The sequence below is a fragment of the Ambystoma mexicanum genome, chromosome 14, assembly GCF_040938575.1.
Source record: "Ambystoma mexicanum isolate Mex_15411 chromosome 14, UKY_AmexF1_1, whole genome shotgun sequence".
Classification (NCBI taxonomy): Eukaryota; Metazoa; Chordata; class Amphibia; order Caudata; family Ambystomatidae; genus Ambystoma; species Ambystoma mexicanum.
The window spans coordinates 404,428,844-405,582,276 of record NC_090940.1 but is presented as its reverse complement, the minus strand read 5'-3'; the positions used below and the strand labels follow the sequence as shown (position 1 = coordinate 405,582,276).

General features: G+C 47.0%; 1 protein-coding gene across 1 annotated transcript; it reads right to left on the bottom strand.

Moving 5' to 3' along the window:
- Positions 1-212,013: 212,013 nt before the first annotated feature.
- Positions 212,014-1,131,850, bottom strand: IVD (isovaleryl-CoA dehydrogenase). The gene is made up of 13 exons (XM_069637537.1): positions 1,131,729-1,131,850; positions 1,086,641-1,086,837; positions 1,062,555-1,062,644; positions 1,017,491-1,017,542; positions 946,200-946,369; positions 880,440-880,533; positions 681,915-682,051; positions 589,428-589,524; positions 506,685-506,778; positions 383,525-383,606; positions 330,957-331,061; positions 330,759-330,831; positions 212,014-212,986 (listed from the first exon to the last, which is right to left on the bottom strand). The coding sequence occupies exons 2-13, from the start codon at positions 1,086,785-1,086,787 to the stop codon at positions 212,853-212,855; spliced, it is 1,275 nt and encodes a 424-aa protein (XP_069493638.1). The 5' UTR covers positions 1,086,788-1,086,837; positions 1,131,729-1,131,850; the 3' UTR covers positions 212,014-212,852.
- Between the last annotated feature and the right edge of the window lie 21,583 nt (positions 1,131,851-1,153,433).

The following is a 1,153,433-nucleotide window of genomic DNA, read 5'->3' as shown; positions in this document are numbered from 1 at the left end:
ACCATCAATATCTCAAATATTTAACAAAAATGTGCATTAACCAAAAATACACAAAGAACAATAAACAGTCCCGTTCCTATCAGTACTGTTTATTTTACAGATATGTGATCAATTCGACTTAAATTGTTGTCCCAATGAGCTACATATGTTTCGGTCACTAATGGACTATTTGGTCCTTCGTTTTTTCAACCTTCTTCAGGATCTAGGAACCACCATTCCGGGCTCCCACAACAACAGAATCAGATGTCTTCTGGAGTATAATTCTAAAATACAAACATACACAATGCTCATCAATCTCTAACCTCTTTATAGCGACAAAATGTAATTACGTACAACCATCAGTTAGATGGTGTTCAACCACACTCACCTCTAACCAAAGGGGTAGTGTGGCTGTCGGTAATCACTCCACCATGGTTCTGCTAAACATTTGCAGACACCTGGAACAATGTAGAACACAAGACTAATTACTCCCTTTTGTTCTAATGTTCTAAACTGATTTTCTACAGACTGTTGCATATATATCTGATTTCATTACTTACAGCAGACTTTTCTGTAGCTCTAGATGTAACATTTCACCTCGACTCACACCCACGTGATCGGGCGCGAAGCTGCACTTTTATTATGTGCCCTTTTCTTTTTTTCTCTTTTTCTTATTCTGGTATCAAGTGGGAACTAGAATGAAACACAAAGCCACCCTTAAATGTCTTGGAAAAACATTCCCCATCTTTATAAAAACAGAAGCCTCACAGGCACGGAACAGAAGTTAATGTAGAGGAACTAGTTTGGTAATCACCTAGTTTATAGATGGTGCTGGGGCCCATATGGGTTTTACAAACTTGTTGTTATAAGCACTGTGGAGGAAGATAAATGGGAACCACCTCTTTAACAGCTCCCATTTAGTTCTATATTCTGCATAGTGAAAATGCTTCAGTATATTTTTATTGAGGACAAGACCTCCGCATTGTTGCGCTTGTAATAAACAATGCCCCCTAGAGTATATAAATATACCCTGCCCCCTCATACTGGTGACCCATGGTTGTCATAAACTGTCCCATGATACACTATCTCTGCTCCAAGAATGGTGCTTTAGTTAGATTATCATCACCAATCCTCTTTAGAATGTCATCAGTAATAGTTGTGAGTGCGAACGGAACCTCCGTCCCGTACGCCCACTATGTTACTTCATAAACAAGACTTGAGACGTGTAGTCTGCGTGCCGCTACAAATACGGCAACACGAACACCCCCCGCAGTATATATTTAACATCAAGCGCAAGCATGTAATTACCTTGTCTTACTCTTCAATCGATGTAATCAACTCTCCCGTATCCAAGAAACGCCACACTTTGTTCGCACTGGTCTTTCCTCATCCACAAATATACTTAGTTAGATAGATAGTCCCTCTTCTGGTGGGCATGAATACACCAAACATAGAAAGAGGACACTCTTCTTCTAAAGATAGAAAGAGGACACTATTCTTCTAAGGTGCACGGAAACAGTAGACATGGAAAGAGGATTCCATCAGTATAGCAATAGTCATAGAAAGAGGACTGAAAGCTCACACACTGGCCTGGACAATTCACAAAGGGGTAATGGCCCCAATTGTCAACAACAGCAACATGTAGTCACCTTATTCCTAAAGGGGCTACCTGAAAAAGGAGTTAATTGGATCAAAAGGTCATAAAGATGGAAATAAAGGGGATGTATTCCCCTGCTGCGTATGCCATTTATTCGACTCTTTCATACTCTTTTTTCATGAATGTATAAGCTTGTTCCATTCAATGGAAACCTTCAATCCTTGCTTAACACCATTCAAAGAATATATCCACCTTTGTTCAGCGCGATGTAGAATCCCTGACATGTCGCCACCTCTTGTTGGCGTTTTTAACTTCTGAAGGACAAACCACCTTATGTCTCTGTCTGAATGTTATTTAAGGACAAAAAGATCAACCAGAGGTTTATCCATGATTTTGTTGCATATGCAGGAACGGTGTTCCGATGTACGTTGACGTACCTGTCGAGTGGTCTTTCCCACATAGATCTCATTGCAGAGAAACATAATTATGTATATTACATTTGTCATCAAACAGTTGGTATGTTCCTTCATCTTCCTTTTCATTGCGCCCCACTCAAAAGTTTTTCTTGTTTCAGTAAATTGACATGCAACGCAATTTCCACATTTATAGTGACCCACAATGGGTTCCAGACCCCATTGATTTATCACAGTCTGTTCTGTTCTTTTTTCTTCCGTATAGGTATGAACAAGTTTTGTCTTAGGGTCATATTTCTGGTGAAGGCAAATAAAGGTTTCTTAGCTAAACTACCCTCCTGTCTTATTAAATGCAAATTTTTGTTCACACTTATCTTCAGTATATTACTGATAGGTGAATATGTTGACACACACCCCAATCTTTGATTTTCAGGTTTGGGCCTCGTTGTGAGACATATTTCATGGTGGGTGTTAGCTGCCCTCTTACATTGTTGTTTGACCAACTTTTTGGGATATCCTCGGTCAATCAGTCTCTCTTTGAGAGTTTCTGCATGATGTTTGAAATCATTATTTTGACTACAATTTCTCTAGATCCGCAAATATTGGCCATACAGAAGATTTTGTTTTAATCCATTTGGGTATAAGTTGGAAAAGTGTAAGAGACTGATTTTATCAGTCTCCTTCTTGTAAAGGGTAGTTTCCAAAATTGTATTGTTCTTCCTGATCAGCAGATCTAAAAAACTGATCTCTCATTGGTTTCTCTCCATTGTGAACTTTATGTTCGGGTCACATGAGTTTATCCACTTCGAGAAACTTGTCAGTGATTCATCTGACCCCCTCCAAATTAAGAAAATGTCATCGATAAAGCACCTCCAGACGACCACCTTCCCATGAAACACTTGTTTACTTAAGCTGTTATCGGGTCCAGATATGAACGACCTCTCAAAATTAGCCATGTACAGGTTGGCCACATCCGGAGCGAATGTGGCTCCCATACTCACACCTCTCAGTTGTTTACAGATGTGCGTTTTAAAAAGGAAAAAGTTTTCACTCATGGCCAGTCTTGCACATTCCTGGATAAAGCTTTTGGGAGGATTGTGTGGTCTCAAAATGTCCTGACTTTCTATGACTATCTCCTTCAAGATATTGATCATTTCAGTTGTGTCTTTGATTAATGCCACAACTAATATCGCGCCCGATCACGTGGGTGTGAGTCGAGGTAAAATTTTGCATCTAGAGCTACAGAAAAGACTGCTGTAAGTAATGAAATCATATATATATATGCAACAGTCTGTCGAAAATCAGTTTAGAACATTAGAACAAAAGGGAGTAATTAGTCTTGTGTTCTACATTGTTCCAGGTGTCTGCAAATTTTAAGCAGAACCATGGTGGAGTGATTACCGACAGCCACACTACCCCTTTGGTTAGAGGTGAGTGTGGTTGAACACCATCTAACTGATGGTTGTACATAATTAAATGTTGTCGCTATAAAGAGGTTAGCGATTGATGAGCATTGTGTATGTTTGTATTTTAGAATAATTTTTTATTTTTTAAATTTTTTTTAAAACATTTTATTGAGTTATAAACAAAACCAAACAATACAAACCAAACAAACAGTGCGTATTTCAACAGTTTCATTGCGCTTTCTTAACTGCTAGCCACTACTTCCCTTCCCCCACCCCCCTTTACGAGTCTATTACTTGAAACATTCTGTTTCTGCAACCTGTGGTAAAGTCTCCCCCTCTTCAGGTTCTGCCGGGTCTCCTATTGACCCAAACAGCTCGGCTATCAATGATTTCCAGGCCATCAGGGACTCAGTCTCATCCTCCCCCCCTGCGTTGCTCACTTCTTGCCACACCATGGTTTCCGCTTCCGCCCATTTTTGCAAATCTCTCCACCACACCTCCACATTTGGCATGTGGCATGTCTTCCATCCCATGGCAATTTTCCTTTTCGCCAGCAAATAAGCCAGATCCTTCAGTTTACTCGCATGCTCGAGCTTCTGCGACCTTGGGAACCCTCCCAACAAACAGGCCCACACTGTGTCCACTACAAGCTTGACCCCCTTTTTTTCCAGTTTCCCTTTCACTTCGCTCCAGAAGCGTTCTATGCCCAGCATGACCAGAACATATGCACCATGCCTGCGTTCTCCTCATCACACTTGGGGCATGCCTGCCATCCTGCGTTCTCAAACCTTGATATCCTTCAAGGTGTCATGTATGCCCTATGCGTTATATACAGTTGAATCTGTTTCAGTCTCGCATTTCTGGACACCTTCTTATGTTATACCTGCGCCCGTTCCCACATCCCATCCTCCATCGGGGCTCCCACTTCCGTTTCCCAATCCAGCCTCAACTGCGTGACCTCCTTCCCCACTTTAAACATCAGCATTTCATATATTCTGGAAATCTCGTGGCCCCCTTCTGCTATGTCGTATATCAAGTCTATGGTGGCATCTGGTTCATCTTCCAGCACAATTTCAGGCCATAGTCTCTTAATCCTCTGCACCATTCTATAATGTGTAATATATTGGCACTCGTGCAACCCAGTTTCTTCCCGCAGCCTCTCAAAAGCAATACTAGAGCCTTCATGCCAAATGTCACCCATCGTCGCCACCCCAACAGGTTCCCAGTGGTTCCTGATTGTCATTCGCAGCTGCACATCTTCCCCTGTTAATGCAACCAGTGGTACCTGCGGAGAGCATGGGGATGGGATCTCCATCATCTGGCATGCCCTACGCCACATCCTCCACCCCAGTAGCATCATTTTAGGGCGCCCCATCATTTCCGCCCTGGGCACCCACATCATCTCTTTCAGGTAAAATGGTGCACAATCACGCCCGAATAACCTAGATTCCGAGGTCTCTTCGTCAGAGAGCCATTTGGCAACATATTGCAATTGGCCTGCCACGTAATACACCTCATAGTTAGGCAATTTTATCCCTCCTCTGTCATGAAAATTCTGTAATTTCCACAGCGCCACTCTATTTCGCGTGCCGCACCATAAAAAATCCCTACACATGCTATTCAGTTTGGTGAAGAACTTGGGAATCAGGTACGGTATATTCGCAAAGTAGTGTAAAAACCTTAGCAGAACTACCATCTTCAGCATTGGTCCCGCCCCATCATTGCCAAGGGCAACCTTGCCTAGAATTGCATGCACTTCTCAATTTTTCCAATGGCTACTTCTGTATTGCGCCTATGCTCCTCTTCCACAGTGTGGCATATGTTTATCCCCAAGTACCGAAATGTGCTAACCGCCCATGGTACTTGTAATACAGGCAATCTCTCGGGTGGAATCCCTATGTACCCCCCTAATGGGAACATACTGGACTTCTGGGGGTTCACCGCTATACCAGATAACTTAGCGTAACTCTCCATCACTTCTAATATGTACTGGAGGTTGTCCTCTGGGTATCGTAAGTACAGTAGCATGTCATCTGCATATAGAGAAATCAGATGTCGCTCCCCTTTCACCTCGATGCCTATGGTGTCATATTGCTGTCTCAAGTATATTGCTAGAGGTTCCAGGGCCAATATGTAGAGCATTGGAGACCATGGACAACCCTGCCTGGTGCCCCTGCTGAGCTGCCACCTTACCGATATCACCGATCCTGTCTTAACCCTAGCCAGCGGTTCACTATATAATATTTTGGCCCACCTTACATATCCCGGCCCCAACCCGTAGCATTCCAGGGCTGCAAGCAGCCATGGCCATTTAACTGAATCGAAGGCCTTAATCGCGTCCAAGGACACAATTGCCATTTCATCATCATTGTCGCTGCCGCTCTCAATAATTCTTTGAAGTCGTCTATGGTTATTTGTAATATTTCTGTTTGGAACATAGCCCGTTTGATCAGGGTGTATTAGTTTGCCAATAACCTTCTTCAGTCTATTTGCTAAGACAGCAGTCAATATCTTACTGTCTTGATTCAACATCAACAAGGGTCTATAGGAGCCACAGCTGTGCCGAGGCTTATTAGGTTTGGGAATCGGAATTATGATGGCCTCTCTCAATGACTCTGGTAAGCTTCCCGTCTCGAACGCTTCACTGAACATTTCTAGCAGTGGGGGAAGGACCTCTTCCATATATACTTTGTAAAACTCACTTGGGAGTCCATCTGTCCCCGGAGTTTTGCTAGTAGGCAACTGCCTCACCACCTCCCCTAGTTCTTCTAAGGTAATTGGTGCATCTAGTTCCTCTCTCTCTTCCACACTTATCTTGGGCAACCCTATGTCCTCCAGCGTTTCTACCATCATAACACGACTACTCTCACCATCGTCCCCATATAATGTCTTGTATTAGTCAACAAATGCCTGATTAACTCCCTCTTGGGTGTCTACTGCACTCCCGCTTTCCTTCTCTATGGTCCTAATTGTGACTCTGGGGGTCTCGTTCTTATATAACCATGCCAAAAGTCTCCCCGGTATATCACCCCCCGCATGCTGTATCTCTACATATTTTTTGTAATTGAGGTTACATAATCTATCCCAATATTATGTGCATGTTTGCTGTAGCCTTCTCTGCTGTATCATCTTCGCCCCTTAAAGCCTCTTCCAATTTCTCTTCCGTCTCCTGTAATTCAGCTAAAATCCCACCTTGTAGACCATTAGATTTTGCTATGGCTACTCCCCTCATCACAACTTTAAAAGCCTCCCATAGTTTTCCCGCCGAGTTCACACTCCCAGTATTTGTTTCAAAATAATGTGCAACCTCCTCCCTCAAGCCCTCCCTAAAGAAGGGGTCTCTCAGTGCTTCCGCTTGTAGCCGCCATGTCGGGATCCTCGCTCTCAGGGGGCAATATTGCCATTCGAGAGTCAGGGGCGAGTGGTCCGACAGGACCCTAGCTTTGTACTCTATTCATGTAATCTCCGCTATCATATCAGATGAAGTGAAGACATAATCCAACCTCGTGGATAACTGCCATGGGGCAGAATAATGTGAGTATTGCCTTTCCTGGGGGTGTCTCACTCTCCATGCATCTTCCAAGCCAAAGTCACACAGCAATGTCCATAGCGCTTTGGCAGCAGAGGTCGGTTTGTCCATCTTCCCATCCGACCTGCCTACCCTAGGGTTCAATACACAGTTGAAATCCCCACCCCAGATCACAGCGCTTCCTGCGCATGCGCTCAGATTAGTACACAATGTTCTAATGTACGCCGCTGTGTTCTGGTTTGGGGCATACGTATTGACTATACTTATCTCCCTGTTTTCCACCAACCCCCTCAGTATGATCATCCTCCCTTCTGTCCCAGCTACCACTTGCAATCGCTGAAAAGGGACATGTGGCGCCACCCAAATGAGCACTCCTCTCGCGTAAGCAGAGTATGATGAGCCCACCAACACTCCCTTCCACTTCCCGGCAATCGTATCCATCCTTTCCCACGTAAGCTGGGTTTCCTGCAGCAGCGCAATATCTACTTTTTGCCTACGCAGGTACAACATAACTTTATTCTTCTTTAAATAGCTATTGAGAATAGCTATTGAGCCCCTGTACGTTCCACGTAATTATTTTCAGGTCTCTCATGGGCCGTACGAATATCATTCGTCCGCCCACAGGTGCAGTCTAACTCTGAGTTCCAATCTAGTCTGTATAGGCTCATTCCCCCATTTCAAACAACCCTTAACTAAAAACACCCCGAACTCCCCACCCCCCTCCCACCTCCCAACCCTTCCCCAACATCTGCACACCAGCCCCTCCCTCCCTCCCCCCTTCCTACCCCAACCCCAACAACTGCCCAGCTCCATCCCTGGATCTCAGGCGTCCCCGCGTTTGGTCCTACCTCGGAATCCCAAGCTAAGAACCCAGCAGGGTGTCACCGCACTAACAGTGACCTAACTAAACTCTAAATGAGGTTAGAAAAACTAACATCCAGAGGCTCCTTTACCAAGCCATAGTCTTAGTGCTTACTAAACATGCCCACTATCGAGTTGCGCCAATGACTATAATCAAGTTCCATAGTCTTAAGTCCCGACACCTCCAGGTGCCCCCTCTATACATTACTTGTCTCTGCTTCCTCCATCTCCTGTCTGGACGTCCGGCTCCTGGGGGCAGCCCTGCGTGTCAAGCCATCCCATGGCGTCTTCCGGAGCATCGAAACAAGGTTTTGTTTTTATGAAAAACTTTCAGCCTTGCCGGGTAGAGCAACATATACTTGCGGCCCGCTTCTCGCAGCCTCCTCTTGACAGACCCAAAGTTCATACGGCTCCGTTGCACCTGCAGGGTGTAATCCGGTTAGGCAGTTATATTTGCTGCCACTCATTTTATTGTTCCGCCCTTGCGAAAATATTCAAGGATTCTTTCTCGATCTCGATAATTGAGGATCTTAGCAATCATCGGCCTAGGAGGATTACCCGGTGGCGGCCTCCTCGTCAGGGCTCTATGCGCCCTTTCTACCGCAAATCCCTGGGATAAGGCTCCTCCAGTGATCTCCTGCATCAGCATAGGCTCGATAAACTCTGTAGGATTTGGACCTTCAGCTCCCTCAGGCAATCCAACTATACGGATATTATTTCTCCGGGCACGTCCTTCCGCCTCCTCCGCCCTGCTTTCCAGGTTGCCCACACGTTGCACCAGGGCATGCAGCTGCAATTTGTGCGTGGCACAGTCTGATGCGGTCGGGCCCGCCTCTTTCTCAAGGTTCTCCGTGCGCTCCGCCAGTGTCCTGACATCTTGTCTGAGCAGGTTCACTTCCTCCTGCACCGCCCCAACCTTGGGGTCCAGCGCTGTTGTTAATTCCGTCACAGCCAGTTCAAGCTTGGTCTCCCAAGCCACCTTCAAATCGGCAATCGCTGCAAGGACCTCCTGGTTCGTACTCATGGCAGCCATACCGCCAGCTAGTGCTTTGTCTTTGCTCCTAGCGCCTTCAGGGCCAGGAGGTGTCCTAGCGTATTCGTCCAGTGTATGCTGTTTGCTCTTCAGTCTTGGAGGCTTGTTGGACATTTTGCTGCCGCTGGATTCGTGGGTGAGCCCCCTCACTTATGATTCCTAGCCCCGTCAGGGGCAGACTACTGTTAGCGCTTGGGCCCAGGGGGAATTGCTCCAATAGCGTCCCAGCACTATTTCTTTAGCCAAAGGAATGGGTTGTGCTCTCCCAGGTGCCCTCTTTGACTCTATTGGGCCCCAGGTGCGTCAGCTACAGGTGCTTTGTGATTTACAGTTTCTCAATGCTTGTGATCTGCAGCTCCCTCACCAGCCTGGACCACTTTGGTGTGCTTATGTACTACACCAGCCACATCTCCATCTTGCCAGTGGCCATTTTTATTTTCCTTCTCACTGCAGTATTTTGTTTAATTTTCCTTTATCCCCCTGCTCCTGTTCGTCTCCGTTGCCCTCATTGAGCACCTATGTCTTCCATCCTGCTTTTGTACCACCCTCTCATGTCTGTTGCGATGTTTCTCTTGTGTTGGTCAACTTCGTGTCACCTTTCTCTTTGCGGCATTCATTTGTTCCCATGAAGCGCTGCCAGTTTGTTCAGGACGGGTCCCCCCGGTTTTGTCAGCCTTCTCAGAACGTATTTGTGCACGTCCGCTTTGCCTTCCACGCTTGCGTTTCGTTCACGTGTTGTTACAAAATTGTTTCACGAAGTGGCTACTTCGTTACCTACTCATTTAGCCCCTTCTTATGTATGATGTTTATGGAGCGCAGCCTGGTCATTCGGGACTTTGCTTCCGACCTTTGTAGTGCGCTTCTTATCTTGCGCCGCCTTCGTATCCGCGCCGCCTGTCTGAGCATGCATCAGCTTCCAATGTGATCCTTTTACATTTCTGTGTGCCTTCCTTTCGGTGAGCACACCCGGCCGCTGCTGGCGTTGTCCTCTGCGGGTCGCAGATCCATGCTCCTTTCTGGTCTGGTCTACGGTTTGAGATCGGGCCTCTCCGACTGCTTCCTGGAGTGCATGAATCACGATTCTCTATGGCAGACCTCAGTTCTGTTTCCTTGTGGCTGAACAGACTTCAGCGTTCTGTCTAAATGCTTGATGTGTGGCACTCAGCCTCGGCTCATCTGCCGCACAAGTCTATGCAGAATTCCTCTGTGTAAGCGGTTCCTTTGTTGGTTCCCTTTGTTGTTCGGGTCCGCCATCTTCTTTCTTTTGTCTGTGTGCGGCCGCATTCGCGAAGGAGCCGTACCACACAAATCCACGTCCCGATTCACTCGCAAGCTTCAGCTAACGTAACGCCTATCTTCCGACACACATGCCTGCAATTTCAGCGTTCTTAAGTGACATTTGTCATGTTTTTGCACGGATTGATTCCGGATCTGCAGGAGCTCCTCAAGATGCCACGTCCTACTCCATGGCTCGTTAGCCACGCCCCCCGTATTTTAGAATTTTACTCCAGAAGATATCTGATTCAGTTGTTGTGAGAGCCCGGAATGGTGGTTCCTAGATCCCGAAGAAGGTTGAAAAAACGAAGGACCAAATAGTCCATTAGTGACCGAAATATATGTAGATCATTGGGACAACAATTTAAGTCGTTCTATGAACATAAATTCATCACATATCTGTGAAAAAAACAGTACTGATAGGAACGAGACTGTTTATTGTTCTTTGTGTATTTTTGGTTTATGCACATTTTTGTTAAATATTTGAGATATTGATGGTATGTGTGAAAGTATGAGAGAATGGAGACTGATCAGAAGAAATTATGATGTTGAATAAGTTGGGTTAATATTATTTTGAAAAGTTTTTTATGAAAATGAAATTGGTTTGAATTTTGAAAATATAAAATGTGTATAGTTTTGCAGTTTTTTCTCTCTAGCCTCATTTGTACCTAGGCTCATTGTTTATTATTGTGCTATAGAAGTTAACCTGGAGAGCCTTTGGTATATACAGGTACCCCTTTCTTATTCCAAATAGTATTGCAGACAGAGGACAGCACTGCGTAGTCCCTCTCCAATGCAAGCCATCTTGAGTAGCCACCATTCACTGCCACAGAGGCCTTTGGAGATGAGTATATTGCCTTAATGGCACGATGTAGCCTCGGTCCCAAGCCTATCAAGACTAAACCCTTTTCCAAGAAATCCCAGGCCACCCTGTCAAATGTCTTCTTGGCCTCTAATGAAAGGAGAGTCAGATCCTTCTTCCTCCCCTGTGCTTCATATATCAAGTGTAATGTTTTTATCATTGTGTCTGCTCTTTGCCTCCCTATCACAAAGCCTGGTCTGAGTGTATTAACCTCGGTAAGTGTGTTTCCAATCTAGCCGCATGATTCTCGCATATATTTTGCTGTTTATATTGAGGAGCAAGATGGGGCGGTATGATCCGCAATGTTTCGGGTCCCTACCTTCCTTTGGGATGATCGTTAGAAGGGCCTGTGCAGAGGACAGGGATGCCCGGCCCGTCTCGAAAACATCATTGAAGAGGGTTACCAGAAAGGGAGTAAGGAGCGTGGAGAAGGTTTTAAAGAAACTGGGTGTGAAGCCGCCCTCCCCGGGGCCTTCCCTGCCTTGACACATTTGAAGGAGTCTAAGAATATGTACTTTTAAATGTAAAAGATAGCATTTCGATGTGTTTATTTTCTAAATTAAACGTTACATGGAGCTGTCCAGTGCTGACATTTCGGCACTGGCCAGTTCCTTGTAACGTTTTAATGTTTTTTTGTATATTGGGGGTCCCCCTTCAGCCCCCCCAACCCCCAACCCCCACCCCTTAACCCTAACCCCTAACCCTAATCTAACTCTCAATCTAAACCTAGCCCCAAGCCTAACCCTAATCTACCCCTTAATCTAATTCTAGCCCGCACCCTAACCCGAACCCTAACCCTATCCATCGAAATTAACCATCGAAAATTATTCAATGAATATGCTTTTCAATGGAAAGGCAATTCAATGAATAATTTTCGATGGAAAGGTATTCGATGGAAAGGTGTTAGATGGAAAGACCAGATACCCGCCCACGCACCCAGCCCCAACAATACTTACAGCGAGAGGTTTACCTGTGCCTTTCTGGCCCTTACCTGATCTCTCTGCCCTCAATGGGGCAGGGGGAAGAGGCAGGGGACAGCCACCAGTGGCATGCTGGGCCTTTAATAAAGAGGGTTGCTCTAGGCCGGTGTGCAAATTCAGACATGAATGCAGCAGATGCGCAGGACGGCATCCTGTCATGCAATGTTTTGTGACAGGAGAGAGGTGGAGGGGGCTTGGGGCAGGGCGAGGAGTTGTGGGAAATGGCCTATACTCCAGTTAAGGTGGAGGAATGGCATTGTTTTTACCTGGATAGGGAAGGGGCCAGGATTTTGGGTGTGGGTTTCCATGAGGGCTTTAAGTTGGTGTTCCAGGGGCCATAGATGTGGCAATGGGCGGAAGACCTGAAGTCGGCATGGGAGAATTCGGAGTTGGTAAGAGCGAAGCTGCAGAAGGAGGTGGCTGAGGGAAGGGTGGTTGGGCGGTTTCTGGATTTTCCAGGTGATCTGGTGGTATCCCCCTTAGGGGTTGGGCCTAAAAAAGTAGCCGGTGAGTTCAGGTTGATTCACCACTTGTCATGGCCAGAGGATTGCGAGGATTGCGGGGTCTCGTATGCAAGTGTGGATCAGGCGGTGGGTTAGGTGAGGTGTGACATCAAGTCGGCTTTTAGGTTGTTGCTGGTGCATCCAGAGGATTTTTGGTTACTGGGGATGCAATTTGAGGATCAAAATTATGTGGACAAATCATTCCCAATGGGCTGTGCAGTGTCATGTGCATTGTTTGAGTGTTTTAGCTCCTTTCTGCAGTGGGTTTTCACTTACATTTCTGGTTTTGGGGGAGTGTTGCACTATTTGGATGATTCCTTGTTCATCAGTGAGGCGGATGAAGAGCAGGAGTGCCAGCGAATGCTGGAGGTTTTCAGTTGTTGATGCTCGAGTTGCCCGTGCCATTAGCGGAGGATAAGACAGAGGTGCCAGCAGTGGTTCTGATTTTTCTGGGAATTGGGCTGGATTCAGTGGCCATGACCTCACGCTTGCCAGATATCTGCAGTATTTTGTTTAATTTTCCTTTATCCCCCTGCTCCTGTTCCTCTCCGGATTTACCGCCCCATTCCAAGGTTGGCGGGGCGGTAAATTCCCATTCACCATGGCCCCTTCCCCATTCCCATTTTTGGCCCATAGGGCTCAATGGGAATGGGCAAGGCGCTAATTACGGCACCGTAAATTACGGTGCCGTAATTAGCACCAAGGTCCCTTAGCGGGATGGACTTTAACGCCTGCAAAAAGCAGGCGTTAAAGTGTGAATCTGGCGTTAAGGGTTTAACAGCGCTGCAGCCTTTTACGGTGCCGTTAACCCCTTAACGCCAGGGTTGTAATGAGGCCCAAGATGAGCAAGCTGGTACAGTTGCTGGAGAAGGTGATAGCAGCGCATCAGTGGAGATGCAGAGACTGGTAGGGAATCTCAATTGTATGTCTAGTTGTGGCTCTGGGTTGCACATTTTGTCCAAATATGGCCCGTTCTACGGCGGGGTTAATGCACCCACATCACAGAGTGAGGGTTTCAAGCACTGTCAGAGAGGATTGAAGGGTATGGCTGAGATTTCTGGGGGAATTTGATGGTGTGTCTATGTTGGTGCAAGGCGACCCGGTGGTCTTGGAAGGTACAAGTTTTCTCTGATGCAGTGGGTGCTGGAGGATTTCTTGTGTACTGGAGGGGGAAACGTCGCACAGAGAGGTGGCCTGAGTAGTTGAAGAGGGGGAGGATCATAGCTTTCCTGGAATTCTCCCCCCTGCTAGTGGCATTGGACTTGTGGGCAGAGAGTTGCGGAATATAAAAATGAATTTCAACATGGATAACGAAGCAGTGGTGAACATTGTGAACAAGGAGTCAGCTTGGGACCAGAGGGTGTTTGTGCTAATGAGGGAATTTGTGCTGAGCTACCTGAAATGGAATGTGGTGTTTAGGGCAAAGCACCTGCCAAGTAAGGATAACGCATTGCTGATGTATTATCTCGTTTTCTATGGCAGAGATTCTGTGGGCTGGCACCGTACGCAGAGGTGGAGGTGCACCGGTTCCCAGAGGAGCTGTGGTGGCTAGGAGATTGAGAGCCCTGCACTTAGTAGAGGGTTCAATGGCCCCAGCATCGACGGCTGCACACAGGAGAGCTTGGTTGGAGTTTCTGAAAGGGGGAGTGCGCAGTTGGAAGGGGAAGGAGGATGCAGAGGAGAGAAGGAGGGAGGATGTGATCGACTGTATATTCAGCTGTGTAAGGGTTGGTCCAGGGCAACGTTAGCGGGGAAGCTGGCAGGCATTGCTTTTTATGGGAAGTGGTTCTGGGGTTTTCAGCCTAGTGGGAGGGAAATGGCACGTAGGATGTTGGAAGGATGGGCAAAGAAAAAGGGGAGAGAGAAGGACGGCAGGGGGCCAGTGGCGCTGTTAAGTAGGTTGTCTGAGATTCTGGAGAGCATATGCTGGTCATCGTCAGAAACAGACATGTTTTCTGCATGTTTTATGTGGTTGTTTTTTGGGGCATTTCAGTGTGTCAAAGTTAGTACTGAGTCGGCGAGGGGAAGGAGGTCTGATGTGGAGGGATGTTTGCCTGTCGGAGGACAGCGTGGTTATCAAAATTCATAAATCAGAGTAGGATCAGTTGAGCAGGGGTTCTTGGGTGCATTTGGATAGAGGTAGTAGGGAGTTGTGTCCGGTGAGAGCAGGATTAGTATGGCGGGGGAGATGTAAGGGAAGAGAAGGTTTGGTTTTTCAGCATGAGAATGGGGTGGGGGTGATGGCTGCTGAGGTGTTAGCTGTCATGAAGAGGGCTCTGTTGGCGGTGGGCAAGAAGGCAGAGGATTGCAGTACTCATTCATTCAGGATGGGGGCGACATCCATAGGGAGCAGGCTGGGCTTGTCCGAAGAGAAGGTGAAGAGCCTGGGGCGCTGGAGATTGGCAAAATAGAAGGGGTACATCAAAGATCTAGGGAAAGGTGGCTCTTAGGGAACAAAGGGCTGGGGTAGGAGGGATCATCAGAGGATGCTCGTTTGTCTTTTTCAGATTTGGCTCTGAGGAGTGGTGAACTGCCTCGGATATGGGTATGCAGACACTCCATTGTGAAATGGGCAGGGAAAGATGCAGTAAAAAGAGTTTTTGGTACCCAGTTAGGGTGTAGTTATGTTATGGCTTTGTTGCGATGGTCAGGGGTGGTGGTTCTCAGGTGGGACCAACTGTTGCCTATGCTGGCGGGTATGAGGGAGCTTTACGGGGTACCGGCAGCTCTGGTGTTACATGCGGGGGAGAACGATCTGGTTAGGGATACATGTGTGGCACTGTTAATGAAGATGAAGAGGGACCTTAGTTGGTTGAGGCAGATCTGGCCAGGGGTTGTTTTGGTTTGGACCAAGTTGATGCCAAGGATGGTATGGAGGTGAGCTGTGAAGGAGTGGGCAGTGGAACGAACGAGGAAGAAGATTAACAGGGGGATGTTGAAGTTTTGCATGTCCAAGGGGGGGTGCAGATGCTTGCGCACCTGGAGATCAAATATGAGGCTTTTCATTTGTTTCGGGGAGGATGGAGTTAATTTGTCACCTATGGGCAACCAGTACTGTTTGATGGGTAGTAGGTTGGCGGTGGAAGATATAAAAGGGTGAAGGTAGTATGGATTGGGGGAGCAAAAAAAAACACCTCAGGGGAGGGTTTTTCTGGTGCTGGGGACATGGCCCTTTGGCGGATGGTAGGGGAAGAAAAAGAGGGTAGTAGCGCAGTAAAGGAGGGGAGTGGCTCTGTTTGCACGAACAGGCTAGCCCGGGGGGTTACAAAGAGGGGGAAGAAGTATTGAAGAAGGTGGAGCGTGGCCTCAGGGAAAAGATGGGGGAGAAAGCAGGAATGATGGTTGAGAGGAATTGAGGGGGAGGGGAGGGAGCAAGGGGCAGGAAGTGATGAATTTTTTCATTGTTTAATTAATTAATTGTTTTGGTGATTGTTATTTGATCTGTAGTCTGTAAGGCCAGGGAGCCAGGTTAGTGTGTATTTGTAAGTTGTGGCTTGTCACATTAAAGCAACCTTTTTCACTTCAAGCGAGTCTGGGATTTGTTTGTAGTGAGCCCAAAGGGCACACCGGTCTGTGATGTGTGGCCAGGGGAGGTGACCGACCCACCTACCCCTCCCTCGTTTCTGCCACTGCCCTTTTAATGGGCAGCACTTTAACTTCATGGCTGCAGCCACCCAATCCATCCCGGTTTTGGCCTTTGTTGAAGGGGCCTGCTCACCTTCAGGGCTGCCAAAGGCTTAAACATAGCAGGGCCATCCCCTACTTTCAGTGGAGTAACTTTGCTGAAAATGTTGGGAGGGACATGGTAGCTAAATGTAATGGGCCCCTGCAAAATGAGTGGGATATATAGTGTGCCACAAAAGTTGGGGGGGGTACCCTTGTACCCCTGCCTCTAAAATGACACCCATGTCTACTTTGGCCCTCTCCTCAGTGTAACAGTTTATTGAGAGGTCACCCTCAACACAGGGAGTTCCTTCCCTCCCCAATATAGGTGTCACACAATATACGGTTTAATGTCAGTTTTTTGTTCATCCCCATTTCTGATTCATCTACTACCCCTTGGATTCCCTCCCCCACCCCCCCCTAAGCTACCAATGAGCCAAGAACCAGGCTGGGGGACAGGAAATATATTTGCATTTATTTGAATGATAAATAATTAAAATCACACCAAAACTACACACAGCACTTTCTTTGTGGCTCTCAATTAAACTTCGTTTTACATAAATAAATCACACAAGTTGATTGAGAAAAATACAAATCACAGTACTTTGCTTTATCCCAATTTCCATTCTAGAAATAACCAAAACTAGTCAATGAACATTTGGCAAATCCAAATCTAGGTGTGTTTTTAAACTGATGTAATCTCCATTTAGTGCTTTTTTGTGCTCTTTTGGCAGATCCAAATCTTGGTGTGTTTTTGGTTTTTTTATTATCCACTATTTTCAGTTACTAGGTTGCCTGGTGAGACGTTCGTACCTGTGCACTTTCTCCGCCTATCCCTTTACTCTCTTCTCTACCACCTCCATGGCTCTAACCATCTATCCTATCTACTCTAATTGCTATTCTATTACCTATCCTCCCTCTCTCACAAAGTCTGGAAGGAAAAATGTCAAGAAAGATCCAATTTCCTCTAATCCTGGCTTACCTATTGCAGACACCTATGTCAGCGCTACTTCCAGACACATTGTCACTGATATCCTCTTTTCTGTCCCCTCTCCAGACCTTTGGACTCTGCATCTGATCTGCACTCCCCCCCTTCCTCTTCCTCATCCATTAATGCTAGCACTAGATGGGAAGTTCTCTTGGTAGGCTTCTCATCCTCGAGGTTCATCGATAATGACTATCACAATGGCACTATCGTGGCTCAGGGTCCTGAACCCAATCTCCTCCTCTTTGACCAGCGCCTGCTGTCTCTCATCAACTTCCTTCTTGCTCTTGCTATCCTCCCTTCCTTTCTCTCAGCACCTCCTTCACCACCTCAGACGGGTGTACCACCACCCTGGACCCCACCTCGGAAAACCTTCAAGAGTGTTCATCGGCTTCACTTAGCCACACTTAATGTTCGTTCCACTATAAAACATTCTACCGACATCTGCCTCCTCCTTGAAGACCTTGATCTCGACATCCTCAATCTCACCGAGACGTGGTTCAATGCCAGCTCAGTCACTGCTTTTGACTCTCTTCTCCCTGATAGCTACAAGATCATCTTGAAGCCTTGATCTTCTCTGTGTGGGTCCCTTCTTCCCTCATACCGACCCAGCCCTACTCCTCCTTTGAAAACCTGGTCTGCAAGCTTGGCATCTCTCCTACTTCCTCTCTGACCATTGGCAATATCTACAGGCCCCCGTTCCCCATCTCCTCTTTACTTTCAGAATGAGCCAATTTCTCCTCCTCGCTCCTGACTTCCACCTCTAAACTCCTCCTTCTGGGTGACTAACATACACCTTGATTCTTCAATCACAGGCTCCACTCTCTTCCGTGTGGTCTGCACCTCTCTCTCCCTCTCTATTCTCCCCTCTGGTCGAAACCCACTCGGCTGGACACACTCTTGATGCTTTCATACATACAGATCTTTTGCTCTCTACTCCTCTCAACACCCCTCTCTCCTGGTCTGACAACTCCCTCCACTCTTCCCAACTGAGAACTCTCTGCCCTCTGACCGGACCTCCTCCAGCTCTGCCAGCCTCTTTGCAGACATTTGTCCGATGAAACAAGTGTCAGTTTCTACATTCGCTTCCACCTTCATCTTCCCCCTACTCCCACTACCGACTCAACTATTGACTCTGCTCTCAACAATCTCCATCTTGCTATCACTAACATTCTTGCCCCTTAGATAAGGATACATCTGAAACCTGTCATTAAGCATAACACTTGGTACGATTCTGATCTAGCAGCCCTGAAGCGCAAGTCCAGGGCTGCTGTACGTAAGTGGCAGACCTCAAGCTCATCCTCTGATAAACTTGCCTGTTGCCTTCTCCAAAGGCAATATCGTCTCTCCATTCGCTCCAAGAAGAGGGCTCGCATCCAGGCCCACATGTCTGGAGCTTCTAACAACATGGCTGAACTCTTTAAAATCTGCAAGGAACTAGCCAATTCAGCTGCAGTCTCTACCTCGCCTCTTCCCTCACTGACCCTCTCCACTGCACTGGCCACCCACTTTCAGGACATCCTGAATTCTCTCCCCCCTCCTCACATTCCCCTGCCACCCTCGGCCTCTCCAACTCCCTCATCCACTCTTAACTCCTATCACATTGGACACGGTCACTAGAGTTTTCCGCTCTATGAAGGTCTCTTCCAAACAGGCCTCCCCCTGTTCTTCCAGAACTATTAAGCACAACATTGGCTCCCTTGCCCCTGCACTCGCTAATTTCTGTAATCACTTTCTTGCCACTGAGTCTTTCCACTCTTCCTCAAGCACTCTTTTGTGCGCCCCATCCTGAAAAAACATTCTGCCGACCCCTCGTGTCTGGCTATCAACTGCCCCATCTCTTTCACTCCCTTCCTTGGGAATTTTCTAGAGAAGTTGTTCTTCCCCCAACTGACTCAGCACACTGAGTTTGTTTGTTGCCTGCACGACCATCAATCTGGATTCTGAGCAGCCAGAGGCATGGAAACTGCTCCCCTGAACACCCATGAAGAATTGCTCGCATCTCTTGACTCCAACTCACCTGCTGTTCTCATTCTACTCAATCTCTCCTATTCTTTTGACACGGTCAACCACCCCCTCCTCATACAGCGGCTCCATGAAACCCTTGGTATCTTGGAGTGGGCACTGGACTGGCTGGCCTCCCTCCTCACTAACCGCCCCTCCCAGGTTATGAAGGGTTCTTTCTCCTCACCCATTTCTATCTCTACCTGTGGCGTTCCCCAGGGCTCTATCCTTTCGACTTGGGTCTTTAACATCTATCTCACCCATCTTGCTCACCTTACCTCCACTTTCTCACCACACTTCCAGTGTTATGCAGATGAAACCCAACTCTTCTTCAGACTACCCTCTGCATCTCTTCCAACTTCCTCTGTCATTCCTGATTACCTGTCTTCCTTCCAGTCTACGTGCACCTTCATAGATCTCTGTCTCAATGCCAGCAAGCCTGAGATTCTTCCAATTGGGCCTCCAGTTCCCTCATTTTTCCATTCACTCTGGCCATCCTCTATAGGCTCTCCACCTCCCCTTCCTCTGAAACCAGAAAACTAGGAGTTATCCTCAACTCCTCTCTCTCTCTTTCATACATCACATCTTAGACCTTGCCAAGAAAGCCTATTTCCAACACTACCTCCTCAGAGGTATCCTACCTTCCCTCACTTTTCCCCAGAAGCTTAATGTCTCCAGAGCTCTGGTACTCTCCTGGCTGGACTATTGTAATAGGCTCTTCCTCAATCTACCACCTTCTGTTCTCCACCCCCTCCAGCTAATCCAGAATAGGGCTGCAAGACTTATCCTTTGCTTCAAGCCCAAGGACTGTATCTCTCCAGCTCTAAAATCTCTATACTGGCTCCCGGTCGCTGCAAGGATCAAATTTAAATCCCTCTGCATCATCCATGAGGCTGTATGGGGCCGGGGACCACGCTATCTGCAACCTGCTTTCACCAAATACTCTCCTTCCAGATCCCTCGGATCCTCCGGCTCCAACTCTCTGCTTGTCAAGCGCTTCTCTGAGCAGATAGCAGGTGGCTGTTCTCTTTCCTTGGCTGGCTCCCTCCTCTGGAACAGCCTCCCCCTCTCCCTCCATCTTCAGACGGATCTCCTCAAGTTACGCAAGCACCTCAAGACCTTCCTCTTCTCCTCCTCTTTCCTTCTCTCCCTCCCGTGCTAATCCCCTACAGTCGCTGTTATTGGTGGAGTGAGCCCTTCTGGATCCTGGACGTCTGTCCAATCACCTGGAGGACCCGCCTCCCCCTGCACTTGCCTTTGGGCACCGACTGGCCTGTATTGTCTCACAGGCCTGGACTTATTGTATTGGCTGGTGAACCCTCTTCCACCAAGTGGTCACTGCCTTACACATACCTGTTGCCTTTGCAACTGGCTCTCTGGCACCCCCCCCATGCAACCTCTAGCATTTAGCGCCTCCCCTCCCCCTTCTCTCTCTCTCTCTGCACTTGCATGTTCCGAATGTTCCCAAGGCTTAGTAGGACTGCTTGTATTTTGCTTTTCACTGTTATCGCATTCCATTGTCTTGCTGTTCCCTTGTTCCCTTCCCTTTGCCCTGTGGGTGCTTTGAAACACAATTTCTTGATGTATAAGCGCCTTACAAATGCCCAAAAGAATAAATAAATAAAATCAAACAAAATCAATTTACACATGGAGTGCTATGCAATTTCAATTTTCCTGCATGCTTTAAAGGCTAGCAGCCGGGTTTGAGATGATTGTGGAATTTTGGATTGCAGACCCCCTCCAATTAAAGGCCTGTGATGGGGAAGCTGGACAGAAAAAATGGGGATGATTTGAGAATTTTGCATTTCAGACTCCCCTCCACTTAAAGGCCTATGTTGGTGAAGCTGGAAAGGAAAACATGGGATGATTCTTTTTAGTTATAGTTTAGGGACAAAGACACCCCTCTTCCTAAAAGAAGCTAGCGTTAACAGGAATAAAAGGATTACCCGATTATATTACAGTCTATAGTTTTCAGCGCACACTGGGAATGAGCTTTGTTAATTTAGAATTTTAACAAAAAATCACCCAATGGTGTTCTGCCAAAGGTAATTAATTAAATTAATATGTTTAGTTAAATTGGCTAAGGATCTACACAGTTTTGCCCCCCACCCTGCCCACTATAAAGTGAAAGGATTTAAGGCCAGCAAATTCGCTGCCTTTTGGTTTCAAAGGGCTCAATTCTACTTACATTGAAAACCTCTGTTTAAAGTTCAGGAAAGCCAGCTGTATTTCAGGCCCCTCTGGGAGGACATGGCAGGGGTCTGGTCACTCCACTCTCAAGGATGGTCCCCAGCTCTTCACCATAGGACCCAGTCAGCTTTTAGGCCTTCCCAGCAATAGACAGCTCCACCCAGATGCACTTTCAGAAAAATCTCCTTTTGGCGTTTCCTTATGGCTGTCAGATGGTTATTTTCAGCAGCTCTCTCCTTTATCATAGTGCATACACTTTATATACCAGTAATGACCCCATCAAAATTTCAGTATTGGGCAGTGCCCTGCAAAAGTTCTCGCAACCACGATTGGACAGTTACCCTTCCCTCTACCTCCAAGTCCAGCCTCTCTCTCAGGATTGGTTTAGGAATCTAGAGCAGACACTTGGCAATTCCTCTTTGAAATCCCCTTTTGTTTCCATGTCAACTTTGTGGCAAAAACTAGTTATGTGGCAAAACTTCATACGTTACTAATAACTGCCATAATATAGACATATATTCTGATTCAGCTTATCATGGGAAATTAAATAAAATGACAGTGGGGCCTGCACCATGTTGCTCAGGCGTTTGGTAATTTTCCGCAGTTTTTACAAAAAGCATAATTGTTAGGAAAATGCAATTTACTCCCCACATTCCTAATGTTACCCTCCACCAGTTCACCAACTCTCAAATTCGGAACAAGTTCAGAGCAGCCAGGAACAACTTTTAGCTACTCATTACAATTCTCTAAGTCGCAGGTGGATGATTTTTTTTCCAACAAAATCGACCAGGAAATTATTTTGAGAATTGACACAGAAATTAAGGTAGTACAGCTTATGTTTGCTGAGAAAAATTCATACGTTATAACAGTGCTTCTAAATAAATAGGGAATCTTAATGTTATTCAAAAGTTCTCTCCTTTCTTCCAACCATTTGCCATTCTGTTGTATGAAGTTGATAGGCTGCTGGTCGTAAATACTTGAGATGCACTGGCCAAACAGAGATCCTCCACTGCAGATAATGCTAGGCCGGCCCTGTGATCTCACAAGGCCCTGCAGACATTTGGCATCCTGTCCTCTTATCTGAAGGGGACCACCATTTCGATCTGTAAAGGTTCTATTGTTTGATATTTTCTTTCAGAGTTAAGCATTGATTGCAGCCCCTGTTTTCTCAACTCATCGCTACATTCCAGTCATGCACTGGCCATGCCATTTGCCCTGCACAGAAATGAGCTTTCAGAGACACCAGTCAGGCAAAAGGTTGTTTTCAACACCTCTTAGCAGGCCACACGTTATTGCAGTTGTAATCAGCTGGGGTGAAAGCCAGGATTTCCAGTGGGGGAAGCCATTTGTGCAGTCTGCCCAACAACCAGCCAAACGGGTCTGCCTCAGGCCTAAATAAAATCTTCATGTGACCCATGGAACAAAGTTTTTCTTTTCAGGTGTTGCTGGTGTTTTGCATGTGAAGCATAATATACATTACATCTTGTTTAACACACAGTAAGTCTTTTCCCTGACATCTTTATGTTAGCGGGAAAACATTTTTCTGATGGCTTGCTTTCAAACTGCAAACACACATGTAAAGCCATTTTCGTGTCAGTATTTGCAAATCCTGCTTTTCATGTGAAAGGGGCCTTTTATTTTCTTCCGCCACCATGAATTAAAAGTTTGCTTTTCCTTTTGGAATGACAGGTAGGCCTTTTTCACATGACCCTTCCTTGTGTTATTTGCAGAAACCCCACAGCCAGCCTTAATAGGCCAATTATCAGTGTGAAGGTTTTGTTATGAAGGCTGGCAGGTCATTTTATTCAGTAGCACTTCAGTTCCGTTGGTTTGGGGCCTTCAAGTACACCTAATATCAGAACCACGGACCATATGCACTTACAAAATAGACCCCAGAAACAGTCATATTTTTGGTAACAAACAGATCACATTTTATTGGAGTCAGCAAAATGGCCGGTCCAACCCCCTTCAGCGTAATGGCCTACAACACCTTTTGGGTGTCCCTTTCCAATTTCCTGTCTTTCACCAGTATTTTTAATCCGTATTGTCCTCAGGTGACCCTTGTCACTTCCATTTTGTGTATGACTGCCTCTGGTTACCAACTGCCAGGCTGAAACTCCCACGGGTCTACTGCATTTAATTTGTTGAAGAGTCTCAACTGTCCGTAAGGGTGTTAGTACCCATATAACCCCAAACCTGGCTCGTGCGGCCAGCGGGTAACACTTAAGGAAGGAACCACAGCAAAACTCCTCCTCGGTTAGGACCACCCAGTAACTCTGCTATGCTTTGGGGGTGGCCCCCGCTGCTGCCAATTCCCCGAACCCTAGACCTCAATATTCACCATGGAACCTTACTTGTAGCCAACCTTCTTCAATGTCCCAAATACGGACATGAAAAAAACGTTATGCCCTTCATTTGTCAGGTGGACCCCATCCGCCGCAAAATTGTTTGTGGTACCCCTTAAAAAGCGGCATGTGCCTGACCAATCTATGCTTTCATACATTTTTCCATGCTCCTATTTACCCTTTTCCTTGATCTTTCCATGGCAGCGTTGGAAAGAACCCCTCCGCCATTGCTACTGGGGCATGATCTCAGACTAATAAATGTATGTGCCTGGCAGCTGCTGACCAAAAATGATTAGCGCCACCTGCATCTGGGCTAGTAGGCGTCCCCTTCCTAATGTGGTGAGGCCATTCCCCCGCCTCCAAGTTCATAACCAAAATATGAGGCGCTGGCATCCTCCCACACTGCCTCTGCACTGCGAGCAGCAATGAATGCCATCTCATGCCCGGTGTGCCCAGGCAGATCACTTCTGTGCTTCTCAGTCACAGGCTGCCACCTCACCTCCACTGCTGCGCTCTCTTCTCCGCACGTGATCCAAATGAATGTCCCAAAAGCCACACAGCACCACCTGCCGGTACAATGAAATGTGTCCAAACAAAATAACAAGAACAAAAAGAACACCCTAAACTCCTCCTGTAGTAAAGCACAGGTCATCATTGTACCCTAAAACGATGCTACCAGTCCCTGTTGGTCCCTGTGTCCAGCCCCCTTCATGGACCGTGTGCGGGGCCACACCTGGCCTCACATGCAGCCGATAATAATCAGAATCACATCCCCCTTTCTTCTTTATTGCTTGACCAGGTATCCCATGTTGGAAAGCTGTTGCAGCAGTCCCTGTCCTGGAGCTGTGGGAGGACCATCCCTTCCCGTGGAAGCCAACCTCACCCAGTGTGGCAGATAAAACCATTTAAAATTGGAAAATACCCAGGTGGGAAACACTGTCGTGCACTAACAGGTATGTTCCCCCCGGTGGTCTGCTGGCCAAATACGGCATCAACAACCGAACAGGGCAGGTGACCTTGTATGGGGAGCCGAACAAATGTGACCCACTTTCCTTTGCCGACCTGATCTGTCTTTGATCTCTGCAACCTCATGTTTACCCCTTCCAATGTAAAAACCACATCCTTTGCTAGCATTGCCCTCCGGGACTGGTCGTCCTTGCTGGTCGCAACCAGTTTACTAACGCCGAAAATACCCAGAAAATGCCATGGAAAAGATGGCCCTAAACAATGACTCCTCATATGCATTAAAACAAACAGCGGGCAGGGCCTTAAGCAGGCTCTTTAAGACCTCAAAATGAAATGGCCATCGCGCATGCTTCATGGGCTCTTCCATATGGCCACATCTTTTAGGTGCAGCTCGCACCTCAAAGCTTTTGGTGGGATCCCCCTTACACAACAGTTTGCTGTGGAAAGCTATTGCTGCAAGTTGGCTTGCCGCCCAGCTCCTAGTCTTCTCCTCACTGTGTGCCAAGACAATAAATGTGCACACCTGTTCTTCCAGTGTCCCCTCAGCACAACCCAGTGTATGTGACACACTCAGAAACTTACTATAGCCATGACTGGACCTAACTCCTGGTGAAAGCAATTGCTCCCCGAGGTCCCAGAGCATCTGTTCTGCAACACCAGCTGCCACCACTCATTGCTGAATTGCGCCCCCTTCGCTTGGCAGTGGGATGAGCCTTCTGGAACGTGTCACACTGAAAACGAGAAAGAGCATCAGCTGCGATGTTAACAGTACCCTACACATGGCGCACCCTAAATTCAATATTCTGGTACAAGCACATTTCTACTAGCATCTTCAGGAGGCTTAGTACAGCCAGACAAGACGCTGACTGCAAGTTGATGGCCTGTATGACGGCCCTGTTGTCAAACCAAAAATGCACCCTCCTATTATCCAACTCACTAGGCCATAACATGAGGACCATGACAATCGGAAACAACTCTAGAGCCATGATATTCCTGGTGTTTCCTTTTTTGCGCAATTGTGTAGGCCACACCTCTGTGCATACCATTGCTGCCCCAGGATAACCCCAAAACCTTCTCTCCCTGATGCATCAGAGTACATTTGGAGCTCCCCGCTTGTTACCCAGGGGTTCCTCCACAACCGTACACCGTTAAATCCTAGCAGGAATTCCCGCCACATGCGCAGATCTGCCTTCAAGGCAGAACTGAGCCAGACGTGGTGAGGCTACAGCGTGGTCCCTGCTGTTGCCCTCGCCAACCTTCACGCAATCACCCTTCCCCGCCGGAATGACCCTGGAGTCAAAGATTAATTTATGCAGGAATTGCTGCATCTTCTCCAAGATGGACCTGTCTTTTTACAGGTTGTTCTCAATCTCAGTGATCAGCCCCTTCACCTTTCCAGCGAGCAACCTGGAGGTGCCTCTTGCTGTCTCTATTTTAATGCCCAGGAATGTTATCACCTCGGTGGGGCCCTGGGTTTTCTCCGGCGCACGTGGGATGCCTTTTTCCCACCCATCAGGCTCTGGAAGAAAGCCAGAGCGTGTGTGCAATCACCAGAGCCCTTTTTGCCCATGAAAAAAAAACCGTAGAGGTAGTGCACGATGCACCCTCTCTCCTCCCTGCACGCAGCCCACTCCAGAAATGTTCTGAAAGCCTAAACAAATGCACAAGAACCTGAGCAGCCCCTAGGCATGCACTTGTGCATGTAGAACATTCCCTCCCACTGAAAGCCCAGCAGGTGAAACCTGTCAGGGTGAACTGGCAGGAGCCAAAATGCTGATTCAATGTCCACTTTGGCCAGCAAAGCCCCGGTACCCATCTCTGCCACTAGGTCCATTACCTGGTCAAAGGAAGCATAGGTCCCTGAGCCATGCTCAGGTTCCAGCCAGCCATTTACCGACTCCCCTTTGGGATAAGATAGACGGTGTATCAGTCTGAACTTCCCTTGCTCCTTCTTGGGAACAATGCTGCAGTGGGGACATGATGAAATTGGGCAGGAGGGGGGTGGGTAAAGGGGCCCACCACCCTGCCCAATTCCAACTCCTTTTTTCCTTCACCACTTCTGGCTGCTTCTCCGCCGACGGCAAGTTCTTTGAGAGCCTCACCGTTAGCGGTGCCTCATAGGCTAAATCCTTTCTACAATAAATCGCGCTCTTTGTCTCGGGGTAGTAGTTCAAGCACTGTACATTTACAATGCTGATTTTACTAGTAACTGGATATGATAATCCAGGGAAATCTGACCGCTGACCATTCTCGCGGGTCGGCAGCCAGAGTTCCCTGGATTATCACATCCAGTTACCAGTAAAATCAGTATAGCACAAACTATTCTGAGCACTGGAAATGTATTTGGATCCTTATTTGAAGAAGAATAAGAATCAGATAAAAGGGAACTCTGGTTATTGCAAAAGGTCAAAATTCAATCTAAAAATGATCCTGTAAATCCTCCTGAAGAGCCCTTTTATAGTCGCGAAACACGTGTAGAGGTTTCGAGACACATATTTGTGGCTTAACTTTACTTTGGAATATAAGGTTTTGAGACAACTAATTAGGCTAATAAGCCAGGAACGTTATCATGGAACACAACAGGAATGTATTATAATAAAAACAATTTATATTTAAACTTGTCTAACAGGCGCTTTTGTCAACCCACAACTCCACATTTTTGGGCTATTTATTTCAAGTATTGGGCGACACAATACATGTGGGAGGGAGACAAGCGACAAGATTCAGGATTATTTTTTAATACTTTTTTTGCTGTCAAACCTTTTCTCGCTCTTACTGCCCTTATAAGTAGCGAACATTGGCTGTAGATGTTGGAGTAGTTCTCTCTGCTGGCCCCGAAAATTCTCTCCCCATCCAGGGCCGGCCTGAGGAATGGGCAGTCTGTGTGGTGGCCCACGGCCTCGCTGTCACGGGGGCCCCCGCAGGTGCCAGTGCCCACCTAGACTATACCAAGGACAGTGCTTTAGGTGGGATAAGAAATTGAGGGGGGGCTCTAATGAGTTGTGATGCAATATTTGCAGGCGGGCCGAATAAGGGTTTTGTGCAGCCTCAGATTTCAAGTAGGTAATAAAGCTTTAAAAGAGGAGTGGCCTATGTGTAACGTAAAAGAGCCAATCGAGTTTACATATGTGCAATGAAAGGACAACAATTCAGGTTTAAAAGATATATTTACATATGGTTAATGTGTATAAAAATACTGACCAAAATAAATATATTCAAATATAAAACAGAGCATCAAATCAAAAGGGGTCAGTGCAGCATGCAGTCCCACAGTGTTGGGCATGGGAAATGGACAGGGCCCCTTTAAGAGAAAGGAATGGACAGAGGGAACGGGGGGCGGGACAAAGGGGAGGGAGAAGCGGGAAAGCGGGGAAGTGGGCAGTTCTGTGTTAATAAAGTTGGAGTGAAGATGTGCCGAGTGTCGCAGCGTCTTTTGTAGGCCGGCGGCCCCATAACAACTGGCGACAGAGACGACGGACCGCGCACACGTAGAAAAGGCCCAGACAGGGAGCACGTGAGGCAAGGAGGAGCCAGCGCGCCCGAAGAAGATATCCGAAGCAGCATAAGGACCCCCCGCCGAGGACTGGACGCGAGGGACGGAGGATCCTACGCGCACGAAGGTACGCACGCGAGCGAGGAGGAGCGGGAGCCCAGCGCAACGGGAGGACCCGACGCCGGAGGCGCATACACACGCGAGAAAACAGCCGGAGCCGAGGAGGGACCCGCGGAAGGACGGAAAGGAAACGCACGCCGAGGACAGCGGAACAGCCCTAGAGGTCGTGAGGTGCCAAGAGCACACGCGAGTACTGCATGAAACCCACAGGTCCAGGAAAAGTCGGTAGGCACGGCAAAGCAACACAAGCCACTTGAAAGCGAGGAACTGACGCAATTAATGAGCCACTTGAAAGCGAGGAACTGCGCGCACGTGTGAGCGTTGAAAGCGAGGACCTGACGCAATTATTCAGCCACTTGAAAGCGAGGAACAGACGCACCCAATGAGCCACTTGAAAGCGAGGAACTGCGTGCACGTGTGAGCGTGTTAACGGCCACTCGAAAGCGAGGAAAGCGCCACTCGAAAACGAGGAACTGCATACGCGTATGAGTGTACGAGAGCAGTAACGGCCACTTGAAAGCGAGGAACGTCACGCGCAAGCGAGCACGACCAAGAGAAAGCGCCCACCCGAGAGCAAGGGAAATAAAACACGCACACCAACAGACACTCAACCCCACCAGCCATGTCGCAACAAGGAAGTGGTGGAAGCGCAGCGGGAGACAACACGGCACCTGCCACGCCTGGCGTGGCGCCCACAAATCCAGTCTCCTTCCTACGCCGCCCAAACCCATTCTCGCTGGAACCACAAGAAAACCAAGGACAAAGGTGGCAAGAATGGATGGACGAATTCGAGGAATTCATGAGGGCGGTAGGTAACCAAAACGCCCCGAACAAACTAGACATGTTCACTAACTTGGTCGGGAAAGACATAAAAAGCGTCATCAAGACCATCCCTGCAGCAGAAAGGGACACATACCAAAAACTCATCGAAGCAATCGACGGTCGGCTGATAATAGTCCCGAACAGAGACTACGAGCGCTACATCTTTAATCAATGCACCCAACTACCCCAGGAAACAATTGGCCAATTCATATTACGCCTGCAAAGGAAAATAGCATACTGTGATTTCGCCAACTTCAACGATGACGAGGCCATCCGCCTGAGAGTGATAGAGGGATGCCTGTCATCCATTTTCCGCAAACATCTTCTAAAAAAACCCCTCCCTCTGAAAGAAATTGCTGAACTCGCCAGAGTATATGAAAGAGTGGACGCTCAAGCTGCACACATGGAGAACCCAAGAAAGATAGACTCCATCGCGGCCGTCACCACCAATCAAATCAGCCGCCAACACAACAACACGTACAGACAAGACCAATGGAACAACGCAAGACGCCCACCACCTGAAAGACAATGTTACCGATGCGGGTTTGAATTTCCCCACAGAGGCCAATGCCCCGCAATTGGCCAGATGTGCTTGAGGTGCGGACAAGAGAACCACTTTCAGAGCATGTGTCGGGAGAAGACACCCCCACTGTCAACATACAGACCACACAGCCAGCAACCGGTCACAAAGAAGTTCGAGCCGCGACCCGAGCCAATGAGACCACCCAACCCAAGACCGTATGCGGAACGAGAATACGGCAAACCAGCCGTCAACCCCAGAGCACCAAACAACTCTGGGTTCATCAGAGCGGTCGAAAATCTACAAGTGGACCAAGCAGATGCACCCTATGCCAACCATGAACAAATATATCACATGCAAGCATACCCTGAAGAGGAGATCCGGAGGGAAGACAACAATAGAGACCCATACGAAAACCCGCCAGTGGAAGAACACCCTGCCGAATACCTACCCTATGCCGAATACGACCGATACAGCAGGGAATATGTCCGACTCATCTCGGAAGCCTCCGACGACAGCGCGGCACCCAGAGTGACGGTACACCTGGGAGAGATAGACACACCGTTCCTAGTGGACACCGGCGCAACCGTGAATGTCATGAGCTACATAGCATACGAGCATCTAGCAGACAAGTTTCCCTTACAACCATCCTACGCCCACATATTTCAATGGGGCGCAACACAGCCACTGACCTCAAAAGGACAATTCACATGTGATCTCATACACAGGGGCAAGAGAGCAACGACCACGATACACGTCATCCTCAGCCAGGCGACTGCCAGATGCCTGCTCAGCCACAAGACGGCCACAGCCCTAGGCCTCATCGACTTTCACTACGAAATGTCAGAAGTGATACAAGGCGTCCCACCTAATTCCTGTGTCATACAAGCCATTCATCACAGTGCCCCGAACATAGAAAATCTGAAACTGGCGTACCCAGCCCTATTTAAAGGTGTCGGCAGGCTGAAGGACAACGTCATCACACTACATGTTGATCCCAAGATCCAGCCAGTACCACAACACCCCAGGAGGGTAGGGTTCCACCTGCAGGCGAAGGTGTCGCACAAGTTACAAACGCTACTGGACAATGACATCATAGAGAGGGCAACAGGACCCACCCCGTGGGTTTCCCCACTGGTAGTCGTCCCCAAAGCAGATGGACGCCTCCGCCTCTGTGTGGACATGAGAATCCCCAATACCGCCATTCAACGGGAAAGGCACCCGGGCCCCAACATAGAGGACATGCTAATCAGGCTCAACCAAGCCACTAAATTCTCAAAGCTGGATCTCAACCAGGGATATCACCAGCTAGTAATTGACCCGGCATCGAGGCCCATCACGACATTCACCACCCATGAGGGCCTATTCCGCTACAAGCGAGTCAACTTTGGAATCTCGTCCGCTGCCGAGATATTTCAGGAAACAATACACAGACTGATTTGCTCCGTCCCCAATGCATTCAACTACAGCGATGACATCCTCATCTTTGGCGCCACACAGGACCAGCATGACACAGCCCTACACCAAGTGTGCCGCATCCTACAAGACGCCGGACTGACACTCAACAGTCAGAAGTGCGAAATCAACACACGCACCCTATGTTTCTTCGGCCACATCTTCTCGGACCAAGGAATAAAAGCCGACCCGGACAAGATCCGCGCCATTACCAACCTGCCTAGTCCGCAAGACACCTCCGAACTCCGCTCGTTTCTGGGCATGGCGGGATACTGCGCCCGCTATCTCCCACAATATGCGTCACTAACATGCCCCCTGCGGCACCTGCTAAAAAAGGACCAACCCTTCCAGTGGACGGACCAATGCCAACAGGCGTTCGCCTCGATTAAACAAGAGCTTGCGGCCAATCGCCAACTGGCGTACTTCAACCCGAGCTGGCGGACAGAAATTACTGCAGACGCTAGCCCAGTGGGGCTGGGTGCCATCCTGGCTCAAACAGACCCACAAGACAACTCCAAAACTAACATAGTGGCGTACGCCAGTCGCGCACTCAACTCCACCGAACAAGCCTACTCACAGGCAGAGCGGGAGAGCATGGCGGCAGTGTGGGCGTGCGAAAAATTTCACCACTTCGTTATCGGACAAAGGTTCACCCTCATCACGGACCACCAGGCCTTACTGGCCCTGTTTGGCAACCCGAGAATTAAGATGCCCCCACGCATCGAACGATGGGGTATCCGCCTCCAGGAATACGATTATACCATCATCCACAAACCTGGTGGCGACGCAAACCCAGCAGACTATCTATCACGGCACCCAGATGGCGCTCCAGACACCGCGATGCAAGGAGAAGCCGATGAATATATCGCATACCTATCACACAATGCTCTCCCCCCAGCCATCACCGCTGAACTATTTGCAGAAAAGAGCAGAGCTGACCCCACCATTAGAGCGGCCGTCCACCTCACCAACACCAACAAGTGGCGACAGGCTGCCAACCAACACTTCGAAGAAGGGGAAGGGGGAGAAGTAGACAGAAGAGACCTGGCCAGAATGGAGAAGATACACAACGAACTGGCCACAACAGACCAAGGCACACTACTCAGAGGGAACCGCCTGGTAGCACCCAAGAGTCTTAGAAAGCCACTAGTTATGATCGCCCACGAGGGTCACCGGGGCGCGGCGAATACAAAAAAAATACTCAGAAACCAGGTGTGGTTCCCCCACATGGACACCATTGTAGACGACATACTAAGACACTGCAACTCTTGCCAGATAAATGCGGCCGGATCACCACCCTGCCCCCTGCGCATAGTTCCGCTCCCGGACGGACCGTGGCAACGAGTAGCACTTGATTTCTACGGCCCACTCGAAGAAGGGGGTCACCTGCTCGTGGCCATAGATGAATACTCCCGATTCCCATTAGTAAAACACGTACAATCCACAGCCTTCCACCACGTGGTAGGCCCGATAGACGAAGTATTCAGCGAATGGGGCGTCCCCAACGTAGTGAAGACGGATAATGGATCCCCATTCCAAGGACAAGAGTTTAAGAAATTCGCGGCGCATCTTGGATTCCACCACCAGAAGATCACACCACTATGGCCCCAAGCCAACGGGATGGTGGAGCGATTCATGGCGAACATTAAGCGCACACGCCAAAAAGCGGCGACAGACCAAGCTGCGATGCCACAAGCCATCTCACAGATGCTACGAAGCTACCGGCATACCCCCCACGAGGCAACCGGACACACCCCAGCTGCACTCATGATCAAATACAAACCAAGGACCAGGCTTCCCCAACTCGAGGACTACACGCCGGAGGAGGATGACGAGATTCGACGGCGAGAAGCAGAGAGGAGACAGAAGGCCAAAGAATGGACTGACCGGAAAAGGAAAGCCAAGGAACCCCTGATCCCCGTGGGAGAAACGGTGCTAGTCAGGCAGGCCCAACGCCGCAAAACGGACTCAAGACATCAACCCGAGTCCATGATAGTGACAGAAGTGAAAGGATCCATGATCACCGCCCTAGGAGACCGGGGCGAAATAACCCGCAATGCGTCATACTTCAGGCGAATGGTCCAAGGAGACAAATCGGAAGGCATGCCTCTGGAGGAAGAAGACCCCATAGACTCAGAGACCCCTCCCGACCCGCCCGAGGCGCCGCCACCGGCAATCCAGGAGGGCGAACGAGAAGAGCGAGTCGAGCGGCCCCACCGGCTAGCCAGACGGCCCCCCCGGCTCATCGAAGAGATGTGAGGACAGACTTCAATGATAAGTAAGGGGGGGGGGTGTTGGGCATGGGAAATGGACAGGGCCCCTTTAAGAGAAAGGAATGGACAGAGGGAACGGGGGGCGGGACAAAGGGGAGGGAGAAGCGGGAAAGCGGGGAAGTGGGCAGTTCTGTGTTAATAAAGTTGGAGTGAAGATGTGCCGAGTGTCGCAGCGTCTTTTGTAGGCCGGCGGCCCCATAACACACAGTTTCTCTGAAAGAAATTAATTAATGGTACATACTAATTAAAGGCATTCTAATGATACTTTAATACAATGTGAAAAGTACCTAATTTCACATTTCTTTAACTGGTGTTGTGATTGTAAATATCTACTGGCAAAGAGCAGTATTGCCACTCATATTTTTAAATAAATTTAGTGAGGGAGTTCAGTTCGAAGAGCCCTAGCTCAAGGCCCATAAGTACTGCTTATCACTTTCTTTCTTATAGCAGATGATTTAAAGTGGGATCAATTTACATGCGATGGCTCATTTAAGAGACCATTGTTTAGGAAAAGGCATTCCTAACGTTTCCGTGTTAAGAAATGCCAAAGGTCATTTTTATTTTTAAAACACACACAAAACACCAGTTAGCTGCCTAAATCTATGCCCTGCTCCAGGAACATTACATTTTTCACACAAAATAGTTTTAAACGATCTGCCTTATTTTCACATGTTCATATTTAACACACTAAAACGCATTTCTTTTGTAGAATTTGTCATTTTCCTAACATTATACATAAAGCATGCATTTGTCAACCGGCCGTGCCCGGGAAGGGAGGGAGTCCATCCCAAACATTCCCCGGTGCTTGCACAACTGTTTACAGCCCCCCTCCCATCCCACCTTACCTATGATGATGGCGAACACTGACAGGACGATACCGCAGCGGGAGGCAGCAGACGGAAGCCACCACGCAGCAGCAGTTCTTCACAGCACACAGCGGTAGCACCGGCCGCACGAGAAAGCAGTGTAGCAAAGTCTCGAGAAATCTACACACCATTCAGAAAAGAGGCCTTATTAACGAGGCTCCCACCAGCTTACCAGAGATATTACGATTGAAAAGGACTATTAGAAGGCCTCATGGAACAGGGACTCCAGCTCCTCAGGAACTCTTTCACTCTCCTTGTCTGGAAATGGGGGTGGGGCTTACAAGCCCTTTTTGAAGCCTCCCTAAACACTACCCTGCCACTCCCCCTTGAGTCAGGTAAGTGATTGGACAGGGTGAGTGCCCAATCCTGGGACGGGTGGGGTATTTAAGGAGGCGTTTGTGAGTGTGAAAGTGTGGGTTAGTTGGGTGAGGACAGGAGACGGAGGAGGATGTCCAAGAGACCAGAGGAGGTGAGAGCGACTGGAGTGTAGAGGCTATTGTTAAGGAGGGGGTCTGCGGAGTGTTTGTGTGTGAGAGAGAGGAGAGTGTGAGTATTAGAGGTAGAGTAGGAGTAGTGGAGGAGTGCAGTAGTAGGAACGGATGTAGCAGTAATAGTTGTTGGGAACAAAGGGAGTAGGTGGCGTCAATTGCAACGGAAGAATTACAGTGGTGGAGTGGTAGTTGGTAGTACAGGGATGAGCAAGGCACCATATCCCTGGGTGAGCAGGGCACCATATCCCTGGATGAGCAGGGCACCATATCCCTGGGTGGGCAGGGCACCATATCCCTGGGTGAGCAGGGCACCATATCCCTGGGTGAGCAGGGCACCATATCCCTGGATGAGCAGGGCACCATATCCCTGGTTGGGCAGGGCATCATATCCCTGTGTAGGCAGGGCACCATATCCCTGGGTGGGCAGGGCACCATATCCCTGAGTAGGCATGGCACCATATCCCTGGGTGGACAGGGCACCATATCCCTGGGTGAGCCGGGCACTATATCCCTGGGGTTTGTAGCAGCGAGAAGGGTGTACAGGGCACAATATCCCTGGGAGTCCCTGAGGGTCGAACACGGGTTAGTAGAGGGTGAGCGGTGCACCATATCCCTGGGTTCTGTAACAGTGAGAGCGGTTTGCAGGGCACCATGAGTGTCTTGGAGCAGTGAAGCTAGTAGAGAGCTAGTGGTAGCAAGGAAATAGAAACAGTAGTCGAGTGGGGAGAGCGACAGTGAGTGGGAGAGTAGGAGGGGATAATGGCATTAAGGGAGATAGAAACTATAAAGTGGGGAATAGCAAGAGGTGGGGAAGTAGAGTGAGAGGAAGGAGGTAACAGGAGCCAAGGTAGAGGGATAGTTGGAAGGACAAGTGGCAGTAAAGAATAGGAGTGGGAAAGGAAGTAAGATCGAAGGTGGAAAGGCGGAGTGAGAGATTGCAGGGACAGTAACGTGGTGGGAGGATAATAGATTAAGGGATCAGTACAGGAAAGGGTCAAGTGTGAGAGGTTGTGAAAGGAGTGTGCGTGATGCTGGGTGAAAGAAGGCACTGTTCCCTATTCCCAAAGAGACTTACCAACAATAGGAGAGGGAAAGTCAGAAGTTCCCTAGGGAGACAGGGAGACAGCGTCTTAGGGAAAACACCTATAGTCCTAGTTAGAAACACAGGTAGGTGTTACCGATCGGTAGTGACTAAGAACCCAGTAGGGACATCGGGGACTGGGCGGTGGGTCCCAAGCCAGGGAAGTTGAGAGAGGAAAGAGAATGCCCTAGTGCCAATCATCCCCAGTCCCTTAGACCCCAGAGAATCTAGAACAGTAGCAGCCATTCTGTCCATTAAGAGTCAGCATGGTTATTTGTTGTGGGACGCCCCGTCACAGCATTCACAGGTCAAAACAACACATTTTAAAGCACATTTTGCAGCAGAATAGAAACAAACGTCATATAATTTACAGGAAGGTCTAAACATATAACATCCCAGCAACAGTCACCTAACCTACTGAGCTGTCTTTGAAGTATTCTTCTATAGGATCCCTTGCTTCCCCATGCTACCACAGTGCCCGCAAAACAGATTTGGGCTGCCCACCCTCTCCTATCAAGATTTAGTGGGTCCATTGATGAGGGCCCCTTCCCATTTTGAAGTGAGCACCACTGCAAGATGCATGATAACATGTCAGCAAGCCTGAACCCAGCAGCAGGGAAGACAGAAAGCATGCCAGGACCAGTGAGAAAGATGATCACAGCCAGGAGAACAGGTGGAAATGCACCTTCTGCCACCATGTCCTCAGCACCTATAGTTTGTTATTGAGCTCCCCTCCCACACATTATTAGGACTTCAGCCCTGTATTTTGTTAACATTTAAAAACCTGAAATATTGCTTACTCTCACTGCCTAATGACTTCCCAGGTAAATGGGGTCTATTGAACTATAAGGCAATCGTGCAGTAGACACAACCTGACCTGTTTGCCTCAGGCCCAATCTCTGCCCTGGCATGACATCCTTGGAACCCGCTTGGAGTTTATTTTTGTGACAGCCAAAATAATCCTTATCTGCAGCATCTGAAATAAAAGAATATTGCTAGTTTGGGCAACATGGCCAAATACAAACACAATCAAAATAAAAACAATCGCGAAAAACAGCAGTCAATTTACGCAGCTAAACCCAATCACTATATTTTTTGCAATGTCTTCCAGTCAGATGGCGTTTTCAATGAAATGTTTCGAGAAGTCCTTTCGAAAACAATATTTCTACCAACTACAACAGGGAAGAGCTGCGTCCAAGTACCAGAATTGCAGAATGGTCTCAAATCATGGCTTCTCCACTTAACCCAAGTGTGTGGTCCCAGGCAAATCCGTTTATCTCAGTATGCTTGATCTGCCAAAATTAAAAGTCTATACAAGGTATTCAACCTGCACTGACTTCAGACACTTCAGAAAACGCCTCACTCCTGATATTTCCACATAGGTAAATATTAACAGTGACAATTAATATACTGTACAGTCAGTTTACCTGCTGGTTTGCTTGTGGCAACATGTTTTTAATGTAACTTCCCACGATCCCTTTGTGTATTAGAGACTCGTTCTGTGAGCTCATTTTCTGTACTATCACTGATGTCACTATTTATGCAAATGAGGGGGCCCCGCAGATCTTTTGCCGCCCAGGACCCCACAAATACTAGGACCGGGCACACAATGCGTCCAGCAACCTGCCGTACTTTCTGTCAGCGGTGTAGCCAGTTCCCCAATGTCTTCCATATAGGAGCAACACATGTGACTATTAGTTCGATGCGGCCCGAGGCCTGCCTGGTGTTGGTAGAAACTGGGGAGGCGGCATGGAAAGCTACATTTTGAATCCAGTGAATGTGGTCTGCAGTTGTGGCCAGTATACAGCTGTGATTTGATTGAAAGACCCTGAATCATCTCTGCCCAAACCTACATAGAAGCTTTAGCACCTTCTCCCAGCCAGCGGGATTAGGGGAAACAGGAAGGTGCAGTTTAGTAACATGCATCACAGAAGCACGGGGGAATGACTCATCTGTGCTCACAGCTCCGCTACAGTGTCTCTTTTACGCCCATGCACTCAGGGGTGTAATGAAACCTACGTTTCGGACGGGGGCGTCCCTTCCAATGTGGGGAGAGGCGCTAACTTCAGAGGTGGTGGGGGAGGGGCAAACTTATGTGTGTGGGGTGCATCTGTCTCCTTTGCGCATTCTAATCAGACTATTTTAGTGGTGATTCAATGTTACAAGCAGTTAACTCTATCCGTTAAGTCTGAAAGCACCCACCTAAGGACTGCTTTGAGAATGAGAATGAGTGGTTTCCTGTCCCCTTTCCACCCTTTCAATCACTCCCCTGGAATGCAAGTACTAAACCCACATCACGATTTCAATTGCCTTAAAATGTATGCATAAAAATGCAGGTGCTAACAATGAAACGCTTAACATTACAGGGCCTTTGTTAACAGAGAAGCCCAGGTGCCGTTTAACATCTGTGTCCTGCTCTGTCCAGCCACTGCTCTGTAGGTCAGCTAGGTCAGTCAACCTAGCCCACTCAGGCCATCCCCTAAAACGTGCTGCCTGCGCCCATGGGGGTGGAAGAATAGAAGCGCAGTAGGCACCTGTCCCCAGGCTCGGACTGGCCTATAGGGCAATAGGGCAATGCCCGAAACAAAAATGCAAAATGCTGGGGTGGCCACTTTATTGGCCAATGTGGGGTGCTTTCATGATGTACTTCACCATGGGGCTGGTCGTTTTGACCTGTGTTGCTAAATACATATCTAAATGCACAATTTTCATCACATTTTATCAAAAAACTCCCCCTTGGGTACTATTTAAACAATCTGGCACAAAAGGAATGAATTGCCATGTGCAACTGTGTGCCATTTTTTCATTGGTGCCTGAGAAAATGTTATGCCTGTCCCTACAACCCATAAACGCATGAATAAGTAGTGGGCGTAGCCAAGAAAGTTCCAGCAGCTCACAATTCTGATCCACCTCATAGTAACGAAAGGCCCTGTGTGAATAAGGAAATGCCGCGGGGCTGAATACTGGAGACCAGTCTCTAAGTGCAGGACCGGGATTCGAACCTATGTTGCTCTGCGTTGTCTTTCTTCCTTGACAAATGCATTGCCCTGAGGAAGGATAGATCAGGAGGGAGGGAGGGCACTAAACACAACACGAGGATTGCTCATGTTGTGTGAAGAACTTGTCAAACAAAATGTGACGTGCAAGATGCACAACAGTTTGTGATCTGTCACACCGGACCCTTGATGTCATATTATTTATTTTTTTCCTTTTATCGAATCCATTTCATCAAAATAAATGACATGGCGTCTCGTGTATAAAAAAAGAAAGACATTGCATGCAATGATCCGCTGCAATTGTACTTTCGTGAAATGCAGTCCTCTCCATGCAATGTTTGTCATTTGCAGTACTATGGGCAAAAAAAGTTTTGAAACAGTCAAAATCGCCTCAACAATTTGGTTTTCACTTCATTAGTCTTTAAGGGTAAATACCACCCCCAATTAAGGCTTTCGGTAGACATGTGTAATGCAGGTGCTTAAATAGGTGCACTCTGTTGGAATAAACTGGTTTTACGGCAGTATAAACATGTCATTCTGGCCTAAAAACGTGCTTTTTGCAGGTAGCGTGTAGGGTGACAGGGGAACGGAAATCCGGTTCCATACCCCACCACGACAGCACAAAGCTTGACAATCCCAGAGAGCGCTATACTGGGTGTTAAAACAGGGGAAACACGAGTAAACAGTGGGACAGGGAAAGAGTGAAAGGAAAGTAGAAGGGTACTAATGGCACAGACTAACCAATAACAGAACGAATACATAGTGTGTGTAAACGATCGAATGCAAACAAGATTTGGAGCAACCGTGCCCTCTGTGGCATTAATGAGTGCCCTCAGTTAATAAGTGACAATCTTAATAATCATGCTACACATTAATAAAGGCACTAGACAAGCATGGGTTATGTGCATGTATTCGCAGGCAATCATGGGTTTTGTGTGGGTGTCACTGGGCAAGCATGGGTTATGTGCAGGTGTCACTGGGCAAGCATAGGTTATGTGAAGGTATCAGTGGGCAATCATAGGTTTTGTGTGGGTGTCACTGGGCAAGCATGGGTTATGTGCAGGTGTCACTGGGGAAGCATGGGTTATGTGCAGGTATTCACGGGCAATCATAGGTTTTGTGTGGGTGTTACTGGGCAGCATGGTTTTTGTCTGGGTGTAACTGGGCAAGCATGGGTTATGTGCATGTATTCGCAGGCAATCATAGGTTTTGTGTGGGTGTCACTGGGCAAGCATGGGTTATGTGCAGGTGTCACTGGGGAAGCATGGGTTATGTGAAGGTATCAGTAGGCAATCATAGGTTTTGTGTGGGTGTCACTGGGCAAGCATGGGTTATGTGCAGGTGTCACTGGGGAAGCATGGGTTATGTGCAGGTATTCACGGGCAATCATAGGTTTTGTGTGGGTGTTACTGGGCAGCATGGTTTTTGTCTGGGTGTAACTGGGCAAGCATGGGTTATGTGCAGGTGTCAACGGGGAAGCATGGGTTTTGTATGGGTGTCACTGGGCAAGCATGGGTTATGTGCAGGTGTCATTGGGCAAGCATGGGTTATGTGCAGGTGTCACTGGGGAAGCATGGGCTATGTCCAGGTATCAGTGGGCAAGCATGGGTTATATGCAGGTATCACTGGCAAGCATGGGTTATGTGCAGGTACCAGTGGGCAAGCATGGGTTATGTGCAGGTGTCACTGGACAAGCATGGGTCATGTGGGAGTGACCGAGCAAGCATGGGTTTTGTATGGGTGTCACTGGCAAGCATGGGTTATGCGCGGGTGTCAGTGGGCAAGCATGAGTTATGTGCAGGTATCACTGGCAAGCATGGGTTATGTGCAGGTTTCACTGGGGAAGCATGGGTTATGTGCAGGTGTCAGTGGACAAGCATGGGTCATGTGGGGGTGACTGTGCAAGCATGGCTTTTGCATGGGTGTCACTGGAAAGCATGGGTTATGTGCAGGTGTCACTGGGGAAGCATGGGTTATGGACAGGTGTCTCTGGGGAAGCATGGGTTATATGCAGGTATCACTGGGCAAGCATAGGTTATGTGCGGGTGTCAGTGGGCAAGCATGGGTTATGTGCAGGTGTCACCAAGCAAGCATGGGTTATAGGCAGGTATCACTGGGCAAGCATGGGTTATGTGTGGGTGTCACTGGGCAAGCATAGGTTATGTGCATGTATTCACGGGCAAGCATGAGTTTTGTATGGGTGTCACTGGGCAAGCATGTGTTATGTGCAGGTGTCACTGGGCAAGCATAGGTTATGTGCAGGTATCAGTGGGCAAGCATGGATTATGTGCAGGTGTTACTATGCAAGCATGGGTTATGTGCGGTGTCACCGGGCAAGCATGGGTTATATGCAGGTGTTACTGGGCAAGCATGGGTTTTGTATGGGTGTCACTGGGCAAGCATGGGTCATGTGCAGCTGTCACTGGGCAAGCATGTGTTATGTGCACGTATCAGTGGGCAAGCATGGGTTTTGTATGGGTGTCACTGGGGAAGCATGAGTTTTGTATGGGTGTCGCTGGGCAAGCATGAGTTTTATATGGGTGTCACTGGGGAAGCATGGGTTATGTGAGGGTGACTGGGCAAGCATGGGTTTTGTATGGGTGTCACTGGGCAAGCATGGGTTATGTGCAGGTGTCACCGGGGAAGCATGGGTTATGTGCATGTATAAGTAGGCAAGCATGGGTTATTTGCGGGTATCACTGGGCAAACATGGGTTATGTGCGGGTGTCACTGGGAAAGCATGGGTTATATGCAGGTATCACTGGATAAGCATGGGTTATGGGCGGGTGTCACTGGGCAAGCATGGGTTATATGCAGGTATCACTGGGCAAGCATGGGTTATGGACGGGTTTCACTGGGGAAGCATGGGTTATATGCAGGTATCACTGGGCAATCATGGGTTATGGGCAGGTATCACTGGGCAAGCATAGGTTATGTGCAGGTATCACTGGGCAAGCATGGGTTATGGGCGGGTGTCACTGGTGAAGCATGGGTTATATGCAGGTATCACTGGGCAAGCATGGGTTATGTGCGGGTATCAGTGGGCAACCATGGGTTATTTGCGGGTGTCACTGGGCAAGCAGGGATTATGGGCAGGTGTCACTGGGGAAGCATAGGTTATATGCAGGTATCACTGGGCAAGCATAGGTTATGTGCGGTTGTCAGTGGGCAAGCATGGGTTATGTGCGGGTGTCACTAAGCAAGCATGGGTTATATGCTGGTATCACTGGGCAAGCATGGGTTATGTGTGGGTGTCACTGGGCAAGCATGGGTTATGTGCATGTATTCACGGGCAAGCATGGGTTTTGTATGGGTGTCACTGGGCAAGCATGTGTTATGTGCAGGTGTCACTGGGCAAGCATATGTTATGTGCAGGTATCAGTGGGCAAGCATGGATTATGTGCAGGTGTTACTATGCAAGCATGGGTTATGTGCGGTGTTACTGGGCAAGCATGGGTTTTGTATGGGTGTCACTGGGCAAACATGGGTCAGTGCAGCTGTCACTGGGCAAGCATGTGTTATGTTCACGTATCAGTGGGCAAGCATGGGTTTTGTATGGGTGTCACTGGGGAAGCATGAGTTTTGTACGGGTGTCACTGGGCAAGCATGAGTTTTATATGGGTGTCACTGGGCAAGCATGGGTTATGTGCAGGTGTCACCGGGGAAGCATGGGTTATGTGCATGTATCAGTAGGCAAGCATGGGTTATTTGCGGGTATCACTGGGCAAACATGGGTTATGTCCGGGTGTCACTGGGAAAGCATGGGTTATATGCAGGTATCACTGGATAAGCATGGGTTATGGGCGGGTGTCACTGGGCAAGCATGGGTTATATGCAGGTATCACTGGGCAAGCATGGGTTATGGACGGGTTTCACTGGGGAAGCATGGGTTATATGCAGGTATCACTGGGCAATCATGGGTTATGGGCAGGTATCACTGGGCAAGCATAGGTTATGTGCAGGTATCACTGGGCAAGCATGGGTTATGGGCGGGTGTCACTGGTGAAGCATGGGTTATATGCAGGTATCACTGGGCAAGCATGGGTTATGTGCGGGTATCAGTGGGCAACCATGGGTTATTTGCGGGTGTCACTGGGCAAGCATGGATTATGGGCAGGTGTCACTGGGGAAGCATGGGTTATATGCAGGTATCACTGGGCAAGCATAGGTTATGTGCGGGTGTCAGTGGGCAAGCATGGGTTATGTGCGGGTGTCACTAAGCAAGCATGGGTTATATGCTGGTATCACTGGGCAAGCATGGGTTATGTGTGGGTGTCACTGGGCAAGCATGGGTTATGTGCATGTATTCACGGGCAAGCATGGGTTTTGTATGGGTGTCACTGGGCAAGCATGTGTTATGTGCAGGTGTCACTGGGCAAGCATATGTTATGTGCAGGTATCAGTGGGCAAGCATGGATTATGTGCAGGTGTTACTATGCAAGCATGGGTTATGTGCGGTGTTACTGGGCAAGCATGGGTTTTGTATGGGTGTCACTGGGCAAACATGGGTCAGTGCAGCTGTCACTGGGCAAGCATGTGTTATGTTCACGTATCAGTGGGCAAGCATGGGTTTTGTATGGGTGTCACTGGGAAAGCATGAGTTTTGTACGGGTGTCACTGGGCAAGCATGGGTTATGTGCGGGTATCAGTGGGCAACCATGGGTTATTTGCGGGTGTCACTGGGCAAGCATGGGTTATGGGCAGGTGTCTCTGGTGAAGCATGGGTTATATGCAGGTATCACTGGGCAAGCATAGGTTATGTGCGGGTGTCAGTGGGCAAGCTTGGGTTATGTGCGGGTGTCACCAAGCAAGCATGGGTTATATGCAGGTATCACTGGGCAAGCATGGGATATGTGTGGGTGTCACTGGGCAAGCATGGGTTATGTGCATGTATTCACGGGCAAGCATGGGTTTTGTATGGGTGTCACTGGGCAAGCATGTGTTATGTGCAGGTATCAGTGGGCAAGCATGGATTATGTGCAGGTGTTACTATGCAAGCATGGGTTATGTGCGGTGTCACCGGGCAAGCATGTGTTATGTGCACGTGTCAGTGGGCAAGCATGGGTTTTGTATGGGTGTCACTGGGGAAGCATGAGTTTTGTATGGGTGTCACTGGGCAAGCATGAGTCTTATATGGGTGTCACTGGGGAAGCATGGGTTATGTGGGGGTGACTGGGCAAGCATGGGTTTTGTATGGGTGTCACTGGCCAAGCATGGGTTATGTGCAGGTGTCACCGGGGAAGCATGGGTTATGTGCATGTATCAGCAGGCAAGCATGGGTTATTTGCGGGTATCACTGGGCAAACATGGGTTATGTGCAGGTGTCACTGGGAAAGCATGGGTTATATGCAGGTATCACTGGATAAGCATGGGTTATGGGCGGGTGTCACTGGGCAAGCATGGTTTATATGCAGGTATCACTGGGCAAGCATGGGTTATGGGCGGGTTTCACTGGGGAAGCATGGGTTATGTGCGGGTGTCACCAAGCAGGCATGGGTTATATGCTGGTATCACTGGGCAAGCATGGGTTATGTGTGGGTATCACTGGGCAAGCATGGGTTATGTGCATGTATTCACGGGCAAGCATGGGTTTTGTATCGGTGTCACTGGGCAAGCATGTGTTATGTGCAGGTGTCACTGGGCAAGCATATGTTATGTGCAGGTATCAGTGGGCAAGCATGGATTATGTGCAGGTGTTACTATGCATGCATGGGTTATGTGCGGTGTCACCGGGCAAGCATGGGTGATATGCAGGTGTTACTGGGCAAGCATGGGTTTTGTATGGGTGTCACTGGGCAAGCATGGGTCAGTGCAGCTGTCACTGGGCAAGCATGTGTTATGTTCACGTATCAGTGGGCAAGCATGGGTTTTGTATGGGTGTCACTGGGGAAGCATGAGTTTTGTACGGGTGTCACTGGGCAAGCATGAGTTTTATATGGGTGTCACTGGGCAAGCATGGGTTATGTGCGGGTATCAGTGGGCAACCATGGGTTATTTGCGGCTGTCACTGGGCAAGCATGGGTTATGGGCAGGTGTCTCTGGGGAAGCATGGGTTATATGCAGGTATCACTGGGCAAGCATAGGTTATGTGCGGGTGTCAGTGGGCAAGCTTGGGTTATGTGCGGGTGTCACCAAGCAAGCATGGGTTATATGCAGGTATCACTGGGCAAGCATGGGTTATGTGTGGGTGTCACTGGGCAAGCATGGGTTATGTGCATGTATTCACGGGCAAGCATGGGTTTTGTATGGGTGTCACTGGGCAAGCATGTGTTATGTGCAGGTGTCACTGGGCAAGCATATGTTATGTGCAGGTATCAGTGGGCAAGCATGGATTATGTGCAGGTGTTACTATGCAAGCATGGGTTATGTGCGGTGGCACCGGGCAAGCATGGGTTATATGCAGGTGTTACTGGGCAAGCATGGGTTTTGTATGGGTGTCACTGGGCAAGCATGGGTCATGTGCAGCTGTCACTGGGCAAGCATGTGTTATGTGCACGTATCAGTGGGCAAGCATGGGTTTTGTATGGGTGTCACTGGGGAAGCATGAGTTTTGTATGGGTGTCACTGGGCAAGCATGAGTTTTATATGGGTGTCACTGGGGAAGCATGGGTTATGTGGGGGTGACTGGGCAAGCATGAGTTTTGTATGGGTGTCACTGGGCAAGCATGTGTTATGTGCAGGTGTCACCGGGGAAGCATGGGTTATGTGCGTGTATCAGTAGGCAAGCATGGGTTATTTGCGGGTATCACTGGGCAAATATGGGTTATGTGCAGGTGTCACTGGGAAAGCATGGGTTATATGCAGGTATCACTGGATAAGCATGGGTTATGGGCGGGTGTCACTGGGCAAGCATGGGTTATATGCAGGTATCACTGGGCAATCATGGGCTATGGGCGGGTTTCACTGGGGAAGCATGGGTTATATGCAGGTATCACTGGGCAATCATGGGTTATGGGCAGGTATCACTGGGCAAGCATAGGTTATGTGCAGGTATCACTGGGCAAGCATGGGTTATGGGCGGATGTCACTGGTGAAGCATGGGTTATATGCAGGTATCACTGGGTAAGCATGGGTTATGTGCGGGTGTCACTGTGCAAGCATGGGTTATGTGCAGGTGTCACTGAGGAAGCATGGCTTATGTGCAGGTATCAGTGGGCAAGCATGGGTTATGGGCGGGTGTCACTGGGCAAGCATGGGTTATGGGCGGTTGTCACTGGGGAAGCATGGGTTATGTGCAGGTATTCACGGGCAAGCATAGGTTATGTGCAGGTATCACTGGGCAAGCATGGGTTATGGGCGGGTGTCACTGGGCAAGCATGGGTTATGTGCGGGTGTCACTGGGGAAGCATGGGTTATGGGCAGGTGTCACTGGGGAAGCATGGGTTTTGTATGGGTGTCACTGGGCAAGCATGGGTAATGTGCATGTGCCACAGAGGAAGCATGGCTTATATGCAGGTATCAGTGGGCAAGCATGGGTTATGTGCTGTGTCACTGGGCAGGCATGGGTTATGGGCAGGGGTTACTGGGGAAGCATGGGTTATATGCGGGTGTCACTGGGCAAGCATGGGTTATGGGCAGGTGTCACTGGGGAAACATGGGTTATATGCGGGTGTCACTGGGCAAGCATGGGTTCTGAACAGGTGACAAGGCTGCAAGATCGAGAATAACAGAGTGTAAGCCCGAATCATCTTCATTGCATCCCTCTATCAGTGTCCAAGATTCCTTATCCATCTCCTTTTAAGTCTTATTTGAGAGAGAGAGAGAGAGAGAGAGAGAGAGAGAGAGAGAGAGAGAGAGAGAGAGAGAGAGAGAGAGAGAGAGAGAGAGAGAGAGAGAGAGAGAGAGAGAGAGAGAGAGAGAGGCCCAAGAGCTTCCTTAAGGGGTCAGGAGAGGGATTCAACCCCACTCTGCAGACAGAACCAGAGCGAGGGGGGGGGGAGCATGTGGGATGGGCATGATGTACACGACTATACTTCATGCACCATCCTAAAAGATTCCAATTCGTGGCCAGGCGAATATCATGTGTTCAGACGTATTTTCAGAACCAGAGTGCCAGCATAAGGGCGAGGGTGGCCACTTGGCTTGCTGAAGTTTAACAGATGAAGACATATTGGTGTCCATACCAAGGGCTCTTAGCAGGGGCGTTGCTAGGGGGGGCTAAGGGGGCTATAGCCCCTGATCTTTTGGTTGTAGCCCCGGATAGAATCTCAGGAGCTACAGCCAAAAGACTAGCTAGCCCCCAGTCCCAACAGTTCTGACATCAGCTTAGCTCCGGGTCTTTTCCAGACCTAGCAACTCCCCTGGCTCTTAGGTTTCCAGTCTGTGTTCCAAGAACTAACCAGATCTGTCCTACTTACAGGGTTCTCCCAAGTTAGCTAGAATTCCAGCAATGGGCCATATTCCACATCCTTTAATCCTTTCTAGGTAGTGCAGGCCAGGTTCCCCTCCCTACAAGGGAACCAATGAATGCAGTCATGTTCAAGGTCATCGCTGTCAAATCCCTTTTTAGATCTGTGGCACTAACAAAGATTCCAACCATAAGTAGCGAAAACATTCCCAACTGTGTAAGGCAAAGCGCAAGTGCAGCTCATCCAAAAGTCATCAACCTCTGCGAGTAAACAGATTGCTGAGGCTCATAGGACCCGCACTCGGACCACTTATGCCAGAAGAATGGTAAGGTGGGGTTACCAAAATGGACTCTACAGTTGGCCAATTCGTCTTCCGCTTAATTGCTACATGTAGTATGAGAATGCCCCTACTTGTCACTCGAGGTAAGGGGTGCGCAGATGCTCTGGCAATGCCAGTCCCAATGAGTGTGTCCACAGGTGGGTTTAGGAAGGTGATCACTATTTCAACCAATAACACTTTGGCTCCAGTTCTATAAGAGCCGGGAGAACCAACTTATGCCTTTCGTGCTTATGAATGCTGCAGGGTAGCCGAGTAAATCCACGAGTTGGAGACATCGTCTAAGTCTGCATAACATTTTATGTATTTATTTATTTATTTAATATGTTACAGTTAATTAAAACTTTACACATACATGCAATCAATCAATAGCTAAGCATAAAATGCAGTTACAACTGTTACAAAAGTTACAAAATTATAAAATTAAATACAAATCCACATAAATATTTAAATATTGTAGATAATAATGTTTTAGCTTTCAAACACTTTCAGCCTCCTTCAATTTTTCTTTTACTACCAGCCATGTCCTATATGGTGCAATTTGAGTTGATTTTGAGTGTAAACACCTTAGCCAAAACTAACCTTCCTTTATAAAGTCCAAATCATGGACCAAGGAGCTCATATGTGCAATGTATATGGGTCCCATCATAGGGCATGCGGTCAGCACATGATTCCCCGTCTACAGACTCTCCTTATTCTTACACAGTCTACAGTATCTGTCTTCCACAGGAATTTTCAAAATGACCCCTGTATTAGCCAACACTGGCAGCCGCTTTAATCGTAGCAAAAGTATGAACCTCCGCAGCCCCTTGGAAGGACAAAGAGAAAGGTAGGCTTGAGGCTTCTTATACTTATAGATCATTAGAGACACACATTTATAATGTTTTCATTTGGCAAGCTACGTCAAGCTGTTCTTCAACTCCTGAACATTCTCTTCCCAATCAGGAACCCAGTGGAGTAACTTTGCTGAAAATGTTGGGAGGGACATGACAACTGAAAGAAAGGGGCAGGGTGGAGGAAGGGTGGACGGTGGCTCTGAGGGATAACACTAAACTACTACACCACAAGAGTCCATTGCCGACGCTGTGTTATAACTTTCATAAAACTGGTGGCATATCTTTAAAATTCAATTCTAAAGACACGCCAGTCTTCTGAAACGTATAACACCACAGTTGGTCTTTAGAATCACTGCATTGACAACAGTAAAAAAGGCTGCGTCCCCTATACCTAAAGAGGGCCTGCCATCAGGCCGAAGGGAACTTGTGTTTCATTATTGCCACCAGGGCACTGACTCAAACAAGCATATTGACATAATACAAAATGAACGCCTGCAAGATTTTGAACCAGCACATTACGTTGCTTATTCTGATTCCATTAATTACTTGCAACATTCGGACTCATTAAAATTAAGGTATGTTTTCCTGTGTTAAAATGACCCCAAGCACTAGCGTACCGAGCGAGAGGCCAGAACCGGACCTTTGTCAGTGGGACGGGACGGCACTCCCGTTTGGCACCTTTAAGAGGGTACCCAACAGGAAAGGAGTCCCACTAGCAGGACAATGTGTGCCAAACAATTCCTGCTCACCACACTTATGTTCCTGGCAGCAGGACACCTTACCGTGTCCGAATGGTAGAGGTGTCCTGCTGCCAGGACAATGTCCCAAAGAGGTCCACGAAGCAGAGGGTCCTCACATTTCTCTGTGTCAACAGAGCATTACACTGTGAGCCATTAGGCACTGATGGGAGGGAGGGGGCGACTATTAGCAGGGACTTTCGTCCCTTTAGAGATGTGTATGGGAGGGAGTGATCAGAAGTGAGAAGGGTGCATAATGTTGAATGCTTTATGAAATAATGACTATGGCTTTAAAACCCAAGGGGGATGCGTTAGGCTCAGGTTAATCTGCATGATACTTTAGTGGCTTTGCATGCAGGATGGGGAGAATAAAACTAAAGCCATACTCTCATTCCTCAACACATTTCTCTGACAATGTATATACTATATTGTCAGGATTAGTCAGGCGAGTACAAAGGCAGCGAATATGGCAAGGGAAATGTGCACTATCACACAGTGAATAGCTTTGAATTAAACTACGTGCACACAGGAACAACGACTCATGTATGCTAGAACCCAGGAGTGCAAATAGAGTGTGACAACAAAACCAATATATGAAAAGGGATGTGGGGTAAGCACCTGACCGCGAGGAAAGTCGGCAAGCGCCTTACCCCCAATTGCTGTTACAGGTACTGACAGCGCTAAACCCACGTGGAGGGCAAGCAATGACAGGATCTGTGAACTAACATTCTTGATGGTATTAAATAAGGGAACTAAAGAACTGTACTCACGAGGACGAGATAAACCTCTTGAATGTCAGCTAGCCCACGAATCCTGTTGATGAAACTGGGACCCAGAAATGCTATAACAGCAATGGGAGGAAAACTAAATACCTAAGTTGGAATAGTGTTTACAAATTAGTGAGGAAAACATAAGCATTCACACAGGAGCTAGCTACAACCACACACCACACCTAATAATCAAATGGGAAATAAATGCAGAAGTGCAATGGAAAACATGGAATGGATCCCAATAGAAAGAAAGGATCAGGGGCAGGGAAAAACGAAATAACCAATGCAAACTTCCCCCTACCCCTCCAAGGCAAAGACAGGATGCTAATCTAAGAGGAAGGCTAAGGCATACGGGTTTACAGCAGCAAAGGACAGAGTCAAAGAAATATAGAACACAGACAAACTGGGCTGCATCTAAAAGGGGAAAGCACTGAGAAATGCTGCCTGCAAACAGAGGAAGACAAAAAGGGAATCAAGGGAGCAGAAATCAATTAGAGCATGAATCCGAAATTCAGGGCGGAGGAACAAGAAAACAGGAACTAGGAACTAGGTACAAAGGCAAGGAACAAGGGACTAGTCACAACAGGAACACTGCAAACGATGACCAGCGCTGGACTGAAGTAAGACTGAGGCTTTTAAAGCTGCTTAACGAGCACACGCCTCAGGTGTGCTGATTGCTGCACCTGCAGCCACAGCTGTTACCTATCCTCCACCCAACCTTGTCCTGCAAGGGTGGAGGTGGAGCTGTGGGCCAGGCATTCTGGGAAGCATAGTCATTTGGTTAAAGAAGCATGCTGGCTGCCAAAAACCTGGAATGGATCCGGAAGGGAAGTAGCTTGGAAAATAGGGATTTAGCGCTCCCAATTCATCACAACACTGTAGCATAAGGTTCGGAGGAAAGGTCCAGTAGGGAATAAACCCCAAATCATGCCCCCAAGTGGTGGGAACGGGAGCGAAGGGAGCGAGTCGTGACAGTATACCCCCTCCTACGGCCGTCTTCGGGTGCCCGCCACCCGCACGAGACATCTTCTTTCCATGATGGGAGTGCTTTTTCTTTGGAGGTGGCACTGATGGAAATGGTGGCCTGTGGGCAAAGGCAGATGGACTTCCATGATAGGAGTGCTTTGTCTTTGGAGGTGGTACTGATGGAAACGGTGGCTTCTGGTGAGGAAGAGACTCATGGTTCGAAGAAAGGCATGAAGGACTTGCAGGACCTGAAGCAGAGTTGGAAGGTCCAGGAAGCTCAGTCACTGGGAGTGGACCCTTATAAGTCTTTGAGGAGGGAGGCAGGCTGGCGCAACATGCCTTAGACAATGGTAGAAGCCCTGTTAGCCTTTCTGCCGAGAGTGGACATGCGGGAGGTGAGGAAATTGCTGGCTTCAGGAAAGGGTTATGTTCAGCCATTAGAGAAGGTGGCGGCTGAGGTAGAGGTTCAGATTTTCTTCTGTCATCCATCTGGGAAAAGGCTTGTGGTTGAAAGTGACTAAGGTTTGACTGCACATGTTCTACGCCATGGAGACCTGAAAGTCCAATGGGTTGTACAAGGCTGGTACTCCTGGTGACAGTCGTGTAACCACCTTGTTGCACGTGGGATACAACAGCAGGGACGTTTGGCATACTGATAGGAGTGATAGACACAGTACTTGGTATTTCAGGCACACTCGCAGAAGGAGCAATAACAGACACATTTTGAACTGCAGCAGTCATTCCCTTCCTTTGGCTACTAGCACCCAACTGGTGCTTCTTGGCGGAATTCTGTTGCACAAGTCCTGTAGGTAATACGCCGGTCTGCACCACCCCCTGTGCACACCCAGGTGAGTGGTTCTGACTCACCACTTGGTCCAGCTTGATGACTCTGAAGCGGGAGCTGGCAAAAGTCTCAAACTCTGATGCTGCATTTTTAGGAGGCTCTGATGCTAAAGTGAAGCAGTTGGGAGAATCGTCTTGTGGAAAAGGCAGGCATTCTGGTGCTCCTCCTGAAGCAAAAGAAAGGCAAGCTAGACGTTCATCGACAGTAAATGGTTGGGATTCAGGAGGAATCGCTGGAGCAGAAGAAAATACAGCAGGATCTGATGGTGTAGACAGGTATACCTCTGATATTGGCAGCGAGGCTAAGCAGGATACAGGCGTCTCATGAACTGAAGGCAAATACTCAGTATACTCCGGGACTGAAGACATGCACTTTTGATGGACTACCGGAGGCTCTAAAGCTGAAGGATGATCTGCAGGATGAGTCACTGTAGCTGAAGACAGGCAGGCCAGGGGAAACCTTGAGGCTGAAGGCATGCAAGCTGAAGCAATCTCGGTTGCTGGATACAAACATGTCCAGGTCTTTGGGACTGGCTCTTGAGTAAATGGCAGACATGGCAGCGGTTCATTGGTTGAAGACACGTGTGCCAAAGATGACTGCAGGGCTGTGGATTGGATCATAGAAGAGTCAATGGTTGTAGGAGGACAGACAGAAGTCTCAGAAGTTGACAGACACATTGGTGGCTCAGGAATGGAGGGCACCTTTAGGGCAGTAGACTCCTTGGCACCAGTAACCAAAGACTGAGCTGTACCCTTGCAGTCCCTTTCTTTAGTGGGTGACACAGAGTCTCTTTCTTTGTAGAAGTCAAAATCAACCAGTGGAATCACCATAGTAAAGTCTCTGTTAATCAGGATTTCGTCAATTGTCCATTCCCCTGTTTTAGCTTCTGAAAGAGGCAGATTAACAATCAACAGTTCAGGAATCGCCTGCCGGTTTTTTGGTGCTGTATACTGTGGAATGAGTCCATCAGAACATGAAATCTGTACTGTCTCTGACTTGTCGTATTGTTCAGAATTGGCAGAAGGAAGAGTGAACCCAGAGGTAACATCGTTTTCCACTTCAGCTTTAACATCTACTTCAGTCTCAGCAGCTGTATCAAGAGCAGGGCCTAAGCCTACTGTAGTGACTGAATCTGTGTATGCCACCATTGTGGATTGTGTTTGGAAATCAGAAGCTTGTATGTGTGCTAGCTCAGAATTATGACAAACTGCTACACAGGAAATTTTAGGTAAAGGAGTGGCTTGTAAATCTTCAGCTAACTGCAATCCCTGACAAACAGCAGAACAATTGTTAGAAACTGTGCCCAGATTAAGCGCTGTGCTAGACGAAAGACCTTCACTCCCAATAGATCTAACATATTGACAAATATCATGGTTTACCAAAGTCTCTGCACTCAGGGGCTGAACAGTGTTCACTTCCTCAACATCAACAGATAAAGTCTGAGGTGTATTCAGTAAAGAGTGCAAGGTTTTATTCTCCTCTTGTAAAGAAATGAATTCTTGTCTTAACTCCTCAAGCTTAGCTCTTAGCATGCCCTGCATTAACTGTACATCACTATCAGTAGGCACAGGGGGAGGCATAGTGGCATCAGGGCTGGATCCTGCACTAGCAACCTGGATGTGCACCGATTGTACATTGTCCTCTACTGCTTGCAGGTTCTGTGATTTATAGTTTCTCTTACCAACTTGGTCTGTGTTTCCCTTAAGCAAACTATTGACATTAGACCTCTTGGCATTAGGGACTACAGTATGTACCTGTGCAAAGGAGTATGCTTTAGACTGAGGGTAGAAAACAGAAGTTATGCAAGTAACCCCTCCATTCTTTATGTTTGTACCATGAAACTGTTCTATCTGAGGTGAAGCACAACTGGAATCATGGGGTTCAACAACAGAGGTACTCTTGTATAATAAGTCTAACAGTGTGTTGTTTTCTGCGGCTAAGGCTTGCACTGCCATAGAATCGGGATCAAAACTAGGATCAGGCAATGTAGGATGTGCCATCCTATGGGAAAAATACTTTGCACGTAAATGCCCATTCGTGACAAGGAGTTCATTTAAGTCAGGACTAGTGATTTGATTGTCACAGGTAAATGTAGGGGAAGCTTTCTCTACAAACTTGCTGCCTTTCTTTCTTAAACTTGCCATATTCAATTGGAATTTTGGGCTGGTCATTCTGTCAGGATTAGTCAGGCGAGTACAAAGGCAGCGAATATGGCAAGGGAAATGTGCACTATCACACAGTGAATAGCTTTGAATTAAACTACGTGCACACAGGAACAACGACTCATGTATGCTAGAACCCAGGAGTGCAAATAGAGTGTGACAACAAAACCAATATATGAAAAGGGATGTGGGGTAAGCACCTGACCGCGAGGAAAGTCGGCAAGCGCCTTACCCCCAATTGCTGTTACAGGTACTGACAGCGCTAAACCCACGTGGAGGGCAAGCAATGACAGGATCTGTGAACTAACATTCTTGATGGTATTAAATAAGGGAACTAAAGAACTGTACTCACGAGGACGAGATAAACCTCTTGAATGTCAGCTAGCCCATGAATCCTGTTGATGAAACTGGGACCCAGAAAGGCTATAACAGCAATGGGAGGAAAACTAAATACCTAAGTTGGAATAGTGTTTACAAATTAGTGAGGAAAACATAAGCATTCACACAGGAGCTAGCTACAACCACACACCACACCTAATAATCAAATGGGAAATAAATGCAGAAGTGCAATGGAAAACATGGAATGGATCCCAATAGAAAGTAAGGATCAGGAGCAGGGAAAAACGAAATAACCAATGCAAACTTCCCCCTACCCCTCCAAGGGAAAGACAGGATGCTAATCTAAGAGGAAGGCTAAGGCATACGGGTTTACAGCAGCAAAGGACAGAGTCAAAGAAATATAGAACACAGACAAACTGGGCTGCATCTAAAAGGGGAAAGCACTGAGAAATGCTGCCTGCAAACAGAGGAAGACAAAAAAGAATTCAAAGGAGCAGAAATCAATTAGAGCATGAATCCGAAATTCAGGGCGGAGGAACAAGAAAACAGGAACTAGGAACTAGGTACAAAGGCAAGGAACAAGGGACTAGTCACAACAGGAACACTGCAAACGATGACCAGCGCTGGACTGAAGTAAGACTGAGGCTTTTAAAGCTGCTTAACGAGCACACGCCTCAGGTGTGCTGATTGCTGCACCTGCAGCCACAGCTGTTACCTATCCTCCACCCAACCTTGTCCTGCAAGGGTGGAGGTGGAGCTGTGGGCCAGGCATTCTGGGAAGCATAGTCATTTGGTTAAAGAAGCATGCTGGCTGCCAAAAACCTGGAATGGATCCGGAAGGGAAGTAGCTTGGAAAATAGGGATTTAGCGCTCCCAATTCATCACAACACTGTAGCATAAGGTTCGGAGGAAAGGTCCAGTAGGGAATAAACCCCAAATCATGCCCCCAAGTGGTGGGAACGGGAGCGAAGGGAGCGAGTCGTGACATATATAGTTAGTCTACTGTGAAAGACTAGCTTATTATCTAATGTGGTTTGCTTCCAAGGCACTGCTATAATTATTTAAGTGCATGAAATGTAAAGCAAAACCTAATAAATATCTATATCAACTAAACCTGGGAAGATGTGCACAGTTGCTTAAATTGTCCATATCCCAGTTTCACCATTTAACCAAAGTGTGTGATCCTGGGCAATTCCTTTAATCAAATTGGCCTCATTATGACTGTGTCGTTTCCCCATTCTCATGGCGTCCTATGGGACTCCATGGGAATGGGGACTAAAAAAATTACCGGCACCTGACTTACCGACCGCCGGGGTTGTAATACCCCGGTGTTACCGGGAAGTCAGGCGCTGATAATTATTTTCGGGTCTGGTGGCAAACCCGCCGGTATCACTGGCAGGGTTACCGCCAGACCCGTAATGAGGCACACTGTGTCTTAAATGAAGCTCTGTATGTGATTCTGATTCAATATATCATGCTATTATAATAAAAAAAGTCTGATGACTATATAGTTGCTCCATATACAACAATAGTGCATTTAAGGTAATGTGCACCACAAACTTATTTGCCACTTGGCTTACTTATGGCAACGTATTCTAAAGTCACTACCATGGTGCCTCCTCGTATCAAAGACTAATGATGTTCCTTGCAATGTATTTTTCTTGAAGTCCCTTCTGTTAGTGCAATCCATATGCAATTTAGGAGGTTTCCATATATTTTGCCCCAGAGAGCCTGGACAGAGCTCTCATATTTGGGTTTCCTGCATCTGCAATGATCCATGCCAGTAAGATAGCTCAGAGGGTTAAGCACTTGCTGCTGTGATCTATGTGTGATCTGCAGGTCGCAGGTTCAAATCCCAGCAAGGCCAACTCAGCCTTTCATCCTTCCGAGGTCGATAAATGAGTACAAACTTCAGTTTGGTTAGGATGATAAATGTGTGTAAATATGTTCTCTGTAAAGCGCTTTGACTTAAGGCTCTATAAATAACAAATCATTATCATTATCCTGCAGTTTTATGTATAAAAATGCCTTCTGCCAGTAATGTTACCAAAAAAGTACATTGGTGCAGGGGTGGGAGGTTTGGGGGTGTGAATGAGACTATTACACGCACTGCATTTCGTGGCTCACCACACACCCCACACACTTGCAATGCTAAATACACCCCTGAGCCATTGTCCAAATGTACCCCTCACTAGGGTCAGCCCGCAGCCCAGCCCTCCAGCAAACATACACGCAGCTGAGCTCAGCTATGCATTATGTACCTCAGCCAGGCTCGCACTGTCCAATTACATGATCAATGAATGCTGCAGCCACAATGCAGCCCCCCCGGCCCTCCCAACAAAAGATGGGGGGACAAAAAGGCATGCCACAAACGTTGGAGGGGATTTTTCCCCTCGTCTCCCCTGTAATTACGCCCATGCAGGAACCCAATCCATTTTTCTAATTGTCTCAGGATTTGAGCCATACATGCCTCAGCCTTCTTTGTTTCCATTTCCCGACCAATCATTTCAATTGGAACACACGGGGGTAGCCCCAGTATTTCCCTCCAAAATGTACTTTCAATCGCCTGCAGCCAATTCCAATCTGTCATTGACAAGACTTCAAGCCCATAAAGGACCGAGGGGATAAAGCACTGGTAATACAGTTTCCTAGCACCGCGAAGCTCCTGTACCAGATACATAGTGGGAAATTAACGCTGTTAGTTGATTAGGCCTTCTAGTGTAGTCTTTAATACATACATGGTATCCCTTCTGGGGCTCCATAATGATGCCCAAATAGCTGTATTTCTCAGCGTGCTGAATCCATTGTCCCTCGATGTTCAGAGCTACTCTACTGACCCCTCTCTTTCCAAAGTAAATCACCTTGGTCTTGTCTCTCTTGATAGTCAGTTCATTGTCACTAGCATACACCCATAATTCCTCTGCCTTTCTGTTCAATCCCCTAAAAGTGCGGTCCAAGATGACCAAATCATGTGCGTCTGCCAAGGCGGAGCAACCATGAACGTCCGTCCTTGGGGGACAGATTCTGACCCTATTCAAAGCTAGTGGCAAGTCGGCCCAGTAGGGGTTGAACAGTAAGGGGGCCAAGGCACATCCCTGCTTTACTCCCCTATAGACTGTTATAGGGGCCGTTAACGTCCCCTCACTGTCCAAGCTCACCCGGACTGTGTTATTTTCATGGAGTAGCTTTACAAAGTAAAGGATAGGTTCAGGGCAGCCATTATCTCCATTGTTGCCACAAAAATTCGCTGTTGACTGAGTCAAAGGCCATTTTAAAATCGACATAGAGTGCATAGAGTGCCCCGGACTATCTTTACCTTGTGTTCTCTCTGTGAACATATCCATGAGTTGTAAATTATCCCCCGCAGCACATCCAGATCTAAAACCTGTCTGAAAACGATTCAGTATTCCCTTTTCAGACACCCATCGTTGCATCTTTTGAAGCAGAAATGAGGCAAAAATGTTGTAAATTACATTCAGCATCGATATAGTTCTATAGTTTCCGGGGTCGTTTACATCTCCCTTCTTATGCACAGGGATCGGAATTGCTGTCTGCCATGCCTGGGGGATAGCTCCCTTTTTATGACCTTTTCATACATTATTCCTAGGATATTAGCCCAAGCCTCCGCCTCTTGTTTTAACATTACATTCGCCAGGCCGTTCGGCCCGAGTGTCCTGGATGAATGAAGCCTTCTGATTTTATACTCAATAGCCTCGCACTCAATCACAAATTAGGCTTTCTTACATACTTTTGGGGCCTAACAGGCATTCCCTTGTTTTTAACTGGCAAAGTCATCAAATGGTTGGATCCACTGCACTCCACCAATCGGGATTTATAATTCTTTGATTTTTCAGTCCTTTTGCCTCATCCAGGGATTTCCAGATATTACGGCCTTGCCATTCCCCAATTTTAGAGTTGTGCTTCCACCAATAAATATAATTTCTATACTTATTTTGTATTCTGTTGATCCTGGATATTTTGCCACCTACTGTTCCCCCTTATTAATCTTTTGTACTTCTGGTCTCATTTCCTGTTTCTTATCTGTAATCACCCTGTCAAACCTCATTTCACCTTTACTTTCAGCAGCTATTTGTGTCGGTTTATGGTACACAAACCTCAAAGTGAATTCCATGACCCATTCTTCAATTTCATTCTCCAGTTCTGCATCATCCCTGGCCGCAGCTGCTCAAAATGAGCTCCCTAGCTCGATCCACATTTTCACTGACCCTATCACCTTATTTCCGGCATGATTCATTTCAATTCCCCCTCCCATGACCTGCTTTTTCTCTCGTTTCACTATCTGGTATGTTAGGGTGACTGATGCATGGTCATTATAGCTATTCTCATGTGTACTCATTCCAATATTGTTTGTAAATAATTAGGTTTTGGCAAATACATAATCCAGGGTGGCACTCTTTTGCCCCAATTTCCATGTGGGGCTTCCCTGTTTATCGCCCTCCATATATCCATTGGCCATCCTCATATCACAGTCTCCCACAAATCCCAACCAAATAACCACCTCATTGGAGGGATTATGGTGCCCTTTTATACACCTATTATCATTAGGCGGATAAAGCAGCTTCTTTCTTTGCCAATAAAGCTACAGTTAAAATCACCACATACTATGATCATTTCATTAGCGCCCCTATTAAACCAATCCACTAACATATCAAACAATTCATTCGGGATCAGTTCACTTCTCCCTCCTCCCGGAGGATTATAGCCATTTACCACCAATGTTCTGCCACCAGGGAAAGGGTTTATGCCCTCTACCTCAACCGCCAATACAAACTCAGAGGCCAAACCCCGTCTGATCCTTCTTGCATTCAGCGATTGTACAACACCCACCACCAGGCCACCAAATGGCCTACCTTTCTTCCCTTTCTTTGCCAAAATGTGAAAAATTACATAACCTTCGAACAAAAGATTAGCTCTCAGCCAAGTTTCCTGTAAATTAATTTTCCATTTTTCAGTCAACATTTCTTGCACCTCCCCTGATCTCAGAATATGGTTAAAACCCTGCGCGTTCCATGACATAATGGATACAGTTCAGCACTAATCAAAGCGCACTGATGCCAGCGATTCAACCAACCATTTTACAAATGTGTGTACAGCAGTCAGCCCAAGTTCATCTGACTGCCCTGTACTAGTTGATTCTACTTGCATACTCTCCCTATTATTCGTTCCTCTAATTGGAAGTGCAGGATCATCCTTCTCCATGTCCACATCAAGCTCAATGCCACAATTCAGTATTTGTGCATTATAAGACCGCAATAAGGAGGATGTCGGTCGATTCCTACAACGTACTCTAGACACATTAGGGTTTTTACATGGCATTGGCTAAAAGAAATCAAAATCATCAGATAAGAGGACCCGTAGCTGAGGAATTTGTTGCAGAGCTTTCGAAAGGACCACTTGATTAGCCCATCTATCCCTCTGTTTTTGATTGAGGTGATTCATTGTCAAGATATTAGAGTTAGGATCAATAGGAGGGGGGTTGAGGAAATAGGGGAGGGGGAACACTAATTATTCGACATGGATATCGTTGGCCGTTTCAAACAGATTTCCACTCTCTTCCTCCTTTCCGGAGTCGAGGTCAAATTAACGTTAGCCGAACCCAGTTAATCTGGCTCTACAGTAATGGGGCTCCAATCTGCCATACTCCTTCCGAGATCGCTGTGCGATTCCTGGGAGTCCTCATTAATGGCCCAACTGGTCAGAGTACCAGCTTGTTTGGAAAGTCATCTGCACGCACAAGAGGCTTTTTTCTTTATTTTCTTTGTCCGATTTACCGCTGACTCTGCTTTCTCAGTATTTGATTTGTTTGCTGTTTAGCAAATTTAAGCTGGGCCTCTTTACACCTTTCCTTACGTGACATCGGAGGGTCCAACTCTTACTGTGTTACCAGGTTGATTTCTACGACTTCCACAATCTGCTTCTTACTAAGTTCAGACTGTGTTGCCAATAAAATATTGGTTGTTGACTTTGCCAAGTCAAGGGGCTTGCCTGACGCTTCGTGGGATGACTTGGCCCCCATTTCGGTTAAAGCCTCAAAAATCAGGCTGCTTAGCTTCAGCAAGATCTTTAATGCAAATTGAGTCGTCACCATGAAAGGCTGAAGTTCAACATTAGAGTTGGACACCTTTCTTTCTTCGGTTTCCGACAACACTTGAGAAGTGTCTAGCTGAATCCTTAATTTTGGTGATGCCGCCACTCGATCATTGCAGAGAAACGGGTGTGCAGGGCCCCAGTCGGAGCAATTTCTTGACGTTCCAGCGTATCAATGCAAGTATTTACAATACCCTCTGGTACCACCCTATTTGCACTCTGCTGCAGCCAGTAGCACAAGTCCAGCAAAGAATTGTCATCCACCTCCTCGCCCACTTAAGCCTCCTCGTGGACCATTGCTTTCGTTACCAGTGCCACTTCCGGGTTCCCTGCTTCACTTCTTGCTAAGGCAGGTGGGTCTTTCTTCCCCAACTGGTTTGCCTCAGTCTGGAAAAAATGTGTAATCAGCCCTCCATTAGCTCTATCAATCACAGGCTTAATGCTTGTCTGCAGTGCTCGAACCTCCTCCGTCAACTTCTCAGGCACATTTGCAGACATTCTTTTGTTTGCTCTACGAAGATTGTACCTCGTAGAGTCACGTTTGCTTTTTGTCCTTTCAGACATCAAACAACCAGCTTTTCGTACTTACAGTGTCCAGTCAGGCAAAGAACCCCTGTAGCTCATCCGACCGCCGATCCGCAGACTGCCGATTGCCACTTATCAGTCCACTTGCCTTGAATTGGCTTGGATTTGTATTGGCAAATCTGTGGGCCTCATGACTAGTTTGGTGGTAGTGGAAAATACAAGGGTATTACCATTACTGTTTGTTTTACCGAGCCACTGATTATTGGTAAGTAAGCTCATAAAATGGAATACCAACTGCATGTGAATGTCAGTATTACCTCAAGAAATATTGTAGTAATTATGTTGGGGGTCTTTCTAATATTGCTATTCAGAATGGGCAATCTCATAATCAGATAGAGACGTCACTCTTACCACCTGTGGCAACAGTAATCCAGAGCCTGTACATAGCAGGAACAGAGCCAATTGGGGCTGCCTTCCTTTGTTCCTTGGTGAGGTTGGTTAGCACCTCTCTCCAGAAAGGCAGCCCCATAGCAGGGAACTGTCCTGGGAAACAGGAACCAGAGGACACGCCCTACACAAAACGACTTGCTTTAGGCCAGGGTATTGTATACCAGAGGCCACTGATGATAAGGGCCTGGGAAGGGGGAAGAGTTCATATAGCCAGAAAGTTCTCCGCACAGATGGGGAAGGGTTCCATCATGTTGTTGCTCTCTGTACCTCTCCTCCCCTCCCCTCCCATCCCATCTCCTTCATTTCCTTTAGCACAAAGCACTTTGGGTATTATGCAAGCAGACAAAGCACACTTGTCAGCAGAACAAGATTGGACCCCTAAAATGAGGCGTGTATCTGTCCAATTTCCTGTGCATGTTTGCCTGCAATAGAAAGAGTCTCCCACTCCTTCTTTGATTTGATTCACTTTTGGACCATCCAGGAATAAAAGGAAGAATTTATCTGGACCTCTTTGGGAGAGTTGGCCTTTCCAAAGCCCTCAGTAACTAAGGTGAAGAAGGAGCAGTCCATGGCAGAAGTAAGCTCTGCTCCCTAACAAATCCAAGGGCACATCATGGGTGACTCTTTTTGAGGACCAGGATCTGCCTCCCTGCTCCAAACCTCCTTGTGCTGGTCGAGCAGAACCTGAAATGACTCACCCGGCCCAAAAGCCAATGCAGCAGGTCTCACAGCATCTGGAGGGCCCGATCAGCCAGGATCCCTCTTCTACCACATCAAATCAGTAAAACAGCATTTTAACCTTGTTCACCCCACCCGAACCAGAGGGACCCACCAGTGCTGCTTTTGGCACTTGATTGAACCCCGAATGACTGCTGTGTTGCACCCATCGAACCAGCTTGCCGCTGTATTGTGCAAAGCAGAGCACATCACCTCTTTGGCTCAAACAACCTGCTTCTCACTGCGGACCAGCTTAAACCTCTGACTCTACAAACCCCTTATTGGATCATTGGGGTCCCTGCATCAATCCAATGGATCTTGACTCAAACCGTTGGAGCATTGTGTCACTCCGGAACCGAACCAGCGGTTACCAATGTCTCAAACTGATTCACCTCTTGAACTGACCTTGGTTAACCATTCCAACTGCACAACCCGAAAGCTGCACTTGGCAGCACCAAGCTGCTGCTTCGAACCAGCTTAGATGCCACATCATTGCTTGACCCAGCATGACTCGTAGCACCCAAGCTTCCTTTGACCCACACAGCAGTACAGCTCGAAGTCTGGTTCAATGCTGTTGAACTGCCGAACATTTGATTAAGGTACTTTGAACTGACCCTGCCCTCCTTGCCCACCTTTTAGGAACTTAGAAACTAGCTTCGTCCCTTTTGCACCTTATTTCACTGAAAGACAGATCCTTTTTCAATTCCTTATTGCAATTCTTGCCTATCTTCCTTACAGCTAAAAACCCATATTGCTGCACCATTACATTTGTGTTTCTCTGTCTTCCCTTTACAGAGGTGGGGTTTTACAGTATTTTTATAGGCATTTGTACATTGGTGTATTTAATTAAAGTATATATTTTTCATAGAACCTTGATTTGACATTCCTTTATTTTGGACTCTTATACTTTGTAGTTTCAGTTGCTAGTAGATCACATTTGTACCTCTTCTGAAAGTATAGCCTTTCCTCAGCCCATGTTTCAACAAAAGGTGAAGGAAATATATCTCTTTTTGTGCCACATTTACCTTTATGATTGGGATCTGTAAGGAAAAAGAGGCTCTGAATTTCAGCCAGGACAGAATTTCATCAAGGACTCTGACAGCAAGAGGTGTGAGACTCTAGTGCGAGACTCTGGTGTGAGACTCTGATGTGAATCTGGTGCGAGTCAGTATTGTGAATTCGTAAAAGCAGAAAGAAAAGTGTCAACCTACCTTTGCATGGTAGCTATACCGTAGCATAGTGCACCGCACCATTGTATAGCATGGAGTTGCAATAAAGTAGAAGACTAACAATTAATAACCCCTAACCTGCTAATCTCTAATCCCTTGCTAATATTTACAGCTCAGTACATTGCTCATTGGTGCAAAACATTGGTGCAGATCATTGGGGCAAATTGGCCCAATTCATGAGTTAGCAAACACAGGCTGTGCGGCGGTGCTTGCAGAATAAATGTACAAAAGCTGCTTCTGTAATGAATATGTGGAATGTGAAAAGCCATGTTGCTCAAAGTAGCTCCATTGTTCATGTTCTGCTGCAGGATGTCAGCATAGAGAAATGTAACTTTTTGGCATCTTTTTGCTGCCCTGACTTTCTGTGCAAAGGTGGCAGGCAAACCATGTGTTCTCTGGAAGCTTCTAGGAGGATTAACTATGCAGAGGGGGTTTCTGATTGGCATGTGACATTGCAGGCAATTCTTACGCTTTCCATAGGGGTATTTACAATAAGGGGCATGTTGAGGTGAGAGCCCTTATAAAGGGAAGTGCAGAGAGAGAAGGGGAAGCTGTCTTTCTGAGGCTCTGGCTTGTCTTTGCTGACTGTGACTGTTTGCTGGGTTTTTCTGCCTTCCGTGTGCGAGCTGGGGGTGAGAGAAGAAAAGCCTGCTGCAGAGGAGGGAGCGCTGAGTGGGAGACAGCCGTGCTGAGACTGAGGGCAAACTGACACTATTCCACGCTGAATCTGATGGTGTGAATGTTTCAAGCATTTTTTAGGAGACATAAAGTACAAGTGAGGTATGTGTAGCTTTTTACAAATACAAACGTAGACAGCTATTTTCATGTGTTTTTCTTCACCATCCAAGAAGCAGATTTCCAACATAACGGAAGGCTTTAAGCTGCCAAAGATAGAATAGTTTGGGCCAACTATCGCTAAAAGGGTATTTGAAGTCCATTGTGGGAATTAGCTCTTTATCGCGGGGGAAGCATTACCTACAAAAAGCGCTCGCAGCTATTTTTTAGTCTGAAGAATAGAATCTGTCATTATTGCATGGGGAAATAAGAATTTGAGATGTACGCTTTCATTCACGAATTACAGAGGGCATGTTAAACATGTTGCTTTGTATTACTCTTAAACCCTAATTTCTTATAAAGTATATGAAAGAATTAGATCAGCTTCTGTCTATTTATTGTGTGTTCTAGTTTGTCATGTTGGCCTATAGGGAGGTACAGATCTAACAGGGTATTTTCTTTTACTGCCGTAGTAAAAAGTAAGGTATAACAAAATACTGTGAGCTGGGTCAAATCATAAGGATCTGATTCTCCATATTGCAGTTTCCAGGTGACGGGTAAGTCTATTCTGAGCCTCTACCACCAATGAAATGCCACTAATGAAATACCGCCAAAGAAATACCACTAAAGTAAAAAAGGTGGGTCCTAGTGTGCACCAGGTCCATTTTTTAGCTTCCCGCTCATGCTCCCAATATAAGAATAACATCAGGTAGCCCTGCAGCTTTGGGTCTAATAAAATACCCCAACAGATCTGTGACAAACCACAGGTATCCGCCCTTTCTCCCCAGGGCGGGGCCCTACCCACCTGTGAGGCAAGGGAGGTGAGCCCATTATGCAAAACGCTCCCTAGGGGTGGAGGTAAGTGGAACCTCATTGGGAGTGACTCCCCCGTTGGGGACAAGGTCTCCCATTCCTGGGAGGAACTCTACACCAACTAATTTAATGGCATACATGGGACTATCTAATAAGCCTAAGAATGTGGCCTCCTTGTCTTTGGCTGAAGGCAATAAAAGAGCAAACTCAATGGCACAAGAAAAGGAGGATGTCTCTTTAATGCGAGGTGCATATTTAACTGTGTCGAGGAGGAAGAGGAGAGAGGAACCCTGCAGCGCAGGGGAAGCCCCCTGACATCATGATGCAGGCAGGCAGCAGAGCACAAGCTAGTCGCAGAGCCCGCGACTTGTGGAGAGGGAGAGAAAGCGAGGACGAGACACTGGAGAACTAGCGTGCGCAGATGCAGGAAGAGTCTTGGGTCAACCGAGAGAGATGCAAGCAATCTTAGGTGGCGTGACCTTGAGCTGGACATGTTGGGCAGGACATCCCAAGAACAACGCCTATACACCTGTGAAAGGAGTGAGGTGTGCTTCCAATGAGCAGCACCAATGCGAAGAAGAAGTGTGGCGCAGACCCGAGAACATGAAGACAAGAAGCTAAGAGGGAAAACAGTTCTGAGTGAGAGCCGAGCCCAACCACCGGCCCATAAGAGGTACCTAGGGTACCGGGAGAAGTGGGATATCACTATCACTCACAAAAAACCCATCCCAGTCACACGAACTTGAAAGCATACATAATGTTATGTGATGGCAGTTGGAGACAAATAATGAGTGACCGAGAGAGGGAACAGAGTTTTACATGAAGCTGTCACCTATACAAAGGATACGCTATCTAATACGCAACAAAGACATGCAAGATGTGAAAAGCCTAGCAGAAAAGGGCTGAGTCCTCACACATGTTGTATAACCAATAAGCAAAGAGATATTCAACTCCGAGATGAAAAGCCTAGAAGAGAGGCACTGAATCAATACAGCTGGGATATAGCCAGTCAGATCAGAGACATTATAAGACGGAGTGTTACTGATGATAATAGATGCTTAGAAAGGGGCAGAGGAAAACCCTGACCAAGTACTCCCAGAGGGAAGGCCTGGGAAGAAACTAAAAATAACAGTCAGAATATCAAGAAAGGTAACCTTGGAGGGCATTCTAAAAAGGAGACCACAGAACGCCCGAGAAAGAAAAGTGTTCTTGAGGAACTACAAGAGTTGATTGCAGAGACTATATGGTCTCCCGAGAGGATGTATAATTCAAGGAGTTATTAAATGAACTGGAGGAGAGACCAGGTGAAGACAAATCATTCCCTTGGTCTATTTCAGTTAGTTAACATTAGTGGCAGGGCCAAATAGGGTAGTTTGGACGAAGGACATATTTTCTTTTGGACTTTATGACAACAGACATGCACATTTAGTTTCTTTAGATAGTTATGGTACTCCCTTTAGTGAAAGGGAATGTTAGACCATGTACTTATTATTTTCATGAAAGGAAATTGAATCATGTCTTCCGAGTGTCTGACTCCTTCTTCCGACCCACCACAGACCACTTTGGGTTTGTAGAAGTGTGGGGGCTGAGTAGGCGGTTTAGCATGAGCAGAAGACATTTCGTCATAATGGTTTACTAAGATTGGGTTCTTGTAGCAACAAGACATCTGCCTCTTGTGACCAGCAATAGCCAATAAATCTCCTTATTTAGACTGGGTGTCTCAGGCCATTGAAGTTTAATGAAGGGCTTTTATTCCTGTTGTTCCTGATGTGTCGGGAGTAAGATGGCAGCAGATCCCTAATTCCAGTCACCCGGGCGATGATTGGGATGTATGACTTTGTAAAGTGGTATTAATAAAAAGAGTACAAGGTTACTTTATTATTTTATGATACCATGCTTCTCACATGTATTTAGATTTCTCCTCAGTGTGTCAGGTTTACCTAGGGCCCGATTACGAGTGTGTCAGTAACGGTAAGACATGCAGTAGCAGCAAATAACGGATGGTTTACTGTACTATACAAGTATGAGTCAGTCATCGCTCACGAGAACCCCGGACACAGAGCTTCTGGATAGAATGAATGTGACAAGCACATTCCAACTACCATTACAAGGAAAAATCACACATGACACACCAGAGAAACGTACTGGCATGGAAAAGCAGGTGGAAATGAGAAGCAGGCGTAGGTAAAATCAAACATAAGTACACATAATGACCCCTCCCCAAGTATTTCCCAAATTACTCACAAGAACAACAGAAACCTGCAGCCCAGTGTAGCACTGCCAATATACTCGCCTACCATTGCCTGTACCTTCTATTTGATTCCCAGGAGAATGCACACATCAGGCAGCAGGTAGGCTTAAAAGGATGGAGGAGGAGACTACCCAGGATCAGAATAAACCCATTGGCTCTAACATAACCCCTAGTGACTCCCTGTCAGACCACTTCTACGACATAGCCCAAGAGAGACACAGTTCCATCCTCTCAAAAATCTCATCACTCCCCCCTACCTCGCCGTCAACATCCAAACCGCCTTCCACCCTCCCACTCTTCTTTAACTTCTCACCACTCTATCCCCAGAATTCCTTAAGCTACTATCAACCTGTGATACTATCACTCAGCATCAGGATATACTGGGGACCCCTACCCCTCTCACTGATAAAGGATATCTTTACAGCCACATGTGCCTGCGACCTAGCAAGATCCATCATCAATTTATTACTCACGTCTGGTACTTTCCCAGCAGAATTTAAGAACTCCTACATCAAGCCTCACCTTAAAAAGACCTCCTTCGACCATCTTGTCCCAACCAACAACAGACCCATCTTAAACAAACGCTGTATAGCCCAATTTGGCTTCAGACCTTTATGACAAACTGAATCCTGCCTAGTGTCCTTCTGGAACGATCTTTAAAGCCAATCAGATGCAGAGGGTTGCGCTGCCCTAATCCTACTCGACCTCTCTGCAGCATTCGACACCATTGACCAATCCATCCTCACCAGGAAGCTACACATCCTCAGAATCAGGTATACTGTTCTGAATCGGATATCCTCCTTCCTCTCAAACAGATTGCAAACAATGCACATACCTCCATTTTCTTCGGCTCCCTGCCCAGTCACCCACGGAGTGCTGCAGGGCACCTCACTCTCTCTGCTCCTCTTTCACCTCTACCTGAACCCACTGCCCGCACTTATTCAATCCCATGGTCTATATTGTGCTACAATTACGCAGATGATACCAAAATCATCTTCAAAATCCCAAACAGCCCTGCGTCTGCCCCCACCTCCTCATATCTCTCATCCTGCCTCTTAGAGATCGAACACTGGATGATGGCCAACCACCTTGTATTCAATCAGGCAAAACTGAAATCCTGATATGGGGGAAGACTGCCCTTTTCCCATCAACCCACCCCATAGCTGCTCTCCCTAGGCCTACCTTTATCAAAGTAAAAAATCTCGGATGCATTATGGACGCAGACTTGACCCTATCACATAAACTCTGTGGTAAAATGCTATTAGCTACACATACGCATCCTCCGCTGCCTTTTTCCTTACCTGATCTTCCCACACCGAGTCGTTGCTATCATCCTTTCATGTTCGGACTATGCTACTGCCCTAGACCTAGGCCCCCCCCCTCGCAGCTAACACAACTCTGGGTACATAACACTGCTGCAAGGCTCCTCCCAGCCCTAGGGTCCAGAGAACACATCTCCCCCACCCTCCATGTCCTTCAGTGGCTTCCGATTGCAAAGCGATCCTCCCTCAATATGCATCACCCGTCGAGCCTTCTACAACAAAGGACCAGAATACCTGCAGCATACATTCACATGATACAGGCCTTACAGAAACCTCAGATCAGGCTCAGCACTTCTTCTCGTCACCCCAGTGACAAAATCAACCCATATGTGGGGGCTCCTCCTTCTCAGTCCAAGCAATCACCATCTGGAACTCCCTGTCACAAGTCTCTCCCCTTCTCACCTGTTTTTGTTGTTTGCTTGCGACCTTCTGTGGTGTCTTCTTTCACATGGTCCAGGATTTGTATAAACCTGTGTGCTGGTCCTCGGATTCCAGCGTGAGGTTCACAATCCAACTCCAGGATACGTTCAGATGTCCAGGACGGAGACCAGGAAGGAGCGATGTCCACACTCAGAGGCACGGAACGCCGTGACCCGAGCATGGGTGAAAATCCAGGAAATTTGGAGGTAAGGTTGAGGAAAGGAAGGAAGGAAGGGGGACTCAAGGAACCGGGAACCAGGAATTAGAAGAAAGCCCCGAGCATACTCCGGTAACACACGTCCAACTACAGCAATCGGTAGCGTTGAGACGCGCAGAGCCGCGGGGGTGTGTCTGTTTTGTAGAACGTACAGCGTGGAGCGCAGAGACTGGCAAGCAGCGTTCCGTATCAAGCGGCCATGTTGGAAGGATTACTGTATTCAATCCCCTATGGGTCAGGGACCACGAAGTCCAGAAGGGACGCAGACGACGGTTCATGACACTCCCTCCCATTAGCCATCCGGTGCATAGAGGACCACCTTGCCTTCAGAAAGCCACTCAAAACCTGGCTCTTCCGTTCAGCACACTCACAAACTTAGTCCGGATTGAACGCCCACCCTCCTGCACTGGGAACTTGTGTACACGAGAAGAGTCATTACGGGGATCATAGCGCTCCTTACCATGACTATACGGTATGCACTGCATGGCTAAAACTAATATGTTATCGTCCTTCAAAGGACCTTCATGATCTGCGTCCCAAAATTATGTTCAGCTGTTCACATAACCACACACCTTTGAGATACACGCTAGTTGTCTGTACCTTGCACCAAACATGCATCACTCTCGACCACTAAGCGCTGTGGCCCATAGAATACAGGTGAGTCCCACACAAAATTAATTCCAGATGTTCACATAGCGTGACTCCTGGACTCAGCACCCAACCTCACTCGTTGTAATATGGGCTGCTGTTATAGATATAGCCATTCTCTACCTACCTCCAATCTGGCTATGAATGCAGAGACACATTTTAATAGTCCTTCGTTACTTTCGACACAGACTTCAGTCTTCCAAAAGGCATTCATCCTCACGGCACTTTGAGGCCATACCAATGGCAGCGGACACTATACAAATACCACCCAACAGAACACAACACAAACCCAAATCATGAGAACTCATCAGCTGGAGAGGGCAACCAAAATAACGTGTACTTCAGCTAATTCAGAATGAACTTGAGAGCCAAATTGGCATACAAACTGCCATGCCCCCTCTTCTTCAGTTAGTGGCCGTACGCCATTTTCTTGCTGCAGGTAGCTACCGGCACACACATTTCCCTTCCAATAACCCAAACGGGCATAAATGCCCTGGACTTCACACATGTGCCTTTAGTGCCCCAATGTGCCAGAGCAAGTGTACAGCAACAGGAAGCAGCAGCACAACCTGAATGTGCATGTGACATGTGACCCTAACATGACAATTACACACGGCTGTGCAGAATAGTACCCTCACTGCGTACATGGCCACACAAAGGAAACAAAGGACATGGCTCCTCGATAAAGCACCACATGGTGGTATTATCCCACTTTAAAGGATTGGGGTGTTGGCAGAGGGGCAACAGCAGTCATACACTGCACACAGACACAAATGTACAACACCATTATCTCCTACATCCAACACCCATGCTCCAGAGGCCCAGTCATGCCTAAAAAACACCCCTTTATCTGGCTGGCCATCCCAAAAGCATGCAAGCATTGACTAATGTCTCGCCCACATCCTTACAGGTGATGCCGGCTCTGAACTCCTGTGACGGCTACTGACCCCATACCGAAACCCTCAGAGGCCTGCAGAGAGGCGGTGTAATGTGGCACACATCCAAACACACAGCATCACAGGGAGGTCCTTCGGACAACTGACAGGCAGATTCTGTTGCATACAGAGGATGGGGTAAGGGCACTGATGTATGTCCCCAACAAGGTTGGCCACATGGTCATAGCACATGGCATGCTCCACAATCTGTGTCTACAGCGGTAATGTTCCACTGCCCCAGAATATCATCACTTCTCAAGACAGTGACGAGGATGATGATGAAGACGAGGCCACGGCCATATGCCCAGAAAGAGATGTGCGGGAAGGCCACGTCACAAGTCAGCGCTTAGGGGCCTCATTTTTCTGTGTGTGCATGGGTGGCCATGATACATTCTACAGTATCAGGCAGTGTGAAGAAGTATGACGTGGATACTGTAACATCTTCATAGGCCACCTGATCGACTCATGACAAAAGTGTGAAAAATATCACTTGACAGATATGGTGTTTTCATCATGATGCCCTTTATTCAGCAGACCATCAGTCTGTGTGTGCACTTCCGTTGCAATGTCTCCCCTCGTTCCTCACCAACACACCCCTCACATCCCACCTCCCAAACACATCCCTCCAGCTCCCAAACAGTGGTGAACCATGAGCAACAGTCCTCATTTGTGCCTGGGTTTCTTCCCCTTGCATGGGCTGCAGAGAACAGATTCATTCAAAGTGTTGGATGGTATTGTTTTGGTGGTGGCCAACAGGGGTGTTGTTAGGTCTGGAAAAGATCGGGGGCTAAGCTAATGTCGGGACTGGCAGGACTTGGGGCTAACTAGCATTTTGGTTGTAGCTCCTGAGCTTCTATCCGGGGCCATAGCCCCCTCAGCCCCCCTCCTAGCAACGCCTATGGGTGGCCAAGGATTGTATTTGGACTAGTGTCCCCTCCACACTCTCTAAAATCACAGACATCAATGCAAAGCTCCGGGTGGTAGCCTCGGTGCTCTCCCTCATACCCTGGCTTTGGAGGGTGATCGTACTTAACGTGCTCCCCGGTTTCCCGGCACAGACCTAACAATTGCAGGAGTTCATAGGAAATGTCCTTGTGCCACTGCAGTCTGGTCGCCATCTCTCGGAGAAGTTGGATGACTGTCTGGTGTTGCGCCTTAATGATCTGTTGTTGGCCTGTGCCTCCAGTGATAGCAAGTGGCAATTTTCTGTTGTGGCAGGTGTTTGTCTGTCAGACCGTCCCTCTTGGTCACTGACGGTGTCCTCGGTAGAAACACATGGATGACATGTGGTCACTTACTCTGATAATGAGGGCTGAAATGATGCATCCATTGATTTGCTTGGCAGTCCCATCTGCTGTGCATACATGCCTACCCAGGGGTGGTCTACATGTGGGAGTATTTCTTGCATACGAGTATGAGCATACTTGCTGGAGTAGGTGGGTTTCTGTTGGGTTCCTACATAGGTGGCAGCTGTACAGATCCTTATAAGCGCTTGCTATGTTCACTGAACCGATCTACTGGCGGACTATCTGAGTGTTTACAAGCACTGTTTCAATTAGATGCACCGAAGTAGGTGATCTTACTGACCCAGGACCACTTGCCCTCTGTGAATCACTACACATGAGACACCATATTTCTAGCCTTGATAAAGACCTTCAGGTGGTCGAAACACGTGTCGGCACCCATGGTGATAAATACAAATCCACTATAATATCACAATTAAACACGTGGACTATACCCATCATGAATTACAGTGCCTTGTGGTTCCTACAACCGGCTGCAAGTACAACGAAACGCGGCGTTTCATAAGGAGTAAGGCGCAGCAACCACCAGTTCCTAGTGCTCTCACCACTTTCTAAACTCATACTTTAGTTCTCACATGTTTGCAGTAGGTATGGTGGAGTGGGAATCATTTTTGTGGAGGGAATGTGTTGGGGGTGTATCTGGGATGGTGGGCTGTGTATTGGTGGGCTCATTGCGCCCTGCCTTTTCAGTGGATCGGGGTGCACACGGACACGCTGCAGGGTTATAGTTTCATTCACTTTCAATAGGTAGTTGTAGGAGTGTAGATTGTCTACTCACCAGCTCTTACATGTGTGGCTGCCCTGACCTCTGCATCTCTGGATCCAGTGATGCCACTGAGGTCCACCACAGTCGCTGCCTTTGCATCCCAGGGTTGTAGGTGTGGACCTGCCATGGTCCCCCCTCCAGTAGCAAGGCACGCCAGTGGTCTGAGATGATGGAGCAGACTCTCCGCTAAAGTTCACCCAACCTCTTCTTGAAGTCCCTGGTTGTACAGTGAGGCGTAGACACAGTGTGGACCTTGTCATGCACACAGTCCCAAAGTGCTACACGTTTGGCAGGTGCCGTCCTCACCATCAGGTGGCCTGCCACCCAGGGTACCTTCTTGGCTACCTCGTCGCAAGGACCCTGTGGTGTACTCCTGTGCCAAAAATGTTGGCTTCCTCTACCTCACGTCACCACAATTCCCTCCTGTGAAGCCCCCAGATTCCCACTCCTTTTTACTGCATGGGGTACAGGGACTCCCATTGGGAGTGGATTGACTTTCTATAATGCTCGCACGTATGCTTGCTTGTTCGTTTCAGGAAATGCTGTATTTTCGCTTTCAGTATCGCTATTACCAGATGCGGAACTGCACTTGTGGTTCTTTCTGGTGCTATCATAGTGTGACCGTGTCTGTTAAGTATCGTTATCGCATTCATGTCCGTAAAGGCGTAAGCATGCTTCCATTTACCACATCCAGTGTTTACTGTATTTCCTTTTATTGGGTGTTTTACTGCCACACTCTGAATTAGGCCCTTAGTCTCTGATCTTTCACTACTATGCCCCTTGCTCTAAAGCAGTATTCTTAATTTTGGTTTCTAAACGTCTCACAATTTTCACTCCTTCTGAGCTTTACCTACTTTCAGGCTGCCCAGCACAACTCTCACACTCTAGGCCAGGGGTCAGCAACCTTTGGCTCTCACAACATTTTGAACTTCAACTCCCGGCATACCCATCATGCAAAGTCAAATGTGAGGGATCATGACGTTATGTTAAAGGAACTTATATAGCGCACTGCCACCAACGGAATTGGTCCCCAGGCGCTCTGGCGGATCTGTAAACAGGAAGGACGTGTAGGGTTAGTCTGGAGGAGGGGAGCAGGAGAGTGGGAGAAGTGGTGTGCTGTTGGCAGATTCAGCTCGGTATACACCGAGTGCTGGGCTTTGGTGCTAGCATCGGATCGGGCGAGACCTCGAGTGCTGTAGGTGATGTTTAAGTGTTGTTGATGCGGTGTGGTAAAGTGCCTGCAGATTGCTGGGAGAGAGATGCTTGTGTGGCTTTGTGTTCTTTAAGTATGCAGAAGGTTGAGGGTTGGGTTAGTGGGGCCTGTGTCCTGATTCAGGTAATTTCTGATTCCGTTAGAGTGGGTTGATGCTGGTTCTTCAAGGGCCGACTCGCTTTGTTGGTGCTGCGCTGATCCCGCTGTATCATAGTGAGTATTGTTTGGATTGATAGGTGCATCTGAACCTTTCTTCTGGTGTGGGTAGTAAACAAATCTGGAGTGCTTTGGGGTTCAGGCCACTGCTTTAGGTTTCCTGATCCCCCTAATACTTCTAGAACTTTTTAGCCATCTTTCAGACTTCTCAACACACTTTCAGGCTGTAGGCACTTTCTAAAACTTCCCAATGAGGCTCTCACCTTTTAGGGATCGTTCAGGCTTCTCAGTGCCCCACGAATTCTCTTCCTAGTGTCTCAGGATTTAGGCATTTAAAAAAAAACTTTGTAACGCCTCCCTCTCTAGACACTTTTTAGATATCTAAATATGCCACTTGTGCACTGGGAACTTTGGCAGCCTGCTCAGCGCACTTCTTAAGCACTTCACTTGCACTCGCCAATAACTTCACTTCCAAAACCCAGGAAATACAGATCAGCCTTGCCACGCACTCTCCCAACCCCTCCCTCCCCTCTCCCCGATCACTCACCCCTTTCCTTCCCCCTTCTCCTCCTTTGCCTCTGTCTCTCCGGAAGATTTCCCGAGAGTAATCAACTCCCCGAAGGTCTCTTCCAAACAGGTCTCCCCTTGCTCATTCAGAACCATCAAGGATAGCATTTCCTCTCTCTCCCCTTGCTCTCGCCAATCTCTATAATCACTCTTTTGCCACTGGTTCTTTTCCATCCCCCTCAAGCACTGCCTTGTGTGCCCCCTCCTTAAAAAACCATCAGCGGATCTTTCCTGCCCGGCCAAATATCGCCCCATCTCCATCACTCCCTTCCTGGGGAAACTGCTTGAGAAGTTGGCCATCCGCCAACTCAACTTTTACACTGAACTTGTTAACAGTCTTCATGACCATCAATTTGGATTCCGAGCATCCAGAGGCATAGAAACCGCTCTCCTGATCACCCGTGAAGAACTGCTCGCTTCCCTTGACTTCATCTTCCCTGCTGTCCTCATCCTCCTTGATCTCTCTTCTGCATTTGTTATGCTATGTTATGTTATGTTACTTGCCATTTATATAGCACCTTATGTATCATTGGTATGACCTCAAAGCACTGGTAGGTTGAACGCCTTCGGGAACCGCAGTTCAAGTCAGTAGAGAGAGAGAGAGTGTTGTATGGTGCGTGGGCACACCGGATATGTGTACAGCTGGTGTGGTTGTTGCATGATAGCTGCTTCTTAGCGATAGGTGTGGTGCTGAAGAAATCAGTTGGATGTGTTCAGTCTGGAGGGTGGACACCCAGACTGAGTTCTGGCTGCGTTAGGCCTGAGGAGATGCCTAAGCTAGCCGGTATGTGCTCAGCTAGCTGTGTTTTATTAGGTTGATGAGGTGTTCGTGGGGTCATGTTAGTATGAGAACTGCTATCCCGAATGTGTAATAGTATCGCTGTTTTCTAGTTGAATGATGGTGTATAGGAGAGAGTAAGCATAGTAGTGTGATATGGTGGTTATCAGTAAAGCGCCTGCGACCAAGCACGAGAGCAGGACAGGGGGCGTACACAGCGGCATACATATCGAAGCGGGCACTGGACTGGCTTACCTCCTTCCTAACCGATCGCTCCTCCAAAATAATACTGGGTTCCTTCTCCTCCATTACTTCCTCCTTCACCTGGGGCGCCTCCCAGGGCTCAATTATTTCACCTTGGCTCTTTAACATCTCCCTTACTCTGCATGCATGCCTCATCTCCTCCTTCTTCCCTAACTTCTAGTGCTATGCGCATGACACACAACTCTTCTTCAAACTTCCTACTGATGCCCTTGCACCCTCCTTCATTCCCGACTGCCTCTCTGCCATCCAGTCCTGGTGCACGTCTAATGATCTCTGCCTCAATGCTAGCAAAACTGAGATGCTACCTATTGGGACCCCTGCACCCTACGACTTCCCTTCTCTCTGGCCTTCCTCCATCGGCCCTCTTCCTGGTCCCTCCTCTGAAGCCAGGAATCTCTGAGTCATCTTTGACTCCTCTCTCTCCTTTCCTTCCCTCCTCATACTCAGGACAGTGTCAAGAAGTGCCACTTTCAGCTCTTCCTTCTGAATTCTACTTTTCCTCACCTTCCCCACCTTCCCTCAGATGCTCAATGTTACCCGGGCTCTGGTTCTCTCCAGGCTTGACTATTGCAACAGCCTCCTCCTTAATCTTACCCTTTCTTCATAGCACTTCCCCCTGCTGCTCACCATGAGCAGCACCTATCCCACAACACTCTCCCCTGCACTTGCACGTTCTGAAAACTCACAAGGCATCGTCTTTCCCTCCCCACTATCTTCATTGGTTTATTTATTTATTATTGTAATTGCATTTTTCTTTCATCCCCTGTCCCCTCGCTGTTGCCCTGTGGGTGCTTTGAAACAGTATTTGCTTCCTGCATACGTGCCTAACAAGTGAACAATTAATAAATAAATAAATAAATACATGAATAAATAAATACACACTCTAAAATCCCAGCTTCTCTCTAACTTTCTGGGCACTACTCTGGGTTCTCAGCACCTCTCAGATTCTAGGCATTATTGGCGGTTTCCAGCCTGAGAAGTCTTTATGAAATGGCAAAGGGAGCATATGCCCCAGGTCGCCACCTTGTGAGGGGCCCGCTCCTCGGTGCCTGTAGCAAAGCCTTCCAAAAATAACAGGTCTTGCTATTGTAAAGTGCAGTGAGCTGTTGACTGACTGTTGATGACAACAAAAGGCGGATTTGATCATTTAATCCTGTAATGCATTTGGTGTTCACTGTGTCACCTAGAGTTCCTGTGTTGACTATATGTAGCCCGTGGCCCCAAGGGGCCTGGCTAGTAGGGGATTCATGGTTGTCCCCTAAGGGAAAACCTAGGAACAAAGACACAGACACCAGGGTTAATAAATATACTTTATTTAAATATGTGTGTGTGTGTGTCAGTCAGTCAAAAGGAGAGTTTGTAAATAAAGACAGTTGAAGAAAAAGGATAACCAGAAACGGAACGGGAGAACAAAGGAGGAAGAAGAGGGGTGAACAAAACAGAATCTATCCCCCTTGGGGGGGAGGGGTGAGACTGCCGCGTGCAGCCCCTGTGGCACAAAGAAAGTGTGGTGTCGGCACATCTGAGGGGAGTCCCCCAGAGAGCGAGCCAGAAGCTGCTTGGCAGGGGGAGCTTGGCCACCACGGACGGGGCTGTGGTGGTTGTCGGCCCGCCTAGGGGCCAGATCAGACGGGCCCAGAATCACAAAGTTCCTGGGTGGCATGTGTGGGTCCACCCAGGCGCCAAATGAACAACCCAGTCTGTCATGCGTGAGGGGGCGGCCCGAACCAGGCTGCCCAGCCATGCCCTAGTCGGCCCGCCTCGTGGTCAGCAAGGCAGCCCTTTTGAAAAATGTACTGGAATTTGCAAGCTAGGCGATAGCCCGGGAGGTGAAGAGCAATGATTCCGCTGTGCCCCAGAGGGCAGACCAGTGAAGAAAAGTGCCGGCCTGGCTCACCTGCCAACCTGTCTGAATAGTGGAAGACAATAATTTCCCAGCTACTATGTCGGGCAACCCGTGTGAAGAAAAGTCCCGGGCTGCCACGATACAGCAACTCGGGTAAAGCCCAGCGGCCATGCCCCTTTGTCTCTCGATGCACTGCTGAGGGCGTGGGCCAAGAAGAGCGACAAACCACGAGCACTGTGGTGACCATGGCGGTGTCCCCTTTGCTATGGGAATGCCGCCTGACACCAAAATAGTGCTGGGGTGCAGCGGTGAGCAGTGGCAACATCTCCAAGCCAATATGATGTCACCTGAAGTTAAGATGGCAGATGTGGGCTGCAGCAGTGATGTAGGCGGCCCCCAACTGTGAAGGCATCATGAAGCAAGACACAGACAACAGATTCAAAGATCAAAACAAAATGGTTTATTAAATCAAATGTCAATGCTAAGGTGGGATTTCCCTACCTCAACAAAACTAAGGCCAGTCTGAGTCCAAGAGTTCAATTCAAAAGTCTGTCTGTGTTCAAAACATATGCTAGCCCTCAAAACTAAAGCTAAACAACGTGTATGGATGTCAGTAATCAAATAAATGGTGTGCTACACAAAATCTGAGCTTCTCCGAGCTCTTAACCTCCCTCTTCAGCTCCCCTTCCGCAAGTTCAAGGAAATTCAACAAAAGCCTCAAGATCACCTTTCTCAAATTCAAGGCAATACAGTTCTACACACTCGTCAGGGTTCCCTTCCCAAAGTTCCAAGTAACACAGTTCAGAAGAAAAGGGTCTTGAGGCTCCGTCCTCAACACAGAGTTTGTAGTTCTTCAGGTCTCAGGGTTACCTTCTCCAAGACTTCAATGCAACAACTGTTATTTGTTTCAGTCTTCCAAAGGTCAACAAAAATCCAGGCCAACTTGACCATCATTCTGGTTTTTATCACCACTTACTTGTAGTGCCCTTCCTTGATATATTTAACAATGACTTTGCCTTTCACACTTCAGGGCTCCCTGGTCTAGGCGCAGTTATCAGACCACACAATCCATCCATCACAGGTCGCGCAACCAGGAACCCTAGGCTCTTCAGCCACACAGGTTCTTCTGTATTTATCCCTGTGCACAAATTCACTGGGTTTCTCTTTGTTGGCCACTTGGGTCTATATTCATAGGTTCACACTCCCCTGGCTTCTCTTTGTCAGCCTCTTGCCTTTGTCATTATGTGTTACACACCTCTTTGCCAGTCCTGGCCTTGCAGCACTGTCATCCATTCATAAAGGTCACTTGAGTTGGGGTGGTCTGGTCAGATCCCACCTTTTTGTTACACACTTTCACACTTGCACTCTTTTATGTAGGTTGCTTTCAATTGGGCCCTTTCCCTTTTGTCTTTCATCCGTTATCGGCATTGCCCATAGGTAGGTTGATTTCAATTGCGCACTTTCCCTTTTGTCTTTCATCCATTATAAGCTTTGCCCGTAGGTAGGTTGCTTTCAATTGGGCACTTTCCCTTTTGTCTTTCATCCGTTATAAGCTTTGCCCATATTCAATAAGCATATTCTAGCTTTATTTCAAATTTTCATTCAGTTCACTGTTCGATATGCATACGTTAGCTTTGCTTTGAGTTTTCACACCTCCCCAACACTCACCGGTTCTCGGCTCCTCTCTGGTGGCTCCTGCTGCCTTTGTTCTCCTAGTCGGGTCTGCGGGCCCTCCTCTGCGGGCCCCGCTCACACTCCAGATGTTCGCCTGCACATGCTGGTGGATTTCCTTCCCCCGGCACAGATGCAGACAGCATCCCCTCTTCTGTCCTGCTTGTTCACAGAATCGGCAGCACGCTTCGTGCCTGCACATGCCGGTAGCTTTCCTGCTCAACACGGATGAGAACAGCGTCCCTTCTTCTTTCCTGCCTGTTCGCAGGATCAGCAACACGCTTCCCAATACTGAGGCACCCACACCTGTGGTAGCCTAACGGCTTAGCATGCCTTGGGCTCCATAGGTCCCGTAGCCAGCGGCCTGCGTCCTGGCTTCCTTGCAGGCCCCACCACGGCTGCCTCCCCCCCGTCACGTGTCTCCTGCTGGTCTCTCCTCCAAAGGTCTCCCTGTTGCTCTCTTTGCTGTTTCACAGGTCTCCATTTAAACACCTGCAACCACTTGACAGGTTGCAGATGTGAACTCATAATTAGATTAAACAAGGTTGATACACACTTTGAATGCGCCACCTCCGTTATTCCTTGAAAGAAATATGTGGTCACTCTCACTTTGGTGATGTTGGAGCAAGTTTATTAATGGTTTGCTCACATAGCCCATTGATTGTTGTTAACACGTGTTTCAGCCTCTCAAGGGCCTTTTTCAAAACAAAAACTTATTTAAGGGCAAATTATTTGCTAAATAATAATTTCTATCTGTATATTTCACAGTTGACACAATCAAAATAACACACATATCATGAATAAATATACGTATACAGATGTACATAATACCATATATTAGTTCGTGAAACAAAAACAATGAAAAAAATGTTTTAGAAGAGAAAGGAAGAAAGGAAAAAGAGAGAAAAGAGAAAAAAAATGTGTGAAAATAAAATAACGCTTAGCTTTGAAAAAATGTACACATGATTCAACCTCATGATTCCATTATATTCAAAATTCCAAAAGCTTATTTAACCTAATTTTCCGCTATATTTGTCTTGATTCCGTAATCTTACATCGCTATACCATAGTATGTCCTTAAATAGTTCCGATTCAAATATTCTTAGCCTTGCCGTTAAATAAACCATCGTGCACCTGCACATTCCTATCATTTCCCCGCATCATTCCCTACAATATTCGGTAGATTGTCCAGTGTAGTTAACGGCTTACTAAAGCAGTCCCCGTGCATGTACACATGTAAAATATAATTAAATAACCTGATTGCGCAACTTCTGTTACATTTCCTAGTTTGTAATTATTATTGATAACCATTTAGCAAAAAATATATATATAATTTGTGGTTTACCGGAATTCCATCTCACAAAAATCATGGGTTAATCCCTGTGAAATAAAGCAAAGTACGCAAGTGTTTAACTCCTGATAACTTTAGACTCATGTGATTCTTTCTGTTACCCGTTCCCCCCCCTTTCCAAAGCCCCTCATTCTGTGTATTCTCCACAGTAATTGCCTGCATCACATAAGCCTGAAGCAGTGTAATACATGCACACTTGCATATTTTCTTCAGAAGATGTTTATGTTAAACAATTCTGTCATGTGAAGACAAGTTGGGCAGTGCACAGAGATGTCTGGTTGTCTTGTGCAGGTAAGGCATTTTCAAGCATCAGGGTGTTGTAATTGTTTACGTACTCCTTGATTTTGGGAATAAGGGATGTTTCAAATGAATGATGAAAAAAAAGAAAGGGGCCGTTTTATAAAAATGGGGACGCGCATGGGTACAACTTTAAAGTGAGAGTGCCACCACTAGGGATCCCTGTAAAATCCACTCTTGGGTCTGTATCCATTTAGTTAGCTAAAAACTCAGGGTGTAGCCCATCTCCTGTTAACAGCAATTTTATTTACAGGTGTAGTCCCCCTCTCTATCCAGCAGGCCTGTGGGGTGGGGTGGTAGTTCCCACGGGGACTTGCTTTGCTCCAGGGAAGGAAAGAGTAAACGGAAAGCAGGGGCTACATATAACACACATGAGGTGGTGTTTTCCCTTCTTTGGGGACCGTATCGCTCACATACAATAACCGAAACTGAAAATTTTAATGAGTTTCGACGCACCATTGTTCAGTAGATAGCACAGGCTGCTAATCACATTTTGCAGAGATGTGTATTCATATGCCAGATCACAGTTCCAAATCCCGGAAAATAAGATTACCCATGTCTTCTCTCTGAAGTTGATAAACTTGATCTGTTAACTTTGATGATAATAGCATCTGCTGTGCTACCAAAGTATCCGCATGGCGCGGGTAGTATAGCTCAGTGGGAACGCACTCGTCTTGGAAGCAAGACGACGTAGAGCAACATTAGTTTGAATCCCAGGTCCGCGCTTGGAAACCTCTTTGGTATTAAGCGCTTTATTAAAAAAACAATAATAATTATAATCCGAAAGCTTCTAAAATAGAATCTGAATTGTGCATGCCTAGAGCTCAGTCCCTCGAAACAAAGGTTGTAAAAACGTGTCAGCCACCATCAAACAAGAGCAAAATGCACTAGCTTTTAGTGGTGATTAGGTGCCAAAATTTTAGTCAATGGTTTCAAAGGGCCTCATCGCGAGTTGGGCAGTAGCCCTTGAATCCGGCGGTAACAGTATCAGCGCCGTCAACACTGCTATGCTGGATCACGACTGTAATCCAGCCGGTGCCATTACAACCGGCTGTAATAGCACTGGCTGTTATAGCGCCGATAACACACAGTGCTATCACAGACCTATCATAAGTACAGTATCAGCAATAATAGCGCCGGAAAACTGGTGCTAAGAAAACTGGAAATAGCCCTGGCCACCTGCTGGAGATAAATTAACCCAGGTGCAAGTAATAAAGCCACAGGTGCAAACAATGCACTCAAGAGGCCTACAGAAGACCCACCCAGGCCCCAAGCACTCTTCCCAACACCATGATGCCATTTGGAGCTGGGAGCTTTGACATGGATTTCTACATGCAGCGCCTGCAGCTACAGAGGCTTGACAGCCAGCCACGGGAGCACAGGTGGGATGAGGCGGGGGATGATGAGGAGGAGGAGGAGGAGACCAGCCCCATCAAGGCGTGCAGCCATTCCCAGGGTCAGGCCATCCCCCTGGGCCTTGACTGATGGCCAGTTGGTAGCAGAGTACAGGCTGGACAGGGCTACCATCACACAATTGCTCGGCACAATTAAAGGGGACATTGGGAGCAGGATTGCCATCCGCACTGCTGCGCCCCCCACTCCTCAAGCTGTTTTCAGTCCTGCAATACCTTGAGACGGCAGCTTTCTGCACAAAGTAACTATGATGCATGGCATGGCCCAGTGTACATTTAGTGCAGTGCTGGGCCAGGTGCTGGATGCACTGCTGCACCATGTGAACCAACATATGGCATTGCCCACCACCCAGGTACAGGTGAATTACCTGAAGGCACAATTCTATGCGATTGCACAAGTGCCCAACGTGATTGCAGCCCTAGACTGCACACATGTTGCACTGGTTGCACCCCGGGACCATGAGGCAGTGTACCGGAATAGGAAACATTTCTATTCATTGAATGTCCAGATGACCTGTAGCCCAGACCTCGCCATCAGCCACTGCTGCCACGCTACCCTGGATCCACACACGACTCCATGGTGCTTTGCAACAGCACACTGCAGGCCTACATGGAGAGGCACAGAGGACAACACACATGGACAGTGGGTGGGTACAAACCGTGCCAGAAATGCATGCCAAAGCACAAGAAATGAAGGGGGGGCGTAGCCACAGGAAGCCTTGCATGCCACCATGAGCCAGAGCCAGCACCATCACAGCACCAGTATCACGTACGAGTGGCACACGTGGACCCCTGCACACGGCCACCACACCTTGACCTACACAAGGTGATGGCCACACACTGCTCAAAACACCATAGTACATGGGACCACAACAACCACAATGCACCTTGTCTGTGCAGCATTACATCGGACACCCATGCTGCTCCACCTAGGTCACCACACAGGAATGCAAAGTGAGAGGAATCCACTCCCCATCCCCTAAACCACTGTAGAAGATCATGAGCAAACCTGGACATGAACATCCCTGAGAGAGTGACCCATGACTGCACATTAACATGCATGATGACCAAAACGAAAACTGAGGCCATGTTGCTAAATCTACACCATCCACTGAGACAGCCACATTCAAATACAAATGACCACTTGCCCTGAACAGCCAGTCCTGACCATAGCCTCATCCTGAGGATCTGGATGCACCACTGTGCCAATCACACCCCGGCAGCAGTGCAGGGGGAAAGTGGGCTACAGGGGTCATGGCGCCCATTGCAGTGCAAACCCATGGAACATGACTACACCATATTCCAAGTAGAAGTGTTTACATGACAGTACTTGATGAGCAGGAGTGGCACACACAAACCCATTCTCATAGTGCAGCATCCAGTCATCCCATGTGCAGCCAACTGTCAGCCGCCACAGGACAGCCCACTCAACCACACAGGGCGCAAGTACGCGTCAGATGATGAATGGCATGAAAGATGACGGATGTATACCAAACAGCCAATCACATTGCATGTCCCTCTTGCACACAAGGAGGACCAGAGTGCATAGTGTATTGATGTTTTGTCCTTGCACACCCATTGAAGGGACATAGGCCTCGTGTACTAATTTCATCCCCTGCAGGTGACTCAGGATACCCGCAGCTCACCTAGCTGATGACCCCTGTGTGGAATCCCCAAAAACCGGCAGAGCAAGCATATAATCATGCCCACAGTAGGATACACATATGTATGGAACAGACATTTAACCTATTTAAGGCACGATTCAGGTTCCTGGACCGTACTGGATGGGCACAACTGTATGCGCCCGAAAAAAGTTGGGAAGATTGTCCTTACTTGTGCTATGATGCACAACATCTGTTGCCGAAGGAATGTGCCACTTCTCCCCGACGCAGATGGGCAACCCCCAGGGGATGAGAGTGATGATGAGCATGTTGCCGGGGCTCTTGCACACAGGAATGAGGTGAGGGAGGGGAGGTTGGCCAGACAGGAGTTGATCGACAATTTCTTTTAACATGGTAAATGCGCACATACCACGACCAGCACTGGTAAAATAAAGAACACTTGTACACTTGTACACAATCATGAATGTCGTTGCATTACGTCAGGTTTGTACAGGCTTTAATGATTGCAGAACTAACCAACTCCCCAGCATGCATACCCCGTGCCCCCACCAACTCCTCAGAACACATACCCCCCTCCACCCACACAGTGCCAATGGGCCCATGTGCCCGGCACTCAGGCCAACAGTGCATTGTTCATCTAACAGGAACATGGATGCTTCCCACGTGCACCGGCATCAGGTGAGTGGCGTTGCAAATGATGTCGTGACCTCCGCCTGGGTGACCCCTGTAGTGACCCCTCTGTGGAGGAGGTGGGGGTGGATGGCACCGATTCAGACAACTGCAGCTGCTGGCGGAGAAGATTGTTCGACTCACGCATCTATTCTCCATGTGCAGATTGCCCCCTCGCATAGTTCGTGGACTCGCAGGCCAAACACTGTGAGGGCCGCAGTGCATGCCTCCACGACCTTACGTATGCGTGCATTGTCACGTGCCATGGACTTGGTCGTCCCCCTAATAGCACTACTGTTGGCCTTGATGTGGCGGTTGTGTGCGCTGGCCGTGCACTCGATTCTCATTTGGCGTGCCTCTATCACATCCAGGCATGCCATGACAGTGCTGGTGGGACTTGTTCCTGTGTCCCATGTGGGGCTGCTGTGCCGGGCAGTGCTGGGAGGTGTTGCAGGGCTGCTGTGCAGGGCAGGGCTGCGCTATGTAATGGGGCTGCTGAACTGGGCAGGGCTGCACGGTGTTGTAGGGCTTCTGTAGCTGGAGGTGCTGGGCTGTCTCCTGGGGCTGCCAGCAGATGACCCATATGACAGTGTCCTCATCCGCCACTGGTGTGGGTGCCAGCGGTGGCGTGCACAGACCTGTGGACTTTGGCTGTGTGTCTCCACATCGTCAGGGGTCTCTTCGGGAGTGACCATTTGCTGCACAGGACTGTGTATCGGTGTCAGGGCAGATCCAGCCTGCTGCTCTTCACCGGATGCTGCTCCCTCCTCTGGGGTGGTTGCACTCGTGGTCACTTCCACTTCTGGTAATCCCCGGTGGCTTGGGACGGGCTTGGTGAAGCGGACCTGGTTGCTTGGGTGTGCTGAGGTGGTGATGTCCCGGTGGCTTGAATGCGTTGAGGCCCTGGTGGCTTAGGTGCGCCGAGGTGGTGTGACACTGGTGGGGTGGGTCCTCCGCCTTGACATGTCCTGCCGGCCCTTCGCAGGGTGGTGGTGCTGGTGGAGGCACGGCTGGGTACACGTTGGGATGGGCCTGCTTCCTCGTCATCCACGTTGGCCTGCGTGCCTGTAGGGAACATAGGGTATGACATGAGGACGGAGCCCCTCAATTCTTTTTTCATGCATTTCAGTACTTGCGGAGGGCGGGGGTGCGAGGGGGGCGGCAGGGTTGTATAGGGCAGTTTCACTCATGCTTGGGCCTGCCCTGTTTGGATTTTGCAATGGGTTGGTATTACTGGGGCCTGCTACGTGAGGGGGGACACAGTTTAGAATTGTTGGCCTAGCCATTTCATGCATATGATGCACATGCACAGTTGGCATGCCGCAGTCAGTGAGGGGGGGGTGGTACTACACACGGCCACCTGGCAATGGGGTGATGCTCTGCGCCTGCCGCGGATGTGTGTAGCATGGTGCTTGCATGTGTCCATTGGCTGCCCTACCCAGGACTCTGGCTCACAAGGGTCGCCTAGGTGCACTGGCACATGGGTGCTGTCGTGGGTGCCTGTGGTGCTCCCACGCACTGTACCCACTCAGAGTACCCGGCTGTCGGGTATTCACACTGGGGATGGAGTGGTTGCCCCTTCACAAAATAATGTTCAGGAGGGGGGCTGACTCACCTCCAGCCTCCTGGGTGCCGGTGCCTGCCTCCGCTCCTCCCACTCCCTCGATGGAGGCCATGTCGATGAGGGTGGTGCACTGCTCTTCCCATGGTTCCAGCTCCAGTGACAGTGGTTAACCTCCCCCGGTCCCCATGCTCTCACTCCTGTGCTGTGCCAGGAGGCCCCGGATATGGACCCACAGGTCATTTAAAATCTCTTGCGGTAGTCCTCGCCATCCTTGGGGACACGGCCTGCCGCAATGACCGTCCCACTGATGTCTGCGCTGATCCGGTTACGCCGCTGTGACGCTGTCTTCTTCTGTTGGGGACCATATAGTTCATTTGGGTGGGAAATAACCTCCTCCACCAGTATTGTAAGTTCACAGTCTGGGAACTTGGGCTTGCGTGGCCTATCCAGGGCAGACTTGCCCCTCACACGCTCCTGGGCCATTTTCAGGTAATTGTTGGAGTAGATGGCTTCCAGGGACTCCAATTTTAGAAGGATTGTGATTTCCAATGCTATTAGCACTTGCCGACGACGCTATCGCAATGTTTGCTAGGTTTTTGGATTTCCAGCCACTATTACCGCCAAACGGTATTAGCGTTAGTGCCTGGCCCGTGTGAGTGTGCCTACTGACTGGTGATGGGGCGTTGGTTGCACCACACCTCCCAGCGTTAACGCAAATACTGCTCGATGGTGTATGCGCCCGGATACTGCCTAACTCGTGATGAGGACCAAACTGTTATGCCTCATATCTGGGCTTTGCCAGCAGACTACACTGCGATACTAGACAGAGCAGCACATCTCAATGTATGGTACTGTGCTGTATTCAGTGAAAAGGCTGACTTTCTCGCATCCTGATGGCATTGCATAGCCCATTGGCTTCTCATTCTTTTTCATGTAGGCAATTTGAGCAGAAGGCGTTCTAGATGGGAGGCAGCCGGTCAAATGTAACAGACTTCTGTCAAGCTTATTTTAAAGTCTGCTTATTCGAGTCAAAATGATTACTGTTCTTCGCATAATGAATGACATTCTGCAAGCATGTGCCACAAATAACTGTACACAGGTGCATTTATCACACATATTCTGTTTGTTTTGTGCATTTAAATCTTTAAAATGCTGTACTAAAACTCAGTTGAAAACATTTAGGGACACATCAGTTAGCATGCTGGTACTTGCAGAGTTCCATTTATGATGTTGAAACTAAAACTACAATCGTTCTCCTTTTGCATAACATCTTTCTAAATGGAGTACTTACAGTCATGTTGGTTTATCGAGCGTACTTTCGATTCAGGTCTACAAAACAGAATGTTCATTTTATTTAATGAAAGTCAAACACTCACAAATAAATGCACCTTGTTTCATGACAGTAACTAGGAAGCAATGTCCTCAAGTGCTGAAATTGAAAACTGGGCTCAAATCACGGCTTCAGCAATTAACTGAATTGTGTGATCCTGGGCCTCATTTGAACCCATAGTACATGACCTGTCAAAACCACCAGGCCCTAAATTTTTCAAAATCATCAAACCATAAAAGTGATTTAGTTCTCACGGTATGCTCGTGAAAATTCCTCACTCATGGTTTAACTGGCTATAGTGTTGTTTCATATATAGCAATAGTGACCATCGGGATATTGCACACCACAAAGTCATTTGTTTCTTTGTTCAGTCGTGGCAATACCACTTGAAAGCTCTGCCACGTCTTTGGTAGGTCTATATGCACTTTCCTCACAGCTTCTAAACCATATCCTGTACTTGCACAGCATGTATACTGTTCTCATGGCTGCCAGCCTGTGTCCTGTATCCACGCAATGAGACAAATACCTGTCTTTTGGCTTCTAAACCTATAACTCAAAATATATGCTCTTGTATATGCAGCTTCCTCAAGGTGTTTACTTTGAGTTCTGTGTCTTTGTTGGGGTATATGTACCTTTTTCATTTGGCTACTGGTCTGTATTCCTCCTCTATATCAGAGTCTTTATGCGTGCCTTCTGTCCGCCATTGTTAAAAATGTGCCCTGTCCCGATACTGGAAGTCAAGTACCCTTTGCGTGGACAGTTAATGTTGGCCTTAATATCACACTTTCTACATTGGCTACCAGTCAAAAAAAAGGTTTTATTTCAAAACACTCTTCATCGTCCACAGAGCAATTCATGGCAAAGGAGCAGAATTCCTACAAGAAATAATCTCCTTCTATAGATCGAACAGTTCTAGCAATGGCATACATCTGGATCCCAAACAATATTCAAAAAATAAATATGGTGGAGCAGCCTTTTCATACATCTTGAAAAAACTCCCAAACTCACTCGCCAGAGAAATACGCACAAGAGAGGCACACCTGACCTTCAGGAAATCACTAAAAACTTGGCTCTTTGATTTGTCAGCCCAAAAAGCCAAACTGTGATCTCAGAGAAGCAACCTCAATACAAAGAGGTACACCACCAATTATGGGGTCCTGTTCAGGACTCTAAAGTCAAGCCAACCAAGCTGGTTAGCTCTCAGTGAAAGGAGACGCAACATCGTTGCCCACTGTACAATGGATTTCAGTCTAAACACTAAACAATCTACCTGATACTGGCACAAGGATCACCCCTTCTACCATTTAACCCAACCAAAACCAGTGGTTGAAGAGTGCAAAAAGAAGTAGTAAAAATATGTTCCCTCCTGGCCTGCCCCAGCTCCCCACAAAACCCATCGCGGCGCCACTCCCACATGCAATCCAAACCCCAAAACAAAACACACCTAATGTTTAAGGGAATGTTCCGTGCAGCGGTCTGAAGCGCAAGATTCAACTTCTTCCTAAACTCTTATTTTAAAACGAAGCAGTTCCGGAATGGTTTCTTTTTAAAATAAACATATAGGAACAGTAAAACTTAATTTAAAGAAGTAGAGGAGTACCGCTCCCAACCACTCCCGCCCACTTCGGCCACTGACTAAAACTGTCCATACAGTTGTAAGCACACCACACAGCACCCAAAAACAACACCCCCACACGCCTACCACACCACCAACTCTAAGACCATGCTGCAAAATTTACACCTCCTCCAATAACCCACACAATCGCAACACGCTCAATTCCAACCCCACGCCTACAGCCACACAAAACCATTCATACAGACACAAATACCCGAATTCCCACCAATCCATACCGCCTAGAAGCAAACCCAACACAAAGTGACCGTTATTTCCGAACTGAAAGTACCAACACAACAGCAAAAGCACACTTGAGTTCTCCTTCTCCTCCCACTACCAAAACCCACCCCATCCCTTTTTCTTATCAGATCCGCCAAAACGCCTGGAGACCAAAAATAGGGCAGGGGTGTGTGGTACAAAGCATATTACCATAGCAACTTGTTTATTATTCTCATTCCAGCATGGATAAGTCGGGTAACAGGACTTCAAGATAATGCCAATGTTTATTTGAATCACTACCTGGGTAACATATCAAGCTATGGGCTGGGGTTGCAATGAAGGGTGTTGCCCAATTAGAGATGCACCGGTCCCTTCATTCTTTTTGATTTTGCTGGGGCCCCACTTGTGTCTGTGTCTACCTCCCAAAATCCCTTAATTTGGGGTTTCAGCATCTCACAGCTTCTATGAACTTTTCAGGGTTCTCGGAGGCCCGCAGGTGCATCTTAGGGGTCTCAGGAGAACTTCAGGCCTTAACCCCTTCAGCATAGCTGCCAAATACTAGGCGTCAGAAGCTGTCTTTCATCAGGCTTGCAGTACAGCAGTCCAACACTCCCTCCTACTGCTCCTTACAATGCGAGCTGTCTTCCAGCAATCTTGCTATTCTTTTTATCAATCCCTCAATCCAAAAAAGATTGCTTTCAGACAAATGCCCATACAGTCATACGATAGCACAAAACATCAAAAACCAGGTTAAACATCTAACGAAACAAGCGTGAATGAGCATGTGTGCCCAAACACTCTTTATACCCCCCCACCCCCTTGAGCCCAGACTGTTAGTGAGCGTCCGATCCTTGTCTTGTCAATTCTATTGGCACTGAGTATTTTAACTGTGTCCTTTTCCCCACCAGGCTCTTCTTCCTGGTCCCTGTCACATGATGTGGGAAGTTCAGAATATGCAAAGCAGGTTGGTCAGCCTGGATCTTGTCAGTTACTCTGTGTTTTTGGAAGCCACCACGTGGAGCTGCAGCTGCTCCTTCTTGCAGCGAGAATGTCGACCAAACACGGGTTTCAAGGTAATTCACTGTTTTATTTTCTGGGTGTTGTGGGCACTTCACTCTCATTTCTCCCTTATCTTCAACATCTCCATGGAATTTACAAATCGAGTGGTGAAGCCTTCCAGGATATTGATACTTTATTTCATAGGTTTTTAATGTTCTCCTCTCGACAAGAATATCCAATAAATATGTATCTTTTTCAGGGCACTGGTATAACCATTCCATGTATGTATTCTCATATTCCTCCATCTTGAGTGCCTCCATCCCTCTATCACACTTTAATGAGTCCTTCCATTCCAATTCTTCCTCAATAGATGTTTCTACTTCCGTTGGCAGCTCTGGTTTTAGCCAGACTCCCATTGCTCGCTTTTTTTGCCACAGATTCAATCGAATAGGTTTTCTTTTTTTACCATAGGATCCAAATGATACTCCTTATTTTTGCCAGTGAGCATGTTTTGGACTTTGACTGAAAATCTGCTTTTCTTAAGCTTGGTGTCCCAACGCATGTTTCAGTCAGAAGAACCTCTTCAGTGCACTGTAAATAATTGAGATCTGTTTTGAACATGTTTCTTCATTTGGGACTGTATAAAAAAACATGTGGCCAGTATTTCACTTGTGAATAATGATATGGGCTAACACCCATTTTAGGTGCCGCAGGAAAATAGTTTAAACACACTATTAAGCTTCTAGGCTGTACACCTCAGCAAAACAGGCTCTGCATTATAATTACCTTTCCAACTCTGAGGCAAAGACTGATGGGGAGTTATCTCAATAAATTAAATGTTACTGCAACGTCAAGTGTACCTGAGTCACACTTCAGAAAGACCCATAAACATTTGAAGATGTATCAAGAACAGATTTTAAAGGATTATCCATACATTTTATTAAAAATAGTATTTATGACAACAGTCATTATTCACAATAGAAATACCGGTCACATGGTTTCCATGGCCCCAAATGAGGAAATATTTTTGAAACCAGATCTCATTCATTCACTTTGCCCCGAGGAAGCTCTTGTTAGGGAAACATGTGTTGGCAAGGGAGGGAGGGGAAAATCCCTTTAATTATCACCCAGTCTCCTTACTGGAAGCAATGGGAAAAATTCTACGGGGGCCTATTAGGTCGTCTAAAGGAGTGGATGGAAGAAAACAAGCTCATAGACCACCTACTGGCGGGGCTCCAGCCAGGTCTAAGTACCATCAACTAGAGACTTAGATTAATTGTACTTGTCCAGAAATATGTAACACTCAGGAACATTATTCATAGATATGCAAACAGCCTTTGATTGTGTTCCAGGAATCAGACTTTGGGAGACGCTACGACTCCTAGGTATCCCCTTAAATTTGCTCAAAGCTGTACTGTTGCTAAACACGGGTAACAAAGCAATAATTAGAGGGTGCACCAGCTGCGAAGGAACACGGCCGTTTGAAGTGCAGAAGAGCGTGCGGCTGAATGCTTGCGCCAAGCCTTTTCCAACGATTTATCAACAATGTTATAGAAAAGATTCTGCCAGCTGCCACAGACGCGCCATTCCTGGGCAGGGGCAGGTAGCCCCCCTCCTACTATTAGGCGGATGACACAGTCCTCATTTCTTTAACGCCAATGGCGCTAAAAAAACAGCTCACCCGATTTAAGCATTTTTGCACAGATAAGGCATTGGGTACTAACCATGGTAAGACAAAATCTATGTTCTTCCCTGAGAGAAGCAGAAACATGTGAATCTCATCCTTGTTGCCTTGTTGTAGAATGAACTTTAAAAGACTACCTTAAATGAAGGCACGACTTTAAGGACAGAATGAAGGACTGAGCACAGGGTGAGGGAGGAAGAGGAGGACCTACAAGAGCAAGGGAAGAACAAAAGATTGTAGAGGGACAATAAAGACGGTTGCATTTGTAACAAGGCTCCACTCCTATTATTTAACCATGGTCAGTTCTGATCCTGTGGCCTTCCCCAGGCTACATAGCCACCATGTGACCCTGGAGAAAGGGTCCCAACAACTGGCGACGAAGAAGAAACAAATCCATGCAAGAGAAAGAAAATAAATAAGTGGGTCACAGTGTGCATCCTGAGACAGTGACGGCAATCCGCTGCCCAGCACATCATTTTGATCCGCACATGGAAAGAAGGCGATCCGCCCAAGTAAGTTGCTGATCCTAGTCCTGGGGACAAGAATAGGGCGCTCCGCCCAAAGTAAAGATAGGCTATCCGCCTCAATAGACAGCACTCTGCTGTATGAGGAAGACTAGGGAAGTCTGCCCAGACAAAGGAAAGGCAATCCGCCCACACAGACGGCAGTCCGCCGCATGAGAAGCAGGGCAGTCCACCTAAAGTTAAGGACAGGCAATCCACCTCACAGTAGATGACAGTCCGCCACATAAGGAATACTAGGGCAGTCGGCCCAGAGGAAGGAAAGGCAATCCGCCCACACAGACAGCAATAGCCACACGAGGAGCACAAGGGCAGTACGCCCAAAGTTAAGGACAGGCAATCCGCCTCACGATAGGCGGCAGTCCGCCGCAGAAGGAATACTAGGGTTGTCTGCCCAGGGAAAGGACATGCAATCCGCCTCACAATAGACCGCAGTCTGCCGCATAAGGAATACTAGGGCTGTCCACCCTGGGAAAGGACAGGCAATCCGCCTCACAACAGATGGCAGTCCGCCACACGTGAAATAGCAAGGCAGTCAGCCCAGAGAAAGAGTAGAAGATCTGCATTGCAGGAAAGCAGGATGTCTGCCACAGCAAAGGGGTATTACTACGATACTCTACAAACACCAAAAATAGATAAAGGTGTCGCCGCACAGACAGAAGATGCAGCCTCTCTAACATCCACCAACAGAAGTAGACGGGAAGACGGGAAGGTGGCCTAACGTAGACTGCGGGACATTCAATCCTTCCAGTCGAGAAAAGCCCATGTCGATGAACTCACTCCGCCTACACATCCAAGACAAGGACCCAGGTCCGTCCTGCGAAGAACCCGGAAGAGGGCTCCAGTGACTTCAGCAGCCCAAGATTCCCAACTCGGAACCCGGACAACAATGCGTCCAGGCTCATCTACCACTGTCCTCTAGTAAACAAGAGTGCATCCGCTCACCTCCGGAAGGCCACAAAGTCCTCCAATGACAGGGTTAATTCGGAAAATAAAAGTGGCATACAACATTTAAAGAGGACACACAGACACAAGAAAAAGGAAGACCAGGAAGGAAGAAATTAGCACAACCAGGGGGCATGAAGAGCAAGCACAGCCATAGAGAGCACCTCGCCCCACTGAGCAAGGAGTCCAAAGGTTAGGACGCACGGACATCCGACAAGACAGCCATGAAATTACACTGCACTCCACCGCTCCAGAGATAAAAGGGGGAAGAAGAAGTCTGCACTCGGCCGTCCGGGGATCCAAAGGGAGAAAGACGCAGCATCTCGCTGGTCCACGGCAAATACGACAACAGACCGATGGTTTTGGTCCTCTGTTTGTGAAATTTAATGTATGCCCTGGTTTGATCCTCCTGGCCCTCTGAGTATAGCTAGGCATTTGGTGCACCTTGCTTCACCTGTGGACCGACAGATCGGGTTCCCCTTCTTTACCATTTTCTCCTCAAGTGTATATTGATAATACACATTTCTTAGATTAACAAATTTGGTCCCGCCCTGACCAAACTCAATTTAGCCCGCCAAATTCAACCTTCAAGGCACTTAGAGTAAAGCGGGGTTAGTAACCACCCTTTGCTAAAACTTGGGGACCAAATAATTGGCCACTACATTTTTTCTACCTGCGCTGCACAAATGTTGAACCGTTCTTTGGTATAAATGTAAATATTCTCTACTGTTTCTTTTCTACATGTTGCACAATGTTTTTTGCACACCTAAATGATACTAACTCTCTGATTTTGTGGTCATTGAATAACTAGAATACTCATTGTGAAACAACAAAACATTTTTTCTATACTGTTTTGATGTCCTATTTTCCTTTTCAAGAACAAGTCAATTACTTTTTACGATTCTTTGTTTTAAAGAAAGATTAACATGAACAATTAATAAATTGAACAAAATAATTACTATTATAAAAATGAGGGATTTGTGCCTCATTTGTCACACTCAGTGACCTTTTTGTGTATTTATAAAGATACTTGACTTACCATTTGAAGCAGAATTTTTGAAATAACTTGGACAGAATTATTCAGACACCCCGACATAAGGGTAGTGCCAATAATTATATCTGTGGTTGGAGCCTTCTTTGTTCTCCATTGTACAACAGCCCTTTTCCTTCCACAGTAGGGGCTTATCCCTTTTGTTAAAAAATACAACAACAACAGCAGCAGCAGCCCGCTGCCACAGCAGACACCTGCCAATTCAAGACAGGGCTGACCTGCCAGCCACAGAAGGAAATCAACTAAAGTGCCTTTATCACTGCTGCGATACATTGCTCCACGGGAAGACAGCACCGCATAAGTGGTAGGGCTCTGCGACACGGCACGAAATACATGCGCGCTCCGGCTGTCCAGCACTGAAACTATCCGCCTACATACTTCTGCATCCAAGACGTCCGGCACCGACCTGTTCAGAGAAGGTCTGTAAGTGCCCAGAGGGCAACTGCAGCTCCATCAGAAGCCGGCGTCCATGCCACCACATCCGTCAGTAATAAACTACTCCAATCGCACTTCCTGCCCTGGATCGCCTACAAAGGTGCATTTCTTCTTGTCACGTCCCTGTGACAAGAAGAAATGCACTACTCCTCAGTCCTACAGCGGGATTACAGGCAGCAACATACCGTCATCGACACCTGTCCACAACTAAGGGAGAACGGTGTCATTGCTCTGAAACCACTCTTGTACTGGGTTAGGCTGTGGCACTCGCCAGCTTTGGACAAGTACAAGGATGCACTGAAAGATCTTCTTGTGAAGGAGGGGGGTCTTGAACCCCTTGGTGTATTTATGTTAAGGATAGTCTACATAGGATTGCTCATGAAAACGCGTGACTAAAACTAGATAACTATTAGGACCAAGGAAATTGCTAGCAGGTACTTCCAAGCCAAGGATGAAGAGCATTTCATGTTCAGAATCCCTGACTTTGACTCACTTTGTGCTTATTCGTCATACACGATGAGGCCAGGTTATGAGAAATACCTGGATGCCATAAGATTAAAGTTCATGCGCTCTTTGTACATAAAAGTTAGGTTCGGTACCCTGCCTTTTGCCACCCGGTTACATAAACGGGATGAACAATGTCCAATAAATGCATGTATTGTAGGACCCTTGTAGAGAGCGTTATTCATTTCATGTCGATTTGACACCTATACTTGGATTACATGATGATCTAATTAAAACCAAGCTACCTGGCCTTTGACATATGAAGAACCGTGCAAGCTATGAAGTTTTGGGTAAAGACGGGCGATAATCCACGCTATTTTCCATGGCCAAATATTTGCATAGAGTCCAACCCAGGAGAAGAATATTTATAATGGAAAAAACCGATTTAGTTTTTTATTAATGCTCCTTTTATTTCATGAATGTTTAATTAGTGGGGATTTGGCATGTTGACAGTTAAAACAACCTCCAGTTCGAGCCTTTGCGAAGTATGGCTGACATTGTGGAGGAGGGGGATAGCCACTGGGGGCTGGAGCCTCTAAACGCAACCTACCTGCTTATAGACAACGTAGGCATGCAGAAGAGCTTGCCATCTCCTTATTGTCAGCTAATTTAAGGGCTTATAATGGCCAATTTCTGGGAGATAGTCCAGCAGTCCCAGCGCTCAACAACAATTTGTCGAACAGCAAAATCTATTAAATTTTTGTGAATATCGAGGTCTGGGACCTTGCGAAAACCTTCCATATAATCACCAGGACCGAGAGCCATCATCATCCTTTGCTTTTGGAGGTGAGTGAGTCCCTCTGGGTAACATCTGATGGGAGAGCGGCTTGCGCAAAGGATGGCACGGTCCCGTTGGAGGTCTCAGGCCATGCCAGGCAAAACATCAGATGAGGCAATCTCAACCTGGAAGCAAGCGATCCTGCCATTTCTTTATTAAGATATTGCCCCCCTTTTAGAAGATTTTGATGTAGCAGACCCTCTTGAAGGGGATGCTATAGCATTAATACATGAGACCATGATGGAGAAGGTGAAGGTGGGGTCACGATTTTCCAAACCCCATAAAGCAGTACAAAAACTGGCTGAGGCCTCCCACCCATGGTACGATAAAGATTGTAGGCTGGCCAAAGGGCAGCTGATTAGTGAAGCAATATCACGAATATTATCAACTGGAAATGGGTTAAGGTTGGCAAGAGCAGAATATCGCAAACCAATAAAGGACAACAAATAGGGCATGGCAGGAGGATATTTGGGGGACTTTATTGAATGCCATAGATAATGGGTATTCAAAGGGTTTGGGGGGCCTGATGGGGGCAGTGCAAGTTGCAGGATCTGCCACGCTGCAAGCCTGTATCACAGAACAAGCATGGGTAGATCCATTATAGTAGCCTCTAAGGAGATAATTGGGCAGCGATTAGTATGACTACTTCTGGCAGGGTGTGTGCTATGGACAGAGATGATTTAAACCACCCCCTGCTGATATTGACCCGTGAAGAGGTTGGTAAAGCGTTAATGTGCAAGAAGCCGGTTAAAACACCAGGCCCGATACCCACAGATTTGTATATGAACACGATTACTGTACGGGCCCCATATCTGACTAAGCTTTTTAATGTAATTTTCAGTAAGAATGGTGCCAGAGTCATGGACAAGAGCAAAGTTGCTCCCAATCCATTAAAAATGTCCTAGAGACGAGCCTTTGAATTTCAGACCCATCTCATTATTTGATGCTGGGGGAATATCTTTGCAAGTGCACTGCTGGCACATTTGAACTCTTGGGCTAACAGCAGGATGATTATTAATCATCGCCAAGCGGTGGTTCTGCGAAGGGTTGAGCACAGTCGACCAAAGTCTTCGACTACGGTTAGTTTGGGATCAGGAAGGTCAGCGTGTATGCAGTCTCTGTGGACTTGCGTACCGCTTTTGATACTGTACCTAGGCTCCGTCTCTGGGAGGTGCTTACAGAACAGGGCATCCCAGGCTCACTTCTGAACACAATACAGAGATTAGATACAGACAATAATGTGGTTTTTAGATGGAGTATTGATGGTAGAACCTCTGGCAGTATAAAAGTTGAAAAAGGTGTCCGCCAGGGGTGTGTCCTGGCCCCCAAGCTTTTTTTTATGTTTATTAATGGTGTGATTGAGGAGTTGCAGGCTGCCAAGACAGGGGCACCCACCTTGGCGGGTGACAAATGCCAGTTCTGCTGTTCGCGGATGACAATGTTTTATTATCTCTGACCCCCTCTGGCACCCACAAGCAGCTGGATATATTTGTTGCATTTTGCAAAAGAAATGGCCTGGTGCTAAAAGATGATAAGACACAATCAATGATCTTTAATACTAACACCTGGAGGAAACCCAAGGGACCCAGGTTGGGCTTGGATGAAGGGGAGATCGAGCAAGTGGCCTTGTACGATTACCTAGGGGTTAGATTAATGGCTACCTGTGGCTGGTCTATGCAGCTAGAGAAAGCAAGGCCAACATTGGCCAGGTACAGTGGAGCCCTCGCTGGGTTCACTGCAGAACATGTTAACGGGCCGTGTGCTTCTCCCTCGAAGCGTGTAAGGCCCAGGCACCGCAAACTGCAATTTATAGGGCAGAGCTGTGGGGGCAGATGAATACACATCCCTTGGCAACTATGGAGAATAAGTACTTGAAAAATATATTGGGGTTGCCTATCTGCACCCCAAATGTGCCAGTGCGCTTAGACAGGAATGCAGGGAATAGAATGAATTTGTCAGTTTATTGGGTCCTGTTGTGGACCAATGTAAATCTCCTCAAATAGAGAAGCGCTGCTGGATGTTTTATCTCAGCAAGAGGGCACCAACCTGAAGTGGGCATCCCTGGTAAGACGGTGCCTGGGGGATATGGATTTTGGTGACCACTGGTGTAAGCCGTGTGTAATTACTACTCGTTGTAAAATAAGGGACAAAACCGCTGCCTTAGCTAAGACGCAGCGGGACATGCTGGTAAAAGCCATATACTCCTAGTCCCTGGCTCGTTATACTGCCATTTAGGCAGAGGTGAAGTACGAGGCTTATTTGGACTATGTTAGCCCCAAATATGAAAGGTCCCTGTATGTGAAATTTCGATTTGGGATTCTGCCTACGGCTGAGATGATGCCCAGATGGGATAACGGTGTATCACCCGTATGTATGTTATGGAAAAACGCAATTGAGGATTGGAAACATTTAATAATGCTGTGTCCAGTTACAATGCCTTTAAGAAGACTCTTTTCAAATCCGCTTTTCTGGGGTCATGGGTGCAAATCAATTGAGGCAGCGATGGCAATCTGCCTAAATTTAGCGGGTACCCCGGCAGTGTTTGCCATCAGTCAATACTTGAAGTGGGTGTGGAGAGTACGCTTGAAAGAAAACCCAGAACGGACCGTTTTAATCATCAACTCTGAAACTTGATTTTGTAATTTAAAGTACTGTGAGGGAAATTCATGTATTTTATGATGTTCGAAGGTATGTGTGCTTTTATGACTTTTTTGTCGCAATAAAGCTTATGGAATAGAAATAAATGAAATAAAACAGGACAAACATTTGATCTTTGGACAAAATAGTATCGTGTTCTATAGTGTTGTTGAATTATACTATCCGTGAAGTGTTTATTGTATTTTAAGTTTTATGACGTGTTTGTTTGCCTGATGACTTCCTGTCAATTATAGCTAATAGATCATGATGATGACGTGACTTTTGCTTGGATTCTTATAAAGAACCCCAGTCCCTCGAATTCCTACAAAGTACCTCTTGCAGAGGGGGTATCGCACGCACTTACTGAGTGCACACATTGTGCTCACATGTGCAGATACACAGGCTATGTGCCTCCTCCTCTTACGCACATTAATTAATAATTGCCCCTTGATATAGAGTACGCAAGTGGCGTATGCCAAGCTAAAGACCTGTGGTGTCCACGGTTTGGTGAACTGATGTGCAGTGTAGGGTATTCTTTAGAATGCTCATGCTAGGCCTGCATTGTCTTGTAGAACGCAGTGCATTATGGGTGTCTTAGACTCCTGGCACACAGGTGAATCAGGTCCGCTGCTTAGTGTATTCTTACCCTTTCAGGCTGCACAGTGTGTGACAGTATAACTTGCTAATGGAGCCACAAATAAAACAACCTCCGCTTCCTGCCTCCTGTCGCCTTGTCCCATTTAGCCTTCTAATGTGGCTGACCCCTGCCTGTCCTCATTAATTTCCTTCCCTCCTGCATCCTCACTGTTCCAATGATTTATACATTTCCTCATGTTAATGTCTTTACTGCACTCCGACACCCCTGGGCCTGGTTCACACAATGTAAATACAGTTACACAAAATTAATTGAAGCTGGGCCCAGGAAAAAGTAGAAATGGATTAATGTACTGCACCAGAGGTTTATATGTTGCTTACTTACATGCAACCTTGAACATGTTCTCTAATTTACTGTAACTAAGCAAATTGCATCAAGCCTTTGTCTTTGGGCCGCTTTACTGTAACCCTTAAGCAAGGTCTCGTACATTTTCTCACAGCGCCTCCATGCCCGTGGGCTGTAGTGCGCTCTACAAATCCAAAAACAAATAAATGCAGCCTGTGAATCATTGATACTCTTATTGCAATTTTCACCAAATAAAATCTCTACTATCATTCGTATGCAGAGGGCACCCCGATATACATGATGTTCAGCAAGTCTGTAGAGTCACTGACTAACATAATACAATACACCGCCTCAGTTAGTCAATGGACGACCACCAATAAGCTCCAAACAAGAAAGAGCGTATTCTGTTTGGACCTCATTGGCGAGTCTACATCGATTGCTCCCTAATGCCTATTTGGTCTTTCTATGAGCTTGTGGCTAAGGTACAACATTTCCAATGTATTTAGCAGTCAAACTTAGGATGCGAACATCATGTGAACAATTGTACACTCTGAGCCTCATTACGAGGTGGGCGGTAAGGGGTTAACGGCGCCGGTAAAGGTGCCGGTGCCGTTAACCCCATATCGCCCTATCATGAGGTCCGCTCGCGGCACCCGCTCTGGACGTCTGGTTTTACCAGACGTCCTTAGCGGGTCCTGTGAGCGGCCCAGCATGCTAACAACGGGCCCGTCATTAACAGGCCTGTTGTTAGCATGCTCCCCATTCCCATTGAGCCCCTATGGGGCCTCGAATGGGGATGGTCCAGGTCCGTGTTCCCTGAATAGGGAAATACCGGGCCCTCCAAGGTCGGAATGGCCCAGTATTTCCCCATTCAGGGAACACGGACCCGGACCCGGGTTTGGAAACTCATAATGAGGCCCTCTGTCTTCTATTATCTCCGCTTGCTTCAGCCCGCCATTCCTTACGTTCCTTCATCAGATCATGCTGCCGTGGTGGGATCTCTGGTTAATTCCAGGCTGGACTACGCTAACGGCTCGTTAGCCGGCATTCCTGTAAAGCAATTGAGCATATTACAAAACACTCAAAACACCGCCTTCACACCTATCTATAAGCTTCCTAAAATGGCTTCAGTCTCAGTAGCCCGAATTGCCCTACCAGTCAGGCAGAGAATAGATTTCAACATTCTGTGCCTGCTGTTTAAGTGCATAAATGGTTCTTCACCCCCATATTTAGTTAATAACATTTCTCATTATCAGCCGACGCGCGCTCTTCTCTCGGCCGATAAGTACCTTTTGATCATTCCATCCGCCTGTTGCGTGTCCAGAGGAGACAGACGTTTTTCTGTCTATGGGCCGCGGTTATGGAATTCAGTCCCATTATCGCTGCAAAGTTCACCTCTCGACTGGCTTTTAGGAAAGCCTTGAAAACCTTTCTCTTCGAATAATAAGGGTTATCTGTTCTTGTGAATTATTAACCTTGATCAGAGGTTGAATTTTTGTACCACCTGCGCCTTGATGCGATTCAGTCCATTAAGTGTGCGATATACATTTATCAAATCGAATCAAATAAGATGCAGAGCCCAGCAGGGCAACTCATCTTTGTACTAAAAAGACATATTGTCGCATTTTGCATTTGAAAGCGTCACTGGCTCCCAGTTCAAAGCAGAATCAAATTGAAAGCGCTGGGCATCTCCCTCCTGGCAATGTTTAGGGATGCCAGGACTAATACAATCCCAATCGCACCATGAACGCCACAGACGCCAAACTCTTGGCCACCTGCAAGAGCAGTGTCAAAGGAAGAGTGACAGGCAATTCTCAAGCCTCCTCCTGTGCCACCTACAGAGCCGTATCAACAAGACACATCCTCGATATCCTCACACTATTTCGCTTCAGGGTCTCCAAGATAAAAGTACACATGTATCACCCAGAGCTGGGCAAGTCAACAAAGGTACAAGGCAGGTTCTTGCCCTGCTCCAGGTCACGTGTCACAGGAAAGCTAAACCACAGCCAAGCCAAATATCAAGCTTCCTAGTCTGTCTTCCTCCCTCTTCCGCCCCTTTGGTCTGGCTGCTATGTCTATCACATTTTCTGGTAAGGGGAGATCAAGTTTATATGCAGTTTTAAAGTTCCCTTTCATCGGATGCTGTGTTGCATTTCATTTTAGTTGAAAGTTTATCATTTTCTTGCCCAAAGCTTATACCTGGAAAATCAGAATTTGCCTCATCAGAGGATTTGTCAACAAGTGATTTACTTCATAGAAATTGATGGGTGCAAACTGGGCTAAGCAAGCACAGGTGCCATGGCGCACCTAAATAATTAAAGGCACCATCACAAAATATGCATTGTATTAAAATGTATATGAAACACTTTCTAGCAGAGTATACACCGTGAAGCGATTTTACCTGGCTGGGGTCCATTTTCAGCCCCTCCTTCCTTCACAAAATGGAGGTTGCCTTTCTCTCCCTCAAAGACCTAGCAGTTGCAAGTCTAGCCCTTGCCCCTATTGATGTGTGTGCGATGAAATGGCCGTATATGGCCACAAGATGCCTCTATCCCAGGGTTGGGGGCTGCAGTCAGCCCTTTGCCCTTTGATCTCCATCTGGTGGTCCCCTCTTCTTCACCAAGGGTCTTAGTGGCTTTAAATCCACACAACCGGTTGCTCTTGGCTTCTTTAAAAACGATGAATACCCTAGATAGGAAAAGCATTTCATCTGATTGTAACTTCATTTTCTTTTCTAGAAAATACTCTACATTGAACCTTTAGGAACTCTTAAAAACTGAAATCTTACCCTATACAGTGTTGCATATATTATTGTGTGCTGTTCAACTTACTGGTTTGTGTGGTATTTTATCTCTTGCTTTTCCTATATAATGAATATTTTTTGTAAATAAAATATAGTCTGTGGACAATCTTTCATTTTTCTTTTCTTTTTTTTAAACAATATCCTATTCCTGTCAACTCCCCCACTCACCTGCTAAGAGTTTAGCTTGGCTGCTCAGTCACACTACACTAAGAGAGCCTGTTGAAACCCGAGGGAATCTATGGTACCTTAGAAAGGGAAACATACTAAAAGACTCAGACAACAAGGCTTACGGAAAATCTTCCTAACAGTGAACCCGATAACTTTATTTGGTTCCTGAGATGTCAGAAGTGTGGGATTTCAAAGAAATGGATGAGCGCAGTCTAGGTCGATCAAGGATCATCAAATCCTGTCATCAAATGGTAAACATGAGTAGCTCATGCAGCACTGTTTTATCTTAGAATTTTTGGAATTGCACTCCTGCGGCCATAATGGCAAAATACAAATCCCACAATGCAAAGAAAAAAACAAGTATGGTTAAAATATACTAATCCCAGGCGTGAGTGCCAAGATATATCACTCTGAAAAATTGTGAACCGTTCCTTCACAATATGTCTGACACCTAAACTGGGAACTCTTCAGAAGTAGAGGAAAACCAGCAGGCTGCTGTTGATTTCTACTGGATATCTGTGATCTTTCCCACAATACTCTCACATAAGCTTTTTATGCACTGGTTGACACCGTACAGGAGAAAAGTTCCCAGCGGGAAGGAGGAATATGGCGCACTCTCTTCTTGGAAGTCGTCCATCTTCGAATGCAGCATCTGTCAGAGCCGAGGAATCCGCAGACAACTGTAAGGAAGGCATGGTATCCAAGTAAGACAGACACACGTGATCACAGTTCAATGGTGTTTATTAAACTGTAAAATGGGTGAGATAAACTCCTAATCTAAACCTAAATCTAAGATGGGAGCGAGCTACTGTAAGGAACCCATGGTGACAACAACTAAGACAGACACAAGTGATCCCAGTTCAAGGGTGTTTATTGAAAAATTAATTCTGTATGCGGGTTGAAAAGTTGCCTAGTCTAAACCTAAATCTAGGATGGGAGCAAGCGTCAACCATCCAAAGAAAAATAAGGCAGTCCTAGTGGCGTTGTGTCAAATTAAAAGGTCCTATACTAAGAAACCTATCGCCAAACCTTATCACTAATGAAAAAAAGGGTGTGGGATAGTTATCAAGAAAAGAAAGAAGTGTTCTTAAATAATGTCAGGATTCGGTAGCCTGGGTCTCCCTTCCCCACGTTTTGTGCATGGGGTAAAATGGGAGCTTGGAGCACAGTCAGGCTTCTCAAGTATGAGATGACAGCTCCAATGGCAGTTCTCAGGGCCGTTGATGGCCAAGTCTCATTTCCTTTGAAAGTCTCTTGCCTTTGGGGCCTGACGTGTTCAACTAACAAAAGCACAAAAGTTCCTGTAACAATTGAAAGTTACTTCCATATGTTCGCTGGGTGATGGGTTCACCTCTGGGTCCCCCTCTTCTGGGCACTGACCTTTCTCAATTGTTTATCACAGTTTCATATAGGGTGATGGCTTCACCCCTGGGTCACCCTCTTCTGGGCGCTGACCCTTCTTGACTTCTTCACATTGACTTTATTCTCAAGTGTTACACTTCTTATTGGTTCTCCCCGCAACTCACTGGCTGTGATGAACCGCTTGGCTTTTGGCTTTCGTGGAGTCAAGGCCAGTACCACGAGCGCCAGAGCTTCCCTCGCTCCTACTTATCGGCATAAGCTTGCCTTGTGTACCGTTGACATCTGCTGCAAGACACTTGCGCTATTGTTCACGGTCTTAGGCTCTCTTCCACAAAGGTTCCGCCGGCCTTGGACGAAAAGGGCAAGGTCACTTCTCTCTTCGCCCCCCTTTCAATTCCTGCTGCCTTTCTCCTTCTCTTGAACTGCTGCGCCTGCTTAGCTGTGCTGTCGTGCTGTCTGCCGTGCTCACTTTGCTCATACTCTGCTCTCTGGCTCCCCCTTTTATCACTGTGGAGAAGTAAAAGGGCTGTCAGGTATGTGTGATTCTGATCATTTACCCCACTTTGCCTGATCCTTGTATTGGGACAAGTCAGGTAAACGGATCAGGTAGTCTGTTATCCTTTGTATTGTGTGAAAATGTTCAATTTGGAAAGGGGGGAGCAGTAGTTTGAAATGTCCTATGTGAGAGAATGGGGAAAAGGTGTTAAAGGAAGGGGGATACTGCGTCTCACCCGTCGGTCCCCCACTCTCACTCCCCAAAGACCCCCCATCCAGGTGATCCTCCCTCACTGGTCCAGCCCAGGAACTGGATACAATAGTGATGGCCATGTTCTCGCCACCTGGATGACAGATGCCTGGTTCCTAGCTAAGGAGACACCTTCAAGTTTCTCACACTACGACCATCAAATAACAATAATACAGTCCTAGTGGAGTCTAGTCAAATAAAAAGGCCTATACTAAGAAAACCTATTGCCAATCCTTACCGCTATGCTACAAAAGAGTGTGGGATAATATTCACAAGGAAAGAAAGAAGTGTTCACAAAAAGAGAAGTCAGGATGTTAAGGCCGGCGTCTCCCATCCCCACGTTTTTAGCACGGACAAGATGTGACACTCGAGCAGGGCACACTTCTGAGCTTCTCCGGCACAAGGTTACAGTTCCATTCAACAATATCAGGACCTTCTGTGCCCCAGTCTCTTTCAAGTTATCTAAAAAGTCTCTTGCTTCAGAGGGCTTGATGAATTAAACAAACATATAGTTCCTTCTGTTCACACAGTTTGTAGGGTGGCTTTGTTTCACCCGGGATCACACTCCGTCGGGCTCTGACCCCCTTTTCACAGTTCCTTCCAACAAAAAGTTATTTCTCAAAAACTCCCATAGAGGGATTTGCTCTGGCTTCGATCCGTCTCTCAATGTTAGCTTCCCTCAGTCTGCCTCAGACCAACCACTCAATGTGGACATCCCTCAGTCGGGTTCACAATTGTCGTCACAATGGGTGCATTGCTGTTCACCCTAATTCACAGGCATCCCTCAGCCGGTTTCACATTTGACACAATAACACAATTCACTATGCTTTAAAACAATGCAGGATTCACTTCCCTTAGCTTTCTCCTGGCATCCCTCTGTCGGGTTCACATTGCCACTTTAGCATGATTAAAAATGAAAGTCATCCTAGCCCTCTTAGGTTCTTCCTTTACCTAAGACCGGGTCTCAGCCCGCAGTCAGCCTTTCCCTTTTGCCCCCAGTCAGGCTTTCCACAGTTCTATCATCAGAGTGTTCTCAGATGGGTTACTGATTACTCAAATTCACAGGCATCCCTCAGTCTGGTTCACATTTGCCTCCACAATGTGTCAAAGACTTTCAACTGTACAAGGGGTTTGACTTGACCCTCGTATGACCACTTTGACACCTCAGGCCGGCGTCCCTACAGGCTCTCAACCTTGGCCTCCCTCAGTCGGCTCAGACCAACAACTCACTGTGGTCATCCCTCCATCGGATTCACACTGGCCACAGTTCGCAATGTTACAATCTCGTCAGAAAGCGGGGTTCCCTTCCCCTAGCTTTCTCTTGGCATCCCTCTGTTGGGTTCACACTTGCCACAGTTCACAATCTCCCGACTCAAGGCTTCCCACAACCAGGCCCGAGCCTCCTTTCAAAGTTCAAAATTTAGCATAACAAGGTTTTGGGGGCTTCTGGTCCCAGAATGCACTGGGCTAATTTTGCTCCCACTTCATAGCTCTCAAAAATTACTTTTTCGGGCACTGGGCGCGCAGGAGCTCAAAGGGGATGTTAGTTGGAGGTCAGGGTCTCTCTGCCCCTCACAGACCTGGATTCGCCTGCCTGGCCCAATGGAGGAGTTTCGCCGTGGTGGCGTCACTATGCAACCGCAGCTACCCCTGGTCTTGCCTTATTAATAATAATAATAATTATAATTAATTAGTATAAATAATTGGGGGCACTGTTGCGCTCGGAGAAGATGGCCGTCTGATGTTGTGCTCCGTTCCATGAGGCACCTTCCTTCCATAATCCTGCCTTGGTGCCTACTTAAACCTGAACCCGACCACCCGTTCTGACTTCTGGGGGTCTCGGGCGTGTGCTGCCTGAGCGCTGTCCTTCGGATCGCCCCCGCTGCGGAGCTACACACCGCTGAAATCGGGCCGGGAGCAGGTGTTGCTCCGACCCATCTCTCAGTTCCAGGGGAGCGTGCCTGAGACCCGCGGCTTTGGGGCCTGCTGTGGGGGAGGGGACATTGATCTGGGCTTGCACCGCCTCTCTCCCGGAGGACTCGAACGACGTCTGGGCCCCCCTCGCACCGGCACCGGGGTTCACAGTGGTGGCCTTCGGACTCTGCCAGTTATACTGGGCCCCTGTCCCCTACATGAACTGCAGACACTGCTAGGGGGACCGGATCTCCTTGGGCGCTGGGCCCCCTCCTTTCTCGCACCCCCTGGGTGCCGGTGTGCCATACCCAGTGCTTGCCTCCAGCCACGGATCTTGCTACCTTCTATACAAAACTAGCGGGAGGCCTCGACTGCGGCGTTGCGCCCACTGTCCCCAGTCCCTTCATCCACTGGCGGATCCTCCATTGCTCGACACAGGGAGTGTACCCTCAACCCATTCAATTGCATTAGTGCGAGTAGCCTCTATCTCGGCTGCGGAACACTGATCCCTGGGCCCCGGCCCCCACCCAGGATTATTGGCGCCGGCTGCACTGGTGCGCTCATTCACTGACCACTTGTTCCCACATGCTCCTGCTGGCCGAGGTGGCCCCCCGGTCCTTGATCTGTTGGTCGTCGGTGTCCGTACACCCTCTAACCTGCGACACTGCAATCTACCCCGATATTGAGGCCTCCTGTGTGTCCACAGCACCCCAGACAGCCCGATCGATCTCCCGCTGTGGCCTGGCCTCTCCCCTGCCCGGCGCCCCGGCCGCCTCCTGGGCCTTAAGCCCACCCTACATTGGCATCATGACAAAGGGAACGGGAAAGAAACAATCCTCGATCAACATGTTTACAAAGACCCCGGTGGGACCGGCGGTGGAGACGTCAGGACAGGAACCATCCAATCCATCAACGTCAGAACCGCTCGATTCCCAAAAAATGATGGAATACATCTGGGAGGGGTTCATCACACTCCATAGCAAACTGGACGACATGAATGGCACGATATCCTCCATCAAGGCGCATATGGAAAGGACCGACGGTCGGGTTGCCGAAATCGAGACACGAGTGAGCACCACCGAGGATGACTTGGGTTCCCTCCGAACAGAGTCTCTACACTCTCTGCCCGAGTCACCGAAGTCGAGAAGAAAAATGAGGACCTTGAATCCCGCTCGAGGTGCAACAACCTCCGCATTATCGGTGTACCGGAGCATGGCATACGGGAACCCATGGAGGACTATGTAGAGGGCATGGTACTATAATTGCTGGATTCCCCAAAACTCTCCCCACAATTTGCAATTGAGAGAGCCCACAGTGCACTCACGGCAAAGCCCAGACCGGGCGCACCACCACGACCTATTATAGCCAGAGTCCTAAATTTCCGTGACCGTGACACTCTCCTTAGGGCGGTGAGAGCCAAGGGAGAACTTCTATTGGGCGCGGCCAGGGTCCACCCATACCCGGACTTCTCGGTGGCGGTCCAGCGGGAGCGCAAAACCTTTCTGGCGGTGAAGAGGAGGCTGCGAGATCTGCAGGTTAAGTATGCCATGCTATATCCAGCCAAATTGAGAATTGGACATGCAAACCGGGTGTACTTTTTCACGATTCCTGAAGAGGCCGCCAGGTTCATTGATGAACACTTCCCTGGCTGAATCACATTCACAACATACATTGTTAATGTTTTGTTCTTTGTTATGTTTGTTCACGAATTGAGACATTGATTTACTACAACATAGACCAACTGTCAAGTGGATGTTGCTGGGGACCGTCCTAGCGCTTATCCACTATTATAATATCCCTTTAAAATGTGTTGTTGAACCCACACATTGGTATGATCCGATTGAGAAACCATTCATCCCGAGTTTGTGCAAACTGTTTCTCTATTATGCGACCGTGCCTTGCCTACCCGGAATGGTCCCCTCCCGGGTGGCACCTGTTACCGCCACTAGGCACCATATTTACCCTTACATTGCCTCCCGGATCGGAGCATTGCCGCCAGGCCAGTTCACAGGCCCCCAGGTGTTGATGCCATTGGTTTGGATTTGGTTGTTTGGTTATGGGGTTATCATCCCTCTGTTTGGGGGAGGGATGTGGGAGGGGGTAGGGGGAATTGGGTTCTATGTTAAAAAAGGCTTGGTATCCACAGATGAGGTAGAGTATAGGGCATCATGGAGCAGATGGTATTGCAGACCTAACTATGCTGTGCTTCGACATTGGGGGTCACCGCTCCATTTACTCACAACATCCAATGACTACCCTATGTCCGGTGAGTGAGGCCACCTTGACATTCATGAGTTGGAATGTGCGGGGCTGGGAAACTATAAGAAAATTAGGCTACTACAGCTCCAAGCCGAGCGCCACGAGGTTAAAGTCCTGTTCCTACAAGAGACACATGCCCGAACTGAGTATTGTGAAAAGTTTGCCAAAACATGGGGCTCTCAAAGGTATTAGACTGACTATTCTACCCAAAGCCGTGGGGTGATGACCCTAATTCACAGGAGCCTTAAATTTAACCCCATAGCTACACTGATCGACCCCCAGGGTAGATATGTACTACTCCATGGTATCCTGCAAAATAAGGATGCGGTCTTGTTAAACATTTACGGTCCCAACATCGACGATCCCGAATTCTACTCACACCTCACGTCTCTCCTTGATAGTTTCCTGTTGTTACCAATCCTCTGGGGAGGTGATTTCAACACAATATTCGATGTAGACCTGGACAGATCGGGCTCCAGACCCCGTCAGCTTTCCAAAGCTGCTTACACTACACTCTCGTCTCTCCCCCGCCTGGCCCTTGTTGATGCATGGAGGCTTCTCTATCCCGACTCTCATGCTTACTCCTTCTGCTCCTCGGTACACGATTCCTACTCCCGAATCGACAGATGGCTGGTATCTGATATACTCATATCTGGCCTAGCGATCGTACCCAGAACCCTCTCTGACCATTCACTGGTGACTATCACCCTGTGTTGGGGCCCAGACCGTGATCGAACCAGGCACTGCAGAATCAAGCCACCCTCTCTCCTCGACCCTGTTTTCAGCTCCGAGTTGGAGTCGGCGATTGAGGAGTTCTTTGAGATCAACACCAACACGGTGTCCTCGCAGGCCACCCTTTGGGAGTACTTCAAAGCCTATATTAGAGGTATTGCCCTTTCCAAGGAAAATGGCATCCTTAAAACTATTCAAAGGGAAATTGCCATAAGCGAGGCTACGCTGGCCGCACTGTAAGCCCAATGCACATTACACCAAACCCCTGAAATCCTGGCGTCAATCGGTACAGAACTAGATACCTGTCGCTCCCTTGCGGACCGCGAACTGAGGTTTTTGGACAGCCAGGGCCTTGCGAGGAAATACAGCGAGGGCGAACGCCCAAGTCGCCTCCTGGCTAGACTTCTCCGCCGAGAGTTTGGCGCCCCACCCATCCCCGGAATAGAAAGACTTGACGGAACCCTGGCCACTTCACCCCAAGATATTAATTCCGAATTTCTCTCCTTTGAATCCCTATATGCCCAAGCGGACAGCGCAAAGACATCGGAAATTGATGCTTATTTAGATAACCTCCCCCTCTCGATCCTTTCCCCCGAGACCATCGGCTCCCTCGAGAAGCCATTCACCCCCGAGGAGTTCTCGGAGGTTGTGGATTCGCTCTCTTCGGGTAAATCTCCAGGGTCAGACGGAATTCCCGTTGAATTTTACAAACATTTTAAATCACTCCTTCTCCCTCGCCTGATGGCCCTTTGGGAAGAGTCAGTGGAAGTGGGCCAGTTCCCCCCCCCTCGCTCCCTGAAGCATAATAACCGTTTTACTAAAACCTGGTAAACCCCCCACTCAATGTGGCTCCTACCGTCCACTTTCACTCATCAACTGCGATGTCAAGATCTATGCCAAATTACTTGCCTTACGTCTCGCGCCCTACATGCCTCACATCATTCACCCTGATCAAGCGGGATTTATTCCGGGACGCTCCAGCTCCTTGAATCTGAGGCACATCTTCAACATTATAAGCAGGGTGAGCCCAAATGTCCACGCGGTAGCAGCGACACTCGACATGCAAAAAGCTTTCGACTCTGTCTCATGGAAGTATCTTTGGCAGGTACTTAACAAATGTAAATTCGGCCCCACCTTCCTCTCCTGGGTCAGGTTGCTCTACTCCAACCCTATAGCCAGAGTTCGCACTGAAGACCGATGCTCCCCCCTCTTTCAAATAGCTAGGGGCACGAGACAGGGCTGTCCCTTTTCCTCCCTAATCTTTGCTGTAGCGATGGAGCCATTTGCGGACATGCTTCGCCAATGCCATGCACACAGGGGCCTGCGCACCGCCGGTTCCTCGGATATAGTTTCCCTGTATGCCGATGATGCCCTTCTCTTCATCCGCTCCCCCGATACTAATCTGGCCCCGATTTTGGAAGGTATGCCATCCTCTTTGGTCGAATCCCTGATCTCAAAGTGAATTGTTCTAAATCTACTCTGTTTCCCCTCACTGCCAGCACCTCCCCTTCCCCCCGCTGACACCCTGGGGGATTCACATGGGCCCAATCCGTCTTTACCTACCTAGGCATTGTAGTGTCACATCAAACTGAACAGATCTTTGAAGAAAATGACCAAAAATATCTCACAAATCTTACAGTAAAGTCCTTGGGCTGGAGCAAACTTCCGCTCTCCCTGGCGGGCAGGATAGGGATACTGAAGATGTTAGTACTACCCCAGCTTCTGTACAGCTTCACCAGTATTGCACAGTGGCCAGGTGACGGGTTCTTTCAGGCGTTGACCCGTACCCTCAACACCTTCCTCTGGCACTCGGGCGCAGTCCGGCTTAGACTCAAGACCCTAGCTGCCCCGATGGAGGTTGGTGGCTTTGGGGCTCCTGACTTCCTTAAGTACTGGCTGGTGGCGCAACTCCAATATACCGCATATTGGTTCAATACATCAGACCCCCCACCCCATGTCAGGCTCGAGAAGCTATCAGTAAACGAACGTGACATCCGTTCCCTGGTGATTACACCTATGCCGATGGTATTTGACTCACTCGACCCGGCGACCTGCAAGTCACTGGCCCTATCCAAAACGTGGCAACTATTGGGCATCACCCATCCCTTTCATGGTAATCTACCACTTTGGAATTACCTCCCAGAGGTCCCACAAGTGCCTCCCTTTATTGTTCCCTGGTGGGTTGAGGCGGGATATGAATTGCTCTGGGACATTTTCGAACATGGCAATTTCATAGAGTGGCCTGACCTCCCGCTGTCCCTTAGGCGGAGACCTTCCGTTTGGCTTCAATACTCCTCCCTCCGGAAAATCCTTAAACACAAATATCCGAGCTTCCCGGCATTACCACCTGATGAGTCTGCAATCACGGAACTCTCCTCACCCTCCCCCATGAGAGGCAAAGTCTCCAGACTTTACACCTTGGTGCAGACCAGATCGCCCCCACACTTTCTAAACTAAGACATACTTGGGAGGCTGACCTCGGACTGGAAATGACCGACGAACGGTGGGCCCATATGTGCGCACGCATTCATGGGGTCTCCTTCAACTCCCGCTTCTAACTGATCCAATTCAAGTTGCTCCACAAGTACCACTACACCCGACCAGACTGCACCGTATTTCGAATGACTTCCCCCCGAGTTGCCTCAGGTGTAGCTGCGACGACGCTGGCTATATCCACATGCTCTGGTCCTGTCCCCGCCTTACTCAATTCTGGGGTGCAGTATACTCTACCATGTCAGATATCCTTGATCACCCCATCGATGAAGTGTCTTTTTCATGACTTCCCAGAACTTCACCGAGACTCCAGGAAGCTGGCTGGCCTCTGTATTCTACTAGCAGTACGCTCTATCCTACTTTGTTGGCTCAGGCCTACCACACCTACTCATGCACAGTGGCTCAGGGCAGTCACATGGGCTTCGGACACCGAGGAATCCTGGGCGATACAACAGCCCGCCCACTCCAGACCCAGAGATATCTGGTTAAAGTTCTGCTCGTTCATGTCTCCTGCTGATTCAGACTCAGATCCTGCATCTCCAGCCCTCTCCTCTCCAAAGGCCTGACTTTGCCTGGCCGCATCTGTGTCCGCGGTTCTCTGTTGGTAATCCTCATCATCCCAATCTCTCTCCTCTTCGTCCCAGTGTTTTTAGGGAAAAACAGTGTGGAGGGATTATGGGAGTTTTCTGTAGAATATTCGAAAAACAATGTGGGTTTTCGTCAGGGTGAAAGAGGTAACTGTAGTGTTATGTACACATGGGTTGTTGACAAAAGTATTCAATAATGACAGAGGGGACGTCAGGTAGGGAAGTAGTGAAAGGGGAAATACCATGTCTCTCCCAAGGGCATTCTTCCCCCAGTCTCCCAGGGTCCCCTTCCCAGGTGATCCTCCCTCTCTTGTCTGCCCTCAGAGTTGGGATTCAAGAGCGATGGGCCTTCCCTGGCCACCTGAGTCAGGGATCCTCGGGAATAACATGGGAGTTTGTTTCTTTAAAGAGTAAATGAGTCAAGATTTGGAGTAAACTGGAACTAAGTTCATGGATTAAACAATGAAATCCAAATAGAGCAATTTCAGATGGTTTAAGAACCATAATCCATGCGCCCATCCCTCTCCCCCCTTTGGGGCACCTGCCTGGGGGACAAGTTCTTGGTTTCGTTGTGTGGTTGCTCTTTCATCATGACCATCAGGATGTTGTCTTGCTTGTTGGCAGGCTGTACCTTTTATGAATCGAGACAGCCTTGTGTTGTAGATGGAAGTTCCAAGCCTGTAGGCAGTGGTGCCAGACCTCTCTAGGCCTGCATAGGGCAAGGCACAGGTCCTTGGATACAGGTGAAAGACTCTGCAGGCCCTAGGATAGTAGCACCCTCCAGTCCTTTGGGTGCCCCTTGGCATTAGCACTGCCCCCTTTCCTTGGCCGCCCTGAATCTTTCCCCTCCAAAGTGTTCTCTCCCCTGACCCCTCCTATGATCAGACATGCTCCACGTGCCCTCTCAGCCTTCTATCACTTGACTCTTGTTTTTCTTTCTTGGTTGCTTTCCCACTCTCCATATGTTCCCTCTCTCGTCTTGACATTCCTCCTCCACCTGGTCTCCCTTCAAGACCTCCCACCACCTCAATTGTTTCTAGTATTTCACTCCCCCTGCCTCCTCCTTCTGTTGTATTCATTACTTTGTTTTACACCTCCTCTGCTCTTAATATTTATTATATTGTCCTTTCCTTCTTCCCTCTCTGTACTGCCTTTTCTAGCACCCCCAAATTCTCCTTGCTGTCTCTACTCTCCTTTCTTTTCTCCTTTCCAGTTTCCTTAATTTCTTGTGTTTCCACCTCTATTCTCCTCCGACTACTTCTTCCTCTACCACACCTGGGTAAGATGCTAGGACTCTTTATAATGGATGGATCCTGGCTCCAAGTCCCGCCTTCAGTGAACTGCGCCCTGCTGTGTCCCAGAACTAGCTTATTGGCTGTGTCAACCCAAACCTGGTTTCTCTGCTGTTCTCCCTCGCTGCCAGCCGTTGCCAGCGTGATCACAGACCAAGCCCTGCTAAGGGCCGTCTCTTTTGCAGTGTGGTGTGAGCTTGTCCTGTGGGGTGGAAGGTCTTGCTGACTCCGTTCTCCTCCATCTCTGTGAACACCAGGCCACCAGATTCACAAAGAAGGTGCAAGTTTGGTGTCATACGGCCGCTAATCAGTAATTTCTCTCCACAAACCAGGTATGTCCTGGTGCTCCAAATGAAGGCAATCTGTGCCTTTTCTCTTCATTTTCAAATCTTCCAACTTAGCCAGTATTCCTGTGACACAGGTTCTCCCCGTCTTAAAGATTAAAGGTTGTTGATGAGCCACAGGTCCTGCAGATGATGCTGGGGTCCAGTCAGGGTCTTTTCCCATATATCCGTGCTATAGTTATGGGCAATCCAGTCCTAGTTTGAATATGTGTGTGCCTTAGGCTCTGGAAGGGGTCAAGTCTGAGAAACACAATACATTATGTGTGGCCTAGACAACCTGGGGATCCCCCATTCAACACTTCCAAGGCCTACTTCATGTAGAGGGTGCTAGTCTCCATTTCCCATGGTCTTTCAAATCACATCCTCTAGCCTTAAACACAGAAATCTGTCACACTTCCCCGTAACTAGAGAATGGGAAGATACGCGTCTGTCCTGCCATTTGTCCATGCTACCTCTTCTTCTCAACCTCTCTAAAGCCACCCAGACCTTTAGCAGTGTTTGGATCCTACAGACGGATGTGTCCTGTTTCTTTGCATGTTGTCTGCGAGTTGTACTGGTTCAGAGTATTGATCCTCAGAGATCCTGGGATAGCCCTACTGTGTGTGAATAATGAAACTAAGTCCTAAACTGTTCATCCTGCGAGGGATTGCTCTAATGTCCACTGAGCAGCAGTCTGCACATCATACTCTTGCAAAGTACTTATGACTTCACACACTGTGCCTTGCGATGAGTACCTAGCAATCACATGCGCTTTATGTGACGGATCACCAGCGCAGGAAGCCGTGAAGAAGAGATCTGGTGCGTAAAGACCCTGGAGGGTTGCTGGGCCTAGCAAAACTGTCAGTTCAGGAGTCACGGGAAACGGCAGTGAAAAGAGGGTCACAGGCCCTGGGAAAAAGGCACGATCACCCCAATGGGCCGAGGCGGCGGCAACGATTATCAAGGGCATGGCACAGCCAGGAAAAGCACGGCCCAGGCAGACACAGTACAGCTGCTATTGAGCAGAGGAAAAGAGGCCCAGGAGGCCTCAACAGTCGAGTGCATGGCTGCAGTCACCATAAGAAGGGGAAAAGAAGCGCAGCAAGCCCTGCCACCCTCATACACACAGACAACAAGAAAAAGGGCAATAGCAACTGAATCATCCAAACGGTGAGACACCAGCTACCCAATAAGATAGCCCATCACACTAATGAGTACACAAATCATACAGACCATGAGTCAGGCAACAAGTCGCTCCACCCACTACGAGCAACCATGTCCTAGGAGGACATTCCAGCCACAGTGGCAGCAACCCCACCAAACAGGTTCCTGGTGCGCTTCCAGGAAGCCCTTTCAATGCAACAACCAGGGTTGTTGGATCTCACAGAAACAAGCAATTTAGGGCCCAAATGGGCAAGATAGGTGAGAGATTTCTATGTTTACATCAAGGCAATAGGCCCTCTAGATGAACAGAGGAAGCGAGGCCTGCTCACATCGGCATTAGTATCATAGACAAGAGAGGAGGGGGTCATGTGAATCCAACCGCTGAAGGATCAAGCGGGATACATTGCTCTCAAAGTCGGAGCTCAATGAGGGGATAGGCCAGGCCAAGGATCATATAAAATCAGTCAATCTTTATTATGTATATATATCTAATAACATTAAACATAATGCTGAAGTCATGATAAAACAGCATAAAATCGGACAATCAATCTTGGATCTCTCCAGTTAAAGTGCATATAGATCTAGTAAACATATTATAGGATAAAGTGAACATAAAGTGCATAGTACAATTATAAATCACGAACATATTGCACCAAGCCAAATTCCAATCTCAAAGGAATAGAAAATATTATAAATTCCAACAGACTTATACAGCCAAGAGAAAAGAAAAAGGAAAACCAAAAAAAACTAATATAAGAAAATAGAAAAAGAATTAAGTAAAAGGTAAGAGACACAACATCACAGGAATAAGGACAATCAATATTTCCTGTGAAATACAATTTTTGTCCCCAATTGCAAATTAAATTTACAATGATATAACAAGCTAAATGTGCATCAATGAAAACCAAATTAAATGCACTACTTGTTGCCAATCCGACCTAAATAGTCAACACCCAGTACCTAGGGCAGTTCCCAACAATCTCATGGGCTGTGTTGGTATCTAAGAACAGGTAGTTTCGACGACCTATAAAAATTGTCTAAGGCGTCTATCTCTTTACCTAAAAAGAGAGAAGACTTGACAGTCGTCTTCCTCAGGACAGGACAGAATTGGTAATCAGTTCTAAAGAACGCATACAATTTCTTTGCATACAATTTTTTCCCCCCCCACACAGTTTTTGACAGACAATGATGGATGTCTTGATGTTATTCCATATGTTCTTTCTTCGTGTGGTTCTTCTTCCCTTTCCCTTTGTATGGATGGTCAATACGTTCCATGTTAGTTCAATTCACAACTGAATTTATATCAACCAGGAAAAAAACAACAAAAAAGAAGGAAAGAAAAAAGTGTAAACCCATATGTCTATAAAAGCTAAAAACATTTAGATAAAAGATCCTTGACCTGAACTAGCAACCCCACAGTTGCTCCAACCAAGCAAAATTAATGATGTTCTCAACTTTAATTAATGAAGAACATGCACACTGTATGCTCAAACCAAGTCATGGTGTGAAGTCCTAAATGGATAGGAAGATGTCAGGGAACATATACGTCCCTAAACCCATGCCACGTATGTACAAATAAATGGATCCGGCCAGGCAGGAGGGGGGAGAGGAAGGCCTAACAAAATCATGGCATTCACTGCAATCCCAGTGGCAAGTAAAAACTACGGTGGATGGAACAAACTGACAGTTCAACATTCAACAAACGGGAGAACCATACCTTCAAATTGGAGAAAATCGCTCTTCCTAAGTGAAGCCGATGAGGAAAGGAGCAAAGAAGAGAGAAAAAATCTCTGTAGTGGAGCAGTGATGTCTTGATTGGAGCACGGTTCGAATTTAGGTGTACTTGATCTGGGGCCCACCTATTCAGTGTATTTCACTGTCAGCACTGCAAATCACCCAAAAAAGAGGACAAGAAAAAAGAACAAGAAAAAGAAAGAAAAAAAGGAGAAAAAGTCAACAATCAAAGAGAAAGGGAATTGTCAACTCCAAAGACAATTCCGATCATGAGTTCTGGCTAATCCGATGTGGGCAAATCTAATCTCCCTCAATTCATCATAAAGTTCTGGTTGGCTATTTGGGGCTGCCCAATCGACACATCTGATTATAATGTAGGCAAAAATGGCCTGAAGATTAGACAGTGTGTTGCTGCTATATTATGGTCCTCAACATAAGAGGGAAAAGGGACCATTAAATACTGTTGCGTGAGTCAGAGAGATACACCCCATTGTGTTGAGACCCTATATATCAAAGATTATTAAGTTCATACACAAGCTCTCATGACCACCCCATGCCGTATTCCATTGGCACTTTAAATCATAGCCATGGAATACGGCAATGGAGTCGGAGGAGTTTCCTACAGTTCAATAAAACAGTAAATTGGCCTGGTCTGTGGTCTAGTCTTCCAGCATCAAAGTCGAAAAGCAAGTTCTAAAAGCCCAAAAATCATTAGCTCGACAAAGAAAAGGAGAGGAGTTACTCAAAAGCGAACGGTTAGAATAGCCCCGGTCTTACCTGCGTGTTTGGAGACATGCGTCTGCTGAACGCGTGACGTGCAGAAATGTGTCAAAAGGCAGCCGCGGTCCCGTGTAGCCCGCTCTCGAGAGTCCAGCCGTGTGTCTGCGGTCCTCGTATGGCCCCGAAATGAATCGGTCGTCCGAACGAGTGCCGCATACACTTCCTCAAATATCAGGTCCGTTACCCACGTGACTATGGCAAGTAGTCACGTGGCGTCGAGTGAAGCCTGGCTCTTAAAGAGACACGGTCTTCATATCGGAAAAGCGTATGTATTGAAAAACTAATGTCTTTCCCGTCTGCATCAAGGAAGAACAAAGGAAGAAGGGCCGCCTCTCCATGGAAAGTAGGGGCGCCTCTCCAAGCTCCCCGCACTGAGTGGTTCAGTCAACGCTAACAGCATGTATTATAAGTCTTTGCGCAGAAATGGTGAATCAACCAGTGTCTTAACCGTCTGCAAAAAGCAGAGGAAAGGGAGGGAAGAGAAAGTTAATCCCTAAACAAAGCCCACATGGAGGGTCAGTAAAAAGTATATGTGTTCCATTCCTATATAGATGGGTATGAGGATTCTACATGTGTCTCCCAATCCACATGAGATAATGAGAAGAGAGAGACCACACAAGGCCCGCCTCTTCAAGGATATATTTTAAAAAAAATGTAAATCAAAAATGTATTATCCTGGAGTGCAGTTTAGCTAGAAACAACAGGGTATGAAACAGGGGCCATGCCCATACTAACAAAGATGTAGTGCGTATGGGTAGGTGGTATGTATGTTCACATCGGCATTAGTACCAGACATAAGAGACATCATGGATGAACTACCAGAAGACACCGTGGACACATACACAGGTAACAGGATGGCGTTGACAGAGTACTTCACTCCACACACTAATGCGGACTATGAAAGACCCGTGATGCGTCTACGCATAAGGATGAAACACTGTGCGTTCAATAATTATTCCAATGAGGAAGCCTCGAGAACCCAGATTATCGCAGGGTGTGAGACGATACAATTCAAGAAGCGTTTTCTCCAAATACCCAGATTGCTTGAAGAGATACTGAGGCTAGCACGCTCAGAAAAGGAGGTAGAACATCAAGCAGAAACAATGAAGATCAGGCACAGATGTCCTGGAAGGCCCCTTTCTGTTCACCCTGGCCATCGATCCGCTCATGATAAAGCTTAGAGAAGACCCAACCTAGTTCGGAATTCTCTGGCCAACAGGATATGAAGCTAAGGTATCGCTATATGCAGAAGACCTCTTATTATATTTGGGAGATCCACTGCATTCCTGAACAATAATGACTAGAAGACTACAGGAATATGGGAGGTTCAGTGGTTTCAGGGTAAACTGGAACGTATCTGTTTTTTTTCCCATACAAGGGGAGGAACGAGTGCTCCCTCCCAATAGCCCCCATCATACCTCAAGAGAAGGTTTAAATATTTGGGCATACAAATGGGTTTGGATATGAGAAGTCATTTATAGCGTGCCTGTACACGTGTATTTCGAGGCAGGAAAGATCACCTACAATTATCCTTCGTAACTTATCCTGGTTTATAGTGAAAATGTCGACTGCAAAAATGTTGAAAAAAAAGAATGTAGAAAAAAAGGGTTCCTCCCCCAAACCCCCGCTTATTTTTACTACCTAAACCCAAAAAAACCTACAAATTTAAAAAAAATAATTCAGATTTTTTTTTCGACATTTTTTTCTCGATATTACAACTGGATACCTTATATCCTATTACAGACTGATTCATCCAGAATGTCAGGCACTGGAAGTCTCCTCCAGTAACTCATGGGCAGGGCTGCTTTGTTCAAAATGCTGACGCTACTGAAATATACATACATCCTTCAAAATGCCACCCTTAGGGAGCTTCTTGGGGGGGGGGGGGGACACAACCACACACTGCATTGGCTACATTACAATGCTCGGTATGGGAGAGGGCCATTGGACTCCCTAATATTCAACATTATTACTGGGCAAACCAACTGGTGACTTACCGACTGGCTGCACGGTGACGTCAGTTTGCCCCACATTAAGGCTGAAAGGGCATGGATGAAGGGAATATCGCAGATACGAGTTTTATACGTGTTAAGGGAGACTTTGCCCTTCCTCGCATAACGCACCACACCATTAAGATCTGGAAAGACGTGCCCGAAGTCTGGGCTGGGATACTAAGCTGACGCTGGCACAATTTCTGTGGTGCAAGAGCAACCTATCCAAAGTTGCTAAAATTGGTATATTCAAGGTATCGTCCTGGGCGACATGGTGGGCGGGGTTCTCCTATTCCTTTTACGGACCTCCAACTTAAGTATGGGTTCTCAGATTCTGAAAGATACCACTATGTTCAAATCACGCACGCCTTACATTCAAAATTCAGAGATTTCCATGAGATACCAATGTGTTCGCCGTTGGAATCTAACTTGTTGGTAGAACGGATCACTAGTAAGGCCATCTACACACTCTCAACATATCCATGCTCAGGATAAAGTGGAAAACAGATCTGGGCCGCATGGAACCAGAGGAATGGTTGGAGGCTCTAGTGTTCCCACGGGAGGTGGCAGTCGCATCCCGATTCCAACTTGTTCAATTTAAGATTCTATAGAGGATATAGTATTCACATACATTTAGATGCTGGAGGGCGACTCACCCGCGCTGTCTGTGATGCGTCAATTCAGATGGAACATTCTTTCATACAATGTGGGAATGCCCATGGATCATAGATTTTGGTCCAAGATCCTCGGAAAATTGGCAACAACCATAGGGGCAGGTGTACTACACAAACCTAAATTGCTGTTGTTGGGAATCTGGGGGGAAACCTCCTTTAATCGTTTTGAGAAAGCGTTTTTGCCCACTGCGAGCAGCCTCATAAAATGCAATATAGCTATGTTGTGGGGAAAACCCCAAAGCCCTGAGTATAATGAATGGGTCTCTGATGAAGACTTTATGTCACTGAAAAGGAGAGTATATAATGCCCCGGGCTGCCCAAACAAGTTCCTGAAAATCCGGGGAAAATGGGAAGAACCAAGCTGAACTTTTATTCCCTGGCTTGGGATGGGAGTGGTATTAATAGACTCAGGATCTGCTCATTCAATGTATGCCTTGATTTATGTTTTTCTTTTGTGCTGTACTCATGCTTGTTATTAGTCTGAAATAAATATCATGTGTTATAAAAAAAAAAGCTTAAGCAATGAACAAGTGGAAAATAACAGCGTTGGCACCCGCCCTAGTGAACAAGCTGGCGACAGAAGTTCACCCATTTCACTAGGCAGATCTATTCTGTTTCCGCTGCACGTAGGAACTCCCATACAGAGAAACATGCCTGGAAATGGGACAACAATTCTCAGCTAGCAGAGTGGAAAATCACTTCAAAGCAGTATATTCCATGTCTTGCAGCACTGCAAGTGGTGAGGGAACAGGCCTACCAACACCAAGAATGAAAGAAAGGGCCAGTGTGGCCACAGCTCCGACAACCGTGGCATGTAATCAGGAGAAATCAGCTGGATGTTATAAAGAAAGTCCAGGAAGAGAAGAGAGGATACCAGAAGAAAGGAAAACACCACAATGGCGAACTGGTAGATCTAAGGTATCTGAACACCCTCGAAGGGTGCAACACCACATAAGATACCTGGTGTCGGTACAGCGGGTCGCGCTTGTCAGCAAAAGAACCATGAGGCGAGGGTTACCTCTACACGCGGGGAAACCAGCAGGTGAAATAACAAAGCCTGACCCTACTGTTACAAGTTAATGATCTACAAGCGGACTTCCTGGTGGACACAGAGGCCACCGTCAATGTAATCAGTGAGGAAATCTATAAGAACATACCCAAGGCTGCATGTCTGCGACCATCAGAAGTAGATATATATCCCTACAGATCCAAAACACCCTTACAATGCAAGGGATACTTTGAAGCCACCTGCCAATGCAAGACACAGTCCAGAAGAATACCAATACACATGTTGGAGACGGCTGCAGAAAATGGATGCATTCTAAGCTTCAAAGCAGCCATAAGCATGGCACTCATACATGTGCTATATCGCCTGATGGCATAAGTGTATGGACACAGTTGAGAGGATGGAACAGTTATTCCTGTCATTGTAAAAAGGACTCAGGAAGCTAAAACACAAGCAGATCCATATCGTACCTGTGCCAAAAACGGGGTCAGACTGCGTGGATATGAGACAACCAAATCAGTCCATCCTGAGGGAAAGGCATCAGGCCCCCCAGATTACAGACATGATACATCTACTGAACGGGGCCCATGTTTTTTTCAAAATTAGACCCAAATAAGGGCCATCATCAGATGGAGTTGATCCTGGATTCTCAATATATCACACCTTTATGACCCACCTGAGTCTATACCGATACAAAAGGCTCAGCTTCGGGGTATCGTTTGCAGCAGAAATGTTTCAGGGCGAGATTGAAAATGTCATAAAGCACATCCTGTACTGTCTGAACTATAGTGATGACATCCTGGTCTTTGACAAGGACACTGAACAACATGGAAATACCCTAGCGAGTGTGTGCTTGGCACTGGAGGCTGCTCACCTTATGCTGGATAAGGGCAAATGCGAATTTCAGAAAGGCACACTCATGTTTTTCGGGCACATCTTTTAGGCACAGGGAATGACTCCAGATGCGGAGAAAAAGTGTCGGCTCTCACTAACACAACGCCGGCCACAAATATATCAAAGCTGTGGTCATTCTCAGGACTCGCCAGCTATTGCACCAGATACATCAAAGATTTTGCGTCAGTGAGTGAGCCCTTGAGAGCATTAATGGAGCAGCAGGTCTCAATGCAATGGCCCAAGGACGTCATGATTCTTTTGAACTCATCAGGAGGATATCATCATCAGCAGACAGCATGGCCTACTATAAGCCCTACAGATAAGGGGAATATTGGAAACATTTTTAGCAGTAGTGTGGGCTTGCAAACACTCCGATCTGTTCCTGTATGGAAAACCGTTCACCATCATTACGGATCTTTAAGCCCTGCTGTTCATCTATGGCAACCTTCAAGCAAGGATGCCAAGAAGTGGGCTAAGGTTGCTGTGCGTTTAACATAATCCAAAGCTGTGGAATCCATGACTCCGGTACCATTCATAGCAGATCAATGCATCCAGTATGTGGTGCACCAGACAACGCCAAATGGCGTACGGATTCTACAGGAGTCTGAACACAATCAGGATTTCTAAATCATAATAGGGTGTCTAAAGACAGGGCGCAGGAAGCACGCTAAGAAATCAGGGGAAGAGGCAAAAGGGTCCAAAATGATATCTGAAACTAGTCATTGGTGAACAAAGAACTGTCGCTGTCAAAAGATGACCTACCGCTAAAAGTAACTAAGCTCATTATTGCTGCTACTTTATTCTGTGTGGTGGTTGAGTTGGCACATAAAGGGCATAGGGGCGTCAGATAAACCAAACGCCTGCTACAACAGAAGTCTTTGTTATTCACCTGTAACTGTATTTCTCCAGCTGTGGTATCTTTCAAAGATTCACATGCTGAAATATTCCCCGCCAGACTGGGAATACTCAGTAATTTCAACATAAATATATATATCATTTTTTCCCATAGGAAAAAGCAATACAGAGTGTCCATTATGCCTGATAAGGGACTCACTTATGTAGTTCCTCCACCTCACTTTGGTTCTTTAGGACCCCAAACAATGTGGTGGCAAGGCTTAAGCTCTACCCCTGGCAGCCATCTTCACATTTTGAGCCAAAGTGACTGCATATATGATGACTGGCCTTGGAGCAGCCTCCCCCCGGAGGTGGGTGGATGCATATGAATCTGTGAAAGATATCAATATTGGAGAAATACAGTTACAGGTAAGTAACAAAGACTTCTCTAGCATAGGATCTTTCATAGATTCACATGCTTGAATAGAATACCAAGCAGTGGAAGCATGCTACTATCCACTGAAACACACATGTGTTAACCACAGTACCACAAAGAATACTATACCCTATGCCTGCTTGAAAATTGACGGGAAGGAGGAACAAACAATGGCTGCTCCTATGTTACATAAACAGAGGACGCAGCAGGACCACTTGTTCGACCACAGACTCCTTACTGACATCCTCCTCCAGGCAGTAGTGTTTGGCGAACGTGTGGAGTGTGCTCCAGGCCGCTGCCCTGCAGATGTCCTTTTTCACCACTCCCGCCTGGAAAGCCACTGTAGCCACCCTTCCTCTGGTGAAGTGTGCCGTTGCCGGACAAGGGAGAGGGTCGCCCTCGGATTGGTGGCAGTGAGTAATGCAGTTCGCCACCCAGTGTGCAAGGCCCTGCATGGAGATGCTTTGCCCCTTGGTGTGACCAGGGAAGGCAACAAAGTCTGTAGGAGGTACAAAACCCACTGGTGCATTGTAGGTAGACTTTCAAGACCCGCGAAAGGTCTAAGAAATGCATAGCGTGTCCAGTGGTGGAGGAATGCTTGCCGAAAAAGGATGGACAAACCATGTGTTCTGATAGTGTCATATTGCCACCTTGGGAAGGAACTTTGTGTGTGGCCTAAGTATGACCGGTCAGTCTGGAAGACTGTGAAAGGTGCCTCTGCAAAAGAGGCTTGGAGTTTTCTGATTCATCTCGCTGATGTTATTGCCGCCAACAAAAAAACGCAACCTTCCAGCAGAGGATTCGCAAGTCACATCTGTGAATAGGTTGGCAGGGATCCACCCTCAGTGCAGACAAAACAGTGTTTAGGCTCCAACTGGGAACCGGAGTGGGTAGCGGAGGAAAGGTGCACCTTGAGAGTGGGTCGGCCACAAATGACATGTGTTGCAGACCCCTAGAATAGGACGAGATGGCTGAAAGATGAACCTTAACAGAGGACACTGCCAAACCTGCTTGGGCTAATTGCAACAGATAGGATAGTAGCTGGTCCACAGAGATAGACAGTGGATCCTGTTGCGCAGCCTCACACCATGTAGTGAAGCACTTCCATTTTCTAGCGTAGGTTATGAAAGTGGATTGTGCTCTAGAGAAATGAATGATGTCCCCGCATTCGGGGGATAGTGTTAAATTGGCGTGTTTCTGATGTTCAGGAACCAGGCCCTCAGTGAAAACGCAGTTGGGTCGTAATGAAGGATCTTCCCCTCCTGCTGGGTTAACAAGAACTGGTGAGCCCGAAGGCAAGTTACAGCAGGGTTGGGTACCAAACTTGCATAGCCCATGCTGGTACTATGAGGATCATCTGGCGTGGTTGTATCTTCACCTCCTCAGCACTCTGATGAGTAGCAGTAGTGCTGGGAAAGTGTAAAGGAACTGACCCATCCATGTTAGGGAGGAAGTATCCTCCAGTGAGTTCTTCTCCGGGTACCTGGAAGCAAAGCAAGAGCATTTCATGTTGTCGCTGGTCGCAAACAGGTCGATGTGAGGATGTCCACATTTATGAAAGAGACAGTTGATCTCGCTGTCGTCAAGCTCACACTCGTGGGAGGAGGAGAAATGCCTGCTTAGCTTGCCTGCTAGGACATTGTCCTTCCCTGGGAGGTTCTCCACCCTGATGTTAACCTTCTGTTGGAGAGCTCACTCCAAGAGCTTCTGTGCTTGTGCAGATTGCATTGCCCACCTGGTACCCCACGTTTGTTTTGTTGGTGCAATGCATGGAGGTTGTGTTGTCCATCTAAATCGTGACCACTTGTCCTGCACAAACTTGTTGAAAAGACTTCAGTGCCCACCGGATGGCTCTGAGTTCTAGCACGTTGATGTGGAGTAGAGTTTCTTGATCTGACCATGTGCCCTTTGTCTGCAGTTCTCCCTGATGTGCTCCCAAGCCTGACAGGGAGCCATTGGTCCCGAGGAGTTATGTGCAGGTTGGCACTTGAAAAGGCATGACTCGATTGAGGTTGCATACCCTACTCCACCACTTCAGTGTCGTGTGAAAACGGGGTGAGAGGTGAAAGAGATCTTCCCATGAGCTTGTTTGCTCCTATTGTTGTTCCAGTATTGGTCTCATTAGCAATCTGCAGTTGGGGATGAGGAATGTACAAGAGAACATCATGCCCAGGAGGGATTTGAATCGATATACCGTGGAGAACTCCCGGAGAAACCAGCTGACTTGCTGAAACATTGCTGCTATTCGCTATGTGGAAGGCCACACACTGGGAACCAGAGTGTCTAGTTCTGCTCCAAGGAAGAGAGCGGTTTACACCGGCGTGAGTGCTGACTTGCCTTATTGATGGAGAAACCCAACCTTCTTAGAGTAGCCTCCATTAGTTTGACAGCCCCGGCTCGTCGTTTCCTTGTTTTTGCCTTTATTAGCCAGTCGTCCAGGTACAGACAAACCTCTATTCTTGTACGCCTGGGATGCACTGCCACCAGAGCTAGGCACTTTGTAAAAAAAAAAAACTTTGGGCGGACTTTAGTCCACATGGGAGCATGCAGAACAGCATGCAGAACTGGAAATGCATGTCTCCCTCTGCAAATCTGAGGTGGCGTCTGTGAGCTGGTTGTATGGGGACATGGAAGTATGCATCTTCCAGATTGAGCACAGACAGAAAGTCATGCTTCTTTAGCCATGGAAAGACCTGTTGAAGTGAGGTCATTTTTAATTTTATTCATCTCACAAACTTGTTCAACACCTGTAGATCTAATATTGGGTGCCACTGTTCGTTTTTATTTTTGACTAGGAAGTAACAAGAATAAAATACCTCCCCCCCTTTGGTTTATGGGCACCATTTCTATGGCAGCTTTTTGAAGAAGCTTAAGTTGTGAGAAGTGGTACATTTTTGTTGATCGTGGTGGTGATGTCAGCGGACCTCATGTCCATGGCAGACCCAGGCACTGATTCCAGACCAAGCAAAAGAGACCCTGAGCTCAAAAACACAGGTTGTGTAGAGCAGGGGAGCGTCCTTTAGAAAAAAACATTTTCTTGGTGAAAAGAGATGTAAAAAAAAAATGGATTAAACAGAAGAAAGCTCAGAGAGCTGATGAGGATTCCCCAAGTCTGTAGACGGCAGTGAAAAATCTGAAGATGGCTGTTTGGGATGGAGCTTAAACCGGCCACCTCCTTGGTTGGTGTCATTAAGGACCAAAGCGAGGTGGAGGGACTACATAAGTGAGTGCCTTATCAGGCATAATGGACAATCTGTATTGCTTTTTCCTACGGGAAAAATGTATATATACACATTTATTTTAAAATTACTGAGGATTCCCAGTCTGATGACAGGGAATATTCAAGCTTGTTTGTTTAATCATTTATAATGCGTTCCAGACCCAAAGGTATCAGGGTGCAACAATTACAGGTTATGCAAGGCTCAGGTACAGATGTTATAGGATAAAACAAGCATGGTACAGATACAAGAAATTAATACATCAATGAATACAGCAAGGAGAATATGTACAATCTTTATACAGGAACTAATTCATGTAGATGCTGTGCAGGAGATAAAGTCATGCTTAAGCTGGTCTTACTGATCTGTAGACTTAAGCCAGTTAATGTAGTTGAGTCTGAAATTCATGTAGGGTTGTTCTTCTCTGATGGGGTGTGGCATGGAGTGATAGATGTGAATCTATGAAATATCCAATGCTGGAGAAAGTAGGGTCCCCACAGTTGGATAGCCAGGAAGAAATATTTATTTATTTATTCACATTTATAAAGTGCACAAAAACGGCCCTTGGGCATCGTAGCGCTGTTACAGTAGGCTTACTTAGTTGCGAGAATAAAGACAATAAGGATACAAACAATAATGGAAAAATGACAATAAGGACACTAAGGATACAAACAACAATGCAATTACACGTTACAATGTGTTCCTTGGTTACTATGGAACTAAGATTGTGGTGTGTTATGCAGTTGCAAACCTGTGTAGTAATAGAGCGGTACTTAGAGATATGCTAAAGTCAGTTACCAGCAGTGCCAGGGGGGTCAATCGCAAAAATATTAGTTAAACAATATTGTTTTGAGAGTTTTACGGAAGACTGTGTATGATGCTTCATTTCTGAGTGCAGTAGGCAAGGAATTCCAGTTTTTGGGTGCTAGATGTTGGAAGCTGGAACCTCCAGCTTTAGCTCCTTTGAAGGAAGAGCCGTACATCCTGTTAGAGTGGTGTGATCGTATAGGTCTGGCAGATGTGACAGGAGTAACTCTTTCTGTTAGGTGGGGGGGCGCGGTGTGGGCGAGGTACTTGTGAGCGATGGCCATGGTTTTAAAAACAATGCGCTCTTTCACTGGCAGCCAGTGTACATCTCTTCTGGCCTGAGATAGATGTTCCCTTTTAGGTATGTTCAGCGCAGCTCTGAGAGCATTGTTTAGAGTGACTTGTAACTTATGGAGGTTTTTGGAGGACGTTCCCAGCAGTAGGTTATGACAATAATCAAGTTTGGCCCCAACTGTATCTCTGGCTATTGCTAGGCGGTTTGTGGTTGACAAGGAGGGTTTGACCGCGTTGATGATTTTAGTGGCGAGTGCTGCAGAGGAGGCAATGGCGCTGACTTGACGAGTCATGGACAGAGAGTAGTCAATAAAAACTCCTAGCGTTTTGACTGCTGGTGCCACATTAATAGGAGTATTGTCAATGTAGGTGATCTTGTATTGCGGCTCCAGGTAGGTCTGATAAGTGCAGAAAGAAAAAGGGGGGGCTGTATGGGTACAGATACAGACCCCAGTGCAAGGGGTGGCCCGGAGGCAGTGCGAGAGGGTGGCAGGGTGAGCAGGCACCTGGGCCCAAAGGACAGAGGGTGGCCAGGTGCACGGTGCCAAAAGAGAACAGATCAGCCGGGGCGAGGGGGAGCGAAGGCAGAAGCAAAGAGGACGGTCTTGAGGTGGTCCCGGAACCGGAGATGGTTCTCCTCAAGTTTTAGAGTGGCGGGGAGGCTGTTCTAGAGGGAGGCCCCAGCCGAAGACAGAGATCTACCCCAGCTCGTTTCTTTGAAAAACAACTGACCCTGAGGGAATTAGAGGTAGAGGAGAGAAGAGCTCGAGAGGAGACGTATTTGCAAAGGTATTTTGGTCCCAGGCCCCAGAAAGCCTTGTGGACAATGCAGAGAGTTTTGAATTTAATCCTTGCATTCACTGAGAGCCAATGGAGAGATTTCAGAGCTGGAGAGATACGATCCCAGGGTTTGAGGCCAAGGACAAATCTTGCAGTCCTGTTCTGGATTAGTTGCAGAGGGTGAAGAGTAGAGGCAGGTATATTTAGAAAGAGGCTGTTACAATAGTCCAACCTAGAGAAAACCAGAGCTTGGGAGACCATGAGCCTCTGAGTAGGAGGTTTGACTTTTGGAGACATCAGAGAGGTGGGCGGAGAAGGAAAGTGTGGAGTCAAAGATGACCCAGAGGTTCTTAGCCTCACCCCTTGGGGTAGGAGGAGGGCCAAGGGAAGCCGGCCAGAGTGATGGGAAAGGATTGTGAAGGTGTGCCGATGAGGAGGATCTCCATCTTAAGCCATTTGTTGCCATCCATGTTTCAATGGCAGCGTATATGTTGGCTAGGGCTGCTGCGTCCTGTTCATATGAGCCACTGAGGAGAAGTAGGACTTGGGTATCATCGGCATAGTTTGTGTATGCTATGCCGAGATCATCCAAGTTATTGAAGAGAGGTAGGGTAAAGATATTGTATAGAGTAGGTGCGGTGCAGGAGCCTTGCAGGACACCACAGCATATGGTGGTGGGTGCTGCACATGCCTGGGTCGAGAAGACCCTCATAAGTCTCCCTTTCAGGAAGAAGGCGTTCCATGCTGTGGCTTCGGGGGAGAAGTGAGCAGCATTTATGAGTTGTTTGCACAGGGTATCATGATCAATGAGATCGAAGGCAGCCGACAGATCTGCTAGGAGGAGAAGTGTCCGCTTGCCTTTGTCCATAATGTCACTTAGTTGGATCTTGAGATCTAGTAGGGCAGACTCATTCCCAAGGCCCAGGAGGAACCAGATTTCCTCTTGCCAAGTATGTTATTAGCTTCCAGGAACTGCTGGATTTGAGTATAGGTAACTTTGTCCAAAATGTTCAGCAGAAAAGGGACAGCGGTGATAGGTCTGTAATTGACTAGGTTTTTCCAGTAGTGGGCAAACCCATGCTTCTTTAAGGCATGGAGGGACTGTGTTGGTGTTGAAGGAGGCATTTATGAAGGTTTTTCAGGAAAGGGGCTAAGGAGTCCGCACACTCTTTGACTAGTTTGGCTAGGCAGACATCGCCTTTGCAGTTGGATGGTTTGGTTTTCCCGATGATATTCAGTACCTCTGTCCCAGTTACTTCCCTTTGGTGACTGTGCTGGTCATATAGTAAACAGGTACAGTCACGTGGTCTTTAGGAAGATCATTAAGAATTACGGGGACTGTGTCCCACCTGCAGTGTCGCAACAGCACGCACCAACCCAGAAATGCTACTGATGATGCAGCTGCCTGAGAAGGTATGGGACGAGGTGGCCATTGATTTCTTCGGCCCAATGGACCAGGGACAGAATGTGTTGATAGTGGTGGATGAATAGTCACTGTTTCCTGAAGCCCACCTAGTAGGGTCCACCACCGCACACAACATCACCCCTGCCCTAGACAGGGACAGGGTGTTCACGCCATATGGGATCCCAAGAGTGGTTAAATCAGACAACGGACTCCCATTTACCAGGTAAGATTTCTGAACATTTGTGGAATACATAGGGTTCAAACACAGACACGTTGCTCCATTACAGCCTCAAGCCAACAGAATAGCGGAAAGATCCATGGGTAACTTAAAGACAGCACTCCAGATCGCATACCTGATGGGAAATCCTTACAAAAAGTGGCTATACCAACTATTGAGACATTACAGAAACACGCCTCATAGCACAACGGGGAAGGCCCCATCTGAAGTAATGCCTGGGCGAAATGTAAGAACGAGAATACCCCACCTCACTAAGCCAGCGGAGTTATCAAAATGATGAAACAATGAGGGATCGAGATGTAAAGATCAAAGAAAAGATGAAAACATATTCGGCAACCAAACAACAGGCTAGAACATCTAGTCTAGTGGTGGGAGATGTGGTGATAGTGCACCAACCCCAGACACAAATTCTCCTCAGCATTTCAAGCTGACCCGATGGTGATTACTCAGAAAGAAAGGGTGCATGATAACTTCAGGCGATGGATACCGTAAAGTCACTCAGAACATCTCACATTTCAAGAAAATGGAAGGGAGGATAGTGAGAGGATCAAGGAACAGTGACACCGATCTGGGGGAATCAGACATCTGCTATGAAGGGGATGGTCAAGAGTCAGAAAGTGACTCCCCGGAGGTACTACAGTGAAGTCACTGAGACAGGCAGGAGGCGACCGAATGGAGACACCTAAACTTGCAAGAACTCTACCTCACTGAAGAAATGGTCTAAGACAGACTTGCTGGTTAAATGGGTGGTGGGTTGTAATGTAGCCGACAACATCGTTATGTTGTATAGGTGGGATTAGGAAGGGGGAGCCAAGGAAAGGAGATGTGACACTGAGGGGAGGGGCAGAGCAGGTCAGAGTGAGGAAGAAGGAATAAAGGTGATGTTCTGGCAAGCTCTGTGTCCGCGTCCTCATTGTAAAAGGGGGTGCTGTGTGAGAAATCAGAATCCCATGGTGGCCCCGCGGGCTCCAAACACAGCACAAGGGTCTTCAAATATATTAAAATATCACCGTGAAGACTAAAGCTCAGATATCCAGGCATCATTTTAGCACTTTGTCCATAAAAAACTAATTCAGTAGGTGGATTGCACTACCTAAAAGGCATTACCTGGCATTCCTAGAGTCCGAATTCTCTATGTTATGTGATGCTGGCTTATACCACACACTGCTACCACCCAGGGGCAGTCTCCAGGCGCCCCGTATGGAAGGTTTTTTTCTATCCATCCCCTCTGCAAAGCCTCAATAGGTTGTATGCATGCGCCAAGGTCCAGCTTGGTGTAAACTCTGGCTCCCTTTACCTGATCCAAGAGTACCAGAGTAAGCAGGTAGGGTTACCGAAGTTCAACTGTGATATTTATTATTCAGCACTTGATAATCAATGCCCTTTCCCAACTACCCTCCTTCTTGGAGATGAAGAAGAGATGCGATGCTGAGGCACATTTTGAGTGGCGTTTCAACCCATTCACCATTTATTGGTCTGGCGGATGCACAGTTTCCTTCACCATAAGGGCCCAGATGTGACAAACAGTATATCCAGAAATAGATCAATATGGCAATCAAATGAGTGGTGCAGCGGTAATGTGTCAGCCCCGGCCTTGCTGAAGACGATGAAAATCCGGGTGTTCTACTGCAATGGTATCAACAGCTCCCAAGGCATTCAAAGGGGGAATTGCTATGGAAGGCACAGCATTTGGCTCTCTGGCAGAAAATGAAAGGTCAAGCAATTGTCCTGAATTGCAGAGCTTGAGCCACCCAGACTATTCTTGCATTGAGGGTTACTAGCCTGGGCCTTTAAAGGAGTGTTCTTAACATCAATGACATCAGTGACATCAAAGGTGATGTCAACTCTATAGCCATTCTGACAGATCAATGTGAGGAGAATGATTTGTAGGACTATCACAGCCAACGAAAGCTCTGACCTATCCACTTCACATGTGTGTTCTGGTTTCGTTGTATGCTCCAAGGCTACAGATGCCCAAGGGTTGTGCGTGCTTCTATGCATGAAAAAATAAATAAAATAAACCATACAGCTTTAGCAAACATCTTGTCCAGATGGTTGGCTGTGGCCCGCAGTATATGAGTCCCACCAAGCCTTCCGGAAAGCCATTAAAACCAAGCTCTTTGTATAACTGCCGCCCAACTCCTTCACTTGTTATTCTTGATGTATCTCTGAGCTACTGCGTACCCATTTGATTATGTTTTTTTTAAGTCACCTAACTTTCATGTACTAAATATCCTATTTGTATACATTTGCACCTAAGAGACCATTTTTGGTCACCTGTAACATACTCAAATCACACTTTCTTGCAGGATTTCAAGTAACAGTGCCTCAATGCCCCAGCGCTGTAAGTGCGCTATACAAATGCAAATAAATAAAATAAATAAATAAATATAACTCACAACGTTTCTAATGATATTACAGAACTTGTAGTGGAAGTCAAATGGACCTGCGGTTTATGATGGTGAGCAACATTACTGGAAACCAGAAACCGTCATATGCATTGCCAACAAGCATCCTGTACTAACAAGATGTGTCTTTTTCCTGATCCAATAGAACCAGAAGTGTCCCCTTCCCAACTGCCCCAAATGCCTTATGAATACGCTTGTTACAGTACAAGCACAACCGCTGCTTCCTATGGTGTTCTCGTTTGTCGATGGCAATAGGACAATACATTCCCCTATTTGCCACAGTTCACCCAAGATCTCATTTAAATGCTGGGGGGGAGGGGGGAAGTATATGTGTTTTTGGTCTGACTACAATTGGTTGGTTTTCTGCCCGTGATTCATCTTCCGGTCTTTCACTTAGTGTATGGTCAAGTTGTAGATCACTATTGACGTACTTGTATATTTCTCAGGTGGGTGTACCCCACCGCGAGCACACATGCTTCAATTCTCCCCTCCATCCTTAGTAGAAGAGTTTTTCGCTACTCCGGCAGCCACTTGATCTCTACCACCATCCTTGCTGAAGATAGTGATGTATGGGAGCAAGTCTTGATTTACCCTCGTGCAGTCCTGAAAGCTTGCTGTCCTCCTACTGGACATGAGCCTTCCTTTCAAAGAAGTTCTCACACTCCGTCTTATAATACATGCAATCTTGTAAGATCAGATCGTCCCCTTACCACCAGAGAAACAGACACATCAGCAATATTGCCAGCCAGGGAGGAACACACAAATGCCACCCAGGAACTATCAAATAAGAGGGGCTGTGGTTTAAAAAAAAAAGTACACCTGGCACTGGATTATAAACATCACATACTTTCACAGATCCCCTGAAATGTTTGGGTGGAGCTACTGGAATGTTTGGGGTGGACTTCAAACCCGAACGGTTGCTGTGTTGGCAGCAGCCCAAGTCTTCCTTGCGGGGTTATGCTGTGTGAGGCAGTTATTCGTCTGTGTTAATGGTGTCTGTTTGGTTTGCAGTCCATTCCTTTTACAGCCATGCGTTATCCACCTTGTGTGTGGCTACCACATCTTGGCGGAAGGCCCCTGCTGTTGAACAACTTGAACCGTGTGTAAAGACCGGAGGGGGGTGTCTGTACTTCTGCTCTCTATATGGCAGAGGAGAGGCCCAGCGGACCCCAGCCAAGATTCTCTATTATTGGTACGTGGTCCAGCAATCAAGGCCTAGCTTCTCAGGAGGTGATGCAGGCTGGTTCTTAAGTACAGTGTAGTCCCCAAGCACCCACAAAGGAATGTCCGCACACTGTATTAATTAAAACACAGTCTTTATATAATTAATATTTAAGGTTATGTACAATATCACGATAACTCACTTTGTACTCGGTTATCTATAATGGCAAATATACAGTTCTAGGTGGTACCACTATTACTATTAGACCTCTTTAAAGTGCATCAACTGTACGGTTAAATGTCACACAAATCAGTTTGTAAGGGAAACCAATAGAGATAAGAGGAAAGCGGTTGGTTAGAACAATTGGCAGAATACTGGCCCCCGATACCTAGACACAGTTCTGTGTGGAGATCCCCCACCTGGGCAACCTGTAGAATAAAGATATATCACAAGCCCAGTCCATATATTGTTCAAAAGAGACTTTCCAATAGTTCTGCAACCTCAAAGTACCTGGCGTTGTAGCGTTCCTCGTCGGGGAATCGACGGCCCTTCTTGAGTGCCCTCCCTTTAAGGCAGGAGTCATGTGTCGTTGAACGTCCAAAGGAGAACAGGGTGAGCTACGAACGGTGAAGTGACAGCTTCATTCCTAGCGGTGCTCGTCGACGGGGAAGCGTAAACGTCCTGCAAGGAAGAGGCGTGCGGGGCACCTCGATGTCGATAGTTGTGGACCGCAAAGAGTTTGAAGAACTGTGGCCCAGCAAGGGTGTCGAGTCGTCGGCGTCTCTGTGGTCTTTGGGTAGTGGGAAACCCACCGGAGGATACTCCTTGGTGCGTCGACACCCTGGCCTTCTCCAGCGGGATCAGACGGGCGGTGATGCAGACGAGAGCGTTCTTGGATCAAGAGTTCTTAGGCAACGGGAGCACAGCGGCTCCGGTCGGCGACGGTGGTCGTCGACGGTGGCGGACAACAGTCCGGGTGCTTCTCTTTGGGATTCCGCGGCAGTCCCTGTCTGCGGTCGGCAGCCTGTCCAGGGAGCTTTGGCAAAGGTCAGCTGGTGCACGATGGTCCCTCGTAGCTCGGGAAGAGGGCGCCTTACCAGGTCCTCTCTGGGTCAGTCCTTGGAGACACAGCAGCTTTCAGATTGATGAAGGAGAGCAACAGCAATTCTTCTCTTCCAGCAGGGCTTCAAGGTCAAGCTTCAGTTTCACTCCAGTTACTCTTCAGCTTCTGAACACAAATTCTAGCAGTGGGAGGCCCCCAGATATACTAGTTTATCTCCCATTCATTCTGCTGGGTCACACTCAGGCAACCAATCAGTCAGGAGGGCATTCATGCAGGCAGGCAGCCAATCAGGTGCATAGTGCAGTCAGGCCATTCACTCCTCTCCAGACACTCACAACAAGTTATGTGTATTGGGACAAGTACCCAGCCATTCAACACTCCACACTGCATTCATAACATTTTCGGGCAGGGCTGTCTCAGTCATTGTGTCAAACACCAGATACTAGACATCCAGAACACAGAATGCGTATTCGTCACACACTCCATTCACCCAGGTCCCACCCACAGGTGTACCCACAACACACAGTCGTTGGGAAGGCTCCAGCCAGTCTGGTCGGCACTTCCCCACACTACCATATATGGAACTTCCACCCAACAGCCAGTCAGGGGAAAGGGGCAGAGTCAGGGCTTCCCGGGACTTCGGGAAGATCAAGGTAACAGGTGATGGAAGGCAAGAGGCCACAGGGGCCATCTTGTCACCATCAGGAATCTACCGATTCCAATGACAGGGCCTGGGCATCCCAAAATGGAGGATACTCAGGGCACCCGTCAATTCAGCATGGAGCTGCCACCAGCCCATACCCTGCTCTGTGGGCCACACACAGGTGCCCAAAAACATACACTAGGGGCACAGGGTTGCAGCCCCACCCATGGGTGCCATAAAGGTATCCTAGGGGTCCGTTCACCAAAACCAAAGGAGAGAGCTGCACCGCCAGGAGTCCCACATGAACTCCTGCACGGAAAACACAACAGAACACACGATAAAAGGCAGGAAAGGACAAGGATACAGAGGCCCTGTCCCTCCGATGCATTTCCAGTATCACAGTCGCCCCCCCCAGACTGAGGTTAGGGTGCCTAACCTCCCACGAGATAGACGCCCTCATCCAAACGGTCAACATACCTTCTGGAAGGGCCATCTGCATTATCGTGACTCTTCCCTGGTCTATGCTCTATGGCGAAGTCTAGCCCTTGCAGGCTAATGGACCACCTGAGCAGTTTCGGGTTCCACCCTTCATCTGCATAAGCCACTTCAGGGGCTTATGATCTGTTTGGACCTTGAAGGTAGACCCCGTAAGGTAGATCCTAAAATGCATAAGGCTCCAAACTATACTGAAACATTCCTTTTCAACAGTAGCCCACCTAAGTTCTCTACCCTTGAGTTGTCTACTGATGAATATGATCAGATGTTCCCTCCCCTTGTCACCTAACTAGGACAAGACAGCTCCAATTCCGGTGTTGCAGGCGTCAGTTTGAACGATAAAGGGCTTGCTGTAATCAGGCACACATAACACAGGTGCCCTACACAGACTTTATTTCAAGCCATCAAAGGCCCTCTGACAGTCTTCGGTCCTATTAACCTCCCTAGGCTGTTTGGGTGAAGTCAGATCTGTCAGTGGTGCAGCTATGGTTCCATAGTCTGCCATGAAATTTGCGATAATACCCAGTGAGGCCCAAAAAGGCTCTCACCTGGGTTTGAGTAGTGGGAGTCTCCCAGTCATGTACATCCTGTACTTTACTGGGGAGAGGTTGGATTTGACCCCCTCCTACCTCATGACCAAGATATGTGACTTTCCCCTGAGCTATCTGGCACGTGGTGGCCTTGATAGTGAGGTTAGCCCTTTTCAAGGGCTGCAACACCTTATCCAGATGTGTCAAATGCTCTTCCCAGGTGGAACTGTAGATGGCAATGTCATCTAAGTAGGCCACACAGAAGGCCTCCAGACCACTGAGCGCATGATTGACCAATCTCTGGAAGGTGGCAGGGGCATTCTTCAACCCAAAAGGCATAACCCTACACTGGTGGAGTCCCTCAGGTGTTGAGAAGGCCGTCTTTTCCTTGGCATGGTCCGTCAGAACTATTTGCCAATAGCCTGAGGTAAGGTCAAAGGTGTGCACAAATTTGGCAGCACCTATGGTGTGCACGAGCTCATCAGCCCTGGGCAATGGGTGCGCGTCAGTTTTGGTGACGGCATTGACTCCTCCGTATGCCACACAGAACCTCCAATCCTTGGTACATGCCTGGGAACTAGCCTTGGGGACAAGGACCACAGGACTGGACCAGGGACTGGTTGAGGGTTCAATAACACCCAGATCCAACATCTTTGTGACCTCAGCCTGGATGTGGTGCTTAACAGTATGTGGTTCTTAACAGTGGTTCTCACTGTCACCAGTGTCAATTTCGTACCTACACCACGGTGTAAGGACTGGTGTCAGTGAAAACAGAGTGGCATACTGCCGGAGCAAAGCCCTGCAGGCCCTCTGCGCTCTGTCGTCTGATAGGGGGAGAGATGCACTCCCTCCACTGAGCCATCCTGAGGGTTGCTATGCAGCAAATCAGGAAGGGGCTCACTCTCATCCTCTTATTGCTCTGAAGCAAGCAAGAGACATGAGACTTCTGCTCGCCTGTGGAAAGGCTTGAGCTTGTTAACATGGAATACCTGAGGGGCTACCCCAGGGATTCCCATGTCAACCAGATAAATGACTTTTTGCCCATCTAGGAGATGATCCTGAAGTGTCCAGTCCATTTATCTGCCAAAGCTCGAGGCTTGGTAGGCTCCATCACAAGGATTTCCTGTCCCAGAGTCCAATCCACTTGCGAGGCTTTAAGATCATGCCAGTATTTATTCAATTCCTGACTGGCCTTGAGATTCGCTGTTGCCTGACCATCATCTGTGTCATCCTCCATCTGAGGCCTAACACATAGTCCCCCACTTGCTTGGCGGGACCTGGAGGGGTGGCCTCCAAACCTTCTCTGTTCAAGGCAAGGGGCCCCCTCACGGATGGCCACAGAGTAACTCAAGAGGGCTGAAACCAACACCCTCTTGAGGTACCTCTCTGTAAGCAAACAGCAGGCATGGCAGGAGGAGATCCCATTTCCACCTTAGGGGCACTTCCAAAGCGCCTAGCATGCCCTTGAGAGTTTTATTAAACCTCTCAACAAGACCATTGGTCTGGGGATGGTAAGAGGTGGAGAACTGGTAGGTTACCCCACACTCTTTCCACATGGTTTTCATGAAGTTGGATCCTCTGTCAGAGACAACCTAATTAGGGAATCCAACATGGGTGAAAATGCCAGAGAGTGCCCTGGCAACCACCCTGGCAGTAACAGTCCGAAGGGGTCTAGCCTCAGGGTGCCGGGTGGCATGATCAACCAAGACCAGGATGAACCGATGTCCACCTGAAGTGGGAGGGTCAAGGGGACCGACAATGTCGATACCCACCCTCTCAAACGGTGTGCCAACCACAGGCAATGGCTGCAGTGGGGCAATGACACTGCCTCCAGTCTTGCCAGACAACTGACAAGTTGGGCAGGTCCTGCAGCGGGACTCCACTTCCACTTCCATCCGGGGCCAGTAGAAATGGGCAGATAGCATCTGCTTAGTCTTCTTGGTACCAAGATGACCAGCTAAGGGCACCTCATGCTCCAACTGCAGCAGGAAGGGCCTGTAAACCTGGGGTACCACCAACCTCTTGGGGGCACCAGGTTCACACTTAGTGGGCTCACTAACAAGGAGCTCACCCTCCCAATAGATCCGGAATGTCCTAAGCACTTCTCCTTGTGCCTGGGACAGGTCCTGTTTCCTCAGACCAAAGAGAGAGAGAGTGGCACTCTCTCTGTCCCTTACAGAAGTCCGCCCGGGAGGGTCCCCCTTCAGCTAACAAGCATTGAAGGTCGGGGTGGTCCTCCAGGTTGAGTACCTCTCCCACAGGAAAGTCTTCTGGCTCTTCTCCCACAGGAGTTGAGACGGGGTTCACCACTGGATCCAGCCCGTCCGGAGCCTGGATCCCAATGGGTGCTGTCGGAACAGCAGGAAGAGCAGGGGCTCCCTCCACAGAGGTGGCCTTCTTACTCTTCTGTTTCCTTTGTGCCTTGGGTTTCCCCGTCGGCGAGGGTACCAGGCTCACAGCCGGACCCTGTGTGACCTGCGATCAGTTGACCGCCACAGCAGCCATGGGTAGACCATCGTGATCATCCCCAACTCGACCAAATTGTTTCCTAAAAAATTGTTTCCTAACAAAATATTTGCAGGCACGTTGTCCTGAACCAGGACCGGAAGCTTTGCTGTCTTGTCTCTAATCGTAATGTTGACTAAGGCTACAGGCGATAATTTGGGAGGCCCACCAGCTAACCTGGTGGTTCTCAGAGGAGCACCTATATAGTCCTCTGGCTTGAGCAGAGTCCTGTCCACTACTGTCATGCTTGCCCAGTGTCTCTCAAACCAGTAGAAGGCTGGCCATTCAAAAGGACACTTCTCAAAAACCTACGAGTGTTCTGTGGAATAGTTGCCAGTACTTCTGCGTTCTGGTCCCAGACCCCAAGGGACACTAACAAAATCTCTATGGGAGCACCGAAGGTGATCCCAGTAGAGGAGGGGAGGACAGTGACCTCCACCTCAGGTATGGAGTAAGGGTATGTCGGGCTGACAGTCTTGACTCCAAGTGCCTTACCCTTACACTTGGGGCACCCCTTCGGTGATCCAGAGCCCCACAATCCCAACAAGTTCTGGGAGTGCGGGGTACAGTACTGGAACCACTGGGACCCCGCTTTGCAGCAGGTGGACCACTACTCTTACTCCCACCCACAACAGACTTATCCCCACCAGGTTTTTGGGTTTTAGGAGAGGAAGGTTTTGGTTTACCCGACTGTGATTGCTTCTGGGACTCCTCAGCTTTATGAGAGGTCCCCTTTCCTTTGTCCTTGTCCTCCCCACTGGAGTCCTTAGGGGACACCCGATGGGAGACCCACTTGTCAGCCAACCTAGCCAGCTTAAGGGGGTCCAAAATGTTCTGGTCAGCAACATACTGACACAGCTCTGGTGAACAGGCTTCCCGAAAATGGTCAAAAAACAAAAGGTGGGACAATTCAACAAACGTTTTCACTTTGTAACCATCAATCCACCCCATCATGTTCATGTGCGCAGCACTCACCAAGTCAATCCAAGACACATTCTCTCGTTTCTTAAAATCCCTGAACCTTTTAAGGTATTGGGTAGGTGTCTTGCCATACTTGGCAATCAAAGCAGACTTCATGCACTCATACTGACCCCTTTCTTCCACACTCAGTTTCAGAATACAGTCATATCCAGTCCGATGCACTCTGCTTAACAAACACTTAGCCCAATCTCTTTTATCCACATCAAGAATTGCACAAGCCATCTCAAACGCTTCAATCCATTGGAGAATATCAGAACCCTCTGCATACACACCCACCAAATCTTTCATAAACTTGATTGCTGGGGACCTGACACACACAACTGGTTTAGCTGAACTCTCCACTCGAGCTTTCTCTAACTGGATTTGCTGACATTCAGTGTCCCGGTTCTTGCGGTATTCAAGGGCCAATTTCATCCTTAATTACTCAAGCTCGAAGGAATTGCTGGGGTTTGGAACAGAGGCAGTAGGAATGGTGGCATTCCCAGAAACAGATTCAGTGACAACCCTCGGGCCAGAGTCCTCATTGGTTGCATCCCCCCCTTCAAGAGTTTCAACATCAGTCTGCTAGTCCACCAGGGCAGCTATAAGCTCAGCCCTAGACTTATTCACAAAGTCCAACTCCCAGGCTTCACAAGCATCTTGGAGAGACTCTAAACTCATCCGAGTCAATTTACCATTTGCAATAGATTCAATTGCTTGTAATGCAGTTATCTTGTACACAACTAAACCTCAATTTAACAAAGTGCAGATATTTTGTAAGTGGCACGGTTTTACACTGATTCTTAAAACCATAAGCATCCCACCGCTGACACCAGTGTAAAGACTGGAGGGGGGTGTCTGTACTTCTGATCTCTATATGGCAGAGAAGAGGCACAAAGGACCCCAGCCATGATTCTCTATTAATGGTACATGGTCGAGCAATCAAGGCCTAGCTTCTTAGGAGGTGATGCAGGCTGGTTCTTAAGTACAGTGTAGTCCCCAAGCACCCACAAAGGAATGTCCGCACACTGTATTAGTTAAAACACAGTCTTTATATAATTAATATTCAAGGTTATGTACAATAACACAATAACTCACTTTGTACTCGGTTATCTATAATGGCAAATATGTAGTTCTACATGGTACCACTATTACTATTAGACCTGTTTACAGGGCATCAACTGTACGGTTAAATGTCACACAAATCAGTTTGTAAGGGAAACCAACAATAGAGATAAGAGGAAAGCGGTGGTTAGAACAATTGGTGGAATACTGGCCCGATACCTAGAGACAGTTCTGTGTGGAGATCTCCCCGCCTGGGCAACCTGTAGAATAAAGATAAATCACAAGCCCAGTCCATATATTGGTCACAAGAGACTTTCCAATAGTTCTGCAACCTCAAAGTACCTAGCGTTGTAGCGTTCCTCGTCGGGGAATCGACGGCCCTTCTTGAGTGCCCTCCCTTTAAGGCAGGAGTCACGGGTCGTCAAACGTCCGACGGAGAACAGGGTGAGCTACGATGGTGAAGTGGCAGCTTCATTCCTAGCGGTGCTCGTCGACAGGGAAGCGTAAACGTCCTGCAAGGAAGAGGCATGCATGGCATCTCAATGTCGATAGCTCTGGACTGCAAAGAGTTTGAAGAACTGTGGCCCAGCAAGGGTGTCGAGACGTCGGCGTCTCTGTGGTCTTTGGGTGGCGGGAAACCCACCGGTGGATACTCCTTGGCGCCTCAACGACCTGGCCTTCTCCAGCAGAATCAGATGGGCGGTGATGCAGACGAGAGCGTCCTTAGATCAAGAGTTCTTAGGCAACGGGAGCACAGTGGCTCCAGTCGACAACGGCGGTCGTCGACAGTGGCGGACAACAGTCCGGGCGCTTCTCTTTGGGATTCCGCGGCAGTCCCCGTCTCTGGTCGGCAGCCTGTCGTAGGTCTATCTACCAGGGAGCTTTGGCAAAGGTCAGCTGGGGCAAGATGGACCCTCGTAGCTCAGGAAGAGGGCGCCTCACCAGGTCCTCTCTGGGTCAGTGCTTGGAGACACAGCAGCTTTCAGATTGTTGAAGGAGAGCAACAGCAATTCTTCTCTTTCAGCAGGGCTTCAAGGTCAAGCTTCAGTTTCACTCTAGTTACTCTTCAGCTTCTGAACACGAATTCTAGCAGTGAGAGGTCCCCAGATATACTAGTTGACCTCCCATTCATTCTGCTGGGTCACACTCAGGCAACCAATCGGTCAGAAGGGCATTCATGCAGGCAGGCAGCCAATCAGGTGCATAGTGCATTCAGGCCATTCACTCCTCACCAGACACTCACAAGTTATGTGCATTGGGACAAGTACCCAGCCATTCAACACTCCACACTGCATTCATACCAGTTTCGGTCAGGGCTGTCTCAGTCATTGTGTCAAACACAAGATACTAGACATCCACAACACAGAATGCATATTCGTCATACACTCCATTCACCCAGGTCCCACCCACAGGTGTACCCACAACATACGGTCGTAGGGAAGGCTCTAGCCAGTCTGGTCGGCACTTCCCCACACTACCATATATGGAACTTCCACCCAACAGCCAGTCAGGGGGAAGGGACAGAGTCAGGGCTTCCCGGGACTTCGGGAAGATCAAGGTAACAGGCGGTGGAAGGCAAGAGGCCACGTGGGCCATCTTGTCTCCATCAGGAATGTACTGATTCCAATGGCAGGGCCTGGGCATCCCAAAATGGAGGATACTTAGCGCACCCGTCAATTCAGCACAGAACTGCCACCAGCCTATACCCTGCTCTGTGGGTCACACACAGGTGCCCAAAAACATACACTAGGGGCACAGGGTTGTACCCCCACCCATGGATGCCATAAGGGTATTTCATGGGTCCGCTCACCAAAACCAAAGGAGAGAGCTGCACCGCCAGGAGTCCCACATGAACTCCTGCGCGGAAAACACAACAGAACACATGATAAAAGGCAGGAAAGCGCAAGGATACGGAGGCCCTGTCCCTCTGATGAATTTCCAGCATCACAATGTGGTACTTAAATCCTGAGTAATAGCTGCGAGGGCTTCTCGGAACATCAAGCAACCAGCCCAAATCTCACCCTGATTAGTTCCATCTCTGGGCTTGGTGGTCTGTAGTGCCTTACCTGGGAGCTCTTGCCGACGAAGCAAAGACCAGCCGTTGTTGATTTTTACTGGAGCTATGTCATACTTACCCTAATACCCTTGCAAATACTTCTCATGTACAAGTTGGCATGTTCCCAGGGGCAAGGCTGAATTAGGGAAAGTTAACTGCCCCCTGGGAAGTCATCTATATATTAAAGTGTGGCTTCCCTTGAACAAGGCAATGGGAAGAAACATTTATGCCCTGCACTTTCCCTATTCTACCTTTGCTATCCGCCCCCTGTACCTGTGCAGGGGTTTGGGGCACACACAGACCTGTTGTGTGTTACTTCACACACATTGTTGTACCTGTACTGGTTCAGGAATCTTGGTTCTGACACGTTTTGGGATAGCCCAGATGAAAGCAAATATTTAACCAAAGGCCTAGGCTTTTAATTCTCAGTAGGTTTGTTGTAATGACTACTGAGCACTTCACAAATCATGCATCAAGTTAAGCACTTAGAAATCAACGTGCTTTATTGGCATGCTGCATTTGTAGAGTTCACGAACACATGCACTTTAAAGCTCTCCGAATCCCGTGGCAGGGCTGTGCACTCTAAACTGATGCACGAGGGCATTAGTAATGAGCTGCGTGCCTTTGAATCACGCAGAGGTTTACAGTTCGCGGATTGAGGAATCAGGGCTAATTGTCACGATTAGTACTTGCGGATTGTAGAAATGCTCTCCCGCTGATTCTGCTCACAGGCAGGTGCTGCAGAGGTGTATAGCGGTAGCCCCTTTAAGCGGGAGCCTGGAAATTAGCCTCCAGAGTAGAGTGGTCAGGATGCTAAAGATAAAGCATTGGTACAGCAACGACCAGAAACACTGTTAGTCGCATGGCAAAAATTGCAGCCTTGGTTATCAGAAAAACATCAGTCAGACTCCCCCAAAGCCCTCCAAGAACACTCTCTCTAAAATGACATCATATTTCAGAACAACCACCAAGAAATAAATTACTTTCCTGTAAATCCTATTCTCCAGCATTGGTATCATTCATGGATTCACATGCTGTATGAATATTCCCTGTTATCAGGTTGGGAATCCTCTGTAACATTAACGCAGTTTACCTTTAAACTTTAAAACGACTTGTCACTTTACTCCTCTATTATAGTCCTTTTGGGTCATACTGCCCACAGCCAATTAGACAGGTCCCCTCAACTCCGCGTCCATTTTCAGATTTGGCAGCACATGTAATGTGCCAGCATGAGCCAAGAAGAGCCATAGAAGGGAAGGAGGGAGGGTTGCGTGTGAATAAAGTAACTTATTCCTGCTCCAAAATTGGATCTTTCATGAATTCACATTGAATTGATATTTTATTTCTATTGCGCTCGTACACAAGTGTTTCAGAGTGCGACAAGGGAGAGGAGGGGAACAGGGGAGAACAAACAACGATCTTACTAGGCTCAGTGACATTGAGAACGCGGAAGTGCCTGGGAGAGGGGAAAAGTGTATGGAAGGGGGGGAGTGGAAAGTGCGGAGCAAAGGAGAAACAGATAAGTAATCATAAATAAATAATAAGGGCAACAAACGGTGCAAGTGGAACCAGCAAGTGGTAAGTGCTGGGTTTAAGGGAGCAGACAGGGTAGGTCAGATAAGTGCAGAAAGAAAAAAAGGGGGGGGGCTGCATGGGTAAAGATATAGACCCCAGTGCAAGGGGAGGCGATGAGGTAGTGCGGGAGGGTGGCAGGGTGAGCAGGTACCTGGGCCCGGAGGACAGATGGTGGCCAGGTGCACGGTGCTGAGAGAGAGCACATCAGCAAGGGAGAGTGGGGGGCGAAGGCAGAAGCAAAGATGAAGGTCTTGAGGTGCTTTCGGAACCGGAGATGGTTCTCCTCCAGTTTTATAGTGGCAGGGAGGCTGTTCCAGAGGGAGGCCCCAGCTGAAGACAGATCTATCCCCAGCTCGTTTCTTTGAAAAATGACTTACACTGACGAGGTAAGATGTAGAGGAGCGAAGAGCTCAAGAGGGGAGGTATTTGCGGAGGATAACTGAAGGTATTTTGGACCCAGACCCCAGAAAGCCTTGTGGACAATGCAGAGGGTTTTGAATTTAATCCTTGCATCCACTGGTTGCCAATTGAGAGATTTCAGAGCTGGAGAGATACGATCCCAGGGCTTGAGGCCTAGGACAAGTCTTGCAGTCCTGTTCTGGATTAGTTGCAGATATGATATGATATGGCATTTATAACGCGCCTATACACAAGTGTTTCAAGGCGAGGCAAGGGAGGGGAAAACAGTAGAAGACAGACAACGATCCTACTAGGCCAGGTGTCATTCAGATCGCGCAAGAGGTGGAGTGTAGAGGCAGGTAGATTTAGAAAGAGACTGTTACACTAGTCCAACCTAGAGACAACCAGATAATGGGAGACAGTGAGCTTCTGGGGTAAGGGGAAGAAATCAGAGATGTGGGCACAGAAGGAAAGTATGGAGTCAAAGATGACTTCGCAGGTGGGGGTAGGAGTAGGGCCAAGGGAGGCCAGCCAGAGTGTGAGGGGAAAGGATGGTGAAGGTGTGCCAATGAGGAGGATCACTGTCTTGCTGGCATTCAGACATAGATCGTTGTCGGCACACCAATCCTGAATGGCAGTTAGGCAATCAGAGATGAGAGAGGGAGAGGAGGTGGCTGAGGGCAGCCTGAAGATGAGTTGAGTGTCATCAGCGTAGCACTGGAAATTTGAGCAGAAAATGGCAATGCAGTGGACGAGAGTTGCCAGGTATTGGTTGAAAAGCAAGGGCGAGAGGTTAGACCCCAGGTAGAGAGGGAGATAGATGAGAGGAAGGACCCAAGTTGGACCTGGGAGGATCGACCAGAGAGAAAAGAGGTCAGCCAGACCAGAGCCTGATCAGTGATACCCAGGTTATCACTGAGATGGTTGAGCAGGATGGTATGGTTGACCGTGTCGAAGGCAGAAGAGAAATCGAGTAGGATGAGGACACAGGGAATGTTAGAGTCAAGGTTGGAGAGCAGATATTCATGTATGTTCAGGAGAGCAGGTTCTGTGCTTCTGGCAGCTCTGAAGCCAGACTGGTGGTCATGGAGACAGCCAACAGAATCAGAAGGAAGGTTAAGCTGAGAGATGGCCAGCTTTTCCATGAGTTTGCCCAGAAAGTGATTAATGGAAATTGAGCAATAGTTAGCCGGACAAGAAGGATCAGCTGTGGGTTTCTTGAGAAAAGGACGCACAAGGGAGTGCTTCAGAGGGGAGGTTAAGTATCCTGAGGCAAAGGAGTGGTTGCAAAAATCATCAAGGGCTGGAGCGAGGGTATCAATGTGGTCCTTGACAGTTTTAGAGGAACAGAGATGAATCTGTTTGGATGAGGCTTTCATAGATCGGACTTGTCTAGCGACCTCATCAGGGGAGAAAAGAGGAAAGGACGAGGAGGAGGGTGGGGGGTGGCTGAAGGAGGTTCAGCAAGCACAGACGGGGAGGAGAGGGTGGACAGGATGTCCTGGGTTTTTGAGATTAAGTGAGAGGCAAGGGCATTGCAAAGAGGTAGGGTGGCAACAGGAGGGGTAGAGACTGAGCAGGGTTGACCAGCTCCTTGCAGATTTTAAGGAGTTTGGCTGAGTTGTTAGATACGCAGAGACACAGGCTTGAATGTGGACTCTCGTTTTGGTGAGGACAGAGAGTCAATATTGCCTTTGGAGCAGGCAACAGGTCAGTTTGTCAGAGGATGAACAAGAAGCCCTCCATTTTCTCTCAGCCATCCTACGCTTACGTTTAAGTGTAGCTAGGTTGGAGTCATACCAGGAATTGCACTTGGCTTTGGACTTCAAACGGATCATCATGACAGGGGCAAGAGCATCAAGAGTATGCGAAATAGAAGAGTAGAGCAGAGTGTCATGATCTCTGCTTCCAAAAGATCAGGACTTGCCCGACTCCCTTGGAAGGAGACCCATAACCCTGGTTCCGAGTGCCAGCCAGTCCCAATGGGGACCTTTTGGACCCTGTCCTGGCGCCAGTGGCACCAGGCTCATAAAGATGCCCAGTCCCAGCGCTGGAAGCGCCGGGCTCATAATGCTTGGGTGGACTTACCTGCAGCAGACCATGCTGCTTACTTACCTGCCAGTTGAACCCCTGATCCTCTTCTGTTTGGGACTACTTTTCCTGTTGGGTGGGGCAGGAGCCACTCCCTAGGTTCAGAACACTGGAACTCTTCTGGAAAGCAGGAACTCTTTTCTTTCCTAGGCGTGGCTGTGGAAGGAGACACCTAAGCACTACAGGAGGCTATTTAAACCACACCCGATGGATGAATCTTGCTTTGCGTTATTCTGCATTCTCTGCAGCAGAACGCTCATTGTGTCTTCTGCTTCTGATCCTGGGCCTAAGGGAACAAAGGCTTACCATCCTGGAATCCAGTCTTCAGCAGCACCTGTAAAGACAAAGAAAGAACAGGTTAGCACTACGGTCTTCAGTGGCAGCGCATCTCTTACCTGGTCCATCGGCTGTCACCAACGCCTCGCGATGCATTCCGGCATCTGAAAGACAAAGGCTTACCTACTCTTCGCATGCTCCGGAGGTCTTCGCACTGCATTCCGGCATCTGAAAGACAAAAGCTTACCAGCTCTTCGCACGCTCCGGAGGCCGTCGGCGCTGCATCCCGCATCTGAAAGACAAAAGAAGGTGCGTTTAAAGACATTGGGCAACTTTATTACTCACGTGGCATTACTCCTTCCCACGCCGAATCCAGTGGGTATTCCAGCACCCTTCAGCTTCTCTAAAGCTCCAAACTTGTACCTGCAAGATAAAAGGGACAGTTAGTGCGCATCGTGAAGCAGGGTACAAGCGCTTACTTACGTGCTTCCAGGCGCTTCTATTCCTCACGCGGGTTCGATCCTCAACTCTCATCAGCCCGCCATCCGCCATCGCCGGAACCCTACAAAACAAGAGATATCATTACAAAAGACTTTTAAGACATTTGAAGTGCCCAGAACTTACCGTTCGTGCAGTTAACGACGGACAGCAGTCCTCTGAGGTCAAGAGGCCTGCACCCTTATCCAGTGAAGAAACTGGTTACGGCACCCTGCCCCGAGGCAGATGGAGAGCTCGGCGTTCACTTACCTAAGGTGAGGGTGTTAACCTTTGGGGTTCTACAGGAGAAGAGAAAGGGAAGAGGAGAGAGGCACCCAATAACCCCAGTTCATAATCCCATATTTTCTATCTGCAGACATCTTACTCTTCGAGTCAGACATACAGTGCACAGAGGTCCAGCCCAAAGAGCCAACCGTGTGTTACACATCACCTTTGAAGATACGGCATTCACCCAGTCAAGACAGGCGCCTCTGCGGGAATCAGGTGAGCGTTACAGAACGCAAAGCCCATCGCAAAACTCCCACCCAGGCGCTATGGAAACCTCGGATACCGACCAGCTAGCCCAGTTACTTGGGGAACTAAGAGCAGAAGTGCATGCAGCCCGTCAGGAAACGAATGCTCTAAGAAGGGAACTGATTATTTCCAAGGAGCGAACAGACGATCTCGCTAGACAATTGCTACAGTCACAAGCCGGACAAACTCCGTTACCCGCATCAGGGGCAAATCTTCCTTCAACATCCTCTACGAACCCAGTGCAGATCAACCTACCTGGGAATGTACCTCTGGCTCCGCCCAAACGATTTTCTGGTGACCCAAAGAGGTTTGCAGTATTTATTAATCAGTGCCGGTTGCACTTCTTATGCCGGCCAGCAGCCTTTCCAACTGATCAAGCTAAGGTAGCTTTCGTGCTTTCGTACCTTAGTGGCAATGCGGCAGACTGGTCGATCCCGCTAGTTAATCAAGATGATCCGGTTCTCCATGATTTTCAAGCTTTTCAGCTCAGTATGGAAAAACTGTTTGCAAGACATTCACAGGGGCAGGCCTTGGACAATGAGCTCCTTTCATTGCGACAGGGTAATCAAGACCTTTTGGCTTATATTGCGTCTTTCAACAGACTGATAGTGGAAACTCGATGGCCTGAGGACAAAAGGATTACGCTGTTTTATAGAGGTCTACGTGGAGAGCTCATAGATGTGTTAGCCCAAGTAGTGAATCCCCCGCAAGACTGTTCGGACTATATTGACTTTGTCGTTCAAATTGACCACAGACTGCAGAACAGGAAGGCCGATCGTTCCAAGTTTGATGCTCGAGTATTTTCCAAACCACCAACTCCTACCAAAGGAGTAGACTCCGGGGAACCCATGCAAATAGGGGGCCTGAAAGGACCACTAACACAAAAGGAGCGGGAAAGGAGAAAACAGCTGCAATTATGCCTCTATTGCGGAAACTCGGGGCACTTTCTTCGAGACTGTCCGGTGAAACCAGCCAAGAAGGCAGTAGGAGCTGCAGTTACCAGGGTCACAAACTCTGAGCAGGGAAACAACCTCGCCCGACAAGAATAGAGGTCCTCTTGCCGAGCGTTAAAACCAGTTCCGTGACCTCGCATTTCGTGATACCTATGGTCCTCATTAGCCCTGAACATCCGGATCGATTACATGCGATTGAAGCTTACGTCGAAAGCGGTGCCATCGGCAATTATGTGGATCATGAAATGGTTTTGAGGATGAATCTGACTCTTTGTCCAAAGGCTGTAAAGGACGTCATTACTACGGTGGATGGTACGGAGATAGCCTCCGGACCAGTAACGCATACCACCCAAAAAGTGACGCTAGTAAGTCAAGATGGACACCATGAGAAGATTGTGTTCGATGTGATCAAGGCCCCTCAGTTCCAGATTATTCTAGGAATTTCTTGGTTAGAGAAGCACAATCCTCAGATCGATTGGCGAGCAAGAACGGTTCAGTTTCCAGAATGTGTCTCTACTTGTCACCCTCGACCTGGTATTGCACTGGCAGCAATTTCCTCGGAGGCTCCCCAGTTACCTCCTGAATACCTAGAATTCCAAGATGTTTTCCGGAAGGATCGGGCTAACTCTCTACCTCCTCATAGGTCTTATGACTGCCAGATAGACCTGATACCTGGATCTACTCCTCCTTGTAGTAGAATTTATGCCCTCACCGAGCCTGAGAATCTTCACCTCCGACAATGCCTGGATCAATACCTAGCGAATGGGTTTATTCGTCCTTCCAAGTCCCCTGCTTCCTCAGCTTTGTTCTTCGTTCCAAAAAAAGAAGGGGACCTTAGAACTTGTATAGATTATCGCGCCCTGAACCAGATCACCGTTAAGAATAGATATCCGTTACCTTTGATCCCTGAACTCCTGGACCAAGTCAGAAAAGCATGCATATATACAAAGCTGGATCTTAGAGGAGCCTACCACTTGGTACGAGTAAAAGAGGGCGATGAATGGAAGACGGCCTTCCGCACCAAGTATGGGCTATTTGAATATCAGGTCATGCCCTTCGGACTTTGCAATGCCCCGGCCGACTTTCAATATTTTATGAACGATGTCCTCAGAGAGCTCATAGATGTGTGTGTTGTTGTTTACATTGACGACATCCTCGTTTATTCTTCATCGGAAACTGAACATCGGAAACACGTGAAAATGGTCCTCGAGAGATTGCGTCAACACAAACTTTTCGCTAAATTGGAAAAATGTGTTTTCAACGTGACTGAAGTTGAATTCTTGGGATTCATATTATCACCTAGCGGAGTGCGTATGGATTCAAAGAAGGTCGATGCAATTCTCAAATGGCCATCGCCATCCTCCGTAAAAGGTGTTCAAAGCATGTTAGGCTTCGCTAACTTTTACCGCAGGTTTATCCCCGAATTCTCTCGAATAGTCCAGCCCATCACCGCCTTGTTAAAGAAAAACAAACGTTTTGAATGGTCTACCGAGGCGGAACAAGCTTTCCAGAATTTGAAGACTAGATTTATCTCTGCACCGATCTTAAAACATCCTCGCCCAGAACTCCCCTACATCGTTGAAACTGATGGTTCGAGCCTTGCCATGGGGGCAGTTCTATCACAAAAGGACCCAGTAACCAATCAGTTGCATCCCGTGGCATTTTGGTCCCGCAAATTCTCGCCTCCTGAAATCAATTACACTATTACTGATAAGGAACTTCTAGCTATCAAGTCCGCCTTTAAGGCTTGGCGGCATTATCTTCTGGGGGCCCGACACACCGTTACTGTGATTACAGATCACCGAAACCTGCAATATTTGAAAACCGCAAAAGCTCAATCCTCTAGGCAACTCCGTTGGGCACTATTCTTTGCCGAGTTTGACTTCATAATTACCTATCGACCTGGTACAAAAAATGGTAAAGCTGATGCCCTTTCTCGGATGGGAGTGGAAGAACATTTGATCAATCCTAAACCTGTACCTATCATTCCCGAACAAAGAATTCTAGGTGTAATCACCACACAATCCATAGAGGAAGTTAAGGATAAAGCCAGGCTACTGGTAACTCCAGCAGACATACAGAATTGGCATCTGCAGGGAAAGGACTTTACGGTGAAGGACAACCTATTATATTTCCAAGAACGGTTATACCTGCCCAGCACAGATTTACAGAAAAAGGTAATCTCTTGTTATCACGATTCTTTAATGGAAGGACATCCCGGTATGACCAAGACCTCGGAAAAGATCAAGCGCTACTTCTGGTGGCCGTCTTGGAAAAAAGATATCAGAGACTTTATAATGTCCTGTGGAGTAAGCGCCCAAAACAAGAGTCGAAAGGAAAAACCAGCCGGCCTCTTACGCCCTATTGACATCCCGCCTCGCCCTTGGCATACGCTTTCCATGGACTTCATCACCGATCTACCTCCATGCTCCGGATACAATACGATCCTAGTAATCGTGGACCTATTCTCCAAGATGGCGCATTTCATTCCACTCAAAGGCTTACCAACAGCAGCAACTCTGGCCCGAGAATTTCTCGAAAACATCGTCCGACTGCACGGTTTTCCTTCAGTTCTAATTTCGGATCGAGGTAGTCAATTTATTTCTCATTTTTGGCGAAGTTGCTGTCGGTCGGCTCAAATTGATGTGAGACTTTCGACCAGCCACCACCATCAAACCGACGGACAAACCGAGAGGACCAATCAAACTCTGGAACAGTATTTGCGCTGCATGCTACAACAAACTGAAAAAACTTGGAAAGATATCCTTTGGATAGCCGAATATGCCTACAATAACTCTGTCCACTCGGGAACTGGGAAGACCCCGTTTTTTCTTTTATACGGTAGTCACCCTCGAACCTCGGAGTTGGATCCACTCCAAGATCTTGGAACACCAGCAGTAGACCACCTGCATTCTACAATCACCCAAGCCTTTAAGGAAGCCGTTTCCCACCTTCAAAGGGCTAAAGAACAATACAAGAAAGGAGCAGACCAACATCAGAGGGAAGCCCCCCAATATCAAGTAGGAGATCAAGTCTGGTTATCCACCAAATATCTACCTCTAAAAGGACCACGCACATTCAACCCAAGATACCTTGGTCCCTATTCCATCACTACCATAGTAAATCCAGTAGCGGTCAAGTTGGACTTGCCCCCTCACATGAAGATACATCCGGTCTTCCACGTCTCTCTATTAAAACCTGTGCAACCTCAAACCCGACTAACTACATCTCCAAAACCTATTCTAGTTGATGGAGAACTCGAGTTTGAAGTCAAAAGCATCCTGGATTCCAAGATCTCCAAATCTAAACTATTTTACCTGATTGACTGGAAAGGCTACGGTCCCCAAGAAAGATCCTGGGAACCTGCAGAATATGTCCACGCGCCTCGTCTAATCAAAAGATTTCATCGAACATTTCCTAACAAGCCCAAACCCCCGGAGAAGCCCGGTTTGGGAGGGGCCTTGAGGGGGGGTGCTGTCATGATCTCTGCTTCCAAAAGATCAGGACTTGCCCGACTCCCTTGGAAGCAGACCCATAACCCCGGTTCCGAGTGCCAGCCAGTCCCAATTGGGACCTTTTGGACCCTGTCCTGGCGCCAGTGGCACCAGGCTCATAAAGATGCCCAGTCCCAGCGCTGGAAGCGCCGGGCTCATAATGCTTGGGTGGACTTACCTGCAGCAGACCATGCTGCTTACTTACCTGCCAGTTGAATCCCTGATCCTCTTCTGTTTGGGACTACTTTTCCTGTTGGGTGGGGCAGGAGCCACTCCCTAGGTTCAGAACACTGGAACTCTTCTGGAAAGCAGGAACTCTTTTCTTACCTAGGCGTGGCTGTGGAAGGAGACACCTGAGCACTACAGGAGGCTATTTAAACCACACCCGATGGATGAATCTTGCTTTGCGTTATTCTGCATTCTCTGCAGCAGAACGCTCATCGTGTCTTCTGCATCTGATCCTGGGCCTAAGGGAACAAAGGCTTAACATCCTGGAATCCAGTCTTCAGCAGCACCTGTAAAGACAAAGAAAGAACAGGTTAGCACTACGGTCTTCAGTGGCAGCGCATCTCTTACCTGGTCCATCGGCTGTCACCAACGCCTCGCGCTGCATTCCGGCATCTGAAAGACAAAGGCTTACCTACTCTTCGCATGCTCCGGAGGTCTTCGCACTGCATTCCGGCATCTGAAAGACAAAAGCTTACCAGCTCTTCGCACGCTCCGGAGGCCTTCGGCGCTGCATCCTGCATCTGAAAGACAAAAGAAGGTGCGTTTAAAGACATTGGGCAACTTTATTACTCACGTGCCATTACTCCTTCCCACGCCGAATCCAGTGGGTATTCCAGCACCCTTCAGCTTCTCTAAAGCTCCGAACTTGTACCTGCAAGATAAAAGGGACAGTTAGTGGGCATCGTGAAGCAGGCTACAAGCGCTTACTTACGTGCTTCCAGGCGCTTCTATTCCTCACGCGGGTTCGATCCTCAACTCTCAACAGCCCGCCATCCGCCATCGCCGGAACCCTGCAAAACAAGAGATATCATTACAAAAGACTTTTAAGACATTTGAAGTGCCCAGAACTTACCGTTCGTGCAGTTAACGACGGACAGCAGTCCTCTGAGGTCAAGAGGCCTGCACCCTTATCCAGTGAAGAAAATGGTTACGGCACCCTGCCCCGAGGCAGATGGAGAGCTCGGCGTTCACTTACCTAAGGTGAGGGTGTTAACCTTTGGGGTTCTACAGGAGAAGAGAAAGGGAAGAGGAGAGAGGCACACAATAACCCCAGTTCATAATCCCATATTTTCTATCTGCAGACATCTTACTCTTCGAGTCAGACATACAGTGCACAGAGGTCCAGCCCAAAGAGCCAACCGTGTGTTACACACCACCTTTGAAGATACGGCATTCACCCAGTCAAGACCGGCGCCTCTGCGGGAATCAGGTGAGCGTTACACAGAGACAGGGCTGTGTCAGGATGTGAGTCAGCCAGAGGTGGAGGGGCGGGGAGACGGTGGCTGCAAAAGCCTCAACTGACACACGCTTCATGGGCCGGATGTCCGAGAAGTTAGGTGGCAATGTTGGGGTAGGCTTGGTTTGGGCAGAAGAGAGGGAGAGATGAGAGGACAGGAGGGAATAATCACTCTAGGAGAGAAGAGTGTTCATAGGGATGGAGAGGGGGAGGTCAGAGGAGATCAAGACATCGAGTGCGTACCATGCAGAGTGAGTCGGGCTGCAAGGGAGGATGGACAGGGAGAGGGAGTCGCAGAGATCACGGAAGAATAAAGAGGAGGAACAAGGAGAGTCTAAATGGATATTGAGGTCAACGAGGAGGAGGAGTTCAGTGGTAGAGGCCAGGAGGGAGGAGTTGAGGTCCACCAACTCAGAGAGAAATTAGGTGATTTGACCAGGAGGCCGGTAGATGGTAGCCACAGTAAGAGATAGGGTAGGAGAGAGAGCCTACAGACAAGGCATTCACAAGAGGAGTAGGTCTGAGTGGGAATGATAGTGGCAGGAATCCACTCAGGAACGTTCAGAGCTACCCCCCACCGGACCGGGAGGATCTGGGTGCAGAGAAGATCTTGTAGCCATCAGGGAGGAGAGTGTCAAAGCTTATGACAGAGCTGGCCATGAACCAGGTCTCAGTAAGACCAAGGACATCAAAGTCTAGTTCTTCAAGGAGGTGGCGGATGTCAGAGCAGTGTTTGACAGCAGAGTGAGAGTTGAGAGTGGCAATATGAAGAAGGTTGCTAGCCTTAAAGACCTTCCGGGGAGGGGTACAGATCAGAGGTACGCCCTGCGGATGAGAAAAAGCTCTAGGAGGGACAGAGGAGGAGGAGAGGGAGGAGGGGACAGTAGGAGATGAGAGGAAATTAATGAGGCGAGGGAAGGGCCTATCAAAGAGGAGGAGATTGACTTGAGGGCCTTGGACCATGCCAGTGCCATTAAGGTAGACATTAACGAGGGTTTGGAGGAGTCGAAGGAAGCCATGAGAACTTCCCAGCGAGTGCCACCATTAATGGGAGAGGAGGAGATAGGACAGAGCACAGAGGTCATATGAAGAGTCCATAGATCTGGCGATGGAATGACAAAGAGGATGTCGTTGAGGGTCTGTCTGGAGAAAGCATTGGAGTAGGTGCCAGCGATAGGAAGACCAGGGTTAGAGGCCAAGATATCCTTTTTGAATTTTGAACATCTTCCTGCCAGACCTAGTGAGAAGGGAAGGATAGTCAATGGAGAAGCTGTTGGAAAAGATAGGAGAAACACAAAGTGCCATGGGGGTAGAAGCAAGGAGAGGAGAGAGAAGCTGAGGGGCTAAGGCAGGTAGGTGTGGGACAAAAGAGTGGTGAGGTCACTGGGCCAGCAAGTTACAGCGAAGCAACAGTATACAAGCAAAGTCCAGAGAATTTAGCAATGGGCAGCAAGCTTTCACTTTCTAGCAAAAGCAAAAACACCAAGCTTTAACTTTCTAGCAAAAAGCAAAAACAGCAAGATTTGACTTTCCAATCAGGGATACAGATGTAAGCAAAGGGTTTTAAAAGCACTGCGCATCAGAATGACAAATATGGGAGACACAAGCAGAATGAACAGTGATAGTCAAAGGTGGTAGGAGTGAGTCCAGAAGGAAAGAACTAACCCATAGTTCCAGAGGTGACAATGTCAATGCAGTCCATATTTCTTAGAAGAGTGAGGTGGCATCATTATTGTGATTAAGGTGCATGGAGGACCCAATTAGCATTCCGGTAGTGGACAGGGAGCAGAGAGGGGCCTTAGAAGTGGGCTTTGCTGAGGGGGCAGGCTAAACCCTGCTGGTCCCTGGTTGGATGGAAGAAGACAGCAACCAATGGGAGCGCTGCACAGTCAAAGGCAACTCAGCCAGCCTGTCTTCACAAGAAAGAAAACAATGGCGGCATCTTGGAAGTAACAAAAATCAGCCAAAAAAGCAGGCAATAATGGGAAATGTTGTGCTTTCAAAATAGCAAGCCAGCTTCAGGCATTAAAAAGCTCACAAAACGATGGCACAATGAAAATGCACAATTAAACAGTGTTTTTCCAACAATTTCAAGCAAACTTTGTTTTTTCTTCTTTTTTCAATTTTTTCAGGTTCAATATTTCCCCTGGAGGTGCAGTAATGCACAGAAAGTGCACCTACCTAATGGAGGGGAGTAGCAGCCAGGCACAAACTCCACATGCGCATAAAACAACAGATGGCAAGGTGGGTGGAACAGGACCTCACTCTCAGTGAACAGCAGATGAAAGAAACCAGATCCAGGCATTGGGCCTTCCTGAGGGGGCCAGCTAAAGCCTGCTGGTCCCTGGTTTGATGGAAGAAGACACTCACAGCACAGGGAAAGGCAGCTCAGCCAGCGTGCCTTCACAACAAAGAAAACAATGGTGGCCATCTTGGAAATCTGTCAAATAAGCATGCAATAGTGAGAAAAGTCATGCTTTCAAAATAGCAAGCCAGCTTCAGGTATTAAAAAGCTAACAAAACGGCAGCATGATTTTCGATTTTTTCAGGTTCAATAATTCCCCTGGAGGTGCAGTAATGCACAGAAAATGCACCTACCTAATGGAGGGGGGCAGCAGACAGGCACAAACTACACATGTGCAGAAAACAACAGATGGCCAGGTGGGTGGAACAGGACCTCACTCTCATTGAACAGCAGATAACAACAGATGCTCTTTGAATATGATTATACAATAGTACATTTATAACGAAATGGGCAGAGCCTTAGCTCAACAGAAGCAATCAACTCACCACTGGAACACTCGCCTCAAGTGAACCGGTTGCGATGCACTGCTTGGCCGACAAGGGACTCCTCCTTGCAATTCGTGTCAATGCAGTGAAGTTATGGACAGACCTCTACATGGCTACCCTGTAGATGTCTAGCAGGGCGGCATCGTACAGCAATGCTGTACTGGAAGCCATGGATCTCGTCAAATCTGCTCTTGGTCTTCCTGGAAGGGGCCTGTTGACCAGATGAAGGCAGTGGAAAATGCACGCCGACAGCCATCTTGCAATGGAAGACTTTTAAAGGGGCAGGTCTGTAACCAACAAACAGTTGAGACGACTTACAGAACTCCCTTGTGCAGGCAACATAAAACATGAGGGCCCGGGTGACATCTAGAGAATGTAAGGAACGCTCCGCTGGAGTAAAAGGAAAGCCGAGGAACAATGGAAGAATAAGAGGTTCATTAAGGTGGAATGCTAACGGGATCTTCAGCATGAAGGAGGGCTTATACACAGTACCACCTTAGACCAGTGGAAACTCAAGTAGGGAGGTTTGCAGGAAAGGGCCTGCAGTTCATCGACCTGTCTGGCTGAAGTGATGGCAACTAGGAATGCAGTCTTCCAGGAGAGACATTTCAAAGGGGCTTTGTGAAGAGCCTCGAATGGAAGTCCCATTAGCTTTGAGTGGACCACATTGAGTTCTCAAGCTGGAGCAGGACCTCGAACTGGGGGAAACACACAAAACAGTCCATTGAGGAATTCCTTCACCAACCTATATGATCAGAGGTAAGGCCGATTTGAGGTATGCATGTAGCGTGAAATGGCTGCCAAATGCACCTTGATAGACAAGTGTGCCAAGCCAGCTTTTGCTAAAGACAGGAGGCATGGCAAGACTTGAGCAGCCTGAACCTGTAACGGATCTAGGTATTGAGTTGCACACCAAAAAGTACATTTCCACTTGCTTCTATAGTATGACAGTGTCGATCGTGCTCTTGACGTGGCTAGGAATCGCTTGCAGTCTGGAGGTGGCGTAATGCTTCCAAATTCTAGGGCTACAGGACCCAAGCTGTCAAGTTGAGGAATAGTGGGTCATGATGCAGAGCTGACCCGGCGTCCCTGGAGAGCAGGTTAGGGAGAAGAGGTAATCTGACGTACAGGGCCACCGAAAGGTGAAGCAGGTCTGAGTACCAAATCTGCAGTTGCCATGCTGGGGCCTACAGGATCATTGTACAGCCATTGTTTGAGTACTAGGTAGCAGCAGGATCGGAGGGAAAGCATACACGAACAGTCCCTCCCGGTGGAGTGAGAATGCATCCCCCCCAGGCTCCACCTATGGAGAAACCGACTCACAAACATAGTACATTTTCTGTTGGTCGCTGTATCAAACAGGTCAATCTCTGGATGCCCCCACTTGGCGAAAAGACTGAGAACTTGGCTCAGGCGAAGTTACCATTAATGGTAAAACCGGAGTTCCCAGCTGAGCAAATCTGCAATCGTATTGTGGATCTGTGGAAGATGGAAGGGAATCGGAAATATGCCATGCGTCAGTGCCCATTTCCACAGCACCAGTGCCTCTGCAGACAATCGGAGAGCAAGTGCCCCCTGCTTTCGGATATAGAACATGGTGGTGTTGTCTGTGAAGATGCAGACCACCATGTTTTACAGCTGCGGTCTGAAGGACTTCAGGGCCCAGAACACTGCCCCCAACTCAAGGGCATTGATGTGAAGGGCTTTTTCTTTTGGTAACCACAGGCCTATGACGTGGAACTGTCCTCTGTGGGCTCCCCAACCGTCCAGGGATGCATCTGTGCTAATGGGGAACTGATGCATTGTAAGGCTAAAGGGAGCTCCTTAAGATAGATTGGGACGATGACTCCAGCATTGAAGAGCTCGGCAAAAGATGACGTGAGAAGTTTGCCCTCCCAGGACCCTGATATTTGTTGCCAACCAGCATCTAAGAACTCTTGAAGAGGCCTCATGTGAGGGATTAATGAGATGCAAAATGGCATAATTGCCAGGAGCGACTTGGGGGAGCCGTGTGATGCATCCTACGGACTCCTCACTAACTCCTTGCATAAAGTCTCCTCTCAGGTGGCCAGGGAAAGGCAGACGCTTTCTGATCCTGAACTTGGGGATGGTGTTCTATGGGAGGATCACCTGGGAAGAGGAAGGCCCAGGTGAATGGGAGAAATCCGTGGGATGACACACAGTATGCGTCTTCCTCTAGGGAGGATAGCCCCCAAAGTATGTAATGGCCTGTTGCAGTAACTCTCTTGCTATTCCACGAAATTCACCTGCTAATGGGGATGAAAACAGTCACAAACTCCTGCGACCTGAGAGGAATCAAAACCCTTCTAAAATGAGCGAGACCTATAAAGCTAAAGACCCCCAAAGGTACAGTGAACGAAAGTCTATGAATAACAGCAACTTAAAATAATTGCCTATCTCTTGTCAATCAAGTTTGGTTACTAACTCTTATGAAATTCCTTTAAAGAATATTGTGAGGAACAAAATTGTGCTTAAAAATGCAAATGAAGCTCAGAAACCGAACGTTGTCATTTTGGACTCTAAGTCCCATAATTACCTAAGTACTGGGATGAGGCAGGGGGTTTAAGAATGTAACGTTGCAGGTGTAGTCAAGTCATTCATCCGATTGACCCACACCTGAGGGAGACAGTCTTAAAAAGCCCCCTCAGGTGCAGGCCAAGAGTCAGGAGACGAGTAGTAGCAATAAAGAGCAGCGGCATGACTCGTGCACGCAGCCCATGCTGAAGCTGGAGGAGAGCAGTGGTTGAAGTGAGCGGGAACGGTTTGAAGCAGTGCTCCACTATTTTAATTTTTTATTTTTAACAGCTCCACTACTTTTTGCAACCATTTTGTCCAATGCAGAACTGTCCTTTATGAAATGAAAGCACTCTTTTCCTTTTGCTTATTTTCTGAAGAACCCACCTCCGGGAACCTCCATGTCCAAATGAGCACCCTGCTGTAGCAGGAGGGGCATGGACGGACAGGGAACTGCAGGCAGCACAGAAGGAGCCAGTGAAAACAGTGTCTGAGCACGAGTTGAACAGAAAAAAAGTGTCTATTACTAAAGACACTCCCGTCCCCTGCACACCATTAAAGCTGATACAAAATCGGTCAAAAGTATTTGAAATTTTTACTACAATGTAATCAAATTGTACACAAAGACAAGTAAACAAACCTCATTGGATCCAGAAACTTCTGGTTAACATTTGAATCTAGATAAACAGAAGAAATTCATAACGGCCATCATAAAACATATCTATACAATATTCTTGTGATGAAATGAAGATTCAAAGCTCTACGCATTTCAGAGAACACCCCCTTCTTCAGGAGCAAAATGATCTCCACTTTATACTTGGCGGCAGTGGTTCAGATACAGGAATTTATCCACATTCCTGCACAGGTCCTATGTACCCCAAAGTGGTTCGACGTCAACATATGGAATGGTTCATGGTCAATTAGTAGCGATTTCCATCTTGTTTCAACAGGTGTATCTCCTGTTGAATATTCCCTTTGGTTAACTGAAGTGGGCATCTCTCTTCACCACCTTGTGGTTTTGATATTTGGTCTGTTCAATTCTTGATCATCTATGTTCCTCAGTTCGGCAGTATTTACACATCAGTCGATATATTCCAATCTGGACTGGATTAGGCCGGATACCCTCGAGTAGTGACCTCCCGTTACTCTTCCCGGGCTTGCTTGTATGCGCAGGCGAGTTCGGAAAACACCCCAAGAGTTGGCCTGGGGAGGTACGATAATGCATACAGGACATCCCTGTCTACATCAACTCCCTTTGGGAACAGGGAGACAAAGGCCTCTGTGTACAGGCGTCACTGACAATATAGATGTGCTCGATGATGGTGTAGGTCTGAATGGCAGTGATGTTGAAGATTTGGTCGTGGACGAAGTGTCGACAGGACAGAAGCAATGGTTTTGCTAGTTGACGCAGTTGCCTTGGTCATCGAAGGGGTGGTTGACAGAGTTGTTGATGGGTTGACCATCATCAAAGATGATTTTGTTGTTGATGAGAACTTGAGCAGACTGTACGCCATTGATTTTGATGAAACTGTAGTCGTGGACGAGCGTCACTTTTCTGTAGAGTGCTTGGATGGCGAAGCGATCAACAAAGGCGTTCTCTGCCACAAAGTGGTCAATGAGGTGAGCGAGGATGGAGATGTCAATAATATAATCGACAAGGGAGCAGCCTAAGCATGTCATCCATGTCTCTTTTGCTTTCTTCTACAGGGAAGATTCCTCGACCTCTTTTGAGAGGGAGTGTGCTCTAGGGGTCTGCTGTGCCTGGCAGAGGCATAACTACAGACAGAGGCTGAGTCAGAGGCCCTGGCACCTTCATCCAACCATGCCACTAACCTGCAGTGGCGGTGCTTGCGGGTCTTTGATGAAAACGACTGGCAGATAGTACAGTTCAAGTCGTGGACCGGATGCAGAAAATAGAGACACTGTTCATGAAGATCCTCGACGTAAACATTCTTCAGGTTACATGTTGATCAGGCCTTAAAAAGGTTTTTCTTCCTTGTGTCTGTCATCTCAAAGGATGAAGGCCTCAGACGGAAGATTTGCACTTCGTAGGCAATGGAATGGGCTGGACTTCACTGCCATAAGCGAGAAGCGATGCAGCATAAAAATCGGAAGATTCGATGGGAAAAATTAGCAGAAAATAGACAAAAATCATCCAAAAATTGTAGTAGAGAGAATTCTCAAGGACGCAACACAATGTGCGGTAAAATAATCTGAAGTTGGCCACCGAGGCGGAGTCAAGGGGACCTGTCTAATTGGCTGTGGGCAGTATGACACAAAAGGACTCTAATGGAGCACTAAAGTGACAAGCAGTTTTAAAGTTTAACAGTAAACTGCTTTAACGTTACAGAAGATTCCCAGCACTTGTGTACGAGCGCAATACAAATTAAATATCATATCAGATAAATCTAACGACGAGGGAATATCCATGAATGATCCAATGCTGGAGAAATTGTAAACAATATCATTCAATAAGACTGGTCCTTCTCTATCTTACACTTCAGGAAGGACCTGAAGAACGTACTCTACAGATAGCATCTCGCTGATCACTCCACTCAACTCTATTCCATACGTAATAAAGTGACCAAAACAAAACATTGCTGGTTATGTCTTTCACATAGAAAAAAAGGGAGAGAGTTTGACTTTAAACTCCATTGGCTACAGGAGAGAGGATGAGTGAAATTTGGTCCTGAGATGGCCACCTTTCCTATAGGGTAATTATTCTGGGATAAGAACAGACACACACAGCATCCAATCCAACACATTTCCACATTCCAGCAGTGCTAGGAAATGTTAGGTTCAGGAGGCACACCCTATCATTCTAAACCTTCTGAATGGAATATATTCAAACACTTGAGCGCAAGGAGTCTTACAAGTTGTATACGGCAAGTAGGAAAGAAACTTCAGGTTTTGTTGAGAAATATATCAGTGCAAGATTCAAAAACAGACTAAATTTGGAAGTAGGATACATTGCTTTGTACCTTCCCCACACAATCTTAAATTAACAGGTACAGTAGTCGGCTTCAAATTCCACCAGCCTCCAGTTTTCCCACACATAGGGCCTGATTCATGGAACGTTTTCCTATGGGATTGCACCATTATAAAACACTTCCAGGAATCCGGCCAATAGTGTGTGTCTGCCTCTCCCTGGGACCCTCACCCATGCAATTACCTGCAGTGATTGCAATGCCCGGCCACGCTTAACATTGGCACACTTCACTAGTGGTTTGAAACTAAAATGTTAAGTCACAGGCAAACGCATACCTCTGCAGCATCCATGCAGTGCCAGGACGGTACAGGTGCTAAACACTTTACAGCACTTCCCCCTTCCCTCTCCCTTGCACTTGCACAATCTCAATGTTACTGGGCTTAGTAATATCGTTGTCTCTGTCCTCTCTCTGTCCCCCTCCCTTGCCTTGTCGTGCCTTGAAACACTTCTGTATAGGCGTGTTATAAATGCCATATCATATCGAACCAAATTGATGCCGACTGGCCAATACCGAAAGGTCACCAAAGTTTGAACCCATTGCGACTCATGCTCCACAGTGCCTTACTGGCTTGCATACAAAGTGGCAAATCCCCAAATACATGGCCACTTTTGAGAATGGTGCAACGTAACATATTGGTGTAGCATGGCCCATGCTCGATATTAGGTGCCCATCATTTCACCAAAGATACCCACGGGTGCTGTTTTTGGAGTCTTGGGTCCTCACCCCTTTGGGGTTCTGAAACATGGTGTCCCACTGCTGCTGGCGGGAGGGGTTCTGGCTGGTTTCCAGTGGGTGCTGTATAGGTCTGTTCTTCTCCCAGAATGATTGCTTTGTAGCTAGATAGGGGGGTCATCTGAGGACTGACCTCCATGCATAGTCTTTCCTGTGGCCCATGAAGTTTAAAGTGAAAGATTTGCTCTTACCTTTTTTCTATGTGTAAGAAAAGTCCATCACCCTGTTTTTTTGTTCCTCATTTTACTGCGTGATCACCATCTGATGAAGACATCTAAAGCATTTTACCATCTCCACATATTACTAGTTAGACCAATAAAAAGGTATGGAAACTTGGATTTGGTGGGATTTCAAAACTGGACAAACATGGTGTCAAACCTTACGCGATATATGTTGGGTGTTTCATGTACTTAAATTCTGATGTCTCAAAATGTATTTATCGGCCATCAGTTGTCTTCACAACCTTACAGTACTGCTAATGTTAAAGTATATTTATACCGTGCACTATCACCACCGGAGTGGTCCCCTGGAGCCCTGGCAGATTGGTTGGGGTACGTTAGTGGGACAAAGTTTGCAGAAAGAGCAAGGGAGCTATTGATGTGCTGTTGGCAGCTTCAGTTCGGTTAACACTGTTCACTGAGCTTTTTGGTGGTGTGGTATCCGGTCGGTAGCCGTCGTGTGCTGTTGTATAAGGCTATGTGTGGTTTGTTTGTTGTTGCAGTGTTACTGTGATATAGTTCCCTGTTTGGGGGCATTTTGAATAAACAAAACAAGCAGGCCATTTGGTTATTAAATGTTGGAGATCAGGGAAAGGGAAAAGCTCTGTTCTTTTCCTTTTTGAAAACATTTTTTTGTCTTGTTTGCAAGATCAAATTGTTGCTGGATCTGAGCCAAAGTGCAAATGCCCGATCCGATGCCAGCGGACCCCCTAGCATATCGCCTTGATGCAACGCCATGCCAGTACGACTCAACGGCATAGCAGGTTTGCCCCACAGTCTGGTATATAAATGGACATTCGCTATGCCAAAGGCGATAGCCATAGCCAAGCAAACGTTCATGTAGTAAACTGAATATTACACTGGAGTTTTGGACAGAGCAAACCCGCATCACCACATCTATCCAATACAATTTCAAGTTGATTGATAAAAAACTGCCATCTTGTTGTCCCGCATAATCAACACTTTAATACAGCTAAGAAGAGCAGACCAGTTATATATTTTTTATGACTGGCAATTCAAGCCCCGACCTATAATCTTGGCTGCTTCCTGTGGGGTCATTACCTCATGCATTAGAAATGAGCACACGATTGTTTGCCTAAGCTGGCCCTGTGTAAGAAAAAAAGTTTGTAATTGGGTTAGTCCAAATTAAAAAAAAAACACAAGAGTTAGTGTTTTGATGCCTATTATAAGAATAACTGAAAATGATATGCTGATATGCATTAGCTTTCGAGGTCTGAAAGCCCTTCACCATCATATTGTAAAAGGCAAGGGAGGGGTGAAACCCTTCTGAGAGTTTACATCCAAGACTAGCATGCAAGGAATGCAGTGATGTCAGCATCATATCGAACAGTTGCAAATCTACACCACACAAACCATTAGCTTGGAGACCGGTCACTAAGGAACACTGCACTTTTTTAAAGATGCTTGCATTCACATCGTGTTATGTGCTTTCCCACAAATGTGAGGTGCTTTCTAAAAAGGGGGCGTAGTGAATTTGAACATAGGTATATTTCTCTTAATGGCAATAATAAAGTGTTAAAATCAGAGGAAACACGTGTTAGATAATTTCACAAGTACAATTATATTGCTGCAACACTCTGCACCAAGAGGTTGACATTTTCAAATCTTGACTGCTTGTTCTGAAGGCCCAATGCTGGCAGTGGTTCTAACAATATACTTTTCAAGGAGACGCAAAAGGAATGCTGAGAATATGCCAGCTTAGGTCTGGAGCTCTGCCACTGGGAGGCAACGCCAGGGCCATAACTGCAAAACATGACAGCTTAGCTCCGGAGCTCTGCCACTAGCAGACAACGCCAGGGCCATAAATGTGCAGGATATGGCAGCTTAGTTCCAGAGCTCTGCCACTGGGAGACAACGCCAGGGCCATAACTGGACAGAATATGGCAGCTTAGCTCCGGAGCTCTGCCACTGGGAGACAACATCATGGCCATAACTATGCAGAATATGGCAGCTCAGCTCCAGAGCTCTCTGCCACTGGGAGACAACACCAGGGCCATAACTGTGCAGAATATGGCAGCTCAGCTTCAGAGCTCTCTGCCACTAGGAGGCAACGTCAGAGCCATAACTGTGAAGAATATGGCAGCTTAGCTCCAGAGCTCTCTGCCACTGGGAGACAACGTCAGGGCCATAACTGTGCAGAATATGGCAGCTTAGCTCCCAAGCTCTCTGCCACTAGGAGGCAACGTCAGAGCCATAACTGTGCAGAATATGGCAGCTTAGCTCCAGAGCTCTGCCACTGGGAGACAACACCAGGGCCAGAACTGGACAGAATATGGCAGCTTAGCTCCGGAGCTCTGCCACTGGGAGACAACACCATGGGCATGTATGTGCAGGATATGGCAGCTTAGTTCCAGAGCTCTGCCACTGGGAGACAACACCAGGGCCATAACTGGACAGAATATGGCAGCTTAGCTCCGGAGCTCTGCCACTGGGAGACAACACCATGGTCATAACTGTGCAGAATATGGCAGCTTAGCTCCAGAGCTCTCTGACACTGGGAGACAACGTCATGGCCATAACTGTGCAGAATATGGCAGCTCAGCTTCAGAGCTCTCTGCCACTGGGAGGCAACGTCAGAGCCATAACTGTGACGAATATGGCAGCTTAGCTCCAGAGCTCTCTGCCACTGGGAGGCAACGTCAGGGCCATAACTGTGCAGAATATGGCAGCTTAGCTCCGGAGCTCTGCCACTGGGAGACAACACCAGGGCCATAACTGGACAGAATATGGCAGCTTAGCTCCAGAGCTCTGCCACTGGGAGACAACACCATGGCCATGGATGTGCAGGATATGGCAGCTTAGTTCCAGAGCTCTGCCACTGGGAGACAACACCAGGGCCATAACTGGACAGAATATGGCAGCTTAGCTCCGGAGCTCTGCCACTGGGAGACAACACCATGGCCATAACTGTGCAGAATATGGCAGCTCAGCTCCAGAGCTCTCTGCCACTGGGAGACAACGTCATGGCCATAACTGTGCAGAATATGGCAGCTCAGCTCCAGAGCTCTCTGCCACTGGGAGGCAACGTCAGAGCCATAACTGTGCAGAATATGGCAGCTTAGCTCCAGAGCTCTCTGCCACTGGGAGGCAACGTCAGGGCCATAACTGTGCAGAATATGGCAGCTTAGCTCCCAAGCTCTCTGCCACTAGGCGGCAATATCAGAGCCATAACTGTGCACAATATGGCAGCTTAGCTCCAGAGCTCTGCCTCTGGGAGACAACACCAGGGCCATAGATGTGCAAAATATGGCAACTTAGCTCCCGAGCTCTCTGCCACTAGGAGGTAACGCCAGAGCCATAACTCTGCAGGATATGTCAGCTTACCTCCAGAGCTGTTAATGTTAATGTTAAAGGATATTTATACCGCACACTATCACCACCAAAGTGGTCCCCTGGCGCTCTGGCGGCTCTGAAAGAGGGAGAGGGGGGAGAGTTAGTGGGAATGAGCTGTAAAAGTGCAAGATAGCAGTGATGTGCTGTTGGCAGCCTCAGCCCGGTGGGTCCATTGGCTGGGCTTGCAGTGTTTTACGGTCGTTAGTCGTGTGCTGTTGTGCAGGTCTATGTGCAGTTTGTTTTGTTGTTGCAGTGTAGTGAAGTTTGTGCGGTTTGCTGCGCTTTAGGCTTGTGGTTGTGTTTGGTGTATGCAGAGGGATGAAATTATTAGTGGATTAGTTAGTTGGCGTTGCTGTACTTGCAATTATGTCTAGGTGTGATGCCTGCTATCATTCACCATTCCATCGGAGTGTGGCGCTTTCTAATTTTCTACAGTCTGTCTAGGTGGGAGGCAGGCTAGTGATCATGATTGCATTCTAGTGTTGCACTTGCCATCATTTACAGTAAAATGTAAGTGTTCTAGCATTCCCATTTCTAAGCTCTGCCACTGGGAGACAACACCAGGGCCATAACTGTGCAGAATATGGCAGCTTAGCTCCAGAGCTCTCTGCCACTGGGAGACAACACCAGGGCCATAACTGTGCAGCATATGGCAGCTTACCTCCAGAGCTCTCTGCCACTGGGAGGCAATGCCAGGGCCATAACTGTGCAGAATATGGCAGCTTAGCTCCAGAGCTCTCTGCCACTGGGAGGCAACGCCAGGGCCATAACTGTGCAGAATATGGCAGCTTAGCTCTAAAGCTCTGCCACTGGGAGGTAACGTCAGGGCCTTAACTGTGCAGAATATGGCAGCTTAGCTCTCAAACTCTCTGCCACTAGGAGGCAATGTCAGAGCCATAACTGTGCAGAATATGGCAGCTTAGCTCCAAAGCTCTGCCACTGGGAGACAACGCCAGGGCCATAACTGTGCAGAATATGGGAGCTTAGCTCCAGAGCTCTGCTACTGGGAGACAACGCCAGGGCTATAACTGTGCAGAATATGGCAGCTTAGCTCCAGAGCTCTGCCACTGGGAGACAGCGCCAGGGCCATAACTGTGCAGAATACGGCAGCTTAGCTCCAGAGCTCTCTGCCACTGGGAGGCAACGCCAGGGCCATAACTGTGCAGAATATGGCAGCTTAGCTCTAAAGCTCTGCCACTGGGAGGCAACGTCAGGGACATAACTGTGCAGAATATGGCAGCTTAGCTCTCAAGCTCTCTGCCACTAGGAGGCAACGTCAGAGCCATAAATGTGCAGAATATGGCAGCTTAGCTCCAGAGCTCTGCCACTGGGAGACAACGCCAGGGGCATAACTGAATGCTATTCTACAGATGGTTTCCCTTGCAAGCTTATACTACTGAAAGTGCAAGAGGGATTTCCGTGGTTACCATGATCCACCGACTGCCGCTGGTCATGTACTGAGCCAGAGGCCTGATCCCCGTTCGGGGGAAGCACACACAAAAAGTATGTGGCTGCAACCAGCGATCGGGATTGGAAAAGTGGCCGGGGCATCTTACCGGTTCCTGTGCGCCTGCGGCCTTGATGATACTGCTTGCAGATGGTCTAGTGTAGGAGGCTCAGCCCTGCGTAGAAGTGCCATCTGTTGGTTTGGGGCTGAAAAGCGCAGCGACGTCGGGGAGCTGCGTTGTGAGCCGGTCAACCCAGTGCGGGGAGGAGCATTGCCGGCCTGGGGGCGCTCTCTGCCTGGGGGCCCCGCCTGCTGAAGTAGACACGAACTGAAGCAGTCTCCAGCGGCTGAGGATGATGAGGCAGCCTCATATACTGCAAATATACCCATGGCTGGCTGTCCACTCTCACCACCAAATAAAAACATCCTTTACCCCTGAGCCCTGCTAATTGTCATCATTTGGGATCAGAATGCTGGCAGCAGGATAGAGGAGAGGGCCCTTCTGTGCTGGTGCCACAATGGACTTTTTTATCGACTCCCGTGACAACCTGCCCCTGGTGTGATTGCATCCACCCACGTGCAGAGAGTCTGCCGATTGTACTATGCTCCATTGCAACAGTAGCCCTACCAGCTCATGGCTAATTATAGCAGGTGCCAATCCCAGCTCAACTTCACCCAAATGCTGCATCGCTCAATTACACCTACATCAACTGTGGTGGACACCTTGAGAGACACCCCACTACCCGACAGTCAATGGACACAGCTATCTCTCTTGAGACCATCGCCTCAGATCTATCAGTGATCCTCTCACAAGTGAAAGCTGGGTTTCACTCAATAAACGGCAAGCTGTATAATTTAGTCTTCCAATTGGCATGACGCAGCAGAGGATCGAGAAGGAGAGTGGGTGAATAACGGAAACCGAGACCCATGTTAGCAAGCTAGAAGACGGAGGCTGTCAATTACACTGTGCAGTGCAGCAACAACCGTCAGAGATGAAGATGGTGCAAGCCAAAGCTTTGGAAGCAACATTGTGCAGGAACAACTTGAGGATTGTTGGCCTTCCAGAAATGCCATCAACCCACACAATGGCTACCTTCATGAAATCCTTCATCAGGGAAAACCTTCAGGATCCTCTGCCATGATCGCAATTTTACTGGAGGTTAATTTTCAAGGAAATATGCTGGCGTTTCCTGAAATAAACAGGGTATGGGGAATAACCATTGTGAGCTTGTTGATTCCTCCAGTTATGGCAGGTGGTTGATTCTGCCATTTGAGTAGTTTTTAGCAGATTTATTTTTTTCTATAAGTGTGGTTGATAATGTAACTCCCATATTTTCCAGGGTCAACATTGAGTGCGACACCAAACTATTTAACTTGCATGTCCTTTGAATGGGATATTATGATATTGACATTTAGGGCCTTATTCACAGAACGTTTTCCTATGGGATTGCACCGTTATAAAATGCTTCTGTGAATCAGGCCCTTAGTTTGTAGCCAGAGACTAGCACATAGTGTACAGGAAGGAACAAGTTACTTACCTGTAACTGTTGTTCTCCAGCGTGGGTCTGGCATGGATTCACATGCTCATGAATATTCCCCGTCGTCAGGCTGGGAATCCTCGGTAAAGAAAAAATCCGTATCAGTTTCGTTTCTGATCTGTCTTTCTAAGTAGTAACCAATCACTGATCTCTGGGTCATACTGCCCCCAGCCAATGACTGTCCTCTCCCTAAGCCCCGCCTCTGGCAGACATCCTCAGATTTGGTAGCACGCCAAGTGGCAGTATGACCAAGTGAAGAGCCGCAGAGGGTTAGGCAGGAGGGTTTGCATGTGAATCTATGCCAGACCCACGCTGGAGAACAACAGTTACAGGTAAGTAACTTGTTCCTTCTCCAGCATGAGGTCTGGCATGGATTCACATGCTCATGAATAAAAGAATACATAGCAGTATACCCATGCACAACCACGGGAGATGGCAACAGGCTCAACATTAAGCAATACAACAACTCAACATTAAGCATCTCTTACCTCCTCACCAGGCTCACCTTAGGCGAACAGGTTGCGCAGCACTGCTTGGCCGACCCTGGACTCCTCCCTGGAGTCCCGATCGACGCAGTAGAATCTTGTGAAGGTGTGCGTCGACCTCCACATAGCAGCCCTGCAGATGCCCAGCAGGGGCACACCAGACAGGAACGCCGTGGTAGCAGCGATCGCTCTGATCGAATGGGCTCTCGGACGGCCGGGCAGCGATTGGTTTGCCAACCAGTGACAATGCATGATGCAGCCGGAGAGCCATCTGGAAATGGAAGTCTTCGACAGAGCCTTCCCTTGATTCACAGACCCAAAGTTCACAAAAAGTTGTGACGTCTTCCGAAAACTCTTTGTGCGTTCCACGTAGAACTTCAGCGCTCTAACTACATCCAGCGAGTGCAAAGTCCTCTCGGCCGGCGTCGAAGGCGACAGGAAGAAAACTGGTAACACCAAGGGCTCGTTGAGGTGGAAGTCCGACGGCACCTTGGGCATGAAGGAGCGGTGCGTCCTCAGCACCACCCTCGTGTCATGAAAAGTCAAGTATGGAGGCTTGCAAGATAGGGCCTGAATCTCTCCCACTCGTCGTGCAGAGGTGATGGCCACGAGGAACGTTGTCTTCCATGACAGGAACTTCAAAGGCGCCAAATGCATAGGCTCGAATGGGGCTCCCATGAGCCTGGTCAGGACCACATTAAGCTCCCACGCCGGGGCAGGAGCCTTTACCGGCGGGAATGATGATCGGAATAGTCCCTTCATAAATTCCTTCACCAGGCGATGAGAACACAAGGACGCCCGTCCCGTAGCCCTGGTATATCGGGAGATGGCAGCCAGAAGTATTTTTATGGAGGCGTGAGCCAGTCCAGCTTTGGACAGCGACAGTAGGTACGGCAGCACTTGAGGGGCCGTAATCCGAAGAGGGTTAATCTTCTGTGCACGGCACCAGACAGAGAACCTCTTCCATTTATGACCGTAACACTTGAGAGTAGAGGACGCCCTGGCCTTTGCAAGAACCTCTCTGCAATCAGCCGGGATATCGTACCCTCCAAACTCTAGTGCTGCAGGAGCCAGGCCTGCAAGTTCAGCGACTGTGGGTCGTGATGGAGAATGGCGCCTCCTTCTCGGGAGAGAAGATCCTCGTCTGCCGGCAGCCTGACTGGCGGGGATGTTGACAAGTCCAGATGGTCCGGGAACCAGATCTGCCTCGGCCACGCCAGTGCGACGAGGATCATCCTGCACCTGGACTTCTTGATCTGGTTGATGAGGCGGAGCAGCAACGGCAATGGAGGGAACGCGTACAGAAACAGGCCTTCCCAAGGGAACGAAAAAGCATCGCCCATGCTCCTCGGCTGTGGGAACCTGCTGGCAAACCTCTGGCACTTGGAGTTCATCGCCGTTGCAAACAGGTCGATCTGGGGTTTGCCCCATCGTTGGAAGAGTCGATCCACTTGATCCTGGCGCAGTACCCACTTGTGGCACGCTCGCAGTTCCCTGCTGAGTGAGTCAGCAATGGTGTTTTTTTATTCCTGCCAGGTGGAAGGGAACCAGAAACATCCCCTGGGCGACGGCCCAGTGCCACAGATCCTGGGCCTCCTTGGATAGGGCTGGGGATCTGGTGCCCGCTTGCTTCCGTATGTAGAACATTGTGGTGGTGTTGTCGGTGAAGATCCTCACCACCTTGCCCTTGAGGAACGGAAGGAACGACTTGAGAGCCCAGAACACTGCTCGGAGCTCCAGAATGTTGATGTGGAGAGACCTCTCCTCTGGGAGCCAAAGGCCTCTTGCGTGGAGGCTTCCGGTGTGGGCCCCCCAACCCTCCAGAGAGGCGTCCGTCGTCACCGTCTTCTGAAACGCCGGGATTTGAAATTCCGTGCCTGTCGTGAGGTGAGCACAGATGCCCCACCATAAGATCGCCCGACGGAACTCCTCGTCGAGAGGGATCCTGTCCTCGAAACAGCCCCTCGCCTGAAACCAGCGGGCGTCGAGGAACTCCTCTAGCGGACGCATCCGAAGTCTGCAGAGGGGTACAAGATAGATGCATGAGGACATCATCCCGAGGAGGGACTTGATGGACCTCACCCTGGCCACGTCCGTGGCTAGCAGGTGCCGCACCTTGCCCAGGATGGTCTTGGTCCTCTCCTCTGAAGGGGAGGCCAATTGCCCCACTGTATCGAGCTTCGCTCCCAGAAACAGTGCTATCTGCGATGGACGAGGTGGGATTTTGGGTAGTTGATGGCGAACCCCAGCTCCGTGAGCAACCGGACGGTCCTCGCCATGTTCGACGGCGAGTTCCCTTGTCCTTGCCCGGATTAGCCAGTCGTCCAGGTAGGGGTAAACATGGATCCCCTGCAGGCGCAGCCACGCCGCCACTGGAGCCAGGCACTTGGTGAAAACCCTGGATGCCGACTTTAATCTGAAAGGTAGGGGTCTGAATTGGTAGTGGTGTCCCTGAACCACGAACCTGAGGAACTTCCTGTGCCTTTTTAGAATAGGGATGTGGAAGTAAGCATCCTTCAGGTCCAAAGACGAGAGGAAGTCGCCTTCCTCCATCTGTCCCAGCACGTGCTGGAGGGCGACCATCCTGAATATCTGTGCCTTGATGTACGTGTTTAAGCGACGCAGTTCCAGGATGGGGCGCCAACCGCCTGTCTTCTTCTTGACGAGGAAGTACCTTGAGTACACTCCGGAGCCCCGGAGCCTTCTGAGGATGAGCTCGATGGCACCTTTCTTGAGCATCGCCCTTACCTCCAACAGCAGTTGAGGGACGTGATTTTCCTTCCTGGCCACGGGAGGAATGCGAGGGCACTTCCTTTGGAATTCCAGTGATTGCCCGTTGCCCAGGGTGTCCAACACCCAGCGGTCAGTGGAGATGGACTCCCACACGCTGACGAACTTCGTCAGCCGGCCTCCCACCGGGGTGCTTCAGTGGGGGCCCCGACAACACGGCCGGGTCAGTCTTGCTTGGAGGCGGCCTTGCCGCCTTGGCGACAACGGCGGGATCCCCCTTGCTTGCCGCGACCTTTGTAGGCCTCCTGGGAAGAGGAGCGGGCCGCCTGGCGGTAAGTGGAGGAGTCACCGCCTGAACCTTTGGAGGCACCCTGTCTGGCTCCGGGGCTCCGAAAGGGCCGTTGCTGTTGAAGCACCCCTAAGGCCCGGGCCGTCTCCGAGTCGGTTGTGATGGCCTGTAGAGACTCGTCCACCGCCTTACCAAAGAGGTTGTTGCCGTCGAACGGCATGTCCAACACTCTGGTCTGGACGTCCTGGCGAAAGTCTGTCGCCTTGAGCCATCCTCGTCGTCGGAGGCAAACTCTGTTGCCCAGTTGGTGAAATCCGGTATCGGCAATGTCCATTGCCACCGTTATGGCGTGATCCAATGCCACCTCGCCTTCCTGCAGAATTTCTAGGGCCTCCGCCCTTTTGTCATCAGGTAGGAAGTCTAGCAGGGGGGCTATCTTGAACCAGAGCTCCCTGTCGTAGCGGGCCACGATTGCTAAGGCATTGGCCGCCTTAATCGTTGTCGCCGCTGACGAGATGACTCGTCGTCCCATAGAATCCAACTTCTTGCCCTCGCTGTCTGGCGTGGGCTGGGCCCTGAGGCACAAGGGGGCGGCATCGGGAACTCAGTACTTCTTCTCGTACCTGTCCCTCTTGGCTGGTGTCGTGGAAGGGTTCTTGAGGACAGCAAGCCCCTCGTCCCAGATGTCGTCGAGTAAAGGCACCGCGAGGACTGTCTTCCTCTTGGCCTCTCGTCGTTGGTACAGAACCCCTCATTTTTCTGTTCTTCAGGGCAGAGCTGGAAGAGCTCGGATGCCCTGGTTATCATGGTGTGGAAAGAGCCAATTTCGTCGGCTGGAGACGCCCACGGGGGGAGAGGGGGTGACGACGGGATGTCCGCTGTGTCATCGCCGCTGTCATCGTCCGTCCCTGTCGCTGTATCCGTCGCCGTATCCTCTCCAGGGTCCGGAGAGGGGGATGAGGGGTCCACCGGTCTCGCCGGCACGAAGGGCGGAGTGGGGTGGACTCTCCTCCGCTTGTTCGGAGGGCTTCCCGATGGGCCTGGTTCTGGATCCTCCGTCGGGGTCCGTGTGGTAACCTTGTCCTTATCTCGGTGCATAAGGATTGGATTGCCAACAAAATGGCCACCGAGCTATCCTGGGGCTCGGGCAATGGCTGCGACGGACGGGATGGTCGCTCCACTGGGCCCTGTTTGTCGTCATCGTCGCTATCTTCGATCACGTCAGCAGGGACCGTCCCCTGGGATCGAACCTTCTCGAACCTCTCGTTGAGGCCTATGAACCTCTCGTTGAGGCCTGTAGACCTCTCGTTGAGGCCCTTCTCGGTTTCCACCAGTTCCTCCTCAGAGGCTGATTCCGAGTCTTTAATGGCCACCGGCCCCCCCCCTCTTTTTCCGCCGGGGACTTAACGGTGGGCTGGAAAGAGGATTCCCTCTGCGGAGGCAGGGATACTCTGGGCCCAGAGGGCGTTTCCACATGCATAGTCTCAGCTGGCTTTGCCAAGGTCGCAGTGGACCACTTCGGTAGAGGCCTTTGCCGGGTGGATGAAGGCCCTCACCACCTTAGGTGCATCCTGGGCCTTCACCTTGAGGGGAGGGTCAGCACCTCGCTCCCCCTTCGAGATCGACCGAGTTCGCTCCAGCGGCCTACCCGGGTTCTCGGACTTCCTCTTCCCCGAACCAGAGCGCTGGCTCGTGGTCGAACGTGCTGGGGAAGTAGCACCCTGCTTGGCAGCCGAAGAGCCCGACCTTTCGGTGCTCCTGGTGCCCGCGGACTCGCTGTGCTTGGCCTTCTGTTGGGCCCCCGTCACCGGGGCGCCCTCACAGGACTTAGAAGCCCGCTCAGACTTTTTCTTCGCCTTCTCACCTGCTGTGCTCTTCTCCAGCCAGGCGGCGAGGCGGGAACAACGGTCTTGTTTGGTCCATTCCGAAAGGTTCTTGCAGAACGCACAGTCTTTCTCCACGTGCGTCTTGTCCTCATGAAGGCAGTAGAGACATCACGAATGCTCGTCCTCCTTGAAAACGTTCTGTAATCCGCATCCAGGGCAGCACCTGAACAGCTTGGATCCGGGCGTCGAGCTTCCCTTGTCCTGGGCCATGTCTGTTGAGGTAGGCCGCAGATCTTCCGGAATCCTCCAAGAAGTGTAAACTCGACGAAAACTTCACCCTTGAGGGGCGTTGAAGAATTCTGAAACGGGTCCCCGTTATCGGAAGTAGAAACGGTGGAGCTTGAGGCTCGATTAAACTGAAAAAATGAGAAAATCTCCTGAAAAAGCGTGAAAACGCAGCAAAAAAACTTGAGAGCTAAACACGAGGACTCCCAACACTTGAGCGTGCGGTAAAATCTGAGGATGGCTGCCAGAGGCAGGGCTTAGGGAGAGGGCATTCATTGGCTGGGGGCAGTATGACCCAGAGATCAGTGATTGGTTACTACTAAGAAAGACAGATCAGAAACAAAACTGATACTGATTTTTTCTTTACCGAGGATTCCCAGCCTGACGACGGGGAATATTCATGAGCATGTGAATCCATGCCAGACCCCATGCTGGAGAAATACCTTAGTTTCATAGATTGCCTTAGCTGAGTGTTAGGAAATATTTTCTTTTTGCTGCTTACCTTCCTTCGACTTCTACGGGACACCCTTTCTTTTTGCTTTGCTTGGACTCCTGACCTGATTTTTTGCAGAGAGGTAAAGCCTTATTCTTCACGTCCCTGGTCGTTGTCTCGGGAGGATAGCTCAGGGGCAATGTGCTCACCTTGAAAGCAAGACGACGTGGAGCAACACAGGTTCGATCCCCCGGTCCACGCTTAAAAATCTCTGGGTATACGTGCGTTATAAATAACCAATTACAATTACAATGTGTGTCAATCTGGAAAAGTGAATGCCCTTCATTTGAATGATAGACGCATCTTGATGGCCGAAGGCCAACCGTCTTATGCACAGAATTATAGAAATACAGACTGCTACGCTCGACGAACAAGCGGCCATTTTAAACGTAGCAAGAATCGTCATTTTGCTTGTTAACCATTTCTCATTGCTTTCTGTCTAAACTGCTTTGCAGCTTGCAATTCTTGCGAATTCTGCTTACTCTGCTCTACTGTAACATTGTTGTCTGAATATGAAAGGGCAAGGTCGCGGGACTGAGGAGTTCGTTGAAACTCCTCATGAGTAGCCCAGAAAGGAATGCCCACGCTCCCTCTCTGTAGCCTTGAGGGAGAGCTGCAGGGCATTTAATCATTTCACAGCTGCCAGTCAGTCTCGTACTGTGGTAGAATATGTTAGAATAAAGCAGCTAAAGGCTTGAATTATGCTCTTTTTACAGCCCCCCTCACAAAACCCTTTAGAGCGTGTCGGCTCCCAGGACACGAATAGCACCTCATAGATAGCAAAGCTTGGAATGTGGCTCTTCCCCCGTGTGCAGCTTGCTTCCAAGAACAGAAGCACTGTGTTCTGTTCAACAACTAGAAGATGCCTCTGCACTTTCTTAATTGCACATTGTTACTAGAATAGACATCGAAAGTGTCATAATTGTCATACTCGTCGGAAATGTCCATCATCATCCCGAGTTCAAAGAAACTTAATAAAAGGGGGGTGTTAAACATGACATAGCTGAGTGTATGATATGCATTTTGTATATATGTAACTGATGTATGTAATTCGCTCTCTTGCGTCCCTCGAGGTCTAGAAAATACACGTTGCGGGGCATGAGTCCACAGTTGGCCAATTGGGACTATTTTTGCTTGCAATAAACCCTAGCATTGGGAATTTGAACCTCGTGTCTGGCGCATCCTTTCGTGTATGGTTATTGCGTTTCCATATCGCGAGGGACCCCTAGGGGCCCCTTTCAAGATGGAGCCCGAATAGGGACCCTCCCCCACTTGCCCCTTCGTAGACGTTGTAACGGAGTAAAGGCGGAAGAACGGCGAGGACGGGACGATCGAGCCGGGATCAAGAGGTGTATGGGGCGCCTTGTAGAAGTGAGGAGATTCCTTCGCAGATCTGCACACATCTGATCCCTGATCGACGTGCCGGGCCAGAGGGCAAAGGAGACGAGGGTCCCGAAACGAGGCAGAGGCCAGAGAAGCGCAGACACGATGTTGGGAGAGGTTGCGTCAGGACAGGCGACTTGTTTTATCAGGTGAGTCATTCCCCGATTCAAACGAAAACCTGATTTTTGGTAGAGTGTTGATTTTGCAAATTCAAACGTCCAGGTAAAGGTTAGCTAACCAAGGGGAAGGTTAAAAACATGCCTGGAGTACTGTCCACTTTAGCGGGGCTTTTCCGGTGCGGTAGACAGTCCTTGGAATATGGCCAAAGTGCACCGCCTGGGGGAACGCCGGTTTATGACATGTATGCAAAATATGGTGTGGGTGCGATAATATTTTGTGAAATTTGGCATAGGCAAACTAGAAAGCAACAGGACCATCAGTGGCCGATTAATGGTAGCTTTGAGATTGCGAGGATAGATAACCTAGAAAGGGTGTTGATAAGGAAAAAAGCGCGACCCGCAGCTTTTGAGACTATCAAAGATTGGAGGAGGGAAGCAATGCTCCGACTTAGGAGTAGAGAGAAGGATGCGCGTAGGCACAAATCGAAGCTTGAGGTAGCAGAAGAAAAAGAGGAGGAGGAGTGGACGGCAAGTCTAAGACGGGAAGGAAGACGTGAGCAAATGAACATAGAAGGAATATACCCGCAGCAGGAACTACACATAGCAGACGAATTAATGGAACATTTGCTAACCCATACGGGTTGAGGATCGAAACCAAACACGCCAGTAGTGACTGCGCAGGCCCAACCAGTAGCTCTCATACCCCCTCCCAAAGCCCAAGCACTTCCCCTCACGCAAGCATTAACCCACGTCCCAACCACAGCTCGAGCCCTCCCACAAGCGCAGACGCACAATTTCCCAGCACACAGGAAGGCCCTTCACAGATGCCACCTGTGTCACTTGTCCCATCCGCACCTCCCGCTCCAGAGACAGATTCAGCACCATCCGCCCCTCCCGAAGTCGAAATTGAGACTGGGGAGGCGAGAGGCTTGGACGGGTAACTCGCAGCGCGATCAGCAAAGAAAGAAAGATTGAATTACAGCAAGAGGCAGAAATGTACATAGAAGGAAATGATGGGACGGCAGCATTGGCTTCATTATATGGGTACCGAAGAAGCAACGAGAGACAGGTAGTGTTGGAATGCATGGGGGAATTTTTGGTGGGAGAATGGAAAAAGATACTTGGGAATTTACCGCCACAACGATTGTTAGATTTGAATAAGTTAGCACGCAGTGATCAAAGAGATGAGGATGTAAGAAAACATGTGTACAAACTCATTGAACTGAAAAATGAAATGGAAGATAGATATGCTGAAATGTTTGCTACACCTGAATATAGTTGTGAGTGTATTAAGAAAGGTAGGAAGGAGGCGTCGAGGTTGTATATGCAAAAATCGTGGCCGACAGTTTTTCCAAGTGGTGCAAAGCATTTGCCGGCACCGGGACAAATAGGTGATAAACAAAGATTGCAGGCATGGGTGGGGGAAACAATGCGATGGATGTCGAACAAAAGAACATCAGTGAAGGAAGTAAGTGAGATATGTAATGGGTACCCATTGGAGATGAGAAAAGAAGCGATGCGGACGATAGTAGGAGTGTTACTGCAGCAGGTAATTGGATACAATAGAGGTAGAGGAAATGCACAAGGCAGGGGAAATTTGAATAATATGCACGGGGTGTCATTGGGATTAAATCAATGTGCGTACTGTAAAGAGGAAGGACACTGGCGAGCGCAATGCCCGCACCTACAGAATAGAGGTGGGTTTGGCCAGAGAAGGCCTCATAGAGGACATCAGGGGTCAAATGGCCCAAGCAGAAATAGCATGCAGCAGCAACAGGGATATACCAATGGAGGTAATCAAAACCAATCCTATGGTCAAAACCAAGCTCAACAGAACCAGGCATTGAACCAAAGTGTTCCGAACCAAAATCAGGGCGGGCAGGGCCAACAGAGAAATGATCAGAGTGGAGGACACCAAGGGGGAAATGGGAATATTTTTGATACACAGCCAAACACGTATTATAGCAGCAGCGGTGACTACACGTCGGACGATGTGTTATTTTCGCAATAGGACAGCCCACGGCAGGGGTCGGAACCAGTGTCTATTCCCGTGAATCAGAGAGGACCCTACGTAGAAATGAGAGTTGGGAATAAGGAGCACCGTTTCCTTGGAGATACAGGGGCACAGAAGTGTTTGATAGACCACCACTTGGTTCCGGAGATCCCACTGTCGGGGCAAAGGAATGTTTCTGTAGGGTTCGCAGGTACACCAGTAATTAACCCCGTGTCCGAAGCTGTCCCAATTACAATAGGACCATTTACGGAACAGTGTCCATTTCTTCTGACAGAAAATTGTGGGGAGAACTTGCTAGGATTAAATTTGTTGAGAAAATTGGGGGCAGTTATACATTGTACGGCAGATGGGGTGTTCCTCACGATTTGGCCTCACGATGCACCGGTGACAGAATTTATGTCAAAATCGTTACCAGAAGAGCTAAGTAGAGTACCAACCTGTCTGTGGGCAATGCATGATAACGATGTAGGATGCTTGAAAATAGAGCCAGCAAAAATAACTTTGAAAGAAGGTGTTACATTACCACGAATTCCCCAGTATAAAATTTCCGTTGAAGGTGAGAAGGGATTAAAGAGTATTGTTACTGACCTGGTAAGATTGGGGGTGGTTGAAGAAATTGCAGGTAGCACGTGCAACAGCCCGATTCTTCCAGATTACAAGAAAGGAGGCAATGAAGTACCATATCGTTTCATAATTGATCTGCACGCATTGAACAAAGTGGTAGACCCACAATTCCCTTTGGTCCCAGATGCCACAACAATACTGACAATGATACCGGGCACTGCAGAATTCTTTAGTGTAGTTGATTTGAAGAACGCGTTCTTTAGCATTCCATTGGATAAAAGCAGTAGATATCTGTTCGCGTTCACTCTAGGAGGTCGATCATTCACATTCACACTCATTCCACAAGGATACACAGAAAGCCCGAGCATTTAAAGCAGGGCACTAAAAGAACAGCTAGATATGCTAGAACTACCAACAGGTTGCGCACTCTTGCAGTACATAGAAGACTTGTTACTAGCTGCTGACACAAAAGAGATCTGCAAAGGAAGTACTATATTACTATTGACACACCTAGCGACCCATGGTCACAAGGCGAGTTTGAAGAAATTCCAGTATAATCAAAAGGAGGTATCTTATTTGGGTTACCTACTTTCGAAAGAAGGGAGAAGATTAACACCAGAACGCATAGAAAGTATTTCTAGTATGCCTATTCCAAAAAACTCAAAAAGGAGTGAGAGCTGTAATAGGCATGGCCTCTTATTGTCGGCAGTGGATCAGTAATTTTGCGTTGATTGTAAAGCCAGTGATAAAATTAACTAAAAGGGATGCAGTGATGCCTTTACAGTGGGATGAGGAATGTCAGAAAGCGTTTGAGCAATTGAAAGCTGCATTGTGTGCTGCACCAGTTTTAGGCACTCCTAACTATAAAAAGATCTTTAGACTATTTGTGAGTGAGAGTGAAGGACGTGCATTGGCGGTTTTGACACAGGAACAAGGTGGAAGAAATAGGCCGTGCGGCTATTATTCTTCCGCGCTGGACCCTGTAGCACGCGCACTACCATGATGTTTGCAATCTGTTGCAGGGGCTGCTGCGTTAGTGAAACAAACGGAAGGAATGGTATTGGGGCATACTTTAATTCTGATGGTGCCACATGCCATAGACGTTCTATTAAAAAGAACACAGACGCAACACCTCACCTCTGCTAGACTGACAAGATATGAGCTCATCTTGTTTGCACCCCACATCCAAATTATGAGGTGTAGCACCTTGAATCCTGCAGAATTAATGCCACTGCCCATAGCAGAAATTGGTGACAACGAATCGCCACCCCATGATTGTTTAATGGTCACTGAAGAAGAAACAAAGGGAAGAGTTGATCTGAGCGACATCCCACAGAAAGAGCCAGATGGGGAGTTGTTTTGTGACGGCTCTTGTTTTAAATTACCTGATGGCACATCAACGGCCGCATATGAAATTACTACTCCAGAAAGGGTTGTGGAAAGCAGAAGAATCCCCTACAATTCGGCACAAGCCGCAGAAATTATAGCCGTGACTAGAGCTTGTGAACTCTCTGAGAATTTGAACGTGAATATTTATACTGACAGCCAGTACGCCTTTGGGTTGGTTCATAACTTTGCCCGACTCTGGGCTGAGAGGGGTTTCTTGACATCACATGGGGCCAGGATTCAGCATGGCCCTTTGATTGTACGATTGTTGTCTGCACTCACGTTTCCAAAGCGCTTAGCTATAGTAAAATGTGAGGCGCATAAAAATGTAACATGCAAAGTGGGAGAGGGAAACGCATTTGCAGACAGGATTGCAAAACAAACAGCCACTGATTTGAGTACTAGAATGATTACAGTACAAACAGAGGAAGTACCTTGTATGATAGAGAATGGAGTTGCCACAGTCAAAGAAATGCAGGCTGAGGCCACGACCGAAGAGATTCAGGGGTGGGCTGAGGGCTCTGCTGAGTTAGATTTGGAAGGATGTTGGGTGGACAAAGAGACCAAGAACTGGATGTTGCCAAATTGTTACGTAACAGCAATGGTTACAATGGCGCATAGCCCTACCCACATTTGCGCGAAGAAGATGGTACAGCATTTATCCACAGTATGGAAAAATGAGCACATAAAAAAGAATGCAGAAAGGCTAGTGCAGAATTGTATTACATGCCTGCAACACAATGTAGGGAAGGGAACCGTGACTCCAGTAGGTAGTTCTGGCCCACCCTCCAGGCCATTCGAGGTGATCCATTTTGATTTCATAGAAATGGAAAGGTGTCAGAACTACAAATATGTGTTAGTGGTGATTTGTGCATTTAGCAAGTGGGTGGAGGCATATCCTTTAAAAGACTGTACTGCCATGTCAACGGCAAAAGTAATGTTGAAAGAGTATTTCTCCCGGTTCGGGCTGCCCCGTGTCCTGTGGTCAGATAACGGCCCACACTTTGTGGGCGCAGTAGTACTACAGATCTGTGCAGGTCTACAGATAGAGAAACGATTCCACAGTTCCAGGCATCCCAGTTCTGCCGGGCTTGATGAGAGACATAACGGTATCTTAAAGTCAAAGATAGCTAAAATCTGTGCTGGGAGCAAGTTGAGTTGGGTGGATGCATTACCCCTAGCGCTATTGTGCATGCGCACGTCTGTGCAGGCTAAAACTGGGCTCTCCCCCTATGAAATTATAATGGGGAGTCCGGCAAATGTATGGTGCGCACCGCAGCCCAAAAGATTATGTGAGGTCGAGCATCCTGTGTTAAGCACGTACTGTGGCCTTTTAATGCAGAAGGTGCGTTTGATTCATCAGCAGGTGCAGGAGGCGTTACCAGTGCGATACACCGGACCGGGGCACTCGCTGGAGCCTGGAAGCTGGGTCCTGATTAAGAACTTTGAGCGGAAGACAGCATTAGCACCCAGGTGGCGCGGCACCTACCAAGTACTTTTGGCAACGCAAACGGCCATTCGAGTGGACGGACGCAAGGCATGGATCCATGCGACACATGCCAAAAGATTCCCAGAACTGCTGACAACTTCCGACGACCAGAGAAAGGAAACGGTCTCGGAAACGAAAGAAACTGTTGCCAGTCCACTGCCACAGCATCAGCCTGAGCGAGAAGTGAAAGTTGAAACAAAGCCTAAGCGAGAAGTGAAACTCGAAACAGAGCCCGAGGAGGCTGCCAGAAAGGGGAAAGGGCGAAAAGTGCCCCAACGTTGCTCAGCAGAAACAACATCACTGCCGAGCGACACAAACTCTGCATTGCAAACACCAGCAGAAACAACGCGTGTACCCCTTTGGCGCCCACCAGTTTCTGCAAACGCACCAAAGCCAAAGAAAGAAACTACATCATTGCCACGGCGCTCATCGATACCCATCATTGTGCCACAGGCTGACACTGAGCCTGATACTGGAAGTGCAACGGCACTATTCACGGATCATACAATACCAGGAGTGAAACGGTATAATTTGCGGCCTCGACAGGCAAAGTGATCCACAGATCTTTGGTGCTTTTCTGTTGCCTTTGGTTCCACTCACAGACGGGGTAGGAGCCAGGGGCGTAGAGGAGAGAAGTGTGAGAGTTGTGCAAGTCGGACAATTCAAGACTCACGGCTCCTCGGTGCGCTTATAATAAAGTACATGTGTCAGGAGCCAGAGCAGGACAAGCTGGACGCACATAAGTACTAAGGCTGATAGAGTACATGTGTCCTAAGCCAGAGCAGGACAAGCTGGACGCACATAAGTACTAAGGCTGATAGAGTACATGTGTCCTAAGCCAGAGCAGGACAAGCTGGATGAACATAGTACTCTATCAATAAAGAATTGTTCAGAAATCGTCTGAGCAGTGGGAGAAAGAACAACTAATCTTGCTCGGAGTGGATCAGTGATCTAGGCTGTGAAAGGGTTGGCAGAATTGAACTGTGACATTTTCGTTGAACTTTTCTGGCATCAAGAACAAGAGACATTTGCGACAAACTTTGCCAGCAAGAAGAAGGACGATGAAGAACAAATCAAGACTGGTTTCAGCCTCCTCCTGCACCCCTGCTGAAAAGATGATAGTTTTAGAGACTGTAAATTTAGGGAAAAAGCATGGTAAAAGGAATAAGGTACTGATTTGGACATTGGCCCTGTGTTTCTTAAGTATGGTAGTACCAACAATAACAGCTATTACACTATGGTTCCTGGAGTCCGCGCACCCATTAGAAACACTTTTGCCAAAAGCAGCTACTGAAAGCCTGGTTCATGTAATCACTGCTACTTTGTCCTCGATGGAAGAAAGACATAGAGAAGGATATGGCAACAATACATTGTTGCTCATCATGAACATGACCCATGCGGTTTTAAAGAAAAAAGATTGCTGGGTTTGTGCCCATTTACCACAGCACGGTGGGAAAGGGATAGGCTGGTATGTACAACCGTTATCATTGGTTTATTCATGTGAAGTATCGTTGAGTGCAATGTTCTTTGGGAAATGGAACAAGAGTAATACGGGTCAGCTAGATGGGACCAATATGAATGAATTTGAGGAAGTGATCATGAGACCTGTAGGTTGTTCCATTTTCCACAAAGCTTGCGTGTTTTCACCAGATCCCATGAGTAAAAATACACGAAAGACAACAAGACTAGATAGATTACATAGGCAGAATAGACCGACCCCACCAACAGAAGAAACATCAGTAATGACATTTTGAATGAGGGATGAATGGAATAAAGATGCTGTGCCCCCTGCCTATACAGTTGATCACAGCCCCAAAACTGCTCCCCTATGTTTAAAGAAAAAAGGTTCCTATAAAGTAGGAACGTTTAGCAGCTGCCTAAACACAGTGGTTTTAAAGCACAAAATAGAACCTGTGTACTTAGGGGACCCTGTTTACTTTATATGTGGGGAAAAAGCATATCCATGGTTACCTAGGAACTGGGGAGGTACATACTACCTATGTCTACTGTTTCCAGGAGTGTTCCTCTTGGAGACAGCAGAAGTAGCCAGACGAACAAAAGGTAGAAATCAAAGGAGTAGTGAAGATGGAATGATAGCAATAGATATAGCCAAATCGTTTATACCATTCTTGGCCCAAATAGAAAATTCCTATACTATAAGAAAACTGTCTAGAATATTAAAAAATACATTAGATTCAACAACGGATATTTTATTGAATATGACGTTAGAAGAGAAAGGAATAAGACTAATGGCACTACAAAACAGAATGGCTCTTGACATAATATTAGTTGATCGTGGGGGAGTTTGCAAACTCGTAAAAACTGCATGCTGTGTGTTTATAGATGATTACTCCCCTACGATATTTAAAGCAATCCGGAAATTACATGACCTAAGTTCCACCCTCTCTACTGAAGAAGGGGGATGGAAGCTAATTTCGATACTAATGGTGGTACTTGGTATGTTCATAACATGTTGCTGTTGCATACAATGCCTACCAATAGTTTGCACTGAGACAACTGAGGGATGTACTAAGGGATGTATGTACATGGTGTTGAGAGGAAAACAAACGCATGGCCGAAATAACAGACACACTGATGAAACAAAAACAGTAACACAATTCATGGCAATAGACATTAATGATGAAGATGATGCTCATGATAACATGAAAGGTTCAGACATAGATACCCCAGACTTATCCTCATCAGAGGAGGATACAATGAATGAATAAGACGTTTGGCATACGGCCAAAAGGAGGGTTTGTCAATCTGGAAAAGTGAATACCCTTCATTTGAATTCTAGACGCATCTTGATGGCCGAAGGCCAACGGTCTTATGCACAGAATTATAGAAATACAAACTGCTATGCTTGACGAACAAGCAGCCATTTTAAACGTAGCAAGAATTGCCATTTTGCTTGTTCACCATTGCTCATTGCTTTCTGTCTAAACTGCTTTGCAGCTTGCAATTCTTGCGAATTCTGCTTACTCTGCTCTACTGTTAACATTGTTGTCTGAATATGAAAGGGCAATGTCGCGGGACTGAGGAGTTCGTTGAAACTCCTCATGAGTAGCCCAGAAAGGAATGCCCACGCTCCCTCTCTGTAGCCTTGAGGGAGAGCTGCAGGGCATTTAATCATTTCACAGCTGCCAGCCAGTCTCGTACTGTGGTAGAATATGTTAGAATAAAGCAGCTAAAGGCTTGAATTATGCTCTTCTTACGGCCCCTCACAAAACCCTTTAGAGCGTGTCGGCTCCCAGGACACGAATAGCACCTCATAGATAGCAAAGCTTGGAATGTGGCTCTTCCCCCGTGTGCAGCTTGCTTCCAAGAACAGAAGCACCGTATTCTGTTCAACAACTAGAAGATGCCTCCGCACTTTCTTAATTGCACATTGTTACTAGAATAGACATCGAAAGTGTCATAATTGTCATACTCGTCAGAAATGTCCATCATCATCCCGAGTTCAAAGAAACTTAATAAAAGGGGGGTGTTAAACATGACATAGCTGATTGTATGATATGCATTTTGTATATATGTAACTGATGTACGTAATTCACTCTCTTGCGTCCCTCGAGGTCTAGAAAATACACGTCGCGGGACGTGAGACCACAGTTGGCCAATTGGGACTATTTTTGCTTGCAATAAACCCTAGCATTGGGAATTTGAACCTCGTGTCTGGCGCATCCTTTCGTGTATGGTTATTGCCTTGTTTCCATATCGCTAGGGGCCCCTTTCATGTGTGCTCATTCTTATGGGGAAACCGATTAGTCCACAAGACTGTTAATACTGAGAGATTATGTCCGAATTTCGTGTATTGTTAACAAGTGCACACCTCACCTTAAAGTGAAGTGCGGTTAGGATACTTTGTATCCTGATCACTTTTTCTATAATGGTTTTTTGGTTACTTTTACACTGTGCCTAGGATGAGCTGCTGGCAGAGGATATTTTTTTCTGACATGTTTTTGTAGTTCTACTCGTGCACTTCTGCATTTACCACAGAGGGCTACTAAAGGTGGGTAACACCGTAAGGTGGCTATGCCACCGGGTATTTGCTTGTTCTTTGGCTTTCTTCCTACCTTCACAGGTCAGAAAATGCCATATAAGGAATGCCCTTTCCCGGGAAAATGGTTGCTTTTCATGGCAAAGGGGCTATGTGTGTGTGTGTGTGTGCCCAGATGTGCAGCTGGGACTGTCTGTTGCTGGGCAGATGTTGCCAGTGGCTACCCATGATTGGATAGCCACTGCCAGATTAAAAGGTGCAGATCTTACCATTGGAGGGCTTGGGTGAGCTCCCAGCACAATTATTGGACAAAACGAGGGCTCTTGCAGCCATTCAACAGCTCATTGTTGGAGCAAAGTCCTTTATCAATATGAAATGGCCCATTGACGATTCCTGCAGATGACAAGCTCCAACTCCAGTGAAGTCCCAGTGAAGCCCTTCTCCTCTGCTTGATCTCAGGACCCTTGTTTATGCTTTGAGCCCATGACCGGGGGCAAGAGCCATTCTCAACCCCAGCTCGAGGATCTGTGTCTTCAAAGTGTCCCTGGACCCACCGGTGGACTAAGCAGCTTTCTCCTGAGCTACCTCTCTGCTGTCGTTGCTGTTCCTAGTGCATGCGTGGAACGTTGAGAGTCTTCAACTTGTGTAACAAGATACCTACTCCTGCATTCTCAGATTTCTTGGATCAACAGAAGCTGGTCTGGGCCTGCTCCTTTCTTTGCTCACTGAAGATCACCTATTGCTGCCCGACTATTGTGACTCCCATTGCAACTTGTCTACATCGCTTCCCCGCGGTGTCCTGCTCTGCAGCAGTCTTCATCCTTTCTTCATTTAGGTGTTCTGCTGGAAGGTGTCTGGAACAGATTCCTAAGCCCTGCAACTGACCGAAACTAAATCCTGCGTCGAAAGTGACATCTGAACCTGCGACACCCCCTGGCCTTCCTCGACAGGACCAAGCCCAGAAGACACTGTCTGTAATGGAATCTTTAACCTGAGCAGTGGTCTCTGGAGAAATCAGAGTCGGGGGGGTCAAGTAAACATACCTGTTTCTGTCCTCCCCACTTCTCCATGGGGTTACATGGGCGTAAAGTTCTGTTCCTTGGTCAGAGGAGGCCTGATGAAGGACCACTTCCAAGACCTATCCTACTGACCGGGATTGTGTAGATATACTTATCTGAACTTTACTTACCTTTTGGACTTTGTGATCATAACCATTGGCATCTTCCAATCACTTAATAAACCTACCTGTGAAGTGTACCTTTGGAACTGGTGACTTTAGGGCACAAAGCCCCAAACCATTTTAGGGTTGGACTCATTAAGTGTTAGGGGAACTATTCTGTTGTTATTTGAAGCTTCTTTACTACATTTAATGCATGCAAGTAACCTTTCTCTTACTGGTTAAGTATATATATGTTTCTTCTCCTAATGGTGAAAATGTGTATCTCTTTTACAGAAAGTGTGCAATAATATTTGACTAGAAGTCTTACAGGATTAGTGTGTATTTCAAAGGCCTAATAAATCTTTGTATATTTGTGTACTTACCGGTCTAACTGGAATTATTGGGGTTCGTCTGTGTGGACTCATTTTAGCCCTAGAGCACTCTCGCAGCCCTCCTGAGACTCAGCCTTGCCGCTCTGTTACCTACCTAGAATGGGTTTGGATAACCTCTCATTGTCTTTCCTGTTCACCACAACAGGGTGGCCTCCCAAACTCTAGCCCCAGGGTTGACTTTGAAGATTTATCTCAACACCGAGTCATTAGCAAATGCCAAACCTTAATAATCTTGCTAGTTTTTGGAAATGACCAATTTCTTGAAGCATTTTGAGCTTTTGTAAAAATAATTTGCCATGCAGACCAAAGAGAGCGTGCAGTCTTGGCGTATTCCACCTTCCATGTGTAAAATGTGACTTATATAAAATCAATACATGTAGCAGAGCGACGGAATGGAGGCCAGAATGCAGAAGGCAAGGGCATTTTCCACAATAAAGCGGCCCTTTCAAGTTGACAGAGGCTGGGACCCTGAAGTAGTGGAACTTCCAGAATATTGACTGTGGACTTACTTCCGTTTATCTAATTTTACTGCTTGTCCCTTCTAAAACAAATCCTGAAGAAAAAAGAAAACATGTTTTACATATTAATTGCGATCAGTTAAAGAAGGTTTTTCCTAGACTGCGGTTTCATCGGAATGTATAAGTCAGTCTGGATCCACATTGGAATGTCCCTTCATAAAGATCTTCGCACATGCACTCTAGCGGATCCCGTTATGTGACTCTTTGATTGGCTGAAATTCTGCGGAACGGAGTTGGATGTGAATGAGTCTCGGCGAGGAGTGGCCTGTAACCCAGTTTAGGACACTGATCTTCTGAACAGCATCCTTGAGAGTTCTCTGCAAAGAAACTCTAGCTCAGGAGGCTCAATCCCCCCAATCAATGCAGCATGCCAAACTGGCCACACTACCCCCTCGATGTCTCGGCTCCCCCGCACCGTCGATAAAGAGGAATGGATTTATTTATTTATTAAAAGTTCTTATACCAACGAACCACATGCCCATTGGCCTCAGGGCACGCACACACAATCAACAAGACAGACGAGAGCACAAATAGGGTTAAAAACAGTGCGCAAAGAGAAACCAGTGGCAGAACTCATAACCAAGGCAGGGAGAGCTCATAGTAGAGGGCACGCCTAATCAGGCGGCAGGTTGTAACATAAAGGATGAGAAGTCTTTGCCCTTATGGCTATCACCGGGGGCCTTATGTAGTCATTAATGTACTGCTTTGAGGAAAAAGCGAGTAGGATAGTAAGTCCCAGATTAAATCATGCCACTGGGTAAACAATCAGACAAGGGCCTTTGCTATTACACCTGTGGATATCGTGATAGCAAGTCACACTGATTGGGAAGAACATGCTCCTAAAACTATTCATGACGATTGCATCAATGTGACATTTAGAGAACGACCTCAGGGGATCAGGAGCAACGCGTTTGTCTTGGAATCAAGACAACGCTGCGCAACAGGTTTCAATCCTGATCCTGCGTTTAGAAACCAATCTCTGGTATTAAGCGTGTTATAAAAGAACATGTATAAAAGAACAATTATGTTGGGACTGTCGGAGCAATTACATGTTAATCAGCCCTACTGTGCGGCTTTTTAGATTCGACTATTAGGTGGCGCTTACGCCACCTTTAAGCCAAAACTACTGTATTAGAGCACAGATCTGGAGAAACAGCACACGAGGATGGTCACAAAGTATGTATGTGTTTGGTTATTTTCCCACCCATTGACTAGACAAACGGCCATGCTAATCCCTATGGCCATTTCCGCACAATTCCTGCCCCTCCCCGACCAAAACACTGCCTCATAGGAACTCTCTGAGCTCACTTTAATCAAGCTTGACCATCAAACTTTGCTCTTCAAGAGCCGGACAGTGTTTTTTCAAAGTAGTCCTTTGAGATTTAATGCCTTTATTGGACTTCTAAGTAAGCGACAGGTTTAATAAAAGTGTCTTATCCAGGTCTGTCTTCAGCCACTCGATTTATAAGCACTTTGCATGTCCTTCACTGAAGTCCTGTGAAAAACAAGCGCTGGCAAAGCCAACAGTTTTGGCCTGTGCAACATGGGGGAGGCACCATGCACTTGCCCTTATTTGACTTTCGCATTTATGTGCTGCTGCCGCCCTACAACATGGGGTAGGCACCATGTATTTAACTTTCGCATTTGTGTGTTGCTGTTGCTCTGCAACATGGAGACAGGCTCATTGGATGCGATCAAAATGTACTTCTCTTTTGCACTTTGCGTATGTTGTATTACCTTTGCACATTCCACGATGTTGTAGTTCACCTCCTACGCTTCCTTTTCTGTAACCCCGGAGCACTGAAACTAACTTTTTAAGTTTAAGTGCCTAGATACCTCAGGGTTTTGTGCGCTATATAAATAAATAAACAAACTGCTATTAGATGCCTAGGTACTCGCATCATTTGGCACCTGCAACCATCAATTCAATGGCAGGTTAATACCACTATGGCTGTGCATGGCAAGTGCCTTTGCCATGCCACTGCACTGAATCTGCAATTGAGCCACTCTCAACGATCTCGGTCCTTGGCCCAGCCACTCTCCCCTTGCACTGCCTCCCTGGCAACCCCTGCACTGCGGGACTGTCTCTGTATCCCTACAACCCCCCTTCCCAGCACTTGTCTGCACTTACCACCAGCTGGCCCTTATTATCTATCTTGTTATTCTACCACCCTGTACTGCACTTTCCCCTTTCCCTTTCCACTTGCACTTTACCTTCCCCTCTGCCCCTGCACTTGCGCGATCTGAATGACACCTGGCCTAGTAAGATCGTTGTCTGCCTTCCCTTTGTCCCCCCTCCCTGCCACGTCGCACCTTGAAACACTTGTGTAAAGGCGCGTTACAAATGCCATATCATATCATGCCTACACAAAAGCCCACACGGTTGCCATTGCCAATGCATATTTATTTTATCAGCCAAGCATATTTTCTGGAGTTTCCTTACCTATTCAGTCTGGGCTTGTGCGCCTCATAATTTCCTAGAAAAGTTTCTTATTTAAATGTTTCCCAAAAGCTCACAGCTGTTCTAAATAATTAGTGACACAGGGTGTTGCTTATAGCAACAGATTGTAACAATGTTCATGTCTTAACTAACCAGTTGATTGACTCACCCTCCCTCAACCCCCCTTCTCCCTAATAGATAGCAGGGATGGTAGAACTTCAATTGTTTTGCCAGCCTCAATTTCTCCTCAGCCTGTGGATCTTAACTTTCAATGATTATAATCCTGGAACGCCGAGGGCCTGGGAGCTAAACCGAGCATCCGAAGCACTGTGCAGCTTTTCAAGGGCCAGGCTATTGCTTTGCTACAGCAAAAGTGGATTACGGCATCCTTCGCTCTTCACAGTTACGGAAAGGGCTAAAGCATACGAGTCTAAAAGTGGGTGTGGGCTGTAATGGGTGGTAACTGTCTGCTAGCCCGGGATGACGGCCCTAATAAAGTGAAGATCATTTCCGAGGCCTAAGGGCTGCTACCAACCAGAACAGCCAATAACAGGGGGTTTTGTTATGACTAGCACCTGGGATATCAAAAAGCAAAAAACGACATCCTATAAAATGGCCACCATGGAACGTGTCGCCATGGCTCCAAGTGGAACGCTTACGTTTCATTTAATGGAAGCAGGCATTGGAGAAGGTGGCCACAGCTCAAGAGATGCAGTTGGTAGATGCTCGTTTAAAAACAAATCGAGGACCAGGGCAGTGAGCTGGTGGCAGTTGAGGGGAGAGAGGGAGCGCACGAGCAGCCGACATGGTTTACACTGGTAAAGCCCACAATCCAAGTCATCCGATTGGTGGCTTGCCCCTAGCGGGGGCCTAAAAATGCACAATGTTGAAGCTAAATATATTGACTCTGCTATTTATTTGTGTCCCTCATACTCTCCCTTTTCTGCTATCCTTCCATCTAAACACCTATGTACCCCAACCAAAACAAACATGTAAAAAATATATAATTTAAAACTCACATGTACTTTTATTTAAGCATCCCTTTTTGCAAAGCTCGATGCACTTTATCTGACCTACCTACGAAGCCTGACACACCTTGGATAGGGTTTCAGCAACAAGAACGTCGCCGTATCCTTCCCAGCCTGGGTACCCTTGGGAGACCGCCTTTCTATCATGGTCCCTGTGTTCTCCAAAGCGCCAGAAGTTCTGAAACCCTCCAAAGGAATCCAAACGTTAACGAGACCAAGAAAAACGATCAAAATGATGATCGTGTTGGAGAAACTCAAAGCATCAATGTACAGTCACGAGTCTGATCCCAGCACCAGAGAACCAACTCTGCAACACTCACAATTGGATTGCCAACAAAATGTGTATCATGGCGCCAAAAAGCTTTTCAGAACTTCCAAAAGAAACAGGTTTCCAAATGGTTTACTTGCAAATTGACCTGCACCAAAAAAGATGGACACAGAAGAAACTTCCCCAAAGACAAACTGGCCTATTATCGACAATAACAGAGCAGATATTACCAAAGCCAAAAAGGGCTTTGCTCACATTGTATCAACTCGGTGCAATACAGTCAGAAGGCGGTTTTCAGAATCCTGCATGGATTAAAAAACCTGTACACTTCAACCAATCCAAGACTAGCAAAATAGGAAAGGATCAACAGTGCTCTACACAATCAAGGAAGCATCCCCGATAGATTCTTCTGTGGGGTCCTTAACTGCTTCCAGCGTTTGTACTATCTAGGATTTGCTTTCCACTGTCAACTCTAGTAATCCAGCAGGTTCTCAGGAGACCGTTGCGCCCCCGCTTACAAAATTAGAACTATGCAACTGGGGTTAACCCCTTCCTTCTTATCCGTTAACACTGTCATCGAAACAGTCTTTGTTAAACCTCTCCTCCAACAAACCCACAGGCGACACAAACTACCCAGCTAATTACCAACTAATCTCGACCACACCTTTCATCAGCACGGCCCTCGAGAAAGTCATCTACCAACAGCTTCAGGAATATGTCAGATCAACAACCTGTTCCGTGCATCACAAAATGGATTCAGGCCAAAGGAAGTAAAAACATCCACACGTTGCTCGATTTGGAACAGGCTAAAGAACAGCGCTAACAAGTACACCAGTAGACTCATCCTTTTGGACATGTCTGCCGCATTCAACACCATCAGTCCTGAGACCTTACCAAGAAAACTAGAGGATGCTGGGGAGATGTCAATTGCGCATTTCTGGATCACATCCTCATCCGGAGAAAACAAACACGCTCATGGCCCCTTTCAGAACACCCCTTGCAAACTGGCATGCCAAGTACCCCAAAGCTTGGGGAATCTCAATAGAAACACAGGAAGTTACGGGGGAATCAAGGGGGAAGGAGGGAATAGGAGAATGGCGGGAGGAGGGGGGGCAGATTTGTCATACGCGGGAGGAGGGGGGCAGATTTGTCATACGCGTTTCGTACGGTTCATTTGTTATGTGACAAACTTTAATAAAGAAATGTATGTTAAAACAGAAACACAGGCCTCGCAAGCTTCAACTACACAGTGGGCACACAAATGGGTTACAAACTCTCCAATGACCCAACATCAGACATGCCAATCTCAACACGTGTCTTGCACACCCAGAATCTTGAATGACGGCTAACAAGCTTAAGTTAAACCCCACCAAAACAAAACTCATTAGCACTGCAATACCATCTAACATTGCAGCGCCCCAATGGGCCCTTTCCCACTGTCTGCTTCTACTGTGAAGAACTTTGGAATCACTATGGACGGCAACCTTACACTAGAACCACAGGTTAAAACCACTGTAAGGCGCTTCTTTCGGTTTTGCAACTTGCAACATGCTGTACCTGACTTTCAGGCACAGAACAATGATATTTAGCTCACTGATTCTATTTATACTCGACTATGCACAAACATACTCTACTATGCACCACTCCTGGAAAATCCACTGAACAGAGTACAAAGAGTCAAAAGTGCAGCAGCCAGAATTCTCCTTAGAGTGAAAAGATGAAAACATCACCCTAGCACTGTGCATGATTCCCTGGCTCCCATCACCCTAGCACTCGGCATTATTCTCGGACTCCCATCACCCTAGCACCCTGCCTCTGCAGAATTCTCTGGCTCCCATCTCCCTAGCACTCTGCACAATTATCGGGCTCCCATTACCCAAGCACTCTGCATAATTCTCTGGCTCCCATCACCCTGGCACTCGGCAGAATTCTCTAGCTCCCATCATCCTAGCACTCTGCGTAATTCCCTGGGCCCCATCACCCTAGAACTCTGCATAATTCTCTGGCTCCCATCACCCTAGCACTCTGCACAATTCCCTGGCTCCCATCTCCCTAGCACTCTGCACAATTATCGGGCTCCCATTACCCAAGCACTCTGCATAATTCTCTGGCTCCCATCACCCTGGCACTCGGCAGAATTCTCTAGCTCCCATCATCCTAGCACTCTGCGTAATTCCCTGGGCCCCATCAGCCTAGAACTCTGCATAATTCTCTGGCTCCCATCACCCTAGCACTCCGAACAATTCTCTGGCTCCCATCACCCTAGCACTCTGCGCAATTCCCTGGCTCCCATCACCCGAGAACTCTGCATAATTCTCTGGCTATCATCCCCTAGCACTCTGCATAATTCTCTGGCTACCATCACCCTAGCACTCTGCATACTTCCCTGGCTCCCATCGCCCTAGCACTCTGCATAATTCCCTTGCTCCCATCATCCTAGCACTCTGCATACTTCCCGGGCTCCCATCGCCCTAGCACTCTGCGTAATTCCCTGGCTCCCATCATCCTAGAACTCTGCCTAATTCTCTGGCTGCCATCACCCTAGCGCTCTGCACAATTCCCTGGCTCCCAATAAGAGAGGATCCACTTCTAAACACCACGCCAACTGCAGCAGGAGCTCGGAATCCATCCCAAGGACATTCTCATACTACACACCACGAAGAACACGCCAATCCAGCAAAGCAGCAGCAGTAATGGCACCAAACTTCAACTGCAAATGGGATGGAAGGTCCGCCTCCCTTCGAGGCACCAAATTCTGGGACTCTATGCCCAAATCCATCCATACAGAAGACGATCACGTAAGCATTAGAAAACAGCTAAAAGCTTGGCTTTCCAACTAAGTGCAACACAAGACCACCGCAAGAACCAGTCAGCTAAACACCCACTCGGCTCCACCTCAGTGGGGGGTTAAAAGTGTATTCAAAATGTATCCATTAACAGAGATTAACAAGAGCACATAAAACAAAGCGAGCATTCATAGAACTCATACTTCAATAAATCTTCTACTACATTCTGCCTTTACATAATACTCCAGAGTGAAGTATTATTTCAGTTATAGTACTTGCCAGAAACCCATGTGCCCGTCGCTAACAAACATATTAGAAATGGGCTCTCTTGGGCTGGGCTTAACTCACCTGAAATAGAATCAAACAATGATTACTGCAAACACATCAGGCTAACCACTTATTCACATCTCCAGTAGGCACATACTACCTCCAGTCGGGAGCGCAAACACCATCCAACAACCTCCCCCACTAATCATACCCCCCAGTTTGTCTATTCCCCTTAAGTGCCTCCCCCCCTAAAATCTCTTACCACACTACACTCGCGTTTCCCACAGATGGTAGCCACCGGTCTAGCCGATAGCACATGAATATTATGAAGTTACGTCTAAGATCCCCTCTTTACTCCTATTTCACGCACTCAGAGCTAATGCTACCCACAGCAAGGTTAACCTTGCAAATCTTGTGCTCTCCTTTCTGGCTGACGTGTTTCCAAGGGTCTCTGCGTAACCCATCGAAGCATACGGGCACACAGAATCTGCGTACTTCTGGTCTGCACCCACCTGTACTACAGGTATTGCACCTGGGTCTCCAGTAATATCTCATTCCACTCTTCTTTGCAGAGCAACACAAAGCAAGGCAAATAACACATGGAAGAAAGGTGGTTTACAAGGCTATTTTACCTAAGTCTCCCCTTTGCTCCCACTCGACACCCCAGTTCTAAAATAACATAGACCAAAACTTTTCTCAAACTTATCATTCAACCCCCACTTTTCCTGTTTTGTTATAACACCAGGCCTTAAAGTAAAACATTACGATGAGAAAACAGCTTTTTGTTAGAGTACAATTAACAGACTGCATCCTTGCACAGGTATGGTGCCCTGTAACCTCCGTATCTGCAGGTCATATTGAATCAGTTGTTACTATTGACAACTTGAGGTTATGAATGTACTGTGTATTGGGTCTTTCATTCTGTCAAAGCCCTCTGGAGTCCTACCCATACACTAAGACTTTAGACCATATATGTCGGAAGGCCTTGGGCTGATTGTTGCTCAAGTAAAAGATTTTCAAATGTTGTCAGGTTAATTAATTGATCTTTTATAACCCGCTAAATACCAGATACCCGTCTCTAGGCACGGGGACCGGGATTCAAACCTCTATTGCTCTGCGGGGTCTTTCTTCCAAGACAAATGTGTTGCCCCCGAGCTATCCTCCCCATTTCTCTTGTCTACTGATCTAGCCCAGGGATGTTCACACCAGTCCAGGTATGCTCAATCATTCTTTTTCCAATGACCCAGTAGGTCCTCAGGCATCCAAGTGTTCCCCTTCAAATTAACATGTGATAAGTCATGTAGAATATGACGTAACAGGCTCAATGGAATACATTTCTGTAGGAACAGGTTAATCCTGTCAACTACTTGTCGGGCAGTTTAAGGGCAAGTGGATGCAGTTGGCTTCAACTTTAGTCCAGCATCAGCCATCCTGTTTTAGGCCTTCAATGTGCTTGGAGTCTTTTATATATAGTATAATGAATCTGAAGTCGTTGGGTTTAGTTTGGACTTTAAAGGTATAGAGATCCCTTCTGTTCTCCTGGGATAGATAGAAAAAAAACTTTATTAATCATGTAGATGCTCAATTTACACAGAAAAATATAATGATACACAAGAAGGGTGGGTTGTTAGAAAGAACAAAGCAATACATCAGGAGAAGACAGGACATCCATGTGCGTAGCCCCAAGTATTAGAATTTAAGATTAGACGGACTTTGAACTAGAAGTAAGGCTCTGCTTCAATGAGATGTACATTTCTTTAGGGAAAACTTTTCTAGGGCTCCCCAAAATGTATCTGCTTACAATGCTCTACCCTGAGAGGAGTGGATCTATCCCCAGTTCCTAGTAAGCGAGTGAACTCCTCTCTTTGCTTGTGACATTTGAAGGATTTTGTCTACTTATTTTGGATGGCGTGCAATCCAACTGTAAAATTACATATTATTCCAATGCCTTCACATTCCCCTTTGTCTGGAAACAGTTCATAGTAAAATTAGATATGGTTTCAGGTGAGGATGGACTTGAAATTGCATTAATTAAATCATATTTTTCCATGATGGTCATACTATTTTGGGCAAAACAGTTCATAGATACGTATGTATGTGATAAAACTTGCAGGTAGTGTGCACAATAAAGTATACATGGAAAGTTTCTGCCTCTAAATGAATATCACAGTTTTCTAGCCTTGTTAACCTTGTGTTCTTGACAATAGTGGGAGACAGGGATGTGTTATTTCTGGGCGATGGGGTGTATAATCATTGATACGAAAAATCCTTGATGATCCAGCGCCATTTAACAGCAAGCTACCAGGTCATTTTATTTCAATCTTTGAGTGGTTTTGAGTGAGCAAGATATAATGGTTTATTCATTTGGAACATACGATGGCAGAGATCCGTTTTGAGTATTTGTATCATGCAGTCTGTAGAGACGGACTGTTCCCAAACAAAAAATTGTGGATCGCAGATGGCATTTAGAACAATAACTGCTGTGGGGACCAGGATTAGGAGTAAGTGGAACAAAAGTTGTTAAAAAGCCAATTTAAAATGATTCCTGTTCTGCTTGGAATAGTGGGATTGAGCTTGTTCCATGGTCTAAGATCTCTTCTCTCCACTGCCGACTCATCTATAATGTTTTCCAGAGCATGCAATACTGGACGTAACCTGGATTCCCAGCGCCCTAACTGGATTTGTTGTATGAAATTGTGGCCATTTGCTGTGTTCGGAGACACTATCCTTATATTCTGCTCATTGATCCGAAGGCCGTACACTTGTGAGAAGTTTAAGATCAGGTTTTTCCATATGATGGTTTGCAGAACATTTCAATTCCCAAGAGGATGAGATCATTGGTAAACATGCCGTTGTAATCTTAAACCCTTTCCAAAAGAGAACCTACATTTCCATCTTGTGTTATAGCTGTGGTAAGTAGTTCTAGATATACTCTTAATATGCGAGGTTGATGGGTAAACCCTCTTTCTATGTTCAACTCATTTGATGGCGTTGGAGGCCGAATCACCATAGCTTTTGGATTCATGTAGACATAAAATATTCTCTATGTATTCATTTGCATGACACACAACTTCATTGGAAGCCCAGAGAAAGTCCCAATGATGCGTATCAAAGGCATTCTCAGATACCAGGCTTGCAGTCGGCAAAGTTGGCATATGTCAATGCTATCTCAATTAGTGTAGATATTAAATGTGCTGAATGCAGTCAAGTTTGAGACTGGGGTAGCCACAGCTGTTGCTGCGTCTTACACTTGCAAGTGTAAAGTATGCCATGGATCTTAGAAGAGATCTTATAATCGCAGTTCTGGAGGGAGGTGTGGATGTTGGATACACATTCCATGTTTTCCTCCCTTATTCAAGCAGTACAGAGGTTCGATGGTTCTCTGAATTTCCAGTCTGTTGGATGTTCCAAAAAAGTGCTGCTTTTTTAGGGCAGTCTTGGAGCATCCACCATTGGGTGGGATTCTGCTGCCATCCAGGGGTTTCACCACACCCACCCACACCACCATGCATAGGCATCTACCCTTGCCTCCCTCCCCCACCATGTCCTAGCCAACATGCCCATTCTTCCCACTTGCCCTGCTCACAGCGAACATGCCCCCCTGCATCCTCACCCCTGTTCTTCCTGCGGTCCGAGACCTGTGACTTCCAGCTTCAAAGCGTGGTGTCTGGTCTTCTGAAATTGGCATCTCCTAGGCGGTCTCTTTAGCCCAGGAAATGCAGTATGAAGTTCACATACCGAGATTAATGCACGTTGCAACAGGTGTGATGCAAGCGATCACTTGTGGATTCCATCAAATCAGGAGTGTTTACTTTCTGAACTCATTATAGAACACAAAAGATATCACACCAAGACATATTACTTTACCATTAGAAGTAGAGGTCACTGATTCAGCAATCTCAAGATCTGATATTTCGTTGTATTATAGGGATTTGAGGCTTTAATCAATGTTGGTTAAATGGATCCCGGAGTGACATCTTGTTATTTATTTCTCATCTATTGGTTTCTCCTACCTATACAAGTTTTATTTTTTTAATAGAGGGTTTCAAATTTGTGACTTTTCCGGATATTATCCCCTTGGGTCGGGATGCTGATCTACGTTGATTGTGAAGTCTTGTTAACCTCTGGCTTTATTACAGTTACTAACAATTCGTATTATATTCCTCATGTTTCGTAAATAACATTTATTGAATGTGTTTCACTGTATGTCACACTCAAGGAAAGGATTCACCCGAACAGGTCTTTGTATCAAATGTTGATTGTTTTTTTCCACCACCAAAACGTTCATGCATCTAACCATGGACCAAATTTGATCTAGCATGAAACTAAATGCACAGTTTGAGCAGCAACCAGAAAGAACATGTCAGAGTTTTAGTTTCTGAAATTAGAAGTAAACCTTACAAATAAATGTGTTTCAATCAAATTAAGATGAATAACTGATGTGATCTGAACTTCTTTGAAGGCCATTAGAGCCGTATTTGACAGCATCCTCATCTTGTCATCATATTAAAGAAATCTCCAACTATACTCACAACTCCACTTTCCCAGACACATTCCTCTAAAGCTTAAATATGGCCAACTCATGGGCATGCCTAAAAAAGAAATAAATTATACAAATCTCCAGATTATTCAAGAGAAAGCAGCCAGGCCGCTTTTTAGCCTGCACACATGTGATCAGACCATTCCTGCATTGCTCTTCCGCTGCTGGCTGCCTGTTGGAGCATGCATCAAATTCAAAGCTCCCCATCTCATCCACCGAGCTTTCTGTAACACTGGCTGAATCTACCTCAGGCAGAAGATGAAGAAATACCTCCCTCACAAGGCCCTTAGATCAACTGGTTCAAAGGCTACTGTGGGTGTTGACTTCACGAGAAAAACTGGGGGATAGGACTCTGGGCGGTGGGAAGGATCTCCCTCTAAAACACCCGTTTAGATCATCTTTACCATAGTAACGTAGGAGACTGAGCCCTGCCATGCCAGCCTTTGAAACACTGCTTGGGGACTGTGTACATATGTTACGCACCCGGTAGCTACCATGCACCTATTGCTTTGTTCACGTTATCGTGTTTCATGGTGCACTTGCTCCGTCCCCACCCCTTTGCACTTAGCTGACCTGAATATCTCCAAAGCCTTTGAAAGACCAGCTTCCCGCTCCTTTGAAAGCACTACAAAGCGACTGTTCACTTTTGCGCTGTATAAACCACTGCTAAGAAAATAAAGCTACTGTACCCCCTAGTTCATAGTCCCTTTCCCCACACATCCGGGATGTTGCTCTAATGGCGAAGAGAGCAGAACATGCTTTAGAAATGTGCACACTGATTTATCAGCTCCCAACCTCCAGGGGGAGGGAAATGGCTCACAGAGTTGATGTAGTCTGGTGAAGTATCCCAATTGTTTAGAGGTATTGAAATGAATAAAATTTGAGAGTGTTTGCCAATGCTAAGTTATTCTGTGTCTTTCCCAGATCACCGGCAGGACCCAGTACAAATATCAGAGATTCCTTTCTTTGTTAGTGTTGAGTTCTGAAGCCACCTTAGGCAAACAAGCAGGATGAGCGCAATTAACTACTTTACCCTTATGAGATTGGATCAGAGGCTCCTCAAAACAAAACCTGCAATTCACTCATCTTGCAGGCAGTGGCAAGAGTGACCAAAACTGGTGTTTTCCAAATGATCAGCTTCATGTCTGCTGAGACCATAGGCTCAAATGGTTTATTCATGGGTGCAGAGAGGACCACATTCAAGTCTTCTCAGTATGGATGTGGACTCCTTATCAAAGGGAATAGTTTAAGTGAGACATGTGTCTTTTGATGAGAGAATTCTGTAGGGAACGAAGCATTTTGCCTGACTTGAGACAGGTGCCCACTGCAAAAAGGTACATCCAACATGAGTCCAGCTGGATGCCATACTTACCCTGGCTGGAGGTAACTTAGGTCTTCATCTAGAGACCATGCATCTGTTTAGAACCTCTTTGAAAGAACAAATTGCAGAATAATAAACCACTGACTGGTGTACATATGTCTCGATGGTTTCAGAGCAGGTTTCAGGTTTTCAATATTCTAAGAAGAGAAGCCCAAGTGGTGAACACTAGGTTCTCAGGGATCTAAGTTCAAAACTGACAAACGTTGCAGAGGGGTGATCCACTTGGGCTGTTAATCATTTAAAGGGTTAAAGTTGTAGCATTTGTGGGGGCTCTCCGATAATTCCAATAGCTCCGGGAACCAATTTCTCATTGGCCAAAAAGGGGCCACAAAGAGCATCCTGCAATTGGGCATCGTCATCTTGCCTACCGGTGGAAGTGGAGGGAAATACACAATGTAACTGCCAGTTCCATGGGAGGAGACAGGAAAGTGTGAACTCTGTGCTGTTGCAAAGAGGTCAACCAGGGTAGAAAACTTGGTCCAAAAGATCTTCGGCCCACATTTTCATTTTGAGCGGACACTCGTTAGGAGCTGGCAACATCCTGCTCAGGGTGTCTTCTTCTGTGAGAGCCTGCCACGCTACTGGCTTTGGGGGAAGATGTCCGGTGCAATGGTCCAGTGGCAAACCTGTAGAGACAGTTTGCACAGTTCTCTATGTGGATCAAGACACAATGGCCTTGGATGGAAGACAAGAAAGCCTGTCAGGCAAGAACAATCACATGATTCTACAACACAGATATTCAACTTTAAGCTCTGTGCCATCCAGAGGTTGTGGATTTGCAAGTGACCAAACATAGTGACAGAGATGCATCCATGTCATGAACAAGAGGGTACAGGTATGTGGAAGAGGGCTCAAAGGCTGTGAGATGCAACCAGCGAAGGCCCTGTTCTTCTGGAGCAGTAATTGGAAAGATGTGTATTTAAGCAGCTGGATTCCATTTCAACTACAAACAATGCACTGTAACACAGGACAAATGCGTTTCCTGGGTAAAGTTCCTTTACAATTTGCTTTTTTGGACAGAATTAATTAAATTGGGAGATGAGGGGGCATTGTGGGACCATATACTCAGAACATGAACAGAAGTACAAAACATAAATAATCTGACATAAACATTCCGAGGGCTGTAATTACATAGTGACATACGAAGTGGGTTAGGTGGACAATTGGGGTTGAAGTTGGGTGGTTAGCAGACGTTACTTCAGATGATAGCAAATGGAGCTTAGGGTTTGTTTTGAAGAGTTGCACAAATCAAAATGCTTCAATGTTAGGGTGAAAGCATTCCAGTCGAGATGAGTGGAAGGCAGTGCATGGTAATGGGGACCGACTGCTGGTGGTGCAAAATAGAGGGATGCAGTCAGCAAGGAATTGGGGGGTGCAGGACCATGAATGGATATAAACACAGAGCATGAATTTAAAGAGCAATGATTTTGCAAGGAGAGCCACCTAGCGTGGTGTCCATAGGTAGAGGCGGCAAAGGAGCATCTGGGTTGGTTGAAAAGTGGCCATGTCGCAAATGGGGGAAGAGATCGAGGATTAATCTCATGAAGTAGCCACATTTCCAGAGCACTAGAGTAGCGATTAGAATTTTAGTAGAGTGATGGGTGAGGTATTGCCATATTTTACTAATGCTAACGAGTTTGGGCTTGGTCACGGTTGCAGTGGATTTCATTATCTGGAAGAGTTTCAGGTGAAGAAAGAGAAGCCCAAGGTTGCAAGCCACAGGTGAGGAAGTCTAGGTGAAAGGAGAGTGTGGTTGACATTCGAGGCAGAGGGAGTAAAGCAAGAGGCAGCCTAGAGTCAGCCAGTGGAAGATGGTAGTTGGTTGTATGTTCTGAGATTGCAGGGATGAAGGCGGGGCCAAGGAGAATGATCTCGGTATCATTGGCAAGATGCGATAGTTAAAGCCACGTGGAAAATGAGTTAACAGGGAGGGGGTGAAAGAGTAAAGAGAAGGGGGCCTAGAACTGAACCTTGTGGAACAACAGACAAGAGGGGTGTTGGGGGGGGGGACACTGCACTGTTGGAAAGATCAGTCCTTGGCTGGTTAAAATACCCTGGAAACCCACTCCTTTGACTATTGAGAGTTAGTGTCTTTGTGGGAGGTCTCCCCAGAAGAGTCCCCCTTCCAACTCCATTAAGGTGACAACCGTTATCAAATTCCATGTGCTTGGAGTCCTGCCCAAAGATCAAGATGCACTAGGCCTCTGGAGGGTGACGCTTGGATGCCATTTTATGGGCCCTCACGTGCACTGGCAATTGGTCACTGTACGGAGGACGCCTAAATAAAGTGTGCTTCTAATGTGCTTCATATATCCCCAAGTGGGTTGGCAGAACACAGGCAGAAGCCATACCTAATCAAAGGCCAGCACGAGGCACTCAGAACGAAACTAGCAGTGGAAATAGAGGGTTTGAAAGCCTTGTTCAACCTTTCAGGCAAGAGCCCAGAAGAAAACCCAGCCAGCCAAACAGCCTGACCATGCCCCTAAGTGCCAACTGAGAATAAGCCACCTTTGCGGTACCTCAAGATTTGCTATGGGTCTACTATTTTAGGCCCAAAGGGCACCTTGGTGATGCATCCAGGGAGTCATGCAGGAACACTTCACCAATGTGGGGTGCCTAGGAAAAAGGGAAGCTGGTTTTATCTTGCAGGACAACTTTGAACCTCTGGGGAACCAGACACTTGAAGATTTCTACTCATGGGTAAAGGCTAGATGTAAGTGAGTGCATGGAGACAATCACAGTTAGCCCACAAGTGGCCAGGTCGTATACACTTTAGGCAAATATGGGTGATGTCTGCACTTGAAAAGGTCTTGCCACAGGTATGACGGACTGGGACACCGAAAGCATGCTAGAGAGGCTGGGAATTGGTAAACCAAAAAAGACCAAACAAAAGCACCCAGAAGAAATTGTGCACAAGGACACTTCACACGAATTTGGGTGATTTGTTAGAAGAAAAAAAAAGAAGAATCCCAAAAGACCAACATTTCTTTTCTTTTCTTTCTTCCCATTTGACCATATGTGGCAGGAAGAGACCCCCGTAGATTATATATGGGATACATTACTCACAATAATCGTATTTCTGATGCTTGTATCTGCTTAGATTCACATGCTGTGCATAGGCCGACATGTAGTGGAAGCTGCGGAGTATTACAGTTTGTTTTTCAAAACTCGAAAAGGGGCGTCGAACCAGGGCGTGCCAGTAATACTATCCCTAATTTGACGTCCCCTGTACCCATGATCCCTCACGTGTGTAGGACCCTCAGGTTGTATTTATTCTGACATGAGGTAGCATGAGGAGTAGCGGGAGTACAGAGTATCCAAGCAGATAAGGTAGATAAGACTACAAGCATCCATGCGCCTTCTCTCAGAGGGGAGGAAGGGCGGGCGCATGTGAATCTAAGCAGATACAAGCATCAGAAATACGATTACGGTAATGTATCCCTTCTGAGGCTTGTGGAATCTGCTTAGATCACATGCTGTGTATAGATTGGTGAGCAGTGTTAGAAAAAGGAGGTGGGATGTGAGAAGGGTCATGAGCGAACAAATGTCTTGGAACCGTTTGTCCCACTTGATTATCTGTCTTGGAATGAGTGTCAATGAGGTCGTACTGAGTAAAGGTGTGAATAGAGCTCCATGTAGCTGCTTTGCAAATGGTGTCAAAGGGTACATTTGCAATGAAAGCCATAGTGGCTCCATACCTCTTGTGGAGTGGGCCCTCTGCGTAAAAGGCAGTGCCTTATCTGACAGGGAATAGCACAGTTGGATACATCTGACTATGCACCTACAGATGGCATTCTTAGAGACCAGATCTCCGGAGACAAACAGTTGATCTGTCTTTCTTAGCGGCCTGGTCTTGTCTACATAGTAGAGGACCGCCCTCCTCCCATCTAGTGTGTGGAGTTTCACCTCAGCAGAGCTTTTGGGTTCCTGGAAGAAGGCTGGTAGCTCAATAGACTGGTTTACATGGAATTTGGAAATGAACTTAGGTGAGAACCTAGGGTGAGTGCGTAAAACCAGTTTATCCCTATGAACAGTAAAGAAAGGATCCTGCACTGACAGAGCTTGAATTTCACTGACCCTTCTTATGGATGTGATGGCTACTAAGAAGGCAGTTTTATAAGTCAAGTGTTTGAGACTAGATTTGTGCATGGGCTCAAAGGGGGGTCCCATGAGCTTAGCAAGTACCACATTAAGGTCCCAACCTGGTGGTGGGTTAGAAATTAGAGGGTGAAGTCTCTTTACCCCTTCCATAAATGCTTTGACAACTGGCACTTTCCACCATGACACCTTGTTATAGGAAGTGGTGTAGGCTGATAAAGCTGCCAAGTGCACTTTGAGAGAGTTAAACACTAACCCTGCATCCAATAGGTGGAGCATATAGGTGGCGGCATTAGAAGGAGTACAATCAACTGGGTTGATTTGCTTATTCTGGCACCAAATAACAAATCGTTTCCATTTGTCATAGTAACAGTGCCTTGTGTTAGGTTTTCTTGACTCTTTCAAGATATCCATACATCTCTGGGGTAAATTGAGATGTCCAAACTATATGACTTCAGGAGCCATGCTGCTAAGTTCATTGAGTTGGGTTGAGGATGCACTGTTAGGCCCTTGTGCTGGGAGAGTAGGTTGTACCGGCACAGGAGTTTGATGGGGTCACACACCGCCAATCTGCGTAAGTGTGGGTACCACGGTTGTCTCGCCCACGTAGGAGCAACTAGGATGACCGTCATGGGTTCCCTGTGGATCTTGTTGACCACCTTCCTCATTCGAGGGGTTGGTGGAAAAGCGTAGGCAAACATCCCTGACCAATTCATCCATAGGGCATTCCCACTGGAGCCTGGCTGGCGGAACCTGGATGCGAAGTCAGGGCATCTCCTGTTTTCACTTGTGGCGAATAGGTCTGTAGTGGGGAAACCCCACTGAGAGAAGAGGTCTCCTACGACTCCTTCGTGTAGAGTCCACTCGTGTTCTACTGGAAGGGGATCTCTGCTCAGAGCATCTGCTAGCGAGTTGCGATCCCCTCGAACATGTTGGGATGACAGGTAAATCTTCCGTTTGAGTGCCCATCTCCAAATTTTCTAGGCACGCTTGGACAGATTTGGCGAACGCGTGCCCCCTTGTTTGTTTAGGTAAAACATTGCCGTTGTGCTGTCTGTTAGGATCTGCACTGACAGGTTGGATAGGAAGGGTTTGAATGCTCGAAGCGCCCTGAAGACTGCCAGAAGTTCTAGCAGATTGATGTGCTTCTGAGCCACTGTGTGAGACCAGAGACCCTGAGCTGTATGGTGCAGGTAGTGGGCTCCCCAACCTGCTAGGGAGGCATCTGTTGTGACAACGGCCTGTATCTCTGGATCGTAGAAGGGTTTCCCCTTCGTAAGATTTTCTCTTGTCCACCAGCGAAGACTCTGTACAAGTGTTGGCGAAACGACCACTAGATCGTCCCACTGACCACTTGCTTGAGACCACTGTTTCGCCAACCATTCCTGCATGGGTCGCATGCGCAGGCACGCGTGGGGAACCAGGTAAATGCAAGATGCCATCATGCCTAGCAAACGCATCGCTTTGCGCACCCTTATTTGGCGACCGGCCTGATAGAGGAATTTGCAGCAACAGATTCCAAATTCTTTCCTCTGATGGAAAGGCCAACCCCTCTTGGGTGTTTAGGACAGCTCCTAGGAACTGTTTTGAGGTGCTTAGAACCTGGCTTGATTTTTTCTCGTTGATCGAGAAGCCCAATTGGAAGAGGAGGTCGATAGTTCTTTGGATGTTTAGTCTGCAAATTAAGGGGGTTTCCCCTGTGATGAGCCAGTCGTCCAGGTAAGGGTACACCGGGATTGCCTCCCTGCGTAGGTGCGTCGCCAACACTGCCAGTACCTTGGTGAATACCCTTGGAGCCGAGGCTATACCGAAGGGCAGCACCTTGAACTGGTAGTGCTGGTTGTTTATCTTGAAACGCAAGAATCTTCTGTGCGCTGGGAACATAGAAATATGAAAATAGGCATCTTTCATATACAATGTTGCCATGTAATCCCCCTTTTTTAGTAGGAGGATTACCTCTTGGAGTGTAGTCATGCAGACTTTTTGTAGCTTGACATACTTGTTTGCAGGGCACAAGTCTAATACTGGCCGCAGTGTTAGATCTTTTTTTGGCACAAGGAAGTAGGTTGAATAAATACCCCTGTTTACCTGGTTGCCCGGGACGAGTTCTATGGCGTCCTTTGCAGAATGGCGAATCTCCTCGAGAAGGATTTTTTGGTGCTCCGAGTGTACCTTCTGTGTTGGAGGATGGTCGTGGGGCCGCTGTAGTAGTTCTATACAGTATCCTGCAGACACTGTGGACAGCACCCATCTGTCAGAAGTGATCCCTTCCCATGCGTGGGTGAAGGTGGAAATGTGCCCCCCTACTGGGGATGCATGGGAGGGGATCCGAAGCAGAATGTCACTGTTTCCTGGGTGGCGTACCACCTCTGGCGGGGCTGCCTCTACCCCTAGTGCGGCCCCTGCGCTGTCTTCTGGTGAATCCCTGTGATGTCTGGAACTGATTGCTGCCCCATGAGGTTCCTTGATTTTGGTAGTAGTTGGAACCCCTCTGGGAGCCTTGGCTGCCAAAGTGACAAAAACGATTTCCCCTTTGCCCTGAGGGTTTACTTGTGAGTTGTCCGAGAGATTTTAGGGTCTCATACTCATCTTTAGCCGTCTTCAGTGCCTCCTACACTGCCTTGCCGAACAGGACGTTTGGCTCTACCAGCATGTCTATAAGAGTGGCTTGGGTCTCGGGTTTGAACCCTGACTGCCTTAGCCAAGCATGGCGTTTTATTACTGTGCCTTCGGCTATTAATCTTCCAGCATTATCTGCTGCATCGAAATATGTTTTAAGGATGCATCCAGATACGGACCTTCCGTCTGCTGCAATTTGAGCCAACTGGCTTTTTAGGGGCTCAGGTGCGGAGGATACTAAAGGCAGCTACCTCTTCCCATTGATGACAGTTAAAGCTTGCCAGAAGAGTGGTATTGTTGGTGATGCGTGCCTGATAGGCTGAAGTGGAAGCCACTTTCCTACCTAGAGAGTAGATTTTTTTGCTCTCTTTATCGGGGGCGCTTCAGAAGAAGCAAGAGGTGTACCTGCCATCTTTCTGGTGGATGTAACTACCGGGGAGTCGGGCTTTAATTGACCCCTAATGTACATGGGATCAGAGGGTGCAGCGCGAAATAATTGTTCTACTCGCGGATTGACCGCACAAGTTAAATTTGGGGTTACCAGCGAGGGATCAATCCTACTCTGGATAGATTTTAATATAGGAATAGCCTGGGTAATGGCTCTTTTGTCTCCCAGGATCTCTTCCGCGAAATTCCCATCTTCTTGCACACCCTGTGTGTCGATCTAGAAAATGGGCTGCTGCCTTAGCTAGTACCTCGTTGAGGAGTGGCTGGTTATCTACCGGTGAATCATGCACCGGAGGGTCTTTAGGGACAGGGGAGTCGAGATTGTAGGCTTCAGCCTCCTCCTCCTCCTGGTTCTCGTCATCCTCGTAGTAAGAGACCCCTGTTTGGTCATCTACCATCTGTGGTTCTGTCTCCTCACAGTATGATTCGGGGTAGTAAGATTTAACCACTAAAGGGTCTGTGACCAAACTGTGCATGTATCTCAGAGTGGAGTCTTTTAGCAGGGGGCTGAGTCTTTAGACCCCGAAGGGGCAGAGGTAGCGGGGGTGTTAGCATAACTATGAAAATAGTTAGGGTCTTTCTCATAGAAGTCTGCCATAAATGACATCCTACTGATAACTCTATCAATATCAGCTGAGTTGAATTCCCAGGAACTGGGAATAAACCTCTCCTGTTCTGGTTCCTCATCCATGCCCATATGATGATGAGTGGGAGGGACAATTTTAACCTTAGGAGTAGAGTCAGGGACCTTGGAACTTTCTACTACTTTAGGAGCCTTCTGTTTTTCCCTATGATGTTCTGAAGGTTTCTTATGTTGTTTCTCCCCCTTCTCGTGACTAGAGGAATGTTTTCCTGAGGTTTTAGGGGTTTCCAAGGATTTCGATGCCTGGCGTCGAGGATCGGAAGCAGTCTTTAACGCTTTGCATCAAGATTCGGAGGTAGTAGATGGAGGGCGCCGAATCTCGGGAGTAGACGCTACGTGCTTTGATTTGGGGGCATAGAGGTCGGAGTGGTCTTCTGACAATCGAGCCTCTACAACTATTGGGAGTGCGGCACCTTTTCCAACCGCGGACGGTTGGTCTTTGTCATGTGGCGATCGCGAACGGGAACGCCCATTGGACACAATCGTTGGACCGCTCTATCAGTGCCTTCCGTTGCCGATCGCTCGACACGCATGTTGAGTCGCGGCTGATGTGCTTAGCGGAAGTGGTGTGGGTAGCACTTTTGCCGCCGGGTGTTTTCTCCATAACTGGGCCGCTGGCCAGTCCTCCGAGGTCGGGGGCTTGCGTGTGGGTGTCTGAAGTCACCCCTGTGCCCTCGCCGTCTGCTAAATCTGCGTTGCTGCCATCGCTAAAGGCCCCTTCGGCGTCCTAATCCTCTTGTTGCCTGGCATAGTGGGCCCAGCGTTTAGTGGAGCTGTCTTTAAGTGTCTTAGGCTTGAAGAGTTTACAAGCTCCACACGTAGCCTCAGGATGGTCTCGTGGAAAACACAAATTGCACGTATTGTGCTTATCTACCCAGGGGAACTTCCGGTTACACTTTGGGCAGAACTTGAAAGGAGTACTCTCCATATGTATTAATGTGGCAGCGGGCGAGTATATGTAGGAAATTAATGTGGGAGCCTGTATGACCACCCCCCACTCTCCCTACTTGTACAGGGCCGAGGCCAGAGGCCTTCCAAGGCTCGGGCCGAGGCAAGAGGCCTTCCAAGGCCCAAAGTCTGTTGTGGAGTTTTGACGGCTGGTCTCCTTGATTTTCACCGGCGTCGATCTTCGCTGTAGGGTGAAAAGAACGGGGAATTTTTAACAATAATTTGAGTATAATTGGCTAATGCCAAGGGAACTCCGCAATATGCGACCGACTTGTATGGCAGAAAAAAAATCTGAGGGCCCTACACACGTGAGTGATCATGGGTACAGCGGGCGTCACACTACGGATAGTATTACTGGCATGCCCTGGTTCTACGCCCCTTTTAGAGTTTCAAAAAACAAACTGTAATACTCTGCAGCTTCCACTAAATGTCAGCCTATGCACAGCATGTGATCTAAGCAGATTCCACAAGCCTCAGAAATATATATAGATATATATATGGTCAAAATGGGCATCCCATATTCGGTCTTTTAGGATTCAGTCTTTTTGACCTCAATCTACCCTAATGCTGTGTGCGTCTTCCCTGGCCCTTTACAGAAAGGGATGGGGTTTGGGAGCAGTGGAGCATGTAAGGGGATGGGCGCTCAGTTTTTTTCCGAATTCTGGTTCCAAGATGGTTGCAGTCGTGTCCCTGTAGGAGAGGCATCTTCATGGTATGTGGGAAAGAAGAAAGGATGCAAGACTACTTCAGTAATGCGAAGAGAAGACATGGGAACTATGAGATTTGATATCAGGAATTCCCTATTTCACACAATGGATTACAACCTCTGCACTAAATGTCCTTTCAGGAAGAATTGCTGTGCGAGATATAACAAAACTAATTGACTTATAAGATGGTGACCTGAAAACGGGTACTGTTGCATTGGCACAAATGAGAAAGATTGTGTTTAGCATGTTTTTATTTGATGTGTTTTCTTTGGTTGTGCTGTTTAGGCTGTCTTTGGTTGTTTTAAGTGCATCCAGAGTTGAAAGGACATGTGACTGTATGCAGTTTAATGACGCAATTCGTGGTAAATACTCCAAACTCAGAGTAGTTCAATTTAGGTACTTTAAATACTGATTCCACAACAAAGAGTATATGTAGATTGTTTATTTTCATTTTGCATGTGTAAATATCATTCTTTTATATCGTATTTTTAAAGAATTAGGTGTAACTGTCCTCCCTCTCACCCAAAGTCTTTTGATATGCATAGCCAGTGTCACTTTTCTTCTTTAAATCCACCTTATATCCATGTTGTACCTCCTCGTCACTGTATCCTTTTTTGGGTGCCTGCTATGCCCAATCCTCTACTCTGCCTTTGGCTGAATCTTTCGTAGCTGACATGAAAGAGGGGATCCACTTCAAGGAGTGACAGCTTCCACAGCAAGTAGTCCAAGAAACAGACGGTGGCGTAATAGACTTTTGGAAGGGACTGTTAACTTTATCCCTGACTGAAATACAGCAATTGTGCTCAGTTTTTAAAAACTTCACATTACGTGTCCCAACTGAAATACAGCAATTGTGCTCAGTTTTGAAAAACTTATTATGAAAACCTTCAATGTGTTTGTACATCCAGTTGTTAATGGAACTGGTGGTGCTTGGAGGAAACCCCTTTCCATAATTCATTGCTTTCTTTTAAAAAATAAACTGTAAAGTCAATCTATGATCCATAAATGTGCACTATACACTGATCCAATTTCACTTTTTTCCTTCATTTCCACGCCTCTGATATCAAAATACCCATACAGAAAATAGAATCAATCAGCAGCACTTTGCCCTACAAAGATTTCCAATAGTTGTCCGGTAAGCTATGTAACATATGGCCGACTGCAGACAACAGTTCCTAAAATCTTAGGAGAGAAGACGACGCATGTTTCTTGACTGCATTCTGCGAAGACTTTTTGGTTTGCGACTGCAGGCTACTTTTCTGGCTATTACTTAAAATGTGCATTGAATGCCCGACCAATCACGAGTCTACGGATTTCACTAGTTCCAGCACCGATTTCATACAGCTTAGCATCACGCAAGAAGCGCCCCATGGGGTAGTCATTAATGTAGCCATTTCCACCTGAAACAAAAGAGAAATGTCACATTAAGATGGAGGGTAGACTGATGAACAGAAAATATCAAGAATTAATAAGGGAACTGGGACTCTCATAGGCACATGCTTCATCAAACAAAGAATTAAAAAATGCAATTTTGTCAGATAACATTATCAAAAGTTAAAGTAACAGGCATGCTATAAAAATGAACATGAAGCAATTATGAATATATACATATCTATGATTTGTTGAGCTATGTTCCTAAAAGTATGCCAAAAGAAAACGCGCCCGATTTTCCAAGGGAATGTATTTGAATGGTACAGGTGTAGATTGCAAGAGCATAGGGGAAAAACAATCCGTGAGGCTTACAATGTGGGACAAGGGGCTGAGAGTTGAAGAAAGAAGGGATGACATTATGTGAGTTGCCACAAATCGAAGAGCTGATGGCAAACAAGTATGGATCGAGGTCTCTAGAAAGGTAATGACGAAGGTGAAGCAATCTCAGAATTGAACAGGGCGATTCTATGTGAAAATGTCCTCAGAAAAATGTAGCCATGTGAAAAAATAGTCTGCAAAAAGTTGTTTCCAAAATGTTGTAAGTCAATAGAAGCAATGAAAAGTGTGAAAATGTTTCCGGTAAGAAGGCCGCCAAAAAGCTGTTTTTAAATACACAAACGTACATGGCTGTAACACGAAGAAGGACCCACACCTTTAATGAAATCTCTACAATCACCCCAACTCCATTACTAAAACTTATCCTAACTCCAATTGCTACCCTTATCCTACCCTTAACGCTTACCGAACACTTTAGCGCGATACAACATTTCATTTGCATGTGACTCAATATAAAACACCAAATAAATAGAAAATAATCGGTGAACCTCACTCCAACCCCATCAGCAGAGTGCCATGAATTAAATAGCCATTGCCCTAACCCAAACTCCCTAAAACTTACTTAATGCTTACTCTATCCTAACCACTAGCTTTATCCTAAGCCATATCATGCATCATCATCACCAGCTCAAAGTCCTTATCCCTTTAACACTTACTCTATTAGCCGTACCCATAGTATAACCCCTACCCTACAACATACCCTGACACTTAATCTACACTAACCATTAACCAAACCCCAGCATCACGTGCCCTGCGGCAATCACCCTGAGCCTAATCCTTACCCTAAAATTAACCAACATCTTTCCTTTAATGCTAACCCCTATCTGTACCCTACCCCCTATCCTAACCCTAAGCCAGGCAATCACAAGGCCACTAAACACTTCTTAACTCTAATAATTACCTTACCATCACTGCATTTATGGCTAATATTCAGTTACATTTTTTGACTACTTTTTTCTAAGTGACTTTTTCACTGCAGAGGTATTTTCCCGATTTTTGCACGGACAACATTTTTGGTGCAACATTTTAACTAGATACCAATAGGGGTCACAACTCGGTCTGGGTGAGGAACGTTGCAGAGTGTTACGCTTACCTGGCTCCCACAAGGGCGTCGATCCGAACTGGACAGCTGCGGTCTCCACCAATGTGACGTGTAGTGCCGAGATGACAGACTGGACTGACACTCCCAGCTTGGTTTGCTTGGCCCATAGGAGTATTCTTCTGATGGTTTGGAAGGATGAGCTCTCCATCCTGCATCGAGCGCAGGGGCGCGTAGATAACCAGTTGCTTCACTGGTTAGAAGGAATTGGTGAGTTTCAGAACATTGTAGTTCGTAAGAGTTCAAATGTCTGACTTTCACTCTTGTCCGATTCCTTGCAGTTTGCACCTCACCCCAGCGAAGAGTTCCTCATGGTAGCTGACGAAGTTCAGGGTAGGATTTGTCTTCTCCAACACAGTTCAATAAAATAAGGCCAGAATGTAACCTGTTGCTTGCTCCCTTATTCAGGTGCAGAGAAAAAATATGAAGTTCGGGGAATAATGCCTCCGGCGGTAAAATTAGGTAAGTCTATTGTGGTGAGAAGAATTCCCCTTGTTTGTCCCTTTGTCTCACCTTGTTGTCCTTTTGTTCCCCTTAGGGGCCGGGGTACGGCGAGGATGCAATGGAGACTGCACCGACCCGTGAAGAGGAATAGTACCCCCGGCGGTAAATCAGGTAAGTCTATGGGGTAGTTACTATTGCCTCTGTTTAATCCCTTGGCTCACCTTTGCTGTTCTTGTGTTCCCCTTAGGTACCTTATTCCCTTGGCTCACCTTTGCTGTTCTTGTGTTCCCCTTAGGTGCCGGAGTGCGGCGGGAACGTGCAGAAGGATGCGTTGGATCGTGAGGATGCTGCGAAGGCCGGTGAGTTCAGTGCGGCGCTGCAGCAGGCGAAGCGGCGCACGTAAAATACTTCTTTCTTCCAGCTCGAAGGCGCAGTGGATCCGGAATTCAGGTAAGGATCGAAGATATTGCTCTTGTTCCAACCTTTTCTCCTTCTGTTCCTCCCTTTTTGTAGGCGCTGCAAACTCGAGGCGGGCGTGGCAGAAGACTGGATGCAGGCTTGCAGACACAGTGAGCGTTACGCTGCTGGATGCAGAATAACGCGAAGCGTGTGCTGCTCTTCGGGCGCGGTTTAAATAGCCTCCAAAGTAGTCCCAGGTAAGTATTCCTCCCCAGCCCCACCCAAGTAAAAAATAGTCCCTAGGTAAAATAGCCCCTTCCAAGCCTCATTTGGCTTGGAGCTCTTGCAGCATGGTCTGCATCAGGTAAGTTTGCAGCATGGTCTGCATCAGGTAAGTTCTACTTTATGAGCCTGGCGCAATAGGCGCCAGGACCGCACCCAAACAGCCCCTAGCAGTGGTTTTTGGGCTTGCTCAAAATAACTTGATGCCTGCTTCCGGAGTTGCTGGACCAGGTCTGGGTCCCCGGGGGTAGGCATCATGACAGCACTAACCCCCCCCCCCAAGGCCCCGTCCTAAAGTCGTTCTTCCCCGTGGTTTTGGTTTGTCTGGGAAATTTCAGTGGAATCTTTTCACCAATCGAGGTGCATGAACATGGTCACTAGGTTCCCAAGACCTTTCCTGTGGTCCGTAACCTTTCCAGTCGATTAAATGAAAATCTTCACCATCCAGGATGTTCTTAACCTCAAATTCGGGTTCCCCGTCTATAAGGATGGGGTCTGGTGCCTTGGTTAGTCTTATCCCTGGTTGCACTGGCTTCAAAAGTGACACATGAAAGACGGGGTGAATTCGCATATTAGCAGGTAAGTTCAACTTGACGGCCACCGGGTTGATAATGGCCTTAATGGAGTAAGGTCCCAAATATCTAGGGTTAAAGTACCGCGTTCCCTTGAGAGGTATGTGTTTTGTGGCCAACCATACTTGATCCCCTATCTGGTACTGTGAGGTATCACTTCTATGTCGATCAGCATCTTTCTTATATTTCTCCTTCGCTTGTTTTAAATGTGCAGTTGCCTCCTTAAAGGCTTGTGTAATCGTAGCGTATAGATGGTCCACTGCGGGCATTTCTAAGTTTTGGGGTGAGTCAAGGTCTGAGGTTCGAGGATGGTGCCCATATAGGGTATAAAAGGGGCTTTTGTCCAGTTCCAGAATGTACTGAATTATTGTATGCATATTCGGAGATCCAAAGAATTTCCTTCCAATTACTCTCAGTCTGATGTAACATGCAACGCAGGTATTGTTCAAGGGTCTGGTTGGTCCTCTCCGTTTGACCATCGGTCTGTGGGTGGTGACTGGTCGATAATCTCACGTCGATTTGCGCCAATTGACATTTCTTCCATAAATGTGCAATGAATTGACTGCCCCGGTCAGAGACCAACACGGACGGAAATCCATGTATACGAACAATGTTTTCGAGGAATTCTTTGGCCAGGATTGAGGCTATGATATGATAGATTATTTATAACGCGCTTAATACCCGGAGGTTTCTAAGCGCGGACTTGGGGATCGAACCTGTGATGCTCTGTGTCATCTTACTTCCAAGGCGAGCACGTTGCCCTTGAGCTATCCTCCCGAGACAAAGGCTGAAGGTAATCCTTTTAAAGGAATAAAGTGGGCCATCTTGGAAAAAAGATCCACAATAACTAAAATGGTGTTAAATCCATTACAAGGAGGTAGATCAGTAATAAAACGATAAGGTGTGCCATGGTGTAGGCGGAATGTCTAAAGGTTGTAAGAGTCCAGCTGGTTTTTTCTTTTGACTTTTGTTTCGGGCGCAAATACCACAAGACATCACAAATGATTTAATATCCTTTCGCCAGGTGGGCCACCAGAATTCTCTTTTAATTTTAGCTTCAGTTTTTGCAATACCTGGGTGCCCCTCCATTAGGGTATCATAACGGGAAATGACTAGCTCTTGTAGTTCCTTGTGTGGCAGAAATAGCCGCCCTTGGTAATAAGGCAGATCTTTGGTGACAGAGTAGTCCGGGCCTTTCTTTACCTAGTTCTGCAGGGCTGTAGGATCAAAGAGTTGCTGGATCTTTACCTGAATGTCCTCTAGTGTCTGTAGAGTAGTCATGCCAAGAATCCTTTGTTCGGAAATTATAGGTACTGGTTCCGGGTTCACTTCTGCCTCTCCCATCCCTATTCGGGATAAGGCATCTGCTTTACCATTCTTACAACCTGGTCGATAGGTTATCACGAAATCGAACTCGGCAAAGAACAATGCCCATCGGAGTTGATGTGACGATTGGGCCTTGGCTGTTTTTAAATACTGTAAGTTCCGGTGATCGGTGATCACAGTAATGGTATGCCTGGCACCGAGAAGATAGTGCCGCCAAGCCTTGAAGGCGGATTTAATGGCTAATAACTCCTTGTCGGTAACCGCATAGTTTAACTCGGGTGCCGAGAAATTTCTGGACCAAAATGCTACTGGGTGAAGCTGGCCAGTTTCAGGGTCCTTTTGAGACAGGACAGCTCCCATGGCTAGACTGGATGCATCAGTTTCCACTATGTATGGAAGGTCAGGGCGCGGGTGCTTTAATATAGGTGCAGACGTGAATTTCGCTTTCAGCTCTTGGAAGGCATTTTCAGCTTCTTCAGTCCACATAAAGCGTTTATTTTTTCGCAAGAGTGCTGTGATGGGATGTACGACATGTGAAAAATCTGGGATGAATCTGCGGTAGAAATTGGCAAAGCCGAGCATGCTTTGTACTCCTTTAACTGAACTTGGTGATGGCCACTTAAGGATTGCGTCCACCTTTCGTGAGTCCATTCGGATTCCCTTTGGGGTCAGGATAAACCCAAGGAATTCAACTTCTGTGGCATGAAAAACGCATTTTTCTAGTTTTGCATATAGTTTGTGCTGGCGCAATTTCTCACGGACTGCTCGGACGTGCTTCACATGGTCAGATTCTGAAGAGGAGTATACTAGAATATCATCGATATATACGACAACACAAACGTCAATGAGTTCACGAAGGACATCATTCATGAAGTATTGGAAGGCTGCTGGTGCATTGCACAACCCGAAAGGCATCACCTGGTATTCGAATAACCCATACTTAGTGCGGAAAGCAGTCTTCCATTCGTCGCCCTCTTTTACACGTACCAGATGATATGCCCCCCGGAGATCTAATTTAGTGTATATGCAAGCATCCTTCACTTGGTCCAGTAGTTCAGGGATCAGAGGCAATGGGTATCGGTTCTTAACAGTTATCTGGTTCAATGCGCGGTAGTCTATGCACGTTCTGAGGTCACCTTCCTTTTTGGGCACGAAGAACAAAGCTGAAGATGCAGGGGATTTGGATGGGTGAATAAAGCCATTGGCAAGGTACTGGTATAAGTATTGTCGTAGGTGAAGGTTCTCAGGTTCCGTAAGGGCATAGATCCTGCTACAAGGGGGTTGTGCACCGGGTATGAGATCGATTTGACAATCGTACGATCTGTGAGGCGGTACGGTGTTTGCCTGTTCTTTTTGGAAGACATCCTGGAATTCTTGGTATTCTGGAGGTAGTTGCATAACTGATGTGGTTACTGGGGCCAGGCCTGCGTTCAGATCTTTCTTTGGGTAACAGGTTTGTGCACAATCCGGGAAGGTTATTCTCTTCTCTCGCCAATCAATACAAGGATTATGTGTTTCCAACCAAGGTATCCCCAGTATAATTTGGAACTGTGGGGCTTTGATTAGATCAAACACAATAGTCTCTCGATGCCCATCCTGACCCAATAGTGTCATCTCTGCGGTGGAATGAGTCACAGGCCCAGAGGCGATTTCAGTTCCATCGACTGTGGTGATGACATCAGAGGTGGTTTTTCGGCAGAGAGGTAGATTCATCCTGGAAGCCAATTCGTAGTCCACATAGTTTCCTATGGCCCTGCTATCTATGTATGCCTTTACTGCGTGCATACGCGATGGCTGCCCTGGATCTACGAGGACCATTGGCATGATGAAATGCGAGGTCTGAGTATCCTTCTTTAAGCTCGGCAAGCGGACCTCTACGCTTGTCGGGTGTGGTCGTTTCCCGAGTCTGACTCCATATGGCTTTTATCAGCAGCTCCTACCACCTTCTTGGGTGGTTTCACTGGGCAATCCCGTAGGAAATGCCCAGAAGTTCCACAATATAGACACAATTGCATTTGCCGTCTCCTTTCTCTTTCTTTCTAGGTTAAGGGTCCTTTAACCCCTCTGATTTGCATGGGTTCTGAAGAATCTGCTCCTTTGGGGTTAGCGTGGGTTTTAACCAACACCCGATTCTCAAACTTGGCTCGATCAGCCTTTCTGTTCTGAAGTCTGTGATCTAACTGGACCACTAAGTCTATATATTCAGCGCAGTCTTGAGGTGGGTTCACGACTTGAGCCAAGACATCCTTGAGTTCTCCTCAAAGCCCTCGATGAAATAACGTGATTCGTTTTACCTCAGGCCATCCAGTTTCCACTATCAACTTATTAAAGGTCGCAATGTAGGATAGAAGGTCCTGGTTACCCTGTCGTAGGGACAAAAGTTTGTTATCCAGGGCCTGTCCTTGGGAGTGCCGGGCAAATAGTCTTTCCATACTCGTTTGAAAGCCCTGAAAATCTCGAAGAATTGGGTCATCCTGAGTAACTAGTGGAATTGACCAATCAGCTGCACTGCCACTGAGATATGACAATACAAAGGCTACCTTGGCTTGATCGTTTGGGAAGGGTCCAGGTCTGCATAAAAAAGTGCAAGCGGCATTGGTTCATGAACACGGCGAACCTTTTAGGGTCCCCGGCAAAGCGTTCGGGCGGAGCTAATGGAATAGTTCCTGGTAGGTTTATTTGCACAGAGTTACTCAATGAAACAGGCGCTGGATTCCCCCCGCCCCCCCCCCCCCCCCCCCCCCCAAGTCCTGGTAGGGGCGTTTGTCCAGCCTGGCTTTGCAGTAATTGCCTAGCAAGATCATCAGTTCGCTCCTTTGACAAAATCAGCTCTCTCCTAAGAGCATTGGTCTCTTGACGGGCGGAATGCACTTCTGCCCTCAGTTCCCCTAGTAGTTGGGCCAATAGGTCAGTTTCTGAGGTTTCCATAACGCCCGGGTGGGAATTTGTGGGTAGGCTTCGCGTTCTGTTACGCTCACCTGGCTCCCACAGGGGCGTCGATCCGAACTGGACAGCTGCGGTCTCCACCAATGTGACGTGTAGTGCCGAGATGACAGACTGGACTGGCCCTCCCAGCTTGGTTTGCTTGGCCCGTAGGAGTATTCTTCTGATGGTTTGGAAGGATGAGCTCTCCATCCTGCATCGAGCGCAGGGGCGCGTAGATAACCAGTTGCCTCACTGGTTAGAAGGAATTGGTGAGTTTCAGGTCATTGTAGTTCGTGAGAGTTCAAATGTCTGACTTTAACTCTTGTCTGATTCCTTGCAGTTTGACCCCAGCGAAGAGTTCCTCGTAGTAGCTGACGAAGTTCAGGGTAGGATTTGTCTTATCCAACACAGTTCAATAAAATAAGGCCAGAATGTAACCTGTTGCTTGCTCCCTTATTCAGGTGCGGAGAGAAAATATGAAGTTCGGGGAATAATGCATCCGGCGGTAAAATTAGGTAAGTCTATTGTGGTGAGAAGAATTTCCCTTGTTTGCCCCTTTGTCTCACCTTGTTGTCCTTTTGTTCCCCTTAGGGGCCAGGGTACGGCGAGGATGCAATGTAGACTGCGCCGACCCGTGAAGAGGAATAGTACCCCCGCCGGTAAATCAGGTAAGTCTATGGGGGTAGTTACTATTGCCTCTGTTTATTCCCTTGGCTCACCTTTGCTGTTCTTGTGTTCCCCTTCGGTGCCGGAGTGCGGTGGGAACATGCAGAAGGGTGCGGTGGATCGTGAGGATGCTACGAAGGCCGGTGAGCTCAGCGCGGCGCTGCAGCAGGAGAGGCAGCGTGTGTAAAATACTTCTTTCTTCCAGCTCGAAGGCGCGGTGGATCCGGAATTCAGGTAAGGATCGAAGATATTGCTCTTGTTCTAACCTTTTCTCCTTCTGTTCCTCCCTTTTTCTAGGAGCTGCAGACTCAAGGCGGGCGTGACAGAAGACTGGATGCAGGCTTGCAGACACGGTGAGCGTTACGCTGCTGGATGCAGAATAAAGTAGTCCCAGGTAAGTATTCCTCCCCAGCCCCACCCGAGTAAAAAATAGTCCCTAGGTAAAATAGTCCCTTCCAAGCCTCATTTGGCTTGGAGCTCTTGCAGCATGGTCTGCATCAGGTAAGTTTGCAGCATGGTCTGCATCAGGTAAGTTCTACTTTATGAGCATGGCGCCTATGGCGCCAGGACTGACTCTCCATATGAGCCTGGCGCCATAGGCGCCAAGACTGCACTCAAACAGCCCCTAGCAGGGGTTTTTGGGCTTGCTCAAAATAACTTCATGCCTGCTTCCGGGGTTGCTGGACCAGGTCTTGGTCCCCGGGGGTAGGCATCATGACACAGAGCTTGGAAACCGCAGATATCAGCGGAGAGTAATTTGATTACTTCCTCTACACCGAGGGAAGAATTTTACCCAGCAACAGACGCTAGCCGTGTAGGATTGGACATGCCGATGTTAAAGCTCTGAGCTTGAGACAGCTACTTCAGCAGCTATTTTGTTTCAAGAACTGTTGATTGACTCCATTCACGGGAGTGGGATATCTGACTAAGCGCCTATTTATAAGGTGGTTCCCCTCATCTTTGTATTGATGCAGATGTATTGCTAGAAGCTTCGTGGAACTTATACCCATGTAGCACTGTGGATTAGGTCCCGAGTTTGCGCCACCCCCACTAATCTATATTGAAGAGTGAATATTGGAAGACATCTTCCACCGGATTGTGTTATGAGTGTGAGGGAAGATTTATACCTCATCTATGTCCTGAAGAAGGTCGGAACTACGCCAGATTGCATTTGAAAGCCCCTATTTGCCGACTGAAACATATGTAGACGTCAATAAGCTTGGGTTGCTACTGTACAGATACACACACCACCAGGAGATACGGTTGTGGAAAAAAAACCTCTGTGTGGATATATACAACAAGGGTTCTACGCAAGGGCTGACATTTAGTATTGTTTAAAGTTGACATTGGTTGTGTGAGTGAGAGTATGGGTATGAAAGGTGGAATGAATTAGATGTCAAAATTGTGATTTATCTTTAGAAATTATATGGTTTTAATATTGTGGTACATTTTGTAATAAATTAATTTTTTGTATTGAAATAACTTGTTAGTTGTATTTTTCCAACCTCATTACAGAGGTCCAATTTTGTATATTACTATATTGCTTACCTGGAGGACCATCGGGATTCCATGTACCCTTATAACCTATACCAATATGGTGAGCGATGGGTGGGAGCTCTTAAGAGTATTGATCTTCCCCGTGACAACTAAGCAGTGGTCTTCAAAGTGTGGGGCTGGCCCCCTAGAGAGGCCCTGCAAATCTTCAGGGGGGGGGTGGGTGTACGGTTTTCAAATGGGAAGACAGTAACTGCATTTAATAGCTAATACAAATTCTGACATTGTGTGTGAAGGGGGCTAGACAACAGTATATTTGCTCAGGGGGTGCAGCATAAGAAGGTTTGGAAATCGCTGGCATATGTTTGGGCTAATAAAGCTGCACTGTCCTTTAAGAGCACAAAATAAACACATTTCTAAAATTACCATTGGCCTGACCTCCAACCCAGGGTGGAGGGGGAAATTCTTTTTTGAAATGAAGTCCCCATTAATCATTGTAGAAATACAAGCAGCCCTATACCTGGCTATATCATCAAGAGGGCACTCTTTCCCCAAACATATTAATAATGTGCGTCGATTTGAATGGCCTTTGGAAAGCAAGGAGAGCTTTATGAAAGTAGGATCATGGGAAGCATAACCTCATTAGATGGGAAAGATGTTGTGAGTGACATGATGTGGTTATTTTATTCCTTTCCTTCCCTTTTCCTTCCTCTGTTTCTGCATATACAGCACCTTGTATGAATGAGGAAGAACAAGTGGTGGTGGGGGTTAAGGGGGGTTCAGGTTTATCTGTGCAAATTGTTGTTTTCTAGTTCATGTTTATTGTAAATTTTGAATAAAGTGGTTAAAAAAACAACAAAACAACAACAGGTGGCTTCATGACTACTATACCAGCTCTCAGCCAACCCGTTGCTAGTTGTGGGGACTCATAATAATCCACTGTGCAATGGCCCCACTTGATAGGATCGAAACTCATTAGCACAGATGATGGCTAAAGATTGAAGTAACAAACTCATATTGGTTTTCGTTATTATTTTAGGAAGATGATTTAAAGTTGATGAATTATCAATGCATCAGTTGTGTGGCCAAGGATCATAAAGGAACTGAACCATAAGACCATGATTAAGGATAATGTCTTGGGGAAGGAGGCTACGGCTACTAAAAGTTTACAGATTGTATTTGATGTTTGTATTTGTTAATCACGGTTTAATTTTCGCCATTTCATGCAGGGGTCATTCGATCAATTAAGAGAGATTTACGAAGGCATATACCTCTATGTTGAATGAAGGGATTGAGGTGTGTCTAATGAGCTGGATTAATTTGAAGAAGTATACCAGAATATGAAGCTCTTTACCATCAACAAATTTCTAAGAAGAGAAAGCACAATTATGTATTTTTATATATAATAAAAAGACGAATAGTTTCTTTTATTTAAAACATCCCATTTGCAGACTGTGATTCATGTTAATGTGCATGTAGTGAGTGGAGTCTTGTGTTGAAATTCTAGAGTGATAGAGCCCCGGGAACACACATTTTTAAAAACCCTGGACTCAGCGGCATAAATGTGGTGTAGGCAACAAAAAGGGACAATGATGGAAGATGAGGAGTGGTGCCTACTGATAAGAGAAGGGAACCAATGAATGCGCCCTAGGGAGCCATGTATCCTATACTTTTTTATTTTATTTTAAAATGTGCATCTAGCGCACCCTGATCCAAAGACAGCAGGGTGCAGCACACATTACAGATGCAAAGATCATAAAACAATGAAAGTACATCAGTAAGCATTAAAACATTTTTTTCTTGATTAAAAAGCAGTAAATCAATGCAAAAACCATACAAAAGACAGGGCATAAAAAACAACAAAAAACAAATGAAGGATATGCAAGCAAAAAAGTCTTAAGAGCATTTTCAAACCCTGGTGGGCAGAGCATTCCAAGTGCATGAGGCTGTCAGCTGAGAAAGAATGATGGGAAAAACTGGAGTATCTAAACTGGGAAATATCAAGATGTAAAAGGTTGGCACTTCTCGTTAGTCTAGAACCTCCAGATGGCAATATCTCAACAAGACGGGAAAGAAGCCCAAGGACCACCACCTTACAGGTAATACCGAAGATCTTGAATAAGATGCAAAAGTGAATAGATGTGCAATGAAAAGTATTCTAGACTGGAGTGACATGCTCGCAATTCTGAACATCAGTGATCAAATGAGCCATACAGTGAGACCCATAGAAACAGCATTACCACTATCCAGGTGAGCTCAAAGGAGGAATAGGCGGCTTAATATTCCAAAGAAGAGAGAACTGAAAAAAAAAAGCTTGGGACAGATCAGAGTATGAGATTTAGAGTTTAGTTTAGAATCAAGTATGCAAACAAGGGATTTAACAGCACACCCCAAGAAAAGTATGACTTCAAAAGAGGCGAGTGGGAAAGTGCCAGAGATTTTGTGGAAGAGGTTACCAAAAGAATTTGGTATTAGAAGAGTTAAGTTTGAAAGAAAGTGAGGACATCCAGTCCTCTATAGCACAGACATTACACGTAGGTTAAATGCAAGTGCAGTGCAGGCTGCAAAGAGTCAAACCCAGTAGTTACACGTAGGTTAAATTAAAGTGCAGCTCAGGCTGCAGAGAGTCAAATCCGCTAGTCATGGAAACGAGATTCAAGCATAAGGGGAAGATAAGCACATGTGATACTGTGCAACAACCATGGTGCATGAAGGGGTAGAGGCAAACCTAGGGCAACCTGTCCAGGACAGGCAATGTGAAGCCTTTTTGAGTCAGGCTCTAAGAAGGGACTGGCGTCGACTGCCAGCTTTATTTGAATCAGGCAAAAGGGGAAGGGTAATAGGGGGAGATAGCGGTCCGTAGTGACAGACAAATTGATGTATATGAGGAAGACGGATCAGAAGAGGAAGAACTCTTCCTACCTTAAGCTTCATAGCCCCATACTTGCTGGTCAACGGAGCAGCTGATAACCAGCTAATGCAGCGTTTGCTTGAACGCTGTAACGGGCAGCAAAAGGGCATTGTGGTATCAAGACGGGTGGCCTTAGATAGCACAGGGATGACAACATAAGGTGCGCCACAGGCGGCTGATGACGGCTGACCGGATCCAGCAATAGCAGCAATGCAGGCCATCAGGCCCTGACAGGGCCAGACAGGGAAAGTCATGGCCCTTAGATCGGGGTCCTTTGAAGGGGCCAGCGTTCGTCTGCCGGCTCCCGGGAAGGCATGACAATCTGGCTTGGCATGAGCGATCCCTGCGGATGCTAGGATCATCTGTTTCTCTGAGAATGTGGCGCCATGTTACAGGTCCATGCTGGTGTCCTCAGATAGCACTGTGCGGTCTGCAGTGACTCAGACGGTACAAGGCTATTCCAGTCTGCAGTGAAAGGGTGGGAAAGACCTCAGCAGGGGAACCAGAGCCTTAAGTATGCATGACATTGCCGACTACCTAAAGAGTAGCTGAACTCCGAAATGGAAGCTGAATTGATAGTACAGAAAAGATGGTGTTCTGGTCAATGATGGGAAACTTGAAGGGCTGCATATTTTAACAAGACATTTACCCAAAAAAGGCAGGACGACAATCAGGGGGTAGTTTGCAAAGTCACAGGAAAAAACTCCTTTAGAAAGTGATGCATTCACTAAAGAAAGCCAAAATGAAGAAACCAACAACGGAAAACAGCTCAAAAGACAGGCAAGAGACCAGAAGAGGGTGATCTGAATGGGATGTGGCCATTATTAAGAGCAACATTCTAAGAAAACCCAATTCAGAATGGGGAGGAGGGAGCGTTCCAAGTTTGAACAGTGCAGGGAATTGCAGGGGAATGGATAGATTAAGTTTGGAAGTGATATTGTTTTGAATGTCAAGAATTCAATCGCAAAAGTAGGTAGTAAATGTATGAACCAGTTGTGAAGAGAATACATTATATAGATGCCGCTGAGGATGCCTGTGCATTTGGGAGTGGAGATGCTCACACTGAGGCCCAGCCCCATCTCTTCTAAAATTCTCTACAAACATTAAGCAAGATAGCACAGATTGATACCACAGCCATTTAAAACTCACTATCAAATCATTTGGCTATCCGAATTAATATAAATCATTCATGGTTATGCACATTTTAATGTTAGTATTGTGAAAAATGAAATGCGTGCTAAGCCCTGTATACATTTCGCACTTCGTGATTCAAGCATGCAATCTTTTAATCAAGGATTTAGCTGTCAAACAAAGATTGGTAGTCATTCTGTTGCTCCCTACATGGTCGTTCATTGATGCAAAACAGCCAGGAATCCTCATTAATACTATTTGTTCCCTACCTCCTCATTGGGTATTTTCAAATAGTACAATAGGAGTGCACCAAACTGTCCATCTTGGAATGATAACCTATCCAAAATATTTTCCTGATAATGTTAGGTTTTGGTAATGTGCTTTGAGGGTATAGAGAGATGGCACTGGCATAGTATACACCAATCTAGGTCTTATGCTAGGTAAGCACGTATTGCATTTTATGGGACCCCAAATGTTTTGCTTTTTCCTCTACTGGTTTTTCTGGATCTTTGACTTTATTTTTGTGAAAAGAGTGGAATCTAGTTAATTCCCAAGCAACTGCAACCCTTGTTCATATGCAGTTCTATGGTAGCACATTTTTATGCTGAGCCCTCACCCCAATCCCCACGCCTCATTTGAGTAAAAATATTATTGCCGGGCCCCTCTGCTGCCATACATGCTTATATTTTCTATTATAAGTTGTCCCCACACTCCCTTTTTTAAAGAAACGCGCACCTGCTCTGGACAACCTTCGGTTCCCCCTTAAGGGGGTTAGGTCATCCTTTCGACCGCCATAGGGGGACAAGCGCCACAGTTTGAAGACCACTTTCATACAGTAATTGTACCATCCTACAATCGTGTTGTGGAGTCAGCCAGTGGCAGCCGTAATCCAACTTTGACTTCACCAGGGGTGCAGTCATTTTTATTGCATCAGTAGCCCAATGTACCAGTATGGTAACCACTGATATACGAATGCATTTGTTTAAACCCTACTTCTAGTCATTCATGGACCACAATGCAGGCCTAAAATGGTGGTTATGCTGACAAAGGCTGACTCTGAGCCCATCCTCTTCCTTTAAAGTGGTTTATATCGCGTTAACCTGATAGTGCAGACCCACTCTACCGCGTAACACCATTGACATCACTGGGCCTGAAACCTGCTTGACATCCATCCTTCTTTGCTAGTTGGGTCTTAAACCTCGAACTTGAGCTCTTTAAAGCGATATCCTTTGGTGTTCCCTAGGGTTGGTTACTACGTTGTCCTAACCTGTGCAGTAGAACTAGTACTTACCTGGCTTTAATGCATAGCCATGGTTTGCCTGTGGATGTTTTTCTATTTTTTGGTATGAGGAAACTTTCTACAAACTTGTGAACTCTTTCAAACTGAGTAAAAATGAAATTCGCCTGAATTTTGACATTGTTTGCAAGTCTCTCTTAGCACCATGGAGTTTCTCTACAAAGACTGGATTTCTAGCAATTACCTGTGAATTATTAGACGATTTCCTGTAGTAAATCGCCCTACTGCACTCCTGCCCACAGATGTTTTGGGATACTGTATCTAACTTTAGTTATTTTGTTTCCAGCTATTACTAGGAGTGCACTGAAACTGCTTAATATCAGTTGCAAGACGTCTTTGTATATCCTGCCTTTTGGGAGCTCGTTGGGCATGGTTGAATTTGTTTAAGCCCTTCTCTCCCTCTAGGTATTACAATTCAATATATGCTGAACCGGGGTATTAGCTGTTTTACTATGTATTAGAGGATGTGGGGAATAGCGGATGTGTAGTGGCAACTAAGTAATGTGTGCTGCTTGCGTCATCTAGGGATCTCTTGTTCCCTCTGCCCTTTAGTACTGCAATGCACAGAGTCTACCACCAGGTACATGGCTTACATTAGCTTTAGGAGTGATAAGGGTCTGCTTAGGGCCTTTTCTGTATTATATATACATTTTTGTAACACACACACACACAAGCATGAATGCATGCACGGACGCGCGCACTGCTTTAGTGTATGCAACTAAAGTACTTACTTGAACTGTGTGTTTTATGTCTAACCCTCCATTAAAGGGTATATGTTTTTCAGTATAACTGTGTGGTGTCTTCTTTGATTTGATCTATTGTGATTAACTCTACCTGTCCACCGGCCTTCTCCCAAACGATGAGTGGAGTCTGTCTGCTATGCCATTGCTCCCCAAATCGGGACTGGTCTACCTTTCAGATTGAACCCTGTCTTGACGTTAGGATGTGTGGTCCCTGAGGCTTGCATACAAATCTCCAAAACAGACACGTACAGCTAATCAAAGCAGAAGAACCAACTTCCAAGAGACCCAAACCAATTCTTACAGGAAAGGCATTAGTTTTGGGAAGTAGTATGGCTCCCAAGACATGCAGTGTTGAGCTCTAGGTGGATGACTGAACACTATAACAGCAACTTACACTAGAAAGGGATTGGTGAGCGCCTCACTGAACATATATAAGAGGGACAGTTCGGAAAAGTAAACAATCAGAAGCGTACATTATCAAAAAGGGTATTTTGCTAATTCAACATGAAAAATAGTGTGCTTCTGACAAGGGAAAATAAAAGTTTGCAACAGTGCCAACGACAAGGGAAATGCCAAAGAAAGCATAAGACAGCCGTAGGAGTGGGTGTACACAAGACAATTAGCCCTCGACTTTGCACTTTCCCCTCCTCACTCTCAGCTAACAACGTTGGCAGCAACTTAAGGTACTGGTCATCCTGTGTGCCCTCCTGTCTTACCATCCTCCTTCCTACTGCCCATCCCCCTACCCCCACTGTCCTACTTCTCACCAACCACTCTGGCTGAGCTAGCATTTATCCTTTAAGCGGTCAACCTCACCTGTGCTCCTGCTGATCCCTTCACAACAAAACCACCAGAACTCCACCTACCTTCCTTGACCCTTTCCCTTTCCTCTGGTATTCTCTCGCCCCTTTTCAAGCTTGTTACCTCATATCCATGCTGAAAAAACCCAATGCTGCCCCAAAAACCCTACCAAATATCGGCCACTGAAAACATGATGTCGTCCACCCTGTCACTGACCGCGCGGAGGGTAGCTGACTATAAGGACACCCTCCAATCAGAGCTCCATATGGTCTTTCAGGGCAATGTCTTTTGCTTAGACGGTCTCTTACCTGGCTGACTGCTTTCATGTTCCTGTTACCACCTAGTTAGGGGCTGCAGGGTCAGTCTTCCATGCCTATCTTCTTCATAATCTACATGTTCTCTGCTATTTATCCCCTCATTCATTTGCTGGTGATAGTCTTTTCCTAATCTTGTCTTGAGCTGCCCTGTCCAACCTCAGTTTAGCAAGTTGTTTGATGTTGGCACCTGTAAAACTGAAGCAATTTTTCTCCAGGTCTTGAATGTCATGTCCTTCATCACTTCTGGATCGTTTGCCCCAGACCACCTCACCCCATACCGTAAGGCTAAATGGCTGGGTTTTATTTTTGGCAGGGGCCTCAATGCAACACTTAATCGCCTCTACTGCTGCCAGGCTTAACCTCCTAAACAGCTGTAAAATTGGTCCCCACCTCAACGTTCACTCTACCAAAACACTCATCGCTACAAGCTCGGACAATCTTTCACACATTGTGGCGAGCCATGCAAAATCATTCCCTCCTTTGATTCCTCCTGGTGTTTACATGCATCCTAGAGGGCCGCCACCCCCCAAGCTCAATCTATCTTCCAGTACTTATCTGTGCCTCCTCTAGGCTGACAAGCTTTACATAAATGTCGCCTCCACCCTGTAAGGTCTCCAGATGTCACTCCTTCACTGTCTGGCATGATATCACTCCAGCTGGTTTAATGTAGCAATTATCCCAGCATTGCGCTACCCAAATCTCCAGTAAAAATAAATGAACAAATAAGACTGCCGCCACCCTTGTAAATACAAAAAGGGACAGATTTCTTTTCCTATTTCTATGGTGGAAAAGGACGGGACGTAGTGCTGATACTGGAGCAGGCAGTTCCGGTTCAGCAGGTAAGTGGGTAAGGTGGGAGTGGGAATGGTGCAGGAAAGGTGTCTTAGGGTGTGGGAAGGCAGGGAGTGGTTCTCCGTTGCCTCCCCACAATCAAGGTGGCAGCACCTGGGGAAGGTCCTTGGGTGGCTGGTAAAACACCCCCAGTTTACGCCCGCATTTCCAGAGACCTGACTGCATGAGTTGCCGAACCTGCGTTTCAATGTTGAAACAACTTTATCATGACTTTCTAAATGTTAGTAAGGCACCCAGAAGGGGGTCTTTTCAGGCTACCAATATGACCTGTGCAAAGTGCTTCTTGGGGAACCACTTAATGTTCATTCAAAATATAGAAAAAAGAAAGACTGGAAGAGGTCCAAGCGAGGCTGAAAAGGATTAGCATGATGAATAAAGCAATTTAATTCTATGACAAGACTGGAGGCGAGCATTATGCTTCATCTTCTTTTATTCTACTCTTCAGCAGTTCAACAAAACACATATAAAACCATGAAAAGTGTATAACCAAACTTTTCTCCTTTCCAAAACTACAACATCCATGAGTCTCTGTAGTCCATGTCCTATCCACCAGTCACAACCCACTTCCTGTGCTTGGACTCCTCTTCTTTTACTGCTCTTCAAGCAGATAAGTACAATTTTTTCCCTCTCCGTATGTCAGGGGCGAAGTGACTGAGTGGGAGTGGAAAGTTTTGTTACAAAGAGAGCAATAATCCTTACAGGGTGTAAGCACATAAGTGTGAGTGGGAGAGAATTTGCTTAAGCATTGGTATGTTATATAAGATTAGTTGCGATTACTGACGCGCGTTCGCACACAGAATTAGGCGTTTTTCATCTGAACCCGCCACGTGGAATGGTCGCGTAATCCCTTAGAAAGTTTTCCTGTTGTACAGAATCTCGGCCGTGCGGCTGACAGCCCTGTGTTGTATTACCGGCACCCCAGGGGTGTTGGTCAACCTCGCAGGCTGCACTTGCGAGGCCCGGCCCCCACGTTCTGGAAGAAGGAGCCGGCGCCCGCGAGATACGCAGCGCACCGGGTTATCGGCACACAGATGTGCGCCTGCAGCCCCCACCCACGGGTGGGCCGAGCTAGCGCGAGCAAAGCGCGGAGCTCAAAGCTCCAAGGACCTAGCTCCCACCCGCGGGTGGGAGGAGTTTAAGCGCGACAGACAGCGCTTAGTACGTCACAGTGGAGTGCCGGGCAGATTGCCATTCACACGGTTGCCGATAGTTCGTACAAGCATTCCGTTAAAAATACCTAGCATATAAATACTTGTTGAAAGGATTCCAGCGGTCATATCGATTGTGAGCGCCGTGCTTAGTGAAGCACTTACATAAAGCTCTAGCAGCCCTCGAGCTCAGGAGCATCAAGGAGCAAGGGACAGTGGATTCCCTACACTGCTAAGGAGCAGTAGATTGGCGCAGTGAAAGCGAGGACTCTCGCAGGAGCCAGAAGGCAATAATACAAAGGTGCAGCCACTGAAAAGAAAAAGAAAAAAAAAAAACGAAAAGGAGTTTTTAATTCAGTAACATCAAGAGAGAGCAGTGGGCATGCTAAGACACCTGGTACAGGTATTTGGGCACACAGCACAGCAGAAGATGTCGGAATTTGAGTGGAGCGAGGAGGAGCAGTCCCAAGACCTCGCTGCCATCTTTAAGCAAGTGCTGGGTAGCTCTCTCGTTGATGCAGTGGAGGAGGGAGTGAGATCCCTCCAGGAGAGGCTGGAAACGTTGGAAGCTATGCTTTTGCAGCCAAACAGTAGCACCAAAGACTGGAAGCGCCCGCCCACAGAACCCTTGAAAGAGGGACATAAGGGGAGTAAGCTAGCCCTCAAGAGGAAAGCCTCCGACGACCCCCGGGGCTCATTGGAAGAGGCGGTAGAAAAGGCCTCAGAGGTGCCTGACTCTTTCGCAAAGCTTAAAGAAGCTTAACTACAGAGGCAGGCTGTGCCAAACCTCATGACCCCCACTCCAGGGGATGACAACATCTGAGAGGACCCATGCTCGGAGGAGGAGCTGGTAGATGACCAGGCCTCGCAAGAAGAAGACAAGGCCGAGTTGGAGGACTGGGCGAGACCCAGTGGGGGGAAGAGAGCATGGAAGGAAAAACACCTCCTGGAAGCGCAGGACGATATGTTCGACCCGGACAGCATCCGCAATCCGAGGTCCACCGAGTGGCAACCATCCCCCCCGAGTAGCACAGAATATGGCAGCAAGGCTACGTAAACCGCTAGACAAGGAGGTGAGGCAGCGCCTACGGGCGGAGTGCCCGTAACCAGACCTGCCAGGGAAAGTGGCAGAAGCCCCCGAGCTCGACCCAAAAATGCTGACCTTCGTGTCAAAAACAAGCAAAGACCCTCGCAAGGGCATTGATAGATCCTGGAAAAGCTGCCAGGAAAAGGTATTAGATTTGGCAGGACCTCTCGCCAAGATTATGGACCTTGCAGAGAGGGCAAAGGACACAGGAGAAGAGGTTGACCCTGAAGCCCTCGCAGGGTGGGCTCAGAGAGCAGTCTGTCTTCTCGGAAATGCGAATTGTGCCATCGCGTCAGAAAGAAGAAAAGGCCTATTACTCAAGATAGATTCAAAGCTTATCGATTTGTCGTTATACGAAGCGGGAGAAGGAGCCCAAGGCCTCCTGTTCGGAAAGACTTTTGGGAAGGCGATGGGCCGGTTTGTCGGAACTTACGCGTCACTAGAGGAGGCACAAGCATCAATCCGCAAAATATTCCCCAGTAGAGTTTTTGGAGGGACCGGCCGCTTCAGGGGTCGTGCAGCCGGTCACAACCAAGGAGGCAGAAGACCTCAGAACCCCAGAGCGCAATACTGGGAGAGCAGGAGTCAAGACACATTCTTCCCGTCCAGAGGGAGGTTCCCGAGGGGCTGTAGGCCCAGAGGATCAGGACGAGGTCAAGGATTTACACCAGGTGAGAGCGATTCAGTATCCTCCGGTAGGGGGGAGGACTTGCATGTTTTTAGAGAATTGGCACGAGCTTTCAAGCGATTCCTGGATATTGCAGACCATCAGAGGTCTGCAGCTAGATTTCATAGAGGCACCAGTTCAGCGGTGCAGACCACAGTGGCAGAAATTAGCGCAAGAGGAACAAGCATGCCTGGACAGCGAGATAGCGCAGCTAATCAGCAAGCATGCGATAGAGAGATGTGAGACATACCCAAGTTTTGTGAGCAATATCTTCCTGGTGCACAGGAAGGAGAAGGTTCACCTGGTTATAAATCTCAAAAAGCTGAACAGCTGAATTATATACCGGCACTTCAAGATGGAGGGCATCCATCAGCTCAGAGACTCCCTAAGAGAAGGAGACTGGCTGACGCGTCTAGATCTGAAAGACGCTTACCTTACAGTACCTGTTCTCAAGGAGTACAGACCATTCCTAGCTTTTCACTGGCAAGAACAATTCTGGAAATTCAAGACTTGCTTCTGCGCGCCCTGGGCATTCACAAAGCTGATGAAGCTAGTAGCAGCAGCGATCAGGGAGAAAGGCGTCAGGCTAATCATTTACCTAGACGATCTCCTACTCCTGGCAGAAGATCGGGAAGTGTTAGTGTACCAAACGAGATGGGTGCAGGACCTTCTGACCTCACTAGGATTCCTGGTGAACACAGAAAAGTCGGACACCACACCAGCGCAAAGGTTAGACTTCCTAGGATTTGTCCTAGACACCAGGAAGGCGACATTGGAGCTCCCAGCTCGGAAGATGAGAGACATCAAGAGAGAGATCAGAGTATGTTTAGAGAGGCAGCAGGTATCTCTCAGAACATTAGCGAGAATAGTAGGGCTGCTAGCAGCTTCTATCCAGGCCATATTTCCTGGCCCCCTGCACTACCGAGTGCTGCAGAGATTGAAGATAAAGCATCTGCAGCAAGGTCTGAAGTTCCATTAACAAGTACCGCTAGATCAGGACTCCATTACAGAACTAGAATGGTGGTTAAAGAATATGGATGCTTGGAATGGGCAAGCCATATTCGGAGACAAGCCAGATCCGATAATAGAATTGGACGCCAGCCGGAAAGGCTGGGGAGCCAGATGTGGGTCTCTACAGACCGGAGGCAAGTGGAGCGAAGAGGAGCTTCGTCTGCACATAAACTGCCTGGAGCTTCTAGCAGGATCATTCGCGATCAAAGCCTTCACAAAAGAAAGAGTAAAATCTTGTGTCCTGCTGAAGATGGACAACATATCAGCAGTGCGATACATCAACCATTTAGGCGGTCCGAGGTCCAGAATGCTTGCAGAACTAGCAAAAGACCTGTGGCATTTCTGCTTTCGATCAGGGACATCAGTGACAGCAGAGTACCTGCCAGGAACACTGAACGTTATAGCGGATTGGAACTCTCGGTACCTGACGGACTCCAGCGATTGGAGACTGGATCCAGCAGTGTTTCAGAAGCTGAACACGAAATGGGGACCATTGCAGATGGACCTCTTCGCTTCCCGGCTCAATGCACAGAGGAGCCTCTACTACAGCTGGAGGCTGGATCCGGGAGCTCAAGGAACCGATGCGTTCCTACAAGAGTGGACAGGAGGTCCGCACTATGCTTTTCCCCCTTCGTGATGTTGAGCAGAGTGCTGGCGAAATGTCGGAGGGAGAAAGTGGAGTTAGTATTAATAGCGGCTTTGAGGAAGTCACAAGTGTGGTTTCCCACTTTAATGGAGCCGATAACGGACGTACCCAGAGTTCTCCCCGAAGGGGAGCGACTGCTCACGGACCCAGCTGGGTCGTGTCATCCTCTGAGAGTGAGAGGGACACTCCTGCTAGTTGCATGCAGGATATCAGGAAGTGTTGGGCGTTGCCAGGAATTTCGGCACAGGCTGCACAGCTCATCGCTGAATCCTGGGCTCCATCCACTAGGAGGAGCTATGACGCAGCTTGGGCGAAATGGACAAACTGGTGTAGGAACAGAAGTGTTCATCCCGTTTCAGCGCCTGTAGTGGAAATTCTGAATTACCTAGCGAACCTATTACAGAACGGGAGAGCTTTCCGTACGATAGGAGTGTACAGATCGGCGATTTCAGCTGGTCACATACCGATAGAGGGCGTCCCAGCAGGAGAACACCCTGCAGTAGTGAGGCTCATCAAGGGGGCAAGATTTAAGGTTCCCCCAGAGCCAAGGTATAGCAGGACGTGGCTGCAGTATTGCACTTTATTAAACTGGCCGTCAGATAAGTACCATTCGGTTAAGCAATTATCAGGCAAGCTAGCTATGCTATTATGCTTAATTTCCTGCAAAAGGGTATCAGACGTAAGCGCACTAGAGATTAACAGACGGTCCTTCGGACCGGAGGGAGTAACGTTCTCCATAGCCAGAAGGACCAAGACAGGGACTTCTACGGTGCATTATCCGTATTTCCCGAACAATTCGAAATGGTGCGTAGCACGATGCATCAAGGAGTACTAGAATAGAACAACTGAGAATAGAGCAGCTGATACTACTCAATTACTGATAGCGCGCAGGAGGCCCTATCACGCAGTTGCATCAGCTACTATCGCAAGATGGGTCAAAGAGGTCATGCATGCAGCAGGTGTGAATGTGAACACGTATAGAGCCTATTCTGTGAGAGGGGCAATGGCCTCGTTAGCCGTGAGAGCAGGAGTGCCCTTGAGTGAAATAATGCTAGCAGCAGACTGGTCAAGCGATCGCACATTTAAAGAGTTTTACTTTCAGCCAACAGAGAGTTTGGCTAGTACGGTGTTGGGGAAGCTTTGAACAAGCATAATGCTTCCCTCCAGTCTTGTCATAGAATGAAGATTACCCTTGCTATCTGGGCAGGGAGTATTAATTCTATTAAAGACTAAGGAGGCGAGCATTAAATTCCCACCCGAGTATTGTACTGTGTATAAAATGTTGATGCATTATATGAGCAAGTACAATACGTACACACCACCCTAATATCTCCTATTGTTGTTTTTTCATAGGGGAAGATCAGAAGAACAGCTGAAGGCGGTATCATAGCTGAGAGTGTCAGGAGACCGGGAGTATACCGGCAGTTGAGTTTAAAGTTCAGGAGAACCTTCGCACCGCTGGCGAGGATCAGTTAAGGACCATGAGAGACTGTCAGAGCGAGTAAAAGCAGAGGAGTCGTCCAAGCACAGGAAGTGGGTTGTGACTGGTGGATAGGACATGGACTACAGAGACTCATGGATGTTGTAGTTTTGGAAAGGAGAAAAGTTTTGTTATACACTTTTCATGGATTTATATGTGTTTTGTTGAACTGCTGAAGAGTAGAATAAATGAAGATGAAGCATAATGCTCGCCTCCTTATTCTTTAATAGAATTAATACTCCCTGCGCAGATAGCAGGGGTAATCTTCATTATAATGTTAGCTGGGGTGAGAAAAGAAATGCAAGGATTGACCTAATGCAGCAAATGATGATGGAATGAGGTGTGCAAGTAAACGAGGGGCAAAGAGTGTAGGGTGCTGAAGAAGGCAAAGACAGGTCAGCAGGCTTGGACTATGCAAACGAGGAGCAAAGGCAGTCAGTGTAGGCACAGAGTGAAGAAGGCAGTGTAGGCACAGAGTGAAGAAGGCATAGGCACAGAGTGAAGAAGGCAAAGACAGGTCAGCAGGCTTAGACTATGGACACGAGGAGCAAAGGCAGTCAGTGTAGGCACAGAGTGAAGAAGGCAAAGACAGGTCAGCAGGCTTGGACTATGGACACGAGGAGCAAAGCAGTCAGTGTAGGCACAGAGTGAAGAAGGCAAAGACAGGTCAGCAGGCTTAGACTATGGACACGAGGAGCAAAGGCAGTCAGTGTAGGCACAGAGTGAAGAAGGCAAAGACAGGTCAGCAGGCTTGGACTATGCACACGAGGAGCAAAGGCAGTCAGTGTAGGCACAGAGTGAAGAAGGCAAAGACAGGTCAGCAGGCTTGGACTATGGACACGAGGAGCAAAGCAGTCAGTGTAGGCACAGAGTGAAGAAGGCAAAGACAGGTCAGCAGGCGTGGACTATGGACACGAGTTTTCAGAAAGGACGATGAAAGAAAGGAAAGTGATTCATGACTGAAAACTGAGGCCCAGATTGGCACGCGCTTACTCAAAGACACACGATCCTGAAGTGCATTACAAGTATTCATCCAGCACTCTGCCTTCCCTTTGGTGACTCAGAGAACAGATCAAAATACTTAAATCCACGCCCAGTGATTTATTTCAAAAGGTCATTGAAGGTATACATGTTCTAATACGTTTTTATAATGGACTTGATCAGCAGAGCAGGTTTGATTAAATAAATGAGAACACACCTTTTTCAAACTGCTCGGAGAAATCTCAATGTTCAGCCATCCCCTTCCCATTTCAGTAGGAGCAGCGAACCCTTTGAGCCCACAGTGCTGAGGCACCCTGGAAGGGAAAGTTATCACTTGTAAAGCTGGTCCTGCATTGTGGGTCTCCCCACTAAACTCATAGAACACCAAGAGCTTGGCCAAGGGGTGGGATCGCAGAGCACTTCGCAAGTAATTTAAATATATATGCATTTTGCCCGCATGGATTTTTTAAAAATGTATTTCCTTCACAAGAGGGCATTTCCGTTATTGTTCTGCAGATATCGAACTGTTTGTCCTCGAGGGATAAGCACGAGAAATAAACAGAAAGGCAGCTAGATAAACAGAAGAAAGTATTCATGTCACTCAAGGTAGCCAGGCTGCCCTTGTGTCAAGTGAAGAGTCACCAATCCCCACATCCACGGGGAAGCCAGGATTTCCACCCCACCATGTGTAAGTCAGGGAGGAGCCATACAAAAGTGAAAAAAAAAGTGTTAAAAAGGGGGATAAGGTCTAAGCGTGGAGGGGGGTGTTCAAGAGGTGCGGAGGGAAGTGCGAGGTGTGAATGCCTCCATTTAAAAAACAGGCAAACACATATTTAGAAAAAGATAAACGGAACTAGAGGGGCAAATATAGGCCACTCTCATTAAAGGGCAATTCGAATTTAGAACATAACCTTATCACATAATGCAGAGTAATAGTAGTACAATCATTTATTGAGGGCAGCAATAACAGAAACCCAGTTTGCAAGCGCTATACATTGAACAAATAAGTATATATCACGATTACACATGCATATGCTTAATAAATATAAACCACACACTCCACAAAAACATTTATGCATCAAAAACAAAAGCATATACTCACAAACCCAACCTCAAGACTTCAGATAATCCTAATCTATAAACCAGATTGCATTACTTGAGGGTACTCTTAACAGTGGCTGAGTTTGATTTACCCTCCCATGTTCGGGTAGTGCCGGGTGGGGGGTGTTTGGACTACGAGTCTCAGCAGCCTAGCCAGCTTAGGCAATGGAAAGGGATCATGGGAGTGGCAGTCCAAAACACGTGGAGAGCCAATGGTTGCAGAAACCTGGTTAGGCCATCTCACCAGGAAGGGGAGCGTGTTTATGAATTTAATGAAGATACCCGTGTTGGACTTCAACATGGGATCTTCACTAATATTCATGAATGCTGAACAGAACAGAAGTATAGTACAACAGTCCAAGTATGTTTATTCGAAGAGTTTGACAAGGGATGCTCGTCCTATTTGGGCGTGTTCACCCCACAGCCACATATTCCAGTAAGACGCAGATTTCAGAGGGGAGCAGTGATCCCTGCTTTTCCCCTTGTAGGGAGGGGCCATAAATCTTCACAGTGGGTGATGAATTAGCTTATTGGTAGCATGTTGATTGGCAGAAGACTCTCCATCTTGAGATGGATTGCTTAGAAGCTGGAAAAACCTAGTTTACAGGCTGGTCTTTCACAAACCTTCTGCTGCCTTTCATCCTTTCTGGGTAGTAGCCTAGAGATCTCCCAGCAGGAGAGGATGGATTTAGAAAGGCAGATTGATTAGTTAATAAGAAAGTCCTTAGCTACTTTCAGTCAGAATGTACAGTGAGTTCCCTGGACTAATGTATTCCCATGCAATACAGTGTAAGGCAACACGTGCCTGGATGTCACTGATCCTCCCATCTCATCAGTTTGCCCAAATACAAGCTGCATTCCGTGGTACATGCTTCAAGTCAGTCCTGTGCACAGGTTTGCAAGGAGGACCCACTTACATTGGCAGGATAATAGTCAACTCCCAGGGAGGAAATGCATCTGTACTATGGGGTACACTACGACCCTCTTAATAAATCTGTCACCACCAGAGTGGTGAGAAAGATACTGGATATGGTATCCAGTAATGGCAGCTACATGGACAAGGAAAGGCCTGATTTTGCTAGATGCAGGTGGCAGGGTAGCTCCATTTCATTCTGGCAGATGGTGGAGTCGCAGACTTTCTGGAAGTTCCTCTGGCGGACTCTTTGAACCTGAACGTGTGGGAGGTTTGATAGCTGGCCTCGTAACCACAGCATACAGTCCAAGGGCAGGTTTAATACATGGGGCTATGTGGCCAAGTGTAACGTTGGCATTCAGGCTGGGCAGTAGGAGCTGCCTGTACGGACGCTTGCATGTGGTTTATGGGATAGGAACAGTAGGCCCAGTTATCACCAAGGAAGTGGCCACGTTGGGGCTATCAGTATCATTGCTGTCTCAGTTGGTATATGCTTTATCACCACCTTGGGGACGAGAACAAAAGGGAAAATATTACAGAAAGTTCTCTGACCGACTGGCCAGGTCCACTGAGAGGCAAAGCCTCTGCATTTTGAATTTTCTGCTGTAGCAAACGGGTCCATCTCCAAACGTTCAACAGCAGAAGAGATTTGTGAGCACCTAATCATGTAATACCTCACTTTCGTCTACCAGGAATGTTGACTCCTCGACTGCAGCCAATGATATATGATATGGTATGTTATTTATAACGCGCTTAATACCCAGAGGTTTCTAAGCGTGGACCCGGGGATCAAACCTGTGTTGCTCCGTATCTTTTTTTTTTTTGTTGTTGTAATATTTACTTTTATAAAGCGCTCACACAGCCCGCAGGCATCGAGGCGATGTTACAAGAATTGTTTGTTTTTCTTAGTTGCGTAATTGTGTTTTTTTTTTGTCTTAGTTACGTATTTTATAACGCGCTTAAACACCCAGAGGTTTCTAAGCACGGACCCGGGGATCGAACCTGTGTTGCTTCGTGTCGCCTTGCTTCCAAGACGCGCACGCTGCCGCTGAGCTATCCTCCTGGGACACATTGCCACAATGTCAGGGGCTCCCATGACTGAGTTCTCATTCTAATTTCCCCCGTGTGTTCACTGCCATGTGATTGGCTATCTCAATAAGCAGAGTGTATGGTGACAGAGGTGCGAAAAGCCTTCAGGGTAACTACCCGTCTCAGTTCCAGTAGGTGTTGAGGAACAAGACTTCCTTATCGGACAAGACTGCCTGAGTCGAAAGCTGACGTGGTTAGGATCCGCTACCATACAGTGAGTCATCGGTCACCTGTGAATGTATTGATACAGCTGCCTGCAATCATATGATATAAGTCATTTATAACGTGCCTGAACCCTGTGTTTCTAGGTTTGACAAGGCAAGGGAGGCTATGGAGGGAGGACAAGACATTCTTAGAAGGCCTTGTTTCATTCAGATTGTGCAAGTGCGGTAATGCAAAGTGCAGGGGAAGGGGATGGGTTAAGTACAAGGGGGCGGGGAAAGTGCAATCAGGGCAGCATTGCTCTGAGTAAGTGCAGCAAGGACAACGTGGCTCTGGGTAAGTTCAAGGAGGCGGGGGCTGTAGAGGTTACAGATACAGCCCCTAGTGCGCGACAGGCCCAGAGGCAGTGCAGGGGAGACTGGTCAAGAGGAGCCAGGTACCCAGTGAGACTCTGGGTAACCAAGCAACCAGCCGGTGCAGCAGACAGGTAGGTCAGCAGGGGAGGGAGAGAAAGCAGAGAAGAACGTTTTGAGCTGCTTCCGGAACTTCAGGTGGTCCAGCTCAAGTTTGAGAGGGGCGGGGAAGCCATTCCAGAGGGAGGCACCTGCAGAGGAGAGAAATCTACCCCCACTCTCTGACCAGAGAAGCGTGGAGGTAGCTGAGCGGAGGGCTTGAGATGGAAGGTATTTTGTAAGAGAGCGGTGGATGTAGTGCAGGCCCTGGCCTCAGAAAGCCTTGTGGACGATGCAGAGGGTCTTGAACTTGATCCTTGCAGCCACGGAGAGCTAGTGGAGAGATTTCAGGGCGGTAGAGATACAGTCCCTCGGCTTGAGGCCAAGGATACGTCTTGCAGTCCTGTTCTGGATTGGTTACAGAGGGCGGAGAGTACAGGAAGGCAGATTGAGAGAGAAGCTGTTGCAGTAGTCCAACCTAGAGGAAACCAGGGCTCTGGAGACAATGAGCTTCTGGGGGAAAGTGGAAAAATGAAGAGTACCTCTGAGGATGTGCAGCTGGTAGTGGGCCTTCTTGGAAAGGTCTGTGATGTGAGTAAAGAAGGAGAGAGTGACGTCGAAGATGACACCAAGGTGTTTTGCCTCACAGTAAGGCGAAGGAAGAGGGCCCATGGAGGGCAGCTAGAGTGAGGGAAAGCGAGAGCAGTGGTCGCAATGAGAAGGATCTCCGTCTTACTGGCATTAAGGCAGAGATTGTTGGAGGCGCACCAATCCTGAATCGCAGATAGAAAGTTTGGAATGTGCGAGGGAGGAGAGGAGGCTGTAGGGAGCCGGAAAGAGAAATGCGTGTCATCTGCATAACACTGAAAGTTAGAGCAGAAGGTGGAGATTAGGTGGGCCACAGGTGCAATGTAGAGATTGAAAAGCCAGGGTGAGAAGTTAGAGCCCTGGAGAACACCACACATGGAGACAGAGATGGCAGAGAGAAAGTACCCAAGTTGGAACTGGGAGGGTCGGTCGAAGAGGAAAGCTGTCAGCCACTCCAGGGCCTGATCGGTGATGCCCAGGTTCTCAGAGTCGGTTCATCAGGATGGCGCGATGGACCATGTCGAAAGCAGAGGAAAGGTCAGGAGGATGAGGACAGCAGGGGATTTTGTGTCAAGATTGGAGAGCAGATCTTCACAGGTATTCATGAGAGCAGTTTCAGTGCCTCTGGCTGCTCTGAAGCCAGACTGGTGGTCATAGAGGCAGCCAACAGTTTCAGTGTGGAGAGTAAGCTGGGAGATGGGCAGCTTTTCCCGATGTTTGCCCAGGAAAGGAGTGATAGAGATCAGGCGATAGTTAGCCGGCCAGGTAGGATCTGCAGGCGGCTTTTTAAAGTGGGGGTGCACAAAAGAGTGCTTGAGGAGCGAGGGGAAGCACGAGTGGCAAAAGAGTGATTGCAGGAATTGCAAAGGCTGGAGCGAGGGTGTCAATGTAGTCCTTGATGGTCCTGGAGGAGCAGAAGAGCACCTGTTTGGATGACACTTTCATAGATCGGACTTGTCTAGAAACATTGTCAGGTATTATCAGAGAGAAAGAGGAGAAATGAGAAGAGGGAGAGGTGGCCGGAGGGGGGCTGAGAGGGGTAGAGGGAGAGGAAGAGGAGAGCGAGGACAGGATGTCCTGAGTTTTAGGAGTGAAGTGAGAAGCCAGGGCCGTACAGACAGCCTGGGAGGAACAGGAGAGGTGGAGAATGCAGAAGTATTGGTTAGAGGCTGCATAGACGTGGGCTTGGATGTGGACTCACTCTTCTGGGACTGGACATTGCCTTTGGATTAGGCGGCAGGCCAGTTTGTCCGTGGATGCACCTGAAGCCCTCCACTTCCTCTCAGCCACCCTGCACTTGCGTTTCAGGGCGGCGAGGTCGGAGTCATACCAGGAGTTGCACTTAGAGGTAGGCTTCAGATGGATTCTGATGGCAGGGGCAAGGATGTCCAGAGTGTTGAGAATGGCAAGATGCAGATTAGAGCGGGCTGTGTCAGGGTGTGATTCCGCCGCAGGAGAAGGAGAAGAGGTGGTGGCAAAGGCATCAACTGACACACATTTCATGGGCCGAATGACCAAGAAGGAAGCTGGCAGTGCTGGGGCGGGTTTGCCTGGAGGACAGAGTGTCAGGTGAGAAGAAAGAAGAAAGTGGCCAGTCCAAGAGAAAGAAGTAGTGAGAGGGTTAGAGAGAGGGATGTCTGAGGAGATGAGAACATCCAAGGCGTGTCTGGCAGTGTGAATCGGACCAGAGGGTAGAATGGGTAGAATGGGGAGAGAGAGAGAGAGAGAGAGAAAGATGGAGAGAGAGAGAGAGAGAGAGAGAGAGAGAGAGAGAGAGAGAGAGAGAGTCTCGCAGAGGTGGCGAAAGAACCCTATGGAGGGATCAAATGCATCCAGGTGGAGGATGAGGTCTCAGAGGAGAAGTTGAGAGGTAGAGGTAAGGAGAGATGTGGAGAGGTCAGTCCACTCAGAAGAAGAGGGCAGCCTGGCCAGGTGGCCTATAGATGGTGGCCACAGTCAGAGAGAGGCCAAGACAGATAAAGAGCCTGCAGACCAGACATTCAAAGGAGGAGAAGGCTTACGTAGGAATGTCAGAGGAAGGCACCCACTCCGGAAAGATGAGGGCTACTCCTCCTCCAGGTCGGTTGGTTCAGGGCACAGAGAGGATCTTGTAGCCACCAGGGAGAAGAGTGTCAAAACTTGTGACAGAGCTAGCTGTGAACCATGTCTCAGTGAGAGCGAGGACATCCAGGTCAAGCTCTTCGAGGAGATGTCAGATATCAGAGCAGTGTTTGACAGCAGAGCCATAGTTGAGAGTGGAAACGTGGAGCAGGTTGCCACATTTGAACGACTTCCTGGCAGGAGTACAGCCTTGAGCTACACCCGGCGGAAGTGGTAGAGGTGATAGCAGGTGGTGGCAAGGTAGACAGAGAGGCGGCGCAGGAAGGAGGTGGCAGAGGGGCCAGAGAGGTGCTAGTAGGAGTAGCGGGAGAAGGAAGGAAGTTGATAAGACGCGGGAGACCCCTATCAAAAAGGCGGAGATTGGGCCGAGGGCCCTGGACCAAGACGGTGCCAGTCAAGTAGACCTTAATGATGGTCTTGGAGGAATGGGAGAAGGCCAAGAGGACCTCCCACCGAGTGCCACCATTAATGGGGGAGGGGGGAGATAGGAGAGAGAGCCGAGACCATATGAGGGGGTCCATAGGTCCAGTGAGGGAACGACAGAGGATGTCGGTGAGTCTGTCTAGAGGAAGTACTGATGTAGGTATCAGCGATAGGGAGGCCAGGGTTGGCAACCGGGCTCTCCCTCTCGAACTTCTTCCTTCCAGACTTAGTGAGGGATAGGATAGGAGATATATTAGCAATTAGAGAAGATGGGAGAAACAGCACCACAGAGGGTGCAAAAGAGGAAGGTGGGCAGAGAAGGGAGCGAGAGAAGAGAGAGAAGCACAGCCCATCGCCACACAACACAGGATGCACTGAGGGGGTGGGGAGGCGGGGTCACAACAGGGAAACACAGTAGGGAAAACACAGGAAGAGAAAAGAAGTGACTTACAAAAGTACAAGGCACCCCTTGTGAGGTGGGGGACCTGGAGAGTGGGCGAGAGCCTAATGGAATATGCAGGGGCATGGGGTGTGTCACACAGTAGGGAACGACCAGAAGGAGCAGACAGGTACACTCAGCAGTGCAAGGGTACTCCCCACATACTCCCACTCCAACACAACAGCAATGCAAAACACCCAGATTCAACTTTACTAAAAAGGGGAAAAAAGGCCCAGTTCATAAACACAGCAGCATGAAAAACACCCAAATACAACTTTCCAAAAAAGGCCTAGTTCATAATGGCACATTATTATTATTAGTACTATTTTTATTTTAACTTTATACTGAGCCAGCTCAGCACCATAACAGTCTCAAGCGTGTAACCCTTGCTCCAGTTAAGGTGCATTACATCCTTCCCTGGGACAGCAGGTCCTTGGTCTGCTTAGGATGCATTGATCTGTAAAACGTGTGATATAAGAAGAGAAATGTGTTGACGTAAAGTCTGGTGCAGAGCATGAGAAAGTGTGTAAGCGAGTGATAGATGGGTGGAGAATGCGTTATTGTAAATATATATGTCCAGTCTTGCTGTGAGAGGGGCTAGAGATTTGCTCAGACTATCCTAATTATATTGTGGGCATGGGTGGCCAGGGTCATCCCCATGGATGGGCTGTGTGTTTTTAAAAGGTCTAGATAATTAGGCTGCCCATGGTCGCGGATAAATATCCTTTGTATATTTGTGCTTATGAGGGCAAATAAATGAAGCAAACATAAACAGAGAAGGATGATATAAGAAACGGAAGAGCGAAAAGCATAGGCGTCATCGCTTCCAATCTCCACCAAGTTCAGGGCTTGCACAGCCTATACTTAATAGTTGACACACATTTTAGTACATACAGGGTTGTGGAAGGTCTTATTTGACATTGGGCCTCATTCCGACCCTGGCGTTAACCAAGGCGCTATTAGCGCCTTGGTTGACGCCGGTATTTTTCCGACTTCGCCATGGTGAATGGCGTAATTACCGCGCCATTCCAAGGTTGGCGGGGGCGGTAATTCCCCATTCACCATGGGCCCTTCCCCATTCCCATTTTTGCCCCATAGGGCTCAATGAGAATGGGGAAGGCGCTAATTACGGCACCATAATTTACGGTGCCGTAATTAGCTCCTAGGTCCCTTTGTGGGTTGTTTTTCTAACGCCTGCAAAAAGCAGGCATTAAGTACCAACCTGCAAAGGGAACTCGGAATAGGGCGGTAAGGTTTTAACGGCACCGGTCTCGTTACCGGTGACCGTTAATCCTTACCACCCTACTCGGAGTGACCCCCATTTACTTTTATTCGTAATACAGGAGATATTTTACTGTGTGTATTGGATTTACTAAAGGAACTGTGTAATGTAGAGAGGTATATATGTGCAAAATCTGTACATTTGTCAGTACATCAGTGTAGTGTCTCTTCTCTAGCTAGGTATGTAGACCAATTGTACATAAGGTAGGGGGCGGGGATGGGGCGTTGGCTTTGGCTTAGTGGCTGTTCAAGTGAGCAACCAAAATGGTTTGTCATCTGACCATCTCACAACCGTCCCCACCCACACCTCCCCCTCTCAAGTCCCTTTAGTGATAGGTTGACTGGCCCCTGGCCAACCCCTTTGTGCAAAGGTATTTAGGCTTCATCCTGCCCCTGCTTTGCTCACTTGCTGATTTGTCTCTTCAACTTGAGGTGGCAGGTCTGCCAACCTGCTGAATGGTTTTTCCACCTATGACTGCCATTTTTAAAGCCCTCACTGGGCAAAACCTGCTAGTACAGTGGCTTGTGCATATCCCGGTTTGGTTTGTTTTGCCCTTGGAAGTCCAATCTGGTTTTGAAGATACCTGCTGACTCCCAACATCTGCTGGGATGCAACCTTGGCTCTGGAAGCATTTGCTGGACCATTTCCTGCTATTTCCCGCCAGGATCGTCCACTTGGCTCTGTGCCGCTGCTGGTGTCCAGAGGGGTGCTGAAATTTCACCACTTACCTGGCCAATTCTTCAGCTTAGGAGGTAGCATGGTGCCTGTAGAGGTTTCCCCATCCTGTGATCATTTTCTGCTGTGATGCCTTCATCCACCAAGCCACCAGGAATCGTCTTTGTGGTTTCGTATGTTTTTCTTAACTATTCCTCACTGAGCTTTCCACTTCCGGCTTGAAGATGCACACTGTGGGAAGAGGCTCTGTGCCTTTCCTGGGTCACTGGGATTTTTGCAAGTCCCTGGGAACCGAATCCTGGTTACCTCACTTGTGGTGAGGAGCCATTTCCTCACTGGGTTGTTTTGTCCTGCTGGAGCGAGTTTCACAGAAACCAACAATGTTGGTTTTGGGTCGTGGGGAGGGTCATTATTTGAAATACGCACCCTCAGGTGCCTCTCTGCTCTGGGGAGGAGATTCCTTGGAGGCAAGCTTTTATTACATTTCCCATCTGGCTCTATTGGGGGTGTGGGGTCGTCCTGCTCTGTTGAATCTTCTTCTAAGCACTCTGGGTCCATCTTCTGACCTCTGGTAAACTTCTTTGGGGTCTCCCCTGGCCTTCCCTAGGGTTGATTGCCACAGAACTGCACCTCTGGGGTTAAACAGACTTACCTCCACTAAAGCGTCTGGCCCATTGACTCTGCTGCCATTCATTCCTATTGAACTTTGAACCTTTCAGGAGGCTCAATCCCTTGCACCAACAGCATTTTCTGAAACAATTTGTCCTCGGCACATTTCTGCAGCAGTCTCATGTACAGGTGTGCATTTGGAATGATAAAGATGTAGGACACCGTAGTGCCTAGCAGGGTGCAATATATGTTTCGAAGTTCCCTGGTGAATTACTTGTAGTTTGTGGCACTTCCGGTGGATTAATACAAGTCTTGCAATTGATTTACAGATAAGCTCATGTCCAGAATAGTGCACGAGTATTGAAGCCGTTGCACAGAGTTGTGAGGATTTTTGCAGTTTAAAGGCACAGGTACTAAAGGACCCGGTAAACAATCAGAAAATCTTCCTTCGCTTTCTCAAATGAGAAAGCCTTTAGCAAACAGCCATCCAGGTGGGGGTCTGGAAGTACCTTTATTGACACTTCCATAAGCAGCAACCACCAACATTTGGATAAAATGCGTGGAGGTGACTTGAGGCTGGAAGGAAGTAAACCTTTTATTGAAACTTGGTTGTTCACAATCTGGCTCAGGGACTGCTGAGGTTTCAACACAATTGGAAATGGAAATTAAATGTCCAGGAAGTGTGTGTGTGGCGGGGACACAATCTCCTTTCTCTTTAAGTGCAAAGATTATTCAACCAACTTGCTTACTACTTTCAGTTCTTGGACTAGTCTAAACTGATCCGTGCCTTTCTTTCATATTTGTTCATTTCTGGTATTTTGAATAGCCTTCAGCACAGAGTTACCTGCTATAGACTGTCAGAAGGCAGTAAGAGGAACAGAAAGCCAACCAATGCAGCCACCAGTCAAAGTGCAGTTAAACAGGGTGGACACTCAGTTCGCAGCGAGACCAAAGGCTGCGTTCCAGAAGGTCAAACTACTTGAAGTAGTAAGTGCAAGTGAGGAGTTCCTGAAATACCACCCGAGGTGGGAAGAGCCCCATCTGAGTGTCTGGGACAGGGAGAAGTGTGATATACCAGCATAGTTACCAACACCAAATACAGTTCTCAACACAGTGCTATGTTTAGGTGAAACAGCACTAAGATTCTAGCAAATGCCACAGATTGGTGCATCAGTGTTGTGAAATGGCCTGCTTCAAGGAAGTAGCACGTCTTAAGGAGCGAACTTCCTCTGGTAATTCAAGGGCAAATAACGCCAAAAGGTGGCGCATTCTGAACCCTGTTGACTGGAGCTTGTCTGTCAAGTACTTCAAGGCCGTACATCAAGGCCACCATTGGGAGACCATTTTTGAAGGTGAAGGTCTTTAGTTCCTTCCTGAAACACAGTTGACTGCAATTGTCTGAGGTTCGGGGGAGCTTGTTCTAGGTCTTCAGGACTATCCCACCTAGACCTGATGTTTCATCGGATAACCACTTCAGCTCTGGCCAAATGAAAAAGATCAGTGCTTGCAGCTATAAGACTTTTAGATGGAATGATTCTAATTAGCTCCTCCACCAGCTAGTAGAGGCCAATTCACCAGATGTCCAGGGAACTGCGCAGAGAGTTTGCATTCTACTCACTGGTCCAGTGAGAGGTAGTGGAGTCCTTTTTCGCCTGGCAAGATGCTGTTCCTGCATTTGAGAACAAGACCACTCATGGTTCCCCATTTCCCTATTTTATCTAAACCAAAGGTGTTTCAGGGTGTCTATTGGTGCCCTCACATACCAACCAGTGCATGGAGAACCTCCACGTGGTTATGTTTCTGAGATGTATACCACACATCTGATATTAGCATGGTCTTCAGACACACTTGAGACTTGTCAAAACTCAAAAGAAATGGCTAATTCTACAAAGCCTTAGTAGTTCTTTGACTTGAATGATAATCTGATGAGTAAAATATTGCTGGGGACATTTGCTGCTGGCTGGTGTCAGGGAGTGCAACTAAAAAGCAGCAGGTGCAGATCCCTTCCCACTGTTGGGATGGTATTATTCTGTTCACTGTGTTCTTGAGCAGCAATAGAGCTTTCTCCTCTAGCAGCCAGTCCAGATAAGGGGAACCTTGAGTCTTTTGCAGTGGACCGATGGATGTAGTGCTTGAAAACCAGATACGTCAGCTGTCTTGAACAATTAAACATTTGCCTCCTGTGAGGATTTGCCATGAGAGAAGATGGTTCAACCTACTTTGGTATTGGAAATTGAGAGAATTATTGCTTCAGCAGGGTTGATGGCTTTCGAAACCTATTTATTTCTGCATGAGATGTGCACCTACATGAGTCATGGACAGAGAAAAGCCGTAGCTTTGATAGTGATGATGCCAAAGCCGCAGCCATATTCAGGAAGGGAGTTGTGTAGAGAAAGCAGATTGGTTGGGATGCACATGAAATCCCCCAAAGTCATGTGTCTGCAATGTCAGGCCCTGTTCAGGACCCAGGCACACCCAGTTCCTGAGCTCAGGATCATCAATGAAAGCGGGATACATCACCAGAGAACCAGAACAAGTGGGCATTAGATCCCAAATCAGGCTGTATTACTGAGGATGTAAAGATCCACTAACAATGTTGGGTTACATCACGTGGGTAGGTTGAGTGGAATTGTGGTGGTCCTAAATTGTGGGAATTGAGTGGTCCCAAATAGGCTGTAAGAGCAAGCCCTCCAAGGTCGGAGGATGTACCTTTAGGAATTTCATTGTTAATGTAACCAACAAAAATGTATCATACTGACTTTTAGACGTGCAGGAGGGATCCCCTGAGGAAGCGCTGCTGGTCCCAGAAGACACAATGGGTCCCATTGACACAGAGGCGGAGGCCATTAGCACAGATGGCAAACATGTCAAGCATATTGAGGCAAGGGTGCTCCCATTCCTGAGGAGTGGAGAATTGGGTCGGAAAAGGTACCCGAGCTGCCTTCTTATGGGAGTCCCTGGAGCAGTGGCTCTTCTTCGACAAAGAAGAATGTTTGTGCGAGGATCCGTTCGGCAATCAGGACTCTTTGCTATGCTTTATCCTTTTCAACATTTCCACATCACACGACCTTGAACGGGACCACAAGCTTTTATATTTAGTCTTGTAGACGTATGTGAAAATCTTAGCCACCCTTTCCCAGAGACCCTTTGGGTGCATAGACTGTCATCACCCACAGTCCTGGGTGTCGGGGTCCTCACCATAGCAGTAGAGACAAATCTTGTGCGGATCCGATACCGACATCTGTCCGCCGCAATCTATGCAAGGCTTGAAACCAAAAGCATTCTTTGCATTGGGCATGACGAAGACACATTTTATGAAATTAAAGAGCATGTTCCTGATGTGAACAGAGTGCGCAGAAAAAAGGAACTGAGGTCACAGAGAGTGGCATCTCAATATATACTGGCCCCGAGATATTCGGCCTGTGGTGGGAAGAGGTGTCGGGTGGAGCCAACACAGAGCTGCGCGCTATGGTGGTAGAAATGTTTCCGAAGAACAGCGGAGCTCTGTATATGATGTCGTAGATGAGGAATTCATGGGAGGAAGGAATCGATTAGAAAGGAAAATCACTGTCATGGTTTAAGGGCTATGCTCCAAAGGTTGCCAGCTAAGTGCTACATGAGGACACCTGCATCCCTGAACTAAAAAGAATCAATCGGAAAGATTAAACCATTGTCTATCAAAGCTTGCAGAGGATGTTGACACCTCTCCAACATCAAGTCGCAGCATCTGAACCACTTGCCTGTATATTATGAGTGACTGGGATCCTTGCTCCCGGCTGCCATAAAGCAAAGGTTATCCTATAAGAGGACCAAATGCTCAAAGATTAGCTTCATAGGAGCCAGACCATCAAGGAAAGTGACTGTGGGGAAGGGTGTAACATCCGTAAGAAGGAAAGGTAGCTCATTTGCCATAAGCAGTAGGACAAAAAACCAATACCTGTTCAGTGGGGCGCGACTAGGAGAATCTTGTTATTTCAATTACTGAAGGTGCAGAACCATGGGAATTAGAGGTAGCTGGTGAAATGCTTTGCAACAAGATATTCCAAGAAATCTACAGAGCATCCCCCAGAGACTCCTCCCTTTGCCTTCTAGGAGACATAGTGCTGTCACTTGATTTTTTGATTGAAGCAGAGATCCACCAAGGGTGCTCCTAGCTTGAAATGATAATGAAATGGTGAACATCTTGGCAAGGACCTTTTGCTAATTCCTTCTCCTCTGCATGTCTGCCTCTTCATGGTCTGTCCCGGTAATGCAATATTGTTCTCCAGGGCCCATTCCCAAAGACGCACTGCTAGAGCACAGTCTTACTGACTTGGTGCCACCTGCTTGTTTTCAGAATACAGGTTAACTACATTGTCTGTCATGTTAATCACCCTGCAATCCTTCCCCACCAGTAGAAATATTGGAAATGCTAGTAATACTGCCTTCAGTTCCAAGAGGTTTATACATGCTGCCGATTCCTCTTTCTACCACCTCTAGTAAACAGGTCCCCCAGGGTCGCTCATCAGGCAGAGAGTGAAGGAGTCCATCGTCATGGTCAGTGTATATGGGGTTCCCTTTGTACAGTTACCAGAGAGAATCCTCTCTAAGCTAGTCCGGTATGCATTTTAGTCTCAATGAGTTGCGTGCCACACATGCATGGTCTTGGCATGGGTAACGCCAGGATGCAAGAAGACATGAGTCCCAGCATGCACTGAAACCAACAGACCAATGTCCGTTTGTGGAATAAGAAGAGGGCCACTGTATCCAGCACATCGCAGACTCTTTTCGGTTGAACGATCTCGTCAAACATGAGACCCAGAAGGAACTGAAGGTTGGATGGCTCCTGGGATGGGGATGTTGCCCTGATTAGCCAGTCATCTAGATAGTGATATAAGTGAATGCCCTTCAGCTGGGGAGGAGAGGGTGGATAGATACTAGGGCCATCAGTTTGGTGAACACCACAAGTGTCGAACGAAGACAAACTGAAGGACCTTGCACTGAAAGTTGTCTTTGCCAATCAAGAACCGGAGGGAACACCGGTGTGGGGGGCCAAATGGGTACATTTAGATATGCATCCAGAAGATCCACAGCAACTAGCCAGTCACCCAGCTGCAGGAAGCTCTATGTGAGGACAGGAATGATCATCTGGAGCTTTTTCTGGGGTAAACAACGGTTGAAGGAGAAGAGGCCCAGAACCGTTCAAATGGATCTAAACTAGACCTTGCAGACTCATCATTTTACACATCATTTTTATAATTCGAGTGTACATTAAATTATAAGAGTAAGGAACAAGTTACTTACCTGTAACTGTTGTTCTCCAGCATGGGTCTGGCATGGATTCACATGCTCATGAATATTCCCTGTCGTCAGGCTGGGAATCCTCGGTAAAGAAAAAATCAGTATCAGTTTCGTTTCTGATCTGTCTTTCGTAGTAGTAACCAATCACTGATCTCTGCGTCATACTGACCACAGCCAGTGACTGCCCTCTACCTAAGCCCCGCCTCTGGCAGCCATCTTCAGGTTTGGTAGCACGAGAAGTGGCAGTATGACCAAGTGAAGAGCCGCAGAGGGGTAGGCGGGAGGGTTCGCATGTGAATACATGCTAGACCCATGCTGGAGAACAACAGGTAAGTAACTTGTTCCTTCTCCAGCATGGGGTCTGGCATGGATTCACATGCTCATGAATAAAGAATACATAGCAGTACACACATGCACAACCACGGGAGGTGGCAAAGGCTCAACATTAAGCATTACATCAAACTCAACATTAAGCAATTCTTACCTCCTCACCAGGCTCACCTTAGGCGAACAGATTGCGCAGCACTGCTTGGCCGACCCTGGACTCCTCCCTGGAATCCCAATCGACGCAGTAGAATTTCGTGAAGGTGTGCGTCGACCTCCACGTAGCAGCCCTGCAGATGTCCAGCAAGGGCACAACAGATAGGAACGCCATGGTAGCTGCGATCGCTCTGGTGGAATGGGCTCTCGGACGGCCAGGCAGCGGTCGGTTTGCCAACCGATGACAGTACATGATACAGCCGGAGAGCAATCTGGAAATGGAGGCCTTTGAGAGAGCCTTCCCCTGATTGACAGGTCCAAAGTTCACAAAAAGTTGTGACGTCTTCCGAAAACACTTCGTGCGGTCCACGTAAAACTTCAGCGCTCTAGCCACATCCAGCGAGTGCAAAGTCCTTTCGGCCGGCGACGAAGGCGACGGGAAGAAAACAGGCAACACCAAGGGTTCGTTGAGGTGGAAGTCCGACGGCACCCTGGGCATGAAGGAGGGGTGCGTCCTGAGCACTACCCTCGTGTCGTGAAAAGTCAAGTACGGGGGCTTGCGGAGGTGATGGCCACAAGAAACGCTGTTTTCCACAACAAGAACTTCAACGGAGCCGAGTGCAGAGGCTCGAACGGAGGTCCCATGAGCTTGGTCAGCACCACGTTGAGCTCCCACGCCTGGGGCCGGAGCCTTCACCGGCGGGAACGATCTGAACAGTCCCTTCATGAATTCTTTCACCAGACGATGAGACCACAAAGACGTCCGCCCCGTGGTTCTGGTGTATCGGGAGATCGCAGCAAGATGAATCTTGATGGACGCGTGCGCCAGTCCAGCCTTGGCCAGCGTCAGAAGGTACGGCAGTACCTGGGGAGCCCTAATCCGTAGAGGGTTAATCTTCTGTGCGTGGCACCAGACAGAGAACCTCTTCCATTTGTGTCCATAGCATTTAAGAGTTGAGGAGCCCTGGCCTTTGCAAGAACCTCTCTGCAGTCGGCCGGTATGTCGTATCCTCCAAACTCTAACGCTGCAGGAGCCAGGCCTGCAAGTTCAGCGACTTTGGGTCGTGATGGAGGATGGCACCTCCTTCCCTGGAGAGAAGATCCGCGTCCACTGGCAGCTTGGTTGATGGGGACCCTGACAAGTCCAGAAGGTTCGGGAACCATATCTGCCTCGGCCACGCAGGTGCGACGAGGATCATCCTGCACCGTGACCTCTTGAGCTGGTTGATGAGCCGGATCAGCAATGGCAATGGAGGGAACGCGTACAGAAACAGGCCCTCTCAGGGGAACGAGAAAGCATCGCCCATGCTCCTCGGCTGGGGAAACCTGCTGGCGAACCTCCGGCACTTGGAGTTCGTCGCCGTCGCAAACAGATCGATCTGGGGTGTGCCCCACCGCCGGAAGAGGCGGTCCACTAGATCCTGTCGTAGTTCCCAGTCGTGGCACGAGCGCAGCTCTCTGCTGAGCGAGTCGGCGATGGTGTTTTTTATCCCTGCCAGATGAAACGGCACCAGAAACATCCCTTGGGCGACGGCCCAATGCCACAGATCCTGCGCCTCCTTGGACAGGGCTGGGGATCTGGTACCGCCCTGCTTCCTGATGTAGAACATGGTGGTGGTGTTGTCGGTGAAGATCCTCACCACCTTGCCCTTGAGGGACGGAAGAAAGGACCTGAGGGCCCAAAACACTGCACGGAGCTCCAGGACGTTGATATGGAGGGACTTCTCCGTCGGAACCCAAATGCCTCTCGCGTGCAGATTTTCGGTGTGCGCTCTCCACCCTTCCAGGGAGGCATCCGTGGTCACTGTCTCCTGGTGGCCAGGGGTCTGGGAGTCCATGCCCGCCGTCAGATGCGCACGGGTGCCCCACCACCAGATCGCTCGTCGGAAACTCTCGTTGAGTGTGATCCTCTCCTCGAAGCTGCCCGTCGTCTGGATCCAGCGCGCGTCCAGGAACTCCTGCAACGGGCGCATCCGGAGCCTGCACAGGCGGATGAGATAAATGCAAGAAGACATCATTTCCGAGGAGGGACTTGATGGACCTCACCCTGGCCGCGTCCGCCACCAGCATCCGCTGCACCTTTCCCAAGATGGCCCTCGTCCTTTCCTCCGACGGAGAGGCCAGAAGCGACACTGTGTCGAGCTTCGCTCCCAGAAACAGTGCGCCTTGCGCGGGCACCAGGTGGGACTTGGCGTAGTTTATGGAGAATCCCAGGTCCGTGAGCAGTTGGACGGTCCTTGCCGTGTGCTCCACGGCGAGCTCCTTCGTCTTTGCTCGGATGAGCCAGTCGTCCAGGTAGGGGTAGACGTGGATCCCCTCTCGGCGCAGCTGCGCCGCCACTGGTGCGAGGCACTTGGTGAACACCCTGGGTGCCGACCTCAATCCGAAGGGAGGGGCTCTGAACTGGTAGTGACGCCCTTGGACCATGAGCCTGAGAAACTTTCGGTGTCCTTTTAGGATGGGAATATGGAAGTAGACATCCTCCAAATCCAACGACGACAGGAAATCGCCCTCCTCCAGTTGACCCAGGACATGTTGGAGGGTGACCATCCGGAACTTCTGTGCCTTGATGAATTTGTTCAGTCGTCGTAGGTCCAGGATGGGACGCCATCCTCCTGTCTTCTTCTTCACGAGGAAGTATCTTGAGTAAACTCTGGAGCCCCGAAGCCTCTTTGGGACGAGCTCGATGGCGCCCTTCTTGAGCATCGCCTTTACCTCCAAGAGAAGTTGAGGGACGTGATGTTCTTTCCTGGCCACAGGGGGGACACGCGGGCACCTCTTTAGAAACTCGAGCGCGTGACCCTGAGCTAGGGCGTCCAGCACCCAACGGTCGGTGGAGATGGACTCCCACACGCTGATGAAGCTCGCCAGCCGGCCTCCCACAGGGGTGCTTCGGTGGGGGCCCAACCCCACGGCCGGTTCAGTCCTGCTTCGACGAGGCTTTGCCGCCTTGTCCTCCTTGGCGACGACGGCGGGGTCCGTCCGACTTGCCTCGTCCCCTGTAAGCTTCCTGTGACGACGAACGGGCCGCTTGACGGTAGGTGGAAAATCCGCCGCTGGAACCTTTGGAGGCACCCTGTTTGCCTCCGCCGCTCTGAAAGGGCGGCCGCCGTTGCTGGAGAACCCCAAGAGCCCGGGCCGTCTCCGTGTCCGCCTTGATGGCTTGAAGGGAAGCGTCCACTGTTCTCCCAAACAGGTTGTTTCCGTCGAACGGCATGTCCAAGACTCTGGTCTGCACGTCCTGACGGAAGTCAGTAGCCTTGAGCCATCCACGCCGCCTAAGGCACACGCCGTTGCCCAACTGGCGAAATCCAGTGTCAGCGATGTCTGTCGCAATCGTAATGGCATGGTCCGACGCCACCTCTCCTTCCTGCAAGATCTCTAGGGCTTCCGCCCTCTTGTCGTCTGGTAGGAAGTCCAGCAGGGGGCCCAGTTTGTACCACAACTCCCTGTCGTAGCGGGCTACGATAGCCAAGGCGTTGGCCGCCTTAATTGTCGTCGCTGCCGACGAGATGACTCTGCGTCCCATCGTGTCTAATTTCTTTCCCTCGCCGTCCGGCGGGGAGGTTGACGTAGAGGCCGCGCCCCCCGCCCGCTTTCTTCCTGGCCGCCGCGGAGACGACTGAGTCCGGGGTCGGCTGTGCCCGAAGGCACAAGGGGGCCGCGTCCGGGACCCGGTACTTCTTCTCGTACCGATCCCTTCTAGCCGGCGTTGTGGGTGGGTTCTTGAGGAGGGCGAGGCCCTCATCCCAAATATCGTCTAGTAGAGGTACAGCGAGGACCGTCTTCCTCTTGGTCTCGCGCCGTTGATAAAGGAAACCTTCCTTCTTCTTCTCTTCCGGGCAGAGCTGGAAAAGCTCGGATGCCCTGGCGATCATGGAGTGAAACGATCCAATCTCGTCGGGCGGGGAAGCCCGGGTGGGAGGTGACGACGGGAGATCCTCATCGTAAACCTCGTCGTCTGTACCCGTCGCGGCCGTGTCAGTCCCCGTATCATCCCCACGTGTCGTGGACGGGGAGGAGGGCTGAACAGGGCGCGATGGCTGAAAAGGAGGTGGAGGATGAATCCTCTTCTCTTAGGGGAGGGCTCTCAGAAAGGCCTGGCTCCGGGTCCCCCGTCGGGAGCGGTTCCTCCGTTGGTGGTAACAGCAGTCTCGTCCTTATCGCCGAGCATAAGGACTGTATAGCCAACAAAATGGCCGCCGAGTTGTCTTGCGGCACTGGTTGAGGGAGATCCGACGGGCGATCAGGAGCCTCGTCGGCATCCTCGACGCCCTCGTCGTCTTCCATGTCGGGGTCCCTCTCGACAGGATGGCCTTCTTCCACGCCAGAGCCGTGGCCTAAGACTTCGATCAGCTCCTCCTCAGAGGTTGAGGCCGAGTCCACGACGACCTCCTGCCCCCCCTTTTTCTTCTCCGTCGGAGGTTTCACGGGGGTCCTGTCGATGGGCATGAAAGAGGACTCCCTCTGCGGTGGCAGGGAGATTCTGGGCCCCGGGGTTGCCACCACTGGTGTAGCCTCCACAGGCTGAGCCAGGGCCGCTGCGACTGTCTCGATAGAGGCCTTGGCCGGATGGATCAAGGCTTTCACCACCTTAGGTGCGCTCACCGCCTTCTCCTTGGGGGGGGAGGGTCACCACCTCGCTCCCCCTCCGATGGGGCCTTAGGGCTCGACCGGGGTCTCTCCAGGAGTTTCGCCGGGTGCTCGGCCTTCCTCTTACCCGAGCCAGAGTGTTGGCTCGTGGTTGATGGCGCCGGGGAGGATGCGCCCTGCCTGGCGCCCGTAGAGCCCGACCCTTCGGCGCTCCCGGTGCCAGCGGACTCGCTGTGCTTGGCCTTCTGTTGGACCCCTGTCGCCGGGGCGCCCTCAAAGGTCTTAAAAGACCGCTCAGACTTCTTCTTCTTCTTCTCGCCTGACGGGCTCTTTCCTTCCAGCCAGTTGGCGAGACGTTGATGGCGGTCCTTCATGGTCCGCTCCGACATATTGCCGCAAAACGCACAGTCCTTCTCCACGTGCATCTTGTCCTCATGTAGGCAGTAAAGGCAAAGGGAGTGTTCGTCCTCCTTGAAGACATTCTGAAGCTGGCATCCAGGGCAGACCCTGAACAGCTTTCCAGGCGTCGAGCTTCCCTTCTCCTGGGCCATGTCCGAGATGGGCCTGAGAAACTTCTGGAGTCCTCCAAAAGTGTGGCTCGACGAAATCTTCACCCTTGAGGGGCGTAGACGAATCCGACACGGGTCTCCGTTGATCGGATGAAGAAACGGTGGAGCTTGAGGCTCTTTTGACCGAAAAAAGAGAAATTTTTCTGAGAAAAAACGTGAAAAATAGCACTAACGCTCGAGAGCAATAGCACGAGGATCCCAACACTTGAACGTGCAGTAAAAATCTGAAGATGGCTGCCAGAGGCGGGGCTTAGGTAGAGGGCAGTCATTGGCTGTGGTCAGTATGACGCAGAGATCAGTGATTGGTTACTACTACGAAAGACAGATCAGAAACGAAACTGATACTGATTTTTTTCTTTACCGAGGATTCCCAGCCTGACGACGAGGAATATTCATGAGCATGTGAATCCATGCCAGACCCCATGCTGGAGAAACATTATTTCCCTCCGCAAGAGTGTAAAAGTATGTAAAATGCAACCAAAACATGGCAAAACTTGAAAATGAATAAGGACGCATTAGAAACAAAACAGATGTTCAGCAAAGATGTCTGGCTACAAACTATTTATGCAAATACAGAAAGAAAATTGGTCAAGGCTACCTCTCCCTTTGACGTTCAGGTAATGTTGGCACAACCTACAGTAGGCTTAGGGGTATGTCCATTAGCCATATATGATCACACTAACATTTGTAACACTGTTAAAACTAAGTTTACTCTAGAAAACCTACTAAAAACAGACATAGATATGGCTGTCATTGTCATTAGCTATACAACAATGGTGCTCAATAGGTGAGGTTAGTAGCATAAGGGTGTTTTTATGTGCTGTATGAACATTAACAGCACATTTCAATTGGCTAATGGACAAATCCCTTAACCTACTGTAGGTTGCGTCAACATTACCTGGACGTAAAAGGGAGAGGTAGCATTGACTCATTTTCTTTCTGTATTTGCATCTAACTAAACCTCTAGAGTCAGGCCCCTCGTAAACAAAAAATAGGGTACTAGCCCATTCTTATATTATCATTGAAAATATTTATTACATTTGTGGAAAACCTTCTCCTACACAATAATGTGTATGAGAACAACATATAGATGAATCTGGATGATAAATTTCACTAAAGAAAAAAAAAAAAAAATTTGTTACTAAAGATAATTCTCAGTTGCAACTCAGTTTTCCATCTTACTAATTATATGATCCTATAATGCTAGGAAAAGAAAATATGCACAATGTTCCTGTTTGCTCCATGAGCATCTAGATACAAACAAAACAGCAGAAGCTGAACCGAAAGAAACCATTCTTTGTATCAATGTGGGGGTATGTGGGCTGTGTGTTTGGGACGCTCGACATGCCACCCTGAATCGCCTTACTCTTTTGTCCTTACTTCAAGGCATACCAGCCTTGCGAGGTATTAAGTCTAATGACATTGCTAGGATTTGTTTCTCAGACATTTCCGGACAGGATCGAGTATTGATATATTTCCAGTCAAAGTTTGTGATGGATACTGTTCTTAAAGAAAGGGACAATCTCAGACGCCTAGGATATGACATGCTCAAATGCCCTCCTAAATTACCATCTGGACAGGCTGGCGGGGCTGGCCCTCCAAAACGGGGCAGAGTAAATTCATATGTATATCCACCGTGCCAAGTATCAGTAGAAGATCAAGTGTTAACCTTGAAAAGGAAAATAATGGCTTTGGAGAAATCCAGAGACTGGTCCTGGCTTGTGCCGTCACATCTGAGCTAGACTGCCAACTACGCGCCTGTGGCCAGTCGGCAAGTCAGGGACGCAAAGATGTTCTTGGTTGCCTGCTTTAATACCAGAGGCCATGCACATCTTTATAACAATCGTGAGTTGGCGTCCCTACTAAGACAGTACATGATAATTAATCTCCAAGAGACTTGGCCAAAAACGGCTCTGGCACTTGATGGCTATACTATAACATACCAAGTAGCATAGCAGGGTGCGAATGCGTGCCCATATGAGATCCTTGTAAGTCATTAAATCTTCACCAAAATGGTAAACTCTCTGCTCATGGAATCTGCCGTTTGGTATATTGGTCACACACATTAGATTCAACGCAGTAAATATCTTGCAGCTAAACATCTTCTGGCATATTGGCATGTGCTCTTTGGCATCTGTTTTAGACTCAGTAACAGGTTATGTGGCAGATTGGTTAAATGCCACCCCGACAGGTCAGGTCCTTGTGGTGGGGGACCTTCATTCAGACTGTTTGGGGGCTTGCCTCCATTTGCACACCACCCAGAATAAGGAGGGCGTAAAAAGCAAAAATGGGAGAGATTGGTTGTCTTGTCTTACAAACTTGGGTCTCGCCCCTCTTAATGGTGCATTCACTGGAGACATCCTGTATTCTGCCACATGGACGAATGGCAGAACCTCATCTACCATTGATTTTGTGTTTGCAGATGGGGTGGGGATGGAAAGTTGCGTGTATTTTGAGGTATTGCCAATGGATATTAGTTTTCACTCACTTTTAGTTGATTATTTCTCTCTGGGGCTGTATTCGATAGAGACTTTCCCTTGGAGCAAGTAGCGCCAGGCAGGTGTAATGTTACATTCAACTTGTAGGGGAACAGACTGCGCTGGACCCCTTCCTTACTTAATAGAGCTAACAAGGGTTTCTTGTTAAGGCTGGCGGAAATATCATTGCAGGAAAGGGAGGTAAGTCCTTTCAGTTGACAACTTTGAGCCCTTTAATTCTAGTATAATAGGGGCATCTTCAGAACTGACCAAAAAGACAGAGTTTAAAAGCCGAATCTGTGATTTGGCTGAATTTCGGCCGTTCGATAAATACCGAGTGGTCAAAATGTTCTACCAAATCACGCATTCAGATCTGGGGGCTACAGGGTTGTTTTTTTTAAGGGCTGTGGGGGTGACCCGGCACCCTTGCTCACTATATTGTGAGCGGGGGTGTCCCCGCAGCATTCCAAAAAAAAAAAAAAAAGAAAACAAAGAAAGAAAAGGACCCTGTGGCGCTGGCTCCCAATCACGGAAGTGAAAGGGAACAGTCAATGCAGGGACACATGGTAAGGGTGTGGGTGTTGTGGGGATGTGGGTGGGGGCTAAATTGTAAATGTTCAGGGGAGAAAAGACCGAATTGTCATGTATATGATGCTCATTTGGTTACAAGAAGAAGGGAAGTTAGGAAATCCATAAAACACAGTAATAAGGATATATCCTTCTCGTTCCCTGGTTAAAGCATGAAATTATCAGACAGATCAAACAGGGCCACAAGAATAGGCTACGCTGCACAAGGGTGATTTGACTTCAGAGAGATGCCGAGTCCATGCTGTCATTGATTCGCAGGGACTCTGGCGCTTTTTGGTCACTTATTATATCGAGTAGGAACTCTTGTGAACGCTGTCAGAGAATCTACATGGGTTAAGCACTTTGCATTTCTTTATGCTTCTCCCTAACCTCGGCGGGAGGAGAGTGACAGTTGTCCCCTGATGGAGGAGATGGGCCAACTGTTGGACATTTCGGTGCCCAAACGGATAGGTTTAATAACCAGATGTAGTAACTCCAACGCGCCTGGTCCCAATGGTCTTTCAAATTGCCTTTTTAAAACTAATCCACTGATGTGGGCTGAAATATTACACCATCTTTTTTCAGATATTGCTCGAACCCCCCAATTCCCTCCTAACTGGGATTATGCTCATAGTATTCCCATTAACAAACGTGGGGAGAGAAAGATAACCCACAGAACTATAGGCCCATTGCAATCCTGGATGCCAATTCCAAAATATATTCCATTCTTTTGTTGGAGCACCTGGAGGCATGGGCCTCTAGTAACCGCTTCTGGCAAAATAGCAGACGGGCTTTAGGAAGGGAATGGGAACACTCTTAAATTGAATGCTGGTTAAATGCATACAGGGCACGGCATGGTCTAAGGGGTCTTCCCCAATCTATCTGGCCACAAGAGATCTTGCCGCAGCCTTTGATGCAGTGGATCGAGCTCTCCTCTGGAGAAAGCTACAAAGATGGGGAATTCCCACTGTGCTCCCCAGATTACTGATCGGGCTATTCAGAGAAACATCTATAGAAGTGTGCCTTAATCATCATGGCAACGTATCCCGCCCAATAAGAACATAGAGGAGTAAGACAGGGGTGTATTTTGGCCCCCTTTCTTTATAACCTAAACATGTCAGATATAGGCCCCCATCTACAAGCGGCTGCCCCGGCATCACCAAAGTTTGCAACAAATAAGGTGGTGTGGACAGGGTTTGCCGATGACCTCCTCATCTTTGACACTACTCCTGTCAGCCTACAGAGGGTTCTGAATGCTTTCAACATATTGGTTTCTGTAAATGCCCTGAAGGTCAATCCGGCTAAGGCCAAAGTAATGGAAATGTCTAATAGGCTTAGGTCTGCCCCCTATAAATGGCAGATGCAAGATACATCATTGGAGAGGATCGATTCCTTTATTTATCAGGGCTTCCATATTTCAGCTAAATCATCACTTATCTCTATTAGGGCAGGGTTATACTCTAAAGTGGTAAAACATGCAAGTCAGCTGCAACAGGTGGATGCCAAATTCAGCAAGTTCTCACTATTACCAGGCATACAATACTGCAAAAGGTACAATCCTGTTATGGTTGATTACCTGCCGATTTTGGAAGCCCTTATTTGGCGTAGAGTGTTGTGCCTTTCTTCATCTGTACCTCATGCTTGTATTAGATATGAGTTGGGCTTTGTCGCTCTGAAGGCCAGAGCATTGTGGCAGTACATGTCATTTTATTGGAAGATGCTTGTTCCATCCCCAGATTCACTTTGGGAGTCGTTGGGCGAAGCTTCAGTTGCGAGGAGTCCAGTTGCTTTGGCTGAATCAAGAGAGCTTGCCTATTTGTCACTGCGGGAGGTGGGCTGTTAGGAGGAAGATCTGATTGAGAACCCGGACAGGGTAAAAATACTTTTAAAGGCTGACTGGGCGCGCAAAGTGGCTGAATTTCATGTGCGCCCCGTCGTAAGTCATCTTGCCTTTGACCACAAAAAGCAGGGATGCTTGGCCTTTTATTTGTCAATCTATGCCAGTAGGACGGTACGCTCCACTTTTCTGAGATTTCGTTTAAATCTAATAAGGACTAGAGAGCTAATTCGAGATATGGGCTCTCTTAGGAGGCTGTCATCATGCAGGTTCAAGATTTGTAGGGTTCAAGAAACAACACGACATCTACTCTTGGAATGTCCAGCCCTGACACAAATGCAGAACATTTAATTTGGTAACACTGTTTATCTGGTAATGCAACTCCTACTGTTATTGCAATGGTGACATTTCTGTACTCCCTCGGTGTCGAGGGGGCCATAAATGCAAAATAGATGTTGAAACTGTTTTTTTTAATAATCGATTCTTGATTTGTTCTCTTAGTTTAGGATTTATTCTGGAATGTAATGGTTTGAAAAAATGGTTACTCTTCTTTTAACATGCGTTCTCTTTTTTATTTAGTTTTGATGAATTCATGTTTTTTTATTTGTCTTGTTTTGAAATATGTTAAACATTAACTTGTTTAACCAATAAAACATAATTAATAAACATATCAATTTGTGTGGTTTCTTTCTAACAGGCTACAGAGAAAAATAATTCTGACTTTTCTCTATGGCTTGCAATTACATCCATGTAGATACAAATCAAAAGAAGCGTTTGGGTTTCTGTCAAGTAACCTGACAGTTGCACTGCCCTCTGCTCTAAGCAGGTGAAAAGAATAAAGATGTTGTATTTACAGGATTTCATGCGTAAAAAGGCCTGGTACGACGGTTATCCGGAGGCCTGAATACAAGACGAATTATTTCTTACAGGTAAATATCCCGAATGGGGAGCTGCTTCCTATACTAAGAAATGGGTGTGAAACAGCGTTTTTCCAGGCAATTTGCAAAGGATGTACAAACAAGCTTTCTGCAACGCAGCAACAGCAGTGCCACTATCTCTCAAGCAGTCACTAAAGTCTACAATATTTCCAGGAGCAACCTGCTTGTTAAGAAAAAAAAAGCAATGGCAAATGACAAAATCAGATTCTTTAAAATGTATGATGCAAGAAGCTCAGATATATATATAATCAAAAAGCAAAATTAAAATAATTCATTTCGAAGAAACGGTCCGACAATCACAAAAAACCACCAAATTTAAGGCTGAAATTATGTTTCCGTTTCGTGAAACCAAATAATAATCTTATCTTAACACGATTACCACACTTGCACAATAGTTCCTTTAAGTGTGAATCTTGCAAAACGTGCGCGCACGCTAAAACAAAACAAAACGACAGCAATTCACTATAAGAATGTATAAAGTCAACATACGAATCATAAGATCAACATTTCCCATCAAAATAGAAAAGACTCAGATTTCAATTTCAGTTTATTTACAAATAATGAGGACGTTGTTGTATAACACCGCTGATCTTTGTAACTATGGACACAGCACATGTTAGGCCAAGACGCTATGTTTCGATGCAGCGGGGACACAGACACATTTCCGTACGCAGCGTAAACGATGCGCTGAACAGGAAGCAAGGCACTCGAACACGCTGGTCTTCTTTACATGTAAACGCAGGCATAACATGATACTTATTCCCCTGTTACCAGACCGAGAAGCATAATCACCTAACACGACCATGATTTAACCATTAATCTATTCAGCTTTCACAAACAAAGGTATCTGTGCAGTTTTATAATCATATCACAATTGCATGCATGCACCACGTGGTTCTAACATTGCAGGCAAGCCAAGCAGGCCAATTTCTCTAAAGGTTTTACCATTCGAATAATTCCACTGGGGGGCAGTATTGTATTAAGTAAGATCGAAAGCAAGCTGTTTTGCACGAGATTCGTATCACGTTTTTTGTTGAACTAAAAGTTTAACATTCTAACTTTGTGCAAATGATATGTGCCGATTAAGAGCAGCTACAATTACAATGTATAATAGGGTTTTCATGCTGGACTGGAAGTTTTGCATGCATGCTCCATAACATGTTTCCTCTTGTAATACGCCCTGAAGATCGCACCCTATGAAGTGTGAAACACGCGTGATGAAAACATTAATTTCGATTAAGGATGAGGCCTCCAACAATGATATTGACCAAGTGAGCGAAGAGTTATATCCGTGCACAGATACAATCTTGCAAGGAAATAACAAATGCTATGTAAATTAGGAAAACAAACCTAGCCTATTCATTCCGGACCAAAGTTCCCATTGCCATGCAACAAAAAAAAAAAAGTATATATATATATATATATATATATATATAATTTTTTTTTATTTCTTTCCCTCCGACTCAACGGAGTGATGTTGAGCCGCACTCCCGGAGTGGAACTCCAAAGGCAGGTTCCCAGCTCACAACCACAAACTGCACCGTAATCCAAGGGAAGTAAAACGTTTTAGCTTTACTTATCAAAAATTAGTTTAAAAAAAGATTTAATTTGTAAAAAACCTCCAGCCCTCGGCCAGCCTAACAAAGGCGCTCCACAGATGACGTGTTTCGCTACGGCTTGTAGCTTGGTAACATGATCTTGATAACATTCTAGACACTCCTTTATTCCTTTCCCCTCCGAACCACGTGATGGGCATGAATACAAACAAGGGACAAATTGAAGACCCCACAGTGATACCCAAGACTTTTTTGCAGCCATTTTCAACGTCCATATGGTTTAGTAGCCAATATCTATCCCACACAATGTGTTGTTTGTCTATATAAATCTGCATTATCAAATGTCAAGAACAACCACATACATAATGCCAATAACAAATATATAGTACAGTTTAGCATCTTACATAAGTAAATTGCCTTCTTTTTTATTCGAAGGCGATACAGAGTGCAATCTTACATTATGCTGATGACAGGGAAAGATGTTATTGCCTAATGCCTGGGGAAAATATGGTTATCTCTACTATTCCATTAATACGACATATTGAGTCCAGCAATGTCTGTGGTCACCGAGGACAGGAGAATATATATATATATGATACATTACTCACCGTAATTGTATTTCTGAGGCTTGTATCTGCTTAGATTCACATGCTGTGCATAGGCCAACATCTAGTGGAAGCTGCAGAGTATTAGTTTGTTTTTCGAAACTCGAAAATGGGCATCGACACAGGGCGTGCCAGTAATACTATCCCTAGCGTGACATCCACTGTACCCATGATCCCCCACGCATCTAGGACCCTCAGATTGTATTTTTTCTGACATGAGGTAGCATGAGGAGTAGCGCGAGTACAGATAATCCAAGCAGATAGATAGATAAGACTACAAGCATCCATGCGCCTTCTCTCAAAGGGGAGGAAGGGTGGGTCGCATGTGAATCTAAGCAGATACAAGCATCAGAAATACGATTACGGCGAGTAATGTATCTCTTCTGAGGCTGGTTGAATCTGCTTAATGTCATGATGCATACCCCCGGGCATCCAGACCACGTCCATCAGCCCCGGGAGCAGGCATCATGTCGCCTTGAGAAAACCCAGCAACCCCTGCTAGGGGCTGTCTGGGTTCAGTCCTGGCGCCTATGGCGCCAGGCTCATATGGGACATCAGTCCTGGCGCCATAGGCCCCAGGCTCATAGGTGCACACTTACCTGATGCAGACCATGCTGCAAGAAGATCCAAGTCCATGTGAGGCCTGGAAGGGACTAATTTACCTTAGGGACTATTTTGTTACTCGGGTGTGGTCGGGGAGGAATACCTATCTGGGACTACTTTGGAGGCTATTTAAACCACGCCCGAAGAGCAGCACACGCTTCGCGTTATTTTGCATCCAGCAGCGTAACGCTCACCGTGCAAGCAGCAGCATCATCATCCAGCCTATTGCCACGCCCGCCTCGAACCTGGAGCACCTAGAAAGAAGGAAAGAAGCAAAGATTAGAACAAGAATATTACCTGATTTCTTACCTGATTCCGGATTCATCGCATCTTCAAACCAGAGGAAAGACTTTGTTTTAAACGTGTCGCATCGCCAGCAGCAGCGCCGCGCCATACTCACCGTTCCACGCAGCATCTCTTCGATCCGGCGCTGTCTCCATCTTTACATCGCCGAATCCCGGCACCTAAGGGGGAACAAGAAACAACAAGGTGAGCAGAGAGAACAGACAGAGTCAATCTCTTTAGCCGCCATATGCTTACCTGATTTTACCGCCGGAGGTATAATTAGCACGCCACATCTTCTAATGGCGCACCTGTAAGATAAGGAGAAAGCAGCAAGTTTAACCCTTGGCATTATTTACCGGACAGTTTTGTGTAACACAGACTTTTACCGGAGCGCTTTCAGCTGTCAATCTTCTTATTGGGTCAAAGCTGCAAGATAAAAGAGGAATTGGACAGGAGTGAATTCCAGACATTTTGAACTCTTACGAACTATATACTTACGGCTCTTCGCCAGGACCTTTTGGAGTCAGGATTCGTCTACAACTCTTCCAATATCTCAGGCCAGTGAAGTAACTGGTCATCAACGCGCCCCTGCCTGCTTCGCAGGATGGAGGGCTCATCCTTCAAGAATATAAGGTGAGATTGCTGGGGGCGCTTCAGAGGTGATTAGTGGGAAGGACAGTGGGGGTGCTATCACTTGAATCCACAAGTGGCTAAATCTATCTCTCCACTTGTAGGAGAATATTTCTACGGGCAAAGCAGACAAGATTAGGAGGGCAGATCCAGTCAGTCATCGCTGCACTACGCATCAATTGGGTGGAGGCCGCAGCAGTCCGGGTCTGACCGACGCCCCTGTGGGAGCCAGGTGAGCGTAACAGAACGCAAAGACTATCTACAAATCCCCACCCGGGCGTTATGGAAACCTCAGAAACTGACCAACTGGCACAACTATTGGGGGAACTTAGGGAGGAAGTGCACTCCGCTCGCCAAGAGACTAATGCCCTCAGAAGAGAACTAATTGTATCGAAGGAGCGCACAGATGATCTCACTAGACAACTGCTGCAAACTCAAGCTGGACAAGCACCCCTACCTGGTTCCGGGGGAAACCCAGCTCCTGTGTTATCGCGTAACCCTGTACAAATACACCTACCAGGAAATATTCCGTTAGCTCCACCCAAACGCTTTGCCGGAGATCCCAAAAGGTTCGCCGTGTTTATGAACCAATGCCGCTTGCACTTTTTATGCAGACCAGGAGCCTTCCCAAACGATCAAGCCAAGGTAGCCTTTGTATTATCATATCTCAGTGGCAGAGCAGCTGATTGGTCAATTCCACTAGTTACTCAGGATGACCCAATTCAAGTTGTGAACCCACCTCAGGATTGCGCAGAGTTTATAGACTTAGTGGTCCAGCTGGATCATCGACTCCAGAATAGAAAGGCTGATCGAGCTAAGTTCGAAAATCGGGTATTGGTTAAACCCAACGTTGCCCCCAAAGGAACAGATGCATCGGAACCTATGCAAATGGGGGGGTCAAAGGACCCTTAACTCAAAAGGAAAGGGAAAAAAGAAGACAGATGCAATTGTGTCTGTACTGTGGAACCTCAGGACATTTTCTACGGGATTGCCCTATAAAACCACCCAAGAAGGTGGTAGGAGTTGCTGATAAAAGTCCAAAAGAGCCCGATTCGGAAAACGACCACGCCCGACAAGCGTAGAGGTCCGCTTGCCGAGCTTAAAGAAGGACACTCAGACCTTGCATCTGATCATACCAATGGTCCTAATTGATCCTAGACAACCCTCATGTATGCACGCAGTAAGGGCATACATTGATAGCGGGCCGTAGGGAACTATATGGACCAGGAATTGGCTTCCAGGATGAATCTACCTCTCTGCCGAAAAACCACCTCAGATGTCATCACCACAGTCGATGCAACTGAAATAGCCTCTGGACCTGTAACTCATTCCACCGCAGAGATGACACTATTGGGTCAGGATGGGCATCGAGAGACTATTGTGTTTGATCTAATCAAAGCCCCACAGTTCCAAATAATACTGGGGATACCTTGGTTGGAAACACATAATCCTTGTATTGATTGGCGAGAGAAGAGAATAACCTTCCCGGATTGTGCACAAACCTGTTACCCAAAGAAAAATCAGAACGCAGGCCTGGCCACAGTAACCACAGCAGTCATGCAACTACCTGCAGAATACCAAGAATTCCAGGATGTCTTCCAAAAGGAACAGGCAAAAACCTTACCTCCTCACAGATCGTACGATTGTCAAATTGATCTCATACCCGGTGCACAACCCCCTTGTAGCAGGATCTATGCCCTTACGGAACCTGAGAACCTTCACGTACGACAATACTTAAACCAGTACCTTGCCAATGGCTTTATTCGCCCTCCCAAGTCTCCTGTATCCTCAGCTTTGTTCTTCGTGCCAAAAAAGGAAGGTGACCTTAGAACGTGCATAGACTACCGTGCACTAAATCGGATTACAGTAAAAAACCGGTACCCATTGCCTCTGATCCCCGAATTACTAGACCAAGTAAAGGATGCTTGTATCTACACTAAGTTAGATCTCCGAGGGGCATATCATCTGGTACGTGTAAAGAAAGGCGACGAATGGAAGACGGCCTTTTGCACCAGGTACGGTTTATTCAAGTATCAGGTGATGCCCTTCGGGTTGTGCAATGCACCAGCAGCCTTCCAGTATTTAATGAACGATGTCTTTCGTGAACTCATTGACGTCTGCATTGTCGTATACATAGACGATATCCTTGTGTACTCCTCCTCAGAATCAGACCATGTTAAGCACGTACGTGCAGTCCTTCAGAAACTACGCCAGCACAAGTTATATGCAAAATTGGAAAAATGTGTTTTTCATGTTACGGAAGTTAAATTCCTTGGATTTATCTTGACTCCAAAAGGAGTCCGAATGGACTCACGAAAGGTGGACGCAATTCTCAAGTGGCCATCACCTAGTTCAGTTTAAGGGGTGCAAAGCGTTCTCGGATTTTTCAATTTCTACCGCAGATTCATTTCGGACTTCTCACTTGTTGTACATCCCATCACAGCACTTTTGCGAAAGAACAAACGTTTCTTGTGGACCGAAGAGGCTAAAAAGGCCTTCCAAGTGCTGAAAGCGAAATTCACATCTGCGCCCGTCTTAAAGCATCCAGGCCCAGAGCTTCCATACATAGTGGAAACGGATGCATCCAGTTTAGCCATGGGAGCTGTCCTGTCCCAGAAAGATCCTGAAACTGGTCAACTTCACCCAGTGGCATTTTGGTCCAGAAAGTTCTCGGCACCCAAGTTAAACTATGCGGTTACCGATAAAGAGTTATTAGCCATCAAATCTGCCTTTAAGGCTTGGCGACACTATCTTCTTGGTGTCAGGCATACCATTACTGTAATCACCGATCACCGTAACTTGCAGTATCTAAAAACAGCCAAAGCCCAATCATCGCGCCAACTTCGATGGGCATTATTCTTTGCCGAATTTGATTTTGTGATCACTTATCGACCAGGCTATAAAAATGGCAAGGCAGATGCCTTATCCCGAATAGGAATGGAAGAAGCATATGCGAACCTGGAACCGGTGCCTATAATTTCTGAACAAAGAATTCTTGGCATAACTACTTTACAGACACTAGAAGAAATTCATTTAAAAATCCAACAACTCTTCAATCCAGCAGCTCTGCAGGACTGGGTAAAGAAAGGCCCGGATTACTCAGTCATCAATGACCTACCCTACTATCAAGGACGACTATTTCTACCACACAAGGAATTACAGGAACTTGTCATCTCCATTTATCATGATTCCCTAATGGAAGGTCACCCAGGTATCGCAAAAACCGAAGCCAAAATTAAGAGACAATTCTGGTGGCCCACCTGGCGAAAAGATATAAAGTTATTTGTGATGTCTTGCGGCATTTGCACCCAAAACAAGAGTCAGAAGAAAAAAACAGCTGGCCTTTTACAACCTTTGGATATTCCACCTACACCATGGCACACCTTATCTTTAGACTTTATTACTGATCTACCTCCATGTAATGGATTTAACACCATTCTAGTTATCGTGGATCTTTTTTCCAAGATGGCCCACTTTATTCCTTTGAAGGGATTACCTTCTGCTTCAGTCCTGGCCAAGGAGTTCCTCGAAAACATCGTTCAAATACACAGGTTTCCTTCTGTATTGGTCTCTGACCGAGGTATTCAATTCATTTCACATTTTTGGAAGAAATGTTGCCAATTGGCGCAAATCGACGTAAGGTTATCAACCAGTCACCATCCTCAGACCGATGGTCAGACGGAGAGGACCAACCAGACCCTTGAACAGTACCTTCGCTGCATGCTTCACCTGACCGAAAGTAATTGGAAAGATATTTTATGGATTTCCGAATATGCATACAATAACTCTGTACATTCAGGAACCAGACAAAGCCTATTTTATACCATATATGGACACCCCCCTCGAACCTCAGAACTCGAATCGCCTCAGCACTTAGAAATGCCTGCAGTTAGTCATTTACATTCTACTATTACACAAGCCTTGAAAGAAGCGACAGAACATTTGAAGCAAGCAAAAGAGAACTACAAGAAAAAGGCTGATCTACATAGAAGTGAAACTCCACAGTACCAAATTGGAGATCAGGTTTGGCTAGCTACAGAACACATGCCTCTGAAAGGAACTCAGACTTTTAATCCTAGATATTTGGGACCTTACACCATTAAGGCCATTATCAACCCGGTGGCCGTCAAACTGGAATTACCCTCCAATATGCGAATTCATCCCGTCTTTCATGTTTCACTTTTAAAACCAGTTCAACCAGGAACAAGATTAACCAAACCACCAGATCCTATCTTCGATCCGGCGCTGTCTCCATCTTTACATTGCCAAATCCAGGCACCTAAGGGGGAACAAGAAACAACAAGGTGAGCAGAGAGGACAGAGACAATCTCTTTAGCCGCCATATGCTTACCTGATTTTCACGCCGGAGGTATAATTCATCAGCACGCCACATCTTCTAATGCCGCACCTGTAAAATAAGGAGAAAGCAGCAAGTTTAACCCTTGGCATTATTTACCAGACAGTTTTGTGTAACACAGACTTTAACCGGAGCGCTTTCAGCTGTCAATCTTCTTATTGGGTCAAAGCTGCAAGATAAAAGAGGAATTGGACAGGAGTGAATTCCAGACATTTTGAACTCTTACGAACTATATACTTACGGCTCTTCGCCAGGACCTTTTGGAGTCAGGATTCATCTACAACTCTTCCAATAACTTCAGGCCAGTGAAGTAACTGGTCATCAACGCGCCCCTGTGTGCTTCGCAGGATGGAGGGCTCATCCTTCAAGAATATAAGGTGAGATTGCTGAGGGCGCTTCAGAGGTGATTAGTAGGAAGGACATTGGGGGTGCTATCACTTGAATCCACAAGTGGCTAAATCTATCTCTCCACTTGTAGGAGAATATTTCTACGGGCAAAGCAGACAAGATTAGGAGGGCAGATCCAGTCAGTCATCGCTGCACTACGCATCACGTGGGTGGAGGCCGCAGCAGTCCGGGTCCGACCGACGCCCCTGTGGGAGCCAGGTGAGCGTACCATTAGATCACATGCTGTGCATAGATTAGCGAGCAGCGTTAGAAGAAGGAGGTGGGATGTGAGAAGGGTCATGAGTAAATAAATGTCTTAAAACCGCTTGTCCCACTTGAGTATCTGTCTTGGAATAGGTGTCAATGCAGTAGTGCTGAATAAAAGTGTGAATAGAGCTCCAAGTAGCTGCTTTGCAAATGGTGTCCAGGGGTACATTTGCAATGAAAGCCAGAGTGGCCCCAATGCCTCTACTAGAGTGGGCTCTTGGCGTGAAAGGCAGAGTTTTTTCAGAAAGAGAGTAACGCAGCTGGATACAGTTAACAATCCACTTAGAGATGGCACCTTTAGAGACACAATCTCCCTCTCTGCCTGTAGCTACGGAGACAAACAGCTGATCTGTTTTCCTTAGCGGTCTGGTCTTGTTTACATAGTAGAGGAACGCCCTACGCACATCTAGGGTGTGTAGTTTCACCTCAGCCGAGCTGTGTGGGTCTTGGAAGAAAGCCGGAAGCTCGATGGACTGGTTCATGTGGAATTTAGAAATAAACTTAGGTGAAAACCTAGAGTGTGTACGTAAAACCAGTTTATCTTTATGAACTGTAAAGAATGGATCCTACACTGACAGAGCCTGAATTTAACTGACCCTTCTTATAGATGTGATTGCTACTAAGAAGGCTGTCTTATAAGTCATGTGTTTGAGACTGCTTTTATGCATGGGTTTGAATGGGGGGCCCATGAGTTTAGATAGCACCACGTTAAGGTCCCATCCTGGTGGTGGGTTTGAAATAGGAGGGTGAAGTCTCTTTACTCCTTCCATGAAAGCTTTAACCACTGGTATCTTCCACCACAACACCTTGTTATGGGATGTGGTGTATGCTGACAGCGCTGCCAGGTGTACCTTCAGTGAGTTAAATACCAGTCCTGCATCCAGCAGGTGGAGCATGTATGTGACAATAGTGGAAGGAGTGCAATCAACTGGGTTGACTTGCTTATTTTGGCACCAGATAACAAATCGTTTCCATTTGTCAAAGTAGCAGTGCCTCGTGTTTGGCTTCCTAGATTCCTTTAGGATGTCCATACACCTCTGAGATAAATTGAGAGGTCCGAACTCTATGACCTCAGGAGCCATGCTGCTAGGTTCATTGAGTTGGGTTGAGGATGCACTGTTTGACCTTGGTGCTGGGACAGTAGGTTGTACCAGCCTGGGAGTTTGATGGGTTCGCACACCGCTATCCTGCGTAGGTGTGGGAACCATGGTTGTCTCGCCCACATGGGAGCAACTAGGACGAGCGTCATTGACTCTCTGTTCACCTTGTTGACCACCTTCCTGATGAGGTGTTGGTGGAAAAGTGTACGCAAACATCCCTGACCAGTTCATCCACAGGGCGTTCCCCTGGGAGTCTGGCTGGGGGAACCTGGATGCAAATCCTGGGCACTGTCTGTTTTCGCTTGTGGCGAATAGGTCTATAGTGGGGAAACCCCACTGAGAGAAGATATCTTCTACGATTTCTCTGTGTAGACACCATTCGTGTTCCTCTGGGAGGGGATCTCTGCTCAAAGCATCCACCAGAGAATTGAGATCCCCTGCAACATGTTGAGATGACAGGAAGATCTTCCGTCTGAGTGCCCATATCCAGATTTTCTGGGCGAGCTTGGACAGATTTGGCGAACGCGTCCCTCCCTGCTTGTTTAGGTAAAACATGGCTGTAGTGCTGTCCGTCCGGACCTGCACTGTCAGATTCAGCAGGTAGGGCTCGAACGCTTGAAGCGCTCTGAATACTGCCAGAAGCTCTAGCAGGTTGATGTGATTCTTGGCCACTGAATGAGACCAGAGACCCTGAGCTGTGTGGTGGAGGTGGTGAGCTCCCCACCCTGTCAGGCATGCATCGGTTGTGACTACTGCCTGTATCTCGGGATCGTAAAAGGGTTTCCCCATGGACAGATTTTATCTTGTCCACCAGTGAAGGCTTTGTACCAGTGTTGGCGAAACGGCCACTAGATCATCCCACTGACCACTTGCCTGAGACCACTGTTTCGCCAACCACTCTTGCATGGGACACATGCGCAGGCGCGCGTGGGGGACCAGGTAAATACATGACGCCATCATGCCCAGCAAACGCATTGCTTTGCGTAACGTTATCTGGCGACCGGCCTGATATTGCGGAATTTGCAGCAGTATATTCCGAATTCTTTCCTCCGATGGAAAGGTCAACCCCTCTTGCGTGTCTAGGATAGCTCCTAGGAACTGTTTGGAGGTGCTTGGCACCAGACTTGACTTCTTCTCGTTTATTGAAAAGCCTAATTCGAAGAGGAGGTCAATTGTCCTTTGAATGTTTGTTCCGCAAATTACTGGGGTCTCCCCTGTGATGAGCCAGTCGTCCAGGTAAGGGTACATCGGGATTGCCTCCCTGCGTAGGTGTGCTGCCGCCACCGCCAGTACCTTGGTGAATACCCTTGGAGCCGAGGCTATCCCGAAGGGCAGTACCTTGAACTGGTAGTGCCGACTGTCCACCTTGAAGCGCAAGTACTTTCTGTGCGCTGGGAACATGGAAATATGAAAATAGGCATCTTTCATGTCCAATGTTGCCATGTAATCCCCCTTTTTTTTTTTTAGGAGGGGGATTACCTCTTGGAGAGTAGACATGCGAAATTTACGTGGCTTGACATACTTGTTTGCAGGCCGTAAATCCAATACTGGGCGCATTGTCAAAACTTTTTTTGGCACAAGGAAGTAAGTTGAATAAATACCCTTGTTTAGCTGGTGTCCCAGGGCGAGTTCTATCGCGTCCTTTGCTAGAAGATTGACAATCTCCTCGAGGAGGTTCTTCTGGTGGTCCAAAGAATGTATTTTTTGTCATGGAGGGTGGTTTTGGGGACGCTCTAACAGTTCTATGCACTATCCTGCGGACACTGTGGACAGCACCCATCTGTCTGAAGTGATCCCTTCCCAAGCTTGGGTGAAGTTGGAAATGCGTCCCCCTACTGGGGATGTGTGAGAAGGGACCCTGAACGGAATGTCACTGTTTTGGTGGAGGTGTGCCGCCGCCTCTACTGGGGCTGCCTCTACCCTTACCACGCCCTCTCTTATTACCCCTGCCATAACCCTGGGTAGACTGCTGGCTGTTGTTGTTCCATTGTGTACCCTGCCCCTGGAAATAGTTAGACCCTCTCTGGGAATTTTGTCCGCGTGGGCAGCGAAAATTGACATTCTCTCTCTGGTTTGGGGGTTTATTGGTTAGCTGGCCCAGGGATTTGAGTGTCTCACTCGTCCTTGGCATTTTTCAGCGCGTCCTCGACCGCCTTTCCAAACAATAGATCCGGCTCCATCGGTTTGTCTATCAATGAAGCCTAGGTTTGCGGCTTTGAACCCAGACTGTCGCAACCAAGCATGCCTTTTTATAACAGTACCTTCTGCTATCAATCTGCCGGCGTTATCCGTTGCATCAAAGGTTGCTTTTAATATGCAACCGCACACGGCTCTTCCTTCCGCCGAAACTCGTGCCAATTGGCTTTTTAAGGGTTCTGGGGCGGAATCTACGAGTGCCGCGACTTCTTCCCACTGGTGGCAGTTGTAACTCGCCAGCAGGGTGGTGGAGTTGGCAATCCTTGCCTAGTAGGCGGAAGTGGAGCCTACTTTCCTGCCCAAGCCATAAATCTTCTTGCTCACCTTGTCGGGAGGAGCTTCCGACGATGACAAGGGTGTTCCCACCCTCTTACGGGTGTTTGTAACTACCAGGGAGTCCGGTTTCAGATGCCCTCTTATGTACAGTAGGTCTGTTTGGGCTGCCCTGAAAAGCTTCCAACTCTGGGGTTTACCGCCCTAGTGAGATATGGATTAACAAGGGACGGGTCTATCCTCCTTCGTATTGACTTAAGGATAGGGATGGCCTGGGCAACAGGTCTCCTTTCTCCCACTAACTCCTCGGCAAAGTCCCTCTCTTCCTGAGCACCCTGGATGTCAATGTGGAAGTGTTCTGCCGCTCTGGACAGCACTTCATTCAAAAGAGGCTGGTTATCGACAGGGGAGTCGGTAACCGGGGGTTCTTTATCTACCGGGGAATCTAGCCTGTAGGTTTCTGGGTTGTCCTCCTCCTCCTCCTCTTGGTCCTCGTCATCCCCATAGTAGCCTGTCCCAGTTTGTTCTTCCAACATGCACAAATCTGGATCCTCATAAAGGGATGGCTCTCCCTGATATTGAGAATAGGGCTGTATACTGAAGGGGTTTATAGTATGAGCTTCAAACCGGGCCTTCTTACTTGGGGGTATAGGATCCTTAGAGCCTGAGGGAGTTGACCCGTCGGGGGTAAGAGAGAGAAAGTGTTCAAGGTTTTTGGCGTAGAAATCTGCCAATGATGACATCCTTGACATGACTGTCTATGTCATCAGTAGACTACTCTCTTGAACTGGGAATTATTCTTTCTTGAAGGCCTTTCCCTGTCTTATCTAGACTAGACCTACTGGTTTGAACAGGGGTCTTTGGGATAAGAGAAGACCGAGACTTGTCCATCTGGTTATGTGGGGTAGAAAGTTTTTGAGGTGTGGAAGGAGGCTGAGCCTGCTTCCTCTGTTGTTTTTCCCTTTCCCCGTGTGTGGAAGAGTGTTTACCCTGTTTTTTCGCCCCCCCCCCGGAGCCTCTCGAGGCCTGGCGCCGAGGTTCGGGGGTAGTGTCCCTATCTCTGGATAGTGGAGGTTGGGACTCGGGAGCAGCCGTTGCGCGGCCTGTTGACGCCGACTCCTGGAGTGCGGACTGGGGATAGAGGTCGGTTTCGTCTTCTGACGATCAAACCTTCGTTACCTTGGGGAGCGAGGCACTTCTGGCAACAGTGGATGGTTGCCTGGAGTCATGCGGCGATCTAGATCGAGAACACCTAGAGGACACTGATTCGGACCGTTCTCTATGTGCCTCTTTCCGAGTACTCGACATGCGCATCGAGTCTCGGTTGGACTTCATGTGTTTTGTGGAAGTGCTGTGGGTAGCGCTTGTGTCACCGGGGGTCTTCCCCATAGCCGCCCTGCCGGACGACCTTCCGAGGTCGGGGACTTGCGCTTGGCTGTCAATTGACGCCACTTTGCCCTCGCCATCCGAAAGCACGGCGTCGCTGCCATCGCTGAAGGCGCCCTCCGCTGCCATGGCCTCTTGACGCCTGGCGTGGTGGGCCCAACGCTTGATCGAACGGTCCTTGAGTGTTTTCGGTTTGAACCTACTACACGCTCTGCAGTTAGCCTCGGGGTGGTCCCTTGGTAAGCAGAGATTGCACGTGGCGTGCCTGTCAACCCAAGGGTACTTGCGGTTGCACTTGGGGCAAAATTGGAAAGGAGTACCCTCTATACGCACCTTGTGGCAGCGGACTAATAATTGTAGGAATATATAAGAATGTACCTATATACCAAAAGAGTGTAGAGTATGTCCACCCCCCACTCTCCCTACTTGCAGGGCCGAGGCCAGAGGCCTTCCTAGGCCCGGGCCGAGGCCAGAGGCCCAAATCCGTTGTGCAGCTCTCGGCGGTCGATTCTATCTCCGTGCCGGCGTCGAGTGTGGATGTTCGGTGACTCGACGTTGGGGTGGAGAAATGGGGAAATATAACAATATTTTTGCAAAAGTATGGCTAAGGGCCAGGGAACTCTGCAGAATGCTTCCGACCAGTATGGCGGAAAAAACAATCTGAGGGTCCTAGACGAGTAAGGGATCATGGGTACAGTGGACGTCACACTAGGGATAGTATTACTGGCACGCCGCCCATTTTCGAGTTTCGAAAAACAAACTGTAATACTCTGCAGCTTCCACTAGATGGCCTATGCACAGCATGTGATCGAAGCAGATTCAACAAGCCTCAGAAATATATATGATATATATATATATATATATATATATCGTTCAAACGAATGAACCCTCTTTCCAGGGTGCAGGAACGCAATGGCATAGTGAGTTTTCGCCTTTGCGGACATCCATTATGGGAAATTGGGGGTCACGGTGGTAACGTGCTGAGGAACAACACCTTCCTGATCCTTGCACCCCAAAGCAGCTATCACTGTGATATGATAGTTTATTTATATAGCGCCTGTACACAATGTGTTTCAAGGCGCTTCAAGGCAAGGGAGGGAACAAGGGAAAATACAATGACATTCTTACAGGCCATGAACAGTAAAGATGTGAAAATACTCGGCCTGACAACATTTCAGATAGTGCAAGAGCTAAGACATAGATAAGGAAGGGAGGGGGAGAGTGGGAAGGAAATGGAAGCAGACAGGCGACTACCGTACTAGGCCTGACGACATTTCTGGTAGAGCCGGAGAAAACAAAAGGTGAGGGATAGGTGTGCAGAAAGGGAGGGGAGGAACAAAACAAGTGACTATCATACTAGGCATGACATTTCAGATGCTGGAGGGAGGTGGGGAGGAAAAAAACAGTAATGGGAGGGTGGAGGAAACACACAAGGTTGCTATCATATTAGGTCCAGGGACAATTCTGATAGAGTAAGTGCATAGAAGAAAGTAAGACGAGGAGATAGGAAAAGGGAGAAGGGAAAGGAGGAGAGAACATAGAGTAAGTAGTCAAAAAGGGTGGAGAAGCAAGAGGGGAGAACGAATCCAATTGCAGAAGTCAGTAGTAACACATAATGTTGCAAGCCAGGATACCAGATGAAGATGGGAACAGCATGATTCAGGATCACCATGAGTACAAGATGCAAAGGAAGTCCAGCATGAGAGTTGAGAAAGGGTGACGCACCATGAATCAATGAAGTCCATAAAAGTAAAATCCAGCATTGGCCACAACACAGTGATGGTGAAAGCAGAATGTCTCAGGACAGACACCTGCAGAAGTAGGCTGGAGGAGGTTGAGGGGGAGCAGGGTATAAGAAGTTTGCCTAACCAGCAATCACGGAGCATGTCGGCATCCGTTGGCATGTTAAGAATGGAAAGTGGCTACAGAGCAAGCTCCTGCAACTCCAGCGAGGAGGCCTCTGGGACAAGACCCCTGACCACTCCAGCCTACCCACACCAAACCATTTTGGCAGCGCACTTCTCATCACTCGTGGCGGTGCCTTACTTTAGAGGAAAGTTGCTTTTTTTTCCAGGTGCAGAGCTCACAACACTGCAAGACTTCCCGACTAAATGATATTCATTCAAGCAATCTCAGAGGGACATAAGTCTGCATCATGAATGCTGGACACGTGACTGGCTCTTCCTCAGCCTTACTGCCCTTTTCGAGGTTAGTGACTTGCACCCATGGACACTCACTCTCTGTTAACCTCAGTACAACTCATGGAAGCAAACTGAGCAGGACAAAACTTCATGCACCCGCCTACTCCATAACTGATGTGTCCCCAGCCATATAGGGTTTTTAGAGGTCAATGGGGCTCATTACAGTTTTGCTGGTGCAGTATTAATATGCTGGCAATTCCATTTACTGGCACGTTACCGCAACAGCAATGCACAAGTTCGCTGGTGGGGCACCCAAGTTACCTCCGGCTAAGAGCTGGATGTAAGTCAGGCACCTTACTGGCAAAAATCACTGGCTTTATCAGTTCCGGTATTGTCGGCAAATCCCCCATTGAGTCCTCTAGGACTCCCTGGAAGAAGGATTTACTGCCTTTACCGGCACTTTTAATCGGGTGGTAATTCCACCAGACCACGTGCCGGTAACAGTAATTCTATTTGCTGGTATCCTGGCAATATTATCATTGGGTATATAGAGTGCTCTTTTCCAAAAAAAAGATTAATTTTTATCGCATCAATTTTGGGATTAAATGGATACACTTGCGCACAATTTGTAATTTAAGGTTACACTTGTCGATTATAGAATCTAAGTTTTGGAATAATGGAAAATCGGCCAAAATTTACCATTCATTTTCCTCATTTGCGCCACTATGGCAACCGCGTATGAACTAATCTTGCCCCTACTTGGTTTATCGATCCTTAGATTGTATACCCTAGATATTTCCATTGCTCTACCCTTCCCATACAGTCACCATTTAAAAGCCATTGGAAAGAATCCTGTCTTCTGCCTTTGCATAATCAATATCTTAGATTTAGCTGTATTTATATCTAATCAATTCAGTCTCACGTAAGCTTCCAGGGCATTCAAACTGTGCTGCAAGCCTATTGGGGCTTGATCCATGATAACCATATCATCTGCATACGCCAAGTACAGAAAACGAGTGCCTGCTAGACAGGAAGGAAATGCTTCAGACTGTGACCGGGAGAAAGCAGGGTTGGCTGTGTGCCGAAGCCAACACACATCATTGTTCGAGCCCCCTACAGGTATGGATTGGGCTAGACAGCCATCCATACATACATACTGAGCCACGCTTGCACCTGTGAATTCATATATAAATCTCTCAATAGAGCAATTAAATGTTGAGGACACTGCCATTTGGCTAAATTTCCCCAAAGATGTTCTCTACTAATGCGATCGAAGGCAGAGGTTAAGTCAATGAAGGATTACAAAAATAGGATGAGCAGCTAAAATGAGACCCTTCAGGGAAAAGTCCAACCTCTTCCTAAACCCTGACTGTGCTTTATCCAAAACAACCCTATCCAACATCCATTAGTTTAAGTGTTCTAAAATAAGAGCAGAAAAAACTTAGCTGGAAGAATCTAGCAACGCAATGGGCCAGTAATTCCCCATATAGAGTCCATCTCCCTATTTGTATAAGGGAATAAGATGCAGGAATTTCATGATCGAGACAGTAAGCCATAAGAAAGGATTGCATCAGATAGATCTTTTAGAACCAGACTGCATATTATTGGATCACCTTTCAAGATAACACTAGGGATGCCATCAGGGCCCAGAGCTCTTTGATCTTTTGATTAAGACAACACACCAAGATGATTCCGCAATGGGGTTGACTTGTGACTCTACCTGCAGTAAATCAGATTGGTTCATAATGTCCCAAAAGAACTGGGTATTGTTCAGACACCTTTCAGCATCTTGTTTCAGAAGCAGGTATTTGTGGACTTAAAGCCAATTCTTAAATTGTTGTTGCATTAGTTTACAGGTTGCTCGATTGACTACCTGGCTGATAATTTTTCACTACTTGTCTAAGAGACCACATCAGCCATGTTAGAAAGGCAGCCCACTGGCTCCCTGTCAAAGAGAGGGTCACCTTCAAAATCCTCACTCTCACCCACAAATGCCTCTCTCTCACAGCACCCTCATATCTATTGATATTTATATCGATATTTTATTTCTATAGCGCTTATACACAAGTGTTTCAGAGCGCGATATCTGAGACCATAACTAAATCCTCCTCCACACGACCAGTCAGGACTCGATACACCAATCTACTTCAGGCCCCCCACATTAACAAAGCCAGAGCCGGCAGGTTAGGCTTCCCACAAATAGCCACCAAGCTATGGAACTTCCTACCCACAGACATCAGATCTGAAAACTCCCTCCTTGCCTTCCGAAAAAAACTCAAAACCACTCTATTCATCTAAATCTCCACCCCCGCTTGTCCCCCGTTCTTGGCACAAACTAAATGTAAATGAAAAACATGCATATGTAAAATGCTAATGTCAATGTTATCTGTAACTAAGAAAATGTCTGTAACCAGCGCCACAATGCCTCCGGGCTGCTGCGCGCTCAACAAATGTGAATAAATAAATAAATAAGTTGTTAACACATTTTAGCTTTCCTGGAGTGGACCTCAGCATCAAAAGGCATGTATTTTGATGGTCGAATCCTTATTCAGAGGTGATCTATATTTAACAGGGCCCTCAAGGATGAAATTATTAATATTCTCAGAAATAAAGTTCACTGATAAACTACTATAAATATAGGTAGTAGAAAGCGCATGTTCAAAAGTACTCATACATTGGTTAACTACCTGAATGTTTGTATTGTTCGATTTAATACGAATCCTCGTAATATTGGAGAGGAGGACATTAGGGAAGCCCCTTACACATGTCCAGATTTTGTATTCAATTGATAATTCTAAGGTTGTGCGGTCACTATAGGTAGTGCCAATAACGTACAAGTGATTATATTTTCATCTCTAAGGTATTGTTTGACAAATGTAATCTATAGCTGAGTGAGACTGTCCGCTACGCCAAGTAGGCTGGTTTGTGAGATCGCCACTAATATTCCCGCGTAGTTTTGCTAGGTCCCAAAAATTCCTCTGCATCAGAGCCGCACTTCCTGTCAATATAAGAGACTTACTCTGGTTGTCAAGCAAGAATTTATTGCGACGGTCTTCTTCTAAGCAGAGACAATTACATTCCCTGTCTATTAAAATAAACTTTGAATTAGACTTTTCATACCAACCGAAACATGTCTGGGGTGGCTTGGTTTTTTGTGCAGAGGGGACCTGGCCTAGCAGTTTGGGCTGGGCTGCTACCTTCGGTGGCGGCAGCTGCTGAATGATTTGCACGTGGCTGGTCCCCTTTTGCAATTGCGCAGACGGGCTAAAAAACGGTGGTGTGGTAGGCTGCCCAGAGCAATTGCCAGTGGTTTAGATTCATTCGAAACCTTCCACCCATCACGTTTGTGGTCAGTTTGTTTCTCCTTGTGAGAGAGGGTATGCCCAGACGTGGGTCCCTTGCTCGCTGCGCCACAGGGAACAAGGCTGCACCTCACTGAGGAGGTCCAACAATGCTGAAACATGTCTGGGGTTGCTTGGTTTTCTGCGCAGAGGGGATCTGGCCTATCAGTTCGGGCTTAGCTGCTACCTTCGGTGGTGGCAGCTGCTGACTGATTTGCACATGGCTGGTCCCCTTTTGCAATGGCGCAGACGGGTTAAAAAACTGTGGTGTGGAAGGTTGCCCAGAGCAATTGCCAGTGATTTAGATTCATTCGAAACCTTCCACCCATCACTTTTGTGGCCAATATAAGAGACATACTCTGGTTGTCAAGCAAGCATTTATTGCGACGGTCCTCTTCTAAGCAGAGACAATTACATTCCCTGCCTATTAAAATAAAATTTGAATTAGACTTCTTAAACCAACTATTCAGGATATTAGAGAGCTAATCAAAACAAAGATCTTGAGGAACCTCGAGTGAAGATCACCATAAACTCACTTTGGCAACCCTCGAAAGCGTAGCTTTTATAGCTTGAAAGTGAGAGGAATCGTCAGACCACAGAGAAGATTCAAAGATTGAATTATTCTTTATGGCCACAAGTAGACCTCGATAGGGGCAACCCTTAGGCCCTTTTCGTGCCTTATTAAGATAGCCAGTAAGGCCATCCAAACATGGCTTATTACACAGCCCTACTTCCTGCAGGAGTATAATCTCAAAAGACTTAAAACAATATTAGTATGAGATCTGGTAAACAAAATGATTGAAGCCCTGTGTATTACATGAGAGAATCCAGGAAAACGTGTACTCAATTGATAATTTAAGACAACCACCCTTATTATTAGAGTTGCCAAAGACGACAACACCATGTCCAATCTGCTTCATCCCAAACATCAGTTTTGATATTCTGGTTGTCAATCAATATGTCACGCTTGCCCATAAAGGAACGCATTCTAGAGAGGCTAGAGCCCTTGCTTCCAGGTTTCTTTCTTTGGCCCAGCTGATCTTAGGGTATTTTACTGTACACAGCAATTTACAAGAATCATTGAAAACATCACATCCTAGTGAGATGAAGGATTCCACTTCTAGTTTTAAGAATACAATAGGAGTCAAAATGAACATGCAGAATATCAGTTCATGACTCATCAATACAAATACATGAAATCTATAACTTTAGAGTCAATATTTCTCAATACTGGAATTTCATGAAGCAATTCTAAAATGGCTTGATTTAAAATCACTGTCCGACTATTTTTAAAGATTCCCTCAATGGCTAACACCTTCCCACCGCCTCTGACCGGGGGTTGTGAGTTAGTAATGTATTCATTAGGTTGCAGGGGTCTATGAGATGCCTCTTGAAGTCCCAATCTAAAGTGGCAGACCATGGTCTGTGACTCTAAGCCTTTTCACAGGCGAAATCTACAATTAAGATTACATTTTTAAGAAAATTAAAAATGACTTTTTGCCACGACAATGGCCCTTTTTTCTTCAAGGGTTTTGAACATCGTAGGGTTCGGGTCCGATGAAGACCTATCTAATAAACACCGATGAGCATCAGATTCAGAGACCAATATTGTTTACTGGCGCTCATTAGACCATGATGCTGGATATCGATCTGTTGTTGTCACTGCCTCATCCACATGTGTTGAAGTTTCAGTACAGCCCTCTGGTGAGAGCGTTTCCATTGTATGAGAGGTACCTTTCAGATTTCATCTTATTGTTATTTTTATTTCCTTTACGATTTTCCCCTAGTCAAGGAACCCTTCTTTGATTTTAGGGAGGTTGCCTTGCTGACGGTTGAGAACTCATTGGCATCTTGATCCACAACACTAGCGCACAAAGTTCTTAAAAACGTTCTCAAACCGCTATTGTTAAGTGGACGAGGCTTTGTAAAATGATCAGACTTTTTTACAGCTGAGTTCTTCTGAGAGGCTTTAAGAAAAAAAGGGGTGGATTTTTTGACTTGTCGACCCAGTCATGAGATCTCCAGAGGTAATGCACTCATTAATTACTCTGGCCCATTATGACAACATTGGCCACAAGTTTAGAGCTCACTGTAACCCTTCCAGGTGAGGAATCTTGGATGCACACTGATCGTTTGTCATTAAAACATTTGTATCCACAAATAAAGACTTCAAGGAAAACTATTTTTGAATTCAGAGGAAATAGCACATTGGAGTTAATTTTCTATTTGTTCTTTATATTTTTGTACAATTTGACCACTGAGCTTAAGACGATGTTTAAAGCAAACAGGGAAGGCGGGCCCTAATCCTGCGAGTTCGTTCCATTGCTCACAACTCCATTACCCATAGACTTAAAGAATGCAATGGCATAAGTGTGTGATTACATGAGAGGGCTGAAGGCTAATAAATTGGGAATTTGTGATGGTCAATCAGTACAGTTCTCAGAGGGGAATTTAGTAGCAACAATGATTCATTAAAGGGATCTGAGGATAAATTATAGAAAGGGCCAATGAATTAGGCCGGTCAGCCTTGTAACATGGAGGTTTACCAAATACCTGCTGATGCGACAGCTTTGGCTTGAGCATCGGGAAACCTCCCTGGAGTCAGTAGCCTCAACCTCATTTGACTCTCTGCCTCAGATTTAGATGAATTGCAGTTTAAAACTAACACCTTTTGGGCCCTCTAATTTAGATGTGGACATGGACATGGCCATAGAAGACTCTCCACTCGTCATTTTGGGAGATGTAGAGTAACAACTAGTAACCGTACATGAGCCCAGTGCACATGGAGAAATCAACGGAACAGGTTGTAATTGAGCAGAGGGAGTTTTGTTTCTCAGATCGTACATACTGGGTTTACTATTCGAGCATGCAGAGTTGAAAACAAACTCACCACTACATGACTATACATGCATTTCCTTTGAAGTAATTTTGTGGATGTTTTTTTCAACCAAGAATCAGTACAAACCTGCCCAAGCTTCTCCTGAACTTCCCTAAAGATTCAAGTCTCAAAGGAGTTTCGGGCAAGGGAGAAGAAATCCACAGGAACCTGTGTACTTCGCCCAATCGCACTCAGATTTGAGGGAACCCCCATGATCCCTCTTTCAGAGCATTTTGCCATGCTATAAAAGGCTAGCCTAATCCATCATGTACAGTCTGCATCAGGGACTGGTTGAAAATGAGGTTGCAAAACAACCTTTGCTATGGCACTTCCTAGACAGACACCCATGCAGTGGGTGGGTGATCATTAATTGAACAGGTTATATAGTTCAGGGGTCTGCAACCTGGGGCTGCCCACATGTTTTGGACTAAGACTTCCACGATCACGCACCATTGGACTATGTTTTGTAGGGAAGATGGGAGGGCACTATAGCCCAAAACATCTGGTGGGCTAAAGGTTGCAGACCTCTTAGTTATTGGTGTCTCACAAGATCAGCTTGACTAAGGATTCATAGATGGCCAATCTTGGTCCATGTCGGACATGATTTGGAGCAAGAGTGACATGTCTTCAATGGTCCCCTGTGCTGTCGGACAGGTCTAGTTGCATGCAAGTAATACCTTGAGTGGCATCAGCAGAGCAGGAGCTTTTGTCCACTATAAAGGCAGGGAGTATGAGTTATTGGACAGTAGCCCGCCTCACCGCCTCTTGCATGCAGCAGGATTTGTGGAGATTTTGAGCGCTGATCAATAGAGGCACAGGAATAACAGGGAGGTGTCGCATCGCCCTGTGAAATTTATTCTGCTGAAGGGAGGCATGCATGGGGTCGGGAAGGTTGCAGTAACGACCCTGGAGTGAGGCATGCAATGGAGGAGCCAATACGCAAGAATAAGGAGCATGCAGTGGCCTGCGGTTAAAGGATCTGTGGAGTCTGCCGATTCTTTATCTGCCGGGGGAAGAGCCCATGAATCTGGCAGAACCAGGCCATCGAAGGCGCAAGATTTTTGGAAATTATAACTGAAAACATGCCGTGGAATGAGTTTTTAATGTTTGCCGATGATTTTATAATTCTCCCTTTGCTCCAGCACATACGTTTCCAACGCAGACAAGCGTGAGAATGACCGTTTGTTGGCATGCACTGTCCAGCGCCACGAGTTTGTGTAACTAGCAGAGGTGTGCTAAACAAGGCCCACTTAACGTGACATAAATCCAAACCAACCTGTAAAAGTCTAGAAAAACAGGTCAATGACCACAAAACTCCCATCGGCACAATAACCAACATTTTTATTTTTAATTGTGTTAGTTTAATATAAAAACTTTTACAAAGGAATATCCCATATTTCCATTCCATTCGTTAATGTCTGAATTTCCGCCTGCCAGGACAAAAACGAGAAAGCCAGGCTTCCCTTAATTTTTAATGCAATCCTGTTATGGATATCCTTTAATCTGCGACCCCTTTCAGCTCAAAATGATCCACACGGCGGAGGTCAAATCTTACAAAGCAGCGGCTGCGCCTGGGAGGACATTTCATCTCTTTAATGGAATGCAACTTAATAATATATATAGGAAAGTCCATTTGAGTCAAATCACATTCCACAACGCCACCTAGTGGTCATCGCTGGAAGTTCACCTCCAGTTCTGAGCCACAACAGCAAGGCCTTGTGGGTATGCACATTAGCTCAAATGTTGTGGCTCAGAACATAAAAAGGTAGTACAGATGATATTCACACAGCATATACAAGAGTACACGGCCTTGAGGATGCAAACACAGGAATCGTTTCTAGGACAGTACCAATAATTTGGGAATTGGGACATATCTATATTTTCATTTGCTGCTAACTTTTGAAGAAAGCATAGGGCCAAAACAAGTTGCTCCTACATCTGAGATCTGCTTATTCAAATAAACGTCACATCAAGAATAACCGAATTTCGATTGCTTGTGCATGCACGGCTTGTGCATGTATGGCTACTGATCACTAAGCCTGGGCGAACATATTCAGTAGCATTTCAAATTCCAACAATCGGCTTCTTGGCTAATTCGGAATCTCTATATTGATCCAGGGTTTGTACAGGACATTTTGGCTTTGTCAGGCTAAAGTGCTATAAATAGTGCATGCTCGACTTGAATTTAAGACCCGTCATGTGGGAAAAGTGGACAGAAGTTTAGGGAATGTTCTTTAGATGAGGTAGAACATTAAAATTAGATTGACCCGAGAAAGACATAAAAAAGTACAGACGAAGGGTCGGCCCTATTTCGAGGAGAGAATTCCCATTACATGCATGCAATGTTTCTCGTCACAGACAAGGGAGTCAGGAGAAAATGCCAGAATTCTTCGGGGGAAGAGCCACAGTTCCGTGGCTGGAACTTGGTCTGCCATCTTTTTGGGCAAGACAAAATACCTGTCGTGAAGAAAAAGCCATCACATTTTTGGCAGGTAGGAAATTATATTCAGTGGCTGTAACTCAGTGCAACCTCTTTTGCGACACGAAAAAAGGTGCAAAGAAAAACAATTCTTTGGAGACAGGAAGAGATTGTATTCAGTTGTTGCTACTGGGTGTGTAACACATATGGCATAACCAGAAATGGTGAGCAATTGTGGAGACCGGCAGGTTGCAGACCCCTGATCTAGGGGAACTGGCTACTAGTACAAGGGCAAGAATGCCAGCAACCACCTTGTGTGACATACACACACCTGGACATTGCTTTTTAGTCAATACTTTAAATGGAAAAATTAAGAGCAGATTTCTCACCAATCTAGGATTTAAGTGGGTCGGGGCACAGCCCCGGCAGGGTCTTAACTCCTGTCCTGCCGGGGCCCGGCCGAGGCTCACTGATCATTTTCAATTAATCACACTCCTTGTGTCTGGGCTCGAACCAATTACAGTTTGTATAAGACTTTCGAATGTGCACAAAGTTTTGCTTGACCCATTGCAGGACCACTTCAATTTCACAGTTCACTATTTTACACTCTCAGTTGGGTACCTAACAGAGATCTTCAAATGAGCACCCACGTGGCGCCGGACCACTCTATATACGCCATCTACCTTGATTTAAAAAGTTCAGTCACTCTTTCGATATTCAATTATATTTGCGTCGCTCATCACATATGTCTTATTCTCTGTTCTTTGCAGATTTCTTCATACAATGTTGCTGCTCACAACCTTGGTTCTAACACAGCCCAGACTGCTATCAATCTCACCGGCTGTGCTGACTTTACTGGATCAACTTTGTTGTAGGAGCCAAGGACAGTACCACGGCAGCAATCGCTCCTCCCCGCCGGGGCAACCGATGCGGGAGAACCCCGGGTACCTTCGACACACACTTTTCTTCAGCCTTAATTCGCAGTCTTGGATATTATTTGAGGGCTCATGCAAGTAGCGGCTTTCTTCCTCTGAAAAGGCCAAGGGCAATTCCCTTCTCGCAACCCTTTCTGGTCTTGCCGTCTTTCTTCTCATATTAAACTGCCAACTCGGAACTGCTGCTTCCTCGTGTGTTTTGCCTTTCTCAGAGTGTGCTTTTGTGTTCCGCCTTTTATCCGTGTGGGGAAATGTGATGGAAGTCAGTTGTGTGTGTAATTATCAGTAATTGCTTGCCTCTGCCTAACCCTTGTTTTGGGACATGTCAGGTATACGGCTCGGGTGTTAGTCCGTTTTCTCTCACAGTGAGCTGTCCGTGAAAAAGTTTTTGGATTTGGGAAAGGGGGTGGAGGGGTTAAGTTCTTAGGTATCCTACTTGGCAGGATGGGGAAATGGTGTTACAAGGAAGGGGATACCACATCTCACCCTCCGGTGTCCTACTTCCACTCACAGAGGACCCCTCATCCAGGTGATCCTCCCCCACTAGTCCACCCCAGGAACTGGATCCAAAAGCGGTGGCCGTGTCCTGGCCACCTGTATGACAGATCCCCGGGGACTGGCGGGTGAGATACCTTCAGGTTTCTCACAGTATGTACTATTGCAAACCTCGTGAGAAATTTGGTTCCCGAAAGGACGGCATCAGTCGATGACATCACATCCAACGCATGTCACGTATGCCTCGACCCCGGAAACACCACTGCTAGATTGTTTATTTAGCCAGGATAGGCTCAGCGCGGTTTAACATTTCTTCATTAAGGTTCCTCACAGGGCCGCTTTGCCTTAGAAACCTTTCTGCCTGCAGTCTCTAGTGAACGCTTGGGATGTTCTACTTTCTTACTTTGTGGACCGCTGGACTATGTGCATGTTGTGTTCGCTTCAAGGATTATTCTCCTCTACTCTGGTTCTGATTTCTGTGTTATTCTTCCTTCTTGGACTATTGGATATTGAACTTCGTATTCCTATTTGCCACTGGATTTTTGGAACCTTCGTCAGTCAATGCTTTTCTACAAGTATCACAGGTATTGTGGGGACTGTGGTTGGTGGTTCATTTATTGGTGTCTATTCCTGTACTAATCAAGTATTCAAGTCTTGCAGCTCCCTGGGGACAGTGCTGGGGCAATACAATTCTCCCCCACCTTAGGGGGCCCACAGTAGTCTAAAAGTTGATATTTCGACACCTTTAGTCTTCCGTGGTCAATTGAGGTTTGTGGTAAAAGGTGGCCCTAAATCAAGTCTTGACAAGTGAGGAGGGTGTTGCAGCTTAATGATCATTGTGTATGATATATTCACTATTAAAACTGTCTATTGAAATGGTACTCATTTGTCGCATGAAGACTTTTTCGGAATGTACTGATTGGAGCTGGTTTTACTTGGGTATTGGGAGAGCTGCTTTGTCCGGTCATTTGTTATTTCTCATCTGATACATGACTCACAAGTTGGTTTCATCACCACAAGATCCTAAAAAGAACATTAAAATATTACTCAATATGACTTGGCAGGAAATCAGAGAGATGATCCCTGCAGTGGGTGCTGAGAAAGCATTTGACAGTCAAATGGGAAAAGTCTTTAGAATAACATACTCATTTGGACCTTGACATCCATTTAAAGTATGGTAATGTTGCTGTATGAGGCTCCTAATGCCAGACGTATTGGCTGCTAGCTGCATCTCAAATTACTTTGATATTGGTTGTGGTACAAGACAGAGAGGCCCTTCATTGTCCCTGATCTTTACTCGAGTCCTAGTATCCTCATCAATTGACAGATGCCAAAATCAGAAAATTCCAGGGATACAGTGAACTTCAGGCCCCTAAAAGATTTACTAGATGCAGATGTTGTCATGTCCACCTTGATTAACCCAACCAAATGTATTGAAGAAATGATGAAGGCTATTAAACATTTCTCATACATCAAAGAATACAGAATATATTGGAACAAATGGAAACTGTTACCATTTACTCCTAATACATGACGTTTTATTACCATTGTAGTTTTTTTGGAACTGGATGCTTTGGCACAATCTTGACAGGATAATTGGACGACTGAGTTTCTAATGGTAGCCTTGAATGTGCAGGGCCTTAATTTCCAAGCCAGGTGTATATCAATTATGCGTAGGTTGACAGAGAGCAATGCTTCTGTGGTCTTTCTCCAAGAGACACAGCTTACTTCACATGATGAGAATAGGCTGAGACACAGAACCTAGCAATAGCAATTCTTTCCCACTAGTTGCAAGAGGCGAGGTGTTGCAATTTTATTTCGAAGGTATTTTCATTTTGTGAAGAGAGGAAGGACCCAGAAATTAGGTTACTATTGTTAAAAGATGGGTTTTATGGGGCAATTGTTTATTATTTTATCAGTATACACTCCGTTCAAAGCCCAAGATGCTTTTTTACAAAAAAAAGAAAAGTCTCCTTCCTGGTATAGGCCCGTTTGCTGAGGTAGAAACAATTACGAGTGGTGATTTTAATTTAACTCTGGTCCCAAAGCTAGAGAAAATACTTCATACTTTGCAAATGGATCGCTGAAATCTCACTGCTCTGAACAGGATCATTGGGGAATTTTCACTGAGCGAAAAATTGAGATTTTCTCATCAAGAGGACAAGACTACACCCGTTATTCTCACATACACAAGACTATTCTAGATTGAATATGATGTTGATATCTACAACCCAGATTCATACATTCCTGGGCATAGCAATAGGTGAACTTTTTTTAAAAATCAAATTGCACTTGAGTTACTCCTTGGTTACAGGTCTTGGTCAGAAGTTCCTGGAGAGTGAATAACTTAGTCCTGCAAGATTCCGTCATAAGATCCCAAATATCTGATATGATGAGCAACTATTTCCAGGAACATGATCTTAAGTAGGTAGACATAAGAACTAAGGGATGCAGGAAACGCAGTAGTCCGGAAGAAATAATTAGCAAAACGGGCAATTTATTCAAAAGAAACATTTGGAGGCGTGAATTAGAAGGAGCATTTAAGGGATGCAAATTAGACCATCCAAGTTGAGGCACTGCGCAGCCATCAGGACACTGAAAAACAGATTAATATGAAGTGCATCTCAGTCTTTACTACAAGTAAAGAAAACATTATGCTGAAAGTAATAACGCCAATGCACTTGTGGAAGCAAAACTACAATGACTTAGAGCACTGAATCAGATCTCCTGTGTCGTAGGTGGAAGGGGGCTAAGATGTTATGATGCAAGGGAAATGGAGAAAATGTAGGCATACTATAGCACAGGCATTAGTGACCACCCGCAAAATCTTAATGCTCAGAGGTATTCCTAAATTCAATCTCTCTCTCCCTACATTTGCCTCCTCTGACAAAGGATCTTTGAAGCTGCCATTTCAATTGAGGACGTTAGACAAGCCATAACATTTCCCCAAATCAACAAAGTTCCAGTCCCTTCTGGATGTTTTGGCACTGCAATTAACAGAATTATTGAATCTACTTATGACATTTGGCTTGGTCTCACGTAGTATGGCAGACTCGGTTATAACCATAATGGTAACCCAAGTAAATACATGATGAATTGTGCCTTTTATAGAGTGATAGCACTTCTTCACCGATACCAAAATCTTCACCAGGATCAAGACCATGCATGGTTGCACCTAATAAATGGGGATTTACAAGCAATCACAATGATCATGTCAGTATCAGGCATGTAAATAACAAGGGGGGGTCCTGGGAGTCTCTCTGCCAGACATCAGTCCTGATTACGAGAGCCTTACCCAGATTCATTAGCTCACTATCTCTCACAGAGGAGAAATATCCAAAACATATCAGTCTTTGTCCTGCCCTGGGCCAGTCCAGCACTGAAATGCTAGGCAATTCTCCTCTGAACAAGAGTACCAACTCCTCTGAACAACAGTACCAACAGCAACCCCAGACATGTGTTTTGTTCTGGTTGGATCACATCAGTATGGTGGAGCTGTGCCTCTCTAAGAATAGTGAGCAAGGGGTCCACGTCTGGATTTACCTATGCAAATAAGAAGGGGTTTCCTGGGAGTCCCTCTGCCAGACCTCACGTATGGTGTTGCTGTTGGTTCTCTTGTTCAGAGGAGAATTGCTTAGGATTTCGGTGCTGGACTGCCCTACATCAGGACAAACACTGATATGTTTTACAAATTTCACCTGTGTGAAAGATAGTGAGCTAAAGACTCGGGGTAAGTCTCTTGTAACCGGGAGTAATGTCTGGCAGAGGGACTCCCAGGACCCCCTTGTTTTTTGAGTATCAGGCACATTTTCAATCTTGTGTATTGGGATCCTGGTCACGCCTAAACATTGCTTTGTTTGGTTTAAATTCATAGAAAGTGTTTGATAGTGTTAAAGGGTCATTCATAAAGATACGGAGGACATTTAGGGCAAATTAATCATCCTGAACATTCAGTTGTGAGAGGTTAATACAATGTTAACAAAACACTAGTGTGGCATTATTTCTCTTTAAACATGTGCCAATTTTAATAAAAACAAATTAGCCACGTTTGATCTAAATAGGCATGAGTAGATTCACCCTGATGAAGACGTGGCCTTAATTTATCAAGCCGTTCCTTCAAAACTGGTGGCTGCTGATGGTTAAAGAAGGAGGCAGATCATTAATGGTTAAAGAAGCTTTTTGAAAAATAAGACTCTGTATATGCGAGAGGAACATTTTTAAGGAAGTCCTAAATAAGGTTCCACTTTATATAAAAATAGCAATCACACTTTTGTGCAAAATTGATGGAAAGCATGTTTTATTCAATTCATATTGGATAGCTGATTAGTGAATTTATAAAGTGAAAGTATTAAAATCATATTTATTGTTATGAATTATGTGTTATAGAGTGTTGAACAATTTAGTCTTTGGCATTATATTTTGTGGGATGAGGTGGGGGAATGCTGCTTTTTGATAATTTCGTATGAAATAGTTGCTATTAAAACAGTTTATTGTTGAAATTGTGTTGGTTTATCCCACAAATAAATTTCTTCGTTATGTACTGTGACTGGACGCAGTTTTACTTCAGTAACAGGACAGCTGCTTTTTCCTGTCATTTTTTATTTCTCAACTGGCACATGACTCGCAAGTTGGTTTCATACCTATGAGAGCCTCAAGAGACAAGTTTCAAATGTTACTCCATATCACCTGGCTGGAAAGGGGAGAGATGACCCGCAGTGGATCTTTCATTAGATGTTGAGAAAGTATTTGACAGTCAAGTGGAAAACCTCTTTAGAATACTACACTCATTTGGACCTTGAGATCCATCGTTTATAAGTATGATAATGATGCTGTATGACGCTCCCAAATCCAGAATTATTGCTGGTAGCTGCGTCTCACATTACTTTGATATTGGTTGCTGTATAAGACAGTGATGCCCTCCAACGCCTCTACCCTTTACCCATCCTATAGAACCCTCATCTATGGACAGATGCTAAAATCAGAAAACCGAAGGGACGCAGTCATCAGGCCCCCAAAAGCCTTACTATCTGCATATGACTTAATGGTGACCTACCTGCATGATCCTAATGCTCAGCAGGTATTCCTGAATTCAACCTCTCCTCCTACACATTCCTTGCTTGACAAAGAGGGTATTGACGCTGCCATTTCTATTGAGGAAGTTCGACAAGCCATGCAATCCCTCCGAAGCAACAAAATTCCAAGTCCAGATGAATAAATTAATTCATTCTACAAGACCTTTCTGAATGTTCTGGCCACGCAATTAACAGAATGATTTTATGACATGCCATTCATGCGCATTTCATGCGTTCATGTCATGCGGTGGTGTCTCACACTATATGGCAGACTCCGTTACAACCTCAAACCTAACACCGGGTAAAGCAGTGGTGGATTGTGTGGTGTATATAGGCCAAAAGCACTTTTAACAAAGATGCTAATATCTTCGCCAAGATCTAGGCCACATGTCGTATCTGAGTCTCACCATCATTGGTGAAACCAGTCTATCAGGATGTTCTACCAATCGCAGTGCCCATTTTGAATTTGGTCCAAACTCCACTTGTTTAATAATCGCAAATTTCAAGGTCTCACATACAAGAGTAAAAGTAAATTCATCAGCTGTGGAAATGGTCAAAGGATCTGCGCTTTGTCCTTTCATCTTCATGTTATCAATTGAACTGTTAGCCAAAGTTATCCTGCCAAACATTGAGAATCAGGAGGTGCAATCTGGAAACTTAATACATAAATTGGCTTTATGTGCTGATGATATTGTCCTATTTTTGGGAAAGGTTGAAACTTCTCTTCTATGAGTAGCCACGCTCTTGAAACAATTGTATGAAGCCTCCAGCTTCTTTGTGAATTATAGGAAATCTAATGGACTAAATATTTCTAAGGCCCTGGAAACAATCCAACAGATGGAGATGCTTTATTCATTAAATGGTCTGAGAGTCATCTTGATTATTTAGGGATAAAGATGACCTCATTCAATAAGTTGCCGTTTAAAGCTAATATCCCTAAACTTATAAAGAAGTGTGAGGAGGATCTTAATCAATGGCCTATGCAGGAGATGTCTTGGCTGGGTTAAACAATTGCAGTGAAAATGAGTTTACTTCCAAACTACTGAATTGTGTTTTGAGTGCTTCCAATGAAGATCTCCGAAGATCTCGCACAAGTTACTTGCACGACTACAGGGGAAGATGTATTTGTTTAGCTGGAAAAAGGGTAAACCCATAGTTTCTCATGGGGTTCTTATGTGATCCCCATATGTGGGAGGTCTTGGGGTCCCATGCATCTTATTATCAGGGCACCTTAGCGCAATCCTAAACTGGAAACTGCTGGTCTGAAACATTGGAAGAATATTGAGCAGAATCTCACCAGAATTCCTCTTGGCACATTACCCTTTCTCTTTAGAGAAGTGTGAGAAACCAGAGGAGTTTCTCACAGGCTGTTTCCGGGGATCCCTGACTCAGGTGGCCAGGGAAAGGCCCTCGCTTTGAGATCCCAACCCTGGGGGTGGATAAGCGAGGGAGAATCACCTGCAAAGGGGACCCTTGGAGATTATGGAAGGAATGCCACTGGGCAAGGCGTGGTATTCCCCCATTTCCGACACTCCCCTACCCAACACCCCCTCAGTCATTATGGGATACTGTCAATCAAATCACATAAAACCCCAGAATACTTCTAGAACAACAAGAAAGAAATACCAAAAGGAAAATAAAACCACCTTTGTATATTTGCCCCTTCACCCTGACAAGAACCCCCATGCTTTTGATACATTCATTCCTGACAACTACAATTCCCATAATTCCTCCCCACTGCTGTTTCCCAAAACCACTGGGAAGAAGCAGACGAGAGTGATGGAGATTACCCATAGGGACCAATACACCATGAGTTCCTATGGGCGGTCTCCATGTTGTCCAATTAACAAGGTCAGGCAGGGCTGGACAATTGCTCACACCTGACCCTTATTACTCCTCCCCACCAGTATAAAAGGTGGAGCATTGAGACAAACACTGAGCGAGCTGGGGATGCAGAAGGGTGCAGAGAAACCAGAGAGAGACTGGTGGAGCTGGAAGGAACCTGGAAGTCCTGGAGGGAGAACTACCCAGACACTGAGCCAGACTGTGCAGGGGAGTCTGCAGTGTGGAGTAGAAGCTGTGCCTCCAGTAAACCAAAACCAGGGGCAGCTGGGGTTGCCTGGCGGCAACGACTTCAGAGCTCCTCCCCTGGGCAAAACAGGGAGCCCAGGCCTCTGGGGGGGGGGGGGCAGGTGGTAAGACCCTGACCCCAGGTTAACATCCCCTTGTGCTCCTACTGCTCCTAAACCGCGAGAATGCCGTTTTGGGGAGCGAGCGAAGTAGGAGCAAACTAGAGACGGATACATTCTCAGACTGGAAGCCCAAAACTATTTCTTTTGAGAAACTGAACTAAAGGACTGAATCCTGTTGAGGGAGGCCTAAACAGGTCTGAGCCTGGCTGAGGGAGATCTGTGAACCTTTGAGCAAAAGGCCCGAGCACGGCTGAGGGAGGCCTTAACAGACCTGAGCCCGGCTGAGGGAGATCTGTGAACTTTTGAGCAAAATGCCCGAGCCCGGCTGAGGGAGGCCTACTGTGAATACTAAACTAAAGTGGAAGACAGGTACGAGGCCCGGCCGAGGGAGACCTGTGGAAGTGTGAACTGTACCTATTGAGCGAGGCAGAAGGCACGAAGGAGCTGCTCGTCCAGAGAGGTGGCTGACGAGGCGAAGGAGAACGAGAGGTCAGAGAACCGGGGGAGAAAGGCTGCAAGTGAAAGCCCCTTATTTGCCAGAACGCGAGAACTCCAAGAGGCCAAGAAGGTTATGAGAGCCATCCCAGTTGGAAAGACTATTGTATCCCGTGTCACAAGGGTGACAGCTTCGCTCCTGGGTGAAAGGCGGAGTTGGGGAGGTACCAGCAGATTGAGAGAGTCACAGCCTTGACTCTAGTTGAAAAGCTGCGAAAGTAGCAAGCCTCCCTTTGCAACCGATGAGTCAAGTGAGAGGATGAAAGACCGGTTTGTGTCGTGAAGTGCATGCAACAATTGAGTCAGAAGTTGAAGGCTACGCATAATGAAAATGAAACACGAGTGCAGATTAAACAACATATATGAAACAAATAGATAAGGATACAGAGTAACCGAGTGGTCAGGCGAAGAATGAAAGCACAGTCGAAGGTCTCAGTGAAATGTTCTATTCATTTTGATGTGTAAAAGGGAAGACTCGAGCCCGACCGAGGGAAGTCTTGACAAAGTACTAGCAAAACAATAGGGGAAGGGAACCCCGAGAAAGTGAGTGATGAAAAGCGACTGTTGGATTGAGCCTGAATGAGGGGAGCCATTCAGTCAGTCAAAATCTTTATTTCGGATCCAAAGATCCATCAAACACAAAGAAGACGACATTACATACATCCATAAAATATCAAAAGTCACAAATATTTCCTTAAAGTCCTGTGCAAAAAGCCATAACATACATTGATGAATTTAATCACAATAGAATAATATAAAAAAATGATAAAAAGCCACTGTTCCAAATATTCTGTTACCTTCAGCAATATATTGTTACAATAAAAGCAGTTCTCGTTGCATTCCGCCATTATGTTAAGGGCCTCCATCACCCTGGAGCCTCAACAACCCCTTTCTGAAGTACATTGCTCTCCTCAAAAAGGAGAGCAATGCCCAGGCAGTGAAAACAGAGTCAGCACTCAAAAGAAAGGTGAGTGCTGCTTTGTAATGGGGGATCTCTGCCTTCTTTAGGGCAGGCATCAAAGTTACTCTCCGTATCCCTGCATAACCAATACAAAAACAGCAATACATGAACCAGGTCTTCACGCTCATGTCCACAAAGCGGGCAACTAGCGGATTTTGGAAACCCTTTGCAATTTGCTGTATTCCCTTGCAAAAGAAGGCAAATCAAACCTCGCCCTAGTTATTAACCAGCTATCTTTTTTATATGAACCCCATGTAAGATAAGGTTGAATCACAGAAGGCCTACTAATCTTAGTGTGAAGTTGTCCAGATTTAATTTCATACTCTAAGAGTATTCTTTTCCTCATGATGGCCTCACCCACCACAGATGTGTATCTGTTCCCTTTGGCCTTTGTTAATAATACTACATGCGGAAAAAGAGCACTTAGGTTGGCCTCCCCAAGAGCTTTGGAAATATAATCAACCCATGGGATTCTTTGGCACCCCACCCTACCCGATACTGACCAAATGATAGAGTGGCAAAGAGAAGCATATTCGTTTGCCCACAGCCGAACCCAAAATAAAATTGGTGCCAACGGCCACTGGTCCTCCCAGAATTCCATTCCCAATTCGAGGTGAATTGGTATGCATGCCGCAGAGTTCGGAAGCACCAACAGTCTCCTGATAAATTTGTTTTCCTATGCTTGAATTTCATCCGCCCTCTGAAAGCCCCATAATGGGGCACCATATATTGTGACTGCCATTTTTTGTGTAGCGTAGATCTTAAAAATCACTTCCAGAGGCTGACCCTCACACCTTGACATAAAACGAAAGATGCCCCCTATTTGCTGACTCATTTTGGCCGATTGTTTGGCCAGGTGGGCCTTCCCAGTTAAGGCTTCCGAGAAACGTATGCCCAGATGATCAAAAACCTTTATCCTGGGCACAAAGCATCGGTCTCATTGCTACTGGCCGTTTTCTGCCAACACAAGCCATTGCAGCTGATTTTCTGGTGTTGATTTGTAGCCCCAATTCACACATAAAGGCTGTGTAGGCATTTATCAAGGTCTGTAAAGCTCTCGGTGTTCTGGCTAGAAATACTGTATTGTCTGCGTACGCTAGGACAGGAAAAGCCCGTCCCCCCAGGATCAGAAAGTCAGCCAAGACACTAATGAGATCCTGTGACAGACCATTAATATATAGGCAGAAGCAAATGGGGGCCAACACACAGCCCTGCTGCACACCACATCCAACCCTGAAGCATTCCGTGCAATGACCGCACGGACCACTGCGCACACATGCCTCATTTTCGGTGTGTATGTCGACCAACACCCTCAAGATGTCCCCCGGACAGCCCAGGGACCCGGGCACGGCCCACAGCTTTGCCCTGTCTACCTTGTCAAAGGCTGGTCTCAGGACAAAGTACTAGCAAAATAATAGGGGAAGGGAACCCAGAGAAAGTGAGTGATGAAACGAGACTGTTGGCTTTAGCCTGAATGAGGGGAGCCATTGCTGAACTATTGGTTTTGAAAAGGAGAGGCTTGAACCAGAGCAAGGGGAGCCATTGCTGAACTATTGAGACAGTGTCTGCATTACCAAGAGACTTTGAAAGACAGAACAAGCTGCCAAAGTGTTCATCAGACAGAGTGTGTACAAGTGCCTGTGTTCCATCGTAAACCCATCTGCCATATAACGTGGGGAAGGGGAGAAATAGCCATACATACACTTGCCATTCTGACATTTTTGTTCCACATTGATTTTCCTTTGAAAAGCACATTTATCTATAGACATGTTTGTATTAGAGAGAGGCAGGTATTAGGTTTATTACTTTAACTGATTATGATTTTGAGACACGACTGACTTATTTTTTTTTCTTTAGATGGTAGCGCAAGCTCCCATCTTAGGTTTAAGGCCAGATAGGGGTTTCTGAAACTATTCAGATTGTGCCATTCTCTACTTGGGATACCATGCCTTCCTCACAGAAGCGAGAACCCAAAGGGATCCTTCGCATGCATTGACACAATTCACCTGGGACTACGGAGACAAGGACAAGGGGTTACTAAGAAGGTTTACCACTTTGGGTCCTCTAACCCCAGTTTTGGATAAACCAGATTTTCTTCCAGGATTGCATAGATATAACAAAGCATGGGAACCAGACATTCGGTGGCATATATGTAGGAGGCACCTCTTTCACTTTCAGAAAATGTAAATATAAATGTGAAAATACATAAGCAGAACTTTTCGTTATATACAAGGGAAACACTGGATATCGCAAAAAGAGCTGGCTTAAGCTGGAACAAGAAGTCATGGTGCTACATATTTGACAGATCACCTAAATCTTCTTGATGTAAAAGTACAAAATAACGACCATACAAAAATATTCTCAGGCTGGTAAATGACCCTGGAGGGATTGCATCAGATCTCACAAGACTTTGCTTCTTTATGTTGGAAGTCATGTAGGGAAATAGGAGATATGGCTCACATGTGGTGTGTTCTATGGCTCTGTTCTTTTGGAAGGGGTTGCAAAGTAAGAATAAAGGTATTATTGCAGCACGGTTATCCACAGACCCAATTGTAGTAGTGCTTGGGAAGCTATCCAATTAAAGGTTCCACAGCAACTCCTCACTTCTACTCCCCTTGGATCCTCTTCTCAGGTGGGCAGGGAAGGGCCATCACTCTTGGATCCCGACCCTGGGGGTGGATATGCGAGGGAGGATCACCTGGGTGAAGGGACCTTGGGGAGTGGGGAGACTGTCTTTGGGTGAGACATGGTATCCCCCCTTTCCCTTGTCAGAATAAACCCTACCCGCCCCCTACCTTCATAGGCTGTCAGTCACTCCCCTTTTCCCACACACAATATTCCACATCCATTTCCTTTGGGTTTATACACACTCCCATTCATTTTCACCACTTTGGTATTGAGAAGAGGAAGAGGACTGTAGAGGAGTACTATGGCAAGAGTCAGGCAGGTCCAGCAAATAGGTTTAATTATGCTGAGGCAACTGAGGACAACAACTTGCACCTGCAACCAATTAACAGGCCACAGTTGCATAAAAGGAGACGGCCACAGAGAATAATGAAACCTGCCTGGAGGAGATGACGTGGCTGGCAGAAGTAGACCAGAGGGAAAGGAACGCCCGGAGGAGCGGCCGCCAACCAGCGAGTGGAATAAAGGGAACACTCATTGCAGGACATTCCAGGGACTGCGAGCAGACTTATGTTAATGCTGAGCAAACTGAAACCTCTGACAAATGGTTTTGGAACCCATATTGAGGGTGTTTGAATGCCAAATGAGCTGGAAAGGTTTATGAATGCTTGTAATAGTACAACGAGTGATAGTGAATACCAAACTAAAGGAAAGTTATGATGAACATGTGAACCAAGTGAAAAGCAAGTGATGAACACTTATGAATATTGTGAAAGCAAGGTGGTGGAAAAGGGTGAACACCACAGAGTAAGTTGTGTGGAAAACACATTTTGGCAAAGCCAAGCGACTGCCAAGGAGAATCAAATGAGTGTTAACCAATGACAAAGGTGCAGGGGGAGAAAACCTGCGTTGTCAAAAAAGCCCAAAGGATACAGGAATATTACAAAGTGCCAAGGGTTATCGGTTGATCGACCCCTAACGGGTCGACAGTGTGGTCAGACAACCACGCCTAGTCTGAGTGACCCCAGCTTGGAAAGAGCCAAGAATAGCAAAGATAAAGAAGCGGTATTTTATAGAAGGTTGCTGAAGGGAGCAAGAAAGAGCAATCTGTGTGAACCAGTGAAAGGCCTGGGTGTTTACAAAGTTGAGCTGGAACGGTTTTTGAAATCCAAGAGATTTGAACTGATTATAGGTTTTGAAGCTAGAAGAGCTGACTTCTTGGGAAAGCAAATGCCGAGACTTTGTGAACTGTGTAGACCTCTTGGGGAAGGGAACCCCAAGGCCTTTTGGAACTGTTTTGAACTTGGGGAAGGGGAAGCTGGAAAGTAAGCCAACCTTATTTAGAACACCATTTCTTTTGTTGCTGACATCCCTGCACATCGTTAAGTTGTGAGGGCAAGTATAGGTTTTGGGCCCATACAGACTTTCGAATTGCACTTACTGACAGACTATCCTTTATTTCTTTAGGTAGCCCACCTTAGCATAGGGCAAATTAGGCTTTACTCCATCAACAAAGTTAAGAAAATAAACCAATTTGTAGAAAATTGAATCTGTTGTCTGTGTCTTACTTCATGATGCCGTCAGGAACCCTAATAACCACTTGCTAAAGGTGGTCTAATTAACACTGGCTCAGTCTGGAAATCGCCACATAGTCCAGTGGCTGCTCAGCAGTGTGTTAACATCTGGGATAACTGCTGTCATTGGAAAGTTGTCAGTGTTTGATTCCACATATTTTAAAGTGTGATCACTGTTTATAGAATATGTGAAAGACATTGAGCATTTTTAAGCTAATCATTTTTAGAAACCTTTCACTGCTATGATGTTTACAAAACTGTAGGGTTTGGGAACTTTTATGTTGGCGACCTTGTTGACCATTGTTTTGCAGACTAAGGTGGGCGAGACAAAGACCCTAAAGGCTAGGTTAAGAAAAGTATAATTGGACAATCACCTTTAGATGTGCTGTCCACCTAGAAGAAACCAGACTGTTGTCCTAACCCCGACACTGTTTGCTTTAGGAACATCCCTATTTGTAGTTATTCCCTTAGTTCCTATTGGCATTAGACCAACCACTTCCCTGACAAAACACTGAATAAAAGCTATTTGCTGAACTTTATTCATAACGTGTCCGATGCATCATTGCTTAGCATTTCCACAGTCCTCCATGAAATGATAGAAATGACAGGATTTACACTGCAAGAACAGAGATGGTTGACATGAGCTCTACTTCTAGCAAATGAAGGAATTATTCATCCACGGAGGCAAACAGCTGAATTATTGGAGTGTTCCGTGTGCGTCTTACTATAGTCCCGGACAACTCTCACGCCCCCCATCCTGAGTCCAAGCCTTCTGCTCTGTAAAATCTACTTTTATTAGGTTTGGACAGACTCACCATAATAGGCTGGCTCCTCAGAATCCACCACAGGGTTGATTCTGAAAATCCATCTCAACATTGGCTGAGGTTGGGCCTCATTCTCAAGGTATATACCGTGGCGGTGGAATGATGTGCGTCTCCCGACATGCTACAAGATGCTTCCTCCATACTACTGGATGCTTCTACCATGTAAGCAGTGAATGCAATTTGAGTCTTAAACGCCTCTATGCTGTCACTCGATGGATAATACTCTCTTTTCAAACCTCGCAAGACTCACCTTTCAGAGCTTGCACAATGCATTTAATGCTTTTACCACTCCCCTACCTAATCCCTCTGTCCCCAAGCAGGGGTGAGGAAGGGAGTACTGACAGACCCATGAGAGGCCCACTGGAGAAAGTGTGGAGGCAGTATTCGTTCATTGCTCCGACACACCCCACCACCAGAATCAGCTTAGTTTGCAGCTGTTTCCTCCTGCACTACCTCCTGTCCCATATCTGTCCTCCTGCACAGTACCTGCCTTGTGTTCCACTGCCTGCTGCCCTCCTCCACCTGATGTTCCTCCTCCTGCCCTGCCTTTGCCTCCTGCTCCACCACCACCTTGTGTTTCACCTGCTGCACCCTATATCCCTCCTATTACTCTTCGTCTATCCTGTATCAGCCTATTCATGTTCCACCCGCTACTGCCCATCCCTACCACTACCTCCTCAAACTCCACCTTCTACCCCGCGTTCCTTTTCTTGTCTGCATTTGCAGACTCTCTCAACACCTCCTCCCACGCTACAAGAGATCTCCTCATGACTGGATTCTACTGCTCCATGCATCTGTTCACTGCTTCCTTTTTCTGTTCCGTCCATCACAAGCAGGCTCCCCACCTTCATCTTCCACCATGGCGCACACATCTATTCACTTGGACGAGGTGTCAGACTCAATCAAAACACCACAAACACCCCACTATTATCCACCTGCTGGCCATCAGAGAAGGATATGCTCCCATTTGCTGATGGACTAAGGAAGCAGGGCACATGCCTTCACCTGCCAGGCTCTCAAATACCAAGAGCGAACACCTTGCATGTAAGCAACAAACCCATTGCTTAAATTATTTTTCTATACTTCATAGTCTGCGTGCCGTTGAACACAGTGCTCCAGATAAGATTTTGAAGTGGGAGTATTTTACTGCCTATTTTTTGCAGTTGGAAGTAAAATGTTTTTAGAGTAAAAAGTATGCCCATACCATAAGTGAGTAAAAGTGTTTTAACTTTAAAACAAATGTTTTTTGTACTAAATATTTATTTGCTCCTATCTATTCATTCACATTAAAAGATACATTGTTATCTTTTCAGATCATAGTATCTTCTTGTGGCAGTACATGTGCTACTATTTGCAGTATTTGCCTATTTTTAGGGATTAAAAGTGGCTGACACGCCTCTTATTTATAGTGCTGGTTGCATGTATTGAGAGTAGAGTCATGATGATCGCCGATGTATATTCAAGCTGAAACAGGAGTTTGCTGGTAAATAAAAAATCCCACATGTGAAAAAGAAAAAAGCCACAGACCACACAACAAGAATTGTTTTTTCCCCTCCTCTTTGGGGGGGAAAAGGAGTAATAGAAAAGTGTCAGCTTTGCTCCTGCCCAGCCAACCCTGCTGATATAGAATATATACATAATATGGCAGGTCCGGTTGAAATGGTAGATACTCCTTTCAGGAGGTCAATAATTGGGAGTGAAGATGAAGAGGGACCTGCTGATACTCTAAATGGAGACTCACAGCCATCAAAGAGAGTTAGAGATGGAAATGAAGAGTCTGCTTGGAACCAGAACTGAAGGCCAGTCTGCTGAAGACTAACTGAAATCATGGATGGCGTTGTACTCTCTATTGGGAAGTTCAAGCAAACTGTTTTGGAAATGAAAAAAGATCAATCTATAGTTAAAAAGCGCACTGAAGAGCTTGAAACTAAGGTCTCAGGATCTGAAGACGGATTGCTGGCTTTAGATGGAAGAGTATCTATCCTGACAGGACTTTTGGAAATGGCGAACAAAAGGATCTCTGAACAAGAAAATGATTGTAGAAGATCGGAGGATAACTGGTTTTCCAGAAGAAGTGGAAAATGGTTGACCTGTGGACTTCTTGCAGCAAGTACTGCCAAAGCTGTTGGATCTAACCCCAGGAAAAGGTTTGGAAATGGAGCAAGCACATCGTACACTTGCTCCAAAACCTGGTGCAGGTCAACCCCCTTGTGCCTTGTGAGGTTTTTAAGGTATCCTGTATAGCAAATGCTACTTAAAAGATCAAGGGAGCTAGGTGTGCTTAAATGGGGTGAAAGGTGCAATATTATGTTGTTTAATGACTTCAGCAAAGAAATAGTGGCACAAAGAACATTGTTTACAGAGGATAAAAAACTTGCAAGAGATAAAAAAAACTAGCCTATTATATGGTTTATCCAGCTGTTCTCAGAGTTAATGCGGATGGTGTGGTACATTCGTTTTCAGATCACCTAAAAGCAATGTCCTTTCTAAGAGACTTGAGCCCTACACAGGAGAAGCTGCCAGATGCCAACAGGAAGAAATATTGATAAGGACTTTGTTGGCCTGTGTTTGAAGTAATTTACAGTTTGTCATTTTTAATTAATAAGATTAGGTTTAATGTAAGTGTTTATTTTTTAACTGCAATTGTGCCATTGGAAAAACATGTTTAAATATGTCTGTGAAGTGTGTGACGTTTGAGGGTCCTTTCCTCTAGTACACACAACAGGAAGAAAAGCGAGATCAACGTGACTCAAATTCCTCTCATTAGGATGCCCAGATGACGACGTTGGCACTCAGATCGATTGGCGAAGAAGGTGCTGCATATATATTTCATAATGGATACCGCGTAATGCTGGAGATGTCAACATTCCATTTTTAAAAAAGTAAGCCTGCACAGAGTGTTGTACTTCTTCGTCGATTTGCTATGCTGCCTCCTCTTATGAACAAAGTTTAAACGTGTAAGTAATGGAAGCTGGGGGCGTAATCAGAGTGCAGTGCTGGCCGTGCAAGTAAATGATTTCTTTGTGCGGAGTATGACAGACCCGGTAAAGCTGCTCTGATCTGCGTATCCTGATGGCAGAGGGCAGGGTGGGACTTTTTCATATTGCAGAATGGTGTGCCGTTCGGGAAACGCATATATAGAAAGACATGTTCTTAGTTTGCTCCGCAGCGTTTATGGCGGAAAGACTGGAGAAATTGCTGACTAACTTTTTACGCCCTTCTCTCTTGACGGTAATGCCAGGAAAATAGATTGTTGAGGTGAAGTGCTGCAGACGCTGGGAAGCGGCCCAGGGAGATCACTGAAGTTGTGCCCTTATTTTCTATTTGGAAGGCGTGCATGATATGCATTCTCCACCCCAGAATTCATATGTGTGCCTGCAGGGAAGTTGAAAGAGCCAAAATACAATATTAGAAGGGATGAAAGCACAAAAGGATGAAAGCAACAGGGCCAAATATTGTATGATTATACAGGTGTACACTAACCAGTTACAGCATTCTGACACTGGCTCATAGCCAAAACTGAATATCACATACTTAAAAAAAATTGTATTAATGAGACTGGAAAGGACTTGAAATGCCATGTTGAGTGTCAGGAAGTCAGGTTTTTTTTTTTTTTTTTTTGGAAGCACAGTCTGCATGGTCAGTTATTAGTGACATACTTTTAAGGTGGATGGGAGTATGCAGCAATGCATCCTGTCCGATCAGACTGAGGTATTTCCAGAAAAAGCAAAAGTTTTAAACATCAGATGTCCGAATTTTGAAACGCTTCCTTATTTGTCCTCCAGTTACTTCCTAACATGAGCAGTATTATTTTCAAATGTTAATCAAAGGTGTATATATTCCCTAAAGAAAATGCAAGGGTAGATAAATCAAGGAGACGGGCTGAGGTGCATGACAAGGATAATAGCTCAGCTCAAGAATACTAGCCTGTGTTGTTTGGAAGCTTTTATTTTTTAAGTGTCATGGATAAGCACAAGGCGTCATATACATACTGTACTGCACAATAAGTGGCATGTGCCATGGATGGCATTCAACTCTTTAGTCTGTAAAAATGATAAAACAGTTATCATGGTAGCAAAGTATATTGTGGTGCCGATGTGAGCAAAAACTGAAAATACCTACCTTTGTTTGAGGGAAGAGTCATATGGAATGTGAGACTCCATGACACCATAATGTTTGAATCTCATCTATCCTTTAGCTTTGAAGGTGCACTTTAATAACAAAAGTGTATAAAGGGATATGATATTTAAGCGCAGAATGTTAAATGCATAGTTTAATGTTATGGTAGATTGTGCAAGATGAATATTATATGCAGCTTGGTGAAACAATGTAAATGGGAGAAATAACTGTTGCTCTTCCTTTAAGTTATGTCTGTTTATATGCTGTGGTTGTTAAAGATGACTTACATAACATACAGTGGGGTTTATAGGGCTGAAGGGGTGTTGTAATGTCAGTCTCTCCTGTGGCCTCATGCCCCGATGCTCTTTTCAACTTCAATATGTGGTTGTATGTCCTTTTTTTAATTTATTTATTTTTATTTTATTTGATTTATATTTCAGGTGAACCTGTAATTTTATCAAAGGAAGTCTTGCAAATTTGTTTTTGAATAGTTTTTCTTTTCAGGTTCTTCTAAAAAGGTTTTCCAGGTTCTTTCTAAAAAGGCTTTCCACAGATCAAAAACTAGGTGAGTAGTGCGGGATGCGACAGCCACCAAAGAGGTCGTCGCGCGATTTGGCCAATAAGCTCGCTGCATGAAAGTTGCCTCATTTAAAGGATGGTCTCGTTGATCTGTGTGAAAGCCAGTTCGACAAGGGTCACCATGGCCATCGTCCACTGTGTGGATTCTCCGGAGATTAATCTTTTCCACATATCGTCTTCCTGGGCCAACAGGGGGTTCATAATCAGTGGTAACAGATAAATGATTCTGTTTTGTTTGGTGCAGGGACACGTTAGCACCAGGTGCCTGAGCGTTTCCACGCTCTCCGTGTGTTTACATAGTCGGCAGGTTTGGTTTTCCGCCATGCCTCGAATGGCGAGTATTTCTTTTGTCTGCAGTATGTTGAGTCTCGCTTTCATGAACAGCAGTCTTTTTTTCTTTTCTGGAAATTTGCTGACATACTTGATTGGCACTTTCAGTTTGTTGAACGTGGGCGGAAGGTGTTGTAATAGTTTGTTGTCAGCTGCTGCCTGCAACTTCATGATCCAGTCCCTTTCTTCGAGTTTGCGTTTGATTTTATCCGGATTTTCTTTTAGATCTGTTTCTGTACATGATATATCCGATAAACTTTCTTCTCTGATTTTGGCCCATTTTTTGAAGGCGGCGCAGTTACCGTACTCCAGTTCTTCTTTGATCGAAGCGTATATTGGCAGGTAGTCGGCTAAAATGATTTTTCTGAATAGTCTCATTCCACTGAACTCAGCTATCGATGCCAATGATAGCAGTCCCAGCTCTCTTCTGATAGCCGCAATTGCCGTTGATTTAGGTAGCCCTAAAGAGGCTTTCCAGATCATACCTTCTATTTTGTTCCATATCGTCTGAGGCATGCTAAGTGAGGCCTCTGTTCCAAAGATTAGCGTCGGCACAACTTTCGATTTGTAAAAATTAATTGCTGGGCTTAGCGAAAATTTGCCAAATTTCCTATCCAGTGTTCTCATTTGCGCTGCCAGTCTCTTCGCTTTGTCCCAGATTGCTGCTTGCATTGCCTGATCAGTTTTTGAGTTGTCTAGTTCGAACCCTAGATATCTGATCTCTTTGACTTTTTCAATTTTGATGTCATCTAAGTGCCATGACTCTGCTCTTGTTGGTTTTTTCGATTTTTTCTCAAGTGTCATGATTTTTGTTTTATTTTTATTAATCTCTAGATGATTTGTCGCAATATATTCTGTAAGATTTGTTAGTTTCCTTTGCAGACCCACCTTAGTCTGGTCGATCAAAATTACGTCATCAGCGTATAGTAGGCGGGGGATGGTGGTTTTCCCTATTTTTGGCGGAAATGTTCTGATGTTTTCTTCAGCATATTGCAGGTCACCAAGAAAGGCGATAAAGAGCGCTGGCGCAAACGGGCAGCCCTGTTTTACTCCTCTTTTTACCTGGATTTCGTCCGATAAGGTGCCCTCTTGATTAAGCTTCACTCTTACAGTTGTGTGCGAGTGTAGTGCGATTAGAGGGTCGAGCACTGATTTGGGACAATCCCAGGCTTCCAATTTTTTCCATAACATGTTTCTATCTATTTTGTCAAAAGCTTTTGACAGGTTAACAAACGCCAGATAGATCTTGGGTGCTCCTTCTTTTACTTTGGCTTTTAAGATGTTAATTATCAAGGTGTTGATAGCTGTTGGTCCATATTTTTAGAAGCCGGTTTGTAGAGTGTCTTTACACTTTGCTGATTTTTCCCAAATCCTCCACTGGTCCAGAATGATCGAAGAGAAGATCTTTCCCATAATGTCTAGTAATGCGATTGGTCTATAGTTTACTGGGTCTTCCCGACAACCCTTCTTATGAATCGGGACGATAACTGCTTTTAGCCAGGACTCTGGGATTTGTTGCGTTCTTTCGCATTCCTCGAAGATTCTTCCAATCAGTTCTGCCCATTCTTTTGGAAATTGCTTGAGGGTGGTGTTTGTTAATCCATCTGGACCTGGAGCTCTAGATGATTTCAATTTTCTGATTTTTAATTCGATAACTTCCGAGTTTGAGGTGGATACCCAGGTCGTGATTGCAGTTGTTTTAGTCTGTTCTACTGATTCCTTGGGCTCTTCAAACTCCCTTGATAGGTACTCGATCCATTTCGCTTCTGGGACAGCATTTATTGGAGCAGAGTTCGATGTAAGGCTGTTTTTTTTATTAATGAAGTTGCTAGATTTGTTTGTCGCCAGTGTTCTCAGAATTTCTTCAGCGTCTAGTTGGTATTGCGCTGCTCTAGTTTCTTTCTGCCAATTTGCGTATCTTTTTACTTCAGTTTTCCACTCCCGCCAGTCTTGTTCTTTTTTTGAGTTTTTTGCCCTTCTTTTTAGTTTGCGCCCTAGTTTTCTTTGTTCTACCAGCTCTTTGTTATATGCGTGGGCAGTGTGTGGTTGGGACGTGCTTCTGGCTCCTGCCGGTTTCTTGTATGGCAGCAGCAGAGCGAGATAATTTGGTCTCTCTTTATTCTTGCTTAGTTGGTTAGCTGATGTTTTTTCCTCCCAGACCGATTTTATTTGTTTGAGGTTTGCTTCCGTTAGACATAGCCGTGTTTGCTGGGCGTTCGTTCCCACCGTGGCCGAGTAGACCGGTTTCCTTGGTTTCCACCCATGCCAAGTGCATGTGAGTAGGTTGTGGTCGCTATTAGCCGTTTTTATGACTTCAAATCTTGTTATGTTTGTTGCTAGGCCGCGGAGATGAAGCTGTAATCTAACGTCGCTTTAGAGGCACTTCGTTCCCAAGTTGGAATGTTCAATTGGCTGGGGAATAGGGCAGCTGTATTTTGTAGGTTTCTCGAGCTGATTATTTCCATCCAGCTTTCCCACGTTCCAAAGCTGCGTCTGTCCACGTTCCCTGATTTTCTTTGTTGCATTTTGTGTTGAGGTCCCCACATACCATTATGTCTATTTCATCAAACTCTTCATATAGTTGATCGATGGTCGAACTCATCGTTGAGCAGAACTCTTTTACGGTTGTTCGTTAGGGATTCCAGTAGCAATTTATAATTGCCAAAATGTTGCGTTTTATCCTCTTGGCGTTCTGGGTAGATGGGGACCATGTGGTAAGGGTCACTAACATTTCATATGATTCTCTCCATTTCTTCGGCACTTCGAGACCCAGGCCGTTTTTTATCGCCGTTAGCAGCCCAGATGATGGTCTTCCTAGGGGTCCCCTCGTTGCTGCTGCGATTTCCAAGCAGAATCCATCCAAGGTGGGTTTCTCAAGCAGCCATGTCTCTTGTAGACATAGAATGTCGAAGAAACCCAAGTTCACATCTCCCGGCGTAGTTAGGTGATTGTGTCCTCTGGTGTTCCAGGATCCGAGGATGAAAAGATCCTTGTCGGGCCGTTTCTCGATGGTCGACGTTGTTCCCACTATTTCGAGGCCCGGCCCTGCTCGCTGCTATTTCATAGTTTTCTTAGACCAGGTAGACGTAAACCAGTCCCACGGGCCTCTTGAAGGTCTGAAGTTCCGTGTTTTTTGGGGGCTCTTCTGGTCGTTCACTTTTGCGATGGAATGTCTAATTGGCTGTGGTGTTCGATTTTCTTTTCCACTCCTTCCGTTTGGTCCAATTTCGTGTTGATGACGATTGTCCACGTTACTTCTTTTGCGCGAGTTTGGGTCTGCGTGGTTCAAGGACCCTCTCTGGTCTCGTGAGTCGTCTCTACGGTATTGTTTGATTTCTTCATGCGCATTTTCTTTGTCCTTCGTCTTGTTCCATCGATTGTGCGCGTATAGATCTTCTGTTTTTGAGTGATAGTGCGCTTTGTAATTTCTGAGTTTTGTTATTTTCCAGTCTTGCTCCTCTCGTTTGGTCTTTGTCATTTCAGTCAGCTGGAGTCCCATTGATGCCATTTCCTCAAAAACTGCTTTGTCCATGTGGATGATGCTCTCAGCCTTTACATGTAAATAGGCTTTCGGCGTCCTGCCCTTGTGATAAGGCTCTACCAACTCGATGTCTCTTGACCTCACGTCCCTAAGGGTTTTTGATTTTTTCATGATCTGAAGGATGGTTGGTCGGTTTAAGATTAAATACTCCTTTGTGATAACTTGTTGTTTGAGTTTAAATAAGCGGGTGTAACTCTTGTTTGTCGTTTCCTTTTTCCTCTTTTCTCCCACGGGAGATTGGAGTCTCGGATTACTTCTATCTCTCGAACTCTCTTTCCGTCTCGATGGTATGTTTGCTTTCAAATACGTGCCGGTGGACATGATTGCATCGCCTTTCTTTCCGGATTTGTCCTTTTGTTTCGTTTCTTCCCATTTGGTCTTTTCCTCACTCGAGGCTCCTTTTTCTTCACTAATGATTTCTACTTCCCTCGTTTATTTGGCTGTTACGTTGGAAGTTACGTCTTGTTTTCTGTTATCCGGGTCAGTAGATTCCCGGTGCTGTGTTACATTCATTAGCGGCGAGTCTGTCATAAATTCTTCCACTGTTCGTGGAGATCTTTGGGTGGTGTTCTTCGGGGAGCAGGGATCATCCAGGGTTACAATCTCATCTGTTTTCCCCTCTCCTTTTTTTAGAGTTATGACCAATTGTCCTGGTAGTAGTTTAGTGACTCCAGGGAGTTTGCCGGATGTGCTCGCTCTTATTTCTTTTTTTTTGTTTATACAGAGGTTTGTCTGGATCTTTTCTGTTCTGTCTTCCGGGCCTTTTATCCCACTGAGCACTTTCTGGATTCGGGCTTCCGGGCCTGTTGTTCCACTGTGCAGCTTCTGTGTTTGGAGTTCTAGAGGATTTCCCAGGTTTGAACCCTGAGGTGGTGTAGGGTTTCTAGTTTGTTGTTCTAGACGTTCAATTTTTCGCTCAAGCGCCTCGATTTTTCTTTCCCAGTTTATTTCCTGGATATTTTTCTGTGTTTCTATGGCCGTTATATAGCTTTCAACATGGGCCATTTTTGCACTCATATTTCCGAGGATTGCTGTATTGTCCTGTATTTCATTTTTTAGTGCTTCATATAGTTTGCAGAAAGGCGCTAGTACAATTGACATTGCCGACATGGTTGCTATCATGTCCGGTTTCTGGTTTGAGGTGTCTTTGTGAATGGCCGCGGCAATATCGCTTAGCCGGCGATTTTTAGGAGAGATTTGGATTTTCTCAGCTCTTTTTGACATACCTATACTGTGTGGGCCCCGGTGTTTTGTTTGTGAAGTAGGGTCCTGGCTTGTTGACGTTCTCCCTGCCTGTAGCTTCCGAGGTGTCCGTTGGAGTTCCCAGTTCCTTGTGGATGGTAAGGCCGCTGTTTGTAGTTCCGTGACCAAGTGCGGCTTCGTCCATACAGGCCGTTGTTCACTGTCATCTGTTAGGTCCACGGGTCTTTGGGTTTCCTCTGAGGACAGGCTTGCTATATGATCTTCTACGGTTGCCTTTGTCCTTTCGTCCTTGTTTGTCATTGGGGTTTTTTGCTTCTTTTTGGGCTCTGAGTTTGAAGTTTCAGTGTCCGACGAGATCTTGGGATTGGAGGATTCCATTTGTCTTTCCCGAGGCTGATCCTCTTCCCCGCTCTTGGACTGGGCTTTGGTTTCTCTTTCATTGCTGTTTTCTGTGCAGACTGCACCGTTTGGTTTTTTTCCCATCTGTGTGGCGATTTTGGTTTGGGTATCGTCTGTTTTTCTTAGTTTTGATCCTGGCATGATTTCTTTCGCTATTTCGAGCATCTCTGCATCTGATACCTCTGAGTCCACTGTTAGTTTGCGTTTGTACTGTTGGGTAAAGAATGTTTTTAGGGGGCAGGATAGTAGCGGTGCCGGAAGTTTTGATGGTCTTTTTCTTTTAGACCATTTTCCTTCTTCTCTACTTTTTGTGGTCAAGTCTTTTGTACCCCTTTTTTTTCTTGAGTTGAGGGTGCCTTCCGAGGTGTTTGGTTTCTTTTAGATTTGAGTTTTTTTCTTTTTTTGTTGATTTACACCGGGTTTTGCACTCTCGTCCTCCGTTTCCTTGGTTGAGTCCTCCTGGTCGCTTACTCTGTGTGCGTCCCCTCGTTTGTTATCTTCTTCAAAGACTTTGTCACTATCTCTATCTGGGGACGACTCACCGGAACTGATTTCAACTGGTTCCTTGTGTTCCTTTACCTGATTTTTGTACACAACTGTTGTGTTTCTCTGGTCTGTGTCTTTGCTCTTATGGTCTGAGTGGATCATTGCCTTGATGTTCAACGTTTTCTTAGGGCAGTCCATATTTTTTGCTGTTCCCACGGGGGAAAGCAATGTCTTTTTTGTTCCTTTCTCCACGTTATTTTGGATATGCACATTTGCATCCACTGAGGCTTGGCTGCCAGGTGGGTTGAAGCATTTCTCACAGGGGGTGTTACATGTAAGGGGAGTCCACCCGCTGGCTGCTACATCGACGTTGTTGTGGATCAGGTTACCCACTAGCACCTCCAAACTCGGGGTCTTCCAGACGTCGTCCATCTCCTCACTCCGCCCTTCTCCGCCCGCCCCACAGCAGGAGCCTTGTAAAGGTGGTGGCGCCGGTCGTCCTCCGGCAACCCTGACGCCACCACCACTCGTCTCTAGGACGGTTGCTAAGGCCCCCGCTGCGTCGCGGACGATTGGGACGGCAACTGGGTCAGGTATGCTCTTTTTCTCTCCCGCCCAGCCCGGCGTGGCAGGGGCTCTCTACTTCTTCCACCTCCGTCTCCGTCTCTGTCTCTGTCTCCACCGGCTGGTTTCCTCACACTCCGCACTCTGCGGGTGCTGCGTCGGCGGGGGCAGGGGCGGATCTGGCAGGAGGTCTCGGGCTCACAGTTTCAGGCGCGTTTGCGCTCGCCGGCTTCGAGACCGCAGCCGCAACCCACAAAGCTGGTAAGCTTGCTTGCCTCTGATGCGTTTTCATTATAAGCTTACCTCTGGGGGTTCTTACTTTTTCCGCTCTTTTGGCCACAGCCCCCGCATCCACGGCGTCGGCCTCCGGTGCTCTCATTTTCTGTGTTGGTTTAGACGTTGATTCTCCGTGTTCCTCCGACTCCCGGTAGGTCGTCTTGGCCTTTCCTGCTGGGGGTGTGGGAGGACGCACTTCAGGCTCCATCGCGCTTTTACTCCGCGTCTGCAGCGGACTGCTGCAGACTGCTCTCACCTCCGCTCACCGCTCTGCGGTGTACTGGGCTAATTAACCACTTCCTGGCACAACGATGTGGTCGGACTACAGGACTGCTGCAGACTGCTCTCACCTCGGCTCGCAGCTCCGCTCACCGCTCCACGGTGTACTGGGCTAATTAACCACTTCCTGGCACAACGATGTGGTCGGACTACAGGACTGCTGCAGACTGCTCTCACCTCGGCTCGCAGCTCCGTTACTCGAAATGTTACTTGTTTTCTATTTCATGGAGTTCTGTTGTCCTCGCGTCCGCTTGGGATAGTGCCCTTTTGTTTTATCACACTATGCAACCATTAGCTATAATGCTTGCACAGATTTGATGTTGTTAGACGGCCCTTAAATGCACTATGATTCATTAGCCTAATTGTGGCAATGGATTGTTGAAGGTCCTTTACATTATAGTGGGTATTTTGGACAGATGTATATATACTATGTCTCTGGTTTTAGATTACTGAAGCAGTTCCCTTGAGGCGTTGTTTCAATGCGCACTTGTGGGATAGGAGATGCATTATTTCCATATTAGTAATGTTAAAGCGGTAGAAATACTCTGTGTCAAAGGCTTTTCGCTATCTGTCATAAAATATGAACAGGTTGTTGCTTGGTGAGGGATGTTGCTGTTAGGTTATGAGGGCAAGCCGAGAGAATGCATGGTGTGTGTTTCTCGGGAATTAAATATTAATTTTGGTGGCTTTCAGTTCTGTGTAAGGAGAGTAATTCAAAGAGTTTAGAAAGCAGGATATTCATACAGTTCGAGAAGGAAATTAGGAATGGGCAAATTAATAATCTAATGTAGTGATTGGATTTGGACAGGGGTAATTAGATTGTTCAAATATGTATGCGGGTATGTACATGGTGCCACGCAAAGTATTGGAAGGTTAGTGAATATGATTACTTGCATTGCTTTGGTACTATGATCTTTAAATAGATGTAATGTTGATTGTACATAGATTGCGTGATATTATAAAGCTTTGTTTCAATGGAAATTATACAAATTATAAGGAGTAGGCTTATTAGGTATTAATATGTTAGTATTTGGGACTGCTATTTATATTTGGTTGTGGTATGGTTGCCGGCTTACTGCTCCGCAGGTTATGTTAGTTCTAGTTAGGTTTCTTAATGAGCGAATAAATAAGTCTAGTTCGGTTAATAATGGTCAATATTTAGTTTTAAATGCTCTTTCCTGTAACCTTTATGTTTTGTTTATTTTTTAGCTGTCATTTTATTTGCTTCTGTTTTTTTTAAGGATACGTCCTTTTTCATATAATTTCCTAGTATGTTCCTTATATGTAGAGATCTTTGAGTATAATGCCTCGGTTGGCACAGTCTATCAAAATGGGGAGAGAGAAGGAAAGGGATAGGAGAAGGATGGGAACCTGCAGTAAAAAGGGAACATATGCTCAGTGTGGAAGGAGATTGTCGAAAGGAGCAGCTTATCTGACCCTAGAAATCTAATTCATCTGAGATTATGGCAGTAAATATAACTTTTATGAGTTGGAATGTCAACGATGTCATTAATCCTATTAAGCAACGGGAAGTATTGTCAATGATAAGTAAGCGCAAACCGGATATTGTATTTCGGCAAGAGACCCATTTAAGAGGAGATCAAGTGGGGTATATTTTAAATGGTTTGTATGTGAAGGAGATTCCAAGCGATTTTGCAAGTAACTCTCGTGGTGTGTCCATTCTCTTCAAGAAGGGTATAAGACATAGAACGGATACTGTATGTGTTGATCAGGAAGGGAGGTATGTGGCTCTAAAATTACATATTGAGAATAGATGCATGGCAATATTGAATATTTATGCGCCCAATGTGAATCAGGATATATTCTTTGAGAAATTGGGTGGAGTTTTAGCTAACTTAGATTGTACTGATATTGTAGTTGGAGGTGATTTCAATACCACAATTTATATGGTTAAAGATAAGACTACTCAGGCTAATCCGTATGCTGAGTCAAAAGCAAGGAAAGGATTTATGAGATTGCTAGACAAATGGGATTTGCACGATATTTGGTGGTATTATAATGAAGAAAGTAGAAAATATACTTTTCATTAATTGGCTCATGGTACGTCTTTGCGTATTGATTTTTTCCTTGTTAGGAGGAGGTTGTGTGGGGACATTTGTAATGCTTCAATTGGGGAGGATGTAATTTCGGATCATGCACCAGCAACAATGACCTTGGAAGAGGAGGATTGTGGTTTGAGGCCTAGAAGGCAATGGCGTTTGAATGCACAGTTGCTTTTGGACTGAGTTTGTGAAACACTAAATATCGCTGTTTTTGCAGGATAATTTGTGATCAGTGGACTCTTTAACAACGTCTGGGATGCATTGAAGGCATCATTGCGAGGTAAAATTATAAGCTTTGTGTTTTATCGTAAAAGTCAACGGGAAAAGGTTATGGTTGAACTAGAGGTTGTTTATAAAGAATGTGAGGTGCGGTATTGTGACGGTCCCAGTGATGAGCACATGTTAGCTATGACTCGAGCAAAACGTGCCTTTGAGTGTGAGCTCCATCATAAGGCAGAAATTCAAATTTTCTATTCTAGACAAGCTTTCGGGTAGAGGGGTGAAAAATCTGGGTCTTTGTTAGCAAGCCGCATACGGCAGAGAAATTTGTTAGGAAGCCGCATACGGCAGAGAGAGAATAATAAGCAGGTGCTTTTTTATTATGGATGATAGAGGAATGAAGAAGAGAAAGAAAAAATGTGTGAGGTATTTAAGCAATATTATGCCTCGTTGTATAAGGATGATGTAACAGTCTCTGAAACGGAAATTAAAGATTTCTTGAGTAGAGTGGATATGCCAGAGCTTACCGAGCAAGAAAGATTAGGCCTGGATGCGCCTTTAACAATAGAGGAAGTTCAAGATTCCATCAATACTTTGTCAAATGATAAATGTCCTGACCTAGATGGTTTTCCCATAGAGTTTTATAAGGCCTTGAGTCAGATTTTATCGCTTTTGCTTGTGAAATTGTATACAGAAATGCTGGGTAATGAAGCAATTGCTGAATCAATGCAGACGGAATTAATAACGGTCATACCAAAACCAGGGAAAAATCCATCGCTATGTGGGAACTATCGGCCTATATCACACTTGAATGTGGATGTTAAAATTTTGGCAAAAATATTTGTAAGAAGATTAAATGGTTGACCCCTAAAGCTTGTTCATAGAAAGCAAACAGGTTTTGTGAGTGGAAGAATAGAAGTGATAACTTGCGCAAGCTGCTTGATGTTATTTATCTCAAGAGACATTCAGCTGATGCATATGCAGCAATGAGTATAGATGCAGAGAAAGCGTTAGAAAGGGTGAGTTGTTTTTTTTTACATCAGGTTCTTCTTAAAATTAATTGTGGACCACTTTTTATTAGGCTGTTCAGAACCCTATATGGAGGTGCTAAAGCGATTGTAACTGTTAATGGTAGTCGGTCTGATTGTTTCCAAATTCAGAAAAGGTACTAGGCAGGGATGCCCTTTGTCCCCGCTATTGTTTGATTTGTTTATTGAGCCTGTCGACACTATGCTTAGAAATAACCCTAATATAATGGGTATTCCTTTTGGAGAATATGTATCAAATGTCCTTTTATATGCAGCTGATCTCCTAGACCCGGTCTCAAACCCTGAACAGTCTTACCCTGAGCTCCTACTGACATTGCAGGAATTAGGTAGATTTTCAAATTACAAAGTTAATGTTGCCAAAACTTTGATTTATCCAATTTCTGCGGCATGTCATAGGGGGTTGTTTAATGTTGGTGGGGAGATATGGGCTGATTCGGGTCTTAAATATTTGGGATTGGGAATTCATGTAAATAGGGACATTGATACTTTACTTGCGTACAATATTCGCTTGAAGATTACAGAAATAGATCAGCTTTGTGGCAAATTAGAGAAGTTGAAACTGAGTAAAGTTAGTGTAGTTAAAATGTCACTTCTTCCGAAATTATTGTATGTTTTTGCCATGCTCCTCCTGCCACTTTCAAATAGTGTGTTAATGGGTATTAATAAGTCTATGAGCAGGTTTCTGTGGGGTGAAAGAAACGGTGTGAATTATGAAAGATATTTTTTATAAACCAGTACATCTTGGTGGGTTTAGTTTTCCTGATATAAAGGCATTATCATTCGGCTTTTACTTTGCGTGCACTGCATCATTGGTTGGCGAATACAGAGATTTATAGCACGGGTTGGATTAGAATTGAAAAGGAATCTGTCTCTCCCACACCATTAGACATGCTTTTGTTCATGGATAAAAGATTACCGATTGCTACCACTCCACCTTTGATAAAACAGGTTGTGAAGGAATGGCATAAAGGTAATGAGATAAATACACTTAGAGTCAAGGGGCTGTCACCTCCTGTCTATACCCTAATATCTGTAACACACAATCGACAGAAGTATTAACTTAAAAAGGTTATTCCTACATCTGAGTCCCTATGGATAACTTGTTCGCCCTGTGTTGATTTCTACATATGTAGTTGTCTCATCAGCCCTGGTGTTCGCTGGTGTGACGCCTACAAATGAGGTGTAGAAATCCTCTCTCACTACTTTCCTGTGCTTAAAAAGATTAAGTGCACACTCATGGTGGTCGGTTTTCTTCTTTAATATTACCGCCCCCAATGTGTGTGTCTTATCAATAATAACAATTCTACCGATAGGTCGGTAAGTATTTAAAAGTACATCTGTAGAGGTCTTTTTAAGTAAAAGAGGGGACTTGTGCAACAATTTTCTAGCACGGGCTAATCCAACATCCTGTTCACGTCCTGTTAGACCAACAATGGGAATAAGGGGAACTGTGCAACAAACTTTCTCAGCACGGGCTAATCCAATGTGCCTAATAACGTCCTTTTCAGAATAACAAGGGGAAATGTGCACATTTACCACAGTGAATATGCATTCTAGACACTCATACATCGCGATTTGTATTATAGGGCTACTAGAAACCCATTGAAGAGTAGAATCCAGATACGTGGATCAGGAAGGGGAACCCAGACTCACAACAGGTAAAGTGGGTTCCACTTCCTTACCAATGAATTGGCAATTAAGATGTAGTGGCTTAGAGACAGAAATTGTGAGAGCTATTCCATTCTGAATTCACCTTTAGGTACCTGACCTGAGTAAAATCACAGAAGACACTCCACACCAGGATCCTATTGCCACTCCTAACTTATGACAGATGCACTACCAGTGAGATACAGGCCACCACAGGTAAGGGGGAACTAAGCCCACAATACATACTTACTTACCCACCTTCATTAAGCACTCTAAGAATAAAGGTAATGATATCCAGGGTGAAAAGTTTTTATTGTGTGAAGATTCATGTCTATGGAAAAACCAGGCTGTGAAGCAGAATAATAAGGTTATATCATGGGTCTCATGGCAAAATGCAGGTATTTGGGGAATTGGGCAGGTCTTTAACAGTCAGAATATGGTTGACTGAGTTTCTATGCTTTAAATATAAGCTCAAGGCAACTGAGATTTGTCGCTATAATGCTTTGCAGGAGCTTTTTGGTGTATTGTTTTTGCCGTTGAATGCTGCTGTGCATGCACCGCCGGCGATTTTCCTTCTTTCTAAGTCTGTACCTTTATCTGCGTCTACCTTGTATATGCCGATTACACCTTCTGCGTCCCAGGTGGCTCCACAATGTGGTAGGGCAAATTGGGACTCTGATTTGAATAATCCATTGTCAGATATTGAATGGAATCGCGTGTGTGCGGGTCCTGTTAAATATAAGGTGGATTTGGATTTCAGGGATATACAACAAAGAATGAATCACTATCTATACTGGTCACCATGGAGAATGAAATCTTTCAAGTTGAGTGCTATAGACACCTGTTGGAACTATAATTGAGAGATGGGCAGCACGCTCCACATGCGGTTATGTGGAAAAATACAGATATTTTGGGATAATGTTTTCCAGAGATTGGAATTAGTCTTGGGCTTACCTATATCTAGAGAGCCTCTCCATGGTGTGCTAGGTTTGATTCCATTGGGTATTGGACTAACAGCAAAACATTCAGGTTATATAGAGCCCTTTTCCTAGCTAAAAATCATATTTTTAAAATTTTGGAAAAGTGATGCTTCTCTGAATACTGGGTATTGGTTGCAAGGTTTGTCCCCGCTATCCAGGAGAGAGAGGGTGTCCTTTAAAGCAAAGGAGCAACTTGACAAATATGAGAGGATTTGGGGAGCATTTAATGATCTTTATGCTTAGTTATCTATTGTAGTCTAGGAGAGTTTTAACATTTTTGTTTTCTTTTTCTCTTCATCTTCCTTTTTCTCCCATTTTAATTTCAATCCTTTATTGTGCTTTATGGATACAGTTAATATTATGGAATTACATAAGTATTCTTTGAACATTGTGTTATTGTATTATATTTTGTTGTCAATGTGTAATATTAAATGTATAAATAAAGTTTTGAAAAAAAAGAAATAAGGTTTCACACCATTTTAGTTTTCTTTCAGTTGGTTTCCAGGTGGAGGAGTGGTGTTTGTTGTTCTTCACCTGATTTGCCTTCTCGCTGTCCCCTGCAGATTAGTTAGTTTTGTGGGCATCTCAGGGTTTAAAGGCTTTGCCAAGGGGAAACACGCCACTAATAGGTTCCCACTTGTGCAAAGGGGAAGAAATAATGTCTCTTCTAAAATACTGCAGCTATAGGAGGGAGAAAACCATTCCCCTTCCTCAGCACTTTGAAGAGTGGACAAAAGGCATGGTTTTTGCTAGGTTTTTTGGACCGAGAATCTCCACCTGTTGACATTCTGGAATTCGCTCCAAGTTTTGGATCTCTAAACCTGCTGCAGCTTGAGAGATGCAGTCTTAAATACCCTATTTTCTTTGGGACTTGGTAGTTTCTAAGTAGTTGCTCTCTCAGGCGGTTTTGGAAATAGGCAAAGATTGGTCTCATCAGCCATACTCCGTTTACCCAGGACTGGATGTGATTTTAGCAATGGGACTTGGCCACAAAGGGATTGAAAAATAAGAACCCTCAAAGGGTTTCACCAAATGTTTATTGCTTTACTTTTGGGTAGGAGGAAAGGCAAAGCAAAGCAGAGGGGTTAAAAAAAATCCCAACGTGTTTCTCAAAGTGGGTGCCTTACTGGAATTCCGAAAACAAGTAAAAATCAAAATAAAATTACATTAACAGGGATTGAAATGTGAACAATACACTAAAATGCTCTCGATGGTTATATCACATTTACACCCGGGGAAGGGCCATTGGTCAATCAGGTGGCTGGAACAGCGGGCGAGAATATACATTCTCTGCCCGCTGTGCCAGCCACCCGAGGACCTTCCCGGGTAGTGCCATTTTTTTTAAATGTGGGTAGGCAACAGGGAAACTTCGACCTGTCTTTCTGTTCAAACAAAAACAATCACCTTCTCTAGGAAACATTTTGCCAGTGCTCTAGAGTGAGGTTCAGACAAAGTTTAGGCAAAAGAAATCTACATTAAATCTCTTAATTAAACGGTGTGTAAATGATGATTGGCTCAGCCACATATGGTATCAAAATACATCTTTTGCTTTCTGCCATTTGTTAAAGGGGCACTCATGGTTATGTTGCTCTTAAACATTGAAAAAATCCTCTGTTGAACCTTCGAGAACAATAGACTTGCACAATGCATCCCTCCCATTGCACCATTGAACTATTTAACTCGGCACAAACACAATTCTCCAATTCGCCTCTGTGCGGTAGAAACGCTCCAACACAATCTTTTCAAAGCAAAAACACAAGATTCCCACTGCAGGATTTTTGTATTAGTTTTCACCACATGGAGCATTCTTAAACTCTGAACTGTGTTACTGCATGTTAGAGTTGAAGAATATGTACCCCCAGTATTAAAGTTTAATATTGATACATATGATAAGCATTCCGGTTATTGCTTTAATAGCAGAGCTAGAAAGATCTAATTTAAAATGTCTCCCCACGGCGGTAAATTGGCAAGATACTTACAAGTCGGTTGCTGTTCTCTAAGGTTCAACTGGAGATTACTTCTTTAAAAAATGAGAGCGCCCCTATAAAATCGTATTCCTGCAAATGAGTGGCAGATACCCAACAAGTCCAAAGTTACTACACTACATATAATATGTAGTTTTATCAAGCGATGTCAGCTGTTGTATCACAGGTGCGATGTATTCACAACTGCAAGTGTTTTTGTAAACATGTTTTTTCTTATCATTCAACTACACATCCCATATTAGACGCCTTCCATTCCCTAACTCTTGCACATGCTTTCCAGATACCCACCAGCTGTCTTTTCTTACAAGCCAAACTGTGAGGGGTGCAGATTTGTGGTGCAAGGTGCATTGTGGGCGATTAAGGGAGGCCTAATGCATGCAGAGGTGAGTAGAAGGATCCTCCCTCTTGTGGTTGGCTGGGCATAAAAAGTGTGGCTTCATTCTGTTTGCCAAAAATAAGCATGTTTACTCCAATTTGCAAAAATGTTTATTTCCTGACGAGGTCGGTTTTCGGTCCCTCTGCATTTATCTACAGTTGAAGGTTTATGCAATCAACGAACAAGTTACTCTCTTACCTGTTAACGTTCTTTCGATGGGATGGTCCGACAACGTATTCCATATCTATGACCGTAATCACCACAGCTGTGCTGCTTCGGAAAATCTTCGGCGTCTGCGTCCTGCGTCGATGACGTCGATACGCCGCCCTCGAGGACCTCCTCCGACGGCCGACGTCACTGGATGTTATAAGTAGGACGCACAACGCCCGTAGCCTCAGTTGTAGTTTTTTCCCAGAACGTGTGCCACCAGTCTTCTGCCAGTCTGACACACAAAGCCTTGCGGAAACGGAAGCTGCAATCGCATAAGAAATTCTGGAGCGAGGAAGTCAGGGAGGGAGCGATATGGAATACGTCGTCGGACCATCCCATCGAAAGAACATTACCAGGTAAGATAGTAACTTGTTCTTTGAGGGGATTGGGTCCTCCGACGTATTCCATATCTATGACAGACTCCCAAAGCAGTACCAATGCAAGGAGGTGGGAAAAGAATTAAGAAAACAGAAATTTAGCATGCCCAATCAAATTGCAGAGTAAAGGACCGCCTTGCCAAAGGCCAGATCCTGCCCCCGGATGGAACCGAGGGAGTAGTGACGTACAAAAGTCTGTACCGAAGCCCAGGTGGCTGCATCACAGATTTTACGAATAGGAACACCCCTCTGCAGGGCAGTAAGAGGCAGCCATACCCCTGGTAGAATGGGCTTGTAAGCCTACCGGTGGGTCCTTACCTGCCAAGCGGTAACACTCAGAGATAGCCAAAATAATCCAGCGAGATAAAGTATGTTTCGTCACAGCTTGTCCCAAACACTTTCCAGCGTAACCAATGAAGAGTTGATCGTCCACTCTGACCCGGGACATGCATGAAATATAAAAGCTTAACGCTCTCCTAGGATCAAGCCTATGGAGCCTCTCCTCTTCCTTACCAGGATGTGGAGGAGGATAAAACGCCGGAAGAACAACCTTCTGGCCTAAATGAAATTACGACACCACCTTCGGAAGAAATGAAGGACGAACTCGAAGGACAACCCTGTCCTTATGAAACACAGTGAAGGGTGGCTTAACTGAAAGTGCCTGTAACTCACTCACTCTGCGAGCGGAAGTGACCGCAACCAAAAATACAGTTTTAAGAGTTAACAGTCTCAAAGGGCAGGAATGCAAAGGCTCAAACGGCGCACCCATCAGAAACTTGAGAACAAGGTTCAAATCCCAACCGCGCACCTGGAAAGGTGACTGAGGGAACACATTAGTGAGCCCTTTCAGAAATTGAGAAATGTAAGGAATTTTAAGATAGGAACACTCTTCAGACGAGCGCTTAAATATGGACAGCGCCGCCAGGTAACCTTTAATGGTACCCACTTGAACGCCCCTGTGGGCCAAAGAAAGCAAAAAAGACAGAACCATGGGAATGTCACATGCAAAATGATCCACGTTCTTAACCCTGCACCAGTCGCAGAACTTACGCCAACGGCAACGGTACAGGGACTTAGTTGCGGGCCGTCTGGCCGAGAGCAACACCTCCATCACGTCTTCAGGGAGGTCCCAATCCTTATACCTCAACCTTTCAGAAACCAAGCGTGAAGGTTGAGGGATCTGACCTTTGGATGGAGAACCTGACCCCCCTCTCGTGAGAACAGATCGTCTCGGTAGGGAAGACGACGTGGGGGGCAGATGGACAAGTCGAGAAGGTCTGGGTACCACGTCCTCTGGGCCCACGCCGGAGCAATGAGGATCAACCGGGAACCGATCCTCCGTAACCTCTGCAGTACTTGCGGGATGACGGGGACTGGAGGAATCGCGTACAGGAGTGGGAATGACCAATCCACCACAAACGCGTATCCTAAGGCTGCGTTTGGAGGAAATTCCTGTGAGCAGAACCTCTCGCACTTCCGGTTGACACTGGAGACGAAGAGATCCACTTGAGGGGTCCCCCAAAGGGCGAAGATCTCCAGGAGAATCTCATGAGCCAACTCCCACTCGTGAGAGATTGCGCTCTGCCTGCTCAGAGCGTCCGCTGTCTCGTTTTCGTCTCCTGCCAGATGAACTGCCGAGATTGAAACTTCCTGCTGGATGGCCCAGAACTCGAGCTGCATCGCCTCCCTGCACAGAGGAAGTGACCCTGCCCCCCCCTTTTTGTTGAGGTAGTGCATGGCCACTGTGTTGTCTGTCAGGATCAGGACATTCTTTCCTCGCACAGTCAGCAGAAAAGCCTTCAGGGCTAGCCTGACGTACCTCAGCTCCAACAGATTGATATGGAGTCCGGACTCCGACGGAGACCAACGACCGCTGACTGTCAACTCGTTGGCATGAGCTCCCCATCCCTTTGAGGGACGCGTCCGTCACAATCGTCACCTCCGGCCAGGGCAGCCAAAATGGAGCCCCCCTCATCAGAATGCCTTCGTCGGCTCACCACAGAAGGTCCTGGGCGACTGAGGACAGCAGCTGAACAGGGTCCGACATCCTGCCGGAGGACTGAGACCACTGGAGCTTGAGTGCCCACTGCAAAGGTCTCATCCGCAACATGGCCTCTGGCACCAGAAGAATGCAGGATGCCATGAGGCCGAGCAATCTCAAGAACTCGAACGCTGGGAGACTCTGGGCAAGTTGAAACTTGTGCACCATCTGCTGAATGTGATGAGCCCTCACCTGGGGAGGAAAACACTGCCCAGGGACGTGTCGAACACTGCTCCGATGTACTGGAGTCTCTGAGTTGGTGTTAAATGGGACTTCTTTAAGTTGAGGGAGAAGCCCAGCTTGTGGAGGGAGTGGCAGGTGACTGACAGATGATCTAGGACTTGCTCGGGAGAGCGCGCCCTTATCAACCAATCGTCCAGGTAGGGGTAGTAGTGAATCCCCCCTTTCCTGAGGTGCGCTGCCACCACTACCATGAGCTTGGTGAAGACCCTCGGGCGGAGGTCAATCCGAACGGCAGGACCCGTAACTGAAAGTGCGAGTCGCCAACCATGAACCTCAGGTACTTCTTGTGCTTTGGATGTATCGGCACATGAAAATAAGCGTCCTTGAGGTCGAGAGACACCAACCAGTCCTGAAGCTGAAGGGCCTGGAGGACTTGAGAGAGAGTAACCATCTTGAACTTGTCCTTCCTGAGGAGTTTTTTCAAACCGCGCAAGTCCATGATGGGTCTCAATACCCCGTCTTTCTTGGAAATCAAAAAATAAGGGGAATACCATCCCTTGTTCCTCTCCGCTACAGGCACCAGTTCTATGGTGCCTTTCTCCAGCAGGGATTGAATTTTCTGCGCAAGGAGCGGATCCGGACTCTTCAAAGAGAGATTCCCCGTGGATCGTCTTGAAGCCTCTGCCGGAAAGGAACCCACACATCTGAAGTAATGGAGCTCCACTCTGCCATGTCCCATGGTTCCCCCAACTGGCGAACCATGGGACATGGCCTCATGACTGAACTGAAGCGGCTGCGGCGTTGCCTGAGGGCAAAGAGGCAACAGCCCGAGCGGTCTTGGCACCTCAAGTACCTTGTTTCCACCTGTGGCACTCCTACGGTGGCCCCTTTGACTGGCAGCTCCTCTCGCTTTACCAAAGGATGAGTAATAACTGTCCCCTAGGACGAAAAGGCAGAGGTTGTCGAACTGTACCCAACGACTTTGCTGCAGCTTTTGAGGTCTGCAACCTCTCAAGGCTCTCGTCAGGCATGCTGCCAAAAAGATGTTCCTCGTCAAAGGGCATGTTGAGGAGCTGGGCCTGCACATCAGGAGCAAACCCCGACTTCCGCAACCACGCAAACCTGCGTATCACGGTGCTTGCCGCCATGGACCGGCTGACGCAATCTGCCATGTCCAAACCCGACTGAACGGCCTCACACATGGCATCCTTGCCATCCAGAACCATGGCAAGGAAACCATCTTGTTTGTCCCCTTTGGGAATATGTTCAGCCACCAAGGAAACACAGTTCCACAGAGTGTGCGTGAAACGTGACCAGGCACATATGGAGTTGGCCGCCTGAAGCGCCATACCCCCTGCAGAAAACACTTTCTTCGCCCAGCCGTCAAAACGCTTGTCGTCCCTATCAGGAGGGATGGTAGGGTACAATGCCTGCTTTGCCGGGGCCGAAGCCGCCTGCATCACCAAACTCTCCGGAGTAGGGTGCTTGGACAAGTAGCAGGGGTCGCTACTGGGTAGGCGGTATTTTCGCGGCAAAGCCCACTGCCGAAAGACTCTCCGGAGCAGTCCAAGCCGCCGCCACCCTCCTCTGTAGAGCCATATGAAACGGCAGTACCGGGTCAGTTGGTGGACAAAGGTCGAGGATATCCGTAAGGTCATCCTGAAGAAACTCCCCTGGGGGAGCAGACCATCCCAAGTACTCGGTGACCCTTGACATAAGGCGCCGGTACAAGGAGTCGGCATGAGTGCCAGGCTCAGGCCTACAAAACTCCACCTCCGGAGAGGTGTCCAGCCCACTAGCATCGTGCAGGGACTGCCTCAGGTCCTCAAATTGGCTATGGCCCGAGAGAATCTCGTCTGGCACCGTATCAGGAACCTTGCCATCATCAGAGCCCTCCTCCACCTCTGAAATAAACTCAAGATGGCGGTAAGAAGGCACAGAATGGGAACCAAAGCCATGCTTGACCTTGGCCACAGCCTTTCTAGGGGGTTCCACCGAGCCACAAGGGTACCCCCGTCGACTCAGCCTCGAAAGGCATCGAGTGAATCAGCCTCGACGTCGAATGCGGCGTCGACAGCATCGACGGCGCCGACACAGTCCTTGAGGCCCGGGCCCCGAGCTTGTCGCTCGACGGCCGGGACGCCGATGGCGTCGACGACTTCTTCAAAGCCGGGGCCTCGAAAGAGTCAGTCGACGACCGCGGCGCCCCCGGCGTCGACATCTTCCGTGAAGACACCACAGGTTCACACGGTCTCGAGCGCGTCGAGGACCGGGACCTGGACCGGGCATGATGAGAACGATTCACCTTGTCCGAGCGGGACCTCTCCCGCAAATGATGACGACCACCCGAGCCCGAAGGCGTGCGAGCGGTGTCTCTCGACTGATCACGACCGACCCTACTCGGAGGCGTGGACGGACCAGTGCCCTGCGATTCGAGAATCGCCAACATTGTCTTCCCGAAGGAAGCCCACTCCTCCGGCGTCGCATGCTTGGTGGGGTAAGCGACCTGCCGACGGGCGGAGTCCTCGGATGAGGACGGGGAAGGTGACCGATGACGGCGATTCCGGGCGTGCCTCGAAGAGGCAGAGGAGTGGCGAGACCGACTCCGGGACCGAGACCCACTGGACTTCCGACGACGACGCAGAGTCGCCCCTCGAGTCGTCCGTCGAAAGCCCCGCAGACCTCGACTTCCGGGGCTTGGACACCTTACCTACCGATAACTTCTTCTTGCGCTCCCGCAAGGCTTTAGACGTGAGCGACTGGCAGTCGGCAAAGTCATCCGTGTCATGGGCCTCCCCGAGGCACCAGAGGCAGGCATTGTGTGAGTCCGTAACCGACATCTTGGACCCACAGTCCCCGCACTTCTTAAAGCCTGGGTGCGGTGTGGGAGACGGGGTAGACATCCTCACGAAGAAAGACTTCACAATACCAAACAGGTTAGAAGAACCGAGAAACAACAGAAACTCCAAAGAGTCGAGGCGTGCCGAAATTCCCGAAGTGAACACGTTCGCGGAAAAAACAGAACTGAGGCTACGGGAGTCGTGCGTCCTACTTATAACATCCAGTGACGTCGGCCGTCGGAGGAGGTCCTTGAGGGCGGCGTATCGACGTCATCGACGCAGGACGCAGACGCCGAAGATTTTCCGAAGCAGCACAGTTGTGGTGATTACTGTCATAGATATGGAATACGTCGGAGGACCCAATCCCCTCGAAGTATTATTACATAACCAAACATTGCTCGGTTGATCACTTTCATCCAATTAGACTCATGACTGTTGAGTATTCATTCCAAATGGCAATGTTACCCGGAGAAAATAATAGAATGTGAAAAATGAGAACATTGTCAATCTTTCTTGCCTCGCTGTCATCTGGCATTTCACACTAAAGGCAAGAGAAAACTGTCACCTGTTTCTCATGTATCAATTGTTCCCACTTCTATGTTCAGGCTGCCCACGTCACTCTCGTCCTTTTGGAGGGAAACCCTACTGTCCACTACAGCCTCTTTCACCACTCTTTCTTCACCAACCGAATCGATTTCTCATGTTTAAATATTTCCGAACAGGTGATCTATACCCGAAAGACACGACTTAATACTTCATGTGTTCTGTCTGTCGATGCAGTTGTTCCTCAGAAGTGACGTTTCTGTAGAGCTTTTTTGTAGCCACTGCTCTGTCCGTAGTTATCAGCGGTAACAGTAAAACTGTTCAAGAACGATCATACGTTTTCAGACGTGGATATTTTAATCATCCAAGTACATTTTTTGTCAAACAACGAATCGAACTCCCCGTTGGACACAACATCCAAGCCCACATTCTGTCTGTAAAACCAGGCATTCTGATATATATTAATTGTGGTTACAATTAGAAAAATAAGCAATGTTAAGTATTCAGTGGGCTAGCAAGCCATGACCTTGTGCTCATGATTGGAATGATGGGCGCCCCCTGAGGACCACGCATCAGGTCCTGGCACAAAGGCTGCACGGCCCATTTTAAAAGAGGAGTTTGCGAACAGAGATGTTTGGTACTTACCTAAACACTGAATTCCGTCCAAAGCCACTCGTGTTGCATTCTCGGCCGCATAAAGAATCACTGCTGCACAGTCCTACAGGGAGAAAGAAAAGCAACATCATGGATCCCCCCTGATGGCTCAAATGATGGACCCAAGTGGTTCCAGTCAATGCAGCATATGCTAAAAGCAGAACTTGAATTCTGTTGAGAACAGCCCACCTTTCCGCTTATGTGCCCTTGGTCGCAGGCCTTTGCCACACTGTACACGTACTGCCGACTTGCCATCAAACTTGTGTACATATCCGCCATCTTCCCCTGCATGAGCTTTGAATGTGCGAGAGAGAAAAAAACATGTTAACATTCACCAAAATACCATTTTTAATTTTTAGATCCAATCAAGCACATTGCAATCTTCTATTGAATGCATTCTCTTAGGATTGAGATTTTATGTTAATTAGACTTACTGAAAAAACTTTAAAAAATAGACTAATGCTAAACATATTCTACTAGGATAGTGTAAAAAGTAAATATGCCTTGTGTCTACTAGGACAGTTAAGGCTATCTAAGTTACTGCATCCTTCTGCAAATGGGAACGATTTCTCCCTGCACTGTCTGCACCCGGATACAGTGGATCTATTTGACCTGTTCATTGTCCAATTGCCAAGGCGGCTTCCCTTTGCAGGTGACTGGTTAAAAAGAACAAGTTACTTTCTTACCTGGTAACGTTCTTTCGATGGGATGGTCCGACGACGTATTCCATATCTATGACATGTAATCACCACAGCTGTGCTGCTTCGGAAACTTTTTTCGGCGTCTGCGTCCTGCGTCGATGACGTCGACGCGCCGTCGTCGAGGACCTCCTCCGACGTCCGACGTCATCCGATGTGATAAGTAGGACGCACGACGCCCGTAGCCTCAGTTGTAGTTTTTTCCCCCAGAACGTGTGACATTAGTCAACTGCCAGTCAGACACCAAGCCTTGCGGAACGTAAGCTGCAATCGCAAAAGAAATTCTGCAGCGGGGAAGGTAGGGCGGGAGCGATATGGAATACGTCGTCGGACCATCCCATCGAAAGAACGTTACCAGGTAAGAAAGTAACTTGTTCTTCGAGGGGATTGGGTCCTCCGACGTATTCCATATCTATGACAGACTCCAAAAGCAGTACCAGAGCAAGGAGGAGGGAAAGAATTTAGAATCAAAATTTAGATTAGCCAATCAAATAGCAGAGCAAAGGACCGCCTTGCCAAAGGCCAGATCCTGTCGTCGGATGGAATCGAGGGAATAGTGGCGTACAAATGTATGTACTGAAGCCCAGGTGGCTGCATCACAGATGTTGCGAATACGAACACCCCTCTGCAGGGCAGTAGATGCAGCCATACCCCTGGTAGAATGGGCCCGCAAGCCAGCCGGTGGGTCCTTACCCGCCAAGCGGTAACACTCTGAGATGGCCAAAATAATCCAGCGAGACAAAGTCTGTTTCGTCACAGCTTGCCCCAAACGCTTTCCAGCGTAACCAATAAAGAGTTGATCGTCCACTCTGACCAAGGACATGCGTGAAACATAAAATCTTAAAGCTCTCCTAGGATCAAGCCTATGGAGCCTCTCCTCTTCCTTACCAGGATGCGGAGGAGGATAGAATGCCGGAAGAACAACCTTCTGGGCCAAATGAAATTCCGTCACTACCTTCGGAAGAAAAGAAGGACGAACTCTAAGGACAACGCTGTCCTTGTGAAATACAGTGAAGGGTGGCTTAACTGAAAGGGCCTGTAACTCACTCACTCTGTGAGCGGAAGTAACCGCAACTAAAAACACAGTTTTCAGAGTTAACAGCCTCAAAGGGCAAGAATGTAAAGGCTCAAACGGAGCACCCATAAGAAACTTAAGAACAAGGTTTAAATCCCAACCGGGCACCAGGAAAGGTGACGGAGGGAACACATTAGTGAGCCCTTTCAGAAACTGTGAAATCAAAGGGAATCTAAAGTAAGAACAATCTTCAGACGAGCGCTTCAAGATGGACAGCGCCGCCAGGTAACCTTTAACGGTACCCACTTGCAAGCCGCCTGTGGGCCAAAGAAAGTAAAAAGGACAGAACCATGGGGATGTCACATGCAAAAGGATCCACATTCTGAACCCTGCACCAGTCGCAGAACTTACGCCAACGGCACAGAGACTTTGTTGCTGGCCTTCGGGCCGAAAGCAACACCTCCATCACGTCCTCAGGGAGGTCCCAATCCTTATACCTCAACCTTTCAGAAGCCAAGCGTGAAGGTTGAGGGATCTGACCTCTGGATGGAGAACCTGACCCCCCTCCCGTGAGAGCAGATCGTCTCGGTAGGGAAGACGACGTGGAGGGCAGATGGACAAGTCGAGAAGGTCTGGGTACCACGTCCTCCGAGCCCACGCCGGGGCAATGAGGATCATCCGGGAACCGAACTTCCGTAACCTCCGCAGCACTTGCGGGATGACGGGGACCGGAGGAAACGCGGACAGCAGCGGGAATGACCACTCCACCACAAGCGCGTCTCCTAAGGCTCCTTTTGGAGGAAATTCCCGCGAGCAAAACCTTTCGCACTTCCGGTTGACACTGGAGGCGAAGAGATCCACTTGAGGGGTCCCCCAAAGGGCGAAGATCTCCAGGAGAATCTCCTGAGCCAACTCCCACTCGTGAGAGATCGCGCTCTGCCTGCTCAGAGCGTCCGCCGTCACGTTTTCGTCTTCGGCCAGATGAACTGCCGAGATCGAAACTTCCTGCTGGATGGCCCAGAACTCGAGCTGCATCGCCTCCCTGCACAGAGGAAGTGACCCTGCCCCCCCCCTTTTTGTTGAGGTAGTGCATGGCCACTGTGTTGTCCGTCAGGATCAGGACACTCTTTCCTCGCACAGTCGGCAGCAAAGCCTTCAGGGCTAGCCTGACGGCCCTCAGCTCCAACAGATTGATATGGAGTCTGGACTCCGACGGAGACCAACGACCGCTGACTGTCAGCTCATTGGCATGAGCTCCGCATCCCGTGAGGGATGCATCCGTCACGATCGTCACCTCCGGCCAGGGAAGCCAAAATGGAGCCCCCTTCATCAAGTTGCCTTCGACGGCCCACCACAGAAGGTCTCGGGCGACCGAGGGCGGCACCTGAACCGAGTCCGACATCCTGCCGGAGGACTGCGACCATTGCGTCTTGAGTGCCCACTGCAAAGATCTCATCCGCAGGCGAGCCTCTGGCACCAGAAGAATGCAGGATGCCATGAGGCCGAGCAACCTCAAGAACTCGAACGCTGGGATCGTCTGGGCATGCTGAAACTTGTGCACCATCTGCTGAATGTGAAGAGCCCTCACCTGGGGAGGAAAACACTGCCCCAGGGAAGTGTCGAGCACTGCTCCGATGTACTGGAGCCGCTGTGTTGGCGTCAAATGGGACTTCTTTAAATTGAGGGAGAAGCCCAGCCTGTGAAGGGAGTGGCAGGTGACGGACAGATGATCCAGGACTTGCTCGGGAGAGCTCCCCCTGATCAACCAATCGTCCAGGTAGGGGTAGACGTGAATCCCCCCTTGCCTGAGATGCGCTGCCACCACCACCATGAGCTTGGTGAAAACCCTCGGGGCGGAGGTCAATCCGAACGGCAGGACCCGAAACTGAAAGTGCGAGTCGCCAACCGCGAACCTCAGGTACTTCTTGTGCTTGGGATGGATCGGCACATGGAAGTAAGCATCCTTGAGGTCGAGTGACACCAACCAGTCCTGAAGCTGAAGGGCCTGGAGGACTTGAGAGAGAGTAACCATCTTGAACTTGTCCTTCCTGAGGAGTTTGTTCAAACCGCGCAAGTCCATGATGGGTCTCAATCCCCCGTCTTTCTTCGAAATCAAAAAATAGGGGGAATACCATCCCTTGTTCCTCTCCGCTACAGGCACCAGTTCTATGGCGCCTTTCTCCAGCAGGGCTTGAATTTCCTGCGCAAGGAGCGGATCCGGACTCTGCAAAGAGAGGTTCCCCGGTGGATTGTCGCGAGGCCTGTGCCGAAAGGGAAGACAGTAGCGGTGGGTTATGATCTCCAGAACCCACACATCTGAAGTAATGGCTTGCCACTCTACAAGATGCTGCGCCAGCCTTCCCCCAACCGGCGAACCATGGGACATGGCCTCATGACTGATTGGAAGCGGTTGCGGCGTTACCTGAGGGCAAAGAGGCAACTGCCCGAGCGGCCTTGGCACCACGGGTACCCTGTCGTCCACCTCTGGTACCCCTGCATTGGCCTCTTTGACTGCCAGCTCCTCTCGCTTTACTGAAGGACGAGTAATAGCGAAAGGAACCACCCCTCCACTGCTGTCCCCTAGGACGGAAAGGCGGAGGTTGGCGAACTGCAGCGCCCAACGACTTCGCTGCAGCTTTTGAGGTCTGCAACCTCTCAAGGCTCTCGTCAGCCTTGCTGCCAAAAAGGTGTTCACCGTCAAAGGGCATGTTGAGGAGCCAGGACTGCATATCAGGAGCAAACCCCGACTTCCGCAACCACGCAAACCTGCGTATCACAGTGCTCGCCGCCATGGACCTACTGACGCATTCAGCTAACTCCAAACCCGACTGAACGGACTCACACATGGCATCCTTACCATCCTGGACCATAGCAAGGAAACCATCCAGTTCGTCCCCTTCGGGAATATGTTCAGCCGCTAACGCAACACAGTTCCACAGAGTGTGTGTGAAACGAGACAAGGCACAAATGGAGTTGGCCGCCTGAAGCGCCATACCACCAAAAGAAAACACTTTCTTTGCCCAGCAATCAAAACGTTTGTCGTCCCTATCAGGAGGGATGGTAGGGTACGACGCCTGCTTCGCCGGGGCCGTGGCCGCCTGCACCACCAAACTCTCCGGAGTGGGGTGCCTGGTCAAGTAGCAGGGGTCGCTACTGGCTGGACAGTATTTTCGCAACAAGGATCTGCCCACCGCCGGGAGACTCTCCGGAGCAGTCCAAGCCGCCGCCACCCTTCTCTGTAAAGCCATATGGAACGGCAGTACCGGGTCAGTTGGGGGACCAACATCAAGGATGTCCGTTAGATCATCCTGCACAAACTCCAGCAGACCATCCCAGACCATCCCAAGTACTCAGAAACCCTAGCCATAAGGCGCCGGTACAAGGAATCGGCATGAAAGCCAGGCTCAGGCCTACAAAACTCCACCTCCGGAGAGGTGTCAAGTCCACTGGCATCATGCAGTGACTGCCTCAAATCGTCAAACAGACCGTGGCCTGAGACAATTTCATCTGGAACCTGACTAGGAACCAGGCCATCAGAATCCTCATCCGCCTCTGAAATATATTCCAGGTGGCGAAAAGAAGGCACCCGAGAGTGCTTGCTCTTAACCAGAGCCTTCCTAGGGGGTTCTCCCGAGCCACGGGGTACCTCCGACACGAAAGGCGTCGATGGCGTCGAGCGAATCGGCACCGGCGTCGATAGAACAGGCATCGGCGCCGAGAGGATCGGCGTTGATGTCGAGGAAATCGGCGACGACGTCAGATGCAGCGCCGCCAGCATCGGCGGCGTCGACACAGCCCTCGAAGCCGGAGCCCCGAGCGTGTCCTTCGACGACCTGAGCGTCGACGACTTCCTCGGAGCCAGAGCCTCGAGAAAGCCTGTCGACGCCCTCGACGCCTCAGACGTCGATGTCTTCCTTGAAGACCTCACAGGTGCACACGGTCTCGAACGCGTCGAGGACCGGGACCTGGAACGGGTACGTCGAGAACGAGTCTCCCTGTCCGAACGGGACTTCTCCCGCGACTCGTGCCGACCACTCTTGCGAGCGGTGTCTCTCAACCTCTCACGACCGACCCCACTCGGGGGCGCGGACCGCTTAGTACCCTGCGACTCAAGAATCGCCAGCATTTTCTTCCCGAAGGAAGCCCATTCCTCCGGCGTCGCACGGCTGGTGGGGCAAGCGACGTGCCTGGCAGAGTCCTCCGAAGAGGACCTGGAAGACGACCGGTGTCGGCGCTTCCGAGAATGCCTCGAAGAGGCTGAGGAGTGGCGAGACCAACTCCTAGAAGGAGACCCACGAGACTTCCGACGATGACGCGGAGAGTCACCCCTCGAATCATTCGTCGAAAGCCCCGCATACTTCGACTTCCGGGGCTTGGACACCCGACCTACCGACAACTTCTTATTACGTTCGGGTAAGGCTTTGGACGTGAGCGACTGGCAGTCGATACAGTCATCCGTGTCGTGGGCCTCCCCGAGGCACCATAGGCAGGCGTCGTGCGAGTCCGCCACCGACATCTTGGACCCACACTCCCCGCACTTCTTGAAACCCAGACGCGGGGTCGAAGACGAAGTCGAAGACATCTTCACACGAAGGATTTGCACAAAACGAACAGGTTCGAAGAACCGAGAAGAACAGAACCCCAAAGATTCGAGGCGCTAACCGAGAGTCACGAAGCAACACGTTCGCGGAAAAAACGGAACTGAGGCTACGGGCGTCGTGCGTCCTACTTATCACATCGGATGACGTCGGAGGAGGTCCTCGACGATGGCGCGTTGACGTCATCGACGCAGGAAAAAGTTTCCGAAGCAGCACAGCTGTGGTGATTACATGTCATAGATATGGAATACGTCGGAGGACCCAATCCCCTCGAAATATATTTACCTTATGTGAGAAACATGAGGGCGTCCTCACATCTATTGCCCTTGGACCCTCTGCACAGGTGGCCAGGGAAAGGCCATCGCTTTTGGATCCTGACCTTGGGGGTGGAAAAGGGAGGGAGGATCACCTGAGTGGAGGGTTCTTGGGGAATGGGAAGGAAGGGTCCTCAGGTAAGACATTATTTCCCCTTTCCATTTCATGACCAAGCCTTAGTTATAGAAACCTATGTGGGATATTGTCACCCCATTCCCTTTGGTCAGAACAACATTACGAGAAGTGACAAGCCTCGAAGACCCAGAAGGAGGATGAGAAAGAATAATGTGCCCTTGGTCAAGACATGGTATCCCCTTTTCCTATTGACAACCAACCCAACCCTTCCCCAACCCTCATGGGCTGTTATAAGCCAGTTCCCCTAATTTCTCCACAATTGACACGTGACAGTACTGGGATGAAGAAGAGGCAACTAAGAGCAATGAAGACTATGCTCTTTTTTTAACGGTTTATAGTGACATTTTCGAATGTAATAATTTCGAATGCATTCATTTCGAATCAAAAATGTCGAAAAAAATGTTGATTTTTTTTTAATAGGGGGTTTCCCCCCCCCACCCCCCTTTTTTTCAATAACCCTTTTTTTACTAGCCAAATCCCCAAAAAAACATATAAAATAAAAAAATAGATATTCGGGAAAAAAATGTACTTTTTTTCTCGAAATTAATGCATTCGAAATGATTCATTCAACATTTTAACTGGACACCCTCTTTTACCACTCTCGAGGAAGATGCCGGTTAAGAGCTGTGAGGGTCAGGCCTGTCCTTTTGATTGTGGTCAGGCAGGGCTAATTGGACCTTCACAGCCGCAGCCGGTCAAGTGGCTGCAGGTGTGTAAAAGAAGACCAGCCCATTGGGGAAAAGAGCGACAGAAGCAGCAAGAAGGCCGGTGTAAGCAGCAGAGAACCTTATTGGAGCAGGACGCCGAGACGCTGGGGACTACGGAGAGAAGAGAGGTGGTTTGTGGAATCGTGGCATTGGAGCTGGGACTCCCTAGAGCAGACAGAATTGTGTGCAAAGGCTGTCCCTATCCCTTCTGCTCGAAGTGCTCGTTCCCCTGTGTTGAAGGATCAACAAAGGAGTATCTAAGGGGCAGAAGATGGAATCCTGACACAAAAAGCACAATGCTGTGTGATCCGTGCTGCAGCAAGAACTGCTAATGCGAATGACTGGTGAGTTTCTGATGAATGAGAAACCCGATGTGCGAGTGTGTGAACTTTATTCTCCGATCCTTTCATTGTCAATTATAGAACTGCTGGGAATACTTTATATCAGAGTGGTTACGTGTGTCAAGAAACACATTTTTGAAGGTCTCTGAATACTGGGCAATTCAATTAAGGCAAAATTAACGAATATGGAACAGAGAAATTGAAAAATTAGCCATAAGCAAAACCCATAATTACTGAATACTGAACTGAATCAAAACTTTGATAACAAACATAATTATGATATTTGGAATCCAGAAGGGGAACAGAACCTCAGAACCAAGCAAACCATTGTATGTTGAAGCTCTGAAATGAAAATTATTTTAAAGAATAAGCAGACCACAGTATGCTGAGTTCTAAAATGAAGGTGACTTTAAAGAACCTGCAAACAAAAGATACTGAAGCTTGATTTACAGTGGAACTTTAAAAGTTGAAGGAGTATTCATATCAGTTTGTGTGAAAGCTACAAACTGTAGGAACAAATATTTGCAAACAAAAATAACTGAACTTGATAAATTAAAATTAAGAAGACAATGATACTTTTCTTTTGACCAGTTTGCTTAGCTAAGTCTTGGGGAAGGCAACCCATGAGGTTTGAGACATTTGTTGAAGTGACAACTGAGTTGTTTGAACTGTGCTGCTTAGAACTTGGGGAAGGGAACCTTGAGTCTTAAGTCCAAGGAAGGCAATTGTGAGACTTTTGCGTGGAACTGTTTTACACTTGGGGAAGGGAGCTGAAAGAAAGCTGCGAGCTGAAAACAGCTCCCAACGTAGTGTTAAACACATTTTTATTTTGGTTGCTGACCTACACATTGTACATACATAGTGGTGAGGGCAAGTATAGGCTTTGGACACAAACAGATTCCGAAGTTGAACTCTTTGGCTCAGACTTTCCTTAGTTTTATTTAGGTAGGGAATATCCACCTAAGTATAGGGCAAATTGGGCTTTTTCAATCCTGACATTTAAGTTAATAAAGTATTTGGTTTTGAATTCTTAATCTGTTGTCTGTCTTGCTTTGTGATGCCTTTACACTTCCTACAGATGTCAATCTCAGCAGGACAGACTTTATTAAGAGTGACTTAGCAGTGCTCCCCTGAACATGGGGGTACTAGAGCTTTAACCTACATGGGTGGGTAGAGTTTGGTCTTGAGTCTTCCCAGACTGCCCATTGTCAAAATCTGACACTTTAGCTGGCTTGTAAGCCATTTCTGTCCCATCCCCTAATTGCAAGGTAATTTAGAAGATTCAGTTTGCATCACAATCTAAAATTCATGTTAGCACTGCACTAAACAAATGCTCAGTATTCAAACATGCTTTTACTACTGACGTGTTAATGGCTAGGAGTGTTACCCATCTTCATGCATGTCCCTAAGACCCATTTTAAAGCAGGTTACAAGATCGATTTAAATCAAGGGGTGGCGTAATCCAGACCTTCATTGGCACATGGAAGAAACTGAAAATGATTCTCTCTATTCTTTAGAACCGGTTAGTAGATGGATTGCTGGAGAGATTGTTTTTATTTTGTTGTACTGTTCCACTCCCAACAGATCATCACTACTTTGAATTTACATTCAGGCTCCTGTGGCTAAAGTGCAATCACCCCATAATTATGGGCTGTGGACTGAATTTCATCACTAGCCAGATTCAGGACTTTGTTAACTAAATGGCCAATATGTAGGGCCACTGATTTTTCATTCATGTATAACTCTGTAGAGAATTCTATTTTATGAGACAAAGTAGCTAATTTGAGGGTGATCAATATGTTGTTACAGGGCATTCAATTGTATTTTTTAATGTCACTTTTTTTTGGGCATGTTAAATCAGCTGGGCCCTGTAACCATGAATTACTCCTTTTGAAACGAGAAAAAAAGACAGATTGGATTCTTCTTGTTAAATAGCTCAATCAAGCCTTCTACAACCACATCCGTCATTCAGGTTAACCACCTGAATAATATGGTTTCCAAAAGATTGTACACAAGTGAGAGTACGCTTCAAAGATATATAAAACAAATATGTTTCTAGAATTGGATCAGTGTCTTTAAAGTTGCTTTTGGATACTTCCACATCTCTCACTCAGTCTCTGCAGGTTTTGTGAAGTCTCAGCCTTAATCAGGCTTTGGTATTCGAATTTGTCTCCACAGTTCTCTTCTCTATCTCTGATCAGTCAAGCTAGATGTGTACTCTGTTAAGAAAGAAGTTAATGTTTAGGGAATTCTGAAAGCCCCCTTTTCAGGGTCCCCACAGCTTTTTGATTTTTCCTTTTCTCTTTAATGGATTACTTACCTAACGAAAACCTCCCGCCACATCAACCATTTTTCACTCTGAGTAAACAGTGTCTGGTCGACCCATAGGTTTCCAGGCAAAGTGGTGCTTCATAAACACCACCCTAGAGCAATTATATCAACTTACATTCGTTTTTGGGGATACACTGGTGGCATTTGTAGGCTAGCTTTGGTTTCACCAGGGGTGCAAGACGATTTACTGAACTGGTAGGCCAATGTAGCTCTTTGGTAGCCACTGTAGTACCAATATATTTATTGAGACCTACTCTCAGCCATTTTGTTTTCAGGGCAGTTTTATTCCGAGGAACTAATAGGCAGGCATAAAATGGGTGGGTGCACCAGCAAGCTCTTTGTGAGCCCAACCATTTACCCCTTATAGTGGTTTGAACTTGTCTAGATCAGGTCTGGGCGATGAGCAGGCCATATCACATCCTGTGGGAGTGGGTCTGGGGAACAGTGGTGAATTTAAGGGCCAATCATATTGGCTGGCAAACCGTTTGTTTTTAGCTACTTAGTGTGACAGGTGGTGTTACACCTCGGCAGGCCCGGAGGAGGATTATTGCCCTTCGTAAGGGCATGCGTCACATTGCAAACCCATTCTACGCCCACTGGCAACTGCCCTGGAAAATAGTGGCTTCGGCTCACTCCGCAGCGCTCTGCGGCAAGTTGGACTACGATTCCCAGCCTTCCGCCTCCCACTGTCAGCAGAGAGGCGATGATGCGTGAACCTCGGTTTCGTCCGGTTCCGCCTTTCTCCTTCCCGATTTAAACCTCAGAACCGGGCAAGACGCTGCTTCTGATTAAAGTTGCATCCCGGTGTTTAGAAGTTCCGTCTTCGATCCTACTTTACTTACCTGTGTACCAGACCTGTTTCCTCCTTCACGGACTGCTTTTGCCTGCCGCTTACTACTTACCCGTGTACCAGACCGGTTTCCTCCTTCACGGACTGCTTTTGCCTGCCGCTTTTGGAAAACTACATACCCGTGTACCAGACCTGTTTCCTCCTTCACGGACTGCTTTTGCCTGCCGCTTTTGGAAAACTACTTACCCGTGTACCAGACCCGTTTCCTCCTTCACGGACTGCCTATACCTGCCGCCTTTTGGAAACCTGTGATCACGGCATCGGTAAGACTCTTCTTTTTCACCACTTGCTAAACAAGTATTTCTTGTACTAATTGTACCTTGCCGCTGAACTCCATCACCTGCAATACTCCAATTCAATTGTGCCTCTTATTGTTGCTGTTACCATCCTCTCCACAATCAGACTTCCATTGGACATTCTTCAGTAGTGCACAGGGACGCCTTGCAGATAGTGCACCTACCCGACTCTAGCGCGGCCCTCGTTCCGCCCGGGTTCAGTTCCCTAACTAACCTACCCATTTGTTATTTTGCACCTCCGTTTTATGAACTCTTTGGGACAACAGAGACTCAACAGCACAGCAGTGGTCAGGGTTTTCTATTTTTATGATTCCATATCCCGTAGCTAATCGGCCACTATAGTTAGTATAGGTTACATTCTCCTTTCTTACTTATAGGTGGTTCCGGTTGCCTTAAAACAAGGGGAGGGCATAGCTCAGGTACTACTAGAAAGAAGTATCGAGGGAAAGGGATTTTTCTTAAAGTTCCAATTGCTCACCTCTTGTTTTTCCTTTACAGCTGAGTTCTTGGCGGCGTGTCCTCCTCGCCCTTTTGAGCGATCAGTCCATCTGCCTGGTCCTACCCAGCAGAGGGTCATATCGTTAAAAAGGTCTTGTGCCCTCACAGAGAGGAGGCTAGGTTGGAGGCCCCGACCTAGCTCTTCAATCAATAGTTCAGTCCTGTGTCTTCCAGCCACCGATTTGGTTTACTTCCCGTCCGGTGAGTAACAGGTGGGCTTGCTTAGGACAGCCCCTGTGAGTGAGCAAATGTAAGGGATAACTTGTTCCTATACTCAATTCTGCAGGAATTCTGGGAAGATGTGGCTTTAATTAGCTGCTGGATTATTTCCCACGGGTTCCCGGTAGTTGCTGCATTTTTAGGTCCAGATTTGGCCATACTGGTTGAACCCTGTGTCCTGGGATTTTTGGTTGCTAGTAGTAGTTCTTTGACCTCCTCCGTCCTTTCTCTTGCGCTTCTCGTGTGCTCGGCCAGGACTTCCATGCTACGACCGTCTCTAGACTACTTTACTTCCAGCTTCCTGATTTAACGCAGAGTTCTTCTCACCTTGGAGGATGTCGCTGTTATCAACTGGAATGGTGTTGGGACCCCAACACTCTGTCTCATTCGATCTTCAGCATCAGACCAGGCCCACTCAACCCAGTGTCTTCATCATGAAATTGGTTTCTTTCTGTGGCAAAGCTGCTCTCCTTTGTTCCTCATTTGGCCAGCACCTGCTGTGCCGCGTTCTACCACATCTTCGCAGCTGCTTTTACTTCTGCCTTGAGGATCCCATTTCTCAGAAGGGTGATTGGTTTTTCTGTCATCTACCCCACCCCCCCCACCCCACAGCCAAAATAAATGTGTATTTAACAAATACTTGTCCTAGAGGTTTAGTGTCACAGCCACTTTGTTGGTGTTGGCATTGGGATCCGGTTTGACTATTATTACTGTCTTTTGAGGTCTGGTTGCCTTCTCTCCCCACCACTCTAGATGTATTGTGCCTATCACTAGGTAGCAGACCTACAATATAGTATATGGGTGTTTTGTTTCATACTTTTTTTAAACATAAAGAACGCATTTTTACTTGTGTGTTACATTTACTTCTAGTACTTATTTAACTAATAGAGATACATATGTTTAACATCGTACGATGTCCATTCAGCACCTTTTTTTGTCACCGTTTTTTGCCACCGATTTTTTGGCACAAAAACCCATCAAAAATACAGTGTGGGGGTGGGTAAATGGACATATAGGGTAGGGCGCTGTGGGGAATAGGTTGTAAACAGCAGTAAAACCCCCAACAAAACCCCCCCAAAAATCAATGCGTTTTTGCAGCATATAAATCGGCGTAAAAAAACTGCGGATAAAACAGGCGATGGAATGACAGAACTGTGTAACAAAGGTTATTTTCAGTATACCAGTATGGTATATTTTCTATGGATACAGCAAGTGTGTCAACCAATTGTACATTACTGTCAGTCATTTTCCCTTCCCTTCCCTTGATTTAAGCCCGACGTTACCTACCATAGGAGAGGTTTGGCTTTCTTTTTGGGTGGGTGTAAGTGTCCCACCATAACGTTAGTGGCTGTATGTTGTAATGTATCTTGGTAGCTGAGGTGATGACATCACTGTACATGGAATGTGGTGAGGTCAGTGTGAGTGGAGTGTTGGTGTGTTATCTGAAGCTGAATTCTATGCTCAGCAGTTGGAGGTATGCTGGCTTGGAAAGGACATGCCAATGTTGTTCCTGGCAATTGAACTACAATAAACCTACTTAATAACTTACCTGCTGGTCCGGGTTCCTTCAGCTTTCAAGTTATTACACTGGGGACGAGGATGGGATGCTGTTGAGGAGGGAACAGTCCAGAGCTGGGAAACATTGCCCTGCTGAGAATCCATGTCCAGTATCAAAGCGTCAGCAGGCCAAGGTCCAGAGCCGTTTCATCTGGGTTGAATGTGTCTTTTCAGCAAGCCGGGTGGTGCTGAAAAGTAGTGCCTTGTCGGCACACGGGTCGGTGTGCAGTGCAGGTTCGAGGACGCCTGCCCCAAGGCCCACCTGACCCCGACTGTGGGACCCTGGCGGCATACTGGTCTGTGTGCGGGTACTCCTGCCGTGAGTACCCAGTGTTTCGGGCTCGTGTTTGCTGCGTTTCCGTTTGGAGTTCTGGCAGCAGGCGGAGGAGTGTTTTGGCAAGACAGCGGCTCTTAGTGTGTGAGGCGGTCGTTGACAGCGGTATTGAAGCAGCGCTATTGAGGTCGTGGGAGTGGCCCTGCACCCTCAGCTGGAGGCCGGGTGGTCCAGCTGTCAGGCAGAGGATGTACTCTATCCGTGTCGGGCCCGGGGTGCAACTGGAGGTGCCTGCATCTGTGGGTGCTTGTCTCGCGTACTCCAGTGCAGCGGGCCTCCGATTGTCCCATACTATGGAGGAGCGCCGGACTTGTGAACGGTACGGTGTGTGGAACAATTGTGATGACATATCGTGTTATCGTGAAGTGCTCCGGTGTGAGCGTGCGTCACACGCATTGCTGGAAAAGCTGGAACGTGGACGCGTGTTTGGAGGAGGGGGCGAACGCGCAACTGTGGTCACGTTGCCTTAGTTGGAACGTGCGTTCCAGCGTCCTCAGCTGGAACGCAGGAGGGACATTGAGTGTGCGGAGTTTCGCGGGCGCAAGAGTCGCACTGTTCTGACTTCTTGTGTTACAGAGGAGTCACGCAGTAACTGTAGGCATGGCGGCAGATCACCCTGTGCTGATGGAGGCAGGGTGGTTTCTGAATCTGCTGTGTCTACGCAGCATAGGAGAGGTATGTGGGTGAGTGCAGTCACCTGCGTGGGCTCCGTGGAGACTTGGAAGTTTTCCTTGGAAGGTTTGGAACTCTTGTTGGAAAGACTCGCTGAGTATGATTTATCGATATGCACTTCCAGCATGCCAGGGGACATGGAGCATGTGTCTGGTGTCTGCGACCAGAGTGATTGGTGGTGGGCCTTGGAGAAGTTCGCTCATCTATCACGGCAGCTTGAGGCGGAGGCGGTGAGGAGCATGTTCCTGTTGATGAGCGACATTTTTCACTAGTGTGCAGTTTGTATGAGCCCGGCTGTGTTTTTGAGTTTGTGAATGCGTAACATGGGCCTCTGTGAGTGAAGTGGATACGCGCGCTGGATGTTTTGTATGAGTGTAAGTGGCTGTCTGTTAGGGTTGTGATTGTTGTATGCAAGTCTCAGGTGAGTGAGAGTTTGTTTAGTGTTTTGTTGTTGCATTAATGTGCCGAAAATTGCAATGTATTTTTATGAATAACAATTTCTTCCATGTGGACTGAACTTTTAGGATTTGGACTTGTGGGTGGGGGCACTCACATGTTATTATCAGTAGTGATGTCTTGATTAATGTGCTAAAGGCCTAACAATGTTTTTTACAGGTTGGGTTCCACTTTGGGTTTGGATGGACTCGTGGGTGGGGGTGCCCGTGGGCGATTGATAGTTTATTGGGCAGTGATTTCAAACCAAAGGTGTTTTGCGGCATTTCTAATCATATTTGTTCAGTTATGTTATGTCTAATCTCTTGTAGCAGTGAATATGCATATTCAAGACAATGTATTTTTTAGCAGGTATGCATATGGTGCGTGGAGGTGCATATGGAGTGTGGAGGTGACTCTATCCTTAGTGTGTGTGTATGTGAGGTGTGCTATTGTCACAATGTGCCTCTGTTAGGGGTTCCAATAGCAACCTGCAAGGTGGGGCCATACGGTAGGTCCCATGTTGGTGAAGAGTCCTGCTGTTTTGCAGGTGGATGGACCAGGGGTCCAGGGTGAGTAGTGTGGTGTCCTGCGTTCGCGCAGTTGGCTGGACCTGGGGTCCTGGGTGAGTGTGTGCTGCCTTGGTGCAGTTTGGCTGGACCTGGGGTCCTTGGTAAATGGTAGGTGTGCTGCGTGGTGCAGTAGGCTGGACCAGGGGTCCGTGGTGTGTGTGCTGCGGTGGTGGTGCAGTGGGCTGGAGCAAGGGTCCGCGGTGTGTTGATGTGTGCCGGTTTGAGGTGTTATGTTTCCGCAATCTTTGTGGGTTGGGTTCTCGGTTGTTCAAGGTTCTTGTGGTGTGGGGTACCTTTTGGGGGTGCTGTGGTGAACTGTCTACGTTGTTGTGCTTGTTGTTGCTCTGTTGAGCTGTGTGGTTCGTGCCAGGGGGTGGCAGCCCTGGCGTCCTAGGGGGCAGACTAGGACGGAAAGATGTTTGTGCACTGAGGGTTAGGAGTGTTAGGTAGTTTATCTGTGTGGACGCTGGGTCGTGGCAGGACCTAGGTTCCAAGAGGCAGCTTGGAACAGGTGGAGGTGCTTAGTTTTTTTATTTTTGTTTCTCGAAGGTTGTCCAGTTCTGTTCATGGGAGGAGTTAACCCTTAGTAGATTGAGTTGGGTTCCTCACTGTTTTGTTTATAGAGGGAGGAGTGGAATGTAGTTGGGTGTAGGAGTTGGTGTAGGGTGTTGGTTGACACGGGGTGTCATGTTGCCCAATGTGTTAGCACAGTTGTTAGTATTCTGGGGGTGCCATGTAGGTATTATTGGGTTCTTATTCCTTTGGTGGAGCACTTTTCCTGTTACATGGATCTTCTTTGGAGTGCTCGGGGTTATAGGTGTTATCTGGAGGCAGTTTGTCGCCAGTGGAGCTGGTGTGTTGGGCATCACGTGCTGGCCACACGTGCATGTTGGGGATTGTCTGGTGCTGGTTTTGCTGTGGAAATTCCTCTTATTTCAACAAAGGAAAGGAGGGAGAAGTGTTGTAATGTATCTTGGTAGCTGAGGTGATGACATCACTGTACATGGAATGTGGTGAGGTCAGTGTGAGTGGAGTGTTGGTGTGTTGTTATCTGAAGCTGAATTCTATGCTTGGCAGTTGGAGGTATGCTGGCTTGGAAAGGACATGCCAATGTTGTTCCTGGCAATTGAACTACAATAAACCTACTTAATAACTTACCTGCTGGTCCGGGTTCCTTCAGCTTTCAAGTTATTACACTGTACACTGCACAAGAGATGCATCTACAGAAAACGCCTTAGCATACTCCATCTCCTAGAAAACAGTGTTCTCCTTGGCTCTCTTTTCTGGTTCTAGTAATTTCCTAGAACTGAAATAGGTTTCCCATTATGCATTAAATGCATTGACTTCTTTCTAGCACCAGGTGTCTTTCAGAGGGCAGCGTTTCAATGTTGCTTTTTCTGCTAAACTTTGAGTTTAAATTTCATCTCCTGGCATACAGCTTTTTTCGGCAATGACTCTCTTTCCTATTGCTGTATAATCTTAATGTTTCCCCTCTTTTATCTGGAAAACCAATGTCTCGCAGAATGCAGCCCCTTAATTATTTTTAGAACACTTTGTGCTTGTGCTTGGACTCTATACCAGAAGGGAGCATCTCAAGTCTGGTCCTTTTGGTTCTTGCTCTCCATCTGTTGCCAGTGCTTTTCTTCAGCTACCCACTCATCTGCATTCCTGTGTTTTAGCCCTCACTTTTTCATGCTCTCCCTCCGGTTCGGTCTCAATAACACATCCTGAGTCCCATGCCCGTTTTGTTGCCTAGTCACTTCCCTCAAGTGTCTCCAGTTTTCAAGCCCCTTCGGCAGCGCGGTTCCCTCAGCCTTGCCAATGCTGGTCTATTTTCAACCACCATTTAGCTGCCTAGTGTTGGAGCTCTGTGGGTCTCCATCTCAGGCTATCGTCGGCTTCTGTCACCCAGAGTCCCACTTATGTGCAGTACCACAGTATTCTTGCCGTAGAAAGGAAAGAAGGCTCTCAGACAGTGGTATTTCTTCCCCTGGCACAGATCACCATTTCAGTTAGTTCTGGGGGACTTTAGCACACAATGACTATTTACTAACTCCCATTAAGAATCACTACATTCAAATATGTTTAGTGTAGTGTCATGTAGGTGGCGGGATAAACAAACCAGCCTGACTAAAATAACCCTTGATACCAGATTTGTTTTCATTAGGGGCTTATTAACAAAGGATGGGCAACAATAAACAGGATACATCTGTGGCAACTAAATATTTTCAGAATGGTTACTCTCCAATGTCTGGATTATGTTTTGGAAAACCTAACTAAAGTGTCCCTCTAGGAAATAAAACGTTAAACAGTTCTCCCCATTAGTTCTCCAACCACCCACTTCCGGTCTTTAAACAAAAAAAAACAACTCTTCGTTAGTAACACCCTCCTTCTCTCTTACCAACCCTCTTCTCCCCTATAGCCTTTCACCTCTTTCTCACTTCCACTCTCCTTTCTCCCGCTAACCTCCTCCATGTACGCTCTGTTTTCACAAATCTCCTCCCAACTTCTCTCTCCAACTCCTTTCCCAAACTCCAAATTGCAGCGTGTGGGCTTTATAGGCATGTGCTCCCTCTCGCAGAGCTGGGGTGTTTTTGTTGGTGGACACCCATGTCCTGGAATTGGTGAGACGCTGGGGTTGGCTGCTCCGATAGGCTCACCTGAACCAGCTCAGGTTCTTTTTTGGGGCAGACCAAGGCATTATTTGGCCAGTTGACCTTACTGGAATTCACACCCCCTCTCCTTCTCCTTCTGCTGGAAAACAAACCCTGAGAAATGTACAGCTTCATTGACAACTCAGAAGTTAGTAAACATTGCAAAAGTGGGTCTGTCTTGTCCGTGAAATAAAAGCGTGTGTGCTTTTTAATTTGAACTTTGCAGCTCTTGCAAGGAAAACCTGTCCCATATACCATAAATTGGCAGCTATGTTTCACTTACATGTGCAAATTCTGCTGGTAAACAAGGCATTGGCAACATGTTATCACTCGCAGTCACTGGAGTCAGTGGTAAACATCGTTTCTGGGCCTCTGAACTGGTGTTTTTGCTACCATAGGGGTACCTGCAACAGGGACACACTAAGTTTGATGGGTCTTTTTTTGCGAAACTGAAAGTTATCTAGGCTATGCAAATGTACTTTCTCTCTAGGACTTTGGGGCTCGCTAGAGGGACATCTGGCTCTTTTTTTGTACAGGGATGTAGTTTGCATGGGTCTTCTCTAATGATATTATTTCTTCTACAAGGGATGTCTTGATTGTCTGAAAGAACAAGACTTGTGGGGCTGAGTGCATGGAAGTTCCTCAATTGACAGATGCCCAAATCGTCCTTCTACAGCGACCCGTCATTAAGAGGTGATGTTTTTTCCTTCCCATACTAAAAAAAAGCCTGAAGAAAGGAAAACTCCAAAGATCCAGCCATTGAAGAGAAGCGTCAACTCCTGCACCCGGTTTCGGAATCAATGGGAAAAAAACAAGCAATTAAAATACAAAATTTAAAGAATCAGCTTTTTAGCCTCCCCAGCCATCAGAGGAATGGAAGAACACTTTGTTACCTGATGAATATAGAGAGCAGGAAAAACATACTCCAAAGGAGAGAGGCCCCCCATTAGCCTGAAATGGGGGAACAAAATACCACGTGCATCCATACCAGATGCTAATAAACATAAAGGAAAGCTTCAAAATGAAGCCTGGCCTATTTGAAGACTTCTTTGCAAGGGTCAGGACTACAAAGCCTCCTTTCCACTGAGGAGCATGCTCAGACAAGTTATGTGATCGACACAGCCAGTCAGAGGACTAATTCAGCATCAGCACTGCATGAAGGCAAGACACCACAACATCAGTATTGCTGGGGACAGACCTGGAGAGCTAGAGAATTGTCAAACAAGAAAGCACAGGCTATATAGCTGAAAGGAAAGAAAAGGAGGAGGTGGATTGGAAAACCTGAAGCGCATAGCCAGGTAGGAAGACCTGGATCGTTGAGGTGGATTGTAAAACCTGGAGACAGGAGGAAAGGGAAATCTGGACACTGGAGGACATTGAAGAGTACATCTCAAAGAGCAGAACAGATAGAAAACAAGACAGGCTACGAGAGGAGCAAAACTCAAACTGGAAGAGAGTAAAATCCAGAGAACGGATGAAGGTGCAGTGAGAAAAAATATCATGACCCAAGGAGGAATAAACTCTGACCAAGAAGGGTGCTAAGGGAAAGAAGATGGTAGCCCTGGTGAGTATGTGGTTGAGACAAAGGAGATGGAGGCCCTGACCATGGGGAATAAGCAAACACTCCAGGAGAAGGCAGGAAAAGGCAGGAAAAGGCAAAGGCCTAACAACTAGCCAGAAAAGCTTAAATAGTGACCCAGGGGACAACCTTGGAGGAAAACAAAACAGCATAGACAGTGTTGTGGGCACTTATAAAGACAGCAGCCATCCAGACTTCTAAAATAAGACTAGTCGAATTGATATTCCTAGTTGTGTCACTTGTAACTGTTTGTTACGGGGACAAAGAAGAGAAGCCAATGGTTCACCGATATCATCTAAAGATAAGTACACCCATTGCACCACGGACAATCTGAAATAAGAGCAATAAATACCCAGGGAGACAGGGAAAGCTAAAGTGTATGTGCCAAGGTAAATTTAATAGACAAGACAAATGACAAGCAGTTAGATTCTGTAGAGACCAAAATCTATGTTTAGTCAAGGCAGGTTTGCCAATGCACACTTGCCACTCTTACCAATTGCTGTCAGACCATCCCATCTAAAAGGATTTTCAGTGCTAGTGTTTTGGAAACTCCATCCCCCATCCCAACCATTTCAGAGGCGCTTCTCCTCCCAGATCAGTGCAAAGATGCATTCCTGCCCCCACACCACCAGCTGTATATAAAGTTCACAAATAATTGACACAAGTCGTAGCTAGACTACACCCCTGTTCTGCGAGTAACATCGCTTACAATAATGGTCCATCTTGTGATAAGTGGGTGCTTGACCATATGTGCAAGTATGACTCCCTTCAACATACTTCCCAATGAGTCGAGTGAGCTATGTCTGCACAGATGTGAAGCTACTTTGAAGTGAAACAAATCCTGCATTACATCCTACAAAGTTCAAAGCTAGTGCACATCCCAACAGAGTCATCCATTGTAGCGCATTGGAAGATGAGGATCCTAACAGAAAGTTAGCAAGTTGTTTTACCAGAACAGGAGTCGGACACAGATCAGCTGAGGATTGCTTTTGCCAGAAATAGACAGCAACTGGGGAATATTTGTTCTTGTTTTCGTTTTTCTCACAAGACAAAAATAGAGTAAACCTGCATCAGTGGTTTGCATTGAACGCATAGCTGCTGTGGATGAAGTATCTTGATATGTATTAATCCGCTTCTCACAAAGTATGGTTCAAGGGCCTGGCAAACATTGCAGTGCATCCGGGTGAATTGAATAGAGCTTTTCATCATCTCGCTTAAAGGATAACTGACAACAGATTTGATGAGAAACAGAATAAAGGAAGTGTGGGAAATAGGCAGAAACATGAGGAAGAAATGCACTGAGCAGGGTGCAGCAGTTGGATGGGCTTTAGAAGTCAGGGGGCCAGAGAATTAATGGGTAGGGCTGAGCCAGGGGTTCTTGCCTGGCTCTTTGGGCCACACATGAGCAGATTTAGCAAGCTACCATACATATTTGCCAATATGCTCCCTTCTGTTTGGGAGATGGTAGTCTAGCTATTTTTTTTTTTATTTGCCTTACGGGACTTGAAGTCATAGATTGATAAAACTAGGACTACAAGTCCCAGAATGAAGAGGAAAAAAACAGGGCTGGCCCACTATCTCCGAAATGGAATGGGTCATGCTGAGATGACGGATTACCTGGCTTCCTGCCTCTCCATGCCCCACCACACAATACCCCTGCGTTGTGTCCTGCCTCCCTACTCTGCATAACAGAAGAACCCCTACCTGGAGTCTTGCGATGCCTTCCAATCACAAGATAATTGGTCCCCCTGCCCTGAAACCCCCATACCACAAGACAAGTACCCGGTGTCCTGTCCTGAACCACAGAACCACTCAACCACAGCACACATACCTGCTATCTTGCCCCACTCATACATAGTGTCGCAAATAGTTCTGACTTGTAGCCAAAAGTAAAAAGACCAACTGAATCTTTTTTTCAAACTTAACAATTACCCAAAACGACATTTTACCAGAGCTTCAGAATGTATTAATACCATACACTAATGTAGCATGTGTCACATATCAAGGCTGGATTAAAAAAAAAAACAAATCTGAGTATTGTGACATTCTGTAAACAATTACATTCCAATTATATTAAAATCTGACAAAGCGTAACTTCAAATGTCAAACATGTGCATTGATGTAAGGCCAGGATCTATTCAATCAAGTTAATAAATGTGTACTACAGTCATAAAGCCCTGATAACATTTTGTATAATCACATGCTAAGCATCAAGGCTAGAAGAGAAAAGTTCAGAGGTTCCATGCCACGGCCTGAGGAGACTTCCCAGAGATCTCTCCCCCAGGTGCCACACACATGCTAAGCACCAAGGCTAGAAGAGAAAAGTTCTGAGGTCCCATGCCACTGCCTGAGGAGACTTCCCAGAGGTCTCCCCGCTAGGTGGCACACACATGCTAGAAGAGGACAGGGGCATATTATTTCCAGCAGACGGGTGGCAAAAAACACGGCTAAGAGTTTGAATTAGTGATCATACATCATGCAACCTAACTAAAATAAACAAAGAGCACATTTTTACCAGTATGAAAGCAGAGATCATATGATGACTTAGATCTGTAAACGTTTATAATTCATAACTAGTCACTGACAGATCATTTCTAACATCACTGAGCTGTATATAAAGTAAAAAAATAATTGACATAGGTTGTAGCTATACTACACCTCTGTTCTGAGAGTCACATCACTTACAATAATGTTCCATCTTGCGACAAGTGGATGCTTGAGCACATGTAGCCTCGGTAGAGGGATCACAGCATACCTATTCTATCCTATCATAGAGAGAAAGCAACACTTTGTGTATCTCATCAGTCCCTACATGTTCTCAGACCCAACTCCAAATTCATCTTACCAAGTTGGTGCATGATAGAGAAACAATACAAAAAAAATAAATGGTGTACTTTAAAGCCGTTACTCCATCTATAATGGGCTCCTCCGTGTTACTCCAAGAAAAATGTACAGATCTCATTTGTGCTCTCCATTGCAGGGTGGGGGGACTATGCTGCCTGGAATATTTGAGCCCCTAAAAAAAAAGAAAATTAATTTACATATTTCCTCTACTCAAGTGTGATGCCCCCTTCTGCCACTTCTGGATTCCTTTTCTCCCTTTCATCTCCCTACCCCTGTCCCACATTTCTGGTTTCTGTCTTAACCTTCTCTTGTCCTCTATTCCTCTCAATTCTTCCATTCACTCCCATCCTATTTATCGTTGGATCACATCCTTCTCCCACACTACTTCCAACTTGTCCCCTACCTATACCCAATCTCCCTCTGCTATGACCTATGTTCCTTTTGCCATTCTGCTTTCACATCTTCTCTTCTCTCTCTGTGCTTCCTTCAACTGACCCCTTTTCAAAACTATCCTCGGAATATGCCACCTCAAATCTCCACAACACACACTTCCACTAAGGACTTGTTTTTTCCTTGCATCCTTTTCTTGGTTCTACGTGATTTCGCCGACCTATTTTTGGTTGTGGTACTTTTCATCGCCGACCCTTTCATCGCCAACATTTTTATTTTATTTTAATTTTTTTATTTATGGGGGGGCTGTGCCCCCCCAAATCCCTCCTTACTTAAATATTCATACCCCAACCCGCACAAACACCCCACCCCCTAAAAAAAAAAATTTGAAAATAAAAATGTTGCCGATGAAAGGGTCGGCGATGAAAAGTACCATGACCAAAAATAGGTCGGCGAAATGCATGTACACCATTTTCTTTCCATCTAAAACGTCCTCAGCATGGACCCTCCCACTCTCTGCTCCTACTTATGCTAGGCTTAGCATCTCTGAAAAGAAAAAAAAAACATTCCTCTGATGATCTTACCCGACTGTCCACTCTTCACTCCTCTGATGATACTTCACTCCTCAATGCAAAAAACCCAATAGTTTTCATCCCTCAAACCATCTTTCCCCACACCCTCACTGTCATTTGCAATTGATCAATAAAATACTTTCTTCCCCCTCCTGATTCCTCCATCTCCTCTACACCTCCTGCTACTGACTTTGCTGTTTTCTTTACCGCTAAATCCCCAATTTACGATCCCCATTTTCTGCCCCCACTCCTCCTGCAACCAACCACCTCTCTTGCTAATCTACAATCTCCCTCTCCCAACTTCCCTTCCCTTCCCTTTCTCTCCTTATTGATGCTGATATTGCCTCCTTTCTTTCTCCATATCCATCTCACTTATCAATCTTTCCCTTTCTTCCTCTTCTGATCGTACTCTTTTCCAATTCCTATCTTGTACCTGATATCTTTTTTTCTGGGTCTGAGGCCATGGAGAATCAATTCTTGGCTTTTCCTGGTGATCCAGAGCTCCATCAGGTCGTAAGGGTAACACAAGCACCAATACCGCGCTCCCCTCCCTGTGATGTAAATGGCAAAAAGGTGCCGGAAGCCAGTTCCCTACGCCACAGGACAGCTCCCTGGATTTGACATGGCGTAGGAACAGCGCAGAGCCCTGGCCGGTGAAGCTGGACGTTAATAATGGCAGTCAGAGGATGGGGACAGCTGCAAGCAAGTAGCGGTGGCATTTCCACATCTGCAAGATGAGGATTGCAGGCAAGCCACACAGTCTGCTAAGATCCAGGAGCAATGAAGAGATCTTGGCAGGATGAGGGAAAGCAGCAGAGCAACAGGTAGGAAAGGAAATATGCCAAGACAGGGCACAGAGGAGGCTGGGAAGGAGGAAGGGAGCCAGAAACGGAGAGCAGAAGATGAACGGGCAAGTAGGCAGAATGCAAACAAGGCACAAACATACAGAGCGCATTAAGACGCATCAGTCTGTGAAAGCATGGGATTTAAATACCTCAGTGGTCCCTGAGCTGCATCCACGGCATCAGATGTCTTTGCCATGGTGGCAAAAAACACTTTAGGAACCGCACATGTGTGGGAGCAGGAAACAGGTCTCCTGCACATGGGCAATGTTCCCAAAATGGTGGTGCTCACGGAGGAACAGCGCAGGCCTTCTTACTGTCGAGACTGAGCCTATGCTGTCTCCTGCAGCAGCCGTCTTGTCTGCCTGGGCCGCCCCTTCTGCAGACGCCATCGTGGATACACCCACCATGTAAGTAGCCGCAGCGGTGACATATCGAGTGCATGACACCCTGCCCCTCTCCCAGAGCACCAGGCTCTCAGGGAAAACAACGGTAGAAATGATTAACCAAACCAGGTGCATAGACACTGTAGGCAGGCACCCAGGAGCGGTCACAAGCTGGGTAGCCCTTTCAATCAATTAGAAAGTATAAACGCCCCTGGCGGAAATTGAAGTCACATATTTTTTGGACCTCGTATCGAGGCTGGCCATCAATATCCAACAGAGGCAGCCGAGTCGGGTTATGACCAAAGGAATCTTTCAGATAAGGCTTCAACAAAGACACTTGGAATACCTGGTGAACTCGCCAAACCACAGGTAGTTGCAAATGAAAGACCACAGGAGAGACACAGGCAAGTATACAAAATGGGCCCAAAAATTGAGGTGCCAGTTTAGCAGGGAGGTTCCGAACTTTAAGGTCTGTACTTGATAACCATACTTTATCACCGACCTTGTACATGGGAACAACTGACCGTTTCTGATCTGCTATGGTCTTGTGCTGCAGACTGGACTCTTGGAGTAATCTCTATTTGCCCAATCCGTTGAAGTCAGGCATCCACAGATGGTACTGCACTACATTTGCAAGGACAAAGCAATACTTTTTGGATGAAATCCATAAGTACAAAAAAATGGGATGAGATTGATAGAGGCATGCAGGGCATCGTTATAAGCTACTTCCGATGTGTCCAGGTATTCATACCAATTAGATTGTAAAGCATTGGCACAACAGTGTAGATATTGCTCTATCGTCTGCTTGGTCTGTTCTGTCTGACCGTTGCTCTGCGGGTGATATCCGGAGCTCAGAACGCATTCTAAAAGTACACCGAGAGCTCCAAAAGCAGGAGATAAATTGCAGTCCTCTATCTGATATCACCTTTTCCAAGAGGCCATGCAATCTGTATATTTCATGCAAAAAGGCTTGCGCCATGAGTTGCCAAAGGCATGGCGGATAGTGGAATGAAATGGGCCAGTTATGTAAAGCAGTCCACAACCACCATTATGCAGATGCCCATGGGATTCAGGCAGTTCCACAATATAATAAGTGGCAATCACATGCCATGGATGAGGTGGCTTTTCCAGTGGTTGTAGGAGACAGATAGGATGACGTCAACTCAGTTTACATTGAGCACATACCGGACACTGGGTAACATACTTCTGAACTTGTTTTTGGAGACCGGGCAACCAAAATTGTTGTGAGATTAGATCAAAGGCTGTCTTTATTCCTCCATGACCAGCAACTTGAGAATCATGAAAGAATGACAATATACTGAGACGTTGAGTAGCAGCGGGTAAGTACATACGGCCATTACGAAACAGAAGACCATCAGCAGTCTGTATAAAAGGATTGCGATAGCTTCTGGATCGTGTGCGGTTGCTTCTTTGACTTGTTGTATATATGGGATGATTATGTTCAAGAAATGCTTAGCTCACAAGATGGGTATACCCCGACTGATAGTGGCTGATTCATGGTCATGGAGTAGAGACATGGTGTCAGCTTTTAAGTTTTGGGTTCCTGGAATGTAGGTGATAATGAAATCAAATTGTGCAAAGAAAAAAGCACAGCATGCTTGATGGTGGTTCATACAATAGACGGTCCATTGTAGATTGAGATAATCGGTTCGTACCTCAAGCTTGTGAAGGCCAAGTAGGAGATGGTGTATCAATTCCAGGAATGCCTCCTTTATAGCTAGCAGTTATTTTTCGAATGACCGAGTAGTTCAACTCTCAAGGCGAAAGCTTCCTGGAATAAGCAATGGGGTGCTCAACGTTGGTATACAGGTTTAGTTGCAGGAGCACCACTCCAATGACTTTGTCAGAGGCATCGGCTTCAACTATGACCGGGCATGTCTCATCTGGATGTTCCAAAAATCAGTGATACAGTAAAGGCTTCCTTGAGGGCTAAAAAAGCCACTTCTGCCTTGACATCCCACTGGAATTCCTTCTTGGAAACGAGGAGATGGGTGATGTCACCTGTGAGTTTGGAATAACAAGTGATAAAGTGCTGATAAAAATTGGCGAACCCCAAGAGCCTTTGTGTGGCCTTCACATCCTGTGCAGTTGGCCAGTCCAGTACAGTTTTTATTTTTCGTGGGTCCATATGTATTCCAGAAGGACTGATTATATAGCTTAAGAAATCAATCTGTTCTTAATGGAAGGTACATTTTTCGGTCTTAGCATACAGATTATTACTCGCAACGCAAGAAAGGACTTAAGAAACGTGGCGTATGTGATCTTCCGAAGATGGTGAAAAGAGTAAAATATCATCCAGATACACCCAGACCAATACTCCAATCAAGTCAGAAAACAAAGAGTCCACAAAGCGCTGGAAGACGGTGGGGGCATTAGACAGGCCAAACGCCATCACTCAGTGCTCATATTGCCCCAATGGTGTTGTAAATGCCATCTTCCATTCATCACCTTCACTGATGCGGACCAGATGGTAGGCCACTCACAGACCCAATTTGGTAAACACAGAGGAAGAGTGTAAGGATTCCATTATGAGACAGATTAAGGATAAAGGGTACTGCTCTTTCATAGTTATGTTATTAAGAAAGCAATAGTCTACGCATGGATGTAATGTTCCTTCTTTCTTAGGTACAGAAAACAGGGGTGCCCCTGCCAGAGATTTAAATGGTGATATTTGTAAGCCGTTGTCCAGATACTGATGTATCTACTGCTTGTCTGGTTAATGAATATACCCGACCATGTGTTATTGGTATGTTAGGGAGTAATTCAATACTGCAGTCATGAACACAGTGAGGAAGCAATGGAATCTGTTCAGGCTCTGCAAAGACACGAGCAAAGCAAACATATTCTTTGGGTACTTTTTGCATGGTGCATCCCAAGACCGGTGAGGGTGGATCCTGTGCAGGTCCAATAACAACCAGAGGAGGACGCAGAGATTTGCATAACCAATCAATGCTAGAATTATGGCTAATAAGCCAAGGTAGCTCCAGAACAATGGAGTTTCTGTAGCAAAGGAAATTAGTTCCTTATGTTCCGCATTAAGTAACAAAACAGGCACAGTATTGTGATGCACTGGATCAGTGTGCTAAAGGTGAGCAGTCTATAACTTCGATCAAACAAGCTAGGTATTCCAGATCAGAGAGTAAATATTATGTCAAAGTAATTCCCTGAGGCTCCACAATCAAGTAAAGCGTTGGGGTACACAATAGAAGAACTGTCATTCCAGCAGAGACAGACACCTAAAGACAGCAGGCGTGAGAGAGTCAGGGGCAACACTCATTGGTAACTGGGCTTGTTGCTCCCTCCTGTTCCTGCAACAATCCCTTTAGTTTCCCGCCAGTTTAGGGGGTTCTAAGGGGCATGTTCCTAGATAATGGCCACTATCACCACAGTAGAGGCATAGCAGATTGGTTCGATGTTTTCTCCATTCCACATCAGACAATGGTCTGCGCAAGGCACCTAACTGCGTGTGTTCATCTGGAGTATCCTTAGATGGCTGGACTGAAACATGTGGTGCCTGTACATGCCGGTAGGATCCTTCCCCGGTCTTCCTTTGTTCTCCGCTGCGTTCTGTCAAACGATGGTCTATACGAATAACTATCAGCCCTTGCAGAGCCTCGGGTTCTAGAGAGTGAACAAGCACGTTCTTCTACTCTTCGTGTAGTCCTCTTCGGAATAGTGTATGCTGCGTTACATCCAGACACTGGGAATCAGCTGTGTTTTATCAAAAACAGCTTAGGTAGGAAATTAGATAAGGATATACTTGTTTCAGATCGAGTAGCTGATTCTGAGCAGTTGCAGCTAGATTAAGCAATTGGAAAACAGCCAAAAAAGCCTTTTCAAATCCTCCAAAGTCCTCCAATATAGAGCTACTTGCTGATACATACGGGGCAACCCAGGATAAGGCGCTGCCAGTTCGATTGCTCAAGATGAACTGAATCTTAGTCTCATCATGTTGAAAATGCTGGGGGTGGAATCTTAATTGTATCTTGCAGTGATTAGATCGCTGACATTTTTAAGGGTGGAAGTATGAGCCACTGTATTTTCGGCAAACATCGCCACTGATGGCACCATGTACAACAGTGTTTTCCTGCTTTAAAGTTGCAAAATCCAATCTGAGAGCTTGTAGTTCCTCACTTAGTTCTTGAACTGCTTTCATAGCATCATAGATCTGTGGGAACCTTAAAATCGGTCAAGTACCTGATCTCTTCGTTGCTGGTCCGAGGTCATGGAGAATCAATTCTTGGCTTTCCCTGGCATACAGAGCTCTGACAGGTCGTACATGTAATGCAGGGACCAACCCTGGACACCCCTTCCTGTGATGAAAATGTGGAAAAGGTGCCTGGAAGCCTATTCTCTACACAACAGGACAGCTCCCCGGATTTTATGTGGCATAGGAACAGTGGAGAGCGTTGGCCTGGGAAGCTGGATGTTAATTATGGCAGCCGGAGGACGGGGACAGCAGCAAGCAAGTAGCAATGGAGTTTCCCTGTCTGGAAGATGACTGAGGGTAAGCCACACAGGCAGGCAAGGTCCAGGAGCAAGGCAGAGGTCAAGGCGGGATGAGGGAAAGCAGCAGGGCAACAGGCAGGCAAGGAAAGAGGCCAAGACAGGGCCCAGAGGAGGCTGGGACGGAGGAAGGGAGCCAGGAACAGATAGTAGAAGAAGAACAGGCAAAAAGGCAAGATGCAAACAAGGCACGAACATACAGAGTGCATATTGGCGCCACCGTCTGTGAAAGCGTGGGGTTTAAATGCCCCGGCGGTCCCTGAGCCGCATCAACGGCATTGGATGTCATTGCCGTGGCGACAAACGCCACTTTCAGAACCGCACATGCGTGGGAACAGTATACTGGTCTCCCACATATGCGCAATGTTCCCAACATGGTGGGGACACCCAGATCGCCTTTTCCTTTTCTTCATTTTGAGATAGACTTGACTCTATTTCTGCTAGTCTTTCCTATGCCCAATCTATTGATGTCTTCTCTTCTCGATCTGTACACCTTAAGTCCTCTAAAACCGAGGATGTCCTCTTTCCCCCATCCTCTCCCTACACCCCCTTTCCCTCCTTCTCTTCCCTTCCCTTCCCTCCCCTCCCTCACTCCCTCCGCTCTCCCCTTCTCATCAACGTCTCACAATCTCAAAGGAACATTTGATTCAGCAATCCGTTTTGCTCAGCATAACTCTGCTATTGCACGGGTCTGCCGGTACCATCTCTTCAACATATGTCGTATTCAACCTTTTCAATCCTTTCATGCGACTAAACTCCTTATCACCTCATCAATCTTTTCCAGACTCATTGGTCTTCCTTCTTCTCATCTCACTCCACTCTGTGTTGAATTCTCTTATTCACCTTTACCAGCTTCTCCCTCGTTCCCACTCTTTCTCCCCTTTTCTATCCATCTCCTTTCTTCCCTTTGACTCCAGGTTCTTGTGCCACTTTCTTTGTATCACATTTAAATGCTACCATGGGCTTGGCCCCACCCTAACTCTCCTCTGATCTCTCCCTACCCTCCTTTGTGGCCTCTTTATTCCCAATATTTTCATCTCCTTTCTGTGCCTAAACCTCCCTATGCCCGTGTTGTGGGTCAGAAGGACGAGGCAGACTCTTAGAAGACATTTCAAGCACGTCTTTATTAAAGAAAAGGACAATGCCCAACTCGCCCTAATTCTATGGGGTCTTCCCTACCCAACAAAACTAGCTAGGTGCTTGTCAGTTGTCCGCAAATGTCTTCAAACAATCTGTCCACAGGATAAAGACTAGAGGGGGTATCTGTATTTCTGCCCACCTTATAGTTGGGGTTGAGGCACAGAGCACCCAGCCAAAGTTCTCTAATGGTAGTAATGGACGAGCAACCAAGGCTGTGACTCCACGGAGGTGATGCAGGCAGGTTCTTCGGTACAGTGAATTCCCAAAGCCACCACAAAGGAATGTCCACACACTATGTTAAGTGCTAACACAGCAATTTTATATAACATAAGGTTTAGGTGAATATACATCACCGCCCACAAGGCTTTCTGGGGCTGGGGACCACACTACATCCAACTCTCTCTTCCTACTTGAGCCCTCCGCTCATCCACCTCAGCTCACTAAGTGTCAGACGCTTATCTGGGTAGAGAGTGGGGTGGGGGGAGGAGTAGTGTGTCTGTCTGTCTGTCTGTCTGTCTCTCTCTCTCTCTCTCTCTCTCTCTCTCTCTCTCTCTCTCTCGTTCTCTCTCGTTACCTGGCTGCCCACTGAACCTCACAAGCACCAGGCTCCTGCACTACCTGCGACCAGTAGCCCATTGCACTGCCTCCGGGCCTCAAGACTTCTTAGGGACTGTATCTGCAACCCTACAGTCCCCAACCTCTCTGCAGTTACTGAGCCACCACCCTGGCAGCACTTATTGCGTTCTTGCCACTGCACTCTCCCCTCACCCCTCCCCCTGCCACTTCTCCTCTTCCCTCCCCCTGGCACTTGCACGATCTGATTGACACAAGGCCTAGTAAGATCATTTGTTTTGTCCTCCATCTGTCTACCGTTCCTAATCCTGTTGCGCCTAGAAACACTTGTGTACAGGCGCGTTATAAACAACTTATATCATATCATATATACAGCAATAATTAACACTTTGTACTCAGGCAACACTATCCTAATAATGGCAAATATTTACACCTCTATGTGGTACCACAATATACTTAGATTCAGGTAAAATGGACCAACTGCTGACAGTTAATAAAAAGCTTAGAATTATTAAGCAATGGGTAATTTTATAGATATTATTGTAGAAAGGCATGGTTAGGAACATTATCAAAATGCTTTCTTTATGATAAACAATCCAATGTTGTGTGAGGATCCCCTGACCTGGGCAATAAATGTGCACTTTATCTTTATATTACAGCCCAGTCCAAATATGTTTAATAATGCTCCGGTTCTTTTTCTACAGATCCCACTACCCCCAAAGTACCTGTGAAGCCACAGGAAAACAGGATCCAAGATAAACCTGGTACCTTGTCACAGTACCTTGGCAAGCAAAGTGGTGGAGTTTCTTGGCTTTACTCAATGAGACCCCTCGATGATGGACCCCCCCTTGGAAGAAGGAGTCGCTGGGATGTCGGTGTCGAGTAGAAGAAGGAAACCAAGACGTGTTGGAAAGGCAGCACTTCCGGTCTTCAAGGTGGTCTCAGTTATTGCGTTGCTACGCCGGCTGTGGATGTCTCACAAAGGTGAAACTTGCTGTGGACCTCGAAATGGCCTGGCTTAAGATAAGACCTTTGGTGGCCATGGATGACTTTCGGTGGCGATGGGTGCAGTGGCAGAAGTATGTGTCGGGTTTCGGGATTTCACGGTTTACTGACTTTGCTCTTCATTTCTGCAGCCACAGCACGGACGTCAGGACAGCTTCTGGCAACCTGGACACGACCACTGGACTGGATTGCAAACCCTCACCAAGTCTGGACACTCAGGATGTCTTCAGATTTTGTTGGCAGTAAACCCACTGGCGGACACTCCACTGCAGGCAGCGACCCTTGGCCTTCTCAGGCATGGACAAGTGGACAGATGTCAGGGCAAGGATGCCACTTGAAGGATTCTTCAATGATCTGAACTTTCACAGATCAGCCAGACAATCCCACACAAGTGCATTCATGCAGGCAGCACCCAATCAGACTCGCAGGCATTCAGGCTATTCACCAGAAACCAGACACCCACAACACAGGATGCGGATTGGGGGATACTCCCCAGCCTTTCAGTGCAGTGTGCTACACTGCATTAATTCTAGTTTCAGTCAGGGTTGGTTCAGACATTGTGTCACACAACCAAAACAAGACACCCAAAACACAGAATGAATATGGACTTCTCACTCCATTCAGACAGGCAAGCTCCACTCCAAGGGTGTACCCACCACAAGCAGCCCATGCGAAGGCTCTAGCCAATTTGGCAGTAGGCAGCCCCAGAGCCATATAGGGTCCCTCCACCTAACACCATTCAGGGGAAGGGAACAGAGCCAGGGCTTCTAAGGGCTTTGAGAACAAAGGGGATAAGGCAAAGGAAACTAAGAGGCCACCAGTGGCCATCTTGCTTTTGCGTAGGAATCCACTGATTCCTATGACAAGGCCTCGGTATCCCAAAAATGTAGGATGCCCAGAGCTACTGTCACATCAGCATGTAGCTGCCACCAGCCCACACCCTGTTCTGTGGGCAACTGTGAGAAACCTTAAGGCATCTCACCCGTTAGTCCCCGGGGATCGGTCACCCAGGTGGCCAGGACACGGCCATCGCTATTGGAACCAGTTCATGGGGGTGGTCCAGTGCGGGAGGATCACCTGGATGAGGGGTCTTCGGGGAGTGGCAGTGGTATCCCCTTCCTTGTAACACCTTTTCCCCATCCTACCAGGTAGGATACTTGGAAGCTCAGCCCCCCCCCCCTTTTCCTGACACAAACTCTTTCCCAGAGACAGTACACCATGAGCGACAACTGACTAACACCAGAGCCGTGTACCTGACATGTCCCAACACAAGGGCCAGGCAGAGTCAGGCAATTGCCAATAACAACATACACCTGACTTCAATCACACTTCCCCACACTGGTAAAAGGCAGAGCACGAAAGCACACTCTGAGCAAGGCAAAATGCACAAGGAAGCAGCAAGTTCAGAGCTGGCAGCTTGAGTCGAGGAGAAAGGCAGCAAGAACAGAGAAGGCGGCAAGGAAGGAACTACCCTTGACCTTTTCAGGAAAGAACTGCAAATTTCAAGGAGCCTCGGGGGAGAGAAACAGAGTGGGAATTGCAGAAGGAGAACGGTACAGAGGGCCTTCCTGCAGTGATAGCCTAGGGGGACAGAAGCGTTTGCTGTCCTTGGTACTTTCCTTGGCTACGACAAATCAAAGCCGGTGAATTCAACATAGCCGGTGAGTCCAAGGACTGATAACGACGATGGCTATGCTAACACTCCAGGTTGCAAGCAGCAACATTGTATAAGAAAGGCTTGTATGTGATGAAACTTTAAGTGCAAACTAGATATCATACACAGAGTGGTCCGTTGCCACGTGGGTGCCTTCTCGAAAGTCTCGGTTTGGTTTCTAATGGAATATGGATACAAACTATAGGGTTATCCCATGGATACTGTTCACTAAAAGATAAGAATGAAGAGCTGCACTGTCAGGGGTCCAAACTGGATTCCTATGCAGGAAAACACAGAACAGAGAAGTGGCAGCACAAGTTGGTCCTGTCCCTGCAACAGCATTTCCACCATCACACAAAGTCAGAACTAACACTAACTGACCGTACCACAATTTTAACAACTAAAGACAGTGAAATGACTCCATTCTCCTGTGATTTGCTTTTCTCAAACTTCTGTGCAATAGGCGATTCTCAAATAGTCTCGTGTGACTTCTTTGATCAGTTTGTACAGTTCCTCTAATGCTCCATTAGGCTTTTGTTTATTTTCATAATTAGTTTATTTTGACCTTATACTGATTTTGTCGCTCTTTTTAAGGGTTTCCGTTAGTTTGTTACTCTCCCCTTTACTTTTACTACAAGATGTATTCTTCTCTTTTCCCAGGGTAAGTGTCTTCCTCACTCCCTCCTTCCCTCCCTCCCTCCCTTCCTTCCTCCCTCCCTCCTTCCCGTTCTCCCTCCTCCCTCCCTTGGCTGCAGCCTCTCTTCACATTACTCTATCCTCCTCATCTCAGTTAAATGGAATTTCCCATTTGAAGTGATACAGTTTCTTGCTTACAGTGACACATACTTGTTCTCTCTTCATATAAGTCTTTGCAGGATATAACTAAAGAGGCCATTTTGGAATGTTCTTTAGGGAGTTCCTAAAAGGAACTGGAGTCTTTTTCCCCACAAGGGGAGTCTCTCCCAGTGAGGTGCTACTCGCCTCAACCCTTAGGGAGGGTGTTGATGAGTGGGCTCACCTCCCTACCCTCACAGGGAGGGCTTACTCTGGTGGAGAAGGGATGAATTCCTGCAATCCATCACACCTCTCCTGGTCTTTCTCCCTTCTTGCCCCCAGACTCTGGAACTCTTTTCCATCTGGCATTTGCTCTTCTCCGTCCCTTCACATTTGTTTGACTGTCTCAATGCTCATCTTCTCCTTTCACTTCCTCGGCTTAATCATCACATGATTATTTTTGTTATCTTGCCATTATTTTTGCTTCACTTTTTCTATTTCTGTACAGTATTTTGCAGCAGAGGATGAAGAAGCTAGGTAACGTCTGAAGTCTCCTATGGTCCCACCTAGTTGTGAATAGTAGCGTACAGTGAGGACGTGAAATCATTGGCCAAAGAATTATATTAGGCTGCGAGTAGAGGGGAAACTGAAAAGGTAAGAATACTATTGTGTGCAATACAGCAACACCAACGGCAGTGCTAGAGTTACCACACTGAGTCTGCAAAATCATCATTACGTAGTAGGGTTCTCTCTTGGTCCGGGCCCAAAGATAGATCCAACAGTTGCTGAGGGGAAGGCTTTGGTGGTACAGAAGGAGGAAAAGGGTTCTGGAAAACTGGCAAGACCTGGACCTGAGCAGGGACAGGCACTGGCACCGGGAGCACAGGAGGAACAGGCGGAGGGCCCAGAGGTGGAGGCCTGGGAGGCACGACCTGCTGGATCACCTCCTTGACTATATCCCTGACGAACCCTGTCATCTGCGGGGTACGCATGAGGAGGAGGAAGCGCTCGAAGAAGCGGTCTTCGCAACCTGCCTGGACTCGAGTGGGCCAGCCCTCTGCGGCACTGGGCCTCTGTTCTTGATTGAAGCGCTGAGATGCTTGAGGCGTGTAGCAGTAAGGCTGCGATGGGTAGATGTATCCTTGTGGAGACCAACCGCCTGTATCAAAGTCTGCCACTGTTTCCAAAGGGAAGGGAAGGGAACTGGAACCTTCTTGCATGCCTCACTCAATGGGAAGGCCTGGATCCGAATCTAAGAAGGCCACCGGTCTAGCTGGCTCTGCCACAAGCTTATACACATGCTGACTCCAACATGCTAGGACACGGTTTGGGCCTTGAGCCCGAAACGTCGACCTCAGAGTTGACTCTGGAAGGCCCCAAGCCCTTGGCCTACAGGCCAGTAGTCAAATTGCCCTGACTCACGACCTCTGAGGCCACTCCAGTGGGCACTGCACCCTCAGCATTTGAGCTGGTAGTCGTGCTGGGTCGTGCTAAGGACGGACTCTTGGAGGTAGACCACAACAATCCCTTGTCCCCTGGGGCCGATGAGGACTACGAACTTGATTGTCCCTCTGCTTGGGAGCCGGTAGCCTCCGAGGCCCCGGGCCTGCCAGAACCTGAATCCAAGGGACCCTTGCCCGTGGAAACCCCTGGGAAGGCATCTCTGTGCTGAGGGCCTACCTTGTCTTGACGTGGGGTTCTGGAGACAAACTCTTTAAGATGTCCTGGAGGAGAAGCGTGGAAGATCCCCCTCCAACGCAACAACTGATTCTTCAATGCCCGGTGACCGAGAGCACTGCATGCCGCGCATGCCTCCCAGCAGTGGTCGGGCCTCATACACTCCAGACTGAGTGCATGGGGGTCCTTGGCTGGGAATGACCGGTAGCAGGACGCACATCTTGTGAATCCTTCTGCAACTGACATGTGCCGCTGGGAGGCGAGGCACCGAAGGGAGGGGAAGAAGATTGAAAAATAAAACAACGGAGAGCAAGCAGGAAGTTAGAAACGTCTCTTTGCCTCGCCGCCAGGTCCGACACCGTCAGTGCGCAAAAAGGGAGTGCAGTGTGGCACAGTAGAGCAGGGCCTTGGGGGTGAGGGGTGGAGCACAAGGGATAAACTACATTTAAAGGGGAAGCTCAATTTTTCATTTGCCAAAGGTTCTGGTACTGTCCCCATGTTGGGGCACACACACAAGGATGGAAGAAAGGGGACGGGACATATGAGTATTCTTGTAGCCACTTAACCTGAGCTCCTGCAGACAGTTCTTCATCCTTCACATCAAAAATGTATTGCAATCTTTTCACCTTAACTTCCTTGCGGGGAGAGTTGTGCCACAACATGAGCACAGAGTCAATCGCCATTGTGCTCTCTGGCATAGAGGATACTGGAGAAGCCAAAGCAGTAGTGGGGGAAGAGAGTGGGTACTGCACAGTGGTAGGGCCAAAGACACACGCTCTTCTGAGTCCTTGCAAAGTCCTAAGCTCTTGGCCATGTGGCAGACGCGCTTTGTGTTCCTGGAGTGGTCCTTAAGGGAGTGGCAGATAACAGAAGCCCTCACAGCTTCTCAAGCCTGGTCGATGGCCTTCCTCATGGCTAGACTAAGTGCTTACCACCTATCGGATATTGATGCAGAGAAGGTAGGATGGTTTCTCACCTAAAAATAGCTGTGGTACCTCTTAATTGGACTCTGTGTGATGCCTCTTAGAGTGCCTTATGTGGTACTAGTATTAACAACTGGTGTGAAAGGAAGAGGATCACTTCTAGAGCTGAGAGTTCTTTTTCTCTTTTTTTGCTTCTCCTCCTGAGAGTCTCAGGCTTGGCGAGTCTTGTATCGTAGCTCCGTGAGGATTCTGCCAGACGAGATTTGCAAGTGGCCTTACAAATCCTTGCCACTCATTCCCTTATCACTTTGGGCATCAACAGTTTGACAAGACCCACGCTCCTCCAAGCCAAGGTTCTTTCCTAGACAAAAAAGACACAAGGAGTGGTTAAGTCAGGGACATGTACTGGTGCACTCCAAGCAGGCTTTAAAGCTTAATTTAATGCAAAACTGTTGAGTGACTATTTTGACTGATATAAATCTTTCCGGGGGTAGCACACAGAAAAAAAGGATCTAAGGAAAATGGTGCAGGCGACTCAAGTATATGTATACTTGACGTCGCTTCTGGTGCATTTTCCACACCAAGAAGCGATGACGGAGCCGCATCATGGAGCAACGTAGTACCATCTAGTGGTCAATGAAAAGAACTCCATAGCGCACTACCTCAGCGATGATCTTCAAAAGATGAATCTGTGGGAATAATCGATCCATTAGAAACCAGATTTTCATAAAGTAACAATAATCCTTTAGGTTCCTGCTGGAGTCCATGATTATTCCAGAAGTCTACATTCAAGCATATACAAGCAGTTGTCCAAGAGATCCCTACTGTGATCAGTGTTCAACTTCAAAATCATAGGTCCAGTTACTGTTTGTACCGACTCAGTCCTTCATTCTTTAAAATTGATGAGCTAGGGGGCATGACCTGGAGCGCCAGCGATGTGGCTGCTCCTCTGAAGGCCTCTGGGGGAAGCCTGGAGCCTTCGCTGACTACAGCTATGTTCCAGTAAGTAGGAAAATGCCTTCCTCAGCATTCAGAGCACTTGGGCAATAGCTAGAAGTGAAACGAGCCTCCAACGCCTGCTAGAAGCCCAGAACGGGGCTGGAGGAGGTTGAGAACCCACCGCCGGATTGAAGCAAAATGGCAGACGGACCAGAGTGGGGTAGCGGCAGCAAAGTCAGAGGTATGGGGGCGGGGGCCCTTGGCTGCGAACGGTGGAGGGGGAGCCTGGACCCCCTGACAGTCTCGCAGCCTGCCTGATTTGGCTCCGGTGGAGCTTTCCGGGACCCCTGACCAGCCTTGTTCGCGGGACAAGGAGGACACCTTCTGTGCCGGCCCTGGAGCACCGGACTCGCCCGGCTCCCAGGCAGTGCCGAGTACACAGCGGACTGCGCCGGTCTCCATGGGTGAGCGGGATCATGACTCAGTGGCCTGGCTTGACGGTCCTTTCCCCCCGTCCGTACCATGTGGGGGGATCGCCTCCCACCATCAGCTCTTGGCGGGGGCTCCTCCTTCTTAGCAGAGGATCCCGGCTCCAGTACACCGCACTGCACAGAGCTCTCCAGTGCTTGCTGGGGGCAGCGGCCACTGGATAGGCCGCCAAGCGAACTGCCAAGGAGGCATCAACACACCCTCACCCCCAGAGGCTGCCTAAAGCGGCGAGGATTGCCTGGTGAGGGGGGGTGCAGTATACTTCATCCGCTGTTCTCCACCGTGCCAGACCATACTTGAGCTTTCATCCACTACATGGGGCGCCCCGGCCCACGACGCCCTGGCCCATGAAGGACACCTGCAACTCAAGAGCCTGGTCCCACAAGACCCATGGGGCAAACTAAGACAGAAGCCCTGTGCCACCATCAGTAGCGACAGCCGTCTTCTGGACCACCCTGCTGTGACCTGGGAGCCCACTTCACCCTTCACTTGAACCCACTCTTCATGCTTACAGGGGGGGTCCAGCTTGTCTGCAGCTCCCTAGGGCGACCCAGTCGCCTGGGCAAGACTTAAATCAGCGCGGTCCCCCCAGCGCTCTCCAGACAACTGGCTACAATACGCTGCAGCGGTACAGATAAGGCAAGCAGCACAGAACTGGTCTGGGACAGCCCTCTTTGCATGCCTGAACCAGCGGACATCACCAAACCTTCTCCCCCATCTGAGCCCTTCGGCCCGGGAGACCACAAGGTTCTCCCCTCTCCCCCGATCTGACGGCCTCTCTCTGCCAGGCTCTACCTCCTCCTTCAGCCGACTGCCGGCAATACCTGCTTGACCCTCTGCTTCCTGGGGCACCCCGGCCCACTCCCCTGTCCTCTGCCTGGAGACGCAGGCCACGCTGTTCCCAGCTGGAGGAGGCCTAGACTCTCTTATTCTTTGCAGGCGAGTGGTGCGAACCGGCCTCTCCTGGATTGCCATTAGCCAACAGGCGCTCTTATTGAGAGCCTAAAAACCACAGAAGTACCACAGCCCGCTACAATAAACAAAGTGCGATAAGGTCTACCCTCAATAACTCTCAAGTCCTGGCCTCGGATTCCCTCCTACTTCTGCCCTATTCTTTGGACTTCTGGCCATGTCACTAATCACTCAAGCTTTCGCCTCACCCACGCTCTGGCTCCCCAAGATCTGTTTGCTCACGCTTGGGGGCCTGCCCCTCTACATAGTGCACGACGGAAACCACAGAGCTGGCCCTGCCGCCTCCGACAGCAATCCTCCATCTCCACTGTTTGCGTCCGGGCTCACACAAGCGTTCTGGGAATCGAGACCTGGTGCTATGGCCAAACAGCTCAAACGCCCCAAGACCGCAGACATATCCACCATGCTCCTCTCAGCAGACAGAGGCAAGAAAGCGGACTCCCCCCAAAACTTATCCCTCAAAAAACACCAGAAGAAAGAGGGACCCTCACTACCAAAGACCTCCAAGCCTTCATGTCTGACATTAAGTCCAAATTTAGATCCTGCATGACGGAACTCACTTCGAAACTGGAGCAGACAGACCAGAGGGTCTCGGATGTCGAGCACAGGTTGGGAGAGACCGATGATCTAGCGCAGGAGCACTCTACTACCCTTGTGGAGGTACAGCGCACGATTCAAGTCTTGATGGACAAAACCGAGATCCTCGAATTCAAGTAAGAGGATCTCGAAAACAGAGCATGCCGCAATAACCTGCGGATTCGAGGGGTCCCCTCTTCAGTACCTAGCTGAGTATGTGGGCGACTTCTTTCAGTCACTGTTGCCGCACTTGGACAAGTCTCCGATCTTACTAGATCACACCCACAGAACACGCCCACTACAAGGAAGGAATTTGGACTTCCCCTCGGACGTGATCACGAGAGTCCACTTCTATACCAACAAGGAAGCCATGTCTGCAATAGGCTGTTCACGCGACGAACTAACGTTCCAGGGCTCGCCGCTTCAAATCTTCCAGGAACTCTCTCCCCTGACGTTGCAGAAGCGTAGGGCCCTTTGACCGTTCACACTTTTTCCATCGGATTCGCTACAGGTGGCTATTTACAACGGCTCTGTAATTTTCTCACAATGGAGCCCCCCGAACGATTAGCCACCTTGACGATTCAACTACAATCCTACGCCCAGGTTCTCCTGGTGGCGCAAAGACTCTCCCCCCTGACCCTGTGGAGACCGGACCGGGCAGATCTTCCCCCAAACCGAGGCGGGCACCCTGGTCAAGAGTGCAAAGAAATCGCATAGTTAAGTAATGTCCGGGAGCGTCGCTGGGTAACAAAGTACTGATATGATATGATATGATATGGCATTTGTAACGCGCCTATACACAGGTGTTTCAAGGCGCGACGAGGCAGGGAGGGGAGGAACAAGGGGAGACAGACAACGATCCTACTAGGCCAGGTGTCATTCAGATCGCGCAAGTGCAGGGGTGGGGGAGGGGGAAAAGTGCAAGGGGAAGGGGAGGGGGGGAAGTGCAGTACAAGGTAAGTGACGTAAAGTAATAAATAAATAGGGCCAGCTGGTGGCAAGTGCAAGGTAAGTGCAGAACAAGTGCTGGGAAAGGGGGGGGGCTGTAGGGATACAGAGACAGTCCCGCAGTGCAGAGGGGTTCCAGTGCATCAGTGCAAGTGGAGAGTGGCTGGGCCCAGGACCAAGGCCGTTAAGAGTGGTCCAGTTGCAGAATCAGTGCAGTTTCAGTGAAGGATATTAGCTGTTCAGCAGGGGAGAAGGAGAGAGAAAGCAGAAGCAAAGAGGAAGGTTTTGAGGTGCTTCCGGAACCGGAGATGGTTCTCCTCAAGTTTCAGGGAGGCAGGAAGGCTGTTCCAGAGGGAGGTCCCTGCCGCGGAGAGAGATCTACCCCCAGCTCGTTGCTTCGAGAAGCGGCTGACCCTGAGGGAGTTGGAGGCGGATGAGCGAAGGGCTCGGGAAGGAAGATATTTGGAAAGAGAGAGTTGAAGGTATTTAGGACCCAGGCCCCAGAAGGCCTTGTGGACAATGCAGAGGGTTTTGAACTTTATCCTCGCAGCCACTGGGAGCCAGTGTAGAGATTTCAGTCCTGGAGAGATACGGTCCCTGGGCTTGAGGCCAAGGACAAGTCTCGCAGTTCTGTTCTGGATGAGTTGCAGAGGGCGGAGAGTGGAGGCAGGCAGATTAAGATAGAGGCTGTTACAGTAATCCAGCTTCGAGAGAACCAGGGCTCGGGAGACAGTGAGCTTCTGGGGGAAGGAGAGGAAGGGAAGAATACCTCTGAGGAGGTGCAGCTGGTAGTGTGACTTCTTAGCGACGTCATAAATATGAGGAGAGAAGGAGAGTGTGGAGTCGAAGATGACCCCAAGGTTTTTTGCCTTGCAGGTAGGAGCAGGGAGGGGGCCAAGGGAGGCAGGCCAGAGAGCTGCAGGGAAGGAGGGAGTGGGTGTACCGATGAGTAGAATCTCAGTCTTACTGGCATTAAGGCAGAGGCCATTGGCGGCACACCATTCCTGGATAGCAGACAGACAGTCAGAGATGAGGGAAGGAGAGGGGGAGGCTGAGGGTAGCCTGAAAATGAGCTGGGTATCGTCCGCATAGCACTGGAAATTAGGGCAGAGAGCGGCGATGCGGTGGGCAAGGAGTGCCAGATACTGGTTGAACAGCCAGGGAGAGAGATTAGATCCCTGGGGGACACCACAGGTGGAGAAAAAGATGTCGGAGAGGAAGGACCCCAGTTGGACCTGGGAGGGTCGATTTGAAAGGAAAGAGGTCAGCCACGCCAGAGCCTGACCAGTGATACCCAGGTTTTCACGGAGACGGTTGAGCAGGATGGCATGGTTGACAGTGTCAAAGGCAGAGGAGAGATCGAGCAGAATGAGAACACACGGAGTGTTGGAATCGAGGTTCAAGAGCAGGTCTTCACGGATGTTCAGGAGAGCAGTTTCCGTGCTTCTGGCAGCTCTGAAGCCAGATTGATGGTCATGAAGACTACCAACAGATTCAGCATGGAGGTTAAGCTGGGAGATGGCCAGTTTCTCCAGGAGCTTGCCCAGGAAGGGAGTGATGGAGATAGGGCGATAGTTAGCCGGGCAGGAGGGGTCGGAAGAGGGTTTCTTGAGAAGAGGGTGCACAAGGGAGTGCTTGAGGGGGGAAGGGAAGACTCCAGAGGCGAAGGAGTGGTTGCAAAAGTCAGCCAGGGCAGGAGCCAGGGAGTCGATGTGGTCCTTGATAGTTTTGGAGGAACAGGGGTGAACCTGTTTAGACGAGACTTTCATAGATTGGACTTGTCTGGAAACCTCGTCAGCAGAGAAAAGTGGAAAGGCAGAGAAAGAGGGAGGAGGGGTGACTGCAGAAGGGCCAGAGGAAGAGCCGGGAAGGGAGGGAGGGAGGTGAAAGGAGGAGAGCGAGGACAGGATGTCCTGAGTTTTAGAGATGAAGTGAGAGGCCAGTGCAGTGCAGAGGGCCTGGGAGGGGACAGGAGAGGTAGAGACTGCAACAGGGTTGGCCAGCTCCTTGCAGATTTTAAAGAGTTCGGCGGAGTTGTTAGATGCCGCAGAGATCTGGAACACGAATCACTAATCGCTGCTGCGGGCCCTGTGCAGCCCAAGGTGCATGTCACTATCTCCCTTGGAGTGAAATCCAACCCTCCTGTTTGGCTATAGCCCTGTTGGCTATGGGGAATTTCGATGAGATGCAATCGGTTTCCCAGGTTCAGGTTCTGCCCCCCCTGTTGGAGGTCAATGTTGGAAGACCCTTCCTCCCGTTGGAAGCAACCTAAAAAAAACCCAGCCACAGGATGATCCGATTAAGAACGCACCTCTCGACTATGGCTGACTTTGGAACCCTCAACCCCTACCCCTGGGACCTACACCGACTGGAGTTAGATATCACATCTGCCCCCACATCAGAAACAAATATTTGTCACCTTAAACGTCAGAGGCTTAACCCCCTCCCCCCGACCCCCAAATAGGAAATCCACCCTTCAACGGCTACAGGATGGGGAGGCTTCAGTGGCCTTTTTGCAAGAGACTCACTTGATCCCAGCAGACTTCTCCCGCCTTCGTAGTAGACTCTTTCCCTTGCAACTCCTGGCCTCTAACGGCACTAAGAAGGGGGGCACGGCAATCCTCTTTGCGAAAGATCTCAGACTGCAAATCCTGGACTCACTACGCTGCCCAGAGGGCCTTTTCATCGCAGTCAAATGCCTCATTTTAGGCCAACTCTACTCCCTCATCTCAGCTTACGATCCCAATGAGAACCAGCAGGGGTTCTACCGAGACTTAGAAGAGGCTCTCCTTCCATTCATAGAGGGGCATGTCATCATTGGAGAGGACTTCAACGGAGCCCCCGACCCGCTTATGGACAGATTGCATCCTCCAGAGACCTGAAGCTGGCAAAGAGCCTGCTTCACCTCTTTTGGACCCTAGAGGTCATGGACACCTGGAGGGTAATCTATACTGACGAGAAAGACTTTACATTTTACATGTATGTGCATCGGACCTTCTCCTGGATTGACTTGCTGCTGGCCTCCCCCCTGCCCACCCCAAGTCCTAGCTTTCACAGACAACATCACCCATGGCCCCAGGGTCCTCTCTGATCACACTCCAGTCTCGCTGACCCTGCAGCACTTGATCCTGATCCTCCTCCCGCCGCCGATGGAACTTGTACGACCTCATCTTAAATGACATGGTAGTGAGGGACTCCACTGCTAGAACGGTTAAAAATGTCTTCGCAGAAAACCAGAATGAGGACACGTCCCCAGCCAACACTTGGGACGCCATGAAGGCTGTGCTGAGAGGGGAACTGATTGCTCAAGGCACAGCTTTCCACAAACCGAGATGTGTAGCACGCACGGCCCTGGAGAATGAGATCATTGAAGCTGAGGGCTGAGGCAACCCATAAGCGGAAGGGCTGGTCCCCAAAATCCTATCGGGCTCTACACCACGTAAGAGGTTGGAGGCGCATTATGCCGAGGCCACAGCACACTTGCTAACCAAAACCAAACTGTGGTATTACGGCAAAAGCAATAAAGCATACAAACTGTTGGTGAACAAGCTCGCCAATGCCAAGAAAAGAATCATCATCTTGGGTCTCCATGACCCCCATGGCACAGTCCATTTTGCAGAATGAGATAAGTTGCGGCTGGCGGTGGCCAACCTTTCAGAGACAATGACAGCTTCTCCAAGAGATCAAACGGAACAACGGGACTACCTGCAGGGTGCTGCCCTTCCACATCTCAAGGCAGCAGTGAGGGAAAAGCTTAAGGCCCCCATTACAGGTGAGGAAGTCAATGTGGTCATTAAGGGCCTTAAGCCTACAGCCCCGGGCCCAGACGGATTCCACTCGATTTTATAAAATCTTCCGCCCCCCAGTTGGTGACCCCCTTGACACTTCTCTTTAACTCCTTTGCCACCAGGGAAGTACTAGCCCCTCCGTAACGGAGTCAATCACGGTCCTCATTCTCAAGCCCGGAAAAGACCCCAGGCACAATAGCTCCTTTAGGCACATTTCCCTGCTAAACTTTGATGCCAATATTTACTCTAAGATCCTGGCAAGTCGCTTGGCACTTGTCATCCCTGACATTATAGACCCGGACAAGACAGGTTTTTATAACTCATAGGTCAACGAGAGATAACATCCTCAGAGCCCTGAATTTAATACAAGTCGCTAACCAAGAATCTCAACAACTTGCCCTGCTGGCTCTAGATGCACCCAAAGCCTTTGATAGAGTGGACTGGACCTTCCAGCGCCTCTCCCTTGAAGCCTTTCATTTCGGCCCAACATTCCAAAAGCTGGTCCTAGCTAATTATCGGTCCCCTAACACTCCCCTGAGGGTCAATAGCCACCTTTCTAATCTGATCCAACTCACGTGTGGAACGCGACAGGGGTGTCCCCAATCCCCCCTGCTGTTTGCCCTAGCCATGGAGCCCTTAGCCCAACGCATCCGCCTGATCTCTCGAATTAAAGGCCCACAAGTAGGCCCCGCTCAACACAAAATTTCCCTTTATGCCGACGACGTGCTGTTGACCATTACTGATATCGCGGCCTTCATGAAGCCGGCTTTAGCCGAAATTCAGAGACTCGGGAGGGTGGCGGGTTTTGCAATCAACTTTGAGAAGTCAGTGGCCTTAGAGGTGGGGCTAGGCCCAGGGGAAAGAGAAGCAATGCCCAATACAATGGAGTGTCAAATCGATCCCTTACCTGGGGGTGCAGATTCCGGCCAGTCCGACAGATGTCTACGAGGCAAACTTTTCCCTCCTCTTTGATGAGCTGGAAAAAGACCTTAATCGCTGGCTCCCGCAAGAGATTTCGCTGCTAGGCCGTATTACGGCTTGAAAGATGAATCTCCTCCCACCGTTTCTCTATGCTTGTTCCTCCTTGTCTAGCTCGATCCCGCTCCGCCCCCTGCGGTGTCAGCAAAGAAAGACAATTAGCTTTATCTGGAGGGACATAAAGCTGCAAATTCCCCAGAGAACTATGATGGGCAGTTCCAATGTGGGTGGACTGGGGGTCCCTGACCTCCGTAGGTATCAGATAGCAGCACAACTAGCCCACTTTCAGGCATGGGGGATTGTCCCGGGGGCATCTGAAGTGGGTGGAGATTGAACAATCTCGACTTCCTCTCCCTCTCGCTTTCTCCCATACGTCCCCCCACAATGCGCCGATCCTGGCCTCTGGGACTGGACACATAGGGGCACCCCGGGGAGCCTGGGTCCATCCTCTCCAATCTTTCACAACCCAACCTTCTCGCCGGGCTCCTGCCCCTCGAACTTTCGGAATTGGATGGCAGGAGGCCTCAAATCTTTAGGGCAACTCTATCAGGATGGCCGCCCATGCTCATTTGAACAATGCAAGGAAATGTTCTGGTTAGCGGAAACGGACAGGTTCACCTATTCTCAACTGCGGCATTGGTGTTCCCATCCCCTGACTCGAAAAGCGGAAACGCAAGCTCTCACTCTGCTAGAACTCACCGCGAATTACCTGCCAGCCTGGGAGAAGATCTCTGCCCTCTATAAATCATTGCAAGATTACTCCTTTGTCACCAAGCCCTCTTATATGTCTCAATGGGAGGCAGACCTTGAACATACCATAGAGGATCAGACTTGGGTAGATATTTGGTCGAGAACCTGTGCGTCCTCCCCCTGCATCACCAACCAGGAGTGTGCACACAAACTGCTCCTACGATGATACTACCCCCCCCACTCCACCTACACCACTTTCATCAGGCTCTATATCCCCAATGTTGGCGTCTCTGCGGATCTCCAGGGTCCTACTTCCATATGTGGTGGTCTTGCCGTAAGGTTAGAGAATTTTGGTCCCAATGCATTGCCACGATAAAAGACATCACCCAAGTGGTCTTCCCTCTGGCTCCCGAAAACTTTGTTCCTGGGGTCCCGGTCCCGGGCTCCTATCCGAGAATGGGCAGAAAGGCTGCCCTCATAACTAAACTCCTGCTGGCGGCAAAAATCACTATAACCCGTACCTGGAAGTCGGCCAAAGGCCCCCTAATGAAGCTCTGGCGGATTAAGCTTTGGGACATTCTGATAGCCAAGAAGGTTCCTGCAGCCAGGGCGGGTACCCTCCACCGCTTTGCGAACATATGGGTGCCACTGTTGGACTATGATCGGAACTACCCGGCGCTGACGTATAAACCGCGCCTAATTGTGAGGGCCCTGCACTCATATAACGAACAAATGGCGCACAGTCTGGCCCGGACGGAATGAACGTCAAGCTAATATATGGGGTAATCGGAGAGGGATGGGGGAAATGTTGCTTTCCTATGCCAAGGCTTGGTGTTGCATTTAATTGTGAACTTATATGATCACCTGTGTGCTGTCCTATAAATAAACCAAAAAAAAAATGATGCGCTATGGATCATTACACTTGTAAAAATTCAACCTGTTATTTACACTTCTACAAAAGGGCAAACATTGTCGGTAGAAAATTAAAAAAAACACAAGCCCTTCTTTGGAATGCAAGCCTGATTGAAAAGCTTGGTGTACAGTGCATGATACTTTAAAGAAGATCCTGTAGCGTACAGGGACAAAATGGGGGGCTGATGAGCAAGGGCGATATGCTCTATGAATATGAAATCGAAGCATTCTCCATTCTCTGAAACGTTAGACTGAAAGATTATTCCACTGCATAGTCAAGCCTAAATATAATAATTGCATTAATGAAAGCCTTACAACTGGATAGAAGTTATCCAAAGACCCACCACAAATGTGACTGGTCTACTGATGTTCACAATGATTCTGCTTACAATACAGCTTCACCTTGGTCAAGAACTCACAGTGACATTTGTGGAAATTAGGAACCAGTATTTAACTGGCCACAAACATCTGCACTGCAGGGAAACTGAGGGTAGGCTGGAGAAAGCAGACCATGTGAACTACCAAAATAGAGCAATGAATACTGTCCAGTGTCTATCACAGATAATCCTGTTGTCACATCAGCTTTGAATAGGCCAAGCTCACTTCCTGAATGCCTAAATGCTATTTGTTTCAAGTAACTAGAAGTCCAACAGCAAAATAGCCCCTTGCCTGACAATATTAAAGACAAGTTAGGTTAACAATGGAATAATGCAACAACTTCAGAGGGGACGAATGACATAATTCAGTTGTCAACTAGTAAAGGTCCAACAGTATACTTGCCCAACAATCTTAAGGACAAGTTAGGTTAGTAATGGGAAGATGCACCAAAAGCAGTGGGGACGAATGACGGCTACTTAAGACAGGGCAACACCACTACAGGATCTTTATGATCTTCCTAATGGGAGAGCAAAAATAGCAGCCATATCTTGAATAAATAAGGTAAGCCAAAAGCAAAGGCTTAGGGGCTTGGGCCTCAAGTGTCCTAAAAGGTTGCTATTAAATGAACAGTTTATTAAATGTGTATATGGTAGAGGTCTGACCCTGCTCGCCCCATATAAAGTTCACCAAACAGGTTTAATGCAAGACCTGAAGCAATGGGCAGTGGGGCTATAAATTTGAATGGCACCAGCATAAAAAAAAGATTATGGCATAAAATATGTAGTTGATATGCAATAAAATAATTCATCTATAGTTAGTTCCAATTAATAGACTGACCGGACTTGTCAGTTCAGCAAGTGGCATCGAGCTACAAAGTGAGAGATACATATTCCTATTTGGGACACTTAAGCACTAGGCCAGGTAAACATAATCTGCATAAGATTGCATTAAAATCTTAAGCATCAGAGGCACAAGGAGAACGAGCCTTACATTTATTTTCATGTACGCATATAGCACACCGTCAACTGAAGGTCGTGAAGTGGTATGCAACAGTAAGAAGTGATACAGAAAAAAATAACAAAGAAAGTCAAATTACAAAAAAGTAACGACAGTAACAAAAACAAAAGCATGACCAAATCGAAACTATTAAACCATTTTAAGAACCAATTAAACATCTAGAATAATGTAACTGAAAAATTGGGAAAAGCTAATCTGTCTAGAGAACATACTTTGTCAAATGAAAACAGAGCGCATTTTGTTCACTAAGTTACAAGATGAGGAAACAGTATAGCATGGGGAGAAGGAGCTGGGAATCCATAGTGCTGTGAAAGATGGCCCGGGCTATCCAATGAAAGATGTAAACAATGAGGCACAGTTGTCAAGTTAAGAGAAAGAAAAACAACCATCTAGCACTGGTTTTGCCTTCGAGGTCATGGGGAGAGGGAGCAGGGTGTCTAACATATATGATTTTTAGATTTAACCGAAACCCTATAAAGTCTGGACCAGTGCAACAAGCTGATGTGACTACCTGCCAACACTATTTTAAAACTCCTAATGGCATCTGTAGTCAAGATTAAAAAGAAAGAGGAAGACATAGACAGGAGAAAGATTAGATTCCCCGACGCTCTGGATTTTGAGATTCTTTGACAGCTGGGCTTACAGGGGGTGGGGGGGGGATAGACAATTGGCAAGGCACTACAGCACGGCAGAATGGCATGAACTCGAATGTGGGCTTATACCATGAGATTCTGCCCACTTTCCTCTGCTCCAAATAGGCAACCGGGGAGAAAGCGTCAGCCAATGAAAATTAACATTACAGAAGGGGAAAGACAATTTGCAAATTAGGCATGGTTCAAACCGAGAAGGGGCAGTCCAGCACGAACTGCTAGACCACATATCTTCTGCACAAGACCACAAGCATCCCCAAACACGTTTCGGCCTTGTTGGGCTTCATCAGTGAGGATTAGCTTGGGTCTCTATGCCCAGCAGGCACGGGACCCACATCTGGGCATACCCGTCCCACTTGAGGTGGCTATTACAAAACAGAAGAGGTGATGGCTGGAAGATTTAGAATCAATATTAACCTCTGGCATCGCTCTGGGCAACCCTCCAGACCATCGTTCTTCGACTGCCAAGCCATTACAGAAGGGGAAAGACTATATGAAAATCAGGCTTGGCTACCCCCCAAAAGGGGCTGTCCATCCCGAACTGCCCCTTTTGGGGTGGGACCAAGCCGGATTTGCATATGGCCTTTCCCCTTTTATAATGGCATGGAAGGCGAAGAACGATGGACTGGGGGTTTGCCCACAGCAATGCCAGAGGTTAAAATTGATTCTAAATCTTCCAGGAATCCCCTCTTTTGATTTGCTTAGTCGCTTCTATAAGGGCCAAACGAACTGCTCAAGTGACTGACACAGGGGGGGAAAAAGGAAGACATGAACGGAGTTAAATGAGGGTTTGTATTAGACATCTGAATGATGACAGGTTAATAGCAAGACAGATCTCTTACAGTAGCTGCTTTCAAAGCTGCATAATTCAAAGCTGAAAGAAACAGCTGAGTGATCTGGTCTGTTTCAACCATCGTGGAACTACAAGTTCTTAGCTGATATCCTACCACAAAATAATATGTTCAAGCTCTAAGGAATTGCTTATTTAATGACGAACAGCAGTGCCACTGCTTGATAATAAACCAGAAGCAGGTGTCTTTTTGCAGAAATTAACCTTTTCCCCACGTTTGGACATATTTATGTCAATGCAACAGCTAAAAACTAAACAGAAAACGAAATCTAGAAACTAGATGCCTGACCACTATGACAAAGTCCACCCCAGTGTCTACCTACCAGAGACGATAAGCACGAAAGGGTACAATGCTGAGCTTGGCTTCAACAGTAAATTGTCTGATCCACATGTGCGTGACAAATGTGTGAAAAGCCTGCCAAACAGGAAGTTTAGACTAGCCACCACACCCAGTGTTCTTTCAGAGACTGATGAGCAATCTTCAAGTGATGTACCACTGCACTATACAGGTGAGACGCCTAAAAGCGCACTTGTATTCAGGTAACAACTTGCATGTGTTGTAGAAACAGCTGCAAGTACTGTGGAATTACCTGTTCATAATCATACCCAGTGGGGAACAATAAGAATGTGTGTTTCTATTCCCTCTCTGCTTTTCACTTACATGTTCCTCCCCTCAGAGTACTTTCAGTCCATGTGCTTTAGCTCAGCGTAAAGTTTATCTTTAAAAGGTTTCTTCACATTTTTCTGAATTCACAAGATAAGGCTGGGCTTAGAATGCAGTCATAAACTATTTACACATATGTAGAAATATTGCCACTGCAAAAAAAATCATTGAACTTTTTTGTTTAATGTACAATACGTCCTAACATATTCCCCAAATCTGATCTCCCACAGTGTCATACTTCAATTGCCCAAAAATCACACTTCACTCCACCTATTCCAAAACAAAGCTATCAAAAAACAATCAAGGCATGACTAGCTCTATGCCCTAAAATTGGACACTCTTGCTTCTTTTCCCTCCTTGCATTCAGATCATTTTGTGAAACAAATGGCAAATTACTTAAACACTATATGATCACGGATCAGCGTTAGGAAACATGTCTCTTTTGATAGTTTCTATGGACCCCCAATCTTTTTCCTTTGTTTTTTAAACTGTTCTGAACCTTTGAGGGGGAATTAAAGCCTTCAGCTTCACTTCCCATGCCTTTTGCTCATTTGTTATGGGAAACTGATCAGTCTTTCAGACTATCAATACTGGGAAACTATGTATCCATTTTTGTCTTTTACTTTTTGTAACCTTTTAACAGCGTACACAGCATCTTCCAACGCAGTGCAATGGGGATAGATACTTTTTTTTAATCACTCTAGCCTTTTACACTCCGGATTATTGGTTAATATTATATGTGCCCAAAGACAAGCTTGTAGAAGCAAATATACTTTTCCCATTATTGTGTTACTTCTAGTGGGAAAATTCGCATTTACCGTGTTGGGCGACTAAACGTGGGTAGTACCGTAAAAAGACCACGCCACAAGATTTTCAATTTCATATAAAGTCAGGCACTTGCCCGATCAAGCTGCACCTTTCGTGGGCTAGAGATGCGTGCATGTGTGAGTGCGTGTGTGTGGCCCATGAAGGGGGTGGGACTGTCTGGTGCCACTCCACATCTGTGGTGCCATTATGTCTGGGTGTGGGGCATGAGTGAAACCAGTAGTTCAGTCCGATTGGACAACTACTGGCTGTTTGAATGGCGCTGATCCTCATAATTGGCAGGCTTGGATATTATCACTAGCTTGTTTCATGTTTTAGTATTTTTAAGGCCTACAATAAATATTATATTTTATACATTCCTCTCTAGATTGAATTACTGTGTGCTTCACCGTGTGGACACATGGTGGATCCCCTGACCTCACTCACAAAGAGAATAGCCTTGACTGCTCTACATTGCTACCTTGATTGGGTTTTGGCTAACCTCTCAGAGCTCCCCTGGCTCACTATAACTATGGTGGCCTCCTAAAATCTGTCCAGATTCTAGAAATCCATTTTAGCAGTTGTTACAATTTAACCTGAGCAGCAAAGTCAATATTGACTTAGGTGCATAATAGTGTAAAGACACAACTTCCATCGACAGCTAATCTAGAGAGTGGTCAGATCATCAGCCCTTCGACCCAATAACAGACTGTTCCAGTAATGCACTGTTGAAACTTCTCCATTTGTACCATTAAGGTTTAGCATCTTCTGAAGGATGTATCTTTTTATTCCTGTTGACCAATTTCTCTTATAGCCCTGACTTTCATCTTTCACCACTTGCCTTCTCCACAGAGGGATGATTTTCACAGGGTTCATGGACAAATTACCTAGGACTAGCAATCTTTCATGGCTCTACAACACAGACAAGGAAAATACTGTACTTACTTGTACTACCTGAAGACCTACTTCAATTCTTTGGTTCTCATACATACCTGGAAATGACCAATTCTCTGCCCAAAGGCCTCTCTCACATGGAGGTATGGAAAGGCATGGTCCAAGACAGCTTGCATAATTCTGAGTCGGGACATGGAGAGAAGATAGTGGGTGGGTGAGAAAGTAGCAGATTTCTTTTTAAAATACTATAAACGCCTACAGACAATACAGTTCTAGCTAATGAGATCACAATGAATAACTACAATCAATAAGTGTAAAAGAAACCGTTCTGCAGACAAAGGCATCAGGGCCATCGGGCAGAACCTCCTTGAAAATAAATGAACACTAGATAACAAATAGAATATCAGATAAGCAGATCAATTGGATGAACTCCAGACAAAACCGCTGAGCTTTCCAGGCATCCCAGTTATGGGGTATCCACTGAGCTTCCAAAGAAGGGTTAGGGAAAATGTCAGAAAAAAATTCAATTGATACATTTGAAAATCTGGATTCTACATGTATACACTACATATACACATCTATACACTACATACAGTAGTGACAGATGTGCAGGGCCCTTATGCACCCGCGGGGCCCTGACCCCGCCACAGATCTCTCATCCCAGCTGCTTTCCATCCTACTGCACTTGCTTAGGCTCACCCTCCCCACGGGAAGTTGCACTTACATTTTTCCCATGTTAGCGCTTCACCCCAAGCACTTCTCCATGAGCACCACAGCACCTATCAATTACCCCCACCCCCCCTCTGAACTTGCACGTTCTGCTCACTCACAAGGCATAGTAGGTTCATCTCCCCTCCCTTTCAATCTCATCATTTGTACTACTAATTCAATTATTTATCTTTGTTGTAATTCATTGTCTACCCCGTGTCCCACCCTGTTGCCCTGTGGGTACTTTGAAACAATTTTACTAATTGTACTAGCGACTAACAAGTGACCAATAAATAAATGTATGTACTTTTCCTGGTTCCATGTGTTAATTCCGCCGCAAAAATATTGTGATGCAAAAATATTGCCATATTTTTGCGGCGAAATTCACAGATGGACCCTGCGGGGGACACCCCCACAACCTCCGCATCAATTTCTAGTGTGCAGGGGACACCACCGCAACCTCCGCTCCCACATAATATCACCAACAAAAATATCGCCTATGGCTAACCAAACGGCCATATCTACGGCGACATTTTTGTTGGGGATATTATGTAGTGATACCCTTTTCCTGTGCTTATTTGATAGACATGATTTTGACCAGCAACCACAGGCCCCCTTCTTGTCCCCCCACCACCACCCCTTACCCGCATAGACATTTACACATGAATTTATTTATAACTGGTCGATTTCAACCAAAAGTACACACATTTAAAGAGATGTCTACAAAACAATGTATTGCAGAAAATCTGAATAGAACTTTAGAAAAGAAACAGTACACGGTTCCTGAGAAGAACGTAAGAAGCTCACTGAAATGGTGGGCAGAAATCAAACATCAGTCACTACTGTGAAGGGTCAGTAATGAGACTGGGACACAGTGGAGTCATGTTTTTGACTATAGACTTTAAACAAAATGGGTTGGAAAAATGCCTCTGTGCACCTGCTCCAACAGGTATTTTCCCTACCATAACAAAACTAATGGGTCAGTCCTTTGTCAGTATGTCCAAAGTACTATTCTAACCCCACATTCCAAAATCAACTCTAACATGAAAGGGACATGGAAATGCCTTTGGCCTTGACAAGTGTATAAATGTTCAAAAGAAGAAATGTTAACTCCAACACAAAAGTTCCAAAATAAATATGGCTCACAACTCCAGAGGGTAATTTCCCTTCCCCTGGATTTCTCTTCACTTAATAGCAGTTCTTGGAGTTGATTTATTTATTTGTGTGATCTAGCTTCAACAAGTGAAAGTTTACACACATCAATAAACATAAAACATTCAATACAAAAACAGAGAAATAAGAGAAAGAAAACATTTTTCCACGCACGGGGAGGGGGGGAAACAGCGGAAAGCACAGCCTTCCACCCCTGTAAAGCCATCCTCTCACCCTAGGCAGACAAGCAAACACAAGTCTACCCTTGAAAAGTCCCATAAATCACCTGCTAAAGTAATACCCTGTTCCAGGGAATGGTCCAGTGAAGACATAGACAGGGTTATGTCTAGGATGTCTTCCTTAGCTGATTTTTATGAGCATGTGATCTAAGCAGATTCCACAAGCCTCAGAAATATATATATAAAACAATTCCTAAAATTCCATACTAAAATAATTTTGCATAATCTGTCTCTGTACTTTTACACAATTCATCCTGATATTCTCATATAAATACAATACCTAGAATTAAGTGCTATTAAAATAGTTTTACAGAGTCTATCTCTATGTTTTTTACAAAATGCATGGTAGTAATCAGCAATTGATCAGTAGGCTCTGAAAGAAATTTCCACCACAGAATCCTGTGTAAACAAGGGTCTGGATTAAAAAAATTATTCAAACATTTCATTTCACAATTTAGCCAGAGCTGGACATTCAATAATGACATGTGTAATAGTCTCAATACTATTCTTGCATCAGCGGCATACCCGTAAGTTCCTTCGCCAATCTATTCCTTGCACCGAGGTCATTAGTTCACAGCAAATTTAATTTAGCACATAGCCAACACTCCCTTGCTTGTTTGGATGGATACCTTCTAATACATTTCTCAAATTGATTGTATGATTTGATATTCCAAGAGAAGTGAGAGAAGATTTTATAAGTCTCAAGTCAGTCCTCATGGAGGTGATCCAGGCATTTTCAAATAATTTCACCTTAACCCTCGAAGGTCTTTATTCCAAATCTTCCAACACTAAGCAATTGCCCACCCTAGAGCATTAAGGTGCAAAAAAAGGGAAAAAGCAGGAAGGTACAAAACACTTCTAGCTATTAGAATCCTATGCAAAGTCACCAATACTTCTAATGGAACAAGGCCGAGGATATGACATACGGCCATCATAGGGGTACCTAATGGAAGTGCCAGCACTCGCTTCCATATGAATAACTCAAGCCTGGGTCAAAGTAGCCCCTCTTATCGTACCTCCGCTCCATAGATCAATTTTGGGACCAGAATTTGGTTGTAAATTTTCACAACTTGTAGGAGGGAGAAACAACCATGTTTCCTATCCAAAAACGCACAATTTTGTTGCAACTGCAATAGCTTCAAGCTTAAGTGCTTGATCTGCTAAACCAACAGATTTTGTTTTTAAAACACCAACATACTTAATTTCAGAGACCACCTCCAAATCTAGTACTATTTATGAACCACACCGGCAGGGCTTTGCGTCCAAGTGCCCTGTGTTGATTTATAACAACTATCTTGGATTTAGGGACATTTATGTCCAAGCCCGAATCACCAAAGAAAAGTCAGCCACAGATTTTAAAGACCTTTGAAGACCTACTGGGGTTCTGTCCATAAGGACAAGGTTATCCAAATATTTAGCAGATATTGCATCCTTAAAGTGCCCAATCTAGGGGGGTTAGACACAGCAAAGGCTAAAGCTATACCAATGATATTATATGGCATGTATAATGCGCCTATACACAAGTGTTTCAAGGCGCAATGAGGCACGGGAGGGGGAACAGAAGGAAGACAACGATCTTACTAGGCCAGGTGACATTGAGATCGCGCAAGTGCAGGGAGGGAGGGAAAAGTGCGGGGGCAAAGGGCGGAGGGGGCAGTGCATTACATAAGATAAACAGTAAAATAAATAAAGATAATAAATAAAAAGTGCGGTCAGATGGTGGCAAGTGCAAGGGTAAGTGCGGACAATGGGTGTCAAGTGCTGGTAGGGGGCTGTAGGGATACAGAAACAGTCCCCGAGTGTAATGGTTGCCAGGGGGGCAGTGCAGGTGTGCAACTGGCAGGGAGGGGACCTGGGCCTGAGATCAGAGGGAAGCCAGGTAACGAGTGCTGTTTCAGCCAGGAGATCAGCAGGGAGGAGGAGGAGAGAAAGCAGAAGCAAAGACGAAGGTCTTGAGGTGCTTCTGGAACCGGAGATGGTTCTCCTCAAGTTTCAGAGTCAGGGAGGCTGTTCCAGAGGGAGGCCCCAGCAGAAGAAAGATCTACCACCAACTTGTTGCTTAGAGAAGCGACTGACCTTGATGGAGTTGGAGGCGGATGAGCGAAGAGCTTGAGAAGGAAGATACTTAGGAAGAGAGAGTTGAAAGTATTCAGGCCCCAGGCCCCAGAAAGGCCTTGTGGATACTGCAGAGGGTTTTGAACTTAATTCTCACCGCCACTGGGAGCCAGAGCAGAGATTTCAGTCCTGGAGATAAGATCCCTGGGCTTGAGGCCAAGGACAAGTCTCACATTCCTGTTTTGGATGAGTTGCAGAGGGCGGAGAGTAGAGGCAGGCAGATTTACAAAGAGGCTGGTGCAGTAGTCCAGCCTAAAGAGAACCAGAGCTCTGGAGACAGTGAGCTTCTGGGGGAAAGAAAGAAAAGGAAGAATACCTCTGAGGAGGTGCAGCTGGTAGTGTGACTTCTTCAAGACATATGTGAGGAGAGAAGGAGTGTGTGGAGTTGAAAATGACCCTGAGGTTTTAGCCTCACAGGTGGGAGCAGGAAGAGGGCCAAGAGAGGCCGGCCAGAGAGTGACAGGAAAGGAGGGAGCAGGTGTGCTGATAAGGAGAATCTCAGTCTTACTGGCATTAAGGCAGAGATCATTGGCGGCACACCACTCCTGGATAGTAGACAGTCAGAGATGAGAGAAAGAGAAGAGGTGGTGGAAGGGAGCCTGAAAATGAGTTGAGTGTCATCCGCATAGCACTGAAAGTTGGGTCAGAGAGCGGCAACGCGGTGGGCAAGAAGTGCTAGGTATTGGTTAAACAGCCAGGGAGAGAGGTGAGACCCATGTGGAACACCACAGGTAGAGATGGAGATAGAGGAGAGGAAGGACCCAAGTTGGACCTAGGAGGGTCGATCGGAGAGGAAAGAAGTCAGCCAAGCCAGGGCCTGATCAGTGATATCCAGGTTATCACAGAGACAGTTGAGCATGCCAAGAATGTAAAGAATAAACAAGAAGCGTGCCAACACGCCCCCCCCCCCGCTCAACATATATCCAGCCTGAGAAAGATCAAGTCTGATCTAACTTAATCCTGATTCCGATATTAGTATGTAGATGTTCCAGAATTTTAACCAGGGGTTCAGGACACTTCCAGTCTCTTAATATTGCCCGCAGCCTGGAGCGATCAACACAATCGAAAGCTTTGGCAATATCCAAGAAAGCCATATTTACTGTACCTTTCTTCTCGATTGTCTGGTTAGTCAAAAGCTTGATCAGCAAGCAGTTCAAAGATGTACTAGTTCTCTTGCAGAAGCGGACTGGTTAGGATCGAATCTACCAGAGCTTTTGGCCCATCGTTCAAGGGCCTGCAATAGAAGCCATGAAAAGATCTTATAGTAGGCATCAAGAAGGAATTAGAAGGGTCTGACCCGTCTCCCTCCTTGAAGATCACAACTACTATTGCCTCCTTCCAAGTATGGGGAAATTGAAAAATAGCAAGGATTTTCTTAAAAAGAACTAAGAGGACTGTTAGCGCTCATCTGGTCTCTGCGGGGACGTTGGACCCAGCAGAGCCGTTACGCCGATGCAGGACTTCGAAGTGTTCCCCAAGAGGATGACAAGTTGGAATCTGAAGGTAAGCACGAGATGCAATGGAGCGCGACCTTAAATAATGTCCCTATCAGGTTTCTAACCTTATTTCTTCTTTTCTCCTGCAGGGACGGTATGGCGGCGTCCTGAGAAGAGTTGCGGAGCGCAGACCACGGCGGTGAAAGAAGTCTGTGACCGCGATGAAGCTGACCGGCGAGTTGGTGCTCGAGTCGAGAGTCAGGTAAGTGTGCTCTGGCCGGTCAAGGATGGAGTCACTGCGAGCAGGTAAGAGGTGCTGCAGCGATGGTTCGGCTGGTTCTGATGGAGAAAAGACGGGTAAGTGAGCCTCCGCGATGGCTTTGCTGTTTTCTGCAGGTAAGATGCTTCTCCGTAACGGTTTTGCTGTACAACAGGTAAGTGGTTTCTCCGAGATGGGTCGTTGGAGGACAGGATGAATGCTTCGCCGAGATGGTTGCACAGGAACATAGGTAAGGTGCTTCTCAAGTGGCGGTGAGCGTTACACTGCTTGGGTAGAATAACGCAAAGCCTAGGCCTGCGGGCGGGGCAGGCTTAAATAGCCCCCTTTCTCTGCTAGATGGTTCCACCCTGCCACTCCCGAATGCTTCTGCATGTGCAGCTTCTTGGATTCCTATGGCCACGGCCGGGCCCAGATGCGAGTGGCTGACTGAGATGAAATGGAATAGCACGTGCCCATGGGAAAAGGCATGCAGAGCACACTTTATGAGCCTGGCGCCTTTGGCGCCAGGACTGGGTCCAGCTGGACCCTTTAGGGGATGAGGACTGGGGTTCCAGTCCAGTGGCCATGACAAGGACCCTTGCCCAGAGCTGCAGAGCTGGTTTCAAGCTAAGATTGGATAGGCCGTCAGGCTCTGGTACATTGGTAGACTCAGCCGGTTTCATAGCCAACAAAATACCCCCAATGACTATGTCCAGAAGCTCCCATGATAATGGCCCATCATGGACGTTGTTACATTGTATCGAAGAGAAGACTGTCGAGGGCGGAGCAGAGTACAATTTTCCAAAATATGATTCCCAAATTGAGCCAGAGATGGGCTGTAACTGCAGGATAGATTGCACCCCCGCCACCTCTTATTAGTTTCCAGAAACATGAGGAGTCATTGTTGGCTGGAGCGGATAACATGTGCTTGACGTCTCTTTGAAACAATGTGTGCCAAAAAATCCTCACCCAATTTCTGTAGGCTAACTTTAATCTCCTAATGATAGGAGTTCCAGTTTCACCCAACTTCCTCGTTTGCCTAATCTTTATTCCAAATTGTTTCTTCCTAGAGCTGATCATGATATATTTATGAGCTAGAGGCGCACTTCTCAAGGACCCACCTGGATGTTTTACGAAAATGAGCACTCGAAGCAGAAACTGTACATGAGAACCAAAAGACTGGCGGAATTGAGAAGAAGACACCATCAGTTAAATCCTGACCCACTTTAATGTTGAAGCAATTACATATTTTGGGATGCAACAAAATCGCATATCTCTGTGTCTAACTTCAACTGAAACTAAGTAATGTGCCCCTACAGTAGGCACACAAAACCCTCTCAACCAAAAACAATTGAAGTGATTGTTGCACTCATTGGCCACCACTTTAAAATAAGTCAAAACTAGGAAATAAAATACTAGAGCAAAATACATTGGGCCTAATTACCCTGCTGGTCCGGAAACAACGGTGGCAGTAAAAACGCTGCCACCGTAGTTTCCGGACCGGCTGAATCAGAGTCCTGCAGGCGGGAGGTGTCACTCCCACCAGGTCTGACCTGGCGGGATTAACCCCACCCGCCTGCAGGCAGACATGGAAACACCGGCTCTGTCATAGACGGAACCAGTGTTTCCATGGCCCCCATCCCCATGGAGTCCTATTGGACTCCATGGGAATGCGGATTTACAGAATTCCGCCTCCGGAATTACTGAGTCACCGGGTGTAATGCCTCAGTGATTCTGGCAATCACAGAGGTGGAATGGTATTACGGGTCCGGCGGCAGCCTGTCGGTTTTTCCGGCAAGGCTCCCGCCAGACTCGTAATGAGGCCCACTGTCTAGGGTAGTGCTATTAAGGCCATTTGTCCATGTGTAATTAGGAGGCATGTCACTTTTGACACTATCGCAAGAATTTGTAAGTCACATGCATCAAAACAGAGCAAAATGGAAGTCCTCGTGTTCTTGATAAACTAGAGTGCAGACGAGTAAGTCCCCCCTCGTACCAGCAGCCATCCAAGCACTCTGAATTGAAATCTCCCATAATAATAATAATAATAATAATAATATGAGAGTTTTTGGTAAGACTATGTGAGTCAATAACATTGGATATGGCCAGTAAATAAAATCCCCCAAAAACATTGCAGAAGGGTTAAAACAGATATTCAGCACTATTAAGAACCTCCAAAAGTTTACTCCAGCATCCCACCATGAAGTATTAGTGCTCAGGATGTCTGAATGGCCCAGTGACAGGTTTTCAATATTATTGGAGCCAAATGCACCAATCATTGTCTGAGTCATTGTCCTCCATTTGGAAAGGCCTCACATTATTCTGTAGGAAAATAGTGCTCACCAGTAACACCTTGGATTAGCTTCCAATCAGGATTGTCAGGTCCGTGGTGTATAAAGTAGAAGGTTGCTTCACCAACAGCCAACGACTAAGATTGAAGCGAGGAAGGAACCCAGCAACTTGGGAGATGCTGTGCAGAGGGCATTGAAGTGTAAATGCAATGCCAGCACTCTGACGATCAGAGTGTAAATACAATAACAGTGAATCTTGGGAGTTAGGGCTAACACTGAGGATCAGGTGCCCTTTAGAACATTCTGTGTGGACAATTGTGGTACTGTTGGACTACACATAGCTGATGTGAGGCTCCCATGAGTGGATAGTGGTAGTTGTTTGCCCGATTACTGCATCAGTGTGACTAGGCGGAATAGTTAAGTGTTGCTGCGCAAGCGACTAAAAAGGGTATTCGAGCGGCATTGGCACGATTATGGAACTGGCATAGAGACCAGGTAGGATGCCTCATAGGAATATCAATGTTTGGCAGAAAGTAAAAAAAACCTGCTGTTTTTTAAAGTCCAAGGCACATACCACCTAGGACTTGTAAGGGCCATTTTTAGTACCTGCAAAATAACACATGGTTCGATTAACTAGGAAATCACTCTGTGTATGACAGGGTCAAGATACTCTATTTGGGGATATTATACACCATCAAAACGTTAGTATGTTGCTGCAGCGATATAGAAATATTTCCATACTAATATAGATAATTGTACCTTTGCAGCGCGAATTAGGTAATGTGAGGAACCTGAGGGCATCCTCACTTCTATTCCCCCTGGATCCTCCTCTCAGGTGGCCAGTGAAAGGCCATCGCTCTTGGATACAGACCTTGGGAGTGGATATGCAAGAGAGGCTCACCAAGATGGAGGGACCTTGGGGAGTGGGGAAGAGGATGTCTTTGGGTGAGACATGGTATCCCCCTTTCCCTTGTCAGAATAAACCCTCCCTTCCACTCCCCCTACCTTCGTAGGTTGTGTCAGTCATTCCCTCTTTCTCACACACACCCACAGCTATTTCCCTTAAAGGCTGGGATGAGGAGGAGGTGACTAGGAGTTATACACACTCCCATTCATTTACACCACTTCGGCACTGAGACGAGGAAGAGGACTGTAGAGGAGTAATATGGCAAGAGTCGGGCATGTCCAGCTAATAGCTTTAATTATGGTCAGGCAACTGAGGACAAGGACTTGCCCCTGCAACCACTTAACAGGCCACAGGTGCATAAAAGGAGAGACGTATGTGATATGATAGGTTATTTATAACGCGCTTAATACCCAGAGGTTTCTAAGCGCGGACCCGGGGATCGAACCCGTGTTGCTCCGTGCATGTCGTCTTGCTTCCAAGACAAGCACGTTGCCACCGAGCTATCCTCCCGAGACTGCCACGGAGAAGGGGGGAGAAACCTGCCTCGAGGACAGGGTGTGTCTGGCAGACATCAAACAGACTGGAGAGGGATCGGCGAGAAGGATGCTGTATGCAGCAGAAAGGTGAAGGTGACGTTGCGGCCTGAGTGGGCTGGAAGAGGGTCAAGACACCAGCTACACCCCTGTGCCTTGTGTCCACATCCAGAGCTGTGGGACACCGAAGGCTCCTGAGCACCGCAGGCTGCTGCTAGCTCCCGTGAAGGAAAGCAGAGCTATGCGCAGCAAGGTTTGAAGATGCTGAGCGCTGCTCACCGGGCTACGGAAAAGCACAAGCAGAGATAAAGAAACCCGCCAAGAAAGACGATGCCCGGAGGAGCGGCAGCCAACCGATGAGCGGAATAAATGGAACACTCATACCGGGGCGCTCCAGGGGCCGCATGCACACATATGTTAATAACAAACTAACTGAAACCTATGAAAAATGGTTTTGGAACCCACATTGAGGGCTTTTGAATACCAAACAAGCTGGAAAAAGTTATGAATGCTTGTAAGAGTGCAACAAGTAATATTGAATACCGAACTAAACGAAACTTATGATGAACATGTGAACAAAGTGAAAAGCAAGTAATGAGCACTTATGAACAACGTGAAAAGCAAGTGAGGAACACTTATGAATATTGTGAAAGCAAGGTGGTGGAAAGTGGTGAACACCACAGTGTGAGTTGTGTGGAAAACACACTGTGGCAAAGCCAAGAGACTGCCAAGGAGAATCATAAATGAGTGTTAACCAAGGACACAGGTGCAAAGGGCAAAAACCTGTGTTGGCAAGAAAGCCCAAAGGATACAGGAATAATACAAAGCGGCATGGGTTATTGGTTGCTTGACCTGTAATGGGTGGACCACGTTGTCCGACAACTGCGTCTAGACCAAGTGACCCATGCTTGGAAAGAGCCAAGGAAAGCAAAGATAAAGAAGCTGCATTTTATAACAGGGTGCTGAAGTGAGCGAGAAAGAGCAATCTGTGTGAACCACCAGTGAAAAGCCTGGATGCTTACAAATTGAACTGGAACTATTATTGAAAGCCAAGATATATGAACTGGTTATAGTTTGGAAGCTGAAGAAGCTGAACTCCTTGGGCAAAAGGAACCCTGAGGTTTCGTGAACTATGCTGGAGCTTTGGTGAAGGGAACCCAGAGTCTTGGTGAACTGTGGTGAACTTTTGGGGAAGGGGAAGCTGGAAAGCAAGCCAAGAGCTGGAAGAAGCTCAGAACACTTTCTTTTGTTGCTGATATCCCTACACATTGTTTATCTTTAGTTGTTAGGGCAAGTATAGGTTTTGGACACAGACAGACTTTTGAGTTGAATTTACTGATATAGACTATCCTTCGTTTATTTAGGTATGGAAATCACACCTTAGTATAGGGCAAGTTAGGGATTACTCCATCCAGACATTTAAGATAACAAACCATTTTTTAGCAAATTGAATCTGTTGTCTGTGTCCTACTTCAAGATGCCGTCACAGTAAGCATGCATAGCTACTATAGCATTCCGGGGAAATGTATGCAGATGATTTGGGTAGGATGTATTAGTGCTGCTCTGGTAAGAATGCTTTGATATTGCAGCTGAAATCATGCAAACAGTGTTGTGTTTTGGAACATTGCAGAGAAATTAATTGTGAGAGGCATGGTATCAAGAGAGACATAGGGCCTCATTACGAGGTAGGCGGTAGCCATGGTGCTATTAGCACCATGGCTACCCCCTTACCGCATTCCGGGTCGTCGAAATAGGGACTTACCGGGTCATTCCAACCTTGGAGGACCTGGTAAGTCCCCATTCCGAGAACCATTCCCCATTCCCATTCGAGCCCCCATATGGCTCAATGGGAATGGGGATGGAGCTAATAGCGGGCCCGTTATTAGCTCCCTGGTCCCTTAGCGGCTCCTGCTAAGGGCGACTGCTAAAACCAGGCGCCCATAGCGGGACCCGCTAAGGGACCTCGGAATAGCGCGTAAGGGTTTATGACACCGGTCTCCTTACCGGTGCCCATTAACCCTTACCGCCCACCTCATAATGAGGCCCACAGACTCAAAGATGATCGGTTCAAAAGCTTTATTCACTAAAGTTCCTGGGTTGGTGTAATGCCCAACTGGCCCTCTGTTCCCCTAACTGATGTTTCAAAGGGCCGTCAAAGTCTGTAAGTCCAAAATAAAAAAATGTGTGTGTCTAAACCTTTGCTTGCCTTCACTCTTTGACAAAAACGTGTTAGGAAGTCTTTCAATAGCAGAAAGCAGCGGTGGTTCTACAAAAATAGGAAAACAGGATTGGTATCAGGAGGTGGTTTTACCAGGTGTAGGTTGGTCAGCTTCAAAAGAATAAGCTCAATCAAAAAGAGACTGTTCATAGGATCTTCATTGTTCAAACAAGGTAAATGTTCTTAATGCCTTGGGGTTCCCGTCCCCAAGCTTCAATTCCTTCAGTAACACCAAATAATCAAGATTCCACTTTGATAGGCCTCTTAGGGTTCCCTTCCCCAAGCTCAGACCCCCTCTTGGGTTTCAAAACACTAGTTCAGTTTGTCAGGATATACCTTTCTTTCATATACAGTTCTTTAAAGGGGTAGCATCAGAGACTTTAAAAAACACCAGGTTCTTTGCTCCTCCAAATCACGACCACTCTGAGCTGTAACCCCTTTTTTAATTTCCTGCTCTTCCTTCTCTTAATCTTTTTCCTTCAGGGGCTTTCTGCACCCCTTCTTGTTCCCCTGTTTCTGGACTTCTTTCTTGTGCCCACTGGCACATTTCTTTCCGTCTCCTGCACACTTGCACCTTCCTCTCCTTGTGTCGACTGGCACATTTTCCAGCTTTCCCAGGCACACTTTCCACTGTCAGGTCGCTTGCACCGTTCCCTCTCGTTTCGGGTCGCTTGCGCCCTTCTCTATCACAATTCTTATGCTTTGCGCCCCTTGTGCGCTCTGCTTTTCTTGCTTTCTTTTACTTTCTCTTGGTCTTGTCACTCTTCTTTCGATCTATATTGCTTTACTAGTTTCCTTCCATTTCTTTCCTCTTTTCCGCTCGTGCTGCTTTATGCATTCCTTTTGCCTGCTCTGCTTCAGTCAGCCGCATGCTCCAGAGTCTCTCTCTTACTTTCACAAGACTCACCCGGGTAGCAGCACAGTGACAAGCGGTCCCTTCTGGTTGTGCGGACCTGAGGTCAGGGTCTCATCACTTGCCCCTCAGACACTCTTGGTGCTGGCACATGTCCCAAGGGAACGAGCAATGTTCCGACCGCCAATAGCAGCCTGCAGGATGCTTCGCTCCCGCTCTCTGGAGACACGGCTCCCTAGCCACGCTGCGGCCCCTCACAAAGACCAGGCCAACGTCTTGGCATGCTCTATTCCTCTGGGCTGTCGATCATGCTGCTCTCTGCTCCTTGGCCTCTCTGTGCCAAAATATGTCCCCAGCTCACCCTTCACCTGTGTCGAACCACACCTTTTATAGTTGGAAAAACAGTCAAGTGGAGACAGGTGTGAGTGATTAGTAAATGCTGATTCTGCTTGACCATCAATGGGACAACTTAAGTTCTTTCTACGGCCGGTTTCCCGTACACTCCCCATGTTATTCCTTTGGGAAATCATCACTACTCCCGGTTGCCTCTTCCTCGTCCCAGTATTTGTTGGAAATGGGGAGGGGGAGATGAAATGGGTTTGGAACTACCCGATGAAAGCTGAGGTTAAGGGTTTTGAGGTGGAATGGAAAAAGGGGGAATATCATGTCTCACCTTCGGATGTTCTCCTCCCAATCCCCTGTGACCCGCCACTCAGGTGATCCTCCCTCGCTTGTCCGCCCCCACGGTCGGGATCCAAAAGCGATGGCCCTTCACTGGCTATCTGACTAGAGGATCCCAGGGGAGTAGGTGGGAGAACACCATCAGGTTTCTCACAGCATGCAAAGTACTATGGATGTACAGTTAAGTTGTACGACTGGTTAGTGTGACAATTGGGGTTATCTATTGCATAGCCTCACAGTAATCGTCAAGGGTGTATCTTCAAGTGGTGCCTGGGGTGGCAGCTTGCGCTTTCCGATTGAATTGTAGTTAATGCGTCATACTCGTGACAGGCCTTATAGAGCTTAGCCTTAACTGCAGTGAGTGTCCCGTGCAAATGTAGGTGAGCTAGGGTAAATTTGCTGTGGTATCCTATTTGAGTGGCAAGTTCATACATTTAATAAGCGATCTTGTTTTAGGATGGATGTGGTAGTGCTTAAGGACTGATGTATGCCTGTGGGAGTGTGGGTTTGGAAAGAATGGAGGTGTCTGCTTTCCTTAGGTCTGTGTGGTTGCCAGTTTATGTGATGTCCGGAGAAGTGTGTGTGTGTACATAACCCTGTTGGGTAAATTGGGAGATGTAGCCTACCGTAGGGGGCGCCGTTGGGCCATCCTTATTCTTGAATCTGCCCAAATTGCAACATAATGAAGTAATGTGATTAAAGACTTACCAGCAGGCCAACTGATCTTTGAATATGACAGACACCAGTTTGTCAGTTTGTCATTAGGAGGGATGCACCTTTTGGGGTCATTCCTCTTGTTCTGAAAGATGAACAGGACCATTGAGGCTCTGCTTTCTGAAGTGTGTGGAGTGGCATTTGTGTAAACGGAAGGATGAAATCTGATAACCGTTTTAAAAGGTGAGCAGAGAGCTTGTTGGTTACAGCAGTGGCACAGTATTTTGAATATGTATATCTTGGACCCACCAGGGGAATGAATCCTAATCCTTTACGCCTGCTGTATCATTAAAAAATAACAATCTATAGTAAATTCTGTGGATTCTGTATATTTTACAATACTGGTCTCAAAAAAAGTCAGACCTGTTTTGTATGCTAAATGTGTGGTCCTAAAAACAACTTTCTTAGGGAATTCTTGCCAAGTTTGAATCTTTCATTACATATATGCCACCCCACAGGGAGGGTAGGACTTGGTTGGGGTCCTCTGTGAATGTAATGTAGTTGGTTGGGTAGGATCAATTAATGTATTTCAGTCTGAACTGCAAAGAAAGGCCTGTAGCAGCATACAAGAGAACATAAACACGCCTTTCATTGGAGCAGAGAAAATGGCCTCTGGGGTCCTCCCTAGAAAAATCTTATGGGCATTGATGGCTCCATGTTTTTTGGACATGGATTGCTGCAGGTATGTCAAAAGGTGAGATGCCAGGTCACAATGTCTAATATCCTGAAACACCTGTTGGTTGATCAGTTTTCTATATTGTAAACCTTGAATGGTCATTTGCCTACCTTGGGGTGCTTGGAGGGGTTGTACTGCCTGCAAGCCATTGGCTAGTTATAATTGACTCTTGACAAGTAAGAAATAGTGTGTGATGTGTTGAGTGCCCTTTTTTTTAAATGGCTGGTAAGTAGCTTGTAACTTTAATTCCCTCACCTAGCTCATTGATGGGCAGGTCTTTGGCTTGTGTCCAGACTAAGCTGCACTTTACGTTTAATTGAAGATGCTCTACCCTCATGTGGGAAAATGGAATGCTTGGTGTATTTCTGCAACAGACTACCCATAAAAAGAAAGGGGAACCATTTTTTTACGTAACCTCAAAAGACAAAGGAAATACCTCAACCTCTACAAGAGGAACAATATTAGGAAGACATGGAGGAGGAAATCTACTCCGAGGAGAATATTGAAGGATGAAAACACAAATTGACCCAGATGACTATACCATGCCATAGATCTTTGTACCTATGTGATGACTGCAACCCCCATAATTGTGACGGCCGAAAATGCGGACTTTTTTTTAACCCTCTTTACACCACTTACATATGCGGGGGAGACACCCAGCAGCCCTCCATATTACTATTATATCATATACCCCCCTCACATATATATGTGGGGTAAAGGGGGTCTAACAAAAAAAGAAAAAAGTCAGAAATTCGTCCGTCACAATTATGAGGGCAACATTTTAGGCCATTACCGAACCTGCTACATCCTCTACTACAGATGAGCCCCCTCTTTCCCCCTACAATCAACCCCCATTCCCCAATGCCCTGCCCCTGGCCATACACTCGCTCAACCCCCTGCCACCTCCCCTCCCTCTCCTCCTACAATCGTCAACCCGACCCGTCCAGCACTTGCAAACAAGCCCCACCAAATCTTCTGCATCCTCATCAACGCCAGGTCAGTCTCTAAAAACAAATTTAACATCTTTGACCTTATCACCGACGAAAACCCAGATGTCCTTTTCATCCCAGAGCCCTGGTTTTCTGACGATTACGAGCCCATTGCGTACAAGGCCTTCCCACCCGGCTAAAACCTTATTGTTCAGAACAAATCATGAAGGGGTGGGGGACTTGCGATACTACACAAACAACAATTTCCACTACTTATTAAGGACACCTCAGCTACCACCTGTGAATGCATCATGAAGCAAAACACAGACAACAGATTGAAAGTTTGAACAAAAGTGATTTATTTAACTTAAAGATCAGGATGGATGAAGGCCTAACTTGCTCTACCTAAAGAAACTAAGAGAAGTCCAAGTCAAATAGTTCAACTTAAAAGTCTGTGCGTCTGAAACCTATAATTGCCCTAACAATTAAAACTAAACAATGTGTAGGGATGTCAGCAATAAAACAAAAATAGAGTTCCAAACAAAGTTCTGAGCTTCATCCAGCTCCTGGCTTACTTTTCAGCTCCCCTTCTTTGAGTTCAAGAAAGTTCCACACAACCTCGGGGATCCCTTCCTCAAGTCCAAAACAGTTCCACAAAACCTTGGGCATCCCTTCCCAAAGTCCAAGACAGTTCCAGATCAACTTTATCCTTCGGTTTTATTAATGTCTTTCGGTTCACCACAGTTCGCGGAACCAGTAACCCTAGGCTTTCCAGCCCAAGCAGGTTCTTCAGTTTCTGTACCTGTGCAAAGGTTCACATTCACTTGGCATCTCCTTATTTGCCTTTTGGCTTTGCTACAATGTGTCTCCTCTCCTTTGCCAGTCTTTGGCGTTGCCACGCTGTATTTATACGCATAGTTCACTTCACAGTGGTTTTGTTTCCCCACCACTTTGCTTTCAGGTTCTTTCACACTTCTACATACTTGCAAAGTTTCGTATTTCATATGGCTCTTGCTTTACATTCACAATAGTCAATATCTGAAGTTCACACATTCTTGTCATCAGATCATGGCTCTGCTAAAAGCTTTTATTTGACTCAGTATTCAATATAGGTTATCTTGCACTTTGCGGCAGGCACCTTATATTGTCCTTAATTGCTAACCAACCCGTGGGTACTGGTTGGATTCATTAGTCACATGCTTTTCCGTTTACTCAGCATTCACTTCAGTACCCCACAGTCCCAAGAAGAGCCCTGGTTCGAGTTAATCTCTCTCTTCACTCACCGGAATTTGGCATCTCCTCCAGGCAGCTGTGCTTCTTGTACCGACTCTGCCTGCACACCTTTCTGCGTCTGCGTGCCCCGCTCACAATTCGGTATCCTGCTGGCAGCTCTGCTTTCTCTCCACGGACGAAGTCAGCATTTGGCTTCTCTCAGCTGCTTCTGCTGTGCAACTCCAGCCATGGCAGCTCCACTTTCTCTCTGCGCACGCTGGCGGGTGTTTGGCTTCTCACTTCTGTGTCGGCAGCTCCTGCTTTACAACTCCGACCATCAAGGCTCACCCTCTTGTGTCCTTCTGACTGCCCGCTTGTCCCTGCACTCTATAGTTACCTGGGGTCATCTGCCGGCATCCTGGCTCTCCTGCAGGACCCACCACGGCTGCCTCCTTGCATTCAGGACTCTATGCTGGTCCCTTTGCTGTTGGTCATCTCCCCTTCTTATACACCTGCAACCACTTGACAGGTTCCAGGTTTGAGTCACAAATTGGAATTGCCTGGTGGTAATTAGTAAAGTTTTTGGGACATGCCCGACTTTTACAATACTCTGAAGGCCGCTTCTTCGTATCAGTACCATTGTGAATTGAATGATGGAAAATGTGAGGAGATATACAACAATAGCCCATAAAGGCTGGGGGAGGGTTGGGCTGGTCTTCCTAAGGGAAAGGGGGATAATACGTCTCACCTGTGGATATCCTCTCCCCAATCCCCAAGGACCCTCTACCCAGGTGATCCTCCCTCGCTTCTCCATCCCCAGGGTCAGGAACCAAAGGTGACGGCCTTTCTCTGGACACCTGAGAAGAGGATCCGAGGGGAGTAGGGGTGAGGATACCCTCAGGTTTTTCACACACCAGAGACTATGAATCCCTTCTGGTAAACAACTCTCACCCTCGCCTCACACAGCTTCCTACTGTTTACAGACTCCCCAAGCTATAACAAAAACTTTGCAGACACACTCTGCGACATTCTGACTAATTCCAACACTTACCATCCTAGGTGATTTCAACAACTGGTTTACTACCCTTCAAACCCTATGACCCAATCTCTCACAGACAACCTAGAAGCCTTCAACATGACAACGCATCTCCACGCCCACCAACACTGGAGGCCACACCCTCGATGTGGTCTTTAGCACCACAAACATCATATCCACACTACCTTCACGCCCCCCGATATGGTCAGATCACTCAGCAATCTTCTCTGTACCATTCTCAACCGCGGCTCACGCACAAGGCCATGCTTGAGCACCACCAACCACCACACTTCTCACTGCACTCAGGAATAAAGTTGTTATCCCCCCCACCGTATCTAGCCAATTCCCTCCTCACCTCACTCCCAGCACTCTCCCTCCAGGAAGGCCCCACCCCAACAAACTTTTTGACCTCTGGTTCTATCGAGAGCCCTCGCACCCCTCACCACAACTAAACAGCCCTCTCAGAGATCAGGCCGCACACCCACTCGTACCCTGCCATCCTCAAATCGCTAAAAAACCCTCAAGCACTGTCTGGAACGGACCTGGAGAATCAATCCAGAGCATATAGATTGCAAATCATAAAAACTAAGAAAGAAGCATTCTATGGAAACAGAATATTAAACTCTCGCAATGCGAGCAAAGAACTGCACAGAATAATTTCTGAATCCAATTCTCTGGGCTCCTCTATCGCCCACTCCAAGCAACTCCCAATCCCTATGCAATACCTTATCAGAACACTTCCACAACGTCGCTATAGACAGACACTGACGTCATCTCTAAATTCGAAAGAATGCCCCCACCCCTTACCCATCCACAGCCCGACCCCCATCCAAACCCCCTCACAATACAAACCTCCAACTCTTTCTCTCCAATCTCACACCGGGAGTTCCTCTCGCTCCTAGCACAAAGCCGCTCATCAGGTTCCCCCGGGGACCCCTTCCTGCCCACTCTCCTCAAAAACATCCTAGCCTCAACCTGCGCAGGCAGTATCACATGCTCAATCCTCAACCACTCCCTAACATCATGAACCTTCCCGGAAGCCTTAAAAACCTCCTACATCAAATCCCTCTTCCAACCTACATTCGGCTCACTCCTCCCCAGAACTACCGGCACATCTGAAACGCCTGCTTCATGGCCAAACTCATGGACCGCACAGCATAAAAGCAGTTCAGCCACTTCACTGAAGCCAACAACCTCCTGGACCCTGCCCAATCTGGCTTCAGACCGCTCTTAGGAACTGAGTCCTCCGTAGTGTTTGTCTGGGATGACCTAAATAGAACAGCGGATGCAGAGGTTGCACTGTGCTCATCCTCCTTGACCTCTCTACCGCCTTTGATACCATCGACCACACCATTCTCCTAGACAGGCTATGCTCTTTAGGAATCAAAGACAGTGCCCTTTCTTAGATCTCCTCTTTCATCTCTAATCGCTCACAAATCATGCTCCTCCACCCTTTCATCGCTACCTCACAACCAGCACCAAAAGGGGTACCACAAGGAGCATCGCTATCTATCCTCCTCTACATCATCTATCTGAACCCACTCTCCACACTCATCCGCTCCCACAATCTCACCTGCTACAACTACGCAGATGACACCCAGATCATACTTAAAATCCCTAAATCGCCAGGCTCCAACTGTCCAGATCTGCGATCATGCTTCTCGGATATTGACCACAGGATGGCAACCAACCACCTCATCCTCAATCTGGGGAAAACAGAAATCCGAGCCTGCGGGAAAACAGCGCTCCTTCCCCAAACTATTCCCTGGCCCAATCCCTAGGCCTGCCACCGGCAACCTCCACCTTGGTGAAAAACCTGGGATGCACACTGGACAGAGATTTATCCCTCTCCCAACACATCAACTCCGTACCCAGAACCTGTTTCTTCCAGCTATGCATCCTCAGGCGCATCTTCCCATCCCTCCCTGTTTCTTTGCCATCATCTCCATCATCCTCTCCCGCTTAGACCATGCAAACTGCCTTTACCTAGGCGCACCAGCGTTTAAGCAAAGGAAACTGCAAATAATCCAAAATGCTGAGGGCCGCCTGCTCATCAGCCTACCTCCCAGAGAACACATCAGCCTTACACTAAGAATCATCCATTGGCTCCCTATTGGTCGACTAACTACCTTTAAAGCCACGTGCATCACTCACCGGGCAAACCAGAACACTGGCCCTGAATTCCTCCAAGACAAAGTCACTCACCCCCACCCCTCAAGGACACTCAAATCGGGCACAGCATCGCTCCTAGTTGTTTCACATTACAACTCCACCAGACTGGGTGGATCCTCCTAAGTCTAAGCGCCGATCACCTGGAACTCCCTGACCCTGCATACCCTGTAACATTGACAATCACTTGGCCTTCAGAAAGGCCATCAAAATCTGTCTCTTCCCTTCCTCCTCTTGAAACCCTCTTGCACTCTATATGGGCGAAGAGTGCACAGCAACGCTGCACACTTGTAAACTTGACCATCTCTTGTTGTAACACTGTTTGGTTTCTTTAGTATTTTAGCGTCTTTCGTTCTGTCTCATTCAACTAGTTTGCTCTATTTTCCTTTTTGGCACCATTGTTTGCATACGTGCACACACTTGCAACTTTGACAGTCTCTTGATATTATATAGTTTGGTTTCTTTAAATCATATGGCACTTTCCTTTCCGTTTCATTAATTATATTTACTTTGGTTTCCTTTCGGCACCATTGTTCGTGTGCCCCGATGTCCCCTCTTCCCTTGGGCTGACTCATTGGGGTGTTTTAACAGGATAGCCTCTCTTGCGGTACACCACCACCAGCCTGCGGGCGTCCTGGTACCTTCAATGAGGCTCGTAGCCTCTACTCTACAGTTCCCATCCTTCTCGGGTGTCTCGCTCGCCTGCTGTTCGCAATCCTAGACTCCACTAGCGTGGAGGCTGCTCTTCGGTACAGCTGCCCATCGGGACACAGTCTTCCTCACGCTGGCGTTCCCGCAGCTTTCCAGTCTGAGCAGTCTTCCTCCTCTGGTTCCTCTTCTGAGACGCCAGGCTCCACAGACCTTGCCTCTCACTGGTAGTCCCTCGATCAGCACAGAGTTGAATATTGTCCTCCATGCAAGCTCTTCTGCACAGCTGATCTCTGTTCAAAGTCCCGCCTGCAGTCAGGTGCTTGCAACTAGAAAGTGTGTTTGGGCCTTTCGTGAGCCTCATTAGTCGGCTCATCTTCCTCGTGGCAATTCAGTGTTAGAAAAAGGACAGTAAACTGGTGTTGTGTTACAGGCAGAGTTTGAGGAGATGCCTTTAGTAGGTTCAAGCGGGGGCAGTGAGGAGAACTATAATAACATGCCATCAAGGCATGTGGAAATGAAGGGTCATCCTCAAAAGGAAGAGGGGTATTCCAGGTCTTATCCAATAGTGTCATGGAACATCCCTGTGAGTTACCTCCCCCATGTGATCCTCCCCCATACAGCCAGCCCCAAGGACAGGATCAGGTAGAAGCTGCTTTCCCCTGGCCACATGGGAAGAAACCACCCCAGGGTAGCAGTGATGTCACCATTGAATTCATCACACCACCTTATCTTCAATGCTACCATGGGTCAAAAGGCTAGCAAGCCGAAACAGATGAAACCACACTCAAATTCTGAACTGCATAGAGTCTCTGAACTGAGATACAAGTTAAAAACCTATACATGTATTATAAATTGCCTCATTGTGCAGCAGGAGATATTAGTACCCATCAATTTTCCTTCTATGGGTTCTTCTCCTGCAGGTTCCTCGTCTGCTAGATATCCTTCCAGAGTCAGCTGCTCAGAAATCTTTTGACAGGAGGCACAGTACAACTCAACATCGACTCCTTTTGACTCGGCCGTGCCACTCCTTGACTGCAGACGTGATGTCAGCCATGTACATGTTAAGTCATTGTGCCCCCGTACCTTCTTCCCCATATTTTTTCTCCTGAGCAGAGCAGCAATGAGGGAAGAATCCAGAGGATTCAGCTTAAAGTCAGCCCACAAGCGGATAACTTTTTATTTTTTGTGAGGAACAGACGCCATACTGAAAGCAACCGACTGACAGTACCCAGTGCAAAAGACACCAAACGTGCCTAACAGCAAACAGTTATCACCTCAAGTTCTCACTCCTTAGTAGAGAACCAGAAAATTGCAACAGATCACTTTTATGGAGGGGCAGGATGGGAGGGCGATGCAGTGTCTGTGGGAGAAAAATCCATGGAACATTACTAGTAAGTAATTTCACAGACTCCCAAAAGCAGTACAGAGTGCAGAGATGGGATGAAAGTCCTGAAACAAGGAAGCTCTGAAACTCTGCTCTACCGAATCGAGCATCCGAACCCTGCGTCACATCTGAGCAGATAACACTACAAATCTCCTTTACCAGTAAGCCTTGCCACGCGACTGGTAGAGATATCTCTGATGCTTGGTGACAGATTTTTTCCTGCTCTCTGATAACACTATGGAATGCAGAGAATTATCCAGTGAGAGATTGTCTATTTGGACAGTCAGACACTTCTTGGACAGAGAGAAAGTCACAAAGAGTTGGTCATCACGCCAATGTTCTGCAGTCCTAGCTACGTAGAAGCCCAGCGCCCTCTTTGGGTTCAGGCTGTGTAGACTTTCCACATCCTTAGAGGGATGTGGAGGCAGATAGAAAACTGGTTCATCAATTCTTTGGGACACGTGAAATTCTTAATCCATTTTTGGCTGAAATTTAGGGACACCTTGAGAAAGCCTTCTTGAAAAAAAATCACAGGAAGGACAGCCTGCAAGATAGACCCTAAAGCTCACTGACAAGTCTCACTGATTTCACAGTCACCAGGGGAGCCGTTTCCAGGGTAAGTAACCTGACAGAACACTAATGATGGGCGCAAATAGGGCCACCATCAAAAAGGTTAGAAACATATGGAGGTAGGTACCAGTCTGGAACCAGAATCTGAGTAGGCGGAAACCTATTTACAAAGCCTTCAGAAATTGGGCAATTAACTGAACTGTGAAAAAGGATCCCTGATCCAGTGACCTCTCGAACGCAAAGCTGCCAAGTAGCCCTTGACTGTGCCTATCTGAAGGCCTGTTGAGGGCAGTGATAGAAGGAACTCCATCTATGAAAGGGTGGGACAAGCAATAGGGTCTATCCTGTGTTCCCTACACCACACCTCAAACTTTCTCCACCTGCACAATAATTTTGTGGAAGGTTTGCCTGCAGTAACACCTCACATATCTCTTTATAGTCATTACACCTCATCCTCTCAAGAGCCACGCATGTAGGCTGAGGTACTCTGCGTTCGGGTGGAGTACCCGACCTTCCGGTGGGATAGGAGGTTTGAACCCCGAGGCAGCTGCTGAGGTGGGAAGATGGACAAGTCCAGGCGCTCTGAGTACAATGTTCTCCTCGCCCAGTCCCAAGTGATCAAGATCATGGTGGCTCGAAACCTTCTGAGAACCCACAGGATGACCGGTATCAAAGGAAAAGCACAGTGGCGTTCAAAGACCCACTCCACCAGGAACGTATCCCCTAGTGCACCAGTCGCTAGGAATTCCTGCAAGCAAAACTGTCTGCACTTCGCGTTGGCAATCGTGGGATACAAATCCACTGTGGGGGTACTCCAACGGGCGAAGATCTCTTTGAGAACTTCCTGGCACACTTTCCACTTGTGTGAGACTGTGCTCTGCCTGCTAAGAGCATCTGCTAGCTCATTCTCCACTTCCGCTAGATGGCCAGCTGAAGTGGAGATGACATATTAGACTGATACATTTTTTTCCCATTCTTTATCAGCAGAAAATTATACTAATTCTGCGGTTAATTGTGGTCCTGTGATTGCATCTATGGCCTTCTTGCTGCGAGATAAGACCGGATTTGAAGAAGCATTTTTCAGTGCACCAACTTGCTTAGTGGTAATGGATAATACCACAACCAGGTGGTCCGACCAGGACACTGCCATATTTTCAATATGAGAAATATTCAGACCTCCTGTCAAAACTAAATCTAGACAATGTCCCAGATTGTGAGAAGCCGAGGCATAGTGAAAGATCATGTAGTAAAAGTAATTTGTTCAGTCTTAGCCAATCGGCATTTGTGGAAACATTATACCACACATTGAGGACCCAAGAATCATCAGTTTATTGCATTGTAGAGCTTCCGCACAGAGTTAAAGTTCCAACTTCTCCAAAAAGGAGCCAATAGGGCCTGGCGGTCGATAACATAATACTACCCATAGGGATTCATTTACTGATGTACTTAAAGTGCAGGCAAAAACCCGGACTTCATCCTCCCATTTTAGGGCCTGAAAGTCCATATTTGTAGAGTCAACTTGAAAATAATAGCAACCCTCCTCCCCCTTTCTTATATTCACGGTTTTCAAATGTAATCAGGAACCCAGTAGGACAACTAGATAGAAGTGTGAGATGGAATTAGCCTGAAACCACGTTTCTGTGACAAAAAGACAGTCTAATTTGAGTGTAAAAATCAAGTCTTTCAGGCCCCCTGCATTTTTTTTACTGCCGATCTGGCATTGATAAGTGCTCCCCACAAGTCAGTGGTACGCCTGCATGCGGTCGCCCTGTGAGTTGAATTAAGGGAGTTCCTAGATTTGTCCAGGCCCAACTGTCTGATTTTATTCAGAGCGCAGCGGCTAAAGGACCCATAGGCACCCCTCAGCCCCAACAAATAGTCATGAGTATACATAATTACCCTAGATGCTGTGCACATCTTATTGAAGAAAGCGATTTACTGGTGGTATTTGTCAGGAGCAATGGTGCGACTAAGTGAGAATAATCCGGGCAGGCCAGCACTCCGCATCTGAAACTAGCCAGTTATCGCCTGTGTCACCGTTGTAACGCTCCAGTGTGGATGCGCAAGCACTGGCACTGATTGGAAATGGAGTATGGCAGGTTGACTTTGCCCCTGAACGTGTTGCTGTAATCCAATATATACTGGTTAAAAATGCTAAAACTATTTTCTCCCGCAATGTTGTACCTCCTGTATAAGGCCCGGTGTCTGGGATAGTTTGTTGTATGCATATGTTTGTTATGTTTGATGTGTGTTTTGTGGGTAGTTTGGCTGGCCCTTAGGGCGTGTGTGGTACTTGGGAGCTATGCGGGAGAGGAGTGGGGGTGGTTGGTAGGTTAGTACATTGGCTACCCTCAATTTTTTCTAAGTTCAACACATTGGCTACCTTTGCAATTCATCTAGGTTATTTAAGAAAAAGTCTTCAATTAACTGCAATGAAGAGGTTGAAGCGAGAGGTCATGCTGAATGAAGGCGAATGAGAGCAATGCATATGACAGCAGGGGAGGCCCCATGTAAGCTTAACATATGACTGAGGCGGAGCCTGTGAAGTTCAGATCCACTCTGAACGTGGGCGACAGACGCTGGAAAACTAGCGTGTGCAGGCCGAGAGAAGGAGAACCCAGGTACCGGTGGTTGCATGACCACAGCGACTCTGTGGTGGGCAGGCTGCCCGATCAACAACGCTGACACCACCTGGTTAGAAGTGCAGCAACCTGTCCCGGTAACAGAAGGAATACTGGGATGTCGAGCAGAAAGAGAAAAAAATACTGCAGAGAGAGTGACGACGAAGAAGTAGAAGGAAGAGAACAGTCTTGAGCGGCTGCATGCCCCGTAGACGTTCCCCTGTAAGGGTAGACAGGACGACTGGCAGACCATACGGGACTCGTTATGGATGGAAAGAAACTCATCCCAGTGAAATTGACAAAACGCTGAATATAAAATTGAAGGAAACTCGTTTCAGTAAGGTTGACGAAATGCTGAATATAAAATTAATGAACTTGAACTGTAATAATCTGAGAAGGAGCAATCAAGAGTACAACAGGGAATAAGTACATTAACACTGGGGTAATAAATGGTTTGCTGCTCTTTGCATTACAGTGCACTTTAATGTCTGTAAAACACAGGCCCCCCCTTCACCAATGTTTAAGAAACAACGATTAACATCAATTACAGAATGTTTATGTACAGAAGCATGTCCTCTCGAGACCATATATCATAAACCTCCAATGAATTGTGCTTTGGTTCTTGTCTGTGAACAGGAACCCCCATTATAAGACTAAGAAAATCAAGGTAAGCGTGGGTAGGACCCTGGAGTGTGCGCTATGGTCAACCAAATATGTAGAAAGGCTGGCTGCGGGATCACAGTCACAAGGGTGTACCCAGGAACACCCTAACAAATTGAAGCATGGAAGGTGAATGACTGGATTGCGCGCTCAGCTAAAATAACAGAAACTGGAACATTCAATCAATTAAAGCTCGGATTCAAAGGGCTCTATTGCTGATTCGTTAATGGGTTGGGTAATCAGCCTACACGTTCACGGCTTACGTGGACACAAAATGTTTTATGGAATTGGACATTGGTTAGAATTTGAATAATCGTGAGTCATACAGTACAGTTCAGTCAAATTGCATACGCACAAAGGAATTAGAAAAATAAAAATAATAAATGTATAGAAGATCACCAGATTAAACACAATAAAGGTCATGAGAGTTTCCATTGAAATGAAGATACAACCATTTGAAAATAAGGATTGCAAAATGTTCATACCGTACACGTCGCTAAAATGGAAAGGACAGGGCATTAGCGGTTGGCGGAAAAACAAAACAAAAGAAGGTTGCTTCATAAATTCATGTATCATGAAAATTACAATGCAGCACATACAACATTAATGAGTGAGTGCGCAGAGTGGTGCCCCCGTGGGTGTGACCCATAGTAAACCAAGGCAAAAAGAAAAATGAATAGACTGCCAGCTACAGAAAATCTGGCCAGCATAAATAGGAGGGACTGTGAGTCATGCAAAAATTACTCATCATATTAGTTAAATAACTTGAAAAGGTATTGCAAAGATGGCCGGTAAGTCAAAATTAGGTCAAATGTTGTGACGATTAGAAAGTCTAAATATATCAAAAGGGTGATTGAGGCTGAGAGAAAATCACAACCAGTGTAAAAAGGAATTAATACTCAATAGTGTGATTAGAGTATTGTGTTTCGTATCTAGGAGATATTAAGGAATTGCACGCTCACCATCTGTCTTCACAGAAAAAGAATGTAAAGTCGAGAGAAATCCCTTTTATAAGGGTAGGTTCAACGTGTATCTAAGGAGATACAAATGGAAAGACCAGAGGTCAAGGCCTGAAAAGCAGAGGCACCCTTTCAAAGGGAGCCAAAACGTAAGTGTTGCGTTTTACTCACCAAAGCTTAAATTAGCAGAACGTGAGGTTGTAGTTTGTGTGCAGAAAAGTCAGAACATACTTGAATCATCGCATAATGTTGCCAGGCGCGTGCTGAATGAGCCATATCAGAAGAGAAAGGCAAATCGGTCAGCCAGAGAAAAGAGGAACGTTGGTCACGACTAGTGCGAGTCTGACTGGCATTACTACATTGACATATTAAGAGCACCTTCCAGGGGAGCAATAAGATGAGTTTTCCATTTTACTCACCAAACTTGGATTAACACGACATGAAGTTGAGGTTTAAATGCTGTATGTTCGTAACATGCTTTTAATATAGCATATGGATACCATGAGCCGTTAGGTTAAAGCAGACCTGTCAGCCAGAACCAGAGAGTAACATTGAACATGGCTGGACCAAGTTAACATGCCATAATGAAGTCACTAGAGAATAAGCGCTAGAGTTCTTTACCTTCTGGCAGGATTTCAAAGGGTTAGATCCCTGGGTATCTCGAAATTCTAATCGCGCGCGTGGAGAAAACTGCACAGTAAACAGTCGGATGGCGTGTGCTAGTGCGTCATTCCGCAGCGCGCGCATGTCGGGTCGAGAGGCCCTCTCGCCGCACGCGTCGCGCTGAGTGCAACGTGTTGTTGATCAACATCAAAACCGAAAGTGAGCTCCTCGCAAACACTGCATGACAACGTATCCCTACACCACCGCTGGGCGCGCTAAGGGACATTGAGAACTATAATACATTGAGCAGGTGACACATCATATTCTGCATTTGTTAATCAGGATGTTTATTTTAGCATTACAATGTGGCTCAGTAACTGAGCACTAGAAGTAGTAAATATTGACAGTGATTGTGGTAATCACAAGGAGAGACGCATTGGTAAGAATGGCAGGGGCCCGCAGGTGAGTAAAATAGATAGGCAATACACATTTAAAATAAGCAGAAGTAGAAACCCATCATTGGGCGTAATGAGCAAGATAAGAAGTTGTGCATTTAAACGTGGCTTTAATACCACAATCGAAATCTGTAAATAAACACTACATATAGCAAGTACTGTCAGTAATTGCGGTGGCCTTATTTGGGAGGCCCATTAGTCGGTATGGCAAGAGCGATAGGGTGAGTGGAGACAGTAAAACATATAAGGATGTTGAAATATTTGTAGGGGAGCAAAGTAGAATCCCATCTTTGGTTGTGCGTGGAGATGGTTAAAGATGGCTTAATCACGGCGCCAGTTTGAAAAGCCAGTAAATTAATGTGTAAACAGAGGTCCATACAGTTTGCTTGAGAGGAATAACATAGGCGTGGAATAAATAGATTGGCAAATCAAATACAAGAGATTTATAGCACGCTGGTGAGAATAAGATCATCATATCTATGGTCACACCTGAGGGGCATCAGTCTGCGCAGTCAATAGTATTAGTCATTGCATATTTGACATGGAGTATTGCAAATTAGGGATACTCAATCACGTTGTGGTTCCTTAACATCTGGCTTGGAAATAATAGATGGTAGCAGTGTAAACAGGTTGTCACGGGTAATTAAGCATATTGAGAGAGAGAGGTACACATATGAGTTGCATCAGAACCTAAATACACATTTTACAAGAAAACATACATTTCATGGTCTGAATTCAGACCGCCTGTGTAGATCGCATGAGGCAGATGCACCTTGCTTCCATTTGTCTAAGTTTTAGCTGGGTGCTACCACCCCTCATCCCGTTTTTTGCTCTCATTAGACCAATGAAACGTAGGCCTGTTGTGTCACTAAATTGGTGTGTAGTCTGCCAGTGAATTGCAAGCGGCAGCTTGGGATCCTGGCTGTTTAGACTTGAAATATGTTCGCGTATTCTAACAGGTAATGGCCTAATCGTGGATCCAATGTAGATCTTGCTGCATACGGATATTATGGCGCCGGTGTTGTATGCCATTTGGGTCAGTGAATTCAGTGCAGTTTGAATGTGCATAGCGGCACATCAAACAACTGCCACACTTGTAAAAGCCGGTAGGTAAAGTAAGCCGTGAAGATCCCTTGGTAGAGTACCCTTTCCGGGATCAAAGAATGAGACTATCTGTGATGGACGATGGCTTTCTTAGTCCTAATGCTGGGCAAGATCTAAGAGCATCACAGATATGAAGTTGAGCACAATGAACAACCTGAACATAGGAGCCAATGGTGATCTGTTTTTTGTGTAACTATCAGCCTGTGTTCAAGGAACGAGACATGGAGACATGGAATGAGAAGGCATCTCTGAAAGTGTGCAGCCCAGAGGAGTGGAAACCCTGCCATTTTTGCATCGGGGTTCTAATGAAACAGACAATCTCAGATATTAGCGAACAATTTGCTAGATTCTCCAAAATCCCCAAACTGTAAGAGTGTTGCCACCTCCACCAGATGTCAGGTTGATCACCAGTTGTCAGGTTGATTGCATAGGGAGCAGATATGTATCAGTCACTTAGTAAACAGGCATAGCACACATCATATTATGCATTTGTTAATCGGGATGTTTATTTTAACATTACAATGTGGCTCAGTAACTGAGCACTAGAAGTAGCGAATATTGACAGTGATTGTGGTAATCACAAGGAGGAGACGCATTGGTAAGAATGGCAAGGGCCAGCAGGTGAGTAAAATAGATAGGCAATACACATTTAAAATAAGCAGAAGTAGAAACCCATCATTGGGCGTAATGAGCAAGATTAGAAGTTGTGCATTTAAACGTGACATACCTTTCCAAGTAAGCTGCCGCCAGCGCCAGGATGGTGGTAAAGGTGCATTAGCAAGTGCTCCCAGCAAAGGATGCACCATGTGCTGATGATGCATTTCACCATCTGACTGGAAACACATTTCTAATGAGGCAGGCGTATTAGTCTGTGAATATGAACATATTGCAGATCTAAGGCACAGAGTAAGCCGTTCTTTCTTGGAGGAAAGCCTTGCCATTTGGAACATATTCAAGGGAAAGGAAAATGTGATCAGGTACGAAACTGTATGCAGGTCAGACATTTGCTTGTCCACTACAGATACCATTCCAAATTAATGATCCCATTGTATTATAAATGGAGAGGAGCATGGCTCAACCAGGATCTCGCTGTTGTAAGCATAGATTAAGGAGTTGGGTGGGTTTAGTTATGAGGGGAAATTGGGAGTTTTGCCCTATGCAACAGTGTTTAAGACCTGACCCTGTGAAGGAGGGACGGGGCCCCTCGCAACGTGGGGTGGGAAGCCTACCAGGGGGTTGGGCCAGAGCCAGCCCTAGTCTAGAGGCAGCTGAGGGAGATGAGATGGCGCCAGTCACTAAACCCCCTTCATGTGCCTGGTTACAAATGAATAATTTGCATGCATTAAGAATCTCATAGGATACTGCCAAGATAAAAGACTAATGAATAATACCAATGTCAATCAACTAATGCCTGCCTTACACCAATCTGGCCAGTGCTCTCCTCTGAACACTAAGAAAATGAGGGACAAAACAGCCAAACCACAAGGAGACAGAAGTAGCGAGCACCCCAAGCCAACAGAACATCACTTACTACGCACAAGCGACAAAAATGCTTCATTGCAGAAAACGCACTCTAAATCCAACAGTTACTATGCGAAGCAGCCATCAAGAAATGGTGGCACGCCCACATTGAGGAAAGGGGCAGGGCTTAAAGGACATTTTCTAAACTCACACCTGTGCAACCTGGCCTCCGACGCAAAGTCAGTTAGAACTTGGCACTGGATCCAGATGAGCATGCTAGCCAATAAAGGAGTGAGGAGGAAGCCAAGCCCCAGAAGGGCACTAAAAAAAGAAAAAAGAAAAAAAAAGAAACTCGCAGAACAGGGAAGTGTGGGCTGTTCGGATGAGGCCAAGTGGAGAGGAGGTGGACCAAAAGATCAGGTGGGGGAAGGAGGTTGGAGGTGATCAAACGGGTTTGTTAAAGGCGAGATATTGGATATGAGAGAAATTGGTACGCGAGTGTGAGTGCATGCATAGTGACATAGGTGTAAGTGAGCGTAAGTGAAAGAGTAAAGGATAAGAAGTGTGGATGAGAGAGTGAAGGGGGTGAATGTAAGTGGGAGAATGCATAGGGTGGGGAGTAGAGGCGAGTGCAGAGGGGAGACTTGAGGAGAGGGGAAAGTAGTGCAGAGGGGACAGTAGTAGAGGAGAGAAGTGGAGAGAAGAGGGGAGAGTAGGGGGGGAGGAAGGCATAGAGTAGAGGAGAGTGGAGAATAGAGAGGGAGAAAGTAGTAGTAAAGATGACTGGAGGGAAAGAGATAGTGAGCCCGAGTAGGTGGGAATTGTATGAACATCGGAGAGAGAGGGAGGGAAAGAGTAGTGAGCAGGAGGAGACTGAGATAGTGGTAGGAGGAAAAGTGAAGGCAAGAACATCAGGGACAGGAACACAAGGTTATGGGGGGGGGGTGGGACCAAGTAAAATTAAAGCAGCTGAGAAGGCATCACTTCCCATTATGATAACCAGACATCACCTGGGAGGTTAGGATAGGTTCCACCTGGAAAAGTGACAGTAGGGGTTACCAATCTCTAGCTGCCAACCAGGGATGGGGAAGTCTGGGCTAGGGTGATGGGATGCAAAGTGCTTTAGAATTGCGCAAATAAAATAGTACCAACATTAGTGTACATTTAAAGGGCTGAATTTATACAAAGCATATTTGTGCAGAGATCTTAAGGTCCCTGATCTCACGTTTGAATAACATTTTTTTAAAAATGTTTTATTTTAATCCTTAAGATTTTTACAAAAAGAAGATCACAATGTAAAGAGCTGCATTCGTATTTACAAGATTTAAAAACATTTTTGTTTTTGTTTTCAAGTTTCCTAAGTCTCTATAAAAGTAAAGTAAAGTCAAGATGATGACGGCAAGGTGATTTGTTAAGGGGCAGGTGTTGATGAAACACAGTTCACCATGGAGTCTGTTGAATCCGGAAAGGCTTCTTGTATGCGTCATAAGATGCAAGCTGCCAACAGCCACAAAGTCTTATCACCTGCCATCAGCCTAGCCCAGGCAAAGGGCTTCGTCCTGTAACACGAAGTCCGAGAAGATGTGCCTCAAGTACAGTGACCTTAGCCTGAAAGTCCCAGGACAAGAAAGCAACAAGTGGCGGATGGATTCCGTTACTTCCGGTAGTCCAAAGAATCTACAGCCATTTATTGTGGCAAGCCTCCGTATAGATAGGATTTTGTTGGTGTGTAGCAAGTTCAGTCGTGCTCTCAATAACATTTCCATCTTGCTTCCTTAGATGGAAACTGTTTTATGAATGGTTGAAGCTCGTTTAATTCTCGCTGGTTCACAAGCAAATGTCTCGTTAATTTGTTAGAGGCGGCTTTCTCTCCTGTTTTAATCCAATCGAGCTCCTTTACTCTGTTCAATACCTTCACTGGGTTGTTGTTGAGGGTCTCCATGTCAGCTGAGACCTCTTGTAGAATTTCCTTGATCCGATTTGACCAACTATTTAACATCTTACAGCTTGAATCGTTTATTTCTTGTAGGATCAAGTAGTAGACTGAAGGATTTTCCACGAGCTGGCATTTGCGGTAAAGCATTATGGAGTTGCATCTAACTGAGCCCTCAAGGGAAAGTAAACTAAGTTCTTTCCTTACACAGGCTATTGGGACACATTTTGGGAGTCCCAACATTTTCTGCCAAAAAGTTGCCTCCAGGGTTGGCCAAAAAGATGCTGGAATATTAGGCATGGCGTCTGCTCCGTAGACTAAGGTTGGTACCACCCTCATTTTATAAAAGTTGATCACAGGAATCAAGGAAAATCAACCAAATTTCCTATCAATAGCTCTGCCTTGTGCCGTGAGTTTTCTAGTTTTTTCTTTTAAAAGATTTTGCATACCCGTCTCACTTTTAGAATTGTCCAAGATGACACCCAGGTATCTGAATTCTGCCACATTTTCAATCCGGTTTTCGTTCAGCACTAATTTCGTTTTTATGTTGTTTCTTGTATTTTTGGACAGAGACATAAGTTTAGTTTTGTTTTCGTTGATCTCCAAGTTGTTTCTTTCCATATATGACTGAAGGTTGCTCAGTTGACGTTGCAATCCTATTGGCGTGTAATCGAGGAGTATCACGTCATCTGCATACAAGAGTCTTCCTACTTGAGATTTCCCTATTTTTGGTGGGAAACTTCGAACAGTCGTTTCAAAGTTTTTAATGTCGCCAAGAAATGCTAGAAACAAGGCCGCAGCCAGAGGGCATCCCTGTTTAACGCCCCTTTGCGTTGAAATAGAAGCGGAGACAAGTCCTTGGTGGTCCAAACGCACCCTCATGTTGGTTTCCAAGTACAGGGCTTTGATAGGTTCAAGAAGAGAAGCAGGACAGTTCCATGCCACTAATTTATCCCATAGCAAAGACCTATCTACACGGTCAAATGCTTGGGTAAGGTCCACGAAAACGATGAATATCCTAGGGCCTCGCTCTAGAACTTTGTGTTTCAAGGTGTTCATTATCAGGATGTTTGCAGATGTTCCAAAGTTTTTCTTGAACCCCGTTTGCAGGTAGTCCTCACATGGCACCGGTTTTTCCCACTTTTTGAATTCATTTAAGAAAAGGGACCCGAACACTTTGCCTATACAGTCTAACAGGGCGATTGGGCGATAATTTGCCAGGTCGCTCCTGTTTCCTTTTTTAAAAATAGGCACCACCGTTGCTGACTTCCATGATGACGGGACTGATTTCAAGTAAGCACATCTTCGAAAGATTTCACTCAAGAGTGCCGTCCACTCTTCAGGGTGAGCCTTGAGATCCACATTTGTGATCCCATCGGGGCCAGGTGCTCTAGAGTTCTTGAGGAACTTGATCTGACGGATTATGTCTTCACAGTCGTCCAAGGTGATCCATTTTGCTGGTTATGGTTTCTTCTTTGTAGTCCCGGTTGTCTCTGGCGTGGCAAAAAGAGTTCTGAAGAAATTCACCCATACGGATTCACCTACATTGTTAATTACAGATGCTTCGTCTTTGGGTATAGTTGAATTTAAAAGCGACCAGAATTCTCGGCTTTTGTTCCCTCTTATGGCTATTTGAATTTCCTCTGCGTCTTGCTGGTATAATGTCGTCCGATGATGTTTGAGCCTCAATCACTGATTCATTTGTTTTTGTGGAGCCCAGAACTTGGGCTGTCCTCCTCACTTTCCTTAATGCTTTTCTTTTTTCGACCAGGAGTTTGTAAAACACGTGTTTCCTAGACTCTACATTGTTTTTACGGCACCTCTTCTTTTTGTAAATCTCTAGGAGTGGTAAGTAGTCGATCTGGTTCGCCAATGGGCTGAACTTTTGGGCGTAGTACTTGTGTTTGAGGTCGTTAATTGCTTTTGCTGACATTTTTATTTTTGATCTTCGAGTGTTTGTTTCCAAGTGCGTGATTGTCTTTAAAGTTGAACTCTGTTTTATTGGCCAGGTGACGTACAGCAAATTATGGTCGCTCCTGATGGTCCGTGTCACCTCAAATGTCGTGATTGATCGTGCCAGGCTGTCAGAGATAAATATGTAGTCAATTGTTGCGCTGGATAGACCGCTTTCCCATGTGGGCAGGAAATTTTCTTTGGGCAAAACCTCGCTCATGTTATGTAACTTGCGAGATGACATCAGGTTTGCCCAGGTTTTCCCTCTTGAAACTGAGGTCGAGGTGTTACGGCCTAAGAGTTCTTTTTGTTTTTCCTGGTGAAAAAAGCGTTGATGTCTCCACACAGCAGTAAGTGCGAAGCTGCGTGTAGAGCGAACGCCTTGTCGATTGCTTGCTCGATCGAACTTAGAAAGATACCGGTGTCTAAGAGGATGGGTTCCAGTAAATGTTCAGAATTACGATTACCGACTTTATGTTCTTAGTTTTGTTGGTTTTAGACTCGGTCAACTCTGCACTAATCATAAGTAGAGATTGATTTCTTCTCAATACTTTTGCATGTGACAAGCCACAGTCGTATCGAATAGCTGTCAGGATTCCCGACGAGGGGCGCCCCAACTTCGTAGCCATCAAGAGAGGGCAGTTCTGTTAGCCATGTCTCTTGGAAGCAGAGAATATCGAATTCTGCCAGTTTTATGTCTCTAGGTGCCGTAAGATGACCGTGGCCTCTAGTGTTCCAGGAGCAAAGCATTATTTCTCCTGTAGGTGGCTTTACATTTAGTTGGAGTTGATCGTCGTGCTCCGGAATCAAGGGTTGCTAACTTTTGTGTTGCTTTTGTAATGCTTTTGGAAGCCAAGCCCACAGGTTCCTTGCCGGGGGTTTTCCAGAAAAGGATGCAGTTTTGGCTAATTTCTCGTCTCGTCTCGTATTCATCCTGGCCGTTTCATGGTGAGACTGGGAGGGAAGTCTATTTGAGATCATGGTCTCGGTTCCTCTGCTTTTGTGGTCTCCCAGCGTTCTCCTAGAGTTGTGTCCTCCCGGCCCTTGCTTTGGAGACTTCTCCGTTCAGCAGTTTTTAAGTCTACTATTGTCTTTTGTTTCCCTGAAATGTTCCTTAGATTTCCACCTATCTTGGAGGTGATTAAAGGACTCTGTGTCTCGCTTTTGATGCGGGGCACGCTCACGTGAAAGTAAGGCTGCCCCAGATCTTGAAGTGGTCTCTCTCGACGACTTTTAGGTCGTAACCCATTTTTAGCAGCTTATTGGAGTCTTCTTTCAGTTGGCTTTTGACATTCGAGGAAGCGACATACAGGTGTGCCAGAGCCTTCCCCCGTTTGTGACTCGGGTCAACGATTAGTAAATCTTCAGATCTTATACGGTGTAGTAACGGGATATAGCTGAACAAGGCGAGTACTGAGCCACGATTTAACGTAATCTCGTCATCATTTCCCTCGATCTGTTCTAGTTTCAAGATCCATCTTGTGGCAGCTTTTTTTGTGTACACTTTGTTATACATTTCAGTTCTCGAGATGTAATGGAGTTTTAAAGGCCCGTAGGGAATTTTACTGGGCTCAGGTGATGTTTTGTCAGAGTTTCAAGATCTTTTGGTTTCCCTGTGAGGAGAGGACGATCTTTCGTTTCTCTTGTAGTGTTTCCGCAAAGAACCCTCACAGTTTCCTGGTTTATCGATGTTGGTGGAGTATTTTGGTTTTTCATGCCCACTATTTGCATTTCCGCTCTCCACTCTATGTGTTTTTTTTTCTTCTTTGATGTGATTTTCTAACTTTTCTGGTTGTCGCGGAATCACAGTTATAGGCTCTTTCCTTGATTTTTCAAGCCTTGTTTCTGGGGGGACTTCCTCGTTAGAGTAAATACTCAAGTTCATCAAGTCGTCGCGCTCCAGAAATTCCTCTGTTGTCTTTGGCGATTCGTTTGTGTCCAAAACTTCCACTATCGTTGTGGTTTCCATTGGTGCCACTAAAGCTACTTTTTTCTCGGGCTTCTTTCTCGGTTTAACTTTTTCTTTAGACATCGCTTTGTTGGACTTGTTTAGCACAAACACTGACTCCAATGTTTGTGTAGTTTTCCTCATCTTAGACTTTGCCGCAACGTTTTCTTTGTCCTTTACTACTGTAGGTGACTCTCTTGAACTCCTAGTTAGGTCAATAGTGAGAGCTGTTTGGGTGCCTGCTTCTTTGTTAGGTGGTCTTTTTGGCTGCTGGTCTAAGCCCGTCCCCGAGGGTCTAAGATCCCTCTCTTGGGCTCGGCTCGCTTTGTTGCTTTCCTGTGACATAATGTAGGCTTCCAAGGAGGTCAGTTTGGTCAGAAGCGACGCTTGAATTGATGTATGGTCTTTCAACGTGTCGCTTACCCCTTCATACAACTTCATAAAAGGTGCAAGAGCGGTTGTCACTGTCGACATAATTGAAAGCATGTCAGGTTTTTTTGACGCAGAGGTTTCTGAGTTCTGCTCTGTAGGTAATGATGTTCTCCCTTTCGCTGGGGAGTCGAGCCAATGAGGTATGTGACTCACTCGAGACGAGGTGCATGATTTGTTGAAGTCTAGTAAGTTTCTATGTGCGTTTGCCACATTTAGTGGGTCCCAAAGGTCTTGATCACTGTTGGGTTTTTGCAGATTGTTTTTGGTACATAATGATGTACTATTTTTCTGAGGCCTGATTTTTTGGGCCAACTCGCTTTGGACAAATTCAAGAGATTTGTTGTCGATGTTTTGGACTAAATTTTCACTTTGGTCTCTGAGCTGACACCGGCTCCTGCCCAGCCACTGTTGCAGATGACTTTTCCTGTACAGGGTGCGGGCTTTTCATAGGCTTAGATGGTATGGGCGTTGGGTCGGTATTTGCGTCTGCGGCTTTGCTGGTAGTTAAGGCCTTTGTGGTTAAGTTAGAGCTCGCTGTCCGCGTGGGAGATGTGAGTTCCAAAGGTATAGTAGTGATGTTCGATACTGCTGGATTCTCTGCCGGTTCGGGGGCACTGGTCTTTGGCGGTACAGGAGTAGACAAGATGTTTTCCTCCAAAGAGGGGATTAAGGCCGGAGTCGTTTGAACTGTGTTGAGACTTCCAGTCAACCCAACAGACTCTGGATCCAGAAGTGAACCAGTGGATGGCGGTGTTTGATGCACAGGCAGTTTCTGGGGACTGGGGCCACTAACATTAGAAGACGACTGATCGTTGCCAGACCCAGCTGAATAAACGCCCTTGTTAGGTAGGTAGGGTGGGCCTTGTAATGTGAGATAGTCAATCCGTCTCTGTTTAGAGACTGACATACAATCATTAAGGGCCTCTAGAATTTCGAGATCCGTTAGTTCTCCCCTTCTGGCGTTATTGATGGCAGGCTTAAGGTTGAAAAAGTCTCTCAGGTTTGCAATACTGCCGTAAGTTTTTTTGCTTTTTTTCTGAGTTTGGCATTTTCCTTTAGTCAGCGTCCCCTTTGTGAAGCTTTTGGTATTTCTTCTGGTGTAAGCGCTCCCAGATTTTTGTGACTGAGTAGTTCATGAACATTTTCTGCCGTTCGTGAGCAGAGCCTCGTTTGTGTCTTGGCTGGCCGCCACAGGGGGCGGCAGAGTTGCTAGGCTCGGCTCCGCGTGGATCAGAGCCTGAATGTTCCGAGTGCTTCCCGGGGGAGGAGCCGAGACCGCTTCCTGATTTGCCTCAAGACGCTGGGCTCCAGCCAACACGGGAACTGGCGAAGGGGAAGTCTCTCCTCTCCCCTGTCCCCCGCAGTGCTGCTCGTCAGAGCCCCCGCGCTCCAGGGGCTCCCGATCCAGGTCTATGACTGCCGGCAGCTCCTGGCCCTGCACGGCCCCCACATCCGAGTCCCTCAGCGACTCCCCCACGGGGGCCGACATGATTGGATCGGAGGATGGCAAGCCGGGGCCAGGAGTGCCAGAACAGTCTGTGGTTTCACTACCCGCAGGCGCCTCTCCTACTTCTCCCTCGCCGCATTTGACCACAAGTCGCTCCCGACCCGGCGTGGCCCCACCCGCCATGTCCCGCGGTGACCCCCCTCCGGGGGGCGATGCTGGAGGACGAGGGGGCAGCAAGCCAGGTACGGGTGCGCCCACTCCGGCTGGTGACGCCCGGGTTCCAGGCACAATCTCCGCTGTCGCAGCGTCCGCAGACCCAGCACTGGAACACCCCATCTCGATGCCCGAAGCCTACAGGTTAGTCGATTCGTTGAAGTTGATGTTTGTCGGGGGGGTGTTGAATGATTTAGTGGCCTTAAGCTTCCCTTTTGATTTCAGACACAGTGATGGTACAAGTGTCTGGTCCAACTGAGAGTATGTCTTTCAAGCTTATTTTCTTTGTTGGTGTAGAAGTTGGTGTAGGAGCTCTAAAGCGTGAGCTGCGGGGACACCGGCCTTCTTCCTCTTCAGAAAGTGGAGAGTTCATGGCGGCCCTGGGTCTGGCTGCACGGCCTGCCAGGACTGCAGGACTATCACTCTCCATCACTCCGCGGCCGCTCCCCGGTTCAGGGGTGGTTTTGGTACTGTGGGTCCACCCACCAGTACTGCGATGAAGGAAAGACTCTGAAAGCAGGTGGAGAAGGTGTGCAGTCCTCTCAGGCAGGGCAGGACTGTCACTCTCCGTCACTCTGCGGTTCAGGGGTGGTTTAGTACTGTGGGTCAACAAAATGACTATAAAAGATAAAAAGAAATTGACACAAGTATCAGGCAAATCCACCCTTCCCGCAGTTACCCAGTCAGTACCAATTGGCAAAAATGTTATAGTTAGCTGCTGACTAAGTCGTAATTACTAAATGAAGCTTTCCAGTGTCCAAATCTGAACTTCATCACTGGTGGGAGTGAGTGCTACCTTTCCACCAATTTGTATATCTGCATGAAGGACGATAGGCTTGACTTAACACCAAGAGCCATATCTCTTGATACAGTAGCAAAGAGATCAAAAGCATAACTAAGCGGATCAACAGCAATCTCATTTCTATTGAAGAACACCCTTCCCAACAATTTGATGAGCATGTCCTCAGACATGCAGCCCCAACACATCTGGTGGGAATGCATAGGGAGAGAGATGTGTACCACTATATATTCCATGCTACACATACCAATGTGACTATACAAGAAACAGAATAGGGAATGACAGAATAACTAACCACTACTGAAGGAGGAACGCTTTTCCCAGGTCAGGTGGGCAAATGTCCCCCTGAACAGGGACATAACATTTCCTGTGAGATGTCCAGACACCTACAAGCCTAGACCAGCCATGGCTCATCAACCAGGAGGTGTGTCAGGAAACTTCCCCCTCTGTGTCATTCCCTATCAGAATGTTTGCAGGTGCAAGAATGAGATCTATACGATAGGTGCGATTTTTGGCTGAACTAACAGATTTCATAACTGGTCCACACAGAAAGTGGTGAGGCAAGCCTTGTGGTGCACCAGCAAAGCCTGCTCTAGAGTGGTCTATGATGGTTGGGAATTACCAGACTATGTTGCCTTGCAAAGAATGCTTTAGGAAATCAGTTGACTGGAAATTTCAAAATACCATGAAATGTACACGCCCTGAACCAGAGGGTGCACAGAACTAATATGGAGTTTGGGGTAGAGGAAGAACCAGAAACTTGGCCAAAGGGTGAGAGCACAGAAGGGGAGGGGGCATGAGAGCCTTCATGTCTCAGGTGTTTCAGGGTTTACCAGCAGGAACTTGCATATGCCAGCCACTGATTACCCAAGTGTAATTAAGAGGCTTTCGGTCGCCCATCTTCGAGTAGTGTAGTATAAGACAGGCCTCAAAATGTGCCCTTGCCACTGACTAGTAATAATTGACACTTGGCGAGTAAGAAATAGTGTGCTTTGCGGATCCGGAGCATTGCGATGGCGAGTTACTTTTTATGCCTGGCTAGTAGCTTGAAACTTTAGATATTTACCCATGGGGCTCTGAGAGTTCGCTCCCCCTGGGGCTCTGAGAGTTCCCTCTACCACAGGCTTAATATTATTTAAACACAAGAATATTTATTCAAAAACGAGATGTGATACAGCTACTGTAGATCCTAGGCAGATCTCCATCTCTAGAGTTTCCTATAAGTGGGCCTCTGCCGCCTGCACATGTTCTAAACGAGAAATGTGTAGTGACCAATTCCAGGGCTTCAAATCAAAGTTGCATCGTATAACTAACTATGCATACATATCACACTTCATCATAATGTATAAATACTTACTTAACCACTAAAAAGTCTAGAGTCATTGTGGCCACAGTATTTAACTGGGGTCCTACTATTACAAGTGGCCAATCCTGTACGCTCTGCATGGAGCGGAAAAGCATCGTCACTGCCAACGGAAGGGAAAAGAAAATGTTTAGCGTCAAAAGAAAATGAAAATGCAATTGTGAAAACAGGTAGACAGGGCATTCATCTCCCTTACACTCCCTTTCCTTGACAAACATCAGGGCAGTCAGAAGTTGGTATCTGTTTCATGACGGTGCTGTAAGAAATGCACTTAGCGGCTCAGTTCAATGGGGACATTAAGCCACATGCGAGTTCAGGGGAGTAGTTGACATCCTGACGAGCCACAGGTGGTCTGGCATCAGAAGGCTGAGGCCTGTTGGGCAGGCACAAGCTGTGGAACAGAGGCAGTGTGTGTGAGCAACTGGCTTGCTAAAAAAAAAAAAAGTATGTACAGGACCTTTGACCCCGGTGTAGTGGATGTACACAGAGACTTGTAATACGATGGTCCGCTGTCAGCAAGTCACTCATGAGTTGAAAAGTGATGATTTTGGGAGTGATATCAGTATGGCCACACATCATTAATAGAAAAGACTGCGCCAGTGTTGTGCAAGTTTGTGTTAGGCTTGTATATGTACCCAAGGGGGCCAAAATGGCAGTGCCACAATGTACCTCTGGGAGTCTACTGTGCTTACTTGGAGAAGAATGGCCTTATTGGAGAATCTGGTGTTTTTCTATAGAATGTAGGATGTAACAGTGATAATACAGTATAAAAGGGGGAGCTCCACCTGCAAAGTTCACCAGTTGTTGGGCGGTGGAGCAAGCAATAGTGATCGATGAAGCAGAAGATTTGGGAATTTATGGAGATGGGTGGGAGGAGCAGACAGTCATGTGTCCATGAGTCCTGACCTATGCTGGAGAACTAACCTTGCGAAAAAACGCTACCAAAAGAAGAAGAGGAGGAAGAGGAGGTTTGAGAGGGGGCTTGGAGTTTGAGACTTGGATGGGAGCAGAGGCATACCAAATGATGTACAGGGGAGGGGTTAGTACGATATAGTGGGATTTGGAAAGTGAGAGTTGTGATGTGCTGTTGGCAGCTTCAGTTCGGTTTTCACTGTTCACTGAGTTTAGGAGTGATTTTCTGGTCGGTGCGATTCACATGTGCTGTTGTGCCTGGTTATGTCTTGTTTGTATGTTGTTTTAGTGTAGTGAAGTACGTGCAGATTGTTGTGCAGAGGTGGTTGTTTGAGATTCTGTTTGGGAAGTGTAAGCGGAAAATTGATGTTTTAAAGTTGGGATAGCAGGATTTTCCTTACCTCTTTCTTTTGGTTTCTGCGCTCAACATCTATGTCCATCCTGTGTGTTTTGATCTTGTTTGGCAACCTAGTTGGCAGGTCCGTTGCGGAGTGGTAGTTTTCGTATGTAGAATTCTAGTGGTATGTGGGCAAGTGTGATGGAGGCCTATTGCTTTCGGCCTGGGGTTGGATGCTTATGTTTGGAGATTATTATGGTCCCTCTGAGCCGTCTAGTGGGGGTTCTTTGCCTACTGTGGTTTTCTCTATAAACTAATGGTGTATGGACAAGAGTGGTCTGGGCCTCCTCCCTCCGCTGTCCGATTAGAGATGATTACATTCAGGATTATGGGCCCCTCCTTGGGCTGTTTCCAGCTGGGTCTATGTTTCCTAGTCCTTTCCTTCTGGTCTAGGGTTGAAGAGCCACATTTTGAGTAGTTTTCTGAATTCCAGGTGATCCCTTGTATTGCATATGTTTTTTGGTAGGCTATTCCAGGTTTTTGGTGCCAGGTGGGAGAAAGATGATCCTCCAATTTTTCTTTTGTTGTAGGGTTTTGGTCCTAGGCGAGTGTCGTTGCTTGATCCGAGTGGTCTTGCTGGACGGTAGTTGATTATTTTCTCATTTAGGAACTCCACTCCTTGGCAGTGGATTGCTCTGTGCGTTATGCACATAGTTTTGAACCTTATTTGTTGTTTTATTGGAAGCCAGTGTAGCATTTTCCACGCTGGGGTAATCTGTTCCCTTCGTGGCAGTTTGAGCAGCAGTCTGGCTACTACGTTTTGGATACGCTGAAGTTTCTTTAATAGGCGTTTCGGCATTCCTAGGAAAAGAATGTTGGAGCAGTCTACTCTGGACATGATGAGTACGATGATGGCGAGTGTTTTGTGGGTGAGGAGAGGAATGGTAGGATGCTTTTTACCGTGTACAGGAGGAAGAAAACATTTCTTGATTATAGCGTTTACTTGAGGCTCAAGTGTTAGTTTGTTGTCCATCAAGAGTCCAAGGTTCTTTACTATTATTGATGGTGTCAGTGCTATTCCTAGTTCTTTCAGCCATGGGATGTAGTGGTTGTTTCTCCATTTTTGGATATGACCATTATTTCTGTTTTGCCTGGGTTGAGTTTGAGGCTGTTCGTGTTCATCCAGCCGTAGAGTTCTTGTAGGCAGCCTCCCAGCGTTGTTTTCTTCATGCATGTCTTGTTTTTTGTAGATGATCTGTGTGTCATCAGCGTAGTTGTAGCATGTAAGGCTGTGTCTTTTAATGAGCTTAATTAGCGGAATTAGGTATATGTTGAAAATAAATGGGGATAGGGAGGATCCTTGTGGTACTCCACAGGTGGATTGCCTTGGGGTGGATTTGAAGGGGTTGATCCATACGGTTTCTGTTCAATTTGTTAGGAAAGATTTAATCCAGAGTAAGGCTAGGTCGGTGATTCCTAATTCTTACAATCTCCTGATGAGGATGTCATGGTTGACTGTGTCAAAAGCTGCAGAGAGACCCAGGAGTATAAGAGCTGAATTTGTGGCGAGTCTGCATTGGCCTTTAGGTTGTCCCAGATTGAGAGCAGCACTGTTTCCGTTTCTCTCTTCAGTCTGAAGCCTACCTGTGCCAGGTCCAGCAGTAGGCCTTCTTCTATGTATTCTTGTGTTATTTTATAGACATAGGTTTCGAGTAGTTTCGCTAGATAGGGTATGTTTGAGATGGGTCTGTAGTTGGAGAGGTCTTCCAGGTTTCCTGCTGTGTCCTTGAGGAGTGGTTTGATGTATGCAGATTCAAATGATCCTGGTACTTTCCCTGTTGAAAGTGATTGGTTGAAAAGGTATCACTAGTATTCCATGGGTGTTCCTTGTGTAAGGATTTATTTGAGTATGTCTGGGGGGGCAGTGGTCCATGGGGGAGCCTGCTTTGTTGCGTTTTCTTAAAGGAGAAACCGGTGTCCACAAACTGTGGAACATTTGTGTCCCCTACACACCAAGTGTGTTTGTATAACAAACAGTAATTATAAGATATTTGTCTCAGCAGGTATTCAAATAAACTCAATCACCTGATTTTATACAAAAATGTGTTAAAGATAATCTTAACATCAAGGTTATACAGATATATGCAAACTATCAGAATCAATTCATCCATATGTATACAATACATGTGATTTCATAGATCTCTGCTCTACGTGTTTCGGGACAACCATCCCTTCCTCAGGAGCATAAGTTCCCACTGTTTGTCCTTCATCAACCTTCACAGTGATCTACAATTTCAGATAGAGAGTGAATACAACACATTTGGTGTAGAATGTTAAGTTAGCCATACATGCTGCTTTTATCATACATTGTGTCTATCATGGCACATCATTGGTCATTCACCTGGTGTAAGTCAGGATCGACTATTCCAGGAGGATATCCTAGGTTCATAGGTGCTAGGAAGGCAGCAAATGAACCTGTAATGTGGAAAGGTGGTTAGTAAGGTCTGATATCTACCTTGTTAATGTTAAGTTACATGCATCTCCAATTAAGAGTCTACATGACCTCTTAACTTACTCTTAGGCAGTCTGTAGTCAGATAGTGACAGTGTGTAAAATCTAATTCTACATTAAACCTGTAGATGATGGTGTTCATTACAAGGTGGGTCCGGGGAGTCCCTCTGCCAGACATTAGTCCTGGTTACGAGAGACTTACCAAAGACCCAAAGTTACTTAAATATGCAAATTACAAGGTGGGTCCTGGGAGTCCCTGGGTAAGGCTCTTGTAACCAGGACTCATGTCTGGCAGAGAGTCTCCCAGGACCCCCCTTGTTACTTGCATATTTCAAGTAACTTTGGGTCTCACCCAAAGTTACTAGGGGAATCCAGACGTGGACCCCTTGCTCACTATTCTTAGAGAGACACAGCTACGCCCTACTGATGAGGTTCAACCAGACCAAAACACGTGTCTGGGGTTGCTGTTGGTACTCTTGTTCAGAGGAGAATTGCCTATCATTTCGGTGCTGGACTGTCCCAGGGCAGGACAAAGACTGATATGTTTGGGATATTTCTTCTCTGTGAAAGATAGTGAGCTAAAGACTCTGGGTAAAGCTCTTGTAACCAGGACTCATGTCTGGCAGAGAGTCTCCCAGGACCCCCCTTGTTATTTGCATGATGGTGTTCAGTCAGATCATTTGCAACCTCTGTGCATAAATCTAACTAATAATCACTGGTAGTTTAAGGTGTTACAATCCATACCTTAACGTAAAATCATGGCCGCTGGTGTCAGCCAAGTCCTGTGTGAGTGAGATAATCAAATTCTGAGCCTACATTAGGCTGCTGTTCCTACACAATCAGTAGTGTGTGTTGAGCGTCACTGAAAGGGCTTACCTTCTCTGGTAGTGCAATGCAGTGTATATCGAGCCAAAATGAGTTTTGTCCACTGTGTTGCTACTTCTAAATAGAAATAGGGTGAATAGGTAAATGGAATATGTCTGTAAACGTCTGATAGAAAAGGAATGGAAATATGTATACATAATGCTCTATCTTCAGTTTGCTGTGTTGCCGCGCCGGTTTCCACGATCCTAATGGAATGAGCCATACAGAATGGTGGTTATTTACATAGCGTCATAGCGATATCCTAACGCGCTGATGTCATATGGAAACAAATGACGTTGCACACATGTTGGTATGTACCCAGCTAAATGCTTGCGGAATGTGCATGAGGTTAGGGGATTCAAAGATATACAAGATCTGATTCTAATTAAACTGTAGAGTAAATTCTGGACTTCCATTAGCTATTGTTTAATCTGTTTCCAGATATTAGCAGTTGGAACCCATAATAATCTTGGGATCGTGTGCACTTTCTATTATACACGAGTTACAAGTAAGTAATACAAAACAGAGAGAATGTATCTATTGATGGGATAAGACACGCAAAAAAAGGGGGGCATGTAGGGTGATCTCATTAGTTGCGTCACAGGAGGGTCTAAGGGAAAGACAGGCTCCATCTACTTTGTGAGGGATTACTTTGGATGCATCTAATCTACACGCAAATTATCTGATTGAATACCATCATCTACAGGTTGAATGCAGAATTAGATTCTACAGACTGTCCCTATCTGACTGCAGACTGCCTTGGATGAAGTTAAGAGGTCATCTAGACTTCTAATTTCGAGATGCATGGAACTTTACATTAACAAAGTAGATATCAGACCTTAATAACCACCTGTCCACATTATAGGTTGATTTGCTGCCTTCCTACCACCTAAGAACGCAGGATATCCTCCTGGAATAGTCAGTCCTGATTTACACCAAGTGAAAGATCAATGCTGTGCCATGATAGACACAATGTGTGATAAAAGCAGCATGTATGACTAAATTAACATAGAAAAAGAGCATATATTAACCACTAGCTACCCACCTCTAACACACCAAGGAAGGCTACCAATTAGAAATTATCCTCACAGTGAAAGTTTCATGAGATTATATCTACCACCACGGTCAAGGTAATATATTTAACATATTTTAATCATTATTTTCTCTAAGCATGACAATAAAAAAACATAAAAAACCATATACAGCGTTTGTCATTTGCAAAAACAACAGTAGGGTAAAAGACAGAGGATGCCACTTCACATTTATGGGTGTTATTAACACCAATGTATTCACAATTTATAAGCATTGGTTGATTTGTGGGATGTTAGTAATGGTGTGACTTGATCACATTATAATTATACATAAACATGGTATAATGGCATCTACAATCTGATGTGTTTCTGGGGCAAAGAACAGTACTGTTGCAGTCAAAAGCTCATCAGTAGTGTCCCAGGACCCGTCTTCAGGACGCAGTAGGTTAAAAATCTGGTTACACTGTCAACATGGTGCCTATGTGTCAGTATGGTAACCTATAGAAAGAATAAAAATTGAAGTAAATATAAGAAATATAGATAGAAACCTTGTATCCGTGGTGTGAGTGTAGTACAAAAAAAGTAGCCGGCTTGCTAACCTTATAGTGATTTCATGTGGTGTGATGGGCGAGGCGATTGCACTAGTCAATCTTAAACTGGCGGCAGACAATTCCGTCCAGGAAGTTCGGGCTGTGGATCAATACATAGTTTTGATCAGTCGGGGTGTGATGTTAAAAAAGGAAATTTTTATAACAATCATAATTCAATATACAGGTAATGGATATTTACCGTTTAGTATGGACCTCAGTCAAATTTTCGGTTCCCGTGCTAGACGTTGGCCGTGAGCAAAGGTTAAGTTGTTGTTAGGACACTACATTACCCACAATGCATCATGGAATCTATCGGAAATGAAACATATATCAGTTCCGCGTTGTTACTATTTAGTGTGAGTGTAAAAGTTAGACAAAACCAACACTTACTTAGCAGTGAATGTCCCAAGCGAAATCTTGGTATTTAGTCTCCTCGTTTAGTGGTTTAAATATCAATTCGCATGCAGCCCGTGCTGAGAAAGCGAATTCTACATGGGGGCAAGGAAAGAAGGGAAAAACCGGTCAGCCCTCAGTTTGTTAATGAGGTAGCCGTGTGTGCCAGTATATGAAAACAGGCTTGCCTATCGTGCGCGCCGACGCTCGCGCTGCACAGAGACCGATGGGGAACGCAGCTTCAGTAGCGTGTTTTCTGCCAATTCGAAAAGCGAACGTTGACATCAAGGAAGGACTATTGTATCAGAAACTGTGCCATCGGCCTCGAAAAAGGACTACCCAGATTGTCCAAAAAGGGGGCCATTTTTGAATGGACTAGTGTGTAGGTAAGAAGCAAAAGAATTAGAAATAACAACACTTTACAACATGCATAGCGATATGTCAATGTTGTTTAACGGTGGTCATAATAGCAATCATCTGAGGATATTCCATTCTGCTACCTTTGAAGGTTTGAATTGCTTTCTTTTGCTTCTTACCTAGATCGTAGAGCAGAGATTTTTCTATGAAATCACATGTATTGTATACATATGAATTCATTGATACTGGTGTAATTTGTATATATCTGTATAACCGTGATGTTATGATTATCTTTAATAACAGATTTGTGTATAAAACCACGTGATTGAGTGTATTCTAATACCTGTTGAGACAAATATCTTATAATTACTGGTTGTTACACAAACAAACCTGGTGAGCGGGGGACGCGAGTGTTCCACAGTTTGTGGACACTGGTTTCTCCTTTATTGTTATTATACAGTCTAGTACCAAGGCGGTTACCTTCTTCCCTGCACCCTTTTTTTACATCCATAGCAGCATACCAAATTGATTATCTTGAACATTGGAGTGCACCTATAGACCAATATTGTGTATCATTTGTTGCTGTTTCTTACCAGCCTGACAAATGTCTCCACTGATATTTGGGGGAAGCATCAGAGTTTGTTCTGACGATACTCGGCTGGCAGGGTGGTTTGCCATTTGTCATCGATTGGTCTGCTCTGTATGATTTGGTGGATGGTGTTAATTTTGTTTCTGAAGTGGTCTGCGAGGTCATTGCACAGTTTGAATGAGAAAATGGGTGTGTTGTTGCAGCCAGGGGGAGTTTCTCATTTTGTTTATGATAATAAGCAATTCTTTTTGAGTGCTGGAGCTTTGGTGATTCAGTTGTAGTGGTATTTCTTTTTGGACTTATGGATTTCCTTTTTGTACAAACAGATTTGTTGTGTGCATTGTAATTTCTTCTCCTGGTCGTTTTTTTCCCACTCCATTCTAGATCTAGCTTCCTGTTTTTCTTTTCCATTGTGCCGAGTTGCAGGTTAAACCATTTTGCGGGCGTATTGTTACGCGATTTGGTGAAATGTTTTTCCTTGGAAATCTCATTGATTGTTCCGGCGATCCATTTGTGAAGTAAGTCTGTTTTTCTGTCGAGGTCAGCTTCGTCTAGTGTCATTGTCAGTGGTTTGTTGATTTCCAGTTCTACTAATTTACTAATTATGGTGGTCCTCCAGTTTTTTTTCATGATAGTCGGCAGTTTGTCGGGTTGTTTGGCTGTTGTCGTGGGCAGCGTGATCACTGGGATGATTAGGTTGTCGCTCCAGAGGATCTGTATTGGTGGTGTTGTGGTGATGAGGCATTTGTTGGCGAAGATTGCGTCTAGCATATGTCCTGCCGTGTGGATTGCACCTTTGACTAGCTGATGCAGTTTCATTGTCTTCAGTTGTTGGGCTAGTGATTTTTGTGAGTTAGCGGTTTCTTCATCAAACCAGATGTTAAAGTCTCCCAGGATTATCAGGTGCTCCTGCTTGATGGCTACGATGGTGATGGCTTCAGTGAAGGTGTCCACATAGGTTGCATATTATGTTGGTAGTCTGTATACCAGAACAAACTTGGTTTGTTTTGGGGTTTGCCGTTAGGTGAAGGATTAGGGATTTGCAGTTTTTGATGCTCAGTGGTTCTTCTGTTTTGATTTTCAGGTGTTCCTTGTATGCTACCACCAGTCCTCCTCCTCTTGTGTTTGTCCTGTTAGCTTGTGAGCACTGGAAGTTGTCAGGGAGGCAGTAATGCAGTGTGATTTTGTAGTCATTGTCTAGAAATGTTGTTATGAATAAGATTACTGTCCCGCTCATTGCTTTGCTTTGTAAACGTCAATTGTATATTCTGTATATTCTGATCGCAATCTGTTGGTACCAGTGCGATGATTTGTCATACCTGTAACTTTCTGTCAAGATATGCGCCCGGTTGCCTTTGGGCCTGGTCTGCGCTATATAAATAAATAAATAAATAAAAATATAAGATGGCGATACCCCCATCACAAAGGTCGTAAATCTCTGAGGCATGTTTGGACCTTGATCTAGCATGGATATGGTTGCAATGAATCTTTCGATGTGGTTAGGTTTGTTTTTTAATCCTTGCTTTGTCTTGCGGTTATTCTGTTGGAGTGCTTCTGTGTTGTTGTCACAAATTGGTTGGTGGTCTGTGAGTCTACTTCCTCATTGAAACGATCTGTTAGATTGATTGTTGGGTTGATTAATTCTTCTGCTTCTTCATCTTCTATGTTTTGCTGTGGTTGCTGACAGTGCACTTGTGTTTTTGTGATAAACTGAGTGAGGGTGTTGGTTTTGTTCCTTTCTCTTCTTGAATCTTTTCTTTTTCTGCAGGTTCCAGTCTGGGCATGTCGGTGGTGTCGAGGTTCAGAGGTAGTTGCGATGTACAGTGTTAGATTATAGGGATTTTTCTCTTTGCTGTAGTATTTATAGGAGTGTGTTCTGTATTGGTGGCAGTTTCTGCTGGAAGAGGGTGTGTCCCTGTTCAGTTTGTTCCTTGTTTTGTTTCTCTTTGGCGGCGTTCAGCTCTGTGTCGGGGCATCCTTGTTGATAGGATAGTTTGGCGTTTGTGTTACAGGGGCTGTAGCCCACCTGTTGGAGCTTTTGTGGTTTGGATAGTGTTGAGTCTTGTTCTCTTGTGCTGTGATAACATAGTACACTCTGTGGTCTTGCATATTTGTATGTTGGTTAAGATCCGGAGGTAGTCGTGATATTGTGGGATGCTGTTTTAGATTGGCTGGGGTGTCTGCGCAAGAATGGAGTTGGAGATGTTGGGGGAGGGGTTATGTGCTTGGGGTTGTTTTAGGGTGCTGGTGGCTGGCTCATGTTTTCAGGGGTGGCTGCCGTTAAGGAACGCATGGTGGCAACAGTAAAGACAGACACAAGTGATCACAGTTCAAGTTTATTGAACTTTATAATGGTTGAGATAAACGCCTAATCTAAACTGAAATCTAAGATGGGATCAAGCTACGACCATCAAATAATAATGAGGCAGTCCTAGTGGCGTCTTGTCAAATAAAAAGGGCCTATACTACAAAAACCTATTGCCAATCCCTACTACTAAATTACAAAAAGTGTGGGATAATGTTCACCATAAAAGAAAGAAGTGTTCCTGCGTTATCAATGCGGGAGGCCCCTGTGTACCATTGAAGTCTGCTGCTTCGCACGCCAGCTGTAACTCCTGGTCTTATGCTTTCCCTTTCAGAAGCTTTGCGGGTTTGAGTTGAAAAAGGCAAGTGCACCTCCCCCTTCATCGTTCTTCCAGGTCTCACCGCCTTTCTTCTCCTTTTGAACTGCCGGTTCGGTGTAGCTGTCTCCTTATGCATTATGCCTTTCTCAAAGTGTGCTTTTGTGCTCTGCCTTTAATCCCTGTGGGGAGGGTAAAGGGCCATCAGGTCTGCGTGGTTATTGTCAATTGCCTGACTCTACCTGATCTGTGCGTTGGGACATGTCAGGTAAACACCTCTGGTGCTAGTCCACTGTCTGTTACAGTGTGAGAAAGTGTTTGTGTGGGAAAGGGGTGGGGGGCTGAGCTTCTGAATATCTTACAAGGTAGGATAGGGAAAAGGTGTTATAGGGAAGGGATACCGCGTCTCAACCCTCGGTGGCCCACTTCCACTCCCGAAGAGCCCATCTCCCAGGTGATCCTCCCCCACTGGTCTACCCCCAGTAACTGGATCCAATAGCGGTGGCCATGTCCTGGCCACCTGGATGACAGATCTCCGGTGACTAGCGGGCGAGAAACCTTCAGGTTTCTCATATACCCTTCCTCCATGCGATGTAGCCGCATATGCTTCACAGGTGACCCGGGACAGGCCATTCCCCTGGTCTTTTCCTTTCTGGTGTGACCGTGAAGCAGTAGAGCTGCAGGTCTAGAAACCACTGCATGACAAGTGGGTTTGAGTCTTTGCATTGGCTAATCCAAACTAGGGGAGAATGATTGGTGACTAATGTGAACTTTATTCCTAAGAGGTAGTATCTCAGGTGGATGAAGGCCCAATTGATGGCCAGGGCCTCTAATTCCAGCAGAGTAATTTTCTTCATGTGGGAAGAGTTTGCAGCTCGTAAAGAGAATGGGATGTTCTAATTCGTCGCAGACTTGTGATAGGACTGCTCCTAACCCATTAAGGGAGGCGTCCGTGTGCAATACGAAGTCTTTGGAGAAGTCTACTACCTTTAGGATTGGATTTTGGCACAGAGTTTGCTTTAAGGTGTTATAACCTTTATCATCCTCTTCAGACGAATGAGGTTTCTGGGGTTCAGCATTTTAAGTATATTGTTCAGTCTTGCTGTTTTGTCAGAAGAATTAGGGATAAACCTATGGTAATACCCTATTAACCCTAGAAAGGCTCTCAAATCCCTTTTAGTTTTGGGTGTAGGTGCATCTAGGACAGCTCTTACTTTCTCATGTTGGGGATGTACATTCCCATTCCCTACAAAACCCCCCAGATATTGTACGGCGGATTGTTAGATGGATTAGCAGTTAGGCCAGCTTGTCTGAGAACTCAAGTAATAGTTTGAAGGTGAAAAAGGTTGTCTTCCCAGGTTTTATTATAGAAGTCAGAATAGGGGCGTAAGATTTTATCCATTAGGCGTTGGAAAGTGGCTGGTGTGCTGTTTAAGTCAAAAGGGAGGACTTTGAATTGGAACAGTTCTAAGGGTGTTGAAAACGCAGTTTTTTTTTTAATCTGGCCCATAAACTGGTACCTGCCAGTATCCTTTTGTTAAGTCTAGGGTGGATAGAAAGGTGGCAGCTCCAAGTTCATCAGGTCATCGATGCGTGGCATGGGATAGGCATAAAAATCGGATATCGCTTTGACTTGACTGAAATCTATACAGAACCTCCAGGAACGGTCAGGTTTATTGACCAAAACAAAAAGGGAGGACCATGGGCTCCACAAGGGTGCAATGATATTAGCTTGCAGCATTTTGTTTACTTCCTCGACCACTATCTGTTTACGGGCCTCTGTGAATCTATAGGATTTTCAATGGACCACTTTTCCCTTAGGTGTTCTAATATAGTGGTAGGTACCTTTGATTCCTCCTGGTTTGTCTGAAAATACACCGGGGAAGGATCTAATTACATCTTTTAGATCTTCTTTTTGTGTAGACATTCCTTTAGGAGATTCCTGTGATATAAATGGACCTTCGGTGTTTCGGTCCGGTTGTGCTACTTTATAATCGCAGGTTCCCGTTCGTTCTACTATTTCATAGGGCCCATGTCAATTAGAAACAAAACACAATTACAATCACAGTTAAAGATGAATTTTAATTGGACAGTCTAGAACAGCCTGACACGTGTTTCGAGCTAAGGAGCTTGTCATCAGAGGCTGGATATTCATTACACGAGTAGATTCCTGTTCATTAAATAATCACCATATTTAACCAAATGGTAATCTTTGTTCCCCATCCAGAACCCAAAGCCTCTGCTAAATCACATGGTCTACAGAGAATGACATGCATAAGGAGATCCTATGAAACTTAATGAGGGGTTATTGTGGAGAGTACAGTAAGCAGGAGAGCCAACCACATATGCTAATCTTCAATATACAGCCGAATCTTACATAAACTTGGATGCTTATCCACGGTCGAAGGTCATGCATATGTTTAACATCAGTTAGAGGAATACAGATAATTCATGGTCGGTGTTGAGTCCGTGTGCGACCGTGCAGTGATTATTTAATGAACAGGCATCTATATGCATACTCCTTGCGTGTAGCTTAATGAATAGAACTAGCCTTGCTTTTTTTGTTATTGAATTGCAAGGGTCACTAATTGTCTTATGATCAGAAGAATTGTACCGTCCTCACAGTCCAACCAAAAAATTGGCACTCTAAATTTTGGTTCATATATTTCGGTTTTAAATTCACTAAAATTGAGGGTCACAACAATTATTTGTATTTTTTGCCGCAATTGGCTTGATCAAACCCCTCAATCATTATATAACTGGACATTATACCATATGAGATACGAAACTAGCATGGCACGCGCCTCTGAATGTACACCCAACATGGCGGCCTTAGTATTGCACACAGAGCTTTCAGAATGGTCCAGCTCCGTCATGAACGTCACAAGTTTTATATACGGCGCGTGGAGCTCCAGCTCCAATCCACACAGACGGAGACGCCGGTGAGTACAGGTCTTTCACGCAAGCCCCTGGACTTTATAATTAGCCTGAGGGGCTGCGCATGTGACCATTTAGCTTTGCTCAATCCAATTGCGAGTCCCTAATTAGGTGCTCTTGTTCTCCGTTTTATCCACTTGTCTCTGTGTAATCGTATTGTCTACTTGAACTACAGGCATCTCAACTTCTTAACGCATCGAAAGCATTCATATAGGTATGTTTCCAACGTTAATGCTCTGCACGCATCTTTTAAGTGCGGGGTTCAACTAATACATGAATTAATTTGATGACTATATTGAGTTGGATTAGACTGCTTGTTTTTCCCCCATAGTGGAGCCCACAGTAATTACTGTGCTTCAACTTGAATTAACTTATTGGTAAGCACTTTGATTAATTATATATTTTTGCAATTGCAGTCTCAAGCATATAATACCACATGTATGCTTACCTAACAACGTCTTTATCTTTTAATTAAATCATAGTAAGGTTGACTTATCTTACGGAATATAAGGTAATTAATTTTCCCTTTAGTTGAATTTGGCGTGTCCATTAAGTTGGAGAGACAACTGATATGCTATATTTAAAACCTTTCTTGGCTTTTAATTAATTCCACTGTGGTTATTTTTTGTCTCCTTTTTCCATTTATATAATTTTCTATGAACTTGGCAATCGTGGATGTACCACAAAATATCCTTTTCACAATGTGAACTTTGACGATTATTTGATTTTTTCTTTGCACGTGGTTGATTTTAATTTCTACTACGTAAATGACTTATCAATCTGTGGGGATTGCCACAAATATGCCCCACACTTGGATCTGTGGTTGTCGTTAATTCATTTACAATTCTTTATGTTCAATTGTGCTTTTTTGGAATTTTTTGTATACTGATGTAATTAATTTCCAGCCTCTAATGACAAGCTCCTTAGCTCGAAAAACGTGTCAGGCTGTTCAAGACTGTCCAATTAAAATTCATCTTTAACTGTGATTGTAATAGTGTTTTGTGCGCAGATAACAGGCAAACCACCCCTTGACACAATTCATGTACCGTTAGCAACTTTGGCAGGTTGCCCACACTTTGCCGCAATCTGCAGCCCAGCACTAGTATTATATACCTGTCAGGGCGCCATTTCTCAATTGTCCTTTTCTGCCAAATCTAGTTCTCAATTAGAAACAAACTTGTTTTCTGAGTTGGGTAATAGGACCAATACCTTTTGTCCTATAGAAAACTATCTTAAGCTTGCTTTCTATGGGTTCCTCCTAGGTTTCCCGAAGTGTGTCCAGGACATCCCTGGGGTCTCTGCCATAAAGTAATTCAAAAGGGGAAAATCCTGTAGCGGCCTGTGTGATTTTCCTCACTACAAATAGTGCCCACGGAATCCTTCGGTCCCAGTCCTTCCCATCTTTATCTGCTAGTTTCTGCAGAATTATTTTAAAGGTTTTATTGAATATTTCTATCAAGCCATCGGTTTGGGGGTGGTACACTGAAGTTAGTAAGGTGGTAATATGGAGAAGCTCTTTGACCTCTGCCATGAGCTTGCTCATAAAATGTGAACCTTGATCGGTCAATATTTCCTTGGGAAAGCCAACCCTGGAAAAATACGGTAGGAGGTGTTTAAGGATTTGCTGTGTTGTATTATTTCGCACTGGGAATGCTTTAGGGTATCTAGTGGCATAATCAACAGTTACTAGGACAAACTTGTTGCCTGGATGTCTCTAGAGGTCCAATAATGTCCATTCCGATTTTTGAAAAGGGGACTTCTATGATTGGTAAGAGATTCAAAGGGGCAGGCAAGGGGACATGTGTGCTAGCTTTTTGACATATTTCACACGTCTGAATGAAGGTCTGGATATCGATGTGGATACCTGGCCAGTAAAAACTTCCCACTGATGTGTGCTTGGGTTTACCTTTGTCCTAAGTGACCCCCGGTAAGACGCAAGTGATCTCCAGTACAACCTTTGGTGGGTCCTGGGGATCACCAACTGCTTCTTTATTAACCCTTCAGTTAACGTTTCCCTCCTGCAGAGCAATCCCTGCTTTAGGAAGAAAGACAGGCTCCCTTTTCCTATACCTTGTCCTTCCGGAATAGCCTGCAGGAAGGCCTCAGTGAGAGTGGAATTCGCTGAGCAAAGGCTAGATCAGGATTAATGGTGGGCCTCTCTCCCTTCGTACCTTCAATGTCAGAAGGTTTATCAGCTTCCCCAAAGCCTAATGCACCTCTTTCTGTTTTATCTGGTTTGCTTTCGTGAAAGTGAGGAAATAGTACCTTTTCTAAAATTCCCTGAGCAATTTGATCCCCAGTGTACCTCAAATGGGACTTCGCCATGATTCTGTAAGAGAACCTTTACGTCTCCTCGGAAGCCGGGGGTCGATGACGCCTGCTAAAACAGCTATACCGAACTTCATTGCTAGGTCAGATTTTGGGGCTAGCCTGGAGGGGGTATCAGAACCAAATTGGTAGGAATCATTCCTCTTTTCCCAGGGGGAATGATAGCTTCCCCACTGCTACAAAAATCGAAACCCATCTATTCTTTTGTGGCAACAGAAAGGCTAGAAGCTCGATAACTACGTTTTTGAAATTGTAGGGTTCCTAAATTTGTTTCAATTGAGTCACATCCCACTCTGACACCACATGTAAGTACCTCATGGTGGCAACTGTAAAGACAGACACAAGTGATCACAGTTCAAGTTTGTTTATTGAAATTTATAATGGGTGAGATAAACGCCCAATCTAAACCTAAATCTAAGATGGGAGAACCACTAAGGCAGTCATAGTGGTTGTCCTGTCAAATAAAAAGTGCCTACACTAAAAAAAAAATAATCTATTGCCAAACCTTACTACTAAATTACAAAAAGAGGGTGGAATACTGTTCACCAGAAAAGAAAGAAGCATTCACAAAATGATAAGTCAGGATGATATGGCTGGGTCTCCGCTCCCCACGTTTGAAGCGCGGACAAGGCGGGAATCTCGAGCACTGCACACTCCTTGGCCTTGTCAGCACGAGGTTCACAGTTCCAGTTCAACAATCCCAAAACCTTCAGATGCTAAGTTTCTTTCCTGCAAAAGTCTCTTGCCTTAGAAGGCTTGCTGATTCAAAGTAACAATGACATACAAACAAAAGTTCTCTGTGATTTCGAACCTTGGGAGATTGCTCTTTGCCCCCGGCCGCAGGATCTCCCTCCGCCGGGCTCGGATACTCTTGAGAGTTTGGGCCTACCCCCGTCGGGTTCACTACAGCCTTTAACACAGTTAGTTCAAGTATTGCTCATTTTCATCAGAAAGCGGGGTCTTCCTTCTGCTAGCTTTCGTTCGTCATCCCTCTTTCGGGTTCACACTTGCCTTATTACACAGTGAACTATCGTATTGGAAATCGGGATCCCCTTCCCCCAGCTTTCCTCTAGCAACGGGTCAGAGACTTTCGATTATACAAGGGATTTGTCGCAACCCTTGTAGGACCACTCTGACGCAACCCTTTCCTAGGACGTTCTGGTTCTTGTCATTTCAAAACAGGTCCCCAGTCAGTCTTTCTAATGAGCGCCGACATGGCGATGGACCCCTCTACACCTGGACCTCAACTGGGTTTTCTTTAAGACACACACAGATTCTGTCTCTTGCAAATTCCTTGCGTTCAAAGTGTTGCTACATGCTACATGCAACCTTGGGCTCAACACAGTTCGGTTTGCTATCAGCTACCTCCGACTCATCGGCTGTGCTGAGACCATTGCCTTCTCTAGAGTCAACGATAGTACCACGGTAGCCAGCTTGCCTCTCTGCCTGCATCATCAATGCATCAATGCATCAATGCATCAATAACTTTCTGCGAGGGCCAGAGCATGTGTGGCCTTGGCCTCAACTTCCTATGCCCCACGCCTCACACTTCATTCATTTTCTGATGGCCAAGGTCGGTGATCTACTAGCAACTAAGGATATTTTAAGAGTGTAAGGCGGGTGTATGGCAGAAAGGAGACTACGAGTAACTCAGTCAATATAGTGAGTAGCTTTTTCTTACTCTTATGTTCCATCTCTTTCCACCATACTTCTGGGAGATTCCCAAGCACAGGAACATGATTATTGGGTAAGCAGTCCAAATTCCATATTATTTAAAAAGGTTTTTGAGAACCACCAGCCAAACTGAGTGCTAGCTCTGGAACTTAAGTCAAGGCAGTAGTGTTTGCAGAAGGGCGGTGGAGAAGCCCATGCAGCTGCTTTTGGGATTGACTTCCAGGAAACATTTCTGAAAATCGACTGAGGCCGCATTGGCCTATATTATTTGTGTATGAATGCCTTTGAGTGGTGGAAAAACTTGAAAAGAGTAGGCTTCCATGATGCAGGAAACTATCCATCTCAGAATGGTGGCCTTAGAGGCGCGAGCACCTCTCTCAAGAGTTGCCAAAGGTAACAAAAAGGCTTGAGGACACTTTGTTATGTCAAGGTAGAATTTAAGCGCTCTCCTACATCTAGGTTAAGCAGGAGTGATTGATTCCGTATTGTCAGTTCAAATGCGTATTGTCTTGTTTGGAGAATTTGGTTGGAAAGCTTTGAACGCCAGCAATCTTGCAGTCAAATCGAGGACATTAATATGCTCCTTCCTCTGTAGTGGAGTCCATAGAACAAACACTTCCAGATAGCCAAAGTCACCCAACCAATCCATAAAGGTGGAGTGTCACAGCGGGCGTGCACTTTTGCTTGTGAGGCCTGCATGAAGTGTTAGGTACTGCACACGGCACTGCCCCGCCTCCCCTGTTGAGACTTATGTGCAGCCAATCTGGGGGGCTTGTAAATAATGCTTTGAATATGATAGGCTCTAGACACACAACATGCATGTGCACGCTAAAGCAGTTTATCAAGCGAAGACTCCTCATCTGGGTGCGGCAGGGCTGACCTCAGACTCGCTTTCTTGATCTTGCTGACAGTTTCAATCTGTCAGTGCTGTTTGCCTCTCAGGAGCTGTATGCCTGAGAGGTGAAACAGGTGTGAAAAACCTGAAGGTTTTTTTCCCTCCCTACTACCAGGGGATCCTCTACACAGATGCCCAGGGGAGGGCCCTTATTTTTAGATCACGACCCTGGGGGTGGACAAGCAAGGGAGGATCACCTGGGTGGAGGGTCCTTTGGGATTGGGGAGGTATTATCCGAGGGCGAGACATAAAGATCGAGGATCACCAGGGTGACAGGTCCTTTGGGAATGTAGAGGGATTACATGAGAGCGAGACAAGGTTATCCCCCTTTTTCCAACAACCCACTCTCAAACATTCCCTCTGCTTATACGACTTCAGACTGTCCCCTTTTCCCAAACACGAAAGGTACAAAATCACCCTGTACCATTAAAACACGGCAACATCAATCTGAGGAACTTTTCCATTTCTACCAATGTCCTTTTGACAAGGACAGGCGAGGTCAGGCAATGAACAGAGCACAAACACACTTGAGACCCTTTAACACTCCACAGGTGTATAAAAGGAGTGAACCAGAGAAACATGGACAACCATCTGGAGCCCAAGGAGGTTCACGAGTCGAAGTACAAGAGCACAGGCTGAGTGGGACGCTGAAGCAACCCAAGACCTACTGGGGGAAAGCAGAGAGCTGAGACTCTGAGCTCCTATTGTACAGGAGAGCTACAAAAGGCGTGGCGAGGGAGCCGTGTCTCCAAGGAGCCAGAAGGGGGTTGATTGCAAGGCTGTTCTCAAGAGTGGAATCCGTGGAGGAATGCGTGTGCCCCTGGGCCAGAGCAAGCACCCAGGAAAGGTGCAGGGGCTGGCGAGGAGGCCCCGACTGCTAATTGGCAAGACCGATACAGCAACGTTAAAGCTATCACAACCGGTGAGTTCAAAGTCAGAAGGGAACCCGATTGTTGATACCAGTGAAGCGCGAGAGATAGAATGTTGCAAAGAGTGATTGACTTGCAAGGACGAGCGTAAGATAAAAGACGTGCTGAAGAGGAAAGCTTCAATTGTCCTTTTGTGAACTTTAAAAGAGAGAAACAAAGTAACGAGAATTGGTGTGTAGGTTAACACGCGAGGAAAGAAGCTCTAGTGAACAAAGGGCACTATCTACAAGAGTGAAAGATTGTGTAACGTTCAAGTAGAGGGCAAACTTGAAAGTAAGTGAATGGGGGCTACGCAAAAAGGGAAAGGCATGCCGAGACCCCGCCTAAAATTTGTTTGTGAACTGTAAAAGATGCCAAAGGCACGATCTTGAGAAAAGCTAAACCTGAACTATGAAGAGGTGCTGGGGGCACTACATTGATAGAGTGGCCTGAGTTTCAGAGTGATCCCACACAGGGCGGGAGAATACTGTGTATTAATTGAAAGTCTTAGATACTTTCACAACTCTAACAATTCAACGTACCGTGAGAAGAGCCAAGACATCAGAATGGTCCTGCTTAGGGCTGAGAAAGATACTTTGCGTTTGTCGAAAGTCTCTGATGTGAAAACTAATACAATTGGTTGAAAGGATGGGGAGGGGAACCCCAATGTTGAACAGATAAGGAATAACCAAGGAGAACAAGTTACAACTTTCCTGAAGAAAGGTAATCACAAAAGTCTTCTAAGTCTGTAGAGATAGGAAGTCTAATTGTTACTTCAAGGAACTTTGAACTTTTGTTTTGAACTGAAAGAAAGGAACTTTGAACTGAAAGAAAATAACTTTGTGAAACAAACGTTCAACTGTCTGTAAGATGAAAAGAACCTTGTTGAATCCCAAGTGGCTCAAAGCTTGGGGACGGGAGATGTGGATCAGCTTAGATGCTATCCTGGTATTTGTTTTGACTCACCCATTTTGTTTTGATCTAATCCTATTCACATTTTGTAGTAGAGAAAGTGAGGGCAAACATAGGTTTAACACAGACACTTATTATTTTGACTGACTGAGGACTATTTAGACTTTAGTTAATGGTCGAGACTACTACCATTATAAACATATGGCAAGTTAGGCAGTCTCCAAACCCCTTTCTTTGTAATAAAGGTCATCATAATCTTGATTCATTGTGTCTGTACCTCATGATATCATGCTGGTCACACATATGGTGTCAGGATTTGGGATGCAGCTCAATCGAAAAAGATTGAGGGACCCTGAAATATGAAAGTTAAGTAGGAGAGCCTCCAATCCAACTGTGGCCACAAAAGGGTCCATTGGATTTGATATTTGCAGTAGCAGGGAAGCAATACTCCCTCGGGGGAAAATAGGGTTAATATCCACAAATGTGATCCTCATACCACCCCCTGGATGTTGCATAAGCCTAGCACCAAAATCAGGACTAGCTTGGAAGTTTGCACTGTAGTGTTTTGGCTGGAGTTATCGACCCAGACTTTAGGGGAGATATTAAAGTCCTATTACAGAATCACAGGGAGAAAGAATTTAAAATCCAAACAGGGGACAAAAAGGAATACGCGAAAGAGCCATGATTCCCATCTTGAAAGAAGAGGCTGACAAGGGAGAAACAGAGAGGGGTGCATTAGGTATTAGGGAGGTTTTTGAAATCTCTGTTCCACACACATCCTCACAACCTAGGGACAAGGAACCTGACAGTCTCCCAGCTTTTGCCCAAAGGAATGATCCTTTACTGGCGGAGGAACTTCTACAGGTAATACCCAAACAGGAAGGAAAAGAGAATGGATTTTCTGAAACAGGGATTGCTTTCTAAGAGGGAAATCACACGAGAAGAAATAATGAAAACTCAGCTGGTAGTTCCCAAGAGTCATAAATCAGTAGTATTAGAGTTCGCCCATTCACATCTCACAGGAAGTCAGTTGGGGCAAACAAAAACTCAAGCCCATATAAGTAACACATTCTATTGGCCTGGAATTCACTCAGATATAAAAACATATGTACTATCCTGTGATATGTGCCTGGAAACACTTGTGTATAGGTGCCATACAAATCTCAAATAAAAAATAAAGAACTAGTACACACATGCCACCACCTGCACCATTGAATCCACTTCCCATTACTGAGATTCCTTTTTCTAGGATCGGAATGGATATCATTGGTTTGTTTGTCTATTTTATTTATATAGCCTTCTTGATCCAGGGGAATCTGGGCACTTTTCATAAAAGGTTACATATACAGGGCAGGCAAATAGGGCAGACAGTGTAGTACATACATCCTTGAAAAAGAAACAGAGCCAAGATACATACAGGTAACATGTAATGAGTCAGCATGAAAAGGAGTTAAATACAGTAGATAGCAGTTCGAGAAAGTGCTTTGTGGTGTGATAAGAATGGAGGGTGCAATGTGCGAGAAAGACAGCAAAGAAGAGGTAGCAAGAAAAGGGAAGGTGAGTTCCCGTTGTGGTAAGAGGATGGGAGCTAGACACCCATGGGTTCGTTTTTGCTGAGTATCCAGGAGATAACGCTTCTCCTGAAGTTATCAAATACTTGTATGGCCCTGATGTCAGAGGGGAGGGAATTCCAGAGTTTGGAGGCTAGTACCGGAAAACTAGATCCGCCAGATCTTTTTAGATTGTACCTTGGGACCGTCAGACAGGAGGTGTCAGTGGATCTGGTAGTTCGAGTGGAAGAGCTCCAAGTGAATTTTTCCGTGAGGTAAGGCGGGGCTGTAGAGTGTAGGGCTTTGAAGGTAAGACAGTGTTTTGAGTTCGATCATTTCATTTGTAGAGAGCCATTTATGTTGTTTTCTTGTTGCTGAAATATGTTCATTTCTGGGTATGTTTAAGGGAGCTCTGAGTGCACTGTTTTGCAGATTCTGAAGTTTGTTTATTACTGTTTTGTTGGCACCTAAGTAAAGGCCATTGAAGTAGTCCAATTTGGAGCCTATGAGAGCTCTGACTAGTGTGAGGCAACTTTCTGAGGACAGCATGGGTCTCGTATCAGTTTGCCTGTGTAGGCAGTGGCTGATGCAGTCGTATTTACTTGTTTGCTGAGGTTGGAGGTAGCATCGAAGTAGAAGCAGAGTGTTTTTACTGCTTTGGCAATGGTGATGTTGGTGCCACCTATGTTGATTGTATTATAATTAAGTCCTAATTTGTTTAAATTGGCTGTGGAGCCTACTAGTAAAAGTTCAGTTTTATCATCATTCAGGCATAGGCCATGGACAGCCATCCATGCCTGAATGATGGTGTAGATTTCGTTCACGCAACGTGCATCTGTGTCATAAGTGCCTGTGAGGGGTATGAGTATCTGGGTGTGATCTACATAGTTGGTGTAGGTGACACCCAGACGGTCCAGTACATCAAAGAATGGCTTTGTAAAAATATAATACAAAGTGGGAGAGACGCAGGAGCCTTGGGGCACACCGCAGGTGATGGGTATGGGGTCTGCTTCTGCGGCAGGCGAAAAGTCTTGCACGGTCCTATTGTTAAGGAACGATTGATGACTTGGAGAAGTAGGTAGCTGTCACCAAATAATCACAAAGTACTTTGTGATCATCCAGGTCAAACACAGCTGACAAGTCCAGAAGGAGTAGGATAGCAAGCTTGCTTTTGTCCTTAAGGTCGTCAATCTGACTTTTTAAATCAACAAGGGCAGTTTCTGTCCTGTGTTGTGGTCTGAAGCCGGATTGCCATGCTCTCAGGAGTTTGTTTACCTCAAGGAAGTCCTGGATTTGCAGATACGCAACCCTGTCCAGGATCTTTAACAGAAATGGGACCGTGGTGATCGGTCTGTAGTTCATGGGAATGGTGGGGTCTAAGGTTTGTTTTTGGAGTAGTGGAAGTACCCAGGATTCTTTTAGATTTCTAGGTACTATGCCACTGGAGAATGATGCGTTAATAAGTTTGGTAATGAATGGTGCCAGGTCTTTGGCCGTATCTTTGATGATCTGAGCAGGGAAACTGTCGCCTTGGCAATTAGATGGTTTTAAGGAGGCTATGATTTTCTGTACTTCAGGTACTGAAACAGTGGTGAATTTGAAGTCAAGAGGCTGTGGGGTAGATGGAAAATGGTTTTGTACTTCAGTAGGGGGCGCGATTGAAGCTTGGTTAATAAGTAGTCTACGTTTGTCCACTATTTTGGTCTGTAGGTTAGCAATTTTGTTTGTGAGAGCATTTTGGATGTCAGTGCACCAGAGTTTGTCTTTTAGGCAGGTGTCCGAAGGTGGGTTGGGCGGTTCCTTTTCTCGCAAAATGGTGAAAAGTTCTTTGGTTCTGGAGCCTGCTTGGTTTATTCTATTGTTATAGGTGTCACGCTTAGTGCGGATAATCTCTTTTTTGTATTTAGCAGAGATGGAGATTCAATTAGTTTTGTTCTCTGGTGAATAGTGAACTTGTGTATAGGCGCGTTATAAATGCCATATCATATCATATCAAGGTGTTTGTTTCCAGAGAGTTTCAAGTTTTCTTTTCTCAGAGCGGAGTGCTTTCAGCTCGCGGGGGTAAACCATGAGTTCACGTGGGCTCTTGGTTTCCCTTTACACATTTTGAGAGGTGCTACTAGGTCACTTGCTTTAAGCATGGATGAGTTGTTAGCGTCTACAAGGACGTTAGGGTTGTTTGTGTCAGGTAGTGCGCTAAGGGTAGGGATGAGAAGGGGCATGATTGCCTCAGCCATAATATTCCGTTTGGTCCTCTTGAGACCTCTAAGTTAGGTAATAGATATGTGTCAGTGATTGTGGACTATGCCTCACAATATCCTGGAGGCCTTGCCTTTGAGAAATAACACCACACAACAAAAATTAACTTCGATTCTTCTAACGGGTAGGATTCCCAAGAGAAATTTTGACTGATCAAGGCACCAAATGTATGGTTAAACTTATGTGAGGTAGAAACTGCTACATATTTCGACCTCAAAAACCTCTGTGTACCATCCCCAAACGGATGGTCTTGCAGAACGTTTCACCAAGACCCTTAAAACAACACTAAGAAATTTAGTGAGTGAGGATGGGAACAACTGGGACCAAATGATCCCTTGGGCCCTCTTTGCTGTGAGAAAAACTCCTCAAGGCTCCACTGGGTTTTCACCCTTTTCAGTTATTGTACGGGAGGGAAACCTTGTGATTTCTTGGACATGCTCAGGGAGACCTGGGAAGAGACAGAGGATGCACCAATACCACTAACAGACTGCTCACAAGATTAAAAAAAAAAACATGTGGCAACTGTCAGAATCATGGTAAAGACCCATATGGAAAAGACCCAGACCCAACAGAAAACCAGATAACAAAAAGGTATCCATCGGCACCTTTTCTACTGGACAGAAGATGTTGGTGCTCTTACCAACTTCCAACAAAAAGTTGGTTTCCAAGTGGCATGGACTTTACACGGTGACAGAACCTACAGGCATGTGTAATTATAAGATATCTCACCCTGACCATTGTCTAAAATCCCAAAACCTATTAAAAGAATGGAAGGAAAACCCTTCCAAATCTAATGCCACAATCTTCTCTTGCCTAATACCAGGAGAAGACGGTTATTTCCTAATCTCACCAGAACTCACTAATAACCAAAAGGAAAACCTTGGTGACCTTATCAAATCAGTTCCCCGATGTATTCTATGATAAACCATGAAGGGTCAAGAATATCTTTCATCACAATGGTATACCAGAAGGCAAAGTGGTAAATCTAAAAGCATACTGCTTGCCTGAAGCCTGCAAGGAGATGGTCATCAAATAAGTGCAGCAGATGCTCAAAGCTAACATCATTGAGCCCCCCCTCTAGTCCATGGTCCTCTTCCATTGCATTAGTGGCTAAACCTGCCCAAAGCTGGAGAATATGCATAGATTTTTGAAAGATCAACTCCATCTCAGATTTTGGTGCCTACCCTATGCCTTGCATAGACAACCTTATAGACAAACTAGGTAGTGCTGTGTACCTATCAACTTTGGATCTCACAAAAGGCTATTGGCAGGTCCCATTATATGGATCTGACAAAGAGAAAACTGCATTTGCCACACCCAGAGGATTACCATTCGGCCTACATGGTGCTCCTGCAACATTCCAAAGGTTAATGGACTGAATTTTAAGACGATATTCAGATTTACACGGAGCATACATAGACAGTAAGACCTGGGAGGATCATCTATATAATTTGTGTCGTTATGAGGACCTTGAGGCAAGCTGGACTGACAGCTAATCCCAAGAAGTGCAAGTTGGTACAACCCTCTGAAATATCTGGGGTTTATTGTAGAGAATGGTTGTGTCCAACCCCAGCAGGAAAAAGTATGAGGAGTCCTTGAGACTCCTACCCTAAAAACAAAAAAAAGATCCTCCAAGGGCTTTTCTAGGATTAACAGGATACTATCGAAGGTTTATTTATTCCCAATTTCTCTGAAAAAACAACTAGACTAACAAATACATTAATAAACGCACAACCACAAAAGATCAAATGGGAAGAGGATGATTAAATCTGTTTTAACCTTTTGAAACAGATCTTATGTCAGAGACCACTTCTAAAGGTAGACAACTTATCTAAGGAGTGTATTCTTCAGACAGATGCCTACCTAACAGGACTAGGTGCGGTCTTGTCGCAGAACTTTGACTGATTGGAACACCCTATCCTCTATACCAGCAGAAAACTATTCCCTAGGGAGTATAATTATTGTCTTAGAATTGGAATCATTGGCAATCAAATGGGCTATTCTACATTTGAAATATTATCTGTTAGGAAGAAAATGCAGACTTATAACTGACTATTCCCCCCTGCCCTTCCAAAACCATCAAGGACAACAAAGACACTCAGCCTTGGCAGACATCTGTAACCTCTCCTTTGCCACTGGTGTTTTCCCCACTTCTCTTAGGCACTCTCTTGTGCACACTCTGCTCAAAAAATCTCTATTCCAGCAAAATACTGCCTGATCTCTATCACTCCCTTCCTGGAGAAGTTGGCTATCTCTTAACTTACCCTCCACACTGAATCTGTTGGTTGTCTCCATGACCACCAGTCTGGCTTTAGAGCATCCATAGGCAAGGAAACTGCTCTTCTGAACACCCGCTCCCAAATCTTGACTAACTCTCACTCTGTCCTCATTCTTCTTGATGCTCTTCTGCTTTCAACACAGTAAACCACAACACCCTGATCTCCTGTCTCCTTGACACCCTGGGCATCACAGATCCGGCCCTGGCGTGGCTTGCCTTCTTTCTCTGTGACCGTCCTTCCCAGGTGGAACTTGAATCTATTCTCTACCCCATCACTCTCTCTACTTGTGGTATCCCCCAGAGATCTAACCTATCCCCCTGGTTCTTCAATGTCTACATGGCCCCTGTCTACATGGCAGGATCTCTGCCTTCACCTCCAACTTTCAGTGTTATGCGGATGAGAGACAGCTCTCTTTCAGGCTACCCTCAGCCTCCTCCTCCTCGCTCATTCCTTAGTGTCTGTCCGCAATTCAGTCTTGGTGTGCTGTGAACAATTTCTGTCTCAATGCCAACAAGACAGAGATTGGCCTTATTGGGACCCCTGCTCCCGCTTTACCACTTTCACAATGGCCGGTCACCGTTAGCCCTGCGCCTGCACGCACTAGTGAGGCAAAAAATCTAGGGGTCATATTCGAATCCACAATCTCCTTCTCCTCTCCCATCTCGGACATCTCTAAAAGTCCCACTACCAACTGCACCTCCTCAGAGATATTCTACCTTTTCTCACTTTCCCCCAGATGCTTACCGTATCCAGAGGCCTGGTTCTTTCTAGACAGGGCTACTGCAAGTCTCTTTCTCAATATTCCTTCTTCTACTCTCCGTCCTTTACAACTCATCCAGAACTGAACTGCAAGACTTATCCTTGGCCTCAAGCCCAGGGACCACATCTCTCTGGTGCTGAAATCCCTCCCCTGGTTCCCCGTGGCTGCAAGGATCAAGTTCAAGTTACTCTTCATTGTCCACAAGGCTTTTTGGGGCCGGGGCCCGCACTATCTACAACTCTTTCTCCCTAAATACTCTCCTTCCAGAGGCCTCCGCTCATGGTCCTCCTACTGTCTGCGCATGAGCCATTTTTAAAAACAGAGATGGGGGGTAGATTATTCTCTAGAGGTGCTTCCATCAGGAACAGCCTCCCTATCTCTCTCTGTCTTGAGCCGGATCTCCTTAAGTTCCGGAAACTCCTCAAGACTTTCCTCTTTCTCTCTCCCTCTCCCTTGTTAACCTCCCCTCTATACTCACCTACTTCCCTCCTCCTTCTCTCCCTAACTCCGCTCTGTTTGCTGACTGGTCGCCTGGTGCACCTACAGAACTACCCAGCTCTCAGGCTCCCCCGTCAGTCCTCGCACTTTCTCCCCAGGCCTCTGCATTCTGCTCACCACTACTGCACTTCTGGAATTCGTTCCATGTGAAGCTTTATGTCTCTGCATTTAACCCAAGGCCCTGCCGGATTAGGCGTACTGGTCTCATTCCCCCTCCCTTTCACTTCCTGTCTGCGTACTTACATTACTGAGAAAACACTAGGCCTAGTTCACCAGGCCTAGTACAGTACTGTTTTGTTTCTGTATGTTCTACTCCTTCTCCTCCCCCCTTATCACCTCACTCTCTGTCATGCACTTGCACTATCTGAAACGTTGTTGGCCTAGTATAGTAGTTTAAGGATTGTAGGTTCTTCTCCTTCTCCTCCCTTTCTCTCCTCCCTTCTTGTCATGCAGTTGCACTAGTAGTAATGCCGTCAGGACTAGTTTACTAGTCATTTTTTGCTACATCATTCGGAAACTTCAAGGCGTAAGAATGACTCTGTAGTCCCCTGTTCCCTTCCCGCCTTGAAGCGCTTGGAAGCACTTCACTTGTGTATAAGTGATTTACATATAAACAATTACAATTGTCTGCATCAGCCAAAGAAAATAATCTAATCCAAGTGTTATGCAATGGTTCTTGGACCTACAACCCTACTGCTTCTAGGTGGAACATCGAAAGGGACGAGGACAGGGCAACGTGGATTGCCTTTTGAGGTTCTCCTTTGTATCAGTTATGTCATAATCGCATAGTGAAAGAGTATGTGAAAAACCTGAGGGGTTCCCCCACCCCCTACTCCCAGGGGATCCTCTACACTCCCAGGGAATCCTCTACACAGGTGGCCAGGGGAGGGCCATCACTTTTGGATCCCAACCCTGGGGGCGGACAAGCGAGAGAAAATCACCTGGGTGGAGGGTCCTTTGGGACTGGGGAGGGATTACCTGAGGGCAAGACATGGTATTCCCCTATTCCAATGACCCCCTACCCGAACTTCCCTCTGGTTATATGATTTCAGACTGTCCCTTTTTCCCATACACAAAAGGTACAAAATAACCCTGTACTGTTAAAACCTGTACCGGTTGTCGATACCAGCGAAGCGCAAGAGATAGACTGTCGCACAGAGCTATTTGCTTGGAAGGACGAGCGTAAGATAAAATAACCCTGTACCGTTGTCGATACCAGCGAAGCGCAAGAGATAGACTGTCGCACAGAGCTATTTGCTTGGAAGGACGAGCGTAAGATAAAATAACCCTGTACCGTTAAAACCTGTACCGTTGTCGATACCAGCGAAGCGCAAGAGATAGACTGTCGCGGAGAGTTATTTACTTGTAAGGACGAGCGTAAGATAAAAGATGCGCTGAAGGGGAAAGCTTCCATTGGCCTTTGTTGAACTTTAAATGAGAGAAACAAAGTAACGAGCATTGGCGTGTAAGAGAACATGTGGGGAAACAAGCTCTAGTGAACAAAGGGCACTATCTACAAGCGTGAAAGATTGTGTGATGTTCAAGGAGAGGGCAAACTTAAAAGCAAGTGAAGGGGGGCGATGGAAAAAGGTAAAGGCACGCTGAGACCCAGCAAAAACATGTTTGTGAATTGTGAAAAGGTGCCAGCGGTACGATCTTGAGAAAAGCTGAACTTGAACTATGAAGAGGTACAGGGGCACATCATTGAGAGAGAGGCCCGCGTATCGGCGTAATCCTATACAAGGCCGGAGATTACTGTGCGTTAATCGAAAGTCTCTAATATGTTGAATTGTTAAAGAGTTGTGAAAGTATCGTAAGAAGAGCGAAGACATCAGAGTGGTCCTCATTAGGGCTGAGAAAAATACTATCCATTTGGAGAAAGTGTCTGATGTGAAAACAAATACAAGTGTATGAAAGGTTAGGGAAAGGAACCCGAATGTTGAAGAGATAAGGAATAACCAAGGAGAGCAAGTTACAATTTTCCTGAAGAAAGGTAATCACAAAAGTCTTCTAAATCTGTGGGGATAGGAAGTCTAGTTGTTACCTCAAGGAACTTTGAACTTTTGTTTTGAACTGAAAGAAAGGAACGTTGAACTTTTGCTTTGAACTGAAAGAAAAGAACTTTGAAAAACAAACCTTGAACTGTGTAACAAAGGCATGGTATCATGAAGTAAGACAGACACAAGTGGTACACAGTTCAAGGGTGTTTATTGAACTTCAACGGGTTGGATGAGCGCCTATCTAACCCTAAATCTAACGATGGGAGAAAGCTATGATCATCAAAGTAAAATTAACAGAGTCCTAGTGGAGTCTTGTAAAATAAAAGGGGCCTATACTAATGAACCTATTGCCAATCCTTACTTCTATGTACAAATGGTGTGGAAAAATGATGTAAAAGAAAGTGTTCAAGAAACAATATGCCAGGACAGCTAGATAGTTAGCTTCCCTTCCCAGGTTTTCAGCACGGGGAAAGGTGGCACACTCGAGCTTAGCACACACTCTGGCTTCTCCAGCACGAGGACGCAGTTCAGGCCACAAATATCCAGGCCTTCTACGCGAAAGTCTCTTTTCCAATAAAAGTCTCTTATTTGCAGAGTGCCTGGAGTAACAAACAAATATCACAGTTCTTTTCTCGTCACAATCTCTACATTCACAAAAAGTTGCTGGGTGTACCATTCACCCCGGGTCTCCCTCCGTCGGGCTTGTATCCCTTTTGCCAGTTCATAAAGGCTCCCTCGATCAGGTTTGGACCCCCTTTTACACACTTTCGCGATTGGTGTCCCACAGTCGGGCTTGGACCATACACTTTTACTTTGGCGCTTTCACTTTATTTGAATCAAAGACATTTGACTTTGCAAAGGATTTGACAGACCTTCGCAGGACCATTTCGATTCCCCTTCTTTACAGATGTCCCTTGTTAACTTTAATTTTCTTCCCGCCACTTGTCCATTGGCTTAATCAAAACAGAGATCTTTCATTGAGCACATTCGCTGTGCCGGGACACTCTTATCGGGTATCTTGCTGTAACAATTCACATCAAATTTCGAACAGTCATCGGTAATTAAGCTTTACTTGCGTCTTTCATCACATGCACCAATGTTCATTTCTTTGAATACATTGTTGCCGCTTGCAACCTTCACTTCAACACAGACCGGTCTGTTATCGGTCTCCCCAACTCACCATCTGTGTCGATTTCTTCAGCGTTGCTTTGTTCCTGGAGCCAAGAACGCTACCACGGCGGCTGCTGCTCCTCCGTGACTCGGTCAATCATGTAGGAGGGTCCCGGGTATCTTCGACACAGAATGCAAGATTCTTTAGCCTTAGTTCGTCGCCTTGTGCAGTTGGCTTTGTAGTTCTCTGGAGAATAACACTTTCTTGCCGAAAAGGTCAAGGGGCTTTCCCTCCTCGATTTGCTTTTACGGTCTCCCGGATTTCTCCTTTGGTTCAGCGGCTGCCTGGAAAGTACTGCTCTTCTGTGTGCTTTGCCTCACTCAAAGTGTGCTCTCATGCTCCGCCTTTTATCCGTGTGGGGAAGTTCAATTGAAGTCAGGTAAGTGTTGTCAAAAGTAATTGCCTGACCATAGTAGTGGGACATGTCGGGTGCGATGCTCGGGTACGAGTGTTTTCTCCTAGAGCGGCTGTCTTTGTAGAAGTGTTTGTGTAGGGAAGAGGGACAGGGGAATTAAGTCCCCTTATATCCTAACTGGTAGGATGGGGTAAAGGGATTACAGGTGCGGGGGGGGAAACCGTGTCTCACCACAAGGTGTCCCACTCCCACAGGACCCCTCACCCAGGTAATCCTCCCGCACTGGTACACCCCCAGGGTCTGGATCCAATAGTGATGGCCGTGCCCTGTCCACCTGGATGACAGATCTCCAGGGACTGGGTAGTAAGACATCCTCTGGTTTCTCACAGCTGTCTGTAAGACGAAAATAACCTTGTTGAATCCCAAGTGGCTCAAAGCTTGAGGAAGGGAGCTGTGTAACAGCTCTGATGCTATCCTGATATTTGCTTTGACTCAACCTTTTTGTTTTGATCCAATCCTATACACATTTTGTAGTAGAGACAGTGAGTGCAAGCATAGGTTTAACACAGACACTTATTATTTTGACTGACTTGAGGACTATTTAGACTTTAGTTAATGGTCAAGACACCTACCATTATAGATGTGGGGCAAGTTAGGCAGTCTCCAAATCCCTTTCTTCTTAATAAAGGTTTTCGTAAACTTGATTTATTGTGTGTGTATCTATCATGCTACCATGCCTGTCTCACACAGACGTAAAGAGAGGTGAAAAAGCCTTCACCAATCTCTTCATTTTAAGAAGATGGATCTCTGCATACACAAAACAAGACACATAAGTAGCATTGTCTGTACAATGAGGGTAGTGTAGCGAGAGTGAAAGATATCTGTGATAAAAACAGGGTTAGACGGTCACGCCATGCTCATTTGTGTACTGTAAGAATGGCAATGGAAATGCGGCACAGCCTCCTTTACGATGTGAAACGTTTCGCCTGAAATTACACATTGTGAGCCCATGAGGCAAGGGAGGTGCTATTTGTTGTTTGTCTGAGAAAGTTAACACTACAACGCTGTTGCTAGCCGCCTTTCTTGGCTTTCGAGTTATATTTGAGAGTTTACTAACAGGCTGGTGATTTTCCCAATGATTATGACATTGCCAATCATGATGCGAGGGCAAGATCCTTCTTTGCAGATCTTTAGTTCTGTGACTGTGATGAAACTGGTACGGTTTTGAGACTCAGTCATTTCATGTGGCATAACCTTTCTTTCACCCAAAGCATTAGAGATAAACATATTCAATGTAATATGTGGGCTTTCATTGCAGAGTTAAGTGTTACATATTTCAGCAGTGACTCATGGCAGCAAGCTGAAGGGGCCTCTGCCCGCTTTAACCCTCCTGTAATGTGCTTGTCCTATATAAGATCTTTTAACAGCAGTGCATTTAAAATGGTACACATAGCATGCAATACAGAGGCGGTTATTGGAATTGCAAGGCCCCGTGAATCAAAAGATGAGCAGGGCCCCCTAATTTGGTTATGTATTGCCATCACAGAAAATCCTAGGGCGTGACATGACATGTATTTGATACTCAAGAGGACTGAGGGCAGTTACATTATACAAGAAGTGTCCATAGTAAGCCAAGAGACAAATACTCTTTGCAACGTGCAATATATGGTCACTCACTGTTATTATAATAATTGGAGCAGTAGCAAGAGTGATGCTTTTTAAAAAAAATAGTGTACACAGAACAGTGTGATCTTAATCACTTCTAGGGACTACTCATTTTGCAAATAGGACACAGTAGGATAAAATGATGTGTGCAGGGTCACACACTTAAAAGTAGTGAAGCTTGGTGGGATACAACACCAGTCTGCAAATTAGGCACGACCACTGCATCCCAGTTCTATTTGCTCGAAATATATGCTGTTGACTTCGACGAATACTCCGATTTAAACATAGGACCTGAAAAGTACTCCACTCATAATACACTACTAAAATATATAAATCCTCCCAGAAATATATCAAAGAAAGAATAGAATTGCAGTTTTATTTACCAGTACCAGAATACCAATGAGTGTGACTCTAAGAAAGTCACAATAAGGTTGGAAGCCCCTCTACCGAGAGCGAACATGGCCATATAACCTATTCTGTGGGTAGGTGCCCACTCGGGAGGATCTCCAACCATGTTTTAGCTCACTTTACCTTTCATAGATTAGAAATATCCATTTGCATATCAGCCTGGTCCCACCCACCTGAGCACTCCAGCACCAAAATGTTAAGCAATTTTCCTCTGAACGAGATTATCAACAGCAACCCACGGCGATCCTGGTGCCAGGAAGGTGGTGGATGTGGCTCATACAGGGTGAAAGGCCGGAGACATAACCGCCTGTGCACATACACTGGTATATCTCCATTGCTAAAATATCTGGATCGCACAGCGGGGGTGAAATCAAGAGTCAATCCGGCAGCGAGGTGAGCAGGGACCTGACTAGACGTGTGAGGAAGCCTGGTGGGTTCCGAGCCCCACAAGCAGGGCACCGCTATGCCAGGGTGCTTGTGTATTAGGTGACTGGGCAGTTGCAGCAACGGGCCCCAGGCGAAGGCCAGACCGGAGGGACTGTTGGGACGCCACTGACACACCAACACTTATCGCGGTTGAGAGCCTGCGACCCAGTGAGTGGGCCGGTTCAGGGCTCTGTCGGCGAGCACCGGGGATAGTGTACTGGCGGGGGACCCCCTTCATCTGGTCTCACTCCCTCCAGCTCAGGCCCTGTAGTAGCAATCATGGTGAAGGATAAAGGGAAGAAGTCATTGCATGAGAACACAATGGAACACTACGTAACCGGACCCCCCCAAGCCCCAAGGGCCACTCAATCTTTCTCGAGGATACGTCCCAGCACAGTGGAGCCGCCGCTGAATCCACAAATCTTGCTAAGTGACATCATGGGTGACATCCAAGAGACCTACACGGCTATGGAGGGGAGGATAGAAATATTGGCATCAGAGGTCTACTTCCTATGCCAGGACCTCCACAAACTCTGGGGAAGCGAAGCAGAGGCTGTCAACGGCAGAGGACCTTGTGCACAGGCTGGAGAATCAGATGGCAACAGTGATGCAGAGAGTGGGCTCAAGCAGAAGATAGTGAAGGGAGGTCTAGATGGAACAACTTTTGCATACTTGGGATACCGGAAAACTCAGAGGGCCCAAGCATGGAACTCTTTCTGTCGCAATGGCTGGCAAACCTTATGGCACCCAAGAAGTTGTCGAAATTCTTCTCAGTGGAAAGAGCCCACAGTGTCCCCGCGGGGAGGCCCAACTCAGGCCCATACCCACCAACAGTGATCGCCAGACTTAAACTACTGTGGCAGGGATACCCTCTTACAAATGGTGAGGGCGACAGCTCCGGTCACTCTTAATGGCTCAAAGATAGGTTTCTTTCCAGACTACACAAGAGAGGTACAGCAGGCTCGCCAGTCATTTGATACAATAAAGAAGAAGTTTGCAGCTGCTGGCATCAAATATGCCCTCTTCTTCCCCTTGCAACTAAAGATATACCACAGAACAAAAGCTCTCTTGTTCAACATGCCACAGGAGGCCTGGGAGTGGTATGAACTTAACATACAGCGCACACAGAATGGCAAGGCCCAGCAGGAACCATCAAAACGCGACCCGGAGGAGATTGCATTGTCGGATCCGTTGTATTCTCAAGACCCAGTGATACCAGAGCAAGTGAATGAGCGTGTGGACAGCAGTGCTGAAGGCGGACCCCGGTGGATTGGGGACACAGGGTCCACTAGGAACGGCCACCGACCCAAAGATGAAAGGGATGCGGGGGAGCACGAAAACTGGCTCGTGGTAGATGACCAAGCAGGTCACACGGCCCTAGACTGGTTGTACCTTAACAGCTGAAATACCCCAGGAATGGTTGAGACAATTGGTACATGCCACGTTGGCGTGTCCAGGGGACGACAGGTGCTTCAAGTTGGGGAGATGTGCGGGTGGGGGAAGTTGGGGAAGTTTACAATACGGCTTGGCAGAGGGGCATGGGGGGCACACACAATGGAGATGGACCTGGGTCACAGGGTGAGGGTGGATGATGAGGTCTGTGTATGCCGGTCCATCACTACAGATCGACAATGTCCCAGAATGCACAGGTACATTTCCTTACATGGAACGTTAATTGTCTTTGTGCCAGCATAAAACGTAGGCTCGTCCTGCAGTTCCTTGAACAGACACTCCCCTGTCACCACTCTCTTAACGGAAACTCATCTAGCTGGGACTCGCTGCTGTTTATTTTGGAGGTCAAATTATAGGACGGTTTTTCGTGTGGGAATTACTAGAGGGGCCAGAGGGGCCATGATCCTAATCCATAAAAGAGTGCCTTTTTCTCCCATGGAGGTACACACTGACCGCTGTGGGAGGTATGTGATGATACAGGGTGAATTATGGGGGAGCATTTGGGGCACAGAGGCGGCATGTGCTCCACCCCTCCCCTCACCCACAATTAAGGACCAAACTAAGAATAAAAGGTGGAACTCAAAAGAGCAGAGAGCACCGAACACCAGGGAAGACCAGGAAGAGTTTGCAAGGGAGAGCAGAGGTTGTTAGGAACCAAGCATGAGAGAATGGGATGCCGAGACACTATACGGTTGCCAGCGGAAGCAGGTGAAAGCGTGGCGAGGGCGGGGTGTCCCCAAGAAGCCAGAAGGGTTCAGTACAGAAAGCCAGAGAGTGGGCTGATCTCTCTGAACTGTGTGCCAGGCGATTGCTCCTTTCCCTGGGATAGCAAAGCCGCCCAGGAAGGTCTGAGGGGCAGGAGGTAAGAGACCCTGACCTTGGATGAAAGGACAGCGAAGGACGCGTCGTTGGAATACAACTGGTGAGTTCAAAGTGGTGCGAGAGCCCAGTTTGTAAAGACGCAAGTAATTACAAAGTTGCAAGCAGAAGATACGAGTGTGAAGCGAGACACATTGAAAGAAAGCGTCAAATGGTTTTTTAAATATAAGGAAACTAAGTAAAAGAGTGGTCCTGCGGAATGCCACATTGTTGAAAGTCTGAAATATGAAAAGTAACGCTAAAGTGAAAAGAAAGTTGAAAGTGAAAGCAAACGAGGAAGGCTGCTAGGGAGAAGGCTAAGTGGAGTGGAACCCGACGCAAATCGAATGAAACAGAATAAAGCAAAACAGATGGATAAAAGGAACTTGTTGTGATGCTAAGAAAGCACGTTTGAAAAAGACTAGAAGGATAAGAGGAATACGATAACCAGAATGCAACAGTGTTGGAATGGTCAGCCGTGGGATTGAGTAAAGCTATGCCGTTTTGAAAGTCTTTGACGTGGAGCTTGTAAAAAAAAGCAAGAAGAAAAAAGCAAGAAGATAGGGGCAGGACACCGTGTTTGTTAAAAAAAAGGGGAAATTATGTAAAGCGAGCTATTAAAAGTTAAAGATATCACGTTAAGGAACTGTTGAAACAGAATTATGTTATGCTAGAATGCATTGAAATCAGGCAAGGGAAACCTGAGAAACGGACAGTGTTAAACAGAACAGTGTGAAGCTGAAATTGTTGAAACAGAACTGCTAGAAGGCATTGAATCAGGCGAGAAGAGAATATTGTTAAGACATAAGTGTGTTCTGCTAAAAAGGATTGAATCAGGCAAGGGAAGCCTAAGAGAAATATGTGAACTGTGCCGAATAAGAAAACTATGGAACTATTTGTAACAAACAGAACTTTTGCAGATCCCCAACAACTTGAGCTTGGAGAAGGAAACTGAGAAGAAGTCCTATGGTCATCCTGATATTCTTTTGAGACACTTGTATACTTTACCTAATAAACTACACATTGTTAAGTTAGAAAGTGAGGGCAAGCATAGGCTTGACACAAACAGACTATTTTGACGAACAGACCTTTGGGCTATTCCTTTTCTTTTATGCTCGAGACTACTCCCATTTAGAAATAGGGCAAGATTAGGCATTTTCCAAACCCCAGTTTCATAAATCCAGGGTATGAAACTTGCATCCTCATGTCTGTCTACCTCTGAGCACCATGCCTTTCTCACACGAGGGAAAGGCAAACAGTTTCGGATCCTGCCCCTGGGCGTGGTGTACTGTGGCAGCATCACATGGTGCGCAGGGGGGACAGGACAGGAAGACTAGGACACCCCCCTGTTTAACTTTCTCCGTAATCTGACACTTTCTTTTTTTTATTCTGCTTTATTGAAATTTTCGTAAACATAACAGAAACAAGGCACACAGTTACATTGCAAATCACCACAATAGCAACATCTCAACAGTAGCACCTTAACAATCCCAAAACCTGCTTTTTAACCAAAAAACCCTCACTCCCCCCTCACCCTCTCTATTCCTCCTTCCTTTACTTGATCCAACCAATCCTCCACTCTTTGTCCCATACTATGCCGCTCTCAGATTTCTTTTGCAAATATTCATATATCGGTTCCAATTCCGGTATGGTTTCTTCCCATTTCCATCCCTTGGAGGGCCAACCTCCCCTCCAATCCCTAATTACCTTCCATTCTAACGTCTTCTTGTATGTATGCCGAACGGACCATTCAGCCTCCATTGGTCCATTATTCCTGTGAAGGGCCGGTGTTATCTGCTGCATCACATAGATATTTCAGGCTATGTTAACCCATTCTCTCTTTGCCAGAAACTGAACTCCCTTCCAATGTGTTTCCAAGCACGCCCTTCCCGCCAGGAGAAGGCTGTGTGCCATACACGGCACCCGGACATATTCTCCCTCCCTTTCTTCCATCCGGAAAAGGATCAGCATGGGAGCCTTCACTCCATGAACCCCATCCAGATCCCTGATCCAGCTCAAAACTTCATCCCAATATGACCGGACCTCCCGGAATCCCCACAACATGTGCCAGTAATCCGCTCTCACTCCACATTCATGCCACTCACATCTTGATACATTCTTGACAGCTTTACCGGGTCATATTGCCATCTGTTCAACAGCTTCACAGCATGCAGTTTACTTTGGCAGGAAATAGAGATCTTGAAAGCCCCCACCCGACACATCTTTAGCCATAATTCCGGGTCCTGTTCCATCCCCATGTCCCTTTCCCATTTCATCCTTAACCCGTCCCCCGACCGCCTTCTCATATCCACCAAGACCTTATACATCATCCCAACCACTCCCTTGGACTCCGTAAGTGTATCCAGTAGTTTTTCAAAGGGAGTGAGCTCCCTCTGCATCTTACTTTTCCATGCCTCCTTAGTCAAGATCCCCTTAAGCTGCAAATACGAAAAGGGCGTCGGGGGGGGGGGTGTACCTATCCCATGGGCCACTTCCACAACTGTAACAAATCTCCCATCCTCCCACATTTGTCCGATCCTTTCCAGACCCGCCTCATACCATGCCTGGAATCTGGAGGGATCTGGGAATTGGTCCCAGACTCCCAGCACCCAAAGATGGCTTAAGGGTGCGGGCCACGATGTTACCCTGGACATCCCTTTACCTGGTCGCCAGATATTCCAGATAGTGCCCAGGATAGGATGCTCACGTATTCTTCATAGTAACATTGCCCTGTGCACCCATAGCCGCTCTCCCACCACAGCAGGCCTTAAGTAATGGTTGTCAAGTTCCATCCATTGCAAGTCCCTCTGTCCCCGAAGGTGTGGAATCAGCACTCTTAACTGGGTGGCCCTGTAGTATAGTGTAGTAAGTATAAGGGTTAGCCCCAACAAACCGAATGTGAGTCTCCCAACCCGGCTGCGAGGAGTGGGGTGATCCTTGAGTACCCCAGCCGTTGGAAACCCCCACGCTACCGGGGGTGAGAGGAGTGCAGCGGGCAGCCCGACGAGCAATGCTGATAGCCACAGCGAATGACACCTGAGCCCCGACTTAACTCACCAGCCTCCGGCGGGTTGCCAGACGGGTCCCTTTTGACGACCACAATTAAGGGCTGCTGTGCCAGGCTGGACACGAAGCACCGGCCTCCATGGCCCCCTGGGACCCAGCCTGCGTAGTTCCAAGAGATGTTGAATATCCAGCACTGCCAGCTCTGAGGCGGCCGTCACCCCATACAGCCACACACCCACAGTCTGCAGCTGCGGGGGTGCGCCCAGTATTGCTGTGGGCTCTCTCCTGCTCACCCAGTTGCACAGCACTCGAAGCCGCCATCAGCGGAGGACGGCTCCACCCATCCACGGTCGCCCTTAATCCCACTAGGAATACTTAACTATCTCAGCGTTCCTCCCCCCCCCCCGGCTGTGTCCGGAGCCCGGAGTCCTCCAGTGAAATCAACAAGGAAGCGGCTTCGAGCTGCCCAACAAGCGAGACCAGGGCCCAGAGCGAGGTAAGGCGGCCCTTGCCGCACCGCTTATTCACCGCTACCAGCAACACCATGGGGGGAGGTCCTCCCTCCCAGGGCTCGGGGGACCGATCAGCAGCTTCTGGCACGAGTAGCAACCCACAGCGCGTGGAGACCCATAACCAACCAGCCCTGGCTATAGCGGAGGGACCAGGAGGCTCGGAAGAGCCCAAAGCAGAGGGTAACAAGACAGGGTTGGCCACACCTGGAGGGCGATGACCCATCTAAGACTATAAGAAGCATCCCCCATCCTCTGGCTTCAGTGCGGGGTGGCCATCGTCCCTGCCCCAATCGATGGAGGGAGCCCTTGTCAGCGAGCACCGATGCCAGTTCAAGTGTGAAGCTCGAGTCGCTGAACCTCCTGCGATCCCTAGCGCAGCGTTGAACCCAGGTCCCCCTCTATGATCGGGGGCGGACTCAACTGGTTGGAGGCTGCTGCTAGAAGCCCGGGAATCTGGGCAACGCAATCTGCCCTTGCTTGAGACACTGAACCCGACATTGCAGCAATAGAATATTGTAGAGGAATACGTTATCAGCCATCCCAATAAAGCAGGACACGTCTACCACTATGTCCAGGAACCCCAAACCGACCAAACAGGCAGGCTATTGACCCCAATTGGCCGAAAAATCAAAGAAAGGTGAGCGCTGTGAGGCAGTGGGCCCTGGTACTCCCCCAGACTCTGGCCCCGAACAGTCATCACAGGGGATAACAAAAGGGGACCTGCAAGAACTCTTAGCCGCAATCACTAAGGAATACCAAAAGGGAACTGAAGAACTGAAAAGTAAAATCTCAACCCTAGACAAGCGCGTGGGGGAAATTGAAACCAGTTCGGAGGAAATCGGGACCACGCTCTTCGAAAAAAACTTTGAAATTGGGGAGGGGGCCGATAGACTTGCAGCACTGGGAGCCAAACGCGACGCTTTGGAAGCCAAACAGGAGGACGCTGAAAATAGATCAAGGCGCAACAACATCCGCCTGAGGGATATCCCCATATCCATCTCCGATGAGGAATTGGGAGCATAAGTTAACGACCTGCTCTGCTTCATCCTAACCCTCCCAGACGAGGCCCCATTTGAGCTGGACAGAGTGCACAGGACTAGATCCAGGCAAGACACCGCCCCCCCTTCCTGATGTCTTGGCGAGAGTCCACTTTTACACAGTCAAAGAGGAGATCATGCGGGAGGCCAGGAGCTCCGCACCGCTTACCGAATCGCTGAAAGAAGGAAGGTTGCATATCGCTGGAGTTTCCCTACAGCGCTCTCCTTCAGATGTGAAGGAACTCTCCGGTATATCCAGGCCCTCAAGGAAGCAGAAAGGCTCATGAATCCGGAGGCGGAGGTGGCATAACACACTAGTCCTCCTCCCAACAAGAAGGGGGCACAACAAGCATCCCTGAAATCCTGGTCCCGTGTGGAGGGCCACCACAGAATACGCCCCCCCCCACCCCCAGAAACAAGAAGTCCAATGGCCAATGACTGGGTCAGGTGGCGGCTAACAATCTGAGGTCCCTTAGCGGCTGGCAGCGATCGCTGAAGGGTGGGTGCGAATGCCAAGAAGGGCACCTACAAGGAGGGTCTATCTTAATCACAGGGGACAAATCAAGCTGCACAATGTCACATCATTGTAATGGCCTCCCAGGATAGGGCTCGGACCATATCCACCTGGAACGTGCAGGGCCTCAATGCTCCATGGAAGAAGAAGCTAGTTGAACATAGACTAGCCCGGCTGGCGGCAGACGTCTTACTACAAGAAACTCATTTACTAGTAAGGGATGAAAGATGCATCAACTTTTGAAGTTATCCCGAACGTTATTTCGCCTCAGCAAGCTAGAAGAAAAGGGGGGGTGGCCATTCTTCGCAGTCGGAATTTCCCACTATCGGGGGCTACAGTTAAGAGACCCGGAGGGGCGCTACCTACTGCTAAGGGGCCTTCTAATTGAACTTCCTATCACCCTAATTGAAATCTGCAGCCTAAACAAGGAACAGGGACAATTCCTCTGCACTCTGCTTCCAGTAATCTCAGCATTTGGGAAGGGCCACTTGCTAATCGGGGGGGGGGGGGGATTTCAATCTCCCTCCGGATCCGAACCTAGAAAAAACTCTTCCCCCATCTAGGGAAGACTTTGTTAAAGCCTTTGCAATGGGCGAATTCCTAAGGGAAACTGAATCTATCGACGTATGGAGGCTATTCAACGGCTGGGCAACGAAAGACTACACCTTCTCCCACGTACACAGAGGCCACTTGAGGATTGACCTGCTATTGGCTTCAAATGCAATGATTCAATGTATAGAGGACGTACAAATTGGGCATATTGCCGTGTCAGACCATGCTCCCGTTTCCATGAACCTGCAGACCCAAGGCTTCCTGGATCCCCCTCAAAGACAAAGGAAATTGCAGGACCATATCCTCACGGACATAGCCGCCAGCTCGGAATTGGCCGAGTCGCTGACAAAGTACCTTAAAGAAAACTCCACCGGAAGTACCCTGAATGCCATCATCTGGGACGCAATGAAACCCGTGATTCGTGGGGTGGCAATGGATGCTGCAGCTAAGCTCAGAAGGCAATCTCATCTGCAACAAGCCAAGCTGGAGGAGCGAGTGGTGGAGTTGGAGAACAGCTTTAAAAAGGCATCCGTCCAAATCTGTAGGACGCGATCTTAAAAAAAGCAAAATCGCTGCTGAAGATGCATTTGGCAGACCGCGCAGCCAGCGCCCTAGCCCATACTAAACAATACTACTACCTCAAAACTAACAAAGCAAATCGACTGCTGGCGCACAAACAGAAGAAATTGCAAACAAGAAACAACATCCAATGCTTATACGACAGGGCTGGGGTCCTTCACCATGCGGAGAGGGAGAAAATCGAACTGATGACCCAACACCACAAGGAGGTCATAACAGGATCCCCGACAACTAGGTTGGCACAACTCAAATTTCTGTCCTCTGTCCCCAAAGGGGCCCCCCATCCCGCTCTGGAAGCCCTGGAATGCCTGTTTACAGCAGAAGAGGTGGGCGACACAATACGTTCTCTGAAGAACACGACCCCAGGACTAGATGGGTTCACAATCCAATTCTACAAGAAATTCGCCTACATTTTAGCGCCTCAGCTAGCAACCTTATTTAACTCTTTCCTGTCGACGGGATCGACCACGCACCCATGGAAGAGTCATTGACAGTCCTCATCCCGAAACCTGGAAAAGACTGCACGCAATGCGCTCAATACAGGCCTATTACGCTCCTGAACAATGATGCAAAAATCTTTGCAAAAACCTTGTCGAACAGATTAATCACAATTCTCCCAGACATAATCCACCCGAACCAGACGGGTTTCATACCAGGGCGATGCACCCAAGACAACATCCGCAGAACGATCAACATCATTGAGTCGGCGACCAGGTTATGTCAGGAGTTGGTAGTCCTCTCATTGGACGTGCACATGGCATTTGACATGCCAGACTGGGGCTATATCAACGAAACCCTGCGCCACTTCAGATTCGGCCCAAATTTTGTAAAATGGACACTAGCCAACTATCGGAATCCCTCCACCAGGCTGCAAATTAACGGGACCAGATCCGAAAAGATCAACCTAACGAGAGGCACCAGACAGGGCTGCACTCTTCCTCCCCCTCATCTTTGCACTCTCGATGGAGCCATTTGCCATCAGAATTCATCAGAATCAGTCAATTTGCGGCCTTAAAATCAAGGAAGAAGACTATAAACCCGCCCTCTATGCCGATGATGTGCTACTAACGATCACTCAGGCAAAATAATCCATGAACGCCCTATGGCAAGAATTGGAGGTCTTCAAGGAAGCTTCAGGGTTCACAGTAAATCTCAAGAAGTCAAGTGGCGTCAGTGTACGGAAGAAGCTCAAAGAAGAGTTTGAGTCCAGTTATCTGATTCCATGGTGGATGTCGCAGATCAATTACCTGGGTGTCCAGATTCCGAACCAAATAAATGAAATATATAAGGCAAACTTCCCTCTCCTGTTCAGGGAGTTGAAAAGTGATATGAAGAGATGGCGGAAAAAACAAATCTCCTGGTTTGGCAGAATAACTGCTATTAAAATGAACCTAACTCCAAGACTGCTATACTTCGGACTGGCCCTCCCAATAACCATCCAAAAGAGAGCGCTCCTAAAGCTGCAGGCTGAGATCCTGAAGTTCATCTGGGAAAGAAAGAGCGCAAATCGCGAAACGTATCATGCTCCAGGGCTCAGCAACGGGCGGGTTGGGGCTGATGTGCCCAGGTACTGCCTCGCAGCACAGCTGTCACATGCCTTCTCCTGGAAGCTAATCCACAATCGCCTCAGATGGCTAAAACTGGAAGAGAGCTGGTGCTGGACCCCGAGAGAAGCGCTACCGCACACCAAGGAGGGCAGCAGTCCCAAAGAGACTAGGCCTCTACTAGCAACGACAAACACAGTGCTGAGCTGGAAAAGAGCAGCCCGTCTGTGGAATTGCAGGAGCACGGTAGGTCACCCATCTGGGACAACCCAGACTTCTCCCCAGGAATCTCACCGAACACATTTAGCAAATGGAATGAGGGCGGACTGCAAGTTGTGGAAGATTTCTTCCACGGGGGTAGTCCGCTGAACTTTGAGGCCTGCAAAGCCACATTTCTGGTTCTGGAAACGCAGAGGTTCCGATACACACAGCTGCGCCACTGGCTTTCAAGCGAACTGATGAGGAAACAGGGTATCAGAGAGCCGACAGCCCTGGAACAATCACTGACCGCAACCTCCCCTAAAGGGAAAGTCTCAGCCCTATACAAGCTACTGGATAGAACTGATCCAACCAAAAAGGAGCCTTACATGCCTAGGTGGGAGAAGCACTTGGGCAACGCCATCGACCTGGTAGAATGGGATCACATATGGACCCGAGCGCACAAAAGCTCCAAATGCGTGACAAACAAAGAAGGAGCCTTCAAGATCTGCTTCAGATGGTACCGTACCCCCGAGATTCTGAACAAGTGCAACCCGGACATCCCATCCCAATGCTGGCGTGGATGTTCAGAAGTGGGGACACTATTCCACCTACTTTGGTCCTGTCCCAAAGCCTCCCAATTCTGGAAATACGTCCTGGAGCAAATTAAACTGATAACAGGCCTCACAATCCCATGGGATCCCAGAATCGTCCGACTAGGCTCGACTGGGGAGGGTCAATTCCCGCTGACGGGCCGAACGGCGGACCTATGCTCGCATCTCCTAACAGCGGCAAAGATATCCATGGCTAGACTCTGGAAAAACCCCAAAGGCCCGGCCCACCAGATGTGGTGGCACAAGTGCTGGGAAATCATTGTCGCTAAAAAGATTGTGGCCGCCAGATTCGGAAACAGCAACAAGTTCGATCAGACCTGGGCCCCCTTCCTAGATTACACACAATAACCTGGGATGTCAAGACCCCCTCCGACTCTGCGCTGGATGGGGATCCAACACTAAAGGATCACTCTGGAGAGTGCAACGCAGAAAACCGAAGAGGCGTGAACCACAGGCCTCCCTCTAATATGAATAAATCAACCTATTTCACCTCTCCCTTTCGAGTGAACTCTGTGACATTCGTAATAGCAAGCAGGCATATGTAACCTCCTCCTCGATCTAAGCTAACTGTGATGAACTTCTCGCCCCCCTGACCACTTTGACCGCTATCCCTTCCCCTCCCTATCCCACTGTGAACTTGTCGATGTAATTGGTTTATTTTGTTCCTTTGTTTGGTTTGCTTAAATTTGCAATGCAAGCTTGAGAGATTGCCTGTTCAACTATGTACGGCTTGGTAGCTTGATTGTATAAAATCAATAAAAATAAGTTTGGAGAAAAAAAAAAAGAATTGTAGGTCGCAAACTATCTTTCCTTCCTGAAGGATTCTCAGTTCCTCCCTTAATCCCCTCACCTCTTGGATAAGTCCCCCCCCCCTCCCTCTGTAGTCAACTGTGCCCGCTCCTCCAAAGCCCTTATTTTGTCCCTCAATCCTCCTTCTATCAGGGTACTTTCTCGCTTTCTGCGAGCACCTTCTCTAATCAGTGTCCCTCTCCACATAGCCTTCGCTGCATCCCACACAACGTCCTTACATACATTCCCTGTGTCATTTAGTTAAAAAACACTCTGATACCCTTCTCCATTTCTTCCCTGAAACATGGATCCTTCCATAGAGACTCGTTGCACCTCCACTTTGAGCCCCTGGGACAAAGTCCAGCCCAACCAATATCAACCGATACCATGTCATGATCGGACTAACTAATGGGATGGATGGCTGACCCCTGTGCGGATTCCCATAGGTCCCTGGATGTATAGAGGTAATCTATTCTCGTCAAAGTTCCATGTGGGGTGGAATAGAAGGTGAACCCCCTGTCCCATAGGTGGAAGTGCTGTCATATATCCCGCATCCCGTAGAGCTCCATCAACATTCCCATTTCCCTGCCCTCCTGATTTTGGGGCTCCTGCTCCCTGGGGCACCCAGACTGCCGGTCCAAGCTTATATCCCTCCAGACATTGAAGTCTCCCCCCAATATGAAGTGCACCCCTCACCCCCAATTCATATTTTTTTCCAGAATTCTCTGTAAGAACCTCCCTTGATTGGGGGAGTACATTGTGGAAAATGTGAACCCGAGTCCCCGAATCAGACCCGTTAGGAAAGATTTCATGTGTGTATGTAATTTTCCCTCCACTTGTCAACCCCCAAACTTTTTGCTGCTGTTAAGACACCATTGACTGACTTTGCCAGAGAAGCACAGCCTTCAGCTGCACACCTCTGGGCTTTCGCTCACTTTTTATGGGGAAACTGACATGCCCTTGAGACAGTCAGTACTGGGAGACTTTGTTTCCCTTAGTCCTTTTCTCATGTTGCAACTTTTGTGCAACATGTAACAAGGGTGCAATGTATCTTACCATACAGCACACTTGGGTCTATAGTCATTTCCAAAGGCCCTAGATACTCTCGCTGGACTTTTTATGAACTGTGCAGATGTGTCATGGACAGGACTGGTGGCAGCTATCGTTTCGCATTATTTTTAACCCTTTCTACCATGTTAACGGCGTTAACCGCGTTTGGCACAAATAGGTGTCCTGGCTCCAAAATGGCCACGCCCCAAGGTTCTTTGCCCTGTCCTTTGGCCATCCTGCCCCTTCACCTTCCCCAGTTCGAGTCGACCCAGGCCAGTCCTTATTTGGTCATGAACTTTCCCACAAATCCCAATGCTTTTGCAGGCTTCTGCATGCCTTGCGTGTGTGCCTCCAGGATGTGAGCTGGGATGTCTGGTCCCAATACACATACTGGGTGCCAGAGAGTCTGGAGTGTCCTGAATGCCTGAGACCACCGTGGTCTATGATTGGTCCACGTATGAAGTGAGGGTTTGTGAGCAGATCTCCAATCGAGTCCTCTTCGTTTTGGCGCAAAGGGAACTTTGGATAAGAGGAGGCTGAAATCACCCATCCCATGTCGATCTCCTGAGTTCTCACTGAACAAAGCATAGGATCCAAGTATCCTGCAACTACGAAGCTGAGTCGAGGAACCGCTGGAAGGTTTGGCACCCTGAGCCTGTTGTCGTCCTGTGGGACCCCTCTGCATCTGGTCGTCCTAGAAGGTCTGCGAAGACACTTCGAGCCATTGGAATAGTGGGACCAACTATTCTCGGCACCTTCACCAAAACCTGCAAGTAAGCTTTCTCAGAAGTGTCCCTGGGCCAACCAGTGGGCTGACCATTTTACACAGGACCTTTGCTCTGTCTCTGCCGTCGTTTCGAGGAGGCCCACGAAACTTGGTATGCTGCTAGCTCTGTGTCCATGGCACCCTCACACCGAATTTCGTACACTTGGCATTCCCAGGTCTGAAATGAGACGAGTGCGCCCGGACCGGGGTAAACACGGTTACCGTGTTGCCCTGCTGCGGCAACGTCCTTTGCAAGTCTGCTGCATTTGTGACCCTCTTGCCCCTGAAGCCTGCTGCAGTGAAACTGGAGCGATTCATCCACCCGGAGCAGAGAAAGCACCACTGTCCCATTAGGGAATCATCGCTGGATCTCAGGAACTAAAAGGTGCCGAGATGTCCTTTTTGCCGCACTCGATCCTGCAAGCGAATTGGACTGACCTGACGAAGTTTGTGCCTCCTTGCATCAGGGACCGGTGAGTAATCAATACCCCAACCGGTGGCCCCTAGCGCAAGAGCCCATTTTTATGCACGAGTGGTCCCTGGAGGCCCCTCTCCTGTCCACCGCTATTGCACAATAGCAACTCCATCCCGAACTATCGAACGGCCTCTGCCTTCAAGTGGAGGTCCTTCTTGAATAGTGGGAACTCATTCTTCATCGCCTCATCCACCTTCCCGAGCTGCTAGAGACCCCTGAAGAGACCCTGTTTTGCTCATTGGAACAACCGCGTGTGTTTGCATTACATGTACTATTGAGCATAAGGCTCCCCTCTTCTTAGGGCTTGGACTGCCTCTTAGTTAGGTGAACAACGGATGCTGAACTGGGCCTAAAGATTAACTGCACTGCCCGTTTCCTTCCCATCTAGGTTGTCGACATATTTTGTGCAGTCAGCCCTTTAGAACCCCCTGGCCTTGTATATATATTGTATTGAGTGTGATGTATTGGTTTACTTAGTGTTACTGTGATTCTTTGCTATGGTCTATGTTACAAAGACCTTGTAATAAATGTGTCTATATTTTTGATATAACACCTGTCTGGAGTAATTTGTAAGTGTCCTTGCTCTGTGTGCTCATTGGGGTCCTTCAGTCACCCTCACCCCTCCTGAGACTTAGTCTTGACCGCCTGCCATAGCTACCCTGATTGGTCTGGCTTGTCCAGAGGTTACCCTGTTACAAGAAACTAGGTTGGCCTTCTGAACCTCTGTCTCTCCTCACCAGAGTTCAGAAATCATTCTTAACAAGACCCGAGACCAGAACCGCCCTTCCCTCCACATCATACCACACTTTTGGGACTTCCAGTCCGAGCCCCTTATGGACCAGAATCCCCACCCCAGCCTTCCTTGTTATCCCTGAGCCCCAATATTCTTCTACCCAGGCCACAGGGCATCCTCTGCTCCTCACCCCTCAAATATTTAATCTCTTGGAGGAATAGGACATCTATCCCCGATCTTCTAAATTCCCTTGCGACCAGAGACTGCTTGGCCCGTGAGTTTAGCCCTTTCACATTCAGCGTGCATACCCTCAGGGTGTCCCCCTCCCACCCCGCCCCCTTTGAATCAGCCATACATCAATCTTGTCTCCAACCTCATTAACCGCCTGCGAGGTGACCCTCCCCATTGTGCCTTCTGAGAACGGAAATGTGCGCATATAAGTGTCAGATCAAGACATTCCAAAACCCCAGTGACCCTCAACAATCCCTCCCCCCTTCCCTTAGGCGCCCGGCCCCCTCCGGTTATGTTGCAGAAAGCATTGTTGAACACTTAAACCATGTAAAACTTGAGAAGAAGTGGTCGCAAGTGCCTAATTTCGTTTAGCAAGTGAAGAGTGAACTTTACTTCTTTATCTTTACGAACAGGCATTGTTCCTAAAAGAAGTTCAGTGTTTAAACATTTTGGGCCCCATTAGGAGCATGGAGGAAATGAAAAAAGGAAGGCGGAATGGTAATACCGGCACCGAGTACCGGTCCGGGTCATTATGAGCCTCAAAACCCGGCATTAACGCCACCACCTGTACCGCGCCCCTACTTGCCAGCATGCCCGTGTCCACGCGCCCTTGGCGGCGGCAATACCGGGATGCCGCTAACAGGAGGACATCACAAGTAAGGCGGGCATGCACCTACCGGCATCCCGAAGGCACTAAATAGGGCCTTGACGATGGCGCTACTACAGGCATCGCAGACCACCCGTAACTAGCAATCTGCTGTGTACCCAACTGCCACAGGTGCACTCAATACCACAGGTGGAGCCAATGGAGCCTGCCCCAGCACAAAAGGAGCACACCCACACACCACACCCCTTCCAACACCAAAATGAACTCACTTGCTGTAGCAATCCTGGGGCTGGAGGACATGCCTGCACTGCTACACCAGCAAGAACAACAACAGGCAGCACAGAGGAGACGCAGGAGGAGAAGGAGGGTGAGACAGGCCCAGCTAGTCCCACCAGTGCAGCCAGTGATACCACGTAGGCAGCCACCAATCCCTCGCATCAGACCCAGTCCATTCAACCTAACCCCTGTGCAGATCCACACCCTGTACCGTTTGGACCGGGACACCATCACCACCATAGTGGACATGATATACAATGACATTGTCAGCCTGATAGAAATCCGCACTGCCATCCCCCCTCTACTGAAGGTAGTGTCTGTGCTCCACTTCCTGGCCACAGGCACCTACCAGCACACAGTGGGCCAGCTGCATGGCATATCACAACCACTCTTTTCACGCATGCTGACCCAAGTGCTGGATGCCATCCTGAAGCATGCACGCACCCACCCACATATCCCTACCACGGACTGGCCAGGAGCTCGCTGACACTAAAGTAGGCTTCAATGCACTGGCAGGCATGCCCAATTGTGTTGGTGCCCTCGACTGCACCCATGTAGAATTGGTGGTCCCTCATGCCAATGAGGTGGTGTACTGCAATCGCAAGCAATACCACTCCATCAATGTGCAGATGGTATGTGACTCCAGCAAGATGATCACACATTGCTGTGCCCGATATCCCGGATCCACACATGAGGCCATGGTGCTGCGTAACTCCTCGCTACCCTGCTACATGGAGCGACATGCTGGACGACATGCCTGGCTGCTTGGTATGTTGCCCGACAGCCCCATGGCAGTGCAGTGGGGGGGGTGAGAACGGGGGGGACTCATACTCCACCTGGGTGAGATTGGGGAGGGGATGCATACTCCACCTGGGTGAGATTGGGCGGGCTGCATACTCCACCTGGGTGAGATTGGGGGAGGGATGCATACTCCACCTGGGTGAAATTGGGGGGGGGATGCATACTCCACCTGGGTGAGATTGGGGGAGGGATGCATACTCCACCTGGGTGAAATTGGGGGGGATGCATACTCCACCTGGGTGAGATTGGGGGGGGGATGCATACTCCACCTGGGTGAGATTGGGTGGTGAGTGGACAATGCACATTCAGCGAAACACTGTAGCTCTGAACATCCCAACCTGAACATGACACATCAATGCCATACATAAGACCAATGCTGCACAGCAATGACAATATGCCAGGCGTACAAGCAGGCCACCATGGGAATGTCAAGCGATGGATGCCAAAAAACGAACACACCTGTGGCAATGCCGCTATTGGGAACACATACAGAGTACCACACATCACCAACATGGGTGTTAAAACATTGTTCCGCATCCATAGTACATCTGCATCACCATGCAAGTGAACGCCCTGCATCATCTCGACAATGCAATCCACACCAGCAGACCATAGTACAGTACACATTGCGTCAAATGAACCTGCATGCATGCATCCAGGGACATGTGCATGTCAACACCGAATAGCTGCTGCCATGGCAGTGATTACTAAAGGTGTCAGGTCAGATATCGACTAACACATACCTCATTGTGCCCCCATGCAGGTGATGGTGGCTATCCCTTGAAGCCGTGGCTACTTACACCTGTACGGAACCCGCAGAACAGGCATGAAGAGGCGTACAATCGGGTTCATACCCATACCCGTGTTGTGATTGAGCAGGCCTTTGGTCTGTTGAAGGCACGGTTCTGCTGTCTCAGCAGGTCTGGTGGACCTCATTTACAGGCCTGAGACGGTGGGAAAGATCACCATGGTCTGTGCCATGCTGCACAACATGTGCATCCGTAGAAACGTACCACTGCCACCTGACATTGACCTGCATGTACCAGGTGAGGATGATGATTAGGATGATGGAGGAGGAGCAGCACCCCTGCCCGTTCGCGATGCACAGGGTGGCCATGCAGTGCGCCAATCACTGATTGATGATTTCTTCTGAACCACAGGGATGCTGATGGGTCTGTGATAGTACTACACTGGGCACTGGGATTGTGTGGATATGGACACAGGGTGTGTGGGGAGTTGGGCACTGCGCGATGTCATGAATCAAATAAACACACACGAAATTAACAATGTCCAGTCATGAAATGATTTTGAACACAACGGGTGTATTTAAAAATTAACAATATTGTGCTTGAACCCTCCACCTCACACACACTCTCCCCCATTCCCCCAACACTCCCAACTCCCCATACCCCCCACAATACCCCATACACCCCACAACACCCCATAACCCCCACAACACCACCTCCCCCCCTCACCCATTGTCATCCCACACACGATGTGCCATTTGTGAGTTTAGCAAGGTGGCAGTTGGCACATGCAGGGTGGTCCTGCTATTTCTGGCCTCTCTTCGGGTCTGGGGGCAGCATGTCCGTATGGCCTACACTGCGCCTGGTCATGCACACAGAACTTGAGGGAGTCGAGCTGGCAGGTGTGGTGGAGGTGGATGGCTGTGCGACCGCCGGCGCTGGTTGTTGCTGCTGCATATGCTCTAGAATCCTGCCAAGGACCTGTGTAACCGCAGCTAAACTGTCTCTGATGACAATGGTGTTTGAGTTCATGGCCATTATAGAAGCTGCATTTGCCTCCTGTATCTCACGGCGGGTCGGTTCTCCCTCCGCCACATACTGCCGGACGAGTTCAATCATACTGTCCTGGCTGGCCTCAACCCTCGTCAGGCGAGCCTCCATGTTAGTGGGGGCTGTGGAGGTGGATGGTGCAGTGGCAGGGCGGCCCATTGCTGGACTGCCCTCTGATGTGGTCGACAGATATGATATGATAGTTTATTTATATAGCGCAGAGAGCGAATACAATTGCAGAAGTCAGTAGTAACGCAAAATGTTGCAAGCCAGGATACAAGATGAAGATGGAACAGCATGATTCAGGGCCACCATGAGTACAAGATGCAAAGGAAGTCCAGCATTAGAGTTGATAAAGTGTGACGCTGCAAAGGAAAGGAGGCTGAAGGGCTCCTTAAGTAGGGAAAAGAGCGGCAAGCAGGAAGGCACCAGTTGGGCGGGGCTTGCTAAGTGGTGAAAAGGAGTGGCAAGCAGGAAGGCACCAGGTGGGCGGGGCTTGCTAAGTGGTGAAAAGGAGCGGCAACCGGGAAGGCACAAGGTGGGCGCGGCTTAGGCCAGGTGACCTAGATCCACTTACACCTGCTCCCCAGCTGCCTCCCCAGTACAACGGCATGTTACTGTATGGGGCATGCTGGTGTGCCCTGTGTGGAGTGCTGGGGGCTCGGTGTATGGGGACATACTACATGGATGTTGTTTTCGATGTCTAGGAATTCCTCAGCTTGGCCCTCCACGTAGCTGAGGGGGGCAATGGCTGCTACCTCCCCTATGGAACTTGTGGCAGCTGACTGCGTTCCATCACCCTCTGCCTCTGCAGGAGTTGATGACTCCATTGTGGCTGTGTCGTCGGCTGGTGTTGTCTCCTTCTGTGCTGGCGTGGCCTGTACTGCTGGCATGTGTTGCACTCTGGGCGTTGGTGTTGCCCTGGAAGTAGAAGGTCCAGTGCCTTCTTGTCTGGCCCTGGATCCCTTTGAGGATGTACTGGCCTTTGGGGCAAACCCCTGGCCTTCACTTTCTGCATCTGTGCCTGTGGGGGAACAAGAGATGCAGGTGGTACGTGCAAGATGATTGATTTGGTGCTGTTCAGTATTTCACATTTCATGCATTGCTTTCTTGTAGATGTGACGCTCAGGGCACTTGCAATGTGGGGGGGGCCATATTGGCATACGCCGTGGACTCTCCTTTCTGGACTGATGTGTACTAGGTAGCATACCATTGTATTGCAATTTGCATGATGTGTGACATGTGATTGATACCTGTGTGTTGGGTGTTTGTTGGTAACGGGATTGGCACGCAGCATGCATTTCATTGTGCCAGGGTTTGGGCCACCATCTGGACATGGATGTGAACATGTGTGTATGATGGGCCATAAACTGGCTTGGTTCTCTTTCACATCTGTTGTGCTATGCCATGCTTTGGTTCTCTGGGGTTTGTGGGGACACAACTCCATCTCCCGATGTCGGCACTCCCGTCTACATTTCTCCGAAGCCCTCGATCGATTCCATGTCGATCATGGTGCTGCACGTCTCCTCCCATCTCATGAATTTGGTGGGTGAGTGGTCCCCGCCGCCTGTAGCCATGGCCTCCCTGCGGTTGGCTACAAGTATGTTGCACACCCGAGACGTAGATCGTCCCACCTTTTTTTTGCAGTCCTTCCCTGTGCGGGTGGTGGTGCCAACCGCAGTCACCTTCCGTGCCACCTCCTCCCATATTTGCTTTTTGCGCAGTTGTGCTTCGTATTTGAGGTTACTGGCAAACACCTCATCCGCATGGTCTGGCAGCGTGTCCGCCAGCATATTAAGCTCCTCGTCGGAGAAGCACTTCTTGCGCATGCGGGGGGTGGATTTACGGGTAGCCTTGGACATGATGGTTTGATTGGGCCTGCTCTCCACTCTGTACCAGTGCTGTGTTATGAGAATTGCAATGGATTGTGTTTTGTAAGATGGCTGCCAGCGCATTTCCCGTTCAGGCGCGATGACGTTACTTCCGGGTCCGGTATTGCGAACACGGTATTTGCATGATGGTATTACTAGGTCCGTTATTAAGGGGTTGCTTCTGGGCAGAGGCGGTATCGGCGGTCCCGTGATGGCGCTCTCAGGAGCTTGGGGGGTCTTTAGCAGCATGACAGTGCAGCCATTACCGGCATGGGCGTTCGCACATGCTCGCGCTCTCGTAATCAGCCGCTATTTGCGGTGTCGAGGGTACACGGACGCGCTAATTAAACCATGCCGGTAATGACTGCGTTTTTCCCCAGAGATTCTCGTAATGAGGCCCTTTATCTACAGTTGGACAGAGCACATGCATTGCCCAAGCCAAGAGTGTTCGCTTATTAAGGCTGAAAGAAACCTTTCAAAAAGCCAGAAAAAGATTAACAATTACTAAGAGCCCAATAGAAGTTCGGCCTTGCCTAAGTTACAAGTGTGCAAGCATTACCTGAAGCCAAGAGAGTGGTACTGAGGCTTCTGGGTAATGATTTGGCTAACAACTGGCAGAGAGGTGTAGGCAAAGTTGGGGAAGGTAAACCTTACTGCTTATCAATATTATTTGAAGTTGAAACAACCTACATTACCAAGACAGTTGGAGGAAGAAAGAAGTGGGTCATAAAAGGCAATCTTAGGTTGTAGTTGTTGTAGTAGGCAGAAAAGAAAGGCAAAGAGACTGCCGCTTTTGAAGAGAGATATTGAGAGGAAGAGTGCCTTGCCCATTTGAAGGTGTTGCAGTGCCTTAAAAGTGAATCTTTTTAAAACCTGCTGGAATTACAAAGTGTGGTGGTATATTTGGTTGTCGGTAGATGCAAGACTTCTGTAGTACAGATGAAGTGGAATACTATGAGGCAAAGGAGAATGTCCTCATGGTAAATTGAAGAAGTGAAGTAGTTGAAGTGGAAGCAGCAGCACTGCGTAGTCATCCTGACAAATATACCTACTGTGAATCCTAATCTTGTGAATGAAGATATAATAACTGTTAACCAAGATTTGTGCTTCACTAAAATGTATAGAAGTTGTATTCCTTTTGAACTGTATAAAGTCTTCTTGGATAATTGGAAGTGGTGGCAAAGCATTGTGGCTGAGAATAACATTGATGCTATTTTGAGGAAGTGAAACGTTTTCGTCGTTGTTGGAACATTGGTTCACAAAACATTACCTTGACATTGAATCTTCAAGAACTGAATTGAGATTGTACTACCTACATGGATTTCCCTATTTCTTTTGATGATCATTGAAGTTGAATATACCTTGAATCCTGGGGAAGGGAACTAAAAGGGTATCAAGAAACTATGAATATCACTGTTTATGTTAATTGAATTGCAATATATTTCTTTTGTATTTTATGTTTAGTATGAGGGAGAGACATCTTGTGTTAGAGTGTTTCCCTTTAGTTTTACTAGGCAGGGAAATCCTTTTAAGAGTAGGGACAGAGAGGCATTTTGATATAATTTTGACTTTAATAAAATGGCTTGTTTTGAACAATCGTCAAACAGTTGTCTGCCTCACAATGCTGAACCCTCACAGGAGGTAGGGTCAGTGAGGAGAAGAAAGACAAATATCTTATCCATACCAGAGAGAACTTGAAAAGCCAGAAACGGTGGGGGAGTAATCAAAATTATATTTCTAATGCGTGGACAGGCTAGAGCAGTGCAACTGTGTGCAGGAAAGCTACCACTTCAAATCACCAGGGAACTAAGAACAACAGATATGTTTATTATTACTATTTTTGCATTTATACATGCACTCTGAACCTATAGGCATCTAGGCGCTGGTTACATTAAAGGACATTGATCTATGTGATTTTAACAAATTCACAGAGAATCAAATAACAAAACTTTCTTGCCCAAAAAAAGATTTCTTATTTTTATTTGCCCCCCGAAGCCATCCATTTCCCTGTGCTGTTGAATTCACCCCTCCCCCCACCCGTTTTAACCCCTAACCCCACTCCATATATATTATATTTAATAGAAATTAGGTATTTTTTCGTTATTATGGTTTTCGTTATTATTTCATTCTCTGTTTTTTATTCGTTATAATTACTGGATAACAAGGAACATAGCAGATAAGGACAGTGAGTTTTCAGTAAGGAGAGGAGATAGGACATGATGGGGACATTAGGTGAATAGCCAAGCTTTTAGGTTCTTTCTGAATGTCCAGTATGATGGTTCTTTTCTGAGTACGAGAGGGAGGTCGGTCCAAAGTTTTGCGGCTGAGACTGGGAAACTGGCACCTCCGGCTCGTGATTGAAGGTGGGCAGTTTGAGGCGGTGAGCATTAAGTGAGCAAATTGTCTGGGATGATGGTTGGTATATCTCCAATCATTGGGACAAGCAGGTAGGGGCCGTATTGGTGAGGCAACGGTGGGCGCCCACGAGAGGGTTTTAAATTTGATGCAGTCACGAATTGGGAGCCAGTGCACGTTTCACCAACATTCAGTGATGCAGCCATGTTATGATAGCCCAAGGGCAGAGCGGAGGGCATTGTTTTTTATGTTTTTGAGTTCGCACAGGTTTCGCTCTGAGTTCCTGCTAAGAGAGCGGTGCAATACTCCAGCCTGGCTCAGATGACTGCTCTGTCTATGGTTAGTTGATTGGCCGTGGACGGGAGGGTCTGCTGGCTTTAAGGAGTTTAGTGGTGTATGCAGCAGAAGAGACATTGGCATTGCCTCGGCGGGACAAGTCAAGGGTAGCATCTAGGTAAGTGGCGAGGGTTTTTACCGATGAAATAGGGATCCAGTTTCTGTCTATCACAAAAGCTTTGTAGGCTGGGTCAAGTTTGCGGCGAGTGGCGTGTGTTGCAATGAGGTGGATCTATGTTTTCACTTCATTTAGGCAGAAGAGGTGGGAGGACATTCATTCTTGGATTATTTCGTAGATGGTGTTGATAGTGGATCCATCTTGTTGGTAGTTGCCTCATAGTGGGAGGAGGATTTGGGTGTCATCCACATAGTTTGTATATGAGATGCCAAAGACAACTAGGTGGTCAAAGAGTGGTTTGGTGTATATGTTTTATAGTGTAGGTGATATGCATGACCCTTGTGGGACGACGCAAGTGACTGGAGTGGGGTTGTGGAGAGGGTTGCATGATCTCTGGTGAAGACTTGGGTGGTTCTTTCCGCCAGGAAGGACGTGATCCAATCAGTGGCAGCTGTGGAGAGGTGTTGGCAGAGAGTGCGATGTCTACGTGCTCAAAGGCCGCGGATAGGTCCAGCATGAGTAGGAGGGAGAGTTTGCTGGAATCTCTAATGACATCTAATTAGTTCTTGAGGTCCAGCAGGGCAGTTTCTGTTCTGTGTTCTGGGAGGAAGCCTGATTGGCGGAATCCAAGGAATTGGTTTTCTTCTAGGTAGTGTTTGATCTGGAGGTAGACGGCTCAGTCTAGAATTTTCAGGGTGAATGGTACAGTGGTGATGGGTTGGTAGGTGGTAGGTACAGCTGGGTCCAGTAATGGTTTCTTGAGGAGTGGTAGAATTCAGGCTTCTTTGAGGCTGGTGGGAACCAGTTTGGTGGTGAAGGATGTGTTGATGATTGCAGTGGTGCAGGGAGTGAGTGCTTCAGCATAGTCTTTGATGACTGTAGGGGAGGATTGGTCCAAAAGACCCCCCTCCCCTGCATCCTCTCCCCCGGTGAGGGCCATGGCTCGTCAGGGGTCCCCTCCCTACCACCAGGGCCCAGGTGGTGGATGGGTCACCTGCCGAAGACATTGACCAAACCTGCCAAATTTAGCTAGGCCTCGGGAATCATTTTGTCTAATGAAGATGGTTTGAGCCCTGCGCACCGCAGCGCGGCCCCCACCCTTTGAGAGTTTCAATTACCCCTGTGGCCACAGCTCTCTGGCAGATCCGCTGAGAGCCCGTTCCCACGAACAAGACGGACATGAGCTAGTGTAAGATACCAACACTAACATTTCACCTTCCGCAGTGTATCGCTGCTCCCAGCATGACCCGGCCAGCAGGGCCTGGGTGGATAAAGAACTGTAAAATGGTTTTTTGACAAAAGCAAAGTTTCCAAATACTAATGAGAAAACTACCTGCGATGAAAGCGTTCTCTCCACAACCTCTCTGACTAAAAAACCTGTAAAATGTATAAATATGGCAGAATGTGTGCTCATACGACATTAGGAATGAAGCACCCACATCCCTGCAGTTATGTGCAAATAGTAAAAGCATCCCGGGGGTTGTCGTGTTATGTGTGTCATTGAAAAGATTGCACCCCACGGTCCCGCGCCACAACCGAACTAATGCTGCTAGAGTGCAAAGAAAGACAAATGCAACCATATTGAGGGCTCGCGTAAAGGGTGCACGAAAATGCACCCTATGTGTGTGTCCAAGCCCACTATGTGCCACTGCCGTCAGTCTCAGTGGCGAGTTGTTTCTGTGTGCTCCACCAACCTTACTACTACCTCACTTACCGCGAATGTATAAGCATATAACAAAATGTTGTAGTTGTCAAAAACATAGTGTACAAGTAATGTGCTCGGATTGGCTATTTGAAAGGCACTAGTAATGTCAAAACATGAGCTTTGGAGTGACTCAATTAGTACTGTATATTATTTGAATGTTTATGCTTCTTCCACCCAGATTCGGCAACACACGAGGAAAATACCTTTGTGAGCATATGCAAGGCCATTCCCCCTCCCTCTCAGCGAAGTCTGCCAGACGAAAAAGCAGAGGCCTGTGCCGCGCTGCTCCACCTCCCCCAACTCGGCTGGAGCCGCTTCAAAGATTTGTAGTTCCCCCTGCAGCACCCAAGGCCACGGTCCGCCACCTGTATTATTTACAACCCAGCAGTAAACCTCAGCCTGAAAACACAAATCCAGAGGCGCCCTTTCTTAAGCTCCACGACTCACTGGCTCACCTTAGGTTAATGGCCCCTGTAAAATTAGGACATCCAATATTATGGCAACATTACAGCAAAACATCCATAATGACTTCTAACAAGACATGATGACATGGACCGCCTGTCCCATGCCCCAAGACCCAACCCCACGACCTACGGTACCCGGTCAACAGGACACTGGTAATCATGTATTGATAAACCGCCAACAGACCCCACTCTAGGTGCATTCCTCCTGTGTTGCATTAACCTGTAGAATAACCTATTGGAAGATTTACTAAGGAAGATAATATTGCAAATGGTTGAATGACTGCGGTGTGCATGGCCTAGGGCAAGAAGTCAGGAAAAGACATTCATCTCTGACACGGGCCACAGTGGCACAACAACACCGCCCGGATGAACCCAGCTGACCTGCCAGGCCCAGACCAACCCACGAGGCTAACCAGTGACGTCCTCCAGCCGCGGCCAACCACATCGCAGCAGCACCTATAGCTAGTCGTCGCCACCCAATCCCCAAGCACTTGTGCCCCCTATAGTATGTAGGTTCTGATGATGTTCTTTGTAAATATATACGCCTGTCTTTGCTATTGTCAGACAGAGCGCTCTCGGAGTTTGCAGAGTTCTTTGCATGCCCCATTTTGATTGATAAACTCCCATTTACGCTCACCCGCACTTTGTCTTGGCCTTATTCCCATCCTGGGAGAGTCCGTTATTGTCTCTCATTGTGGGGAGGATCGTGCAGGCTGGGGACGCTTGCCTTCAGTGGTGACCCCGAAAGCGTGATTATTATTTTTCTCCCAACATATATATATATCCCTACCGTCCCCGTTGGCACGAAAATCTCCGGTCGAAAAGGGATATGCACGGTGCGCCGGCTCCGGGAGGCTGCCCGCCAACGGCGACCGGTACGCTCAGAAGTGCGCACTCAACAGAGAGAGGGTACGGGATCCCGGTTGAAAAATCCCCTTTGAGTACCGCTCGCCGGGACTGACCGTTGAGCGTACGGCAACACTGCCTGGACGGACCCAGTTTCGGAGACTCTCGGTTCAAGACGGGCACGTGAGTATTGAGTGCGAGCGATCATAAAGGGAGTAGGGGAGGAAATATAGGACAGGGAACGAGGCTGGTTAAAAAGGGGCACTTTGGGTCTACTAAGGACCATCCTAAACTTTCTTTGCTTTTTTCTTTGCATATGGCCATTAGGATTAAGAAGTGAATAGAGATAAAGTGACGGGAACCTAGCTCCGCGAGGGGGTGGAAGGCGGCGCCGCATAGTGCTATCTTGACTAGTACTGGGAATATATGAAGAAGTGGAAAATGAGATAAAGGTGTCTGGTAAAGGAAGACACGGAGAATATATTAGTGACTGCTATTCTTTCTATTCTTTTCTTTAGGTTTACAGGAAAATAAAAGTGGGTTAGTACAAAAACAAAGACATAAGCTAAATAGAAAGACAATTTTACATTAAAATTAAGAAACAAATATATATATATATCAGAATAAGACGGACAGGGACAGCTGGCAAGGGAGGAAAGGGAGGATAAACTGAGCTGTGAATAGAGTGCTGCCTATGGGTGTGTAAACATCGTATGTGTCAGAACATATTTTGTTATAATGAGTGTGTAGAAGTGGCCAGAAATGCAGAATTATGGAATGGTCATGGTAAGTGTGACCAGACGAAATATCATAAAGAAGAGAGTAGTGTGGTGAAGTGAGTGTTTACTTTTTTGATTTGTTGGGTAACATTGTCGAAATTACTGATGGTTTGCTCTTGTACGTGCCCCCAAAGAGGATAGAATAGAGGCGGTGCGCAGCCATTCTTATGGTGTGCAGGGGGAGGGAAAATACGCAGGTCCCCACGATTCAGCAAGACATAAATACGCGAACTCACATGGTGATATGTTTATATTGAGATACCGAGATATATAGAGACACATCAGCGTCAGGTGAGCACGAAGTATGGGGGCAGAAACACCCATATCACATATCTGTAAGAACCTACCTGGGTACGCGGAACGGATTAAGAAATATCATGACCAGTGGATCACAGAGTTGAAGGGGGAGGGGTTACCTCAGATATAGCCCGAAGGGGGATCATTTGACAAGAGTGTCCTAGATATGGTAGCCACATGCATTTGTTTGAAATACAAGGGAAAGCAGTTACATAATAGGAGAGAAATATTAGACCTATGGAGACTGTTTGAAGAGATACCCCCGCCCAAGGCAAGGGAATTAGATCCTGATCTACCATCTACCACTGACAATCCACTAATGATACAAAAGGATGATAAGGTATTGCCAGAAGAGGAGCCACCGATAGAGGTAACTAGGTTGTACCCAATACTAAATAAGCCAGTACCCGCGGAGGGATACAGTGACCCAACTTATGTGCCCCCACCGACAACTACCACCACCCAAGGGCCAACAGCACCCCCGCCATATGACAGTGTTAGGGAGCGAGAACAGGTGAGCACACCAAGGGTGGACATAGAAAAATTAACAGGAGATTTAGAATCAAGGCTCTCTATAGCCAAAGATGAGCTCTCGAGAATAAAAAGCATATGTGAGCGGACTGCACTCAATACAGCTAGATCAGAGCCTGCATCCAGAGTGCAGAGCGAGAGTAGAACATTTGAAGAAGGGTGGAAAAAAGGAGAGATACTGTTTAAGATACAGGAAGAACCAACACGAATAATTGAACTAGAGGAAAGAGAGGGATGTACTGATAACGAAGAGAGGCCTACAGGAGGCAGAGAGGAGCTACTATGTGATATAGGGGATGATTTAGAAGAAAGTGAAAGGCTAAGTATGGCAATGGGCGGGGGAAGCGAAGGGTTGGATGGCGCATGCTCAATGAGAACGATGGATGATGAGTGGACAGGGCGACTAAGGAACAGGTTGGGAAAAATGGCATTGTTAGGAAAATCAGATACAACGACAAAGGGAAAGTTGCAGCTCCCACTAATACACAGAGGAGGAGGGAGGCCGAATTACATACCCTGGGCTCAGATGGATAAGGCCAATTTGTTAAAGTTATTGCCCCCGCTATCAGGAGGGGCGAGCAAGTGTATATACGCTTTTGAGAAACACACAGCCGGGGTACCTCTAGCGATAGGGGACGTGAAAAGTTTGCTAGTATCAGCAGTTGGGGATCAGGCTGACAGTGTATGGGTCAAAGCTGGCTTCCCGGGAGTAACGTTAGACTGCGATCGCCATGATGGTGCCTCTTTCAACACAGTGCGTGCCAGGGTGGGGGATGCCTTGCGGGAAACGTTTCCAGATACCCCAGATTTGCAGACAGTAATGCAATGTACAATGAATGACGGGGAAGATGCTATAGATTACATTTTTCGGGTTCAAGAGATGTGGAGAGCAGAAACGGGCACACCCTGGTATCAATCGACATCATTATTTTACTTCATAATAAAGAGGGGGCTCCCAAAAGAAGTGCAAAAGGCACTTGACAAAATAGCGGGTATTGAAGCGAAAGGATGGCCCGAAATTCAGAGCATAATAGTGCACCACTGTAAGCGAATAAAAGAGGGAGAAGGAGGTTGCGCAGAGAAGATTGGCAGACGAAGCGAAACTAGTACAAACAAAGCTGGTGAAGGTCGCTGCAGCAGTGGCCGCGCTCCCACACAGCAGGGAGGGAGATGAGGAAGAGGAGGGGCTGGTGGCAATACAAGGAAGGATGGCAACTAATTGGGCAGGAGCAGGGCAGCGGCAGTGGAACGAGCAGGAGCAGAGTGGAGGTCCGCAGTGGCAAGAGTGGGCCCCTCGAGGGGGACGAGGTGGGTACAGGGGCCGAAGAGGAGGTGGACAAGGGTATGGGGGAATGGGAGGAAACGGATGGCAGGGTCCCAGAGGTGCGCAAGGGAGTTGTTGGAACTGCGGGAGGTAGGGCCACAACTCCAGGGAGTGCAGAAGTAGACCAAACAACGGATTTCCAGAGGTAGAACATTATGGCCATCCCCATCCAGGGAGCCCATATGGTCTCCCAATGGGACAACAACAAAGGGACCCAGGGCAGGGGTACCATGAGCAACGGCAGGGACACCAATACAGAACACAGAATCACCCACAAAACAATGACACTATGCACTACACGCCAGGCAACCCTTTTGCGACAACAGCAAACGGAGCCCCAGCACCAGCCCCCTATAGTGGCGTGGCGGTGGTTTCAGGGAGTGTATTCAACCAAGGGGGGGCAATGAGACACCCCGCATAGGACAGCCCACAGAGAACACTTGCGTGTCCTGTTCTATCTACCACCTACGATGCAGCAGAGGAACCATTGGTAGGGGCGCAGATAGGAGACAAGCAGTTCATATTCATGGTGGATTCGGGAGCGGAGAAATCATGTATTGGGGAGGGCCGGTTCCCGTTATCTAACCGGAAGTTAGAGACGCAGGGGTTCTCTGGGGCTGTAATTGAAGTTCCTTACACAGAAGCTTTGGATGTGACAGTGGGGTAAAACTGTAAAAACACCCTTTCTGTATTATGAACATTCGCCAATAAATTTACTAGGGAGGGACCTTCTTAGCAAACTCAACATGACAATATCATTCACAGAGAGAGGTATAGTGTGTTCAACACCAGGAATATGCCCATTACGTGTAATGCTGGTAGTACAGGCTCACACAACTGCACCGGAAATACGTGGCCTGCCAGTGGACGAGAGAATGTTTATTGAAGGATTAAAGACGCTGGCCCACGTAGTTCCTGAGCTGAAAAGGATGGATTGGAGAATACCCGCAGAGTTCCTCTTCCGCCCAATAGTGCACCCAGACATAGCACCAGGATCAGTGGTATCATTAGACTTGCATGCTGTACAGGTATCTGCAAAAAGGATCGCTGTGATTGGTATGGACATAGACTGGTGTGAATGGCGCACAATACTGTGCATCAATGCCGACATTGCCCTGCGAGACTTAACTGATGAAGATCTCTTTTCCGATTTAGAAAGCGATGGCGAAATAATAATGGAAATAGCAATGCCCTGTGACATTTTGATTCAGGCTAGACAGATTCCTGTCCAGTTGATGGCAGTGGTGGGAGCGCCACCGTAATTTTTTGATGATGACATGCGACTGGTACCAAACAATTTGTGGACAACAGGCCCCCATGACTTAGGGTTGTTGCATGCAGTAACACCAGTGATAATAAAGCTCAAACAGGGGGCGATCCTACCTCGAGTGAAACAATATCCATTGTCCCGCGAAGCTGAAGAAGGGATAAAAGAGACAATAAATGCACTGCTAGCACAAGGGATAATAGTACCTTCAAACTCCCCATGTAACACATGTATCTACCCGATCAAAAAAGCAAAGGGAGGGGCTTGGAGGATGATCCAGGATTTACGCCCCCTAAATGACGTCATACAGAAAGAGTTCCCTTTGGTCCCGAACCCTGCATCAATATTATGCAGTATCCCAAAAACTGCATCACATTTCACAGTGGTCGATTTGAAAAACGCATTCTTCTCCACCCCCTTGGCAGAAGAAAGCAGATACCCGACACCATTTACACTAGGGGGAAAGAGATATGAACATTGCAGATTACCACAGGGATACTGTGAGAGCCCAAGCATATTCAACCGCATACTACACGAAGACTTAGGCAACTTATCAGTTGAAAGCACAATCATTCAGTACGTAGACGATTTGCTCGTCTGCGCACAGAATGAAGAGACATGTAGAAAAGATTCGGTAACATTCCTGTCCCTGCTGGCAAATAAGGGATATAAAGTAGACAAGGAAAAGCTACAATATTGTCAGAAAGAAGTCCTATACTTGGGACAGCTAATATCAAAAGACGGGAAAAGAATAATCCCTGACAGGGTAGAAGCAATAAGATCAGTAAGAGAACCCACAACAGTGAAGGAGATGCAGAAATTCTTGGGAATGGGCAACTATTGTAGAGCATGGATATTAGATTATGCAGCCTACACAAGACCCTTACTGCAAGCACTCAAGGAGGCACAACAAGAGAACAGGAAGATAGAATGGTCAGAAGAAATGAGCGCCTCATTCAAGTCTCTAAAAGAGTTGATTTCAAGTGCTCCAGTACTCGCCAATCCTGATTATGAACGCAAATTTTACCTGTTCTCCCACTGCAAGGGGACACTCATGACAGCTGTATTGACACAAAAGACTTCCCTAGGACACAAACCGTTGGCTTACTATAGTGGCACTTTGGATGCGGTGATGCAAGGACATTTCGCGTGCGAGCAATCACTCGCTGCAGCCGCGTTCGCAATTGAGAAAAGCGCCACAATAGTAATGGGATGCCCCGTCACATTGTTTGTGGAACATTCGTTATTTGCAATACTGGAGAGGTCAAAGAGTACACTGACCACACAGCGAGCAACTGCATATGAAATATTATTGTCCAGCGCCAATATCCATGTGGAACGATGCAGGACAGTGAATCCGACAACATTCATTACAGAAGCATGCACACTAGAGGACATGCAGGAACACGATTGTGCGACTTACACAGGGGAAAGAGGGGAGGACACAGTGGTGTGCGAGAATGCCCTGTACTTTGTGGACAGGTCAGCATCGATTGACATGGACACGGGAGAGAAACATGTGGGATTGGCAGTGGTGAGATTAGAAGAAGGCGAGTATGAGACACTAGTGCAGTACCGCCTCCCATCACATTTGTCAGCACAAGCAGCAGAACTCATTGCCCTAATAGAAGCATTACATGCAGCTAAAGGTTGTGCAGTGACAATCTACACAGATTCAGCTTACATGATGACAACAGTACATGGAGGTCTGGCAAGATGGGGACGGAGGGGGTTTCGACGAGCAGATGGGACTCCAGTGCAACATGCAGAATTGCTGAAGGAGTTAATTGAGGCCCTACGTGAACCCACAGTGGTAGCAATAGTGAAGTGCCAAGCACATACGTCCAACACAGACGTTGTGTCTTTGGGAAACGTGGCAGCGGACGCTGCTGCCAAGGAAGCTTCATACTTTGAAAAACATGAAGCAGGAGTGTATATGCTGCAGCACAAGACAAACAAAGAGCTCCCAGAAGGGTACAATGCGATGCCTATATGACAAATACTAGAGTTACAGGAAGGAGCAAGTGAGGATGAAAAGATGATGTGGGTAAAACGAAGGTGCAGCCAATCAGCAACAGACTTACTCTGGCGACAAAATAACTCAGGAAAAGTGGTAATGCCAGTAAAACTATTAGAAATAGCGTTTCAACAATTACACTTTCCAGCACACAACACGAAACAACACATTGCCGCAGAGATACAAGAAGAGTGGTTCGTGCCCTGTCTTCAGGAGCACATATCTAGATTGACAATGGAATGCACAACATGCCAGATATACAACTCTGGAATGACATTACGTACACTCAGGGGAACAATTCCAAAACCGATTGGGCCATTCAGAGAGCTGCACATTGACTACGCAGACATGGGGGAAGGTGTAATGGGGCACGCTACATGATTGTGGTTGTATGCCCATTTTCGAGATGGGTGGAAGCAGGCCCATGTGCACGACCTGATGCTAAGAGCGCCGCAAAGTTCCTAGTAAGGGAAGTATTTCCGCGCTGGGGAATTTGTGATATAATTCGTTCAGACAACGGCACTCACTTTGTGAACGAGCTCTTCAAAGAAGTGACGACACTATTGGGAATAAAACATAAATTGTGCTCGATTTATCATCCTCAAAGTAATGGCGTGGTAGAAAAGATGAATGGACTGTTAAAAGGAAGATTATCGAAATTGTGCTTCTCATTAAAGAAGAACTGGATTTACTGTTTGCCCCTTACGCTGTTTGAGCTGAGAAATCAGCCAAGCAAGGACCACCATTTATCCCCGCACGAAATCGTGACCGGGAGATGAATGCACACAGCACACTCCCCACTGCTCCAACACTCAGACGCGCATAGAAGCACTGCGATATTGGGAGATGAGTTCACAGAATAATTACTAAGGCAGCGCGCGCCATATCAAAGCAGCTCTCACCACCATTCACAAGAGAAGAAGGGAACACAACGGGGTCCCTTACGGAACCTGAAACACAGGTACAGCTGATGCCGGGAGAATTCATCTATGTCCGGAGCTTTGTGCGCCGGTGGAATGCACCACGGTTCCACGGACCATACGAAGTGGTATTTTGCACTCCTACGGCTGTAAAAGTGAAGGGCCTTAAGTACTGGATACATTTGACGGATGTACGAAAGGCATATAATAGTGTGCAGGAAGAGGTGGATGACGGGGCACAGACGACAGCAAACAATACAAATGAAAATAAGGAATGAATGTGAACATGTGTGTGACGGAAATGCACCTGATTGAGAAAGTTGATAACGAGAACCATTACATTTGAGGGTATCTATAAAGATGAAAAGATTGAAAAAAGAAAAAAAAAATGTGGACTTATGTGTAAATAATAATGTGATAAAAATGTATAGTGTCTGCTCCCTTGTCTGTACATCCCCAACCCCACTTCCCTACCCACTTCCATTCCCCTTCCATGATATCTTGGCACTGGTAGTGCCAACAAAATGTTTACATGCATGCACTTAATGCACTTTTATATCTCAAACAGGAGCTACCATGGCATCGAACGGGCTGCCTGCAACGGATAGATTTATTAGATATAGAGAATTCTTAGCTGAGAGATGCAGATATTCGTATGAATGTGGATTATCTGTGTGCATTACATTATTTTTACAATTATGTTTGGCCTGATGACGTATTGGTTCATAGCGTTCATCTCTATCGAGATGAACGAGGGGGGAGGGATTAACAGGACTAATGTGACAAATGAAACAGCATGTAAATACTAAAGAAGGTGATTTTTTGGTATGGGATGGAACTAAACTTGTATGGGGATATTATACGACACCATCCAATGCTGTCATCTCGAAAAATGAAGGTCTGCAGGGAAAAATGCAAAACAACACAATGTCCCCGCCAAAAGTATCTAATTACAATGCCCAGTCCCCGCAGTCTAAATGATCATAACCCCTCTGCTATATCCTGGATATATAACACCTCCACCAGCCAGCCCGCCTCCGTAACCAAAAACACACTGTTAGATAACATAGGAAGAAAATGAAAAAATGACAGCGACATATGAAATATGATATGATGATTAGGCAAAGGGGGGTGGGAAGGAGAAAGGGGGGCCCACATTGTCCATCCCCATGAAGCCAGGAAATACATTAGACAAAGAAATAACAGACGGAAAAGGGAGACGGGGAGGAGGAAGTATGATGAGTATTATGGGTTAGGATTAGATAAAATGGAAGACCCACGACACCCCCACCAGACAAATAAATGGTATGCAGATATGAGTGCAACGGCTAGGCAAACAACAAATGAGAGCTGTTATGTCTGCTCCCTCATCCCCCATGCTTCAGGCACACCCAAAGTATTGTTACCCAAAGAGTTGCCTATTGTCGATGCCCAGTGTCTCCTTCATCTCACGTTGTGCAGAATTAAGAACACCTTCCAGGCACATGAAGTAACTTTTAGAATGCTGCAGAACGAGAAAACCTGTTATCCAACGACAATAGGAGTGGTATGTCTGGAAGAGCCATTTTTTATAATACAAGGGACACTTTTTTCAGACAACAAATGGAAGGATGAAGAAGTAATGTGCAAGGCTGAAGCACTGAGGGGTGTGGCACCAGAGAAACTGCAATGGATAGAAGAAACATGCACACCAGTATGGAAGGAACACATCTCAAAACTAACTTGGGTAATGGCCATTGAAAAACCCTTCAAGCTGCAGAAGGAAATAAACTATGAACTGTGTTTTAAAGGAGACGGGAAAACCTCCATGGGGGCAAACAAGAACTGTAACAAGACCCTCACCATCCCAGATCTGAGAAAAAGGACAGCGGCCCTCATGGATACGTATTGGGTATGTGGCAACCAGGCATACCTGCACCTTCCACAATCATGGAGTGGCAGCTGCTCAATGGCCACCCTACACTCCGCACTAATGGTAATCCCGGAAAGCCACATTGATGGGAGCAAGAAGACGCGAGGAAACACCCAACACGGTGCGGCCCAGCCAACTGCAGAGCCACAAGTATATGTCCTGTCTTCCGAGAACAAGGAAGGGGTGCTGTCCCGAAACAAACGATCATCGAACTATATATCAAAGGCATCATCAGAATTGCTAGCACAGATCCCGGATAGATATCGATTATTCAGCTCTGCAGAAACGTTCTTCGCCTCACTCATCCCAAGTATCCAGGCGCGAGCAAATGCAAAGTGGCTCCAAATCACACGTTGGGAGCCGATCCAGCTGGCAAATGACACTGAAGAAGGGTTTAACGTAATAAAAGTGGAACTGAGAGCACTACGGCTAATGACCATGCAAAACAGGTATGTCTTGGACCTGTTGACAGCGATGGACGGAGGTGTTTGCCGAAAAATCGGAAGTGCCTGCTGCACTTTCGTACCTTCCGAAGACGCAGACAACGGCTCCCTGTCCCATGTGATCGAAGCAGTACGTAACCTAGGAGAAAGAATGAGAATGGAAGGTGGAGCAGAAGAAAGCACGTGGTTCGACAATATCTTCTCCTGGGTTCCATCGTGGCTGGGAATGACTGTGAAATTCTTGATGCCGGCTGTAGTATTCCTCCTCTTTATTTTTTGCCTGTGCCAGGTGGGTCTTCGATGTTGTGCTAACGCAGTACCGAATGGTGCAATGATGATGGTGACAATGGGCAACACCCGCGGTACAATACAAGCTATCCAGGAAGTACAGGTACAAACAGGAACAGATGACACGCCGAGATATCAGCTAGTGCCTAGGTACCACGACAAGGATATAGTAGACAAATTGTGGCATACTACCATTAAAGAGCCCCGTATACTGGAATGGTACGAGGAGGTGTGGGTGGACTTGGAAGGGGAGAACGGATGCATATACCTGACTTGTACCCCAGATGAATATGCTAGGAGAGGTGAGAGCCTGAGAGGGGTGTGCAGAGCATGGATGCCCATAAAAGGCACACCTGCATGGGATGACGCAGTAATTGACGAGGAAGAGTGCAGGAGATTGGAGGATTTAAAGAATTTGTTACTTAAGTAATGAAAGGGGGGAAATGTAGGGGAGGATTGGTCCAAAAGACCCCCCTCCCCTGCATCCTCTCCCCCCCAGTGAGGGCCATGGCTCTTCAGGGGTCCCCTCCCTACCACCAGGGCCCAGGTGGTGGATGGGTCACCTGCCGAAGACATTGACCAAACCTGCCGAATTTAGCTAGGCCTCGGGAATCATTTTGTCTAATGAAGATGGTTTGAGCCCTGCGCACCGCAGCGCGGCCCCCACCCTTTGAGAGTTTCAATTACCCCTGTGGCCACAGCTCTCTGGCAGATCCGCTGAGAGCCCGTTCCCACGAACAAGATGGACATGAGCTAGTGTAAGATACCAACACTGTAACATTTCACCTTCCGCAGTGTATCGCTGCTCCCAGCATGACCCGGCCAGCAGGGCCTGGGTGGAAAAAGAACTGTAAAATGGTCTTTTGACAAAAGCAAAGTTTCCAAATACTAATGAGAAAACTACCTGCGATGAAAGCGTTCTCTCCACAACCTCTCTGACTAAAAAACCTGTAAAATGTATAAATATGGCAGAATGTGTGCTCATACGACATTAGGAATGAAGCACCCACATCCCTGCAGTTATGCGCAAATAGTAAAAGCATCCCGGGGGTTGTCGTGTTATGTGTGTCATTGAAAAGATTGCACCCCACGGTCCCGCGCAATAACCGAACTAATGCTGCTAGAGTGCAAAGAAAGACAAATGCAACCATATTGAGGGCTCGCGTAAAGGGTGCACGAAAATGCACCCTATGTGTGTGTCCAAGCCCACTATGTGCCACTGCCGTCAGTCTCAGTGGCGAGTTGTTTCTGTGTGCTCCACCAACCTTACTACTACCTCACTTACCGCGAATGTATAAGCATATAACAAAATGTTGTAGTTGTCAAAAACATAGTGTACAAGTAATGTGCTCGGATTGGCTATATGAAAGGCACTAGTAATGTCAAAACGTGAGCTTTGGAGTGACTCAATTAGTACTGTATATTATTTGAATGTTTATGCTTCTTCCACCCAGAATCGGCAACACACGAGGAAAATACCTTTGTGAGCACATGCAAGGCCATTCCCCCTCCCTCTCAGCGAAGTCTGCCAGACGAAAAAGCAGAGGCCTGTGCCGCGCTGCTCCACCTCCCCCAACTCGGCTGGAGCCGCTTAAAAGATTTGTAGTTCCCCCTGCAGCACCCAAGGCCATGGCCCGCCACCTGTATTATTTACCACCCAGCAGTAAACCTCAGCCTGAAAGCACAAATCCAGAGGCGCCCTTTCTTAAGCTCCACGACCCACTGGCTCACCTTAGGTTAATGGCCCCTGTAAAATTAGGACATCCAATATTATGGCAACATTACAGCAACACATCCATAATGACTTCGAACAAGACTTGATGACATGGACCGCCTGTCCCATGCCCAGAGACTCAACCCCACGACCTACGGTACCCAGTCAACAGGACACTGGTAATCATGTATTGATAAACCGCCAACAGACCCTACTCTAGGTGCATTACTCCTGTGTTGCATTAACCTGTAGAATAACCTATTGGAAGATTTACTAAGGAAGATAATATTGCAAATGGTTGAATGACTGCGGTGTGCATGGCCTAGGGCAAGAAGTCAGGAAAAGACATTCATCTCTGACACGGGCCACAGTGGCACAACAACACCGCCCGGATGAACCCAGCTGACCTGCCAGACCCAGCCCAACCCACGAGGCTAACCAGTGACGTTCTCCAGCCGCGGCCAACCACATCGCAGCAGCACCTATAGCTAGTCGTCGCCACCCAATCCCCACGAACTTGTGCCCCCTATAGTATGTAGGTTCTGATGACGTTCTTTGTAAATATATACGCCTGTCTTTGCTATTGTCAGACAGAGCGCTCTCGGAGTTTGCAGAGTTCTTTGCATGCCCTATTTTGATTGATAAACTCCCATTTACGCTCACCCGCACTTTGTCTTGGCCTTATTCCCATCCTGGGAGAGTCTGTTATTGTCTCTCATTGTGGGGAGGATCGTGCTGGCTGGGGACGCTTGCCTTCATGACCAAGGCGAGGCAGACGGCACCTTTGCGGTGCAAAGTTTTTAGACTATTTATTATGTTGGCTACTTCTTGTTTTGTTAGGGAGTGGAATGTGAAAGGGGGGGAAGGGGTGAGATGGCAGCTTTGGGCATCGGGACGCGTGGTATGTTTTGGTTTGGAGCCGATGGTGAGCTGTTTGGTGTGAAATATTTCTTGTAGTGCGCAGATTTTTCCTATTAGTGCTTCTTAGACTTCGGTGCACTAGGCATCATCTTTGATGATATCCATGGGGGCAGAGGAGGGCGTTTCAAGTTACCTCAGGATGGAGAAGAGTTCACAAGTGTCAGATTTTGTATTGGCTATTCTGGATTTGCATGTGGTAGCTTTGGCTGCATGTATTGCTTTTCTGTATTCTTTTGTGAGGCGAGTGAAGAGTAGTTTGTTGGTGTATGTGGGGTCTTCTTCCAAGCAGCTTCAGCGGCTCGTTTCTTTGCACGGGTGGCTAGGAGCTTGAGGTGAACCATGCATTTTTGTAGGCAGACTATTTGGCTTTGCAGTGTTTGAGGGGAGCTAGAGTGTCTACTGCTTGCAAGATTGAGTTTTTGCAGGGATCCACAAGGGATGTTGGGTCAGCAGGGGGATGTGGGGTGTCTAAGATCTGCAAGTGGTGGAAAGAAGCGGTCTTTGTTGATATTTTTTGTGCAGCAGGAAAGTGCTTCAGGTAAGGTTGTAGAGGTTCTTGCCTGGTGTTTGTCTGTGGGAATGGTGAAGGTGATAATATGGTGGTCAGGCAATGGACAATGGGTGTTGGCAGCACAGAGGTGCTGCAGTTGAGGTCTGCTATCCAATCTAGAGTATGCCCTAGAGTGTGGGTGGGTTTGGATATTTGAAGCGATAGTCCTAGGTGGTTGAGGGCTGTGGCTAGGTCAGTTGCATTTTTGTCCGTGGGGTAATTCAGGCCTAGATTGAGATGTCATATGAGTAGGAGTTTGGTTTGAGGTTGGCTGTGAGGAGTTGTAGGAGGTTCTCTTCAAAGGATTTGGTGTGGCCTGGTGGTCAGTAGATGAGGTGAAGTGTGATGGTGTATGTGGGAGATAGCGAAAGTTTGATGGCACGTAATTCGCAATTAGGGGGGGCAATGTTGATAGATCTGATGGCTAGAGTGTCTTTGTAGATTAAGGTGTCTCCACCTCCTTTGTTGGTGACTATCACAGTGGAGGAAGGAGTATCCCAATGGGATTGTAAGTGCGGGTCGGCCTCAGGGTGGAGCCAGGTTTCAGAGATGGCAAGCAGATCTAGATTGCTGGTGGTAGTGAGGTCTAGGATATGGGGCATGAGCTGGATTTGATCTGGCATTGATTAAGGAACATTTAAGTGGAGGATAGGATGAGAGGTTTGTGGGTTTGCAGTTGGGGAGGCGATTGTGGTTGTGATGTGTGAGATCGCAGGAGGTTCTGGAGTCATCGGATGCTGGTGAGGCTTCAGTAATGAAGAAAGCTATTTCGTGTGGGGGGATGGGAGATAGGTATTGAAGGTGCAATATGTAATACAACGGCTTCTGGTATGGTAGGGCTCTTTGCTGGCTGGGGTGTTCTTGGGATTCAGTGTTGCGGTGGAGTTAGTTCTAGGTGTGGTGTTTTTTTATATGTGGGTCGAGTTTGAGCATGGTACTTGGATGGGATCAGACAGGGCAGCCGAATGGTATAGTTCGTTTTGAGTGGCTGAGTGCAGGTTTTGGGGTTCTGGAAATGTAGGCGGGAAGGTGGTGGATGGGATGGATGTGTAATGCGGTAGATGGTGGGGGAAGGAAGGGTGATGCAGGTGGGAGATTCTGGCTACATAGGTGGATCAGTGGGCAAGTTACTGGCAAGTTGATTGCCAGTGACAAGAGTGAGCATATTTCTATTGGGTGTGGGTCGATGGTGATGGGACTAAAGTGGGGTAGGAAGCAGGTGGGGGGGTGTCGGTGGATGATGGTCGAGGGGGCGTGGCTGGTGCACACAATGCGGCTTGCAGAAACAGCATTGCTTTTACCGGTTGCGTGGGATAGCAAGCCATGGATGGTGTCGTCGTGAGGCCTTGTTGATCCGTTGGAGAGGTCTCAATGGTTCTCAGCGGACGTAGAAGGTGGCAACTTCAGGTTTTGTTGGAGAAAGCGGCTTTGAAGTCTTGTGTTGCACAAAGGTGGGTTGTTGTGGTGTGGGGCATGGTGGTGGGGTGCATTCCATACCCTGGCAGGCCTGGACAAGTATGACCCTTAAATGGGGGCTTTGTGTGGGGCCGGCTGGGCCTGCCGGTGTGTTTCTGGCTCCCAGTTAAGGTGTAATGCAGGCCAATCAGAAGTTCCAGACGGTTGGTGGTCCAAGCAGCAATGGCGCGCTGATGTACAGTTCTGGGCATTTTGAGGAACATTCGCCAGGATAGATGGCGGTGGCCATCTTCAGATGGAGCATGAGCTCTGTAGCGTTCTCGTGGGGCTGCAGTGGTCTGCTTAACTGTAGTGGGATTCAGCAGCAGCTGAATCCTGGAAGGAGGCACTTTGATGAATGGCTTCTACAATCTCAGCCCGGACATGTATGGCTCTTAAATGGGGACTTTGTGAGGTGGCCGGCTGGGCCTGCCGACGTGTTCCCGGCTCCCAGTTAAGGTGTGATGCAGGGCAATCGGAAGTTCCTGTCGGCGGTGCTCCGAGCAGCACTGGAACGCTGATGTGCAGTTCTGGGCATTTTGATGAATCTTTGTCTGGCTAGATGGTGGCGACCATCTTTAGATGGAGGGCGATCTCCATAGTGTTGTCGTGGGGCTGCAGTTATCTGCTTCCACTGTAGTTGGGTTCTACAGCAGTTGAATCCTGGAAGCAGGTACTTTGAAGAATGCCTTCTGTGTATTTATTACCATGTTCTTCTCGGGGAGGTACAGTGTTCACATCCCAAAAGAGTCTATGTGGCAGTACCCAAACATCCAAGTATGCAAATGTTACAGCAATTTGAGGGTGTGGGTACTGTGATGACTCTGAGGATGCCATCACTCCTTTCCCTGGGATAGCCTCCCCCCAGGTGGCCAGGGGACGGAAGCCACTACCTGATCCTGGCCCTGGGGGTGACTACATGAGGGAGGACCACCCGGGGGGAAAGAGGACTCACAGGGAGACCCGATGACGTCCTTGCAGAAAACCACATGTCTGCCTTTCTCTTTCAGGGATGTCTCTGCAACCACTCATGCCTTAATGGCATACTGTCACACTTATCCCCCACCTCTGTATAAGGCTAGGGTGTATAAACCCCAAACTCCCATTAGGGAAACCATACTGCTGACTGGGACGAGGAAGAGCCAGGGAGTAGTGACGATCACTCACCAGGAAGCTCAGTATCCACTTCCCCAAAGTTATTCAAAAACCAACTGTAAAACCATTGACACAAGGAAGAGTGACCGAGTAATGGTGATGATGATGATGATGATGATGATTCCAAGGCCCGGACAGCAAACGCTGCAGTCTAGTTGTTGGGAAACGAGTAAGCAGAACGGGAAGATTAAATATGAGCTGGTTACAGCTGATAGCAGGCATGAGGGAGAAAATCTGCAGACGCTGAATCACCTCACGAACCGCAAATGAGTACCGCCTTGAAGGCTAGAGCGCTGTGGCGAAGGTCTGAGAAGCAGACCTGACAAAGGAACGGAGAAGCAATGGTGCAGGCGGTCCACCGCTTGGAAAGTGAAAGCCGCTGAGACTGCGCATCACGAAAACCAACACCATGGGACTGCAACGATGGAGGGGGCGCACATGGGAGCTGTACAGCAAGGGGGAGAGGAACGAAAAGGAAGAGACAACTGGTAAGCCCTGGGAAGAAAGTAGGGTTACTGGGTTGTCAGCGAACGAAGGTTGCTGTGTAGCACAACAAAAATAGCCAGTGAACCTAGACGAGATGGATGGGTGACCAAGTCATTAAATAAAGGTAAACGCTTCTTAAGAACGCTATGAAGAAAATAATGAAATCATTAAAGTAGCCAAACAATTTAGTATGCAAGTTGTTAATAGATTATAAAACCCTAATTGGGGGGAGGAAAAACGTAGTACCCGAGCCACCAATCCTTCAATAGCTACAGAGAGGTTTATTGGATTGGACCTTATAGCAGTAGGGAGGAATTAATTTTACCTGGGGAAAGAAATTAAAGTTACTCACCGAAGTGACTAGAGTACTCATAGTCCATAGTCCCCTTTCCTCCTTCCTTGAGGGCATCCCACAACATGGGGACGGTACCAGAACCTTTGACAGCAAAAAATTGAATTTCCCCTTGTGGGTGATTCCACTGAAAAAGACCATAGGGTGTAGCTGTGGCAACCAGTCTGATATCTAGTAGGAAGCAAAATGGTTCTTCAGAACCACCTGCCCGAACTCAGCATCACGCCTGGAGCTGGTATTCAGGGAATAGTGCGCATAGAAGGCTGACGGAGTGGCCCAGGTAGCCGCCTTGCTGATGACATCCCAAGAAACATGTCTCTGGAACGGGACGATAGTGGCCTTAGCTTTGACCGCATGATTGTGAATTCCCTCCAGAACTGGTTTGCCCGTGGCTGTGTAGGCCTCCGGAATGGCCTGAACCATACAAGGGGCGATGGAGGCCTTGGAAGCCTGAGAGCCGGGAGAGGAGCCCCAAAAAGTCACAAACAATGCCTCAGACTTCCTGAAGGATTTCGTTTGAGTGATAAAACTTGAGGATCCTATTGCGGTCCAAGGAATGTAGGGCCCTTTCTGCCCCTGACTGCTGGTTCGGCGAGAACACCGGCAGACACATCTCTTGATTCAGATGAAATGGAGAGACCACCTGGGGCAAGAAGTTCCTGTGAGTGCGCAAGATGACCTTGTCGTCGTGAAATGTGGTGAAGGACTTGCACAAAGACAACACCTGCAGTTGACTGACCCTGCGTGCAGAGGTGAGAGCTACCAGTAAAACTGTCTTTGGTGTTACCAAGCGGATGTCCACAGAGGCCACCTGCTCAAAAGGTTTGCGCTGTAAGGCAGCCAGACCCACATTGAGGTCCCAGGCCAGGTGTGGCCTATGCACTGGAGGAAAAAGTCTAGACAACCCCTTAAGGTGGGCCTTAACCACCGGGATGGCCGCCGAAAACACATGCTCAGGGGAATTCTTGTAAGCCCCAATGGCTGCCAAATAAGTGCAGCAAGTATCCATCTGAACTCCAGAATGGGCAAGGAGTGCTGAAAGTTCCAGTACATCATCCAGAGGACAAGTGACAGGATCCAGACCCTTGTCACAAGCCCAATGGCAGAACCTCGTCCATTTGCTTTTATACTCGGACCGACTAGAGGACCTCCTGGTCTGTTGAATGATGTCCCTGTTGTCATCCAAAAATTGAGCATGCTGAAGCCTCAGCTGGTCAGGAACCAGGCCGCCAGTGCCAACCTGGCCGGGTCCGGATGATCCACTGCCCTGCCCTGCTGCGTCAGGGAGCCCCTGATGGTGATCGGAAGGTGGACGGGACCCGAGGCTTGGAACTTGCAGAGGGTCTGCTGGAGCGGGGGGTGGGGGGAGCGCATAACGCCTGCGGCCATGCCAACAGACCTGGAAGGAGTCTACCAGAGACCCTGACCCTATCCTGCCCACAAAGCAAACTGGGGGCACTTGGAATTCCGAGGAGATGCAAACAAGTCCAGGTCTGCAAAACCCTAATGCTGGAACAGGGGCATCAAGGAGTCGGTGTGCAACTCCCACTTGTAGGTGTTAAGGCCCCAAGCGGCTTAGCTGATCCGCTTCCGCACTGCTGTCCCCCGGGAGGAGGATTGCTGAAATCCAAACCCCTCCGTCAGGGCCCATTCTCAGATCGATACCGCCTCCATGCAGAGGAGGTGGGAACAGGTGCCACCCTGCTTGTTCAGGCCAAACATTATAAAGTGGTCTGTCCTGACCAGAACAGACCTGTCCTTGATGAGGGGCAAAAACGCCTTGAGGGCCAGGCCCACTGCCCTGAGCTCAATCAGATCGATATGAAGGAGGGCTTCTGCCCTGGACCATACGCCATGAATAACGTAACCCTCCAGAGTAGCCTCCCAGCCCGAAAAAAAGTCTGTCGTCACCACCAGTGTAGGCTTCGGTCAGGTGAAGGGGGCTCCCACAGAAACATTGCCATCCATCAGCCACCAGCAAAGAGTGGGCATGAGAAGCAGAGGTATTGGGATCCTGTGTGACTGTGACCCTGTCTCCTGATCCCAATTGGCCGCCAGGTGGAGCTGGAGGCGCCTCATCTTGAGGAGAGTGTGCTGTACAGTGAGCATGCAGGAGGCCATCAGGCCCAGAAGGTGCTGGAACCACCATGCCGAGGTGGTCGAGTTTGCCAGAAAGTGCTCTATCGCAATGCAAAAGGAGAGAATCCTCTTGGGTGTGGGGAACACCCGCTAAATGGCTGTGTTCCAACACTCCCCTAGGAATACCAGATCCTGAGAGGGGTATAATTATGACTTCCTCTGGTTGAGGGAGAACCCCAGTTTATGGAAGAATATCTGCCAACCTCTGGCAGGAGTGTATCACCCCATGGGGAGACTCCGCCCTCACCAGCCAATCTTCCAGATAGGGGAATAGGTGATGGCCCCCCAATCCGAGGAGACCCACCACTGTGTTCATCAATTTCATGAAGCCACGAGGGGCTGAGTTCAGGCAGAAAGGCAACACCTTGTAATAAAGTGGTACGACATTATAGTGAACTGCAGAAACTTCTGATGCGGTTGGTAGATGGGAACGTGCAGGTACGCATCCTTGAGGTCTAGGGAACACATACATTCCACAACACACAGAGACCGTGTTATGTGCGCGGGAGTAATCATCTTGAAGCGTTCTAGCGGTAAAGACAGATTGAGAAATGACAGGTCCAGGGCAACCCTCAGGCCAGCCTGGTTGTTCGTGGGTACCGCAAAAATCATCGAGCAGAAGCCGGAGCCCCTGTCTGAGTAAGGAACCGGTTCTACCACCTGCATCTCCAAGAGCAAACAGACCTAACGTAAAAGAGCCGGGTGACCCGATCTGACGAGGAGAAGGAGAGGATAGTAGAGGAAAAGGAAGAGGAAGACTGAAGCCTGTAGAAACTATGGATAGGATAAAGGGTTCTTCAAAAGATGCTTCCAGCTGTCCTGGTAAAGACTGGTCGGCCCTCTACTGGAGAGCTGTGTTCCCTGACCTTCAAGTCACTGTTTTTTTACTTCGGAGGCGGGAGCAGAAAAACCTGTGCAAAGTCGTCTGCTGCTTCCTCCTTTTGTCGTTGGGTGACATGTCAGGCCTCTGTGTACCGCGGTCCCGAAACCCCTTGAAGACGGTGAAAGCGTGGGGTTTAAATTCAGTCCTGCCCTGAGATTGAGGGAAGGACTTTTACCCTGGCTCTGTCAGGTTGGCCAAGGACTTGGCGGTTTGAATGGGGGTTTTCTTCTTTGCCAACTCGTCATCGGTTGACGAATGAAAGAGGTCCACACACTCAAAGGGCAGATCAAGGATCCGCTCTTGCACATCAGACGAAAACTTAGTGGCATGCATCCACGCCGCCGTCCTCATCTCGACACCCAGGCACAGCCCTCTGCTGGCTGTGTGATGCAAGAGACTGAGGACTCCACGGATGTCCTGCACAACAGCCTGGGCCATCCACCATACCAGCCTTGAAGAAGGCTAGTCTCTCCAAAGGGAGGACAGGCAGAAACTCCCTGACCTCTCGCCACAGCTTCTGGTTAGCTGTGACTAAAAGGGTGTCAGCGTTAGCTTGCTGCAGATAGAGTCCTAAAATAGCATAACAGCGTTTTCCCAAAGACTCGAGGACCTTGTCCTTCTAGGAAAGACAACTCAACGTGGCTCCCGGTGAGGAAGGCAATGAAGAGGATGGATATATTGAGGCTGCAGCCACCAAAGAAGAATGTGGCTTCGGGTGGGATACCAGGAGGATTGTCTCCCCATCCGTCAGCCTGAACCTGCTGTCCAGCTTCTTGTTTATCTGGGCGTTGGCCCTGGGCTTCTCCAAGACCTTTCTCGCCACCTGCAGGACATCCTTCTGGAGAGGGATGCCAGACCAAGTCATGGTACGCTTGCCCAAAACCTCTGCTAGCACTTCTGACTCCTGGGGGGCTGCCTCAGGCAAAGGGACCCCACCAAGAACTCCGCCAGGGTGTTGATCCTGACCCTCGGGGTGGCTATATGAAGGAGGACCAGGCCAGTGGAGGTGACTCTCAGGGAGACTTGATTACCTCTTTGGTGAAAACCACATGCCCTCCTTTCACTTTCCTGGATGTCTCCTCAAACCCTCATGCCTTAATGGCTTACTGTCACACTGATCCCCCATCTTTGTAAAAGGCTAGGGTGTTTAAACCTCAAAATCCCATTAGGGGAACCATACGGCTGACTGGCACGAGGAAGAAGCAGGGAGTATTGAATATTACTCCCCGGCAAGCTCAGTATCCACTTCCCCCAAGTCATTCAGAAACCACTTGTAAAACCACTGGCCCGAGGAAGAATGACCAAGTAATGATGATTACAAGGACCTGGGCGGCAACCCATGCGCTCTAGTTGTTGGGAAACGAGTAAGCAGACCGGGAAGTTTAAATGCAGGCTTGTCGAGGCTGACAGCGGGCAGGAGAGAAGAAAGCTGCAGACGCCGAATCACCCTGCAAACTGGCCGAGTACTGCGTTGAAGGCAGGAGCGCTGTGGTAGAGGTCAGAGAAGCAGACCGACAAAGGAACAGAGAAGCAAAGGTGTGGGTGAACCACTGCTTGGAGAGCAATAGCCGTGGAGACTGCGCATCACAAAAAACGACACCACCAGACTGCAGCTCTGGAGTAGGAACACACTAGAGCAGTCCAGCAAGGCAGAGAGGACCGAAAAGCTACAACATTCAACCAGTAAGCCCTGGGAAGAAAGTAGGGTTACTGGGTTGTCAGCGAACAAACGTTGCTATGCAGCAACAACCGAAATAGCCAGTGAAACTAGAAGAGACAGATGGGTTACTGAGTTATTAAATAAAGGGAAACGCTTCCCAAGAACGCTACGATCAGAAAGTAACTGAATCATTAAAGAAGCTAGAGGATTTAGTATACAAGTTGCTAATGGATTATTAAACCTTAATTGGGGAGAGGAAAGAATAACCCATATGATAAAGACCTGGCAAGTATCTATACTAAATGTAGGTTATGATAAAGTCCTGGAAAGTAGACAACAGATGAAGTTAAGTATTTGCGTGATTAACTTTTTTTGTAATAAAGTTGTGGCACAAGAATACACCAGGTGAAGATAAATATTTGTGCAATGAGGTGCTTGTATAGGTTACCAGACATTTGATCGAAAAAAATTGGTCGACCGGACAAATGGTTGAATTTTTTTTTTTTTTTTTTTTACCCCTTTTTTTTGGGGGGGGGGGGGTCCCCCCTAACCCTTTTTTTTTCTAAAAAACCCTTTTTTCCCTAAACTACAACCTAAAAAATATATATATACATAAAATAAAAAATTCGACCATTTGGTTTTCGACGAAATTACGTCGCCCAAATGTCCTGTCGACAAATTTTTTTCGATGAAATGTCCGGACACCGCTTGTATAATAAGCCCTGGACAAAGAGAATACCAGGTGAAGTCAAGTATTTGTGCATCAAAGTGTTTATACAATAAGTCCTGGCAGGAGAGTATACCAGGTGAAGGTTCATGTTTAAGTAATGAAGTCCTGGTAGGAAGGTATAGCAGGTGAAGGTGAAACAAGTGTGCAATGTGGCCTGGCAGAGATATACCCAGGTGAAGATTGATGTTAAGAATATTATAAAGACCTGCAAGGAAAGGTCTTTGGTTCAATTAACTATTGGGAAACTATAAAGGGAAGAGGGAAGTGCCTAGGAGAAAACATATCCCTAACAGAACTGTAAAACATTAAAGGAAGCGAAAGCTTGGGGATGGGAGCCAATTCCAATGAAAGTTAATTTAAGGAGCCTAGAGAAGAAAGTTAAACCCTGAGGAAAAGAGCATAGTTCAAGAGAAAAGCTGTGCTGAGAAATGAAACTTGCGTTGAACCTGAACATTTGATCAATTGGAAAAGTTAAGAAACAAGCCCCTCTACACCTTTAGAGTGTATTTAGAGTGTGAGGGCCAGAATAGGATTACGGACACAGGGAGGATCTTTTGTTTGGATATATTGACAGTGGACAGGCTCTTTAGTAAGGTTTGAGGTACGGAAATTCCTCCTAGAATAGGGATAGTGAGGCATTTTCACACCCCATTTATTTTAATAAAGGTTTATAATCAAAAATATGTCTCCTCCGTGTCCGCGTCTCATTCCTGGCTCCTCAAAGTGCTCATAATTTGATGGGTTCCTTTGAGTTTTTGTGTTGATAGCAATGTGTTGACGTTTCTGCTTTCTATTAACAAAGAGATGGAGGAAAAAAAAAAAAACAAAAAAAAAAATAAAAATCGAACCAAAGAGATAATATACTGAAAATAAAAAGCAAACTAAATGGAGTTATCAGATTGCCCTGTGATTGCGTCAACAAGTATACTTGAAGTTGTTGCCAGGGAGAACCCTTATAAAGGTGTTATTAAATCAAGAAACTTGCAAGGAGATTGTTCTAAAATTCTATTAAAAAACTGTTTGCAAAAGATTGTTTCTGTAAATGAGATGGTGTTGAACATTTGCAAGTGTCAGGCATCTATAGGCATCCCCTGCATACAATATCAGGCTGTAAATCCTCTACATGCCGTTGAAGCTGCCCAGCAAGTTGTAAAGTATCCAATATTGACATGCAAAAGACAGAAGTGGAGTTCAATTTAAGCAAACATTCACAGTACAGCCCAGAAAAGAAACTGTCAGATAAACCTTAGGACTTAAGTGGAAGAAAAATGTTATAAAAAAATAAAGAGTATGGTGACTGAGTTTTTTGTTGAGTTGGGAAACGTTGGACAAGAGCGGAAAAGAGCCATATGAAGATGAAATCCCCTAAATGCCATGAACATTACAGAAAGTAAAAAAATACAGGACAAATGTAATACAGCATGGAGCATACTTACCCTACAGATCCGGCGGCCAGCACCAGCCTCTCTAGATCAAGTCCGCTCATCAGGACGTAGACCCCTTTATTCAACTGACCTAGGATGTTCTTTGCTGCAATGATTAAACAAAAGATGACTTGGCACAGTTTTGCCATAAAACAGCACTTGCATGTTGTGAAATTGGCATGGTGCAAAGAGGTAGACAAAGACACAATCAGTTTGAAAACCAAAACCTTTATTCAAGTTACAGGGTTGGGATAACACCTAACTTGCCCTATTCTATATGGGAGTAATCTGAACCATGAAGGGAAAAAAAATAAATAATAGTCCACAGTCTGTTAGTCAAAAACAAAAGGATGCCTGCGTCTAACCTAAGCTTGCCCCGACTTCTAGAAAGAAACTGTGTAGGGGTTTGGACAACATAAAAAAGAGTGTATCAAAATAATGTCAGGATAGCACTGCAGTTGCTCTGCAGCTTTCTTCTCCAGTGTTCCTTCAACAATATTGGAGCTGTCCCACAGCTCCCTTCCTCAAGCTTTAACTGCTTGGGATCACCAGAGTTCCATATACTCAAAAAATTCTGAAAACTTTCTTTCGGGCTTCTCTGGGCTTTCCTGTTCCCCAGAGTCAACAGCCCTCTTGGTTTCACTGTTCCAACACTCTTCAGATAATATTTGCCTCCAATCACTATTCTAAGTTTGCTTTAAAGGTTTAACACATGATTCTTTCACTCTTGATTCAACTGGGGTTCCCTTCCCCAACAATTCCACAACTTGTCACAGTTCACCAATTCTTCGTAGCGGAGACTTTTGAATGCGCACAGTTTACTTTGCTCTATGTGTCACCACTCTGAAACCTTGACTTTCATGGGATCGTGCCCCCGGCACTCTTTGCTATTTTGTCAGTTCATCAACAGTTGTGCCCTAGGCACAACTGTTTTACTTCTCATGTTAATTTGGGGTTTCTGCTTGCTCTTCCTATCTCGCGCAGCTCCCCTATCGTGCTTCGTTTTAGCTCTCACTTCGAGCTTCAGACAGCTCCCTTGCACTTTCAAAGAATTCTAACAGTCTTTTGAGAAAGTGTAAACGTACACGCGACCACTCTGTTACTTTGTTTCCTTCACTTCTTTTCGTATTCACACATGACAGATCACAATGGACAAATTAAGCTTTATCTTCAGCGCGTCTTTCCTCCTACGCTTGTCCTTTTCTGGCTACAAATTATCTCTTGCGCTTCATGTCGTTCACCAACCGGGTTCCCTTCTAGTTTTGAACTCACCGATTGTGATCAGCGCAGCGGTTTCTTCGAGTCAAGGTCAGGGACTCCTAGCTCGCCCCCACCCAACCAACGCTCCGACACTACTGGGCGGCCTCACTGTCCCAGGGGAACATGCACCTTTCAAGCGGATTGCCACTCTATCCCCTTCTGGCTCCTTGGAGACACAGCTCCCTCGCCAAGATTTCTCTGGCCATCTCAAACCACAGCCTCTCAGTGTCTCGGCGCACCATTCTTCGACAGCCTCTCTCGGGGTGCTCAGGCTTTCTCCATGGCCTGCTAGCTCGGTCTCCTATTTGGGTTCCTTGTCCGGCTCCAAATCGTTCCAGTCTCTCATGTGGTTACTCCTTTTATTCCCCTGAGGAGTATTAACAGGCTTCATGAGGCTACAATGTTCATTCAGTGCCTGACCTTGCCTGCCCTTGTTAACGGGACATTCATGAAAATAGTAGAGTCCTTCTGAATGTAGTTACTCCGTCTGGATGTTATGACAGTTTAAGCAAGGAGAGTTCAGGGAAAAACGTGGGTCTGGTTGAAGTATGTCATGTCGACTGTGGGAATGTCAGGTAGGGGTGTTCGGAAAGGGGGGAATACCATGTCTCGCCTTTGGGTAATCCCTACCGAATCCCAGAGGACCGTTCACCCAGGTGATCCTCCCTCGCCAGTCGGCCCCCAGGGTTAGGATCCAAAAGCGATGGCCCTCCCCTGGCCACTTGTTTAGAGAATCCCCCGGGAGTGGAAAGGGAAAAACCCTCAGGTTTTTCACAATGTCTACTGTATTTCTATTAGGTTAGGGATTATTTTTGCATACAGCTGTTTCCACCAGTGGTATTCAGCATAGTGCCTGGTCATAAATTCCAATCGCACCAAGGTGGATGGAGTAGCGTTGATGGTCTGTGTCAAAGGCAACTAACGAATATACAAGATCAGTGCCTCAAAACCACATCCATCATCCTACCTCCTAAGGTCATTAAGAATAGCAGTCACCAAGAGGAGCTAATTTTGTTACAAAGTGTAATTTAGCAGCAGGGAGCCGTTAAATGCAGACATACACATGGGCAGCTCTTCGCCGTCATATTTTGGTCATCTGTACGGGGGAGTGCAAATGTGCAGGGCAAAAGGCGGCATACAGCCGTGTATGCCACCTTTTGCTCTGCACATTTGCACTCTGCAGTGCAACTGAGTAATTGCTGCCTGGATTCATATTAAGTCTGCCTGCTTTGTGCTGCCGCATAAAGTCGGTGGGCTCCCTATGGATCCCCAGCATTTGTATGGCGGACAGGAAGGGAGGCAGCGGAAATGCAAGTTGCAGTCTGCCCATCCTCTCCAAGATACAAATGCAGGATAATGGGGCATAGCTTAAGCAAAATCTGTTAAAGCCTTTTCACAAGGCCTTTAAATATTTTCCTTACGCTACGCCGGGCCGAAAAATTAGCCCCAGACTGTGAGAGTGGACTTGTTCCAAAAAATTATTGGTCTCAAAAAAGGCTGTATTGCTGAACCACAACATGCTCCAAAAAGGTAGCTGTGAACGGCGGATGTGTAATAGGGAGAACATTTCACTAATCCATTCTGTGCCAAATCAAGTTTCATAAATCTCTTGGGAATCAACTAAAAACCTGAAGCAAGATCCTGCATTGGAGGGGCTTTATCCAAATCATAGAAGACTAAGGGATTAGGTTTGACTGAGGTATGTGGGTGAGGGTGCCATAAAAGTAAGTCAAACTTCGTGGCACCTCAGTCCTTCTCGGTCTCCCCTAGCCTCTGCCAGCTTCGTAATGTGAAATAAAGAGCTACTCACATGCCTTGGCGTTTTGAATGCCCGACACTTGTTTCTTGGCTGAGAGTACTTTCTTGTCAAGAAGTTGCTTCCCGTTCTAGATGCAGTTGCATAACCACTGCTGAGCCTTGAGTGGACTCCGAGATAGTGTAAATTGCACTGTAAATTTGTGGCTAGCAAGCTTTGTGATGGATAGCTCACTGGAAAATACTGTCACAAATGGCACAGAAAATACACTAATACAGTTCAAGGGTCTTATTTTTATTTGTGGGGCTAGGGCTGTCCCATTCTCCCTGTTTGCCCACAAACAACCTTCCAAACGTCGTCTGTAGGCCCCAAGTTAGTGTTACTGATTGTTAACCACTACTATCTAAAATATTCAATTATATTAGAGTGTCTCTAAATTCAGGCTTTCGTAACTCCTTTCAGGACTTCCTGACTTTCCCTACTCTGACCAAATGTTAGTGTTCTACTGGGAAGTTGCAAAGTTCCTTGCACTTGGTCTGTTTAAACCAAGATAGATCAATCATGCCCACTCACAACTATTCCTCTACTCGCACTACCACCCCCCTTCATTTACTCCTCCAATCCTTCGTCCCTCTGATGTTTCCCTCCTCCGACTCCTCACCTCCACCTTTGATGTAATCTCTCCCCACTCACCTCTAGCTTGTCTTCCCACTATTACGTTCCTCCAATGACTACTACACTCCTCCACCCACTACTACACAAACATCCTTCTTTCACCTGGTATCTTTCACTCCTTAATACAAAAAAAGGTAGCAGGCGCCCCTCTCTCGAAAGAACAAGGCATGATAACCTGTTCAGTGGTTATTAATCACATTGAGAGTTCGCAGCCATTGCTTTTTGCTCACTGTACCTTCACAGATGGGAAATATCCATTTGCATATCAGTCTTTGTCCCGCCCACAAGGGCAGTCCAGCACCGAAATGCTATGGCAATTCCTCTCTGAACAAGAGTACCATCAGCAACCCCATACACGTGTTTCAGCCTTGTTGGGCATCATCAGTGAGGTGAAGCTGAGCCTCTCTAAGCACAGTGAGCAGGGAGTCCACGTCTGGTTGCCTCCAGGTAACCTAGGGTGACCAACCCCAAGTTCCTTTCAAAAATACAAAAAAGGTAGCAGGCGCCCCTCTCTCGAAAGAACAAGGCATGATAACCTGTTCAGTGGTTATTAACCACATTGAGAGTTTGCAGCCATTGCCTTTTGCTCACTGTACCTTCACAGATGGGAAATATCCATTTGCATATCAGTCTTTGTCCCGCCCACAAGGGCAGTCCAGCACCGAAATACTATGGCAATTCCTCTCTGAACAAGAGTACCATCAGCAACCCCATACACGTGTTTCAGCCTTGTTGGGCATCATCAGTGAGGTGAAGCTGAGCCTCTCTAAGCACAGTGAGCAGGGAGTCCACGTCTGGTTGTCCCCCAGGTAACCTAGGGTGACCAACCCCAAGTTCCTTTCAAAAATACAAAAAAGGTAGCAGGCGCCCCTCTCTCAAAAGAACAAGGCATGATAACCTGTTCAGTGGTTATTAACCACATTGAGAGTTCGCAGCCATTGCTTTTTGCTCACTGTACCTTCACAGATGGGAAATCTTTCACTCCTTACACTACCTTTTTCTAATCACTTGCCACACAAACACGCCAACTCAGAACCTCTGTCCTGTACATAGACAGAACCAATACCTCGCCTGTACATACAATCTCCTCCACAAGTCACTGCTCCTTCCTTTCCCGTGCTGTCTCTTGGTCATGCCTCCGCCTCCACCTTTGACCTCACCGACACACCCACACTGCCTGCTTCCTGTTCCTCCTTTAAATATCCCTCCCTTCCTAGGAATTGGTCCTCTTTCTCTGGCCAATCTGGGCTGCTCTCCCCACCCTCGGGATGTGAATGTGGATGGAGAATTTTTGAAAAGGTGCTTAAGCCCCACTCACTTGTTCCCCAGATGATTGCCGCATAATGGCGACATACCAAGCTCAAAGCAACAGATTTGGGAACCTGTCTCCTGGACTGTGTCGGTAAATCTTTGGAAATGTCCCTGGTGGTTATATATGTAAATGCTTGTTTTATTGATAAAACTGTTTAGGGAATTTACTGATGATATCTAATGTTGGTCATTCACACAAGGGTAATACAAATCGGTTCCTAGATGGTCTGTGAATAGACCCACAACAATATTGCTGGTTGGCAAAGAGAAATGTCATGAATTCAAAAACAAATTTTACTGCAGCTGTGGCACAACCAGGAGGTCTGCCAGGGGAAACACTTTTCACATACGTAAAAACTCCTGCAGCTAAACTAGGGGCTTATTTGAAACACTTCTCATGAGAGAGGACATTCATCAAGCAACATATACACTTCATAGGTATTATGAATTGGCCTTACAGAAAATAGGCCATCAAAACTTATTTTCGGGGAAATTTGACATACCTCGCATATGACGCCAGACATGGGCCTTTCACATTAAAAGGGATGCCACTGAAACGCCCAAGTCCAGTTCCATCCAAATAGAGGTGCAAATGAGCGCTACCACGGATGACAATTATGAATGGATAAGCAGGAGCTAAAAGTAGCTCCTGGGTATCCAGCATTAGCCAGTGACCAGGATTTACCAGTAAGGAACGAGGAGCTATTATATAACATTCCGGAAATCTAACTTCCACATAACACGCAAACATATAATGTTGTCTATTATTTATGAACCCTTATGCTTTACATGTTGTAGAGATGTGTCTCAATGTGTATGTATAGATTATCCCAAAAGCACAGAGGGAAACACCTAGGTGTGTTTATTCGACATGAGTTGGCCCGGTGACCCAAAAGTATCTCTAGTAGATGTTGCAGTCAAGTACACCAGGCTCTTCTAGCCAACAAGCAGGAGCTATGCAGCTCCCAGCTGCCCTCAATGTCAAACCCTGCCCCTACACAAGGCTACAATATACAATCTCAAAGACATATTTCGATTCAGTCAGAGCATATGCTATCTAAATAGCTGCTCTTAAAGCTGCATCAGCAGCAGGTCAAGGTTTAGCAAGAGAAGAAAAGTCACATTCATTTAATAGCCTCAAAGCACAAATTGGTACATGCCCAACAAAGCAGGAAAAGATACCAAAATGGCTTTCCACTAAATTGCGTCAACCTGAGGCAGCATTTTCTCAAGTAACTCCATAGCAGAGGCATAGATAACTAGCCATGATCATGCCGGCAAGGTGCAGCCCCACCAATGGAAAACAAATAGCTGCGTTTCAGTTTACAGTTGGGTATGTTTGGACTTAATCAGGGTCTGACTGGGACAAGAAATAGGCCTGGGCACCTAAAATAAAAGTGTCCTGTCCCTCGCATCAAAAAGAGGGGTCCTCAAACCATCATCCTTGAATCGTGTCAATTCACGACTTTGCATGCATCGGTAAGATAACCAAATGGGCGACTAAACGTGCTGCAGAAATCTGTGGAGGCATGCTATGGTATCAAGTGTGACCTGCCATACAGAGGCATCTCACATCCTGTAAGCTGGAATTGAATACCTCGCACACACTCCCAACATCTACCCTGCTTGGTTGGTGCCACCTGGTACCGCTGGCGATCCCACAACTCTCTGAACTTGCAGGGCACAGCTCCTGCAAGAGCAGGTTATGCTTGATAGCATACACCTTCATGATAATCCAGTGGGTGAACACACCTGCTTATAGAAATCTGACAAATTAGGTTGTGTGTCGCACAGGCATCACATGCTGTTACAATAGAATCCACACATGCACCCCATGTTCTGGATGGGAGTACCTGGGCTGCTTGAATCTACCCCAAGGCAATCAGACAACTCAGCTCTGCAAGAACAGGCTATGCATGAAAAGGAGTGGGTTAAGCCATTTGTTGTACAATTCTGGGGACTGTGATGTGTGCAGTGGTGGAAGTGGAAAAAAGTAACTAGTGGTGCTCTGGCTGCATCCAAAAAGGAGGGAGTGGGATGGCCGAATAGCTGGTGTAGGGGTTAGGGGGAATGGACTAGGAGCATCACAAACTTTAGCTGAACAGCAAAGCGCCACTCTTCAAATTTGATCACATACCTTCCAAGATTGACTGGGTACAAATAGTTTGGATTTGAAGGCCTTCAGTAATAATGTTTTATAGAGTTTACTTACAAAAAACAGAAATGGCATAAAGAAGCCACATGACATGTAAATCCTTATAGCAACATGTTAAGTCAAAAGAATATCATTGTTCTTAAATTTTCACATCCCGAATAGTAAACTATAAGTCCCAGAATGCAAGATAATGCCAACCTGAAAATCTATGTAAACGCACTGTACTTTCAGTGATTTAAGACATGCAATAAAATAAGATGTGTAATAAACTCCGATATGGAGACTCCCGCCTGCCCATCCATGGATCCATTAATATATGCACATCCATTCATCCTTCCGTCCGTCAGGTCTCTCAGTAGCGCATAAAGATATTTAGGTGGGAATGCATGAACCTTAAATAGTGTATTATTTTAAACAGGTGCTTTTGGTCGGCGAAGTTCTGTTGCTGGCACACAGATGGCTGCATCATAAGACCAGCAGATTAAATATGTAAACTTTGTGTCTCAATGGTGCTTTTGAGATTTGCTCTGTTAAGGGAGTCCACTTAAATAATGCACAATTAGGATGATAAATAAATGCACTTTCTGGCCCCATATCTACAGTCTCGATCACAGAATTGAGCAAAATCTGCAGTGAACTGCATGTACCTTCCTTTTCTGGGGCATTTCCATGTAAAGCGCACTCACATGCTGAGCGGCGATAGACGGGGACACTATACCTGCAAAGTTCACATTGCCATCAACTCTCAGATCCTCCAGCACACAGCTGGCACTTGCAGCAGTATGGTGGGTGGAAGAAGGGTGCATCACAATGGTTGTGCTAGGCCAAAACTGTGTGGAGTGTGCTCGGTGCCGACTGAACGAGCCACGTTTCAAGAGCTAAAACTGCACAGATCTAATCTTTGGACCTGCATTTCCATGCACTAATTCAACTTACCTTTTCATCTGAAACATACACATTGAATCACCATTCTCCAATCTGCCTACCTACCTCTGGAGAACCACAAAGTGTTCTCCCAGAGAACCAGACCGGATGCACCCGCAGATTAATAATTGCTGTAATGCCTCATCTACTTGTTGTCCATGAAGGTGATGTTGAAAACATTTGATTGGCAACAGAAAGCTACTATTTTTTCTGCACATGTGAAGATATTAGTGATCATGTGGAGCGTGCTGTGTTGCTGACCTGCACAGACCACAAAGAAGATCACCTCATGTAAACGGAAAGTTTAGAAATAAAAAAAATGGGGCGAGTCCCTCCAAAACATCTCTGCGGTCGGAGCCTTGGTCTCAGCCAATTTAAATGAACATAAAACACCCCAATTTGTGGAGGCGTCTAGTCGGTTTACACGCGCTTCCATGTACTGCAAAATCGTACAGAGAGAGTGTTACAGAAATGGGCAGCGACAGTTGCACAATGGAACTTAATTGTTTTGAAAAAGAAACCAGACTCTGAGCATGATTTCTTGAACTATAGAGAATGGAACAGACAGTGTACTAGATGTATTAGATCAAATTAATAATCGAACGCTGCCATGCGTAAACTTTTGTCACACCTGTGCCACTGGCGCACACATTGGCAACCATCATCGACGATATAGTACTCGTTTATCATCATAATACTCTTTAAACAACCCCTATTCACATTTTGGTCATTAATTTCCCTTTGTACGACATTGGTACTTTTCTATTTAATTCAGCAAACTACATGTACCATAATGCACCTTGCTTCAGCTATCAATTCCTGGCCATTCACATTTGTCTGTATTGGAACCACAATCCCCAGAAGCCCTAGCAATCAGTGCTGCTTCCACCATCTCAGGACCAGAGAGGGAGGAGGCAGATTATCTTCAGGTGTGCTGTTCCAGGTGCTGCCAATTAGCCTGCCTCAGTACAGGGCAGGGCTGTATTTAAGCAGCTGCCTGCAGGAGCTCAGTCTCTTGCATCAAGAGTCCTCCCAGCCCCTTTTTGCCTTGCGCCTCACATTTGTATGCTGTTCCTGCTGCTGCATTTTCCTGCTTTTGATCCAGTGCTCCTCTGGGCTTCCTGCCTTGCAGCCTGCTACACTCTGCTGCCTACAGCCCTAGCCTTCTGGGCTCCCTGCCTCACAGCCCTGCTCCTCTGGGCTCCCTGCCTTGCAGTCTGCTACACCCTGCTGCCTACAGCCCTAGCCTTTGGGCTCACTGCCTCACAGCCCTACTCCTCTGGGCTCCCTGCCTTACAGCCCTAGCCTTCTGGGCTCACAGCCCTGCTCCTCTGGGCTTCCTGCCTTGCAGCCTGCTACACCCTGCTGCCTACAGCCCTAGCCTTCTGGGCTCACTGCCTCACAGCCCTACTCCTCTGGGCTCCCTGCCTTACAGCCATAGCCTTCTGGGCTCCCTGCCTCACAGCCCTGCTCCTCTGGGCCTCCTGCCTTGCAGCCTGTTACACTCTGCTGCCTACAGCCATAGCCTCCTGGGCTCCCTGCCTTGCAGCCAGCTACTCTCTTCTGCTTTCAGCCCTGACCCTCTGGTCTCTCTGCCTCGACGCCCTATTCCTTTGGGTTCGCTCCTTGCTGCCCTACTCCTCTGGGCTCTCTGTCTGCCGCCTACTACAGCTCTCAGTCCTGCTCCTCTAGACTCTCTTCTTTGCAGCCTACTACAGTCCTCTGCAATCCACTACAGTTTTTCTGCACCTTGTGCCATCCGGTACTGCAGCCCTGCTTCCTTGTTTGCAACCCCTTGTTCTTGATCCCTGTCCTTCTCTTTCTTGAGTCTTCTGTCCTCCCCTTTAGTTTACCCATTTCTATTGTACTGTTTTTTCCTTCATTCCCTTCTGCTAGATTTCTCTTAGACTTCCTTTTCCCTGGTTATTTCTGTTCTTGTCTCTCTTGTGTCTTATGTTGATCCTTTGTACAGAGCTTGACTGTTGGTTTCCGGCAGGCAACCTCTGCCCCTTCCCTTGTCGCGTATTCTGGGCCCCTGTAATAGTAATCTGTGCAGAAGGCTGGAGTTTCCAAAGGTCCGTGGAACACTGTTTTCCATTTCTGCATACACCCCAAGAGGGAATCCAGTTTGTTTGTATCTTTGTAGTTTCCTGCCCCTTTCTGTTCACAACTACAGTTGCCTACTTTTCTCTCTTGTTGAGTTTCCTGATGTGTGTGTACTTATCTGTCACCTTACATCAGCACAGCCACCCAAACCCTACTGGGGGGCCCTGTGCCACTCTTGACAGAGTGCGATCCTTGACAACTTTAGCATACTCACTGTTAGAAATGTTGTAAAAGATAAGGAAATGGGGCCTTAGGGCACATTTTATTTTAAAGATATATAGATTGCTATTCGGACATTCCACTCTGTTAAAAAGGCTGTTTTCATACTGTCATGTTCCATTGAAATATGTATACATGGGGCAATTTGCCCGCTGGGTATGTCATTTCAGTCATACACACTTTGCTATCAGGTGCTGGGATTCATTTTCTTGTTCATTTAGTTACCTTAATAAAGTCATTTCGCTTCTAGAAACACTTGTGTACAGGCGCGTTATAAATGCCACATCATATCATAGCATATCGAGGGTGCATTTTGAACAAATAAATATATTTTTAGATTTACTGGTAGCACTAGGAATACTAGTAACAAGAGGACAAAAGTACATTGCAAAACTCCAACATACACAGTGTCCTCGTAGCAGGATCCTTAAATTGACTTCTAAACGCAGTAATGCTACTACGGGTCTAGGGCATGGTTGGGTGCTCTGCTTTCTTTCTCCGTTTGACCCTCAGCACATCTGTCCATTTCAAGGAGTAGCCGGGAAATTTCTTTTCGTTTTAAAGAGGTTTCAGACGGTGGTGTCTTCCGGGCAATCATTAGTTAATTTAAGTCACTTTACAGCAGTGGTCTCTGCAGAAGGTCTGCAAGCCCAGCCCAGTCCTCCAGAGATACAAATTTATAAAGGGTAGATGACCTGGCAGGCACCGGCCCCTTCATTTTATGTTTTTATCTTTACTTACTTTGTGTGATCACACCGGCCCACGTGCGTTCACAAATAATGTCTTCTGCTGTCCACCTCGGCTGGGCTGCAGGGCAGAGTTGGGTCAGGTGCAGGCTGTTGTCGGACTGCTGCAGCTCTGAATAGAGGCCTTGTCGTCGGTGTTACACTATATGTTGCATGTGCTTTGCCACAGCCAGAGAGCCAGAGGCCTGTAGGCTGCTGCTCCATGTCAACAGTTCCTTACTTGCTTCCCAAACGTGCGGGGGAGGTGTCGTGGTGAGTGACCGACCACACCCAGACCCAGCAGCCCAACAAACCATGCACATGAGGCCCGCTCACGTGCTTGGCTGCCAATGCCAAGCCAGACCAAGCCACAAGGCAACAGCATGCTCCTGGCAGTTGCCTGGCCACTACCCTGAGGCGCAGAGCAAGGAGGACTCTGTTCTAGGCAGGCTACCCTGCCTGTCGCCCTCCTCCGAAACAAACATTCACACAACACAGGACAGGAACCGCCCACAGCAGGAGGCGAGCTCTCAGTTCACTCACTCCCAACCCCCCCCCCCCAAGGACAATTTGTTACAATTTGTTGTTTAATCAAAGTGCGGGGGACACACACTGGCCAGCACAGCCTCAGCTATTGTGTACATTCATCAAAGAAAGTTAACACTTACTGTTATCTTGCTTTGATGAATGCCTGCTGCATCCCATCCGCTGTGCGGCAGTGAGCAACTCAGAGCAATAAGTAACATTACGTTACCTAAATCACAAAAATAATGTTATATTCCAAACTGGCCCCAGGGTGGCTTGTAAAACTGGCCCCAGGCCATCCCAAGTCCAAATTGCATTCCGCCGGGGGTAGAATGTCTGATAGGGCAATCCGCCCCTGGACTTAATAGGCATGCCACCTACTACAGCATTTACCAATACTCTGGGGACAAACATTAGCACTCAAGAAGCAATCGTAGAAACAAGCATAGGACTAGCCACAACTTGGCAAAACTGTGTCATCATGGTAGGAGAAACAATCATGACACTAATCTGCAAGAACAGAGGTCACTAGGTGTTACGCTCACCTGGTCTCTGCAGAGGCATTGGGGCCTGGTTGCAGCCCTCCCTGGAGTTAGATCACCCCCCTTCTGGTTTCGTCCCCTGCGGATCAGGTGTGGGTCGCGACAATCGGTGGCACTGCTCCTGCGTCGATATGGGAAAACGTGAATACGCTGATAGGTGACAGTGGTATCTCCCAAACCCTTCGACCCAGGGTGCGATTTCTGTGGGCACGTACCGGCCCATAAGGCTCACCTGGTAAGTGTGAATGATGAGCTCTCCGCCCTGCTACTTCTGGCAGGGGCGCTTGTTGATGGAATCAAGTTCCTTCACTGATTCCTGAGTAATAGTCCAGTCCAGCTGTGACTAAGCTCCTCCTTCTGCTTTCTCTCAATGTCTCTTGTCTTTTCCCCTCTTTCTGCTTTCTCTCAATGTCTTGATGTTATTGCTTTCAACATTGTTTTTCACGGAATAACGTTCCTCTCCGTTTTCTCCCAAATAGATGGAAATGCGGCCCAACAACAGCTGTGGAGGCGCGGAACGCGGCTGAGCGGAAGATGGATGCAACAGCGATGTCCGCCAGCAGGTGAGTGATGGTTTTAGGAAGGCGCAAGGTTTAATGGCAGCACGCCCTTAACGTAATGTCTGTCAAGTGTCTAACCTTGTCTTTTGCAGGTGCTGCGAGTTTGGATGGAGTGCGTCGTGCTGCGGTGCCCAGATGATGCTGTCTGTGCTCCAAGATGTTTGCAGGAGAGGCGCAGTGCCAGGAAGAAGCGTACAGGTGAGAGCAGGATCCTCCAGATGGTAGGTACGGATGTAGATGGCAGGATCTCTCCAGGTAAGTTGAATCCCAAGCGACGGTGAGCGTTACGCTGCACGGAGGTGCAGAATACCGCGAAGCGTGTGCCTTGGAGTTAGGCTGGCTTTTATAGCTGAGCTCTTAAGGCCACGCCCCATAGCTCAGTCCTGCTTGCCACACTCTGCCACTCCTAGAAGTTGCACGGGGAGATGCAGATGGAGGCCACACCCGTACTAGTTACACACAAATGAGAAGTTCTTGAGAGTATTCCTGCCCATGATAAAAAATAATTCTTTTCTATTCCAAGCACTTCTGCCCATAATGAAAATGTCTTGTTTAAATTCTTCCGTGAGCCTGGCGCCAAAGGCGCCAGGGCTGTGTCCAACCAGGCCCCCCATGTATAATCGCTCCAAAGGGACGTGTGTGAACCATGGTGCCCCCTGCTCCCTCCACTTGATGGTGCAGCTCCTGTGATCCTGGGCAAGTGGCCATGACACTAGGAGACTACTAGCTTCACTACATTATGAACAAGAAAGGGAGCTTTCGCCCTTAACGCCAGCGCAAAATGTCATGACACAGTATGAATGTATCTTTGCTTGCTGCACAAATGATGCCCCACTCCCATATAAGAACACTAATATTGGCTCTGCCCTTAACGCCTTTTTAAAATGCCATACTGTGGCGTCCCCGATGGTCTCCCTAATGATTTGACGCAGCTCTGCATGAGTGAAGGCATGGGTGTTTTAGTCCCCTCCTTCACTCATGTAAAGTGTTGTGCAGGGTATTAGGAGCACCACCAGACTTTGCATTTGCAAATAACATAAATGTGTTTAAATTCTTTGCAAATGCAAGCACTACATTTGCATTATTATGGAGTGAGTTAAAATCACTCGCGCCATAACGCACATGTATTTTTTTGGATAAACAAGAAGGGGCGAGGCCCGCACTCCAGTTCCTGGCCAATATAGAACCTGAAAAATAGTTACTGGGTTAATTCCCAAAGTGTCCAGTACATTCACAGGGTTAAATCCCAACTGCTGCCAAAATGTTCACAGGGTTGAATCCCTTCTTGCACTCTGTTCTCCTCCTAGTGCTTTAGTGAGAAGTCATGACCAGCTCAACTCGGCGGGGTCCCCCACCCAAGCCCCTGATTTACCTTTATTTATAACACCCTCCACCAGTTTTGATCCCTTACCCTACTCCCTTATGCAAATAATAATTAAAAAAAGAATACCTTTAACAAAATAAAATCGGCAATTTTTCATTAAAAGCATTTCATTAAAAATGTTGTTTATTATTTTGCATTAGTTATTATCACTGCATACCGCTGATAACGGTGCTTTTATATATTCCTAATATCTCTTTCATTTTCTAACTAATCGTTCCCATGCTGCAAGTCCAAAGTTATTAGCCTCGCTCAGACTCTCTGCTGTGAAAAGCACCAAGGCAAGTGGGCACGGCCTTCGGCCGTGCCTACCATATTTTTTCGGCGACACATGCCATTGGCCGTGCCCACTGTGTTTTTTTGGTGCCACTGGCCATTACTAGTTTAGGCAGTGTCCACTGTATATTTTTCAGCGCCTGTGGCCACTGCCGTAGGACGTTTGTATATTTTAAATCATTAACGGGTCACTTGCCATGGCCTTCGGCCGTGCCTACTGTATTTTTTAAAACACGCTAGCCAGCGGCCACGGCCTTCACCTGTGCCCACTGTAGTTTTTAGATCCCTCCATAGCCACTAATCATGGCCTTCAGCCATGACCAGTGGCCACAGCCTTCAGCCATGACCAGTGGCCACTGTATTTTTTTTAAAATCACTCCTTGGCCACTAGCCCTGGCCTTCGACCGTGCCCACTTTCTTCTATTTTTTTTACACTTATAGGCCACTGTATATTTTGCAACACTACCAAGCCTTCAGCTGTTTAAAACCCTATCAAGCCACTGGCCGTGTGATTTCCCACCCCCGACCTCTGTAGCTGTATAAACATCCTTTATTGAAGTTTTCACTGGTTTCCCATAACGCGGTTATAATACCAATGCAATACTTATAGCCGCGATTATCAGGAAAGATGGCAAAAATTCAAAATGTCCACTGCATCCCCACTCACTCACCGAGGGCCCCTCTCCTGACAGCAAGGAGGTCCCCCACTCCCACAAACTCACATTTGCCTACCTATCCCTCTCCCATACCGCCTCAAACACTCGTTCCGTTTCACGCACTTTCATTGCCCAATCTCGTTTTCTCTGGTAGCTGCGATAATCGGACCAAATAACTGACCACGGGAAAACGTTTGTGCTGCAAACTCGGTCCCTAGCCCACCTCCTACTCCCAAATTTCTCGTGGTGCTCTCTCCCCTCACACCTCGAGCCAAATGCCATTTCACTGTTTTTCCACCTCAAAATGCAATTTTTCTGCTTTTCGTTTTCCGATATTTGCAGGTATAGCCACAGGAAAAAAAAGATGGCAGCTTTTTAATTTCTGAAAAGGCTTTCATCATAGGGATAGCACTATTTTCTTGAGTGACGGGGGCAAAATATTTGCCTTTTTTGTCTATGGGAAAATGAATGGTGAGCAGGCCGAAAGTGCTTTGTTTTGTTTTGTTTTCTTAATAACTTTTTAACAAATCTTTCCCAAACTTTCCATTTGGGGTGCAGTGGGGTGGTGTGGTGGGTCTGCATGTGGGCCTGGGCGTACAAAATTGTCTGCAAATCACCTAAATCCACTGCACAGTTCAAAAGTTATTAGTAAATAATTTGTTCTATTTCCCATAGAACGCACGACTCAACTTAGAATAGAGCGGTGGTCACCGCCCTATAAAATATATATCCATTACATATCTGTAATCTTCTTGCTGATGCTTGTAGCAGCTTAGATTCATATATTTTGCATAGGCCGACATCTAGTGGTTGGTGCAGATTACAAGATTTGTTTTCGATTTTGAAAAGGAGCATTGACAGGGAGTTTCTGTAATACCATCCCCATCGTGATGTGTACTGTTCCCAAGATCCGTCACGTGTCAAGGTCCTAAGATTGTTTTTGCAAATATGAGGTTGCATGAAGTGATAGTGGAAAAGGTGAATGAGATGAATTGTGTTGAAAAATAAACACATTGATTGTCTATGATTCCGGGTACTCCCAACGATGGGAGGATGGAAGGGCACATGTGAATCTAATCCGATACAAGCATCAGAAAGTAATTACAGGTATGCAATTTTTGTCTTCTGAGGCATGTGGATCTGCTTAGATTCACTGGTTTGTATAGACTAGCAAGCAGTACCAGCCAAAGGTGGTGGGTCGATAAAAGGAACTGAGACAAATACACATTTCAATACCACCTGTGAGTAATTTCTGGCCTGTGTGGCTACACAATAATGTTGCGTGAAAGTGTGCACTGAACTCCAAGTTGCTGCTCTGCAGATAGCCTCCAGTGATAAATTTGCAATGAATGCTAAAGTAGCCCCCTGAAGCACTTGGAGAGTGCCCTGGGTGTGAATGCCAATGTTTTGTTTGCTAACGTTTAACACTGCTGTATGCATTTTACAATCCATTTCACAATGGTAGCCTTTGTGAAAGGATCCCCCGCTCTTCCGGCTGCTAGAGAAACAAAGAACTGGTCTGTTTTTCTCAGTGGTTTTGATTTGTTGAGGTAGTACATGATTGCCCTCCGAACATCTCGTGTGCGGAGAGCTCTTTCTTCAGAGTTTTGTGGATTTTGAAAGAAAGCTGGCAATTCAATGGACTGGTTGACATGGAACTTAGAAATGTACTTTGGTGAGAAACGTAGATGCGTTCTTAAGACCACCTTGTTTTTATGTGTTGTGGCAAAAGGTACTGACACAGATAAAGCTTGAGGCTCACTTACTCTCTGAATAGATATAACAGCTAAGGGGAAATCAGTCTTGTAAATGAGATTTTTGAGGCTTGCATTATGCATTGACTCAGAAAGTGACACCATGAGTTAGCTTAAGACAACATTGAAACCTGGTGGTGGGTTTGCGATTGGGGGGGTAAAGCTGTATTACTCCTTCCATAAAAGCTACAAGGACTGGAACTTTTCAACATGAAATTTTGCTTTGCAATGTTGTATATGCAGAAAATGCAGTAAGATGGACTGTTAATGAATTGAAGACTAAACCCGATTGCAACAAGTATAATAGATAGTGCACTATTGTGATGGTGCACAGTCAATTGGATTGACAATTGACCTTCTACACAACACCGCAAACCTCTTCCATTTGTTAAAGTAGCAGAGTCGTGTGTTTGGTTTATGACTTTTTTAAATTTTGCTTGCATCAGGCTGGAAAATTAAGATGGCCAAACTCTATGACCTCAGGTGCCAAGCTGCCAAATTAGTTGTTTGAGCTTGAGGGTGTAAGATTAGCCCCTGATTCTGGAACAACATGTTGTAAATGCATGCTAGTTTCATTGGTGGGTGAATGGACATTTTGAGGAGGTAAGAATACCATGTCTCACATGCCCATATTGGAGCAATTAGATTCATTGTTGTGTGTTACTGGTGCATTGTGTGGATCACTCTGTTTAAGAGTGGGGTCAGAGGAAAAGCGTAGGCAAATATCCCTCACCAACTTATTCACAGTGCGTTCCCTTTGGAGTCCTTCTGCAGGAAACTGGAGGCACAATTTAGGCATTTTGGGTTTTCTCTTGTGGCAAATAGATCTATTTCTGGATGCCCTAGATCATTAATTTGCATTTCTAAAAACCAGGCTGCTCATTGGTAAATATTTGCTAACTACACAGTTTACACTGCAACCTAATTAATAAACCCCTGATTTTTTGGGGCGAGATATGGGCTAAGCCTCAACAATACACTTTGCTGGGGGCCGCGCTGACCAGTAAAGGGGCCTAGGTGTCTGCTGCTCTTAGCATTGACACACTTCGACCTGCAAAATTATCACAGCCAGTCATCTTTGGGCTAGGCTCTATTTGGAAGTAGAGGGGAGGCATGAACCCAATGTGAAATTACATCAGATTAATGTGGGAGGAGGCATTCTCGTATCGGTGGGCACTTGACAGGAAAATGTGTGATAAAAGAAGGGGTGGAATAGCGGGCCACCACAAAGGGTCGGGATTAATCTCATTTGAAACGATCCTGAAAGACCTTAACAGAGAACTGCATGCTCACATTCACGGATAAAACTGCATATGTGTTGTTATTAATTCTAGAAAAAGATAGTCAATTTGAAAAACATACATAAAGTCAAATCAAGCTATGGTAAGACTTTTAGTGTGCACATTCATCCGGAACGTAGACATAGTATGTGTTTCATCTGTCAATGCAATTCGGACACTTGTCCCTCAACATCCAAAGACACAATAGAAATCATATAAAATATATATTAAAAAAATACATACATTGATAACAAATAAACAGAACACATAAAAAGGGGAAAACAGGAAAAAATAAAAATAAAACAAACAGATGCTAGCACAAATCCTTCTGTTGCAGGTCATCCCACTGATTAACTATAGAGCAACACCTTTACCTGTATCAAAATGTGTCATAGTAGCTAGATCGTGTTGGTAATCATGAAATACCCATTCTAAATATGTTCAATTCTGTATTTGTGATGGTAGTGTCAGGGTAAAACAAAAACGAAATGAATGCACCAAGTTTACCTGAGCCACTTGCCTTTTAGTACAGCAAGGAATGTAAATTTGGTAACCTGTGGTACAAATATATGACTATGTTGCATGGAAGGATAATCCATTTGCTATGGTCAATATCCGATAGAAAAATACCATAATGGTATCAGGCTTACCCAAACGAACATTACATCCTTGGCGTCTAGTGCGTAAACTAACAACTCTTACCTGCACATGTTGTATCTAAATACTGAAGAAAAGGTCAGTGCGGATATACACACAGTGACGTTATCAACGTGATGACATCATACGTGTGTAACGTCATTGATGTCAGATCAGCGTTCATAGCTTCCTAGTGCCTTGTACATTCTATCAAGGCCTTCCATAATTAATCACCAAGCTTACTAAAAACTTTGTGAACAAAGCAAGAACACAAATTAACATGAAATCATTATCCCAACTCAACGCAGGGAGAGAAAATAATTTTTCAAACAGGTTCCATTTATACATGTGTATTGGGAAAAAGATTATTTCATGAATGTGTGTGAAAACTCATGCTAAATTAACAAGCATCTATGTCATTTTGTGTAGGTATCTACCAGCGTAATAATCTAGTCCTTTTTGTTTGGTACTGTACGTGGTCACACAGTAGCATCCCGCTCATGATGGCCGAGAACCACTTCTGAGAGATACGTAATACTTGTGTATCCTGCCATGGTCTACTATATGTTTAAAAGCAAAATATATCAATACTCTACAACACGCTCTGAAACACTTGGGTATGAGTGCGATACAAATAAAATATCAATACAATGTACAAACAAAGTGAATCAAAATTACTTGAAAACATATGAGTAATGTCTCACAGTGACACTGAAGACCACGTGGAGCATATCTACAATTGTGGTAAACATCAAAATCTTCTGTGCCGACACTGGTGTCCTCGTGCCTTAACCATACTGTAAGTATTCAAACAGATTGCTAGCAATTATATAGAGAACATAAAATGTACCTCACGTCAAACAACTGACAATCAAAGAATGTTTCTGGTATCATCCTGACAAATAATTGACTAGATCAATAAGAAAAATGTGGACAAAATAACCAAATATCTGGTTTGCATTGCACCAACCTCCTGCTACCCAATATTATGGTAGCCCAAGCTAATTTCTTAACCAAAGATAGGCAATAAACAATGTAAGCTCGACTGAAGGTAATACAGGCATAAGTACAGCAGATTTCTGCCCGCATTTCACCAATGATAAGTCCCTTTAGTGAAAATATACCAAAAAGTTGACTGATGCCTACAGCTGATCAATAACATTTGTTGTGTTACTAATATTAAAAGAAAACATTGATATTTGCAATCTTCATTCATTCCACTGGGAACCATGGTGTTTAGTCTCTAAATCCAGAAGATTTCTCAGCGATCCAGTTTGTTGGAAAGGTTGGCATGTGGTCCATCTCTTTTCGCCACTTCAAGAATCTGAAAACGTATCTTGGAAATATTGTGTTGGTTCTCCATGCAGTGCCTTGATACTGATGAGGCAATGTTCTTATTTCTTAGGTTTGACCTGTTTTCATTCCATCTTAATTTACAGGGACTTGTGGATTGCCCAACATAATACATGCCACATGGGCACTTAAACGCATACATTACATTGTATGTATCACAGGTTGCATAGTTCCAAAGAGTGATTTTCTCTCCCGTTCTGGCATGGTAAACAAAGCTATCTTTGATTACAATGGTGCTGTTAGGGCAATACATACAGGGGTAAGTGCCAGTACTGTGTAATACATCTAACGGGATCTGTATTTACTTATCTGTCCTGCAAGTTACAACTGCAGGTATATACAAAAATTGGTTGTTCATTGAAAAGGTGTTCAACTCTGGAATCACAAGTCAAAATATTCAAATATTTATTGATGATGGCTTGGATATTTTTACTTTGCATTGAGTATTTTGATCTGTATATTAAGGCTGGTTTCGTTTTTTCTTAGGGTGTTTAATAAAGCAAGCTCTCGCGTTTCATACCTTGTACTTTTGTCCTGGATGCATTTACTTCATCTGCTCTTTTTCTTCGAGAGGAGATGGAATGTAGGAACTTTGGGAGGGGCTGTCAATACAAATGTTTTAGTGGGATTGATCCATTCATGTTCTTCTGCTATCTTCAATATTTAAATTAAATTCTTTGAAATCGAGGAAGTAGGATCATTATCAAGCTTGACAAATATATTATTGCCGACAAGTTGCCTCTCACATTCTGCATTGTAATCAGTGGTGTTCATCAACACCAATGCTTCTCCCTGATCTGCTGGTCAGATCGCTGTGTTGGTGTCGTCATATAAATTTGTAATCAGTGTCAGCTCATGACTCAGAGAATTTAAGCTATTTGTAAGCTATTTCTTCCAGATCTTTCAGGATGGTTTTGTGAAAAGTATCTAGAGGGGATGCTGATGGGGGCATAAAGTTGATTTTGGATCTAAATTCCAGCATTTCCTCTACTACAGAGTCACACAAACCCATATCAAGATCTATGTAGTCTTCAAAAAATACATTTAGTCTAAGCTTCTGAAAAAAAAAACAAATAGTTCAACCTTAGCGTCAAATGATGTGGAGCTGTACATTGGCACAAAAGACCTTTCTGAAGTGTTTTGATTTCCACTAGGTTTTCCTCTGCTGTAACCTGGTTGTTACACTTGTGTTGTGTTTGCGCCTACACCTGCTTATTCTTTTCCATTTTTGCTGCTCTCTAATAAAGTAGAGGCTTGGTCTATTCCTAAGTCAGCAGGTGGAGTGTCTTCTCTTCCATCTGCTCCACTATATCCCTTCTCTATGTGTGGAATAATATCTGAAGCTGAACTGGAGATGTTAAGAGGAACTTGCTTGTGTATGTCTCGAGTGCTGGTCTCAGTTTATCCATCCACGCATATCCCTTGTCATTATGGTAATCATATGTATGCCTCTTAAACATGCATATTTTCTTTTTCTCCAATTCACTTTAATGAATTTTTAATCTACCATTTATGTCTGCTAAGCCCAGATCTAGTTCTTCTTTACCTAAACAATTGTTCAGCTCGTTCAGAATCTCTCTAATGTCTTGATTGATTAAGCATCTAGGTATCCGTTGGTTCTTAGAGCATCTACCTAGGGTTATTGCATGCAACCTCTTGTTTACCTCCTTACAGAGATATTCAAGTCGTTTAAGCTTCTTGGCTGGATCATTTGATGCAATGGATGTAGATACAGTGGTGTCCCTAATGATACTTGAAATGGCATCAGCCTCCTCTGAGGAAAAAAAAAATCTAGTGTTTCTGCTGTTTTGGTTGTGAGCGATTCAATTAATTCAATATCCTCACATGACATTTTGTGGTGTGGCTCCACCTTAAATGTGCCATACAATAAGATTCAAGAAAATAGGATAGGTGGGAACCACATACTTGTTCATCTGAGATATTCCAAATATATTAGTACACTCACAGGAACACAGCAGATTACCCCAAGGCCCTTTGAGTATTAAAACACTGTACACATGACCCTGAAAGACTTTTCCAGAGAACTGTGTGTTTATAATTATGCTAACACAGCACGTGTTGTTACTAATTCTTGAAAAAGATAGTCCAATTGAAAAACAAAGTCAAATCAATCTGTAGTCACAATTTTAATGTGCACATTCATCCGGAGAGTAGACACAGTATGTGTTCCATCGGCCAATGCATTTCATACAGTTGTCCGTCATCAGGTCAAATCATATATACTATCCCATAGACACAATAGAAAGCTTATAAAATACATATATACCTTGATAACAAATAAACAAAACACATACAAATAGGAAAAAAAGGTGTTAGCATAAATCCTTCTGTAATGTGTCGACTCGCTGATTAACTATATAGCAACATATTTACCTGTATGTAAATGTGTCACCATATCTAGAGTTTAATCATGACCATTCTTAATATGTTCACATCTGCATTTGTGATGGTATTTTCAGGGTAAAATAAAAATGAATTGACCAAGTTTACCTGAGCGACCTCACATGTCTTTGTACGACAAGGACTGTAAATTCAATAACATATAGTAAAAATGTATGTCTTTATGTTGCACGTCTACTGTGTAAACTAACTCTTACCTGCACGTGTTGTATCTAAATACTGAAAAAACATGGAAAGGTCTGCGCGGATATACGCACGCAGTGACGTCAACTTGATGTCATATGCGTGTGATGTAATTCATGTCAGATTGGTATTCATAGGTAACTCTTAGTGCCTTGTACATCCTACCAAGGCCTTCCATAATTAAAATCACAAAGCTTAATAAAAGCTATGTGAACAAAGCAAGAACACAAATTAACATGAAACGATTACCCTGACTAAATGCAGTGACAGAAAAGAAGGTTTCAAACGGGTTCCATTTATACATGTGTATTGAAAAAACATTTATCGTATGAATGTGTGCAAAAAACTCATCCTCAAGTGCTAGTATCCACCAAGACTGTGTGCATGCATCTGCAAAAGTAATCTCAGCTTACAACTGCACACAACTCTCTAGCCTTGCCTTGTTCGTGCGCTGAAACATTGCAAACTACTTAATCTGACACATTTTGAAACTGTTATGCAATGAGATGTTAATTGCTTACCACAAAAAAGCTGCAGTCACAAGGTTAGATACATGGTACTCAGTCCTACCAGGTCCCAAACAGTGACCAAGTTACAAAGGTGTCAGACAGCGTGTGAAGAAAAGACTGAAGAAATTGTCTTGGGACCTGGGAACGAGGCCCGTATATAGTAGGAAAGAAATAAATAAGATATGGCAACAAGACCAGGGACAAAGTCCCAAATAATATAGAGAATAAAGTAAATGGTCAAGGGTCACAAGTCTTAGAAGAGGGAACTGCTGACAAGGGTCAAGGCTAGTGGCTCCCAGGTAGGGTGCTTGTGCAGCCACCTCTGTAAACCTGGGATAAATAAGTAGTTATCCCTTTATGCGAGGACCCTGTTAGAATGCCAGATTTGGTGTTGAATCCCAGGACTGTTATTACGAATCACCTGGAAGTTTACTTTGGACAAAATTAGGCAGATGCGCTCTTTTTTACCCACACAACGTTATCAGTGTGCATTAATTGTACGATGGGTATGGGCACATGGACCTGGAGGTGTGGGGACCATGGTTTGCTGTGTGAAGTTGGGCTGAATGCTCGTATAAGTGCTGTTCTTGTCATGGGAATACACCCATTCTGCCCTGCGGGATAGGAGCAACAGGTGAGATACCATTTCATGTCAGAATTCCCCTCATAATAGTAGACCAGCAGTTGTTTGACAAGATTGGGTAGAATGTAGTGCCTTGAAGAAAGAGCAGTATTGTGGTACATGACTAAAGGCAGTCTATACTGCAATATTGTAATATTTAGAATAGCAACAGTAGTGCTACAAACCAGCAGAGTATACTCAAAGCACTTTATGCTACTATAGGCCTGTATTAGCCTTGTACTACAAAGTAGCTACACAGCAAGAGAGCTTTAGTCGTATTATCACAAACACATACTGAGACGTGTTTCTGTGTTACTATTCATTGACTCGTGTAACCATTTATTATAGCAAAGTGCTTAGTAGCTAAAATAGCTTACTCATATCATACATTCAGGCATGCAAACATGCTTACAAAAGATGTTTTGAGCAGGCCAGTGCATATACACCATATGCATACATACCATAATGGTACTTGCACTTCATTTTCCATGTTAAGGGTAGCAGCAACAGTCTGCTTAGGAGCCAGGATAAAAACAAACAAGACGCAACGTCCTTGGCATAGGACCTAGCTATATATTACAGCAAGAAGCCAAGAGCTGATAAATCAGCAACACGCTAAGGGGTAGTACCCATCATACTGTTTACATACATCACACAAATGAGGGGTGTTATATATATTAGAGTCAGAAGCAGAGGTTCTGCTCAACGAATGACAGCATTTTATGGTAAGGGGATTTCCAAGCTAGAAACCCTAGGATACATATGCTGCCAGGCCGTACACAAAGGCTGGTTGGCTTGCTGTGGCTGGGACCCTGTCAGGATACAGGGGGTCCGTGCTTTTATCTGCACCTTAGATGCAATGGGCTTTAGCTTGATTGAATGGGCAACAGCTCTGGTCCTTTGGTATTTTGATACAGTGAATTTGTGCTTTGCATTGTATATTGTGATAAATATATATTGAAACAATGATTTTATTGTTGATTTAAGCTTTTGGTTTAGTTTGGGAACCAAAGAGTATGTTTGAATACCTTCATCTAGTGTTGCTCTAAGGGAATTGAGCATTGTATTGAATTTGCTTTTCCTTAGCAAAAAGCATAAGGCTGGTCAGGGCCTTTGGCAATGGAAATGTGAATTAAACCCCATGTTGGGTTGGACAGGGCTTTATGTGATGGACATGTGTTTGAAGCCCGATGACCAGAGTATTGATGTAGGTTTATTTAATCACAGTGATGTGACTTGTTATCTACCAAACGCGTGTGTTTGAATTGTATGTGAAACAAGTAAGACAAACAGAGGATTGTTTAAAGATGTTAATTATGTTGGATACGTTGAAACACACGTGTTGATATAGCAAGAATAAAATGAGGGCTTATGTATGTAAATAAAATACTTATTTTTTACAACGTTGGCCATTCGTGACTCTGGGATATGTTGGTACCGTAAAATGCTAATTAACAATGTGTTATGTGAGGGGTCAGGAATGAGAGGCGGACAAAAAGTGGCAATATTCCCAACATCAGCCATTTTTATTAACAGAAAGGGGTTTGGATAAAGGGCCAACATTCCATATCCTAAAGAGAATGTCCCTTCCTATGAAATTAAAGCAGGCTAACCTTGTGTCCAAACTATATCTGACCCTCACACGAACACACACAATCAAAAGGTGCACGGTAAATGTTTCGAATTTCAATTCAACAAAAATATGCAAAAACCTAAACATATAACTCCAACAAAATAATCATTGTGTCCGGGGTTGGCTCCCTCCCCCTGAATTGTTTCAGGCAAATTGTTCAAAATGTTCTGTTTCAACAACAGTCTATTAAAAGGCAATGAAAAGGTGTTTTAGACCAATACTTTCCTCAGGATGGCAAAACAAATGTCTCTTCCACAACTATAGTTGGAATATAGCAAAAGAAAGGCTTTCCTAGTGTGAAAAACCAGAGGGTGTTTCACAACCAAGTCCCGGGACATGGTATCCCCCTTTTTCTACAGCCCATCTAACCCCTGTCGCTACCTTCGTTATGGGAAACTACAGCTCCCATAATTCCTCCCCACTTCACATTAACAACACTACTGAGCAGAGGAAGAAGAGGAATGAGGCTAGGAAGATTACCTCGATTACCTCTAGTGACTTTCAATGGCTCTGTCCCTTTAATGAGATCAGGCAGAGCCAGGCACGTAATTCTAACTACACACACCTGCCACTTGTTAACACTCCCTCTCAGGATAAAAGTTGGTGAGCACAGGCACACTCTGATCGAGGTTGGTTACGAGAAGGAGCAGCTCTTCCGGGGCTGATGCGAACTAGGCTATCGAAGTTGGAAGGCCAAAGGGCTGATCAGCAGTTGCAGAGAACGAGAGAGAGCCAGGCGAGAATTCCATACTTTCGGAAAGCTGCAAGCGTTCCAAACCTGGAACCGAATGACATGATTGATAGTAGAACTGATCTCTGCCTGGAGGCTGGTTTCGACTGGCATATTGAAGACCGTGGCTATGGGGGATCTTAACCGCCAGTTTGAGCCCCTACATGCTCTGCCATAATGGATGAGGACGACACCCATTGGGGCATAGCACTGGCTGATAATGCGCACCCACTTAGACAACATAAGAATACGGAAGAGGTGTCAATTTTGCTTTTGGCAGTCAACCCAAGGCCCTGTAATGGCCGATTCTCTGTGGATGTCCCAGACGCAGTTACTTTTGAAAATACACAAGGGTGGATTACGCTCGATTACATTCTTGTGAACCTAGAGGTCTGAGATAGCATTAAAGCTTTCCAAGTAATTAATAGCCGTGAGAGCGATCATTACCCCCTGACTATGGTGTCCAGTGAAGAACTATGGGGGCTCCAGTGTAAGAGGTTGGGTAACTGTGAGCTGGGAGCAATCCCTCTGGAACTGCATGGTCAAGCAAGATGTAACTTAAGGTGGGGGAAACTGGACTTGGAGCAGCTTCTACCTCAGGTCTACAGTGATATTGTTTGCCTCTTGGAGAAGGTGGCAATGCTGGATCCTAATGATCCCAGCTCACTGATACATTCTCATGACAATATAGTGTCTCTTGTTGGGTCCAGGTTTTTGAAGCCATGCAGAGTTATATGCAAGCAAACTGAGTCCTCTACCCCTGGTTTGATAGAGTGCAAACTGGTTAAGGGATGCTTGATTGCTGCAGCACTATGCAAGAAAGGGGGCATAAATCTAGAGCTGAGTGCAGTTAGGCTTGCTTATCACAAGCTACGGAGGGAGAAAATGAGGGCCTGGCACGAGGACACCTGGGGTGCATTGCCTAGCGCTATTAAAAAGGGGGACTTGAGAGGTTTTTGAGGGCTGATCAGGACATGGCTAAAGGCAGGTAGAAATTCTTTGCAGTGTAGCATTCCTGATCAAGTATGGGTGGATTATTTTGGTAGCCTGTATGGTGATCGAGGGGTGCAGGCCAGCAAGATTCCAACCCAGAGTAGAACTGGGTGTGGAGAGGGGCCCGGCCCAAATTCACCACCTCTGTTGTTGACCCATGAGAAGGTTGGTAGAGCATTGAGATGTCAAAAATCGGGTAAGGTGCCGGGACCAGACAGGGTCCCAATTGATTTTTATGCAAGTGAACCTGATGTTTGGGTGCCATATTTCACAAAACGATTTAATGCTGCCCTAAACCGGAACAAGAGCCTGGATTCATGGAGAAAAGCAGAGCTGGTCCCTATTTATAAGAAAGGCTGTAGAGACGAGCCCTGCAACTATAGGCCGATTTCTTTGCTGGACTCGGGAGGTAAAACATTCGCCAGGGTGTTACTATTCCATTTGGAGACTTGGGTAAGCAACAACCAAATAATTGACTATCGGCAAGCTGGGGTCTGTGAAGGATTGAGCACTGTGGACCCGAGTATGTGGCTGCGCCCAACTATAGATAAATATGCAGTCCTTACGAAGGTCAGTTTCTATGCAGTCTTCATCGACCTGAGAACTTCATTTGGCGTGGTGCCTAGGGAACGTCTCTGAGAGATGATTAGGAGTCTTGGAATCCCAGAGGCATTTTTGAGAGCCATACAAACCCTGTACACAGGTAACATGGCAGCAGTGCGATGGGGAATTGACGGCAGGACCGCAAGCTGGATAACATTGAAAAGGATATGCGCCAGGGGTGCATTTTGGCCCCCAAGCTATTTTGTATTTTGGGAATAAATATCCTATATATATTTTAAAGCAAACCCCCAATCACATTTCTATGCAAGCACAAAGTCTTAGTTAAACATTTCACTTTTAAAAAGGCATTTTCTTGTTTGGCAAAAGCACCATTTTACACATGGGTTGATATTCCTTAAATGTCCCTTTACAAAATGTGGTTTTTCCTCACATCTGTATTCTGAGCATTTCCATGGCCCTAGTCAATTTCTACTACACAGGAATCTTTTCAATGCAAAGGTCCTTTGAAACTGACATAAGCAAAGAGAGAGAGAGGTCTTCTTGCGAAGGGTTTGCCTGTCTTATTTTGTTGCAAAAAGTAAAACATTTGCCATAGCTTGGAGTGAAGTTCTCTGTTATTTCAGATTTTGCCTGACACAACATGCCATTCAGTGAGGAATGCCCCCATTTGCTGGTGTACACCCTGAATATGGGTGTACATGAAAGCGTCTTCTCTGGAACCAACTCTGCAATGTTGAAAAGATGGAAAGGGCATCAGTGCGCAGTTATTTTAAATGCAGAACATTTTCTTTTCCCGTGGGAAGTCTTGAGCTGGCAGCATAGCAGCGCTGCCTTTGAATTATTTTCTTTGGTGCACATGAAGAAAACACTGGCAGCCATTGTCGGGGTGTTCATGTTCCATCTCACCCCATATGTGCTTGGCAAAGACAGCGCAGCCATTCTTTTTGTAACTGCAAAACACAGTTTTAACGCAAGGGAATAGCGCTCAGCAGAGCCAGCGCAGCCATTCTGCTTGTAACTGCCGGAATGCAGTTTGGTGGTGTAGGGGAGTCCTGCTGGGCTGGTAAATGTACCCCACAAGTGGTAGTTGTCTGGAGGTGGGAGCTGTAGAGTAAGGAGTTGTGGAGGAGGGAGTTGTAATGTGGAGTACTAGTGCAGGGGAGGGACGTACAGTGTGGTAACATCAAAATGCAGGGCCAAGAGTGTGAGATCTAAGGGACAGAGGAGAAAGCAGAAGAGGGACTAAGAAGGCAAGGTGGGTTCGGAAAGAGGAGAGTAGTGAGAGAAGACCAGACTGTGAGAGGGACAGGAAGACTTGAGCGTCAAAGCAAAAACACCAAGCCGGGTAGAATGTCTGAAAGCACAATTCCATTGCATTTCATTAAAGTAACTAATTGATAGCGTAGGGAAAGCTGGGAAGTACCAGAGGGAGATTAGAAAAATAAGGCCACACAGTTTATTTGGTCTTTTAGCATACCGACGGTGGAATCCATGTTTTTAACATATTCCAAGAACACACTTTGTTGGGAACATATAGCTTACTTATAGGTCGTGTACATCAAGGTAATTGGTGCTTATCCAAACTACACCACAAGCAATAAAGTTACAAGTAAATGTAATATCATCAATCAATCAATCAGCTGTAGCAGTCTCTACTCTCAGCTTTCTTTTGCAACAGATTGCTGTGCTGAGGATGCCAAATGTCCACTTTCTCTTTTTTTCTCCGTTGTACCTCTGCGAGGAACACCCTCTTTCTCCACTGCATCTAAAAGTATGTGCAGCAGCATACAGTCTCACGGCTCTCAAGAATTACTCCGGGCGCCAGTGATTGATTGATGGTACGAATAACAGCATAGAAGAGTGGTAACAGCAGTGATTTGTGCACACATGGGGTGAATTTAACCACCAACCATGTATGGGTTCATTTTCAAGTGATGCAGTCGCCTGAGCATGACAAATTACAGAATCCTAGGTCCACAGCTCAATTATTAAGATAGCCACAAGTACAGAAGGTTGTAAACAGTGGGGAATAGTGCGGCACCCACTTGTGTCCTGAAGAAGGCTGGAGCATCAAAGACCTACAGTGAAGGGCTCGTATATTCTGCCTGAAACACATGTCGATAACATTTTGTTGTTAAGCAATAGACATGCTGTTAGAAAACAATTGCGTGCATTGTAATATGTCAATTGGTCTGTTATTGCGAAGCTCCAATTGAATAAAAGGGGTTCTATATATTGTTTGTAGTGGTTGCTATTGTGAATATGGTTGCAAATGGTGATGCATGATTAGGTTGGTATGCATGTACTCGTGGAATGGAAGTGAAATTTATTAGCGACATGAAGATGTTTTTTAATGTTATACATTGCCAAATGATGGCAACATACATTGGGTAGAAATAAAAATATTTATTCCAAAACTGTATGATTATAATTTAATTAGTTTTGTCTACCACTTAAGGTCTTGATCTGTGTTTTTGTTATACGATTTCTTATCGCAACGTAATGTCTCTGAATCAGAGGGAAAAAGGCTTCTTGTCTGATTTACAGTTCCTCTTCAAGGCAACAGCAAATGTCTCTCCCTGCTTCCCCTCCTGGGGTTACTGCTTAGTCCTTCGTTAGTATCGCTTTCTCTCTGGCAGTCCGGAGACTTTGGCCTATTCCCCAACTTCTCTCTTTCTTATTGCGTACCCCTCCAGGGAACTTCCAGGCGTTTTCCACACCCCGCTGCTTCCTGTATTTTTCCCCTCTCCTCTGACCGTTTCTTTCAACCAACCTTGGGGTTGGTTCTTATATCCTGCCTTGAGGCCTACTGCTCCCACCCCCATCTTGTGTCTTGTACCCCTGCTTGAGGGTCACCGTTTTGACCCCAGTTGGGATCTGTTTTTTCTCACCCTGCACTTGGGATTTGACTGATCCCACCCCTAGTTGTCAATTTCTCCTTCCCCTACTTTGGGGGCTGCCTGCCTCCTCCCCATCTTGGAGGCTTGTTTTTGTTTCTCTAGCCTCTGCCTGCTTCCCAGGAATGACCGCATACCTTTTCTTTCCTTGCAGTGTTTCTCCAGGTCGGGCCATGTCTTCACCACTTCTGCTTCTTCTGGCGGTTACGCATGTCTCAAAGTTTATGCTGCCCTCCCGCTTCCATCCAGCGGGTTGGTTCGTCGGTGTGCCAGTCGAAGTGGGCATTCCTCATAGATGGAGACCCTCCAGGACCAGGCTTCTTCAGTCCAACCCTCAGCAGGGGAAACGGACGTTCCACGAGCTTGCCTCTATCTAGCTTTAAGCCAGAGGTGTGCTGGTCTCTCTCCTCTGCCACCCAACCCCCAGGAGTGGGTCTCTCTGCCTGCACCGCTCCACAAGCGGTCTCCTTGTCTGTAGCTTCAGAAGCTACTCTCTAACTCTCCTGTTCTGCTGGTTGAACGGGCGGACAGTGTCTGAAAGGGGTCAAAAACCACACCGGCCATTAGAGAGTGAAACTGCATTTACTCTTGAATAATAAAAATGGGGCGTGGGGGGAAATACTCCCACTTCAAAATCTTATCTGGAGCACTGATGGCAGTATTTAAGCCACTTGTAAATAATCTTTACAGTCACTGATATATTGGGCAAGGAAGCGAACATTGTAATCGCCTGATCTACTGTTTGTTTGCTGTGTAGTATCAATAATGCATTTCTTGATTTGTCACTTTCTGCATCAATTGAAGGACACCCTTTATAGTATATCTTTGGTTTAGAAATGGGTTAGTAATCAATATTGTCACTTGCTTGTACTCAGGATCCTTACTAAAATTGCATATGGCCCAACAAATTTGCCAGTAGGAATATTATTTTATAGAACATTTGTGATAATTGCTTGTGGCATGTTGATGATATTTTAACTTTCAATGGTTAACTGTAAATTCAGGGGTATATTTTGTTGTTGATGTATACAGGAGATCAGGAAAAGGTAGGTTTGTTCTATCTGCTGTACATGTAAATTGTAGACCAAACTGGTCTTTAACACTAATGCTAAACAGGTCAAATTCATCTATTGTGCTATTTCAGATCATAAATCAACAATATATCAGGTCCATATCACAAGAAGTTTCTCACGCTGTGCTACAGATTGTGTTTAGGCATGTGTTTTTGCAAAGTTACCCTATGGAAAGATTCACTATTGTGGGTTCAAAATGAGCACTGGGAGAACCCCTTAATTTGGCAATAGTATTCTCAATTGTACAGAAACACAGTTTTCGTAAGCGTAACTTGGATTTGTTTTCCTGATCAATTCTCTGAAGTGTATATGACGCAGATGCTTTTTTGGAAAAAGCATTCTATTTTCTGAAGCACAAGATCATGATCAATACAGGTGTATATTACCCTCAGCTCTAGAAAGAGGGAATTGCAATTATGATTGCTATATTGCTAATATTAAGTTGCTATACACCACTAATGATCATGATCTCACTCTTCAGACAATACATTCAATACCTAACTCTCCATATTTCGATGCGCAATGATTATCATTTCATTATGATACACAAACATCAACAAGGAACAAATGTTACATTACTGCACTGTTTATGATGTCACATTGTTTAGAAGGTCTCAGTCACAAAGCAAGCACATTAGATTATAAGGTGAGGGTGGAAGGACGTCATCATTGCACACCGTTAATCTATTCACAGGCAGTGAAAAGTTGCCACAACAGATTTCCGTTCCATAACTATGTAAGTAGGAGATACAATTCTTAATTATTTTTGGTAATGAGTGTATTTGGCCACAGCTTCAGATTACTAGAAATATTTCTATACAGGTTTGAAAGAAATTTTGTTTTATTTTTTCTTCTCTGCCTTAATGCCAGTAAGACCGAGATTCTCCTCATCAGCACACCCACTGCTTCCTTTCCTGTCACTCTCTGGCCAGCCTCTCTTGGACCTCTTCCTGCTCCCACCAGTGAGGCTAAAAACCTCGGGGTCATCTTCGACTCCACACTCTCCTTCTCTCCTCACATCTCTGACATCTCTAAGAAGTCACACTACCAGCTTCACCTCATCAGAGGTATTCTTCCTTTGCTCTCCTTCCCCCAGAAGCGCACTGTCTCCAGAGCTCTGGTTCACTCTAGGCTGGACAATTGCAACAACCTCTTTCTAAATGTGCCTGCTTCCACTCTACGCCCTCTGCAACTCATCCAGAACAGGACTACGATACTTGTCCTTGGCTTCAAGCCCAGGGATCGTATCTCTCCAGGACTGAAATCTCTGCGTTGGCTCCCAGTGGCTGCGAGGACTAAGTTCAAAACCCTCTGCATTGTCCACAAGGCCTTCTGGAGTGGGGGGCCTCAATACCTTCAGCTCTCTCTTCCTAAATATCTTCCATTCCAAGCTCTTCGCTCATCTGCCTCCAACTCCCTCAGGGTCAGTCACTTCTCCAAGCAACAAGATGGTGGTAGATCTCTTTCTTTGGCTGGGGCCTCCCTCTGCAACAGCCTCCCTCCCTCCCTCCCCAAAAATCGACGAGAATCATCTCCGGTTCCGGAAGCACCTCAAAACCTTTCTCTTTGCTTCTGCTTTTTCTCCTCCTCTCCCCTGCGGACTTCCTGGCTGAAACTGAAATTGCACTGGTTACCTGGCCACCCACTGTTCTCTGGCCCAGGTCCCCTCCCCTGCCAGTCGCACACCTGCACGGTCTTCCTGGCAACCCCCCACACTTGGGACTGTTTTCTTTACCCCTACAGTTCCACTACCAGCACTTGATATCTGATGTCTGCACTTACCCCTGCACTTGCCACCAGCTGGCCGTACTTTTACTTTGTAATTTATTCTATTATCCCATGTACTGCACTGTCCCCCTCACCCGTTCCCATGCACTTGCGCAATCTGAATGACACCTGGCCTAGTAGGATCGTTGTCTGACTTCCCTCTGTAGCCCCTCCAATGCCTCGTTGCACCCTGAAACACTTGTGTATAGGCGTGTTATAAATGCCATATCATATCACATCTCCAATTTTTTATATGTACTGAAGGGCCACTTAAAATACACCAAACAATACATCAGTGCTGGCATTACCAGTGTTTTCTATAAATGTTCAGACAGATCAGCTCTATCTCATAGGTGATTAGTTTCCCCACTATTATCAATCTTATTTTATTGACAGGCAGATGAAAACAAACACAATTCTTTGTATTTTATGTATAGCATATCGTTAGGGTGTGCAGTAACTGGCGTATTCCCTGGTGGCTGTTAGATGGGACTTGTAAGGAACTCATGGTGGCAACAGTAGAGACAGATACAAGTGATCACAGTTCAACAGTGTTTGTTAAACTGTATGCATGTTGGAAAAATGCCTAATCTAAACCTAAATGGGAGCAAGCGTGGACCATCAAATGAAAATAAGGCAGTCCTAGTGGTGTTGTGTCAAATAAAAAGGGCCTATACTAAGCAACCTATTGCCAAACCTTACAATTAATACAAAAAGGGTGTGGGATAGTTTTCAAGGAAAAAAAGAAGTGTATTCAAAATAATGTCAGGATGCAGTAGCTTGGGTCTCCCTTCCCCACGTTTTGAGCACGGGGTAAAGTGGGATCTTGGAGCATAGTACATCCTCGAGCTTCCCCAGCACGACACGACAGTTCCAGTTGCAGCTATCAGTGCCGTTAATGGCCAAGTCTCGTTGCTCTTAAAAGTCTCTTGCCTTAGAGGGCCTGACGTATTCAATAACAAAACAAACACAAAGTTTGTTTTCATGTTTTCTTTGGGTGATTGCTTCACCCCTGGAATTACCTCGTTCGGGTCTGGACCCTTTAAAAATTTTTTAAAAAATAAAAAGCAAAACAAAAAAAATAATACTTTTCTTATCAGTATCAAGACCTTCAGTGGTTTTGCCTCCTGTTGCCCAGGGCCTGAAGTATCAAAACAAAAGGTACTTTCACAAGTGGTTCTAGGTTTCCACCCCTGGGTCCCCCTCTTCTGGGTGCAGACCCTTCTCAAATCTTCAGTCTCCCTCCACCGGGTTCACTATGGCTTCTCGACTTCGGGTGAACGATTTACCCCTGGATCTCCGTCGTTCGGGCTCGGATCCCTCTCGACTGTTCGCCTCCCTCCACTGGGTTCACTATTGCTTTCCTCGTCACTAATCTTACTGTCTTTTTAAAAACAGTTCGAGTGGACATCCCTCGACCGGGTACATGTTTGTCAACACACTGTTTCTTGGGTCTATAGACTTTGCCCTCCTCTCTCAGCATCCCTCGTCCAGGTTCACTCTTGCCAACTTCACATTTACTTTCGCTCTCCATGTTTGTGGGATTCACTTCCCTTGCTTTCTCTACAGTTCTTAGGTCAAAGGCTTTCGACTGTACAGGGATTTTGCTTGGCCTCCTGTATGACCACTTTGACTTAAAGGAATGGTTCGGTCATAAATGTTTATTGTCCCTACGGGTCGGCCATGTGTTTTTAAGCCTAAGTCGCTCGATTTTAGAAAAATTTCCTATGGACCTTACCCGAGTTTTCGTCAATTAAACGCACGCGAAAACAGGCACCAGGGCGCTGCCATTTTGTGATAAACCTATCACTTGCCCCATCGCCCTGGCTGACCCGCTTTTGCGGCACTAAATCAGATCCCCCGCCTCTGAGCCTGTCATTAGCAGACGCGTACCGCCCATTTCACAACGCCAAAGCACATCTCGTGTCAACAATCGCTGCGCTTCAGCTAATGACGTGTCGCCATGGAAATGGCAGGACGCCTCTTTCCTCAATAAGTATAAACAGACCGTTTTACAACACACAGCAGCAGATTTTCGATTCCATTCCTCTCTCTGTGTTACTTTGAGTATTCTGTGACTCGTTTCTGTGCTCTGGTCAGCTACCTTCGCCGCTTGTAGCCCAGGTGAACACCTGTACCATCGCTATAAATTATTTTAGTTTGTTTACCACACAATGGCTACAATAATGCCCTACATGTAAAAGGCCGAGTATACCGAGGAGGAACTACTGAAAGGGAAATATGTGAAAACGATAGGGCTTCGGACAGCAGTTGGCAGGACGAATCAACGGATGAAGACACTGGACCTAGTCGCATGGACGGGGTTTCCACCTGGTGCACATGCAATCGGTGCGAGCTAATGCCAACCGAGGACGAGAACTGCTGCTGATGTGAAAACTCGGGATGCGTGGCCTACATTTCGGAAGGCGATCCACGGCCGCAATGCATCACCGAGCTGCCAGACTTCAGGTCAGCCTGCCTCACACGGTCTGTGTTGAGGATAATGATGGTGCTTATGCACGAACTTCGCGCAACTGTTCGTCTACTCTGGTTGCAATGCCACTACTATTTCATGGTCATCTCCTATATCCAAAATGACATCTACATATCATTGTAACGCATGAAAGTCGTTCAATAGTGTGCAGTGTCTAGATAGCATTTGTCCGAGCAGAATGCCATTAGTTACAAGAATTGTCATTGACAACAAAAGTTTAATAAACTTATCTTGGTCATTTAAAAACAGTTTGTATCATTCTGTTTCACAGGTGGTACAGGCTGGTGGCCTATTGTTCCTTTACATGGTGGTTTCACGGGAGGCTTGGACACAGCGTTCGAAGTGTAATACCCGCCTGTGCCGTTCGTGCCAGAAGACAAACTTTCCCCAGTGACAGCAGTCAGTACAGGGGGATTTTCCCTCGCTGTGCTGCAACCCGACCTGTTCAATGTGTAAAGTTTTGTATTTTTGTGCCATCAAAATAAGAAACAAAATAAAACACCACATATATTTTAACAACGGTTGTTTTGATTTTTTAAATGAATCAAGTGTGTCTCCATTCAAGAGTCTTCCTGTGCCTTGCCTGCACGCCCACCGGCCCATCCACCCCCTCCCCCGATCAAAATGCGGTTCGCGCCAGTGGATGCGCGCTGCCATGGGGGGCTGTCAGGGGCGCCAACGGCTAAGGTGCCAAACACCATGTACACTTCAAAAGGTATCCCACGCCCAGGGGCCATCGCTCACATGGCCTCCTCAGACCCCGTGTCTCCAGGAAGGCCTCCCCTGACGCTGGCCGCCCCCCTGCAATCCACATAAGTGTGTCTCCTTTCAGCAGTCTTCCTGTGCCTTGCTTGTCTGCACGCCCACCGGCCCATCCACCCCTCCCACCCCCATCAAAGGCGGTTCGCACCCGGGGATGAGCGCTGCCATGGTGTGCTGTCAGGGGTGATAATGGCCAAGGTGCCAAACACCATGTACACTTCAAAAGGTATCCCACGCCCAGGGGCCATCGCTCACATGGCCTCCTCAGACCCCGTGTCTCCAGGACCACCCCCCCTCACGCTGGCCGGCCCCCGGCAAACCACATAATAACATGACATACACACATCATTCATTCACAAACACACCCCTGTTTTTAATACTTTATAGACCACTTGATATGTCTCATGAGAACATGTTTGTGCTTTTCAAGTCAACTCCTGAACGTGCTACCTGAGAACCACTGAGATCTATGCTAATCGGCTCGTCGTCGTGCTATCCGTGAACGTCTGTGACCGCTTCCAGCAAACTTGTCAGTGTGCTACCTGTGGCCATCTACCTGTTCTCCTGCAACATACTCCTCTGCTTGCTGAATCCAACTGTTTGTTGGTCAAGGTAAGGCCATGTATCCTAGTCATATTTCGTTGATTTCTAAATTTCTATCTATTTGCGAGTAGAGTACTCAATAGTGCTATGTTAATTGGTCTCATTGCTCTTGACTTGAGTTTCATTTGTTATGCTATCAATAGATCTATTTATTTTCATCAGTGTCAATTGTTATCGAATTTCATCCTTCGGGGTCCAGTCTATAATGCAAGCATGTTTCTTTCTCGTGCAAGACAGAACATCCAAGGGACGAGTCACATGTTCAGAGATTAGTCACATCATTTATAAATTTCTGCAACTTATTCAAATACTAAGCCGCACATGATGAACTGGTATAGTTCCGGCGACCAAAACAAACCTTGCATTGAACATGGTATGGTTCATTTACTTTTGTATCACATTTTATTCATCAAGATTGTATAATAACGTCGATATTTACCATTCAGAATTTTCAACAATGCCTGCCTGTTCGATTAGCGGTTGCCCTTCGAAGACCCATGATAAATCTGAAGGCACTACAATGCCTGTATTCCCGAAAACTGTTGATCGAAAAAGAGAATGGTTCAGACATTGCGGATATCCACTGGTTGAGCTGGAAAGTAGAGTCCAACAAGTCTTAGGGGACAAGAGGGGTGATCGATACCGCATCTGCAGCCGGCACTTTTCCTCGAACGTGTACGCCACATCTTGGGTAACAAAGAAGAATAAACGGCGAACAACACGAGAATTGCTTGCAAACGCTATTCCCACTCTATTCGTCCACATTCCGCCACTGGTGTGTCAAGTGTCCGGATTTAGCTTTAGGCCTTGCGGTAGTGTGTAGGTAGCTGAATGGATTAATTGATATTTTAGGTGTTGTGTCCCATGTAATACTTTCGACATTGATATGAATGTCTAGCTTTTTGAATAATGACATTTATCAATATATTCTTTTTAGATTTCATAACCCACAAACGAAATCTATATATGGGCAAAGGGAACTGTGCTACATTGCGCATTTTCAATAGCATTACTCTCAAGTATTCTGTCGCCTTACATGGCAATTTTTAATATTGGCATTTCATTATCAAACAATAATTTACCTTTACAACTGCTTGACTATCCCTTGAATCTGAAAGCAAGAACATTCTACATCTGTGACGTGCTTGCAGTTATCAACCACTTCTAGCGCGTATCAGGTAATCTTACTTGGCTATTCCGCTACAGACTTGTTTTATGCATGTCAAGTAAGTTTTTATGTATTGTGTAATTATTTTACCGAATGTTTGGTTAGTGCTTTCCAATTGATATACACCTTAGTTATCATCCACTGGTGTTTGTTTTCAGTCCATACTAATGCAAGTACTGTCTTGCAAGGAGATGCAGAAGCGTCCACCACATTGACAACATCCCTAGATGTTCTTCAGCAGCGCAAGGTATGGATACTGACAGCTCCATCGAACTAGATCATCAGAGCTGGAATACTTGTCGTTTGATTGTTCTACACAATGTTTCATTCGTGGTTAGCCATTGATATGTACCTGTGCGGTCGACCCCAAGTGTGTGTTATGTTTTCAATATTGTAATCCTTACTAATGCAAGTACTATGTTTCAGGCAGTTGATGGAGCGTCAACCCCTGCACTTGATGCGGAGCCTGACATTCAAGTAATTCCAGGGGAAGTGGAAGCGGGACCATGCGTATACGAATCGGTGCAACAGCTTTCGGAAGTGCGCACTACATTTACAACATCCATAGATATTCTTCAGCAGCACGAGGTATGGATACTGACAGCTCCATCGAGCGTGATCATATAACGTGATTCCATTTGCTATACTTTTGTCATGATCTCTGCTTCCAAAAGGTCAGGGTTTTCCCAACTCCCTTGGAAGCAGATCCATAACCCAGGTTCCGAGTGCCAACCAGTCCCAATTGGGACCTTTTGGACCCAGTCCTGGCGCCAGTGGCACCAGGCTCATAAATATGCCCAGTCCCAGCGCTGGAAGCGCCGGGCTCATAATGCTTGGGTGGACTTACCTGCAGCAGACCATGCTGCTTACTTGCCTGCCAGTTGAGCCTCTGATCCTCTTCTGTTTGGAACTACTTTTCCTGTTGGGTGGGGCTGGAGCCACTCCCTAGATTCAGAACACTGGAACTCTTCTGGAAGGCAGGAACTCTTTTCTTACCAGGAACTCTTTTCTTACTTAGGCGTGGCTGTGGAAGGAGACACCTAAGCACTACAGGAGGCTATTTAAACCACACCCGGTGGATGAATCTTGCTTTGCGTTATTCTGCACCCTCTGCAGCAGAACGCTCATCGTGTCTTCTGCATCCGGTCCTGGGCCCAAGGAAAAAGGCTTACCATCCTGAATCCAGTCTTCAGCAACACCTATAAAGACAAGAAAGAACAGGTTGGAATCGCCGGAACCCTGCAAAACAAGAGACATCATTATTAAAGACTTTAAAGACATTTGAGTTACTCGAAACTTACCGTTCGTGCAGTAAACGACGGACAGCAGTACTCTGGAGTCAAGAGGCCTGCGCTACCTATCCAGTGAAGAAACTGGTTACAGCACCCTGCCCCGAGGCAGATGGAGAGCTCGGCATTCACTTACCTAAGGTGAGAGCGTTAACCTGTGGGGGTCTACAGGAGAGGAGAAGAGGAAAGAGATAGGGACACCCCGATAACCCCAGTTCATTAACCCCGTATTTTCTATCTGCAGACATCTTACTCTGCACGTCAGGCATACAGGGCACAGAGGTCCAGCCCAAAGAGCCAACCGGGTGCTGCACATCACCTTTGAAGATACGGTAGTCGCCCAGTCAAGACCGGCGCCTCTGCGAGAATCAGGTGAGCGTTACAGAACGCAAAGCCTACCGCAAAACTCTCGCCCAGGTGCTATGGAAACCTCGGATACTGACCACCTAGCCCGGTTACTTGGGGAACTAAGGGCAGAAGTGCATGCAGCTCGTCAGGAAACGAACGCTCTAAGAAGGGAACTAATTATTTCCAAGGAGAGAACAGATGATCTTGCTAGACAATTGCTACAGTCACAAGCCGGACAGACCCCGCTACCCGCATCAGGGGCAAATCTTCCTTCAACATCCTCTATGAATCCAGTGCAGATCAACCTACCTGGGAATGTACCTCTGGCTCCGCCCGAACGATTTTCTGGTGACCCAAAGAGGTTTGCGGTATTTATCAATCAGTGCCGGTTGCACTTCTTATGCCGGCCAGCAGCCTTTCCAACTGATCAAGCTAAAGTAGCTTTTGTACTTTCGTACCTTAGTGGCAATGCGGCAGACTGGTCGATCCCTCTAGTTAATCAAGATGATCCGGTTCTCCATGATTTTCAAGCCTTTCACTTTAGTATGGAAAAACTGTTCGCAAGACATGCACAGGGGCAGGCCTTGGACAATGAGCTTCTTTCGTTGCGACAGGGTAATCAAGACCTTTTGGCTTATATTGCATCTTTCAATAGACTAACAGTGGAAACTCAATGGCCTGAGGACAAAAGGATTACGCTGTTTTATAGAGGTCTACGTGGAGAGCTCAAAGACGTTTTAGCCCAAGTAGTGAATCCCCCACAAGACTGTTCGGATTATATAGACTTGGTTGTTCAAATAGATCACAGACTGCAGAACAGGAAGGCCGATCGTTCCAAGTTTGATGCCCGAGTATTTTCCAAACCGCCAACTCCTTCCAAAGGAGTAGACTCCGGGGAACCCATGCAAATAGGGGGTCTGAAAGGTCCTCTAACACAAAGGGAGCGGGAAAGGAGAAAACAGTTGCAATTATGCCTATATTGCGGAAACTCAGGGCACTTTCTTCGAGACTGTCCGGTGAAACCTGCCAAGAAGGCAGTAGGAGCTGCAGTTACCACAGTTACAAACTCTGAGCAGGGAAACGACCTCGCCCGACAAGAATAGAGGTCCTCTTGCCGAGCGTGAAAACCAGTTCCGTGACCTCGCATTTCGTGATACCTATGGTCCTCATTAGCCCTGATAATCCGGATCGATTACATGCAATTGAAGCTTACGTCGACAGCGGTGCCATCGGCAATTATGTGGATCATGAAATGGTTTTGAGGATGAATCTAACTCTCTGTCCCAAGGCTGTAAAGGACGTCATTACTACGGTGGATGGTACGGAGATAGCCTCCGGGCCAGTAACGCATACCACTCAAGAGGTGACGCTAGTAAGTCAAGATGGACACCATGAGAAGATTGTGTTTGATGTGATCAAGGCCCCTCAGTTCCAGATTATTCTAGGAATACCTTGGTTAGAGAAACACAATCCTCTGATCGATTGGCGAGCAAGAACGGTCCAGTTTCCAGAATGTGTCTCTACTTGTCACCCTCCACCTGGTGTTGCACTGGCAGCAATTTCTTCAGAGACTCCCCAGTTACCTCCCGAATACCTAGAATACCAAGATGTTTTCCGGAAGGAGCAGGCTAACTCTCTACCTCCTCATAGGTCTTATGACTGCCAGATAGACCTGATACCTGGATCTACTCCTCCTTGTAGTAGAATTTATGCCCTCACCGAGCCTGAGAACCTTCACCTTCGACAATACCTGGATCAATACCTGACAAATGGGTTTATTCGTCCTTCCAAGTCCCCTGCCTCTTCAGCTTTGTTCTTCGTTCCAAAAAAGGAAGGAGACCTTAGGACTTGTATCGATTATCGCTCCCTGAACCAGATCACCGTTAAGAATAGATATCCGTTACCTTTGATCCCTGAACTCCTGGACCAAGTCAGAAAAGCATGCATATACACAAAGCTGGATCTTAGAGGAGCTTACCACTTGGTACGAGTAAAAGAGGGCGATGAATGGAAGACGGCCTTCCGCACCAAGTATGGGCTATTTGAATATCAGGTCATGCCCTTCGGACTTTGCAATGCCCCGGCCGCCTTTCAATATTTTATGAACGATGTCCTCAGAGAGCTCATAGATGTGTGTGTTGTTGTTTACATCGACGACATTCTCGTTTATTCTTCATCGGAATCTGAACATCGGAAACACGTGAAAATGGTCCTCGAAAGATTGCGTCAACACAAACTTTTCGCTAAGTTGGAAAAATGTGTTTTCAACGTGACTGAAGTTGAATTCTTGGGATTCATATTATCACCTGGCGGAGTGCGTATGGATTCAAAGAAGGTCGATGCAGTTCTCAAATGGCCATCACCATCCTCCGTAAAAGGTGTGCAAAGCATGTTAGGCTTCGCTAACTTTTACCGCAGGTTTATCCCCGAGTTCTCTCGAATAGTCCAGCCCATCACTGCCTTGTTAAAGAAAAACAAACGTTTTGAATGGTCTACCGAGGCGGAACAAGCTTTCCAGGATTTGAAGACTAAATTTATCTCTGCACCAATCTTAAAACACCCTCGCCCCGAACTCCCCTACATCGTGGAAACTGATGCTTCAAGCCTTGCCATGGGGGCCGTTCTATCACAAAAGGACCCGGTAACCAATCAGTTGCATCCCGTGGCATTTTGGTCCCGCAAATTCTTGCCTCCTGAAGTCAATTACACGATTACTGACAAGGAACTTCTGGCTATCAAGTCTGCCTTTAAGGCTTGGCGGCATTATCTGCTGGGGGCCCGACACACCGTTACTGTGATTACGGATCACCGAAACCTGCAATATTTGAAAACCGCAAAAGCCCAATCCTCTAGACAACTCCGTTGGGCATTATTCTTTGCCGAGTTTGACTTCATAATTACCTATCGACCTGGTACAAAGAACGGTAAAGCCGATGCCCTTTCTCGGATGGGAGTGGAAGAACACTTGATCAACCCTAAACCTGTACCAATCATTCCCGAACAAAGAATTCTGGGTGTAATCGCCACAGAATCCATAGAGGAAGTTAAGGATAAAGCCAGGCAACTTGTAACTCCAGCAGACATACAGAATTGGCATCTGCAGGGAAAGGACTTTGCAGTAAAGGACAACTTATTGTATTTCCAAGAACGATTATACCTACCCAGCACAGATTTACAGAAAAAAGTAATCTCTTGTTATCACGACTCTTTAATGGAAGGTCATCCCGGTATAGCCAAGACCTCAGAGAAGATCAAGCGCTACTTCTGGTGGCCGTCTTGGAAAAAAGATATCAGAGACTTTATAATGTCCTGTGGAGTATGCGCCCAAAACAAGAGTCAAAAGGAAAGACCAGCAGGCCTCTTACGCCCTATTGACATCCCACCTCGCCCTTGGCATACGCTTTCTATGGACTTCATCACCAATCTACCTCCATGCTCCGGATACAAAACGATTCTAGTGATCGTGGACTTATTCTCCAAGATGGCGCATTTCATTCCGCTCAAAGGCTTGCCAACAGCAGCAACTCTGGCCCGAGAATTTCTCGAAAACATCGTCCGACTGCACGGTTTTCCTTCGGTTCTAATTTCGGATCGAGGTAGTCAATTTATTTCTCATTTTTGGCGAAGTTGCTGTCGGTCGGCTCAAATTGATGTGAGGCTATCGACCAGTCACCACCCTCAGACCGACGGACAAACCGAGAGGACCAATCAAACTCTGGAACAGTATTTACGCTGCATGCTGCAACAAACTGAAAAAACTTGGAAAGATATCCTTTGGTTAGCCGAGTATGCCTACAATAACTCTGTCCATTCGGGAACTGGGAAAACCCTGTTTTTTCTTTTGTACGGCAGTCACCCTCGAACCTCGGAGTTGGATCCCCTCCAAGATCTTGAAACACCAGCAGTAGACTACCTGCATTCTACAATCACCCAAGCCTTTAAGGAAGCTGTTTCTCACCTTCAAAGGGCTAAAGAACAATACAAGAAAGGAGCAGATCAACATCGGAAGGAAGCCCCTCACTATCAAGTAGGGGATCAAGTCTGGTTATCCACCAAATATCTATCTCTAAAAGGGCCACGCACATTCAACCCAAGATACCTTGGTCCCTATTCCATCACTACCATAGTAAACCCAGTAGCGGTCAAGTTGGACTTGCCCCCGCACATGAAGATACCTCCGGTCTTCCACGTCTCTCTATTAAAACCCGTGCAACCTCAAACCCGACTAACCAAATCTCCAAAACCTATCCTAGTTGATGGAGAACTCGAGTTTGAAGTCAAAAGCATTCTGGACTCCAAGATCTCCAAATCTAAACTATTCTACCTAATTGACTGGAAAGGCTACGGCCCCCAAGAGAGATCCTGGGAACCTGCTGAATATGTCCACGCTCCTCGCCTAATCAAAAGATTTCACCGAACATTTCCTGACAAGCCAAAACCCCCAGAGAAGCCCGGTTTGGGAGGGGCCTTGTGGGGGGGGTACTGTCATGATCTCTGCTTCCAAAAGGTCAGGGTTTTCCCAACTCCCTTGGAAGCAGATCCATAACCCAGGTTCCGAGTGCCAACCAGTCCCAATTGGGACCTTTTGGACCCAGTCCTGGCGCCAGTGGCACCAGGCTCATAAATATGCCCAGTCCCAGCGCTGGAAGCGCCGGGCTCATAATGCTTGGGTGGACTTACCTGCAGCAGACCATGCTGCTTACTTGCCTGCCAGTTGAGCCTCTGATCCTCTTCTGTTTGGAACTACTTTTCCTGTTGGGTGGGGCTGGAGCCACTCCCTAGATTCAGAACACTGGAACTCTTCTGGAAGGCAGGAACTCTTTTCTTACCAGGAACTCTTTTCTTACTTAGGCGTGGCTGTGGAAGGAGACACCTAAGCACTACAGGAGGCTATTTAAACCACACCCGGTGGATGAATCTTGCTTTGCGTTATTCTGCACCCTCTGCAGCAGAACGCTCATCGTGTCTTCTGCATCCGGTCCTGGGCCCAAGGAAAAAGGCTTACCATCCTGAATCCAGTCTTCAGCAACACCTATAAAGACAAGAAAGAACAGGTTAGCATTTCGGCATCTGAAAGGCAAAGGCTTACCTACTCTTCGTGCGCTCCGGAGGTCTTCACACTGCATTCCGGCATCTGAAAAACAAAAGCTTACCAACTCTTCGCACGCTCCGGAGGCCGTCAGCGCTGCATCCCGCATCTGAAAGACAAAACAAGGTGCGTTTAAAGACATTGGGGAACTTTAATACTCACGTGCCATTACTCCTTTCCACATCTAACCCAGTGGGTATCCCGGCACCCTGCAGCCGCTCCGAACTTGTACCTGCAAAATAAAAAGACAGTTAGAGCGCATCGTGAAGCTGGCAACAAGCGCTTACTTACGTGCTTCCAGGCGCTTCTATTCATCACACGGGCTCCATCTTCAACTCACTTCAGCCCGTCATCCGCCATCGCCGGAACCCTGCAAAACAAGAGACATCATTATTAAAGACTTTAAAGACATTTGAGTTACTCGAAACTTACCGTTCGTGCAGTAAACGACTGACAGCAGTACTCTGGAGTCAAGAGGCCTGCGCTACCTATCCAGTGAAGAAACTGGTTACAGCACCCTGCCCCGAGGCAGATAGAGAGCTCGGCATTCACTTACCTAAGGTGAGAGCGTTAACCTGTGGGGGTCTACAGGAGAGGAGAAGAGGAAAGAGATAGGGACACCCCGATAACCCCAGTTCATTAACCCCGTATTTTCTATCTGCAGACATCTTACTCTGCACGTCAGGCATACAGGGCACAGAGGTCCAGCCCAAAGAGCCAACCGGGTGCTGCACATCACCTTTGAAGATACGGTAGTCGCCCAGTCAAGACCGGCGCCTCTGCGAGAATCAGGTGAGCGTTACAACTTTCTTCCCTATTAACGCAGGTACTGTGTTTCAGGGAGACGACGGAGCTTCCTCTACAATCACAACATCCCATGTAGGTGATGCAGATGTAAAGAAATCGGAGAATAAAGTCGATTAAATCGGTTCATATTTAGATATCCATTGATTCTTTTAGACAATGCATCATTTGTGTTTATTTATATGTACCTGTGCCGTCGACCCCAAATGTGGGTTATGTTTTCAATATTGAAAACCATACTAACGCAAGTACTGTGTTTCAGGGAGATGACGGAGCTTCCTCTACAATCACAACATCCCATGTAGGTGATGCAGATGTAAAGAAATCGGAGAAAAAAGTTGATTAAATCGGTTCATATTTAGATATCCATTGATTCTTTTAGACAATGCATCATTTGTGTTTATCTATTTATATGTACCTGTGCCGTCGACCCCAAGTGTGGGTTATGTTTACAATATTGAAAACCATACTAACGCAAGTACTATGTTTCAGGGATCGATGGAGCGTCATTCTGTGCTGCCTATGCGGATCCAGAAAATATAGTCGTTGCAGCGCAAGAGGAAGGGAAGACATGCAGAAACGAATCGGAGCAACAGCGTGCAGATGTTGAAGTTCGAGTCAAGAAAGTTGCAAAGAAAAGAAACAAAAATAAGGTTAGTTACAAACAGTTCATAATTTTAGAAATTGTTTTGTGCTGGGGACTATATTATATTTTTTTTCCTGTCAATTGTACTATACTTTATCTTGTTTAAACTGAACATCCCTTTTCCAATCTGTCCTCTAGTTACCCGTGGGTGTACGAACTATACATACACAGACAGTGACGCAAATGAGAGATGTTGCTTGCCAGACCATTTACACTATGGAGGAACTATTAATTCAGATGCGGCGTGTTGAGACTCGAGATGCTTATGTCCAATGGCCAGAACATGAATTGAATGTGTCCGGAGAATCCAGTAAAGTTTTATTGGACCATTGCTACAGTGCGACAGTACCACCACAAGAAGATGATACTGAATGTATTGAAGATAACTCTGAAGTAGTCGCAGATCAATTCACACAATCTACACCCGCCAAAAGAATTCCACCCAAAAAGCTGTCGGCATTGTTGTGTTCTCCCATCAATGTTGAAGTAACAGATGTTGAAATGACAGAATGAACCAGCAGCAGTATTCACCGAAGCATCAGAACTTGATATCAGCGATATTTCTTTCAATTGTGGTGATAAGTCCTCAACGATACAGTCCGAAACAACTTTGACGCCGGATGAAAGTCTAATGAAAGAGGGCAAATACATAGTATTCAACAGTTGTTTGATGGATATTATAAGTATGGTGAAATGTGGGCATTCAGTTAGAGGGGAAGTATGTGGGAAGCCATTGATTCATGTGACTCGTCAAAAACAAGGCATTAACGTCAAAATACATGCCGCCTGTAGATTAAATCATACGTTCTCATGGTCTGCACAACCGATGCTGGGGAAACTGCCAGCAGGCAATCTACTGTGTGCAGCTGCCTCACTTTTTAGTGGCTCCAGTTTTAGAAAGTTAGAGTCTTTCTTTCAGTTGTGGGACTCCATTTTATTTCTAAAACGCAGTACTACAAATTCCAACATGATTATCTATTTCCGGCCATTAGTGATGCTTGGAAAATTGAACAATTGTCTCTAGAAAGTACATTCGAAGGCAAACTATTTAGGCTAGCCGGCGATGGACAGTGCGACGGCCCTGGATTTTCTGCCAAGTACTGCACCTACCACTTTCAGGACATGAATAGTAAGAAAATTGTGAGTTTGGTGGTCGTGCAGGTGTCCCAATGTAAATCTTCAGTGACTATGGAGAAACTAGGATTTATAAAATCATTGGAATATCTACAATCGAGGGGAATGCACATTGACCTCATGGCCACAGACAGACACGTTTCAATAGCCAAGACAATGAGAGAGCAGTTCCCACATATTAAACATCAATTTGATGTATGGCATCTTGCTAAATCAATCAATAAGGAAATCTCGGCTGCAGGGGAAAAAAAGGTTTGGAAAGTATTTCACAGTGGTCCCAGTCTATCAGCAACCATCTTTGGTGGAGCTCCAAAACTTGTGAAGGGTCAGTGGAAAACCTACTTGAAAAATGGCAGTCACTGATGCACCACTGTACCAACGTTCACTGCTGGACAGAAAACCAACATTTCCACCAATGTGAACATGGCCCTTTGTCCACAGAGGAGGCACAGAAGAAGAAGTGGTTGATTCCATCTTCACCTACACACAAAGCCATTGAGAAGATTGTTTTCGATAAAACTCTATCAGGAGATTTGTGGGGACTGACAGAATTCTGTCACACAGGAGGTTTGAAGGTGTTCCACAATATGTGCCTAAAGTACAGGCCAAAGCGATTGCATTTCGGCATACAGGGCATGAAACATAGGACTCTAATAGCGGTCTTGGCCCATAACGAGAATGTGTGCCGTGAACAATCTAGGACTACGAGAAATGTAGGGATGCCTCGCTACACTACGGCCTTTGCAAAAAGAAGTAAGAAATGGGTGGTGAAACCAGTATATGAGGAAATGGAGTTCGACTTTGTTAAAGGCCTTATTGTTACTGTACTAGAGAAGCACAGATATGGAATTTTGAGCGTTTCTGGCACAGCACTGATGCATTGCCACCAAACATTGCCACTGTGCCATGTCCACCCAAAACAGAGCTCGTTGAGAAGTACAAATCCCGGTTTAAATCATTGTAATCCGATTGTCTTTTTGAAAATAATGTTATTGTACAGTGTACATACAAAGTATGCTAACACTAAACCCTCCCTTCACCATCCTGGGTGGCGAACAACATGGGTGTCATCTTTGACTTCTCTCCCTATTCACCTCATATCGCTGACCTTGTGAATATGTGTATGTATATATATTTCTTTGCTGTAACTAAGTTTCGCAATCTCATGTAAATGCTGCGCACTGTTAACCGAGGGGAGGCTTGCGCATTTCAAATAATAAAACAAACAATAAATCTCACTTTCAACTCAACTCCTCGGGTACTTTATACTTTCCCTGACCTTCCCCCAAAAAGTCAATGTCTCCATAGTTATGGTTCTCTAGGGCTGCAAAGCACGCGGACAACGAGGACAAAATTGGGGGCCTTAGAACGCGCCAAGCGAGGCGTTGCAGATGGGAAAGAAGCCAGTTCGCATTTGCACATTGAGGCCTAGTACAAAGATGGAGTCGAAAATTCAAGTTCTCACAGATGGCTTTACACGGGATGTTGCAAAGTAAGAATGTATGCTCATGCAGAGTGAAGGTCAGCGGCTTTGATTTTTTGCTCGCGGGGTGAAGAGGCCCGCGACTCGCACTGGCAGTATAAGGTTCTATTGTTTTTTGACCTTGAGAGACCGGGACCATGCCGAAATGACTTAATTTGAAGGAGGGGTGCAATAACGTGAGAGACGATAAGGCTGAAAATTCTGAAACTAGACCGAGTTTCATGTTAGTTCAGTATATGAAAAATCGTTGGCACGAACACAGTGGGATTCACGGACTGCATTACGCAGAGACACAATGGAAATGGCAAATATAATGTAAGTAACTCTTAGACGCTTTTATACCGGATTGAAGAATTCATGAATGAATGAATGAAGAGCAAGTAAAACATTTGTGGGATCGTCGTTCTACCGGGCACATGGGCATGCATGTGCCCATTCGACACGCATGTAGACAAACAGTCGTTTCTCAGTGGTTCAACGCTAAAAAATCATTACATTGTGTGTTAACCTTGATTTATTTTGTTAGTTTTCGCATTGCTTTTAGAGCCGAACATACTCCATTGCACTATCCTCAACATCAAATAGTTTCAACTCGGCTGTAATAAATAAAATTAATAATAGTAATAAAGATCGGCTGGTGAGACTAATTTCAATTTTTATGTTTTTTAAACAGGTACATCCTACCGTACTGCTACTGCCACCTATAAGAGACCCCGGCCGATGGATTTTTTAATTGCCAGCTACAGCTTCTTGTAAACAACTGCACAACATTGACAATTTTATGGGACGATCGTCAAGGGCCCATATGCCCTTACGCACTACTAGCGGCTAGAAGCAACATATCAACCTTTACGGTGGCCTAGTGCCTAGTTGATGGAATAGCCTTGCGGTTCACCGTGCGGCCCAAGTGCTTCTTTTAAAGAAAACCAACACCCTGTGTACCATAAAGGAACAGCGCTTGACTCACGATAAACTTTAGAGGATTTGCGGATCGAGAGAAAAGAAAAAAAAAATCCATTCCGATTTAATATGCCAATTACTGAATATTCTCTAAAGATTTAATGTCAAATAAATGTACTTTACCAAATGTACCGTATTGCTGTTTGATTTTAAAGTACTGTTTCATATTCCGAATTGTGGCGCGCTGTGTTGTGAGTTGATCTGCGTTGGTTTCCGGGTTCTGTGTGAAGTCGCGTAGAAGACGACTGGGCGCGTTTGCCTACGCAGCACAGTAACGTCATGGAGAGAGGTGGGGAATATGAATGTTTTGATAATGTCAGGGGCGGGGGATACGATTTAGTGCCGCAAAAGCAGGTCAGCCAGGGCGATGGGGCAAGTGATAGGATTATCACAAAATGGCAGCGCCCTGGTGCCTGTTTTCGCGTGTGTTTAATGGACGAAAACTCGGGTAAGGTCCATAAGAAATTTTTCTAAAATCGAGCGACTTAGGCTTAAAAACACATGGCCGACCCGTAGGGACAATAACAATTTCTGACCGAACCATTCCTTTAGCTTGAGGGCTCCTCTACGGCCTTCTGGTATCTGTAGTTTCACTCAGACGGGGATCGACCAGTCTCTCTAGAGTTAGCGCCGACAAGGTGCCGGTTCCCTCTGCAGCTGGTCTCCCCTTGAACATTTTTACAGTTCTTTGAACTTGGTTCAAGTAGCCACTCTGCAACAGTCATTCACCAGAGCCTCGCTCTTATCGGTTCTCCCCTCTACTGAACCGCTTGGCTTGCCTCGTAACTGGAGTCAAGGCCGGTACCACGGAAGCAGGAGTCTCGCTCACTCCCACCTATCAGCATCGACACGCTCAGTGTACCGTTGACATCTGTTGCAGCATACCTGGGCTCTTTTCTGCGGTCTTACGATTACCTCTGTGGAGGTTTCGCTGGTCTGCGTCGAAAAGGGCAAGATCGTCTCTCTCCTTGTCAGCCTCTCGATATTTGCCACCTTTCTCCTCCTCTTAAACTGCCGGGTCTGGATAGCTGTCTTATTGTGCAGTCTGCCTTGCTCGTACTGTGCTCTCTTGCTCCACCTTTTATCCTTGTGGGGAAAGGAAAGGGCCGTCCGGTGTGTGTGATTTAAATCAATTGCCTGACTCTGCCTGATCCTTGCAGCGGGGCCTGTCAGGTAAACAGGTTTATTAGTCTGCTGTCTTTCATGTGGAAAGACAGTGTTTGTGTTGGAAAGCAAAGGGGTTGGAGTGTCACAGTATCCTATGAGACGGGATGGGGGCTAGGTGATTTCAGAAGGCTGGGTTTTGGAGGGTTTCTGGGATCTGTAATTGTAGGTCACTTTCAACTGGGAGTGCGAAAAGTGACAATCAGAAGGACGGGATTGGTAGTGTTTGTAGGGCAAACAGGAATAGTTGGGATCGTAAAATAAACAAGCAGGATTGTGGTAACTGTAGTATTTTATCTGAGCAGGTTGGGAGTGCAGAAAATAATCAGAGGGACGGAAAAAAAATGATTGGGAGTATTCAGATTGGTTCTGTATGGAGGGGTGATTGGATCTAGGTAGGCGAGATTTAATGGGAGGAGGTGAGGCAGATGTGTTGTAGCCTATGAAGGCCTCAGAGATATAATTCACCTCTCCTCCTTCCTCGGCATAGTACCACATTGCAGGCTCCCTCGCTCGTCCACCCCGTGTTGGGATCAGAGCGCCAGCCATCCCCTGGCCACCTGAATAAGCGTTTCCCGAGGTATACCTAGGAGAATACCTTCAGGTTTCTCACAGACTACACTTCTCAGGCACCGCCAGGGCTCGCTCGTAAGAGGCACACCGTCACAAATGTCCTGCAAAGCATGAACTGAAAGGGATCAAGAGTAAGAGACAGACACAGTGGCATTTTTGGTGTTGGTTAAAGACTTTTGTTAATAAAAGAAAAGAGGTGTTTGGGGAAATCAGACCTATCCTCAACTCTAGGAGGGGTTTCAGTGCCTCAACAAAACTAAGGAAGGTCTGTGTCAGAATGTCCAAAACAAAGAGTTCTGTCCTGTGTTCAAAATCCAAAGCTGACCCTCACAAACTAAACTTAATATAACGTGCAGTGGGGATATCCTTTAGCTGAACAATGTAACATTAATATACTCCATACTCTCAAGGGGAACGACTCTTCACCCAAGTTTCCTTTAGTTTACACAGTTTATCAAATCCATGTTGATACCCTTGAAGGTTTTCATAGTTCCACAATTCACAGGCTCAAGGTGTCCGCCTCTGCCCATCAGCGTTCTTAGCTTTTCCACAGTTCCACAATAACAGAGGTCAGGGGGGTACGAGAGGTAACTATTTCGCCAGATTCCACACATTTGGGGCACTATGTCACCATTTCTCAAGTTCACTAATCTTGATTGGGTGCGGGTCCTAGACCCGCTGTATGCCTGGTTTACTCTCCTGCCAGGGCTTTCTTATTTGGCTGAGTTTGTGGGTGCAAGTCCCGCACTCACACTTCCCATCCGCAATCACCTTCTCTTTTATATAGTTCACGATTCTTTAACTTTTCTTTTCATATATTAGGTCAGTGACCGCTTTTCAGTAGTCTTAGTCTCTTTGCTCATTTTTCCTGGTATCGCAGTTCCATTGTTTGGGCTTACCAGGTTCATTAACAGAATGCACCATCTGCCATGAAGCTCCCTGGTGTCCCAAGTCTCTGGGCTTACTGGTCGCCATTGGCGGCTTCGGCATCCCTCTGGTCTCACCGTTCTCACTGCTGCTTGCTTCCCGCTTTTCCTCCTTAATCACTTGACAGCTCCAGCTGTCCATGGCACAAGTGTGGCGAACCGTCCAGTGCTCGACTTCCCTGGACAACAACCCAGCAGCTTCTCACTCAACACTGCAGTCTACTCTCCCTCGCCGTCCCGACCGATGTCCGGAGAAGCAAGTCTTTCCCTCTGTTCAGGTGTGCTGCATTTAAATGTCCTGGCACCTGTTAGCCTTTTCCAACAATTGGAACGCAGCGTTTGCTTTCCACTTCTAGTGATCTTCATTGCTCCAGTCCTCTTCCTCGTCTCAGTGTTATTAGGTAATGGTGACTGTAAGTGTGGTTTGTGATTAGTCAAGACTGAAGGTTCTACGCCTACATCACAATATGCCATTCAGGAAGGGGGAGGGCAAGTGAGTGGTACCAGAGGCAAAGGGAAAAGGGAATCCGTTTTGACCCAACAAGTCTACTCTGCCTCGCTGAGGGTTGTCCTCCCTCACGTGGTCCTCCCACAGATAGTCAACCCCAGGGTCAGAGTCAGGTAGCTTGTGCCTTTCCCTGGTCACATGAGGGAAGATTTCCCCTGGTCAAGCAGTAACGACTTCGCTAGACTGGTCGCAGAACACTGAAGAAAAGAGATTTAAATCAAGGAGAGGCTGTGCTGGCCAGCTACAGTAAGTCCTGTGTGCTCCAACTACTTTTCGCCTGTTGCCAACTCTGGACTACTTCGCCCATCCCACCCATTTCACTGCCTCTCCGAATATTGGCCCTGCCTGCTGCTCTTTGATTTTCTATTGGATTTTACCTTGTCTGCTTAGTGACTCAGGAATTTGTAGGACTTTATTCCTACATCTCAACTCCCCACTTCCCCCAGTTATTATTCTGGTGCAAGGCTTTGGATTTCGGACTTTTCTCTTCACCCCCCCACCCCCCGATAGTAGCATCCTTATGCCACCCGGATGTAGATCCCTTTGTTTCCTAAATCCTTCTCTCTTTTTTGTGTGCTCGTGCCGGCCAAGGCTTGATTTTCCTGACCATAGAATGTGGATCAGAACCTGAATGTCCATCTCCTATGCATGCTATCAAGCATGGAGGGGAGTTGAGGGGGGGGGGGGGGGGGGGGGGTTAAGTTGTATTTTGTGTCATTCTCTTGCTGGAGTCATTGTCTGTCTTATGCATTTACCCTTCTCTTCCAGAAGTAGGTGTTTTTTCACTGAGTTGGGGCTCATTTCTGCTCCCTCTTTCTGCCAGTGCCCCCACTGAAAAGGTATATGTTCTTGGTAGGGTCACTGGCAGGTAGGGTTGATCTGAGCTTTACATGCAGACAAGAACTAACTGAAGAACCACAACATATATTCTCCTTCTTACATAATTTGACAAGAACAACTGATGAATAACAACAAACGACAAGCACTCTGTTTATTTGGATGTACTTGGAAGAAGGGAGCTTGTTTCTCACTTCGTTGATCTTATGAAAACATGTTCCCACTCAGATTCCAATTATAAACAACATATTTCAAATATATTAGCCGTATTGGGCCAACAGTACATGCTGTTGATAAGGAAAATATTTAATCTTCTTGGCTCCAATGATAGTTTAGGGAATGTTTGAATAGAATCAAAGATCTGTCAGACTCACCTGCATTGCTAGTTAACTTTGCTACCATAATTGCAATTCCCTGTTTAAAGAGCTGCAGATAATACAGTAAGGATATCTGTAGAGATAGCAGTAAAGACTATTTTAAATACTAAAGAACATGCAATAGCAGCAACGGATTATACGCCAGTGTATGAAAATAATGTATTGTTTTCCTTGGCGGTTAGTTCTTTCCGTTACCTTGGAATAGACATGTACCACACGGCAGAGGAGGAACATAGGCACAACACCGAGATAGCCATTGAGAAAATCGGGAAATGCATGAAGTTTTGGGAGAAGTTGCCGCTAGCAATGATGGGACTAGGGGCAATGCTTAAGAGGGTGTCCTACCTAGGCTTCTACATTATTTTAGTAATATTCCACATATGATACCCAAGAAGTTTTTTGCTAAAATGAACAGTATGTGTAGGGACTTCCTGTGGCATGGTACCCGGAACAGAGTGGCGCTATGGAAGTTGCAGAACTTCTATGAAAAGGGGGGGATCAAACTGCCTAACTTTGAGGTTTATTATGTAGCGAGTCAGCTACAATATGTGGCTAAGTGGCTCTCGGATGAAGCGACCCCTGAACTAAGATTGTTTGGGCAGGATTGTGCCCCGTTTTACTTAAGGGAAATGATCTGGCTGCCTGAGTCAGAAATGATTGAGCGCCCTGGGATAATGTTGCTTGGGTGGAAAATGTGGCGTCGAGCATGCCGGATGATGGAGGACCCATTCCCATGCTCCCCACTGGTACCGCTGGTTGCATTGGCAAGGGGAGATAAGCAGCTGAGGATGATTATTAGGACCTACTGGGAATCGGTGAGGCTGGTAACGCTAGGGGACATTTGGCAAGAGGGGACCATTAGGGATTTCGAAGGCCTTGGGGAAGAGGCGGGATTACATACGGGCCAATATGTTACGTATCATAGGATGGTGCAGAAAATTCGGAAAACGTGGCCTGAAACAGTATTGGCAGAAGAATCAGATGCTACCATGGGAGCAATATATGACATATCGGAAGGGGGGCATGAGATTTCTAGATTGTATGAGATGGTGATGACTAAGGTCGGAAAAGAGCGGACACAATTGAGACTAGACTGGAAAGCGGAGGTAGGAGCCCCAATAGAGGATGGGATGTGGGAACGTGCCCTGGGATACCACAAGAAGGTGTCAAGAAATGCTAGACTAAAACAAATACAGCTGTATATAACACATAGAGCATATATGACACCTCTGAGGATATCTAAGTTCAAAAACGCTGGGCGACAGGCGTGTCCTAAATGCAACAGGGAAAACGCTGACATGACACACACGTTTTCGTCATGCCCAGTAATTCAAAGGTTCTGGGGTGAAGTAGCACAAAAACTAGCAGAGAAGGGGGTCACGCTCACCATAAACACGGCTTGGGCCTGCTTGCTGGGAGGTTTCCCCAGATCACGGAAACTTAAACATGTTGGGAAACAAAGATTTGGCATATGTGCGTGCAAAACGAAGGATTGCCATGGGATGGAAGACGTGTCACAAGCCACGGGTGGAGGTATGGTGGAAGGAGTTGCAGAAATGGGCAGAGGCTGAAACGATGGTATGGCAAGAGGCGTGCAACATGAGGGGGGAAGAAGAAGCGGGTACTCTGATGGCATGGAAATTATTAATAGTAGAACTGTTTGGAACAATATCGGATCCAACTGAATCCGAGGGAAGCGAGACCCTGCCACATGTAGCAGATACGGAATGCAAGGAACAAGTAGGCTCATAAAGGGGGCTGTGATTGGGGGAGCAGTGACCAAGACTAATTGGTGAATAAGGAACTGTTGTAAATTGCACTGTGTGTTTGGTTTGTATTGTTGTTTGGTTTGAATAAAATTAAGCAAAACATTTTTTTTTAAATGTATTGTTTTCCTTTGTTTTTCCCCTTCCCCCATTCTTCTTCATCTCCGATATTTTTCATCTGATCTCTCAGAATCAATTTTCTTTTCAGAATCATTGTCTAATCTAATCAATCTAAGACAATCTAATCACTTGTAATGACAAAGTTCAGTACTAACCTTTTCCCAACTTAAAGATTGCAAGCCTCAAAAAAGCTCTAAGCGAAACAAGTGTTAGCACCAACACTTGCACTAAGGTTTCAATGCCAATGTCTGTACTGGGCGTCAATTTATAGAATGCAGTACTTCACAAAGATCTGAACATGTGTACATCAAATCATTTTAAAAAAGGTTTGGTTCAGATTTCACATATTATGTGTACATCAAATCATTTAAAAAAAGGTTTGGTGAAGATTTCACATATTCAATATATTTTGAGGACTAGCCTGTTATACTATCCAGATCCAAGCTGTTTTCAGCTGGGACAGCGTTGAGGTAGCTGGTAGTCACGTGACCAGGCCCTGACACTCTGCTTCTCCGCCCCAACACCTATTTCATTCAACAAAGGAAGTACAAAGACAAAGACCTCACCTGTCTGTGCCTGTCCAGGGCTTATAGGGCCAATGGCCAGACAAGCTATCCGCATTTCACATAAAGTAGTTGCTAAACAACTACTCGCCAAAAAGCATAACCATCTGTCTCCTCCCTCAACAGCCCAGAGCCCAGCCCCATCCTTGCTAGGGTTCAAACGGCCAAGCGCCCTGATCGGCACCGGCAGGCTACCCCGGCAAGCTTCAGCAATATTGTCCTTGCCCCCAGCCAACACCCACCGACCACACACACGCCCCGTGCTGAAAAATAAACAGGGTTCACCCCGCTCTTGCCCCATGTTTTCAATGTCCTTCTACCTTTAGGTTATTTCATCCAGCATGCTAACCGGGCAGGAAGCAGAGTGGCAATCTTCCACAGGGCCGATTGGATATGCTTCATCAACACCTCTCACAGAAGAAGCATGTTCTAATCACTTGCCTGCCGGTTCCCTTGACCTCACAAGGAATCCATTACCTTCCACCTCATCTACAGACCACCTCAAAGGAGTGACTTTCACCGAAGACATCCTGAACTTACTCTCCTCTGAAAAATAAGCACACATTAATAATATCTTCTCAGAGATTTTAACAACCGAGCCACAAGATAACAACCACGCTCGAAGCATGCTATTGACACTGACTGGATCCATAGACCTTAAGCAAATGGTACGATGACCTTTCATCGCAGGATGTTTTTTCGCAGGTTTTTTTACCGCACATTTTTTAATGAAAAAACTCATCAAATTTTTAAGGGGGTTTAAACAATTCTATATATGGGGTGTGGGTGTTTGTGAATAAATAAACAATTAAATGTACTGGCGGGGTATGGTGGGTAACCCCCCCTAAAAAATAATTTGCAAAGAATTAGATGGGTTTTTTTCATTAAAAAAAAAAACAAATTAAAAAAAACAAAAACGCACTAAAAACCCAGCGAAAAAACATCCCGCGATGAAATGACATGGAACCAAGCAAATTGTACTCAGCCCCATGCGCAACAAAGGCAAACCTCTACATCTACTCTTTACATCATCCCCCCCATTACACATGCATAGACCCTATCCGCTCAAATGGTCGGAACATGCCACCATCCCACTGTCTTATTACCAACTTCCCCACGGGCCACTAAGGGCAGGCTGAATGTCCCCTCACTAAGCACCACTCATTCAAAACCATCCCAGCAAATTAGCTGGAGGCAAACTTTGCAGACACCCCCCCCGACCCCATCACAGTGAATGCCTCGGTCTTGCTAAATTATTCAACAACTCTGCTAACTGGGGGCCTCTAAATCCCCCCTAAAAACCAGATGCGCTAAGACTAAATTATACACCCCTTAGCATGCCTCTGAGCTCGCCTGCGACAACCAGAGCCCTAGAGAAATGATGGGGCAAAAACTGTAACCCTGAAGATTAACCTCAAAGCTCTCTATGCCAACCGTACGATTTTGATCAATGATAAAGCTCCTTACTACTCCACAACCATCATGGTAATCTCCAACTGGTGCAAAAATCTCTTTGAAGAAGTAAAATCTCATACCAAATCCCCACCTTCCCCCCAGGTACCGGTGACACAGGAAAAAAATGGAACAGATCATTGAATCAACCTCCTTCAGTCATTAGCCCCTACCCTTCAATGCAGCATCAAGAGTGCCCTTCTTAGTTCTCAGCTCCCACTCCCCGGCTATCCTAAAAACACACGCCACCCTCAAACCTACATTTTACCTGGACAATATCACCCCAGACTCCATCAATAAACAGTTGACAGTCCCGGCATTCAACTCGCTCCTCAGCATCATTAATGCCTTCTTCACTGAAGGGTCCTTACCGGATACTGTCAAGAATGGCCTCAAACAACCTCTTTTAAACAAAAGGACACTATATCCCGGCCGCCTAGCCAACTACCAGGTGCTCTCGCTTTGCTAAACAAATGAGCTGAAAGTGCTTTAAACTCATAATATGTACCAAAACAACTAATTCAGTCATTACTCATTCATATTTGAGAAAAACAGAGTTTGTTTTAATATAAAAATAGAGGCAGTGTTATAGAATGGGTTCAAAATTGCCTATGCATTTCGGATATAATAAGTCTTCAAGGCTGAACCCTTTATTTACAATCAGTAAGAATATATATCAGCATCAGAAACAATTATTCAAAAACAAGTGTAGACATACAGAGAAACAAAAAAACAAACAAAAAGAACACTGTTAGTAAATCCAGATGATATTCACATCATTACAGTCATTGTAAATATATCATCAAAAGCCGTTGATGTATGTACGGATGAAAAACTAAATTTACCTTTAACTGAAGCTGTGCCAAAAGGTGCCGCAGAGGTAACAAACAATACATCGGTATCGGATAGTGTTTTGCTGAATTAAGTCCCTGCTACAGCGAACATAAACAATGATATTAGCCCAACAAAATCTGCCTCCTTGGATGTTGCTATAATAGATCTTAACCCGAGTACCTCTCGGTTTTCACCTCAACTTTTGTCAAATCATTTGTCAAATGACCTTTCAAAATCTCCCATCATGTTTTCAGACATTGAGAATGTTTGCTCTGATATTGAAGTCTCTTTTATTGTACCAACTCCACAGCGCCCTATAAATCCTTTAGTAGCGCCTAGTTTTCCAAAATCAATCGTAGTGGGGACAAATTTGGTTGAAATGACCCTAAATGCGATGAATGTAATCCTTGTATAAATTGTTTGTATCTATGGACAGTAAATTATCTGTCTAAAAAGAATATGATAAACTTCTATTGTGGCAATCTGAAGCCAAAGTGAGACTGAATCAAAAAAATTCCGAACCGATTGCGGCTCTGAAACCTCAAACGATGTTTGCAGATGCATTTACGCAAACTGATTTGAAAAATTCCCTGCCAAAAAAACCATTAAAACCACTTACACTAAATCGAGACCTTTTGCCACCGAGGATCGAAGGTGTTATATATGATCCTAAAGTCACTAATGTCCCGATATCTGGCAAAGAAAATGTGACAGTATCACTCTCTATAAATGGGCAGTCTTCGAAATCTGCGTACACTATTTTTAATAAGAGTGATAAAAGACAATCACATACTACTGTACAAACTAAACTATCAAAAAACATGAAAGATTTGAAGAAGAATAATACAAAAACCAAACAATTCTTCAAAAGTATAAATGCACCTACCAAAAGCGTCACAATTGCATCAAATGCTGTCACATAAAAATATCATCAACAGGCCAAAGCCCGGGCAGCCTCGTTTTCTCCCAAACAAAAGCAGATTATTCCATCCTATCCTCCGCTAGATGACCTAGTATGTGAAGCTATTGATTATGAACAAACAATAGGCCTTCAAAAGACTCTGTGTCCAGTGATACAATCTAGTGTCTTGCCTACGAATGGTATAGCAATTTCAGAGTCCGAGGTAACAGAGCATCATCGCCGAGAAATCAGACGTGCTGTGGATGCATATATGGCTGGATTTCCTGTACCTCCAACGTTAGGGGGGGCTCCAGCCAACGATGGTCTTCACTCAGCTGGGCGAGTGATTAAATCTCCAATTCCTGCTGCTCGACTAATGCCCAAAAACCCTGTGATATGTGCAGTGGCGTCACCAGGAATCAAATTTAGGAGGGGCACAGAGGGGGCCAAAGACAAAAGTAGGGGGGCACAGACAAAAGTAAGGGGAGAACATGGTCACTGCTCGTCTTAGGTAGGGAGCCACAAGGGGGGGCACAGGGTTTCACAGGGGGGCCCCTTCCCACCCCAGGGTCCCACCTAGCGACGCCACTGGATATGTGCGTCCGCTTCTCAGAGTGAAGCTAAGTCCCCTTCCATTGCTTCTCCAAAAATTCCGCAAATAGATACGGATAGCTCACCTCAGAATCATGACACTGCGCAAAACATTCAATAGTTGCAGCTCAAGTTTGCACAGATTCACAAATTATATTGGAAAAAAATTGCATGTTGCTTGCGGAAGTTCTACCGGAGCTTTTTCAATTGATGCAAACGGTATTATCTAAAAATTCTACAAATTTGACCCCACAAACAAAGATCTTGCAAAAGTCTATGGGCCTCATTACACGGTAGGCGGTAAGGGTTTACCGGTACCGGAAAGGGCACCGGTACCGGTAAACCATTACCGCCTTACTACGAGGTCCCTTTGCGGGACCCGACTTTAACGGCTGGTTTTACCAGCCGTTAAGGAACGGGCCCGCAAAGGGACCTTGGTGCTAATTACGGTACCGCAATGTGCGGTACCGAAATTAGCGCCTTACCCATTCCCATTGAGCCCTATGGGGGCAATAATGGGAATGGGGAAGTGCCTTGGTGAATGGGGAATTACTGTCCCTGCTCACCTTGGAGTAGGGCAGTAATTCCGCCATCCACCAAGGTGGACACGGTAAAATACCAGTGGCAACCATGGCGCTAATAGCGCCATGGTTACCGCCTACCGTGTAATGAGGCCCTATATCTGCAAAAAGTGAAAAAGCTAAAGAGTGTGTAGATAAACGCCCGGCAACCTACTCTTTGGATTTATTATGTAGACTAAGCCCATTCACTCAATATGATTTAAACCGCCGCTCAGTCCTGGCCATCTTTTCTGATTTACCACAGTTAGAAGAGATCATCTCCTCAGATATTGTTTTAATTGAGTTTCCTAATAGCCAAAACCTCAACTCAGTTAGATTATGGATGAACTCTAGGGTCATCCAAAATACAATATGGATGGCAAAAACCATTTGCATGAGATGGGTTTTATCATTCCAGCTGAAACAAAGCTGAACTCTGTCCCTTCTGATCAGAATCCAGCGCCACCAAACCAATACAAGGGCAGTGTCAAATCTTCGCAACGCAATCAAGATTTTCATACTCAAACGGGCCCTCAATGTAATTGCAAGTATGTTAAAAATTAACTAGACGTAGTTCTGACTGATGATGAAATTAGTGTGCTTAGTTGGAACACGAGAGGGTTTGCTCACTTGGTTAACAATAATGACAGCGTTTTAAGCAAATATAACATTATCATGTTGCAGGAAACCTGGCTCTCACCTACCCCAATATGGGATAACTATGACATCTTTTTAAATCCCGCACAAAAGGAAGCTCATGGAAGACCGACCTCTGGCTTGTTAACAACTGTCAAAATGCTTCCAGGTATTAGCGCAAAGCTATGGGCTACCCCAAATAATTTCATGCAATTGGTAAAAATCCAAATTTACACTGTGAAATATGCTATGTTCAATGTCTATTGGAATCCGGTGGGTAAATCCGATACACTTTTTCTAAAAGATCCAAGTGATTTATTGAATTTAATTACACTTGATTCTACAGTTGCAAATGTTATTATTGCCGGGGATTTTAATTTAGACTGTGTCAGAGAACAAACCCTGAATAACAATCCACAATTGACTAAGTGGAACCTATTTGCCAAATCTAATAATTTGTTTAGGCTCAATGGAGCCTTTAAGTCGGATATACCCCCCACCCCCATCCAACCTGGCTGAGAGGCCAAAGTTCCTCGACAATTGACTACATGTATACTAATGAAGAACAATTTTTTGCGATTGGTGATTTCAAAATTTTAGAAACAACGGTTTGTGTCATAAGCAACTGACCACAAGATGGGTGTGTAACAAAGGTGGCCCATATCTCACACCAATGTTTTGTCAAGGCCGCATAACTACAAATACCAAATGTAATAGACTATTATGGTCAGAGAAGTCTTTGGGAAATTTTCACTTGTACTTTATAGCGGAATCAAAAAAATCAGAATGTGAACAACTCAATCACGAAGTGTGTCATGACCACTGGCCCCAAGGTGTCAGACCTAGCCCAACATCCTTGGAAGCAGGGTCATGATCCTCATTCCAGGCACCAGCCGGCCCCCGTAGAGGCCTTTTGGACCTTGTCCTGACGCCAGTGGCGCCAGGCTCATGCTCATAAAGGGACCCAGGCCCGGCACTGGAAGCGCCGGGCTCATATAAAAGGGATTGGTGCTTGGGTGGACTTACCTGCTGCAGACCATGCTGCCTTCCTACCTGCAGGATGAACTCTTCATCCAATCCTGCTGGTACTACTTTAACTGCTGGGTGGGGCCGGCACCACTCCCAAGAACCACATACTGGAACTCTTTTCTTACCTCTGGAGGCTGTGGAAGAAGACGCCTAAGCACGACTGAAGGCTATTTAAACCACACCCGATTGGTTTCACGTGCTTCGCGTTATTCTGCAATAGCAGCAGGACGCTCACCGTGTCGGCTCCAGCTGATCTTCTTCTTCTGCACCTGAAAACAGGACAATCTTCAACTTACCTTCCTGAAATCCAGCTCCAGCCTTCCGTGACATCTGAAAAGGAAAACGAGAACATTAGAGTAGCACGAGAAAATACCAGAGCTGCTCTTACCACCCGTCGGCGCCTTCCAAGGCCCCGTGCCGTGATTCTTCGTTCTCCAGACATCTGCAACAACAAAGAATACAGGTTAGAGATAACTCCATGATATCTGCTTACCTGTGCCACGGTCTCCGCGAGCTCCGTTCTGCGCCATTTGTCCGCACCTGTAAAATACAAGAAGGACATTATTAGAGCTCAGGACTCCATTTCTACTCACGTGCCTCAAGTGGTCCTCCGGCACGATCCTTCGGCATCAGTCTTCATCGCCGGTTGCACCGCGACCTGAAAGAAAAGGGGAAAAAGACATTTAAAAGTGCATTTAACTTCAGATGAACCTTTTGCTTGCCTGCAAAAAACTCCGGACTTTTCCACTTACCGGATCAACATACCGGACCTGCAAAGAGGCAAGATTCTGAAAGGACAATAAAAGACTCAAATAAGGCACTTACCGTTCGTGCAGCTAACGACGGTCTTGCCTTCTGGACTCTACCTCCGCAATAAAAGGCTGAACTATCGTCCAGTGAAGTAACTGGCTACAGCGCCCCTGCACAGACGCAGGATGGAGAGCACCGCATTTACTTACCTAAGGTGAGCACGTGTGGCCTAGGGGAGTCGTAGGAGTGTCAGGAAGGGGAAAGGGCCGAAACCCCGTCAGGCAGACGTTAACCCCTGTTTCCTCTCTGCCCGCAGACATCTCACTCTCTGGATTAAGATCACAGTAAGGAGGGGGCCCTTCCAGGGTGGTGCCAAAGACCTGCGAGTGACTCTGGAAGGTTCGGAGAACGCCCAGACCAGACCCGCGCCTCCGAGGGATTCAGGTGAGCGTTACAGAACGCGAAGCCTACCACAAATATCCCACCCAGGCGCAATGGAAACCTCGGATACAGACCAATTGGCCCAATTGCTTGGGGAGCTGAGGGCCGAGGTACATGCATCTCGTCAAGAAACAAATGCCTTACGAAGGGAATTGATCGTTTCCAAAGAGCGAGCGGACGACCTGGCCAGGCAATTGCTACAAATTCAAGCTGGGCAAGCACCTTTGCCTACCTCGGGAGGGAATTATCCACATACAACCTCAAGCAATCCGGTGCAGATTAATCTGCCAGGGAACGTGCCCCTGGCTCCACCAGAACGTTTCTCAGGTGATCCTAGACGCTACGCAGTATTCATCAACCAATGCCGCTTGCACTTTTTGTGTAGACCCGCTGCATTCCCAACTGACCAAGCTAAAGTAGCGTTCGTACTTTCTTATCTTAGTGGCAATGCGGCTGATTGGTCCATTCCTTTAGTGACACAGGATGATCCGATCCTCCAAAACTTCCAAGACTTTCAGGCCAGTATGGAAAAGTTGTTCGCACGGCATTTACAAGGGCAGGCCTTGGACAATGAACTCCTATCGCTAAGACAAGGTAACCAAGATCTCCTGGCGTACAAAGCATCTTTTAACAGACTGGTGGTTGAAACCAGGTGGCCTGAAGACAAGAGGATCACGCTTTTCCACAGGGGGCTACGTAGAGAACTTAAAGATGTCTTAGCACAGGTGGTAAATCCTCCGCAAGAGTGCTCCGATTATATCGACTTAGTAGTTCAATTAGAGTATCAACTACAGAATAGAAAGGCCGATCGCTCCAGATTTGAAACCAGGGCGTTCTCAAAGACTCAAAACCCTGCTAAAAGGAAATGATTCTGTGGAACCCATGCAGATAGGCATCGTGAAAGGACCTTTAACTCAAAAGGAACGAGAAAGGCGAAGACAGTTACAGCTATGCCTCTACTGTGGGAAGTCTGGACACTTCCTTCGAGATTGTTCAGTGAAACCGGTCAAGAAAGCCTTGGGAGCTTCCGAAAAGGATGCAAAACAACAAGAATCGGGAAACGACCTCGCCCGGCAAGCGTAGAGGTCCGCTTGCCGAGCGTAAAAACCAGTTCCTTGACCTCGCATTTCGTACTGCCTATGGTCCTCATAAGCCCCGACCAACCAGATCGTATGCATGCTATTAAGGCATTCATTGATAGCGGATCAATCGGTAACTACGTGGAGCAAGATATGGCAGCTAGGATGAATCTTCCTTTGTGTCCTAAATTGGTAAAAGATGTAATCACTACAGTGGATGGTACAGAAATAGTTTCCGGACCAGTCTCTCACACCACCGTGGAAGTGACGCTGCTCTGCCAGGACGGACATCGGGAAGGAATCGTGTTTGATGTAATCAAGGCCCCGCAGTTTCAAGTAATTCTAGGAGTTCCTTGGTTGGAAAAACACAATCCTCAGATCGACTGGCGAGCCAAGGTAATCCGGTTTCCAGAGTGCGCCCAAACTTGTTATTCTCGGCCCGACATCAGGCTGGCAGCCATCGCTTCCGAGAACCTCCAATTGCCTCCTGAATATCAAGAGTTTAGTGATGTCTTCCAGAAAGATCAGGCCAACACCTTGCCTCCGCACAGGTCATACGACTGCCAGATAGACCTGATACCCGGATCCACTCCACCGTGCAGTAGAATATATGCTCTTACTGAGCCAGAAAATCTTCACCTCAGACAATACTTGGACCAGTACCTGGCTAACGGATTTATTCGTCCCTCAAAATCTCCAGCTTCTTCAGCTTTGTTCTTCGTCCCGAAAAAGGAAGGTGACCTGAGAACGTGTATAGATTATCGCGCCCTGAACCAGATTACAGTCAAAAACAGGTACCCGCTGCCTCTGATTCCCGAACTATTGGACCAAGTAAAGGGCGCCTGCATTTACACAAAACTAGATCTCAGAGGAGCCTACCACTTGGTACGAATCAGGGAGGGGGACGAATGGAAGACGGCCTTTCGCACAAAATACGGATTATTCGAGTATCAAGTAATGCCTTTTGGACTATGTAATGCACCGGCCGCCTTCCAGTTCTTTATGAATGACGTTCTCCGAGAGCTTATTGATGTTTGTGTAGTCGTCTACATTGATGACATCTTGGTATACTCCTCCTCTGAAGCTGAACACCGACGACATGTCACCGCAGTTTTGCAGAAGCTTCGCCACCATCGTTTATTTGCTAAGTTGGAAAAGTGTACCTTTCATGTAAAGGAAGTCGAATTTTTGGGGTTCATTTTATCACCCAACGGTGTTCACATGGACACAAGAAAAGTGGATACTATCACCAAATGGCCGTCTCCGACTTCGGTAAAAGGAGTACAGAGCATGTTGGGCTTCGCTAATTTTTACCGAAGGTTTATCCCCGAATTCTCTCGAATAGTCCAACCTATCACGGCTCTCCTAAAAAAGAACAAAAAATTCGAGTGGACTCCAGAGGCCGAACAAGCCTTCCAAGATTTGAAAGCCAAATTTATTTCTGCTCCAGTCCTGAAACATCCTCGTCCAGACCTTCCTTATATCGTCGAGACCGACGCATCTAGCCTTGCAATGGAGGCAGTTTTGTCACAAAGAGATCCTGAAACACACCAATTAACCCTGTGGCGTTTTGGTCCCGCAAATTTTCGGCCCCGGAAATCAATTACACAATCACGGACAAGGAACTTCTGGCAATCAAGTCCGCCTTTAAGGCCTGGCGGCATTATCTCCTAGGAGCCCGGCACACTGTCACTGTAATTACTGATCATCGTAATCTCCAATATTTGAAGTCAGCCAAGGCCCAATCTTCAAGACAACTCCGTTGGGCTTTATTTTTCGCGGAATATGATTTTGTGATAACGTTTCGGCCGGGCGTCAAAAACGGAAAAGCGGATGCCCTTTCACGAATAGGTGTTAACGAACTCGCAGCTAATCCAGAACCAGTACCCATAATCCCCGAACAAAAGATTTTGGGAGTCATCAACACAATGTCTCTTGACGACATAAAAAAGAAGATCAAGCAAGTAATAACTCCCGAAGATTCCTTGACTTGGCTGCAGAAAGGAAAGGATTTTACGATAGAATAAGATCTATTATACTTCCAAGGCAGACTTTATTTACCGTGTGATGACTTACAGAAACAGGTCATCACCTGCTATCATGATTCCTTAATAGAGGGACATCCGGGTGTAGCCAAAACCTCCGAAAAAATTAAAAGACATTTCTGGTGGCCGTCCTGGAGAAAGGATATCAAAGACTTTGTGGCCTCATGTGGCATTTGTGCACAAACCAAGAGCCAGAGAGAAAAACCAGCCGGGCTACTGCATCCAATAGACATTCCACCGTGCCTTTGGCACACCCTCTCAATGGATTTTATCACGGATTTGCCCCCTTGTTCCGGATATAATACAATTCTAGTAATTGTCAATCTCTTTTCAAAGATGGCTCATTTTGTTCCACTGAAAGGATTACCCACAGCTTCCATTCTAGCCCGAGAATTCCTTGAAAACATTGTTCGCTTTCACGGGTTCCCTTCAGTCCTAATCTCTGATCGAGGGAGCCAATTCATTTCCCATTTCTGGAGGAGTTGTTGTCGTCTTGCACAAATTGACGTGCGACTCTCTACCAGCCACCACCCTCAAACTGACGGACAGACTGAGAGGACTAACCAAACTCTGGAACAGTATCTTCGTTGCATGTTACAACAATCAGAGGGTACTTGGAGGGACATTCTTTGGATTGCTGAATATGCGTACAACAACTCAATACATACCCGAACAGGTAAAACCCCTTTCTTCCTGTTGTATGGGGTTCATCCTCGGACCTCTAATTTAGATCCGCCTCAAGATCTAGGAACACCCGCTGTGGACCATCTTCATGCGACCATAACTCAAACATTTAAGGAAGCCATTGCACACCTTCAACGAGCCAAAGAATCTTATAAGAAAGGTGCTGATCAACATCGGAAAGAGGCCCCTCAGTACCAAGTAGGAGACCAAGTCTGGCTGTCTACTAAACATCTATCTCTAAAAGGACCACGCACCTTTAACCCAAAGTACTTAGGACCCTACGCGATCACGGCTGTGATAAATCCTGTGGCAGTTAAATTAGAATTGCCCACTCGAATGAAAATACACCCTGTATTCCATGTTTCACTCCTGAAACCTATGCAACCTGGAACCCATCTGACTAAACCTCGAGAGCCCATCCAAGTAGACGGAGAAACCGAATACGAGGTTCAGAACATCTTGGATTCTAAATTTTTCAAGTCAAAACTGTATTACCTGATTGATTGGAAAGGGTATGGCCCCCAGGAGAGATCTTGGGAACCTTCAGAAAATGTCCATGCTCCTCGTCTAATCAGAAAATTTCATCGGACCTTCCCCAACAAACCAAAGCCTCCGGGGAAGACCCCCTTGAGGGGGGGTGCTGTCATGACCACTGGCCCCAAGGTGTCAGACCTAGCCCAACATCCTTGGAAGCAGGGTCATGATCCTCATTCCAGGCACCAGCCGGCCCCCGTAGGGGCCTTTTGGACCTTGTCCTGGCGCTAGTGGCGCCAGGCTCATGCTCATAAAGGGACCCAGTCCCGGCACTGGAAGCACCGGGCTCATATAAAAGGGATTGGTGCTTGGGTGGACTTACCTGCTGCAGACCATGCTGCCTTCCTACCTGCAGGATGAACTCTTCATCCAATCCTGCTGGGACTACTTTAACTGCTGGGTGGGGCCAGCACCACTCCCAAGAACCACATACTAGAACTCTTTTCTTACCTCTGGAGGCTGTGGAAGAAGACGCCTAAGCACAACTGAAGGCTATTTAAACCACACCCGATTGGTTTCACGTGCTTCGCGTTATTCTGCAATAGCAGCAGGACGCTCACCGTGTCGGCTCCAGCTGATCTTCTTCTGCACCTGAAAACAGGACAATCTTCAACTTACCTTCCTGAAATCCAGCTCCAGCCTTCCGTGACATCTGAAAAGGAAAACGAGAACATTAGAGTAGCACGAGAAAATACCAGAGCTGCTCTTACCACCCGTCGGCGCCTTCCAAGGCCCCGTGCCGCGATTCTTCGCTCTCCAGCCATCTGCAACAACAAAGAATACAGGTTAGCGATAACTCCATGATATCTGCTTACCTGTGCCACGGTCTCCGCGAGCTCCGTTCTGCGCCATTTGTCCGCACCTGTAAAATACAAGAAGGACATTATTAGAGCTCAGGACTCCATTTCTACTCACGTGCCTCAAGTGGTCCTCCGGCACGATCCTTCGGCATCAGTCTTCATCGCCGGTTGCACCGCGACCTGAAAGAAAAGGGGAAAAAGACATTTAAAAGTGCATTTAACTTCAGATGAACCTTTTGCTTGCCTGCAAAAAACTCCGGACTTTTCCACTTACCGGATCAACATACCGGACCTGCAAAGAGGCAAGATTCTGAAAGGACAATAAAAGACTCAAATAAGGCACTTACCGTTCGTGCAGCTAACGACGGTCTTGCCTTCTGGACTCTACCTCCGCAATAAAAGGCTGAACTATCGTCCAGTGAAGTAACTGGCTACAGCGCCCCTGCACAGACGCAGGATGGAGAGCGCCGCATTTACTTACCTAAGGTGAGCACGTGTGGCCTAGGGGAGTCGTAGGAGTGTCAGGAAGGGGAAAGGGCCGAAACCCCGTCAGGCAGACGTTAACCCCTGTTTCCTCTCTGCCCGCAGACATCTCACTCTCCGGATTAAGATCACAGTAAGGAGGGGGCCCTTCCAGGGTGGTGCCAAAGACCTGCGAGTGACTCTGGAAGGTTCGGAGAACGCCCAGACCAGACCCGCGCCTCCGAGGGATTCAGGTGAGCGTTACAAAGTGATTTACTCTGATTTGATGCAGGTTTTTCAAGGCTCAACTAAAGCTAGAACATTTGACTGTAAAACTTCACTCCCAAAGCTTCATATATACAATCATGATGTCCAAGCTAGGAAAGCACTGTTTAGAACGCAAAAACGGGATGCTATGTTACAACCTTTAGAAATCAAAGCTAGCCTACTAATTAACATCAAAACAAAATATAAAAATTGGCTAAAATCTAGATGTGCTAAGTTATATCAAATGAACAGCGCACATATGTTGAGTGCTCTTCAAACCAAAAATCTAGCTAAAAGTTGGGCCTTGTTGAATCAAGCAAATCATCGCCCTCAAGCCATAGTACTAAGTAACAGAGTTTCAGAATCAGACTGGATCACCCACTTTACAAACCTATATTCACTACCAAAGGGGGCAAAAAGTATAGATTCGCTGCAAGTTTCTCAGAACTTTTTCCTAAAGTTCGATCTAGATGATATTCGGCATTATATTAAAAAAGCTAGCCCGTCAGGAGCATGTGGCCCGGATGGCCTATCCAATCAATCTTTGAAGAAACATCCCGAGATATCGGCAAATATTCTGCTCACAATTTTTACAACAATTAAAAGAACTCAATCTTTACCACCTTTGTGGAAACATTCTATCCTAGTAGCGATCTATAAAAAGGGTGACAGAAAATTGCCTAGTAGCTATAGACCCATAGCTCTATTAGATGCACCGGGAAAAATCTTCTTGAGAATAATTCTAAAAGAGCTAAATGCTTGGTCAGGTCATGTTCAATTAAGAGATCCTTTTCAATCAGGATTCGTGGCCGGCCTTGGTACGATTCCAAATATCATTACGATAAACATGATTCGCTCAGACTATTCCACTCGGAATCAACTGCTATATTTAGCGTTCGTTGATTTCCGAGTGGCCTTTGACTCTATTGATCGTCTACAGCTCTATAAGAAATTGAGAAATTATAACTGTCCTCAATCACTCTGCACCCTTATTATGCTATTACATACGAATACATCTCTGCAAGTAAGGTTATCTCTAGCAGGACATCTAACATCCATTATGCCCACCTATCGTGGTCTCAAACAGGGATGTATTCTTGCTTCTACAATTTTTAATATGTTCCTGTTTGATTTTGGCATCTCGCTTCGAAAGGTGATAAGTGACAGTCCCAGTCTGGGGAATCAAAAAATCTGCTACTTGCTATACGGAGACAATCTTGTTCTTATGTACAAGACTCACTCTGGATTACAAAATCTGTTGAATGACTTAAATGAATATGTTGAAAATAACAACCTTGAGATCAACACAGAAAAAACACAAATATTGGTCTGTAAACCAAATGTGGCAAAACCAATACGGCCGTAAATTTGGCAAATACAAAATGCTGAACTCAGTAGAGCACACCAATACAAATACTTGGGCATAACAGTACATGACACGTGTCAATTATGTCCCATGAGCTTGAACTAAATGGCAAATTAGCATGTTTAACATCGCAGGCAAAAATAGTTATGCATAGATATGAAAAATTTCAATACAACATGTGATGCATTTTTATCAGCAAAAGGTTATCCTTTTACTATAACCTATAGTATAGAAGCCGCGAAGCCTAAAGAGTGTAAATGGTGGGATAAATTAGAAGCTCGTTTTTGGAAGCAACTACTTTTGGTCCCAAACTCCACCCCCCTTCCTATAATCCGTTTCGAACTTGGCTTACTGTCCTTGCACTCGCCTGTAGTTTGGAAATTCTGTGCCATGCCAAGAAAATGTTTGATGGGCTTAGACTCGCCTAACATCTTGGGCGTAATGGCCCACCATTTACTTGCCCAGAATCAGCTTTTCTCCAAAGGTTGGTGCCGTTACACTCTATACGCACTGGCAGATGATTCGGTCAATTTGGAGCTTCTTCTGCAAAATCCTATGCAAGCCAAAATCAAACTTTTCCAGTATGATTGGATTATGAATAGAGACAAATGTTTATTTGGCCATAAACAATATCGTAAAATGGCAGATTATTTAATAAAATGTCCTTCGCCACAGATCCGCAATACATTTTTACGCTTAGATGTGATGGCTAGAAGAAAGTTGATTCCAAAAGAGCATAACATTTGTCGCTTTTGTGAAAATAAATCACAAAAAGAAACATCGGAACATTGTCTAGTATTTTTTGTCCAAAATTAATCAAGCAACGGGAGTTATTTTTTTAAAATGTATTTGTTAAAAATTGTGCAATGGAACTAAATGATGTGTAGAAATTGATATTTAGTAACACAAAACTAGCAGTTAGAGTGGCCATAGTACATTATTTAGACCATATATTTCTTGATGATCATGCATAATTGTGCACCATTTACTGTTTATGAATTGTGAATCATGGAAGACAATAGTATTGATTTTTGATTTTGGGCGTGATATGATGATTTGTTGTTTCAATATGCTTTTTGTTAATTTTATATGTATTTACTAGGTTATTTTGTATTTTCTATAAATGTTCTAATTTGGTATGAAGACAATTTTTTGAAAGGTTGATTTTATCAACCAACCAAAATAAAAAATTAAAATATATATATATATATATATATATCACCACAATGTTTACAACATACCTCAATAAACACTCCTTGTTCAAAAATAAATGGGAGAAGAAAATCAAAACCTTCTAGTTAGATCTACACGCATGATGCAACTCAATTCCAAAATAAACATCATACATATTCACCTGCGTCTTTCTGCATGCACTTATCATTACTCACATGGTGTCATGCATTACTATTATTCGCCCATTGAGAGCTGTTGAGATATGTATACACCTGCAGGTTTTCTGCATTGTTTATTTGGAAAGTGATGAATGGTCACACGTGGGGATGGCGGTATTAGGATCCCACCAGATTTTTTTGCAAAACATGGCTACACCATGGAACAGGTAAAAGCACACAAAGACTGTGTGGGGGAACTAGGACCTCACTCAAAACACTTATTTTTGATCACATAGATGCTGATGATTTTGAACCAGATCCTGGCTACCGAGCAAGACACAGGTGAATATTTATGATGTTGATGTTACCAGCTCCACCCTGTTGGGCTATTGACGGGGAGGGCCTTTATAAGCTCACTTTCAACAGAAGCAGTTCAGTCCACTCCTTCCACTGGGAGTTTGTGCTTGTGTGCTCCTGTGACCAGTATTTTAACCTTTCCAGAATATCCTGATTTTGGCTTTGGAATCCTGTTTCTTGTTGCTGCTTTTTAGCACCTTTCCAGTCTGCCTGTTTTTGAACTTTTTTGTTTTTTTAAATAGTTTTTTATTTTAAACAACACACCAAACATTACAAACAATTAGGACTTGCAGGTTTAAGTTTTACAGCATTACATTACAGAGTACACTCTTCTGTCCTTCCCCCTCCCACCCCATTAACTCGAGCCCCTGTGTCCATATCATCAGCGTGTTCATCTTCAGACGTATCCGCTGCCTTTGTCTCTTCCGTGTCATCATCACTATGGTCGGCCTGGGGGGGACCCGCCATCGAGGCCACCAACTGTCTCCATGCTATCAGGAGTCCCATCCCCCCCCTCGCTGACCACCTTGTACCAGGCGGCCGTTTCTGCCTCTGCCCACTTCATGAGGTCAGCCCACCACATCTCAATTCTAGGCCTTTAGGCTGCTTTCCAGCCCATTGCAATCCTCCTTTTGGCCAGGATGTAGGCCAGGTCCTTCATCTTGCTAATGTGCCTCAGGTTGCGTGGTCTGGGAAAGCCCCCAAGCATGCATGCCCAAGCTGACTCCACCTCCAGCGTGATACCTTTCTCTGCCAAGCGCATTTTCAGTTCTGTCCAAAACCTTCCCACCTCCGGGCAAGCTCAAAACATATGTAGCATCCCTGCCTCCTCCTCCCCACACTTAGGGCATTTCTGTATCACCAGGCCACCAAACCTGGCAATTTTGCTCGGGGTCAAATATGCTGTATGAGTGATATATAACTGGATCTGCTGGAGCCTCGCGTTTCGGGACACCTTAGGATACTTTTGGGCTCTGTCCCATTGCCCATCCGACATGGGTTCCCCCACCTCCTCTTCACAATCTCGCCTCAGTTGGAACAACTCCTTCCCCACCCTGGTTCCCAGTAGCTCATATATGCAGGATATTTCATGCCCACCCTCTGAGATGTCATACATCGTCTCGATGGTAGCATCAGGTTGTTCCGCTAGCACTACCGCAGGCCACCTTTCTCGCACCTGTCTGTGCCTGTTTTTGAACCTTTGCTTGATTTCCAGCTTTTGACTTCTGAAACCCTGTCCTGTTTTGCTGTTAAAGACATTCATTTCTTTGCCTTTCTGTAAGCACCCTGTTTTCTGTAAGCATTCTGCATCACAGACTTGTCCTGTTTCGGCCTAGATTTTCTCTCTTTCTCTCTGCAATCCCAGTCTCTTGAAGTTTCCCTGTTGGTTCCTTGCCTGCAATGTTACCAGACTCCAGTCCATAGTTCTAGTGCCTGTTCTTAAGTACTGCGAGTTTCCTGAACCCCTCGTATTCGCTCTGTTGGCAGCGATCTGTCTTGTTGGAGTCCTTTGCCTTGTGCATTTGGATATTCCAGTCTCTGCTTTGTACTTTGTTTCTCTATCCTGTCCTATACCTGGTTACTTCTTTCAACACTGCTTTCCGCCTGTATTACATCTTGGTCCACTGTTGTGCCTCGCTCTGTATCCTTTACAGTGTGACCCCTGGGTTGGTCTCCGTTCAGATCAGATAAGCGAAAGCCTTCTGTACCCTTCCCCTAGTCTGTTGGAGTCTTAGCTGCCTCAATACATGGTCTCCAGTTTTACCCTTGCACTGAGTACAACAGGCTCTTCGTCACGCCTAACTCATGACGCTGCTGTATGACAGCAATCTGCTGCTATCGATCCCAAGAGATTTCCCTAATCCATGGAGACCCCTTATCATATTCCAGTACACCCTTTATTCTGATCAATCCGTGTTGCCCAGTATATTTGCTCGTCTTTGTCTTCGCTCTGTCTCTTTACTTGAAGCCAGCTTCTGCCCCTGCAGTTCCTGTGAATACCTGTCAACTCAGATCAGCTTGGTATGTACCCTGTTTATGTTGTATGCTAGCATTGCCTCAGGAATCTACCCTAATCGACAATGCATACTGTGAGATATAGCTTTTGCCCTGTGCTCTCCGGCCAGACTCCCGATAGCCGCCTTCCCGGGTTACCCTCCAGGCAACCTTGTGGTGTTGTCTCCACCTCACTGCTTTCTGGTTTACTACCCCTCCCTAGGGTCGCGGGTTTCACTCACCTATTTATAATTTGCTTTCTCTCAACCCACCCCAGTTTGAGGTCTCAATCCCTGCACTCCAGATTGGGGTCTGGTTGCTCACACCCCCCTCCTTGGTGGCTAGTTGCTCACACCCGCCTCCTTGGTGGCTGGCTGCTCACACACCCTGCCTTGGTGTCTATTTACTCACACACCCCGCCTTGGTATCTGGTTGCTCACACACCCTGCCTTGGTGTCTGGTTGCTCACACACCCCGCCTTGGTGTCTGGTTGCTCACACACCCCGCCTTGGTGTCTGGTTGCTCACAGACCCCGCCTTGGTGTCTGGTTGAATACACACCCCAGCCCTGTCTTGGGATCTGGCTAAACACACACCCCGTTTTGGGGTCTGGTTGCTCAAGCTCACTGACAAATCTGGTCATTTCATACCTTCTCCCCAGAGCCATCCCCTTTGGGGCTGGGAAGGTGAGCCCACTATGCAAGACCCTCCCCTAGGGGTCTGGGTACATGGATGTGGAAAAGACTTTGGCATCTCCTCTAATGACTATATTCAACAAAGATCCTTCTTTGTCTCTATTAGCTTAAGGTAATGCTGAATGTCACCTGAATACCATGGTCAAGAAAGACAGACGCAAGACTTGCTGTTACAATGACGTGTATAAAGAGCGGATTGTGAATGGAGGAGAGACTCACATGGAGGGAGAACAACCGCTATGCACAGGCGATCCTCTGTAGCTAGGACGTCTAGGAGGGGCAGAGCCATGCTGAAGCACAGAGCTAATAGTGGTATGAGTGGAGAAAGTCCTGCTAGCTGGGCGGCGGGTACCTTGACCCAGCAAGAGGCTCCTGTGGGGGAACGGGACTCGATGGGAAGACAGACGTCTTCTCTGGTGATGTGAACACAGACTAACAGTGGTGGCCCAGCAAAAGACGTCAGGATCAGAGACAGGAGAGGAACCTGGATCGCTGAGCTCCAGCTGGTGAAGCGTCTGTTCCACTGGAAGCAGAACCATCAGGAACACATCTGCTGTTAATTTCAGGATGCCTGTAGCCCTGGAACGGTTGGTTTCACGGAGTACCGAAACCGATGCAGTTACAGAAAACAGTGGGAAAGAGTTACGAACATTGTATGTCACAGCTGGAATAGCTGCCAAGAGTATGAGTACTTTAGAGAGTTTACTGGGCACACAGCCCCATGATGGCAGAGGGAAAAAGTTACAAACACTATGTCACGGCTGGAACAGCTGCCAGAATTATGAGAACGCAAAAGAAGCTCATGGGCACACAGCCCCAATGAAGCAGGGGGGGAGGGAAGGATACAAACATTATATGTCCAGGCTGGAATAGCCGCCAGAAGTACGAGAAAGTGAGAGAAGCTAATGGACACAGAGTCCCCACTAAAACAGAGTGAAAGAGATAGGAACATTGTATGCCAAGGCTGGAATAGCTGATCAGGCTAGTGAATATTGCAATTGGGAAATAAAGACATCCACGAGAGAATCACATGACTTTGTGGAATCCCAATACCCTGAAGGTGGGAGACTGAGAAGTGTCTTGCCAAGAAATCCTGAAGGGATTTGGACCTTTGAAATAAAACATGAGAAAAGTCTAAGAAGAAACAGTTTTCTTTATCAAGGGGGAGAATTAAATCCATACAGAAGAGAATTATAATTTCTATGAAGAGACTAAGAATTGTCAAAACTATACCATTGCACAATAAAGAACTTTGAGATTGCGAGCAAGTTTGGCCAGGAAAAAGCCCACACGAGGCGGTTGTGCAAGCTTCCCCTTTTCCTTTAGTTGGGTGTTTTCACAAGTGGTAGGGCCAGGATTTCTACTTTGGACTTGACAGGCACCTTTGGTTTTAGTTTTGCCAGGTATGGAAGTTCCCTCATTGCAATAGGGCTTGTTAGGCATTTTTCTTTTAATTTAAATAAAACATTTGAACATGAAAGTAACTTGTCCGACTCATCTTCCCAGTTCACCACACACCTTGGGGTCTGGTTGCTTGCACCCCACCTTGGGGTCTGGTTGCTCTCACTCCGCCTTGGGGTCTGTTTTGGGCTTACTGCCTTCCGCATGATTCTGGGAAACAACTGCGTACCTTTCCTCTCCTTGTGGTGATCCACCGGTTTGACGTTCAGGTCAGTGAAAGCGGCTTCTCGACTCAAGCTTCTTCCGGTAGTTTTGCATGAGTCAGGGTTTACGCTCCTTTCACGCTGCCCTCCTGTGGGTTTTCCGTGTCGCTTTGTCATGCCACCTTTCAGCATTGGTGTTCCCTGCTGCTGGATACCCTCTGGGACTGGGCTTCTCCGGTTTGCGTCTCGGCATGTGAGCCTGACGTTCTGAGGGCTTGCTTCCGCTTTTGTCAACCAGGCTGGGCATGTGCTAGTCTCTCTCTGCGACTCCTCTCAGGTCTCTCTTCCTGCATTGCTCCACAAGCCTTCCTTGTGCCTGTAGCTACTCTCGCTCTCTGGTTCATTGCAGATTGGTCTCTTATCTTCCATGCAATGAGAGGGTGGGCTTTTCACCCCTTTTGTCCATCTTGGATTGAAGACAGTACCTAAAAGGGGTCAGAAACATATCAGCCATTGGTGTGTGAAGTGGTAAATTATTATGCAAGTTAACTCCCATTTAATCCACACAGCTAGCGGATTCCGGGGATACGGGAGGATAATATATATCCCCATTTGGGGATTGCCTGTCCCAAAAAGGGGTCTGGGATAGTCACCCTCAGTGGGATACCACTTTCCCTTTCCTCTAAGGGATGTTAGGCTTAGCGGGGTCAACTCCCTTGTCCTAAAGGGATGTCTGGATTCATCACAGCTGTGAGAAGGATTTGATCCAGAATGTTCATATTCAGCAAAATCCTTGGGCTTCACCAGAGACAGCAGCCTCTCTTTCCAGAAACACATTGACAAGAAGGCCCAAATGGCCTGGCTTCAAATCTCCAGCAAAATCAAACTCCCTTTATGGCACTGCAGGATTTCTGAACCACAGTCCAGGTTTTTGTGGTATTGCGCATAGATTGTGTGGGTGGGCGGAGGGCTCGTTCATAATGGGGCTTCATCAGCTCTCTTGTCTCAGCTACAAGCATTCCAACATGCTGCAGTACAGTTTATTAAGGGTGCGCAGAAACTTGACCAAATGATCACTGTTCTATGCGAGCTACACTTGCTTCCACTCCAGGCGAGGATATTGATCAAGACTGCATGAATTATCAACAAAGCAGTAACAAAGCAGTAACGAGTAGCACACCAGCAGAACTGGAGGCTAAGCTATACATATCTAGTGGCTCATGCTCCTCAGGCAGACAATCAACCAACCGGCTCAAATCACAACTTGTTCGCAAAGAGAAAACCTGCAAAAAATCTTTCTATTTCCTCGAACAACCCTCTGAAACTCAATCTCGGTATCAGCTCGGAATGTCCCCACAATCATCCAACCCTGCAAAGCTCTCAAAACATAGCGATTTTAACAATATCTGGACTAATCCCGATAAGTGGCATAGCGGGAGGCACCACAGCACGGGTGGTGGCCCAATGCCCCATATCGCGGTGCTTTGAAACACTGTCTTGTTGTATAATCGCTATATAAATAACCAATAGATAAATACATTCTTGGTGCACTCTGACTTCAGAAAGAAATTGTTTTTCTGGCAGCAGATGGAGGTGCTCTGGCTCCGGAGAATTTCCATCTCGCACCACAAGAAAATAATGATTTCAAGACACCAACCACCATTCAATCATTGTGCAAGAAGCCATAATTTTTAAATGTATTTTGTTAGCTTGTTTTCTCTTTTAGTGGAAGGGGCAGAAATCAGATTAGATAAGGTTTCTAGAGAAAGAGTGGACTCTGTGTCACATGGCATCTTGACTAGCACCCCTTTGACTTATTATCTTCCCGATAGAATAGGGCTGAAGCAAACAGGGTCAGATAGGACTATTTTGAATAAAGAGACTATTCAAAATGCTGCTTTATTCAATTAGTGATTCTGACTTACCACAGCATCTATGATAAAGCAAGCATGATAAGTATTACAAAGGTAAACCGGCATTTTGAGCAGCCAGCTAAGTTATTTCTTACTGTGGCATGATTGCTTTATCATAGATGCTCAGTAAAAAATAACATGATAACTGTACTTCTGTGTCTAGCCTACATTGGAGCCAGTTTGGACATGTATTTGTGTTGTGGCATGGCATTTTTAATGGCAAAGCCAACAGGAGTATGTTATGTGGGGGGTACTGTCTGGCATATATTGGAAGAGCCAGCTTGGACATGTTTTCTTTTCTTTTTTTTTAACTTCTTTTTATTGGCAGAGTTCTCAAAGTACATTGGTTACAGTAGTCAATTGACATCAATCCTCCAAAGAGACAGAAATACATAACATTTAAACAACTTCATTGCTCGTGTTGAGTGAGGCGTTACAATAGCATTGCTCATTTGGATGAGACAGTCCGTGGGATTACTTTTACAGTTTACGTAAAGTCACTGGTCAGGGAAGGGCCGCCAGGTAGGATCGAACCTCAGCCCAGGCATTTTTGGGGCGTGAGGTGGGAGGCATGACGCCCATGTAAAGTTCCTCACAGCTCTGGGCCCAAGTCAGTGCCAGCAACCAGGTTTTGGGACAGGGCGGGGAAACATGCTTCCATTTCAATAGTATGCATCTCTTGGCCATCACACATCCTGTATTTACAAATGAGCTGAGACCTTTATCGGGGAGGTTGTCCCACAAGCCAAATAGGGCCCTCACCGGTGAGCGCCCGAGGGAGACATCTACCACATCAGAGAGGGATTGTAGTACAGTGTCCCAGAATGTACCCAGTTGGGTGCAGGAACAGAACATAGGTATGTGGCTAGCAGGGCTAAGAAGGCACCTGGGGCAGGACTGGTCCACTTCCCGGGAGATCTTGTTGAGTTGTTCAGGGGTATAATATAGCTTGTATGCATCTGAATGAAGTTCAAGGAAACCTGTTTAGTGTGTGCACACATACGCTCGCATTGGGTATCGGTTAGTTCCATCCCCAAGTCTTCAGATCAGCCACAGCGTATTTGGGGAGAAGAAGTGGAGCGGTTACTCACAAGCGTTTTGTAGAGCATTGACAGGATGCAGTGACTCCCGCTGAAGTTGGCAATGAGTGTCAACATGGCGTTCTCAGAGGGCTCTGCAGGATACGATGGCCAATGCGATTGCACGCCACCCGCAATCTATAATATTGTATAAGCTCAATTCCAGAGCCAGTATGTTCTCGATGCCATGTCAGTGGAGTGATACATTTCCCGTCCACAAATAGATCATCCACCGCTCTGTAGTCGAGACGTCTCCACCGGGCAACCAATGCGGCATCCCAGGTAGGACCCAGACCAGGGAACCTCCAGAGCGGTAGCCACTTATAGTAGGGGCACGTTGTGGAGCTGCACAAGAAGATCCGTCGCCAGGCGAGCACCGTAGAAGACACTGCGTCAAACAGGCAATCGTCCTTATATCTATCATCCAACATGAGTGTCCGGAGGTCTGACTCTCCCGCCTCCAGGCGTTCAAGCTCGACATGTGGTGGCTGGGATTCTTCACCGTACCAGTAGGAAGCATATTGTGCCTGAGCAGCCAGCCAGTATAACTCGAAATCAGGAGCCATAAAGCCCCCCTTATCATACGGGGCGGTCATGTTGTCAGGAATCCACGTCCTTCTACGGCCCGTACATCATGCTCCCCTCATGTGATCAGATCAACCCATAAACTCAGGCACTCAAAGAGTAAAGTCCCTCTCATGTCCCACTCCCACCTTCATTTTTTGCCCATGCCCAAGTTCAGGCATCATCCCCTTTCCATACGGATTCCACTCCACAAGGACCAGAGTTCTGTGCGTTTCCGCAGGAAAAGACGATACGGCCCGGATTGGAGGTTGCCATGGTGCTTGACAACGTGGTTGCAGCGTTTATGATGGCCTGCGCCGCTCTGTGGTCACGTGTTGCAGTATCGTGACATTTAAGCACCTCCTACCGGCTACGCAGTGCTTCTGAATTTGCTGAAGTTTTGAATCCTGTTTCTTGCTGTCTCGTTGAGCCTTTGCTTACCTGGTCTTTGAATTTGCCTTCGTCTGGATTCCTTGTTCTTTCTCTTGTCTGATTTGTTTGCTCGATGTGGGCCTGTCTTCATCCTGCCAACCCGAAAAAGTTTACTGGACTGCCTTGCCTCATCCAAGTCGGCTTCGTTTGCAGTGTGCCCATCGACCTTGGTCTCGACCCGGAACGTTGTCTGGAATTGCTTTGTATCTACCCTACCTGCTTCGTTGACTGCTCTTGCTACTCATTGTTATCTAGTGGCTGGAACCGCCCCATGGATTGTTTTTTGGACTTGGTTTACTTCCACTTATCTGGATGAGCCACCAACTGGAGTTGGAGCACCCCGCTGATTGTTACACACGGACTTGTGACTTCTGTTGTGTGTTTTCAATCCCATTAGGCGTCCTCATTTCAGCGGGTGAGCTCCTGGACTAGAGACATTTCGTTAGGCATTCTCGTTTCGTTGGGTACAGTCGAAAAGGGTTGCTTTGGTTTTGCTAGCTGCTGCTCTACGTTCTCATCGGAGTGTTCTTGATTTCTAGATTGCTCCGGATTCCACGGTATATTGGTTTTTGACTTGCATTCTGATGAGCACCCAAGTTATTCTGTGTTAAGGTAGGGAAACCCCTGTAGAAATAGGGAGATGGGTTTTTTATTTATTTGAATAAAAGGCTATAGCCAAAATTATGACACCTCGTCAGCCTCATTATTCTATCCCACCACAACTCCTAGAAAAGAACTGGCTACGCATACCCAATTAGTCCAGGTTATTCAAAACAGAAAATAGCTAAACTATTCTCTTTTTGGCAGCACACATTGGTCCTGAAATTGAGGCCAGATATGCTCCAGGTGACAATGGTTCTGGTATAAAGGCATCAGAATTACGTGGAGAATACATGGGTACTAGGAGAGTTCAGAGGCTCATGGTTCGTATAAGTACGTGTAGAGGAAATGTAAGTGCAAAATAGTTGTGTGGAGAGCACATGGGTTTTGGGATACTCCCATAGATCATATTCTAACAATGCTGCATACAAAGAGCTTATGGGTACCAATGGTGTGTGATTACATGGGCAGAAAAAGCTCACAGTTTTATAAGTATCCACAATTGAGATAAGTAATCTTGAGAAACCTTATGATGCCAATGGTCATGTGAGAAAGAGACAACTATATGGATACCCAAACTATGAGGTCCTATTTGGAGGTAGCGTTTGAGGGAGTATTGAAGATTGAATAACCGTTGATTACAGGTGGATCTTACCTGGAATCTTGCAGTCCTCAAATATGAGCTCACATGTGTTGGAACCTCTCATTCCCAATTTATCTAGTTTCTGTGCTGTGCTGAATCCAGGGGTGCCCTGTAACCACAAAGATAGATAATACATTACCACAAAGATAGATAATACATTATAAAGCTTCAAAACGGAGGACAATCAATTTGAAAAAAATATCTATATGCAAATATCATTTGTAGGTACGACTTTAGCTTAGGGGCGATGGTCTGCATTGGTGTAGATTATTGTCCAAGGGAGTCCAGTAACAAGCTTCTTGTACAGTATCACAGCTTCTGTGACAGTCTGAATTTGGGAAACAGATAGTTTGCTAGAGCCTGGACGGTAAGGTCTGGAAGACAAATTGTGGAGGCCCGGTTGAGGGGACGCCAGTCAACCAGTGACCCTGCAATCTTCTGCTCCCTGGTCAAGAGGCTCACAGTAACTGCAGAATCAGCCCCATTATGAGCACCAGCCGAGTCAGGGAGTCTGCCTTGTGAGCTCCCAGAGAAGGGTGTTACAAGCAGACCAGTCAGGGCCCTGAAGAAAGAAATGTGTGACCAGGGTGAGCGACCAACGCTTTGTTTAGCCAAGAACAATGACAAATGTCACATTAACAAGACAGGATTAGAGCGCCTAAGGTTGTGCTGGGTGACTGGCAGTGCTGGTATGTAGTAGGACAAACTGGATTGGAGGAACCGGACAGAGGCTCAATTTCTGTATAAACAACTGGGTTAGGATCCGAAAGGAACATCATCAGGTGGGGTGCTGAATGGGTAGGGCTGGCAGTTGTCAAGCGCAGGAGTGGAATTCCTGAATTGCACCTTAGACACTGTTGGGGAGGGGCAACCCATCCCCCTAAGCGCTTTCGGGTAAGGAGACCCAAACTCTAAGCACAACAATCGCCTAGGGGGGCGCCATAAAGGCTGCCATAAGATGAGGAAACCGTGCGTTATGTGCCAATAGGTGTTATTTTTTGTTAGGAATTTTTACTGAATGCGAAGACATGCCTAGCAGTGCAGTAGTTGGAGCACCAGGCCCAGATGCACACATGAGAATAGCCCCCACCCCCAGCTTCCACAGAACCTCTCCAGTGCTCTCGGATTATTACGAATATGTGTGTGCAAGGCCATAAAACAGAGCGGAGCACCTGGTGGCTTTGTTATTGCACACAGGCCAAAGCTGGTGTCCGACCCCCACCCAGCCAACCATGAGTTATAACCCAGACAATCCCGCCAGGCCCCTAAATTCCATGCCACTACGAGACCCCAGGCCAATGCCCATACATCAAGGAACCATCAAGATCTAAAGGAAAGTGGCTGTACACATCCCCATTGGGCTCACACGATTTGTATTGTGAAGATACAGTGAGAGATCAATTATAGTACAAACTCGAGGGCGGATGCCTTGGAGGCCCATGACGCGATTATGAATGTGAGTGTGAGTCAGAGTGCCCTGCAAACTCCCCCTGTGCCAGTCACCAGGGCTACAAGCTGCATCAGAAATGGTAGGATAGCAACATAGAAAATAATAGCTAATTGTGTTAGTGACCCTGCTCGCCTGGACGAAGATCGACAAAGGTGAGCCATGCCGAACCCACGTGACAGAAGATGTACAGACTGGGCTGGAACTAATAGCTTATGATCCCATATAGAATGGGACGAGCATGTTTATGGTTCAACGAACCAGCCACGTGGGATTGTACTTTATGTAGTGGCGTCAGTGCAGACGATGTATCACCTTTTAAACCTCTGCTTGCACCTTCAGACCCCAGAACGTTCCTGGGCAGCATAGATCTTTGCTTGCTTACCTATTTAGTACTCAGTAAATACGGATTATCCTTACGAGTTGGGCCTTTTTTCCCTAGAGGCTTTTCTTTATTATGGAGTGAGGGTTTAGGGGCGTGCCTTCAACGCCAACGAGTGCTCTAGAAGGCAGGGCATAAGCGCCCCGGCTAGTTTGGCATGTGCTTGATATTACAAATACTTCCGATAGCCATATTTGTTTACAGGAGTTGGAGACCAAGCAGCAATGTAGGAGGTGGTGTGGAGCCTCTTTGGGGGGGAGGGGGGCAATGGAAAGAACCCAACCATAGAAGTAGGAGTGGCAGGTGAATATCCGGACCAAAATGAAAGGGGCAGAAGGGGCAGTTGTATAACCCCGAAAGAGAGTGTAAACATCCACAACTTCAGGAGCATAATAGACAGAACGAGCTTGAAAGTCATGAAGTATTGAACGTTGGGAATATAACTACCCTGGGATCTACCAAGAATTTGAAAAGTGCAGGGAGTTGTCAAGTTTTTGAGGACAAGAAACTACTTTTTCTTCATAAACATCTATTGGTGCATGGCAAACTGGTCGTATTTTGCAAATTCTGGATGAATAAAAGGGCAGGGTTCTTTTTAAAATGCCAGGATTCTGTTTCTGCAGAGAGCCACACTACCAAGAAAATGATATTCTAAGAGTCAAGCTATGACGCAAACAAGGGCTACAGCGGGGCGTGGCCTGGAGCGCCAGCGATCTGGCTGCTCCCTTAATGGCCTCCGTTTGGGTCCCACGGCATCCAGCGAAAAGCAGCACTTGTGGCGGGCATCCAATGATAATTTTCTACTCCATGAATACATGAGACACTGAGGCACTCTTGGTAATCTTTTGCGACTGCTGACCACCATGGAGCCCCTGAAATAGCCCATTTAATGTTCCTCTCCAGGCCCGAGGTTTCACTACCAAGATGGCCGCCGGGAGCTACAACCTCGGCCTGATGAAGTGAATGACGGGCGGAGAGTCTGCGGGACTGCGAGGCTTCCGGATCGAGGAAGGAACGGGGGGAGAGCCGAATAAGCGGCCCTCGAGGAGCCGGAGTGTAACTGGTGGATGGATGTGATGATGGGCACCCCTCCCGCCCCAAGCAACAGTAAGTGCCGTGGCGGCACTCCGGACAGTAGCGTACCCCCGCGACTGATAGACCGGCGGGGGGAGTGAGGCGAACTGGCAGATTTCGGAGAAGCGATCCCAACACGACCCCCTACGCGGGGCTGACGCATCATCGGAGAGGGGCTGAGGGGCTGCTCCGAGATCGCGAGAAACTTCTGCGACGCAGAACTTGTCCTACGCCGGAGACAGAGCTGACGGAGCCCGGGACCACCGGATACAGGCGAGTGGAGAGCCGACCTTGGCGGCCCCTGCGTCTGCGCCTGCCTTGCAAGCCCAGCAGGAAGCAAAGCGGCATTGAAGCCGCTGAGGGAGAGCTACGCGACGTGCCGGAATCCAGGTAGGCGCCTCTGAAGCGTAGTACAGCCCGCGCCCACTGCCGCCCTCCCGCTCCTGCTCGAGAGGGGGAGCAGCCCTGCTGGGCCCCACTCCAAGCCTCTGGAGAGCTGCCGCTGCACTGGGCAGCCTGGATAGGCCAAGAGCCTAAAACTCTGAATTGATCCTGAGGGTCCCCTGAGACTGTTCTCCTTAGAGGTTGCAACGATCATTGGGCCTACAGCTGCCCCCCCCCTTGAGGACTAGTGCCTGCGAAGCGGCAAAATAGGGTCATTCCAGCCACTCAAACCCCAGGAGATGGCTGCTCCGTGAGCCCCTCCTTCAGTGGAACGTTGCCGCGGTGAGGGGGCCGGCTCAGCCTGCCAACCACGGGGCAATAGCCCTGAGCTAGCCAACCGCCTGAACACCCAAGCCCACCACACAGTGCTTGAATTGGTCCTCCGGCCCAACAACTTCCTGGGGCGCCCCGGCCCACCTTCCTTCCTGCTAGTCAGCCCGCTCTCGGTAGCAGACTGCCCTGGTGGCCCCGAAGCACCCCACTGTCGCTGAATCCACACAAACACCAGGAAGGATCTCGCCCAGAGAGGCCCCTGCTCTCTAACATCACATCACCGCCCTTTACGGAGCATTAGATCTCCACCTAAGTGGGGAACTTACGGATCAACCCAGTGCAGCCCCCTATCCGGACTCCCAAGATAGAGCTCTGAGATCATTGCAATGGCGAAAGCCGTGAAGGGAACCAAAAACACTGACATCTCCACGATGCTGCTAGCAACAGACAAGCCCAAGAAATCAGACCTTCCGAAACTCACCCCACAGAAGACCTCAGAGGAGCAGGGAAAGTTGGCAACGAAGGGGGATATTCAGGCCTTTATGCTGGATATTGAAGAAGAATTTAGATCTTGCATTGCCGAATTTACTGCGAAACTAGAACATACGGACCAACGAGTCACAGAGACTGAGCAGAGACTGAATGAGGTTGAGGATATGACTCAGAGCCATGATGCAACCATAATAGAGATGCAACGAGTGATTCAGACCCTCCAGAACAGAAGTGAGCAACTGGAATTTAAGCAGGAGGACCTAGAAAACAGGGCCCGAAGAAATAATCTGCGCATCCGCGGAGTGCCCTCGTCCATCCCAGATAAAGATCTCCCAGAATACATAGGAAACTTCTTTCAATCCCTACTTCCACAATTGGACCAGACCCATAGGCTACGCCCGAGACGGGGAGTGACCACGGATCCCCCTCCGGACGTGATAACAAGGGTCCATTTTTACTCTACTAAGGAAGCACTGGCAGCGATTAGTCGCACCAAAGACGAATTATCCTTCATGAGCACCCCGCTGCAGATCTACCAGGATCTCTCCCTGATGACCCTACAAAAAAGAAGAGCGCTCAAGCCCCTGACACAATTCCTGCAGAGCCAGAAGATCCGATACCGATGGCTATTCCCGACGACCCTCCAATTCACCTATCAAGGGACCCAGTGCTCGATAAGTCACCTGGAAGACACTGAGTCTATCCTCCACCCAGCCTCTCTGGGATCTTTGCCCTCCCGCAGCCCGACTTCCACTCCTGATGACCCAACCCAGCCTCCCCGGGAAACAGGCTCATCCGGCCTGGTCAAAGACCCAGAGACGCCGAAAATAAAACAGTTCTACAAGAACCTCAGCTCAGAGGTTCCTGCCCGCTATAGTATGAAAGTCAACAAGTATGCTGCGGGACCCTCGCGGTCCATACCCCCACTCCAAGGTGTATGCCATCTTTCCACCCTTGGAGATGAACCCAGTTCTGGTTGATGGCCCTAGCCCTGTTGGCTTCTGGGACAAAGACGGCCCTGTTGGCCAAGGGACCCGCCGGAAAGGAAACTCCGGCCTCCCCTAAAATGTCAAGTTTGGCCTCCCGTTGGAGAGAACATAAAACACGATCACTGGAGAGCGACATCGAAATCAAGCCCATAGATGATGTCTGACCCCCACCATCCCTCCCCTCCAAAAGCGTCCCAGCCACTCGAAGAAGAGCAGGAGTCCCCACAACCACACCGGAAAGTGCGATTCCTGACGATCAATGTCAGAGGCTTGAACGTGCCGCAGAAAAGAAAATCCATCCTACAATGTATCCAGAACGAGGAGGCCTCAGTAGTATTCCTCCAGGAAACCCACCTGATCCCAGTGGATTTCACTAGGCTCCGTAACAGAGAATTCCCGTTTGCAGTTGGGGAACAGCAATACTCTTCGCCAAGGACCTCCGACCTCAAATCTTAGACTCCTTACTCTGCCCTGAAGGCCGATTTGTTGCGATCAAATGCCGGCTATATGGCCCATTATACTCGCTGATCTCGGTCTACACCCCGAATGAAAAGCAGGAAGAGTTCTACACAACCCTAGAAGAAGCCCTGTCACAATTTATAGAGGGCCAGACAATAATAGACGGGGTCCCAGACCCAATTAGAGATAAATCTCACCCCTCGGCTCACAAAGATTATAGCATTGCGACGGCCTTACTCAAATGTTTCCGAACCCTTGATGTGGTGGATACGTGGAGAGTTCTACACCCGGAGTCCCGCGACTACTCATTCTATTCCTATGTACACAGAACCTACTCCCGCATTGATCTCCTGCTGGCTTCTCCCCAAACGTTGGCCTTCACGGACGATGTAATAATTGGCCCTAGAATCCTATCGGATCATGCCCCAATCATATTAACGATGAGAGCGCATGACCCGGATCCGCCTCCAAAACGCAAATGGTCGCTCTACGACCCGATCTTGGGCGACATGGCACTACGAGACGTGACAGCGAAAGCTATCAAAGACTTCTTTAGCAAAAATAAGAATGAGGACACCTCACCGGCCAATACATGGGACGCTATGAAGGCAGTGGTTAGAGGGGTCCTGATCTCGCAAGGGGCAGCTTATCACAAAAAGAAGCAACAAATCAGCCAGGCCCTACTAGTCGAAGTAGAGAAAGCGGAAGCAATATGCAAAGCAAAGAACTGGACGCCTAAAACCCACCGGACCCTCCAGATAGCCCGGAAGAAGCTGGAAGTACACTATGCGGAAGGCACAGCCCAGATACTAGACAGAACTAAACAATGTTACTATGCTAAAGGAAACAAAGCGAATACATTTCTGGTGGAGAAGCTGGCAAAGATCAGGAAGAGAAACGCAATCCTAGGCCTCCGGGACTCGCAGGGTAGAGTCCAATTTGCAAAGAGAGACAAGCAGCATATCGCAGTGGCCCATCTCACAGACACGATGATGGCGTCCCCTAGATCACTGTGAGACCAACAAGCTTACCTCCGAGACACAGCTCTTCCCCAGATCTCCCAAGCGACCAGAGACGATCTAGAGACCCCGATCTCGTGTGAAGAAGTGGACAAAGCCATCAAGAGTCTTAAACCAAGAGCCCCAGGCCCGGACGGGTTCTGAACCCGTTTCTATAAAATCTTTCGCCCCCCAACTGGTGACCCCTTTGACAACTATATTCAACTCCTTCGCTGTCACTGGAACAACGACCCCATTGATGCAAGAGTCGATCACAGTCCTCGCACTAAAACCAGGAAAGCACTAGAGAGATATCACGGCATATAGGCCGATCTCCCTGTTAAATCTAGACGCCAACATATATTAAAAAATCCTAGCCAACCGATTGGCGAAGGTACTCCCAGACATTATCGACCCGGATCAGACAGGTTTTATAATGAACAGATCTGCCCCGGACAACATACGCAGAGTCCTGAACATGGTTGAAATAATGCAGCGAGACTCACGAAAATTGGCAGTCCTGGCTCTGGATGCGACTAAGGCCTTCGATAAAGTAGACTGGTCCTTCCTCCGACTCACTCTAGAGTCCTTTCACTTTAGCCCCGCATTTCAGAAATACATCCTGGCGAATTATCAATCCCCAAAAACTATGCTCTGATTCAACGGCTTCCTGTCTAATCTGATCCCGCTATCCTGTGGGACCAGACAGGGATGTCCTCTATCCCCCCTGCTCTTCGCCTTAATTATGGAACCCCTGGCCCAACGAATCTGCCTTAACCTCAGAATTAAAGGCCTCCAAGTAGGCCCCACCCAACATAAAATAGCGTTGTACGCGGATGATGTGATGCTAACCATTACAGACACCGCCCAATCGCTAAGGTCCTCCCTGGCAGATATTCACTCCTTCGGCAAAGCATCAGGGTTCGCTATAAACTTCACGAAATCTTCCGCCCTAGCGGTGAGACTGAATTCGGAGGATAAAATATCCTTCGGGGCCCTCTGCTCGATCCGACTGTCGGAAGAGGGGATAACTTACCTGGGAGTCCAGAGTCCAGACCACAGCCCGCCCGGAAGACACCTATCGAGCGAACTTTCAATCGTTATTTAAGTCCTTGGAAGAAGACCTCGAACGGTGGCGCTCACAGGAGATCTCACTTCTGGGCCGTATAGCGGCGTGTAAGATGAACCTCCTCCCTCGACTCCTTTATGCTTGCTCAGCCCTTCCTATTATGATCCCCAGGCCCCCACTTGAACGTCTCCAGAGAAAAATGCTGCATTTTATCTGGTAGGGTAAAAAGCCAAGAATTCCACTGAAAACAATGCTGACTAGTCTGAATCTAGGAGGCCTGGGAGTCCCGGATCTCCAGAAATATCAACTGGATCGCTGGGGGTCTCAGCTCCCTGGGCCAGCTCTTTGAAGGGAATCGCCCTCTCACCTATGAACAATGTAAGAGAGCCTTTAGCTTAAGGGAAACAGACAGATTCTCATATGCTCAGCTACGACACTGGTGCTCCCATCCATCAATTCGCCTGGCAGCTACTCGAGAGTTGGACCCCATAGAGCTGACACTCGCAGGCCCCCCCACTCCAAGGTCGAATCTCGACGATATACAAGCTATTTCAGTCAAACTCTCTCATTACCAGAGCGACCTACATGACACAATGGGAAACGGACCTAGATCATGCAATAGAGGACCAGACGTGGATAGACATTTGGTCTCGCACACGCGCCTCTTCATACTGCATCACTAATCGAGAGTGTGCCCATAAACTACTCCTAAGATGCTACTATCCACCACTCCAACTACACCACATTAACCAATCCTTAGACCGCCAATGTGGCCTCCCGGGATCATTCATACATATGTGGTGGTCATGTCCAGTGGTTGCAAAATTCTGGTCCCAATGCACGCTGGCGATCGCGGACAGAAAGATCACGTTGCCTCTGGAGCCAGAATCAATCTTACTAGGAGCCCCGATCCCAGGCTTATACCCAAGATCTGGCAGAACGGCAGCCTTCCTGACTCAGCTACTATTAGCTGCCAAGATCACTGTAGCACGGACATGGAAATCTCTGGAAGGCCCTCTGATGATTTTGTGGTGGCTAAAACTGTGGGACATTTTTATTGCGGAGAAAATCACTGCAGCAAGTAGGGCCTACTTCATCGCTTCATGAACATTTGGTCACCACTGATAGACTATGGTGAGAGCTACCGATAGCAAACGCTCTATCGGCCGAGCGCACAGACTTGGTGCAGCGAACCGAGGAGCGAGAATGGGGGGAAGACAGAGTTAATGAGAGGAGAGTGGAGGGAGGGCTGAAAGGAAAGGGGACTAATGGGCTTGATAAATTGCTAAGAATTGCTTGTTATAATGAACGTTCCCCTGTGTATCGAACAAAAATAAACACGTTTTAAAAAAAAACAACGGCTGCAGCTGAGGGCGGAGGGGACTAACTTGTTATAGTAACAGAAGGGGGACAGAGGTTACATTGCAAACACAGCAAAACAGATTCAGCAGGGTAGACCAACATTGAAATTCATCACAGGAGACAAAAGGGAAGACTATGCATTTTCCAGTCCATGTACTAGAGCAGTCCTTTCAAAACATACTGAAGAAGATCAGAGAGCAGAGACACATTAAGAGACAAACACCAAGGTGGTCTAGGCGGACCCTGAGCCAACTAGAATAGGTATGAACAGTATTGGGGCATGGAGGCAGAGGACCTTATCCCTATGGCTATGGAATACTAAATTAGTTGTAGTCCCAGTTCTTTGTACTTATCAAGAAATCGAGAACATTGGAATTCAGAGCCAAAACCCCAGTGGGTAGTTTGAGAAGGGATAATTCAATAGTACCTCTACTAAAGAGGAGATACAGTGGAATCCTTTGCAGAAAAGTTCATCTAGTTATTCTTTCAGCAATGTCAACACACAGAATTGTTTTAAAAAATATATTTTTGTGTGAAATTGGCACTTCGGGCATGGCCGAGCTGATCATGGAGCAGGACATGCTAGACAGGGCTTCGACGCTGAAAGTCAACAGGGCCAGTTTCCCCAGTCCTGGCCAAATATGGAATAATATTGACACTAGCTCATGAGCACATCTAAGGAGCGCACCTGCGGAGGGTATTCATTATAGATTGTTGGATAGAGGGGATTCCTCCTGAATGTGTTCATACATGCAAACATGGGGGAAAAAACTTGAGCATAGAGTTCAATGACCTTTCCTGAGGGAATATACGGAAAAGGGCTAACCGATCCGCCCGCTGCATTGCCAATAAAAATGCCCATTTAGGATTTTGTATAGATGGTACTTATATCCATCACATCTATAAAAATTCAAAACTTCAATATCACCCCTATGATGGGAAGGGCGTGGGGAGCAAGGGATTATGATCCATATATGGTGGTCCTGTCAAAGGGCCAAAGTCTTTTAGAAGGATATTCTCTCAAATATTCGAGACATCGCGGGAGTGCAACAGGCTTCCGACCTACTAGTGATCCTGGGTGGCATGGCTGAGGGTATATACCCATTGAGGGGCTCCCATTCCTCCCTGATAACACCTTCTGACAGCAGCAAGAATATACGTGACAAGATGCTGGAACAGCCGGAGGGCCCTATCCCGATCCCTAATCTCTGTTGGCATAAGGTATGGGACATAGGGGCGTCTGAGAAAATAACCATATGCTTGCCCCATTTTATCCAAGTATATACAAAAATAATGAGCATGCTTTTACAGCATGAGTCCTCTTTTTAGGGGTTTGTTGGACGAGGACCAGATATATTTAAACTACCATTACATATCCTCACCAGAGGTCAACCTAACTGGATCTCACACCAGATACAAGTGATCACAGACCATCAATCTTTTAGCAAATATAAAGAGATGGTAGGCTCAATTCTAGCAAAACATATTTCGTCAATTTATTATATTTTTCTCATAAAAACAGACCATTAGGTCACAATTGTACAACTCATTATACATAAAACAACACAAATAAAAAAGAGACATATAATCAATAGTTCAAATCTTGTGATGTGTTCGCATAATATTTGGTAGTCAGACAATAGTGATGTTAGTAACACAATGGGTGACTTTGCAATAGCCTGGTATTGTTTTTGCTAAGGTGTCCCCACTTTGTTTAAGTCGACGTGCACAAATACGTTTCCAGCCTTAAAGTTTTTAAACGACTTTTCCTTATTTCATAACACTTAGTCGTATAGATAAGGCTTTCTTCAGGACACAGTATTGACAAGTATAACTTGTCACACAATCAAATGTGCAATGTCTCAGTATATCAGCAATCATCCGGAATGTCAGTCCTCTATATTGTTATGGCCTTCATTCTTTCTATGGGCACTTGGTCCCACTATAGGAATTCCGTTGTAATTTGGTCCTGTCGGCAGAACTTTTCTTTGCCGGGCTCTGCGCTGTCACTGAAACAATCTTTCAGGTACACACAGGGTACGAGCATTAGTTACCGCTCGACTCCACGCGGAGTTTCTTTCAAGCCTGCAGATTTGGCTCGCGCTCCCTCATCTCAATGGTTTACACGCGCGTTTTCCCATTTTATCCAAGAATGGATTCCTTTATCTAACATTTATACTAACATTTCTCAATTGGTTATTAAACCATCATCCATTAAATACTTTCATATAACCTCACTAGATAAGCATGTATCATGTAATGAATGGTTTTGATGCATCCCTGGGAAAAATCTAGCGATGACCCTGAATAAATCTGAGGGCAATACAAATCAGCAAAAACGTTTGTCCCCGACTTATGAACGCATTGTGTTCTTGAAAATTAATATATGAACCCATATGCTTCTGTTCATCCTGATCTTGTTATGTTTTTGCAACTAGTTACCTGTATCGTAAAAGTCTGCACTCGTTGCCCTTTTTCTCTCTCAGGAACAAGGTCAAATGCAGTAAGTTAGTGCTTGAGGGCAGGGGATCCCTACCGACTGGGGCCTGCCACCCACTCTGCAATGCTTGGCCCAGAAGTTTTATAGAGGGATCCTCAAGTTTCTCCAAACAATCCCTCGCCTCGTTTAAAAGGACAGTCCTTCCATCCCCAGAACGCATGAAGGGTCGGCATCTCAAGCCTCTCACCAAGCTCCAATAACCCAGTGTGGCACAAGAAATGGAGCTAGAGTCCCATGGTTTGCAAAGGTTAGAGAGCCCTATATGATGACCTGCAATGGTAGGGCTCCGCAGACCATCTGCTATTAAGTGCGAGCAAAACTTGCAAAGCAGGGGCGTTGCTAGGGGGGGGCTAAGGGGGCTATAGCCCCTGATCTTTTGGTTGTAGCCCCGGATAAAATCTCAGGAGCTACAGCCAAAAGACTAGCTAGCCCCCAGTCCTAACAGTTCCGACATCAGCTTAGCCCCGGGTCTTTTCCAGACCTAGCAACTCCCCTGTTGCAAAGGTTGACCAGATTTGCAGGTACAACTCACGGGAATAGCCATGAACCAAGGCTGTGGTCAAGTAAGAAGGATCAGACCCGATAACTCAGCAATAGTCAGCAAAAGGTGCTGCAAGCATCAAGGCACCAAGCCATCAAGCTGCCAGGAAAAGCTTGTTGTAGGATTCCAAGATGGTGGACACCCCTGAAATAATCTCGTCCCGGAAATGCAGGGCAGCCCGCTGCGCAACAGAGTGAAGCTGGGAAGATTGTAGTCCGCTCAGGCCTGTATCAATCACTGAGCCCATTCCCAGTTAGTGCACAACTACCAGATATCTGACATTTCACACACCAATTAAAGCCGGGACTGCATCTCCCAAAATGCATCAGATTTGGAAATTCAAAAATATCTTTCAGGAATTCTGGAAAAGATATGCTGTGGTGAAACACTAGCACATCAAGAGAGGCTCCTTTGTCAACAGGTATAGATCCTGAAAGTAAAAGATCTAACTTATCCCAACCTCTGCCACTCCCTCATCCCCCATTTCCTGCAGCAGTGATTGTCTCCGAGAACGGTATTCTACTTTCCCTGCAGCATTTAAGGGAATAGTTCCTTCACCCTCCACAAAGGAAAACTGATTTGCAAAGGTGGCAACTTACTAGACATTTTCCTGTCCCTTCTGATAGCCTTTCCACACCAGAAACCCACAAAACGAATTTCTGCACATAGGGACAGCCAGGAGCAGAGGAACAGGCAAACACCTCCTGCAAAGGAAACAAACTAAAAGAGATCCAAAATGGCAGCAAGTCTTTTAAAGACTTCTCTGCTCTAGCTTGAAATAGGAAGCCAATTATCCAGTCAATCAAAGGACAGCAAGGACTTTAAAACTTCCACAAAAAAGCACAGGCAGTGTCTGAGCTGGGAACTTAGGACACGAGTTTGTTGGAAAACCTGGAGAGCACCATAGAAGGGGAACCTGTTGAAACCCAGAAGAGGGGTGTGATCCAGTGAGGGCAAAAGACACTCATGAACCTCAGTAGAAGGGTATGCTTCTGTGAGGAAGAGGTGACCCCAGGGACCCCAAAAGAGGGGTGTGCTCTAATGAAACCAGAAGAAAGATACCCTTGAACAAAGAAGGGGGGCGTGGGGAGGTGAGAAGTTGTGAGAGTCACTTTGACCTTGGGAAGTGGGGATGTGTAACAGAGAGGATCCCCTTGAACCACAGAAGAGGGGTGCACTGCAGTGAGGAGTGAGGCGGAAGGAAAAGCCTTGTGAGCCCAGAAGAAGGGTGTGCTAGAGTGAACAGTGACCTTTTCCCAAGAGAGGGGATTGTAACAGAAGGAGAAGTGCCCCTTGGCCTTGAAAGAGGGGAGCATTTAACAGAGAGAAGAGCAGCCCCAATAAGGGGAGAACCTTTAGGACACTTTGCAAAGGGAAGAAGCCCTAAAGTCCCAAGAGAGGTGGAGAGGCCTTGTGGTCCTTAGAAGAAAGGATAAGAACTGAGCACCAGAAATGCCTAAGGAAGAAACCTTCCTGTCTGGAACTTTCTGTATGCCTTTTATTTGTCGTACTTCAAACACAATCCTGCTTTCAAGGTCTACGTTTCCTAAGAACCTTTATGTTACAGCATCATGAAACAATTTCCGTGCAATAGGCTTATGCTTTACATTCTTGCTTAATAAAACCTTTTAACTTCATTCCAGCGTCAGCAGTTGTGTGTTCCTTCAGCCATGAGAAATAGGACGACCCTCAAGTGAAGGAAAGTGGAGGAGGAGGAAAACAACCACCAGAATGAAGAGAGAAAAGGGTCTGGAACAATTTGGGGACATGGAGAGACAGTGGAGAGACAGGGGGAACAATGAAGGAGATGTTTATGCAATGAGGGAAAAGAAGATCGCCAGAGAGAGCGGAAAGGTTACAAGAGCTCAAGGAGGAGGAAAGTAGTAACAGAGAAAAGAGGGGAAAAGAATGAGTTGGGCGAGGGAGAGTTAAAGGGAGGTCACGTATGACCTACTGAAGGTGTGTAAAGGACACCACAAGGACGAGGTTAGGAGTGCAAGACCAAAGGAAGAAAAAAAGGGGAAGTCTTTCAAGAAGTGAGTGAGAAAAATAATCCTAGGTTGATGGAGAAAGGTCAAAGAAGGGGCAAAAACAGAGAAACCTGAGAGCAGCTTAGGGAAAGCGTAAATCAAAAAGGTTTTGTTATACCACACCCTTGTATGCATCAGTGTTTGCTGAATCTGACACCTGGCCCCCTCCCTCCCCAGGCAGCCAAAGGGCTTCGGGGGACGGGGTGCTATATTGGAGTCCAGAAATACCAAGGCGAGTGCCAGACGACCCTGCACCAGCCAAGAAAGATACAGCCAAGAAAGATGCTCCTAACACAATAACAGCCCTAAAACGGAGTTACTCTCTGAATCGCCTCAAAGTATGCATTGAAGGAAGGTAAAGAGGGATGTTATGGAGCTGGTGTGACGCCAGACAGTACTATACAATGTCAGACGCTATCATTGTTGATTCAGCTATGAATAATACTATTTTCAGCTAATAAAAGGGAAAACTTTACCATTGCTTCAAGTAACTCCTCAGTTGTTACACCTCATAGCCATAGTAGTCAAGACTCTGCATTTTGAAGCACAAAATCTTGTTCTACAAAGGAAAGAAATATGTGCCAGTTTGTGGATAACTTTTCCAAAGAGATAGAGGAGGAAACATTCACTTGTGGTTTCTTCCTGCATCAAAAGGGATCCCCATATACAGAGGGGCACCCTGACCTCGTTTTGAATGTATAAGGAACTTGGGGTTGGTCACCCTCCGTTACCTAGGGTTATCCAGATGTGGACCCTCTGCTCACTGTGCTCACAGAGGCACAGCTCCACCTCACTTATGAGGCCTGACTAGGCTGAGACACGTGTCTGGGGTTGCTGTTGGTACTCTTGTCCAAAGGAGGATTGCCTAACATTTCCATGCTGGACTGCTCAAGTGGGCGGGAAAAAGACTGATATGCAAATGAATATTCCTCCTTTGTGAAAGGTACATTGGGCTAAAATTACCAGGTTACTCACCGTAGTGACCACCTTACTCCTAGTCCATAGTCCCCTTTCCTCCATACTTGTGGGACATCTCTCCGTCCTGTGGGACGGGACCGGAGCACTTTGTAAAAAGCATCAAAATGTTTCCAAAAATGTGTCCTTCCTCTCTTTCCTGCGCGGGGCCCGGCACGCGGCTGTAACCCCGCCCACCTTGGCTCCGCCCCGCGCATCGCCCCTCAGTCCTTTTCTTTGCCAGGTCAGAGACCCATTACCAATAACAGAGGAACCTTATTAGAGGGGACGGCGGGCGGGCGTATGGAGGAAAGAGGATTATGGACTACGAGTAAGGTGGTCACTACGGTGAGTAACCTGGTAATACTCCTACGTCCCGTCCCCTTTCCTCCATACTTGTGGTCGATTCCCAAGCACTCCTTACAGAACTACAGGTGGATGGAAATACCCCTTACTGAAAAAGGTTCTTCAGCACAGCCTGACCAAACTGAGCATCAGCTCTAGAACTCGAGGCAGTAATGCTTACAGAAAGCAGATGAGAGGCCCAAGTAGCTGCCCTAGCGATGGACTCCCAGGGAACATACTTCTGAAAAGCAACCGCAGCTGCCTTGCCCCGCGCCAGGTGTGCATGAATACCTTTAGGAGGCTTCAGCTTTTGGATAGTGAAAGACTCTGTGATGCAGGCGGCAATCCACCTAGAAATAGTTGCCTTAGACGCCTGCTTGCCTTGAGGGTTGCCGAAAGTCACAAAAAGTTGAGAAGAACTTCTAAGCTTGGAAGTCCTATCCAGGTAGAATTTAAGAGCTCTTCGGACATCAAGACAGTGTAGAACCCTCTCCGCCTCAGAGGCGGGGTTCGGAAAAAAGACCGGTAGGGAGATCGATTGATTCAAATGGAATTCGGTCACTACCTTCGGCAGAAAAGCCGGATTAGTTCGAAGGACTACCTTGTCCTTGTGAAAAGACCAAGAACCGACAATGCCTGGAGCTCACTCACTCTCCTTGCCGATGTGACGGCGACCAAAAAGGACACTTTCCAAGACAAGTCCACAGTAGCCATTGGCTCAAAGGGTTTATGGCACAGCGCCGTCAGGACACCATTCAGGTCCCATGGCGGGTGCAGATTACGAACTGGAGGGTAAAGGCGTGTTAAACCAGCAAAATGCCTCTTTACCACTGCGTTAGTCAGAGAAACGAACACTGATCCGTAGAAAGATAAGCGGAGACCGCTGAAAGTTAAGTCCTGCATGACAGAACATGAACCCCTGACTCTGCTAGGGAGGACACGAAGGACAACACAGTGTCAACCGTGGCCCCCATTGGATCCAATTTCTTCTCTAGACACCAATGACAGAACCTGAGCCATTTACTCTTGTACTGAGATCTGGTCGAGGGTTTTCTGGCTGCCTGGATAATACGCATTTTATCCGCAGACAAATTCAGATGCTCTAAAGACCTGAACTCGGGCACCATGCCGCCAAGCTGAGCGATTGTGGGGAGGGGTGCCACATCTGCTGTTCCCCCTGGTGAAGAAGATCGGGAGTTACTGGTAACCTGATCGGCTGACACACCGACAGGTGTTGAAGTTCTGAGAACCAAAACCTGGCCGGCCACCACGGAGCTATCAGTAGAAGAGAACAGTTGACAGAACTCTTCAACTTCCAAATTGCTCGATGAACCAGAGGAAGAGGCAGGAAGGCGTAAGCTCTCATGTTGTGCCATGGGATCTCGAGTGCATCCCCCAGAGAGGAGGCTCCCAGCCCCCCTCTGGAGGCGTACTGAGGAAGCTTCTTGTTCATCGCTGTGGCTAAGAGGTCCACCTCCGGTGTGCCCCAACACGAGAAAATCCATGATAGGATCTCCGCCTTCAACTCTCACTCGTAGTTGACCACTGTCCGCCGGCTGAGGGCATCCGCAGTGACATTGAGCCGGCCCGGGATGTGCACTGCAAGCAGCCAGACCCCATGAAGCACGGCCCACTCCCAAATCTGAATGGCCAGATCCACGAGAGGGGGAGACTTCGTTCCCCCCTGCTTGTTTATGTAGTACATTGACACCACATTGTCCGTTCTTATGCGGACCACCTTGTTGACAATGAGAGGTCTGAATGCCTTGAGCACCAGAAAAATCGCCAGAAGCTCCAAATGATTTATGTGCAGGAGCTTGTCCTGAGGCGACCAGAGGTCCGAGACATGAAGGAGATCTAACGTCGCACCCCACCCACGGAGGGAGGAATCCGTCGTGATCGTCACCATAGGGACCGGGTCCTGAAACCCCGCGCCCCCAGGCAGATTGCTGAGAGATGACCACCAGTCCAGGTCCACTCTCATGGAATCCGGAATCATTATCCACATGGAGTCTGAGTCCACTGCCTGACGCCATGAATTCCGAAGGGCCATCTGGGTCCGTCTCATCTTGAGACGAGCAAGAGGAAGAGCCAGCACACACGAGGCCATGAGGCCCAGAAGCCTCTGGAACCACCAGGCCGACATACTCTCCGACTGCGCAAACATCTGACACGTGGCCAACAGATCCGCCATTCTGTCCCTGGTCAGGTATACTCTCCAGTCGATCGTGTTCCAAAGAAAACCCAGAAAAATCAAGTCCTGAGAGACCGTCATGGAGGATTTCCGCCAGTTCACCGACAGCCCAAGATGGAACAGGAGCTGAAGGAGAGACTGAACGTTGCCCGCTGCCACCAGCGGACAAGGGCTGCGTAAAAGCCAATCGTCCAAATAAGGATACACTTGGATACCCTGAAGACGAAGATAGGTCGCAATCACCGACATCATCTTCGTGAAGACACGCGGCGCCGAGCTGAGCCAAAAGGAAGCACCCGAAACTGGAAGTGCTCCTCTCCCAAAGAGAAACGGAGGTACCTCCTGTGTGGAGCCCAAATCAGGATAGGCATGTACGCGTCCTGAAGATCCACTACGCTGAGCCAGTCGCCCATCTGCAAAGAGGAGCGTATCTAGCTGGGCGTGATCATCTTGAATTTCTCTTGGGGTAGAAAGAGGTTGAACTGGGAAAGGTCTAGGATGGTGCGCAGGCCAGCCTGGTTGGGTTTGGGCACCGTAAACAGCCGGGAGTAGAAGCCCTCCCCTCGCTCCCCAAAGGGAACGGGTTCCACCGCCCTGAGGTCCAGGAGTTTCTGAACCTTGGCGTTGAGGGAGGGCGAGCCCAATGGCTGAAAAGGAGGGTTGAGGGGTGGGGTAGGAGGTAAAGGTAAGCAGAAGCCCGCCCGAGCGACTGACAAGACCCATCTGTCTTCTGTGATGGTCTGCCACGCCTCCCAATGAGACGCAATGCGCCCTCCCACCGGGGTCTCGTGCAAGCGCAGAAAACCCTCATTTGGCAGGTTTATCGGTGGCGGTGCCACCTGAACCTGATGAGGAGGCTGAGGAGCGGGAGGAATACCGCGTATGCTGTGGTCTACAGCCGTTATTCCCCGCAGGAGTATCTACTCTGCGATTCTTGCGGTCGAGGAATCCCCTAAAACCAGAGGAAGGTTGCCCTTGCGACAACGGCCTTTGAGCCTTGAAGGGAGGTTTAACCAGAACAGACAATGATTTAGCTGTCTGAGTGCTATCCTTGGTTTTGGTGAGCTCTACATCAGTAGAAGAATGAAAAAGCTCCTTACCATCGAATGGAAGGTCCAATACTTTGTCTTGCACTTCCTTCGAAAACTTAGTGGCATGCAACCACGCTTGCCTCGAGGTATCAACCCCGAGCATCATGCCCCAAGCCGAGGTGTCTACGTGATGAGCCGTAGCCTCCAGGAGATCCTGGGACAAGACCCTGGCATCGGAAAGGCCACCTCTGAAGTCTTCCAACTTCTCGACCGGAATGTGCTCCTCAAACTCCGACAGACCTTTCCACATCCGCATGTTAGCTCCTGCCAAAATCAATTCGGCATTGGCCTGCCTGAGCTGCAAGGCCGAATTGGCAAAGATCTTCCTCCCTAGTGAGTCCAGGAGCTTGTCCTCCTTTCCCAAGACCTGAGTAGCCGTCGCGGAAGAGGATGCTGCAGGTCTGGACTGCAACGTGGCTGCAGCCACCACTGTGGAGGAGGGAGGTGGACAAGACGACAAGGCCACTTCCTCCGAAGAGTGCAGCCTGTACCTCGCGTCAATCTTTTTATTGACAAAAAGTCCTGAGTGTGGCTTCTCCCAGACTCTTCGGACCTCGGCCAAAACATCCTTCTGCAGGAAAAGGCTGTTACGCTCCAAAGGAGACAGGATGAACGCCCCAGAAAGCACGCCCTCCTGTGGAGCAGGTGCCTCGGGAACTGGAACATCTAAGAAATTGTTCTGACTTGAGTGTCGTGTAGACCGATGAGACCTCCGTCCCCAAGTGACGCACAGGGGAACGAAATAGAAACCCGCTGTGCGACCCTTGAGGCCACAGGTGAGAGATGTCTTCCCAGATCCACGGAGCCTCTGGAACACCGATGCTGCTGTCAAGAAGGAAGGAGGTTAAGCACCAGGCAATCACAATACAGGCAGGTAAACAAAAGAATCTAAAGTGTCTTACCTATCTGGTGTAAGGGAGACCCAGGTAACCTAGTAGGGAGGTTCGAGGCTCATTAGATGCGGCGGTCCCTGGAATAATAGAACCGCAGGTTAGCGTGGATGAAGGGTAGCCACCTGTGGGAGTCAGGACTTGACTTGAATCCCCAGTAGGGAAAAGGCGTAGAAGATCAGCAAGGTACCAAGGGATGATCCAAAGACAAGTCGAGGTGCAGTCCAAATATCCGGCAACAGGTAAACAGTTCCAAGCAAAAGTACCAAGGGTTGTCCAAGGGAGTCCGAGATAGAGTTCCGTGATCAAGGTAACAAGGAGCAAGATGTAACGCCAAACAGTGTCCGAAGCCAGCTGAGAAGCAATGAGCGTTCTGTCTCTCAGACCTTTATACTGATCGCCCCTGGGTCACGTGACTTCTCTGGATCATGTGACGTCCACCAAGATCACATGGGGAACGCCATAGCGTATCACGTGACCGGCGTGGAGACGTAAGGCCGCCCTTTCTGCAATACGTTCTCCAAGGCAGTTGCCAATGCAGAAAGGGTTGCAATCGAGCCCGTACAACGGTACGGAGCTGCTTTCGGTTCTGTGGCTTCACCGAATCACTTGAGCCTCGAAGCTTGGGAGGAGATGTTGGGGGAATGTGAGCAGTGTTCTGATGTGTCGTGGCCTGGTGTGCAGAGGATCGCCTAACAGAGCCCCCCCCCCCCAACGGCCCACGACCCCGTGGGCAGGACGGATGATCCCTATGGAAGCGGGTTACCAACCGTGGGGCGTTCACATCAGATGCGGAAACCCACGAACGCTCCTCCGGGCCGTAACCCGTCCAATCCACCAGATACTGGAGCCTACCCCTAAACCATCTAGAACCCAAAATGGCCGATACCTCAAAAACATCAGGAGAGGTCAAGGACACCGGCGCAACAGGGGTACGAAGACGGACTGAGTCAGGACAGGGTTTGAGGAGGGAGACATGAAACACAGGATGGATACGCCAAGAGCTGGGGAGGACTAGACGGAAAGCCACCGGATTAACAACCTGTGAGATCACATACGGCCCGATAAAGCGAGGCAGCAATTTCCGGCAACCCACTAGGCGAAGATGTCGGGAAGATAACCAGACCCTAGAACCCACCAGCAGAGGGGGAGCAGCACGACGTTTGCCATCCGCACGGGCCTTCATAGAGGCCTTTGCTTCAGTGAGATGAACCACTGTACTCGCATGAACAGCAGAAAGATCCCTAAGACATGTCGTGGCCGCAGGATTCGAAGAACCAGAGGCATCAGGGACCGGCAAAACCTTGGGATGTTGACCATAGAGGGAGTAAAAAGGAGAATAACCAGTAGCTGAATGAGCCGCATTGTTATACGCAAACTCCGCAAGCCGCAAAACGGCCAACCAAGAGGACTGGTGTTGCAATATGAGGCAACGAAGGTACTGTTCCATCGATTGATTCGTCCTTTCGGTCTGACCATCGGTCTCCGGATGATAGGCCGAAGAATACCTCGTATCAATGCCCAATAGTTTCGTCAAGGATCTCCAAAACCGAGAGGTGAACTGTGAACCTCGATCGGAAACAATGACCGAAGGGAGGCCGAATAGCATAAACACATGTTCAAAAAACAAGTCCGCCAAGACAGGGGCCGAAGGGACACCTTTGCAAGGGACAAAACGGGCCATTTTTGTGAACGTGTCCACCACTACCCAGATGGTATCATAGCCTTTCGACTTGGGGAGATCGGTAACGAAATCCATCGTTAATGTATGCCAGGGCTTGGGAGGTACCGGAAGCGGAAGCAACAACCCAATCGGTCGACCCCTTTGATGTTTAGCCTGAGCACATACCGCACAAGACCTGACGTAACACTCCACATCGCGCTTCATAGAAGGCCACCAACACCAACGCTTGAGAAGGTCTAAAGTGCGCTCTTGTCCGGGATGGGCATTAAAGGGGGCGTCATGAGACCACTCAAGGGCAAGATTACGTGCATCAGGTGTAGGAAGGAACAGGCGTTCATGTACGAAAGGTAAACCATCAGAATATACCGGATCCCATTCTCGTAACTGGTCAGAATGATCGCTAGTCCAGGATCGAACCGAGTCTATCAGTGACAATGAGGGTGTACAGAGACAAATCACATGACTCTTTTCGAGAACAGTGTCGGGGAAAATAGGCAATTGGACCCCCCCCGGGGAACGTGACAAGGCATCCGCCTTCCCATGCGCCGTTCCAGGACGGTGCATAATACGGAAGTCGAAGGAGGAAAAGAAAAGATGCCATCGGACCTGTCTGCTATTAATGCATTTCAGGGAGGCCAAATCCTGTAGGTTCCGATGATCGGAGTATACTGTGACAGGATACTTAGCCCCCAGAAGATGATGACGCCAAACACGGAACGCGTCCATGACCGCCAAGAGTTCTTTTTCCGTAACGGTATAATGAGACTCAGTACTGGAAAACTTACGGGAGTGGAATGCCACTGGATGTAACTTGCCGGTATTAGGACACGTTTGTGACAGCACCGCCCCGAGGGCAAAGGAAGAGGCATCTGCCTCGACTATGAACGGAAGATCCGGATTGGGATGTTGGAGTACCGGTGCGGTAGTAAAGGCGGTTTTCAGAGTTTCAAAAGCCTCCTGCTGTTCTCTCTGCCACTGATATGGCACCCGAGGACTAGTCAGGGCCGTGAGTGGGGCTACAATCGTGGAAAAGGAAGAGATGAAACGCCTATAGAAGTTGGCGAATCCTAAAAAGGCCTGCAAGGACTTGAGTGTTTGAGGTACTGGCCAATCTAAGACTGCTTTGACCTTAGACTCGTTCATGGATACCGCCCCAGGGGTGATGTGGAAACCCAAAAACTCAACCAAGGTCTTATGGAACTGACATTTCTCAGGTTTGGCAAATAAGGAATGTTTGCTTAAACGGGTTAATACTTCTCGGACGTGTTTTACATGATCATCCAGGTCACGAGAGAAGATCAGGATGTCGTCCAAATATACAACCATGTACACATCCAGAATATCCCTGAAAATGTCATTCATGAACCGTTGGAACGTGGCCGGGGCGTTACATAAGCCAAAGGGCATGACAAGATATTCGTACAACCCGTAACGTGTACAGAAAGCAGTTTTCCACTCGTCTCCCTCACGAACGCGTACCAAATTGTATGCGCCGCGTAGATCAAGTTTGGTAAAAACGGTGGCATGTGTTAAATGATCCAAAAGTGGAGTGATTAACGGGATGGGATATCTATCCTTCTTGGTGATCGCGTTAAGACGCCGATAGTCCACACAAGGACGTAAATCCCCCTCCTTCTTAGGTACAAAGAAGATAGGACTTGCCGCTGGTGATGTGGAGGGGCGGATGTGTCCTAAACGCAGGGCATTCTGTACATATTCTTTTAACACCAGTTCCTCCGAAGGGGACAGAGAGTAGATCCTGCCCGAAGGAACGGTGGAATCAGGAAGCAATTCGATTGGGCAGTCATAAGGTCTATGTGGAGGAAGTATCTCAGACGAGCCTCGATCGAAAACAGATTCGAAAGCCAGATATTCTGGCGGGATCCCAGACACCAACCCCCCAACAGTATGGGACTGTATGACTTCTGGATCGTCAACCGTCAGTGTGAGTTGTGCTAGGGCTCCCAAGACCCGAGAGGGTGTGTCAGGGGCTTGATGGATCGGAAGACAATAATTCTGACAAATATCGGACTCAAAGAGTACAGTGCCTGCTTGCCAATTGATCAATGGATTATGTTCACGTAACCAAGGTATCCCTAGTATGATACCGAATTGAGGTGCGGTGATCAAATCAAAACTCAAGGTTTCTGTGTGTATGTCCTGTATGTTCAACAAGAGGGGTGCGGTTTGATGTCTAACAGGACCAGATATCAATGCGGAGCCGTCTACGGCTTGGACAGGTTCCGGTCGTGTTTTTACCACTAAAGGTAGATTGAGGGAATGGGCCAAATCAATATCTATGTAATTACCAGTGGCACCAGAATCAATAACGATATTGACTGCATGCAGAAGGCCAGTAGAGGGACATAGAGTAGCCTTTACAGAGATAGGTTGAACACGAGCAAAGGTAAGAGGGGTTCCCGGAGAAGAAGATGGGACACTCGACCTGGTCTCCGGTTCTAAGGTCGAGCCCTCCGAAAAACCTGACTCTTCTTGGGACGTCGAGGACACTCTTTCACGAAATGTCCAGTGGTGCCACAGTAAAAGCACGCATTATCAACCCTTCTTCGTTCCCTCTCGGATGTTGTAATAGGACTGCGTACCCCTCCCACTTGCATAGGTTCTTCAGTAACGGAAACGAGAGTATTAACAAGAGGAGGAGAGGAGGAGGCCCCCGATTCAGCTCTACGCTCCGCTCGGCGTGCATCTACCTGCAGGACGAGATCAACCAATTCCTGGTACTGAGTAGGCATAGAAGGGATTACTGCTAAAGCGTCTTTCATGGTGTTACTCAACCCCCTGTAAAAGACCACCGCCCGCTTATTTTCTGGCCATGATGTTTCCGCAACTAGCTGATTAAACCTGGTGATGTAATCTATCAGCGTTCTTTTGCCCTGAGTCAACTCCAACAACTCCAAATCCCTAGACTGTGCCTTGTGCCGAGTATCGAATACTCGGGACATTTCTAGGACCAACAAATCAAAGTCATAAAGAACCGGGCTATTGTTTTCTAACAGGGGATTAGCCCAAGCGGCAGCTGTTCCAGCTAAATGGGAAAGGGCGAAGGCGGCCTTAGCAGTGGACGTGGGAAAAGCCAAAGGCCTGCATAAGAAATGTAACTTGCACTGGTTAACAAAGGTTCTGAATGTCTTGGGATCACCCTGGTAACGTTCAGGAGCAGCCAGGGGGGAAGGAGTTGGGAGGACTATTGGAGTCGGTACTGGCGGTGTAGGGGAGGAGCTGCCCTCTCCAAACTCCGGGTCTGCAGGAAGGGGATGCTGAACGCTCTGTATGGAATCCAGCCTTTGGTGGATCACTGTGTTCGCGGCGGCCATGTCTGCCCTTAGTATTGTAATTGCCTGAACTAAAGCAGTTATGGGTTCGTCCGTGGATCCCTGCATCGTCTAACACGACTATAAGGCTTCTCAGTCTGTTCTGACTTGAGTGTCGTGTAGACCGATGAGACCTCCGTCCCCAAGTGACGCACAGGGGAACGAAATAGAAACCCGCTGTGCGACCCTTGAGGCCACAGGTGAGAGATGTCTTCCCAGATCCACGGAGCCTCTGGAACACCGATGCTGCTGTCAAGAAGGAAGGAGGTTAAGCACCAGGCAATCACAATACAGGCAGGTAAACAAAAGAATCTAAAGTGTCTTACCTATCTGGTGTAAGGGAGACCCAGGTAACCTAGTAGGGAGGTTCGAGGCTCATTAGATGCGGCGGTCCCTGGAATAATAGAACCGCAGGTTAGCGTGGATGAAGGGTAGCCACCTGTGGGAGTCAGGACTTGACTTGAATCCCCAGTAGGGAAAAGGCGTAGAAGATCAGCAAGGTACCAAGGGATGATCCAAAGACAAGTCGAGGTGCAGTCCAAATATCCGGCAACAGGTAAACAGTTCCAAGCAAAAGTACCAAGGGGTGTCCAAGGGAGTCCGAGATAGAGTTCCGTGATCAAGGTAACAAGGAGCAAGATGTAACGCCAAACAGTGTCCGAAGCCAGCTGAGAAGCAATGAGCGTTCTGTCTCTCAGACCTTTATACTGATCGCCCCTGGGTCACGTGACTTCTCTGGATCATGTGACGTCCACCAAGATCACATGGGGAACGCCATAGCGTATCACGTGACCGGCGTGGAGACGTAAGGCCGCCCTTTCTGCAATACGTTCTCCAAGGCAGTTGCCAATGCAGAAAGGGTTGCAATCGAGCCCGTACAACGGTACGGAGCTGCTTTCGGTTCTGTGGCTTCACCGAATCACTTGAGCCTCGAAGCTTGGGAGGAGATGTTGGGGGAATGTGAGCAGTGTTCTGATGTGTCGTGGCCTGGTGTGCAGAGGATCGCCTAACAGAAATTCATCATGTCCAGTACCCGGTCATGAAAAGCTCTAACAGAGCGGCGAAGGTCCTCGTTGTCCTGCTTGCCTTGAGGGTCATCTGACAGGTCAGGATCCTGTTGAACCGTGTCAGGCACTGCCTTGTCCACTGGGGACAACGGTGGCAAAGGCGGAAGAGCAGGGGCAGGCACCACGGGCAAAGGAGGTGCCGGCAGAACCACCAGAGGAACGGGTGGAGCCGGGGGCGCTGGTGGACAAATTTCTTTAAAAAGCCCTTTGAAATACTCCCTCATGGGGTCGGTACGCATAAGCGCTTGAAATTTACCGAAAAAAGCGTCCTCAGGAGATTGCTTCGGACCCTGAGGAGGCCTCTGATGAGGTGGAAAACCCAGGGACATAACGGAGAAGGGTGCCACGCCGGGCCCTCCGCCGGCGTATCCACATAAATCAAAGGGGCCGCCCCTGCAGGCAACGAAACATTGTGCGGAAGAGGCGTCCGGGCGTTCCATTCATAAACGGGCCGGTAAGGATACGCACAAGTGACCTTAGGTTCACCCAAAGGACCGAACCCTACACCAGGGGCCGATGGCGTAGTTGTAGGGGTAGTACCTAAAATGGCCGCTGTGGTCGTGGCGGGAACGGCCGCCATTTTGTCTTCATCTGAGGGGAACTGCGGCACGTGAGGAGGTGAGGCAGGGGTTCCCGTCGATGGATCAGGGGTCTGAATTTTAGCCTTAACATAAGGAACCTCGGCAGAGCCGGTACTGTGAGGCCTGGAATGTTTCTGCGACATACCAACCGCCAACTGAGCCTTCGAAGGAAGGACCTCGGCACTGCCGGTAAAAAAAGAACCTTGCTTCTTTGCCCCCTCAACAGATCTGGTATCACCACAAGAGCGGGAACGGTGAGAACCCGCTTTCACCGACAGGGCCCTGCCCGGCCCCTCAGAACTGTTGGTAGCCTTAGCCTCTGTACAAGGGACCTCGGGCCTAGGCCCGGTAATAGCCTTATCGGCACGGGCCTCGAACATCCGTTCGGTAAACACAAGCCCAGCCAAGGCCTTGGGGCGCACCCCGGTCTTGTTTTTGAGGGAAGCCGAAAGAGAGGCCTCAGAGCAAGCTCCGGTACCCTGTGACTTAGCAGAACTGGGTCTACACACAGCCCCCACAGGAGGGGCCTCGGAAGTTACTCCGGTGTACACAGGCCCCTTACGGAGACCCTCGGAGAAAACTCTGGTAGAATTATTAGGCCCAACAGGCACCTCAGGGCGAACCCCAGTGACAGAGCGATCAACGCCCCTCCTGGCTCGAGAGGAACCCGGAAAGGTATCCCCCGGCCGGGGTGCTCTGAAAAGTAAAGAACTTACCGGGCGTTTCTTCTTCTCGTCGATGAACGCCTGAAAATGAGATAGGGGAGTGCGTCGGAACACCTCCTCTCACCGTTCCAACCGACGTTGAAGAGCCCGGACCGAAAGGGAGTCACAGTAAAAACAGGAGTCCCAACGGTGTACCGGACCCAAACACTCTAAACAAAGAGGATGGGGATCCGCCCTCGCGAAGCGACGATGACACGAAGAACAGTCTGGAAAGTCTAATTTAAAAGACATAGACAGACTAGAAGACGAACGCTAGCGAGAGCCAGAGAGGAAAACAGGGAAGAAAATCTTCCGAGGATGCAAAGAAATGGACTGAGGGGCGATGCGTGGGGCGGAGCCAAGGTGGGCGGGGTTACGGCCGCATGCCGGGCCCCGCGCAGGAAAGAGAGGAAGGACACATCTTGGGAAAAATTTGGATGCTTTTTTCAAAGTGCTCCGGTCCCATCCCACAGGACGGAGAGATGTCCCACAAGTATGGAGGAAAGGGGGCGGGACGTAGGAGTACATGTGGCTGCGGATTCTGAGTGGGTGCATTACCACAGAACAGGTTATCATGCCATGTTCTTTCATGCAGAGGGGTGCCCTGACCTCATTTTGAATGAATTTTTGATATGCTCATCCACACTCCAGATCATGAAATTGCACTCTCCATTTGGAGTGCAGAAGATCCAATGTCCCACATAATTTATATGATCTCTTGGATAGGAGAATTTCGTCTCTTCAGGTGCTAGGGCACTTGCTTTCACATGTCTGAGATTGGTGAATTCAGTCTGGATATTGTCTTCAGGTTGTGTTCACATCAATCACGATTTTCATTCCCACAGCCTTCTTTGCTATTTTTTTTGCATTGTCCAATTATTATTATTAATAGAAACCAAACATCATCTTCTGCTGCTTCAATCTCATCCTCCATCTTCGTGTGTAGGGTCTTTAACATAGTTATTGTCTGTCAGGGTTCCATTCTCTTCATCATGGGATGTGTGACAAACCCAAGGGTGTCTCACATCTTAGTCCCTTGGGAACTGTCATCCAGGTGGCCAGGACACTGCCATCGCTTTTGAATCCAGTTCCTGGGGTGGACCAGTGCGGGAGGATCACCTGGATGCGGGGTCCCTGGTGAGTGGGGCACCCAGAGGTGAGATGTGGTATCCCTGCTCTTGTTTCCCTGACTTCCCCTCATATTACCTAGGAACTTTACCCCCGCCCCCTTTCCTACACACACACACTACTACACGGACGGAGTGCTCTGGGAGAAGACAGACTCACACCCAGCCAGTCTGTTTAACATCCCCCAACATCCAAGTCAGGCAGAGTCAGGCAATTACACCCAACAACTCGCACCTGAATCCCATTACCCTTGCCCACTGGGATAAAGGCGGAGCACAAGAGTATACAGAGAGCGAGGCGAAAGGCATGGAGGAGCACAACTTCCATGGTGGCAGCAGTATCGCAAAGGAGTAGTAGCAGATCCGAATTGGGCAGTGAGAGGGGAGAGGCTCTGTAACCCATTTTAACCCATTGTATGGTGATCAACTATTTCCAAATGATAGACGAAGAGCAAAAGCGAAACCTAGGAGGAATACTGATCGAGGCTACGGACTGTGCATGATATCTGGGACCCTTCCGCATATCTGCTGGAGGCAGCAAGGAGTTGCAGACTCCAGAGTACCATCCTTGGCTCGAGGGACAAAGCTGTTGATAACGCAGCTTCGCATAACCAGTGAGATGGAGGCAACTGAGATACTGGTGTGCTTTGAAGCAAAGGCTGCGAGCAGTAAGAGTGTTACAACGTGAACAGTTTTTTGAAAGGCCCATATTGAGTGATGCGAGTGAAGGCTAAATGGCAAGAGGGAGTTACCTCGATCCATAGAAAGACTCAATGATAAGCTACTGCAGAGTGGTCCGGCACCTGGAACGCTCAATCGAAGGTCTCTAGCAGGGCATCTTTGAGTGAAAGTGAAATTGCAGAAACTGAATGAACTGAATTTGAAGTGGTCATGCAAAGGTCACTGTAAAACTCCTTTGCACAATTGAAAGGCTTCAAAGTATCTGTTGATCTTTAAGGTGTAGAGGTTTGCGCCCGGTCGAGGGGAGCCTATGTGTAAACAGTATATGGACCCTCATCCTGGCAGACGGAAGTCCACGTACAAGAAGAGCAGAGAAGTCTGAGCCCGACAGAAGGGGACCTAAAGTGCTGTTTGTGAAATGATATTGAAAGAAAGGTCTGAGCCCAACAGAGGGGGGCCTGGGTATTGCTTATGAGATACATGAACTATACAGCAGGATAGTTCCCAATAAAGAGACGACTTTGCTTAAGAAAACCCTGCCTTGCGAAAAGAGCTGTTTCCATGTGCCACGAGCTTTGAGTGTACTCCAAAATAGACACCTGTTCTGCCTTGTCCTGTACTGAAATGTGCGGAAGGGGAGATCACAGTTCAGCAGTCCTGAACTATCAAAGCCCCTTGGACCTTTTCATTTTGCTATACATTGTTATGTTACATAGGTCATCATACCACACCCTTTTGTTATATAGAGTAAGGATTTGGCAATAGGTTTCGTTAGTATAGGCCATCTTTGTTTCGACATGACACGACTAGGACAGCATTTCCTTTATTTTGATGGTTGTAGCTTGCTCCCATCATTAGTCATTAGATTTGGAATAGGTGTTTTCCAACCCATGCAAAGTTTTTTTTAAAAAACCTTGAAATACATTTCTTGTGTCTGTGGTGCTTCTGGTACCATGCCTTCCTTACAGATGGTATGAATGTAAAACACGAAGTCCTGACCTTGGCGCAAACGTCTCCTTGCAATGATGTAATTATGTCCAGAACATACCTATTCTGGAGGGCCATCAACCGTATAGCCCTTAGTTCGTCTTTGATCGCATTGAATGCTTTTATGGTCCCATTAAATCGACTGCAACAGCTCCCATCTGGTGATCTGTAACCACATGGCATTCACTGCTGTCTGAATTCCTGGCATGAAGATAGATGTCATTGCAGTCTTGCTGAACAATTTATGCTCTACTGGAATGTTATTATAAGACTCTATGGACTGTTTTGAAAAGTAATTTTCACTTTTCATTCTATGAAGGCTGCTGAGCACTCTCTTCTTCCTTATATGGTCATCAAGTTTTGGAAATTCATCAATCTGGAGGTCACTCTGGGGAATCACCAGTGCTGGAACATGTACAAGCACAATAGAACATATTCCTCCCCATTCTTTGGGCAATTGCATTTGGGCTCCGGATCAAGCCCAATATCTATCCATTAATAGAGCAGTTCCTTCATTCCTCCCTGGCACATCGATGATGTCCTTGCACCCTTTATTTTCTCCAAGTCGAAGTGCACCTCCATTTCTGAAGCATGTGGTCACATTAGTTACGAGTACTACAACTACAGGTCCTGCTTCGTCGTCAACCCATGTCAATAGCTTAGAATACCTGACCCATGACTTTAAGCATAAGTAATTTACCTTTTGGACTCCATGCACGGATTCCGCCCTCAATAAGTGTGCTGCACAGGACATCATCCCATCTTCCTAATCCTTTGTTAGTGGCCACTGGTCCATACACTAGCAGCTGAGATCTCTCCCAACATCCTGGCATTCCAGTTTTCTCTGAGCAATTCATCCTCTTCATCTCCCTAGTTATCACTTTGTCTCCACCCATGGAAGGCTACACGAGCATCGTATCAGTCCATCCCATCTCATTCTCTTCATCTTTATACAGTCATCCTGGTATGGAAAGGTTCGTCTTGATCGCCATAACAATGTTGCCCAACTCCCTTGAAATTGTTCTCTGGTTGTACATGCTGCTAGATGGCTGAGGCACTTTGAACCGTATGCAGACATTTCTTTTGCAATAAATGTTCAATCAGTGATCATGGCATAAGGGACGAGAGAGCAGACGTAACAGCTCTCATCCGACGCTCTCCTCCGCACCTTCTTCATGTGCTGGTACCACATGTTATTAGTCAAAGGTGCCGAGTTATCAAAGAATGTATTTATCCCCTCATTATCCTCTGCTGCGTCTCTTTTAAAATTGATGGCTTGATTAAACATGTCAGAATACCCATAATTCCTTGAGCTTATGCTGGAAAACATCATGTGTGTCGTATTAACAGATTTTTCGTCTGGATAATATATACTATGAAACGTGAGATACAGGAAAAAGAAGAGAAGACACAGATATATGATGCACAAATGTTTGGATAATACTTTCAATGCCACTCCATTTCTTGTTGATTGGCTGGCCTTCTGGTTAGCACACGTTTAAGGAACAAGTTACTTACCTGTAACTGTTGTTCTCCAGCATGGGTCCGGCATGGCTTCACATGCTCATGAATATTCCCCGTCGTCAGGCCGGGAATCCTCGGTAAAGAAAAAATCACTATCAGTTTCGTTTCTGATCTGTCTTTCTCAGTAGTAACCAATCACTGGTCTCTGGGTCATACTGCCCCCAGCCAATGACTGCCCTCTCCCTAAGCCCCCCCTCTGGCAGCCATCTTCAGATTTGGTAGCACGCAAAGTGGCAGTATGACCAAGTGAAAAGCCACAGAGCGGTAGGAGGGAGGGTTCGCATGTGAATCCATGCCAGACCCATGCTGGAGAACAACAGTTACAGGTAAGTAACTTGTTCCTTCTCCAGCATGGGGTCTGGCATGGATTCACATGCTCATGAATATAAGAATACATAGCAGTACACACATGCACAACCAACGAGAGGCGGCAAAGGCTCAACATTAAGCATTACATCAAAAACTCAACATTAAGCAATTCTTACCTCCTCACCAGGCTCACCTTAGGCGAACAGGTTGCGCAGCACTGCTTGGCCGACCCTGGACTCCTCCCTGGAATCCCGGTCGACGCAGTAGAATCTCGTGAAGGTGTGCGTCGACCTCCACGTAGCAGCCCTGCAGATGTCCAGCAGGGGCACACCAGACAAGAACGCTGTGGTAGCAGCGATAGCTCTGGTCGAATGGGCTCTCGGACGGCCAGGCAACCGTCGGTTTGCCAACCGATGACAGTGCATGATGCAGCCAGAGAGCCATCTGGAAATGGAAGCCTTCGAGAGAGCCTTCCCTTGGTTCACAGGTCCAAAGTTCACAAATAGCTGTGACGTCTTCCGAAAACTCTTTGTGCGGTCCACGTAGAACTTCAGCGCTCTAGCCACATCCAGCGAGTGCAAAGTCCTCTCGGCCAGCGACGAAGGCGACGGAAAGAAAACTGGTAACACCAAGGGCTTGTTGAGGTAGAAGTCTGACGGCACCTTGGGCATAAAGGAGGGGTGCGTCCTCAGCACCACCCTTGTGTCGTGAAAAGTCAATTATGGAGGCTTGCAGGATAGGGCCTGGATCTCTCCCACTCGTCGTGCGGAGGTGATGGCCACAAGAAACACAGTCTTCCACGACAGGAACTTTAATGGTGCCGAATGCAGGGGCTCGAATGGCGCTCCCATGAGCCTGGTCAGCACCACGTTGAGTTCCCACGCCGGGGCAGGGGCCTTCACCGGCGGGAACGATCGGAACAGTCCCTTCATAAATTCCTTCACCAGGCGATGGGACCACAAGTACGCCCGTCCTGTGGTTCTGGTGTAACAGGAGATCGCAGCCAGATGTATCTTGATGGAGGCGCGAGCCAGTCCAGCCTTGGTCAGCGACAGCAGGTACGGCAGCACTTGAGGGGCCGTAATCCGTACAGGGTTAATCTTCTGTGCACGGCACCAGACAGAGAACCTCTTCCACTTATGTCCGTAGCACTTGAGAGTTGAGGACGCCCTGGCCTTTGCAAGGACCTCTCTGCAGTCAGCCGGGATATCGTACCCTCCAAACTCTAGTGCTGCAGGAGCCAGGCCTGCAAGTTCAGCGACTCCGGGTCGTGATGAAGTATGGCGCCTCCTTTTCTGGAGAGAAGATCCACGTCTGTCGGCAGCTTGACTGGTGGGGACGCTGACAAGTCCAGAAGGTCCAGGAACCAGATCTGCCTCGGCCACGCTGGTGCGATGAGGATCATCCTGCACCTGAACCTCTTGAGCTGGTTGACGAGTCGGAGCAGCAATGGCAACGGAGGGAATGCATATAGGAACAGGCCCTCCCAGGGGAACGAGAAAGCATCGCCCATGCTCCTCGGCTGGGGAAACCTGCTGGCGAACCTCTGGCACTTGGATTTCGTCGCCGTCGCGAACAGGTCGATCTGCGGTTTTCCCCATCGTCGGAAGAGTCGATCCACTTGATCCTGACGTAGTTCCCACTCGTGGCACGAACGCAGCTCCCTGCTGAGTGATTCGCGATGGTGTTCTTTATCCCTCCCAGATGAAAGGGCACCAGAAACATCCCTTGGGCGACGGCCCAATGCCACAGATCCTGGGCTTCCTTGGAGAGGGCTGGGGATCTGGTTCCTCCTTGCTTCCAGATGTAGAACATCGTGGTGGTGTTGTCGGTGAAGATTCTCACCACCTTGCCCTTGAGGGACGGGAGAAAGGACCTGAGGGCCCAGAACACTGCACGGAGCTCCAGGATGTTGATGTGGAGCGTCTTCTCCTCCGGGAGCCAAAGCCCTCTCGCGTGAAGTTCTCCGGTGTGCGCTCCCCACCCTTCCAGGGAGGCATCTGTCGTCACCGTTATCTGGTGGGATGGGGTCTGAAAGTGTGTGCCCGCCGTCAGATGAGCGTGGGTGCCCAACCACCGGATTGCTCGTCGGAAGGTCTCGTTGAGCGGGATCCTGTCCTCGAAGCTGCCCGTCGCTTGGATCCAGTGGGCGTCGATGAACTCTTGGAGAGGGCGAATCCGAAGCCTGCACAGGCGCACGAGATATATGCAGGAGGACATCATCCCGAGGAAGGACTTGATGGACCTCACCCTGGCCACGTCTGTGGCCAGCAGACGCTACACCTTGCCCAGGATGGCCTTCGTCCTTTCCTCCGACGGCGAGGCCAGACGCGCCACTGTGTCGAGCTTGGCTCCCAGAAACAATCCGACTTGTGACGGGACCAGGTGGGATTTGGGAAAGTTGATGGAGAATCCCAGGTCTGTGAGCAGCTGGACGGTCTTCGCTGTGTGATCTACGGCGAGCTCCCTTGTCCTTGCTCGGATGAGCCAGTCGTCCAGGTAGGGGTAGACGTGGATCCCCCGCAGGCGCAGCCGCGCCGCCACCGGTGTGAGGCACTTGGTGAACACCCTGGGTGCCGACTTCAATCCGAACGGGAGGTCCTTGAACTGGTAGTGCCGTCCTTGGACCACGAACCTGAGGAACTTTCGGTGTCCTTTTAGAATGGGGATGTGGAAGTACGCATCCTCCAAATCCAATGACGACAGGAAAATCACCCTCCTCCAGTTGTCCAAGCACGTGCTGGAGGGTGACCATCCGGAACTTCTGTGCCTTGATGTACTTGTTCAGTCGTCGCAGGTCCAGGATAGGGTGCCATCCTCCTGTCTTCTTTTTCACGAGGAAATACCTTGAGTATACTCCGGAGACCCGGAGCCTCTTCGGGACAAGCTCGATGGCACCTTTTTTGAGCATCGCCCTTACCTCCAATAGCAGTCGAGGGTGGAATGCGGGGGCACTTTTTTAGAAATTCGAGGGCGTGCCCCTGGGCCAGGGTGTCCAGCACCAAATGGCCAGTGGAGATGGACTCCCAGACGCTGACGAACTTCGTCAGCTGGCCTCCACCGGGGTGCTTCGGTGGGGGCCCGACACCGCTGTCAGTTCAAACTTGCTTGGAGGACGCCTTGCCGCCTTGGCCTTCCTGGCGACGACGGCGGGGCCCACCCGACTTGCCTTGTCCTCTATAGGCTACCTGCGACGAGGAGCGCTTGGCGGTACGTAGAGGAGCCATCGCTGAATCCCTTGGAGGCACCCTGCTTGCCTCCGGTGCTCCGAAAGGATGGCCTTCGTTGCCGGAGAACGCCTAGGGCCTTAGCTGTCTTCGTGTCCACCTTGATGGCTTGCAGGGACTCATCCACTGTTTTCCCAAACAGATTGTTCCCGTCGAACGGCATGTCCAAAACCTTGGCTTGTACTTCCTGACGGAAATCCGTCGCCTTGAGCCACCCTCGTCGTCTAAGGCAAACGCTGTTGCCTAGCTGGCGGAAACCGGTGTCGGCAATGTCCGTTGCCACCGTAATGGCGTGGTCCGACTCCAATTCGCCTTCTTGCAAGATCTCCAGGGCCTCGGCCCTCTTGTCATCCGGTAGGAAGTCCAACAGTGGGGCGATCTTGTACCATAACTCCCTGTCGTAGCGGGCCACGATCGCGAGGGCGTTGGCCGCCTTAATCGTTGTTGCCGCCGACGACGAGATAACTCGTCTTCCCATTGCGTCCAGCTTCTTTCCTTTGCCGTCCGACGGGGAAGTTGACGTTGAGGCCGATGCCCCCCCGCTTTCTTCTTGGCCGCCGCTGAGACGACCGAGTCAGGGGTCGGTTGTGCCCTAAGGCACAAAGGGGCCGCGTTGGGGACCCGGTACTTCTTCTCGCACCGATCCCTCTTGGCAGACGTCGTAGGCGGGTTCTTGAGAAGGGTGAGACCCTCGTCCCAGATGTCATCCAGTAGAGGCACGGCGAGGACTGTATTCCTCTTGGCCTCGCGCCGTTGGTAAAGGAAACCTTCCTTCTTCTCTTTGGGGCAGAGCTGAAAAAGCTTGGATGCCCTGGCGATCATTGCATGGAAAGATCCGATCTCATCTGGCGGGGAGGCCCGGGCTGGGAGCGATGGGAGCTCTGTCCCGTCGTCACCGCCGTCGTCGGTACCCGTTGTGGCTGTGTCCGTTCCCGTGTCATCCCCAGGGACGGGGGACGTGGGTAAAGGCTGAGCAGGCCGCGAGGGCTGAAAAGGTGGGGCTGGATGGATCCGTCTTCTCTTGTTCGGGGGGCTTCCCACCGGGCCTACTCCGGCTCTGGCTCCTCCATCGAGCCTGGTTCCGGATCCTCCGTCGGTGGTAAGGGCAATCTCATCCTTATCTCCGAACATAAGGATTGTATTGCCAACAAAATGGCCGCCGAGTTATCCTGCAGCGACGGGAGCGACGGGTGACTAGGACCCTCGCCAGTGCCGCCGTCACTCTCGTCGTCACCTTCGTCGGGATCCCTCCCGTGGGGACGGGCCTCTTCGACGCCCTCGTCGAGGCCCTCCAAGACTTCTACCAGCTCCTCCTCGGATGCTGTGTCCGTGGCCACCAGTCCCCCCCTCTTTTTCCGCCGGTGTCATCACGGGGGTCTTTTCGATGGGTCTAAAAGAGGCTTCCCTCCGCGGAGGCAGGGAGACTCTGGGCCCCGAGGTCGCCTCCACTGGCGTAGCCTCCACAGGCTGCGCCAGGGCCGCCGTGACTTCCTCGATAGAGGCCTTGGCCGGGTGAATCAAGGCCTTCACCACCTTGGCCGTGCTTGAGGCCTTCACCTTGGGGGCGGGGGGGAGGTTTACCGCCTCGCTCACCCTCGGCTGAATCCTTCGAGATCGACTGGGGCCGTGGAGAAGCTTACCCGGGCTCTTGGATTTTGTCTTCCCCGAACCAGAGCATTGGCTCGTGGTTGATGGTGCCGGGGAAGGCGCGCCCTGCCTGGCAGCCGAGAGCCGGACCGTTCGGCGCTCCTGGTGCCTGCGGACTCGCGGTGCTTTGCCTTCTGTTGGGCCCCCGTCGCCGGGGAGCCCTCACAGGACTTAGAAGACCACTCGGACTTCTTCTTCTTCTTCTCACCTGACGGGCTCTTTCCTTCCAGCCAGTTAGAGAGACAAAGGTGTCGGTCCCTGATAGTCCGTTCCGACATGTTCCTGCAAAACGCACAGTCCTTCTCCACGTGCGTTTTGTCCTCATGAAGGCAGTAGAGACATTTTGAGTGCTCGTCCTCCTTGAACACATTCTGCAGCTGGCATCCAGGGCAAACCCTGAACAGCTTTCCGGGCGTTGAGCTTCCTTTCTCCCGGGCCATGTTCGGGAATCCTCCAAGAAGAGTAACTCGACGAAATCTTCACCCGTGAGGGGCATAGAAAAATCTGACACGGAACCCCGTTAATCGGATGTAGAGATCTATTTGACCGAAAAATGAGAAGTTCCCTTTGAAAAAGCACGAAAACACAGCAAAAGCTCGAGAGCTAAACACGAGGACTCCCAACACTTGAGCGTGCGGTAAAAATCTGAAGATGGCTGCCAGAGGCGGGGTTTAGGGAGAGGGCAGTCATTGGCTGGGGGCAGTATGACCCAGAGACCAGTGATTGGTTACTACTGAGAAAGACAGATCAGAAACAAAACTGATACTGATTTTTTCTTTACTGAGGATTCCCGGCCTGACGACGGGGAATATTCATGAGCATGTGAATCCATGACAGACCCCATGCTGGAGAATAGACTGAATCATTCTTATTTCTTCCATTTTATCTTGGATTTAAAATCTACTATCACCCAAGGAAAGAAATTACACTAACTTGTAAAATCTGCAGTTTTATAGCAACTAGCAATCTTCAGATGATCAGACTGTTCTTTGGATTCTGGAGAAATGCAACAAGATAAACATCTCTCCTTACGCATAGCTGAATAGGAACGAAATAGAAAACACAAAAGCATCGTACATAAGCCTTTATGTCTCTTCTTCTGCTGGCATCATGTAATAATATTTACTGCATTTATCTAAATCAATCAGGGTATTTGTGTCGCTTCCAATTCTAGATTAAAAACTTGTGTTTACACATTCTGAGACTGTTAATTTTAGAAAATGTCTACTGAATTCCAGTCTAATATTTGCTGGGTTGTCCTTCTTGGCTGCAGATCGGGTCTGCATGCACAGAACAACTTCTTGTCTTGCTTCCCTGTCAACAGTTGCTAGAAGGAGGGTCTCACCTTTGTAGATCTTTATGTCACCCAAGTGCAACAAGGCTCTTCTTCCGGCAACACTAACTGCAGTAGGGGAGACCTCTTCTACCAGATGATGCCCATTAAAACTGGGTTTATGCCACTTACGGGAGAAGTTGCAAATTAATACCTGATGCCCAGGATACAGTTTAAGAGGTGCTAAGAGTTTGCTCAGACTAGTTGCTTGACCGTCCGTCCTCTTCTGTGTTCCTCAACCCCTTTGTCCGTCGCTTGATTTATCCTGTAATGAAAGAAACACTACGCACCATACAAGTCAAATAGTCATGCATTTCATCGCCTAAAGTCTTCGCTACACTATGGGCACCAATTCTAACTATGGTAGGAGGAGCAAGGGGTGTTCTCATACGACGCCCAGTCACAAACTCATGTGGCGTTAGGTGGTGGCCTGAGCCAGGCAGATTCCTAAGGGCATACATGGCAAAAGGCAGGCAATACAGCCATCCCTTTTTCAATGACTATCCTTTCCTTAAGGAGCCCGTTGAATCGCTCACAATTCTGTTCACCTGCGGATGGTACGCTGATGATAACTTGTGCTTTATGCCTAACAGAAGTTCGATTTCTTCGAACTCATTGACAAAGTGTGGTCCATTATCGGATCTCAGCACTTCACATACACCCCACCTTGGGAATACCTGTGCACTAAATGTTTTGCTGCGCACGTAGCATCAGGATGCATACAAGGACCAGCTTCTATCCATCAGGGAAAAGGGCACACTACCTCCAATAGATACCTATATCTATTACAAGTTTGCAACATATACACATCGTCTATATGCAGATGCGGAAAGGGACCATTTTGGTGGGGGATTGCTCCTCTCACTGTATGCCCTGCTGTGAATTTCTGGCATACGATAAGGTTCACAATGAACTGTGCAAAGTGCTCTAATAGGTTGGGGGTAAAGCAGTCTTCTGCAATGGTGACGGCAAGACTTTCCCTGGTTATATGCACAGGGTACTGGAACTGCTCAAGCGTGACTTTTAATCGTGTCAGAGGCATCACTGGCTTTCAAGTACTATCCTGCCTCCAGATCGCTTCGGTGGGGGGGATAAACAACACCCGCTCTGTTTCCATAACTCATGCTCTTTTTGTGAGGCTCTATCCAGTGTTCCCATTAGCTGGGTAATGGACAGCAGGTTAAAGCCCTCTCTCAACAACATAAATCTTTCTGACAGTTTTTTTTAACATCTTCAATTTCAAAGATAGAAATCTCACAAGAGTATGCTACCCTTTTGGCTTCTAAATCAGTGGCTTTGTTTCCACGAGAAATAAAATCTGCTCTCTTATTGCGCGCTGCGCATTTTACAAACGCTATGGCCACTGGGAGTTGTAGTAACTTAAGTCTATCCAATAGGGACGCATGTTACACAGGAGTTGTATCTAATCTGAGGTCTCCCCTCATTTTCCAACCTGACAACCCTGCGTGTACTGTTGACGTCACATAGGCAGAGTCACTGTACACAGTTATTTCCCGATCCTTATGATTCTAGAGTGCAACACTAAGCACTACTAATTCTGATGCTTGCACTGAAAAATGTGAAGGCAATTGTGCACTTGCCATTACCTCAAATTCACCATTTAATCTATGTCTCACTACTGCTGATCCAGTGTTTCTTTCCCCACTAGTTTGATGGATTTTTGAAGAACCATCAATGAAAACAATCTCCCCTCCTCCCAAAGCGTTTTCTTTAACGCAGAGAATGTCATCATATAACAATCTGTGCAGTCATGTACCTGGTCACCTTCCTCCAAGGGTTCAGCTATGAACGTAGCTGGATTCACTACTTTACATATCACAATTTTAATTGCTGGGTTCGAAATGATCACCTCATATGTAGAAGCTCTGTGTTGTCAATGTACTTTTGAGTTTCTCTAAAAGGGCAAACAAAGCATGTTCGACGTACAGAGTCATTACACACCCCATAGTTATACTGGTAGCCTTTTCAATCACAAAAGCACCAGTAGCCAATGATTGCTCTCACAGGAAATGCCCCCATTACTATGTCAAAAATCCCACTGTAATATGCCCAAGTTTTGTATCCGAATGTCGTTCTTTGTGTAAGAACTGCTGTGATCACTTCTCCATTTGTGTGCGAGAGTAAATACAATTCCTCACTGTAAATGGGAATCCATAACAAAAGCCATTCAAATTGCCCTTTTCAGTTACTTGAATCCTTCCCTCATCTCTTCTGTCCATACTATCCCTTCCTTGCATGCTTGTAGAAGTGGTTTAGTGAACGTGCTATAGTCGAACACCCAGTCCCTGCTGTAGTTACAAAGGCCTAAAAACTGCTCCATTTGCCTCACTGTCTTAGGTTTTGGAGCCTTCATGATTGCTTCTGCTCTTTCAGGTGTTGCTTTTTTCCCCTTCATGAGTTATTAGCTGGCCTATATACAGCACTTCTTTGTGACAATACTGTAATTTCTCTTGGTCTACTTTTTACCCTTTCTCTGCTAATATTGTCCTCAACTGAACTGAGTCTTGCCTACACTGCTCTTCTGTCTCACTGCAAATTAATAGGTCATCTATGTCTTCAATAATTGCGCTCTCGAGTTGGACATTGCCCAGATCCATCTGAAGGACCCTATTAAAGATTGAGGGGGGACTCCCAGTACCCCTGAGGAAAACAAGTATGTTTTAATCTGGTATGTCGAAATGTAAACGTGGTCAAGTCTTGCGAGTCTTTATGAAGGCGGGATTACGAAGAATACTTTTTTTTTTTAAATTCATCACAGTAAAACATTTAGCCGTCACCCGGATAGTGCACAATATTGTAGCAGGATTAGGAACCAATTCTGCCTCCACAATATGATTTAGGGGGTCACAAATCATGTATAAATCACCATGAACCCCCCTTTGATTTCTTAAATCAGATAGACAGCCGTGTTGCATGGGGAGTCTGATGGTACCAATATTCCTTGCTTCATTCAAGCGGAAATGGTTTTGAATATGCCTTCATCTGCTTCTCTGGACATGGGGTATTGTTTTTCTCCTGGTAAAATGACTCCTGGTTTAAGATTTATTTGTACCCCCCACCCCTCCCCTACTCCTTTCAAAAGGCCCACGTCATATAGACCAGTGGTCCAAAGGATGCTTGGCACCTTTTCTATGTCTCCCTGAAAAAATGTCAGCTTCTGTCGTGCCAATGCCAGTCTCTGCAGGTTTCCCCTTTTCTCAATCCTTATCCAGTACATAAGACTTATTAAAAAACACAAACTCATCGCCTGAATATACGTCTCTGAACAAGTCTTCGTCTGTCAAATTAGTCAGCCTGTATCCCTCTTCGAGAGCCATTACTGTTCGCCATGCTCTTCCTTCATCATCTACCCCTTCGAGCATTGTTATTTCCCCTCGTAATATCGCTGCTTCCAGCTCTATGGCAATAATCTGCCCTTCCTCTTCATCCATAGGTGTTTCTGGTCTGAATAAAAACATATATGGTATTCTCAATATCTTTCCTGCTAGTCCAGATAGCCAAGTTAACAAAATGCTCACTCCAGACATGAAAACCTCTGGGTCTACTGGAACTCCTCGCAATGCCACTTAACCTGTAAATGCTAGTATACATTCTCCCACATTTAAGTAATGTATCTGTCATGCCTGCCGCGGTGCCTCTCTCTGGTTCTGCTAAGGCCGTGTTGAGTGGCATGAAAGGATTGCAAATGCATCACTTTGCGCGTAGATCGGCAGTCAGGCCGTTCTACTCGCGCTGGCGTCTGTATGACAGGTTGCCAGGGAAACGGCATCTCCAGCAGGGACGCTGTGCATGAATTACGTCAGCACGTTCCCGCTATCACATGGTGTTACAGCTACGTATTTAGATATGCTTCTGGTGGTGCTCGCAGCTTCTGACTGATGTTTGTTTCTGTTCCTGAAGCTACGGATACTTCCTGCTACAAAGTATCCTGAATTTCTTCGATTCGCCTGCCGTTCACTTTGCCTTCAGAGCGAGCAGGTATTTCGGAACCTTTGCTTTGTCTAATCCTCAAGCCACCTGCCGTTCAGCATTCCGGCTGCTGAGCGACAGAAATCTCCAGAGCCTTTTTGTTTTGCCTCTCAGCTCACGCAGACGCTTACTGTATTCCGCATTCCAGTTCCTGCCATCAAACTCCGGGGGGCATTTCTTTCCCTGCCCACTTGTACTGAGAACGACAATAGTGAAGTAACTATTGTTTCTACGCCAATTGCCTCATCTTCCTGATTGATACAAACAATACTAGTTCATTGGGCTCTGCCTTGTCAGACACATTGTTTACTACAACCACAGGGTACAGACGCTTGCATTGCTATATAAAGCCTACAGCCGAGTACGGTATTCCCATTTGTTTCTTCCTGTGCACCACACTTTATGGACGCTTCCCAGGGGTGCACCAGTCTGATCCTAGTGTGGCCCTTGTTCCATTCGGGTGTTAGCTACCCTACTAACTTCCTTTTCCCTGGTTGTTGTTGCCTTTTGGACTTCCTGGCTTCAATCCACTCCTGGAATCATGAAGCTACTCTTCTCTGCAAGACCATAGGACATCAACAAGTTAGTTCTCTACCAAATGTTGAGTTCTTATTTGTGATCAGTCTTGAGCAGTCGCTGAATATAGTTTATTGTATTCTGTGCCCTTTCCATTGATTCATCGCTCTGGTTGTGGATATAACAATAGCTAGAGGGGTTCATCAATTGGAAGGTCTTACTTTAGTTTGAGACCATAGCCCAAAAAGTCTACCAGAGTCCTCATTGGAGTTACGTGTAGGAACCAATCGAGATACTGGGATCCTTGGCCAAGAAACAACCTGTATAATTTTTTGGGTCCAGGTGAGTATTTCTTCTCATTACAGTGACCTAAATTGTGACAGTATCCCTAGAGTGTATCACACTATCCCTTTTTCAGTGAACGAGACCGGCTGCTGTATTTGCACAGGCACTTGCTGTGACAGCCCTTGTGGTGGGTGTGCTTGCAATGGAGCCTGCCGTTGCTGAATGGGCTGCTTTTGTGGCACTTGTGTTTGATACCATGTGTGATCTTGGGCATAATACTCCAGCAACTGCATACTGTATGGTGGAGGATAATCCACCCCCCCCCCTTGGATTTTTCCCATTCTGTTGCATGTTCCCTCTACTTCTGCACAGACACGCAATATGTCCTGCTCTCCCACAATTCCAACACAGCTGCAGTTGTCCTCCCACAAACCCGCCATTAAACCCTCCATTGAATCCTCCTTGCGTGTTCTGAAATCCAACCCCTCTTCCTTTGGAGCCACTACCTCTCCCTCTGCCTCGTGGCCAGTAATGATATCCACTTTGATCTTCTGGGTGTACTACATTTGCTTGCGGTACGTACACAGGTTCCTGTGTAGTCACCCCTTCTCTGTTTGTCAGCACAGCCCCTTCTATGATGAATTTCAACAATTATTTCTGAACTAACTTGGCTTCCGCAAGCTTCCTATTGTGAGAAACCTGAAGGTGTCTCACCCGCTAATCCGTGGGGATATGTCAACCAGGTGGCCAGGACACGGCCATCGCTATTAGATCCAGCTCCTGGGGGTGGACCAGTGCAAGAGGATCAGCTGGATGGGGGAGGGGACGTCTCATGGAGTGGAAGTGGGACACCGACCGGTGAGACGCGGTACCCCCTTCTTTATAACACATTTTCCCCATCCTACCCTGTAGGATATTCAGAAGTTCTACCTCCCCCCTTTTCCGACACAAACATTTTCTTACACCATGAAAGACAACGGGCTAACACTAGAGCCATTTAATTGACATGTCACAAAACAAGGGTCAGGCAATTGACAATAACTGTACACACAGGATGGCCCTTTCCCTTTCCCACAGGGACAAAAGGTGGAGCATGAGAGCACACTTTGAGCAAGGCAAAATGCACAAGAAGGCGGCTGTTCCAGGACGGCAGCTCAAGAGGAGGAGAAAGGCTACGAGACCTGAAAGGATGACAAGGAGGGAAATGGCCTTGCCCTTTTCCGCCCAGACCCGCAAAGCCTCCGGGAAAGGAATTAGAAGACTGGGAACTAAAGCTAGCACGTGGTGCAACAGATGTATATGGTGCACAGGGCCCTCGCACACGGATAACCAAGGCGGAGAGAGGTGCTTGCTACCGTGGCACCGTCCTTGACCCGAGAGACTAGAAACGCCAAGGAGTTCAGTACAGCTGATGAGTCGGAGTAAGAACCGATAGAAGACCGAGCTATGTTGAACAAAGGTTGCAAATGGCAACATGATATGAATTGAAGAACAAAGACCTTGGGTTTCATTAGGACCCTGGCGGTACGTTATGGACGGTGCCGGTATGGCACCGGCCCCGTCCATTCCGTACCGCCTTATTCTGAGTTTCCCTCGCGGGTCCCTGGCGGGCTGTGCTGCACCCGCGAGGGAAACACATGGATGCACCGGCACCGTTATAAACGGTGCCGGTGCATCCATGCTCCTCATCTCCACTCTGCCCTATGGGGCAGAATGGTGATGAGGAGCCTGGCATTACAGCCACCCGCGAATGGGCAATTACCGGCCCATTCAACTCGTAAGTGCCCATTCACGGGTGGCAGTGCCGAACTCGTAATGAGGCCCCTTGTGTGTTAATGAACTTTTAAAACCCAGCGAGAGACGAGCTGCAGAGTGGTCCGGTGCCACATGGGCGTTTATTCGAAAGACTCTGGGTGGTCCCCTTTTTGTTCAAACTACAGATACCAGGAGGCCCTAAGAGAACCCAATGTAAGAGGTCGAAGGGGTCATACAAGGGTCAAGTAAAACCCCTTGCACACTCGAAAGCATTTGACCTGCAATCAAGAGGAAAGTTAAGGGAAGTGAATCCCACACTTTTGTTAAAGCAAAGTGAACGGTGTTAAAACTGGCAAATGTGAACCCGACTGAGGGATGTCCACAGTAAATGGTTATTTACAAATACATTGCGACTTTTGTATATTATAAGTTGCTGATCTGAAAGAACGGCTGTAGTGAACCCGACAGAGGGAGACCAACGTTGCAAGAAGGATCAGAGCCTGGTTGAGGGGGAGCAAGGGTGAAGAGAAAGCACCAGACGTGAAGGATACTGAAAGGAACTTTTGTTTTGTTGTTAATGATATATCAGGCCCTCTAAAGCAAGAGACTTTGTATGAAAGACTTGGCCACAGAAGGCCCTGAAATTGCTGAAAGGAACTGTAACCCCACCTTGTTTCGTGCTGAAAACATGGGGAAGGGAGACCTCGGCCATAACATCCTGACTTATCATTTGGTGAACACTTATTTCTTTTCTGGTGAACATTATCCCACACTATTTTGTAACTTAGCGGTAAGGATTGGCAATTGGTTTTTTAGTATAAGCCCTTTTTATTTGACAAGACGCCACTAGGACTACCTTATTATTTGATGGTCATAGTTTGCTCCCATCTTAGATTTAGGTTTAGATTAGGCATTTTTCTCACTCATTCATACAGTTTAACACTCTTGAACAGTGATCACTTGTGTCTATCTTTACTGTTGCCACCATGAGTTCCTTACATTATTCTCGTCTTTTTTCTTATTCTTCTCTTCAATAATCCACAATGGTGCACACTGTATTTAAGGACATGGCTTCGCTTCCATCCCAGCCTGCTTGTTCATCTGCCTCTGTACTGGCTCTGGCAGTCCCTGACATAAAATATGTGTTTTTTCCTATGGTTCATGAGTCTCCAGCCACCAATGCTGTTGAATGTCTTGAATGTACGCAACAGGATCTTCATCCTCTTTCATCTTACATCTCATAATTGCTCCCATGTCTGACGTATTCTGGATAAGGTACCCTAAGCACTCCCCATACGTCTGCTCTACAATTAATAAATGGCGCTCCATCATGCACCAGGTTTTGTGACGTCACACTTGCATATCCCGCTCGTTTCCAAATGTCGGCGGCTCCATCCCCTAGGATGGCTGCTAGTTGGCCTTTAATATCACCTATAGCTAATGTGTCCCCCCCGCGTCATTTTCTCCAACTCATATCCATTTCCTGGCCCCTGAAGTCAAACTAGACCGCTTACATTTCAGATTGTTTTTATCCATTTGGAGCCATGGAATATATTGTGACCTTGCTCTGCCTTTCTCTAGTAATGGTAATTGTGTAAACCTTGTTCCACAGTCCGATGCTACTCTTCTTGGATTTTAAGCGGGGGTGATCACACCACTCTCTCTTTGTCAGGCAATGACCTCAACCTACTTACATAGGGCGGGGATACTTCTCCTGAACTCTAGGATCGTCCTTGTGAATGCTCAGGATATGACACAGGTCCAGTGTTTTCTCCTTGGGGTTTCCAAATCTGTCCAACTTATCCCCTTGCCTGTACTCAAATCTGCGGTAAAGCCGTATCCGCCTTCTTGTGCGTTTTTGTTTCGTTCTCTTTCTTCGTCTAAAATCATTATACCCCAACTGGTGTGACTTTCGTCCCTTTCATCCTCACTAAGGTGAGTCTTCTCAGAGACAATGGTCCATGTTTGTTGGTAAATAAATCATCCAATTTGTCTCTTGTCTCTCATGGTGGAGATCCTTCACTACTCCCTCCAGTCCCATACCCATCTCTTTCCCTCATCAGTCTATATAGTTCCCCAATTATTTTTCCTATATCTTCCACCTCATGTCGGTCAGCCCATGTTGGCATTCTCAGTCTCTCTTGTAGCTCCTCACGGAGCAGTAATAACCCTCTCTTCCCATCGCCCTTGCATCTCATCGCTAGGTATTACATGTCTTAAGAATAAGATTTACTTCATCTCGTTGTCCCCTACTCCGTCTCATTTCTTCTTCGCATCTCTCCTCGCTCCTCTATTCTTCTTGCCTCCTTTCTCACTTCTTCCCTTCTGATTTTGTCTCTTCTTCTTCTCTGTAATCTCTTCTCCTTTAATCTTTGTGCTTCTTCCTCCTCGTGCTTTCTTTCTCTCCTATCCCCATCTTCTCTCTCCGTCACCTGACTTTCATATCTTCTTCATTCTTCCATTTGCGTACTATCTTTTTCCTGTTCTTCCTTGCGTATCTTCTTTTGTTCCTGGTCTTCCCTTTCTTCTTTGCCTCTACACCCCCTTTCTCGTTCTTTAGCTTTCCTCTTGTTCATCTCTACCTTCCTTTTCTCGTTCTTTATCTTTCCTCTCCTGAACACCTTATACTACCTTTGTCTAACATCATCAATGCCCTGTCCATCTAACTTGAGTAATATCTAACCTCCCATCCATTCATTCTGCATGAGCAATATTTCATTGGCCCCATCTTTATCTTCCTTCCACCTCGTAATATTTCTTTGTCTTTTTCTGTCAATATATTCAGTCTTCCGCTACGTTCCTCATGTTTTTCGCATTAGAACCTGTGTGCGCTTTCCTTAATCTTACTTTCTTCTGGACCGTCATCACTATTATCCCCCTCCGACCTCACCCTTTCCCCTCCCTAAAAACTGCACGCCTAGCCCTAACGAGAACTGAAGCCTCATCCCTCTCCCCCTCTCACCCCCCTACCCTCTCTCACACACCAATGGCAACAAAGACACTAAAGAGGAAACGTACCTGGTCCCCCTCAATTTCTCAGCACTCATCGCCTCCCCTGTCTCAACCCACCACCTCATTCCCCCAATCACCACCTTCCCCCCTCGCTTCACCCTTCCTGAAACCCCTCTCCCTCGATTTCTCACCGACTGCAACTGAAACTCCTAACCGCCCACACCCCACCTTCAAATTCCCCATGCCAAACCCAATCACCCTAACACACGCATCCATCCACTCCCACTAGAAACCTGCCAACCCTTCTCCTCGCCCACTTTTCCTATCGATCATCAATCACCCCACCACTCTCCCTCTCCAGCTTCCACTCTCTCCCCCACCAACCCCTTCCACTACAGCGCCGACACCAACCTCACCTACCAAAGTGAATTGCATCCTATTGAATGCCCGATCCGTAGCAAAAAACAGACATCATCTTTGACCTCCTCACCTCTGACAAACCAGACCCGGTTTTCATCACCGAAACTTGGTTCTCTGACGACTTCGCCCCAATCGTCTATGAAGCCTCCCCCCCCCCCCCGACTACTCCCTCATCCCACTGAACCGTCCCTCTAGAGGTGGGGGAATAGCATTCGTCTTCAAGTCTCACTTCCACGCCTCAATCATCGACAATCGACCTTCCATTCCTTCCTGTGAATCACTCCTCGTTAAACTATCCCCCTCCCTGTCGATCTCACACAGCTTCCTAATAATCTACAGACCCCCTGGCTACGATAGACAATTCTCAAACCACCTCTGCGACTCTATTGCTACCCTTCAAATAAACCATCCCAACCTGACCCTTCTCAGAGATTTCAACATATGGCTCGACATCCCCATTAACCCTATGATACACTATCTAGTTGACGGTCTAGACGCGATTAACCTCCAACCCCACATAAACGGCCCGACTCACTATAAAGGACACACTCTTGATGCCATCTTTAACTCCCACAACTGGATACATCTAAACCCCCCCACTCCTATCATCTGGTCTGATCACTTCATTTTTTCTTTCGCCATTCGCTCACCCGACCCACTCCCCGTACTCTAATCTGAACCTCCGAATCTACGCAAAGGCTGAAAAAAACTAATAATCGTTCCTGACCTAGCAGACGCACTCCTCCAGTCTCCTCCACCTACCTGCCAACTCAATAAACAACTAACCCACGACACCTTTGATTCATGGCTCAACACCTCACTAATGCGGCTTACACCCTCTTCCAAACCATCAGCCCGCCGTGGCCTGTTCCCTAGATGGTTCACACCTGATTTGAAGACCACTAAAAAACTATATAAACACCAAGAACGCAAATGGCAGAAAGACAAAACCCAGGAGAGCAGAACCACCTTGGCCCGACACCTTCAGTACAAGGCCGAAATCCGGAAAGCAAAAAAAGCCCACTACAACTCCCGAATCCTAAACTGCAAAAACCCCAGCAAATAATTTCACAAAATCATCTCCGAATTCACCAAACCGGCATGCACCACCACCGTCCCGACCCCCTCACAATCACTCTGCGACTGACTCACTCTCCACTTTTATGCCACGGCTCTCGAAAGAACAAATGCACTAACCACCAAACTGGCTCTCTTACATCCATCCAACCCCCCCCCATACCGGCCAACCCGCCACCTGCAACCACTACCCAACCAACATTCGACTCCTATAGTCCAATATCAACTGACCAATTTCTCAAAACTTCTCTCTGCCCACAAACCATCCGGGTCTCCGTTAGACCCTTGCCCGGCCACAACCCTCAAAGAGATTTTCGCTTCTACCTGCGCAGGAGAACATGCAAGATACATCATAAATGACTCCCTTTCCTCAAGTATCTTTCCCGACACATTTGAAATGGTTCATGTCAAACCTCTATTAAAAAAACCTTCCCTCAACCCTCTCGAGCCCAAAAACTACAGCCCCATCTCAAACACCAGGTTCCTTGCCAAACTCATTGACCGAACTGCCTACTCCCAACTAAATGCCTTTGTCGAAGCCAACAATCTCCTTGACCCCGCACAATCAGGTTTCAGAGCCCGTCACAGAACTGAAACCACCCTAACCTCAATCTGGGACGACCTTAAAATCACGGCAGACCCCACGGGATGCGCAGCATTAATCCTTCTCGACCTATCCGCCGCCTTTGACACAATCAATCACTCAATCCTCCTTGACCGCCTCCACTCCCTAGGAATTTGTGGAACCGCTCTCAAATGGATAGCCTCATTCCTCAAAGATAGGTACCAAATAACACTACTCTCCACCTATTCCTCCCAAGCCCGACCAGTCGACACGGGAGTCCCTCAAGGAGCATGCCTATCTGCCCTCCTGTTCAATCTCTACTTGATCACCCTCCCACCAATAATTTGTTCACACAACATCCTGTGTAACAACTACGCTGACAACACGAACTAATTCTAAAACTCCTGAACTCAAAGCCCAACTCCCGACCTGACCTTGCCTCCTTGACATTGAGCTCTGGATGACCCAAAGCCACCTCTTGTTAAACCCCTCCAAAACAGAAATCATGGTATGTGGCAACTCCGAACTTCTTCCACACCACTACCCTGGCCATCCGCCATGGGCAACTCACCAACCCCCTCTGACTCAGTAAAAACCTTGGATGCACCCTGGACTCTGACCTAACACTCTTGCGCCAAGTCAACAACGTCTCAAAGTCCTGCCACTATCACCTTAAAACTCTTAGGCACATCTTTCCATATCTCTCCTTTCCTAACAGACTCTCCACGGTCCAATTAATTGTTATATCAAGACTGGACTAGGCAAACCCCCTCTACCTCAGAGTCCACGCTTACCAACTGAATAAACTTCAAGGGGCACAAAACGCCACAGCCAAACTGCTACTTGCGCTCGGCCCAAGAGACCACATCTCCCCTGCCCTGAAGACTCTGCACTGGCTTCCAGTAGCCCGAAGGGTGACTTTCAAAACCTTATGCATTTCTCATCGAGCATTCCATAAAACCGGACCTCAATATCTTCAAGACAAGCTAAAACCCTATTGTTAGGGAGAATTCTCTCTTTAGGCTGAATTTCCTAACCTAGTGAGTCCCCCAGCAGCTTTGCTGGATTTCTGGAGTTGTTTTTTTTCTCCTGCCAAGAGTGAGACTCTTTTTCTCCCACTCTTGGACATGATTTATGGTGTTCCTTTGACTGTTAATGTGTTTTCTGGGCTATGGGGTCCTTTACTCCATAGGGTCTCATGTGTTTTTACTATGTGTGTTACACAGCACCCTCCGTGCAGTAACACAGGGGTGTCATAGTGACACCCCACCATAGACTCCATACCCTGGGACTGACTACTGTCTCCCAGGGCATGTAAAGTCACCACTGGCTTTACTAGTCCCAAATTATTAACAGAAACCAGTACAAACCATCATATTGTGGACGTACTGGTCGGGGCAATTCGATTGCCCTGGGGTCTGTTAGTCGAGGGGGCACGTCTCCGTCCCCCCTGATCGAGTTTTGGCTGGTGGCAGTGGATACTACTTTTTATATTCGACCGCGAATATTTCCCTATGGGATTTTCCCATTGTTCGAGGCTACCAACTTTAATTATTTAATTCTCATAGCCTCGAACATACCGCCGGTTTATTTAATTAATATTAATTCGCCGGTTGGTATTTTTTGCCAGGACTCGATTCTAAAATGGCGTTTGTGTTCTCTTCTGTGACCCCAACCCAAGTCGAGCCCTTTGTTCCACTTTTTGGCGGGCTTCTCCACAGAAGCTTCCAAATGTGGTGCCACTCTGTCTGGGTACCACAGGGGGTGTTGGAGGGGGTTTAGGCACCCTGGACTGAGTTACCTTGGTAACTCAAGTCGCACTCTTGTGTGATTGGCCCAAGTGGTGAGCCGGCCGGCTCACCACTTAGCATGTTTGATTGACAGCTAGTCTGAGTGAATGGGGGTATGCTGCATAAAAGCAGGGCTTTCAGAAGTCGCCACAGGACTGAGAATCCGACGAGGGAGAAGCTGAGCCGACCTACCACGACGACACCACCGGTGGAGCCCTGCGGAACCGACTCACCACTTCCTGACGACAGAGAAGATCTCCCGGCTGGAGAGGCTTCTTCCCCTGACTGGTGGGCACAACCAGTTTACCTTCTTTTCTTCGCACCACAGACCGGTTTGTGGTCGAACTGCCCATGCCAAGCACCCCGGCAGCCAGATAGCCACTTACCACTGAAACGCGAATCAACGGACCGCTCCTTGTACCTGAGAAACACCGCGGCTGGTTTCTTTCCTGGCAGTGCAACGGACTCCTGTCTTCTTTCCCGACGAGATCCTCTCTTCCCCCGGATGAAGCACCTGCTTGCATCTGCTGCCAGGAACAACTGCCCCCGCTGGAGTGTTCTCACCACTTTAAGGTACCGTGTCCGCCAGGCCTCCCTTTCTAAAGATTGCTACAAGGTAATAATAACCCCTTAACCTTCTGGACTGGGCTGGGCTGGCTGCCTTGACCCTCTAACTGGTCCCTTTCTTTGGTCTAACTCCTTTTTGAACCGTTACAAGACTTTTGTGCACTGCAACCGAGTGACCTTGGACACATTTTGTTTTGATCCTCTTAAAGCGGATCCGGCCTACTGACTCTGAATTCACAGTGTTACTTTGCCTTCCTCTCTTGTTGTGTTCGTTAAAAAGTGTTGGGATCTGTTTCAATTTATTCTCTGCTTTTCTCTCCCTTTTTAAAATGAATTATTAGAGTGCCATCTACGTTAAGCGCTCACTGCTGTCTGAAAATAAGTGGGGGCTTTACTTAAGACTTGTCTAATATTCTTTTAAGGGAGTGTATATCTTTTAGTGACCGTGTTTTTGAATTGCTTACTATTAGTGCCCGTGTGTTTTTCTAGATGTGGTTTTAAATAAATAATTATATCTCTTTTACACCAAGCCCTGGTCAGTGTTTACTTGTTCTACTGTGTTCTCTTGACCCATTGTGAATACTCTGTATACTGCCTAACTGTTCTTGAGGGAAGTCTGACTGCTCAGCCACAGCTACCAAGTCAATCTGTGTGGTACAGACTGCTACCAAGTGGGTTTACTGCCAAACACCTGTAGTCCTAAATCTTTTGCAGTGGTCCCAGAGGGAACTGCACAGGTTTCTGCCTAACACCTATAACCCTCCACGTACTCTAAGATCAAGCTCAGCCGGCCTCCTAGTCATACCTAAAACAAACTCAGTCAGGTGGATCATCGTTCTCAGCCTTGGCCCCCACGCTGTGGAACGCACTCCCACCCCACATCTGCCTAACGGAAGATCTAATGTCTTTCCGCAAACTACTGAAAACTTGGCTCTTCCGCTAAAACCAACCCGTACAGAAACCGACCCAAACAGAATAACAGCATCTCAATTACACCAATCCAATGAACTACTAGATCTTAAATAACAATAAGACAACATCAAGACCCATACGAGAAATCAACAACTAATAACCGCTAACGTAAACTAAAAGGACAAACCGAATAGAAGGAGTAAAGTAGATCAAAGCAGTGAAGTGGATAAAAAGAATAAATCGTATGAAAACAGTAATGAGATTTAAAATAATGAAATGGATGCAATGAGTGCAATGGACAAAATTAAATGAATAAACAGAAGAGGATGGAAAGATGAATACAAGAGACTCATGAGTACAGTGACAGATGACTCCGACTGTATGAGTGCATGGCTTAGTGTGTAGTGCGGACGAGTATGTAGAGCGGATGAGCGGGCAAGTGTGGAGGAGTATGTACAATGCTGGAGTGCTTTGAGCAGATGAGTGTGTAGAGCGGACGAGGATGTAGAGCGGATGAGTGCGGATGAGTGTATAGAGCAGATAAGTGTATAGAGCGGATGAGTGTATAGAGCGGATAAGTGAACGACTCTGTAGAGCTGATGAGTGCATATAGCAGGTGAGTGCGTAGAAAGAACGAGTGCATAGAGCGGATGAGTGCGTGGAACGGACGAGTGCGTGGAGCGGACGGGTGCGCAGCGCGGAAGAGTGCGCAGCGCGGAAGAGTGCGCAGCGCGGAAGAGTGCGCAGCGCGGAAGAGTGCGCAGCGCGGAAGAGTGCGCAGCGCGGAAGAGTGCGCAGAGCGGAAGAGTGCGCAGAGCGGAAGAGTGCGCAGAGCGGAAGAGTGCGTAAGATCGGAGGAGTATGTAGAGTGAATGAATGCGTAGAACAGACTTGTGGGTAGAGCGGACAAGTGTATGGAGCAGACAAGGGCGTATGAGCGAATCAATGCGTAAGAGAAGAGGGGTGCGTAAGAACAGATGAGTAAGTAGAGCGAGTGAGTGCCTAGAGCGAATGAGTGCCTAGAGCGGGTGAGTGCATAGAGTGTGTGAGTGTGTAGAGCGTGTGAGTGCGTAGAGTGTGGGAGTCAGTAGAGCGTATGAGTGCATAGAACGTGCAAGGGCATAAAGCGTACGAGTGCACAGAGCGGACGAGTGCGCAGGACGGACAAACGAGCGCGTAGGGCGGATGAACGCGTAGAGCAGATGAACGCGTAGAGCGGATGAGTGCGGAGTGCATGTAGAGCGGATAAGTGCCCAGAGCGAATGGAACGGGTGAAGTATGTGGGTCGAATCTGTGACATATGTGGATAGAACGGGTGACTTATGTGGATGGAACGGGTGACTTATGTGGATGGAACGAGTGACGTATGTGGATGGAACAGACGAAGTATGTGAATGATATGGAGAAGTACGTGGATTGAGTGCATAAAACAACCTAGAATACACGATATGGATCGGAGTACATAGAACAGATTCGAATTCATGGAACAGATTGGAGTGCGTGGATCCGATTGGAGTGCGTGAACGGATGGGAGTGCATGGAGCGGACTGGAGTGCGTGTGGAGGGGACTGGAATGCGCGTGGAGCGGACTGGAATGCGCGTGGAGCGGACTGGAATGCGCGTAGAATTACGCGACTTACATGGAATGGTTTGAAGTACATGGAACGTTTGTAAGAGCGTGTAACCCATCATATCACATCACCACGCTTGCTCTCTTCTTTACACCACCATTCAACTAGAACACAGAGATACTATGACACCATTCGGTATAGCTGTTCTCATACCAACATCTGCTTCATACTGCCCATCACTCTAATTAAACACTGCTGGTTACACACCCCCCCAGCCAGGCGTTCTCCTCAGGCCTAACGCATCCACAATCGGTCTGGATAAATACTGCCAGAACAAACACATACTCTTGATCTCTCAACAACCCCACCTACCGCTAAGAAGCAGCTATTACACGAATCCCACACCAGCTGCACACATATCCGGTGCTCACACGCACCTTTGACTCTCTCTAATGACTTGAACTTCGGTTCCCAAGGGCGTTCAACCTACCAGCGCCTTTTCAGACCATACCAATGGTACATAAGGCGCTATATAAATGCAAAGTAACATAACATAAGATAACATTATAAGCAGGGGGTGCATATACTGGAATATAGTCTGTTGCTGCTTTTAATTCTTTTAAGGGATAAAATCCTTGCTCTCTTCAGCTGCTCTTGTGTTCAGGCAGAGTAAGAGGAGCCAAGGCCTCTATGCCCTCCCCTTTATGCTGATTAAGCACCCATTCCTCCAGTGGCAGGTCCTCTTTCTCATCCCGATATGTTTTCCAAAGTTCAAAATCAGCTAACCTTTTGTCTAACTCCTTCCCTGTGTAGGAAGTGTGCACATATGTGGTCATGTGTTGTAGCACTATTTTTGACAGTGATCCTCCTTGTGGCCAAGGCATGTACATTTTATCAGCCGTGCCCTTCAACCACTCTGCACTATATTGTTTGAGCTTGGGTGCGTGTTGTGGTAATGTTTTGCAAAGATGCATAAGAGGAGTGTCTTCCATGATGACAAGTCGTAGTTGACCGTCAATACTTAACGGTTTATGCCTTCACCCTTTAACGCACAAAATAATAAATATGAACAAGCACCATCAATCGCCACTCAAGCGTCTTAACACTTTTTGTTTCAACAATCTATTTTTATGACTAGCGCCAATCGTTTAAAAAGGTCTATTAGTCTAACATTTTGCTATTCTATATTTTCCAAACTACAATCGTTTTACCACAGCTTAAAAAAGCTATGTTGACAACAACAAAACTCCAATACAGTACACAATAATACTTTATGATCGTCCTCCCTTCACTATAACCCTATAGTAAGAGATAACCTTATCTCTCGCCTCTATTACTTCATTTTGAAGTTTGAAACATCCCCTTCTACGGTCCTGACCGTATGTATCCTGTTATCTTAATATTCCGATTGGAATTTGAAACGTTCCCTTCTATCTCCTTGAGAATAGGTTTATCCAGGCGTCCTCTTTTCTACACAAAATCCTGTTACTTATTGTCAGTACTCAGTACCTTCGATCAAGGAACGTGGAATTTGTCTGGACAACGCTGAGAAATACCGCCAAAATCGACTTGAACCCTAAAGAGGGTCTCCTCAATTGAGGGTGACCTTTCTTTTGATCCACCGTGCTACACGTAGTATGAACGGGTACCACAATAAATCAAAAGAGCAAGGTACAACAAGTACACGCCAGGCTAAAGGGAAAAAGGAAGAAAAAAAGGTATCATATGAAACGCACAGCTTGGGAAATAGAATAAGATAGGTATAACACTAACCTTAGGAAAGCCAGTACACGCCAGGCTTATGAAAGCATGACTCCGGCTCCTGATGAATGCTGGATAAGTAGCTGCCAGAGTCTTGTGGTAGAGTGAAGAACCCAGTACAAACTTAAGGGGACTGAAGTGGTTAGTGGGGGCTAGCCCAACGGAACGAGGGCGCACTACAGTCCCAGGGAAATGCTGGAGGAAAGGCACTGCATAGCGTCCATATTCCAATGGGGAATGAATCCTAGAAAATCCTTCTTGGCAATCCACTCTGTGATAGGTTCAACCAGGTAGAGATGAAGTTCCACAAGGCACTGTAAGGAAAAACAGGGGGGTTCAGGGCTTAGAAAACAGTTAGTGGAAAAGTCTCTCAGCATAAAATGTAGGAACTGCTGAGAGGAATCAACCTGAGAACAGAAAAGGAAGTCTGTAAAAGATCCAGGGTCAGGGCGCTGAATTTTCAATATGGAGCAAGCAAGAAGCGTGCAAGGGTATCGGGTAATAAAATCGCTGAAAAAATGTTGCCGGTAAAAAATAAAAAAAATATAAATCGCCTGGGGGTTGCAGGGGTGTCCCACGCATCTTTTACATGATTGTGGCGGCAAAACCACTGCATTTTTGTCGTGATATTTTGTATACACAGCCATTTTTGCCACGATTTTAAGACGTGGAACCCGTGCAAGGCAGTCCGTTGGCGATCCGAAATCAGAGCATTGGAATATCGGAGATCAAACGAGGAGTCCATGGGGCGGTACGGAGTCATGGAGTTGGATATTCAATATGGAGCAAGGAGGTGCAGGCAAGGCAATCCAAGAGTGGTCCAAACTCAAAGCGTAGGAAACAGGGATAACGGCAAACAGGACGTAGACCGAACGGCGTACCAAACTTCAAATCAGAAACGCCACAGTCATGGAAGACGGAAGGGAAATATGGTTCCAGGTGGTCACGTGTCACGGAATCAGACATCGCTGCCCAGGCAACAGGACGCCGGGGAGCCTCCGTAAGAGTTTCTGGCGCTGATGAAGGCGCCATGGCAACTGCCAAGACCGCGGATGCAGGAAAGGTCAAACAGGCGTTTGTCCTGCTGTGGAGCACACCGGCCCACGCACTATGACAGTATCCCCCTTCAAGGGCCAACTCACCCCCTGGAATGCATGGAAACGGGTTACCAGACGTGGGGCATGAACAGTCTCTACAGGACCTATCCTCCGGATCATATCCTTTCCAATCAACGTAATAGTAACACTCGCCACTGTGCACTTTGGTATCCAGAATAGCCCGTACTGCATACTCATCAGATCCTTGTACAGTAATCGGAGCCGCGCACACGGGCAAATAAGTATAAGGGGGACAGGGTTTCAACAAGGACACATGAAATACCAGATTGATCCGCCAATGTGCTGGCAAGTCCAAATGGACGACAACAGGGTTGAGAACATGAAGGATAGAGTAGGTACCGACAAAACGTGGAAGAAGTTTGCGTTTGCCCGGTATATGCATGTATTTTGTGGATAGCCACACCTTGGAACCCATCTGGCAGGGAGGAGCCGGCAGGCGGTGGGCGTCGGCAAACTCCTTAGCTTGATTCTGGGCTCGTACTAGATGGTCCCGGACATTAGACTGAATGGCTGTGAGGTCTCGGTTACATGCACTAGCTGCCAGGTTTTCGAAGGGCAGAGACGGGTCCAAGGGAATCTACCTGGGATGTTGACCATAGAGAGCAAAGAAGGGGGATGAACCAGTAGATGAAAGCCTTGAGTTATTGTAAGCAAGTTCAGCAGTAGCTAACAAGGATAGCCAATCTGTCTGCCCATCGGTTTGTGGATGATAGGCGCTAGAATACTATCCTTAATTCCAAAGGAAGATGTTAATACTTTCCAAAAACGTCAGGTAAATGGAAAACCCCTATCAGACACGATAACAGAGGGTAAACCAAAGAAGCGGAAGACATTTTTGACATACAGATTGGCTAACATAGGAGCAGAGGGAAGACCCACACATGGAATGAAAACAGCTAGCTTGGTGAAGTAGTCTATGATGACACCGTTGGTGTCATATGTCGAAACGGGTGGAATTTCGACAATAAAGTCCATCGAAATCATATACCACGGTTTATCGGGGATGGGAAGAGGGCGTAAGAGACCCATTGGTTTACCCATTTGGCCCTTACACTGAGCAGGTCTTGACATAGTCTATAACATCCTATGACATATTGGGCCACCAACACCATCTGCATAACAATTCTAGGGTTTTTGATTGTCAGGATGAACTGCGAGTAGAGAATCTTGACAACACTGGAGAACAGAGATACATGTCTCTTCAATCTATAGCCGCTGGTCTATATAGGGGATACTATGGATGACTGTTAGATCCAATTTTTCCAGTAGGTCGGGGTTCCGGCGAACCCATTCTTGCAGTCTTTCTTTGAGTGAGATTTGTGGTGTACAAGCACAGACTACACGTTGCGGTAGCAGGATGGTGGCATCGCTTTTGTGTAATGGACCAGATTCACCCGATCGGGACAAGGCATCGGCTTTGGTGTGTAGTGCAGCCGGTCTATAAGTAATGGAAAAATCGAACATGGAAAAAAAGAATGCAAACGTGCGTGTCTTGCATTAAGACATTTCAAGGTTTTAAGGCCCAGAAGTTCCCGGTCCATCACCGAATAGTTCCTCTCGGCTGGGGTGAGTTTGCGGGAAAGTCTCTGAGGATAAGATGTAAGAACTGCGGAGAAGAATCAAACTGAACAGATAAGGCAGTCCGTAAAAGATCCAGGGTCAGGGTGCTGAATTTTCAATATGGAGCAAGCAAGGAGCTTGCAAGGCAGTCCATGTGCGGTCCGAAGTAAGAGTGTTGGAATACCGGAGATCAAACGAGGAGCGTGCAAAAACTGTCCGAGGGCGGTCCGGAGTCAGGGTATTGGATAGTCAATATGGAGCAAGTAGGAACAGGCAGGGCAATCCAAGAGCAGGAAACAGGGATAACAGCAAACAGGACGTAGACTGAGCGGCGTACCAAACTTCAATCAGAAGCGCAGCGGTCATGGAAGGTACAGAATCCAAACTCGTTGCCCAGGCAAGAGGACACCGGGGAGCCTCCGTAAGCATTTCTGGCGCTGATGAAGGCGCAATGGCAACCACCAAGACCGCGGATGCGGGAAAGGTCGAATAGGCGTTTGTCCGGCTGTGGAGCGCACTGGCCCACGCACTATGACACTCCTATTCTTTACACAACTATCACAATCCCATCCCTGTATTTGCCATGTTCGCCAGTCTACTTACATCCGCTTAATCAGCATGATGCCTTCGGCATCGACGACTGCTCCAATCAACCACTTCGCCATCCGTCGGCAGAGCGCCGGTGGAAACCAGGCAGGGATTTCTTCAAAGAGAGAAAGGCCCACCTTCTCACTTAATTGCAAGTATTACCTCGGCCGCTCTCCACAGGAAACCCCATGGTCTTTTGGCTAATGGTAGAGGATGCTCGATAGTCCGGAGCTCCAAAAGCTGAACTAGTTTGGATCTTTACAACCATCCCCACTGCTACCACATGAGCAGTAGCCCTTGGAAGCGCAAGTATGTGGTGAATGGGATTACCATAAAATAACTGAGTTCAAATAACCGGACAGACTCAATAAAATGGCAAAACACTGTTTTATAAACAATGATCTAAAACAGGGGCATCAGCTGACACGCTCATTCTCAACGATCTTAATTTCCAGAACAGTCTTTATATTCTTAATGTACATCACTATGACGTCATCCTACATTGCAACTGTCAAAACCCATCGGGGTTGGGATTGGTTATGGGATACATCTAGTTATACAATCATATAATTATCAGTCCTATAAGTTGCTCACTTTTATTATGTGGCCAGCCTGAGACCACCTCTTAATACGTGAAACAATATGAAGTATCAGTTAAAAAGTAGCTGATTGGCCCTTAAGGCTATACAGTCCATCGTTACACAGACTCTTATAATTGGTTTGGCATGATTGTACCCAACCTAGGACATTCGGTTCGTTTGCAGCAGGTAAACTAAGGCACCAGGAGCGGGGTAGACACGCCAGATAGCCATCTTGCCACCCAATTAGCCCACCACCTCTCATCTGCCAAGTCCTAAATCAAAAGTTTCTCTTTGTAGTTCAGCCTTGCAGAATGTTCTCTTCCTCAGACACAATGTGCGTAATGGTACTCGCTAGCTTGTCTGGAGTTCAGTAATAGATCCTATTTTCAGCCTCTGGGTCACGTCGTGTGAGACCACGAATTTGTTAATTTTGCAAGCCTTTTCCATGTTTTTAATTGTTCAGGGCTTGGCATCAACAGTGTTCTTTCTCGCAGCTAATCTAAGAGAATGTGTCCTACGCATATACCTTCTTTGATGCATCGATAGCAGACCTTTGTGCACAAGCCTTGACTTCAGGTCTGGTCTTCTGCATGGGTCTGTATTCCACTGCTACAACTTCAGCTCTTCTCTCCATGATTCCTTGCTTGCTATTGTCATCATACCGATGTCCATTTTCTCTACAATGTCGGCTTCGCCTGCGTTCCATTTACTACTCCATCAAGCCTCTAAGATGACTTTGTCTACCTTGTGTTTCAGCATATGTATATCCATTATGCTTTGTGTCATTTGTCTTCTACTTGTATATAGTTCTTTCTCTTTGCATCTGCATTTACTTTGTTTCTTTAGTTTTACTGTCACTTCTTCAATATTCATACATCGTCTCTAATATATCGTCTTGTTTCATCATCAGTGTCATCTGTGCTTCTCTGTATTCTTTTCTTATGACGTTACTTGCCGCCTGCTTAGTTCCGTCTTATATTCCTTCAGGCATTGGTCCTTGCTGGATTTCATCAACTTGGGGATACATTCGCTATGGTTGTCTCAATGGGAACCGTCGCCCAAATCCTTGCTGCAGTGCTGGTAATATAGCAGGGGTCAGGCACGATACAGCCTTGTGTCTCAGGTACATCAGAGGGGAGGGGGTAGGGTCTACTGGTGACTTATATGTCTGCTGCTCCACACCTGTGATACCCTGCCCTTCCTCCCCACCCCCTGTGCATCCTCTGTTGTGCTCAGCTGTGTGTCTCTCCTCTCTTTCGCTCCTTCCTCCTCCTACTTTCTTCCTCACAACCTCTATGGTACCTTCCGTTTCTCCCATCTTCTGAAACTGCTACTCTATCACCTATCCTATCGCTCTCCCTAAGTCTGGAAGGAAGATGTTCAAGAGGGACATCCTGTTCTCCAACCCAGGCACCCCTATCGTTGATACCTACATCAGTGCTTCCTCCAGACAGACTCTCACCGACTTCCTCTTCGTCGCTCCCAGACCTATGGACCCATCATATGGTCTCGGCTCTCTCTCCGATCTCTTCCTCTGCAATTAATGGTGGCACGTGGTGGGAGACCCTCTAGGCCTCCTTCCACTACTCCAAGACCATCATTAATGTCTATCTGAATGGCAGTGTCTTGGTACAGGGTCCTCAACCCAATCTCCTACTTTTTGATAGGCGTCTCTCGCATCTTATCAACTTCCTTCCTTCACCCACTACTCCTACAAGCACCACTCTAGCGCCTCTGTCACCTCCTGCTTCCATCTCTGCTCACTCTCGGGCCACTCTTCCACTTCTGCTGGGTGTACCTCAAGCCTGTACCCCACCCCGGAAGTCTTTCAAAATGTGGAAACCTGCTCCACGTCATCACTCAACTCTCACTCTGCTGTCAAACACTCCTCGGACATCGGCCACCTCCTCGAAGAGCTTGACCTAGATGTCCTTGCTCACAGAGACGTGGTTCACGGCCAGCTCTGTCCCATATTTTGACACTCTCCTCCCTGATGGCTAGAAGATACTCTCTGAGCCCAGAATCAACTGACCCCTAGGTGGAGTAGCTATTATTTTTGAGGAGTGGGTGCCAGCTTCTGTTTGTTTGTTTATTTATTTGTATTGCGCACCAGACCCGAGGGTAGCAGGGAACAGAAAAATTACAAGATAATTCAAAGCTTAGGTTACAGAGATAAATTACAATGGATAAAAGGCACACGGTACATTGGATAAGAGTCACATAGTAGCACATAGGTAGCATGGCGCAGAAATGTTACAAGATAGTTCAAAGCTTATGTTACAGAAATAATTTACATTAGATAGAAGGCATAAGGTACATTGGATAAGAGGCACATAATCAGGCATGGGTAGCTATAGTGAGTCCACATGGGTTACAAAAAATAAGTTACACAAAGCAAATAAGGATGTGAGGCAAATAAAGGTGATAGTTAGGTACTATCGAACCGATAAGAGAGATCAAGCATTGCAGGTGTAGTGAGGCGGTGGCAGACCTTAGTGGTCTGTGGACTTAAGACAGTTAATGTAATTGGATGTAAAGTTCTGGTATGGTTGATCTGCTCGGAGTGAAGGCGGCAGGAATTCCAAAGCTGGGCTGCTTTGACAGGAAAGCTGCTACCCCCAACCTTTGAAAGTTTAAACCTGGGAATAGAGAGGCAATTGGAGTTGATTAGTCTAGATGTTCTAGTAGAGGTCCTTCTATGGAATCTCTGATAGCTGGGTGCAGCATTGTTCAGTGATTTGTGAGTAAGCAAGGTTGCTTTCAACTGGATTTTGTCTTTAGTAGAAAGCCAGTCGTTTTGTCGCCTAATCTCAGATATATGTTCTCTCCTGGCTACGCCCGGTGCCGCTCTGAGGGCGTTATTTTGGAGAGTTTGGATTTTCCTGATGATGTATCGGTTGAAGCCGATGTAGAGAGCGTTGCAATAGTCCAGTCTAGACAGGATGAGGGCTCAAGCCAGGATAATGCAGCTGTTATTAGAGAGAAATGGTTTGCCAGATCTGATAGGTTTACAAGTATAAGCGGTAGCAGAGGCCAAGGCATTCACTTGTTTAGAGAAGGTAAGAGTGGAGTCGAGGTAGAAGCCTAAATTTTTAACCTTGCTGGAAACTTTGATGATATTGCGGTCAATTATGAATGAGGTGTATTCATAGCCTAACTTTTAGAGATTGGTGGGAGTACCCAGGATGATAAGCTCTGTTTTGACATCATTCAGGCATAGACCAGGAGTAGCCATCCATGCCTGGACGATGAGGTAAACTATTCACCAAGGCCAAATCCTTGCCGTAATCCCCAGAAAGTGGGAGGAGAATCTAAATATCATCTGCATAGTTGGTGTAGGTGATACCAAGAAGGTCCAGATCATCGAAGAGGGGCTTCGTTAATATGTTGTACAAGGTGGGGGAGACGCAAGAACCCTGGGGCACTCCACAGGTAATGGGAATGGGGTCTGCAGCTGCAGTGGGGGAGGAGACCCTCATGGTCCTGTTACTTAAAAACAACTTAATCCAAGCTACAGCATCCTTAAAGAAGTGTGCGGCCGAGTCTAGATGGCTGCATAAGACCTTGTGGTCCACAAGGTCAAATGCAGCAGAGAAGTTAAGGAGGAGAAGGAGGGCTGAGGTCCCCTTGTCCCTTAACTCATCAACTTGGGCCTTGAGGTCAATGAGGGCAGTTTCCGTTCCATGTTGGGGGCGGAAGCCTGACTGGCAAGCTCCTAAAAGGTGGTGTAGTCCCAGATGTTGCTGGATTTGTAAGTATGCGACTTTATCCAAGATTTTTAATAGAAAAGGAACTGTCGTGATAGGCCGGTAATTAGTTGGTATAGATGGGTCAAGAGTTTGTTTTTTTTAAAGTGGGAGCACCTGGGATTCTTTAAGGTTATTGGGGATAATGCCAGATGTGAATGAGGCATTGATAAGCTTTGATATGAATGGAGCTAAATCCCTCGCTGCATCCTTAATAAGATGGGCTGGACAAAGGTCGCCCTGGCAATTAGAAGGTTTGAGAGATAATATGACTTCTTTCCACCTCAAGAATCGAGGTTTTAGAAAAGTTGAATCTGTCATTCTTACGCAGGCCTACTCCTCCTTTGAATGCTTGGTCTGCAGGCTCAATAGTACAAATCGGCTTCCCCACCTAAGGGAATCAAGCCTTCCTACCTAATGGGGTAAGGAGTCTAATCTTAAACAAAATTAAAGCTCCAAAATCAATTAATATCAAAGGCACTCTAATGAATAATTGAGTAGTGTGCTTATTCATAAAATGTGTCAATTCATTATCATAAAATACATTTTATTAAACATATATGCACTATAACCTAAAAACATGTATACAAATATACAGTTAAAAACATACAACTAATTTCGTCTTACACACATATTCAAGACCCAACAAAGATGACACTGTTCACTTTCTTATTCACAATTTTTGTAAATCAAATACACGTCATGTGCAAATTCATAATCATTCCTAAACCTGACTTGTCAAAGTTTCTGTCCTTGACGCTTCAATATGCTGGACATTCATCAGGGGCTAGCAGATTTTGTATGTGTGATCTCAGTGCATACTCATCTACCATGATCCCACAGGGTCTCAGAAATGTTTCTTGACAACCACTTTCAACTTTCACTGTTGATAGCACACCCAGATGTAATGCTGGGGCGTATTTCAAATAACACCACAACATAATTCTCTACTTGCTCAGGGACAGCATTGACAATCTCTACACATCCAGGTTGTTAAAATGCCATTGGTTCAATGCACAGAAAAAAGTGACTTGAAGCATTACTTGAAAGCCTCTCGTAACTCCCTCTGTGTTGTTTTACTCATGTGGCTGTCAAAACAAAGAGGGAGTTACTAGAGGTTTCAAGTAACGTTTCAAGTCACTATTTTCTGTACCTAGAAACAATGACATTTTAACAACTTGGACTCATAGAGATTGTCAATGCTGTCCCCGAGCAAGTAGAGAATTACGTTGTGCTGCAACTCTTGGTAGGACTGCGACCTCGCCTCCCTGAAACGCAACTGCAGGGTGGCTGAGAGGAAGTGGGGGGGCTTTGTGCACATCCTCTGACAAACTGGCCTGCGGCCTGCTCCAAAGGCAATACAGACTCTCTGTCCTGCTCAAGAAGAGAGCCCACATCCAAGCTTGCGTCTGTGCAGCCTCCAACAACACGGCCAAACTCTTTAAAATCTGCAAGGAGCTGGCCAATCCTCTGCAGTCTCCACCTCTCCTGTTCCTTCCCAGGCCCTCAGGATGGCGTTGGCCTCCCACTTTACCACTAAAAATCAGGACATTCTGTCCTCGCTCTCCTCCTCCCCCTCCCTCAACCCATCTCGGTCCCTCTCTGGTCTCCATTTCCTCTCCTCCTCCTTTCTCCTCTTTCTCTGATAACACCTGATGATGTTTCTAGACAAGTCTGATCTATGAAAGTGTCGTCCAAACAGGTGCTCCCCTGCTCCTCCAGAACCATCAAGGACCATTTTGTGACCCTCGCTCTAGCTTTGGCCGATTACTGTAATCATTCTTTTGCCACTGGATCCTTCCCTTCTCTCCTCAAGCACTGCTTTGTGCACCCCCCCTTAAAAAGCCATCTACCGACCCTACCTGTCCGGCAAACTATTGCCCGACCTCTATCACTCCTTTCCTGGGCAAACTCCTGGAAAAGCTGGACATCTCCCAGCTTACTCTCGACAATGAATCTGTTGTTTGTCTCCATAACCATCCGTGTGGCTTCAGAGCAGCCAGCGGCATGGAAACTGCTCTCTTGAACACCTGTGAAGATTTGCTCTCCAATCTGTACTCTAGCCTTCCTTCTGTCCTCATCCTCCTTGACCTTTCCTCTGCTTTTGACACAGGCAATCACGCCATCCTGATCAATCGACGTGAGAACCTGGGCATCACAGATCAAGCTGTGGAATGGTTGACCTCCTTCCTCCTGGACCGACCTTCCCAGGTTCAACTCGTTTTTTATTTTTTGCTGCCACCTCACTCTCCACATATGGTGTTCCCCATGGCTCTACCTTCTCTACCTGGCCCCTTTGGTCCACATGATCTGTACCTTCTCCTCTAACTTTCAGTGTTATGCGGGCGACACTCGGCTCTCTTTCAGGCTCCCCTCAGCCTCCTCTCCTCGCTCATTCCTGACTGTCTATACGCGATTCAGGATTGGTGCGCCTCCAACAATCTCTGCCTCAATGCCAGTAAGACAGAGATCCTTCTCATTGGAACCCCTGCTCCCGCCTTCTCTCTCTCACTCACTCTGGCCGCCCTCCTTGGGCCTTCTTCCTTCGCCTTCCTGTGAGGCAAAAAACTTTGGTGTCATCTTCGACTCCAATCTTTCCTTCTCTCCTCACATCACACCACGGCCCTTGGCAAGAAGGCCCACTACCAGCTGCACCTCCTCAGAGGTACTCTTCCTTTTCTCACCTTCCCCCAGAAGCTCACTCTCTCCAGAGCCCGGGTTCTCTCTAGGCTGGACTACTGCAACAGCCACTTTCTCAATCTGCCTTCCTCTACTCTCCACCCACTGCAACTACTCCAGAGCAGGATTGCAAGATTTATCCTTGGTCTTAAGCCCAGGGACGTATCTCTCCAGCATTGAAATCTCTCCATTGACTCTCTGTGGCTGCAAAGATCAAGTTCAAGACCCTCTGCATTGTCCACAAGGCTTTGACGGGCTGGGGGCACGCACTACATCTAACTCTCTCTTCCAAAATACCCTTCACTCGGCCACCTCCAACTCACTGAGGGTCAGACGCTTCTCTCCAGGCAGAGAGTGGGAGGGTAGATCTGTCTCCTTCACAGGTGCCTTCCTCTGGAACCCTCCTCCAGCCCCTCTCAAACTTGAGCTGTACCACTGGAAGTTCCGGAAAGCTCAAGACCTTCCTCTTCTCCTCTGCTTTCTCTCTCTCTCTCTCTCTCTCTCTCTCTCTCCCTTGCCTGCTGACCTACCTGTCTGCTGCGCCGACTGGTTGCTGGGCTACCGTGAGTCTACCTGGGTACCAGGCTCCTCCATGATCAGCCACCCCTGCACTGCCTCCGGGCCTACCGCGCACTTAGGGGCTGCAACTGGAACCTCTATAGTCCCCTGCCTCCTTGCACTTACCCAGAGCAGCACTGCCTTGGCTGCACTTAGAGCAATATTGCCCCGATTGCCTGCTTCCCTCTCCTTGGCACTTCCCCTTCTCCCTTCACTTTGCGTTGGTCGCACTTTAACAATCTGAATGCCAAGGCCTAGTAAGATTGTTTGTCTTGTCCTCCCTTTATCTTTCCTCCCTTGTCTCGTCACGCCTAGAAACACCTGTGTACAGGCGCGTTATAAATGACATATCATGTCAAACTACAGACCTGATTTTACATTTTCTGGCTTCTTATCCATTGTTTTCTCAAGTGATGTGCTCTAAAATGCCCCATTCCAATCCATTCTTTAAAAGAAAAGTCAGGGGGTGAGGGGGTGGAGGGTGGCAAAAACCGGTCTGCTGCTGTCCCTGCTAGGCTTGGTGTTTAGTACAAAATTTGGAGGAAATAGTAATGCACCCTTTAATGCAACAATATCACCAGCCGCCATGCACCTTGAATGCTTTATAATGGAGGTGCCCATTCAGGATAATTCACCTGCCCCCACCACTGAGACCAGCTGCTAATGCTCACTGCTGTTGATACTTGGCCTCACAATTGTCACATGTGTTGTTTCTAGCAGTGCCTGCCCTTCCCTCGGTTTCCTTCCTACAGTACTTACCCACCGACAGAACAAAAGACAACCTTCCTCTCACTTGCAGGATGGAACTCGAACTCAGAATGCTACCAACCGAGACCTCCACATGAGGAAGAGGGGCAACAATTGGCACACCTAAAGCACATGCCTTCTTGTTAAGCAACATTCTGCCTTTGGGCACCCAATGCCAGGGTCCAATCTCTCTACTTCTCTGCCACTTCAGCTGGAGAAGACCAGAAATACTCTGGCCAATTTGAGGGGTGTTGTGGCAACAAACAAGGACGTGCCAAACTCATCAATAATCAGCATGTTCATTTGTAAGGCTATTAGAATGTGGGGCAGTCATTTTTGAGCTTGCAACATACTGAAAAGGAAGACAAGGCACTAGCCACAGTAAATGTCTGGTTTTAGGTTTGTGCTAGTTACATGAAGACCCCATATGAAATGTTTTGGATTTTAAGAGGCACGTCTGGTCTAGGATTTGCTTCTTTTGGCCCACATTAGCAAACCCATGTGCAATCTCTTTCCGAAGAGTACCTGCTTGGCCGCTCACCTTGTCTCAGCCTCCTCGTGACTGTGATTGTGCCTGCTGATTCCTGAACCTTACGAAAACTTTTGGGCTACATTTCAAGGTGAAACTGTAAAACCAACCTAGCTCCGCCCCTTTCTTGTACGAGGCTTCATAACGTGGCGATCGTGCGCGCACCGAGCACAGTACCGAAGAGTACCCGCTTCGCCGCTTTGCCGCGGTGCTGGTGCCAGTTTCCATGCATGTTTAAATCCGTTTTTGGGAAGAGTGGTAGCCCTAAGAATTCCCTTTGCAGTACAAGTAAGTAGATTTATTCAATTGTCTTTTTGTATTGTTCCCTGTGTTGCATGGACATTGTGCCTCCTATATAATCTGAACGTGCTCTGGTCTAGGGGGAACTAATTCAACTTTGTCTATACACTTTAAAATCTAACATGCCGGACATATCAGGTCTGTTGCTAAACACCCCAAGGAACGTGTGTGAAAAAACTAAATCCACTATACGGATTGCTAGAAAAACCATTACACTAACCCCAGTCCTCCAAACCCCTCTCTCAAACAGAGATATTCGCTCTTTTTGCACAAAAAGATGGGAATGTATGGCAGAGGGGCTACTTTCTGAGGTAGCAGCAGCGACAGCAAAGTGCCCTGTCTGCTTGTGCAGTGACACGAACAAGGTACCGGCCCCGTCGGATATTTCAGACCTTACTATTCTAACTATAGCGGCAACGCCGAACAAAACAAACAATAACAATGTCCAACACTTGTCCCCTGTAAATGAGTGCAGCGAAATGTCGCCTGTATTAGCAGACATTTCAATACATGCGAGCTCTGGTAAGTCAAGTTGTTCACCCAGTTCGATTAAAACGAATTATGTTATCCCAGGCTCGATGGACACCACCATACAGTCCGTTCACTCCGTTGCGGATTCCTTTCTGCAACCTACGCCGCGGCGCAGATTGCCCATTGATAATTCAGACAACCCCTCAGAAAATGTGGCCCTTATTGAAATTACTCTAGCAGCGGTTAACACCACCGTTGCCAGGTTATTCAAATTATTCAAAACTATGGATGCAAAAATATCGTATCAATCAAAACAATCCAACAAATATCAGATTGGATTTTAACGGTCCCGTCAGACACATCTAATTTAAAGAATGATGCAAATCTGGAATTAACTGAGGGTTTGTCTACATTACAAGGTCTGGCTGAAAAGCAGCCTAACCCTAGCACATTTCTTTCGGCTTTGCCCCTTTTTAAGAACATAATAGGGCCTATTGAATCCCACAAATCTGATGGGGTAATACTTAATGACTCTTGGATTAGCCTGGATGGGAGCCCAAAAAAACAGCCGCCTAAATCAATAGGGGAACCGCGTGACAACTATCTTGCAATTCCAAGCCACAAAACGTGCGCGGAACGAAAAAGCACCAAGACTAAAGTGGCCACAAGGAAACTAACAAGAATAGTACAATCTGACCAAGTATTACAATCTCATAATGCACCAAAAATGCAACCACAATTGCCCCAGTCCGTCTGGATATCTGACCAACCTACACAATCCCATACTGCTCCAAAAATGCAACCACAGTTACCCCAGTCCGTCTGGATATCTGAGACCGTGATGCGGAATCCGGCTACAAGTTTTGCCCCAATTTCCACACTGCCAAATGTGCCCGCAATCCCCGATGCCCATTTGCATTGCACACAACCTATCAATTATGCTCCCTTGACGGAGATAGTTTGTTTGGAACAAGTTACTTACCTGTAACTGTTGTTCTCCAGCATGGGTCTGGCATGGATTCACATGCTCATGAATATTCCCTGTTGTCAGGCCGGGAATCCTCGGTAAAGAAGAAATCAGTATCAGTTTCGTTTCTGATCTGTCTTTCTCAGTAGTAACCAATCACTGGTCTCTGGGTCATACTGCCCCCAGCCAATAACTGCCCTCTCTCCAAGCCCCGACTCTGGCAGCCATCTTCAGATTTGGTAGCACGCAAAGTGGCAGTATGACCAAGTGAAGAGCCGTAGAGGGGTAGGAGGGAGGGTTTGCATGTGAATCCATGCCAGACCCATGCTGGAGAACAACAGTTACAGGTAAGTAACTTGTTCCTTCTCCAGCATGGGTTCTGGCATGGATTCACATGCTCATGAATATAAGAATACATAGCAGTACACCCATGCACAACCAACGGGAGGTGGCAAAAAGGCTCAACATTAAGCATTACATCAAAACTCAACATTAAGAAGTTCTTACCTCCTCACCAGGCTCACCTTAGGCGAACAGGTTTCGCAGCACCGCTTGGCCGACCCTGGACTCCTCCCTGGAATCCCGGTCGACGCAGTAGAATCTCGTGAAGGTGTGCGTCGACCTCCACGTAACAGCACTGCAGATGTCCAGCAGGGGCACACCAGACAAGAACGCCGTGGTAGCAGCGATAGCTCTGGTTGAATGGGCTCTCGGACGGCCAGGCAACGGTCGGTTAGCCAATCGATGACCGTGCGTGATGCAGCCGGAGAGCCATCTGGAAATGGAAGCCTTCGAGAGAGCTTTCCCTTGGTTCACAGGTCCAAAGTTCACAAAAAGCTGTGATGTCTTCTGAAAACTCTTTGTGCGGTCCACGTAGAACTTCAGCGCTCTAGCCACATCCAGCGAGTGCAAAGTCCTCTCGGCCGGTGACGAAGGCGACGGGAAGAAAACAGGTAACACCAAGTGCTCGTTGAGGTGGAAGTCCGACGGCACGTTGGGCATAAAAGAGGGGTGCGTCCTCAACACCACCCTTGTGTCGTGAAAAGTCAAGTATGGAGGCTTGCAGGATAGGGCCTGGATCTCTCCCACTCGCCTTGCGGAGGTGATGGCCACAAGAAACGCAGTCTTCCACGACAGGAATTTCAACAGTGCCGAATGCAGGGGCTCCAATGGCGCCCCCATGAGCCTGGCCAGCACCACGTTGAGTTCCCACGCCGGGGCAGGGGCCTTCACCGGCGGGAACGATCAGAACAGTCCCTTCATAAATTCCTTCACCAGGCGATGGGACCACAAGGACGCCCGTCCTGTGGTTCTGATGTATCGGGAGATCGCAGCCAGATGTATCTTGATGGAGGCGTGAGCCAGTCTAGCCTTGGCCAGCGACAGTAGGTACGGCAGCACTTGAGGGGCCGTAATGCGTAGAGGGTTAATCTTCTGTGCACGGCACCAGACAGAGAACCTCTTCCACTTATGTCCGTAGCACTTGAGAGTTGAGGACCCCCTGGCTTTTGCAAGGACCTCTCTGCAGTCAGCCGGGATATCGTACCCTCCAAACTCTAGTGCTGCAGGAGCCAGGCCTGCAAGTTCAGTGACTCTGGGTTGTGATGAAGTATGGCGCCTCCTTCGCTGGAGAGAAGTTCCGCATCCATTGGCAGCTTGACTGGTGGGGACGCTGACAAGTCCAGAAGGTCCGGGAACCAGATCTGCCTCTGTTACGCTCACCTGGCTCCCACAGAGGCGTCGATCGGAAATGGAAAGCTGCTGTCTCCACCAATGTGACGCGTAGGGCCGAGATGACGGACTGGACTGGCCCACCTAGCTTCGTTTGCTTGGCCCGTAGGAATATTCTTCTGCAAATGGAGAAAGGGAATTAACCACCCGTGGAGTTGAGCGTAAATCCCCCTACCCCCGCTGTTCTCCCCACAGATCACCTTTGATGTCCCCTTTTATAGTCTCACCTGATGGTTTGAAAAGATGAGCTCTCCATCCTGCATTGAGCGCGGGGGCGCGTTGATAACCAATTGCTTCACTGGCTCGAAGGAATTGGTGAGTTCCGGAACAATATTGACTCCGAAAAGTATGTAGTTCGTAAAAGTTCACATGTCTGACTTTCACTCTTGTCCGATTCCTTGCAGTTTGCAGCTTGACCCCAGCGAAGAGTTCCTCGTGGTAGCTGACGAAGTTCAGGTAAGTATTTGACTTATCCTACACATTTCAATAAAATAAGGCCAGAATGTAACCTGTGGCTTGCTCGCTTATTCAGGTGTGGAGAGAAAATATGAAGTTCGGGGAATAATGCCTCCGGCGGTAAAATTAGTTAAGTCTATTGTGGTGAGAAGAGTTCCCCTTGTGTGTCCTTTTGTCTCACCTTGTTGTCCTGTTGTTCCCCTTAGGGGCCGGGGTACGGCGAGGATGCAATGGAGACAGCGCCAACCTGTGAAGAGGAATAGTACCCCCGGCGTTAATCAGGTAAGACTATGGGGGTAGTTACTATTGCCTCTGTTTATTCCCTTGGCTCACCTTTGCTGTTCTTGTGTTCCCCTTAGGTGCCAGAGTGCGGCGGGAATGTGCAGAAGGATGTGTTGGATCGTGAGGTAGCTGCGAAGGCCGGTGAGTTCAGCGTGGCGCCGCAGCAGGCGAGGTGGCGCGCGTAAAATGCTTCTTTCTTCCAGGTCGAAGGCGCGGTGGATCCGGAATTTAGGTAAGGATCGAGGGTTTTGCTCTTATTCTAACCTCTTCTTCTTTTGTTCCTCCCTTTTTCTAGGAGCTGCAGACTCGAGGTGGGCGTGGCAGAAGACTGGATGCAGGCTTGCAGAAACGGTGAGCGTTACGCTGCTGGATGCAGAATAACGCGAAGCGTGTGCTGCTCTTCGGGTGTTTTTTTAAATAGCCTCCAAAGTAGTCCCAGGTAAGTATTCCTCCCCAGCCCCACCCGAGTAAAAAATAGTCCCTAGGTAAAATAGTCCCTTCCAAGCCTCCTTTGGCTGGCCATAGGCACCAGGACCGCACCCAAACACAGCCCCTAGCAGGGGGTTTTTGGGCTTGCTCAAAATAACTTGATGCCTACTTCCGGGGTTGCTGGACCTGGTCTGGTTCCCCGGGGGTAGGCATCATGACAGCCTCGGCCACGCCGGTGCGACTAGGATCATCCTGCACCGGGACCCCTTGAGCTGGTTGACGAGTTGGAGCAGCAACGGCAACGGAGGGAATGCATATAGGAACAGGCCGTCCCAGGGGAACGAGAAAGCATCGCCCATGCTGCTCGGCTGGGGAAACCTGCTGGCAAACCTCTGGCACTTGGAGTTCGCTGCGTCGGTTCGTCGCGAACAAGTCGATCTGCGGTTTTCCCCATCGTCGGAAGAGTCGATCCACTTGATCCTGACGTAGTTCCCACTCGTGGCACGAGCGCAGCTCCCTGCTGAGTGAGTCGGCGATGGTGTTCTTTATCCCTGCCAGATGAAAGGGCACCAGAAACATCCCTTGGGCGATGGCCCAATGCCACAGATCCTGGGCTTCCTTGGAGAGGGCTGGGGATCTGGTTCCTGCCTGCTTCTGGATGTAGAACATCGTGGTGTTGTTGTCGGTGAAGATTCTCACCACCTTGCCCTTGAGGGACGGGAGAAAGGACCTGAGGGCCCAGAACACTGCACGGATCTCCAGGATGTTGATGTGGAGCGTCTTCTCCTCCGGGAGCCAAAGGCCTCTCGCGTGAAGTTCTCTAGTGTGTGCTCCCCACCCTTCCAGGGAGGCATCCGTCGTCACCGTTATCTGGGGGGATGGGGTCTGAAAGTCTGTGCCCGCCGTCAGAGGAGCGCGGGTGCCCCACCACCGGATCGCTCGTCGGAAGGTCTCGTTGAGCGGGATCCTGTCCTCGAAGCTGCCCGTCGCTTGGATCCAGCAGGCGTCGAGGAACTCTTGCAGAGGACGAATCCGAAGCCTACACAGGCGCATGAGATATATGCAGGAGGACATCATCTCGAGGAGGGACTTGATGGACCTCACCCTGGCCACATCCGTGGCCAGCAGACGCTGCACCTTGCCCAGGATGGCCTTCGTCCTTTCCTCCGACGGTGAGGCCAGACGCGCCAATGTGTCGAGCTTGGCTCCCAGAAACAGTGCGACTTGCGACGGGACCAGGTGGGATTTGGGAAAGTTGATGGAGAATCCCAGGTCCGTGAGCAGCTGGACGGTCTTTGCTGTGTGATCCACGGCGAGCTCCCTTGTCCTTGCTCGGATGAGCCAGTCGTCCAGGTAGGGGTAGACGTGGATCCCCTGCAGGCGCAGCCGCGCCACCACCGGTGCGAGGCACTTGGTGAACACCCTGGGCGCCGACTTCAATCCGAACTGGAGGCCCTTGAACTGGTAGTGCCGTCCTTGGACCACGAACCTGAGGAACTTTCGGTGTCCTTTCAGAATGGGGATGTGGAAGTACGCATCCTCCAAATCCAACGACGACAGGAAATCGCCCTCCTCCAGCTGTCCAAGCACGTGCTGGAGGGTGACCATCCAGAACTTCTGTGCCTTGTTGTACTTGTTCAGTCGTCGCAGGTCCAGGATGGGGCGCCATCCTCCTGTCTTCTTTTTCACTAGGAAGTACCTTGAGTATACTCGGAGCCCCGGAGCCTCTTCGGGACGAGCTCGATGGCACCTTTTTTGAGCAACGCCCTTACCTCCAATAGCAGTTGAGGGACGTGATTTTCCTTCCTGACCACGGGTGGAATGCGGGGGCACTTGAGGGCGTGCCCCTGGGCCAGGGCGTCCAGCACCCAATGGTCAGTGGAGATGGACTCCCACACGCTGACGAATTTCGCCAGCCGGCCTCCCACCGGGGTGCTTCGGTGGGGGCCTGACACTGCTGTCGGTTCAATCTTGCTTGGAGGACGCCTTGCCCTCCCTGTAGACGACGGCGGGGCCTACCCGACTTGCCTCGTCCTCTATAGGCTTCCTGTGACGAGGAGCGGGCTGCTTGGCGGTACGTAGAGGAGCCACCGCCGAATCCCTTGGAGGCACCCTGCTTGCCTCCGGTGCTCCGAAAGGACGGCCTTCGTTGCCGGAGAACACCTAGAGCCCTAGCTGTCTCTGTGTCCGCCTTGATGGCTTGGAGGGACTCATCCACCGTTTTCCCAAACAGGTTGTTCCTGTCTAACGGCATGTCCAACACCTTGGCTTGTACATCCTGGCGGAAATCCGTCGCCTTGAGCCAACCTCGTCGTCTAAGGCAAACGCCGTTGCCTAGCTGGCGGAAACCGGTGTCGGCAATGTCCGTTGCAACCGTAATGGCGTGGTCCGACGCCACCTCGCCTTCTTGCAAGATCTCCAGGGCCTCGGCCCTCTTGTCATCCGGTAGGAAGTCCAACAGGGGGGCGATCTTGTACCATAACTCCCTGTCGTAGCGGGCCACGATCGCGAGGGCTTTGGCCGCCTTAATCGTTGTTGCCGCCGACGAGATACCTCGTCGTCACATTGCGTCCAGTTTCTTCCCTTCGCCGTAAGGCGGCGAAGTTGACGTTGAGGCTGATGCCCCCCCCGCTTTCTTCTTGGCCGCCGCTGAGACGACCGAGTCAGGGGTCGGTTGTGCCCTAAGGCACAAAGGGGCCGCGTCGGTGACCCGGTACTTCTTCTCGTACTGATCCCTCCTGGCAGGCGTCGTAGACGGGTTCTTGAGAAGGGTGAGACCCTTGTCCCAGATGTCATCCAATAGAGGCACGGCGAGGACTGTATTCCTCTTGGCCTCGCGCCGTTGGTAAAGGAAACCTTCCTTCTTCTCCTCAAGGCAGAGCTGAAAAAGCTTGGATGCCCTGGCAATCATTGCATGGAAAGATCCGATCTCGTCGGACGGGGAGGACGGGGCTGGCGATGGGAGCTCCGTCCCGTCATCACCGCCATCGTCGTTGGTACCCGTCGTGGCCGTGTCCGTTCCTGTGTCATCCCCGGGGACGGGGGACGTGGATAAGGGCCGAGCAGGCCGCGAGGGCTGAGAAGGCGGAGCTGGATGGATCCGTCTTCTCTTGTTCGGGGGGCTTCCCACCGGGCCCGGCTCTGGTTCCTCCGTCGAGCCTGGTTCCGGGTCCTCCGTCGGTGGTAAGGGCAATCGCGTCCTTATCTCCGAACATAAGGATTGTATTGCCAACAAAATAGCTTCCGAGTTATCCTGCGGCTCCGGAAGCGACGGGTGACTAGGACCCTCGCCGGTGCCGCCGTCGTTCTCGTCGTCACCCTTGTCGGGATCCCTTCCGTGGGGACGGGCCTCTTCGACGCCCTCGTTGAGGCCCTCTAAGGCTTCTACCAGCTCCTCCTCGGATGCTGTGTCCGTGTCCACAATGGCCAGCGGCCCCCCCCCTTTTTCCGCCGGGGTTTTCACAGGGGTCTTCTCGATGGGTCTGAAAGAGGCTTCCCTCCGCGGAGGCCGGGAGACTCAGGGCCCTGAGGTCGCCACCACTGGTGCAGCCTCCACAGGCTGTGCCAGGGCCGCCGCGACTCCATCGAAAGAGGCCTTGGCCGGGTGAATCAGGCCTTCACCGCCTTAGGCATGCTTGAAGCCTTCACCTTGGGGGGGAGGGTCACTGCCTCGCTCCCCCTCGGCCGAATCCTTTGAGATCGACCGGGGCCTCTCCAGAAGCTTACCCGGGTTCTCGGATTTCCTCTTCCCCGAACCAGAGCGTTGGCTCGTGGTTGATGGTGCCGGGGAAGGCGTGCCCTGCCTGGCAGCCGAAGAGCCTGACCGTTCGGCGCTCCCGGTGCCCGCGGACTCGGGATGCTTTGCCTCCTGTTGGGCCCCCGTCGCCGAGGAGCCCTCACAGGACTTAGAAGACCGCTCGGACTTCTTCTTCTTCTCACCTGACGGACTCCTTCCTTCCAGGCAGTTGGAGAGACGAAGGTGTCGGTCCCTGATGGTCCGTTCTGACATGTTCCTGTAAAACGCACAGTCCTTCTCCACGTGTGTTTTGTCCTCATGAAGGCAGTAGAGACATTTTGAATGCTCGTCCTCCTTGAACACATTCTGTAGCTGGCATCCAGAGCAAACCCTGAACAGCTTTCCGGGCGTCGAGCTTCCTTTCTCCTGGGCCATGTTCGGGTAGGCCGCAAAAACTTCTGGAATCCCCCAAGAAGTGTAACTCGACTAAATCTTCACCCTTGAGGGGCGTAGAAAAAAATCCGACACGAATACCCGTTAATCGGATGTAGAGAGGGTGGAGCTTGAGGCTCTATTTGACCGAAAAATTAGAAATTCTCTTTGAAAAAGCACGAAAACGCAGCAAAAGCTCGAGAGCTAAACACGAGGACTCCCAACACTTGAGCGTGCGGTAAAAATCTGAAGATGGCTGCCAGAGGCGGGGCTTGGGGAGAGGGCAGTCATTGGCTGGGGGCAGTATGATCCAGAGACCAGTGATTGTTTACTACTAAGAAAGACAGGTCAGAAACTAAACCGATACTGATTTTTTCTTTACCGAGGATTCCCGGCCTGACGACGGGGAATATTCATGAGCATGTGAATCCATGCCAGACCCCATGCTGGAGAAGTTTGTTTGTTTGTTTTATTCACTTATTATGCGCACCAGACACATGGGTAGCAGGGCGCAGCAATGAGAAAATGCAAGGCTTACATAGTTACAACATAGAATGATATACAATATGCAATAACAGTCTCTAAAACACAGATAATACAATATTCAGGTATAGTCAATCAGAATTACAGAAATATACAGTATAGTTTGTCGGGTGTGCCGCAAATGATTACAGTAGGATGTAGTGACACAGGTAAACTAACGGTCAGTGGAGGTAAGGAGTTGAATGACGTTTTTTCTGAAGCAAAGGTAAGGCAGATCCCCTCGCAGGTCTTGTGGCAGTGAGTTCCAGGTTTTGGCAGCCTTTACAGGGAAGCTATTTCCGCCAATCGCAGTGAGTCTGAAGTTGGGTATTATCAAACAGAGTTGACAGCTCTGGTCGGTCTAAGAGAGGTTCTTCTGTGAAATTTGTCTATCAAGTATCTGGGGGCAGAGTTATTGAGGGCTTTATGGGTCAGAGATGGCGTCTTAAGTTGTATTTTGTTGTCAGTGGTTAGCCATTTGTGATGGCGTCTGACGGAGGAGATATGGGTTATTTTGTTTATGCCCGGTGCTGCTCTCAAGGCATTATTTTGTAGTGTTTGTTATCTTTGAATTATGGTTGTATTGGCCCCAGAATATAGTGCATTACAATAATCAATTCTGGAGAGTATTAGGGCTCTGGCCAAGATTAAACAACTGTTATTTGAAAGGAAGGGTTTACCGGCTCTTATCAACTTGCAGGTGTAGGCCGTAGAGGAGGCAAGGGATTTTACCTGTTTATCCAGTGAAAGGGTTGAGTCAAGATAGAATCCAAGGGTCTTTACTTCCTTGGACACTTGGATGATATTCCCATCTATATTGAAGGATGAGAATTCCTGGCCTAGTTTTTTAACATTGGCGTGGGTGCCCAAGATTATCAACTCAGTCTTATCATCGTTCAGACAGAGGCCATGAGTGGCCATCCATGCCTGGATGATAAGATATACCTTGTTCACCAATTCCGTGTCCTTCACGTGATCCCCAGAAAGCAGGAGGAGAATCTGTGTATCATCTGCATAGTTAGTGTAGGTGATACATAGATGGTCCAGATCATCAAACAGGGGCTTGGTGAAGATGTTATAAAGAGTTGGGGAGACACAAGAGCCTTGGGGGACACCCCACGAGATAGGGGTAGGATCTGCAGCTGCTGAGGGAGAGAATACTCTCATGGTTCTTTCGCTCAGGAATGACTCAATCCATCTGATGGCCTCTGGGGAGAAGTGGGCGGCAGAGTCCAAGTGACTCCAGAGCACTTTATGACCCACTAAGTCAAAGGCCGCTGAGAGGTCCAGAAGTAGCAGGAGTACTGACTTCCTTTGTCTCTCAGCTCGTCAATTTGGGATTTGAAATCAATTAGTGCAGTTTCTGTTCCATGTAGAGGATAAAAGCCTGATTGTCTCTCTCCTAAGAGGTTGTGTAGTTCTAGATGTTTTTGAATTTGGTTGTATGCAGCTTTGTCTTAAGAAGAAACGGTACCGTGCTAATAGGGTGGTAATTGGTAGGGATAAGGGGGTCTAAGGTCTGTTTTAGGAGGAGGGGGAGCACCCAGGACTGTTTAGGGTTGGCAGGGATAGTGCCTGAGGCAAAGGAGGTGTTGATCAATTTAGTGATAAAGGGAGATCATTCTCTGGCAGCATCTTTTATTAGTTGTGCTGGACAGATGTCACCTTTACAACTGGAAGGTTTGAGTGAGCGGATAATTTTTTCTACTTCCAGGATAGTCATTTTGGAGAAGTGAAACGTATTGCTATGTGCTAAGGGTTTTTTTAGTGTGGGGCATTTGAGACAGGTCCTGAATTTTCAGTGTTTCTTTTTTTTTGCTGAATTTTATTTTGGAGTGTGATAATTTTGTTTGCTAGTGCCTGTTGGATATCTGTGCACCAGGATTTGTCCTTGGTACAAGTGTCCTGTATGGCGATTGGAGACAAGTTCTTTCAGTATGGAAAAGAGCTCTTTCATACTAGAATTGGATTTGCTATACGATCGTCATACGAGTTACGTTTTGCCTGGCAAACTTCTTTTTTGTATAGCGCGGAGAGAGAGGTTAATTTAGCTTTATTATCAATTGAAGGGCAAAGCCTCCAAGTGGTTTCGCTTTTTCTTTTCAGGATACGTAGGTCTCTTAACTGTGGTGTAAACCATTTGTTTAGATGAGCTTTGGGTTTGCTTGATTCAAGTTTGAGAGGTGCCAGTTTATCTAGAGTGGAAAGCATAATGTTATTAAATTCATGTACTAGGGTGCTGAGATTTAGATTTTCTGTTAGTGCGTTGAGGGTAGGTAGTATAGCTGGGATAACTCTCTCTACCGTAATGCATTTTTTATTTCTGGTTAAACAGGGTGGCGCTAGTAGCAGGGCCATAGGGTTAGCTCTGGGGGTGGCCAGGTTGAAGGACACCAGTGAATGGTCTGTCCAGGGTAGGGGTATTATGGAAGAGATGGTGGCTGAGCAGTTATAGTCTGCTATCCAATCTAACGTTCTCCTCTTCAAATGCGTGGGCTTGTCAACTTTTTGGCTATCGCTGAGGCATTCAAATCCGTAGTGTCGTGGAAACCTAGGTTAAGGTCTCCAAGAAGGATTAGTTGGGAGCATGGTTTAAGGTTGTTAGTGAGTAGGTTATGGAGATCCTCTTCAAAGGTACCTAGAGGACCTGGGGGTATATATAATAGATGAATAGTGAGTGATTGGGTATTATTCATCTGGAGTTTGGCAGATAGGGTTTCGCATGATTGAAACAATTGGGCGGGGATTAGTCTGAGGGAGAGGCTCATTTTGGAAATAATGGCGATGCCACCACCTCTTGCACCTTCACGGTCTTGTCTGATTATCGTGTAACCGTCAGGGATGGCTAGCATAAGTGAAGGTCCTGTGGCATTATGTAGCCATGTCTCAGTAATCACAAGAAAATCAAGGTTGCCTTCTATGATTAGGTCGGCTATGTCAAGGGCATTCAGGAGTGCTCCTGCAATAGATGGGGTCTTATTAGCATCTATAGCTTTGAGGGATTTAGTAGTAGATGTATTAGGTGGTTTAGGCTTGTTGTTAAAAGTTGGGCAGGCAGCAGAATTAGGTGTGGGGGGTAGCAATGGTGGCCTAGTAGGGCTAGGTTTCCTGATCTGCTGACAGTTGGTTTTGAGATTAGTGGGAGGGAGAGACCTACGGAGAGGTTCGTGCAATTTGGTTAGTCTAGCACGAAGTCTGAGGTTTCTGCTAAGTATGGCAAGGGTAGTGATGCAAAGGTAGCTGTCTCAGGGGACCTGTAGCTAGGATGTATATATCGGCCAGGAGTGTCGCGGTTCAGGAGTGTCGCAGACACCGAGGAGGTAGATTGTGAGGCAGGATAACATCTAGCATGATGAGCAGGTGTAGGATAGTCCTCAGTAAAACTGTGTAGATGGCTGGCAGATACATGGTTATGTGAGAGTGGACTACCTAAAATAACATACTAGGCAGTAAGCTGGGAATAGTTGGTGGCCGGATTTGTCCAAGTTCAAGGAACACAGTGTGTACTTAAGGAGCAATATGTGAAAGGGTGGAACAATTTAGCAGCAAAGGTTCACCTAGATACAAGACACAATGTAGGCATAAAATGCAGTGTACCAACAGGTAGGAGCAATTTGGCAGCACGGAAGGTAACGCAAGTTATGCAAGGCACAAAAGGCCCGACTAGGCAAGTTCACAATAGGTAGCGCAGTTATGCAAGGCGCAATGGGCCAGTTAGCAGGTTCACAGTAGGTAACACAAGTTCAGCAAGGGGGCCGACTAGGCAGGTTCACAATAGGTAGCACAGTTATACAGGGCGCAATGGGCCAGCTAGCAGGTTCACAGTAGGTAACACAAGTTCAGTAAGCAGGCCGACTAGGCAGGTTCACAATGGGTAGCGCAGTTATACAGGGCACAATGGGTATCACTGGTTATGCAGGACGCAATGGGTCAAATGGGCTGATACAGCTCACGAAGGCATTTAGGCAGTAACTAACAAGCTACTCGGTTTGGGCACATTATAGCAAATTGCACAGCACATACAGATTTGTTAGGGGCATTTTACCAGGATGTAAAAGTTGATTTAATTGGTACAATATCCAATAAGGTGCCCAATTCACAAAGTCATGTAACCTCTGGATGTGACATGCCAGTCAGACGAAATAATTCTAATGAATCTCAAGAAAATAGAGATTTACGTGAACGCACCTTAGCGATTAAAGCAGCTGTTGATGCTTATCTAGTACAGCGTGCTACTCAATCCATGGGGCTTAACCCTCTCCATTTCGCCGTGACTGAAACAGTAGCAATAGTGAAAACTAATCAACTTACACATAATGAAGCTGTGAATTGTCCTTCATTGGTCAGACAAGCTAATGATTGTGAGAGGCCCATGAAAGAGTCCTGCCCTCGTGGTGACCAGGGCTTTGCAATGCCTTTAAATAAAACCAGGAATAATCGAGTCACCTAGAGCTGAAAGAAAAAAACTAAAATTCCTTTAACAGTCACTCCCTTATTGTTAAATGTCGTGACGAACCCTTTGAAAAATATGATCTATGCCGATCAAGCATATTGAACATATTCAGAGATGTAGATAGCTTGGAGGATATTTCCTCTAGTGACATTGATCAGGTTGAGTTTGTTTGTGATCACAATTTGTCCATTGTGCGTCTCTGGATCAAATCGGGCTTAGTCCTAAACACGATCTGGAAAGCAAAAATGGACTTATTTAAAATGGGATTCTTGGTTGCGCAAGATCCGGAGCGCTTGGTTCAAGAAAATAAGACTCCTAGGGCCTCATTACACGGTAGGCGGTAAGGGTATTTTACCGGTAAACCCTTACCGCCTTACTACGAGGTCCCTTTGCGGGTTGGAGAATTTAACACCTGCTTTTTCCAGGCATTAAAAACCAACCCACAAAGGGACCAGGGAGCTAATTACGGTACCGCAATTTGCGGTGACGTAATTAGCACCTTCCCCATTCCCATTATGCCCTATGGGGCAAAAATGGGAATGGGAATGGGGAAGGGCAATGGGGGAAGGGGGAATTACCGCCCCACCAACCTTGGAATAGGGCGGTAATTCCCCTTTCCACCAAGGCGGTGCCGGTATTTTACCGGCATGGACCAAGGTGCTAATGGCACCTTGGTCCACCGCCGTCCGTGTAATGAGGCCCCTAGTGTGAACAATGAAAAAGCAACAGTAGAGGCACCACGCATTCAACCCTGTTTATGTCCTTATTGTGGTCCACTGGCGATACAGCAGCGAGAGAAGGGGCCTCCTATGAAGGCATAACCATTAATAGAAGCAACATCAGAAACTATCTCTCTAGCCAGTTGGAACACCAGGGGGCACATACATCTGCAATGGGGCGTAGATCATCCTTTAAACCAGTTCGACATAGTGGTCCTCCAAGAAACTTGGATGTTAGCGGCTCCTGTCTGGGATGACCATGTCGTCTTGTTGATGCCAGCAATGACTGCCCAAAGAGGGAGACCTACATCGGGGCTCATGGTGGCAGTTAAAATTAGCCGAGGATTGACGATGACCGAGTGTGTCTCTCCGAACAACTTCATACAAATGGTCAAGATATCCAACTCTGCTCAGTTTGTAGCGGTGATCAATTTATATTGCAATCCGGTAGGCATTTCAGATGCCATGTTCTACAAAGGCCTATCTAGTGCTGTAGACCTAGCATCACAAGCTCCCAACATTCTGGGCATAATTCTGGCTGGTGATCTTAACTTGGATTGTCTAGGGGTCAACAGATCATCGCCTATACAAGAAAAGGAGAGGTGGTCTAAGTTTGCTGCAGATCGTAATTTTCACATGGCAAATGGTGCCATGCCGGACGATATCCCTTCACAGCACACATGGCAAAGGGGCACGTCAAAATCTACCATAGTCTATGTATACCTGTCTGATCCTTTGTTTCAAAAAGCAACAAAATTTGAAATGATTCCACAAACAGCTAGTGATCACAATCTCCTCTCTTTATATTGGCGATGGGATTGTGATCTGGGGGGGGGGGGACAAACAGCTGTGGTTCAATCAAACAGTCAACAATGCAAAGTCCCGTTTTAGATGGTCTGACAATTCCCTCTTAGCACTAAATAAGGCCATCTTGGATAATCAAATCGAGTCCAGTCATGAGTCATATGTAGAGGAGTTATCTATTTTTAAAAATATCTACACTGACAAATGCATGCTCCGGTCTAATCATACTCCTAGGTTTGATTTGCTCTCACAACAAACAAAAGTAGACTATAGAAAAGCATTGAGAGCAAGCTTGAAACTCCCTTTAAGCCAACGTATGCATGCTCGAAGAGCTATTAAATGTAGATATCGTAACTGGACTCGCGCAAGGAAAGCCAAATTGTTTCAATCTGATAGTGAGGCTTTCATGAGTGCAATTCAGAATAAAAATGTGGCGCAGGTATGGGCCCTGCTTGGTAGTACATCAAATCAAACACATGCAAGTGCCCAACTGAATGGGGTCTTGGAAGCCCAATGGCTTGCACACTTTGCACACTTATATGCGGATGAAAGCTTTGCTGAATACAAGTATGAGACACAATCCATGACGAGGTGGGTTCTAGATTGTTCCGAGGAATTAATTGAGGAACTCATGTATAAATCCTCAGCCTCTCGTGCAGCAGGACCTGATCGGAGAATCCAAAAAGGTGGGCTTGCATTCTTAACAATGTTTTTCAGCAAATATTACAGTCTAAAAAACTTCCGAATTCATGGTTGTTCCTCTCTGATTGTCCCAATCTTTAAAAAAGGCGACGTGGTGTACCAACAAACTATCGCCCTATCGCGTTCCTTGACGCTCCAGGGAAAATTTTGTCAAGGCTAGTCCTGAGAGATTTTGGTCAATGGACGCGCACATGCAAACAACGTGATCCCAATCAGACAGGTTTTGTTGGTGGTCTCGACACAGCAGTTAACCTTCTCACTCTGAATGCTTTAAAAGGTCATGCACAAACATCCAAACAACCACTATACTTTGCGTTTGTCGATCTGCACTCCGCCTTCGACTCAGTTTCAAGAGTTAAACTGATGGCAAAATTGCTGAATGCCAGATGTGCAGTCACCCTGCTCAACCGTCTCAGCGAAAACCTGGGTATCACTAATCAGGCTCTGGCCTGGCTGACCTCTTTCCTCTCAGATCGACCCTCCCAGGTCCAACTTGGGTCCTTCCTTTCATCCATCTTCCTGTCTACCTGTGGTGTTCCCCAGGGGTCTAACCTCTCGCCCTGGCTTTTCAACCAATACCTAGCAACTCTCGCCCACTGCATTGCCACTTTCTGCTCAAATTTCCAGTGCTACGCTCACAACACTCAACTCATTTTCAGTCTGCCCTCTGCCACCTCCTCTCCATCTCTCATCTCTGAATGACTAACTGCCATTCAAGATTGGTGTTCCGGCGATGATCTTGGTCTGAATGCCAGCAAGAGGGAGAGCCTCCTCATCGGCACTCCTTCACCATCCTTTCCCCTCACTCTCTGGCCAGCCTCCCTTGGCCCTCCTCATACCCCCACCTGCGAGGCTAAGAACCTCGGGGTCATCTTTGACGCCACCCTTTCCTTCTCCTCCCACATCTCTGAGGTCTCTAAAAAGTCAAATTTCCGACTGCACCTCCTCGGAGGTACTCTGCCTTTCCTCTCCTTCCCCCCAGAAGCTCATGGTATCCCAAGCTCTGGTTCTCTCTAGCTTGGACTATTGTAACAGCCTCTTTCTAAATCTACCTGCCTCTACTCTCCGCCCTCTGCAACTAATCCAGAACAGGACTGCAAGACTTATGCTTGGCCTCAAACCCTGGGATCGTATCTCTCCAGCCCTGAAATGTCTCCACTGGCTCCCAGTGGATGCAAGGATTACATTCAAAACCCTCTGCATTGTCCACAAGGCTTTCTGGGGCCTGGGTCCAAAATACCTTCAGCTATCCCTCTGCAAATACCTCCCCTCTCGAGCTCTTCGCTCCTCAACCTCCAACTCCCTCAGGGTCAGTTGTTTTTCAAAGAAACGAGCTCGGGGTAGATCTCTGTCTTCGGCTGGGGCCTCCCTCTGGAACAGCCTCCCTGCCACTCTAAAACTTGAGGAGAACCATCTCCGGTTCCGGAAGCACCCAAGACCATCCTCTTTTCTTCTGCCTTCGCTCCCCCTCTCCCCGGCTGATCTGTTCTCTCTTGGCACTGTGCGCCTGGCCACCCTCTGTCATTCGGGCCCAGGTAACTGCTCACCCTGCCACCCTCCCGCACTGTCTCCGGGCCACCCCTTGCACTGGGGTCTGTATCTGTACCCATACAGCCCCCCTTTTTCTTCCTACATTTATCAGACCTACCCTGTCGGCTGTCTTAAACCTAGCACTTGCAAATTGCTGGCTGCATTACCACTGTTGGTTGCCTTGATTATTTATTTATTGTTATTTATCTGTTTCTCCTCTGCTTCGCACTTTCCACTTCTCCCTCCCTCCATGCACTTTTCCCCTCCCCCTCTTCCATGCACTTGCGCATTCTCAATGTCACTGGGCCTAGTAAGATCGCTGTTTTGTTCTCCCCTGTTCCCCTCCCTTGCCTTGTCGCGCTCTGAAACACTTGTGTACGAGCGCGATAGAAATAAAATATCTATCAATCAACCTTGTGTGACATTATTCATACCTTACATTCGGACACCTCAATCAAGATTAGGCTATCAATGATGGGTCTGTTGTCTGCGGCAATTGCAACATATAGAGGGTTGAAGCAAGGTTGTATCCTTGCTTCGGCCCTCTAACTTTTTTATACACGATGTGATGCATGCCTTCGCCCAGATTTGTTCGGACTCTCCAAAGATCAAAGGCCTGGTTGTCAAAGCATTGTGGTATGCTGATCTAGTTTTGGTCTCAAAAACCCCTATAGGCCTATAGCTTCTCTTGTCAGCCCTAAGTACTTATTTAGACAAGAATGAGTTGATCATTAATCTGACGTAAACACAAATTGTGCTTTTTGAACCAAGGTTAAACCATAGAGCAAAAATGGATTGGAAAGTCAAGACTGTGAGTGTTGAGATTGTTCCAACCTATCTCTATCTGGGTCTTTTATTTGATGGTTTGCCACATTTTGACTCACAGTTAAACATGCCCCCTCACAAGCTTAACTCAGCCATTTCGCAGACACGGCTTATTTTACATAAATGTGGCACATTTTCTATTTGCCCAGCAGTAACATACTGGCGCCAAAAGGTGATGCCAATAATTCTCTATGGATTAGAGACCAAAAATATTATTTCTGCGTCGTTCCTGAATAAATTAGAGGGGACATTCTGGAGGAGTGTCCTCCCTGTATGCATTCCTGAGCCGTGGCTGCGACATGAGCTGGGTCTCTCCTCATTAGTGTCGGTCTACAAGTGGCGTCTATGTGCTCGATTTCGTAAATGCCTGGTGTATAACCAAAATGATACCATTCTAGCACGCCTTGCTGATTATATGCCATCGTCTTCCCATATGTTTGTTCGTACTTGGACCACATGCATATTCGAAGTGCTGGCGAAGGCCGATGTCACGATTGATACGCTGGTGACCAATCCGGACCAAGCAAAGGCTAAGATCTATGAGAGAGACTGGATAGAGACTAGAACTCAATGCCTTACATACAAGGACTTTAAGGCACATGGTTATGATAAAAAAAAACTTAACATTGTGGAACCATACTTGTTTAGGGCTCCATCTCCGCAACTTAGATCTGTAATACAACGCCTACGATTTAAATTGTACCTAACACAAGATATTCTGGTCAGAAGGAAACTTATTGATCCAAAAGACATCCAGTGTAGATTTTGTTGCGATTTAGACACAAAGGAAACCTTGAACACACATCATTGTGGAATATCCGGCTCTCACAAATTTACGAGCAAGATTTTTCAATAAGTGTTTGACTTATTTTGGTTCAATGTCCCCTGAAAACCGATGGCCAACTATTTTGGAGACCAAAATGATGAGTATTCGAATAGCCACTTTTAACTTTATGAATGCATTGAACATAGGTGTGATCAATGATACTGAGGTCGATTAGCGAACTAGAATAATTATACATCTGTTTGATGATCCTGCATTAGACTCATATTGTCCAAATACGTCTTAACTAGAGGGTTGCTTTACGGAATCGATTATATTAATTGATATCGGCCAAATTGTGTTGTAGATCCTCTGTTTTATTAGGTTCACTTGTTTTTTTATTCAAATTAATCATAATGCTGCATAGTGAACTTTCTTATTCAATGCAGGACTTTTGTGTTTTGTGTTTGTGCTTGTTATTGTTCTTGTTTCTGATGCTGATCTTATTATACCTCATTTGTATCTTTGCTTTTTAATATTGATCTAAGCATGTAGATTTAAAAAAATTGTTGAATTGTTAAGCGTTTAATTTTAAAATGTTTTGAAAGAGTTGAGTTTACTCAGCTGAATTCAAATAAAAAAAATGTTTTAAAAAAAAGACAAAGTGACCTGTCTGATCGTGTTGGTGGATGGTGGCGTTGACAAAGGGGCACATCATCGCAGGATGGTAGCTCCTTTGGCCCCTTTAAGGAAAGAAAGCAAGGAGCAGCGTTCTCACAGAGCCAGCAGTGCTGGCACGCTCCGCTCCCCTTGCACATGTGCTGCAGCTACTTGAGAATCTATTCAAACAAAAGGGGGATTAGATAGACCAAGATATCACCAAGACAGTCACCTGCAGCTTAAAGAACGTGGAGGAGTTGGGAAGTCCAATGTGGCAGATGTGGTTTTCAAAGGAGCAGTACAGACCCATGTAGGACCACAGTACTGCAATTCCAAAGTTCCCAATACGAAATCTATTCTACCATAGGAAGGTGGAAAGGAGGGGCCAAAGGCAAAGCCCTATCAAACCTTAAGGGCTAAGTTAGCAGTTGGTGGCGGTAGGAGGAGAGCTTGTTGGTGCTGGCAGGAGAGAGGAAGAGAAGAAGCCGGGGAAGGAGCTCAAGGCAGGAAACTGGAGAAAAGCTCCTGGAGCCGGAAGAGAGCAGCAGGTAGAAGGACAGACCCCAGAAGGCCAGGGAGGAAAAGATCCAGGAGGTTAGGAAGAGACTGACCCAAAAGGGCAGGAGGACGAAGTCCTAGAGGAGTGGGGGGAAGGAGTCGAAAGGGGTGAAGTATGCGCCCAAAGAGGTGAAGGAGAGAGTGATAACAGGGACTTGGAAAGCCTTCATTGTTTAAGGGGGGTGAAGGAGGTTCCCAAAAGGGAGAGGAAGGTGGTTGGGAGAATAGAGAGCCGGTGTGAGAAAATTGTTTATTTCCTGTTCTTTCCTTGTCCATCTCTCATCACTAAAGTGACGCAAAGTGGGTACAGGAACCACAACAGAGGACATCTGTCAGCTGTTCAAGAAGATGTACTTGATGAGGGAGGCTGTCAGGTGTGGCAGAAGAAAGCACTGTAAGGAAGGGGTGTCAACAGGAGACAAATTACAGAATAGAGACTGATTCCAGGAGCGGAATCAACCAAAGGAAAGCTACTTCAAGTGAGAAAGCTACATTGCAGGGAAAGAGTGGAAGTTTGCTTTGGAAGAGCAGAGCAGTGTAGGCAAACCACAGTGGGGGGGCATTCAGAGGAGAGAGTGCAGAAGAATGCAAGTGAGGATGGAAACTGGGAGGCAAAGAGACTTCAGGGACAAAAATAAGACTTGTTGGGAGGAAGACTGGGAGAAGGCCAGCCGCAGGTGAGAGACTGAGAGGTGAAAGTGAACAAGCAGAGGAGAACAGCATGGCAGAAGAGATTGCATGCCGCACTCAAGTAGGATAAGAAATAGGGTGGAGAGTGCTGATAATGTAATGAGTCACTAAACGTCATTTGGTGTCTGAAGCAGAAGGGAGACTGCATGGAGTGTGTGGTGAGCAACATTGTACCACCACTCATCAGCTATTTTGCTTTTAGCTCCCAGTACTCGTCACACTACTTTCTAGGGCATGCACCTGCTCCACAAGCCATCTTCTAGGCAGCAACTGTAGCAGGATCGCCCTCTGCCAACCCTACATTCTTCCTCTGCTAGTCACACCCCGAGGCCTACTCTTCTAGCAGCAGGCAAACATACATAACGCTGTCACAGTTTGCCAATTGACAGGCAGCTCTGGGACATGTGTTTCAATTTAGATTCCAGTCTCAGAGGTATGTCACACAACGGACGAGTTTGATCGACAAACAGGCCAGACAATACATTTTTGTTAAGAACTGGTTTTATTACTAAATTTGTACAAGACTGGCCAAAGTAAACAAAAAGGGTCAGATTCACAAAAAGTATAGCAAATGAAAGCAGCGCAGAGAATGCGCTCGTTTAATTTGCACTACTTTTAGAAATGCACAGGTCGCCTTATTCTCAAAGGTGACCTGCACATTTCAGGAGGGGCTGGACAGTAGTGCAAAGATGCCCCCCCCTGCATACAGCGCTCCCAGATGATAATGTATCAGAGGCTCCATTTCCTGGAAGTGCTTTTCACAGAGATGGGACGTCTCTGTGAAATTCTTAAACAAGAAAAGAGCATTTCCATCCCTGTTTGGGGGATGGAAATGCAAGTGTGACAGCTCAGAAAGGATTCATGTCATGATTTGTGCTTCTTCTTGCCTGTTCCCAACAGGCGCTGGGTGATCACCCACATTTCTGTGCATTAAAAAAAGCATCCTGTTTGTGGATTTGGGATGCGCTTATAAATGTGCACAAACACCCCCTGATGTGTGCAAAGGGGAGGAGGGCTACTGAATGGGTCAGATGCCCTTTGTGAATCGGTCACTCCTTTTTTTGGCCCAAGTGATGAGAAGTGCTAACGTGCCTCATCACTTGCGGCAAAAAATGTTTTGGGAATCTGCCCATATCCTCTGAACTAAAGGTTGTCAGGATGGGTAGAGTGGTGCTCTGGTAAAACATACACAAAACCAAGTGTTTCTCGGGAAAAGACAAATGTTCCACCACTGCTCTGTAAATCCAGGGGCAGGATGACTCCCAGCAAATCACATAATATTTGTGAGCCCACAGTCCTGGGATCCAAGGGGTTCCTGAAGCCTATTTTAGACCCTCCTTGGGGTGTCTTCTCTGAGTTTTCAGTCCCAGGTTTAAGGTTTCCTGCACCTTGTTTGCTTTCCACAGTTCAGGGTCTTTTTTGCGTGGCCCTTCGTGCTGTACTTGGAGCCTGTGGGTGGATTCTGTAGGTGGGGGTGTAAGATTCCGGCTTTCTAAGATGGATTGAAGCCAGAGAGTGACAGGAGGCTGTCTAATGCTGGGAGATGGCTCCCCACTTCTTAACTCTCTGTCAGGGTTCGAACTCCTCCAGCCACTTGCTCCAATCCTTCTCTCCTCCAGAGTGTTTAGCCTCAATGTTCACTCCTACAATGCTTGTTTTCTTCATTAGCTGCCTTTCTAGGGGTAGCCCTTTTTGTATGTGGGTCTACTACCTTCTCTTCACTCAAATTCCCCATCTACACCTCTGGGAACTACCTCCTCCCCTGGTCCTTTGCTGGTCTTTGCTTCCACCTCTTCACTTCCTTCTGCTTCTTCCTAGAGGTTACCCATGGTGTCTCCCTAATTACTTTCCAACAACTCCTCTTCAAGCTTCTGGAGGTTTCTCCACTGCTCCACCTCTTTCAAAAAATAGAACATGTAGTGGGCAGCCATGGGTGAAGGTAATTTACAGTCACAGTCACCAAGCAGGAGGGAGGAATGTTACCTAATGGACCATCACAAATACAGCACGGGCGAAGGTGGTGCGGGGTGTCGAGCTACTGCAACGGGAGACTCTTTGGTAAGGTGAGGCGGCAGACTGGAATAGACTGGAGGCCTGAGATTGAGCAGTCCGGCGCAGCTGCTGCAGCAAGGGGGATGGGGTTGATCAGCTCATTTTCTGAATGCAAATGGGGCATTGCTGAGGCTGAACATGTAGGGGACTCATGTAATCTGCTGCCACAGTTGGGGTCCAAGGAACGATCTATGCCGGTGAGCTCCGTTCCTTTTTGTCCTGACCTGCAGACTCCAACTCAGAACATACTCCACACACTTTCAGATTCACACTGGGGCCTTGGATTAAGATATGGGAACATTCCACTAGAAATGCCCACCAGACTGACGCACCCCTGCCTGCCCCCACCAGAGTTCATCCTCACGTACTCCAAACGATTAACCCTAGCTCACCACTGCTGTCCCCAGGCTTACTTAAAAAGTTCCAAATATGTCTGCAGACAAATTGGTAAGATACATGTGAAAAGAGTTTCCCAGACATAAGAGTGAAAGGAAGTCTTTTTACTATGTCTAGCATGAATGTTACATGTCTCCAAACACTAGTTTGAATTACTGGGTATCTAGGGGCCGACGTCTTGAATGTGTTCATGCATATCAAAATATAATGCATTAAACACCTGCAAACACCAAAACTATTCTTTAATACCTTTCGTTGGATCAGAATGCATTCACTGTATCCGTTATTTCCCTTCCTTTGACACCACCTTCAAGGTGTGCACATCTACACAGCTGAACGGCACTTTTAGTGCAATGGACAATAGTGAAGCACACCCATTTACAATGCTTTTACAGCAAATCAATAGCGTCTGTTGTGATTTATGCTCCGAGCACAAAGCCATAATATACGTGTGGAAGAAAACGTGTACTATGCATTTTATGATGAACCATACACTTCTATTTCATGTACTAGTTGCACTATTACATTTTCCAAACTCTTCACTGTTGAGGTGCCCGCTAATGCTTTTTACAGGTGAAGTCAGGATTTGAGGCAAATGTGTTCCCATTGTGTAAAGCACAGACAATGGCGCTTCATGACACTGGTCAGCTCTGACTCACTTTGCGCGGTGGATAAAGGTCAGAGCCTCATCGCCAAACTCGTGCTGCAGTGGGCGCGTCAGATTTGGGGTCGAAGCATTAGTCCACGAAGGGCCGACCGTTGCGCATGACATGGGTAGCCCTGCTGTTCTTGGTCACAATCCAGACTGGGCTTGCAGACATCACTGGCCTTTGCATGGTCTGAAGGGGATAGGCAAGGAAGCAGGTTCCCATACTGAGCTGGGCACAGCTTGACAAGTTGGACTGTATTGTGTGCACAGGGAGGTGATTCTGCACCCAGCATACATCCGACCCCCGACCACCCCTCCACCCCCTCCCCCCCCACATGCTCAGATCCCCTGGATAAAAGGGAGCTTACCTTCTCAACAATGAATGCAGAAATACCATGCGACGGGTTCTGGGCATTATGCTCCGTTTTGGCATAAACGATTAAAACACTGGCATCCGGCCCATTGGTGATCCAGAACTTGTTGCCATTCAACACATAATAATCACCTAGAAAAGAGAAAAGGCTTAACATTTCCTGGAACAATATTCTTTCCATAGAGTCAATCTGTGGTCATTCTTGCTTTTGTCTTTCTGAATCACATCCAAGCCCTTTTAACTCAAGTCATGCTTACCCAGCTCCGGTCAAAGCCCTATGCTTGGAACCAAACTGAGTCCTTTGCAATGAAAAGTATTAACAGCAAAATCTTTAAAGATGCTTTGAAACAAACACATATATTGTCAACCCTTAAGAAATGTCTCAAGTTAAACCAATGTTTTCACAAAAAGCTTGAATGCACTAGCCACTTGTTCATCCAAATACCCAAAATTCCTGCTACAATTAATCAATAGCTGTGGTAACATTGACCGTTTATTTATTTATGTTACTATTTGTACAGCGCACCACAGCCCTTAGGCATCGCCATTAGTGCATGAAGGCACCCAGCAGGAAATTCGAGGAAATGGCTCAAATCCAAGAGGTTGATTTTGCCAGCCTCATCCACTACAAGGGTTACCACAATGCAATCAAAATGTTATGCAGATTGCATGCTTGTAGCCCTAAATATTAAAAAACTTTTCAGAATTCCTGAGGGACTTTCCAAGTGGGGGCACATTAAATCAGACCCACAGGCCTCAGAAATGCTGGCTGAAGAATTGTCCACTTTCTGAAGCAAAGACAGTATTCAACAAAGATTTCTCCCAACCACCAATACGGTGTAGCACCCCTCGCCCCTCCGCCAACCAGGTTTTCATGCGTTCACGCTATTACGAAAGAAAAAAGGCATTAAAACGGAGCAACACCTGAAGGCCCAAAGTGCCTCTGGAGTCTTGTTGACATACAGAATGTCTTTTTTTCAGGGATCTAGTACAATACTTAAAATCAATGTTCCATGATGTGCACATTTAAATCCACCAAGAGACCAGGGCAAAAATGACTGGTTCCCCATGAAACATGGCAGCTAGCAAGAACTCACCACAGAAAATCAGACCAAACCTCCAAGTGAGGGAATGATAGTAGCCTGCCCCTTTGCTGAATAGGAGCATTCTAGGTGCAGACCAGACCCCAAGCGAGGGAATGACGGTAGCCTGCCCCTTTCCTGAATAGGAGCATTCTAGGTGCAGACCAGACCCCAAGCGAGGGAATGACGGTAGCCTGCCCCTTTCCTGAATAGGAGCATTCTAGGTGCAGACCAGACCCCAAGCGAGGGAATGACGGTAGCCTGCCCCTTTCCTGAATAGGAGCATTCTAGGTCCAGACCAGACCCCCAAGCGAGGGAATGCCAGTAGCCTTCTCCTTTCCTGAATAGGAGCATTCTAGGTGCAGACCAGACCCCAAGCGAGGGAATGACAGTAGCCTGCCCCTTTCCTGAATAGGAGCATTCTAGGTGCAGACCAGACCCCAAGCGAGGGAATGACAGTAGCCTGCCCCTTTCCTGAATAGGAGCATTCTCGGCATCAACTGATTCCAAACCTTTAAGCCAATGGGCTGAAATGGACTAGACGGCACGAATCCCATGAGAGGAGAATCCCACAGGAAAGAAGGCCATTGACTCTCAAAGATGTCAAAGTACAATCCTGCTGTGTAGGCGCAGATTTATTTGCCCACACCAAGTGTTCGGGCATGGAGGGCTCTAGATGGCAATGTCTTCAGAAAGAGCAGGGCGTGATCGTGGTGCGAATGCTGGGTCTGGGCAATGCTGCATGGGCATCCCACAAGCGAGGCAGGGTAACTGCTGTTACCATCGGCAGCTGGGAGAGGGCAGCCCCAACCCCCCGCGCCTGCCCCTCTCCTTCCCCCCCAGCTACGGAGACACGCAGTCTCGGCGGCACAAAAGCCATGGAAGAGTAAGGTGCGAACAGTCATCACACCCTTCCTCCAAACAGCAAGGCGCCACGCGCCATAAGGAAACAACCATCAGGCAGGCCCCAGGTTCAAAGATCTGCCCCCACCGGGGGGGTCAGACAGTTGGCTATCCGGCCGGGGGCTGCGACAACAGCAGCCCCCACCACATACACAACAAAGACCCAGGGCCTCCCTGGGTCCTATAAATGAGAGCAGCATGCTCAGAGTAAACACAATCCGTGTGTGGATTGTGAATTGGGACCCAAGCAAACATGAGGTTCACTGTTTACTCAGTGTCTTCCAAATCTTCTTGCTTCTTTAGCAATTCTTGAAGTTCGCTGTACATCGCAGTGTCTTTTCCTTCCTGAACACTGTACTGTTCAAACCAATTGCAATGCAGTTTTAACGAAGGAAGAAAACGGCAACCGAACGGCCAGTGCGGACGCTGTCAGTTTCAACATTTTCGGCATAGATCGAAAAGCGAGCGACGAGCGTGTCCAAGCCACAGCAAACAAGACGCGTGCTGCGGAATTATCCACAAAACCAGTGCGAACGAAGGAGAGCGGCACACGAACAGCACGGCGCGGACGGTTTTCCGATTCAACATTTTACAGGTGAGCCACCGCGCTGGGGCTACGAGGGAAGAAAAAAATAGACATTTATGTCCAGGAGAGATACATTGCATTTACAGTGGACCAAAACCCCCGCGTTATAAGGCAGACGGGGCAAGATAACACAATCCAATTTTAAATTTGGCACAGTCACAAACCAGCTTGGGAGCTCGTCTTTGCTTGACAGCCACACAGAGCTGGCGAACACATTGCCAAGCTCGGCGGGCCCAAAGACTACAGATTTAAAATTATTTCGGTAATATTGCAGGGCGATCCCACAGCGAAACCAATTATTTAAATCCAGTAAATCAAGCCTGGGGGCTACCCAATTTTCAGAAACCCGGGCAAGAAGGCACAGTCAAAAGTTACCCAGCACGGGCAACAAATAGAACAAGCGCAAAGAACTCGCTGATAACAACGGTTTTAACTCTGTGATAAAACCCTTTTTTTCTTTTTCCTATAGCAGGCATAGAAAAACATGGGCCCCAAACGGAAAACACGGGCACCCCCAACACCGGCGCAGAAGCCCAAATCACCACAATTGCTAGCAGCCATTGAAGCGGCAGAGCACAACGGATGGGCATGGGTTAGAGAAAACATGTACGGCCTACCCAGGGAAGGAATTACCAGACCACCCAGCCAGGAGGAGGTCCCTGCACCATTGAAAAAGAGAAAAATATCCGAAGACGCCAGAAAAGGTACCAAACAATTGTCAAAATTATGCGAGAATATGGCGGAATTGCAGCAACTAATGGTAGAAATAAGGGGGAAACAGACACCGCCCGCAAGGGAGCCTGGGGCCTCAAACCCCCCCATCACAATAGAACCTCCCATAACGGTTGTCAATCCACCCGTAACACCACCTATAGCAACTCCGCCACAACAAGTTCAGCAGTTGCCAATAGCGGCCACAGCTATAAATGCAACAGCCTCCACAACTCCAGCAACTGATCCAACAGGTGCCCTAAAAGCATGGACAATGCCAGGCGCAGACAGCCCAGGCGCGACAGGGACACCCGGCAGCAATACAACTGACAATATATAAATCTGTAATGCGCAAGTAGAACAAAAAATGAAATCTTTCCAAACAGAGATATTAAATAGATACAAAAGATGCCTGGCATGGAACATTGATACCACAATCAAAGAAGCCATATGGGCCAAAGAGTTTATAAAAATCTTTTCCCTAATAGAAGCACAGCGCAAAGGGAAAGACGCTTTTAGAGATCCCAAAAAAATAGAAGAGAAAGCCATTGCCAGGAACGCCCGGGTCGAGCAAAACTGGGACAACTGGTTACAGGCTTTTGCCATACTAGCAACAATATATGAAGAAACATTTCCCATGGATGGTAGAAAGATCTGGGCATATGTTGATAAAATAAGGGAAGTAAAAGTAACACAGAAGGGGAAGACATGGCTTGCATACGACATCAGATTTAGGAGGAGCATGTCAGAAAGACCGGCCATTGAGTGGGATGAAGTCCAGAACGATTTATACACCCTCAACGCCGAACCTCCCCAGGAAGAAGATACCATGCATTCTTCCAAAAATAGCAAAAATTCGCAAGTAAGCAAAAAGGGGAGCAGCCCTTTCGGAGGAACCAGCCTTGGGCGGCGAAAAATAATGCCCACAGACAGAACAAACAGCAGGCTGGCAAATCCAACATCCCATGCAGACATTTTGGGAAAAACCAGTGTACATGGGGCAAAGAATGCTGGTACAAACACGCCTGCACAAACTGCAACGGCGACCATGCAACAAGCAACTGCACCAGACTACCAGCCAAGAAAGAATGATATCCCAGTTTTAGAACCAGGACTAACGCCCATCAACCCGGGCAATTTTAGGGACGCCCTAAACAGCTACCCAGACACAGAAACCAGCAGGATAATATCACAGGGTTTCACCAAAGGTTTTTTTTATCCCATTTAAGGGCTCTGGGTCACAAAACATCCCGATGAATCTAAAGTCAGCCAGGGACAACCCCCAGATAGTAGAAACCAAAATCAAGAAAGAACTGCAACTGGGCAGGGTAGCAGGTCCTTGGGATGCCATGCCTCTAAAGGACTATTTAATATCTCCACTAGTCCTGGTTCCCAAAAAAGAACGAGGAAAAATGAGACTAATCCATCACCTATCCTACCCCAAAGGCCATTCTTTAAACAATGGCATCCCACACACAGAATCCCCTGTAACTTACACGCATTTCCAAGAAGCGGTAAGGCTCATACAAGAGTGCAGCAGAAACGCCTTGATGGCGAAGCTGAACATCGAATCTGCTTTCAGACTTTTGCCAGTCCACCCAGAGTCACAACAGTGGCTAGGTTTCACTTTTAACAACAAATTCTACGTAGATAAATGCCTTCCCATGGGGTGCGCAGTATCCTGTGCACTATTTGAGCAATTCAGTTCCTTTTTTCAATGGGCTTTCCTAAAGCAGAGACCAGGGACAAAAATAGTACATTACCTAGACGATTACATGGTCATAGGGCCACCAAAATCCAAGGAATGCGGCCAGGCTTTAGCAAACCTGGAGCACATGGCCGCGCAGTGGGGAATTCCCCTAGCGAGGGAAAAAACCACCAAACCAGACACAAACATAATCTTCCTAGGCATCGAAATAGACTCAGCAAAGGGGCTCTGCAGAATCCCCAAAACAAAAATGACAGAACTCCGGGCTAAAATACAAAACCCGATAATGAGAGATAAGGGGACTGTAAAGGAAATACAATCCTTAGCAGGCAGCCTCAATTTCGCATCCAAAATAATACCTCAAGGGAGGATATTTTCCAGAAGCCTGGAGTTCAAAATCAAATCACTCACCAAACCACACTTGCATATCCGGCTAGGCAGAGAGGTGAAACAGGACCTGGAAACATGGGGAAAATTCCTCAGAGATTTCAACGTGTCTTTACTTTGGCAAACGCCTTTTAACACCCGGTCTAACAGGGTCCTATACACCGACGCAGCTGGGAGCAAGGGGTTTGGAGCCATACTAGACTCCGAATGAGTGGCAGGACATTGGCCCAATTCATGGCAAACAGCAGGGTGGACAAGAAACATCACCTTACTAGAAATATTCCCCATCTGGCTAACATTACACATCTGGGGCAGGCGACTAGCAAATACGAAACTTTTGATTTGGTGCGACAACATGGCTGTAGTGGGCTCCATAAACAGAAGGTCTACGAAATGCCCTTTAGTACTAAATGTATTACGAGCCATTACAACAGTCACACTACAGGTAAACGTTGTACTCAAAACGAAGCACATTTCAGGGGCAGATATTAACAATGCTGATGCCTTATCTCGCTTCCAGTGTACAAGATTCCGAGAGCTAGCGCCGCACGCCCAAGAACAGATGACGCCAATACCAGCAGAATGCTGGGCAATAATGGGAAGACAAGAATAATGGCATCAACGCCAACGCCAGAGAGCACAGGCCGGGATGCCCAACGAAAACTAGGCACCTCGAAAACGGGTGCCAACCACACATTAGCATCAACGCCAGCACCAGAGTGTGCAGGCCGGGATGACCAATACAAAGCAGGCACCTCTAAAAGGGGTGCCAGCAACACATTGGCATCAACGCCAGCGCCAGAGAGCCCAGGCCGGGATGCCCAACGAAAACCAGGCACCTCAAAAACGGGTGCCAAAAATACATTGGCATCAACGCCAGCACCAGAGAGTGCAGGCCGGGATGACCAATACAAAGCAGGCACCTCTAAAAGGGGTGACAGCAACACATTGGCATCAACGCCAGCGCCAGAGAGCCCAGGCTGGGATGCCCAACAAGAATCAGGCACAACAACAACGGGTGCCAGCAACCTCACAGGCTTCCTAACAGAGATGGAAGAGAGGGCGGTGGCAAGCACCACAGCAACACAGTACAGTAAGTGTTTGCAAACAGTATTCAAAGCCACAGGTTTAAACCACGTAGAAATAATAACGATTAAAGATATAGAAGTATTTTTAAAATGGGCCCGGGAACAAGGTTTCAAAAGGGATTGGGCCAAAAGACACCTGGTGGCAATCTCATACTTTACGAAAATTCGGGGCGATTCAGACCCCACCCAGAGCACACTCATTTCTTATGCAATGAAGGGATGGGGCAGATTGGAGAGGCCGCAAGTGGACACCCGCCGACCCCTTGATTTCACCAAACTGGTACAGATAGCAAGCCATTTGGAAGCCATATGTTGGCACCCTTACGAGATAATGTTATTTAAAACAGCCTTTTTTCCTAGCCTTCCTCAGGGCTTTCCGGGTAGGAGAACTCATCGCTTCCAGCACCAAGGACACAAACGGCCTGGGCGTCATGGAAATCTGGGTGCGACAGGAGAGTGTTAATATAGAAATGCAGCAGTCGAAAACGGGTGAAAAAAGAACCATCAATATTTGTTGCATCAACAAGGCAACAAACTGCCCGGTGTGCATCACCAACCTCTATTACGCACAACAACCTAAAGTGGGCGGAGTTTTTTAATCCACATGAATGCATCGGCCCTAAACCGCTACCAATATAAAGGAGTGCTGATGAAAGCAATCAGCAGAGCAGGGTGGGATACCAAACATTTCGGCACTCATTCCTTCAGGATAGGTGCCGCCACCGCTGCATGGCAAGGAGGTTTGGCACTGCAACTACTAAAAAACATAGGGGGATGGAAGTCAGACTGTTATAAAAGATATATCAGACCGCAACAGATATAGCCATCCGCCCGCATAATATTGTCTTCCTTTTCCCTCCCTCCCACCACCACAGAAACAACAGGCGAATTGAGGACCACACTCCGATCAGCATGGATAGTTGGCCACTCATTCGTTTTCAGGACAGGCAGATGGGCAGAAGAAACTAAAGATGGGCCACCTTTCAGAAACACCATTACGTCATGGTGGGGATACAGAGGCCTACGTTGGGCGGACGTCCACGAAACAGTAGCGGAACTGGTGGCATACAGGGACCCACCAGAATTCCTGATCATACATCTAGGGGGCAACGACCTAGTCAACACAGTTAGACGCACCCTATGCAAAGAAATGTGCTCCTCCCTAGCAGCCATTGCGCACAACTGGAGGGGTACCGAAATATATTTCTCAGCCATCTTACCAAGAAAGAAATGGCTAGCGGTCAATCTGCTACAAATCTATAGACATATCCAGAAGAAAACTGAACAGGTCCATAGAGAGATTCTGTATGACTAGAGGACTGGGTTTCATAAAACACCCAGCCATTACACTAGGCAACCCAGACCTTTTTCTCGACGATGGCACCCATCTGTCTAGCCTGGGCATGGAGCATTTTCACCGGGAAATCTATACAACTCTTGCACACAGGGGCTTTCACTAGGGCATACTCTTGGGGGAACACGGCCAGCCGGGAACCTGCCCGTGTGTGGCGGCACGGGTCAGAGGGGGTAACCTCAGGACCCGGTGCCCAAAAGTATGATACCATCATGATATGTGATATTGTTATCGTCATAACCCATATCTGTACAATAAAATCCTATGGCCTTTTATTGCCAACACTTGTAACAAGTTGTGAGCCTATCATTATGGGTGAGGGTTCGGGGTTCAGGCCATTACTAATGCATGCATATGGGTTCAGCAGTTATATCACATCCCACATTGGCGACTGGGAGCTGTCTGGTTAGGATGAGGGGAATAGCGAGGCGTCTTCCAGGAGATGCGATGTGGCAGTTCATAAAGGAACCATCTTCCTGGTAAATGCATACATTGCGGCAATTCACCTTGAAAATTAAAGCCACTACTATAAGAGATTGTGTTTTAAAAAGGAGACACTTTGAGGTTATCGCTTTAAAAAACATTTAGTGTTTGAAGCAACTTTGTATGCATATAGCGAACTATAAAACTCTAAATATATCAAGTTTAGGAATCAAGCGGAATTACAGCAAACAAGAAACCTGGGCTGGACTGAAGGGTTTGAATTTGTTTACATGGTGGAGACTATAAACGCGGGCAGCAAACGTTAAAGAACTAGGTTATGGGCGATTAATTAGCCTTAGTCTGGAATGAGATTCAAATGCACGGACCGTCTGGGAGAAAAGGTTATATTATTTTACATGTGTTTTCTTCATTTACATAGAATTTCGTCTACTAGTTTTCCTTTATTATTTTATTTACAAGAGATGCGTCATTCAATGCCACTGAAAGTTGCCTCCGTTTTTGCATTTCATGACTACAGGTGGTCAGTAATCGCAATGGGCAGATCAATGAACGATACATTTCTTGAACAAGGTATTCAAAGGCACACAGGAAAGTAGTTATGTTGAAATTACATTTTAGGTTCGGAGAGGAGCCAGGTCTTGCGTCTTTTTCCAAAATGAACTGCCTCCTGCTGCCCCCATGTTCAATATTACCACCAGATGTGTCAGGCTCCCGGCCGCCCTTGGTGCTGACGCCCACCTGGTCCGGCCCAGGAAAGTGTGGGGGGTAGGGTGGTTTAGGGGGGAAAGGGATCTCTGAACTCACCGCCCGAGCAGGGGGGTGGGGGAGATGGTAGCGTCATCAGGGGGTGATGCTGGGCCAAGACACGGCCAAGGAGTCCCCATATAAGGGCGGCAAGCGCGTAGGGGCAGCCTCTGTGTCCTGCTCCTCGATTGAGACTGAAGGGGTGGGTTAGGATGCCACGCCTGGAGCAGAATCCTAAGGCATGGCAGATAAACTGAACACCTGGAAGATAACTCCTGACTTTATGTATGTTTAATAAAGTTTGATGTGCAATTTCAACTTTCACTCAGCCAACTGGTCCTGCCTCTCATTTGGGTTTAGGGGGTGGGTGGTTGGGGGTCGGGGGTCGGAATCACAAAGGGAAGAAGGGAGGGAGAGAATATGAACATGGACAAGATGGGTGAATGACTGGAGAATGTGGGGACGGGCCCCTGATGCAGGGTTTTGGCGCTAAGCGGAGGATGCACTCACCAAAGAAATGACCTCACTGAACAGTGTGCGTGAAGAAGACTGACCACACGATCACAGGCAAGCAGAGACGCTGCAAAGTGTATTGACCACTGGAGAAAAAACTGTGAATCACTAGTGCAGGAATTCCAGGTGCAGAGGTGCCAAGAACAGGTACTTTGCACCTGCTACCTTAAGCAGGTATATATGTAATCACATATGTAGACCGTGGCCAGATGTAATAAATAGGTTGAATAAGGATGCACAACACACACTGGAAATCCACTGCACCAAACAGCTCACCAGAGTGCATAGTATTTAGGATGTAGCTACAGTTATAAGATCCAGCACACTTGGATGCCAAGCTGCTCCGTGCATATGGCTATGCACGAGGAACAATACGCCATGACGCCTCAATGCTAGGGCAGTCATTCCTTAACCAGAGCAGGCAGCATTACTTTACGCAGCAAGAAGGAATGTCATACGCTCTGTGTGAGGTGCAGGCTTGTCGGTGCAATGGTTTAATCAGCCCCCGGGGCCTCCGTGGTAGGGCCTTGCCCCAGTACCTCAAATAAGCCACACGGACACAAGACTCGTCTCATCGGGGTCCCTATCACATCCCTCCTTTTTCATAACAAAAATCAAACACAGCTTTTCAGCAACAGTCATTGTCAACATGACAGACTTTAAAGTGGTAACATACCAAACAGTGGTAGGCCCAACGTGGGCAATAGTGGGTGACTCAGTCCTTTCAGATCTGGGTGCCCATTATGTAGGCTCTGAATTGCACTGGGCATTTCCGGCTACCTCTGCGGGGGCATCTCTCGGCCGCCGGTGTCTCCCTGGCCTCGCCTTCCACCTCATCTGGTGTGGCCACTGCCTCTACCGCACTCTCTTCAGGAATTTGCTCCCTGTTGGCGGTCCGGGACAGAGAAACTTCCACCCGTCAATCTCTCAGCTTCTCTCCCCTTCCCGCCTTCCGAAAAAAAACTGGAGTTCCCAGTCACAGTTCCTCTTTGGTCGGCAGCAGTCACCATTGAGCCCTTAATCTGGACAACTCCCATAGCAGAGGGCTCGTAAGTGAGGAACAGCTTTCCTTCAGGATGACAGTTACGTACCAGAACCGTGTCAGCCACCTCTATGTCCGGTGGTTTAAGATGTCATCGGATGTTTTCACCCTCATTACAAGCTCTTCGGTCTTCCAACGTCTTGTTGTCATTAATTGTGCCTGGCGGCTGACCTTCAGTCTCTGGGAGAAGACCTCTTGGACATCTCCTGAAGAGTGCCTCAGCCGGCGGCACCCCCATAGATTGTGGAGGGGTGGTGTTGTACTTTTAGAAACTGGTAAAGAGTTCTCCTCAGTTCGTTCCCCTGCCCTTGGGTCACGCAGAACACTTTATTTAGTGTTCTCATGAAGCGTTCAGCCTCTCCATTTGCCTGAGGCGATCCTGGTGTCACCCTCCTGTGTGTAATGATACAGTCCGCCATGAATTCTGCAGTTTCCCCCATGAAATGGCGGTCCATTGCCCGAGCAGATCATTCTGGGGAAGCCGTGTGTAGCAAATACCTTCTCCATTACCTGTATGATCTGCTCACATGAGGTGGACTCCACCAGCTCGATCTCTGGGTACCTGGACCATTGGTCTATCATTACGAGGAAATACATCCCTCTTCCTGTTGACCCAAAGTAAACGTGGACAACGTCCCATGATTTGTCACTCCTGAGCATGGATTCAATTCTTGGCTCTATGTTGAATGGGGCGGTCACTTGGCACCAGACACTTGCCCATGTGGCCTTCTACTTTTGCTTCCAAGACCGGGAACCAGACCTTTGGTCGCAGTCTCACTTTGTTTTTTTCTGTTCCCTGGTGACCGCAGTGTGCCAACTCCAACACCCTTTCTACCAGTGCATGCGGAATCAATATCTGACAGTCCCATAGTAGTAACCCGTCGCTGACCGTTCATGTCGAACTCGCCATAGATGTTCCAGATCTTGCTGCAGCTCTCGGTTTCTGCGGGCGGTATTGGATAGTACAGCTCTCCACTCACAACTGACCATAAGCTCCTGGATTATTCGAAAACACTCATCCTCTTTCGAGGCCTCTGCCACTTCTTCCAGGGTAAGAGCCACAGGCTTTGCTGCTCCCACCACCAGACGAACCTGCTCCTCAATGTCCACAGGTGTTGCCTCTTGCTCCCCGCCGCACCTGGGGTGCCGTGATAAGTAGTCTGTTGGATTGTGGGCTCCCGGTCTGTAGGTCAGTACAACCACATACTCAATTAGGACAGCATCCAACGTTCAATCATGGGGGCCGGTTTTGATGATGACCCCGCCATGATAGGGAGTAGTATATATACGTGAAAATGCCAGCATCCCCATAATACCGCCCGCGCCTCCCTCTCCATCTGCGAGTATGGTTGTTCGGTGCTGGCGAGTGCTTTGCTGGCATATGCAATCGGCTTCATCTGGCTGTGAGACCACTGCTCCTAGTCCGATCGGACTGGCGTCAACAATAATTTATGATTCTTTCCTCGGGTCAAAGAAGGCCATGGATTACTCGCCTGTGAGTGCCTTTTTGATGGTATCAAAGGCTCTTTGTTCATTGTCGGACCACACCCAGGCCTCGTCTTTCCTTGTCAGCATGCGGAGGGGTTACGAGAGGGTCGCCAGGTTGAGTATGAACCTACCGCAGAAGGTCACCATTCCTAAGAAGTTTCTCACCTCTGACAACGTTTTCTGGTGGTTTCGCCTCCTGGATGTCTCTGACCTTTTGTGGATTATGCCCCTGTCCAGCGGCATTCTCGTCACCAATGTGATGGTTTAATCAGCCCCCGGGACGCCTGTGGTAAGGCTTTGCCCCAGTACCTCAAATAAGACACACGGACACAGGACTCGTCTGATCACGCTCCCGGGGTGCACTCTCGTGTCGCAGGACCGCCCACTTTACTTAAACATACGCGCAACGGCAGAATGCTGCCGTCACGCCGCCTGACACGATCACAGTCAGGTCAAACTGACCACACACAGGACCAGAATTGGACAGCAGGTCGCCCGCCAGACCGCACCGCCCTCACGACATGCCCCTTGTGATGGGGCTTCCCGTGCCTTGGGCCACCCTGTACTAGAACCAAAGCATGCGCATGCAATAAGACGCGGACACGCACGTCTGGTCGTTCCAAGGTCCCGGCGGCAACTGCCTCACGGGCCGTCTTTATTTCTTACACGCATGCGCCACCAGAACGAGGCTAGCGCATGTGCACCTGTAATACGGACATAACATCCCTTTTTTTCTTTAAACAAAACAACAACAACTTTCAACTGCAACACATTCACAGGTACACCGTGAACATTATGAACTTTAACTTTCTGGATAGCGTCTCTTGGGCCACTGACAGTCACCTGTTCAGTCGCCTGAATCTAGAATGTAGTCTTTGAGCCAAACAGGTATGGTGTGGCCTTGTCGCACCGGGTACCTCCTTTCCGCCGGCGAGCTGAGCGGTGGGGTCCCGACTGTCGGTGGTGAATCCAAGGATGGGTCATCCTGCGGTACCTCCGCGTCTTCCACCTGCAGCGTTGGTCTCGTAGGGTCCACTTCGGGAAGCTGCCTGTCAAATCTTTTGAAGAAGGACTGGTTGCGGGTGATGGTTCCTCGTGCATTCGCTGCAGTGATCATAGATCCTTTGACGTGGGTGACTATCCACGGTTGGGGTTCATATGGCAGCGATAGTTTCCCCTCTGGCTTGCGGTTGCGTACCAGTACCGAGTCTCCCACAGCTATGTCCTTTTCTCGCAGTCCTATCCGTTCATTCTCCTTGGCATTGTGGGCTTCTCATTCCCTTCTCACCCGGTCATTGTCTATGATCCCCGTCCCCCGACCTTCTTTCTCCGGGAGGAGGCCCCTCAGACATCTCCCGAACAGAGCCTCGGCCGGAGCCACGCCGGTGGACTGATGCGGTGTCGACCTATATTCTCGAAGAAACTCAAATAGGGTTCTCTTCAGTTCCACCCCACTGTTGGCCGCTATGCGAAATACCTTATTGAGGGTCCTCATGAGCCTTTCGGCCTCCCCATTCGCCCTGGGCCACAGCGGGGACACCTTCCGATGTTGAATGCCCCGTTCTCTCAGATACTGTGCAAATTGGTTCCCAGTGAATGGTGGCCCGTTGTCCGAACAGAGGATTTCGGGGAGACCGTGCGTGGCAAACATCTTCTCTAATGCAAGGATCGTGTGATCTGTGGTGTGTGAGTCAACCAGCTCCACCTCCGGATACCTCGACCATTGGTCTACTGCCACTAAAAAGTACTTGCCCCTCCCGGTTGACCCAAAGTCAGCATGGACTGTGCCCCACGGCTTCTCACTTCGTTCCATGGAATTTATCGGGGGTGCTCTTTCTACGGGGCTGGCTGCCTGACACGGCAAACACCCTTTTATATGCCGCTCAACTAGGGCTTCCAGATCTGGGAACCAAACCTTAGTGCGCAGCCTCGCCTTCGTCTTCGCCACTGCCTGGTGTCCGGTATGCGCCAGTTCTATGACTCAGGCTCGTAGCGACCAGGGTACCACAATTTGCCGGCCTCTTAGTAGCAACCCATCCTCCGAAGTGAAGAGTTCATCACGGATTTTCCACAGTGCCTGAAGATTTCTCTGGGCCCTGTCCTCCCTCCTTGTATTATTCTGTAGAACGCCTCTCCAGTCGCCGCTCTGACTTGCAGCTCTGATGATTTTGAACACCTCGTCGTCTGCCGACTCCTGTGCCATCAGATTTCTGTCCAATGCCACCGGCATGGCGACTGCTACGAATTCTTTGCACTCTGCCACATCCCCTTGCTCACCTTCCCTCCCCCTGTTAGGATGACGGGATAAGTAGTCTGCTGGATTGTTCGTCCCCGGACGGTACACCAACTTGACCCCGTATTCAATGAGGGCTAGCATCCACCTTTCTATCCTGGGAGGAGGTTTCGAGGACACACCCGCTAGGATTGGAAGAAGTGGTTTGTGATCCGTGATGACAGTTACTGGTTTCCCAAGGATGTAAAACCGGAAATGTCTGCAGCCCCATAAAATGGCCAGGGCCTCTCTCTCTATCTGAGAGTAGCGACGTTCAGTCTCCATGAGGGCTTTGCTCGCATATGCAATAGGTAGCATCTCGCCTCTCACGTCTTTCTGCATCAGCACAGCTCCTAGGCCCACCGGACTGGCGTCTACAACCACTTCGGACTCGGCCGCAGGATCAAAATACGCCACAGTGTCTTGATCTGACAATGCCTTCTTTATGACATCGAACGCATCTTGTTCCTTGGTACCCCAGACCCAAACAGCATAATTTTTCGTGAGGGCCCGGAGGGGTTCAGAGAGAGATGCCAAACCCTTGATGAAGCGACCGCAGTAATTCACCATCCCCAGAAAACTGCGGACCTCTGTCGGCGATTGAGGGGGTGCGGCCTCGCTGATGTCTCTGACTTTGTCCGGGTCCGGGGATACACCATTGCCATGAAACACAAAACCAAAAAACTCAATGCGATCTCTGAAAAATTCGCATTTTTCCCAATGTAGGGTAAGTCCAAGATCTTTCAGCCTCTGCAGGGTTGCTTCTAGACGCTTCAGGTGTTCGGCATGTGTGGTGGCCAAAACCAAGATATCGTCACTCATATTTATCACTCCCCGTAGACCCGCCAGTGCACCCCTGATGGCATTCTGAAACACCTCAGCTGCGGAAGAAATCCCAAAGCTGAGGCGCTTAAATTGGTACAGACCCTCATGCGTTGTGAACGTTGTAATGTACCTTGAGTCTGTATGTAACTCCAGCTGGTGATATCCAGCTCTTAAATCAAGTTTCGAGAATATCTTGGCCCCCTGCAGCTCACTGATGATATCATCTATCGTGGGGGTCAAGTGGCGTTCTCTCTTGATGGCCGCATTAGGCAACCGCATGTCCACGCAGATGCAAACCTTGCCCGGTTGTTTGGGCTTAGGTGCCACCACGATCGGCGAGACCCACGGAGTCGGCCCTTCCACCCTTTCGATGATATTCATGTCGATCAGTGCTTTGAGTTCTTCTTCAACCTGGGACCGAAGATGGAATGGAATGCGTCTCTGTTTTAATGCTGTTGGTCGAATCGTTTCATCTATGTGGAGCCGCACTGGTTCCGCTTTTAGTCGGCCAATCCCTTGAAACGTATTCTCAAATTTCTCCAGAAGTGAGTCTATATCCCCTTGATAAATTGCACACGCAAAATGGACCAGATCTAATGCTTCCAAGGCTGCACAACTCAACAGGGTCCGTGACGAAGAACCTTGCCTTGATTGTCTTTCCTTCACGGGCTACAGGAGCTACAAACACCCCTTTGATGGGCAGGGGAGTGTCACACCCGAACGTGAACATTTTCGCTCTCGAATGGTCCAATGCAGGAGGGCCTCGTAGTGTTCGGTAGCCAACACACATACTGAGGCACCAGTGTCTATTAGTACCTGCGTGGGGACTCCTTGAATGTCGACTACACACATCGGTTGTCTTCGTTTTCTCGTCCAAGTCGCCATACTTGAAATGAAAAAGACTTCTTCATCCTCTTCCTCCTCCTCTGCAATGCTGAGTCTTTGGACATCCTGTTCCACTGCAGCGACACCTCGTTGTTTCCTATATCCACCGCTTACCCTCGCGGGTCCCCGCTGTGTGGCAACTGGGGCAGCCGCTCTGCACATCCGGGCATAGTGCCCTGGCGTGTTGCATCTGCCGCAGGTCCTCGATTTGGCTGAACAGTCTTCCGAATGCGGCAAATCGTATCCTCAATACTGACAGATAACCGCATTGCCTTGGGGAGATGTCGGCTCCTGCCTCTTTTGGCTCCACCTCGACTTTGTTTGAGATTGCCTCCCAACCGCAAAAGCTTCCTCGAGCTTGCCTGGGCGTGCGGCAGCATCCATTTTAGCCCCTCTACTCTCGGCAAGTTCGTAGATCCTTCTACTGTCCAAAATCTGTGTCAGCGACATGCCTGGCTCTCTTAAAACCTGCCTCCGCAGTTTCCCTGAGCTGCATCCTTGGATCAGTTGGTGTCAGATCATTATCTCGGCATCCGCCCATCTGCACGTAGTGGCCAGCTGTCTTAACCATGCACAGAATGGATCCAATGTCTCCTCATCGTGCTGTTTCTCTCCACACATGACAAACCGGTCAAAGTCTACGTTAGATAAGGGAATAAAATGATTTAGTGCGGTTTTGACCGCCTCATAGTTTACCACTGGTAGGGTGAGAGACTCATATATGCTCAGTACCTCTGTGCCCGCCGAGTACAACAGTGTCGCCACTTTGGCATCCTCATCTGTTTCTCCGGTGGCGGCGAAAAACATGTCAAGTTTTTTTATCCAGAGGAGCCATCTTGGGCCTAGTTTCGAGGGGGGGCTTGAGGTGTCAAACTCTTGCATTGGCTGCAATGAACCATGTTGTCTTCTCACCTCCCTCGCTGATCCAGAGGCCTCTCCTTCGTTGTCCGTCATGTTCACAGGTCGCACTGGCACCTCAGACCGTGTTAGAGGCCGCAAACCTGGCTATATTTGTGTCCGACGTGGGGAGGTTGCCGAACATCCAAAACTTCAAGGATCGACTATCGCAGTGTTTAGACAGCGCACAAGCACCCTCACGGGCCGCAACCGCCTTAAACACCATAAACAAAATGGCCGCCGTTACTCGTGTGAGGATCGTGGCGCACGTGAGATGAAATACCCGTAACAACACGATTGTCCGTGTCGGGCATTTTTCTCCTCGTATCCCGCTTCGTCGCCAGTGTGATGGGGCTTCCCGTGCCTCGGGCCGCCCTGTACTAGAACCAAAGCATGCGCATGCAATAAGACTCGGACACGCACGTCTGGTCGTTCCAAGGTCCCGACGGCAACTGCCTCACGGGCCGTCTTTATTTCTTACACGCATGCGCCACCAGAACGAGGCTAGCGCATGCGCACCTGTAATACGGACATAACACCCCTGAAGCCTGGACAGCTCAATGGAGTTGCACGCCTCGCTGTCTGGTGCTGGGTTATGAAAGGACTAGAGCCGGTTTGCAGTTTTTATGGTGCTCTGCTCTCACCTGCCATCGGGCATGAGCTTTGAACGTTCACACAACGCAGGCTGCTTGCGTGATTTTCTGGTCTCACTGTTAGTTACCAATGTTAGGCTGTATGGGACCCCACTGGCCACAGGCTGTCTAATTCACTGGATGTACAACAGGCAAAAACATTTTTGAAAAAATACATATGCCCCACTGGATTTGTTGCTGTATTCAAGCCTGTTTGCTCTTTCCTGGTGTGTGTTCCCCTCCTGCTTTGTGACTCCGCCCCATAGTTTCCCTGCTCCCTTTGTTTTTCATTATTTTTTTCTTGCATTTTTCATTCGATTATGTGGCCACATTATTTGTATCAGGGTATCTTGAGTTTAAAACAGAAATGAAGGTAGACAGTTCGGCAGGTTGAGCGACTAGCGGAGATCTGTGTTTCAAGCTACATGGAACTGCCTCTTTTTTTTATTTTGTGCGGCCAACTTTGCTGCCTTTATTTCTTACAGGTGGGAGTTTTGTTTTTGAAAACCTGTTTCTTTTTGGCTTTTTTTTTATATACTACCAGCTTTATATTTCATGTTAGTCGGTGTATTCCAAGACCAGTTTACCGAAGATAGTACTCTCTCAGACCATGAAATACACTGAGGGTGCATGCAAAGAACAGCAACGCAGGTGTAAACGGCTGGCATGGATGATCCCCGGTCTTGGCAAATAGGACCCCCAGCAGACCCTTGAAATGGGCCCCTGTTAATCTTCACCCGTCCCTGCACTATGTGCTCCACTTGACTTTTTGCTAATGACCTGGAAGAATAAATTAAGCCGAAAAGTGACATAAATCGGGTCCAGCAGTTTATAAAATAGGTTTTCCTCATTAGCAATGTGTCCTCATCACGTGGGCTTACTTTTTTCTTTATTTTGTGCGGCCAACTTTGCTGCCTTTATTTCTTACAGGTGGGAGTTTTGTTTTTGAAAACCTGTTTCTTTTTGGCTTTTTTTTTATATACTACCAGCTTTATATTTCATGTTAGTCGGTGTATTCCAAGACCAGTTTACCGAAGATAGTACTCTCTCAGACCATGAAATACACTGAGGGTGCATGCAAAGAACAGCAACGCAGGTGTAAACGGCTGGCATGGATGATCCCCGGTCTTGGCAAATAGGACCCCCAGCAGACCCTTGAAATGGGCCCCTGTTAATCTTCACCCGTCCCTGCACTATGTGCTCCACTTGACTTTTTGCTAATGACCTGGAAGAATAAATTAAGCCGAAAAGTGACATAAATCGGGTCCAGCAGTTTATAAAATAGGTTTTCCTCATTAGCAATGTGTCCTCATCACGTGGGCTTACTTTTTCCTAATTAGAAGCAGGGGTTCTCCAGCACACACATCTAGGGAATACGCAGTGCATCAACACATCCTCTTCGTTAAATCTTCTCCCAGGATCCAGACACTCAATTGATATGCACTGGAAAAGGCATGAAAAAATAAGGCGCTGCACCAATCGTCTAGGTTGAATCTGCCCTCAAAAAAGGACACTTCAAACTAAAGCACAGAAATAAAGCATCAATTTTGCACAGAATGCACCCTCCTCAAACGGCCAGAGAGGAATTAAAACGAGAAATGTGCAAGCCAACAATGTTTCCTTTTGTATAGGCATGGCATAGGCATAATGGTACCGCCTAGGCAACAGGTGGCAATAAATGGAAAATAGTGTGAATACCTGGGCATAGGATGTCAGTGTTTGGCAAATGCCAAACTAATACAAATATGACAAAACTGTTGGCTTTATCCACGCTTTTTTTGTTGTTGACAGGACTTCAGTACAAGGAACAGATGCAAGGACACGAACATTGCTCATAAATCAAGTGGCTAAAGACACACTTAGTGAAGACATTTTTATTTACCATGGAATTCATTTACAACTACGTTTAAGCCACTGACTCTCAGAAGAATGCTTAGAAATAACACTTTGCAGTCCCAAACCAGCACAATGTTTTATGGTATTGTGTGAAATGGCTAGCTCAAAGAGATCCCTGGCAGGTGAGTTTTGGGTAAGGAGTGGAAGGTAGTCGTGGGAACGGCCACAGGAATTAACAGGGCCATGGGTGGTCAATGGGTGGGTAAAATGTCAACACAAAACAGAGAGGTGTTGGCTGGAAGGTTTAGAATTAATCTGAACCTCTGGCATTGCTCCGAGCAACCCTCCAGAGCATCGTTCTTCACCTGCCAAGCCACCGCAAATCAGACTTGGTCCCAACCCCAAAGGGGAAGTCCAGCCCAAACTGCTAGGTCACATCCATTCTGTACGAGACCACAAGCATTCCCCAAAAATGTTTCAGCCTCGTTGGGCGTCATCAGTGAGGAGTAGCTTGGGTCCCTAGGCCCAGCATGCACGGGATCCACGTCTGGGAATACCAGTGCCACTCGAGGTAACAAAACAGAGGTGATGGCTGGAAGGTTTAGAATTAATCTTAAACCTCTGGCAATTGCTCTGGGCAACCCTCCAGACCATCATTCTTCACATGCCAACATGCCAAGCAGTTACAGAAGGGGAAAGACCATATGCAAATCAGGCTTAGTGTCACTCCCGAAGGTGCAGTCCGGCACCAACTGCTCGGTCACATCCCTTCTGCACAAGACAAGCATCCTCAGACAGGTTTTGTCCTCAACAGTGAGGACATCCTCAAGCTACCCCTCACTGATGAGGCCCAACAAGGCCAAAACATATCTGGGAATGCTTGTATCTCGTGCAAAAAGGATGTGACCAAGCAGTTCGGGCTGGACTGCCCCTTTTGGGGTGGGACCAAGCCTGATTTGCATATGGCTTTTCCCCTATATAATGGCTTGGCAGTAGGGATGTCATTTGGGGTGTGCCAGAGGTACCAGCTGGTACCCCTGCCCCCCTCTGGTACTCTTAGAACTGTCCTTGCAACCCCTGTGCCACTGGACAAAAAGGCAGTTCCAAGAGCAGATATCTGTGTTGCATCTGAAAAAGGCGGTGTTAAGTGCAGCTAAATGTGCCAATCTCAATAGCTGGAGAAATAACAGGGATGCAGGAAAAACAATGTAGCCGCCATCACAAACACGTTGGCAGTCCATTAGTGAAGCATGCCTGAATGGTTGGGTTCAGAGGCAGAGATGCCTGTGCAGCTCATACCCAGTACTGCAGCAACAGGAAGGGTATGGGGGATAGGTCTAGCTAGCTGGGAATGGGTAAGAGCAGCCTGCAGTACTCAGTGACCGCAAATCCGATCAGTGTTTCTCGTTGTCCGCTTTGCACATCCAGTGAGCCACTGGGCCTGTGACGAGGGGTGTGCCCCAGTGGCTTCTGCCACAAATCCTGCCTGGGCACTGTGTGACCTGACCCAGATCTGCCAGACCTGCATCACAGGCACACTGTAGATAGACACAAGGTGAGAATTAATTTACATGAAGTTGCCCTCCACATTTGAAGTAAACCATCTATTGCTTCCTCAATCAAAAAAGATATATATATTTGGAAGGACAGCTCAGGGGCAACGCACTTCGCTTTGGGAACAAGAGGATGCAAGACAGCATGGGATCCGTTCCTGTTCCAGCGCTTAGAAGCTGGAGGAGGGTGGCATTAAGCAAGATATAATGGACCAAAGAAAATAATAAAATGTGCCTTTTCTCAGGGTGATGTCATGGAGCTGCGGTTTACATTTTAAAATAAACCTGGAATTACTGTGACCTGCAACACATCCTTCCCCTCCATCTCCCATCTAACAAAAACAAAAATGACTTAGCCAATAAGCAAAACAGAAAGGTCATCGCTGAAGTTTTCAAATCATTCATAACCAATGGCACGGCTCTGGGCAACCCTCCAGCCCATCGTTTTTCTGGTTGGACTTGTGTTGGTCAGTTGCTGTTTCCAGTCTGTGGCCAGATACTTGGCAAGCACTGGATGTCTGCGCTTTGGGGTTTAGGCTTCTTCGAAATGCTCTGTTTACAGTTTAGCTCGAGTGATGCACAATGGTCCAGGTTGTGGTGTTGGACGTCTACTTGCATTCAGAGTAATTTGGTAATATGGGCCTTTAAACACTGATATTAATGCTACAAATGCTGATCTATTCTTGTATGAACTGTACATCATATACAGTGATATCATAACCATATTTTTCTTAGTGTACTGAGGAACAATGCTATGTGATGCCGCTTCATGATTTGTGAAGGGGTTAAAGGTCATGGGCCATCACTTCCCACGATGTCACTTGGCGGTGTGGTCCTGTAATATCATCAGAGGTCACTGTTCATGTGATGTCCTTCTGCTACCCCTGGCATTTTGGTGAAATGACATCCCTGCTTGGCAGGCGAAGAACAATGGTCTGGAGGGTTGCCCAGCGCAATGACAGCGCTAAGATTAATCCTAAACTTTCCAGCCATCACCGCTTTTAATTTTCGGTAAAATATCAAACATCCAAAAGCTGTGGTCCAATGCAACGGTTTGCTTATGGGTGGCCACCTATTAGCCACAACTAAAAAGTGATGTCTGTGATCTCAATATAGAATACAGAAACACGCGAGACTTCAGACAACTCAATACTGACTAATACATTATGAAGCCCAACAAGATCCTGTTCATCTTACACGTTTGAAGCATTTGGTTTGCATAATTTTCACAACATGTGTTAAAAGAAAGGGTTAGTTGTAAATGTAGCCAAAATTAAAGTGATGAGCTGCCGTCACCGAAGCACGAAAGTAAAACCACTGCGTCTTGCATTAGATGATGCCAAAATCTATCCAGTTCAAGCCAGTGGTGCAACGAAACCTACATTTCGGGGTGTGGGGCAAACTGGTGATGGGAGGGGCCACTTCAGAAAATGGGCAGGGCAAACTTGGAGGCTCCACCCCACTGTTCTACCCCCAAGGTCTGGCGTGGGGAACAACAGTACATTTTAAAGTGCATATGCAGAGGCGAAGGAAGCTTTCTTGAAAGCAGCACGTTTTACTGTGTTTGCTAAAGTACATTTTCTGTACAAACACAGTAAAACTTGAACACCGCCAGCTTGGGAAAGGCTTCCCTCACCTCTGTGCCTAAGAAAAGGCAAGCATGCACCTCCAGAGGTGCACCTAGGCTAAAACGTAGGCAGGGGCCAACGCTTCAAATGGAGGGAGAGGCACTAACTTCAGAGACTGTGGGGGAGGGGCAAACTTACTTGTCTAGGGGTATCTAACTCCTTTACACATTCTAATGAGCCTATTCTAGTGCAGCTTCAATGGTACAAGCAGTTAACTCTCTCCTTTAAGTCTGACAGCACCCACTTAAGGCCTGCTGTGAGAATGAGCGGTCTCCTGTCGCTCCCCCTCCCCACCATTCCAATCACTCCTCTGGCATGCAAGTACTAAAAGTAAAACCACAACTAAGGATATTACGGACATTGGAATGCCTGCTCAAAAAGTGTTTAGAGATTTCTGCACATTTACTTGGAGAGTCTAGCAAAACATGCTGGAGTCAAAAGATGGCTAAGTCATGCATTAAAGTGCATGTTCATGTGTATTATACAAATCAAAGCAATTGCTGAGCGTGTTTGTTACGTGCTATTTTATTTATATGGATGCTGCAACATAAGTCAGCTACTGTCATTTGTAAAAATGTGCCTTTTTTCTGCTGGTCCCAAAATCTCACATCTACAATGAAACATTATGATTAAACAGCACGTGTATCAAAGAGGCACTAACATTGTGTTGTGCAAACTCTACCCAGCGGTTTAATATCATCTTTAGATAATTAGGTAATTAAACAACTGACATCAATGGAATTGAATTCGTGACTGCTGAAGCAGCAGCAGCAAAACCCACTGCATAAATCTAGAGACAGATCCGGCTCTAGTCCCGCCACCCCCGCCCCTTCCCCGCTGACCTACAGACCCGTGGCCGGACATAACAGGACACTGAATTTAAACGGCTTCCCTGTTCACAAAGGGCCTGCACGGAAGCCCCGCCCACCCCTCAGCTCACATTTCAGGGGTGGGGTCTTTGAGCACGTATAGCTCAATGACGTTGCGTGCCTGGTTGAAACATTTGACTATTTGGGACTTCAGTTCGATCCTTTTAGGGGAGTTGGTGTCAGGGCCGGCCTTAGGGCAGGGCGGGGCGGGCCAGACGACAGCCTTGTTGCGATGTTCCGATCGCATCCGAAGCCCCCCGTGAGTCCACCACTGCATATACACACACAGGACACGTGTATACAGTTTGGGCTCCACAGTCGCTCTACAGCAGCCGGGAACACCTGTTTTATTTATAGCACACGCAGCAGAGTTGTCACTCCGCTGCGTGTGTGTACGCCCTCCCTTTTCATAACGAAAAGAGCAAAGAGGTAAAGTACACACAAGACACAAAAATACACTGCACACAAAATAAACACCCCCTTTAATCACAGCCACCCCCCAGACCCATCAGTCACTTTCCAGTCCATGGGCTGGGCCCACCAGTTGAGGGGTCCAAAACAGTCATTTAGATGGGCAGGCTTCCCCCTCCCGACCCTTTGGGGATACCGTCTGCCCGACTCCAGGATCAGGCCCTCCTCACCTGTGTTCCCCCGACCTGGGGTACTCGGCGGATGGGCCAGGGCACCGCCCTCGTCCGGTACATCACCGAAGTCCCTTCTTTGCAACACCTCCAGCCTGGTTTCTCCAAACTTCTTAAAGAAGCCGGCATTGCGTGTGACAGAGGCAGTCCCGTCTGAGGCAGTCACCATTGAGCTGCGCACCGCCACCACGTCCATTGGACACGGCTCACATGTTAAGGATAGTTTGCCTTGAGGGTGCCGGTTCTTTACCAGCACCTCATCTCCCGGGGCTAGCTGCTGGTCCTCTGCTGATATTCTCCTGTTCAATCCTGAGGCTCCTCTCCCATTCCACCTGCGCACTGTCAATGACAGCCGGCTCTCTCTCACTTCTGGGATCAGGCCCCTGGGACATCGCCAGAAGAACAAGTTACTTACCAACTGTAACGTTCTTTCGACTGGATGTTCCTCCCACGTATTCCTCATCTTGTGATAATTCGTTATCTTCAGCTTCGATAAAAAAAATTCTCAGCAGAGGGCGCTGTGCTCGAGGTCATGGCGTCGATTGTCCCTCGACGTACTCCGTACTCTGTCGACGTCACCGATAGTATAAATAGCTCGAGCCACGCCCGTTGCTTCAGTTCTGTTTTTTCGATGAAATATATATAGGAGGAACACCCAGGCGTGCCCCCTGACCGATACATTCTTCGTGAGAGGAAAGTTTAAGAAAACAAACTGTACTGTGGGGTAGGATGGGAGGGTCGATGAGGAATACGTGGGAGGAACATCCAGTCGAAAGAACGTTACAGTTGGTAAGTAACTTGTTCTTCGAATGGATTGTGTTCTCCCACGTATTCCTCATCTTGTGATAGGCTCCCATAGCAGTATCAATTTTTTGGAGGCGGGAGTACTAATTTCAGTTTTCGTGGACAGAATGCAGAACTGCCTTGGCAAATAAACCCTTGTTAGAGCAGACAGTATCCAAACAATAATGTTTAACAAAAGTATGCACTGTTTTCCAGGTTGCAGCAGTACAAATATCTGCTGCTGGGACTCCCCTCTTTAGAGCCGCAGAAGTAGCCATTCCCCTTGAAGAATGGGCACGAAGCCCATCTGGTGGTTCTTTTCCCGCTAATCTGTAGCATTCAACTATGGCTAATAAGAGCCAGCGGGAAATGGTCTGTTTTGTTACAGATAGGCCTAATTTATGACCAGTATAACCCACAAATAGTTGGTCATCTTGTCTCAATTTAGCCATCCTTGAGATGTAAAAACTAAGAGCCCTCTTGGGATCTAATCTGTGTAATCTCTCCTCTTCTTTGCCCAGATGAGGAGGATAAAAGGTTGGTAGTACTATTTTTTGTGACAAATGGAAGTCCGAGACTACTTTTGGCAATAACGAAGGTTTAACTTTAAGGACTACCTTATCCTTATAAAAAATAGTATATGGTGGATTGCATGAGAGAGCCTGAAGTTCGCTAACCCTGCGGGCTGATGATAGGGCCACAAGAAGGACAGTTTTTAGAGTCAAAAGCCTCAATGGACATGAGTGCAGAGGCTCAAAAGGTATGCAAGTCAAGAATTTTAATACTAAATTTAAGTCCCAAGTTGGTACATGAAAAGGTACTGGAGGGTATACATTAGTAAGCCCCTTTAAGAATTGAATTATTAACGGTATTTTGAAATATGAAACCTCTTCCGAGGAGCGCTTGAAAATGGACAGCGCAGCAAGGTATCCTTTGATTGTTCCTATCTGGAGCCCCAGATTAGCTAGATGTAGTAGAAAAAGATGTAGTAGAAAAGAAAGCACCATTGGGGTGCCACACTGAAAAGGGTCCACATCCTTGTCTTTGCACCAGTTACTAAACCTGTTCCAGCGACATCGGTACAAAGATTTTGTTGCTGGTCTTCTGGCCGAAAGCAAGAATTCCATTACGTCATCCGGAAGATCCCAATCCTTGTATCTCAACCTCTCAGAAACCATGCGTGAAGGTTGAGTGTCTTGACCTCTGGATGGAGAACCGACCTTCCTCTTGCGAGAGAAGATCCTCTCTTTGCGCAAGACGTATTGGAGGGCAGATGGACATGTCCAGAAGGTCCGGGTACCACGTCCTACTGGCCCAATCCGGGGCAATTAGGATCATGGTTTTCCTGAACTTTCTCAACTTCCTGATTACTTGAGGAATCACAGGGACTGGGGGAAACACGTACAGCAGTGGAAACTTCCACTCCACTACGAATGCGTCTCCCAGAGCTCCTCTTTGAGGAAATTCCCTTGAGCAGTACTGATCGCACTTCCGGTTGATCGTGGTGGCAAACAGATCCACTTGAGGGGTTCCCCAAAGGGCGAAGATCTCCAGAAGGACTTCCTGAGCCAGCTCCCACTCGTGAGAGGCCGTGCTCTGCATGCTCAGAGCGTCTGCCGCCGTGTTCTTCTCTCCGGCTAGGTGAATTGCCGATAGAGAGATTCCTTCTCGTATTGCCCAGAACCAGAGCTGCATTGCCTCTCTGCACAGTGGCAGTGACCCTACTCCACCTCTTTTGTTGAGGTAGTACATGGCCACCGTGTTGTCCGTCATTATCAGGACATTCTTTCCCTGTACAGAGGGCAGAAAGGCCTTCAGAGCTAGTCTGATTGCCCTCAGCTCCAACAGGTTGATGTGTAGTTTGGACTCTGATGGAGACCAACGACCGCTGATTGTCAGATCATTGGTGTGTGCTCCCCACCCCGTGAGTGAGGCGTCCGTCACTACCGTTATCTCCTGCCATGGTTGCCAAAAAGACTCTCCCTTGAGAATGTTGTTGTTGCAACCCCACCATAGAAGATCCTGAGCAACTGCGCTCGGGAATTGCAGAAGATCTGACATATTCCTTGAGAACTGGAACCACTGAGTTCTGAGTGCCCATTGAAGGGATCTCATTCTCAACCTGGCCTCTGGTACTAGGAAAATGCAGGATGCCATGAGGCCGAGCAACCTGAGAAAATCGAAGGCCGGTAGTCGTTGGACATTCTGAAACTTCGTTACCATCTGCTGGATGTGGAGAGCTCTCACTTCGGGAGGCGAGGCTTTTCCCGATGAAGTGTCCAAGACTGCTCCGATAAACTGGAGCTTCTGGGATGGTCTCATGTGGGACTTCTTGAAATTGAGGGAGAAGCCCGATTTGTGGAGGAAGTGGCAGGTGATCGAAAGATGTTCCTGAGCTTGTTCTGGAGAACTTGCTCTGATCAACCAGTCGTCCAGATAGGGATATATGTGAATACCTCCTCTCCTGAGACTTGCTGCCACAACCGCCAACAGTTTGGTGAAAACCCTCGGGGCAGAGGTCAATCCGAATGGCAGAACTCGAAACTGATAATGAGAATTGCCAATCGCGAACCTCAGGTACTTTCTGTGCTTTGGATGGATTGGCACATGAAAGTAAGCATCCTGAAGGTCCAATGATACCAACCAATCTTGGAGTTGGAGAGCCTTAAGGATCTGAGAAAGAGTCACCATCTTGAACTTGTCCTTCCTGAGAAACTTGTTCAAGTTTCTCAAGTCCAAGATGGATCTCATTCCTCCGTCCTTTTTTGGGATTAGAACATACGGGGAGTACCAACCCCTGTTCCTCTCCGCTACAGGTACCAGTTCTATGGCACCTTTCTCTAGCAGGGTTAAAATTTCCTGCAACAGGAGCGGATCCGGAATTTTGGCGGAGTTGGCTCCCGGTGGAAGATTCTGAGGCCTTTTTAGAAAGGGGAGACAGTAACCTTGGGCTACTGTTTCCAGTGCCCAAGCATCGGAGGTAATGCCCCGCCATTCCTTCAGATGTTGAGAGATCCTGCCTCCCACTGGTGTTTTGTGTAACAAGGTCTCAGAGAGATTTGGAGGCGGCTGCAGGAGTGGCTGAGGGTACAGATGCCGCTCCTGAGGCTGATTTTGCACCTCTTCCTCATGCTCCACGAGGGATGTTTCTATTGCCCTTTTGAGAAGCCTGTCCTCTTCCTCTACCAAAAGAGGAGTAGTATCGAAAAGAACGACCCCTCCAGGAAGATGAGCCAGAATAGGGTTTTAGAGGTTGGCGCAAAGAGGCACTAAGTGATTTAGCTGCCGCTTTCGAGGTCTGAAGTTTTTCTAGGCTTTCATCAGCCTTTCTGCCAAAGAGCCTCGAGGCATCAAAGGGCATGTTGAGAAGTCTGGCTTGCACGTCTGGTGCAAACCCCAACTTCCTCAACCACGCAAATCTGTGTAGCACAATGCTTGCAGCCATGGATTTGCTGATACTATCAGCAGTATCCAGTCCAGACTGGAGACATTCCCCCATTGCCTCCTTCCCGTCTTTGACTATATTCAGGAAGCCTTCCTTTTCCTCGCCTTCCGGAATATGATCGCCGCCGCAGGGTATGGGTAAACCTGGCTAGGGTACATGTGACATTTGCCGACTTAAGTGCCATACTGCCTGACGTGAAAACTTTACATGCCGAGGCATCCATTTTTTTATCCTCTCTATCTGGAGGGATAGTTGGATAAGCAGTTTGTTTTGAAGTAGATGCTGCCTGAATGACTAAACTCTCTGGAGTCGGATGTTTATTCAAATATTCAGGATCCGTTCCAGCCGGTCTATATTTTCTTGGAAAAGTGCTATCTGCAGCAGCAATAGTTTTTGGCTTCTCCCAGTTTTTCTCCACAGTCCTTTGGAGGGCTCTGTGGAAAGGGAGAACAGGATCTTTCTGAGGTCCCTTGACGATTATATCCGTCATGTCATCTTGTTAAAAAATGGGTGAAGTATTACCCCAACCCATATATTCAACTACCCTGGTCATAAAACCCCTGTACCCAGCATCTGCATGCTCTGCAGGATCAGGTTTGGCGAACTCTAATTCTGGGGATGTGTCAACTCCACTGGCAGAATATAGAGTATCTTTTTTTATTCTTTTTTTTTTATTTGTAATTTGCAGTTTATTCAAACTTTTATTACAAAACACGCAACACGAAACACAGAAAAAAAAGGAGAGAAAAAAAAAGCAGATAATTATGATGCAGCAAAGGCAACACAATGTTTTCCTATTCTAATGATGGTTTCATTACTTCATTTGGTATAATCTTTTCCAAGAAATTAATCACTGCACATGTTAACTCAACATTGATGCTAGACAACATCCTATACCACCAATTATCAACATTATCATTTACCGGAGCATACTTTCCTAGAAACCGTGAACGAGCTTCTACCAACTCCTCACATTCCATTATTAAATGTTTTAAGGATTCTACTGACACTTGACAAAATCTACAAGTATTGTCACTTGTTTTTTCATCGTGTCTAACCCACAGCACATCTTTTGTATGATATATATTTAGCCGTAGACGCAGGAATTTATTTCGGTGGAATCTGGAGGGAAATTGCTTTAGATATTTAGGCAAATGATCTAAGCTGTTCTCTGCTAGTCCTAAATCCAACATGGTCTTCAAGCCAGCTTGGTTTTCTGAGTTCTGTATCCAGCTCCATTGCCGTAGTTTTAGTTTGGCTATTTGTGGAGTAGCCATCACTGTTTCCCACTTGATGTAGGCACCATTAACCATTTGCTTTCTTTTGTTGCTCCAACAGCTCAGCAGCCCTTCATGAGGTCGTTGCATTGAAGCAGACAAAATCTTATAGGCTGGTGCTGGATCGGTTAAATCTATTTTCCTTACCATACTGATTGATCTCCATAGCATTGTTGTATATAGGGAGTCGAGGCCTAGCTCATGTCTAATTGATTTTACTGAGACATAGGCAGGGAGTCTAAGTACACGTCTCCAGAACTTGCTTTCTAGTGTTTCCCAGCACTTAGCGCTCAGATTCCACCCGGTTTCTGCACCGAAGCAGATTGCAGGAACCACCTTCTGTTTGTAGAAAGTCAACACCGGGAGTGTTGTGAATTTACCATAATCAGCGTGGATCCGGGGGCTCCTTGTAGAGCATAGGTGTTCATGCGATTTTTTAGGTCCATCATCCAGACTGCCTCTCTTATTGAGATGTTAAAAAGTATTCCTAGGTAACGTATGGAAGAGACAGTTTCAATGTTTTCTCGACTAATGGACCATTTGAATGCACAATCTTTCTTAGTAAAGACCTTTCCAATTGCCAAGATCTTCGTCTTTTTTTCATTTATTGTTAAGTCATTTGCTTCACAATATGTTTGGAAGCTACAGAGCAGCCTCTGAAGCCCGATTTGTGTAAGGTCCATTAACACAATGTCGTCAGCGTAGATTGCATAGTTAATCTTTTGCCCATTCACCTTTGGTGAGAAGCAGTTGACGTCTCTAAATGCTGATGGAATGTCTGCGATGTATAATTTAAATAGTAACGCCACAAGGTGGCAACCTTGTTTGACTCCATTTTTAGTCGGTATTTTATTTGTTAGCTCACCTTGGGAGTTCATCCGCACACATACAGTGGTATTCGAATGTAGTGCAATCACTGGATGCAATAGTGAAACTGGGCAGTTCCACTTATATAGCTTTCTCCAAAATTTGACTCGATTAACTGAGTCAAATGCTTGACGCATGTCGATAAATGCAAAAAAGATCTTTGATTTTTTCTTCAACGTCTCCAGTTTTAGCAGAGTTAGTAGCAACAGGTTTACCTTGGTCCCCACACCTTTTGTAAAGCCTGTTTGTCTACAGTCCATCAAGCCCGATTCATTAGCCCATCTCGTTAGTTTGTGTTGTAGGCAGGTTGCGAAGATTTTTCCAATCCTGTCGAGAAGCGCAATTGGCCTATAGTTTGAGGGGTCCTTCCGACTGCCCTTCTTGAACACTGGTACAACAACCGCTGATCGCCAAGAATCTGGTATTTCTTTAAATGATGCGATTATTTCAAATAGATGGACAATGAACTTGGACCAATGTTCCTTTTTTTCTTTTAGCATGATGTTCGTTATGCCATCAGGTCCTGCTGCTCTAGAATTTTTTAGATGCTGGATTATGTACGCTATGTCCTCCGTGATCTCGATGACATCCCAAGTTACGTTGCTTTCTGGTGTCAACGCTGTACTGTGTGTAGAGGCGACTCCGAATACTTTGCGGAAATGATCTTCTCAGTTCGCCTTTGAGATGCCATTAGACTGGGATAAATTTTGATTAAGCGTACCGTTGTTTAAGATCTTCCAAATTTCACTTGAATTATGGGTCAAGATTAATTTTAGTATTTCTTTGCCTCTTTCTTGGTCTCTTAAGCACTTGAAAGACTTCAACCAGTTCCTGTAAGTCCGCTTTCTCTTTTTAATTTCATGGGTGATGTTATGACACTAATTTCTTAAGGTGTCTGATGTCTTTTCGCAGTCTCTTTTTTTCGTTGCACACAGTCCGGCTGAAGAAGTGTTTCGGATCTTCAGGTAGACTACCTCTTGACTTCCTTGCGGTACTAAATTTCGTAAGCATTGGTGCGAAATTTATTTTGCTTCGTGGTGACAGATTTCCTTCACGCAGATTTTGAGATAGCCTATCTACTTGGGCCGCGTTGATTAGAAGCCCGTTCCCACCTTGATTTACTTCAACAGCGGTTCCATAGATGCTATCTGTTGTGATTTTGTCACACATCCATCGCAAAAACCAATGGATCATGGTCACTGTTAATGCTTTTTCCTATTTCAAGATCTTCAATGTCAGCCCATACATTGTTTGAGATATAGCACTTAGTTTGCACTAAGATGTTTCTACTACTCTATCTCATAGGTTTTTTACCCCTGACCTCCAGGTCAGCGACGTGACACATGCACACCCACTTTTAGAGCCCACTATAATCGCAGATGGCTGTGTCTCCACTTTATTGCATGCGCTGCCCTAACTATTGATGCAATATTACTCTGCATATATTTTGTATACATGGCATGAGTTGTCTCTCATTTCTTGGATTCACAGCTCACCCAGGCCTGCTTATTCGAACTGAGCCCTCTGTTCGTATCTTGTGCCCAGCAGGGCCCTTCATCACATTGTACGACGAATTTTGCCACGGTACACAGTGTCTCTGGCCCCACAGGTAGTTATTCTTTATTTGCCTTGGTCATCTATTGTTGGTTCGTCCCCTGTTTATTTGCTGTCATTTACTTATTATTATCTTTTCAGCTTATGGACCACCATAGCTCTCGGTAGGACCCATTGTTCCTAGAACAGACAACTTGTTCATCTCTCACACCAGTACTTGGTTGACTGTGTGAGGTTAGTGTCTGGTCATTATATTATTTATTTTTCCTCACACAAGATTTTTTATTTTTCTTGGGTGCTATGTTTGGTATGATTTATTTAGTGGACTCACTTGTTTCCCCTTGTCTTGCCTTTTCGCTGGCCTCCTTTCTACTGGTTTTCTGCATCCTCATTACAGTAGACACCCCTGTGGCTGGGCAGTCATTATTATTCTTTACCTCCGCATCTGGGATGCACATTGATTCCTTCTCTTCTCCCTTGCACCATAATACTTTTCTTCTTTTTCACTATTGGTCGCTAATAGGTGGCATATAGTGGGTACAGCTTTTATTTAATTTTTATTCTCTTGGTTGGTTGTTTTTGGGAGGAGGGACACTACTGCTTAGTTATGTAGTTCTGCTCTTCTCTTGCAGTCTACTGTTCCATACCTCCTGATGAAGACGTTGTGCATTAGACATACTACGTCGAAACCGGTTGAGTTTTTCCTCCAAGGGATGTGATCTACACTACATGGTTACCCCTAGATCTGCCCTTGTGATAGACTGTTTTGCATGTTCTTCTGCTCCTATAAAATCAAAATAACACATATTAAAACTATTAGTTGGGCTGAGATGATTGTGGTCACTCCCCACTATGGAGTAATGTTATCTTGTCTTTTTTAGCTATTGTTCTTTTTAACTATTGTTGTTTGGATGATTGTCACGATGAATGTTGTATGGATTGAATGTTGCACTACGAATGGTTTGGTTGATGGTTGAACTTTAGCCATGTTTTAGATGTACCCCCTTTTGCTGTGATATGAAATAATTTGTTCTTTAAAGTATTATATCATTAATTGATTATTTGCTAAATGTTTGTATCACGATTAAATAAAATTGATACAACCTTTAAGTAATTTAGTTTTGTTCTCTGGACATTTTTTCCGGATTCTTGTGACACTACAATACTCTGGTCCAGAGTATAGAGTCTCCCTGCTCCCTTCTGTTTTTGTAGTAATTCAGCCCTTGGCTGTGCAGGTTAGTTCTGCTGTGATTTCATTGGTATCCCTTTCCCCCGGGAACCTACTTTTCTTCTCTCTTTTTCTTTCTTGGTGCTTGCGGAGTTTGTCCTACACGGGGTTGGTGCTCTGTCCTGTGTGTAGGTACACCATGGCAGAGTTGGATACCATTTCGTTTACTGAGGCTCAAATAGCAGATCTGATTGAGGGTCCGTCCTTCTTTGAAAATCTTCAGCTGCCCATTCAGGATAATAATACCTCTGGCGATGCAGTGCTTAGACTTAAAAAGAAACAATTCCGCACGGAGATGCACGGTCATGTGCTAAAAGAATATCTCAAGTCCAGTATCATCCCACAAGGTCTACAGGTTAAGATCATCCCCTGTTTATTCCTGGATGACACAGAATATAAAGTAGCCTTTAGCCAAGTAGCCACCAAATGCAGTCGTGATCTACTGGTTCTTACTATTACCACTGCTCAAAGAGTTAGCCAGAAGATCATGGAGACTGTACTTGAACAAGAAAAGGCATTTTTGACTAATTCGGCTATTATTGAAGCCAAACAAAAGCTTGAACTTATTGAAAAATCTTTTCTGGAGTTCAAAAATTTTACAATTAACAAAAAAACTACCAAACTAAAAAAAGACATTTCTATGTTTAAAAAAGAAATTGTATATCCGTACTTGGCCGAAGATTTCAATCCCCAAACCTTTTGGAAACAATATGGTAACCAGCCTGGGGGGCCAAGCAGGAGGCAGGTTGTCACTTTCTCAGATACGTCTTCCAACAGCTCAGATAATGATAACTTGACTAATCCCAATTCAGGGACTCACCCTTTTCGAGGAAGGGGCGGCCCCAGAGGCCGCAGAAATTTTCAGCAGAACAGGGGCCCTTACAGACAGGCACATATACAGACACAGAATGCCCCACCACAAGGCCAAGGACATCGGGATTTCCAAACCCGCAACCGGTCCTACCGGTGGTAAATGAGGTATTACCGATCTTTAATCTATCATCTCGGACATTGACGGAACCAGAAATAGCCGTACTTAAACGAGGCTTGTCTTTTGTCCCCACACAGACACCTAGTGCCATGCAACTCACTAGTGAGATTCAGCAGTTCTTAAGAAAAATCAGATTGAAGGTATTTTTTGCAGACAAGGAAAATACTTGTGATGATAACAACATCTCAGGCTTATCCAAACCCTCATCTTTTACACCCAATATGACTGAGCTTCCACCAGAAGTCCTTACTTTTGAAACCCTAGTATTGAAAGAGCTGGATAAATGTTTGTTACATTCTAGAAACACTACAAGACCCAATTTGGATCTTGCGGAATTCCATGCTATCAATTCACTAGCTCAGGACTCCACCATAGTAATTAAGGCAGCCGATAAGGGTGGTGGTATAGTCATCTGGGATGCAGAGTTATACGACCAGGAGGCCTTACGTCTCCTCAGTATACCAGGTCATTATCAGATTATCACGAGTGACCCTACACCTTCTATAAAAAAGAAAATACTTGCACTCAGTGACAATGGACTTTACGCAGGTTTCCTCTCTTCCAAAGAACATGATTTCATCAATTCTTCGGAGGAGAGAATCCCTCTCTTTTACATCACTCCGAAGGTACATAAGGATGCTTCTAGACCCCCAGGTCGTCCAATTGTCTCTGGTTGTGGTTCTATTTTAGAACCTATGTCGAAATACATTGATACATTCATTAAACCCCTAGCCATGGCCACTTCTACGTTCCTTCTGGATTCCAGAGATGTGATTAATCTGGTCGAGGCACGACCTTTTGATGCCTCTACCCATATTTTGGTCTCTTTAGACATAGAGGCCCTTTACACTAATATCCCCCAAGATAAAGCTGTCTCTAGTCTTAATACCATGCTAGATAGAAGACCTCTCCCTCATGTTGTTCCTACAGAATTTCTTACTGATTGTGCTGCATTGGTTTTGTCTAATAGTTTCTTTAAGTTTAAAGAGACTTATTATCTGCAAACCAAAGGTACAGCTATGGGCTGTACCTTTGCTCCTAATCTGGCCATTATTTTCATGTTTTTGTTTGAAGAACATCATATACTCAATATCACTAACCCATTTGTTCAACACATCAAATTGTACCGTCGGTACATAGATGATATCCTGTTGTTATGGGAAGGGGATCTTGCTACACTGAACAGCTTTATGTCCTGGCTTAACCAGGTGGATTCCAACTTAAAATTCACATTTGAATTTTCCACCTCCAGGCTCGCCTTTCTCGACTTATCCATCTATGTCGAGGATGGTTTTCTTCATACAGAATTACATAGAAAAACCACTGAGCGTAACACCACTTTGCAATTTAAGAGCCAACACCCTAAGAGCTTATTACGTAACTTACCGTATGGCATGTTTCTACGGTTACGACGCAACTGTACTACCATTTGCCAATTTAACAAACACGCAGACATACTACAAGCTAGACTGCAACTTCGTGGGTATCCCAAAAAACTTATTAAACACTCTAGAAAAAGAGTGCGCTACACCAACCGTGATGTTTTGCTTACTTCACAACCCAAAAACACAGACAATGAACAGATTGTTTGCGTCTCTACTTTTTGCAGGTTTAGTGAATCTATCAAGGGCATTATCCTTAAGAACTGGAGGATTCTGAACTCCGTAAATATTAATCTAAAAAAGCCCTTGTTTGCATTTAGGAAAGGGAAGAGTTTAGCTCAGAAGCTTACTCGAGCAAGCAGACTGCCACCTCAACATCACGTAGTTAGGGATGTCAATTTACAACCTGTGGTAGGCCACTACCCATGTACCACATGTATGGCCTGTAGATTCTCTAAAAAAATTACATCTTTTGTCAATGAAGGAAGACAATGGGACCTCCGCACCTTTACTACTTGCAAAAGCAAGAATGTGGTGTATGCCATTCAATGCCCTTGTGACTTATTTTATATAGGAAAAACCTCAAGGGAGATACACGTACGGATTAATGAGCATCGCTCTAAGATCAGGATGCTTTGCACTACTGCCCCTATGGTGGCTCACTACTTGGAGAAAGGCCATGACGCAGACTCACTTAGATGGTTCTGTCTTGAAAAATGTTTTGCCCAAGGCGCGGCACAAACTGCCAATAAATTGGCTTACAAAGAGCAAATGTGGATATTCAACCTTAGGACTTTGCAAAAAGGACTCAACTCCATGGAATCATGGGAATTCAATTTGGGTTAGTCCTCCCTGGGTTCTTTTGTGTCTGTGTCTCTCTATGATCCATCTTCTCCTGTACCATGTGCGCTTATTTAGATTTGGTCTTTTTTGCCCTTGCAGTGCGGCAGGACGTCCTTGTGTCATTTTACCTCCATTTGATTCATTTGGTTCTGTAGTTCCTGCTGCATCCGACATTGTTTACCCTTCAGTTTTTTTCATAGTCCTTTTTCTCTTTTGTTAGTATGCCGCGCACGCCGTCGGATGCACGTTACGGCTCCGCTTCATTCCGTCACCTAGTTCTTCCACGTGACCTATCCTGGTCACGTGATTTACATCGCGCGGAGCTTTTTCATCTCCGCTCGGCAGCAATTGCAGGACGTGCGAGTACCGCCTCTGACTAGCGTACTGATCGCCGCTTGCACAATTATGGGGATTTTTCCCATCAGCGCATCCTGAAACCAAGTAGGTTAGTCGGGCTTTTTCGACAGCACTGTGCCCACTTTTGCTGACATGCTGGGGGTCCTTTGGTGTCTATTATATGTATGTCCATGTATGTTATGGTTTTATTTGAGGGCTAGTTGTGGTACCCCTCGCTCTCTAGCATTTATAAAAACGTTTTTTTGATATACTTTAGTAATTTCTTGCTATTATTGTGCACTTTCCTTGTTCTCTGACCTAGGCTGCTGACGGATATAGCACTTAGTTTGCACTAAGATGTTTCTACTACTCTATCTCATAGGTTTTTTACCCCTGACCTCCAGGTCAGCGACGTGACACATGCACACCCACTTTTAGAGCCCACTATAATCGCAGATGGCTGTGTCTCCACTTTATTGCATGCGCTGCCCTAACTATTGATGCAATATTACTCTGCATATATTTTGTATACATGGCATGAGTTGTCTCTCATTTCTTGGATTCACAGCTCACCCAGGCCTGCTTATTCGAACTGAGCCCTCTGTTCGTATCTTGTGCCCAGCAGGGCCCTTCATCACATTGTACGACGAATTTTGCCACGGTACACAGTGTCTCTGGCCCCACAGGTAGTTATTCTTTATTTGCCTTGGTCATCTATTGTTGGTTCGTCCCCTGTTTATTTGCTGTCATTTACTTATTATTATCTTTTCAGCTTATGGACCACCATAGCTCTCGGTAGGACCCATTGTTCCTAGAACAGACAACTTGTTCATCTCTCACACCAGTACTTGGTTGACTGTGTGAGGTTAGTGTCTGGTCATTATATTATTTATTTTTCCTCACACAAGATTTTTTATTTTTCTTGGGTGCTATGTTTGGTATGATTTATTTAGTGGACTCACTTGTTTCCCCTTGTCTTGCCTTTTCGCTGGCCTCCTTTCTACTGGTTTTCTGCATCCTCATTACAGTAGACACCCCTGTGGCTGGGCAGTCATTATTATTCTTTACCTCCGCATCTGGGATGCACATTGATTCCTTCTCTTCTCCCTTGCACCATAATACTTTTCTTCTTTTTCACTATTGGTCGCTAATAGGTGGCATATAGTGGGTACAGCTTTTATTTAATTTTTATTCTCTTGGTTGGTTGTTTTTGGGAGGAGGGACACTACTGCTTAGTTATGTAGTTCTGCTCTTCTCTTGCAGTCTACTGTTCCATACCTCCTGATGAAGACGTTGTGCATTAGACATACTACGTCGAAACCGGTTGAGTTTTTCCTCCAAGGGATGTGATCTACACTACATGGTTACCCCTAGATCTGCCCTTGTGATAGACTGTTTTGCATGTTCTTCTGCTCCTATAAAATCAAAATAACACATATTAAAACTATTAGTTGGGCTGAGATGATTGTGGTCACTCCCCACTATGGAGTAATGTTATCTTGTCTTTTTTAGCTATTGTTCTTTTTAACTATTGTTGTTTGGATGATTGTCACGATGAATGTTGTATGGATTGAATGTTGCACTACGAATGGTTTGGTTGATGGTTGAACTTTAGCCATGTTTTAGATGTACCCCCTTTTGCTGTGATATGAAATAATTTGTTCTTTAAAGTATTATATCATTAATTGATTATTTGCTAAATGTTTGTATCACGATTAAATAAAATTGATACAACCTTTAAGTAATTTAGTTTTGTTCTCTGGACATTTTTTCCGGATTCTTGTGACACTACAATACTCTGGTCCAGAGTATAGAGTCTCCCTGCTCCCTTCTGTTTTTGTAGTAATTCAGCCCTTGGCTGTGCAGGTTAGTTCTGCTGTGATTTCATTGGTATCCCTTTCCCCCGGGAACCTACTTTTCTTCTCTCTTTTTCTTTCTTGGTGCTTGCGGAGTTTGTCCTACACGGGGTTGGTGCTCTGTCCTGTGTGTAGGTACACCATGGCAGAGTTGGATACCATTTCGTTTACTGAGGCTCAAATAGCAGATCTGATTGAGGGTCCGTCCTTCTTTGAAAATCTTCAGCTGCCCATTCAGGATAATAATACCTCTGGCGATGCAGTGCTTAGACTTAAAAAGAAACAATTCCGCACGGAGATGCACGGTCATGTGCTAAAAGAATATCTCAAGTCCAGTATCATCCCACAAGGTCTACAGGTTAAGATCATCCCCTGTTTATTCCTGGATGACACAGAATATAAAGTAGCCTTTAGCCAAGTAGCCACCAAATGCAGTCGTGATCTACTGGTTCTTACTATTACCACTGCTCAAAGAGTTAGCCAGAAGATCATGGAGACTGTACTTGAACAAGAAAAGGCATTTTTGACTAATTCGGCTATTATTGAAGCCAAACAAAAGCTTGAACTTATTGAAAAATCTTTTCTGGAGTTCAAAAATTTTACAATTAACAAAAAAACTACCAAACTAAAAAAAGACATTTCTATGTTTAAAAAAGAAATTGTATATCCGTACTTGGCCGAAGATTTCAATCCCCAAACCTTTTGGAAACAATATGGTAACCAGCCTGGGGGGCCAAGCAGGAGGCGGGTTGTCACTTTCTCAGATACGTCTTCCAACAGCTCAGATAATGATAACTTGACTAATCCCAATTCAGGGACTCACCCTTTTCGAGGAAGGGGCGGCCCCAGAGGCCGCAGAAATTTTCAGCAGAACAGGGGCCCTTACAGACAGGCACATATACAGACACAGAATGCCCCACCACAAGGCCAAGGACATCGGGATTTCCAAACCCGCAACCGGTCCTACCGGTGGTAAATGAGGTATTACCGATCTTTAATCTATCATCTCGGACATTGACGGAACCAGAAATAGCCGTACTTAAACGAGGCTTGTCTTTTGTCCCCACACAGACACCTAGTGCCATGCAACTCACTAGTGAGATTCAGCAGTTCTTAAGAAAAATCAGATTGAAGGTATTTTTTGCAGACAAGGAAAATACTTGTGATGATAACAACATCTCAGGCTTATCCAAACCCTCATCTTTTACACCCAATATGACTGAGCTTCCACCAGAAGTCCTTACTTTTGAAACCCTAGTATTGAAAGAGCTGGATAAATGTTTGTTACATTCTAGAAACACTACAAGACCCAATTTGGATCTTGCGGAATTCCATGCTATCAATTCACTAGCTCAGGACTCCACCATAGTAATTAAGGCAGCCGATAAGGGTGGTGGTATAGTCATCTGGGATGCAGAGTTATACGACCAGGAGGCCTTACGTCTCCTCAGTATACCAGGTCATTATCAGATTATCACGAGTGACCCTACACCTTCTATAAAAAAGAAAATACTTGCACTCAGTGACAATGGACTTTACGCAGGTTTCCTCTCTTCCAAAGAACATGATTTCATCAATTCTTCGGAGGAGAGAATCCCTCTCTTTTACATCACTCCGAAGGTACATAAGGATGCTTCTAGACCCCCAGGTCGTCCAATTGTCTCTGGTTGTGGTTCTATTTTAGAACCTATGTCGAAATACATTGATACATTCATTAAACCCCTAGCCATGGCCACTTCTACGTTCCTTCTGGATTCCAGAGATGTGATTAATCTGGTCGAGGCACGACCTTTTGATGCCTCTACCCATATTTTGGTCTCTTTAGACATAGAGGCCCTTTACACTAATATCCCCCAAGATAAAGCTGTCTCCAGTCTTAATACCATGCTAGATAGAAGACCTCTCCCTCATGTTGTTCCTACAGAATTTCTTACTGATTGTGCTGCATTGGTTTTGTCTAATAGTTTCTTTAAGTTTAAAGAGACTTATTATCTGCAAACCAAAGGTACAGCTATGGGCTGTACCTTTGCTCCTAATCTGGCCATTATTTTCATGTTTTTGTTTGAAGAACATCATATACTCAATATCACTAACCCATTTGTTCAACACATCAAATTGTACCGTCGGTACATAGATGATATCCTGTTGTTATGGGAAGGGGATCTTGCTACACTGAACAGCTTTATGTCCTGGCTTAACCAGGTGGATTCCAACTTAAAATTCACATTTGAATTTTCCACCTCCAGGCTCGCCTTTCTCGACTTATCCATCTATGTCGAGGATGGTTTTCTTCATACAGAATTACATAGAAAAACCACTGAGCGTAACACCACTTTGCAATTTAAGAGCCAACACCCTAAGAGCTTATTACGTAACTTACCGTATGGCATGTTTCTACGGTTACGACGCAACTGTACTACCATTTGCCAATTTAACAAACACGCAGACATACTACAAGCTAGACTGCAACTTCGTGGGTATCCCAAAAAACTTATTAAACACTCTAGAAAAAGAGTGCGCTACACCAACCGTGATGTTTTGCTTACTTCACAACCCAAAAACACAGACAATGAACAGATTGTTTGCGTCTCTACTTTTTGCAGGTTTAGTGAATCTATCAAGGGCATTATCCTTAAGAACTGGAGGATTCTGAACTCCGTAAATATTAATCTAAAAAAGCCCTTGTTTGCATTTAGGAAAGGGAAGAGTTTAGCTCAGAAGCTTACTCGAGCAAGCAGACTGCCACCTCAACATCACGTAGTTAGGGATGTCAATTTACAACCTGTGGTAGGCCACTACCCATGTACCACATGTATGGCCTGTAGATTCTCTAAAAAAATTACATCTTTTGTCAATGAAGGAAGACAATGGGACCTCCGCACCTTTACTACTTGCAAAAGCAAGAATGTGGTGTATGCCATTCAATGCCCTTGTGACTTATTTTATATAGGAAAAACCTCAAGGGAGATACACGTACGGATTAATGAGCATCGCTCTAAGATCAGGATGCTTTGCACTACTGCCCCTATGGTGGCTCACTACTTGGAGAAAGGCCATGACGCAGACTCACTTAGATGGTTCTGTCTTGAAAAATGTTTTGCCCAAGGCGCGGCACAAACTGCCAATAAATTGGCTTACAAAGAGCAAATGTGGATATTCAACCTTAGGACTTTGCAAAAAGGACTCAACTCCATGGAATCATGGGAATTCAATTTGGGTTAGTCCTCCCTGGGTTCTTTTGTGTCTGTGTCTCTCTATGATCCATCTTCTCCTGTACCATGTGCGCTTATTTAGATTTGGTCTTTTTTGCCCTTGCAGTGCGGCAGGACGTCCTTGTGTCATTTTACCTCCATTTGATTCATTTGGTTCTGTAGTTCCTGCTGCATCCGACATTGTTTACCCTTCAGTTTTTTTCATAGTCCTTTTTCTCTTTTGTTAGTATGCCGCGCACGCCGTCGGATGCACGTTACGGCTCCGCTTCATTCCGTCACCTAGTTCTTCCACGTGACCTATCCTGGTCACGTGATTTACATCGCGCGGAGCTTTTTCATCTCCGCTCGGCAGCAATTGCAGGACGTGCGAGTACCGCCTCTGACTAGCGTACTGATCGCCGCTTGCACAATTATGGGGATTTTTCCCATCAGCGCATCCTGAAACCAAGTAGGTTAGTCGGGCTTTTTCGACAGCACTGTGCCCACTTTTGCTGACATGCTGGGGGTCCTTTGGTGTCTATTATATGTATGTCCATGTATGTTATGGTTTTATTTGAGGGCTAGTTGTGGTACCCCTCGCTCTCTAGCATTTATAAAAACATTTTTTTGATATACTTTAGTAATTTCTTGCTATTATTGTGCACTTTCCTTGTTCTCTGACCTAGGCTGCTGACGGATATAGCACTTAGTTTGCACTAAGATGTTTCTACTACTCTATCTCATAGGTTTTTTACCCCTGACCTCCAGGTCAGCGACGTGACACATGCACACCCACCTTTAGAGCCCACTATAATCGCAGATGGCTGTGTCTCCACTTTATTGCATGCGCTGCCCTAACTATTGATGCAATATTACTCTGCATATATTTTGTATACATGGCATGAGTTGTCTCTCATTTCTTGGATTCACAGCTCACCCAGGCCTGCTTATTTGAACTGAGCCCTCTGTTCGTATCTTGTGCCCAGCAGGGCCCTTCATCACATTGTACGACGAATTTTGCCACGGTACACAGTGTCTCTGGCCCCACAGGTAGTTATTCTTTATTTGCCTTGGTCATCTATTGTTGGTTCGTCCCCTGTTTATTTGCTGTCATTTACTTATTATTATCTTTTCAGCTTATGGACCACCATAGCTCTCGGTAGGACCCATTGTTCCTAGAACAGACAACTTGTTCATCTCTCACACCAGTACTTGGTTGACTGTGTGAGGTTAGTGTCTGGTCATTATATTATTTATTTTTCCTCACACAAGATTTTTTATTTTTCTTGGGTGCTATGTTTGGTATGATTTATTTAGTGGACTCACTTGTTTCCCCTTGTCTTGCCTTTTCGCTGGCCTCCTTTCTACTGGTTTTCTGCATCCTCATTACAGTAGACACCCCTGTGGCTGGGCAGTCATTATTATTCTTTACCTCCGCATCTGGGATGCACATTGATTCCTTCTCTTCTCCCTTGCACCATAATACTTTTCTTCTTTTTCACTATTGGTCGCTAATAGGTGGCATATAGTGGGTACAGCTTTTATTTAATTTTTATTCTCTTGGTTGGTTGTTTTTGGGAGGAGGGACACTACTGCTTAGTTATGTAGTTCTGCTCTTCTCTTGCAGTCTACTGTTCCATACCTCCTGATGAAGACGTTGTGCATTAGACATACTACGTCGAAACCGGTTGAGTTTTTCCTCCAAGGGATGTGATCTACACTACATGGTTACCCCTAGATCTGCCCTTGTGATAGACTGTTTTGCATGTTCTTCTGCTCCTATAAAATCAAAATAACACATATTAAAACTATTAGTTGGGCTGAGATGATTGTGGTCACTCCCCACTATGGAGTAATGTTATCTTGTCTTTTTTAGCTATTGTTCTTTTTAACTATTGTTGTTTGGATGATTGTCACGATGAATGTTGTATGGATTGAATGTTGCACTACGAATGGTTTGGTTGATGGTTGAACTTTAGCCATGTTTTAGATGTACCCCCTTTTGCTGTGATATGAAATAATTTGTTCTTTAAAGTATTATATCATTAATTGATTATTTGCTAAATGTTTGTATCACGATTAAATAAAATTGATACAACCTTTAAGTAATTTAGTTTTGTTCTCTGGACATTTTTTCCGGATTCTTGTGACACTACAATACTCTGGTCCAGAGTATAGAGTCTCCCTGCTCCCTTCTGTTTTTGTTGTGAGATCCATATATAGTCAAGCGTTGTATGCGTTGACCCACCATGCCAAGTTGGTTTGGGTGGATTATCATTCTTTGTCTTCCCATTCAGCATTTCACAGTCCCGGGATTCCATGGCACTAGACCATAGGTGTCGTCTCTCTGCATAAGGATCAGCTGGTTTTTGTGTAAATCAAGACGTAATCTTGCTGTCATCAAACCAGGAACAAGTTAGATCGCCACATATGATTATCTGCAATGAGTGCCATTTAACCAGATTGTTGTCTATGATTGCTGTTAATGATTTCAAATAACAGCTCGGAGATATCATCTTCGGGTTCCAATATGTGTTAAACAACAGTAACATTTTTTGGACATCTGAGACCGTTGGTTTGAATTCTAACAAAATCCCCAAAACAAATAGGTTGGGCATATAGGTTTCTTTTATTTCCCAACCAAATGAATTGTTCAACATTATTAACAGCCCCGAGAATGGGCGACCAAGGCCATTTTTCCCTGCGGGGTTTAATATTATGGAATAACCATCTCTGATTGGTTCTTCTTGTAACCACGTTTCTTGTAGACATAACGCTAAGTTGTTGTCTAGCGAAAAGGGAGAATCTTGAAAGAGATGGGTAAAACCCTGTGTGTTCCAAGACACCAGTCCACACAGCACTTTTCCCTTTTGCGAGACTAGTTACTTCCTGCGCTGACCAGTTGTGTTAACATTGAGCTTATTCTGGGCTGATTTGGCAGATCCTGCTGGGTGGATGTTAAATACGTCTTTTAGGATATCTCTCCTCTTTTCGTTGGTAGTACGACTGTCTTCGGTCATGGACTTGTTTAAATACCGCTGATTCATACTTTCATCTCTTTGGAATGAAACCTCGAACCCATATGAGAGCAGTTCGTCTTTTGCTGCTAGTAGGGTTTTTTCTACCGCTTGTGAGCGGATATGTAAGAAAACTTGGTCAGAGCATGTCTCCGAAATGTATTCCACGAGACGGATATCATCAGACGTGATAGTGCGTAAATGAGGAATCACATGAAGTAAACACATCACGTTATTTCTGTTCAGGTTTACCTCATTTCCATCAGGAAAGATGTTCACAATCCGAATTTTCCCTGATGCTCCTGAATGCACACGACGATTCTCGGCAGTCTCTTGATGTTTTTGATCAACCTGTTTTGACCTTTGTGCATGTGTTTGTCTTGGATTTAGAGTTTTACTTAACACATTTCTATTTCTTGCGTCTTCCTTGGGTTTAGTGATCCCACTCAACGGTACGGTACGCTCGTTGGTACCTTAATTAGATCTTTCCCTTCGTTTGGAAGGTGAATCATTTTGCCTTTTTTTACTTTACATCCACAGGGCGAGTGGTCAGCAGGTAAGGATCTATTTGACAGCGTCCAGAAGAGTACTCCTGAAGTGCCCTCGTTTTCCTCATTTGCTAATTCTTTGTCACTGTTAGTTGCAGAATGTAGAGTATCACTCAGGTCTCTCATTCTAGATTCCTGGTCAATAAGTTCCTCAGGAACTTGTCTTGTACCATAAGTAACTCCCAAAGGAGTAACCTCGTCTTCTTCTGAAGCAGAGTCTTCATAGATTGCTGACATAGATTTGAAAAAGTCTGACAGGGCAAAGGAGTGAATCTCCTTTCTTCCTCTTCCATCTGCTTCGAAGAAATTGGCAAATCCTTTCAAAGTTGTCGAAGGGGTCTTCGAAGTCTTCTAAGATGACTTCGATAATGGCGTTGAGGATGTTTTTGGCTTTGGAGTCGAAATTATCGACGTCGAGGGCGTCGACAAAGTTGTCGAAGTCTTCAACGACTTGTGTTTCTTGTATGGCACGGGAGAAGTGCTCGACTCTCGAAGAGTCTCTGACGGTTTTACGTCGACTCGAGGTTTTTTGGATTCCTCGACGCTACCGGTCTTTGCCATGGTAGCCTTGGACTTCCCTTTGTCGTCCAATGGAGCGACTTTAGGGGTATGGCTTTTTCGAGGGTCTTTCGAGGGGGTCGGGCCGCATTCTCGAAAACTTCCATCATCTTTTTGCGGAATTCTTCCCACTTCAGTCGACTCTGAAGAAGAAGACGATGATGAGGGAGATCTATGTCTCCTCTTCATTTTTTTCGATGATGACGAAGAGTGTCTCGATCTACTCCTAGATCGAGATCTCTTTGAGTGCCTATGGCGACCCTATTCTTTAGAATCAGTCGCTTTCTTGTGTCTTTTTGACAAAACCTTTTTTAAGGCCTCCCTCCCCACCGACAGTTTACCTCTCCTCTCATAAAGAGCTTTTTCGGTCATAGATTGGCAGGACCCGCAGTCGTCGGTTCGGTGACTGGAACCGAGACACCGGAGACAAATCCGGTGGGGATCGGTGATCGACATCTTAGATCCACAATCTGCACACTTCTTGAACCCAGTCCTGGGTGTCGAAGAAGATGACATTTTCTTCACAGAAAATAGAAGGGCACCGTTCGATAGCGAAGCGATCGGAAAAACGGAACTGAAGCAACGGGCGCGGCTCGAGCTATTTATACCATCGGTGACATCGACAGAGTACGGAGTACGTCGAGGGACAATCGACGCCACGACCTTGAGCACAGCGCCCTCTACCGAGAATTTTTTTTTCCGAAGCAGCGAAGCTGGAGATAACAAATTATCACAAGATGAGGAATACGTGGGAGGACATAATCCATTCGAACATGGCTTCTGCCGGGGCCACTCCAGTGGACGCATGCCAGGTGGTCCTGTACTCCCTTAGGAACTGATATAAGGCCCTCAGCAAGCCATGTCCTTGGCCGTGGGTGATGCGAAAGACCTTATTTAGCATCCTCATAAAACGTTGTGCTTCGCTGTTCGCCCAAGGCCAGACAAGAGTGATCTTACAGTGCTGGATACCATACTTCTCCATCAGTTGGGTGAAACTGCGCCCCTGGAACGGTGGCCCATTGCCAGAACACAAAGTCTGAGGCAGGCAGTGGGTAGCAAAGATCTTCTCCAACGCCACAGCCACCATGTCGAATGACACACACTCAATGAACTCCACCTCCGGATACCGGGACCATTCGTCCACAACCACCAGGAAGTGCGTGTCCCGGCCTGTGGACCAAAAATCGGCATGGGCAATCTCGCAGGGCTTCGTCCCTCTAGGCATTGTCTCAATCAGAGGCTGCTTCTGCGCCGGGGACGCCACCTGGCAATACACACAGGCAGCGACAAACTCCTCGACCCGCCTCTCAAGGTCTGGGAACCGCACCTTCTGTCGCAGACAGACCTTGGTTTTGGCAATTCCCTGGTGTCCCTGGTGAGCCAACTCGATGACCTGGAGGTCCTTGCACTGTGGTATCACTATTCAGTCCACTCAGAGTAATAGCCCCGACTCCACAAATGCCAGCTCGTCTTTGACCCTACATAGCTGTTCCAGCGTCGATCTTGCGTCCTGGGTCCTCAGAGGCAGCGTGTCCACAACCGACTTCCATGAGCCCTGTTGAAGGGCTGCCTTCATTATATTGAAGCATTCATTGTCAGCCACCACCTGTTGCAGCTCGTGGATGGGCACCGAGTTGGGAGTGGCCGCCTCCACCACCAGCCTCACATGCTAGTCAGCCTCCTCAGCACTGGTGTTCCCTTGTCCCTCAGGCTCACACCGCGTGTGTCAAGACAAGTCAGCCGCGTTGTTGCTGCTGGGCCGGTACACCAGGGAGACTCCGTATTCTAGCAGTGCCAACATCCACCTTTCGATGCGTGCCAGAGGATTAGACGATGAACCAGCTAAAACTGACAGTAGGGGCTTGTGGTCCGTGACTGAAACAAGAAAAAGTGTCTACATCTAGAGACACTCCCGTCCCCTGCACACCATTGATACTGATACACTATCAGTCAATAATAATGAAAATAGAGTGTATTCTTCTAATAAGTCAAACTTTAATCAAAGCAAACAGTTCTAAGTACTGTAAAGATCACTTCAAATCAACATAAAGGAATAAAGGCATTCAATACATAGAAATAAGCCATTGATCATGAGAGGAATATATACAAATTAGTAACTGAAATAATGATATACAATCCGAATTTTCAAATGAAGAATTTCGTAGTAGTGAACTCAGATGATCAGATGCTCTACGCGTTTCGGGGAATAACCCCTTCTTCAGGAGCAAAGTAATCTGAAAATGTATGCATCAAAAGTACAACATCAGTATATTGTTTCACAATGTTAAAACAAGGATGTACACATAAATTGAGCAATCCAACACCGCTAGATGCAAGAGTACATAAATGTTAACTAATTCACAAAAGTACATGAAAATCCACATTTAGGTACAGATAGGTGATCAAGATATAAAGATCGATTTGACCAAGGGTGTGACTCCAAAAAGAGATGGGAAAATTAGTAGGCTCAATAAAAGCGAATACCTGAAATGTCCACGGGCGTGCTGAATCTGATGCACGGCGGTACTGTGTGGAGAAAAATCCACAAACTGCTGTGGTGAAAATAATCTTTTTACGAGGTCATAAACCTGGTGTAAAAAATAAATAAATATGTATAGCCACTTGTGTGAGACAAAAACATATTAGGTCAAAGAAAATTATAACCTGCTGGAAAGACAGTTAACAATCGAGCTGCTTACCACAAAATTGAGCCACAGTCGCTTAACTATATTAAGATATTCGGGGTTCCAGCCGAAGAAATCAGGAAAGGTCCAGCTTCAATCCTAGACACTTCTAGAGACAATCGAGGGAGTACCCAAATAATGCCAATCTTGTGCGGAAAAATACAAGTACTGTACTACGTGTACCAAAAAGAAAAAGAAATGAAAATTACCACTTAGCTAAATTAAACATCTAACTGTAGCAAAAACTCTTGGGCTATAACTCTAAAAGTGTACCATTCAGGTGAACAAACAAATAGCAAACCAAAGAAAACGCGTGAGGCAGGTAATGCACATGGAGTGCACACCCAAGATAATTACCAAAAAGTGAGCAAGGAAAACCTAGTCCAAGGTACATTCATTCAAAGCACCAAGTGACAAAAAAGTCAAAAGGAAGCCTTTAACTCGGCGCACGGATAAAAGTGCCCCACATAAATAAAGCCTAAATAGAAATTCCAAACTCACCGTGGAAAAACGCAAAGGACATCCGCGCACGTCACCGCTCCAGTAGCTCTGCACGCTGATGCCGGACATGTGTTAAATAGTAATGACTCGTAATGAGCCATATCACAAAAAGATGTCACGTGACCCAAAAGTTGTAGACAGAACGTTCTAATCGCGATGGCATAGGTGAAACAAACGGCAGCTGTGCACCACTAAATGCACAGTGTACCGTTAGTGAAGAGCAATAATAAAAGTAAAAAGAAACACTTGAATTTAGAGGAGGAGACAAATATAAACTCAAATGCGGCGCCATATATGAAAAACTAAGTCAAGAGAACAGCTGCCGTTTGTTTCACCTATGCCTTCGCGATTAGAACGTTCTGTCTACAACCTTTGGGTCACGTGACATCTTTTTGTCATATGACTCATTAGGAGTCATTACTATTTAACACACGTCCGGCATCAGCATGCAGAGCTACTGGAGCGGTGACGTGCGCGGATGTCCTTTGCGTTTTTCCACGGTGAGTTTGGAAGTTCTATTTAGGCTTCGTTATTTATGTGGGGCACTTTTATCCGTGCGCCGAGTTAAAGGCTTCCTTTTGACTTTTTTGTCACTTGGTGCTTTGAATGAATGTACCTTGGACTAGGTTTTCCTTGCTCACTTTTTGGTAATTATCTTGGGTGTGCACTCCATGTGCATTACCTGCCTCACGCGTTTTCTTTGGTTTGCTATTTGTTTGTTCACCTGAATGGTACACTTTTAGAGTTATAGCCGAAGAGTTTTTGCTACAGTTAGATGTTTAATTTAGCTAAGTGGTAATTCTCATTTCTTTTTCTTTTTGGTACACGTAGTATAGTACTTGTATTTTTCCGCACAAGATTGGCATTATTTGGGTACTCCCTCGATTGACTCTAGAAGTGTCTAAGATTGAAGCTGGACCTTTCCTGATTGCTTCGGCTGGAACCCCGAATATCTTAATATAGTTAAGCGACTGTGGCTCAATTTTGTGGTAAGCAGCTCGATTGTTAACTGTCTTTCCAGCAGGTTATAATTTTCTTTGACCTAATATGTTTTTGTCTCACACAAGTGGCTATACATATTTATTTATTTTTTACACCAGGTTTATGACCTCGTAAAAAGATTATTTTCACCTCAGCAGTTTGTGGATTTTTCTCCACACAGTACCACCGTGCATCAGATTCAGCACGCCCGTGGACATTTCAGGTATTCGCTTTTATTGAGCCTACTCATTTTCCCATCTCTTTTTGGAGTCACACCCTTGGTCAAATCGATCTTTATATCTTGATCACCTATCTGTACCTAAATGTGGATTTTCATGTACTTTTGTGAATTAGTTAAAATTTTTGTACTCTTGCATCTAGCGGTGTTGGATTGCTCAATTTATGTGTACATCCTTGTTTTAACATTGTGAAACAATATATTGATGTTGTACTTTTGATGCATACATTTTCAGATTACTTTGCTGCTGAAGAAGGGGTTATTCCCCGAAACGCGTAGAGCATCTGATCATCTGAGTTCACTACTATGAAATTCTTCATTTGAAAATTCGGATTGTATATCATTATTTCAGTTACTAATTTGTATATATTCCTCTCATGATCAATGGCTTATTTCTATGTTTCGAATGCCTTTATTCCTTTATGGTGATTTGAAGTGATCTTTACAGTACTTAGAACTGTTTGCTTTGATTAAAGTTTGACTTATTAGAAGAATACACTCTATTTTCATTATTATTGACTGATAGTGTATCAGTATCAATGGTGTGCAGGGGACGGGAGTGTCTCTAGATGTAGACACTTTTTCTTGTTTCAGTTTTTGCACAAACCCCGTGTCAGGGTCTGTATTCCTCCCCAGCACCCATACTTTCTGAAGTTGTTTAATCTCTAATGTACATTTGTTTATTTGGTGTGCACCTATCCAAACCCTTCGTTGCTTGTGGTCCATGACCACAGTCACTGGCCATCCCAGCACATAGAGGCGGAAGTGGCGACATGCTCACAGGACCGCCAGGGCCTCTCAATCTGGGAATACCGTTGTTCCGCCTCTGACAGTGCCTTCCTTGCATATGCAACTGGCCAGACCTCACTGTTGGCATCCGTCTGGGTAAGAACTGCCCCCAGATCAAATGGGCTGGCATCCACTACAATTTCTGATGACAGGGCCAGGTCGAAGAAGGCCATTGTGTCCTCTGCTGTCAGCACCTCCTTCACATCCTCAAACGCAGCCTGCTGAAGGGGTCCCCACTGCCACATAATGTCCTTCTTGGTTAATGCCCTCAATGGTTCTGACCAGGACGCGAGGTTCCTGAAGAACAGGCCAGAATATGTGACCATTCCTAAGAAGCGTCGGACCTCGGATACGTTCTCTGGGGGCCGTGCCGCCACAATATCCTTGACCTTTCGAGGATCCGGTGACACACACCCTTCTTTAAACACAAACCCAAAGAATTCAATAGTCTTAAGAAACTCGCACTTATCCCTATGCAGCGTTAGCCTGAGAGTCTGGAGCCGTTCCAATGTCTTGACCAGCCCGTCCAGGTGCTCCGCCAACGTTCTTGCAAACACCAGGATGTCGTCGCTGATATTCAAGACGCCATCCAAGTCAGCGAGGGCCCCACGGATGATGTTCTGAAAGACCTCCGCCGCAGAAGACAGACCAAAACTCAGGCCCTTGTACCTGTAGAGGCTGCGGTGCGTGGAGAAAGTTGTTATATATCAAGAGTCCGGGTGTAGCACCACCTGATGGTATCCAGCCCGAAGGTCGAGTAAAGAAGAAGCGCGCCACTTGCAGTTCTGTGATGATGTCATCAATCGTGGGGGTGAAGTGACATTTGCGCTTGATCGCCTTATTGGGGAGCCTCATGTCCACAAAGAGCCGTACAGAGTCCAGTTTAGGCTTTCTGGCAATGACGATCTGAGACACCCAGGGGGTCGGGCCATCAACCTTCTCAATTATGTTGAACTCTACCAGACTGTCCAGCTTCACTAGGTCCTGCAGATGGAATGGGACTCAACAGTGTTTCAGGGCGATGGGTTGGATTGACTCGATGTGGAGCCTCACTGGATCGCCCGCCATGCGGCCAATACCTTTGAACAGCTGGCTGTACCTCGCCAGCAGCCCCTGCACATCCTCGATGTATACTGCATATGCAAAGCCGAGCCGAGTGCTTCCACTGCCGCACAACTCAGGAGGGTATTGCTGCTGACCGTTGTGACTCAGAACCAGGCCTTGATGGATCCCCGTGCTGTACGTTGGCTACAAATTCCCCAGCCTGCAGCAATGGTTCTTCTCCACCAAATGTAAAGATGCTGGCCTTTGGCTTCTGTAACTTGGGCGCCACCACCATGGCATCATAATGCACCCTCGCCATAACATTGACAGACGCCCCTGTGTCCACCAGCACTGGCACCGTTGATTCATTCACCAGACACTGTGGCTGTCTCCTGTTGGTGGCCCACAGAGCACTGACACTTGAGATGACGAAAAATGTTCTCTTCCTCCTCTTAATCATCTTCCTCGTGAGGGGCACTGCCGTCGCCTTGGTCGATCTGGGTGACATTGGGCGGGCGTTGTGACCTGAAGAATCCCGCTCTTACTGGCCCCCTTGGGATCACCACCGGCATTGGAGCTCTGCACATGCGGGCGTAGTGAACCAGCGCCCTGTAACGTCCACACGATTTTCCTTGCGCTGGGCATTCAGCGTGGTGTGGTAGATCGTACCCACATTTCGCGCACGAATCAAGGGCTCTTGCACCTCTGTCCTCCTGACCTCCGCTTGGACGTCTTGCTCCTCTACCACCATGACCACGGCCCACAGTACACACATCTTCCACTTTCCCTGGACGCACAGCCGCCTCCATACTCGACGCCCTCACCTCAGACACCTCTTGGCAGCGTCCAAGTTCCAGTATGCGAGGCAATGTGATTCCTGGCTCTCGCAGCACATGTCTGCGCAGCTTGCCAGATGAACATCCCTGTATTAGCTGGTTCCAATCATTGTGTCAGCATTATCCCGAGCACACGGCAGAGACATGCAGCGCAGCTGGCCGTAGAAATCGTCTAGGGACTTGTCATCCTTTTGGCGGGCACTACACATTACAAAAAAATCTTAGTTTGCATTGGCAAGTGGCATGAAGTACTCCTGCAGCACGTCTTTAGCTGCAGCATAGGTCGCATTTGCAGGTTGCAAGGACTGGAAGACCTCATCTACAGCTGGTCCTGCCCAATACAGGAGCGTAGCTACCTTGCTGTCTTCATCCGTCTGGCCAGTGGCCCTGAAGTACATATCAAGCCTGTTAATCCACATCCTCCATCTCGGTCCCAGACTGGATGGGGTCCCCGAGATGTCAAACTCGAGCATTGGTTATGTGCCCTTTGCTGTCTCAGCACATGTGGTGCTTGGGGAGTAGCGGCCGCTGCAGCAGCGATGGCAGCGGCATCCATGGCAGCAAGCTCAAAGGCACCCCACAAAGTAACTGGGGCCACAATTCACTGATGTACTTCTTCAGGCACAGCTGGACACAGATGTTGAGTGTGATAATGTTGGTCAGACACCTCTTCGCAACTACTTCTGATAACCTTTCCCCACCACCATACAGCCAGTTAAATGCCCTCCCAGGCACCTTTTGCAAATGTCCAAAAAGTCAGGCGTGGAGCCACTTAGCACTCTACCACCCCAGGGCACTAAGCACATTAGCCCTCCTTCACCTGTGTCCAAACAGCCAGGAACAACAAAGAAGGAACTCCAATGCCACAATAGTGGCCCCAAACATTGAGTGCGGTGGGCCCAGAGGATCAGAACAAAGATGGCAGGCCTCTCCCAGCACCTCACCTCACTAAACGTGATGAAGGTGTCCAAAACACCTCAAAAGTAGGAAATATGCAGCATCAGCTATCCCCTCAGCATGGAATACAAAAATGTCATGTGGATGGGTGCACAGGCACTCTTAAAAAGAGCCATTACCCTCTCCACCACATGTGCAAAATGGTGGGCAAATCGCGTGTTCACAGCCGGCTCCGTGGCATGCAGAAGTCGAAGAACAAAGAAAAAAATAATAATTCTCTGCTCCCTCCTTCCTCACCTTCGATGCTCGGGTTGGTGTCCCGCCTCGTTGCCACTGTTGCGATGTTCCGATCGCACCCAGAACCCCCCGGGAACCACCCGCTGCATACACATACACACACAGGACACGTCTCCACGGTTGTTCTGCCGTGGCCGGGAACGCCCCTTTTATTTATAACACACACAGCAGAGTTGCGTCACTCCGCCACGTGTGTGGAGACCACGATTTTGTCCATCTTGCCTTCCTATTTAGTGCTATTTGATTGAATTAAACTGGGTGTCATGACTCCCTTTGGACTCTGGATACTTGGTTGCTCCATCTTGCGTATGCTTTCTGTATCTTTAATTGTACAATACTTGGCATTTGTAAATGTTTGCTCATTTACTTAATCTAAAAGAAATATGTCCTACATATGTTTCTTATCCTCGTCGACTCCCTCTGTACCTTGCAATTGCTTCTTGCTGTGGCATCACTGGTCCTTGGCCAAACTACTAAACTTTGTGCGCAAATTCATGTTCAAGCGCCTGTCAGCTCTGCAGCCCTGGTCTCTCTTCTTCAAGCTTCTCACATACTATTATTCAGAGCCAACGTCTTTTTCAACATGGCCTCTTTACCCACGTTAGATCTTCTACTGCAGCAAGCTTCCATGTGGCTCATCTACCTTGCGTTTCTGCGTATGTACATTTGCTACATGTCTGGTTACTTATCTTCTTTGTATATGTGGTTTCTTCAAATTCATATGTATGTTTGCTTTGCTTCTTCAGTTATATCTTCATTCTTGAAGTATTCCTACATAGTTTCAGCATGTCATCTCTTCTCTGCATGACGTCACTTTGCACTCATCAGATTTTACTTACAGGTCTTCTAGCTCCATTGATGTTTGGAGACTTCCTTCTACTGCTTAAGTTCTTGGGTACATTTGATACAGTTCTTTGAGTGCATAACGTTTCTCATATCTTCAATGCCGTATTGGAACAATGCCCGGGGTCAGGCATAGTGTCTTCTTGCTCTTCCAATATGACGGAGTTGAGGGGGTGGGGTCTAATGACGTATACAGCTGCTTCTCTACATTCCCCCCTCTGGTCGAGACCTCGACCATCTCCTCAATCCTCTTCACCTTTTCTCCACAGAATGCTTTCTTTGAGATCCAGTCCACAGGCAACTCATATCCTCCAAACTCTAGGGCTGCAGGAGCCAAGCCCTCAGGTCAGCGATCCTGAGTTGCGGTGAATGATTGCGCCTCCTTCTCTGGTGAGAAGATCCGGAACCACTGGCAGCTTGACTGGAAGTGACGCCGACAGGCTGAGAAGGTCCGGGTACCAAATCTGCCTCGGCCACGCCAGGGCGATGAGCATCATCCTGCATTGGCACGGTCCGATTGTGCTGATGATTCATAGCAGGAGAGCCAAGGGAGGAAACGCATACAGAAATGGGCCTTTCCACGGGAAAGGAGAATGCGTCCCCCAGGCTCCTCAGTTGGTGGAATCTGCTGGCAAATGTCTGGCATTTGGAGGTCGACGCCGTCGGAAACAGATCGATCTGGGGCCTGCCCCACTTGACGAAGATACGGTCCACCTGGTCCCGCCAAAGTTCCCACTCGTGGCAGGAGTGCAATTCCCTGCTGATGGAGTCTGCAATGGTATTCCTGACTCCCGCCAGGTGAAGAGGAACATCTCTTGTCCGACGGCCCAGTGCCAAAAGTCCTGCGCTTCTTTGGCGAGCGCTGGGGATCAAGTGCCCCCCTGCGTCCTGATGTAGAATATTGTGGTGGTGTTGTCCTGCCGGGCGACCGGAGGGATCCGCGGACACCCGTGTTGAAACTCCAATGTATGTCCTTGGCCGAGAGCATCCAGCACCCATCTGTCGGTGGTGATCTTTTTCCACTCGCTGACTAATCCCGTCGGCTGGTCTCCCACCGGGATGCATGGGTGGGGGCCCGACGTCCTGGCCATTTCAGGTCTGCTTTGGCACTGGCGTCCTGCATTGCAGGCAACGGTGGTGCTGACCTCCTCCACAGTAGACCTGGGAACGGCCTCTGTAGGCTTCCTGAGTCATGGACCTGGAAGGCTGACAATACAAAAAGTAGAAACCTTTTGACGACCTGCTGGACTTCCCTCTGGACGAGCGAAAGGAAGAGTGGTGCTGCTGGAGCATGCCCAGGGAACGGGCCGTCTCTGTATCCGCCTAGACTGTCTGTAGGGACTCGTCGACTACCTTCCCAAAAACGTTCTCAGTCAAAAGGCATGTCCGGTACCCTCGCCTGGACCTCCTGACAGAAATTTGTGGCCTTCAACCAGCCCTGATGACTAAGGCAGACACAGTTCCCCATCTGCTGGAACCCTGTGGCGGCAATGTCCAACACCACCATGATGGTGTGATCAGATGCTATCTCTCCCTCCTCGAAGAGGACAATCACCTCCATCCTCTTGTCGTCGGGGAGAAACTCCAGAATTGAGCCGAGCTTGTACCACAGCTCCCAGTCATACCTGGCTAGGATCACCAGTGCGTTGGCCGCCTTGATGGTGGACGCCGCAATGTAAATAACATTCCTTCTGTTGGCATCCATTTCCTTCCCCTCGCTGTCCGGAGGGTCTGAAGACGATGAGGACGGGTTAGCTGACAGTTTCCTCGCGGCCGCCAAAACCACTGAATCTAGTTATGATTGCGACCTCATAACTTTGGGTGTGTATTCCGGATCCGGGTACTTCTTCTCCAGCCTATCCCGTTTGGCCGAAGCTGTGCAAGAGTTCTTCAAGATGGCCAGGCCATACTGCCACATATCGTCCAGAAAGGGCACCGCCATGATGGGCTTCCTCTTCGCATCACCCCTCTGGTACAGGAAACCCTCCTCCTTGGTTTCCTCGGGCGCAAGCTGGAAAAGTTGGGAGGCTCTGGCGACCATGGAATGTAATGACCCCCACCTCATCCGGTGGGAGACCTGCTGTGACGATGTCATTGTCAGTCATCGCCGTATCCGTGTCTGGGTCCACCGAGGGAGAAGGCGCCCGACGCAGATGTGGAGGCTGAAACGGGGGCCTTGGATGACACGTCCTCTTTGCCAGAGGCTGATCGGGGGCCATAGGAACTGGGCCCTGTGGCATCTTCTTCTGGATCTCAGACACCAAAGTGTGGAGGGTCAACAGGATGTCCAGGGATACATCCCTCGGCTGAGCTGGCATGATCGGAACACTAGGACCCACACCGTCATCGCCATCTTACTCCTCCATGTCCTTGTGGACCGCGTGTAAGCACTCCAGGTCCTTGTCGTCCGTGGATGAAACTTCCATGGTCTGTGACACTGCCTGGGGCTGGTCCGGGGTCTCCTTGTCCCCTCTTTTTCCACCCTGAGGGGTCAGAGTCAGGCTCAGAGACGGCATCCTCTTCTCCGGCGTACCAGCAGACTTTGCCAAAGTCACTGCAGCGGTTTTCGCCTCTGAGGCAGGGACACCTTCTGCGCTGTCAGGCTTACCTTTACGGGGTCAGCCCGTTTTGCCTTTGTGAGAGCAGTCACCACCAGCTTCATCTTCGACTACTTTTCCTGAGCTGATTGGGCCTTCTTGGGCAGTTTGACCGTCTTCTCCTCCGTCCCTGGCTTCTCCTGCAGCTTAGGCGGGTTGGACGGTTTCCTTTGAGGAGGAGCTCGATCGCTGGCTGCCAATTGAGGTGGATGGTGATATCGATGGCACCCTGTCCATCGCGGGACCGGCTTGCGCTGAGACCCTAATGGAACCGGACTTGCAGTGCTTGGCCTTGTCTTTGGCCCCCACAGATGAAGCACCCTCAAAGGACTTAGAAGCCCACTCCTCTGCCTGGCTAGCCCTGGGTGAGGCAAGACCCTGCTCGGGGCACGAGGCAGAGGCCTGGGCCTTCTGCCACGCCACCTGTCTACTGTGCCTATCCTTCATCGTCTTCTTGGAGAAGCCGAAGCAGATCTCACACTCTCCTTCCTTGGGGTCCGGATGAAGACAGAGGCATTGCAAGTGCTTGTCCTCCAGAAACACGTTCCGTAGCCCACGCTTGGTGCAGGGCTTGAAGAGGGCTCTTCCTACTCCTCCGTCATGGTCAAGGGCACGAAGTAGGCCAGATGCCCTTCTGAAAACCTTGACGAAAATGTGACTATCGTGACCCTTGAGGGGCGCTGAAATTCACCGACAACAGATGTTCGCTGTCGGCAGATGGAGAGAAGAGCACATGGGCTTTTTTGGAACAAAAATAGAACCTTTTTCCCCTTAAAATAACAAAAAAATGCAGAAGTAGCTTGCAGAGCAAACCTGAGGACTCCCAACACTGAAGTATTCAGTAAAAATCTGAAGATGGCTGCCAGAGGAGGGGCTTACGCAGAGGACTGTCATTGATTGAAAGTGGGCAGTATGACCCAGAGGATAGCGATTGGTTTAAAGGAGAAATATAGTTTGTAAGTGAAAGTGAAACTGTTTTTTTCTTTTACTGAGGATTCCCGGCCTGACAACAGGGAATAATTATGAGCCTGTGAATCCATGCCAGACCCCATGCTGGAGAAAGTTTTTATGATCCTAGGGATAACAAAACTTTGTTCCTGGGGGTGCCAGAGGGTTGTCATTCAGGTGCTCACGGTTGGGGCTTTCACAGTCTATGTATGCTCATCAGCCACATCGATCATTATCTTCATCCCAATAGCTTTCTTCACTGTTTCCTTGCAGTGTCCTATGAATATTCTTATAAGAAAGAATCCCAGCAACACTAGCATGCAGGTGAGCATGTGTGTGAGGTCCCCCCTGGCCCCCGAATTTGATCATGGCGCTGCCTGCAGCGTTGGGACCCTTGCAGGCTCCCTGGCCGTAGCGAGGCTTCCTTCTCCCTTGTCTCACCTCCAGGACCCTCCCCCAGGCCCTTATTGGCTAGTCCTATGTAGTGGGTTACTGCTGGGCTCTCACGCTCCCTGTGCCATTTACCATCCTGGCATGCAGGTGCGCGCTTGTGTGGAGGTCCCCCTGCCCCCCTAATTTCATCGTGGCGCTGCCCGCAGCGTTAGGACCCTTGCAGGCTCCCTGGCCGTAGCGAGGCTTCCTGCTCCCTTGTCCCGCCTCCTGTGACCTCCCCAGGCCCTTATTGGCTAGTTCTATGTAGTGGGTTACTGCTGGGCTCACGCGCTCCCTGTGCCATTTTCCATCCTGGCATGCAGGTGAGCGGATGTTTGAGGTCACCCTGCCCCCACAATTTCATCATGGCGCTGCACACAGCGTTGGGACCCTTGCGGGCTCCCTGGCCATAGCGAGGCTTCCCTCTCCTGTGTCCAGCCTCCCGCAACCTCCCCCAGGCCCTTATTGGCCAGCTTCAGCCTTATCCTGGACCAGACCTGGGCAGCTCTCCTGCCCGGCAGCCTCTTCGGCTAAGGGAGCCAAGGCAAAGGGCGGCTCCAACATAGGCAGCTCCAGAAAGTGTCTGAAGGGTCCGCAGGGGACGCCAGTGGCCAGCAGTCAACCAGCACCAACCACCAAAGTAAGTGTGGCATGGGTGGGGAGTAGAGCAATTGCTCTCCTCCAAAAAAAAAAAAAAAACTGCCACTCTATACTACCCTACCTCTGAACTGTGAATGTTAGCATTTGCCACACTTATATGGATTTGCGAATGTTAGCATATGCCACACCTAGATGTAATTGTGAATATTAGCCTGCGTCGCATCTAGATGGGATTGTGAATGTCGGCATGTGCAGCACTTGGATGGAGCTGTGAATGTTAGCATATGCCGCACTTAGTTGGAATTGTGGATGCCAGCATGTGCCACGCTTGGATGTTATCGTGAACATTAGCCTGTATCGCATCTAGATAGGACCTTGAATGCTAGCATGTGCCTCCCTTAGATAGAATCATGAACATTAGCCTGCATCACATCTCAATAGAAATGTGAAGGTCAGCATACCCCACACTTAGATGGAATTGTGAATGATGGCATATGCCACACTTAGATGGAATCGTGAACATTGGCCTGAGTCACATCTAGATAGGATTATCAAGGTTAGCAAATGCCCCACTCATATGTAATAGTGAATGTTGGCAATGCCAGACTTGGACAGAATTGCAAATGTTAGCATGTGCCACACTTTGATAAAACTTTGAGCAATAGCCTGCTTCACACACAACTAGATAGGATTCTGAATGTCGGACAGTGCTACTTGTAGATAGAATAAGGATTGTTAGCCAGTGCCTCATCTAGACTGAATCGGGATTACTATCAAACCCAAATTCTGATAGAATTGTGAAGACTAGCTTGCTTCACAGAGACAGGATTTTCCAAGGTGGACCAGTGGCACATTTTGATACAGTTGTTAAATTTTGGTGGCCGTCACATATAGAAAGGATTGTGAATATTAGCCAGTACCGATCTAGATATAAATACAGAAATATTCACGCGCCACATCTAGCAAGAATGTGGAAATCTAGCACTTCACTTCTAAACAGCAATAACCAACTCACTAACAATGTCACCCCTCTGCATACACCTCTAAAACTCTAAACAAACACAACCACAACCCTATACTACAACAAACTGCACAAACTTCACTACACCGCAACAACAAAACGAACCGCACATAGACTCGCACAACAGCACACATCGTCTACTGAATGGAAAACACCCCAAGCCCAGAGAACAGTGTTAACTGTGTTGAGGCTGCCAAAAGCACATCACTGCTCTCTGCCACTTTTTCCCCGCTTGCTCCCACTAACTCACACCCTTCCCCTTTCAGAGCCGCAGAGCACCAGGGGACCACTCCGGTGGTGATAGCGTGCGGTACAAATATCCCTTATCATGAACATTGCTCCAAGTAGTTTGAAGGCATTTGCCAACCAGGTTGGAACCCATGAGAACAGAGATGAAAATCAATCTGAATGTTCAGTGTCATCTACTTCTTCCACCATTTTCGTATGCAGGGTTGACAGCATAGTTTTTGCATCCATCAGGGTTCCATTTTCTTAACAGTGGGCAGGTATGTACGCACAGCACGAACGCCCGATCTTTGCACACATGCCTCCTACCATTGCTGTAATGAAGTCCATGATATACCTGTTCTGGAGGTTCGTAAGCCCAATAGCCCTCAACTCTTCTTTGATCACAATAAATCCTTTTATTTATAGTTGTATTCATTGTTTGTAGCAGCTCCGACATAGTGATTTGTAACCTGAATTCCTGGCATAAATATGGTTGTAAATATTACTGCCGTCCAATCGAACAATTTATGCTCATCTGGGATGTCATGATGAGCTTCTATTGATTTTGCCGAGAAGTAATTCTCCCTCTTCAGTCGGATGAGGTTGAGTGACCTCTTCTTCCTTTGGTGTGCATTCATTGTTGGAAAACCGTCTATGGGGAGGTCACTTTGAGGGATCATCAACACAGGAACATGTATCATCACCAGAGAACATACTCCTTCCCGGCTGTTCGTTAACTTCATGTAAGCTTTGGATCCACAGGGCCAATAGCGATCCATCAATACTGAAGTTCCTCCTGTCATTCCTGGAACTTCAACTATTTTCTGACAGCCTTTATTTTCTCCAACTTTGGTCAGACTTTTTGTTTCTGAAACACAGTGTTGCATTTTTCAGGAGTAATATAGATACAGGTCCTGCTTCATCTTCAACCCATGTTAGTACTCACGCAAACTTGACCCATTCCTTACGACATCCATCATTCACTTTCTGCACTATATTCACTGGTGATGTTATCAATAAGTGTGCACTGCATGCCAACATTCCTGCTTCCCATCCTGCACTAGTAGCCACTTGTCCATATACCAATAGCTGAGGTCTCTCCCAGCATCCTGGCAAACCTGTTCTTTCCCATCCATCTGCGCAATGCAGTCTCTTTTGTTCAATTATTGTTATCTGGCCTATAGTCAGACCACTAAATGAACAATGGAGCATCCTATTCTTCCACTCTGGATCTTTTTCTATCTTTTGTGTCTTTATGTAAGCATCTTCATATGGGAACATTTTCTTTCGTAGGGTTGCCCATTTTCCTTCAGATTGTCCTCTGGTTAAGCATGCTGCTAGGTGGACGAGACAACCCATCATGAGCAAGTATTTCTTTTGGTATAAATGTGGCTGTATTCATGGCATAAGCTCGTCTGACGTTTTCCTCCCCACCTCACTCATATGTTGATACCACATGTAATTCTTTAAATGAGCTGAGTTATCAAGATATGCATTTATATCCTGACTGTCTTCCCCAGCATCCCTTCTAGCTCGACCAATTTTTTTAAAAAAGATCAGGGAAAAGATCACTTGTGCCTTTATCAGGGATAGAAAGAGGGGTCTCATTGTTGGATACTTCAGGTGAATTGTAAAACAATATGTCACAAAATGTTATAAGCATAAGAAAATAAAGACAGCACATGATGCAGAATGTAACTGCAATAAGTAATGCCATAGTATTCAGGTGTCATAATGTCTCTTGTGGAACGAGTCGTCTTCTTGCTAGAAAAGCATGTCTTACTTAATGGAAAATTCCCATTTTCTTTAATTCACTTGTTCACCTTTTATCACTTTAGAAAACAACACTTTTATAACAGGAACTGAATTATGATTGCAATAATAACTCTGTGGATAATAGCACTGTTTTTTAGGATTTCCAAAAGGTAATATCGATGTTTCGTTGCACTAGAGCTGGATATGACCGGAGTAAGTAAATAAAAACAGCATGCAGAAATGCATGCAACGTTTCAGGTAACCAAGTGTGTGCAATCTTCGTGTTTTACTTCCAAAATATAGTCTCTTTTTAGCTCAACTGAAATAGATCTGGAAATGCGACAAGTCCATTTGTTTCCTATTAAACTTAGGAAAAGTCAATTTGTTCCAGAATGGTTTTAGTTCGTTCTGTCTTTGTTTTGGCTCTTTGTTTTGGCTCTTGGTAGCCGATCTGGTCAGTAGGTGCAGAACTTTTTCTCTTGCTTCGCTGTCAACAGGTGTAGAAGGGTTCAGGGTCTCTACTTCGTAGAGCTTCACGTCATTCAAGTGCAGCCAAGCTCTTCTTCCTGCAAGTTTCACTGCGGTGGCAGTGGCCCCCTCTACTAGGTATGGTCCTTCAAAGCGGGGCTTATTCCAGATACGCACAAACCTCTTTACAAGTACCTGGTCCCCAAGATACGCACTAGGTTGCTTTAGCAAATCAATAGGATCAACTGGTTGGCTGTCTTCTTCAATCTTCATCGACCCTTGCCTCTGATTTTTTATCTGTGGGAAATAAAAGAAACACTAGCAGTCATATATGTTAAATAATCATGCATCACATCCCCGAATGTTTTTGCTACACTGTGGGCATCAGTTTTTTATTCAAACGGGAGGAGCAAGGTGTACTCTCATGTGGCGTCCAGTCACTAACTCATGAGGAGTTTGGTGGTGATCTGAGCTAGGCTGGTTTCTCAAGGCAAACAAAGCAAGGGGTAGGCAATGTAGCCATCCCTTTCTGCAGACTTATCTTGATTTTGGCTATCCTTTCTTTGAGAAGTCCGTTTAGCACCTTGCTGACACAATTTGCCCGGGGGTGATAGGCAGATGAAAACGTATGACTTATGCCTAATAAAAGAACGGTTCCATGTGATAATGTCCCCGCAAAAATTGTGCATGTAAGAATGTTGCCTTTTTTTATGGAGAGATGAACTTTTGTTTTAAAGGGAGCGGGGGACACCCCCACAACCTCCACTTCCATTTAACCCATATATTGTCCCCGTATATAATGTCGCCTATGCCGTTTCCCGCCAACTATATGTATGGTGACATTATATACAGGGACAATATTACCCGATACCAAAATAACTATCTGTTTGAACAATTAATTTATAAAATGCGGCCCATTATCAGACAACAAGACTTCGCACACACCCCATCTAGGAAATACCTCAGGCATGAGAAACTTTGCAGCGCATTTGGTATCAGGGTGCATGCATGGATCTGCCTCGAACCATCTGGAAAAGGGACATACTACCAATGACATGTACCTATAACTGTTGCATACTTGCAACACATCCACATAATCTAGTGTGGATGCTGAAAAGGACAGTTGGATCTGGGGATTGCTCCTCACTGTTGGCAAGGTATGCCCTGCTGTAACTTTCTGGCACACAATGCAGTTTACAATAAACTGAGCAAAATGTTCTAACACATTTGGTGAGAACCAGTCTTCTGCAATCATAGCCTCAAGACTCTCTGGTAGTGTGCATGGGGTAGTGAAACTGCTCCAGCGCCACCTTCAATAATGCCAATAATGCTAGAGGCATAACTGGCTTTCCAGTGCTCTTCTGTCTCCATATAGCCTCAGCTGGGGATAAAGAACACCCCCGTTTCCTCCATAAGTCCTGCTCTTCCTTTGGAGCTCAACCTTGCAGCTCAATCAACTGTACAATGGATAACATTAAAACCTTCCTGCATTATCATGCATCGTTCTGACACTTGCTTAACATTTTCTAACTCAAAATCTGAAATCTTTGGAAAATATGCTGCTCTTTTGGCCTCAACATCTGCGGCTTTGTTACCATGAGAGATCACTTCTGCCATTTTAGTATGGGCTGCGCACTTCACCACAGCGATAGCCAATGGGAGCTTCAGTGCTTTAATTAGTTTGTCCAATAAAGACGCATGTTGCACCGGAGTGCCGTCTGTGCAGAGGAGACCCTTCCTTTTCCAAAATGACAATCTTGTGTGTACGGTTGACGTCACATAGGCGGAGTCAGAATACACAATACACTATCACTTCCTTATGCTCAAATCTCTGGAGGGCGGCGATAATTGCCACTAATTCTGCAGCCTGTGCTGAACAATGCAGTCTCGCACTTGACACTACTTCAAATTCAGCATTCTTTTTAATGTCACTACTGCCGATCCAGTATGTCTTTCTCCTGTTTGGTCAATTCTCGTAGAACCATCAATGAGGAGAACTCCTCCGCCTCCCTCCAAGAGCATTTTCTCTTACATGGGGAATATTGTCATAAAATTCAGTATACGTTGTGCAGTCATGTACATAGTCATCCATTCCTACTGGTTCTGCTATAAATGTCACTGGATTTACTGTTCGATATCTAATCATTTTGATCACTGGGTTTGAAATAATCACTTCGTAACCTGACGCTCTTTGTGTAGTCAATGTACTTTTGGGTTTCTCCAAAATGGCGAATATGGAATGCTCAGTGAATAACGTCATTGAACATCCCAATGTTGGTACTTGCAGCTTTTTCCATTGCAAAAGTTCCAGGAGCTAAAGCTTGCTCGCAAGGGTAATGTCCTTTCATTACTTTGTCTAAAATCCCACTATAACAGGCTAATGGTTTGTTTCTACGTCCTAATGTTGTCTTTTGTGTAAGTACTGCTGTCATCACTTCCCCATTTAAACATGAGAATAAATAAAACTCTTCATTATAGTCTGGTATTCCTAACACAGGGACTGTGCAAAACACCCTTGTTAATTCTCTGAATCCTTCAGTCATCTCATCAGTCCATGTTATCTTACTTTTACCTATCTGTGTTTCCATAAAGTGGTTGAATATATGTACTGTAATAAAAAAACCCAGGCGCTACAATAATTACATAGGCCTAAACATTTCTGCATTTCCCTCACTGTCTCAGGTTTTGGAGTTTTCATAATGGTTTCTGCTCTCTCAGGTGTCACTTTTCTCCCCTCTTGAGAGATGAGCTGTCCTATGTAAAAGACCTCTTCCTGACAGTATGGTAGTTTCTCTTTGTCTACTTTGTATCCTTTCTCTGCTAGTATTACCATTAGGTAGACTGCATCCTCTCTGCATCTTTGTTCCACCTCACTGAACACTAATATGTTAGCTACGTACTGAATTATTGTGCTCCCAAGCTGTATGTTGCCTAGGTCCATCTGAAGGACTCTATTAAAGATTGATGGGGACTCACAGTACCCTTGAGGTAATCTTGTATATGTTTCCAGCGCTGGTTTCTATACGAAAACCAGGACAAATCTTGTGTGTCCTCATGAATAAATATGCGTATTTCACTACACTCAGGAAAGATCCTGAGATTATGCCATCTAGATATACATCGGCAGAATTACTTACTTATGCCCCCTCTAGTTCTGTATTGCCTGTGGATATGTTTATGTTTATTTGCCTATAAATCAGGATTGGATTATGATGGATCCCTTACCACATTTAACTTCTAAGGGAAAATCACATAGTCGAAGATGGGAACAAATCTGTTGGGGATACCCCTAGGGGCTTTCTTATTAATGCGAGATCGGCAGGGGCACTCTGTTATAATATGTATTACTTGTTTGAAGAAAAGGCTCCTGACATTTTCTGTTTTACAGAGACTTGGTTCTCTGGCAGTTCTGACTCAGATATTCGGCAGATTCTGCCAGAACCTTATGATTTAATGTGTCTTGATAGACCCTCTAACCAGCGGCTGGTGGCTTAGCAGTAATCTATCGGGCCCCATTAAGTTCTCCTTAGTTCCTATTGAACATTCACTGTTCTGTGAGCTTTTATTGGCAGAGTGCCGCCTACCTCCAACACATCCATTCACATTGTATTGTCTCGATAGGCCTTCTAACCAGCATGTGGTGGCTTAGCAGTAATTTATCAGGTCCTATAAAGTTCTCCTTAGTTCCTATTGAACATTCACTGTCGTGTGAGCTTTTATTGGCTAGAGTGCCACCTACCCCCAAAAAATCCATTCACATTGTATTGAACTACCGCGGCCCTGTGCAAGGTTTAGTTAACTTTGTCACTGATTTCTCTCAGCTGACCATGTATATGGTTTTGAAATGCAACTTAATTCTTGTGGGTGACTTTAATGTTGACACAAACGACCCTGTAGATTCACATGAGCAACTGGGGACTACCTTTGCGGGTATCTCTATGGGATTGCGGAATCATCTTGCCACACATCGTGGTAGGAATACACTTGATCTGATCTGTTCAGAACCCACACTTTCTGTCACTTTTAGTCCTCTCCCTATGGCTTGGTCAGATCATTTTGTGTTACCATTTGCCATCGTTTCCCCCCATTGTTTGCCTAAGCCCTCTAATGGTTTACAAACACGTCAGTTCTGAAACCGGGTGGATCACAATGTGTTGGCAGACTGTTTGGTGGCAACAACTAACCAGTTCACGTTGCATGATGACCAAGATGCATGCACTGCACTTCTTAGTGCTCTCTCTGAAGTAGCTGACTCTCTTGTCTGTTTTGAAATTCAATTTGGCCGGTGTAAGCCCTCTGCACGCTGGTTTACCGCCGATCTGCATTCCTGTAAACTGGCGTGTCGGCGCTTGAAACACTGCTGGTACACCGAATATGATCAGGATCGATAAATAAATAAATAATAAAAAAAATCAGTGATACATTATCATAGAATTAAGAGTGAGGCAAAATCTAGGTTCTATGCAAACCGTATTGCTGATGCTGCGTGTTCCTCACAAGCACTTTTTAAAATTGCTAAGGAACTTTAATCTCTTCCTTCTGTGAAAGACAATACTATGGCTCTCAGAAGAACTGTGATGCGATCAGTACCTTTATTATTGAAAACGATTAGACTGATTCGTCAAGCAATTAGTGCTGAAAGTGAGTCTTGTGTTGGAGGCAACCGGTTCTCAGTGTTTTTTGGCTGAATCTCTCCCTAAATAAGCTTTCAATTTAGTCCAGTAGATTACACTATTGTGGGCAAGGCTCGGGGACAATTGAAATCTGCCTTTCCAGGTGATCCTGAACTGCTATTTATGTTTCGGGCATTTCCAGCGAAAGTCATCTCTTTAATCACTGCAGCATTTTCACATCAGGGACGATCACTGCCTCATTAAAGCGAGCATTACCACACCTCTTTTGAAGAAAAAAAAAACAATTAGATTCCTCAGTAGCAGGCAACTATCGGCCAATATCTTTATTACCTACTGTTATGAAACTTATGGAGATCATAATCAAGCCATCTTTTTCCCGGTTTCTATAAACCAATGACTGCTTTCATCCTTACCAATCAGACTTTCGTCTTATGATGGGCACCAAATCTGTTATGATTTCTCTAATGAATGACCTGGCTATGCTACAGGACTGTGAGGGGGCAAAAGCAGGGCAGTGGGGGGATCAGAGCATTGATTATCCTTGACCTCTCCATGACCTTTGATACGGTGGACCATGACATCCTCCTCAGCCGCCTTGAACCAGCCAGAGTCGTAGGGTTCCATTGGCACGGTTTGCCTCTTTTCTTGCCGAGCGTACACAGGCGGTTTCGTTTCCGCTTAGGTGTCCGTTCTTTTTTGGTCCTTGCCCCTACTCTGTGAAACAAGCTTCCAGTTTCACTTCACGATATTGGAGATTTTTTCCAATCCTGCAGAGCATATCTTTTTAAAATATTTTGAATAGTGGAAGTGCTTCTCTGGAGTGTGTCGTTTTTCAGCGCCTAAATGCTCTTGAGCCTTAGTTCCCGCTTTACAAATTTAGCACAATACGGGATTGAAAAGAAGGCATGCGTTAAGTCTATAACTGTAAAACATTTGGCTTTAGCTGGGATGTTACATAATATTTTAGCTGGGTTCGGAACCAGAGGAAAAACTGTTACAACAGTATTGTTTAAGGGGTGGAGATCCTGAATAAATCTCAGCCGTGTTACATGGGGACTCTGATGGCACTAATATTCCCTGCTGTATTAAAGCAGACATGGTTACGACTATGCCTACATCTGCTTCTCTGGACATGGGGTACTGTTTTGCATGGGGCAAAATTGCTCCTGCTCCACTCAATAGGCCCACATAATATAGGACTACTGGTCCATAAAATGCTTGGCACCTTTTCTAAATCTTCCTGGAAAAAGGATGGTTTCCTTTGTACTATTGCCATTCTCTCTGGTATCTCTCTATTCTCCTCCATGCCAACTAGTTACACGACTCCCAGCGTATGACCATATTGTGAATACATTTTTATTAGAAAAGATGGTCCTTTTTTAATAGAAGATGTGGATTGCACTGAAATGACTAGACCGTAATGCATGTGTGTAGTTCTAAGGATAATACGCTATTGAGGGTTTGCATTACAAAGTCGTTAAACAACCCTTTGGTCTCAGTATTATGAAATCTCTCTATTTTCAAATTGAATCCAATAAGTGATACTTATGAAGAATACTAATTCATTGTCTGAATAATCGTCTCTGAACAACTCCTCGTCTATCAAGTCAGTCTGTATCCTTCGTTAAGAGCTATTACTGTTCTCCATGCTCTTCCCTCATCGTCTGTTCCATGGACAACCATCCTTTCCTCTCTTAGCACTGCTTCTTCCAATTCTAAAGGGATAATCTGTCCTCCTTCGTCATCCATAGGTATTTCTAGTCTGAACAGAAACTCATCAGGTATTCACAAAAATGTACCTATTAATATAGGAAGCCATGTCATTAAAATATTTACTCCATACAAAAATACTTCCGGGTCCAAAGGGACCCTCAAAGCTTTCTGGCCTGTAAATACTAGTATAAATGATCTTACATGTATGTAGTGTATCCCTGGAGTTGAACACACTTATCCCTGTGTCAGTGAAGGATATTGTCATGTTTAATTTTGTCATGAAGTTGCTTCTTAAATATTAACTGGTGTCTGCCAAAAATACAATAGTGGCATAGACTTGTCATGTTCACCCAGAGAAATTGATAATTCGTCAGAAAAAGGAACCATACTTGTGGCAACAGAGAATCCCTGCACATTCATGGAGATCCCAGACATTGGATACTTTCCCTCTCAAACAAAGGAATGAGTTGTTCCTGTGTCCATTAGAAACAAAAATGTCTTCCCTCCTATTGTTACCCTGACCCTTGCTTCCTCTTGTGGTCTGCTGTCACAGATAGTACTGAACACATCAAGTCGCTCTGTGGGCTCTCCTATTGTGGATATAAATTCATCCCTGTACCCGTAAAGGGATTCCCTCCCACTACTGTCACATCCCTATCCTGGGTGTGGGTTATTGTGGGGATCCTGTATTCGCCTTCCATTGTGGCACCGTTGCTTGTTGCATTTGAGCATACTGTGGTTGCTGGGTCTGTTCTTGTTGTGCCTGCACTGGTGCTTGCTGTGGTTGCCCTTGTGGTGATTGTGTTTGCTGCGGGATCTGCTGTGTGTTGTGGCAAGCATGTCTGATAATGCGTGTGATCTTGGGCATAATATTCCTGTGGTTCTGTATTGTACTGTGGAGAATAGCCCATTCCCTCTCTTGGAGCTTGCCAGTTCCGCTGCATGCCTCCCCTAATTCTACACGTTCGCTCTATATGTCCTATCCTTCCACAGTTCCAGCATTGTTGTGGCTGTCCTCCATTCAATGCTCCTCCTCCTTGAGGGTTTTGAAATATGACTCGTCCTATAGGTCCATTCCCTCTACCTTGTGGCCAAACGTTGTACCCACCTTGATCTATAGGGGACCCTGCATTACTTGCTGCACGGGCTGTACGTCATGTGTGGTCATGCCTTCGCCGCTTGTCAATACTGCTCTTTCGATAGCAAAATTTGCTTTCTCCTGCTTTCTATTTTTAGCTTTCTTCTTATTTTTCTCTTGAAACAATTGACAATGGTGTACGACAGTCAACTGTGTTTATGGCCATGACTTCGCTTCCATCCCTACCAGTTTGTCGATCTGCCGTTGCACTGGCTCATACAGTCCCAGACATAAAATATGATATAATAATCCCATGGTTCTCTCGTCTCAAGACGCCAAAGTTCTTGAATATCCTGAATAAAAGCAATAGGATCTTCGGCCTCTCCCATTTTCCTTGTCATAATCACACCCATGTCTGATGTATTGGGATACTGTACTGTAAGCGCCCTCCATATGTCTGCTCTGCAATTGTTAAATGGTGCTCATGGTTTGTGCTGTCAGCACTTTCGTATCCTGCTGGTCTCCAAATGTCGTCAACTCCCTCCCCTAGAATAGCTGATAATAGGCCTTTTACGTCACCCACTGCAAACATTCCCGTTGTCATTCTTTCAAACGCATTAATCCATTTTCCTGCACCTGCAGTCAAACTAGGTACTTTACACTTCAAATTCTCTTCATCCATTTGTGGCCACTGAATATATTGTGGCCTTACGCCCCCTTTATCTAATAATGTGAATTGTGTAAATACTGGTCCAAAATCATATCCACCTACACTTCACATCTTCCATGTGGGGCTAGTTTTGCCCATTGGTCTTCGTCCTGGTAATGACTTCAAACCTGCTTTCATAAGGCGGAAATATATCCCCTGCACTACGCAACCGTGCCAGTGATCGCTCAGAATATGGCGTTGGTTCTGGTGTTTTTTCTTTTGGGCCTTCTAAGTCTGACCACATTACCCCCCTCCATCTCTAAGTTCGGATCTATCAAAAAAAGAAATGCTTGTGCCTTCTCTACGCGCACTCTCATTTTCTTCCCTTTCTTCATCTGACATCATTACACCCCAACTTGTATGGCTTTTATCCCTTTCCTCATCATCAAGATCTAGTCTGCTTAGGGACAGCATTCCATGCTCGTCTGTCAATACGTCATCCAATTTATCTCCCATGTCTTTTGGTGGAGAGCCTGCGATGCTCCCCATGGCATTGTAACCACGTTTCTCTCATCTGTCTATATAGATCCCCAATCTTTTTCCATATGCCTTCTGCCTCATGCTCATCAGCCCATGTCTCTATTCTCAGTATCCCTTGCAGCTCCCTGTGGGGCTGTTGGGACCCCCTCTCTTCCAATCGCGCTCGTGCTTCAATGGGTATCATATATCTATTAACTATATGATCTATTTCGTCATCTCTCTGCCCCTACGCCTTCTCATTTTTTCTTCTCATCTCTCTTTTCTCCTTTTCCTCTCGCCTTCTTTGCAACCCATGTTCTTTCAATCTTTATGCTTCTAGTTCTTCAAGTTTCTTCTCCTCTTTTTTCTGTTCTTCATACCTTCTTCATTCTTCCTTTTGCTTCCTCTCTTTTTCTTTCTCTTCCTAGTATGCCCTTTCTCGTTCCTCTCTTTCTTCTCTTTTTAAAATCAATATCCTTTCTATCTAATTTGAGTAGTATCTGTCTCCCATACGCTCGTTCTGTACTATTTTCCTTCCACTTGCTTTGTCTCCCTTTTTTGTCTCTTAGCTTCCTCTTCTATTTCTATCTGTCTGCCCCTTCTCTCATCACGCTCTATGTTCGTTGTGTGTGGACATATATTTACGCTCTTTAATCTTGCTTTCTTCCATGCTGTCCTCCCTATTATAAGCAGGAGGTGTGTATGTTGGATTAACATACCCTGCTGCTGCGTTCAACTTCTTTGGAAGATAAATTCCCTGTTCTTCAGTCATACTATCAGTTTTGGGAGGAGCTGGGGGTGTAATGGCCTACTTTTTATGCTGATTGGGCAACCACTCCTTCTTGGGCGGGTCGGCTTTCTCGCTCCGATACGTCTTCCATAGCTCTAAAATGGCTAACTTGTTCAGTAACTTTTTCCATATGTACGCAACATGTAAGAAAGTATGTGGTCATGTGTTGCGCTACTGTTCTTGATAGCGACCCCTCGAGGCCAGGGCATGAACATCTCATCAGCCATGCCTTTTACCCACTGAGCATGGTATTTCTTAATTTTAGATGTCAACCATGGTAGTGTTTTGCACATGTGTAAAAGAGTGTCTCCCCCATAATGAAAAGCCATTTTTAACTGTCAATACTTACCAGTTCATTTATTCCAATTAGTTCTACCTTAACAATCAATTTGGGCAAGCACCATCAAATGCCACCCATTGTTACGCTCACCTGGTATCCACGGGGACGCCCGTATGCCATGGTTGCCGGATTCCCCCCGGATGTGCCCAATTCGGGATGATGTCTTCTATGGCAGGTGGGCCTAAAACACAGGAGCACTGGACTTAGACAGATTTCGTTTCCTCCCTACCAACCCCTTGGACTCGACCCGATGGCCCCCTCCTCACCTTGTTATGATGTCTGGCTTGCTCTCCGTCCTGCTTTCTGCGCAGGGGCGCGTAGTTTTCTGTGGTTTGAAGCGACCGAGTTAACTTCACTGGTGCCAACCCATTCAAGTGTCTTTAAGGAGGTAAATCCAATTATAGCAGTCTCTGAAGGCCTTTGCTTTTCCTTCATGCTGTTAATTTCTTTCCCTGATTGTTTCCCCCTTAGGTGTGCGGAGGTTCGCTGGGTGCGCTGCTTGGATCAGGCTCCTGCCGGGATTATGGACGCGGAGCGTATGAAGAATGGTAGGTTCAGCGCGATGTGCGGCGCGCTAATGTCTTTTTGAGCTAATTTCTTTTCAGGTCGCGATGGTCTTTCTGGGCGTGCGGAGATTTCTGGAGCGGAACCGGCCAAGAAATGCCCAGCCAGGTGAGGAGATTATGGTACTGCTGTGATTGCCGTGAGTAACCTGATTAACGTTGCCCTTTTTTCTCTCTCCCTCCCGGTGCTTTGTTCGCAAGCAGCCGGGGTCGAAGGATGGAAAACTGCAGCTAAGCAGGGACTGCTAATGATGTTCTTTTGTCTCCTCTGCAGGTCCGCTATTCCAGGAACGCCAGGTGCTGGTCACTGAACACGATGAGCGTCACGCTGCTGGCAGCAGAATAACGCGAAGCACGTTCTGTAGCTTGGGTGTGGTTTATATAGCCTACCCCTGTAAAGTAGTCCAGGTAAAGTAGTCCGGGCTACCACACCCTAAAACACTGCACCGCACAGTCTGGTTCTTCGGGACTAAACTGTGTGGGTGCCTCCATGTTGGCTGCAGGCTTACACACACAAAGTAGTCCCCTCAAGTCCCATTCCTAATATGAGCCTGGCGCCAAAGGCGCCAGGACTGACTCCAGGAGAGTCCCTGATGATAATGTAAGGCCCATGGGGCCCCGAATGAACCCCGAGTCCTAACCCTACCTGGCATAGGACTATGCCAGTGGGGTTCTAGGTCACGGGTCGTGACAGCCATATATCTGCAAAACAATTCTTCGAAAAAAGTGTCCACACCTATACAATAAAATTTTATTTGTTTCTTCGTTTATGGTTCTATCGATTCTTACTATCCTGTTTTTATTATTAATACTCAATTTTATATTTTTCTCAATTGCTATCCTCCTATGATTTTGATTGGTGCCAATCGCTTACTTTCAGGATCTGTTATCTCAGTCAAATGTATTATTATTGCTCTATAATTTTCAGCCTTCAACCTATACCATCACAATGAATACAAAACACAACAACTTTTTACACTGATATTTACAAACCCCCAGACAAATGTGAACACTTCTTCTACGGTCGTCTTCTCCACTATCTCTTAGTAAAGGTATCTCGTGCCTACTTTACACCATTTTGGAGTGCGCTGCGCATCTTTCTTTGGCTCTAGACACAGGAATCCCTTAAAAAACACTCAGTTTCGGAGTTTGGTGCTTTCCCTTCTTCCTCCTTGAGGACAGGTATCAATGTAACTTTTTCTCCCTTAATAAATTAGCGGTAGCGGCCGTGTAGTTCTGGTTAAGTTGCTAAACCCATAGGAAGACCACTTTTTCAACGGCTTACAACTTTGCTCCCCGTGGTCGAATCTTCACCAAACTTTGCCAAAAAAGTATATGGGGCCCGCTGAATTATTTTGTAAAGTTGGGTGAGGTTTCGTGGAGGGGGTCCCACCATTTTTTCTCTTGCATAGACTGAATAGGGAAAAAATGTGCGCACAGCTACAGGCCGAACAGATTTTAACCAAATCCGTGGCAGGAGCAGGGGCTTGGTTCAGAAAGCGTGCTTTTGTGTGTTTGGTGGAAATGCGACCAGTACTTTTGTTGTAAAGAACTGAAATGTACGTCTCATAAAATTAGTGATATCTGTCTCGGCTGACCCATTTCCCTGTTCGCTCTGCGAACAAATGTCTCATTGGCTTGCAATACGCTGTGATGTCGCCGAACATTGGACGCGGCCGGTGGCTGGCTGGAGGGAAGCATGCTGTGCGTCAAAGTTTTTGGGAAACGGGACCATGCTGTATCGGAGGACAGTGCGCGCTGAAAATGTACAGCATGTGGTGGTGGGAAGAAGGGATGGAAAGGGTGGGGAAGAAAGAAGTGGTTCATCTGAGATGTGTGATTATTAGGTGGACGAAGACGGTGGTGTGCCTGCAGTATCTGTGCGTATTGCGGCAATTCGCCGGTCCCTGCACAGGCGACTACCATGTGTGGTGAAATCAGACAGCCTTCGTTACGGCATGATAGCTTGTACCGCGACCTGTTACCATGCTGACTGGTGGTAGCTGAATAGAGTGCGTTGCAAAACATAGATTACGCCATTTGGTCGTGGGAAGAAGGAAAGGGTGGGGGAGTGAGAAGTGATTCATCTGAGATATGTCAATAGGTGGACGAAGACCTTGATATGTCTGCAGGATCCGTGCGTACAGCACCAATTCGTGGGTCTCTGCACAGGCTACTACCATGTGTGCTGAATGCAGGCAGACATGCTAGTTGGTACAGAGACCTCTTTCCGTGGTGACTGGTGGGAGCTCAATTGCAGAAGGGGAGTGCATTGCACATGACATGGTCATTGTAAGATAGCGTGTACTCCCGTGTGTTGCATGTGGTAAGCCCGTAGCCCATTCGATGCACAGATGGAGGCCTTGCACTGACAACTATGTGCTGTGGTTGCAATAAGGTTTGACATTTTTGCCTTATGTGTGTGGTTCGTCAGCATTGCATACATTGTTCATTCCATAGGTGTGGTGCTTGTTAGCACATCCTACAGTGTTTACTCCATGGCTGCAGCTAATGGAGTGAACAGTTCTGCAGTGTTTGCACTGAGTGCAGTGTTGGAATACTGTCAGGGTAGGGTTGAAATGCATCTTGGATACTGTAGTGGGTGAAGTGGGTGCCATATTTAAATAGTGTGTGCATAGAAGTGGATAGGGGTGAGCTGCATATTTTCATAGGATTGCGTAGTGACCGTTGCGCGGAGTGCTGACTACTGTACTGCACTATGAGGTATTACTTTTGTGTACTGAATAGAGTGCTGGGAGCAGCGCCACTGTTGCAAACATTTGTTTGGTTGGCAATAACACCATACTATGTGAAAGAAAGTGGGTATGAGTTCCCGGAGGCTGTGTTATATTTGTAGATTATGCTAACTGTTGAATTTTTCCATGTGTAGCTGTATTACGGTGCAGAGGTTGGGTAGCAGTGACGGTGGCTGTGGTTCGTGTGTGGAGTGTGGTACTTGCTCACATGTTGCCATGCATGCACCAAATAGTCTAGGCCTTGCCCACACCCACCGCAGCAATGCAGTTGACACTGCATCTGTCAGAGGGTGCTCACCTTTACAGAATGGTTGTGGAGCGCATTTTAGACTTGATAGAGCACCAGAGATCAGCTGACATGCAAAGATTGTGGGTTGGTTTGGTTGGCAGTAACACCATTGTATGTGAATGAAAGTGGGTAGGGGTGTCGGAGGCTGTGTTAAGTTTGTAGATTCAGCTAAAAGGTGCATGTATCTATGCATAGCTATAGAACGGTGCAAAGGTTGGATGGGATTGCCGGTGACTGTGGTACGTGTGTGGATTGTGGTACTTGGTGACATGTTGCCATGCATGGCTGCATTATGTTGCAGTGGGTGTGGCCAAGGCCTAGACTACTGGGTGCATGGACAAAGGCCATAGGCCATGCACCCAAAAGCCAAGGCCATCACCACACTCGCCGCAGCAATGCAGTTTTGACTGCATCTCTGAGAGGGTGGTCACCTTCACATAATGGTTGTGGAGCACATTTTACTCTTCATAGAGCACCAGGAGTGCACTGACATGCATATATTGTTGGTTCCATGGGTGTGGTCACTGTTAGAACATCCTACGGTTTTCAGTGTATGGCTGGAGATTGTGCAGTGAAAAGTCCTGCAGTGTGCCCACTGGGTGCAGTTTTAGAACACTCTTAGTATAGAAGAGGGAAGGGTTGAAGTGAATCTTCTATGTGCTTGGATATTCTGGCTTGTCTAGCTGCCTGGGAGTAGGCCCAATGTTGTGAAGATTGTGTGGTTTGGTTGCCAGTGACATAATACTTTGTGAATGGAAGTGGGTAGGGGTGGCAGAGGCAGTGGTATGTTTGTGGAATCTGCTAATTGTTACATGTGTAAATGCATCGCTGTGTAATGGTGCTGGGCTTGGGTAGAAGTGCAGCTGGCTCTGTTAAGTTGGTGGATTGTGGTTTCTGGCCACATGTTCGCATGCATGGCTCAATTATGTTGTGCTGGGTGTGGGCAAGCAGTAGACTCTTGTGTGCATGGCCAAAGGCGTGATGGGTGCCGCTCTGGATGATTTTGGATGCTGAAATCATGGATTTCTTTTCCAGAACTTTGCACCGACGGTGCTTTGGAAGCACACACAACATGTAATCAGAGTGTTCATAGATAAATATGGAGTGCTGTACAGCAATTATAGTGTTGGATGCAGAGTTCTTGTCTGTGATTGCTGCATGAATGCGTGAATATTTCACAGTACTCAATGAGGGAGTGCTGGAAAAAGAACAGTGGAGAGGAGAGAAGGACTGTCCCTGCTTTACTGAGGTGTAGCCCTCGCTGTAGCTGGGAAAGCGCACTTGCCATATCCTGCCATTCTCAGTATGGTGGCCATACAAATGGAACTGTGGGGATTATGGAATCAGGTGTCAAGAGTGTGGTTCACAGGAAGGGGCGGTACTACTTTTTCCCAATACTCTATGGGTAATGCAGTTGGTAGATAGGGAGAGACACATAGTGCTGATCGTGGGCGATACATTTGTACAAGATCAGAACAGGTATGCCATGCAAAGAGACGTTGCTGCTAATTTTGGGTTGGAAGGAGTGGACCCTTGTGGGCCAGTCTGTGTGTGTGCAGTTTCAGTGGGATGGTTCGCCTTTCCAGATATGTGGCCTCTATTGTTACTGTTCAAGTTGTCGAGGTGCATTATGGAGGTCTACAATTGGGTTATATGTCATGTGGATGTTTGCTCCGTCACCTGAAGAAGTTGAAGAATGCAGTGATGCAGATTTTTCCCACTGTCATGGTCGTTTTCTCAACCATTTCACCAAGAGGAGTATGGGACCATGCCAATGTAATTTGTCCCCAGCCAGAGCTCGGAAGGGGTCTTATAAACAGAAGCATGTCTGCATTTATGTGCACTGATGGGATGTTCTCCACCAACTATGAGAGCATGAAGTAGCAAAATATACACTGCTTCAATGCAAATGGCATTTCTTTGAACGCCATTGGCAATACCAATTTCTTTTACACTGTGCAAGAAGCGTTAACCATAATTCGGTAACAATTGAAGGAGGAGAAGCAAACAAACTCATACAAAGAGAAAAAACAAAAAAGTTTGTTTGCAAGCATGTAAAAAATAAATAAATAAAATAAAACCTTTTCAGAGGGACCACTAAAAGCCCAATCCCCTACCCTGTTTCACACTCCTCCCCAACCCCTCCTAGCACGAAATCTCTGCAGATTCTGCGGTAATTTCAGGATTACACATGCCACATCTGCCGATTTCCAGGATGGGAGCCATGGAAACGGGACTGTGTAGCCTAAGACATTGCTCACTAAGGTTTGTGGTTGTGGTGTGTATGCAAAAACTGTGGCAGAAGGTCTCTTTGTACAAAGAAGTGCAGAAGGCTATGGTGGAAGTGTGCAAGGTAAGGAGGAGGCATCCTGTTTGTATGCATGAACTGTATTTACTTGTTTGAAGTTGTTCACATGCATTCAGTGCTGTTTTTGTGCGATCATTTTTTGAAAAGTTTGTAGTAAGTGGGGTACTGCAGGAAAAAAATCCTGTGAAGTGTACAAGGTAAGTGGCAGACATCCTGTTATAAATCCAATGTGTGTATGATATCATATGATGTGCAATTGTATGATATGGCATTTATAATGCGCCTACACACAAGTTTTCCAAGGCGCAATGAGGCAAGGGAGGGGAACAGAGGGGAGACAGAGGCAACAAACCTACTAGGCCAGGTGCCACTCAGATAGCCCAAGTGCATGGATAGGAGGCGGGGAAAGTGCAGTGCATGGGAAGAAGAACAAATGACAATAAGTAAAAATATGGCTCCATTGTGCCAAGTGCAAGGATAAGTGCAGGCATCAGGTGGTGGTGGAACAGTTAGGGATACAGAAAACTGTCCCCAAGTGCAGGGTTTGTTTGAAAGGCAGTGTAGAGGTGCGACTGGCAGAGGGAGGTTGCATGGGCCCGACATCAGAGAGTGGCCAGGTAACCAGTGCAGAATCAGTTTCAGCCAGGAAGCCAGCCGGGGAGAGGATGGAAAAAAAGCAGACGCAAAGAGAAAGGCTTTGAGGTACTTCCGGAACCAGCGATGGTTCTCCTGAAATTTCAGGGAGGCAGGGAGGCTGTTGCAGAGGGAGGCCCCAGCCGAAAAAAGACATCTACCACCAACTGGTTCTTTGTAAAAGTGACTGACCACGAGGGAGTTGGAGGCGGATGAGGGAAGAGCTCGAGCAGGGAGATATATAGGAAGTGAGAGGCCTTGTGCATAATGCAGAGGGTTTTCACCTTATTCCTCGCAGCCACTCAGAGCTATTGCAGACATTTCAGTCCAGGAGAGAGATGATCCTTGGGCTTGAGGCCAAGGACAAGTCACGCAGTCCTCTTCTAGATGAGTTGCTGAGGGCGGAGAGTAGAAGCGGGCAGATTTAAAAAGAGCTTGTTGCAATAATCAAGCCTAGAGAGAAGCACAGCTGTGCAGCAGTGATCTTTTGGGAACTTGCTTTAGGTTGGTAAGATACATTCAGTGCTGGTTTTGGAGCATATTTTTATGATTTATGTAAGAGATGGGTTAGTGGGGAAAACTATTTGTAGCATTGTCGCAAGGAAGAGAGTTCCTGTTTCGATATTGCAATGTATGATATGGGTAAATGAAAATGTTTCAAGCACATACCATTGAAGTGTCACTTGATAGTAGGGGATAGAAAAAATAACAGTATGCTTTTTAAAAACGTAATGGACTCTCAGTGGCAGATACCGTGCATAGAGGCACTTATAACAGAGTTGTAAACATACTGCAGAAATATTTTCATACCTCCATTTTGTGGTGATGGATTCTCATGTGGATGTGCTTTCGAAGGACACTTGAAGGCAGAATTTGTAACGCATATATGAAGTGTGGTGCAGAACTGACAGTGTTATATGCTAACGTCTTGGATGGCATTGGTGGATGCGTGTGTGTGACTATTTACCCGTACCCAATGAGGTAGTGGTGGACAAAAAATAGTACAAAGGGAAGGACAACTGCTCCTGCTTTACTGAGGCACGGCCCTCGCGGTACTTTGGGAAGCGCACGTGCCACATTCTGCGCTTCTCACCATGCTGGCCAATGGAAATGGGACTGTGGGGATTATCCAATCACGTACTGTGGGTGTGGTCCACAGGAAGGGGCAGTCATACTGTTTTACATCACTCTACGTAGTGAGGCTAGCTCACATGGAGGAACACATTGTGTTGACTTTGAGTGATACCTTTGTGATAGATCTGCACAAGTGTGCCCTGGAAAGACACTGATGGCAATTTTGGTTTCGGTTTGGAAGGAGTGGACGCATTGTGGAGCGCTGTCAATGACCGCAGTTTTGCCGATATGCATGCACTATGCAGAAGCCTGGCCACTTCGGCTTGTGTTGATGTTGTCGTCGTGCACTATGGGGGTATGCATTAGGGTTACGTGGCTTGTTTAGGTTTGTTCTGTTGACTGAGGAGGTTGCTGAATGTAGTGACCAGGCTTTTTCCTAATGCCCAGGTGCTTTTATCATCCATAACACCAAGAAGAGAAGGGACAATGCTAATGTATGTTTTTCAGAGCCAGAGGTTGGAAGGTGTTTCATTAACAGAAGCATGTATGATTTTTTTGTCCGCTTGTGGGATGTTCTTCTGCAACAATGACCTCATAAATTGTGGAAAAGCAGAGTTTTTCCATGCAAATGGCATTTTGTGTCGCCCATTGGCAACGCTGTTTTGTTTGCCCATCTACTGGATGCATTGAAAAGTTTACAAGAACACACAAAATCAAATAAAAACAGAAAAAAGGGCGTTTCTCTAGAAGCACCTTAAAAAAAAAGGCTCTTTTCAGAGCCGCCACTACAAACGAACCCCCCTACCCTGGTTACAATTTATTCCCCCACGCAGCACAAAATCTACATCTGGAGATTTTGAGGATGGCCATGGAAATGGGATTGTGGAGGCTGAGATATTGTGCAATAATGTTTCTGGGTGTGGTGTGTATGCAGAGGACTGTTGTACAGAACTGATACTGTTACATGGAGAGCTCTTCAATGTGATTGGTGGATACGTGTGCAACATTTTATCAGTACCCAATGACGGCATGCTGGAAAGAAGAAAGTGGAAAGGGAAGAGGGAATATTTTTGCTTTATTGAGGCACGGCCCACGCCGTTCTTGGGGAAAACGCACGTGCCACGTACTACCGTTTTCAGCAAGCTACCCATGGGAATGGGAAAATGGGGACTATCGCAACTGAGGGTGTGGGTCACAGGAAGGGCCGTTAATACTCTTCTCCATTGCTGTGCGTACTGAGCGGGGTTGACATGCGTGCCATTACTTGCAAAGGCAGTCTAGCACAGCAGATTTGGTGCACCATCACTTACTGGGCAAACCAATGTGGCCTACTACTCTGCTCTGGAAAGCTACACACATTGCAAGGCAGCTCTGGGGTGTGGCTTTTTGTAGGGCAGCTCTGGAGAACTTGTACCTGGAAAACAGGCCTACATTGTTGTAAAAAATATACATGTGCAATGGCACATTGTGGTGTGTTTGTAAGCGTGTACTTCCCGAAGAACACTCCGTACATTGCACAAAACAGTACTTTTCCACTCTCCGAGGGTCCAGATCGATTCCCCGAAATAAGGGCCCACGTGCAGCATGGGTGCGGTCGCATGGGGACGTCGCCACTGTTCTCCTTTGGGACGGCTGTCTGCAGGATGAATTTTGGGCCAAATACGTTGTAGGCATGTGCATAGGTGTCCTATGCACACCGTTGCCTCTTCTCTAATGATAAATAGTGCGACACACGTGCGCTGACCATTTTGAGAGATGCTGGGTGTTTATAGGGTATAGCAGGTGGGATGTTTATCTGTATAGCTACCTGTAGGGTGTGGGTGGGCAGCTCGAACTAATTAAAGTTTGTTCACATATGCTGCACAGTGGCACTGTTACCAGGACACACAGGAACTGATACACATGCGTGTAATTGCACAGCGAACAAAAGCCCATCCCCACGCGAAATTATAGGTGGTGCACAACATGCGGAAATGTGGTCATGCTGGCGATGTACGGATGCCTCCATTGTCATTGCGTGTAGGCCATGCAGGTGCGGTGTCCGTAGGACCTATCTTTTGCTTGATTGCGGTCATTCCTACGAGGACTGTGCACCGCTAAGTCATAACAGCATTAAAAAAAAACAATACCACATATACACTGCGCAACAATTTAAATATCAATGTTTACTTGAACACATTGATACACAGCAATAGGAAAGGGAAGGGGTAGCAGAAGGAGATACTTATTGTGTAGATTTTACCTACAACCTGCATAGACCCTGACCATTGATTTTACCTACCTCTCCCGATATCGGACTAGCCTACTCTGTGGTACACACTTAACGCCATGTATACAGGAAAGAACCAGCCTCACATACCACGACTGCTCCTATCCTTCTTAATAATGTCCTCAATCAAACCCTCACCCTGCCCCTTACTAGACAAACAATAGAGTCCGAGCTAGACTACCCCGACTCTAGGAGCCTAGAACGAATAACACCATCTTCCCACTTCTGCACCTTAAAATCACTACCAATGGCCCTGACCCTGGAGAAACAGTAGGATCTGCTATTGAGGACATGCCTAAAAGCCATAACCTCACCCATAGCCATCCTCTAACATCTCACACCAGAACTATTCAATCTAGCTCTAGTCCAACCAGTCACCTAGAACGCACAAATATGACCACTATCTCTGGAGCCCTGATTAACACAAAATCCCTAGTGGCACATGCCATGATATAGCAGACCTCCTATCCGCTGATAACCTAGACTTCCTGGCTGTCACTGAATCATGGCTCCATGACGCAGCCGAACCAGCCCTATTGCTAGATGTCCCTGACAATTCTCAGATTCTCAGAGTGGCCAGACCTAATGCCAGAGGAGGCGGTATAGCGATCATAGCCAAAACTAGCCTTGCCATAAGACTCATCACCCCACCTCTACTCAAATCCTGTGAACTGCTTGCGGCCAAACTAACTATATCTAGTAACCGAACATTAACCATCTACCTGCTATACAGGCCCCCCAAGACCCACCGGTACCTTCGAGGACGACCTATCTAGCCTGCAAGCCAATAATACCAAAGAGTCATCATAGATCCTAATGCTGGGTAACTTCAACCTAGGCTTTAATGACCCTGAGGACAAACATGCACGCTCTTTAGCTAGCATCCTATCAAAGCATGGATTTACCCAAAAAGTCCACGCCCAAACCCACGACAAAGGAAGAAGCCTTGACTGGGTAGCTGACCTGAACTGCACAACCACTATCATAGATATAACCCTGCAACCATGGACAGACCATCACTTGATAGACTTCACACTAACAATAGATAAACAAATGCTGACGCCCGTTGGGACCACCACTGCCTACCAGATCCAAAAAATATAAAACCTTGGACAATCTACAACCTCTTCTCCTCCCAACTCTTAATTCGCTACCAAGCGACTCCGACCCGAACCTCCTAGTCGAGGTCTTTAACAACACAATGTCCAATGCCTTAGACACCATTGCACCTGGCAAACTCTGAAAAAAGTAAACAAAAGGCTCACCTCAATGCCTGGTTCACTCCCCAGCTTAAAGAGTTAAGACTTCAGAAAAGAAAACTACAATCCTTTTGGCATCACTCCCCTTCTGAGGAAAACAAACTGCAACTGACCCAGCTAGCCAACAAATACAAAAAGAAATAATCTGCACCAAAAAAATACTTATTCAATGAAAGAATTGCCAAAGCTAGTTCCAACACCAAGGAGCTTTTTGTGATACTCCAGGAGCTAGAATCCCCTATACCCCCTTTAGACAACGCACCGAAGGAAAAACAATGGTTCACGAGCATCCAGAATGACCTATCTAGCAAAATAACACCTCTCCAATCTAAAATTGAAGTAAAAAAGCCACAATACCCCCAACTGAGCCACAAATCACTACTCCCACTGAAACCCCCAATATGCTAGCACCCTTCAGATTTACAACAATGTCCATCCTGGAGATGGAGAAGGAACACGTTACTTACCTGTAACTGTTGTTCTCCAGCATGGGTTTGGCATGGATTCACATGCTCATGAATATTCCCCATCGTCAGGCTGGGAATCCTCAGTAAAGAAAAAATCAGTTTCAGTTTCGTTTCTGAACTGTCTTTCTACTAGTAACCAATCACTGGTCTCTGGGTCATACTGCCCCCAGCCAATGACTGCCCTCTACCTAAGCCCCTCCTCTGGCAGCCATATTTAGATTTGGTAGCATGTAAAGTGGCAGTAGGACCAAGAGAAGAGCCGCAGAGGGGTAGGTGGGAGGGTTTGCATGTGAATCCATGCCAGACCCATGCTGGAGAACAACAGTTACAGGTAAGTAACTTGTTCCTTCTCCAGCATGACGTCTGGCATGGATTCACATGCTCCTGAATACAAGAATACATAGCAGTACCCACATGCACAACCACGGGAGGTGGCAAGGCTCAACAACAAGCATTTCAACAACACAACATTAAGCATCTCTTACCTCCTCACCAGGCTCACCTTCAAGCTAACAGGTTGGGCAGTACTGCCTGGCTGATTCTGGACTCCTCCCTGGAATCCCGGTAGATGCAGTATAATCTTGTGAAGGGGTGCGTCGACCTCCACGTAGCAGCCCTGCAGATGTCCAGCAGGGGCACACCAGACAGGAATGCCGTATTAGCAGCGATCGCTCTTGTTGAATGGGCTCTCTGACGGTCAGGCAACAGTCGGTTTGCGAACCGGTGACAGTGCATGATGCAGCCGGAGAGCCATCTGGAAATGGAAGCCTTTGAGAGGGCCTTCCCTTGGTTCACAGGGCCAAAGTTCACAAACAGCTGTGATGTCTTCTGAAAACTCTTCGTGCGGTCCACGTAGAACTTCAGCGCTCTAGCAACATCCAGCGAGTGCAAAGTCCTCTCAACCAGCGACAAAGGCGACAGGAAGAACACAGGTAATACCAAGGGCTCGTTGAGATGGAAGTCCAATGTCACCTTGGCAAGAAAGAGGGGTGCATCCTTAGCACTACCCTCGCCTCGTGGAATGTCAGGTATGGAGGCTTACAGGAGAGGGCCTGGATCTCTCCCACTCGTCGTGCAGAGGTGATGGCCACAAGAAAAGCTGTCTTCCACGATAGGAACTTCAGCAGTGCCAAATGCAGGGGCTCGAATGGCGGACCCATGAGCGTGGTCAGCACCACGTTGAGCTCCCACACCGGGGCCGGAGCCTACAGTTTTTTCATGAACTCCTTCACCAGGCGGTGCGACCACCGCCCCAGGGTTCTGGTGTAGCGGGAGATAGCCGCCAGATGGATTTTGATGGAGGCATGTACCAGCCCCGCCTTGGCCAGCGACAGCAAGTACAGCAATACTTGAGGGGCTGTGATCCGTAGAGGGTTAATCTTCTATGCACCGCACCAGACATAAAAACTCTTCTACTTATGTCCATAGCACTTGAGAGTCGAGGATGCCCTGGCTTTTGCGAGAACTTCCTTGGCGTCCGCTGGGATATCGTAGCCTCCGAACTCTAGTGCTGCAGGAGCCAGGCCTGCATGTTCAGCGATCCCGGGTCGTGATGTAGGATGGCGCCTCCTTCCATGGCGAGCAGATCCACGTCTTTCGGCAGTTTGACTGGGGGACGCTGACATGTCCAGAAGGTCCGGGAACCATATCTGCCTCTGCCAAGCCGGTGCAACGAGGATCATCCTGCACCGGGACCGTCTGAGTTGACTGATGAGCCACAGAAGCAACGGCAACAGTGGGAACGCATAAAAGAACAGGGCGTCCCAGGGGGAAGGGGATAATGCATCGCCCATGCTCCTCGGCTGGTGAAACCGGCTGGCGAACCTCTGGCACTTGGTGTTTGCCGCCGTCGTGAACAGATCGATCTGGGGATTGTCCCACTGTCAGAATAGGAAATCCACTTGATCCTGCCGAAGTTCCAAATCGTGGCAAGAGCGCAGCTCCCTGCTGAGTGAGTCGGTGACAGTGCTTTTTCACTCCTGACAGATGAAAAGGTACCAGGAACATCCTCTGGGCGATGGCCCAGTGCCAAAGATCCTGAGCTTCCTTGGATAGGGCTGGGGACCTGGTGCCTCCCTGTTTCCGGATGTAAAACATTGTGGTGGTGTTGTCGGTGAAGACCACTTTGCCCTTGAGGGACAGAAAGAAAGACCTAAGGGCCCAGAACACGGCCCAGAGCTCCAGGACCTTGATGTACAGGGACCTCTCCTCCGGGAGCCAAAGGCCTCTTGCGTGGAGATCTCCGGTGTGTGCTCCCCATCCTTCCAGGGAGGCATACGTCATCACCGTTTCCTGGTGCGCTGGGATCTGGAAGTCCATGCCCGCCGCGAGATGAGCGCGGCTGCCCCACCACTGGATCGCTTGATGGAAGGTCTCGTTGAGGGGAATCTTGTCTTCAAAGCTTCCCGCCGCTTGCATCCAACTGGCGTCGAAGAACTCCTGCAGTGGCCACATCCGCAACCTGGACAGACACACGTGGTAGATGCATGAGGACATCATGCCGAGCAGGGACTTGATGGACCTCACCCTGGCTACTACCATGGCCAACAGACGTACCTTGCCCAGGATGGCCCTCGTCCTTTGCTCAGACGGTGAAGCCAACCGCACGACTGTGTCGAGTCTGGCCCCCAGGAACAGGGCGTTCTGCGACGGTTCCAAGTGGGACTTCGCAAAGTTGATTGAGAATCCCAGTTCCGTGAGCAGGCAGACGGTCTTCGCTGTGTGGTTGACGGGGAGTTCTCTTGACTTTGCTCGGATGAGCCAATCGTCCAGGTAGGGGTATATGTGGATCCCCTGCAGGCGCAGCCGCGCTGCCACCTGTGCCAGGCACTTAGTAAATAAAGACCCTTGGAGCCGACTTCAACCCGAAGGGTAGGGCCTTGAACAGGTAGTGCCGCCCTTGGACCCGAAGCGTAGGCACTTCAATGCTTTTTGTAAATGGGGATGTGGAAGTAAGCATCCTCCAAGTCCAGCAACGTTAGGAAGTCGCCTTCCTCCAGCTGTCCCAGCACATGCTTAAGGGTAACCATCCGGAACTTCTGGGCTTTGATGCATTTGTTGAGGCGCCGGAGGTCCAGGATGGGCCGCCAGCCACCGGTCTTCTTTCGGACAAGGAAGTACCATGAGTATTCTCCGGAGCCCCGGAGCCTCTTTGGGACGAGTTCTATCGCGCCCTTGCTCAGCATGGCTCGTACCTCCAGAAGCAGCTGTGGAACAAGGTTTTCTTTCCTGGTCACAGGTAGGAAACGGGGGCACTTCCTTTGGAACTCCAGAGTGTGCCCGTGGGCCAGGGCAGCCAGCACCCAACGGTTGGTGGAGATGGACTCACACACGCCAATGAAGTTCGCTCGCCAGCCAGCCTCCCACCGGGGTGATCGGGGGGGGGGGGCCCCGACGCCACGGCTGGTTCAGTCCCGTTTCGCCAAGGCCTTGTCACCCTAGGCTCCTTGGCGATGATGACGGTATCCACCCGCCTTGCTGTGGCCTCTGTAAGCTTCCTGCGAAGAGGAACGGGCAGCTTGGCGGTACGATGATGAACTGCCGCCGAATCCTTTAGAGGCACCTTGAGACTTGCCTCCGGAGGTCCGAAAGGACAGCCGTCGCTGATGGAGTGCCCAAGGCCTGGGCCATCTCAGTGCCCACCTTGATGGCCTGCAGTGACTCGTCCACCGCTTTTCCGAAATGGTTTGTTTCCATCGAAGGGCATGTCCAGTACCCTGGTCTACACATCCTGATGGAAGTCGGTGGCCCTGAACCGACCGCGCCAGCAAACACTGTTGTCCATCTGACGAAATCCGGTATCGGCAATGTCCGTAGCTACCGCGATGGCGTGATCTGACGCCACCTCGCCTTCTTGCAGGATTTCCAGGGCGTCCGCCCTTTTGTCGTCCGGGAGGAAGTCCAGAATAGGGGCAATCTTGAACCACAGCTCCCTATCATGATCGCGAGGGCGTTGGCTGCCTTGATGGTCGTTGCTGCCGACGAGATGACTCGACGTCCCATGGCGTCTAGCTTCTTTCCCTCGCTGTCCGGCGGGCAAGTGGAGGATGACGACGTCGCCCCGCCACTTTCTTCTTGGCTGCCGTGGAGACTACGGAATCCGGGGTCGGTTGCGCCCTGAGGCACATAGGAGCAGAGACCGGGACCCGCTACTTCTGCTCGTACCCGTCTCTCTTCGCAGGGGCCGTGGACGGGCTCTTCAAAAGGGACATCCTTTCATCCCATATGTCATCCAACAGCGGGACTGAGTACGGTTTTCCTCTTGGCTTCCCATCGTTGGTAAAGAAATCCCTCTTTCTTTTGTTCCTCGAGGCACCAGTGGAAACGCTCTGAGGCCCTGGCGATCATGGCGTGAAAGGAGCCAATTTCGTCAGGGGGATAAGCCTGGGCGGGGGCGATGGGAAATCCATTCCCCATCATCGCCGTCTTCGTCTCGTCCCTCGGCGGAGGGGGTGAAGGCTGGAAGGGAGGGGGAGGATGAACTCGCCTCCACTTACTCGGTGGGCTCCCCGATGGTCCAGGAGCCGCTGGATCATCCGCTGCGGGTAAGGGCAACCTTGTCCTTATCTCTGTTCACAAAGTCTGCAAAGCCATCAAGATTTCTCCTGAATTGTCCTCGTCATCGGTTGAGACGGGAGTGTCGGCTGGGGCGTGGGATCCTCCGTTTCCTCCACGGCCTGCCGTTCTTTGTCAGCTCCACCGTCGCTCTCTACGTCCGCCTCGTCGGGATCCTTCCCATAAGTCCTGACCTCCTCGAACTTCCTGTCCAGGATAGCTTTGATGCCAGACAACTCATCCTCGGAGGAGGTATCTGAGTCCATTAGGGCTACCGTGCCCCCCCCTTTCTCATCCCGGGGGTCTTCTCGATAGGCAGGAAAGATGATTCCCCTCCGGCGTGGCAGGGATACTCTAAGCCCGGAGGTCGTCTCCACTGGGGTAACCTCCGCTGGCTTCGCAGGGCTGCCACGACTCCTTCAATCGAGGCCTTAGCCGGGTGAATCAGGGCCTTCACGACCTTGGGCACGTCCGAGGCCTTCACCTTGGGGGGAGGGTCATCGCCTCGCTCCCCCCCCCCTTGGCTTTCTCCATCGGAATCGACCGGGGATTCTCCCGAAGCTTATCCGGGTTCCCAGTCTTCCTTTTCACCGAGCCAGAGCGTTGGCTCATGGTTGACTCCGTCGGTGACATCACACCCTGCCTGGCAGCCGAGGAGCCCAAACCAACGGCGCTCCTGGTGCCCGCGGACTGGCAGTGCTTTGCCTTTTGTTGGGCCCCCGTCGCCAGAGCGCCCTCAAAGGTCTTGGAAGACCGCTCGGACATCTTCTCACCTGCTGCTGGACTCTTAGCCTCCAACCAGTCAGAGTCGTTTACGACGGTCCTTCATGGTCCGGACAGGCATGTTCTTGCAGAATGCACAGTCCACCTCCACATGCGACTTGTCTGCGTGTAGGCAATAGAGGCACCGGGAGTGTTCATCCTCCTTAAAGACATTCTGCAGTCCACATCCTGGGCAGTTCCTAAACAGTTTGGATCCAATAGGCGTCGAATCTCCTTTGTCCTGGGCCATGCCCAACTCGGGGTAGGCCTCAAAGGTCTTCCGGAATCCTCCAAGAAGTGGAATTCGACAATAATCCGACCTTCAGGGGCATAGAAAATTGCAAAACGGGTCCCCGTTGATCGGAAGAAGAATCGGTGGAGCTTGAGGCTCGAATTTACCGAAAAATAAGAAATATGCCATAAAAGCTCGAGAGCTAAGCACAAGGACTCCCAACACTTGAACGTGCGGTAAAAATCTGAAGATGGCTGCAAGAGAAGGGGCTTAGGTAGAGGGCAGTCATTGGCTGGGGGCAGTATGACCCAGAGACCAGTGATTGGTTACTAGTAGAAAGACAGTTCAGAAACGAAACTGAAACTGATTTTTTCTTTACTGAGGATTCCCAACCTGACGACGGGGAATATTCACGAGCATGTGAATCCATGCCAGACCCCATGCTGAAGAAAATCATCTTATCATTGAAGCCATCCAACTGTCAGGGCCACAACTGTCCTGCCCAAATAGTCAAAGATGCTCCGAGAGATCTAGCGCCATTCATTTCAAAACTAATCAATGCTTCCTTCAAAACTAACACCGTCCCAAAGAGCCTAAAAGAGTCTTGGGTTCCACCTATTCACAAGAAACAGACTGTCGACCCATCAATCCCCACCAATTACAGACCCATCACCATGGTACCCTTCCTCAAAGATAATTGACAGAGTAGCATACCTGCAAATTCAGGACTATCTCGAAGTCAACCACCTACTAGGATCTCGCCAATCCAGATTCAGACCACAACATGGCACCGAAATGGCGCTAATTGATCTAAAGACCCAAACAGACGTGCTTAAGGACAAAGGCAAAACTGCCATGCTACTCCTCCTTGACCTGTCGGTGGCCTTCGACTTGGTGGACCATGCAGTCTTGTGCAAACACTTAGCGTCGGTCGGCCCACTTCCTGAGTGACGCAATAGCCTGGGTCCAATCCTTTTTAGCTAACAGAACAATGAGGGTCTTCTCCCTCTCAGCCTCGGCAGACCCGATCCAGACCACATGTGGTGTTCCACAAGGATCTTGTGTTTCACCTACTATGTATAACATATTTACAAAGCCCCTATTTGACAAATTGGACAGACAGGGTGTCACCTACACTAACTATGCAGACAACACCCAGATCCTCATTCCCCTTTCTGGCAATTCTGACAAGGATACAGCCTTGGTAAATGAAATATACCTCCTCATTCAGGCATGGATTGCATCCCATGGCCTATGCCTGAATGACGATAAAACAGAGATCCTACTGCTGGGCTCCAAAGCCAACCTAAAAAACTAAACTCCAACTATGCCTCATACAACATTGATGGCAACATAGTCAAAGTAGTAAACGAGGTAAAAACACTGTTTTTACCTCGACTCCACCCTATCTCTACAACTCTCTTGCGTCCTCCACTGCCTACACAGGCAAACTTATCAGGGCTTGCTGCCCATTCCTATCCGAGGCAAGCTGTATCACCCTATCCAATGCGTAATATTATCATAACTGGACTATTGCAACGCCCTATATCTAGGAGCCAACAAACATATTCTCAACAAACTACAAACACTTCAAAATAATGCCCTGAGAACTGCCTTGAACCTAACCAACAGAGAACACATCTCCAGGCTTAGAAGAGACCACCACTGGTTAAAGATAAGTGACACGATCCGACTTAAAACCGTATCACTTACCTTCAAATGCCTCAATAAAGCAGCCCCCACTTACCTTACAGAGAGAATGATCAGAAACACCTTGACTCGCCTGTCCAGAGCGGCCAACTCCCACTGTCTTGAAATACCCAGATTCAAACTAACCAAATCAGGAGGAGGCAGCTTCCCAGTCAAAGCTGCACAATGCTGAAATGCACTGCCACGGACCCTCAGAATTGACCAATCCTACCATAGCTTCAGACGCAACACCTTAAACTGGCTGTGATCCAATGATATATGATCTGTTGGACACCATGCAATACAAAACTATGTACCCATCTATCACATTTGTAATCTTCTGTACTACCTCATATGAATGTATATTACCACTGTACCACCCTTCATTGTAGTTTACTTGTAATTATACTGTGTGCACTGTACTGATTTCTATGTTGTAACTAAGCCTAAAGTTTTCCTATCTGCTGCGTGCAGTTACCCATGGGTTCGGTGCGCATTACCAAATAAACATATTCACACTTTTCTAGACTAGTATGGATTGTATACTTAGATATTCACTCAGAGCCAATCACTCATACTCATAGGTTTCTGTAGTTTGCCACGTAGGATGATGTTAGTAACACGTAGGTTAGATGTCATTAATGGCAAGTTTTTTGTATAAGATCTCAATTTTTACTAAGAATTTTTGAGTAAGAGAAACGAGCGAGTTCGTTGATGTTCGTTATGCTCCCTGTTAGATACTTGATATTAAAACAGTCTTCCTTTTGCCAACTACCTGAGTCGTTTCGATTATTGATTTATGAATAAAAATCTGCATCCTCATCCATCTCCAGGGTAATTGCTACTCATCTTAAAGGGCTGGGCTATCCAGTTCACAAGTACTTATTGCACTGAATTTAATAGGTTTTTCTTAGGGCAACTGAAACATATTGTCCCTTTAACAACGTTTTTTGTCAGTGAATAGAAAAGAACCACTGTGGTCTTCCGGCTGATGGTGGAAGATATCAAGAATCCGAGGGTCTGGACCTGAACCATCCGCACTGCTACCAAAACATGCAGTAGCACCTTTGTGCATTCTTCTGCGTAGAATGGAATTACCACAATAAATGATCTTGGATCCAAATAACCAGACAGACTCAAAGAATATGGCAAAATACTACTTTATTATCAGCTCAAAGTTGGTAGGCATGCCTTGAACTTCCCTCTAACTACGCATAACGCTAATAATAGCAGAATAACAGCAGCGGATTGGTCCCTGCAACAATGTATGTTCACCATTGCATAGGCCCTCATGATTGGTTGGCATTCTCTCCCATCCATGGACATTCGGCTCATTAGCAGCACGTAAGCAAAACGAAACCAAGGTGCAGAGAATGTCAGACAACTGCCACTTGGCCAATTAGCCTACATCTCTCATCAGTTAAGCCTTCAACCAATGCTTCTTTGTGGTTGACCTTGCTGGATGTTCTCTTCTCTCGAACTTTAAAAGGAGTTAAGGTACATCGTTATCTTCGTCTGGAGCTTATGAAGCCCTTTATTTCAGGTCTTGCACTACGTGTGAGGAGACCAGGATTTTGTGCATCTTGCCTTCTTATTTAGTGTTATGTGAGTCAATTAAACTGGGTGTCATGATTCTCTTCGGCCTCTGGCAACTTGGTTGCTCCGTCTTGCATATGCTTTAATAATGAGAATAATAATTTAGCATTTATATAGCGCTACAAACACCTCAGGTATCTGAGCTTTGTTTATTATTACCCATGGTGTGGTGTGCTCATTTATTGACCTCGGAGGATGAAAGGCTGAGTTTGGCCCTGCTGGGATTCAAACCTGCGTCAGCGGGCTCTGCACGGATACCAAAGCGAGCGCTCTACTCGCTGTGCTATTGGACCGGCTATTTCTGCATCTGTAATTGTACAATACTTGGCATTCGCAAATGGTCACTCATTTACTTAATCTAAGACAAATATGTCCTACGTACATTGCTTATCCTTGTTGACTCCCTTTGCACATTGCAATTGTTTCTTGCTGTGGCATCCTTGATCCTTGGCCAAACAACTATCCTTTGTTTGTGCGCAAATTCATGAACCAGTGCCTGTCAGCTCTGCAGCCCTGGTCTCTCCTTCAAACTTTTCGCTTACTATTATTCAGAGCCAACGTCCATCTTTTCAACATTGTCGCTTTACCCGTGTTATATTCTCTGCTGCAGAAAGCTTCTATTTGGCTCATCTACCTTGCGTTTCTGCGTATAACCATTTGCTACATGTGTGGTTACTTATCTACTTTGCATATATAGTTTCTTCACATTCGTATTTATGTTTGCTTTGCTTCTTCAGTTATATCTTCATTCTTTAAGAATTCTTACATCATTGCAGTGCGTCCTCGTCTCTTCATGACATCACTTTGCACTCATCAGATTTACGTATAGGTCTTCTAGCTCCATTGATGTCTGCAGACTTCCTTCTACTGCTTCAGTTTTGGATACATTAGATACGGTTGTCTGAGTGCGTAACATCTCTCAGATCTTCAATGCAGTATTGGAACAATACCCGGGGGCCGGCATAGTGTCTTCTTGCTCTTCCAATATGACTGAGGTGAAGGGGTAGGATCTAATGAAGTATACAGCTGCTTCTCTACAACATCCACTGAGCTGAAGTACGAGCGACATGCATGAAATTTAGATTTGGATCCTGCCCATTGGAAGTGTCCTGAACTGATGGGACCGAAAAAAGAATCCATGCTGCCCATTGTGTACAGATACAGCAGACATTTTCCAAACTTTGTTTCCTTGTCCTGTTTATAATAAAATCCAGGCTGAGATCTTAAAATCACTGCTGCGGTCAGCCGGCATAAGGACTCTGGTGGAGGCAGACACGTTTTGCAGCTCATTCGCTGACCTTTGTATCACATGTAAAACAGCTACATTTGTGTACCGTGCTTGGTCTATCAGAAATACAATTCGAGAAGTTCTGGTGGAAGCCTACCTCACTGCTGGTCCAAACACTATTACTATGGGTCACATGTAAGATCTAGCTTTTCGCATGGTGGTAGACCACAGGTATTACGCACATTTGCGATTGCGGTCTAAAATTCCGCTGTAGTTGGAGTTTAGGCATGTGTAGTTATTTTAACTGGAGAACTAAGCCCCTTTTTGTTGAGCTTTTGGTTGAATATTGGAATTGTACAATGAGATTTTAGGAATTTGTGTCAATTTCTTGACTACTGTCTGGGTTCTTTGGCTCTCTGAGTTCCACAGACCCACACCCTTCACCTTCCTCCTCACCTGAACCGTTATTTGCAGATAGGTCAGCTCTCAGATTTCTTCTTGACCGGTAGTCCTTTTCTTTCTTTTGTTGCTGGAGCCTCCCTCGAGTAGAAGCCACCGTGACCGCTGCTGAAACAGCAGGCGTGTGCCTCCTATCCCGGGGGAAGGCAAAAAGAAGGAGGGGAAAAAAGCATCAGGCTTAAAAAAAGCCCTCTTGATGTAGTTCAAAGTCTTCTCTAAAGCAGTTCTTAAGGGAATGGGAAAGGCAGTGTGAAAGCTGAATGGAATCCAACGCCGGACACACTATTCGATCTCCAAGCAGTAGAGAGGAGAAATCCAAAATGGAAAGAAAAGCAGCAAAAGCAAAAAAAGAGAGAGGAAAGCTGCCGGAGTAAAAGAGCTGATAGAAAAGGAGCAAGAGGCAGGAAAAGAAGGGAAAAGGTAGCAAAACAGCTAAACGAGACGAGCACTAAGAGGCAAGGCAGAGCGGAAGGTTCCACAGAGAAAGAAAGACTTCGGTGTGAAGCGAAGAAAGGAAAACTTACAGCGCATTAACCAGAGACTAGCGAAGTCGGACGGTTGCAACGCAACGGCCGCTGGGAGTGAGGGTGTAAAGTACCTCCCAGCGGTCACCGTAAAAAGACTAGCCCGTAAATGCGCGTTGCAAAGTAACGTGCCGGGAAGTTAATGGCGGCGGGGAGCGCGATATTCTCGGCAGTGCGGTAGCAGTCTCCAGTTTCCACGGCGCATGACAATTTGTTACTGTTCATGTCCTCAAATGCACTTGGTTTTATATAGATTTTGTGTTCGTATGTCTAACTTTTTAAGGCTGAATGCCGAAATAAAGTATTTTATAATATACTAGATGATATACACAGCGTTGCCTGGGATTTTATTTTCTCATAGGTAGTATTTCTTAGAAATACCTTAAGGTAGCCTTACGTTTTTCTGAAAGGCTCCTTAAGAAAGCTGAAATGAAAAATTCACTACATGTTTCATTTAATATTTGAAAAAAATTCTTATAAAGACTACACAACACAATTTGTTTTCATCTTAAAAACGTATTCTGAAAGTTATAACCGTACATGAGAACAACAAGGAGATGCCTGAGCAGCATGGTATGGTAATGTTTATTTGTAAAGCGCCTTTACACAAGGCAAGTGTTTCAAAGCACTGAAGGAGGGAGGGAACAAGGGGAAAAACAACAGTCGTTCAGAGCCCTTGAAATTCAGAAACGATAATCGTCTGCACAAGCAGAGTAAGTGCATATAATACAATTAACAGTGCAGATAACAGAAAATAGGCCTGACAACGATTCTGCAGTTTTTCCAAGTGCCTTAAGGCCCCACCATGCAGGGAGTGAAGACAAGGGGAACAGTCAGACTATCTTCAGATATAGTGCATTCGGATTGCGCAAGTGCACAGACAGTTACAGGGGAGGAGGAGGTAGAGTGGGATGGGAAGGGGGTACAAGTCCTGTGGGGGTCCAAGTGCACACAGTCGGTGGAGGCTGGGGTAAGTGCAGAGAGCTGCCACTCTCTTGGGACCTTGTTCAAATGCAGTGATGATGAGGCGAGTGCAGGGCCCGGAGGAGAGTGCGAGAGGACTGGCGGGGGTGCCAGGGACCTGTGGGACTCTGAGTTACACCAGGCGGCCAGTCAGCAGGCTGGAGGGAGAGAGGGAAAGAGCAGAGCGATAACTTAGCAGGGTAGAGGGAGAGAGAAGGAAGAGGAGAAGAGGAAAGTCTTGAGGAGTTTCCTGAACTTAAAGGAGATCAGGCTCAAGGCGGATGGTGGCAGGGAGACTATTACAGAGGGAGGCCCCTGCTGAGGTTTAAGATCTCACTCCAAATCTCTGCTTGGAGAACCGGCTCACTCGCAGAAGGTTGGAGGTGGATGAGCGGAGGACCAAGGAAGGACAGTATTTAGGTAGGAAGCCTACCTCACTGCGGGTCCAAACACTATTACTATGAGTCACATGTAAGATCTAGCTTTTCGCATGGTGGCAGACCACAGGTGTTAAGCACATTTGCGATTGCGGTCTAAAATTCTGCTATAGTTAAAGTATAGTCATGTGTAGTTATTTTAACTGGAGAACTAAGCCAGTTTTTGTTGAGTTGTGCAGATAGGTAGGTCCCAGGCCCCAGGATTCCTTGTGGACAATACAGAGGGTCTTGAACTTGATCCTTGCAGCTATGGGGAGCCAGTGGAGGGATTTCAGCGCCGGAGAGTTGCGGTCCCTTGGCTTGAGGCTAAGGATAAGTCTCGCAGTTCTGTTCTGGATGAGTTGCAGAGTGAGTAGAGCAGAAACAGTGAGGTTGAGAAAGAGGCTGTTACAGTAGTCTAGCCTAGAGAGAACCAGGGCTCTGGACACAGCGAGCCACTGGGGAAAAGTGAGAAAAGGTAGAGTGCCTCTGAGGAGGAGTAACTGATAGACTTTTTAAAGATTTCTGAAATGTGAGAGGAGAAGGAGAGAGTGGAGTCGAAGAGGACCACAAGTTTTTTAGCCTCGCAGGTGGGTGCGGGTGCAGGACCAAGGGAGGTCGGCCAGAGTGAAAGTGGGAAAGCGGGAGCAGGGGTCCCAATGCAAACAATCTCAGTCTTACTGACGTTGAAGCAGAGGTCCTTTGCAGCACACCATGACTGAATAGCAGACAGTCAGATATGAGTGAGGAAGAGGAGGCGACTGAGAGTAGCCTGAAAGATAGTTGTGTGTCATCTGCATATCACTGGAAGTTAGAGGTGAAAGTGGCAATCACACATGCCAAGGCAGCCATATAGACATTGAAGAGCCAGGGGGATAGGTTAGATCCTTGGGGAACGACACAGGTTGAAAGTGCAATAGTGGAGATAAAGGCTCAAAGTTCCACCTGGGATGGGCGGTCGGAAAGCAAAGAGGTTAACCAGTGCCTGACCTGCGATTCCCAGGGTGTCACAGAGACGTGCCATCAGGATGTTGTGGTTAACCGTGTTAAAGACAGAGGAGAGGTCAAGGAGAATGAGGACAGAGGGAGTGTTAGTGTCAAGATTTGAGAGCAGGTCTTCATGGGTGTTCAGAAGAGCAGTTTCTGTGCCTCGTGTGGGTGACATGATGCTGACGGTGCGAACAACCATAGACCTAAAGTTTAACATTCCCAAAATACATGTTCATTGAAAGGCTTGTTTATTAAAAGAAAATGGTTTTTCCAGTTGGAGCAAAGAAATACAACTGATCGGGGAACCTACTCTAGAACACGCAACATAACTGCCCGTGGCAGAAACATGGATACTCCAAGTTGATACCATTGCACTTGATTGACTGGCCATGTGCCTTGTTGATCGTGATACCGAATGCCAGGCTGACTGCGAACTGTAGGCGCTTGAAACCGAAACAGCATGTCTGTCGGAATGAGTGGAATGCAGGGGATGAATATATCTTCTCCTTTTCCCTTCTCGGTCAATACTGTCGCTCTAATTACATTGGTCAGCAATCTTAACGCACAGCCTTGTGCCATTATGCAGCCTAGGTGGTTCAAGATTGCGAAGCAGTTTGATGGGTGACCCAACTTTCAGTCAGAGGTGATGTGGTGGCATTCCCGGGGAGTCGAGCGAGTTGAGGAATTTTGTTGGATAGTTTACGGCTTCGTCAGCATCCACCACAGTATCGATTGAGTTGCACTCAGTAACTGTGCCCGGAAGCATCCCCTGAATCTGATTATTAATTCCATTGGCAGATTAATGTTTTAGCAGCAATGATGGCTTGCTCACGCAGCCACTTGTGAAATAACACTTTAGCACTATTCGTAAGAGTAACAGAAATACCTGTCACACATCTTTATATAGCACCGATTTGGAAACTTCTGGAATGCTACCTGCCTTCACCTTTGCCTCTCAGGTCCATTAGCCTCCCATACGCCTTTGCCTTTCACCTCTCATACTCCGTTCGCCAAGCCACAAACACATCATTTTTGACTATACATCAATTTCTCCTGTCCCACCGGATGTTCTTTTGTTCATGGATAAAAGATTGCCCGTTGGTACCACTCCGCCTTTTGTAAAGCACTTTGTGAAGGAATAGCGTAAAGGTAATGAGATTCAGGAAGAGAAATACTTATTGTGTGCAGATTCCAGTTTATGAAGAAACCAGGCTGTGAAACAAAATAACCGTGTCTTATCATGGATCTCTTGGCAGAGAGTTGGTATCTGGAAGATTGGACAGGTTTATGATGGTCAGAATATGATTGATTTTGAGTTTCTGCACTTTAAGTATAAGCTGAAAGCGTCTAAAATGTGTCGATATAATGTTCGGTGGGACCTTTTTGTTGTACTTTTCTCACTGTTGAATGCTACAATGTATGCCTTACCTACAACTTTTGTTCTCTCAAAGACTATGCCCTTGTCTGCATCCACTCTGTACAAATTGATTACACCCTCTGCATCTAAGTTACCATCGCAATGTGGTAGAGGGAATTGGGATTCGGATTTAGGTTGCACATTGTTGGATATTGATTGGAGCTGCACATGTGCATTTAGATTTGAGATATACTCAACAAAGAACTAATCATTATTTATACTGGTCCCCATGGAAGATGAGAATGAGTACATTGAATAATGTGGACTGTTGTTGGAACTCTAATAGGTTGACACTACACTCCACATGTTGTGGTAAAATACAATTATTCTGGTATGGTGTTTTTCAAAGGTTGGAGTTGGTTCTGGATCTCTCTATACCCAGAGATCCACTTGTTGCTGTGTTAGGTTTACTGCCTTCAAATACTGGTTTGACTACAAGTAAAATGTTTTGGATATATAGAGCTCTTTTGCTGCCCAACAAGCAGATTTTTAAATTTTGGAAAAGTGATACCTCTCCTAACATTGATGACTGGTTTCATAATTTGTCCCTTTTGTCCAAGAGGAAGAAAATATCATTTAAGGCAAAAGATCAACCTGATAAATATTAGAGTATGTGGGGTGCATTTAATGATCTCTATGCTTAAAATATTTGATCGTGTTCTAGGGTTCTCATTTTACTTTGTTTTTGTGTTTGCTTTTTCATTTTTATTTCTGTGCTTTACTTTCTGTCGCATTACTCCCTGTATTCTGTTCAATTCTGTTACTTCACTTTTTAAAGATTATTTTTGGAAATTATGGGTGAATAAGTATCACCTTGTACATTTGAGATATGGTATTATGTTCTATTGCTTCTGTAAGGTCCTAAATGTATAAATAAAGTTTTGAAAACGTGTAAACATATTCCACATGTAAGTACTAGATGGCAGACTAAAGCAAAGCAGGGTCACAATGTTATGTAATTTGGTATTTGTTAATCGCTATGAAACGCTTGGTGGTGTTTTGTTCACACTTTATAGAAATTGTAAATAAATATATTAAACATAATAAAAGTGTCCTATTGAAATTCATATAGGCAGGGAAAACGGCAAGTATAGCGTGGACAAAACTAGTGTGCTGCTAGAGATGGGAGTTTTTCGCAAAGCTGATTTTGAGTAATATTAGCTAGTGGGCCTGGTGCAATATCGCTTGATAGTATGACGCCGACCCCAATAAGCCACACTTATGTTAAACGGGCGACTGCAGACCCTGCGTTGTGGCGCCCTGTGCCGAATGAAATTAATGCAGTTGCATGTTCGCATCGTGCCTGGATCCAACTGGCCAAGATGTTAAAAGTTGATGAGTTGTTTCGACATTGCTACTGACAAGTCGTAAGTAGATCTGCAGAGCAATTGTTTATGAACACAACACGGGGTGATGTCTTTCCAGAAGGTACATTCCTCTCTCGGGGCAGATTGGAGGAGCAGGCGCTGTAGCGTCTCCTAGGAAATGGGAACGATTTACAAACGGAGATGACAGGTGACCAATGGTCCTTCATTGGTGCACAAACCCAAAACATAACCTTCAACGTAGACACTGCAAATGTATTCAGCAGTTATATGATTTACCAGGGCAACTGCAAAAATACCATCATGAGAGTGGCCATCACCGTGGAAGAGGACTTCCTCCGCCAGCATGGCGGTGCAAACCCATTAGGGTACTTTGGGGGGAAAAGTGTCTTCCGAGCACGCAGTGATATATTGGGCTGGATGGTTACCCCATCCCAGATGATGGGTTTAAAAGGATATCCAAAAGCAACTGCCAAGAGCAATGCAATAGATGTTTGGGTGCGCCGCCGTGGCGTGGGGCAGAGGCCCCATCTGGCTTGGTGGCTGCATGCAGGCCTAGTGATATTTAGAGAACTAGACCTACTCTAGCTTACTGAAGGGAGTGTCCCACTACAGACCAGTGTCCGGCTTTATTACAAAGGATGGCATACTGCTAACCTTCCTTCAGAAGCAATCCACACACATGCCCCAGCGCCAGCCCAGTGCCGCCGATCATCATGGCTGGATCCTGTAAGGTCCTCAAGGGCACCCAACTGTAGGCTTCTGTCTTTGTTGTTGAATAAATGAATAATAAATAAAACAAAGAAATAATGCAAACAGCATTGCCTAAGAAGAATTATATTGCAACATTACTGCAGGCATCCAACACAACAAGATGATGATGATGATACAGACTCCACACGGTCCACGGCAACCAATGCGATTTAGGAGGCACTGTTTGTTGATTGAGCAAGTGAAAGCTAAAAGGTCCTAGAAATGCCAGCTTTCTCCCCTGTGGAAGTTCTGAACCAGTGCTCCTATATGCCTTCTACTCACTACACACGGGCAGGAGACAGTTTCTAAGCAATGCTTAGAAACTGCTATACAAGTTTTCGAAAAATTCATATGTGCCATCACCTGCCTAATCAATATGAACTAACATTATCTCCATCCTTGCCTTCTGCACCAGCATGACTTGTATGTCCTCACTTGTTCATGTATGACTTTACTTCACTGTACTTATGCTTGTACCAGCGCACAGATTGCATCTATTGCCTTGTATATTATGGCCTAAGTATTTTCCTGTATGATCTACATTAAGTGACTTCGGTAATCTTAAATGAATGTAACATGTATTAGTGACCTATGTACCGTTCAAACGTTTTGCAACTTGTAACCAATCTTTCATTTACAAGAGTCAAGATACCTATCGGTCAGGCGCGCTATATAAATAAAATAAACAAACAAAACAATGCAATGCCCATGGCAAACAGTTGAAATGCGCACCCCTACGTGTGCAGGGGTAACTTTTGCGCTGCAAATATGTCCCCACGGGCAACCTCTTCCAAAGCCATACCCAACATCAATGGGCCCCTCAAGCCTCATGCACAGACATGGCAGCAGGTGCAGCTTTCAAAGCCATGTACCAAAGACCTGGCGTTGGCAAAGCAATTGTGCAGGCAGACTCTCCACCCAGTTAAAGGCCTTGCCCCAGCCAGACCCACCTCCAACCACCAAACACTGCAGTATATTAGTCACATCAGGCATACATCCCAACCTTTTTTAGTCACTCTGATGGATGACATCAGATTTAATAGGAGCGAGTCCACTGAAATGTACGGATGGGTATCGGGATAGCCATGCTTATTAAAGGGCTCCATGGTAGGCGATACCCCCAGAGACAAGAGTTATGCTCCCCCTTCCCGTTAGGAAAGGACGATAGCCTGCATGTGAAGATGCCATGAGTGAGACAAGGGACATCTCAGTCTGTGATGCACCCCACGCAAATGATCAACATTATGGTTGGAAAATAGTGCAGACCACAGAAGCGCGTATGAGGATGTTTTTCGTGTAGTGCAGGATGATGTTCTGTGAGCAGGAAAATGTCCTGACATTTTTCAGATGTTAAGTCAGCCACATGAAAGTGGACATGAATGAACTTAGTGTTCAATATGTTTACAGGAACTGTTGAGAACCGACCAAAATACCAATACCAGTCAATGCCCGACAGGACAACGTTCGGACACTTACATTTGCCAATGCCGCCAAGTGGGTAAGATGCAAACTATCCACCCAAGATCCAGAGAGAGTTGAGAGCGTTCCTAGACTTCATTAGGATTTACACTATGGTTAAGAGACCAGAATAGCTACACTGAAAAAAGCAACCTCCAAAAAAAGAGGCACTTGACCTCTAATGAATTCATTGTCCAAACTGATGTCTCAAGCCATGTTCTGTCACTTCAACTAGATTAATTCTGGACAAAATGCTTTCTGTATCTAGTACTCCTTCCTCCAGACTTATGGGATGTTCAAGAATACTATGCCAGAAATAGGGAGGAACAGAACACCCGGATGACCTACGTGTGGAATCCTATACACAGATTGTGTCTTCACTCACCATCTACTCCACAATTCTCATTCACTCACCTGGTCTCTCTATTTTCACTCCACCTTTATTTACAGTCTCCACTTCCTCTGCTAGTCTCATTTTCCTGTCTTGCTCTCTGTTCTCAATCTTGCCTCTGACACTTCACCCGTCTCTCCTATTCACCTCCACTCTATGTATGGTGTTTGAGAGAGAGAGAGAGAGAGAGAGAGAGACAATAGCTGAAGGATTGGAGGAGGTGCCATGAAGGGGGAGGGAGACCTCGCAGGATAAGGGAGTGTGGGATCAATAGGAGGAGGAGCAAGAGTAAGAGCAGGAACAAAAGGTGGTGGAGGAGCCGGTGTGAGATCATTAAGTGGAGGAGGAGCAGAAGTACAAGTAGGATCAGGAGTGCTGAGTGTAAAGGCGAAAGTGGCACACAGAGGCAGAGACCGCGACGAGCAGGGCAGCAGCTTCAGTCTACCACAGTGGTCCAACACTGAGGTTGTGAGTCCAGGGTGATCTTAACTACTGGCTTGGCCACCAAGATGATCCCAAAGGAGCAGGCCTGAGAGCTACCCTGGCCTCCCTTGGTTTTGCTCAATTTAATTGTCATCCCTCATATCAATTGGGACACAACTTGGACTGGCGTGCAGCAGTCAATGTACCTATAACTGACCTAACCACTTTGCCTTGCCCATGGTCAGACCACTATTTTGTTAATTTTGCAATTCAGTCGATCTTTCCAGTCAAACCTAAAAGCAAAATCTCTCCTCCCACTAAGGGGCATAATTCCAAATTGCTCACTCTGGAACAGATTTCCCCACTGGTTAGACACCTGACAAATGATCTACTCCCAAAATCGGCTCAGGAACTCTCCATAATACTTATGGAAACCTTTGATGACATTACCAATTGCCTAGCTCCGGAGAAAACGAGCAAACACAAGCTAGTCACTCCTAATAAATCCTGGTTTACCCCAGCTCTACGCAATCCGAAAGTGGCTATGCGTAAGCCGTTTTCCATTTAAAATACTAATTATTCAGCTGACCTGCTCCTGGCAAGGCAGCCAGATTGTATAAAGCGGCTACCTTAGATGCAAAGGACAACTTCTTTAATAATAGGATCATTGAAGAATGGTCAGAGGCTAAGGAACTGTTCAAAATTCTCTAGGAGCAAGAATTGACACCTGTTCTTGAGGTTCCGGAAGTTGCAAAAGACAAAAAATGGTGCCAGGCTATCCAAGATGCTATGGCCACCAAACTACAGGGAATCAAAGCTAATTGCCTAAAAAAGGCGCGTGCCCTCAGCGAAGGAAATATTCCCGAATGTCAGGAGCACATTAGATGCCCCACAATCCCTGAATTCTCCTTTTCTGCAATTACGCTGGAAGAACTGACAGAGGTGGTTAAACACCTGAGAACAACCAGCTGCAGGGGCGATCCATTTTCTGCCATTATATTTAAAACATGCCCCCCTTTATTGTTAGAGGCTATTCTTCAATTTGTTAATGCCTCTTTCAAAGAGTGTTGTACCGGACGGACTCACATGTGTGAGAAATCTACAAGGCATTCTCCCCGTGTTCTGTGTCTCCTCCTTCCTGGCATAGCGCCCCTGGATATATCACAGGTCTGGAGGAAGTGGGATTGGATGCAGGAGGCATTTTCTCCAAAATGATACAATTGAAACCAGTAAGGGACTCCAAGGGATCTCTTTAAGATATCCCACAGCAAAGATGATGGCTGTGTAAGGAGCAGTAGACATGTTGACTTTAAGGTAGAATATAAAAAGTAATGTATGGCATCTAAATGTGCGCTTTAAAACTGCATGCATATATTTTCAACTGTAGAGCCTGAAAAACAAAATAAGGGGTTCAAAAGACAACTGTGATTTGCCACAGAAGATGAAAACCTAGCTGTGCAGTAATTTGTAAAATATAAATTAGCACCCGGGGCGGCACAGCCAATTAGATTTTATAGGTCTGAAACCGGCGATCTCACCCCACATTCCACAGAACCTGCAGGCTGCATCCCCCGCCCCGCAGTGCCATCTCCCCCCGCCCCCCAGTTTCTTAAAACAAAAAATAAAATAAAAAACCTATTCCCAACACCCCTACCCCGACCCATTTACCTGAGTGATGCTATGCTACGGCGGCACCCGTGCCGCAGCTGCATAAGTTCTTCTCGCTTATATGGCCACCATGGTAATGGAAGAGGGGCACCGTACAGAGCCCTGTCTTCTAAAACCATGGCAGCCATCTTGGAAAAGTATTTTCTTTCATTGAACAGGACGTGCGCGGCGTCCCGTTCAATAAAGAAAATACTTAAACACCCCCTGTTACTGTTTTTGTAACCCAGGGTGCTAATAGCATTAGCACCCCATTCCAAGGGCTGGAACGGGGTGGGAGGGTGATTAACATCCCGGTGCCCTTGTTGTCGGCCTGAGCAAGCAGTTACCCCAGTTCCAGCCCTTGGAACGGGGTGCTAATACATTATTATTGACTTTATAACCCTGGTACTAATCTACAGTCCTACTAACAAACAGACAGACCCTATTAACAACTACAAAACTGTCAGTTCCTGAGCACATGCAGCAGAGTGGCAGGTGACTATACCTCTCTGAACTTATGCTAGCGGTCCCAGATACTTTGATGGCGATCAGAGGCCCAAGAGGGTGGCTACAGTGAAAACACAGAGTAGATGTCTGCACCTCAATCATCCATTCACGTGGAGGGAGGATGAGAGGGATGTTTGCCACAATGCCTGTGTCTGTAGTAATACTATCCACATGGGAAAAGGGGATGCTCTTGTCACTTACTGGTAATTTTTATTACTTCAAGTCCTACTGTTATTCATCACATTATGTCCTCATTGTGGCAACCCCCCCGGCTTGCTACCGAACCCTTTGCCAAAATCTCTATATATTTTCTTCTTAATAGCCTCTCCCTCACATGTGGGTTAAAGCACTGCCCGGTCTCAGAAGCCCCGTAGTCATACCAAAGGAACCAGGAGGATCGTACTGCCGGGGAAGGAGAGGCAGGCATCAGTACTGTGACAAGGCGAGTAGAACTAAGATTAATGAAGATTACCAGTAAGTAATTGGGACATGATTTCTACGTCCCTGTTCACTGTCACAGTACTTATTCATGAAGTGCACCAAAGACCAGTTGGGGCGAAAAAGAAAGAACACCCCTAGTACTGATCCAAGTCTAAGGGAGACTGCAGTGAATAGCCAAGACTAGGACTGCCGCCCCTTCCCTACCAACGGTACTTTGCAAAAATAGACCCTTCTGGGGATTTCATGACCCCTGGACTAGCCAACAAGGAAGCCAATTACAGATCCAAACTGCCCACTTAAATCAATCCCTGGAATGTGGAACCTTAGATGTGCAACAACAAATTATCTATTGCACCACCTACAATCCTAGACTGGAACACATCAGAAAGGATGTCCCGGTCAGCTCAAAAGAGAAGAGTCCGCTATTTATGTACACAAGCAAGAGAAGAAGCACATGATACCTAGCTTCCATAGGCCAGACCAGCCATTTCTTACTGTGGCATGACATTTTATTTACTAGTAATCTGTGACAGATGCCTAATAAAAAATGTCATGCCACAGTAAGAAATGGATAGACTGGCTGCAGAACTGCAGTTCAGTCTAGCCACATTATAACACTTCTCATACATGATGCGTGTTATTATATGGTTAGACTCGACTGCATTTCTGCAGCCAGTCTGGTTACATTTTCTTGCTCGACATATTTTACTGGGTATCATGGTTAAAGCAAACATGATAAGCAAACATTATTTGGTTGGTGCCCAGTAAGAAATGCCATGCCAGAGTCAGAAAATATAATCTAATCAAACTGTTGGCACCAAAGTATGCTAGTCTAGCCACATAACTCTTATTTTCGCTTTAACCATTATGCCTAGCAAAAAATGCAAACAACAAAAGTGGTACATGGCTAGAGTGAATGGACTACATTGCTGAATCGAAGGCATGCTCTTTGGCGCCAACGGAGTGGCCAAAAATCAAGAGGCTAAATCCCCAGCACATTGAGAAGCACTAAACGTGCTGGTAAGCAGGCCTCCGATTTGGGAGCCTGGGGTGTGCTTTTTTTCCCCCCTTCTTTTTTACACCTTTATACACATTCACTCATGCACCCATACACATTCACGCTTTCATTCATGCACGCACCCAAACATACACTAATTCATTTCACATGCAGCCACGCACGCGCGCACACATTTTTTTTTCTGGCGACGGCTCTCTGGCTCCCGTGCAACATGAGCATGGACTGGTTCCTGCACATGCGCCGGGGTGCCCCTTGGAGTATGCCCCCAGCAGCTCTAAATGTGATTGGAGGAAAAGCAGTGGTCACAGGGTCAAAACTGCCTACCAAATCCTGCACCCCCAATGGGACATAAAAGGCCTGGGTAGCAAAACTCGCCTGGCCCATTGGATATGCACGCGGGGCTATGACTGTTTCTCTTTGACAGTTCAAGTCAGCCCAAGAGCGCATCCTCAGCGGGTTGTTGAAGCTGAGGGAGATTTTAGTGTTTTCACTAGGCTGGCTTAGCGGCTTGTCCAAAATGGGTGGATCAATGCCCCATCGCCCAATATCAACGAGCAACCCCCGAAGAAAAAGTACATTTTCATGCAAAAGTGTCTGTTTACAGAAATGTCTGTAAATATGCGAGTGCATGTTTTATGACGGGGTGTTCGATGAGTCATAAGATCTATTAAATAGGTTTTAGATTTTATTACAAAAATGGTGCTAATGAAACCAGGCAATTTTTGCTCTCAATCTAGGTGGGGTTCCTGTACACCTTTCCTTCCACTTTTGAGGGGCCTCCCCCCTCCCTACTCCAACAGGTCGTACTGCAGTCCTGATTCACCATAGCCATACTCCCCATACCGTCTGGTATATCTCCATCCTAGACAGGGCCGAAAGGCCATGGTTTTATCTCGGATTCCCTCACAGACTTCCTAGATGATCTAGCAGGGTTGTGTCAGAGGATTGAGGGCAGGAACGTGCCCCGAAAGGCCAAGGGAAAATTGTGCACAAGAGAAATGAGTGTGAGTAGTCTTGTAGACAAGGAAGGATAGGCAATAACAACAGACAGGCAACAAAGGCCGTGAACAGGAAGGGGCAGGGAATAAAACCAAGACCAACACGCTAGCCTCCCACTTCGGGGTGCACGCAGAGTTTCCCACAGGTCAGGGGAAACTCTAACCTTCTGAGTTGGTTATTACACGGGCCCACTCTGAATACCCATGAAAAGGAGCGAAAGGAGCAAACAATTGTATTTATTTATTTAGTCATTTATAGAGCGCACCTAGCCCGGAGGCATCTGGGCGCTGATTTTCCATAAAGTACATACATACATACATGAGGTAACAGTTCTGGTGAGAATACAAGGAAATGCATATAGTTAACAGTACTGGACATAGTATATATTTCAGGTGGATTGTGAGATACAACTATTTTAGCCGCTCCTGTGTGAATAACCAGGTTTTCAGGCTTTTGCAGAAGGATTCAGATCTTAATGGTAATGGAAGGGTGTTCCAATGTTTGTGTTGTGATTAACTTTGCATTCATCTGGTGCAAGTGACTAGAATCTTGAGATGGAATGCAGGGCTTAGAATGTTTATCTATGAGTGAGTTCCAGGTTTGTTAGTTGCAAGGATGTAAGCCCTGAGAGAGGATGCCGGTGGGTGTCCTATGTCCCCTTTTACTTACCTGACTCCAAGAACTGTATTTGATGTACCTGAACTTAAGTAAATAACTCAACAGTTCACTGGAGTGTCAGAGTCATTTATGGCCAGACCCTGAATTCAACACTGGCGACGAGGATGGGATCTGGCTGTGCTGGGGGGACAGCACCAAAGGGAGACACCCACCGCCCCCCCCCCCCTCTGAGAAGTGATCCTCTCTCAGGTAAGAGCGCTGGATGGCTGTGAGGCACTGCAAGTGCAGTGAGGGCAATTGAGGTCCAGACAGAGGTGATACAGAGGCAGAGGGGGCAAGAAAGGCCCAGACAGAGGCGCTACGAAGGCACTGGAATAACAGAGCAGCTATGGATGTAAAGGTGCTGCATGAGGCAGTGGAGAGGTTCTGCCAGGGCAGTGAGGCGCTACAATGGGCAATGAGATGTTGCAGAGGCAGTGAGGCGCTGCATGAAGAGGTGCTGCGAGGGCAGTTAGGCACTGCAACAGGCAGTGAAGAGGTGCTGCAGAGACAGTGAAGCGCTGATAGGGGCAGTGAGATGCTACAGAGGCAGTGAGGCGCTGCATGAAGAAGTGCTGCAAGGGCAGTGAGGTGCTGCGACAGGCAGTGAAGACGCGCTGCAGGGGCAGTGAGGTGCTGCGTTAGGCAGTGAAGAGGTGCTGCGTGAGGCAGTGAAGAGGTGCTGCATGAGGCAGTGAGTGGTCGCTGCAGAGGCTGTGAAGTGCTGCATGGTGCAGTGAAGAGGTGAGGCGCTGCGAAGGCAGTGAAGTGCTGCACAGGGCAGTGAAGAGGCACTGCATAGGGAGTGAAGAGGCACTTCAGTGACAAGGGTGTGCTGCAAAGGGCAGTGGGGACAAGAAGTTCTGGTGTTGAAAGGTACAACGGTCTGATGTAAAGTGCAGTGGGCTCTGTGAGACTTATGGTTATTAGAAGGAGCTGTGAAGTTCATTGGAGCAGCAAGGTTCATTCATTCATTGGCATGGTGAAGTTCAAGGTGGCAGTCTCTCATAAAGCATTTAAGAGAATTGAGACTGTACAAACATTCAGAAGAGTTGGAAGTTGTTAATGGATCTAGGAGGGGCCTGGGGCCCATGGACTGTGCAAACATCTGTTGCGCCAAGGCTACAAGCTATTGGTCATAGTGAAGGCAGCTGAGATCACTGACAAAGTTATCCGATGTCAGCGCTTACCTTTGACTGGAACCGAAGGTTGCTGCGGTTGGCTTGAGTGGAGTCCTGGAGTTCGGCATGAGTGCTGCAGCGGAAGGCCTGACTCAGTTATGAAGTTTGATGGGGATGGGAGCTCTGTGTTCCTCTGTTACTCTCTATGCAATGGTGAAGTAGGAGAGAATGCAGAGGTGCTGGCGATTAGAGTTGAGATACTAGAGCTGATATATATTAGTTTATTAGAGTGATGTTGTAGGTACATGTCTCTCTCTTTAATTGAGTTATGTAGTTTAACATATTTCTCTCCACAGGCGGACTACTGTCCATTACATGTGTTGCATGTGTAAAAAGGTGCAATGGTTGAGGTGAACCGTTGAGCGGACTACTGTCCATTACATGTGTTGCATGTGTAAAAAGGTGCAATGGTTGAGGTGAACCGTTGAGCGGACTACTGTCCATTACATGTGTTGCATGTGTAAAAAGGTGCAATGGTTGAGGTGAACCGTTGAGCGGACTACTGTCCATTACATGTGTTGCATGTGTAAAAAGGTGCAATGGTTGAGGTGAACCGTTGAGCGGACTACTGTCCATTACATGTGTTGCATGTGTAAAAAGGTGCAATGGTTGAGGTGAACCGTTGAGCGGACTACTGTCCATTACATGTGTTGCATGTGTAAAAAGGTGCAATGGTTGAGGTGAACCGTTGAGCGGACTACTGTCCATTACATGTGTTGCATGTGCAAAAGGGTGCAATGGTTGAGGTGAACCGTTGAGCGGACTACTGTCCATTACATGTGTTGCATTTGTGAAAAGGTGCAATGGTTGTGGTGAATCATTGAGCGGACTACTGTCCATTACACTGTCTGTATAAAAAGGGAAATATTGTTCCTAGACTTTGGTGCCATTGTTTTGGCATATGTTGGTAGACATGTATGCGGTGATGTGTGAGTGAAATAAGATATTAAGGTTTTGAGTGTTTATTAAATCTTCATTAGAGTTATTAAGTTGATAACAGTGTTCATCATTAGCTGTTCTATGTAGGCATATTAATATGTTCTCTCCACAGGTGGACTTTTAATTTTAATCCACAGATGGACATTGATGTTAATGTTAATAGATTTTGAAGTGGTGACAGGGTCTAAACCTTTTGGAGTTGGTTGTGGTTATATATGAAATGCTTTGAATAATCTTTTGTTTTTCAGGTGGGACTTTACTGGACAAATCTTTTGATGAAATATTGATCTTGCCACCGATACTTTACTGTTCTTGTTGTTGTCCCTATAGGGGAAAGATGTGTTGTGATTAACTTTGCATTCATCTGGTGCAAGTGACTAGAATCTTGAGATGGAATGCAGGGCTTAGAATGTTTATCTATGAGTGAGTTCCAGGTTTGTTAGTTGCAAGGATGTAAGCCCTGAGAGAGGATGCCGGTGGGTGTCCTATGTCCCCTTTTACTTACCTGACTCCAAGAACTATATTTGATGTACCTGAACTTAAGTAAATAACTCAACAGTTCACTGGAGTGTCAGAGTCATTTATGGCCAGACCCTGAATTCAACAGTTTGCCAGCTACCACTGGGAAACTACAACTCCCTGCTTTGTCATTTGAATCTGGGCATGGTAAGTAAGTCTGAGTGGGCTGACCAAGTAGGCCTATTGGTTGGTTTTTGGTGAATATGTTGGATAAGTACTTGGGGGCTGAACTGGACAGACATTTGTGAGTCAAGGAGAGGGTTTCGAACAGGATTAATTTGTGGACCAGCAACCAGTGGGAATTCCGTCTCGCCGTGGTGATGTGTTTATTTTTAGGGATGTTAATGGCTGCTTTTGGAGCATCGTTTGGAATCATCTGAAGTTGTTTTTTGATACTGTGGTAGTTAGAGCCTGCAAAGAGGGCGTTGAAATAGTCTATCCTGGATAAGGTGAGAGCTCTGGCCAGCGTGATACAACTGTCTGTTGAGAGGAAGGGTCTGCACGCATTGATGAGTTTTGAGGTGTAAGCAGCCGCCAATGCCGTGGCGTTCACTTGTCTGGTTAAGGCGAGTGCTGAATCAAGGTAAATGCCTAAGATTTCTACTTCCTTGGAGACAATGATCATGATCCCATCAATAGCGAAGGGTTTGAATGAGTCGCAGAGTTTGTTTAGGGGGTTTTGTGAACCTATGAGGAGTAGCTCAATGAAACAATACTCGCAAGACGTAAGCCTGTGACTGCCCCCTGCACACTGCGAGAGGTCAGAAATGAGAGGCAGAGACAAAGTTGTAATATTCCCATTGTCAGGCATTTACATTTTTTTTTTTTTAAACACAGAAATGGGTTGAATGAACGCCTCTCTAACGCTATCCTAAAGAGAGTTTCCCTGCCTAGGAATCTAAAACTAAAGATCAGTTTGTGTCAAGTTGTTAAAAACTTAGAAAACGTCCTTGTGTCCAAAACATTTTAATCTGACCCTCACACTAGAAAAACACAAGTAAGGGGTGCAAGGAAACGTCTCTGTCTTATGTTTAGTAAAAAGTGTTTATAAACAAAATATAAAGATAAATCTAACAAAGTGTTTTCCAAGGAGAAACCCTTGGATCCAGAGGGTGGTTCCCTTCCCCTGGATATTTAGATAGGATGGCAAACGTGTCTCTTTCGAACAGTTCCTTTGATTCTTTGAACAAGAACTTCCTGAATCTAGTATAAACAATACATTCCATGACACTCACCATTTCCGTGGTTTCTTTGTACTGGATTCACAAAGTTCTTAGTCATATCATACACTCCACAACTGGCTTTCTTTAACTTATTTTGTACTTTAGCAGATTGCCTGGTGTGGTCCTTTACCAGGACTCTCTTGTGAGCTCTTTAGGTCTCCTTGTATACTCCCCTGCCAGGTATTTTGTAATATGGTTAAACTTCCTCTACAACTTTGGTGGAACTTGGTATAGTTGTCTGACAGGAATCCTTTAATGGGTTCTTCAGATCCCCTGGTATACTCCCCTGCCAGGTATCTGCCCACAGTTATTATACAATTTCAAAATGCCTGGTATATTTGGTTGCTAGGACTTCTTTTATGGACTTCCTAGATCCCCTGGTATACTTGTCTGCCAAGTATCTTGCCACAATCTAAATACTTTATACAACTTTGGTGGAATGCCTGGTATACTCCCCTGCCAGGCATTGTTCCCCAAATGTCAACTGCCAGGTGTATTCCTTTTACCAGGACTTCTTATTGGTTTCACTGTCTTTTCACTATGCCACAGACGTATCAACTTTGCTGTGTTTCAATATGTTTACTTAGGGTAACACTTGCTCAAGCTTTCCCCCACATTGACATTTCATGCATGGGTATTTGTTCAGGATTTGCTGCTGCTCTTTATCTTGTTGGTATTCAAATATTCTTCCGTTTGGGCATTGCTTTAACATTGAGTTTTGTCTGTATTTAAACAGCTTTTGAGCATAGTCCATAAGAGCATTCTCACTTAATTAATTCACTTGATTGCATGCATGTCGGTACACCCACGGCCCCCAATGGCTCTGGGCAGACTCACTGGTAGTTCACAGCGTCTCTGACTTATGGAGTGCCTCAGCGGTAAAGCTTCCTCCCTTGGATGGCTTCTTATACGATGTAGACGTTTCTCCAGTGTTTCCTGCAGCTATGCGTTCACCCCCTGGCTTCCCTCTGTGGCTTGGACCGGAGCATGCCGCTTCCCTGCACGACTGTACGTCCAGGAGCTCCGGTGTGGCCCCCAGTGCTTACACAGTCCTTCAGGTGTGCCTGCTGCGTCTCTCCTTCCTTCAAACAACACCGGTATGTGTAACTCGCGTTCATGAGCCGCCGCATGGATGTGCCTGTTCTCTCCCTCGACTTTCTCTGGCACGGTTCTCTTCCATTCGGTTGTGTAGAGTGCGGATGCCATTTTTAAATGTCCCGCACACTTTAGGTTCAGCCAAACAACTAGTCTGCACATTAGGTTTCAGGTTTCTTTTAGTCTGCATCGACTCCTTCCTACTCTTCTCCTGCTCAGTACTTGAGGCTTTATGGCAGTTGAAGTGCATAGATTTTGGATTTCTAAAATAATGTTGTTCAAAAGTTTTATACAGAGAAACATCAGAAACAGGAAATGTTATATGTGTGTTGTGTATGTTTGAGGTATAAATGGAATTTTGTCTAGACTGACGAAGGAAGGGTTTTCTGTTTTTTACAATGAGGGGGATTTGTGGGAGCTATCAAGCTATCAAAACGTGGGTATTATAAGGTATTCTGCAGGAGAAAGGGGAGAATACCATGTCTAGTCTGATGGAGTCACAATCCCCCGCCCCCACGCTCCCAAACAGCTGTCTCCTTCGATGTGATCCTCCATAATATATCCACCCCCAGAGTCTGGATCAGATAGCGACTGCTGTCCCCTGGCCACATGGGAAGAGGTCACTGCAAGGGAATCAGTGATGACTCCACCGGATTCATCACAAAACCTTTTACAAATATGGCAAAATGGACAAGATTGAGACGCGACAAAGGAAAGGGGCAGAGACTGACTTCCGGGCACCCAGCAGCCAAACTCTGTACGAAGGAATTACCCAAACACAAGTTAGGACATGAACAGTAACAGAAATATCCAGAGAAAGAACAGAAGTCAAAGCGAGCAAGGTTCAGGACAGAGAACAGGAAGAAAGAGCATAAGCAAGAAACAAGAATCCAAATGGAAGGGCAAAGGAGACTGGAACTGCGGATTGGAAACGAAGGACCGGAATCAAGGAACAGCGAATGACCAATGGAGCAAGAACAAGAAAACTCAGGATTGAAACTCTGGGCTAGGATAACGAGCACTGAACTGCAGACTGGTTATAAGGAATAAAAGGACCTAACTCTGTACTGCAATAACAAGGGCAGGACTGCAGACAGATAAGGAAACTCAGGACTGAAATCTAGGAAGCTAAAACTAGGTAACACGGTCTATGGGCACTGAGCAAGAACTGAAGGTAGGGAACAAGAGAATTGGTGGTTGAGAGCAAGGGCATGTAGCCTGGGAAAGAGGACTGCAAGCAGCGGAGCTGGGGAACTGCAGGCAGTATGTAAAGGGTCGCAGGGCAGGGGGAACAAAGCTGCAGAGAGTAGAGGACTACTGGCAGGGAAGGAAGGCCGTAGGGCAGGGAGAGCAGGGGTGCAGGCCTGCCCTGCAGACCAGGGAACAGGAGCACTGGAACTAGAAAAGGTTCTGGAAACCACAGCAACAGGACATGGTAGAAATCCAAGGTTCAAAGCACAAGGGTCTGGCAGCAAACTCAATGCAAGACCCATCTGCTCCTACACGTAGCTGCTTAAATACTGACCCACCCTGTGCAGAAGCAAGCTTGTTAGCAGTATCTTGAGAATCACACCTGAAGGTAACCGGCCTCCTTCAACTACATGGGAAAGAAAGTAGCACTGATGACTAGGGCTTCTGGGGATTGTAATTCTAAGACTGCTGCATAGGAATAGCCAAGAAATGAGAACTGCCAAAAAAGGTGCATTATGGGATATGTAGTTTGTGAAATGAAATAGGGAAGTACCAAAGTGTTGCAAATGGAAAGTAAAGACAGAGACAAATATGTATTGTCCGGTGCTGATTATGTTGATGAATTTCAAGTCCGAATTAGTCCACAATGAGTACCACTTGGTGTTTCAGTGGCACGGACATGACAGGTAGTTTGATTGCCCAGATATTCTTATCCAATGGATCTCCCTCTCTCCCACTCTCCCTCTGTCCCTCAATCCCCCACTCCCTCCCCCCTCTCTCTGTGCGTACGACCCTCCTTCCCTCCCATCCAGAGCTCCCCTGATCTTTCTCCTCTCTATACTCATTCTCTTGTCACCTTCTCCTTTTCCCTGTCTCCACTCTCCAGCTCCCTCCTGTTCTTATCCGCTTTCCTCATGATTTCACTTCTCCCGACACTACCCTGATCCCCCTCATCCTCTGTCATGGTCATGAAGTCAGGGGCACAGGCATGCAGGGGTGACATGCACAGGAGATCGGGGTGGACACTGTTCTGGCGCGTTTGGCACCAGGCTCATGAACAAAAGTAAACAAGAACATCCATTTAACACCAGAAAGCTTTTATTATGGACATAGCACTTCAGATGCATTAATCTTTAACATTCCATCGATTAAGCAGCCCCAAGTGTATTCTTGGGTGTGGTTGCTAATGGATTGCCTTCGCACGTGCTCACTCTCTAGGAGTGGCAGGGTGTGGCTGGTAAGCCGGCCCTAATGGGCATGCCACAATCTCAGCTATATAAGCTGCCCCGATCCTCAAGACAGACGCTTCGCGTTATTCTCCACTTGCAAGCAGAGTAACGCTCACCATCGCCTGAGGTCAGACTTACCTTTGAAGATCCTGCTTCCTGGACATCCTGCTTCCTGCCAGCATACTTACCAACTGGGGGAAGCTGTTCTTACCTTTACATCTCTTTGGCGAACCAAGTATTCATCTTTACACTTTCCGGAATGCCGAAATCTTCATCTTGGCACCGCAGCACGACACGCTCCATCGTCAACAGCAGCGCTTGCAAGGAAAAACAGAAGACAAGGTTAGACATTGAAAAACAGTCAATTTAAGGTTGCACTTCGCCATACCGCTTTCTTTAACCATCACTTACCTGCTGTCAGACATGGCGGTAGCATCCATCTTTCATCCGGCTGCGTCTCGGGTCTCACAGCTGCATTGAGGCCGCATTTCCATAAGGGAAGAAAACAAAAGAGAGACATTATTGCGGGCATAAATAGGAGCAACATATAAAGACATTAAACAGAACGAACAGCATCACAAGAGCTCAAGAAAGACTTACCAATCATAAGGAGAAGCATAATCGCAGCTGGACTGGACTAATCCTCATCAGGGATCAGTGAAGAAACTAGATCCCATTCGACACGCCCCTGCCAAAAGTAGCAGGACGGAGAGCTTGTCTTCCATAATTCAGCTTTATGGGCTGGCGTATTCTCACAGAAACCGTACTTTGGGATGAAGGGTTCAAGGGGTATAACAATCACAGATTGGCGCACTCACACACTATTATCTCCAAGCAGGAGCAGTCTCACCGAGTACCACTGCTCACAGTTTTTCTACTGAGGGAGAGGCCTGAAGGGGGTGATTCAAGTTCAGGGAGGGCTGCAACCATGCCCCAATGCCTCTGCAGAGACCAGGTGAGCGTAACACCCTCTTGTCCCACATCCCTGTCCCCTCTATCACCTATTCTCAAAGCACTTCTTATTCTCCCTCCAAAATTACCACCAACCACTCTCCCACTCATAACTGATTGGTACCCTGTTCTGACCCCTGTACCTTAGTTTATCTCTACATACACACTCCAAAGTCTCCTCCAAGTTCTCTTTCAACTGCTAGACTTCGCTCTGGCCTTTTGATCCGTCTTCACCTTCTCTCTGACCACAACCATACACCTCTGTCAACTGGCTTTTTATTTCCCTCCCCTTCTTGCCTAGAAGCTTCCGTTGCTCCCATTAGTTACCACATTGAGCTGCTTCCCTTACCCAATCTATGATTGAGCTTTTCCGTTGTAGGCCAGGACTTCCCCTGGAAGTGTTCACAAGGACTTCTAGCCTGTCACCCTTTCAACCTCCATCTTTGCCATGCGGTCCATTTGGCCACTGTGGTCGTTTGTTCTCTGTTCTTCTCCCAGATCAAGGAAATCCTGGCCCACAAAAGGTTTTGGGGAGCGTTCCCTGGTCTCTCGTAGTGCTGGGCAGCTCACTGTTGCTTCTAGGTCCACCACTTCTGCCCCTTTAGTCAGTCTGCAATTTGTGGGGTAGGTGTTTGGCCTCCCATTCAGGCCCTGAATGGGGAAGCACAGACCATTCCCATTTGGGTAACCAGCCTGTTCCGGCCTGGGTTTTGTCTGTTCCACACATGTGAATTGTGGGATCTTTTCTCTTTGGACTGTGCTGCTTCCCTGGAAACATTAACCATTCAAGGGGTCTAAAGAATCTGGTTTATGTAGGTCACTGTGCTTTCTCGGGAACCATCTGAAAGTAGAAAAAGGGATCGGGATAGAGGCACAAATGTACATGTGCGGCTCCATGTATACAGGGGATCCAGGGAAGGGGGGACCCTCTTCACTCCCACATAGACCTCTGGGATAGGTCTGACTATGGCATTGATCTGGCAGGCCTCTTCCCCCAGGTTTAGAGGGGTCCTTGGCCTTTGATATGTTATTTAGAACACGCTTAATACCCAGAGGTTTCTAAGCGCGGACCCGGGGATCAAACCTGTGGTGCTCCGTGTCGTCTTGCTTCCGAGGCGAGCACGTTGCCCCTGAGCTATCCTCCCATGACAGGGCAATATCCACCCTGTCACAGTATTCAAGTAGAACAAAGGCACAGGTTGTGTGCACAGGGTAATGAGGCAGAACTAAAGGCGTCACGGCATATATCAAGAGACTGCAGAATTTGATTTGGGCACTAGCACCATGAAAGATGAACATAAATAGTTGGGACAGGCTTCATATTTTTTTTCGGGCACCAGCATAATGAAGCCTTCTACTGCTGAACGTTGTATCAGACCGGAAACTATTGTGTGTCGCACACAGTGTATTAAAAATACCTTGTGTGGCGAGGAACGGCCGCAGCGTGTTCGACGAGTGCCGTTAGCACTGCTGGAACCCTCTACTGCTGAATGTTGTGTCAGACCGGATGATACTGTGTGGCGCACACAGTGTATTCAAAATACCTTTGGCGATGCAGAGCACTCGACAAGTGCTAGTAGCACTGCTTTCTGCAGTGCTAATGGCGGACTATTGTCTAGCCTGGCATTGCTGGGGTGCAGAAGGCGGACATCTGTGAAAAGTGAGTGTTGCTCCAAGGGACCATTAATGTATGCTCTAAGACGTTTCTCTAAACCATCCAATAAAACTATTGCAGAGCAGGTGTTTGAAATCATGAGAGAGCTCCCCTTACCAGCTTCACGGGGTGAGGGGATGAGCAGTCTGAATAATCATACTAAATCCAGAGATCAGGTTTTCATACAGGGGAAACAAATGGACTTAAAAAAACACATCTTTCTTCAACTCAGTTACGAGAGGGATGGGGGCGGGGTTGGGAGAACTTGGTGGTGCTTTGTATAACGAAGCAGAGGTTCTTTGCCGTCGTTGACGGACGAGGAGATGCTGAGAACTGTAGTTAAACAAGATATTAGGCCGGCTAATGAATCGAGTTCTAATTCTCCAACAATGTTTCCTGAACCTGAGGAAGAGGATAGTGAGCTGTCTATTACATCATAGGTCTCCACGCCTCGACCGGCTCAGCATGGGCGGCCTGCCCCTCTATTAAAGCAGGTTGACATGGATACCAGTGGAAATGCACAAATAGCACTAGTTAGATTAAACTACGTTTTGGCATTGTTCGCCTCTCTATATGAAAATATAAAGCAGAGGTTAAAATGCACACTGCTAAGATCTGTTCAGAGTAAGCTGGAAAATGCATCAAAGGAAACAGACTTGAAAATCCTGCTACAGCTTTGGCGAAGTCCGATTTGTCACAAGCAATATTGTTACTTCAGAACATCCCTGCCCAATCCCAAAACACTGTGCAATTGGAGCACAATTGTAATACAACTACCTCTGGTGATATTATAATGTTGTCGGAAGGGAATGCTTTTAATAGACACTATAGAAGAAGCTGAGGCGCCAATAATAATAATAAAGAGTGTGAACACAGTTGATAAAGGGCGGGACGTTGCTCTCAACAAGGCGTCGCAAGAATGTCAGCTCTCAACATGGGGAAAAAAACAAAAAATGTGCATCTGAAAAAAGTAAATATGCGTTCGTCCAGAAAGTTCTTGCGAAACCTTGAAAATCAAGAATCGCTAAGTAAAGTTAAAAGGAACACGGTTAACTCTTTAGCAGCCCTGAAGGCAGCTTCTAGAGAGATGGCTATACAGAGTGTCTAAGAGGAAGAGGATATGGTGGTTTGCGAGAGATCTCTCTGCAAAAACGCAAGAGAAGATGCAGAGAAAGATTTGATTGTATCTACTAAAATGTGTAAGAATACCACAGAGGATGTTCCAGTAGTCTTACCCAACTCCAAGTCTGTCTCAACGTCCCCGAAGGACAAAACTATTTCTTTGGAAGTGCCAACGGAGCCCGCTGATTTTAGTCCATCAAGAAGTCCTTTGGTTGCCCTGATGTTCCCTCGCGAAATAGGTATAGATGCGAAACTACGCCTGATCCAGCGCAAGATACTGCACCGAGCCTACTACTCCCGTAACGAGTTGGCTAAATGGGGTGGAACAACCGCAGACTATTGCCCGAGATGTAAGCTCGAAAAGGGAACTTTTTTCCACATGATTTGGGAGTGTTATGTGGTGCTGAACTTTTGGAGGGACTGTATGCGCATAATCTCCGGGATGGTGGGTTCCCATATCCCGTTGGATCCAAAGCTGGTACTGCTGGAGATATGGGGAGAACTGGGCCTTACCAAGTATGAAAAACTGTTTGTGGCGGTAGCACTGGGAGCTGGAAAAAGGACGATTGCTGCAAATTGGGAGTCCGATGCTACGCTGAGTCTAACTCTATGGTCTAGTGTGGTCTCCAGGTGCGCTTCCTTGGAGAGGCGCATCTACAAGGCAAGAGGGTGCCCACTCAAGTTTCAAAGAGTCTGGGGGAAATGGATGGACAATCAGTGAGACCTATTTTCCTTCTCCTCCCTTCCCTTCCACCGCCCCTTTTTTTTTTCTTCCTTCTTTCTCTTCTCTCTTTTCCCTGTCCCGTCCCTGGTGTTCGAGGCGACCTCCCGCTCATCCACAAAGTTATGTTGATTGTAACCTGGCTGTATGCATAATCGTGCTAACCGATTATTGTTCTTCTCACCAGTTGACCTATGCACTTGTTAAACTAATAAAAAGTGTTTATAAAAAAAAAAAGAAGTCCTTTGGTTAAAAAGTCTACAGGTTGGCTATTGTATCCAATAAGATGTGGTTTTGAGTAACAGATTATTGCAGATGACCTTTTTGTTGCAAATAGGGCATCTTCCCAAATTGAGTCTACTTCTTGCCCTGGAGGGAGACTTCCTCTAAGGCCCGCACAGCAATCAGTACCCAATAAACCTGCCGCCATTTGTATTCTCAGGGGTACAGGAGGTAATCGACTTAAGGCAGGACGGGAGGAGAGGTACTCCCTCCCCAATATCTCTGGTAGTAATAACCACTGTACTGCAAGCCAACATAATCCAGTTATCATCCGGCTGAATAGACGGTTGGTGGAAAGCTTATTTAAGGATGATGGGAGCCTTCTCCTGAACAGATCCAATATTCTGTCCTTATTCTTTTAAGTACCAAATCTTCAAGCAATATCCACTAAGGACATTGACAGAGTGGAGCCCATCAATGATATGGTATATATGAAATGATATGGCAATCCAGTTGGTACAATCTGGTTACTCTGAATATTGGCTCTAAGATTGTGCTCAGTACCATTTTTAGGGAATCTCTTCCACTGAGACAGGTAAGCTTTGATATTACTGTATACAGGCCCTGGAACCCGTCGAAAGATGAAAAGGCAGGTGGCTTCCTAAAGCCGATCCTTGGAAATGACATTGTAATATCTGTTAGAATAGGGGACACTGGGATTAGGGTGGTCCAATTGGTGCACAAACCGAAAGTCAATCAGAAGGCTGGCCAGGATTGGTCCTGGCTGTCGGGGGCCCTACATAACACTATGAGTAGCTGCCCTAGGCAGAACAATCTTTAGTATAACCTGTACCCTTGGGTTAGTGTCCTGTAACGCCAAAGGATCTATGCAACATTTTACAAACTCTGCTTTGGGATCTGTGTTAAAGAGCCAGGAGGTCATCTGTATTCAGGAATCAAGGATGTTAAAACATCTAGTGTTGGATAGCTATGTAACTTGCTTCCAAGCAGCCCTTGAAGGGGCCGCCCAGCAGGGAGACTTTTGACCATGATTAAATATGGATTTGGTCTGTATGGGATCAGGGAATATAGTATCCAACAAGGAGCCTTAGCGGTTGAAATATCCTGGAGTGTGCAGGGGTTGAATACAAATAATCTTCTTGTCAACATATATTGGCACTAGGGTGTCTGTGAACGAAGTGAGTTCTTACAGACACTTGTGGAATTTATTGTGAGCTGGATGGGTCAAAATGCAAATGGAAACGTATTATTAGTGAGGAACAAGGGGGGGTTCTGGGAGTCCCTCTACCGGCACGAACAGGGCCCATTGACCTGTTCTTAGGTGGATGGCCCCCGGGAGAGTCTCAACCAAGTCTTTAGCGCACTGTCCCTTTCACATAGGAGAAATATCCCTGCATATCAGTCTTTGTCCTGCCCTCGGGCGGTCCAGTGCCGAAATGCTAGGCAAATCTCCTCTGAACAAGAGTATCAACAGCAACCCCAGACACGTGTTTCTGCCTAGTCTGGCCACATCAGTGATCAGTTCACATCAGTTAATATAGACACCCAAGTATCGGGGTCACCTTTGATCACTCTATTGTGGAGATTATTCGGGCCAGGAGCCTTTGAATTAGTTATTCTTTGAATAATCTCATACACTCCCTCCTGGTTCAACTCAAATTTTACTGGAACAGTGCCGAAAGGAAACAAATTATCCTTTGCTAGGAGGGGAGGGGGGATAGTATCATATGAGTACAAAGTTTCAAAATGGCTCACCCAGTCTGCCTCAGACACTGCATTAAGTTGCAATTCTGCCTGACCTAGAGATAGTGAACGAACTAATCGCCAGAAATTCCCAGAGTTCTTAGATTTCAGGGTTTCAATCATAGCCTCAGCATCATTTTGCAAAAGGCGAGCACGGCGACGCTTCAACCAGTTCTTATAATTTTGTCTTAGACTTTTAATCTGTTTACTTTTGACATCAAACCCCAGGTTTTGCTTCGTTATATTCCTTGTTGCCTGGCTCAATTATTTTCTCCTCCCTTCCAAGACCGAATCAAAAACATGAGTATATTTACTAGCTCTTTGAGCGATAGTGAATGGTGACAGTCCTTTAAAAATATATCACTGATGTTTTGACAGAAAAAGCTTTCATAATAATCTAAATTAAATGTGTGAAGCTTCCCTTCATAAGTAGTAGCACTCAATATCGAAGCCATTTTGCTTTTAAACCGATTTACCACCACCACATTCAACAAGACTATTTTTCCACGTGAAACGGCAGCCGGACAGCCAGATGAGGAGAGAAAAGCACAGTAGACAAGAGGACCATTTTGAATAGAGGAGAATATCATATTCTGCTCAGCACCAGAGACACATTATTATTATACATTCGATTAAGAATGAGCTCTCAAGCCAGTAGGGAGGCAGCACGGAAAGAACAAGGTGACGCTTTATTTAACAAAACCTTAACGATTAACAAAAGCGGGGGCGTGGCCTGGGGCACCACCGATGAGGCTGCTCCTTTAATGCCTCCTCATGAAGCCTGTGATCACAAAAGGAAAAGATGCAGTTCCCCAACACTAATCTGGCAGATGAAACTATCCACAGGGAATGGCGTGTGCACTGTTGAGAGCAATTTGGGCTACTAACGCTCCCTCAGTGCCCCTGACCGCAGCCCGCAACTACAGAGCGCACAAAGATGGCGGACGTACTCCGTGATGGGGAGAAGATGAGGCTCTGCCACGCTGGACCCAGCTAACTGGCCTCGGGGAAATCCTAAAAACAAAGCATTACCAGCACTTCCGGTCCCAACACCGCACCCGTACGGACTGCCAGCCGCGGCCGCAACACTATAATATGGCCGGGACTTCATCTAACACCTCGGGCACGCGGGGTGCTTCCTCGCGGTCTTGCGCCGCCCAGAGATATACATCCTGACCCCCCCAGGCGCAACGCGGAACTGGGGCTAACACCACCTAAACACCTTAAACATCGGATGCCTGGTTGAATAGCTGCTCCTTACTAGGTTACCTCTGGCTCCAGTGCACTACGCGAACCCCGAGACGGATCGAACGCCTTAGTAGTTATAACACGGCAGAGGCTCCATCCAGCAACACAGGAGCGGGAAGCGCCTCCTTGACAGTCTGCGCGACGTAGTGGTACGAACCCCGGCTTCCGAACGTGACATGTAGTGGGGCTAACATCTCCTCAACGCCCTAAGGAACAGACGCCTCATCAGACAGCTACCTCCTGTGAATAAGATAGGCTCAGTCAAGCTGGGAGGACGATCACTGAGTCTGGGTGTACAGACCTGGGAACCCAGATGAGAATCTACATTCCCACCCCCCCCCCATTTCCATTGATAGACAGGGGGGGTGACCCTGGACGCCCAGTGGAAGACAGCACAGACCAAAAGCCCCCTGGGGAGTGCCACTGCAACATTCACAACATCGACCTGGCAATTGCACATAATGGCATTGCAGCAAATATAATGAACGGCACATACAACTGCTCTGGCTCCTAACTGGGAGGACTATCACTGAGTCTGGGTGAACAGAACTGGGAACCCAGAATATAAGCTACGTTCCCACTCTCCACCCTTTTCACTGATAGACAGGAGAGGTGATCTTGGAAGCCCAGTGGAACACAGCACGGCACGGTCCGGAAGAAAGGCTACTCCCCTGACCCCCCCCGCACCTCCATGCCAGGAGTCTCCACCATAGCCGAGGAACAAGGAGACCCAGATAGGAGAGTGACTCGGGCGGGAGCTCATATCAGCGCCTGCTCTGCCCTTGCTATGCTCCCGGGAACCGAAAGCAACTAGGGGCGGGGAGACATTGACGCTCTGATCCCGAAGAAACATCTTGCAGCTTCCTGCTGCCATATCTCAGAGGGGGTACATCGAAATATACTGCAATCTTACAAAATGGCCAAACACCTTAAAACCCCCAAAAGTGCCGATGTCACCACTATGCTACTTCCAGCTGAGAACCGGAAGAAGACTGACACACCTAAATCTCCGCCTCAAGCCCCGCCAGAAGGTGCAGGCCAACTGGCGACCAAAGAGGACATCCAAGCCTTTATGTTAGACATTAAAACAGAATTCCGATCCTGCATGTCGGAGCTCACCACCATACTCGGACGGACGGAGCAGAGGGTCTTGGAGGTGGAACAGAGAGTACAAGAAATGGAGGACTTTGCCCAGGAACACGCAGCGACGCTCCTGGAGGTGCAACGCAACATACAGACCCTAATTGACAAGAATGATATCCTAGAATATAAACAAGAATATCTGGAAAACAGGGATCGACGGAACAACCTGTCCATACGAGGGGTCCTCTCCTCAATCTCGGACCAAAATCTCGCCGAGTATGTCGGGGACCTGTTCCAGTCCCTTCTGCCACACTTGGAGAATTCTTAACTTCTGCTAGACTGTACCCACAGACTGCGTCCTCGACGGGGAGTGGAAATGGATTCCCACCCCAGATGTAATCACTCGAGTCAATTTCTACACAACCAAAGAGGAATCATGGCAATAGGGTGCTCCCGAGACAAATTATCCTCCCAGGGAGCCCTCCTCCAATTCTTCCAAGAACTGGCTATGGCAACGATGCAGAAGCGAAGGGCCTTGAGGCCCTTGACACAGTTCCTTCGGATCAAAATATCAGATACCATTGACGGTTCCCGACTGCTCTCCAATTCTCCTACAAGGGGGTTCCCCGGATGATTGGACATCTGAGGATGTGGAGATGATCCTGCACCCCAATACGCTGGCAAACTAAGATGGCGCCTTCCCGGACAGCGGCACTGAAGAACTCCCCCAAACCGAGACGGACAACCTGGTCAAAGGTCCAGAAAGGTCGGAAGATGAGGTAACCGATCCCCAGAGCCCGGCAATCCGGGGGCGAAAAGCTCCCAACGCCTCGACAACCGGTGTCATTCCAGTCCTGTGATCAGAGACAATCTGTCCTGTGGACACCAAAATACAGAATACAATGCATCTTCATATCTGCAGCGGGATTCACGCGCCTCATGCCTAACTCCAAGGTGAATGTCACCTGAAAGCCCTTGGAGTGAATTACAGACAGTTTTGTTTCAGCTTCCTAGGGAAATTGTTGACAAAAGATGGTTTGCTTCCCATAGGTTTAAAACCTTGGTTGCACTTGGGAGCCATGTACGCAGAAGACCTCGATGGCGACTGAGGTACACCCGGTACCTACCTCTCGCCCGCAGAATGTGAGCACCCCAGAGGAACCCCCACCGCACCAGAAACTTAACTTCATTTCGCTGAATATAAAGGGCCTGAACTCTCCCCCAAACGGAAATTGCACTAAAGCGGTTCCAGGACATGGAAGGCTCAGTGGTCTTCTTGCAGGAAACGCACTTGCTGCCGCCGGACTTCAGACGCCTCCGAAGTCGGTAATTCCCACTCCAGTACCTAGCTAGCTTCTAGTGGGACGAAGAAACTGGGTACAGCCGTACTTTTTGCCAGGGGAATCTAGTTCAGGGCGCTAGAGACATTACTTTGTCAGGAGGGTCGATTCACAGCAGTCAAGGGCTTCATATACGGACAGCTTTACTCTCTCATTTCGGTCTATGTCCCCAATAAGGGGCAGGAAGCATTCTATGAAGCACTGGGAAGAAACCTCATTCCCTTTGTAGAAGGCCAAATAATTGTTGGTGGAGACTTTAACGGGGTCCCAGACCCCCGATGGGATAGATCGCATCCTTCAGCCCCAGAGACCTTAAGATCGCCACAGGCCTCCTCCACATATTTAGAACACTGGGGGTTGTAGACTCCTGGAGGGTACTACAACCTGGCAAAAAATACTTTTTTTGTTCGCACGCACACAGGATGTCTTCCCGCATAGAGCTCTTGCTAACCTCCCCACAAATTCTAGCCTTTGTTGACGATGTATCCATTCAGACGAAGGTACTCTCAGATCATGCCCCGATCAAACAAACTCTTCGGGCACACGTCCCTGAACAGGGCCCCTGACGCAGCTGGAACCTGTACGACCCCATCTTAAATGGCATGCCACTGAGGAATGCTATTGTCAAGGTGTTAAATCGAAACTTCTTTCTGGAAAACCCGCTAGAGGACGCATCCCCAGCCAATACCTTGGATGCCATGAAAGTCGTAGTGCGGGGAGAACTCATCGCACATGTAGCAGCATACCATAAACGTAAACAACGGACCCGCATAGAACTAGAGGAAGAGGTTTAAAGGGCCGAGGCACATCATAAAAAAGGATGGAACCCTAAAAACCATCGGGCCCTACTGATGCCCCGGAGGAAATTGAAGCCCCACTACGCAGAGGAGACGGCCCATTTACGGGCCAAATCCAAACAGGACTACTACCCTAAGAACAACAAAGCCAACAGACACCTGTGGAGAAACTGGCCAAGACAAAGACAAGGAACACCATAGTGGGCCTGCACGATCCACAAGGCCAGGTCCACTATGCGGACAAGGTGAAGCTACAAGTAGCAGCTAAACATCTCTCCGAAATGATGTCGCCATCCCCCGGGACAAGGCGGAACAGATGAGCTATTTGCGGGGTGCCACCCACTTCTACAACTCAAAGGGCCTGACAGAAGGTTTGGATGCCCCGATCACAGGTGAGGAGGTTGAGGCAGTCATCAAATCCCTAAAGCCTAGAGCCTCTGGCACAGGCTGGTTCACAACAAGGTTTTATAAAATATTTCACCCCGAACTGGTAGCCCCACTGACTGCTCTCTAACTCATTTACCATCTCGGGCTCCATTACCCCATCTATGCAAGAATCTATAACCGTTCTCCTGCTTAAATCCGGTAAAGACCCCAAAGACAATGGCTCATATAGACCCATCTCTTTGTTAAACATTGATGCTAACATCTATTTGAAAATTCTGGTGAACCGCCTGGCGGCAATCCTTCCTAACTCGATCGATCCAGATTAAACAGGGTTTATAATGAATAGGTATACCGGGGATAATATCCGGAGAGCCTTAAATCTGGTGGACATAGCGACCCGAGATTCACACAAACTGGCTGTGTTGGAGTTGGACGCCTCTAAGGCCTTCGATAAAGTGGACTGACAGTCTTACAGCTCACCGTGGAAGCCATCCACTTTGGCCTGAACTTCCGTAAAATGGTGCTGGCCAACTACCAGCCCCCAAAAACCCTTCTCCGGGTTAACCATAAACTATCGGACCCTATCCCCCTGGCCTGTGGGACTAGACAAGGATACCCCTGTCCCCTCTCCTGTTTGCTTTGGTAATGGAGCCCCTCGCCCATCGGATCCGTATAGATCCGAATATCATAGGTCTGCCAGTTGGCGCCTCCCATCATAAGATCGCTCTCTATGCTGATGACGTTCTGCTATCTATAACAGATATCCGCTCCTCCCCGATACCCTCCCTTCAGGAGCTCCACAGGTTTGAGAGGGTAGCAGGGTTTACAATTAACTTTGGAAATCTGCAGCCCTGGGTGTGGTCCTGGAACCCAGGGAGTGGGAGGAACTTGAACCCTGATGCCCAATCCAATGGAGCCGGAAATCCATACACTACTTGGAAGTCCAGATCCCAGCCGTCCAAAAGATGTATATCTACTGAACTTCCCCCCGCTCTTTAAAGAACTGGAGAAGAACCTGGAACGCTGGACCTCTCAGGAACTCTCTCCTTGGGCGAATCGCTGCCTGCAAGATGAACCTCCATCCACGCTTCCTATATGCCTGCTACTCCTGCCCACTACGATCCCATTATCTCCCCTTCTGCATATGCAGAGAACAATGCTTTGCTTTGTATGGAGAGGCAGGAAGGCGAGAATATCCCAGAAGGTGATGATGGGTAGCTCCTGCCTGGGGGATTTGGGGGTCCCCAACCTTCGTAAATATCAAGTGGCATTCCAACTGGCACACGTTCATGGCTGGAGCTTGACCACCGGGCCCCCGAAATGGGTAGAGCTGGAGCAGTCCCGTCTCCCACTACACCTTTGCTTTCTCCCACAAATCCCACCCCTGCTACGGAAGACCTGGGTGAGGATCTTGGCATCCACCAAAAACACTTAGTATTTGGGACTGGGCATAGAAATATAAGGGTATCGCAGGTGGCCTGGGCCCACCCGCCCCAATTTTTCATAACCCGGCCTTCTCACCTGGATCGCACCGCTCCAATTTTAAAAACTGGGTTGCAGGGCTCTGGAATCCCTGGGGCAACTATTCGAAAATGGCCGGCCCGCACCTTCTAAATCTGTAAGGCGACCTTCCAACTGACTGAAACTGACAGGTTCTCTTATTTGCAACTCTGGCACTGGTGCTCTAATCCTCAAGTTCGAAAGGAAGCTACACGAAGTCTCAGCCTCCTTGAACTCACCCTCCAGGGACTGCCACTAAGGGGGAAGACCTCCAGTCTCTATAAGCTACTCCAAGACAAGAAGACTCGCTTTCCGTTAGACTCCTCATACATGGCACAATGGGAGACGGATTTAGGTCACCCTCTGGAAGATCAGATATGTGTAGACATATGGACTAGAACCCATTCCTCCTCTTTCTGCATCACTAACCGAGAATGCACCCACAATCTGCTCTTACGTTGGTACTATCCCCCAATTCGCGGAGGATCTGGTCGATGTTTACTCAGTCATATTTAGCTGTGATGCTTTGTCAAATTGTGGTCTCTGTAACTATATACATACTATGCTTATGCAACCGATTTAAAATAAACACGTTAAAAAAGAAAAAGCTTAATATAAGCACAAAAAAAAACAAATGTTGCATTAACAACAGAGAACAATGAAATCACATTATTGATGGAGCTGGAAAGGCTACAGAAAAAAAGAAGTCAGCAAGTGGTGGGAAGAACACTCCCTCCAAAACTACATTGATGCAAAAAGAATTCCTAGAGGCCTGCAAATTCTAACACCATCTTTCGATGAACAAGATCCAGAAATGTTGGAAGAATGGGCAACAGCTAGAAATTACTGTTCCAATAATCTTCTAAAAATATGTATTAAATTTGATGGAACTAATTGAAGAAAAATATTAACAAGAATGATGGAAAATTGAAGAAAACTAACAGTTGAAGTTGAGTGATGAAGGACGAAAACTGAAAAATAACAAGGCCTTTGAAGAAGAAATAAAATAAAGAAAGCAGCGAAAACTTCTGAGGGATAAGGAAGACAACGAAAATGAACGTGTATACACCTTCGCCAGGCGTTTTGACCACCTAAAAGTACAAACTAAGATAGGACAACCTACAACTTCCAGTAATAATGAGAGAGCTCTGAGTGAAGAACCCTTTATTGCAGAGTCAGAAATAACAGGTAGTAAACATGATGAACCCATAGTCAGACTACATTGTCTTTTAGAGGAGATGCATCTACTATGCCAAGATGGAATAATGGGCAAACAATCAAGAGGGGGCAATTATACTCGTGGACAAGGACGAGGAGGCAGAAAAAAATGAGGAGGGGGCAGGAAGTCTACCCAGGAATACCTCAGGGAGGTTTTTGCGCTCTGGAAAATAAACGAGAACGTTCTGCAAGAGATCTCCAGGATGACAGTGATTAATCTTTCTAAACATACACTAACAGACGATCAACAACAACTATTAAGTCTAGGACTACATTTCTGTCCAGCAGCAAGTTTCGATTATGTACAAACACGTATCGGCTTTGATCAGTACGTTCGAAAAATAAGAGTAAAATAATTCTTTGCAATAAATACCCATAAAAGATCACCCACATTGAAACAAGAAGGTAAAACAGATGTAACCATTGAGGATTTAAAAACACTCTCCACCTTAGTACATCTGCAAAAAGGTAGTGAAATAACAGCTGACGACTTGGGTGAAATGGGAATAAATGCTGAATGCTACAAAAGAAGCACATTTAAATCAAAATGTAATCCTCCTATGCTGTCTGGAAATCATATTGAAGCCTTCCAAAGCCTTGTCATTGAAGATTCGGAGAAAGCACGATTAGAAATTCCAAGCCAATCTGTACAACAAACACCAAAATGCCCTCAAGGAATTAAGTCAATTACCACAGTGTATAACCAAACCCTCAGATAACGGATGAAACATTGTGCTAATGAATGAATAGAGATAGTTATGTCTGTGAGGCCTGTAGACAACTAAGTGACAGGACTTGTTACGAGAAACTATTGAACAATCCTATGAAAGAATTGGAAATCATGGTTCAAGAATTCTTATTAGACTGGGAAAGCAAAGGCATGTTGGAAGATGATTTTACATTTTTCTACAAACATCATTCAACTATTCCGACAGTGTATTTTCTGCCAAAATTACACAAGAACATATATAAACCCCCAGGCAGACCAATTGTCTCTCTAGTAGAATTGCTGCTTGAAATACATCGATGAGACATTGTTTCCATTCGTGTCCTCCTCGCCCTCTTATCTCAGATATACAAAAGATTTCCTATCAAAGATAGATTATTTGCCTTGTGAATCTGAATAAGTCTTGGCTACTATGGACGTAGTATCTTTATACATGTCTATACAACATGATTGTGGTATAAATGCCTGTGAATATTTTCTGAACACCAGATCTCTGAATTATCTCAGACATACAGAAATGATCTTTGCAATGATTAGCCGGGTTCGATAGCACAGCGAGTAGAGCACTCGCTTTGACATCTGTGCAGAGCCTGCTGACTCAGGTTTGAATCCCGGCAGGGCCAAACTCAGCCTTTCATCCTTCCGAGGTCGATAAATGAGCACCACACACCGTGGGTAATAATAAGCAGCGCTCAGATACCTGAGGGTTTGTAGCGCTATTTAAATGCTAAATTATTATTATTATTAGGTTATTCCTAACAAATAACGTATTCCTATTCAATGAGTACTATTGACAAAGAAGGCATTTCCATGGGTACAACGTTCGCCCATTCCTATGCAAATTTATTGATGGGAAACCTAGAAGAAAAGAACGTTTATACAAGTAAGATTGTGATGTGGTCACGCTACATTGACGACCTCTTCATCATATGGAGGGGAAGACAAGGAGAGTGGATAGACTTCGTTAAACATCTGAATAACAATGATTAAAATCTAAAGTTTACAGAGACACACAGCCTGAAGAAAAGTTATCTTTTTAGATGTCTCAGTCTTTGTAGACAATGAGCAACTCAGGAGTGAGCTTTTTCGCAAACCTACGGGAGCAAATACTCCTTTACATGCTAAAAGCAGACACTCAAAGAATCTGATTTGGAGTATTCCGTATGGAAAATTTGTTCGATTATGGAGAAACTGTTACAACATAGACATTTCACAAGGAAAGTCAGATTACAGCATGGGGCTTCAAACAACAAGCCTACCCCAAAAGGATTATTGAGCTAGCATATATTAAAGCACGCATGTGCGATAGGTCAGCATTCCTGCTAGAGAAGACAAATGTAGGAGACTCCAGGAAAGATAAAGATGTGACTCGCCTTATATTAACTTATGGAGCATCGGCAGTACCAGTGAAAAATATCCTAAAGAGACATTGGAAGGTACTGCTGGTGGATGCAGATTTGAAATCAGGCACTGGGAATTCGTCCTAACATCAGCTATCGAAAAGCAAAGTCCATTAAAGACTACTTAGTAGCTATATGGTAAATGAAAAATAAAATGTGAAAAATACATGGTTGGACAAAATAACTATGGGATTTCAAAAATGCACTAAATGTAAAATTTGCAGATTTGCATGCACCACATACCAACATCCAATTCTTAAGACCACTATAGAAATCACCAGTAAGATCACGTGTGAATCAGATTTCATTGTATATCTATTAATATGCACGTGCAACAAATGGTATGTTGGGAGTACTAAATGTAAGTTGAAGATACATATTTTACAACATGTTAAGGCAATTAAAAGCAAGGATGTGATGTATCCCATGGCTAACCATTTTTGGGAAAAACAATGGAAAAATTGAGGACTTTTCCTTTTTTGGACTACACAGAATTGTAGCGGGACCCAAAGGAGGAGACAGTGAAAGGCTGTTACGACAACAAGAAACAAGATATATTATCGACTTTGAAACGAAGAACCCTGTGGGACATAATGTGGATGAAGAGTTATACACCTTCTTAGGAGTGCAACAATGGGAAAAGACATCACTTATCCACCTTATGTCAGAAAGCTTGTTCCCTCTCCCTTGTAAAACAGTTTTTTTATGTATGCCAAAGAGTTCCCGTAGCCACCATGTGTCGAATAATCACATAAGATGCAGACATAAAGGTGTAGGAAAGACAAATGTAATTAGGATGCACTTATTGATGAAAATGCTTTGTTAATACTTCATAGGTTTTGATACATTTGCAACATTAGGTTGTGAGCCCGTTTATTTTTCTAATTAATCATTTATAACTACAAGGTTACCAAGCAATATAATTTTTAAGAGTTGTCCGCCTTAGAAAGCATGAACAGGCATGACATCTAATCCATAGGGCTAATATCTGTACATTGGGGACTCGAGCATCAGATGAAGTAAGTGGTAAAACTACTGTAGATACCATATGAAAACTTAATAGGGGCAGTGCAACACTTACAATTTATAATTTCTACAGTCTGAATATGCTATAAGGCACTAAGCACTTTCCTAATAAGACATTTTGAAATATACACTTGGCTATTTTGCACACATGGGGCATTAAGCTTTTTACACTATACAGCATAGTATAGAGCATTTAGAGAAAAATATCAATGCACTAAGCACTTTAATAGTCCAACTATGTGAAAAGGCATTTAGCACTTTATTTGAATAGGCATTATACACTTAATTAGATGTGAGAGAGGCATTGCGGATTTTATTCAACCATGTATGGGACTGAATTAAAGCAGTTGGCACTTTACAAGAAGAGGCATTACGCACCTTATACTCAGTGAGAAAGGCTGAGGTATTAAGTACTCGAATAGTCATATTATGTGAAAGGTCCTAACAAGTGGATCATATAATGGAGAATGTGGTATTGAGCACATTCTACAGGGTTTATCTGTTTGGACTGGCAACACATTACAAATCTCCTCCACTTGTCGAAGTAACAGTGTCTGGTGTTTGGTTTGCGAACCTCACTTGAGGATACCCATACACCTTTGTGGCAGGTTTAGATGCCCAAACTCTATGACTTCAGGAGCCATGCTGCCAAGTTCATTGAGTGAGGTTGAGGTTGCACTGTTAATCCCCCCGTGTTGAGTGAGTATGTCGGTCTGGTTTGATGGGATCGCACATCGCCAGTTTGCACAGATGCGGATACCATGGATATCTTGCCCACATAGGAGCAACTAGGATGAGCGTCACTTGTTCCTTGTGAATCTTGTTCACCACCTTGTTCATAAGAGGTGTTGGGGGGAAAAGCGCAAGAACATTTCTCTGGCCTACTCATCCATAGGGATGGAGTCTGGTTGGGGGAACCTGGACGCAAAGTCTGGGCATTTCTTGTTTTCTCTTGTAACAAACAAGTCTAGCGTGGGGTAACCCCACTGAGAGAAGATGTGGTCTATGACCGCTGTGTCCAGTTACCACCCGTGTTCCTCTGGTAGGGGATCTCTGCTCAGAGAGTCAGCTAGAGTGTTGGGTTCCCCTGGAACGTGTTGAGGATAGGATCATCTTCCGTTTGAGTGCCCATCTACACATTGTTTGTGCTAGCTTGGACAGATTTGGAGAGTGTGTGTCCCCGTTTGTTGATGTAAAACATTGCTGTAGTTCTGTCGGTGAGGATCTGTACCGACTGACCTGTTATGTGTTCTTTGAATGCTTGAAGAGCCTTGAATACTGCCAGAGTTCTAGCAGATTGGTGTGGTTCTGCACCGTGGCAGAGTCCACAGACCATGTTCTGTGTGAAGAAGGTGATGAGCCCCCCCACCCGGAGAGTGACACGTCTGTCCTAACGGTCGCTTGCACTACCGGATCATGGAAGGGTTTTCCCTTCATCAGATTTTCTCTTGTCCACCAGCGAAGGTTTTGTACTAGTGTTTTGGCGAAACGACCACTTGATCGTCCCACTGATCGCTTGCCTGAGACCTCTGTTTCACCACCTACTTCTGCATGGGGCGCATGCGCAGACGTGCGTGCGGGACCAGGTAAATGCAAGATGCCATCATGCCTAGCAAATGCATAGCTTTGCATACGCTTATCTGGTGGCCGGTTTGATAATGGGGTATTTGCAATAACATGTTTTGGACTCTTTCCTTTGAGGGAAAGACTAACCCTTCTTCAGTGTTTATCACAGCGCCCAGGAACTGTTTGGTTGTGCTTGGAACTAGGCTTGATTTTTTTCTCATTTATTGAGAAGGTTGATAGTTCTTTGAATGTTTTGCCTGCAAATCTGGGGAGTGTCCCCTGTAATCAGCCAGTCGTCCGGGTAAGGGTACACTGGGATTGCCTCAGTGTGCAAGTGCGCTGCCACCACCGCCAGTACCTTTGTGAATACCCTTGAAGCGGATGCTATTCCGAAGGGTAGCACTTTTAATTGGTAGTGCTGGTTTGCTATCTTGAAACACAAGAATCTTCTGTGCGCTGGGAACACTGAAATATGAAAATAAGCATCTAACATATCCAATGTGCCCTGTTGTCCCCCCGCTTTAGCAGAGGGATTACTTCCTGTAGCGTTGTCATGCAGAACTTTTGTGGCTTGACATGTGTGTTTAGGGCGTAGGTCTAATACTGGGCGCATTATTCGATCTTTTTTTGGCAAAAGGAAGTAGGTTGAATAAATACCCTTGTTTAGCTGGTCCGCCAGGACGATTTCTATGGCGTCCTTGAAAAGTAGCTTTGCAATCTCCTCGAGAAGGATGCATTGTTCTTCCTTCAAGTGTGTCTTGACGCAGGGGATGGTTCTGGGGTCGCTGAAGAAGCTCCACGCGATATCCGCCCACCACGGTAGATAGCACTTACTTGTCTTAGGTGATCCCCTCCCATGCATGGGTGAAGTGTGAAATACACCCTCCTACTGGAGAGGCATGGGACAGCACCTGAAGCGGGTAGTCATTGCTTGGGAGGTTTGGCTCCACCTCTAGAAGTGGAGGACCTCCCCCGGCCACGAAATCGACGCTGGCCCCTCTGGTAACCCTGTGAGGCTTGACCCTGGTTGTTACCCCAGGATGAGCCTTGATTTTGTCCGTATCCTGATCCTTCTGAATTTTGTCCACGAAATCTACAAAAATTGCTCCCGCCTCTTTGACCTGGTGGCTTATTTGTTAGATGGCCCTGATATTTTAAAAGTGTTGTACTCCTTAACGGATTTTAAGGCGTCCTCTATGGGTTTCCCAAATAGGACGTTGGGTTCCACTGGCATATTAAGGAGTTTAGCATGAGTTTCCTGCTTGAAACCAGACTGGCGTAGCCACGCATGGCGCTTAATAATGGTCCTCTCTGCGATAATCCTGCCCGCATTGTCTGCAGCATCTAAATTATTCTTTAGAATGCAGCTGGATGTTGCTTTGCCATCTGCTGCTACTAGGGCCAGTTGCGACTTGAGGGGTTCAGGAGCTGAGGCTAGTAGTGTTGCCACTACATCCCACTTATGGCAGTTGTAACTTGCCAGAAGTGTAGTCTTATTCGCTATTCTAGTCTGAAAAGCTGCTGAGGCGGCCACTTTCATTCCCATATTGTACCACTTTTTGCTCTCCTTATCCGGAGAGCCTAACAGTGTTCCAACCCTCTTTCTAGTCGTGATAACCACGAGAGAGTCCGGTTTTAGCTATCCGCTGATGTAGAGAGGGTCTGTGGGAGCAGGGCGGAAGAGCTTTTCGATACACGGATTGATGAAACGCGTCTGGTTTGGGTTTCCAGAGAAGGTTGAATTCTTCTTTGGATAGATTGCAGGATGGGAATAAATTGGGTGACAGCTTTTCTGTCTCCCAGAGGGATCATGGGTACAGGGGACGTCACACTAGGGATAGTATCACTGGCACGCCCTGTCGACATCCCTTTTCGAATTTCAAAAAGAGCTGTAATACTCTGCAGCTTCCACTAGATGTCGGGCTATGCATAGCATGTGATCTAACCAGATTCCACAAGCCTCAGAAAAATAAGAAGACTTTATATATATATATATATATATATATGATACATTGCTCACCGTAATCATATTTCTGATGCTTGTGTCTGCTTAGATTCACATGCTGTGCATAGGCCGACATCTAGTGGAAGCTGTGGAGTATTACAGTTTGTTTTTGAAACTCGAAAAGGGGCGTCGAACCAGGGCGTGCCAGTGATACTATCCCTAGTGTGACGTCCCCTGTACCCATGATCCCTCACAGGTGTAGGACCCTCAGATTGTATGTTTTCTGACATGAGGTAGCATGAGGAGTAGCTCGAGTACAGAGTATCCAAGTAGGTAAGATAGATAAGACTACAAGCATCCATGCGCCTTCTCTCAGAGGGGAGGAAGGGCGGGCGCATGTGAATCTAAGCAGATACAAGCATCAGAAATATGAATATAAGCCTTCTGAGGCTAGTGGAATCTGCTTAGATCACATGCTGTGCATAGATTAGCGAGCAGTGTTAGAAGGAGGTGGGATGTGAGAAGGTTCATGAGTGAACAAGTGTCTTAGAACCGCCTGTCCCACTTGAGTGCCTGTCTTGGAATGAGTGTCAATGCAGTAGTGCTGGGTAAAGGTGTGAATAGAGCTCCATGCAAATACTGTCAAGGGGTACATTTGCAATGAAAGCCAGAGTGGCTCCAGTACCTCTTGTAGAGTGGGCCATTGGCGTAAAAGGCAGTGTTTTATCTGAAAGGGAATAGCACAGTTGGATTCATCTGACTATCCACTTAGAGATGACATTCTTAGAGACGCGATCTCCCTCTCTGCCTGGAGCTATGGAGACGAACAGCTGATCTGTTTTGCTTAGCGGTCTGGTCTTGTCTACATAGTAGAGGACTGCCCTCCTCACATATAGTGTGTGGAGTTTCACCTCAGCAGAGCTCTTGGATTCTTGGAAGAAGGCTGTTAGCTCAATAGACCGGTTAACATGGAATTTGGAAATGAACTTAGGTGAGAACCAGTTTATCCTTATGAATAGTAAAGAAAGGATCCTGCACTGACAGAGCTTGAATTTCACTGACCCTTCTTATGGAGTTGATGGCTACTAAGAAAGCAGTTTTATAAGTCAGGTGTTTGAGACTAGATTTGTGCATGGGCTCGAAAGGGAGGTCCCATGAGCTTAGCAAGTACCACATTAAGGTGGTGGGTTAGAAATTGGAGGGTGGAGTCTCTTTACCCCTTCCATACATTGCTTTGACAACTGGCACTTTCCGCCACGAGACCTTGTTATAGGAAGTGGTGTAGGCTGATAAAGCTGCTAGGTGCACTTTAAGTGAGTTAAACACTAACCCTGCATCCAATAGATGGAGCATATAGGTGACAACATTAGAAGGAGTACAATCAACTGGGTTGATTTGCTTATTCTGGCACCAAATAACGAATCGTTTCCATTTGTCATAGTAACAATGCCTTGTGTTAGGTTTTCTTGACTCTTTTAAGATATCCATACATCTCTGGGGTAAATTGAGATGTCCGAACTCTATGACTTCAGGAGCCATGCTGCCAAGTTCATTGGGTTGGGCTGAGGATGCACTGTTAGCCCCTAGGTTGTACCAGCACAGGAGTTTGATGGGGTCACACACCGCCAGTTTGCGTAGGTGTGGATACCATGGTTGTCTTGACCACATAGGAGCAACCAGGATGAGCGTCATCGGTTGCCTGTGGATCTTCTTCACCACCTTCCTCAACAGAGGGGTTCCGGAAAAGCGTAGGCAAACATCCCTGACCAATTCATCCATTGGCCGTTCCTCTTGGAGCCTGGCTGGGGGAACCTGGATGCGAAGTTTGTGCATTGCCTGTTTTAGCTTATGGCGAATAGGTCTATAGTGGGGAAACCCCACTGAGCGAAGCGGTCTCCTATGACTTTTCGTGTAGTCTCCACTCGTGTTCTTCTGGGAGGGGATCCCTGCTCAGAGCATCTGCTAGTGAGTTGAGATCCACTGGAACATGTTGGGATGACAGGTACATTTTCCGTCTGAGTGCCCATTTCCAAATTTTCTGGGCAAGCTTGGACAGATTTGGCAAACAAGTGCCCCCTTGTTTGTTTAGGTAAAGCATTGCAGTCGTGCTGTCTTTTAGGATCTGCACTGACTGGTTGGATAGGAGGGGTTTGAATGCCCGAAGCGCTCTGAAGACTGCCAGAAGTTCTAGCAGATTGATGTGGTTCTGAGCCACTGTGTGAGACCAGAGACCCTGAACTGTATGGTTAAGGTAGTGGGCTCCCCACCCTGCTAGGAAGGCATCTGTGGTGACAACAGCCTGTATCTCTGGATCGTAGAAGGGTTTTCCCCCTTCGTAAGATTCTTTCTTGTCCACCAGCGAAGACTCTGTACTAGTGTTGGCAAAATGACCACTAGATTATCCCACTGACCACTTGCTTGAGACCACTGTTTTGCCAACCATTCCGGCATGGGTCGCATGCGCAGGCGCGCGTGGGGAACCAGGTAAATGCAAGATGCTATCATGCCTAGCAAACGCATCGCTTTGCGCACCCTTATTTGGCGACCGACCTGATAGAGGAATTTGCAGCAATAGATTTCAAATTCTTTCCTCTGATGGAAAGGTCAACCCCTCTTGGGTGTTTAGGACAGCACCTAGGAACTGTTTTGAGGTGCTTGCCTCAGGCTTGATTTTTTCTCATTGATTTAGAAGCCCAATTGAAAGAGGAGGTCGATTGTTCTTTGGATGTTTAGTCTGCAAATTAAGGGGATTACCCTGTAATTAGCCAGTCGTCCAGGTAAGGGTACACTGGGATTGCCTCCCTGCGGAGGTGGGCTGCCACCACCGCCAGTACCTTTGTGAATACCCTTGGAGCCGGGGCTATTCCGAAGGGCAGCACCTTGAACCGGTAGTGCTGGCTGTCTATTTTGAAACGCAAGAATCTTCTGTGCACTGGGAACATTGAAATATGAAAATAGGCATCTTTCATATCCAATGTTGCCATGTAATCCCCCTTTTTTAGTAGGGGGATTACCTCTCGTAGTGTAGTCATGCACAATTTTTGTGGCTTGACATACTTGTTTGCAGGGCGCAAATCTAATACTGGGCGCAGTTGAATCTTTTTTTGGCACAAGGAAGTAGGTTGAATAAATACCCCTGTTTACCTGGCTGCCCAGGACGAGTTCTATGGCGTCCTTTGCAAGCAGAATGGCGGTCTCCTCGAGGAGGATTTTCTGGTGTTCCAACGAGTGTACCTTCTGTCTCGGAAGATGGTCGTGAGGGCGCCATAGTAGCTCTATACAGTATCCTGCGTACACTGTGGACAGCACCCATGCATCCGTCACGATCGTCACCTCCGGCCAGGGCAGCCAAAATGGGGCCCCCTTCATCAGATTGCCTTCGACGGCCCACCACGGAAGGTCCTGGGCGACCGAGGGTGGCACCTGAACAGGGTCCGACAGCCTGCCGGAGGACTGAGACCACTGGAGCTTGAGTGCCCACTGCAAAGATCTCATCCGCAGACTGCAGGATGCCATGAGGCCGAGCAGTCTAAAGAACTCGGACGTTGGGAGATTCTGGGCAAGTTGAAACTTGTGCACCATCTGCTGAATGTGAAGAGCCCTCACCTGGGGAGGAAAACACTGCCCCAGGGATGTGTCGAGCACTGCTCCGATGTACTGGAGCCGCTGCGTTGGTGTCAAATGGGACTTCTTTAAATTGAGGGAGAAGCCCAGCTTGTGAAGGGAGTGGCAGGTGACGGACAGATGATCCAGGACTTGCTCGGGAGAGCTCCCCCTGATCAACCAATCGTCCAGGTAGGGGTAGACGTGAATCCCCACTTTCCTAAAATGCGCTGCCACCACCACCATGAGCTTGGTGAAAACCCTCGAGGCGGAGGTCAATCCGAACGGCAGGACCCGAAACTGAAAGTGCGAGTCGTCAACCGCGAACCTCAGGTACTTCTTGTGGTTGGGATGGATCGGCACATGGAAGTAAGCGTCCTTGGGGTCGAGAGACACCAACCAGTCCTGAAGTTGAAGGGCCTGGAGGACTTGAGAGAGAATAACCATCTTGAACTTGTCCTTCCTGAGGAGTTTGTTCAAACCGTGCAAGTACATGATGGGTCTCAATCCCCCGAAATAAAAAAATACGGGGAATACCATTCCTTGTTCCCCTCGCTACAGGCACCAGTTCTATGGCGCCTTTCTCCAGCAGGGCTTGAATTTCCTGCGCAAGGAGCGGATCCGCACTCTTCAAAGAGAGGTTCCCAGGTGGATTGTCGTGAGGCCTCTGCCGAAAGGGAAGACAGTAGCCGTGGGTTATGATCTCCAGAACCCACACATCTGAAGTAATGGCTCGCCAATCTACAAGATGCTGCGCCAGCCTTCCCCCAACCGGCAAACCATGGGACCTGGCCTCATGACTGAGTGGTAGCCGCTGCGGCATTGCCTGAGTGCAAAGAGGCAACTGCCCGAGCGGCCTTGGCACCTCGAGTACCCTTGTTTCCACCTCTGGCACTCTTACGGTGGCCTCTTTGACTGACAGGTCCTCTTGCTTTACTGAAGGACGAGTAATAGCGAAAGGAACCTCCCCTCCGTTGCTGTCCCCTAGGATGAAAAGACGGAGGTTGTCGAACTGCAGCACCCAACGACTTTGCTGCAGCTTTGGAGGTCTGCAACCTCTCAAGGATCTCGTCAGCCTTGCTGCCAAAAAGATGTTCACCGTCAAAGGGCATGTTGAGGAGCCGGGACTGCACATCAGGAGCGAACCCAGACTTCTGCAACCACGCAAACCTGCGTATTACGGTGCTCTCTGCCATGGACCGGCTGACACAATCCGCCATGTCCAAACCCGACTGAACTGCCTCACACATGGCATCCTTGCCATCCTGAACTATAGCAAGGAAACCATCCCGTTCGTCCCCTTCGGGAATATGTTCAGCCGCTAATGCAACGCAGTTCCACAGAGTGTGTGTGAAACGAGACAAGGCACATATGGAGTTGGCTGCCTGAAGCGCCATACCCCCTGAAGAAAACACTTTCTTCGCCCAGCCGTCAAAACGTTTGTCGTTCCTATCCGGAGGGATGGTAGGATACGACGCCTGCTTTGCCGGGGCCGTAGCCACCTGCACCACCAAACTCTCCGGAGTGGGGTGCCTCGACAAGTAGCAAAGGTCGCTACTGGCAGGACGGTATTTTCGCGACAAAGACTTGCCCACTGCCGGGAGACTCTCTGGAGCAGTCCAAGCCGCCGCCACCCTTCTCTGCAGAGCCATATGAAACGGCAATACCGGTCAGTGGGGGGACCAAGATCAAGGATGTCCGTGAGATCATGCTGAACGAACTCCCCTGGGGGAGTCGACCAACCCAAGTACTCGGTGACCCGAGACATACGGCACCGATATGAAGAATCGGCATGAGCGCCAGGCTCCGGCCTACAAAACTCCACCTCCGGAGAGGTGTCCAGTCCACTGGCATCATGCAGTGACTGCCTCAGGTCATCAAACTGGCTATGGCCCGAGATAAGCTCATCTGGTACCGTAACCGGAACCAAGCCGTCATCAGAGCCTTCATCACCCTCTGAAATGTACTCCAGGCGGTGAGAGGAAGACATCTGGGGACCAAAGCTGTGCCTGACCTTAGCCAGACCCTTTCTAGGGGCTAACCCCGTGTCACGGGGCCCCTCCGACACCACCGCCTCGAAAGGCGTCGAGAGCGCCGAACGAGTTGGCGCCGGCGTCGACAGAAACGGCGTCTAGCGAATCGGCGTCGACGTCAGCTGCAGCACCGCCAGCATCGACGGCGTTGACACAGGCCTCGAAGCTGGAGCTCCGAGTGTGTCTCTCGACGACCTAGGCGCCGACAGCGTTGACGACCCCCTCGGAGGCGGAGCCTCGAGAGAAATCGTCGACGATCTCGGCGCCACAGGCGTCGACGTCTTCTTCGAAGATGGCACAGGATCACGCGCTTTCGAGCGCGTCGAGGACCGGGACCTGGAAAGGTCATGGCGAGAACGGCTACCCTTGTCCGAGCGGGACCTCTCCCGCGAGCCACGCCGACCACCCGAGCCCGAAGGCGTACGAGCGGTGTCTGTCGACCGGTGCCGACCGACCCCACTCAGAGGCGCGGACGGACCGGTGCCCTGCAATTCAAGAATCGCTAGCATCTGCTTCCCGAAGTAAGCCCATTCCTCCGGTGTCGCTTGCATGGAGGGATAAGCGACCCGCCAATGGGCGGAGTCCTCGGAAGAGGACGGGGAAGGCGATCGATGCCGGCGCTTCCGGGAATGCCTGGAAGAGGCAGAGGAGTGGCAAGACCGACTCCTGGAAGGAGACCAACTGGACTTCCGACGATGATTCGGAGAGTCGCCTCTCGAGTCATCTGTCGAAAGCCCCGCAGACCTTGACTTCCGGGGCTTAGACACCCGACCTACCGACAGCTTCTTCTTGCGTTCCCGCAAGGCCTTTGCTGTGAGCGACTGGCAGTCGACACAGTCGTCCGTATCGTGGGCCTCCCCGAGGCACAAGAGGCAGCCATTGTGCGAGTCCGTGACCGACATCTTGGACCCACAGTCCCCGCATTTCTTGAAGCCCGGACGCGGGGTTGAAGACGAAGTAGACATCGCCACGAACAGGTCTTCACAAAAAAAACAAACAGGTTCAACGAACCGAGAAGGAAACAGCAAACTCCAAAGAGTCGAGGCGTACCGAGATTCACGAAGCGAACACGTTTGCGGAAAAAACGGAACTGAGGCTATGGGCGTCATGCGTCCTAATTATCACATCGGGTGACGTCGGCCGTCGGAGGAGGTCCTCGGGGACAGCGCATCGACGTCATCGAGGCAGGACACAGACGCTGAAGATTTTCCGAAGCAGCACAGCTGTGGACATTACCTGTCATAGATATGGAATACGTCGGAGGACCCAATCCCCTCGAAATATTACATCTCTATGGTGTATGCTGCAGCCAATGCCTATGTTTCTGTATGAGTAGGTTCCTGTTTTAGAAACACTGCAATGGAATGTTCTTTGGAGCAATACATTGCATAATCAAGTATGTAGTTCATCACACATCTCCAGATGACCCCTGAGACTTGTTTGCCAACATTCACAATCCCTTGTAGGGACTTCCTATGAAAATTAAATGCACATGTGATGTCATCAATCATATTTGTGATGTCATCTTTGATGCCATGGGTGTTCTTCTTAGCAGTGCATGGTGGTGGTGCGAGTTATGGTTGCTTAGCTTACCATAACTGGCGAATTTCAGGGGGTTTTCGGTTTTGCTTGTAACCATAACGTCCCTCCGTCCCTTTAACAAGGTTTTTCCATTGAAATATACATATATATATATATATATAATATAAAATTCAGTGTCAATGCTGGCTCGTAATGTTGAGGCCAGCCTCATTTCTTGTCATGAAAGGTGGACAGAGTTGATGATTTCATTTGGGCAGAAACTGCTTGTAACTGGACAATGCTGGCATGTGTGGAGATTTATTTGGAACACCCAGCATCAACACATGGAGCAAAATGCTCCTGTGTACTGTTGGTTAGCAGGCTTCCATTCGAGTGTTCCATGAGTTGCCCTGCAGCATAAAATGTACATTTTATGTACGGTTAACCATTTCTTATGAAATGTGTGCTGAAAAGTGCAGGATTTCAACACTTTATTTAAAAAATATGCTAAGGGGAAGAATCCCCCCAAACCTTACTAGCTTAGTTCAAACTTGATCGCTAAGGCCAATTTAGGGAACTAATGTTTACACCCCTGATATTACATATACAGTAGATGCCACTGCTAAGACTGCAGTGGTACTCTGAGTGGGGCATGGAAGCCCAAAAAGATGGATTTTTACGTCTATCTCCCTTCTCTGACCACACATTTGTTATTTAGTAGAATATAGCCAGATATGGCTTTTTATACAACAATGAATAGAAATAATAAATAGCACAAATGTACATACATAGCTAAACTCAATGTGCACACAATAATTAAAACAGGTGTTCAATGAATTGCCACATTTTAGTAAAATGATAAATTAAACACCCACAGTATTGCCTTTGTAAAATTCCTTCCATAAAATTATTAAATCAGTGTGGTTCAAATCACAGCCAGTAATGCACTTCTCAACACCATCAAGCTTTCGCATTCAAGAATTAAATGTTTTATGGTTTCAAAGAGTCCGCTCACCACAGTTTACAACAGCAAAGTTCTCTACACATACCTTTTCGACTCCACTCCTCCCCATGTCCTCAATCGAGTGGACTGATTTACATTGTAATCTCATGTAATTACCAACTATCCAATTATGTCGGTACTCATCTACATAATTACGCCTCCTATTGTGATATAAATTCCGGGCAATGTATTCTTGACCAAGTGATTTAGCAGCTAAATCAGTGAGAGATTGTTCCATGTCCAACTCACAAATCTATTTCTTAAAATGGGCTTTGTGTCGAGCAAATGGGATGCAAGTGAGATTCAGCTGGGAGCGATCACACCAACAGCAACCCTCCTTATCTAGTATGCTTAAACCAGTACCCGCAAATCCCAGTGCTCTTTCTGGCTCTACGTGAAAATAGCGAATCCGAAATGTCCGCACCGGAAAAGAACAAAGTGGATTTCTTAGTTTCTTACGAAAATGTCGAACCGGCAATTGAAATAAGGAGCTCATTAATACATATAACCACAATCATAAGCGTGCAAAATAAAGTATTACATACATTTTGATAATTGCTTATCAGTGATTTTACATAAAAATAAAATGGAAACGAGCCAAAACGAAATAAGCAGTACCCGAATATCGAATATCAATCAAGAAAAACGGGTAAGCCAAGCACCCTTTAGGATCATGGGCATAGGACATGGGAAGGAAAGGGGGGGGGACAAATCTCCCCCTCACAATTTTAAGTGGGGGGGACATAATGGCATTTATCCCGCCAGAATATGTAAGTGTTGTTGTGCACAGTGCAGTGCACTGTCTGCAGTTGCATCATGCAGCGTGTAAAAATACGTCTACAGGCTGCAGCCGTCAGCATACAAAAGTACAAGTTCTGCAGACTGTCTGCAAGCTAAAAGTACTTTTGCTCGCACAACACATTTCCCAGAATGGCCACTGGAAATCCTGTCCATGGCTGGAAACAAATGTCTTCACCCACCCCTCTCCCTTACCCTGCTGACCCCGCAGTATGATTCGGAGTAATAAGATGGAGGACTGAAGGGAGGCACCTGACCCCTGACCTGTGTGTACTGTGCATGCATACTCAAAGCCCTTTGATGAAGCAATTGCTACTGCGGCCGGAAGGTAAGTACAAAGGCAAATATGTGTGTGTGCCCGTCTCTGTGAGAGAGAAAGCGATACTGTTCATGTGCAAGTGCTATAATGTTGTATAAATATGCGATGTGAACAGGGTCGAACTGGGCCATACAATTGTCTCTGGCACCAATGAAAAAGTGGCCCACAGTTGCAAATTGCTATTCTTTCCTTTTGTGACACAGTTTGACTATTAACCAAGGAGGAGTTTTTTGAGAATGTGTGATGCAAATTGTGCATTTTAAAGAATATTTATTCAGCAACACTGGTCAAAACTACTGTGTACTGTTGGTAACATAGCATTCAATAAACTCATCTACTGGCCCAACCTGGCCAAAAGACTGGCCCACACCAGCATTTTGTATTTTTGGTTCGGCCATGGGCCTATTGCCCTATAGGCCAGTCCGGGTCTGGATGTGAGCATATGTGTGTGTTCAAGTGTGAGTTTGTTTTAGAGTATTTGTGTGTGATCTTGTGTGGTTATACATTCTTGAGTGAGATTTAGTCTTCATGGGGATGTTGTGTTTGTGATGAAGAGATAGGTGGTTGTGGACTGTGATGGAAGGAGCTGGCGCATGGGCCCTTTGCGAGAGGATGGTGATTGGTAACGTGGACAAGCATTGATCTTTTTTTTTATGTGACATGGCAACATTATTGGCATTATGGGAAATGTCAGCATGACTGTTCTTAAGGGTGTTATCGCCTATGTTGGCATAGCTTGCATGAACATATTTGTATACAATAGCCTGGCAATGTGGCTGGAATTATGGGCCGAGCCAACATGAGTTTGCTTACATGCAGGTACTTATCTGTGTTGGCACAGCCTGCATGGCCATGTTTTTATGCTGTGTCATTGCAATGTTACTGGCATTATGGGCAAAGCCAAAATGAGTGTTCTCATATAGGTAAATGTTACACAACCTGCATGGACATGTTTACAGTGGCAGCATGGGCATACTTTCTTCATGTGTCATGTCAATAATACTGGCATTTTTGGCAAAGACAATGTGAGTGTTTTTTAGGAGGGACAATGCCTATAGTGGTGGCATAACCTGCATGGACATGTTTATAATGGCATGGTAATATTATTGGCATTATTGACAAAGGCATCATGAGGGTTCACAGCCGACATTGACACTTTATCTAGTTACATGGCAGTATTGAGGTATTATGTGAAAAGGCAATTTGAGTTTTATTAGATAAGGATATTGCCCTTAATTAGCACAACTAAGATGTGGCAATAACATTATGGGACAATCCATCATAAGTATTCTTATATGGGAGTACTAACATATGTGGGAATACTGCCATATATGAGTCCGGCCAATGTGAACTTTCTTCTTGCACTGGCATTATGGGCAATACTGACATGAGTGTGTTCTTATTTTGGGAATACTGGCGTATATTGAAACATGGAGACTGAAAATGTCTTTTGACTCTAGCAGAATACTCGGATATATTGTGTGCAGAGGGATCCAGAAATGCACTGAACAATATTCTTGTGTACTGTTGGTAACATAGCATTCAATTTTTGTATTGTATTCATGTGATACCCTGCACAACCAATTGAATGTTTTATAGGTATTCACCCATTGTTTCAAAAAAGCTCTGCCATAGAATGCACAATTGTAATCTTTTATTTAAAAAAATAAAATCTAAGGGGGTTTGGGGTTATCCCACCGATCTCCCATTGCTTGGTTTTGGAAGCCCTCACAATGGTTGGTTGCTCAGACACATTCATGAGAAATATGTATTCCCGTCCAATGAATACATTCATTCACCTGCAGACTCGTGTGTTATCATTCATTACCACTATCAATGGATGCTACAGCCAAAGAGTGTGCTTGGACATGGGCCTTATGCATTTTAACCAGCCCACTTTCTTAGTTGGTTAACAGCATTTGCTCACTATCCATCTCCCCTGCTTTACCCTGTTTTTTCCATTTCCTTCTAGATCTGGAATTAATGGAACTAAATGAATCAAAATGCATATGTCTGCTTGCTTTTTCCACCCTTGCTCCTGACCCAGATTAACTCAAACACTGTGACTGCCATTGAAACGGAAAGGGGGATATTTATAAAGCTTCCATTGGATACTCCAAGACAGCCACCTTTCTGTAGTTGCATTTGTTTTTGAAAAACAAGTTTGCGCTTCCAGCTTGCAACTGTTTACCACAAACAAATTGGCTGATAGTGGTGATAAAGCATGCTTCGAAAGGCCATACTGGCAATAAAGAGCTCTGTGCAGCACCTGCCAAAAGCACTCACTTCATTTGCGCCTTAATTCAGGTGGTGGTCCATTACTAGTTAGGACACACTGGCTAGTCATGCTTTATTATGCCACCACTTTCTGCCTCATTTGAACAATACAAACAGAAATATGAGCTAGAACAAAGTTGGATCAGCATAGGTATAAATATATTTTAGGACCCTTTCCAGAATGTTTATGGTGGCCCAACCAACCAGAGTTGCGGAATTCTGGGCATTATTAGCCGTTTGTTGGCCAGAATTATTCTCTCATGGCTGGCTTTCTTAAATGTTAGTTCCATTCCTTCTGTGACTGTTTATTCCGTTTGTCCCCTCCAATTACATAATCATGGCTCCCAACTCCTCTTCAATCCTTGCATACAGCTCTCATTCTCTCCCCTGCCCCCTTCCCTCACACTCTGCCTGAACTATTCTCTTTCCCCATCACCAAGCTCTTGGGCTATATGATCTCTGCGCTTTTACTGACACCATTCCCCCTCAAGCCATTTCACACCGCCTGAGTTTAACCCCAATGACTCTAGTCTTCTTCCTTGACCCACTGCCACTGCCTCTCACTTTACATGCACCATTCAAGGGGGGTGGTAAGCTCAACCTACTCTTTAGTGTGCTATGCTCTCTCGTCGAATGCTGGTGGATTGCCCTGGTCATGCTGTCATACGCAGGCTCCTCTTGTTGCAGAATGCCAGCGTTCCCAGTTGCCATGGCAACACTGCACAGGTGGAACATACAGGCTCATTAAAACCACTTGTTTCTTTTTGGGCCAACACAACCACTTGAACAGTACTTTGACACCCTTGGGAAGAAGCAATGGCAACCATTATGTGGCGTTAGTTCCCGGCCCATTTACACACATGCAACACACAAGGCCATATTTTACCCGGTCCATCTGCCGTCGGGGAGGGGGCACCGCCCGCCAAACAGTCCCAAGGGAATCGTGGCTTCTACAGGCAGGGGGAGACCCGAGACAACTTCCTGACCCCGGTCGCTATGTAATGGGATGGAGACGCACGTAACAACCTGTATAGCAGTAGGGCAGCACACAGCAGGGCGTAAAACCTGGACTGTTTGGCTGCTGGCCTGGCCTGATGAATAGTGTCATTTTACTATGCAAAGTCCCCAAGGTGTCCCCTGTCACCCCCCCCCCCCCCCCAGATTTTATGTGTCTCCTACGCCCCTGATTAGGCTGAACTGTGAAACATAAAATAAGAGTCAGGCTTTTCGTGACTTGGTTTGCAAAATGGCAGAGAAATAAATACAGCATGCCGTCAAATGAATATATAAAGATGCTGCAAGCAAATAATTAAGCGCTAAGGTACGAAATAAAAACAGTGAAACACAATGCAACATATACGGGAAGATCCGTATTGCATGCACACTTAAAATAAAATAAGAACTTTAGGCACGAACGCGAGTGTAACATAAAGGCGTCAAAATGAATGCGCAATGGCAAAATAAATGTGGATGAAAACGTATCATCTGAGAGGCAAGTCAAATTGAATGTGCAAACGACTAAATAGCTAAATAATGGTGTGTCGTAACCTAAAATATGAGGGGCAAGACAACTTGAATGCACAAAAGAGCAAAGCCGAAAATATGACGTAATATATTACCAGTATGGTATCATTTTTTGAAATTTTCGGATATATACGTGATTTTAGTACAGCTGAAATCCGAACAATTAAACCATACAAACATTTATTTGAGATTTTCAACTGAAACGCTCTTTCTAACGTGAGAGCATAATTGGAGTGTGTGTAGCAGCGTATTTGGTAGAGCATTAGCAAGTTTCCAAAATAAATTCAATGTACTCAACTTAACCGAGTTGTTGATACCGTTTATACCTAGTTACAAGAGCAGGTACTCGATTGGAGTGGATTTAGGTAGCTTTGCTATTTTGAGACACCTATTTTCCAACATGTTAATTTTATGTAGGAATTTGCCACCCCATATTTCTGCTATGTACGTAATTACTGCTCAAATTATTGCCTTGTCTACACATTTGATTGATACAGTGAGGTCTATTTTATTGTGTTCCTTGGTGGTCAGCCGATACGTGTTTCGACCCCTGAGGGTCTTTATCAAGGCTGTATTACATACATTTTAGGTGCGATTGTGATACATAGCGAGGATGACAATTGTGAACATGATTTATCATGTATGATTCGATTTTCACATTGTTTGCATGTCATTTTACACCACTGGAAATTATTAACATGTCATGTTTAATAGATGGCGACGGAGGGAAATGATTAATATGTCATGTTTAATACATGGCAAGGGAAGGAAAGGGGGAGAGGAGAAAGAGGGTGAAATCGTTAGCATGGCCTGGGTCTTCCAAAGGTTGCTGTGCCAGCAAGGGTGAGTCTAACCTAAAGCGAGCTGAGCTGTGTGCCAAGTTGCGGTCTTCTAGGAGTAGGCCTATAAGGCTTTACAGGGGCCCAAATGGGCTAATGTCTGAAGAAAAATGGGATTGGATGAATCCAGGATGGTGCCTGGTAGCTGCAGGGTGGCTGGTGGGTGCCTGTGGGGCATCCCAGGGTTGTGGGCCATTGTCACAACCGCGGGTTCCTGGCGGTTGTGGAACAGGTGGAAACATGGCTGCCAACGTATTGTGCCGTCACGTCTCCTCCCTAGTCGTCTTTTGACGGTCTAGTTCTTTCCAAGATGGCCGCCGCCTAGTGTATTTATCCTTTCCACTTTCGGCGGCTCGGCGCGTTGCAACTTTCTTACTACCCTTCGTTGTCACGCTCCTTGTTATTTCCCTTGGCGGTGTTCCGCCCTTTCCTCGCCTTGTATCTTGGCTTCCTCCTTTTTCTCGCTCTCTGCTTCCCTCCGGACTCTCCTTGGCACAGCTTAGCATTCTCTTCCTCCCGGTTCCCTCCGCTCTCAACCTGCATCTCCCGGCTGCCTGTGTCTGGTCATCGGACTGCTACGTTTGGACGCTCGCTTCCCTTCTCTGCTTCCGGATCGCTGGGATCGTCATCCAGAGGGGTTTTTGTGCCGCAAGGCTTTTCCCCTACTTCGTCTTGCCTGTCGCGGAGGGGAGTCTCTGTTGACCCGTTTCCAAGGTCACAGTGGCTTCCTTCCGAGGCCGGCCTTACCTACTTAAGAAGGGCAAGACTCACGGGCATCACACTCATCGGAAGAGGCTGGACTACTCCTCTACATCAGGTGAGGAGGAGGGGGAATTTGGAGACGCTCTGTGTTTGAGTGAAGAGGAAGACATAACTGAGATATTGGAAAACTTACCTACTCAGTATGATACACCTGATAGCCATGTGGTGATGGGTTCCCCGAAATCTGAGCATGACCCCTATTGAATCCAGATATTGTATGAGAAAAAGGAGGGTCAGGTAAGAGTCTGCATGGGGTCAGGGTCCCCAGTGCAGACTCCCAGTGAATTATCCAAGGGGTTGGAACCACTCTAGGTTTAGCGAGTGTTGCGTTCTCGTCCGGTGTGTGGGGAATGGATGATGGTTCTGGTTTTTTATGTGAGAATGGTTCAATGAGGCCATTCTCTGAACGCGCATCACACATGCGCGTTTGAGCAGAGGCAGACATGCGAGCGCACTACAGTGGATGCGAAGGATGGCTAGTCTCTTGCACATGCGTGGAGTGTGGCTGTGAAACGGAGACACTGCTCCTCGTAAATGTGGAGTCATTTGAAAGTCTTCAAAATACATTCACGGTTTGCTTAAAAGGTGGGCGGAAGGATATAGCCTCCTGGGTGTTTGTCCGTGTGAAGAGGAGGCCCTGATGTGGATGTGCTGGGGTTGTATAAGTATCTAATCTAGGGATATTGAGGTTGAAGGGAGCTGCGTTTAGCGGGCATGCATATTGTGGCGTTTGCTGATCTGTGTCCCTTTGCTATACTTCTTGTTTGTTATAATGCTTAGAGAAGTGCTTGTACCCGCTGGTACTGCAAGCTAGGATTAGAGCCCTTCATGCTGCATGCCAGAACTTTCTGTGCTGTTTTTACTTCGATGTGATTAATTGTTGCTTAAAAGGACACCAAGCTGCTTGGTTCAGTTTGGCGGTCAGTCAGTTGGATGCTTGGTGTATGGGTGTTTCTGGGGTGGCCCAGATTGTCATGATGGCATAATGCCATGTTTGAAGGTTCAGTACTTTACATACATAATGTCATGTAGGTTCTATAGTTTTAAAGGAAAACATTAAATGTGTTATCTGAATTTAGCCCATTGGTTACACATCCGAATCGACACATCATTCGGGCTTCCTGCCTACTTAATTTAATCTCTCGGTTCCCACCCCTTATGCCACACACTGCTGTTTGTAGTCCAATTAATCAGATAGTCTTCTTGTCCTCCATTTGGCGAGTAGTCTGCCAGTGGGCTGCAAGCGGTAGCTTTGCGTCTAGTGAACCTATTGTGTTCAAGTGTTCTCCGATTTTGGTACGAAGTTCTCTAATGGTGCTCCCTATATAGAATTTTTTCACAGGTGCATATGATCGCATAAACATATTTTGTACGGCAGTTGATATGTTCATTGATGGTGAAATTGTTTGTTTTCAAATTTGGTAATTTGCGTTCTTTCAGCATATCCACACATGGAACATGTCCCACATTTGGTAAAGCCGATTGGTCTGACCTGTGTCAGCCAGTCCAATGGCTTCGCTCAGGCTGTTAACTTGGGCTGCCGGGCCGTTACCCACCCCTCACCCCCCGTTCCAGCCCTTGGAACAGGGGCTTACCGCCACATTATATGATGTTCCCAGTCCTCCTTGGACAAATTAACCAACATAAGATGCGGGCCAGAAGGGGGTCTGAATAGCCAGAAAAGCTGAGTATTATTGTTTTTTACTGCCATGGTCAAAGTTTGCCATTGTTCAATTTTCAATGCTTTGCGGAGGGTTCTCATCCATTTTGTACATTCCTTTTTCCGGTCTTTAACTGCACGTGCTAATGTCTGTCTGCTGTGATGAATCTAGGCGATTTGGCCCTTCTCAGGGGGGGTGCCCTCCCCCTTGAGGTTAGGGAGGTGAGCCCACCAAGCAAATCCCTCCCTAGGGGTCAGGGAAAGTGGGACCTTACTGGGCGTGACACCCCTCTCTGGGACAAAGACTCATTTCTTTAAGGAACTCCTGCCAAAGATTACAATATCTGTCTATATGAGATTAGAAGAAACTGATATTACGTCTATATGGCCTGCAACCAATACTGATAGTACTCTTCTATTATTGGTTCAAGGTAATACTAGAGATCAGCGGTACTCAGCTGTAGACGTACAGTAATATGCCCCCATGGATTTTTGGCAGCATGAATAAAGTAACTAAGAACCTTGAATGGAGGAGAAAGTATCCTATGCAGAGGCAAGTCTCTGACGTACAGACATCCTAGAGGGGCAGAGCCGCAATATACCGCAGAGCCAGTGGTAGCGTGGAAGAGAAGCGAGGAAGCAGATGCTAGAAGGCTGGCCAGCCTGAGGGAGGCGACAGTCGTGGTGGGCCAGGGACCAACACTGAGGCCGGGAGAGAACAGCAAAATGAATCCTCCAATCTTGGTACAAGAACCAACAAGTCTGCTGTATCTGAGAAGCAGACACTTACAGAGGCGACAGCTGAACGAGAGACTGCGACGGGAGACCCGTCTTACCTAGGTGCGTGACCACGCTGCAGTTGTGGTGGGTCAGCGAACCAGCACAGAAACCAGGAGAGAACAGAGGAATGAATCCTACATTCTGGATACAGGGACCGAGGAATCTCCCGTGACAAGCAGCATTCGAGAAGCAGCAGCTTACAGAGGTAAAAAGCTGAACGAGATACAGACGGGAGACCCGTCTGATCTGGGGGCATGACCATACTGCAGCCGTGGTGGGTCCGAGAACCATGGACCTGCGCCGAGGCCAGGAGAAAACAGAGGAAAGAATCCTCCATTCTGGATACAAGTACCGAGGAGTCTCCGTGCCAGGTAGCATTCGAGAAGCAGACGCTTACGGGCCAAGAATGCAGAGAGGAGAGGCGAACGACCACAACCCTGCTGAGATGCCACTCTCTGGAGTACACCCAGAAATAAAGACGGCACTAGTGTTTCCCAGGGTGGAGGGAAGCAAGCAGAACCCCACATACAAAAGGAAAGAGAAAGAGGGTTACGGGAGCCCTAGAAAACCGAGAGATGAATGTGTGCTAGAAATAAGAGACATTTGGGAAACCACAAAGAGAAGGCAACCTGGATGGTTCAAGCAAGTGTGAGTCAAGATGTAAAGCCAAGGAAGAGAAATTGTCTAAGGTGGTGAAAAGAAATAAGGAAATAGGGGGGGGGCGTGGCCAGCAGCGCCACCACTGTGGCTGCTCTGCTAACGCCCAATGTCTTTATAATAATACCTGGTTTCCTGATACTCTTCACAGAGGCAAAGTCATCACCCATACAGGGAAGAGAGTGCAGCAGCTGTCGCAACATGGGGAGATTTTGTACGGACATGATGCTGAAATCCACGGAGGAACCATTGTTCCACCGCTCCCACATGCCAAGATGACGGACTGGGGAGTGAGTGCAACCTAGAAACTCCCACTGCGGGCTACAACGTCGTATCGCACTGAGGGAAACCGCTTTTCAATCATCTGGGGACGAAGCAGCCGACACACATGTAGGGTGCCCGGGAGCTCAGCGCAGTGGGCGGCTCACCAACGTGGAGTGTGAGAAACATCCAGCTCTCCCACCCACACACTGAGGCACGACATACGTTCCAGACCGAGTACAGGGCTGCCGCTGTTCGGTGCCCAACCAAGAAGCCAGTGTCATGCTGAACGGCAGAGCTGTGAGAGATGATTCAGCTGCTCCGGATCTCTAGCGAGCGGGACGGGAGGCAACCCCTTACCCCCACACCAAGGTACGATGCACAACGAGGTCCCTGGGTGAGGTGCAGGGCCCCAGCGGCCACTATATTAATACGAATCAGGGTACCCTGGATCAGGCTGAGCACCATAGCCCAACAGAAGAGTACTGTGGGACGCACAGACAAGACAGCCTGTGAGACAGCCTCCAGTAGCTCGTGGACAGAGGCCAACGGCTCCTCTCACCACTTGCCGGCTATCCCCAGGGGAGCGCCAAACATTAACAGACTGCCTGTGAGCGTGCGGCCAGGACGAGCAGAAGCGGAAAATGAGCAATAACCCTCCTATGGAGGCAATACCTTTTTGAACCAATGGAGCGGGGCGAGAGGGACCAGCCCCCCCCCCCACTGCATTGTTTGCAGGGTGCCGAGAGGAGAAATGGTCTAGCAAGAACGCAGACAGGCCAGTTGACCCAGAACATGAGCACTGCTAACTAAGGAAAGCCAACTGTGGGGACAGGAAGACCTCTCCCCAGCACTGCAAGTATTGGGCCCTAGTAGAAGGTGGCCCCTCCTCGCTCTTGCCCTGGGAGGGACCGGAGTTCTCCCCGCGCAATACCACCAGCCACCTGAACCCTCTGATACTGCACCTACGGCAACGGGTGTCAAAACCAGACAATCTTTGTCACAACCCCCTCTTTGCCTGAAGCCAATTTGCAGGCAACCTTCCCTCACAAGAGCACAGTCTGTAGGAGTAGGAGAAAGCCCCTAACAGACTAGGGCTTGAGTGAAAAGGCAGGAGCAGCAGCAACAGAGCTAGAGGAAACAACAATAACAGCTGTTTACTACTTTGATCAAAAGTACCAACCGTATCCAACACCACCCCCTATTTCCCACTCTTACCTGCTCCGTGAAGAACAAGACCCGAAACCTACTTGGCCACAACGGAGGAAATGGAATGAAGAACCAAATAAAGAAGGTCCAGGAGAAGTCCCGTAATCCCAACAGGAAAGGATTGACAACAGTTCGTGTCGTACTGCAGAGCGTCCAGGTATTTAGTGAAAAGGAGTGACCAAAGAAGAAAACAGGAGAGCGTCCACAACAGTCACTCTTGTGTCCAAATGAAATAATCCTCGTGGTTCAGCAGAGCGTCCCAGGGTGCAGGCAAATGAGTCAGTGTATGGAGGTATGGAGGTGGGGGCAAAATAAACAAGGATAGAAGGAGTAAAGGAATGGAAATGAAAGAGAGGAAAATACAGGTAAGGAGTGGATACAAGCGGGAGCGGGAGGTACTTGACCAGGTTACAGAAGCGATAACTCTGAGTTGCAGAGTTCCGGGGTAACGACGTTACAGAACGGTAGGCAGTGGGAGTCCAGGTAATGTATGCCGGGTCAGGGGTAACAGGAATCAATCCGAAGGAGCCGAATACCAGAAATCAGGGGCAGTTCAAAATGGGTAATCTGTAATAACAGGCCAATGAGTCAAAACAGGTTCAGGAAAACAAGATTGCAGAAAACGGACACTACAAAACTGGCTGTAGAACTCAGTTAAGGAGCACCGTTCCGTGTGCGCAGCAAGAATAAGTAGTACTCGCATACAGACGTGAATGATGGTCCGTGCCTATCACGTGACCGTAACGCCTGACTCGAGTACTAACACGGAATGCTGGATGCTGCAGTCCACAGAACCGCCGTGTTTTCGGCGGTGAGTCAGGCGCCAAGGAACCTTCCAAGTGATTGGAGGGGCCATCGCAAGTCTTCGTGACTTTAAATAAGGTCGATTCACGACAGTACCCCGCGCAAAGGGCAGCGCTCCCTTGTTTCTCGGCGTGTTTGCCAAAAGGAGCACAAAAGTCGAGGAGCATGTAGGTTGGAAGCCGGTTCCCATGTCCTGTCTTCCGGACCATAGCCTTTCCAATCGATCAAATATGAGCGCACCCCGTTCCTCACTCGGGTGTCCAAAATTGCGTTAACCTCATATTCTTCTTCACCCTGCACTTTCAGGGGATCTGGGGATACAGGGAGACGAGTGCCAGAAACATATGGACGGAGTAAGGAAACATGAAACACAGGGTGTACACGCCAAGTGGAAGAGATTCGTAGACGCGCGGCAGCTGGATTGATGCAATGCGAAACCTCATAGGGGCCTAGATAGCACGGCAGAAGCTTCTTCTTGCCCCGAAGAGTAAGGTGTTTGGTTGATAACCATACCCAGTCACCTGGAGTGTAAACAGGGGCTGGAGAGCGATGTTTATCCGCTTGTTCCTTTGTTCCTTGGTACGATGCTGGGTGGCTTGGAGGTGGCAAAGAACAGAGGTACGTATAGAGAGCAGTGAATCCCTCATTTTCTTAGCAGCAGGAACCCGGTCTAAAGAGGGAAGGACAGCCGGAAGAGTCCTCGGGTGCAGGCCATACAAGGCGTAAAATGGAGAACACCCCACCGATGAATGTCGGGAATTGTAGGCAAATTCAGTGATTCCCAACACAGACAACCAATCTGACTGATATTGTAGACATAGACAGCGAAGGTACAGTTCCATGGTAGCATTAGTACGCTCTGTTGGACCGTCTATTTGTGGGTGATATGCTGAAGACAGACGAGCATTGATGCCCAGAGCAGTGGTTAATGCACGCCAGAATCGTGACGTAAGGAACAAGTTACTGTTGTTCTCCAGCATGGGTCTGGCATGGATTCACATGCTCATGAATATTCCCCGTCGTCAGGCTGGGAATCCTCGGTAAAGAAAAATCAGTATCAGTTTCGTTTCTGATCTGTCTTTCGTAGTAGTAACCAATCACTGATCTCTGCGTCATACTGACCACAGCTAATGACTGCCATCTCCCTAAGCCCCGCCTCTGGCAGCCATCTTCAGATTTGGTAGCACGAGAAGTGGCAGTATGACCAAGTGAAGAGCCACAGAGGGGTAGGCGGGAGGGTTCGCATGTGAATCCATGCCAGACCCATGCTGGAGAACAACAGTTACAGGTAAGTAACTTGTTCCTTCTCCAGCATGGGGTCTGGCATGGATTCACATGCTCATGAATAAAAGAATACATAGCAGTACACACATGCACAACCACGGGAGGTGGCAAAGGCTCAACATTAAGCATTACATCCAAAACTCAACATTAAGCAATTCTTACCTCCTCACCAGGCTCGCCTTAGTTGAACAGGTTGCGCAGCACTGCTTGGCCGACCCTGGACTCCTCCCTGGAATCCCGATCGACGCAGTAGAATTTCGTGAAGGTGTGCGTCGACCTCCACGTAGCAGCCCTGCAGATGTCCAGCAAGGGCACACAAGATAGTAATGCCGTGGTAGCTGCGATCGCTCTGGTGGAATGGGCTCTCGGACGGCCAGGCAGCGGTCGGTTTGCCAACCGATGACAGTACATGATACAGCCGGAGAGCCATCTGGAAATGGAAGCCTTCGAGAGAGCTTTCCCCTGATTGAGAGGTCCAAAGTTCACAAAAAGTTGTGACGTCTTCCGAAAACTCTTCGTGCGGTCCACGTAGAACTTCAGCGCTCTAGCCACATCCAGCGAGTGCAAAGTCCTTTCAGCCGGCGACGAAGGCGATGGGAAGAAAACAGGCAACACCAAGGGTTCGTTGAGGTGGAAGTCCGACGGCACCTTGGGCATGAAGGAGGGGTGCGTCCTGAGCACTACCCTCGTGTCGTGAAAAGTCAAGTACGGGGGCTTGCAGGAAAGGGCCTGGATCTCTCCCACCCGTCGTGCGAAGGTGATGGCCACAAGAAATGCTGTTTTCCACGACAAGAACTTCAACGGAGCTGAGTGCAGAGGCTCGAACGGAGGTCCCATGAGCTTGGTCAGCACCATGTTGAGCTCCCACGCCGGGGCCGGGGCCTTCACCGGTGGGAACGATCTGAACAGTCCCTTCATGAATTCTTTCACCAGACGATGAGCCCACAAAGACGTCCGTCATGTGGTTCTGGTGTATCGGGAGATCGCAGCAAGATGAATCTTGATGGAAGCGTGCGCCAGTCCAGCCTTGGCCAGCGTCAGCAGGTACAGCAGTACTTGAGGAGCCGTAATACGTAGAGGGTTAATCTTCCGTGCGTGGCACCAGACAGAGAACCTCTTCCATTTGTGTCCGTAGCATTTAAGAGTTGAGGACGCCCTGGCCTTTGCAAGAACCTCTCTGCAGTCGGCCGGTATGTCGTAACCTCCAAACTCTAACGCTGCAGGAGCCAGGCCTGCAAGTTCAACGACTTCGGGTCGTGATGGAGGATGGCGCCTCCTTCCCTGGAGAGAAGATCCGCATCCACTGGCAGCTTGATTGACGGGGATGCTGACAAGTCCAGAAGGTCCGGGAACCATATCTGCCTCGGCCAGGCAGGTGCGATGAGGATCATCCTGCACCGTGACCTCTTGAGCTGGTTGGTGAGCCGGATCAGCAGCGGCAATGGAGGGAACGCATATAGGAACAGGCCCTCCCAGGGGAACGAGAAAGCATCGCCCATGCTCCTCGGCTGGGGAAACCTGCTGGCGAACCTCCGGCACTTGGAGTTTGTCGCCGTCGCGAACAGATCGATCTGGGGTGTGCCCCACCGTCGGAAGAGGCGGTCCACTAGATCCTGTCGTAGTTCCCACTCGTGGCACGAGCGCAGCTCTCTGCTGAGCGAGTCGGCGATGGTGTTTTTTATCCCTGCCAGATGAAACGGCACCAGAAACATCCCTTGGGTGACGGCCCAATGCCACAGATCCTAAGCCTCCCTTGGACAGGGCGGGGGATCTGGTACCGCCCTGCTTCCTGATGTAGAACATGGTGGTGGTGTTGTCGGTGAAGATACTCACCACCTTGCCCTTGAGGGATGGAAGAAAGGACCTGAGGGCCCAAAACACTGCACAGAGTTCCAGGACGTTGATATGGAGGGACTTCTCCGTCGGCAGCCAAAGGCCCCTCGCGTGCAGATTTTCGGTGTGCGCTCCCCACCCTTCCAGGGAGGCATCTGTGGTCACTGTCTTCTGGTGGCCCGGGGTCTGGAAGTCCATGCCCGCCGTCAGATGCGCGCGGGTGCCCCACCACCGGATCGCTCGTCGGAAGCTCTCGTCGAGTGTGATCCTGTCCTCAAAGCTGCCCATCTGGATCCAGCGAGCGTCCAGGAACTCCTGTAACGGGCGCATCCGAAGCCTGCACAGGCGGATGAGATAAATGCAAGAAGACATCATTCCGAAGAGGGACTTGATGGACCTCACCCTGGCTGCGTCCGCAACCAGCATCCGCTGCACCTTGCCCAAGATGGCCCTCGTCCTTTCGTCCGACGGAGAGGCCAGAAGCGCCACTGTCGAGCTACGCTCCCAGAAACAGTGCGTCTTGAGCGGGCACCAGGTGGGACTTGGCGTAGTTTATGGAGAATCCCAGGTCCATGAGTAGTTGGACGGTCCTCGCCGTGTGTTCCGCGGCGAGTTCCTTTGTCTTTGCTCGGATGAGCCAGTCGTCCAGGTAGGGGTAGACGTGGATCCCCTCCAGGCGCAGCCGCGCCGCCACTGGTGGTGCGAGGCACTTGGTGAACACCCTGGGTGCCGACCTCAATCCGAAGGGAAGGGCTCTGAACTGGTAGTGACGCCCTTGGACCACGAATCTGAGAAACTTTCGGTGTCCCTTTAAGATGGGGATATGGAAGTAGGCATCCTCCAAATCCAACGACGACAGGAAATCGCCCTCCTCCAGTTGACCCAGGACGTGCTGGGGGGGTGACCATCCGGAACTTCTGTGCCTTGATGAATTTGTTCAGTCGTCGTAGGTCCAGGATGGGACGCTATCCTCCCGTCTTCTTCTTCACGAGGAAGTATGTTGAGTAAACTCCAGAGCCCCGAAGCCTCTTTGGGACGAGCTCGATGGCGCCTTTCTTGAGCATCGCCTTTACCTCCAAGAGAAGTTGAGGGACGTGATGTTCCTTCCTGGCCACGGGGGGGATGCGCGGGCACTTCTTTAGAAACTCGAGCTCGTGACCCTGGGGCCAGGGCGTCCAGCACTCAACGGTCGGTGGAGATGGACTCCCACACGCTGACGAAGTTCACCAGCCGGCCTCCCACCGGGGTGCTTCGGTGGGGGCCCGACCCCACGGCCGGTTCAGTCCTGCTTCGACGAGGCTTTGCCGCCTTGTCCTCCTTGGCGACGACGGTGGGGTCCGCCCGACTTGCCTCGTCCCCTGTAGACTTCCTGTGACGATGAACGGGCCGCTTGACGATAGGTGGAAAATCCACCAGCCCGAACCTTTGGAGGCACCCTGCTTGCCTCCGCCGCTCCGAAAGGGCGGCAGTCGTTGCTGGAAAACACCAAGAGCCCGGGCCGTCTCCGTGTCCGTCTTGATGGCTTGTAGGGAATCGTCCACTGTTTTCCCAAACAGGTTGCTCCCGTCGAACGGCATGTCCAAGACTCTGGTCTGCATGTCCTGACGAAGTCAGTTGCCTTGAGCCATCCACGCCGTCTAAGGCACACGCGAAATCCAGTTTCAGCGATGTCCGTCGCTATCGTAATGGCGTGGTCCGACGCCACTTCTCCTTCCTGCAAGATCTCTAGGGCCTCCGCCCTCTTGTCGTCTGGTAAGAAGTCCAGCAGGGGGGCGATTTTGTACCACAACTCCCTGTCGTAGCGGGCTACGATAGCCAAGGCGTTGGCAGCCTTAATCGTCGTCACTGCCGATGAGATGACTCTGCGTCCCATCGTGTCCAATGTCTTCCCCCCCCCCCCCGGTTTCTTCCTGGCCGCCGCAGAGACGACCGAGTCTGGGGTCGGCTGTGCCCGAAGGCACAAGGGGGCCGCGTCCGAGACCCGGTACTTCTTCTCGTACCGATCCCTTCTCGCAGGCGTTGTGGATGGGTTCTTGAGGAGGGCGAGACCCTCATCCCAGATATCGTCCAGTAGAGGTACAGCGAGGACCGTCTTCCTCTTGGTCTTGCGCTGTTGATAAAGGAAACCTTCCTTCTTCTTCTCTTCTGGGCAGAGCTGGGAAAGCTCGGATGCCCTGGCGATCATGGCATGAAACGATCCAATCTCGTCGGGTGGGGAAGCCCGGGGAGGAGATGACGACGGGAGATCCTCGTCGTAAACCTCGTCGTCTGTGCCCGTCGCGGCCGTGTCAGTCCCCGTATCATCCCCACGAGTCGTGGACGGGGAGGAGGGCTGAGCAGGGCGCGATGGTTGAAAAGGAGGTGGAGGATGAATCCTTCTTCTCTTAGGAGGAGGGCTCCCAAAAGGGCCTGGCTCCGGGTCCCCCGTCGGGAGAGGTTCCTCCGATGGTGGTAACGGCAATCTCGTCCTTATCTCCGAGCATAAGGACTGTATAGCCAACAAAATGGCCGCCGAGTTGTCTTGCGGCACTGGTTGAGGGGAGTCTGACGGGCGGTCAGGAGCCCCGTCGGCACCCTCGACGTTCTCGTCGTCTCCTACGTCGGGGTCCCTCCCGACGGGCTGGTCTTCTTCCACACCAACGCCGTGGCTTAAGACTTCGATCAGCTCCTCCTCAGAGATTGAGGCCGAATCCACGACGACCTCCTGCCCCCCCTTTTTCTTCTCCGTCGGAGGTTTCACGGGGGTCCTGTCGATGGGCATGAAAGAGGACTCCCTCCGCGGTGACAGGGAGACTCTGGGCCCCGAGGTCGCCATCACTGGTGTAGCCTCCACAGGTTGAGCCAGGGCTGCCGCGACTGTCTCGATAGAGGCCTTGGCCGGGTGGATTAAGGTTTTCACCACCTTAGGTGCGCTCACCGCCTTCTCCTAGGGGGGAGGGTCACCGCCTCGCTCCCCCTCCGATGGGGCCTTCAAGCTCGACCGGGGTCTCTCCAAGAGCTTCGCCGGGTGCTCGGTCTTCCTCTTACCCGAGCCAGAGCGTTGGCTCGTGGTTGATGGCGCCGGGGAGGATGCGCCCTGCCTGGTGCCCGTAGAGCCCGACAGTTCGGCGCTCCCGGTGCCAGCGGACTCACGGTGCTTGGCCTTCTGTTGGACCCCTGTTAGGCAGAAACCTGTGCAGTTCCCTCTGGGACCACTGCAAAAGATTTAAGACGACAGGTGTTGGCAGTAAACCCACCTGGGAGCAGTCTGTACCACCCAGATTTACCTGGTAGCTGTGGCTGAGCAGTCAGACTTCCCTCAAGAAGAGTTAGGCAGTATATAGAGCATACATAATAGGTACAGAGGCACAGTGGTACAAGCAAACACTGACCAGAGCTAGGTGTAAAAGTATATAATTATTTATTTAAAAGACACACTCATAAATTACACTAGCACAGAAAAGGTAAGTAAGTCAAAACACAGTCACTATTACTTATATGTACATCCCTAGTTATTTGTTGGACAAGTCTAAGTTAACACCACTTATTTCCAGACAGAGGTGAGTGCTTAACGTTAGATGGCACTCCAACAAGTTAGTTAAAAAGGGAGGGAAAAGGCAAAAGTAATGAAAACAGCAAGGCAAAACACTTTTCAAAGGTTCACAGTAAGTTTAGAAAGGCAGTCTATTGAGGAGCAAGGAAGTTCAGTTGCTAGGCCCACTTTAGGGAGAGCCAGGCGAAAATGTGTCCAAGATCACACAATGTCACAAGTCTTTACAGGTGAGTAGAAAAGGTTTTACTACGTTTAGAAAAGTTTAGTTAGGGTATCCCAGGCTTAGCCAGGTTCGAGAGCCGAGGGCTAAATCTACCCCGTACAATCGGTGGCAAGGGAAGCCGGGCGGAACACGGTACCTTTAAAATGGAAAGGATCCTCCAGCGGTGGCAGTTGTTCCTGGTAGTGGGTGCAAGTCGCGGCGTCGTCCAGAGGAAGAGAAGATCTCGACGTGGAGGAAAGCTGAAGGTCGTTGCACTACCAGGGAAGAAACCAGCCGTGGAGTTTTCCGGTTAAAAGGATGTTACCCCTCTTTCGCGGTTGAGGTAAAAAGTGGTATCCCGGTTGCCGGGGTGCTTGGCACAGGCAAGGCGGCCACGAGATGCTTCAGGGAGGCGAAAAGAAGGCAGAAACTGGTTGTCCCCACCAGTCAAGGGAAGAAGACTCTCCAGGCTGGAGATCTCCTCTGTCGTTGGGAAAAGTGGTGAGACGGTTCCGCAGCGCTCCACCGGTGGTGTCGTCTTGGCAGGTCGGCTCGGCTTCTCCCTCTTCGGCTTCTTAGGTCCTGTGGCGACTTCTTAAGAACCAGTCCCAAAAACCCTGCTTTTATGCAGCAAACCCCCATTCATACAGCCTAGCTGTCACTCAAACATGCTAAGTGGTGAGCGGGGCGGCTCACCACTTGGGTCAATCACACCAGAGTGCGACATGAGTTGGCAAGGCAACTCAGTCCAGGGTGCCTAAACCCCCTCCCAAACCCCCTGTGGTACCCAGACAGAATGGCACCACTTTGGAGGGCTTCTGTGCAGAAGCCCGCCAAAAGTGGAACAAAGGCTCGACTCGGGTTCAGGTTTACTGAAGTGAACCTAGACGCCATTTTGGCGGCGAGTTCTGGCAAAAAATCCCAACCGGTGAATTTATATTAAATAAATAAACCGGCGGTATCTTTAACATTGCACAAAAAAGTGGTGCATTAAAATCAATGGGAAATCCCATTGGGAAATATTCCGGTGGAATATTTCCGTGGTATCCACTGCCACCAGCCAGAAACTCGGCGAGGGGGGACGGGACAGTACCCCCTCGACAACAGACCCAGGGGCAATCTAATTGCCCCTACCAGTACTTCCACAGTATGATGGTTTGTACTGGTTAAGTTCCTAAGTTAAGACTAGTAAAGTCAATGGTGACTTTACAGACCCAGGGAGACAGTAGTCAGTCCCCGGGTGTGGAGTCTATGTTTGGGGGTCACAATGACACCCCTGTGTCACTGCACTGAGGGTGCTGTGTAACACACATTCAAAAACCAATGATAGCCTATGGGGAAAAAATACTCCATAGCCCATAAGCACATAGCAAGTCACAGAAACACTCTCAAGTCATGTCCAAGAGTGAGGGTAAAAGAGTCTCACTCTTGGCAGGAGAAAAAAATAAACCCCAAAAATCCAGCAAAGCTGCTGGGGGACTCACTAGGTTAGGAAATTCAGCCTAAACAGAGAATTCTCCCCAACAACCCCCGTCACCGGGGCGCCCTCAAAGGTCTTAGAAGACCGCTCGGACTTCTTCTTCTTCTCGCCTGACGGGCTCTTCCCTTCCAGCCAGTTGGCGAGACGCAGATGGCGGTCCTTCATGGTCCGCTCCGACATATTGCCGCAAAACGCACAGTCTTTCTCCACGTGCGTCTTGTCCTCATGCAGGCAGTAGAGGCAAAAGGAGCGTTCGTCCTCCTTAAAGACATTCTGAAGCTGGCATCCAGGGCAGACCCTGAACAGCTTTCCGGGCGTCGAGCTTCCCTTCTCCTGGGCCATGATCGAGATGGGCCTGAGAAACTTCTGGAGTCCTCCAAAAGCGTTGCTCGACGAAATCTTCACCCTTGAGGGGCGTAGAAGAATCCAACACGGGTCCCCGTTGATCGGATAAAGAAACGGTGGAGCTTGAGGCTTTTTTGACCGAAAAAGAGAACATTTTCCTAAGAAAAAGTGCAAAAAAAGCACTAAAGCTCGAGAGCAATAGCACGAGGATCCCAACACTTGAACGTGCGGTAAAAATCTGAAGATGGCTGCCAGAGGCGGGGCTTAGGGAGATGGCAGTCATTGGCTGTGGTCAGTATGACGCAGAGATCAGTGATTGGTTACTACTACGAAAGACAGATCAGAAAATAAACTGATACTGATTTTTCTTTACCGAGGATTCCCAGCCTGACGACAGGGAATATTCATGAGCATGTGAATCCATGCCAGACCCCATGCTGGAGAAATTGCGATCCCCTATCGGATATCACCACTGTGGGAAGTCCAAAAAAGCGGACTATATTGTCGAAGAACAAAGAGGCCAATAGGGAGGCAGATGGGATACCAGGACACGGAATAAATCGGGTCATCTTGGTAAACTTGTCCACCACTACTAGGATTGTCGTCCTACCCTGAACCATAGGAAGATCCACTACAAAATCAAGCGTAACCATGTACCATGGGTGCGTAGGCAATGGCATATTCATCAGAAGACCGACTGGTTTACCTGGTTGGCGCTTGCATTGGGTATAGACGGCACACGTGGCAACATATAGATCGACTTCTTTTTTCATCCTGGGCCACCAACACCATCGGCTTAATAACTCATGAGTTTTGGTCCAGCCTGGATGTGCTACCAGTTTGGAATCATGGGACCATTCAAGAGCCATTCTCCTTGTCTTGTTGTCTGGCAAATACAAGAGGCCATGAACATAGGAAAGACCAGACACCAGTGTAGCCCCCAGTTCTTCAAGAGAGGAGACATGATCCTTGGCCCATCGCCGGATCAGGTCCAATAGCGATGGAGAGGCTGCACAAACACAGACTACTGATCCAGTTGGCAAAATCCGTGTTACCGGTTTGTTGGGAATACAATCAGTGCCAATCCCGGACAAAGCGTCTGCCTTCCCATGTAGTGGGCCAGGACGGTAGGTCACAGTGAAATCCAACATTGTGAAGAAAAGGTGCCAGCGTAATTGTCGAGCATTGGTACACTTGGCCTGTGACAGAGCTTGCAAGTTCCTATGATGGGTATAAACGGTAACCGGATGTCGGGCACCCAAGAGATGATGCCTCCATTTCTTAAACGCAGCCCGTATGGCCAAAAACTCCCCGTCCATTATAGTATAATTGCGTTCAGCAGGGGACAACTTCCGGGAGAAAAAAGCTACAGGGTGCAACTGTTGCGTAGAAGGGCAGATTTGCAAAAGGATAGGTCCTACAGCAACAGCAGAGGCATCAGCTTCTACAATAAACGGGAGAGATGGGTTTGGATGTTGTAGGACAGGCGCTGTTGTAAAGGCCTCTTTCAAGGCTTGAAAGGCAAACTGTGCCTCAGAGTGCCATACAAAAGGAACGGTAGGGCTGGTAAGACGTGTAAGGGGAGCTACGATTTCTGAAAAGGAAACAATGAATCTGCGATAAAAGTTCGCAAAGCCCAAGAAGGATTGTAAGGCTTTTACAGAAGTAGGAACAGGCCACTCGAGCACTGCCTGGACTTTGGAAGCACACATATGGACTCCTTCTGCTGATATTTGGAACCCTAAGAATTCAACTGAGGATGCATGAAAAACGCACTTTTCCAGTTTTGCGTATAAGGAGTTTTCTCGCAAACGTTGCAAAACAGGGCAAACATGCTGAACGTGTTGAGACAAATTATCAGAGAAAATCAAGATATCGCCCAAGTATACCACTACATAACAATCCAGCATGTCTCTGAAAATATCGTTGACAAAATGCTGGAAGGTGGCTGGGGCGTTACAAAGGCCGAAGGGCATCACGCAGTATTCATATAGACCGAACTTGGTTTAAAGACGGTCTTCCACTCGTCCCCCTTTGACATCCTGACCAAATTGTAAGCCCCTCTTAAATCCAACTTGGGGAAAAAAGTGGAGGAGGTCATTTTGTCGAGCAGTTCGGATATCAAAGGCAGTGGATACTGATTCTTTGAAGTGATTTTGTTTAGAGCTCTATAGTCCACACAAGGACGTAAATCCCCCTCTTTTTTGGGCACAAAAAAGATGGGGGACGCTGCAGGGAAGCGAGATGGCCGGATATGCCCCAGCCATAGGGCATTGTCTACGTATTCACGTAGATGGTCCTCCTCTTTTTGTGTCAGGGAGTAAACCCTGCCATGTGGAATCACTGCCCCAGGGACTAAATCAATTGGGCAATCATAACTTCGGTGCGGAGGAAGCGTTTCAGATAACTTCTTGTCAAAGACATCGACATACTGCCTGTATATCTCAGGTAACTCCGGGGTAGGTGTTTGCGACGTGGCATTAACTGAGGACACATTTGCGACCATAGCCAAGCAAGGCAAGAGCTCTGGAATAACCGGAGAGTCCAGACATTGTTTGCGGCAATGTTCGGAAGAGTATTGCACTGTTTGCTCAAACCAATCAATAACAGGATTATGTGTTCGCAACCAAGAAAGTCCAAGAATAATCCCGAATTGTGGAGCTGAAATAAGGTCAAACATAATGTACTCCGAATGACCTTCAGCAGTCGACATCCGAAGAGGCCCCGTCTGTTCCGTTATCTGACCTGATATCAGACGGGAACCATCAAGGGCTTGTACTTCTTCCGGGATCTCTTTGATTATAATGGATAATCCATGACGATTAGCCAGATGGACGTCCACGTAATTCCCACTTGCGCCGGAATCGATCATAACAGGGCCGGAAAATGCCTCCAAACCAGGAGCAGAAAAGGACATATGAAGGTATACATGAGAGGGAGAACAACTGACCCCTGAGCCTTGTATCTGCTGACTCGTCCTGCAGGCTCGAGTTAAGGACGAGTCTTGGCGTTTCCCGCCAATTTAGCTGGTCTTTTGGGACAGACACAAATGTAGTGACCTGCCTGGCCACAATAAAAACAAAGGTTGTGAAGCGTGCGTCTTTCCCGTTCCGTCTTGGACAAAGGCCCTCTGATGGCCCCTATTTGCATGGGCTCTGCTTCACTTGACGCGCTGGCAGTACCCGTGTCTGGTTTGCCAGAGGTGCGGAGTTCCGGGTGTCTGCGTTCTTCCCGTCTCTGCCGCTGTCTGGCATCAACTTGTAAGAATAGGTCTACCAGTTCTGAAAAAACAGACGGTACTGCTGGTACTACTGCTAGGGCATCTTTAAGTTCATCGGAAATGCCCTTATAAAAGACAGCGGCTTTTTTTTGTTCTGGCCACAAGGTTTCAACCGCTAGCTGGTTAAAGCGAGCAAGATAGGTCACAAGGTCCGTTTTTCCCTGAGTGATGCCCAGAAATTTAAGATCAGAGGCTTGCGCCTTGTGTCTCATGTCAAACACTGCATCCATAGATTGGATGAGAGTGTCAAAGTTATACAACACCGGGTCTTCCCCCTCTAAAAGAGGGTTAGACCAGGCAGCTGCCGTCCCACCCAAATGGGACAGAACAAAGGCAGCTTTCGTTGTGGCATCTGGAAACACCAGGGGTCGGCAAAGAAAATGCAAACGCCACTGGTTTATGAAAGTGCAATGCGTTTTAGGGTCTCCCATAAAACGTTCTGGTGGAGCAAGAGGAAAAGGCCCGGGCAAAACCACTGGGGTCGGAGCAGGTGGGACAACTGGGGTTGTCGGGGGGCCTGCAACTGCTGCAGCCTCACCAAATTCCTCATCAGGAGGTAACGGTTCTACAAAGCTCTGTAACACGTCCATACGTTGGTTTAAAGTCGTATGGGCCAATGCCATATCTGCACGCATGGCTGACAAGGCTTGCATGAGCGCCTGTACTGGATCTGGCCCCAGATACATTTCACAGGATGATAATAAGGGCTCCTTAATCTGTCAAAACCAGACAATCTTTGTCACAACCCCCTCTTTGCCTGAAGCCAATTTGCAGCCAAACTTCCCTCACAAGAGCACAGTCTGTAGGAGTATGAGAAAGCACCTAACAGACTAGGGGCTTGAGTGAAAAGGCAGGAGCAGCAGCAACAGAGCTAGAAGAAACAACAATAACAGCTGTTTACTACTTTGATCAAAAGTACCAACCGTATCCGACACCACCCCCTATTTCCCACTCTTACCTGCTCCGCGAAGAACAAGACCCGAAACCTACTTGGCCACAACGGAGGAAATGGAATGAAGAACCAAATAAAGAAGGTCCAGGAGAAGTCCCGTAATCCCAACAGGAAAGGATTGACAACAGTTTGTGTCGTACTGCAGAGCGTCCAGGTATTTAATGAAAAGGAGTGACCAAAGAAGAAAACAGGAGAGCGTCCACAACAGTCACTCTTGTGTCCAAATGAAATAATCCTCGTGGTTCAGCAGAGCGTCCCAGGGTGCAGGCAAATGAGTCTGTGTATGGAGGTGTTAGGTAAGATTTCCACAGGGCTGGTAAATCTTCCTTGCCTGGTTCAACTCCAGAACTTTTTGCTTTTCTAGTGAGATATTTTCCATTAATACCTCAGTGAGTGGGAACCTTTTTCCACACTCACCTGTCTTTAACTCTTTTTATGGGTGTCATTTTTAAGACTCTCCATAGTGTCTTTTTAAAGTTATCATATCTAACAACTTATTGGCAATAAGTGCCTGTTGTTGCTGGGTTGCCCTTGGGGCTCCCCCTTTAACTTTCTTGTGCTAACCTTGAGTGAACTACAGTTCCCAAGGGTAGAAAGGATCTTTGGATCCCTTTTACATTTACTTCTGTGAAACCACCACACCGCACCTTATGTGGAGTGCTGGGGAGATACAATGTATCCCCTTTCACATTTAAACTGTAACAATTCTGTTACAGTGACAAGCTTACCTTTAATGGCTGGTGGCAGTGATACCTTTTACTAATTTGGAGCACCTTTACCGCGTGCTGTAATCACAGCTGCAGCAAAGGCACCTAAGGGTGCTCATTTTTACCAAAATGGCCCTGTCTTCTTTTTCTGCCATTTTAGTGTTTCTTGTCGTTTCTTGTTCCTTCCCCTGACATCCAGGGCGGGAAAATCCTTTGTTTGAGTTTTGTCTTTGGCGGGAGTCCCCTGGACACCCCGCCCAGGCTCCAGTCTGTCTGTAAGCACAGGAAGTGGGGGAGGGGTCCCAAACTTCCCCCTCCTTTGTCTTAGGCCTTCCTTCAACTGGGTCAAATCCCAGTGGGGGGTTGGCTGTCCTGATTGGACAGCCAAACGCCCCTTTCTTGTAAAATGCGGGGAGAGAATGCAGAGGTTGTGTTGCAGTTCCTGATAAATACTGGAAACCTGGAAGCTGAAGTCATGTCGACCACTGGAACAGAAAACCGAAGAGGATGACGAAGGAAAAGCGGCGGGAATGATTTCCAGCAGCCGGAGAGCCTGCTTTGTAACCGGAGCCTGCTGCAGCCCTTCCTTCCGATCGACCTGGGGTCTCCGAAAACGACGACCCGAACCCAGAGCCTGGTGAGACCCACTAGACTCAAGACGACCTGCATTTTGAGCCATCCCAGGGGTTGCTGCGACCTTGCGTTCTTGCAATACCCCAATACCCTGGGACCTCCTGCCACTGTGCGGTGCACGGTCTTCCGAATTCCGAATCTCGCTGAAACTTCGTGGGCATCTTGGTCTATCTCCAGAGACACGAATCGAGTCCAAAAAGTCCCCTCACAAGAGTGCTGGACCTTTTAAACGACGAGAATTCAACTGCGATTTTCTGTCTTCTTCTGTGCTCCTTGAAAAGGCGCCAAACCCGCAGAACCGCATTCAGCCGCGAGAGAAATCTTGCCTAGAGCCTTCTTCATCGATCCCTGCTGCAAAGTCCCTTCTGAGGTCTTGTGTTCAGTCTCCAGGACAAGGAATCCAGTGACCGGGTATTTGGCTGCAGTCCCTGAAGTTCTCCTGCTGCAATCTCTTCTTCATTGCTGAGGTACTGTGTTGGCTTGGGTATATACTTACCTTAAGCCTGTTGGGATTTCTGTGTAGTCCTGGGGTGTTTTCTGTGATTGGGAGGTCCTTCGTCCAGTACACCCAGTCCCACTGCTAGAATCCTGCTGGGGTGTCTTCTGTGAAGCCCCTGGACCCTCTTCTAACCCTAGAAGTAAAGTACTCACTTGTTTGCCCAGTTTTCCTAAGGAAACTCTGGATTTTGCTACTAAAGAACTTATTCTAACAATGCCTGTTGGTCACTAGTCCTAGTGACCCCCCTTCTGCCACTGAGAACACTCATGCTTCAAGAATAAGGGAAAGACTTTGAAGGGATTGGGACTTCTGCCTAGAAAAGAAATCAAGTGTTTTTACTTACTTGTAAAGAGTTGGTTGGTAACTGTAATTCTAAGAGTGAACTGTTACAAAAGTTCTTCCTGATCTTGGATGTGTGATGCACTATTCTTAAAAGTATGGTTAACATCTTTCCTTCCTTAGCCACTGTTGTGCCAGTCTAAAAGAAAGTACATGTGAAAGTATTTTACTCTCCTGTGATTAGGTTGTGCCTCTTTACAAAAGTAATGTGTTGGTTTCACCAGATTATTCCTGAAGGGTAATTGTATGAGTGTCCTCCAACTGTTGGTATCACCAGGTCAGTCTTGTTAGGATAACTGTATGAGTGTCCCCCAACTGGGTCTTGCTTCCCCTGACTTGCTGCTAGCCTGTCTTTAATAAGTCTACATTAGGTTGTTGCCTACCTAGAATATCTATTCAGTAAAGTGTGACATTGGGTTTTACTTTCCCCTTCATTGTGAAGTTAAAGTAAGTGGGTTTTACTTACCTTGTGTTAGCTGTGTGCCATCCAAAACAAGTTACAAGAGTTATTGCTTATCTCAATCTGGGGTTCCCTGATTTCCAAAGCATCTGTAATTGTATATTACATCCATTAGGTTTTGCGCACCTGGTATAACTGTGTGTTATGACAAAAGTAGTTATAGGTTTTTACTGCACCTAGAATAAGTGTTTCACTATTCACCAAAAGTATATTGTCCAGTTGACTGTTTATGTGATTTGTTCCAAGAGTCACTGTACAACTGGAAGGGCCTACTGTCCTTGTACTACCAAAAGTAATCTAAAAGTAACCATTGGTCTTTTACTCCCAAAGAATAGGCTTGGCCTATACTAAATGTGTATAACAAGGTTTTGACTTCCCTAGAACTACTGTTAGGTGTTCCAAATAAGGTCTATACTTGGGGCTGTGTACTTTCAAGTATAGTGTTGTGTTGTGTTTTATATTGTGATTTCATATACTGTTTCAGTATTTACTTAACCCCTAGATTTATCTGGGCCTACTTGTATTTAAATAAATCCTTTATTTTTATAATACATAGTGTTTCAGTGTTTCTTTGGATCATTTGTATTACAATTTTCACTGCTACTGTATCTACTGCCCTCTCTCCCTCCTAAGATAAGCCTGGCTGCTCTGCCTACGCTACCACGTACTCAGGTGGTACAGTCTTATACTAAGAGTGGAGTCTTGTACTGCCTCAGTTGAATGGTTTTACTAGGCCCTTAACTGGACTTCAGAAAAACTGTCCTAACAGGAGGTGGGGGCAAAATAAACAAGGATAGAAGGAGTAAAGGAATGAAAATGAAAGAGAGGAAAATACAGGTAAGGAGTTGGTCCAAGCGGGAGCAGGAAGTACTTGACCAGGTTTCAGAAGCGATAACGCTGAGTTGCAGAGTTCCGGGGTAGCAACGTAACAGAACGGTAGGCAGTGGGAGTCCAGGTAACGTATGCCGGGTCAGGGGTAACAGGAATCAATCCGAAGGAGCCGAATACCAGAGATCAGGGGCAGTTCAAAATGGGTAATCTGTAATAACAGGCCAATGAGTCAAAACAGGTTCAAGAAAACAAGATTGCAGAAAACGCACACTACAAAACTGGCTGTAGAACTCAGTTAAGGAGCACCGTTCCGTGTGCGCAGCATGAATAAGTAGTACTCGCATACAGACGTGAATGATGGTCCGTGCGTATCACGTGACCGTAACGCTTGACTCGAGTACTAACACGGAGTGCTGGATGCTGCAGTCCACACAGAACCGACTTGTTTTCGGCATTGAGCCAGGCGCCAAGGAATCTTCCAAGTGATTGGAGGGGCCATCGCAAGTCTTCGTGACTTTAAATAAGGTTGATTCACGACAACGGGACAGCTTAGCAAGATCCTGGGGTGACCAGAAGATTTGGGTTACCGGATCACTTCAGCAGCTGACTTCCTCGCCTCCCCCACCAGAGACAGCAGATCACAAAAACACTACGCCTTGGATGCTCTCCAAGGAGTGCCGTAGTGGGCCGGAGCCGCAAGGTGAACGCCACCCACTAACATCCCTCGAATGCCTCCAAAACTAACTGGACCGAAGCAGGGCGTAAAGAGTTAACACCAATATGGCAAAACACCTTAAGGCCCCGAAATGTGGTGATATCTCCACTATATTGCTCCCAGGGGAAAAAGGAAAGAAGCCGGAGACAACAAAATCCACGCCTCAAGCATCTACAGGTGGGACCGGACAACTAGCCACCAAGGAAGATATCCAGGCCTTTATGATGGATATCAAATCAGAATTCTGCTCCTGTATGACAGAACTGACCACCAAACTCGAACACACAGATAAAAGAATGACAGAGGCAGAACAGAGACTGGGAGAAGCGGAGGACCTGACTAGGGAGCATGCAACATCGCTCCAAGATATACATCAACAAATCCAGGCCATAACGGACATGAATGAGATCTTGGGAGTATAAGCAGGAGGAATTGGAGAACAGGGCCCGTCGCAATAACCTACGAATTGGGGGAGTGCCGTCGTCTGTTGCAGACCATAACCTAGCGGAATACGAAGGGGACCCATTTCAATCTCTGCTACCACATCTCGAGAAGCCCCAGCGTTAGATCGCACCCACAGACTGCGTCCCCAAAGAGGTTTGGAGATAGAGCCCCTGCCGGATGTGATCACCCAAGTCTACTTCTATACGACAAAGGAGGCCATAATGGCAATTGGCCATTCCAGTTTGTCACGGGAACAGTGACTATACAGAAACGGAGGGCCTTGCGGCCTTTAACACTGTTCCTTTGTGATGAAAAGATTAGGTATTGGTGGCTGTTCCCCACAGCGGTCCAGTTTTCCTACAAAGGAACCTTCTGAATGATTGCTCATTTGGAAGATGCAGAATAGATCTTGAACCTCTCTTCCCAGGACAAAGAAGGCAGCTCTATGGTCGCCTCCACCGGGAACGCTGACTAGCTGTCCACAAAGCCGAGACGGCTGGCATGGTCAAAGGTCCAGAAGGGTCGGAATAGAAGATGATCGGTCCCTACAGCCTGACCTACCCTGGGCCACAGATGACGACGGCAGAGCCCAAAAGCTGTACTTCCCACAATGGATGCCTTGGACAGCCGGCTCGGCAGAGTCTAGGGAACCAGGATACATGAGGTCATTATTGGCAGGCTTCACACAATCTAACCCTGACACCAAGGTGGATGTCAAGCGAAGACCGCTGGAGTGTACTGCCATTGTTCTGTGGCAGACGAACAGTTGGGAGTCCAGAGTTCTGTTTAAAGTTATGTTGTTGTAGGTTAAATGAAAATCCAGCTGGAGCTGCTCCGCGGCAACCTATGTTATTTGAATGGCAGCTTCTGAGCATTTGACCCACCCCCCTTCCCCACCGCTCTCCCCTGGTTGGGTCTACTGGGGAGTGCTCGGAGACAATTGTCCAGAAGGTGAACTTCGTCACATTGAATATCAAAGTCCTCAATTCCCTGGTGAAGCGGAAGTCCATATTGAAACGCTTGCGAGACCTGGAGGGAACAGTGATATTCCTCCAAGAGACTCACCTATTGCCGGAGGATCATGCCCGTCTGAGGAGCAGAGATTTCCCGAAGCAGTTCCTGGCCTCGGGGGGCACCAAGAAAGGGGGGACAGCTATTCTAGTGGCTAAAGATGTCCTGTTCCAGGAATTAGACTATTGCAAATCCAAACGGCCGCTTTATAGGTGTGAATGGATGCTCCTGGGTCAACTGCACTCGCTGGTATCGATCTACGCGCCGAATGAGGGCCAGGAACGCTTTCCGACAGACGTTGAGTCTGCCCTCCTCCCATTCTTGGAAGGGCAGATAATTATCGGGGGTGATTTTAACGTGGTCCCCGACCGGCACATGGACAAATCGCATCCACCGGCCGCCAGAGACTACAAAATTGCCCGGGGAATTTACCACCTGTTCAGATCCCTGGGGGTGGTGGACACCTGGAGGGTACTGCACCCAGCGGAAAGAGTCTAACTTCTCCTCTCATGTCCACCCACTTCTTCACGCATTGACCTGCTCTTGGTCTCACCCCAGCACATATCCTTCGCGAATAAGGTGGACATCGCCCTGAAAATTCTCATGGATCATGCCCCGGTGTCGCCACAGATCACATCCTAGAACCAGACTCCCATATCCAGACCAAAGTGGCGCCTGTAAGACCCGATATTAAACAACCTGGCCCCAAGAGATGTGGTGGCACATGCAATACAGAACTATTTGAGAAAACCACACAGAAGTGACTTCCCCAGCCACAACATGGGACGCCATGAACGTGGTTATTAGAGGGCACTTAATAACGCACACATCGGCTTATTGTAAAAGGAAGAAACAAGCGAGAGATCGTCTGGAGCAGGAGTTAAAGGACATCGAAGACAAATACAGGAAAGGATGGTCGCCCAAAGTACATGCTGCCCTTCGGGTGGCACATAATAAACTGGAAGCCCTATATGTAGAAGAAACAGCGCAGACCCCGCTATCAGTGAAACAGGCTTACTATGCTAAAAGTAATAAGGCCAATCGCTTCCTAACGAAGAAATTAGCGAAAACTAGAAGGCAAAACTTTATCGCTGACCTCCGGAATCAAGCAGGGGTAACCCAGTATGGAGATCAGGAGAAATTGCAGATCGCACAGAACCACTTCATGGAGAGCATGGCCACAACGGATAGATCGATGGAAGCGCAGAGGCAATACATTGCTGAGGCCTCCCTACCCCAACTGTCACTGAAAGATAAAGAGGCGCTGGAAGCCCCGATCCTACAGGAGGAAGTGGAGTCAGTAATTAAATCCCTGAAGGCCCACACCCGGGGCCCCCATGGCTTTTCCTCTAGATTCTATAAACTGTTTAGCGGCCAGCTGCTGGCCCCCTTAACATCCCTTTTCAATTCATTCTGGGAGGTGGTAAGTGTAACGCCCTCGATGAGAAATTCCAATACAATCCTGGTCCTCAAACTGGGGAATGATCCTAAGGATTGTGCCTCGCATAGGCCAATCTCTTTGATGAACATCGATGCTAATATCTATTCCAAAGCGATAGTAAATCGCCTAGCCCCACTCCTTCCCCGATGAATTAACCCAGACCAGACGGGTTTCATCCTGGGCAGGAAAACGGGGGGTTACATTAGGAGGGCGCTAAACCTGATCGAAATGGCAGCGCATAACAATGAGAAACTGGCCCTCCTGGCATTGGACGCTACTACTTTGCCCCGAATACCTCCTTTCAAATTAATAGGGAACGCTCTCCCCCAATTCCTCTTACCTTCGGAACGCGCCAGGGTTGCCCACTATCACCCCTCCTGTTTGTTCTTATTATGGAGCCGTTGGCGCAACATATTCGAGAGAACGACGCAATCCAGGCCGAGAGGGCACGGGGCGCACCACATAAGGTCTCGATCTATGCCGATGATGTGCTCCTATCTATCACTAACATCATCCCTTCCCTACAGACGGCCTTGCGGGGGCTTCACACGTTTAGGCAGATGGCGGCGTTTGACATTAACTTAGGGAAATCAGTGGCTCTGGGGGTGGGTATGTCCCTACAAGAGGTAGGAGCGCTCCAGGCTATCTGTCTGATCCACTGGGAAACCTCCTCTATAGCTCATCTAGGGGTGCACTTGACAGCCTCCCTGAAAGACCTTTACAGGGCTAACTTACCTCCTCTGATTAAAGCACTGGAACAAGACCTAGAAAGGTGGGTGAGACAAGAAATCTCATTGATGGGACGGATTACTGCCGTCAAGATGAATCTCCTCCCCTAGCTACAATATTGCTGCTCATCCCTACCTATAGAGGTGCCCCAAGGCAGTACTGGAAAGACTGCAACGCAAAGTATTCAGTTTTATCTGGCGGGGGAAGAAATCTAGGATCCCTGGGAGGGTGATGATGGGGGGGATCCTTAATCTCCTGAAATCTGCAGAGGCTGCCCAACTGGCCATTTGCCTACTTGGTCGTGGATACTCTGGCCATGCTGTGGCTGGAAAAGGAACAAGCACAGTGCGCCATGCCCCTCCGTCTCCTGCTCTTTGTCCCCCTTTAAGTGTGTAAACAATGGCCCCGCCTGTTAGCGACGAAAGTTACTCTGAACGTGTGGGATGGGGTCCTCCGTAGGAAAAAGATCGCTAGGGGGATCGGCCCACTTACCCCAGTCTTTGGCAACCCGTCCTTCACACCGGGTATCCCGCAGGGAGCATTCAAGCGCTGGAAAGAGGGACATCTAATCACTCTGCGGTAACTCTATGCTGAGGGTCAGCCACGCACGTGCGAAGACGGTAAAAAAAGAATTCAAACTCCCCGAAGCGGAGCGGTCTGCAAACATCCAGCTCCAGCATTGGATTACTCACCCCGAAATTAGAGGGAAAGCCACGGGGTCCCTAAGATCACTGGAATGTACTATTAGGGAGCCTATACACAAGGGAGGGATTTCAAAATTGTACAGACTTTTGCGGGACGACCTCCTGTCCCTGTGCCGCCCAGACTACATGTCCCGTTGGGAGATAGATCTGGGCCTTCAGTTGGCCGAGGCCTGGTTGGAGATTTGGGCTAGAAGTCAGGCGTCATCCAAATGCGTGACGAACAATGAATGTGTACGGAAACTGTTGTTCCGGTAGCATTACCCGCCAGGGCAGAGTCACCACTTCCAGGCCGCAATCCCTCCACTTTCTGGCGGAATTGAGGGGTGGAAGGCTCATATTTCCAAATGTGGTGGGACTGCCCCCTTATACAGTCTTTCTGGGAGAACATAATACAGGTTATTCACGATATTACTGGTAGGCGCCTCCCGCTGTGCCCAAAGACTCTGATGCTTGGAGCACCATGTGAAGGGGCATACCCTAAATCAGGGAAGCGGGCAAAATGAAGGACCCATATGCTGTTGGCAGCGCGCCTTACTACTGCCCGCTGCTGGAAAACGGCAGAAGGCCCAGACATGGGGCAGTGCTGGATCAAAGTCTGGGACACTTTGGTAGCCGAGAAAGTTGCTGCTACAAAGGAAGGAAAACTCTGCCAATTCCATGCAGTCTGAGCATCCCTTCTGGTCTACGACCGAAAATTCCCTGCCCTGACCTTCAAACCACAGCAGAAAGACATACCTAGGTCCAGAGGGACATAGATGAGAGAGATGAAGTGTAAGATGGAGGGACGGCGGGCAGAGGGAGGGGAGGGGAATAGTTGTTGTTTGCTTGCTGTGTATTTACTCAGAGGTTGCCTACTCCTGAAATGTAATGTTGCTGCTCCAGCTGTGAAATTAATAATAAAAATATGTTTGAACAAAAAATAAATAAGGAAATAATTCCTGCATGTAAAAAACTGGAGCCATTTAATTTAAACAGAGACTTGCAACAATTCCTGAACAGTTTAAAAGCAGAGCGGAAACCCTTTTTGTTTTTAATTATTTGTGAACAGACAACTATCTCCAGAGCGAGACCTCCAGAACATTGGCCTGAGATAGATTGGCGAAAAGGCCATTGCCCGGGCTAATTTTTATGTTGTTTTGAATATAGTGGGAGAGCTAGATAGATACATCATGGACGCAGCACTGCCTTCTTTTGTTCATGACTGAGGAGCACCCTTAGTTTACTTTATAGGTAGGGAAATCCCTTGTAGCAATAGGACAGCAATGCATTTTTCTTTTAGTTAAAATAATCCTATTCAAAAGGTCAGCCCTGAGTCTGTCTCCTTCTTTTGGTTCACCACACTGAACAGAATACTAGTTGTTAACCTGCAAAGGTCGCGTCTCAAGCCCCTTTTAGCCTCTCGTATATTTATGTCAAAATTGTGCTTATGTTTAATGTGGCAAGCCTTAATGCGTAAGGAATAGATCACGCGTCTAATTTGAGTAAGTAGTTTAGTGATGTTATTTATAGATTCAACATACACTGTCAAGATGTGAGTAGCAAGAGGCACCCGACAAGTGCAGTAGAACCCCATGAAGGTTTGTGTCTGCAGAGAAGTATTAGCAGACTGGGGGTCATGGATGTTAGAGGCCATCAGGTAATGCTCAAACAATCTCCAGCTATTATTACTTAGACATGTAGATTACATTTCAGCCAGTTTACTATTGGCCTTCTGAAGGTTAATAGTATTTCACCCAATTCTAGGTTTACCCATGTTCATTTCCACGCATCATATGCTAGATGTGGAATGTCCACTCTAACAAATAAAGGGTAATGATCACTCTCTTCTCTCTTACTATGAACATGTCCAGATACATTAGAAAGAGCGATTCAGACCAAAAGACGATCAGTAAAGAAAATAGGTATTCATCCCTTAATTTCCCAGGTAAAATACCTGCCAAAACAACTGAATCAGAAGGAATATTCAAGTTAGTCAAATTCAAATAGCTGCTGGGACTAATAAGTAGTCCACCTTTGGGTCATCCTAAAGAAAAGGAGCTTTAGTTGCTACTTTTTGGATGGTGGTACGACCATCTAGTATAATTTCATATAGCAACCATGTTTCTTTTAAACAATGATGCTGAATAAATTAGTGTGATTAAAAAGCCTGTCTTCACTGAATGGGTGAGCGAAGCCACAGGCGTTCCATGAGATCAATTTAAACCCTGGTCAGTGTGTTTTAGGGAATTATTAGGCAAGAAACTGGAAAGCAATAGCCAGTCTTCCTCCTTGCTAATTGCCTGTTCCTCTGCATTTTCGTTCTGTAGAATAATTCTAAGATCACTCCAATTAGAGACCAGCGTGGCAAAGTCTCTATATTGTATTAGATATTTACTTCCAAAAGGCGCCCTAGTGATGTGATCACTATTCCAAGTAAAGTGCGGGTTGTCCTGCGATAATGCGTATAAGTGAGAGATATTTTTGTGACCCCCGACATCTTGCAGGGTCATGATTGTCTCTAAAGTGGAAATCAGACTCACATTTAAGTATAAAGTCCAAGGTAAACTCATAATAAAAATTTACAATAAGAGTTGCAGTGGTAATATATGGGTGCTTCCCTATTTTTTGTTTTCGGGGGATTGGTCTCACACTGGGAAGAGCATATGTGAAATATAGCAGAAATTCAGCCAAGTACCTTTCTCTAGATCCAAGTTGTTTCGGCAAGTGCATCACCCTTTCACCTGATCACTACAAGAATTGTAATGGAGGTCTCACATGTTATCTCCAGCCCTTTCATATAAAACATTTTATACATATTTTCATATAACAAACTTCAAATCACTCAAGATTACTAAGATTACTCATATACACATTTACACAAACATATTTCCAAAAACAAATCTTCGAAATGTTTTCCAAAAAAGTAGGTGACTAAGATCCTTTTACAGAACAAGTTAGCTTTATAATTTTTTTTTCAATAAATTTTTTTTTTAAAAATCGCTAAATAAGAAAATTGGAAAACAGATATGGATGTCTTACTTAATGACATGAAATAACACTAGACGTAACATTGAAATATACAAGTATCCCCCATCTGGATTGTATCCATGTGTTAGAACAATATCTTAAACGCACAACAACCTTAACTGCAGTACCTACCGCATTCATTTTGGAATGCACTAGAATAGCTCTTACGGAAAATTATTCTGTATGAAGGTTCTTTTTTCAACCAAGAACATGGAACCAGCATGGGGGCATCATTTGCCCCTGATCTTGCAAATCTTTATATGGATAATTTAGAAGTCCATTCCATTTACCACCATGATAATCCCCATAAAGAAAAGATCATTAGCTGGCATCGTTATATTGACAACATTTTTAAGATCTGGAGAGGGTCTCCCGTTGAACTCAAACAATTTGTAATGTGGCTGAATCAGCAAAAGGAACTAACTTTACTGTGAACCAAGATAAACATAGAATGCTTTTCTTAGATCTAGAAATTGTGAAAACAGCTGAATGCACTCTGGAAACCGTAATTTTTAAAAAACCCACTGATAAAAATATGTTATTGTTACGCTCACCTGATATCCATGGGGACGCCACTCAGGCCTTGCTGGAAGATTAGCACTCTCAAACCCTCTCCCTTGATAATGTGTTGAACGTGGAGAGCGCCTGCAATTTTTGAGAACTGGATATAAGGCGAACGTCTCTCTTGGATTGATTCCCACCTCCCTCAAATTCCTCCCTTAAGTCTAGTCTCTCTCTCCTGACCTTAATATTAGGTATGGTGTGCTCTCCGCCCTGCGTCTCTATGCAGGGGCACGTTGGAGGTGTGGGTGTTCTGCACCTAGTTGCTTCACTGGTGCATTGCCCCGTGTTCAGGTCCAGGACTGCTGTGACTCGGATTTGCTTGATGAGGTATGTACTACTGTTGTACAGTATTTTCGTTGTTATTAATGTCTCTAGTTTCTTTCCCTCAGATGAGTTGGAGAGTTTTGGCGTTGCCGTGCTGTTTAAGATGAGAATCCCAGCAAGGTAAGTAAACATGCGGTGCGCTGCACCTTCTTTCCTTTTCTTGTTGCTAAGCTGTGCCTGCGCCGCTTCCTTTGCAGGTCGTTATGATGTTCCGGGCTGCTGTAATGTTCCGAGATCAAGGAGAGACTGCACCTGGCAAGCGGTTTTCGTTGTCCTTGCGTGGCCGTGAGTGAGTGCTCACTAATAATGTCTCCCTTGTCTCTTTCAGGTTTCTGCAGAGTTCTGAAGATGGATGCAGCGTGGTGATGAAGAATCCCCGGATCGCGTGAATTCAGGTGAGCAGCTGGTGGTAGTTTGAAGATGGAAGATTCAAGACCAAAGCCAGGCTCCTACTTACAGTTAAGTGCTGAATAATGGTGTTGTTCTTCTTCCAGATACAGGATTCAGCACGCGGCAGGTTGCAAGAAACACTGGAGATCAGAACTGGACATGGAGAGCGTTACGCTGCTAACTGCAGAATAACGCAAAGCATGTGCTGCTGTTTGGGTGTGGCTTAGATTGCCCAAGTAAAGTAGTTCCAGGTAAAGTAGTCCCAGGCCCGGCCACACTCGAAACACTAGACAGCGTAGCTCAGTTCTGTGGAACTGAGCTATGTGAGTGCCTCCATGTTAACTGAAGTCCCAATCCAAATGTTGTCCTTCACATAACAGTGTAAGCCTGGTGCCAAAGGCACCAGGCCTGGCTCCAAGAGAGTCCCTGATGGTGTTTTGTGGCCCTTGAGGCCACCATGGAAGCCTGTAACCTGGCCCCAGCCGAAAGGCTGGTTTGGCCATGATGACCAGGGGCATGAATCATGACAGTTATTGGAGTACCAAGGTTTCCATACTTTAAGTTTAAAAGGAAAGTTTGCCAATAGGACAATTTTTAAGAATACAAAGAAATTGCACACAGTCAATCGATTATGAACATCACGGAAAAGCTTTGAAACACGACTAAAAGATTATGGATATACAAAAAAGACAATTCAGACAGTGTACAAAAGGGCCAAGCATGCAAATAGGGACACATGCCTAAACGCACAAGACCAGTCTGGACAAAATTACATGCGTCCGTACTTTTAGTCCCATTAGCAATTGCTTAAGGAAAAACATCTTAAAAAAACTGGTATATTATTAAAACACCAGACTTTAATCCTGAGCCTCCCTGATTTGCCTTTAAAAGGCAGAGAAACTTGAAAGACCGTCTGGTACACACCTATCCTCATCACAAACAGGCTAAAGTGAGACAATCGATCTCCAGCCCGTGGTAGGCCACTTTAGATGTGTTAACTGCTCGGTATGTTCTTTAACAAAAGACATTAAAAGTATAGATCTCAAAAGGGAAGGAGTGGCAATTAAAAAGCTTTACCAACTGTATGACCCAGTGGGTAGTATACAGGATAAAAAGCCCATGTGACCTCTTGTGCATTGGCAAAACAAAGCCAAATACGCCAACGGTTCTGCGAGCATAGATTGTGTATAAAGAACAACATTGACAAACTTTTAGTGGCATATTTCATACGCCAACAGATGTGTTTTGGTTCATAATTCAGGTAATGAAGACTACGGCTTGAGGTGGTGATAGAGATCTGGCTTTAAAGAAATGCGAACAAAAGTGGATCTATAATCTTGACACAGCTAGAAATGGTCTAAATTCCTCGGTAGAGTGGGGTATCTTCATGTAATCATGGCATACATTTAAGGACAATGAAACTGCCTCTGCTTTTGATGTATCCTCTGAACACATGTAAAAACATAAATAAGAACAACTGGCCAAAATAATAACCAAAAAGTAGCCTGTCTATATAATAACTTCCCTCAGAAGGACATAAAGTAGAACTAAACTAACTGATGCTATACTACCAATCATCTATAGACTGATGAGGACAAAAATACGTGACAAACTAATTATAATCTTGAACATACAAGAATGTGTACAAAAATAAGAACACAAAATAACCAAACACTAGTTTTGATTATATGGGTAAACTAGGGAATTTTGCCAACCATCCATTGAACAAAAGAATTGCATTGACGCAGAAGAACAACTGCATGTAACTCGATTGAAACCCACCCTAAAAGTGGTGGCGTGGCTGTGACAATAGCAGTAAAAACAATTTAGAATGTTACGGGATCGTGACTGAAAAAATGCAAATACACATAATAATGTCAGATAATTTAACTTCAATCCTACACAGGCTAAATAAATTAAACATGAGTACTTTGGGGCGTGGCTAAGAGGCCATGAAGTGAGACCTGTCTCTGTGTGAGCTCCTGCAGATCCATGAAGATCCTGGGCGAAAAAGTGTATCTGCAACGTGCGTTCGTGCACAAAAAAACAAGTACAGGAGTGCGAAATTAAGGAGCATGTCTGAGAAGAAACTGGAACATTGAGGAAGGCGTGGGACCTGAATCTGGCCGTTGGAAGATTGTAACAAGCGGCGGTAGAAACAGAAACAAAATGGCTGGCGGCAGAGAACAAAGAACAATGGACAACTGATAGGAGAGCGGATATGTGAGAACGAACCGCTGGAGTCGCACTTCCCATAAATGGCAGAGAGAAGTGCTCGGTCGCTACAACATGGCAACAGAGGTTGACTGGCGGCCGTGTTTCAATGAGGAGGGCTACTGTTGCAGCCTCGCAAAATGCAGAAGAATGGAAGAAGACACGAATAGCAAGGAGCGGCGGCCTGGAAAGTGGGGGCGGAGCAAGCAAGAGGACCACAGTGACAAGCCCCCGGGGAGAAAGCTGCTGGAATACTGCACAGCGACCGTGATCGGGGCTGGAACCGGAGCTAATGCCACACCCGCAACTGCCTGCACAGCTAGAGGTGATTTTAATACTAGATTAAGCGGAACACACGGAGCCCTGGAAACGTACGGAGGGCTCCGCTGTTATGATTACCTGAGGCACGGCTCATGCAATCATTCAAGGCATGAACACAAGCCGTGCTGTCACTTATAGTTGCAATATATTGGGGCGAGCAGCATGCCTGAGGACATATATCAAAGCACAGCCTGGGAGCGGACACGCAATACACGGACACACCGGTCACAAGGACACTGCCCTCAGTGCACACAAGGTGTAACAACTAACGCACGTCCGATACAGTGCACTCTGAATTGAAGCAGTGCAAGTGTGCACCAAGCCAGTTGGCAAGTAAACTGCGGGGGGAAGGTGCAGCGGACAAATAAACGCAAAGTGGTAACCCCGGATAGGATTAGATGCCGCAGACAGAGGCGAGAGGTACAAAGGACACAAGGCTCAGCAGCAACCTGTAGCTAACACAAGGCCACAGCCCGTAAGCAGGGTACCCATGCAGAACTGTAGGACATCGCTGGCAGAAGGTAGATGCAAGGATCGCACAGAAGTCTGACCAAGACTACACGGCGGGCACTGGACCCACATGTTAGCATGTAGGAGTACACCTGACCATTAGGCCTGAAAAAGCCTCCAGACTGACCAGAGCACAGTGAGGAGGCAGATGGGGTACCGACCTGGACCAAGACCTTGAGGAGCTCCCCAGGGGGGAAAAAAGCCTGCCATGCTCATAAGGCCGCACAGGGATTGGCTAAAAAAGAGCACAGCCCAGCGACAAGCAAGCACAAGAAGTGCACAGAACAACACCACAGAGCACACACCCAAACAATAGCTAATACAGCTAAAGAGGAACAACCCGGATCAAGGAGGTGCAAGGGCCAAGACCAAGCTCGGGAGGCACAGCAAGAGACCGCGGATCCCGGGCACATACATCTAAACAGAGCATCTTACTGCACACTAATATCTGTGGACGCATCCCGCATCTAGCGGGCCCTGGTGGCAGCTTCCAATAGACCCGAGCACTAGACGGGCTGGGGCTGGATGAAGGGCCTGAGAGACTAGCCCCAACAACTGTGAGCTGACACACTAGGTGACACCAGGATGGCGTCCAAGTTACCCAAAACAAAAGGGAAACAATCAACAATGGAGGAATTCACAAAAACATCTCAGTCATCCAAGGGAGCCAGAAATAGAGAAGGGAACCCGCAAACAGACACTACACCAGCGCGAAATGATCAACAGATCCTGGACGCGATTACGGACCTGAAAATTGCATGGGAAACCAAGCTGGCGGCAGCTATGGTTAAAATCAAAGCATCACGGGACCTTAAAATAGGAGCGGTACAAGAAGATGTTAACCTACTGAGACAAGACGTAAAGAAAATAGTGGAACGCACAGGCTAACTGCAGAAGGAAGCAAACTCAAACACAGGTGCCTGCACTTCACACGCCTCGGGGATCCACATACTGCGGCAACAAGTGAGCAACCTGGAAAACAGAGCAGAGGAAGCGGAAGGACATGCCCAAAGAAAAAACATACGCATTGTGGGGCTCCTGGAAGGAGAAGAAGGACCAAACCCCATTGATTACATTGAGACCATACTACTTCAAGAAATAGAGGGAGGGACACTCACCCAGGGGCTTGCGGTGGAGAGAGCGCCCAGAGTCCCGACAAGGAAACGAGGAGGGGCAGAGGTGGTGGACTGGGTATGGCTGAAATATGGGGGACCTTAAGATATTAACCTGGAATGTTAGGGGGTTCAATAGCTACCTGAAGAGGAATAAGATTATGATGTACTTAAGAAGGCAGAAAATAGATATTGCCCTAATTCAGGAAACACACCTCACGAAAGAAAAGCAGGAGGTGATACAGAGGAAATGGAAGGGGACCATCATAGGTGCAACGTACTCGGCGTATGCCAGAGGGGTGATCATTTGAGTCCCTTTCCAGTTGCTACAGACCACGGTGGAGGCGGATGGGAGGATGGTGGCAATACAGGGATTGATAGAAAACAGGGAAATATGCATTATCAATACATATGCCCCAAACCAAGACACAGTGGCTTATTTCAAGGCCGTGTATAGTAAGATGAGTCCGTACTGGGGGGTGCCGTCATATGGGGTGGCGACTTTGAACTGCACATTAGACCCAAGGGTAGACAGGTCGGACAGGAAATTAGACAAACCTACCCCCGCTGCTAAAACACTAAAGACCCTGTTGGGAGACCTTCTGCTGGAGAATATTTGGAGGCTACACCACCCACACGATAGACATTACTTGCCCCCCCCCACCAAATTTGTACACACGGTTAGACTATATTTTTGCCTCACAGGAGATGACGGGAGAAATAGTGCGATCAGAATACAAAGCTGGGTCCTCTCGGACCACTCGCCATTGGTTTTAACATGGCAATATGTGCCTCCTAGAGCTAGGATCCCGACATGGCGACTCAGAGCCGAAGCATTGAAAGACAAAGGGTTTAGGGAGGACCTGAGGGTAGACTTTGTAGAATATTTTGAAAATAACACTGGTAGTGTTGAATCAGCCGGTACTCTATGGGAAGCATTTATGGTGGTGATGAGAGGATCAGCTATAGCCAAATCTAAAGGGCTGCAGAGAGGCATACTACAGGAGCTGCAGAAGGCAGAGGTGAAACTAGAGACAGTCTTGGGTAGAAGGGGTGACTCCCAGGAGGATGCTGAAAACAAACCATCTGCAGCAGGAATGTGTAGGGCACTGGGAGAGATTATGCAACTTAAACTATAAGAAATACACATAGAGGCAACATGCTGGGGGAGACAAGCCCGGGAGATTGCTGGTATGGTTGTATAAAGTGAGACCCCCAGACCAACGATCAGAGCAGTAACGGGAGAGAGTGGACAAATATTGGACACCCGGGAGGGCATGAACAGGGAGTTCCTTGAATTCTATAAACAATTGTATGGGGACGCAGGAGGGGGCGAAGAGAGCGAGATAATGGAAACAATAGAGGATATCAGTTTACCAAAATTGAGTGCTGAAGAATGAGAGGACCTAGATGCCCCAATTACATTGGAATAACTAGAAGCGGTGATTGAGCAACTACCCACTAGTAAGACCCCGGGAGCAGATGGCCTCCCCAGTGAATTCTACAAAATGTACAAGATAGAAGTGCTCCCCCCGCTGCTGGCAATGTTAAACGAAGCATTTGAAACAGGATTATTGCCAGAATCCCTGAGAGAGGCGATCATTATCCCCCTCCCCAAACCTAATAAGCCAAGCACGGACTGTGGGTCGTACAGACCGTTGTCGATGCTGAACCAGGACAGCAAGATACTCAAGGAAGTGTTGGCAAACAGAATGAAACAGGTCATAAGTAGATTAATACATCCAGATCAGACCGGATATGTCCCACACAGAAGCATATCCGACAACCTCAGACGGCTCCACTGGATCATAGAGCACACAGAAGGAGACTTGAGTGAGATTGCAATTGTATCACTGGACGCAGTGAAGGCCTTTGACTCCGTCAAATGGCCTTGGCTGATAGCAGCCCTAAAAGGATACGGGATGGGACATGGGTATCTAAAGTGGCTGAAATTACTATATAGTTCACCGTTCACCAGAGTCAAGGCGGGAGCGATTATCTCGGAGAGGTGGCAACTCAGCAGGGGCACTAGACAGGGATGCCCTTGGTCCCCGATGCTGTACATCTAGCACTAGAACCCCAGGCGATATATCTAAGACAACAATACGGGGAAGTGGGGATCCATACAAATGGCGGACCACACGATTTCATTATACACAGAAGACATGTTGTTATTCTTGAGGTCCCCGGAGGAAAATCTGCAATACATCCTAGAAGTAATGGAGCAATTTGCGTCGCTCTCGGGAATTGTAGTTAATCCCAAGAAATCGTGTATATTCCCCCTGGGGAGGTATATAGGGGTCCCGCGGGAACAACTGCCAGTTTTACAGATACCATGGGAGACCAGTACTTTTCGATACCTGGGGATTGACATATATCTCGGTGGAAGCGGAATATAAATATAACATCGAGAAAGCGGTAGCGAACATTGAGAATAGCATGAGGTTCTGGACTAAGCTCCCCCTGACCATGAAGGGGAGGGGGTGTAACGCTCACCTGATTCCAGCAGAGGCGCCGGTCTTGACTGGGTGAATGCCGTATCTTCAAAGGTGATGTGTAACACACGGTTGGCTCTTTGGGCTGGACCTCTGTGCACTGTATGTCCGACTCGAAGAGTAAGATGTCTGCAGATAGAAAATATGGGATTAATGAACTGGGGTTATTGGGTGCCTCTCTCCTATTCCCTTTCTCTTCTCCTGTAGAACCCCAAAGGTTAACACCCTCACCTTAGGTAAGTGAACGCCGAGCTCTCCATCTGCCTCGGGGCAGGGTGCCGTAACCAGTTTCTTCACTGGATAAGGGTGCAGGCCTCTTGACCTCAGAGGACTGCTGTCCGTCGTTAACTGCACGAACGGTAAGTTCTGGGCACTTCAAATGTCTTAAAAGTCTTTTGTAATGATATCTCTTGTTTTGCAGGGTTCCGGCGATGGCGGATGGCGGGCTGATGAGAGTTGAGGATCGAACCCGCGTGAGGAATAGAAGCGCCTGGAAGCACGTATGTAAGCGCTTGTAGCCTGCTTCACGATGCGCACTAACTGTCCCTTTTATCTTGCAGGTACAAGTTCGGAGCTTTAGAGAAGCTGAAGGGTGCTGGAATACCCACTGGATTCGGCGTGGGAAGGAGTAATGGCACGTGAGTAATAAAGTTGCCCAATGTCTTTAAACGCACCTTCATTTGTCTTTCAGATGCGGGATGCAGCGCCGAAGGCCTCCGGAGCATGCGAAGAGTAGGTAAGCCTTTGTCTTTCAGATGCCGGAATGCAGGGCGAGGCGTTGGTGACAGCCGATGGACCAGGTAAGAGATGCGCTGCCACTGAAGACCGTAGTGCTAACCTGTTCTTTCTTTGTCTTTACAGGTGCTGCTGAAGACTGGATTCCAGGATGGTAAGCCTTTGTTCCCTTAGGCCCAGGATCAGAAGCAGAAGACACGATGAGCGTTCTGCTGCAGAGAATGCAGAATAACGCAAAGCAAGATTCAACCATCGGGTGTGGTTTAAATAGCCTCCTGTAGTGCTTAGGTGTCTCCTTTCACAGCCACGCCTAAGAAAAGAGTTCCTGCTTTCCAGAAGAGTTCCAGTGTTCTGAACCTAGGGAGTGGCTCCTGCCCCACCCAACAGGAAAAGTAGTCCCAAACAGAAGAGGATCAGGGGTTCAACTGGCAGGTAAGTAAGCAGCATGGTCTGCTGCAGGTAAGTCCACCCAAGCATTATGAGCCCGGCGCTTCCAGCGCTGGGACTGGGCATCTTTATGAGCCTGGTGCCACTGGCGCCAGGACAGGGTCCAAAAGGTCCCAATTGGGACTGGCTGGCACTCGGAACCGGGGTTATGGGTCTGCTTCCAAGGGAGTCGGGCAAGTCCTGATCTTTTGGAAGCAGAGATCATGACAGGGGGGCACTGTTAAAGATGGTCGTATTAGCTAGGTTATAAAATAAAATGTGGGTACATACCATGCATGATACCCAACCGGTTCTTTGTCAAACTCCAGAGCATATGCAGGGGCTTCATTTGGCATGGAACTAGGAACAGAATAGCCCTATGGAAATTACAGAACACACATGACAAAGGGGGTATAAAACTGGCCAATTTTTAGATCCATTCTTTGGCCAGTCAATTGCAGTATGTGGCTAAATGGTTAACGGAAGACTCTAAATTAGAGTCCAGACTGTTGAGATCTGAGTGTGCACCGTTTTTCTTGAAAAAAAATGATATGGCTGCCCAAACCTGAGCTAAAAGGGCATCCGGGGATGTTGGAATTGGGGTGGAAGATATGGTGGAAGGCTTGTCAGGCCATGGAGCTGGTAAGCTTTTGTCTTTCAGATGCCGGAATGCAGTGCGAAGACCTCCGGAGCATGCGAAGAGTAGGTAAGCCTTTGTCTTTCAGATGCCGGAATGCAGGGCGAGGCGTTGGTGACAGCCGATGGACCAGGTAAGAGATGCGCTGCCACTGAAGACCGTAGTGCTAACCTGTTCTTTCTTTGTCTTTACAGGTGCTGCTGAAGACTGGATTCCAGGATGGTAAGCCTTTGTTCCCTTAGGCCCAGGATCAGAAGCAGAAGACACGATGAGCGTTCTGCTGCAGAGAATGCAGAATAACGCAAAGCAAGATTCAACCATCGGGTGTGGTTTAAATAGCCTCCTGTAGTGCTTAGGTGTCTCCTTTCACAGCCACGCCTAAGAAAAGAGTTCCTGCTTTCCAGAAGAGTTCCAGTGTTCTGAACCTAGGGAGTGGCTCCTGCCCCACCCAACAGGAAAAGTAGTCCCAAACAGAAGAGGATCAGGGGTTCAACTGGCAGGTAAGTAAGCAGCATGGTCTGCTGCAGGTAAGTCCACCCAAGCATTATGAGCCCGGCGCTTCCAGCGCTGGGACTGGGCATCTTTATGAGCCTGGTGCCACTGGCGCCAGGACAGGGTCCAAAAGGTCCCAATTGGGACTGGCTGGCACTCGGAACCGGGGTTATGGGTCTGCTTCCAAGGGAGTCGGGCAAGTCCTGATCTTTTGGAAGCAGAGATCATGACAGGGGGGCACTGTTAAAGATGGTCGTATTAGCTAGGTTATAAAATAAAATGTGGGTACATACCATGCATGATACCCAACCGGTTCTTTGTCAAACTCCAGAGCATATGCAGGGGCTTCATTTGGCATGGAACTGGGAACAGAATAGCCCTATGGAAATTACAGAACACACATGACAAAGGGGGTATAAAACTGGCCAATTTTTAGATCCATTCTTTGGCCAGTCAATTGCAGTATGTGGCTAAATGGTTAACGGAAGACTCTAAATTAGAGTCCAGACTGTTGAGATCTGAGTGTGCACCGTTTTTCTTGAAAAAAAATGATATGGCTGCCCAAACCTGAGCTAAAAGGGCATCCGGGGATGTTGGAATTGGGGTGGAAGATATGGTGGAAGGCTTGTCAGGCCATGGAGAACCCGACCCCGTGTTCTCCGCAAGTGCCGTTAGTGGCATTGACCGGAGGAGACATGCAACTCATGAAGTTGATCCGTAAGCATTGGGAACCGGTGGGAATCGCAACAATGGGAGACATATGGCAAGAAGGGGAAGTAAAGGAATTTGAGGTACTGGTAGAAGAAACAGGTTTACACTCAGGACAGTTAGTTGCCCAGCTAAAACGGGACTGGGAAGAGCAAGCAGGGGAACTCATGAATGACGGGTTATGGGAGCGGGTTCAAGGGTATCACAGGAAAGTGTCTAGGAACGCAAGGTTAAAACAAATACAGCTATATATAACCCACAGGGCATACATAAACCCCAGAGGATAGGTCAGTTCAAGAGTGCCGAACAGCAAACATGCCCCAAATGCAGGGAGGAAAACGCTGAGATGATACACATGTTTTGGGCATGTCCGGAAATTATTAAGTTCTGGGGAGATGTAGCCCACCGACTAAACAAGAAAGGGATCAAGCTAAAAGTTGAATCAGTGTGGGCATGCATGGTAAGGGGGGTTCCCTAGGCCGCGCCAATTGAAACATGTGAGCAAACTTAAGGACTTGGCTTATATACTCACCAAGCGCAGAATTGCCATGGGGTGGAAAGCATGCAACAAACCGTAAGTAGAGGTTTGGTGGAATGATCTCCAGAAATGGACCGAAGCCGAAACAGCAGTGTGGAATGAAGCGGCCAGTAGGGGAGGGGAGGAAGAAGCAGAAACCCTAATGGCCTGGAAACACCTAGTGGCCACACTGAAGGGGTCCGCCCAGGAATGCCCAAGCGATTATGAAACTTCTGAGAATACTGATGGGGAAGTACCCCCAGAAGGGGAATAAGCGGAGTGGAGTGGGCTCGAGGTGGGGGGTGGGTAAAGGGAAAGCGGTAGTTACTTAACAATATATACATGATGCTAAAGTGATATGACAAGTACTGCTGGTTTTGTTGAATGTTGATAGTTTGTTGTAAAAACTAATACAAATTGTTTAAAAAAAAAAAACATGAGTACTTTGTAATAATATTTAGTACTACAAATGAGATGTATTAAAGTCCAAAAGCACACGTGTTTATTCATTATGGTGTAAACACCTCTCTAATATGGCGGAGAGCACGCGACAACAGAAAAAAGTAATTTAGGAACACGCGGTGGAACTACTAATACCGTCAAATGACAGGTAGATCCTAATCAGGTGACCTGAGTAAACGGGTATAACAATCGCGCTGTAAACCGCAGGCTGCATAACAATGTCTGACAGAAGCAAATACAAGGGTAGAAGGAACGACGGCAAGTACAGCCAAGTAAGTCAATAAACACTGATTCCTGAATGTCCTGCATGAGGCATTATATGAAAACAGACAATTAAATAAGGTCTAGAATGATGCGAGCATGCACACTACATTTATAAATAATATTTTGCAGCAGCTCTTAAAAACAAACAAATAAAGACAAAACCTTGTTATATTAATGAGGCATGGATATGAAGTAAGATATTTTCCTTTAACTCCACTTACCAAATAAAGGGAACGATGTCTAGCAACAAGCACAAGCATACGGCGCAATGCAAAATAAACAAGATAAGACGTATCAATGACTTATCACTTGTTGTAGGTAAAATTAAGAAGCCCTCTACTGCATCAAGGAAACTACAACTTTGATGAAAAAGAAGCTCAAATCCAGTTGCTTGCAAAAAATAGGTCAGTGCCCGGACAAACGTGAATCTCCATCCCCCTTTTTAATGAGTTTTTTTTATTATGTTTTTGTATTGTAGTGCATGGGAGACAACGATACTCAAGGGGTTCCTGTGAATTAATTGCAACCGTATAAGAAATAACTGTGTCCTGAAGACGGCCATAACATTGAGAAAAAAGACGCTAGAGATAGTGTCTCATTTATTATATAAAGGCCGAAACATATGTAGACAATCAAATAGGCTTGAAACATCTTGCCTTAGATAACGGAGACCACACTAAAGGACCTCCGTAGATGAAAAATGTGTGACTTAATGAGAACATAATATATTAAGAAGTTATCCATATCCGTTTTCTAATGTTCTTAATTTTGTAATTTTTTAGAAAGCTAGCTGGAAAAAGGATCTTAGTTACCTACTAACCCCGCTTTTTTGGAAAACATTTCTCTAAATATTTCAAATATTTGTTTTTGGAAATTGGTTTGTGTAAATGTGTATATGAGTAATCTTAAGTGATTTTAAGTTTGTTATATGAAAATATGAATAAACTATGTTTCATATGAAAGGGCTGGAGAGAACATGTGAGACCTCGTTACAATTCTTGTAGTGATAAGGTGAAAAGGTGATGCACTTACCGAAAAATTGGATCTAGAGAGGGTCAACTTGCTCAATTTCTGCTATATTTCAGAATAAGAGTTGCATACAGTGTGTGCTCTAAAATTACTCCAGTTTCAATATCTCTAGAAGTGGTGATGCGTTAATTGGGAATCTGTTGACAAAGATTTAAGAACGTTGAGCGATTTAGTAAGTATTCATTACTACGACAAAACAGACTCTGGATTCTAATTGCTCTTTTGATATTGTGGGTCATGTTTGTCATGTCCTTGCCATGAGAATTATTATTAGAAAAGCTCACTTTGCTTGTGTTGGATGCATTATCCCTAATACACAAGCTTTATTAGCTATTATTAGATCCGCTCAAAGGGTTGGGAGCAGCCCGAGTGATATTAAAATCAGAAGGCATGAACACCTTGTTTCAGGGACGTCATTTAGGGGCCACCAGAAGTCGCAACTGCGACCTCTGAGGTCTTCCTTGCAACCTCTAAAAAAGAAAAAAAAAAACTTGGGGCGCTTTACTTCTGGAGTGGCTGTCTTTCTTGTTCAGGCCTCTAAAAAAAAAAATAATAAAAAAAAAATAAGAACAGGAGTACCACAAGTCTAACACTTTCAGCACTGACCCTAAATAAGAAAGAACAGGAATACCAAATAATGTGTCTATTCTATACAATAATTGCTAGACTCATTAAAGGTTTATTTCAGGCACACTTCAGGGGGTGAGTCACTGATTTTGTCTGTTCTTAAACGCCTCAACTCAGCCTTTCATCCTTCTGAGGTCGATAAATGAGTACCAACACAGGTTGGGTGATACATGTGTATATTTTTTCTATATAAAGCGCATAGGCGTAAGTGCTATATAATAACACATCATTATCATTTGGTCATGGACGTCTGCTTGCATTCACAGTATTGTACTGTATCAGTACTGTGCATGCACAGTCATTTGGAAATATGGGCCTATACACTGATCTTAACAATACATATGGCGATCTAGTCTTGTATGAAATGTACATCACATTATAGTGATATTGCAATCATATTTTTCGTAGTGTACAATTCTATGTGATGCCTCTTCCTGTTTTGTCAACGGGTGAAAGGTCGTGTTCCATCGCTTCCCGCGATATCACTTCGGGGTGGGGTCACATTACATCACTTCCTGTGATGTCATCAGGGGTCAAGGGTCATTTGATGTCATTTCTGCTACCCCTGGTATTTTGGTGAAATGACGTCCCTGCCCTATTTGTGGTTTTGGAAGATAAAGGCATGCCAGCAGTATTCTTATTCCAAGCAGTAGTAACTTGGGAAGTATCAACTTTTCTGTTTGGTGTGGAATCGAAATGAAAAAGCGGTTGTATATCTTCCAGAATAGAAGTCTTCCTTGGCATGCGTCCTTTTGTCCTAATCAGTCGGACGGCTAGCATGCTTGATGGGACAATTGATACTGCCTCCTCCAAAGGAGTCTTGTATGTCTTTAATGCTATAAACTTCTGTAAACCTTTATAATTTTGTTTTTCCTCTCCCATTACAATAGATTTATTCTTCCTCCTCCTCTTTTTCCTCCCTTGGCTTGCAATCAATTTCTTGCTCCCTGATGCCTGTGGGCTTTCGGCGCATTATAAATATGAAAATAAATAAATAATAGCCTCAATTTCATATACATCAGGTTTATCTGTAAACAATGTAATAATTAAGAATCTATGGTCAATCATCTGTTTGCCTAAGGCTTTCTTGTGTGTTCTCATTTTCTCCACTTTCCGATTATTATTCTTCTTGAGCCTTTTTTTTGTTCCTTTTTAGTAGCCGGAGAGCCACTAGTCTCTCTTGTAATGCGCAAGTCTCTGGTTATGATGCCTTCTGGATTTTTCGGTTTGTATCATTCCTCAGGACTTTTAGCGATTTATCATTTACCTAACAAGCTTGTCTAATGCTCTTTTCTTTAGGAAATACCTTCAAGGTAGGAGTGGAAGTGTAGGAGTCAATCTCTTCCACAATGGAGGAATCTTTAACTCAAGCCACATTCGTATTGGGTCTAATAGGCATTTTCTAAGATTTGCTCCAGTATGGGTTACCGTGGTGTGCTGTATTGTTTCACATTGTTTAACTAATGTTGTCAATAAGCACACCAGTGCTTGGAATGGTGTACATGACGATTCTGGTTTGTAAGAGAAGTTTTCTGATAGGCCAGTGCGTGTTCCTGTGTCTGTGTGTGTCCAATGCTACAAGTTGCCCCGTTAGATCCTCATTGACGGAGTTGTGTTGGGGTAACTGCGGAGCGCATAGTAGACTCTTCCATTGGCCATCCTCCATATTGGAGTGCATATCAAGTTCCTTGTTATTCAATTCTCTGGTTTTGGAATTATTTATCGGCCAGTCAGTTCTAACCTCATTAGTTTGGGAGTTACTTGCCAAATTTGAAATATGCATACCTAACGTGTTAGTCAGAGGTGAAATAACCAACTACATGCAGTCTGTAATGTCTAAGCTTGCATGATCCACAAGAACAACTGCTTTAGCTATAGTTTCAGTCATTTTAGTTGCCAAACAGCTTTAAGAAGTTTTAAAGTTGTTTTCCAGCATGGGAAAAAAGACAGAAACCTCCCCCCCCCCCAATGGTCGCAGCTAAAAGAATGCAGCCCTCCTACTCTAAAGAGGTTAAAGATGGAGGTGCAGATGGGACTTTGATAGTTTTAAGAAATGTCCTTGGGTACCGTAGGTCATAAGAATGAACATTTGAGGGTGGTACTGTAGCAATAATACTTACTGCATCTTCCGAGTGGTCCAAAGATACACGCGTCACTGCTGTCGGGGAACATTCTTACTGTAGTCAACCCTTCGGGTGTTTACAAGGTCGCCATCCTCAGTCCTTCAGCCACACAGCAAGGTGCTTTCATGCTGCACCGCTGAAGCACGGCTGAAGCACCGCTTCAGCGTTGTGCACCTGTATTTAATAGGCAGCGGTTCCAAGGGCTCCAGCCCTGTAGTCACCGCAACAGGTGATGTTGCCTGGAGTTCTGGGTAAGCGTGTCCTCATTGGTGAAGGTAATTCCAGAAAGTGAAGAAAAACCATAATGAAGCATACTGCACATTGAGAGATCTGAACTCCTGGGTCACGTTCACCATTGTCCTGTGTGGATTGTGAAATAACCCATTTCACCCTCCATTGCACGGATCTATAACGCAACGCAAGTTGTAAAAACAGCGTAACTTTCAGTTCGGCCCCCTGCCCAGCTCCCTGTCCCTTCCCCAGCCTCTTCGGGGAGCATCCCCATACCTCCTACCCTATGCCAACTCCCCCTCCCACCAATCACATTATTCGGGGGACACCATGCCCTAGATTCTAAGCAAATTCCACTTCTTACTCCCTGCTCCCCCAACCCCTCTAACTCCACAGTCTGCCCCTGCCCTACTCGCACCTCCCCTCTTCCCACTGGCCCGGTCCTGTCCCCTTTGCTATCCAGGTATTGTGCAGAGGACTTTTCGCACTAGATTACGTGCAAAGAGTCCTATCCACAATGCGTGGTGTGCATCGTTCAACTTCCACATCAATATATAATATAATGCATTTATGCTTTTATCAGTTTCAAGTACTCTCCAGTTTCCATTCTTCTACTTAAGGAGCACTGGTAAATTATTTCAATTGAATCCACGCTTTGAATGATACCCGTTTGTGGTTCCTATTGCACTCCATTTATAAGAAAAATGTGTTATGTTTTGTTGAGAGAGTATGGGCAAACAGATCTCCTATATTTTGCTTTAGAACAGAACAACAAATTCTAGCATACACACAAGGATATTTGATAAAAAGTATACTCTTACACAAAGTCCCACAATGGTTCAAGACCAGTAGAAAGAGAGTCAGGCAGCAGGTCACAAAGACCTCATATAGTAAGTCATACCTTTTTTCTCAGCCTTCAGTTTCATAGAAACAACATCAGAGCCAGAGTTGGTTTCGCTCATTGCAAGAGCACCAATATGTTCACCACTTATTAACTGTAAAGACAAAAAAACAGAACTAAGTTGCCAAAGGAACATCAAGGTTCCCTAGAAGAATTTCATTTGCACTGATGGAGACGAAAGGCTTGGTCGCATTTCTAATAAAGAAACAACAATTGTATCAAAAACTGTGTGGTCAAATGGGCTTATATAGTTACCCATTTGTCATAAGGTATATTCTATAGGGGTATGGGTTCAACAGATCTTCAGCTGCATGCAGATAAACTGAATAACAGGGTAATGTAACCACTATATACACAAAATACACAAAATGCAGAGTGCAGTGAATATTTATTTATTGTGTTTTACAGTACAAAAAATATACTTTTAATACACAACATTAACATACATTATTTCATCATCATTAAGATCATCATTTAAGAAGGAAAAAAAAGAAATTAAGAACATTCAGTCTAAAAATCAACCGCACAAGCCTTTAAGAACTGGACAAGCTCAACTCATTACAATTTAAAATCCTTCTCCAAAGGTCTTCTTCTGTAGGCATAAAGTTCAGAGATAACATTTCATTACGCAAAGACAACAAGGTCAAACACTGGACAGACAAATGCTTCAGAGTCTCTGTGTGTGTAAGAATGACGATACAGTCTCTAGTCCCGGGGAATATTGTTTCGCCGGCCCAGGGTTTCTTGTGTTAACACTAAAGTCAGCCTAAATCTCAGCATTTGGGACCTACAGTGCCATGAGGGGTGCTTTTTCAAGTATGGAGCAGGCGTATTGAAATTTTTAATAGTCTGGTCGAAATGATCCCCAAAACATTTGTGCTGGACTAAGGATTCTTTTAATTTGCACCACACGTGTCTAAACAATTTTGTCTTAGCCAATTTTGGTGTGTATCTCAATACATCTAAAGATATACCTGTTTCATCGAATATTTTTGTACAACCAGAGGCCCAATCTTCCAATACCTTGCAACCGCCTTTGCTCCATACTCGATTCAATCCCTCATAAACGGAGGCAGCCGGTGGTAACAACAAACTTGAAAACAGCTGTAACTTCCCCCAGTGAATCATAGTTTGAATTGGCAGTTGTCCTAATTCATAAAGGATCCCCACTAATGGATGGACTTGGGTAGATGAAGGAGCTCTCGCCAGATTAAACCCTCTAATTTAGGCCAATCCATTCGTCTACTTCTGGTATGAGCTCCATATATCAATTTCTGGATCATTTGCTCTTTATACAATTTTAGAACCGAGAGAACCGAAAATCTCCCAAATTTAGCATCAAATAGTCGTAGTTTAACGAGAGCACCAAGCAAATTAGCCTTAAGGTCTGCCACAAGCTCATGCCCATCCAAATTATAAATCGGTGAGCCTAAATACACAAATTTAGAGACCACCTCAAGGCTACCAGATTTTAATGAGCATGGTGTCATTTTGCATTTTTTTTTCCACCACCTTTTAACACCAGTACCTTTGATTTCACTGTATTTAGCGCCAAGTCCAAGCTTTCCATAAACTCTTCTACTGCCACTAAGGCTCTTTGAAGGCCTATGGCCGCTGGGTCGCATAATACAATGTCATCAGCGTACAATAAGTATTGCATCACCAAGGCTCCTAGTCTTGGTGGATTTGTTCTTACTTTTTCCAAGTAGTCCGCTATGCCCAATAAGTAAAAGCAAAAAAGAAAAGGGGCCAACACACATCCCTGACGTAAGCCCCTGTTAGTTTGGATCCATACCGAATATCCAAAAAAGGCATCCAGCCTAACCCTGATTCTTGTACCTGTATGCAGGGCCTCCAGTATGCCCACCAACGCAGGTGGACAGCCTCGTTCATGCAACTTTTTCCAAAGGAAGGCCTTGTTTACATGATCAAAGGCCTTGCTGATATCCAAAAAGGCTACAAAAACTGGTCTCGCTTGGGCTTTAGCTTGGTGTGCAAGTAAATCCAAAGTAAAACTATTTAGGGCCGTGCCCATGCCCTGGCGAAACCCCACCTGATGAACATCAAGTGAGTTGGATTCACATGCCCACTTTTGTAGTTATTTAAGGAGTATTTTTGCAAATACTTTGTTCGAGGCGTCCAAAAGGGATATGGGCCTATAAAATGAAGGGGCCGACCTGTCTCCACCTTTGAAAATCAAAATTTTGGTTGCAGCAGACCAAGTATCAGGGAACACTTCATTAACAAGGATACTGGAGAATAGATCTGATAGTACTTTAGGCCAGATATCCAAATTATCTTTGAATTACAGGTTAGAAAGGCCATCAGGCCCCGGGGCGTTAGAACGCTTGCTCCTTTTTTATCAGATAATGTCCTCCAGATCCCATTTGAGTGCCCCCGTCCACCTGGCCTGAAACCACACTAATGGACTGTTGGCCCCTGGTTTCAAATACAATTCTAAGAAATGCTTCACCCAAGTTTCTTCTGAAATGGAGTGAGACTGTACAAAACATTCTCTCCCTTGAAGCTTTATTAACTGCCAGAATCGGCCTGTGTTATTCCCTGCCATACAAGCCCTCATCATCATTTCTGCATCATTGATGTACAATACAAATTGCCACCCCTTCACCCAGTTTCTGTACTCCTGCCTTGTCCTGCGTACGTCCTTGTTGTAACCAACTAGTGAGGCCTTCTTTAGCCTCCTAACTTCTCTATGCAGTTGTTTCTTGCGAGCCTTTAACTCCAAGTCAAAGTGAGTGACCCCATTTGTCCCCCCCCTTTCTTTAGATTTCTGTCCTTAGTTAAACTGCCTAGAACCTCCCCTATTATAACAGGGAAACCTACCGCAGAACCCAAAAAGACCCTCCTATCTTTAGGGAGGCTAGAGATCCTCCCAAGAAAGACCGTAGCCATTTTTGGTGCCCATCTGACCTCCGAGTTTCTGGGGTTTATTTCCACTGTTAATTGCACAGCATTGTCCTTTTTCATAGGCAAAGCAATGCTGTACACCAGCAAGGAATGATCGCTCAAATTCAAACTATTACCACGGAGCCCCCCCTCAGTTCTAAGTCCTGTGAAACAAATACATAATCTAATGTGGTTTTCCAGAGCCCGTTGTGCCATGAAAAATTCTGTGGAATATCCCCTTGGGCATTTCCCATTCACTATTACCAAGTCCCAGACTTCACATTCTTTTACCCCTAGCACGAGAGTCCTTTGCCACAGACTTTCTAATCTGTGCCATATATCACTTATCCTCTAGGCATTCCGCATTAAAGTCACCCACCACTATAAGTGAAGCCCCTTCTTCCAGAAACTCTCCCAATAATGTGAAGGAAAGAGCAGAAAGAGCATCCTCCAATTGTTCTTTCTGTGGGTTAAAATACACATTTACCAATAAGCAATTGCTGGGTGTGCCAAACTCCTCTTCCCGCCAGACCAAAAGTGCCACCAACATATCAGCCCTATCAATTTCAATTTTTGAATTTAAACCCCTTGCGATCGTTTGATAGCTGTCAGCAGGCCACCATAAGGTCTCCGCTTTTCTCCCAGTAGGGCCTTGCTATATACAACTTCAAAACCCTTTATGATAGGAGGATCCTGGAGGAGGGTTTCTTTCAAACACACTATATCAAATGACAAAAACAGATCTTGATTACTTATAATGTTCCTGGAGCCCCTAGAGTTCCAGGAAGCCAATGACCTGTTAGACAATCATGTATGGTGTGTTTCCTTGCGATCTTGTTCCCATTTATTATTGCCACCTTTCATCCAGGAGCCCTCCATCCTCTTATACGTCGGATCCTGTGTATACCCTATTGAGCTATATATGTCCATATAGCGCGTTCCAGCCAAACCAAGCACCATCCAGTTCTTATCTGGATAAATTGGTGTAACACTTGAGACTATTGAGGGGCCTGTGTCTGACTTCAAACCCCATGGCTAAGAAGCGTTCTTTTTCTGCCATAATAATCTCTTTAGCGATTAATGACCTCAGGTGCAATTGTACTGTGTCTAAATTATCCTCAGAGTGCAGTGAATATGCGATTGTTACTAAACATATTAAAAACATTTGTGATCTTTTCTCCAAGTCAGCCTTCAAATTTGTCTTTTTTTTGTATAGATTGCAAATCTGAGCTCCATGAGATGTGGTATCAGGAAGAAGGCTGCACAAGTGAGCAAAAAGAAAAAAAAGCGCACACCTTATTTCAAGGCCAGGCTTTTAGCGTAGTTTAGAAGGTCAAGAGCTATTATTGTATCTCGCAGAAGAGGAATGGGGACAAAGGCAAGAAAAGGTCTGATAGCCAGAAATAAATAGCCTTTGAATGTCCAGCAGAAACTCATTGTGCTTTGTGTAAGGGGGAGAAGGTGGGGGGTGCAGAATTTAAATCCACATAGTTTGCCTTGCAATACGAATGGATCTGGTAATCTGCTTTGCGGTGAGCCATCTCCAAGCCACCAAGCCTCTAGCAACCACAGTAGTGCAAATAAAGGAACCTTTGTCAAGAACTGAAGGATGAAAGCATTATGTGCTCAGTGTGAGAAACCAGAGGGTGTCTCACGACCCAGTCCCCAGGGATCTGTCATCCAGGTGGCCAGGGCAAGGCCATCGCTATTGGATCCAGACCCTGGGGGTGGACCAGTACGGGAGGATCACCTGGGTGAGGGGTCCTTGAGGAGTGGAAGTGGGACACCTGATGGCGAGACGTGGTATCCCTTTCCCTCTAACACCTCTATCTCCTCCGACCAGGTAGCATACTTGGGGACTTTAACTCGCCCCCTTCCCTGCACGAACACTTCTACACAGACAGTACGCTCTCTGGAAAGGCAGACTTACACATAGGCATTCCATCTGACATATCCCAGTACCATGGTCAGGCAGAGTCAGGCAATCGTCGTTAACGACTCACACCTGATTCCCATTACACTTCCCCACATGGATAAAAGGCACAGCACGAGAGCACACTTGAAGCGAGTAAGAGCACACAAAGGAACAGTTCTTCAGAGGCAGCAGCTGAGGCGATGGACAGAAGGCAGAGCGTGAAAGGAGAACAAGGAGGGAGCTAACCCTGACCTTTCTGACAAATGATTGTTATACTCCTAGGAACTTATAAACAGCACGTGTAAGGCCAAGGTGAAAAACCAAAGAATCCTGCATTAGGTGTCCGAGATATCCTGGGGCCTCCTGCATGACTGGCCGAGTCGGGGAGGAGCAGCAGCCACTGTGGTATAGTCCTTGGCTCCGAGATCAAAGCAGCCAGCAGAGAAATCAACACAGCCGGTGAGTTGAAGGAAACTGCACAAGGCCGGTCTGTGTTAATCGAAGGTTGCAAGCAGCAACATTGTTACACAAAAGAACGAAAGTTGAAGCGTTTGATGAAAAGATGCAAGTGAAAGCCAAGCGGCTGATAAACTGAACATTTAACGTGAACTAAGAGGTAGCAGAGTGGTCCGGCACCACGTGTGACCAATCGAAGGTCTCCAACTGATTTATCCCATAAAGAAGTGGCAAAAGGAACAGTCATACGTAAATGTGAAAACCAAGAGTAGAAATCAAGTAAGAATGAATCAAAGTGGACCTGCTAGGGCATAAGTAAAATCCTTTGCACAGTCAAAAGTCTTTGATTTAAAGTGAAACATACCAGGATCTGAGCCCGACTGAGGGAGATCTAGTGTAACTTTTGAATACAAAGATCTGAACCCGACTGAGGGAGATCTATTGTGTCTTGTAAGTTAAGAAAGGGGTCCGAGCCTGATCGAGAGAGACCCATTGGGAAACTAAGTAAGAAGAGGGTCCAAGCCCGGATGAGGGAGACCCAAGGTGAAAGATATACCTGAAATTGAATGAAAGCGTAAGTCTTGAAGAATCCTGAAGAAAGTGAACATTAAGCATGGTTTTGTATTCCATGGCATTCTATGAAGCAGAGACTTTTGAACGGAAAGAGACTGTCGCAGAAGGCCCTGTGTATATCCTGAACTGCATCCTTGTGCTGGAGAAGTCAGGGTCTGTGCTAAGCTCGAGTGTGCCGCCTTGCCCCGTGCTGAAAACGTGGGGAAGGGAAGCTAATTGTCCAGCTGTCCTGACATTGTTTCTTGAACACCCTTTCTTTTGCATACATCATTTCCCCCACACCATTTATATTTAGAAGTAAGGATCGGCAATAGGTTTATTAGTATAGGCCCATTTTATTTTGACAAGACTCCACTAGGACTGTGTTATTTAACTTTGATTGTTGTAGCTTGCTCCCATCCTTAGATTTAGGGTTAGATAAGCGTTCATCCAATCCATTGAAGTTCAATAAACACCCTTGAACTGTGATCACGGTTTGATACCAGGCTTTCCTTATAACAGTAACTAGAAGCAGGAGGTAATTTAAGGATCAACAATGATGATTACGGGGACTGCGCATGCGCGAGCCGCGCATGAAGAGCTAATCGTCTCGGGCTCCCGGCGGCCGCTGAATATATCCTGCAATTATTCCGCATATCGGAACCACCCGACCTCAAGACACAGCACCCCGGTGGCGGACGTCTCCAGGCAACAATAGCTGCGACCTGGGGCGAAATCGGTCCCGGGAAGGCGAAGAACGCGACCCCGGATTCGCTGGTGCGAGACTTGCCGCCATTGCCGTGCGGCTGCAGAGCAGCCGCTCCGCCCCTCCCCCCCTGAGCCATCGAGGTGCGAGCACTTCATAGAAGGCAGAAGACGGCCCCGAATCGACATCTACAGGCTGCGGCCCGGAGCCCCTCTCCCCCCGTGCCACGCAAGAAAGCCGGACGCCTGCCCATGCTGCCGGACCGGACGGCATATGAGAGGAAGAGGACGGGGGACGAGGCACAGAGCCGAGACCTCTCCGCCCCTCCCCCCCACCACTGGTGAGACTGCAGCATCCGGGGTTGAGCCGTGACGCAGACACGGACAACACAGTGTCGCGCTCCCCCCAACAATACCGATAAGGTACGTGGAGCCTCCCCCCTCCACCCAACAAATTGAGGGACAGCACCCCGCACGAAGGAAGGGGCACACCCCCCCCTCCCACGACTACAACGGAGCTGGGTGAAGGGGACTGAAGGCGCTCTCTACCTCCACCTCTAAGAGCACCCTGTACTGGTGCGCATAACCTCACCCTCACACTGCGAAAGGGCTTAAAAGGCCCGGAGGACTGGCCACAAAGCGGCAACTCTGGAACACGATTGCTGGAGGTGCGAAGGCCCCTACTGCAGGACCCGTAGCCCCACTGGCGAAAAGTTCTAGACACATATCCCACAAAAGGGGAACGGCTCCCGGTGGGGGCGAGCATTGGAGCAACCCCCACCCCCACAGCTCTACCGGACCGCTGCAGATTGAGGGCCTTGGACACCACTACAGCTGGGAGAACGGGCCGTCACCCTACAACCAGGACCCTGGGAAGATAACACTCCTATAGAAGTGCACGTGGTGGGGTGTGTGTGACAGCGCCCCTCTGCGCCTCAATCCACTCAGGAACAGTACACATTCGAGACGGTGGGCACGGTCCTCACGTGTATGCAACTACAAGAAGCCCCCCCCCGCCAGTGGACCACAGACTCTCCAACTAGTATACCAGACCACCCAGAACTGGGGATTGGCGCTTAAGCAACCCACGCAGCCCCTGTCCCTGCCGGTGCTTCGAAACAGAGACAGAGTGGCAGAAGATAACGACCGGCGAGCCCACCCCGACTTGGTCCCCTCGGTGACCCCCGCGGGGCATCCACACGACCCACCCGGGCCTAAATTCTCACATAAACTACCGATTCGGCCATGGGCAAAGACAAGGTCAAGCGGCAAACCCTGCAGAGTAAAATGGACCTTTACACAGTGGAGGCCCCCTCCCGCCAGGAGACACAAAACCCGGCGGAAGCAGGCAAGATGGAAGGAACTCAGGACCCCCAACTCTCCCTGAATGACTTAATGAAGGCAATTGGGGACTCGAGAACTTCGCTGGAACTTAAAATAGGAGGTGTCTCCACGGAAGTATCTCTCCTACGCCAGGATCTCCGCAACCTGTCGTCCAGGGTCGGAGAAGCGGAACAAAGGGTGTCGGACACAGAAGATAACGTCCGCCAGTTGGAACAACAACTAGCCATAATCGCCCAGAAAGTCAACCAACTTGAATACCGGGCCGAAGACAGTGAGGGCAGGGCACGCCGCAACAACCTCAGGATTCTCGGGATCCCGGAGAGAGAGGAAGGCCCTAGTGTCGAACTTTTCCTAGAGGACTGGCTACCTCATGTCTTCGCCCCCAAGAAATTGTCGAAATTGTTCTCTATCGAGAGAGCACATAGGGTACCCACCGGGAGACCCCCCCCCAGGAGCCCCGCCTAGAACAATAATAGCTCGCCTCCTCAACTACCGAGATCGAGACGCTATCCTGCAGATGGCACGGGCCTCCGGCCCAATCACATACAAAGGCTATAGAGTGGGGTTTTTCCCAGACTATACCAAAGAGGTCCAGAAGGCCCGCCAGTCATACGACTATGTCAAGAAGAAACTTCACTCCTTGTCAATTAAGTTTGCTCTCTTCTTCCCGGCGATACTCAAGGTCCACCACGAGGGCACGACCCATTTATTCCACAATCCCAAAGAAGCATGGGATTGGCTCGAAACACAGATCCTCAATGGGCCCATGGCCCGATGCTCCCCCTCCGGACCGCCTGCGCGCAAATCCGGGCCCGGGCAGCGCTCGCCACCCTTCACCCAGATAGACCCGGAAACCGCATCGCCACAGCGTCCCACCCAAAATACCACAGAGAACGGATGAGGTCTGGGCACCACAGAACCGAACTTGCCACGTGACAACACGGAAACTACATCATTGCGGCCGCCACCGTTCAGGTACCGCAGTCTCCACAAGGGCTACCACCCTAGGACGGGTCATCCCGACGCAGTTTAAGTTCACCAAGTTATAAATTCAATGTTTGGGCGACAGGTGCTCCCAGTTGGGGCGGGGGGGTGGGGGGGGGAGTTCTGAGGGATCGAGGAAACGGAATCACGAGAAAAGAAAGATGGAAACCGACGAGAGCAGACAAGGCAAACAAATACTGTTTTGGGCCAGGACCAGAGACACAAGTACCTGTCAGCCTTCAGGCGCTCCAGTGCGAAGCGGCCCCCGGATGCCCCCCCCCCCCCCGAGAGGAAAACGACCTACGTCCCCGGGGGAAAAACGCAACGGCCACTAATCCTCCTGGCTAACCCACCAAATAGACTCACGCAGACAGGATGAACTCCAACAAGGTGACAATACTGTCCTGGAACGTCAATGGCCTCGGCTCTAGCATAAAGCGGAGACTGGTGCTCCAGTACCTAAACCGACACTCGCCGGACATTGCCCTCTTAAATGAAACGCACTTGATAGGCACAAACACCAACTTTTTCAAAAGGTCCAACTACCCGAATGTCTACCATGCCGGATTCACGACAGGAGCCAGGAGCACAATGATTCTCGTTCACAAGAGAGTCCCTCTCCAGGTTAGGAAGATCAGGGTGGACCCCCGGGCCGCTATGTACTGATGCTAGCGGACATCTGGGGAGAGAAATGGGGCCTGGCAGCAATTTATGCCCCCCCCCCCCACGCTGACGAAAGAACTGCTCGCCGAGCTTCAGAGCTTGCTCCTGGAGGAGGAGGCTGACGTGTGGGTGCTCGGAGGGGACTTTAACGAAGTAATGGACATCACAGTCAACAGGACCTACAGGCGAGCGGGAACATGCCCCACCTCTACGCCGCTCACCACGTTCGCCGAGGCCTCAGGAATGGTGGACGCATGGCACATACTTCATGGAGACGAGGCAGGGTTCTCCTTCTACTCAGGTGTCCACAAATCATTCTCCAGGATCGACTACGCCCTCGTCCCACGCAACATGACCCACAGGCTTCTCAACGCTGCATTCCTCGCGAGAGGAATTTCGGACCACTCCACGCTTCTTTTAACTCTCAAAAACTCCTCCTGTCGCCCGGACCGTAATTGGCGCCCAAATGCATATAATCTCCGACTCCCTGAAATTGCGGAGGAGCTAGAAAAGAGGACAACGGAATATTTCAAAATTAATGAGGGCTCGGTGAACTGCCCGGTTTCGATCTGGGAGGCATACAAAACAGTCCTACGAGGGGAGGTTATTTCGACGGTTTCCGCCTACCAACAACGCCAAGTCCAGAAGATCAGGGAAGCAGAAACACGCGTGTGAGCGACAAATCCTTATACAAAACACCCAAGAAGCAAAGGAAGCGATGATCACGGCGCAAGACGCCCGCAGTAACCTGTCCCTAGACAACGCACGAACTGCCCACCAATTAGTCCGGAGCCAAATATATGAAAGGGGCGACAGAGCTAACAAGACTCTGGCCTGGTTGGAGAGACACGTGCAAAGCAGGGGACACGTAAGGGCAATCAGATCTCTGGATGGGACATTGTTGACAGAAGACTCGGATATCGTCGAGGCATTCGCCACCTATTACAAAAATCTTTATCCCCCACCCATTGGGAATCCATCAGTTGAACCCTCTCGATACCTCGATCACATCGAGATTCCGATACTCCCGCAACACCAATCTGATCTCCTGAATGCTGACATCACTGACACCGAGGTACAAGATGCACTGGCGCAACTCCAACCCGGGAAAACTCCGGGCCCCAATGGGTTCCCAACTGAAACGTGGAAGTGCCTCGGGGGCATGCTACCTGCCCACATGCACCGCATGTTTCTACGCAGCGAGGAACTAGGAGCACTTCCCCCAGACCTCAGGAAGGCATGCATAGTTGTCATACATATGCCTGGGAAACCCCCGGAGGAATGCGCCTCCTATCGTCCGATATCCTTGATCAATGGTGAAGCGAAGGTCCTCGCCAAAACACTCGCTAACAGACTGCTGCAAGTGATGGAGACCCTCGTCCACCCAGACCAATGTGGATTTATGCCCAATAAATCAACTCGGATGAACTTACGCAGAGTCCAATTGGCGCTGTCCAGGGCAAAGGAAATACCAGCCCCACTCGCCCTCCTGGTGGTAGACTTCGAAAAAGCCTTTGACTCTGTGGGGTGGGATGCTTTGTGGGAGATCATGGCTAGGATGAACCTGAGGCAGACATTTATATATGGGGAAAACTTTTATATGCATCCCCAGAGGCCACGGTGAGGGTGAACGGCAGGTCCTCCAAACCTTTCCCCCTGGGTCGGGGCACGAGACAGGGATGCCCGCTGTCTCCACTCCTCTTCCTCCTTGCCATCGAGCCGCCAGCGATTGAGCTTAGAGCTAACACCAACTGGACTGGTTTCGTCTGGCCGGGAGGGGGAGAAGACCGCCTCTCGCTCTATGTGGATGACCTGCTCATATACCTCAGTAACCCGAGTATCTCATGCCCGGTGATCTCCCGCATACTCAGGGAATATCAATACTTTGCAGGCTTGAAGGTTAATGATGCCAAAACCATCTTCTTCCCGATTCAGGGTGGCGAGTCGGCGATCCCAGAGGCCTGCCCATATCACGTCTCTATCAGGGAACTCAAATACCTGGGTATACGACTCGACCAGACGCTTGACGGGTTCCCCCGGCTTAATATACAACCAGTCATAGAGCGGTTCAACAGAGACACCCCCCATTGGCAATCTCTTCCCCTATCACTATTGGGCCGGGCCGCATTATTCAAAATGATGACCCTTCCAAGACTATTGTATGTCCTCCAAAATGCCCCATTCCCCATCCCCCGAGAAACATTCGCACTCATTGACAAGACCCTGCGCACACTACTATGGGGCGGGAAACAATCCAGGATTGCCCTTGATACGCTCCAGAGGTCGGTGTGGGAGGGTGGCATCGGTTTACCCTGCATACACACCTATTACCTGGCCACACAGATAGGGGTGGTGAATGACTGGATCCACGCGGATCCCACACTCCCGCGCACCCGTATAGAGCTAGAGACCATGTCCCCGCTAACACCGCTCCAAACCCTCTATGCCACCCACGATCAACTCCCGGTGCTGCCCAAAATGACCCACCACATCCGGCGCGCATGGCGGGCCGCACACAAACTAATCGGCTGGGAAGAGGAGCCAACACTGTCGCAACCCATATGGCACAATGCGCTCCTCCCGGAACTAGTGAAAATGGGCTCCTTCGGTCACTGGCTGGCAAAAGGAATACACACATTAGCACACGTTATACAAGAGGGTCGCCTCCTGAGCTTTGAGACCATGCGCGAACAATTCGACCTGGCACCCATGGACCGGTTCCGGCATGCGCAACTATCCCACGCCATCCGCACCCAATTCCCCGACACTACGGTCGTACCTCCCTGCTCTCCCATCGAGACCAATATCCTTCCACAGCGCATCTCCTCTAGGGTCACTTCCACTCTCTATCAGGCCCTTAACTCATTCGGGGCTACACATTACGACGGGCTAAAGGCAAAGTGGGAAAGGGACCTGGGCCCCCGGGAACCTGAAGATTGGGTGGAGGCGTTAATGTCCCCCAGAGAAATTGGGACAGAATCCAAGCTCAGACTAATACAATTGAGGATTCTCCATCGTTCATACCACTCACGCACTGCGATGGCCAGATGGGGTGAAATAGAAGACGGGACATGTGTCCGATGCAGAACTGAACCAGCCACCTTCTACCATATGATATGGGACTGTCAGGCGATACAGGCCTTCTGGGTGGGCTGTGTCAACACAATCTCAGCCGCTCTGGCGACACCAATCCCTAGGGACCCCAAGATGATACTCTTGGGCATTGGGGGTGAAGTAGACCTGTCCAAATATGAGAAAATGTTTTTGGCAATAGCATTGGGGGCAGGCAAAAGACTTATTGCGGCCAATTGGGGATCTGCCGAACCACTGAGCCTGAACCGCTGGACTAATGAGTTGGACAGGTGCGCAACCTCAGAGCGCCGGATCTATAATGCAAGGGGCTGTCCACGCAAATTCGAAAAAATATGGGGTAAATGGCTAGACGCTCAATGAGCCCCGCGGGTGGGGGTACACCGGTAACGCTGCTAGCATTGTTTGCCTGCCTTGTCCTATTGATGTTTTACAGTCCTCGGCCCTACGGGCCCTGTTGCTATGGATAATTGCCTTCAACGTGTATACCGCTGATTCATGTCTTATGCGTGTACGTTTCTCTATGTTATGTTGTTAAAATTCAATAAACAGTTATAAAAAAAATTAAATAAAAAAAACAATGATGATTACAACTGTGATTCATATGTTCTGCCCTTTTACCCTTGCACCTCCGTTTGCTTGCCTCTTAACTGCTTTTCTATGAGATTACACAATTGTAGCCTTTTGATCCTGTTTATGTGGCATAAAATCAGGATCTAAGGGTGTGCAATGTTACTTCTCCCAACTTTTACTTTGTAAAAATGATGCCAGTGGATGCAGGTGGGTCCTTGGGCCTGGGGAGAGAAGGAAAAAAGAAGTCCCCTAGCAGCCGATATGCCCAACTATGTGTAATTCCCACCATATCCCCCTCGGACCATACCATTGTACAGTTTGGGGTTCCACACGGCACACTCCTCACCCTTTACAGCTCAGATGAAGGGGTACGGAACGCGACATCCATGACACCATATGTGGTCCCTTGAGGGTGCAATAACCCCTTTATGTAGAATTGCTTTATGTCGACCAGCCTGCAGTTAGGGACCCTGCTTTTTTACTTTGCCTACTAGCTGGGCAACAATGGCACCCAGAGCATGGTGTGAAGGCAGGTGTGTATATTCCATTGGTATAGTGTGAATGCAGGGGTATACAATGGCCCTGGCATATTGAATGCTCGCCATGGTTGTTAGCTGGGTTATCCTGTTCCTGTACTAATGGGTAAACTTTGAGGATTAAAGTGGATATCAAGATGGATGTGGTGACGTCAAAACTCAATTGTTACCCCTTTACTCCCAAAGGGGTTGAACCAAGCAATTCAGGGCCATTTTACCAATTGCCTTTAGTTCCCCTTTATATTGAATGATTGCTAGTTGCTGTACAAGTTAACAAGAAATCTTACTTGACCATTCCACACAGGTCTACTGGAAAACTGCAAATGGTGGTAAGGGAGCAGCAGGGATTATTATTATTATTAATTTCGGTATACACGCATTTCGCCGACCTATTTTTGGTCATGGTACTTTTCATCGCCTGATTTTACATCGCCAGAAACCCCGTTTTTTATTATTTTTATTTTGGCGGGTGTTTTGTTGGGGTTGGGGTATTATTCTAATAGTAATGGGAGGTCTGGGGGGAACCCCCCCCCGAATAAAAAAACAAACCAAAAACACGGTTTCTGGCGATGTAAAATCCGGCGATGAAAAGTACCACAACCAAAAAAGGTCGGCGAAATCACGTAGAACCATTAATTTCTTACATAGCACATCATGCCCAAAGGCCTCAGTGCGCACACATAACAAAAGTACAAACATTGCAGATAGTCTCGTCAGGGAGCATTGCTCAGGTACGGGTTTAAGCAGGTGGATCAGGACAACCTGCTAGTCTCTAGAATTGAAGAAAAAGGTTTTGAATAGCCTTTTTAAAAGTGAAGGAGGTCTGCAATATTTCTCAGATTGAGTGGAAAAGAGTTCCAGAGAAGAGGGGCATACACATGAAAGCTGGTGCCACCAAAACTCTGTAGCTTGAATCGAGGCAGGAATTGTCTGATGAGGCCATTAGATTGAAGAGAACGAACAATAGGACCCTTCCGTATTCACCTTGTCAAATACACAGGAGCTTGATTAGTCAGGCAAGGTCAAGGATAGCAGTTTATAAGTAATGCAATGTTTCACCGGGAGCCAATCAAGGTTCAGCGAGCTTGAGGGACATGATCAATTCTCGCCAGTCCACAATCCGCTCTGACGGCACTGTTTTGGGCGACTTGTAGCATCGTCACATTGTTTTTAGACATGTCAGCAAGAAGACTATTGCAGCAGTCAATTCTTGAATTTACAAGTGCAGTGGCAAGCGCTGCAAAATTAACATCAGACAAGTACGGCTTAATCTGTCTAATAAGGTTGATAGTGTAAGCGCATGAGGACTTAATGCGTGAGACGCTTTTTTCATATTACGGTTAGCATCTAAAATGATGTCAATAGTTTTCACCCATGGGCTTATTTTGATGATGCAATCTGCAATAGAAAATTGGCAGTACCTAGCATCTAATTTAGACAAGCCCTGACTAGAACCAACTAGCATAAGCTCTGTTTTGCTGTCATTTAAGGTGAGAGAGTTGGTATTCATTCATCTATGGATCAAGTCATATACCTGATCAAGGCTCTGCGAATCTCTGTCATAATCACCCGTCAACTATAAGACCACCTGAGTATCATCGGCATAGTCGCCTTGAAACACTTGTGTATAGGCGTGTTATAAATGCCATATCATAGTTGGTATATTTAATGCCACGATCATCCAGGAGGTTGAAGAGAGGGCGGGTGCACAGATTTAACAGGGTCGACGAAAGGCAGGCTTCCTGCAGAACACCACAGGATAGCACTTCCGATGGAGACTGAAATCCTCCACCAGAGGTCACCCTGGCAAATCTAGAGCCCAGGAAGGATGCCAACCATGATAATGCTCGTTTAGAGCATTTAGCGATTTTGTCGAATCAAAGCATGATCGACGAAATCAAAAGCCGCTGAGAGATTGAGCAGCATACGCAAGGCTACTTGTCCTGAGTCCACAATACTGGTAAGGTTCACTCTGAGGGTATTACACAGCCATGGTAGTGGCTGTGTAGTTATGGTTAAGTTGCTGTTTCCATAGGAAGAGCACTTTTTGGGCGGCTTATAACTCCGGTCTCCCTGGACGAATCTTCACCAAACTCTGCAAAAAAAAGTATATGGGCCACTCTGAATTGTTTTGCAAAGTTTGGTGAAGTTTTTTGACATTTGCGGCAGGAGCTTGGTCTCGAAAAGCGTGCTTTTGTAAATTTGGTGACAATCTGTCCAGTAGTTTCCTTTAAAACGACCCAAAAGTATGTCTGAAAAAAATGTGTGATATCTATGTCCGCTCCGCGGTCACACTTTCCTGTTCGCTGCGCGGACAAGAAATCGATTGGCTAATCTGTAGTGTCATGTCCGCGGACATGTGATGCATTCACTGATTGGTTGTGGAACAGCGTGAAGCGCGTCAGATTCTTTCGCTGCACCTGCCATTTTTTGTTCGTGTTTTGGTGTACGCCAACATCGGCGGTAACACATATAAAACAAGACACCATTGCACTTCTTTCACTTATGAAATACTGTTTCGGAAGGTGAGTGTTAACTAGGCTGGGATGGGATGCAGAAGCAGGAAGTCAACAAGTGGTGTTTTACTGTCACCAAAGCCATACGGTAAATTGGAAGTTGATGCTCAATATACGGCGAAGAATTACTGCGCCTGTGTTAAAATGTATTTAGAATACTTGGGTGCAGATGGACAGGGCGGTTACGAGACATGAGTTAGGGGAGGTCTTATGGCTACCTAGGCAACATCGGCCGGGGAGTTCCATCACCAAATTGGTCGCAGATAATTGGGATAGTCTGGTCCGACGCAAGGAAATCACAACATTCCCTTCCCCCTTCACTCCTATTTTCAATAATAAAGATTTTACTCCCGGCCTGGAGGAAGGGGCATTTAAGAACTGGCGGGAGGGTGGCTGCCGGTGGATACGAGACATGTTCATAGGTGGGGAGATCAGTACTTTTGTGGATTGTAAAAGGGACTTCGCGCTGGGGGAGGGGGAAAGGCTAAGATACTCTCAGTTGCGGCATTGGCTCCAACACCCCACGAATAAGGAGGCGGCCACTAGACCGCTGACCTCTTTTGAAAACATTTTTGACGACCAATGATGGTTCGAAGGGCCTCATTTCACAACTTTATAAGATCCTAGATGGGGCGGTTCCAAGGCCGCATTGGGCGTTTATGGAGAGGTGGGAAGGCTTCGTGGGCAGGGAATTGGAGCAATCGGATTGGGAACGGTTATGGAGGAAAATCCCTAAACTGGCGAGAGCCTCGCAGACCCAGGAAACTTGCTATAAGATATGGGAGTAGAGGTTCTCATGAATGGATTCTCATATTTTGTTGCAAAGTGAGAATGTATTTGCATTCTGAGTGACGGTCACTTGATGTGCTTTTTTGGTTGCGAGCTCGGTAGGCCCACGAATTCCACTAAACCCATAAGGGTCAATTGTTTTTTGACCTTGAGCAAAAGGGAAAATTAAGCCACAATGCAGGGAGTGAAAGTTTGCAAAAAAATACCATTTGCTAATGTTATGTTTTTAAAATGTTCGTAAGGCACATGAAATATCAGTTCACGTAGAATCTTTGGTGCAAGTACATTGCTGCCTGACTTTATCTAACACCAATGGAGGCGGTAAACATCATTTAAGTTTCATTTTGATGACTCTACACCGGACCGAGTTTAAATTTGTTATTACCAGATCAATCATTTTGACAATATAACTGAAGTATTATCTCTCTGTGCAGTTGTCATTTTTTTTCACTTACGAAGAGTGCAGATTCTACGCGTTTGTAGGCTATGACTAGACTTACACTTGTTCAACGCTACTATTTCTTCTTTAAAATGTCATGTTTGACCACATCGCTTTGTGTATCACTTTGCACGTTATGTTGGTCTTTTTTGAAATGAGAAGATGTAATTTTTTGTTATTTGAACATTCATTTTGGCTTTGTAACTGAAGTAACATCTTTCTGTGTAGGTGTAATTTTTTTAAGACTTATGGAGCGTGCAGATTCTCTGCGTTTGTAGCCTGTCACTAGATTTACCCATGTTCAACGCTAATATTTCCTTAAAATGTCATGTATGACCACTTCGATTTCTGTATTAGTTTCCACATTCTTTTTTTCTGTTTTGAAATTGTTTGCTGAAGGCTGGGTATCGATACGTACTTTCTCTTACGTTTTCCGACCAGCTACATCCTGCTTCACTGTGCCCGTCATGGATTCCAGATGCCGAGTGATGACTTCTTTGGACGCCAGATGCAACTGATCGTGACCGGCTGCCTGTCGGTCACAATTTTGTGGGATGATCGCGCAGGCCCCTTTTGTCCGTACGCTGAAGTGGCCATTAAGAGCAACATAACATGTTTTATGGTGGTGTAGGCCAAAGGTCATGGCGAGGTCTTGGAAATCACTGTGCGAACAAAGCAGTTGCTTTATTGAAAACGCATACTTTGCTTATGGGAAAAGAACGTGTAACTCACCATTAACATTTTCGATGACGCACATAGAGACAATGTTACAATTTCATTGAGAATGGGCATAGTCCGATGGTCTCAGACAGTTTCTTGTGAAATAAAACTACTTTACAAATTCTAAAATGTTAATGTTTACTTTTAAAAACCAGAGTATTATTTCAAAATGCAATGTGCTACGTTGTACGTCGCTTTATGTTCATTTTCAGGTTCTGTGTCACGGCACGTAGTTTTGCTTTTTGCAGGCTGCCATCGAAAGCGAACAGGGCCCATGTAGGGAACAACTGCCTTCCCTTTCTATGGTGGCCATCTTGGAAAAGGATGTTGTTTTTTAATCCGGCATGCCGCAGGCAGGCCGGATTATACCCAGAAATCCTATTTTTTAGTAGCACATGTTACTGCTTTGCAAATCTAGATAGTTAATGGCAAATGTTATTACGTCTATGTCCTTTGCTGAGAAATATAAAGTAGATGGAGTGTATGCAATTTTTTTTTTTTTTAAATATGTTTACACTGTGAAAGGTGGTTCTTAAAGGAACATTTACTTTGTTTACGGATGGTGTTTTTTTTTGGTAGGACAGCTAATAAGGAATTTTGCAAACGGAAATGAGGAAAGAGGCACCAAAAAGTTATATGGGGGGTAGGTGGACTGCTAAAAATGTTGTGCATTTGTTATTTGTAAGGTAGGGGCAGTGTTTCTCATGCTCCTTCATTACAGCAGCGGTGCTGTTTCTTTGGGAAGGAGGAATGGCCTTAGCTGATGTTGTTTTCAAATAACTAGACCTTTTGATAAAAGTATATAATGTGTACTACACTGGTAATGGCTGACTACCAATACGTGTTGGAGCTGTGCAAGGGAAATGTTGAAGGTGGACGTTCCTACATCAATATAAAATGTATTTCCACACTGTCCACGAGGCATACATCTTATTGTTAAGTGTGTGCAGTTTCTCGGACACGTCACCGTGCTGTATGCTAGCATATGGTCATGTGCCATTCTCTGCAAGGTGTGTAATTAAGTCAGAAGTTACTTTACATTATGGTTACGTGCCACTACTAAAAACCGATGACCTTTAGCAAAAAAACTTTCTTAAAAAGGGACGGTATGGTCAAGCTGCCCTACTAAAAACCTGTGAAATTCAGTAAAAAACGTTGTTAAAAGGACATTATGGTTACAAGTAAAATCTAAAAACCCCTGAAATTCACCAGTTATGGTAAGCTAAGCAACCATAACTCGCGCCACCACCATGCCCTGATAAGACTAACACCCAGAACATCGATGATGACATCACAAATATCATTGATGACATCACTGATGACATCACATGTTTAGCCCCTTCTTTTTGTTCACTGCCATATCTAGGCCAGGTGGGTTTATTTACTGACAGGCAGAAACTTAAGTTTCAAAAGGTATTACATTTATAGATATTGCTATTCTCACATGTTCTTAAACTAGTTTCCTTAGAAGTTAATTGCATCTTATGATGTACATATATAGAGGAAGAAGCAGGCCTGAAACACCGCAATCATTTTTGTGCATGCATACAATTATGTACATTATACACATTTGCTAATAATACTGCCTCTTGTTTGCTTACTTTACTCTACACATATAAGCCCCATAGTTGTATGCATTGTAGTCTATTCATGTTTTGCGTGTATTAGTAGAAATATGTAGTAAGTGATGCATTATTAGCTACTTAGTACATGTTTCAAAGTACAGAAAAGTCTAATACAGAAGCATTCACCGTTTTATTGTATAACTTTGGAAAATTACAAATATAGCACCTCTGTGGTGTATGCTCCAGCCAATACCTACATTTCTGTATGAGTAGGTTCTTGTACTAGAAAGAACACTGCAATGGAATGTTCTTTAAGACACTACAGTGCGTGATGAAGAACGTAATTTATTACTCATCTCCCGATAATCCCTGATACTTTTTTGTCAAGATTACATTCACAACCCCTTGTATGAAAAGTAAATGCACATGTGATGTCTTCTCAGAACGAGAAGTCCTGGACATCCTGAAATATCTGAAGCCATCGACCTGCAAAGGCGATACATGCCCTCCTAAGCTTATCAAAGACTGCGCTGAGCCACTTGCCCCACTCATTACCGCATTTATTAATGCCTCCTTCAAAACATGCTCCGTACCAGACAGTCTCAAAGAAGCTTGGGTGCGTCCACTTCTAAAAAAGCCCACCCTCGACCCTGCGCTGCCCAACAACTATAGACCTATAACGACAGTCCCTTTCCTTCTCAAAATTCTAGATAAAGTGGCACATAGTCAGATCCAACTATACCTTGAATCAAACTCCATCCTTGGCCTTGGTACCAGACAGTCAGGCTTCCGCAAAGGCCACGGAACAGAGACTGCTTTGCTGGACCTTAAAAACCAAATAACTAAGATATTGGACACAGGCAAACCCGCCCTTCTTCTACTTGACTCTCAGCGGCGTTTGACCTAGTGGACCACAAGACCCTCACCTCACACCTCTCCCACTCGGCACATTTCTCAGACCAAGCCACCTCCAGGATAACATCCTTTCCAGAAGGGAGGGCCATGAAAGTTTTTTCAAACACGTCCAACGCAACACCATCCATAATTCACTGTGGTGTTCCACAAGGCACTTGTACAGCACCTACACTGTACAACCTCTTTACAAAGCCACTCTTCGATAAACTGGATGCGCTTGGGATCGCCTACACCAACTACGCGGACGACACACAAGTGCTCCTCCCCCTAACTGGGTCATACCACATAGACGCCCTGGCCCTAAAACATATATACGCAACGATTCAAGCATGGATGGCCACTAACAGCCTATGTCTTAACGGGGATAAGATTGAAATCCTGATCCTTGGCCAAAAGTCTACACTTGCCAAGCTGGATAGTCTCTATGTCAATTTTAACATTGACAACTGCACCATCCCAGTCCTATCTTCAGTGAAAACACTAGGGGTCTACATTGATGCTACCTTGTCTATGGACAAACAAGTCAATGCCATTGTCTCCGCATCCACACTAAGCACCAAACTCATCAATGCTATCAAACCATTCCTTACCAAAGAAAATTGCCTGTCAATAGCAAGAGCTACCATAGGCGCTAAACTTGACTATTGTAACGCACTTCTAGCTGGCACCTCTGAAAAAAACCTAAACAAGCTTAAGGTCACCCAAAACAACGCTCTCAGAGCAGCCTTAAGCATCTCCAAAAGGGACCACATATCACACGCAAGACAATCCGTTCATTGGCTCCCTGTCAAAGACCGCATCACCTTCAAGGTACTGACCACTACCCACAAATGCATCCATCACACTGCACCAACATATCTCTCAGACACTATCCACAGACCGGCCTCATCCAGACCCACAAGACTTTGCTACACTAATCAACTCACGATACCGCACATCAACAAGACTACAGCAGGAGGTCGGGGTTTCCCCTACATAGCACGTAGACTCTGGAACAATCTCCCTCACGCTCTAAGAGCAGAATGCTCCCTCACAGCTTTTAGAAAAAAACTCAAAACCTCTCTCTTCAACTAAAACCTCTTCTACCCACAGTCAAACAAACACACTGCTAATGTTTTTATTGTCAAACTTACATGTGTGTATGCTACTATGATGTAACTAAGGTACTAAGTTTCGCTTTTCTGTAACCAGCGCCACGATGCTTCAGGGCTGTTCTGGGCGCTTAACAAATACGAATAAATAAATAAATAAATGTCATCAGTGATGTCATCAATGATATTTGTGATGTCATCATTGATGTCCTAGGTGTTAGTCTTAGCAGGGCATGGTGGTGGCGCGAGTTATGGTTGCTTAGCTTACCATAAATGGCGAATTTCAGGGGTTTTTAGATTTTACTTGCAACCATAATGTCCTTTTAACAATGTTTTTTGACTGAATTTCATCGGTTTTTATTAGTGCAACTTAACCATAACGTCCCTTTAACAAAGTTTTTTTACCGAATCATATATATATATATATATATATATATATATACAAAATAAATGGGGGGTTTGGGGATGGGACCCCCCCAAATAAAACAAAGAATTAAATATTTATTTACAGTTTTAGTCTTGTTAAAAAAAAATTTTGTTAAATCATTTTTAGAAGAAAAAAAAAATAATCAGATAGAACTGGCTCTGAGATCAAGAGAACCGGCTCTGAGATCAGGCATGTCAGTTTCTGTGCCGTGTTTATCATGAAAGCCTGACTGCAAGGAGCCTAGAAGGTTGCATTTTTCAATATGATTCTGAAACTGCAAATATGCAATTCTATCTAAAATTTTCAATAAAAAAGGCACATTGGTGGAGACCGCTAGGGGGCGCGGCGCAAGATGGCCACAAGCTGGAGGAGCTCCCGATAGCATGCGGACAGAATCGCTAAAAGGACGCAGTTCGGAATGCTAACATGCCACCACAAATGAAGATTATTGATTGAAATTGCAACAGGATCCAGAAAAATTTAGTTGCGGCTAATTCAGAGCTGCTCTCTCTGAGCCACGGGACGGCGGCCTCCAAAGTCTTGGAATCTCTCCCCAGGCCGTAGACTCCCCTAGCCGGAGCTTCACGCGGCTCCGAACTACGGCGGAGCAGGTGCTGGGGCCCCCGCACACTGCGTACAGGACCTGCCTACCACCACCCTCTTCCCTGCAACCCGTGGACAGAGGATCGGAGGGGCCAGGCAGGCACACACCGCAGATACCACTTGTCCGGTGAGCGGGAGACGCAGAGGCTAGGAACTTTCGCCATCAGCTAAAGACTCGCGGGCCACCAGCCTCCTAGGCACCTGGCAGCCCCACATCCCGCATCAAGCCACAGTGGGGCCCCACCTACTCGCCCGACCACCAAGTTTGAGCCCCGGAACGGACATAAGCCAGAGGCGCACTCAAAAGGTGAGACGGGGTGGGGGCGCGCAGAAGTCATCCCACCCCCGCAGCTGACACCACAGGCTCCTGATGGCCTGGTGCGGCCCGGCGCCCCCTCACCCCCTGCGAGCCCACCCACAGCACCTCAATATACAGTGCGGCGCACTCCACAGCCTAGAGGAACAGGCCAAGCGAAGCGTCCTGGGCCATCACCTACGCACCCCATCTGCGGCTGCTAAAGAAGGGCATCAGAGCCTCCCTCCCACCCATCCAACTCGAGGGAGCAGACCCCCCCCCTCACACGGCCCAGGCAGAGTGGGAGCAAACCAAACCTCCATAGCCTAGGGGGCAACTACAGCAGCATACTGCCCCACAGCCACCCCAAAAAGAAAAGCACCAGCATATAACAGACCGCCTGCACCCAGTAGGCCTGTTCCCCAGGAATGGCCCTAAACTTGCGGCAGGCCGGACACCAAGACCTACCACCCTCAGCTGAAAGCTGGTCAGCCCCGTGGCCCGCTATTGTTACCCCATACTTGGGGGGACACCACGAAGAGGAACCCAGCGAGGCTTCGACAGGCACCAACAAACAAGCGGGGCCTGGGTTTCTCCCAACCGCTGGGAAGGCACGCCTTCTCCACCCCCAGGCTCACTGGTAAACCCACGCAGACGGCCGGCTGGGAGCACTGATCCAAGAAGAAGGGACAACAAGACAGAGTCAACAGCAGGGGGCGGATCAGGCACAGTACGTCACCCGGGCACGCAAAAAGGCACTCGCGCCCCACCATCGGCAGAGCCCCCAGTAGTCACCGCGCCCACCCAGCCAAGGAGATCCAACCGCAACAAAGCGGAGATGGATGTGCAAACGCAATTACAAACCATCCTGGCAGAGATGCGTATTATTGGGCAGAGGACGCAAGAAACAAACGATACAGTTTTGGACATCAAGCGTGACCTGCAGGAAGTCCAAACCTGCATGACAGCACAAGCCAAAAGCATCACGGACAACGAGCAACGGATGAGCGCACTGTAAGACAATTGCACCACCACTGAAACAGAACTCGACAGGGTCATAAGGGAGATACAGAGACTTGGTGAGAAAATAGATGACCAAGAAAATTGCTCACGCCGGAGCAACCTCCGGGTGGTGGGACTACCTGAAAACGCAGAAGGGGCAAGCCTCGAGGCATTCATGCAGGGCTTTCTGCGGGACACCCTCAAGATAGAAAGCCCACAAGATCTTATAATCGAAAGGATTCACAGGGCGCCCATCCACAAACCTCCACCGGACCAGCGACCTAGGTTTGGGACCATGTGCCTGCTCAATTTTCAACAAAGATGCTAATACTCAAAGCATACAGAGCGGCTGGCCCTATAAAAATAGGACCCGCGGACATCCGCTTATACAACTACTACTCACTGGAGGTCTTGAGGCGCCGGAAAGAATTGAACCCGATATTAGAGGCCTTGAAAGACTCAGAACTCTGCCACTATCTAAAATTCCCTGCTACCTGCTGCATCCAAATAGATAGACAATGGCACAGCTTTGAAGACCCGGATGCAGCTTGGCGCTTCCTTCAACAGAGGGAGATTGTCACAACAGACTTGCAACAAACCCAGATAAAGCCCGGACATCCGGACACCTGCCGACCTACCAGCCGAGAAAGGCCACACGCAAGCGGGAAATGGCACAAGATCAACAGACGCCCAAAGGGCTGGGGACCGAAGCGCTGATTGTACAACCCGACCTCGGCGACCCACGCAAACCTATCATGACCAATGCCCTCAGACCTAACCGGGGCCCAATCTCGCAACAGAATTCTGGATCCTGTTGAAAGGCGCACTCACCACAGACTTAAAAACACACCTAAGCAACCATATGTCTCACGCTGATGTAGCCGTCCCCGGCTAGAGGAGACAGGCCGCTGGCCCTGTTGGCCTGCATGGCAGCTAGAAACACCCGATGTCGGGTGGGGCACGGGGTGAGGAAGAACACTGGGGTCTCTGGGACCCCCTCACCCCATGCAGTGGTACAAATGCCTACTGTTGGGGCTAGGACGCAGGTGATGCCGACCCAACGTTTGGAACTCACGGTTTGGTTGATAGTTGGTAATGACTCACGTTGGAGTCAATATAAGTTGCTCTCTCCTGGGATGCATCAGCGGTACCCACACAACATTGCTCTCATACCTCGCCACGTGCTGCGACATGGCAAACTGATATACAGAAGACCGTACACACCATTTCACATACACCATGGCACTCACCATCCACTTGCTGACGCCTAACATCCAGGCGCTGGGGCACCCCATCAAACGCAGAAGGATCCTCAACAATCTGAGGGATCTCCAAGGGCAAATAATTTTCCGCCAGGAAATACATATGGGCGGTATCGAGTTAGCGCAACTACAGAGAGGTTGGGTGGGCACCGCTATCCACTCCCCATGCCATGCGAAAAGGGGGGTATCTATATTAATCAACAAACTGATCCCTTTCTAGATCAAACACACAATAGCTGACAAAGAGGGCAGATACATACTCGCCCAGGGCCACCCATTACAACACACGATCACCCTCCTGAACGTATACGCGCCCACATCAGACTCTCCAAATTTCTTTACGCAGCTGTTTGTGACATGCGCGCAATATATGTGGAACCTCACATTCATAGGAGGTGATCTAAACCTTACCCTGGACCCCCACCTACACCGCCTCGGGGACACAACAGGTAGCGCCAACCCACTCAAAAAGTGGATTGCTCTAACGTCACTGATGCACGGCCTCCGCATGATAGAAATATGGAGGGACACACCTCAGTATCCATATAAGGGCCTCACTGGGGGACCTCAGGGACCTAAATTATCCCCAGGTATGGGGGTATGTCAGGACCTGAAAAGGTGGGACACCCTGAACCTCTCCCTGACCGGGCAGATAAACACGCTAAAAATGAATTCTTTCCCCAAGTTCACATTAATCGCAACGATGATCCCGGTCAGCCCCTCAACCGCCTGCCTAAAGGAGCTAGATAAAGCAATATCTAAATTCATCTGGAGAGGGAAGAAGGTGAGAATTCGCCTCCCAACCCTCCAAGCCACTAAGCTGAACGGCGGACTTGCCACCCCCTCCGTTAAGGCATATAACCAGACGGCGCAAGTGTGCTGGGTGAAACGCTGGCTAGACACATCAGACCACTCCAATCGAACCCAATCCCTAAACCCAATCGAAATAATGGCAACTCCTCCTAAGAAACTTCTTCCTAGCATTAGGACACATCCCATACTCGGGCCCACGCTCGCCCAATGGCACAGACTTAGGACAGCACAAGTGATTCAAACCAGGTATGCACCTCCATGGTCTAGTATCAGGATGGTACTATCCTATGGACATGCAGGCAAACTACACCCCAAGCAAGACCATGAATGGGCCAATGTCAGGATAATGGACATACAGGAGGAAGCGACGGTGCAGGCGTTCCAAGACGCTTGCGCTAAACTGGGCCTGGCCAGGGCAATTGGCTCACGTATCATACCATATGCACCACGCTGAGGCACCACAACGTACTACCCAAGGGCCACGGGACCCCCACCCCCTGCGAGGTGGAGATGGAATGCTACTTGGACTCCTTCCCGTGCATATGCACATTCTATCAAATGGCAATCCTGAACAATCAGGGATGGATCCGCACACTTGCATGCAACTGGTCGGAAGACCTAGGGGCCCAAATCGAAGTGACGGATATCATAGATTACTTTGCTGCTATACCTCTAATCTCCGCCAACATCAGGAATAGAGCGATCCAGTTTAAAATTGTGCAGCGGCTGTAGCACTCACCCCCCTCCACTCTACATGGGATGGGGATCTCCCAAACAAACAAATGCTGGAGAGGGTGCAACACCCTGGGCACGATGGGGCAAATTCTCTGGCAATGCCCAAAATTGCTTGCTACTGGAGGGACGTGCATAAGCAGATAACAAAATTAGCGGGGCTACAACCATGTTCACGCCCGAGATGATGCTGGGGATGGGGGGGGGGGGGGACGCTGATGCCTGGCAAACAGAGGGACACACGCGCAAACTGAAAGGCCTAATACTCTTCAGGGCCAGGAAACTCCTTATTACCCACTGGAAAGCCACCGATTCACCAACTACTGCTGCGCTTAACACACTCCTGGCGAAAACCTGCAGGATGGAATACGCAGCTAGAGCACTCAAATTCAGAGCACTGACTGACTCATACACAAACGCAGTGACGGAGGGGAACCCCTCGCCCATAACTCAAACACACCACACACCTCAGCACGAGACAAGGCTCCACACTGCTGGGAAACAGAGTAATCAATGCACCAGATAGCCGATATTTAAGGGCACTGGACCTCAATGCACTAGCTGAGCAACACATAGCTAGAGGGGGAGAGAGAGGGGGAGAGGGAGGGGGGAGGGAGGCAGGGTTCGTAGTTGTTATTTATGTTGAAACTATAACTGCTAACTGAAGACAAGCAACATTCCACAACACTGAAGTCACATCAATATTGGGTAGCGCAACGTTTTTGGCCGCAATTGCGTTCTGGTTCATCTACATGTAACTGCTCGCTCAATGTACCCTATAACAAAATGCCAATAAACAGATTGTACGAAGAAAAGAAAAGGCACATTGGTGATGGGGCGGTAGTTACTCACAATCTTAGGATCTGGAGAATTAGAGTAATCTAAAAACTTTTAAGCAAAGCCGACACCACCGGTGATGAAAATGAGGAATTAACAATTTTGGTAATGAAAGTCGCCAGGCAAGCGATAGCATCCTTGACATCCTTGACAATGCTGGCCAGGCCAACATCGCCCAGACAGGATGAAGGCTTTGAGGCTACTGTCAACCTTAAATCAGGTTACTTTTAGAGATTTCATTAAAGCAAAACTCTTGGGTCTGAGAGGGATTAGCAGACCAGGTGGTTTCGGAATTAATAATATTTGTATCCAGCATGAAAGTTTCAAGGTTGTTGACATCCTTATCAACTAGACCTAAATTCAGATGAACTGCAAACTTTGCTTGGTGGGAATGGAGTTTTGAAGCAAAACCTTGTTGGATTTCAGAGCACCAGGGGTCCCTTTTTATAAGAACAGGGTAGGGGCTGGTTTTGCCATCGAATTCTTTAAAGAACAGAGAAAAGTTATTTCTGACAAGATTTAGCCTTGAGAATTCCATTCTCGGAATAGACCCATTCGGCAGAAATAGAGTTCTCAAACACATTACGATATCTGGTAAGACTCAAATGACAAGGAGATTTCCGTCAGGCTCTTTCCGCCTGCCTCTTTATTTTTCTGAGCTCAAGAAGATTATCAGAGAACCAGGTTTCACCCAAGGTTTCAGATTTGCTCTTCTTGAGCAGAACAGGAGCTAGGGTATCAACCGCACAAGTGGTAATATCTTGAAATTGCTCTGTAAGGATACAGGTCTCACTAGCGTAGATGAGATTGCTCAATAGAGGGCGAATCGTGCCCACAAAAGCTCCAGGTGAGATCCTATGAATGTTCCTGACCTTGGTGGCTATTCTAGGACTAGTGTTCATTTTAAGTGGTTTAGAGGGAAGCAACAGAAAAAAGATGATAAAAAAATGATCAGACCACGGACAAGCGGAAATGTCGACAGAAATGATGCTAATGTTATAGGTAAGAAGCCAACCTACGATATGTCCTTCAGTATGGGTGGGAATCTTAATCCACTGGGAGAATCCAATTGTTTGAAGGGACGACAAGAATGTCTGCCTCATAATCATCAGTATAAGCCCAGTAGTTAAAATCACCAAGTATTAGTATAATGGATAAGGTCTTCATAAAATCCCCAATAATCATCAGGAGCTGTTCCTCGAATTGCTGTGTAGTCATGGGAGGCCGATATAGGGCAAGTAGCCCAATGGTGGTATTACAATTTACATTTATCTTAATTTAATAAATGCATACAGACACTAGTCTAGAGGTGAAAGAGTTTGTGTGAATGTATCAAACGTAACTTTCAAAATAATAGCCGTACCCCCCCCCCATGACCTGTGGGTGGTCCGTCCTAAACATCCTAAACCACATGGTAAAGCCAAGGAGGCAGCATGATTACTTGTGTCAGTGAGCCAGGTTTCAGTTAGGCAGACAAGATTCAGTTCTTGGCGCTTAATTAAATTCGGCTAGTTCTACATTATGTTTAGCAAGATAACGAGTAGTGAGTAAAGCAGCTTTCATAGAGCATTGAGTAGAGACTATGTTATTGATACTACGTGTCAGTTTTCCAATCATACTGTTGGAATTGTAATCTTTATCAATTTGACTTCTAGTGACGTTAATGGCGTCCAACGAATGCTTGTTAACGAAACTACTTCCAAGAGTGCAGCAGCGTTTGCAGATGCGGTTAAAAAAGCTGTGATGGAGCACAGAGGCACAGACGCCACGAACCGGCACAGATTGGCTTGCTCCTCACACGCCGGTGCTCACTCACCTGGAATGCAAAGATACAATCAGAACCACAGTATGGATGGGAACTGTAGTTCTACATGCCAATGATGCAACAAGCAGCAAACATAAAAGTATTTAAACTCGTGGCGCGATATGAAATCAAATCTAGAAACAATGCTAAAATATAGCTACAATTTTAAAACCTGGATACTAAACAAGTTTAAAAGATAGTCTGAGGAGGTCCACATATACTAAAAACAAGCCAAAGGAGTTCAAAAGAACACAGATCTTGCAGCAGGTCAGATTTTAAAGTAACACAGAATAGTGCTACAGGATAGTGCTAATCTAGTGTTGCAAGACAGAAATGCGTGGCTATTGACTTGACTGTTAAAGCTTGATCCACCACACCCATTAATCAGTGCCTCTGTGCATTAAACAGGAAACCTGTGAAACTGATAGTTCATATAACCAGTTGACAAAAGGGGTTATGAGACACCATTACATACTTCTTGTGCCTTGCCTGGACATTAGAGAATGGTGAACAGAAAAGATGCAGTTTTGTGCTTCTACATCAGAAAGTAATTTATTGTCCACAAAGGTTTTTGGAACCAAGCATTTCATGCAGTTAGGTTGCACAGATTTAATGCAACAAAACCCTTGAAATTCAGCAGATGTGGGAAGTCCGGACCAGCATAACTCAGCGCCATCCGCCATAATGCTATGACCCCACCTAATGCCATTTTGTATTTGTGAATCCCTGCTCTTATAATATGTATGTGCTCATGGGCTTTGCAACGGGAATGCGCCAAGTTATGTTGGTCATGACTTCCCACATCCGCTGCATTTCAAAGGTTTTGTTGCATTAAAACTCCACAATTTAACTGCACCTTAACTAAGGTTTCAGTGAATTTTAAGCGTTTTGTTATACAATAGCTTTTTTATAGGCCACTGTACATGTTCCCCAATATGTTTCTTTTGGACCCACTAGGTGGCCATGGCCTTAGTATGTGGCCACTATGCATGTATTTCGGGCCCACTAGCAAGGACTTTTGGCCCTGGCCAGTGAGCATGGTCTTCGGCCTTGCCACTGTATATTTTAAAACACTACCAGACCACTAGCCATGACATTCGCCCATGGCCACAGTCGTGTCCACTGTACATTCCCCCCGCCCCCCACTATGTTTCTTTCGGCCGTAGCTGTAGCCACTATACATGTCTTTCAGGTCCACTGGCCAGTGCCATATTGCACCCCTTGAAATGTTGCCCCAATAGGAAACCCTTTTTTTTATCTCATTCTTTTTAACTCTCTTTTTTTATTCTTTAATAGCTGTTAAATAGCAATGGGCTACAAATAACCCCAAATATTTTGAAAGTATTCAGGGTTATTATACATGTGACGCACCCACAAAATAAAATAACCCATAATATGAAAACATATCCCAGAATAGGCAAAGATAACCCCAAATAATCGAAAACGTTCGAGCTCTGAACTTGGTCCCAAGCCCCCCCCCTTCTCCCTCACCCCACCACTCCAGACTCCCCAATTTTACATGGTGTCCTCTTTTCCCCGCCGCACCCCGACCCTGATGCCATTTCATCCTTTCTCCTCTACTAAAAGACACTTTCACACTTTTAATTTTTGGATAGTCGCAAACATTTAAAAAATGTTTGCAAACGAATCAAAAAATGACGGTATTTCATTTCTGCAAATCAACTATGCTGCAAAGCACCATGGGAAATATAACTATAATTTTGGGAGAAGGAGGCACCACCTTCACTGTCAAATATATAAAAAATAGACTGGACGCAATAACCCCAGTCTCCCCCCAGGAAATCGAGTAAACGATTCGTGCCCAAGTTGTTTCGTACCTGGTCCAATTCTGTCCAGTGGTTTTTTGCTGTGCGCTGGAGCAAAATGTGCCCTTTTTCTCTATGGGAAAATGAAAAGGGACAAAACTGTTTTTTTTACTTTCTTAACAACTTTATTTTTTAACGGATCTTTCCCAAAACATCCAGTCTGGGGAGGCCCATGACACATTTTGTTTGAAAACTTTCAGCCAAATCCGTCCTTCGCGTCAGGTTATTAGCAAATCATTTTTCGGGATATATATGGGATACATTACTCACCGTAATCGTATTTCTGATGCTTGTATCTGCTTAGATTCACATGCTGTGCATAGGCCGACATCTAGTGGAAGCTGCGGAGTATTACAGTTTGTTTTTCGAAACTCGAAAATGGGCGTCGACACAGGGCGTGCCAGTAATACTATCCCTAGTGTGACGTCCACTGTACCCAAGATCCCTCACGCGTCTAGGATCCTCAGATTGTATTTTTTCTGACATGAGGTAGCATGAGGAGTAGCGTGAGTACAGATAATCCAAGCAGATAGACAGAAAGGTAAGACTACAAGCAATCATGCGCCTTCTCTCAGAGGGGAGGAAGGGTGGGTCGCATGTGAATCTAAGCAGATACAAGCATCAGAAATACGATTACGGTGAGTAATGTATCCCTTCTGAGGCTTGTGGAATCTGCTTAGATCACATGCTGTGCATAGATTAGCGAGCAGTACCTGAAGAAGGAGGTGGGATGTGAGAAGGGTCATGAGCAAATAAGTGTCTTAGAACCGCTTGTCCCACTTGTGTATCTGCCTTGGAATGGGTGTCAATGCAGTAATGCTGAGTAAAAGTGTGAATAGAGCTCCAAGTAGCTGCTTTGCAAATGGTGTCAAGGGGTACATTTGCAATGAAAGCCAGAGTGGCCCCAATGCCTCTAGTAGAGTGGGCTCTTGGCGTGAAAGGCAGAGTTCTTTCAGAGAGTGAGTAACACAGCTGGATACAGTTAATAATCCACTTCGAGATGGCACCTTTAGAGACGCGATCCCCCTCTCTGCCTGTAGCTACGGAGACAAACAGTTGATCTGTTTTTCTTAGCGGTCTGGTTTTATTTACATAGTAGAGGACCGCCCTACGCACATCTAGGGTGTGTAGTTTCACCTCAGCCGAGCTTTGCGGGTCCTGGAAGAAAGCAGGAAGCTCGATGGACTGGTTTACATGGAATTTTGATATAAATTTAGGTGAGAACCTAGGGTGTGTGCGTAAAACCAGTTTGTCTTTATGGACAGTAAAGAGGGGATCCTGCACTGACAGAGCCTGAATTTCACTGACCCTTCTTATAGAAGTAATAGCTACTAAGAAGGCTGATTTATAAGTCAGGTGTTTGAGACTGCTTTTATGCATGGGTTCGAAAGGGGGGCCCATGAGCTTGGCTAGCACCACATTAAGGTCCCACCCTGGTGGTGGGTTTGAAATAGGAGGGTGAAGTCTCTTTACTCCTTCCATGAAGGCTTTAACTACTGGTACTTTCCTCCACAAAAGCTTGCTATGGGAAGTGGTGTAAGCCGACAGGGCTGCCAGGTGTACTTTCAGTGAGTTAAAAACCAATCCTGCATCTAGCAGGTGGAGCATGTATGTAACAATAGTGGAAGGAGTGTAATCAGCTCCCCACCCCGTCAGACATGCATCTGTAGTGACTACTGCCTGTACTTCGGGATCGTAAAAGGGTTTCCCCTGTGCGAGATTCTCTCTTGTCCACCAGTGAAGGCTTTGTACCAGTGTTGGCGAAACGACCACTAGATCGTCCCACTGACCACTTGCCTGAGACCACTGTTTCGCCAACCATTCCTGCATGGGACGCATGCGCAGGCGCGCGTGGGGGACCAGGTAAATACACGACGCCATCATGCCCAGTAAACGCATTGCTTTGCGTACCGTTATTTGTTGACCGGACTGATAATGCGGAATTTGCAGTAGTATATTCCGAATTCTTTCTTCTGAAGGAAAGGTCAACCCCTCTTGGGTATCTAGGATTGCTCCTAGGAATTGTTTTGAGGTGCTTAGCACCGGGCTTGACTTCTTCTCGTAGATTGAGAAGCCTAACTCGAGGAGGTGGTCGATAGTCCTTTGAATGTTTGTCCTGCAAATTCCTGGGGTTTCCCCCGTTATGAGCCAGTCGTCCAGATAAGGGTACACTGGGATTGCCTCCCTGCGTAGGTGTGCAGCCGCCACCGCCAGTACCTTGGTGAATACCCTTGGTGCTGAAGCTATCCCGAAGGGCAGTACCTTGAATTGGTAGTGTCGACTGTCCACCTTGAAGCGCAAGTACTTTCTGTTGCGCTGGGAACATGGAAATATGAAAATAAGCATCTTTCATATCCAAGGCTGCCATGTAATCCCCCTTTTTTAGGAGGGGGATTACCTCTAGTAGCGTGGTCATATGAAATTTTTGGGGCTTGACATACTTGTTGGCAGGCCGTAAATCCAATACTGGGCGCATTGTCAAGTCTTTCTTTGGCACAAGTTGAATAAATACCCTTGTTTACCTGGTGTCCCGGGACGAGTTCTACCGCGTCCTTTTGTAGCAGAATGGCAATCTCCTCGAGGAGAATCTTCTGATGTTCTAAGGAGTTTACTCTTTGTCGTGGAGGATGGTTCCGGGGACGCTGCAGTAGCTCTATACAATATCCTGTGGATACTGTTGACAGCACCCACCTGTGGTTTCTGCCTTAAAACCAGACTGCCGTAACCACGCATGTCTTTTGATAACAGTGCCCTCCGCTATCAATCTGCCTGCGGCGTCAAAGGTTGCTTTCAAAATGCAACCAGACACGGCTCTACCCTCTGCAGAAATCCGAGCTAACTGGCCCTTTAAAGTTTCAGGAGCAGAGGCTATGAGTGCCGCGACTTCTTCCCACTGATGGCAGTTGTAGCTGGCCAACAGGGTGGTGGAGTTAGCAATCCTTGCTTGATAGGCGGACGTTGAGGCTACTTTCCTGCCGAAACCGTATAGTTTTTTGCTCTCCTTGTCGGGAGGAGCTTCGGAGGATGACAAGGGTGTTCCAGCCCTCTTACGAGTGTTGGTGACAACTAGGGAGTCTGGCTTCAGATGTCCTCTTATATAGAGAGGGTCAGACTGGGCCGCCCTGAAAAGTTTTTCAACCCTGGGATTGACTGCTCTGGTGAGGTTCGAGTTCACCAGGGACGGATCTATTCTCCGCTGAATGGATTTAAGGCTAGGGATGGTCTGGGCAACAGGCCTCCTTTCTCCCACTAACTCTTCTGCGAAGTCCCTTTACTCCTGGACACCGTGGGTGTCAATGTGGAAATGTTCTGCTGCGCGAGCGAGAACCTCATTTAGGAGGGGTTGGTTATCGACCGGGGAGTCGGTAACCGGGGCTTCGTTCTCTACCGGGGAATCTACTCTGTATGTTTCCGGGTCATCCTCTTCTTCTTCCTGGTCCTCATCATCCCCATAGAAGCCCGTCCCGGTTTGCTCTTCTATCATACCAAATTCTTGGTCCTCACCAAAGGAAGCCTCTCCTTGATACAGTGAGTATGGTCTTGCGTAAGGTTGTACCTCGAAGGGTTCTGACCTCATCGGAGTTTCAAACCGGGGCTTTTTACTCGGGGGGGGGGGGGGATAGGATCAGTAGAGCCTGAGGGTGTGGTCCCTTGTGGATCATACGAGAGGAAATGTTCTGGATTTTTATCATAAAAATCAGCCAAAGAAGACATTCTTGACATGACCCTATCTATGTCTTCACTGGATCATTTTTTGGAACTGGGAATGACTCTCTCAGCAAGTCTATGGGATTTATCTTGAGTAGCTTTGCTGGTTGTAGACCTATCAGCAGACCTGGTTTTGTCTGTCTGTTTAGGGGGAGTGGAGTGTTTCACAGGTGTGGAAGAATGCACAGGTTGTTTCTTCTGCTGTTTTCCCCCCTCCCCGTGCGTTGAAAAATGTTTTCCCTGTCCCTTAGTGGCTCTGGAGTTTTTCGACGCCTGGAGTCGAGGATCGGGAGTGGTGTCCCTGTCCTTCGAGCGTGGGGCCTCGCTGGCTTTAACTGCGGGCTCCGACTCCTGGAGCGCAGCCTGGGGGTGGAAGTCGTCTTCGTCTTCCGACGATCGAACTTCTGTTAGCCTAGGGAGCGAGGCACTCTTGGCAAGAGTGGATGATTGCCTGGAGTCATGCTGCAATCTTGATCGAGAGCGCCCAGAGGACACCGAATCGGACCGTTCTGTTTGTGCCTCTTTCCGAGAACTCGACGTCGTCGAGTCTCGGTTGGACTTAGTGTGTTTAGTGTGTGTAGTATGTGAAGCGCTTGTGTCGCCGGGGGTCTTCCCCATAGCCGCCCTGCCGGACGACCTTCCGAGGTCGGGGACCTGCGCGCGGCTGTCTTTCGACACCGTAATGCCCTTGCCGTCCGAAAGTACGGCGTTGCTGCCATCGCTGAAGGCGCCCTCCGCTGCCATGGCCGCCTGCCTGGCGTGGTGGGCCCAACGCTTCGTCGAACGGTCCTTAAGTGTCTTAGGTTTAAACCTACTACACGCTCTGCAGTTCGCTTCAGGGTGGTCCCTCGGCAAGCAGAGATTGCACGTGGCGTGCCTGTCGACCCAAGGGTATTTGCGATTGCACTTGGGGCAGAATTGAAAAGGGGTACCCTCCATACGCACCTTGAGGCAGCGGGCAGTTAAGTGTAGGAAATGTATAAGGTGTACCTATATACCAAGAGTGTAGAGTATGTACCACCCCCCACTCTCCCTACTTGCAGGGCCGAGGCCAGCGGCCTTCCAAGGCCCGGGCCGAGGCCAGCGGCCTTCCGAGGCCCAAATCCGTCATGCAGCAGCCGACGGTCGATTTCTTCTCCAGCCGGCGTCGAGTGTCGAAGTTCGACGTTGGGGTGGGGAAGGATGTGAATAGATTAATCTTTTACATTTTTAGCAAAAGTATGGCTAAGGCCAGGGGACTCCGCAAAATGCTTCCGACCAGTATGGCGGAAAAAAACAATCTGAGGATCCTAGACGCGTGAGGGATCTTGGGTACAGTGGACGTCACACTAGGGATAGTATTACTGGCACACCCTGTGTCGACGCCCATTTTCGAGTTTCGAAAAACAAACTGTAATACTCCGCAGCTTCCACTAGATGTCGGCCTATGCACAGCATGTGATCTAAGCAGATTCCACAAGCCTCAGAAATATATATATCTATCTCGATACTCAACTTAACTACAGTGCGGCGACTGCTGCACCATAATATACTGTTGCACTCTGGAGGTGCGGTTTAGTCCCTTTCATCCATATTGTATTTGTGGCTAACCTCGCAGCAGGCCTGCCAGTTCTTTTCTACTCCGGCAATTCTTAAGTCACTTCAGGGGATGGAGGGAGAACTGCATAGAGAAATTTAGGATAGCCCTAGCACCGCCCAGGGCCATAATGCATCCATCCATTCCATTCACATGTTCAAAGTCTTCACGATTCCTTTCCATTTGTCTTTTCTTCCTTGGTCTTCCATCTTCCTGTCCTTATTTTAATTTTCCTCCATCATCCTAAAATGTTGTGATCCTGGGACAAGTACCGAACATGCCCTCAAGCTCGTACAAGGATAGGCACTTTGAGACCACTACAGTGGCAATTCAGCACATTTTAAAAGGTCATAACAAATTCAATAAAAATAGACTACAGACGGTGAACAATTCACAATGGTTAAACGCTCTATCCCCCTCCATCCCGTCCCTTTCCTCTATACTAATGGGAGATTACGAAGCATACGCAAACGGGAGTAGAATAAGTGTGCAAACCTAAAAAAACATCCCTCTAACACCTCCATAACGCCAGCCTCCCTCAGCTGGGTATCAGTCCTTGATCTAGAGTCCAGGGAGAAGTGGTTACAGAAAGCGTGATGAGGAGCCCACATGGCAGTCCTGACAATTACATCAAAAGGGACAGGTCTTTGATACGATATGGAAGCTACATTAGCCCCATCCACACAAGGATGCAAACCCTTCAGAGGTGGAGGCCTCTTCAGTGTGCCACATTTAAGGATGCAAGAAATGAGCCATCAAGAAATAGTAGCTTTGACTACCTGTCTGCCTAAGGAACAAGTTACTTACCAAGTGGCAACGTTCTTTCGACCGGATGTTCCTCCAACGTATTCCACATCTTTGACATGTAATGTCCACAGCTGTGCTACTTCGGAAATGTTTCAGTAGAGGGCGTTCTGCATCGAGGGCGACGGCACCAGATGTCAAAAATAGGACGCACAGCGCCATAGCCTCAGTTTATGTTTTTTCCTCCATAATGTGTGACATGCTAGCACCCAATGCCTACTTGACTGCACATAGCCTTGAGGGAACGCAAGCTGCAATAGCATAGGAAATTCTCCAGAGGGGCAGGCTGGGAGGGCGATGTGGAATATGTTGGAGGAACATCCAGTCGAAGAACGTTACCAGTTGGTAAGTAACTTGTTCTTCGAATGGATTGTGTCCTCCAACATATTCCACATCTTTGACGGACTCCCAAAGCAGTACCAGAAAATGGAGGAGGGAGAAGAATTTATAATACCCAATCAGATGGCAAAATACAGAAGCGCTTTACCAATGGCCGTATCTTGACCATGGAGCGTATCCAGGGAGTAATGTTTGACAAAGGTGTGGATAGAAGCCCATGTTGTTGCGTCACAAATATTCCTAATAGGAACTCCTCGCTGCAGGGCTGTGGAAGTAGCCCCGCCCCTAGTGAAGTGAGCTTGCAACCTTTCAGGAGGGTCCTTGCACGCCAATCTGTAACATTCAGTAATGGTGAGGATAATCCACCTGGACAAGGTCTGTTTGGTAACAGCCTGGCCCAATCGGTGTCCAGTATACCCCATAAAGAGTTGATCGTCCACCCTGACCCTGGGCATTCTAGAAATATAAAAGCTCAGAGCTCTCCTAGGGTCCAACCTATGGAGCCGCTCCTCTTCCTTACCAGGATGAGGAAGAGGATTGAAAGCAGGAAGAACTACTTTCTGGCTTAAATGAAAATCAGACACTACCTTAGGTAGAAAGGAAGGACGTACCCCGAGTACAACCCTATCCTTGTGGAACATCGTAAAGGGTGGCCTAGATGAAAGTGCCTGCAATTCACTCACTCTGCGAGCGGATGTAACCACAACCAAGAAAACCGTCTTGAAAGACAACAGTCTCAAAGGACAAGATTGCAAAGGTTCAAATAGAGCACCCATCAGGAATTTCAAGACCAAATTCAGATCCCAAATCGGCACCTGAAACAGGGACGGCGGGAACAAAGGAATCTTAAAATAAGACCATTCTTCAGATGAGCACTTGAAGATAGACAGCACCGCCAGATAACCTTTAATGGTACCTACTTGAAGTCCCCTGTGGGCCAAAGAAAGCAAGAAAGACAGAACCATTGGAATGGAACACTGAAAAGGATCAACATCGTGTCCTCTGCACCAGTCGCAAAACCTACGCCAACGGTACAGGGATTTGGTTTCCGGCCGCCTGACCGAAAGCAACACCCCCATCACGTCATCTGGGAGGTCCCAATCCTTATATCACAACCTTTCAGATACCAAGCGTGAAGGTTGAGTCTCTTGACCTCTGGATGGAGAATCCAACCTCCCCCCCAAGGTGGGGGGAAAGAAGAGAGAGAAAGAGAGAAAGAGAGAGAGAAAAAGAGGGAGAGGGAGAGAAAGAGACAGACAAGATCCTCTCGGTAGGGAAGAAGGCGTGGAGGGCAGGTCGACATTTCTAGAAGGTCCGGGTACCACGTTATCCTGGCCCAATCTGGAGCAATGAGGATCATGTGAAATCCGAACCTCCTTAACACCTGAGGAATGACGGGGACTGGAGGAAAGGCGTACAGAAGTGGGAATGACCAATCCACTACGAATGCGTCTCCTAAGGCTCCTCTCGGAGGAAATTCCCTTGAGCAGAATCTCTCGCACTTCCGGTTGGCACTAGTCGCAAAGAGATCCACTTGTAGGGTTCCCCAAAGGGCAAAGATCTCCGGAAGGACTTCGTGAGCCAACTCCCACTTCTGAGAGACCGTGCTCTGCCTGTTCAGAATGTCCACCGCCGCATTCTCCTCTCTGGCCAGATGTACTGCCGAGAGGGATATTCCTTGCTGGATTTCCCAGAACCACAGCTGAATTGCCTCTCTGCACAACGGGAGTGACCCTAAACCCCCTTTTTTTGTTGAGGTAATGCATGGCCACTGTGTTGTCTGTCATGATCAGGACACTTTTCCCCCCGCACAGACAGCAGAAAGGCCTTCGGGACCAGCCTGATGGCCCTCAGCTCTAACAGATTGATGTGGAGTTTGGACTCTGACAGAGACCAAGGACCGCTGGTGGTCAGATTGTCGGCATGAGCACCCCCATCCTGTGAGGGAAGCATCCGTCACTATTGTCACCCCCCGCCACAGTTGCCGAAACTGCTCCCCCTTCATCAAATTCCCATCAGTGGCCCACCACAGAAGATCCTGCAAGACCGAGAATGGAATCTGAACGGGATCCGACATCTTGCCTGAGAATTGTGACCACTGCATCTTGAGGACCCATTGCACACCATCTCATCCTCAGCCTGGCCTCTGGCAGCAGAAAAATGCAGGATGCTATGAGGTCGAGCAATCTTAATAATTCAAAAGCGCGAAGACACTGGGCATGCTGAAATGTGTCCACCATCTGCACAATGTGATGAGCCCTCACCTTGGGAGGCGAGCACTTCCCCAAGGACGTGTCCAACAAAGCCCTGATGTACTGGAGCTGTTCGGAAGGTGTCAGGTGCCACTTCTTGAAATTTAGGGAGAAGCCCAGCTTGTGGAGGGAGCAGCAGGTCAGACTGAGCTGATCCATCGCTTGCTCAGGAGAACACGCACGGATCAGCCAGTCGTCCAGGTAGGGGTAGACATGAAACCCCCCCTCGCCTGAGATACAATGCCACCACCACCACCACCATTAGCTTGGTGAAGACCCTTGGGCGGAGGTCAATCCGAATGGCAGGACCCGAAACTGAAAGTGCGAGCTGCCAGCCGTAAACCTCAGGTACTTTGTGCTTTGGATGAATCGGCACATGAAAGTAAGCATCCTGTAGGTCCAGAGTTTAATCCTGTAGTCGAAGGGCCTGAAGGACCTGAGAAAGAGTGACCATCTTGAACTTTTCCTTCCAGAGGAGTTTGTTCAACCAACGCAAATGTAAGATGTGTCTCAATCTCCGTCTTTCTTTGGAATAAAAAAATATGGGGAATACCATCCCTTGTTCCTCTCCGCTACAGGGACCAGTTCTATAGAGGCTTTCTCCATCAGGGTCAAGATTTCCTGCACAAGGAGCGGATCCAGAAGCTTCAAAGAGACAGTCCCCGGTGGATTGCCTTGAGGCCGCTTTAGGAAGGGAAGGCAGTAGCCGTGGCCTATTGTATCCAGAACCCACGCATCCAAAGTAATAGCTTGCCATTCTTCGAGATGCTGAGACAGTCGGCCCCCAACTGGCGAACAATGGAACATGGCCTCAGTTGCTTTGGAGCGGCTGCGGCAGCACCTTAAGGCAAAGAAGCAGCTGCCTGAGCGGCTTTGGCACCTCTATTTCCCTCGACCGCCACGGGTACTTTTACATTGCCCCTTTTGACTGGCAGCTCCTCGCATCCTACCAAAAGAGGAGTAGTAACCAAAGGAACCTCCCCTCCACTGCTGTCACCTAGGATGAAAAGGCAGAGGTTGAGGCACAGCTGCGCTCAAAGATTTAGCATCAGCTTTTGAGGTCTGCAACCTCTCAAGGCTCTCGTCAGCCTTGCTGCCAAACAAATGCACGCAAAAGGGCATGTTCAGAAGACTGGCTTGTACATCCGGAGCAAAATCCGACTTCCGCAACCACGCAAACCTGCATATAACGGTGCTCGCAGCCATGGACCAGCTAACACAATCGCCCGTGTCCAATCCAGACTGAAGGGATTCACACATGGCATCCTTGCCATCTTGCACGAGAGCAAGGAACCCATCCCTTTCTTCCCCCTCAGGAATATGGTCAGCCGCTAGAGAAACACAATTCCACAGAGTGTGTGAAAATCTTGCCAAGGCACAAGTGGTGTTGACCGACTTCAGCACCATACTCCCATCAGAAAACACCTTGCATGACCAACCATCGAAGCGTTTGCCGTCCCCATCGGGAGGGATGGTAGGGTACGCCGCCTGCCTCGAGGTGGCCGTAGCCACCTGAACCACCAAACTGTTGGGAGTGCGGTGAGAGGAAACGTAGCTGGGGTCGCTACTGGAAGGGCAGTATTTTTTAGTTAACGACTTGTTAACCGCTGGAAGAGATTCCGGGGTCTGCCAAGAAGCCGCCACCCTTTTCTGCGAAGTCAAATGAAAAGGTAACACTGGGTCAGAGGACGGACCTTGATACAAAATATCAGTCAAGTCATCCTGAACAAATGCCTCCAGAGGACTAGACCAACCAAGATACTCAGTAACCCTAGCCATCAGTCTCCTATATTAGGACTCAGCATGAGCCCCAGGCTCAGGCCTGCCAAACTCCACCTCAAGAGATGTGTCCAAGCCACTGGCATCATGGAGTGATGGAGAGCCCCAATGTCAATCTGAGAGGAGCCCGAGCCCGGCTCCTGCTGTGGTGGGTCACGGTCCGGCCTGGCAAATTGCTCAGTTTTTGATTGCTTTTTCTGGTTACCCACACCAGTCAGACTCTTCAAGGGATATGCCAGCGTTAAGGTGTCGACTTCAAAGCGAGGGACCGTGGGGTAGATTTATATGAATACTCCGGATTAATCACTTCCACCCCCAGATCATTCTGCCCCTTGCGGCGCTCTCTGAGCAGGCACTGGGATCAGGTGAGTAGGGCCGTCGAGGGGCGGTTTCGGGCTATCCAGGGGAGCCGGGCGGGCGGGAGCGGCCACAAGTGGTCCGCAGCTACCTGCACCGACCAGAGCACCTATCACCCAGACCAGGGCACCCAGATCTCATCCCGGGCCTCAATACAGCGCTCCCAATCAGGCATCCAGCAGCCGCGAGGGCAGAACCAGAACAGGAGGGCAACCACCCACTGGCACCACCAGGGGAGTGGGGCCCACCAGCACCCACGGAGTAGTCAACCCCCGAGGGGCCCGGGAGCACAGGCCCAGATTATGATGAGTCTCCCCTCCCCCCCGTCTGTTCCCCCAACTCACCGCCAATGTTGGGGACTCTGCCTGTAGGATGTCCCATGAACCGAGTCCACGGAGCGCGGTAGCAGAGATCCATGCACCGGCCCCTCCAGCCTGGAAAGAAGAAGATAGGAAGTCCACCAGTAAGGGCTCCGAAGACGGAACGGCTGGCCGCAATACCAGTGAGGAGGCGACCGCCAAGGAGCAGGATAATGGCCCGACCCGCCTCAGGACCCAGTGAGAGGTATCAGCCCCAGCGGGGCAGACACGGCTCCAGGCCCGCGTGTCCCTTAACCGGGCCGCTTCAGTGCAGGGGGAGGCCCCGGGCCACCAGTCGAGACTTATGAAAGCACGTGGGGATCTGAGACCAGGAGCGCCCCAGTGGGAGGGGAAACACAGTTGCCGGCGGGATCGCCGTCTCTCGCCAATTCCACTGCATTGATCCCCAGCCAGCAATCTAAGGTAGATCGCCACTGTGTTACTCCATGCAGCGAGTTCAAGCGCTTCCGGGGTGGAACAGACAGCGCTCCACTGTCGGGGGACTCCAAGAACCAGATGCATGGCCAACAGCGCAGCAAGACAAGGCCGGTGCAGGGCCGCGGCAGTCTCAGGGAAGGGGACGCTAGCCCCGGCAGGATCTGCACTCAGCCCAGATGCCTCAGGTTGAGGCGGATGCCGAACTTAGATGGATGGTTGGTCGGGCCCGGCAAGCAGCTCCCCGGAGTTTAGCAGTAGAGCACGGGTCCGCACCGCAGCCGTTACCGCGGGGGGATGGGCTTTCCGCCAAGGATCGCAGGGCCCGATGGCCCGGAGCACCAGAGCCAGAGGCGTATGTTGGAACCACAGGCCTACAGAGCCAGCACCACGCCCGAGGATGCAGGTACATTCCGCCACAGCCTGGATACAGGAACACGGCAGGGTGCAGCGATTGGAGACCTTAATTTGTTTCTTAGATCGAAGCCTACACCGGAGCGCTTTCAGGCTGCAGCCATCTTGCGCGCCGCGTCACAGCGCCACCATCATGGAGTAATTGACTAAGTCTTCAAACTGACTGTCCCCGGAAAAAAACAGGAGCCACATCAGGCTCAACTGCGTCAAATTCCAAATCTGACCTCTCCTCATCATCATAGATATTATCCAGAGGAAGAAAGAACTCCTGCCTAGGGACAGAAGTGGGTCTGGAATCCTTAACAGGCCTCACAGACTTGGATGTAGCCTTCCTGGGAGGATCAGCAGAACCAGGGACCTCCATCGGCAAATTCTGGCCAAAAGGCCCCAAAGGCGTCGACGGCTTTGACGCTGACAATGACGCCAATGGCGCTGGTGTGAAGGAAAAGCCTCGTCATCCGTATCCGACGGACACAGCACTGACAAAGTCGACGCCGACCTCGAGCACTTTCCAGATTTCTGCGGTTTCGCCAAGACCGAGACCTGGATCTAGCACATCTCTGGTGATCAACCTCAACATTGTCCGAACAGGACTGCGACGGTTCCCGATGAGTATCGTGCCGAGGACCCGGCCTGACGGCACGCGAGCATCGGACCAAGACCGTTCCCTGCTGGCTTCTTCCGAAGGCGTGGACGGAACTGTGCCCTGGGATTGAAAAATCACCAGCATCTGCTCCATGAAGTCTGTCCATTCCTCTGGAGTCGAGGACTTAGTAGGACAAGCCACTTTCCTTGCGGCACCATCCTCCAACGAGGACGGGGAAGGCGACCGGTGACGTCGCTTCCGAGAATGCCCAGACGAGGAGGACGAATGGCGGGACCCACTCCGGGACCGAGATCCCCGGGACTCCTTCCGACGAGGAAAGTCACCCCTCGAATCGTCGGTGGACATCCCCTTTGCAGATTTACAGGGCTTACTGGGTTTAGAACCCCTACCTACCTGTAACTTCCCCTTACGCTCCTGCAAGGCCTTAGCAGTCAGCGACTGGCATTTCTAACAGTCACCGTTGTCATGACTCTCATCCAGACACCACAAACAAATGCAGTGCAGGTCCGTAATCGACATCTTAGACTTACAGTCCCGGCAAGACTTAAAGCCAGACCGTGGAGTCAGAGGGGTAGCAGAAGAAAACCTGATCAGAAGGAATACACGAGGCGCGCTGAGTTCTTGAAGCAAACACGCTTGCGGAAAGAACAGAACTGGGGCTACGGACGCCATGCGTCCTATTTATAACATCCGGTGACATCACCCTTGATGGAGGCCTTCGAGGGACATCGACCTGATGCCATCGACGCAGGACACCCTCTGCCAAAAAATGTCCGAAGTATCACAGCTGTGGACATTACATGTCAAAGATTCGAAGTTGCCATACTGAACGTCCAAATATAAGGTGTAGGCATTTTGGTAATTATGCACAACAACATTTCATCAGGCTCAGCTCTGTTCCTGGCTATCCCACTGCACAACTCCAGAGTTGGCGGTTCAGCTTTCTCTATCCTAGCACCCACCATCTGGAACACTCTCCCTCTACACATCCTCTGCACCAAAATCTACCTCGCCTTCAAAAAACCCTCCAAACCTTGCTCTTTACTGTCCTATCCTGAAAACCCCAAGTACATGAAATGTCTACCCAGGTGGGCCGGCTGCGTTTGAGGCGTTTCCGACCTTTTTCGCTCTAAACACCTGATGGTGGGACTGTGTTTGCGGCAGCACAGACCTCACATACGCTCATACACTCATCACAACCCTGTCTTCCCTCAAAGCACCACTAGCTCATTCACAGCAGTCTCGCATGAAATGTCACAGAATTCAGGAACAACTGCACCTGAAAATGGACAGAAAAGGAGCTAATCACAACAATAGTACTAGAAGTACAGCGGTTTGAGATAGAACCAACGCCTCCTGCACTGCATTTGAATACCTAACCCACATAGAAGAATTTGGCCTCCTGATGCGATTAGTTGGAACATAGACTGTCGCTGCTAATAACCGTTTCTTTCACAGCAGTAAGAATCAACAGAAGAAGCCAAATACCTCAGCGGGCGACCTAACATCAAAGCGCCTCCAATTGAAGGCAACCGTATGTATAATACACGATTCCAATGGCCGCAGGCACAGCTAACCACACACATCAGCATACAGCAAGAACTGACAAAAAATGTGGTTGTGCAGTTTACAGATTCTTTGTCTACCTACAACGACTACGCCTCAACATCTTTTGACGGCAGAATGTGGCGCAGTCCTCTGATAATTCTGGGCACGCTGAGCACATAGCGAGTCACTAGCACTGACGCTATCCCCCATTCTTCTTGGCACCTACATGCCTGACACGCATCATATTCCTGCCCTAGGACCTCCAACACTGTGGACTCCGGTCCTCCGAGGGCGTTCCCACTAACAACGCATTGAAATTATAACAATGGTAAAATTGGTGCTATACAAATGACAAATACAATAAAATACAATAACCTTGAAGGCATTTGGAAAAAATATTTGCAGAAAAATCTCATGGTCAATATGGAACAAACAAAGGTTTGACTTTGTGCATCCTCCTAACCTTGGGAAGATAAGGAGGATGTACAAAGGGCACATTATTAGCCTTATAAAAGATGTTTCATCAGCAGGTAGGCCCTGCAGATCACAGTTTCTTCCACCAGCTGCAATGGCCACTGTGATGAAGTACCATATTATAGGTTTGGTGATGGGACAGGGGACACCATGGGGGCGTAGTGCCACAACCCACTAAGGGATGCAGGCCTAAGAGGCAATATTGCTTTTGACCACCAGCCTTAGCTCCATGACCCATCAGAAACCCTGGGACACCCCTCTCCATCCTAGTAAGGGCACCCGTGGAAGCCAATAAAGGAGAAGAGTTTCCCTAAAACTTGGCTAAAACATCCAGTATTGACTTTAAAAGTGACTGGCCTACACATGTGGGAGAAAGCCTTCAGGGTTAACACAATTATTGGCCCACCATTACCCCAGAAAGAATAACTATAGGGTATAGGTTCCAAAAAAGGAGGGGCTCACTTGATCACCTCAATGGCCCAAGGACGCTCCTCCTGTACTTGTCTAAATACAGCTTACATAATTTCAGGGTTTCCAAAGTCTACCTTAATCAAGACATTAAACAATAATCAGTGTAACCATGAACATGCTTCCCTGTGTGTCTGCAAAACAAAGGACAATCAAATGTTGACTGATTTCGGTGGCTGCTTTCTGCCAGTCAGCCCATGAATTCATGCAAAAACCTGCCCTGTGAATCGTGCACCCATACAAGATTGAAGGAATCCCTTGCATACGGAAGACAACCCAGGAAGAACACCAATACCTGCTGGACCCCTACCGCAAAAATACAAAGAAATATGGAACCAGCATGGCAGCCAGCACTAAAGTAAGTGCAAACCACTTAGCGCACAGAGACCCACCCTCTAAATGGCAACAACTTGGGCATCTAAAGTTCAATATGAAACAGGCCAATAGCAGCACCTGACATGTGGTATTACACAGGTGCAATTAAAGAAAGAGGGTCACCGGACAGCATATTGCTGTATAAAAGGAAGAGTAGGGCTGAGAGGTGTGCTGGAATTAGGAGGTGAATGGTGGAGGAAAGTCAATAAAGGAGCAGCAAGGAGGAAATGAGAGAGGGGTATCAGAAACAGAGGAAGCGTAGAGACCAACCTAAGGAAAGGAGAAATAAAGATAAAAAGGAGATGAAGATGAGCACACAACAAGAGTAGCGTCAAATGAGAACATTTGAGGTACCAAAATAAATGTAAATGTAGGAGTACACAGCCTTTCAATCAATAAATATTCCTTCTATGCTCAAACTTCTGGTGCTCTGGGTTGATCCTAGGCTACAGGACCTATATTAAGCAACAAACAATGCCCATTGAAACTGAACGAGAAGCACAAGGCACTCATGGAATACAACTTCAGCTTATTTTTAATAAATCGAATCAATTCAAATGTTCTCTAAGATACTTCACACTCACATATTTAGTTAGTGATATATTCATTTTTAGTAATGTATACACTTTGTGCAGTAAGAAAATCTGTGTCAACAGCACTACAAAAAACAACGTGAAATTCAATTACATCACAAAAATTACATCACAAAGAAAATATTAACATTTTTCTTAACATAACAGTATACAATGAATTGTCTAATATGGTACAACAACAGTTCTTATAGGGAAATTAATCCGGAATAATAGATTTTCAAGTGTCCCTTCTCTTCCTATCACAATGCTTTTTCAGATAAACTATCCTTCAAGTGAATCAGAACTGCCTTCCTATAATGATAGCTAAATAATAAATCAACTGTTTCAACATCCAAGTTTCTACCAACTAGCTAGGAGAAACGTGCACAACCGACCTGAGTCTTCAAGAGAATCTTGTGACCTTAACAAGCCCATAATTGTCATAACCTAAAAACGAATAGTACAAATGCCTGTATTATCACAAACTAAACCAAATGCACCAACACTATAACATGAAAAAGTACTTAACTTACCCATTATTGCTCTAACAGTACAGAACATGTGCAAGAAATATTCACATTAACCAAATAAAGTAGTTTGAGATCAGTAGCAATAAGCCCTGCAAGGAAATAAAATCCGAACTCCCTGAAGTTCCAGTTAGGGTCCTAAACCACCTTAATCACAAAGAATAATAGATTAAAGCAACATTCTTATCTATTAACATATTTCAAACGAGCAGAGGGGCAGGAGAACCTAGGAAAGCAGCCGCCTGTCCCACGCTGGTATTTTTAATGTATTCTATGTTGCGTGATGAATAACATGTTCCATAACATGATGTCACGTTAAGGCGTACATAGAGCTACATTCCATAGAACTGTTTTTCGTATTTTTTATACAACCATAAGAAAAAGCTGTAAATACATTGTCAGTATTGATACACCACAAAGTCGCAGTCCTAATTGCCCTCAACCACATGCTCCCAAAGGATTTCATTATGTACTCAATCACGTCAAATAAAATGGTGCATGCGCATCACAGCACTCTATTCTGTAGAGCCATCCTCAAATCATCAAATCATTCAATCTCCATCACTCTTCTTTATAGATTACTCAGCTTTCGTAAAAAGCTGTAAATAATCATTTAGTGCGCTTACATCACAAAGTCATTATCTCAGCGCCTCACAGACATAGGTATGAAAGGAGTTCATTATATGTTTAATCACGCCAAATAGTATGGAGCATGCGCATCTCGATACTCTACTTCCAGAGGCCATTATTCAACCATTGAATCGCCATTATTCTTTTTTTTTTATATAGCTTTCATAAAAAGCTGTAAATAATTGCACTGTGTGTCCATCTCAAAAACGTTCTCTTCCCTGCGAGTCATGTATTCTCTAAAGTTGTGGTTATATGACAATGCATTACTTACCGTAAAAGCATTTCTGACGGTTTTATCTGCTTAGATTCACATGCTGTGCATAGTCCGACATCCAGTGGTCACAGTGGAGTATTGCATTTTGTTTTTCGTAGTCGAAAAGGGGATGTCGACAAGGCATGTCTGTAACACTATCCCTATAGTGACGTGCAGCGTACCCTCAATCCCTCACGCATCGAGGTCCCTCTGTTTGTATTTTTTCTGCCCTGAGGGAGCATCCAAACGTGAGTGAGTACAGAAAAGAGAGATATAAAAAGATGACCATGTTCCTTCCATCCAAGCGGGGAGGAAGGGTGGGCGCATGTGAATCTAAGCAGATACAACCATCAGAAATGCTTTTACGGTAAGTAATGCATCGTCTTCTGATGTTTGTTAATCTGCTTAGAATCACATGCTGTGCATAGACTAGCGAGCAGTACCCGAAGTTGGAGGTGGGTTGTGGGAAGGAACAGTAGAGAAAAGATGTCTTAATACTGCTTGTCCCACCTGGGAATCAGATCTAGAGTGAGCATCTAGACAGTAGCGTTTTGTAAAGGTGTGTACAGAACTCCAGGTTGCCGCTTTGCAAATGGACTCGAGGGGAACATTTGCAATGAATGCTATGGATGCCCCAGTGCCTCGAGTAGAGTGTGCTCTTGGCTTGAACGGTAGTTCTCTCTTAGCAAGAGTGTAACAGAGAGTAATGCATTGAACAATCCATCTAGATATAGTGGACTTTGGGACTGCATCCCCTTCTCTTCCTGCTGCCACTGAGACAAAGAACTGATTAGTGTTTCTTAGTGGTCTAGTTCTTTCCATATAAAACATGACAGCTCTGCGCACATCAAGTATATGCAGGCTTTTTTCTCCCAAATTTGAAGGGTTTTGAAAGAACGTTGGTAGTTCTATTGACTGGTTGACATGGAATTTCGAGATGAATTTCGGTGCAAACCTCGGGTGTGTGCGTAGAACCACTTTATCTTTGTGAACTGTTATAAAGGGGTCAAAGAGCCTCTAGTTCACTTACTCTCCTAATGGAGGTGATAGCTATTAGGAAAGCAGTCTTAAGAGTGAGGTCCTTAAGAGTTGCCTTGTGCATGGGTTCAAAGGGTGAGCCCATGAGCCTGGTAAGTACCACATTTAGGTCCCAGCCGGGAGCTGGGTTTGCTATCGGAGGGTGTATTCTCTTTACCCCCTCCATGAAGGCTTTGATAACTGGGACTTTCCACCATGACACTAAGTTGGGAAGTGGTGTATGCAGAAAGTGCCGCTAGGTGGACTTTAATAGAATTGAACACTAGGCCCGAGTCCAGTAAATGGGTCAGGTACAGAACAATGTGCATGGGAGAGCAATCAACCGGGTTGATGCTTCTCCCTTTACACCAGATGACAAATCTCTTCCATTTGCTAGAATAACAGTGACGAGTGTTAGGCTTTCTAGCCTCCCTGAGGATGTCCATGCATCTCTGCGGGAGCTGTAAATGTCCAAATTCTATGATATCAGGAGCCAGGCTGCTAAGTTCATAGTCTGAGGGCATGGATGCAGAGTCCTGCCCTTGTCCTGTGACAGCATGTTGTACGGGCAGGGAAGTTTCACTGGAGGAGATAGAGACATCTCCATCAAGTGAGCGAACCATGCTTCCCGGGCCCACATGGGGGCCACCAGTATCATGGTAACTTGTTCCTGGTGCAACTTGTGCACAATCTTGTTGAGAAGGGGAGTCGGGGGGAAAGCGTAAACAAATTTCCCTGACCATGGAATCGATGGACCGTTCCCCTTGGATTGGTTCTGGGGGTACCTGGAGGCGTAATCATGACATTGTGAGTTCTTCAGAGTTGCGAACAGGTCTATTTCTGGGAATCCCCATTGTGTGAAAACGTTGAATACGATGTCTTCGTGTAACCGCCATTCGTACTCTGAGGGCAGAGGGAAGTCTCTGCTGAGTTTGTCTGCTAGCAGATGGAGTTCCCCTGGTACATGTTGTGACAGTAGGAACATGTTCTGTTTGAGAGCCCACTTCCAGATGTTCTGGGACAGCTTGGACAGTCCTGGAGAGTGAGTGCCCCCTTGCTTGTTGAGGTAGTACATGGCTGTGGTGCTGTCCGTGAGGACCATCACTGTCTTCCCTGGTAGGTGTGCTTGGAAGGCTTTTAGTGCCTTGAACACAGCCAGTAGCTCCAGTAAGTTTATGTGCTTGGATGCTACGCTCGGAGTCCACACTCAGTGAGCAGTCTGATGGGATAGGTGAGCCCCCCATCCTGTGAGGGATGCGTCTGTGGTTAGAGTGGCTTCCACTGCGGGGGTGGCGAATGGTTTCCCTATTACCAGGTATTCCTTCAACCACCACCGTAGCGAGAGAACCAAGGCCTGCGAGACCACCACTAGATCGTCCCATTGTCCGCTGGCCTGACACCACTGGCTGTTGAGCCACTCCTGCATTGGGCGCATGCGCACTTGAGGTACCAAATAAATACATGACGCCATAATTCCTAGCAAGCGCATTGCTCTGCGTACCGTCACCTCTCGACCTGCCACATATTGAGGGATCTGAAACAGCATGTTTTGGACCCTCTCGTTGGAGGGGAAGACGAGGCTGTCCTTTGCTCGAATTAGAGCCCCTAGGAATTGTTTGATCTGGCTGGGATCTAAGCTGGACTTCTTCTCGTTGATGGAGAAGCCCAGTTGGAACAAAAGGTCTACAGTCTTTTGGGTATTTTAGAAGCATGTTTCGTAAGAATCCCCTGTTATGAGCCAATCGTCGAGGTAAGGGTATACTGGGATGGACAACCTGCGCAGGTGGGCCGCTGCTACTGCCAGTACTTTCGTGAATACCCTCGGTGCTGATGCTATGCCGAAGGGTAGCACTCTGAACTGGTAGTGTTTGCCCTCTATCATGAACCTGAGGTATTTCCTGTGCGCTGGCAACATTAAAATATGAAAGTATGCATCTTTCATGTCCAGTGTTGTCATGTAATCTCCTTGAGATAGCAGGGGGATCACTTCCTGTAAGGTCACCATACAAAACTTTTGAGGTTTGACAAATTTGTTCGCTGGGCGCAGATCTAGTACAGGGCGCATGGTTAAGTCCTTTTTGGGTACAAGGAAGTACACTGAATAAATACCTTCCGTTACCTGAGATAGAGGCACAACCTCTATGGCCCCTATTTCCAGTAGCTGGTCCACTTTTTGCAGAAGGATGGCGAGGTGTTCTGGTGTCATGCGTCGTCACCTTGGGGGTCTGTACGTTGGGGAACTGTTGAATTCTATAAGGTAGCCGCGGGCTATGGTTGATAGTACCCAGCGGTCTGATGTTATTCCCTCCCATGCTGGAAGAAAGGATGTTAATCGGCCCCCGACCGGCGATGCATGGGAGGGGACCCGAATCTTCGAGTCATTTGGTGTTGGTGGCTTGGGAACCTCTGGGGGTGGAACCCTGACCTCTCCCTTTGCCACGGTGTTGTCCTCTCTGGTTGTATTGTCCACTGGTACCTTGGTTAGAGGACCAGTTGTTTGCAGAGTACTGCTGCTGCTGATTTTGCTGCTTGCGTTGGCCTCGAAAAAAGCGCCTATTGCCATAGCCACGTCTGTTAGGAGGCCTAGAAATCTGGTCTAGGGTTTTGATGGTGTCAAACTCTTTCTTTGCCATTTCTAGTGCCTCATCAACCACTTTCCCAAACAGGTTGGCATCTTCTATAGGCTTGTTGATTAGAGATGCTTGTGTTTCAGGTTTAAACCCCGAATTACGCAGCCAGACATGGCGTTTGAGGAGTATTCTGCAGCATCCAGAGTGTTTTTCACGATGCTTTGGTTGACTAGGGTCCCTTCAGTAATCGTGGCCAGGAGCCGTGTACGTAGGGGTTCTGGCACCTCCTCGATGTCCTTTCGTAGCTTGCTCCATTGTGCATCTGCGTAACTTGCTAGCAAGGAGTTGTTGTTTGCAATCCTTGCGGAAAAAGCTGCAGAGGCTGTGATCCTCTTCCCTAGGGCATACCATTTTTTACCCTCTTTATGTGGTGGTGCTTCGTTGGTTGACAGCGGGACCCCTGCTCTTTTCCTTGTATTTGTCACCACTAGGGAGTCTGGTACAGAGTGGCCCCTGACGTACAACAGGTCTGAAGGCGAGGGACTGAATAGTTTTTCTATCCTCGGGTTGACCCCCCTCTGACCAACGGGGGGGTAGATAGTGAAGGGATAATTCGTCTCCTTATTGAGGCGAGGAGGGGAGGAGGGGAATGGTTTGGCTGACAGGGGGTTTCTCTTTGATTACCTTCTCCACAAAGTCAATGTCAGGAGAAATCTTCCCAGAGTCTATTTCGAAATGCGCTGCTGCCTTGCGTAGTAGTGCATTAAATGTAGGTTGATCGTCTATAGGTGACGTGTTCCTATTAGGTGAGTCCTTGGGAGGGGACAGGTTGAGGGCATCAGGGTCCGAAAACGCTGATGGGGATTGCAAGGGCTGTGACGCACCTTCTTCTGGGTCTTCTCCGAAGCCCCCCCTCATCTATATCTGGATTACCTTCAAAACCCTCCTCCTCTGGGTTTTGTTCCTCTTCGTTGCCTAAAAATTCGTCCTCCTCCTGGAAGTGGGGGTCCTCTCCAGTGAGGTCATATAAATCTACATCCTCTTGGGAGGGATTAAACAGCCTAGGGAATTTAGCCCTGGGGGCCTCCTGAGGTCCCTCTCTTGCCCTTTTGGGTGTTGGTAGGTTTTGAGTCTCCATAAACCTCTCCATCATCTCCATACAGAACTGGAGTCTCTCCAGGGTCTCATGAGGTACCCCTGGGCGGTCTGGGGCGGGGGGGGGGGGAAATAGGGTATTCGGCCTGAAAACGCTTTGACCTCTCCCATAACGTTGAAGAAAGGTTTCCGTCGCCGTCTGAAAAGCCTTCTGGCAGGCCAGGAGTCCCTCTAGATAAAGGGGGCAGTTCCTGCCTTCCTTCCGGCCATTTTGGCGTTTCTCTAGCCTTCTGAGCGGTATTCGACATATCTTTCGCAGTCCGCCTCCGGCTATCGGTGGAAACGATCCTCTCCAGGCTCTCGACGATTAATTTGTCTGTGGAGGGCTCTGGTGTCGACGTTACGGGCGTCACATGTTCTACGTCGACGGGCGCTCTCTGACGGAGCGCTTCGTCTGGTGGTTTGGGGGTAGCGCCCTTATCTGGGGGAAGCCCATTCGCTGGTCGCGTTTGCGGTTGTGAGGGGGGCTTAAGACTCTTACGGTCTGAGGAGGACGCTGGTGGAACCTGCGTCTCCGTTGGCGCTGATGGTTTCTTCGTCTTCGACGAAGAAGAGGCGTGGGCTATGTGTTTATGGGAGTGTTCTTTGTGTGCGGCAGTGTCGCCAGGGTGTTCATCCCCATAAGAAGGGCGTGAGCCGAGCTTGTCGGTGCCGGGGACAGACGAGGAGCGCGAGCGCTCCTTAGAGATGTCTACGACTTCCGAAACGGATGTCGGGTTATCACATTCCTCGTCACTTTCTGCGGCTGCGGCGGCCGGTGAGGAATCGGACCTCGACATGGCGTAGGCCGCCCACCTCTTGACCCTGCGGTCCTTTAAAGTCTTAGGCTTAAGAAGCTGACAAGCCGCGCAGCCGTCTTCCTTGTGATCGAGGGGCAAACAACGGTTACACCGTTATGCTTGTCTTTCCAGGTGAACTTGCCCTTGCAACGCGGGCAAAACCTAAAGGGTGTCCTCTCCATAGCTGAGGAAATATTTAGCTGTGATAACAACCCCGAGGGAAAGGGATGGGAAAGGCATTCTCAGAGAGAAACAAGAAATGTCCCATGACCCCACTCTCCCTACTTTCTTTTGGCCGGCGAGGCCAGGCCACGTGTTCGGCAGCGCCAAAGGATCTCCTCCGTCTCGTCCCCGCCGTCGAAGTTCTTGCTCGGTGGAGAAACAGCTTCTCAGCTACGTCGAGGGAGGTATCTATGTAATGGATATTAATAAGGAACGACCAAAGGTCGAGTAAATGAATTTGCAATGTCTCTCGAGGAGCTCCGCGTAAAGGCGACCAATATCTGGGCTGAAAAAAACTATCTGAGGGACCTCGACGCGTGAGGGATTGTGGGTACACCGCACGTCACTATGGGGATAGTGTTAGACACGCCTTGTCGACGTCCCCTTTTCGACTACGAAAAACAAAATGCAATACTCCGCAGTGACCACTGGATGTCGGACTATGCACAGCATGTGATTCTAAGCAGATTAACAAACATCAGAAATCAAATCATTAAGTTGCCATTGTTCCCAATCAATCTTGATCAGTTATTACTTACCAAAGTTAAAGTTAAGCGAATGTCAAAGTAGCTTAACCAAAGTATGAAGTCATCTAAAAGAAGATAATCGCATTCAAATCTTATGGAAAATTATATGTGCCATGTTGATGATCTAGTATCTTCTCTCACAATCAGACCTTTTATCAATTCATCCAACAAGTAAGCCCAACTACAATTTACATCTCTGTTAAACGTTACTCAAGGTCACAGAAAACAGGGAAGGTCCCATTGGATCTTAATTCCTTTAGGAATCATTGTGTCTAGTCTAGTATTGCAATCCAATATATTTCTCTCTGAAGCAACATTGTGATAACATCACTCCCTCTCCTAGGAGTTACAATCTGTTTCTAAATCGCAACAGAGTGGCTAGCTTGTCAAAATGTTCTGCAACAGGTGATCTTTCATTTTTGGTATGAACATTAGACTTCTGTTCAGTCCATCTGGTTTTTGCTTTCTGTGCTGTCATAACGACATAAAAAATATCGCAAGGACACCCTATTCCATAAACATTAATTGAATCACATCATTGAATCACATGTAGCTGAATGGTTTAGTAATATTTGTTTGCCACTGTCAGGAGGATTCATATAATTCTCTTTTGTAATGCTACTGCAGTGTTGGCAATTATTGCACGGTCTTGTACCTAAATTACTTTCCATAACTTTTTTCATTGGTACATAGTCTGCTCTAATCAACTGATTTCTCAAAAAATCAGTTGATTAGAGCACGCTATGTACCAATGAAAAAAGTAATGGGAAGTAATTTAGGTACAAGACCATACCTAAGATTTCTCAAGAAGGTCTAGGACTGTAGGTAAGATGGGTGTACGGGTGAGAAAAATGGGCAAGAAGAGAGGCATTTAAATAAAGGGTGGTGGGTGGCAGTTGTTTGGTAGGGATCAGTGTAGATTTGCAAATGATGGGTACCTGAATGTTTTAGCCATGTGTGCATGGGAGTGCAAGCCATATTTCACTTTTGAAGAGCATGTCCCTAAGTTGTTGTTTGGAATGAGATTATGTCAGTGGTGTGTGTATGTGCAAACTGGCCATTAATAACATGAGGCGGAGGCGGGATTAGTGGCTTTGGGTGTGTGAGTGACTGTTGAGATTTAAAGGGATTTCAGTGTTTGTCAAATGATTTAGAGTGCAAATGAGCCTTGATCCAGCCATCAAAAGCTCCAGCCCAGTTCAAAATGATAGATCATACCCCCTCAGTGAATATACATAAGTAATCAGAGCTCTGTTTCAACTTTACTTGGCTGCAGCATGGGGCACCTAGAGTCCCTGCACATCTGGCCCAGGACCTGTCCCTGGACATACCCGTGCAATGAACCAGACTCGCCAAGGGAGCAATAATGATTTGCATATGGCAGGTCCTCTTTTATAATATTTTACAGGCAGCCAAAAGCAGCATGCCAAAGGAAATTCTTTTGGCCTTTGCTATTTAATTTCATTTTACATAAAGGCATGAATTTGCGTCAGCACCATAAGGAAGGGGCCACACGTAAAAGAAAATGCAAACTGAAAACCAGTCACCATGTGATTTATTACGGTTAAGGGATAGCCTCGGCTGGCTAAATAAATAATTCTAATAGATTACATTGGCAGTAGAGTGATAAATCGCAGGTATTCGTCCCTTCTCCCCAAGTGGGAGTCAACCCCTTTGAGGCTGGAGCAGTGAGTCTGCGCCGCAAGACCCTCCCCTAGGGGTCTGGGCAAGTGGGACCTAAATGGGAGTGATTCTCTCTTAGTGGACAAGGACTCCCGTTCTGATGAGAACTCCTAGATCTAATACCATATCTGCCTATACGGGACTGTCAGCTATGAAGACTAATCTGTCATCCTTCTAGTTGGCGTCATGCAATGTGGGAACAAACCAGTCATACAAAGGAAAAGGAAATGTCTTTGACAAGATACTTGTATATAAGTGGGACGAGTAGTTCTTGTGAGGATAGAGAGCATGGTAAGCAGCAGAGAGTTAAGAAATCCTGTAACAGGAAAACCGTGGCCCGAACACGAACCAAAGACCTGTACTAGGTGGAGTCGTGACCGCAGCTGCATCGTGGTAGCTGCCCACGTCCGTAGACGGCATCTCGGCTGCTCAGCAGCAGGAACACGACGCTGGTGAGACCAGAAACAGAGAAAAGGAATCATGAAACTGAATACTTTACGCACTGAGCCCTACGGAGATTCCCCTACATCAGAAGAGGTACTCGGGAGAACGAGACAGGCAGGAGTTGGCAGGGGCAACGTATGGGAAAGAGAGAAATGTCTCAAAAATCATAAGTATGAAGGTCGAACATTACATTAGCAGAATTGGAGTTATATGAGGTCAATACACCGCGTGACGAATAATGGTGTATGGGAGACCTATAGAAAGTTGAAGCAAATAGCCTGGGAGGAAGGGAGAAACCCCCAGTAACAGAGGCTTAAAGAGATGAGAGCCCACCGCAAATCAGTGTCGTGAAAGGAGACTTAATGGGACAGAATCAGAAAAGAGACCAAGAAGGCAGGAGAGGGGAAACCATAATTGGAATAAAGTTACACAAAACTCAGGGAAGATTAACCCTCATGGATATAAAAGATATAGGACTAAAGACAGGAGGGTGAGAAAGTATTTCAACGAAAACTGTCGTAAAGCTGGCATTAAAGAAAGTACAAAGCCCACGAAAATCGAAGAGCTACAGGAGCTCATGAAGGACGTCCAAGAGGATATTAGGGAACATAACTGAAAGAAGCATATATTTGAAACGGACACAATTTAAGATACGGACTGAAAAAGAATGCTGCTGGAAGGAAGGCAAGAAGAGAGACAACCAAGGGAAGAGAAGAACAAGTTACTCTCTTACCTGGCAACGTTCTTTCGATGGGTTGGTCCGACGACGTATTCCATATCTATGACGGGTAATCACCACAGCTGTGCTGCTTCGGAAAATCTTTCGGCGTCTGCGTCCTACGTCGATGACGTCGATACGCCATCCTCGAGGGCCTCCGTCGAGCCCACGTCACCGGATGTTATAAGTAGGACGCACAACGCCCGTAGCCTCAGTTGTAGTTTTTTCCCAGAATGTGTGGCACCAATCTACTGCCAATATGACCACTGAAAGCCTTGCAGAAACGTAAGCTGCAATCGCATAAGAAATTCTGTAGCGGGGAAGGCAGGGAGGGTGCGATATGGAATACGTCGTCAGACCATCCCATCGAAAGAACGTGACCAGATAGGAGAGTAACTTGTTCTTCGAGGGGATTGGGTCTTCCGACGTATTCCATATCTATGACAGACTCCCAAAGCAGTACCAACGTAAGGAGGTGGGAAAAAAATTTAGAATATACAAATTTAGAATGCCCAATCAAATTGCAGAGTAAAGGACCACCTTGCCAAAGGCCAGATCCTGCCCGTGGATAGAATCAAGGGAGTAGTGACGTACAAAAGTATTGCCCGAAGCCCAAGTGGCTGCATCACAGATGTTACGAATAGGAACACCCCTCTGCAGGGCAGTAGAGGCGGCCATACCCCTAGTCGAATGGGCCCGTAACCCTACAGGAGGATCCTTATCCGCCAGGCGGTAAAATTCAGAAATTGCCAAGATAATCCATCTAGACAAAGTCTGCTTAGTCACAACTTGTCCCAAACGCCTTCCAGCATAACCAATAAAGAGCTGATCGTCCACTATGACCCCGGACATGCGTGAAATGTAGAAACTTAAAGCTCTCCTAGGATCTAACCTATGGAGCCTCTCCTCCTCCTTACTAGGATGCGGAGGAGGATAAAATGCTGGAAGAACAACCTTCTGGCTCAAATGAAATTCCGACACTACCTTCGGAAGAAAGGAAGAACGAACTCGAAGGACAACCCTGTCCTTATGAAACACAGTGAAGGGTGGCTTAACTGAAAGTGCCTGTAACTCACTCTGCGAGCGGAAGTGACCGCAACTAAAAATACAGTTTTAAGGGTTAACAGTCTCAAAGGACAAGAATGCAAAGGCTCAAACGGAGCACCCATTAGAAACCTGAGAACAAGGTTCAAATCCCAACCGGGCACCTGGAAAGGTGACGGAGGGAACACATGAGTGAGCCCTTTCAGAAACTGAGAAATCAAAAGGAATTTTAAAATAAGAGCACTCCTCAGACGAGAGCTTAAATATGGACAGCGCCGCCAGGTAACCTTTAATGGTACCCACTTGCAAGCCCCTGTGGGCTAAAGAAAGCAAAAAAGACAGAACTACAGGAATGTCACATGAAAAAGGATCCACATTCTTAACCCTGCACCAGTCGCAGAACTTTCTCCAACGGCAACGGTACAGGGACTTTGTTGTCGGCCGTCTGGCCGAAAGCAACACCTCCATCACGTCTTCAGGGAGGTCCCAATGCTTATACCTGAACCTTTCAGAAGCCAAGCGTGAAGGTTGAGGGATCTGACCTCTGGATGGAGAACCTGACCCCACGCCCCCGTGAGAGCAGATCGTCTCGGTGGGGAAGACGACGTGGAAGGGCAGATGGACAAGTCGAGAAGGTCCGGGTACCACGCCCTCCTGGCCCAAGCCAGAGCAATGAGGATCATCCGCGAACCGAACCTCCGCAGCACCTGCGGGATGACGGGGACTGGAGGAAACGCGTACAGCAGTGGGAAGGACCATTCCACCACGAACGCGTCTCCTAAGGCTCCTCTTGGAGGAAATTCCCGCAAGCAGAACCTTTCGCACTTCCGGTTGACACTGGAGGCAAAGAGATCCACTTGAGGGGTCCCCCCAAAGGGTGAAGCTCTCCAGGAGAATCTTCTGAGCCAACTGCCACTCGTGAAAGATCGCGTTCTGCCTGCTCAGAGCATCCGCCGTCTCGTTTCATCTCCGGCTAGATGAACTGCCGAGATCAAAATTTCCTGCTGTATGGCCCAGAACCAGAGCTGCATCGCCTCCCTGCACAGAGGAAGTGACCCTGCCCCCCGCTTTTTGTTGAGGTAGTGCATGGCAACTGTGTTGCCAGTCAGGATCAGGACATTCTTTCCTCGCACAGTCGGCAGAAAAGCCTTCAGGGCAAGCCTGACGGCCCTCAGCTCCATCAGATTGATATGGAGTCTGGACTCTGACGGAGACCAACGACCGCTGACTGTCAGCTCATTGGCATGAGCTCCCCATCCCGTGAGGGATGCGTCCGTCACGATCGTCAACTACGGCCAGCACAGCCAAAATGGAGCCCCCCCCATCAGATTGCCTTCGTCGGCCCACCACAGAAGGTCCTGAGCGACCGAGGGCGGCACCTGAACGGGGTCCGACATCCTGCCGGAGGACTGTGACCACTGCATCTTGAAAGCCCACTGCAAAGATCTCATCCGCAGTCGGGCCTCTGGCACCAGAAGAATGCAGGATGCCATGAGGCCGAGCAGCCTCAAGAACTCGAACGCCGGGAGACTCTGGGCATGTCCAAACTTGTGCACCATCTGCTGAATGTGAAGAGCCCTCACCTGGGGAGGAAAACACTGCCCCAGGGACGTGTCGAGCACTGCTCCGATGTACTGGAGCCGCTGAGTTGGCATCAAGTGAGACTTCTTTAAGTTGAGGGAGAAGCCCAGCTTGTGAAGGGAGTGACAGGTGACGGACAGATGATCCAGGACTTGCTCGGGCGAGCGAGCCCTGATCAACCAATCGTCCAGGTAGGGGTAGACGTGAAACCCCCTTTCCTGAGATGCGCTGCCACAACCACCATGAGCTTGGTGAAAACCCTTGGCGCGGAGGTCAATCCGAAAGGCAGGACCCGAAACTGAAGTGTGAGTCGCCAACTGCGAACCTCAGGTACTTCTTGTGCTTTGGATGGATCGGCACATGAAAATAAGCGTCCTTGAGGTCGAGAGACACCAACCAGTCCTGAAGTTGAAGGGCCTGGAGAACTTGAGAAAGAGTAACCATCTTGAACTTGTCCTTCCTGAGGAGCTTGTTCAAACCGTGCAAGTCCATGATGGGGCTCAATCCTCCGTCTTTCTTCGGAATCAAAAAATAAGGGGAATATCATCCCTTGTTCCTCTCCGCTACAAGCACCAGTTCTATGGCGCCTTTCTCCAGCAGGGATTTAATTTCCTGCGCAAGGAGCAGATCCGGACTCTTCAAAGAGGTTCCCTGGTGGATTGTCGTGAGACCTCTGTCGGAAAGGAAGACAGTAGCCGTGGGCTATGATCTCCAGAACCCACACATCTGAAGTAATGGCACGCCATTCTACCAGATGCTGCGCCAGCCTTCCCCCAACCGGAGAAGCATGGGCCTCATGACTGAGATGAAGCGGCTGTGGCAGTGCCTGAGGGCAAAGAGACAACTGCTCGCACAGCCTTGGCACCTCGAGTACCTTGTTTTCCACCTCTGGCACTCCTACGGTTGCCCCTTTGACTTGCAGCCCCTCTCGATTTACTAAAGGACGAGCAATATCCCCCTCCATTGCTGTCCCCTAGGATGAAAAGGCGGAGGTTGGCGAACTGCAGTGCCCAACGACTTCGCTGCAGCTGTGGAGGTCTGCAACCTCTCAAGACTCTCGTCAGCCTTGCTGCCAAAAAGATGGTCACCATCAAAGGGCATGTTGAGGAGCCGGGCTTGCACATCCGGAGCAAACCCCGACTTCCGCAACCACGCAAACCTGCGCATTACGGTGCTCGCCGCCATGGACCGGCTGACGCAATCAACCATGTCCAGACCCGACTGAACGGATTCACACATGGCATCCTTGCCATCCTGCACGATAGCAAGGAAACCACCCGTTCCTCCCCTTCGGGAATATGATCAGCCACTAGGGAAATACAGTTCCACAGAGTGTGCGTGAAACAAGACAAGGCACAAACGGAGTTGGCAGCCTGAAGCGCCATATCCCCAGAAGAAAATACCTTCTTCGCCCAGCCGTCAAAACGTTTGTCGTCCCTATCAGGAGGGATGGTAGGGTACGACGCCTGCTTTGCGGGGGCCGTAGCAGCCTGCCCCACCAAACTCTCCGGAGTGGGGTGCGTGGTCAAGTAGTAGGGGTCACCACTGGCTGGGCGATATTTCCTCGGCAAGGACTTGCTCACTGCCGGGAGACTCTCCGGAGCAGTCCAAGCCGCAGCCACCCTTCTCTGCAAGGCCATATGGAATGGCAGCACCGGGTCAGTTGGAGGACCTTGGTCCAGGATATCAGTCAGGTCATCCTGCTGAAAATCCCCAGGGGGGGGGGCAGATCAACCCAGGTATTCAGTGACCCTCGACATGAGGCGCCGATATGAAGATTCAGCATGCGTGCCAGGCTCCGGCCTACCAAACTCCACCTCCGGAGAGGCGTCAAGACCACTGGCATTGTGCAGCGACTGACGCAGGTCCTCAAGTTGACTGTGACCGGAAACAATGTCATCAGGAACAAATGCAGGAACCTCACCTTCCTCAGACCCCTCATCCACCTCAGAAATATAATCAAGAGGCTGGAAAGAGGGTACAGAAAAAGGCACAAAGACATGTTTAGCCTTAGCCATCGCCTTTCTTGGGGGTGCCACCATGCCACGGGGTACCTCTGACAAGGCTGCCTCGAAAGGCGTTGAGGGCGTCGACGGAATGGGTGTCGATGTCGAGCGTGGCGCCGACAGCTTCGACGGCGTCGACACAGGCCTCGAGGGCGGAGCCCCGAGCGTGTCTCTCCACAGCCTAGGTGTCGATGGCGTCAACGACTTCCTCGGAGGCGGGGCCTCGAGAGTCTGTTGACGACCTCGGCGCCACGCCGGCGTCGATGTCTTCTTCGAAGACTTCAGAGTCGCGCGGTCTCGATGGCGTCGAGGACCGGGACCTGGAACGGGCATGCCTAGAGCGACCATCCTTGTCCAACCGGGACCTCGAAGACGCCCGCTGGTCGCGACGACTGCTCAAGCCCGAAGGCGGACGAGCAGTGTCTATAGCGCGGCCTCGACCGGCGTACTCAGACGGCGCGGCCGGACCGGAGCCCTGCGATTGAAAAATCACCAACATCTCCTTTCGGAACGAATACCATTCCTCCGGAGTGGTATGCTTGTTGGGACAAGCTACCCGCCTACGGGCAGCGTCCTCGGAAGAGGACGGGGAAGGCGACCTGTGATGGCGCTTCCTGGAGTGCCTCAAAGAGGCAGAGGAATGGCGGAACCGACTCCCAGACCGAGAACCCCGGGACTCACGACGACGATGCGGAGGGTCGCCCCTCGATTCGTCCGTCGAAAGACCAGTGGAACGCGACTTCCGGGGCTTGGCCACCTTACCGACCAACAGCTTCTTCTTACGCTCCCGCAAGGCCTTCGAAGTGAGCGATTGGCAGTCGACACAGTCGTCCGTATCATGGTCCTCCCTGAGGCACCAGAGGCAAGCGTCGTGCGTATCCGTCAGGGACATCTTGGACCCGCACACCCAACACTTCTTAAACCTGCACCACGGGGTGCAAGAAGCCGAAGACATCATATTCGTATAGCAATGAAGAAACAGGTTCGAAGAACCGAAAGAACAGGATTCAGTAGAATCGAAGTGCGCCGAGATCTCTGAAGCGAACACGTTGGCGGAAAAAAAACGGAACTGAGGCTACGGGCGTCGTGCGTCCTACGTATAACATCCGGTGACATCGGCTCGACGGAGGCTCTCGAGGACGGCGTATCGACGTCATCGACGCAGGACGCAGACGTCAAAAGATTTTTCAAAGCAGCACAGCTGTGGTGATTACTGTCATAGATATGGAATACGTCGGAGGACCCAATCCCCTCGAAACCAATGCTTCTCGGCGTGTGCAGTGTGACTTCTCAAGTCAAACCCTGCCGCCCCACCCCCCTCAACAACCCCAAGCAGCACTGTTCGTAAAGGAGAAGTTTCCACCCTCTCCTTCAGCTGCAGCATTTGAGAGAATGAGAAAAATACTTACTTCCCCCTCCACAAAGGAAAATGATTTCTCACAGGTGGGATCTTTCTAGAGGTTTTCATGTCCTTTGTGATGGCATTTTAAACACCAGGATCTTACAAAACATACTTCTGTGCAGGGGGAAAGCCAGGTGGCATGGCAGGAGCAGAGCAACAGGCATACATCAGCTACTGATGGCGAAACCAACTAAAATAAATCCAAAACGGCAGCAAGCCATTTAAAGGCTTTCCTCGCCTTGTTTGGAATAGGAATCCAATTGACCAAATCAATTATAAAGTTTACCTCAGCCAATACAAGGATGGTGAGGGCGTCAACACTGACGGCATAGACCGCATCTCTGATCTGGGAGCAGAGGAGAGGAGTTTGCTGAGAAAGCTGGAGAGCACCAGAGAAGAGATTCCTTTGAGACCAATAAAGTGGTGACCAATAAAGTGGTGGGCTCTAGTGAGAGGGAGAAGAGCCCCCTGAACCAAGACCCCCCTGAACCAGGAGGATAGCTCAGCGGCAACGTGTTCGCCTTGGAAGCAAGACGACACGAAGCAACACAGGTTTGATCCCTGGTTCCACGCTTAGAAACCTCTGGGTATTTAAGTGTGTTATAAATGCGCAACTAAGACAAAAAAAATAAACAACTATGCAACCAAAAAACAAACAATTGCTGTAACAGCGCCTTGATGCCCGCAGGCTCTGTGAGCGTTTTAAAAATGCAAAAAAAAACAAAATGGAGGTGGGATGTGCTCCAGTCAGGGGGTGAAGTGCCCCCTGAACCCTAGAGGAGCAGTGTGCTCCTGTGAGGAAGAGTTGAGTCTCTGGGATCCCAGAAGAGGTTTGCGCTGCGATGGGGGGAGGGGGCGAGCCCTGTGAACCCAAAATGGGCGTGTGCTCCAGTGAGGGGGGAGAAACCCTTGTACACAGAAGAAAGATCCTGACCCAATCGAAGGGGGCCAAGGAGCAGCAAGAGAAAGGGTGACTTTGATCCCAGAAGAGGGCATGTGTAACAGAAGAGGGGAGTCCCTTAATACCCAGAGGAGGGGTGTGCTCCAGTTAGGGGAAGAAGAGCCTGTGGGCCCATAAGAGGGGTGTGCTACAGTGAAGAGCGAGAGAAAGAGTGACTTTGATCACAGAGGGGGTGGGGCATAGGTGGTCCCTTGGCACAGGAGTAGTAAGAAAAGGAGAGAAGGTGAGCTGGAAGAAGGGGAGGACTTTTGGGGCACCTCGCAAAGTGAGGACGCCATAAAACTCAGAGGCCTTGTGGTCACCAGAAGAAAGGAAAAGAACTGAGTTTAACTAATCACTAAGCAAATGACATTCTGGTCTACAATTTCTGTAAGCCTTTTTATTTACCATCCCAAATACATAATCCTGCTTTTCGACGTTTCCCAAGAACCCTGATGTTACCGCCATATTGAAACAATTTCCATGCAACAGTCTTATGATTTACATTTGCTCCAAAAAACCCTTTAACGTTATTCCAGTGTCAGTAGTTGTGTGCTCCCTCCCCATGTGACTGCAGTTTGTATAGAAATGTCTGGGACTCAAATAGTATGTTTGTGACTACCAAAGACATCAGTTTGATGCAATGCATCTGAGAAGTGTGTTAGGTAAATGCTTTTTGGGGGGCACTGGCAACATCACACCTCAAGGCAGGCTCTCATCTGCCGTAATCTCCCTGCTGCATTATTAAACAGAGTTTAGATTTGTTTGTCTGGATTCTGAATCCAGCGATGCTGCTAGGAAGGACATCATGAGGGAGGAATGCTTTCACTTTACCTTGGGTAAATACTTCTCCTTCTGTGCGTCATTGGCATTTCGTACTAACTGGTTGATGCAAAGGTTTGAGTGAGCACCATAGCTCAGGCCAACTGCAGCTGAGGCACGAGAGATTTCTTCAGTGACCACACAGTGCTCCAAATAGCCCATTCCAGATCCTCCAAACTCCACTAAACAAATGAAAACGAGTCGTTGTTAATACCATAACATCATGCAATGGCAGAGTGATATAAAGACACAGCCCTTTTGACAGATCAAGGGAAAAATAATTAAAACCAAAATGTCTTTTTATATGTGCCACTTTGGTTGGATGCTTAAAGTCTTGCACATGATCTGAAAGTAACACTGCATGCTGTTCTTGCAGCGTCGTCATCAACACACACTACAACCAGCTTATTCAAACTGAAACATACATGGCATAAAATGAATGTCATCTATTATTATGATACTGAAGGAGTAAATTCTAAAAAGAAAGGCACATACGTCATGTAATACTTACATTACATTTAGAAAAATCCAACTCATTTACATTATGCACATAGAATTGTTGCTGTAGAACACATAGTGAAAGTGGCCTTTCATCAGGTGGAGTTTTTTGACAGTCAAAGGAAAGATATAGTAGCAATAAAGGTTCCTTCAAGAGGTACAACGTTCACCCATCGGCAGGTTTCTATTCGCTGAGTTTTTTGCCGTCAATTTTAGGTCGAAAAATCTCAGAAAAATAAATATGGCAGGGGGTGGGTAAAGGTATATAAAGGGTTAGGGGGTGGGGGAATAGTTGTTAATTACTGGGAAGGGATTTGGGGGGACCCCCAAATGTAAAAAATAAAAACAATTTGATGTGTTTCTTTGGCCAAAAATCAGTAACGGAATGACATAGAACCCTTCAAGGGCCATCTTCTCCATGCTGTTGGAGGAGGGTGATTAATTTAGTTCATTCGGTTTTGACCTTTGGCCTTTAGGAACCAAAGGGTGTCTCACGCACTAGTCCCTTGGAATCCATCATCCAGGTGGCCGAGGCATGGCCATCGATACTGGATTGATACTCCGGAGGGGGGCGGGTGGAGCAGTGCGGGAGGATCACCTGGGTAAGTGGTGCCTGGGGAATGGGAGTGCACCCAGAGGAGACACGCAGTATCCCCATTTCCATCTCTACAGAATACCCCTCTCCCGTTTTCTATCTAGAGACTCCCCCCCCCCCCGACTCCCCTTTCCTATACACTCTCTGCTACACGAAACAAACCTGTTAAGGCAAGACAGACCTACACAAAACCAGTTGGTGGACATGTCCCAATATCAGGTTCAGGAAGAGTCAGGCACATAGCCCTGAATCCTGGGATAAAACGAGCACAAGAGCACCCAGAGAGCAAGGTGAAAAGGGAAAACGAAGCGAGCAAGACCAGCAGAACGGAAGGGCAGGAAATCCAGAGAAGGTGGTGCGATCATGCAAGCCGAGCAGACGGGACCAAGAGGCAAGTCAGAGGCCAGGGTCCTACAAGCACAAGAGTGAATGTCGCTGCAGAAATACAAAAAAGGGGCAACTTCTTATTAGTGCAGAGAGAAGGTCACAACATTACCGCCTTCATGGGCGATGTGCAGACTTGAAGGGAAGCGAGCTGCGCTGGGCCAAAAGCCTTGACTCGAGAAAGAACTTTGATAAGTAACGAACGCCGACGGTGAGTGAAATGGAAGACCAGCTTGCATTGATCCATGAAGGAGAAGGATGTTTACTTTTTAAGTGCTTGTTGAGTTGAATTGAGGAACCGCAAGTGAAAGCACATTGTAGCAAGAATGAAGAAAGCAGAGATTGAACGTGTGAGAGAAGCTGCACAAGAAGTGTGAAGCATTTGAGAGGGATGCGACGAAGTGGAGCAACAGTGGTTATACAAGGGTAAAGTGAAACGTACAAGTCCCCCCCTCGTACAGTCGAAAGTCTTTCACAAATATAAGGTTAAGTAAGCACTGCAGATACCAGAAGGCCTCGGAAGAGGGGGCCGGTCTAAAGCTTTGAATTGTATCCGGAATGATAACAGTAAACCCACCTGCTACAACGTAACAGAGTGACCTGGCAAGACGCGATCGCCTATCGGAAGTCTCTGTGTTGAACTGGCAAGTACTTGGAAGTTAAAGTATTAAAAACTGTAAAACAATAAAGGTGATACTGGCGGTTTGAAGGCTTTCGCACGACCGAGGGAAGCCCGAACTGCATACAGAGGAAGGTCTGAGCCAAGAGGAGGGAGTGCCTGGGTGAAAGTGGTCCGAGCCCGGAGGAGGGGCACCCAAGTGAATCAAGTGGTTGTTTAAAGTGACAAAATTGAAAAGCTAACTGAACTGTGATTTGAAGGCTATAGTGAACCCGACGGAGGGAAGCCAAGTGAAAGGAAGGGTAAGTGAATCCTGTAAAGTGATGGAACAGTGTTGTTAAGACGAGAGTGAACCCAGCAAAAGGGTATCTTAAGAACACTGCTCAAGAGGGGAAATCCGCATGGTGAAAGCTTGGGGAAGGTCCTATGATGCCAAGCAAAAGACATTGATTCAAGGGATCCCGCCTTTTCTGAAGGAACTGTTTCCCGATGCCTATAGACTCATGGGGGGCTCACAGTCATACCACTGTTCCGCCTTGTCCCGTGATTGTAACGTAGGGAAGGGAGTGCACTAGTTCAGCAGCCCTGAACTACTGAAACCCTTTTGGACATTTTAGTTTACCCCAAACTCGCTTTTGTTATACATATCATTGTCCCACACTATTTTGTTATATAGAGTAAGGATTTGGCAACAGGGTTATTAGAAAAGGCCATTTTGTTTTACACGACAATACTAGGACAGCGATTTCTTTATTTGATGGTCGTAACTTGCTCCCATCTCAGATTTAGGTTTAGATTATGCATTTTCCTCACCCATCTACTGTTTAATAAACACCCTTGAAATACATGATATTGTTTCCGTCGTACTTCTGATAAAGATGCCTTCCTTACACCTTGTACAACTAAATCCCTGGTGATGCCAATGTTTCAAAAATCTCTAGTCGTGGATTTAACAGGAAGGAAAGGAGAGATGACTTTTGCAAAAAATGTGATTATCCAGTGCCCCGATAGAAATGAGTGCCACAAGGTTTGTTTTCTCGAAACACAATTGGCAGTATCCAACGTTCAGGAGAATTGGGATTCGCTTCCGGGGGCGATATAAAAGAGCTCTATCAGTTTTCTGTGGCATCATGGAATGCAAGGGGCTTTGATAAACTGGTATGGGATGTTAAGATTTCTCAAGTATTGAGAGAACATAAGGTTGTGTTGCTGCAGGTAACTTGTGCTATTGACACTGTGGTATGGGATAGATACCAGACTTTCCAACCACTAGCTACTTGCATCGAAGGCGTTCGACCCTCTGGTGGCCTTTGCTGAGCAATTTGTAACAGATCTGGAATTACTGGCAAAGAGATACAAACATGAATGAGGGGTATGCTGGTGGTGGAGGCAGAGTTTAAGATAAATTCTACACTAAAAAGTTTTGTCAATATTTACTGGCATCCCTCCCATTCCAGCTCGAAGGTTTTTGTTGAGACAATGGGAATTACCGTGGAGACTTGAAAAGTTGGCATGCCAGAAGGTGAAATATTGTTAGTGTGAGATTGGAATTCAACCTGTCTAGCACCAGGAGAATGTTATCCCTCTACTGTCGATTGAGAATCAGGCTATAACTGAAACAGCAGAAGTAGGGACGAATCAGGACAGAATTCTCAGGGGAGACTGTGTGGTCACAGCAATATGTGGCTCAATCTGGAGCAGCCCCCCGATACCTAGAGGTCAACTGCTGGCACTGAGCTGTGACAGCGTAACCTTGTGAAAAAAATAGGCCCGGGGGCATAGCTAGCTGGAATTGGGTTGTTTGCCAGTGAAAAAGAATCAACACCTTTGCCCACAAGCCCACCAAGCATCTGGGCCAAAAAAGACAAGTCATGGGCTGACCAGGTAAGTGTGTTTGTGAGTGTTTGGAGGGTGGAGTAAGGGATGAAGAGGTGGAGAGGCTATGGGCACAATTTCTGTTGCACGGGAAGGGATGGGGCGGGGGAGCAAAGGGCAGTTCAGGTGGAGAAATTCCCCCCAGATTTTAAAAGTTGGGGGCACATGGGTGTGCTGCTCCCAGGAGAGTTTGCGGGTGAAACACCCAAAATGGTCATAACCCCAGTCAATGAAGGTCGCACAAAATCGACCTAAATACAGCCCTTTTCAGTGCCGTCAAACAGTCGAGATTATGACAGAGCACCAGCTAGCCGTAGCCCAAGAAGGCTGCATTCATTTGGAACTTTTCGACTTCGCATTGCAGTCATTACCTGCGCCACTAGACCATCCCAGAGTCACCGAAGGGTGGATGGATGGATCAATCCCTTGGAGTATCAATGGTTTCTTCCTTTTGGGTGCCATGACAGAAAACAAGCAGAGATTCATGGACATTTCCACCTGGAGAAGATACTGAAGATAGTGCATGAGGACCGCGGCAGGGCCAAACCATTTCTATTTCTAATTGGTATTTTTAAGGCGCCACATATAGACTGAACTATGTCAAGGTGCATATTACTCGCTGCTAGCGGGATAGGTTTACAAATTTGGAAGTGAGTGCTAAGACGCGCATCTCAGATGCATAGCAATTCAGAGGTCTATAGCTAAACAAGAGTCCAGGAATGCAACTAAGCTACTTAGGGGACAGAAGGGACCACAGTGGATGCTGGGCGGTGTAGTCCCTTAACTAGAAGATGGACAATGGAGGGTGCCACTTAGTATTCTGGAATTTGCTCATTCACCCACCAGTACAGATCCCCTAAGCTTGAACCCCAGTTGGTGACCTTGCACCCAACATTGATGGATTCTGCACAGAGGCACGGAATGCTCATGGCTGCTATCTTCCTGTATCATGGCATACAGGCAGCAGAAAGACAGAGGAGTTTCCCTCCCAAAAAGTCCTCCACAAAGATGGTACAGGCATAATGAACAGCCAAGGATCACACTGAAAAGGTGGAGTTTACGCAGGGAGCGAGAGGTTTGCTAAAGTCCCTCAATGGGTTTGATGAGAACACAGAGCAGATTGAGAAATTACTGCATTCTATCAAAAGCATACTAGACGAAGTGGTGGGCAGAGTCTTGACGTTGGAGCAATCATTGTAGGAAATGATCAGAGGCTTGTTGTGGTGATAAAGAAATCTTTGTGTGCCAAGTAAACATTGGGTGGCTTTTCCTTCATTGGTGCCGGGACTCGGAGGACGCGGATCGGAGACCAGAGCAGGAAAGCTGCAGCTGAATCTCGGTAAGTGCTATTTATTTAAAAAAAAAAAAAAAAAAAAAAAAAAAAAAAAAAGCACTAGCTGCGTTTTTTTTTTTTTTTCTACGTTTTCCAGGCTGGAGGAGCCCGGAAAACTTAGAGATAAAACCGCAGCTTTAAAAACGTATTTATGTTTGCGGTCGCTTTTGAAGCCTAAATCTGATTTCCCATTTGGGGCTCTCGGGCCCCTCGTGGGGAGCCCGAGAGCCCCAAATGGGGAAGCAGATTTAGGCAGAAACACAACGGTGTTGTGTTTCTGCCTGCCTTGGCTTTCACTTTGGGTCTCCGGTGCTCCCCTGTGGGAGCACCGGAGACCCAAAGTGATAGCCACAGCAGGAATAAACACAACGCGGTTGTGTTTGAAAACGCTGTGGTTTTTCTTTCCGAGTTTCTCGGGCTCCTCCGAGCCGGAGGAGCCTGAGAAACTTGGAAAGAAAAACCGCAGCGTTTTCAAACACAACGTTGTATTTATGTTTGCGGTCGCTTCAAAAGCGACCGCAAACATAAATACAACGTTTTTAAAGCTGAGGTTTTATTTCTAAGTTTTCCGGGCTCCTCCAGCCCGGAAAACTTAGAAAAAAAAAACGCAGCTAGTGCTTATTTTTTAAAAAAAATAAATAGCACTTACCAAGATTCAGCTGCAGCTTTCCTGCTCTGGTCTCCGGTCCGCGTCTTCTGAGTCCCAGCACCAATGAAGGAAAAGCCACCCAGCGGTAGCTTTTGTTTACTACAGCTGGCTGGCTTTTCCTTCAATAGTGCCGCAAAAGCAAAAGCCAGCACAGGCGGGCATCCATTTCACAAAATGGATGCGCCCATGTGCTTGCTTTTGCGAATTTTGAGCTTGAATAGCTCAACATTTTCCATAGGAAGTTTAAAAAAAATAGTGCTAGTAGTATTTTTTTTATATTGCCTATCTATTTTTTAAATACATTTTTTTACTGGACTATCCCTTTAACAGACTCCTTGGTCAGCGCAGTGTTGCAGGGGGTGCATCCACTCCAGGATAGGCTAGAGCCCTTAGAGTATTTGATTGGGGACAGCCTGAAGAAAAAAGGGCCTGAGGTGATCACCAGTGTGTCCTCTGAGCAGCCTACTAGCAAGGTTACAGATAAGGGGAGAGACCAGACTTGTAAATGATAAAGTGCATTGACTCCCCCAGTTCATGTCAAGGAGGGAAAAGGAAAGCCTCCTGAGGCTATCGACGCATTTGAGAAGCTGAGAAACGCTTTCATGCTGCTGTCAACTGTGCCGAGCCTCTGGCCCCCTTCCACAGGGGCGCAAAACATAGGGGATGGAGACTCCACACCAGAGTGCATATAATCCGACTCTAGATACTCCCAGAAGTCAAGGAGTGGGAAGAGGAAATGCAAAGAGAAGCATTTGGAGGAGCTCAAAGAAGATTTGACGGATATGTTTGACCCGGAGTCAATAGTACACCCGAGATCAAATAACTGGTTACCGTCACCAAAAGTGGCTATATATATGACACAAAAGCTATGCAAGCCTATCGAGAAAAAAGTGAGACTGCGGATGCGCTCAGAATGTCCCAGGCTGGAGCTGTCTGGTAAAGTAGCAGAACCTCTGGAATTAGACCCAAAAAGGATAACCAATTTCCAAAGCCTCCAGTGACCTGTGAAAGGGCATGGAGCGAGCCTGGAAGGGTTGCCAGGACATGGTGGGCCTCATAGCCAACATTATGATCTTGGCAGAAGGGTCCAGTGACACGGGGGAGCCAGTGGACCCAGACATCCTAGCCAACTGGGAGCACAGAGCTGTATGCCTCCTTGGGAATGCAAATTTGAGCCCTGTCGTCTGAGAGGAGAAGAGGCCTTCTGCTCAAAATAATTTTGGAACTGGGCGATCTGGTGTCCTATGAGGCAGGCGAAGCCGCAGAGGGATTACTATTTGGCGAAGCATTAGTGAAAGAGATGAGGAGATTCGTGGACACGTATTCGGCCCCTGAGAAAGCCTAAACCTCCATTAAAAAGATCTTCCCGTCGAGAGTTTTTGCCAGGACCGGTCGCAACAGAGGTTGTGCGTCCGGTTGCTTCCACTCACAGAAAAGGCCTCAAAACGAGAGCTCATTACTGGGAATCCCAGCAATACAACACATTCTTTCAGGCGCGTGGGCGCAGCAACAGATGGTGCAGAGGATGTGGTTATTACCACCACCCAATCACACAATCAGATGAGAAGTGTGATAACCTACCACCAGGGGGAGGGGGGCAAAACACTGGTGTACTTTAAAAATTGCCAATTGCGGAGACAGTGTGGTAACAGAGGGGATCTGTACCATATGTGGTGGGCCTGCCCTAAAGCAGAAATATAATGGAAAGAAATACTGGGACACAAGAGAAATCACTGGGAGACAACTCCCCTACGACCCGAAGGTAATACTGTTGGGAACCGCAGTGGAAGGAACCTATGCAGAGGCAGGTAAAAACGCAGCCCTGATCACGCAGCTACTAAATGCAGCCAAGTCAACCCTGGCCCAAGGATGGAAACATTCTGAAAGCCCAATAGTAGCGTGCTGGTGGGTCAAAATATGGCACATACTGGCAATGGAAAATGTTGGGGCAATAAAGGACAACAAATACTTGAAATTCAGGGAAGTGTGGGACCCATTCATAGACTAGGTCACAGACAGGGAAGCCTTTTCCACAAACCTAACCTGCTGAGATCAATCCTGAACTAAGGCCCCTGATAAGGCCGAAACTCGAGGAGACCCACAGCAACTAAAGCCCGAACTACAAAGGCATTACCCATCGGTGTAAGAAAACAGAACCAGCCCAGTTGGGGGGAGGGAGGGAGGTACGAAAGGGGATACAAGTTCCTAAAGTTATTACGGGGGGGGGGGGAGTTTATAAAATAAAAACTCATGGACTTCCAACAGACTTTGAAAGAGGACGGGGGGGGGGGGTGGATAAAAGTACAATGCAAAATTTCTGTATGTTCCTCCCGCACGCATGTCTGTAATTTCAGCCCATGAGAAGAAAATAAAGTTTGTAAAAAAAAAAAAAAAATTGCCAATTGCTTTCAACCGATGCATAGCTGCTACAGACAGTGACAGGTTTACGGCTAGAGCTGGAGACACTGCCAGTTCAACTAGCCAGGCTGAAATGGTACGCGCTATTGTGCGATCTTCTAGAAAGGGATTGAACTCAGCTGGCGAGCAAAGGCGCGATTGAACGCAGCAGCACAACGGCCGTCTTCATAAGCAACATGTTCCTAGTGCACAGGAAAGAGAAAGTGAGGCCAGTCATAAACCTGAAGGAACTGAATGGGTGGCTGGTTTACAGGCACTTTAAGATGGCAGGAATGCACCTCCTCCGAGACATCCTCTGAAAAGGGAACTGGTTGGTGAGGGTGGACCTGAAAGACGCCTACCTGACTATCACGATTGCCAGACAGCACTGAAAGGACCTAGGCTTCCTATGGGACGTCAGGTATGGCCATTCAAATGCCTTCCTTTCAGGCTTGCCTCAGCACCTTGGACCTTCACGAAAGTCATGAGGCCGGTGGTGGCGGCCATGAGAGAAAGAGGCATGCGGATGATCGTTTACTTAGACGACATCCTTATGCTGGCGGACGACAGGCGAGTCCACGTCGACCAGATGCATTGGGCGTCCCAGCTTCTCTCCTCCCTAGGTTTCCTGATAAATCAGGAGAAATCGGTAAGAGTCCCCAGGCAACGCCTAGAGTTTTTAGGGTTGGTAGTAGACATGACAAAGGTAACTCTAGAGCTGTCAGCCCCCAAAATGAGGGCGATAAAGAAAGAGCTGAGAGCAGCGTTGGTGAAACCCATGAAATCTCTTTGAGCCCTAGTGAGAATTGTCGGGCTTCTAGCGGTCTCCATCCAAGCCCTCTGCATTACAGAGCCCTTCAGAGGCTGAAGATCCGCCACCCACAAGGCGGTCTGGGATACCACCAGCTAGTACCCTTAAATTAAGAACGGAAGTCAGAGCTGGATTGGTGGCTCTAGAACATGGAAGCCTGGAATGGCTGAGCCATCTTCGGAGATGTCCTGGAACTTGTGATAGAGTCCGACGCCAGCAGAGAGGGATGGGGGGCGAGAGTGCGACCCCCTGGAGACAGGCAGCAGATGGTCACAGGAGGAGCTATCCCTCCACATCAATTGCTTGGAACTGCTGGCAAGCTCTTTTGTGATAAAAGCCTTTACCAAGGACAAGCCAGAGTGTTGTATTCTGCTCAGGATGGATAACACCTCAGCAGTCTGATACATCAATCACCTAGGGGGCACCCGGTCGCGTATGCTAGTGGAACTGACCAAGGACTTCTGGCATTATTGTCGCGATCGGAGGATCTCTGACTGCGAAGCACCTCCCATGCATGCAGAATGCAGTGGCGGTTTAGAACTCTCGCTACTGGCACGATTCCAGAGACTGGATGCTACACAGAGAAGGGTCCACACAGATTGCAGCCCTCTAGGGGCCCCTGGACACCAACCTATTCACGTCCAGGTTGAACAGACAGTTACCGAGATCTTTCAGCCAGAGACTGGATCCGGAGGCTCAGGGGCAGACGCTTTTCTGCACACGTGCTCAGGAAAAGTACACTGCGCCTTTCCCCCCTTTATGATGTTACCGAGAGTGTTAGCAAAAGTCAGGAGAGAAAAGGCAGAAGTCGTCATAATAGCCCCGAACTGGAGGTCGCAAGCGTGGTTTCTAGTTCTGATGGAACATTCTGCGGATTTCCCGCAAGTGCTTACTTTCAGGGACGATCTCCTGGTGACCCGTCGGGGAACTATCATCCTCTGACGAGGACAGGTCAACTACCTCTGCTTGCGTGCAAGGTATCAGGAACAGATGAATTATTAGGCATTTCGAGATCAGCTGCAGAATTTATCAAACAATCCTGGGCCCCCCCCTACGCTCAAAGTTTACCAGGTGACTTGAAGTAGATGGTGCGACCAGCGCAACTTTCATCCCGTTTCTGCCCCTGTAGTGCAAGTGCTCAACTTTCTAGCTTCTCTAGCCAGAGGGGCGGAAAAACGTTCCACAGTGGGTGTTTACAGGTCAGCGATCTTCGCAGGACAGGACCTGTTAGACAGAGCCCCGAGAGGGGAACACCAGGGGTATTGTAGCTAATGCAGGGGGGTGGGAGGGGGGTTATGGTTAGCGCACTCCCATTCCTAAGTATTCGCAGCTATGGGACGTCAACGTGATCTTCCGATTGTTCATGGATTGGCCACGTAACAAGGATTTATCTGACCAGCGGCTGTCAGGGAAGTTAGAAATGCTGCTGTGTCTGGTGTCATGTAGGAGGGTGTCAGAAGTGAAAGCCCATGAAGTAGACAGGAAATCCTTCGGACTGGATGGAGTGACTTTCTCCATCGCCAAAAGGACTAAGTGCAACTCTGCAGTTATCTCCGACCCCTATTTTCTTGAACAGCCTAAGCTGTGCATGGAGGACTGTATCATGGAATATGAAGTCAGGACGGACGAAGTGAGGCCTTCCAGTGTGTCTCAACTGCTTATCATGCGCAGAAAGCCGTTCAAGGCAGTAGCAGCAGCAACCATAGCCTGCTGGGTGCGAGAAATCATGTCCTTAGCGGGCATAGATGAGTCACGATTTGGAGCAAAAAGGGGCCATGACTTCCAAAGCTTTCGGAACCTTGGCGAGTCTTCAAGACATCTTGAAGGCAGCGGAATGGTCCAGCGACAGCACGTTTAAGACTTTTTACTTTAAGCCGAAAGCGAGTGTGGCAGTTGCTGAAGTGGATACCTTTGAACAAGCATAATGCTCGCCTCCGGTCTTGACATAGAATGAAGATTACCCCTGCTGTAGCGCAGGGAGTCTTGATTCTATTAAAGACACAGAGGCGAGCACTATCCCGCCCAGCGATGCAAAGCGCTAGTGTTCTTTTTTTTATAATGATGTATGGCATTTGTATTTGGTACATTGCGTAGTGTGAACTTCCCTAACACAGGTCTTCTCTAACAGGTGATTACCAGACTGGCTGAGAACTTGAGGGCGGGGGGAGGGGCAGAGGGGAGTGCAGATTCGTAGTCTGAGTTGCCAAGGTTGGGCTTGAGAGGACCCATTGTTGAAATGCACCAGTTGCAGGAGGCAGGGAGCAGCATGTTGGTTTTTCCGTTTGGAGTACGTTGGTCGTTGATCCAGATGTCGGTTGGAAGGCATCAAAGAAGAGGAAAGGATCTGGGGAAGGAGTGGCTCATGGGACAGGATATGAAAATGGGACTACCAGAGACACTGGGGTTCATGGGGGACGACGTTTTTGGATTTTGAAATTTTGGGGGGAAAAATATTAAAGAAATATAGAGATTTAAATCTGATGAAGAGTAGACAAAGGAAGATGAAGCATAATGCTTGCCTCTGTGTCTTTAATGGAATCAAGACTCCCTACGCTACAGAAGGGGTAAACTTAATTGGACTGTATAGAAAACCTAATAGGCGATATTATACGTTAACTAAAATAAATAAAACATTGAGACACCTATTTGTAAAGTATTTCTCGCTCGGGCCCGAAAGGCTACATATATTATCTAAATATTTTGTTCAGTAAAAGGCAGGAAGTAGTGTTGAACCAATGTTCCCTTTGACAAATGTGCCATTTAAACGCATCATCTGCACAGATTTTGGAAAGTGGTAACTCCGAAAAAGACTAGAGCTAAATATCAAACAATAGTAGGAAACTAAGTATTTTAAAAACTGAATAATTTTAATAGGCAAGAGGTTTATTGTGGCATATTGAAAGCATGCTAAATATAGGATAGGTTGTTTTATTAAGTTACCTTCTAAATCAAAATTAGGTTATTCAGATAAAATCCATAAACTGATACACAATATAAAAAATATACAACAGGACCACCAAGAGGCGTGGGGAAAAATGGCAGCATGAGAGTCGGCTTCCGCTTCCCCCAGTGAAAAAGAGAGAAAGAGCTGATCCAGACTGCCCGACGTTACGGAGAGTGGTGGCGAGTTGTCGGAGGGGGTAGTGGACCCCCCCAGGAGCGAAGTCAGAGGGCGGCCCAAGCGTGAGTGGTGCCTGAGGTGTGGGCACCCCTGTACTCGACCTTGGTATGCTGTAGTGAGAAGGCCCGCCGCTGCATCGCCATCGGTGGGGCTGGAGCCTGCCTGTGGTGCCTGACGGTGTGAAGGAGCGGCCCCGGAGAGCTGCATGCGGGAGCCAAGCCCCGGAGTGGCGGAACCGCCTAGGTGAAGGTGAGCGAGCCCCCGGAGCAGCGCAGAGGAGGGGGGCCCCATCTGGGGCACATCCAGAGTGGCGCATGGAGGCAAGGGCCCCCCCAGTGAGCAATGCAGAGCATGGGGTGCGGCGGTGCAATCCTAGATGGATAAGGCAGTATGTAGCCCAGGCCACACTTGGGACGTGAGGTGAAGAGTGGAGCCACTCCGACGGGGGACAGCCTTGTGAATGTGAGGTGCAAGAGGCATCCTGCAATGCCCCAGTGGACAAAGATACTTTCTGGAGGGAATACTCCTGCTGCTACCTCCAGTGCAGACCCCGGTGAAGGCACCACATACTATCAGAACTCTTTGGAAACTGGGGGCAGGGACTAGTGTTTTTGTAAGAATAACAGGAGGCCCCCCTGGCGGACTGCCCAGTGGAGTGGGGGCAAGAAGTACTGTGGCCCGGGTTGTCAGGCAGAAAGAGAAGAAGAGGGCTGAGTGGGGGCATGAGATTTCTAGATTGTATGAGATGGTGATGACCAAGGTGGGGAAGGAATTGACACATCTGAGACTTGATTGGGAGGAGGTGGTGGGGGCCCCAATGGGAGATGGGATGTGGGAACGCGCCCTGGGATATCACAAAAAAGTGTCAAGAAACACTACACTTAAACAAATACAGCTGTACATAACGCATAGAGCATACATGACCCCTCTGAGGATATCTAAGTTCCGGAACGCTGGGCGACAGGTGTGCCCTAAGTGCGACACGGAAAACGCTAACATGACACATATGTTTTGGTCATGCCCAGTAATCGAAAGTTTCTGGGGCGAAGTGGCACAAAAATTTGCGACAAAAGGGGTCACACTTGTCATAGATACGGCCTGGGCCTGCTTGCTGGGAGGGTTCCCCAGACCACGGAAACTTAAACATGTTGAGAAACTGAGAAACTTGGCATATGTGCTAGCAAAACGGAGGATCGCCAGGGGATGGAAGAAATGCCACAAGCCACGGGTGGAGGTATGGTGGAAGGAGTTACAGAAATGGGCGGAGGCTGAAACAGTAGTATGGCAGGAGGCGAGCAGGATGAGTGGGGAGGAAGAAGTGGGTACCTTGATGGCATGGAAATTATTAATAGCGGAACTGTTCGGATCTATATCGGACCCGACGGAATCCGAAGATAGTGAGACCCGGCCACATGTAGCAGATGCTGAACGCGAAGTACAAATAGGCTCATGATGGAGGGTGGGACTTGGGGAGCAGTGGCAAAATGGAAATACAAATGGTATCTAATGGAATTGTTGTAAATTACGCTGCATGTTGGATTTGTTTGTATTGTTGTTTGGTTTGAATAAAATTAATAAAATATTTAAAAAAAAAAAAAAAAAAAAGAGGGCTGAGTGGGAAGGAGGCGGACTGTCTCTGACCTGCTGTGTGGTGACCACCCCCCGGAAAAGGAGTCTGGTGCTGGTGTTCTGGGGAGGGCACCCACCCCCGGCCCCACTGCACCACACCCCCCCACCGTCAACCCCAAGTGGTATCTGCAACTGCGGTCACAGGCCTTGGTGCAGGTGGGCATAGGTGACGACCAGGAATCAGAGAGAAGAAGGCTCCCGGGCCACACCTGGGCCTAGTACTAAGTGTGAAGGGGTTGTACTGGACACCAGACCATGAGGAGTCTGCCATAGAATTTGCATTGGCTGCCTGACCCTCGTTGGAAATACTGTGAGCAGAGACTGTGGGTGCTGAAGCAAAGACAAACAGGGTGACTCGGCAAGGAGTCTCCAGGAGGTCTGTGCTGTGAGCTTGGAACAGCGGGGGAGGAGGGCCATAGCAGCCTAGGGCGATGTCGGCCGGAATGCCCGGTGGAGATGTGGGGGGGTGGGGAGAGCCGCAGTAGATGAGATTGCTGGCGGGATTGAATCTCTCGAACTTTGCCACGAAAGACAATATTGGCAGTATTTTGGTTGAGATTAAGCTGCTTCGGAGAGACTTGCAGGCGTCCCTTCCAGACCCAACAGGGAGGGTGAACACGGTGGAAAACAAGATAGAGGGCTTGGAAAATAAACTTAATGCGGATATGGTCGAAATGCGCCTGGATGCCCGTGGGACAGAGTTGGAGCTCTGTGAGAAAGAAGTCACTCTGAAGATGGATGGCTAGGAGAACAGGGAGCGGAGGAACAACATACGTATAAGGGGGCTGAGAGAAACAAACAGGGAAACCCCCAGCCGTGTGGAACGCAAGGCATCATCAATTTGCTATTTGAGGCGTAAGGGGGTAGAGAGGTGCAATTTGAAAGAACACACAGAGGCAGTAGATTCTTGCGGTATAAGAACAAGGGAGATGTGTTGGGAAGAGCACGGGTGAGGCAGGATCTGGAATACTATGGCTCCCGTATAACAATTTATCAGGACCTGTCCAACCCAACGTTGTCTCGCAGGAGAGACTACCGACAGTTGACGAAGTGGCTGACTGAAAAGGGGCTCAGGTACAGGTGGGGTTTCCAGTTTGCCTTGCAATTCGAAGTGCATGGAGTAGACTATTGCACAACAATGGCGGAGGAAGCTCAGCAGGCTCCGAGACACATGACATCGGACATGGATGCAGAGCAGTGTCAGCAGGCGGGCCCAGCGAAGGGGAGAGGCAAGCAGGGTGCGCAGTAGAGCCTCCTGAGACGCAGGAAAGGACAGAATTGGCGTAAATACATGCGTCTCAATGGCCCATCTCCCAGAAAGACTTCCTAAGTGTTACTATGAATAGGAGGGGGGGGGGGGGGAAATGTCAGTCGCTGCTGATATGAAACTATGCAGGGGATCCGACTGTGTGGGCTCTTTGCGTTTGGTAGGATGCTGGGGGGAGGGTGGTTGACTCTAAATGAGACGCCCTCCTTAATTCACTGTTTGCAGTTCATAGTTTATGCAGCTTTTGCAGTTATGGTTTTGGGCGAGTGGGGTGGGTTTTTGGGCAGCGGGGGTGAGCGGGGAATGTTCGAGGGAGGCACTACGTCTCTACTATGTTTACTGCAGATTACGTGTTTTTGGCTAAATTTCTGTGGGAAAGTCTTAAGAGTAGCATGTGCTCAATGCGAATACGATCAAATGCGGCACTGTGCTGCCGGATGTATAGCAGTGGGAGTCTGTAAGTCACGAGGGCGAGAAAACCCGAGTGGATGGGACACAGGGAGATGGGATTAAGTGAGGGGGGGGAGGAGTCTAGTCGTGGGTACCTTAAATGTGAAGGGAATTAACTCACCCATGAAAAGGTCTTTAGTGGCACAGAATTTCCGCAATACTTCTCTAGATGTGCTGTTCTTGCAGGAAACATGGCAGGTGGCGGGTGAAGAGAGGCGGCTGTGAGGGGCAGGTATAGGGCTGGTTTCACTGGGTATCTGGGCCGACGAAGCGGGCAGAGTGGAAATCATACTGCATAAGCAATGTCGGCAACAGGGATGCATGGTTACTAAACTGCTAGAGGGACGCCTGCTTATAGTGCAAGGTGTACTTTGGAAGGGGTGCGGTTAGTGCTGGCCGCGCTCTACGCCCCCAATCAGGGCCAGGCAGGATTTATACAGCACGTGCTAGATGACATAAAGGCTCTCGTCAGGGATGCAATTGTCATTGGTGGGGACTTCAACTCCTTGGCGGATGAAGTGTTGGATAGAAAAATCAGTGAGGGACGTGGCTGCCCCTGAGGGGGGAACATAGGAAGTGTCCCCTGGGTCACGCCATTGAGATAAGGTGGCTAATAGATGTGTGGAGAACGAAGCATCCAGGGTGGAAGGGATACACTTCTTTTTCCAACCCCCATACTACATCACGAGGATTGATTATCTGCTGTTGGACAGGGATCAGGGGGGAGAGCAGTCCAATGGGGTATCCGACTGGTGGTGTGGACCGACCATAATATGGTCAGGATGACACTCGACATAGAGGGATCCACAGGGCGAATAGCAGCTGGAGGTGCAATTAATTCTTGTGGAAAGACCTAGCTTTTGCGGAACAGCTCTCCAGGGACATTACCAAGTATTTTGACACCAGGGATATGGGTAGGATGGATATAAATGTGCTCTGGGATGCGGGAAGGCCACCTGGCGGGGACTCCATATGAGAGAAGGGGCGCGTAGGAAGAGGGAACGGAGATTGCAGGAAGACGTGCTTCGGGCTGACATAGTGGAAGGAGAAGCCCAAATGCATGCAGAGGGTGTATACAAAGAGGGAATACTAGAGATACTTCAGAAAAAGAGAGCAGAGTTGAAGGCACTTAGGATGGGGGATACCTTCTGCAGGCTGAAATACCTTAAAGATTTTATGAGAAAGGAGATAAGGCAGATGTGCTTCTGGCCGCAAGGCTCAGAGCGCAGAGAGCCGAGAGATGGATCACAACCCTAGACGATGCAGGGGGAGTCATTAGGGACACACCTGCAGACAGAGTGCTTTGCACAATTTTATGAAGGCCTGTATGAGACAGAGTGCCCCGATGCAGCGCGAGAGGTGGAGGTATATATCAGAGGGGTGGATATGGTAAGGCTTATGGACTCTGAGGCCGAGCTACTAGAGAGCCCGATTTCTGCAGAGGAGGTGATGGAGGCTATCAGATGGCTACCGAATGGTAAGGCCCCAGGTGGGGATGGGTATACAACTGGTTTTTGTAAGAGATTCTCAAACTCACTTTTGGACCACATGACGAAGGTGTATAATAATATACTGGAGAAGGGGACCGCACCCACATCTTTTAGCAAGGCACTGATAACAGGGATACCAAAGGAAGGGAGGAATTCTGCCAGATGTCCCTTGTACCACCCTATTTCGTTACTCAATGTGGACAAAAAGATTTTTACACTCATCCTAGCCACTCTCCTGGAAGGGATGATGCCTAGACTCATACACCCAGATCAGGTGGGTTTTATTGCTAGGAGGCAGGGTAGGATGCCATTCGTAAGACCCTGGACCTCATGGAACATGCCTCTACAAAGCCGAGTGATTATGCGCTGCTCATCCTTGACGCTGAGAAGGCATTCAACCTGGTGATATGGGGGGTTCCTATTTGCAGTACTTCGAAGTGGGGGTTTGGGGACAGAATGCAGCGCGCCATTGGGGCGATTTATGCAGAGCCTAAAGCGCACATGGTGGTGAATAGGAAAATGTCCAGACTCATTAGACTCAGGAGGTGTACCCACTGTCCTGCTGCTTTTTGGGCTATCAATAAAACCACCAGCATAACGATGAGGCGAGAGGAACATATGTGTGGGAAATGCAGACTATGCACAACCTATACGCCGCATGATATTCTGCTCAACGTCTCAAATGTTGCTGACTCAGTTTGGAGTGCTCTCCAGACACTTGGAGACTACAGGCGGGTATTAGGCTTCAGGGTTAATAAGGATAATTCAGTCCTTTTTCCCTTTGGTCAGGACGCACGGGGACACAGTGATGAGTGAGGCGACCTGGGGAGCCCAGCTGAAGAGGAATGCATAAAATAACTAGGAGTGTGAATACCCAGAACCCTGGGTGGATTATAGACGGTTAACTATCCCCCACTGTTGCATAGGCTTTTCAGGAACTTGGAGGCGTGGTCGAGGCTAACTTTGTCATGGCTGGGCAGACTAAACACAGTAAAGATGACACTGCTTCCCAAGGTGCTGTACCTACACCAGGCACTCCCCACTGAGATGCCCGATACCCATTTTACAGAGCTGAGGCACAATATTAACACATTTATATGGCACTGACAAAAGCAAAGAGTTTCGGAAAGGGTGCTGGTGTAACCGAAGGATTGGGGCTGCCAGAAATGCGCACATAATACAGCGCGGCGCAATTCAGAGCACTGATTCCTCATCTTAGAGCAGATAAACAGAAACACTGGAGGCAAATCGAAAGTTACTTGTGGAGGGCAGTCACAATGGGGGAGAGGCTTTGGGCGCCCCTGAAGGCGATTCCGAAAAAGGTTAAGGAACTCTGCATACTGGGTCCGCTGTGGATGCTATGGAGGGCCAAGAGGGAAATGGCTGGAGTCACGACATGGCCGTCCCCATTAAGCCATATATGGACGCCCCTGATACGAGAATGCATTACGGATCACGCCAGGCTTCAGGATTGGTTTGAGGCAGGGTTGGAGAGAGTGGGACAAGTCATGAAGGGAGTGGAGTTTGTGGACATGGCAGTATTGGAGGAGAGTATGGGCATAGGGACACTCTCAGTGTTTGAATTCTTGCAGCTTAAGGGAGCATTGATGTCCGGGAAATGGAAGGAGGCTTTAGAGGGAACGGACGGCAACAGAGGTGCTGAGCTCTGAGGTAGCCACGAGGGGACCGATTTCAAAGCTATACCAGGCCCTATTATACCCACAGGGAGGGGATATAGAAATGCACAAGAGGAGATGGGAAAAAGATATAGGGGTGGATTTGGATGCTGAGCAGTGGAGAATGTTATGTTAAAACACTCACAGGACTTCTATAGCTTGCCAGTACAAGCCCCACGGCATCAAACTGCTCTATAAATGGCAATGGGATCTGGTAAGGTTATCAAAGATGTTTACACGGGTAGACCCTAGATGCTGGAGAGCGTACTATTGGCATATGTGGTGGGCATGCAGGGAGGTGCAGAGTTTCTGGAAGGAGGTCCTTGGGTGGATAAGGTCCCTTGACGGGATAGAGAGACATCTTGACCCCCTGCAGGTGCTGTTTTGAGTGAAAGCAATTGAGGGAGTGGAGGAGACTGCTGCATATGGCCCACTTTCTGCTTCTGGCTGAGCATGCCTTTTTGGCGGGGCATGGAAGAGGTTGACACACCCTAGTGAGCGGCAATGGGCCCTGAAAGCCTGTGACATTTAGAAGAACGCCTGACCGGGCTGTTGCATGATCTGAAAATGTCACGGAAAATGGAATGGTCTGCTTTCCTCAGTAAATACGGTCTTGAGAATGACCCACGGGGGACCTGCGAAATAGATAGAGGAAGTGTGTGATAATCAGTGCCTGATCGTAGTTGACAGAGGAGGTTACCGATACAAGGATCTCCCAGACTGGATTCCAGACTTGGAAAAGAAGAAATAGGCTCCCATTACCCAGAGAGGATACATGGGCCACGGAGCATTCTACACAGGACTGATAAAACATGTCACTTTGCTAACTGGGGGTAAGGGGGGGCCTGGGTGGGTTTTATGGGAGGTGGGCGGGGGGGATTGGGGGTGTATATTGTGATTGGAGAGGGTGTTTTTGTTTGCTTGTAGGGGGGGTGGGGGGAATGTTAAAACATGCATTTGTAAACGTGCCACAGATGATATTGTTGTGTATGGTCTCATGTTGCAACGACCAATAAAATAAATTTAAATATATATATATATATATATGGGATACATTACTCACCGTAATCGTATTTCTGATGCTTGTATCTGCTTAGATTCACATGCTGTGCATAGGCCGACATCTAGTGGAAGCTGCGGAGTATTACAGTTTGTTTTTCGAAAATCGAAAATGGGCGTCGACACAGGCGTGCCAGTAATACTATCCCTAGTGTGACGTCCACTGTACCCAAGATCCCTCACGCGTCTAGGATCCTCAGATTGTATTTTTTCTGACATGAGGAAGCATGAGGAGTAGCGTGAGTACAGATAATCCAAGCAGATAGACAGAAAGGTAAGACTACAAGCAATCATGCGCCTTCTCTCGGAGGGGAGGAAGGGTGGGTCGCATGTGAATCTAAGCAGATACAAGCATCAGAAATACGATTACGGTGAGTAATGTATCCCTTCTGAGGCTTGTGGAATCTGCTTAGATCACATGCTGTGCATAGATTAGCGCAGTACCAGAAGAAGGAGGTGGGATGTGAGAAGGGTCATGAGCAAACAGGTGTCTTAGAACCGCTTGTCCCACTTGTGTATCTGTCTTGGAATGAGTGTCAATGCAGTAATGCTGAGTAAAAGTGTGAATAGAGCTCCAAGTAGCTGCTTTGCAAATGGTGTCGAGGGGAACATTTGCAATGAAAGCCAGAGTGGCACCAATGCCTCTAGTAGAGTGGGCCCTTGGCGTAAAAGGCAGAGTCTTTTCAGAAAGAGAGTAACACAGCTGTATACAGTTGATAATCCACTTCGAGATAGCGCCCTTAGAGACGCGATCCCCCTCTCTGCCTGTAGCTACGGAGACAAACAGTTGATCTGTTTTCCTTAGCGGTCTGGTTTTATTTACATAGTATAGGACCGCCCTACGCACATCTAGGGTGTGTAGTTTCACCTCAGCCGAGCTTTGCGGGTTTTGGAAGAAAGCCGGAAGCTCGATGGACTGGTTTACATGGAACTTGGATATGAATTTAGGTGAGAACCTAGGGTGTGTGCGTAAAACCAGTTTGTCCTTGTGGATAGTAAAGAAAGGATCCTGCACTGACAGAGCCTGAATTTCACTGACCCTTCTTATGGAGGTAATGGCTACTAAGAAGGCCGTTTTATAAGTCAGGTGTTTGAGACTACTTTTATGCATGGGTTCGAATGGGGGTCCCATGAGCTTAGCTAGCACCACGTTGAGGTCCCATCCTGGCGGTGGGTTCGAAATAGGAGGGTGAAGTCTCTTTACTCCTTCCATGAAGGCTTTAACCACTGGTACTTTCCACCACGAGACCTTGTTATGGGATGTGGTGTAAGCCGAGAGGGCTGCCAGGTGTACTTTCAGCGAGTTAAAAACCAACCCTGCATCCAGCAGGTGGAGCATGTATGTCACAACGTTGGAAGGAGTGCAATCAACCGGGTTGATTTGTTTATTCTGGCACCAGATAACAAATCTTTTCCACTTATCAAAGTAACAGTGCCTTGTATTTGGTTTCCTGGACTCTTTTAGAATGTCCATACACCTCTGTGGTAATTTGAGATGTCCAAACTCTATGACTTCAGGAGCCATGCTGCTAGGTTCATAGAGTTGGGTTCCTGATGCACTGTTTGACCCTGTTGCTGGGACAGTAGGTTGTACCAGGCTGGGAGTCTGATGGGCTCGCACACCGCCATCCTGCGTAGGTGTGGAAACCATGGTTGTCTCGCCCACATGGGAGCAACTAGGATGAGCGTCATCGATTCCTTGTTCATCTTGTACACCACTTTCCTGATGAGAGGAGTTGGTGGAAAAGCGTACGCAAACATCCCTGACCAGTTCATCCACAGGGCATTCCCTTGGGAGTCTGGCTGGGGGAACCTGGATGCAAATCCTGGGCATTGTCTGTTTTCGCTTGTGGCGAATAGGTCTATAGTGGGGAAACCCCACTGAGAGAAGAGATCTTCTACTACGTTTCTGTGAAGGACCCATTCGTGTTCTTCTGGGAGGGAGTCTCTGCTTAGAGCATCCGCTAGGGAATTGAGCTCCCCTGGAACATGTTGTGATGACAGGAAGATGTTCCGTCTGAGTGCCCATATACATATTTTCTGGGCAAGCTTGGACAGATTTGGCGAACGAGTCCCCCCTTGCTTGTTCAGATAGAACATGGCTGTCGTGCTGTCCGTCCTGATCTGCACCGACAAGTTCAGTAGATGGGGCTCGAAGGCCTTTAGCGCTCGGAATACTGCCAGAAGCTCTAGCAGATTGATGTGGTTCTTGGCTACTGAGTGAGACCAGAGACCCTGAGCTGTGTGGTGAAGATGGTGAGCTCCCCACCCAGTCAGGCATGCATCTGTAGTCACCACGGCTTGTACTTCGGGATCGTAAAAGGGTTTCCCCTTTGCGAGATTCTATCTTGTCCACCAGTGTAGGCTCTGTACGAGTGTTGGCGAAACGACCACTAGATCGTCCCACTGACCACTTGCCTGAGACCACTGTTTCGCCAACCATTCTTGCATGGGACGCATGCGCAGACGCGCGTGGGGGACCAGGTAAATGCATGACGCCATCATGCCCAGTAACCGCATAGCTTTGCGTACTGTTATCTGTTGACCTGACTGATAATGCGGAATTTGCCGACGTATATTCCGAATTCTCTCTTCCGAAGGGAAGGTCAATCCTTTCTGAGTATCTAGGATAGCTCCTAGAAACTGTTTTGAGGTGCTTGGCACCAGACTTGACTTTTTCTCGTTGATAGAGAAGCCTAATTCGTGGAGGAGGTCGATAGTCCTCTGAATGTTTGACCTGCAAATTCCTGGGGTTTCCCCCGTTATGAGCCAGTCGTCCAGATAAGGGTACACCGGGATTGCCTCCCTGCGTAGGTGTGCAGCCGCCACAGCCAGTACCTTGGTGAATACCCTTGGTGCTGAAGCTATCCCGAAGGGCAGTACCTTGAATTGGTAGTGGCGACTGTCCACCTTGAAGCGTAAGTACTTTCTGTGCGCTGGGAGCATGGAAATATGAAAGTAAGCATCTTTCATATCCAAGATTGCCATGTAATCCCCCTTTTTTAGGAGGGGGATTACCTCTTGTAGCGTGGTCATATGGAATTTTTGGGGCTTGACATACTTGTTGGCAGGCCGTAAGTCCAATACTGGGCGCATTGTCAAATCTTTCTTTGGCACAAGGAAGTAAGTTGAATAGATACCCCTGTTTACCTGGTGTCCTGGGACGAGTTCTATCGCGTCCTTTTCTAGCAGAATGGCGATCTCCTCGAGAAGGATCCTTTGATGCTCTAGGGAGTGCACTCTTTGTCGTGGAGGATGGTTCCGGGGACGCTGCAGTAGTTCTATACAATATCCTGCGGATACTGTTGACAGCACCCATCTGTCTGAGGTGATCCCTTCCCAGGCTTGGGTGAAGGTGGAAATGCGTCCCCCTACTGGGGTTGCGTGACAAGGGACCCTGAACTGAGCGTCACTGTTTTGGTGGAGGCGTGCCACCTCCCTTGTTGGGGCTGCCTCTGCCTCTTCCACGACCTCTCTTGTTACCCCTGCCGTAACTCTGGGTAGACTGCTGGTTGTTATTCCATTGTGTACCCTGTCCCTGGGCATAGTTGCCTCTTTGTGAATTTTGGCCGCGTGGGCGACGAAAATTACTGTTCCCCCTCTGGTTAGGGGGTTTGTTGGTAAGCTGGCCAAGGGATTTGAGAGTCTCATATTCATCTTTGGCATTTTTAAGTGCGTCTTCGACCGCTTTCCCAAACAATAGGTCGGGTTCCACTGGCTTGTCTATTAAAGAAGCCTGGGTTTCTGTCTTGAATCCCGACTGCCGTAACCACGCATGTCTCTTGATAACCGTAACCTCTGCTATCAATCTCCCTGCGTTGTCAGCGGCGTCGAAAGTTGCTTTTAAAATGCAACCAGACACGGCTCTCCCCTCTGCCGAGATCCGAGCCAGCTGGCCCTTTAACGGTTCTGGAGCAGAGGCAATGAGCGCCGCGACTTCTTCCCATTGATGGCAATTGTAACTAGCCAACAGGGTGGTGGAATTCGCAATCCTTGCTTGGTAGGCGGACGTTGAGGCTACCTTCCTGCCAAACCCGTAAAGTTTTTTGCTCTCCTTGTCGGGAGGAGCTTCTGATGAAGATAAGGGCGTGCCAGCCCTTTTTCTAGTGTTGGTAACCACTAGGGAATCTGGTTTAAGATGTCCCCTTATATACAGAGGGTCAGACTGGGCTGCCCGGAAAATCTTTTCAATTCTGGGGTTGACAGCTCTGGTGAGGTTAGGATTCACCAGGGAAGGATCTATTCTTCGTTGGATGGACTTGAGGATAGGGATGGTCTGAGCGACCGGTCTCCTTTCTCCTACAAACTCCTCCGCGAAGTCCCTTTCCTCCTGTACACCGTGGGTGTCGATGTGGAAATGTTCTGCTGCTCGAGCGAGAACCTCGTTGAGGAGGGGCTGGTTATCAACTGGAGAGTCGGTAACTGGGGCTTCGCTTTGTACTGGGGAATCTACTCTGTAAATTTCCTGCTCATTTTCTCCCTCCTCCAGGTCCTCATCCTCTGCAAGGTAATCTGTCCCGGTTTGTTCTTCCATAAATTCAAACTCCTGGTCCTCTTCAGGGAAAACTTGTCCCTGGTAACTGGGGAGTGGAGTAGAATACGGAATGGAGTAAGGCTGAACCTCGAAGGGTTCAGGTCTTTCGAACCGGGGCTTTTTACTTAGCGGGATAGGATCGGAGGAGCCTGAGGGTGTGGCCCCTTGAGGGTTATATGAAAGAAAATGTTCAAGGGTAGACTTGTGTTTGCTTGTCTGCCTAGGGTGAGAGGATGGCTTTACAGGAGTGGAAGGCTGTGCTTTCTGCTGCTTCCCCCCCTCCCCGTGCGTGGAAAAATGTTTTCCCTGTCCCTTGGAGGCCCCAGAGACTTTCGACGCCTGGCGCCGAGGGTCTGGAGAGGTATCTGTGTGCTTTCGTGGGGCCTCACTGGTGTTAACCGCGGTCTCGGTATCTTGGAGCGCGGCCTGGGGGTGGAAGTCGTCTTCGTCTCCCGACGATCGAACTTCCGTTAATGTGTGTAGCGAGGCACTCTTGGCAAGAGTGGATGATTGCCTTGCGTCGTGAGGTGATCTCGATCGAGAGCGCCCAGAGGACACCGAGTCGGACCGTTCTTTTTGTGCCTCTTTCCGTGAAGTCGACGTCGTCGAGGTCCGGTTGGTCTTAGTGTGTTTAGTGTGTGTTAGGTGTGTAGCGCTTGCGTCGCCGGGGGTCTTCCCCATAGCCGCCCTGCCGGACGACCTTCCGAGGTCGGGGACCTGCGCTCGCCGGCTGTCTTTCGACGCCGTAATGCCCTCGCCGTCCGAAAGTACGGCGTCGCTGCCATCGCTGAAGGCGCCCTCCGCTGCCATGGCCTCCTGCCTGGCGTGGTGGGCCCAACGCTTTGTCGAACGGTCCTTAAGTGTCTTAGGTTTAAACCTACTACACGCTCTGCAGTTCGCTTCGGGGTGATCCCTTGGCAAGCAGAGATTGCACGTGGCGTGCCTGTCGACCCAAGGGTATTTGCGATTGCACTTGGGGCAGAATTGAAAAGGGGTACCCTCCATACGCACCTTAAGGCAGCGGGCTGCTAAGTGTAGGAATATATAAAATGTAACTATATATCAAGAGTGAAGAGTATGTACCACCCCCCACTCTCCCTACTTGTAAGGGCTGAGGCCAGCGGCCTACTAGGCCCGGGCCGAGGCCAGCGGCCTTCCGAGGCCCAGATCCGTCGTGCAGCAGTCGACGGTCGATGACTTCTCCAGCCGTCGTCGAGGTCGAGGGTCGACGTTGGGGTGGGGAAGGGAATGAATAAGAATTATAATTATAATAACAGCAAAAGTATGGCTAAGGCCAGGGAACTCCGCAAGATGCTTCCGACCAGTATGGCGGAAAAAAACAATCTGAGGATCCTAGACGCGTGAGGGATCTTGGGTACAGTGGACGTCACACTAGGGATAGTATTACTGGCACGCCTGTGTCGACGCCCATTTTCGATTTTCGAAAAACAAACTGTAATACTCCGCAGCTTCCACTAGATGTCGGCCTATGCACAGCATGTGATCTAAGCAGATTCCACAAGCCTCAGAAATATATATACATACACACACACAGCAATAAAATAAATATGAAATATATCTTGTAAACATTAAAACAGTGTGTAATTAAAAGACTTATCAGAGTAAAAAATAACCACTCATATGGCACATTTACAGCAAGGCATCCACAGTGTGCTTTCTTAAATTCCAGGCCCTCCTCAAATATACAAGAAAGCACCATGCAAAAATACATGCTTCAGCCTGCGATAGAAAGATGGCTAGTCAGCATTGAGTGAATTTGGCTCGTTTCAGTAGTGTAATAATTGTCTGCTTTCTAATTTCCCTGTAACATGAGAAAAATAAGACACAATGCAAAAGATCTTCAACTGCTGCACTACAACACAGGCAAGCTGAATTCAGAACATAGCCCTGCCAATTCATAGTATTTGCTAGCAGCTGAATAGATGGAAGCGTGCTCTTGTCAGGGTCCAGCAGTCTACTGGGTTGTTACTAAATATCAGATAGGGTTGCAAAGTATCCAAATTCATTATAATAGCATGTTTCCTATTTGAGTCCAGTGACAACTCGATTGATTCTAGTCTAGCTTTCATTGAATGGCTTACAGAGCCATTACTAACCATAGTATGCATCTTCAACTTTTTTACTCTCCCAGAAGTGCATGCCATAACTTCCAATCTAAATTTGTCATAAAGTCAGTGTAGATGATAAGTTTCTGGAGCCAATTGGGTGTTCGAGAAATGAGGACAGTATTGTCAGCATATGCTAGGAGTGGAAACGGTTTGTTGCCGACCGGGGGGAAGTCTGTGCTCGAATCAACTAGGGCCTTGTAAAGACCATTAATGTATATAGTAAATAAAACTGGGGTTAAAACATATCCTTGGCGAACTCCTGATGCAACCTCAAAATATCTAGTGCATTGTCCCTGTTCACCAAAAATGACATGCCCTTGTTCCCTCATGGACCAATTGTAGAATCCTCAATAGTTCAACCGGGCAGCCCATGGACCCAAGCACGTGCCACAATTTTACTGCATTGACCTTGCCAAAACTGGGGTCAAAACATATCCTTGGCGAACTCCTGATGCAACTTCAAAATATCTAGTGCATTGTCCCTGTTCACCAAAAATGACACTCCCTTGTTCCCTCATGGACCGATTGTAGAATCCTCAATAGTTCAACCGGGCAGCCCATGGACCCAAGCACCTGCCATAATTATACTGCATTGACCTTGCCAAATGCGGTGCTTAAATCCATGAAGGCAAGGTAAATCAGTTCACCCCTGACACAAACAGAATGCACCCCCACCAAGTACAAGTTCAGTGCTTGTTTTCGAGTCACAAAACCTGTCCTAAAGCCATTTTGGACATATGTGAGGACCGCGTCAGTTTAAATCCATTCCTCAACATGCCTTGATAAAATGCGACCAAAAATCAAAAGAGGTATCCAAAAGTGATATCAGTTGATGGGCCACAGTGCTCCTGAAACCCCTTTTTTAAAAATATGGTAAAGAATAGCATTTTTCCAGTATTGCGGAATACCCCTGTTTGAAGAAATGAATTAACAGTAGTTGTCAGCAAGGGAGCCCACAAGTCTGCCTCATCCTTATAGAGGTCCACGGCTACCGCTTCTGGACCTGAAGCTCGATTTTGTGCTTCCTTGTTAATCACAATCTCAACCTCTCTTATCAACAGCCGCAACAAGAATCCCTGTTCTCCACTCATGTGCTCAATTGTAGGACCATATTTATATGGGGGGTAGAGGGTGCCTGCCACAAACTCACAAAACCTTTTCGAGTCTTTGGAGGAAACGGCAATCAGAAAAGCTGCTCACGCTTATTTTACAGCCAATTTGTACTCAGCCCTAGCTTTAATAACCTCTTCCCTGAGTCTGCCTGGTTCTTTCAAGACCCTCAGTAAATTCTTTCTTGCAGTCCTACAGGCTTCTTCCAACCAGCTTGTTTTACCGCTTTGCCCGAGTTTAAAACCATGCTGGAGCCAGTTAGTTATAGACACCATCAAATCCTTAAACATAATTATAACCTGGTTTGGCTGTACATTATGATCCAAAATTGAAAGAATAAGGTGCACATTTGATGATACAACTTCCTGTTGAAAGATCTTAGGATCGCGTTTTGCCCATTTCGATCGACGTTTACACTGAGGATTTACTTCACACAAATCCGAGGAAGGACAGATGGAATCAACTGAGAACATTCCCACCTAAGGGTCAACCTTAGCGGAAAGTGGTCGCTGCATATTTCCTGTACTATCTTGAAGTCTTATCAATTTCCAGTGTTGAACATGCATACAAAAATAATCAATTGTGGACGACCTGTGTGTGTTTCTGAATGTCAGTGCACCAGACACATCAGGTTTAACACATCCATTTAAGGAGAGCAAATCCCATTCTAGTAACCACACACCTAGTTATAAACCCTTAGAACATGTCCGATTATCAAGCATCTGTGATTGCACAATACCATAAATCTTATCCTCAGAAGCGTCACACAGGTCTGCTGGAATCCCATTACCCAGCTTAAACATTATAATCACCACCAAACACTAATACCGTGTGACAATCCAAACTAGCAAGAATAGTACCAATTCTTTCAATGCCCCAAGCCTGCTAGCATCCGAGACATACAAACTGTTGTAAAAATTAACAATCAATAAGTTCTCTCCTTGCTCAGGTGCCATGGTAACATATTGTATACAGTTAGAATTGGTTTCAATTTCTCAGGTTTGATAATTCAACTATGACATTATCAGTATCGCCATGCCCCCATAGCAACGCCCTCTTTTGTTCTTAGTTGCCATGGCCGAAAAGTAAACAAACCCATCCAATAACAGATCTTCCAGGGCCCATGTTTCCTGTAAAAGGACATCATGTAGTTTCATAAAAGCCACTGTATCAGGGTCCCTTAATTTTGAGCCAGCCCCAGCTATATTTTAACTAGGATGGTTATAGAATTCTCTACCGGAAAGCTAGTCGATTGTGCCACCGGCAAAGGATTTAATGCAAGCCCCTGTTGGTTTTGGATTATTAAGGGGGGTGAGGGGGCATCAGTCAATCTAATTCTTCAATCGTTGACAAGGTTTCAAAGCGAGTCGATGTTATAATAGCCCCACTCTCACTCAAATGTTCCTGCCCTTTTGCACCAGTGCCAATCTGGATGTCGGTGTTAGCCCACCGTTTAGCCCCTTCCCAGGAAGTGTTGAAGGGTGTTGCTCTATCAGGTCCTAAATTAAGGGGTACACTAGAATAGCCCTTCCCCGGTTGCAGCGAGTAAAAAAAAGGAAAATTGAGAAAATGTGCTTACCCGGCTCGAGCTGTTTTTATCATAGCATCTAGAGTCTAGCACTGTCACCAGGTAATTCAGTGTAGCCGGGGTGAACACTGACAATCACGCAGTTACCCTTCACAGTTTTTTCTGTTTTACCAACCCGTGAAACTCTTCTTGTCATAAGGATGCTACAAGGGTTGATTACTGGACCAGCTGGATGAGTTAATCCAATGACTTGTTTGGTCAATTAGTGAAACAGTTGTTTCCTCAACCCCTCTCACCAGGACAGGAATATCAATAATAACCCCAACCAGCGAAGCTGACGCTGGCGGAAGATCAACGACTACCTCACTCCCTGTCACAGTTGAATAACCAGAGTACGGTGCTGGCTTCTGAAAAGTAAGTTGCTCTGACCCTTTGCAGGGGCATAAATCTACCTTAACGTTAGAATGCCTTCAGATGGGACTAGAAGTTAATTAGTTGTCTGCCTCCTCCATTATCCTGTTACACCCCTGGGGAATATCCTGTATAATGGCGACAGGATCTAGACCAGAAACAACCTGCTTTAGTTCCGATAAATCATTTTTTATCCCTCTAATGAGGTGAGGTCATCCAAATTCCTTCCAAAACTGGACAAAGTTTCTTATCCAGGACCTCTTCCAAGACCTTGTTATCACTAGATGCCGAAACATAGCTAAAATCCCCATGTGGGTGTAGTGAACCGCTACCATCGGCTGCCACATCTATATTGCCTTCCTTTTGCTGGTCTTTAGTCACCAATGAGGAATCGGGTGAAAAGGTCGAATTAGCCTTTGGTGAAGAACTAATCGAGTTACCATTGGAAGCCAGCACCAGAGAATTGGTAGCTCGCATTGGGGAGACAATGGTTATGACTACAAGGGAACTAATCCTATCTGCAGAATTTGAAGCAGCTTCTATAGCTCTCTCTGTGTTCAAAATATTTTCCTCTAATTTACCCGCCATCTGTTTTAAATAGTCATTCAGTGTGGGTTGAAGCCCAGTGGCAACACTTTATGTCATATGACCATTTTGGCCTTGCTTATTCTTTTTGGTTTGCCTAAGAGCTGACTGCTCGTCCCTTGCCTTACGCTTTGCCATAATGTTCCAGGCAAACAGAGATTTTTAGAAAACGGGATGACCACTGCTTCAATATTGAGTAAATTACAAAAAAGGAGAGTCAAACCTCAAGTAATACTAAACACCAGGGCTATACTAAGCGCACTTTGTAAATAAAAATAGGATAACAGTGCTAAAAATTCAGAGTGTCATTACATCATGTATAATCAGACCTAGGTCTTAAAATTCATAAACCTTTAAAACTTTTTTAATAACAGTTTATTTATGAAATGTTTTACTTTTATAAAGCGCACTGGCAGCCCAGATGCATTGAGGCGCTGTTACATGAAAAGTGTCTTAGTTACAGGTGCATACTTTGCTTAAAGGTTACAATCAGTGTGGCAAAGTTGAGTTGCATGGGTACAGTGTACAGTAGTTACAGGTATTTTATTTACATGAGGCAGTCACAATCATAGCATTGGTATATAGTGGGTGGTGCCCTGTATGGCGGGAGTGGCAAGTTCAGACGAACAGCATGGTTTTAATTGCCTTGCGGAAGGCTAGGTGGGATGCTATTCCTCTGGGGTAGGGTGCTTGCAGAAGAAGAAAAAAGGTGATAGAAGGCTGTGGTATCAAACGTTCCAGTTTAGGAATTCTTTCTTCGGAGCACTCAGGAAAAAGGAGTTAATTTAGTTTAATTTGGCAGGGCAACAATGGAGTGCCCTGGGCACGCCTGACCGCCTTGAGGGGCTGCCTTAGTCCATCTCCCCCCAGCCTCCTAAGCAGCTCCACTGTGTCCCGTAGCCTGATTTCCACCAGTTCACTACGCCCAGAGAAAGATTGTTCCAGTATTTCAAGTGAGCCCAGTGTTCCAGCAACAGTGTTAGTTCCAGAGCCAATTCTATGAACAGCACAGTCCGCTTTATCACAATCTTACTCGTGTACCGGCCTCTTTGTCTGCTGTTAGTGCCCACCACTCGCGAATCACTGCCAACCACTTATCCCTCAACTTCTCCTCGCTGTGCAGGAAAGAACCAGAAGAAGAGATTGCGGTTGCAGATCTTGTTCACTGTGAGATCTCCAGAATAGCGCTTGGTGTTGTATTCTGGAAGCAGGCTAACAAGACTCGACTCCTGTGCTTATTGGCAGCAGGCATTCATACAGTTGGAGAATTTGGCCCGCTGTGGCAGGAAGGAGTGCAGGAACGTGAAATCCTGCAGTTGCCAAACTGGCCTCTAAGGCACCCAGCAGCTTTATGCTTCAGTTTCTAGACTTATGTGTAGGAGAAGCAAACAGCCTCAACCTACCCACTCGGTCAAACACAATACCCCTTCACACTTGCCAGCACTGGAGTTACCTTAAAAAATGTGCTTTTTAATTTGGCAATCTGAAATACGTATTTTAAAATGTGCTTTTTCTTGTGACTGATCTCAAATGTAATAGTTGGTTTAAGTGCATTTCAGTTCAGAGATGCAAATTGCAACACCGACCACACAAGCCTTTTGTTGTCGTCTCAATTGTCACTAAAACCCAGTTGGTGGAATTTATCCCTGTTCCATTACCCATCTGGCAAAAATTTGAATGGTCATTTATTTCACCTGAAGGTGCACAAACTACCAATTATAGAAATGGTATATATAGCTGTTAAAGTATTCTAAATCTTAGAAGTAAACTCTAGGTGTTAGCAGTAAATTGCAAGGATGTGGAGAATTGATGGAATTGTGCATGATTAACAATGCAAACACGTTTTTAACATACCCATAAATGCATACTGAAATTGGCTACCCTAATTTACAAAGGGGTGTGATAGATTTGTTTACCATGTGGACAAAAGTGTTTTCACATGGGACATGTTGCCATGCATTGGGTCAGGTTGGGGGCAACTATTGTAGTTCAAAGGAGGAATTGTTGTTTATTGTTGTTTATTAATAACACTTATTTATATTTAGTTCTAAAAGAACTTTTACAAAAGTAAGTCATAAAATGCAAAATAAAACACAAAATGTTAACAGTTGGTTTCACAGTTAGTTTCACAAACAGTAATATAACCCAATCGAATATAAAATGGATAAGTTATCGAATAACCATTGTAAAGCTCTGTCTATTTAAAACCCATCGTTTTACACAAATATTAAATATGAAAATATTAATAAGATCAATATTCATTATTGTTATTAAAACGATGAATACAAAGTAAATAATAACTTTTCCTCTGTTAATTTTCAGTGGGGAAAGCATTTGCAATGATCCGCCATAACCGATACAATCCTATGTGTACATTTTCAGACTCTGTGTTGAGACAATAGTCCCAAAATGAATCTGAGTTTATCGAATAGAAGTTGTGCATGTAACTACCCATGATGGTCATATATGCCGGAACCAGTGGTTTGCATTCAGTGAATAGATGTTTAGCCATTTCAAGGTTACCAGGGACATTACATATAAAGCACACCCTATGCGATAGGGGAATCTTAAGATGTGCACCACAAAACATTAGAAGTTGGTTTATGCATAGTCTCAAAATGAAGTTCTGGGCTGGAGGACTTGGGCACTGTCTCAGATATCTTTGAGCTTGCAGGTATCTGTGTATAACGGTTGAGACATATTTATAAGTGCGTAGTGTCGAGAGGTGTACGTAATTATTTGTCCAGTCCCGTTGGGGCAATTTTCTTTTAAATATCTGTTTTAATACATGAAACCTTGAAGCTCGTGTAAAATCAGGGTGCCAACCCATAAACTCATAAAGGGTCGCATTTAATTAATTGAATTCCCCTTCAACATAATTATGACTTATTCTACTAACAGGCCCCCAACGCGTCAAGTAGTTGGCATTTTGGCTGGGAGTAGATTTTTAAGTGCAACAACCCCTGCCTTATCATCATTCGACCCCTTGGGGATACTAACTCCAGCTTCAATCTGTGATACTCAACGGTAGTCGAGGGACGTAGTTTTAATATCTTTTTCCAAAAATATCCCTCGATTTTATCCAGCCAGTTTAACTCACTCATCGCCAGGGCCTCTAAGCCATATAAGACCATGGGACAAAAACTCTGTAGAGGATAATTATCCCCTCCAGTGAGTATCCTGCCATTTGTTTGGTGAATGCCACAATCAAATGGGTCATTCGTTGTGCTTTGTCATCTTAGCCTCTTTTATATGGGTATATGTTCTACTGGCACTCCTTTCCAGTCCCAAGTATGGATATTTCACCACATATTCCAATGTCCCGTGGCTAGTAGTAAAGCACGGACTTCTGCCCTTCTTTGGCGCGACTAGCATTATCTTTTTTTCCCCATTTCAATATTTAAATCATTTTCTATAGCATATTTTACCAATGTGGTGAACATTTCCCTCACGCCACTCACTATAAGTATGATTAAGACGTCGGCATACAGCATGTATGTAATTGATAGATCTCCTATTCTTGGGCAGCGACCAACGCCTGGGATAAAGTGTGAGGGAAGGTCAGACATATATACGTTATAGAGAGGGGAGCCAGTGTGCAACCCTGCTTTACCCCCTGCAGATCATAACAGGGGTAGTAGTGGCACCCGAATCATCTAATCGAACTTGCGCCTGTGTATTATTTGAATTTATTAACATTTATATAGCGCGTTACACCAAAGCGCTTTACAAAAGGACAACGAGAATAACAATTAGCAAAACATAGTAACATTTGAATCAAGTACCAGAAAACAGTATAAGAAACAATTTACATGATTGAAGAGGTAGAGCATGTGAGGAGAGGGGCTATGTAGAGAGGCAGGAGGATAACAAGAATTACAATAAGGCATAATAACATTAGGATCAAGTGCTAGGAACAGTGTAAAGACCAATTTACATGAGTGATGTAGTTAAGCATGAGGGGAGAAGACCAAAGGCGAGAGAAGCAAGAAGGCCCTTAAAGGATAGTTCCGGGACTTTTTTTTTTATTGTCCCTACGGTTCGGCCATGTGTTTTTAAGCATAACTCGGTAGATCGTAGAAAACTTTCCTATGGACCTTACCCGACTTTTCGTCCATTAACGCACTCGAAATCAGCCGCCATTTTCTGATAATCCTTACATTTCCCCCCATCGCCCTGGCTCACCTGCTTTTGCGGCACTAAATCAAATCCCCCGCCCCTGAGCCTGACATCAGCAGACGCGTACCGCCCATTTCCCAACGCCAAAGCACGTTTCGTGTCAACAATCGCTGCGCCTCAGCTAATGAAGTGTCGCCATGGAAATGGCAGGACGCCTCTTTCCTCAATAAGTATAAACACACCGTTTCACAACACACAGCAGCAGATTTTCGATTCCATTACTCTCTGTGTGTTACTTTGAGTATTCTGTGACTCGTTTCTGTGCTCTGGTCAGCTACCTTCGCCACTTCTAGGCCTTGTGAACACCTGTACCATCTCTGTAAATTATTTTACTTTCTTTACCACACAATGGCTACAATAATGCCGTATATGTACGAGCCCGAGCACACCAAGGAAGAACTACTGGAAAGGCAAGCATGCGAAAACGATGGGGATTCGGACGGCAGTTGGGAGGACCAGTCAACGGATGAAGAGCCTGGACCATGTCGCATGGACGGCGTCTCCACCTGGTGCACGTGCAATCGGTGCGAGCTAATGCCAACTGAGGAGGAGAACTGCTGCTGCCGTGAAAATTCCGGGTGCTTGGCCTACATTTCGGAAGGCGAGCCAAGTCCGCAATGCATCACCGAGCTGCCAGAGTTCAGGGAAGCCTGCCTCTCACGGACCGTGTTGAGGATGATGATGGTGCTTAAGCACGAACTTCGCGGCACTGTTCGTCCGAGTAACGAGTAAGTATACTCTGGTTTTGATGTCAGTGATGCCACTACTATGTCATGGTCGTCTCCCACATATACAATTACATCTACATATCATTCGAATGCATGTAAATTGGTTCCATATTGTGCATTTTCTAGATAGAATTTTTTTCAAAGCAGAATGACATTTTTTACCTGAATCGACAGTGATAAGAAAGTTTTGTCATTTTAATACAGTTTGCATCTTTCATTTTCACAGGTGGTACAGGCTGGTGGCCTATCGTTGCTTCACTTGGTGGCTTCACGGGAGGCTCGGACACCGCGTTCGGAGAGTAATACCTGCCTGTGCGGTACTTGCCATTAGACAACATTTCCCCAGCGACAGTGGACAATACCGCGGATTTTCCCTGGATGTGCTGCAACCGGAACTTTACAATGTGTAATGTTTATTATTTATGTTCAATTGAAATTAAGATCTAAAATAAAACCCAACATATATTTTAACAATGGTTGTTTTGATTTTTTAAATGAATCTAGTGTGTCTCCATTGAATAGTCTTCCTGTGCCTTGTCTTGTCACACCACATGTCTCCGGCCAGCATCCTCCCTCACGCTGGCCGCCCACCTTCAATCCACATAACCGTTGAACCCATATGCAGCAGACATACATATGTTGTTTTGCGGGTTGGCATCAAGCCTCCCGGCCTTGCCTCCTCCCCCAAAAATACTTACCACACCACTTTGTTCAAGCGTTGGCAATAAAAGGAAGGCCGTTGGATTTTATTGATACAAAACATGCTTATAGGTAAATAATCAATATGGTTGATCATAATAAATCATCCTTTTGGGCACCGGGTACAGAGATGACCCCCTCTGGCCCGTGCCGCCTTGCCACCACAGGCCAGCCTGCTGCTGACTAACTGCCTAGGCATCCAGGGTCTCCAGGGTGAACTGCACCCATATATTCTCCTGGGAGGCTGAGGTATTTATAAACTCACCCCCCTGCCTTCCATGTACTAGATCCTTCAGCCTGCCTCTTACATGCAGTTAGATGGCCTCTCCTTGGTGAGGCCCTGCGGCAAACGAGTCTTTTCTGCACGACCAGCGCCCTAATCCACACACCCCCCCGCCCTATCAAAGGCAGTTCGCACCGGGGTACTTGCGCTGCCAAGTGGAGCTGTCAGGGAGCGATAAAGGCCAAGAGGTGCCAAAGACCATGTACACTTCAAAGTGGTCTATAGAGCATGGGTTGTTGTTCCCATGTCTACCTCCAGACCCCGTGTCTCCTGCCAAGCATCCCCCCTCACGCTGGACGGCCCCCTGCAATCCACATAAGTGTGTCTCCATTCACGAGTCTTCCTGTGTCTTGTCTGCACGACCACCGCCCCAATCCACCCCCCGCCCTATCAAAGGCAGTTCGCACCGGGGTACTTGTGCTGGCAAGTGGAGCTGTCAGGGGGCGATAAAGGCCAAGAGGTGCCAAAGACCATGTACACTTCAAAGTGGTCTATAGAGCATGGGTTGTTGTTCCCATGTCTACCTCCAGACCCCGTGTCTCCTGCCAAGCATCCCCCCTCACGCTGGACGGCCCCCTGCAAACCGCATAATGCCACGACATATACACGTCATTCATTCACAAACACACCCCTGTTTCGAATTCTTTAAAACCCACTTCATATTTCTAATGAGCACTTCTTTGCGCTTTGCTAGTCAACCCGTGAAGGTGCTGGTTATCTGCTCTTCGTCTCTGTGAACTTCCGTGACCACTTCGAAGAAACTCCTCAGTTTGCAACCTGTGAACTGCTCCCTGTTCTACGACAAGAAACTACTCTGATCCCTGCATCTAACTGTTTGTTCGTCAAGGTAAGGCCATGTACCATAATCATTTTGCGTCCAATTTCTTTTCGTTCAAGACAGGACATGCAAGGAACTAGTCACATGTTCTGAGTTTACATTGGTATTCATAGAGAATTGTTGATCTTTACTTTTCAGAACATTCCACAATGCCTGCCTGTTCCATTGGCGGTTGCCCTTCGAAGACCCATAATAAATCTGAAGGTACTATAATGCATGTTTTCCCTAAGACAATAGATCAGATAAGAGAATGGGTCCGATATTGCGGATATCCACCGTCTGAGCTTGAAAGTAGAGTCCTAGAAGTCTTTGCGGACAAGAGGGGTGATCGATACCGCATCTGCAGCAGGCACTTTACCTCTGACATGTACTCCACATCATTGCTAATAAAGAAGAACACACCGCGAGCGAGGCGAAAATTGCTCTCAACCGCTATTCCCACTCTATTCGTCCACATCCCTCCACTGGTGAGTCAAGTTTACGTATTTATCTCTCGGCCTTGCGGTAGTGTGTAGCATTAGCTAACAATAATTTCCCCATTTATGTATCCACTCAATATGAAGGCGGAAGATTCTCCATCCGTGTCGTTATTGCAGTCATCAGCCACTTCAAGCGCCTATCGGGTAATCTTACTTGGCTATTCTGCCACTGACTTGTTTTAGGCATGTAAATCAATAGTTTTAATTTATCGTGTAATTATTTTACCTAATGGTACACCCTTGTACTCGTCCTCTAGTCTTTGTTTTCAGTTATAATTATTGTTATCCAAAATAATGCAAGTACTGTCTTTCAGGGAGATGCTGAGGAGTCCAACGTATTGACGACTATCGTTGATGTCACTCAGATGCTCGAGGTACGTTTCCGGACAGTTCCATCGATGGAGATCATCAGATCTTGCATTCTTGTAGCGTGATTGTTACACACAATGTTTCTTTCGTTTTTAGCCATTGATATGTCCTTCTGTCGTCGCCCTCCTATGTGTCTTCTTTTTTCAATATTGTGTTCATTACTAATGAAAGTCCTATGTTTCAGGGAGTCGATGGAGCATTAGTCCAAGAAGAAGGGGGAGCATGCAGTTACGGGTCGGCGCAACAGCTTGCAGAAGTGTGCACCGCAGTTACATCGTCCCTTGATGTTCTTATGCATTTCGAGGTATGGATACTGACAGTTCGATCAAGCGAAATCATATGACGTGATTACATCCGCTATACTTCCTTCTTTATTAACGCAAGTACTATGTTTCAGGGAGATGACGGAGCTTCTTCTACAAGAACATCACCCCTAGTAGTTGATGCAGATCTCTGGGTGGTGACACTTCCAACGATCGAGCAAATCGAATCATATTTAGATATCCATTATTTATTTTAGACAACTGATCATTTGTGCAGGTCTATTTAGATGAGCCGTTGACGCCTGCACAAAGTTTCTGTTCTTTTTATCAAAATAGAAAACCATACTAATGCAATTACTGTGTTTCAGGGAGTTACTGAAGCATCATCTTCAATAATATCATCAATGGAAGTCTATGAGGAGCCTGAGGTATGGATCTTGACAGTTCCATCTAACTAGACCAACTATGCGTGAATAATTGTCGTTTGAATGTTCTACACAAAGCGTTCATTCGTGTTTTGCTATTGAGATGTACGTGGGTATTGGTCCCCAAGTACATTTTGTGTTTTCGATATTATTATACATACTAATGAAAGTTCTATGTTTCAGGGAGTCGATGGAGCGTCAGTGCGTGATGGATGTGCTTATCATGAAAATATAGTCGTTGCAGCGCAAGAGGAAGTGGAGACATGCACACACGAGTCGGAGCAACAGCGTCCTGATGTTGAAGTTCGAGGCAAGAAAGTTTCAAAGAAAAGAAAGCAAAAGAAGGTTAGTGTCCTGGTCACTATATTATGTTGTTTTTCACTGTTAATAGTTCAATACTGTAAGTTGTGTTTAAACTGAACATCCCTTTTCCAATCTGTCCTCTAGTTGCGAGTGGGTGTACGAACTAGATCTACACAGACAGTGAAGCGAACGAGAGATGTTGCTTGTCAAACCTTTTGGCAGGGACTTGAGACTGGAGATGCATCGTGCCAATGGGAAGAATATGAAGTGATTGACAATGGAGCTATACCACCACCAGCCATTGATAGTGAATGTCCTCCTGGTAGTTCGGATGCAGTCGGAGATCAATTCACAGAATCCACACCCGCAAAAACTAAGACCGCGAGAAAGTTGAAGAAATTGTTTTATTCACCCATCGCCGGAGAAGGAACAGATGTTGCAATGGAAGAGAATGAAGTGGACGACAATGAAACACCATCAATAAAACTGAACATAGCGGAAGACGATATCAGAGATTCTACCTTTCATGTGAGTGACATGTCCTCAACGTTACAGGCCGAACCAGCTGGGATGCAGAGTGACAGTATAAGGAAAGAGGCCAAATTCATTGTATTCGATAGTTGTTTGATTGATATTATTATTCGGATGAAATGTGGGCATTCGGTTGGTGGCGAAGTATGTGGGGAGCCATTGATTAATGTGACTCGTGCAATTCGAGGCACTAACCTTAAAATACATGTCACCTGTACAAAATATCATCCTTTCTCATGGTCTGCACAACCCATGCTGGGGCAACTGGCAGCAGGCAATCTACTTTGTGCAGCGGCTGCACTTTTTAGTGGTTCAAGTTTTAAAAAGTTAGAGTCTTTCTTTCAGTTTGTGGGAATCCATTTCATTGCGAAAACTCAGTTCTACAAATACCAAACCGATTATCTATTTCCAGCCATTAGCGAAGCTTGGAGAATGGAAAAAATGTCTATTGATAGTACATTCGCGGGCAAACGGTTCAGTCTAGCCGGTGATGGACAGTGCGACAGCCCAGGATTTTCAGCCAAGTACTGCACCTACCACTTTCAGGACATGGAAAGTAAGAAAATTGTGAGTTCGGTGGTCGTGCAGGTGTCACAAAGTACATCCTCAGTGGCCATGGAGAAAGTTGGCTTTGTAGCATCATTGCAAGAACTACAATCGCGGGGAATGGTGATCGACCTGATAGCCACGGACAGACACGTTTCAATTGCCAAGACAATGAGAGAAGAGTACAAAAATATAAATCACCAATTTGACGTTTGGCATCTTGCAAAAACAATCAATAAAAAAATGTCGGCTACAGGTAAAAAAAAAGATATGCAAGGTATTTCATAGTGGTCCAAGTCAATCAGCAACCATCTTTGGTGGAGCTCAAAAACATGTGGAGGGTTGTTGGAAATTCTACTGGAAAAATGGCGGTCAGTAATGCTACACTGTACCAACGTTCACCGTTGGAACACAAACCAACATTTCCACAATTGTGAACATGGCCATTTGTCCACAGAGGAGGCACGGAAGAAGAAGTGGTTGATTCCTTCATCACCCACTCACAAAGCCATTGAAAAGATTGTATTTGATAAAACTATAACAAGAGATTTGAGGGGACTCACGGAATTCTGCCACACAGGAGATTTGGAGGTGTTCCACAATATGTGCCTAAAGTACAGGCCAAAACGATTGCATTTTGGCATGGAGGGCATGATAAATCGGACTCTTCTAGCGGTCTTGGCACATAACCATAATGTTGGCCGTCAACAAAGTAGGACGACCGGAACTTTAGGGACGCTTCGCTACAATAAGGCCTTCACTAAAAGAAGTAAACAATGGATTATCAAACCAGTGTTTGAGGATATGCAATATGACTTTATTGAGAGACTTATTGTTGATGTCCTAGATAGGCACATACATGGAGTTGTGAACGAACCTGTGCAGGGGACAACTGCATTGCCACCCAACATTGCCTCTGTTCCATGTCCACCTAAAGAAGAGCTCATTGAGAAATACACATCACGGTTTAAATGATTGTAATTTGATTGTCTGTTCTCTCGAGTCTCCTCATGTCGCAGGCCCATTGAATAAGTGTATCTATGTAATGTGTAAATAAAAGTGATTGCTCAGTGTACATGCAATGTGTCTCTCCACCCTTGCCCCTCCCTTCACCGTGCAGTAGTGCGAACCACCCGGGTGTCACCTGTGACTTTGCTCTCGAGTCTCCTCATGTCGCAGGCCCATTGAATATGTGTAGCTATGTATTGTGTAAATAAAAGTGATTGCTCAGTGTACATGCAATGTGTCTATCCAACCTTGTTCATTTGCGCATTAAATTAAACCAAACAGTAATATAAATCATTTTTCAAAAAATATAGAATGTCTCCGTATTTATGGTTCTCTGGGGCTGCAAAGCATGCAGACAAAATGCAAAGATGGAGTGTAAATTTCAAGTCCTGTGAGATGGCCTTACACTGAATGTAGCTAACTAGGAATGTGTGCTCGTTCAAAGTGAAAGTCAGCTGCTTTGATTTTTTGCTCGGGTGCCGGAATGGCCCACGACTCAGTATAAGGTTCTATTGTTATTTGACCTTGACAGGCCGGGACCATCCCGAAAGACTTCTTTTTGGGGGTGTGGTGCAATAACGTAAGAAACGATAATGAATAAAATTTCAGAAACGAAAGCCATTTAATGTTCGTTCATTAGAAGAAATAACGTCGGCATAGAAGGAGTGGTTTTTCGGGGCTGCCCTACGCACAGACACAATGGAAAATGCAAATATAATGTAAGTAACTCTTTAGATGAGTTTATACCGCAATTTAATTACTATACAGTAGCTTTAAAGACGGGTTAAGTTGTACTTGTTCGTTCTATGTGGCATATTGTTTTGTACCGCGCACTATCTTGAGGAGAACCATCTCCTTTTACGGAAGCACCTCAAAACCTTCCTCTTTGCTTCTGCTTTCTCTCTCCCCTGCTACAACTGGTCCACTGTCTGCGACCTCGGTCCTGGGCCCTTCCACTCTCCACCTGCACTGCCTCCCTGTCAACCCCTGCACTGGGGGACTGTCTCAGTATCCTACAGCCCCCCCTTGACGTATAATACCCAGTTGCACTGTCCTAGCTATGAAATAATTTCCCGACCTAATATATAAAATGAATAATTTTAATAAAGATCTGATGGTGAGACTAATTTCATTTTTTATGTTTTTCAAACAGGTACATCATTCATTATTGTATGTGTCACGAGTACCAGACAACGGCGGATGGGTTTTTTAACCGCCAGTTGCTTCTCCGCGTGAACAACGTTACCACCCTGACCATTTTATGGGACGATCGCCAAGTACAAGTATGCCCTTACGCGGTACTAACGGCTAGATGCAACATACAGACCGTTGTGGTGGCCTAGTGCCTCGTTGTTGGAACAGCCATGCGATTATCAGTGCGACCGAAGAGCTTATTTTATCGTAAACCAACACCCTGTGTACTGCACACGAACATCGCTTGCCTCAAGACGAACTATTTTGGATCGAGAGCAAATAAAAATGCAAATCGCTGAATATTCTCAAAACATTTGATGTCAAATAAATGTACTTTGCCAAATGTACAATCTTGCCGTTTGCTTTTAAACCACAGTTTCATATTCCGAATTGTGGCGCTGTATTGTGAGATGATCTAAGACCCTGTGTACAGCAAAGGAACATTGCATGCCTCAAAACGAACTTTTTGGAACGTGAGCAAATAAAAATGCAAATCGCTGAATATTCTCAAAACATTTGAATTTACAATCTTGCGGTTTAATTTAAAAGTACAGTTTCATATTCCCAATTGTGGCGCGCTGTGTTGTGTGAGCTCATCTGTGTTGATTTCCGGGTTCTGTGTGGAGTCGCGTAGAAGACGCCTGGGCGCGTTTGCCTACGCAGCTCAGTCACGTCACGGATAGAGGCGGGGAATATGAATGTTTTGATAAAGTCTGTTTCAGGGGCGGGGGATTTGATTTAGTGCCGCAAAAGCAGGTGAGCCAGGGCGATGGGGGGAAATGATAGGTTTATCAGAAAATGGCGGCTGATTTCGAGTGCGTTAATGGACGAAAAGTAGGGTAAGGTCCATAGGAAAGTTTTCTACGATCTACCGAGTTATGCTTAAAAACACATGGCCGAACCGTAGGGACAATAAAAAAAAAAGTCCCGGAACTATCCTTTAAAGACACTCATAAGACATTTTGGACAGTCCCATCTTTCCATTTTATACCAATACTTTTCACGTTTCACCCCATCACATCACCTCCAATACACTTAAAGCATTACTATGAGTTTGATTTAAGCAATCACGTCTTTTTATTTATCTGCAGTGGACTTGTGCAACTGGAAATTAACTACTGCAATATTTCTGCTCGTCTTGTAGGGTAGCGGAGAGAAAAGTGAAGATCGAAAAAACTAAAACATTAATAAAATCTGCAATCTAGACAACTACTGAAAGTGAGATTATGGAAATCAAAGTGTCTTTAAAAAAGCTATTAAAATTTGAGAGTTACAAAAGATAGCACTCTGCCAGAGTCCTTTTGGCGTTTGTTTTTAAAGCGCAGTGTTAATAGGCGATGTGCACTTCCGTGCCTGTCTCTAGGGACTGCCAAAAGTGTGACTCAGGGTGATGGGTGTCAACCAGTGCCAGTGGATGTTGGGCTCAGGGGTGGAAAGCAGAGGACCTCCCTGTTGCCTAGGGATCTAGGCCCAATGAAGGACGCACACACGGAGAGATAGGAGGAACTTCTTTATTCTTCTACAACCAAGCAGGAACTGGCGCTGGCCGCGCACGTGCCCCATAACTCCCTTGCCCACTCTAAACTCCGCCTTTACAACGGAGGGGGCTCCTGAGCATTAACCCCTTGAGCCCCGGGTAACACTACCCCCGGACAATATGTCCAAACATCAACTTGACACTCTGTGTCCAAACAATAACTCAGCACTCTTCAACAAGTCTCATCGGCTTCTTTATGAGTCGTCTCGGCCTCTCACCTCGAGTCCCAAGACCTGGCTCCTCTTCAGTCGTCCCACTCTGGCCCATGTCCCCGGGATCTCCTTCCGGGGGAAACCACTCATCATCCCTCTGCCTCCATGGTTCTGGTGAGAGTGCCCTCTGAGGTCCTTCTGTGTTTTCTCTTCTTGCATATTGCTTGAACTGCTGACAGTTTCTGGTGACGGTCCTATTCTGGTCTTCAGCCGTCACCATTGTACCTTTCACTGCAACGATCCTCATGGGGCTTGGAGCAAACCGCGAATCTGTCTTTCTATTCACCGGCTGTTGCACCAGAACTTCGTCTCCTACCTGGAGCTCCGGCGGCACCGCTCCTCTCCGTGCATCGGTACGGAGCCTTGCATTTTCCTTTGCCGCCGCGTCTCTCTGGAGTAGATCATGGTCGGCCGGCTCTGCCTGCGCCGTACTTCTCGGGATGCGGGTTCGCACCTCATATCGGAACATGAGCTCGGCAGGCGTCTTATTTGTGACCTCATGGGGAGTGTTCCTGTAGTCTCTTAACAGGCGGCATAGCGCTTGGTGTGTATCAACTGCGTCAAGCCGTGCCCTCTGTAGGGTCTTCTTGATCGACGCCATGAAGCGCTCCGCCATTCCATTTGCCTGTGGGTGGCGTGGTGTGATCTTCATGTGCCTGAACCCCAGGTGCTCTGCCAGTGTTCCAAACTCGTGTCCACAGAATGGTGGTCCGTTGTCGGACTTGACCCACTTGGGGATCCCCCACTCACTGAAGACCTCTTCTATCGTCGCCGCCACATGAGTGAACGCCGTGGAATTGACCACCTTGGCAATTGGGAACCTTGAGTGCTCATCTATGAAGAGTAAAATGTAGTCACCCGCTTCAGTCGGCCCGTAGAAGTCCATGGCTACTCGTTCCCATGGGTGATCAGGTATCTGAGTATGTTGGAGTGGGGGCGGACGTTCTGCAGGGGCTGTGCACTGACAGGCGTGGCAGTTCCTTACCCACTCGTCAACGGCCACATCCAGGAGGGGGAACCACACGTGGCACCTGAGCTGCTTCTTCGTGTTCTCGGCTCCTCTGTGACCTTCGTGCGCTATGCTGACCACCTCGCTCCCGAGTGTGGCGGGGATGACGATCCTGCATCCTCTGAGCAGGATATTATTGTCCTTCACCGCAAGTTCACCATGTACACGGGCTAGCCGTTCGATTTCTTGTTTGTTCACCCCCGGGTGAGCTAGGATGGCTCTGTGGTGATCTTTCCACTTGCTGGCCGTCGTGAGGCTAATCGCCAGGGCTGTCGTTGGGTCTGCTGCCGATGCGGCCGCTACCCTTTCAAGGGACAGCGCCGGAGGCAGCGCCTGGGCCGCCACGTACTGCACATACGCGACGTCTCCCTTCCGTGCAAGCGGGGCCCCTACGGGGTGTCGGGAGAGGTAGTCTGCGGGGTTGAGGTCGCCCCCCGGGCGGTGTACAATGTCATAATCATATTCCTGGAGGCGGATGCCCCACCTCTCAATCCTCGGTGGCATCTTGGTGTGCGGGTTCCCGAACAGTGATAAAAGCGCCTGGTGGTCGGTGACCAGCGTGAACCTTTTGCCGATTATGAAGTTGTGGAAGTGCTCACACGCCCAGACCGCTGCCAAGCTCTCCTTCTCGGCCTGGGAGTAGGCTAGTTCAGGCGTCGACAGCGCTCGGCTCGCGTATGCAACCACGTGTCTGGGGTTGACATCCGCGCCACTGGTCTGGGCCAGGATGGCACCGAGGCCTACGGGGCTGGCATCCACTACCACCTCGGTGTGCCACAGCGGGTTGAAGTATGCTAGACGGTGAGCCTCCGCAAGGGCTTGCTTGATGTCCGCAAAAGCCTGTTGGCAGGCCGGTGTCCATTCGAACGACGACTCCTTCTGTAGCAGTTTCCTCAGCGGGTCTGTGATGGAGGCGTAGTGGGGGATGTACCTCGCACAGTATCCTGCCATGCCGAGGAACGAGCGGACGTCCGCCACCTGCCGGGGCTCGCCGAGGTTGGAGATCGTCTCGACCTTCTCGGGGTCGGGCATCATGCCATCCTTGGAAAAGATGTGTCCAAAGAATTTGAGTTTCGTTTTACTGAACCGGCACTTCACGATGTTAAGCGTGAGGCCGGCTCTCTGAAGGGCTTCGCAGGTGTCGTGTAGTGCCTTGTCATGGGCTTCCTTGGACGATCCAAAGACGAGAATGTCGTCGCTGTAATTAAGCGCCCCTTTTATAGGTCGGATGATCTGGCGTATTGCCTCCTGGAAAATCTCAGCGGCCGATGAGATTCCAAAGTTCAGTCTCCGGTATCTGAAAAGCCCATCGTGGGTCGCAAACGTGGTTATGGGCCGGGAATCAGGGTGGAGCTCCAACTGATGGTATCCCTGATTTAGGTCCAGTTTGGAGAACATTTGGGCCCTGTTCAGCAGCACAATCATGTCCTCGATACATGGTCCCGGGTGTCTCTCCCGTTGAATCGCCGTGTTGGCCACCCTCATGTCCACACACAACCGGATCTTTCCTCCTTCCTTGGGTACTACCACGAGGGGGGACACCCACGGCGTCGGCCCCGTCGCCGGTTCGATGATACCGTCATGGAGCAGTTGCTGGAGTGCCTCTGAAACAGTCTCCTGGAGGTGGAAACCAACCCTTCTGGGATGTTGCGGCACCGGCCGTACGTCGGGGTCGATGTGAAGTCTGATGGGGGGTCCCCGGAGCTTTCCTAACCCCTCGCATAGCTTGGGGAAAGCACCCACGATGTCTTCTTGTGAGACGAGCGATTGAGTCTGATGAGAGGCTATCGATCCTACAGCGTTCCCCAGGCTGGGGTAGGCCGCTGCGGCGGTGATTACGTCTCCCACATTCACGTGGATCTCGATCAGCCCCAGAAGCGACGCCGTGTGGTAGCTGAGGAGGCATCGACTCCTGGCGAGAGACCGTATCACGTGAATGGTCGCATCCACTTGCCGCCCATACAGGAGAAGGCATTGGGTGAATTGGCCCACCGTCTGTAACGGGGTGGCAGCTCCCCACTGGAAAATTCTGGAACGGGACGGATTGAGCTGTGGTGGGCATGGTATACGATCATAGTCTTGTTCACCCATGATGTTCACTGTGGCCCCGGAGTCAATCATAAATTGAAATTGGCAGTTCCCCATCTTGAGCGGGATTTGCGGGGCCTCCCTGGCCTCTTTGTTATCGAGTATGAGGTTCACAAACTCGTCGTGGTCGTATTGGTCCTGCGGTGCGTAGTAGGCCATCGCCTGGTCTTCTTGGTAGAGGGTCTCAGGCCTGTAATCTGCAGGAGGGTTGTCATATTCGTCTGTGAAGTGTCTAGGCTGATCAACCTGATCGTACGGTGGGGCGTATCCTGCCGCTTGGTATTCATCCATCGCTCGAACGTAGCGCCTCTGCCCGAAACCCTGTTGGTATGGTCTAGGCTGGCTGTACTGCAGGGGCTGCGGCCGGAAAAGCATTCTGGGGGCCGCCTGGGGTCGCATCGGAAAAGGTACGCCCTCCCTGCAGACGGAGTGGAAGTGTCCTTCTCTCCCGCAGTTGGTGCATCGCTGGGACAGGGCTGGGCAGGACCCCGAATGGGGGAAGGACATCCCACAGCGGTAGCACTGTCTTTGTAGACGCGGGGTGGACGTCGAAGAGGGTGTCGGCGGCCTGTATGGCTGAGGGCCCCTGTCGCCTTGACGGGGGGGCAGTATGGCGGCCACAAGTTCCCCCGTGTCTGCTTTAGGGTTGCTGGAGTGTCCCATGGCTGAGGCCTGCGCATCCACTCTCTCGTGAATGCGGGCAAGTTCGCTGACTTCGGGTATGGTGAGCGGTTTTTTGAGTAGCTGTTTCTTGAGTGCGGGGGAGAGGCACCCTTCGATTACCCTCAGTCGAATGGCTTCCTCTAGCGAGAACGCATCAAATTGGCAGTTCGCCCCTTTCACTCGTAGATGTGTGATGAATTCGTCGACAGTCTCTTGCGGGAGTTGGGTGCACTGGTTGAACAAATATCTTTCATAGTCCCGGTTGACCTCAATAATCAGCAGTCTGTCCAACGCACCAATCAACTTGGGAAATGTATCTTGGTCTGCGGCCGGAATGGCCTTGACAACCGTTTTGATTTCCCCCCCTACCAGGTTGAGGAAAATGTCTCTCATGTTGGGGGAGTCCCCGTCGCCGGATCCTCTCACGAAATGACGAAAATCATCCATCCAGTCGGTCCACCTGGGACCTTTGGTGGCTTGAGGAGTCATGGTGAACGGCGGGGGCAGACGTAGTTGAATTGACTTTGCCGCCCGCGGCAGTTGAGGAGAGCCCTGGCTGGACCCAGGGTTGGAGGTGCTCATGGCGCCTGGGAGACGAGGCCCGCACGTGCGTAGGCGACGCGTGGGGCGAGGTAGTCGGGCCTAGGCCGAGCCTACGTGCACCCGGCGCCCGGCGAAGGGGGTCCGCTGCTTTTGCCGATTCAGGCCTCTTCAACGGCCAGGTGTCGACAGGCAGGGTACAGGACGGAGGCGTGGGCGGTATCGCTTCCGCGGAGCTTCGGTGGAGGAGGTCCGGCGAGGAGTGCCGTGTTGAGCGGAGGTGGAGCAGGAGGAGGAGGTGGAGCAGGAGGAGGAGGTCCGCTGGGTTGCCCACCACGAGCGGGCTGCTGCAGGAGGAGGACTCCAGTGTGCGGGAGAAATCCTCGTCGCCAAATGTTGCCTAGGGATCTAGGCCCAATGAAGGACGCACACACGGAGAGATAGGAGGAACTTCTTTATTCTTCTACAACCAGGCAGGAACTGGCGCTGGCCGCGCACGTGCCCCATAACTCCCTTGCCCACTCTAAACTCCGCCTTTACAACGGAGGGGGCTCCTGAGCATTAACCCCTTGAGCCCCGGGTAACACTCCCGATCACTCTATCTTGGTCCCAGTCAAATGGCAGGGTATCATCAAACTATTGCACTACAGGACAGACTGGGTAGCCTGGACCCTTCCCAGACCCATAAAGGTGAAGGCATCAACAATGACCAGGACACTCCTTACAAGTGTGTAAGAAGCCCTTTGTAGGCAGAACCACAGCTCCAGTAAGGGAAGACAAATTCTTCCCTTTCACCAGAGTCTGTTTCCTCCACATGCTGTTACCAGCATCTGATCTGATACAAGATATTTCCCTATATCAGAAAAGTCAGTCCCCAAGACTTGGTGAGTTGTACTTTGAGCTGCATAGACCCTCGCTTGACACAATATTACCAGTTTGCTGATCATTGAACGCATGATTCCTTGTGAATAAGCTCTGTAGACGTGAGCCTGATACAATGTTGCTGGTTGACAGGTCCACAAACGTAGGTTTCTCTGAGAATGAAGTCCAGAGATGCAAACCTTGTACAATGTTCCAAACTTGCGCTTTTCCGACTGCAGCTCTCTCCATGTATGTTTCAAAGCTATCAGTCTATGGTCTCACGGCAGAGCTTTCTCTTTCCGTAGACACAAGGTTACAATTTCACCACAATTTAGCAACCTCGTAACAAAGGACGTGCAGAACCTATACCTAGAATGTTTCCAGACTACAAAGAGATACACTGGAGGAAAAAGACAAAGACCCTGCACAGACAGCATTGGCAAGGGGGAGAGAGGGAGGAATGGGAGTCAAGAAGTGGGCAGGCCAAATGAAGGCTTAGCCCGGTCCTCTAGGACAAAGGTGAGGCCAGGTACACCCAGGAGCTGCAGTGCATACCAACCATGCCCCAATTACCAGATCCAGGGCCTCATGAAAAGGCCAACCCAGATGGAGGAGGAAGAGCACTATATAAATCTTAGATTCCAGTCAGTTATTATGGGTTGGAGGAGCAAAAGGCTCTAGTAGGGCGGCGGCTGAAGATTGCAGAGAGCTTGGAAAAGCAGAGACTGGAGAAAAGAAGGCAGAGAGGTGGTAGCAGCAGAGAGCAGAAGGTGGTTGTGACAGCTAAGAGAGGAGGAAGTGGTAAGACGAACACGGGTGTAGCAAGAGGAGACATCAGGAGGAGAAGTTTACAATCAAGAGCAGGGGGCAGGGGCGTGCGTTGCCGGCGACATATGAGCACGTAGTTCCACAGAGCGCCCGCTCGAACAGCTGAAATCCTGTTGAAATCCAGCGATTGAAACCCCCATAAAGTGATCCAGGACCAGCGCAAACGGGGTGGAAGAGACTGGTGCCGCAAGTAAGTATCACAGGCTGTATCCCCCGTAAATCTGGTCCGTGATCTGATTGCGAGGAATCACAGCACATGACCAAGATGGCCGACGGGTCCGCCCAATGAGACGCAGTGGGTGCCCGCGGCTACATTAGTAGGCAGCGAGCAGGGACGACCCCCATGGGAAGTTCGGATGCAGTAAGTCCGGTGAGGGACAATGTAGCCCCGATGAACACAAAAGGAGAGGCGAGTGTCTCCCGAGACTGAAGGGGGGCCGCGGTCTCCTGGCAGTATCTCCCACTCGCTGCCCGGACTCAGGAGGTGATGGAACCACCCCCCCTGGGACCCTAGGGCCACGGGGGGGTGGAATACCAGGCTGGGATGCGACCGTCTGAACCCTCGTGAGGTGGAGGAGGTGAACCCGTGAGGCGCGGTGGGCGGGCACGGAGGGACGAATACAGCAAGACCGTGAAAGGAATGAGGACGTACCGATGGCCATGAACCAGCCAACCCGCAAGGAAATTTAAAGCCACTGAGACGCCACAGCGGATACGAGAGGATTGGAAGGTCGGAAGGCCACATATTGTGATCCGGACCAGGAAGCAAGAGATCAGGCGGAATGGGGAGGGTGGACAGAAACGCAACGAGAAATACAGAGAGGTGAGAGGTGGGAAAGCAGACATTAACACCGAAACCCTGGGCCCTTCCAACAGGTCGCACCCTCCCCCACTTGACAATGGACAGAGCATCGGGGGGGGGGTTAAGACAGTGAACAGGACCAAAAATGTGTATGTCGCACCTTTCCCTTCTCCTCATGGGCTAGCAGCAAGTGGTGTCCTCTAGGTGGGGTTCCACGTCACCCCTGACCCACCCACCAACTCTAGGAACCTCTTTCCCCCTCTCCTCATTATTGCCCCAACATCTGCCCACCATTTGTAGGTCCCCCAGCTTGCACTCATGGCCACATCTAAACCGGGATAAGGGAGGAAAGCAGGGGTGTGCAGGCCACTACGGACCCAGGGAGGGCAACACCGGATGGACTCGCCTGGAGGTCTGGAATAGCCCGCAGAACCGGTACATCAGGTGCTGGACTAAGATACCACATACAGATATAGATATAATTGCCAAGCCAGAGCAGAAGAGGGCAAAGCCACACAGTTGGGGCCCTTGGTGACTCTGTGAGGCGAGGGCAGCACAACTCAAGAACAGGCCTGGACAGTAACACGGCCAGCATGGTCAAAGGTCAGCAGAAAATGGAAAAATACACGGCAACGAAGGGAAAAGTGCAGAAGCAGGAGGGACTGGCCTAGGCCATAGAGGAAGGGGCGACAGGAGGTGGTGGCGGGGTAACCCTGGCTGCATTGATGGAAGCGGTTCAGGCCACCAGGTCATCCTTGGAAGGGAGCATCAAGGAGGTGGGGTGGATGTGTCCCTGGTATGGGCTGACCTACACAAGGTATGTGAACGAGTCACGGAAATGGAACAAGTCAGTACAGTGTAGATAAAATCCAACATCTTAAGTATCAAGGGGCGGGCCTGGTGGGGGCATCCAGGAACTTGGAGGTGAGAGCGGAGGATGCAGAAGGCAGCTCTAGACGCTGTAATATCCGGCTGGTTGGGGTGCCAGAGAGGGAAGAAGGGCTCAGTGCGGAGCTCTTTGTGGAAAACCTTGTCCTGAAGGTGTTGGGAATAAAGGTCCTGTCCACATTTTTCACAGTTGAGAGGGCCCACAGGGTGCAGGGTAGAGCCCTGCCACCAGGCGGCCCGCCAAGAAGAATAATGGCAAAGATCATGAAATTTAGAGACAAAGGCGCTATACTACAGGAAGCCCGCAAGGCAGGATTTTATGAAGTTGGGAACACAAGGCTACGCATCTTCCCGGATTTCACCTTGGAGGTGCAGCGTCTGAGAAGGAAGTATGATCCAGTACGGCGACGTCTTCGAGAACTGAACATAAAATATATGATGTTTCACCCGGCTAATATGAAAGTTATACCAGGGGGAAAGTCATGGCTGTTTATGTCCCTAAAGGATGTGTGGGATTGGATAGATGCTTCATCACACGGAGGGGAGCCGGCAACTGGGTGTGGGTCGGAAGGAGAACAAGCTCAAGCAGGGGACTAAAAGGAGTTTAGAGGTGGCCATGAGTGCAAGTTGGGGGACCTACGAATGATGAGCAGATGTTGGAGCAATAATGAGGAGAGGGGGAAAGAGGTTTCTAGAGCTGGTGGGTGGGGGTGAGGGGGACGTGGAACCCCACCTAGAGGACACCACTTGCTGCTAGCCCACGAAGAGAAGGGAAAGGTGGGACATACCAGTCAAAGGGTCTAAGGATAAAGTTTGAGGGTTGGGGGTGGGGAAGGTGGGAATGGGGAGTTGGGAGAGGGCAGGGAGTTTGGGGGGGTGAATCATGTTGGGGATATTAGTGGGTTGGACAAAGTTAAGGGGTAGGGAGGGAGTAGGGATAACAGGGGGAGACCGAGCAAGAGACATAAAAACCCAAAAAAGAAACCCGGAAGCAGGGAACATCAGCACAACCGAAACATAATGGGATGGTGGGAGTGTCAGAAGAAGGATGGTTGGGGATAGAAAAAGGGTCCGGGTAAGAGAGGGACGGGATATCAGAGGTAATTGGCAGAAAACTGGGACATGGAATGTTCAGGGATTAGGTACAAGACTAAAGAAGCAAAGAGTGGGAGAGTTCCTGAGAAGACAGGGGATACAGGTTGCCCTGATAAAGGAAACACATCTGGTTCAGGCGGAACTGGTACCTCTGGGGAGGACAGGTGGTGGGCACGTCGTACTCGTCACAGGAGAGAGAGGTACTGATATGGGTGGAGGCAGTGGTGCCTCTACAGGTGGAAAAGATGCGAAAGTACGAGGTGGGGAGAACGATAGTCATGTTGGGGAAATGGGAGGAGCACTCAATATGCATAGTGAATTCGTATGAACCTAATATCAATAAGGAATACTCCCCCCCCACCCCCTGTGCTACATATGGTGGAAGCCAACAGGGAAGAAATTATTGTATAGGGGCGGAGGGTGGAGAGATTTTAATTGCTACCTGAACGAGCGCCTGGATGGGACGGGAGGAATGGGGCCTGGCAAAAGACAAATAACAGCGTCACTTCACATGGTAATGGAGGAATTAGACCTAGTGGAGATATGGAGAGAAAGACATGGGGAAGAGAGTGGGTTTTCTTACTACTCGGGAGCGCATGGATCTTATTCTCGCTTAGATTACCTATTGACGGGGAGGGAACATTGCCAACAATTCAATGAACCAGAATATTTGGGATGCACCCTCTCGGATCACTCATGCCTGGTGGTTGAGTAGGTGGGTAGGGGTAGGGGAATCCCACGACGGGTGTGGCATATGCAGAAAGAAGCGCTGGAAGATGGGGCCTTCAAGAACGAGATACGGAAGGGGATTGAGAGTTACTTTGAGCTGAATGAGGGGTCAGTGACTTCGATAGGGGTGCTATGAGGGGCCTTTAAGGCAAATATAAGAGGGGTCTGCCACTCAACGACAGTGGGGATGAGGAAGAGACTACAGGACATGCTACGACAGATAGAAGAGCAGATGGAAGAACTGGATAGGGAGGCTGCAAAGGGGAAGCTGGTAAGGGACAGACTGGCCCAGAACCTGGAGCTATACAATAAGACCCTAACGGATCTGGCACACTAACAGTAGACAGGATATTCGATTACATGGAGAAGGAGATACGGCGGGGAAACTCTTGGCCTGGCTGATAAGTAGGGAGAGTCAGACAGGTGATAACCCAAATTAGAACCAAGTTGGGGGAAATAGTGGGCACCCATTACCAGATTAATAAGACATTCATGAAATTCTATAGGGAACTCCACATGAGTGAAGGGTGGAAGAAGAGGCAGAAGATCTGTTCGACAAAATTCGGCTTCCAGAGCTAGGGTTGGAGTTGGGGGAAGGTTTGGAGGCTCCAATGGAGGAGTGGGATATCCGATGGGTGGTGCGCTCTATGCAGAACGGTACAGTGCCCGGTAGTGACGGGCTACCCATAGAATTTGATTCTGAATATATTGACCTTCTGGCCCCCTGGCTCAAGAAGGTGTACGATGAAGCATTTGAAAATGGAGATCTCCCAGAGTCCATGAGGGAAGCTATTATAACAATACTGAAGGAAGGGAAGGATTCACTGGACTGTTTGTTGTATCGCCCCATTTCCTTTTTGAACATTGATGGGAAAATCCTGGGGGAAATCCTGGCAGACAGAATAGCGAGAGTAGCCCCGGAACTGGTACACCCAGATCAATGTGGGTTTATCAGGGGGAGGAATACGACCGGTAACATCAGTCGTCTCCACCACGTGATGGACCATGTTAAATCCCAGGAGGCGGAAATGGCGATAGCCTCTTTTGACGCCATGAAAGCGTTTGACTCGCTGGAATGGAAATGGCTTTTCCGGGTGCTAAAGGAATTTGGGTTCAGGAAAAACATCTGTAAATGGTTAGGTCTGCTATATAACAAGCCGGTAGCGATGGTGAGGACTAATGATTGGGTCTCGGAGAGATGGGAACTGAGCAGAGGGACAAGGCAGGGGTGTGTGGTGTCTCCAATATTATTCGCATTGGCCCTGGAGCCATTGGAAGGGTTCCTGCGACAGGAGATGGAAGAGGCAGGGATTGTAGTGGGAGGAGTGAGGCTGGTAGTATCATTATACAGTGAAGATATATTGCTATATGTGAATAATCCACGGGAGAATCTCCCAATGCTGTTGGAGGTGCTAAAGAATTTTCGGCAACTGTCTGGTTTTCGAATCAATAAGGATAAGTCGCTGCTGTTCCCCCTGGGACGGTTGAGCGGGTGCCAGGTGGGGGATTTACCAGAGGCGGGGATACAATGGGAGTTGTAACCATTTAAATACCTGGGCATTCGGATATTTCATGACATGGAAGAAACTTTTGTACACAACACGTGGAGGGCGCTATCGTAAATAGGAGATTCAGTGCAGTTTTAGAAAGGCCTAGCCCCTCTCCCTGATGGGAAGAGCGGCATTATGTAACATGGTAATCCTCCCACGATTACTATATTTCTTCACCAACGTACCATATGTAGCAAAGAAGATTTTCTTTAAAGTGTTGGATGGTAGGGTGGGGGAGCTACTATGGAACACAGAGGGTTTCCCTAGCGACATTATGAAGGCCAAGGGTGGAAGGCGGACTGGGCCTACCAGACTATGAGAAATACTTTATAGCGGCTCAATTGCAAATGGCACTGGAGTGGGGGCAGCAGGATGGGGGTGTGGGGAAAGTCCTGACAGGTTTGGTGGGGCATCTACTGCCTTACCAAAAGGGATTGAACTCTTGTGGAATTAGATGGGGAATAAGGGAACTAAAATTGTGTTTGAAGCAGTCAGAGAAGTATGGAGGAAATATGTTTGAAAGAAAGGACGTGGGGGACCCTACGGGAGAAACCTACCATGGGGGGGTGAACCGGATGTTGAGACAGGCGATAGGGAGGGCAGGAATTCAGAGACTTCTCGAAAAAGGGTGTTGGGTGTTTGAGGAAAGGAAACTGCTGACGTTCTCTGAATGGGGTGTACAGTTTGAATTACCGAAGGGATTGTTCCTGGCCTATGGGGCAGTAGTTCACAGATTAGCGGAATTGTGGGATGGAATACCGATTGAACCAGAATCAAGCCCACTGCTGCAGGTACTGTTAGAACAAGCGGGGGGAAGGTGAGGGTGTCACAAATGTATAATGCCCTACAGGAGGAGGAACCTACGGGGGAACTGAAAGTAAAAGGGGAAGTGGGAGTCGGATCTGGGATGCCAGATATCAGAGAGGGAATGGACAAGGATCTGGGAGCAAGTCCAGAAGGTGTCACAGAACGCTAGATTCCAGATGGTCCAATTTAACATCCTGCATAGGACATGCGTAACCCCTACTCAGCTATGGGCAATGAAGAGGACCCTGAGTGATGAGTGCCCAAGTTGTGGTAGGGGCCCAGCGAGACTCTGGCATATGGTCTGGGACTGCGGAGTTAAAGCGAGTTATTGGGACGAGGTGGTTAAAGGTGAGAATGGGTTATTGGGGACAAAAATTGGAACGCAACCCGAGGACATGTATATGGGGGATCCTTCCAGGGGGGGGAGAGGGTTAAAACACAGAATAAAATGGTACAATTCTTATTAATATTAGCTAAGCGGCGCATGGCGAACGCCTGGAAACACCCACAAGGGCCATCAATAACGCTATGGCAGGCGGATACTCGGAGGCGAAGCATTGCGGAAGTGGAAAATTTGCAGTGGCTAAAAGCTGACACGGAGGACAACTGCTGAATGATTTGGCTAAACCCAATGATTTAAAACCACCATGAGGAGCGGGAAAGAGGGAAGCGAGAGGATGAGGGGAATGGAGGGAATGGGATATGGAGGGGATTAGAGGGGGACTCAGAGGGAAATATTGCCTACGACTACTGTCATTTACAGGAAAGGGGAAAGGCTGATGAGGAGAAGATGCGGGCTAAGAGGCCTTGCGGATATCGATCGGGAGATGGGAAATAGGGAGGGTGGGGGGGGGTGAAGATGTTGCAATTGTTATTGGTTTGCCTTATTTACAAATGCAAATAAAGAGTGTTTTAAAAAAAAAGAGCATAGGGCAAAACTGAGGAGGCACAAGGTGATGGGAAAACCAGGAGAAAAAGTGATAGGGAAGAGGTAACATCAAGTGGCAAAAGAAATACAGAACACGTGGACATGGTAACAGAGGAGCGGTATCAGCTGGTAAATAATAGCACAGAGAAGAAAGGGCTCATTTCGAAGTGGCGACATCAGGCGGTGGTGGTGGCGCAGACCGGGTGAGGAGACCAAGAGAGGAAGCCAGGAAGAGGATGAGGTAGATCAGGAAGTGCAGATGAGGAGGATGTGAGTACATCAGGTGGTAGAGGCAGGACTGAGAAGGAGAAGAACAATCCCACAGTCATCTGAGACAGGAAGGTTCTAGCGGGCCAGGTCAGCAACAAGCACAACTAGGATGGTGGGAGGAGGAAGGATAGTGGGCCAATGAGGCTATATTAAGATCAGAGAGGCAACAGGGGAATAATCAGGAGAGACATCCTGGTTAAGACAGCTCGAGGGATGCCTTTCCAGGTCCCCCTGCCAACTACTTAAATTGATCCAGCTAGTGTTTAACTAGACTATGTACCAGGGTGAATCTTGAGGTTGGGGACCTGGATGAGCCTGCAACTTTCAGTCATCAGAAGAAGGGTTTGGTAAACCCTAAAGACCGCAACACCCATAGAACCACCAAAGTGTGCCAGAACTCCCTTTTGGACAGTAAAGACTAGGAAGGCTGGAGATCAGAGACCCTAGGGAATTGGGGAAGGCCTTGTAGGATTCTCCCCCTGGGGTGGGTAGAAGACCTGTGAAAAGAAGGTGAAGAACAAACCTGGATTTTGCTTGGAATAAAAACCCCTTTTACTTCAAGGTACCCCATTTGTAAGTATACCCATAATACAATTTGCTGAATTTGAATATGCGGTCTTACAGCACTGTCCTAGATGAATCCTGTGACAGGAAGAAAACTGGTCCAATTGATTGGCCAAGATTTGCCACAACAGATCTATTTTGTGGTCCACTTTATCAAATACTTCTCCCAAAGATCAGATTCATGAAAACAGGGTCTGACATTGCTACATGATTCATGCCACTGCCTCCTTATCTAAGGCTGACATCTATGACATCCCATTTAGAAATTAAGTTAAAGAGTTGTTTTCATTCTACCGGAATACTATGCTAGGTGACACTTTCAATACAATCGTTTCTATTATTGTTTCATTACGTTTACAATGTGTTTGTGGCAAAGTGAACATTTTATTTCAAAAGGGGAAGCCATAGCTGTGGGACTCTTCTGGAATGTACAAGATGTTCATAATGAATGGCAATAGAAGGCCAATTCCACAATAAAATCAAAAAATGGTGAACATGAACATTTTAGCTCAAATATTTCCAAGGAAGCACTGATGGTGTTTATGTGTTCAAATCTTCCAGGAAAAGGTCAATATTTAGTCAGAATACAGTCTTCGTTATTAAGGATAACCATTCTTGTAATAACTACAACTCTTATGATGGATGACTTTGTACAAGGTAAGTGACCCAATTTAGTGAAAGCTTAATAGCGTTGTGCAGGATCTTGAAGACCATTCTATCAAAGTAGAAATGCAGAAATTGCTCAGCAAACTAAAAATCTTCAATGGTCTTTAGTGCTGTGCCTTATTTCACTCAGTTTGGATGCAAAAAAATATGAATTGGTGTTTTTGATTCACCATTATTACAATAAGATACAGAATAATTTGTTCAGAGGGTTTGTTAGGTTCTGCCAGATCACAAACCATATTTATGGTGGTTAGTTTTTAATTTCACACATACTTTACCTTCTGTATTGCATATGGTTCAGGTATCTGGTTCAAGCACTTGATAGGAGTACAGATTTGCAAATAAGTAATAGGACAACAGCAGCCGCAGCAACAAAGCACACCATGTGCACCATTTTATTGTTAGTTGATATTATTTCAGCCTTACAATGACCCCATTGTAGTCTGAAGAAGTGTACACCTTGCTTCCTCAAGTTCAGAAAAGGTAATTATACTTAAGTCAACAACTGGCCTCATTCTGTTATGTAAGGCATCCACAGAAAGCAATTGGCAACTATTTCCAAATGCTATATTTTGTTGCTGTGATGTTATAGCAGAGGATCAAGAAAGTCATAATCAACTGCTATTATGTCACAGATGGGACAACAGCATTTTCACTGCCAGGCATTATTTTACCTTTTGAGGTTGCTGTGAGGTGATTTGGAACTTGGGGTTCATTATAAATTTGCCCTTAAACCACCAAACTCGTTTACCGTTTCTGAAATCACACACTCACGATACATCCACCTGATGAGTGGTGGAATGGCAGTGTTGATCCCTGTTAGGCAGAATCCTGTGCAGTTCCCTTAGGGAGCACTACAGAAGATTAGGACTACAGGTAAGAGCAATAAATCCCCATTGGCATCAGTCTGTACCACAAAGATTTAGTTGGTAGCTGTGGCTGAGCAGTCAGACTTATCTCAAGAGGGAGATGAGCAGTATTCAGGGTGTACACAATAGGCCTACAGTACTATGGCACAAGGAAACACTGACCAAAGCTTTGTATTAAAAAGTAGATATATATTTATTTTATACACTTCTAGTAAAACACATTTATCACAGTTCTTAAAGCAAGTTAAAATAAGTCAACGAAAAATATACACACGCCCTAGTTAAATTGTAGACCAAGTGAACCAGAGTGAAAACTGAGCAAAGCGGCACAGTGAAAACCACACACAAGGGATACTCTAGCAATTTCTCACAAGGGAGGGAAAAAACAAGTTATACAGAAATATCTTCTTACACACCCTAGCAACACTTCCCATAAGTTTGTGGACCAGTTTAAGCAAGACAGTGCATCAGTATAGGAAATACTTAAATGAAAACTGAGCAAAATGGCATTTCACAAGTTTGAGAAAGGGGAAGAAAAGGGTAGTTATAAGAAGTAGGTGCACCAACACAGTTCTAATTGAGAGGCAATCTAAAGAAGGCAGTTCTAACAAATGTAGCCAGAGTCAATAGGCCTGTGCCAGAGTCAGTGGTACAGGGCAAGGGCCCAGGAGCAAAATGTTCTTGTCGCTGCAGTCAGGTCTTTGGTTAACGATTTCGAAAAGGTGGATGCAGAAGGTGAAAGACAATGTCAAAAGAGAGGGGCGGCCAACCCAACAGGTAGGTAAAGGATTTAAAACACCTTTTGAGCTACCGCGAAGAAAGGGCAGCCTGGCGGAACAATGTACCTTTAAAATGAAGAAGTGGCTCCTGCGGTGGCGGTTGTTCCTGGTAGTTCCTGCAGTTCGAGGGATCCAGCAGAGGAAGAGAGGCTCTCGTCGTGGAGGAAGGTTCGAGTTACTGCACTACCCAGCGATGAAACCAGCCGCGGTGCTGCCCAACGAATAAAAGGTACGCTCCTTTAAATCGTGGTCCGGGTGGACGGGTGCCTGGCTATCCGGTCTCCAAGTACCGGGTACTGGCGATTCGACCAGGGCAGGTCCAGGAAGGCGATTGGCAAACTGCTTGACCCCACCAGCTCAAGGGAAGAAGGCTCTTGCAGTTGAAGATCTCCTCTCGTGTGGAGAAAAAGTGGTGAGACGCTGCAGCAGGGCTTCACCGGTGGTTCAGTCGTTGCAGATGTCTTTGTCTTCTCTCCTCTTCGGCTTCTTAGTTCCAGTGGTGACGTCTTGCTCTTCCAGTCCTCAGGACTCTGCTTTTATGCAAAAAGATCCCCATTCATAAAGACTAGCTGTCACTCACACAGTGGAGTGGTCATTTTGGCGAGAGACCCTCCAGCCTATCAGGATAGAGTGCGACATGGATTGCTGAGGCAACCCTGTCCAGGGGTCCTACTCCCCCTCCCACACAATGGACCCACCCCAGACTCAGTGGCGCCGAAAGGAGGGCTTCTTGGCAGAAGCCTGCCAAAAGGACGAACAAAGGATCCCCGACCTGGGTTAGGAGTTTAGAGAAAGACACGAGAAAGACGTTATATTAAAGTTCTGCCAAATAAAACCTACTGGAGTAAAGTTAATATTAAAATACACCGGCTGTATGTTAGAGGCTGTCAGAAAAAGTGGTAGCTTCGAACAATGGGAAAATCCCATAGGAAAATATTTGCGGTCGAATATTTTTGGTAGTAACCACTGCCACCAGCCAGAAACTTTTTAGAGAGGGACTGTATGGTACCCTCTCGAAAATGAACATAAGGGAAAAACTATTAACCCTTCCCAGTACTTCCATAGTAAGATGGGTTGTACTGGTTTAGTTCACAAAAATTGACTAGTAAAGTTACATGCCCTGGGAGACAGTAGTCAGTCCCAGGGTATGGAGTCTATGTTTGGGGGTCGCTACGACACCCCTGTGTCACTGCACTGAGGGTGCTGTGTAACACATGTGAATAAAAATGGTTCCTATGGAGGTGAGAAAAACCCCATAGACATTAAACACAAAAATAGCCTGGAACAAACATAGCAAAAATGTCTAAGAGTGGGAAAAAGAGTCTCACTCTCAGCAGGAGAAAAAGAAACACACCCTTCAAATCCAGCAAAGCTGCTGGGGGACTCTATAGGTAAGGGAAATTAGCCATAAAATGAGAATTCTCCCTAACAATCCCCATTCCTGGAGCCCATAGGACTCAACTGGGCTTTGGAGGATTTACGCCTGGCAGTAATTCCACCCCCTTTAGAACATCCATTCTATGGAGCTAAAGTAGAAGCAAAACCTCCATCAAGGGCTGGAAGTTTCTCATTCAATTTACCCCAAACTCAGAATTTGGCGACATGGGAAATTGGTGGTAAAGTAGTGGTGAACTAATTACCGTGACTTTGCCATAATTTTTCCTGCACCCCTGAATTTGTATTTAGAGCCTTAGTATTTGTTTCTTTGTATTTTTTTTAATGTTGTATAGATAGTCCTTCATGCATCCACTTTACACCCCCTGCAATGCTGGTCCATAACGGACAGCACATGGATTGTCAAAGCGGATCAGGTGGGACCATACACATCAAATTATAGATGGGTAGCTTTCAACTACAAGGTGCATTTCACATCAGAGTTCCAAGTGACGACTTGGACAACTGGAGCTTCGCTCTCACTGCGCATCAGACGTTAATCGGAACACCTCAGTGGAATATTCTACCATTGATAAGTCTATGTATAATAAATATTACATACCTGTAATCATCTTTCTGATGCTTGTATCTGCTTAGATTCACATGCTTTGCATAGGCAGATATCTAGTGTTTAGTGCAGAGTATTACATAACTTGTTTTCGAAATTGAAAAGGGGCATCGGCCGGGTGTTTTTGTAATACTATCCCTAATGTGACGTGTACTGTATCCATGGTCCTTGGTATCAGGTAATATTATCCCCACCAATAATATCACCATATATATATGGTTGTGGGGTAAGGCCATAGGCAATACTATTGGTGGGGATAATTTATGGGGTAAATGGGACTGGGTGTTGCAGGGGGGGCCTCTGCTCTCTTTAAAAAAATATGGGGGTTACAAGGTGTGCCCCGCAGGTTCCATGGCTTAATATCGCCGCAGAAATATGGCAATATTTTTGTATGGCGATATTTTTGGGGGGATATTAACACATGAAACCTGGTCCTTCACATGTCAAGGTCTGTATATTGTCTTATTTCTGACCTGAGGTAGTGTGAAGAGGTGTATGTCGTCTATGTACCTTCTACTCCCAACGAGAGAAAGAAGGCTGGGCACATGTGAATCTAAGCAGATAAAAGTATCAGAAAGACGATTACAGTATTGTAATGTTTGTCTTCTGAGGCTTGTGGATCCCCTTAGAATTACATGCTTTACATAGACTAGCGAGCAGTACCAGGAGAAGGAGGTGGGTTGTTAGAAGGAACAGAGGAAAACAAATGTCTTAACACCGCCTGCCCCACTTGAGTGTCACGATTAAAGATAGGGCTCCTGGATAGGCCCCGATTTATCCAGGTGGGTATACACTTATATAATTACACAATAATCAGGGTGAGAGAAAACACACTTTCATAAATATACGCCTACGATTCGAAAAAGGTTTTTTTGTTTTCTGAGGGTCCAAGAGGTTTGGGTTAGCTTCATTGTTGGGCAAATTGACATCCTGCGTAGGTGGCAGCACCAGGTTTGACATGCCCACATTGGAGCAATTAGGATCATTGTCAAGTGCTCCTGATGCATCTTGTGGATTACTCTGTTCAAGATTGGCATCTTATGCAAATATCAGTGACCAACTGACCCACAGTGCGTTCCCCTTAGACCCTTTCTGCAGGAACCTGGAGGCGTAAGTGTGGTATTTTGCGTTTTCTTCTGTTAAAACAGATCTATGTCTGGATGACTCCATAGTGAGAAAATGTTGTCTACGATGTGTGAATGCAGATCCCACTCGTGTTCCAAGGGTTGACCTGCGTTCCGGCTTAGTGTGTCTGCTAGGCAGTTGTGTTCCCCTGGAATGTGTTGCAATACAAAGAAAATGTCTCTCTCACGGCTCCATCTTCAGATTTTCTGAGCTAGTCTGGACAGATTTAGACAGTGTGTCCCGCCTTGTTTGTTGATGTAAAACATGGCGGTTTGGTGGTTGTGCTGTCCGTGATGACGAATACATTCTTCCCCACTAGAAGATGCTGGAAAGCTTCTAGGGCCTTGTACACTGCTAGCAACTCTAGAACATTGATGTGTTTTCCTGCTGGCGTTTGTGTCCACATGATGTGTGCTATATGGTGGAGGCAATGCGCTCCCCAACCTAAAAGTAATACGTCTGTTGTGGTTTTCATTTGAACAAGTTCTCCTTTTTCACAATTGAAGTGCTCACACCACAGTCTGTGAAAACACCACTAGATTGTCCCAATTCCCTTGCGTGCCTGCAACCCTCGTCACCAACCAATCCTATATTGACATCATACCAATAAGGCGCATTACCTTCCTGACCTATTTGACGACTGACTGTATAACATAGGATTTGTAGGAGAATGTTTTGACCCTCTCATTGAAGGGGAAGGCTATAGCATCTTCTGTTTGAATTATTGCCCCTAGAAATTGTTTCACGTGACTGGCTTGACTTTTCCTCATTGATAGAAAACCCCAGATGCTGCGTATGCTGTTAATATATTTGTGGTGTGTCTCCTGTTATGAGCCAGTCGTCCAGCTAAGGGTACACTGGCATTTATTGTCTGCGGTGTGTCGCTACTACTGCTAGTATCTTTGTAAAGACATGAGGGACGGACGCAATCCCAAAGGGGAGTACTTTGAAATGGTAGTGTGTGAACCCCACTTTGAATCTTAGGTACTTTCTGTGAGCTGGTCGCATTGAAATAGTCTATTCACTGGATAACGTCTATGACAAACTCAATAAGGCCACTAAGATACTAGCACCGGGATATTTGAAGAAATGGAAAGAGACGGGGGAGAAAGGAAGAAATGATCCTTCCAGTACACTGAGTAGTGAAAAACGTAAAGTAAGAACAGTAGAGAGCTTGCAGGAAAAACTGTGATTAGAAGGCCAAAGTGGAGTATAAATGCTCTCTGTATAATTTCAAGAAAATTATTATTAGGGCAAAGCAGAGCTATTAGTCGGCCCGCATTCTTTCAAGTTCGAACACCGCCCAGGACATTTTTTAATTTCTGGGAGAATTGCGGGAGCCTGTGGCTGTTAAGAAGACCAATACCTTCACAAAGGTTTTGTGATCAAATGGGTAATTTCTTTATGAAAAAAATCATTAAATTTCGAGAGAAATTTCGGCGGGGGGGAAGTGAAACATAAGTCTTTTATTCAGATGGAGCCGAACATTGATGCACAATTTGCAGGTGACCGGTTTAAATCTTTTGTGCACGTGCACCTTCTGGACACTATGACTAAACTTCATTCCTCAGGCTTGGTCCATGATCCGTGTCCTACGAAAACGTTAAAATCTGTCACGGGGTAGGGGGCGATTGTGCATGAGCTGTGTCAGATTATTAATAGATCTTTTGCATCTGGCATAGTTCTGGCCACTTTGAAGAGGGCAGCAGTGATCCCTCTTTGAAGAAACCTAAACTCGACCCTGCTTGCTATTCAAACTATAGGCCCATCTCATTACTCCCTTATGTAGGTAAATTAATGTAATCACTAGCGGCGGAGCAACTGTACACCCATGCTGAATCACATAAGTAGCTTGACGCCTCTCGGGCAGGCTGTAGACTCGGCTGTGGCACAGAGTCAGTGCTAGTGGCTGCAATGGATGATATGAGACAGGTAGTCATCTGCAGAGGCGCAGGGATCCTAATCCTAGTGGATCCCTCTGCCTTTGATACGGCAGACAATGCCCTTTCTCCTATCCTGGCTCAGTGGTTACGGGATGCGTGACAGACTTGGATTGGCTATCTTCTTTTCTATCAGATATATCCCAGTTGGTGGTGTGCCCCCTTTTGAATCCGCTCTGAAACCAGTGTCCTGTGGTGAACACATCTTCAAAAAGTCCCATTTTGTTCAACCTCTATATGAGACAGTTAGCACAGCTCATTAGATCTGCAGGTGTGAGGTTTCACATTTACGCTGATGACACTCAGATGATCTTTCAAGAGTAGTTGCTGAACGCTGAACTCCTAGGGGGCAGGGAAAAACATGTATGGAACAGATCAGCACTTGGATGCTCCAAAACAAGCTTAAATTCAATGTCCAGAAAACAGATGATGAAGAGGTAAGGTGCTGAGATGAATCAAGAATAGATGCAGAATCTCACCATTTTGCAAAGACAAAGGAATTCTCTATTTCGCAAATGTGTTCATGTAGCCTTCATGTACCTTCATCACACTGAGGGTTACTTATGTCCAAATCCTAAGGAGGCTGTTTAAATTAAAGAAAAGGGAAATCACAAAGTGGCTGGGATTGCTAATAGCATATCATTAAGCGAGCAAGCTCTCTCATGAAGTAATGGTTTCTCAGTACGGATACTACCTTACTAGATTCAAAACGCGTATCTCCTAAATGAGCGTCTGTTGCTAGTGAGATGTTGCTACGTGAATGTGTTGTTCTACGCGTCCCTCCTGGAGCGGAGGAATGCTACGAGACTCCTGCAGTATCTATAAAACCTTCTATGATGTCATGGCAACGAAGCAGGATGCTAGGCAAACAGCGTGTGCTTGTGGTCCGTGTATGTAGAGTTCGAGCAATGTATTAGAGAAGGGACTAATCAGGGTCAGGAAGAACTGTTAAGAGGCAGTACTTTGTCAGTGTGGGGGCCATCTTGCAATCTATATGGAGCACCGTGTTCCCTATATTAGCTACCCTGTTCCGACCTGTTTTCAAACCACATCGCTGCTTTCAGTGAGTGGAAAAAATCACAAAGTTAAAAACAAACAACATGAGATTTACAATGAGGGGGAATAATCAATCTTGGCCACTAAATGCCGTTTACTCCCATAGACTCGCTAGCCCCCAAGAGGCTATAGATTCAAGTTAATCCTATTGTTCAAGCAACCCCAATATGTGTAATATCATGATTCCTCCACGTCATCTAGCGGGCGGATGCACAAACCTATAATACAAGGTATAATGTCCGCTCTCTTTGCATGGACATGAATTCGTACAAGTTCAAGTCTCACCAGTAAAGTACTCCTTCAAAAAATGCTGGTGGGCCAGTCAACAAACCCAGGACTTATAGTACATTAACAGGGATTCCACCATGTACAATTCTCACAAGTTCACGGTAAAAATAAGTAATTTCAAATCAGATTATATCTCAATCCAAAAGGGTTACTGTAACAGAAATCCACATTAAGTACAAAAAGAATCCAAAAAAGATATGTAGAATCAGGGATACATTCAGTTGTTAAAACAACAATGTCAAAGTTATGTACAAATGTAAAACATGATTCGCATAATTCCGTCTCAAACAAAGCACCTCAGGGAGGACTCCTCATTTAATCCCTTCGGGTTCAAGGTGTCGAGGAGATGTATCCAGAATTTTTCTCTGCGTGAAAGGATGGAGTGGTAATCTCCACCTCTATAAGGTTTCTTGACAACTTCAAAATTTGAAATTTCAGCTGGGCTATTGTATGGTGATTCTCAGTAAAGTGCCTTGCTAAGGGGGACTTTGAGTTCTTACACCTGATATTAGATTTATGTTCAGTGATCCTGTCCTTAGCTGATCTGGTGGTCTGACACACATACAATGTGCCACAAGGGCATTTGATTGCATAGATGACACCTGTAGATATGCAGGTCGTAAAGTCCCTCAATTTGAGCCTCTTTCCCGTTTGGGGATATGCAATAGTATCTCCTTTAACCACATTGTTACAGTGAGAACAACCTAGGCAAGGAAACGTGCCTTTTTTTCTTGTTTTTAGCAAGTGGTTTCTCCTTCGGGGTTTGACAGCTCTTACCAAAGCGTCCCTCAAAATGCGGCCCTTCTTGAAAGCCATCATTGGTGATTTGGGGAAAAGTTTATGGAGAAGTGGATCATTCTGGACAATATCTCAATGTTTCTTAATCACCACAATGTTCTGCATTTCCTCCATCTGTTGAAATATGGTGACAAAAATGTAATCTACTTAAATCAATGGGTTAGGAATAGAGTTTAGGATTGGTATAGGGCATGGATGCCATTAACTTTGATGTTTAGAAGTAAGGGTTGTTTTGAACAGTTGTTAATCACTCTAGATCTTGAAAATTAAAGCAGAGGACTGTTGGGGTTATTATTGGCAACATCCCCAGAAATTTTGAACATTGTTTGGAGTTTTTTTAGTTTTGTTTTCACTTGTCATATGCTACCTGTAAGTCTCTTGTTCACCATGTGCTGATAAGTGGAATAGTATTGTTATCAAAATTAGGTATCATTTATGTCATCAATTGTGATTAGTATATTGACTGCAACATCAGATAGTGCTTTTATTCCTGCTTTGACATGCTCATTCAAAAAGGAGTTTCTCTTACGGTTTCTTTATATTATATTGTTTCTTCTCAGTTCAACTTTGGCTCAAGAAGAAGAGATTGTGATCGCGAAACGCATCAGCCGTTTACGTTAGACTTGTTGTACATGCATTTTGCTCGATGAAACTTGGCATTTATTAAATTTCTGTGTTCCTAATCAACATATGAATAACCATTGTTTTTCTGAAATTGGTATATCACAATTTATATTGTTATCCTTAACTAAGGCATCGTTAACCGTCTTATGACGGGATAGTAATAGTGTGCAGGGGACCGGAGGGTTCCCATTTTGGATGCTCTTTTCTTGTCTACATATAGGTGTTGGTGGGCCTGTGCCAGGCCCACTTTTCCTCCCCTGCACCTTGAATAATTTGTATAATATTGCTTATTTATTTCTAGAATATTTTAATACAAGAAAAGAGTGAGTGCTCCAACAACTTCTTTTTTACAGTCCCCTTCTCAGGTGGCCAGGAAAAGGCCATAGCTTTTGGATCCCGACCCTGGGGGTGGAAAAGCGAGGGAGAATCACTAGGGTGGAGGGTCCTTAGGGAGAGGACGTCCCCGAGGGCGACGCAGTACTCCCCCTTCACATTCCACAATGAACACATAATCCCAGAAGCCTTTGTGGGACGTTGTTACCCCTTTTCCTCTTGTCAGGGTAACATCTGGAAGAGTTATACATCTCAAAGACACAGAAGGAGGGTGAAAGAGAGGAGGATGGCCATAAGCGAGACAGGGTATCCCCTTTCCCTATTGACAACCAACCTAACCGTCCCCAGACCTTAATGGGCCATTTCAAAACCTTTCCTCATTTCCCCACATTTAACATCTGAAAGTACTGGGATGAGGAAGAGGAGACGGAGTAATGAGCACTAAACCTTAATTTGATCACAGTGTATTGTGGGGGTCGGGCATGTCCCCTTAATCATAGTCAGGCAAGTCCAACTGAGGATCCACACCTGCAACCGGTCAAGTGGTTGCAGGTGTATAAAGAGAGCCAGAGAACAGCAGAGGGAGCAACAGGGAGGCCTTGGGGGAGGAGGGGGGTAGAGACCATCAGGGGACCATTTCCAGAAGGAGGCAGCCAGGTTGGGACTTGAGGAGGAGCCAGGATGCCAGCCAGCAGCCCAGAGAACCTGTGGAGCCCAAGGCGAGTTGGGCCATTGGGCTGTCAAAGGTGTGGAGCCTCTGTGTCGAGGAAGGAGCAGCTGGAGCTGCGAGCGAGCAGTAGAAAAAAGAACACGGTGCACGTCCTTGCAGAGGTAGTGGAGCTACTCGTGTGTGCGAGCGGGGCTCGCGGAAGTTGCCCGCCAACCTAAGAAGCAGAAAGGAAGCAGCAGGAGCCACTGAGGAAGAACGCCACGAAACCTGAAATTAAGCATATTGAATACATATTGGAGAACGAACTGAAGAGACCCTTGAAATTAAGTATATTGAATACCGAACGGAATGAAACCTTGAAATTAACCTTATTGAGTGCGGAAATGAGTAAAACCTTATGGGCAAAGCAAATAGCAGAAGTCAGCCAAAGGGAAAGTGTCCATCTGAAAGAAACCTATGGAAAAGAGATCAAGTTTGAAAGAGTGCCATAGAAAGGTGGGACGTGAACCAGACCACCACAAAGTGAACTTTATGAGTAAATGCAGTGCAGTCAGGCCAAAGACTTGCAAGACACATTATGGCAGAGCCAAGAGGCTAACCTGGAGAAGCCAGAGGAGTGCAAATACTGCACATAAAGTCAAGAGGCCAACTAATAGAAACAAAGGGAACATGACTCTGTACACAGGGGCAAGTACAGAAGAACCTCTGTGGGCAGAAGAGCCTAGGGATCCTGGTTGCGCGACCTCTAGTAGGTGGACTGTGTGGTCTGACAACTGCACCTAGACCAATGAGCCCTGAATTGTGAAAACCAAAGACATTGTGAAATAAATCAAGACTAAGCACTGCAAGTGAACTGGTGATGCAATCTAGAAAGACGGTCAGATTGACCTCGAGTTATGTTACACTTTTTGAAAAGACTGAAACAAGTACTAGTGGCTGAGTTAAAAGTCTTGGGGACGGGAACCCTTAGATTTGAAGAACTGCAAGTATTGTCTTGAGAATGAAGCCTCAAGACCCTTTTCTTTTGAACTGTGTTGCTTGGAACTTGGGGAAGGAGACCCTGAGGATTGTGTGGATCTGTACTACCTTGAACGTGAGAAAGGTCATTTTCAGACTTTTGTGGAACTTTCTTGAACTTGGGGAAGGGGAGCTGAAAAGGAAGCCAAGAGCTGGAAGAAGCTCAGAACTTTGTGTTAATCACCATTTCTTTCATTATTGACATCCCTAAACAACGGTTAGCTTTAGCTGTGAGGGCAAGGATAAGTGTTAGACACAGACAGACGTAAGTAGAACTCTTTGACGCCGATTTAAATCCTTAGTTTTGTTCACGTATGGAAATCCCACCTTAGCATAAGGAAAGTTAGGCCCTCTACCATCCTGACATTTGATTTATTAAAGTATGTCATTCTGAATTTTGAATCAATTAACTGTGTCTTGCTTCATGATGCCTTCACAGAAAGTAAATAAGACGCGGAAACACTTTTGCTCTTCGTATGTTTGGACTTTGGGACATGCGCCGAAAGCGACGCACTGGGCGCAGAGGTTAGACGCTAAACTGCCAGTTGAGTGGACGAGTTCTGCTGCCAATTTTAAACCTTTCGACGAGTGTGTCGAAATGTGTGGAGAGGGTGAGTTGTGTTTCTGTCTGTGTCCAACTGAGTGTTTCTTTCGCATCAGCGCCCCATGCGCCGCTCCCGACCCTACCGTGTGTTTTATAGGTCTGCTCTTGTCGCCAGGGGAAGCCTCCATAGCAGTGCAGGATGCCTTTCATTCGGAGCTAGGGACTGGCATTTGGGAATTTTCCATTTCCCAATCAGATGTCTCCCCGGGAGTACTAATGGTGTCAGGAATGTCCTGTTCTGTCTCTGATTCCACCGCGCCGGCTGGTTATTCTGTCGATGCCTCAGCTTGCATTGCGTAGTCTACCCAGCGTGTCGACTGCCTATCTGTAAGCATTTTCGGCCAGAAGAGCTTACACTCTCGACATTTCGTTTCCTGGTGGTCTCTAGGAAGACAATGGTTACACACGGTATTATGTGCAGCCTTCCAGGGAATTTTTTTGATTACACGACAGGCAAAATTTAAAAAGGAGTCTTCTCCATTATTAACACTGGGAGACAGTGAGCCGAAGCCTTTTTTAGGGAAAATGTGTGGAGACATTCTTTAAAAAATTGATTAAACCCTCTCCTCCCCACTCGCCCTACTGTGTAGGTTGAAGCCTGAAGAGTTTTAAGCCGTCGACGAGGCTCTGGAATCCCAGGGTGTTGTGAAGGTGTTTTCAAAAGCCTCAGGTTGCGTCGAGTGTATTCGCCGAAAACAGTAATCTGAAGAGTTATTATTATTAACATAATATACATTTAAACACTCAGTGATGAGCAGCAACTCTGAAACTGGAACTCTGTTTAAAAAAAAAAAAAAAGACCAATACGAAGGTGGAAAAAAAAAAACAATCGGAGTACCTAGATGCGAGAAAATAAGTCACCGGCCTATGCAAAGCATGTGATTCTAAGCAGATCCACAAGCCTGAGAAATACATACATGAATAATTCTATATTTGTTTAATCATTTAAATAATCTTGCTGATGCATTCTTTCCACACAACCTTCTTGCGACAGACTCAATAAAGGATTTCTATTAGTTTGAGACTTTGGGTTCAAACTAGCAATCAAATAAAGTACCAGATAAATCTAGCTACATCAATGGTCAGCGTTGACTTTAACCTTTTGATAACTCTCACTGCTGAGTGAATGCTAATGGTATGGTTATATAGAAAAGATAAAACCTTACCAGGAGCAGTAATTCCAAGGACTCCCAAATCTCCAAGTTTCTTCCAAAACCCCTAAAAATAAAACAGATAAATAACATCTGTGAGAGTCTTGGCCAGTCTTTCTGTGTTGGTCAGTTCATCTCATTCACTGTGTCTGTCTGTCCAATACATGTGTCCATCTATCTCTGCCTCTGTCACATAGTTCCCCCCCACTCCCCTCCCTCACCATCTTCCTCCTAGTCTCTTTGTAAATCCCATTATTACATTTAACGAAAACATGAACATGTGAGGAGCAGAATGAAGGAATTGATTCCTTGCTGCTTTGCGCAATGAAGACCCTAGATTGTTAGTTCAAGGTGTTGCTACCTAGCCATTACACATATCCTGAAACATTTCTTTCATATCTAAAGTATCACTGGTACAGTACAGTTAAGAGAACAATGCTGATGCAGTACAGTTAATACGAGAACAATGCTATTTCATGGTGGCCTGTGGTCAGGGGGGAGCAATTTATGAAGCAGTAATCCCTATTCCACAGCACTTTGTCACTTCCAAAATCTCGAAGTGTCCTCCTAACTTGCAATTCAGTGACACTTACTTAATGATACCACTGGATCCGCCAAAGTCCTAGCAATTGTGCGTTCTAGTCATCAACAAGATGGGGCAACCAGACTCTGCAAATTGGTTACTGCCCTACTTGGTCTTCACAGTCCTTTTCAGTTCTGCTATTTGGGCATGGAATGGAGGAGTCCCCAATCTTGCTAGGTGGGCGCATTCCTTAAGTCTCAATCCTAAAACTTCCTGATCTTGTTCTACTGTACCTCACTCCCCCCATGACTTATTAATATTCTATCCTTTACAGTGAGACACTTGCTCCGCGTATTACTCCTCTTTATGGAACATGTTCACAGACTGACCAACCTGCCTTTTATCTTATTTATTTATTGTTTGCTTGTTAGGCACATATAGAGGAAGTAAATAATGTTTCAAAGCGCCCACAGGGCAACAGGGAGGGGACAAGGGGATGTAAGAACAATCGAAATACATACACATATTAATACAGTGGGAGGGAGAGGCGAACCTACTATGCATTGTGAGTGTTCAGAATGTGCACGTGCAGAAGGGAGGGGGAATGGGATAGGTGCTGTGGTTTTAGACCCTCCCTCTTTCCATGCCTCAAGTACAGACATTTTCCATCATCTGCTCTCATACCCCCAACTCCACTCTCAACCACCACTTATTTGTGATCTAGGCTCACCCTGCTTTTCTCAACAGCATTCACTGTAAGCTTTTGTGGTTTACCTTGCTGTTTGTCTCAAAACACATTTTCATTCATGATCGCCATGGTCTCAGCATAAAGTTCCTTTTTTAGAACATGAATTTTTTACAGCTGCCAAAGTACAACCTAATTTCTCAATCACCCAGACTATAAATGCTCTTTCCAATTGTTGCCTTATTACTGCTGTCTTTAAGACTAGGGTTCCAGATACAGAATACGGTTAACAATTAGCTGTGCTCTGTGAAAAAGGTAAGATTGAATCCCCCAGATTCTCACTCTAGATGCAAAATATTTTTAGAATTTGATCAACATCTTTTCTCTGTGCATGTGCAAGTTTTAGAATATACAACCCCCACCATGATCACTTGAACAAACACCAAAAATGTGGAATTTTCCACCTACATTCTCTCATACCGCATTTACACAATTCACTCAAAAAATGTTTTTCTTTTAGTTAAAAAAAAACATGCATTTGTCAAAGTTTTCAGTTTCAAGACTAACTCTCCACACTCTCCTTCCACTACATTACACTCCACCCACACCTTCTCCCCCTCACCATACTTTCACTCCATCACCCTTCTCAACCACTCTCAATCACACACTCCTACACTCTCCCTTAATCCAACTGTCTCACTCTGCAAGCACTCTCACAGACAAAACCCACTTTCTCTCAGCAACCAATATCTCACTTTGAACACTCTCTTTAGAAGTCCCCTACATATTCCGTTACCCTGGCCTCCCTTCGCCTGGTGTATCGGTCCTTCTTCGCCTGCCGTCACCTTTCCTGAACAACCCACATTGACCTGGTTTCTCTGCCCCCTCTTTTATCCTTCCATTGTCTCCTCCATTGGATCTCCCTGTCAGATGATTCCCTCGGCCAAAAGCTGGCCATCTATCCCCACGGACCGGGTCACAATCACAAAAAGACATACAAGGGACCTCCAGCCCTACCCCCTTTTCGTATGCAGGACTGCCGACTTTGTGGAATGGCAGCCCACGGAAAATAAAATAATTCTCAGTTTGCGGATGGATTGACTGGAGCATCTGGAGTGCCAGTGGGATGTGTGCAGCATTTGTACGTCTCTCTGTCTGCTGCCGAATCTCTGGCAAACTGCCGGCTTGGGTGTACACCGACAGGAATATTGGTATGCGTAGTATTATAGAAGAAGAAAATAAGCACTGGTAATCATGGCGTTCAACAGGTATTGGTACTTGGCATATTCAGCCAGACACACGTGGAAGGGACAGAGACTGGGTCCCTCCAAACTCTGGCACTCTGTCTCTGGGGCAGGACCGTCTCTGAAAAACACTGTGCCGTCTCCTGCTCCAGGTTGAGAGGGGTCCCAATGCCCTCGACAGCATGCCTAGGGACAGCTGGTGATGCAGTGCTCTCTGAAGGTACTTTTAGGTTAAGCCAATGAAGTTTGACAAGTATAGAGTTATTTTGTCTTATTTATGAAGACATACAAAAAGGATATTGGTGGGCAGCAGGCGGCTGTAGCTAGTGGGGTGGTGTGGTGTGGTGGGTCCATGAGCCATGGATATCCTCCATATACGTGAGATGGGATCAGATCCTGCACTGTAGATATGAAGATGGTGTCTGGTCAGAAGGGATTTCACAGGAGAGAGAATTGGAACCATGCTGGGCCAGTTTTTCCCACTACATGTGTTTTGAATAGTACTTGAAGTGGGGTGGGGGGTGTCCCCTAAGAGGTGAAGCCCATGAGGTCGATAGTGGACAGACGGATGTGGGGCTGTTTGGTGTTGGTGAGAAGTAGGAATTCCTTGGCGGGTTGGAGTTTAAGGCAGTCACTAGGCATAGTGGTCTGCATCAAGGCACATCAGGCCTAGTAGTGGATATTTTTGAGGGATGTTATCTTCAGGTAGTTATGGATGGTCTACATATTGTACGTTGTGGATATTTTGGTTGGCAATGGTGGTCAGAGTGGTTGCAGGGGTTGGGATTGATGGGGAGCTGGGGGCTATTTAGCTCTTGCTTGGAGCCTAGAAGAGCTTGGTTAGCTTGGCACCAACAGCTATCAAAAGCTACATTTGGCTCCCAAGGCCAACTGATGTCAAACAAACATACCTATGTGACATTAACTCTGTGCATTTGGGACATTCTATGAATAAGCATTAAGACATCTACACTATATATAAAGCATAATGGGTCATAAATAATGGACAAAATTATATTTTTGCATCTTAAGTTGAAGTTAGATTTGCGGAACACTACTAGCACTCCCATTTCCCTAGTGGTAGCTCCTGCTCACTGGTTAATGTTGGATACCCAGAAGCTGCTTTTAGTCCCTGCTTACCTGATCTTAATTTCAATCACTGGGGTTCCATGTATTTGCATTTGGGAATTTTATACAGTGTGAATTATGACGATTCGCCAGGTAAAGTCACTTCGCCCCACGGATGTGAGCCCTTTCCCATGAGGCTAGGGAGGTGTGCCGCTACCCAATAGTCCCCCTAGGGGTGGTTTAATGCAGGAGGACCTCATGGGGGAGGGACTCCCCCTCTGCGGACAAGGATTACCACCTGGGGTACAGCCCGTTGAACGTCACACCCAAACATTCCCTAGCCACCTACCCCCCCTCCATTCGAAACCACTTCCTTGAGAGTAGGCCAATGTATTACTGTAGTACATGGGATTCAGCCAAAACAGAAAGCACCACGACAAAGAAAAGCATAGAAGACATAAAGATTACAGACTTTGCGAGTACTGGTACGAAGTGACCCAAAAAGGCATAAAGATCAAAGTGTCAAAAGAAACAAAGGGCTTTGACAATCCGTCGGCGAGGGACTAGCAACAATGGATAAAAAGAGACGATGGACTAAAAAAGTCATCAAGCCCAGCTGGGAGGAGCAGCAGAGGTGGAGACTGTCCCGAGTGGGCGTTTCAAACCTGGACGCCAGACCAGAGGAAAAGAAGAGTGGAAGACGCCGGTGAGCAGCTGACAGAGTTCTCCGGGCGTTTTGCTGGAACAGACCCAGACAAGAGAGCAAGGAGAAGCAAAGCTGAACCGAGGCGCGTGTCGAGACGCCGCAGTGAATCGGGAGTGGACGAGAAAAGCCCAAAGAGCCAGAGAGACAAACCAAAGTCCCAGGAAGCCCTGTGACGTACCAAAGCCCTGAGCCCACTTGCCCGTACTTTGTAATTTGATCTTTTGGGATTTTGCTCTTTTGTCCCCAGCACTGAATTTAAAGTATGCAGAGGATACCCCTGCAGCCCAAACTACCGAACTGGGGGGGCGGGGGACACCTCCGCAACCCCCGCTCACCTGTTCGGTATTATGGGCAAAAGATCTAATCTACTATGCCGAATGTAAACGTACATTTGGCATTTTAGATTCAATCTTTTTGTTCATAACCTCGAATCCTGCTGGCGGACCAGCAGGAGGGGGAGGCAGAGAACGCCGGTGAGCAGCTGCAGGAGTTCTCTGTTGGGTCTGTCGGTGCAGACACAAGCTCACGACTGAGAAAAGGAAGTAAGCTCAGCTGTGCAGGGAGATGCAACCCTGCAGATTCTGACACAGAGAGAAGCACGAAGAGTCGATGTAGCCGATCCCGGTCTCAGGAAGCCACAGTGATGTATGTAAAGCCCTGAGAAGGTAAGGGGGGGGGTAACGGGCGACCTGGAGGGAATGCAGGAGCAGCAGGCAAGATACTCGAACAGCTTTCCCTTGGCCCAATGAAACTGACTCAGTTATTGAGTCTAGCCAGTTGTCAGTCATCCCTCTAACACCATCTTCCTTGTGTCAGTGGCAGACAGAAACCCATTGACCACCAGGGAAGGGTCGAGAACCCTACCACGAATACGAGCAGGGTCGGGGGCCATAATCAAAGCTCAAGAAGAAGCAGTGGCAGAAATAAGACCACTGATCACCAGGGAAGGGTTGGGGACCATACCCCGAACACGACAAGGGTCAGGGACCCTAACAAAAGTGCCAGAAGGATTGGAGACTAACAAGAGCCAGAAAAGGGTCTGGGACCCCAGAAGCAGATACTGAAAGGATCAGAGGAAATCTTCGTCACAGTGGGAAAGAGAAAACCACTGACCATCAGAGAAGGGTCTGGGACCCCAACAAGATTTGGGACTTTGCTAAAAACTAACCAAGTGGCAAAGTGTGCATCAAGTTGAAAGCAGTGAGAAAGAACTGTACCAAGCAATACCAGGGAAAGGGAGTAATTTGCCCTGGCCTTGTACAGAACTGTGCCATGCTTGTTTGTTTGTTTGTTTATTTATTTATTTGTATAGCGCTCTTGACCCAGGGGTATATGTGCGCTTTAACATCATGTTACAAGTAACGGACAATAGTACAGTAGTAATAGGGCATAGGAAAGTTGAACAGGAAGGCAGTTAATGCATAGATAATAATAGGCAAATAACATAGGAAAACAATTGGACATTGGGAATGCATACATATATGGTAGGATGGTTATTTGTTAAGTAACCAGGAGATGATCTTGGTTCTGAAGGGTTGGAAAGTGGGTGTGGATTTGATATCCAGTGGGATAGTGTTCCAAAGTTGTGAGGCCAGAGCTGGGAAGCTGGATCCACCGGCTCTTTTGAGGGAGTATTTGGGTACTGTTAGTTGTAATGTGTTAGACGATCTGGTGGTTCTAGTATTCTGTCTTAATGTAAATTTGTTAGAGAGGTAGGGCGGGGCAAGATGATTAAGGGCTTTGTATGTAAGGCATATAGTTTTTAGGTCTATTTTTTGTTGGATGGACAGCCATTTACAAGCAGTTCTGGTGGCGGAGATGTGTTCTCTTCTGGGGATATTGAGGGCGGCACGGAGTGCGTTGTTTTGTAGGACTTGCAATTTATTGATTACTGTTTTGTTGGCACCTACATAGAGGCTATTACAGTAATCCAGTTTGGATTGAATGAGTGCTCTGGCTAGGATGAGACAGTTGTTAGGGGAGATCAATGGTCTGCAGGCCCTAATTAATTTACCAGTGTAGGCAGTGGCTGAGGCAGTCATGTTGATTTGTTTAGCTAGGTTGGTGTTCGTGTCTAGGTAAAAGCCGAGGGTTTTTACGCTCTTGGCGATGGGTATGGTGTTACCGTCAATAGTAAAGCTAGTGTAGCCGGGACAGAGTTTTCGGATGGTGTTAGGTGAACCGACAAGGAGCAGTTCAGTCTTATCATCATTCAGGCACAGGCCATGTGTGGCCATCCATGCCTGAATGATGGAGAAGACTTCGTTGATCCATTTGGCGTCCTTGTTGTAGTTACCTGATAAGGTGAGGAGTATCTGGGTGTCATCTGCGTAGTTCGTGTAGGTGACACCCAAATTGTCCAGCTTATCGAATAGGGGCTTAGTGAATATATTGTATAGGGTGGGTGAGACACAGGAACCTTGTGGGACACCGCAGGTAATGGGGATAGGGTCAGCCGCTGCTAAGGGAGAGAAGACCCGCATGGTCCTATTGTCCAGGAAAGATTGGATCCATGTGACCGCAGAGTGGGAGAAGTGTGCTGCCAGAGACAAATGGTTGCACAGGATTTTATGGTCGACCAGGTCAAAGGCAGCGGAGAGGTCAAGGAGTAGATGCCATATCAAGAGAAGGGAGACATTCTCTTGGTCCTGAACGGAGGCAGTCCCCACTGGTTTTACTGGAAATTGTATACATCCACACCAGGAGAAGGGAGCCATTCTCCTGGACGTGACATGATATAAAGACTGGGTGAAACCCACACGCCAGGGGAAGGGATTCCACCCCCACCTTGGTATTTTTGCTGTGAGAGAACATTCTTTTGGACATTATCCAAGAAGCAGGAGAAGGGAGCCATTCTACTTGAAGAAGGTATGTTCCGTTAGTTTATCTTTTAGTTATAGTGTGAGGGATAGAAGTAGGTTGTGACACACAACAGTGGAGATTAATTTAACAGATATTCTGGTGGACCCTTCAATATTCGCTTTGAGGCAGGGAAACCCCTTTTTAGTTAGGGATAGTGAAAACCTCTCTTATATAAATAAAAGACTATAACCAAAACCATGCCACCTTTGCATCAGCTTCCTTCTTCAACAACCTTACAGTACTAAAGGGAAGTATTTGAAGCAAGTTGAAATGTGTGGGTGCTGTTAAACAGGGTGGCATGGTGAATGGTGATTGCAGCTGCAAGGTGATCATGCCATTCCAGCGGTAGGGGCTGTGTTTGGTTATTTTGATTGAGATGATGTCCATGAACTTTCATATGCAGAGTTTGGTTATTGTGCGCTGAGTGAGATCCAGTGTATCTAATAGGGGCACTTGATGGTCTCCAGAACCCTGTCTGTCATCCTGCGGCTTCCTTCTGCTGGCCATTCTTCTCTCCACATCTCTGCTCCTTCCCCAACACCCAGTCCAGTCCTAACATTGTACCGTTTTTTGCCACCATGTTCGTGGGAGGTCTGTTTTGATTTGTGCTTCTACAACACCCAAACCCTGCCAATAGCAAACAATGGAGAGATGAATAGTTCTTAAATGCCCCTTGGATCTCCTGTCAGTAGCTTAACAGTGACGAAAGCATGACCCTCCAGGAGGTGCGTTGATGTGAGACACAGTCGAAGGTAAAGAAAGTAAAATGTACTCACCGTAGTGACTACTACTCCTGTTTAATAGGCCCTTTCATCCATACTTATAAGAGTTAATTATAAGTTAACTATATTCATGTGTTCCCTTGATTTCTCGGTAATGCATATTGGACTGCTTTGAACTTGATCAATATCCTCAAGTGAGCAATCAATAAAATTCTAAAATTAGTAAACCTTCTCTTTCAATATACATCAATAGTTTGTTCCAAAATCCACTACCATGTTTTGACCATAGTGCTTCAATAGGGCAGTGAACTGTTAATCAAAATGAAAATAAAATCATAATCAACAAATCAGGAATTCTATGAAAAACAGAAAATGGTAAATGATACATTAATCTGAATAGTAAAGTGGAAAGAATTGAGAACATACCTATGGCAAGACAAAAATAAATGGTTTAATTAAAGTAATGTTTAAAAGTACACTTCAAAATTCCTTCTATTTACCTCCTTTGAAATTAAAGTTTCCTTACTACTTTTTAGATCAGTAGTGGTTAGATTTGGCTAGTGACCTTAATAAAGATTCCTTATCATTCAATTTTTCAAAGTTCCTTGGATAGAGCAAAACAGAGATAGTGGAGTCTAGATACCAACCTGTTATTAGTAAGTAAACTATTATACTGGGCACCCTACTATGTTTTCAGTCTCCGCCAAGGTATGTTTAGAAGGAAATCTCATTGATCAAAATAGATTACTGAAACAGAAGCGCGAGAGAGAAGTTTGCGGAAAGCTGGATCTTATTTAGCTGCTACAAGGAAAAAGTCAGGTAAATAATCTGACACATTAACAGACACGAATAAAAAACTATTCCTGAGAAGGACTAATAGGAGGTTATGTTGGTTACACCATGGTTCTAAATCACTGCGAGCCATTTAGCTCCTGAATATAGCCCCTGGAAGTTAGCTTGACACTAATGGCTAATTTTAGCTACTGAAGACATCTAGTGCCATACACAAATACCTATGTGACACTAACTTTCTGTATTTGGGAATATCTTGGAAGAAGCATTAGAAACATCTAGAAGACATTTAAAGTATAATGGAATGTTTATAATGGACAAACTGTTCAAAGTTGCATCTAACACTAACATGCGACACACTATGTACTAGCCACCTGCTCTCTAGGGCTCGCTCCTGCCTACCAGGCGATGCCCAATACCCAGGATCTAGTTTTAGCTTCTGCTCATGAAATCTTAAGTTAGAGCTCTGGATTTAGACAACAAAAAAGGGAACTAACACTTGAAATCCAACTTAGGATAACAAAACAATCAATTTTGCTACTTTATTGATTGGTACACTTCAAATTACTTTATATCAATTAATATTTCGTATTTAATTAATAAAAAGACCTTCGCGAAATGTAGCAATTATCCTCACTATAGTGATTATATCTTGTTAGATGGGTATCATTTTCGGGAAGAACGTTGATCTAACGCATTAAGGTACAACAGTCCAATCAGGTGGATACAGAAATAAACTAAACAAAAAAATAAGGACAAGGATGGAATAAACTATGTCCTGTGTTCTTTTCAACAGCTTCTTCAACAAGATATTAGAAGCTTATAAGGAACTTTGAGAAACTTGAATGAGATGAAAACCTTATTAAGGTTGGTAGCCAATTTTCCCCACTACGGCATAAAAAGTAAAAAGGGAAATAGTTTAATTTGTAAGTAGGTATTAGAAGTGTTGAAGTGTATATTTCAAAACTTCTTAAATCTAATGAATTAACCAATTAATGTATTTTGTATGTCTTCCGTTATATGTATTTTCTAAATTTCTCAATATATTAGCACATGTGTCATCTACCATTTCTATTTCTCATATAATTGATCGGATGTGTTCATTAGATGATTTATTTTCATTTCTATCTACTAACAGTGTACAATTCAATGGCCTGATGAAGAGTTATGATCAAAAACACAAGTTGGAAGGTTTCAGAATAAATAATTTGGTATTACATTGCACAGAAGGACTACTGTTTAATTAAAGGACTTTATGGAACACTCATTTGAAAATATTTATCTACTGCAAGTAATCAGTCACGCACCCAATGACCCAGAAATTCAGGGAACATAGAACTATAGTTAACCTAAAATTAAGCATTAGGGTGGACTGCGATTATCCAACAGATAGAAGGAACAAATTAAAGAGATGCCAAGAAAAGACTGCTAAAAAGAGGACAAGAATTAATTTTCCGGACCAGAATTTGGCAAGTTGCTCTAAATTAAGGGATTGAATGGGATAACATTGCTTAATAAAAGGAATTCTATCATATATATTGTAATATGGAAATCAAGTTTCTCATGAAAATCCAAGAGGCACTGTACAGAACGCTGCTATGCGAGCTCGATACACTTGGAAATATCTTGCTGATTAAAGCTATAATATATGTCCCTGAAACAGTATATTTCGTAGGATGACTTTAGAATTGTTGGGAGAATTCTCAGAAATCTGCTAATTCATCTCTACCTTAGAGACCGCCAGCACCTTTGCTGGATTTGAGGACTTTTAATTTTTAACCTGTAGAGAGTGAGGCTCTTTTCCCCACACTCTCGTATGTATTTGGTCTGTGATTTGGACACTGTTTCTTTTGGTTGTGGAGTCTGACAAAATCCATAGGCATCATAATTTTACATTGTGGCACACAGCACCTTCAGTGCAGTGGCACACAGAAGTCTTTCAGATTTCCCAAAGGTTTAAATACCTTCACTTGGATAAACTACTGTTTCCAAGAGCAGTGAAGTGAAATTGACTTTACTTACATTTGTAACGTTCTAGACACAGCACACACTATCTTACAATAGGGTGCTGGAGGGGGTACTTAGTATCCCCTTTGTCTAGATTCTCATGAAACATTTTTATGTTACCCTTCCTACAATTAATGGCTGGTGGAAGTGGTTTACTTTTAACTACAAATGTGTGTTTTTACCACGGGCTGCGTTCGCAGCTACAGTAAAGAATCCTTAGGTGCCATTTTAGTCAAAATGGCTCGGTCTTCTTATTTCACCATTTCTTGCTGGAAAGGTCCTTCTTGAGATTTACACTGCGCGCCAAACCAGGTTTGGTCCCTTTGTTCACTTTGTCTTTGGTGGGATTCATGAGTGAAGCCCGCCTCTGGCTTCAGGGTGTCTGGCAGGGGCAGGAAGTGAGGGAGGTGCCCGAAACTCCCTGTGCTTAATCCCCTTGGTTACAGGAAAGCACCCAAAAGGTGATTGGCTGCTGGCTGGCTGTCTGGCAAGGACAGCCACCCTGCTATGTGATTGACAGCTAGGCTGGAACGAATAGGAAAAACCTGCATAAAAGGCAAGGCTTTTTGGCTTGGATGGCAGAGTCGACCACTGGACGAAGGAATCCAAAGAAGAACTTGGAAGAGATGCCTGCTCCTGGACTGTTGGTTTGCCCGGTGAAGACCTGCTGCTGTGCTGAAGCTAGAATTCACCTCGACTAGAGAAGCCCATCAAGTGGCAGGGAGAGGAACACCAGATTGGAGTGCATCACTTTTAAGTCAGACTCGAGCTGCTGGAAGATCCTCCGGACTACCAGGAAGCAGGACTAACCAAGCCCGAGCCACCTCAACAGAGTGCTGGATCCCAGAAGCAAGGAAAGTCCAAAGTGGTAGCCGTGAACCGCAGTGGTGCTATTTACTGAAATGCGAGGAGCTGAAACCTGGAAGTGCCACTGAATTAAAGTTTGCTCTTTGCTGTTGCTGATCGTCCCATTGCAATGCAGGAGTCCCCAGAAGTCCTCCCCCTTGTCCCCATGACTGAGGCACAGGAACAACAGGATCTGCAGAGCTGCACAGGAACAGAAGCCAGCTGGAACAATTGCTTCTAACCAAAGGTACTGTACAGTCTAAGAGAAATTACCTCTTGTTGTGTAGCCTTACGTGTTCTTAGTGAGACTTGTCTTGGTTGCTTCGGCAGAGTTGCTTGCAGCTTCTTTACCTCACAAGCCTCTCAGCTCGTGGCCCTACATTGATTCTACCTTTCTAAAAAGACATCTAAAACATTGTGCAAGACTTTTACTTACCTGCAAAAAGTGCTTCAGCTCACCTAGACCTTTGACCAATTGACAATGGCTGGCCTGGCTCCCTGAATGACTCTTCTTCCCTCGGATTGTGTGTTTTGCCTTCCTTCCAGGAAAGGGTCAACTTACTTTGCATTGGGGGTTTCAAAAGTACTTACCTGCTTCAGAATATTTGTGTGATCTCTTGTTTTATTCTAATAATACTTTTGACACCCATCTCGGTATTGCTCTAAATTTACCAGTGATATATTAATGTCCACAGTGTCCTAGCTATTTAAGTCACCTGAGGGTGTAGGAAGTGTCTGTGTGTCATCCCAAATGGGTACTTGCTGATTTAGAGAAACTAAGAGTGTGTATTTTGAAGTGTATTTGTGTGTTACTATTATATTGCCCCTTCTGAAGAAGGCTTATTCAAACTGACTGTTCAATACATTGATAATTGCTTAATCAAGAAACTTTGAGTGTAAGTGTTTATTTGGATACTGGTCACTGTGAATCTCTGTGTAACTACCCTACTGCTCACATTGACCCCCCCTTGAGATACGCCTGGCTGCTCAGCCACACTACCAAGCTGTGTAGTACAGACTTAAACCAAAGGTTGGGTTCCTATTGCCAGGCGGTCAAGGTTGTTGTAGTGCACCGAAAGGGTACTGCACCCATAAATGATATTGTTATGCCTCAGGAGGTTCTATGAGATGCACAACAAGACCGTGATCAGACTGGGCCCATTTTATGGTTAGCAAAGTTACGGTCTAGTTAGAGAAAACCAGTAAGAAAAGCTCTGACCACGTGAGTCAGGGCTCTGTTCAAACAGTAGATGCAGCAGAGTTCTAAAAGTAGAAGGATGGCCAACAATACCCTCCAACATAACGCAAGTAAAACATGGGCTCCGACAAGGAAGTATTTTCTTTAAGAAGTCACATACGTAATGAGCATTATGTGTATTCCTCAAAAGGAGTGACACAAGGCGAATTGAGAAATATCATTAAATATGAAAAGATATAAAAATAGGAATGATGACAGAGCGCAGTATCAGTAGGGCTTGTTAATCACTGCCAAGTGATTAATAAATAAAAATTAAACAAACACTGCTAGACAAAAATTATTTTTTATTTGTTTTGGGATACAGTTTGAAAAAAGAATGATGAAAATAACATTGATTGTCATCTATTAAATACATGGAAAGAAAGTAAAGGAAATCTTGGTGCGCCATTTAAAAGTGAAATAAACCAATTGGGGGAAAAGGTGGCTGTGAGAAACCTGAGGGTATCCTCACACTTACTCCCCTTGGATCCTCTTCTCAGGTGGCCAGGGAAAGGCCATCGCTTTTGGATCCTGACCCTGGGGGGGGAGAAGCGAGGGAAGATCATCTGGGCGGAGGGTCCTTAGGGATTGGGTAGATGATATCCAAAAGGTGAGACATGCTATCCCCTTTCCCTTATTAAGAGCAGCCCAACCCTCCCCCAGCCTTTATGGGCTATTGTAACACATCTCCCCCCATTTTCAATCTTTCAAACCACTATGGTACTGGGATGAGGAAGAGGCAACAAAGAGCGCTAAACACTAGTATGTCATTTCACCACTCTAGTACTGAGACCAGGAAGAGGCCTGCAGCTTATGTAAAGATCAGGCATATCCCTTTAACTATAGTCAGACAATTGGACTAAATGACCACCACCTGTTGTCACTTAGCAAACCCAATGGATATAAAAATGCAGGCTTTTCAAATGAAAGGAGGTTGCACACAAGGCTGGAGCATGGAGCCTGCTGGAGCTGAAAGCTGGCGAACCGGAGAGACAGGAGTGGGAGACTCTAGTGCAGGAAGCTGTGTCAGGCAAGGACCAGAGATGCCGAGGCAGACTCAAATAAGGTCAGGAAGTCCTATGCCCCCTCCGTGTCGGGTGCAAGCAGGAACTGTGGGACGTCGAAGCACTCCAGTCATTGCGGACCTGAGGGAGAGTGGGCAGTACTCACCCTGACCACCACGAGAGAAGAGCAGAGGCCGTGGAACCTGGGAAGGCACAGCGATGAACGGAACAGAGCCGACAGTAGCTGCCGCCTGAAGCTGGAGAGTGCAGAAGGGCAACACTCATATTGGGGTGCTCTGACAACCTGTAATAAGCCTTTCTTGAATGTCAAACGTTGTGTAAACAGTCATAAGCACTTCTAAATAATGAAGCAAGTGCTTATAATGAATTGAAGATAGTTTCAAGGGTGAAACAGAGATGTTTTGAATAACGAATGAACTGAAAGCATTATTGAATACCACACAGAATTGAAACAACATGGAAGTATTATTGAACAAGCATTTCTGAATGCCACACAGAGACAAAGCAAATAATGAGAATGTTTTGAATGGAATAAAGGCAAATTGATTGGCAACAAGTGTTGGCAAAGCAAGTAAAATCCCAAGAAGAGTGTGAGAAGAGGAACAAGTAGCGATACAAGTCAAATGGTCAAGGAACTACAGGTTAAAGAGGAAACCTGTATTGGAAAGAGCCAGAGAAATATTAAAAGTGTAACCAAGTGAATGATGACCAAGCTAACCACGGTAAAGTGTTGGAAGAAGATTACTCTGGTACAAGAAATACTTTTCACTGTCAAGGGAAAGCAGTGGACAATAGTTGCAGAAGGAAAAGGGGTATCAGTTGCATGGCCTGTAATGGGTGGACTGTGTGGTCCGACAACAGAGCCTAGACCGAGTGCCCTGCATTCAAAGCAAGTGAAAGAAGGAATCAAGAGGGCTAATATCAGGAGGAGCAAGTCAATGAAAAAATACATGAAAAAACGTGCGTTTTAACAGACGTGCGTTGGTGAACCAGAGATGTTACCCAGGATAAGAGGGGTTGTTTTGAACTTTGAGAACTGTCTTGGGCGTGGGGAAGGGAACCCCAAGACTTTGTGGAACTGCTTTAAACTTGGGAAGGGGAGCTGAAAAGTAAGCCAGGAGCTGGAAGAAGCTCAGAACTTTGTTTGGAACACTATTTATTTTATTGTTGACATCGATACACTTTGTTTAGCTTTAGTTGTAAGGGCAAGAATAGGTTTTGGACACAGACTTTTAAGTTGAACTCTTTGACTCAGACGTTTCTTTAGGTAGGGAAATCACACCTTAGCTTAGGGCAAGTTAGGCCTTCATCCATCCTGACATTTGAGTTAAATAAAGTAAGTTTGTTTAAACTTTGAATCTGTTGTCTGTGTCTTGCTTCATGATGCCTTCACCGGGCATAAAGGTAAATTAAATGACATATCTGCTTCAGTTTTGAGTAAACAATACTAACTTTGAGCGGTAATATTGTGTTGCCAAATATCTTTGCAATATTAACTGCAGTACCCTTTGTTTTTAATAGGGGTATCAAAAAAAGATTCAATAAAGTGGAAATTTGGGATTGTTTCCCATAAAGTAACATTAACCTTTCCAAATACATTAATTGTAATAAACATGAAAGAAGGGGATTAAACAAATAAGTAGTAATAACTTTGTGATTCTGTTTTTGCAGAGGTCTACATGATGAGACTCTAATATACATGTGTTATTCAAAGGGCTTTAGGAACATTGAGTAAGGGGAGAAAATGGCAAATGATTTAACTTTTGATAATCAAATGTATACATAATTGATATCTAATGAAATAAAGATTTGGAATATTGCACACGTTATATGTATACATGTCTGTGCAATGACACTATGGACTGTTCCTATTTTAAGTTTGGGCATAAGCTGAAACTATTGCATTGGAATACAGATTGGGAGGGATGGCATATAAGGAGGGACACACAGGAATGACATAGGTGGAGGGACACAAGAGTCTTGTAGGCGTTCCGTAGGTGTTTGGTTATGTGCCCACCCATTGCCTGGCCTTGTTAGTCCCTATGGTCATTCCCACCCATTCCTGCCTCTGCCTGCCCAAAAGACCTCCTCATGGGAACTCCTTGAGCTTGCTTTGATCACGCCTTACCATCAGGCTTTTTTAAAATTTAATTGGAGTTGTAAAAACGCCGTCTTATCAGGCCTGCCTTCAGCCACTCGATTTATAAGCACGCTGCTAGTCCTTCACTGAGGGCCTGTTAAAAACAAGCACTGGCAAAGCCAACATTTTTGGCTTGTGCCTAGGTTTTAAGCTTTTGACAGGCACTGCTATTAGATGCCCAGGTACTCACACCATTTTGCACCTGCTACCAACAATGCGTAGTTAATACCACTATGGCTGTGCTTGGCAAGTGTCTTTCTCATGCCCACACAAAATCCCAAACTGTTGACATTGCCAATGCTCGTTTATGTGGAGATAGTTGTGAACCTGGGCAACACTGCCCATAACTTTGTTTCCTGGGGTTCTCAATTTGTTTTATATAGTTGCTCCTGTGGCGTCTTTACATCCCAAGCTGAAACAAGACTGGGTGATCTGTTATTTTGAGTTTCTCTTAACGAGTGTCTGATACAAACGTCAGAAACCACACAGCCCTTTCGAACGGGTCATAAGAACACATTTACTTGTCAACCCCCATATTGCCAACAAACACAGGACATTTCACAGGAAAGATGAATAAATTCCTTTTCTGGGGATTCCTTGTCCTTTAACAGGGAGTCACCCCAGTGGGATCCTGCTTGCCCTGGCCCCTAGGGGGTGTCAAGCTTAGCAGGCTCACCTCCGGAGTCTTAAAGTATGTGGCTCCCCCTTCGGAAGAAGTGATGAATTAGCTGGATTCCTCACTGTCCCGTCAAGATAGAACCTAAGCGCTCTGCTGATGTCCATGATATGAAGTGTAGGTTCCGCATCAGTAGATCGGAGATCCCCTTATGAATACATTAAGAGTGCGTTCAGAGGACCTCTTTGTCCCTGTGGAAAACTTGAATGGAGTAGGAGGCCAGAAGAGCTTGAAGTAACAGCCCACAACAAGGCAGTCTTTCCAGGAAACTATGTCAGGATCACCCGAGGCCGTGGGCTCAACAGGCTTATAGGCAAGAGATGAGAGGACCAGTTTAAGGATAAAAGGCACCCAAGTCTTACGAAGTGCCATTTTTCCAGAGGGTTAAACAAGTACAACATCTCCTCTGAAGTTCTGCAAGATGCTACAACTGAGATTCATGTGCAACAGGAAACAATGCCGAAGCCACACTTGGCTTACTCCAATGCAACGGACAAAGCCTAGTCCACCCTACATAGAAAGGGGTTCACCTGCATGTCTAGAGAAAAGTAGCAGAAAGGGGACCACTTACTCGTGCAGTAGCTCCTGGTGGAAGGCGCCTGAGATGCCAGGATAAACTGCAGGCTATTCTGAGATGCCCCAATGTCAACCACTCACAGACCATGCCGACAAGTGTAGAGATTGAGAGAAGGCATGGAGAATCTTACTCTCAGACTGAAATAGAAAATGTAGGTAAGTAAGGTACCGAGACACGATGGCTAGAACCTGGAGGACTACCAAGAGATTGCCAGAATCATCTTGGAGTGCCTTGAAGCACAAAACCTGCATATTGTGTGAATGGGAGGTAATGGAGGAAAGGCATAAAAGGAAGAGGCCCCCCAATGAAATGACTAAACCATTGCCTAGTGAAAGCGGGCTGAGACCCAGATAGGACACAAATTAAGGGCATTTTGCATTATGTTGGTAGCAAACACATTCACCAAGGGGGAGCCACACCTCCAGAAAGGATCCTGAACAACAATTGGGAGGTGCTTCCCATTCATGGTTGGAGGAATCCAGTCTGCTGAGCAGGGTAGCCTCCAGGTTGGAGAGTCCAGGAAGAGGGATGGCCTGAATATAAATGCCATTATTTATTGACTATTTCCAGATCTCGACAGCCAGAAGAGCCAGAGTAGGGTATTTGGTGCTGTTTGCTCAAGTAAAACATGGGCATATTGTTGTTAGTCAGACCTGCGCCGACAGGCCTTGTTGACATTGAGAAACAGCCCAAGAGTGTTGTCCAAAATATTTACAGAGTTGGCACACCTGAAGATCCCACGAAGTCGCCCTCAAGCCTGAGAGAGAAAAATGTATGGCAATAGTCACTAGGGGGAGAACTACCTCGAAGAGTACCCCACATAGCAGAAAGTTTGTATAGCGCCAACAAAGCAGCAAATCCTCTCTCAATGAGGGAGGAATCAGTATTGCAGGATACTGCAGGGAGGCATGACTATATGCTAAAGCACGGTGAGCTGAGCCCTCATCTTGAGTTTGTAATGGGGTATTATCGCCAGGACACAGAAAGCAGCCAGGGTCAAGAGATCCTGGAACCACCAAGCCATAGCCAACTGGAGAGTAAGAAAGAAGATACTACATCATGGACCTGCTCCTGGGTGGGAAACACTTTGCTGCTCTCGTATCCAACAGGAAACCAATGAAGTCATCAAGGGAAGTCATCAGTAGATTTCCCCAAGCTGGGTCAAGGAGAGACCCAGCTACAAGAGGGAGTCCAGGAGCAAGCAAGCAGAGATCAAAAACCTCCCAAGGTCTGTAAGCCCAGACCAAATAGTCATCCAAATATGGGTGCGTATATGAGAACCCTATAGCCGAAGGGAGGCCACAACTGTTGAAATAATCTTTTTAAAACCATTGGGGCCACACTGAGACCGAATGGTAAGACCCATAAATGTAAGAACTGTATTTTGCCCAGCGAGAAACACAAAGCAGAAATGGGGCTCTTAGATAGGCACATGCAGGTATGTATCCTTCAGATGGCTCTGTGCAACGCCAGTCTCACTGCGAAACGGCGGACCGGCTCTGCGCTTGCATAATTTTGATCCTCTTTCGGGAGAAAGATTGGTGGAGGAATGATTCATGATGGCGTGCACGTCTGCCTGGTTATTCTTGAAAAAAAGCCCTGCCATTGTGGACCTCCTTCATCGCCTGTTGGGCTATAAGTGTCTGTACCTCCTCAGAGAAGGCAAGGGTGCAATCGAAGGAGCATAGGAGGGAGGCGAAGGTGACAACTTCACCTGGCAACTGATGGGACCCATCGGTCCATTTGCCTTCCAAACCTCCAGATGAAGAGCAATCACTCCCTCCCCGGAAAAAAATAGGGACGGGCAAGCCTGTCATAGCTTTGATTTGGACTTGCCCCCATTAGTTAAGGTGCCCTGGAAAAATCCCATAGGTGTCCATTGTGCCGGTTTCTTTCAGTGCAAACTGGGGGAGCAAAGAGGAATCGATCAGCCTGTCTAGCGCTTCCCTCTTGGAAGCCTTTGAAGGCTCCAAAGTATGCGGACCAATTATGAGAAGCCCACTGATATTGAAAAAGCTTTATAGGAGACTCGGACAGCTCAGCTGGCAATGTTTTCTTAAGGAGTCATCAGTGGACAACTACAACAGGTTGTCCCCTCAAAGGGAAGACCAAGAATACTATTTAACATCCATTTTAAACATTGAATTCCAATGAGCAGATCCTTAACCATGGTATCTAGGTTGTCAGTTGCCGACTGGGTGAGGTCTTGTGTAACCTGGTGAGCCTCTCCAATCCAGCCATTAAAAGTCTCATATCAGGTAGCAGAAAAACTTGGAAATCTCTAAGCTCTTTCTAGAACTGCTGATTGGCTGTCAACAGTAGGGCTGTTGCATCAGCCTGTCAGAAGTTAGAGGGACGCATCTTGGTAGATCTTGTTTCCAATGGTTTGTAATCTTTGTTGAAAACCGATGACGACAACTCATTGTCCACTTAGAATGCAAGAAGCCACTGCCACCACCGTATAAAACAAAAAACAAAAGGAGTGGTGAAAGGATAGGCAAGCGGACTCAGCGAGAGTCGACATCAATCTTGCCATTCACGGCCAAGGAAGAACCCGGTTTCTTTCATAGCTTCATGGCTTCTGGCAAAACATCCTTTTGATCAGCACACCTGATCTCTTTGCAATTCTGGAAGCCAGCACAGATGAAAGAACAACTCTCGCACAGGGGTCTATAAGATCTCCAGGAGACCCTTGACCCTCTTGTGGAATGTGTGGGCAGAGTAAGCCACTCGCTTATCAGTCTCACTCACTTGAGCAACATCCAGCGAGGGAAGGTACCACAGGAGCCAGCGAAGGCACTGGCAGGACCGGTTGCAAGGCTACCGGAGGAAATGTATCCAGAGGAGCTAACTGGCAAAGGCTGTGGACCCAAGACGGCTGAGCCTTCTGGGGATTTATCCTGCATCCGGATTTTTGGAAGGATCCTCTAACTTGCGCCCAGATTTAGCTCATGTATAGGAAACTTCGCTCCTTGGCCAGGAATTTGCCCGGGAATTTGCGCCGGAACGTGTCTGTGCGCTAACCATAGGCGCATGACGTGAACAGAGAGTTTGCGCCTAGATTGAGAAGGTGAGCCTCTGGCATGCATCCATTTTTTTTATTTACATGTTTTAGTTTATATAAACTTTTACATTCCAAAATAGCATACATATTTTTGAAAAAAAACACAAAAAAACCTTAGAACAAAATAAATCAAAATTCTGTCCGTTCTCAGTTTTTCCAGCAAGTCATTGGTGAGGTAAATTGACATTAAATCAGGCATTTAGTGTAATTCATTTCACGTCTATTATTCGAATGGGTCACGGTCTTGTTTTTTCATTATGGATATCCAATATTGGATTGCTCTGAATATGAATCTTTTATGAGTCCCTACAAGCAGAGTTGCCCATCTTTGTTCTCTGTTTTGTACATTCTCTTCCGTGGGGAGCATGGCCGCACAATTTCTTCTTTCGTGGTCTAGTGCCATGCATTCCATAAAGATATGGTATATTGTTTCAATTTGAATTTCGTCCCTACAGAACCAACAGAATTTGAGATCATCTGCTATTTGTCGCTGTTTTGATAACACTTCACGCGCAGGTAGTATATTGAGCCGTAGTCATAGAAACATATTTCCTGGTTTTTGGCAAGGGAAGAGGTTCAGATATTCTGGGATTTGGTTCAGCGCTCTACAATCATACAAGCAGTTAAGCGAAAGCTGGTATTGGGATTTCTTCCAATTGTCAGAATCCAGTCATTTCTTTGTAGTTTTATTTTTGCTTTAGTTGGTCTACATGTCAAAATCTCCTCAGTAATGTCCAAGGTTATCATGGCTTGTTTACAGGCTTCTTTCCATGACCCAAAAATGGTTCATAGATTTCTTTCAGGTTTGTAATAATTTCATCGCCGGAATGTCTTCATAGGTTATTATTTTCCTGTATAAGTCAATTGTTTTCGACATTTCAATGGATTCAATAGATTGGAGTGCTAATTCGAATCTTATGCGCTGCACTGGAAAAGAATTTGGCAGCGCTCGCACTTTCCTCCAGAAACGTCCCTCCATTTTTTCCCATTTTTGCCATGAGAAGTTTAGTAATGTCTCACTTCCGTAAGTCATTATTGGTATTACTTTTGATCAATGGTCTGAATGAAAATGTTCCATATTTTCGATTAATCATTATCTTTTGTCAAGCAATGGAATCAATTTTGTTTGTCTCCTATATACTGATCTAACCATATACAAAGGTATTTAAATCGTTTTTTCGTTTTCTAATTTCGTGTTGCCTAGGTAAATTCTTGGTTCTTTCTTTTTATTCCTTGAGCTGTTCAGTAATGGCATTACTTGAGATTTTGCTATTAATGGTTAAGTTGTTTTCTTTTGCGTACTCATGTAAAGCATGGACTCTTTTTTGTAGACATATTTGGGTTTTATCGAGCAACACTAAGTCATCTGCATACATGATCCTTTTTACTGGAGTTCCATTTAGGATTGGGGGATTTGTAACAGAGTATTTTGGTTTGTATGGAAGTCTGAAGGGTAAAGGTTATAAAAAGGTAGCTGCCAACGGGCAGCCTTGCTTCAAACCATTTGAGGTAGGGGTTTCTTGATATGGCACCAGTTTGCGATAGTCGTACTCTTACATTGGTTGTGGAGTATAAAGCTTTTATGGGCTCCAGAATTTCTGTAGGGCAATTCCATGTTGTAAGTTTTTGCCATAGCTTTTGTCTATTCACGCTGTCAAAGGGCATTTGGAAATCAATAAAGACTGCTATTGTCACAGTCTTTGTTCTTATTGCCTCTAATTTAAGCAAATTTAGGATGAATAGATTAATATTTGTTCCTAGTCCTTTAGTGTAAGCTGTTTGTCTCAGGTTGCACCTATTAGTTGTTCTTATCTATTCTGTTAATCTACATTGCAAGATTGCTCCAAATAATTTTCCTAATGGATCTAACAATGCTATCGGGTGATAGTTTGTTGGTGATTTTCTATCCCCTTTTTTAAAGATAGGTATTAGTATTGCGGCTTTCCAAGTAGAGGGAATTTGTTTCTGTTGAATGATGGTCTGGAAGGATTGTTCACAGAGTTTGGAACAGGCTTCTGGGTTTCTTTTTAAGATTTTGTTGTTTAGTCTGTCAAGCCCTGGCGTACGTGCGGTGTTGAGGTGCGTGATGAGCATTACAATTTCGTCATAGGACCGTTCAAATTCCCATGAGTTGTTAGCGGTTTGATGTTCTTTATGTTGTATCAGATCTTCATTTTTATTTGATAAATCTTGCTGAAGTGGTCAGCCCAGTCTGCTTCTCTTACATCTGTTATAAGCCGATCTGTATTTTGATTGTTGTCGTTTAAGAGAATCCATAGTTCTCTTGAATGTCGCTGGTTCAGGACTGCCAACATATGTTTTGCGTCATATTGCATCCGCATAGCTTGCAAGCTTTTTTGCCAATTTCTGTATTTTTGCTTATAAGTTTTAATTGCCTTTGTTTTTTCTTCGGGTTGTAAATTCTGTGTCAACCTTATTTGTGATCTTAATATTTATTTTTGTTAGCCGTTTCTTTATTATGCACATGAGTCAGGGGCTTCTGATATGGTCTCGGTTTGTTATTTGGCTTTCTACATGGGCGAAGGAGCCATTCGTAATTTATCTTAAGTTGATCGCTTATTTTGGTAGTCCGGAAGGTTTCTGGCAAGGGTAGGCTCTGTTCGTCTGTTATGTGGAGACGATTTAGGCCATGGTTTAATTCTAGGCCTGGTAAGGTATCGTTGTATAAACACCTCTGCTTTTCATTCCACGTCAGAGTTAAAATACTGTGGTCACTAGTAGTATTCTCAACGATTTCCATCCTGTCCATCCCAACCAAGAGTGAATGCGTTGCATCCATTTTTAGCCCCACAGTGGGGACCCGCCGGATTCCTCCGCTATAGCTCCTAGACTGGGATCCTCTGTGTCGTCTTCAGAAATCCAAGGACCAGGTGAACGCATCCCTGCCTCGGAAAATCCTGGAAAGGAGTGACAAATTGGATTTGGATTTGCAGGAGTAGACCAATGCAAGCTGATCAGGCTCAGTTCAGGCATGTAGGATCGTGGAGGCCCAGACAGCAAGCGGGAATCGAGTAGGGGCGAATGTGGTAGCTCTGTGAGGTAAAGGATGCAGGTCAGCGCAGTTCCAGGAACACTTCACAGCTGGCCAGGCCGTGTCAGGCTTTAGCTGCTGGGAGGTGTCGATGAGTGACGCTCCAGCAGCTCAAATCGGTGGGTGACGGGCGAAGTGGCGATATTGGGTGCATTGATGTACGATTGATGGGGTGGCAGTTCAAGGGCTAGCTAGGCCGGGCCCTGGTTGTAGCCCTGGTTAGAGTCGGCAAGTGACCCCCTGCAGTGATTCGGTTCGGGTACCAGCATTGATCAGTTGCTTCGGGCCCACCAGGTGACGAGCTTTGCCTGGGAAGCTTTGGCTGGGACATGATATCATGCCAAGCTCGAAGATGCAAGCAATGTTTTATGGGTGGAGGAGCAAAGCAACCAGATACGGCGACTTCCCCCTTGTTCCAGGTACAGTTAAGACAGAGCAACTGGTTCAGTGCGATTAACAGGGAGCTTTAGCTGGTCTAGTCCTCTGGGGGCTGTAAGGCCCTTTCAGGGGGCTTCGAGGATAGGATGGTTTCCGTTCAGGGTCTGCTCACCCAGATCAGGAGATTCCAGTATAGAGTTCTAGGTCCTGATCCACGGCAGAAGTTGCTCCTGATGTGCACTGGGAACGGTAGGGGACAGATCTTGCGTCTGTCTTGGATGATTCCTTCTTCACCTCTGGCTGAGGCCTTTTGAGAGTGCAACTCGCCCAAAGGAAGGCCAGTGATGTATTCAGAACAAAGCTGTGGCCTTCAAGGATCCAAGAAGAATTGAGTGAATCTGCTGAAGGGTTGGAAGACACCTTCTTTTAAAGGGCCAAAGTGCTCAGGTGATTGGACTATAGCTAGCCTGCCATAGTGGTGCAACCCCTGCTCTGGAATGAAGTGGACTTTGCCTTGTTGATGTCACACCCAAAGTGCTTTGCTCCAGAGCAAATGGAGGGGACAGGAAAGAAAGAAAGGGGCAGCAAGAATCAAGATGGTGGAAACCTTTTCCTATTGACCAGAGCCCTCCTGCTTATCATAATACCACCCCCCCTTCCTTCTTACTGAGAACAAAGGCCTTCAGAGATGCAGCACCCTGGTGTGAGGATACTCATTTTAAATGGGTATGGTCTCTTGATGTCTGGGTGTAGGACAGCTGCCTGCTGTGCAGCTGTCTTGGGTGGGGGGCGTTACCTGCCCTCACAAAGAGATCAAAGAGGAAGCCCGGCCTTCCAGGTTCTCGTCCTACCAACATCGTAGTGTTGTATGTATGTGTGAACGGAACTCCATGTTGCGGTTTTGCAAATTTCCTCCAGTGGTACATTTGCTATAAAAGAAGCAAAAGACCAAGTGGGATACAAGGTCATACAGCCGCTCTCTCAAAAGACCCAATCAGGGTATAAAAGTAATGTAAACTCTCCAAAGCTTGGTAAATTCCAAAGTAAAATGTTTACATATTCAAAAATGATGATAATAATAAAAGTTCAGTGATTTTTCATAAAGACTCTTATCAACAAATGATTTTGTGAAAAAAATAAATAATGCGTCTCTTGATATGAGGCGTCACTAATATCTTCTTAGTGAGGAAGAAAAAAGCCACTAGCATTTTACATCAGACCAAAACATTTTTTGCCAATGCATTTCGGATTCACAAATCCTTCGTCAGGGCAAGTCTGTATTTAACATGTACTGCCATTTTCTCAGGTAAATGCGTTCTGCATCTCTTGTCACCGCCAACCTCATTACAAACAGACTTCTTATTGCTCTTTCTTTTTCTTTTTCTATTTTATCTTTTATGTATCAATCAATTTCGTCTTCTTCTACCACTACAATGATTGGTATGTTATTTACATTTTTTATGCGAATGTACATTGTGATACACTGTCTTTTGGATGTTATGAAATCGTAAATGTTAATTACAGACTTGCCCTGACGTATTGTGTATTTTGAATTAGGGTGTCTCCTTATTCGTCACAGCCAGCTCCTTTTTATAATTTGTTGACAAGGAATTTTCAGAGAAACGAACTTCTTCACAGAAACGAATATTTGAGAAATGTGAACATCGTACAGTGGGGCCCACTCTTTTTGCTTTCTACATTTGCTATAAAAGCCAGAAAGCCCCTGTGCTGCGTGTAGGGTGTGCCTTAGGTTTCTCTGCTAGTGAATAGCAGAGTTTTATACACTTGGCAATACATCTGAAGATGCTGGCCTTGGCAACCAGGTCACCCTCGCTACCAGTAGCAAAGGGCACAAAGAATTGGCTTGTATTGCGTAGGTCTTTTGTCTATAGAACAAGATGGGTCTTCTAACGTGTGAAGTGCTTCCCGCCCCCCGCACCCCTCCTCTACTTTGTGGATTTGTGAAAAAAAGATGGAAGTTTCATAGATTGGTTCAAATGAAATTTTGAAATGAATTTAGGTAAAAGAAATGTAGACTTTGTTATGATGTATGGTAACGAAGGGCTCAGTTATGATGGTACCTGTAGTTCACCAACCATATATATATGTGCACTATGAGGAAAGCCACCTTGTGAGGGCGATCCTTTATCATGGCTTTATGCATAGGCTCAAAAGGTGCGTTCATGAGTCTCTGAAGCATGATGTTTAGGTCCCAATCTGAGAGTGGGTGAACCACAGGAGGATGTAATCTTTTAACTCTCCATAAATGCCTAAACCACTGGCACTTTCCACCAGGATACTGTAAGGAAGGCATGGTAACAAAAGTATGACAAACACAATAAAGTATAGTTCAAGGGTGTTTATTGAACTTCAATGGGTTGGATGAACGCCTATCTAACCCCAAAGATGGGAGCAAGCTACGACCATCCAAAATAAACATAACGCAGTCGTAGTGGTGTCTTGTCAAAATAAAAAGGGCCTATACTGATAAGCCTATTGCCAATCCTTACATCTAAATAACAAATAGTGTGTGAAATAATGTAAGCAACTAAAAGTGTGTTAAGAAACAATATATCAGGATGCCTAGATGGTTGGTTTCCCTTCCCCTTCCGTTTCAGCATGGGACAAGGCAGCACACTCGAGCCTGGAGCACACAGTCTTTTCAAAGCACCAGGATGCAGTTCAAAATCACATCAGAGCTTTCTGCGACAGAGTCAAGTATGTTCATGGATGGGTTTCTCCCTCAGCAGAATACAATGGATGTTGTACATAAAGCTCAAAGTTTGGTTTTCTTCAATGATACAATTTCTTTACACACTGTCTCTTTAGTTTCAAAAAGCTTTTCTCATTAACGTCAAATACTCTCTCCTTGGTTTCAAATACTTCTTCAACTTGGGGTCTCTCCCTCAGCCGGGCTCGGACAGTTTATCAAATATGCAATTCGTATTCACTGTTCAAAAGTCACACAAGATCTCCCTCAGCCAGGCTTGTACCATTCATCAAATATGCAACTTATTCATCAGATTTCTTGAATCAAAGACTTTCGAGTGTGCAAAGGATTTGTCTGAGACCCTCGCAGGACCACTTTGATTCCCTTCTCAGTTGATCACTTCAACTCAAACTTCACCTCCACAGATATAATAATTCAGAGACCTTCAACTGGGCACACCCGCGGTGCCGGAACACTATCTTCTATCTTCTCTGGGATAAGTTTAAACATAATTGTCAATCTTACCGTTCTCTTTTCTTGCTTCTGTTATCAAACGTTTCAACATTCATTTTCTTTATGATACATTGTCGCCGCTCGCAACCTTCGGTCAAACACAGCCCGTTCTCGTACAGTTGCCTCTAACTCACCGGCTGTGTGGAACTCTCGGCTTGTGGTTCTTATGCTGGAGTCAAGGACGGTACCACGACGGCGTCGGTTCCTAACAGACGCGACTGGTCATGCAGGAGGGTTTCTGATATCTTGGCCGCTCAACACGGGATTCTCTGGCTTCACCTCCCGGCCTTACACATGCTGTTTTCAAGATTCGGGAAGCACAACAATCACTTGTCAGAAAGTTTAAAGGCCATTCTCTTCTTCGTTCTTCCCGACTCGCCACCTTTAATCAGCTGCTGCCTGTAGTGAACAGCTCCTTTGTGGGCTCTGTATCGCTCCTCCCCTTACTCCAAGTGTGCTCTTGTGCTCTGCCTTTTTTTTCCCAGTGGGGAAGTGTAATGGTATTCAGGTGTGAGTCGTTACTGGTAATTGCCCAACTGAAATGGCTGGGTATGAGTCAGTCTTCCACCAGAGCGCTCTCTCCATGTAGTAGGGTTTGAGTAGGAGGGGGTGGGGGGTGTAAGGCTCCCAAATATCAGGTGGGATAGGAAGGGATAAGGGAACAATGGAATAGGGGATACCGCGCCCCTCCACTGGGTGTCCCACTCCCCATGCACCCCTCATCCAGGTGATCCTCCCGCACTGGTCCACACCCTGGAACTGGATCCAAAAGCGATGGCCGTGTCCTGGCCACCTGGATGACAGATCCCAAGGGACTAGTCCGCGAGACACCCTTTGGTTTCTCACAATACCCTCTGAAGTGAAAGATATAATCTGTTAGTGCTGCTATGTGTACATTTAGTGAATTATGAACTAGTCCTGAGTCTAGCATGTAAAGTAAGTTACAATGTGTATAGGTGTGCATTCAATGGGGTTAATATTGTCCCTCTTACTCCACACTAAACAATGTTTCCATTTGTTGTAATAACCGTGTCTTGCATTTGATTTTCGGGCCTCTTTTAGTATTTCTATGCCCCTTGGAGGTAATTTTAAATGTCCAAACCTTGATATCAGGAGCCAAGCTGCTAAGGTGAATGTTTGAGGGCAAGGGTGAGTCAGCTTGCCTTGTTGTTAGGCGAATAGGTTGTGTACTGGGTTTAGCTTGAATGGGGCTACCTCAATGTCCTTATAAGGTGAGCATACCAGGTTGGTCTGGCCGACATTGGGGCAATTAGTATTACTGTTGCGCTCGTGTATAATAGTTTGGTAAACAACTTGCGTAGTAGTGGGGTTGGGGGAAAACTAAGAAAATATCCCTGACCAATTCATCCATAGTGCATTTCCCAGGGATTCCTCCTGCGGGTACCTGGATGCCCCTGTGGCTACCTGCATGCAAAGCTTTGGCATTTTTCTTTTAAGCTGTTGTGAACAAATATACTGTTGGTTGTCCCCACATCTTGAAAACGTGTGTGTGTTTTTTTTTACTTCCCACTCATGGGTTTGCTGAAAAACCCTTCTTAGGCTCTCCTCCCATGGGACGTTGTGTGCTTGTATATGAATTCCATTCCCGATGCAGCACTGCCATATCTCCTGTGCTAGTGTTTGAGACTGTTCCTCCCGGTTTATGTATGCCATAGCTGTGGTGTTGTCTGTGTTGATCAACGCGCTCTTGTTGCATAGTCTTGTCTGGAAAGATAGCAGTGCCATCTTTATCACTAAGAGCGCTAGGATGTTTATGTGCTGTATAGTTTGTCTTTGTGTCCACGTGCCTTGCACTTTGAGTTCCTGACAATGGGCCTCCCAAACTTACCATTGAAGGATCGGTTATTGTTGCCTGAATTGTTGTTATTTTGAAGGGCCTGCCTTTTGAGAGGTTTTCTTTTGACCATCACTGCACAGCATTTACTACCGCGTGAAACCAGCCCTAGATCGTCCCTTTGGCCCAATACCTGGGACCATTGCCTTGAAAGCCATTGTATTATTCTCATGTTTAGTTATGCATTTGGTACTATGTAGATGCACGCAGAGCTAGCACCTTCATTACCTTTCTTACCGTTACCTGGGCTGCTATTTTGAAACAACAGATTAGGACAATAAAAGCCTGTACACTTTATGGGGATGGATAAGTGATGGCTTACTTTGAGTCTACGTTTGCTCCCAGGAATTGTTTCTTCTGGGATGGTACCAACTCAACTTTGTTTCTTTTACAGTGAATCCTAATTTCAAAAGCAAGTTTATGGTTTTCCAAGTATTTTCAGGCATTCTGCCTGCGACTCCCCTGTTATGAGCCAGTCGTCCAGGTAAGGGTAGACGGGGATATTTTCCCTGCGTAGGTGAGCTGCTTACACCACAAGCACTTGTGTAAATACACAAGGTACTGATGCTATTCCAATAGGAAGTACTGTGAACTGGTAGTGAATCTTTCCTATTTTGTACCTTAGGAATTTTCTGTGAGCGGTGAACATGGAAATATGAAAGTATGCATCTTTCAGGTCTAGTATAGTCATAAATATTCCCTTTTAAGAGGGATGACTTCCTGTAAAGTTGTTATCCTGAAATTTCGTGGCTTTACGTATTTGTTTGCTGGACTCTAATACTATTCATTATTTTGCTTTTCATTGGTACTAGGAAATAAATGGAAACATGCCCTGGTTTACCTGGTCTGGCTTGACTCGCTCAATGGCATCTTTTTGAAGAAAAGTCTCAACTTCCTTTTCTAGAAACTTCTGGTGTTCCTGCGATAGCTCTGTTGCGTGGTGGCAGTGTATTGGAATCCCTATTAGCCCGATGAAATAGCACCCTCTCTACTGTGTCAAGCACCCACTGATTGGATGTAATCCCCTCCCATTTGTGGCTGAATGATGGTTGTCGACCCTCAACAGGTGTTGAATGAGAGGGGATATGGCTGATGGAGTCATTGTTTTGAGGTGGAGGAGATGACTTTAGAGGCTTGTTTTCGCCCCATTGGTTTACCTCGACGTTGCAGTCTCGAAGTGCACAGGTTGGTTTCATGAACCCCAACTGGTGCTCTGATTTTGTGTGAATTGACCTTGTGGCTGTGCAAAAGTGTTGGGAAGTCATTTTGTTTGTCTCCCTCTAGATTGGAAAGACCTGCCTGACATACCTAGCATCTTAAGTGTGTCATGGTCGTTTGCTCTTTCCAATGTCTCATTGACCTTTACGCCTTCTCTATAGACTTGCCTAGTAATACGGGCCGAGTCACTGGCTTGAAGCCAGAGTCTCTAAGCCATGCATGGCGTTATATCACAGTTGCCCCTGAAATTTGCCTTCCTACTGGGTCTGCTGCATCAAGGGTATTCTTGATTATAGTGTTTGTCCTCCATGGCAACCCACTGTGCCCTGTTGTATCTGGGCACGAGTGCAGTTGCGTTGACTATTCTAAGGCTGTATGCAGCTTTTGTTGCTGCCTTTCCTCCAAATATGTACATCCACCTACTTCCTTTGTCTGGGGGATATTCTGTATTGGCCATGGTGTGTTGGCTTTCTTCCTAGTGGTAATGACCCTGAGAGAGTTCAGTGCCAGTTGACCTTCGATGTAAATTGCATCTGAATTGGAGGGTTTGTGTTTTATGGAGACAGGTTTAATTAACAATGGGTTCAACCTCTTTTTATTGGCCGATAGCAGAGCAATGCAATGTGCCATCACCTTTTTCTCCTCTATTACAGTCCTCATCTTCATCTGGCTCCTCTGAAAATAGCAAAATATTCAGCAGCGTTTTGTAAGAGGTCTGAATATTGGAAATTGTCCTCTGTTGGTGAAGAGGAAACTGGGGAGCCAACCTCATCAGTGGGTGACATTAAATATTCCTCAGGATCCAAATTCTGAAACTCATGGAGGAGAATCAGTGTCTGCAGTATCTTCAAATTCGTCCTGTTCTGTTAAGTGTTCAGACGGAGTGTCCCCTGGGCATACATTTGTGATCTTTGAGGGTGGCTCTCCCCACGACAATCAATTTTTTCTTGTGTGTTTCTTGCCTTTCCATGAAAGACAATTTTTGACATAGTGTCTTTGATCTCTTATATGGGCCATTCTTTTTGTCGCTTTAGTGTTGGTTCTGAGACGGGAGAGCTCTGGATCGGAGTCAATCTGAAAAGGACGGCAAAAACATCATGGACGTTAGCCATGTTTTCCTCTTCTCCTTCCCACTCTTCCAGAAATATTTATGAGTGTTATACGTGTCAACGACTAAAGCTTTTTTTCTCCTGGCGTCGACTGGGCGGGTGTAACGGGTAGTGCTGTTTTTCTGAACTCTTGTGAAACCGACAGCTTGTGAGACTGTTGCTTTCCACTCTTCTCCTTAACCGTGCGTGTCGTATCCTTTGCTTTGTGCATTGATGTTGAAGACTTGACCCTTTTACTACTCATGTCTGTTTATGTGCCTTTGTGGCCCGTAGATGTCATGAATAAAGCTTCAGGCTCTAGAAGATTTGTGGCCCCCTTTTTTGTTCGCAAGAGAAGCCGTGCTCATAAATGTTCTGGCCCTTTAAGACGAGGACTACCAGGTGCATGGAAGTTGGCTTGGCAACGCTGGCGTCCCGTCACTTCCTCATTGCCCCGCCTCCGGGGTGCTGCTAGTGGGTTCACGTGATCACTATGCGCTCACGTGATTGTTTAATAAGCGCCGCCGAGAATCACTCAGTGCTTCTGAACTTCCTGGTTTCCAGTGGCGTTACTTTGTACCTTGATTCTTGTGAACCTTCCCTCCCTTTCCCCGCCCTTCTTGGAACTGCTATCCCGTGTATCGGACTTCGGACTGTCCCTGGATTGTGCCTGTCTTCTTCATCCTTGGAGTTTGGACTTTGTTTGCTGCCTTCATCGCACTACTTTGACCTCGGAACGTCCACGGACTTTGAACTAGCCTACGTTTGCTTGCCTTTTGGATTGCTTCTCTTACTAAGACCCTTTGGAACTTCTTCGAATCTTGCAGGCTTTTTGGGATTGCGACAGACTTCTCTTTGAACTACCTTGGCTTACGGATACTTTTGGATTTTGGTTGTGGATTTGCCTTTGGATTTGAAACTTTGTATGTACTTTGAACTTGGCACTGCCAGTGATTTCTGCTTAGGTGTCCTCGTTCCGTCGGGGTAGGCTCTGTTTGGATTCCCTGCATTCCTCTACGGACCATCGACTCTTCGTTGCCTCAGCTGCTCCAGTACAGCTTCCTTCCCGGTAAGGGTGTATTTTGAGCATTCACTTTTGGTAATCATTAGCCTGCCAATTCCACTCGCTAGCATTTATTGTTGTATTTCCTTATCCACAGGGGTAAAACTGGAAGATTGGTTGGCCATTTCCTTGGGTTTGAGAGTTCTTAACTCAAAGGTCAGTGCTTTGTTATTTATTGCTTACACTGTATTACTGTTTCGGATTGTGGTTAACTTACATCACTTTCCTTGTAGTCGCTTCCAGTCTACCTATACTCCTGTGTCGGCGCACCTTATCCTGAGTACTGCAGCCATCTTGGTCTTCGTTTGGCATCCTATCTTTTGGCTACTAGATCGCACTGGTTGTTTATTTCCAGTCAGAGGGGTATAATAGTCAGAAGAATTCTTCGGCTACACAACGAGGGCAATATTCAACCCGGAAAGTAGATCACCAGGCAATTTCTTCATATCTCCCCTCAAATTCGAGTCATCGGCGAGGGGGGCCTGCCACAGTGCTTTTTAAAAGCACCGCTTTGTTTTGCTGTAGGGGGTCGGTTTGGACGTCTGTGTGTGAGCCCCGACCTAGAGTTCCGTTGCATGAGTTCCAGAATCGGAAGTCTCCAAAACAGTGGGCCTCATTACACGGAAGGCAGTAAGCCATGGCGCTATTAGCACCATGGCTGCCGCCGGTACCTTACCGGGTCCGCCTTGGTGGATGGCGGAATTAGCGTCATATTCCAAGGTGTGTGCGGGCGCTAATTCCGCCATCCACCATTGCCCCTTCACATTGCCAGTCAGCCCCATAGGGCTCCATGTTAATGGTGAAGGTGCTAATTACGGTACCGCAAATTGCGGTACCGTAATTAGCACCAAGGTCCCTTTGCGGGTCCCGTACTTAACGCCTGTAAAAACCAGGCGTTAAGGGAGGACCCGCAAAGGGACCTCGTAGTAAGGCGGTAAGGGTTTACCGGTACCGGTGCCCTTACCGGTAAACCCTTACCGCCTTCCGTGTAATGAGGCCCAGTGTGTAAAAGGCCCAGCGCACCCGAAGAGTTTTCGGTTTGAATTGTTGCCACGCACGGCAGCAGTCTTCGGCATGGTCCTTTGGGAGACAGTTGTGTCTTTCTCCAGGTATACAGGTTTATAAATAGCCCCCACTCTCCCTACTGTACACCCGATTGTGTCGATTCGAAGGAATCTCTCATCCGACTCTGCCTCGATGTCGATTTAGACGTTCCGCATGCGATGTGTCGATGTTTCACTGAATTTTTCTGCCAACCGATGATGGACAAAAAGCAATTGGAGGACATTGCCGTGTTTAGTGACCATGGGTACCTGTACTCATAGGACAGGGATACTGTGACAGGAACGCCCCCGTCGACGCCCCTTTTTTTCAACTTCGAAAAACAAAATGTTATCCTGAGCCAACCACTAGAAGGCGGACTATGTAAAGCATGTGAATTTAAGCAGATTTACAAGCTCCAGAAAAAACCTTACTGGAGTTAAATCCCCAAACCTGTCTCATAACACGCTACCACCCACTTTCTGCTCATCTACCTCTATCACTTGCAACTTGTTTAAAGTGCGGACCCAGCTCAAGGGCAGCGGAGCACTTTACAGGGTGTAGGTAGCCAGCATTTGGGCTGGCATATTTTAACAGTAGTGCAGTACTGCGAGTTGTGGTCTGTGCATCCATTGGTATTAGTCCTTGGTCTGGTGTCAAGTTTTGAGAAATTGCCTTTTTCCAAAAGCTTTGTATTGTATTTGGTTATTTATATAGTGCTGTTTCCCCACTTGTGTGCCTCAATGCGTATTTTTTCCTTTGTTGAACACCCTTGGGGACCATAGTCGATGTGGTTGGAAAATTCTAGGGGGATTAGTTTAGGAGATGCATGTGTGCATGTTGCCGTTCTAGGTCTTGGGTGGCTGGCAAGGCTCGACTAAGCAGCCCAAGAGAGGTCAGACATGTGGGGGTGCTATTGAAGGTTAGAGATAGATTGCTAATGTTGAGAGAGTTTACATGAGGTCGGCTATACCAAATTCCTTTCGGGTGGTGGTCTCCGCATGTTAGTGGTAGAGGTACATCAGGTGTTTCAGTCTTGACGGCCATGCGCGCACTAGACCGGATGTGCTTAGCTGTAGGCGTATTCTATCATGCATGGATGCTTGCCCGTGCCTGCGGCCTGTGTCCACGCTAGCGGTGTAAGATAAATGTACAGTAGGCTGCGAGATTGCTCGGGTGGGGCTATATATGTCCAGGTCTAGAATTGAGGGGCCTATACCAATGGGCCTAGCTTTCATAATCTAGCAGGTAGTCTCATATATTATGAAGAGATGTAGGCTACACCTAGATTCGAGAGTCCTGTATAGTGGGAGAGAGGCCTACACCTAACGGTGCAATTTGAGAACAAGGCTAAGCATAGCTAGATTCAAGAGTCCTGTATAGTGGGAGAGAGGCCTACACCTGACAATGCAATTTGAGTACAACACTAAACACAGTTGGAGCCTACACTTAACAATGGAATTTGAGTCGAAGGCTAAACACAGCTAGATTTGGGAGTCCTGTATAGTGAGTGAAAGGCCTATGCCTGACAATGATAGGCAGATGGACGCTACACCTGGATTTGAGGATTCTGTAGAGTGGGGAGGGCTAGGTTTCACAATATATTACACATACAGTAGACATCGATGGGTCTGGATTGAGTATCCTATATAGCGGGAGAAAGGCCTGGGTTCTGCAGTGAGTGGGTCTTAACATATAACAGACAGAGAAGGAAGCTACACCTAGATTTGAGAATCCTGTAGAGTGGATGCGACGCAGGCTAATGTTCACAATTCTGTCTAAGTGTGGCACATGCTAATATTTACAGTTCTAAGAGTGGGACTTGCTAACATTCACAATTCCATCCAAGTGCCGCACTTGCTAACCTTCACAGTCCTATCTAGATGCGACGCAGGCTAATGTTCACATTAGTATGACTGTAGACATTAGAGGCTAATTCTTATCTAAATGTGACACATGTTAATATTAGTCGTTCCGAGGTAGGGTAATGTAGAGTGACAGGGGTTTTCTGGAGTAGAGTAATTGCTCTACTCCCCACCCATCCCATGACACACTTACTTTGGTGGTTGCTGCCGGTTGATGGCTGGCCACTGGCTTCCCCTGTTGACACCTGCATACACTCTCTGGAGCTGCCTCTGTTGGAGCTGCCCTTTGCCTCGGTGCCCTTAGCCGCAGAGGTTGCCAGGCAGGGGGCTGGCCTGGGGTGTCCATGAGGGTGTGATGGAGCAATCAGGGTGGGAGGGCGGAGTGGGAGGAAGGCAGAGGGATGATCAGGAAGCGGCGGGGGCAGAGGCACCACACGTTCAGTGCGCTCAACGTGCTATTTAGCACAGGTGGAAATATTTTTTAAGGGGCACAAGATGGCGAGGGTCAGGAGACTCTTGCCAGGTCAGCAGCCCACGGCCACATGGTGAAATGGCTATGGCTAGGTCCTCTCCCGCACATAGCTAGCGCTAGCTCACTTTTTCCTATCTGGGCCTGCCACCTCACATTAGCTTGCAAGCGGACACTCAGATAATGAAGATGTCAACTTGCTCTTCTTGCACACCTTTAACCTGCAAAACGATTGAAACCTTCTTCCTCCAATAACAGGCCATAAACATTTTAGTATTAAGGAAAAGACCTTTACTCTTGCACAATGTTTTAAAAAGAGTCAATTGCCACTGGAAGGCATTAAGGGTTTTACATATTAAGACAACATCTTCTGCAAAAAGCAGAACGTCTTATTGTCTCCGCTCCTAGTAATGGTCCATCTGCCTGTGCCACCGCTATATCTAGATCATGAATACAAAGAGAAAAGAGCAGCTGGACAAGGACACAGCCTTACCTTGCTCCCTTGGGAAATGAGAAAAACGTTGTGATTCTTCAACCATGCCCCGACGTACAAAGGCATCATTTTTCTTATATAAAGACTGTACTGCGGAGATCAGCGGGTATAGTACTGCAACCGCGCTCAGCGAGTCCCAGGGTTTATCACGGGGTACAGTGATGAAGCCAGTTTCCAGATGTACAAAGACCAAGTATAGTACCTTCCTGTTAAGCAAAACAAGCTTCTGCACCAGCAGGTACAAGCAGAACACATGTTCCACCGTACCCCGCTCCTTTGCAGTAGGAACCCCTTGTTGGTCAAACCAACTACCTAGGCGTCCCAGTACTTCTTTCACCAACATGTTTTGAAGTGGAGTCAAGCAAGGATAGTGTACCCAATTTGCAGGGTCACCTCTAGCGTCTATTATGTATAAGCTCTATCTCTGTTAAAGACCAAATCTGTGGGCCAATTCCACGCTTTTTTAAGAGTTTAAAAAGGAAAATCACCAGAAAAGGCCCTTAGCTAGCATATTCAAGCCTGAACAAATGCAATGAAATGCAGTCATGGGGTTTTATTTAACTTCTGGTTTTTAAGTGCACCTAACATTTGTTGGAGGGGGACACTATACCTTTGAACCTGTGTCCTGCTTCGCACCAAACTCACCATAAGGGAACATACAGGTGTCAGAACCTGACTTCCTGTAGAGGTTTCGAGAACAAGCACTAAGGGTCACTGAAAGGTGGAAATGCTAGACCGAAAAAGGTGATATCCCAAAGTAGCCTACCATGCAAAAAACAGGAGAACAGCTCTTCCCCAGTCCACAGCTATGAGGATGACGTTCTGTTCTTGAAATGCAAGTTTGTCTCCCAATATCTAAGATATTAAGGGAGAGGGAATTAGTATTGGGTGCTCTTCAATCCAAGAACCCAACTCTCCCTCCACCAAAATGCCCCAGAGAGGGTACTTGAGGTTCTTGAAACACATCAGCGAGGCATGTAATATAAAAGAACCACAAGAGAGCTTAGGATGTAGGAGGAAGGGTTCAGAGACTAAAGAGGAACCATTAACAATAGGATTTGGGTGGTGGGGAGGGTCTCGCTATGTGATGCTAAATCAATATTTACTGCATGCTTCAGGGACTAGCAAACAAACTGAAACAAACAAAACAAAAGAGGTAATGGCTGCAAGGTTTCAAATGAATTGTAACCTCTGGCATTGCTCTGGGCAACCATCCAGACCATCGTTGTTCAGTCTACCAAGTGTAAGAAACTCATGGTGGCAACAGTAAAGAGACAAGTGATCACAGTTCAAGGGTGTTTATTAAACTGTATAATGGGTGAGAAAAACACCTAATCTAAACCTAAATCTAAGATGGGAGCAAGCTAAGACCATTAAATAAAAAGGCAGTCCTAGTGGCGTCTTGTCAAATAAAAGGGCCTATACTAAAAAAAGAAAACTATTGCCAATACTCATCATCCAAGTTACAAAATAGTGTGGCATAATGTTCACCAAATGGTAAGTCAGGATGGTATGGCTGGGGTCTCCCTTCCCAACATTTTTAGCACGGGACAAGGCAAGACCTCTCAGCACAGCACACTCCTGGGCCTCGCCAGCACGAGGTTACAGTTCCTTTTAACGATGCCAGGACCTCTTGGGGACAAGTCTCTTTTCTGCAAAGTCTCTTGACTTAGAAGGCCTGCTGGACCATAAACAAACAAAAGTTCCTTTAGTAATCTTTCACATTGGGCGTTTGTTCTTCGCCCCTTGGATCCACCTCATCCGGGCTCTGATCCTTCTTGCAATGTTAGCCTCCCTCAATCGGGTTGATTATGGACTTTCAATCAAAACATATCATTCAAAAGTCTCAATGTCTTTATAAACAACTATTCATTGTGGACATCCATCAGCCGGGTATACACTTGTCGACACAATGTTAACCGGAGTATCACGGTTCACCCCCAGTTCGCAGGCATCCCTCTGTCAGGTTCACATTTGCCAATTTCACAGTTCACTCAGTTTTCTCCAATGTGTCAAAGACTTTCGAGTGTATGAGGGGTTTTGCTCAGCTGTCATAGGACCACTTTGACACTCCACGGATGCTTCTTGTAGTTTATACAAAAAAGAAAAAGAAAAAAAAGAAAAAAAAAATATTGCCAGTCAGAATCCTTAGAATGGGCCACTCTCCTTCTGGACCTTTAACTAGGGTTTCTTTAAAGTTCAAACACACAAGTTCTTTGTTCAACAAGGTTCCCGCCTGCAACCATGGGCCCAGCACAGTTCGGTTTACCATCAGTCTTCTCCGACTCACTGGCTGTGCTGAACTGTTGGAGTTTGTCTCGGGCGTCAAGGACGGCACCATGGCAGCAAGCGCTTCTCCCCGCTTTGGCCATCAGCGCGGAAGGCGCTGTGTGCCGTTAGCACCCGTCACATCACACGCCAGCTGGATTTCCCGCGGAGGCTTCGTGGGTCCGAGTTGAAAAGGGCAATTCCTTCCACGTCGTCCCTCCAGGTCTACATGTCTTTTTCCTTTCCGTGGGTTTGAACGTGACTGGATTGATTACATTCTGTATGGTATATGGTCCAAAACACCTGGGCTTGAATTTATTGGATGCACATAGAATGCACATATAATCAAGATGTTTCTGTAGAAACCACACATTTTGCCAGATGGAGTAAATGTGTTCTTGTCATTATGACAGTCTGCACATTTCTTGGCGAACACTTGACTCTGGTGGAGATGATCACAGGTCTGAAGTTGTTCATGGTGTGGATCCATTCGTCGGCTGAGGGTACATTGGTGGCTCTCGGGGATTCAATGGGTAGCACCTTTGAATGCTGTGCCGTAATAGGCAATAAACAGAGAGAACCCTGTGGAAGAATGAATCGTATTATTATACGTGAATTCAGCTAGGGATAAAAAAAAGTAGTCCACTCCTATTTGTTTCGGCTGCAGTAACATCAGAAAGATTGTTCAAGGTTTTGGTGGATTCTCTCGGCTTGTCCATCACTCTGGGGGGGTGATAACCTGTGGAGAGAAGTACATTCACTCACAAGTGCTTCTGCAATGTTTTCCAGAACCTGGACACTGAGGTCCGTTGTCTGAGATGTCAGGTAAACCATATCATCAAAAAACTGTGATCCGGGAAAGTTGTGCCAATTCAGCAGCTGTGGGTATTCCTAGCAGGGGTTTAAGCAGGTCATATTAGTAAAAGAAACCACAACTGACCACATGGTGGCATCCTTTGGAGGTAGGGGAATCAGCGATAAAGTCCACACTTCCAGTATGCCACAGAAGAGGAGGTATCTATGGGGAGTTGGTAAAGCAATCCAATGGGTATTTGGTGTAGGCTTTTAGCATAGTTACAACTCTTGCATAGCGTTACATATTGAACCATTAGTCTTAAACCATGGTTTCCCACCATATATATTGCAGTATGGATTTAAGGGTCTTTCGTTCTCTATAGGGTCCCGCCAAGAGGCTGTTGTGGCATTATTCCATAAGCTGCACTTGATTTGCAGTTTCAGGAATCCAACTGTAAGTCATGATAAATAAGTCATTCAATTTCATGATGTATTTTCTCTTGAAGGAACTGTAAAATGTCCTTCAAGGTCTAGAACAATTTTAAGGAATCCAAAAATTGAGAAACAGATGTGGATAAAGCTAAGTCCACTTTATCTGGCACTACAAAATGAAGAACCTATTCTTTTTGATCAGGGTTGTGAAAACTCTGGGATAATGCATTCACCTTAGTGTCTTGTTGGCCAGGTTTATATCAGACTCTATAACCGAAGAGAAGTCGTGCATCCAATTGTCCCAACAGCGACTGGAGCGTACAACACCTGCATAGACAGCAGAGAGTGAGGTTTCACCAACGGGTACAGGGGCACCCAAGCCCCACTCAACGTAGACATACATGCCTCCCGCAGACCCAGCGCCGAAGGATGGAAATCTGGTTCATGCTCCTCCTCCAGATCCGAGGATACTGAATACGAAGCTGGATCCTGTTGAAGAATGTCTACCGGGAGCAACAGCCCGAAGCCAGCCCCAGACTGCCACGGATCACCCGTCGGCAACAAACCAGCATCCGTCTCCAGCTGCGTCGTCGACAGCAATTTCGGGCCACTGATCGTCACGGCCGGAGACGGAGCTGATGACACCCAGTCGATGAAGGGAGTGAGCACTGCACCACAATCATCGACGACGGTACCTCCGTCGACAACCTCGTCGTTGACCCTGAGACCTCCACAGGCCTGGCCTCGTCCGGCAACGCCGGCCGCGTGGTTTAAGTGCTGGAGCGGTGTTTGGACAAGTCTCAGCTGGAAGAGGACCAATGCCGGTTCTTAGACGACAAGTGCTTCGAAGAGGACTGTCACCCACACCTTCTCTACCAACGCGGACTTCTGCGTCGACCTCTCAGGCCCATCAGTCGACGCTTTGGGCTTGTCCGGTCTCGCCGACCTGGAGAGCGAAGAGCTACTCGCACCTTTGGACCGATGCGACTTGGATTCAGAGGAACCATCTTTCCCCCAACTCCAACGCTGGCACCTCCGTGTGTTGCTTCTTGGCAGGGGGATCCGCGGACATCGCTCTCCGCTATGTAAACGCCTTCACTGCCGGAGCCAAAGACTTGCTTCCCTGGGACTAAACCTCCAAACCCGGGTAAGTGCCCTCGTTGAGCCAACAAATCAGCCGGCAGTTGCGGTCTTTCAGCGTTTTCTGAGAAAACCCACGACAGATCTCACATGCATCCGCCAAATTATTAGGGTAAAGACAATACAGGCAATCTGCATGGCTGTCCCCCTCAAAGACCTTCTTTAGGCCGCAGGTTGTACAAGGCCAAAACAGCGATTTCTTCTAGCCCACAGATGACATAATGGCCGAAGTACAAATAGCATGTGTAGAACGCAAAGAGTAGACACAAGGTGATCCAACTCTTTAGAGATGTTGAAATCTGAAAGGAACGTCCTATTGGTGTAGCCTAAAGCACTCAAAACGGATATTGATAGGACACTAAGGTGTCAGAGTTTTCCATAGGAAAACGCTAGGTTAAAGTTACCGAGGTTTCCCAGCCTGACGACGGGAAATATTCACAGCATGTGAAGCCATGAAAGATCCAATGCTGGAGAACATAACACCAACGCAATCTCATATGTTTCAACTGTGTTTATTGAACAGTAAATGCGTGAGAAAAACACCTAATTTAAACCTAAATCTAAGATGGGAGCAACCTACAACCATCAAATAAAGAAAACGCTTTCCTAGTGGTGTCGGGTCAAAACAAAATAGCCTATTCTAATACCCCTATTGCCAAATCCTTACTGTATATAACAAAATGGAGTGGGACAATGATATGTATAACAAAGTAATGTTTGGGGAAAACTGAAATGTCCAAAAGGGTTTCGGTAGTTCAGGACTGCTGAACTAGTGTGCTCCCTTTCCAACGTTACATCACGGGACAAGGCGGAACAGGAGCAGGACTGAGCACCCCTTAAGTCTATAGGAAGCAGTTTCTTCAGAAAAGGCAGGCTCCCTCAAATCAATGTCCCTTCGTTGGGCTCACTCTCGTCTTGACAATACTGTTCAGTCACTATCAAAAATGTGGGATTCACTTGGCTTCCTTCAGTTGGGTTGACCAGAGCCTTCAAATCAGAGTTCAGTTACCTTGCAATTCTGTCACTTCAGGAAGTATTAATGTCTTTTTAAACATCCAATTGATTCACTCAGGTCCCCCCTCCTCCGGGCTCAGACCTTCCTCTGCAGGCAGTTCAGGCTTCCCTCAGTCGGGCGCGAGGCCCTAAACCGCCACCACCATAGTCATCACTTTACAGTCTTTCACAGTTCAAAGTACTTCCCAGTTCAACACGGACTTCCGATAGGCGATCACGTCTCGCCAGGTCACTCTTTTACATTGTGACAAGTGCGTTCACTTCACAAAGATTCAAGATGCAGTTCAAAGGTTTTACAACGGCCCCCTCTACCAAGGCCTTCTGGTATCTGCAGTCACATTAGCTTTCTCTTCCGTTTCACCTTTGTCAAAGATTTGAGTGTACGAGGAAGGGGGGTTTTGTACCCTTCACTTTACCTTGTTATGACCATTTTGACTTCACTTGCCTTTTCAATAACCATCCCTTTTGAGTGCTTCAGATCTGTTTTGCGGCTTCTCTCACACGCGTAATCTCGGCATTCTTCATTCTTGCTACAATGTATTTTCGCTCGTGAGTCCTTGAAAACTCAATGAACATTTCAAAGGTTAACGTCATTCTCATTCATTCACCAACGCAAGCTGGTTTCTCATTTCACTCACCGGCAGCGTTTGTTACAACTTCTGAAAGTATCCCTTTGAGTCAAGGCTCTTGGCCCAGCTCGCCTCCTTTCAGGTCCTCACACTGCACATGAAGGAGGTACCGCTGTGACCTTTTGCATCAACGAGGAATTGCCCTTTTTGCTATTCCACAGCGACCATAGTGGTCGATGGATGTGCATGCTCGCCCAACACCCCGGGAGCCCCGGTTCACTTTTTGATGTGGGGCTGACGACCCACTTGGAGATACAAGTTTTCCCCTGGCACATCTTCTCTTCTGTCCCTTGCCTGCTCAGTAACGCATACAGCATAAGCTCTGCCAGAAGCCCTGGGCAAATCACTTGCTCAGCCAGTCCACTCCTGATGTCTCAGCCTCTGGCGCCCAGACTACTGCAGAGTTTCCTCTGCTTCTAAGGTTTGCATCAACAGCTGCGCCGATGCTAAACTGCGGCAACCATCTGATGTGACACTCATAGAACGCCAAGTCCACAGAGCCTGGTCGACCTTTTGCTGATCCAGTGTATATGGTGTTTGCAAGTTTGCCTTGCTATCTCACATTGTATAACCGCCTAATAAGCAAACAATAAAAGGAAATAAATCCTTACGGACTCCCCTTAACACTCTTGTCCCAATGCAAGCCATACAGAAAGCAGCAGCAATACTCATTCTACACATACTATGGTGAACCAGAAGGAAGACTCAGGACTACATTGGGTCATAGTAAAAAATGTAATGCCCAACTAGCCCTATAGCTATGAGGACAATTCCCTACCTAGCAAAACAAAAGCAAAGGGAAGGGTGCACCTCAAGTTCAAAGTAAATAATATTCCATCCGATTCCTAAACAGCTAACTGGCCCTACAACTTTAGAAAACACACAACTAAAAGGAAAGAGGCGAGGCTTGCAAAATAGCCTCGGTATGGCTTCTCCCTGGCCCAACTTGAAATTGACTTGTTCTCAGTCTCAAAGTTCCTTTAGAACACCATGATACAGTCTTAACCCAGACTTCCTTGGTAGAAATTATAATTATCTTTTATATGAGTTTCATTCTCCCTCTTTTTTAAAAGAAAAAAAAATGGTTGCTTTCTTTTTTTCAATTTTATTTCAAATGTCGTGGCACTGGGACACCCCAAAAATCCTGTGGTGCTCTGGTAGTGATCTTTTTTCACAATTATAGTATTTAACTTAGGCTGTCTGCTTGTTCGGATATTGCAGGTTCCCGTGGCCTTATGCACCTGGCTAGCATTGCTGCAGAACACTTACCTTCCTTTCACTCTGTTACCCAGTAGCCTTGTCAGCTAGTCCAGCCGTAACATACACTGCTGGTACCTCTTACACTCTGTTTTTTGCACCTGGAAAGGTTTCAGTATTCTGTGAAACCAACCTCTTTAGGTCTCACTGGCATCCACAAATCTACAGCATCTGTGTTCCAGCCTGTACCTTCCTCGGCTTAACAGGCGCTTGCCGGGTGGAGCTCAATGACATGGGCTCCTCTCCAGCCTCTGGTCTTGGCTGCTGGGGGCCCGGCCCACCACTGCTTCAGTGGTCACGCCACCAGAAAAGACGGTTGTCTTCCAGTCGTGTATCTTCCCCGGACCAGAACTTCTTGCTCTGACAAGGCACCCTCCGTCCAGCCTCCATCTAGCGGGTATGCCTTCGTTCACACCACCGCTGGCTCCATGGCTTGACGTGGCTCCACCCCTCCATGACGACATTCCTACAGAGGCACACCTGTGCGCAGCGGTTGCTCTTCTCCCTCTGTAGGAGTCTCTCTTCTATTCACATTCCATTCTCTCATTAGAGAAGTCAATGGAACGCATGGAATTGTGTCAATCTTCCATGATCATGGCATTCAGGCGACGTTCAGTATTACCTGAAGCCAATAGTCCAATAAGGATTTTTGGCATTCCCTGTTATAAGCATAATCAACAAAGTCTTTCCAACATCCCTATGTGTAGAAAGGGTGGCTTAGACTGGGAGTTCCTTATTGGTATGGGAGTCCTTTTCCGCCCCAAGAGGGAAGTCACTCCCAGTGAGGTCCCACTTGCCCAAACCCCTAGGGAGGGTTTTGCGTAGCAAGTTCAAAGCGGGTGACTGAATTGTCCGATTCATCAAAATACCCCAAAAAACTCCACTTCACCCGAGCTCTGTCCCAGCTCTAGTGACTCTCCATTCTACAGAAAATTGCGTTCAAGTGATTCTGCATCGTAGACAATGCCATGTACCTAAAAAAAAAAAACATCCTACCTCCACAATAAACAAACCCACCGAGACAGCCCTACTAAAATCTCCTTAATACTGAACACCGCAAGGAGATCTGCACAAAAAAAAAGGCCTTCGCTCAACTGGCATCCAGAGCCTGGAACGCCCTCCCATCCCACATGCGAAACCCACTACATCACCATCTGCAAAGTACTCCAAATGTAGCTCTTGTCCCCATATAATCCAGCCACCATCCTCTATCGTAATCTTCCTATCATGTTCTGAAAAAATTTGAACTTCTTTTCTCCTCCTCTCTTTGAACTTTGTAAAGCTCTCCAAAATCTGTTGGGTAGGGCCAGTACTGTATACAAGTTTAAATAATAAATAATGCTTTAAGTTTGGTTAGAAACTAAAAGGAACCTAGCTCTGCCTCATGACCAGAATTCATGTGGAGGTCAGATAACCTGTCAAAGAAAAGCAAACACATACAAGGGTTCACCCGATGAAATACCTAGACCTGCAGTAGCTAAAGACACTATCAAACCAAACTTTTGCCTTTGGAGAAACAAGAAAACAGTATGCAATACTCTATATTGCCCATAGATTTAAGGTGAGTGGCCCGTCACTCTGGACCAAGAGCATATTTACCTCCAGACACACAGGGTGGAACTCACCTTCATGTCTTTGAACTCATTGCTTTGATCTATTTCCTGTGCCTTCGGGTATAAATGTTCTTGACAGAACCGGTGCATTGTTTGTCTGAGCTGAAAAAACGCAAAAATAAATCTGTAAATAAACCTGAAGCACAAATAAGCCTTTTTCGAGCTGAACATTTTTTCTATCCACTCGCAAAGTAAGCAGGATCAAATTCCTAAAGGAAAAAAGCAACCTAGTGAATTAATAGGTTTCGTAGAGGGTGCTGCTAGCAACCTCATCTGGAAAACTCCGTTTGAAACTGCATTCATTCAAATGCTCTTTTAGCTGTGTTATGCAGTGGTTTAAAATTACAATTACCAAATTACACGAAAACAGTCACTTGAGCATGACCCACCTAATTTGTGGCAGAAGGTTAATAAGTTTGTTTTACAAAGCACCCTTCCATCTATCTAAGGTATCATGGCAAAACCTTTTTTGGAATAACGCTCCTTCAAAAACAAGCATTGGCAATACCAACAGCGTGGGCTTTTGTGTAGGCATGGGAAAAGCACTTGCCAGGCCCAGCCGTAGTGGTATTAACTGCCCATTGGCGGTAGCAGGTGCAAGTACCTGGGCATCTAATAGCAGTGCCTGGCAAATGCCTAATACTTATACACAAGTCAAAACGGTTGGCTTTGCCAATGCTTGTTTTTAACAGAACTTCAGTGAAGGACACGCGTAGTGCTTATAAAAATCAAGTGACTGAAGGCAGACATGGTCAAGACGTTTTATTACACCAGTAGTGAGTTTACAACTCCGCTTTGAGTGCAAAGTTTGATGTAAAGCTTGATTCAAGGGAGCTCCAAGAGTTCCCATGAGCAGGCGGCTTGGGTGTGGGGGGACATGAACTCGGTGGGAATGGCCATGGCCAGTCAATGGCTGGTGCAAGGATGCAACAGAGAGAGGCTGACACTCGGGTGACATTTTTCACAAATATTTATTGAGATGTTAAAGAAAAACCTATCTGACCCTATCACTTTGAGGGGTTCACTGTCTGAACCAAAATTAAAATAACTGTAACAAACTCTGTCAAATAAATAGTCACCTTCTTGTGTCCATACAAATCTCTACCCCTTAAACTCTCCAACTAAGGAGATCTAATAACACAAAAGTTCTCCTGGTGGGTGCCAAGAGGGTTACCAGTCATTTGGTCGAAAACCAAATGATCGAATGCCATTTGGTCGAATGCCAAATGGTCGAAAAAATGGTCGATTTTTTTATTATTTTTTTTATTTATTTTTTATGGGGGTTTCCCCCAACCCACCTTTTTCTTTATTATAATTTTTTTTACCAACCGAAACGAAAATATATATAAATATATATAAATAAATAAATAAATAAATAAATAAATTCAATTCAACCTTTTTTTTCGGCCAATTGGTATGCGACCAAATGGTCATTCGATCTTTTATTTTCGACGAAATGACTGGACACCGCCAAGAGTACTTCTTGACAAATGTACAAAAAATTCTCAAGTCAAGGGGGAACGACTACCTGCCCCTGACGTTGATGTCTTATTTAACAAAGGTTCACACAAAGCAAATAGACTGATCCAGGAGAATAACTCCCTTCTCCTGGATTGGACATGGACTTGAACGTCCTTTCACAGGGCCAGGGGGAATAGCTCTCTTCCTCTAATGCCCTCCGTTACACACAGTCATTCAATAGCGTTGTAGGCAAACTTCCACTCTTTCTCATTGGTATTCCATCTTTGTCTGGCTTCCAGACCCCCTTCACACTTCCTTCATCAGGGTCCCAGAACCTTCTGTTGCATTCAGCGGACTTCGCTACCCCACTGAATTGAGGACTATTTTCTCCTTGACTCAGTTCTTTATTGTTGGTGTCCTTCACTCTTCCCTGGTGGTCAGTGCGCTTATTGTACAGCCACTAGGACGAGCAAGAACTCCTTGGATGCAGTACTGTTGATGGTAGGGGTACTCGGCCCTTCCCTGGTGGTAAGTGGACTTATTGGTACGGTCACAGACGAAAAGAGAAGCTTGAGCTTCATGTTGGGCCTTTTGGGGTCCCCTGGGCACTGTGGTTACCAAAGGTTTGAGGGGAGTTAGTCTTAGCCAGCTTTACTTGCACCACCGCTTCCCCTCTGGGTCTCCTGCAACACCAGTTACCCTGATTTGGGTGTAGGTGCGTCACCGGGGCTTCCAGGGACAGGGGTCCTCCTACTTGCTTTTGTGGGCTCTTCAGGCTGCTTTTCTGCTGTCATGTGTCGATTCCACAGACAGCTTTCCTTCTTCAGGTCTGCCAAACAGTGTCAGATGAGCCCTGCACTCCCAGCCCATCCCGGCTGGGCTTGACACATTTCTCAGTCCATTTTTATACAATGTAGCAAGGTCTCATTCAACCCATTCCACAAGTCCTTTTTCTCTCTTGGTCTCAATCCTCATGCCTCCGCTCCGCAGGGCCACCTCATACCAGTACTTTTATAATTAGCGATCTTCATGATTCCCATGTTCTTCTTCGTCCTGGCATTTGTGGTCACATTGAGGTCTCCTATATTAGAATATTTCATGGGTCTACAAAGAAATTAGGATAATCCAGGAGGAGAAAAAGCAGAACCAAAGAGAAAGGTTTTGAGGTGCTTCTTGAACCGGAGATGATTCTCCTCAAGTTTCAGGGAGGCAGGGAGGCTGTTCCAGAGGGAGGCTCCAGCCGAAGAAAGATCTACCACCAACTCTTTGCTTGAAGAAGCGACTGAACCGGAGGGAGTTGGAGGTGGATGAACGAAGAGCTCAAGAAGGAAGATATTTAGGAAGAGAGAGTTGAAGGTATCAAGGCCCCGGGCCCCAGAAGGCCTTGTGGACAATGCAGAGGGTTTTGAACTTAATCCTCACAGCCACTGGGAGCCAATGGAGATATTTCAGTCCTGGAGAGATATGATCCTTTGGTTTGAGGCCAAGGACAAGTCTTGCAGTCCTGTTCTGGATGAGTTGCAGAGGGCGAAGAGTAGAAGCAGGCCGATTTAGAAAGAGGCTATTGCAGTTGTCCAGCCTAGAGAGAACTAAAGCTCTGCAGACAGTGAGCTTCTGGGGGAAGGAGAGGATAGGAAGGATACCTCTGAGGAGGTGCAGCTGGTAGTGTGACTTCTTAGAGACGTCAGATGTGAGGAGAGAAGGAGAGTGTGGAGTCCAACAGATGACCCTGAGGTTTTTAGCCTCACAGGTGGGAGCACAAAGAGGGCCAAGAGAGGCCGGCCAGAGTGGCAGGAGAGGAGGGAGCGGGTGTGCAGATGAGGAGAATCTCGGTCTTACTGGCATTAAGGCAGAGATCATTGGCGACACACCACTCTTGGATGGCAGCCAGATAGTCAGAGATGAGAGAGGGAGAAGAGGTGGCTGAGGGTAGCCTGACAATGGGCTGAGTGTCATCCGCATAGCACTGGAAGTTGGGGCAGAGCGCGGCAATGCGGTGGCCAAGAAGTGCCAGGTATTGGTTGAAAAGCCAAGGAGAGAGGTTGAGATGAGGAGAGGAAGGACCCAAGTTGAACTTGGAGGGTCAGAGAGGAAAGAAGTCAGCCATGCCAGGGCCTGACCTGTGATACCCAGGTTATCGCGGAGACGGTTGAGCAGGATGGCATGGTTGACCGTGTCACAGGCAGAAGAGAGATCAAGTAAGATGAGGACACAGGGGGTGTTGGGGTCAAGGTTGGAGAGCAGGTCTTCACAGATGTTCAGGAGAACAGTTTGGGCTTCTGCTAGCTCTGAAGCCAGACTGATGATCATGGAGACAACCAACATATTCAGTGTGAAGATTGAGCTGGGAGATGGCCAGCTTTTCCACGGGTTTGCCCAGGAAAGGAGTGATGGAGATTGGGCGATAGTTAGCCGGGCAGGACGGATCGGCAGAGCAGGAGCCAGGGAGTCAATGTGGTCCTTGATGGTTTTGGAGGAACAGGGATGAACCTGTTTTGACAAGACTTTCATAGATCGGACTTGTCTAGAAACCTCGTCTGGGGGAGAAAAGGGGAAAGGCAGAGAAGGAGGGAGGAGAGGTGGCAGTAGAAGGGTCAGAGGAAGAGCAGGGAGTAAAGGGAGGAAGGGGAGAGGAGGAGAGAGAGAGAGGACAGGATGTCCTGAGTTTTAGAGATGAAATGAGAAGCCAGTGCCATGCAGAGGGCCCTGGGAAGGGACAGGAGAGGTTGAGACTGTGGCAGGCTTGGCCCAGTTCCTTGCAGATTTGAAAGAGTTCAGCCGAGCTGTTAGATGCCGCAGAAACGCGGGCTTGGATGTGAGCTCTCTTGTTGGCGAGAAAAGAGTCGGTATTGTCTTTGGAGCAGGCGGCAGGCCAGTTTGTCAGAAGATGTACATGAAGCACGCCATTTCCTCTCTGCCACCCTGCACTTGCATTTAAGGGTGATGGGGTCTGGGTCATACCAGGAGTTGCACTTGGCTTTGGACTTCAGGCGGATCCTCATGACAGGGGCAAGAAAATCAAGAGTATCAGATATAGCAGAGTGGAGCATGGAAAGGGCTATGTCACTGGTTACCTGGCCACATTCTGATCTTGGGCCCAGGTCCCCTCCCCCGCCAGTCGCACACTGCCTTCCTTTCAACCCCCACACTTGGGGACTGTTTCAGTATCTCTACAGTCCCAATACCAGCACTTTCGTCTGCACTTACCCTTGTAGTTGCCACCTGCTCGCCGTAATTTTTACTTATTGATATTTATTCTATTATCCCATGTACTGCACTGTCCACTCTCCCTTCCCCCCTGCACTTTTCCACTTCCCATGCACTTGTGCGATCTGAATGACACCTGGCCTAGTAGGATCGCTGTCCGTTTTCCCTCTGTTCCCCCTCCCTTGCCTCATCACGCCTTGAAACACTTGTGTATAGGCACGTTATAAATGCCTTATATCATATATCATAGGAAAGAGGGGCTAGAGTAAGTGTTGGTGCAATGGGGTTTACTGGGTCATACCCCCAGGTAGTCGTCCTTCTCCCCAGGAGGGGAGTTTCTCCCCATGAGATCCCCCTGCTTTTAACCAGCCCTATGGGGAATATTGGGTAGCGGCCATACCTCCCTAGCCTCATGGGAAAGGTCTCCCACCTGGGGAGAAGTGACAACACTTATTGACCCGTCACAGTGGGAAAATAACCAAACATCTACAGGCTGTGTTTGCCTCTCCGCATATAAACAAAAAACAAAATGAGCCACAATGTATTTTCAAAGGTAGATTCCAAATCCCTTTATATAGGTATACTAATTTGTTCCACGCTTCACTGTGAAGGGTTGTAATTCTTTGCATTAAATACGAGACTGTGTAAATAATAATTTTAATTCAAGTGGACAAATATCAACAAAATTCTTAAAGGCAGAACAGCTTCCTTAGTAACAATGTGGTTCAAAGCCAATGCATTTCAGAGCATAGCTCCATCTTCAAAACTTTAGAGATCAACTGGTGAAGACAAGACACTCTAAACAAGCTAAACAAGAGATGGGGACACTACGTAAAGGAGCATTTCCATACCTTCATTGCAGTAATTGTGGATTTGGCCAGAAGGAAGAAACAATCACCCAGGAACTGGGGAAAAAATAAAACTCAGACTATGGAACGTGTGATACTCAAAACATTGTCTACTCAATCAAATGTCTGTGTGGTCTATACTACATAGGCCAATCTAAGAGAAAAGCGAAGCTCAGGTGGAATGAGCATAGATCATGCACAAGGAACAGCAATTAATTCAGCTGAGGCAAGACATTGGCAGGAGAAGCATCATAAGTTGTCACAAATACGCTTCCAAATTGTGGAAGTAGTCTCCAGAAATAATTCACATGAAAACATACACAAAAGACTTGCTCAAAGGGAATCCTTTTGGATTGATCGGCTGGGAACACTTGCGCCGAATGGGATGAATGAGGAGATCAATCTCCTATGTTACGATTAACATCTTGAATTGTGTATTAAATGTTGAAATCTTGTGTAGTAAACCAGATTTTACTGTGAGCTATAACTGCACGAAGAAAAGTTGTATACGCATGTATACCTTTTTGAAATATATGTATATACCTTGCATCCTGTACATGACTGTACAGAGCAGAGTTGCAGTGACAATGTATTGTATTGCCTTATGATACATATGCACCATTCTGGCAATTTGAAATCGATTTTAGGATTGCCATAATGAAGGTATAGGAACACATGGGTCCTTACAGTTGAGTGGGAAGAAGGGATGTAATGTAATGTAATACTGATGAGTTGATCACAGAACATTAAGGGAGGTAGTAATTAAGTAATATCATCCACACAACATTTGGAACATGGATCCATCTGGCAATTCCAATGCAGATGACACACGTGTAAAGTACCCGACAACACATTTGACATTATAGATATAACAGACATGTGCATATGAGTGTTTCACAGCTGCGTGCACTACAATAGTGGTCATACGTTCCGAGAGGGAAGGATATTAAGAGTTGATGGTGTTTAGGGATCACGCCGCAGTATTTTGAAAACAGAGGTTTTAATCATTTGCTTTGTTATCGTAATCCTACAGGTATATTGGAGTTGCTATTTTTAGTAACCAATATTTGCCACATGTCTTTGCAAGTGCAAAAATTGATTGCTTTCTTGGGCACATTATTTTCCATGTGTGCAACGGACTAACGTGGTAAGCCACTTTGTGAGCATGCGTAGTCAGTGAGGTATCATCGCTGAAGTGTATGAAAGAATGTCCTTTTTCGCAACCACAACAATATTTGATGAATCACTATGAGGTGAAAAAGTGCAGGACTAAGTGGAAAGAAGTTGGGATTACAATATGAAATTTGGTCTAGAGTTAAAATATATTTTATTTCCATTAGTCGGAATCGGAAATGTACACAATGGAAATGGAAATGCGAATTACTATTCAACCCCCGGGAGTCATTTGACTCCAAACTTCCATAAATACAGAGTCAAATCTCATCAGAGGCCTGCTTGAAACCCTTACATAGGAAGTAAAATGACTGTATAGGATCTAGTCTACAGTTGTTTTGCCCATCTTTCATCATTAAACAAATAAGTCTACCCAAGGTCCCTTAATGAGCAGACTTATAAATTAATAGAGCATTGCTCAGAGGTATAACCGATGCGAGTGTCATATCCTCAAACCTGGGATCCTTTTCTGCAATTCATTTAACAGTTAAGGAAGATGGAGTGGCCGTTGGAGGCTCTAAATACTGAGTTCATGATTATGGTGGAAAGCTTTCGGTAGCTGAGCACAGAAAGGAAACGGTTGCGTTTCCTAGGCTGTTACTAGAGGATATTGTCCTTGAATGCTTTGGCGTGCTGGAGTGAGGAGTCGACAAAGGGATGGCATTTTTACGATAATCTTTATTTAAATAATAATGAAAAAGGCCTACCTTTCCCTATCCCTAAAGGGGTTGCTCAACCTAAATAAAGAGTAACTTGGTTGCATGCTCTTCGTCTGGGTGGTTGTCGAACTTAAAGTGTCTGTCCAGTCGCGCTATATAGAGACCAGCCTTAACCAGGGAAGTTCCTTCCCACCCCCAAAAAATGAGCCCTGCAATACTCACTTAAGTTTTTTAGCGCTGGCCTTACTGAAGGTTCAGTCACACAAATCCCCACCTTACCCCCCCCCCTGTTCCCACAGTGAGCCAAGAACCAGGCCGGGTTTAGGACATATATTTGTATTCATTTAAATAAGTAGTAATATAAATCAAAATAACCTACACATGGCATCTTCTTTGTGGCTCACAAATAAAGCACACAAATGACAATACTTTTCCCTTTTTTAATTTTTTTTTTTACAGATTTTGCTTCAAGAAATAAACTTGTCAATGAACAAAAGTTATTTACATGTACAATTTCGACTTTTCTGCCTGCTGAAAAGGCGAGCAGTTGGGTTTATAGATTGGTACAAATGCATATGGCAATTATGATTTCACCCACACTTTTGGTTTAAAATAAACACAGTGATTTAGCGGTTTGTTTTCAGACCCCCACCTCCCTCCTTGAGAGGTCTGTGTTGGAGAAGTTGGACAGTAAAATTGGGAGTATTTGAGAATTTCGGGTTTCAGACCTCTGTGAGAAACCTGAAGGTGACTCACTTACTAGTCCCCGAGGATCTGACATCCAGGTGGCCAGGACATGGCCAGCGCTATTGGATCCAGTTCCTGTGGGTGGACTAGTGAGGGCGGATCACCTGGATGGGGGTCCTCAGGGAGTTTCTTCCAACACCTTTTCCCCATCCTACTACGTGGGACATTCGGAAACACCTCCCCACCCCCCAAGTCTAGCAGTTCAAGAGGAGCGGCGAGAGGCTGACAAGGAGAGAAGCAACCTTGCCCTTTCTGACCCAGACCTGCAAGACCTCCATGGGAGGAAACATAAGACAGCGAACAATAGCCCAAGTGTGTTGCAGCAGATGTCAACGGTACACAGAGCGTGCCTATGCGGATATGCAGGACAGAGGGAATGCCTGTTACCGTGGTACCGGCCTGGACTCCAGATATACTGAAAAGCCAAGTGTTTCATCACAGTCAGTAAGTTGAGGGGAGAACGATAAGAAACCAAACTGTGTTGAATGAAAGTCGCACACTGAGGAAAGTTCAAATAACTGTAAATTGTTACGGTAAGATGAGCTGCAGAGGGGTCTGGCGCCACGTGGGTGTTCACTCGAGAGACTCTAGTTGATACTGTGTTGAATTAAAACTACTGATACCAGAAGACCAAAGGGTAGCCACGAGTAAAAGGTCAAAGTGGTCATATCGGTGTCTAGCAAAATCCCTGTACAGTCTAAAGTGTTTGACCGACAAACCACTGAAATTATGGGGGAAGCAAATCCTGCATCAGAATAAAGTCAAAGGAATTGTGAAATGGCAAGAGTGAATCTGGCAGAGGGATGTCAAAGAGGGGCGAAGTCTAAAGACCCAAGAAACAGTGTATTGACAAAAGTGAATCCGGCAGAGGGATGTCCACCGTGAACTGTTTAGAAAGACGTCACGACGTGAGTGTCACCGATCAAATTGTTCTGAAAGGCCATATTGAATCCGACAGAGGGAGGCTAAGATTTGAGAAGGGTCTAAGCCCGGCAGAGGGGAGGGGCGGGGGGTCCAAAGGGATTCAGGAGGTGGAAAAACAATCACCCCATCGACACATGAAGGCATTATAGGAAATCTTTAGAATACAAGCCAGACTGAACCAGACGGAGGAAGGTCGATATTGGAGAGGGGTCCAAGCCCAGAAGAGGGAGACCCAAGGGTGAAGAATCATCACCCCAAGTACGATCCAAAAGAACTTTTTGTTTGTTATTTGAACTGATCAGATCCTCGAATGCAGGAAAGACAACCTCCAGAGATCCTGTAATTGATGCAAACTGTTTGAGGGTTCTGCGCCCGGAAGAGGGTGACCTAGGGGTGAAGCCATCACCCAAAATGCATTTGGAACAGAACTTAACCACTGACGGTCCAGGTACGTGAAGCGGAACTGTTGTCTTGTGCCAGGAAAACTCAAGTGTGCTGTGCTCAGGAGTCCCGCCTTGTCCTGTGCTAAAAATATGGGGAAGGGAGACCCCCGGCTACCACATCCTTATCATTTGTGAACACTTATTTCTTTCTTTCTTGTGAACCCTATCCCCCACTCCTTTTGTATTTAGTGTAAGGATTGGCAATATGTTTTTCTTAGTATAGGCATTTTTAATTGACATGATGCCACTAGAACTGGCTTATTATTAGATGGTCGTAGCTTGCTACCATCTTAGATTTAGGTTTAGATTACGTGTTTTTCCAACCTACCTATAAAGTTGAATAAACATCCTTGAACTGGGATCACTTGTGTGTCTATTCTTGATACCAGGCCTTCCTTACACCTCCCTCCTCTTAAAGTCCTGTGTTGGGGAAGCTGGACAGAAAGATTACATAATTAAATTACAGTCTATAGTTTTTGGCGCACACTGGGAATGAGCTTTGTTAATTTCACAAAATCACCCGTGGTGTTCCTAAATTCATATTTTTAGTTAATTAGGCTAATGATCTACACAGTTTTGCCCCCGACCCACTGTAAAGGGAAAGGATTTAAGGCAAGCAGACTCCCCAACCTTTTGGTTTCCCAGGGCTCAGTTCTACTTACATAGGAAGCCTCTGTTTAAGTTCAGGAAAGCCAGCTCCATTTCAGGTCCCTCTTGGAGGATATGACAGGGGTCTCGTCACTCAACTCAACAATGGCCCCCCCAGCACTCCACCATAGGACCCAGTCAGCTTTTAGGTCTTCCCAGAAATAGAGAGCTGCACCCAGAGGCAATCTCTGCAAAGTCTCTTTTTGGGGTTTCCTGGCAGTTGTCAGATGGTAGGTTTCCAGAGCTCTCCTCGATGGTACATTTCGAAAGGTCTGTCTCACTTTTTACTCATAGTGCATCCACTTTATATAGCAGGGAAGAGGACATCAAGTTTACAATCTTGGGGAGTACCCTGCAAGAGGTCTTGCGAATAGGATTGGGCAGTTACCCTTCTCTCTTCTCCCAACTCCAGCCCATCTCTAAGGACTCGCTTAGGAGTCTGGAGCAGACATATGGCAGCTTCATTTGTAATCCCCATTTGTTCTCTTGTCAACTTTTTGACATAAACTAGTTATGTGGCAAAACTTCATAATTTTACTAGCAACTGCCATAATATATATATTTTCTGATTCAGCTAATTAGGGGGAATTTATTGAAACAACAGCTGGGTTCGGACCTTGTTGCACAGCCGTTTGGCAATTTTCCACCATTTTTCCAAAAAGCATAACAGTTAGCAACATGTAATGTATTACCCATATTCCTAATTCTACCCTCCACCAGCACGCCAACTCTTGCATTCGGGACATGTTAGAAACAGCATGAAACCCATCTTAGATGGCCATTGCAGTTCCCCGAGTCGCAGATGGCTGAATTTTATGTCACAAAAATCGTCTGGAATGTATCTAAAAAATGAAACATACATGTGATCAGTGGGACTTGTGGTTGCTGTTATTTGTCTCTTTGAAGTTGGTTACCTGAAGTTGTAAATACCTCGGATGCACCAGCTAGAGCATTCGGCCTGCTTATACCTGGGATGCACCAGCTAGAGCATTCGGCCTGCTTAGAACTGCCCTTTCAAAGACATTAAGTCTAGGGAAAGTGTTTTCAACATCTCTTAGCAGGACACATTTTATTGCAGTTGTAAACAGTTGCGATGCCAGCGAGGCTTTTAGTGGGCGGGGGTGTTCTTTGTTAATTTTGCCTAGAGCCCCACTATTCTTCCTTGGCTGAAATGGACTCCCATATTGCATTTTCTAACATCAGCCTTGATTCCTTGACATACATAGTGTTTTCAGGGTCCACTTTGCTTTTGCGCTCAAATTACAGGGCTATTTCTTTCAGTCATTAATATACTACACTTTTAATTATCTGCAGTCTGCTTTCCTGGTGACAAGGGTGTCCGATGGTCACAGTGCATAATGCATAATGCATTTATTTCTCAGCCAGTAATGTGATGTGCTTTTCCAATCTGCCCTTGGATTACTTTTTTATTTTATCCTGGTCTGGATTTCCCTTGCAGAAAGACACCTGCCTAGTCTGCCTAAATAGACTTACAGGAACTTTGCATGGCAACCAAACAGCCTTTTCTTTTCAAATGTTTTGCATGTGAAGCATAATCTACCTTACTTTTTGTCAAAACACACACCATGGGCCTCATTACGAGTCCAGCGGTAACCGTGCTGCAAATTCCGGCAGGTTACCGCCGGACTCGTATTACCATTCCGCCTCCGTCATTGCTGGAATCATCAGGGCATTACAACCCCGGTGACCCAGTAATTCCGTAGGCGGAATTCTGTTAATCCCCATTCCCATGGAGTCCCATAGGACTCCATAGGAATGGGGAAGTGGAAACACTGGCACCATGCTGTAATGGTGCCGGTGTTTCCATGTCCGTCTGCAGGCGGGTGGTGTTAAACCCGCCAGGTCAGACCTGGTGGGAGTGACACCTCCCGCCTGCAGGACTCTTAATCAGCCGGTCCGGAAAGAACGGTGGTGGCGGATTTACCACCACCATTCTTTCCGGACCGGCAAGGTTTAATGAGGCCCCATGTCTTTTCCCCGACGTCTATGTTGGCAGGAGAAAATATGTCTCATGCCTTGCTTAACCTGCAAACACACATGCAAAGCAGTTTTTTGTGTCAGTGTTTAAAAATCCAGTTTTTCATGTGAAAGGGACCTTTGAATTTCTTCTTAGTTTGCAATTTAAAATGCTGCTTTTCCTTTGATAATGACAGGCAGACTTTTTTCATATGGCCATTCAGTTCTGTTCGTTTGAGGCCTTTGATTACACCCCACGGTCCTCTGTCCAAACTAGACTACTCGAGCCCTACCACAAAAAAAAAAAAAAAAACACACACACAAAAAAACACAAAAAAAACACGACATTAACATACATAGTTCCAGGAGAATGACTCTGTTCTCCTGGTTCAATGGGATTAGCCCTATGATCGTATTTCTATTAGTCTTTTATAATAGTTCAACTTATGACACTACCACAAGGAGGACTCCTTTCTCCTGGTCCAACAGTTCAGCAACTACCATTTTCTCCTGGTCCACTTGGTCAGCCTCCAAGCTGCTGTTTTGTAACCCATTTGCCTTTGTTTAAGATTAAACAATTATGTGGAAACCCAGGAGAACGACTCCCTTCTCCTGGTTCATCCATTGGCCTTCTTTGGATAACTTTCTGCAACAGTTTTTATCAACCTTTGCAAATCTTCACGGGCTTCTCTCAGGGCTTGCTTAAAGGTCATACAATGCTTTTGCTTTCAATACACAATTATTCCTGGACTTGCTTTACTTTCTTCTGGTCAGGGGGAACTGCTCCCATAGTGTCCTTGGTTCCTTCTAACACTCTGACAAACAAGACTGTTCTTGTGGCACTCTCTAGACTTAGTGTTCCTCTTGAGGATAGAGTGTTGAGGGAGACTACTCCCGATATGTTCTTCTATTTTAGTCTCTGACACAACAACAGAGACAAGGAAGATCACAAGTACCAAGCGTGGAGATTACATCACAACTCTGGAGACAAGGGAGTTTACTCCGGATGTCTTCTTCCCGATTCAGTACATCTGGCACAATTACTGAGATGAGGGAGATTATTCCTGATGCCTATTTTACCCTCTGCACTTCTGGCACAAATACTGAGATGAGGTAAATTATTCCTGTTGCTTTCTTTACATTCTGCACCCTTACCCAATCCCCTACCGGGTCTCCCATGACTCCCGCCACCTCTTCTCTGGTGGGGGCACATCACCAGTTCTTCCTGGGGTGTTGGGTCACAGCATTGCCACAGCACTCTCCTTGCTTCTCTTTCCACTCCCCGCTGCTGTGCTTTACCTCTGCAGCGTCCCCGGCCAGGAGGCGTCGGCGCAGTTAATCCACCACTCTGTCCACCACCTCGAGGTCACTCCACTGTCAGTCGGTTCCCAGCTTCCAGTCAGGCCCGCTCTGCGTCGGCCTGCTAAGTACTCCTGCACCCTGCTATTGGCATACTCCCGACTGGAGGTTTGCTTCTCCGGCATAGCTTCTTGCTTTCAGGTTCCAACTTCCCAGGTCATTCCTGCTTCGCCTCTCATGGAGTCCTTTCACATTTTTATATCACACAGCTTGTCCTCCCCAGCAGAGTGTAAGTCGTATCTGTGTCCCTTGTGTATACTTCATGCCTCCCTGGTGCCACCTCTTCCCAGTACCTTCTGTACTTGGAAAAGGAGTAGTTTGTATAACTCATCAATTTTCTTTTCTTTACAGTACTCTTGGAAGATGACTTGAGATTAGACTGTATGTCCATTTTAGTCTACCTTGTATTGATAGTATCCATTCTTACAGGAAGAAAGGAAGGTGTATTGTAATAACATACAGGAGTGCTTTCAGATTGGTTTTCAGCAGACATTATGGGTTTCATGTTCTCAAGGGCGAGGGTTAGGGAGCTCCATCATGGAACGGGTATCCTTGACCCCATGAGGGGAGTCTCTCCCTGTGAGGTCCAGCTTTCCACCACCCCTAGGGGGAATGTTGTGTAGTGGGTCCACCTCTCTAGCCTCAAAGGGATGGGCCCTCAGGGGAGAAGTGACGTGATCCCATGAATCGTCCCACTGCAAAAAGCACATCTTCACCGTACTGTAATGCCAAAGCCTCAGACTTAGTTTTTTTGCAAGTGGTGCATTTGACTTTTATCCCGCCACCCCCAAGCAATGTTCTCCTAGACACCCCCCGACTCTTAAACTGGCCTCCAGTACTAGTTGGTAGGGCTCAGTATAAAGTGGGGTATGCTCCTTAAGGGAATGTAGAAATATGACACTAAGTAGGATATGCGTATACCCAATTACCCTGCAGTATCCCTAATATGGTTGGATAGGACTTTACAAGTGCTCAGTGAAACCATTAATTTAAAGAAGTTACCCTGGCATTCATTTAAGTCTGTGCCCAATAGAACTCTGAAAATGAGTAATCAATGCAGATTGCCTTAAAGGCATTGTACATTTCTGAAAATCGGTTTCCAAATGCTATGTATGAGTAGTATCAAGAATATTTCCATACCCATAATCCTCTGTAGGCCAAGCAAATTATATTAAAGAACAAGTTACTCTCTTACTTGGTAACGTTCTTTCGATGGGATGGTCCGACGACAAATTCCATATCTATGACAGTAATCACCACAGCTGTGCTGCTTCAGAAAATCTTTCGGCGTCTGCGTCCTGCGTCGATATGCCGTCCTTGTGGGCGTCCGTCGAGCCGACGTCACCAGATGTCAAAAGTAGGACGCATAACGCCCATAGCCTCAGTTGTAGTTTTTTCCCAGAACGTGTGGCACCAATCTACTGCCAATATGACCACAGAAAGCCTTGCGGAAACGTAAGCTGCAATTACATAAGAAATTCTGTAGCGGGGAAGGCAGTGAGGGAGCGATCTGGAATACGTCGTCGGACCATCCCATCGAAAGAACGTTACCAGGTAAGAGAGTAACTTGTTCTTCGAGGGGATTGGGTCCTCCGACGTATTCCATATCTATGACAGACTCCCAAAGCAGTACCATCGTAAGGAGGTGGGAAAAGAATTTAGAATATACAAATTTAGAATGCCCAATCAAATTGCAGAGTAAAGGACCGCCTTGCCAAAGGCCAGATCCTGCCCATGGATAGAATCAAGGGAGTAGTGACGTACAAAAGTATGGACCGAAGCCCAAGTGGCTGCATCACAGATGTTACGAATAGAAACACCCCTCTGCAGGGCAGTAGAGGCAGCCATACCCCTAGTCGAATGGGCCCGTAAGCCTACAGGAGGATTCTTACCCGCCAAGCGGTAACATTCAGAAATTGCCAAGATAATCCATCTAGACAAAGTCTGCTTAGTCACAACTTGTCCCAAACGCCTTCCAGCGTAACCAATAAAGAGCTGATCGTCCAATCTGACCCGGGACATGCGTGAAATGTAGAAACTTAAAGCTCTCTTAGGATCTGACCTATGGAGCCTCTCCTCGTCCTTACCAGGATGCGGAGGAGGATAAAATGCCAGAAGAACCACCTTCTGGCTCAAATGAAATTCCGACACCACCTTCGGAAGAAAGGAAGGACGAACTCGAAGGACAACCCTGTCCTTATGGAACACAGTGAAGGGTGGCTTAACTGAAAGTGCCTGTAACTCACTCACTCTGCGAGGGGAAGTGACCGCAACTAAAAATACAGTTTTAAGGGTTAACAGTCTCAAAGAACAAGAATGCAAACTCTCAAACGGAGCACCCATTAGAAACTTGAGAACAAGGTTCAAATCCCAACCGGGCACCTGGAAAGGTGACGGAGGGAACACATTAGTGAGCCCTTTCAGAAACTGAGAAATTAAAGGAATTTTAAAATAAGAACACTCCTCAGACAAGCGCTTAAATATGGACAGCGCCGCCAGGTAACCTTTAATTGTACCCACTTGCAAGCCCCTGTGGGCTAAAGAAAGCAAAAAAGACAGAACTACAGGAATGTCACATGAAAAAGGATCCACATTCTTAACCCTGCAACAGTCGCAGAACTTTCTCCAATGCCAACGGTACAGGAACTTTGTTGTCGGCTGTCTGGCCGAAAGCAACACCTCCATCACGTCTTCAGGGAGGTCCCAATCCTTATACCTCAACCTTTCAGAAGCCAAGCGTGAAGGTTGAGGGATCTGACCTCTGGATGGAGAACCTGACCCCTCTCCCATGAGAGCAGATCGTCTCAGTAGGGAAGACGACGTGGAGGGCAGATGGACAAGTCGAGAAGGTCCGGGTACCACGCCCTCCTGGCCCAAGCCGGAGCAATGAGGATCATCCGGGAACCGAACCTCCGTAACCTCTGCAGCACCTGCGGGATGACGGGGACTGGAGGAAACGCGTACAGCAGTGGGAAGGACCACTCCACCACGAACACTTCTCCTAAGGCTCCTCTTGGAGGAAATTCCCGCGAGCAAAACCATTTCGCACTTCCGGTTGACACTGGAGGCGAAGAGATCCACTTGAGGGGTCCCCCAAAGGGCGAAGATCTCCAGGAAAATCTCCTGAGCCAACTCCCATTCGTGAGAGGTCGCGCTCTGCCTGCTCAGAGCGTCTGCCGTCTCGTTTTCGTCTCCGGCCAGATGAACTGCCGAGATCGAAAGTTCCTGCTGGATGGCCCAGAACCAGGGCTGCATCGCCTCCCTGCACAGAGGAAGTGACCCTGCCCCACCCTTTTTTTGAGGTAGTGGATGGCCACTGTGTAGTCAGTCAGGATCAGGACATTCTTTCCTCGCACAGTCGGCAGGCAGAAAAGCCTTCCCGGCAAGCCTGACGGCCCTCAGCTCCAACAGATTGATATGGAGTCTGGACTCCGACGGAGACCAACGACTGTCAGCTCGTTGGCATGAGCTCCCCATCCCGTGAGGGATGCGTCCGTCACGATCGTCACCTCCGGCCAGGGCAGCCAAAATGGAGCCCCCCTCATCAGATTGCCTTCGTCGGCCCACCACAGAAGGTCCTGAGCGACCGAGGACGGCACCTGAACGGGGTCCGACAACCTGCCGGAGGACTGTGACCATTGCATCTTGAGAGCCCACTGCAAAGATCTCATCCGCAGTCGGGCCTCTGGCACCAGAAGAATGCAGGATGCCATGAGGCCGAGCAGCCTCAAGAACTTGAACGCCGGGAGACTCTGGGCATGTCGAAACTTGTGTACCATCTGCTGAATGTGAAGAGCCCTCACCTGGGGTGGAAAACACTGCCCCAGGGACGTGTCGAGCACTGCTCCGATGTACTGGAGCCGCTGAGTTGGCGTCAAGTGAGACTTCTTTAAGTTGAGGGAGAAGCCCAGCTTGTGAAGGGAGTGGCAGGTGACGGACAGATGATCCAGGACTTGCTCGGGAGAGCGCGCCCTGATCAACCAATCGTCCAGGTAGGGGTAGACTTCAATCCCCCCCTTTCCTGAGATGAGCTGCAACCACCACCCTGAGCTTGGTGAAGACCCTCGGGGCGGAGGTCAATCCGAAGGGCAGGACCCAAAACTGAAAGTGCGAGTCGCCAACCGCGAACCTCAGGTACTTCTTGTGCTTCGGATGGATCAGCACATGAAAATAAGCGTCCTTGAGGTCGAGAGACACCAACCAGTCCTGAAGATGAAGGGCCTGGAGGACTTGCGAAAGAGTGCCCATCTTGAACTTGTCCTTCCCGAGGAGCTTGTTCAAACCGTGCAAGTCCATGATGGGTCTCAATCCTCCGTCTTTCTTTGAAATCAAAAAATAAGGGGAATACCATCCCTTGTTCCTCTCCACTACAGGCACCAGTTGTATGGCACCTTTCTCCAGCAGGGATTGAATTTCCTGCGCAAGGAGCGGATCCGAACTCTTCAAAGAGAGGTTCCCTGGTGGATTGTCGTGAGGCCTCTGCCGGAAAGGAAGACAGTAGCCGTGAGCTATGATCTCCAGCACCCACACTTCTGAAGTAATGGCACGCCATTCTACGAGATCCTGTGCCAGCCTTCCCCCAACCAGAGAAGCATGGGCCTCATGACTGAGCTGAAGCGGCTGTGGCAGTGCCTGAGGGCAAAGAGGCAACTGCACGCGCAGCCTTGGCACCTCGAGTACCTTGTTTACCACCTCTGGCACTCCTACAGTTGCCCCTTTGACTTGCAGCTCTGCTCGATTTACTGAAGGACGAGTAATATCGAAAGGAACCTCCCCTCCATTGCTGCCCCCTAGGACGAAAAGGCAGAGGTTGGCGAACTGCAGTGCCCAACGATTTCGCTGCAGCTTTGGAGGTCTGCAATCTCTCAAGACTCTCGTCAGCCTTGCTGCCAAAAAGATGGTCACATCAAAGGGCATGTTGAGGAGCCGGGCTTGCACATCCGGAGCAAACCCTGACTTCCGCAACCACGCAAACCTGCGCATTACGGTGCTCGCCGCCATGGACTGGCTGATGCAATCAACCATGTCCAGACCCGACTGAACAGATTCACACATGGCATCCTTGCCATCCTGCACGATAGCAAGGAAACCATCCTGTTCCTCCCCTTCGGGAATATGATCAGCCGCTAGGGAAATACAGTTGCACAGAGTGTGCGTGAAACGAAACAAGGCCCAAACGGAGTTGGCAGCCTGAAGCGCCATACCCCCAGAAGAAAATACCTTCTTCGCCCAGCCGTCAAAACGTTTGTCGTCCCCATCAGGAGGGATGGTAGGGTACGACTTCTGCTTTGCGGGAGCCGTAGCACCTGCACCACCAAACTCTCCGGAGTAGGGTGCGTGGTCAAGTAGAAGGGGTCGCCACTGGCTGGGCGATATTTCCTCGGCAAGGACTTGCTCAGTGCCGGAAGACTCTCCGGAGCAGTCCAAGCCGCAGCCACCCTTCTCTCCAAGGCCATATAGAATGGCAGCACCGGGTCAGTTGGAGGACCTTGGTCCAGGATATCAGTCATCCTGCTGAAAATCCCCAGGGGGGGGGGCAGACCAACCCAGGTATTCAGTGACCCTCGACATGAGGTGCCGATATGAAGATTCAGCATGCATGCCAGGCTCTGGCCTACCAAACTTCACCTCCGGAGAGGTGTCTAGACCACAGGCGACGTGCAGCGACTGACGCAGGTCCTCAAGTTGACTGTGACCGGAAACAATGTCATCAGGAACCAATGCAGGAACCTCACCTTCCTCAGACCCCTCATCCACCTCACAAATATAATCTAGAGGCTGGAAAGAGGGTACAGAAAAAGGCACAAAGACATGTTTAGCCTTAGCCATCGCCTTTCTTGGGGGTGCCACAGGGTACCTCCGACGAGGCTGCCTCGAAAGGCATCGACGGAATGGGCGTCGAGCCTGGCGCGGACAGCTTCAACGGCGCCGACACAGGGCTCGAGGGCGGAGCCCCGAGCGTCTCTCTCGACAGCCTGGGCACCGATGGCATTGACTACTTCCTCAGAGGCGGGTCCTCGAGAGAGTCCATCGACGACCTCTGCGCCGATGTCTTCCTCGAAGACTTCACAGGTTCACACAGTCTCGATGGTGTTGAGGACCGGGACCTGGAACGGGCATGTCTAGAGCAACCGTCCTTGTCCGACCGGGACCTCGAAGGCGCCCGGTGGTCGCGACGACTGCTTGAGCCCGAAGGCGGACGAGCGGTGTCTCTAGCACGGCCTCGACCAGCGTCCTCAGACGGCGCGGCCGGACCGGAGCCCTGCGATTGAAAAATCGCCAACATCTCCTTTCGGAACGAATCTCATTCCTCCGGAGTGGAATGCTTGTTGGGACAAGCTACCCGCCTACGGGCGGAGTCCTCAGAAGAGGATGGGAAAGGCGACCTGTGACGGCGCTTCCTGGAGTGCCTCGAAGAGGCAGAGGAACGTCGGGATCGACTCCCAGACAGGGAACCCGCGGACTCACGACGACGATGTGGAGAGTCGACCCTCGAATCGACCGTCGAAAGACCAGTGGAATGCGACTTCCGGGGCTTGGCCACCTTACCGACCGACAACTTCTTCTTACGCTCCCGCAAGTCCTTCGATGTGAGCGATTGGCAGTCGACACAGTCGTCCGTACCATGGTCCTTCCCGAGGCACCAGAGGCAAGTGTTGTGCGTATCCGTCAGCGACATCTTGGACCCGCACACCCGACATTTCTTAAACCCGGACCGCGGGGTGGAAGAAGCCGCAGACATCATATTCGTTATAGCAAATGAAGAAACAGTTTTGAAGAACCGAAAGAACAGGATTCAGTAGAATCGAGGCGCGCCAAGATCTCCGAAGCGAACACGTTGGCGGAAAAAACGGAACTGAGGCTACGGGCGTCGTGCGTCCTACTTATGACATCCGGTGATGTCGGCTCAGCGTATCGACGTCATCCACGCAGGACGCAGATGCCAAAAGATTTTCCAAAGCAGCACAGCTGTGGTGATTACTGTCATAGATATGGAATACGTCGGAGGACCCAATCCCCTCGAAGTTATATTTAGGGTAATGCTGTCACTCTTAAATTGGGATGCTGAGCATTGCCTACTCAAAATCGTTAGAGGGCAAATTAATAGGTGTGCAAGGTAAACTGCACTAGATCAGAATATCGAGACTAGTTAATATATATGAAAGGTTCAGGACCCCTCTCAACCTGGGGCAGGTGGTCAGCCAGTGTCTGTACCAAAGCGAGTCTTGCTCCAAAGGTGGGATGTGGGAGGGCCCAAGTGTCTGTCCCTTCTACCTATGCCTGGTTGAACGTTGTAAGCACCACCTGTGGTGCACAATGCTGACCAGTAATGTTATAGGTTTCCCCATAGGTCTACAACCACCAGAAGTCCTTTATATGGAAGCAAGTGAGTGAGTAACCCCACCGTGGAATAGCTGGCAACTAACATCAGTCTGCTGAGCCATCCAAACAGCGCTCCAGCAATCCAGATGCTCTACGCAACTCAGACAGACTGTGGAACTAATTCTACCTTCAGGATAACAGCGGAGCGCTCCGCACCTCAGAACTGAATTCCAGACGCTATACAGGGTTATGGTGCGAATGCTGAACAAACAGTGCCTTTGGCGAGCCACCAGTAGTAGACACCATCAAACATATGCACTCTGAATTGGACACTGTTAGGGAGAATTCTCTCTTTAGGCCGAATTTCCTAACCTAGTGAGTCCCCCAGCAGCTTTGCTGGATTTCTGGAGTTTGTTTTTTTTCTCCTGCCAAGAGTGAGACTCTTTCTCCCACTCTTGGACAGGATTTATGGTGTTCCTTTGACTGTTAATGTGTTTTATGGGCTATGGGGTCCTTTACTCCATAGGGTCTCATGTGTTTTTACTATGTGTGTTACACAGCACCCTCCGTGCAGTAACACAGGGATGTCATAGTGACCCCCCACCTTAGACTCCATACCCTGGGACTGACTACTGTCTCCCAGGGCATGTAAAGTCACCATTGGCTTTACTAGTCCCAAATTATTAACAGAAACCAGTACAAACCATCATATTGTGGACGTACTGGTCGGGGCAATTCGATTGCCCCGGGGTCTGTTAGTCGAGGGGGCACGTCTTCGTCCCCCCTGATCGAGTTTTGGCTGGTGGCAGTGGATACTACTTTTTATATTCGACCGCAAATATATTCCTATGGGATTTTCCCATTGTTCGAGGCTACCAACTTTAATTATTTAATTCTCATAGCCTCGAACATACCGCCGGTTTATTTAATTAATATTAATTTGCCGGTTGGCATTTGTTGCCAGGACTCGATTCTAAAATGGCGTTTGTGTTCTCTTCTGTGACTCCAACCCAAGTCGAGCCCTTTGTTCCACTTTTTGGCGGGCTTCTCCACAGAAGCCTCCAAAAGTGGTGCCACTCTGTCTGGGTACGACAGGGGGTGTGGGAGGGGGTTTAGGCACCCTGGACTGAGTTAACTTGGTAACTCAAGTCGCACTCTTGTGTGATTGGCCCAAGTGGTGAGCCGGCCGGCTCACCACTTAGCATGTTTGATTGACAGATAGGCTGAGTGAATGGGGGTATGCTGCATAAAAGCAGGGCTTTGGGGTCTGGAACTTCAGAAGTCGCCACAGGACCTGAGAATCCGACGAGGGAGAAGCTGAGCTGACCTACCACGACGACACCACCCGTGGAGCCCTGCGGAGCCGACTCACCACTTCCCGACGACAGCGAAGATCTCCCGGCTGGAGAAGCTTCTTCCCCTGACTGGTGGGCACAACCAGTTTACCTTCTCCTCTTCGTACCCCAGACCGGTCTGTGGTCGAATTGCCCGTGCCAAGCACCCCGGCAGCCGGATAGCCACTTACCACTGGACCGCGAACCAACGGAACGCTTCTTGTACCTGAGAAACTCTGCGCCTGGTTTCTTCCCTGGCAGTGCAACGGACTCCTGTCTTCCTCCCCGACAAGATCCTCTCTTCCCCCGGACGAAGCACCGACTTGCATCCGCTGCCAGGAACAACTGCCCCCGCTGGAGTATTCTCACCACTTTAAGGTACCGTGTCTGCCAGGCCTCCCTTTCTAAAGATTGCTACAAGGTAATAATAACCCCTTAACCTTCTGGACTGGGCTGGCCGCCTTGACCCTCTAACTGGTCCCTTTCTTTGCTCCAACTCCTTTTTGAACCGTTACAAGACTTTTGTGCACTGCAACCGTGTGACCTTGGACACATTTCGTTTTGATCCTCTTAAAGCGGGTCCGGCCTACTGACTCTGAATTCACGGTGGTACCTTGCCTTCCTCTCTTGTGTTCGTGAAAAAGTGTTGGGATCTGTTTCATTTGATTCTCTGCTTTTCTCTCCCTTTTTAAAACGAATTATTAGAGTGCCATCTACGTTAAGCGCTCACCGCTGTCTGAAAATAAGTGGGGCTTTACTTAAGACTTGTCTAAATATTCTTTTAAGGGAGTGTATATCTTTTAGTGACCGTGTTTTTGAATTGCTTACTATTAGTGCCTGTGTGTTTGTCTAGATGTGGTTTTAAATAAATAATTATATCTCTTTTACATCAAGCCCTGGTCAGTGTTTACTTGTTCTACTGTGTTCTTTTGACCTATTGTGAATACTCTGTATACTGCCTAACTCTTCTTGAGGGAAGTCTGACTGCTCAGCCACAGCTACAAAGTGAATCTGTGTGGTACAGACTGCTACCAAGTGGGTTTACTACCAAACACCTGTAGTCCTAAATATTTTGCAGTGGTCCCAGAGGGAACTGCACAGGTTTCTGCCTAACAGACCGCCACCGCATTGTGTGTCCTTTTGCAATGCAGTACTTTCACATGGAAGGATCCAATGCAAATGTAGGTTACGTTGCAATATTCTACCCAATCAATCTCCCCAGCCATCTGCCAAGTACATGACAATAACTGGCATAAGGTCACACTAGCCAAATACCAATATGGGTATGACTGTATTAAGTCTGAGATAAAACAATCTGTCACAGTTTGACACTTACACGAAGATCTCTTTTTTAGTTTTGGCTCATTTATGGTTCTTTTTTACCTCCTAGTATGAGCCCAAAGCTAATGTTGCGGAGTGTAGCGCAAAGCATTTCTGGATGGACACACATCTGTGCTGCTCTCGCTATGGTTACCCATTCTCCACACTCATGCCAGCCCTGATCCGTTCATGAAAGCAGCATTGTGTTGGTCCTTTACAATAATGACAACTCGTTGGAAGAAAGGTCCTGCGCCATAGCGCTTTCATGGCATGACAAGCTGCCTTAAATGCCAGAGGCCACATCATGTAAGCAGGTTTACTGGGGCCCTTTCCTCAACATTTATTATTGGGACAAAATGAAAACAACAGTCTAGCATGAGCCGTTCACAAGAAACGGAAGCTAAGCTCTCTAAGTTGCTGGAATACTTCAATGTGTACTCTGGTTCGTATGCCTTGCCTGAACATCGTGCAGCTAGCTTGCTGTACCTTGCCTGTGCCAGCCCTATCCTTCCATAAGCGGACATTTCCCATTACATAACGAAATTCAACATAAAACACATGGGCGCTATATGAATCCATTGGAATTCAGTTAAAAGCTGGTTACTGTCCTCACTCAGTATGGGGCTCAAATTGTACAATTGCGACCAGGTTCATGTGATGTTGCCGTCTACTCACCTGCTGCTGTTCAGAATTTAGTCCATTCAGTGCGTCATCCACAGGTACCCCTGGGCCAGCGCAGCCTCGCATGAACATCACAGCAGGCCCCCGCTTACAATGGGTCCATAGGGTCCATTTGAGAGTTTTACATAAAAGTGCTGCCATTGTGGAAGTCTTCCTCGAAGATTAGATCCCAGCCACTAAATGTGCACTTCCTTTGAAAAAAGAAAAAGAAATCCACATTTTAAAATCATACTTCAATTAATTTTCAAGTTTTATATTTCTTTGTACTTTAGTTGAGATTTTTTTTTTCTCCAAAAGTTGGCTTATTTAGTGAATGGATTTTTAAAATCCTATTTCTCATTACATATAATTCTGATCTGATAACTGCTAGGCTTAGTTATTACTGGATTAATCTCGAAAATGTCATTGATGGTGAAACAATGCATGCATCAATATAAGACAGGTAAGACAAACGTATTGCCTAAAAGTCAGGTCAATTGTGAAACCATACTTTTCTGATCCGGCTGTTTCTAGACGTGCTTCAAACAGAAAGTGTCCCTTTCAGAATGCCATCTGTCACGAAGGAGATGGGGGCAATGAATAACTTTTGAGTCCACAAGTACTTCAGTACATGCGAAGTGCGGTGGTTTACGGAATGCCCTTGCAAGAAAGGTTGACCACTCCCGTACACATAGATTCGGTGGTGTTGGAAGAAATTATGCAGTCTGCAGTAATGAGGATTGCAGTGAAAATACATTTCTAATACATTAAGTTGGGTGTTTTGTCGCTATTTCAAGCAGTGGTTGAAAGTGTAACCATCCCGATGGAATCAGGTGTTTGGACACTGAACTAAAGAACAGGATTCCACTGATGGATGTCCGACGCAAAAAGGTCTCTGACAGAAACATGTTGGGTTCAATGGCTATCACAACAGACTTTTTATGTGAATGTTAAATGTGGGCACTGTTGTGTTTGTAAAAACAATTGTCTAAAGGTGGTGTCAAAATGTACACTTGTGTATTATAGGTGTTCATTTCCTGACCTGGCAGTAGGGGTCAAACAAACAAACAAGAAAATTCCTAAAAAAAGAACAAACCATTTTAATGAGAAGGTTTTTTACAACTACATCACTACTATATATACACAACACAATCACCTCCTCATTAGATGTACATCCACATCCAAATAATAACCACATCAAAAACACAGCACAACCACATTCATCACAATCACTTCATCACCATTCACAACATTCAAACCATACCCTTTCGCTTCCAATCATATTCTCATGTGCACACACATCCTTAATAAATCCACATTCAAACTACAACCCCCTTATCTCCAACACACGACATCAATGTCATAACTACGGCCATAATGCTGCCACATCCTCGCTCCACAGCACAACCAGTCATTAATATACACTGCGGCACGGTCAAGGGGGGGTGTGAGGAGTGCTCTGAACCTGTGCCAGGAAACCTGCCACAGTGTTTGACAGGGTCAGTCCTGCGCCAACAGAGAGGTGACAGATTTGAGAGGACCCCAGTCTTTGTTCCCCCTTATGTACCTGGTGGCAAGTGGGAAGTACAACTTTTGAGCATCCCATTCATGCCATACAACATGATGGCCAGTGTTTTCTCTCTTCGCTTTCAGAACTACCAAACCTAGGAATCTTTGTGCCGGAGGACAGAACATTCAACCGACTGGCCAGAGTCAGTGGCGACAAAGCCAGCAGAACGTTGCTTGCCTCGGGCCAGCAATCAGGGTGCTCATCTACCACTGAAAACCAATTCTGAAATGTACATTTTCTGTTACAGGCACGATTGGGGGGGGCTAAAAGGGAGCTTTATACCTCTGAACCAAGCCCGTGGGAGAGCGTAAAGCAGAGATTGGCCCAGGGAACCAGGTGAGTATGAGGGCCACTGGAAGGGGGAGGAGGATAAGTAGGGACGGGTAGAACAGTGGAGTGTGGGTTGTTCGGGTGAGTTCAAGGGGCAAGGAGGTGGCTCAAGAGACCAGGCGGTGGAGGGACGGACAGTGAGTGGTAGACTAGCAGAGAGACTATTGAAGGGGAGGTATTAGTTGGAGGGAGAGAGAGAGAGAAAGAGAGAGAAAGAGAGAGAGAGAGAGAGAGAGAGAGAGAGAGGTACTTGGGGGTGAGTGCATGTATGGTAAGTCATTGCATGCAGGACGGCAATAAGGCGAATAGTCTCTCTACAACAAGGAAACAAAATATAGTTAAACAGACATTGGACCAGGAACAGTTTGATGTAGAATAATCTTGGCTGGGGGATACCGCAAAAAGGAGCATTGTGTGAACTAAGCTCGGCCACTAAGCTCGGCCTTGATAAAGACCTTCAAAAAGTTGAAAAACCTTTGGTGGCGTTTGAGCATTTAAGCACTTGAAATGCGACCACCCATTCATGGGTTCATTCTTTTTCTGGAATATAGAATAAACATGCTCACGTAACTGTAACATATGATCCATTCTTATTCATGGACAAACATCAAAACTGCTAGATCACGCCATCATTTGAATTCAACAATTGGCCACAGGGTCCTCAATGCCTAGGGACGAGCGCTAGTTCTAGGTGCCTCATTGTTTATAGTTTTATGGTCATCGGTATGGGGACACCTTTTGGTACCTACCGGAGCTGCAGTCCATCTGGTATAAAAAAACAAATTCCAAGCGCAGCAGAACCCAGTGTATCCGACCCCTTTCTGACCCATATATAGTGAGTGTGTGAGACTAGTGGGAGAGTAGGGGAGCAACGGAGACTGAGCTGGAAGGGTGACGGAATAAAAGGAGGGCAAGTGTCAGAAGAGAAGGGGGTGGAACGTAGTGTAGAGCAGAGAGCAGGGGGGAAGTTGAAAGTAGTGGGAGTAGAGAGTAGTGGAGAGTAGAGTAGAGGGTAGGCGTACACGTGAGACAGAAGAATATCAGAGGGATAAAGAAAGCGAGATGGAGAGGAATTGGAAGAGTTGAGATTAGGAAGGCCTGGGCTAAGGTGGGGCAAGACCTTGGGAGTTGAGAGAAAGATGTTAACTCCATTAGGCAGGCCCCCTATGAATGTATCATAAAAACCACTGAACCTACAAAACCCTTTAAACTCAATGGAAAATAAAAAACGTTCGCTGAAGTGGCGATTTAATGGAACAAAACCTATGAAATTCGGTAGGTGTTGGAAGCTATGCCACCTTAACTATGAGGCCTTGAATGCGCAGCTCCTAAGCACACTGATGACATCACTGATAACATCACTTAGGGCATGTCTGATGCCAGCAGTGATGTCAACATATGAGAAATCAGTTACGACACCACACATGACTTCCTCAATGACTAGTAACTACCAGCCATACTTAACGATGTAAAACAAAACCCTACCCCGAAATTCTGGGCAGTAAAAAGACAGTGATTTCTCAAAAGTCAAAATATATTTAAAGAAAATATTTAATTAAAAAAAAGTTGCATATGACCTTACCTATGGCATCATCAGTGACATACTTGGTACAGAAGGTCATGCGTGTAAGTAAGAGACGCAAGATTTTAAAATCGTGTTTCTGCACGTAAGCATTGATTCCCGTCATGCCCATCGCGCAACAGGCCACTTACCTGCAGGTAGCTGGTGCCTATATCCCAATTGGCGTCTGTCACTGGGGAGGAGGCACAAACACAGACTTGGCAGCGGTATGCCACTGCTAATGATGCAGTGGCCCCATCCCCTACCAGCATTCCACAATCACCAGCCAAACATTCTCGGTTGCATGACCCTGCCATGGCAACCCGGAAGCCATAAAAACAGGCCTGTAGGACTGCCGGGTGCATCTCAACGCTCTGGATGCTGGTTTCCTGTGCTCCTGACTTCTGCCTTTTTCTCGTTTCTGTTTGGGCTTCTGCCTAGCCTGTCTTGCCTCCCCTGGCTTTTTCGCCTTCTATTCTCTTGTCTCCCTTGTCCTTGCCCTTATTTCTTATGGCCCATGATTGTTAACTACTCAGTCCAGTTTGCCCTGTCTGCTAGTTGGTAACTGCTTTTCCTCTAAAGACCCTGCGGTTCCATTCTGCTGCTCTCCATCTTGTTGCCTGTTGGATTGGCCATCATACCCTTATTTCCATCAACATCCACCTTGCATTGGCTCCCTTGTCAGTAGTCTGCACTGACTTTAACACGTTAATCAGGGGAAGCCAACACCATGCTATGGGTTCCAGGAGAATTCCAAGTCTCCATTTACTTGGGAGCCTTTTTGAGACACCTCTTTGTGTCATCATTCACAACAGCGGAGTCAGACAGATTGCAAAGAAATGCTACCGAAAGTAAAGGTAAACAACATAAGCTTGGCAAGCTTCTTGACAGGTTGAGATGCACCGGCAGTCCTGCAAGCCGGTTCTTAAGGCTTCTGGGTTGCTGTGGCATGGTAGTGCAACCACGACAATCGAGAACGTCTGGTTGGTGATGGGGGGGGGGGCGCTGGTACGGTGCACGGCCACTGGCCAGATGTGGCAAAATAAACATGGAGGACAGAGTGTCCTGCAGCATTGACAACAGCATACCGCTGCAGAGTCTGTGAGTGTCCATGCCTCCTTGTGGCCCCACAACACAGATGCCAACAGGGATATAGGCGCTGGCTACCTGCAGGTCAGTGGCCCACTGCATGTTGCGCGGTGGGCATGACAATTACAGTGCAAAGCTTGATTGGAATAGAATCATGGTATTCTAACACATCAGAGTTACTCTGTATTGAATAAACATTCACCATGATGAGATACTCTAGTACCTTTAACACTTGGTTATAAAAAACAGTCCCCCCATGTAAAGTAGACATTTCGGTAGTACAATTAAGACTTTACACCACACATCTAAGACTACAACATAAACAATCAACTTATCTAAATGAGAGACAACTTGCTGTCAGTATAAGAAATGAAAAGGTAGGCTTTGTCAAAGTCAAATGGTTAAATGTTAGGGCAGGTGGCCTGCGAGGGTCAACCATGTTGAGAAACATGTTCATGTTGTGAGGATTCCGGTTTATCAGGACTAGATTAACTAAATGTACAGAACGGACGACAGTTGCAATTGTTTTAGTGCTGCGGTTTGAAACCTGCTGTAACAACTTTATACCCAAAGGGTAATTGGCAAGCAAACGGACAACAAAAAAGTGTGAAAATGCAAGAGATGCGCTATTCATAAAATTATACGTCGTGTTGGAACGTGCATCTTTCTCACTGCCATGGGGAAAAGGGTGCCACTTATAAAATGCAAGACGTAAATAAATTCAAGTGCACCCAATAACATTTTTCAAGAGAGAAAAATTGAATTAAAAAAAATTCCAACTATTTTTAAGGTCTTAATTGAATCGGGAGACTGGCTGGTTGATGTTCAAGACATGCCGAGAACCAAACTGGAACTGAGACATGTAAAAAGACCGCATCAAAGAGACTTTAGCCGACTTTACAACATATACGGAGACTTTAAAACTTCAAGATACAATTTGAGGATTTCATCACAAGTGCTATTGCTATGTTCCGGGATGTCCAGTATAGATAAAAAGGTCACTTGAATGTTACAAACATGTATTTTGTTTTAAGCGATTGTATTTTGCAAAAGGTTTCATTTTAACTCGAATAGTGCTAAGTTTAAGTTAGAAATTAGGCCTTATTCAAAGTTTTATTATATTTTGTTATACATTTAATTTTGAATAGTACTGTACATTATTTTACTTAAAATGGAACATTCCTGGACAAGTGAGCTCATACCAGCAGCTGCCACCTTAGTAATTTTTATCATAAGACCCTGATCACAAACTAAGGCTGTTACTGTTTTCAAGTGAGAATCACATGTCGAGCAAGGTTTTCCAGGCTGTAGACCCTAGTCATAAGACCCAGTTTACTTACACAGCATTCGACTATAATTCCTGTCAAACTGAAGAAACGCTTCTTTGTGTGCAATTCACATTACAAATAAAATCATTTGAAAAGCATATCTTTAGAAAGGAAGGACCTACCAACGTAATATATATTGCATTTTGTCAACAGAAATGAAACCGTATAGCCTACATAAGCATCACGTGCGGCGTAATGGAAAAAATTGAGATAAATGGGAAAAAGAAATCTCTAGAAGTACAAAACACACAGCAATATTCTGCTTTTTGAATGGTTCCTTCTGATCTGAAGAATAGGATGATCCTCATTTTAACAAACCAAAAAATGTAATGAAAAGTTATGTCACAAAAACAAAATTGCCATTTTACATAAAGTAGTGAGTTACCCCTCCCATGGCGATATTCCACATGGCTCAGAGCCAGAAAGGGTGGGACACGTGTCTCGTTACACACTTCTGCCCATTAGCATGAGATGGTTTTAAAGCAGGATCAGGCTCGGCGGGACTCCTATTTTATGTAGCCATCTTAGCCAGCTGCTCTCGAGTGCCCAGAGATAGGTTGAACCCTGAGGTAAGGTAACACACATGGAAGAATGGTAATGGCTGTCAGAGATTGTTCAACCCAAAATGCTACAAATGCCCTAATAGGATGTCCACCTACATAAAGAACACTAGGGGTTCAATAATGTATGTACTTTATATAAATCCAGGGCATTACAGTTTATTTCAGCCTTTTCACGCGGCCTATACAATAAATAAGTTACCATATAATCTGTATACAACAATTGAGATCAATTGCATTCATCAAGATATGTCCTGCTCACTTAAGCATATTGCATACTCTTTATCATTCATTTAATTTTCAATATGCCACCATAATTTAGCAAATGAGGCTACTAGGGGTATACTTGTCTACTACTATAGCTGGATTGTGCAGGAGAAGCTTGGCTAATGGAACCCCTTAGTGTTGATAGCCTTAACTGTCTCCTGGCCCTACAGCATAAGGGTATAAAGGGCAGTCTATCAGGTGTTATATAACTACTGGGTGAAACAGTCGTCACATTGAGTGGTGGACGAAAGACACACTCCTTAAAGGCAGCAATTGTAACATTGGAAAATAATAACCAAAAAGAGGACTGGTTACTAATAAACATGAATAATATTCCCAAGGGTGCAGCGACGCATAGAATAATTCTGTTTTATTACTGTTGGAACACTGGTTTGCATCATACTTGCTGGACCAAGTCCCTTTGGCAGGGGATTTGCATGCCAAATATTACGATGCATATCATAATTAACAATATGAAGATGTGCTTAGAATGTCAAAAATACCAGAGAGTGTATTAAAATCAAAAGATATCGGCTGCACATGGAAACATGTGGAGAAAGCCTGCCGAAATGGGGTTTAACGTTGTTGAATGTCAGGGTAAAGTAATATAGCCATATTTGGACAAATGAAAAAAAAAAGTCTAATTTGAATTGCTTTTCTTATAGATCATTACAGCTTCCATCGTGTTATTTTACTAATGAAGAGGTAGAGTGAATATATGTTTGATGAGATCTATGCAGTCAGAGATTGTAGGGTTGTTAATGGTTATATATATTTTTTATCAAATGATATGTACAGCAAAAAACATCCAGTCCATGGATCAATGAATCCATCGAGTTATGGAGCGAGAAATATATACCTCAAATTCGGGTCTGTACTTAATAATCCTGTAGCATTCCAGAAATAGTATGTAACCCCTCCTAGAAGCTAATGCAGCAAGGGGAAAGTCTAAGAGCTATAGAGATCTCAAGAGTAGCATAGGTCTTTGACAAAGCTTCCCTCCAGAAAAACAACTAAAGTGGATTAGCAAAACAACCTACTAATACTTGGGAACAAATAAAGCTAAAAAGGGTTAAGGAACAGCACAAATATAATAAATGATCCAAATGGAATAAACAGAGCGTAGCTAGTCGAAAGGAGTCAGACACAACAGACATTTCTAACTGCTTTATTTTAAAAGCCAAGAAAAGGCCTAGTTTCCCTAACGCTATAGGGGGATTCCCTACCTAACTAAAGTAAACTAAGGTGCTTGTCCATCATCAGGAAGTTGAAAATCAAAAATGTCATTGGTCCAAGCCTAAATCTATCTGACCCTAACAATAATAATACTAATAAAACTGGGACCAGAAAATCTCTCTTCTGGTGACCTCCCTTTGCCATTTTGTCTTGTGGCTTCTCCCAGGGTCTTTTGGTTTCATACAAGTCTGTAATATCTAAATGTCTCTTGTATCACAAAAATATGCCTCATTATAACTGATGGTAGGTTGCATTTCCCAGAGCAAATGACCCTTAATACTGTTCTCTTGAATATAGTTTCTTAAACACTTGCTTTACCAAGTTCCTTCTTTCTTGGTGTACTTCACTTTGTACTCCTAAATCATACATTTCACAACTTTCATCACAGGGGACTCTCTCTTGAAATTATTATTTGGAGTTCACCCTCTTCCCCACGATAGTTGTTTTCACTTTAACGCTTCACAAACTTTTTCCTGCTGTAGGTTTTCGAATATCTCCAGAGAAATCTGTTACTGCTCACTAGTTATTCCGTTAATACACTTATCACAATCATAGTCTCTTTGCTGAATTATTCATCCTCCCAGCGGCTGCCCGCTCCTCCAGCACACCCCTGTACCTGCATCAGCCTCTGGTGACTTTGCAGGGGTGAGCTCACGCTTTGGTCGGTCAATTGCCTCTCTTCGCTTTCGTTCTCGGTTGCTCCAGTTTGGAGGTCTCTGGACCACCACAGCATGTCAATGTTCACACCACCTCTTCGGATGGTGCCTCCGATTCCGTCCGGAAGGTTTTTCCCCGCTGTCTGCTACGCTGATCCTCCAGCATCGCACAATTGCCTTTGCTGCTTCCCGCCAGGCTCCACGGTTGCACTCCGTTCTGCCTCTCCTTGGCGTTCTGAGATCGGGAGGCTTCCACTGCGCACCGCTCTCTCTCTCTCTTCGGTGTGGGCCTCCTCTTACTGTTTTCATAGCCATTTCTCATTAAAGCGATATCTCCTTTATTTTCAGATAACATGTCGGTTTCCACATTACCTACACCAAACAGGTGGAGGACACAATGTTTTGGATGCAAGGCCCATGTATGCAGATAGTGTCCTACATAGGGAGTTCCCTTTGTGAATGTGAGTCCTTATCCATTAAGGGGGCGTCACTCCCAGTGAGGTCCCACTTGCTTAGACCCCGAGGAAGGGTCTAGCCTAACAGGGGTGGCTCCCCCTTGGGGAGAAGGGACGAATACTTCTAATTCGTCACAAGTGTTATGAATAATCCATGGTGTGAGATGGTAAAAATTATAGGAAAAGGGATTAAAACAATTTGGGGAATTAGTAACCAATTTAAGAACTACACCAAGTCTGCTCTTGCAAAAGCAATAGGGAGAAAACATCTGTAAACATATTCTATAGTGAGTCATCCATTGATCAAGACAATGGCTAACGCAATTGGGAAAGGAAGTTTGGCAAAGTTCACATTTCTAAAGATCAAAGCCTTGAAAAATGAATGGGCAATGTCTTCATCAAGAGAAGACCTGATGAATGATCAACTGGAGAAGCAGACCCATTTAATATAAATCACATAGGAATCCTTCCCAAAGCATGGTTATGAAGAAGAGCTATGAAGTTCCAAATAATTCTTGTTTAATAGCCCTCCTGGATGTTTCAAGCAAAGGTTTTGCTCTGATGCTAGTGAAAAACCTAACTGATTGGGCTCAACCAAATAAGCTCACTACATTCCAAGTAGGCTTTCGCAAGGGGCACTAAACTGTAAATAATGTAATGGTGGTAGATCAGTTAAAGGATAAGGCCACTGAAAAAATAATCGTGCTTGGTTTTCTGCATTTGTAGTTTTAACTGCAGCTTTGAATAGGGTGAACAGATTTAAATTATGGAGGAAATTGTGGCCCAGATCCTGGGGCTGTTGGATTTAATTATGATGTTATATTGTAATACTTCCATTAGATTACACTTAATGCAGAAGGTATCTTGACATATGAAATGAAAACCAAGAGACAACGTATGGATGTATCCTGCTCCATGTTTATTCAATTTTTACGTGGCGGATTCGGCCAGGCACTAGAAGCAAGACAAAATGTGGCGCTAAAAATAGGGGGCGAGGGGCTTGCAACAAATCTACTTAGAGTTAACTTCTTTGTTGTATTGGTAAACTATCAGATCTAATGTGACAAATTAAAAATAATCGTTTCTAGTTGTGCAAGGTTTACATAAAATCAAACCAAAATAATTGAAAAAATTCAATGTAGGGCAAACCTATACTTAAACTGAAATTCACTGAGGCCGATTAATATTTTGAATAGTTAAAATATAAAACAAATAAAAACAACAAGCCAGAGTTATACTCCAAATAAGTACCTTTCCTCCTCCATGCATGATTCTGCAAGGACACTGTTATTTCTAAATATGGTTTCAGTTTCACAGTAAGTTGCAGAGGACTGTCACCTGGGCCACAAATGGTTTGATAACTTACCAGTAGTCTTCATTACTCCTAGTCCTACTCTTCCTCATCACAGTACTTACTTCTGAAGTCCCCAACCTCAATGCCAGGAACTCACCCTACCTTGTCTTTGTTTCTCATATGTCCCGATCCCTCTCCACCAATAGTATATCACTGCCAGCCATCACAATGCATCAGTATGTTTACAGCCAACATGTAATGACCCATTTTACACCGCTCTAAGGTGGAAGAGGTGGGTCGTAACAGGACGAGGAGGACTAGGAGTAATGAAGATTACCAGTAAGTAATTGACTCATTACAGCAACATCCCTCTTCCTTGTCCCAGTACTTACTGACACCAAAGACTGCTGTGAAATGGTTCACGAACAAAACAAAAAAAAACTAACCACTCAGGATGTTTCTCTTAAACTAAACTAATCACCAATTTATTTCCAGAAAATACCACACCACCCCTGAAAGTGAATCCTGGAGCTCAAACCGCGCCCCATCCCCAAAGAGTTTGACCTCCAATTATGCAAATCGAGGCAGTAGTTCCTGGTGAAGAGGTATTCGGGTCGCCCAGGTTACTGACCTGCATATGTCTTGAATAGGCATACCCTGTGTTACTGCCAAAGATGTCATCACCCTAGAAGAGCAGCCCAGGACACAGTCCAGCAAGGGGACCTTCGTGGCAGAATATGCCAGTGCAATGGCTTGCCAGATCCACCAGCTGAGAAGGAGTACCGACGCAGGTCTTCCAGGTTTAGGACATCCAAACGTTATGCACAAGCTGTATGCCAAACTGTCACAGTCCTGAGAATATAAGTCAATACAGCCCTTTTTGCATCCAACTTGTGCCCCCTCTGCTGCTCTGGAGAAATTGGGTTTGGGAAAACGGTTGACAGTACAATATCCTGTGCTTAGTGATGCTATGCAATAACTTTTGGACAAGAACCAGGTTCAAACCACAGAACAAGGGACTCAGACTGCACTCTTAGGAATTGTGCCATCATCAGTGCCCTAATTGCCTGCAACCTACAAGCAGACATAATGGCCATCAGGAGCACTTACTTCCATGTCAGGAATTTGAGGTCAACAGACTCAAATCGACTCGAAGGGAAAGTCCTGCAACACACTTTCGGGAAGATCCCAAGGAGACACCTTTGCTTACACCCTGGGCCTGGCTTGCAAGAAACTCTTCAGAAGCCGGCCCCTAACTTCTCAAAATCCGAGTTCAAGATCTACAGTGTGTGGAATGCCCAGATCGCTGCCCACTCAGCTTGTATAGAAGAGACTGCCAAACCTATTTCTCAACCCCGCAGAAGAATTTACAGAACCACGGGAATAGAGCAATCAACTGCCCGAGCAGACCTTTTGGTACACAACACAGAAAAGGAATTCCAATGTAAATCGTAGTCCTTCAGTGTGGAAGAACCTCCTGGACCCTAGTCAGCTGCTGAGTCCGCTGCTGAGTCCGCTGCTGAGTCAGACCCTGACTTCGTAGCCCCTGCCACTCAATTTTGAACCACCAGCCCAACATGGGATGCTGCAGGCTCAAGCCCCGAAATCCAGGAGAAGACATGTGGAAGATGGCTTTGGCGCTAGTGTGGTTTCTGCCAACTCAATCAGCAGAAGATACCATGACCACCTGTCACACAGAAGCCAGCAGAATCACCTCAGACCCCTAGTCTCTGATCTTCACCAGCACCCTTGGAATCAGAGTCAGAAAAACAGAGAGAAGGCCCTTTAGCTAGGCTACTGACATTGCCTCAACCCCCTGATAAGGGAACCTAGAGCAGAAACAGGGAAGCTGAGCATCCTACAAACAAGTCTATCATCGGACAGCCGAAATGTCTGCTGATCTTGTGAAACACACCACAGCTTAACACCCAATAAGAGGAAGGAAAACACCTGCTCAAACTGTCTGCCTGGAAGTTGTCCATTCCCCTGGTATGTTCCATCCTGAGAGACAGCAGGTTCCTCTCCACCCAGCAGCCCATATCGAAAGCCAGTTCTACAGCAGCCAGGACCAAGTCCCCCACATTGGCTGTTCACATAGGCCATGTACAAACCGTTTTCTTTCCTGCCCAGAACAGAGGATCCCCTGATCCTTTGCAAGAAGACTTGTAGAGCCCTGAAAATGGCTGCAGGGAAGGGAGGGGAACAGCACTAGCACTGTTATGGAAAGAAGTGGGAAAGGCAAGGGTGTATGCTTGCCCCCTTACTTTTCATTTTATTTTTTGATGTAGTACTAGAGGATTTCTCAATGGGTAGGTCAAATGACCCTATGTTAGCAGGGGAAAAAAGTGAAGTTTTGTTTTTTGCTGATGACATTGTACTCCTGTCGTGTACCCCAATGGGGCTAAAAAAGCAGGTTTCCCACTTTGTTAAGTTCAGTGAATTAGGAGGTTTGGAAGTGAACACCAGTCAATAGAAACCTATGAGATGTGGCGGAGGACTGGGGCACTGATCCCATATGGTACTTGATATTAATGGGGAGAAGATCGAAGAAGTCAGCAATTTTTATTATCTTGGTGTAAAGTTTTCCAATGATGGGAAATGGAAAAACCATGTGTCAAGGTCTGATGCGAGCATGGGGAGAAAACGCAATGGCATTTTGTCCTTTGCCAATAGATCCAAGTGTAACTACCTTTCTCCAGCTGTGGAAATTTATAGAGCCCAGGTTTTGGCTGGTGCTCTATATGGAGCAGAAATCTGGGGCCCAATTATGGCTAATGCTCTAGCTGGTATAGACAATGTTCTGAAAAGTGTGAGGTGTCAGTAATGTGAGGCGAACAACTGCTTGTAGTTCTCAAATTATGACATTTTATTAAAGAAAATATTTTCAAAGAAAGCCTTCCCTACTCTACCAAGGAATTCCCCACATAGTCTAAAGGCTAAGGGAAAAATCTCTAGCATGGGTAAACTGGTCCTCACTAAACAACCAACATACATAGACAATGATAAAGCAACATCAGATAATAAACAATATTAAAGAATATTCGGATGACCTTCACCTGCCCTGGGTAAGATCCTTTGTCCAGGCTTTACAGCCAACTTAAAAATGTTCAAAGGAAAAGAAACGTCTTGAGCCAGTTCTTATCAGTTCCAAGTCATAGCAAAATGTCACCAAACAAAATGAACCCACTGGCAACACTTCTTTGGTATTGGTTTAAAAGATCCCCTTCCAATTCCAGCAAAGAAAATAGCACCAATTGTAATCCTCGTTGTGACGAGATCTTGTCTTCTCTTCAATATTATTAGACATAGTTCAAAAGAATATATAATATTTACTTTCAGGACTCCTCCAGCTACAACTTTACAATTAGTTAGTACTTCTTCAGTACATTTGGTATATTTGTCAGTATTCGTCTATTTGGGTTGTTGTTTCCCTTTTAACAACCACCATTCTACTATTGTTACCATGAGAACAGTCGCCCTTGTCCCACAGTATGCAACATCCGCTGACAACTTTGTATACCACAATAGTTCAGGTATTTTTACTACTGCTTTGTACTTCTGAATTGTCTGGCATTGTCTGGCAGGTCGGACCAGACACTGCAACCTCTTCAGGAAGGCAAGGAACTCTTCCATTGAAGGCCTTTAAAAAAGAGGGAAGCCTCTTCTGCCTGACTGCCACAAGGATAACCTGCTTCTGCCCACAAGACTTACTGCCTCTCAGCTTCAGCAGTCTTTAGCATTACTGGTTAACTTCTGAATTTTCTTTACAAGCATCAATTTTCCCTTCCCCAGCTTTACTCCTATATCTTCTGTTCCAGTAATTACCCTGAAGCTGTAGTGCCATTCTTTCAGCTTCACGAAACAACGCCACACTACTATCTTGGGATACTGGACTGAAGAGTCGGTAGATAGCTTTTAACATGACTGGTTTCACTATGGAAAGAGTTATGCCTGTTGGCTTGGGTACTGCTTGTTCTTCTCTTCAGTATGGTGCCCATAACTTCTTACTAAAGAATGTCAATATTGAATGCATTACAAGGTTCAGTCTTCAAAGTGAAAACATAATTAGGCCCACACAACCATTCTTTAAGTTAGATTTTTAACTGTATGGTGAGTAGAATTGCATTCCTGTATAGCGTTAAAAGGAGACAACTTCAGATTTCCTTCGCAAATGCAACTGGTCACATGCAACCTTCCTTTGATGTTGCTTTCACTATTACTTGTAACTGTTGTACAACACTAATGTTTGATATTCGGATGGGATTTAACAAGCATTCTTTCATCACAATTAAGGACGTGCAAATGCTCCTTAATCCGAACAAAGTTCACCAATGGATGTAATGACTCTTCACTTCTCTTGCAAACATTACAACTTTCACATTAAGAGCAAGTGCTACAATTCCATCATTAACGGACAGTTAACAGATATCTAATAACTTTTACTTGCTTTGAAAGTTATGCAAGTTATTTCGAAGCTGGCTACAGTTAACGGCAAGGCTTGTGGAGTGAATCTGAACACCATGCTTCACACACCGGTTTCAGGGACACTGCGGTTGCGGGTTGCTAGGCTTCCTCGACTACTGCTGCTACTTCTGGCTCACTTGTGACCCACACCCATCTTCAGCACTGATGTCTTTGGCCCGGCCTTCTTAATTGGGAGTTCCTTTTACTCCAGAGCCCCACAGCTTTCCTTCGGCTTTTGGCCTTGGGCTTCTGCATGGTCACAGCTCTGCAATCAAAGCAACTCGGCTCACGTGGGGAAAATTTTAAAAAGGACGTCTTCTTCTGCAATACAGGTTTTGGAAACACAGGGTCCTCTCAAAACCTGCAGGTGAAATCTGCGGTCTGCACGTTCCGGCATCCCTTCTGTGCTCCCACTTCCTCGTGACTTGCCAGCCTCGTGTTTCTCATCTAGTACTGCCAGCCTTCCAACTCATGCTCCAACTCCTTCTCTCTCTCCCCGCTTTACTACTGGGGCCTTCATGCCTCACAGGTTTGACAATGGACTTCAACTGTTACCATTAGCTTCAATTGCCCGACTCCTGCAATGGCTACTAGCCTTAATTGCCTGACTATTACATCTACATCACTCTTCAGCCCTCTTCCTCATCTCAGTTCCTCTAGGATTCTGGACATGTAGTTCTTTTAAACACAGTTAGGTTTTTCCACTTCTTCAGTTTGGCAAAGTGTCATCAAAAGGGTAGGATTATGGGTAAATTAAAAAGGGGGATCCCAGTCTTCCTGGTCTGTTGCCCCCCCAGATCCCCATGTGATCCTCCCGCAGTACACCACCTCCAGGGTCGGGCTCAGGAAGCACCTGCCTTTCCCTGGCCACACAAGGAGGGTCCCAGATCAGGTGTTTTGGGAGAATTCTATCATTCACAAAAGGTTATTACGGGTCCCTTATCCCTTTGCACATGGAATAAGGCCTTCTATGCATTCTTGATCAGTTTGTTCTTAAGCCGGTCTTATTATGGGTGCGTATTTGGTCGGGTGAGGACTACATGAAGTATGGAGGTGCACTAAAAGATGTGTTGTCCCATAATAATTTGAACTTGCTTGGGTGGTTTCGACATGTAAAGGATCTTGTATATAAGTTGGATCTGGAAGAGCTCTGGACGAGCCCTTAAGCCATTGATGTAACATGTAAAGAAATTGTTGTAGACACCTATACTCAGTATATGTGGGGTGATTATGTTACAAAAAAGTTAATCCGTGGGCTATGAGTACCCGATGTGTAAACATGTTTTATGATGGAGGAGTAATTGCATCTGGTAGATGATCCTTTATTTCATTTTTTAACCAGTTTTATTTCATTTTTTAACCAGTTTTATTTATTCATCGAGGGCAGGAACATAATCCAACATACATAAATCAATGCAATATCGCTTTACTACGACACTTGTGCAAAATTTCTGACTTCCTCCTAGCCAACAATAGATCTGGTGCCCCCGAGGTTTTAACAACTTATCTATCAACTATCCCTCCTCCCTCCTCCAACCTCCCTCCTCCCTCCCTCCCATCCCCTCCAAGTTCCCCAACTTGAATGTTCCCCAGCGTATCCCCATTTCAATTAGTGCTTTTCCGTTCTGCTTGGGGATGATCCTTTATTTCTAAAGATGTGCTTTGGAAATGTACCTCTTGCTACAGTTAAAGCAAAGTGGGACCTTAAATGTTCTCCAATGTGTCCCTTTTGTCCTTCTGAAAGGGAAACTGTACAGCTTTTTCTTTTAATTTGTCTGCAATACGATGCAATATGAAGAAGCTATTTAAAATCATGTATGAACAATAGGGTTATGCTGATGGCGATTGCTGCAGAACATTTATGTACAAGTGCTAAATTTGTTGGTGTTATTTTCATAGTTTCTACTTATTAAATGCATGGAAGAAAAGAGAATTCAGTTTAAGGATAGTGCAACAATCTATGTTTGACACTTAACCTGTTTTAATATCGACCGTTTTGGAAAATTGTAACTTTTTATCTCGTCATGCATATGGCTTTGTTATTATATTGTATGCTGTATAACTTTTATGGAATTTTATTTCCGAAATAAAATTTGTATTGTTTGGTCTGGCTGCAAGCCCCCTTAAGTTGGAGGAAAGAGTGGCCTGCTAGGGAGTAGCTCCTGGAATTCCATCTCCCCCAATGTTGCACACCAGCCAAGGCCACTGGCATCAGTAGAAAATATGCTAAGCAAGGCTGCTGCAGAGGAAACCTTCTCAGAAGATTCCCCCAGTCTAATAACCACTGCACCTTGTCCTTCAGCTCTGGCGTGATCGGAATCCTGTCCTGCAATGCATGAGATCTGTCCTCCAAAATCAGTGAAGATGAGGCATCAAAGGGGCGCATGTAAAGCTGTGCCCACTATCCTCAAACTCACTGGCTGCCATATGACCCCATTTACCGAGAATCTCCCCAGCTATCGATGATCTCTGTGACAACAAAGTCCCCCAAAGAATGCTGGGGCCAGCCTGCCCTATCCAACAGCAGCAACATCCATGTGCATTTCAGAACCTAGCCGAAAAGTATTGAAGGTCTTTTGACAGCTGCAGGTGAGGCTTCTCCAGGTTCAGCAAAAAATCCCAGATTCAGCAGATACCTCAAAGACTGCTGCACTCTGCACGCAATCTCTATATCCTGCAACAACAGATCCCTAGAAGCAGCCAATTGTCCAGGTATCGAAATACCTGTATCCCCAGTGCATGGAAGTTTAAGACTATCAGCCCCTCAACTTGGTAAACACTCCGGGAGTCTTTTTAAAGCCAAATGTCAAGTCTGAATCTGAAAATGCAGCAGCGGGCTGCATTTCCAGTTTCAGACTGGCATTTGGCCTCAAAAAGGCTAGGCTCCAAGAGGGTTTACCAAGGTGAGGGGCCGATAGTCTCACATCTCCATGCACTGGTGATACAGGAAATCGCAGAAACTTCTTATGCAACATCCCGGCACTTGAAAGTAGGCATCCTGCAAGTCCAGGGAAGCCAGAAAGTCAGATGCCCCTAACAGCAGAATAATCCTCTGTAAAATGCACGACAGATGACGGCATGGATGCTCAAAGAATACTTTATTTCTTTTATGCACAAAGAGTCCTTGTTCCTTGCGTAATAAACAATAACTTGCTGGGAGGTAGTTCCTTCACTACACTCAAAGCCTTGGGGTTAGTCTTTCCCTCTGTCGTCTCCTTCTATTCACATGAGCTCGGATAGCCCCACCATTCACCTCCTCGCTCCTCTTCTGGGGTCTGAAAACAACACACAGAGGAATTTCCGTTACTCCTTATATACTCTGTTATAGGCCCGGCCCCCACCAATCATAAGCACTTCCTGTCTTCTGATAGGTTGTTGACTAGAGGATCCACCCATTATAAGGAGGGCTGCCACCTCCACTTCCTCCCCAGCTGTGTCAGTTAGCAGGTTGTAACCACCCCCCCCTAATCCCATGTCCGTTCTGGCCTTGGGGGGCCTGCCGCCTCCCGACGCCTCTGTTCCCCGTCGGGGAGGGTGGACTCCGGTCTACCGCCCCTCCCCACCTCCATCCGGCGTCTCCCTGGCTCCGCCACCCCTCAATGGGCCACTCTCTGGGAGTCGAGGCGGCCATGGAGGCCGTGGCCACGGGATCATAAGGTGAGTTCTGCCGGTGTGGGGCTATTGGTGGGAGAAGGTCCAGAGGGACTTCTCTCCCTGTGGCTCTGGTCCAGCGGTCAACGCAAGGGGCACTGCCTCTCCCTGCGCGCCGCCGGACCCCATCTGGTAGTAGGGCAATCCTCTTCTAGCCGTCTGCGCCGGCTGCTGTGGCCGCGGAAAGAATGAGTCCTGCTTCGCCTCCGCCGAATCCGGCGCAGCTGTTAGCAGCGGCCGTGAAGCGAGGGCGTCTCGCCCTGAGTTTGCCGCTCCCGGATTACTTGATTTCGTTACCTCCCCGCAACCCGCCTTCTCGAGCGGGCCACCTCCCACTCTGTCCACGCCATTCTCACATCCTCTGAATACGCTCAATGTTGAAGTGCTGTGTCTGCACAAATTCAACCTCTTTAGATCTAGTACCAGCTGGAACTTGCATTTTGCCTCCAAGACCACAAAGATGATGGAATAAAAACATCAAATTCTCTCTTGAACCTTTCGAATCGCCACTTTCCTCAACTAGTCCTACACCCAGTTTACCAGTGCCAGGGATTTATTCACTTCCTCTTGGGACGGCAGCCACCATCGCTCCCAAAAGTAAAGGACAAGAGAAAGCTTTATCTTTTAGAAGCATTTCACAATCCTGTTCACCCAATCATCCTAGGATACTGCCCGCTACCCATGCAAGAGCCACCTGAGTTTGGCTCCCACACACCCAGCGTCAGGACTTTTGCAAATCTGCTGGAAAAAATGGCTTTACCCCACTTCTGAGGCAATTAATGCAGCCCTTGGCTGGATAGTTTGTTGTAGCTCCCTTTCGTGTAAGCTACCCACAGAATGTTCTCTGCTCCCCAGAAGCCCCAGTCTGAGGATTAGCGTTTGACCACCTGTGCAGCTTGTCTGCTGGTTTATCCATCTTGAACACCTGATGCACCTTCTCATCGGAGGAATCTCCAAATTCCATCTTCCCCTCAAAAAGTCAAAAAGGATCTTCGGAGCAGACGTCTTCCGATGCCCATCTGATTGTCAGATGTTGAGGTGCCAGTGACAGTGCCCAGACAGTGCTGCCCCCATAGACACTGCAGCTGCACTAACACCTTGCATGGCTCACAAAAGGGGACCCTTTCTAATGCAGAGTCCACCTTTCTGTACACCTAGTCCTGCAAAGGAGCCTCCTCCGCTGCCCTGGAAGTGCAGCACACAAGACTGGACAGAATCATGTCCACATGCAGAGTCTGCAGAAGTATGCCTCCTGCAAGGGAAACAAGTTGGACACGAAGCACTGCAACCTTCTCTGGTTCCTACTAGTCACACAGGATCTCTACCTTAATCTGTAGAAGCAAACAAAGCCCCATTTTGATGGCATTCCTTAAACTGCCTAGGGGAGGCCTGGCCCTGGCCCCCACCGCCGGAACAGCCAGCACCTCGTGGAAGCCCATATAGTGCGACACCAGAAGCACCACTACATCAATCACATCCAGGTTTTGAAATTAATAAATGAGCAGGAGCTAAAACCAGCTCCTGGGTGCCGCGTTTCACCCAGCCGGCAGGGGCTACCGCTGGAGAACCAGGAGCGAGTGCACAGCTTGCTGCAAATCTAACTTCTACAGGAGAGATAAACTTAACATTTGTGCCCATTAGCTATGATCCATTATGTCCAAATGTGCACTAGGCATGTCCTAATTATTCTTTATTAACATTCTCAAATATTCAAAGTTAATATCATATATGCATGTTCATAAGGCACCAGTTGGCCTGGGGAGCTACACGTAGCTCCTAGTAGCGGTTGGTGTCAGGCCAACCAGGCTCTTCTAGGCTAGAAGCAGAAGCTAAATAACTCCCAACAAATTCAAACCCTAGCATCTTTATCCAGATGTTTACCTCTGTGCTGCTCCTCCTTACCACTTTCCACGTCAAGAGGTTTTGGGCAAAGGAGGAAGCACCCTCCTGGACTCAAGCTGGCACGCCTTCACCCACAACACCTTCTGGCAGATGCAAACCAACTCCTTCTCAGACATCCCAAGGGTCAGCCTCTCACTTTTCTTCAGGTCCCTCCTAGTAGGAGGAGGAGAGAGAGCTCACAGAGGAATCCTCAACTGAGGACACAGGACTCCTCTTGGCCACACACTTCCGAGAACTCAGGGAGGCACCAACCAGAACCAACAATAATCCTGCAAGAATACCAACAGCCAAATCCCCAAACTGTTTCACAAACCAGCTAGCGCCATGCAGAACGCCAAACAACACGTGTGTGCCAACACCAGCAATAGGATGTGCCTTGGAACTGGAGGTGAACTTCCAGCAATGGTTAATATGTGGCATGGTGGAATGTTTGACTTAAATGGACCATTCGACTTTCACATTTCAGCTGAAAAGTTTTTTCCAAACCTTTTTAAACTCACCATAACTTTCTTGTTGTTTTAAAAACATGGCCCAATGCTCCTACCAGAAGGCTGTCAGGACAACTAGATACCTGGTTTCACTCTTATTAGGCATCATCAGTGCATTATAGTCCTGACAGACTTGCAAAATGTTTGTCTCGAGATGTATAAAGTAGAACAGCCCTCTAAGAAAAAAACCATTTCCCGGACAGAAAGGTTTGCATTTATGTTCATTTGCATACCCACAATACCTTGCTGATGTGACTAGGAACTGGAGGTGAACTTCCAGCAATGGCTACCAGGTGGCGTTTTAGAATGTGTTACTTGACTCAAATTGACTATTTTACATATATATTATAGGGCCCTATAGTTAAGGTGAGTCGGACTCCCATAGGCAACACGAAAAATTGAATTACTAATAACTTTTGACTCATGCAATGGATTTGGCTGAAATTATGTAGACAATTAGGGACACGTTCAGAATCACCCCACCACCTGCCTCAGCCCCCCCAAACTGCAAAGTTTGGGAAAGATTTGTTAAAAAATAAAAATGTTGACGAGACCACAAGGGGGCGCAGGGAAACATGGGCTTTTAGAACTTGGCTCCCGCACCCTCCAGTACAAAGGAGATGAGATAGAGCAGAGCCAGACTGCCTGCATACCGACAAGTGGTGGGAAGTAGTGGCCGAAGGGGAGATGAGCCCCCAAGCGAAACGAAGTAGACCGAATTGGAGCCGGAGCACACCAAATTGGAGCCGGAGCGCTGATTCGCTAATCAGCCGGTGGAGGAAGCAGCGGGGCCATATTGCAGCTTCAGGCCCTCAGCGGCCCTGGTCCCCGGAAGAAGTTGGAGCACCTACGAGGGACAGTGCGAGCCCCCGGAGACCCATACCAACTTGAGGGACGGGGAGACCCGTGGTGAGGCTCAGCAGCAGTGAAGCAACATTCGAGGAGGTTAACACAGCGAGGGAGTGTGGCCCAGACCCATCGAGAAGTGCAGGAAGGCGGCTCTGAATACTGCGACACAGGACGTTGAGACTGCAGCGGGGGAAGAGTAGCCCGCGGAAGGCGACAGGGAGTGTACGGGAAGTCCTATGGGCATGCTACACCCGGGCCCACTCGGATGGGAGGCCCGGGGCCGTAAACTGGAAGGTGGGGGTTTGTGCTGAGTCCGGTGGGGCAGTGCCTTTTGGCGCTGCCCCACTTAGCATGCACATGGTGGGGGACGGGCTGCTGGGTCCCTTAACAATAGGAACCCAGACAGCGCGTCTCCCGCACAGGAGGGTGAGGTGAGAGCGGCAGGTGACAACCGGTAGTCCCTGCCCCCTGTCACCTTGCCCTCCATACTTCAAAGGCCCCCCTTCCCATCCTGTCGGATGCAGAGCGGGGGCCTTTTGAAGTTCAAAGAAAGGGCCGCCTTGCCCCCAGGCCGAATTTTGCCTTTATCTGGCAGGGGCAAGGTGGCCCTTCTCATGCTTCCTCCCCGTCAGCCACGAACAGCAGCAGGACGGCTGCAGGTCTAAAAAACCATCCCTCCCACCCTGCAAATAACTGTAAGGAAAGCTATAGCGAGGGCCAGGTAGAATATGGAGCACAATCATAATAATAGGGGAGGCTAAAACGCCTCACTTTAAAAATAAACATAAAAATTCAACTCCAAGAAGGGCTTTAAAAGATACCGGGGGTCTTTTGTCTATTAGTTAATCTTCTAGGAAAATACAGTTATAGAAGACCCAGGCGCTCAGAATCCAACAGATAACATCAATACAGGTGGGAGCTCTAGGGGTCTTACAAAACTGAAAAGGAGAGAGGAACTTGAGCAGAAACATGTACTAGTAAGCCTCAAGTATCCACCTCCATGCATGCAGAGGGGGGGTCTCACCACAAGTGGATCAGGAGCAGGGTAAGTCCTAGTAAGGCTCCGGAACCCACCCCTCGCATTTTTTATCCAAGATAAGCGCACTGGGGTACGCAAGTGGATCGTGGGCAGGGGAAGTTCCCAGCTAAGCCCTTAGAACCCACCCCAGCAGCGAAATCGTACAACACAAGCACTGAAGGGGTTTCACAATACAAGTGGATCAGGAGCAGGGAAAATTCTAGTAAGGCTCTCTTTTTGAACCCACTCCAGCTGTAAAAACAAGCAGCCTTAAGCGCTGAGGGGTTCTCACAATGCAAGTGGATCGGGAGCAGGGTAAAAACCTAGTAAGGCTCTTTGAACCCACCCCGGCTGTAAAAACAAGCAGCCTAATGCGCGGGAGGGGTCTCATAGCACAAGTGGATCAGGAGCAGGGAAGACCCTAGTAAGGCTCCTAGAACCCACCCCCCGAGGAAATAACTAGCCCACAAACGGAGCGTGGGGGCTTCAAAAACTCAAGTGGAGCATGTGTGTAGAAAGTGCCAAATTCATCTCCAAAGAGTAGACCAAGAGGCTAAAACGCCTCCATCCATGGAAAACTACATAACACATGATCAAAAAATCAAAATGGCTCCAAGAACACATCCCGAGGAGTATCAAGTGAAAGGCTTCACAACGGGGGGTTTTGTTTTATCAAGAAATGTGGATCAAGAGCCATAACTTCAGCGAAAATCACCCTGTGAGCAAGAGAGGGTGCAAGTGCTAAACCTGGTCAGGTTGGACAGCAATAAAAGGCACATAAGCGCACACCTCCCCACCTCACTTGGAAAGGACAAGAGAAAGCAGGCAGAACCTGCTCCAAAAGACAAGCAATTTATGAACATGTCACAGCTCACACGCTGGGGAGAAACAATTGTCACAAGCTTTCATATGAATGGCGGCAGGGATCAGCCTCGAGCGGCCCCTAATTGGGATTAGGGCCCCCCGCTCACCTGTTCCCTCTGTCCCCAAAATATAGTATTGTTATCCTTATGTGATGTTATGGCTGGTTTTTCTTTTGCACCATGGCTGGTACTAAAATAAAGCTTGTGGCCAAAGTTTTCCACCTCACATCCTGGTTTTCAGTTTCCTCATTCCTGCAACTGTCATTGCTGTATTGCCTGTCACGTCACACTTGTCATCCATGACACCCGTCACCCGCATACCACTCCCCAGCACAAAAACACTTTCAGGCTTATGGGGTCCAGATATAGTCCCAACCCCCCACAGAAAGGAGGCAGTAGGAGTGAGCCTGAACCTTCAGGGGAGACCGTAAGGGTGCCCAGTTTATAAATAAAGAGCTCTTTTTTCTCCTTCCCTTGTTGCGGCCTCCACACCGTGTGTAGCCTTTACTGGCTGTCCCAACAGCATAGAGAACTGGGCGCCCCAGTCTTTGTCAGCAGCGGTGCCGCCGATCAGAGCAGCATGGTGCACATCCTCAGACTCCGGACAGCGAGGTACGTGAACGCAGCCGAACATCTGGGAAATGGTGTTCCCAACGTCTGGGAGGTTTTGCGGCCTCTGGGGCTCCCGTGGGAAAGGATTGGCTGGGACCTCGGACAGACACCCCCGGCGACCCACTCCCCTACAGGAGCGGGCGGCATGAGGTAGAATGTGTGACGGGACACGTAGCCGGAATCGGGACACCAGGAGCTGGCCTCCCCGCGTGACGGCCCTGCACCCTATGTACCTTCCAAACTGCCTGCCTGGGAACATGCATCCGAGGAAGTCCCCGATCAGTCCGTGCCTGCTTTGCTCTGACCAGTGTACCAAATTCCGGCCCACACACCGACTACTCAGTCCCCATGCTTATGCTATGGGACGGAGCCCTGCAGCGGCTATACTGAAAGAACATGGAGGTAGCAGGACTAATGAACGGATAGCTCGGCAGGAGGGAGGCCAGCACAGAGGGCGAGTGAGCGGGCATTTTACGGAGCCATCAAGCGGACGGGCCCCATGAGAGGTCTGTGTCCATAAGGGGAACGCTGGAGGAGGTGCACAGCCAGCAGCAGAGCAGACATTGGCAGTGGGTGACAAGTGAAGCCCAGCCTTAGGGACTCCAGAGGTCCGACCGTTATCTTCCCGGTCCACTCTGGACAATTCAAGCACCCGGACAACTCGGCGACCCAGCAGCATGGGCCTGCCTTGATTGCTAACACCGACAGGCAGCAGCAACAGAGATCCACGTGGGCCACCAAATATTAATTCACATGCCAGAGCCAAAAGTATTGGGGAAAAGGCTGCTTGGATTCATGGAAAGTGAGGTGCGCTGCATGTGACTGGACCCCTCAACCGCAGTTGGAAGCGGGTGCCATCAGCGCGCGGCCAGGTTAGTGAAGGCGAGGGGGCGGGATCTTGGAGGCGCACACGGTGCCTTGCTGCCACTTCTCCTCCTGAGGGAAGAGACAAAGTGTTCCCTGAAATCAGGGGGCCATACGCTGGACAAGGCCCCTTGGCACCAGAGACTATCCGCTCCAGAACAGTCACTCGACTGCAGCACGTACTCACAAGCACGACTTTATACGGAAGCGCTACCCACAATCGCTGCAAGCACCACGCGCAGGGGTCCATAGTCAAGTGCCGGCTCAGGTACAGGGTCAGAAGGCGTCCACCACCAGCACTGGTTCCTATAAGATCTAAGTGCCGGGAGAGCTGGGCCCTGCAACCGCATACAAGTTACAGGAGTTTTGCTGCACAAGTACAAACATGGCAGCAAAACATCCAAACAGAGCTGCCATGCATACCAGGAGCAGATCAAGCAGATCAAGATGCATCCACAAAAGCAGATATACGGCTACTCCTGGAAGAAAATCGGGTTGTGAAGAGCGGCATGGCATCCACAGTGAATGCTTTACAAGACAGAGTCAACACAATCAAAGACAGGTTAGAAGCTCTGGAAAACTACTAGTGTCTAGTCACCTAGTGGAGATGAAAACAGAAGGTTGCTTCCAGGGCTCGTAGCAAAGAAATGTAGACCTGGCAGCCAAGGTTGACGACCTCGAGAATCGGGAGAGGGGATCGAACATACGTATTCAAGGCCTTAAGGAGGCACCAAATGAAACCCCATCAAGCCTGGAAAGGCAAGTAAAAGCCTTAGTCAACTCTATCATCACCTCCCCCGTAACGCCGGACCTGGAGTTTGAAAAAGTGCATCGGGCAGGTTGCCACCCAAATGGACCGAGGTCGGTCCTAGCGAAATGTCATCATTACAGGCACAAAGTCGAAATTGCACCGTGGCCGAGAGAGCTAGATCACATCGACTTTGAGGGCTCACGCGTAAGAATCTTCCAGGACCTCTCAGCTGCTACACTCACCAAAAAGGAGGGCTTGTCGCCCACCTACTTCATGGCTACGTCAACAAAGAATCTTCTACAGATGGGGCTTTCCCTTTGCGCTATCCTTTGAACATGGCAATGAGGAGTACAGGGTGGTTTCTACAGAGGAAGCGAACAGTGGGCTACAAGGCCTAACAGCAGGAACAGGGGGAGTTGAGATGGAGGAGCTCCCGTCGTCCTCTGATCCACCTAGGAAACAATTGGGTCCTTGACCCAGTAGAGGGTGTGCCAAGGGTACCAGAAAACTGAGATTTAACACTCCATGAGATGCCGTGAACAATTGACTGGACTTGTACTGACATTTTGTATCCCTAACAACGCCAAGGGATGCGTCTTGGCAGGGCAACAAGAACTCCCTGAAGAGACCAGAGTACTGACCATGGACAAAGGATGAAAACCTGACTTTTCTCTTTTCTTCTTTTTCTGGGCTGAGTTGTTAAGTGTTGACGGCAGAATGTTACCGCTGATGGAATGCAAGCATGTTGTAGTTAACCAAGTTGAGGGTTTGGGGGACTTCCACATAGTGTGGCCCTATGTTTTTTTCTAGGGCATCTCCAGTCACATGGGGGAACTACTCTCTGTTTTTTGGGGTCAGGGGTTAAGGGGGGATAGATTTCATGAGGGGCAGGTGTTCAGAAACCAGGTGTCTTCAGCATAAATCACACTTTCATAAATCGGCACGCAGTGCAATCGCAGGGACAGTACTTTGGAGGGGAGACCAGACACCTCAGGGCACAGCGAACATGGGCACGAAAAGGCGAACACAGGGGCTAGGAATGCAGCCGTGCACGAGATCTGTTAAGACCCAGGGGGATGGTGGCTAACTGAGTTCGATTTGGGTCCTTAAATGTGCAGGGCCTCAACTCACCCCAAACAAGATCAATGCTGCCAAGGGCATTTAACCAGTCCAGCTTAGATGTCCTCTTTGTACAAGAAACCAAATTTCGAGGTGGAGAGGAAATTACCCCTAATGGAGGGCGACTGGGAGGGGGAATCTGGCCATCTGGATCTACCAAAAAGGGAGGGGTGGGCATGTTGTATCGGGCATCACTGGGATTGCAGATCACACAAATTAAATCCAGAGAAACAAGGACGGGATGTACCTAGTAATAAACGGGATCAAACGTTCGAGAGCAGTCACACTGTGCTCCCCTTATGCGCCCAATTGTCAAGAACTCACTTTCAGCAAGGTGCTCTTTGTTTTACTAGACAAATGGAGAACAGGGGTTCTGAATTGTGGTGGTGACTTTAACATTGAGATGGACCCAGCTATGGACTGGGAGTCATACAGGGAGGGAACCGTCCCGGCCCTGGGGAAAGGGCTTTTCCAAAACCTTGTGCAAGAACACCTCATGGTAGATATGTGGAGAGCCTGCTACCCACAAACTAGAGCATGCACTTCTTATTTTACTCTCCCCTGCACCAAACGTTCACCCGCATTGATTATAACTTTCTAGAGGCGGCACACAAGCGCAACATTGTGAGTGCATCCATTGATTTAGTGGGTTGGTCAGATCACGACATGAGCATGATAAACCTAGACCTAAGCCCGGACACGGTGACAGACAAAAGATGGATCTGCAATGACACGCTATTTAAAGACCAGGTCTTTAGGAACTCACTTGATGTCAAAATCAGGGAATTTTTCAAACGAAATGACACTGCGATACTTCCCAACCCACAGTTTGGGAAGCGGCAAAAGCTACGCCGATTAGGGTGGGGGGTTCTGATGGCACAGGGGACTTTGATGAAGGGAACTAGATTGCTGCGGGAAACATTCCTAAGGAGAGAAATAAGAAACAAAAAAGCAGACCTAACAAGCGGGCTGGATGACTCAGCAACGACACTGGCAGATATAAAGAAGCTTAGGCAGGAACTTAAAGAACTGTGGAGTGGGAAAGCATTGACACATCTACGGTAAGTTAAACAAACGTTTTATGAAAAAGGGGACAAGGCCCACACACTATTAGCAGCCACACAGAGGACAAAGAGCCGAAAGAGTGGTATATAAAGTCAAGGATCAGTAGGGGCAGATTAAGTCCATTGAAATTATGGCCCGTCCAGTTCTATAAGCAATTGTACACCTCAGATAGATCACCCATGAAAATATGGAGAATTTTAGAAAAATCAAAAATTCCATCACTCCAAAGCCCAGATAACGACCAAGTGAGCGCCCTGGTAACAGTGGAGGAAGTAAGCGTTGCAATTCGAAACTAAAGGCAGGATCAGCGCCAGGGCAAGACGGCTTCACCCCAGCATTTTATAAAGCCTTCAGCGGAACAGTGGCTCCCTTCTTGACCCTTCTTTTCAACGATATCATGGAGTCAGGCTAGGCCCCAGAATCTTTCACAAAAGCCTGTATTATCGTTCTCCCAAAAGAAGCGAGGGACAAATAAGAGTGTGGTTCCTACAGGCTAATATCTTTGTTAAACTTTGATGTCCGAATCTATGCCAGCATCCTCGCTAATAGGTTAAGTGGGGTGCTGCTGAAGCTTATACACAATGACCAGGTTGGCTATGTGAAAGGGCGTCAGAGTTCTGACAATATCTGCAAAACGCTGGATCCGATTGCGTCAATTGACCCTCAAGACTCAAACCCCACCCTTATCTCAGTGGACGCTGAAAAGGTATTCGACAGGGTCGAGTGGCTGTTCATGCTAAGAGTATTGCAAAATGGCAATCTGGTAGCACACTGTATTAGGGGTGCACAAGCTCTATACTGCAACACAAGAGAAAAGGTGGTGGTTAATGGCGTGGCATCCCCCCTTTTGCCTTGCACCGAGACCCCAGACTCGGGGGAAGTACAAAAGTTCTGGAAAGAGGTCCAGGGATAGATAAAAGCCCTGGATGGATGACCCTTAGCACCTTTGATTGATGGATGCCCCTTATCACCTTTGATTTTTGCTTTGGTTATGGAACCTCTGGCCCAGGCATCCGGGAAAATGACACAATCACTGGGATTACCAAACCTGGTAAGGGATACAAATGGCAGAAGATGTCCTAGTATACCAGACTCAGCCATCTCGGTCCTTTCCTGCTCTTTCAGCCACAATTGCGGAATATGGGATCCACTCTGGCTTTCGAATCAATCTAAACAAAACAGTCATCCTGCCACTGAAGGAGAGTGGATCCCTCTCAGAAAACCTATTGAGCAGCTGGGGCCTGAAGCAGATCAGGAGGGCATCCAATATTGGGGGGTAACCATTGAGAAGCAATTAGGGGACTCGTACCAGGCCAATTTCATCCCTCTTTGGACAGCAATTAAAAATAAAAAAAAGACATCCAGAAATGGTCCAATATAAAGGAAGGCTCACAACTATTCAAATAAATGTTCTCATGCGGCTTCTCTTCCTTATTAGTCTCTCCAAGTGGCACTGCCTGATCCTTCCACGTGGAAGTCAAGCGCTCATTATTAACCTTTCTGTGGGAGGGGAAAGAGACCTCATGTGGCTTACAAAATGTTGATCCTCCCAAAAGGCAAGGAGGCATGGCATACCCAGACTTTTACAAGTACTATAGAGCAGCACAATTCTGTGTGTTGCTGGACAATCTGAGACCAAGTAATGGGTACACCTGGAGAATGGATATTTCACAGCAGTCACTCAGGAAGAGTGGCTATGGGCAGCCCTCCAGATAACGTGCGTATTGTGCCTTTTTACGCATGTAATTATGGCCAATACGAATGATTTCATTTTCTACTGCGTACCGTGTACACTTTATTTATTTATTAAAAAAACACTTTCCACCACTAGATGGCACTGTAGTGTTTCTTTTGTCATCAGCAGCATAGCAAGCCAGCAACACAATAAAGTATGCACACTTTTAAAATGTGTTCATACCAATAAACGTCTAATAGCCTGATATGCTAAAAAGAAAAGTTGCTTTGATGTCCTTAGTTGAATGTTCTTTAACCATGCATAACACGCTGGAGGTTTGTGACGAATCTCCAAACCTAAGTGAGTTTATGGCACAACTTATTATTATTTTTTTTTTTTAAATGCTGAAAATAAAAGTTGGTAAATCATTATGTTTTGCCTTTTGCATCTTATAGTTTTCCATTCAGGATGTGGAAAATAGAGGAACGGTGATATTATTTTGGCACAAAATGCTGTTATAAGGATTTACATGTTGTCATAATGCTTTACTATGCAATTTATTTATTTTGGAATTAAACTCTATGGGACAGTGTTATTGTAGGTCTTGACACCCAAAACTTACATTTTTGTTCCAAGTAAAATGTGGAAGAAGGTGGCCGTGCCCAAATTGAAAGTGCAGCTTAAAATCCCAGCTTTGCTGTTTAGCGCAAGTGTGTGATGCTGGGAAAATAATGTTATCTCACCGTGACTTTAATTGCAAAAATTGGAGTGCTTATAAATGATTAGGTTTAAACCCTTACAATAGGACAGTTTTAATAAGTGTAGGGACACATTGGTGTATCCTGGTGCTCCTCTGCTAGTGGCACCAATACTGCTGCTTAGAATTGAATTATTGCTACACTGGCCCTCCCCCATTCTTGTAACACTGGATTTGACAGGCATACATAGTCCCACCAGCCAGTCAGTGCACCAGAGATTCTAGTATAGCGTACTGTGGTAGAACCAACATTACATTTTCTCCCCTGTTGCTCCCAGCCACTGAAGGTGCTTGGGCCATCCAGAGTACTACCCCACACTCTGCAATGTACTGTTTTGCTATGATATTGAGTCTTTCATTGCACACCATTTGCCATTTCCACACTTTCTAGGACCTTCAGGTTCATGAAGAAGTGGGTGTTTCAGACTCAAAGGAGAGAGCAGTTAAAGGATTGTAACATTGAAGCTGCACTATAAAAGTCTTATTACAATGTGTAATGAAGTTATAAATGTCTCTACACAAGTAAGTTTGCCATTCCTCCACAGTCTCTGAAGTTAGCGCCCCCCTCCCCAACATTTGAAGGGTTAGCCCCAGCCTAAATTTTTGCCTAGGTACACTCCTGGATGTGCGCACTTGCATTTTGATAGGCAGAGTGGTGAGGCAAGCCATTCCCCGAAACTGCCGGTGTTCAAGTTTTACTGTGTTAGTTCAGAAAAATGTACTTTAACAAACGCAGTAAATCTTTAAAGGTGTTACTTTCAAGAAAGTCTTCCATCACCTCTCTGCATATTGTGCTTTAAAATATACTATTCAATAGTTGGTCACCACACCAGACCACGGGGGGGAGAACAGTGGAGGCAGAGCCTCCAAGTTTGCCCTGCCTATTTTCTGAAGTGGCCCCTCCCATCACGACTTACTTGTCGCCCCCCGAAATGTAGGTTTTGTTGTGCCCTTGCATGGGAGGGAGGTCAGGTAGGTTGGCTTACTCTCACAAGTCACCAGCTACCCCCCTCTCCCCTCAAAGTGCTGAAATAAAGGGACGGGAGCCAAAACATCTGGAATTATTCCTTTACTTGCTGCACCATGGCCCGTTGCAAACCTGCTCTGAAATGTATAATTTATAAAGTTATGCTGGCTGTAGTAAGACGTGTGCTTGCTGTTGGGCAATACCACGAGGGATGGGCCATTACCCTATGCAGGGATGAACGATGCCATTAGCCTGAACTGAATATATTTGCCAATACCACATGCAGGGAGGCCATGTGCCACTAGTGCATGCAGAAAAGAGATGCTCAGTTAGCATGTGCAGAGAGGAGATGTGCTGCTGCATGTGTACGGAGGCTATACCAATAACATGTGGAACGGGAGTATGTGTTCTTAAATAGCGCTTTTAGCCAAATTCCTTCAGCTTTTAAACACTGTGGTAAAAGTTATTATCCCATTTCGAATGGTACTTGATTTATTACAGCAAAACCGAGCAGAATGCCAGGGAAGCACTGTTGGACATTGTGGTGGGGGTTGGTGAGCACATGTTCGAGTCAAGCTGAATAAGGAAAGGGGAGGGGGGAAAATCGGGTACATTTGGCCCCAGTACATTTTGGCCATTTCCAGCACTGACAGTAATTTTTGTGTGAATGGTCATTCTTCATTATTGCATTTATTGTAAGAAAGAAGCGACTCCTCTGCGGTCTTCCCTCTGCGCCACACCCATCAAGTGTGCGTCACGTAATTGGAACTTGGTAAGTGCAGGCCGCCCTCCTGCCCGGTAGCTTTTCATCCTTTCTTTGGATGCAACGTTAGCATGTCCGTTTCCAACATTAGCCTGTGCAGAAGGGAGCCCTGCCGTCAAGACTGGCAGAGAGGAGATGTACCGTTATAGCATGGGCAGAGGAGATGCTACGCTAGCACTTGCAGAGAAGAAATGTCCCCATAGTACGTACTTAATAAAGATGTGTCATTTGCACGTGCCATGGAACAGAAGTGCAATTAGCACGCAGAGCCGAGATGTGCCATTAGCATGTGGACAGACAGGATGAAGTTTGCACATGCTAACTGCACATCCCGTCGCTGCACAGGATGTGCAGTTGGAACGTTCAGGGATGGGATGTGCAGTTAGCATGTGCAGAGAGGGTATGTCTCATTAGCATGTGCGTAGAGAAGGCGTGTCGTTAGCATGCACATCTCCGTGCACATGCGTGCATTTAGCACGCATGTACAGAGAGCTGTCCAACTAGTATGTGCACAGAGAAGATGCACCATTAGCAGACGAGAAGAGATGTGCCAATAGCATGTGCAGGGAAGAGGTTTTAGGTCACTATAGGTATAGAGATGTCCTGTCAACGTGTGCAAATATCAGGCTTGCTAAACAGAACGTGTTCTATCAATACGTGAAAACAATGTCTGCCATTAGCATATGCATAGAGATGTGCGGTTAGCATGCGCACGGTGTAAAGGTGCAATTTACACATGCAAATTACACAAATTTGCTCTTCAAATGCTAACAGCACATCTCTGTAAATGCTGAAAGGAGGTGTGCCTTTACCATGTGCACAGAGTACGACACGTGTCATACTCGTTAGTATGTATCAAGAGGCGATGCGGAGGATATATGCCATTATCAAGTGGAGTGATGTGCTGTTAAAATGTGCTCATTTGTAACATAAGGGATAGCCTGTAGTCGGGCAGGACATGAAGGCTAGATAAGTATTTTGTACAGGGGGGTAGTCTTGTCCTCAAACATTTGTACTACAATGGATAGTTGTAGTAACAGTTTCAACACATCTCCATATAAAGTTTTAAGACATCTGTATAAGTATGTATCATTGGAGGAAAGTGCAAATCCAAATCCTGGAGAAAACACGATTTCAATGACCTTTACTAATTAGGTCGCAGGTTTCAAACATTGGTGACTCAATGTACATAGAAAAAGTTGAACATGCAAAGAATTTTTGAACATGAAAAGAAAGTGGAATCCACCTTGTCACCCACTTTTGGTCCCCCAAAAATCACTGCCGAGGAGAGTGCACGAACACCCGATACTGGCGGTGTTGTGGATTCTGTGGAAAAAGAACCCAGACATGAGCGGTGTCTCCACGTGGCCCTCTCCCCCAAGCTGCATCTGGGCGCCTCCAGTAAGAGATTTCATAGCAGACCCAATTCGCTTTCAACGACAATAAACGCAGGGTTTGGTCAGGGGGGGCAACTGTGGAAGGAGGGGGTCTTTCTGACAAAGGAGAAGCTAGAATGAGCCCAACAAGGCCAACAGATCTAACCATTGTTATACATGCAACTAAAAAGCGTGCTTACAGACCCACGGTGGAACAAACTACCCCAGAGACAACTCACTCCCTTTGAGAGCGTGCTGAACACTCACATGGGCTCAAGGGGGTTGATTGCAAAACTTTATGGTACATTGCTGGAAAGGGGACACCTGCCTACTCCACGCTCTCAAACTCAATGGAAGCGAGACCTGGGATGGGACAGTAATCCAGAGGGTTGGGGCGCAGTCTATAGAGCAGTCTGGATCTCCACCATTTTGGTCCAATACAAAATGCTAACAGTAGAGTAGACTGCTTATGCAATGGCACCTCACCCCCCAACAGACTGGCAAAAATGTGCCCGGCGATAAGCCCATATTGCTGGGAGGATGGCCACAGATTAGCAACTATTGGCGCCAATGGTGGGATTTTGCCAAAGCCCAGACCTACTAAAAGGAAATTCTGTGTTGGATTCACGACAGACGGAATCGGGAGAGTAGCGTTCCCACTCCTGGTTTGTTTGGTGTTGAGCTCGTAGAAGACCAATATTTAGTGTTACTACACATGCCTAGAAACCTACTCCTAGCTGCTCGGGTATGTGTAGCCATACGGTGGAAGGGGGACATGCTCCCAACAAAAAAGGAATGGCTGTGTAAACCAAAGGAGATATACAACATGGAAAGCCTCACAGCAACATTGATGGAATCACACTTGCACATAGACACAATGTGGCTCCCATTTCTGGAGTATTGGGAACAGAGTAAACGTGCAATTCCAAATGCCCCTTTACCCACAATAGATTGCAGTACCCCACTTAAGAAGTATGACCCGGAGAAGACATAGCTAGGTGAAGGCATTGTATAAACAGAAAGTTGAATGAACCAGAGGCTAGACATTGAAGTTGGCAATGGGAAAAGTAAAGTCAGGAATAACCCATATGAGGTAAAGGAGAATGTGAAAGGTGATACTGAACCCCAGACCAGACCCTGGGAAGGGGAAAAAAAAGAAAGGACGGCTCTCACCACACAGTGGAAATAACGGAATGGCAAAGCTCAAAAAGTGGACTTTAAGGGACACATGGTTTGACTAACTGGAGGTGAAGTGGGGGAGGGGGGAGTTCGGGTTGGGGAGGGCGGGGAATTTTCAAAAGAATTAGACAAAAGCAAAGTATGTAATAATGTAATGGTTGTGTTTCATTTCATTGTGTTAATCTGCTAATTAAACAAATAATTTTCTTTTAAAAAGTTAAGAAAAAAATTAAATAAAGTTGCGGCCTAATTCTCATTCATTTTCCCCAGACAAAAAAGGTCAATTTTTGCCCGAACGCACAGCCCAAACTGCTGGATGGATTTGGACCAGGTCCGAAACAACTTGGGCATGAAGCATTAGGGGTTATTCTGCACAGTCATTTTTTTTAATATTTAAAGGGGTACCCCTTCCATCCCCACATTTTCTATCTTCCATGGTGCATTGCAGGATCATGGTTTTCAGAAATGAAAAAGCCACCATCTTTTTGTTTCCTCAATGGGAGCGATAGCAGCGGGTATCGGAAAAATTAACACAGAAAAAGGGCCTTTGCAGGTCAAAAACATTCAAATGCCATCAGGCTAGAGGTGGGGGTGGCAAGAGGACACCAAGTGAAATTTGGGAGTTGGAGGGGGTCTAGGGACTGAGTTTGCAACACAAAGCTTTTCTGTAAACTCGGCTATAGCTGCAAATACCCGACATCTCACAGCAAACGGCATCACAGAAACACTGTTGTGGGGGGAATGGGAGAGGGCAGGGGAGGTGAAGAGGCCCTCAGTGGATTGGGGGAGCAGGCACAGATGAGGGGGGGCACTTGGTGAGGGCCAGAAAAGCATTTTTTCAGACTGTTTTTCCGATATTCACGGCCTTGGCTATCTGTAGTCCATACTAAAATAGGCATCCAGGTCTCCCATTGATGCAGTAACTGGGACCGACCCAGCTAGGCTTCAAAGAGAGGAAGGGGCCAGCCACCTCGGGCTATGTTGCCCAACAGATGAGCACTAGTTACAAGACCACTAAGAGCAACATGGCCTGAGGGTGCCAGCCCCTTCCTCACTTTGAAGCTAAGCTGGGTTGGTCCCGGGTACTGTATGAAAGGGAGACAGACCACAGTCCCGGATGCCGTGTTTTCTCTTAGTTTTAAATATCTCAGAACACACAAAGAAAACACATGGCATCCGCATCATTATGTTTTAAAACCGTGCTACTGTCAGTCCTTGAAAGTATTGCACTCTAAAGGTCAAACTGCCATGAGGCCCACATGAAAAGAATAGCTCTCTCTGGGTAAAGAGCTGCATACTTGGAGAATTGCAACTCCAGCTGGCACGTCAAAGGCATGTATATATCACAATATGGTTTAAAGATCTATGTTCCCAGTGCTCGCTGAGAGACCATGTTTTGCCTTTTGCTGAAGTGCATTCTGGTATTTGTAGTCTCCCAGTCAAGATGGGTGGAATAATGCCACAATTGTACACATTTAGCCTAACATAGTTCTATAATGACACTATGGTATATGTACTTTTCAAGTTTTCTTTATAAAGCAGAGAATTGTTGAAAGCCAGGCATGGGGGTGAGGAGGGGATATGATGAGAGGGCAAAGTCATGAGTATTTGCCAGGATGTGGCAAAGGAGGTTACAATCCCAGACACTCCCGCCCATTTGCTGCTGCTTTTCAGGGCACAAGTAAAAGGACACGTGTAGGTGGACAGCGTAACTTGTTTTCAGAGGGCAGACACAAAAACCCTTGTGTTTTCTTGAAGTTGGCAAGCTTGCTCAAGTATTTGGCTAACAGGATTTTACTCAGATTGTCATGTTCCCAATGCAGACGCTTACCCACAAGACCACAAGCTCTTGTTTCGTACCAGGATTGTGTTTTCCAAGGAATATTTCACTACAGATTGCTGGGTTTGAAAGGAGAGTACCTTTTATACTTTGGCTATTTTGTCTTGCGCACTTTCTTCTAAGGGAAGGCCAATTGAACTACATTTGTATATTTCACTTTAAGATATATGTTGACTTACTGCGCCTTTATTCATGGGTGCCGGCTTTTGATGTTCACTAAGGAGCAAAAGTACCTGAGCATATGTTATTTTTGCAACCAGTATTTTTTTCCCCTTTTCCATGCTGCTTAAATGCGGTTAGTTGGGAGTTCTACGATGTATCACAACAGTCACCAAGAGACTGGCCATAAAACAAGGGGCTTGTAGCACGCTGCTCAACCAAAGTGTGTGATCCTTGCCAAATAATGTACTCTCACTGCACGTTGCCTAAAAAAACGTGAGTTCTCAAAGCCTGCCAACTTTTATACATAACAATACCACTGTCAAAACATGTCAAAATAAGTCTGATTGATGAACGTCTTTGAGCGATGGTTGCATTAGAGGGGATTTCGAGGTTAATCTCTCGAACCCTAGCATATGTCATTCTTGCAGCACGCCATGAGAGATATGACCTTACTTATGCATGGAATGAAGCAATAAAAGAATATGTGTGGGTTTACACTGGAGAAAAAGTTATCCATGATTGTTTGATAGGGGCACACAGGAAAACACTGATAAACATAAATTGTCAAATGTTTTGAAAACACTGGGAAAACACCCCCAGAAGTAAAGAAAATAAACTCTGAAAACAGGAAACCCTAATTATATCCAGGGCTATGACAACAAAGTCATTTTAAAAAACGTTTTTAGTCATTTTAACAGATATAGTGAGGTCGGGGTGAAAAATCAATGTACATCGTTTGGCCATGGCTAATGGTCTAGTAGTGTTTTAAAAATGGACAGTGAGTTCGGCCGAAGGCCATGGCTAGCGGTCTGTTAGTGATTGGGCAGGGATTCCAAGATGGCCTCCGAGGTGGGAGCACCGTGACCGATGCTCCTCCGACCCTCGGGACCGGTGCAGGGATAAAATAGTAATGTTCTGGCCCCCCCACCTCCCCAAGCATGAGACGTGGTGTGCAAACCCCCGAGGAATAGACCCACGCATGGAGGAGAGAGTCTCCGGGCCTGTGCAGCTGACCGGCACAGGCTCCAAGGCGGAGTGACAGCCGGCCAGCCAAACAGCAGACTAGAGGGCGCAACCCCCAGCAGTCCGGCAGGGTTCTCGAGGAGCCAGTGAGAGGAGCCCTGCGGGAGATCACCAGCTATCTCCGCAATATTCTACTCCAGCTGATATCCGGACCAGTCAAGGCCAGCAAAAGGGGAGCACACGCGTTGCTGATTGCCCTCAATGCTGTGAAGGCCTTTGATAAGGTACAGTGGCGATTTCTGTTCCTAACGATGGCGAAGATGAGGTTCGGGAGGAGATTTATATCCAGAATTAAGGCCAACTATACAAATTCATCCATGCGCTTAGCCATCAATGGCCATCTCATAAAGGTCATAAAGGTCCAACGGGGTACGAAGCAGGGATGCCCACCATCACCTCTCTTATAAGCGATCCACCTCGAGCCACTTCTCGAAACAATGAGGGCTAATAGCAAGATAAAGGGAATAACCTTTGGCGAGTGCAGCACAAAATAGCCGCCTTCACGAACAACACGCTTCTAGCCATACAGGAACCAGAAGCAATCTCAGAGCCCTAGAAGAAGAGCTGCGGGCCTTCTGGCAGTGGCAGGCCTGAAAATTAACACCCACAAGTCGGAATATTAAATCTGACCGTCCCCCCACATATGGAGCTAGAGATCTGAAAGGAACACCCCTAGAGATGGGTCAAAAAGGGTTTAAAATACATAGGGGGTCTACCTCACCAACTCCCTAGAAAACTTGGCGGGAGCAAACTACCCAACCCTCCTGGAAAGCATAACAAATAAACTAGTGAACTAGGGCCCGCTTAACATTACATGCTTAGGCAGAATCAATGTGCTCAAGATGGCGGTGCTGTCCTGGCTCCTATACCACTTCACCGTCCTCCCAATACAGGTTCCCCGGACCTTCTTTCGCGCTCTACAAAAGCAAATGGGGAAATGCATTTGGAACCACAAGAAACCAGGGGTAGCAAGGCAGGTCATGATAATGCCCTGTAATAGAGGGGGACTGGGTCAGCCGGACTTCAGGGTGTACTACCTGGCCGCCCAGACAAGAGTCCTGAGAGACTGGATGAGGCACGATCAGGGCAAAACGTGGAGGACAATGGATGAGGCGGTGGTGGAAGGTAAACTAGAGGAGGTACTATGGAAGCCTAAGATAGAGAGATCAGCTCGTATGTACCAAAGTGCCATAGCGGCGGGAGTAGGGGAGGCATGGGACAAGTTGGCTGGTGGGGAAAGCGCGATTTCGATTTACAACGTACCCATCCCAGTGGGCCCCTATATTCGATAACCCACAGTTTACACCAAGGATGGGACAAAAAGATTTCCATGCGTGGCGGGAGGGAGGGTGCCTTCAACTTCGAGACATGTTTGAAGGACCTGAAATCAAAATCTTTAGCCAATGTAAGGAAGACTTTGAGCTGGGAGAAAGGGAAACGTTTAGGTATACCCAAATACAGCATTGGCCGATGCAGGCCACAGTGATGGGGGCGCGGTTAGGGCCCTGACCCAATTTGAAAAGTATTTAACTACGGAAACAGGGAATGTTCACATAGTGGGGGCCATCTATTCACACTCCAAACAGGGGGAGGTGGCAGGGGTGAGAGCTTACATGAATAAATGGCAGGAGTCAACGGCCCAGGCGATTGAGGAGGCAGAGTGGCTCCGGCTATGGAGACATATTCCCAAACTGACCAGATCCCTTCAAACGCTGGAAACGTAGGTGGAGCTGATGGTCCAGTGGCATCTAACTCCAGCGAGGCTACACAAGAGCTACGAATCTGCCTCGAAGATGTGTTGGAGGGACTGCTGCAGCTAAGCAACGAGGGGCCACATTTGGTGGAATGCCCAAAGATTGCGAAGTTCTGGGACATGATTCACAAGACACTAGAGGCAACCCTGGGGATAAAAGATAGGGAGAACAAAGGCCTGGTCTTACTGGGATAGGGAGCCCACCCAGAGGCTTTACCCACTAAAGCTGAACGGAAAGTATAGATGATGGTATTAGCTGGGGCACTTACCTTGGCCCAGAAGTGGAAATCCAAAGACCACCTCCCAGGAGCATGAGTGGGTGGGCAAGATGTGGAACTTTGCAGCGCTTGAATGGATCACATACTCACTACAAGGTGACCACAAGGGGTTTCTATCCGATAGTTTGAAGGTGCTGGGCTACCTCGAATAGGGAGCAAGGACGGTTTGGTGCCTGAGAAGAATAACACTACTAAACTTAATTTAGGAACCTTTGTTGATATCATAGAGGTTAATCGGCCCAGAAACACTGAATGGTAAGGGAGGACCCTGTTGACTCGTCAGGAGCGAAAAGCACATGAGGTTGGACCATGGCGGCACTGGGGGGAGGGGAGAAATGTTGTTAAAGGTTCTGCCATATGTTTTATTTTGACAAAAATCAATAAAAACCTACGTGAAAAAAAACAATACAATGGGCATGGCCGCAGGCTTTGGCCATGGCCAGCAGTGTGGTTAGTGATTTCAAAAATACAGTGGGAACGGCAAGGCGCCATGCCTAACGGCTATGGCCAAAGGCCATGGCTAGTGGTCTGGTAGATGGACAGTGGACACGGCTGAAGGCCGGGCCCCCTGGCCATGGCCAAAGGCCATAGATAGGGATTTTAGAAATACAGTCGGCGGGGCCAGAGCACCCATGGCTAATAGTCCAGTAGAAATTATGGGTACAGCCATGGCCGAAGTGGTCTGGTAGTGTTTTAAAATGGACAGTGGGAATGGCTAGTGGCCAGGTAGAGATTTAAAAGATTCTGTGGGCACGGCATGGCTAGTGGTCTGGTATGGTTCTAAAATGGACAGTGGGCACAGCCAAAGGCCATGCCCACTGGCCATGTAAGAAGACTATGGCTAGTGGTCTGGGAGAGATTTAAAAAATACAGTGGAAATGGCCAGAGGTAGTGTTCTAAAATGGACAGTGTGCTCGGCCGAAGACCAGGCCCACTGGCCATGGCTGAAGGGCATGGCTAGTGGTCTGGTAGTGTTGTAAAATAGACAGTGGGCATGACCAAAGGCTGCAGCCACTGGCCACGCTGAAGGACATGGGCAGTTGCGCAGAATCAAATCTATGGAATAACAAAACCATTGAAATTCAATGAAAATAACGTTAGTTGCTGGGACGTTAAGGTGAGAACTTGAAGCAAAACAATAACTGAAATTCATCTAAAGCCACCTTAACTTTGCGCCCCCTGTTTCGAAGGCTTTGACCACAATGACATCACATCACAGATGACATCCCTGATGACATCAAAAATTGCACCATATAAGACACCACTGATTACATCTGTGATGGCATCAGACATAACATCATTTATGACTTGGCTAATAAAATCTTTGATTAACTAAATAACAATTCAGGTTGTAGCATTAGCCATGGCCTTTGCCTTGTACAACACTAACTAGCCACTAGACAATATACAGTGGCCCTGGCTAAAGGCCATAGATAGTGGCCCTTTAATGTGTTAAAATATACAGTGTGCACAGACGAGGGCCGTGACCACTGGCTATGGGTAAAGGCCATGTCTAATGCCCAGTAAGCGTGAAGTACTGCGGCCACTGACAGGGTCCTTCAGTGTTTGAAAATATACAGTAATCACGGCGGAAGGCATGACTACTGTCCCTTAATGTGTTAAAAAACAAATTGGGCATAGCCAATGGCCATGGCTACTGTCCAGTTAGTTTTGTAAAATATATAGTGGGCCGGCTGGAGGCCTTCGCCAATGGCCATAGCCAAACATCATGGCTAGTTGTTCATTAGTGTTTTAAAATATACAGTGGACACGGCCAAAAGCATTGGCTAGTGGCCCCTTAATGTGTTCAAATAAACAGGAGGCATGGCTGAAGGCCATGGTCATGGCTAATGGCTCCTTAATGTGTTCAAATATACAGTGGGCACAGCTAAAGGCCGTGGCCACTGGTCATGACCGGTTAGTGTTGCAATGTGATTTGTGATGTCACCAGTGATATCATCATTGTGAGGGTGCTGGGTTCCTGCTTTTGACTGGGATGTCAAAGGATTCTCACCTAGGGGGTGCATGCTATGTTTAGGCCTCGATTTAAGAAGTGCCTCAGGTTTATCTCTACTTATTTATTTATTTTTTATTTATTACATTTATATAGCGCATGCAGTCCAAAGGCATCATGGCACTGTTACTTGTGGCAGACTTAGTTACGAAAAAGTTACATACATGTAATGAAAAGAATATCAGGAGTATAGTTAGTTTGTGATACATTCTCTTTACATTGTATACACATTCAGATACAGATATTAGCTAAAACATGAGAATGAGTAGAGTTTCTGTCTTGGATGAGTTTAAGAGGAGGAGCATAGTTTTCAGCGACTTACGGAATGCTAGGTGAGATGCTTCTGCTATCAAGGGTGGTGGCAGGGCATTCCAATGCAATGCTGCTAGGTACGGGAAGCTGATCCTGCCTGCTCTGGCTCTTTTGACTCTGGGGATCATGAGCATGTTTGCATATGGAGTTCTGGTCGGTCTGGTGGATGTAGTGGGGTGGATTCTCTCAGAGAGGTAGGGTGGAGCAGTGAGGTGGATGCAATTATGGGTGAGGGCAAGTGTTTTAAAGAGGACTCTTTCTTTTACTGGGAGCCAGTGTGCCTCTTTCCTAGCTGACGTGATATGCTCTTTCTTGGGTATTCCCGTGGCTGCTCTTAATGCGCTGTTTTGTATAGTCTGAAGTCTGGTCACTGATCACTTCTTTACACTGTATGTTCATTTCAGAGAGTGTGATTCAAGGTGTCAGAGAGGAATTAGGAATGGGAAAGGACACAGGGGAAGGAAAGGGTGCATGGGGTTTTTACTGTTTCTGCAGTCATTAACCACAGATTTGCTCATGAGCAGGTATTGTGTTAAATACCATTAGCTCCAGAGCAGATACTGTGACTGGAATCGTTAGCACCAGAGTACGTACTGTGCCTGCCATCACTGTCGCAGAGCAGGTATTGTGCCTGTAGTTATAAGCCCCAGAGCAGGTATTCTGTCATATGTAATGGATTAGCAGGTAATGTATCAAACGTCAGTTCCAGGGGCAGGTACTGTGTCTAGAATCAGTATCCCAGATCCGGTACTGTGTCTGTAATTATTTGCCCCAGGGCACAGTGCTGGTTAATGGGCCGGCTCTCGCTGGATCCGAGATCTGGCATCAGTTCTCTAGCCAGATCTCGGGATCCACCTTGCCTCTGCCCCAGCCCAGTCAAACAAACATGCACAGTGTGCTTGATGTAATCTAATGTGCTGTTGATGTGATCTAATGTGCTCTGTGCAAGAGCACTGTGCACACAAAGCCTGCGTGCACATGTGCGCTTGCACAGAGCACATTAGATCGCAGAAGCCCAGTGGCACATTGAATGGGGGGAGCAGCTGTGGGACATTTATCAGAGGGACAGCTATCCCGTTTGGTACTTCAATGAGCATGCCCAGTGGGAAAGATGTCCTGCTGGCAGGACAATGTGTGCGAGAAATTCCTGCTGAGCATGCTCATTGTCCTGGCAGCTGGACACGTTACCTTTTATGAAAGGGAGAGGTATCCCGCTGCCAGGACAATGCCCCAAGGAGCTCTAGGCAGCAAAGGGGCGCTCATGTTGCTCTTTGTAAACAGAGCATTAGAATGTGAGCCATAAGGCATTGATGGGAGACAGGGGGGACTATTAGCAGGGACTTGTGTCCCTTTAGAAATGGGAATGGGAGGGAGGGATAAGTGTGCATAACGTTACATGCTTTATGAAATAACGACTATGGCTTTAAAACAGAAAGGGGGTTTGTTAGGTTCAATTTACATGCAGGGTGGGAGGGAATAAAACTAAAGCCATTCTCTTATTGCTGAACTTATTTCTATGACAATGTATGTAGTGTATAGTTAGTTTACTATGAAAGGCTAGTTTATTATGTAATGGGGTTTGCTTCCAAGGCATTGCTATAAATAAAGTATTATTTAAGCACATGAAAGGAGAAGCAACACTTTAAAAAAATACGTATATCGGCTAAAACTGGGAAGTTGTGCTCAGTTGCTTAAATTGTCCACATCCTGGTTTCACCATTTAACCCAAGTGTGTGATCTTGGGCAAGTCATTTAATCGCACTTTGCCTTATCTGTCTCTCTAAGTGATTTTGATTTACTTCATAGTTTATGTTAGTATATCATGCTATTAGAAAAAAAAATAGCCCTGTGACTGTAGAGGTGCTCCATATATAATAATATTGTAATTTAGATATGTTGCACCACAAAGTTATTTGCCACTTGGTTTACTTATGGCAACTTATTCTCAAGTAATTTCCATGGGGCCACCATGTATCAAGATGATGCTCCTTGCAATGTCCTTTTCTGTGAAGTCACTTCTGTTGGTGCAATCCATATGCACATTTTGATGTTTGCATGTATTTGGCCCCAGAACGCCTGGACACAGTCCTATATAGATTAGTTTTTTGCATCTGTAATGATCATGCATTTTTTTGTTATGTGTTAAAATGCCATCTGCCACTAATGATACCAAAAAAGTAATTGGAGCAGGGGTGGTCGGTTTGGAGGTGCGAATGAGACCGTATGGAATTGCACGCACTGCATTTGGGGGGGAAAAGTAACAAGACTTTTTCCGTGGCTCCGTCCCTCCGGCCCCCCCATCTTCCCCAACTCTTTCAATACCGGATACTCTCCTACTGAGGACAGCCCCCGGATTTGCAGAGGGTCAAAGACCCTGTGACAGAGCAGAAAGCACACTGTGCAGAGAGCAGAATGCATTTGCAAAACACAATGATCACTTAGCCCCCAGGTTTGCTGGCTCGGTAATGTAAACTGCTCTTTGCGAGGTATTGTCAGATGTAGCTGATGAGCAGGTAATGTGTCTGCACTCATTCGCTCCAGCTATTTGTGATGGGCCTTTACCATTAGCGCTAGAGATGGCAGCGCCTGCTGCTTTTCTTGGGGGTGTTTCGGTTTCTGCAGCCATTACACCTAGAACAGATACTGCGCCTGCAATTATTATCGACAGAAGGGTTATTAGATCCAGAGAAAGTACCGGATCTGCAGCCATTAGCCCTGAGGAATAAATGAGCTTCGGGCAGCTACTGTGTCTACAATAGCAACTACAACAGGCTGTCCTGTGTAATTTCAAAACCAGATGTTTAGAAAGTCACGTACTTACAATTTTTAATTTCAACATGTGGGGGGTACAATACAACGATTAGAGCTTCGGCCTCTTCAAAGTGCATTTGCAGAGATTGCAAAATGACTCCTCTTATCAATATAACAAAGGAGTAATAAGGAACTAAGTTAATGGACGCTGAAAGAAATGGATATAAAATTCACTACTAGAGCTGGATTGCAAGCACTCACCTGATGTTGACTGGAAACTGAAAAAGAGTTCTTGGTAAAGGTTACTTTCATTATCACTTGAAACACACACTTAAAGTCCACATGAGACCCGATAACAAATTGTGTTTGTTTAAAAATGTGCCGACACTCTCTCAGATGCCTTTAAGGCGTCATGACCCTTTTGCGTAGAACGTCTACGTGCTTAGAAAGAGACTGGTGGAGGAAGGTGACTCCATGCCATGCACCGGTCGGTGGATTTGTTCTTCCTATTTTGATTGCGGCAACAGTGGTCTTGGGGTGTCTTCTTGCTGGTAAATAGTATCCCCGCCCACCCCTCAAAAACCGAAGTGGTTTATGTTCATGCAGTGCACGGCGAAGGAATTTCAGGGCAGATTATTTTAGCAAATTCAGCTGCCAGTAAATCGGATTTTTTGTTTGCAATGAATACCCGTACTTGTAAATGGCATGGCATTTTTTTTTTGCTGTATATATTGACGGGCTTGTATCACGGTCTTTCTACAAAATTGTAGTGTATATGCCATCTTTCTTCAACCTTATCAGTACAAGTAGACGGCTGTTTGAACAACAATGAACTCGCCTAGTTGGAAATTAAGCCCAATATCGATCTACTGGTGGAAATGGCAAACAATTGGTGGGTGATTCCACAAGGGGAGGGGTGGGGGCGGCGCCCGAGGAGGCGGTGTTTAGGGGGGTGGGGCTGACAGTTGCCCTCAGAGCAAAGGAATTTTCCAAAATAATAGTTTTAAACGGCAATTTTTTTTTCATACTGCTTTTCCAAACTATATATTCCACTTGAAACCACTTCCATGGCACTGCTGATGACTTACTTCACTATGCGGATAATGCTCTGATTACTTACCAGTAATCTTCATTACTCCTAGTCCTACTCTTCATCGTCACAGTACTTCATGAGGTCCCTGCTTCCGACACAGGACCTTCTTCTATTTCTTTAAATTCCTGTAACTCCTCCCCCACATCCACATCACTCAGTTTCATATTACCAAGCCAGAGCATGGGACCTTCCCCGCAGGGAGGGTGAGGAGGGTCGTCAGTAAGTAGGACTAGGAGTAATGAAGATTACCGGTAAGTAATCAGAGCATTACCTCCACGTCCACTCTTCCTCGTCCCAGTACTTACTTCATGAGGTATACCAAAGCAGCAATGGGGAAAAGGTCCCAATGAGACACAGAGCTAAAGACAGTGCAGCAAACACACCCACAATAACTCTTAATTCATATCCCCACAGATAAAACTCCAACCACGAAGGAACCAACTCCCCCCCCTCCCCCGAGTGGGAGAAACTCAACCCATAGCGGTTGATGAAAATCTCTAGACCAGCCAAGGCGGCAGCCATACAAATCTCTTGCAGAAAAAACCCTCCTTGCATCGGCCCAGGAAGCCGCCAAACCCCTGGCGGACCGCCCCTGATCGTGCGCAGGCACAGGCAAGCCAAAAGCCACATAGGCCCTGGAGATCACAACCCGGAACCATCGGAAAATGGAAACCACAGATGTGTCATGCCCAGCCCCAGCCGGACCACAAGCAATCAGAAGACTATCAGATTGGTGAGAAAAAAAATAAACCTAGCCAAATACTCAACACGTCCCGCCGGACATAATGTTAAGCCAAGCCACCTCCTCATGCATTCTCGGATCATGAAAGAAGTCGGGGAGAACCAGATCCTGAGAGGTGTGAAAAGTCGAGATATAACTTAAGGGAGGAACTTCGGACCACACCTCAGCAGCACCGAGTCTGGCAGCACCCTCAGGAAAGGAGGGTGACATAAGAGAGTCTCCCCAAGCCTACGGGCAGAAGCAAGGGCAATAAGAAGAGCAGATTTCAGTGTAAGATGTTTGATATCAATCTCGGGAAAGGGCTCAAAAGGAGGCCCTTGAAGGAACTGTAATACAAGAGGGAGATCCCAAGGGGGAAGCCCTTTATCAGCACAAGGACAGGAAGAAGACAAACCCTGGAGCAACTTCCCCACCAACACCTCCCAATCCAAGTGACCATCAGAGTCCCCCAAAATCAATTTCATGGAGGCCCACTGAGAGTGAAGCATGGGGAAAAAAAAACTGCCAGGCCCCTGTCAAAAGCCCTTCTGGAGGAATCGAAGGATAGCAGAGGCCAGAACGCAGGGGAGGGATCCCAGACCGCCCATACCAGTCTCGGAAATGGCCCCAATGCCTGTCGAACACCTTCAGAGTGGAGGGTCTAAGAGCATCCATTATGTACTCAACTACAGGATCTGAGAACCCCTGAGATATCAACCTAGACCAAGCAATAGCCACACTGCCCATTGCATCCAGTGGAATTCCAACCGGAGATCCCCTTGAAGGGGACACGGCCACCTCAGAAACAGCCAAGGTTCCTAGGACCGAAGCTCCAACAGAGAGGGGAGCCAACTCCGGCGGGACCAGAACTGAGCTAACAACAACACAGTCACCCTGGACACTCTGATGCGCCAAACCACCCGGGGCAGAAGGGGAATAGGCGGAAAGGCATAAAGGAAAACCCCAAGGCCACTGTACAGAGAGGGCGTCCATCCCCCAATCCAGCCAGCCTCAAACCGAGAGCAGAATAGGGGAACTTCTGCTGAGGCCGGGGATGCAAACAGGTCTAGAACCGGGGACCCTAATCTGACACAGGTCACCGCAAAGACCTGGGCCAACAGGACCAGTTCCGCCGAGGAGTGAAAACCGGTATCTGAAAAGATCCGCTTGAACATTGTCCACCCTTCTGATACGTGAGGCCACCAGAGACACCAGATGAGATTTCTCCCAGGTGCCTATCAGTGCTGCCAGAGCATTCAAGGAGCGGCCGGAACCCCTTTTGCAGTTGACATATACCAAGGCCGTCGTATTGTCCGATCGGATCAAAACTGCCGACCGTCCAGCAACTCCTTGTAGTACACCAGAGCTTGGACAATGGCACAACTCTTGCCAATTGGATGATCGCCGGCTCTCCCCAGATCTCACAACCCTTGAGCTGAGAGGACCCCCAATGTAGACCCTTTCTGCCGGCGTTGGTAGTAAGAGAGGCCACAGGAGGATGGACCATGCACTCGCAGCCTGCGGGAGACTCGCAGCGCTGGGGACACTGAAAGCACAACTACGAAAGTCGAGACGTCGGAAGCCAGTGGAAGAGAGTATAAGACACCAGGGGACGTAACCGAAGATGGGCTCAAGGAACCGGAAAACACGCAAGACGCCACGTGCCCCATAACTTCAGCAACAGGCGAGCCGAGACACACTGCCTTCTGAGAACCCAGCCCAAACCAGCCAGCAAGCGCCCCCCCCCTGCACAACATCCAGAGTACGCTCTCCCCAGACGTCCGAACAAGCAGTGCAGGGTCTTGAGACCCATAAGCAGTTGACACATCCTAGAAGGCATAGGGACCAGGAACACCCGCAAGTAGAAAACTTGACCCTGAACAGGGAGAGGAATGGGCAAGACGGTAACCCACAACAATCTTTCAGAGAGAACTGATCCCATGGCCAACTACTTGGACCGTGAACTGGGTACCAAGTCCTAACCATGCAAACCTGGACAGGAGGAGACAGGAACTGCAACTGATACCCCCCTCCGGAAGGAGCCCATTACCCAGGAAGCCGAACCCCACCGGTCCCATACACCTCAGAGAAGATAGAGGCGAGGAGCCAGGGAAAACCGCCAGTCACTGCACTTGCACCAGAGGAAAATCACAGGACGTTGAAGCATGCCTGCGCCACAATACAACAGCATGCTTGTCAGCCCACAAAAAGATCCCACTTATCAAAAGGAAGATACAGGACAGCCCAAAAGTCCAGCAGACCATGGCCCCCCCCAGCCGACAGAAGAGCCACCAGGCTGGCGTCAAAAGGGCAGAGTACTGTCACAAAGCGGGGAAAAGCAATCCATCCCGGATAGCAGACATGAAAGGCAACCCCCCACCTGGGGTATTCCTACAGTGGAAAAACCCACTGAAGTGACATCCCCCCTCCACTGACACCAGGGGCTCTGAGAACCCCTCTAAGCACAGACATGTGCCATATCACTTCCCACAAGTCTGAGAGGAGGCGTGAAAGCAGCACGTCGGCACCAGAGGACCTAGGCCCTAAAAGAAGAGACACTGGGAACCCTCTGAATGGCCATTACTTCCATGATGCATTTTCTATAATTCCATGCCGGACAAGGGAAAAGAAAATCATCTCCTTTGACCTTCCCTCGTGCAGTTCAGAGGAAGAGGACAGGACAAGGAGTCTGCGTCCATAGCTAGCACAGACCCAAACGCACCACTAACTCGCCACATTGCTGAGAGGTGGCTTGAGCCCTGTATCCAGTAGCTGGTAGCCCCAAGCTCTAAATCGTTCCAATGCGTTGGTCTAGGAAGGATGAAGGGCTGAGTCAGCACCGCAGAGACTCGAACCCGAAGTGTAGACTATGCCAGGCCGGTACCCTTCCGGCCGCTTGCAGACGCGTCCAAATCTGCGCCGTTTTCACAGGCTGCATGCAAAGAATGCAGCCAACATCCGGTGCATCCTGGGCTGCGTGTGTCTGAGGAGCAGGTGGTATGTGACATGCCTGTGACAGAACAGAGCCCCCGCACTTTCAAAGACTCTCTGCCACTGTCACCCCACGACAAGAAGCAGAGGCGCCTCACAACAAAAAGGGAAGGCTAGGCCATAATGCCAAGTGCTTGCCATTATTTCCAATAAAGATGTGTACACAGAGCACGAGGAAACGGCATGTTGAAGGAGTCAAGATGGCCATACCAGCAGGAGAGGGGAAAAATATCAAGCACAGTCCTCCCTTCTTCTTACCTTCCCCCAGAGAATGCAGCTAACATCCGGTGCATCCTGTGCTGTGTGTGTCTGAGGAGCGGGTGGTATGTGACATGCCTGCGACAGAACAGAGCCCCCGCACTTTCAAAGACTCTCTGCCACTGTCACCCCACGACAAGAAGCAGAGAGGCCACACAACAGAAGGGAAGGCTAGCCCATACTGCCAAGTGCTTGCCATAATTTTCAATAAAGATATGTACACAGAGCACGAGGAAAAGGCCTGTCGAATCAAGATGGGCAAAACAGGAGGAGAGTGGAAAAAACATCAAGCCCAGTCCTTCCCTCTCCTTACCTTCCCCGGGCCATGCAGGACCCGGGGCACAATGCTCATGCTGCGGTCCGGAGCCCAGCAAAAAACCGAGCGAGCAATCCCGCTCAACTGTGACCCCAAGCCCCGCAGGTGGCACAGGAGCAGCGCCGCACCTGAGGGAGCCGAGGGCCCCGCCACACAGCCCCCCCCCAGGGGGCCAGCTATCGGTGCTCCACAGTGCCCCGCACAGGGAAGAAAAAGTCCAACCTGGATGTGGGGGAGGAGTTATAGGAATTTAAAGAAATAGAAGAAGGTCCTGTGTCGGAGGCAGGGGCCTCATGAAGTAAGTACTGGGACGAGGAAGAGTGGACGTGGAGGTAATAGTTTTGAACAGTAGTGCTGAGTAAATATTCTTTAAAATGTACGATTTGCATCCCTTTCTATAAAAATAACAAGTCCCCCCCGGTACTATTCAAACAGGGCCAGAAAAGGAATGAATTGCCATTTACAATTATGTCCACTTTTTCCCTGGTGCCTGAGACAATTTCATTGCCCTGTCCGACCCTGCTCAGTACACACATAAACAGGATGATCGGCACATGCACACAGGAGCAAACCGTACCAGCCATCTGTGCCCCTAAACTACCAACAGCAAAGTTAGTCTGCACTGTGATCTGAGCTCATGCAGAGGAGTAGTTCAAGCATCAAACTTCTTAAGTTAGTTTAGTTTAAGCAATACTGTATGCTCATGCCAATCATGCATTGCCTGCCTGAATGTAGATCCCCTGCATAGTCAATTGCCGCTGTTTACAATCCATTGTTAGCATGAAAAATGTGTTTCCAAAAAAACCTTCTCTGTCGCTACAACATAGATGCAGTGCCACATTTCAAATTGTTATTAATTATACAAATGAAAGTTATGCTACTCTGAGCCCCTATCTCCAATCTGCGGCCAAACACTAGTATTAGCCTAAGTGCGATCACCTCCTCACCCTGCTCGCGCCATTCTAATGAGCACTATATATACTCTGCTCCACGCCACAATCCCAACGGTACAACACTGAATCAATTGACTAAGCCCCCGCGCGCACATGTGAAATTAGCCTCAGAACAGCCCCTGCACAATAATCTAAACACCCTATCAGCAGCCCTCGAACACCCCCCAGCCCAACAGCAACTCTGTGCTCCCTTCGAACTATGGTTACAGCCTACCCCTACCCCCACCTGCAAAACAGAACACCTACTCCAATGCAACACCACAACCCCCAAATCATTGGCACAAATATGCCCCAGGCGAACAAACTCTCAAAGAATAGGACCAAGGAACCACATAAACGAGGCACGCCCACTCAATATCCATCTCTCCTCGATATTGAATTACCTCCTCCTACTCTATAGCACCATTACTCTCCAAACTACGCATACCTGCTAAACAACAATTCTGCTACACCAGAGCACTCTGCAGCATCACCCTCAAAGAACTCAGCCTGCACAAATGGTACCTTTATCTACCATAAGAACGGCCTGGCACGACTCCTCTGCCATAGACACCACCCATTGCCTTGTCCAACACCATTCCTCCCTAACGCCCCTGCTTTCTCAACCACACCAACTCCTCCTAATACCCAAACTTTGGGTAGATCACGCCTAATACACCTATCCTCCATAACCACACGCAATCTAACTACAACCAGACCCCCCTACCCCCCCAAGACATGTCAGACTATCAGCACGCACTCACCACAATCACCCCATCCTAAATACCCAACAGACCTTCCCCACAACACAATCCCACACCCCCCACCAAGTATAATCAAAGAGAACTCTGTAACCAAAGCCCAGCAACCCGACTCCACAAATGAGATGCTGCAAACCCTCCCCAATACCACAGCTACCCACCCCCAGGCTCACTCAACCAGACCCTTGAGACCTTACAATCCTAACAAAATACTATCAGGAGCCCTATTCAATGTAAGATCCCTTGGAGCCCACGCAACCGACATACATGACTGTATATTAGAACGTAAACTTGACTTCCTAGTCCTCACCGAAACTTGGCTACACATTGCATCAGGCCCACAGTTTACACTAGCGGTCCCAGCCGACTGCACCCTCCTCAGAACTGATCGCACAGATGCTATTGGTGGAGGAGTAAACATCATTTACAAAACCACACTACAGTTTAGGGAATGCAAAATGGAATCACTTATGGGTTACGAAACCCTTCTTCTAAAACTAACCACCGGCCCGAAGACAACATTTAACTTCCTAATTGTTTACAGATCGCCAAGTGCGACCAATAACCCAGACATAGATGTCACCCTACTAATCACACCCATGCTCAAACCCAACACAAAGTACGTACTCCTAGGAGACCTCAACCTAGGCTTCAACGACCCACAAGACAGGAAAGCAACAGCCTGCCAGAAAGTGTTAAGGATTTCAATCAGGCGACACACACCTTGGTCTCGGCCTAGTATGCAGCGCACAACTGAAATGCTTATCTTTTTATGTTGATTCAATATTGAGATGGTACACCACTCATATCACACCCCCTTTTCAAATACCCTGGGTCACAATGAACCATGAACCAGGCTGGTTGGTAAAATACAAAATGAATTTATTCTAAAATTCAAAAGAAATCATACACTGTTAATATGGGGCAGTAATCACCAATGGGGTGATAATTTCAATGAAAATGTGAGCAATGCACTGGGTTTATTCACAAGTGGCACATATACACAGCACAGCAGAATAGGAGCACTTTTGGTTTAGGTAAGATTGCACTTAAGTTAGAATTGCCCCTGCAATGTTCCCTCAACCCACAAATAATCAATTCTGAGTGGATAAACAGAAGCAGCAGGTAATGAGGAATGGCAAATAGGAAACAGAATTCAAATCTGACCTTCCCTCCACAAATAAGAGAGAGAACTCCTTGCAATGTTATAAAATGACTCTCGAAATGGACAAATAAATAATGAATGCGTGTGAAAACCCTTGAAGCAAATATAATTCCTCACTAAAGCCACAATGCAAATACACTAACAATCACAAATAATGGATTACCAAAAAGCATACAGTTTGAAAATGAGTGGCAGGGTTAACACAGGTTGCAGCAAAAAGACACGTTGGAAACTTTGCAATTCCTGCCTCAAATTACCCAAACCTGTTTTTAATAAAAACGAGTGAAATACACTGATTCGTTTATTTGGTTGTTGGGGGATAGCTATATATCTCAGGTACAATATGGAAGTGAAAGTAAGTCTCTAGCTGGTAAATTGAATGAGTTATGCAAGATCTAGTGAGGTTCGTTTTTAGGAAAATAGAGCAGTGAAAAGAGGAATCGGCTTTAAAATTGAAAGGCAAATCTCACTTAAACTAGATTTAACGGCTAAGAAAAGAGGAACGCCACCCGTGAATCTCAAAAGTTACGCTGCAGTTTTAACCCTTCACGCAGTGTACCACTTTTCTTAAAGGAAAACTAATTTATTTAAACACAATATCGCTAATGACTTAGAATCTATGCAAGACAGAAATCAAGGAAACGTGGCGCTAACACTAGAAATCAAGGGCAGGGTTGCAAGAATGATTGTGACAGTTTGAACACGTTATCAGGATAGGATAGGATAAGGATAGGATGACTTAGAGAGTGGGATAAGGACAAAGACAAGATAGGCTATGGGTTTGGATGGGGTGGCAATGGATACTAACAGTCCAATTTTTAGATTTTGGACAGTCACTACACGGAAGGACGCCTGGCAAGCAGCTTGGCAGTTCTGGTCACCGGGTAGCACTTCTGGACTGGCAATTCTGGTCACTGGATACTACAGGTCAGCTGGATGGCAGGTTTGCAGGATGCATGCAGTTAGTGGGATCAGGATGCTTCCCCAAAAACACCACAGATTTCCCCTTTGGTTATTTAGTGGTTTTCAGAATTTAGGCCTTGCTGGTGCAGGATCAGCAATGCTTGGGTTTTGCAGTGGGCCCTGCAGTAGGGTCAGCAATGTTTTGGCCTTGTAGTTGGGATCTGGATTCTGGATGGATGGAACAGGAACAGGATGCCGGCGTAGGAGAATCGGGAAGAGTGTCTGTGGGTGTCTCTAGAGTCTTATCAGGGCCTCTTATTTATAAGGCCTAATGCCATCATCACAGTATATGACTGGGGAAGGCTTAACTAAACCTGCCTCTAACAACAAGATTGGACAAGGGTGATAGTCTCCGCCTCGCTCTCAGTTGGTTGGATTTCAAGAAAATGATGTCAGATTTATGGTGTGAGTTTTACAATGTCCAAAAACCTCCCACAATTATTTTAACTAAAATCCAATTTTGCCAAAACATACATTTATACAATTGCAATCTCTTAGCGAATTATATACACAGGTTACATATTTTGTGCAGCACATTGCAGCCCAATCCTCCAGTTCGTGAGACCTTGTTTCGCACTTCTACCAGTATTTCATGCTTTTTAATGAGATTTATATTACTAAAAATTCTAGAACTTTATACATGGGTGTGGATTATCATAAGGGATGTATGTACAAAAATTTGCCTTGGCAACATAAATGCTTTTCTCGTAATCTAAGTCCCTATTGATAGCTCTCTGGCCCTGTGTCTGAATACCTCATACACCCGTAGTGTGGTACTACCATCCCTGGTTGGCAATGGTGTGCCGCCTACAAAAAGGTGTAGAGATCCTTGCCCTCAACTCTCTCATTACTTTCCTCAATCTAAGTGATTAGGTGCACATTTCTTGGTGGTCGGTTTTCTTTTTAATATTACCGCCCCCAGTCTCTGTGTCTTATAGTTAAAACTGCTTCGACCAAATGGTCAAATACAACATAAAAAGTTTTTTTTATCTATCAGTAAGTTAACTTTTACTGTTGGATAAAGTTAAAATGATGTTTTAATTGCTCGAGCCCTCCCCTCAAGATTATGTAGGGTCTCGGAGTTGTGGTCATCAGCCCTTCAACTCTTAAATTTGTCAACCGGTTTCAGCGCTACTAATAACTGGCCGCCTTCTTCAGGACGGAGAATCTTGCATTCTCAATAACAATGTGATTTCTTCAACAGTCTCCACATCTTGGAAGGTTGGAGAGATTCTTCGGGTTTCTCACGGGCATTCCGGCTAGTGTCCCGATCCCTGTAGGGTTACAGAAGTGGACAATAGGTGATAGTGAACAAGGGAGTGTTCTTATACAGTACTGTGTGTTGGAACTAACATACTGGGGGAGAGAGGTGTTACCTATAGTTATCACTTGGTTCTCTCTAGTGGTTGTGGTTGTCTTGCCTGTTACACTAATGCACTTGGTGACTTCCTGCGTGATCAACCTACAAGAAGACATCCTAGTTTGTCATATTATGTACCAACTATGTTTCAGATTAAGCACATGCTAGGACATTCATGTTAATTCTGCGTAATATTACAGTACCTGTAAGGTGTGGGTCCCTCCTGTCAGGCTATATAGGTTCTTTGTTTAGGTACTGGCAAATCTGTTGAGTCCAGTCCTCTTCATGCTCAGATATGAGGTTTTGCTGTGGAGAGGAGAACATATGGGGTCAGTTTTTATGGCCCAATAGCAAAAATGCCATTAAATAAATGCAAGTCTTAAAAGAAAGCCCATAACATTATATTTAATACGGCAAACTTTGTACATTTTTACAAATTCTTGCTGCCGAGATAAGTCTTTAAAGTTTATTTATAAAATAGTCTTTGGAACCAAAAGGCAGTCCATTGTCACTATATCATTTTTATCCTTCCTCCAACTGCAACCAACTGTCATTTACTTCAAGACAAGGTGGGGATTTCTCATCTTGATTAGAGGTTTGAGTGCCCCTTCACACTTCCAACTTCCTTGCCTTGGGAGTCCCATTGTCAGTGGATTTCTGTAGACTAAGTTCTTTCCCACCTGTAATTATCAATGGGTTGTTAGTCTCTGCTGAGAGTTTAGGGTGCGATTCCCTTCCTCAGGGGGAAGCTTCAGGGCTGACAACTGGAATAACTGTTTTTTTGAGAGCTTGCAAATTCAGCCAATGTGGTTTAAACTCTTTATTTTCTTATTTTGGGTTTAAAATAAACCTGTGAAAGAAAATAGCCCATGTCTGTATTTTCACCAGCAACAAAGCCCCTTTACATTGCTAAGTAAGCAGGCTTTCATTCAACAATTTATTTTTAAACAGGCCATTTTTTTTCTTCAGTCAGCAAAGCCCATTTTTACACGTGTTGAAAACTGCTAGCATTTCTTTCTTTAAATTCGGTTTGGCAGCTCCTTCAGATGCCCACACTGTCTTTGCAGCTATAGTCATTTCCTTGAATGTAGGAGTTTTATCTGAAGCATAGATACATTGACACTGACTTGGCTCAGAGAATTAAACTCTTTTTGAACTGCTGAGCATGGATACTTTTGGAAAGAAATAAACGTGTGTTCCCGTGCGAGTGAAAGTGAAGATGCTTATTGATTTCTCTCAGAGTTGGTTTGAATGGACCTATCACTCAGAAATTATGCCTGGTTTTGGTGAAGCACAGTGAAATATCCTGGGCATGACAGGGCCTTTTTAATCACAGTGGTTTCACAATGAACAGGTGGAATTAGCGTCAAAGCAGCATTTTTTAAAGGGTGAAAACGTTTCATTTTGAAGGGGAATTTTGGGGTTTCAGCAAAGCAGTGCTGCCTTTTTTTACTTTATTCCATTGATATGTTTCAGAACACACTGGCACACTCCTTCAGTGTGTCCCCTTATTCCACCCTGCCTGAAGGGTGTTTGGCAGGACGATGCAGCCATCTTTGTGTTGCTGCAAAAATGCAGTATTGTGGTCCCGGTGTGCACAGGAGCCAGCACAGTCATATTGCCCTTTCTTGCAGACAGGCAGCTTGGTGATGTGGTGAAATACTGTTGAGTGGGTCAATACATCCCACAAAAGCATTCTGTGAACTGCAATTCACTCAAATAGTTGAAGCCCCCACCCACTCCAAAGGAAGAATCCTTGATTGGATGCTTACCTTGTACACCACAGTCACCATAGCAGACATCCTTGAGATGCAATGGACTGACCACTATCTAATCCACTTTAGCATAATCCTCAAATCAGAACTAGTAACAAAAATGCCTAGCTTAGTACCCATCCAGGTCAGAAATGCTCGTAAACTCACTCCCGAAAACCTAAACCCGTTTCTTAAACAATTAATGAAATCCAAACCCTCAAATGACATTAATACCAAAAACATCTTAGACCACTACCACCAATGCCTAAAAACTGCAATTGGTGAAGTAGCCCCACTCAAATCCAAAATACCCAAACCCAAATGCAGCTCCCCATGGTTTAACAATGAACTCATTTGAACTTAGAAAGGGAAAAAAGAGCCCTAGAACACCTAATCAGGAGAAACCACTCCGCGGAACTCAAAACCAAACTGCTAAATCTCTCTAAAACCTACAAACACAAAGTACTCTCCTACAAAGCCAATTCACAACAATCGGATTGCCAACGCAGCCTCAAATACGAAAGAATTATTTATTATTATCAAAGAACTTGAATCCCCCATCCAACCCATCAGCCCTATTACCATTAGCAAAGCATGGTGTACCACCATACACGATGCTCTAGCCGCCAATGTGAACACTCTCCAAAGCAAAAGAGCTGCACAAAAAGAATTCCTTATGTCCACCAATACTCCCTCATATCCCCCTTTCACCACCACAAGAACGGACATACTGGAATTTCACTTCCAACAAGTTAAATGATCAAGTCCTTAAAACCATAGCCTCCCTTAAGCCATCCAATTGTAAAGGTGACAACTTCCTGGCCAAAGTAGTTAAAGACTGGGCCAATATCCTATCCCCCACCATCACCAACTTTGTGAATTAATCATTTAAATCTAGTGAAATACCAGCATCCATCAAGGCTGCATGGGTTACTCCCCTACTTAAAAAACCCACCCTAGACCCCACCAACCTGACGAACTATAGGCCCATAACAACAATACCATTCCTTCTTAAAAGCATTTATAAAATAAGCCTACTCCCAAGTGCAAACCCATCTAGAACAAAACCACTTGCTTGGTGACAGACAATCCGGATTCCGGCCCAGCAACAGTACAGAGACAGCCATTCTAGATGGATTCCATCAGGGATTTGGGCAAACTAGGCATTTTACTACTGTTGAACCTCTCTGCAGTATTCGACTTAGTGGACCACGACAAACTATGCCTCCCCTAGCCCCCAACTACCACTTCTCAAAAGAAGCCACCAATTGGATAAAATCTTTCCTATTAGACCGTACTGCAAGAGTGGCCCTAGGAGAAGAAGCAGCCAATCCCATCCCCTTCCTCTGCCTATCCCCAACACTATACAATGCATACACAATGTTACTCTTTGCGGCACTAGATGCCATGGGAGTAATTTACACAAACTTTGCCGACGATACACAAATTCTTATTCCCATCTAAGGCAACCTTGAACAAGACACAGCTCACATAAACAAAATGTATTCCCTTATCCGAAACTGGATGGCGAATAACAGTCTCTGCCTCAATGGAGAAAAAACTGAGATCCTCATAGTAGGCTCCCCAGCCAAACTCAGCAAACTCCCTCCCAACTACACCTCCATCCTAATAGATGGCACGCCCATCACCATTTCACATAAAGTCAAAACCCTAGGAGTCCACCTCGACTCCAACCTCACTATGAAAAATCACATTAGCGCCTTATCAACTTCCACTGCCTGCACAGACAAGCTAATAACGCTCAGTAGACCCCTCCTCTCCACTGGAAATTGCTTGACACTAGCCAGAGCCCTTATTCTCACAAAACTAGACTATTGCAATGTCCTACTGCTAGGCACCTCAAAAAACAATCTAACCAAACTACAACTCCTACAAAACAAAGCCCTTAGAGCAGTTTTAGGAATAAACAGAAGATAACATATTTCCCAACACAGAAGAGATGCCCACTGGCTACCAGTACAAGCGAGAATCATCCACAAAACACTCACAATCGCCCACAAATGTATCTCCAACACAGCCCCCACCTACCTCAATCACATCATCTCCCGCAAAAATACAACAAGAATCCTCAGATCTAGCGACAACTTACACCTCCACATACCACGCCTCACCACCTCTAGAGCAGGCAACTCTAGCTTCCCCATAGCAGGCCCACCTATATGGAACTCACTCCCCAACCACCTCACCAACGAAAGCTCCTTCCATAAGTTTAAGAAACAACTAAAAACTTGGCTATTCATCAAATACTAAACACCCAAGCAACAATTAACAATTTGTGTGTACTGTGCAACTGAACCACTTTGCTTGTAACCTATGATTAAGATGTTTGAATAAGATATAAGAGAACCATTCGCACATGTAACCGAATTCTAGCAACACAAGATGTAATTTCCATTTACAAGATGTCTATACGCCGTGATACCCAAGGGTTTGGGCGTGTAACTAAATGTAAATAAATAAATAAGCAGGCTTTGCAAGAATCATTAAGAAGAGCAATTACTCTAGCTAATGGTGAAAGAGCAGATAATCTGTGGGGAAATACTGGTTTAAATCGAGGGATTGTCTTGCAACCTCATTCTTAAGATCTGCTGATTTCTGTCGCCATAAGCAATGTTTTCTTTTACTTGAACCGCACCTGGCACACCTCCTGCAGCTCCCCTCTGAAAGCAGTTGGGTGGCTGCATCGTGTGGGATAGTTTCAATGTTAAAAGGGGTATTTATTTATTGATGCATTGTTCTTCGGGTACCTGTTTATTTATGCAATGTTTGTCGGATACAGGTATCCAACAAACATTGCATAAATAAATAAACCGGGTCGTGGCTGAGGACTGTAACTTCCTCTTGTAACCCCTTGCATGGGGTCACCAGAGGAAGTTAAAGTTTGCTTTTCCTGTAGCTGTGACCTGTATCAAAGTGAGTCGGGAGTGTTTAGTCTTATTTCAAAGACGACACACGCACACCTGCAGAGAAGCAAAGCTGCCTACAATGCACGCCAACTACCCACACCCCACTGCATCTCCCCTCCCATTAAAATGCAGGCATTAAACCATTCAGTGACTAATGGCCCATCATTAGCAGTTTTGTGCGCTGCATTCTGATTGGAGTGGCTGGTCATGGGGGCAATGTGCTGCTCCGGCCCCTTACTCCATGCCATTGCGGGCGCTTTCTTTCTTTAAAGTTTTTTTTTTGTTATCCCCAGCGCAGAGCATGGGTTTGGGGTGGCTGATCTAGGGTTCCCTGATCCGGCAAGAGCCGGGCCCAGTCACCAGCGCTGTGTCGATACCATTTTTACTGCATGCGCATGCTTGCTTCTTTTTCTGCACTGCTGCTCATCCGATGTGCTTGGATGTCTCCGGGGCTGCCGAGCCCCTGCGCCCGGGGGATGGATATATATATATATATATATATATATATATATATATATATATATATATCCACATATATCTCGCCACCGGGGCTGGGAGGCAGGAGTGCTGAGGCATGAAGTTGCCTTGCCATGATTTCTGTAACTTTACTCCCTTTACAAGGTGAGGGGTTCTGGCTTGAACATTGCAGGGACATGTGCCTAACTTTACCGCTCAGTGCTGCCAGGCAGTTATGGGCAGAGCCAGCCTCCAAATTTTGGGGGCTGGCTGGCAGTTTTGAAAACTGTTAGTGAGACGGGACATTAAACCTATTGCGCTACTGATCCACCCCTGCCCATCCTACCACCCCCTCCCCAAGCCTAGGAGGCTGAATAGATATTCTGCCTTCCTTTGGCCTATTAGATCCATCTTTCACCCCAACTCGCCAGAGGCGTAGCCATGATTCTGTATCAAGTGGTGCTTGGAACTAATGTAGTAGAGCCCACACTGCAGAAGGAAAGGCACTTGTTCTGCCCAAGCCAAATGCATAGGAGTGACAGAGTAGTGAGAGAGGGCAAACCAATCAAGGGGGGCTGTTGTCCCCTTTCAGAAAAGTTTTTAAATAATGGGCTAAAATAGGTACACTTCCTGTGATAAGTTAGGTAAAAAGCCACACAGTTTACAATTGGTTTTGTAGGTTAATGTCTAGCCACCAATAATGCACAGGAGCACTTTCAAACACATTTTCATAATGCCTTTGCCCACTGTTAGGAAAGATTTCCATTTCTGTGTAATTTTCCCTCCAGTTGTGAACCCCCCCCCCCCAACTTTTTGTTGTTGCCTCCGCTGCACTCCGCTGGGCTTTCACTCACTTTGTTATGGGGAACTGACATGCCCTTAAAGACAGTCAGTACTGGGAGACTTTGTGTACCTTAGTCCTTTGCAATGTTGCAACTTTTCTGCAACATCTTACCAGTGTACACAGTACCTTTTTATAGTACAGTGTGCAGGGGTCTTCCTCTTGTTTTCAAAGACCCTAGACTCCCTCAAAGGATTTTTTTTGTAGAAGTACAGATGTGCCTTGGACGGGATGGTGGCAGCTTTTACTTTGGTATATTTTTAACCCTTTCTTGCCATGCAAACTGAAAATCGCGTTTACTGTGGTTGGCACAAGAAGATGGTCTGGCTCCAAAATGGCCATACCACAAGGTTCTTTGTCCTGTCCTTTGGCCATCTTGTCCCTTTTGCCTTCCCCAGGTCAAGCAGACCTGGGACAGTCCTTATTTGGTCATGCAATTGCCTGCGAAAAGCAATGCTTTCGCAGGCTTCTGCATGCCTTGTGTGTGTGCCTCCAGGAGGTGGGCTGGACTGTCTAGTTCCAATACACATCCTGAGTGCCAGAGAGTCTGGTGTGCTGGGAATGACTCGGACCACCGTGGTCCATGATGGGTCCACGTCTGGCATGGCTGTATGTCAGCAGGTCTCTCATTGGGTCCTCTTTGTTTTGGCGTGAAGGAGATTCTGGATTAGAGATGGGCCCAAACAGCCATACCAGGTCTCTCTAGAGTTCTCACTGAACCTAGGATAAGATCCAAGCATCCTGAAACCAAGAAGTTGAGTCGGGGAGCCGCTGGTGACCCGCTGGAAGGTTTGGCAACCTGAGCACGCTGTTGTCCCACAGGACCCCTCTGCCTCTGATCGAACTTAGGTCTGCAAAGGTGATTCCACCCATATGAATAGTGGAAGCAACTATTCACGGCACCTCCACCTTTACCTAAAAGCAAGCCTTCTCGGAAGTGTTCCTGGGCCAACCAGTGAACTGACCAGCTTGCATGGGACTTTTGCTCTGGAACTGCCTCTGTTCGAGTCGACACTTGAGACTTTGGAGATCGTAAGCACGGGATAGAAGGCACTCTCCTGCCGAATTTCGTACACCTAGGCACCCAAGGTCTGATATTAGGAGAGTACACACGAACCCGAGTGTGCACGGTCACCGTGTAGCCCAGCCGTGGTGATGAACTTCAAATTCAGATCCCAATGCAGGTAGATGAGGATTTAGAGGAAGATGTGGCCCGAGGAGAAAAAACTATAGAGGAAACTCAAATGCACAACATTTTTTAGGACGGGACCAACAAGAATGGGATCCGGACCAGAGAGTGACCCGGAGTATGAAGACACTGTGGTGAATTTATGAGACTACGAGTTTACCCAGATAGATTCTCAAACCCTGAATAAAGGTCTAGGGTTTGTAACAACAAATAGGCACAATCGGTTTACATTTAGAGAAGAATTCAGTGAATTTATGAGAAAAATCCACTTGAAACAAATCTTTGAAGACAAAATGGATTGTAACGAACCAGATAGTGGGCTACACAAAAAAATCAGACTTTTGTCCCCCTATACATACACAGACCGCTGAAGCACGGGTGTTTGAAAGTAGAGTGCTACAGGAAATTACAATGTTGGAGGGAAAAAACAGAAAAAGAGAAGACATTTCAAAACTTGAATCGAGAAAAAAACGCTACATTAAAAACATTGCTATTAAAAGAGGCAATAGTGATCCGGAAAGCCGATAAGGGCGGTGCCACGGTTATTCTAAACAGAAAAGACTACATAAATGAATGTATGAGACAGCTAAGTGACACCACCAGCTATCAGCAACTGGAAGAGAACCCAATACTAAAATTGGGTAGTACTATCCTCCATAAGGTATTGAAAGCAGAAGAGAGACAATGGATCACCAAAAAAGAGGCAGAGTTTCTCCAAGTTGATAAACCGAGGATTCCTCAGTTTTACATCCTGCCAAAAATACACAAATCCCTCACTAGACCACCAGGGAGACCTATCTTATCTGGGTGTGATTCTGTCCTTGAGCCCCTATCAAAGTTTGCGGATCACTATCTGCAACCAATGGTGAGACAAATGGCCTCTTATGTCAAAGATACAACTCAAATAATAAGAGAGGTAGAGGGCAGACCTTTCAATAGAACAAACGAGATTCTGATGTGTTTAGACGTGGTAGCTTTGTATACTAGTATACCACAGAGGTCCTCACTCGACACACTAGAAGAGAGATTGCTCATCGAAAACACAAATACTAAAACCTCAGCCTCCTTCATTATGTGGTGCACAGAAATGGCACTTATGGAGAACTACTTACATTTCAATGGTTGCTATTACAAGCAAATACAGGGTACGGCTATGGGGGCCACTCTGGCACCTATTATTACCAACCTGTATATGGAGGTGTTTGAGAGAAATTTCATCACCAATTTCAGACCAGAACCCCTACAAAAAGAACATCCATCACCACGGCTGGGCAAGCTCCTGGAGAAACTGGCCATCTCCCAGCTTAATCTCCATGCTGAATCTGTTGGTAGTCTTCACGACCATCAGTCTGGCTTCAGAGCTGCCAGAAGCACGGAAACTGCTCTCTTGAACATCTGTGAGGACCTGCTCTCGAACCTTGATTCCAACACTCTGTGTGTTCTCATTTTGCTCAATCTCTCTTCTGCCTTTGATACTGTCAACCATGCCATCCTGCTCCACCGTCTCCGTGATAACCTGGGTATCACTGGTCAGGCACTGGCGTGGCTGACCACTTTCCTCTCCAATCGACCCTCCCAGGTCCAACTGGGGTCCTTCCTCTCTGACATCTTTTTCTCTACCTGTGGTGTCCCCCAGGGATCTAACCTCTCTCCCTGGCTGTTCAACCAGTATCTGGCACTCCTTGCCCACCGCTTCGCCGCTCTCTGCCCCAACTTTCAGTGCTATTCGGATGATACCCAGCTCATTTTCAGGCTACCCTCTGCCGCCTCGTCTTCTTCCCTCATCTCTGACTGTCTGTCTGCTATCCAGGAATGGTGTGCCGCCAATGACCTCTGTCTTAATGCCAGTAAGACAGAGATTCTACTCATCGGCACACCCACTCCCTCCTTCCCTGCAGCTCTCTGGCCGGCCTCACTTGGCCCTCTTCGTGCTCCCAGCTGTGAGGCTAAAAACCTCAGGGTCATCTTCGACTCCACACTCTCCTTCACTCCACACATCTGATGTCTCTAAGAAGTCACACTACCAGCTGCACCTCCTCAGAGGTATTCTTTCTTTCCTCTCCTTCCCCCAGAAGCTCACTGCCTCCAGAGCTCTGGTTCTCTCTAGGCTGGACTACTGCAACAGCCTCTTTCTATATCTGCCCGCCTCTACTCTCTGCCCTTTGCAACTCACCCAAAACCAGACTGCAAGACTTGTCCTTGGCCTTAAGCCCAGGGATCATATTGCTCCAGGGCTGAAATTTCTGCAATGGTGCCCAGTGGTGGCGAGGATTAAGTTCAAAACCCTCTGCATTGTCCACAAGGCCTTCTGGGGCCTCAATACCTTCAACTCTCTCTTCCTAAACATCTTCCTTCTCAAGCTCTTCCCTCTTCTGCCTCCAACTCCCTCAGGGTCAGTCGCTTCTCCAAGCAACGAGTTGGTGGTAGATCTTTCTTCTGCTGGGGCCTCCCTCTGGAACAGCCTCCCTGCCTCTCTGAAACTTGAGGAGAACCATCTCCGGTTCCGGAAGCACCTCAAGACCTTCCTCTTTGTTTCTGCTTTCTCTCCTCCTCTCCCCTGCTGATCTACTGGCTGAAACTGCACTGGTTACCTGGCTACCCTCTGATCGCGGGCCCAGTTCGCCTCCCCGCTAGTGGCACACCAGTACTGCCCCCCTGGCAACCCTTGCACCCGCAGACTGTTTCTGTATCCCTACAGCCCCCTACCAGCACTTGACACCTGATGTCTGCACTTAACCTTGCACTTGCCACCAGTTGGCCACACTTTTTATTTGTCTTTTTATTGTACTGTTTATCCTATGTACCTCACTGCTCCCTCCCCTGCACTTGCATGATCTCAATGTCACCTGGCCTAGTAAAATCGTTGTCTGTCTGTCTTCCCTCTGTCCCCCCCGTTGCCTTGTCGCACCTTGAAACACTTGTGTATAGACGCTTTATAAATGCCATACCATTAAAGGAGAGCCTCGACCCCCTCGTCCCCTCCCCCCTGCCCCTTATTCCGCTTGTTCAAGCTGAGGAACATTGTTTGCAGTATGTGCATCAGTTTGAGATTTGTGTATTGTGAAAAGTTAAGTTCAAGGTCAATGCATCCCTAAAGAGGTTCTGTAAAGCTTCCCCCCATGAAAAGCAAACAATCCAGCATTCAAAGACTAATTTTGTATTGTAAGTTACAGATGCTATACCCGTGAGGCTGAGCTGTTGTATTGCTTTTACGCCATTTATTTTAAAGAACATATAGAGATATTGGTTACCCCAGTTGATTTTCCATTGCCTTTTCAGTTCACAGTAGGGCGAAGTTGTGCCAGCCTTTGGGCGAGGGGGACAGTTTTCTAAATCCCTCCATGACTCTAGCTGTCCTCCATCTACGTTTGGTTTATGTTTAACACTTGAGAAAATCGCTACATAATTTAATAAATACAAATGTAAGTTTCAGGGACTCGTACAGATTACTGCATGTTCTAGTTATACTTTTTTTTTTTAATAACTTTATTGGTTTTGAACGAGATGAATAGACATATCATAATCAATAAGACATTCCCAATTGTGTATCTGGTGTCTGTTCTTCCCGTCCCTCCCAACCCTCCCTCCCCCAAGACCACGGGAAAGCATCGGTGACCTTCATACCAGCTTACGAGCCGGGGCTGTTGCCGCTGTCTGAGGCGTTATCAGGTGCTCTGGGGTGTAGTAGCGGTACTGTCAGTGCTACCCAACGTTGTAGTTCTTTACTAGAGTCAAGTCTATGTTCTTGGATTGCCGTTTCCCATGCTCCGGTCTCTGCTGTTATTCACTTACTAAGATATCCCCACCATTGTATTTCACTTGGACATTTTGGGCTTTTCCATCCCATGGCTATACGTCTTTTCGCTGCGATATATATTAGGTCTTTAAGTCTATTAAGAGGTTTGTTTTTTCTGCTGCGTCTGTACTTGCCTAGTATACAAGCCGCTGGCCTATGGACTTCCACTTCAATGTCCGCCTCTGCAACTCTATCTCTTATTCGGATCCAGAAATCTAGTATCACTGGGCAGCCCCAGAACATGTGAGTCATTCTGGCCTTGGGCTTGTTACATTTGGGGCGCACTTGGGTTTTCGCGCCCTTGAACTTTGATATGGCTTCTGGCGTGAGGTAGGCCCTATTAATAATGTATAATTGGATGAGTTGTAGGCGGGCGTTCCTGGAGATCTTCTTGTGGTAATAGGTTATCTCTTCCCATTCCTTATCTTCAAATACCAGCCCCA

What these genes read in the sequence shown, in the direction of transcription:
- IVD (XM_069637537.1), bottom strand. Translation starts at nt 1,086,787, where the DNA reads ATGGCAGCACTTTTATGTAAAACTCTCAAATGGACCCTATGGACCCAT. An exon ending in TAAATTCTGAACAGCAGCAG is followed by an intron (nt 1,062,645 to 1,086,640) that starts GTGAGTAGACGG and finishes GCGTTTTTTCAG; the next exon opens with CTCAGACAAACAATGCACCG. An exon ending in TGAGGACTGCAAGATTCCAG is followed by an intron (nt 506,779 to 589,427) that starts GTAAGATCCACC and finishes TAATCATTGCAG; the next exon opens with CAAAGAACATCCTAGGTCAG.